Consider the following 1,153,433-nt stretch of genomic DNA (forward strand, 5'->3'; position numbering starts at 1 on the left):
TCCCCAGTGACTCTGGGACCCAGTCAGGGTAAAGCAATAAATACTAACACATGATGTGCAGAAGGTAAGTTGTGGAGTGATGAGGAAGGAAATTAGCCATGGGTGTTTTCATACATCCAATCACAGTGGCAGTATTTCCAATGTTGCAAAGAAAACCACACCTGTTTTGGTGCATTTGTCACATGAGCTTTGAACCTCTGCTGTGGGTGACACAGACCCACATCTACCTCTGTGGATGCTTAGGGATGTGTTCAAGTAGATCTCAAAAGAGCTGAGCCCAGAGGTTGGGCAGGCCAAGGAGGGCCAGTCAGGGACATGGCTAGCTGATTTCTAAACGATTGCCAATTGCCGATTGCCAAGGGATCAGACTGGAGGGTGCCTTTGAGATGCATACTAACCAGTCCTGAGCCATACCTCCCTGATCCAGTCTATATGCCCAGATTGTCCCAGGACAAGACACCAGGAACTAGACATTGCCAGGTTTTTTGAGTGACCCATTCTTGAACAGGTTGTGTTCTACCCTGCACAACCGATTCCCCTCTTTATCCTGGGAAGGTGATGATGGTTAGCGATCTGGCTGATAAATGAATTCTCTCATGAATATGAATCTTTCTTGGCACAATCTTGATGTCATATAATAATGATGATAATATGAGCAAGCCTCCTTCTCCACCAGAGATACTTAAGAGGAAACACTTGAGTAAGGACAGAAAGCCATCCTGATCTAGTAGAGTTTTGGCCTAAGCAATGGTCTATTGAATGAGAACTTGTCTCTTGGCTTCTAACTGGGTGGCAGATAGTGTGTGTGTGTGTGTGTGTGTGAGAGAGAGAGAGAGAGAGAGAGAGAGAGAGAGAGAGAGAGAGAGAGAGAGAGAGCGAGCCAGACACACATCGGCCCGCGCCCCATGAATGACCCTCTCTACACATGGCATTGCCATTAAAGTTAGGTGATGAGGACCCTTGCTTGGGGTCTTGTTTTTTTTTTTTTTTTTAATAAGATGAAAATCCAAATGTTAAAATAATGGGCCAGCTGCATGGGTGGCCCTCTCTTTTTATTTATTTATTTATTTATTTATTTATTTTTTTTATTGTAAACAAATGGGATACATGTTGTTTCTCTGTTTGTACATGGCGTAAAGGCATACCATTTGTGTGGGGTCTTGTTTTTGAGAAAGGTAGTTTGCCTCTCCTTTAACTGAACCCAGCCCTGTGGGAAGAGGATGTGGTGGGGGCGGGGAAGGGGCAAGGAAATGCGCTCATTAGAAACAGGCTGCCCTTCTATGTCACATTCCTGGTTTGGGGGCCTTCAAATACCCTGCCCAGCCATCCCTGAGCCTGTCTCCAGAGTTGCTTGGGCCTCTTTCCTGGGTTTTGGTTTTCCTGGGTCAGTCCTCCTGAGAGGGACTTTCCCTTGTTGGTGTATGCACCCTAGAACCAGGGATGGCAGTTCAGGAGGTGGGGATGGGATAGAAGCATGCAAGGACAGAACAGGGGTGTCAAGGTGAGGAAGGTTGAAGATCAGAAATCTCCACCTGCAGCCTTGCCCAGGCCCTGCAAATGGGGAGTGTGAACCTGATTGTGTCCTCATATCCCAGGTGTGTGGGGCAGGTTGCCACCCACTTCCTTGCTACATGAATGACTCCTGAGATTCTTGCTCAATAGGAGCCCAGATTCTGAGGTTATTTTCCACAGGTTTTCCTCACTAAGCAATTGCTGCTGCCAAGGGATCATCCTCCCAGCACTGGGATCCTACAGTGGTTTGTGAGGCTGACTCACTAGGGGCTTCATGACTGAGAAGGCCATGGTTTACAGCTTGGTTTTGTCTGTTAAGCACAGGACATGTGAGACATGGAACGTGTTCTCCTCAAAGTTTCTAAAGAACACTGGACTGAGACTACTACCTATGCCTCATCTTGACAGAGGAGGAGCCACACCAGAGGGTACTGGGCCAAGTGGTTCTTCATGGTCCTCCAGGTGAGTTAGCGAGAGCAGCAGCAACCCCCAGCCCCTTTTCTTTTCCCCTCAAACTTCCTTTTTTTTTTTTTTTTTTTTTTTTAATAGTTATTGTCCTTGCTTGATATGTTGGAGTATATTTTTTTCTTTTTTGGTTCTGTCCTTAGGTTGCTGGTTTTGTGGAGATGTTGGATCACTCTTTTCTAACCTCACTTGTCTATCAAGCAAAGTCAAATGATGACCTTCTCCTTTGGGTTCAAATGGAACATCTGTTTAATACTTGGTTTGCCCCTCTGACACCCACTCACTCTCCAAACTGGGCAGTGCCACCCATGCACAGAGTTCCAGCCCTAAGCACCAACTGTCACCTCCTCTGACCACACACTCCCTACCTGTTCAGGGTGCACCACCCTCCAGGTTGGAAACCTGGTGTCATCTTTGATTCCCTTCCTCATTTGATCAGTGATACCAAGTGGCTCAATCAATTTTACGCAGTGGTGGGAAGATCCAGGGGCAGGCTGTTTGTCTTGCTGTCCAAGCTTTTTTGCTGGCCCTGGGGCAGTGACTGGCCACACATTGGCTATCCTGCCTGAGTTGCTTCTTGAAAGATCAGGTTAGGCTGGTTCTTTCTGGCAAGGAGACACTGACTCACTGACTCTTACCCTCAGGACCCTCCCCAGTGGGACAGGACCAGAGGACCCCAGTGTGATGGGGAAATGGAGGATGAAAACTGGGGTTGCAGATTACCTGCCACGGAGCCTGCCTTGAACTTTGGCAGGACCAGCTTTGATCCTGCAGAACAGGCCAGGTCTCTGCAAACAGCTGTGGCCTCAAAAGGGCTCCTGGAGCTCCACAATGGCCTTCTACATTCAGTGCCCTTCTGCCCATAGCTCCTGACCACACAGCAGCTGGCTTGCTCCCATGGGTCTCTGAAAACCTAGAGTTCTCTCTGGGGAGTGACTTTTGGGTATCTATGAGGTTGTCACCTCAGTTCTACCATTTACCAAGTCTGTGGGCTTGGCCAAGTAACTTAACTTTCTCTGTAGAATTAGAATGATGTGAGACTTCCTGCCCCAAACTGAGAGGATTAAATGGGCTTATGTATGACCAGCATGTCATCAATTCTTAATCACTAATGGTTGTTATTTTCATGGTATCCATTCTTCATGTGTTTATTTTTTGTCTTCCCCAGTAGCTCTTCCTTCCATATCTGTATCATCCACCTCTCTGACCCTAAATCTGGTCATCAATACATATTGTTGGACAGATGGATGGATGGGTGGATAGATGGATGGATGGATTTGTGCTTATGAAGATTAAATTCAGTGCTGTGAAAGGAAAGCTCCAAAACCAGAATGACCCGTCATGTGGGGAAGGGACGAGGACCAGTTGTCAGTCACTTGCAATGGTGCAGGTCTAGGGATGGACAAGAGGTGCAGGTTTGAGCATCAGGTCCCGCAGGAAAGCCCAGGTGCTTCTGTAAAAATGTCTCCAGGTGCTTCAGAAGCAAGGGGAAGCCACCTCAGCAGAGGGGTTGCTACTTCTCACCTCTGTGTGCACAAGGTTTGAGGTTCAGAACCTCCCAATTCTTGGAGGATGGAAAACTGGACGCACCCAGCTTCCAGCTCCTCAGCTCCTCTGAGGGGAGCTGTCCTCTTAGGTCTGAGCAGTTAGTGATGACCACGACTAGTCCTTAGAGAAAGCATCATTTCTTTTCTGTCAGTATGAACTTTCACATTTACATTTGTGCCAAGCTGGAAATAACAATAACATAAACACTCCTCACTTGTCCTGCCTCTCCATGAAGGGAGAGGAAAGCCCAGCCCAGTCCAGGAAACAAAGTTCCCTCTGTTAGTAGACACGGGCTTCTGTTCAAGTCCCCTGGGCCCCCACGGCAGTGATGGAATGAGAAAGATCCAGCAAGCTGGCCATACTGGACAGTCTGGGCACCCCCTCCCAAGGCAGACCTTGTTTATCACAGTGGGAGAGGGATCCCTCCTGCTCAGCTGGGTCTTCCTCTAGCTGCTGATCAGTCAGTTCTTTGGGAACCTGGGGCCCTGAAGGCCTCCCCCATGTGGAAGGGTCAGTGCTTTCCAACCCCCTGCCCCGGGGCACTGTGGTAAAGGGCACATCATGTCCCCAAAGCACAGAGTGGGTCCCAGAGTCCCCATCTTCCAGAACAACTGTCCCTTTCACTGTGTTGCCCAAGAAGGAGGAAAGGTTAAAATTTCCATCCTCTTTAGGAGATGCCTGCTGTGACCGTCTCTGACAGGAGTCTTCTTTTTTCCTTTCTGGACTGAAGCTCCATGCAGAGAGGCTGAGGGTGCCTGCTGGGAGGCCTTTCCTGCCAACCCCACCTCAGCATGGCCAAGAGACTGAGAGAGGTCTCGCTGACCTGGCCTCCCGCTCACGTGGAGCTGTGTTACAGCTCCCCTCTCTCTTGCCCTGTTTCTTCATCAGTCCAGCCTACTCTCAGTTCATTACCTCATGGCTCTGCGCTCTGCTTTCTAAAGTGGCAATTTCTTTGTAAAGTTCCCTTACACTGTAGCCAGGGATCTGAGGGGCTTAACCCTTAGCAGGCTCTGTGGCCTCCTCAGCATCACCAATTGCCAGGAGCCTGGGTACCATGGTGAGCATTTCCATAGCAACTCAGGGCAGCCTGCCTTCTTTCTGATGATCATTAACCAGGGCGCCTTCCCTGGGCACCAGCATCTGTGGGATAAAAGAAGACATTTAGAGTTCCAGTTGGAAAGTAGAGCAAAATCATGATTAACTGATGTCATCAGCTGGAGTAAGGGAACGCAAGGTCCTTAACTCCAGGAACCTCAATGTTCATCTGGATGTGAAGCATCCTACAGACCTTTAGCTTTCACTGAGATATGGACATCCTAGAAAATGTTCTGCCTTTCTTAGAATGAAAAAAAAAAAAAAATGTGGGGTGTGGAATAAGAAAGTAATTGGAAGGACAAGACCTAGAAAATTGAGACCTGAGTTCTCAGAGAGAGTCCAGAGGAAAAGCGTCATGGTATGTGGACTTATTCCTGTCATCAATTCCAGAGACGGTCTCTTGTTTTTATAACTGTAAACATAAAAAATTGAAAAACAAAAACACAATATTTGACACAAAGGCTTGTCACTTAATATGCCCCACTTATTTGCTTTGATAGCTTAGTTTTACAGAGCTGCTTATGGTTTCAGTTTGTAAGACATATTTGAAATCTTAACAGTTTGGATTGTGAAACTGCTGGCAAATGTTATCAATACCCTGAAGACAGACAAACTTGGGGTTCACAAAGAGAACCTCCCAATTGTTCCGTCATTTCTAATTTGTCTCACACAGTAAGTAACTGTTTCTTTTGTAAGAGACCGAAGACAAATTAGAGGAATAAATAAAGATACAAGTGAACAAATTGAATAGATTTGAGGCTCTCAACGGAACAGTGGTCTTGCTTCCCAGGAGACATTTGGCAATGTCTGTAGACATTTTTGCTTGTTACAGCATGGGGGAGAAAGGCTGCCACGAGCATCCGGGGGATTCTGCAATGTTCAGAATTGCCCCCCACAACAAAGAGCTGTCTGGTTTAAAGTCCAATAGTGCTGAGGTTGAGAAACCCTGGACTAGAAACTATGTGAGAGATACAAAGAGGCATAAGGCACAATTATTGTTTTTTGAGAATTCACAAGCTAAGTCATTTTCAAAATGCTACACAAGGGAAACGGCCTTTGGCCCTTCACATGTGTTCAGCCTGGTGGGGCCCGTGTTTCAGATTAATGGAAAAGTCAAGGCCCCACTCTGCTTCTGAATGAGGTATGGTGGGCAGCGCTAAAGCAGGCCGAGCCTGGGACCCCTGCTGCAGTTCTCACGGTGCAGTTCTCTCCATTCTCTGGTAACAGAGAATGATTAGACCCTTTCTGCCTTCAGTGGTCCCCAGCTCTATGGTCACCCACTGGTGGGGGAAGTGATGGGTGGGGGAGGGTCACTTGGTGCCAGAGTAGCACCATTGGCTGCTTTCCAAATCCAGTCAGTTTGAGAATCTTCTTCCTGGGTGCCTGTTTGTGATTCTCTCACTCTCCTCTGGCTTCTGGCCCCACCATGATCTATTGAGTGTTCCAAACTGGAAACCAACACCACAAGGCCAACCCAACGCTCTCTCATCTCTGCCACATCCCACAGAGGGGCCTTACTGTGAGAGGCATTCCTGGGCAGGACTCAGTTTAGATGAGATTTCTCAAAACCTATGATCTATGGTATTGTAGTTGAAAAAGAGGAGTCCTTATTTCTGGAACTACATGCTGAGATATTTACAGATGAAATGATATGATGTCTGGGATTTGTTTCAGAATAATCTGGAAGAGGGTGGGTATGAGGGAAGAAAGATGAGGTGGTAAAACTGATTTGCCATGAGCCCTGGGTCTGTGGGTGTTTATTCTATGTATCTTTCCTGTTAGGTCTCAAGAAGGCATCTGCTTTGGCACTTTGTGGAGCCTTGAGCCTCCATGTAAGAGGCCTGGCTCCCTGGTCAGCGAGTCTACATGGAGACCCTGTAGAAAGGCCACATGGGAAGTTGAGGACTTGGGATGACATGAAGAGACCAAGTGTCCTTGGGTTCCAGGAGTGCCTCCAGGGGATTCCAGCCCTAGGTATTTTCTGTCTGCAAGTCTATGAGAGACCCCAAGTGAGACTAGCCAGGAACCACCCAGCTGAGCCTTAGCAACCCCAGAACCATGGGAGGTAATAAACACCGACCAATTCAAGACGTGTTTGTTTGGTGTGGTTTGTTAGGTGCAGGTCACTGAAAAAGCCCCCACTGCTATTCCTAGGAGACCTTCTGCAGCCCCTATTTAAAAGACAGGCCCCTGCAGTAGCGAATTTCCCTCCTTTCTCTTCCCCAGTCAGGGTCTGCCAAAGGGTCTCTCCACAGAAGGGAGAGGGAGCCCCAATCACACCTTACAGATGTGGCAGATCTCAGAACTGCCATCCTTGCTCCTTCCCCACATCATTGCTGATTTGGACAGGCAAGGGGGAGATGATAGCATCTCGAGATGCCTCTGGGGACTTATCATCAGCTCTGAAGCAGCACCAGGGATCTCTCTCCACCTCCTGTATGAGCCATGGCCTCCACCAGGGGCTGGTCCTTTCACTTTTCTCTCTCTGCTCTTGAAGAAAGGAGGTCTTCACTTCCGGGGAGCGAGAGCAGGCTCAGCCTTAGCCACATCTGTCAAAGATGGGTTCAAAGAGCTGGCAAGGGGAGCCAGGAGGGAGAAAGAGCATAATGGAACCCTGATGTGTGTCTGCATCTGCTCACGGCCTGGAATTAACCTACCAGCACACCTGTGGGGAAACAGAAGCTCAGAGAGGTTAAACGACTACATCTCAAGCACAGAGATAGTCATGGCAGAGTCGTGGTTTCCATCTGGCTGGCCTGACAGTAATGCCACACCCGCCCCAAGGACCCACTTCATGGCCCCCACAGCCTGTCACGGCAGGTGGGCTGGGAGATAGGCGTACAGGAGTGCCATCACTGAGCAGCCATCGCTCTGTACCCAGACTCTTCTGGGATTCTCTTTCCTTAGTTACAAACAGCCTGTACTTTGGCTTGCTACAAGGACAGATGTAGCAGTTTTCAAAGGGCAAATTTTTTTTCTCTCTTTTTATCTCAGCTTCATCAAGTTATTTGGTTTCTATCCACAAAAGTGTCTGGGAGTAGATGATCAAGGAGGAGTCACAGCCACTGCAGGACTGGAGGGGCTTCTGAGCAATGGTTGTCTGTCTGTCTGGCAGATGTGGTACACTGGCTTACCCTTGGGCATTGGCAAGGGGAGTAGGACCTGGGTCTCAGTCTCCTGTGTTTGGAGTTGGAACACATTCTCGAGTCCATCTGCCATGGGGAATCCATGTGCAGAGCTGGGATATGCAGAGCTTGACCAGATTACATTAAAAAAAAAAAAAAAAAAAAAAAAAAGAACTTTGAAATATACTTTGAATTCAAAACAGGGCTAGAGGTGGAGCAGTTTAAAGTGAGGCCAGGTGCATTCACAGTGTTTCCTTGGAGAATTTGGTTTGAATTCAGTTTTGAGCAGGAGAGGAATGCTTTATGGCCCCTTTCTTTGCAAGGGTAAGGGTGTTCTGTCTTCCTGCAGGGCCCAGCTTCTTGCTAAGCATAATTGGAATTAGCAAACACCAGGAGACACTGAAGAAGCATTGGTTATCCAAAGTAGTGGTTCTCAACCTTAACTGATTATTGGGAAATTTAAAACTGTGGATCCTGACTCCCACCTCCACACAATGAATTGGCTTGGAGCATGACCTGGATAAAAGTCTCCTTATGATTCTGACGTCCTGCACAGGGAGGAGGACTCATGCTCTGCTGCCCTTTCCTCCTCCCTCACCAGTCCTGTTAATTGAACCTACCCATGCTTCGCTCAGGTCTGTTCGCGGTGTCTCCAGGGTGTTTCCTCCAGTCACCACTGGGGCCTGAACAAGCTCTCCTACTTCCCAGTCTATTCAGAAATGTGACTGGAGGAAAGAGGATCTTGGTTGAAGATTCCCAAGATGACTCCAGTCCACAAGGATAAAACTTGCAGATGTCTGCAGATAGCTCAGGAAACCAGGGCTGAAGGAATGTCATGCCACAGCTGGGGCCATGTGCAGTGAGGGAGGAGGATGGCCTTGGAGGCAGAGGTAGGGGTCAAGTCACATCCCTTGTACTCTACTTGTCCAGTATCCCAATCTCTATAAATGGCAACTTAAATCCAAAGCCTTACAATCATCTTTCTTTCCCTTTACCGTCTTTCTTTCACATTCCTGATCTAATCCATTAGCAAATCCTGTTGGCCCCACCTTTGAAATATCACCAGACTTTGGCTGCCACTCATCACTTTGCTACCATTTTATGTCTGAATTATTGATGACTTCCTAACTGGTTTATGTGATTCAATCCCTGGTTCTCCACACTCAATCTGGTAGCCAGAGTGATACATTGATATGTTCAAAATGCAATTCAGAGCATATCATTCTTCCACTCAGATGCTCCATTGACTTCCAAACTTACATTATGCAAAATCCCAAGTTCTTACCAAGATCTATAAGGCCTCACTTAGGCTGGGATTTGCTGTCTCTCTGGGCTCATTATCTGACACTCTCCTCCTTCTACTCCAATCTCATCATACTGTCTTCCTTGCTGTTCTCTAAGCTTGTGAAACAGGCTCCCATCTCAGGCCCTTTGCACTTACTGTTTCCTCAGTCTGGAATGTACTTCTCTATATTTGCACTCCTTCCTTCCTTCCTTCCTTCCTTCCTTCCTTCCTTCCTTCCTTCCTTCCTTCTGTTCAATTATTCTTTCCCTTCTGTTCCTTACTTAAAATAGTACTCCCCATCCCAACCCTAACCCTTTCTTTTTTATTCTCAGAATTTATCCTGATTCATACTTTATTTATTTACTTATTTACTTACTGGTTCTTGCCACTAGAATCTATGTTCCATAAGAAGAAATTCACTGTTGTATGTCCGGGATGGGCATGAAACCTAGCAGGTGCTCAGCAAATATTTATTGGATAGGTGAATAGATTTATGAGAAAAAGCAGAAGCAAAAAAGATTCATGGGAAAATCTTGCAGGAGTGAGGTAGGCCTGGAAGGACTAAGGGTGAGCAGATGGGGGATGGAGTGGGAGGATATTTCCTGCAAAGGGGAGAGCAGATGGGGAGTTGGTCAGGGCTGTGGCTGTAGAGTGTGAGGCATGAGGGGAGCATTGGGACAGGGGGACTTGGGAGCCCTGTTAACTCAGCCTCAGGGCTGCAGCAAGGCAGAGATGATACATGGAAGCCCTGTGCAACCAGGACGTGGCACTGCACAGGTGGTGAGGTTTATTGCACTACTCAGTTGTTCTCTCCTGTTGATAACTACAGGCTGGGTAGCCTCTGGGCATAGTCTTCTTGGAACCATTTAGAAATCACAAAAGTCCACCTGGCCAAGGCTGGCCTGAAGTAAAGTGGATAGAACTGGTGTGGTTTGAGAGAGACAGGTTTTCTGCCTCCCCTAAGCTGGCTGTGGCCTGTCCTGACATGGCTGTGGTCTGTCCTGACATAGCTGTGGTTTTGTGAACCTCACTCAGACTTGTGAGCGGGCCTGGATTCCGATCCTCAGTTACCTGGAAAGGTGACATATTAGTAATTAACACATCACTCTGACAGCAGATGGGCACTGAGGAAGTATAACTTGGGAAAAGGAAGTTTGGACAGGAAGACAGGAATGAGAGGAGGGTTTGGTGTTCAGGATTGAATGCCACTCCAGGCTGGGGCTAGCTCAGACCTCTTGGGTAGGAGCTGAGTCTCCTGAGGACTGTACCACTGTGCACTTGAGAAGATGGTTAGGCAGCCACAGCACATTCAGGGCTACTTCCTTCCTCTTTATCTGGTGATAAATACTTTCCTGAGTACCTGCAAGTGCCAGTTGATGTTAGGGACTTCAGCATATTATCTCACTAATTATCTCTAAAAAACTATGGGTGGGGGGTGGCTGGGGCTGTAGCTCAGAGGCAGAACACTTGCCTAGCATGTGTGAGGCACTGGGTTCAATCCTTAGCACCACATAAAAAAATGAAAACAATTAAAAGAAAGGCATGCTGTTTAAAAAAAAAAAAGAACTATAGGAAGATAAGAAATTCATTTTACACTTGAGGAAATGGAGGCATACAACTTCCTTAGGGGGGATGACCTCAGTAAAAATGGTGGAATAAAGACCCCCCCGCAAGCCTCCACCTCCTTAAAAGCAATGAGAACACTGGTAAAAATGGTCAGATTCAACTTTTTCAAAACTCTAGAAATTAAACAAAGACTTTCAGCAATCTTGGGAGCACTTATTCAAGGAGAGAAAAAAAGAGGCTGAATTTCAGTAAGAAGCTTGAGTTTATGGTGCCCTGACTTGCGCCATTAGAAATAATGGACACGTTCAGCCAGGTTACAGGTTACAAGATCAATATACAAAAATAAATTGTATTTCTGTACATTAGCAATGAACAATCTGAAAATGAAATAAGAAAATAATTCCATATACAATAGTACCAAAAAAAAACACATAGAAGTAAATTTTTAAAAGAAGTGTAGGTAGGTCTTATATATTGAAAACTATGAAGTGTTGGTGAGGGAGATTAAAGAAGATCTAAAGAAATAGATTTTGCAGAATCTTACTGAACTGATCCTAAAATTCATATGGGAATTCAAGGAACCCAGGACAACCAAAATAACCTTGAAAATAAAGAGCAAAGTTGGAGGATTCATACTTTCCACTTTCAAAACTTTCTATACAACTATAATAAGGACAGTATGTTAGTAGCATAGGGATAGACACATTGATCATGGGAATTGAATTGAGAGTCTAGAAAAAAAATACCTTTATGATCCATTAATTTTTGACAAGGTCACCAAGATAATTCAATCAGGAAAGAGCAATCTCTTCAATAATTGGTGCTGAGAAAACTGGATATTTATGAAGTTAGACCCATGTATCACATCATATACAAAAATTAGCTCAAGATGAATCAGACATAAATGTAAGTGCTAAAACCATAAAACTTTAGAAGAAAACATAAGTATAAATCTTCATGACCTTGGATTAGACAATTATTTTTTAGATATGGTGCTAAAAGCACAAGCAACCAAGGAAAAAATGGATAAATTAGACCTTATCAAAATTAAAATTTTTATTCTTCAAAGAACACTATCCAGAAAGTGAAAATATAATCTACAGAATAGGAAAGTATTGGACTGGGGAGATAGCTCAGTTGGTAGAGTGCTTGCCTCGATCCCCAACGTCACAAAAAAAAAAAAAAAAAAAAAAAAAAAAGAAAGAAAAAAGAAAAAGAAAGAAAGAATAGGAAAGTATTTAAAAATCATATATATGTTAATAGTCTAGCATCAAGAATTCGTAAACTATTCTTACAACTAAACAATAAATAAATAACCAATTTAAAATGGGAAAAGGATTTGAATAGACATTTCTCCAAAGAATATAGACAACTGGCCAACCTGAAAAGATGCTCACTATCATTAGTCATTAGGGAAATGCTGATTAGAATCACAATGAGATATCGCTTTGCTTGCATCAGGATGACTATAGTCACAAAGACAGAGAACAAGTGCTGGGGAGGATGTGAAGAAATTGGCCCCTTATAGTGCTGGTGGGAATGTAAAATGATGCAGCTGTTTTGGAAAACAGTTTGGATAGTTCCTCAAAAAATTAACCATATTAGACATGTAGGCATCAGTTCCACTCCTGGTTATGTACCTGAGAGAACTGGAAACATGTCCACAAATAATATCTGTACATGAATGTTCACAGAAGAATCATTCATATAGCCAGCCCAAAAGCCCATCAGCCCATGAACACATAAGCAATAAACACAATATGACATATTCATGCAACTGAATACTATTTGCTCATAAAAGAAACTTGAAAACATTATGATAACAGAAAAAAGAAAAAAAAATGTCTGGTATTCTATGAACCATTTATATGAGTTGTCTAGAAAAGGCAAATCCATAGAGACAGAAAGTTTAGTGGTGCTGAGGGCTGGGGAGAAGAGCAATGGAAAGTGACTACTTGGGAATGTGGGGTTTTCCTGGGGGCTGGTGAAAATATTTTGGAATTAGGTAGTGGTGATATTTGTGCAATTTAAAAGACATATTCCACCATTTGACCCAGCTATCCCACTCCTTGGCCTATACCCAAAGGACTTAAAATCAGCATACTACAGAGATATAGCCACATCAATGTTCATTGCTGCTCAATTCACAATAGCCAGATTGTGGAACCAACCTAGATGCCCTTCAATTGATGAATGGATAAAGAAACTGTGGTATATATATACAATGGGATATTACTCAGCCATAAAGAATGATAAAATTATGACATTTGCAGGCAAATGGATGAAATTGGAGAATATCATGCTAAGTGAGATAAGCCAATCTCAAAAAACCAAAGGACGAATGATCTTGCTGATAAGTGGATGATGACACATAATGGGGGGTGGGAGGGGTTAGTGTTAGGGTTAGAGTTAGGGTTAGGGCGGGGGGCAAGAATGGAGGAAGGAAGGACTGTACAGAGGGAAAAGAGGGTTGGGGGAGTGGGAGGAAGGGGAAAAAATAACAGAATGAATCAAACAACATTACCCTATGTAAATTTATGATTACACAAATGGTATGCCTTTACTCCATGTACAAACAGAGAAACAACATGTATCCCATTTGTTTACAATTAAAAGATTATTGTTATGGGAAGGAAGACTTGTAGTTTAGAAAAATTCATACAGTCATTTTTCTTTAATTTAGAGGGACTGTAATAAGGTGGAATATATGTTTAAAATGAACCCAAGTTTTATCTTATTTGAAAATGATGTAGGAAAAAATTGGATATGTATGTATGCATGTGTATGCATACATAAGTGTACCTATATTTATATACATATATTCATATACACACACCAACTGGCCACTCAGTTACACATTGCTTATGGAAAATTACCAGCCTATGGGCTTTGACTTGTTTTAAGAGCTTGTCATTTGTTTTTAAGTCCATTAACCCCATAAAAGAGGAAACGTAGTGGTGTGGAAAAGACTTTGAGGCAAAAACCTTTATGGTGTGACTCTATTACTTGTCCAACTTTCCTCACAGTGTTGCTATGAAGTTCAAGTGAGCTCCTGCATGTGAAAACATCAAAATATTTCCCTACTCAACAGTGAGATGTTACTGTAAATGTTTCAAATAAATTTAAGAACTAAAAAAAGACATATTCCAAACCACTAAATTGTGCACTTTTAAAAGAATGAATTGTGTACTATGCATTTTTCAACATAAAATATTAAAAATTAGAGAAAAAATAAGAAAAAAAACTTCATAGGACAGAAAACCAGTTAGGTCAGCAGTGATGATTTGAATTTAATACTCCTATACTTGGCATCTGTTGTTAAGGCCTCTGTGCCTTGCTGGGCAGCATGGGTTCTTTGGAACTGCCTTGGGCACCCATAGAAAACTGTTGCTGTGTCCTCTGGGCAGAGATACCTGGACACAAGTTTATGTTCAGTGTTACACAACCATCCTTGCCCCTGCCACTTCTAAGATTTTATTTAGGGTCAAGCTTGTGTGTCTTGGGTGAAACCCTTTCCTGCTGCTCCTCATCTCTCCTGCGGATGGACTTGGGTGGCCTATGGTGCCACTCCAGCACCTGTGGCAGCATTCCTGCCTGAGCCAAAGCTGAGATCTCACCTCTGTTACCCTATAATTAGTGTGGGTATTAATAAGAGTCCCGGGAATCTCCTTTCCTCCAGGGTATTTTTAATAGGGTGGGCTTTCTCTTCTATCCATCCACCTGCCCAGCCACTTGCTTATTCATCCATCCACCATCCATGTGCTCACTCATTCCATTTCACAAATCATGTTGTGAAGTGACTGTAAAGTGACTTACTGAAGGATAGTTTTACTTGGGTTTGGGAATATGGATCAAATCATTTTTCCCAAGTCTTCTAGGGATATATGAAACTGGGATCTTACTGGGTTGTGTGTAGGGTGGAAACCTTTGGCAGCCACGACAACCAGCCAGGAATCCCAGGCAGCCTCACCAAGGCTGAACTAATTCTGATCCTCCTTCCTAATCTCCTGTTTTGCCAGTGAGCAAGCCATTTTCAACAGAAGGACTTGAAAATGTGCAATCTCCTCCCTGAGGGCTCCTTTTGCACAGCACAGACCTTTCATCACCAACCCAACTGGTAATCTTGGTTAAGACAGTTCTCAGCTCACTTTCAAGAAGGAAAAAAATAAGCAAGTGAAAGAGCCACATCATGAAGTTGCTCCATGTAAGGTGGATTGCTCTGTTGACCTATCATTACTATGGGCTCTGGGCAGGCCTTCCTCCTGAGCCCTGGCCAATCAGAGCCAGGGTCAGCAGCTGGGCAGCCCGGAAGGCCATCTTGGAGCTCTGAGAAGAAGTCTGTTTAGAATTCATACCTGGGCAGTGGCAGTCAAGGAAGGGAGAATAGTTCTGTCGGATCTGCTGGCTCAGTCACCTTTAGGAACATTCCAAATTCAGGCTTTTGCTCAAAACACCATTACCTCTACCTTCTCTGGGATTCCCTGAATCCTCTCAGTTCATCTGGATCTGACCTGTTTTTCAAACCAGCAAAATTCTGCCACCCTGGAACACAGTGTCTCATCCCACAGGTAATCCTTCAACAAAAATTTATTTAACTTTTCTTTATCAAGACAAACAAGACTTGACCCTTGCCTTTGTTCACCTCACCATAGGGAAGGCAAATGTGGAAAAAGTTATGAGACAGGGTGCTGAACACCCATGACTATATGACTGCCCTTGACCAGGAGGCTGGTGTCAAATACCTCTGTCAGTTATTTCTTTTGTGCTGTCCTTGTGATAAGTCCTGTCTTCCCAGCTGATACTTAAGGGCCAGGTCTTGTTATGGTTTGAGTGTTCCTTCCAAAAACACATGTTGAATTTCATAGAATTGGGACCTTCAAGAAGTGATTAGGATAGGCTCTGCCTCGTGAAATGATTAATGCTATTATGAGAGCAGGTTAGCCATGGAAGTATGTCAGTTATTGCTGGAAGTGGGTCCTGATACAAAGGGTGAGTTTAATCCCCTTCCTTCTCACTGTCTTCCATGCACACAGGCTCTGTGGTTCTTCCGCCTTTTGCTGTGAGTTGATGCTATAAGAAAGCCTGCACCAGATGCCAGCATCTTGACCTTGGCCTTCCCAGTCTCCAGAACCATAAGCAAATGAAGTCCTGTTCTTTATAAATTTCCCAGTCTGTGGTATCTGTTATAGCAATACAAAGTGGACTAAGACAAGTACCAGTTCCATTCATGAGGGTGGCAACCTAATGACCTCATAACTTCCCAAAGTTTCCACCTGCTAATAGCATTGCAATGGGGGTTAAGATTCCAACACATGAATTTTGGTGGAACACATTCGGTCACAACACCTGGAACCCAGGCTCATGGAGGCCCTGCTGCCTTAGAGCTACACCACCTTCTCTGAGAAGAGAAGCTGGAGGACTGCACATTGGCTCTCACATGCCTCAGTTTGTCATTGGCACATCACCTCAGCCTGAGCCTAGTTGCCAGATCTAGTTCCATGAGCATCATCAAATGCAAGGGGAGGAAAGTACAGGGGACACACAGGGAGCAATACACAACTGCCACACATCTCAAGCTAGCTGAAGTGAGAGAGATGCTGGGAAAATGTCAAGTCTCCAGGAAAGGGGTACATCTGAGACCCAAAAGGAACCATGATTAGACATTGAAAGTCAGGAACCACGACCATGTTCTTACATTTCTGGAGTGCCATGCTTGCTTCTCTCTCTTTCCATCAGCAAGTTGGCATTTCCTTCTCTTTTGGTAATAGAATGGGTTTCTTTGCTTTTCAAATAAATTGAAATAAAAATAATACTTGCCTCATGGAATTGTGAGGCTTTAATGAGTTTGTATAAAGTGCTTAGGAAGTGTATGGCACATGAGAAGTACTAGGTAAGAATTAGCTATTATTATTGTGTTGTGGTCCCTGCATGTGCCAGAATATGGTACCCCTCGGTCACTTCCCAGAAGGGTAGAAGGACCAATTCTTAGGAAGGAAACCTGAATTCCCAGCTGAGTCAGGGATTCTCTCTGGGTTTGAGCAAGAGGTACAGGTGGAGAAGACATCCCAAAGGACTCTACTATAGTCTTTATTCTTAAGGCAGTTCCAATGCTAACAGTCTCCTGAGAAGGACCTGAATTTGCAGGGCTAACTACTTGAACCCACTCCTGAGAAATGCCATTTTACTTTGGCAGGGACAGCTCACAAGAGCCTGAGAAACAGTGCTGATGGGGAAACAAATTCACGATACAACTATGTCTGTACAGAAGGCAGAGTGTGGGCCCTGCATTGTCCTGCAGGGACAGAAAGTATTGGGAGTAGAGTGACCTCCCATGATCTGCCTCTGCACCCATGTCCCCTCCTGTGGCTTTCCTCTTTTATTTTTTTTTCTTGATTCCCAAATATTCTTCCTGAGGAAAAGACTGTTCAGGGCTCTCCACCAGTTCTAAGACATTTGATGAGGATGTCCCAAATCCCAAACAAAATTAGTCAAAGAGACCCTTATTTCTTAAGGGGCCACTTCTCTCTGTGGGCTTAAATCAAATTTCCCTTGCCTCTCCACATGAGTACATGCCTCTCACAGAAGATTGCCTTCATCCTTTCCAGAAGAGAAGTGGAAAAATGAGAAGCAACATGGGTAGGGATGTGTTGGGTGGGTGGGGCAGAGCCAGTTCTTACTCCATGGAACCAGGAGGCTGTGAGGTCATCACAGCCCTTAGCCAGGCACACATGGTATTTTTGGGTGTTGGCTGCTCCTCCTTCCTGTACCAGCTCCCAGGAGGAAAAGCAAGTCTTCCAGAAGGATGCTCCTTCAGACAGGGGCAGCACTGACAGCATCCTAGGTTGAGATGCAAGTAAAACCACCCCAACAAACATGTGTTGGAGAAAACAACACACTCCAAGTACCCCTTGAACTGGAGAGTGCTTTTGGTTTATGAGGTACTTTCTTTATTTCAATCCTCACATGAACAACACTTGGTATTATTGTCTTCATCTTAGAGATGAGGAACCTCTTGCTCAGAGAGACCAGGAAACTTGTCTAATTCCCTTAGGGTGGGTCCAGGGCTCCACCCTCATCCTGTTGACTCTACATCCTATGCCATGTGGAGTTGGGTTTGGGGTTTCTCAGGTGTCCATGGCCTGTCAGGGATGAAACTGACCACAGAAACTAGGGAGAATCTCTTCATCCTAAGTATCCCTTCTCTCTTCCTTCTGTGCTCATTTCTAGGCAAGTCTGACTTATGGAATATTTTTAGGGTGCTGGCCTTGTGGTTTCTACTCACAGAAGACCTGGGTGGGGACAGTCTGACTTAATGTACAAATGATGGAACAAATTACATTGTCATGGGGAGGAGCTGAAGTGGTTTTAAGAGGAAAATTGATGTCATGGGTCTTTATAAGCACTTTGGGGGTGGCAGTAATGAATATGAAGTAGCTGGCTAGGCAAGGATTAAAAAAAATGCAAAGAGAATAAAGGAGAGTATCTTATAGGAAAAAGGAGTTTTTTGTTTTTTTTTTTTTTTTTTGGTTGGTTGGTTGTTTTTTTAAGGGCCCACATTCATTCAGAGGCTCTCAAGGTTTTAGTATCAAGCAAATAGTGCTCCTGGGCTTAAAGATTGTCACACAAATGCTTCTACCTGAAGACCGGATTAGAGACATTTCAAGAGAGGCTCCATGGAGGTATGCTCCATCCTCTCACTGGCCAGGAAAAATGTGTTTTGATTTTGAGTCTGACAGGCTCATACTGATCTCACTTCAGTTCTCACCAAGATGGAGTGTGGGAACTCCAAAGCCCCTTCCACAAGAACTTCCTATGGCTTGTTGTGCAGTCCAACAGTGCACAGCCCAGGCCTTGCTTCTGCAGGGAAGGAAGGGGAATTGACTTGCAATAAGGGTGTGGTCCCTGTGGTATAAATTCTCTTTCTATAACCCACAAGGCAAGGCAATAGGTCTTCTCTTGGTTTGTTCATGTCATCAAAGACATGGTCCAGGGGCTGTAGGGCAGGTGTCCAGTGTTGAAAGGCCCTTCCCTTGGCATGAGACCTTTCATTGAAGTTAGATATCACCTCTTTAATATGCAGTCCCTGCCTGGGTAACCTGGATGTCGGAAAGACAGAGAGTTTCCATACAACAGAGAGTGAAACACAAGTGGAAACTTGCATGTTGGAAAAAACTGAGACAAAGATAAGCCAGTTATGGCCCATCCAAACTGGACACAGCCTAAAGAGGGTTCTCTCGGAGGACCAGGAGGTGATACACAGCCAGGGCAAGAATGTCACTCCCAACGTGCCCATGTTTCAAGCCTTCGTATGCTGTGCCCCTGGCCCAGAACCTCTGCTTGGGTGATGCAGTTAAGTGGCAAGTCACCCCACCCACTTCTACCTCCTCAACCCAATCCTAGTCCCTCTGCCTGAGAACCTTCAATTCATCTCAGCTGGGGTTAGGAGGAAAGCATGTGAATGAAAGAATTCAAATCAAGATGTGCATGATAGATAGCCTCACAGGACCATTTGTATTATGAAAGAGAAGCCTCTCTTGTAGAGAAACGCCACTGTGAAGATAGACTTCAGATGTTAGGGGCAGGGAGCCAGGCCAGCTGTGTGGAGCTGTATCTCAGCCAGATGAGCCACTGAATATCTGCTTTCAGGCAGTTTTGTGGAACTGCTCCAGTCCTCCACTGCTGCTGCAGCATTTGCCCATTTCTTCCAGTCTTCATGAAAGGTCACAGAAGAAGAGATTCTTTAATTCTAGCACTACATATTTAATATCAGATCTTTGTACTTGAGCCTGCAATGTGTGCATGCATATTCCATCAGCCTTGGAAATAGTGGTACAAAAGTATTGGGGCTTTAAAGGAAACTTTGCAAATACAGATCCCTTCTTGGTCAATTGCAAAATGAACAACTTTATTATCTAACCCATGTGTCCATTAACTAATCCCTTGCCTTCCCTGGGACCCTTCATCATTTGCCTTTCACTTTTTGTGCATCAATTCCTAGAATCTGAACATCCTGGCTTTCTGCAGAGGTCCTTGGACTCCTTATGCCTCAGGCTTGGTGGAAACCATCCCCAGAAAGCAAGGTCAAGGCTGGTCAACCAGACTGCTTCTGCCAGTTCTGATTTCCACGGGACTTGTGCAGAAGTGCTCCTAACTAGGTCAGCATTTTCATGACTTATTGTCATATGGTCCATAAAATCTTTTGTAGAAGGAGATGCTTTTGTTGAGACTTTATTACCGCAGTTCCCATGATGGAAGATTACATTAGTGTTGGAATGAGGAAGTGGTCAGTCCCAGCAAATTAGCATCACTATTTGTTAATATAAATATATTGTGTTTGAAGTGTCTAACTTTAATATCCAATCTGAGGAAATATTTTTGTTCAAGCTTCAATCAGTAAGCCTTCATGTATGGTTCTGATGTCATGAGACCAATAACATGAAGTACTCTGGGCAGGCTCATTATTGCCTTGCATATTCCAACCTGCATAAAAAACAAACCTGCTTTCCTTGTTCCCTTCCACTTGAGGCCAACTCTAGCAACCATTATGAATGCTTCTGTATTGTGTTTAATTTTAATAAATCCTTAAATTCTGAAACTCCTCTGTGGTCACACCTACTTCTTTGGAGTCTGGGTTTATGGACATGCTCTGTCCCTTCAGCAAAAGAACTGGCAGCTCTGAAGTACTTTCTCTGAAGCCTTCTAGAAGAGGGGAGACTCAGGGTGTCTCTGGTACCTGTGGGGGTTGGAGGGAGGATGATGCAAGGTGGTTGATGTTCCTTATTGTTTACACGTTCCCTCGATGAGATTTCTTATAGCAGAACATGACGTTCTTGCCACCCTTGGGATGCAAACCACTTAAAAAGAATGTTATACTTTGCTCTGAGTGGCCAAATACCACAAGCACAACTCAATTTTAAAATTACGCAATCCTGGCATTCCAAAGGCACTGTGCAAGCAGTACAAGAACAGAAGCGATCCCTGTTTGAAGGTGAAAGCCCCAGACAGTGCTTCAGTCTCAAAAAAGAGTGTCAAATCATTCTCAACTCGAAATGTTTGCTTGACAAGCATTTTTTGCCCCTCTGGAGGAGATTTTTGTTTACAGGATTAATAATTAAAATGTGTGCACGTGCACACACACACACACACACACACACACACACAATCATGCATTGTTTAGCTGTGGCATAAAGGTCAGCTCTCAGCACACAGATCCTGATCCTTTTTGATTCTCACCAAGCAGATCAGCAGATATGTAATTTTAAGACAGCAAAGTGCAAAGTATGAGACAACAGTCAGACATCTTGTGAATTATTTTTTCAGCTCTTGTTTAATTGTGGCAATATTTATGTAATTTTGAGAGTTCATATTCAGCTAGTAATGTTATTTTATTGGGACAGTTGATGTAGGTGCCAAATCCTCTGTGCAATCCATTTGCTAATGTGTGTGGGGCTCTGAAGACAAAAGTTTCACTGGCATCAAAAGGACCAAGTCAATTCCCTGTAGGAATGAGACACCAGAACACAGGGCTTCAGAGTTAGGGATCATTTTCTCCAACCACTGGAATTCATAGATTTAATTCAATGGAGACTTAGAAGTGAGCAGCTCAAGTTTACACAGGTAGTTAATAGCTGAGCAGGGTCTATGAACTTCTTGCTATAGACAAATTCCACCTAGAGTTCATAAATTCTCTTCATTACAAGATGGAAAAATCAGAATTCCTTTCCATTATTTGTAGTACTTTTGCTATAGCAAATATGAGAAAAAAGACAAAGAAAAGGCAATAGTTAAGGACTTCATGATATAACCCAGACCAGAAATTGGGCTTGTCATCTAAATATTTTTAAAAACCATTGTTATCAACTATAAAAAAATTAAAGTGAACTTTATAATTCTTAATAAGATTAAAAAAAAAAAAGCTATGTAAAATTTCCTAACATTTGATTACCCCTGAGATGCAATTCAAGAAAAAGGAACAGATTGGCTTAGAATTTGTGGAATGTGTCTTATAATTGTGATCTTTGAAAACAAATAGAAATGCAATGAATATATTCTTGCTCTTTCTGATGTCCCTGTATCTCTCTTCTGTATTCAATGAGGAATTTAATTTGGCCAATCAGAGAGGCACAGAAAGGGGCCAGGTGCAGGGAAGGCTAAAGCTTCCAGAGCTGGTCTTCAGGAATTCTGAAAATGCTGTGTTTGGAAAACCATTTCTAAATAGCTTTCAAAGCCCTAGAGTTTGGTTAGAGAAAAATCTTGCTGGCATTGATGAATTTCACCTCCTCTGACAGTCATAAGAGGGGATTTAGTGCAAAGAATTAAATGATTCATTCTAAACATCTGATGGGTTCCCTTCACGTCCTCCCGCTCTGATCCACGTCTTGTGGCTCTGTTCAAGCCACACCATCTGTGATGAGGTCATTTTTTGGGGGCACACAAAGGATTCCAGGGGGAAATACACATCATATACTGCAGCTATTCACAGCATTCATTCATCCTGGCTGCTCGGGGTTAACAATGAACCTTCTCAGCATTACATGGGCTCACTAAGGAGACAGGGGTTAGATGCCTTTCAATGAAACCCCCCCTGAGGCACAGAATGCATTTATTATAACATCTTGGCCCTAAGAAGGGCCTGGGAACAGCTTGGAGTGGCCTATAATTAAGTACATTTAATAATGCACACACTACTTAGGTATTGCAAGAATCAAAAATAAATCATCTTCTCCTTTCCTCTCCCTTCCCCCATCATTCTTCCTTTTCACAAATTAAGAAACACCAGGAGTTCTATTTTTTTTTTTTTTTTAAATAACAATTGCAAAGGATGTCTGGCTAATTGGGAAAGGGAAATTAAATTACTTGGGAACATTCTTTCCATGTTTAAAAAGAATGACTTTTGCTTACTCAGGTAGTTATGCATGGGGAGGATTTGGTAAAATCCTATTCCTTTAATCACTCTTGGATTCAACTTCCAAAGGTTTAAAGGGCAGGAGCCCACTAGCAAGGGGGTGTCCCTTGTGGTTAAGTTGCCAATTACATGGACACTTCCTCAGCTTACTGTGTGCTCAGGAAGGAAGGAGCAGAGAGAAGTGTCTGCCCCGCAGTGACCCGTGTTCTGGTCCCCACACCTCTGAATTGTGTGAACATGTGCAGAGAATTTTTGAGGTCAAGGGAGAAGAAAAGGACTCTATGAAGGTGAACAAGATACAGGCAGAGAAATCAGACTGGAAGTAATGAGCATTAGGTAGTAGGAGTGTGACATACATGTAGATCTGTAAGCAGAAGCGTAAGGAATGGGGTGAGAGGGGCCACGAGCACTAGTCCACTCCCTGTCCCTGCTTGCCTCTGAGCATGGCTGATTTTCTTGAGTTGAGCCTCTCTAAAGCTCTGTGTCTTAATTTGTGAAATTAGGATGTTAGTAGTACCAAGAATAGTTAGTTGAAAGTCTAGAATCAAGAATCTAGGGAAAGTAACTTAAGTTCTCTGAACCTCACTTTCTTTATTATATAATGAGGTAAAAAATACCCATCTTAAGTGGGGGATCAAGGTGGAGAAGAGGAGGGGAGGGAAAGGGAAAGAACTGGGGAATTAAGTTGACCAAATTATAGTCTGAGCATGTATGACTATATCACAATTCTTTCTAATTTTATATATATATATATAATTATAACAGAACAATAAAAAATAAATAGAAGAAAGACCAATAGAAAAAAGGAAGGGGATCAGGGGAGGGAGGAAGTACTGGGGATTGACATGGAGAAAACTATGTTACATGCATTTACAAATATGTCGAAATGAACCCCACTATTATGTATAATTATAATGCAATATCCTTTTTTGGGGGGGTACCAGGGGTTGAACTCAGGGGCACTCAACCACTGAGCCACATCCCCAGCCCTATATTTGTATTTTATTTAGAGATAGGGTCTCACTGAGTTGCTTAGTGTCTCTCTGTTAGTGAGGCTGGCTTTGAAATCAAGATTCTTCTGCCTCAGCCTCCCGAGTCACTAGGACTACATGTATGTGCCACCAAACCTAGGCTATAGTGCACTATCTTAAAATACCCAACTTACATGCACAGTTGTGAAGACTGAATAGAATAATGAAATCATTCAATGTATTTCTGGTATATAATAAATAATCAGCAAATAAGAACTTGTTATTATTAAAGATTATGTTTTTAAAGGAACTTATTGAAATGAAATTGCATAATTGGATGATTCAATATACTGAGCAAGCATCTGGCCAGAAAAACAAGACAAATTATGCAAAACTCAATGGGTAATAATACCATATTAGAAATCTGATTGATTTTCTTTCTTTAAGAGTTGATTAGCAGGAATGGGGTGGTGGAATAAATGGGTGTTATCTTTTCTTTGGCCTATAATTAACTAAAATGAAATTATGGACCTGTACAATTTTGATGTATATGGGTGAATAAGGTAACATTTGAATAAGACTAGTTTTTTCCAGAACATAAGAAAGTACACATGCAGTGGTGCCCCAAGCACACCTGACTTTGCTGTCAATAGTGTAGAGGAGCCTTTTAGTATATGGTTGAGAGGAAGTGACTTCTGCTGAAGCATTTGGTTTTTAAAATGTGACAGGAAGTCTACTGAGAAAGCTTAGCCCAAGAGTGGGTGGGAATAAGCTATACTCTGAAGAAAAAAGGATTGGATTTAAAAAAATAAATAAAAAGCTTCCTTCCTTTCGTCCATCTTCCCTTCCTCTCTTTCCCTTTCTTTTTCTCTCAGCTAAAGAAATGTCCAATCACTGTTAGGTTCAAACATAATGCCTTTTATTTTGTGTTAGGTAATTTTTATGTGAATGTTCTCAATAGACAATTCCTTATAAGCATTTGATATTTTGAACTCTATGCTTTGAACACCAAAACAGAGTGGTGTGAAACTTTTGAGAAGCACTAGAAGTACAAGAAGAACCAGGAAATTTCATGCAAGATGTCTTTATTCTTCCATGCAGTGGCAGGGAGACTGGGACATTTGGTCTTTATTATTCAAAGAGCCTTTTAAACATCACCTGGGAAAGCAAGCACTCTAAGGATCTCATGATTTCTTTTGGCTTTGGCCAAGAAAATGGAATTATTGGGAAAATTCAACCTTTTATAAAATACTGCTGTTGGAAGGTCTTTTCAGTGAGTTATATACTATAAAACTGCTGTTTGCTGGGCAATACAGAATAGGGAGAAAATAAAAATAATTCTAAGACAGCAGCATGTTAGGTGGGGTTTGCACTGACTTGATCCCAATGTCAGAACATGGCCTCAGAGGTTCAATGTGATGGGGTTGCTTCTCTTATTATAGGTGACAGATGGTGTGTTAAGGTAAGAGCAAGAATTCTTTACCCCTCAGGTTTCTCGTCAATTTCCTTTAACCCTGACCTTATGTAAAACGAAAATCAACTTGCATCCTCTGAGGACGTCTAAACCCATCAGTGGTGGGAGAGTTTAACGCACAAATCTGCTTCTGGCTGCATTTCTGAATCCTGATTATGGAGCCAGTGCTGGAAGAACTGTCTAGTCATTGCATGTGTTTGTTTTATAGATGTCTTCTTCTTTTCAGAACACTATTTTTTCATTTCTTTTTTTAAATCCTGGGGTCATTATGGCAGTGGAGGGCATTTCTTAAACACTGGACAACATGGTGGAGGTGAAGATCTGTTGTAAAATCTGAGGGATGTCTTTGGTATCCATGGCAATGAAAGATCTGCCTGCTGGTAAAGTTCTCTGGAGCCTGCCAGAAGGGAAAGGAAAAGAAAATTACCATTGCAAATTGAGGTTCCCCTTCTAACCTCCTGCCCTGGCAAATCACTACATCCAAATGGGTTCTTAGGAAAGGAAGTTTTCACTTTCTATTACCTTGCCTACTACCTGCAATTTAATTGGCTGTCATTGAGCAATGAAAGACCTGGAAGAGCAACAGGGAGAGACAGAGGGAAAGCAGTGAACCATAAGGGAGGTCTTTGCAGTGAGAAAATCAGTGAATGTGGAGAGGAAAAAAATTCTCCCTTTCATGACTGTTATTTTTTGACATTTTATATTCCCTTGGTAGAACAAAGCCCTAGGGACCCAAGTGGAATAAGCTCACCTGGGTTCAGCAAATGTGCTGTCCTCATACTGTACGTCTAAATGCTTTTTCTTCCTTAGAAAAAAGGACTCCAAGAACTTTGTCTAGCCAAATCATGAGTGGTTCTATTTTTTTCTCCACCCTCCTCTCCTTTTTTGGCTCCATTCACACAATATGTAATGCAGTCTGGTTTATCCAGCTGCTGCGTTGATAATACTGAGGTTATATAGGCTTATGGCAATTTAAAAAAAAAAAAAAACAACTAACTTATTACTTGGAACAAAAAGACATTTTTGAAGGTAATAAAACTACAAGACACAGTTTTATTCAAAAGAACGCCTCTTTTCATTGTGGCAATGAAGTTTGGTTTTGGAATGACATTTCATAAAAGTCAGCCATCCTGTGTAGTATCATCCATTTGGCATGCCCGGCAGACCAGCAAATTCTGCAACATATCTTTTGCCAGTGGATTTGGACGACTTCCCTAGGAAACCACAAGGGTATTATTGTGCTTTCTTAAGTATTCAAACAGGATCTGTTCACTAGAAAGACAAAATAGCCATTTCAGCTCAACTAGTGTTTGCTCTCTGCCTAATTCTGGGCTGTGCTGAGGAAAATATGCCTAGAAAAAGCATGGTTTGCATTCAAGTACAAGAAGGTTCTAGAAGATGCAAAGTGCTAATGCACCAAAGTGAGAAAAATGCAAAGTCAGTTGTAATAAAGTGATGGTGATTATATAACATTAAGTCTGTTCTTCACCTTACTCAGTAATCCTGTAGCAAGGAGAAGGAAATAGAGATGTCAACATGCAGGATGCTAAAACCTTCCTTAGTTTATAGGCCTCTGTAACAGAGGACATGACAGGTTAGAGGAAGAATAGCCAAGACAGGCAGGCTCTTTGGGGCTCAGGAAGTTTTTTTGTTTGTTGTTTTGTTGTTGTTCGTAGCAGATTTGCTTTTACCTGTATTTTCAGTTTGTTTGGGGTTTTTTTGTAAGTATTTTAAGTAGAGAAAAACCATAAGCTATATCTATTTGTCATTCAAAAAGATAAATATTAGTATGTTTAAGTTAGATCATCCCCAATGGTATTTATTCTTTGACCATAAATTTCTTCAATGAGCATTCAGTATATTTAGTGTAGTGTATAACTATATATGGTGTCTTATCACCCATGACTTTGTGTCTCCATGTGTTTCACCTGCCTTGTCTTCCCAGTAATAACACACACACACATAGATACACGTGTATATACATAAGTATATGTATACGTATATATATATTTATATCACTGATTAGACATATCTATGGAGATACACATACGTATGTCTACATGTCTATCTTTCTCTCAATATATGTATGTCTATGTATAATACTTATAGACACAAATCTAAACATTTTCTCTTTTGCTAGGAAAACTATCATATTCATTATTTTGAATATGATTGGACACAAACTGATGAGACTATGCTTAGGACCTTGATATAAGGTGTTGAATGTATAAAAATTAACCTATTAGTGGACAAATCAATTTACTTATTATTTTGTTAGTTTAAACAGACTGAAAAGTGATTAATTTAAAATTATGATTGTTTCTCTAAATATAAGCTGGAGCATGACATCACCTCAGCTAGTCTGCAAGCTTGAGGGTGGCATTTCTAGATTTGTTTTTCCTCCACATCCCCCAGTTCCCTTCATGTCTGCTTGAGCATGTCAGACACTCATTCTCTCTATGTCTGCCCTTTCCTGTGTCCTGAGATGACACTTACCTGGTTTCTTGATCACCTAAAGATCAGAAGAAAAAACTGGTAAAAGCATATACTTGAGGGTAACTTGTAAGGACTTGGGAAACATGGTTAGGTTGTATTCCATATCATGACAGATTTGCATCACTCAAGATTGTGACAAAGTACTCATCAGTCTCTTCTTGGATGGTTTCCTTGATGGCATGTTCTGTCCCCTTAATGTGTGGTCCCCACTCACGCAGAACTAAGAGTGGACATGCATTGTCTGGAGGAAAGAGTCAGAGCTCAAAAGTCATGGGTGATAAGTTTCTTTGAACAAACAGGATGGTTTTCCTATTGACTGTGTGAATGCATAAAAACTAATTATTACAAGTCAGGAACAAGTTTTTAAACAAGTTCTATTCAACTTGCACATCAGAGTAACAATAGTACACAGTGATATTTGCATTAAACTATTGTTAGAAACAAGGAAATGCTTGAAATTGTCATTTTTTAAAAGTAAGTTGACACTTTAAAAATTCAAGATTCCATTTAAAGTGAAAAAAATGTAAGAACATATAAAAATTGGTATCACACAGGAGGATGGATGTAATAATAGGAGAAAAAATAAGGAATGTATTGAATTTCCAATAAACAAGTTATATAGAAGTAGAACACTACTCACATCAGTAGCAACAGAGGAAATCTATTTTAAAATCATGACATGCATGTTTCTCTTGCAGATTGAATTATGTGAAATTGAATTTATTATTAGAAAATACTAAGAAAAGCATAAGTTAGTACTCTAAAAGGGATCACTCTTTTCCTTCTAGTGAACATGCAGCATACATGAGGAGTTACAGTTTCCAGAATCCCAATGCAATACTGAGATGTACAATTCCAATCCAACACTGAGTACTCTAAAAAGATTCACAGAACAAAATATAAATATGGATGGTGGAGAAAAGGACTTGAGGTCTAATGGGTGTTTGTTTAAAACTTGAATGTTTGTGAAACAGAAAGTCTTTTTCTTTCCTATATTTACTGCTTCTTTAATGAATCATTTTATTCTTTACCTAATTGAATGGAAGTTTTCACAATATAGAGGTAACAATGTATTTAACTTTACAATTTCTAGTCTTTGCTTACTATCCTTGGGGATTCTGTTAATTGAAACTAAGTCAATATTTTGGTCATATCCAGAGTGTCCAATGATGTCATACTGTGCAAGAAAATTAGAGAGTTAGAAACCTCTGTCTAAAAGAGAACTATAATTGGGCCTCTGAATTTCCATCTCTTTGGAGTAGATTGTCAAAAGTTGCTCGATATTTGGCCATAAAGAAATGCAGAGAGGCAGATGTGTGTTTATCAACAGTTGAATGACAGGCAGGTTCTAGATTCTTATTTTGGGTCCACCTTCTTTTGTGATCTCTGCTGTCTGCATGAGGTGAAAAGTATGATGAGGATTTCAGGGGCTACCCTGAATTCCATTCATAACTTTCAGGGGAGATTTTTAAAAATCACAAACAGACATACAAAAATGAGCAGAATTCTAAGGTGGCCCTCCAGATCCAGGCTCCAGTGTACTTGCTCTTTATAACCTCCCTGTAAACAAGGGCAAGATCTTTAAATATGATGGGATATTACTTGTGATAATGTCAACTTATGTGAAAAAAATGGTTTTGGCAGATGTTAACTCACCTTGAGATAATCAGAAGGGAGATTACTTGCCTTTTAAGTCAGATAAAAGAAGAAAATATTTTTTTTAAAAATTTATAATATCTAAAAAAAAAGGCAATTATAAGGGTGGGTCTAACCTAATCACACAAACGATTGATTGATTGATTGATTGCAGTGTTGGGTCTCATACATGCCAGGCAAGCATCCTACCACTGCATCCCATTTATGTTTTGTTTTTTCCTAGTTGGTAGTAGAAGGGGAAGAAAGATTTGAAGTGTGAGGGGGATTTGACATGAGGGAGTTACCTATGGCTGAGAGCTACCAGGGAAACAGGAACCCCTGTCCTACAACCATGAGGAACTGAATTGTGCCAATGAATTGGGTTTGCAAGCCTCTTTCCCCAGAGCCTCCAGGTGAGAACCCAGCCCAATAGCACCCTGGCTTGAGCCTGGCAGGACTTAAAATCTATAGAACTATGACTTAATGAATAGGTATTGTAAGTTCCTATGTTTGTGGTAATCTGTTCCCAACAAAAGAAAACTAATACATATAATTTCCTTCTCTTCGCAAAAGTGGCATTGTAGAAATTACAAGAAAGTATAAACAAAGAAAGTGCAAATTACCCATAATCCCATCAAATATAATCTCTGATAATATTTTCTTGAAGAAGTTTTCTACACTTTTCCTTTTAATGTGTGAGAGGTTGCACATTCGCACACAAACACATCTGCATTAACATAATTTTTCATTAAAATGGAAACTGTTTAGCTTGTGATCTACTTTTCTACTTAACAGTATATGACATGTGTTTTTCAATTCTGGGAGTACTTTTTAATTCCCTATCTCTGTGTACATGAGAAGGTCCTGTCTGTTGAGAAAAGGCTGACACTGTGAATCATGTGCAGCTCTTTTACATAATCTGGATTGAAGTTTGAGGTAAACTCTATTTGGGGTAAGGGATTCCCTCCAACTGTTGAGTTTGCTCTCTCTATATTCCTACCTCTCTCACAGCATTTTTGTGATGCTGATGTGAAGTTCAGAAACAGGCAACTGGGGTGTCTGCAAAGAGAATCCTGAGTGTGGGTTTGTGGCAAAAGATTTTGGGGAGTCCTATGGGATAAAATGCTTAATAATCACTGATATCCACCAATCCATCATCATTCAACAACTGTATTTTGAACTCCTACTGCAAAACAGTACTCTAGGAGGAGATGCGATCATTTCTAGGTATGTCTATTCCTTTTAAAATTGTGAGGTCTTTGAAGACAAGCTCATATCTCATTCATCTTTTCATTTTTAGTATCTACAAGAGTACGTAGCTTGTTTATTGCCCAAATAATATAAGAAAGTTTGCGATCAAGTTGGAGCAATAAGCAGTTTTCTTTTGTATGTGGATTACATTATTTTACAAATAAATTGTATGGAAATTGGAATGTATTTCTCCCCCTAGCAACTATGTGATAAATGATGGTTAGCCCGAGCTAGTTGACAAAAAGTAATCTACAACAATACTGAAACTATCATATTTAAAATGAAGAAAAGTAGCACCATTTCTATTGAAATTGTTACTATGTAAAAATGAGAAGTCGGAAGGTAGGGATTATCTAGGTAAATTGAGTTCCACTTTAGATGTACTGAAATTTTGCACTGGGGGAGAAATGTGGCTAGAGATGAAGACCTAGCAGTTATCCCCAGGAGGGGGACGGAACTGCAGGTCCATACAGGAAGCTCAGATCTTTAAAAGCTCTAAATATGGCTACGAATACCCTATAGGAAATGACTGTAGCAAATGCCTAACTAGGATCATCCTTGTGTCCAGTGCTAGGACGGGCAGAGATGTGAACAAAACCTTCACAATTCTCCCATGGAAACACGTTCTAGCCTGACAAGTCTGATTGACAATGGTCACATGAGAACTGTTGATAGCCAATTAGAAAGCTCTCCTGAGTAGGTGCTGGGCAGGTTGCTTTTCTGATGGGCTGGTGAAGTGATGTGTTAAACAGGGTCTTACATAGGAGGAGAAAGATAGGTTCCTTGAAACAGATTTCCTATGCTGGGCTGAGGAAAGAGGTCTATGAATCAATTTGACTTTTTCTTCCCTGTCAAATGATATTGGAGTTCTTACAAAACAGATGACAATGGAGAGACTACATTACATAAATGTTTGACCATGTGATCTCTCCACGGGGTGAATATAACTGGGTCTTGCAAGGAAAAAAGTTTCTAGTTAATTACTTTATAGTGATCAAGTAAGCTGTTGGATGCTCTTTTTCAAAATGAGATATTGAATGACTAAAATCTGATAGCAACTATTGATCTATCATTTGATTGGATTGATTGATACAGACATTTACCATTTAATTATTTGCTTGGGGGGTAAAAAATATACTGCACTTTTTCAGGTAATGACATAAGATAGGTGGGTGTCAGACTCCTTTACTTCCTTTCCTTCTTTCTTCCTTTCCCTTTTCCTGTTCTCTCCTTTATTCATAGTAAGGGAAATAGTTTGCAGAAAGATCAGCCTTAGTATGTGCCTAGTTAGTAAAGCAAAGGGTCGAGAAGACATCTAAAGGACAGGATGGTGCTTAAAATGTGGTTTCTAGGTTTTGGTTCTCATCTTGAAAATGGGCTTGAGGATTATTTTGTGCCCAAAGTAAATAAAAAGTTTCAAAGGAATCAAAAATACATCTAAGTGTGAAACAGTCCCTAATTTTCCTGTAGATAATTTCAAGTTTCCATTAAAAATAATGCTTTTCAATCATAATTATGTAGAATTTATTATCCAAGGATTCCAACATATTTTACAAATAGTGATTTGCTAATCCTCAAAATTGTCTGGATTCAAAGAAAATGTACACAGACTCATTCATTTGTGTTTTTTAAGTCCTGATCCTGTCCCTTATGGTTCCTGCCATGACCATGGTGACATCAGTCTTACCAGGGTCTTAAGCCATTCCCTGGAGAAGCCCGAGGACTCTAAACAAAGGCCTCGCTGTCCTTATCCATTAGTGTTTGGGTCATAACTTTTCTGAGTATCTCATAATTTTAATGATCATGATCTTCCCCTTTTCAATGTACCCCTGATGGAGTTTTAAATTTAACACTCAATGTAAATATTACCACAGCAGCACAAAAGTTTTGACTAGAGAGGCCCTTTTAATATTTCTGTGTTTTCAAAACTTGTTTATTTCATGCTTGTGTGAGTTTGTTGGTATGAACCCAGCTACCAGTATAACTATAAAGTTCTAATTTAAAAAACTTGTTTAAATGCTCCTTTGCTAGATTTGCTTTTGAAAATCTCATTCATTTAGAGAAAAGTACAGCAAACGAAGACAAATGTAGTTTAAATCAAGATGCTGAGGTTTATCTTCAAATAAGAAGGATGGTTTATAATACTTAGAATGCAAAGAAAGCTTTGCTTAAAACAAAGAGCTATTAGCGTTTTATGAATAAGGTGTTAATTTAAATTACTATGAGGAAGGATAATCACATCTTTAAAATGCATCCACACTGTGAGGAGACATGAGACAATCATCTGGAGCTGTTTCTGAAGACTGAATACATATGAAATCGCAACTGTGTTCTAAAATCCAAATATACCACTGTAGAATGGCACTACTGACTGGGGGCAGCAAGGAATTAGAGACAAATATATGGTTTAAAAGGTCAAGGAGGTCAAGGTCAAGGGATGTGCCAGCAGAATCTTAGGGTGCTAGTTAAGAATCTAATAGTTTTACTGGCTAACCCTCTCTTCATGCAATAGAAGTTAGTGAAAAAAAAATAATATTCTGACAGGTCAAGAATTCTTGACATGACTCTGACATTAATAAGCAATTAACCTCACAGGACCTCTTTTCTACCTTGTAAGTAATGCTGGGTTGGATGAGGTCTAATCTTATATGCTTGTGAAACACTTAACCTCTCTGACAAATAGGGATAATCTCTGTTTTACTAATTCCCAGGGTCATTGAAAGAATAGAAATACATTTAGGGACTATAGTGCTCAACATTGGTATAGTTTGTCACAGTGTATAAAACATTGTAATGTATCTTTTTTCAATTTAATTCTTTTCACAACTTTGGTGTAGGTGTTACCCCATTTCACAAATGGAAAAAATGATGCTTGGTATAGGACTAACAGAATTTTAAGGTCATAGATTTAGAACGGGTAGAGGTCTGGAAGCCGAACTCACGTGTTCTGACTCTAAATCCAGTGTTTTTACTCTAGAGAAATAATCATTCCCCCAAGTACCCTTACATCTATACTTAGACTTTTTGTATGGTTGACCTGGCTAGTATTCCTGTATGAACAATTGAGTCAATTCTGAATACTTAACTCGTGTGGATTCAGAAAAGTCTGTACACCCTTCTCTGGTCCTATTCTCAGTGTAGCAATAAGAATTTATTCAGGGGGGCTAGGGTTGTAGCTCAGTGGTAGAGTGCTTACCTAGCATGTGTGAGGCACTGGGTTCGATTCTCAGCACCACATATAAACAAATAAATAAAATAAATGTCCATTGACAACTAAAAAAAATTTAAAACAAAGAGTTTATTCAGAGCTGGAATCTGCTGGGATGACTAGTCTCCATTTATAAACCTGTGAAACATTCCTGAGGTATTGGGAAAAGAATAATTACAGACACTAAACTAAGTTTTTGATGGAAGGAATTTTCCTAGCAGGTGTTGGTTTGTGAGTCATGTCTTTCTATAACCTTCTGGGAGTTCACCCAGCCATCTGATTCAGATACTTTGAGAAAATTATGTCTATTACTTCCTTTAATTGGTGGGATGCTGAGAGTACGAGAAAAGAGATATGTAAATGGTACATTTGCTCCTGAATTGCAGTTTGTAAAAAACACCAACTGGGCAGGAATAAAATGACTGCAAGAAATAGGGAGAAAACTAAGAGCCCTGAAGTAGCATCATCAGAATCCCTGACTTTTCACAATCTAGCTGTGATCTTGGGCAAAGCACTTAACCTCTTTGAATCTTAGTTTTCTCATCTGTAAAAGAGTAGTTGATGAAGATAATTTCCAAGGTCATTCTTACCCCAAGGTTCTATAAAAATTTAATGATATCAATGATATACCCAAGAGATGGAATGAAAAGCTGGCTCCTCTTAATTTTAGAATCACCTATGCCTTGTTTTCACCTGCCAATGGCAGAGTAAATCATCCAACTGAACTGAGTATCTATGACACATTTCCAAAAAGAAAACCCTCAGAAATTATAATCCAACATTTGTCCTTGAATAGTGTTTTTCTAATTCTTCTTGCCTTTAATTTTTTTTAGCAGTGTAATCCTTTCTCCAAATAAAACATGCACAGAAGTACACTTATGAAACATCATGCACTATCAATATAAATGGAATGGTTTAGTTGAACTGGGGTGGAGGAAATGGGGTAAAAGTGCTGACCTTCTTCAAGGGTTCCTTGTTACACTATTAGTAAGCCACTGCCTTAGAATATGGTTTACATTCCTTCATAGAAACAATAAATTTGAGGTCCTTTTTCTTTCTTTCAAAGCCCAGTTTCTTTCCTCCCTTCCTTCCTTCCTCCCTTCCTTCCTTCCTCCCTTCCTTCCTTCTCGCTCCCTCCCTCCTCCCTCCCTCTCCCCACCCCCTTTCTTTCTTTCCTTCCCAATTTCTTAATAACTGAATAAATCTGTGTTCTGGTATCACTATTTGAGAATTCCATGGAGAACTAGTCCCCAGACTTTTTGGTGTTATTGCATACTTTGAAGAAAAAGAAATTAAACCATGAAGAATTTTGAAAAAGAGATCTACTGTAACATTAGTGTGCAAACATCCCCAGCAGCTTGAGAAAATCATGAGGAACCAATTGGAAATGAAGGTAAAGGGCAAAAAACAACTTGACTAAAATAAAATGGTTCATAAAAGCATTAATAGTCCACCTTTCACTGTAGTGTTTAAGTTCTAGGAACATTAAAAATTATGCTGATTATAAGCAAATAATGTTGCTCTTGTCTTAAATGACCCACTATGAACACTATTCCTGGAAATAACCAAAATCCATTTGTAGAACAATTATGAAAAGCTTGTAAAACTCCAAATGGCTTAGAAACATGTTCTCAGTAATTCTTTATTTTTTTGGTTCCAGGGATTGAACCCAAGTTCACTTAACCACTGAACTACATCCCTAGCCATCACACTCTCCCTTTTTAAAAATTTTTAAAAATTCTGAGACAGGGTCTCACTCGGTTGTTTACAGTCTCACTAAATTACTGAGGCTGGCTTTGAACCTATGATCTTCCTGCCCCAGAGCCACTGGGATTACAGGCATGTGCAACTGGACCCAGCTCCTCTTTAGTAATTCTTGCTCAGGGGTTCCTGTGGTTTGGCCTGCATCATGTTACTGTGGAGTAAAAAGTGGAGGCAGACTGCAAAGAAGGCCACTGAAGTGGACAGTAATGAGCTACAGTTCAGCAGCTGAGCCCAAGCCAAGAAAAGAGCAGATGCCAAAAGAGATGGGAAGCTTCTAGATTACCACACCAGGCCAGTGGCTTCAGAAAATTTCAAAGCAAACACATACTAGACAACTTTACTGCTGAAGGATAACTGCAGCAAGACATTAAGAACCATCTGGAATTAGGAGTGGGAAGTTTCAGATCACACTGCTGCATTCCTAAAGATGATACATTTGATGCCATGCTGGTCTGAAGAATATAAATTTTTCATTAGGAGTTCTTCATGTTGTCAACAGTTCATGACTTATTATATATTTTCTGAGTAAATTATATCTTTTCATTAGTTATTCCTAGTTCTTATATCTCTTTCACAAATGAAAATACAGAGAGGCTAAATTAATTGAATATGATCAGCATAAGGATACAAAACATAGTGCATGGAACATAAACATTTGATATATATGCATTGAATATATCTGAGAAGAGACCAAAAATTCACTAACATTGGTTACCATCAGAGAGGGGAGCTTGGAACTGAGAGGGGTAGACAGAGACTTAATCTTCATTCTTTCTCCTTTTGTCCCTTTTACATTTTATACTATGTGTACCCCTTACTTAACCCCCAAACATTTAATTACATAAAGCTCTCACAAAACATAAGTAGTTCCAATCCATCTCCTTCCTGTCCGCTATTGAGGAGGCTGCATAAGGCTTACCAGAGACATTCAAATCTCTGACCTGTGGTAGAGGTGGTAGGAAGATGATACAAAGTCTCCAATGTGACAATGTGTAGGGAATGTCTGTTAGGAGTTCTGGAAATAGTGGGGATGTTGGGGCAAGTTAAAATCCATAGGTTTTAAAACACTAGGTGTGATAAAGCTATTTATGTTAATAAGATGGATTTTAACCATCCGCTGATCATCTGTGGTCCAGCTGATTTAGGAAATCAAACTCTACTACAAACTAGAAAGGATCTAAAATGTTTTTAAAATAAATAATTTAAAAATATTTCCTTTGACCCACAAAACATGAGAAAGTAAAAACTTAAAAAATCAAGACAAACTGACATCTGAGGCAAGGAAGGGTCAAGGGAAGGAAAAATCTAAATACCAGTCTTCAAGACATAAGATAAAATAAAACTGTCATAGCTGATCTTTGACTTTGGCTCCAAGCTTTCTGGCAACAAGGATGAAGAGGGAATTGTGAACAGTTCCATAGTTTTCATTGCTCACAAGGGAACACACATTCCAATTCTTCAAGGAAACTGAACTACTCCTCATGGTAAAAGATCTTGTATATTTGTATTAGTATCCTGTTCTTGTGTAAAGCCTAGCAACCCACAGCATTCACTGTCAAAAGCTGCCCTTTCCCCACAAGTCAATCCTAAATTGACTTTCTCTTGCAGAAATTCATTCATATAAAGGACCCTGGGAGATTGAGTGGGCAGTACACTTAATAAGCCCAAAGTAAATGAAGTGATGGGTTTCACCCACATGTTTCTTGTTGTATGAGGCAATACAGAACCATGACCCAGGGCAACAAACCAAGGTGTAGGTGGGATGTCAAGCTAAACAGTGCAAAAACTAATACTTCCTGTTTCCCAGGACATGTTTGACCCAGAATAAGATCTACAGTATCTATGAATGGGCTCTGTGTCCTTTACATGTCTACACATATATCATTTTTCTCCACTGAACATTTTGATCATATTTACACCGCATGTGATAACTATGGTAACACAAGGCTATTTGCTCTGAAAGGGCCAGAGGAGTAGGTGCTCTCTGTGGTTGATTAAGAGCAGACAAGTAGGCTTCTTTCAGGTAGTAACAGCAGTGTGGGGGAATCCCTTCTCCACTCTCAGACCTCTGAAATGGAGGGTATGCAGCAAACTAACAAGAGCAAAATATAAATAGCTTAAATGGGAGGCTGCTTTTCTGCCAGGGTGGTCATCTTCATTGTCAGTTGGGGAGACATTCATTTCTGTAGAATCACTGCCCATGTGGAAAAGGACAGTGATGCTGAGAACAGCTCGCCCTCAGAGTGAGCTCAAACCTTGGAAGGCTGTCTGCCTGGTGATGGGGCAATGGTGGGTGGGTGTGAGTGTTGCATGGCAAGAGACTCTGGTGCTTCTAAGTGGCTGTTTTTTTTTCTGAACATTATGGTTAATGTCACACAATGGTGTAGTTTCTTCAGAAGGAATCAATCCTTTAAATTATGATATGATTAGAACAGATGAAACAAATGTCTCACTTTCTCTGCTCTGGCAAATGAGCTGGTAAGAGGATGGAGATTTCTGCCTGCTCTGGATGAAGTCTCAATCCACATATCCATCATCATGCCATAACTTGGGGCTCACCCTGGGCAGATGTGGTCAAGGATGCCTCTCATCACCCTTAGATCATGCCATTACTTCGAACTTCTCCTCATAGTGCTGGAAAGCTTCCATGACCATACACACAGCCTCCATTGAGCGCTCAAGCTGGCTGTCCACCCCATTGAAGCAAAACATGCTAATAGATACATTTGCCACCAGGCATAGATGCTTGAGTTTCTGTTGTGGGCTACCCAACTGAGGGAGGGAATGACAGAAAGAGCTTGTGAACCAGAAAATTATCAGAGGCTGCAGTCCTGGGGTTCTCACACAAGCCCCAGAGTGACAGTCATGAAGTGGACAGATCTGCTGCAGGATCAGCCCTGCACAAGTCTGTCTAGGCTGTTGAAAAGATGCCAGTGGATTGTATTTCAGTAAATGGAATTGCATATGGTAGTTAGGACCATATGAAAAAGATTTTCCTTTGGAATAGAGAACTTGCAAGGCCCAATCTAGTCTAGTAAAGTTGCCTTATGGAAACGGGTGCCTTAAAATATTCTGGAAAGATATGAACCCCAACATGTCATTTTCACTCCATGCCTCAAAGTCAGTAATTCTAGTAAGAGTCTGTTAGTTTGGAGGGAAGCCCACTTCAATTTTACTTGTACCTGTTATGTAGTCACTTGAAAACTATTTCCCACGTAGGCTGCAAGAAATGTCAGATTTTTAAAACTAGGTTATATGAGAGGGGGCTCTGGCAAAGAATAAGGAAAATATTTTTTAAATGTCTTTTGTCTTTTGTAAGTTTTCATTTTACTTGAAGTTATTGAACTATGACATTTTAATTTTTTCTTGGCAGTTTAGAGCATGAAAGTAGCATCAAGCAGGTATCTATAAGCAAATCTTAATTAAATGTGAAACTTAAGAGATTCAGTTTGATTTTGAACTCCTACCTGCCAATGTGCAGAATTTTAAAAAAAGCTTACTAACAAAGGAAGAAAAATTCCAGGTTGTTCCATGACATGCATGAAAACTAAAAGCAGTCAGTAATTTCAAGAAAATATTTGTGAGTATTAGAGGATATGGTTTGGGCCAATTCAACATTTTTAAAAATCTTTTGAGTCTGTCCATATTAACTATAGTGCTACACATGCTTCCATGACTTCTCACAAATTCAGATCTATCTGAACACATTTTTTGACCACAATGAGTCAGTAAAGAACATAGTTGTTGACTCATCCTAATGACACAGAAATGAGAACTCCCCAAACTACCATTAGATCCTGTCTGAGAAAACACTTAAGTTGACTGACTCTCCCCGCCCTCTCCAGGCTCTGCTTCCCCAGCTCTCAGTGGGAACTTGGCAATTCTGGTTATTTAGGGTCACAGGAAAGCAGGACACTCAATATTTCACTCAGTTGCCATTGTATGGCAAAGTTTCCAAAACTATGGCTAACTAGAACTTTACTTAACACAATTAGAGTTAAGGGAGAATTCCTTATTTCTTAAAATTTTCTTAAATCACATGATGGACACAGATCTTTAAAGACACAGAATAGTAAAAAACCACCAAGATGGCTCTCTTGCTCTCACTTGAGGAATACTCTAGGATTCAGAGACAATAGGGTACCCTCAGTTTACCTTCCAGGGCACCTGCTCTGTGTTCCAGGAGTGGGTCTCTCTTGGCTATTGGCTTCCAGAGGGTTCTGCCAATGGGAGGCAATAGCAGATCTGAATGAGACGCTCGGGTGTCCGTTCCTTCAGCTTTTTTTCTTCTGTTGCCCAAAGATGAGATCTACCCACTGAAGGTCACAATTCCATGCAGTACCTTCTCCAGGTTCCCAAACTGCTCTCCTCTTCTTTTAGACCTCAGAGCAGAGTTAGATCCCTGCTGTGTCAGCCTGGGTTACCTAGTGAATCTTTTGGCTTTCTTAAATCCACCCATATCTTTGTAAATACTCTCTGTATTCATTGCTACTTAAATTATCCAGGCTGAGTGTGCCTTATCTTTCTTGCTGGGATCTTAACATGTACAATAAATAGTATAATATTTATGTTTTTTTCTTTCTCATCATCATCGTGATAAACACCCTTTTTTTTTTTTTTTAACATAATGCTTTCCTTGGTTGCCACGTTCAGGTTTTATGGTGTTTTGACACAACTTAGGAAAGCAGATTTCTAGAAATAACTCTAAACTATGCAAATATGAAGCTACTAGTCCTCCTCTTGGCATCATCTAGTTTCCTAGTAGCTTGGTGTCTTAGTCACTGCCTTTCTTTACCTTTAGCCTAGGACATACAAACACACACATATATATATATATATATATATATATATATATATATATATATATATATATAATTCTTCATTTTAAATGTTTCTGCAGGGTCTTTGACACAATTTGTACATGACTATCAGGAAACATACCAGGGAACTTTTCAATACATGATGGTTCTGCATGAACTCAATTGCAAAAATGGACTGGTTTATGCTCTGCTGACACAGAAATGCCCTTTGTGTGGATTTCATCAGTTTTAATTGTTTTAACAAATGGAACAATAAAATGAACTCACTGGACAGGCATATGAACAGGAAGACAGTATGTAAATGAATCCCTGGAGAAAAGTTCAATATATGGAAAGGTAATGGTGATGCATTTCTTATGGATATTCTGTCTCAGTGCTTTTAGAAAATTTATTAGGTAACAAAATAATCAGCTTGAACTTGTTAACATTGTCTGCAAGTCCAGAGAAAACGTGATCTTTAGAAGTTTTAATTTTGAAAAAAAATTGCTACTCAAGTTCTCTGTGTCTTGGTGTGCAAATGGAAACAGCTGGAAACACCAGTATGTGAACATTTGTACTCCGAATATATCTCTATCGCTGATCTTCTACATTCTGAAATGTTCAGAATTGCTTTTCTAAATTATTTTCACATAATACTTTGCCCAAAAAGTCCATCAGATGGACTCAGAGGATAGTTGAATGATAAAGAATGAAAATATTCCAATAAAGGCATGTGCTGATTATAGTCCATGACTATATTTATGATGAGAGGAAAGAATAGGTAAAACATTTTTATGCATATTAACAAGATTATAAGATGTGTTTTGTTTCTAGAAACACCAAAATATGAGAGGAGAGTTGAATCATAGTTAGAATTTTAGTACTTTAAACTTCCTCTTTGTAAGATGATGGAACCTCCAAGAGTCACAGAATTTATTTTTATAATAATTTTGATCTGTGTTTAAAAAAATCACAAAAATTACTTAATATGCAGCCTCTGCAACAGTGAAATCATCACTGGTTAAGAAAATCATGTAGCAGCTGGGAGGATTTGGAAAGGAGTGTTCAGGGTCATTGCCTGGTCAACTATTTATGAAACTTTAGAAAACCAATGTTTGATGATAACAGTGGCACAACTGTTACCAAACGTGTCATATAATTTTATTCAGATACTAATCCCATATTGTTCTTAAACCCAGTTCAAGAATTCAACTTCCATGCCACTTTGATGGTGGTTGACCACTGCAACCATGTTCTCTTTTACCTTCTTACATGCTTATTTTTCCATTTGTCAATTTTGTGGGAGTCTGTCTTCATCTATGAGAGGCATTAGAAGCCTGAGTTCTGCAGCTTGGTACCTTGAAGAGTCACAGAATATCACATTGAAAAGTACCCAAATGGTCATCCACAATGGTGTTTCCAAGCATAAATTATCCTGGAAGTCTGAGGGATTATCCACTCCTGATTCCCAGAATGATAAGAAAGAGGAGACAGGTGTTAAATCCCAATTTCTGGTATTGGTGGTGGGGGAGTCTGAGAAAGATGACACTGTGTGATCAAAGTTGTCTGTCTAATTATTGAAATACTGGAAAGGATTTCAGAAGCCTGTGCTTACCCTCCCCTACCATTTACATGACAGTTGCTTTGCTCCAATATGCCCCATTTCCATGTGAGATCATGGGGTTCTCATCAAGGATTTGCATCTGGAAAAGACACACTTCCAAGATATACTTGGTATAGTGATTCCAGGAAATGCCCACCAAAACAAGAATCTTATGCTGGTGACCTAGGAGTTTCCCTTTCTTTACCTCATGTCTACGTTAATACATCTGCATTCAAATATGTAATTTTAATAAAGGATCATTATTCAAAATACATAACTCTTCAAACTTGACAGTAAAAAAATTTAAAAATTGGCAAAAGAATTGAGAAGGCCCCTCGTTAAAAAAAGATATGTTGATGGCAAATGTGCATATGAAAAGATGTTCAATATCATATGTTATAAAGGAGCTGAAAATTAAAACAACTATGAGATATCACTCCACACCTATTAGAATGACCAGAATTCAAAACTCTGACAACACTAAATGCTGTTGAGGTTGTGGAGCAATAGGAACTCTCACAGTGCCTGAGAATGCAAAATGACGCAGTCACTTGGGAAGACAGGTTAGCAGCATCTAACAAAACTAAACATTATTTTACTATACAACCCACCAATTGCATGCCTTAATCTTTACACAAAGAGTTGAAAACATATGTCTACACAAAAATCTGCCCATGATATTTATAATAGTTTTATGCATAACTACCAGAACTTGGATACAACCAAGATGTCTTTCAACAGGTGAATAGATAAGCAAAAGTGGTTCATTCAGACAACACTATTCAGTCTGAAAAAAACAAATGAACTATCAAAGTTATTTATGAAGATCTCACTGTAATAAAGTAATCTGAAGTAGTTATAATTTGCTATTTTAGATATTCTTGTATGTGACTAACCTATACAAGGTCATTTATCATGTACCAGAAGAATAAGTTTCTATCTGATTGTCTTTAGTAGGTTTGTGAGAAAGAAATATTATAGTTTAACTAGTTGTTAGTCTTCAAGGCTAATTTATTATAAGGTAATTCTTCTAGACCACAAAGTGAACAAATGTTAACTCCTGTGTAAGGTTTCTAAAGTCCTGACTTAGTGATTTCAATTCCTGACCAGCATTAAGAGTCCAGAAGACTAATGGCACAAGAAGGGACTCACAGGTGGTATGGATCTTGAACACAGAGGGAAGTGGCAGAGGGATGAAGAGAAACACAACCATGACCAGGTGGAGTTTGTTACACAATGAGTTCAAGAACACTGTGGAATTTTTCTTTTGGTATTCATGCTAATAATTAATGCTTTGTAAAAATGATAAAATGGACACATGTTCCTATTATTGTCCTTGGTAAAGAGGTTACAGAATTTAAAATATTTTCCTCTTAGAATATTATAATCGGCGTCTCTGGATTCATTACCATGTAAGAATATAGGGATTTTTGCATCTTCTGTTGTTGCTTCTTTTCCCATCATGATGATCACCCTGAAGAACTCTCTGGCATGAAAACTGCTCCCTCTTCATATGCCAATTAAGAAAACGACTTAGAAAAATTTGCTGTGCAAGTGAAGGGGAGGGGTATGGTTTTCCCAATAAATCTGTTATCCTTTCTTGCCCTTCTTCCTTTCCTCCCTCTCTTTCTTCCTCCTTTCCCTCCCTTCCTATTCCTATTCCCATTATTCTTCCATCAAATTTTCAAATTTAGATATAACCTACTTATAATAAAGTACAGAAGTTTTAATAGCAGATCTTAATGAACTATTACAAAGTGAAAACACCACTTAACCACCTAAACCTCTGAAGCTTCCCAGAGCTCTGATCTGGATTTCATTCTCCCTCTTACCTGTAGTCACTGGTTAAGTTTGCCTGTTTTTGAACTTTATAAAAATGGAATCAAACAATATATACTGCCCTGGCGTGATTCCGTCCTGCGCGTCTCTTCTCTAGGGCAGCAGCCTATTTTCTGTCCGCCTTCTCTCCCACCTAAGTGCGTGCTACCACCCCATGGAAGATTCGATGGACATGGACATGAGCCGCCTGAGGCCCCAGAACTATCTTTTCGGTTGTGAACTAAAGGCTGACAAAGATTATCACTTTAAGGTGGATAATGATGAAAATGAACACCAGTTATCCTTAAGAACGGTCAGTTTAGGGGCTGGTGCAAAGGATGAATTGCACATTGTTGAAGCAGAGGCAATGAATTATGAAGGCAGTCCTATTAAAGTAACATCGGCAACATTGAAAATGTCTGTACAGCCAACGGTTTCCCTTGGGGGCTTTGAAATCACACCACCTATGGTCTTAAGGTTGAAGTGTGGTTCAGGGCCTGTGCGTATTAGTGGGCAGCACTTAGTAGCTGTGGAGGAAGATGCAGAATCAGAAGATGAAGAGGAGGAGGATGTAAAACTCTTAAGTGTGTCTGGAAAGCGATCTGCCCCTGGAGGTGGTAGCAAGTTTCCCCAGAAAAAAGTAAAACTTGCTGCTGATGAAGATGACGACGATGAAGATGATGATGATGATGATGAAGATGATGATGATGATGATTTTGATGATGAGGAAACTGAAGAAAAAGCTCCAGTGAAGAAATCTGTACGAGATACTCCAGCCAAAAATGCACAAAAATCAAACCAGAATGGAAAAGACTCAAAACCATCAACACCAAGATCAAAAGGTCAAGAATCCTTCAAAAAACAGGAAAAAACTCCTAAAACACCAAAAGGACCTAGTTCTGTAGAAGACATTAAAGCAAAAATGTAAGCAAGTATAGAGAAAGGTGGTTCTCTTCCCAAAGTGGAAGCCAAGTTCGTCAATTATGTGAAGAATTGCTTCCGGATGACTGACCAGGAGGCTATTCAAGATCTCTGGCAGTGGAGGAAGTCTCTTTAAGAAAATAGTTTAAACAGTTTGTTAAAAATTTCCGTCTTCTTTCATTTCTGTAACAGTTGATATCTGGCTGTCCTTTTTATAATGCAAAGTGAGAACTTTCCCTACCGTGTTTGATAAATGTTGTCCAGGTTCCATTGCCAAGAATGTGTTGTCCAAAATGCCTGTTTAGTTTTAAAGATGGAACTCCACCCTTTGCTTGGTTTTTAAGTATGTATGGAATGTTATGATAGGACATAGCAGTAGTGGTGGTCAGACATGGAAATGGTGGGGAGACAAAAATATACATGTGAAATAAACTCAGTATTTTAATTAAAAAAAAAACAATATATACTCATTTGTCTCTAGCCTCTTAGGCTCAACATTGTATCTTTGAGGATTAGCTATGTAATATGTAGCAATTCTTTAGTTTCTCTCACAGGTAAAACAGTGTTCCACTGTATGAGTTGTACAATTCATTCCATCTACAATTGTATCTACAATTATTTTGTACTCATTTTGGCCTTAATATGAATAATGCAAACATAAATATTCTTGATCATGCCTTCTGGAGCAGATACATGTGCATTTCTGTTGGGTAAAAGCTTTGAGTCACAAGAGTGTGAATATGGTCAGGTTTAGGCGATATTGCTAATCAGTTTCCAATGTGGTTTGTCTAATTTACATTCCCATGATCAGGGGTGCACTTGCTTATATTCTCACCAACACTTGATATTGGTAACTAACTTTTTAAGTCATTCTGGTGGGTATGCAGTAGACTCCCTTTATTTTAATATTTATTTGCAATAAACCAATTACTTTTAGTCATGCTTGTCACTGATACTTTAAGGAGCACGAATCAGTAGCCTTTGTTTTTGAGATGTGAAAACAAATCTCAGCCTTTTGATCCAGAGCTACTGGGCACAAAGACATTTTTATAACAGTAGCACTTTTCATTAGTTCTCAAGTATATAAATAGCCAATAAATAAGGGAAGAAAATTCATTTTCTATCCTCTAGTCAATCTACCAACACTTGAAAATTTAAAACAAGAAGGTTAATGGGCCATGGGCTGGAGGGGGAGCTCCTTAAAAAGTTGTTGAGGACTGAACAGAAATATTTATTATTTTGAACTTTGCATGCGAAAACTTCTGTATTTTTATCAGACTCATCAAAATACTTCTAGAAATAGTAAGCTCTCACTGTATTTAAATACACATTTTACTTATAGCAAAGGCCAAACTTTTTTATTATATAGTCCTAGTGCATAAAGCAAAGTATTTTTGCAAATATGTCCATCTGTTTTGTATTCTATAATAAACTCATACTAATGAGAACTTATTGTATATAAAACTTAATTGTACTATTAAAAAGTCTAACATGGTCTTTCTTAAAAAGAAATAAAGTTTTATTACTTTCACATAAAGAGCACTCAAACTAACTAAAATGCTCAGAGAATGATATATTCTAGTTAATTCACTTTCTGGGAACTCTTGGTTAACCAAAAAGTGTAGACACACACACACACACACACACACACACACACACACACACACACAGATACACACATTTGTAGCATTGAGGACATTGGAATGAATAAAATTGACCAAAACCAATTATCTTGTGGCTTGTGATACTGTCTTGTGATTTCAACACTGAAAACATTCTGATTTAAGTATTCAAGTATTTGGGTTCTGATTAAGCAAGACTTCCTTCACGTATAAACTCTATAGTTAAGACAATGTTCTAATATGCCTTCAGAAGAGATATAATCAGTCTGTAGAGAACAAAGCATGGAGAAGATCATCTGTAACTATTTGTTGGATGAATAAGTAACTGTAAATGGATGTTTTGAGGATACTCAGGAACAGCAATTCTCTCATTTAACATTAGCTCCCATTATTTTAACTTTTCTCCATGTTCATTTAACCATATGAACAAAATTATTTTCTAGATGAAGGAACTCTTTCATATTGTGTCTATAAAATAACAAAAATTAACTGGTAGAAGTAAAAAAATTACTTTCTCTTTTTCAATATTTTGACATAGTAGTTAAAGTGTCTTACTAAATATCTGTTCAGTTCTAAATAGTGAAAGAGTTTTCAGAGAAGAGAGGATATGTATCTTCTTATTCTAAGGAATTCCTTTTTCTTAAAGTGACACCCCATTGTGAGGGAAAATGGTGATTTATGTACTAAACAAAGGTGTTCTCATTAAAACAGTTTGTTCCCTTGGATGTTGATGTGGTACTTAAATCATTACTTTGGATGACAGGTTACTGTCGTTTTGTATTCAGTTTTTATGGAGAAAAACAACTTCAGGTCTATTTTTTCAAGAACTAAATATGTTGTACCTCAACATATTTAGGGAACCACATGCATGGGTGTGCATCTACAATAGGCATCTTAAACTTAACAAGTTCAAAACCCTAGATTCCACCCACAACCTGCTCTCTCGAGGTCCTCCACCTCAGCAAAAGGCAAAGGGCAGCTCTATACTTTCAGTTGTTTAGTCATGTACCTAGGAGACATCTTGACTCCTCTTTCACCAACTCAATCTACTGGTAAGTCCTCTCACTTCCTGGCAGTATCTGACCCTCTCTATCATCTGCACATCCATTCATGCACCAGCTTTAGTTCCCAACTGCACCACCACACAACCTCCCTCTGGCCTTCCTATTCTCATCCTTGTCTCCCTGTCAGACCCCTCTTCATATAGCAGTCTGAGGAATTTTACATAATATGTTGCAATTTGCAAGAAACTACAGCATGAAAATGTGGTGACATGATTAACCAAGTCTTTAAAAAATATTATATTTCTCTAATCAACTGCAAGAATGAAAACATTTGCTTTTTCCATTTGTAACATGAAGTATTACACTTTTACTTCCTTATAGTCCTCCTCTATACTGACTTCATTAAACAAAACCAACAAAATGAACCAAAAGTATTCTTGATTCTTGTTTAATTTTTAAAATGTGAGATTTAGACCCTGTTTATTATTCAATTCATAATTTTTCATATTGTATATTTTTAGCAAGAATGATCCTTGACATTTAAGTTTCCTTTTAAACTTGCCATAATTATTTAGAGCTGATTTTGTGTTTAATTGCTTTCAATGCTCATTGTTGGCCTTTTACAGGTTCCCATGCTTAAGAAATCCTGACTTTTCTCTTAAATGACTGGAATATTTACATATGTAGGTGTATATATGTATGGGGGCACATAATTAATTCAAAATGATTTTCAGAATGGGTACTTAAGTGACGTATTCGCAGCCTGTGAACATCTGCAAATGCCCTTCTGTCACCTTTGCACTTGTGCTGAGTGTGGAATTCTTGGTCACAATTTTTCCCTTAAATCCTGCAGTCATTGCTCTACTATCTCCTGGCATTCAGTGTTTCAGGAACTACTAATGTAAGGTTGGTTTTTCTTTCCCTGGAAATAGCTTGTTTTCACCTGCTTGTATGTTTATAGGGCGTGTTCTTTATTTCTGACATGTTAAAACTGCATGAAGCTGTTGTGCGGTGCTTCTCTCTCTGTTAATTTTGCCTGGCACTCAGTAATGTTCTTTTGATCAACAGACTTAGGTCTTCCTTCAGCTCAGTACAGTTGGGTTATTATTTTAATTACTGCTTATGTGTCCTTGGTTTTCCTTGTTCATTCATAAGTGTTCACTGTGCACTTACCATACTGTACTACTTATCAGAATGGCTCTTGGCTCTCTGTATTAGCTCTTCAATCTCTGATTTTATTGACTAGCTTTCTTATAGTTTTTACTTTTTATTTCCTTTGTGATCTGGAGTAATATTCCACTCACATTAGTACTTGAATTTAAGACTGGATTGAGTTTGTTCTACTATTCACATAAATTAAATTTTGGCACAACATTTTTAGTTTCCTTATTGCTTTCATTATTTTAAATTCATGTATTATTTCACATACTGCAAGTTTCTTTGAATTATGAGAACACAAAGCAGATGTTATTCAAACATTTTAAATTTTCTGAAGAAAATATTTAGCTTAGCAGCATCTTCTCTGTTTTCTTGAATGCTTCCTACTCTATTTCAGTGCAGCATCTTTTCATGGATCCCATGCTATTTCATTTGTTCTGGGGTTCTTACCTGTGACTGATGAGACAGCTATATGAAACTGTTCAGGAACAGAATAAATGCACTCTCTGTGTTTGCATTCACCTTCCATCTAATTACTATTAGAATTCTCTCTGCTCATTTTAAACTAAACCTATACTCCTAGCTCAAGAACTCCACAGGGAAGGAGTTGGGACTGTGGACAGTCCCAGCTTGAGAACTTCATCTCACATCATTTCTTATATTGTTTGGAAAAGCCACTGCAGTGGGGCCAACTTTTGGCATTTGGCTTATGTTTGATCTGGTCTTCAAGCCAACTCTTGGTTGGGGCTGGTCTGGCCCCTTTCCTGGGGTTAGTCTCCTTCCAGTTTTCTGCCTCTTTCAGCCACTGCATCACACCTAGACCTTTCTGCCGTCCCTCCTCCCAGTGCTGCTCCTTGACTCTGACAAAATGGAGCTGAAGTGATGCACTTCTCCCCAGCTCCAGAGCTCTCTTCTTTTCCCTGCCTCTCCAGTCAAGGAACGTGAATGAGTTACTCTTAGGACTCATGCACTTATTGATAGTAATGCTATTTCTCAGGAAGATTTTACAATTCTTTGGTAGGGATTCCATTGCACTATATTTGGCAAAAATTCTTCGAAGCTTCCTCACCTGTCACTGACATCCTTTTCCAATCCCTACTGTCACATACATGGGTTTCACCATCTATAGCTTTTTACTATTCTAATAATTTTAATTGTTGTTTGTCAAAGACTAGGTTAGATGTCCATGATCATGTAACTGGGGAATCACAACTCTTATTTCCAGGTGTCCTGGGTCTAAATTGTTTTCTCATGGCCACTAAAGCCACATGCTGAGAGATGAGCCACTGATGAGCTAAGAAAGGGAACTGACACTTCACTGCCTTCCCTGATGTACATTCCTTGACCTGACTGATTTTGCCTTTGCCCTCTCTGCACCATACTCCTGGGGTTGGCTTCCCCCTAAAAGAAAAAAAAAAAAACAAAAACAAACAAACAAAAAAACTCCCACAAAAGTACAAACACAGATATCCACACAGATGTGTGACCTTATCTGGTCTTAACCTTGCTCCTGAAGACCAGCTTCACATATTAAAACATTCAAGTATCATGCTTGACACTTTTGTATAGGTATTCCTAGTACTGAGAAAACATACGAACATCCAAAGGAAACATGTACTTTCTTCACAAGTCTTTCCTCTTTCTGTGTTCCCTAGGTCTGTCCTCTAGGGCTTAAAATCACCCCACACCCCTCACTCCACAGTTGGTCACTGTTTTCTTGTCTGACCTCTAACATGGTTTTTGAATTTGTCACGTCTTTTCCATTTTCCCTTCATTGACCCCTATTTCAGGTTCCTATCACTTCTCACCTAAATAACTAAAATAATTTTGATTTGATTTCTGACTTTCACCTCTAACTCTCTGAAACCTTCTCCCTCCTTGGTCATGCCACTTCCTAGGGAAGAGGGAGCATGCGATGCCTTTGCTCACGCATCTTCCTGACTCCTCCCTGGTTGCAGATGTATCAGCCTCAGCGTGGTGCTCACAGCCCTTTGGGATTCACATTCTCTCAGCTTTCCCTCCCACTAATTTTTGCCCCCAAGCCCATCCCCAAACTCGGAGCACTAGTCATTGTGGACTATTTGCCATTTTCTAAGCAACCTGGTCCTCAAATCTGTCCCAGAGAGCATCGCTTCAACAGCTGCTTTCAGTCTTCAAACACTTGTGAGTGTTCAATGATACAATAAGCAAGAGAAAGCTTTTATGCCAATTTGACAAAGAAATGTTATGTTTGTTTAATCTAATATTAGAAATTTTGGGCTTGTGACTTCTATGCCATGTTTTATATGCCATGTCTTTTTTCCAGTAATTCATGTGTAATATATTTTATAGAAGGGTTATTTATGCTGGATGGAAAAAAACCTGACCCCTCCCTACAGAAGGATTGAGAAGCACTGGCAATGTTGTCTGTCCTCTCCTACTCTTTAAATTAAGTTGCCTTTAGAAGCCAGGCCCATTCTTCCTCTTTCCAGCTCAAATAACACTTTCTCCACAAGTTCTACCCCAATTGTCCAGCTCAGAAATGACTCACACATTTACCTGCAGCATCATGTTGATCTTTCTGTGGCATTTACCATATTATGTCTTCTTCCCTAGAAGGTTAGTCATTGAAGGCAAAAACTCGGAGGCAAAATAGATACATAACCATTGTCTACTGAATGAAACAGTTATAGATTAAATAAAAGGAACTGGGAAACTCTGATTTACATATGAGCCAATTAGAAGCTCAGAGTAAAGCCTAAGTTCCTGACCTGCCACCTACCTGCCTGAATTTCAGCCTCCTGTCCTTGTTTGCATCTCACACTGGGTGTATCCTGCCTGTGACTGGCTCTCAGCTCATACCTGAGACCACACAGTGTTGTTTTGTTGCTGTGCCCACTGCTGGGGCATTGTTCCCACACTTCTCTGTATGGTTAACACTCCTCTGTCCTTCAAGACTCAGCTCTTGTATCTTTTCCTTCAACATCTATTCCTGACTCCCTTTCCTCTGCTTCTTCTCCATTCTATGCATCCCTCTGTCCAGGCACATATATTAAGCTCAGATAATCTGTTTAGGTGTCTATCTTCTCTGCCCCTCAAGACTAGAATTCTTGGTTTGGGAACAGTATCTTATCAATCTTTGTGCCCTTGTTGCCACGCATAGGGCACGTTTGCTGGTCACCATTCAAACCCCCACTTATTTGAACCAAAGTTTGTTTTGAATCACTAGAAGAAAATAAGGAACATAATTATTGGTTCATAGACATCTCATTCTCCTAAGGTAATCAAGAAGTGCTAATTTAGTTTAGATGGAGAATGAAATTACTGATTGTAGATTTAGAAAATATTAGAATGATGTGATTAAAATCAGAGGATTTGGGAAGGGATATTTTGTTAGGGAGTGCTGTAATCAAAGACCGAGATGTTGATGCAAGTATAATTGAAGTAATTATAGACTCCACTATTCTAATGAGAAAATTCTTACCATGGAGTCAGAAGAGGATAAAGGTCCAATTACCAGGACTCTGTTATATTACCTAGAATCCAGTCAATAGGACAAGGAAGCTCACTGGTGATAGCTGCTTTAATTGAGAAGCATGAAACCTACTGTGACACACACACACACATGAAGGAAGCCTTAACGTGAGTAGCATGGCACCTCCTCTCCCTCAAATCTTGCCCCTGCCACCTAGAACCAGTGTGTGGGTTGAAACTGGGCTTTGGGAAGTCAACTCAAATGATAATTTGCTAGTTACTGACCAGACTTTGTGCAGCTCACCAAGGAAACATTCATGGTTACTGGGATTACATAGCAACCTCAAAACAGCTGGAAGATTTTAGTCAACCAGAGCCACATAGCGTTGGCAGAAGATGGCAAGAATAGGTCAGACTGAAGTCTTTGTGCTTTGGTTATATCCTGAAGTTTCATATTCTACACAAAGCCCTGTCCATTGTTGGTCAGCAGCAGTGTTTTTAAGTAGCTCTCCTTTTTTCTCTCTCTCCAAGTTAAGGACTACAAAACTCACTTGAAAATAATTATTACCCTATGAATTAAAAATTTAATATGGGAAGCATTTGAAAATGCTGTGCTATCATTTGGATAATAATACAAAATATTTTATGATTCTTTCTGCACACACACACACACACACACACTTTGTGTAATTGCAGAGTTGGAAGATGTTGATAGGGAACTAAAAAATAATAGGAATCTGAGCTGAAGGCCCAGATGTGTGCTTCACTGATCATATAACCCAGGACAAGTTATGCCATCTTTCTGATATTCAGTTCCCTTACCTATAAAGTGGGAGCAAAATATGTATATTTTATAGGATTATAAGAATTGACATGACCATTTCAATTCCCATCTAAGGCTACTTGTGATTATTATAGAGATTAAATAGCACAATAAATGTGAAGTACTTGACTGGGTATCTGACTGATAAGTCTTAGTACAATTAAATTAATGATGGAGCTCATCCTTCAGAAAGGATGCCATATGACAGGCATCATTGTAATTGTCTTGTGCATATCATCAGGGTTAATCTTCATCATTGCTTTATTATCTGTCATTCCCATTTTATAGATTCCACATTGCCTGGCTCCAGAGCTGGCACTATCAGCCACTAAGTGGTGATGATGATGAAGTTCTTTGGATATTCTAGGTATAGGATCATATCATCTGCAAGCAGTAATAATTTGACTTCTTCCTTTCCCATTTTTATCCCTTTTATTTACTTCTCTTGCTTAATAACTCTGACTAGAATTCCTAGCACTATATGAAACAGGAGTGGTGAAAGCAGACTTCCTTGTCTTGCCCCAGATCTCAAAGCAAATGCTTTCAGTTTTTCCCCATTTACTATGAAGTTTGCTTTGAGTTTCTCATACACAGCCTTTATCATGTTGAGGTAGGTTCCTTCTATCCATAGTTTCTTCACTGTTTTTATCATGAATGGATGCTGAATTTTGTCAAAAGTTTTCTCTGCATCCATTGAGATTACTAATTTTTCTCCTTAATTTTATTTATGTGATAAATTTCATTTATTGATTTGCATATATTAAACCATCCTTGCATTTCTGGAATAAATCAAGAGGGTCATGCTATACAATATTCTCCTTATGTTGTTGAACATGATTTACTGATATTTCGTTAAATGATTTTTACATCTAAGTTTATCAGGGATATTGGTTTATAGTTTTCTTTTCTTGATATGTCCTTATCTTGTTTTGTTATGGGTGTGATACTGGCTTCATAGAACAAATTTGGAAGTGTACTATCCCTTTCTATTTCATGGAATACTCTGAGGAGAGTGTGGCTTAGTTCATTAAAGGTTTGGTAGAATTCAGCTGAAAATTCATCTGGTCTTGGGCTTTTCTTTTTATTACTGCTTCTATATCATTCCAATTATTGGTCTGCTTAGGTTTTCTATACCCTCAATTCAGTTTTGGCAAAACTTATTTGTCTAGAAATGTAACCATTTTTTCTAGGGTTTCCAATTTATTGGAATTTAAATTTTCAAAATAGTCCCCAGTAATCTGCTGGATTTCTGAGAAGCCGTCTGTGGTGATTTCTCCTTTTTCATCTCTAATTTCATTACTTGGGGTTTTCTCATTTTTTCTTTTGTTTAGTTTTCTTTTGGCTAAGGGCTTTTCAATCTGTTTATCTTTTCAAAGAACCAACTCTTTGTTTCATTGATCTTTTGTATTGCTTTCTATTCTTAAGTTCATTGATTTTGGATGTGATCTTAATTATTTCCTTCCTTCTACTGGTTTTGTAATTGGTGTGTTCTTCTTTTTCAAAGGCCTCAAGATGCATCATTAGGTTGTTTATTGGGGATTTTTCTGATTTTGTAGGGCAGGCTTTAATAGCTATAAACTTTCCTCTCAGAACTACCTTCATAGTGTCCCAGAGGTTCTTGCATCTTGTATCACTACTCTCATTTGAGCCTAAGAATTTTAAAATCTGTCCTTTGATTTCTTCTATCACCCATTCATCATTCAATCTCCACAGTATGCTGTTCAATTTCCATGTGTTTATATAGTTTCTGTAGGGTTTCGCTTCATTGATTTCTAATTTCATTCCATAATAATCTGATAAGATCCAAGGAACTGTATCAATATTTTTTGCATTTGCTAAGAGTTACATTGTGGCCTAATATATGGTATACTTTGGAGAAATTTACAGGAACTACTGAAAAGAAAATGCATCCAGCAGTTGTTGGATGAAATATTCTATGGATATCTGTTAAGTTCATTTGGTTTATATTTTTCAGATCCAAAGAGTCTTTACTGAGTTTATGTCTGGATGACCAATCTAATGGTGAGAGAGTTTTGTGGAAATCACCCAGTATTATTGTATTAGAGTCTGTCTGGGGCTTCAATATGAGTAGTGTCTCTTTTATGTAGTTAGTTGCACTCACATTTGGGGCATAAATGTTTATTGTTGTTACATCTTCTTGGTGGATTTTTTCCTTTACCAATATGAAGTGACATTCTTTGTTTCTTCTGATTAATTTTTGTTTTAACTCAGCTTTTTCAGATCCAAGAGTAGCTACTCCTATTTGTTTTCAGGCTTCATTCACATGGAATATTAAATTCCAAGGTTTCACTTTCTGCCTCTGGGTGTGTTTGCCTGTATGGTGGGTCTCTTGCAAACAACATATAGTTGGGTCTTGTTTTTTAATCCATTCTGCAAGTCTATGTCTTTTAATTGAAGAATTGAGTCTATTTACATACAATGTTATTACAGAGAGATGTTTATTAATTCCTGCCACTTCCATTTATTTATGTTTAACTTGGTTTTATTTCTCATTTGCTTAGTGTTATAGTTTGGATGTGAAGTGTTCCCCAAAAGCTCATGTGTGAGACAATACAAGAAGGTTTAGAGGAGAAATGGTTGTGTTATGAGAGCCTTTACCCAATTAGTGAATTAATCCCCCAATAGGATTAACTGAACTATAACTGATGGTGGGGAAGGGGTGGCTAGAGGAGGTGGATGATGGGGCCATGCCTGTGGGGTATATATTTTGTATCTGGCAAAGGGAGTCTCTTTCTGATCATCATGTGAGCCACTTCCCTCCACCACACTCTTCCACCATGATGTTCTGCCTCACCTCAAGCCCCAAGGAATGAAGCCTACTGTCTATGAATTGAGGTCTCTGAAACTGTGAGCCCCCAAATAAACCTTTTCCTCCTCTACAATTGTTGTGGTCAGGTCTTTTAGTCACAGCAGAGAAAAAGCTGACTAAAACACTTAGCTACCCTTTAAATGAGATTTGTTCATTTGTGAGCTCTGGGGTTTGTTTTTTATTTCTTCTGTGTGAAGTGTTTCTTTAAGAAGTTTTGTAGTTAGTGCTGGTTGGGTAGTAATGAAGTCTTTATGTTTCTGCTTATCTTGGAAGGATTTTATTTCATCTTTCATTTTGAAGGATAGCTTTGCTGGATATTAGCAGCCTTGGTTGACAGTTATTTTTCTTTCAGGACTTGGAACACATCATTCCAAGCCCTTCTGGCTTTTAGAGTCTGTGCTGAGAAATAGGAAGTGTTTCTGATTGTCTTGCCTCTAAATGAGATCTGATGTTTTTACCTTGAGGTTTTAAAAAATTCTATTCTCATTTTGTATGTTAGGCATTTTAACAATAATGTGTCATGCTTAAGTTCTTTTTTTGATCTTGTCTATTTAGGGTTCTGAATACATTCTGTTTCTGGATGTTCATCTCATTCTGAAGGTTTGGAAAAAATTTTGTTGTTATTTTCTTGAAGAGTTATCCATTCCTTTAACCTGCATCCCACAACCTTCCTCAATTCCAATGATTCTTAAATTTGGTCTCTTAATGTCCCAGAGTCTTGTATATTTTGATCATGATTATTACTTATTTTCTTTTCTTTAATGCTGCCTGAATGTTCAAGGCTGGCCAGTTTGTCTTCCCACTCTGAGATTCTGTCTTTAGCTTGGTCAACTCTATTAGAGAGACTTTCAACTGAACATTTTATTTGAATTATTGTGTCTTTAATTCTAAGATTTCTTTTTAGTTCTTTTTCAGTATTTCTATCTCTTGTTGAATTTCTCATTCATATTCTGCACTGATTTCCTTAATTTATTCAGTTGTTTTTCTGTTTTTTTAAATTCATTAACCATTTTTATAATGAGTTTTCAAACTTTTTATCTATTATTTCAACCACTTCAATATCATTGGGGTCATTTGATGAATTATGAACTTTAGGAGGTATTGTATTACCTTGTTTTTTTCATATTTCTTACATTGCTGCATTGGGTTTTATGCATGTATTGGGATGATTTTCTTTTCTACTCTGTGTCAGCCTTTTTAGGTCAAAGTCTTCACTTGCCTAAGTGTCCTAGAGTGATCTAGATTGAGACCCCCTTGTACATGTGGCATCCATAGTCTTTGTGCTACTTCTGTTTTTGCTGTAGCAGGGGATGTATATAGGTGGACCTATGGGCCCTCTCCTGTTTTCTATATGAGCTTGGTCATGAGTTTGGGGTTTTGTTTCTTCTATTTGTATTAAAATATAACTGAAGTCATTAACTTTTGTGTGGAGCAAGGTGTACTTTTTGTTAATTTCTGCAGGAGAGTATTTAACCTGCAGACTTGTAATGTCCCTGTAGGTTCCCAGCCCCTCACAGAATAGGGAGAAACAAAAGCAACAACTAATGCAAAAAAAAAAGATTAAAGTAAGTATATACCTGGTTCCTATGATGACATCTATGTTACTTACCATAAAAAAAACAGGAAAGGTGGGTTATCAATTGCCAACACCAAAAACAATAAGTAACCATAAACTAGATCTGGCATTAAAGTAAACAACAGGTTGACTGTATCATTCATAGCAGTAATAGTTACAAAAGCATTAATGGTAGGGCAGTTATATAAACCAATTAGTTCTGAAAGATGATTAAAAACAGTTAAGAGAAAAGGAAATATGTAAGAAGGTAGAAAAGAGTTTACAATTTCAAAAAGTAAACAAAGAAAATACAAAAGAGATGTAGCAGATGATGGTTATAAGGAAATAATGGAAAAATAGAAGAAAAAGAAAAGGGAGTGAGAGAGAAAGAGAAATTAAAACAACAAAAAATAAATAAACAAACTGAAAACTCTAACCCTCAAAAGATAAGGCAAGAAAAAATAACTGAATTTTAAAAATTCAAAAACAAGAAAAAAAGAAACAAATATGTACATGTATATATGTCCATGAACCAATCAGCACAGCAAGAACACACACACACACACACACACACACACACACACACACACACACAAAAGATTCTTATTGAAAAATGAAGAAATAATTTCCACTGAGGTGGTCAAAATAATCAACAATAATGGATGGTCACTGACTGTGCCCAACTGTCTTTCTTTCCATTCCTTCTGGAGCTATGTACTGAGAGTGAGAGCCAGGGCTGGAGGCTGTTAATCCCTTCCTCTGTTTGTGTTGCTCTCTGAGCTGCCAGTTGGAGTGGCCTGCGACTGAAGGTGAAATAAATAAATCAGCTTCCCTTCTCACCAGTATAAGGTAGGATGGAACGTTAAGTACTGTCAGCTGGACTTTTGTCTGCACAGACCAGATGGATACACTCTCAGGGTGGGGCTGCTGTAGAGTTCTGAGGTGAGTTTCATAGATTGGGGCTTCATTCTAATCAGGCCGCTCTGGAGAGATTAGATCAGCACAGTCCTAGGACCTGGCAATTGCTGATCTCTGACAGGAGTCTGTATCTCAGGTACCTGCCAAGAAGTCTACTCATGGAGCAGAGGAGACAATCCTCCACATACCCTGCTGCCTATGAACACAGCCTGCTCAGACTTAGTCCCTGAGTATGTTCATACCCTTCCCATCACACTTCAGCTGGTCATAAGAGCCTCCAGAACCAAAGGAGAAGCAAGTTTGGCTCCTCTTCACTCTTTCATATCAAATTCCCCCAGGTACAATCTTCTCTGTGCCTGTTTCATTCACATTTTTCTAGGTATATCATGGGGCAAATGGAAGGTGCCTGTTGGGACATTGCGGCAGTGTTTGCTTTGATCTCCTGGCTCCCACAGCAGCAGCTGTAGCATGGCCACTTCAAGATGGCTCCCGCCTCAGTTCTCTGTGGTCAAGTGGGAAACACAGAGCACTTTTCAAGCACCAGTGCACAGTACAGCTTCTGAACCAGCTAAGTTCAGGCTGCTTTTCTGAGCTCATGTTTTGCTGTACTAAATCTGTCCATTGTGTTTCCCTGTAGGATTTCTTTTTTTCATCCACCTCAAAGAAATGCTGTTTGTCTGTTTTCCTGGCCTTGTGCCATGGAGCAGCTTGGATAGTAATCTCCTCGACTCCACCATCTTGATGCCTCCTGTGCCCTACCCATTGTGTTTCTCATTATGTTTCTTCTTTCCTCTGTGGTGAACCAGCACTGCTTCTGTTGAACCAGCACTTCTGTTGCAGCAACTACTGGCTCAGCTTCAATGTAATCTTTCTTCACTTAATATACCCAAATTTCTGAGTCTTTAAGATACTCTGACCATCCAATCCACTTTGCTGAGAATCAGTACTCTCACTGTTTGAATCCCAAGCCACAGAGCAACTAGGAATTCAGTATTCCTCTGATCTGCCATCTTGAATCCCTTCAGCATTTTTTAATAGGTAGTAATTTCTTTTTTTTTTTTTCCAGTCTTTCCCCATCATATTTGTTGCCTTTTTTCATTTTCTTCCATTTCTTTTTGAAAGCTGAAAGCTAAACTGAACTCTGCTTTCTGATGCTGGTCTCATGGCTGTGGTGTTTGGCAGAAGAGTCCTTCCTTGATGCTAATCCTAATTCTAACCCAAACTTCACTTTTGAGATACTGAAAAGTCACAGTGGAAGATCTGACTTCTCTCCTTTAGGCTGATCTTATAAACACAATATCATTTATTTTAAAGGATTGTTGATGTGGGAAGTAAGAACAATGGTGTTTGTAAAAGTAACTATAGCATGGCACCTAAAGAAAATCAATCAAGACATTAACTCATATCACATAGGAAATCTAATTCCTTTAATTTAAAATCTATTCTGCATCCCTTTCTAGTACTGTGAATTCTCTAATGATTTGTTCACTCACAGATGAAACTAATATCATTTGCATGTACTCACAGTATCCAGGGCTCTTCATGATTTGGAGCTCAGGACTCTACCGGCCTCTTTCTTGTTCTTGTCTCCCACCCAATTGTGCTTGTCTCAGAACTCACAACTAACTCACCCTGTTCTCCCTTGTCCCTGTATATTACATATGCTGTTTCCTATACCTAAAATTCCTCACCATGTAATCACCTGGGAAATTCCTGAGCACCTCTCAGGAGTGACAAAGCACAATATATAACACAAGCATTATAGTCTCTAGAAAGCCTTTTCTTATTTGTCCAATAGCATCATACACAAAATTCTCCTAGAACTTAGGAAGTCATTTCTTCGAGTTCTTTCTTTGAAAGCAGGAGTTTTGTTTTTTTTTTTCTTTATTTTTTCCTGTCCCTAATGACTGGTATGCATCAGGAATACAAGAAATGAATGAATGATTACACTACACTTATTCTTCAGTCTTAGTACAAGTACCCTCACTGCCTCTGAGCACTCCTTTTAGCCCTTAGTCAACTACTGCCTTGGCCTGGAGCTGAGAGCCTTCCTAGAAATTGCCCAGTTGCCCCCAATGCCCAGGGCAGTGAACACTGTTAAGTGGGTGACTGTGGAATAAAATTCAATCACTCAGTGGTATGTTGCTTACATAGTTTAGATACAAACCCATGTTGGTCTATCCTAAATAGCAATATATGGATGTTTTCTTAAATTTTTTAAATTTATTTTTATTGTAAACAAATGGGATACATGTTATTTCTGTTTGTACATAGAGCAACAGCATACCATTTGCATAACCATACATTTACATAGGGTAATGATGTTTGATACATTCTGTTCTTTGTTCCTTCACCCCCACTCCTACCACCCCTCTTTTCCCTCTATACAGTCCTTCCATCCTCCATTCTTGCCCCCTCCACCCCCATTATGTGTCATCATCTGCTTATCAACGAGATCATTCATCCTTTGGTTTTTTGAGATTGGCTTATCTCACTTAGCATGATATTCTCCAATTTCATCCATTTGCCTGCAAATGCCATAATTTTATTATTTTTTGTAGCTGAGTAATATTCCATTGTATATATATATACCACAGTTTCTTTATCCACTCATCAATTGAAGGACATCTAGGTTGGTTCCACAGTCTGGCTATTGTGAATTGAGCAACTATGAACACTGACGTGACTGTATCTCTGTAGTATGCTGATTTTAAGTCCTTTGCTATAGGCCAAGGAGTGAGATAGCTGGTTCAAATGGTGGTTCCATTCCAAGTTTTCTAAGGAATCTCCACACTGCTTTCCAGAGTGGCTGCACTAATTTGCAGTCCCACCAGCAATGTATGAGTGTACCTTTCCCCCCACATCCTCTCCAACACCTATTGTGGCTTGTATTCTTGATGATCGCCATTTTAATTGGGGTGAGATGGAATCTTAGTGTAGTTTTTTTTTATTGTAAACAAATGGGATACATGTTGTTTCTCTGTTTGTACATGGAGTCAAGGCACACCATTTGTGTAATCATAAATTTGCATAGGGTAATGTTGCCTGATTCATTCTGTTATTTTTTTCCTTCCCCCCACAGCTCTCCCACCCCTCTTTTCCCTCTATACAGTCCTTCCTTCGTCCATTCTTGCCCCCCTCCTTAACCCTAACCCTCAACCTAACCCTAACCCTAATGCTAACCCCTCCCACCTCCCATTATATTTCCTAATCCACTTATCAGCAAGATCATTCATCCTTTGGTTTTTTGAGATTGGCTTATCTCACTTAGCATGATATTCTCCAATTTCATCCATTTGCCTGCAAATGCCATGATTTTATCATTCTTCATGGCGGAATAATATTCCATTGTATACATATGCCACAGTTTCTTTATCCATTCATCAATTGAAGGACATCTAGGTTGGTGCCAAAAACTGGCTATGGTGAATTGAGCAGCAATGAACATTGATGTGGCTGTATCTCTGTAGTATGCTGATTTTAAGTCCTTTGGGTATAGGCCAAGGAGTGAGATAGCTGGGTCAAATGGTGGTTCCATTCCAAGTTTTCTGTGGAATCTCCATACTGCTTTCCAGTGTGGCTGCACTAGTTTGCAACCCCACCTTTTCCCCACATCCTCGCCAACACCTATTGTTGCTTGTGTTCTTGATAATCGCCATTCTAATTGGGGTGAGATGGAATCTTAGGGTAGTTTTGATTTGCATTTCTCTTACTACTAGAGATGTTGAACATTTTTTCATATATCTGTTGATTGCTTGTACATCTTCTTCTGTGAAGTGTCTGTTCATTACCTTAGCCCATTTGTTGATTGGATTATTTGTATTCTTGGTGTAGAGTTTTTTGAGTTCTTTATAGATTCTGGAAACTAGTGCTCTATCTGAAGTATGAGTGGCAAAGATTTTCTCCCACTCTGTAGGCTCTCTCTTCACATTGCTGATAGTTTCCTTTGCTGAGAGAAAGCTTTTTAGTTTGAATCTATCCCAGTTGTTGATTCTTGCTTTTATTTCTTGTGCTATGGGAGTCCTGTTAAGGAAGTCTGATCCTAAGCCAACATGTTGAAGATTTGGACCTACTTTTTCTTCTATAAGATGCAGGGTCTCTGGTCTGATTCCAAGTACCTTGATCCATTTTGAATTGAGTTTTGTGCAGGGTGAGAGATAGGGGTTTAATTTCATTCTGTTGCATATGGTTTTCCAGTTTTCCCAGCACAATTTGTTGAAGAGGCTACCTTTTCTTCATTGCAAATTTTTGGCACCTTTGTGTCCATATCCTCTATTCTGTACCATTGATCTACCTGTCTATTTTGGTACCAATACCATACCGTTTTTGTTACTATTTCTTTGTAATAGAGTTGAAGTTCTGGTATTGCGATACCCCCTGCTTCGCTCTTTCTATTGAGGATTGCTTTAGCTATTCTGGGTTTCTTATTCTTCCATATGAATTTCACGATTGCTTGCTCTATTTCTGTAAGGTACGTCATTGGGATTTTAATTGGAATTGCATTGAATCTGTATAGCACTTTTGGTAGTATGGCCATTTTGACAATATTAATTCTGCCTATCCAAGAACATGGGAGATCTTTCCATCTTCTAAGGTTTTCTTTAATTTCTTTCTTGAGTGTTGTATAGTTCTCATTGTAGAGGTCTTTCACCTCTTTTGTGAGATTGATTCCCAAGTATTTTATTTTTTTCGATGCTATTGTGAATGGGGTAGTTTTCCTAATTTCTCTTTCTGAAGATTCATCACTTATGTATAAAAATGCATTGGATTTATGAGCATTGATCTTGTAACCTGCTACTTTACTGAATTCACTTATGAGTTCTAAGAGTTTTCTAGTGGAATTTCCAGGTTCCTCTAAATATATAATCATGTCATTGGCAAACAGGGATAGTTTGAGTTCCTATTTTCCAATTCGTATCCCTTTAATTTCTTTGGTTTGTCTAATTGCTCTGGCTAGAGTCTCAAGAATGATGTTGAATAGAAGTGGTGAAAGAGGGCATCCCTGCCTTGTTCCAGTTTTTAGGGGGAATGTTTTCAGTTTTTCACCATTTAGAATGATATTGGCCATGGGCTTAGTGTAGATGGCCTTTACAATGTTAAGGAATTTTCCCACTACCCCAATTTTCTCTAGTGTTTTGAGCATGAAGGGATGCTGCATTTTATCGAATGCTTTTTCTGCATCTATTGAAATAATCATGTGATTCTTAACTTTTAGTCTGTTGATATGGTGAATGACATTTATTGATTTCCTGATATTGAACCAACCTTGCATCCCTGGGATGAAACCCACTTGATCGTGGTGCACTATCTTTTTAATATGTTTTTGCAAGCGATTTGCTAAAATTTTGTTGATAATTTTTGCGTCAATGTTCATTAAGGATATAGGTCTGAAATTTTCTTTCCTCTATGTGTCTCTGTCTGGTTTAGGTATCAGGGTGATATTGGCTTCATTGAATGAGTTTGGGAGGGTTTCCTCCTCCTCTATTTCTTGGAATACTTTGAGAAGTATTGGAATGAGCTCTTCTTTAAAGGTTTTGTAGAACTCGGCTGAGAACCCATCTGGTCCTGGACTTTTCTTGTTGGTAGGCTTTTGATGATCTCTTCTATTTCATTGCTTGAAATTGATTTATTTAAGTTGTGTATGTCCTCCTCGTTCAGTTTAGGTAATTCATGTGTCTCTAGAAACTTGTTGATGTCTTCGAGGTTTTCTGTTTTATTGGAGTATAGATTTTCAAAAAATAGCTTCTAATTATGTTTTGTATTTCACTCTTGTCTGTTGTGATATTTCCTTGTTCATTCCAAATTTTAGTAATTTGAGTTTTCTCCCTCTTTCTCTTTGTTAGTGAGGCTAAGGGTTTATCAATTTTGTTTATTTTTTCAAAGAACCAACTCTTTATTTTGTTAATTTTTCCGATTGTTTCTTTTGTTTCAATTTCTTTGATTTCAGCTCTGATTTTAACTATTTCCTGTCTTCTACTACTTTTGGTGTTGGTCTGCTCTTCTTTTTCTAGGGCTTTGAGCTGTAGTGTTAAGTCGTTTATTTCTTGATTTCTACTTCTTTTGTTGAATGCGCCCGATAAAATAAATATTCCTCTAAGTTCTGTTTTCATAGTGTCCCAGAGATTTTGATCTCGTTTACTTCTAAGAATTTTTTTTATTTCTCTCCTGATGTCTTCTGTTATCCATTCATCATATAATAGTGTACTACTTAATCTCCAGTTATTGGAGAAGTTTCTGTTTTTTATTCTGTCATTTATTTCTAATTTCAATCCATTATGATCTGATAGAGTATAAGGTAGTATCTCTATCTTCTTGTATTTGCTAACAGTAGCTCTGTGGCATAAAACATGGTCTATTTTAGAGAAGGATCCATGTGCTGCTGAGAAGAAAGTGTATTCATTCTTTGTTTGATGGTGTATTCTATATAAGTCGGTTAAGTCTAAATTGTTGATTGTGTTATTGAGATCTATGGTTTCTTAATCAATTTTTGTTTGGAAGATCTATCCAGTGGTGAGAGAGGTGTGTTAAAATCGCCTAGTATTATTGTGTTGTGGTCTATTTGATTTCTGGAATTGAGAAGGATTTGGGGCTGGGGAGATAGCTCAGTTGGTGGAGTGCTTGCCTTGCATATGCAAGGCCCTGGGTTCAATCCTCAACACTGCAAAATAAAAAAGAAAAAAAAAAAAGGAGGGAATAAAAAACTCAGTAATCAAGAGACGGATTTGTTTGACGTACATGGATGAGCCAATGTTGGGGGCATAGATATTTATGATTGTTATGTCTTGCAGATTATGCTTCCCTTAAGCAGTATGTAATATCCTTCTTTATCCCTTCTGACTAGTTTTGGCTTGAAGTCCACATTATCTCAAATGAGGATGGATACTCCAGCTTTTTTGCATGGTATGTTTTTTCCCATCCTTTCACCTTTAGTCTATGGGTATCTCTTTCTATGAGATGAGTCTCTTGCAGGCAGCATATTGTTGCATTTTTCTTTTTATTCCAATCTGACAGTCTAGGTCTTTTGATTGATGAGTTCAGGCCATTATCATTCAGGGTTATTATTGTGATATGATTTGTATTCCCAGTCATTTGACTCATTTTTGGTTTTTGACATGATTTGGTTTCTCCTTTTTTGGCTATTCCTTTAGGCTAGTTCCTCCCGTTGCTGATTTGCATCGTTGTCTTTCATCTCTTCCTCATGGAATATTTTGCCAAGAATGTTCTGTAATGCCAGCTTTCTTTTTGTAAATTCCTTTAGCTTTTGTTTATCATGGAAGGATTTTATTTCATCGTCAAATTTGAAGGAAAGTTTTGCTGGGTATAAGATTCTTGGTTGGCATCCATTTTCTTTCAGGGCTTGGTAAATGTTGCTCCAGCCCCTTCTAGCTTTTAGGGTCTGGATTGAAAAATCTGCTGATATCTGTATTGGTTTCCCCCTGAATGTAATTTGATTCTTTTGTCTCACGGCCTTTAAAATTCTGTCTTTATTTTGTATGTTAGGTATTTTCATAATAATATGCCTTGGTATGGGTCTGTTGTTATTTTGTATATTTGGAGTCCTATAAGCCTCTTGTACTTGATTTTACATTTCATTCTTCAGATTTGGGAAATTTTCTGATATTATTTCATTGAATAGATTGTTCATTCCTTTGGTTTGTTTCTCTAAGCCTTCCTCAATCCCAATAATTCTTAAATTTGGCCTTTTCATGATATCCCATAGTTCTTGTAGATTCTGTTCATGATTTCTTACCATCTTCTCTGTTTGTTCAACTTTGTTTTCAAGGTTAAATATTTTGTCTTCAATGTCTGAGGTTCTGTCTTCCAGGTGTTCTATCCTATTGGTTATGCTCTCTATGGAGTTTTTTATTTGGTTTATTGTTTCCTTCATTTCAAGGATTTCTGTTTTTTTTTTTTTTTCAGTATCTCTAACTCTTCATTGAAATGATCTTGTTTCACATATTTGCTCTTTTAACTGTTTTTGATGCAATCATTTAATGCCTGCAATTGCTCTTTCATCTCTTCCTTCAATGCCTGCATTTGCTCTTTCATCTCCTCGTTTGCTTCCCTGATTGTTTTAATTATGTACATTCTGAACTCCCTTTCTGACATTTCTTCTGCTGTGCTGTCATTGGGTTTTATTGATATAGTGTCTAGGTTTGTTTGGGACATTTTCTTCCCTTGTTTTCTCATATTGGTCAGATATCACTGGGACTCTGAGATATTGCAGATTTCCTCTATTGGTTTATAGTGTCCCTGTAGATTTCCAGTATATTGCCTCCCAGCCTTCAGTAGTCTGAAGTCTTGGAGGAACTTGATAATGCAGTGCTTCCAAAGAAAGCTGCCCCTAGCCCGCTACTGGTTCCAGTGCTTGGAGCTGGCTCTGTGTGGAAAGGCTCTCACTGGGCTATCTGATCCGAGAAGCTGACCGTGAAACGAGCCTGCTGCCGGAGGGAGCAGGGCTGCTTGGAGAAGTCTCTGGCTGTCCTGCCCTGGTCCCAGAGGCTGCCTGCGGGCTGGAGCTCACCGCTGGTTCCAGGACTTGGAGCTGGCTCTGTCCAGAAAGGCTCTCACTGGGTGGCCTGCTCCGAGAAGCTGGCCATGGAAGGAGCCCGCCGCTGGAGTGAGCAGGGCTGCCTGGGGAAGACTCTAGCTGCCCTACTCTGCTCTGAGAAGCCGCCCCTGTTCGGGCCTGGGCCGAGCTCCACCTGGTGGGGGAGACTCACCCCATGGCTCTATGTTAGTCCGGGTCTCTCAATGCCTCCCCTTCTTGAATCCTGGGTTCTGGAGTGACAGGAGATGCAGTCACTCTCTAGTCCACCATCTTGGATCCTTAGTGTAGTTTTGATTTGCATTTCTTTTATTACTAAAGATCTTGAACATTTTTTCATATGTTTGTTGATTGTTTATAGATCTTCTTCTGTGAAGCTTCTGTTCATTTCCTTAGCCCATTTGTTGGTTGGGTTATTTGTATTCTTCGTTTTTTGAGTTTTTTCATTTTTTTCTGAGTTTTTTGAGTTCTTTATATATTCTGGAAATTAGTGCTCTATCTGAAGTATGAGTGGCAAAGATATTCTCCCACTCTGTAGGCTCTCTCTTCGCATTGCTGATAGTTTCCTTTGCTGAGAGAAAGCTTTTTAGTTTGAATCTATCCCAGTTATTGATTCTTGCTTTTATTTCTTGTGCTATGGGAGTCCTGTTAAGGAAGTCTGATACTAAGCCAACATGTTGAAGATTTGGACCTACTTTTTCTTCTATAAGACGCAGGGTCTCTGGTCTGATTTCAAGGTCCTTGATCCATTGTGAGTTGATTTTTGTGCAGGGTGAGAGATAGGGGATTAGTTTCATTCTGTTGCACATGGATTTCCAGTTTTCCCAGCACCATTTGCTGAATAGGCTATCTTTTCTCCATTGCATATTTTTGGCACCTTGGTCTAGTATTAGAAAATTGCATTTATTTGGGTTTGTGTCCATGTCCTCTATTCTGTACCATTGATCTACCTGTCTATTTTGGTGCCAATACCATGGCATTTTTGTTACTATTTCTTTGTAATAGAGTTGAAGTTTTGGTATTGTGATACCCCCTGTTTCATTCTTCCTGCTAACGATTGCTTTAGCTATTCTGGGTTTCTTATTCTTCCATATGAATTTCATAATTGCTTGCTCTATTTCTGTAAGTTACATCATTGGGATTTTAATTGGAATTGCATTTAATCTTTATAGCACTTTTGGTAGTATGGCCATTTTGACAATATTAATTCTGCCTATCCAAGAACATGGGAGATCTTTCCATCTTCTAAGGTGTTCTTCGATTTCTTTCTTCAATGTTTTATAGTTTTCATTGTAGACATCTTTTACCTCTTTTGTGAAATTAATTCCCACATATTTTATTTTTTTTTTAGGCTATTGCAAATGGAGTTGTTTTCCTCATTTCCCTTTCAGATATTTCATCGCTTGCATATAAAAATGCTTTAGATTTATGTGTGTTGATTTTATAGCTTGCTATTTTGCTGAATTCCTTGATGAGGCTAGAAGTTTTCTGGAGGAGTTTTTTGGATCCTCTAAATATAGAATCATGTCATCACCAAATAGTGACAGCTTAAGTTCCTCTTTTCCTATTCATATCCCTTTAATTTCTTTAGTCTGCCTAATTGCTCTGGCTAGAGTTTCAAAGACAATGTTGAATAGAAGTGGTGAAAGAGGACATCCCTGTCTTGTTCCCATTTTTAAAGGGAATGGTTTCAGTTTTTCTCCATTCAGAATGATGTTGGCCATGGGCTTAGCATAAATAGCCTTTACAATGTTCAGGTATGTTCCTACTATCCCTATTTTTTATAGTGTTTTGAGCATGAAGGGGTGTTGTAGTTTGTTGAATGCTTTCTGCATCAATTGATATAACCATATGATTCTTATCCTTAAGTCTATTGACATGATGGATTATGTTTATTGATTTATGGATGTTAAACCATCCTTGCATTCCAGGGATGAACCCCGCTTGATTGTGGTGCACGATTTTCTTAATATGTTTTTGGATACGATTTGCCAGTATTTTGTTAAGGATCTTTGCATCTATATTCATCAAGGATATTGGTCTAAAATTTTCTTTCCTTGATGTGTCTTTTCCTGGTATGGGTATGAGGCTGATATTAGCTTCATAGAATGTGTTCGGTAGGGTACCCTCCTTTTCTATTTCCTGGAATACTTTGAGAAGTATTGGAAGGAGTTCTTCTTTGAAGGTCTTGTAGAACTCGGCTGAGAATCCATCTGGTCCTGGGCTTTTCTTGGATGGTAGGTTTTTAATGGCTTCTTCTATTTCATTGCTTGATATTGATCTGTTTAAATTGTATATGTCCTCCTGGTTCAGTTTGGGAGCAGCATATGTCTCTAGAAATTTGTCAATGTCTTTGATAGTTTCTATTTTGTTGGATGATAGATTTTCAAAGTAGCTTCTCATTATGTTCTGTATCTCAGTGGTGTCTGTCATGATATTTCCTTTTTCATCACGAATTTTAGTAATTTGAGTCTTCTCTCTCCTTCTCTTTGTTAGTGTGGCTAAGGGTTTGTCTATTTTGTTTACTTTTTCAAAGAACCAACTTTTTGTTTTGTCAATTTTTTGAATTGTTTCTTTTGTTTCAATTTCATCTCTGATATTAATTATTTCCTGTCTTATACTACTTTTGTTGTTATTCTGTTCCTCTTTTTCTAGGGCTTTGAGCTGTAATGTTAGGTCATTTAGTTGTTGACTTTTCATTCTTTTCTGGAATGCGCTCCATGCAATGAATTTTCCTCTTAGTACCACTTTCACAGTATCCCAGAGATTTTGATATGTTGTATCGTCATTCTCATTGACCTCTAAGAATTTTTTTATCTCCTCCCTGATGTTTTTCTGTTATCCATGTTTCATTCAATAGCTTATTATTTAGTCTCCATGTGTTGGAATAATTTCTGCTTTTTATTTTGTCATTGATTTCTACTCTCAGTCCATTATGATCTGATAGAACATAAGGCAGTATCTCTGTTTTTTTGCATTTCCTAAGGGCTGTTTTGGGGCATAACATATGGTCTATTTTCGAGAAGGTTCCATGTGCTGCTGAGAAGAAAGTGAATTTGCTCATTGATGGATGGAATATTCTATATATGTCTATTAAGTCTAGGTTATTGATTGTGTTATTGAGTTCTATGGTTTCTTTGGTTGGTTTTTGTTTGGAAGATCTATCTAGTGGTGACAGCGGTGTGTTAAAGTCACCAGACTTATTGTGTTGTGGTCTATGTGCTTCCTGAAATTGAGAAGGATTTGTTTGATGTAAGGGAATGCACCATTGTTTGGGGCATAAATATTTACTATCATTATGTCTTCCTGATTTATGGTTCCCTTAAGCAGTATGAAATGTCCTTCTTTATCCCTTCTGACTAACTTTGGCTTGGAGTTTACTTTATCTGATATAAGGATGGAAACCCCCGCTTTATTACTGAGTCCATGTGTGTGGTAGGTTTTTTCCCATCCTTTCACCTTTAGTCTGTGGATGTCTTTTTTTATGAGATGAGTCTCTTGCAGGCAGCATATTGTTGGGTCTTTCTTTTTAATCCATTCTGCCAGTCTATGTCTTTTGATTGATGAGTTTAGGCCATTAACATTCAGGGTTATTATTGAGATATGATTCATATTCCCAGTCATTTGGGCTTATTTTTGGTTTTTAACTTGGCTTAGTTTCTCCTTTGAGTGGTTTTTCTCTAAGGTAGTTCCTCCCTTTGCTGACCTCCATTGTTGTTTTTCATTTCCTCCTCATGGAATATTTTGTTGAAAACATTCTGTAGGGCAGGCTTTCTATTTGTAAATTCTTTTAACTTTTGTTTATCATGTAAGGATTTTATTTCATCTTCAAATCTGAAGGTTAGTTTTCTTGGGTATAGGATTCTTGGTTGGCAACCATGTTCTTTCAGAGCTTGAAATATGTTGTTCCAGGCCTTTCTAGCTTTTAGAGTCTCTGTTAAGAAGTCGGCTGCTATCCGTATTGGTTTCCCCCTATATGTAATCTGATGCTTTTCTCTCGTGGCCTTCAAAATCCTATCTTTATTTTGAATGTTATTCATTTTCATTATAACATGCCTTGATGTGGATCTGATGTGATTTTGTGCATTTGCTGTCTGTAAGCCTCTTGTATTTGATTTTCCATTTCATTCTTCAGGTTTGGGAAATTTTCTGCTATTATTTCATTGAATAGGTTGTTCATTCCCTTGGTTTGTATCTCTGTGCCTTCCTCAATCCCAATCATTCTTAAATTTGGTCTTTTCATGATGTCCCATAGTTCTTGGAGATTCGTTCATGATTTCTTACCATCTTCTCTGTTTGTGCAACTTTATTTTCAAGATTAAATATTTTGTCTTCATTGTCTGAGGTTCTGTCTTCCAAGTGGTCTAGTCTTTTGGTGATGCTTTCCATTGAGTTTTTAATTTGGTTTATTGTTTCCTTCTTTCAAGGATTTCTGTTTGGTTTTTTTTTTTTTTTTTTTTTTTTTGAGAATCTCTAACTCTATTGAAATGATCGTTTGCTTCCTGCAGTTGCTCTGTCAGCTTATTGGTATTATCATTCATTGCCTGCATTTGCTCTTATCTCATCCTTTGCTTCGCAAATCATCTTAATCATATATAATGTCCTTTTCTGACATTTCTTGTAACATACTGTCTTTGGATTCTATTAATATAGACCTTAGATTTGTTTGGATCATTTTCTTCCCTTGTTTTTTCATGTTGTTCACATATCTTCCCCTCTAGCAGTGCACATCTTGGGTATTGCAGATTTCCCCCTATAGGTTTATAGTGGCCCTATAGGTTTCCAAAACCCTTTATTTAAGGGGAGATCAATATTAGCAGTGCCCAAATCAGACACTATGCAATCCTAAGCCAAATAGCCCCTATGGGGACAATAACAAAATTGTCATAGTAAACAAAATGAGTTCCAATGTTATCTTCAGTAAAACAAACAGATTTGCAATAAGGTCTGTAGTTTCTAATGGAGAACAAAGAGGATGCAGATGGATGTAGAATGTGACTGTTAATGGGATAAGAAAAGAATATATGGAAGTTCTAGATAATAGGGTGAGAGTGTAATCAAAAGAAATTGGATGTTAGCATGCAAAAAAGTGAGAGACTCTGAGGGAACAGGTAAACAAAATGAAAAGAGAGCAAGAAAAGTAAAGAAATAAAAACTTAAAATTGTTCAATAAGGAGAAAAAAGAAAATCTACAGTGTAACAGTCATATAGTAATGAAACCTCCCAGTGTTCAATAGCCTGATGCATGAGAGGTACCTGACATTGAGTCTCTAGCAGGCATCTCAGGATGGTATTTGCTCCATCAAAATATCAGAGCTCCAGTTTCCAGGATTATCCAAGATGGCTGCTCTGGCTTCCAAATGTGTTGGCAAATGGGGAGCTGCAGCTCAGGGTGTGGCCGCGGTCAGCTGGAGGTCCTGGAGGTCGGATGCGGTTGGTTAGGCAGGGGTCCTGGAGTTTGGGTGTGTTTGGTGTGGTTGTGGGATCCTGGAGGCCAGGTGCAGTAGTTCTGGGGTCCCGGTGATAGAGCATAATCAGTTGGTCTGGAGGTCCTGGCAGCAGGGAGCAGTCATCGGAGTGAGGGTCCCAGAGGCAGGGAGCAATCGGTCGGGCTGAGGGATTCTGGAGATGGGGCTCAGTCAGTCTGGCCAGGGGTCCTATGGGGCCTGGCTGTTGTCTCAAAATGGCAGCAGCCACGTGTAATCACTGGTAGTGTAACAGTGAACTTCCAGACAACAGCAGGCAGCTGGTGCTCCACTGGCAGTTGGCGATCAGTTTACTGACTGTTGTTGGATGATTGGGAGGTGAACCTTGTGCGTTGGGTGATGGATAGGCGTAAGGCAGGTGATGAGAGGCAGGCAAACGGCGGATAATCGGCGCCTGACAATGAGCAGTCTGCACTCAAAAAAGGCGTGGATATGCTGGTAGGCTGCAGGTGGTCACAGCAGACAAATGGGGTAAACAGCAGGGGATCGATAAGAAGCATGGATTTTTTTTTAAAGGAAATGGTTTAATTCTTACATTCCACAGATTTTGAATTTATGTATCTTACTAATCATTATATTGTAGATGTCCTACTATGACATTTACCTCCTCTTGGAAATGATAAAACTTTCCCTGACTCCAGACACAGTTTACAACTTTCTAAAAATGAGGCTTTCCCAGAGTTTTGGTGAAGATGATGGGTTAAATCTGTATCACAGAACTTCAAACTCCAGTGCCTCATAGAAAATAATAAAATTTCCCTCAAAGAACAATTACAAACAAGAATCAAAGAGGGAAGGGCAAAACCAAAGATAAGAAACTTCAAGCACTTCATGGAAAGGGCTCATGATTACTGAGCAGGATGGAGAAGCATGAACGTCTTGGCCCTGACCCTCCCTTCCTCCACTACTCTGATCCCAGGCTTTGCCCTCTCTTTAGACCATAACCTGGCTTTGTGTGATTTTGGAGAAGACTCAGCCCTTCCTTAATTACTTGTGCAAATTGACCAGAAATAACAATCTCTTCTTAGGAAATATTGATGCATATAAATCAATGATTTTAGGAACAATAGCAGTATCAGCTGGTTCTTACTCACCAATGGTTTTGTGAAATTGAAAAAAGCCTGGCAGTACAGATGCAAGGGCAAGGCAGGAAGAGAAACTGGGGGCATAGAGAATAGTCTCCTGGATAATCCAGAATACTGCTGTTTCTTCAGAATAAAATTATTTATAGGGAGACTGTTCTATTTGTGAATTCCCAATAGAGGAGAGATGTTCCAAAATCTTACATGAGGGAAATGAGGAAGTTGGTGTTTGCTAGGGTTCCTGGCAATTTTATTGCTTCCTGGACAGAAGGAAAGGTGAGGGGAAATCTTTTTCTTTGGAGAACTTAACTAGGAAGGTCATGGAGGTGAGGCCACAGTTTCATGCACACACTTTGGCATTGATTCTTTTTTTTTTAATGATTGACTTATTAGGGTTCAGATAACTGTATATGACAGTTTTGAAACAGGTCCACATTTGGGCCATAAATGGAAGATTACCTATAAATTATCCAAGATGATTCGGAGGGAATGCACCTGTCACACAGCAGCACCTGAAAACCTTTCAAAGGTTGAGGCATCTTATTCATTCATTTGTATCTCCTTTAGTCTGAAATTAGAGAGACAAAAGAAGACAAGAACTTACAGCATGTTCATGTGGGCTTACTTTTATTCACCTACTGCTAAAACGGTAAGAAACTCCTTGGAAACTCAGATTGACTTTGAGGAGAAAGGGCAAGAAGTGAGGCCTCCAGTGAAGCCTCAAAATCCAGCAGTGTGCTGGTGAATGAGTAATAAACTGCTGGCCAGGAACCCCCTTCCCCCCCACACACACATACACACAACACACACACACATGCGCGCGCACACACAATTTCTGATTTGTAGTACATATTTGTTGATTTTGATTGCCTAAATATTACCACTATAATAGAGTTTAAACTACCAACAGAAACACTGAGTTAGAAAGAATGTGCACAACTGGCTCTCATGAGCAAGTATGAATTGCCCTATCATCCACCATCACTGTATGCCAAAGACATGTGATGTCAGCAGTTGGTCAGTTCATGTGGCAGATTTCCTAGAAAGCATCTCACAGGTTGCTTTTTAAAACTCAGGTCATATATTTGGTTGACCAAGAGAACTGCTCAAGTCCAAAAAAAGAAAGTTATTATCTTTCTATGCCTCTCTATATGGTAATTTTCTAAAATTGCTGATGTATTTTAAATAGGATAATTGTGTTTTAATATTACTGTGGTTTTGAAACTCTTTCTGTGCACACTGCTCCTTTTTTAAATATTTTTTTCCTCCATTTACTTCTGTTATAGCCCACTGGAAACTCCCTGCATATCCTGTGGACCCATGCCTCGGTGCTCCTGTATGTGATTCTTTCCCACCAGGAATGTTCTTTTCTTGCCTCTTTGCCTACTAACTCCCATTTACCCAACAAGATTCAATTACCATTTTCTCTAAGAAGGTTGCTCTGGCCCCAGGATCTGTTTTCTGTGCTCTCATCTTACTTCATTCCTTCTTCTGTCAGCCTTTACTAACGCAGCTGCCTGCCTCCTATCTTCCCAGGTAGGGTCTGTACTCTTTTTGGTAAGGAATTTAAAAAATCTTTTTTGGGTACATCTTTGTTAGGTACATGATACCTAACAGACAATAAGCACTCAAAATAGGTTCAAATGAATTACTGCAGTGAAACAAGATTCAGGATTATTTAAGATGTGGCTCCTTAAATTAATCTTAAGTAGAAAGTTCTTTCTCCGAGGACCTCTTTGGGGCTTTACAGTGTTGTTGCCATAATGCACTAATTCAATCACACATTTCCACGCATGTCTACAAATATACCAGGTGCTAATACTAGGCCAGGGAATAATGAATGCATATCTCAAAAGCCTAACTATAGCACAATCTTCTAAACTGCCATGCGTGTGAGCATGAGTGTGTGTACACATGTGCAAGTATGAGAATATGGATCCTAGTATATAGTGGAAACTCTTATCCAAAGTGTATTTATCACCTTGGATTGGAAGAGAAACCTCAAATGCTGACAGAGAATTAATGTTTTCCTATTCTCTGACAGGGAGAGCACAGGGAAGAATTCATTTAGAGTGCTGGGAGTTTATTAGAACCCCATAATACTGGCCTAGACTACCATGTCCCGCCCTGCCACCCAGCTCTGTTAGCCAACACTAACACATTTCAAGTCCCAGTTCAAAGATCATATCCTAGGAAGTCTTGAACAAAACAATCCATTCCCTTTTCACATACCTTTTTCCAGACATCCATCATGGAATTCTATACTTCATTGCTTTAGGAGATAGGTCTCTTTCTGTCTTCTCAAACTTTTCTTTTCCAAAATAGAAAATACGCTTTACATCGAAATCCAGTATAAACACTTGAATATATATGTGTATAATAAGATCCCAATTTAGTGAAATATGTTTGTTATGTGTGATGCACTTTGATACTTCCTATTTCTCTGGGAGAAAAAAAACACATCTTTTTTCTTTGAATATCCAATACCTAGCAAAATGCCTGGTACACAATGGCACTCAATAATTGTTTAGAAAAACACTTTGAAAACACTCTCCAAGGGTAAATACAGAGAATGCCATTATAACATTTGAATGGCTGTTTCCTAAGTTGGTATACTAAGGTGCCCCTCTAAATCTTATTAACTCTGTTCAGAAGAATGAGAAGGAATATGTATCTAGGACTTGACCTCATAACAATTCCTCTTTTGTTTAGCTTTGGCAATCTCTGAAAGCTCTCTATAAATTTTCATTAGATTAAATTACGTCTCAAGTATCAAGACTGACAGAAGCTGGGCGCAGTGAACACTGTAGGATATGCTACCTATCCACTTCATGTCTTGGAAGTCCATATTTTCTCTACCAAAGAAAGTATAGTGCTGACTGGAAAAAATGTAGACATAACTTGTCCTTGTTGGGGAGGTAGTTAAGTGGGAGACGGAACGGGGGAAGAAACACACACACACACACACACACACACACACACACACGTAAGGAAGAAGCCAGGAAGTCAGGCAGTTCTGTCACCTGGGGCAAAGTGTTCTTTGTAGCAAGTCAGCTCTAGTTATAGGGGTACCTAAACACACATCACAGGCTGTTTTAATTATGAGAATATCTGGAAATCACATTCCAGATTGTGTCAACTTTCAGAAATAGCACCTACAAGGTGTATAAAAAAAATGTGACAAATTTTGAAAAACCGAAGCAGGGAATGTAGAAAGAAAACAGGAAATTTTAATTCCTGAAGTAGATAAACTTCTCATGCTAATATTCTCAAACCCACAAAAAACTAGCTGAAAATATATCATTCTGCTTCTTTACCTATAATTCAAAACTTCAGGGCACAGCCGCTTAACATCCTAGTCATCTATGTGGATGAACTGCACTTTGTGTTGGCATGGTATATTTTTAAAGGGTATATTTATTGTTACATAAGAGTCTGGGAATTTTTGGTCCTCATTTTACTTTTTCTTACAGGTTAGAGTTAAATACTATAATTTTAAATTAATTATGTGGAAAACATACATCAGATGAAATCTACTGTGTGCAGCTGATTAGTTTTGCAAATGGTAACTGATGTGATTTCCATAGCTGGAGCCATTCTAAATGCTTTTCTAAGTGTGCAACACGTACATTCTCTATTTCATTCACTTTTTTATCAGTGTAATGTTTCTTTTATATTTTATGCACATCTCGTGCTTTTTTCCCCTCTGTTGTTCTGCCTGAATTGATCAATTCTTGATAGGTAGGAACCAGTGTCTGGCTTAAAATGAGACTCAAGCGGATGCTAACTAAATACTGTGCTTTTGATGTGAGGAAAACATCAGTACCATTAGGCTCTTCAAGGCAATGAGTGGACCTTCTGCCTGAGGATGAGGACTGCCTAGTATAGACCAGTCTCTGAATCATACTAAAGGGTGATACAGTTACACTTGACCCTCCATACCTACAGGTTTTGTTTCTACCAATTCATCAATCTTGGATCCAGAATATTGGGGGGAAAACCTCTATGTCTCTACTGAATTCTTAAAGACTTTTCCCTCATCATTATAAAGTATATCAACTAGTTACATAACATTTACACTTATTAGGTATTATAATTTAGAGATAATTTAAAATACACAGGAGGATGTACATTTACTATATGCAAATACTAAGCTACTTTGTATATGTGAATTTTGGTATCCTTGGGTGGTGGTGTGGAGTCCTGGGACCAATAATGTCCTATGGATTCCAAGGGATGACTGATAAAGGTACCATAACTTTTATGCACATGTATATTTTTCATTCACAAATTATGTGTGAATGCCTACCATCAAACAGTTCTATTCCTAAAAAATTCATAACCAGTGAAGAGAGAATCAACTACTCCCATAAATAATAAGATGGGAAAGATTGATAACAGCTATGAAGAAAAGGTACAGGATGCTATAAAAGCATAAATGGCAGGATTTAATCTCATTCTCCATATTCCCAGAGTGGTAGAAAATAGTTTAAAACTAATTATTTGATGATAGTAAAGAATATTACCTTTTAATTTTTAAATTTATATTTTTTTAGATATACATGACAGTTGAATGTATTTTGACATATTATATGCACATGGAGTATACCTTATTCTAATAAGGATCCCATTCTTGTGGTTGATGTGATGTGAATTTTCACTGGTCATGTATTCATATATGAACACAGGAAAGTTATGTCCAATTCATTGTTCTATCTTTCCCAATTCCATCACCCCTCCCTTCTCTTCCATTCCCTTTGTCTAATCCAATGGACTTTTATTCCCCCCAACATTGTGTGTCAGCATCTATACATCAGAGAGAACATTCAGCATTTAGTTTTTCAGTATTGGTTTATTTCCCTTAGCACGATAGTCTCCAGTTCCATCCACTTACCAGGAAATGCCGTAATTTCATTCATCTTTATGACTGAGTAATATTCCATTGTGTATATGTATCATGTTTCCTTTATCAATTCATAAAGGAAACCTAGGGCACCTAGGTTGGTTCTATAGCTTAGCTATTGTGAATTGAGCTGCTATAAACATTGATGCGACTATCACTGTATTTTGCTGATTTTAAGTCCTTTGGGTATAGACTGAGGAGTGGAATAACTGAGTCAATTTGTGGTTCTATTCCAAGTTTTCTAAGGAATCTCCATACTGCTTTCCATAGTGGTTACACCAATTTGCTGTGCCAAGTGAAACTTTTCCCCCACATCCTTGCCAACATATACTGTTGCTTGTATTCCTGATAATTCCCATTTTGATTGGAGATGGAATCTCAGTGTAGTTTTAATTTACATTTCTCTAATTGCTAGAGATGTTGAACATTTTTTCATATTTTTTTGACCATTCATATTTTTTCTGTTAAGTGCCTGTTTGGTCCTTTTGCCCATTTATTTATTGAGTTATTTGCCTTTTTGTTGTTTTTTGAGTTCTTTGTATGCCCTGAAGACTGAAACTCTATCTGAGGTACAGGTGGCACAGATTTTCTCTTATTCTGTAGGTTCTTTCTTCACGTTCTTGAGTGTTTCCTTTGCTGTGATGACACTTTTTAGTTTGATTCCAACCGATTTGTTGGTTCTTGATTTTACTTCTTGTGCCTTAGGAGTCTTGTTAAGGAAGTCTATTCCTAAGCTGACATGATGAGAGAATAGGGTCTACTTTTTCTTCTAGTAGGTGTAGGGTCTCTGGTCTAATGCTTAGGTCTTTGTTCCACGTTGTGTTGAGTTTTATGCAGGGTGAGAGGGGTTCAATGTATTCTATCACATACAGATTTCCATTTTTCCCAGAACTATTTGATGAAAAGGTTATCTTTTCTCCAGTGTATGTTTGTCACACCTTTGTCTAGTAAGAGATAACTGTATTTATGTGGATATGTCTCAGTGTCTTCCATTTTGTTCCATTGGTCTTCATGTCTGTTTTTGTGCCAATACCATGTGGTTTTGTTACTATGACTCTGTAGTATAATCTAAAGTCTGTGTGATGCCACTTGCTTTACTTTTCTTACTGAGGACTGGATTGGCTATTCTGGGTTTCTTATTTTTCCAAATGAATTTCATGACTGCTTTTTTCTATTTCTATGAAGCATGTCATAGAATTCCATTAAATTTATACAGTGCTTTTGGTAGTATGGCCATTTTGACAACATTAATTCTGCTTATCCAAGAACACTGGAGAACTTTACATTTTATAAGTTCTTCAATTTCTTTAGTGTCCTGTGGTTTTCTTTTTTTTTTTTTATTATTTTATTTATTTATTTATTTATTTTTTTTATTGTAAACAAATGGGATACATGTTGTTTCTCTGTTTGTACATGGCACAAAGGCATACCATTTGTGTAATCATAAATTTACATAGAGTAATGTTGTTTGATTCTTTCTGTTATTTTTTCCCTTCCCCCACCCCTCCCACCCATCTTTACCCTCTATACAGTCCTTCCTTCCTCCATACTTGCCCCCCTCCCTAACCCTAACTCTAACCCTAACACTAACCCTTCCCTCCCCCCCATTATGTGTCATCCTCCACTTATTAGCGATATCATTCGTCCTTTGGCTTTTTGAGATTGGCTTATCTCACTTAGCATGATATTCTCCAATTTCATCCATTTGCCTGCAAATGCCATAATTTTATCATTCTTTATGGCTGAGTAATATTCCATTGTATATATATACCACAGTTTCTTTATCCACTCATCAATTGAAGGGCATCTAGGTTGGTTCCACAGTCTGGTTATTGTGAATTGAGCAGCTATGAACATTGATGTGGCTGTATCTCTGTAGTATGCTGATTTTAAGTCCTTTGGGTATAGGCCAAGGAGTGGGATAGCTGGGTCAAATGGAGGGTCCATTCCGAGTTTTCTAAGGAATCTCCACACTGCTTTCCAGAGTGGCTGCACTAATTTGCAGCCCCACCAGCAATGTAAGAGTGTACCTTTCTCCCCACATCCTCGCCAACACCTGTTGTTGCTTGTATTCTTGATAATCGCCATTCTAATTGGGGTGAGATGGAATCTTAGGGTAGTTTTGATTTGCATTTCTCTTATTACTAGAGATGTTGAACATTTTTCCATATGTTTGTTGATTGCCTGTAGATCTTCTTCTGTGAAGTGTCTATTCATTTCCTTAGCCCATTTGTTGATTGGGTTATTTGTATTCTTCGTGTAGAGTTTTTTGAGTTCTTTATAGATTCTGGAGATTAGCGCTCTATCTGAAGTATGATTGGCAAAGATATTCTCCCACTCTGTAGGCTCTTTCTTCGCATTGCTGATAGTTTCCTTTGCTGAGAGAAAGCTTTTTAGTTTGAATCTATCCCAGTGGTTGATTCTAGCTTTTATTTCTTGTGCTATGGCAGTCCTGTTAAGGAAGTCTGATCCTAGACCAACAAGGTGAAGATTTGGACCTACTTTTTCTTCTATAAGATGCAGGGTCTCTGGTCTGATTCCGAGGTCCTTAATCCATTTTGAGTTTAGTTTCGTGCATGGTGAGAGATATGGGTTTAGTTTCATTCTGTTGCATATGGATTTCCAATTCTCCCAGCACCATTTGTTGAAGAGGCTATCTTTTCTCCATTGCATATTTTTGGCACCTTTGTCTAGTATGAGAAAATTGTATTTATTTGGGTTTGTGTCCGTGTCCTCTATTCTGTACCATTGATCTACCTTTCTATTTTGGTACCAATACCATGCCGTTTTTGTTACTATTGCTTTGTAGTAGAGTTGAAGATCTGGTATTGCAATACCCCCTGTTTCACTCTTCCTGCTAAGGATTGCTTTAGCTATTCTGGGTTTCTTATTCTTCCAGATGAATTTCATGATTGCTTGCTCTATTTCTGTAAGGTACGTCATTGGGATTTTAATTGGAATTGCATTGAATTTGTATAGCACTTTAGGTAGTATGGCCATTTTGACAATATTAATTCTTCCTATCCAAGAACATGGAAGATCTTTCCATCTTCTAAGGTGTTCTTTAATTTCTTTCTTTAGTGTTGTATAGTTCTCATTGTAGAGGTCTTTCACCTCTTTTGTGAGATTGATTCCCAAGTATTTTATTTTTTTCGAGGCTATAGTGAATGGGGTAGTTTTCCTAATTTCTCTTTCCGAAGATTCATCACTTATGTATAAAAATGTGTTGGATTTATGGGCATTGATCTTGTAACCTGCTACTTTGCTGAATTCACTTATGAGTTCTAAGAGTTTTCTGGTGGAATTTCCAGGTTCCTCTAAATATATAATCATGTCATCAGCGAACAGGGATAGTTTGAGTTCTTCTTTTCCAATTCGTATCCCTTTAATTTCTTTGGTTTGTCTAATTGCTCTGGCCAGAGTCTCAAGAACGATGTTGAATAGAAGTGGTGAAAGAGGGCATCCCTGCCTTGTTCCAGTTTTTAGGGGGAATGCTTTCAGTTTTTCACCAGTTAGAATGATATTAGCCATGGGCTTAGCATAGATGGCCTTTACAATGTTAAGGAATGTTCCCACTATCCCTATTTTTTCTAGTGTTTTGAGCATGAAGGGGTGCTGTATTTTATCAAATGCTTTTTCTGCATCTATTGAAATAATCATGTGATTCTTGACTTTAAGTCTATTAATATGGTGAATTACGTTTATTGATTTCCTGATGTTGAACCAACCTTGCATCCCTGGGATGAAACCCACTTGATCATGGTGCACTATCTTTTTAATATATTTTTGTATGCGATTTGCTAAAATTTTGTTGAGAATTTTTGCGTCGATGTTCATTAAGGATATTGGTCTGAAATTTTCTTTCCTTGATGAGTCTCTGTCTGGTTTAGGTATCAGTGTGATATTGGCTTCATAGAATGAGTTTGGGAGGGTTCCCTCCTCTTCTATTTTATGGAATACTTTGAGAAGTATTGGAATGAGCTCTTCTTTAAAGGTTTTGTAGAACTCGGCTGAGAACCCATCTGGTCCCGGACTTTTCTTTGTTGGAAGGCTTTTGATGACTTCTTCTATTTCAGTACTTGAAATTGGTCTATTTAAATTGTTTATGTCCTCCTCGTTCAGTTTAGGCAATTCATATGTCTCTAGAAACCTGTTGATGTCTTCGAAATTTTCTATTTTGTTGGAGTATAGATTTTCAAAATAGCTTCTAATTATGTTTTGTATTTCAATCCTGTCTGTTGTGATATTTCCTTGTTCATTCCGAATTTTTTGTGATTTGGGTTTTCTCTTGTCTTCTCTTTGTTAGTGTGGCTAAAGGTTTATCAATTTTGTTTATTTTTTCGAAGAACCAACTATTTATTTTGTCAATTTTTTGTATTGTTTCTCTTGTTTCAATTTCATTGATTTCGGCTCTGAGTTTAACTATTTCCTGTCTTCTACTACTTTTGGTGTTGGTCTGTTCTTCTTTTTCTAGGGCTTTGAGCTGTAGCGTTAGGTCGTTTATTTGTTGAGTTTTACTTCTTTTATTAAATGCGCTCCATGAAATAAATTTCCCTCTAAGTACTGCTTTCATAGTGTCCCAGAGATTTTGATATGATGTTTCTTTGTTCTCATTTACCTCTAAGAATTTTTTAATTTCCTTCCTAATATCTTCTGTTATCCATTCATCATATAATAGCTTATTGTTTAATCTCCAGATGTTGGAATAGTTTCTGTGTTTTACTCTTTCATTTATTTCTAACTTTAATCCATTATGATCTGATAGAATACATGCTAGTGTCTCTATCTTCTTGTATTTGCTAACATTAGCTTTGTGGCATAATATATGGTCTATTTTAGAGAAGGATCCATGTGCTGCTGAGAAGAAAGTGTATTCACTCTTGGTTGGATGATATATTCTGTTAATGCCCGTTACGTCTAAATTATTGATTGTGTTATTGAGATCTATGGTTTCTTTGTTCAATTTTTGTCTGGAAGATCTGTCCAGTGGTGAGAGCGGCGTGTTAAAATCACCTAGTATTATTGTGTTATGGTCTATTTGGTTTCTGAAATTGAGAAGGATTTGTTTGACATACATGGATGAGCCACTGTTTGGGGCATAGATGTTTATGATTGTTATATCTTGCTGATTTATGCTTCCCTTAAGCAGTATGAAATGACCTTCTTTATCCCTTCTGACTAACTTTGGCTTGAAGTCCACACTATCGGAAATGAGGATGGATACTCCAGCTTTTTTGCTGAGTCCATGCGCATGGTATGTTTTTCCCCATCCTTTCACCTTTAGTCTATGGGTATCTTTTTCTATGAGGTGAGTCTCTTGCAGGCAACATATTGTTGGATCTTTCTTTTTAATCCAATCTGCCAGTCTATGTCTTTTGATTGATGAATTCAGGCCATTAACATTCAGGGTTATTATAGAGATATGATTTGGTTTCCCGGTCATTTGGTTCATTTTTTAAATTCTATTTATTTATTTGTTTGACACAACTTGTTTCCTCCTTTATTTGACAATTCCTTTAGGATAATTCCTCCCTTTGCTGATTTGCTGCTTTGTTTTTCATCTCTTCCTCATGGAATATTTTGCTGAGAATGTTTTGTAATGCTGGCTTTCTTTTTGTAAATTCTTTTAGCTTTTGTTTATCATGGAAGGATTTTATTTCATCGTCAAATTTGAAGGTAAGTTTTGCTGGGTATAAGATTCTTGGTTGGCATCCATTTTCTTTCAGGGCTTGGTAAATGTTGCTCCAGCCCCTTCTAGCTTTTAGGGTCTGGATTGAAAAGTCTGCTGATATCCATATTGGTTTCCCCCTGAATGTAATTTGGTTCTTTTCTCTCACAGCTTTTAAAATTCTGTCTTTATTTTGTATGTTAGGTATTTTCATTATAATGTGCCTTGGTGTGGGTCTGTTGTAATTTTGTGTATTTGGAGTCCTATAAGCCTCTTGAACTTGATTTTCCATTTCATTCTTCAGATTTGGGAAATTTTCTGATATTATTTCATTGAATAAATTGTTCATTCCTTTGGCTTGTTTCTCTAGGCCTTCCTCAATCCCAATAATTCTTAAATTTGGCCTTTTCATGATATCCCATAGTTCTTGTAGATTCTGTTCATGATTTCTTACCATCTTCTCTGTTTGTTCAACTTTGTTTTCAAGGTTAAATATTTTGTCTTCAATGTCTGAGGTTCTGTCTTCCAGGTGTTCTATCCTATTGGATATGCTTTCTATGGAGTTCTTAATTTGGTTTATTGTTTCTTTCATGTCAAGGATTTCTGTTTGGTTTTTTTTCAATATCTCTAACTCTTTATTGAAATGATCTTTTGCTTCCTGTATTTGCTCTTTTAACTGTCGATTGGTGCGATCATTCAATGCTTGCATTTGCTCTTTCATCTCATCGTTTGCTTCTCTGATCATTTTAATTATGTACATTCTGAACTCCTTTTCTGTCATTTCTTCTGCCATGCTGTCATTGGGTTTTATTGATGTAACATCTAGATTTGTTTGTAGCATTTTCTTTCCTTGTTTTCTCATATTGTTCAGGTATCAGTTGACTGCTGAGATATTGCAGATTTCCTCTATTGACTTACAATGTCCCTGAAGATTTCTATATATATCCCCCCTTAGCCTTCAGTAGGCTGAAGTCTTGGAGCAAGTTGATAATGCGGAGCTCCACAAGGAAGCTGCCTCTCTAGGAGTGGTGGCCTTCAGGAGGGGTATAATCCCTGCTAGTGGGCAGAGGTGCCTCCACTTGTTGACCAATGGTCATCCAAAGGGGACCTAGGCTGCGGGCTGAGGCAAGGCCTGTTTGGGCCTGAGTCTCTAGTTTTACCGTCCTTGTGGGGAAACCTCACCCGGCAGGGAAGACTCACCCGGTGGGGAGGTCTCGCTGGTCAGTACCCTCCTAGAGGTTCCCCTCAATTACAGCTACCGCCTGGGCTGGGCTGCCTTCCTCTGCAAAGTTCTCAGGGGCCCGGCCCTACCTCCTGGGCCTGGGAGCCTCACCCTTCGCAGATGAATCTCCTTAGGCTGCCCCTCCTCAGAGAATATGCCCTCAGGCCTGGAACCTTTGCTCCGCCCTAAGCCTGTCTCTGTGCGGCTCTTCCACCCAGAAGCCTCCTAGATCCTGGGACCCTGCTCTGCCCCTAATTGCCTGGCTATGCGGCCTCCTCTGAGCAGCCACCTGGGGCCCCGTACAATCTCTCTGAGTCCCAGAGACCCGCCACACGCCTCTTCCTCCAGACAGCTGCCCAGTATTCCGGTGCGGTCACTAGGAGTCCAAGAAACTCACTGCGTGCCTCCACCTCCCACCAACCACCCGTAGCCCTGGGCAATCAATCACTCCGAGTCGAAGTGACCCTCCCCGTTCCTCCTCCTCCTCCAGATAAACCCCCGAGTGTTCAGGAGTGGTCGCTCTGGGTGGCTCTGAATCCACGTGACCCGCTGCACGGGTCCTATGGGCAACCGCCCGGAGCTCTTGGTGCGGCCACTCAAGACCAAGCAACCCACCACGCTTCCTCTCCAGGCAGCCCCCCTGTGTTCAGGCGCTGTCCCTTTAAGTCCAAACAACTCACCACTCGCCTTCTCCTCTGAGCAGCCGCCTGGACTTTCTTTTTTTTTTAAATTTAAAAATAAGCATTTAATAACAATAAATCAGATACTTAGCATTATATATTTCAACTAAAAAAATTAGAATCAGTGATAAATACTGGTAAATTAGCATAGATTTATATTCCTTGGGCATAATGATAATTTTTTGGGTTCAGTTTTATGATTTCTTATTTAATTATTTATTTATTTATTTTGATTCCTTGTACACAAATGGTGTACAACTGTCGTTTCTCTGGTTGTACACGAAGCAGAGGTGCACCATTTGTGTAATTATACATGTACATAGGGTTATGATGTTTGTCTCATTCTGATATTTTTCCATCCCCCCACCTCTTCCCCACCTGTTTTTCCTCTATACAATCCACTCTTCCTCTATTCTTACCTCCCTCCCACCCCCCATTATGTATCATCATCTGCTTATCAGAGAGATCATTTAGCCTTTGGTTTTTTGAGATTGGTTTATCTCACTTAGCATGATATTCTCCAACTGCATCCATTTACCTGAAAATACCATAATTTTATTCTTTATCTGAATAATATTCCATTGTGTATATATATACCACAGTTTCTTTATCCATTCATCAATTGAAGGGCATCTAGGTTGGTTTCACAATCTAACTATTGTGAACTGAACAGCTAAGGACATTGATGTGGCTGTATCTCTGTAGTATGTTGATTTTAAGTCCTTTGGGTATAGGCCAAGGAGAGGGATATCTGGGTCAAATGGTGGTTCCATTCCAAGTTGTTCTAAGGAATCTCCACACTGCTCTCCAGAGTGGTTGCACTAATTTGCAGCCCCACCAGCAATGTATGAGTGTACCTTTTCCCCCACATCCTCTCCAACACCTATTGTTGCTTGTATTCTTGATAATAGTCATTCTAACTGGGGCGAGATGGAATCTTAGGGTAGTTTTGATTTGTTCTCTTATTATTAGAGATGTTGATCATTTTTCATATATCTGTTGATTGCTTGTAGATCTTCTTCTGTGAAGTGTCTGCTAATTTCATTAGTCCATTTATTGATTGGGTTATTTATATTCTTGGTGTAAAGCCTTTTGAGTTCTTTATAGATTCTGGAGATTAGTGCTCTATATGAAGTATGGGTGGCAAAGATTTTCTCCCATTCTGTAGGCTCACTCTTCACATTGTTGATAGTTTCCTTTGCTGAGAAAAAACTTTTTAGTTTGAATCTACCCCAATTGTTGGTTCCTGCTTTTATTTCTTGTGCTTTGGGAGTCATGTTAAGGAAGTCTGGTCCTAAGCCAACAAGATGAATATTTGAACCTACTTTTTCTTCTATAAGGTGCAGGGTCTCTGGTCTGATTCCAAGGTCCTTGATTCATTTTGAGTTGATTTTTGTGCAGGGTGAGAGATAGGGGTTTAGTTTCATTCTGCTGCATATGGATTTTCAGTTTTTCCAGCACCATTTGTTGAAGAGGCTATACCTATTTGCTGATGACATGAATCTATATTTAGAGGAACCAAAAAATTCCACCAGAAAACTTCTAGAATTCATAAATGAATTCAGTAAACTAGCAAGATATAAAATCAATGCTCATAAATCTAATGCATTTTTATTGATAAATGGTGAAGTCTCTGAAAGACAAATTAGGAAAACTACCCCATTCAAAATAACCTCAAAAAAAAAAAAAAAAAAAAAAAAAAAAAAAACACTTGGGAATCAATCTAACAAAGAGGTGAAAGACCTCTACAATGAGAACTACAGAACACTAAAGAAAGAAATTAAAGAAAACCTTAGAAGATGGAAAGGTCTCCCATGTTCTTGGATAGGCAGAATTAATGTTGTCAAAATGGCCATACTACCAAAGGTGCTATACAAATTCAATGCAATTCCAATTAAAATACCAATGACATACCTCACAGAAGTAGAGCAAGCAATCATGAAATCCATTTGGAAGAATAAGAGACCCAGAATAGCTAAAGCAATCCTTAGCAGGAAGAGTGAAGCAGGGGGAATCACAATACCAGAACTTCAACTATACTACAAAGCAATAAATAGTTAAAAAAAAAAAACAGCATGGTATTGGCACCGAAATAGACAGGTAATCAATGGTACAGAATAGAAGACACAGAGACAAACCCACATAAATACAGTTTTCTCATACTAGACAAAGGTGTTCTGTGGTTTTCATTGTAGAGGTCTTTCACCTTTTTTGTTAGATTAATTCCCAAGTATTTTATTTTTGTTTTTGGAGACTATCATGAATCAGATTTCCTGATTTATAGTTCAACTGATTACTCATTGATGTATAGGAATGCAATTGATTTATGGTGTTAATTTTATCTCCTGCTACTTTCCTGAACTCATTTATGAGTTCTGGAATTTTTCTGGTTAAGTTTTTTGGTATTCTAAAGATACAATCATGCAGTTGGCAAACAGGGATAGTTTGAGCTCTTCTTTTGATATTTGTATCATCTTAATATTTTTCTTCTGGCTAGGTTTTCAAGGACTATGTTGAATCGAAGTAGTGAAAGAGCGCATCCTTGTTTTGTTCCAGTTTTTAGAGAAAATGTTTTAATTTTTCTCCATTTAGAATGATGTTGGCCTTGGCTTTAGCATATATATCTTTTACAATGTTGAGGTATGTTCCTACTATCCCTAGTTTTCCTAGTATTTTGTGCATGACTGAATGCTGTATTTTGTCAAATGTTTCTTATCTATTGAGATAATCATACAATTCTTGTATGTTTATGTGATGAATTATTTATTGATTTCCCTATGTTGAACTAACCTTGCATCCCTGGAATGAACACAAATTGGTCATGGTGTGCCATCTTTTAATATGTTTTTGTATCCAATTTACCATTATTTTATTATGAATTTCTGCATATGTTCATTAGGTATATTAATCTAAAGTTTTGTTTCCTTGAGGTGTCTTTGTCTGGTTTTGGCATCAGGGTGATACTAGCTTCATAGAATGATTTTGGGTTACCTACTTTTCTTTTCTATTTTGTGGAATAATTTGATGAGTATTGATGTTAATTCTAATGAGAAGATCTGACAGAACTTGGCCAAGAATCCCACTGGTCCTGGGTTTTTCTTTTTTGAAGGCTTTTGGTAGTGTCTTCAATTATACTGCTTGAAATTTATCTGTTTAAATTTCTCATGTCCTCCTGGTTCAATTTGGGTAGGTCATATATCTCTAGAAATTTTTTGATGTTTTCATTACTTTTTTTTTTCGAGGCTAGATTTTTCAAAGTATTTTCTAATTATCTTCTGTATTTCAGTGATATCTATGATGATATACTCTTTTTCATCACAAATTTTAGAAATCTGAGTTTTATTTTTGTCATAAGCTTGGCTAAGTGTTTACCAATTTTATTTTATCAAGGAATCAACTTTTTGTTTCATTGATTTTTGAATTTTTTGTTTCAATTTCATTTATTTCGGTTCTGATTTTAATTATTTCTATCTTGTATGGCTCTTGGAGTTGCTTTGTTCATTTTCTAGTGCTTTGGTTTATAATGTTAGATTATTTCTCTGGAGAGTTTTTATTCTTTTAAAGAATATGCTCAATACAATGATCTTGCCTCTTAGAATCTCTGTTGCAGAGATTTTGATATGTTGTGTTGCTCTTCTTATTTACCACTAAGTATTTTATTTCATCCCTGATTTCTTCAGCTATCCATTGATCTTTCATTATTTAGTGTCCAGGTGTAGCTTTTTAAATTTTTATCATTAATTTCTTATTTTATTCCATTGTGATCTGATACAATGCATGGTATTATCTCTATTTTTTTGTATTTCCTAAGAATTTGCTTTGTGACTTAAGATATGGTCTATTTTAGAGGATCTTTGTGATGATAAGTATGGCCATTCATGGGTGAAATATTCTATATATGTCTGTTAAGTCCAAATTAATTGTATGTTTTAGTTCTATAGCTTCTTTATTTAGTTGTGATGAGAGAGGGGCATTATTGTGTTGTGGTTTGATTCTTGAAATTGTGAAGGGTTTGTTGGATGTATATAGATGCTCCATTGTTTGGGTGATATTTACAATTGTTTTGTCTTGGGGATGTATATTTCCCTTAAGAAGTATGAAGTGATCTTCTTTGTTCCTTCTAATTAACTTTGGGTTGAAGTCCACTTTGTCTGCTTCTTTAGAAGCTCCACGTGAATGGTATGGTTTTTCCCATCCTTTTACCTTCAGTCTATGGATGTCTTTGCCTATGAGGTGAGTCTCTTGGAGATAGCATATTATTGGATATTGGTTTTTTATTTTTTAGTTGTCAATGGACTTTTATTTTACTTATTTTTATGTGGTGCTGAGGATTGAACCCAGTGCCTTACATGTACTAGGCAAGTTATCTACCACTGAGCTACAACCCCAATCTAGGTCTTGTTTTTGAATCCAATCTGTCAGTCCATGTCTTTTGATTGATGATGTTAAGTCATTTACATTCAATGTTATTGAGAAATGATTTTTTATTCCCTGTCATTTCATTTCTGGTTTTTGAGTTTCTTTGACTATCTTCAAGTGTAGCTCTTCCCTTTGCTGGTTTTCTCCTTTTTTATTTCTTCATGGAATACTTTGTTTTGTAGTGCAGGTTTTTTTGAGGGGGGTAAGCTACTGGGAACTGAATTTAGAAGCACTGACCACTGTATCATATCCCCAGCCCTGTTTCATATTTTACTTAGAGACAGGGTCTCACTGAGTTGCTTAGCATCTCACTTTTGCTGAGGCTGGCTTTGAACTCCAGATCCTTCTGCCTCACCCTCCCGAGTTTGGGATTACAGGCATGCACCACTGCACCTGGCTGTAGTACAGGCTTTCCATTTGTAAATTCTATTAACTTTTATCATTGCAGGTTTTCATTTCATAGTCAATTCTGAAGCTTAATTTTGTTGGATATAGTATTTTTGACTGGCATCCATTTTCTTTCAGAGGTTGTTATATTTTATTCCAAGACCTCCTCCCTTTGGAGGGTCTGGGTTGAGAAATCAGCTGAGATCCAAATTGGTATCACTCTTTTCTGGTTCCTATACATTTTTTCTCTGATTATTTTTCCTTCAAATATATTATTACTATCCCCTAGAGTCTGTTGCTTCAATTCTTTTTTCCGTCTGATATTTTGTCATTATTTTGGAAGGATAGCTTTTCCCAGGGTCTGACATTCAGGGTTTTTAGTTATCTTTTCTTAGCACATTGACAATATTTTCTTACCTGTTTATAAGAGGTTGGCCTTTTTTTTTTATTAAAAATCATAAATTTACATAGGGCAATGTTGTTTGATTCATTGAGGTTGGCCCTTTATCTAAAACTCTTTCCTTTCCAGTTATTCTTCCCTCTCTGCCTTGTTTTATATTTTCTGTTTTTGATATTATCAAGTTTCTTTTATGTGATAGATGGAACTTATTATCCTGCTGGAGTTTCTCTTTGAATAGTGCCTTTTTCTAATTTTATATATGGTAGAACTTTTTCTTCCATACACTTATTTCCAGTCCTGTAACTTACACTCTCCATTTATTTACCTCTATCTACTAAATTCTAGATTTGTATTTTAGACCTTACAGTTTCCTAATCATACCTTCACCTGTATTCTGCATGTAACATTCATTTTAAATTTCCATTATACTGTCTTCCTTATAACTTTTCTTTGGCTCTATTTTAAAAAACAATTTTTTGTGAATTTTTGCTCTTATTTTTTCATCTCGTCTTATTTTTAAACATTCTTTAGATATTATTTTATATTCTATATCTATAATTCTAATTATTGTTGGTTTTCCAGGTCTATTATTGTGGTTGGTGGTTTCTTCTATTCTTGATATTTTGTTTTGTGGGTTTTTTAAAAATTTTAGACTGTGACCCCCTGTTTTGGAATTTTTTCCTTGAGATATATTTTGAGGTTTCATGTTTTTCTATTGGAAGAGTAGACCCACTATTGATCCAGGGCCACTTCAAATCTAAACTACTGAAGTTTGTTTTGCTTTCCACACAGACATTTCACATATGCCTGGCTTGTACTGTGAGTTCCCACAATACATTTTTCTTGTAGTCTACCTTTACTAGACAGGCTTATTTCCACTTCACGTTCTTCCTATAGGTATGGCCCTTGAGACCCTTGCTTTTTGCCCATGTGTTCTAGGCTTGGTGGAGGCTCAAGGCCATATCTCCTTTTCCTTGTGTGTGATATAGCTATCACAAGGGAAATTCTGAATTTGTAAGTCTTTGCACATGTTACACAGAGCAAAAGAGACTTGAGACTAGTTTGTCTCCTTACATATTCCTGTTTCATTTTTGCTTTAAAGGAGACCTTATTTTCTTGTGTTATCTCACATAAGAATTTAGAATCCTTTTAGTGGATCACTGGGAGAGTTGTTCCAGATAAGTATTTTAATACTAGAAAAAACTATTCCTAGTAAATTTTAAATTATAAAAGTATTGCATCAGTATTAAAAAATCCAAGTTTCTAGAAAGAATATAAACAGAAAAAAAAATCTCTTATCACTTGTCAAGACTGCTGCTTAGTGGTGAACCCATTAGTAGTCCCTCATGTATTTTTGTCCCAAATTTTTAATAGCTAGGTCATGTTCATACTTGTTTTTCTGTTTTTTAAACCACACTCTGTTGTTACTCCTTATTAATAGGCCATTACTTTCTTGGTCATATATGAATACACGAGCAATGTAACTCCACATCAAGTACAACCACAAGAATGGGAAGTTATATTACATGTATGTGTAATACATCACAATATTCTGTCAAGTAGAAGAAACAAAGAAAAAAGAAAAAAAATTGAAAGAATTTTTGAAAAGAGGTGGATGAAGTGAAAAGTTATTGGATCATTGGACATTGTCCTTGGAAGGGGATTAGGATGTTCATGTAGGACCCCAGTTAATTCCTAGAGAATGAGCTAAAAGAATGAACCTGGTACCTGTACTTTCTACTTTCCCTTCTCACCCTGTGATCTCTCCTTTGTGTGATGAATGTGCTGTCACCATGATGGTGACATTCTCCTTTGAAATCTCAGCAGAGACCAAACACATGGGGGTGACTAGAAGCATCTATCACTATGAGCTAATAAAACTCTTTTCTTTTTTTTCTTTTTTTTTTCATTTTCAATAATTAGTTTTTTATTAAAAGCAAATAATAATACAGAGCAAATCATGAATTTTTGAATTTTACTTTCCAAATTTTTACCATTTAAACACAGAACAAAAATATTTAGTAACATATTAGGTATCAAAAGATGAAGTAATTTTTGCTGAATCACTTCTACATTTTTTTTCCATTTTTTTATTAAAAATCATAAATTTACATAGGGCAATGTTGATTCATTGTTATTTTTCCCTTCCCCTCACCCCTCCCACCCCTCTCATCCCTCTATACAGTCCTTCCTTCCTCCATTCTTACCACCCTCCTTATCCCTAACCCTAAATCTAACCCTAGCCCTAACGCTAACCCCTCCTACCCCCCATTATATGTCCTCATCAGCTTATCAGCAAGATCATTCGTCCTTTAGTTTTTTGAGATTGGCTTATCTCACTTAGCATGATATCCTCCAATTTCATCCATTTGCCTGCCAATGCCATAATTTTATCATTCTTCTAGGCGGAGTAATATTCCATTCTATATATATGCCACAGTTTCTTTATCCATGCATCAACTGAAGGGCATCTAGGTTGGTTCCACAATCTGGCTATGGTGAACTGAGCAGCTATGAACATTGATGTGGCTGTATCTCTGTAGTATGCTGATTTTAAGTGCTTTGGGTATAGGCCAAGGAGTGGGATAGCTGGGTCAAATGGTGGTTCCATTCCAAGCATTCTGAGGAATCTCCATACTGCTTTCCAGAGTGGCTGCACTAATTTGCAACCCCACCAGCAATGTATGAGTGTACCTTTTTCCCCACATCCTCGCCAACATCTATTGTTGCTTATATTCTTGATGATCGTCATTCTAATTGGGGTGAGATGGAATCTTAGGGTAGTTTTGATTTGCATTTCTCTTATTACTAGAGATGTTGAACATTTTTTCATATATCTGTTGATTGCTTGTACATCTTCTTCTGTGAAGTATCTGTTCATTTCCTTAGCCCATTTGTTAATTGGATTATTTGTATTCTTGGTGTAGAGTTTTTTGAGTTCTTTTTAGATTCTGGAAATTAGTGCTCTATCTGAAGTATGAGTGGCAAAGATATTCTCCCACTCTGTAGGCTCTCTCTTCACATTGCTGATAGTTTCCTTTGCTGAGAGAAAAGCTTTTTAGTTTGAATCTATCCCAGTTGTTGATTCTTGCTTTTATTTCTTGTGCTATGGGAGTCCTGTTAAGGAAGTCTGTTCCTAAGCCAACAAATTGAAGGTTTGGACCTACTTTTTCTTCTATAAGATGCAGGGTCTCTAGTCTGATTCCGAGAACCTTGATCCATTTTGAGTTGATTTTTGTACAGGGTGAGAGATAGGGGATTAGTTTCATTCTGTTGCATACTTTTGGTAGTAAGGCCATTTTCACAATATTAATTCTGCCTATCCAGGAACATGGGAGATCTTTCCATCTTCTAAGGTTTTCTTTAATTTCTTTCTTTAGTGTTCTGTAGTTCACATTGTACAGGTCTTTCACCTCTTTTGTGAGATTGATTCCCAAGTATTTTATTTTTTTCGATGCTATTGTGAATGGGGTAGTTTTCCTAATTTCTCTTTCTGAAGATTCATCACTTATGTATAAAAATGCATTGGATTTATGAGCATTGATCTTGTAACCTGCTACTTTACTGAATTCACTTATGAGTTCTAAGAGTTTTCTGGTGGAATTTCCAGGTTCCTCTAAATATATAATCATGTCCTCAGTGAGCAGGGATAGTTTGAGTTCTTCTTTTCCAATTCGTATCCCTTTAATTTCTTTGGTTTGTCTAATTGCTCTGGCTAGAGTCTCAAGAATGATGTTGAATAGAAGTGGTGAAAGAGGGCATCCCTGCCTTGTTCCAGTTTTTAGGGGGAATGCTTTCAGTTTTCACCATGTAGAATGATATTGGCCATGGGCTTAGCGTAGATGGCCTTCACAATGTTAAGGAATTTTCCCACTACCCCAATTTTTTCTAGTGTTTTGAGCATGAAGGGATGCTGTGTTTTATCGAATGCTTTTTCTGCATCTATTGAAATAATCATGTGATTCTTAACTTTTGGTCTGTGGATATAGTGAATGACATTTATTGATTTCCAGATGTGGAACCAACCTTGCATCCTGGGATAAAACCTACTTGATCATGGTGCACTACCTTTTAAATATATTTTTGTATGTGATTTGCTAAAATTTTGTTGAGAATTTTTGCATTGATGTTCATTAAGGATATTGGTCTGAAATTTTCTTTCCTCGATGTGTCTCTGTCTGGTTTAGGTATCAGGGTGATATTGGCTTCATTGAATGAGTTTGGGAGGGTTCCCTCCTCTTCTATTTTATGGAATACATTGAGAAGTAATGGAATGAGCTCTTCCTTAAAGGTTTTGTAGAACTCGGCTGAGAACCCATCTAGTCCTGGACTTTTCTTTGTTGGTAGGCTTTTTATGACCTCTTCTATTTCATTGCTTGAAATTGATTTATTTAAGTTGTGTATGTCCTCCTCATTCAGTTTAGGTAATTCATGTTTCTAGAAACTTGATGTCTTCGAGGTTTTCTGTTTTATTGGAGTATAGATTTTCAAAATAACTTCTAATTATGTTTTGTATTTCACTCTTGTCTGTTGTGATATTTCCTTATTCATTCCGATTTTTAGTAATTTGAGTTTTCTCCCTCTTTCTCTATGTTAGTGTGGCTAAGGGTTTATCAATTTTATTTTTTCAAAGCACCAATTATTTATTTTGTTAATTTTTCTGATTGTTTCTTTTGTTTCAATTTCATTCATGTCGGCTCTGATTTTAACTATTTCCTGTCTTCTACTACTTTTGGTGTTGGTCTGCTCTTCTTTTTCTAGGGCTTTGAGCTGTAGTGTTAAGTCATTTATTTGATGATTTCTACTTCTTTTGTTGAATATGCCCCATGAAATAAATATTCCTCTAACTACTGCTTTCATAGTATCCCAGACATTTTGATATGATGTGTCTTTGTTCTCATTTACTTCTAAGAATTTTTTGATTTCCCTCCTGCTGTCTTCTGTTAGCCATTCATCGTATAATAGTGTATTATTTAATCTCCAAGTATTGGAGAAGTTTCTGTTTTTTATTCTGTCATTTATTTCTAATTTCAGTCCATTATGATCTGATAGAGTACAAGGTAGTATCTCTATCTTCTTGTATTTGCTAACAGTAGCTTTGTTGCATAATACATGGTCTATTTTAAAGAAGGATCCATGTACTGCTGAGAAGAAAGTGTATTCGTTCTTTGTTGGATGGTATAGTCTATATAAGTCGGTTAAGTCTAAATTGTTGATTGTGTTATTGAGGTCTATGGTTTCTTTATTCAATTTTTGTTTAGACGATCTACCCAGTGGTGAGAGAGGTGTGTTAAAATCACCCTGTATTATTGTGTTGTGGTCTATTTGATTTCTGGAATTGAGAAGGATTGGTTTGACGTACATGGATGACCCAATGTTTGGGGCATAGATATTTATGATTGTTATGTCTTGCTGATTTATGCTTCCCTTAAGCAGTATGTAATGTCCTTCTTTATCCGTTCTGACTAGTTTTGGCTTGAAACCACATTAGCTGAAATGAGGATGGATACTCCAGCTTTTTTGCTGTGTCCATGTGCATGGTATGTTTTTTCCCATCCTTTCCCCTTTAGTCTATGGGTATCTCTTTCTATGAGATGAGTCTCTTGCAGGCAGCATATTGTTGGATTTTTCTTTTTATTCCAATCTGCCAGTCTATGTCTTTTGATTGATGAGTTCAGCCCATTAACATTCATGGTTATTATTGTGATATGATTTGTATTCCTAGTCATTGGACTCATTTTTGTTTTTTGACATGATTTGGTTTCTCCTTTATTTGGCTATTCCTTTAGGGTAGTTCCTCCCGTTGCTGATTTACATCGTTGTGTTTCATCTCTTCCTCATGGAATATTTTGCTGAGAATGTTCTGAAAAGGTGGCTTTATTTTTGTAAATTCCTTTAGCTTTTGTTTATCATGGAAGGATCTTATCTCATCGTCAATCTGAAAGTAAGTTTTGCTGGGTATAGGATTCTTGGTTGGCATCCATTTTCTTTCAGGGCTTGGTAAATGTTGTTCCAGGCCCTTCTAGCTTTTAGGGTCTGGATTGAAAAATCTGCTGATATTCTTATTGGTTTCCCCCTGAATTTAATTTGGTTGTTTTCTCTCGCAGCGTTTAAAATTCTGTCTTTATTTTGTATGTTAGGTATTTTCATAATAATGTGCCTTGGTGTAGGTCTGTTGTAATTTTGTATATTTGGAGTCCTATAAGCCTCTTGTACTTGGATTTCCATTTCATTCTTCAGAATTGGGAAATATTCTGATATTATTTCATTGAATAGATTGTTCATTCCTTTGGTTTGTTTCTCTAAGCCTTCCTCAATCCCAATAAGTCTTAAATTTGTCCTCTTCATGATATCCCATAATTCTTATAGATTCTGTTCATGATATCTTACCATCTTTTCTGTTTGGTCAACCTTGTTTTCAAGATTAAATATTTTGTCTTCAATATCTGAGGTTCTGTCTTCCAGGTGATCTATCCTATTGGTTATGCTTTCTATGGAGTTTTTAACTTGGTTTATTGTTTCCTTCATTTCAAGGATTTCTGTTTGTTTTTTTTGCAGTATCTCTCTTTATTGAAATGCTCTTTTGCTTCCCGTATTTGCTCTTTTAACTCTTGATTGGTGCGTTCATTTAATGCCTGCATTTGTTCTTTTATCTCCTCATTTGCTTCCCTGATTGTTTTAATTATGTACATTCTGAACTCCCTTTCTGACATTTCTTCTGCTGTGCTGTCATTGGGTTTTATTGATATAGTATCTAGGTTTGTTTTGAACGTTTTCTTCCCTTGTTTTCTCATATTGGTCAGATGTCAGTGGGACTCTGTGATATTGTAGATTTCCTCTATTGGCTTATAGTGTCCCTGTAGATTTCCAGTGTATCACCTACCGGCCTTCAGTAGCCTGAAGTCTTGGATTAACTTGATAATGTAGTGCTTCCAAAGAACACTGCCCCTAGCCCACTACCTGTTCCAGGGATAGAGACCTGGAGAGGTCTCTTGCCACCCAGCCCTGGTCCCAGAGGCTGCTTGCAGGTTGGACGTCTCCACTGGCTTGGGGACTTGTAGCTGGCTCTGTGTAGACAGGCTCTCACTGGGCGGTCTGCCCTGAGAAGCTAGCCTAGAAAAGCGCTTCCTGCCGGAGGGGGCTGGGCTGCTTGGGGAAGTCCCTTGCGCCCTGTCCTGGTCTCTGAAGCAACCTGCAGGTGGGCTGGAGCTGGCTGTGGGGCGGGCCAGAGCTGGCCATGCTGCTTCTGTGCAGAAAGGCTCTCACTGGGGGGCCTGCTCCGCGAGGCTGGAGAATCTGGCCCTTGGGAGGAGCCCACCGCCAGAGTGCTCAGAGCTGCCTGGGGGAGACTTTATCTGCCCTGTCCTACTCTAATAAGCTGCTCGAATCCAGGCCTGCCACCCAGCTGAGCTTCACTGGGTGGGGGAGACTCATCCTGTGGTTCTATTTTAGTCTGAGTCTCTCAATGCCTCCCCTTCGTGAATCCTGGGTTCTGGAGCGACTGAAGATGCAGTTACCCTCTAGTCCGCCATCTTGGATTGTAAGACTCTTTTCTTGATATAGTATCTTGTCTCAGGTTCTTCTTGAGAGAAATGGAAAATGGATTATTCCAACCAAACTGCTTTGAACACACAAACTACAATTGAGATATAAGAGACCAATTTTTGGAATAGTATAAACTACCACAAGAACATGAAACTTTGATGGTCCAATGAGCATTAGGAAGTTCCTATTTTGAAAATCTCCAAAAGGCCCTTTGGGTATAGATGATATTACTGGAGATTTGTATGTGTCACATAGAGCAAAAGAGACTTCAGGGTAGTTTGCCTGCACATTTAAAGAAGAATTAATGCCAATTCTATGCAATCATTTCTAGCAAGGAGGAGGACAGGGAACAATTCACAATTTATTCTATGATGGTAATAAAAGCACATTGTTAAACCAGAAGAGACAGTGCCAAAATAAAACAATGGAAGAAACACCAAATTGACCAAGATCCATCATGAATATAGACATGAAAATTCTTAGATAATGCACTTCATTTACAAGTACAGGAAGTCATATGATTGTATAAATTAATGTAGAAAAATAATATAAATTTCAACACCTGTGGATAAAAATTATCAAATAGAAATAGGGAGTTTATGTGTTTAATTATATCCCCCAGAGCATATATTTAGGTTCTAATTCCAGACCCAGGAATAAGGATTTTTTTAAAATGGCATTATGAGGTAATTACCTAAAAAGGATTATAAGGGAGTAGGACAAGTAGTTGGTTGGTGGGCTATTTATTTGCACTTTTGTTCTCATAAAGAAAGCAGGGCAAGTTCTTGATTCACTGTGACTTGAATTTCTGTAAGTTTATCTTCTCTCCTAGTTGATAACTGTAGTGAAACATTTGAATTCCCACCCATTTAATTTGGGTATATTCTTCAGGTATTTCTTGGCAGTTCCCATGGGATTTCCTTTAATATGAGGAGAAACCAGTCAGATGTGCATCTATAGCACATAATTTCAGTAACATGGAGAATGCTGCCCTGTACATTTCCACATGTCTCCCTCAGTTACTGATGTCACAGTGTAAAAAATGTATATATTGTGTGTGGAATCAAGGCTGAATTTGCCACTGAGGGCCTGTGTACCTCATCATGTTAAAAAAATGTTTTAGGCATCCTTGGAGTCAGCAGAGTATCCCAAGATATCCCCAAAAAGAAATATTATTTTCTGTACCCTGGAACCCTCAGTGGGTATGATCTTGCAAATTCTTGAGATACTCTCAAGGTGTCTTTTCTGTTGTGTTTGTGCAAAGCACTTAGCATCTCTTTAGGGTCTGTAATCTCTTCAACACATGTCTTCCTTAGCTTTAGCTTTCCATGCATTTTTCTGTCCAACCTACACATCTAAAAAAATCCCTTAGTTCTGTTTTCCTCTCCCATTCTCATAGTAAATCAGACTAAAAGTTGCCAGCAATATCCATGTCAGTGACCAAATGCTGTGTTGTCCTGAAATTTCCTCTACCAGATTAGTTAGTCTCTAGTTTTAAAATGCAGCCTCATAGTCTCAGAGCATGGGCAAATGGAATCAAGTTCAAAGTATCAATTTGTTTTTCAGTTACATTTCTGTTGCCATAATATATGTCCCCACAAGAACAACTCATGGGGTGAAAACTAACCAGGGCTCATGATATCAGAAGTCAAAGTCCAAAGAGATGGCCAAAAAGTTGCTCTGGGCCCATAGTGAGAGAGCACATCATGGGGCAAGGGTGAAGCAAAGGGAAGCTGTTTTCCTCATGGCAGCAAGAGATCAAAAAGAGGGAAAGGAAACACAGGTTAGCAGCATCCTTTAAGGGCATTACTCCAGTGACCATCTCCTCCAGTCACATTCCAGCTGCCTAGATTACAGCTCTCACCATCCAATCATTTTACCTTTGAATATTCCTGCATTAACACAGCAGCTGTTGGGGAACACCATTTTTAAACCACAAGAGTGTGTAAGCCTACCTACTTGGAATACTAAGGCAGGAGGATCACATGTTCAAATCCAAACTGTGCAACTTAGCCAAGACCTTTTCTCAGAATAAAAGCCTGGGGGATTTACCTCAACAGTACAGCTCTTGCTTAAAGTGTGCAGGGCTATGGTTTGAGTTACCAGTATATAAAAACAAATATATATGTAAATAAAAGAGAAAGTGTATGTGTGGGTTCTTTAGGGAATGAGTTCTACCCTTTTGCCCCTTCTATCATGTGAGGACATAGCACCCAAATGCCTTGATGTTGAACTTGCCAGTCTACAGAACTGGGAGAAATTAATTGTTGTCTAAGGTACCTGGTTATGGCAGCACAAGGGGACCCAGTCATCTACCCCCTCTGGGAGGAATGTGTTTACTGCTTCTAGGGTTTTTGGTTTCTAGGGTTTGTCCTTTATCACTTTGAATATTTAAACCCACTGTTTTGGTGATATGGGCTCCCATGTTTCTAATGAGAGATCTGATGAGGACCTTATGGAGAAATTATGATGAACCCTTCCTCCCTCTCAACCCAATAGGTGTGCATACTGTGCTCTACAGTGTTTTAGGGAATAGAGCATTTTGTTATAGTATCACCGTGTGAGTGAGGAGCTACCATCCTTTTGACACCCATTATTCAGTGTTAGAAGAAAAAGAAGCCAAATACCTTGAGTGTAGATATGATGAAGTAGTTCAAAGCCAAAATTATTATAGACTTTTAGACTTGATATAAAAATTTCATAGAAGTACTGTACAAAATATAATTTTTGAAAAATAAATGTCAGTTTCCATTGAAGCTAAATTTTCTGGAGTACGTTCTTATTCTTATTCTGAAAGTGGAAAAATCCTGTAGGCCCACAGGGAGATGGCCACTGAGGGTGATGCCCAGGTGTGATTTGGCCATTTCTTGCTCTGACCTCACAAGGAGCCAACTTGAGGGAATTTCAAATACAAGGTACATAAGAGGGTGGCTCTGGCTGGGTTTTTGTCCACAAGCATGGGAAACTTTTGGTGGTGACCTGTGGGACTCTCAGGTAGACAGCATGTTTGTTGGGTTGTTGTGGTCTTTTGAGATTGATTCTTTGATTTGGGGTTTTTTTTTTGTTTGTTTGTTTATTTTGTCTTGTTTTTGTTTTTGATTTTGTTTTGTTGTTTTGGTTTGTTATATACAAATATGTATAATTTTTTTTTAAAGCTAGCATCCTTAGTTGGTGTTCCCATTTAGGATGCACAGTAAGAGTAGTGAGACTACTGCAGGTCCACAGGGGCCCCACTCCTTCCATGAGAAGGCCTTCACAGACCCCTATGAGGTCTTGAAGGACATTGAGCAAGGGGGGTGTGGTCACGTGAAAATAGCCCACCATCTCTGCACTGGGGCAAAGGTGGTGAATGTCCTGCCAAAGGGAAAGAGGAACTCAGTGGCCTGCTCTAAAATAGACCACCCAAACATGATACAGCTCTTTCAGGTTATTGGAAGCTGCAAAAAAGTCTGCATTGTGATGGAGCATGCAGGTATGGGACTGTTAAATCACATCATCACGGGGACATTCAGGAAGAGGAGGCGTAGAGACTGTTCAGGCAGATCACATGTGCCGCGTGCTTCTGCCACAAGATGCACATCTTGCACGGAGACCTGAAGGCCGAGAACATTGTGCTGAATACCAGAGGAAACATCAGACTGATTAACTTTGGCATAATCACTGATTAACTTGGGCAAAAACTGACCAAGTTCTGGGGCACTCTCCAGTACTCTGCCCAGGAAGTCATCCAGGGGCAAGTACATGAGTCCCCCCAGGGGACAGCTGGAGCCTGGGTGTCATTCTATATTTTATGTTGATGTGGAGCTGCCCATTTAGGGCAGCCAGCACTAAAGGAGATAAATCTTGTTCCCACAGTTGGACTTTCACCAGCATGTCTCCACTGAGGCACAAAGACTCATCAAGGAAATACTGACGGTGGACACCATAGCGAGGTTCTCATTAGGAAATCTTTTTAGGACCCATGGCTGAATCAGGTTGTGAAGTATGCATCCTATCATAATGTGCCCACCCCAACCCCTCAGACCCCACACCACTGACAATCCTCTTTGACATGGGTTATGAGCCATACAATTCCAGGGTGTCTCTGTCCAAGAGAAAATTCGATGAAGTGATGGCTACGTACCTTATAGTCCAGCACCAGATAAGCCAGTGGACAGGCTCCATGAAGCCTGTGTGACAGAGGGTTGTACCTCACCCGTGCCCCATGGATCCTTCCAATTTCCCTGTCCTCCCAAAGAGGAGTGCAAGTGAGCCTGCTGTTCACACCTTTCCTTTGCCCTGTGAACATCAGTCACCTGAGGAGGTCAAACAGTCAGGGCAGAAGGCGTCAGAAGGGCCAGCATGCCTGCCATTAAACTCTGCTTCCTGCATGAGGAGACCCCCACCCCCAGCATAGCCTCCCAGCATGATTCTGTGTCCAACAACCCTGCATATTATCAGCAGAGGACAATTTCTCCCAGAATGCTACCACAGTGCCTCCCCATGGCAACAGCAAGGGCCGGAAGCGGGTTCTTGGGAGGATCATCATCTGCTTTCCACTATTGTGTTGTTTCTTGCTGTGTTAGTGAAAACATTTTGCTCCAACACAAGGAGAGCAGAAACATGCTAGGTTCAGAAACGGGGTTGTTCCTACATAAATGCAGAGCTAAGATGGACCAAACCAATAGACAGTCAGTCCGAGGATCATTTGATCTGTGGATATGTGGGCATTGGTCGAGTGGACTCAAACAGTTCCAGGATCGAGTGCGTGGATAGCTCAGGTTTCTCCACATGGGTTCCATCCAGAAGCACATCTGGATCTCCCTGGACATCACAAGTCTTCCTTGCCCTGACCTGCAAGAGAGATTAGATGAGACTGTTTTTCCTAGGCTCTTTTCTTTCCTCTCTCCCATGGTCCTGTGTTGGCAGAAATACTTAATAAATTCATTTTTCTCAAAATGCATAGTCACACTGATGTTCCAAAAATTAAAAAAAAAAAAGACTGATAAAAAAATGGAGCCAGGAGTTGTGGGGAGGTCTGAGAGAGAGGGTCAGAGGTCACCAGGCATCTCTCCTGTTCAAGGTAGATAGACTTTCTCACCTTAAGCCAGTAGAGATGTCACTTACCTTAGTGTACAAGGGAACTTGCTCACCTGTAGCCAGTGTAGATGAGGACTCAGTTGCCTTAGCTAGTTTAGAGTCTCTGGCCTCTAGCCAGTATAGATGAGCACTCACTTGCTTTGTCCTAGTGCCAATGGAGCCTTGCTCTCTTTAACCCAGTCAGATGGAGATGTTGCCTTAGAGCCAGTATAGACATGACAGACTTTGAGCTGGTGGCCTTTGGCAGAAGGAATGGCTCCTTGAGGTGTGTGGAAATGGTGGGTGGCACGTATTGGAGAAATCACATGTGAGAAGGCATTGGAGACCCCAGAGTGTTCTATGGCATCAGTTCCTTCATCCTGTTTGCAGGGAGGCAGAGGAGGGGCGGGGTATAGGGTGGGCACGCTTGCAGCAGGGACTGTGTGCCTCACCACCTGCCATGCTGCCTCACCACCCAAAGCTGCCTCATGGTCCTGCTGAAGGTACAGAGAAGGGAGCACATGGGTTTGGGGAGTAGAAGTGACAAGCCATCTTATGGATGCTCTTTATGTAAAAGCAAAGTGTATCCATGTGGAACTGCTCTTTGCTTTGGGTTCTTTGATGCCGAAGTTTGTAAACTGAAATGTGCACAAATGAAGATAGGGAAATACTTGTGTTAGCCAGGATGGGAGGCTCCTAACACCTTCCATCCCTGGTGGCTCTGCAAGACTGTGCCCCAGAGCTGCTCTGGCAGCTTCTTCCTGCTATTCCCCTCGGTGGTCAGAAATGGACACCTTTAAAAAACAAATACATGTCACGTGTCATTTTAGTAGTTTGCCATTTTCCAATAGGGCCTCAGTTCTGAAATTATCAGATGGTTGGAAGTATTTTAAAGAGAAACTCTTTGCATCTTTTTCTAAAGAAAAAAAATCCCAATGGTGGTAAATGCCCCTAAGGCAAAGGCTCTTCCCAGCTTGAGGCTGAGGCATGTGGTGTGCAGCCAGGAAATGGCCATTTTCTGATCCAAACTTGCCCTAGGGAAGGGATTGCCTAATGGCTGCCTGAAAGCTTATGGTGTGCAGGAAATTCTGGGAAATAGGAGAGGCTTAATGAGGATCATGGAGGAGTGTGCCTGAGGAGGAACCCAGGTCCAGGTGGACAACTCCAGGCCCACATGGGGACAGTCACAGAGGTGTGCAGGGGTCCTGGAGGATGGGAGGGAGGGGTGTAGAGGAGGAACACCTTTTTGCATTTTGTGTGGCTTGTTCTCAGGAGCGGAAAGACAGGGTGTCCTAGCTGGAATTTTCCTTGAGGCCTCCCCCTGGGACCAGTTGGCACATGTCAGGCAGGTGTTCTCCCTGTGGCTCCTAGAAACAGATGTTGGCCTTCCCTCTGGGGGCAATGTAGCTCCCCGTCTCTAGGTAAACTTACTCAATTTTTTCAATAGGTGGATGCCGAGCTCCTTCACACTGAAGCCTTTTCATTAAATAGCGCTGAAACCAAGGGTTCCATCCTTACAGCTTCCACTCCATTTTCCACTGTTGGTCTCAGATGCCTGGTCTCCCCAGGACCTCCTTGCTCCACCACTTCCCATGGCCTCCTTTTGCCTGCTAGACACAGTGAAGTAAAGTGAGGATGGTGGCTGTGGTCAGTGCAGGTCCTCACCTGAGAGGAGTTTATCGGCGGGTGTGACATTCATCTTCACAAACCCTGAGTAGAAAAGGCTTCATTTTTACAGTGACAGCTAAATAAATCTGCCTTTTTAAAAAAAAAAATAATGTATGCAGCCTCAGGGAAAACGTAAGAGTGACAGAAAATGATTACTGCACCTAAACAACTTTAAACACACAATCTATATACAGTTTAGATGAAATAGATCAATTTGTATAAATTCATGAACTACCAGATGAATATGACCATTTACATGGTCCAGTGACCATTAAGAAAATTAAGTTCCTTTTGGATAGCGCAGAGAAAAATGGGGCAGGGGAGGGTGGGGGAAGGAAAGACAGCAGACTGAGACAGAAATTATTACCCTAGGTACAATTATGATTACATGAATGGTGTGAATCTACAATGTGTACAACCATAGAAATGAAACATTGTACCCCATTTGTGTACAATGAATCAAAATGCCTGTAAAAATAAATTTTAAAAAAGTAAGTTCCTCATTTGAAAATCTCTAAGAAGATCTTCAGGTATAGGTGCTACCAGTGGCAATTTCTACCCAAGCCTCTTCATAAGGAGAGTAGAGACAGTGTCCCTTGTGGTGATGGATGCATAGGAATACCTAGGGTTGACTCCTTCACCAGAAGTTAGGAAGCAGTCTTAGAGGGAGTATGTCCTTGATGACAACATCATGATTTTAAACATATTCTCCAGAAGAATGAGAGAATGTGTGTGCTGTTTTAAACCACTGTCCTTGTGGTACTTTGTTGTGGTTGCCTTAGGAAAGTCATGCACAAGGGAGCTTAACTTGATAGAGACCAAGCAAACTGGCATAGCTAATATATTTCATGGTGAAAGGATGACAAGTAAGAATGCTTACTCTCAACACCTTTATCCACCAGTACAGGAAGTTCTAGCCAGAACATTAAGGCAAGAACAGGAAATAAAAGGCCTACAAATCACAAAGGAAGGAAGAAAGCAGTCCCCATTTGAATATGACATGATTTTACACACACAAAAAAATTTTATAGGCTTCTAAGAATTCCTAGAACTTATTATTAATAAGTTCAGCAGGACTTCAGGATTCAGAATAAATACGTAAAAATCCATTTTATTTTTATACAGTAGCAATGAACTTGTGTAAAATTAACCTGAAAACACAGCATTATGTACACTTGCTCCAAAAAGGTACTCAACTGAAGTTTGAACAATTTATGGAATGGGCCTTTAATATTGAAAAGTACAAAATAATGATGAAGGAAATCACAGAAAATCCACATACATGGAGAGAAAACCATGTTAGTGAATTAGGAGATTCAGTTGTATTTCTTCATTTGCATTGTAGGCAAAACTCAATTCCTTTCACTTGTGGGAATGAGGGTCCTACCTCCTCACCTCACTCTAGTACCAATGCCTAGTATCAAAAAGATAACAGAAAGTGTCAACAAGGATGTGGAGTAAAGGGAACCCTTACAGACTCTTGGTGGGAGCAGCTGGTGAACTCAGCCATCATGGAAACAGTATGGAGGTTCCTCAAAATTTCAAAAATAGAACTACAACATGATCCAGCAATCCCCCTATTGGGTATACAGCCAAAGGAAATGAAATCAGTGTTTCTTAGAGACATCTGCACCCCCATGACTGTTGCAGTACTATTCACAATAACCAAGATATGGAAACAATCTTAAGGATCCATCAGCTGATGAATGCATAAAGAAAATGTGGTACACAGACACAACGGAATACAAAGGAGGAAATCCTGGCATTTGTGACAGCATGGATGGAACTATAGATTATTAAGTGAAGGAATCTAGGTGCAGTAAGACAAACACTGAATTTGAATGATTTAATGAATGATTTAACAAATACGCGGACTCTAGAAGAGATCTCATAAAGTTGGAAATAGAATGATGCTTCCCAGTGACTGGGAAGAGTAAGGGGAAGCAGGAATGGGAAATGTTGAGCAAATGGTACTAAGTCACAATTAAGTTAGGAGCAAGGAACAACAGATAACAATTATGAACTGTATATCTTAAGAACTTTAATTTTTTTACCATAAAAGTGTGTTTGAGGAGACAGATATATTTAACCTGATTTAAACATTTCACAATGTACACATGTATCAAAATACCACATGACACTCAATTATGTGTATTATTTTTATGTACCTGTTTGAAAAATTAAATATTAGTCCAAAGTTGCACTGTTTAAAATTCCATTTTCTTCATTTGCACTCTGAAACACAGCTTGACCACCTACAAGTTTTCATAATTTCTGATATTACAAAAAATAAAAAATTCTAAACAGCAAATTTCTTGCCATTTACATCGGCAGTCTCCTGTCAAGATGATTTTATGCAGCTCTTCTCTGTCCAGCTATTACGGCTAAAAAAGTTAAATTGATGTTGAAGATGCTACTTCAAAAGCAAAGAGTCTACCCTCCACTACCAGCATAGACAGATTGCCTGTAGGCATTTCATATCTTGCTTTCATGTCTCATGAGGACACCTAAGCATCCACTTAACTGGTTGCCTTGTTAACATCCTATTTTGTATTTATTCTTATTTACAGGCAGCAGAGAAGCTTGAAATCAAACATATAAGGAGTCACTTGAGAGTGGACTTGTTTGGTATGGAGATGTTTGGAGAATCTGCTCTTCAACCTTCTTGTATTTAAACTACCCATTTGGCCTTCAATATTTTGTTTGTAGTGTATTTTCAACCACTCTATATTCAAAGTATAAATATACAGCTATTCCAAAGCTAATATGAATGATTTAGGGGCTGAGGTTGTAGCTCAGGGGTAAAGTGCTTGCCTACGTGTGAAGCACTGGATTTGATTCCCAGCACCACATGTAAATAAGTAAAATAAATGTCCACTGACAACTAAAAAAATAATTTTTTAAAAAATAAAACAAATAAATGATTTAGGATCATTAATACTGCTACCACCTTCAAAGTGTTGTCAGATGATCGATAAATGATCAATCTTCAGAAAACAAAATCTACATCATTTGCTCTCTCAGCACAGCACCATCAGACATTATGCAGATTAACTGTAAACTGCATTCATGGACTAATGAGCCCTGTGTTAATGCTGCTTCTTCACAAATAGAAAAGATCAGTATGAATCTGTACTGGAAAACACCAAAACATAGTATGGTAAATGTTAATTTATTTTATTTATTTATTTTTTTTCATTTAACAATTTTATTGTCATAAATAACAGTGTTTAAGAATGTCCATTTCTGATACTATCTTCAACATGAGGCATAACATTTATAATGTATGTTAGTCAGCTTTCCGTGGCTATCACAAGTACCTGAGATAGTCAACTTCTAAAGAGAAAAGGTTTATTTTAGCTCATGGTTTTAGAGGTTCCAGGGCATGATTTGCTGGCTCTGTTATTTTGGGACTGTGGCAAGGCAGTGCATCATGGCAGGACCATGGGCAGAACAAAATTGCTCACCTTATGACCCAGGAGCAAAAGAAAGAGGAAGAGGAAGGGGCTAGGGTGCTATTATACTCTTTGAGGGCATGTTCCCAATAACCTGAAGAGTTCCCATTAGGCCCCACCTCTTAAAGACTGCCACCTTTCAATTAGTGCCATAAGGTGAGGAGCAAGCCTTTAGTACATGGACCTTTGGGAGACACTTATCAAAACCATAGGAGTAGGCTTCATTTTAACCTGTTCAGAAAATGTCAGTTTCTGAAAGGATGATGTTGTGGGGCATTGAAGTGAGAGAACTTTTCTGTATGTCCTACTATGGGTGGATAGCTCATGGAAGGGCAGTGATTGGAGTAAGGCCATTTGTGTTCAGTGATTTTCACAGTTAATTATTCTTATTCTTATTCTTGGTACTAGGGCTCTAACCCAGGGCACTTTACCACTGAGATACATCCTCAGTACCTTCCCACCCTTTTTGAGACAAGGTCTCACTAAGTTGCAGAGGTTGTCCTTGAACTTCTGATCCTCCCATTTCAGCCTCCTCACAGTTAACTCCTAAGAGGCCTTCTGGGATGGAAGTTATATATAAGCTGAGAGAGGTGAAAATGTGATTATTTTTTGTTGATTTTCTTATTTCCTTTATTATTTAATCATCATTTCTGTTTTCATTTTAATTTAACTTATGGTCACATAGATGCCCAACTGTAATCCACCTGAGAGATAGGTGCACTGTGGTCAAGGAAGGTTAGAGAACCCAGTGGAGCTATTGGAAGCTCAGAATTTAAATTGTAGTCACACGTGGGTCTGTTTGGAAAGTCAGAAGTCAGTGAGCTCAACAAACATAATTTATAAAGTACTTCAAAGTTTACAAAGTTTTTCATATTTTTCTTGTTGAAAAAGCTATGTAAGAACTACATTAAAAGAGATATTTAAAAATCACCCAAAACCCAAAGGTGGTAGCACAACTATTATTTAATTGCTATGTTCACTTTTTTTTCCTGTGGTGCTGGGGATTGAACCCAGCTTGTGAGGCAAGCACTCTACCAACTGAACTATATCCCTAGCCTGCTAAGTTCACGTTTATTACTTGAAAAAATAATATTTATAATCTTAAAATTCAAATAGTAAAGCAAGACAGAGCGAAAACTAGGTAATCCCCTGGACAAATTTTCCCACTCTCCATAAGCAACTGCTTTGAGTACTTTTCAGCTGTTTCTTGGGCATTTTTGTCCATGTTGCAAACTAACATTTTTTCTGCTATTTCATGTCTTTTTAGTAATAGTTCACATCATTGGTTGCCATAGATGATTAGAATGTAGTTCTTTTATGTACATACTCCACGAATGCTTTTCCTCCTCTTCCTTTATATTCCATAACACTTTCCTTCTTCCCCTTCATCTTCTCCCAATATAATTTTTAGGATGTTTTATTTTGGAAAATTATACACAAACAAGTCGTGAGAGCAGGGTAGTGAACCTCGATGTTTCCACCTCAAGCTTAGACAGCTTATTAAGTCACACTCAGACTTATTTTAGCCCAATCTACTACCTTGCTGACTTTTTGTATTCCCCTAAACTGAATATTTTGAAGCAATTCCTACAATTTATCCTTTCATCTCTAAATAATTAATAAGTAAATGTTAATTTAACACAAAATCTGCTCTGTGTGTGTGTGTGTGTCGGGGGAGAGAGAGAGAGAGAGAGACATAGACATTGGAGATTGAACAAAAGGGTTCTGTACAACTGAGCTGCATTCCTAGTCTTTTTTTTTAAATTATTGTTTAATTTTAATCTGAGACAGGGACTCACTATTTTGCAGAGGCTTCCTTTCAACTTGCAATCCTCCTGTCTTTTGCCAAGACATTTGGAATTACAAGCATGAGCCAACATGCCAGGTCAAAATTTGCCTCTTAAAATTCTGTAACAGGAGAGATCAAGTTCTTTTCTTCCTTAATTGCTTTAAGGAAACTCCTATGATCAAGTAGCACTTCCTGGCACTTCCTAGTAGGATTCTCAGTGTAGGCTAAGAGGCAAAGAGGTAACCAGACTTTCATAAAGAAAGGGAAAGGAAGAGAAAGGGAGAGGGAGATGTAGGGGAGAGAGCAAGAGCAAGACTAGAATCACAATGTTCAAATCACCTTTGAATTTTAAAAAAATGGATTCATCTTTGAAATTCAGTTATTGCTTGCAGAGACACAGGATGAAATCAAAAGCATGTCAAGTCATTTCTGACATCTCACTGGTTTTAGGAAGCGAATATAGCCTGTCACCTCCATAGGCAATAGAGACACTAATCAGATCTCAGATTTACTTCCTGGCCAAAAATAGCTTAGCTCTATCAAGTGTGTTTCCCAAACAATGACCCTCCCACACTTACCTGTTTAAAGTTGTTATCTTCTCAAATGTGCTTATAAGAAGGAAAAGAAATGCACCATGGATTATCAGAGTTGGATTAAATCAACCAGGCTTTATTAGCAACCTTACCCAATGAAATTCTCTAAGGATGGGAACCATTTTTTATTTGACCAAACACTGGGATGGACTAAGCACTCAGTAAATCGTTTAAAATGAGACGTAATCCTCTTTTTTTTATGTAATAAAAGGACCATCCAAGAGAGGTTAAGGATACTTAGAAATACTATATATGTGTGCTGATACCCAGGCCTATGCCCTTACTTCATAACGTAGAAAAGATCATAACAGAAATACTTCTTCTATGTAGCATTACTGAGCCTATCTCCACCTTGATGCTGAAAGCATCAATTCTGATTTCAGAACTGGTATTCATACTGAAACAAGGATGATGACTCTGGAGTCCCTTTCCTACATCATGCTTTAGAATTTGACTCACTGCTGCTCAAAGGATACAACTCAATCACCACTAAAAATCAGTGTACATTAACAAATTCAGTCACTCTTTTTTAAAGGGCTCACTGTATGCTTGATTCTATACTAGATAGAAGAAATACAAAACTGAATAAAATATGTTCTGCACCCTTGAAAGCATCCCAGACTAATGTAATGGTTAAAACAATTGTGAAACAAAATAATTTTCACAACACAATAAGTGCTATAATCATTGTGCTATGGGAACAGAAGGTAATCTCTCTCTCTCTCTCTCTCTCTCTCTCTCTCTCTCTCCCCCCCCCCCCACTCCCCTTCCCCACCCCCCTCTCTCTCTGATTCTAAAGCCTCTGACTTCTGACCTGAGTTTTGAAGATTAAGTTGTACAAAGGGGACAGGTTCCTAAGGAGAGAATACACACAAAGACACTAACCATAAAAGACATGGCCTGTGCTGAACACCACAGGTAGCTGAATCAGAAGTAAAACAATCAAGAAGGAAAGAGTGTGATCTTGAAAACCTTATACACAATGCCACAGGCAACAGGAAGTCATCAAAGGGCTAGGCATGTGTAGTAGGTAAGGTAATCACCCTGACCACCAAAAGGTATGTACGGCCTGACCCTGGAATCTATAAATATATTGCCTCACATAGTAAAGTAGGAAATAAGGTTGCTGATCAGATGATCTGCCAATAAGGAGATTATCCTGATTACCCAGTTTGTCCAATCTAATCACATGATTCTTAAAAACTAAAACTAAATAGGATGAGGAAGACAATATGGATGAGTCAAATTATGAGAGGGACTCAACCAGCTTTACTAATTCTGAAAATGAAGGAAGGGGAACAAAAGACAAGGACTCTTGGTGGACTCCAGTTAGACGTGAGAAATTGAGAATGTTCCTCAGCAAAGAGTTAGATAGGCAGTAGGACCCTCACTCCCACAAGTGAAAAAAATTGAGTTTTGCTTACAACCCAAATGAACAAATACAACCATACCTCCTAATTCACAAACATGGTTTTCTCTTCATGTATTTGGATTTTCTGTGATTTCCTTCATCATTATTTTGTGCTTTTCAATATTAAAGGCCCATTCCATAAATTGCTCAAACTATAGTTGAGTGCCTTTTTAGAGCAACTGTAAGTAATGTTGTATTTTTAAGTTAATTTTACACAAGTTCATTGCTACTGTATAGGCCCTCTATGCTGTTCTATTGCCTATGTGTCTATTTTGATGCTATTATCATGCAGTTCTTACAGATTTTATGCTCACTTACTGGGAAATGTTGTACCTTAAGGAAAAAAAATAGTAATATTTTCTGACATGTGACTTAAACTTGCTTTTTTTCTTCATAATATCCTTTTTAATTTTTTGTTCTTTTTTTATTTAGCTTTTAAGTTTTTTACAGACTGAATTTTGATTCATTGTACACAAATGGGGTACATCATTTCATTTCCATGGTTGTACACAATGTAGTTTCATACCATTCGTGTAATCATACATGTACATAGGGTAATGATGTCTGTCTCATTCCACCATTTTTTATACCCCCCTCCCTCTCATTTCCTTCTACATATTCTAAAGTTCCCCATTCTTCTCTCACTCCCCATCCCTTCACCCCCATTATATATCATTCTCCGCTTATCAGGGAAAACATTCGGCCTTTGGTTTTTGGAGCTAGGCTTATTTCACTTAGTGTGATATTCTCCAATTCCATCCATTTGTTTGCAAATGCCATAATATTATTCTTCTTTATGGCTGAATAGTATTTTTGATGAAATTTTGTTTCTAACGTCTCACTGTTCAAACTGTACACAACATATAAAATCTTAAATACAAACACATTTATACAAAGAAATAGACACCTGTGAACCCTAGGATAGCTTTCTATCCCACACCCAACTGTTTTGGAGAGAGATTATCACCATTGTATCATTTATTTGTCTAGGTTTCCAAGTCACCAGTGAAATAAAGTATTCATTTTTAAGAAGGTAGTGTTTCTATGGTCAAGGTGAACTGTTGTCTATTGGTAACAATGTCCTACTTACTTAGATATCATGCTTGGATCAGTGGTTTTATAGAACAGGTGTAATTTAGTCAGGATGGAAATACTCACTAAAATTATTTTTTTAATTTATTTTTATTGTAAACAAATGGGATACACCTTGTTTCTCTGTACATGAGGTAGAGGCATACCATTTGTATAATCATACATTTACATAGGGTAATGGTGTTTGATTCAGTTCTTTTTTTTCCTTCCCCCCCACACCTCCCACCCCTCTTTACCCTCTACAGTCCCTCCTTCCTCCATTCTTGCCCCCCTCACACCCCCCATTATGTGTCATCATCCACTTATCAGCGAGATCATTCATCCTTTGGTTTTTTTGAGATTGGCTTATCTCACTTAGCATGATATACTCCAATTTTCATCCATTTGCCTGCAAATGCCATAATTTTATTATTCTTTATAGCTGAGTAATATTCCATTGTATATATATACCACAGTTTCTTTATCCATTCATCAATTGAAGGACATCTAGGTTGGTTCCACAGTCTGGCTATTGTGAATTGAGCAACTACAAACATTGATGTGGCTGTATCTCTGTAGTATGCTGATTTTAAGTCCTTTGGGTATAGGCCAAGGAGTGGAATAGCTGGGTCAAATGGTGCTTCCATTCCAAGCTTTCTGAGGAATCTCCATACTGCTTCCAGAGTGGCTGCACTAATTTGCAGCCCCACCAGCAATATATAAGTGTAATTTTTTCCCCACATCCTCACCAATACCTGTTGTTGCTTGTATTCTTGATAATCACCATTCTAATTGGGGTGAGGTGGAATCTTAGGGTAGTTTTGATTTGCATTTCTCTTATTACTAGAGATGTTGAACATTTTTTCACATATCTATTGATTGCTTGTAGATATTCTTCTGTGAAGCATCTGTTCATTTCCTTAGCCCATTTGTTGATTGGGTTATTTGCATTCTTCGTGTAGAGTTTTTTGAGTTCTTTATATATTCTGGAAATTAGTGCTCTATCTGAAGTATGAGTGGCAAAGATTTTTCCCACTCTGTAGGCTCTCTCTTCACATTGCTGATAGTTTCCTTTGCTGAGAGAAAAGCTTCCTTTTTGCTGAGAGATAGATTTTTTGAATCTATCCCAGTTATTGATTCTTGCTTTTATTTCTTGTGCTGTGGGAGTCCTGTTAAGGAAGTCTGATCCTAGACCAACAAGGTGAAGATTTGGACCTACTTTTTCTTCTATAAGATGCAGGGTCTCTGGTCTGATTTCAAGGTCCTTGATCCATTGCAAGTTGATTTTTGTGCAGGGTGAGAGATAGGGGTTTAATTTCATTCTGTTGCATAAGGATTTCCAGTTTTCCTAGCACCATTTGTTGAAGAGGCTATCTTGTCTCCATTGCATATTTTTGGCACCTCTGTCTAGTATGAGAAAATTGTATTTATTTGGGTTTGTGTCCATGTCCTTTATTCTGTACCACTGATCTACCTGTGTATTTTGGTGCCAATTCCATGCCATTTTTGTTACTATTGCTTTGTAGTATAGTTGAAGTTCTGGTATTATGACACCCCCTGTTTCATTCTTCCTGCTAAGGATTGCTTTAGCTATTCTGGGTTTCTTATTCTTCCAGATGAATTTCACGATTACTTGCTCTATTACTTTAAGGTACGTCATTGGGATTTTAATTGGAATTGTATTGAATCTGTATAGCACTTTTGGTAGTATGGCCATTTTGACAATATTAATTCTGCCTATCTTTTCTCCAATGTATGTTTATGGCACCTTTGTCTAGTATGAAAAAAAAATGTATTTTTGTGGTTTTGTCTCTGTGTCTTCTATTCTGTTCTATTGGTCTTCAATTCTACTTTTGTGCCAATCCCATACTGTTTTTTTTTTTTTTTTTTTTTACTATAGCTCAGTAGTATAACTTCAGGTCTGGTATTGTGATGCCTCCTGCATTACTTTTCTCAGTAAGGATTGCTTTGGCCATTCTGGGTCTCTTATTTTTCCAAGTTAATTTCATGACTGCTTTTTCTATTTTTGTGAAGAATGTCATTGGAATTTTATTAGGAATTGGATTAAATCTGTATGGCACTTTTGGGAGTATGGCCATTTTGACAATATTAATTCTGCCTATCTGAGAATGTGGGAGGTCTTTCCACTTTTGGAGGTCTTCTTCAATTTTTTTCTTTAGTGTTTGTAGTTTTCATTATAGAGGTCTTTCACCTCTTTTGTTAGATTGATTCCAAAATATTTATTGTTTTTGAGACTGTTATGATTGGGATAGTTTTCCTAATTTCTCTTTCAGTTGATTCATCACTGATGTATAGGAAAACAATTGATTTATGGGTATTAATTTTATCTCCTGCTACTTTGCTGAATTTGTGTTTAAGTTCTAGAATTTTTCTCGTGGAGTTTTTTGGGCATTCTAAATATAGACTCATGTAATTGGCAAATATGGACAATTTGAGCTCTCCTTTCCTACCTGTATCCTCTTAATATTTTTTGTCTAATTGCTCTGGCTAGAGTTTCAAGGACTATATTGAATAAAAGTGGTAAAAGAGGGCATCCCTGTCTGATTACAGTTTTTAGAAGTAATGCTTTCAATTTTTCTCCATTTAGAATGATATTGGCTTTTGGTTTAGCATATGTAGCTTTTACAATGCTGAGGTCTGTTCCTACTATCCCTCATTTTTCTAGTTATTTTGAACCTGAATTGATGTTGTATTTTGTCAAATGCTTATTCTGCATCTATTGAGATAATCATGTGATTGTTTTCCTTAAGACTATTAATGTGATGAATTACATATATTGATTTCCATATGTTGAACCAACCTTGCATTCCTGGGATGAATCCCACTTGATCATAGTCAACTATTCTTTTAATATGTTTTGCATGTAATCTGCCCATATTTTATTAAGAATTCCGCATCTATGTCCATCAGGGATATTTTCCTGAAGATGTGTCTTTGTCTGGTTTTGGTATCAGGGTGATATTGGTTTCATAGAATGAATTTGGAAGGGTTCCCTCCTTTTTCTTGGAATAATTTGAGGAGGATTAGTTCTTCTTTGGAGGTCTGGTAGAACTTGGCTGAGAATCTGTCTGGTTCTGGGCTTTTCTTTGTTGGTGGTGTCCAGGAACAAAATGGAGTCAGAGTAGATAGTAAATAATTGGGTCTGACTCAGGAGTTGGTAGCTGGTTTAAAAGGAAAGGAAATCAAATGCTAATGCTCAAGAATTCTTCCCCACCTCCCTGACCTGTTGTCAAGGTGACCTGCTTCTAGGGAGTTGTTCCTCCCTACCAGTACTGCTAATGAATACCCCCTTCTTGCCTATACCCCTGGGCAGCTTTGCTCCCACCCTTGAATCACTCCAGCTTTGGCCCACCTTTTGGTCACAAGTCAGTTTGGTCACAAGTCAGGTATGCAGAATAGGGGAGAGGCCATGAGAATCAAGAAATTCTAAAATGTATATAAGAGGCAGGACACCCTTACTTTCTCGGATACCAGCTCTGGACCCTTCTTCTGCCTGTGAGAATTCTGACTCTGTTCTATATTTTATCCAAAACTTGCCTTCCACACTTTCTTGCCTCACGGTTTCTTGAGTGTTCAATCTTCAATATCTGGGGAAATGGAACTTGGCCCTGACCGATTCTCATCACCAGTGATATCATATTTGGAGGTCAAGATCATCACTGAGGTAAGCCACTTCACAGGCATCCTGCATGTTTCAGAGGTGCAACTTTCTGTCTCTTTTCTTCTAGAGGACAATCATGGGCACCCATCAGCTAAAAATGCAGTTAGTACAAGTCACCATTCTATAAGACTCCAGTGAGAAGATTCCCAGCTTAGACAATTCTGAATCACCAGACCTGAAGGTCAGTCATGTTGGGTTCTGCTGAAGCTGTTCCCCACTATCCTATCCAGGTTCAGTGAGCATTTGGTCCAAGAACACAGTGTCTCTAATCCCAGTCTACTTTTGGATGTGTTGAGATGGAAAAAAGGTTGGAACAACTTTGAGGTTCTGGTCTGGACCACTTCCAGATGAACCCCAAAATTTCTTCTCTTTACTCCTCTCCCAACCGCCCCAAGGGGGTATCCATGGTGATCCGTCTACAAATGCATTGAGCAAAAGAACCAATAACAGATGCCTCTGGATGGGCTGTGCTACACTCTCTGAAGCTTGCTCCCTACAGCCCCTCACCCCTCACAGGTCAGACTCTAGCTTTTAAGACTCTAGATTTGAGAGAGGGATATGCAGTGGTTCATAAGGAAATGCCTGGGTTCCCCCCCCCCATCTTTTATCTTTTTTTAAATTGGGAAGCAGAGAGCAGCACAATGACCAACAGAAGTCACCCAATGGGCATCTTACATGTTGTACTCCAAAAGATACACAGGGTGTTTTGCTAATAAAAATCAACAGGAACGTGGATTCCTCTGGGCAACTTCCCCACACTTGAACCTCTGAAGGGTCAAGAAAACTCCTGAAGGCAACTATGGTTCACTAGAGATAGAGCTCCTCAGGGGTGTCTTCTTGTTTTTTATAAAGAACATTTTCTTTAGATTTTTTGAAGTCTTCATTTGTTACTTTCATTATATGTTCTCTCAAGGACATCAGACCAGCTTCTGTACAGATTTTCTAGATGTCAGCACCAGAGAGGTCATCCTTTACCATGATCAAATCATCCAGGGTTACGTCATAAACCAGTATCATCCTGTTTGTGTGAATCTGAAAGATGCGCTTCTTAGTCTTTTCATCAGGCAGGGGGAACTCAATCTTCCTGTCCATGCAGACTGATCTGATAAGTACTGGATCCAAAGTTTCTATTCGGTTTGTGGCCATGATAACTTTCACATCTTCCCTTAAATCAAATCCATCCAAATGGTTCAACAATTTCAACATTGTTCGTTGAATTTATCTTTCACCTCCAGAGTTTGAATCACATCTTTTTGTTCCAATGGCATTGATTTCATCAATGAACACAATGGATGGTGCATGATCTTCAGCAACTTGAAACAATTCCCATACAAGTTTGGGCCCATCAGCTAGGTACTTCTGAATAAGTTCAGAGCCAACCACTCTCAAGAAAGTGGCTGAGGTTTGGTTTCCTACTGCTTTGGCTTAACAAGGTTTTACCTGTGCCAGGTGGACAACAGAGAATGATCCCCTTAGGGGGCTTTATACCCATCTCTTCATAATTTTCAGGGTGGGTGAGAGGAAGCTCCACAGATTCCTTAATTTCCTGGATTTGGTTGTCCAACCCCCCCCCCCCAATATCTGCATAGGTCTCCTGGGGGGCCTTTTTCACCTTTATCACCGTGACCAGGGGATCTATATCATCCATCAGCACTCCTATCACGGCATGCACTTTGTGGTTGAGCAGGACTGAGCAGCCTGGTTCCAGCAGATCCTTGTCCATAAATGAAAGGATGCTGACATAGTGTTCTGAGCCCACAGATGTGGACACGATGGCATGATTGTCATCAATGATTTCTTCCAAAGTTCCTACTGACATTGGGGTCCCCTCCAGATAATCCACCTTTGATCTTTTCTTCTCTTGCTCTTCTTCTAACAGTTTAATTTGTTCTTGATTTCTAATGAATTCTTCTTCCATGAGAAGATAGTCTTTAATTCTTTCTAACTTCAGTAATTTCAAGAGGCACTGAGTGTGAGGTGTCATCAGTGGTAGTTTGCTGGCAGCATCTGGTCCCTTTGTTTTCTTCTTCTTTTTCTCCACTCTGGTTGGTACAGGAGGTTCACATTTTTTTTTCTTATCCTTGTCATTCTTCTTGCCACCTCCAGGACCATGACCACCACTCTGACTATGACCCATCTTGCCTTGGCTGCTCTGGCTGCTGCTGCCGGAAGTACATTCTCCCCTGGGTTCCCTCTGTTCACAGCTTTTACAAGCCTGTTCCCCACTGTTGTTCCTATGTGCTCCACTAACTTCCCTGACTGTGAAAAGGGAGATTTATATCCACAGTGAGCATAAACTCTATTCCACTCTTTTCCATTACTGCTCTGCTGCTGCCAAACATGGTCTCAGTACCAACTCCATATCTCATAGAGAATCATGGCCATCAGAGAGAAATATAAATTTGAATACCATACTACAGTGCAGCCTGTTCTGTAAAAAGGAAGGAAATAATCTTAGGTTGCTATATGTAGGCCTAAGGACTTCTCAGAACTTGTTTTAAAAACCCCAATTGTGCCAAACATATAAATTAGACTCAGTTATGATCCCTCATTCTAAATAAGGTCAAATTTCCCCTCCCAAAAGTGCATTAAATAATGGGAGGTTCAACACAAATAAACAGGGTCCCCTGTTCTTCCAGGGAATCACAAATCACACAGTAAGAGGGGATAATCTGGAGGCTTGTGTATTTTTCATGGCCACCCATAATAAAGTGCCTGATTATCAACTCAGAAAATTAAAAAATGGTTAAAATGTGCTAGACATGAGACTTTACTCAAAACAGCAGCTTCCTTTACTTAGCTTTTGACAGATCTCTATCTTTCCAAGGCTTGCACTGAAATGTAAATTGTGGAGCACTGCAGAGCTTACAAACACTTGCAGATTTGGGACCAGAGGGGGGGAAATGTGTCACTTTTAAATCCAAGCTATTTGTGGCTGGCCAACTAACCACCCTGCTTTCTCAACAAGTTCCTCCCCAAAAACTGCAGCATAGGGGAAGGAAAATGAAATGGTCAAGTCTTCTTTACCTTGAGAATATTTATCTAAGGATTTCAGGACTCACTCTCATTCTTTCAATATCTGAACTTACTCTAATCTGAGCTAAAAGTAAACTCTGTTCTGATAAAGATATTCTGCATGATCCTTACTAGAGTAATTAACAGCTGTGTCATTTTTTTAGAACTCTTTGTTTTTTTAAATTCTATATTTTGAACTCATGGTTTTATGGTGAATTCCCATTTGATCCTGCATGCCTAAATTGAAATATTTTCTGATCAGTCTTATCTAATTATAGAGGTTTTTACACTATGTCTTTATTCAGAGGCCAATTTTCAAGGACTAACTCTCAAATACTTAGGGAAAATTACTTCTATCAAGATCCTGAGTAGGACATAGACATGATGGTGCTGGGAATAAATCTAATAGAGGTTTTAATAAACATCGATACCATTTTGGTGGAGATCTACCTACAAAAAAGTAGAAGATCTTTGTTTCTTGTTTATTTTGTTTATGTATGCATACTTGTGTATTGTGTTGTTGGGTCTACATGTGCTTGTGTCCATATATCATGTACATGGTATCAAAATTGGCATATAGATAAGTGAGTGCTCATAAATTAAAATTTAAATGGGAAATGGATCTAAATACCTTCAGTTCATCTGACTTAAAAAAAGGGGTTCAATTAGGTAAACAGATAAGAGTAAAGATGTCCTCACAATTATTACCTCAAGTTTTTCTAGGTGGTCAGACAATTAGAGTGTTGGTTTTTCTATAAAATATCTAGAATCTAATACCATTGTTTCTAGGAATTTTTTTCAACAAGGGAGATAACACTATTCACTACACTTGTCTGATATGTTGGTTTTTACAGTTAAAAATAAATGGATTTAACATCAGTGGGATTAATCATCATAAATGTGTTTTTTTGAGACAACTGATTAATTTATAAAGTGTTAACTCCTAAATATAAAATCAAGTATGTTTAACTTCTGAAATTCCATAAGGTAATATATTTAAACATTATGTGTGTTTTCATAAGTGGGTAAATGAGAAAATGTTCAAGATTGCTTTATTTTTGTGTCTTCACTAAAACAAGGTTACAAAGAGTTAAGGTTCTATCAGGTATAATTTATATACAAAGAGTACAAATGTTTCAACTGGGTTTCAATTAAAGTACTATAAAAACATAAAAATATTTCATCTTATTAACATGGAGTAATTTGTCTAAATTCAAAAATTTCATAAAGGTTGTTTCAGGATATAAATTTTAAAAAGGGCCAATAGCTGGGAAAGAGATATAAGAAGGTTCTGGTGTGGAAATATATGTAATATAGAAAGTAGAAGGAAAAAATGTTTCTAGATGAGAAAAATGTTTGTGTGGTAAAGTAAAAAGTTGTAAAATAAGTAAGTTACAAAAGAAGGGTAAATTTCAAAAAGTTTGCGTGTAACCAAGTTAGTTGTATAAAAGTAACACAATCAATTAAAACTATTTAAGGATTTTTCCCTGAGGTCAAATGTTAATGTAGTGGTATTAACCAAAGTTTAATCTACTATGGGCTAAAGTAACAAGGATTTCTTAAAACATAAATCTGCTCTTATCTATGAAAATAATCTCTTGTGTCTGTTAAATTTTAATATTTAGAGTAGTCTTAAAGTATTTACAGTTTATGTAACTCTTGTTGAAAAACAATTGTTATTTTAGAGTATTACGCTACCTTACTGGGTCTAAATTTTTCTTCAAATGCTAAACTTGGTTAATATAAGAACATCAGTGTAATCATGGAACTGTTAGTAGGCTTGTCATGTCTTCCAATTACACGTCTTTAAAGTATGAGGTTTAGAAGCACATTTTACAAGGTTGCTATTTTTCAAACTAAAGTTTAAAGTAAAGGTTTAGGATTATAAAACTGTGTTTCTTGGTTCATAGCTGTTGTGCAGGATCAGTATGGTTTTGTTCTTGTTGATTTCATTTTGTTTTCCTTGTGAATTTTAACTGTTGTCTGTTAGTGCCTTACAGAAATACAACTTCTAATGTAACTACCTAAGTTAATTAGAAATAATAGACCATCATCTATAGACAGAAGGAACTTCCAGTACTACTACAGACCCCAATTAAACAGTAAAGTTACAGACATTAAAGTTAAAACCCAGTACTCTTACTTTAAGTCTGATAAATCTGGTTTGCTAGATGTTTAAGACCAAAGCTTAGAGATTCTAGTTAAGAAAGTAAAAGGGCCAAGAAAGAATACAGTCAATATTTGGCTCTTGCCCTCTGAGTCAGCTTAAAACCAGGGAACGAGGGGACTTCTTTAAGGGTTTTCCAACTCGGCCTCATGATCTCCCAATCAGGGGGCATCACAGAAAATCTGGAGAACAGAAAACCACCCAGTTCACATGCTGTAAAAAAGAGGGTCAATGGAGAGTGAAATGCCTAATGCTTCCAGGGAAGCCATGTGGTAACCAAGATCTTGACCTATCCTGCCAGTGGCTCTAGAGGAGTTAAGAAGCTGCTCTCAAGTTCCCTAAGAGTGACCCCCTGAGGGAACTCAGCTGACTCTTAACAACAGATAGGAACAAGATCAATTTGACCAGCTTGATCTTAAACACCTAGAAAAACCAATGAAAACCAAAGCATATGCATCCTTGGACATTTAAAAAGAAAAACAATAGTTCTTTTAATGTAACTTAAGATGTACACTTGTGTTAGCCCTACCAAGAGAAAATAAGACTGGAGACTACAAGGGATTCTTAAACAGGAGTGCCTGATAACTATCACAAGAGACTATCAAAGTCAGAATTTTTAGCTAACAGTCAATTTAAGGCCTACAAATCTTCCTAACCTCCTACATAGGCATACTTAATCAGTGTTTGTTAATATGATTATATAGCCCTAAGTAAATGATCTCTGCTAAGCACAGAGGTTACAACAATAAAAACATATTTTGTAAAAATCAGATGACATTAGATAGCTTAACTACATCTGATGGGTGCTCTACGACATTATAAAAACGAAGTGCTGTGTTTGCATTCCTGATTACACTGGCAATGTTAAAGAATTACATTTCCAAATAGAGGTCATGTTCTCACCAGCCTTATTATGGGAAAAACTTCTCAGCTCTTATACCCCCTGGTGAGAGATTACTGGTTTCTATCATTATCATGATAATCATTGACATACTCTAGATGCTGCAACATTTATTTTATATTAATCTCATTCCAGTACTCATATCTTTTTGTTTCTCTCATAGAAGCACCCATCCTACCAGATGACTTTACAACCTGTTCTTTCCAAACCACGCTTTTGCCCCAGACCCCTCAACTGACCCAAAACATTCCTAAGAGTGAAACCCAAATGCTTCCCCACATCATCCCCTCTCAGCTCGAAGCAACCAGAGCAGTTATTGTCCATTTCCCTCTCACAGCAGTTACAGCTGCGTTCTCAGAGTGGGACTAAAGCCAGGGGACAAAAGGCAGTAAGTGTAGATAATAAATAATTGGTGCCAATCAGGGAGCTGGGGGCTGGTTTTAAAGGAAAGAAAATCAAATGTTAATACCTCCAGAGCCCTTCCCTATTTTCCCCCAACTGTTGTCAAGGTGACCTGCCTCCAGGGAATTGTTCCTTCCCACAGGGCCTATTAATGAATGCTTCCTTCCTGCCCGGACCCCAGAGCAGCTTCATTCCTACTCTTGGATCACTCTACCTTTGGCCCACCTTTTGTTCATGAGTCACATACACAGGATTGGGACAGGGGGCAGAGAGGCCATGAGAACAAAGGAATTCTAAAAGGCATAAAAGGGGCAGGATACCCCCACTTCCTGGATCCTCTTCTTTCTCCCAGGAGAAGTCTGCCTCTGTTCTGTCCTTTAAATGAAACTTGCTTTCTATGCTTGCCTTGGCATTTCCCAGATGTTCAATCTTCAACATTTGGGGAAATGGAACTTGATCCTTTTTGATTCTCATCACCAGTGGTATCACTGGGAAGCTTTTGATGGCATCTTCAATTTCATTGCTTGAAACTGATCTGTTTAAATTTTATAGGTCACTTCGATTCAATTTGGGAAGGTCATATGTCTCCAGAACTTTGTCATTGTCTTCAAGATTTTCTATTTTATTAGAGTATAAAATTTCAAAAGAGTTTATCATCTATATTTCAGTAGTGTCCATTGTGATATTTCCTTTTTCATCACAAATTTTAGTAATTTGAGTTTTCTCTCTTTCTCTTCTTTAGCATTGCTAAGATTTTTATCAATTTTATATATTCTTTTTCAGAGAACCAACTTTTTGTTTCATCCATTTTTTGATTGTTTCTCTTGTTTAATTGCATTGATTTCAGCTCTGATTTTAATTATTTCTTATCTTTTACTGTTTTTGGTGTTAATTTGTTCTTTTTCTAGGGCTTTGAGATGTAATATTAGGTTATTTATTTTTTGAGTTTCTATTCTTGAATGAATGAGCTCAATGCAATAAACTTTTCTCTTAGCATTGCCTTCATAGTGTCCCAGAGATTTTGATATATTGTGTCATTATCCTCAGTTACCTGTATTTTTTAATTGCATCCCTAATTTCTCCTGCTATCCATTTGTCATTCAGTAGTGTATTATTTAGTCTCCAGGTGTTAAGAGTAATTTCTATTTTTCATTTTATAATTGATTCCTAATTTCATTCCATTATGATCTGATAGGCAAGGTATCACCTTTATTTTTTCATATGTGCTAATAGTTGCTTTGTGGCCTATGATCTATTTTAGAGAGGATCCATGAAAAATTATATTCAGTCATCCATGGGTAAAATATTCTATATATGTCTGTTAAGTATAAATTATTAATTGTATGTTTTAGTTATACAGTTCTGTTATTTGATTTTTGTTTGGAGGATCTATCCCATGGTGAGAGAGGTGAGTTAAAGTCACCAAGTATTATTGTGTTGTGGTCTATTTGATTATTGAAATAGAGAAGGGTTTCTTTGATGTATGTAGATGATATGTTTACGAGATTCATGTCAATGTTAAGTTTTTTCCAATCCTTTTACCTTCAGCCTATGAATGTCTTTGCCTATGAGGTGAGTCTCTTGGAGACAGTGTATTATTGGGTCTTGCTTTTTAATCCAACCTCCCAGACTGTTTTTTTTTTTTTTTTTTGATTGATGAATTTAGGCCATTTACATTCAATGTTATTATTGAGAAATTATTTTTTCCCCTGTCACTTTGAATTATTTCTGGTTTTTAATTTGAATTAGTTTTCCCAATTGACTATTCTTCTAGGGTAGTTCCTCCCTTTGCTGGTTTTCACTTTTATTTTTCCTCTCTTCATGAAATGCCTTAGTGAGCATATTTTGTAGTATAGGCTTTGTAGTTGTGAATTTGTTTACCTTTTATTTATCATTGAAGGTTTTAATTTCATAGTCAATTTTGAAGCTTAATTTTGCTGGGTATAGTATTCTTGGCTGGCATCCATTTTCTTTCAGAGTTTGGTATATATTATTCCAAGACCTCCTATCTTTGAGGGGCTGGGTTGAGCAAACTGAGATCCCAATTGGTTTCCCTCTAAAATTTACCTGTTGTTTTTCTCTGACAGTCTTTAAAATTTTATGCTTACTCTCTCTGTTAGGCATTTTCATAATAACGTGCCTTGGTGTTAGTCTGCTGTAATTTTGTATATTTGGGGTCCTGTAAGTCTTCTGTTTTTGATTTTCCATTTCATTCTTTATGTTTGATGAATTTTCTGATATTATTTCACTGAAAAGACTGTGCATTTCTTTGGTTTGCATCTCTGAGCCTTCATGTATCCCAACAAATCTTAAATTTGTTCTTTTCAGGTTGTCCCATATTTCTTGAAAGTTCTGTTCATGGTCTCTTAACATCTTTTCTCCATGTTCAGCTTTATTTTCAAGATTATATATTCTGTCTTAATTGCCTGAAACTGTCTTTCAAGTGATCTAGTTTGCTGATGATGCTTTCCAGTGAATTTTTAATTTGTCTTATTAAGTCCTTTGTTTTGAGGATTTCTGCTTGATTTTTTTCAGAATCTCTATCTCTTCAATGAAGTGGTCTTTCACTTTCTTTATTTTCTCTCTGATTTCACTCCTTATATCATCTTTTGCCTCACAGATCAGCTTAACTATGTACATTCTAAACACTGTGGTGTTGATGCATTCTGTTATTGGAGTATCTTGGTTTGTTTGTGTGATTTGTTCCCTTGCTTTTTCACGTCGTTTGTATGTAACAATATGGGTCTGAGGCAATAGAGTTTCTACCCTGTGGACTTATATCATCCCTGATATTTTCCAGTACCTCATACTTTAGTGGGAGACAAATAATAACAACCAATGCAAACAAAATACTGCATTCAAACAAATACTTCCTGCTTTGGCACCTACAATGTTAATTGTCACAATAGATAGAAATGATATGATCAGTTATTTCCCACAGTAAAAACAGTAAGTTTACATTACATAAGTGTTTACAAATATAAGTATCAAACCGAGATAGAAAAGAAGTGATATAGGATGTAATGATTTTAAGGTAGGAAGAGAGTAAACAGGAGTGAAAAATAAAGCATGAAAGAGAGATAAGTAAAGATTGACTTTTAGCAGAGTTTCTGGACTCTAGGGTTCAGATTCCAAACTCAATCATTTCCTACCACACCGTTTCAAGTTCCCAGCTGTCCTGTCTCTGCAAGTTAGGTGTCCCTCTCAGCTGATCATTCAAGTGGCAGGTCTGGATGGCAGGGGAAACTGGGTGGGTTTCCCCAACCTTTATTTCCATGTATAACCCCCTCTTCACATTTTATTTTTTTTCTGGTCATTTTGGCACACTTTGTGCTGTGATGTGAATTTGCCAGACATGTATTTTGAACCAGGCAGAGTTGCCAGAATTTGGTTCCCCAGCTGCCCTTCCCTGCAGCAGAGCTGCAAAATGTCTCCTTCCTCTGTTCCCTGGCAGCTAGGAGAGATGGGACTTCTTTCCTGCACAAGGATATTGTGCAGGACACCTTTCAGGTTAATTGGGCAGTGTCTTTGATTTCCTATCTCTCCTTACCTATACAAACATCAGACCTCCTAAAAATGCAGGATCCTTTAAGAGAGGTACCTCTCCAGAGGTACCAACTGCTAGCAGCAGCAATGCCAGGGGTTTCATTTTGTTATATCCAACCTCTTAAGGTCTCAATCTGCTTTGAATGTACAAAATGAATTCCCAGTAAGATCCTTCCTTCTCACCTTGCTAAGAAGCTGCATGGCTGATTTCTTGGTTTCACACCATGGAGCAATCATGAAATTGACCTCTAGTCTACCATTTTGAATCTTCTAAGAATAGTACCTTTTAAGACATGATAAACAGTGCTTTATGTTTGTGATTTTTGAGTTCTTATATTGTACAAAACACTCAGAAACACTGATGATGAAATGATAGAGTATCTCGGATTAGCAGCAAGATATTACAGGGATAAGAACCACTTTCTTCTTGAAGTTGGGGGTCATCTTCACAGGACAATTGTACTTTTGCTTCATGTTTGAAAATGTCCATAATAAAGAGTTAAAGAAAAATTTTCCATTTTAGGAACCTTGTGTGTTTTGATTTCTCCTTCTCCCTTTTCACACCCTTGCTCACCTCCTCTGGATTTCAACCACCCTATGGTATTCTCACTTTCTTTGACTGGGAATCTTCCTATAGTATTTAATGTGTTGTATGGTTTTCTCACTAATTTCCTTCTCCACATCTTCTCTCTTCTCTACATTCAGCTATCTTATTACAAAGGCCCCTTAACCTCTTTCCCCTGGAGGACAATGGCCTCAACAGAACCAGGCTCCTTTCACTAGTGGTTTTCAGAGAGGGGTTGCATAGTTGTGCCCAAGCACCCCTGCAAGGCCTCTCTGTCTCCCTGAGAATGACCTGTGTGCCAGAACACTCTGCATGTCCACAGAGGCAAACATTCGGACTGGATAATTACCACAGTAGCAACTGGCTAGCTGGGGAGGGGAAAATGATATATATTAATCATTTGGTTCTCTTCCTAAATGGATACTTTAGTATTCATATGAAACATACAGCAATTATTTTAATTCTAACATTACTTCTCATTATAGTATAATTTTCCTCCTGCCTCTTTTTAAGAAATTGCAACTATTTTCTATCTGAAATAGTTATCTGTCCTTAATAACCTTTTTGAGATGAAGGGAGAGGGAAGTCTCCAGTCTCCAGAAGAGCAAATTCAGATTCAACAAGTATAAATAAACTGTCTGAGGTCTCCTGGGAAGATAGCAGAAGAATGAGAGCCACACTTCTGCCTCTCAGGCCCATCCTGAGGTTCACAGGCTTTCCTGAGGGTGTGGCTGGCGGGACATGCATTTTTGTCACTATTGTTCTGTACTGTTTACTTGCAGGATGTGAAAGCACACCATGTAATGGAATACCAGATGTTCTACGTGGGAGGAATTTCATCAGTCACATACACTTGAGCATGCCTTTTTCTAACTGCACCCGATTCCTTTCATTGAGCACAAAATTGTAAATGTTTCCTAAAGTTCTACCAAGTCCTTCAATCAGAAAGGAGATATTGCTAGTTTTTTGGTCTTTTTCTCTTTTAGCTGAAGAACATAAATAGAAGTCTAGTGAAAGTATCTAGTGGATTCTTCTTATTTTTTAGAAGAGGTCAATGAAATGGCCTAGAGCAGCTATGGACTATCTGAAGGCCAGGCTCCTCTGCCTGGTTTCGAAGACTCCACCTGCTGACAAGGGCCCTCTAGTCAACCTCACTTTTCATCTCTCCCCAGCTCTTATCCTTTTTCCTGGGTAGGCGAGCTGGCTCTTTCCATCATCACTATTGTGCATTCCTCCCTGGTGCCTCTGTTCATTTAGCTTTGTCTCATCTCCAAATCCTGGCAGTGGATGGGTGCTATCTCATATTAGCCCACTGACCTTGTCCTTCCCTGTAAAGCTAGAGGGTACCGTCTCTATACCATGTGACTTCATCTAACAGTGTGTATGTATGCTTGCATGTTCATGTATGTGTGCATAAGTGTGCCTGCACATGTGTATATGCATCTGTGCAAGTGTGCATGTGTCTATGAGTCAATAGCATTATTGTAAATGTGAAGTGAACACTCACTCTGTTGAAAGGCTCTTGTGCCCATCTCTCTTGCAGCTCTCTTGACCTTGGGAACCTAGTCCTTCTTAGCACTGGAGACCTGGTACACTGCATAGCCTGCATCCAGCCAGTAAGGAGCTCCTTTCTCTCCAGACACTGCAATGTCTTTTCTCCTGGAAAGAAACAAGGAAAAATCCAGATGTTAAGTCTAAAACTGACCACAAAACAGAAGATAGATTATTGCTTTAAGATAGCTCTGTGAGGTATATTAAGTGTGTATGTTAACATGTATATGTTAATTGTATATATTAATAGCTTGAGATTATGGACACTTACTATATGTTTGCTAATTAAATGAGCAGCTCACATGTTATCTTATTTTCCCACAAAATACCAAGAGCAATGAAGCTACAGTAATTTTTTTTTGTTTTGAAAATAATGAAAAACAATACATAGAGAGGGTAAGTGACCTATAAAGACCTCTGGCTTAGCTAAGATCTGAGGTCAATTATTGTATCAACTTTGATTTTTAGCTTTGAATAATTTACAATGGACAATATTATCAGAACACTCTTTCAATATAAATCCAAGTTTACATATTTGTACATATATGTCATATAATAATCTATGAATGGTTTATGTTAAAAATGAAAGTTAAATGGCTATAAGTCTAGTAGGTAGTAGGTATTATAAGAAGTGGTGGGGGCATTGGCTAGATGTGCTCCAATTGAAATTATTTTAAAATAATACCCTGGATAGGCATGGTGGTGCACACCTGTAATCTCAGTGACATGGGAGACTGAGGCAAGAAAGTCAGAAGTTCAAAACAAGTCTCAGCAACTTAATGAGGCCCCAAACAACTTAGTGAGACTCTGTCTCAAAAGAAAATAAAAAGATCTGGGATATGGCTCAGTGGTTGAGCACTCCTGAGTTCAATCCCTGGTAAGTATAAGTAAATAAATAAATAAAATAAAAAAGCTACACTGACCTATGATAATATATACATCTACTGACTAGATTTGGTTTTTGGGTTACTGATTTATTTCCTTTGTGAAAGAATACTAAAAACCACTGTCTTTTGTTTACTCATAGGTAACAAGAAAACTTAGGATGACATTTCAGTATTGATGGACAGTATTATACACTACAGTGAGTACAATATTGTATACTGTACTAGTTAAGGCAGACTCCCTGAGTTTGAATCCTGGCTCCAACTCAATAGCTGTATCTTTGGGGAAATTATGCAAATACTCTGTGTCTCAGTCTCTTCATTTAGAAAGCAAGTATACTAATATGATTTACTTCATGGGACTATCATGAAGCAAAATTCTTAGAAAAGCACTTGGCAAAAAATAAGAGCTATATAAATTACCAATCTTATAATTATTATTTAAATAATTCCCATACACAGAGATAATTTCTAGATTTGTTAGTGGAAAATTTAAAATCTTTCACATGTTGGTTAAATTATAATATTTTTTTTCTCCTTTGAAACTTTAATTGGTCTAATAAACTAAGAAGGAACACTTAGCCTGAACCACTTCCTTTATGAAAGTCCAGGTAGATGGTCATTTCCTTTTGGGAAATACCATGACCACAGTCTATTAATTACAGCATCCTTTGATTGGAACACATCTTAGTTCATTTTTATTTAAAATTGGGTGGTGGAAAATTACTTCTTAGATTTGTGTGATTCCTGTCTCCCACTGACAATCAATCTGTAGCCAAAAGAACAGGAACTGGGTAGTGACATGAGTTAGTGATGGGAAGCTGTTTTTGAGACCTGACTCCCTCCCTCTAGGAGACTGTTCTTAAGTATGGGGAGATGTGAACTAGAGCTTAGCACTTCTTAGGTACTCAGAGGTCATCATTTTGGAGAGAGGAAAGAATCTGCAACTGTTAGACGTAGATGAGAGTGAAAGCAGAATGAGTCACATGGACCCTAGGGAATGTCACCCTGGGGTGCACAGGACATGAGTGGAGAGTTCTCTATGATTTCTACTTCCCAGAGCTTTCCATTTTGTACTTTCTAAGTGAAAACACTTGCTGGGGGTTCTGAGACTGCAAAGCATAGCCTTGAAGCTAAGCTTGGACATTTTAAACATATCTTATCCTCAAGATAAGGAGTAAGGTGGGCAAGGCAGGGGGCCAGAGCTAAGTTCAATGTAGGGAATATTGAGGGAGAAAAATGACAAAGATAGAAAGACAAGTTGAAGCCAAGGCTTTTGATCAACTGAAAAATAAAAGTTCAGGGGAAACACAGATACTATCTGGACAGATATTGGAGCTAGGAGGTTCAAGTTGAATAGTAAGAAAGAACTTTCACTTAAGAGCAGCAGTCTCCTGCTGGGGAGCCTACATCTGGCCAGCTGGCTCCACAATGCATTCCATATGGATTAAATCTTGTTGGCTTGACACTACCTTCCAGATCAAAGGACACTTCTAAAAATAGCCTTTCTTTAAAGCTGCTGCTTGATGAATAAACAGAGCAGGCAAGAAGCCTACAGCCTATTTGATAGCTCATTGTCTCAGCACAGAAACCCATTTCCTGCCCTGGCTGTCAAGGCTAAGAGGTACAGACCGTCCTCAAGGAAGGTGAAGCTTGGAATCCCTGCCAGCTCTCCTCAGGGCTCAGAGAAGCTCGGGCAGTGCGCAGTCTGGCCCTATTCCTGTGGCCCAGCAGATGTGGGGCTCCAGCTGCCACAGGAAAAAGGAAGACAGCAGTCACGGAACAATGGTCCAGTCAGGCAGCTGAGAGGAAGGAATAGACTAGTTTGCTTACACACGGCATCCTTGTAAACAGCAACCAACCCTCCTCTCTCAAAATCCTGCATCCTCATCACACTCATTTCTGAGATGTGGGAGACAAGGACTATTTTGTTTCAAAATCAGTTGCTCAAGAAAGAATATACTGTAGATTTATGGCAGAAACCCAAGTGCCTATAGGTTAAAAGAAGAGCTTAACATTGAATGTGTACCATCCTCAGGCCAGTCAGAGCTCAGTGCTTTACTCTCACAATCTTATTCAGTCCAAATCATGACCTGGTGAGGCAGTTGTTATCCCCTTTCACAATGAAACAACTCCAGGAGGGTGAGAACTGTGTTAGGTCTTAGGTCAGCAGAGTCTTTGGGACACAGAATGCCAGGCTCTTTCTATGTCCCGATGTCACTTTGGAGCCAAGGGTAAGAACGCATTGATTAACTAATGGGGAAGGATGAGAAGCACAGCTGTCCCCTGAGCCTTCTGAGGGCAGAAGCAGTGCTGGCCTGATGGGAAGCCCGACCCACAAGAATGCCACATCCTCGCTACCAACCTGTTCCACCAGCCCAAGTATTGCCACCCACATGGGGCATGTTGTCTGGGTCTTCCTTCCCGTGTTTGGGGGAGCTCACATCTTTACTACTATCTATCTTGACTGTTATCTAAAAATGAAGAAACATTTTCACTGTCCTGTGACCGACACCAGGAATTGCTGGACCGAAAGAATTCTTTTCCTGGAAGTCCTTAAGGTATCTCATAATCTTCTTAGGCCATAGACTTGACAAATGTTGTTTGTGTCTGGCAAAAATTTCATCAGATTTAACTTACATCTCTTTGGGAAAGAGATGAAGTAAAGTTTTAAGAAATTCTTTAAAAAAAAGGAGTTGAGCTGGCTTTCAACTTCAGAGTTCTCCTGATGCAGAATGTGCCAAAACATTTAAAAAAGGATGAGATAGGGAAAATAGTAAACTTACCACCTCAGTGATGAAGCTCAGACAATAAACATACACTTACTCATTTCATTCTTATAGAAATTCCATTACTTTGAGAAATGAAGTTTTATATAAAAATATAAAAAACAAAAACATAAAATGCATGTATATATAGCTCTATGATAGATTTATGTTCTATATACCCAAATATGCTAAAAGTTGCTTGTTTATTGTTTGGACTCACTATAATTTTGTTATAGTATTTTGTAGCTTTCCTAATTTGCCTTTCCTTTAATGAATTTATGATTCATGCAATTCAAACAGAATTAGTGGATGTTAGCTCTCCCCCATGACAGCTTGCCCCTATTTCCAAAGTTCTTTCATTTCTTTTTAAACAACATACCTGAGTGTGGAATGGTGTTCAGAACAGTTCTTGCAATAAAACTGTCAGTGCTTGGACCACTTTTGGAACTTCCCCTGCCACTCTACCCAGCGGTAACCTCCTGGGGTTGATTCACTGGTTCCAAATCTGGTGAATAAGGTGATCAGGTGGGGTTTTAGTCAAAACCAAGTGCAATTGAATAATGAGACTAATTTGCTTACATGGGGTTTGACTCTTCTACAAGCCAATTATAAAGGAGAGGTTCCAAAAACAGTCTCAGCAGTGACTTTGGTGTGTGGTGTGTGGTGTGTGTGTATTCTGGTATATTGTTTAAAAATAAAAGAATTTTAGAGATGGTATGAAAAGCAAATTCCAATGTGTCTAGTACTTTCATCAAACCTTAATTACCTCCTTTAAACAGTTCACACACCCCAGTCAGTCTTCTCTGAGAGAACAGATTTTTAAGCCCTGAAATTAATGGCCCAAAGCAAAAGAAAAAGCACTACCAATAGCCTCCACAGTTTCCTCCTAAATTATGCTTTTGAAGTTGCAAAAACACTTGTAGTGGCCATCAGGGAGGCAGAAAATGGAGCATAAATGCTGGAAGAAAAGTACTGATGTTTTCTTTGTCACCTTTGTGTCTTGCCATATTATTTGATGGGAAATGGTGCTGCTTGCATTGTCCACAAGTCAGCCCCATCCAACACCAAGTGGGAGCCTAGACATGTTAGAAAACTGATTAATTCTTGATAAGTCAATCATTAGTCAAACCATGATTTATTTCAGAGAAATACATACCATAAAATTCCAGGAACATTTAATTTAAAGCAAGGCATCTGAGGAGTTGATCTGATTTGGGGTCATCTCATGAATGCTGTTGTACTCAAGCAATATATTTCTCTACGTGAATAGGAGGTGTATATCTGCCAGTACCTTTTCAAAGTCATTTTAGAGTATCTCTTACATGAATTGATAATAATTCATAATAGAAGCAAGGCAGGAAGTCTTGGATAGTTCAATTCAGGACAGAAACTGGAAGAGATACCAAGGAACGACTGTCATTTGAGGAAGTTTATTTGCTGAGTGCAGATGTGTACTATGGAACAACTGGCCATTTAGAAAGTTAATAATTGCTGTGTTTTGTCATGCATATGTTGGAAAGCATTTGTGGGCTGGGATTGTGGCTCAGTGGTATAGCACTTGCCTAGTATGCTTGAGGCCCTGGGTTTGATCCTCAGCACTACATAAAAATAAAATAAAGGTATTGTGTCCACCTAGAACTAAAACATATATTTTTTTAGACAGAAAAGTATTTGTAATGCATTTCCCTTGAGAGGTGGTTTCATCTAGAAAAAAGTAAGTCATTATAATGACAGAAATAGACACTACTGAATTCACTTAAGGGGATCAAATTTTCTCCAAATAAGAAAACATCATGGCCCTTTATGACATTTCACAGAACCTTATATACAAGCTAAACCCTTTGATGTATTTCCCATAGTGGACACTCTCGGTTTGCTTTTAGGTAAGTGTGCTGTGATACTAAGAGTAATTATCCTCTTACTTATGAATTAAAATGAAAAAAATCCACAGGTCTTATAAACTAAAAGTCAAAAAATGTTCTGAGTAAAACAACCCAAAGACAGCACGCAGAAGGGACATAATTCCTAAAGCCCTATGGGCAAGATCCTTGTATTTAGGCTCCTTCTTGAGCTAATGATTTTTTTAAAAAATCAGTAAAATGATATAAATAGGATATAATTCTGGAAGAATCCATTCATTGATTTTTTTTTTAAACAAAAACACTCCTGTGCCTGTTTGAGGTGTGTCTTTTACTCACTGGGATACCGAGATGCATGAAACAGGATCTTTGCTCCCAGCAAGATATTGCATAGAGGGAAGCAAAGTCATAACATGGTGGTGCTACAGGCCATCATAGGGTACTGACCACATCTGCCTGAATCACATTAGTGTCTGAGGTCATTCTAACCCACAGACCAGAAAATTATCTCATAGTTATAGATAGGATGAAAGTCACATTAACATGTACTTAGGAATGATGATCTTTCATACGATTTCAGCTGGCTTAAAAAAATAAAAAGGTAATCACCAAGTTTTAGACGACTCTGTATCTTCTAAGTGATACTGCATTACAAAAATACCTTTATCTTATAGGTAACTTTTCTAATTTCTATCTCTGGGAAAGCCATCAAATGTGCAATTTATCTTCAGTTCTTGCCTGTTCTGATGGTAACATTTGCTTTCAAATACTCAATGGTCTTCTGCTGTCTTTAATCCCTCACTATCTCTACAAACAGAGAAGACTTTGACTTTTGATCATTAATATCCACAAATTACATTGTAGCTGACTTTCACTTATACTAAATAAAACTGACCCCAGAGGCATTCATATTTTAAGTGACTGTATTACTAATTGAGAATTGAAGTTTTTTTTTTCTTTGTTATAAATTCTGGGAGTTAGCAGGCAGAGGTGGCAGGACAGGGCCTGGGGTCCATGAGGCCTACTTCCAGGCCCTGAAAACAAATGCCTATTAGGGTGACTTGTGACATTACAGGTGAGAAATGGTGACTGGTCCCTGGTTTGTCCTGTAGAGGCCTGTCTTCTGGTGTAGATAGGTTTATCTTTCTCATGGGCTTCTTAAGTTAGCCAGCAAACCCTCCCCTCACTCTAGGCTGGAGCCCTTTGCTCACAATCCCAAACCTAACCCATGGGTCTTACCTTCCTACTTCTTTCTGCTAATAAACTCCCAAAGATTTATGCACATACTGATTTCTGGCACAAATGATGTGTTTGGTAAATCTTTTAAAAACATTTGGAAGTATAACTCAAAACATCCTCCACCCTCTATTTCAATGGTCTGGAATGTTCTATGCATACTAAGCTATCTGAGTTCACAGAGTCTCGGACAGAGTACCTTCTCATTGGGATGATGTTCTTCACTAAGAGCCATTAGTATGCAACAAAAACACCCAGTCCAAATTAAAATGACAGATTCCACAGCAGTGGCCTAAAATGAGGGCAGAATGCCAACTTACTAATATTTGACTATATCTTTTATTGTCTGATAGCAGTAGCGAGCACAGTGGCTTCTTCTTTCAGCCTTGTACATAATTGGTCCTTAATAAATATGTGTTAAATGTGTCCATGGGAGGCTGCTCATGCATAAATATTAATAGTTTAATTTGCATATAATTTTCTCCATAATAAGCTATCATCTGGGTGCCTGGGGAGACTCTTTCCTGCTCTACCTGCCAGCCCATAATCAGCACCCACTGGGTCACTGATCAGCAGAAAGCCATCTTCTAACAGAATCAGGATACATGTATCCCTATTAGCTCTCACTTGTTCTTAAATTCCACTCTTACCACCATTTCAACTCAGTGACCAGATCCCTCACTGCGCCCTGGATGTGCTCCCTACCATGACCTGTGAGTCTATAGAGATGGCCTCTCTCCTTGCTCCCTGGCCCAAACACAGCAGTTTGAATGACTGTCCAAAATCTTATAAGGTTGCAAAGCCCATTTAAAGCCACTTCTCACTTAATTAAAGGTAACTTACTTATTCATTCTCCTTCTTCTTTTTTAATTCAATAGGAACAAAAAACAAAGATTTGGGGGAAATCTAGAAACATGGAATGATGGAATTAAGAGGCTATTTCATGAATTAAAATGCTATAGTTACAAATATTTATGGTATGTTGTTATTATGTATAGGTGAGTGTCAAAAAAAAAATGTTCACAACCCACAGATACCATGGACACCAACAGTTTACTGGCACAGAAATGTTCCCCTCCTGCCACCTCCCAGGGGCATATTCAGTGTTCCAAACACTCACAGAGAAATAACTGCTAATTAAATTCCAAGACAGCATGGGTGGGGCAAATGTCAGGTTTTTATATATTCTACCCTTTCTATTTTTGCCACTTATTTTTTACTCTTTTAAAGGTTAGCATTCTAGTGCACCAATAAGAAAATACAGGAAGAGAAAGTTCACGAAAATGGTGGAAGGGAGCCAGGGGATCATTCCTGATTTCCTCATAACAGAAAGGAAGCAGTGAAGGAAAAGCAGAATTGAGTTGGGTGATAAAATAAAAGCTCTGAGACTCAATATTATAAAGTCTGTGATCTTGAGCGACTTGAAAATAGGTTACCAGAGTAGAAAATAAGTGCAGAGTTCCCCAACTCTGAAGCCAGACCGAGATGAGGGAAATGGGGAGGGGCAACAGAAAGAGAAAGATTGAGAGGGAGGGAGAAAAACTCTAAAGCTCACTCACTTAAAAACATACGGAAAGGCAGACAAAATTAAAGTATGACATGGTCAGCAGTGTCCTTGAAGCAGATCAAATGGTTTAAAAGCAAAATATGAATAGAAAACTGTGTCGGGGTCCACAGCCAACTTGTGGAACCCTCACTTGACTAGTCTACCCACTTCCAGACAGCAACAAATAACCAAAAATAAGTCCCTGCAGTGTGATATTTTAAGACTGGCTAGAAAGAACTTGGGTGGTTATTAGCTGAAAATCGCAGAAACCCATTTCCCCTCAATATGAAGGTGAAGGGGAAGGTGGTGGAGCAGACCTTTGTGGGGAAGAGTGCCTAACCCAGTGTTCTTCTCGGTCTTCTTGTGACTCAGGTAGAGGTGGAAAGCTCTACAGAGCTTCCAAGCAGAAGAAAGTGCATCCATCAAGACCATATCAGCACCAACCACTACCATTGGGGGAAGGCACCATGGAAAAATGCTTACTTGAGTCCTAAGATGCATAAGAGGGTCTTTCTCCTTGATCACTAGTCCCAGACAGTAGGGAAACTACCTAAATATCCAGTGATATAGAGGTCTGGTTCCTGGATGGTGGCAGAAGTCAGCAGAAAGCCACTAGGAAAAGCTGCCCCAGGAAGCTTAAGGGGAAGGCACCAGAATCACTATCATAGCGAGAGGGAGACCAGTCAAGGTAGAAAGTTGCCTGATTCAAGGTAGCTGGAAGCAACTGCTCCACACTTAACCTGTGGTCACAATTGGTGAGTGAAAGGATATTGTTTGGGCACTGGCTGGACCTTGCACCAGTCGTAGTGAACAGAGGGAATTGGCACCCACTGTTTACAACCTGGGGCAGTAGAAACTAGAACCCAGGTGAACCACCTTAATCCCTTGACTACAGAACTCCAGATAGCAGCATAGGTTAGGGGAATGCTTATGTAGCACAGAACACCCACAGAAAATCCACAACCAAAGGATCTGTGCTTATAGACAGTCACCAGGATCTACACCTCCATGAAAAGGATTCAGTAGAGGGGAGAAGGTTGACCCACAGCAATCACAGGGATACTCCAAAGCCCTTCATCCTGAACTCTACCATACAATAGAAACAACCAAGACACAACCCAGCACCTCTGAGTAGTCGATTCCTGGCCCCTGAGCTGACAAACCAGAACCACCTGGTGGGAGGACCATGGCACTTAGGGCAGTGATTCCTGTGCCCCTGCAACTCTGGAGAGATTCACAACCAAAGAGTGATGGACATCTACTAAATGTCCAAACCCTAATGAAATCCAACCCAAGATTCAACAAGAATTTTTACACCCTGACATGGTTTACTATAAATAAGTCTTTATTTTATGTGTGTGTGTGTGTATGTATGTGTGTGTGTATATATAGCTATCTACCTATATATATATATATACACAGTTTTATATATATATATATATACACACACACACACACACATATCTATATATATTTACATATATATCACTATTTAATTTGATTGGTGGTTGGTACCCTAATAGCCAACTTTGTACCTTCAACCCATTTGAATGTATTCCTTCTAATGGTTTAAAGTATTACTTTGAATCATTCTGTCTTTGTTTTCTTAGCTCTAGCTTATACTCACTCCTCATACTCCCTATTTTCCCTCTCACAGTCTGCTACTATCTCAAATACCCACATCCATCTCTCTCTCCTTTCTACCTTACTATGTATCATTATTTTCTATCTTTTCTTTCTCTCCCTCCCAATCTTTCTCCCCATCCCCTTTAACCCTCACTTAATGTTATAGCAATTTTTCTAAATTTAGTAACTAAATTTTCAGCCTATTGCAGAACTTTACACAAGTTTATACCTGGATTTAAGGAACTGTGGAAAACAATATCAACAAGTTTTTTCTTTCTTTCTTAAGCTTGAATAGAGTATGAGGCAGCTTGGCTCTGAAGTGACGGTAGTAAATAGTGTCAGGGGCATCTCTGGAATTGAGAAGGATTTGTTTGACGTACATGGATGAGCCAATGTTCGGGGCATAGATATTTATGATTGTTATGTCTTGCTGATTTATGCTTCCCTTAAGCAGTATGTAATGTCCTTCTTTATCCCTTTTGACTAACTTGGCTTGAAGTCCACATTATCTGAAATGAGGATGGATACTCCAGCTATTTTGCTGTGTCTGTGTGCATGGTATGTTTTTTCCCATCCTTTCACCTTTAGTCTATGGGTATCTCTTTCTATGACATGAATCTCTTGCAGGCAGCAAATTGTTGGATTTTTCTTTTTATTCCAATCTTCCAGTCTATGTCTTTTGATTGATGAGTTCAGGCCATTAACATTCAGGGTTATTATTGTGATATGATTTGTATTCCCAGTCATTTGACTCATTTTTGGTTTTTGACATGATTTGGTTTCCCCTTTATTTGGCTATTCCTGTAGGCTAGCTCCTCCCGTTGCTGATTTGCATCGTTGTTTTTCATCTCTTCCTCATGGAATATTTTGCTGAGATAGTTCTGTAAATCTGGCTTTCTTTTTGTAAATTCCTTTAGCTTTTGTTTATCATGGAAGGATCTTATTTCATCATCAAATCCGAAAGTAAGTTTTGCTGGGTATAAGATTCATGGTTGGCATCCGTTTTCTTTCAGGGCTTGGTAAATGTTGCTCCAGGCCCTTCTAGCTTTTAGGGCCTGGATTGAAAAATCTGCTGATATTCTTATTGGTTTCCCCCTGAATGTAATTTGATTATTTTCTCTTGCGTCCTTTAAAATTCTGTCTTTATTTTGTATGTTAGGTATTTTCATAATAATGTGCCTTGGTGTGGGTCTGTTGTAATTTTGTATATTTTGAGTCCTATAAGCCTCTTGTACTTGGTTTTACATTTCATTCTTCAGATTTGGGAAATTTTCTGATATTATTTCATTGAATAGATTGTTCATTCCTTTGGTTTGTTTCTCTAAGCCTTCCTCAATCCCAGTAATTCTTAAATTTGTCCTTTTCATGATATCCCATAATTCTTGTAGATTCTGTTCATGATTTCTTACCACCTTTTCTGTTTGGTCAACTTTGTTTAAGATTAAATATATTGTCTTCAATATCTGAGGTTCTGTCTTCCAGATGTTCTATCCTATTGGTTATGCTTTCCATGGAGTTTTTAACTTGGTTTATTGTTTCCTTCATTTCAAGGATTTCTGTTTGGTTTTTTTTTTCAATATCTCTAACTCTTTATTGAAATGATCTCTTGCTTCCCGTATTTGCTCCTTTAACTGTTGATTGGTGCGATCATTTAATGCCAGCATTTGCTCTTTCATCTCCTCCTTCAATGCCTGCATTTGCTCTTTCATCTCCTCGTTTGCTTCCCTGATTGTTTTAATTATGTACATTCTGAACTCCCTTTCTGACATTTCTTCTGCTGTGCTGTCATTGGGATTTATTGATATAGTATCTATGTTTGTTTGGGACATCTTCGTCCCTTGTTTTCTCATATTGGTCAGATCTCAGTGGGACTTTGTGATATTGCAGAATCCTTCTATTGGCTTATAGTGTTCCTGTAGATTTCCAGTGTATCACCTTCCTGCCTTCAGTAGCCTGAAGTCTTGGAGTAACTTGATAATGCAGTGCTTCCAAGGAAATCTGCCCCTAGCCTGCTACTGGTTCCAGGGGTTGGAGCTGCTCTGTGTGGAAAGGCTGTCACTGTGGGGCCTGCTCCGAGAAGGTAGCCTGGAAAGGCGCTTCCCGCCGGAGGGGGCCAGGCTGCGGGCTGCTTGGGGAAGTCCCTGGCTGCCCTGTCCTGGTCCCTGAAGCAACCTGCGGGCAGGAACTCGCCTCCCTGGTTCAGAGACTTGAAGCTTGGTTCTGTGCAGAAAGGCTCTCACTGGGGCCTGCTTGGAGTTGCTGGAGAATCTGGCCCAGTGGGTGGAGCCCACCGCCGGAGTGTGCAGGGCTGCCTGGGGTGGACTCTAGCTGCTCTGCCTTACTCTAATCAGCCACCCGAATCTGGGCTTGCCCCCCAGGCAGCGCTTCAGCAGGTGGGGGAGACTCACTCCGAGGCTCTATTTTAGTCCATGTCTCTCAATGCCTCCCCTTCTTGAATCCTGGGTTCTGGAGTGACTGGAGATGCAGTCACGCTCTAGTCTGCCCTCTTGGATAATCCCGTTGAAAAAGCCTGCGGCTGGGGGGGCCGTGGGGCCAGGAGCAGGTCCGCCTGGAGAGGTCTCTGGCTTCCTTGCCCTGGTCCCAGAGGCTGCTTGTGGGCCGGAGGTCACCGCTGGCTAGGGGACTTGTGGCTGGCTCTGTGTGGAAAGGCTCTCACTGGGCGGTCTGCTCCGAGAAGCTAGCCTGGAAAGGCGCTTCCCGCCGGAGGGGGCCGGGCTGCGGGCTGCAGACTGTGTGGGGAAGTCCCTGGCTGCCCTGTCCTGGTCCCTGAAGCAACCTGCAGGTAGGAACTCGCCGCCTTGGTTCAGGGTCTTTAACTTTTCATTGAGTTTTTTTTCTTTCCTTTTCCTTTTTAATTTTCTCTGTTTAATTATACCCTTAATGGCTAATGGACATTTATATATATATGTTTTTTTCTCATTTCTAGGAGTTATTTATCATGGATAGGTTTTTTAAGGAAAAGGATGTTTAATTCATATACATCAGTTTTAGTATTCTTGAATTTTTAATTCTTAAAATTTTATATATATATATATATATATAAATATAAATTTTTCTCTCCTGTTTGTCTTGATTCTCTTTCTTTTTTCTTTTGCTGACAACCAAGGTCTATTATTCTCTTATTCACTCCTCTGTGAATTTTTTACTTCTATCTTCTCTCTTCCTCACTCATCATCATCACATTCTATGTCACCTTTGTTCTCTCCCTGTCCATCATTTGAAAGTGTAAAACCTTTTGCAAACATACTGGTTTTATTGTAGGAAATAACTGAGTATATAATTTCTATTTATTGTGACAATTAACACTGTAGATGCCCAAACAGGAAGTATTTGTTTGAGTGCAGTATATTTTTGCATTGGTTGTTATTATTTTTCTCCCACTAAAATGTGAGATACTGAAAAATGTCAGGGTCAATATAAGTCCACAGAGTAGAAACTCTACTACCTCAGACCCATACTGTTACATAGGTAGACATACAAACAGCATGAAAAAGCAAGGGAACACATCACACAAACAAACCAAGATACTCCAATAACAGAATTCATCAACACCACAGTGTGAGATAAGGAGTTTAGAATGTACACAGTTAAGCTAGCTGATCTGTAAGGCAAAAGATGATGTAAGGAGTGAAATCAGAGAGAAAATAAAGGAAGTGAAAGATCACTTCAATAAAGAGATAGAGTCTGAAAAAAAGGCAGAAATCTCAAAACAAAGGAGTCAATAAAAAAAATTTAAAGATTGAATGGAAAGCATCACCAACAAACTAGATTGCTTGGAAGACAGTTTCAGGCAATGAAGACAAAATATATAATCTTTTTTATTTTTTTAATTTTTAAAAAATTTTTACAGACTGCATTTTGAGTCATTGTACACAAATGGGATACATCATGTCATTTCTACAGTTGTGCACAATGTAGATTCATACGAGTCTCTTAGTCAAGTTATGAAGACAAAAAGAGAAAACCAATTACTAAAATTCTTGACAAAAAAGGAAATTTCACAATGAACACTACTGAAATACAGACAAGATTAAAAATATATTTTGAAAAGTTATACTCTAATAAAACAGAAAATCTTGAGGACAACAACAAATTTCAAGAGACATATGACTTACCCAAACTGAATCGGGGGACTTTGAAAATTTAAACAGATCAATTTCAAGCAACGAAAATGAAGATGCCATAAAAGTCTATCAACAAAGAAAAGCCCAGGACCAGAAAGATTCTCAGCCAAGTTCAACCAGACTTCCAGAAGAACTAACACCAATCATCCTCATATTGTTCCATGAAGTAGTAAAGGAGGGAACCCTTCCAGACTCATTCTATGAAGCTAGTAACACCCTGATACCAAAACCAGACACATATAAAAAAAAGAAAACATCAGGAAAATATCCCTGATGAACATGGATGCAAAATTCTCAATAAAATACTGTCAAATCACATACAAAAACATATTAAAATGATAGTTCACCATGATCAAGTGCTTTCATCACAGAGATGCAAGTTTGGTTCAACATAAGGAAATCAATAAATAGACGTGGTTTTCTTCAGGCATTTCAAGATGGCAGACTAGAGGGTGGCTGCATTTCATGTTGCCCCAGGACTCAGGATTCAAGAAGAGGAGATATTGAGAGACTTGGGACCAACTCAAAGTCACCAGGTGAGTCTCTCCCATTGGGGGGGGTCCCAGATGGGGCAGTAGTCCTGGAATGCAGGGAACTTTGTGAAGTAGAGTTGCCCAATGAGGCAACCCTCCCCCTGCTGGAGCAGTGAACTCAGACAACTGGGAGCATTGCAGAGGAGGCCAATCAGCACAATGCTTGGACTCGGAGCAACCCACCGGGGCTCCGGGTGGCTGACCAGAGGAGGAGCTGCGCGGTGAGCTGTTTGGACTCAGAGCAAATACTTCTGAATACCGGGGGGCTACCTGGAGGAGGAGGAGGAGCACGACAGGTCGCTTGGACTTAGAGCAACCGCTCCTGAACACCGGGGAGGGGGACTGCCCGGAGGAGGAGGAGGAGTGTGGTGGGTCACTTGGATTCAGAGTGACTGCACCAGGGCTATGGGTGGTTGTCAGGAAGAGGAGGTGCACAGTGAGTTGCTTGGACTCCTAGCAACTGCACCGGAACACCGGGTGGCTGCCCGGAGGAAGAGGCGTGTGGCGGGTCGCTGGGACTCGGAGCAACTGTACGGGGCTCCACGTGGCTGCTCAGAGGAGGGGCCACATAGCCAGGCAATTAGGTGCAGAGCAGGGTCCCAGGACCTAGGTGGCTTCTTGGTGGAAGAGCCACACAGAGACAAGCTGAGGGGCGGAGTAAAGGTTTCAGGTCTAGGGGCAGGTTCTCTGAGGAGGGGGAGCCTAAGGAGACTTGTCTGTGAATGGTGAGGCTCCCAGGCCCAGGAGGTAGGTCCGGGCCCCTGGGAACTTTGCAGAGGAAGGCAGCCCAGCCCAGGCAGTAGCTGTAAATTGAGGGGAACCTCTAGGAGAGGGCATGACCAGTGAGACCTCCCCACCGGGTGAGTCTTCCCTGCCGGGTGAGGTTTTCCCACAAGGATGGTAAAACCAGAGACACAGGCCCAAAAAGCCTTGCCTCAGCCCGCAGCCTAGTTCCCTTTTGGATGACCATTGGTCAACAAGTGAAGGCACCTCTGCCCACTAGCAGGGAATATACCCCACCTGAAAGCCACCACCCCTAGAGAGGCAGCTTCCGTGTGGAACACCACACTATCAACTTCCTCCAAGACTTCAGCCTACTGAAGACTAAGAGGGGATATACTAGACATCTGCAGGGACATTATAAGTCAATAGAGAAAATCTGCAATATCTCAGCGGTCCACTGATACCTGAACAATATGAGAAAACAAGGGAAGAAAATCCTCCAAACAAAGATAGATGTTACATCAATAAAATCCAATGACAGCATGACAGAAGAAATGACAGAAAGGGAGTTCAGAATGTACATAATTAAAATGATCAGGGAAGCAAACGAAGAGATGAAAGAGCAAATGCAAGAATTGAATGATGAGATGAAAGCGCAAATGCAGGCATTGAATGATCACACCAATTGACAGTTAAAAGAGCAAATACAGGAAGCAAAAGATCATTTCAATAAAGAATTAGAGATATTGAAAAAAAACCCAGAAATCCTTGAAATGAAGGAAACAATAAACCAAGTTAAAAACTCCATGGAAAGCATAACCAATAGAATAGAACATTTGGAAGACAGAACCTCAGATATTGAAGACAAAATATTTAACCTTGAAAACAAAGTTGAACAAACAGAGAAGATGGTAAAAAATCATGAACAGAATTTACAAGAATTATGGGATATCATGAAAAGGCCAAATTTAGGACTTATTGGGATTGAGGAAGGCTTAGAGAAACAAACCAAAGGAATGAACAACCTATTCAATGAAATAATATCAGAAAATTTCCCAAGTCTGAAGAATGAAATGGAAAATCAAGTTCAACAGGAGGCTTATAGAACTCCAAATACACAAAATTACAACAGACCGACACCAAGGCACATTATAATGAAAATACCTAACATACAAAATAAAGACAGAAATTTAAAGGCTGCAAGAGAAAAAAGAAATCAAATTACATTCAGGGGGAAATCAATATGGATATCAGCAGATTTTTCAATCCAGATCCAAAACCTAGAAGGGCCTGGAACAACATTTACCAAGCCGTGAAAGAAAATGGATGCCAACCAAAAATCTTATAGCCAGCCACACTTACCTTCAAACTTGACAATGAAATAAAATCCTTCCATGATAAACAAAAGCTAAAGGAATTTACAAAAAGAAAGCCAGCATTACAGAACATTCTCAGCAAAATATTCCATGAGGAAGAGATGAACAACAAAGAAGCAAATCAGCAAAGGGAGGAATTATCCTAAAGGAATTGTCAAAGGAAGAACCTAGTCATGTCAAAAAAAATTAATAAATAAGATATAAAAAATGAGCCAAATGACCAGGAATACAAATGATATCTCAACAATAGCCCTGAATGTTAATGGCCTGAATTCATCAATCAAAAGATATAGACTGGCAGATTGGATTAAAAAGAAAGATCCAATAATATATTGCCTGCAAGAGACTCACCTCATAGAAAGAGATACCCATAGACTATGGTGAAAGGATGGGGGAAAAGATACCATGCACATGGACTCAGCAAAAAAGCAGGGTATCCATCCTCATTTCAGATAATGTGAACTTCAAGCCAAAGTAAGTCAGAAGGGATAAAAAAGGACATTTCATACTTCTTAAGGGAAGCATAAATCAGCAAGACATAACAATCATAAACATCTATGCCCGAAACAGTGGCTCATCCATGTATGTCAAACAAATCCTTCTCAATTTCAGAAACCAAATAGATCATAACACAATAATACTAGGTGATTTTAACACACCTCTCTCACCACTGGACAGATCTTCCAAACAAAAATTGAACAAAGAAACCATAGATCTCAGTAACACAATCAATAATTTAGACTTAAGGGACATTTATAGGATATACCATCCAACCAAGAGCGAATACACTTTCTTCTCAGCAGCACATGGATCCTTCTCTAAAACAGACCATATTTTATGCCACAAAGCTAATGTTAGCAAGTACAAGAAGATAGAGATAATACCTTGTATTCTATCAGATCATACTGGATTGAAATTAGAAATACATGAAAGAGTAAAAAACAGAAACTACTCCAACACCTGGAGATTAAACAATACGTTATTATATGATGAATGGATAACAGAAGATATCAGGAAGGAAATTAAAAAATTCTTAGAGGTAAATGAGAACAAAGAAACATCATATCAAAATCTCTGGGACACTATGAAAGCAGTACTTAGAAAAAAATTTATTTCATGGAGCGCATTCAATAACAGAAGTAAAACTCAACAAAAAACGACCTAACACTACAGCTCAAAGCTCTAGAAAAAGGAGAACAGAGCAACACCAAAAGTAGTAGAAGACAGGAAATAGTTAAAATCAGAGCTGAAATCAATGAAATTGAAACAAAAGAAACAATACAAAAAATTGACAAAATAAATAGTTGGTTCTTTCAACGAATAAACAAAATTGATAAACCTTTAGCCACAGTAACAGAGAAGATGAGAGAAAACCCAAATTACTAAAATTCGGAATGAACAAGGATATCACAACAGACAAGAATTAAAATACAAAACATAATTAGAAGCTATTTTGAAAATCTATACTCCAACAAAATAGAAAATTTCGAAGACATCAACAAGTTTCTAGAGACATATGAATTGCCTAAACTGAACGAGGAGAACATTCACAATTTAAATAGACCAATTTCAAGTAATTAAATTAAAGAAGTCATCAAAAGCCTACCAACAAAGAAAAGTCGAGGACCAGATGGGTTCTCAGCCGAGTTCCACAAAACCTTTAAAGAAGAGCTCATTCCAATACTTCTCAAAGTATTCCATAAAATAGGAGGGAACCCTCCCAAACTCATTCTATGAAGCCAATATCATCCTGATACCTAAACTAGACAGAGACACATCTAGAAAAGAAAATTTCAGACCAATATCCTTAATGAACATCGACACAAAAATTCTCAACAAAATTTTAGCAAATGGCATACAAAAATATATTAAAAAGATAGTGCACCACGATCAAGTGGGTTTCATCCCAGGGATGCAAGGTTGGTTCAACATCTGGAAATCAACAAATGTCATTCACCATATCAACAGACTTAAAGTCAAGAATCACATGATTATTTCAATAGATGCAGAAAAAGCATTTGATAAAATCCAGCACCCCTTCATGCTCAAAACACTAGAAAAAATAGGGATAGTGGGAACATTCCTTAACATTGTAATGGCTATCTATGCTAAGCCCATGGCTAATATCATTCTAAATGGTGAAAACTGAAAGCATTCCCCCTAAAAACTGGAACAAGGCAGGGATGCCCTCTTTCACCACTTCTATTCAACATCATTCTTGAGACTCTAGCCAGAGCAATTAGACAGACCAAAGAAATTAAAGGGATATGAATTGGAAAAGAAGAACTCAAACTATCCCTGTTCACTGATGACATGATTATATATTTAGAGAAACCTGGAAATTCCACCAGAAAACTTTTAGAACTCATAAGTGAATTCAGTAGAGTAGCAGGATATAAGATCAATGCTCATTAATCTAATGCATTTTTATACATAAGTGATGAATCTTCAGAAAGAGAAATTAGAAAAACTACCCCCTTCACAATAGCCTTGAAAAAAGTAAAATACTTGGGAATCAATCTCACAAAGAGGTGAAAGACCTCCACAATGAGAACTACAGAACACTAAAGAAAGAAATTAAAGAAAACCTTAGAAGATGGAAAGATCTCCCATGTTCTTGGATAGGCAGAATTATAGTGTCAAAATGGCCATACTACCAAAATATACAGATTCAATGCAATTCCAATTAAAATCCCAATTACATACCTTACAGAAATAGAGCAAGCAATCATGAAATTCATCTAGAAGAATAAGAAACCCAGAATAGCTAAAGCAATCCTTTGCACGAAAAATGAAGCTGGGGGTATCGCAATACCAGAACTTCAACTATACTACAAAGCAATAGTAACAAAAATGGCATGGTATTGGTACCAAAATAGACAGGTAGATCAATGGAACAGAATAGAGGACATGGACACAAACCCAAATAAACACAATTTCCTCATATTAGACATAGGGGCCAAAAATATGCAATGGAGAAAAGATAGCCTCTTCAACAAATGGTGCTGGGAGAATTGGAAATCCATATGCAACAGAATGAAACTAAACCCATATCTCTCACCATGCATGAAACTAACTCAAAATGGATTAAGGACCTCAGAATCAGACCAGAGACCCTGCAGATTATAGAAGAAAAAGTAGGTCCAGATCTTCAACATTACGGCTTAGGACCAGATTTCCTTAACAGGACTCTCATGGCACAAGAAATAAAAGCAAGAATCAAAAACTGGGACAGATTCAATCTAAAAAGCTTTCTCTCAGCAAAGGAAACTATCAGGAAAGCAAACAAAGAGCCAACAGAGTGGGCGGTTTTCCGCCTTCAGCTTTTCTCGCCGCCCCCTTCCCTCTCCTGGCTTCCGCCGCCTGGGCCGCGGCTCCTGCCGCCGGACTGCGGAGGTGTGGGGGTATCTCCATGGTCCCCAGAGCTGGTCCTAGTTGCTGGGTGTACTCCTGGGTTTTATGGTGCTGAGATTCTTTCTCAGGGTCTGAACCTCTCTCTCTCTTATTTCTCGCTGCATCTCGCTCGAAATCCTGGCCAGGTGTTCAGACCCTCTCGGCTTATGCCCGGTTAAACATTGGGTTTTTTTTGGTGACGACCAAGCCTTTGTTCTAACCTCGTTGTCTGGCACCGTGGTCTTGGGACGCCGAAATCACTAGCCAGGTGGGTCTCAGTTTACCATGGGATTCAGAACATCCACCCCAGCAAACGCGCCCCTGAGATGTTTATTGAATCATCTCAAACCCCTTCACCTATTCCCTAAATCAGAGCTAAATTGTCCTTTAGATAGTAAGTCAGAATGGTCTATTTATGGCACCCTAAATTCTAGCTTTATACTAGGTAAAATTATATGCCTAATTATACTAGTTATGATTAAGTACATATGTGGGCAATCTGGTGAGTGGAAAGGAACCTTTCCCCTTCGTGTTTCTCCTTTCTTTCTTGCTGATTCTCCTCCCCCTTTTAATCCTTTCTCTTCCAAGTTTAATCCAGCTGATGAGTCGTCCTTACAGGCCTCCTACTGCAGAAGTTCCTGTTCATTCCTCTCCTTTTCCTCATTCTTTTTCTCCTTCCACTCCGCCATTCAGCCCACCAAGTCCCCCCACCACGTGGTCTTGTACACACATTCTAGCTTCTTTACAGGAGGTGGCTGGCGCAGAGGGAGTAAAACCTGAACACGTTCTCTTCATTGATTCCTTATTTTCAAATCTTTTCTTTCTCTCTTAGTTCTTCCTGCAGGATCAAGAAATTAAAAGGACCTAAGCATCAAGTTTCTGCTAGAACATATTAGGCCCTTTCAGATTCAGATCTCAGTCAAGGGTTACATTAACATGTGAATGAAGAAAGGCGCAGTAGGAAACCAGTTTCAAACCTAAGGAAAAAAAAGTGTAAAAGTGTCCATTTTAAATTTCTCCTCAGCTACAACTCAGAATACTTTTCTCCCTTTCAACTTTTCTCTCCTTCTCATTTTCTCATGCTTTAATTAATAACCATTATCATTTTTCTTCCAGGACTTTATTTTTCTTAAATGCTGTATTTTTGAGCTCACAATCTTAATCCTACAAACCTAGGTTAATAATTTTTGATCAGTTCTTTTATCCAACTCTAGAGTTATTTTTGAACATCCATTACATTGCAATGGAAATAAATATTACAAGGCCTTTGCTTCTGTGTTAAATATAAACGTGCATAAAAATTAAAATTTTAAAAATGGATCCAAATATTTTTAAGTCACGTGATTTAACAAGGTTCAATTTAAATTGGGTAAACTAATAAAAGTAAAATGTCCTTAAAATTAACTCACAAGTCTCTAAGTGGTCAAACTAATAAAATATTAAAGTTTATAAAATGTCTAACATCAATTTTTCTAGGACTTTTCTTCAACAGGAAAGAGACGGCAAATTCTATTGGCACACTTGTCTGATGTCTTGGTTTTTTCTACAATAAGCAACATGTATGGGATTACTCAAATGTGTTTGTTAGAGACATCTGATTAATTTATAAAGCTATTCCATGGAGTAACATACTTAAAAACATTATTTTTTGTATGTTAAATGTGTTCATATTTTCCAGGTATACAAGCCTTTAAAGCAGAAAATTTATCAAGCTGCTGTTCTCCAAATTAAACTTGTCTGTAACGGTAAACCTATCATTTAATGTTCTATTACCTGTCATCAATAGGGTATATATAACCTAACATTGCACACATATAAAGATTGTAAAGATTGCTAACATAACTCTTTAGATTCACATTTCCATCAGAGAACAGAGCTCCATCTGATCTCAGCTTAATCTTCAAAATCTGTGTTTATATACTCCTTTGCCCCTCACTGAAAAGCCCCACGTTACCTGAGATAAGGCTCTGCCTCACCACCCTGCTACACATTACAATGGCTCCAAAGTAAGCCTGACTTTAACTCATTTAAAGTTGTGTTCAAAAGTTTGATGTTTGTTGTAAAGAGTACTGTGATCTCAAATGGGAACTCAGCCAAAAATTCAAAATAGCTATTGCCCAAACTGAATGTTTTACTGTTGATGACTCCATTTTGTATTTTCCTTATAAACTCTAATTGTTGCCTGATCAATATTTTGCAGAAGTACTGCTTCAAGAGAAAACATCAAAAATTAACTTGGAATAGTAACCCATCACCTATAGAACAGATAATGTAAACCCCAATTAGATAAAAGGGGGTAAATAACTGTAAAGTTATAGACATTAAAGCCAAAGCCGAGTACTCTTACTTTATGACTGGTGAGACTGACTTGCTTGATGGTTAAGATCAAACTTAGAAATACAGATTTTAAATAGAGAGGTCAAGAAAAGTCCATATTTGGGTCTTGCCCTCAAAGTCAGCCTGAACCCAGGGAACAAGAGGACTTCTCCAAGGAGCTTTGCAACTTTGAGTCACACAACCTCCTGACCAAGGAGATTGATAAGGCCGCTAGAGGAAAAGCCACTCAATGCACCTGCTGCAGAGGAGGGTCATGGAAAAAGGGAGACATCCCTGATACTTTCAAAGAAAGCCACATCATGGAGAAGACCCTGCCTAACCAAATGGCACTAATGGAGCTAAGAAGCTGCTCTTAAGTTCTTATGAGTGACCCCTGTGGAAACTCAGCTGACTCTTTAACAGACAGGAACAGGTCACTTTGACCAGCTTGATCTTAAACACCTAGCAAATCAGTTAAAACCAAAGTATAGCCATTCTTGGGCATTTAAAAATAATAGTAACTATCAAGAGAAACTGCCAGAGTCAGAAGTTTTTAGTCAGTTTAAGGCCTCCAGACACAGGTAGGCTTAATCTATGTTTGCTAGTAACAGAACTATAGAGAGAGATCTCTACTAAATGTTGTGTTCACATTCCTGACAACCTAGACAATGTTAAAGCTCCCAAATAAAGGCCTGTCCTCTCCAGCCTTTGCTAGGCCTTGTTATGGGAATAACTTCTCAGTTCTTCCACCCCCTGGTGAGGAATTATTGATTTCTGTCATCTTTGTAATATGCATTAGCATGTTCCAGATCCTGCAACATTTATATTGTATCAATCTCATTTCAGTACTCATGCCTTTTTGTTCTTCTCCCATAGAAGCACCCATCCCCAGATGCCTTTACAGCCTGCTCTCCCTGCAACTGGACTTCTACCATGAACCCCTCAATTGACCCAATTTCTAAAAAGGAACCTCCAAACTGCTTGCCCCACGCTGTCCACTACCAGCTCGAAGAAGTCAGATCGGTCATCGGCCCTTTTCCCTACAGCAGTGAAGGAGTTCCTAGTATTAGAGGGGTAAATGAAGTCAGAATTGGGGACAGGCAGTTAATGCAGAAATAGAGGATCAATTAAATCGAGAAAATGAAGTCCAAGAAAATCATCTGCCTTTGGAAATCTGGGAGGAGAATGAACTTTTTACATTTCACCTGCAAAACCAACCCCAGTCACCTAGGCAGGAAGGAAAGAAGGCTTCAAAAAGAACTGGAGAGCAAGATTTTTTTTATTTTTTATATAAAATGAAATGGGGGAATGTAAGATATAAAGCCACCTTTCTCTCCCGTGACAAGAATTTCCCACCTCTCAACGACCTGTCAATCTGTGTTTGCCTGCCTCTTCTGTTATAGGAATTCCCAGCCTCCCCACCACCTGTCAATCTGCGTTCTCCCCACCTCTCACGTTACAGGAATTTCCGGCTTATGTTGCTGTAATCTTCCTGCCTCCAGCATTACGTCCTAATATGTCATTGGTCCATCAGTCAGTCTGTAAGAATTCTCCGCGATTGGTTCCTCTCAGCCCACGAAATTCCTATGTCTGAGAGAAACTGTGAGCCATCTTTCTCCTTTTCTTTTTCCCCTTCCCCGGTGCAGACGTGAATTCGTCTGCGCAAAATAAAGGGTTCCTTGTGTGAAAAAAAAAAAAAAAGAAATACAAGAGGAGGAAACCCTTCCAACTCATTCAATGAAGCCAATATTACCCTGATACCTAAACCAGACAGAGACACATTAAAGAAAGAAAATTTCAGACCAATATCCTTAATGAACATGGACACAAAAATTCTCAATAAAATTTTAGCAAATCACATACAAAAACATATTAAAAAGATAGTGCAGCACAATCAAGTGGGTTTCATCCCAGGGATGCAAGGTTGGTTCAACATCTGGAAATCAAAAAATGTCATTCACCATATCAACAGACTTAAAGTCAAGAATCACATGATTATTTCAATAGATGCAGAAAAAGCATTTGATAAAATACAGCACCCCTTCATGCTCAAAACACTGGAAAAAATAGGGATAGTAGAAACATTCCTTAACATTGTATAGGCTATCTGTGCTAAGCCCATGGCTAATATCATTCTAAATGGTGAAAAACTGAAAGCATTCCCCCTAAAAACTGGAACAAGACAGGGAAGCCCTCTTTCACCACTTCTATTCAACATCGTCCTTGAAACTCTAGCCAGAGCAATTAGACAGTCCAAAGAAATTAAAGGGATATGAAAAGGAAAAGAAGAACTCAAACTATCCCTATTTGCTGGATGATGATTTGATTATATACTTATAATCAAATAAGTATATAATGATGATATGATTATATACTTAGAGAAACCAGGAAATCCCACCAAAAAACTTTTAGAACTCATAAGTGAATTCAGTAGAGTAGCAGGATATAAGATCAATGCTCATAAATCCAATGCATTTTTATACATAAGTGATGAATCTTTGGAAAGAATATTTAGGAAAACTACCTCCTTCACAATAGCTTTGAAAAAATAAAATACATGGGAATCAATCTCACAAAAGAGGTGAAAGACCTCCACAATGAGAACTACAGAACACTAAAGAAAGAAATTAAAGAAAACCTTAGAAAATGGAAAGATCTCCCATGTTCTTGGATAGGAAGAATCAATATTGTCAAAATGGCCATACTATCAAAAGTGCTATACAGATTCAATGCAATTCCAATTAAAATCCCAATGATGTACCTTACAGAAATAGAGCAAGCAATCATGAAATTCATCTAGAAGAATAAGAAACCCAGAATAGCTAAAGCAATCCTTTGCACGAAAAATGAAGCTGGGGGTATTGGAATACCAGAACTTCAACTATACTACAAAGCAATAGTAACAAAAATGGCATGGTATTGGTACCAAAATAGACAGGTAGATCAATAGAACAGAATAGAGGACATGGACACAAACGCATAAATACAATTTTCTCATACTAGACAAAGGGGCCAAAAATATGCAATGGAGAAAAGATAGCCTCTTCAACAAATGGTGCTGGGAGAATTGGAAATCCATATGCAACAGAATGAAACTAAACCCATATCTCTCACCGTGCATGAAACTAAACTCAAAATGGATTAAGGACCTCAGAATCAGACCACAGACCCTGCATCTTATAAAAGAAAAAGTAGGTCCAGATCTTCAACATGTCGGCTTAGGACCAGATTTCCTTAACAGGACTCCCATAGCACAAGAAATAAAAGGTAGAATCAATAACTGGGACAGATTCAAACTAAAAAGCTTTCTCTCAGCAAAGGAAACTATCAGCAATGTGAAGAGAGAGCCTACAGAGTGGGAGAAAATCTTTGCCAATCATACTTCAGATAGAGCACTAATCTCCAGAATCTATAAAGAACTTAAAAAACTCTACAACAAGAATACAGATAACCCAATTGACAAATGGGCTAAGGAAATGAACAGACACTTCACAGAAGAAGATCTGTGAGTAATCAACAAACATATGAAAAAATGTTCCACATCTCTAGTAATAAGAGAAATGCAAATCAAAACTACCCTAAGATTCCATTTCACCCCAATTAGAATGGCGATTATCAAGAATACAAGCAATAACAGGTATTTGTGAGGATGTGGGGAAAAAATTACACTTATATATTGCTGGTGTGGCTGCAAATTAGTGCAGCCACTCTGGAAGCAGTATGGAGATTCCTCAGAAAGCTTGGAATGGAACCACCATTTGACCCAGCTATCCCACTCCTTGGCCTATACCCAAAAGACTTAAAATCAGCATACTACAGAGATACAGCCACATCAATGTTCATAGCTGCTCAATTCACAATAGCCAGATTGTGTAACCAACCTAGATGCCCTTCAATTGATGAATGGATAAAGAAACTGTGGTATATATACATACAATGGAATATTACTCAGCCATAAAGAATGATAAAATTATGGCATTTGCAGGCAAATGGATGAAACTGGAGAATATCATGCTAAGTGAGATAAGCCAATCTCAAAAAACCAAAGGATGAATGATCTCTCTGATAAGCGGATGATGACACATAATGGGGGATGGGAGGATTTAGTGTTAGTGTTAGGGTGAGGGTTAGGGAAGGGGCAAGAATGGAGGAAGGAAGGACTGTATAGAGGGAAAAGAGGGGTGGGAGGGTTGTGGGGGAAGGGAAAAAATGGCAGAATGAATCAAACAAAATTTCCCTATGTACATTTATGATTACACAAATGGTATGCCTTACTCCATGTACAAACAGAGAAACAACACGCATTCTATTTGTTTACAATAAAAAAAATATACTTATTCAATTAAAAAAAAAAAGTCTTCCAACAAAGAAAAGCCTGGGACCAGACAATTTCTTAGCCAACTTCTACCCAACCTTTAAAGAACTAATACCAATCCTCTTCAAATTATTCTAAGAAATAGAAAAGGAGGGAGCACTGTGAAATTTATTCTTGGAAGTCAATATCATCCTGATACCAAAACCAGGCAAAGTCATATTAAGGAAAGAAAAGTTTAAGTCAATATCGTTGATAAACATAGAATCAAAAATTCCTAACAAATCACTGGCAAACCATATATAAATACACATTAAAAAAAGTGCATCTTGATCAAGAGAGTTTCATCTCAGGAATGTAAGGCTGGTTCAATGTATGGAAGTCAGTAAGTGTAATACATCACATAGAGTTAAGGACAAGAATTACACTTGACAAAGTAGAACCCATTCATGCTTAAAACACCAGGAAAACTAGAGAAAGAAGGAATTTACCTCAGCATTGTAAAGGCTATCTATGACAAACCTAAGGCCAAAATTATACTGAATGGAGAAAAACTAAAAGAATTTCCTCTAACATCAAGAACAAAGCATGAATGTTCACTCTCACCACTCCTATTCAACGTAGTCCTCGAAATTCTAGCCAGAACAATCAGGCAAGAGAAAGAAATTAAAGGGATACAAAAAGAAAAGAAGAACTCACATTACCTCTTTGCTGACAACATGATCCTATATATAGAAGATCCAAAAAACTACCGGAAGACTAAAATTTGGCAAAAGAGCAGGGTACAAGATCACACACATGAGTCAATCATGTTCCTATACTCTAATAATGAATCTGCTGAAAAAGAAATTAGGAAAATTATCCCATTCACAATAACCTCAAAAATAAAATAAAATAGAACACTTGGGAATTAATCTAACAACACAGGTGATGACCACTATATTGAAAATTATAGAACACCAAAGAAAGAAATTGACCTTAGAAGATGGAAATACCTCCCACGTTCTTGGATAGGTAGAATTAATATTGTCAAAATGGTCACACTAACCAAAAGCAATATACAGATTCAATTCCCATCAAAATACTAATGACATTCTTCACAGAACTAGAAAAAGTAGTTCTGAAATCCATTTGGAATAATGAGAGACCAGTAATAACCAAAGCAATTCTGAACAAGAAAAGCGAAGCTGGGGGCATCACAATAGTTGACTTCAAGTTGTACTACAGAACTATGAACAGCACAGTATGGGCACCAAAATAGATATGAAGACCAATGGAACAGAAGAGAAGACACAGATAAAACCCCACAAAGATACAACTATCTGATACTTGACAAAGGTGACAAAAACCATGATGGGGAAAAGACAGCCTTTGAAACAAATCATGCCGGGATAAACTGGAAATCCATATGTAAAGAATGAAACTTGACCCCTATCTCTTACTCTGCGCAAAAGTCAAATCAAAGTGGATCAAAGACCTAGGAATTAGACCAGAAATCCTGCAACTACTAGAAGAAAATGTAGGTCCGACACTCCAACATGTCCGCACAGAAACCAACTTCCTAATAAGACTCCTAAAGTATAAGTGGGATGGCATCTAATTTGAAAAGCTTCTACATAGATAAGGAAACAAGTAAGACAGTGAAAAGAGCCCACAGAGTGGGAGAAGACCTTTGTCACCTGCTCCTCAGAATGGGCATTAACATCCAGATTATACAAAGAACTCAAAACCTTAACACCAAAACAAACAAACGAATAACCCAGTTGACAAATGCACCAAACACTTCTCATTTAGAGAAGTGCAAATCAAAATACATCTCACTCCAGTCAGAATGGCAATTATCAAGAATACAAATAACAACAAATGAATCTCAACATCAGGTATATACACAAGACATTAATTTAAAAAAAAAAGTTGCAGAAAGATCAGTAGAGGAGAGGGAGGGGAGAAAGCAGAGGGAGGGGGTAGTGCTGGGAACTGAATTATAGTGTATGCTTTTTATTATACCAAAATGTATCTTAAACTCATAGGTAACTAAAAAGAATCTAAAAAACACACATATGCACAGAGGTATGTGCATGTGCACACACACGTGCACACACAAACATGAAAGGCAGCAAAAAAATACAATATTTAAAAAAGATTAACATCCAGCACTGGGGTAAATTAATGTCCAGCCTCAGATCTTCACAGCCAAAGGAAAGGTTAGGCAAAAATAGTGGATGGCATGCAGTGTGCAAATGCTTTGGTTTTACAGTATACAAGGTAGCTGTGGCATATACCGCGAACCGCTGCTGTTTGCTGACGGGCTGCTTCAAGCGGCTCCAGTTACGGAGGAAAACCGCAGCCCCAGGGCTGCTTCAAGCGGCTCCAGTTATGGAGGAAAACCGAGGCTTCTTTGCCTGGCTTGCTCCAAGCGGTTAGGCGCAGCTTCTTGCTCTTTTCGCTTACCTAAAACCGCCGCTTCTCGTGCTTACGGCCCAACCAGCAGGACAGAAGACACGTACTTCAAAGGTTCATCAAACAGCTTCCCATTTATTCAGATAACACCCTCAATATATAAGCAGTCTCATGCATAAGCAATTGTAACCAGATATGTCCATCCAATCCTGTTAAAGGTCAAGCAATCACTCGCTCGAGCACACATGTGAAGTATATCTGTCCACACTCTAGGCAGCTGAACTGATTATAATACAGCCAATTGTAAACGTGTTCTACCTTTCTCCATGCATAATCAGAATGCTGTTTGCTCTCTGCCAGTCGCCATCTTTGGATGCACGTGGCGTAACCCTGGGCCCTGGGTTCCGCCCACCACAACTCCCCCTTTCTGTTTATAAAAGGGACCATGCCTGTCTTATGTTGTCCATGGCAGAGCAACATCCTTACCCATCATCGGACAATGAGGCTCTAGCCCTCATTTCCTGTCTTAGGTTGGTATGAGCTTCTCATGAATCGTACCCGTCTTTGACTACCGGTCTAGCATAATAAACCAGACTTGGGGGGATGGGCCAGCATCAATTGCAACGAGAGCTTCGCGAATAATGGCTGTTTTTCTGCGCAGATGTATATGCATTTTGTATATGCACAGGACAGATACAACGCACAAGAGACCTCCCCTGGACAAAAACTTAAACCATTCTTTTCCCCATAGAACAGCAGACTGCAGAAATGTGGCCAAATGTTGTAAAGTTAGGAGGATATAGAATAGAGGAGTTGGTAAAGGGGTACAGGATAGGGCCACGTCTACTATCCCCCGTAGTTCACGCGAATCTCCTCAATTAATTTGGTGAGAATTCGCCAACACCATCAGCGGGAGAAGTCTCCTCATCTTCTTCCTGTTTTTGGGTCTCTGTTGAGGCCTTGACCAATCTCTCCAGCACCCAACTCGGCAATTGTGCATCCTGTGGGAAAACACAAACAGACCCTCGGGTCCAGATTAATACCGGATCTGGGCCTTTCCATTGTCCTGATAGAATGTCCTTCCAGAGCACTTGAGGTAGATGCTTTTTATTAGGCTCTGAATGACAGTCAGCAGCCAATCAGCCCTCAGAATCAAGATTTTAAAAATTTAAAATGAACAAGACAACAGACAATTTGTCTTTTGGGGATCTGTATGATGCCCCTATTCCCCCTTTTTGTTTATAAAGCATGTTTTTAAGCATTAAATGGGCACACTCAACAATGCTTTGTCCAGTAGGATTATAGGGAATTCCTGTGACATGTTGAATATCAAAGGTGGAACAAAATTGTTTAAAGGCCTGGGACGTATATCCAGGACCATTATCTGTTTTAATTTGTTTGGGAACTCCTAGGATGAAGAAAGAGTATAAACAGTGTGTTATTACATCTTTGGTTTTTTCTCCAGTAAGAGCAGAGGCCATAATAAATCCTGAAAAGGTATCAAGGTACACATGAATGAATTGTAGTTTTCCAAATTCTGAATAATGAGTTACATCCATTTGCCAAATATGATTGGGCTGAAGCCCTTTTGGATTTACTCCTAACGAGAGGTTAGGAATAAGTGTAACACATTTAGCACAAGATTTGACTATGTCCTGAGCTATTGCCTTAGTAATTTTATAGCTTGTGTGTAGAGTGGAAGCATTTACGTGAAATTTGGAATAAAAAGTTTTTGCATTTTCAAGCATATTAAAGATGTGTGGGTCTCGGGTGGCCATGTCTGTCAAATCATTGTGTAAACTTAAAGGACCTGGAAGGCCAGTATAAGCCCGAACATGCCCAATAAAAAAAGGATTTTTTCTGTCCCAAATAAGTTTTTGTAAACTTTGCAAATATTTAGGAATAGTGGAGGTGAGGGAAATCATACCAGTTAATTCTAAATTTTGAACAGCATTAACAACGTATTTGCTATCAGAGAATAGGTTAAAAGGTTCATGGTGGGTTTTGAATACTTCTATAGCTACTAATAGTTCCGTTTGTTGTGCAGATAGAGTATTAAACAACAATGTTTCTGTAATATTATCTATAGTAATAGCACCCATACCATTTTTTGATCCATCAGTAAATATAAGGGTAGCTCCTGTAATAGGTTCTTTTTGGGTGACTTTAGGAAAAATTATAGGATGTTGACTCCAAAATTGGAGAAGAGGATCAGATGGCAAATGATTGTCAAACACAGTAGAAGTACTAGTAAAGACTACAGCCCATGAATTTGAATTATTAATAAGATATTGTATCTGATCAGTAGTATATAGAGTAGTGATAGTTGAGGGATGTGATCCAAGGTGGAAAGGGATACTTTCAATGCCTTGAGGATGAATTCTGCCACAGATTCAGTAAACAAGGCTAAGACCTTGTTAGGGGCATAATTCATGTGAACCCATAGAATAGGACCCTTTTGCCAAAACACTCCTGTGGGTAACTTATTTGTGGCTGAGACAATGAATGATAAAGGCTTAGTTAGGTCAATATGATCAAGATGAGCCTTTTCCATAGCTGTTTCAACAAGCTTGAAAGCTGTTTGAGCCTTAGGGGTAAGCACTCACTTAGAAAGAGGGTCAGAATCACCTTTAAGAATATCAAACAGGGAGCCCAAACTTGAGGTGGGTAAATGAAGGTAAGGTCTAATCCAATCAATATCACCCAAAAGTTTTTGAAAATCATTTAAAGCTTTAAGCTCGTCCACCTGAATGGTTATTTTTGTGGGTTTAACCATAATTTGATTTATGATAGATCCCAGGGAGTTTTTGGTGTCTGTGATTTGTATTTTATCCATAGCAATATGTAAGCCCCATCTTTCAAGTAACTCTAGTAAGGAATTATAACATTGCTCTAAGACAGGTTTTTCCTTATGAGCTAGCAAAATATCATCCATATAATGATAGATTAAAAGTTCGAGGGTTAATTTGTTGATACCCACTGGGGTGGAAATTAATCTGGTTACCTTGCCCTTCATATGGTCCTTGGCCTGTCAGCATGTTTAGATTCCATTGAGGATTGCCTGCAACTGCATTACATTGGGCAGTATCAGAACATAACTCCTGGTTAGCCACCTTCCATTTTAATATGGCTGCGCTTTTGTTAGGATTGGAAGCTATACCCAATCCCCTTAAAGTCTGATCTGCCTGCTGAAGTGGCCAGGCTTTGGGCCATTCTGTAATTTTGATAATACTTTTGTCAGCCCCATTATCTAATAAGCCCTCAAAGCTGTTGCCTTCTATCACTAACTTTGTCATAGGCCTATCTTTTAAACCCCATGTTAACATGACCATATTTTGGCCAGTAGAACCTAACCCTTTATGTCCCTTAATAATATTTTTTGATGGATATTGATCATAGCAACTGGGTAAGACCAACAATTGTGCTATGCGATCATCCTGAGCTATTATTACTACACCTCTAGGTGAAGAAGCAAGAATTTTTATTTCTCCTGTAAAATCAGGGTTTATAACTCCAGGGACAATATTTAATCCTTTTAAAGCAGAAGAACTCTTCCCCAGAACTAGTCCCCTGTTCCTTTATGTAATGGGCTGACAACCAAAGTTGGTATTGGTTGTACTCCCTCTCTGGAGTTAATACTGCTCTGGCGGAGGCACAGAGGTCTGAACATCTACTTTCTCTTTCAGAAGCTTGACTTGATTGTTCTTTTTTTTACAGTTTCTAATATCTTTTCCCCTTCTCTTAACTATTTTTGAGATTTTGGTTTTTTGGAAGTCAGACAAAAAGGAACTAATGTCACAACAACAAGAACAACAACAACAACGACAACAAACAGAAACCAAACAAGGAAAGGTAACACAATTCACTTACACATATTTGTTATGGGACATCCTTTGTTGTCTCTTGGGACAGCCTTTCAATATATTCTCTCTTTAGGAGAATATTCAGTTAATATTCCCTCTCTAGGGGAACCTTCTGTTAAAACCTTAAGGTAACCATTTCCTCAAATAGGGAAACCTTCTCGTTAATTACGGTAGTGAAACTGTTTTTTATATACCTGAGCGCTCAACCATTTCCCAGTTCGATCCTCGTTTGATCCCAGTCTGGGCCACCAATTACCAGAACCACTGCTGTTTGCTGATGGGCTGCTTCAAGCGGCTCCAGTTACGGAGGAAAAGCGCAGCCCCAGGGCTGCTTCAAGCGGCTCTGGTTATGGAGGAAAACCGAGGCTTCTTTGCCTGGCTTGCTCCAAGCGGTTCCGCACGGCTTTTTGCTCTTTTCACTTACCTAAAACCGCCGCTTCTCGTGCTTACGGCCCAACCAGCGGGACAGAAGACACGTACTTCAAAGGTTCATCAAGCAGCTTCCCATTTATTCAAATAACACCCTCAATATATAAGCAGTCTCATGCATAAGCAATTGTAACCAGATATGTCCATCCAATCCTGTTAAAGGTCAAGCAATCACTTGCTCGAGCATACATGTGAAGTATATCTGTCCACGCGCTAGGCAGCTGAACTGATTATAATACAGCCAATTGTAAACGTGTTCTGCCTTTCTCCATGCATAATCAGAATGCTGTTTGCTCTCTGCCAGTCGCCATCTTTGGATGCACGTGGCGTAACCCTGGGCCCTGGGTTCCGCCCACCACAGGTATATATTTTTATTACTACTCAAGCTCAATAATCTCTACTGGCATTTCCTGGTCAGGTGACTATATTGGTGCAAATGGCTCAAACCAGTACACAGTGCATAAGCAGAAGTCACATGTTAAGTAATGGTAATGAACTTTTATTATAACACATCTATGTATGTGTTTATGTGAACACTACATACATTCACATGCATATTTTTAAAAGAACAAACTTCAGTGGCAAAAATCACACTGCAATGAATCAGGCGTATGTAGGAAGAGGTGGCTATAAGAACATGTGGACGCTTGATACCTCCTCTCCTGGAACTCAAGCAGGCAAGTTGCAAAGCAGGAATTTGGGGGTTGGAGAAGAGTATTATTAGACCTTGCTTAGCAAAATATTCTTCTAATATTCAGTTGTGAAGGCTCTTACTATCTACAAATTTAGAACACTAAATACCAGGGGTAAATCTTTCTAATTAAATTTAGCACAAAGTTAATGACACAAATTTATATTATGGATCATTGACATTGAGCTACATAGTAATTACAAACAAATAAATTGTGTAATGACTGTAATTAATTAAGGGTTCATATAATCAAATGTAGGTGAATTGGTCATTTTCTCCTTTATTTAGTTCTCCAGTTTTTTCAACAGTGTGGATCTGTCATGAGTTTTCCACTTATATCCTGAAACTCTTACTCCTAAAAAGACAGATGTCCTGGATGCCCTTTCAACAAGTTTCTCCATCTCTGTCCCCTGTGGTTTCTCTTCTCTCTGCAGCCAATCCTACCCATCTCCCTCTGTGTCCATCTCAGGATTCCTTCCACAGAGCTAGAGAGACCTGGGAGGTTGAAAGCTTCAGCCAGCACAGAGTTTGGGATATGAACCTGGAAGGGCTTGGCTATGGGCAGCATGGCATGGCCGCTTGCAATGAAAAGTGTTTCATAAAGAGGAGAGAGGAAAAAACACAACATAGAGACACTGAATTAATCCAGGGCCTCAGAGGGCTGAGCTGGGGTGAGCAAGGTGGCAGTCAGACCTTCCTCTGTATCCTCCCAGGGCCTGCAATGCTGTATAATTCTTTATGACACTGAGGAATTTTTCCATGTCTCTTTCTTTCCACTGATGTCATCATATGCCATGACTTAACACTGTGTAATATTATGGTTGTGCAGCCATTTGAGGTAGATTAAAATAACCCTGGTTTTAAGAAACACATTTTATCCCCTACTTCTATATTATTTACACATGTCTTACTATCATTTTTCTCAGTTTGACATAGAAAATAAAGTTAGGCATCTGTAAGACACAGATGGTAAATGGAGGAAAGTGCCTGAGAGGTGTTGGGAGTGTTTGAGAGGATGAGGTACACAGCAGAGAAAAGCACTGGGTTAAACACTAAGAACTGTTCAGTTAGTATTGTGACATTGGGCAACTCATTTAACCTTTCTGGGCCTTAGTTTCCTCATCTTCCAAATAAGGCTAAATCCTTTCCAGCTCCAAATTCTTTTTATCTAAACTGATTTCAGTTCCAATAAGTCACCAGGGGTCAATTTGAATAAAACAAAAGTTAATTTTAAAGAATATTTTGATATAATCATATAAGTTTAGTTTTTCTCCAGGTTGGTTCATTCTGCTTTAAAAAATTTATATATATATATATATATATATATATATATATATATATATATATATATATATATAAAATTTGCAAGGCAGCTTGTTGTATGAAAGCCAACTTATTAGGAGTTACACAATTAGCTTTTGACCCTGTTCTAGAATTAATAGGTGAATAATATGTGAAGTGAATTGGGTCAAAATTATTTATCTTCACTTCAGTTTTTTCACTTAGAAAACAAGGAGGATGACTGCAGAAATGTAACTCAAGTGAGCTACACAGCTCTGCCAATTGGTAGCATTTTACATAGTTATTATAATATGAAAACCGAATACTGGTCTAACTCAAATTCTAGCAAAATTTTGCTGTGGGAGGTATGCATCACATAGGAGGGATGGGGAAGTGGAAGCTAAATCCTGAACTCCATGATTGCCATCAAAAGACAATGCTCTAAAATAGAAGAATCAAGAAGAAACATCAGTATACTGGTGGAAAAATTCAAGAGAAAGAGAAGAGGAGGGAGGAGAGGAAGAGACAGAGATGGAGATAGAAAATAAGTCAGCAAAAACAGCTAAAAATGTTTCCCTCTGAACTGTTTCATTATAAATCTGACAGATTTAATTTTAAAAACTATACACACATAACAGATTGACCTTCATGTGCCTCCCTTCTTGCCTGTCAAACTGCTACCCACCTATGGTATAGCAGTTCTCTTATCTGCAGGGATCTGTTTCTAGACCCCAGTGGGTGTTTGACACCACAGATAGTACTGAACCCTACACATTCACTGCTTTTTCACACATAACTCTGCTATAGTTTATTAGGCATAGTAAGAGATTAACAAGAAAACCAATAATAAAATGGAATAATGATAACAGCACACTGTAACAAAATTCCCAGCATCACTACTCTTGCTCTTTGGGTTCATTGCTAAATAAAATAAGGATCACTTGAACATGAGCACTGTGACACCACGATAGTCTATCTGATAGCCAGGAACAGCTACTAAGTGACTAATGGGCAGGTTGCACCTACAGTGTGAATTGGTGGATTTATTGTAAAGAGATGAAACATGTCCTGGGTGGGACAGAAAGCAACAGTGTGAGATTCCAGAATGCTACTCAGAACAGTGCACAATTTGTAACATATGAGGTGTTTATTTCTAGAATTTTCTATGAATATTTATGAATCACTGAAACCTCAGAAAAGTGAAACACAGACAAGGGGGAAGGGGAATGACTGCAGTTTATTTAATAAACAGTGCTGTGAGTCAGGCACTCTGCTGAGATGCTTGGGATACAAATGAGACCTGGCTCTGCACTTCATGGAGTTTTCAGCCAGGAGTGGGAGGGGATCTTCAGTCAGTAACCAGTGTTGACAGTGGGTAGAGTGCCAAGCCAGGGGTCAGCACAGTGTGTCAGCCGAGCCTGCTAGAAGGGTCCACAACTCAGGCTGGGGTCAGGATAAGCTTCCTGGAAGAGGTAATGCTCAAGGGGAATTTTGAATGAAGTGTTAAGAGTCAGACAGCACAGGAGGTTGGAGGACTCAGGCAGAAGGAGCAGCAGTGAGTGGGGGTGGAGGTAAGAACCAGGGCTGAGGCGACAGTCTACACTGAGGGCACTGAGCCTCTGTTACTACAGCTTCCTTATAGCTCTCAATACAATCCGCATGCATGACACATTCACGGAGGTTCACGGTGCTGAAATGCCTCATTCTCAAACCTACCCATTCCACTGGCTCAAAGTGGAATAAGCTGACCAGAACACATAGAAAACCCCAATAACCAGAGAAGGAGGTAGGGCTCATCACTGCTAAATTTGTTTTTTCTCACTCAAGAATATCAGGGAGAAATGTGTTCATCATTGCGGCACTGCTTCACCAGTAATCACTACGTGTATTTATTAAAAAAACAAAACAAAACAAAACAAAACCCAATTCAGTCTTCACATCTGGATAAACACTTAGAATTCATATTACGTTGCAACTCTTCCTCCCTGCCCTCTTCCTTACAATCCTGCCAGGATGTAAGAGTACTCACTGCACTTGTTGTGAGTTTGCCTTTTTAAGAAAGATAATTTCAGCTTTCAAATATAAATTACTTGCAACATTTTTAAAATTGCAGAGAAGTGGTAAGGTCCATGCCAGCAGCCTAGGATCCGGTGGCTGGTGTTCTGCAATTAGGAGCTTTGAAACCTTGTACAAGACTCAAATTCCCATGTTAGTTTTCTCATCTATTAGTGATAAATCCATATCAGCCTCACAGAGTTACTGTGATATTCAAATAAGACATGAACCAGTTGTGTGACTCTACTAAGGAAAGTACTTAATCTCTCTGGATTTCAGTTTCTTCATATACAGAATGAATAGGTTACAATCAGATAGGATTCTAAGTCATTTCTAGCTTGGAACCTGTGTATAGCTACATTAAGAATGGTTTGAAAAAATGTGAAGTACTCAAATATATACACTTAAAACATTATGCAAATAAAACAGATGAAAGGAGAACTCATATTTACTATGCATTTTTGTAAATTTCTGCCATTCCTATGACTATTTTTGTATACTTGGTAACCACTGACCACCTGAAATGAAGGAAGTAAATACATTGTTTAAAAAGAAAATTTAGAATGAAAAGGACAGTGGCCCAGGAGAGAAATGAATCTGCAAAGGAGACTTAAGAGGAGTTGACAGGAGAGGCAGGAGGGAAATTGGGATGAGATTATGCTAACCTCTGGGCTTCTCCAAGTCAAGTCCCTAGTTTACAGTTGTGCTGCACAGTGCGTCATCCGCTATATGCAATCTGTGAAATGGCTATTTGAATCAAAGAGGAAGTCATCTGGTGTACACAAATTAACTTTACACATGCAGAGGAAAATTATCATGGCACTGAGTGAGGAATCTTTGCAAGAACAAAAGGTCTCTGGAAACAGCAACACAACAGCACATGGGTGGGCCATGCTTGGAAGCAACATGCTCTTTATGTGGACTGCACGGACACTGTTTTACAATTTCAAGAGAGCCTGGGTAGCCTAGCAAAGAAAATTCAAGGAAATGAAACAGCCCCTTCCCGTGCTCCTATTCTTTAAATACAAAAGAGAGATAATTATCTAAAATATTTCTCAGTATGAACAAAATGAAAAAGTGACCTTTGTGTCTGTGACAGTCTATTAACGTCAGCACTTTTAGCAGGAGGAAAGTGGTGTCCAGGCTTAGAGAAGCTCACAGGAGCCAACTTTTGCTCTCCCTTATGTATACATGCCATAAATAAAAAGAACTAGTTTAACCAGCAGCCAGAACCCAATGGCTCATAGTCACCCTAGGGAGTGATAAAATTCTCCTATTGGTAGATTTACATAAACCAAGATGGAAAGAAATTTTTTATAATAATAATCCCTTTGCTCAATAAACTTGAATGTTTTGAACCTAGACTAGATGGCTAGACTAAGAAGGAAAAGAAATCAGTCTGGCAAGAAAAAGCAATCATTCAACTGTTGGTAGAAAAACTGAAACACATAGACTATCATATTCAGTGATTTAAAAACTGCTTGCTAGATAAAAATCTTTTTCTAGCTCTTTGCAGATTTAAAAAATACACTAGAATAGATTTATCTAGTGTTTTGGCTACTTAATGCTAAAATTGGTGCTCTGTCCAATTTCTGATTTGTCTTAGTTCAAAATAGAAGATACAATAAATTTCATATTCTAAAACTTTTTACAGATATGTTTGTCGTTTGATGGCAATTGAAGCAAAAGCACTTCCCCAGGTAATAAGTCAATCCAGTTGATCATTCTGCAATAATGAAAATGTAGAGACTTTTTTTTTTTTAAAGAAAGTAACATTTCTAATTTGTTGAAGCAAAGTACCTAAACAGTTGGTTATTCTATTTAAAAAGAAAAACACATAAACAATCAAAAAGGACAAGATAGAAACAGGAATTAGATTAGGGAATCTGTTTGAGAAGTCCTTCTATTCAGTCCTTACCTCTGGGATTACCACAAATTGCTAGGATAACAGTACATTTTCTCTTCTAACTAGCCTTTGCTTTGTTCCTCCAAGGCATGTATGCACACTTTTTTAGTCTTCAGGCACAGGCTTGTTGAAGCAAAGGATTAGGAGAACTGGCAGGAGACTTATACAGTTTGTGGGCAAGGTACAGATAATCAACAGGATGGACACATTTTCTAGGGAAAGAATGTACTGCAGTGGACACATGGAGTATGGCCTACAGTTCTTGCAGAAAAAGGTAATCTTAAAAACTAATGGAATAAAACAAAACTAAAATATTATCTCCCCTGCCCCACCCCAGGCCTTGTGGAGGAGAAGAGAGTTGCCCCTCCCAACTGCCCACCTGGAAGAGAGGAGAGCGCCTACTCCCTGGCTGCCCGTGCTGAGAGGAGAGTGCCGGCGCTTTGATCCCCATGACTCCCCAGGTCAGCCTCCATCTTGTGACACTGCAGCTGCTACCACAGCCCTCCACATGGTAGCCTCCACCTCAGGACATGAGACAGGGCCTGGAGGCAACTTCCCTGCAACAACGCCCACCACAGCTATGCCCACAATGCTGCATATTCAAACAGACCTCCGAACGATGCATGGCCCACCCTCACAGCCCCATCTCGTCTCCATCCTAAGTCACCTCTGCTGCCATAACCGCCAACTTTAGTGGGGGAAGCTTCCATTGTGGGACACCAGCCAGAGACTTGAGGCCCAATATCAAGGTGCCTACAGGTTAGCTGCTGCCACCACCACCAACTAGGGACGCGGCCACCTCCATCTAGGGACAACAGTCAGGACCTGGAAGACCATTTCCAAGGTCCCTCTAGGCTTGGTTACACCTAAGAGTCCCTTTTTCTCTTCTCTCCTGCTAAGAGTCGACTGTTACTGATTCCTCTTTCACTTTTCCTATGATCTAATACCTCTATATTTTCACCTCCTACCTCATGAACATCACACCCTAGACCCAGTTCTCTTTTTGTCCACCAGTAGAAATTGCAGACACTATTGCAAACCTACTGTTTGTATTGTAGATAATAATCAAACACAGGGATTCTGTTTATTGTGACATAACTGTAAATGTCTTAATAGGGGCTAGTTGATTTAACGCTGCATATCATTTGCATTGGGTGCTGTTAATATTGATGTCCCCCTTAAATGCAAGGTATTGGGAACCTGCAGGGACATTATAAATCCATAGGGTAGAAACCTTAATACCTCAAATCTGCACCACTAGAGGGGAAGAAGTGCAAACAACATGAAGAAACAAGGGAAGAAAGCACCCCAAACAAACCAAGACACCACAATAAAAGAATTCATTGATAGCACAGTAGAAAAAATGTCAGAGGGGGGGTTCAGAATGTACATAATTAAAATGATCTGTGAAGTAAAGGATGATAGAGCAAATGCACAAAGCAAAAGATTACTTCAATAAAGAGATAGAGATACTGAAGAAAAAAAAAACAGAAATCCTTGAAATGAAGGAAACAATAAACCAAATTAAAAACTCTGTAGAAAGTATCACCAACAGACTAGAACAGTTGGAAGATAGAACCTCAGACAATGAAGACAAAATAAATAATCTTGAAAATAAAGCTGACCACAGTGAAGATGGTAAGGAACCATGAAGACAACCTCCAAAAATATGGGATAACAAAAACCAAATTTAAGAATTATCAGGATAGAGGAAGGTGCAGAGATAAACCAAAGGAATGCACAATCTTTTCAACAAAATAACATCAGAAAATTTCCCAAACCTGAAGAATGAAATGGAAAATCAAATATAAGAGGCTTATAGGACACTGAATGTACAAAATTACAACAGATCCACACCATGGCACATTATAATGAAAATGCTTGCATACAAAATAAAGATAAAATCTTAAAGGCCATAAGAGCAAAGTATCATATACATATAGGGGGAAACCAATTTGGATTTCAGCAGATTTCTCAACCCAGACCCTCAAAGCAAGGTGGTCTTGGAACAACATATACCAAAATCTAAAAGATAATGGATGCCAACCAAGAATCTTATACCCAGGAAAACTGAGCTTTAGATATGATGATGAGATAAAAACCTCCCATGATAAACAAAAGTTAAAATTTTACAACTGGAAAAGCTGTATTACAAACATTCTCAGCAAAATATTCCATGAGGAGGAAATGAAAACCAAAAATGAAAGCAAACTAAAGGAAAGACAATCAAAGGAGAACCAAGTCAAGTTAAAAACCAAAAATAAACCAGAATGATTGGAAATAAAAATCATATCAATAATAACCCTGAATGTTAATGGTCTAAACTCATTAATCAAAAGACACAGATTGGGTTGGATTAAAAACAAACAAAAAAAAACAACTGAACCATAAGCTGCTTTCAAGAGACCCATCTCATAGGAAAAGACATCCACAGACTGAAAGTGAAAGGATAGGAAAAAACATATCACTCTCATGGTCTGCATAAAAAGCAGGGGTTTCCATCCTCATATCAGATAAAGTGAACTTCAAGTCAAAGTTAGTCAGTACAGATAAAGAAGGACATTTCATACTGCTTAAGGGAATCATACATCAACAAGACATAACAATAGTAAATATTGATGCTCCTTAAATTGGAGCATCTGTGTACAACAAACAAACCCTCCTTGATTTCAGGAATCAAACAGACCACAACACAATAATACTGGGTAACTTTAACACACCTCTCTCACCATTAAATAGATCTTCCAAACAAAAACTAAACAAATTAACTGTAGAATCCAATAATACAATCAATAACGTAGACTTAACAGATATATATAGAATATTCCATCCATCGACAAATATACTTTTTTCTCAGCAGCACATGGGTCCTTCTCTGAAATAGACCGTATGTTATGCCACAAAACAACTCTTAGCAAATACAAAAGAAGAGAGATACTACCCTGCATTCTATCATAACATAATGTAATGAAACTAGAAATCCATGACAAAGTAAAAAGCAGAAGCAACTCCAACACCTAGAGACTAAATAATACGCTATTGAATGATGCATGGATAACAGAAGACACCAGAGAGGAGATTTAAAAATTCAGAGATAAATGAGAATACTGATACAACATATCAAAATCTCTGGGACACTTTGAAGGCTGTGCTAAGAGAAAAGTTCACTGCATTGTGCTCATTCATTAAACAAATGAAAAGTCAACAAATAAATGATCTAACATTACATCTCAAAACTCCAGAAAAAAGAAGACCAAAATCAACACCAAAAGTAGTAGAAGACTGGAAACAATTAAAATCAGAGCTGAAATTAATGAAATTGAAGCAAAAGAAACAATTAAAAAATTGACAAAACAAAAAGTTGCTTCTTTGAAAAGATAAAACAAAATTAATAAATCCCCAGGCATACTAACAAAGAGAAGGAGATAGAAAACTCAAATTACTAAAAAGGAAATATGATGGACACTATTGAAATACATAAGATAATTAGAAACTGTTTTGAAAATTTGTACTCCTACAAAACAGAAAATCTTGAAGACATCATCAAGTTTCTAGAGACATATGAGCTACCCAAACTGAATCAGGAGGACATACACAATTTAAACAGGTCAGTTTCAAGCAATGAAATAGAAGATGCCATCAAAAGCCTACCAATAAAGAAAAGTCCAGGACCAGATGGATTCTCAGCTGAGTTCTACGAGACATTCAAAGAAGAACTAATACTGATACTCCTCAAAGTATTCTATGAAATAGAAAAGGAGAGAACCCCTCCAAACTCATTCTACAAAGTTAGTATCACCTTGATACCAAAACCAGGAATACAAATAGGAAAAAAAAGAACTCAAACTATCACTATTCACTGACAACATGATTCTATATTTAGAGGATCCAACAAATTCCACCAGAAAACTTCTAGAACTAATAAATTAATTCAGCAAAGTAGCATGATATAATATCAACACTCATAAATCTAAAGCATTTCTATTCATAAGTGATGAATCCTCTGAAAGAGAAATTAGGAAAACTACCCCATTCACAATAGCCTAAAAAAAAAATGAAATACTGGAATCAATCTACCAAGAGAGAAAGACCTCTACAATGAAAACTACAGAACACTAAAGAAAGAAATTAATGAAAACCTTAGAAGATGGAAAGATCTCCCATGTTCTTGGATAGGCAAAATTAGTGTTGTCAAAATGGCCAGACTACCAAAGGTGTTATACAGATTCAATGCAATTCCAATTAAAATCCCAATGTTTTTCCTCAAGGAAATAGAGAAAATAAGAAATTCATTTGGAAATATAAGAGACCCAGAATAACCAAAGCAATCCTTGGCAAGAAGAATAAAGCAGGAGGCATCACAACACTAGACCTTAAACTATACTACAGAGCGATAGTAACAGAAATGGCATGGTATTGGCACCAAAATAGGTAGACCAATAGTACAGAATAGAAGACACAGAAACAAACCCACATAAATACATACAACAAATGCTGCTAGGAAAACTGGAAATCCATATACAACAAAATGAAATTAAATCCCTATCTTGGGCTGGGGAGATAGCTCAGTTGGTAAAGTGCTCGCCTCGCAAGCACAAGGCCCTGGGTTCGATCTCCAGCACCGCAAAATAAATAAAAATAAATAAATAAATAAATAAATAAATCCCTATTTATTTCACCCTGCACAAAACTCAAGTTGATCCAGGACCTAGGAATTAGACCAGAGAGCCTGTGCCTAATAGAAGAAAAAGTAGGCCCAAATATTCATCATGTTGGCTTAGGGCCTCACTTCCTTAATGACTCCTAAAGCACAAGAGATAAAATCAAGAATCAACGAATAGGATGGATTCAAAGCTTCTTTTCAGCAATGGAAACAATAAACAACATGAAGAGAAAGCCTACAGAGTGGCAGAAAATCTTTACCTTAGATGAATGGATCAAGAAACTGTGGTATATATATACAACAGAATATTACTGACCCATAAAGGAGAATAACATTTTGGCATTTGCAAGTAAATGGATGGAGTTGGATAATATCATGCTAAGTGAGATAAGCCAAACCCAAAAACCCAAAGGCCAAATGTTTTCTCTGATATGTAGATGCTGATCCATAATTAGGGGTGGGGTTGAATGGAGGAAGTTTGGATTGGGCAGAGGGGAGTGAGGAGGGGGTAGGGGAGTGGGAAAGATGGTGGAATGAAACTAACATCATTACCCTAGGTACTTGTATGATGGTTAAATGGTATGACTGTACATCGTGAACAACCAGAGAAATGGATAGTTGTGCTCTATTTGTGTACAATGAACCAAAATGCATTTTGCTGTCTGTCACATGTAACAAATTAGAACAAATAAAATAAATTTTAAAAATCATTTCTATGAAGAATACTTTCTAAAGCATTTAGAGAGACTTACTGATTTTGGAAAAATGACAAGGCTAGTGTCAGATTATTTTACTTGGAAATCTCTTTAGAAATGTAACATTTGGGGCAACTGCTTAAGGTTATACATAGACTCTGAAGCCTATATGTACTGGCTCTGCTTTTTAATAGTTTTAATATTTGTTGACTGGTGAGAGGCCCATTCTGCTGTGTTGTTTATTATTCTTTAGATGCCTGCTCTATATTTGACATTAAAAGGCAGCAATTCATCAGTCTTGGGAGATGCTGACAAGGGAATGATGTCTTCCCAGCAACCACAGTGTCATAGATGGTGAAAGAGCCATGCTAATTTGTCTCCATACTGTGTGGTATTCCAGAATGCACCATAGGTTCATAATGCAAGGAAGAGTTTTATCTAATAAGTAGTACATGGGAGAGATGGGGAAACCTTTTCTCCTATGCATAGTCATATATTCAGGAATTATATTTCCAAAACATCAAAGGGATCCTACAAAACTACCTTGTAAATAAAATAAAATGAATGACAAATGATTAATAACCAGTGGGACAGTCCATGTTAATGCCTGTTATCCCAGTGTAATTACTAACACCCTTTTGTAGAGTTATATGGCTGCCCTATAATAACTGAAGATGTAGGAAAAACCCAGTCCCTTAGGTGAGTTAATCATGCCATTTGGGTATTTAATTAAACACTGTTTATTGACAGCAATCACCAAGGGTAACACTTGTTGACATACATTTCCATTTTATAGAAGGAATCACATATTTGCCTATAAAACATTTATTGTCAGTGCATATTTACAGCAATGATTTAAATGATGAAATTAAAAAATTCAAATTTGTTCTCCACAATTTACCAATAAAATTTCTGGGATCTGTTTCATATGTTGACTCTATATTAAGGTGCCGGGCATAGTGGCATACAACTGTAATCTTGGTGGCTTAGAAGGCTGAGGCAGGAGGATTGCAGGTTCAAAGTCAGCCTCAGTAATTTAGTGAGGCTGTAAGCAACCTAGTGAGACACTGTCTCAAAAAATAAAAATAAAAAAGGCTGGAGATGTGGCTCAGTGGTTAAGCACACCTAGGGTTCAGTCCAGGCTAAGGTGGGCTGGACAGCTATGCTCACTTGTGTCCATAGGCTGCTTGGCCTGCAGTTAATCCTACTGCTACTCTCATTTTTTTTTTTTTACTGGTTCATTATAATTATGCATAATAATGGAATTCATTATACCAGATTTATACATGCAGATAATATAATTTATTCAATTTCATTCCTCAGTACATTCCCTTTCCCTCCACTCCTCTCACCCCAATCTTCTTGTTCTACCCTACTGATCTCCTTCTACTATTGTTATTATTTTATTCTGTATAATTATATATATATATGCACATGGAAATTGTAGAATTTATTAGATTTCATTCCCCAGTACTTCCCTGTACCTCCCTCCTCCCTTCCTCTCAATTCCCTTCCTCTATTCTACTGATCTTCCTTCGATTTTCATGAGATTGCTTTTTTAAATCGCTTTATTTACCTCTCTCTAGCTTCCATGTATGAGAGAAAATATCCTGTCCTTAAATGTCTGAGTTTGCCTTATTTTACTTAGCATGGTCTTCTCCAGTTCCACCCATTTAGTTGGTCCCACTTGGCACTCTTTGTGTCTAGACTGACCCCTGCCCTTTCTCTAGGTAGCAAGACCCCTACCTTGCATTCCTCTTCTAGCAACTGGCTTCCAATTTGGTCTCCTATTGCATGAGTCTATGCTTTGGTTACCTGCCTTGTCCTTTCTCTGATGTTTAGGGAACCCCTTTGACTGATCCTGAATCTCTTTGACTGAAATCCCAGCCACCCTCAGGCCTGACTCCATTTTGCTGGGCTCTTGACAATAAAGATAGACACAAGGACTTCGCATCTTTGAAGAGCTGACATCTAGTACAATGCCTGGCACATAGTAGATCCTCCACAGAGAGTTGTTAACTGAATGAACAAAAAATGAGTGCTGGAGCTTCCTTTTCATTGACTGGAGCTGGGTTTCCTTCCAAGTGCCATTTCCACCCAGGTTCTCTCCAATACCAGCAGGGCTTGGGAAGCTAATGTTCTTATGTTGGCTTTGGATGAGTTAACACAGGAACAGAGCTTAAAGAATCATGGGATAGTTGGGGTGTCCCTAATGGGGCAGCTGTCTAGGGTAGTACAGAGTGGGTCTCACAGTGTGAGCACAACTGAAAGTCACACAATGCCTGTGTCTCCAACACCAGGCTCCAGAGAGCAGCCTAAAGGAGACAGTTCTTCATTTTCTCCCTCTAACTATTTTGCCCAGAGAGGGCCATTTTTGCAATCCATCCTCCCAGTGAAAGCGTCATTTCCTAACTTCTCACAGTGCTCACGAGTGCTGAAAGAGCCCTAGTAAGGAAAACCCTTCTATGATAACACAGTGCAAGTGAGTTTTGGCAAGTGCAACTTCAGGAATAAGCATGTAGAAAGGATAGCATCTATTCTTGCCTTTCCTCCTTATTTCAGGTCAACCCAATATCTTTCCCCTGTAAATTTGTACCAACAGACTTCATCAGGATACAAAGGCAAGCATTTAGCACAGTAGCTGACTAACGTGACTGTTTCTTATTGTGTATTATATTAAATCATCTTTTCCCAGGGAAGTGAGGTGAATGCTTTCAGACTTGGGCAAACCCCTGGAGGGCTTTTGCAGAGAATTTCCTCCTGTGAACTTCCAAGCTATATGGGAAATCTAGGTATGTTGCACTCGAGGAAAGACAGTCTAGGGAGGTGGCTTGTTTTGCCCATGTGCACTTCTCTAGGATCATCAAATGCACATTCCATCCAGTCTTAACAGATACATGTATTACTCTACTCAGAAATATCCTCTAATGTAGTTGCTTGGATTGAAATCTTGGCTCTTGACACTTGTAACTGAGTAAGGTATCTCTTCTATAAAATAAGAATAATGATGGCACCTACTTCAAAGGGCACCATGGGGTTAAAAAGGTATTATACATAATTACTCAGAATTGTGCTTGGCCATGCATTACTTATTATTATTGCTATTATTTCGTCATTTATTTTTTGGTACCTGGGATTGAACCCAGGGATGCTTAACCAGTGAGCCCAAACCCAGCCCTTTTTTTATACTTTGTTTAGAGACAGGGTCTCACTAAGTTGCTTAGGGCCTCACTACATTGCTGAGGCTGACTTTGAACACATAATCCTCCTGCCTCAGCCTCCTGAGTCACTGGAATTACAGGAGTGTGTGATGGTGCCTGACTATTATTTAAAAAAAAAAAAAAAAAAGGCACTGCTTAGTATAGAACATTCATTTCTCAGTAAAGATGTACCGGTATGTATCATGTTAATATTAGCACTGAGAAAAAACTCAGGATTTTAATCAAGGACATTTTCTGAAATTTGGGTTGTATGAGAATTCCACACATTGTCCAATTCTTACAGTAACACTCATGAGCTGCTGTTCATAAATGACCTTACTCAGGAAGTTTGATGTTACTGCAAATATTAAAAATACCAAACTGATGTTTCCTAACTAACTCAGTGCTCTGCTCAAATTCTGGCAGGGCCCTTTTATGACTCTGACAGCTGGAATGAGAACTCTATTACTTCTGAACTCCTGGAAACATGTTTTCTCTCTTTCAAAAGATGTGGCATAAAGGGACTCAACATTTTCAACCACATGACTGCTCCAAGCAAGATTTCAGAAAAACAGATACCTTGAAAAATAAGAGTTGTTACGCTGGAGTGCCAGGGAAAAAGCAGTTCTTTGCCTAAAGTACCAAGTCAGGATTTGTACTTCAACCAATTCTATTTATCTACTTGACAAATTTAGAATATTTTTAAAGAGGATGATATTGAATGGAATTTTTCTGTTTACTTATATTTTTCCTGCATGTAGCTGAAAGAAAAAAAAACACATTTTCAAGAATGCAAAGAAGAGAATGTATACCATTTTTCCTCTCACTAAAATTCTTTTTTTTTTTTTCCATTAAAGCTTATAAGATCAAACGCCAGCCCACAGTGGGATCTACCCCTTGCCTTTCATAATGTATTCGGCATCAAATTCCATCAAGTCTACCACTGTACTGTCTCTTAAATCTACCCACTTGTACGCACTTCCACTGCCTCCACCCTTTAGCATCTCTTCTGTAATGCTTACACCATCCTCAACTGCCTCTCCCAGTGCCTCCCAGCCCTTCTCCACACTGTAGCTGCAAATATCTTGGAAAAATATTCATGTTCCCACCACTCTCTTGCTTAAAGCCTTCCAGTAGCTTTCAATCTTTTCATGGCCCCCCATAGCTTTTAAAGGCCCACCTCTAACTACCCTTCTGGCCTGATTTGCTTCTTGCTAGTCTCCCATCCCCCAACACCAAATAGGTTTTGGAATTGTCTATTTCTCTCCAGCTTCACTCAGCAAGTCCCATGTACCATTACCTTCCATCTGGGCGCTTGTACTGTTTACTACCATCCCTGGTCCCTCTTCAATTCACCTTCCACACATACAGCAGTCAGTGCCACTTTATTTGCCTCGGATTTCTTTCTTTCCTTCCTTCCATTTTTTCTTTTTCTTTTTTCTTTTTTTTTTTTTTTCCTTTTCCCTTGGTACGAGGGATTGAACCCAGGGGCACACAACCACAGAGCCACATCCCCAGCCCTTTTTAAACATTTTTATATTTTATTTATTTAGAAACAGGGTTTCACTGAGTTGCCCAGGGCCCCCCCACAAATCGCAGAGACTGGCCCCGAACTCAGGATCCTCCCGCCTCAGCCTCCTAAGCCACCAGGCGCCTCTGATTTTTTCCTAAAGATAAAGATCAAACCTCTCAACAGGACTATCATGTCCTACCCTGCTAACTTTCCCTCAGGGTATTTACTTTGGACATCGGAACTAGTATAGTTTTGTATATACCTCACTTTTTCCTACTCTTGAGCCTTTGTGAATATTCTCACCTTCTGGAATTTCCTGCTTCTGTCCTTACAGGTTCAAGTTCCCACGTCCTCAAAGGCCTAGTTTAAGTGATACTTCATTCAAGAAGTTCACTAAAATTCTTATAGAAGTTTCCTGATTTTCACATAGCTGCTGAAGAGTACTCATTCATTCACTCACTCATCAATTCATTCACTAATTCCTTCACTCACTGAATATTGATGATAAGCACCTACCATGTATCTGTGCTATGTACTGGGAAGATAATGAGAACAAAACCACCATGATCCCCGCCCTCATGTTTGCCATCATGATTTCTGCCCTCACAGTCTAGACACTTGACATATATTATTCTAATACTTGTAATTCTCTGTACTAGGCATTATTTCTACCTTGCAGGGCAAGAAACTAAGGCTTAGAGAAGTATAGCAACTTACTCATTGTCTCACAGTTGTTAATTAAGTGAGGATTCAAATTCCACTTCATGTCATTCCAAAAGTCAGGCTTAGTAGATTCTTCTTACTATGTTATACTAGTTTTGACATTGAATGTGTTCTTGAAAGTTACAGAATTCAGTGTTTTAGAAAGCAAAACCCTGGATCAACGGGCTAGCATATCTTTTAGAAGGTTAGAAAAACAGTATTTTTATATAGTCTGAATTAACTTTATACCAGACAATCTTGACCATGACTTGCATACTCGTTGCCTGTCCCAGTTGCTCTGATAATAATATAATTTGCTGGGCACAGGACACTGCATTACATTATGTAATCTCTGAGATTCTGTTTTCTTTATCTGTGAAATGGCACCATCATCTTCTGTCACATCGGAAGCTACAAAAAGTAAAGGCAGGAAAGTATATAATTCCTAACAGTGATAGGCAGGGAAAGGTCTCTTACCTTCCCTCCACATATCACATACCTAGTTTTTTTTGTAATGGTAGTAAAACACATCTGTCTAGCATTTATAGAGAACAAACAATTCCAATGGAAATGTCCTAGAGCATGAAGATTACAGACTTTGATGCCCTATTTGTAACAAATGAGGACATAAACTTGGGACATAAATGAAGATTAGAAGCTTTTAGAATAGATTTTTTGGACAACCCATCTACAGGGTTTCTGAAGCAGGTTTTAATAATTCCTAAAGATAATCCTAAACCATAAGTCACCTTCCATTTGTGCAAATTAGGTAAGGATAAATTAACACTCTAACACATTGAGTCTATGTACAAAGTTTTCTTAAAAGAAGCACATTTTAAAAGACTGTTTAAAAGAAATACAAAAATGTAAAAAGGCTTATTTGAAATTGTCACTCTGAATGCATGTTTATTTCATTCATTCATAACAAATGTTTACTGGGTGTCCAGTAAGTTCAAGGCATTGTGCTGGCACTGGGCATATTGTGACCAACACACAAGAGTTGGGCTGGGGTGCAGCTCAGTGAGGATACACTTGCCTACCTGTGTAAGGTCCTGGGTTCAATCCCCAGTGATGCAAAAAAAACAAAAATCCCAAACTAAAACAGTGACAGTGCTTTCTCTCTCCAAAACCAGTTTTGAAGCCACATGTGGAATCAGCCACATTATTGACTGATAAGTAAATATCACTAAACCTAAGCTCATAAACTAGACCTGGATTCCACCAACTAGGAGGAAATGTTAAGCTATGCATTTCAATGTACACAGCAGAGGAGAGCTTTCCCAACACAGCAAAAAATGCCTTTGGACTAGGCCCATGGTCCCCTCTGTAGAATCTCATATTTCCTGAGCCTCATTAATATTAATTATGATGATTAACAAAAGATATTTTTAGCCTTGGAAAAAAATTCTATGCAAATTATTTTTGGAATCATGATATTACATTATTTATCTGGTCCAGGTTTAAAAACTATTTCTGATTTTTTTCTGCCAGCAATCAAGCCCTCTTTCCTCATGGAGGGGGATTTTTATTTCTGAAATAGTTCTTCCCTTGACATTACTTGAGAGGCAGGCATTATTTCCTCAGAAAAGTAAACAAGCAACTAAAAACAAGGTGACTCAAAGGATGAGGAAGTATGTTTTTTCTAGAGAACAAAAGATCTTTCAGAGAATGTCAAAGTCTTAACTGTGAACTTTCCTGAATGTAAACACTGTTCAAATGGCAAGAATTTCATCTATGTCTATAAAAGGTCTCAAACAATAGTTCTTGCTCTATTTGGCAGGCAGCAAAATCTTTTCCTCAAACCTGTAGATCTACAAAAAGTTTTTATCATCTCAAGAGAAAGACAATTATCATGACTTACATAATAGTAATCACATAGAGTATTGCTGAAGACAAGTAATAACATAAATTACAAGTAGCATTTAGGCTTAGAGTAGAAAGTCTCTAAGAGAGAGTTTAAAATACTAGGCTGATACTTTCCATTTTGGGTAAGAGTTTAAAACTCATAGAGTCATTGATTTCTTTAAACAGTTTCTATTGTGATCACAGATTAGTTTAATATTTTAAATTGAAAGAAATAATATCAGTTACCTAAAATAAATATTTTCCCTAATTTAAAGTCTTATTCTTTATAAACCATCTAGTTCAAATAAATTTAAAATTGATGCTGGTAATTATATTTATAAAATTTAAAGGAGCTATATGGTAATAAACCAAATTACATAACTATTATAGAAATGCCAGTTCTATAATTCACCCATCAACAGATTTCCCAGACATTTTATCATCACTATTATCAGTCCACATCGTACGGCATTCATCCCCTGGAATTCTTTCTTCTGTCACTGCAGAAGGATTGTGCATGGCTAGGAAATGATGTATGAAGAATGCACAACAGGTTAGAGGACTTGTGAGATTTTATTTTGGGTTTTCTATTTTCAAATAATGAGTATCAAATTACATTTAGATGTTCTTCAGGCCTCATGCAGTAGGGTGAGGGAGTTGAGGAGACAACAGGGGATGGGGCAGGGTTTTTGTGCCTGGGTTCAGCTTCTGTGTGACATCCCCTCTTATGCCCAAACAAACATAGATACTATCAATAAAACTCAATGACAGCACAGCAGAAGAAATGTCGGAAAGGGAGTTCAGAATGTACATAATTAAAACAACAGGGAAGCAAATGAGGAGATGAAAGAGCAAATGCAGGCATTGAAGGAGGAGATGAAAGAGCAAATGCAGGCATTAAATGATCGCACCAATCAACAGTTAAAGGAGCAAATACGAGAAGCAAGAGATCATTTGAATAAAGAGTTAGAGATATTGAAAAAAAAAAACCAAACAGAAATCCTTGAAATGAAGGAAACAATAAACCAAGTTTAAAACTCCATAGAAAGGATAACCAATAGGATAGAACACCTGGAAGACAGAACCTCAGATATTGAAGACAAAATATTTGATCTTGAAAACAAAGTTGACCAAACAGAGACAATGGTAAGAAATCATGAACAGAATCTACAAGAATTATGGGATATCATGAAAAGGCCAAATTTAAGAATTATTGGGATTGAGGAAGGCTTAGAGAAACAAACCAAAGGAATGAACAATCTATTCAATGAAATAATATCTGAAGAATGAAATGGAAAACCAAGTACAAGAGGCTTATAGGACTCCAAATATTCAAAATTACAACAGACCCACACCAAGGCACATTATTATGAAAATACCTAACATACAAAATAAAGACAGAATTTTAAAGGCCGTGAGAGAACACAATCAAATTACATTCAGGGGGAAACCTAAAAGATAGAAGGGCCTGGAACGACATTTACCAAGCCCTGAAAGAAAATGGATGCCAACCAAGAATCTTATACCCAGCAAAACTTACTTTCAGATTTGATGATGAAATAAGATCCTTCCATGATAAACAAAAGCTAAAGGAATTTACAAAAAGAAAGCCAGCATTGGAGAACATTCTCAGCAAAATATTCCACGAGGAAGAGATGAAAAATAATGATGCAAATCAGCAACAGGAGGAACTAGCCTAAAGGAATAGCCAAATAAAGGGGAAACCAAATCATGTCAAAAAACAAAAATGAGTCAAATGACTGGGAACACAAATCATATCACAATAATAACCCTGAATGTTAATGGCCTGAACTCATCAACAAAAGACGTACACTGCAAGAAACTCATGTCATAGAAAGAGATACCCATAGACTAAAGGTGAAAGGATGGGAAAAAACATACCATGCACACGGACACAGCAAAAAAGCTGGAGTATCCATCCTCATTTCAGATAATGTGGACTTCAAACCAAAACTAGTCAGAAGGGATAAAGAAGGACATTACATACTGCTTAAGGGAAGGATAAATCAGCAAGACATAACAATCATAAATATCTATGCCCCGAACATTGGCTCATCCATGTATGTCAAACAAATCCTTCTCAATTCCAGAAATCAAATGGAACACAACACAATAATACTAGGCGATTTTAACATACCTCTCTCACCACTGGATAGATCGTCTAAACAAAAATTGAATAAAGAAAGCATAGATCTCAATAACACAATCAACAATTTAGACTTAACCGACTTATATAGAATATACCATCCAACAAAGAATGATTACACTTTCTTCCCAGCAGCACATGGATCCTTCTCTAAAATAGACCATGTCATGCCACAAAGCTACTGTTAGCAAATACAGGAAGATAGAGATACTACCTTGTACTCTAACAGATCATAATGGATTGAAATTAGAAATAAATGACAGAATAAAAAACAGAAACTTCTCCAATACCTGGAGATTAAATAATACACTATTATATGATGAATGGATAACAGAAAATATCAGGAGGGAAATTAAAAAATTTTTAGAAGTAAATGAGAACAAAGACACATCATATCAAAACCTCTGGGACACTGTGAAAGCAGTACTTAGAGGAAGATTTATTTCATGGGGCGCATTCAACAAAAGAAGTAGAAATCAACAAATAAACGACTTAACACTACAATTCAAAGCCCTAGAAAAAGAAGAACAGACCAACACCAAAAGTAGTAGAAGACAGAAAATAGTTAAATCAGAGCTGAAATCAATGAAATTGAAACAAAAGAAACAATCGGAAAAATTAACAAAATAAATAGTTCGTTCTTTGAAAAAATAAACAAAACTGATAAACCCTTAGCCACACGAACAAAGAGAAAGAGGGAGAAAACTCAAATTACTAAAATTCGGAATGAACAAGGAAATATCACAACAGACACGAATGAAATACAAAACATAATTAGAAGCTATTTTGAAAATCTATACTCCAACAAAACAGAAAACCTCGAAGACATCAACAAGTGTCTAGAGATATATGAATTACCTAAATTGAACGAGGAGGACAAACACAACTTAAATAAATCAATTTCAAGCAATGAAATAGAAGAGGTCATCAAAAGCCTACCAACAAAGAAAAGTCCGGGATCAGATGGGTTCTCAGCCGAGTTCTACAAAACCTTTAAAGAAGAGCTCATTCCAATATTTCTCAAAGTATTCCATAAAATAGAAGAGGAGGGAACCCTCCCAAATTCATTCTATGAAGCCAATATCACCCTGATACCTAAACCAGACAGAGACACATCGAGGAAAAAAAATTTCAGACCAATATCCTTAATGAACATTGATGCAAAAATTCTCAACAAAATTTTAGCAAATCGCATACAAAAATATATTAAAAAGATAGTGCACCACGATCAAGTGGGTTTCATCCCAGGGATGCAAGGTTGGTTCAACATCAGGAAATCAATAAATGTCATTCACCATATCAACAGACTAAAAGTTAAGAATCACATGATTATTTCAATAGATGCAGAAAAAGCATTTGATAAGATACAGCATCCCTTCATGCTCAAAACACTAGAGAAAATTGGGGTAGTGGGAACATTCCTTAACATTGTAAAGGCCATCTACGCTAAGCCCATGGCCAATATCATTCTAAATGGTGAAAAACTGAAAGCATTCCCCCTAAAAACTGGAACAAGACAGGGATGCCCTCTTTCACCACTTCTATTCAATATTGTTCTTGAGACTCTAGCCAGAGCAATTAAACAAACCAAAGAAATTAAAGGGATATGAATTGGAAAAGAGGAACTCAAACTATCCCTGTTCACTGATGACATGATTGTATATTTAGAGGAACCTGGAAATTCCACCAGAAAACTCTTAGAACTCATAAGTGAATTCAGTAAAGTAGCAGGTTACAAGATCAATGCTCATTTTTATACATAAGTGATGAATCTTCAGAAAGAGAAATTAGGAAAACTACCCCATTCACAATAGCATCGAAAAAAATAAAATACTTGGGAATCAATCTCACAAAAGAGGTGAAAGACCTCTACAATGAGAACTATACAACACTAAAGAAAGAAATTAAAGAACACCTTAGAAGATGGAAAGATCTTCCATGTTCTTGGATAGGAAGAATTAATATTGTCAAAATGGCCATACTACCTAAAGTGCTATACAAATTCAACGCAATTCCAATTAAAATCCCAAAGATGTACCTTACAGAAATAGAGCAAGCAATTATGAAATTCATCTGGAAGAATAAGAAACCCAGAATAGCTAAAGCAATCCTTAGCAGGAAGAGTGAAACAGGGGGTATTGCAATACCAGATCTTCAACTCTACTACAAAGCAATAGTAACAAAAACGGCATGGTATTGGTACCAAAATAGAAAGGTAGATCAATGGTACAGAATAGAGGACACGGACACAAACCCAAATAAATACAATTTTCTCATACTAGACGAAGGGGCCAAAAATATGCAATGGAGAAAAGATAGCCTCTTCAACAAATGGTGCTGGGAGAATTGGAAATCCATATGCAACAGAATGAAACTAAACCCATATCTCTCACCATGCACGAAACTAAACTCAAAATGGATTAAGGACCTCGGAATCAGACCAGAGACCCTGCAGATTATAGAAGAAAAAGTAGGTCCAAATCTTCACCTTGTTGGTCTAGGATCAGACTTCCTTAACAGGACTCCCATAGCACAAGAAATAAAAACTAGAATCAACTACTGGGATAGATTCAAACTAAAAAGCTTTCTCTCAGCAAAGGAAACTATCAGCAATGCGAAGAAAGAGCCTACAGAGTGGGAGAATATCTTTGCCAATCATACTTCAGATAGAGCACTAATCTCCAGAATCTATAAAGAACTCAAAAAACTCTACTCCAAGAATTCAAATAATCCAGTCGACAAATGGGCTAAGGAAATGAATAGACACTTCACAGCAGAAGATCTACAAGCAATCAACAAACATATGGAAAAATGTTCAACATCTCTAGTAATAAGAGAAATGCAAATCAAAACCACCCTAAGATTCCATCTCACCCCAATTAGAATGGCGATTATCAAGAATACGAGCAACAACAGGTGTTGGCAAGGATGTGGGGAGAAAGGTACACTCATACATTGCTGGTGGGGCTGCAAATTAGTGCAGCCACTCTGGAAAGCAGTGTGGAGATTCCTTAGAAAACTTGGAATGGACCCTCCATTTGACCCAGCTATCCCATTCCTTGGCCTCTACCCAAAGGACTTAAAATCAGCATACTACAGAGATACAGCCACATCAATGTTCATAGCTGCTCAATTCACAATAGCCAGACTGTGGAACCAACCTAGATGCCCTTCAATTGATGAGTGGATAAAGAAACTGTGGTATATATATACAATGGAATATTACTCAGCCATAAAGAATGATAAAATTATGGCATTTGCAGGCAAATGGATGAAATTGGAGAATATCATGCTAAGTGAGATAAGCCAATCTCAAAAAGCCAGAGGACGAATGATATCGCTAATAAGTGGAGGATGACACATAATGGGGGGGAGGGAAGGGTTAGTTAGGGTTAGAGTTAGGGTTAGGGAGGGGGGCAAGTATGGAGGAAGGAAGTACTGTATAGAGGGTAAAGAGGGGTGGGAGGGGTGGGGGAAAGGGAAAAAATAACAGAATGAATCAAACAACATTACTCTATGTAAATTTATGATTACACAAATGGTATGCCTTTACGCCATGTACAAACAGAGAAACAACATGTATCCCATTTGTTTACAATAAAAAAAAAAAGAAATTAAAGAAAACCTTAGAAGATGGAAAGATCTCCCATGTTCTTGGATAGGCAGAATTAACATTGTCAAAATGGCCATTCTACCAAAGGTACTATACAGATTCAATGCAATTCCAATTAAAATCCCAGTGACACTCCTCATAGAAATAGAGAAAGCAATCATGAAGTTCATCTGGAAAAACAAGAGACCTCAAATAGCCAAAACAATCCTGAGTAGAAAAAGTGAAACAGGAGGTATCACAATACCAGACATTAAACTATTCTATAGAGCAATAGTAACAAAAACAGCATGGTATTGGCACCAAAATAGACAGGCAGACCAAAACACAGAGACAAAACCACATAAATATAGTCACCTCATACTAGACAAAGGAACCAAAAACATACAATGGAGAAAAGATAGCCAGTTCAACAAATGGTGCTGGCAAAACTGGAAATCCGTATGCAGTAAAATGAAATTAAACCTCTATCTCTCACCCTGCACAAAACTCAATTCAAAATGGATCAAGGACATAGGAATTAGACAAGAGATCCTGCGCCTAATAGAAGACAAAGTAGGCCCAAATCTTCATCATGTTGGCTTAGGATCAGACTTCCTCAACAAGACTCCCAAAGCACAAGAAATCAAAGCAAGAATCAATAAATGGGATAAACTCAAACTAAAAAGGTTTTTCTCAGCAAAGGATACAATGAAGAACGTGAAGAGAGACCTACAGAGTCGGAGAAAATCTCTTCCACAGGCACTTCAGATAGAGCACTTATCTCCAAAATTTATAAAGAACATAAAACTCTACTCCAGAACTAAAAAAACCTAATCAATAAATGGGCCAAGGAACTGGACAGACACTTCGCAGAAGAAAATATACAGGCGATTAATAAATATATGAAAAAGTTTTCAACATCTCTAGTAATTAGAGAAATGTAAATTAAAAACTCTAAGGAAATCTTACTCCAATTAGAATAGCTATTATCAAGAACACAAACAATAATAGATGCTGGTGTGGATGTGGGGAAAAGGGCACATTTTTACATTGCTGGTGGAGTTGCAAATTGGTACAGCCACTCTGGAAAGCAGTATGGAGAATTCCCAGAAAATCTAGAATGGACCCACCTTTTGACGCAGTTATCCCACTCCTCGTTTTATACCCAAAGGACTTAAAATCAGTATAATACAGTAACACAGCCACGTCAATGTTTACAGGAGCTCAGTTCACAAAAGCTAGATTGTGGAACCAACCTAGATGCCCTTCAACAGATGAATGGATAAAAAAAAAACTGTGGATTATATATACAATGGAATATTATTCAGTCTTAAAGAAGAATATTATGGCATTTGCAAATAAATGGATGGAATTGGAGAATATCATGCTAAGCGAAATAAGACAATCCCCCAAAAAACAAAGGTCAAATGTTTTCCCTGATAAGTGGAGAATGATATATATATATCATATATATATATGTGGGTGTGGGAAGTTAGAGAAGAATGGGGGAACTTTAGATTATATAGAAGGAAATGAGAAGGAGTAGGGTATAAAAAATGGTGGAATGAGACAGACATCATTACCCTAGGTACAAATGTATGATTACACAAATGGTATGAATCTACATCATGTACAAACATAGAAATGAAATGATGTATCCCATTTGTGTACCATGAATCAAAATGCAGTCTGTAAAAAAATCAAAAAATAAATAATTAAAAAAATAAGACATGAAAGAATAAATGGATTCTTATATCAGAATTATAATCATATATTCTTCATTTCTTGTGTAATAGTTTTATTTTGCATGTATTTCTTGGTGAATATTTTGAATGCAGATTTTTTAATTGATATTTTAAATATTGCTAATTTTATGGATTTATTAGTGTTTAATCACAAGTTTATCATTTTTTCCTTTCATTGTATAATTTCAAAAGATTCATTGCTGAGGGGGGAATGCACCTCTAACTTTATAATATCTCTTAGTGGCAGAATCAAATTTACCTGTAGTAACAAGACATATTAAACCACAGAATTTTATTTTATTAGTTTTTGTGGTATTTTGGATTGAACAGATACTTACACATGCTAGGCAAACTTTACATCACTGAGTGAAATCCCCCAAATTAAACCACAGAATTTTAGAACTGGAAGAAAATATAACAAACATTTTATGCCTACATTTGCTTCCACGTCTCAGAAGGGTAACATCCTACCACTGGAGGGAGCTCACACACATTAGAGACAACTGAAAATTATCATCACAACAAGTCTTGTGCCATTGTAATACTAGTTGGGACAGGAAAGAATCTGTCCTTGAACTGTTTATTTTAATCTATTTAAGTTATGAATTAAATATTAGTTAACCCCAGGAGGGTTACTACAACACACACTTAACAAGTTCCTAAGCTTTAAATTTTAGTTCAATGGTACTTTTGTGCGTATACTCTATAATCTTGATCCATTTGTTGCACAGATTTATTTTCATAAGCAATATCACATATTGATGTACTTACACTTTACAGTTCATGAGGCACCTAAGCATGTTATCTCCTTTGCTTTCATAACTATCCTGTGAGGTCGCTGCTATGATGAGTTTCATTTCTAAATGGGGAAATGGAGCTTCTGAAGGGTTAAAGGACTCACTGAGGCCACAGGACAGAACTGTGACTCAAAATGAATTCTGACCACTGGTTCACATCTGTTCATTCTACAGCCACAAACTATCCAGTGTACAAAAGTAAAGAGGACAGGGCAGATTGATCTGTTCTTTGCCAAGTGAGGCACTAGTCAGAGAATAATGAGCTCAATTACAGAAACAAAAGATTCAGCCTTCTAAAAAATACCAAAGAATGTCTCAGCTTTTACCATCTATCTCTCTTTGGGATTTCTCAAAAGCTTTAAGTAACCAAATTAATTATATTTATTGATTATATTTATTGATTCACTGATGCACTAAGACTTTCTTGAGCACCAACCAACTTGTATCAGACAGTGAGTGCTGGGTGTCCTAGCCACAGTGGGACATTAATTCTGTTCTTGGGGATCCTGCCCTCTGGCACACGTCAAAGTGAGAGATCACAGTGTGATCAGGGTGCTGTAGGCCAAACAGGCTGGTGATACTCTGCTGGACAGGCTGGAGCCCAGGGGGCTGAGAGACACACCAGCCCTCAGCCATGTAGGAGGAGTCCCAGTGGATGTGGGCTGTCCTGCAGAGGACAACGTGAGAGAAGGCAGGCCAGGCCCAGGAGTGCTTGTACAAGGGCTGCGTGGACAGTGCTCCAACTTCATTCTTCTCATTCTTCTTAGAACCACAGAATTGTGCTTTGTTACTCATAAAGTGCAGAAAAATAAAAACACTCTGGGCCAGATTTGATTTCTTTCTCCAACAGTTATTATAGTTCTGGTGTTGACTTTTGTGCCTTGAGCAGCATATAAATAAGTATATTTGATAGAATCTGGGGAGAGAAACACAATTTTCATCCCTTTATACCTGTAAAATAATTTGACATATTTGTGGTGATTACTCTCTCTTCATTTCCCCCCTTTTCCTCTAACTTAAGCAGATTCTATTTTTAAAAAATTATATTCAATTAGGTAGAAAGCAGAGGTGGACTGCCCACTGTTTTGCATTCTGTATTCTAAACCACAGCAAACTTTTTCAGAACCAAATAGTAAATATTTTATTTAGACTTTGTGATCATATGGGTCTTTGTTGAAATTAACTCAGCATCACCCTTTTAGTGCAGAAGCAACCACAGAAAATACTGTGTGCATGTGACTGTAAATAAATCTTTACTCATTGACACTGAAATCTGAATATCATATCATTTTCATATCACTTAATACAGTTCTTCTTTTGATTTTTTCAACTGTTGGAAAACTGAAAAGAAAAAAATATTACTTTGTGGGCCCAACAAAAACAGATGGTACAACTTATCAGTTCCTGTTCAAAATACTTAGCATCTTTAGGAGAAACTATGAGAGTTTGCAGAACAAGGAAGCAAATTCAGCCACATAGCAATTTTGAAAAAGTTTGGAAGAGAATGGAGCTTCATTTCTTGACCCTGCTCCCACCCAGATCAGAGCAAAGAGGGATCTGTGGGTCCTAGAGCACTTTGCCATCCCGCAGCCTGAAAAATTCCACTGTTGCTATCAAATTTTCATTTTAATGAGATTTCAGTCTTCTCTTGAAAATTAGAGGCTAAGGCTAAATTGGGCCAGTGGGGTCTGCTCCTAGGTGGGGCCCAGCCTCTTGTTCACCTGAGCTCCTCCTGGCTTGGGTCCCCCATCTACATTGCCTACACACACACTGGTAAGCATTTGGTCTGAGCTCTATGGGCAGAGAATTATCTGTATCCTTCTCTAAGAGTACAACCTCCATTAAAACTATGTTTTTGGTTGTAGGGAAGCCGTTTGATGAAAACACAAACATGGGCCTTGAGTTAGAGACCTAGGAAAACACCTCCACCATGGGTACATGACCTCATAATGGGAACAGTAATACACAGACCTGAAGTGATCATATGAGAGAAGCAGCCAGTGCCTGCTAGGCAGTCAATAAAAGAAACAAACTGCCGGGTTGGGGAAGTTCTTCGTTGTATATTTTTAATGTTCTGACTTGGTCTTCATTGTTGCTTTCTGTGGAAGGGCCTGAAGATCAGTTTATCATCTACTTTCTATTACAGAAAAAGAAATGAAGACCCAGAGAGCTGAAGTGACAGCTGGTGGTATCAGGACAGGAATTTGACTCTCTTAATTCTTGGTGTGGGAAGATTTCTCTGTGCTCTGTCACCTCACTGAAAGTTCTGAATTCTTTTCATAAAAGACTTTCATTTGATGACCTAAAGATCTCCTAATGGAAAGAATATTGACCCAAGACTTCTGGTCAGCCTACTGACTGTATTTTTTAAAATAGCATTTTAGTAATAGATGGACACAATACCTTTATTTATTTTTATTTGGTGCCGAGAATCAAACTCAATGCCTTGCAAGCACTCTACCACTGATACATGCCCTACTGATTGTATTTTTAATTATAACTTCTAAATATAGTGAAATGATAAAAATTTGTCAGTTGTTGAAGTTCTCAGACTTGTCTGGAATATTCCTGTTCTAAGCTCACTGGCACCCTCCTGTGGTTAGCAGAAATAATAACTCAAGTCAAATGGACAAGAAAAGTCTGGGGCAATTTAATGCTTAAATGTAACAGGAAAAAATAAGTGCCAAATAACATAATAAAAGTCTTTATATCATTTTAATCTACAATGTCTATAGAAAAATATTTTCTATAGAAAAAAGATAAAATTTGATCTCATTAAAGATCAAATCTTTAATGAGACTACTAGATTATAATGGATGCTTTTCTTAGGTTTTTTCACAATATAAACTGTTACAATGAAGAAAAATGCTCAACTTAAGCGGTGGCTATATTATCTTAGATGTGTATGGGTTTTGCTTCAATATTCATGAGTTTGAACAATAGAGTGTTCTGGGACTCAGTGCCTCTAGAATGTATGGCAGGAGGAAGAGTCCTCCAAGGGGTTGGTTAACCTGAATCTTCTTCCAAAATGTCTCCCATCACTTGGTAAGCTCACTTCCCAACCGGAGGGAGTGCAGGTAGGAAGACATAGTAGAGAGAAGCTGAGGAGCTGCAATGGATGGTCAGGGGCTGTGCACTTCCATTCAAGTGAGTGGGCTAACTTAGTGTGGATAAATGGAAGTCAGAATGCTCCTTTTGTATTACCACATTGGCCTAAGTAGTAGTCAATGCTAATCTGCCACCAAAAAAAAATGGTATAGATACCAGTACTGAATATTAGGGATAAAAGTAATTAGATTTTCTTTTTGTGCCACAAAGTGATAAAGTATTTAACAATAATGAAGCTTTTCAAAAGGACAAGGGAATTGACATGAAGGAACTCCAATGGCTAAATCTGGAATAATTTGAGCATCAAAATGAATAAGCTCAATAATATACTTGAGCCTGGTAAATGAGATAGCAACTCATGAGTCAAAATTAATAAAAACAAATAGAGAAGGGAAGGCATTCTTTACCTTAGAATGCCAACTAATGAATACAGAAGGAATGGTGGAAACTGAGAAATCATCAGTGGCAATCATAGTAGTAATAATTGATTCAAGTGAGAATCATCAGTAAATGATAAAACAAATGGATTAAAGGTCAATGAAACAAGATATTTACATAGTCTTGCAATACCTGTACAAGTTACAAAGGAAAATAACAATAACTTCACAGTGGAGAAATGCAGTGTAGAAAATAGCTTAACCAGGGGTTTTTTCAAGATGGCAGACTAGCGGGTGACTGCATTTCATGTCACTCCAGGACTCAGTATTCAAGAAGAGTAGGTATTGAGATACTCGGGACCAACACAAAGCCGCTGGGTGAGTCTCTCCCAATGGGCGAGGCTCTCCGGCACAGGTGGTAGTTCCGGACCATGGGCATTTTCTTGGAGGAGGGCCACCCAGCGAGATGTCCCCACTGGATGAGTCTTCCCCAGGGGAGCGGTAGAACCAGAGACACAGGCCCAGACCAGTTGTGCCCCAGGCCATATTCTAGTCCCCCACTGACTGACCATCCGTCAACAAGTGGAGGCACCTCTGCCCACTAGCAGGGAATATACCCCACCTGAAGACCACCACCCCTAGAGGGGCAGCTTCCTTGTGGATCACTGCATTATCAAGTTCCTCCAAGACTTTAGGCTATTGAAGGCTAGGAGGTGAGTTATTGAAAATCTACAGAGACACTATAAGTCAATAGGGGAAATCTGCAATATCTCAGAGTTATACTACTACAGGGGTGGATACCTGAGCACTATGAGAAAACAAGGGAAGAAAATGTCCCAAACAAACCCAGATGCTACATCAATAAAATCCAAAACAGCATAGCAGAAGAAATGTCACAAAGGGAGTTTAGAATGTACATAATTAAAATGATCAGAGAAGCAAACAATGAGATGAAAGAGCAAATGCAGGCTTTGAATGATCGCACCAATCAACAGTTAAAAGAGCAAATGCAGGAAGCAAAAAAACATTTCAATAAAGAGTTAGAGATACTGAAGAAAAAACAAACAAACAGAAATCCTAGAAATGAGGGAAATAATAAACCAAATTAAAAACTCCATAGAAAGCATAACCAATAGGATAGAACACCTGGAAGACAGAACCTCAGACATGGAAGGCAAAATATTTAATCTTGAAAACAAAGTTGAACAAACAGAGAAGATGGTAAGAAATCTGAACACAATCTACAAGAATTATGGGATATCATGAAAAGGCCAAATTTAAGAATTATTGCGATTGAGGAAGGCACAGAGAAACAAACCAAAGGAATGAAAAATCTATTCAATGAAATAATATCAGAAAATTTCCCAAATCCGAAGAATGAAATGTAAAATCAAGTACAAGAGGCTTATAGGACTCCAAATATTCAAAATTACAACAGACCCACACCAAGGCACATTATAATGAAAATACCTAACATACAAAATAAAAGCACAATTGTAAGGGCTGCAAGAGAAAAAAATCAAATTACATTCAGGAGGAAACCAATACAGATATCAGCAGATTTTTCAACCCAGACCCTAAAAGCTAGAAGGGCCTGGAGCAACATTTTTCAAGTTCTGAAAGAAAATGCCAACCAAGAATCTTATACCCAGCAAAACTAACCTTCAGATTTGATAACAAAATAAAATCCTTCTATGATAAACAAAAGCTAAAAGAATTTACAAAAGAAAGCTGGCACTACAGAACATTCTCAGCAAAATATTCCATGAGGAAGAGATGTAAAACATGATGCAAATCAGCAAAGGGAGAAACTAGTCTAAAGGAATAGCCAAATAAAGTAGAAAACAAGTCGTGTTAAAAAACAAAAATGAGTCAAATGACTGGGAATAAAATCATATCTCAATAATAACCCTGAATGTTAATGGCCTGAACTCATCAATCAAAAGACATAGACTGGCAGATTGGATTAAAAAGAAAGATCCCACAATATGCTGCCTGCAAGAGACTCATCTCATAGAAAGAGATACCCACAGACTAAAGGTGAAAGGATGGGAAAAAACATACCAAGCACATGGACTCATCAAAAAAGCTGGAGTATCCATCCCCATATCAGATAATGTGGACTTCAAGCCAAAGTTAGTCAGAGGGGATAAGGAAGGACATTTCATACTGCTTAAGGGAAGCATAAATCAGCAAGACATAACAATCATAAATATCTATGCCCCAAATAGTGGCTCATCCATATACAGCAAACAAATCATTCTCAATTCCAGAAATCATATAGACCACAACACAATAATATGAGGTGATTTTAACACACCTCTCTCACCACTGGACAGATCCTCCAAATAAAAATTGAACAAAGAAATCATGGATCTCAATAACACAATCAACAATTTAGACTTAATGGGCATTTATAGAATATACCATCCAACAAACAGCAAATACACTTTCTTCTCAGCAGCACATGGATCCTTCTCTAAAATAGACCATATTCTCTGCCACAAAGCTAATGTTAGCAAGTACAAGAAGATAGAGATAATACCTTGTATTCTATCAGATCATAATGGATTGAAATTAGAAATAAATGAAAGAGTAAAAAACAGAAACTACTTCAACACCTGGAGATTAATAGTGTATTATATACACTATTGAATGATGAGCGGATAACAGAAGACATCAAGGGGGAAATAAAAAAATTCTTAGAGGTAAAAGATAACAAAGATACATCATATCAAAATCTCTGGGACACTATGAAAGCAGTACTTAGAGGAAAATTTACTTCATGGAGGACATTCAATAAAAGAAGAAAAAGTCAACAAATAAACGACCTAACACTACAGTTCAAAGCCCTAGAAAAAGAAGAACAGACCAACACCAAAAGTAGTAGAAGACAGAAAATAGTTAAAATCAGAGCTGAAATCAATGAAATTGAAACAAAAGAAACAATCGGAAAAATTAACAAAATAAATAGTTCGTTCTTTGAAAAAATAAACAAAACTGATAAACCCTTAGCCACACTAACAAAGAGAAAGAGGGAGAAAACTCAAATTACTAAAATTTGGAATGAACAAGGAAATATCACAACAGACACGAATGAAATACAAAACATAATTAGAAGCTATTTTGAAAATCTATACTCCAACAAAACAGAAAACCTCGAAGACATCAACAAGTGTCTAGAGACATATGAATTACCTAAATTGAACGAGGAGGACAAACACAACTTAAATAAATCAATTTCAAGCAATGAAATAGAAGAGGTCATCAAAAGCCTACCAAAAAAGAAAAGCCCGGGACCAGATGGGTTCTCAGCCGAGTTCTACAAAACCTTTAAAGAAGAGCTCATTCCAATATTTCTCAAAGTATTCCATAAAATAGAAGAGGAGGGAACCCTCCCAAACTCATTCTATGAAGCCAATATCACCCTGATACCTAAACCAGAGACACATCGAGAAAAGAAAATTTCAGACCAATATCCTTAATGAACATCAATGCAAAAATTCTCAACAAAATTTTAGCAAATCGCATACAAAAATATATTAAAAAGATAGTGCACCACGATCAAGTGGGTTTTATCCCAGGGATGCAAGGTTGGTTCAACATCCGGAAATCAATAAATGTAATTCACCATATCAACAGACTTAATGTCAACAATCACATGATTATTTCAATAGATGCAGAAAAAGCATTTGATAAAATACAGCATCCCTTCATGCTCAAAACACTAGAAAAAATAGGGCTAGTAGGAACATTCCTTAACATTGTAAAGGCTATCTATCTACACTAAGCCCATGGCCAATATCATTCTAAATGGTGAAAAACTGAAAGCATTCCCCCTAAAAACTGGAACAAGGCAGGGATGCCCTCTTTCACCACTTCTATTCAACATTGTCCTTCAAACTTTAGCCAGAGCAATTAAACAGACCAAGGAAATTAAAGGGATATGAATAGGAAAAGAAGAACTCAAACTATCCCTATTTGCTGATGACACGATTATATATTTAGAGGAACCGGGAAATTCCACCAGAAAACTTTTAGAACTCATAAGTGAATTCAGTAAAGTAGAAGGATATAAGATCAATGCTCATAAATCTAATGCGTTTTTATACATAAGTGATAAATCCTCAGAAAGAGAAGTTAAGAAAACTACCCCATTCACAATAGCTTCAAAAAAATAAAATAAAATAAAATACTTGGGACTCATTCTAACAAAAGAGGGAGTGGCAAGAATGGAGAAAGAAGGGACTGTATAGAGGAAAAAGAGGGGTGGGATGGGTGGGAGGGAAGGAAAAATAACAGAATGAATCAAACACCATTACCCTATGTAAATGTATGATTATACAAATGGTATGCCTCTACTTCATGTACAACTAGAGAAACGAATTGCACCCCATTTGTTTACAATAAATAAAAATATAAACAGCATGATATTATACATTAATGGATTGGAAAAAATTATATTGTTAAAATGAAAAATGGTGGAATGAGACAGACATCATTACCCTATTACACGTATGATTACACAAATAGTATGAATCTACATCATGCACAACCATAGAAACGAAATGATGTACCCCATTTGTGTACAGTGAATCAAAATGCAGTCTGTAAAAATAAAAAAAAATTAAATTAAAAAAAAAGAAAACAGCTTAACCAATTGTTCAAAGTTAACACTCCCTGTAATGGGGCAAATCCATGTAATGTGTCATGTTACCTATAAAACATGCTGAGAAGAACACAGCACTTCTGTGCTACTCTTTCCAAAGATGCATAAACTGAATCGAAAATGAGCCAACATCAGATGATCCAATGACTGATGTAAACTCTTAAAAAATGTCATGGTCATGAAAGTCAAGGGAAGACAAGGAACTGTTTACACTGAAAGACACCAAAGAGTTAAGAAAATGTAACACAAGATCCCCAGTTGCTACCTTTTGCTATGAAAGATATTATTTGAAATTTGAGTAAGATCTGTGGATTAGACATTAATGCTGTATCAAGGTTAAGTTCCTGATGTTGAGGTCTGTGTTGGACTGTGTAGGACAGTGGTCTTATTTTGAGAAAATATTCACTGAAGTCTTTAGAAGTAATGAACATCATGTCTACAAAATTTCAAGTGGTTCATTAAAATAAAAGTACAGATATACATATATGTGTAGGTATATAGAGAAGAAAATTTTAAAACATTTAAAATATAATTGATTTTGTGAAGAAAAAAAGGATGAATTACTTCTCTATACCTGAGGACATAAATTATAAACAGAGTTTGGATTTAAGTTTCTAATGATGGAATTCTTTTCCCACTATTTCTATTTTTTTTTTTTTTTTTTTTTTAGATCTGGAAAATGAGTAATGTTTTTGTTCATTTTAAAAATCTTTTATTTGTTCTAATTAGTTATATGACAATAGAATACACTTATGCATTTTGATAAATCATACATAAATGGAATATAATTTCTCATTTTTCTGATTGTACATATTTGTAGGATCACATTGGTCAGTCATATATGTATATGAGGTAATAATGCCTGTTTCACTCTACTATCCTTCCTACCCCCCTACCCCTTCCCCTGCCTTCACTCCCCTCTACCTAATCTAAAGTAACTCTAGTTACCTAGTGCCACCCCCCTTATTGTGAATTAGCATCCGCATATCAGAGAAAACATTTGGCCTTTAGGTTTTGGGGTATTACCTATTTTGCTTAGCATGATATTCTCCAGCTCCATCCACTTACCAGCAAATGCCATAATTTTATTCCTCTATAAGGTTGAGTAAGATTCCATCATATTCATATATATATATACACACATATATGTATATCAGTATATACACATACACACACACACACACACACACACACACATTTTCTTTATCCATTCATCTGTTGAAGGGCACCTAGATTGGTTCCATAGTTTAGCTTCTGTGAGCTGAGCCGCTATAAACATTGATGAGGCTATGTCACTGTAATATGCTGATTTTAAGTCCTTTGGGTATAAACCAAGGAGTGGGATAGCTGGGTCAAATGGTGATTCCATTCCAAGTTTTCTGAGGAATCGCCATACTGCTTTCCATAATGGTTGCACCAGTTTGCATTCCCACGAGTAATGTATGAGTATACATTTCCCCCACATCCTCACCACCACCTATTGTTGCTTATATTCTTGATAATTGCCATTCTGATTGGAGTAAGATGAAATCTTTTCTGAGACATTATGAAGGCAGTACTAAGAGGAAAGTTTACGGCATTGAGCTCATTTATTAAAAGAATAAAAAGTCACAAATAAATGACCTAACATTACATCTCAAAGCCCCCCAAAAAGAAGAACGAATCAACACCAAAAACAGAAGACAGGAAATAATTAAAATCAGAACTGAAATCAATGAAATTGAAACAAAACAAACAACTGAAAAGATTGACAAAACAAAAAGTTGGTTCTTTGAAAAAATTAATAAAATTGATAAAACACTAACCACACTAATGAAGAGAGAGAGAAAACCCAAATTACTAAAATATGTGATGAAAAAGGAAATATCACAATGAAAACAACTGAAATACAGAAGATAATTAGAAACCATTTTGAAAATTTGTACTCCAACAAAATAGAAAACCCTGAAGACATTGACAAATTGCTAGAAACATATGAGCTACCCAAACTGAATCAGGAGGTCATATATGATTTAAACAGAACAATTTCAAGTAATGAAATAAAAAACACCTTCAAAAGCCTACCAATTACGAAAAGCCCAGACCCAGATGGATTCTTAGCCAAGTTCTATAAGAACTTCAAAGAAGAATTAACACCAATACTCCTCAAATTATTCCATGAAATAGAAAACCAGGGAACCCTTCCAAATTCATTCTATGAGGCTAATATCACCCTGATACCAAAACTAAAAAAAAAAAAAAAAAAAAAATCAAGGAAAGAAAACCAGACCAATATCCCTCATGAACATAGATGCAAAAATTCTCAATAAAATTCTGGCAAATCACAAACAAAAACATATAAAAAGATAGTATACCATGATCAAGTGGGGTTCATTTCAGGGATGCAAGATTGGTTCAACATACAGAAATCAATAAACATAATTCATCACACAATAGAGTTAAAGAAAAGAATCATATGATCATCTCAATAGATGCAGAAAAAGCATTTGACAAAATATAGCACCCCTTCATGCTCAAAACACTAGAAAAACTAGGGATAGTAGGAATATACCTCAACACTGTAAAATCTGTCTATGCTAATCCCAGGGCCAACATCATTCTAAATGGAGAAAAATTGAAAGCATTCCTTCTAAAAACTGGAACAAGACAGGGATGCCCTCTTTCACCACTTTTATTCAACACAGTCCTTGAAATTCTAGCCAGATCAATTAGACAGACAAAAGAAATTGAAGAGATATGAATAGGTAAAGAAGAACTCAAACTATCACTATTTGCTGATAACATGGTTCTATATTTAGAAGATCCAACAAATTCCACCAGAAAACTTCTAGAACTAATAAATGAATTAAGCAAAGTGGCAGAATATAAAATCAATACCCATAAACCAAACACATTCCTAATATAAGTAAAGAATCCACTGAAAGAGAATTAAGAAAACTATCCCATTCACAGTAGTCTGAAAAAAAAAATTAAATACCTGAAAATCAATCTAACAAAAGAAGTGAAAGAACTCTACAATGAAAATTACAGAACACTAAAGAAAGAAATTGAAGAAGACCTTAGTAAGATGAGATGGAAAGACCTCTCACATTCCTTGATAGGCAGAGTTAATATTGTCAAAGTTGCCATTTTACCAAAGGCACCATACAAATTATTGCAATTCCTATTAAAATCCCAATGACAGTCTTCATAGATCTATTTTTTTAAAATCAACAGGTACCATTGGTGAATCTATGCTCCTTTCAAATTCACCAAAGGTTATACAGAGTGAAAAACTCAGAAGTTAAAGAATCAAGATCTATTATGTAAAGGAACACACATACACACTCTTACATATTCTCTCCATCTATCCATTCTTGATCTGGGCCTGGGTAAGAATGGAGCTACATTCAGAATCATGAAGCCAGTTCCTGTTTTACCTGGAAAACAGTCTTGAGCCATATTCCCACCATCAAGTCAGACATAAGACAGATGTACATCTGCTTGTTATACCTGTAAATAATTTGGAGCTACAAAGAAGAGAATATTGTATTTTAGGATTAAGAGAACTGAGTTATAGTAACAGCTACTATTGATTGCTGTGAAACAGTTCTTACATATTGTTGAGGGTTCTATGGGCTCACCTAACCCAAACCAGACTAGAACTTATGTTTATTTCTGGTGTTATGTCAGGTTTTCTCTTTCTCAGTGGTCTTGGATGTCAACATGAAGTTGATGTAATGCTGACTCACAATCCAATGAAGTACTTTCCCCTATGGCTAACACAAAACTTATTTAAGTCTTGGATTTTCCTACTAGGGTTTTACAGATGTTGTTCTTTATGGAAAGGATTATTCAATCCATACCAAAAATGTGAAATGCAAGGACTTTAGCAGTTTGGTATGCACTTCTTAAAACAAATACATAAAAATAAAAAAAAAATAGAAAATTATCCAGTATTTTTTTTTTCAAGAGGGAAGAACTCAGAATACTAATGACACCATAGGGTTGTCAGGAAAGGACTTGGCATATTTCCTTCAGAACCCTGGCAAGTGGAAAGACTCATAAGTCTGAACTACTGTATTTCTGACCTTCATATAGTTGGAAAATGAAGGATGTATTTCTTTAATTCCATTCCAGAAGTTAAGTGAAAGATAAAATGGATAAAGCATCATCATTGGCCTAATTACCATACTGCATTTGGTAAGAATTATTTTTCATGGATGTTGTGCTGACAAGTCCTGTCGGCTGGGACTGCCAGTTATGAGAACTAGAGCTACCAAGGCCACTTTGCCACTTGATGGAAATTTCACTGTGAGCCACTGCAAAAAAAAAAAAAAAAAAAAAAAAAAACAGGGCAGAAAGGAGAGAGAAAAGGTTTCATGACGTGGTCAACCCTTGGTTTGATCTGTGCTTTAGGCCCTGGGATTTCTTGGTTCTGTGAGCCAATGTACTCCCTTTAGTCCATGAATTGGTGTGAACCCAATTTTTGTTACTTTCACTGTTCCTGATAAACATCATTTTACATACCTATTCATTTCATAATAAATCTGGAATTACAAGAACAGTATGTACTGGAGAATGTTATTCTTTTAACTAGCAGCCTACCCCTCACATTCCATATTTATTCTCTTAAGTCATAAATGACACACAACCTGCTGTATCATGAATCACGATTACAATCAGCACAAAGGTCTTATCCTAAGAGATCTACTAAACAGAGTCCATGGTGAACTGGAACAAAGAAAACAGGGCATAGGAACAGGCAACTTGCAGAAGTATTTTTAAAATCAAGATAAATTTAGGTCAAAATAGACTTGGGAACTACTACGTTAAACAAAGTTTGAGAGAGTTCTTTACAGTAGGAATTCTCAAAATCAGATATTTACTAGTCATAATTTCATCTCTAAGAGGCACCTAAGTTTTATAGTGCTTCCCAACAGCATAAACATAGATTCTTATGAAGAATGTGTCTGAGAACATACTTGAAGAAACATCAGGCTCTATATTTTTCTAAAAACATAGCGTGTTTTGTTTGGTCCTCAGCATTGTGCCTGATCTCTCTCTTCTCCTTAGCATCTGACCATTTTCTCTGTGGTAAGGATCTTCATAATCTCTCACTTGCTTGCAGCTCTAGTTCCTTATTTCAGTTACTATCTGAACTCTGTCATCAGACAATCCACCATTACCTCAAACTCAGTGTATTCAAAATGCCCGAGCCCCGTCTCCTCTCCAGCTTTCCCAATACCTCTGATATTCTGCCATTTGCCAAATACCCAAACCAGAATAATCCATAGCATCTGCCTCTGTGGCCCACACTCAGCCAGTCTCCATCAGCTCCTACCCAGTCATTATCTCCGCCTCACAGTTGCCCCAGTTCACTGGGGGTTCTTCACCCCATTATTCATCTCTATCAAGTCCACCTTCCTAATACAGCCACAGCATCAAACTTTTCCTGTTCAATGAGCTTCAGCAACTCCCAGTCTTAGGGAACCTGAAAACCTCACTGGGCTTTCACACATCTGCTTTCCCCTCTGCCTGTGGCTCCTCATTGAACCACTGCCCAAGGAGATCTTTGCTTTGGTCAGGTTTGTCTTATAACAAGCTAAAGGATACACTGAAAACAGACCAGGGTTGCCTGGAAGGTGAGTTTCCTTCACTTTTATAAATGACCTGTATCAACAATTTTGTGCTGAAACTGTTACCCTGTTTTCTCCAATTTTCCAGCCCACATTTTTCTAGTGCTCAGACTCAGAACTCACCCCCACCTCTATCTTAGCATGAGCTCAGCTTCCTCCTTGGCATGGTTGGTGTTGAACCTGGATTTGCCAATAGGGCTTTGTGCTTAGCTGGATTTACTCAATGCTCCCATGGCAACTGCCCCCAGGGTTTTTTTTTTTTTGTGGCTAATCAATCCCATGGCACAAGCCTTCCTCTTAATACCAAAACACACCATGCTCATTCTTTCATGTATGTTTGCAGTCATGATTTTCAGAATGTAGTGCTGGAATGCCTTTCCCTCTTCTTATAACTATCTAAATACATCCATTTAAAAAGCCCAGTCTAAGCTTCATCTCCTTTGCTTATAAAATTCATTAGCACAGACACCTCTCCTATAACCCACTACAGCACAGGGACCCAGATCCCCTCACTTAACATTGTTTGGCACTTGCTGCTAGTTCATGATTTTCCATCTTGTCTCCCCAATTATATAGAATAAGCTCCCCAAGAATAAAAACCATGTTGGAAATTCTGGTATTTCCCAATAGGGTCTACCTTGGCAGGTCCACAGTAAGTGCTCCACCAGAACAAGCTGGCTAATGATTTTCAAAGGACTCAAACATCTATTGTTTGTCCAGAATCTGTTTAATTCAATAGATGACAACCTGCCAATGACACAGCTTGGATCACCATCATCTCCCTAGGAAATTGTGGTTCATTAACCTTCCTGGAGTCAGGTGTAGGTTATAAACACTGTTGTTATAGGGTTATAAATAAACTAGAAATACTGGGGCAGGCGGGGACCAACAGAATTTTAAAGAATTGAGATTCTGATGATAAAGTAATAGATTGCAAATATAATGACATGACAGTTAAACTTATCCACCAAAAAAGTGTTTGTGATGAAAAATGTGTAAATATATATTTAGCTCATTTTCTTTCTTTCTTTTTTTTTTTTTTGGTGCTGGGAATTGAATCCAGGATCTTGTGGATGCTAGGCAAGTGCTTTATCACTGAGCTATTCTCAGCCCATGTGATTATATCTGGATCTATAGGCAATTGTTGTTTGGGACAATGCTATTTCCTAGTGCAGAATTTTCATTGAGATTGTACTAAAAGGTTTATTCATATACAGACTATTACTAATAATTCACTTTTTAAAATGTTAAATATAAATGCTAGTTATTTCATGAGTATAAAACATGACTGGAATAAAATGAAAATGAAATCATGGGAACAAAGCAGTTTGGGAAAGAAAAGCGACTTCTAAATGAATGAGATGCCCAGCTTCCTCTGGGACAGACCAGCCAATGTAGTTTCCTGGCTTTGTGCCCCAGCCAGACTTCTGCTGTGCCCAGCAGCTCAAGGGCTTCACACTGCTACTCTAAATATAGTACATCTTTCTCTCTATGAGCCATTTTTTTGTAGTTTTGTGTGTGTGTGTGTGTGTGTGTGTGGTGTGTGTGGTGTGTGTGTGTGTGTGTGTGTGTGTGTGTGTGTGCGTGTGTGTGTGGCCGGGAGGGGTACCAGGGATTGAACTCAGGGTCATCTGACCACTGAGCCACATTACCAGCCTATTTTGTATTTTAATTAGAGACAGGGTCTCACTGAGTTGTAGTGCTTAACCATTGCTGAGTCTGGCTTTGAACTCTTGATCCTCCTGTCTCAGGCTTCTGGGCCACTGGGATTACAGGCATGTGCCACCACTATGAGAGGGCATAGGCAGCACCAATATTGGGCTAAAGGCTATAGAGGAATTATGTGGGCTGTGCTCTGCCTGGAATGTGAGCAATAATTACATTGGGGAGGACTCATTCCCTTATCTTCATCTTCCTACAGAAAATTTTGCAGAGATTCAAATAAATCACTTCTAGAAAATCATTAACTCCTGTCAGGCCTTGTTTCTTGCTATCTTTGAACATCTATTCCATCTAAAATTTATATTGAGATTTAATAGCCATTGAAATTGTATTAAAAGGTGAGATATTTGAAAGATGATTAGATCTTCAGGGCTCTGCCCTTATGGCAGATTAGATCTTCAGTACTCTGCCCTAGTATACTCTAGAAGGGTGAACTGAGCCTTCTTTTGTCTCTTTGCCATTCTATCTTAGGTCATCTAAGGACCTAATAGGGGCACCACCTGGAACCAGAATTACCAAACCCACTGGAGCCTTGATACTGGACTTCCCAGATTCCAGAGCACTGAGTCAGTAAGTTTCTGTTCTAGAAAAATTATCCCGTATGTGGTATTCTGTTAAAGGAGCACAACTGGACTAATCACTTATATAAAATCACTTGTATGAAACTTTAATTTAAAATTTTAATTATGGGTTTTTCAAGATGGCGGCCTAGAGGGTGGCTGCATTTCATGTTGCTCCAGGACTCAGGATTCAAAAGAGGAGAAATTGAGAGACTTGGGACCAACTCAAAGCAGCCGGGTGAGTCTCTCCCATTGGGGAGGCGTCCCGGATGGGGCGGTAGTCCCGGAACGCAGGGAACTTTGTGAAGTAGAGCTGCCGGCAGACGCCCCTCCCCCCGCTGGAGCAGTGAACTCGGACAACTGGGAGCATCGGAGAGGAGGCCGCTCAGCACAGCGCTGGGACTCGGAGCCACCACTGGGGCTCCGGACACTGCCTAGGGGAGGAGTGGTGAGGAGAGCTGTGTGGACTCAGGACACCGGGGCCTGCCCTGAGGAGGAGGAGGAGGAGCGTGGCCGCTTGGATTCAGAGTGACTGCACCAGAGCTACAGGCAGTTGCCAGAGGAGAAGCTGCGCGGCGAGCTGTTTGGACTTAGACCACTTCAGAACACTGGGGCCTGCCCTGAGGACGAGGAGGAGGAGTGTGGCCACTTGGATTCGGAGTGACTGCACCAGAGCTACAGGCGGTTGCCAGAGGAGGGGCTGCGTAGCGAGCTGCTTGGACTCAGACCACTTCTGAACACCGGGGCCTGCCCGGAGGAGTAGGAGGAGGAGGAGGAGGAGCGCGGCAGGGCGTTTGGCCTCGCAGTGACTGCATTCGCGCTCCAGGTGGCTGCTCAGAGGAGAAGGCGAGTGGTGAGTTGTTTGGACTTAAAGCAACCGCTCCTGAACACAGGGGGGCTGCCTGGAGGAGAAGTGCGGTGGGTCGCTTGGTCTCCAGTGGCCACACCAGAGCTCTGGGCGGCTGCCCAGAGGACGCGTCCAGCGGGTCACGTGGATTCAGAGCCACTCAGAGTGACCGCTCCTGAATACCCGGGGGGTTACCTGGAGGAGGAGGAGGAACAGGGAGGGTCATCTTGACTCGGAGTGATTGACTGCCCCGGGCTACGGGTGGTCGGTGGGAGGAGGAGGCACGCAGTGAGTTGCTTGGACTCCTAGTGACCGCACCAGAATACTGGGCGGCTGTCTGGAGGAAGAGGCGTGTGGCGGGTCTCTGGGACTCAGAGCAATTGTACAGGGCCCCAGGTGGCTGCTCAGAGGAGGGGCTGCATAGCCAGGCGATTAGGTGCAGAGCAGGGTCCCAGGATCTAGGAGGCTTCTTGGTGGAAGAGCCGCACAGAGACAGGCTTAGGGGCGGAGTGAAGGTTCCAGGCCTGCAGGCAGATTCTCTGAGGAGGGGCAGCCTAAGGAGATTCATCTGCGAAGGGTGAGGCTCCCAGGCCCAGGAGGTAGGGCCGGGCCCCTGGAAACTTTGCAGAGGAAGGCAGCCCAGCCCAGGCAGTAGCTGTAAATTGAGGGGAACCTCTAGGAGGGAACTGACCAGCGAGACCTCCCCACCGGGTGAGTCTTCCCTGCTGGGTGAGGTTCCCCCACAAGGACGGTAAAACCAGAGACACAGGCCAATCAGGCCTTGCCTCAGCCCGCAGCCTAGTTCCCCTTTGGATGACCATTGGTCAACAAGTGGAGACACCTCTGCCCACTAGCAGGGAATATACCCCACCTGAAGGCCACCACTCCTAGAGAGGCAGATTCCTTGTGGAGCACCGCATTATCAACTTCCTCCAAGACTTCAGGCTACTGAAGGCTAAGAGGGGATATATATAGAAATCTTCAGGGACATTGTAAGTCAATAGAGGAAATCTGCAATATCTCAGCGGTCCACTGATACCTGAACAATATGAGAAAACAGGGAAAGAAAATGCTACAAACAAATCTAGATGTTACATCAATAAAACCCAATGACAGCATGGCAGAAGAAATGACAGAAAAGCAGTTCAGATTGTACATAATTAAATGATCAGGGAAGCAAACAATGAGATGAAAGAGCAAATGCAGGCATTGAATGATCGCACAAATCGACAGTTAAAAGAGCAAATACAGGAAGCAAAAGATCATTTCAATAAAGAGTTAGAGATATTCAAAAAAAAAAAAAAAAACAAACAGAAATCCTTGACATGAAGGAAACAAAAACCAAATTAAGAACTCCATAGAAAGCATATCCAGTAGGATAGAACACCTGGAAGACAGAACCTCAGACATTGAAGACAAAATATTTAACCTTGAAAACAAAGTTGAACAAACAGGGAAGATGGTAAGAAATCATGAACAGAATCTACAAGAACTATGGGATATCATGAAAAGGCCAAATTTAAGAATTTCTGGGATTGAGGAAGGCTTAGAGAAACAAACCAAAGGAATGAACAATCTATTCAATGAAATAATATCAGAAAATTTCCCAAATCTGAAGAATGAAATGGAAAATCAAGTTCAAGAGGCTTATAGGACTCCAAATATACAAAATTGCAACAGACCCACACCAAGGCACATTATAATGAAAATGCCTAACATACAAAATAAAGACAGAATTTTAAAGGCTGTGAGAGAAAAGAACCAAATTACATTCAGGGGGAAACCAATACGGATATCAGCAGATTTTCAATCCAGACCCTAAAAGCTAGAAGGGCCTGGAACAACATTTTTCAAGCCCTGAAAGAAAATGGATGCTAACCAAGAATCTTATACCCAGCAAAACTTACCTTCAAATTTGACGATGAAATAAAATCCTTCCATGACAAACAAAAGCTAAAAGAATTTACAAAAAGGAAGCCAGCATTACAGAACATTCTCAGCAAAATATTCCATGAGGAAGAGATGAATAACAAAGAAGCAAATCAGCAAAGGGAGGAATTATCCTAAAGGAATTGTCAAATAAAGGAGGAAACAAGTTGTGTCAAACAAATAAATCAATAAAATTTAAAAAATGAATCAAATGACCGGGAAACCAAATCATATCTCAATAATAACCCTGAATGTTAATGGCCTGAATTCATCAATAAAAAGACATAGACTGGCAGATTGGATTAAAAAGAAAGATCCAACAATATGTTGCCTGCAAGAGACTCACCTCATAGAAAAAGATACCCATAGACTAAAGGTGAAAGGACGGGGAAAAACATACCATGCGCATGGACTCAGCAAAAAAGCTGGAGTATCCATCCTCATTTCGGATAGTGTGGACTTCAAGCCAAAGTGAGTCAGAAGGGATAAAGAAGGTCATTTCATACTGCTTAAGGGAAGCATAAATCAGCAAGATATAACAATCATAAACATCTATGCCCCAAACAGTGGCTCATCCATGTATGTCAAACAAATCCTTCTCAATTTCAGAAACCAAATAGACCATAACACAATAATACTAGGTGATTTTAACACGCCTCTCTCACCACTGGACAGATCTTCCAGACAAAAATTGAACAAAGAAACCATAGATCTCAATAACACAATCAATAATTTAGACGTAACGGGCATTAACAGAATATATCATCCAACCAAGAGTGAATACACTTTCTTCTCAGCAGCACATGGATCCTTCTCTAAAATAGACCATATATTATGCCACAAAGCTAATGTTAGCAAATACAAGAAGATAGAGACACTACCATGTATTCTATCAGATCATAATGGATTGAAGTTAGAAATAAATGAAAGAGTAAAACACAGAAACTATTCCAACATCTGGAGATTAAACAATATGCTATTATATGATGAATGGATAACAGAAGATATTAGGAAGGAAATTAAAAATTCTTAGAGGTAAATGAGAACAAAGAAACATCATATCAAAATCTCTGGGACACTATGAAAGCAGTACTTAGAGGGAAATTTATTTCATGGAGCGCATTTAATAAAAGAAGTAAAACTCAACAAATAAACGACCTAACACTACAGCTCAAAGCCCTAGAAAAAGAAGAACAGACCAGCACCAAAAGTACTAGAAGACAGGAAATAGTTAAACTCAGAGCTGAAATCAATGAAATTGAAACCAAAAAAACAATACAAAAAAATTGACAAAATAAATAGTTGGTTCTTCGAAAAAATAAACAAAATTGATAAACCTTTAGCCACACTAACAAAGAGAAGACAAGAGAAAACCCAAATCACTAAAATTTGGAATGAACAAGGAAATATCACAACAGACAGGATTGAAATACAAAACGTAATTAGAAGCTATTTTGAAAATCTATACTCCAACAAAACAGAAAACCTTGAAGACATCAACAGGTTTCTAGAGACATATGAATTGCCTAAACTGAACGAGGAGGACATACACAATTTAAATAGACCAATTTCAAGTACTGAAATAGAAGCGTCATCAAAAGCCTACCAACAAAGAAAAGTCCGGGACCAGATGGGTTCTCAGCCGAGTTCTACAAAACCTTTAAAGAAGAGCTCATTCCAATATTTCTCAAAGTATTCCATAAAATAGAAGAGGAGGGAACCCTCCCAAACTCATTCTATGAAGCCAATATCACACTGATACCTAAACCAGACAGAGACTCATCAAGGAAAGAAAATTTCAGACCAATATCCTTAATGAACATCGACGCAAAAATTCTCAACAAAATTTTAGCAAATCGCATACAAAAACATATTAAAAAGATAGTGCACCATGATCAAGCGGGTTTCATCCCAGGGATGCAAGGTTGGTTCAACATCCGGAAATCAATAAATGTCATTCACCATATCAATAGACTTAAAGTCAAGAATCACATGATTATTTCAATAGATGCAGAAAGAGCATTTGATAAAATACATCATCCCTTCATGCTCAAAACACTAGAAAAAATAGGGATAGTGGGAGCATTCCTTAACATTGTAAAGGCCATTTATGCTAAGCCCATGGCTAATATCATTCTAAATGGTGAAAAACTGAAAGCATTTGTTCCCCCTAAAAACTGGAACAAGACAGGGATGCCCTCTTTCACCACTTCTGTTCAACATCGTTCTTGAGACTCTGGCCAGAGCAATTAGACAAACCAAAGAAATTAAAGGGATACGAATTGGAAAAGAAGAACTCAAACTATCCCTGTTCACTGATGACATGATTATATATTTAGAGGAACCTGGAAATTCCACCAGAAAACTCTTACAACTCATAAGTGAATTCAGTAAAGTAGCAGGTTACAAGATCAATGCTCATAAATCCAATGCATTTTTATACATAAGTGATGAATCTTCAGAAAGAGAAATTAGTAAAACTATCCCATTCACAATAGCATCGAAAAAAATAAAATACTTGGGAATCAATCTCACAAAAGAGGTGAAAGACCTCTACAATGAGAACTATACAACACTAAAGAAAGAAATTAAAGAACACCTTAGAAGATGGAAAGATCTTCCATGTTCTTGGATAGGAAGAATTAATATTGTCAAAATGGCCATACTACCTGAAGTGCTATACAATTTCAATGCAATTTCAATTAAAATCCCAAAGATGTACCTTACAGAAATAGAGCAAGCAATTATGAAATTCATCTGGAAGAATAAGAAACCCAGAATAGCTAAAGCAATCCTTAGCAGGAAGAGTGAAACAGGGGGTATTGCAATACCAGATCTTCAACTCTACTACAAAGCAATAGTAACAAAAACGGCATGGTATTGGTACCAAAATAGAAAGGTAGATCAATGGTACAGAATAGAGGACACGGACACAAACCCAAATAAATACAATTTTCTCATACTAGACGAAGGGGCCAAAAATATGCAATGGAGAAAAGATAGCCTCTTCAACAAATGGTGCTGGGAGAATTGGAAATCCATATGCAACAGAATGAAACTAAACCCATATCTCTCACCATGCACGAAACTAAACTCAAAATGGATTAAGGACCTCGGAATCAGACCAGAGACCCTGCAGATTATAGAAGAAAAAGTAGGTCCAAATCTTCACCTTGTTGGTCTAGGATCAGACTTCCTTAACAGGACTCCCATAGCACAAGAAATAAAAGCAAGAATCAACAACTGGGATAGATTCAAACTAAAAAGCTTTCTCTCAGCAAAGGAAACTATCAGCAATGCGAAGAAAGAGCCTACAGAGTGGGAGAATATCTTTGCCAATCATACTTCAGATAGAGCACTAATCTCCAGAATCTATAAAGAACTCAAAAAAACTCTACTCCAAGAATTCAAATAATCCAGTCGACAAATGGGCTAAGGAAATGAACAGACACTTCACAGAAGATCTACAAGCAATCAACAAACATATGGAAAAATGCTCAACATCTCTAGTAATAAGAGAAATGCAAATCAAAACCACCCTAAGATTCCATCTCACCCCAATTAGAATGGCGATTATCAAGAATACGAGCAACAACAGGTGTTGGCGAGGATGTGGGGAGAAAGGTACACTTATACATTGCTGGTGGGACTGCAAATTAGTGCAGCCACTCTGGAAAGCAGTGTGGAGATTCCTTAGAAAACTCGGAATGGACCCTCCATTTGACCCAGCTATCCCACTCCTTGGCCTATACCCAAAGGACTTAAAATCAGCACACTACAGAGATACAGCCACATCAATGTTCATAGCTTCTCAATTCACAATAGCCAGACTGTGGAACCAACCTAGATGCCCTTCAATTGATGAGTGGATAAAGAAGCTGTGGTATATATATATACAATGGAATATTACTCAGCCATAAAGAATGATAAAATTATGGCATTTGCAGGCAAATGGATGAAATTGGAGAATATCATGCTAAGTGAGATAAGCCAATCTCAAAAAGCCAAAGGAAGAATGATATTGCTAATAAGTGGATGATGACACATAATGGGGGGAAGGAAGGGTTAGTGTTAGGGTTAGAGTTAGGGTTAGGGAGGGGGGCAAGTATGAAGGAAGGAAGCTCTGTATAGAAGGAAAAGAGGGGTGGGAGGGGTGGGGGGAAGGGAAAAAATAACAGAATGAATACCCTATGTAAATTTATGATTACACAAATGGTATGCCTTTATGCCATGTACAAACAGAGAAGCAACATGTATCCCATTTGTTTACAATAAAATAAAACAAACAAACAAACAAACAAAAAAACCCACAAAACAAAAAACTATAAAGCTTCTTTACCAGGGCCATGTCTTAAACTTTTTAAACTCCTTGAACAAGATTCAGCCGGGCAGAAAGCAGGTACTAAAGGCCTATTGACTAATTATATTGCTTTTCTTTCCTGTCAAAATTGTGCTGTATTATTTGAGGTATTTAATCCAGTTGCTTCTAGAATAATTTCACTGTAATAGCATGGATTTTGCCAAATACATTAAAATAAAACACTGTACAAAAATGAAAAAAATAAAAATAAAAATAAAATTTTAATTATGTATATGAGTATAAACTTTAGTATTATTTTAAAATCCATATTCCTTAAACAGAGGGTAGAAATCACTGGGCAGGAGCAAGATTTGAAACAATTTCTGGAAAGCTGATCAGTAACAATGTTACCAATCACAACCTTGATATCAACAGGGCACAAAAAGGAGAGTTCTTCTCTCACCTCTCTAGGAAGAAATATATAAGGTGACTATTGGTAAGAAAGATACCCTTAAAAACAGAATACCAGCACTAGAGATGTGACTAAATGGGAGAGCATTTACCCATTATATATGCAAGGTCTCTAGGTTTGAATATCAACAACACACCCACACAACAGATCACTTTACTAAAAAGAAAATTATTTCAAAAAATAAAGTTATTTATCCTCTGTGATTCAACTCCAATCTTGAGGAAAAGCTACCTACCTATGGGACCTATCCTTCAATGCCCTATTTTTTAACCAGGTATAAGGACCTAAGAGTTACCATTAGTTTTGAGAAAGTAATTGGTTTCTGTAGGTTTATGAGTGATGCTGGGATATCTAATCAAATACCCTGTTGCAACTGTGCTTGTTATTATCTCTTTCATGTTAGTAGGCTTGCTCTTCTAGAACCAAGATTAGAGCCTGTTGCCCTAATCACTTGAATGGCACAGGAAAATTTGCACCATCTTTCTTTATTTACCGAAGGAAAGAATATCTCAGGGATTCATGAAATGTCGTAAGAAGCACTGAAAACTGTTTTCTATTATTAATATTTAAGGGCATCCCAAAGCTACTTGGCTGCCCAGAAACACTGACTTCCTTGGGAACTAACATGATCTGATAGGGTTACACGGAGACAAGCACCAATTTTTTAACTTCAATGTCATTTTCACAGACGTTAGGCACAGATTTTGGTTAGCTGGTCACTATCTGATTAAATAGTAAGAGTAGTTAATGCTGCTTATACTACAGGCCATGGAAGATAAAGAGCACAAATTATATAACCACTAATCCTGCTATATGACCTGGTGCAAGTTACTTAACCTCTCTGCACCTCAAATTTCCCCATCTGTGAACTGGAATACTTGGGACATTTTCTTGTTCCCCCATTGATACCAAAGGACAGTAATCTGTTTCTACATTCTCTAATCAAATTGTTTTAACCTTAAGATTTTTAAAATATTAGCTTAAAATAATGTTTTAATTAGCTTCCCATTCTCCAGATATTAGTAAAAATGAGTAATAGATTACATAGCAGATGTCATTTACTGTTGTATACTGTTACTATTCCTGGGCTGGCAGCTATCAGGTAATTTTATTTATGTATTTTAAAATTTATTTGTATTTTTATAAATGAATAGGGGTTTATAAAAGTTGTTTGCTTTGTATATAGATGTCCAATTTTTCCAGTACCATTCATTCACTGAATACCCTTTCTTCATTAAACTGCTTTGGCAGCCTGACTGACAATTAATTGGCAACATGTCTCTGGGTCTATTTGAGACATTCTATTACATTCCATTGATTTGTTTTTTTATTCTTTTACCAACATCACACTATCTCAATTGTTGTAGTGTCATAATAAATCTTAAAATTGTGTAGTATGATTCTTCCAGCTTCATTCTTCTTTTAAAATTTGTTCTGGCTATTTCAGTTCCTTTCCCTTTACCTATAAATTTTAGAATCAGCTTGTCTATAGCTATAAAAAAATCTTTCTGGGACTTTGGATTGTATTACATCAATAAGTCAATGTGGAGAGAACTGATTATGTCAAATATGTCAAATCTTATGATCCATGAACTCTATCTTGCTCCACTTATTTAGGTTTTTTATCTTTCATTTCTGTATTGTAGTATTCAGCATACATAACCTGTACAGGTCATGTTAGATTTATACCTAATTATTTTATTTTTAGGAAGAGCTACTTGTAAGCAGTATAGGCATATGTGTGTATGTATATATAGTTTTAAATTATTAATTACTAAATTATAGAAGTATGATTGATTTTTGCTAAACATCCTTATAAGTTCCAAGTAGTTTTTTTTTTTTGTTTGTTTGTTTTGTTTTTTTTTTTTTTTTTGCTTGTTTGTTTGAAGTTTGGATAGATTTCATGAGATTTTCTAGGTAGGCAATTATATTGTTTGCAAATATTGACAGTTTTATTTTTTAATTATTTTAATTTTCTTTTAATTTTCTTGTTGCCCTGTGTAAGATTTTCAGTTTGATGCTGAAATGTAAGAATGGTGGGCATAGTTATCTTTACCTCATTCCAGGTGTTAGGGGAAAGCACTTGGCCATTCACCATGAAGTATGGTGAAAGCTATAGTGTCTGGCAGATATCCTTTCTCAGGTTAAGAAAATTTCCTTCTACTTCTAGTTTTCTGAGATTACCCACTTCAATTCGCAGGTTACCTTGAGTCAAGGCCAGGAAATTTGGGAGGAAAGATTGGGAAATTTGTAGCTAATTCAGTGATAGTTTAAATTCTGGTCTTCCTTGATCCATCTGCTACCATTTATTTTTCAGGGCATAAACAGCAGCTGCTTATGCTTATGCATTCTGTCCAGGTTTTACAGCAGCATTCAGTGGGAGAGACAGGGTGGAGACTGACTGCTCCCTAACTGGGACCCTTGAAGTATTTTTCAGTGAAAGAAGAAAAAAATAACCAATTAGCTTGTTCATTTCCATTAAAAAATACTATTGTTTTAAAACACTGAGGATCCAAAGATGAGTTAAATTGAATCCCTACACCTTAGGAATTATATCATCCTATTGGTACTCCTCTTTCCACTAACTGAATTTCTACTTATTATTTTAAACTAATTTTAAATTTGTATCAAAGTAATAAACATACATAGTTTAATAACTCAAATAATACTAGAAGATATACAACAAAAATAGCAACCTTGTGTCCAAGCATCTGCTTCCACCACTGCAATTCCCACTCTCAAAGGTAAATGCTTCACTTCTTAGTATGACCTCTGCTATTTACCTCTGTATTTCTAAGTAATATTCATATATAGATTTGTATACATAGAACAGTGTTTTTACAATTGTTTCTATCTGCACATGTGATTAGCAGTGTAGCTGGAGGGGCTGGAGTTGTGGCTCAGTGGTAGAGCACTTGCCTAGTATGTGAGAGACACCGGGTTCAATTCTCAGCACTGCATATAAATAAATTAATAAATAAAGGTCCATCAACAACTAAAAATTAAAAAAAAAACTGCAGTTAGATATAAATTTTAGGTTGAAGTGATTTTCCCTTTGGCTTCCAATGCTGTGAAGAAGCCCAGTGCCATTGGGATTTCTACCATATTTTATATGACCTGTTTTCCACTTCCTCCAACTTAGAAGATTTCATCATTGCTTCATTATCTATGGGGTTCTAAAATTTCAAGTGGATATGCTTTTCCATTTGTTATATTAACCACCTGTTGTTCAGTGAAAATTTCTTAAGTTAATTTTTGTGTTCTTTTCTGTCCTCTTGTGTTTTCTCTTCCTGGGATTTGTATTAGTCAGATAAAACTTTCTCACCTCCTTTCTTTTAATTTTCTTTGTGTTTTAAAAGTGTTCCCTAATATCCAATTCCTTATGTTAACTTTTTTTTTAACTTCTGTTATCACTTTTTAATTTTCTAGAGATCTTCCTTGTTCTTTGAAGATTCCTACATTAAAATAGTATCTGCTTTTGGTTTTTGATTATAATATTTTTTATTACCTCTCTGACGATATCAATTGTCCTTTTGTGAAATGTTTTCCTACTATCTATACCACCTCTATTTTTCAAGTTTCATTTTTTTCTGTTTTGATTCCATCCTGTGTGTAAGGAGTTACCCATTAATATTTAAAATTTAGGTCTAAAATAGTGGGGTTTTTGGCACAGGGGGAGGGCTGGTCAATAGGTAGGTCTTTGTGAAGTTTTAGGGGAAGAATTTCCTGATGTTAGCATAAAAAAGGCTCTTTTCTTGAGCATGTCAAAGGATTTTTTAACTTTCTGCCAAGGAATATTGTTATGGTTTAGATGTAAGGGGTCCCCCAAGAGCTCCTGTATGAGGTAATGCAAGAAGAGTTATAGGTTAAATGATTGGATTATGAGAGTGCCCAGTAAAAAGTCACCAAAAGTCTTTGAGAGAATATGATTTGATTTCTGAGAAAAATTGTGATGTAGCTTTAGTTACATTCTTGAGAGGAACATAAATGTAACAAATTAAAAATATACTTTATGGGGAACCCATGAAATAGAGCAAGAAAAATGTTGGTTTATAAGTAACCCATGCTTCTGAAAATATGGTGTGTCACTATAATAAATGTGGATTTTTAATAATGGGCTCTAGGAACCCTGACTGCAGTAACACTTTGCATTTGTTCTCATGGTTTTTTAATATAGGAAAACACATGTTCTCAAAGCATGTCAAATTAACGGACACATTTTATATGAAGAGCTCAGTAAGTATTCTTTTGTAAGCTGTACTCATTTAAAAATTGTAACAATGGAATCTTTAAAAACCAAAAATTCAAATCGACAATGGGTTCAAAGATAATCCTTCTAGAATGCTGAAATACAGCAAAAACAGAAAAGGCAGAGGTAAAGGGTTCAAAGATAATACTTCTAGAATGCTGGAATATAGCAAAAACAGAAAGCACAGAGGGAAAGGTTTATCTAAATATGGACAGTTTGTTTGCTACTATACAGAGGAATCATGGAAAGATGAGGGTCAATTCCTGGCAAATAGCTTAGGAGGCTGTTCACCCAGCCTTCACTGTTGACCCAAAGGAGCATCTCCTACCCAAGAGGAACCACACCACACAGAAGTGTGTAGACCTCCCTTGCAGGAGACCTGGTGCTGATACAAACTGCTGGAGTGCAAAGCAGGTCTTTCCCTTTGAATGATCTAAGTCCATTTGGCCACTAGATGGAGACCAGGCTACTCTGCCAGTGACTGAAGTGGCTTGCAGTGAGCAAATGGAAGTAGGGTACCAAGAACCTATTCTCTTTTCTCACTACTTCTATGAACGACATTTTCCAAGCTCCTAAATTAAGACCACACCTATGTCAAACAAAGAGTTCATTAATGAGGTACCTTAAAGGATCAAACAGGAAGGGCATTGTAAAAGGCAAGTAATACTTATCATTACCTGGAATGATTCCTCTTTATGCTATACAATCTACTATATTGCATGACGAATCAATCTTAGGCTTTTTATAAAACAATATGATGAGGCAATCTGAAGTGAACCAGTTTTTATTTTATACACAACAGGATTTGAACTACAGTTGGCAAAATGTCCAAAGGAAAAGCTGGAAATCCAAGAGTAGAAGATCCTTGGGAACAGAGAGTTCTGGTAAAAGATGAGAGCTGAGAAATTCTAGGGAGATCATATTAAATTTTATTCTAATAGTTATATAAGTATGTTATATATCAAAAAGCTGGGCCAAATTAATTCATCTAAAATTATTCCTAATATAGTATTAGGATACTATTACAGTAGTTCTGTATCCTAATATTTCATTTAAAACTCAGAAGCTGAATAGACAGATATATTTCCTAAGCCCATCAAAATATGTGAGATTTTCACAACCTGATCCAAATCTACCCTGCCAGGCCTATTTCCTATGTTTCTTAATCTCAAACCTAAAACTCTAGATAGTAGATTTTTATAGCTCTAACAACAAAGCATAGACTCTCATATCTCATGCTTTTAGAAAAATCCCTCAGAATTCCTTCATTCCATTCTCTGTCTGGCAAGTCTACTCATTCTTTAGGACAATGTCAATGCCTTTGTGAAGACTTCACAAACTCTCAACCACAAATAACCCTAGAATTTTTAAATTATGGCACTAACTATACCGGGTTAAACTAAGCTACTCTATCTCTTTTAGTACTACTAGACCTTAAGCTTCTTTCCATCAATGATCTACCTTATTAATTTTATCACAGTATGTACCAAACCTTACAATACTTAAAAATTCTGGAAAGAACAGTTGTTGAATGAATCTCTCAATTCATCAGTGAACAAACAAAACAAATTCAATGTTAATTGTCCGGTATTTATAAAAGTGTACTTCCTTCTCCACAGAAACATTGACTCCAACTGAATATAATACATTAACCTGATCCTAAAATAACATAGAAATGTATCAAATTAATAAGAAATACAACAAGTTAAATGGAAAAGTTTATAAATGCAAACCTTTTTATTAGACACTAAGAAATTCATAGTAAAACATCATTTCTTGTTACATTTCATTTTATAAAAATCATTCAATAATGCCATAATAATTTTTCTTCCTAGTTTCCAGAGACTTTTCTTCATCCCATATCCTTTTCCTTTCCATTAACTACCAAAGAGGACATTTAAGAACATAGTAACATTTTTATGAAACTACCTTTCTTTCTGTAGACAAAAAAATACTATTTTAAGAAATTAATATCCTTGGTCATGCTTACTTGGAAGGCTAGAAAATAAATTTTCTCTGGCTTGAAATCAAGAACAGAGAGGGGAGGGTCCAAAAGATTCCTAGAGTATTTGGGCACTAATAAGCCTAAGGCAATCACTTGGAAATTTGCACTAACTTGGACAATCTTCCAACCATCCAACTCTGCTTTAGTATGATCTTAAGAAAGGAAGAAATCAAAAACTACAGCATAAATCAAACAGATTGCAACTGCAAGAGCTGTCAGGCCAAGACACTAAGAGAACTAGATTTGAAAACACTCTCAAAATCATACCCTGTCAAGGAAAGAAACAAAGTGAAATCCAGATCATAATGCCAGGGAAGGCTTGCAACATGAAGACCAGTGTTGGAAACAAAAGCCCCTCACACACCCACAGAACAAAGGAGAGCTGAGTCAGATCTCCATGCCTCAGTCAGTAACACAGAAGAACAGAGTCAGGAGGGAAATACATGAACAGATGTTATAGAAAAGATAGTACAGTAAGGACAGATAGACCATCCTCAGAGCAGAGATCAGTTTCAGACCTTATATAGATAATTATGTTTATGGGAATATTTCTAGCAAATCATATTGCTAGCAATAACTAATGATTTTTAAAATGTATATGGTAAGCATGTTACATGAATTTTTCTCCTTTAACTTGCATCAGAATGCAAACAGACACTAAATTTCCTTTGTATTTTAATGAAAGACCTTAAGTTCAAAGGAGTTACATAACTTACCCATAGTCCAGTATGTGGCGAAACTGAAAGAATGGCAACTGTATAGGTTCTATAGTCACAAATCCTGGCTCAACTACCTGGTACATGCATGCCCTACCTAAATAACTATGGTCATGTTATTTTGCCCTTGGGACCTCAGTCTTCTCATCTGTAAAACAGAAATAATATCTACATTATTATGACTGCTTTGAAAACTGTGAGAATGTATGTGGATATGACTGGTCCATAGCAGGCACCTGTTACAAATAATTTTCTTCCTTCTCTTCCTCGGTGATTCTTTACAGTCTGAAGCAATAGGATCCATGGTGCTTACAAAAGGTTATATAAATGTGCATATGTACATTATGAGGGAAAGGTCCACAGCTTTTAGGAGATCCTCAGAATCCACAGCCCAAATGACAGTATGGAAATTTTTGTCTACTTCTCCCAGATTCTGTAACCCCTACTTTCTATAACCCTGTGTTCCAACTTTCCAACCAACAAACTTCAGTAACACTGCGTCATTTGCAGTAGAACACCCTTTTCATTTCGTACAGCATAAAAATGATTATCATTCAAAGCTTAGCACAAACCACAGCTTCATAAAAACACACCCTTTTCTGGTCTTCTCCCTCATGAGAACCACTTTTGTATCCCTTCATTATATCCGTTACAAGCTTCTATCTTTATATGTTTGTGCAGCTACTTCTATGAAAGACTGTTTCACACTAATCCAACCTCATAAGGGTATTCACTGCTTGCAGAATGTAAGAATCCAAAAATCTATGAATTGATTGTATGAATTTCTTAAATAACAAAAAATTATTTCAATCATAACCAAGAGATCCCAACTAACACATTAATAGAGTGACTCTATGCTACATTCTCTAGAATATAATAATCTGTATCTAGCCCTGTCTGAGACCAAGAAGACAATCTGCAAAGAATCGAATATTTCTATTTTTCATTTACCTGAAAGTAACAATCAGAATACAAAGTTCATATAGATCAATTATTTTTATAATAATAAAATTCTATTACAGTCACCTCTATGAAACCTGTAAGATATGAGATATTAAAATTTAGTATATTGTCTGTTAAAAATAGTATGAAGATGAATGGAATTAGATATCATTACCCTATCTACATGTATGATTACACAAATGGTATGAATCTACACTGTGCACAACCATAGAAATGAAAAGATATACCTCATTTGTGTACAATGAATCAAAATGCAGTTTGTAAAAATAAAAATAATTTTTTTTTTCGGAAAAGAGGGGTGGGAGGGGTGGGGGGAAGGGAAAAAAAATAACAGAATGAATCAAACAATACTGCCCTATGTAAATTTATGATTTTTAGTTAAAAAAATAATAAAAAATATATAAAAATAATTTTAAAAAATAACCTGTGGGACTTAAATTATGGTGTTGGAATCTGATTATCATAAAAATTGACCTAAAATGGAAGGATTTTGAAAAGGGATCTTGCCTATATTCTGTGACATTCTCATGAGACAGACTTTATAAATTCAGAATCAACATTTACTAATAAAAATTATCTATTTATACTAATATCTTCTTTGGGGAAAAAAACAGTCTTCATTTTGTCATAAGCATTCCTTATGTACTTGAACCCTTTTGATCTCCACATCCCAAATTCTTATCCAAAGTATAAGGTTCAATAACTTAGTGCAGAATTGTACTCTAAGAATAAAGAATATATCAAACTTTTGTTGTGAAGTGACACTTGTGCTGTCGAAAACTACGATTTCACATTCTAAGTAGTATTCTTTTTCAAATCATGTACTAAAAAGGGCCAATAATATAATCTAGGGGAAAGTAGTTATTTTGAAATTAGAAAGTGTCTAAAGAGAAAGTATTCTGCATATTATCACCTACTCTTACAGACAAATGATAAAAATCGCTTTCATTTCAGTACATCAACTATAGCAACATGAAGGGATTAAAAATTTAACTTTTCTTCTTGATTAAAACCTCCATTATCCCTTCTAATTGTATGAGAATGAGATGGCCTTTAGATAGATCTAGATGAAAATTACTATACTACATGAGGAAAACACCATCAAGAAACTCCCACAGACAGGAAAAAAATACACTATCAAAAGTGTTGCAAGATGGGTTACAGAGCAACAGCTTTGGACAGCAGGGATCAGAAAAAGATGCTCCTGGCCCTGCCAGCTGTGGAGCATCAGTTCAATCTGGTGTCAATCTGATCCTCTGTTGTCAACATCTATTACTTAGTGCCTCATATATTCTGGACTTGTAGTTGCACCCGAAGAACAGAATCAAGAAATGTAAGACACAGGTCTTACTCGTGAGCAATTTGCTGCAGAGTGGGGTAGTAACATTAGCACATATGTATCCGAACAGAAGAGGTGTGAGAAAGCCTCCAAGTCCTAGAATGTCAATGCAGAACAGGCACAGAAGGCTGTGTTAGCACATAGAACTCCAATGTGGTATGGCTTGAGCTAAGTGAACAAAGACTAAGTGTCTTTTTGTCATTTGTGACATTAAATGACACATCCCAAAGCTTTTTGAAGAGCTCCACATTCTATAGTTGTTACATAGCATTTCTCTTTTTTTGTATTTATTTATCCATTCAAAAAATGCTTAATGAACAACTGCCACATGCCAAGCATTGTTTGAGGATTTTGAGAAATAACATTAGTGAAAAGAAATTCCTGCTTTTGCAAAATTGTATTCTACTAGAGGGAGGCAGACAACAAACTAAACACATAGTAAGTGAATTATAGAGACGTTAGAAGACAACATGGAAAACCAAAATAGAGCAAGGTAAAGATGTATGGAAGCATATGGAAAACTGCAATTTTAAATAGAAGGGTCAGGGCAGGCTTCACTGACAATGGATCAGTTGAAAGACTTGAAGGAGGTAAGGCAAGCAAACATCTGGAAGAAAAACATTCCAGGAGGGAGGTACCTATGCAAAGTATACATTTATTTATCATTTTACAGCAATTAGTAAAACAATTTTTAGCAAAGTTAATTCACTATAACCAAAATATCATTTCAGCATGTAAACAATGTAATTCATTTTACTATTGCAACCTTTCACATTTTTCCCCTAAGTATTTGAAATCCAGGTATATTTTATACTCACAGCACATCTCATTTCAGATAAGATACTTCTCAAGCACTCGAAAGTCACACTTGGCTACCATATTATATTGTGCAGGCCTAAAGTGTGACACTTAGTTCATAAACAAGCAAAGGTAAAGGACAATCTGAGGAAGGTCCCACATAGAAAATGCCACAGTGAATGTATGTATCCTAATTACAATAGTTGTACTCATCAAGAAAGCAATACAGTTGTAAACACATAAATAAAACTGGGATGATTGTGTTTGGATATGCCATGTGTCAAGGAGCAGAAGTTTTTGAAATCTAGCATTCTGGATTGGCAAATGAAATCTTCATGAATTTTTTTAAAGATACATTATTAGAAGACAAAAAATTATTGTGTTACTGGATGAAGTTGCAGAAGATATGGGTAAATGTTAACTTACCAAAGGCAAACAGGCTCTAGAGATTCGATGCAGTTTGTCTGAAAAGAGAGCACTCACTGATCCAATTCAGGGCACAGCTCATTCTGCAGAATCTCTAGTGTGCAATCTACGTGGACCAAAGCTCACGAACTTCCAGAAAGCATGTGTCTTAAATTTCAATGTGGTGTTCATATTCGATTAGGATTTGCAGCTGAGTTCTCCAACGTCCTGATAATCTATACAAATATAGTCCACAAACCATCTGAGATAATAATGTGTGATGCATATGTTACTGATTTCCCACTTGACCTAGATATTGTTTCAAAAGATGAAAACAAAGGAACTCCTGAAGAAACTGGCAGTTATTTAGTATCAAAGGATCTTCCCAAGCATTGCCTCTGTACAGGACTCAGTTCACTGCAAAAATTAAAGGAACACCTAATCTTCACAGTATGTTTATCATATCAGTACTCAGGATTGGAAGACACCATGGGAGAGGAAGCAGGAAGTGAACATCAGGAAGCCTCTCATTGCTAAATTAGACATGCACTAGAGTCTGGGCAGAAAGAACTGCTTTCAGACGAGTCTTATGTCTGAGGAGCCTTTACAATAGTTCCACACACACCTTGGGGGGAGCAGGACACTATCATTCTTCTCAGGACTCATTCCATGGTATCTTACCATTCATATCTTAGTAATTCTAACAGTGTTATGCCATCAGACAGGTGTCACTGCAGTTGGACTCCTGATGTTTTCATTTCAAATGATCACACCTACCATTACTCCTGTCACTTTTATAGAACTAATGTGCCAGGAGAGTCAACTGATGAAGTGCCATTCAGTTTCTCTGCTAGGCTTATGATTTCTAAAAAGAGACCTTGTTAGATGCCTCACGTGAAATAATGCTTTCAAAGTGAGGCATTGTGAAAAGGCAAATATATATGTGTGTGTGTGTGTATATATATACACAAGTGTTTCATAGCAGGCACAGGACTTTTGAGTTATTGGAACTGTATTATTTAACCACAGACTTCCTCTTGCTCCTTTTTCTCTTTTAAGACTTTGTGAAAGTGGTTGATTTGTTCTGTAGGAGTGACATATGGGTGTGTGTGTGTGTGTGTGTGTGTGTGTGTGTGTGTGTGTACATGTATATAACAAAAATCTTTTCATTTTGTTTACTCTAAAGTGGTAGCAATGGAAATGGCATTATTACAGAATAAGTCATTGTTTATTTTACACTAAAAAGAATCCTGTTGCTCATCAGGTTTAACCTAGTTTTATCAGCGGGAGAAACAGATTGAAGTTTCTTCTCTAAGTTGGAGCTGACACCAGAACTGAGAGATCCAGAATTCTGTTCCCATGCTTTCTCTACTCCTGCCTTCCTGACAGTTTTTGAGACAGCTGTTACTTTTGTAGATAGATTGAAAGACAGGTAGGTAGCATATCTGTATATTACCTTGAGGAATGTATAAACTTTAGTTTGTAATTATGGGACCTTGCTGAAAGTGTCAGTTAAGAGTTTGTATATAAACATTATGTAGAATAGGCTGAAATTTCTAGCTCATAATTTTCATGAAACCATTTGGGAGGTGATGAAATATTTATCTGTGTTGAAGCTAGATGGCAGAGTTAAGAATAGAGATGTAATTTTGGTAGCTGTCACTGGGCATTGAACCCAGGAATGCTTAGGGCTTTGCTAAGTTACTGAGGCTGGCTTTGAACTCATGATCTTCCTGCCTCAGCCTCCAGAGCTGCTGGGATTACAGGCATGTGTCCCTGTGCCCAGCTTTCTTCTTGAATTTAATAAGACTTGAGATAATGTTGTGGTTCAGTGTTAGAGTGCTCGCCTACCATGTATGAAGCCCTGGGTTCAATCCTCAGTACCACATAAAAATAAAATAAAAAGCTATTTAAAAAAGAGATAATATTCTTATCACTTGTGATTTTACCTAAAAGCCAGATTAAAATGCAACTAGCAATAACATGGGAAAATAGAGAATTAGTAATTTTAAATGGGCTTAAGGGACAATATCCTTATCATTTTGTGTCCTGTGTAAAAGCAGGTTTAAAAGGAATGGGCAATAGCAAGGAAAAAGATTAATTTAGTAATTTTAAAAGTCACACAAAGAAATTTCCTGGTCCAGATATCTTCACCACTGAATTCTACCAAACATTAAAATCAGCACCCAGTCTTTGCACACTCTTCTCAAAGAGAGGAAATAACATTTCCCAAACTCATCCTGTGAGGTCAATTTTACCCTGATACCAAAACCAGACAAGAGCATTATAAGAAAACTACAGACCAATATTCCTTATGAAAAAGATGCAAAAATCATTAATAAATTACTAGCAAATTGAATCTTACAGCATAATAAAAAGACTATATACCATGATCAAGTAAAATTTATACCAGAAATTCAAGGTTGGTTTAACATGTAAAAATCATTTAAGCTAAGAGTCATTTCTCATTATTCATAGTAGTTATGCTGTATAAGTTACCACAACATTGAATTAGTGACTATGGAGCCATTGTTCCTAGGAGCAATGTGTGTGTGTATACATGTGTGTACACATAGACATAAACATGCCTTACACAGATTATAAGATTGAATATTAAAAACAACCCATCCAGGCAAAAAAAAAGGATGAGCTGGGTATGATGGCATACACTGGTAACCCCAATGGCTTGGAGGCTGAGACAGGAAGATAAGAGTTCAAAGTCAGCCTCAGAAGTGAGGTGCTAAGCAACTCAGTGAGACCCTGTCCCTAAATAAAATACAAAATAGGGCTGGGGATGTGGCTCAATGGTTGAGTGCCTCTGGGTTCAACTCCTGGTTACCACTTCCAACTCTCAAAAAATGGGATGATTTGGAATGAGGATCATCTATTTGCTACTGCCAGGATATTACATCCAATTAGAAAATGAGGAGCTATATTAATGACACAGAGTTTTAAGGTTGTATACATCTCTTGGGCCTACTAATAATCTATATAAGTGTCAAAACAGAGAGGATGACCAGAAGAAATAAAATAATACTATTTGCCTATCATACATCTCAAAGGATGCTTCTAAGAAGGGAGAAACTGGTTGATCAGAATACTGCTAAGCACTAAAAAAGGGCCTTAATTCAAATTATACACCTCAACTATGAGTTGAAATTAGCAGTACATATAAAGCACCAAAGTAAAACAAACTGAGACCCAAATGCTTTGATTGTTACAAAGTCCTTCTTATAACTTTCTTATTGTACATACAGCATTTTGTTACAAAGTCCTTCTTATAACTTTCTTATTGTACATACAGCATTTATGTAAAGAAATATTCACACAGTGCTGAAATACTGTATTTGCTTTGAACCACTACATAAAGGAACACAGGTAGAGTGGAAAAAAGTACAAGCATATGGGCCCAGGTCCTCAGGATAGGACTTTTGGAAAGATTTGTCTGTCTCAGATATGGGAAAATGTTTACAGACACAGCCAAACCAGTCAGGAAATGCTTACTTCTGTGATGCTCTAGGCTGTTTCATAACTGGAAACAGAAAACAAACAGCAGGCTTTGGGAAAGAGGATACAACATGCCCCCATAACCATAGGAATTGTCAGCAGAGTATAAAGTACCATTAGGTCTGATTCAGAGGGTCAGTCAATGATTAACCAGTACCAAACAGCTGGTTCTGTCCCAATAAACCTGAGGATTAAGTAAAGCTTGTACCCAGAATTTCCCTTTCACTTCCCACTCACCTGGCTATCCTTAGCCAGTGTCTGTCCTGAATCAAACCATGTGGCTCCTGCAGCCACTCAAGAGGACTCATGGTGATTTTCTTCAAGAGGTACTACCTACTTTCTCTGCCAAACCCTCTGTTTCTTATAGTCTATGGAGGATAAATATGAGCCTTTTCTGTTTTCCTGGTATTAACTGTCATCCTGTGACTCCAGGCAGTATCCTCTGATTTTGTTAATGAAAAATGTGTAGTGCTCAGTTTAAGACTGTATTGAGGCTGGACTACCACTCTTCAGTATCTATAACTCAACACAGAATTACCACCTACTTTTATAAAATTATTTCCATTTAGTTATTTACAAAATAAAGAGAAACAAAAACTGTTGATTCTAGGTAAGGAACAGTCAACTTCCTAGTGAGAGCAATTAGCTTACCTTTAATGTAGGCTATTACAGGCTAGAGAGGTGTGACACATTTTGGAAGGCCTAAGGATGTAACTTTCAGAATGTCAAGGAAGCACCCTGGGTAATATAACTGGCCTATTCTCACGTATTTTCTACATGAGGACGACCATTATTACCTAACAGAATTTCAGGCCATTAAAGATGATGTTTTAGGTAGCAGAAAATTAATACCCTAAATTCCCATGTAGGACGCCCAATGTCTGGGATCACACTACATGAATGTGCTGAGCGATGATCTGCAGTGAATTAATCCCAATAGTGGAGAGAATCTGAGCAAAGGAGCTGACTTCAGAAGCAAAGCCCCCTAGTGTGTGCACACTTCGAAGTAACACCCAGAAATTTAACCAATCAAAATGAAGTCTGCTTTAATTACCTTCAAATTTAAATAGATGAACCATATACATTTACATTTACTTTCTTCCTCCTATTTACAATATTCTCCCACTTCATAAGACATTTAGTCCAATTTAATGTGATAAAGAATTCATTTGGATATATTACTTGTTCATATTAATGACATATTTAATTGCTGGTACCAAATAAGGTATATTTTTTCTCTTATATTTTTATTCTTTCATTGTTTTCTCTCTACATTTTCATTATTCAGTGAACTCTAGCAAAGATGTGACAGTGGCGTTTAACAACTTTTATATTTACAGATGTGTCAAATGAAATTTAAGGAAAACTATCAGTCTGTCTCCTGGTGGAGGAATAACTTGACCAAAATCTTCACATATTAATTTTAGTGTTCAGACATTAAAATAACAAGTATTGGTAACTTGCTATTCTTATTAGCACAAGTGACAGTTATAAATTGCAAAGACAGTATTTTATAACTCCACATACACAAATTATAAAATCTACTACTAAATAATAAATTGTACAGGGATACATACAGTTTACTCCTCCAATTCAATCTCAAACCAAGTAGGAATTTATCTTCTACATCTATATCCCACTTCACTTTAACCATGGTATTCTTCTTAAAATAAAATATGAACCGCATGCCCCTTTGATTTGAAAAAGTTGTACCGTGGTTTTTTCTCTATTTTCAGTTTTCCCGTCACCAGCGAAATTTCTAATTTCTATATTCTCACTTCAGAAGAAGTCTGCTAAAGCATATTCCTAAGAACTTAGTGAGAAAACATGTCTATCAGCAGTTTCTTGAAAAATGTTAATAAGTAAGTACTAGCACTTAAGTATACAGTGTTAAGTTTTCTTTAAATAGAATATGGCAAATATTAAACACTGAAATTAATCAGAAATGCACAGAGTTTGGCATACAACAAAATTCACCTTACCATCATTGTGGACAAAATTTTCTCCCCTTTTGTTCAGGAGCAACTAAAATGCCCAGCACTACTTCATTCATTATGAGGTGAATGTGCTTAGAGGTTAAAAATAATCTAATGGCAAGAGATAATATCATTTTTGACTATTAACAATACATGGAAGAAAAATGAAAGAAACTATTACATAAATAAAAATTCAGTAAAGAGCATAAAGCATCTTTCCCTTCTGATGTATCCTCTTTAAATATGAAAATATGAAAAAATCCTACAGATACTCCGTATTATGTATGGTCTCAATATGACTTGTACTAATCAAGACTGTCTCTCACATCTGTTTATTTTAAATTCAGTATAGATTCTTCTTCCCTAAAATTTATAAAAGAGCTAAGTCTTCCCAATTTGTATTTCTGGTAGTAATTATTGTACTCTATTTTAGGTAATCACATTTTTGTAGTCATTTATTATTTTCGTACATGGTTCATGCTACATTTTTTTAATTAAAAATCATAAATTTACATAGGGCAATGTTTGATTCATTCTGTTATTCTTTCACTTCCCCCCCAACCCTCCCATCCCTTTTTTCTCTATATACAGTCCTTCCTTTCTCCATTCTTACCACCCTCCTTATCCCTAACCCTAAACCTAACCCTAACCCTATCGCTAAACCATCCTACCCCCCATTATATGTCCTCATCCGCTTATCAGCGAGATCATTCATCCTTTAGTTTTTTGAGATTGGCTTATCTCACTTAGCATGATATCCTCCAATTTCATCCATTTGCCTGCAAATGCCATAATTTTATCATTCTTCATGGCAGAGTAATATTCCATTGTATATATATGCCACAGTTTCTTTAGCCATTCATCAACTGAAGAGCATCTAGGTTGGTTCCACAATCTGGCTATGGTGAATTGAGCAGCTATGAACATTGATGTGGCTGTATCTCTGTAGTATGCTGATTTTAAGTCCTTTGGGTATAAGCCAAGGAGTGGGATAGCTGGGTCAAATGGTGGTTCCATTCCAGGCTTTCTGAGGAATCTTCATACTGCTTTCCAGAGTGGCTGCACTAATTTGCAACCCCACCAGCAATGTATGAGTGCACTTTTTTCCCCACATCCTCGCCAACACCTATTGTTGTTTGTGTTCTTGATAATCGCCATTCTAATTGGGGTGAGAGGAAATCTTAGGACAGTTTTGATTTGCATTTCTCTTATTACTAGGGATGGTGAACATTTTTTCATATATCTGTTGATTGCTTGTACATCTTCTGTGAAGTGTCTGTTCATTTCCTTAGCCCATTTGTTGATTGGATTATTTGTATTCTTGGTGTAGAGTTTTTTGAATTCTTTATAGATTCTGGAAATTAACACTCTATCTGAAGTATGAGTGGCAAAGATATTCTCCCACTCTGAAGGCTCTCTCTTCACATTACTGATAGTGTCCTTTGCTGAGAGAAAGCTTTCTAGTTTGAATCTATCCCAGTTGTTGATTCTTGCTTTTATTTCTTGTGCTATGGGAGTCCTGTTAAGGAATTCTGATCCTAAGCCAACAAGTTGAAGGTTGGACCTACTTTTTCTTCTATAAGATGCAGGATCTCTGGTCTGATTCCGAGGTCCTTGATCCATTTTGAGTTTAGTTTTGTGCAGGGTGAGAGATAGGGGTTTAATTGCATTCTGATGCATATGGTTTTCCAGTTTTCCCAGCACCATTTGTTGAAGAGGCTATCGTTTCTCCATTGCATGTTTTTGGCACCTTTGTCTAGTATGAGAAAATTGTATTTATTTGGGTTTGTGTCCATGTCCTCTATTCTGTACCATTGATCTACCTGTCTATTTTGGAACCAATACCATGTCGTTTTTGTTACTATTGCTTTGTAATAGAGTTGAAGATCTGGTATTGTGATACCCCCTGCTTTGCTCTTTCTACTGATGATTGCTTTAGCTATTCTGGGTTTCTTATTCTTCCGATGAATTTCATAATTGCTTGCTCTATTTCTGTAAGGTACATCTTTGGGATTTTAATTGGAATTGCATTGAATTTGTATAGCACTTTTGGTAGTATGGCCATTTTGACAATATTAATTCTGCCTATTCAAAAACATGGGAGATCTTTCCATCTTCTAAGGTTTTCTTTAATTTCTTTCCTTAGTGTTCTGTAGTTCTCATTGTAGAGGTCTTTCACCTCTTTTGTGAGATTGATTCCCAAGTATTTTATTTTTTCCAAGGCTATTGTGAATGGGGTAGTTTTCCTAACTTCTCTTTCTGAAGAATCATCACTTATATATAAAAATGTGTTGGATGTATGAGCATTGATCTTGTAACCTGTTACTTTACTGAATTCACTTATGAGTTCTAAGAGTTTTCTGGTGGAATTTCCAGGTTTCTCTAAATATATAATCATGTCATCAGCGAACAGGGATAGTTTGAGTTCTTCTTTTCCAATTCATATCCCTTTAATTTCTTTGGTTTGTCTAATTGCTCTGGCCAGAGTCTCAAGAACGATGTTGAATAGAAGTGGTGAAAGAGGGCATCCCTGCCTTGTTCCAGTTTTTAGGGGGAATGCTTTCAGTTTTTCACCATTTAGAATGATATTGGCCATGGGCTTAGCATAGATGACCTTTATAATGTTAAGGAATGTTCCCACTACCCCAATTTTCTCTAGTGTTTTGAGCATGAAGGGATGCTGTATTTTATCAAATGCTTTTTCTGCATCTATCAAAATAATCATGTGATTCTTGACTTTAAGTCTATTGATATGGTGAATGACATTTATTGATTTCCTGATGTTGAACCAACCTTGAATGCCTGGGATAAAACCCACTTGTTTGTGGTGTACTGTCTTTTTAATATATTTTTGTATGCAATCTGCTAAAATTTTTTGAGAATTTTTGCATCGATGTTCATTAAGGATATTGGTCTGAAATTTTCTTTCCTCCATGTGTTTCTGTCTGGTTTAGGTATCAGGGTGATATTGGCTTCATAGAATGAGTTAGGGAGGGTTCCCTCCTCTTCTATTTTATGGAACACTTTGAGAAGTATTGGAATGAGCTCTTCTTTAAAGGTTTTGTAGAACTCGGCTGAGAACCCATCTGGTCCCGGACTTTTCTTTGTTGGTAGGCTTTTGATGACCTCTTCTATTTCATTGCTTGAAATTGATTTATTTAAGTTGTGTTTGTCCTCCTCGTTCAGTTTAGGTAATTCATATGTCTCTAGACACTTGTTGATGTCTTTGAGGTTTTCTGTTTTGTTGGAGTATAGATTTTCAAAATAGCTTCTAATTATGTTTTGTATTTCACTCGTGTCTGTTGTGATATTTCCTTGTTCATTCCGAATTTTAGTAATTTGAGTTTTCTCCCTCTTTCTCTTTGTTAGTATGGCTAAGGGTTTATCAATTTTGTTTATTTTTTCAAAGAACCAACTCTTTATTTTGTTAATTTTTCCGATTGTTTCTTTTGTGTCAGTTTCGTTGATTTCGGCTCTGATTTTAACTATTTCCTGTCTTCTACTACTTTTGGTGTTGGTCTGCTCTTCTTTTTCTAGGGCTTTGAGCTGTAGTGTTAAGTCGTTTATTTGTTGATTTCTACTTCTTTTGTTGAATGGGCCCCATGAAATAAATCTTCCTCTAAGTACTGCTTTCATAGTGTCCCAGAGGTTTTGATATGATGTGTCTTTGTTCTCGTTTACTTCTAAAAGTAAACGAGAACTTTCCTGCCTGATGTCTTCTGTTATCCATTCATCGTATAATAGTGTATTATTTAATCTCCAAGTATTGAAGAAGTTTCTGTTTTTTTATTCTGTCATTTATTTCTAATTTCAATCCATTATGATCTGTTAGAGTACAAGGTAGTATCTCTATCTTCTTGTATTTGCTAACAGTAGTTTTGTGGCATAAGACATGGTCTATTTTAGAGAAGAATTCATGTGCCTCTGAGAAGAAAGTGTAATCGTTCTTTGTTGGATGGTATATTCTATATAAGTCGGTTAAGTCTAAATTGTTGATTGTGTTATTGAGATCTATGGTTTCTTCATTCAATTTTTGTTTGGACGATTTATCCAGCGGTGAGAGAGGTGTGCTAAAATCGCCTTGTATTATTGTGTTGTGGTCTATTTGATTTCTGGAATTGAGAAGGATTTGTTTGACGTACATGGATGAGCCAATGTTCGGGGCATAGATATTTATGATTGTTATGTCTTGCTGATTTATCCTTCCCTTTTCCAGTATGTAATGTCCTTCTTTATCCCTTCTGACTAGTTTTGGCTTGAAGTCCACATTATCTGAAATGAGGATGGATACTCCAGCTTTTTTGCTGTGTCCGTGTGCATGGTATGTTTTTTCCCATCCTTTCACCTTTAGTCTATGGGTATCTCTTTCTATGAGATGAGTCTCTTGCAGGCAGCATATTGTTGGATTTTTCTTTTTAATCCAATCTGCCAGTCTATGTCTTTTGATTGATGAGTTCCATTCAGACCATTAATATTCATGGTTATTATTGTAATATGATTTGTATTCCCAGTCATTTGACTCATTTTTGTGTTTCTGACATGATTTGGTTTCCCCTTTATTTGGCTATTCCGTTAGGCTAGTTCCTCCCGTTGCTGATTTGCATCATTGTTTTTCATCTCTTCCTCATGGAATACTTTGCTGAGAATGTTCTGTAATGCCGGCTTTCTTTTTGTAAATTCCTTTAGCTTTTGTTTATCATGGAAGGATTTTATTTCATGGTCAAATCTAAAAGTAAGTTTTGCTGGGTATAGGATTCTTGGTTGGCATCCATTTTCTTTCAGGGCTTGGTAAATGTTGTTCCAGGCCCTTCTAGCTTTTAGGGTCTGGATTGAAAAATCTGCTGATATTCTTATTGGTTTCCCCTTGAATGTAATTTGATTCTTTTCTCTCGCGGCCTTTAAAATTCTGTCTTTATTTTGTATGTTAGGTATTTTCATAATAATATGCCTTGGTATGGGTCTGTTGTAATTTTGTATATTTTGAGTCCTATAAGCCTCTTGTACTTGGTTTTCCATTTCATTCTTCAGATTTGGGAAATTTTCTGATATTATTTCATTGAATAGATTGTTTATTCCTTTGGTTTGTTTCTCTGTGCCTTCCTCAATCCCAATAATTCTTAAATTTGTCCTTTTCATGATATCCCATAATTCTTGTAGATTCTGTTCATGATTTCTTATCATCTTCTCTGTTTGTTCAACTTTGTTTTCAAGATCAAATATTTTGTCTTCAATATCTGAGGTTCTGTCTTCCAGGTGTTCTATCCTATTGGTTATGCTTTCTATGGAGTTTTTAACTTGGTTTATTGTTTCCTTCATTTCAAGGATTTCTGTTTGGTTTTTTTTCAGTATCTCCAACTCTTTATTGAAATGATCTCTTGCTTCCCCTATTTGCTCTTTTAACTGTTGATTGGTGCGATCATTTAATGCCTGCATTTGCTCTTTCATCTCCTCCTTCAATGCCTGCATTTGCTCTTTCATCTCCTCGTTTGCTTCCCTGATTATTTTAATTATGTACATTCTGAACTCCCTTTCTGACATTTCTTCTGCTGTGCTGTCATTGAGTTTTATTGATATAGTATCTAGGTTTGTTTGGGACATTTTGTCCCTTGTTTTCTCATATCAGTCAGATGTCAGTGGGACTCTGTGATATTGCAGATTTCCTCTATTGGCTTATAGTGTTCCTGTAGATTTCCGGTGTATCACCTTCCTGCCTTCAGTATCCTGAAGTCTTGGAGTAACATGATAATGCAGTACTTCCGAAGAAAGCTGTCCCTAGCTTGCTACTGGTTCCAGGGCTTGGAGCTGGCTCTGTGTGGAAAGGCTCTCACTGTGGGGCTTGCTCCATGAAGCTGGCCATGTGGGAGGAGCCCACCACTGGAGTGCCCAGGGCTGCCTGGAGAAGACTCTAGCTGCCCTGCCCTACTCTAATAAGCCGCCCGAATCCGGGCCTGCCACCTGGGGCCCAGCTTCACTGGGTGGGGGAGACTCACCCCATGGTTCTATTTTAGTCCGAGTCTCTCAATGCCTCCCCTTTTTGAATCCTGGCTTCTGGAGCAACTGGAGATGCAGTCACCCTCTAGTCCACCATCTTGGATCGCCCCGTGGAAAAAGCCTGTGGCCGGAGGGGGGCAGGGCCCCCTGGAGAGGTCTCTGGCTGCCCTGCCCTGGTCCTAGAGGCTGCTTGCGGGTCGGAGGTCTCCGCTGGCTTGGGGACTTGTGTCTGGCTCTGTGTAGAAAGGCTCTCACTGGGCGCTCTGCTCCGAGAAGCTAGCCTAAAAAGGCACTTCCTGCCGGAGGGAGCTGGGCTGCTTGGGGAAGTCCCTGGGTGCCCTGTCCCGGTCTCTGAAGCAATCTGCGGGCAGACCGGAGCTCGCCGCGCACACGCTGGCTCAGGGACTTGGAGCTGGTTGTGTGCAGAAAGGCTTTCACTGGGGGGCCTGCTCCGAGATGCTGGAGTATCTGGCCCTGTAGCAGGAGCCCACCACCAGAGTACTCTAGGCTGCCTGGGGGAGACTCTAGCTCCCCTGCCCTACTCTATAAGCCGCTTGAATCCGGGCCTGCCGCCCAGGCCCAGCTTCATCGGGTGGGGGAGACTCACCCCGTGGTTCTATTTTAGTCCGAGTCTCTCAATGCCTCCCCTTCTTGAATCCTGGACTCTGGAGCGACTGGAGATGCAGTCACCCTCTAGTCTGCCATCTTGGATCCCATGCTGTATTTTTGAAAATTTAAAAAATGGGAAGGAAAGAAAAGGAGGGTTTGAAATACGGAGAGAGGGGGAAGGGAAAATGAAAGACATTCACCTATAGATCAGGAGGTAAACTGCAGAAAAGGAAGGTCCATTCAATCCCCAGGGTCTCATATTGCAGGATAGTTTGTTTCATACAAAATTGGAATCCAATTCAATATTTTCATTATGTACTGTCAAACATATGAGAATAATACATGTATTTTATTCAAGTAAAATCCTACATTACAAACCTCTGCTTCACATGAGAATTGGTTGATGGACAAGTACTAATTAGCTATGTGCATTTCTGTGTATTCCTCAAGGCCTCTACACACTGTATGACTTTGTGTTGATTCTTCTTTACAACTTTTTCTTGGCTATATTAATGTACAAGATATCAATACTGGAATTATAAGTGGAAATACGAACGTAGCTAAATTGAAAATTATTTGAAATATTTAGATTTTTCCATAATCAATTTTCCCACAATGTCTAGTCATAATCCAAGTCCCTCATATCCAAAGCTGGACACCCAACTGAAAAATGGAAAAAGTAGGGTTATACATTGTCAGTTTTTATTATGGAACATCATGATAATGCTATATACCCATGAGTATTCTATATACGCAATACTCATAGTCACAGCTACTCTATAAAGAATAACACCAACTAGAAAATCATTCTTGATTCATAATCTTCTGAGAAGATGAACAGGCAAGATAGGACGAGCCAGTGTGCACAATTCAGCTGGCTCCATCCTGTGAGAGGCCATCTCTTCCATGCTTCATGGTTCAGAAGCTTCATATTGGTAGCTTGAAGTCATCCACAGCAATAGCACCACAGAAATTCTCAAAAACCACCAGAGTTTCACCAACCCATCCATCTGGATCTGGCTATAAAACATTTACTAGCACACCACTGAATAAGCCCCATCTTGGAATAGTTCAAGGAGTAGAAAATGGGCAAATGACTGAAGATCTGTTGAGAAAGATGCTGACTGACCAAGAAAAACATTCCTAATGAAAACTGTCAACATTAATAAAAAGGGATGCTAAGGGAGAATTCTACAAACTACTAAAATGCAACTCAGTAAATGTCAAGAACTTTCTAAGTTTCATAGTTTGGATGCTTAAAAATAATTTTACTATTTCCATCCTGACTAAATTATACCTGTTCTATAAAACCACTGATCCAAGCATGATATTTAAGTAGGTAGGATATTGTTACCTCTAGACAACAGCTCATCTTGACCATAGAAACACTGCCCTGGTAAAAATGAATACCTTATTTCACTGGTGACTTGGAAACCTAGACAAATAAATACTACAATGGTGATAATCTCTCCAAAACAGTTGGGTGGGGGATAGAAAGCTATCCTAGGATTCACAGGTGTCTATTTCTTTGTATAAATGTATTTGTAAGTAAGATTTTATATGTTGTGTACAGTTTGAACAGTGAGATTTTAGAAACAAAATTTCATCGAAATTTAAAAAGGACATTATAACAAAAAAAACAATCTTAAGTCACATGTCAGAAAATATTACTATTTTTTTTCCTTAAGGTACATTTCCAACTAAATGAGAGTAAAAGCTATAAGATCAGTATGATAATAGTATCAAAACAGAAACATAGAACAACAGGTCAGAACAGAGGGCCTAGAAGTAAACCTACAAATCAATGACCAAGTAATTTCCAACCAAAGTGCTAAGAACATGCAGTGCAGAGAAGACAGTCTTTTCAGTAAATGTTGCTGGGAAAACAAGGAATTCATACACAGAAGAGTGAAACTACGCCTACCTCTCACCAGTTTTTTCTTTTTTTAATCAATTTAAAATGAAATAAAAACTAAATGTAAGACCTTAAACAATGTAATACTAGATGAACATAGGGTAAATGCTTCAGGACATTTGAGGGGGCAAAATTTTTCTGAACAAGAACCTAAAATCACTGGAATCAAAATGTAAAAACAGACAAATGGAATTGCATCAAACTCAGAAGTTTTGCACACGAAACTGAAAAATGATCAGAGTAAAGAAACGACTTAAAAGAATAAGAGAAAATGTGGAAAGTATACAGCTGGAAAAGGGCTAATATCCAGGATATATAAGGAGCTTCCAAATATCGAAGGCTAAAACCCAACCCAATTAAAAAGTGGTCAACAGAATAGACATTTCTCAAAAGAAGACATACAAATGGTCCACAAGCACATGGAAAAAATGTTCCACATCACTTATCATGAGGAAAAATATATGTCAAATCCACAATGAGATATCACCTCACTCTAGTACCAATGCCTAGTATCAAGGATGTGCAGTAAAGGGAACCCTTACACACTGTTGGTAGGTGCAGCTAGTGAGCTCAGTCATGATGGAAACAGTATGGAGATTCCTTAGAATTTCAAAAACAGAATTACAACATGATCCAGCAATCCCCCTACTGGTTATATATCCAAAGGAAATGAAATCAATGCTTCTTTGAGACATCTGCACGCCCATGACTGTTGCAGCACTATTCACAATAACCAAGATATGGAAACAATCTGAGGATCCATCAGCTGATGAATGGATAAAGAAAATGTGCATATACACAATGGAATACAAAGGAGGAAATCCTGGCATTTGTGACAGCATGGATGGAACTAGAGATTATTAAGTGAAGGAATCTAGGTGCAGGAAGACAAATACTGAATGATTTAACAAATACGTGGAATCTAGAAGAGATCTCATAAAGTTGGAAATAGAATGATGCTTCCCAGTGACTGGGAAGAGTAGGGGGAAGCAGGAATGGGAAATGTTGAGGAAGGGGTACTAAGTCACAATTAAGACAGCAGCAAGAACTCCCGGTGTGCTCTTGTACAACAGGGTAACTACAGATAAACATTATGAACTGTGTATCTGCCAGTTCAGTGTATTTTACCATAAAAATGTGTTTGAGGAGACAGATATATTTAACTTAACCCGATTTAAACATTTCACAATGTACACATGTATCAAAATACCACAACACTCCATTATGTATATAATTTTTATGTTCCTATGTATCAGTTTGAAAAAATAAATACAAGTCCAAAATTACAGTTTAGAATTCCACTTTCTTCATTTGTACTCTGAAACACAGCTTGACCACCTAAAAATTTTCATAATTTCTGATATTACAAAAATTAAAAAATTCTAAACAGCAAATTTCTTGCCACTTACATTGGCAGTCTCCTGTCAAGATAATTTTATGCAGCTCTTCTCTGTCCAGCAAAAGTCACCAAACAACTAAGGCAAGAACATACATAAATAGGAAAGATACTCCCTTCAAAAGGCTGACACCTGCCTGCTATTACAGCTGGAAAAGTTAAATGGATGTTGCTGTTTCCAGTCAAGACGCTACTTCAAAAGTAAAGAGTCTACCCTCCACCACCTGCATAGGCAGACTGCCTGTAGGCACTTCATATCTTGCTTTCATGTCTCATGAGGACACCTAAGCATTCACTTAACTGGTTGCTTTGTTAACATCCTATTTCGCATTTATTCTTATTTCACAGGCAACAGGGAAGATTGAAATCAAACATATAAGGAGTCACTTGAGAGTTGACTTGGTCGATATTTTAAGAGAATCTTTGCTTTTCAGCCCTCTTATGTTAGAACTTCTCAGTGGGCCTTCAATATTTTGTTTGTAGTGTATTTTCAACCACTCTACATTCAAAGTATATCCATACAGATATTCTAAAGCTAATATAAAAAACTTAGGATTATTAATACTGCTACCACCTTCAATGGGCATGTTACTATTCACAAAATTGCCTTACACCAAAATATACAAAGTAATTTAAAATTATGTTAATGTAACAAAAGATAGTATTGCACTTAATATGCTTATGTTGTGACCAGCTATAAAATTTAGAAAACATTTAGAAACTCAAAATCAGTAGCCCTTTGTGATCTTAGTAATTAATAATACAACATAGCTATTTAAAAGTTATCACCCCTTATATAAAAAGTATAACTAGAATAATGGGACCTATAGAAGGTCTCCAATCAACTATTTCTAAACCTACTACCTACTTCTCTTTTAAACTACAGAATATCAATCTCAAAATAAAATTTACAACTATTCATGGATATTACATGTAATTTTTGTCTCTACCAGACAAAAATTATTATAGTTCCATGTAAAGAGATGTTAGACCAAATCTCTGTGTATTTCAGTCTTTTAATTCACTGTGGGGATGAATTTTTCAACAACAAAATCAGAGAGGTGGGCAATACTATAAAGGCCTCTCATGTCTGCAATCCTAACCAAGGTTTATTGAAATCCATAGATTTGTACAAAAGTAAAAAAGTTCTCAACAGTGTAAGAAACAAGCAGGAAAATAAAAAACTGTCAACTGATCAATAAATGATCCATCTTCAGGAAACAAACTCTACAGTATTAGCTCTCTCCGTCAGCACAGCACCATCAGACAGCATGTGGTTTATGCACAAACTGTATCCATGGGGGAATGAGCCCTGTGTAATGCTGCTTCACAAATACAGAAGACAGAGGTCAGTGTGACATTTGCATTGGAAAACACCAAACTACAGTATGATAAATGTTAATTTAACACAAAATCTCGTGTGTGTGTGTGTGTGTGTGTGTGTGTGTGTGTGTGTGAAGGACAGAGAGAAAAAAAAATTGGAGACTGAAGATTGAAACGAAGGGTCATCAACCACAGAATTGTATACCCATCCCTTTTATTGTTTTATTATTGCTTAATTTTAATCTGAGACAGGGACTCACTATTTTGCTGAGGTTGCCTTCCAACTTGTGATCTTCCTGCCTGTGCTTGCCAGTCGTTTGAGATCACAGGCATGAGCCACCATGCCAGGCCAAAATCTGCCTCTTAAAAATATGTAACTAACCAGAAATATAAAACACTTATCTTTCTTAATTACTTTAAGGAAAACTTCTATGATCAAGTAGCACTTCCTAATAGGAGTCAAAGAGGTAACTGAACTTTCATAATAAAGGAGAAAGGAAGAGAAAGGCAGAGGCAGATCGAGGGGAGAGAGCAAAGAGCAAGACTAGAATCACAATGTTCAAATCGCCTTTTAATGTTAAAAAGTAGATTAGTGTTTGAAATTCAGTTATTGCTTGCAGAGACACAGGATGAAATCAAAAGTGTGAAAGTTGCTTCTGACAGCTCATTTTTTTAAGTAAACATAGCCAATCACCTCAAAGAGCAATGGAGACATTAGTCAGATCTCCGATTTACCTCCTCACTAAAACTGCATAGCTCTATCAAGTATGTTTCCCAGATAATGACCTTTCTACCATTACTTCTTTAAAGTTTATTAAAGCTGTTACCTATCTTCTCAAATGTGCTTACAGGAAGGAAAAGACAAATGCACCATGGATTAACATTGCTGAATTAAATCAACTAGGTAATAATGGCAACCGTACCCAGTGAAATTCTCTAAGGATAGGAACTATTTCTTATTTGACCAAGCATTGGGATGGACTAAGCACTCAATAAATAGTTTAAAAGGAAATTGAATCCTCTTTTATTTTTATATGTAAAGAAAGAGCCCATCCAAGAGAGGTTAGGGACACTTAGAAATACCATGTAGGTGTGCTGATACCCAGGCCTTTGCCCTTACTTCATAACGTAGAAAAAGTTAAAATAGGAATAGTTCTAGGCAACATTACCCAGCCTGTCTCCAGCTTGATGCTGAAAGCATTAATTTTGATTTCAGAACTAAACCAAGAATAAGTCTGAAGTCCCTGCCCAACATCACACTTTAGAATTTGAGTGACTGCTATTCAAAGTGTGCAACTTTATTACCACTAAAACCAAGTGTTCATTAACAATTCAGTCAGTTTTTTTTTAAAAAAGGCTCATTGCATGCTTAATCCTGCACTAGATAGAAGAAAAACAAAACTGAATAAAATATGTTCTGTGCCCTTGAATACATCACAGACTAATGATTAAAACAATTGTGAAGCAAAATAATTTCCACAACACAATAAGTGCTATAATCATGGTGCTATGGGAATATAAAGTAAGCAAAACCACCCTAAGATTCCATCTCACCCCAATTAGAATGGCGATTATCAAGAATACAAACAACAACAGGTGTTGGCGAGGATGTGGGGAGAAAGGTACACTCATACATTGCTGGTGGGGCTGCAAATTAGTGCAGCCACTCTGGAAAGCAGTGTGGAGATTCCTTAGAAAACTTGGAATGGACCCTCCATTTGACCCAGCTATCCCACTCCTCGGCCTATACCCAAAGGACTTAAAAATCAGCATACTACAGAGATACAGCCACATCAATGTTCATAGCTGCTCAATTCACAATAGCCAGACTGTGGAACCAACCTAGATGCCCTTCAATTGATGAGTGGATAAAGAAACTGTGGTATATATATATACAATGGAATATTACTCAGCCATAAAGAATGATAAAATTATGGCATTTGCAGGCAAATGGATGAAATTGGAGAATATCATGCTAAGTGAGATAAGCCGATCTCAAAAAGCCAAAGGAAGAATGATATCGCTAATAAGTGGATGATGACACATAATGGGGGGAAGGAAGGGTTAGTGTTAGGGTTAGAGTTAGGGTTAGGGAGGGGGGCAAGTATGAAGGAAGGAAGCTCTGTATAGAAGGAAAAGAGGGGTGGGAGGGGTGGGGGGAAGGGAAAAAATAACAGAATGAATCAAACAACATTACCCTATGTAAATTTATGATTACACAAATGGTATGCCTTTACGCCATGTACAAACAGAGAAACATGTATTCCATTTGCTTACAATAAAATAAAATAAAAAAAAAAGAAAGTAATCTAATATCTCTCTCCCTCCCCCACCCTCTCTCTCTCCCCTGTGGTTCCGAAGCCTCTGACTTCTGACCTGAGTTTTGAAGATTAAGTTGTAGAAAGGGGAGAGATTCCTAAGGCGAGAATAAACACAGAGACACTAACCATAAAAGATATGGCTTGTGCTGAACACCATAGGTAACTGAATCAGAAGTTAAACCAACCAAGAAGGAAAGAATGTGATCTTGAAAATCTTATACACAATGCCACAGGCAACAGGAAGTCATCAAAGGGCTAGGCATGTGTGGTAGGTAGGGTAATCATCCTGACCACCAAAAGGTGCGTACAACCTAATTCCAGAACCTATATATTTATATGTTACCTCACGTAGTAAAACAGGAAACAAGGTTGCTGATCAGATGGTTTTCCAATAAGGAGATTATCTGATTACCCAATTTGTCCAATTGAATCACATGACTCTTAAAAACCAAAACTAAACTGGATGAGGAGGACGAAATGGAAGAATCAAAATATGAGAGGGACTCAACCAGCTTTACTGATTCTGAAAATTAAGGAAAGGGAACAAAAGCTGTGGACTTCTGGTGGACTCCAGGTGAACTAGAAAAAATGAAAATATTCCTCAGCAAGGAGCAGAAAGGAAGTAGGACTCTCATTCCCACAAGTGCAGGGAACTGGGTTCTTCCTACAATCCAAATAAATAAGCAAATACAACTAAATCTCCCAATTCAAAAACATAGATGGTCTCTCCCTGTATTTGGATCATCTTTGCTTCATCATCATTATTTTGTATTTTCAATATTGAAGGCCCATACCATAAATTGTTCAAACTACAGTTGAGTACCTTTTTGGAGCAATTGTAAATAATGTTGTGTTTTTAGGTTAATTTTCTACAAATTCACTCCTACTGTACAGACATAAAATGGATTTTTATATATTCATTCTGAATCTTGAAATCCTGCTGAACTTACTAATAAGTTCTAGGAATTCTTGGGAGCCTATAAAATTTTTTTTCTGTGTGAAATCATGTCATATTCAAATGGGGACTGCTTTCTTCTTCCTTTGTGATTTGTAGGCATTTCATTTCCTGTTCTTGCCTTAATGCTCTGGTAGAACTTCCAGCGCTAGTGAATAAAGATGTTGAGAGCTGATATTCTTATCTTGTTCATCCTTTCACCATGAAATATAATGTTAGCTATGCCAGTTTGGTTGGTTTCTATCAAGTTAAGCTCCCCTGTGTATGACTTCCTAAGGCAGCCATAAGAAAGTAGCACAAAGAAAGTGGTTTAAAACAACACACACATTCTCTTGTTCTTCTGGGGAATACATGTTCAAAATCAAGAAGTTGTTATCAAGGTCATTCTCCCACTAAGACTGCTTCCTAGCTTCTGGTGAAGGTGTCAATGCTAGATATTCTTGTGCATCAGTCACCACAAGGGACATTATCTTTACTCTCCTTATGAGGACACTTGGGTAGAAATTGTCACTGATACCATCTGTATCTGACTATCTTCTTGAGATTTTCAAATTAGGAACTTAATTTTCTTAATGGTCACTGGACCATGTAAGTGCTCATGTTCTTCTGGTAGTTCATCTTTACCAAAAATTGACCTATTTCATCTAAACTGTGTATACTGTGTTTAAAGTTGTTAGTTGAATTAATCATTTTTTTAAAAGGTTTATTTAGTTGCCACTGTATAAATGAGGCCTGTTCAATTCAGGGTTTGTGAAGATGAATGTCACACCTGCCGATAAACTCCTCTCAGGTGAGGACCTGCTGTTAGGTCGGAAATTAGGCGACTGTAGGGAGCAAAGCTGAGCAGCTAGAACAAAGACCAGCCCACCAAAGGTGACCAGAAAGTTTGCAGCAAGGTGGATGAAAAGTTCCACTGACCCTTCACACCCACCTGTCACTCAACAAGACCCCCTCCCATCCTAGTCTATAGCCCAGGGCCATATGCGGATTTTCTCTGGGTCCCTATACCCCGGGGGTCTGGGAATTTCGCCCGAGAGCCAAATTCCAATAAAGCTTGCTTCGGCCACTTTTCTGTCCCATTTTATTTGGCTGCTAACTGTGCCCGCTGAGACATGCCGAATTTACATTTGGTCCCGCTGTTGAGCCCACTGAGCCCGCCTGAGCTTACACCTGCCACTGACCACAGTCACCATCCTTACTTTACTTCACTGTGTCTAGCAGGCAAAAGAGAGGCCACGGGAAGTGGTGGAGCAAGGAGGCCCTGGGGAGACCAGGCATCTGAGACCAACAGTGGAAAATGGAGTGGAAGCTGTAAGGATGGAACCCTTGGTTTCAGCCCTACTTAATGAAAAGGCCTCAGCATGAAGGAGCTCGGCATCCACCTATTGAAAAAATTGAGTAAGTGAAACAGCCCTTCCTTCTTACCTAGAGAGGGGGAGTTACATTGCCCACACAGGGAAGGCCACCATCTGTTTCTAGGAGCCACAGGGAGAACACCTGCCTGACACATAGCTGGGCCCAGGGGAAGGCCCAAGGAAAATTCCAGCTAGGACACCCTGTCTCTCTGCTCCTGAGAACAAGCCACACAAAAGGCAAAAAGGCATTCCTCCTCTATACTCCTCCCTCCATCCTCCAGGACCCCTGCACGCCTCTGTGACTGTCCCCATGTGGGCCTGGAGTTGTCCACCTGGGCCTGGGGTCCTCCTCAGGCACACTCCTCCATGATCCTCACTGGGCCTCTCCTGTTTCCCAGAATTTCCTGCACACCATAAGCTTTCAGGCAGCCATTAGGCAATCCCTCCCCCAGGGCAAGTTTGGACCAGAAAATGGCCACTTCCTGGCTGCACACCACGTGCCTCAGCCTCAAGCTGGGAAGAGCCTTTGCCTTAGGGGGATTTACCACCACTGGGATTTTTTCTTTAGAAAAAGATGCAAAGAGATTCTCTTTAAAATACTTCCTATCATCTGATAATATCGAAACTGGTGCCCTATGGGAAAATAGAAAACTATTAAAATCACAGATGTGACATACCTTTTTATAAAAGTATCCATTTCTGACCACTAAGGGGAATACAGGAAGAAGCTGCACATGGCTCTGGGGGTGCAGTCCTGTGGAGATATCGGGGATGGAAAGTGTTAGAAGCCTCCCATCCTGGCTAACTCAAGTATTTCCCTATCTTCATTTGTGCACATTTCAATTTACAAACTTCAGCATCAAGAGAACCCAAAGCAAAGAGCAATTCCTCATGGGTACACTTTGCTTTTACATAAGTAGCATCCATAAGATGGCTTGTCATCTCCACGCCCCAAACCTCATGTGCTTCCTTCTCTGCTACCTTCAGCAGGATGATTTGGATGGTGAGGCAGCATGGCAGGTGGTGAGGCACACAGTCCCTGCTGCAGGCAGGCCACCCTACACTCCCTGGCCCTCCTTTACCTGCCCTGAAAACAGGATGAAGAGGATGATGCCTAGAACACTCTGGGGTCTCCAATACCTTCTCAGATGTGATTTCTTCAACAGTGGCCACCACCCTCTCCATAGACCTCAGGGAGGGATTCCGTCTGCCAAAGGCCACCAGCTCAAAGTCACTCATATCTACACTAGCTCTAAGGCAAAATCTCTAACTAGGTTAAGGGGAGCAAGTCTACATTGGCACTAGATCAAAGCAAGTGAGTGCTCATCTACACTGGCTAGAGGCCAGAGACCCTCTTCACTAAGGCAACTGAATCCCCACCTATACTGGCTCTAGGTGAGCAAGTCTATCTACACTGAACAGGAAAGGAAGGCCCAGTGATTCTGGCCTTGGAGAGGACATCTGGTGGGCTCCAGCCCTCACTCAGAACCCCACCCCAATTTTTTTACATCAGCCTTTTCAAATTTCTAGAACATAAATTTGACTATGAGATTTGAGAGAAACATTTATTAAGAAACATCTCTGCCATGCCAGGAACATGGGAGAAAAGACAGAGAAGAGCAGGGCAGGGAAGTGTCCCAGGGAAAACAGTCTCATCTGATGTCTCTCCCAGGTGGGGGCAGAGGAGACACCTGATGTCCAGGTAGATCCACATTTGCTCCTGGCTGGACTTCACGTGGAGAAGCCCGAGCCAGTGCGCACACTCAGTCCTGCAGCTGTTTGAGTCCACATGACCAATGTCCACATAGTGACAACAGCATCCACGGAGCAAAGGGTCCTCTGGCTGGCTGTGTGTTTGTTTGGTCCATCTGAGGTCTGAATTTAGATAGGAACCACCCAGTTTCCAAACTTAGCAGGTCTCTGGTCTCCCTGTGTCTCAGCCACGTCTTCGCTAACACAGGAGGGTATGCAAGAGCACAGTTGGCAGAAGCAGGCAGTGATCCTCTGCCTCACCCGCTTCCAGCACTTGCTGTGGTCCTGGGGATGTGCTGTGGTGGCATCTTGGGAGACGTGGCTGTCGGCTGATATGCAGGGTCCGGGTTTGTCACACACAGAATCAGGCTGGGAGGCTAGGCTGGGAGTGGGGGGTCTTGTCATGCAGGAAGCAGAGTCTAATGGCAGGCACGCTGGAACTTCTCTCAACCTTCTGCCCTGACTCTTTGGCCTCCTCAGGTGGCTGAGGTTCACAGGGCAAGGGGGAGGTGTGTAGGGCAGGCTCACTCGCCCTCCTCTTTGGGAGGACAGGGAACACGGAAGGATCCCTGGGGAACAGCTGAGGTAGCACCCTCCACCTCACAGGCATCATGCGGCCTGTCCCCTGGCTTATCTGCTGCTGCACCAGGAGATACGCAGCCATGGCATCGTCAAACCTCCTCTTGGATAGAGACACCCACGTACTGTATAGGTTGAAGCCCATGTCAAAGAGGACGGTCAACACTGTGAGGTCTGAGAGGCTGGTGAGGGGCTCATCATGAGAAGATAAATTCTCCTCACCCTGATTCATCCAGGGGTCCTCCAAGACGTCTTTTACCAAGAGCCTTGCTCTGGTGTCCACTGTCAGAATTTTCTTGATGAGTCTTTGTGCTTTGGCCGAGACGTGCTGGGGAAATTTCAACTTGGAGGGCAAGATCTGCCTCCTCAGCCCCTTATTGCTGGCCACCCTAAATGGGTGGTTTCCAGTCAACATAAAATATAGAATGACACCCGGGCTCCAGCTATCCACAGGGGGACCCTCGTGTATTTCCTTCCAGATAACTTACAGGGCTAGGTACTTAAGAGTACCCAGAACTTATTCAGCTTCTGCCCAGGCTTAAAAATGATGCTTAAACCAAAGTCGATGAATCTGATATTGTCCCTGGCATCCAGCACAATGTTCTCTGGCTTCAGGTATTCATGCACAATGTGCATCTTGTGGCAGTAGCACATGGCACTCATGATTTGCCTAAACAGCCTCCAGGCCTCCTCCTCCCTCCTGCATGCCCCAGGCAGAATGAGGTAAAAAATCAATCCCCTGCTTCCAAACTCCATCACGATGTAAACCTGTTTGCAGGTTTCAATAACCTAAAAATTTTTAAATTTATGCTGCATCAAAGATTATTCATAAGATAACAAATTAATCTTGCCTCTTCTTTTAACAGCTGCACACAACTACTATTGTAAGGCCCCAGTGAGTTAACTTAAAAAGTTGCCAGAGCTGCTAATGCTAAAAAGGGGTTAAAAAAAAATAAAAATTAAAATAAAAAAAAAGGGGGTTAAAAATGAAAAGCTGCAGAGGAGCTGAAGTCAGCCTAGCTAGATAACAGGATGATCCTGGCAGCTAATTTAGGTTGTTGCTAGGGGTAATGGGGGATCCCCCCCCCCCCCCCCCCCGCCGCACTGCGGTCAAGCTGACCTCACTGCTGACCTCATGTAGACCAGTGGTTACTATGATGACTAAAACTTGGCAGCCAAAATGTATCCAGCAAACAAGGACACAAACCCTCCAATTGTAAAAGAGAAACTGAGTCCCTTTGTCTGAAGTGTATAAAACAGCTTGTAAATTTGTGCTGGTCTGTGTCGAGTGCCCGAGCAGCTGCTTGAATAAACTGGTCCTTTTGTACTTGCATCGGACTCTGGCTCCCTGGTGGTCTTTGGGGGACTCGTCGACTTGGGCATTACACTATGATTACTATTATTTTGAGGGATGATTTCCTTACTTCCACCCATAAATCTATAAATTCTTAAATCCATGGTATTCACAAAAGATAATAACATATCAAAAGGCTTACAAGTTAAAATAATTGCTTTTTCACATACAAAAGGTCATGGAAAACTATTAAGTGTGGATCAGGAAATATCTTACAAAATTTTATTTTAGTACCATTCAAAATAATTATGAATACTGAATATAAGAATTACCCTATGAAAATTAGCACTCTGAGCAACATAGAAAATGCTACAGTCTTTGATTCATCCAGTTACTATTGAGAGTCTACTTCTTGGCAATGTTGACACAGGAATTATCAAAATTATGTGTAGAAGGAGAAACACAGAACAGAATGATGATTATCTGTGCAGTCTAATTTCTTTAACAGAATCAAGAGAACCAAACTAAGAACATCTAACTTGGTAGAGCAGAAAAGGGAAGCCTGAGTATTCTAGACAGCTTTTTCAATGCCATGACCAAAAACACCCAAAATAATAATTTTAGAGGAGGAAAAGTTTATTTAGGGGGGCTCATGGTTTCAGAGGTCTCAGTTCATAGAAGGCCAGCTCCATTTCTTGTGGCTTGAAGTGAGAACATTATGGCAGAAAAGTTGGTAGAGGAAAGTGGCACAAGGCAGGTCAGGAAGCAAAGAGAGACTCCACTCACCAAATGCAAAATATATACCCCAAAGTCACACTCTCAATGACCCACCTCCTCCAGCCACATCCTACCTGCCTGCACTTACCACTCATGGGATTAATTCACTGATTAAGGCTCTTCATAACCCAATCATTCCACCTGTAAGCCTTCTTGCATTGTCTCACACATGAGCTTTAGGGGAACAATTCACATCTAAACCATAACACTGAGTAACATGGGAAAGAGAAGTAAGAGATTAGGAAATCAAAGTATTACAAAGGAACAGTCCAGAATGAGAAAGAAAAACATATTACTATAGATATAAAGACCAGATCATGGAGTGATAAAGCACTGCTACACATTTAGCTTCCCTGGGAGAATTTTGGAAGGATCTAGTATTGTATGAAATATGGATTGGAAAAGGTGGAGTTCACTCATTATCTGACAAACATTGAGTGCCTACTAATATTATATACTGTTATAATTGGTGAGCACATAGCAGTTTCTCCTACCTTTATTCTAAAGGGAAGAGGCATGTAATAAATAATTAAAATGTATTTATAAATGGTAATAACTTATAGAAAAAATAAAAACAGGAAAAGGCACACAATTTACACATGATGGTCAAAGAGATTCTTGCAGAGATGAATCAAAAGGTTTCCATAAAGATCTGAAGAAGGTAAGACAGTCAACCAGGCAGCTATCTGTAGAAAAACATTGTGATAGAGGAGCCTGTAAACTTTACAGGCCACCCAAAGAACTTCGACTTTCACTCTGAGATCAAAAGCTGAGAGACCTATTAAGAGGTATATTTATAGCCTGCATGGAAAATGATGAGACTGTCAGAGTATCAATAAAGTCCTAAATTGTATCTATTTAAATTATACCTTAGACATCAAAGGTAAGGCAAGGAAATGCTTATGTTTGAAAGCAGATGATTTGAGATGACAGGAAATCAGGTGCTTTTTAAAAAACCACTTCTCTTGTTTTATTCATTTGCTATAACCTTGCTTATGAAAACATAAGCAATAGAACAAAACAAATTAGTATTATTAAAAAAAAGTTTTTCCATATTCATGTCAATATCAAAGTGGTAATTTTTAAAGAAAAATTCTATGGCAATATCTAAAGAGTATTCCAAACAACAAAAAGCCAGGTGCACCAGCACAGCCTGTAATCCTAGCTCTTCAGGAAGCTGAGGCAGGAGGAGGATGAAAAATTCAAGCACACCCTAGGCAACTAGCAAGAACCTGTCTCAAAGAATAAAAAGGGCTGATGATGTAGCTCAATGGTAGAGAATCCCTGGGTTGAATGCTCAGTAGCACAAGTAAGAAGGTAAGGAAGCAGATAAAGAAAGAAAAAAGAAAATAAAGCAAAACAGGGAGCAGTGTAAAAATGAACATCCAATTTTTACTACATTACTGATATCAGTAACAAAAAATATATCTGACTTGCACTAACATAGTGAGTCAGATATCTTTGCTTATCAATGTCCTTTTTTGCTTTAAATTCCCAAAGTATGGTTTAACCCAGAAAATTTGGGAAACACAGAAAAAGCAACAAGAAAAAAGGTGATTTAAAATGATTATGATTAAAAAAATAAATAAAATGACAATGATTAATCCAATGTTTACACTTAAAGCATTTTTCTCATATATAAAAAAGTACTGAATATTCTATATATAGTTAGACTTGAACATACATACTTTATTTATAAAAATATTATTATGATAACCTATTCTTCTATAGGCTACTGAACAATATATCAATATTTCACAAACATATTATGATATCAATAAATAACTTTTTTTTGGAATATTAGTGATCAAACCCAGGGTCTCATACATGCAAGACAAGCATTCTATCACTGAGTCACATCCCTGGCCCAACAAATAAGTCTTAAAGAATGACTTGCTCCTGCCCACTATTACCATGACATTAATTTCCTAATTAGTCTCTCACTCTTGGTTATGTAGGTTGATTACAATTTCTTGTTATTATCAAGTTTCCTATACATACTGTCTGCCAATATTTCTTTCTAAAATGCATCAATGGAGGTTGAACTAGATGATCTTTTATAATCCATTCAAAATTTACTATTGAAATAATTACAATTCTTACAGGTTCAAAATAAACTACAACTAAATAGATTGTTTTCTTCAACAATATATGAGTAAGTCCCATGTAGTAGTTTCTAAATGCAATACTCATACAATTGTGGAATTAATTTAAAAAAAAATAAGCTACCTGTCCCATCTATTAACCTTAATCTCACTTAAAAACCATTGTTTTCTAAGCAAATAAAATGTGTACAGAGACCAGAATGAAGAGAAGGAGGAAGCATGGGAAAACTGGGAGATCATTCCAAGTAAAATGAAAAAGCAAATACAAAACCAGGAGGCATGAGGGGACTTGGCAAGTTCACAAAAGTGCAAGATGACTCATGTAAGTTCCAGTGAGCCAAGCAAAGAGATGCAGACAAGGACTGGTATACAAAGCAAGAGTCTCATCCTACAGGCCTGTGCTTGACAAACTACAGCCCAAGTGCCAGATGATTATGACTTGTACCCAGAATGGTTTTTCTATTTTTTAATTTTTTTAAAGTTGTAGGTGAACATAATACCTTTATTGTATTTATTTATTTTTATGTGGTGCTGAGGATCGAACCCAGTGCCTCACACATGCCAGGCAAGCACTCCACCACTGAGCTACAACTGCAGCCCCTGGTTTGTCTACTTTTAAAGGCTAGTAAATAAGAAGAGGAGAATGAAAAAGCAAAAAGGGAGGAAGAGGAAGCGAGAACAGACTGCATCAGCAGAAGCAACTGAAACCATATGTATGTGACATATGAGGCCTAAAATATTTACCATCTGTTCCTTTAAGGAAAAGTTCCCTGGGGTGGGGTTGTGGCTCAGTGGTGGAGCCCTTGCCTAGCATGTGTGAGGCACTGGGTTCGATTCTCAGCACCACATAAAAATAAATAAATAAATAAATAAATAAATAAGATCCATTGACAACCAAAAAATTACAAAAAAAGAAAGAAAAAGAAAAAGTTTCCCATTCCCTGGCAGAGTTCCATAAATCATGGTAAAGACTTCAGGTGGTAATTTATTAAAGAAAAATACTATGGCAATATCTTGCAAGTATTCCAGATGATAAAAAGCCAGGTGGAGAGCAGGATGGAAAAATGCTGGAGGGTTCTGCACATAGAAAGTGTAAGACCTAATTAAGATTTTTGTTGTTGTTGTTGTTGTTGAATTATTTTAACTTCTGTGTGGCAACAAGCAGTACATAGTAAAACATCAAACAAGGAGACCCTGTTAACTATGGAAATCTACTGCCATCTTTGGTCAAGAGTTGACAGTAGCCTATATAAATTGCCAGTGATGGGAAGCATGACATTTACTCAACACAGAGGTTGATTTTGCATGTACAGCAGGCAGGACTTGCTGATAATGAGAATGTGAGGTGTGAGGGAATCAAAATTCAGGGACAATGCCTACCTACGTTTTGGTCTCAAGTAAGCAAGTAGAGCTGTTACCTACTGATCTCGATCACCAACACCTTGATAGAAGCAGCTTTAGTCTGATAGGATAGATGACTCTGTTGAGAAGGCTTTTGTGAATAGGAACAAATAATTAGGAAAGTAGCTAGAAGGTTACCCAGAGTATGATTTTTGGAGGAATGGGGTGTAAAACCCAAACAGAAGCAATTGAAGATGCGGAGTAGGTATGAATGTGGGGGGAAAAAAAAAAAAGCAAAAGCCCTGTGAGTAGGTGATGAAGATGTGTATACAAGAGGAGAGGCAGGTCTTACACAGTTATAGGGAAAGTACATCCCTGGAAGAAGAACAAAAGCAGAGTTGAAGGGAATAGGTTCTGGTGGATCTGTTAGAAAGTAAAAGTAGAAAATAAAATGTGACAATACTTTTCTGACTATATCATCATTCTCAGTTAAAACAGAGGTAATATAATCAGCTAGAAGTGATTAGTACCACAGGTATGAAATTGTTTTCAGGAAGTAAAGAAGTACCTTAACTACCCACATGTGGTAGGATAACTGCACTCTGTTAAGGTCTCACTTGTGAAACATGGTGGTTCAGAATGGATGTGTCAATGTAGCTTCTTCTCAGGTGCACACCATGCTGAGGTGCATGTGCAGAGGAGGTGGGCGGGTGATTTAGTTGAAACAAGGACAGGGTTCCTATCAACAGAGAAGCAAATGAACTGATGCTTTGCATTTAAGAACTGTGGGTATAAGGAGGAAAGGACACATGGTAGGGAGGTGATAGACATGAAATAACTGTAGAATAAATGAATTATTATTTCCAATGTGTCATAGTAGTCTTCAAGTGGGCATAGTAAGAAAGAAAGACAGTACTCAGGAAAGGAAGTCTGTGTATAATATTTAGAGGTAGTATTTTATTCTCCCAGGTAATGGGTACCTGAGATTGGCTAGAGACACAAATATCACTTGGAGTGATCAAGTAAATGAGAGTAAAATATTGGATGGATCATCTATGAGAGTGAAGCTGTCACAGACAATCACAGTAGTAGCAGGAGGAAGACAAGCAATGAGCTAGAGGGCCAAACCTTCTAGGAAGTAGGAGGAGTCTTTAGTACATGCCAACATCTCCTTATGATGTCCACTAGTATGAACCTGACTGGGGCAGTGTCTCCTTCAGCCTAACTCATCATTCCATCACCAGTCCTTTGCAAAATGCCTGCCCAAATGAATGAATGGATTTATGATAAAATTAAAGCTATACACTCACTAAGGATTAAAATAAAAAAGAAGAAAATAAATCATCCACACACACACATTCTGCAACAAATACTTACCGTGAGAGGAATATTTGAAATTCAATACATAGACAATAGGTCTACTAATTGAGAGACTGGATCTCATCACAGTTTCTACTCTTATATTCATTATGTGGCTATCAAAATATAGGTAAGAAAGTCAAATGAGGGGGAAAATATGTTACAAGAATCAGAAACGTTCCTTTCAACACAGGTCTACTTTTGTTCATTTTACCTAACTTCAAAGGAAATGGGAGGTAGAAGGAGCGAGGGGAAGGACACTCGTGACTATAAATCTCCAAAGTCCATTGGCCATGAAGATAAAAATTCTTATAAACCTTATCTCCTGTGCTATCAAAACACATTAGTGAGATAAGGATGTCTACTGACATCACAAAAACTAGAAGGATATTTATCCAACATAATTTTAAATTATTTTTAGTCCCTTAGTAAATTTTACTCTAAAATACCAAATATAGGATAGGAAAAAAGTACATAGATTATACTTGTCATATTCCTTATTAAATTCTGAAGGTATTCTTAAGACATAAAAAGTAATACATATTTACACACATACTTATTTCCTTTACCATTTATGTTTCTCTAAAACCATGATGGTGTATGCTTATAATTCCAACAACTGGAGAAGCTGAGGCAGGAGGATCACAAGTACAAGATCAGTCTCAGCAACTTAGCAAGGCCCTAAGCAGCATAGTGAGACCCTGTCTTAAAATAAAAAGGGCTAGGGATGTAGCTCAGTAGTAGAGATTCCTGGGGTTCAATCCCTGGTATCAATAAATAAATAAATACACAAACAGATAAATAAAGATTAAGAGCAGAAACTAATGGAATATTAAACAAATATATAAAATAGAAGAACAACCAAACCAGACACTGATCTTTGATAGACCTCTGGAAGACTGATCAAGAAAATAAAAGTCACAAATAAAAATAAATAAATAAATAAATAAATAAATAAATAAAACCAGCATAAAATCTTGTGCCGGGAAACTAATAAAAGGTGATAAATAACCATTTCCTTTCCTAACTCTTTTTTTTTTAACCAGTTTTTTAAATTAACATAACCAAATAATTTCTTCCACAAATAGCAACTATGGTTAAAAATGCCAATAATATTAGCCAACTTGCCAACACAGCCTATGGTCTTTTAATTAATATAGTGCATAGACATTTATAAACTACACAGTCATACCAATTTATAAGCATCTAATAAACTTTGAAATATTAGGAATATAACAAACACTGTAATAGTTTATTTTCCTCTTTCCTCATATTATTTTTTTCATATTCACAAGACCCACACATTTTTTTACTAGACTCCATTAAATTCTAGATTTAAGTAGGGCTAACCATAAAACAAAATAGAGATGAGTGTGAACAAAATAGCTTTTATCAGTGTCTAAGCCACTTAAAGCTATTCTCTAAAAACCAAGTTATTTGACCTAAGGCAAACACAGAGAAAGCTGGATCTGAAGCTTGCGTTCTTCATAGTTTGATCTGTTAAACCCATGGGAACTTTCCAGACTCAAGTTTTGAATAGCTTCATGCCTGAAAGGAAACTGTTGCTAGTGGAATGTCCATTTGCTAAAGACCCCCAGACACATCCAACAGGATGTTCAACCTGCAAAATGTGGGGAGTTTGGAGTGGTACGCAAAAACCTCTTTACAACATTGATATCAAGCAAAAGAAATCACTTAACATCAGTAATATATCAGAATTGTTGTATTTGAAAAATAAAATTGAAAAATTTTTAAATTTAATTTTTACTGATAGTTCCAGTGTTCTAAAAAGACAGTTATTTTAGAAAACTGAAATTGACAAAGACTTGAAGAACAATTCAGCAGAAATAGGACCATAATGTAGAAAAAGAGCTAGCCGAACAGCCACAGAGACAGCATGCTGCAGCTTCCACACAGGCTGGAATGTGAGCGCCCAGAAGAGTACTAGGTTTAAGGAAAAGTTATGAGGAAGAGTCAGCGTTGGTTTTACTGAACACCTGAGAGTCACAAGACCCGACCTTATGTGTGGTAACAACTGATCTGTTTTGTTGTCACTGAGTTAATGACCATGATTGTGAGCACTGTAGTCTCTGAACTAACTGGAAAGTCAAACTGTGATTCACTGTGGAAAACTGACTAAATGGCTATCATTTTAATTCAGTGTAGAATGTTAACCTTTAAGTTCTTCGGGTGTTATATAGTTCATATGATTTAAGCTAAAGGTTCCTTTGACATTATTATTCAGGTAAAATATCATTTTATCCTTTCATCACTCTTGACCTGATTCCTTTGTTCCTGCCTGCCCTCCCTCTTAGTTTAGATATAAGACTTACTCAGTATGTTTCCTCACTATTCTATCTTATTTGTTTGTAGAGAAACTTGGGATATCATTTTTAAGACAAAATAAAAATACAATGTATTTCCAATAACCAGTGGAAAGTATTAAAGAACTGATCTTTCATTTTTCAAATAATTGAATGATTTTTAAACAACCTTGAAATTATCATTTGATGATATAGAAATAATAGCATAATGACACCTGTCAGTTGTTTAAAACAAAAGTTTGCCTAGATTATCTGAGACATCACCAGACTCACATTATATTCTTAAATGCTACTCTAATGGATGTAGATTGCTATCCAAATCCCTAAATCCTACTTTATTCCTCCCAGAATAGCAATCTATGCCAAATTTCTCCAGGCATCCTGAACTGCAGCTAATATTCTAGTCTTTCAATCACACTTATACCTATAAAGAATATCAACTTTTTTTAACATGAAGACCCAAAAGATACAGCCATTAGAGATAAAAAATGAAAAGTTTCAAGACACATGAGAATGTGCTAAAATCTTAATCTTTGGATGAAGTTAGTTAAATTCCAGATCATTGTCCATGGCATTTACTTCATAATTCTAAGCACGTAAATAGCAACAAAAAAGAAAAAAATGCCATCAATAAAAAGCCTAAGTTCTCAAAATCTGTGTGCATACTCTTGCATATCTCAATAAGGGTATAAGTCCATGTTCGTGCCTTTTAAGTCACTAATCAGGTGGTGAGACTTCTTAAGAGAGATGATACAAAATGCAAAGAACATTTAAAAAATAGCTAGCAGTGATAAAAATATTTTAAGAAAACAGCAGAGTCAACACAGTACAAAACAAGGGTAAGCACAGTTGCTGCCAAGAGGACAATTGTAACCTAAATTACCATCATGATTATTATTGTTCAAATACATTATGACAATCCTTTCATGTTTCAGAAGATTTTAAGCACCTCTGACATCACTTATCAACAGAAATACTAAGCTGTCACTGCAGCATGAATGACTTGTTTTCAGAAAATTTATAATCCAGAATGTACAAATATGTAACAGCAAATCTCACCATTATGTTTAATTATACACCAATAAAAATGGAAAATTACAAAATAAAAATATAAAATGTGAATCAATAAGAAATTTTTATAATCCAAACCAATATCCAGAGCCAATAAAATTTGTTATTCATATATGATTTTATACAAGCTTATAGCAAAAACATGAAAGGTAAAAAGTACTACAAAAAAGCGTATGTTTAAAGGTTAGAATTACCAAGTACATTTTAAAAAGAAATATAATAAAAATTCAGAAAATGTGCTGCTTTGCTTCTAATTTCTAAAATATTCCTATAAAAAGGCTTAAAACCCTAATAATCCAATACTAATTTTAGACAATTATAAATTAACTTGAAATAAAAATTCAACACAATACCTTCTGTTGTTATCTATTCATACTTAACCAGTATCAACTTCTCTTCCATGAAAGAGCTCTCCTGCCACTGACCCATTTCCTTCATAAAGACACTATCTTTTCCACTGTTTTACATATTGAAGAATAGTTTCCAACCGCTCAAGCAATTCTTTGAAGTAGAAAAATGTATGCAAAAGAATATGTTTAGGAAAGAAATAAGAAAATACTCATATTTCTTCATTTGCGCTAAAAGACATAGGAAAGAACTAGCAACTGTTAAGATCACACTCCTTCAGATAGTAGGTGAGAACAGGGCAGAAGGATGAAGGAAAAGAACACTGCAGAGGAAAGAGGAGGTGTTAGTGACAGTTTTCCGGATACACCTCTTTTATAGTTTTGACTTTTGGAAGCATGTCAATGTCTCATATACACATAAAAGAAAAAATAAATTCAAGAAGGATGGATGAAATCCTAAAGCGAAATGAAATATAAACTAAAGGAAATTAACTATTTTTTAAATGAATAATGATGTCAGTGAAATAAGTTAGAATATAACATATGCCAGGTATGAATCAGACTTCAACTTGGCCATGCAGTCATACATGCACATGAGGTAATAATGTCTGTTTCACTCCACTATCTTTCCTTCCCCCATACTCCTTCCCCTCCCTTCACTCCCCTCTACCTAATATAAAGTAACTGTTCTTCCTTAACCCTTCCCTTATTGTGACTTATCTCCTGCATATCAGAGAAAACATTCAGCCTCTGGTTTTTTGGGTTTGGCTTATTTCACTTAGCATGATATTCTCTAACTCCATCCATTTACCAGCAAATACCAGAAATTCATTCTTCTTTAAAACTGAGTAATATTCCACCATGTGTGTGTGTGTGTGTGTGTGTGTGTGTGTGTGTATACATATATTGTGTGTGGGATATACATATGTATATATATCCCACACACGATATTTTCTTTATCCATTCATCTGTTGAAGGGCATCTAGTTTGGTTCTATAGTTAAGCTTTTGAGAGTTGAGCTGCTCCAAACATTGATGTGGTTGTGTCACTGCAGTATGTTGATTTTAAGTCTTTTGGGTATAAACCGAGGAATGGGATAACTGGATCAAATGAGGCTCCATTCTGCTTTCTGAGGAATCTCCATACCATTTACATAGTGGTTGCAGCAATTTGCAGTTCCACCAGCAATGTATGAGTGTACCTTTTTCCCACATCCTCACCAACACCTATTGTTGCTTGTATTCTTGATCATTGCCATTCTGATTGGAGTGAGATGAAATCTTAGTTTTGATCTGCATTTCCCTAATTGCTAGAGATGTTGAACATTTTTCATATATTTGTTGATCAATTTTTATCTTCTTCTGTGAAGTGTCTGTTCAGTTCCTTAACCCATTTATTGATTGGGTTATTTGTTTTTTTGGTGTTAAGTTTTTTGAGTTATTTATACATCCTAGAGATTAATGCTTTATCTGAGGTGCAGGTTTTTAAGATTTTCTCTTGATCTGTAGGCTCTCTCTTCACATTATTGATTGTTTCTTTTGCTTAAAAGAAGCTTTTTAGTTTGAGTCCTTCTCATTTTTTGATTCTTGATTTAACTTCTTGCACTTTAGGGGTCTTGTTAAGGAAGACCTGTCAGGTCCTAGGCCGACATGGCAGTCACCATTTTTATACTTTATTTGACTGCTGTCTCTGTATAACAGCTTCCTTCCAAGATGGGACTCTATAATGAGGAAAAGTGCTGAGAGCGTAATCAAAATTGAATAGAACATGCCTACAAAAGATACAAGGCATCTCAAAGAAAACCAATAAATCAAACAGTAGTTTACAATTTCAAAATGAGAAATATATAAGATATGAAATGAATATTTAAAGAATGAGAAATTAGAAATGATGTGAGGGAACTGAAGGCAAAAAAATAGGAGAAAAAAATCATTTCAGAAATGAAAACTAATGAAGAAGGAATATAGGAATTAACATGATAATGTCAAATGAGATTCAGATTCTCTTTAGAAAGATATGTTTTGAAAAATCAAAAAGAATAAGGTAAAAAGCATTGGAGAGAAAGTGGCATATTAAATACAGACTAGACCAAAACCCAATATATAGATAATAAATCCCTATAAAGGAAAAACAAGAAAACAATACTTTCATGAAATTTTAGAAGTATATGCTAAAATAGTTCACTGCATACTCGATCATCCCACTCAGACATTCAGGTAAAAGATGAAAGACAGTAACCCAAAAGGAATAAAAAAACTAGCTACCAGCAAACCTTTGGGACAGTACCACAGTCATGCTTTATGCAAGAAGGAAGCAGCATAATTTAACATCTTAAGGGGGCAGGGAGGAAGCATGTGAGGCAAAGATTTTATATGCAGTAAAACTGACCCTGAGCAACAAAAGGCATATACTGTGAATGTGGAAAACTCAGGAAATATTGTTCCTCAGAGGCCTTCTAAAGAATCTCCAACAGAACAAACTTCTCACAGACAAAAATGTCTAGACAAATATCAACAAAAGAACTATTGGTGAGCATTCAAACCAAATATACATACAAGCGAAGACCAATGAGAACTCAAAGAAGAGTGTGTGAAATGTAACAGCTACATGTTCAATCAATGTGGGCATTGGTGAAGAACAAATTGGAGATAGAGCTAGTATATGCCAAACTTCTTAAATACAGAAACACACATCTTTCATTTTTGCTATCCTCTCCACTGAAAAGGCCTAGAAATAGAAACTAACCCATTGGTAGTAAGCCTCTTGGTCTCCAGATTGCAATCTTGAAATATCACTCCCACTAAAGAAAATGACTGATGAAAGGTCTAGTATGAGAAGCACATACAAGGAACAGATCATCTTACCAGGTAGGAATGAAGCAATGCAAAGCTACTAGGGTCATGCCAAAATGAGTAGGAGCCAACTAGACAAAATTCTGCTGACCAAAGATAGGACAGTCTGAGCTTCACTAAAAATAATAATTGTGATGCACAAAGTCTTACTATCTGAAATATCATTAAGAATTTATGACAGGGATCAATTCAAAGTATGGACCAATCCAGTATCTTGAAAATTGGGAGAAAAGAATTTATCCTAAATTTCCTATCTCATCAGGTAACCAAAGAATGAGAGGAAAGTCTTCAAAATTATTCCAACTGATAAATGAAAATAAAATTATAGAATTGTAATTGCAAACCAGACATAAGTAACTCCTGATAAAAGAATAATATAATATTTACTGAGTCTGATCCCACCTCTGATCTAGCTGCCATTTTGCGGGAAATATAGAGAAAAGACAAGTTAATTTCACTATGAGTATGAAAATTAATAAAACCCAAGCTATACTGGACAAAATACAGGGATAAATGGGGAACCTGAAGATTTAAAGATATTCCAAATTTTAAAATGAAAGAACAAGCCATGGTGTCTTGGGATACACTTTGCTGTGTTAAAACCATAAAGAACTCAAGGGGATTATTCTTATAAGAGTCATTGCTTTTATGAGAAAACCTACATATATCTGAAGAGGGCTTTAGATGTGAAGGCAAGGCAGAGGGAGGCCTTTCTGGGATAGATGCAACATTCTGTTTATTATCTGGTTGGGGATCATAAGAAAATTCATCAGGCTCCATATTTGTTTGTATTTTCTATGTCTGTTTTATTTCACAAAAATGTTTAAAAGGGGGATGGGAATGAGGGGATAGCTCAATGGTAGAATTCTTTCCAAGCATGCACAAAGCTCTAGGTTTGATCCCAAGTACCACAAAAAAGGAAGAAAGATATCCTGGTTAGTCCTGGCTGCAGAACTAACTTGAGGATGTCACATACTCCTTGACTCTTTTTCTCACCTACAAAATATGGAGATAGTCTAAGATATATTCCAGATCTAAAGTAAATTTAAAAAAAAAGTAATAAATACTAGCCAGGTGTAGAGGAGCAAAGCCTGTAATCTCAGCTACTCGGGAGGCTGAGGCAGGAGGATCATAGGTTCAAGGCCAGACTTGACAACTTAGTGACACCCACCTCAACATAAAAAATAAAAAAGGGCTGAGGTTGTAGGTCAGTTGTAGAGTGCTCCTGGGTCCAACACATAGTACAAAAAGAAGGAAAAGGAAAAAAAAAAACTAGTAACTACCAAATGTGCCTACATAGAGTGTAACAAATCCATTTTTAAAACTATCCTTAATAAAAATAATGCCAAGAACTGATTTTAAACATACCAAAAGAGTTTATAAGTTTCCTAATAATCTACCAAGAAAACCTAACAGTAATATATAAGAATAGTTAAACTTAAGATCATCTGAAATTAGTTTTAGACTATTTTGTTTTCATACCTCAGTGAATTTCACAAATTCCTAATTTACTTAATATACCTGAAAAGCTTCTGAAAATGAAGGGATTTGAAAATAATTTTGTATCACATTGATAATAAGAGGCTATACTGACCACATTTCTTGAAATTTAGGGAGTGTCAGTATGCTACATGTGTTAGGAAATACTAATAAATCAGGGAACCATAAAATAAGGAACAGAAAACTCAAATTTCTAGAATTCATGATGAAAAGGAAAGATCACGACAGACACCATTGAAATACATAACATAATTAGAAGCTACTTTGAAAATCTATACTCCAACAAATTAGAAAATTTCTAAGACATTGACAAATTTTTAGAGACATATGATCCTCCCAAACTGAATCAGGAAGACGTACATATTTTAATCAGATCAATTTCAAGCACCGAATAGAAGAACTCATCAGAAGCCTACCAACAAAGAAAAGCCCAGGACCAGATGGATTCACAGCCAAATTCTACAAGACCTTTAAAGGAGAACTGATACCAATTCACCTCTAAGTATTCCATGAAACAGAAAAGGAGGGAACCCTTCCAAATTCATTCTAGGAGGCTAGTATCACTCTGATACCAAAACCAGACAAAGACTCATCAAGGGAAGAAAACTTTGGACCAATATCCCTGATGAACATAGATGCAAAAATCCTTAACAAAATACTGGCAAATCACACGCAAAAATATACTTAAAAGATAGTGCACCATGATCAAGTGGGGTTTACTACAGGAATGCAAGGTTGGTTCAGCATCCAGAAATCAATAAATATAATTCGTCACATCACAAGACTTAAAGTTAAGAATCATATGATTATTTTAATAGATGCTGAGAAAGCATTTGACAAAATAAAATACAGCACCCCTTCATGCTTAAAATACTAGAAAAAATAGGAATAGTAGGAACATACCTCAACATTGTAAAGGCTATCTATGCTAAGCCCACGGGCAACATCATTCATAATGGAGAAAAACTGAAAACATTCCCTCTAAAAACTGGAACAAGACAGGCAGGCCCTCTTTCACCACTTCTATTCAACATTGTCCTGGAAATACTTGCCAGAGCAATTAGACAGACCAAAGAGATTCAAGGGATACAAATGGGAAAAGAAGAACTTAAGCTGTCACTATTTTCTAATGACATGATCCTACACTTAGAAGATCCAAAAAAAAAAAAAAAAAACTCCACCAGGAAACTTCTAGAACTAATAAATTAATTCAGCAAAGTAGCAGGATATAAAATCAATATGTGTAAATCTAATGCATTTCTATCCATATGTGATGAATCCTCTGAAAGAGAAATTAGGAAAACCACCCATTCACAATAACCTTAAAAAAAAAAAAATACTTGGGAATTAATCTAACAAAAGAGGTAAAAGACCTCTACAATGAAAACTATGGAACATTAAAGAAAGAAATTGAAGAAAATCTTAGAAGATGGAAAGATCCTCCCATGTTTTCTTGGATAGGCAGAATTAACATTGTCAAAATGGACTACCAAAGGCACTATACAGATTCAATGCAATTCCAATTAAAATCCCAATGACATTCCTCATAGAAATAGAGAAAGCAATCATGAACTTCATCTGAAAGAACAAGAGACCTGGAATAGCCAAAACAATGCTGAGTAGAAAAAGTGAAGCAGGAGGTATCACAATACCAGACATTAAACTATACTACAGAGCAATAGTAACAAAAATGGCATGGTATTGGTACCAAAATAGACAGGTAGACCCATGGTACAGAATAGAAGACACAGAGACAAAAACTACATAAATACAGTCACCTCATACTAGACAAAGGAACCAAAAACATACAATGGAGAAAAGATAGCCAGTTCAACAAATGGTGCTGGCAAAACTGGAAATCCAGATGCAGTAAAATGAAATTAAACCTCTATCTCTTATCCTGCACAAAGCTCAACTCAAAATGGATCAAGGACTTAGGAATTAAACCAAAGATCCTGCACCTAATAGGAGACAAAGTAGGCCTGAATCTTCATCATGTTGGCTTAGGATCAGACTTTCTCAACAAGACTCCCAAAGCACAAGAAATCAAAACAAGAATCAATAAATGGGATGGACTCAAACTAGAAAGCTTTTTCTCAGCAAAGGATACAATCAAGGATGTGAAGAGAGAGCCTACAGAGTGGGAGAAAATCTCTTCCACAGGCACTTCAGATAGAGCACTTATCTCCAAAATTTATAAAGAACTTACAAAACTTTATACCAAAAATACAAAGAACCAAATCAATAAATGGGCCAAGGAACTGGACAGAAACTTTACAGAAGAAGACACATAGGCAATTAATAAATATATGAAAAAGTGTTCAACACCTCTAGTAATTAGAGAAATGCAAAGTAAAATAACTCTAAGATTTCATCTTACTCCAATTAAAATGGCTATTATCAGGAACACAAACAATAGATGTTGGCGTGGATGTGGGGAAAAAGGCACACTTTTACATTGCTGGTGGAGTTGCAAATTGGTGCAACCACTCTGGAAAGCAGTATGGAGAATCCCCAGAAAACTTGGAATGGACCCACCTTTTGACCCAGTTATCCTACTCCTTGGTTTATACCCAAAGGATCTAAAATCAGCAAACTACAGTAACACAGCCACATCAATGTTTATAGCAGCTCAATTCACAATAGCTAGATTGTGGAACCAACCTAGATGCCCTTCAACAGATGAATGGATAAAGAAACTCTGGTATATATACACAATGGAATATTATTCAGCAATGAAGAATAATAATATTACAGTATTTGCAAATGAATGGATGGAATTGGAGAATATCATGCTAAGTGAAATAAGCCAAGCCCAAAAAAACCAAAGGCCAAATGTTTTCCCTGATAAGTGGAGAATGATATATAATGGGGTGGGGTGGGTGAGGAATGAGAGAATAATGGGGGAACTCTAGAATATGTAGAAGGAAATGAGAGGAAGGGGGTATGAAAAATGGTAGAATAAGACAGACATCATTACCCTATGTACATGTATGATTACATGAATGTTATGAATCCACATCGTGTACAACCATAGAAACATAATGATGTACCCCATTTGTGTTCAATGAATCAAAATGCAATCTGTAAAAAATTTAAAAATAGATAAATAAATAAATAAATAAAACAAGGAACAAGTGTCTTATGTACATCAAGATGATTAACCTGTTAAGGATTTAAATATGTGGATAACTTATTCCATTTAAGAATAACTAAGAATTGAAATAATGTCTCAAATCTGAATTAATTTAGTCACTTAAGTTTAATGCCACTAGCTGGGAAGATGAATCAGTTCACTGAAGTTTGAAAACCAAGCATACTCCTCTCCTCCTTGCTGATACCTGCTCTTTAGGACATCTCTTTCCAAAATTGAGCAGATTCTTCTCTGATGAATTCTCTAAGTTACCAAGTATCATAGTGAAATACTTAGTAGCCCCAGAATGTATGCCACTTAAACGTACATTTTCATGCTATCCATGTGCAGCCACCCTTGCAGCTGCAATGTTTGCCAATCTCAGCCTTTGCATTTTATAAATTCCTAGTCTATTGTTGAATAATGTTGCACTAAAGGCCAGTATTCCCACTCTTGGCTGAGCACTGGAACCTTAGGAAAGATTTACTCTATATTAATACCTGGGTCCTAGCCACAGGAATTCTGGTAGAATTATTAAATGACATGGCCTAGACATTGAGATATTTAAAGTTCCAGATGATTTTACTGGATATCAAGGTTGAGCACTACTGTTCTTGGACACAATTATACCCCCCTTCACTTCATCAATTACCTTTCCTGTCCGCTCACTGAAAAAGCTAATTGTACATACATAGAGCTTCCTTTTTTTGCTTTTTTCTTCATAAGTGTTTCTTCTTCTCTACCATGATTTCATGTCTTTTCATGATAGCACTTACAACTTATTACTACTTTGTGGTTATTGGATATAAGTTTAATCATGTTCATAAAATCCTAAAACGTAAGTATGAGTATAGCAAACTATCTCAGACCATAATTCAATGACCAAGATGAAAACATCTCAGTAGACCTCTAATGCCAACAACTGCTAAAGATATTGACCAGTTCAGTCTCTAAAATTCAGCTAGCAAGTAACATCTTATCTGGTGATCCTTAAAAACAACAGCAAAAAAAGAATAAGCAGTATCTTAACCTGTAAGATTCTTAAAAGACGAAACACATATAATTTGAATTTGAACCTGATTTCTTCCTATAAAAAAAAAGGATTGATGTCTTCATTACCATCACCCATCTGAAGAACAGCACAATACAATAATAGCAGAGAACTTTAAACACCACTAGAGCTGCCCAGAAATAACCCATAAAAAGTGGGATGAATTTGAGCTGTTTAAAGATCATTTTAAATTGTACATTTAAAAAAAAAAAAAACCTGACCTACATAGACAGAAATGAAAATGAAAGTGCCAGATTATTAGGAAATATTCTTAACAAGAAATTGGTTCATTGCCCTGAGGCTCTGAAATTTTTTCCTACCCAGCAAGCAAGACAATATCATGGGCAAGGGTGTTGTGGTCACAGACTTCTAATAGCACCATGAGTTTTTACTAGGATTCCCTGTGGTTAGGTTTCTTTTATCAAATCGTAACTTAATGTATAAGTCAAATATAATCCATGTTAACTTTAACTACCAAGAATATGTAGAACTTTGGTTCAACTAATTTTCTAGAGATTAAAATATAAACCTCTTTAACAACAAAAACTGAGAGAAAACAAGAACTTTACTTGTTTCGTTTTTTTCTTAAATTTTATAGTTGTAGGTAGACAGAATGCCTTTATTTTATTAGTTTATTTTTATGCAGTGCCAAGGATGGAACCCAGTGCCTCACATATGGTACACAAGTGCTCTGCCATTGATCTACAGCCCCTTCACTTGTTTCTGGCAATATTTTTAAAATAATATTTGGAACTGCACTCTAAGCAAGAAAAAAAGACAATGAAATGTATGAAAATGCCTTTACTACTACTACAACTGAAACAAATCAATGTTAAAACAAATTGATTCCACACTTTTCCATCTAGAAATAAATACATACAAATCTGAATATATGACTAATATTTTCTCAAAATATACCTCTATACAGCCTCAAATAGTAAACTCAGTAACATCCTATTGTAGTAAATTTCCCAGATTTATTTTTATTGATTTATCCATGCAATAAATACCCGTAAAACCTCTACCATGTGGGTGCTCAGGACCCAGGGGGAATTTTTTTTTTCTCTTTATGTGGTATGAAGAACTGAACCAGGGACTCACACATGCTAAGCAGGTGTTCTACCACTGGAAAAATAAATCTTTTTCTGGTAAGAGATATCTAAAAGGATTGTGCTACAAAATACTGTGTCCTTCATACCTGAGAACATGTTGATGTTAGCCAATCAGACTCAAACAAGTAGTAGTACCATAAAACCTCTCAAAATACTTTTAAACACTGAAACACACACACACACACCCTACATACAATACTGTAATCCTACACTTATGAATTCAGTGCAGACTCAAAGTTATCTATATCAAGCTGTTTAAAAAGAATTCCCTTTTAAAGTTATATTCTGTAGTATTTGTTAATTTTATTCTTTAAAGTCTAGACCAGAATTTCAGTAAATTTAAGAAACAGTTTCAAGAAATAGTTAAACTATCCAAATTTTTTCAATAAATGCCAGCCACATAGAAACTAGTTTACTAGGAAAGAGGGAAAAAAAAAAATACAAAAAACAGAAAACAAAGTCAAAGGGAGCTAGCAAACATGAAGGAGCATTTATAAAAGAGGAGCTCTGCTCAGACTCCTGGAAAAGGATCAAACAGGAAAAAAAACTAAACAAAAGAACGTAAAAGATCAATAAGATCAATAAGAACCTCAGAGTGTAGGGTTAGACCTTTTATACTTAAAAACTCAAAAGCAGCTTAAATAGGAACATGCATCACTTCACATAATGGATGAGACTAGAGACAGGATGAGGAACTGGGTTCAATCCTCAGCACCACATAAAAATAAATAAGATAAAGGTACTGTGTCCATCTACAACTAAAAAACAAAAACGTTAAAAAAATTTTTTTTAAAAAGCCCATCCCAGACTGTACTAGACAAACCTGTAACAAATCCCCATGCCTTAGGAAGTTAGAAGAAAATTAATCTGGCAAGGTCAGTCACTAATATGACACTTGTTTAATTTAATAAACCTCCCTAACTTCAGAAATTCAGTTTTACCACTTGAGTCTGAGTTTAGAAAGTCTTGGAAATAAACTAGTTTGAGTGATGACATTTTTCCCTTGTGCCCTCCTATTCTAAAACTAACCTCATCTACTTTAGTCCTTTTTTTTTTTTTTTTTTTTGGTACTGGGGATTGAACCAGAGGTGATTAACCACTGAATCACATCCCCAGCCCTTTTTTATATTTTATTTAGAGACAGGGTCTTGCAGAGTTACTTAGGGTCTTACTAAGTTGCTGAGGCTGGCTTTGAACTTGCAGTCCTCCTGCCTCAGCCTCCCAAGCTGCTGGGGATTACAGGTGTGAGCCATGGTGCCTGGCTGGGCCTACTTTTGGGGTAAAAACTTCTAAAACATATTCAAATCAACTAGGCAACAGTGATAACATTAATAATTAAATTGCCCAAAATAAAGACTCTCAAGGCAAACTCTAAGACTAAAATCACATAAAAGTTCACTTCACATAAATTCCACATTATTCTCTCTAGAAAAATCTATGGATTTTGATTGTTTTTCTAACTTTTTAAATACTCATTAATGTAAATAAAGTGGCATGACAAAGTCTATACCCTAGAATTAATAAAATGTGTCTCTACTTCCAAAGCAAAAAATAGATACATGACTGGTCAGTTTGAACTATCTACCAAATTATTCAGAACACTTGTAGAAAAAGCCATAATTCTCCACATACTAATTAGATGAGTCAATGCTGTTAATCATCCTTTAGAAAACTAATTAACTCAATCCTGATAATTTAGTTACCCAATTCTGATATATGAATTCTAACCTTAGTCCAAAATTATCAACAGATTAAAGGATAAAATCAGTGAATGTAAACTGAAATAGACCCATAATATGAAGTTCAAAACAGTTTGGTTTTTTGTGGAAGTCTATTTATTATTTAAACTTAATAATTAAAATGTATTAATACAAGATTTTCTAAGTCAGTTTTGTTGTAGTATCCCTATTTCATTAATTCATGGTTGGTAGATTTAAAATTCCCTCATAGTTGTCTTTCCTGACTACTTCGTATAAATTAGTTATGCCATCTCTAGTCACTGTTTTTGCACATCATATTTCACCTACGATTACATATGCATTTGTGTGTTCAATTATGTGTACCCAATGATGCTCTACAGGACACAGTGATAGGCTATCCATCTCCAGTGTTTAGAATACTGCCTGACATTTGGACGTTCAGTTAATGTAAACAAATGACTATCTTAAAAATGTGAACTCACAAAGAGTAAATTTGTGTTATTATTCATGTACTTTTCCCCATATTTTAATTATGGTATAAATTTGATTTCAATACGGAAAATAAAGAAATCACAATGAAAAACAATTGCTATTACTATCCATTACCACAAGAAACAAGTCATCAGTTTAAAACTGGAATAAACAATTTAATGCTGATAACAAGGCTATGATGTAGGTATTCCCATTTTATGGATGAGAAAATTGAAGTTCATGGCAGTAAAATAAGATGCCCAGAGTCAAACAGATCAAAACAACAGAGTTCTGACTCATACACCCCTTATGCTGACCTGCAAGGTCTATGTCTAATGTATCATTAAGGAGCAAAAGCAATTAATATCAGTATCACAACAGCAGGATACAAAGCCCATCTATATAAAGAGCGGGACAGAGCACAGTACTCACAATGATTTCTACAACTGAAAATCAGGCTGCCAAAATGTGAGACATATTTAAACCACAAATTAAATACCACTTGAGTCTTTCTTCCGAATAAAATACCTCAGTTACAGATTGGTCTAGTAGAAAATGGAGTTCAAGTATAAATAACTTGTGTTCTTGTAACCTGGAGTTAGATTCAAGTATCCAGTGAGAACTAGTGTGTTAAACTACTCTTTTCCAAGCCCATTCTACTTTAAAATTCAGCTGCAATCATTTTCAACCATCTTTCACTTCTGTGTTGGTGTCTATTTTATGTTTTTCATCTAAACCATTTATTTATTTGCAATTTGTATGTGACTCATCAAGCTCATTTGTTGTTCCATGAAATAAATGCAATTGATTCTATGCACCAGTCATGGTTTCTTAGACATTTAGTCTAAGAAACAGACTGCCCACAGTTTTCATGTTCCTGAAAAACTGGCAGCCATGTGGAGCCTCAATGTCCCTTTCAGTACCACTGCTTGTACTTTGTAACAAGATAATTTTATCACCAGGAAACTCAGGTGGTAAGAATGGAGGAAGGAAGGACAGTATAGAGGGAAAAGAGGGGTGGGAGGGGTGGGGGGAAAGGGAAAAAAAATAACAGAATGAATCAAACAACATTGCCCTATGTAAATTTATGATTTTTAATAAAAAAAAATGTGCCTATGATGTATCCTGATTTTGGTGGAAAAAGTCTCATTGTCCTGTAATACAAACATAATCCTTGTTTATAGATGACATTGGAAATCAATTACCATCTTAATTCACCAACAAGGAAAGGTCTCTTAGGGTAGACCAGAATGTTCCTTACCTATGTAACTGGCCAAAACCAAATCGTTTTAAAAAGTTATAGAATGGGCAATATTTTTAAACAAATTTCTTTTTCCACATGTGCCTTTAATCATACATTCAACTGAACTCTGATTACGGCTGCACACAAACTTCAGCACTTCATTAGACAAAAACATTTGCCACACAACACCAAGTTTCAGCAGTATTTTTCAATCAGTTTTACTTACTGTCTTAGAAGCAGTATTAATGTACTGCATCACCATTTCTTTCTGGATGCTGAAGTCCTTTTCCCCAATGGGCCTCTTCTATCTTCATTGAAATTCATATCTTCCTGAAAAACACAATTACAATGCCTGGTTTTATCAATCTAAGTAGAACAGCCATTCTACATATGCTGTGAATGGAAAAATCAAGGATTTGTGACTAAAGCAGCATTCATTGTTATAGAATGATTTACGTGTAGTTCTTCCTAGAGGAAGGAAGAAAGAGGAAAGCTGGAGAGAGATAAAGTATTCTAGATCATTTTAACAGGTAAAATTCTTATCAGAACTTTAAATTTACAACAGGCTATTAAAATCATATCACATCACTATAGATAGAGAGTTTCATATTTCTGCCTTTCCCAAGGTCATTAGTGTAATGTACAAAGCTGCTCTCACCGCCCTTTCCTTGCAGCCATTTCCCTGCCTCCCAACTACTGTCAGTCTGTGAACATCCTAGCTAGCTGTTGGTTCATCAGTCAGCTTGCAAGTATCCTTCTCCATTATTGGTTCCGTTAGCCCGGTGGAATTCAACTGCTTCACAGTAGCTACCCCGCCATCTTTTCTCTTGCTCTTCTCTCTCCCTGACTTGCTTTCTCTCTCCTCCTCGCTTTTCTGCTCTTTCTTGCGCATGCCCTTTCTCTTTCCCTCTCATTTTCTCTTTTACCCTGCAGGGAGACACTTCGTTTGCTTAATAAACTCCCTTATGTGATTTCCTGTGTCTGGCGTGGTTTCCGTGGGATCTCTTATAATTAGCATTCACAATTTCAATATTTTTTACTTATTTTACATCAGCTGTACCTGAAGCTATCTTGTACTGTTTTGAAAGAGCTATTGTCAACCACAAAAATTAGAAAGTAAATAAACTACCACCTTCCAGATTCTGAAAACTACAAGAACACCACACAATCAAATACTTAGTACTGACTGGGATCAGTAAATGGCAAAGCAGCCTGTGGTTTTAATCGTCTTTTCCCCATCCCTATCTAAAATATTAATCACTTAAGTACCTGAAAGATCTAAATCATATAAAAGTTACACTCAGATAAACAGGTACCACCTAAAAATCTCTCATTCCCCAATAGCATCAACCAAATTAAGGGTTTAATCATCCTCGATCTTCCCATAGGACTAATTTTGATTAACAATACAAGCCAGGCATGTCTACATAAACCCATGAATTGCTATCAATTATGTTGCTTAAGAGGTTGTTCTGGCAGAGGAAAGGGAGACTGAAATAAGATAGAAATGGGTGAAAAAGAAGGACAACTCAAATGGATTTCCTCCCAGCCTCAGTTCTGAGTCATATGTGATAAGCAATTTAAGTACTTGACTATATATCAACTCCGTATCTACTCAGAATGGGTCCATAAAAAATCAAGACTTTGGATCACCTATGAAACAGGTGATCCAAACTTAACAATAAAGCAAATTTCTGCTAAAATATTATAAGTGAGCTATACTCATCAGACTGTGCAATTTATGCCTTTAGTTAACTCTATTTTTGGCACCAAACCCTTAAGCAATTAAAAGTCAAAATTCCCTTCACCTTGATAGAAATATAGGAGATCTTAGAAGTTGTTCCATTTGACATCCCAGTAAAAGGTAATAATTAGTAATGCCACTCTTTTCACTCCAGTTAGAAATATCCCTGAAAATAGGTGAATAATGGCTATTTTGTTTCATTTTTTTTTCTAAACTATTAATTCTCCACAGGCCTTAATAACACCTAGCAAGTAATTTTGGACATTTATAGAGACATTCTGGTTGCCTGGACTGAGGTGATGCTTTGGGCATTTATAGGGACAAGCCCTGCTAGACATTCCTCAGTTACTCCTACAGGACATGAAAACCGTCCTGCACCCTTAAGAGCTTCACTCACCTTTAAAAAATGAGAGAGAGAAAGAAAATCAGCAAAACCTAGATTCTAATTCAATGGAATAAGGAATAAACTGGAATATGGAATAAATTTGCAAATTGTTAACATGTCAAATACTTTGTATTAGATGGTTTCAATACTCTAAATTTCTCAAGAATCCATCTGTTCTGTAAATTATAATTATAATGCTTTTTCTTGAACTTTACCAACAGTTGTATTCCATTTCTGAAACTTAGGTATCCCAGGCCAATACTGCTTGTGGCATCTGAATCCTCAAAACAGCACAGCTGTATCAGTCTGCACTATAGCTAATAAACTCACAGTGGTGTGAACCAGAGATTCAAGAATATGTCTTTACTATACTTTCTGGAGTAATCGGGGCCATTTGTTTATATTGAAATACACACTATTATATGATACAGAAAGGTGGTATATTGACTTTTAAAATTATAAATGTAGGTATCTTATATTACCTAAAAATAATTTCACTGGAAATATGCCAGGCACAGAGGAGATGAACACTGCATGTTTTCCTTAATGTGTAGAAGCTAAGAAAGTTGATATTACAGGAGGTACAAAGCAATGGTGAGCAGAGACTAGGAAGTGGAGGAAGGAGAGGGAAAAGAGAAGGGTTGTCCAGTGGGTATGAAATAGGAAGATTAAGTTCTGTAGCACAGTAGGGTGACTACAATTAATAGCTTATAAAGAAATAATAATATTTGAAGCAACAGATATCCCAATTACCCTTATTTGATCATTACATATTGTATATCTGTTGGAATACCACACTGTATCCACCAATATGTAAAATTATCATGTAACGAGTAAAAATAAAAAGAATTTCTGGAAGCAAGTCATGGGGGAAGTGAGGGGCTATTGTTATAAAAGATGTGTGGGGGTGGGGGAACCTAAGAGTTCTGAGAATCTGTTATAAATCATTCACTATTGGTCTCTTTAGCAAATTGAAATAATGAATAGATAAAGAATACTAAAAAACAGAAATCCCATTACTGTGGCTAAAACTGAATTAAAATTTCAGCAGCTGAAAAAAATGCTGCTTTCCTTTTAAAAAGGCATTTCCAGAAGACATGAGCTCACACACATAAGTGGTCCTGATGGTGAATTTGAGGTTCTTCTTTGGGATTTGGGATGCCCAGCTAGCTGGTGATGCAACATTTCTGAGTGGTGTCTCTTAGGATGTTTCTACAAGAGATCAGCATTTGAATCAATGGACTGATTAAGAAGATTCACCCTTACCCAGTGGAGCACCATCCAATCAGCTAAAGGCCCAAGTAGTACAAAAAAGGCAGAGGAAAGGTGAGTTCATTTTGTCTCCTCTAGCTGGGACACCCTATGTCATACTCTGAGACATGTCTACTTCACTTCTCCCCCACCCCAGGTTGTCAGGTCTTTGCCCTTGAATTGAGCCATGCTTCTGACTTCCCTCATTCTCCTGCTTGCCTATCATGGTCAGTCTCCATGATCCTCCTTTTGTGTATCAGTCAGTATGTCTGTATCCTATTGAGTCAAGGAAGAGACACTGAACTCTCCCAACTGTTACTCTCTGGCTAATGCCACCTCTCTTTATATACAGCACGAATCTTCCTCACAAAACTGTGATGACAGCCTCAATGCAAAAACAAAAAGAGGGAGCTGGGGCTGTAGCCCAGTGGCAGAGTGCTTGCCTAGCACATGTGAGGCACTGGGTTTGATCCTTAGCACCAGCTAAAAATAAAAACAAAAATGCCAGGCACGGAGGCACACTGTAATCCCAGCAGCTTGGGAGGCTGAGGCAGGAGGATCGAGAGTTCAAAGCCAACCTCAGCAACAGTGAGGTGCTAAGCAACTCAGTGAGACTCATCTCTAAATAAAAATAAAAAATAGGGCTGGGGATGTGGCTCAATGGTTGAGTGCCCCTGAGTTGTTCAATTCCCAGTACCAAACAAAACAAAAAACAAAAACAAAATAAATAAATAAAATAAAGGCATGCGGTCCATCTAAACCTCCCCCCCAAAAGATAATAATATTATTAACTGTGGCATAAACTGTATTAGAAAGAAAGAAAGAAAGAGAAAGAAAAGAAAGAAAGAAAGAAAGAAAGAAAGAAAGAAAGAAAGAAAGAAAGAAAGAAAGAAAGAAAGAGAAAGAAAAGAAAAGAATGAGGCCAAAAAAAAAAAAGAATTACTTAACACCACAACCAGTCACGGGTCATCTGCTAGGCATGGAACTGATCTAATAGGTCACCACTCTCTGTATGTCCATGAGGAAATCACATTGCATAGAGTAAGCTTTGCCCTTTACAAAAGGAAAAGCAACAAGGGGAGAGAGAGGGAGAGAGAGAGAAGTGCGGGAGAGGGAGGGAAGAAGTATCAAAGTGAGATAGGGGTCTAGGATAAAGATAGAGAAATAATGAATCTTAAAGGGAACACCCAAAAGCCACTGAGATTGCAAAAAGTACAATTGTAAACCTTGAGCAACATAACTATGGTTCATGCCTTTGGCCTGTGCCCATATAAAATGAAGGAAAGTCACAAGTGCAGGAAAAACTACTGAGAAGGGGATCAAATAACAGGTAGCTGATTATCAAAGAAAAGGAAATGAGTAGACAGCTCTTCCCCATCAAGTTGCTAACCCCTCCAGGGGAGGGGGAAGGGAAAGATCCGAACTTTCCAACACAAGCAATTACCCCCTGGGGCTACTCTTTCCTGCCTTTTGATCAAGTAGGCAAGATAAAGAAGGAGGGGGCATGAGAAAGAAAAAAACCTAAAATCTGTAAAGGGGCAAGACACACCCCCTCCCAGGGCACCAGCTGAGTCCCCTCCCCCTCTTCCCTCCCTGTCTTCTGTATATTAAGTAAAATTTGCTTTCTAATCTTGCCGCAGCATTTCTCAGGTCTTTGGTCTTCAAAGGACCTGATCCTAATTTTCAAAACTGGTATCACTACAGCTTGTAACCCTGCAGAGGAGAAAGCTGCCACTGATAGAAAGAGCTTCATTCACTCATCTGCTTTTCAATTTTTCAAAACAAATGACCATTTCCTTGCAAATTAGACTTTAGATCCAAAGGTTGACCTTCCTATAGGGAGGAGGGAAAAATGGGACAGAGAAAGGACCTTTGCAGTTGAGGAAGGATGTACCTGCAAACCTCCTAATTGCTCAAACAGCATGGTGAAACATTACTATAACATTTATCTTTTTAAAAATTCCTCTCTAACCATTTCAATTGGTGTTGCAAACTGCCACCAGGCAAAATCACAGCTCCTAAATCATTTATTTTCTCATTTATCTAGATCTAGGGAAAAAAAAAAAAAAAAACCACTGACATTATTCCCTGGCAAACACAATTCATGAATTCACCTGACGATCTCCTTGCACTACTCTTCTTTTCCTCTTATTTGGATCAGTTGGATTGCTCTTAAACCACCTTTCCTTAAACTTTTTGTTTTCTACTCAATGGAGAAAGAAAAGGGTGAAAACTAACAAAATGGTGAAAAGGGAGCTGAACCGCGGCCATGACAGGCTGTATTTAGGGCCAATGCCTAACATTCCAAGACATATATGTCAATATGTTAAGACCTGGGTACCCTAAGCCAATGCAAACATGCCAAACCACACATGCTGAAAGATCAGCCACGCTGCTGTGGAGCTCATAAAAATCCGGCTGAATCGAGCCAGTACCTGCTGTGACAGTGAGACAGTGAACACCTTGAGTCCGAGCTCTAGCTTACAATAAAGACCCTTTTGCTTTTGCATCAGAGATGGCTCCCTGCTGGTCTTTGGGGATTCGTGATCTGGGCACAACAATGGAAAAAGCATTCCCACAGAACCTCTCTCATTTTAATCTTGTCAACCCTAAATATACCTTTCAGTTTGTAAAATAAAAAATGCTCATGATATAGGAAAGTAGAATTTGTAAAGGATACTAACACTTGAAATAAAATAACTGCCGGTGGGTGGGACTATACAGCAGTCAATAAACACTTGAGATCATTGATACAAAGAGGTCTATATTGGTTATTTTTTACATTTGTCTCCTGGTGACCCTTAAGGTATGTCTAATGCACATAACACAATAGGTACTCATTTATCTGATTACAGGTATAGCTCTGCATAAATCCTAGACTCCAAGGATTAAAGGAAAAGAGGTAGAAAAGAGAAAAATTGTCATTAGTCTGTATCTAGAGTGGCAACGTGGACTAAGCTTAGCTAGATGAATCCTCCTCCCACCAACAACACTAAAAAGTGTCAAGTGTATATGTAGTATTTGACTTTATCTGTTCTTGAGCTCTTTTTTCTTCCAGTGGACCTTAAGTTTATACCAGGCAAAGATATTCTGCTACACAGACTATGAAGCTCTGAAGGACACAACCAGTAACAGAGTGTCTGCCTAGTGTGTGGAAGGTTCTGGGTTCAATCCCCAGCACTGCAAAAAGAAAAGATAAACAAAAACATATGTTTGATTACTTCAACATGGTATTTACCAAGGCAAAAGGAAATGAGTCAATATTCAACAATATGCATGGGCTGCGGCTGTAGCTCAGTGGTAGAGCACTTGCCTAGCATGTGTGAGGCACTGGGTTAGATCCTCAGAACCACATAAAAATAAATAAATAAAATAATCATAAAAAAAAATCCCTACAGGATAGCCAGTCTAGGGAGGACAAGCAAACTTCATGCAAGCAAAATATAAAAAAAAAAAAAAAAAAAGCTCGTGCTGAATATTTTGGGACCAGAGGAAAAGATGTTAATGCTTTTTCTAGAGTGTAAGAAAAAGCATCTTGGAACTGGCCACTCCAATCCTCATTTTTAGAGCAGAATAAAACTTTTTGGAGAATGAAGCAAGTATTGAGTGCACAGAAATTTTCAACAAAGAACATCTTCCACCTCCAATTCAAGCTGTTTATTTTTATTCAGTTTGGAATAAAATCTAAGATTCAAGAAACCATTTTAAATAGTCAAAACAACTCATAACCTTTAATTGTACAAAACAACACTGTGCAAAGAAAAAAATGGTAAAGGCAATAACTATGGAAAGAAAAAACAGTTATTATTCACAGGTATTCTGATTGTATAAATACATAGAATATATAAGTGAATATACAAAACAATCAGTTTGTCAGGGTAGTATATACCCATGTCAAGCAAAAATTATTTTATTAAGAAGAGTGTCAGTGTTTTAAAGAAACCATTTATACATTAGCAACAACCTAGGAATAACTAATAAAAGATGTATAAGACTTTTAGGGAAGAAAGTTTACACTGTTCAGGAACAGAAAATTTAAATAAAAACCCTGAGATACACAATGTTTTTAGATGGAAAAACTTAGTATCACTATTTGTATCTATTTTGGCTACATCAATTAATAAATTCATGCAATTCCAATAAATTCCATAGGATTTACAATGGCACTTAACTAAATGATTCTAAGATGAAAATGAAAAAACAAACACCAAGAGTAGCCATGATGATTTTGAATAAGGGGATGGAGTTTTAGATAGCAAAGTTTATTATATAACTATGGTAATTAAGACAACAGATTAAATTCAGAGTTAGGAAAACCAACCTCTGGACCAATCAAACTGCAGAAACAAACCCACCTATGTGTAGGGACTTCATCAGTAACACTGGAGGCAAGACAATAGAGAAGAATGGACTTTCAATATACGCTACTTGAGAAAAAGAAATGGATCTAAACCTCACAATAGACCTAGAGTAATTCTAATGTTTTTAGATTAGAAGATTAGGAGAATAAATCATGATTTTAGGATACAGAAGGATTTCCTCAATAATATACAAAAGGCACAAATCATAAATGACTGATAAATATGACAACACTGAATATTACAGTTCTGTACTTGATACCCCACCAAAAGTGAAAAGACAGAACTCAGATTGGGAAAAGATATCTGCAATACACATAAACTGGACCTACATTACTCATGATGTATAATAAATTCTACAAATTGGCAAGAAAAAGACAATACCCCAACAAAATGGGTACATTTTGTTCTATGAACAAGAAGTTCACAGTCGATCAAACAGCCAATAAGCACGTGAAAAGATGCTCGCTTGTACTTGTAATCAGAAAAATAAATCATTTAAAGTACAAGGTATCCCATTTACATTCAACAGACTTGTAAAACTTAAGGCTTTATAAAACCAATGCAAACTGAAAGACATCCTACAAAATCTGAGGGACATTCTATAAATTGACCATCCTGAAATCTTCAAGAGTCAAATTCATAAAATATGAGTAAAGACAGGTACCAAGTCAGACTGAAGATTTTTAAAACATGCCAGCTAAATACAATGCATGATTCTGAACAAAATTCTTTTGTTATAAAGGGCATCATTGCTACTACTGGCAAAACTTGAACACTATCTGAAAATTAGTTGATAGAAACTCATCACTGTTAACTTTCTGATTTGGGTAGTTGTATTGTGGTTATGCAGGATGATGTCCTTACTTGTAGGATATATACACTAAATTATCAGAGGATTATAGAACATTGAGTCAGCAACTTACCATCAAAGAGTTCAGAAGAAAAAAGGGGCTTTCTGTACAATTGTAATTACTATTAAGAAAAACATTTATTTCATGAATGAGAATGAGAAGCCTCAAATTTGGGGTATTTCTCACCTCCAGGAAAAAAGTACGTGGAAAGATTGGTATTGGAAGCAATACACAAGGGACTTCAATTATACCTATAGTTATTTATGCTCTATACTTTTTTATATGCCTGAAATAGAAGATTCCACTGACTTTATATTATATGCTGAAATTTCAAAATCAAATGAGTGCCTTTACTATTACCTACATTGTTTCCCCTCTCTGAAAAGGCAATGTATGTACTAGACAGGTCATTTAAGCTCTTTATGAGGAGACACTTCAAACATGTGCCTAAAATATGATACTGGCATCATATATATGTGCTTTCTTCTACATTAAGATAAAGCCTGATAAATTCCTCACCAGGAAAGGATTAAAGCGGCACTCCTCATACCTAAGTACTTTGGGCAATTTGATTAGACCATTTTTCCCTGGACAATTTTGGATAGAAAGTCCAGAATTTAATTTTTGTCAGAATGATCATTTGACATTCATTTAATGTCTTTTAATGATGGCATTCTGATAGAGGACCCTGCTTGCAAAGCTTCATTCTCTCAACTGAGAGGATAAAAAAGTAAAGAAAGCTATGAATACATGAAAAATATCTTCCATTAATTCATTAATATTTTGGGAAGACTAGAAATTATTGTTAATCTCCATCAAATCTTAGGGGCTAAAGAGAAATGCATTATTGCCAGGAGTGGTGGTGCAAGCCTGTAATCCCAGTGACTAGGGAGATTGAGGCAGGAGAACTGCAAATTCTAGGCCAGCCTCGGCAACTTAGCAAGGCCTTAAGCAACTTAGTGAGACCCTGTCTCAAAATAAAAAATAAAAAGGATAGGGATGGGGTTCAGTGACTAAGCATCCCTCGGTTCAATACCCAGTACCAAAAAAAAAAAAAAAAAAAAAAAAAAGATGGGGGAGAGAAAGAGAAATACAATATCTTACAAATCTTAAAAGTTAGGAAATTTCACTTAGTTCAACAATCATTTGCTGGGGATTCTGATAGTGCATAAAGTTACTCTAGTGGAGAGACAATTATTTTTAAAAAAGGATAAATTCAAAAAGGGACTTAGAATCAAGCTCAGTAGCTTGAAGAAGCCAGGGAAGCAGTGCTTAAATCTGGGAGGAGATGGGGAGATACTAAGGAAAAGTAATATTTAGGATAAGACATAACATGTAAGAGTTCTCAAGCAGAGTCAATGAATGGAGGAGGCCACTGCAATACACCAGTAAGAGTTAAAAAAAAAAGCTTTAGTGAAAGCAGGGGAGAAATGTAATCAGAGTTATAAGGAAAGAGAGGTAAATGTATGTGAGAATGCTTTTTAATTTTTTAGTTTGTTCTAATTAGTTATACATGACAGTAGAATGCATTTAGACACATTACACACAAGTGGAGCACATTTCCTTCCTCTGCCTAAATGTGGTGCATTACCCGTAATGCAATCTTACATATGTATAGGGTAACAATGTCCATCTCATTCCACCATCCTTCCCATCCCCACACCTCCTCCCTCCCCTTACTCCCCTCTGCCCAATCCAAATTTCCTTCATTCCGCACCCCCGCCTCCACCATTATGGATTAGCATCCACCTATCAGACAAAACATTCAGCCTCTGGTTTTTCGGGTTTGGTTTATTTCATGTAGCATGATATTCTTCAGCTTGATCCATTTAACTGCAAATACCATAATTTCATTCTTTTTTAAGGTTGAGTAATATTCCATTGTGTATATGTAGAATTTCTTTATCCATTAATCAGTTGAAGAGCATCCAGCTTAGCTATTGTGAATTGAGGTGCTAGAAACATTGATGTGGCTGCATCACGGTAGTATGCTCATTTTTTTTAAAATTTATTTTTATTGTAAACAAATGGGATACATATTGTTTCTGTTTGTACATGAAGTAAAGGCATACCATTTGTGTAATCATATATTTACGTAATGGTGTTTGACTCATTCTGTAATTTTTTTCCTTCCCCCCATCCCTCCCACCCCTCTTTTCCCTCTATACAGTCCCTCCTTCCTCCATTTTTGCCCCCCCTTCCACCCCCTACTATGTGTCATCATCTGCTTATCAGCGAGATCATTAATCCTTTGGTTTTTTTGAGACTGGCTTATCTCAGCATGATACTCTCCAATTTCAAGCATTTGCTTACAAATGCCATAATTTTATTTCTTCTTTATGGCTGAGTAATATTCCATTGAATATAAATACCACTGTTTCTTTATCCATTCATCAATTGAAGGACATCTAGGTTGGTTCCACAATCTGGCTATTGTGAATTGAGCAGCTATTAACATTGATGTGGCTGTACCATTGTAGTATGCCAATTTTAAGTCCTTTGGGTATAGGCCAAGGAGTGGGATAGCTGGGTCAAATGGTGGTTCCATTCCAAGTTTTCTAAGGAACCTCCACACTGCTTTCAAGAGTGGCTGCACTAATTTGCAACTCCACCAGCAATGCATGAGTGTACCTTTTTCCCCACATCCTCACCAATACCTGTTGTTGCTTGTATTCTTGATAATCGCCACTCTAATTGAGGTGACATGGAATCTTAGGGTAGTTTTGATTTGTATTTCTGTTATTACTAGAGATGTTGAACATTTTTTCATATGTCTGTTGATTGCTTATAGCTCTTCTGTGAAGCATCTATTCATTTCCTTAGCCCATTTGTTGATTGGATTATTTGTATTCTTGGTTTGGGTTTTTTGAGTTCTTCATATATTCCGGAAATTAGTGCTCTATCTGAAGTAGGAGTGGCAATGATTTTCTCCCACTCTGTAGGTTCTCTCTTCATGTTGCTGACAGTTTCCTTCTCTGAGAGAAAGCTTTTTAGTTCTAATCTATCCCAGTTATTGATTCTTGCTTTTATTTCTTGTGCTATAGGAGTCCTGTTAAGGAAGTCTGATCCTAAGCCAACATATTGAAGATTTGGACCTACTTTTCTTCTGTAAGATGAAGGGTCTCTGGTCTGATTCCAAGGTCCTTGAACTATTTTGAGTTGAGTTTTGTGCAGGGTGAGAGATAGGAGTTTAATTTCATTCTGTTGCATATGGATTTCCAGTTTTCACAGCACCATTGTTGAAGAGGCTATCTTTTCTCCATTGCATATTTTTGGCCCCTTTTTCTAGTATGAGAAAATTGTATTTATTTGGGTTTGTGTCCACGTCCTCTATTCAGTACCATTGATCTACCTGTCTATTTTGGTGCCAATACCATGCCATTTTTGTTACTATTGCTTTGTAGTATGCTTGAAGTTCTGGTATTGCGGTACCCCCTGCTTCAGTTTTCCTGCTAAGGATTGTTTTAGCTATTCTGGGTTTCTTATTCTTCCAGATAAATTTCATAATTGCTTGCTCTATTTCTGTAAGGTATGTCATTGGGATTTTAATTGGAATTGCACTGAATCTGTATAGCACTTTTGGTAGTATGGCCATAGTAATTCTGCCTAACCAAGAACATGGGAGATCTTTCCATCTTCTAAGGTCTTCCTCATTTTCTTTCTTCAGTGTTTTATAGTTTTCATTGTAGAGATCTTTTACCTCTTTGGTTAGATTGATTCCCAAGTATTTTATTTTTTTTTTTGAGGCTATTGCAAATGGAGTTGTTTTCCTCATTTCCCTTTCAGATGATTCATCGCTTGTGTATAAAAATCCTTTAGATTTATGCGTGTTGATTTTATAGCCTGCTATTTTGCTGAATTCCTTGATGAGGTCTAGAAGTTTTCTGGAGGAGTGTTTTGGATCCTCTAAATATAGAATCATGTTATCAGCAAATAGTGACAGCTTAAGTTCCTCTTTTCCTATTCGTATCCCTTTAATTTCTTTAGTCTGCCTAATTGCTCGGGCTAGTATTTCAAGAACAATGTTGAATATAAGTGGTGAAAGAGGACATCCCTGTCTTGTTCCCATTTTTAAAGGGAATGGTTTCAGTTTTTCTCCATTAAGAATGATGTTGGCCATGGTCTTAGCATAAATAGCCTTTACAGTGTTCAGGTATGTTCCTACTATCCCTATTTTTTCTAGTGTTTTGAGCTTGAAGGGATGTTGTATTTTGTCAAACGCTTTTTCTGCATCAATTGAAATAACCATATTATTCTTATCCTTAAGTCTATTGATGAGAATTACATTTATTGATTTCCAGATGTTGAACCAATCTTGCATCCCTGGGATAAACCCCACTTGATCATGGTGCACTATCTTTTAAATATATTTTTGCATGTGATTTGCCAGTATTTTGTTAAGGATTTTTGCATCGATGTTCATCAGGGATATTGGTCTAAAGTTTTCTTTCCTTGATGCATCTTTGTCTGGTTTTGGTATCAGAGTGATACTAGCCTCCTAGAATGAATTTGGAAGGGTTCCCTTCTTTCCTATTTCATGGAATACTTTGAGGTAAATTGGTATCAGTTCTTCTTTAAAGGTCTTGTAGAATTCAGCTGAGAATCCATCTGGTCCTGGGCTTTTCTTGGTTGGTAGGCTTTTGATGGCTTCTTCTATTTCTGTGCTTGAAATTGATCTGTTTAGATTGTGTACGTCTTCCTGATTCATTTGGTAGGATCATGTCTCTAAAATTTGTCAATGTCTTTGAAATTTTCTCTTTTGATGGAGTATAGATTTTCAAAATAGCTTCTAATTATGTTATGTATTTCAATGGTGTCTGTCGTGATATTTCCTTTTTCATCACGGATTTTAGTAATTTGAGTTTTCTCTCTCCTTCTCTTTGTTAGTGTGGCTAGGGGCTTATCAATTTTGTTTACTTTTTCAAAGAACCAACTTTTTGTTTTGTCAATTTTTTGAATTGTTTCGTTTCAATTTCATTGATTTCAGCTCTGATTTTAATTATTTCCTGTCTTCTACTACTTTTGCTGTTATTCTGTTCTTTTTCTAGGGTTTTGAGCTGTAACGTTAGGTCATTTAGTTGTTGACTTTGCATTCTTTTCTTGAATGCACTCCATGCAATGAATTTTCCTCTTAGTACTGCTTTCATAGTGTCCCAGAGATTTTGATATGTTGTATCGTTGTTCTCATTGACCTCTATGAATTTTTTTTATCTCCTCCCTGATGTTTTCTGTTATCCATGTTTCATTCAATAGCACATTATTTAGTCTCCAGGTTTTGGAGTAATTTCTGTTTTTTATTTTGTCATTGATTTCTACTCTCATTCCATTATGATCTGATAGTACACAAGGCAGTATCTCTATTTTGCATTTCCTAAGGGCTGCTTTGTGGTATAACATATGGTCTATTTTTGAGAAGGTTCCATGTGCTGCTGAGAAGGAAGTGAATTCGCTCATTGATGGATGGAATATTCTATATATGTCAATTAAGTCTAGGTTATTGATTGTGTTATTGAGTTCTGTGGTTTCTTTGGTTTTTGTTTGGAAGATCTATCCAGTGGTGACAGTGGTGTGTTAAAGTCACCCAGAATTATTGTGTTGTGGTCTATTTGATTCCTGAAGTTGAGAAGGATTTTTTTGATGTACAAGGATGCACCATTGTTTGGGGCATAAATATTTACGATCGTTATGTCTTCCTGATTTACGGTTCCCTTAAGCAGTATGAAATGTCCTTCTTTGTCCCTTCTAACTTAGGTTTGAAGTCCACTTTATCTTATATGAGGATGGAGACCCCTGCTTTTTTACTGGGTCCATATGCATGGTATTTTTTCCCCCATCCTTTCATGTTTAGTCTGTGGATGTCTTTTTCTATGAGATGAGTCTCTTGAAGGTAGCATATTGTTGGGTCTTTCTTTTTAATCCAATCTGCTAGTCTATGTTTTTGATTATTGTATTTAGGCCATTAACATTCAGGGTTATTATTGAGATATGATTTATATTCCCAGTCATTTGGCTTATTTTTGGTTTTTAAGTTGGCTTGGTTTCTCCTTTGAATGGTTTTTCTCTAAGGTAGTTCCTCCCTTTGCTGACCTCCATTGTTGTTTTTCATTTCCTCATCATGGAATATTTTGTTGAGAACATTCTGTAGTGCAGGCTTTCTATTTGTAAATTCTTTTAACTTTTGTTTATTATGGAAGGATTTTATTTCATTTTCAAATCTGAAGGTTAGTTTTGCTGGGTATAGAATCTTGGTTGGCAACTATGTTCTTTCAGAGCTTGAAATATGTTGTTCCAGGTCCTTCTAGCTTTTAGAGTCTGGGTTGAGAAGTCTGCTGCTATTCGTATTGGTTTCCCCCTATATGTAATCTGATGCTTTTCTCTCGTGGCCTTCAAAATCCTATCTTTATTTTGATTGTTAGGCATTTTCATTATAATGTGCCTTGGTGTGGATCTGTTGTGATTCTGTGCATTTGGTGTTCTGTAAGCCTCTTGTATTTGATTTTCCATTTCATTCTTCAGGTTTGAGAAATTTTCTGATATTATTTGATTGAATAGGTTGTTCATTTCTTTGGTTTGTATCTCTGTGCCTTCCTCAATCCCAATAATTCTAAAAATTGGTCTTTTCATGATGTCCCATAATTCTTGGGAGTTCTATTCATGCTTTCTTACCGTCTTCTCTGTTTGAGCAACTTTATTTTCAAGATTAAATATTTTGTCTTCATTGTCTGAGGTTCTGTCTTCCAAGTGGTCTAGTCTTTTGGTGATGCTTTCCATTGATTTTTTATTTGGTTTATTGTTTCCTTCTTTCAAGGATTTCCTTTTTCTTTTTTTCTTTCTTTTTTTTTTTTTTTTAAATCTCTATCTCTTTGTTGAAATGACTTTTTGCTTCCTGCAGGTGCTCTTTCAACTGCTTATTGGTATGATCATTCATTGCCTGCATTTGCTCTCTTATCTCATCCTTTGCTTCACAAATCATCTTAATCATGTATCATCTGAAGTCCTTTTCTGACAATTCTTCTACCATACTGTCACTGGATTCTATTAATATAGAATCTAGATTTGTTTGGATCATTTTCTTCCCTTTTCTTTTCATGTTGCTCATGTATCTTCCCCTCTAGCAGTGCAGATCTGGGGTATTGCAGATTCCCCCCTATAAGCTTATAGTGGCCCTATAGGTTTCCCAAACCTTTTCTTTAAGGGGAGATTAATATCAGCAGAGCTCAATTCAGACAGTATGCAATCCTAGACCTAATAGCCCCTATGAGGACATTAACAATATTGTCACAATAAACAGAATGAGTATTCAAATATTATCTTCAGTATAACACAAACAGATTTTCAATAAGGTCTGCAGTTTCTAATGGAGGACAAAGAGGATGCAGAGGGATGTAGAATGTGACTGTTAATGGGATAAGAAAAGAATATACAGAAGTTCTAGATAATAGAAAGGGAGAGAGTACAATCAAAAGAAATTGAATGTTAGCATGCAAAAAGGGAGAAAGAGACTCTGAGGGAACAGGTAAACAAAAGGAAAAGAGAGTAAGAAAAGTAAAGAAATAAAAACTTAAAATTGTTCAATAAGGAGATAAAAGGAAATCTACAGTATAACCGTCATACAGTCTTCAAACCTCCCAGTCTTCAGTAGCCTGATGCTTGAGAGGTACCTGACAATGAGCTTCAGATCTCCAGTAGGCGTCTCAGGATGAGACTTGCCCCACCTAAAGATCAGAGCTACGGCTTCCAGGATTATCCAAGGTGGCTGCTCTGGCTTCCAAATTTGTTGGCAAATGGGGAGCTGCAGCTTGGGGTGTGGATGAGATTGGCTGGAGGTCCTGGAGGTGGGATGCGGTTGGTCAGGCAGGTGTCCTGGAGGTCGGGTGTGTTTGGTGTGGTTGCGGGATCCTGGAGGCCGGTTGCAATCAGTCAGTCTGGGGTCCCGGTGATAGGGCACAGTCAGTCAGTCTGGGGGTCCTGGTGGCAGATAGCATTCAGTCAATGTGAGGGCCCCAGAGGCAGGGAGTGATCGGTCTGGCTGAGGGATCCTGGAGACGGGGCTCAGTCAGTCCGGCCAGGGGTTCTATGGGGCCTGGCTGTTGTCTCAAAATGGCGGCAACCACATGTAATCAAACCTGCAGGTACTATAACAGTGAACTTCCAGGCAACAGCAGGCAGCTGGCACTCCACCGGCGGTCAGCAATCAGTTTGCCGACTCTTGACGGAGGATCGGGAGGTGAACCTTGTGTGGTGGGTGATGGATAGGTGTAAGGCAGGTGATGGACAGGCAAGAGGCAGGCAAATGGCGGATGATAGGCGCCTGACAGTGATCAATCTGCACTCAAAAAAGGTGTCAATATGCTGGCAGACTGCAGGTGATCACAGTAGACAAATGGGGTAAACAGCAGGGGATTGATAAGAAGCAAAAACTGCCTCACCAAGAAACAGATATCCTCTGCTTGAAACCAGAGTTACAGAGTCAGTATGCTAATTTTTAAGTCCTTTGGGTATAAACCTAGGAGTGGGATAACGGGGTCAAATGGTGGTTCCATTCCAAGTTTTCTGAGGAATCACCGTAATGCTGCCTTCCATAATAGTTTACAGTATGACTCAGATTTCACTGTGGGTCCTCCCAGTCAAGGAACTAAGGAAGGTAGAAATAAAAATCTACTGTTGTTTTTAAGGCATATCATGTATTCAGTTTCTGATGTGTTGAGGTTTAGCATTTTTGAAAGAGCATGATTGCAGTTGCTCTTCTGTAGAAGAAACAGCAAGGTATCAGAATACGGGGGATAGTCTACAACATGGAAGGGCTCCAGTCCTCCAGAGAAAACCAGAGTGGATAAAGCTAAGACTGGTGGGCCAAAGGAAATTAAAGGGCAGATAGAACAGGAAACAAGGAAAGAACCAGTCAGAAAGGATGAAAATCAGGAGAGAAAAGAGGTATTACACTTCCCGAATCTAATAAAGAAATGCCAGCAAGTGAAAATGGTCACCACTGTCACAAGCTGCAAAAGAGGAGACGATTAATAAAAAGCTATTTATGGCTAGAAGGGTAAATATCTGAAACAAAGCAACTGTAAAAATCACAAAGTATTGGTAGAAACCATCAGCGTAAATCACTCTGTAAGACAGGATTTGGAGGGACCGAGATGAAGACTAGATTATTAGCTTCCAAGACATTATGTATCCTAGGGAAGATTCTGGCATAAGCCATCTAATAAGTACTGTACCCCAAAGATAATCCAGCAGAAGAATGGACTAACAGAAGACAAGGGGAAATAGCCAACAAAGGAGAAGTCACTAGTGACGTGGGAATTATAGGTGAGATTAGAAGGTAACAGGCCATAACACCAGTGGAGCAAAGAACCAGCATGTGTAATCTTCCACATCTGTGGCAGGTAAAATGGCCCCTACAAAGAGGCATATTGCCCTAATCCCTGGACCCTATAAATAGGTTATATATTATATGGCAAAATGGACTGTGCAGATATAATCATTGTGATGAATCTTAAAATAGAAAAATTATCTGGGTTCATCTGGGTGAGCATAATCTAATATGAGCCATTTAAAGCAGAGGATTTTCTCTAGATGGAGACAGAAGTCTGGCACATCAGAAGAAGTCAGAGAAATTCTATCAATGAGACAGATTCAATGCAGCTGAGATACAGGGGCACACAAGGACAGGAGAAAGGCCTCTAGAACTAAAAACTAAAAGCAGTCTCTGGTTATTAGCAAGGAAACTGGAACATCAACATCCTTGTACAACTGCAATAAATTGGATTCTGGCAACAACCTGAATGAACTTGGAAGATCCTCCACAAAGTCTGCACTAGGAGCCGAGCCAGCTGGCACATGTTTCAGCCTCAAGAAATCCACAGAACCAACAGGGCCAAGCTAGATTTCTAATCTATACAACTATTGTCCATTTATGTTGTTTTGATCCCTTACATCCAAGGTAAGTTGCACCAGCAGCAACAGGAAACTAACATAACACCCCAGGGCACCAATGGTAGCAAAAAAATACCCTAAGCCAGGAAGCACTTGTCCCTCCTCTCCTCACCTCCAGTCTAATCCTGGAGAAGACAGATTCAGTCTAGAGAGTAGGGGAGAAAGGCAAAGATGGGAAACAGAAGCCAAGCACACACAGCAGAGGTTCCTGCAGGCCCCAAGTGGAGCAAGATGGTAAGGGGAAAAGCAGCTGCTTTTTTTGGATGAAAACTGACCTATTTATCCTAAGCCATGGTTTTGGCTACCTGAATGCTGCAGGAAAGTTGTGAGACCCACCTGGAATTTTATCTAGGATCAGGAAAAAATAAGCTGAGAGCCAGAACTGGAGACAAAAGCTGGAATAAACAAGTCACTTGCAGTTTCAAAACCCAGCTACCTGTATCTATGAGGAGGAACCACTGCAACTGACTTCAGAAGTCGACTGTAGAGTCAATAATGATCACAACTACTTCACGTATCTGAGATCCACAAAGGAACCAAGATGGGCTTTTGGTTAAAACTCCACCTTGACCAAAGACAAAACAGGGAAAAAGCCCCTAAAAAGAAGTACTAAGCATTTATCATTTCTTTAGAAAAGCATACAAAAACTAGACTATTACAGAGACCCAGTAAATCCATTTCCTAGGTAAAAACTAAATGAATACAAATGTTCAAGTCTTATGCTATACTTCACATACATTAAGTCATCGAGTCAGCATAGTCTTCCAAAAGACTGTCTTGAGAAGGGAAAAGAAGCATTCTTAAAAACAGTTTTTACTTCATATAAAAACTAAACACCGCCGGGTATGGTGGCACACACCTGCAATCCCAGCAACTCAGGAGGCTAAGATAAGAAGATGGCAATATCAAAGCCAGCCTCAGCAACTTAGCAAGGCCCTAAGTAACTCAGTGAGAATTTGTCTCTAAATAAAATATTTTTAAAAGGGCTGGGGATGTGGCTCAGCGGTTAAGCGCCCCTGGGTTAAATCCCTAGTACCAAAACAAAACAAACTATAAACACTTTTGACCAACCTAGGTGCCCTACAACAGATGAATGGGTAAAGAAGATGTGGTATATATACACAATGGAATATTACTCAGCCAAAAGAAAGAATTACTTTATGATATTTGCTGGAAAATGGATGGATCCAGAGACTATTATGCTAAGTGAAATAAGCCAATCCCCCAAAACCAAAGATTGAATGTTCTCTATGATATGTGGATGCTAACATATATAATAAGTGGGGCAGTGAAAGAATAGAAGTTCATTAGAGTAGACAAAGGGGAAGGAAGGGAAAAGAGCGGGGACAGGTATAGGAAAGACAGGTGAATGACTCTGATGTAACTTTCCTGTGTACAGATATGAATACACCACAGTGAATTTGTACATTATGTACAACCACCAGACTGGCATCCTAATTAGAATAAGATGTGCTCCATGTTCGTATAAATAAGTCAAATTATACTCTACAGTCAACTAAAAAGAACCAACATTTTTTAAAAAATTAAAAAAGAATAATTATTTTTAAATTTATATAACACCAAAACAAAGAACCCATATACAAATTTTAGATAGTATGAAATGTCTGTAGGCATGAGTGGCAAAAGGTTAATTAACCTGGCCCATTATCCAGTGTGGCTTTCTCAAGGCAGTTTTTATTAATGAAAGTATTATCAGTATGTGAAAGAAAAAAAAAATCAAATCCAGTTTAAATCTAGCATTCTCCACACAGACACAGTCTCAAATTTGTTTTTAAAAAAAAAAAAAAAAAAAAAAGCGTGGAACCCAGAAAACCCTGAGGAATATCAGTAATTCACATTTAGAGGAGGAAAAGATCCTTCTCAGTTTTCAGTTTTGGAATCAACAGCACATTTTCCCTTCAGAGTATTGTGACATACTCAAAGACTCAGTAAGGGAAGAAAAGAATCTGTTCCTTATTTTCAAACACAGTTTAGTAGGGACAGAGTTATTCTTTAGTATACTGGACAATTCTGATCTGTTTAACAATTGGTCTGGCCCACTTATCAAATATTCTGTAAATACTTCAAAAATGCCTATTTCCATCTGCCCCATACATCTTATTAAAACTGTCTTCCTCCTTTCCCGCCCAACAGCAACAACAAAAATAATATAAAATTATATACGGTAATTTCTGGGTAGTTTTCCTTTTAACTGTGTGTGGTAATAAAATGTGGTCTCCATAAATGTTTAACATCAATAGGCTCCTTCTTCTGCTTACTCACATGGCACCCACTATGATGACCAAAAAAATTTAAGGTAGTCACAAGTGAGCCATAAAAGTACCACTACAAAATTTCATGGGTAATTAAGGTAAGTGATTCCACTTACAGCACATGAAGGAGAGGGAGAAGAGGGTACTTTCCCAACCTGAGTCCTTAACAGAACACTAAGGAGAGCTGACTTCATACAAACCTCAACAACAGTGGCAAAGGCTAGCAAAAGGAAAAAAGGTTAAGTTTTCTTTGTTCTTTGTTGAAAGTGTCTCAACTCATAGTGGGAAAAGAGTGGAGAAGGAGTTATACATATGTGATTAACAAACCATAACTAGCACTTCATCAAGATCTGGCATAGCCTAGGGTTCAAACAAAAATACTACTATTAAAAATATACACTCAGTGATGAATAGTTAGGAAACATTGACACAGAGAAACACTATGAAGACAAACTAAGCACTGATTCTTTCTGGGGTCTTCTGAAGATCCATGTATAACCCTGGACACAAATACTTGTGATGAACAGAAAATAAGGCAGCATAATGACAAATATATTGCTGGGTCCAGCTGATCAATGACACCAGTTGTTCCCATTTCTCAAATTTCATGCACATCTTACACTCTTAATAGGTGAATGCAGTAATTTCCCTAAAAGTTGATAAGGTGATTAAAACAATACACAAAAGAACAGATATAAACAAAATAAATCATGATTCAGAAAAAAGACAACTCCTCAGAATGACACACAAAATCCTCCCCTAATCTGCCCCAAGTTAGCATTCCAATCTAATTTTATTCTCACTGGTCCCCCTGGAGCTATTTTCAACCTAGCTCTACACCTTTGCTCACTGTCATTTCCTTCATCTCGAGAGACTGTCCTCCCCTCTGCCTAACAAATCCTATCCTGAGTTAAGACCTGGCCTCCTTCACCATGCCTACCAAATTTTCCTAACAATATAATATTCTATCTACTTATCATATTATAAAGAACTTAATTATTAAATACTACCTTCTGGCATTTCTTACTCATTTAATTTTTCAAATGTTTGTTGGAATCCTAGGAGATAAGCAAATTGGAAGAACTATATATGTACATAAATCTATTTAGATTAAATTAACATTCATTTATAGTAATGGTTTGAATATACTTAACATGTAGGATGTTGATCAAAGTAATTCAAACCAGAAGTTGAGTCAGAGAATCACCTGATCCCAAAGGACACCATATGTCTCTACCATAAAGGGCACATTCCAAAAGGAATGAGTGTAATTCTACAGACATAACTGTCACAGAACCATAATGAACATGGATATACTAAGAATTAAGAAATGAATAAAACAAGACTTAAATAAAAAACAGCACACTTAATGCAAACATCAGAGGACTGTGACCATCTAAACATCAATTGAACTCATCCAACTTAGATAATATTTTGGAGATAAAAAATACCACTTGCTACTTTAGAGTGTTTGTTTATAGATACTCTGGAGAAAACCCAAAACTGTTTTTCTTCAGATTCTTATTTTTATGTTCTGAAAGCAATCTATGGCTAAAGCACTATCTTCAAAGACATCTGAAATCACCCTATGAAACCTAAGTTGCAAATATGCTAAGAGTTCCATTCATAGCACTTAAACATTAGACTTTGGCTCATTTTATACAGAATCAAAATTCTTCCCATCACCTCTTCAAAAAGTTGGAGGAAGCCAGGCATGGTGGTGCACGCCTGTAATCCCAGTGGCTTGGTAAACTGATGCAGGAGGATCACAAGTTCAAAGCCAGTCTCAGTAACTTAGCAAGGCCTTAACAACTTAGCAAAAATCCTCGAATAAAACATAAAAAGGGCAGTGGCTCAGGGGTTAAACACCCCTGGGTTCAATCCCTGGTAACAAACAAACAAAACAAAAACAAAAAACAACAAACAAAAACCCTATAGGACTTCATTCTCTGACAGTGACTTTAATATGTTTCTCATTATGTCTGAAGATGCTGGTGAGCAGTCAGAGTCTGTAAACACAGTCTTCAGGTTGGGAAGAGGAGTTATCTTTCTTGCTTCTCAGTATTCTTATGCTGGTAAATTTGTCCAGCTACATAGATAAAATAGCACACATGTAAGCATTTTCTCTCCCAACACCATTTATCTAATACCAAAGTGGAAAAAAGAAAAAAAAGAACAAATCACATTGCCATTGGGATTTCAAAGCATTCAGAAACAATCTTTAAAATTAATATAAATTGATGGGGCATAGTACTGCACACCTGTAATCCCAGCAGCTAGGGGGGCTGAGGTAGGAGGATCATGAGATCAAAGCCAGCCTCAGCAAAAGTGAGGTGCTAAGCAACTCAGTGACACCCTGTCTCTAAATAAAATACAAAATAGGGCTGAGGATGTGGCTCAGTGGTTAAGCACCACTGGGCTCAATCCCTGCTACAAAAAAAAAAAAAAAAAAAAAAAAAATTAATATAAATCATAGTTAAAAGTTTTCAGGAACACTATATCAGAAGTGAAGTTTTCATTGAATGGTCTTAACATTAACCCAGACGTAGCTGAGGAAAGAATCCGTGAACCTAAACACAGATCAATATAAAGTACTTAAACCCAAACACTGGAAAAACTTGGGAAGTGGGGTGAGGGTGGGGCAACCAAGATTCGAGCTACAATATGGATGTTATAATACAAGTGTGAATTGGGGCCAAGTAGCAGAAAAGAGGATGAGAATGGTGTGCAAGTAATATCTCAGAAATACACTGAGAATAAACTGAGGATATACATAGACAGTGCACTGACCGGCCAGGCTCTGCAAGCCTCTCCCCTCCTGGATGCTGTGATGGCGGCCTGGGGGCCTGTGGGAACTCGGACCATTCCTGTTCTGCCCAGGTGAAGCCTCAGCTGAGGGCCTGATGCCCTCGGGAGGCGGCGGGTGTGGCATGGAGAGAAGAGTGGCGGCTGCTGAAGGCCATGGAGGACTTGGGGACTTTGAGAGCCCAAGAAAGCAGGTGGACCCGAAAGGTCGGCCAGCATTTGACAAGGGGCCGTGTCCCCACTCCTTGCGGGGGCTCCGGGCAGGTTCCAGGAGACCTCACTCCCTCCACACAAGGACGAGCAAAGGCTGCAACTGCCCTGGAAGGTGAGCAAAGGCCTGGCCTGGGGCCCTCCGGACGTAGGGCTTCGTCCTACCAGAGAATACCGGAAGAGGAACACACCACCTGCCCCCGGAAGTGCCCCACCCTTTGGGAAGATTTGCCCGCCATTTGTAGAAGGCCCGTCTGTACGGTGTGAAAAAGCTGCTCTCGACTTTCCTCCACATCTTTAAAAGTTTGCTACATCTGGACATTATAGATGTAAAGAGGTATGAAAGCTAGAAAATAACATGTGTTGTAAGTACCCATTTTTTTTTTTTTAATCAAGAAATGTCTTCTAGAAGTGACTTTGTTAGACTGCCTCTAGCGGCGACACTCGTCATGTTTGTCCATACTCCCTCCTTCTTCCCAGACTACCCCATCCATGGTCCAGACAGGCCCTGGAAACTAGGAAATACATTCCTTGAGAGCTGAACCTTCCAGGGAAGCTTGGAGTCTGGCCCCCTCCCACAAAATGACCAGTGGGGACTCGGTCCAGTCCCTTGGGGGTCGACCTAACCCAGCCCAGGCCCTCTCCAGTCCCCGGTTCCTCTCCTCCTAGCACAGCCCTCCTGTTATAGGAGAGGAGGTAGAATCTGAGATGGCCAGAGTGTGGGAGAGAACTACAGGAGAAGAGGGTTTGGAGAGTGAAGCCTACAAAGATATCTGGTGACCGGAAGCAGGAGCTATGAAGGAGTTCCGGCTGGAGAGGGCTCAAGAGCAATTGCCCACTGGAGAGGTCCCTTGGGGTCAGAGTGCACAGGTGGAGGATATAGATTCCAGAGTAGGGATAGGCAGGTGGTGAAGGAAGGAGCCCCAGGGGATACTCATATCCAGTAGGAATAGGGGGAACATTTGGGGAAAACAGGTGAAGCCTGAGGTTGGGGACAGAGTAGGGTTCTGAGGATTTGTGTAAAGTCTAGGAAAGAATGGAATGACAATGGAGGATGGGACTCTGAGGCTCTGTGAGACTGGTTATGAAGGGTGAATGATCAAGCAGGGTCTGGACAGCTAATGTCAAGGCACCATTGCCCAGGCTTGGAGATTTAGGGTATGGTGTGATTTGAGAATCTGATCTACTGTGGCCTAGAATTAGAGGCCTAGACTAATCCAGACTTTCCCTACTCTTATTTGGGGATTGTGACCAGGCTTGTCCCAGATTCAAATCCAGCTGTGGGGTCCAGAGCCAGCCTGCAAGTTTGAAATCCTTGTTTCGGGATTTGGGCCAGGAATGAAGGGTGCCAGACCCAGACATGGCCTCACCTAACAGCAGCAGCTACCCCTCCTGTGCAGCCTTCTTGCCATCCTCCCACAGGTTCTTGTGTATCATTTTAGAACCCTGGGCTGCCAACTTATCCTTGGGACTCACAGTGCAGCCCATCCAGCCTGACCCAGCCCCCACAGGGCCTGTCCTTAGCTGGGCTTGGCCCTTACACATCCACTGGTCTCCTGCCCAGCCCTCTGGGAGCAGCTGTCTCCAGTGGACAGTTCCCAGCCACTGTAGGAGATATCTTCCCACTGGCTATGCACTGAGGCAGTAGTCATATATTTTTAAAAGTACAAAAAACATAAATTATAAACTTGAACAGCACATAATAGTCAAAATAGCTTATTAAACAATTTACATCATGGGGGAGAGAAAGGTCTCTCAAATAATCATTTACTTCATGGTCCTTTAAGTGGCTTGTTTGGTTGTGCTGCCAGGAGTCATTTACTAGATGGGATTTAAAATACTCCCCAAACACAGAGAACCACTACAAAATTTTCAGACAAATTCAGTTAATTCTGTTAACTAGTTTGTTACAAAGTAAAAATAGAGCTAGTTCAAGGGGTGGAAACACCCAAGTTTGTTTAGAAAAAGGAGGATTAGAAAAACTTATTTACAACCATTTAAACATAACCTGAGGGCCTCAGAACTTTGAGCATCAGCCCTAAAAGTTCCTCCTCAGAGGGATGCACACAGCATAGTTCTTTAAGCCATATCTGAGCTGGGCCTCAGAGACCCCCACAGAAAGTCCAGCACGAGCCTTGGCTGCCCCTCCTCCAGGCACCTGTGATGGAGGGACCCCTCTCCTTCCTGAGGTTGCAATTTTTGTGTTACTTCAGAATCTCCAACTTGCCCTTCCCCTTACTGTAGTTCTGCAAGTGACACCCACATTAAGTCGACCTACTGTGTTTCTTGACTGGGCCCCAGCTAAGACACTGCCCCCATCCCATCCCTGTCCTGGCAAGCCTCAAGCTGCTTCTGTTAACCTACATGTCCTTCTGCTCATCCTTCAAACACCATTGGCTTCAGGAAGTTTCTTTCTGACTTTCCCACATCAAGTGTGCCTCTCCTGAGAGTCATGTTGTAGCAAAAGCAGTTACTGGTCAGAAACAGCCAGTAGGGTTCTAGGATCAAACTCAACTGAATTGGAATCTGGCTCCTATGACCATCAGCTATGTGAACTTGGGCACTTAAAATTTCAGCCAGTGTCTTATGTGTACCATAAAGCTAGCAAACCACCTGCCACACACACAGGCTTGGTAGGAGTCTTAACTGAGAAGGTCATACAATGTACATGCCAACTACACCTGGGCTAAGGAGGCGCTCATCAGGTTTTCCCCTTTCTTCTTACGAAGATCTGCACAAGCATCACCTGGTTCCTATGTCATTCAGTCTACTCCCATCCAGGGCCCTGTGATCACTCTTTTATTAAAGTTGTACTAAATGTGTGCCAGCTTTCCTTCTGGGATTTGCTACTTGAGGACAGTGATATTTGTCATGGTTACTTTACCAGCAGCTCTATTTTGCTGGGTGTCAATTATGTTGGACTGTTCTCTTTTCAGCTGCCAGTGCCTCTCATGTTTTATCAAATTTCTTTGGTGCTCAGGTCTGGTGGCTCAGAACTCTTAGGTAGTGAGCTGGGAGTGGTGGAGCTGGTCTGATTACTCCACCAGACCAACTGAATCAAAATACCCGAAGGTAGGGCTTGCCCCGGATAATCCCAAAGCTCTGTCAGTTGACTCTAAGAAACAGAACCACCAGGGACTACTAAATTAGGAAGACTGTTTTAAGCTGAGTCTTCTAAGATTATCATCAAGAATGCACACACACAGCTATGATAGACATCTATTGGTTTTTCTGCTTCATGCACACCATCCCTAGAGTGCCTATGTTGTAGGGGTGGGCCCAACAGTCCAGATTGTTTTTTGTATGCCAGCCCTGGCCACAGCTGAACACACAGTAGAATATAAACCCAAAATAGAGCCAGTCAAATCCTTACTCTTCTAGAAACCTGGAATTGAGATTCAGAGTTGAAAATCAGATTCTGATCTTGCACAGACCAAGGGCATATATGTATATCTGGAATTGCAAGACTTCAAACTTGGCGGGATGAAGTTATAAGCACTGGAAGCCATATTATGCAGATACAGCAATGAATAAAATGCCTAGGGGGAAGCAAAATGAGAGTGTATAATGCGAAGGAGAGACAGAGAGAGAGAGAGAGAGAGAGGAGAGAGGGGAGAGATTGAGCACAAGGTCATGCAGGTGACAGGCTGATGACTTTCAGCTCTTGATTCTAGTCCTACATGAGAGCCAACAATATTTACTTTGCTTGATTCTTGGAGCTACACCTGTGTAACTTTTCAATTCCCCTTCTCAAGCTTAAAAGGAAATTGCATAGGAATCTGTTCCTTTAAGCCAAATAGGCTTTAACTGACACTGACCTCAAGATGGTGACATGGATCCCTAAGTGCCCATGTGACATACACCTTAGTCATTATAACTACCACTTATGTGAGCATAAATCATGATTACTTATATACCTGACAACCCTACAAATTAGTTATTTTAAAGATCAGGAAATTGAGTGGCACAGGCTAGGAATCTTGATCACTGACTCCAAAATTCAGGCTCATTCCCCTTCTGTTCTCTCAGTCTCTACCTCTACAATGGGATACCTGTTGTCAGACTTAGAGAGGTACTTTCTGAGTTATTTACAGAGCAAGGGAATTTGAAAATGAAATCTTAGTTCCGAGTGGATGGTTTTTAGTGGTAACATCAACACCGAACCTTAAAACTATAAAACTTTAGATGAAGGAGTACAAGGACCTGGGGAAAATACAACTGTCGGTCTTGTGATTTCTGTTAATTGGCATTAGTTTCTCCCTTTGTTTTTTAAAGTTGCTTCCTTAAGTAAATAATAGAAATATAGTTAATAATTTTTACATTTTAGTTTCTCATTTATACTTTTTAAATTTAGTACATGTCATAAATCTTATAAGCCACAAAAAAAATCCACATTCTAACATGTCATTTAAAAAAAAAAATCACTCAAGCCAGAAGTTAATTATAGGGCAATAGCTGAGAAAATTTAACTCCATGTATTGATAGTTTCAGGTCTTGGTTCTAGTCCCACATGAGGGCCACATGGCCACTTATAAGATCTGGCAAGGCACTTCTGTGCCACTCAATATCCTAATCTCTAAAATAGGGAAAATAGTTAATTTGTAGGGTAAAAATGGTTGCACATTGAAAAGATAAGAAATGAAAAAGCCATAAAAAGAGCACAATACCAGCTCTTACATGCAGTTCAAGTACTATGTGGGTCATATTTTATATTTCTTTTAGAGCTATTTACTAAGTAGAATATAGTTACTGAACAAATAAACCAGCAAGCCACCTTGCTAGGCCTGACATGAAATGACCTATAAAACAAAATACCTGCCTTGGAGGAGTATGCAGTGCAATAGGTTCTAGCAGAATATAAGTAATCTGTCATTTATTTTCCTTTTTTGTGATTCAGAAACAAAAACAACAAAAAAAAGTAGCAATAATAATATATTAGTAACTGTCCTGGTAGGGCTAAACATACTGAAATACATGGATGCCTCACTTCATGCTTTCCTTTGCTGTTGTCAAAAAAAAGCAACTTGGAGATTAGTCTCTGAGTGGGACTAGATGCAGAGCAATCCAACACGGTACTGCACTTGTACTATATCATACAGCAACAGACTGAAATTTCAACACATCACATAGCATGCTCTGTCACAAGTTTGATTATGAACACACCAACTTGTGTAGTCAAACTGTAAGCTCAAGTAATTGCAGCCTATCTGCCTTTGGCAATCTTCACACTGTGCCAAAGGAGACCTCAGCAGTGACTCTCTGGTATAACCTGAGCATGTCTGTATCAGACTTTAAAAGTACAGTAGTTTCACATTGAATACTGCACAATTCAAGCACACTAATAAAACAAATTAAGGGTTTTGGGGGAGTCAGTAGCTTACACCCCCAGGCATTGGAAGGCATCCAGTGATCCCAACACCCTAGTGCAAATAACCAAGGACTTAAGATCTAGAACAGATATGAAAATAATTCTCCAATGCCTGATTTTAGCATTGTTGATGATGTTTTTCTCAGACCTAACATTGAGTTAGTAGTTCCAAGGCTATAAAGGTGATCATTTTTGCCAGAAAAAACTGTCCATATTAACCCTTCAGGAGTAAATCCTCATGTCACTGGAAAACAGTTTATTATAGACTGTTTATAATAAACACGGACTCCAAGGGCCTCAGGCAATCACCTTAAACTTGAATATAGGCCAACATCTGTCAGCTAAAAGAGAATTTTTTAAAATATGCTGTCTAAAGTAGCATAGAGAAAGTGTCAGTATGTGTTCTCTATTTGCACACAGAGAGCAAAATCATATGGCTGTTTTTTGGAAGACTTAAGAGCCAGATTCTTTTTTAAAAAAATATTTTTTAGTTGTTACGAACCGTTATTTTTATTTATTTATATGCGGTGCCAAGAATCAAAACCAGTACCTCATACATGCTAGGCTAGTGCTCTACCACTGAGCCAAAACCCCAGCCCCCAGATTTTTAAAGATGGGGCAACAGCCTGCTTGGTACCTATTTGAAACTAGAAACCCCAAATTTTCTCCTTAGCACACCCTCTGCCCACACACCTACCAGTCTAAAAGGACTGCCAGAAACTTTGGTCTCTAACATAGAGATGAGTGCTGCAACAGAGCCTAATCCAGATTCACTTCAAGGACTGAAAGGAGACACTGAAATAGGTCAGACCAAAAATGGAGGAAAAGCTTTCAGAAAATGCAGCTTATAAAAACACACTAGGAGCTTTCAGGGATCAGCTAGGAATTGGCATGAATGAAGAACTGATTTCAGGTGGAAATTGAGAGGCTCAGGTTAGTTATTTAGTTTTGTATTTTTAAATATACCATAATTTATTAAGTCAGTATTCTATTAGTATTTGCAAGTTCTCCAAATTACTCGAAAGTCTTCCTAAATTGTTGATTCCAAACATGCTTCGTGGACAACACATGTTATATAGCAAACTATATTTTTAAAATATGAAACATTAATTTTCCCAGGTCAGATATTTCCAGGTGGTTTGAAGATTTAAAGTTTTATATGTCCCAAATTCCTCGATTTCTGTCTATCCACCACTCTGGCTAGCACCTGAATCATAGTTTTTGGACAGAAATATAGCCCCTGAGACAAAATATCTGAACTAAAATGACACTCTAAATGCCAAGCACAGTGGAAGGTAATAAAGTCACAAATGTGAATGCACATAGCACAGTAAGTAGATAGATTTGTAAACAAACAATTCTAAAACATTCAATAGTAGAATAATCAATGATAAACTAACAGTTTTACAAATGATAATATCAAGAATAAACTACAGATTTGTGTAATACAACATGAGAGTAAAATGCAATTTTTAAGAAAACAGAATATGTAGATAGAACCATTGCAATTTTACAAAATATTTGCAAATATGATTTTTATAAGAATATTTAAATTATGACATTTGCAAAGTATTATGTGCATTATTGCCGTACTTGCCTATGTTGGCTGAAAACACCATAGTGTGGAAACTTCAAAGACTTTGCAACCAAATCATAACCCAAATCCTTCCCTACTTGCTAACTGTATGACTTTGGACAATGATTTAAATTCCTTTGAATCTCAGTCTGTTCTTCCGCAAAGGGGAACTTAAAAGAAATCTAGATCTACTTCATTAGATTTTTGTGTATATCAAATAAAATAAAACTTGCTAAACAACTAGAAAATGCTTGGTACTTAATTATAAGAGTAGATACGTACATTTACTTTGAAATTGTATACATAAATAATTTTTATACTGTTGTAGAAAAAACTTGGGAAATAAAGTTTCTATAGTTGGTATTATAACTTTCACAAGCATCTTATTAAAAATGTAAGTTATTGTAACTTGAGCAAACATAGTATATGATTCCTGATTAATGACAACATTGCTTTTCTGGTGATCTGTGTGAATGGTGAAAGTTGAAAATCAGTGTTTTACATTGTTTTATATAGGAATAGTCAGTATTCATACATGTCTGCATATTAAATATATTCTTACTAATTTCAATAAGAGAAATGCATTAAAATTTGCTTCAGTTGAAAAAGCAGTTAGGTTAAGTTTTATGAGTTGGGAGAAAAATGAGAAACTAGTGAATAAATGAAGTAATTTTAGAGATTTAAAAAAAACTAAATAAAACTTGGTCTTGTATTGTAAGAGAAATGATGATGCACTGAGAAAATTCTTGATAGTGTGAAAAACCATGAATTCTACTAAGAAAATCAGTTTATTGTGACAGCTATTGAAATTGCTTATTGATATTTATTTAGCTGGGCATATGGAAATTAACTTTTAGATATGAAGCATAATATAGTCATTGTTTTCATTGTAGCAAAAATTCAATCAAATGAAAAAGTGTACTTGTCAAACAGCTTGTTTGAATGAGTGCTGCATTGCATAGAATTTTTAAAAAGAAATTTGCTTATGCAAGTTTAAGTAAATAAACTTTATTATACTTACTGTTGTTGGTATGAATATAGTAGACTACTGGAATAATTTACATCATAAGATAGACTTCAAATTCTCCAACTGGGGAAACTAAGATGGATACTAATATCCCAAAACTAGCTTGTCAGAAGATTCATTCATTATTATTTTTGATCTATTGCTACAAATCTATATTGCTATATGAGCATTGTAAACATACACTATGATTTCTGACCCTCACAAAATTGTCTAGCCAAGCAGAGCTAATTGAAACCATTTGACACTTCAGTAAATCAATCAGTTTGTATTAAGAGTCAGCTGTGGGGCTGGGTGTGTCTCAGTGGTAGAGCACTTGCCTAGCATGTGTGAGGCACTGGGTTCAATTCTCAGCACCGCATATAAATAAATAAATAAAAATAAAAGGTCCATTAACAAGTAAAAAAAAAAAAAGACTCAGATGTGTACCGTGCATTAAAGGAAATAGGGATAGAGCTTGGTAGAAGACAAACACACAAAAGAAAGATTTCTAACTCATAACTAACCCACAAAGTAAGATGTTTATAAAAACATATGGAATTCATATAATGTACATATAACTGTTGCAACCATTTTCATAATTATTTCGTATGTTCATTTCCCTAATAAGCAAAAATGAATCTCAGAGAAACACACAGCAATCACACATTTCTCCAGAACTCTGTCCACCTTGCATGAGTTTATTGTTTGCTTAATAAGATAAATTTTTACAGGTTGTAGAGTTATAAAATTTTAATTTCACATAAAACATAATAGCTCATAAAGTTACCTACTTCCTTCATGTAAAATTGTGCCTCACTAACCCAATTCAGAGCTTCATTTTGATGTAGATCATGGTCTTGAATGTATATCATGCATGTATATATATGCACATACATGAATACATGTGAAATTTGAAAGCATTCAAATCACAGGGAATGATAATAACATTAAAGTGAAAACAAGCAGTTTGACATTTATTTTTTGACAGAGAGTAGATTGATGTGTTTAGCAAACAACTTTTGCTAGGCATTAAGAAACAGTTTCAATACTGTAAGTAACATCAACTTATAGTAGGTATTCAATTCCATGGTCACATTTTTTCTTGCTGTTATTTTGTTATTGCTGTGTTGGATATGATGGCTTTTAAGATGTTGTTGACACATGTACCAATGACTATATTCCCTTTCAATAGGGTATTCTGATAAAAGACAAGAGAATTGCAAGATATGAGTGATCAGCAGATAACAATGTCAGGACTTATGAGAATTATAATACAAAATACAATGAGAGATGGACTGATGACCTTCAATAAAATTACTAATAATCTGCCATTTGTTAGATCAAGACTGTCCAGTCTAGTATAAATTTGTAATAACAATAATTTAAGTCTAAATTAGGTAGAAATTAGGTCGAAGTGATTAAATATTTGTCATTTAGTTGTTGGAATCTATTCAGTCATAGAAAAATGTATTTATTGAAACACATGCTGTTATAATTTTAGATGTGTAGTGTCCCCCAAAAGTTCATGTGTGAGACCATGCAAAAAGGTGTACAGGTGAAATGATTGGGTTATTGAGCCTTAATTCAATCAGTGAATTATTCCTCTGATAGGGATTAACTGAGTGGTAACTGAAAGCAGGCAGGGTGTGGCTGGAGGAGGTGGGCACTGGGGATGTGCCTTTGGAGTATATATTTTGTCCCTGGCCAGTGGAATCTCTCTGCTTCCTGGTATGAGGTCTTGAGCCACTTTCCTCCACCACACTAGTCTGCCATGATATCCTGCCTCACCTGGAGCTCCAGTGAATGGAGCCAGCTGTCTGTGGACTGAGACCTCTGAAACTGTAAGGCCCTAAGTAAACTTTTCCTCCTATCTTGTCATGTGGTATCAAATTGAAAGTCCAGAAATAAACCCATATATTTATGGTCAACTAATTTTTGACAAAGGTGCCAAGATAATTCAATTGGAAAAGAATGATCTTTTCAATAATTGGTGCTGGGAAACTGAATATTCTTCAAGTTAGACCCATATCACATGTAATTTGTAGAAGTTAACTAAAAATGAGTCACATAAATGTGAGAGTTAAAACCACAAAATTCTAAGAAGAAAATGTATGCATAAATCTTCATGATTTTGGATTAGACAATGGCTTCTTAGATATGATGCTAAAAGCACAAGCAACCAAGAAGACAATAGATAAATTAGGCTTTATCAAAATTTAAAACTTTTATTCTTCAAGGGACACTATCAAGAAAGTGAAAATATGCAGGGTGTGGTTGTGCATGCTTGTAATCCCAGCAGCTGGAGAGGCTGAGGCAGGAGGAACAAGAGTCCAAAGCCAGCCTCATCATCTTAGTGAAACCCTGTCTTTGAAGAAAACATAAAATGGGCTGGGGATGTGGCTCAGTGGCTAAGCACCCCTGTGTTCAATTGCTGGTATGAAAACAAACAAACAAAAAAATATAACCCACTGAATGAGGAAAGTGTTTGAAAATAGTGTAGGCAATAATGATCTAGCATCAAGAACTCAAAAAGTATACTTAAAACTGAATAGGAAATAGACAAATAACCAGTTTAAAATGGGGAAAGAATTTGGATAGAAATTTCTACAAAGAAGACAACTGACCAATAAGCTTCTGGAAAGATGCTAAGGCATTAGGAAAATGCAAATTAGAATCACAATGAGATATTACTTCTCATGCACCAGGATGATTGTAGTCACAAAGACAGGGAAAGAGTGCTGGAGAGGATGTGGAGAAATTGGCCCCTCACAATGCTGGTGGGAATATAAAATGATGTAGCTGCTTTGGAAAACAGTTTGGACAGTTCCTCAAACAATTAAACATAGAGGTTTCACATGAGCCATCAGTTCTAACTCCTGATTATATATCTGAGAGAATTGGAAACATGTCCACAAAGAATATCTGTACATGAATGTTCACAGCAGAATCATTCATATAGCCAACCAAAAAGCCCATCAGCTCATGAACACATAAGCAATAAACACAATATGATATATTCATACAATTGAATACTATTTTTCCATAAAGGAACCTTGAAAACATTATAATAACAGAAAGAAGCAAAAAAAAAAAAAAAGTCTGGTATTGTATGAACCATTTATATGAGATGTCTAGAAAAGGCAAATCCATAGAGACAGAAAGTTTAGTGGTGCTGAGGGCTGGGGAGAAGAGCAATGGAAAGTAACTTCTAGGGAGTGTAGGGTTTTCTTGGGGGCTGATGAGAATATTTTGGAACTAGGTAGTGGTGGTATTTGTGTACTTTAAAGATATATTCCAAACCACTAAATTGTACACTTTAAAAGAATAAATTGTATGCTATGTATTTTTCAATATAAAATATTAAAAAGATAAATTGAGAAAAAAATAAAGAAAGAAACTCCTCAGGACAAAAAACTAGTTAGAACAGAAGACATGATTCAAATCCAATACCCATACACTTGACATCTCTTGTCAAGATTTCTGTGCCTGACTGGTGAGAGGAAGTAGTGGGGACAGGCACCCATAGAAAATTGTTGCTGTGTCCTCTGGGCAGAGATACCTGGGTGTCTGTCTGTCACCAGGGGCTGGCCTGGACACAAGTTCATGTTCAGTGTTACACAACCATCCTTGCCCCTGCCACTTCTAAGATTTTATTTAGGGTCAAGCTTGTGTGTCTTGGGTGAAACCCTTTCCTGCTGCTCCTCATCTCTCCTGCAGATGGACTTGGGTGGCCTATGGTGCCACTCCAGCACCTATGGCAGCATTCCTGCCTGAGCCAAAGCTGAGACCTCACCTCTGTTACCCTATAATTAGTGTGGGTATTAATAAGAGTCCCGGGAATCTCCTTTCCTCCAGGGTATTTTTAATAGGGTGGGCTTTCTCTTCTATCCATCCACCTGCCCAGCCACTTGCTTATTCATCCATCCACCATTCACTTGTTCATCCATTCCATTTCACATATATGTTGTGAAGTGACTGTAAAGTGATTTACTGAAGGACAGTTTTACTTGGGTTTGGGAATATGGGTCAGATCATTCCCCGCCCCCCGCAAGTCTTCTAAGGATATATGAACCTGGGATCTTACTGGGTTGTGTAGGGTGGAAACACTTGGCAGTCATGACAACCAGCCAGGAATTCCAGGTAGCCTCACCAAGGCTTGGCTAATTCTGATCCTCCTTCCTAATCTCCTGTTTTGCCACAGAGCAAGCCATTTTCAACAGAAGGACTTGCAAGTGTGCAATCTCCTCCCTGAGGGCTCCTTTTACACAGCACAGACCTTTCATCACCAAACTAACTTGTAACCTTGGTCAAGATGGTTCTCAGCTCACTTTTAAGAAGGAAAAAAATAAGCAAGTGAAGAGAAGAGCCACATCATGAAGTTGCTCCATGTAAGGAGGATTGCTCTATTGACCTATCATTATCTGGGCTCCAGTCAGGGCCAGAGTCAGTAGCTGGACAGCCTAGAAGTCCACCCTGGAGGCTCTGAGATGGCTGCTTAGAATTCATGTCTGAGCAGTGGTAGCCAAGGAGGGAAGAGTAGTCCTGTCAGGTTTGCTGGCTCAGCTACCCTTGGAAACATTCCAAATTCAAACTTTTGCTTAAAATACCTTTACCTCAAACTTAATTTGGGATTCCTGAATCCTCTCAGTTCATTGGCATCTGGCCTGTCTTTCGTAACTATCTCAGGCACCCACAGAAAAATGTTACTGTGTCCTCTGGGCAGAGATACCTGAGTGTCTACTTGTAACCAAGGACTGATGTGGACACAAGTTCCTGTTCAATGTCATATAACCTTCTTTGCCACTGCCACAGAAAAATTCTACCCCTCTGAAACACAGTGCTTCCCCATCCCACAGCTATTGCTTTAACTAAAATTTATTCACAATTTCTTTACCAAGACAAGCAAGACTTGACCCTTGCCTTTGTTCCCCTCACCATAGGGTAAACAGATGTGGAAATAGTTATGAGACAGGGTGCTGAGCACCCAAAACTATACTGACTGTGCTTGACCAGGAGGGTGTCATCAAACACTGCGATTGGTTATTTCTTTGTGCTATTCTTGTGATGTGCCCTGTCTTCCCAGCTGAGAGCTAAGGGACAGGTCTTGCTATGGTTTGAATGTCCCCTCCAAAAACACATTGAAATTTAATAGAACTGGGACCTTCAAGAAGTGATTAGCAAGAGGGCTCTGTTTCATGAATGGTTTAATGCCGTGTCATCCAAGTACATCAGTTTTTGCAGGAGGGGGCCCTGATACAAAGGGTGAGTTCCATCCCCTTCCTTCTCACTCACTTCCATGCACATAGGCTCTGTGGCTCTTCTGCCTTCTGCTGTGAGTTGATGCTATAAGAAAGCTGGCACCAGATTCCAGCTTCTTGACCTTAGCCTTCCCGGCCTCCAGAACTGTGAGCAAATAAAGTTCTGTTCTTTATAAATTACCCAGTCTGTGGTATCTGTTATAGCAATACAAAGTTGACTAAGACAGGTACCAGTTCCATTCATGAGGGTGGCAACCTCATGGTCTGATAACCTCCCACCAAAGTTTCCACCTGCTAATAGCATTGCAATGGGGGTTAAGATTCCAACGCCTGAATTTTGGTGGAACACATTCAGTCATAACACCTGGGAACCCAGGCTCATGGAGGCTATTGCTGTTGTTTCTTCTCACATTCCTGTATTTCTTTTCTGTATTCACTGAGGAATTTAATTTTGGCTGATCCGACAGGCACAGGAAGGGGCCAGGTGCAGGGAGGGCTGAAACCTGCAGAGTTGGCCTGGAAACTGGAAAGCCTGTTGACTGGAAAGCCTATGCAATGTGGAGTTGGGGTTTTTCGAGTGTCCCATTTCAGGGACAGAAATGACAGAAATGACTCCAGAGACTAGAGAGAATCTCCTCATGCTGAATGTCCCCTCTGTTGTCCTGTGCTCACTTCTTGGCAGGTCTGACTTATTGAATACTTTCAGGGTGTCAGCCATGTGCCTTCTATTCATAGACCTGGGTGGGACAGTCTGGTTTAATGATGTACAAATGACAGGACAAATTACATTGTCATAGGGAGAAACTGAAGTGGTAGTAAGAGGGAAATTGATGTCATGGGTCTTTAAAAGCACTTTGGTGGTTGTAGTAATGAAAGGGAGATAACTGGCTAGGCAAGGGTTTGAAAAATGCAAAACCGCATCCCCTTAGAAGAGAAAAAAGGAAAAGGGTGTCTTATAGGAAAAAGGAGCTGGTTTTTCTTAAGAGCCCACATTTATTTTTCAGAGGGACTTAAGCTTTTTAATGCTAAGAAAATACTATTTCTGGGCTTAAAGAAACTGCCACACTAATGCTTTTACCCGAAGACTTGATTACAAACATTTCAAACACCCCATGTCCTGGTCCCCACACCTCTGAATTGTGTGAATGTGTGCAGATACAGTTTTTGAAGACAAGGGAAAAGGACTCTATGGATTTGGACAGGTTATGGGAGACACTGATCTAAAAGAAATGAGAATTAGGCAGTACGAGCATGATATATATATAGGTCTATAAGCAGCAGCTTGAGGTATAGGGTGAGAGGGGCCAGAGGCATTAGCCCACTCCCTGTCCCTGCTTGCCCCTGAGCATGGCCAACTTTTTTTTACTTGAACTTATCTAAGGCTCTGTGTCTTTCTCTCTCTCTTTCTTCTTTTTAAAATTTGTTCTAATTAGTTATATATCACAGTAGAAAGCATTTTGACACATTATTTTTTTGTAACAATTTAATTTTTTAGGTAGAAACTCCAGCTTTCTGGAGCATTTCCTTACAGCAGCATATCTGCTATGTAAAGGAGAGAACTGCAGCTTGAATCTATGATTCATAGGATACAGCACTGTTAAAATACATTTTGTAAGAACCAAGTGTCAAGAAGCATATGATTTTTGTTACATGATCAGAGAGCAATCCAAAGAAATTTTTAAAAAATTACTATAAAGCCAGACGTGTGGATTTTGTCAGAAAAATCAAAATGCATTTTCTCAAATATATATTCTTTTAAATTCAAACCATAATTTCAGAAGAAGTGCTATTCTTCTGTAAATGTAGTAATCAAGCAGAATTTTGTAAGGAGGTACATAAGGGCCCAAATAGGGCTTTTACTTTGAAGTTATATGTTTAAATAAAAATTTGATAAAGGAAAGAAAAAAATTAATTTTTAAGAATCCTTCCTTTCTTCCTTTTTCCCTTCCTCACTTTCTCCTTTAGCTAAAGAAATGTCCAATCACCATTAGGTTCAAACATAATGCCTTTTACTTTGTATTAAGTAATTTTTATATGAATGTTATCAGTCGACAATCTCTTATAAGCATTTGGTATTTTAAGCACTGTGCTTTGAACACCAGAATAGAAATTTTTGAGAAGCACTAGAGGGACAAGAAGAACCAGGAAACTCCACATAAGATATCTTTATCCTTCCGTGCGGTAGCAGGGAGAACGGGACATTTGTCCTTTATTATTCAAAGAGCCTTTTAAACATCACCTGGGAAAGCAAGCACTCTAAGGGTCTCATGATTTCTGTTGGCTTTGGCCAAGAAAATGGAATTATTGAGAAAGTCCAACCTTTTATTAAATACTGCTGTTGGAAGGTCTTTTCAGTGGGTTAAATACTATAAAACTGTTGTCTGCTGGGCAATACAGAGTAGGGAGAAAACAAAAATAATTATTAGACAGCAGCATGTTGAGTGGGGGTTTGCACTGGCTTGATCCCGATATCAAAACATGGCCTCAGAGGTTCAGTGTGATGGGTTTGCTTCTCTTATCTTAGAGGACAAATAATGTCTTAAGGCAAAAGCAAGGATACTTTACTCCTCAGATTTTGGAAACGGACCAAGCACTGTAGTTCTCATGTCAATTTCCTTTAACCATGACTTTGTATAACATGAAGGTCAACTTGCTTCCTCGGATGATTTCTAAACCCATCAGTGGCTGGAGATTTCCAGGCACAAATCTGGCTTCTTTTCTGAATCCTGATTATGGAGGCATTGTAGGAAGATCCAAGCAATGCCAGAATTATCTAGTCATTGCATGGGTTCACTTTACAGATGTCTTCTTCTCTTCAGAACACTCCCTTTTCTTATCTTGTTTCAAATCCTGGGGTCATTATGGTAGTGGACAGTATTTCTTAAACACTGGACAACATGGTGGAGGTGAAGATCTGCTGTAAAATCTGAGGGATGTCTTTGGTATCCATGGCAATGAAAGACCTGCCAGCTGGTAAAGTTCTCTGGAGCCTGCCAGAAGGGGAAAGAAGAGAAAATTACCATTGCAAATTGAGGCTCTCTTTCTATCTCCTGCCCTGGCAAATCACTGCATCCAAATGGGTTCTTAGGAAAGGAAGTTTTTACTTTCTAATACCTTGCCGACTGCCTGCAATTTAATTGGCTGTCATTGAATAATGAAAGACCTGGAAGAGCAAGAGGGAGAAAGAGTGAAAGCAGTGAACCACAATCAGTGGATGTGGAAAGGAGAAAAATTCTCCCTTTCATGACTGTTATTTTCTGACATTTTATATTCCCTTAGTAGAATAGAGACCTAGAGATCCAACTGAAATTAGCTCACCTGGGTTCAGCAAATGTGTTGGCCTCATAGTGTTCATCTAACTGCTTTGCCTTCCTAGAAAACAGGACTCCAAGAACTTTGCCCAGCCAAATCTTGAGTGGTTCTATTTTCTCCCCACCCTCCTCTCCTTTTTTGGCTCCATTCACACAATGTGTAATGCAGTCTGATTTACCCAGCTGCTGCTTGATAATACTGAAGATATACAGACTTACAGCAATTTTTAAAAATACTAACTTATTACTTGGAACAAAAAGACATTTTTGAAGGTAATAAAACTACAAGACACAGTTTTATTCAAAAAACGCCTCTTTTCATTGTAGCAATGAAGTTTGGTTTTGGAATGACATTTCATAAAAGTCAGCCATCCTGTGTAGTATCATCCATTTGGCATGTCCGGCAGACCAGCAAATTCTGCAACATATCTTTTGCCAGTGGATTTGGACCATTTCTCTAGGAACCCACAAGGGTATTATTGTGCTTTCTTAAGTATTCAAACAGCATCTGTTCACTGGGAAGACAAAATAGCTATTTCAGCTCAACTGGTGTTTGCTATCTACCTAATACTGGGCTGTGCTGAGGAAAATATGGCTAGAAAAAGCATGGTTTGCATTCAAGTACAAGGAGGTTCTTGAAGCTGGAAAGTGCTAATGCACAAAAGTGAGAAAAATGCAAAGTCGGTTATAATAAAGTGATGGTGATTATATGATATTAAGTCTGTTCTTCACCTTACTCAGTAATCCTGTAGCAAGGAGAAGGAAATAGAGATGTCAGCATGCAGGATGCTAAAACCTTTAATTTATAGCCTCTGTACCACAGAGCATGGTAGGTTATAGAGAAGGAATAGCAAAGAGATAGGCTCTTTGGGCTACAGGAAGGTTTTGTTGTGGTTTTTTTGTTTATTTGTTTTTTGTTTTGTTTTGTTTTGTTTTTTTAGCAGATATACTTTCACCTGTGTTTTCTGGATTTTTTTTTTTTTTGTAAGTATTTTAAGTAGAGAAAAACCATGAGCTATATCTGTCATTCAAAAAGGTAAATATTAGTACGTTTAAGTTATGAAGGTGCTTTCAGATCTTTCCTTTTAGATCATCCCCAATGGTATTTATTCTTTGACCATAAATTTGTTCAGTGAGCATTCAGTATATTTAGTGTAGTGTATAACTATATATGGTGTCTTATCACCCATGACTTTGTGTCTCCAAGTGTTTCACCTGCCTTGTCTCCCCAGCAATAAAACACACACACACACACACACACACACACACACACACACACACACACACTACATATATACATATATATCACCTATTAATAAAATAGGAGATACACACACATAAGTATGTCTACATGTCTATCTTTCTATCAATATATGTATGTCTATGTATAATACTTATAGACACAGATATACACACTTTCTATTATGCTAGGAAAACTATCATGTTCATTATTTTGAATATGATTTAGACACAAAATGATTAGACTATGCTTGGAAACTTGATATAAGGTATCAACTGTATAAACATTAACCTATTAGTGGACAAATCAATTTCCTAATTGTTTTATTAGTTTAAACAGACTGAAAAGTGATTAATTTAAACTATGATTGTTTCTTTAAATATAAGCTAGAGCATCACATCTCCTCAGCTAGTCTGCAAGTTCCTTGAGGGTGGCGTCTCTAGACTTGTTTTTCCTCCACATTTCCCAGTTCCTTTCATGCCTGCTCATCTCATGAGCATGTCAGGCACTCTTTCTCTCTGTGTCTGCTCTTTCTATGTCCTGAGATGACACTTACCTGGTTGCTTGATCACCTAATGACCCAATAAAAATGGCAAAAGCATTTACTTGAGGGTCACTTGTAAGGATTTGGGCAAACTTGGCAGGTTGTATTCCATATCGTGACAGATTTGCATCACTTAAGACTATGACAAAGTACTCATCAGCCTCTTCTTTGACAATTTCCTTGATGGCATGTTCTGTCCCGCTTAACGTGTGGTCCCCACTCATGCAGAACTGAGAGTGGGCATGCATTGTCTAGAGGAAAGAGAGCACAAAAGTCATGGGTGATAAGCTTCTTGAATAAACAGAATGGTTTTTCATTGACTGTGCGAATGCCTAAAAACCAATTATTACAAGTCAGTAACAGCTTTCTGAGCAAGTTCTATTTAACTTGCACACAGTGATATTTGTATTTGGTAGACTTTTGTTAGAAAGAAGGAAATGTTCCAAACTATCACAGTTGACAATTACTTTTAAAATTCAAGATTTTATTTAAAGTAAGAAAATATAAAAATTGGTATCACATGGGAGAAAGATAAGGAATGGATTAGATTTTCAATAAAGTTATATTGTACTCATATCAGTAGCAACGGAGGAAATTTGTTTTAAAATCATGACATGCATGTTTCTCTTGCAGACTGAAGTATGTGAAATTGAATTTATTATTAGAAAATACTAAGAAAAGTGAAAGTACTCTAAAAGCAATCATTCTTTTCCTTCTACTGAACATGTAGCATATATGAGGAATTACAGGTTACAGAATCCTAGTGCAATACTGAGATATATAATCCCAATCCAATACTGAGTACTCCAAAATAAGACAGAGCAAAATTTACATTTGTACAGTGGAGAAAAGAATTTGAGGTCTGATGGGTGTTTTCTGTTTAAAACTTGAATGTTTGTGAAACAGAAAGTCATTTTCTTTACAGTATCTACCTCTTCTTCAGTGAATCTTTTTAGTCTTTACCTAATCTGATAGAAGTTTTCACAATATAGAGGTAACTGAACATATTTACCTTTAGAATTTCTAGTCTTTGTTTATTGTCCTTGGGGATTTTATTAATTGAAACTAGTGTAATATTGTAGTCATCTCCAGAGTGTCCAGCGATGTCATACTAAGCAAAGAACCACAGAGTTAGAAAACATTGTCTATTTTTTTTATAACATTGTCTAGTAGAGTACTATCATCAAACCTCTGAATTTTCATCTCTTTTGAATTTGATGGTCCAAATTTGCTCAATATTCGGTCATAAAAAAATGCAGAGAAACAGATGTGTGTTTATCAACAGTTCAAATGAAGACAGATTCTCATTTTGGACCCTCCTTCTTTAGTAATCTCTGCTCTCTGCAGGAGGTAAAAAGTATGATAAGGGCTTCAGGGACTACCCTGAATTCCATTTATAACTTTCATAACTTTCATAATTCCATTCACAACTTTTTTTTTCAATCACACGCACACATAGAAACAAAGATGGGCAGAATTCTAAGGTGGTCCTCAATATCCAAGGCCCCAGTGCACCTGTTCTTTATAACCTTATTCCTGTAAGTATGGGCAGGATCTGCAAATAGGATGGGATGTTACTTGTGATAATGCTAACTTACATGGCAAAACGGACTTGCAAATGTAATTAAGTTTACTTGCTTTGAGTTAATCAAAAGGGAGGTTATAAGCTTGGACCTAACCAAGTCACATGAACTATTATATATTGTTTGTTTGTTTACAGAGTTGCTGATTGAACCTAGAGTCACACTCATGCCAGACAAGCATTCTACCACTGAGCAGCATCCCCAACTCTATGAGAGTTCTTTAAATGCACTGCCTATCCCCTCATTGGTAGTAGAAAGGAAAGACAGGTTTGAAGTGTGAGGGGGATTTGACTTGAGGGAATTATCTATGGCTGTGTGGCTAAGAGCCAGAAGGTAAACAGAGACCTCTGTCCTACACCGTGAGGAACTGAATTCTACCAGTGAGATGAGTTTGCCTCCTTTCCCAGAGCCTCCAGGTAAGACCCCAGCCTTAGGGTCCTCTTCCACTGATGTTTAGGTCATAACTTTTCTGAGTAGCTCACAATTTTTATGATCATGATTTCTCCCTTTTCATTGTACCCTCAAAATCCTGAGGGAGTCTTCCACTTAGCACTAAATGTGATATCACCATATCAGTACAAAAGTCAACTAGCAAAGACCCTTTTAATCCTTTTATGCTTTAGCAACTTGTTTAAATGCTCCTTTACTAGGTTTGCTTTTGAAAATTTCATTCCTTTAGAGAAAGGTACAGCAAATGAAAACCAATGCAGAGTTTCAGTCAAGATGCCAAGATTTATCTTCACATAGACAGTTTATAACTTAGAATGCAAAGAAATCTCTGCTTAAAACAAAGAGTTGTTTCCATTTTATGATTAAGGTATTAATTTAAATTACTGTGGATAATATCCTGCCTCCACATTGTGAGGAGATACAAGACAATCACCTGGAGTGTTTCTGAAGATTGACTGAGGACACATGAAATCCTAACTGTGTTCTAAAATCCAAATATACCACTCTAGAATGGCACAACTGGCTGTGGGTAGCAAGGAATTAGAAGATAATTCTTCTAATGTGTGATTTAAAAGGTCAAGGAAGATGCCAGCAAAACCCTACAGTGTTATATGGTTTACCTGGCTAATCTTTCTTCATATCACAAAAGTCAGTGTAAAAAAAATAATGTTCTGACAGGTCAAGGATTCTAACATGACTGACATTAACAAGCTTTTTGATATACAGCAAGACACTTAAGCTCTTCAAAACTCTTTTCTACCTTGAAACTAATGCTGGGTTGGTTGACCTCTAACCTTGTATGCTTGTAAATCACTTAATCTCTCTGACAAACAGGGATTATCTCTGTTTTACTGCTTCCCGGGGTCATTGCAAGGATAGAACAACACATTTAGGGACTAGAGTGTTCAACATGTGTATAATTCTTCAGTGTATGAAACATTGCTTTGTATCTTCTCTCATTTTGATTCTCTCCATGACTTTGGTGTAGGTGTTATGCCCTTTTCATAAATGAAGAAATAATGCTTACTGGGAGTAACAGAATTTTAAGGTCATAGATTTAGAATTGGTAGAGGTCTGGAAGCCAAACTTACATGTTCTGACTCTAAATCCTGTGTTTTACTCCAGAAAAATAATCATTCCCCCAATTACCCTTCCATCTGTACTTACACTTTTTATGTGGTTGACCTGGCCAATATTTTTATATCAATAATTGAGGTCTTTGATTCATAAAGAGTTAACTTTTGTGCTGGGTGAGAGATAAGGGTCTAGTTCCTTTCTTCTACATATGGATAACCAGTTTTCCCAGCACCATTTGTTATAAAAGGTTGTCCTTTCTCAAATGTATGACTTCAGCACCTTTGTCAAGGACCAGATGACTAAAGATGTATAGTGCTGCAACCAGCTCAGCAACAACGAGGGATCTCGAGGAGGGGTGATGGGAGATTAAGAAAAAAACAGAAAACAAAGAAAAAGCCACGTGGGACACTGCCCTCAGATGGAAGAACAGTGACCCAGAATTAGCTCACAAGTTTATTATATATGGTCTCATAATCAGAAAGTTTAACTACAGAAGCTTTGTAAATTTTTCAAGGTTGGTGAGTTATCAAGAAGTTTCTTTGTGCACCCAAAAGTTACAAAGCTAGAAACATTTTGTGGCTATCCTGCTGTTATGGTGTTAGGAACATCCTGCAGCTGTCCTGCAGTACCCAGGAAACTCATTTTACTGGAATGTCGGATAAGTATTGAAGCCAAAGCCAAGTGTCAAGGCTTTTCACACATCCTGCCTTTGGCAAGGAATGTTTTCCCAAGCTTGGCTTTTGCCTATACTGCAGGATCAGACAATGACCAGGGCTCATTCACTCTCTACAGTGTGGATTTCTTGCTGTGTCTTCTAGCTGCATCATTGGTCTTTGTGTCTGTTTTTATGCCAGTACCATGCAGTTTTTTGTTACTATTGTTTTGTATTATAATTTTAAGTCAGGTATTCTGATGCCTCCAGCATTGCTTTCTTTTGTCTTTGAATTTATCTTGTTACTCTGAATATTTTATTCTTCCAAATGAATTTTTGGACTTTGTTCTGTGAAGAATGTCAATGGTATTTTCATGGGAGTTGCACGGACTCTGTATATTGCTTTTGGTAGCATGACTATTTTGACAATATTAATTCTGTCTATCCATGAATGTGGGAGGTCTTTTCATCTTGAGGTCTTCTTCATTTTCTTTCTTCAGTGTTCTATAGTTTTCATTGTATAAATCCTTCACCTCCTTGGTTATATTTATCCCTAGATTTTGTTCATTTGTTTGTTTACTCTTTGAGACTACTGTGAATGAAACTGTCTTCCTGATTTCTTTCTCAGCAGATTTGTTGTTGTTATATAGGAAAGCTATTGATTTTTGAATGTTGATTTTGTAACCTGTTACTTTGCCAAATTTATTAGTTCCAGCAGTGTTTTTGTGGAGTTCCTTGGATCTTCTATGTATAGGATCATACCATCTGCAAAGAGTGATAATTTGACTTCTTTCCTTCCTATTTTTATCAATTTTATTTCCTTCTTTTTTCTATTTTTTAAAATTTCCTTCTCTCAACTAATTGCTCTGACTAGAGTTTCTAGAGTGGTAAATGGACCTCCTTGACTTGTCCCAGATTTTAAAGGAAATGTTTCAGTTTTTCCCCATTTACTATAAGATTGGCTTTTGGGCTTTTCATATATTTATGATGTTGAGGTAGATCCCTTCTATCCCTAGGTTCTTTATTGTTTTTATTATGAATGGGTTCTGAATTTTGTTGAAGGCCTTTACTGAATCATGAGAATACTAAGTGATTTTCGCCCTTAATTCTCTTTATGTAATGAATTACACTTATTGATTTGTATATATCAGACTGTTCTTGCATCTCTGGAATAATATCGACTTGGTCGAGTCGAATCTCCTTAATATGATGTTGAACACAATTTGCTGGTATGTGATTAAGTTGATCAGGGATACTGGTCTGTAGTTTTCTTTCCTTGATATAGCCTTATGTGTTTTTGGCGTAAATGTGATACTGGCTTCATAGAATGAATTTGGAAGTATTCCATCTCTTTCTATTGCATGGAATAATTTGAGAAGTATTGGCATTAGTTTTTCTATAAAAGTTTGGTAGAATTCAGCTGAGAATCAGTCTGGTCCTACACTTTTCTTTGTTGAAAGATTTTTTTTGTTACTGCTTTTATCTCATTACACGTTATTGGTCTGTTTAGGTTTTCTATGCCCTCTTGATTCCATTTTGGCAATCAGATTTGTCCAGAAATGTATCCACTTCTAGGTTTTCCAGTTTACTAGAGTGTAAGTTTTTAAAATAGTTCCTAATGATCTGCTGGATTTCTGAGATATCGGTGGTGATTTTTTGTTTTTCATCTCTAATTTTATTAATTTGGGTTTTCTTTGTTCCTATTTTAGTTAGTCTGGCTAAGGGCTTATCAATCTTTATCTTTTTGTTTCATCACTACTTTGTATTGTTTCTTATTCTCAAGTTCATTGATTTTGGACTCTGATCTTAATTATTTCTTTCCTTTTATGGTTTTTGAATTGGTTTCTTTTTCTTTTCAGTGGTCTTGAGGTGTATCATTAGGGATGTTTCTGATTTTCTTATGTAGACACTCACAGCTATAAACTTTTCTCTTAGAACTGTTTTCATAGGGTGTCAGAGGTTCTGATATGTTGTATCACTATTCTCATTTGAGTCTAAGAATTTTTAATTTTTTTCTCTGATTTCTTCTATATCCCTTTCATCATTCAAAAGAGTATTGTTCATATTCCATGTGATTATATCAGTTCCTTAGGGTATTGTCGTGTCAATTTCTAATTTCATCCTATTATGATCTGATAAGATGCAAGGAATTATATCAGTTTTTTTTTTTTTTAGTATTTTCTAAGTGCAGCATTGTGGCCTAAAATGTCTATTTTGGAAGTTCCATAAGTGTTGAGAAGAAAGTGTATTCAGCTGTTGTTGGATGAGATACCCTAAATTATGTCTGTTAGGTTCATTTGAATTATAATATTTTTCAAGTCCAAAGAGTCTTTACTGAGTTTATGGATGACAAATCTAATCATGAGAGGTATTTTGAAATTACCCCCCCACATTAGTATACTGGGGTCTATCCAGGGCTTCAATTTGATTAGTGTCTTTTATGTAATTAGTTGCAGCCAATGTGGGGCATCAATATTTATTTTTGTTTTATCTTCTTGTTGGATTGTTCCCTTTACCAATATGAATTTACTCTTTGTCTCTTCTGATTAATTTCAGTTTGAGGTCTGCTTTGTCAGATATGAGAGTGGCTACTCCTGTTTGATTTTGGGCTCCATCTGCAAGGTATATCAATTTCCATCCTTTCACTTTCAGCCTGTGGCTGTCTTTGCCTGTAAGGTTCATCTCTTGCTAACAACATACAGTTGAGTCTTGTTTTTTAATCCACTCATCCAGCCTGTCTTTTCATTGAAGAGTTGAGACTATTTATATTCAATGTTATTATAGATATATGTTTATGAATTCCTGCCATTTTGATTTACTCATCATGCTTAATTTGGTCCTGTTTCTCATTTGCTTAGCTACTCTTCAAATGAGATTTGTTCTTTTTTGTGTTCTTAAGTTTGTTTTTGATTTTTTTTTTTCTGTGTGTAGTATTTCTTTAAATGAGTTCTGTAGTGCCAGTTTGGTATTCATGAATTTTTGTAGTTTCTGCCTATCTTGGAAAGATTTTATTTGATCTTCAATTTTGAATGATAGCTTTGCTGAATATAGCAGTCTTGGTTGATAGTTCTTTTCTTTTAGGACTTGGAATACACCATTCCAAGCTCTCCTGCCTTGTATTCATGTATTGAATTTTCTGCATCTGTTGGAAGGGATTTCTCTTCCACTTTGTGGTTTAGGACTTTTTAGGGCACAGTCTTCACTTGCCAAAATGTCCTACAATGATCTAGATTGAGACTCTATTGTAGGTGTGGTGTCCACAGCCTTTGTGTTATTTCTCTGTGTTGTTATTATAGCCATGAGTGTCTATAGGTGGAACTGGAGGCCCACCCCTAGCTGTTTCTAAATTGGGCCTGGTCATTAGTTTGGGTTTTTGTCTTTTCTATTTTTTGTATTAATATATAATTGAAGATTGAGTGTCATTAATTTGTATGAAAAGCAAGGCACACTGTCTTTTGGTTAAGTTTAGTTCAGCAGCAGGGTTTCTCTTCTCTTCTCCCCAGTAAGAGGTAGGATGGAATAAAAAGTACTGTGGGTTGGAGTTTTTTCTGCACAGACCAAATATATGCACTGCCAGGGTGGGCTTGCTGCACAGTACGATGATTGGAGCTCCAGTGAGTGGGACTTAGGTCTACTTAGGTCTCAGGGGCTTTGTTGGGTGATGTCTTCTCTGGAGAGATAAGATCAACATATTCTGAGTACTTGGCAGTTGTGAATCTCTGCTGGGAGTCTGGATCTCAGGAGCCTCCCAAGGGTTCTGCTAGGGGCAGGGAACCAGTTCTTCACCATATCTGCTACCTACAAACACAGCCATTCCAGGTTTCTCAGACTTAGTCCTTAAATGTGTTCACAGCCAGCTATTCAGATTCTATACCTGTTTCAGGTGGCCATGTTAGCCACCAGAATCAAAGACAGAAGCGAGTTGGATCCCCTTTTCACTCTCCTTTTTTACTTTTATTATTATAATTTTTTTGTACCAGGGATTGAATCCAGGAGAACTCAACTACTAAGCCATATCCCCAGCTCTTTTTACTTTTAATTTAGACACAGAATGTCAATAAGTTTCTTAGAGCCTTGAGCAGTTGCAGATGCTGGTTTTGAACTTGTGATCCTCCTGCCTAAGCTTCCTGAGCTGCTGAGATTACAGAAGTAGGCCAACATATCCAGCTTTCTCTTGGCTTTTCTGAATCCCATGGGTAAAATCTAAATTACAGTTTTTAAAAAATACTGATTAGGCAGAAATAAAATGACTACAAGAAATAGGGAGGAAACAACTAAAAGCCATGAAGTGGCCTCAGAAATCCTAGCTTTTCAGAGTCCAATTGTGACCCTGGGCAAAGCACTCAAACTCTCTGAATCTTAGTTTTCTCATCTGTAAAAGAGAGGTTGATGAAGATAATTTCCAAGGTCATTTCTACCCCCAAGGTTCTATGAATATTCAAGAATCTACCCAAGAAAAGCTTGAAAGGATGAAAAGCTGGCTCCTCTTAGTTTTAACAACAGGTAGTCCTTATTTTTACCTATCAAGGAAGGACTGAATCATCTAACTGAACTGAGCATCTACAACACATTTTCAAAAAGAAATTATAATCCAGCATTGGTCCTTGAATAGTGGTTTTCTAACTCCTCATTCCTTTAATTTTTTTTTTTTTTTTTTTTTTTAGCAGTGGCATCCTTTCTCCAAATGAAACATTGCACAAAAGTCCACTTTATGAAACATCACGTATGAGCAATATAAGTGGAATGCTTTTAGTTGTACTGGGGATGGGGTGAAAGTGCAGCCCACTCCTCTTGGCCCCCTTTAAGGGTTCCTTGTTATACTGTTAGAAAATCACTGCCTTAGACTATGGTTTACATTCCTTCATAGAAACAATAAATATGAGGTCTTTTAAAAATTTTTCAAAGCCAATTTCTTTCTTTCTTTTTTTTTTTCGAGACCAATTTCCTTATATCTGAATAAATCTGTTTTTTGGTGGCACTATTAAAGTGCTTCAGTGAGAAGTACTCCCCAAACATTTGGTGTTATTGCATCCTTTGAAGAAAAAAATTGCCATGAAGAATTCTGAAAATGAGGTGTACTGTAATATTATAGTGAGTATATCCTCAGGGGCTTGGGGGAAATCATGAGGAACCATTAAAAATGAAGATAAAGGAAAAAGAAATAACTTGAGTAAAATAAAATGGTTCATATAAGCATTAATTTCACTATAAACACCTTTCACTGTAGCCTTTAAGAGTTCTAAGAACATTAAAAATTATGCTGATTATAAGCAAATAATGTTGCTCTTGTCTTAGATGACCTACTATGAACCCATTCCTGGGAATGACCAAATTCTGTTGGTAGAACAATTATGAAAAACTTTTAAAAACTCCAAATGCTTTGGAAATGTGTCCTGCCACTAAATTATCTTTCCTATTCAGTAATTTTGGCACCAGGGTCACTGTGGTTTTGCATGGGTCATGCTAATGTAGAGTAAAACATGGAGAGAGACTCCAAATGAGGCCACTGAAGTTTGAGAGTAATGACCCACAGCTCAGCCAGCTGAGACCAATGCAAAGAAAACAGCAGATGCCAAGAGAGACAGAAGACTTTAGATCACCAAACCAGGCCAGAGGCTTCTGAAAGTTTCAAAACAAATACACTTTACTGCTGAAGGATAACTGCAGGAAGACATTAAGAACCATCTGGAACTGAGGGTGGGGAGTCTCAGGTCACAATACTGAATTCCTAAAGAAGAGACATTTGATGCCATCCTGGTCTGAAGAATATAAAATTTTCACTAGGAGCTCTTCCAGCTGTCATTGGTTCATACTTCATTTTATATTTTCTGAGTAAATTAGTTACTCCTAGTTCTTATACCTCTTTGTAAATGAGAAAATGAAAGTACAGACATGGAATGGAGGACATGGAATGGAACCATGTGATGCATATCATTGAATATCTCTGAGAAGAGACCAAAAACCCACTAATAGTGGTCATCATCAGAAAGGGAATTTTGGAACTAAGAGGGGTGGACAGAGACTTACTTCTTCACTCTCGTTTTGTCCATTTTACATTTTATACTATGTCCCCCTTGCTTAAACTCCCAGACATTCAATTACATAAAGCTCTTACAGAACATAAGTAGTTCCAGCCCATATCCTTCCTTTCCTCTACAGAGGAGGCCTGAGGAGGCTTGGCAGAGACTGGGTAGCCTGTGGTTACTCAAATCTCAGATATGTGGTAGGGGTGGTAGGAAGATGGCACAAAGTCTCCAATGTGACAATGTGTAGGGAAGGTATGTCAGGAGCTCTGGAAATAGTGGGGATGTTGAGGCAAGTTAAAATCCATAGGTTTTTAAACATTAGGTGAGACACAGCTATGTATGCTAATAAAGTGAATTTTTAGTCACCCATTGGCCATCTATGGTTCAAGCAATTTAGGAAATCAAACTCTACTATATACTAGAAAGAATATGAAATATTTTTAAATTAATATTTTTTATATTTTCCTTTGACCTACAAAACATGAATGAAAAGTAATATATTTTTTAAAAAATGAAGACAAATTTACATCTGAGGTGAGGGAGGGTCAAGAGAAAGTAAAAGTTAAATATAAATCTTTAAGACATAAGACAAAATACAGTTGTCATAGCTGGTCTTTGACTTTGGCTCTAAGCTTCCTGGCAACTATGACAGAGAGAGAATCTTGAACAGTTCCATGTTTTTCAGTATTCACAAGGGGATACACATTCCAGTTCTTCAAGGAAAATGGAGCTACTCCTCATGGTAAAAGTCCACGTATATTTGTATTAGTATTCTGTACTTGTGCAAAACCTAGCAACCCACAGCATTCACTGTCTAAAGCTGTCCTTTCCCCAACAATCAAACCTAAAATGACTTTCTTTTGTAGAACTTCATTCATATAAGGGACCCTGGGAGATTAAGTGGGCAGTACACTTAATATATGCAAATGAAGTGATGGGTTTCACCCATCTGTTCTTGCTGTATGAGGCATAACACAGGGTAAAGACCAAAGTGCAGGTAGGATGTCAAGCTAAACAGTGCACAAACTAATACTTCCTGTTTCCTAGGACATATTTGACCCAGAATAAGATCTACAATATCTGTGGATAGACTCTGTGTCCTTTACATGTCTACACATATACCATTTCTCTCCACTGAACATTTTGATCATATTTACACCGCATGTGATAACTATGGTAACACAAGGCTATTTGCTCTGAAAGGGCCAGAGGAGTAGGTGCTCTCTGTGGTTGATTAAGAGCAGACAAGTAGGCTTCTTTCAGGTAGTAACACAGCAGTGTGGGGGAATCCCTTCTCCACTCTCAGACCTCTGAAATGGAGGGTATGCAGCAAACTAACAAGAGCAAAAAATAAATAGCTTAAATGGGAGGCTGCTTTTCTGCCAGGGTGGTCATCTTCATTGTCAGCTGGGGAGACATTCATTTCTGTAGAATCACTGCCCATGTGGAAAAGGACAGTGATGCTGAGAACAGCTCGCCCTCAGAGTGAGCTCAAACCTTGGAAGGCTGTCTGCCTGGTGATGGGGCAATGGTGGGTGGGTGTGAGTGTTACATGGCAAGAGACTCTGGTGCTTCTAAGTGGCTGTTCTTTTTTCTGAACATTATGGTTAATGTCACACAATGGTGTAGTTTCTTCAGAAGGAATCAGTCCTTTAAGTTATGATATGATTAGAGCAGATGAAACAAATGTCTCACTTTCTCTGCTCTGGCAAATGAGCTGGTAAGAAGATGGAGATTTCTGTCTGCTCTGAGTGAAGTCTCTGTCTACCTATCATCACGCCATAACTTATCCTGGGCAGATGTGATCAAGGATGCCTCTCATCATCCTTAGATCATGCCATTACCTTGAACTTCTCTTCATAGTTCTCAAAAGCTTCCATGACCATACACACAGCCTCCATTGAGCGCTCAAGCCGGCCGTCCACCCCATTGAAGCGATACATGCTGCCAGACACATCTACCACCAGGCGCAGACGCTTAGGTTTCTGTTGTGGGCTACCCAGCTGAGGGAAGGAATGACAGAAAGAGCTTGTGAATTACAGTGTCATCAATGGCTGCAGTCCTGAGGAGCTCACACAAATCCCAGGGTGCCAGTCGTGATGTGGGCAGATCAGCTGCAGTCTCAGCCCTGTATAAGGTTGACTGGGCTGGTGAATTGTATTTCAGTAAATGGAATTGCATATGGTAGTTAGGACCATATGAAAAAGATTTTCCTTTGGAATAGAGAGCTTGCAAGGCCCAATCTAGTCTAATAAAGTTGCCTTATGAAGACTGGTGCCTTAAAATATTCTGGAAAGACACGAACCCCAGCATGTCATTTTTACTCCATGCCTCAAAGTCAGTAATTCTAGCAAGTGTCTGTTATTTTGGAGGGAAGCCCACATCAATTTTACTTGTACCTGCTATATAGTCACTTGAAAACCATTTCCCACGTAGGCTGCAAGAAATGTTAGATTTTTAAAACAAGGTTATGTGAGCCTTGGTCTGGCAAAGAACCTAAGGAAAATATTCTTTAAAGGTCTTTCATATTTAGTGAGTTTTCAAATTTCCTTGAAGTTAGTGAACTACCGCTCTTTAAAATTTTCTTGGCATTTTAAAGTAGGAAAGTAGAATTAAGCTGATGTCTAGAAGGAACTATTAATTAAATGTGAGACTTAAGAGATTCAGTTTGATTTTGGACCCCTACCTGCCAATGTGGAGAATTTTTAAAAAGCTTATTTGTCAGTTTTACTAAAAATAATAAAGAAAAATTCCAGATTATTTTGTTATTATAAACTTTCCAACATGCATGAACACTAATGGCAGAACCAATAATTTTAAAAAATGTGGTGGGTATTAGAGGATAATGATTTGGAGCTAATTCAGTATATTTCTTTAAAACTTTGAATCTGTCCAAATGAGCAATACTGCCACACATGTTTTCATGACTACTCACAAATTCAGATGCATCCAAACACATTTTTTTTTTTTTTTTTTACCACAGTGGGTCAGTAAAGAACATAGTTGTTGACTCATCCTAATGACACAGAAATAAGAATTCCCCAAACTACCACTGGATCCTGTCTGAGAAAACACTTAAGTCGACTGACTTTCCCCACCCTCTCCAGGCACTGCTCCCCCAGAGTTCTCAGTGGGAACTTGGCAATTCTTTTACTTAGGGTCATAGGAAAGCAAGACACTCAAAATTTCGCTCTGTTGCCTTTATATGGCAAAATTTTCAAAACTATGGCTAACTAGAACTTTACTTAATACAATTAGAGTTAAGGGAGAATTCCTTATTTCCTAAAATTTTCTTAAATCACATGATGGACACAGATCTTTAAAGGTACAGAACAGTAGAAACCCACCAAGATGGCTCTCTTGCTATCACTTGAGGAATACTCTAGGATTCAGAGACAATAGGGGTCCTCAGTTTGCCTTCCAGGGCACCTGCTCTGTGTCCCAGGAGTGGGTCTCTTTTGGCTATTGGCTTCCAGAGGGTTCTGCCAATGGAAGGCAATAGCAGATCTGAATGAGGCTCGGGTGTCGGTTCCTTTAGCTTTTTCTCTTCTGTTGCCCAAAGATGAGCTCTACCTACTGAAGGTCACAACTCCATGAAGTACCTTCTCCAGGTTCCCAAACAGCTCTCCTCCTCTGTTAGACCTCAGAGCAGAGTTAGATCCCTGCTGTGTCAGCCTGGGTTACCAAGTGAATCTTTTGGCTTTCCTAAATCCACCCCTATCTTTGTAAATACTCTCTGTATTTATTGCTACTTAAATTACCCAGTCTGAGTGTGCCCTGTGTTTCTTGCTGAGAACTTAACATGTACAATAAATAGTATAATATTTATGTTTTGTTATTTTTTATGTATATGATTTCCTTAGTTGCCACATTCAGGGTTTATGATGTTTTGACACAACTCAAGAAAGTGGGTTACTAGAAATAAGGCCAAACTATGCAAATCTGAAGTTACTATTCCTCCAATACTTACTTGTGGCTCCAGCTCACCCCGACGTTTATAGATGGCTTTTTCTCCAGTCAGCCCATCAATGATCTTGGCATCATCTAGTTCCCCAGTAGCTTGGTGTCTTAGCCACTGCCTTTCTTTACCTTTAGCCTGGGACACACACATACACATAAATCTTTATTTTAATTAGTTGTGCAGGGTCTTTGACACATATTCTGCATGAATAACAGGAAAAACACCAGGGAACTTTTCAAATGTGATGGTTCTGCACAAACACAATTGCAGAAGTGGACTGGTTTCTGCTCTGCTAACAAAGAAATGCCATTTATGTGGATTTTGTCAGTTTTAATTGTTTTAACACATGGAACACTTGAAGGGCATATGAACACAAAGACAGTATGAAAATGAATCCCTGGAGAAAGTTCAGTATCTGGAAAGGTAATGGTGATGCATTTCCTATGGATTTTCTGTCTCTTTGTGCTTCTAGAACATTTATTAGATATCAAAATAATCAGCTTAAACTTGTTAATATTGTCAGGAAGCCCAGAAAAAAAAAAGAAAGAAATTTGCTACTCAAGTTCTCCATGTCTTAGTGTGCAAATGGAAACAGCTGGAAACAATAGTATGTGAACATTTTGTACCCCACACGTCTCTGATATTCCATATTCTGAAATTTTTTGAATTATTATTCTAAGGTATTTTCACATATTTTGCCAACACTCTTACAAGTAGATCAGGTGGACTTAGAGGATAGTTAAATGATAAAGAACTATAATACCCCATTAAAGGCATATGTTTATTACAGCCCATGTCTATATTTACCATAAGAAGAAAGAAGAATAGTTAAAATATTTTTATGCATATAAACAAGATTATAGGATGTATTTCATTTATAGAAACACCAAAATATGAGAGGAAAGGTAATTATAGTTAGAATTTCAGTATTTTATATTTCCTCTATGGTAAGATGATGGGGTTTAAACTTATTTAATTACAATCTGCATATAAAAAAACATAAAAATTACTTAATGGGTAGCCTTTGCAACAGTGAAATTATCACTGGTTAAGAAAACCATGTAATGGCTAGGAGGATTGGGAAGGAAGTGTTCAAGGTCATTGCCTTGTCAACATATTTATGGAACTTAGAAAGCAATGTTTAATGATTAACAGTGGTGCATTTGTTACCAAACATGTTATAATTTTATTCTGATACTAATCCCATATTGCTCTTAATCTCAGTTCAAGAATTCAACTTCCATGCCACTTTGATGGCAGTTGACCACTGCAACCATGTTTTTTTTTACTTTGTTAACTGTTTATTTTTCCATTTGACAACTCTGTGGGAGTCTGTCTTCATTTATGAGAGGCATAAAAAGCCTGAGCTCTGCAGCTTGGTCCCTCCAAAGAGTCACAGAATGTTAGCATTGAAAGGTACCTAAATAATGGTCATCTACAATGGTGTTCCTAAGCATAAATTATCCTGGAAGTCTGAGGGATTATCAACTCCTGATTCCAGGAATGAAAAGAAAAAGGAGATAGGAGTTAAGTCCCAATTTTTGGTATGGGGAGGGAGTCTGAGAAGGATGGCACTGTGTGATCAAGTTTGTCTGTCTGATTACTGAAATAGTGGAAAGGATTCTGGAAGCCTATGCTTACGCATTCCTCCTGCCACATGTAACTCTGTCAAGTTTTACGTGACAGCTGCTTTGCTCCAATTATGCCCCCTTTCCATGTGAGATCATGGGGTTCTTGTCAAGGATATGCATCTGGGAAAGACACACTTCCAAGATATACTTGGTACAGTGGTTCTAGGAACTGCCCACCAAAATTAAAATCTTATGCTGGTGACCTAGGAGTTTCCCTTTCTTTACCTCATGTTTACATTAATACATCTGCATTCAAATATGGTAATTTTAATAAAGGATTAGTATCCAAAAACCTCTTAAAACTCAACAGTAAAGAAGAAGATTAAAAAATGGGCAAAAACTTGAGAAAGCACTTCATTCAAACAGGTACACTGACCAGCCGTGGTGGCGCCTGCCTGTAATCCCAGCGGCTTGGGAGCTGAAGTAAGAGATACTTGAGTTCAAAACCAGGCTCAACAATTTTGTGAGGCCCTAAGCAACTTAATGAGACCCTGTCTTAAATAAAACATATTAAAAAAGGGCTGGGGATGTGGCTCAGGCTAATTGCCCCTGGGTTCATTCTCATTACCTTACCCAAAAAACAAAAACAGGTTGATGGCAAATGTGCATATGAAAAGATCTTAAACATCATATGTTATTAGGGAACTGCAAATTAAAACAAGTATGAGACCTATTAGAATGAACCTATTAGAATGAACAGAACCCCAAACTCTGACAACACCAAATGTTAAGGATGTGGAGCCACAGGAACTCTCACTGTGCATGGGAATGTAAAATGGTGCTGCCACATGGGAAGAAGGTTCTGCAGCTTCTTACAAAACTAAACATACTCATACCACACATCCACCAATTGCATGCCTTAATGTTTACACAAAGGAGTTGAAAACTTATGTCTACATAAAAATCTGCCCATGACATTTATGGCAATTTTATGCATAACTGCCAAAATTTGGAAGCAACTATGTCTTTCAATAGATGAATGGATAAATTAAACTGTTGGTACATCCAGACAATACTATTCAGTCCTAAAAAAAATCTCTCAAATATATTTATATAAAACCTACTGTAATAAGGTGATCTGAAGTAGTTTCTTATTTTAGATATTCTTGCATGTGAATAACCTACTAGGGGATTTATCATTTGTCACAAGAAGTTTTTATTAATTTTCTTTAGTACATTTGTGAGAAAGAAGTTCTGTTGGTTAGCTCTAGTCCTTAGTGTTCAAGGTTAATTTATTATGAAGCATTTCTTCAAGACCCAAAGCAAACAAATTTTAACTCCTCGTGTGAGGTTTGCAAAGTCCTGACTTAGTGATTTCAGTTCCTGACCAGCATGAGTCCAGAAGCTGCAGTAGGAGATTCATAACACAAAAAGGGAATTATAGGTGACATGGATCTGGGATGCTGAGGGAAGTGGCAGAGTGATGAAGAGAAACAGAACGATCACCCAGCGGAGTTTATGTAATAGTTCAACAGCACTGTGGAATTCTTTTGATATTCATGCTAATAATGCTTTGTAAAAATGACAGAGGGGTTCCTGTTTAGGGCACATGTTCCTATTACTGTCCTTGGTAAAGGGGTTACTGAATTTAAAATATTTTCCTCTTAGAATATTATAGTTTTGAAGTGCAAGTGAAAGTGAGGGATATGCTTTTTCCAATAAATCTGCTACCTATTCTTGTCCCTCCCGCCCACCCTCCTTCCCTTCCTTCCTTCTTCCCTCCCTCCACCTTCCTATTCCCCTTTCCCTTCTTCTGTCAACTTTTCAAATTCATGTATAATATGCTTATAATAAAGTACAGAAATGTTAAGTGCAGATCTTAATGAACTGTTAGGCTGTGAAAATGCCATTTCACCACCTATACCTCTGAAGCCTCCCATGGCCCTGTTTTGGATTTTACTCTCCCTCTGTAAAGGTAATACCTATTCTGACCACTAATAGCATTGATTAGATTTCTCTGATTTTGAACTTTATAAAAATGAAATCAAACAACATATATTCTTATCTCTGGCTTCTTTGGCTCAACAATATCCCTGTAAGGGTTAGCTATATTGTATGTAGTACTTTATTCTTTCTCACAGGTCTAACAGTATTGTATTATATGACTTGCACAAATTATTATAACTACAATTCCATCTACAATCCTGCTGTATTCATTTAGGGACTATTATGAATAATGCAACCATAAATGTTCTTGAATGTGTTTTCTAGATAAGATATGTAAGCATTAAAAAGAAAAAAAAAAAAAAGAAAGTATGAGAAATCTGGGCTGGGGCTGTGGCTCAGTGGTGGAGTGCTCACCTAGCATGTGTGAGGCACGGGGTTCGATCCGCAGCACCGTGTATAAATAAATCAAATAAAGGTATTGTGTCCACCTACAACTAAAAATATTTTAAAAAGAAAATATGAGAAATAAAAGGTAAAAAATAAAAAAAAAAAAAAGATATGTAAGCATTTCTGTTGGGTAAAAGCTCTTGAGTCATAAGACTAACCTTTAGTAGATATCACTAATCAGTTTTCCAAGGTAGTTTGTCTAATTTACATTCACATGACTAGTGTATGAGGGTTGCATTTGTTTATATTCTCACCAAAAATTGATGCTGATAGCTTTAATTTTTTTTAACCATTCCAATGGGTATGCAGTATACTCTCTTTATTTTAATATTTATTTGCAACAAATTAATTACTTTTGGTCATGCTTCTCACACTTTCAGGATCATGAATAAGTAGCTTTTGTTTTTGAGAAAGCATGTCTTAGCCTTTTGATCCAGAGTTAGTGAGCACAAAAATATTTTTATAATAGTAGCACTGTTCTTTAGTTCTAAAACATAAAATTTGCAGATAAATTAGGGGAAACTTTTTATTTTTTATTCTCTAGTCCATCCACCAAGACTTGGAAACTCAAAACAGGAAGAAACCTGTCAGAATGGATGCCACTGGGGACCATGGGCTAAAGGGGGAGTTCTTTAAAAGTTGTTGAAGGCTGAATGGAAGTATTTATTATTTTGAATGTGTATGAAAAGTCTTCTGTATTTTATTGTATTCACTGAAATACTTCTAGAAATAGTAAATACTCTATTTTTTAGTATTTTTAAATTTGTTCTTTTTAGATCACAGTGTATTTAAATACATACTTTTACTTTTTTTTTTTTTTTTATTATATAGTCCTAGGGAATAAAGCAAAGTTATCTTTGTAAACATGTCCATCTGCTTTGTATTATGTAATAAATTCATACTAACAATAACTTATTATATATAAAACTAGGTTGTGCTACTAAAAGTCTAACTTATGGTCCTTCTAAAAAAATATATAGTATTATTACTTTCACATACAGACCACTCTGACTAACTGAAATGCACAGAGAATGATGTATTCTGGTTAATGCATTTTCTGGGAACTCTTGGTTAGCTAGAAAGTGAACACACACACGTGCGCGTACACACACACACACACACACACACACACACACACATTTGTAGCATGGAGGACATTAGAATGAATAAAATTGACCAAAACCAATTATCTTGTGGTCTGTGATACTGTCTTGTGATTTCAGCATTGAAAACATTCTGATTAATCTGAAGTTTTCACCTATTTGGGTTGTGGTTAAGCAAAACTTACTCCATCTATAAACTCTACAATTATGACAGTTTTCTATTACTTCTTCAGAAGAGAAAGTAGAAGTATTATGTAGACTAAAGCACGGAGAAGATCATAACTATTTGTTGGGTGAATAAGTAATGGTAAATGAATGAGGGTAACTGGGAACACCCATTATTTTAACTTTTCCCCCACGTTTAACCAACCATCTGAACAAAAATGTCTGCTATATTAAGAAACTCGTTTTTACGATACTCATTAAATAACAAATTACTGATTGGTGGAAATAAATTTTACTTTCTGGTTCTAACTATTTTGACATAACAGTTTAAAATATCTAACTAAATATCTGTTGCATTCAAAATAGTGAAAGAATATTGCCAAGAAGAGAGAAAATATGTATCTTCCTATTGCAAGGAATTCCTTTTTTTTCTTAAAGTAGTACCTCATTGTAATGGAAAATGGGGATTCATGTATTAACAGAAGAATTTGTATACTTAGACACAAATGTGGTTCTAAATAATTACTTGGATGACAGATTACTATCATTTTACATTCAGTTTTATGAAGAAAAACAACTTCAGTTCTTCAAGAACTACATGTGTTGTGCCTCAAAGGATCCGGGAATCACACACATGAAATCTTAAACTTAACAAGTTCAAAACCACAAATTCAACCTCAGCAAAAGGCAACCCACTATTTCAGTTGTTCAACCCATATACCTAGGCAACATCTTGATTCCTGTCTCACCCACCCAATTCACTGGTAAATCCTCTCTCTTTCTGGCAGTATCTGACCCTCTCTGCCATTTGCACATCCATCCTTCATGTGGCTGCATTAATTCCCACCTGGACCACCACACAGACTCCCTCTGGCCTCCCTACTCCCCCCTTTGCCCTCTTGCAGACCCCTCCTCTCACAGAAATGAGAGGAATTTTATATAACATAGAATTTGCAAGAAATTGCAGCAAGAAAAACTACTGACATGATTGTACTTTAAAAAGTCAGATTAAATTAATACTTCTATAATCATTTTAAAGAATGAAAAAATTTACTTTTTCCATATGTAATGTGTAAGTATCACATTTTTTACTTCTAATCTTCCTCTATACTAACTCAATTAACCAAAACCAAGAAAATTAACCAAAAGTATTTATTTTTATTTAAATCTTAGAATAACATAGGACTTTAGGCACTGTTTATTTTCCTGGTTCTTCATATTGTATATTTTTAGCAAGAATAAGTCTTGAGCACAGAGTGAGCTGGTGGATGAGTCAGGCCGCCTGCATCTCGGAGGCAGCAGGCGGGCAGCCAACCCGCCCAGCCACCAGGCCAAAGACAGATGCCATTACTGAGCAACCCTGCCTGATCCCTGCACCCAGGACGGCGCCATCACTGGTTGGTTGCAGTCGCAGAGCGAGCTGGTGGTTGAGTCAGGCTGCCTGCATCTCAGAGGTAGCAGGTGGGCACCCAACCCACCTGCCTTGCAGAGCTAGGTGGTGGGCAGCCAACCCACCCAACCACCAGGCCGAAGACAGATACCATCACTGAGTAACCCCACCTGACCACCATGCCGAGGTCTGTCGCCATTGCGGAGCAAGCTGGAAGACAAGCCAGCCCTCCTGAATTGCAGAGCTAGCCAGAGGCTTCTTTATAGGCTGGTGCAGGCATTTTGAATTATTCCTGAGGGTGTGGCCATCATCATTGGAAGGGCAGCTCCCTTCCGGAGACACCTACAGGAGGCTAGAGGACCTTTGACAAGACCAAGGAGTCAAGAAGAGGAGGTATTGAGAGACTTGAGACCAACTCAGAGCCACTGGGTGAATCTCTCCCACTGGTCAGGCTCCCCAGATGGGGCAGTAGTCCCTAAACAAAGGGAACGTCGTGGAGTAGAATGGTCCAGTGAGATTCCCCTGCTAGAGCTGAGTGCCCACTCAACCAGGAGCATTGCAGAGGAGGGCCGCGCAGCGAGAGGCTTCAAAGCAGAGAAAGGGTCCAAGTCCCAGGCAGTAGCTCCGGTGCCCAGGGAACATAGCAGAGGAGGGCTGCTCAGCAAGGGAATCCCTCGTAGGGCCAGGCTTCCCAGCCCAGGTGGTAGGTCAGGACCCCTGGGAACATCACAGAGGAGGGCTTCCCAGTCCAGGTGGTAGTTCTGGACCGAAGGGAACTTCTCGGAGGAGAGCTGCCAGCGAAACTTCCCCACCGGGTAAGTCTTCCCCACTGGGCGAGGCTTTCCGACCGGGGCAGTAGAACCAGAGACACAACCCAGATCAGACATGCCCCAGTCTGCAATCTAGGCCCCCTTTGACTGACCATCAGTCAACAAGTGGGGGTGCCTCTGCCCACTGACAGGAAATATACCCCACCTGAAGGCCACCATCCCTAGAGGGGCAGCATCCTAGTGGAGCACCGCATTATCAAGTTCCTCCAAGACTTCAGGCTACTGAAGGTTAAGAAGTGAGTTATTGGAAATTTATAGAAACAATATTAGTCAATAGAGGAATTCTGCAATATCCTGGAGTTTCACTACTAGAGGGGTAGATACCTGAACAATATGAGAAAACAAGGGAAGAAAATGTCCCAAACAAACCTAGATGGTATAGCAATAAAATCCAATGACAGCATGGCAGAAGAAATGTCACAAAGGGAGTTCAGAATGTACATAATTAAAAGGATCAGCGAGGCAAACGAGGAGATGAAAGAGCAAATGCAGGCATTAAATGATCACATCAATCGATAGTTAAAAGACCAAATAAAGGAAGCAAAAGATCATTTCAATAAAGAGTTAGAGACATTGAAATAAAACCAAACAGAAATCCTTGAAATGAAGGAAACAATAAAACAAATTTAAAACTCCATAGAAAGCATAACCAATAGGATAGAACACCTGGAAGACAGAACCTCAGACATTGAGGACAAAATATTTAATCTTGAAAACAAAGTTGACCAAACAGAGAAGATGGTAAGAAATCATGAACAGAATCTACAAGAATTATGGGATATCATGAAAAGGCCAAATTTAAGAATTATTGGGATTGAGGAAGGCTTAGAGAAACAAACCAAAGGAATGAATAATCTATTCAATGAAATAATATCAGAAAATTTCCCAAATCTGAAGAATGAAATGTAAAATCAAGTACAAGAGGCTTATAGAACTCCAAATACACAAAATTACAACGTGTGGTGCCACACCAAGGCACATTATAATGAAAATACTTAACATACAAAATAAAGACAGAATTTTAAAGGCTGCAAGAGAAAAAAAAATCAAATTACATTCAGGGAGAAACCAATAAGGCATATCAGCAGATTTTTCAATCCAGAACCTAAAAGCTAGAAGAGCCTAGAGCAACATTTTTCAAGCTCTTGAAAGAAAACGGATGCCAACCAAGAATCTTATACCCAGTAAAACTTACCTTCGGATTTGACAACAAAATAAAATCCTTCCATGATAAACAAAAGCTAAAAGAATTTACAAAAAGAAAGCCAGCATTACAGAAATTTCTTAGCAAAATATTCCATGAGGAAGAGATGAAAAACAATGATGTGAATCAGCAAAGGGAGGACCTACCCTAAAGGAACAGCCAAATAAAGGAGAAATCAAGTCGTGTCAAAAAAAAAAAAAAAAAAAAAAGAACCAAATGACCAGGAATACAAATCATATCTCAAGAATAACCCTGAATGTTAATGGCCTGAACTCATCAATCAAAAGACACAGACTGGCAGATTGGATTAAAAAGAAAGATCCAACAATATGCTGCCTGCAAGAGACTCCTCTCATAGAAAGAGATATCCACAGACTAAAGGTGAAAGGATGGGAAAAAACATCATGCACATGGACACAGCAAAAAAGCTGGAGTATCCATCCTCATATCAGATAATGTGGACTTCAAGCCAAAGTTAGTCAGAAGGGATAAAGAAGGACATTTCATACTGCTAAGGGAAGCATAGATCAGCAAGACATAACCATCATAAATATCTATGCCCCAAATAGTGGTTGACCATATACGTCAAACAAATCCTTCTCAATTCCAGAAATCAAATAGACCACAACACAATAATACTAGGCAATTTTAACACACCTCTCTCACCACTGGACAGATGCTCCTAACAAAAAATTGAACAAAGAAACCATAGATCTCAATAACACAATCAATAACTTAGACTTAATGGACATTTATAGAATATACCATCCAACAAAGAGCAAATATACCTTCTTCTCAGCAGCACATGGATCCTTCTCTAAAATAGACCATATTTTATGCCACAAAGCTAATGTTAGCAAGTATAAGAAGATAGAGACATTACTTTGTATTCTATCAGATAATAATGTATTGAAATTAGAAATAAATGACAGAGTAAAAAACAGAAACTACTCCAACACCTGGAGATTAAATAATATGCTATTGTAGGATGAATGGATAACAGATGACATCAGGAAGGAAATTAAAAAATTCTTAGAGGTAAATGAGAACAAAGAAACATCACATCAAAATCTCTGGGACACAATGAAAGCAGTACTTAGAGGAAAAATTATTTCATGGAGTGCATTCAATAAAAGAAGAAAAAAAATCAACAAATAAACAACCTAACACTACAGCTCAAAGCCCTAGAAAAAGAACAGAGCAACACCAAAAGTAGTAGAAGACAGGAAATAGTTAAACTCAGAGCTGAAATCAACAAAATTGAAACAAAAGAAACAATAGAAAAAACTGACAAAATAAATAGTTGGTTCCTTGAAAAAATAAACAAAATTGATAAATACTTAGCCACACTAACAAAGAGAAGGAGAGAGAAAACCCAAATTACTAAAATTCGGAATGAACAAAGAAATATCACAACAGACACGATTGAAATACAAAACATAATTAGAAGCTATTTTGAAAATCTATACTCCAACAAAACAGAAAATCTCGAAGACATCAACAGCTCTCTAGAGACACATGAATTACCTAAACTGAACCAGGAGGACATATACAATTTAAATAGACCAATTTCAAGTAATGAAATAGAAGAGGTCATCAAAAGCCTACCAACAAAGAAAGGTCTGGGACCAGATCGGTTCTCAGCCGAGTTCTACAAAACCTTTAAAGAAGAGCTCATTCCAGTACTTCTCAAAGTATTCCATGAAATAGAAGATGAAGGAACCCTCCCAAACTCATTCTATGAAGCCAATATCACCCTGATACCTAAACCAGACAGAGACACATCGAGGAAAGAAAATTTCAGACCAATATCCTTAATGAACATTAATGCAAAAATTCTCAACAACATTTTAGCAAATCGCATACAAAAATATATTAAAAAGACAGTACACCACGAACAAGTGGGTTTTATCCCAGGCATTCAAGGTTGGTTCAACATTTGGAAATCAATAAATGTAATTCACCATATCAACAGACATAAAGGCAAAAATCACATGATTATTTTGATAGATGCAGAAAAAGCATTTGATAAAATACAGCATCCCTTCATTCTCAAAATCCTGGAAAAAATAGGGTAAATGGGAACATTCCTGAACATTGCAAAGGCCATCTATGCTAAGCCCCTGGCCAATATCATTCTAAATGGTGAAAAACTAACAGCATTCCCGCTAAATCTGGAACAAGGCAGGGATGCCCTCTTTCACCACTTCTATTCAACATTGTCCTTGAAACTCTAGCCAGAGCAATTAGACAGACCAAGGAAATTAAAGGGATACGAATAGGAAAAGAAGAACTCAAACGATCCCTGTTTGCTGATGACATGATTATATATTTAGAGGAACCAGGAAATTCCACCAGAAAACTTTTAGAACTCATAAGTGAATTCAGTAAAGTAGAAGGATATAAGATCAATGCTCATAAATCCAATGCATTTTTATACATAAGTGATGAATCTTTGGAAAGAATAATTAGGAAAACTACCCCATTCACAATAACCTTGAAAAAAATAAAATACTTGGGAATCAATCTCACAAAAGAGGTGAAAGAGCTCTACAATGAGAACTACAGAACACTAAAGAAAGAAATTAAAGAAAACCTTAGAAGATGGAAAGGTATCCCATGTTCCTGAATAGACAGAACTAATATTGTCAAAATGGCCATACTACCAAGAGTGCTATACAGATTCAATACAATTCCAATTAAAATCCCAATGACGTATCTTACCAAAACAGAGCAATCATGAAATTCATCTAGAAGAATAAGAAACCCAGAATAGCTAAAGCAATCCTTAGCAGAAAGAGTGAAGCAGGGGGTATCTCAATACCAGAACTTTAACTATACTACAAAGCAATAGTAACAAAAACAGCATGGTACTGGTACCAAAATAGACAGGTGGATGAATGGTACAGAATAGAGGACATGGACACAAACCCAAATAAATACAATTTTCTCATACTAGACAAAGGTGCCAAAAATATGCAATGGAGAAAAGATAGCCTCTTCAACAAATGGTGCTGGGAAAACTGGAAATCTATATGCAACAGAATGAAACTAAACTCCTGTCTCTCACCCTGCACAAAACTCAATTCAAAATAGTTCAAGAACCTTGGAATCAGACCAGAGACCCTCATCTTACAGAAGAAAAAGTAGATCCAAATCTTCAATATGTTGGCTTAGGATTAGACTTCCTTAATAGGACTCCTATAGCACAAGAAATAAAAGCAAGAATCAATAACTGGGAAGATTTAAACTAAAAAGCTCTCTCTCAGAGAAGGAAACTGTCAGCAACTTGAAGAGAGAACCTACAGAGTGGGAGAAAATCATTGCCATTCCTACTTCAGATAGAGCACTAATTTCCAGAATCTATAAAGAACTCAAAAAACTCTACACCAAGAATACAAATAATCCAATCAACAAATGGGCTAAAGATATGAACAGACACTTCACAGAAGAAGATCTAAAGCAATCAACAAACATATGAAAAAATGTCCCACATCTCTAGTAATAAGATTCCATCTCAACCCAATTAGAATGGCGATTTTCAGGAATACTAGCAACAAAAGGTGTTGGCGAGGATGTGGGGAAAAGGGTACACTCATACATTGCTGGTGGGGCTGCAAATTAGTGCAGCCACTCTGGAAAGCAGTGTGAAGAGTCCTTAGAACACTTGGAATGGAACCACCATTTGACCCAGCTATCCCACTCCTCGGCCTATACCCAAAAGACTTAAAATCTGCATACTACAGAGGTACAGCCACATCAATGTTCATAGCTGCTCAATTCACAATAGCCAGACTGTGGAACCAACCTAGATGCCCTTTGATTGATGAATGGATAAAGAAATTCTGGTATATCTATATACAATGGAATATTACTCAGCCATAAAAAATAATAAAATTATGGCATTTGCAGGCAAATGGATGAAATTGGAGAATATCATGTTAAGTGAGATATGCCAATCCCAAAAAACCGCTAATAAGCGGATGATGACACACAATGGGGGTGGGAGGGGGGCAAGAATGGAGGAAGGAGGGACTGTATAGAGGGAAAAGAGGGGTGGGAGGAAGAAAAAAAAATAACAGAATGAATCAAAAACTATTACCCTAGGTAAATGTATGATTACAAACGGTATGCCTCTTCTTCATGTACAAACAGAGAAACAAGATGTATCCCATTTGTTTACAATAAAAATGAATTTTAAAAAATTGTATGCATGGAAAATAAAAGAATGAGTCTTGATATTTATGTTTCCTTTTAAACTTATTTAATATCACAACTATTTAGAGTCGATTATATGTTTAACTGCTTTTAATGCTCATTGCTGATCCTTTTACACAGGTTCCCATGCTTAAAAGATCCTGATTCTTCTCTTAATTGACTGGAATATTTACATGTTTGTGTATATATGTGTGAGGGCACATAATTCAAAATGATTTTCAGAATGGGCACTTAAGTGACATATTCACAGTCTGTGAACATCTGCAAATGTCCTTCTGTCACTTTCCTAGTTGGGTCAAGTGTGGAATTCTTGGTCTCAACCATTCCCTTAAATCCTGCAGACATTGCTCTACTATGTCCTGGCATTCAGTGTTTCAGGAACAACTAATGAAAGGTTGGTTTTTCTTTCCCTGGAAATAGCTTGTTTTCACCTGCTTGTATGTTTATTTGATGTGTTCTTTATTTCTGACATGTTAAAACTGCATGAAGCTGTTGTGCGGTGCTTCTCTCTCTGTTAAATTTTGCCTGGCACTCAGTAATGTTCTTTTGATTAATAGACTTAGGCCTTCCTTCAACTCAGTAAAGTTGGGTTATTATTTTAATTACTGCTTATGTGCCCTTCTTGGTGAACTCACCTTGTTCATTCACACGTGTTCACTGTGAGCTTACACACTGTACTGCTTATCAGGGTAGCTCTTGGCTATCTACATCAGCTCTTCAATCTCTGATTTTGTTGCCCAGCTTTCTTATGGTTTTTACTTTTTTTTAATTTCCTCTGTGATCCAGAATAATTTTTCATTCACATTAGTGTTTGGACTTGGATTTTGTTCTACTTTTCACATAAATTAAATTTTGGCATGATGTTTTTAGTTTCCTTATTGCTTTCATTCTTTTAAAGCTATGTATTACTTAACATATTGAGTTTCTTTAAATTATGAGAACACAAAGCAGGTTTATCCAAACATTTTAAGTTTTCTGAAAAAAAATATTCTAGCTGAGCAGCATCTTCTCTGTGTTCTTGAATGCTTCCTACTCTATTTCAGTGCAGCATCTTTTCATGGATCCCATGCTATTTCATTTGTTCTGGGGTTCTTACCTGTGGGGTTCTTACCTGTGATGAGACAGCTATATGAAACTGTTCAGAAACAGACTGAATACACTCTCTGTGCTTGCATTCACCTTCCATCTAATTACTTTTAGGATTCTCTCTGAGCATTGTAAACTAAATCTGTACTCCTAGCTCAAGAACTCCACAGGGAAGGAGTTGGGACTGTGGACAGTCGCAGCTTGAGAACTTCATCTCACATCATTTCTTATTTTGTTTGGAAAAGCCACTGCAGTGGGGCCAACTTTCGGCATTTGGCTTATGTTTGATCTGGTCTTCAAGCCAAGTATTGGTTGGGGCTGGCCTGGTCCCTTTCCTGGTGTTAGTCCCCTTCCAGTTTTCTGCCTCTTTCAGCCACTGCATCACACCTAGACCTTTCTGCCGTCCCTCCTCCCGGTGCTGCTCCTTGACTCTGACAAAATGGAGCTGAAGTGATGCACTTCTCCCCAGCTCCAGAGCTCTCTTCTTTTCCCTGCCTCTCCAGTCAAGGAACGTGAATGAGTTACTCTTAGGACCCATGCACTTGTTGGTGGTAATGCTATTTCTCAGGAAGATTTTGCAGTTCTTTGGTAGGGGTTTCATTGCATTATGTTTGGCACAAATTCTTCAAAGCTTCTCACCTGTCACTAGAAACTTTCCCTAATTCCTACTATCACATACATGGGGTTTCACCATCTATAGCTTTTTATTATTCTAATAATTTTAATCATCATCTGTCAAAGGCCAGGTTAGATATCCATGCTCATGTAGCCAATGAATCAGGATTCTATTGTCCTCCTATGGCCAATAAGGCCATGTGTTGAGAGATGAGCTATTGATGTGCTAAGAAAGAGGAACTAACATTTTGCCACCTTTCTCCTATTTGTTCCATACTTTTGGCATGTGCTACCCCCTTTATAAAGAACCCAAAAATATAGACACAGATATCCATGCAGACACATAACCTAATCTGGTGGTAACTTTGCTCCTGAAGTACAGGTTCACATATTAAAAACTTCCAATATCATGTTTGACATTTCTGCATAGGTGTTCTAGTAGTGAGAAAACATACTAATGTCCAAAGTAAATATGTGCTTTCTTTATAAGCCTTCACTCTTCCTGTTTTCCCTAGGTCTGTCCTCTAGGATTTGAAACCTCTCATCTCCATTCACCCCACAATTAGCCACTCTATTCTTTCCCAGCCATAACATGATTCTTAAATTTGTCACACCTTTTCCATTTTTATGTCATTTGCTCTCACTTTGAGTTCCTATAATTTCTCTCCTGAACAACTGAAATGATTTTATGATTTGATTTCTGGCTTTCACCTCCCTCTTCTCTGTAACCTTTTCCCTTCTTGCCCATGCCACTTACCAAGGAAGACAGAACCATGCCACTACTTTTCTCACACATCTCCATGGCTCTTCCCTGGCTACAGACATATCAGCCTCAGCAAGAGATATGACATAATCCTTTTGGGATTCCTGTTCTCTCAGCTTTTTCTTCCACTAGTTTCTGTCCCTGAACCAATTACCAAACTCTCAACACTAGTCACTGAAGGCTATTTGCCATTCTCTAAGCAGCCTGGTACTCAAGTCTCTCCCCTACTCAGAAGTCTCTCCTGTCTAGAGTATTACTTCACCAAATGCTTTCAGTCTTCAAAAATTGTGAGTGTTCAATGATAAAATAAGAAAAAGAAAACTTGTATGAAATCTGACAAAGAAATATTGTTTGTTCCACAAATCTTAGAAATTTGGGGTTTGTGTTTTATATGCCATTTTTAGAACTTTTTCTAGTAATTCATTTCTATTGTGTTTTACAAAAGTATTATTTATATTGGAGGGAAAAAACCTGGCCCTTCCCCACAGAAGGTTTGAGAAGCACTAGCAATGTTGTCTGCCCCCTCCTATCCTTTAAATTCAGTTGTGTTTGGAAGCCAGGCCCATCCATCCTGGTTTCAGCTCAAACGACACTTTCTCAATGAGTTCTCCCCACAGTTGTCCAGCTCAGAAATGACTCACACAATTGTCAGAGCATCTTGTTAATCTTTTTGTGGCATTTACCATATTACGTCTTCTACACACCAGTCTTCTCTAGAAGGATCGTCATTGAAGGCAAAAACCCAGAGGCAAAATAGATATATAACAATTGTCTATTGAATGAAACAGTTTTAAAGATTAAATAGAAAGAATGGGGAAATGCTTACTGTTTTACATATAAGCCAAGTGGATGCTCAAAGTAAAGCCTAAATTCCTGGCCTGGCAACTAACTGCCTGAATTTCAGCCTCCTGACCTGTTTACGTTTCATACTGGGTGTATCCTGCCTGTGGCTGGCTCTCAGCTCACACCTGAGACCACACAGTGTTGTGTCTTTGTCTGTTGTGCTCACTGCTGTGGCACTGTTCTCATTCTTCTCTGGCTAACACTCACATGTCCTTTAAGACTCAGTTCATGTATCCTTTCCTTCAACATCTATCCCTGATTGCCTTTCCTCTGGGCTTCTGCTCTATTCTATGCATCCCTGTGTCCAGGCACATATATTAAGCTCAAATGATCTGTTTAGGTGTCTGTCCTCCCTGCCCCTCAATAATAGAGCATTCTTGGTAGGGGGACAGTATCTTATCAATTTTGGGGCCCTAGTTGCCCTGCACAGGCCTTGCTCCACGGTCACTATTCAAAAACCCCATTTATCTGAACCAAAGTTCTTTGAATCACTGGAATTAAAAAAGGAACACAATTATTGGTTCATGAACTTATTCTGGTCAAAGCAATCAAGACAGGCTAAATTAATTTAGATAAGAATGAAATTACTGATTATAGATTAGAAAAATATTAGAAGACATGATTAAAATCAGTGGATTTGGGAAGGAATATTTTGTTAGGGAGAGATGCAATCAAAGACTGAGATTCTGATGCAAGTATAATTGAAATACTTATAAACTCCACTATTCTAATGAGAAAATTCTTACTATGGACTCAGAGAGGATAAAGTTTCAATAATCAGGACTCTGATATTACATAGAATCCAGTCAAAAGGACAAAGAAGCTCACTGGTGATAGCTACCTTAATTGAGAAGAAAGACACAGGGACATGAAGGAAACCTCAATATGAGTGGCATGGCACTTCCTGTTCCTCAAATCTCAGCCCAGCCATCTAGAACCAGTGTGGGCTGAAACTGGGCTTTGGGAAGTCATCTCAAATGATGCTTCCCTAGTTACTGGCCAGACTATACTGCTCACCATGGTTACTGGGATTACATAGCAACCTCAAAACAGCTGGAAGATTTTAGTCAACCAGAGCACATAGGACTAGCAGAAGATGGCAAGAATAGGTCAAACCAAAGCCTTTTTGCTTTTTTATACTCTACACAAGGCCCTGTTCATTGCTGGCCAGCAGCAGTGTTTTTAAGTAGCTCTTCCTCTTCTTTCTCTCCGAATTGAGGACTAAAAGGCCCATCTGAGAATAATTATTCCCCTGTGAATTAGAATAAAGATTCAATAAGTGAAGCATTTGAAAATGCTGTGTTGGCATTTGTTTAATGATACAAAATATTTTCTGACTATGTATATGTGTCTATGTATGTAAAAAAATATGCACTTACATATACACATACACATATTTATACACACACATATATACACGTATACACAAAGTATGCACTTTATGCAGTTATAGAGTTGGAAGATGATAACAGGGAATTTACAGATAATAGGAATCTGAGCTTTGGGCTCAGATGTCTGCTTCACTGACCATATAAACCAGGAAAAGTTATGCCATATTCTTTTTTTTTAAAAAAAATTATTTATATATATGTGGTGCTGAGGATTGAATCCAGAGCCTCACACATGCCAGGCAGGTGGTATACCACTGAGCACAATCCCAGCCCTATGCCATATTCTTGATAATGTTTCCTCATGTATAAAGTGGGAGCAAAATATCTATATTTCATAGAATTACGAGAATTCAGATTACCATCTCAGTTCCCATCTATCAAATGTAGAAATAATACATCCAAGGCTACTTATGATTATTATAGAGATTACATAGCATTATGAATGTGAAGTACTTGACTGGGTATCTGGCTCAAAGTCCAGGCTGATGAGTTAGTACAATGAAAGCAATGACTGAGCTCATCCTTCAGAGAGGATGCCATCTGGCAGGTACTGATGTAAATGTCTTACATGTATAATCTGGGTTAATACTCATAACTGCCTTATTATCTGTCATTCCTATTTCATAGAATCCAGGTTGTCTGGCTCCAGAGCTGGCACTATCAGCCACTAGTTGATGATGATGATGATGATGATACGATATGATGATGATGACAATGACAATAACCAGGATGGAGGCTATTTAGATGGTGATGAGGCTAACAATGTAAGGGAACTCGCAGGATACCTGGTACATGTATGCTACCATTATAATGGTGGCATTATTTGCAAAGATTGTATCTTAAAATTTTTGCTGTCATTTAAGCCTATTTCCTTCCTTCCTTCCTTCCTTCTTTTCTTTTTCTTTTGCTTTCCAGAGTAGAAGAATATAAAAACTTTCCTGAAACAACTAGTTACTATATATATATTTTTTTGCAGGAGGAGGAGGGATGCTAGAGATTGAACCCAGGGGTGCTTTACCAGAGAGCCACCTTCCCAGTCATGCCCCCAACACAACCTTTAAAAATAATTTTCTATTTGGAGAGAGGGTCTTGCTATGTGACTTAGGGCCTTGCTAAGTTGCTGAGGCTATCTTGGAACTTGCAGTCTTCCTACCTCTGCCTCATAATTTGCTGGGATTATAGGCTTCTGCCACTGCCCCTGTATTAGGATATTTACTAATTGATAACTCTAATCCCCTCAAGCACTTTTTTTTTTTTTTATTGTAAACAAATGGGATACATGTTGTTTCTCTGTACATGGCGTAAAGGCATACCATTTGTGTAATCATAAATTTACATAGAGCAGTGTTGTTTGATTCATTCTGTTATTTTTTCCCTTCCCCCCACCCCTCCCACCCCTCTTTACCCTCTATACAGTAGTTCCTTCCTCCATACTTGCCCCCCTCCCTAACCCTAACTCTAACCCTTCCCTCCCCCCCATTATGTGTCATCCTCCACTTATCAGCGATATCATTCGTCCTTTGGCTTTTTGAGATCGGCCTATCTCACTTAGCATGATATTCTCCAATTTCATCCATTTGCCTGCAAATGTCATAATTTTATCATTCTTTATGGCTGAGTAATATTCCATTGTATATATATACCACAGTTTCTTTATCCACTCATCAATTGAAGGGCATCTAGGTTGGTTCCACAGTCTGGCTATTGTGAATTGAGCAGCTATGAACATTGATGTGGCTGTATTTCTGTAGTATGCAGATTTTAAGTCCTTTGGGTATAGGCCAAGGAGTGGGATAGCTGGGTCAAATGGTGGTTCCATTCCAAGTTTTCTAAGGAACCTCCACACTGCTTTCCATAGTGGCTGCACTAATTTGCAGCCCCACCAGCAGTGTATGAGTGTACCTTTCTCCCCACATCCTCGCCAACACCTGTTGTTGCTCGTATTCTTGATAATCGCCATTCTAATTGGGGTGAGATGGAATCTTAGGGTGGTTTTGATTTGCATTTCTCTTATTACTAGAGATGTTGAACATTTTTCCATATGTTTGTTGATTGCTTGTAGATCTTCTTCTGTGAAGTGTCTATTCATTTCCTTAGCCCATTTGTTGACTGGACTATTTGAATTCTTGGAGTAGAGTTTTTTGAGTTCTTTATAGATTCTGGAGATTAGTGCTCTATCTGAAGTATGATTGGCAAAGATATTCTCCCACTCTGTAGGCTCTTTCTTCGCGCTTTTAAAAATTATATTTTTTCACATTTTTATTGGTGCACTATAGCTTGTACATCATAATGGGATTTGTTGTTACATATTCATACATGCACACAATATAACAATATAATTTTGCCAATATCACTCCCTAGCACTTCCAACCTCATTCCCTGCCTCCAACCCCTTGGTCAAATCCTCCACTGATCCACTTTTGATTTTCATGAGATCCTCACACCCATTTATCTTTTCCTTTTCCTGTCTAATTTCCACATATGAGAAAACATTTAACCCTTGACCTTATGAGTTGACTTATTTCACTTAACATAATTGTCTCTAGTTCCAAACATTTTCCTACAAATGACATAATCTCATTTTTCTTTATGGCTGAATAAAACTCAATTGTGTATAAATACCACATTTTCTTATTCATTCACCCACTGATGGACACATAGGTTGGTTCAATAGTTTGGCTATTGTGAATTGTGCTTCTGTAGAAATGGATATGCATATACCATTGTAGTACGACTTTAATTCTTTAGGATAAATACTCAAGAGGGGTATAGTTGGGTCATATGGTGGTTCCATGCCTAGTCCTTTGAGGAATCGCCATAATGATTTCCATTGTAATTGTACTAAATTACAATTACACTGACAGTACAAAAGTGTTCCTTTCTCTACATCACCTCTAGCATTTATTATTATTTGTATTGTTAATGACTACCCTTCTGACTGGTGTGAGAAGAAATCTCAGTGTAGTTTTGATTTGCATTTCCCAAACTGCTAAAGATGTTGAACATTTTTTCATATATTTGTTGGCTATTTATCATTCCTCTTTTGAGAAGTGTATGTTTAATTCATGTGCCCATTTATTAACTGGCTTATTTGATTTTTTTGGTGTCAAGTTTTTGAACTCTTTACATATCTTAGATATTAATCTTCTATCAGAAGAGCAGCTAGCAAACATTTTCTCCTTTTCTATAGGTTCTTTTCACATTCCTATTTTTTTCTTTGCTGTGCACAAGCTTTTAAATTTGATGCTGTCCTATTTATTAACTCTTAGTATTATTTTCTGAGCTTTAGAGGTCCTATTAAGAAAGTCATTGCCTGTGCCTATATGCTGGAGTGTTGACCCTATATTTTCTTTAGAGGAGTTGCAGAATTTTTCATCTAATTCCTAGGTTTTTGATCTATAAACAGTTGATTTCATACAGGGTGAGAGATAAAGGTCTAGTTCCATTCTTCTACCTATGGATAATCAGTTTTCCCAGCACCATTGCTAAATAGGTGCCAATGTATGTTTTTGGAACCTTTGTCAAGGATCAGATGAGTGTGCATGTGTAGGTTTCTCTCTGTGTCTTCTATTCTGTACCATTGGTCTATGTGTCTGTTTTTATGCCACTGTCAGGCAGTTTTTGTTACCATAGTTCTATAGTATAATTAGAAGTCAAGTACAATGATGCCTCCAGCATTGCTTTTTTGATTTACAACTCCTTTTGCTATTCTGAGTCTTTTACTATACCAAATAAATTCTAGGACTATTTTGTTCTAGATCTGTGAAGAATATCATTGGTCGTTTGATGGGGATTGCAATGAATCTGCATCTTGCTTTTGGTAGTATGGCCATTTTAACAATATTCTATCTATTCATTAACACGGGAGGTATTTATATCTTATGAGGCCTTTTCCAATGTTTTACTTGTGAGCAGAATTGTTTTCTTGATTTCTTTCTCAGCAGATTCATTGTTGTTATATAGGAAAATTATTGATTTTTGTATGTTGATTTTGTAACCTGTTTCTTTGCCAAATTTATTAGTTCTGGCAGTGTTTTGGTGGAGTTCCTTGGATCTCCTATGTATAGGATCATACTATCTGCAAAGAGTGATAACTTCTTCCTTTCTGGTTTTTATCAATTATATTTCCTTTTCTTAACTAATTGTTCCGGCCAAAATTTCTAGCATGACATTAAACAGGAGTGGTGGGAGTAGACCTCCTTGTCATGTCCCAGATTTTAAAGGAAGTGCTTTCAGTTTTCCCCCATTTACTATGAGATTGACTTTAGGCTTTTCATTTACAGTCTTTAAGACATTGGGGTAATTTCCTTCTATCCCTCGTTTCTTCAGTGTTTTTATCCTGAATAGGTTCTGAGTTTTGTTAAAGACCTTCTCTGCATTTATTGACATTACTAAGTGATTTTTGCCCTTAATTTTCTTTATGTGATGCATTATAATTATTGATTGTCATATATTAAACCATCCTGGCATCTCTGGAATAAAACCAAACTGGTCATAATGTACAATACTATTCTTAGGTTGAACATGATTTAATAATATGTTATTAAGAAGTTTTGCATCTAAATACATCAGGGATATTGGTCTGTGGTTTTCTTTCCTTGATGTGTCTTTATCTGGTTTTGGTATGAGTGTGATACTGGCTTCATAGAATAAATTTGGAAGTGTTTCATCTCTTTCTATTTCATGGAATAATTTGAGGAGTAATGGCATTAGTTCTTCTTTATAAAGGTGTGTTATAATTCAGCTGAGAATCCATCTGGTCCTGTGCTTTTCTTTGTTGAAAGGCTTTTTATTACTGCTTGTATCTTATTGCAAGTATTTGGTCTATTTAGGTTTTCTATGTCTTCTTGATTCCGTTTTGGCAAATCATATTTGTCTAGAAATGTATCTATTTCTTCTAGGTTTTCCAGCTTATTACAGTGTAAGTTTTAAAAATAGTCCCTAATGATCTCCTGGATTTCTGAGATGTCTGTGATGATTTCTCCTTTTATATCTCTAATTTTATTAATTTGGGTTTTCTCTCTTCTTGTTTGGGTTAGGTTGGCTAAGGCCTTATCAATCTTGTTTGTCTTTTCAAAGAACCAACTCTTCATTGCCCTGATCCTTTGTATTGTTCTTTTTTAAAACTTTTATTTGTTCTAGTTAGTTATATATGAAAGTAGAATGCATTTTAACATATACATAAATGGAGTATAACTTCTTATTCTTCTAGTTTTACATGATGTAGACTTATACTGGTCATGTAATCATATATGCACACAGGGTAATAATATCCAATTCTTTCTACTATCCTTCCTATCCTTATTCCTCCTCCCCTCCTTTCATTTCCCTCTGTTAATCTAAAGTACTACTATTCTTCCCTAGTGCCACCCCTTGCCTTATTGTGAAATAGCATCTGCATACAGAGAAAACATTCAGCCTTTGGTTCTTTGGGATTAGCTTATTTTAGTTAGCATAATATTCTCCATCTCCATCCATTTACCAGTAAATGCCATAATTTCATTCATCTTTATGGATGAGTAATAGTCCATTGTGTATATGTACCACAGTTTCTTTATTCATTCATCTATTGAAGGTTCTCTATGTTGTCTCCATAAGCTTAGCTGTTGTGAATTGAACTGCTGTAAACATTGATGTGGCTGTGTCACTGTAGTATGCTGATTTTAAGACCTTTGGGTATAAACCAAGGAGTGGGATAACTGGGGCAAATGGTGGTTCCTTTCCAAGTTTTCTGAAAAATCTCCATACTGCTTTCCAGAGTGGTTGCAGCAATTTTACAGTCCCACCAACAATGTATGAGTACATTTTCCCCCACATTCTCACCGACATTTATTGTTGCTTGTATTCTTGATAATTGTCCTTCTGACTAGAGTGAGATGAAATCTCAGTGTAGTTTTGGTTTGCATTTCACTAATTGCTAGAAAGATGCTGAACATTTTTTCATATATTTGTTGATTGCATTTATTTCTTCTTCTGTGAAGGGTCTGTTCAATTTATTAGTTCATTGATTGATTGGGTTATTTTTTTTTGGTGTTAAATTTTTTGAGTTCTTTGTATACCCTGGAAATTAAAAGCTCTATTTGAGGTACATGTGGTAAAGATTTCTCCTGTTCTGTAGGCTCTCTCTTCACAGTTCTTGATTGTTTCCTTTGCTCTGAAGAAACATTTTAGTTTGATTCCATTCCATGTATTGATTCATGATTTTACTTCTTGTGCTTTCAGATCTTGTTAAGGAAGTCAGGTCCTAAGCTGACATGGTGAATATTTGGGCCTACTTTTTCTTCTGTTAGGCACAGGGTCTCTGTTCTAGTGTCTAAGTCCTTGACCCACTTTGAGTTTTGTGTAGAGTGAGAGATAGGGGTTTCATTTCACTTTGCTATGGATTTCCAGTTTTTCCAGAACCATTTGTTGAAGAGGATATCTTTTCTCCATTGTATGTTTTTGGTACCTTTGTCTAGTATGAGATAACTGTATTTATATGGGTTTGTCTCTGTGTCTTCTATTCTGTACCACTGGTCTACTTGTCTGTCTTGGTGAAAATATCATGCCGTTTTTGTTATTGTGGCTCTGTAGTACAATTTAAGGTCTGGTATTGGGATGCATACTGCTTCACTTTTCTTGCTAAGTGTTGCTTTGGCTATTTTGAATCTCTTATTTTTTCAAATGAATTTCATGATTGCTTTCTTTATTTCTATGAAGAATGTCATTGGGATTTTAATAGGAATTGCATTAAATATATACAGTACTTTTTGTAGTATGGCCATTTTGACAATACCTGGTCCATACTACAAAATCTACAACATTAATTACCAAAAAAAAAAAAAAAAACCCAGAAATGGTTAGGTCAGCAATTGCCAGCACCAAAAACAATAAGTAACCATAAACTGGATATGGCATTAAAGCAAACAAAAGTTGTCAGCTATATCCTTGGCAGCGGTAATAATTATGAAAACATTAATTGTGGGGCAGAAATTACATAAACCAATTAGTTCTAAAAGATGGTGGAAATACAGTTAATTAAGAGAAAAGAAAATGTGTTAGGAAGGTGGAAAAGAATTTGCAATTTCAAATAGTGAACAAAAAGAATGCAGAAGAGATGTAGCAGGTTATAGTTACAAGGAAAGAGGAGGAAAAATAGGAGAAATAAAGTAAAGGGGGAGAGGGAGAGAGAGAAAGGGAGAGAGAGAACTAGAAAGAGGAAAACAGAGAATGGAAGAATAGAATTTGGCTGCAAGCAGGAGAAAAAGGGAGGGAGAGAAAAGAGAAACAAAAATGAAAGCAATACAAAACCAAAATATATAAACCCAAAACCCTAACCCTCAAAAGATAAGGCAAGAAAAATAACCACATATTATAAATGCTAAATATGAGAGAAAAAGAAGCAAATGTGTGTGTGTGTGTGTGTGTGTGTGTGTATGTGTGTATGTGTATGCACCCATGAACAAATCAGCAGAGCAAGAACACATACACAAGAAAAAAGATTCTTACTGAAAGATGAAGGAATCATTTTCACTGAGGTGGTCAATATGGTCAACAAGAATGAAAAGTCATGGTTCATGCCCAACTATCTTTCTTTCCATTTCTTGAGCTATGGTAGTAAGAGTGAGAGCAAGGGCTGGAAGTTGTTAACCCTTTTCACTTTTTGTGTTGCTCTCTGAGCTATTAGTTGGAGTGGCTGAAGCTTGAAGCTGAAATAAGTCTCAGCTTCTGTTCACATCAGAAGGTAGGATGGAATGGGAAGTATTGTCAGTTGGAGTTTTGTCAGCACAGACCAGATGGATGCACTCCCAGGGTGGGGTTGCTTCAGAGTTCTTTAAGGGGCACTCCAGTGGGTAGAGCCTAAGTTTAATCAGGCCTCAGGGACTTTGTTAGGTGGTGTCTGCTCTGGAGAGATTAAAACACACCCCTAGAGCCTGGCAGTTGCCAGTCTCTGATGGGATCTAAGGAGCCTCCCAAGAATTCTATTGATGAGGCAGGGGAGCCAGTCCTCCACACAACTCTGCTGACCATGCATGCAGCCTATGCAGACTTAGTCCCTGAGTGTATCCACACTTGACTGTTCACATTCCTGACCCACTTCAGCTGGTCATGTGAGCTGCCAGACTCAAAGGAGATGCCAGGTGGGCTCACCTTTACTTTTCTGACTCAAATCCCCCTGGGTAGTCTCTCTTTGCCTGTTTCATTCATGTTCTCCTAGATACACACTAGGCCACATGGTAGGCACTTGATAGAGCAGCATGGCAGTGTTTGCTATGACCTCTTGGCTCTGTAGCAGTAGCTGCAACATGGCTGCTTCAAAGATGACTCCACCTCACTTCTCTGCAGCCAATTAGGAAACAGAGAACACTTTGCAAGCACCAGTGCACAGTACATCCTCTGGATCAGCTACGTTAAGGTTGCTTTTCTGATCTCAAGTTTTTCCATACCAAGTCTGTCTGTTGTATTTCTCTCCGTGTTCTCTCTCCCTCTCTGGTGAACCAGCACCACAACTGCTGCTGTCATAAACAGCTTGCTCCAATGTACTCTCTCTTCTTTAATGTATCCAAATTTCTACATCTCTTAAGACACTTTACCAGTCTAATATTGAATATTAGTGAAATCCATCTTTGATCCAGCTCGCTGAGGAGCAGTAGTCCTGCTGCTTGAATCCCAAACCACAGAGCAACTAGGAATGCAGCCTTCCTCTAACCTGCCATCTTGAATCTCCTCAGCAAATCTTAATAGGTATCAATTGTTTTCCAGCCTTTTTCCATCTTATGGATTGCTTTTGCCTGAGCCTTCTCCAGTTTTCTTTCTTTTCTTTTTGAAAGTTGAAAGCATAACTGGACTCTGCTTTCTGATGCTGTGGTGTTTGGCAGAAGAGTCCTTTCTTGATGCTAATCCTAATCCTAACCCAAACTTCATTTTTGAGCTACTGAGAAGTCACAGTAGTGAATCTGATGTCTCTTCTTTTGGCTGATCTTATAATATCATTTATTTAAAGGGTTGTTGATTGGAGGAGTAAGTGCAAAGGTGTTTGTAAAAGTAACTATAACATGGCACCTAATGAAAACCAATCAAGACATAACTCCTACCACATACAGAATCTAGTTCTTTAAGTTAAAAATCTATTTTGTATCACTTTCTGGTACTCTGAATCCTCTAATAGGTTTTTCTTACCCACAGGGTGAAACTAATATCATTACATATACTCATGGTATCCAGGGATAGTCTTGATCTGGAGCCCTAGATGCTGCCAGCCTCCATTTTTGTCCTTGTCTCCATTGATTTGTGTTTTTCTCTGAACTCACCCTTTTCCTCCTGATGCCTGTGCACTTGAACAGGCTATTTCCTATATCTGGAATGCCTAGCTCCATAACCACCTGGGAAACTCCTCAGCACCTCTCAAGAATGAATGCAAGCATTACATTCTCCATGAAGACTTCCCTTATTCTTTCCATAGCAACATGTACAAAATTCTCTACAGAACTTTGGAAATCATTTGTCTTCTTTGAGTTCTTTCTTTAAAGGAAGGAGCTGGATTTTTTTTATTTTTGTTTTTGTTTCTAATGTTTGGTATGCATCAGAAACATAAGAAATGAATGAATAATTATATTACACTTATTCTTCAGTCTTAGTACAAGTATCCTTACCACCCCTGAGCACTCCTATTACCCTACCTAGTAAACTACTGCCTTGCCCTGGAGCTCAGAGATTTCCTGGAAACTGTCCACTTGTCTTCAATGTCCAGCACAGTGAACACCATTAAGTGGGTGACTGGAAGAAAATTCAATTGCTCAGTGTCATGTTGTTTATATAGTTTACACAAAATATTACTGGTTTATCCTAAATAACAGCATATGGATTTGTTTAAGCAAGTGGTTTAATTCTTATATTCTACAGATTTTGAATTTATGCATCTGGCTAATCATTACAAATGTCTTTCCTAACTTCTTGACACAGTTTAGGAGAGCTTTCTAAAAATGAGGCTTTCCCAGAGTTTTGGGAGAAGATGGTGCATTAAATCTGCATCATAGAACTTCTAACACCCAATGTCTTGTAAAAAATAATAAAACTTTCCTCAAAAGATTAATTACAAAGATCAAAGAGGATAAGGGCAAAACTGAAGATAGTCAACTTCAAACTTCATGGAAAGGACTCAAGACTGCTGAGCAGGGTAGAGAGGCATGCATGTCTTGGCTCTGAACCTTCCTTCATCCACTCTTCTGACACTAGGCTTTGCTCTCTCTTTTAGACACAATAAACTGACTTTGTGGGATTTTAGAGAAGACTCAACCCTTCCTTAATTACTTGTGCAATTGACCAGAAATAACAATCTCTGCTTAGGAAATATTGACATCTTAATATTTTTAGAAGCAATAGCTGTACCAACTGGCTCAAGAGTTTTGTGAAACTGAAAAGAGACAGGCAGTATAGGGGCAAGGGAAAAGCAGTAAGAGGAGCTGGAGGGGATAGAGAATAGTCACCTGGACAATCCAGAATGCTTTTTTTTTTTTCTTCAGAATAAAATGATTTATAGGGAAACATTTGTATTTGTGAATTTCCAGTAAAGGTAATATGCTCCAAGATCTTACATGAGGGGAAAGAGGAAGTTTAGTGTCTGCGAGGATTACTGGTAATTTCACTGCTTCCTGGACAGGAAGAAAGGTGAGGTCATATATTTTTCTTTGAAGCACTTAAGTAGGAGTATTTTGCTCAGCTAATATATGAGGGTGAGACCACAGTTTTATGTAGACATTTTGGCACTGATTATTTTTTTTCGGATTGGCTGATTAAGGTTCAGATAACTATCTATGACAGTTTGGGAAAGTATCCTGATTTGGGCGTAAGTTATTTTCTTGATCCATAAATGGAAGATTACCTGTAAATTATCCAAGATGATTCGGAGGGAATGCACCTGCCGACGAACAGCACCTGAAAATCTTTCATAGGTTGCTGCATCATATTCACTCATTTGGATCTCCTTTAGTCTGAAACCAGAGGGACAAAAGAAGACAAGAGTTTTCAGCATTTTCATGTGGTTCTTTTACTTTTATTCACCTACTACTAAAACTATATGAAACTCCTTGGAAACCCAGTCTTCAAGGAGAAAGGTCAAGAAATGAGGTCTCCAGCCATGCCTGGGATTCAATGTCCAGTGGTATGCTGTTGAATGAGTAAAAACATGCTTGCTTGCTTAGGATATAGCTCAGTTTGTAGAGTGTTTGCCTCTTAAGCACAAGGCCCTGGGTTCAATCCCCAGTACTGCAAAAAAAAAAAAAAAAAAACATGCTGGCTAGGACCCATTCCCCCTCCCCAAACACAAAAGGCTCTGATCTGTAGTATATATTTGCTGATTTCTATTGTGTAAATATTACTACTATAATTGATTTTAAGCTACCAATAGAAACACTGAATTAGGAAGAATGTGCACAACTGGCTCTCATGAGCCAGTATGAATTGCCCTATCATGCACCATCACTGTATCTCAAAGACATGTTGTGATGTCAGCAGCTTGTGAGTTCATGTGGCAGATTTCCTAGAAGGCATCCCACAGGTTGCTTTTTAAGACTGAGGTCATATATTTGTTTGACCAAGAGAACTGCTGGGTCCAAAGAAAGTAAGTTACTGTTTGTATGCATCCCTATATGATAGTTTCCTAAAATTCCTGATGATGTACTTTAAATAGAATAGTTATGTATTAATATGAATGTGGCTTTGAAACTCTACTCTTTCAGTACACTGCTCCTTTTTATAACCTTTTCTTCAATTTCTTCTGCTGTAGCCCTACTAGCTCACTGGAAGTTCCCTGCATATCTGTGGACTCAGGCTTTGGTGCCCTTATAGGTGATTTTTTTCCCACCAGGAATGTTCTTTATTTGCCTCTTTGCCCCCTAACTCCCATTTACCTAATAAGACTCAATTAATGCCTTCTCCAAGAAGGCTGATCTGGCTCCAGGATCTATTTTCTGTGTTCCATTTTATTTCATTCCTTCCTCTGTCAGAGCATTTACTACCCCAACTATCAGTGTCTGCCTCTTGTCTTTCCAACTAGGGTCTGTAGTTTTTTCATCTTTTGGAGTGCAGTGCTTAGCATGGTTCCTTACAGATAGTAGGTGCTCAAAATAGATTCAAATGGATGACTGTAATGAAATAAGATTCAGGATTATTTAAGAGGTGGTTTCTTAAATTAATCTTAAGTAGAAGAGTCTTTCTCTTGGACCTCTTGGGTTTTACAGTGTTGAAGCCATAATGCAATAATTTAATCACACATTAACATGCATAAATATACAGGTGCTAATATTGGCCAGGGAATAATGAATGCATATCTCAAAAGCCTAATCATAACACAATCATCTGAACTACTGTTTGTGTATGTGTGCGCTTGTATATGTGTGTGCATGTGTGTGTGAGGATGTGTGCAATGTTGGAAGAAAGGATCACAGGTGTATAGCGGAAATTCTTATCTAAAGTATATTTATCACTTTGGGTTGGAAGAGAAACCTCAAATGCTGAAGAAGGATAAATGTTCTGTGATAGGTAGAGAACTGGGAAGACTTCATTTAGAGTGCTGGGAGCTTATTAGAGACTGATAATGCTGGGTCAAGTTTACCATGGGGATATATTGATCATTCCTACTTTATATCCAGCTCTGTTGATCAATACTAACATGTTTCAAGTCCCAGATCAAAGACCACGTCCTAGGAAGTCTTGCTTAATCTCTTGAGTGAAACAGTCCATTCTTTTTTCACATACCTTTTACAGATTTCCATCATGGATTCTTATGCTTTATTGCTTTAGGAGATAGGTCTGTTTCCCCTCTATCACAGCATTTCTCAAACTTTTCCAAAGTAGAAAATATGCTTCACATTTAGAACCAGTACAAACAAATGCATGAATGTGCATGTGTATAATTGGAAAAAAGAGTTAATGAAAAATACATTTCTTATGTGTAATGCACTTCAATGTTTTCTATGCTATTTCTCTGGGAGAAAGACCACGTTTTCTTTCTTTCTGTCTTTCCCTTTTTTTTCTTTGAATACCCAATATCTAGCAAAATGCCTGGCATACAGTGGCATTGAATAAATGCTATTTAACAACAATTTGAAAACACAATCAAAGGGTAAATACAGACAAGACCATTATAACATCTGAATGGTTGTTTTCCAAGGTGCTCCTCTAAATTTTATTAACTCTCTTCAAAGAACAAGAAGGAACAAGTCTAGGACTTGACCTCATAACACTGCCTCTTATGTTTAGTTTTGGCAATCTTTGAAACCTCTTTATAAATTTTCATTAGATTAAGTTGTATCTCAAGTAGCAAGGCTCACAGAAGCTGGGCACAGTGAACTGCAGAATATGCTACCTACCCACTTCATGCCTTGGAAGTGTGTATGTTCTCTCCCAAAGAGAAGAGACTAGTGCTGACTAGAAAAAAATGTAGACATAGCTTGGCATTGTTGGGGAGGTAGTTAGGTGGGAGAGGAAATGGGGGAGGTAACATACACATACACATATATACATACATATAGAGATATAAATACATATTAGGGAAGGAGCCAAGCAGTTCCAAGCCACCTGGGGCACAGTTACAGTGGTACCTTTTGGTGTGATCACATTGCACCTAAAAGCACATCACATACTGTTTAATTATGAGGAAATCTGGAAATCATATTCCAGATTGTGTCAGCTTTCAGAAAGGCCAACCACAGGATTCAAAGAATGTAACAAATTCTGAAAGACTGAAGCAGGGAATGAAGAAAGAAAACAGGAAATTTTAGCTCCTGGATTAGCTTCTCATTGCTAATATTCTCAAGCCAACAAAACTAGCTAAAAATATATCATTCTGCTTCTTTACCGCTGATGCAAACTGCAGGGCACAGCTACTTACCATCCTAGTAATCTCTGTGGATCAACTGGCACAGTATATTTTTAAAGGGTATATTTATGGGTATGTAAGAGTCTGGATATTTTGGTTCTCATTTTACTTTTCCTTACCAGTTAGAGTTAAATACTATGATTGTAAATCAATTATGAGGGAAACATTATTAACTGAAAACTGCTATATGAAGCTGATTAGTTTTGCAAATGGTAGCCAATGCAATTTCCACAGCTGACAACCGTCCTAAATGTTTTTCTAAGTATATACGTGTATCTCACTTTATTTCATTCACTTTTTGTTGGTGTAACGTTTGTTACATTTTATGCACCTCTCATCCTTGTTTCCCTGTGTTGTTCTGCCTGAATTGATCAATTCTTGATATGTAGGAACCAGTGCCTGGGTTAAAACCAGATTGAAATGAATGCTGTGTTAATGATAGGAGGAGCTCATCAGAACTATTAGGCTATTCAAGACAATGAGTGGACCTTCTCTGCCTGATGACAAGGACTGCCTAGTGTCAGCCAGTCTGTGATTCAAGTACTAAAGGGTGATGGCTTTATAGATGAGCCTCCATTTCTATGGGTTTTATATCTACTGATGAAATAACCTTGGATCCAAAATGTTTGAAGAAAAAAAAAAAAAACCTATATCTCTACTGAATTCTTACAGATGTTTTTCTCTTCATCATTCCCTAAGCAATAAAGTATATCAACTATTTACATAACATTTACATTTACTCAGTATTAAATACTTTAGAGATGACTTAAAATACATGGGAGGAAGTACAGCACCCATTCATGCTATCCTAGAAAAACTAGGGATAGAAGGAACTTACCTCAACATTGTAAAGACTATATATGCCAAACCAAAGGCCAACATTATTCTGAATGGAGAAAAACTGATATCATTTCTTCTAAAAACAGGAACAAGCAAGGATGCCCACTTTCACCATTCCTACTCATCACAGTCCTTGAAACTCTAGCCAGAGCCATTAGGCAAGAGAAGAAAATTAGAGGGATACAAATAGGAAAAGAAGAGCTCAAATTATGTTTGTTGATGACAGATCCTATATTTAGAAGAACCAAAACACTCCACTAGAAGACCTCAGGAGCTCATAAATGAATTCTGCAAAGTAGCAGAGTACACAATCAACACTCAAATCAACTGTGTTCCTACACTCCCATGATGAGAATCTGCTAAAAAAGATATTAGGAAAACTATCCCATTTATAATAACTCAAAAGAAAAAAAATACTTGGGAATCAATCTAACAAAAGAGGTGAAAGACCTCTACAACAAACTACAGAACACTAAAGAAAGAAATTAAAGACCTTAGAAAGACCTCACATGTTCTTAGGTAGGTAGAATAAATATTACCAAAGTGGCCGTAATACCAAATGTGCTATATAGATTCAATGCAATCACCATCAAAATTCCAATAATATTTCTCACAGAAATAGAAAAAGCATTTATGAAATTCATTTGGAAAAATAAGAGACCCAGAATAGCCAAAGTTATACTCAGTGAGAAAAGAGAAGCAGGAGGCATCATAATACCAGACCTCAAATTATACTATAGAACTTGGTAACAAAAACAAGCAGGGAACTGGCTCCAAAATAGGCATGATGACCAATAGAACAGAATAGAAGGCACAGAGACAAACTCACATAAATAGTTATCTGATGCTAGACAATGGTGCCAAAAATACACACTGGAGAAAGATAGCCTCTTTAACAATGGTGCAAGGAAAACTGGAAATTCATATGTAGTAGAATGAAATTTAACTCCTGTTTCTCACCTGCATAAAACTCAACTCAAAGTGGGTTAAAGATCTAGGTATTAGGCCAAAAATCCTCAAACTGCTAGAAAAAAATATAGGCCCAATTCTCTATCATGTCAGCTCAGGAAGTGACTTCCTTAGCAAAACTCCTAAAGTGTAAGAAGTAAATTAAAAAATCAATAAATAGGATGGTATCAAATTAAAAAGCTTCTTCAGAGCAAAGGAAATAAGAGTACGAAGAGAGAGACTACAGAATGGGAGAAAAGTTTTTGCCTCCTGCTTCCCAGATAGGGCATTAATATTCAGAATATACAAAGAACTCAAAAAACACCAAAAACAAACAATCCAATCAATAAATGGGTAAAGGAACTAATCAGACATTTCACCGAAGAAGAAATACAAACACTCAACAAATAGATTTAAAAAAAAAAAAAAGCCCAACATATCTAGAAATTAGAGAAATGCAAATTAAAACTACACTGAAATTTCCTCTCACTCCAGTCAGAGTGTCAATTACCAAGAATACAAGTAACACTAAATAAATGTTGGTAAGGCTGTGGGAAAAGGGTACTCTCAAGCACTATTCATGGGAATGCAAATTAGTGCAACCACTCTGGAAAGCAGTATGGAGATTTCTCAAAAAACTACAAATTTGACCCAGTTATCCCACTAGTCAGTGTTTATCCAAAAGAAATAAAATCAGCATACTAGCGATACAGCACTACCATGTTTACAGTGGCACAACTCACCATAGCAAAATTAACCCAAGATGCCTGTCAACAGATTAATGGATCAAGAAAATGTGGTATATATAAAAATGAAATTTTACTCCACTATAAAGAAAAATGACTGTATGGCATTTGTCAGAAAATTGAAGGAACTGGAGATTATCATGCTAAGTAAATTGAGTCAGTCACAAAAAGTCAAAGGTCAAATGTTTTCTCTGATATATGCAAGCTATCCCAAAAAACGGGGGCAGGATAAACAAATAAATAATAGAAAGATCAGTGGAATAGACAAAGAAAGTGAAGGGAAAGGAGTATGGATGGAACAGGGAAATACACTGGAATGAATCTGACCTAAGTTTCCTATGTATATGTATGAATATATCACAGTGAATCTCACCATCATGTACATCCACAAGACACTCATGTTAAAAAAAAAAAAAGAAAGAAAACAACTATAAGTAAATAGCAGAGAGATCAGTAGAGTAAAGGGAAGGGAACAGGGGGAGAAAGGAGAGAGGGAAAAGGGAAGTAATGGGGACTGAATTAGTGCAAATTACATTCCATGCTTTTATAATTATGTCAAAATGAATCCCATTGTCATGTATAACTAAAAAGAACGAATAAGTAAAAAAAATTCATGGGATGATGTATGTATTTTATATACAAATATTAAGCTATTTTATATATGTGTCTTGGGTATAGTAGAATTTTGGTATCCTTGGGTGGTGGTGTGGAGTCCTGGGACCAATCTCCCATGGATACCAAGGGATGACTGATAAAAGTACCATTATTTTTATGCACATGGATATTATTATTACACAAGTATGTATGAATATCTGCCATTTACCAGGTTCTGTTCTCAAGAAATTCAGTCAGTGGAGAGACAACTAACTACTCATACAAGTAATTAAATGGGAAAGATTGATAATGACTAAGAAGAAATGGTACAAGGTGCTATAAAAGCATAAATAGCAGGATTTGACCTTATTCTCCATATGCCCAGAGTAGTGGAAAATAGCTTTAAAAATAATTATTTGATGATAATAAAGATTATTATTTTTGAAGTACATGATATTAGAGCTTTGTGTTTGTGGTTTTTTGAATTATTATCAGAAATACTGATGAGGAAATGACAGAATATATTGGATTCGCTTCAAGATACTCTAGGGGTGGAAACTAGAAACACTTTTTTACTTCTTTTTAATTTTATTAACCCAAGGGTGCTTAATCACTAAGGCACATTCCCAGCCCTTTTTCATATTTTATTTAGAGACAGGGTCTCACTGAGTTGCTTAGAACCTCATTAAGTTGCTGAGGCTGTCTTTAAACTCGTGGTCCTCCTGCCTCCACCTCCCGAGTCACTGGGATCATAGGTGTGTATCACTATGCCTGACCCTAGAACCACTTTCTTCTGGTAGTGGGTGTATCATCTTCACAAGATTCATTGTATATTTTTCTCTACTTTCACTTCATGTTTGAAAAGATCCATAATAAAGAGTTAAAGAAAAATTTTCAGCAGAACTAAATGGAATACTCATCCAAAGAGATAAAAGTTCCATTTCTACATGAAAGTTGAAACAGCATTTTTCATGGTGTTTTGCTGTGCCTCCATCTTTCTCAGGATTGTTGTGTATTTTGATTTCTCCTTCCCCTTTTTCACACCCTTGCTCACCTCCTCTGGATTTCAACCACTGTATGGTATTCTCTTTTTCTTTGGGAATCTTCCTATAGTATTTAATGAGTTATATGGTTTTCTCACAAATTCCCTTCTCCACATCTTCTCTCTTCTCTACATTCAGCTCTCTTATTACCAAGGCCCCTTAACCGCTTTCCCCTGGAGGGCAATGGCTTCAACAGAACTAGGCTCCTTATCACTAGTAAGGGGTTGCATAGTTGTGCCCAAGCACCACTGCAAGGCCTCTCTGTCTCCCTGAGAATGACCTGTGTGCCAGATCACTCTGCATGTCTACTGAGGCAAACATTCAGACTGGATAATTAATTGTGAAGAACTGAGAGGGGCCACAATAGCAACTGGCTAGCTGGGGAGGGAAGAATGATACATATTAATCATTTGGTTCTTCTCCTAAATGGATACTTTAATATTCATATGAAACCTACAGCAATTATTTTAATTCTGACATGACTTCATTATAGTATAATTTTCCTCCCGCCTCTTTTTAAGAAATTGCAACTATTTTCTATCTAAAATAGTTATCTGTCCTAATAACCTCTTTGAGAGAAAGGGAGAGGGAAGTCTCCAGTCTCCAGAAGAGCAAATTCAGATTCAACAAGTATAAATAAACTGTCTGAGATCTCCTGGGAAGATAGCAGAAGAACTGAGAGCAAAACTTATGCCTCTCAGGTTCATCCTGAGGCTCACAGGCTTTCCTGAGGGTGTGGCTGGCGGGACATGCATTTTTGTCACTATTGTTCTGTACTGTTTACTTGCGGGATGTGAAAGCACAGCATGTAATGGGATACCAGATGTTCTACGTGGGAGGAATTTCATCAGTCACATGCACTGGAGCATGCCTTTTTCTAACTGCATCCAACTCCTTTCACTGAGCACAAAAATGTAAATCTGTTTCCCATAAGTGCTACCAAGTCCCTCATCAGAAAGGAGATGTTTCTGTTCTTCAGTGTTTTTCTCTTTTAGCTGAAGAATATACATGGAAGTCTAGTGAAAGTGCCTAGTGGATTCTCCTTTTTTTTTATATGGGGTCAATGAAATGGCCTAGAGCAGCTTTGGAACGTCTGAAGGCCAGGCTCCTCTGTCTGGTTTCAAAGACCCCACCTGCTGACAAGGCCCCCCAGTCAACCTCACTGCTCATTTCTCCCCAGCTCTTACCCTTTCTCCTGGGCAGGCGAGCTGGCTCTCTCCATCATCAATATTGTGCATTCTCTGTTCATTTAGCTTTGTCTCATCTCCAAATCCTGGCAGAGGATGAGTGCTACCTCATATTAGCCCACTGACCTTGCCCTTTTCTGCACAGCTGGAGGGTACAATCTCTGTACCACGTGACTTCAGCACCTAACAGTGTGTATGCATGTTTGCATGTGCATCTATGTATGTGTGCATGAGTGTGCATGCACGTGTATATGCACGTATGCAGGTGTGCATGTGTGTGTTAGTCAACAGCGCTGTTGTAGATGTCAACACTCACCTCTGTTGAAATGCTCTCTGGCCCATCTCTCTTGCAGCTCTCTTGACCTCTTCAGGAACCGAGTCCTTCTCAGCATCGGAAATCTGGTACACTGTGTGACCTGCATCCAGCCTATAAGGACCTCCTTTTCCTCCCAGACCTGCAGTGTCTCTTCCACCTGGAAAGAAACAAGGAAAATCCAGAGGGTAAGTCTGAACCTGACCACAAAACAAAAATTAGATTATGATTTTAAGATAGTTCTGAGAAGCATATTAATTGCACTTAACTAGTAATTAAAAATTCAAATAATCTTTTTCTGAAAATGAAGGTTTTCCACTAGTTAGCATGTTTTTCCATTTTTTTCATCCATCCAAATCCTACCTGTTTTTAAAGTTTCCTTATGAATTCTATGATGCTTCGACTGAGGCCTATACCTCATAGGGATTGATACTCATGTGGACTATTTGTTACTCTTCATTTATTTTTCTTTCCCATCCTGGAACGGATCATATTTTATTTATCTTTATAACTCTGCCCTGAATACTTGAACATTATAAATATTTACTATATATCTGCTAAATAAATGAGCAATTCTTCCTTCACATGTTACCTTATTTTCCCACAAAATACCAAGAGACAATGAAGCTACAGATAAAATTTCTTTTGTTTAGAAAATAATGAAAGACAATACACAGAGATTAAGTGACCTAATGATGACCTCTGGCTTAGCTAAGATCTGAAGCCAATTATTTTATCAACTTTGCCTTTTAGCTTTGAGAATGGATAAATTATCAGCTTCAGAAGAGCCTTTCAATATAAGCCCAAATTTACTTGTTTATAAGTATATGCCATATAATATTGTATTAATAGTTTATGTTAAAAACGAAAGTTATATGGCTATAAGCCTAAGTAGCTAGCATCATAAGAAGTGCTGGCGACATTGGCTATATATGTTTTAGATGAAATTGTTTTAAAATACTACACTGGCCAGGAATGGTGTAACCCACCTATAATCCCAGGAACTTGAGAGGCTAAGGCAGGAGAATTACACATTCAAAGCGAAATTCAGCAGCTTATTAAGGCCCTAAGTCACTTACTAAGACCCTGTCTCAAAAGAAAAAGTGAAAAGGGCTGGGAATGTGGCTCAGTGGTTAGGTATTTTGGGGTTCAATTTTTGGTATCACTCAATCAATAAATAAAATGCTATACTGATCAAAGAAAATACATACATACATCTTTTGGCTAGAATTGGTCTTTGGGCTGTAGGTTTGTTATCTTTGTTTTATAAGGCTTAGAATATTAATAAACAGTATGTTTTATTTGTTTACACATAACTTGAGAACTTACAATGAGACTTCAGTATTGAAGGCCAGTATTGGGTAGTGCAGTAAGTATAGTATTGTATACTGTACTAGTTAAGGCAGACTGCCTGAGTTTGAATCCTGGCTCCAACTCAATAGCTGTGTATTTGGGGAAATTATGCAAATACTCTGTCTCAGTCTCTTCATTTAGAAAGCAAGTATACTAATATACTTTACTTCATGGGACTGTCATGAAGCAAAAATGCTTAGAAAAGTACTTGGCAAAAAATAAGAGCTATATAAATTACCCATCTTTGAATTATTATTTCAATAATTCCTATGACAGAGAGAGATAATTCCTAGATTTGTTAAGTGGAAAATTTGAAAGCTTTTAGACATTGGTTAAGTTGTATTATATGTTTTTCTCCTTTGAAGCTTTAATTGGTCTATCTAATAAACTAAGAAGGAACACTTAGCGTGAACCACTTCCTTTATGAAAATCAAGGTAGGTCATTTCCTTTTGGGAAATACCATGGCAACTGCCTATTAATTACAACATCCTTTGATTGGAGCACATCTTAGTTCATATTTATTTAGGATTGGGTGGAAAATTATTTCTCAGATTTGTGTGATTCCTGGCTCCCACTGACAATCAGCCTGTGGCAGAAGGAATAAGAACTGGGTAGTGACATGAGTTAGTGATGGGAAGCTGTGTTTGAGACCTGACTCCCTCCCTCTAGGAGGCTGTTCTTAAGTATGGGGAGATGTGAACTAGAGCTGAGCACTACTTAGGTACTCAGAGGTCATCATTTTGGAGAAAGGAGGAAAGAATCTGCAACTGTTAGACGTAGATGAGAGTGAAAGCAGAATGAGTCACATGGACCCTAGGGAATGTCACCCTGGGGTGCACAGGACATGAGTGGAGAGTTCTCCATGATTTCTACTTCCCAGAGCTTTCCATTTTGTACTTTCTAAGTGAAAACACTTGCTGGGGGTTCTGAGACTGCAAAGCATAGCCTTGAAGCTAAGCTTGGACATTTTAAAACAGTTCACAAGGTAAGGGGCAAGGTGGGCAAGGCAGGGGGGCTTTGAAGACTTGTTGGGCCAGAGCTAAGTTCAGTGTAGAGAATTTTGAGGGAGAGAAATGACAAAGGTGAAAAAACAAGTTGAAGCCAAGGCTTTTGATCAACTGAAAAATAAAAGTTCAGGGGAAACACAGATACCATCTGGACAGATACTGGAGCTAGGAGGTTCAAGTTGAATAGTAAGAAAGAACTTTCACTCAAGAGCAGCAGTCTCCTGCTGGGGAGCCTACATCTGGCCAGCTGGCTCCACAATGCATTCCATATGGATTAAATCTTGTTGGCTTGACACTACCTTCCAGATCAAAGGACACTTCTAAAAATAGCCTTTCTTTAAAGCTGCTGCTTGATGAATAAACAGAGCAGGCAAGAAGCCTACAGCCTATTTGATTACTCATTGTCTCAGCACAGAAACCTATTTCCTGCCCTGGCTGTCAAGGCTAAGAGGTACAGACCGTCCTCAAGGAAGGTGAAGCTTGGAATCCCTGCCAGCTTTCCTCAGAGCTCAGAGAAGCTCAGGCAGTGCGCAGTCTGGCCCTATTCCTGTGGCCCAGCAGATGTGGGGCTCCAGCTGCCACAGGAAAAAGGAAGACAGCAGTCACGGAACAATGGTCCAGTCAGGCAGCTGAGAGGAAGGAATAGACTAGTTTGCTTACACACGGCATCCTTGTAAACAGCAACCAACCCTCCTCTCTCAAAATCCTGCATCCTCATCACACTCACTTCTGAGATGTGGGAGACAAGGACTGTTTTGTTCCAAAATCAGTTGCTCAAGAAAGAATATACTGTAGATTTATGGCAGAAACCCAAGTGCCTATAGGTTAAAAGAAGAGATTAACATTGAATGTGTACCATCCTCAGGCCAGTCAGAGCTCAGTGCTTTACTATCACAATCTTATTCAGTCCAAATCATGACCTGGTGAGGCAGTTGTTATCCCCTTTCACAATGAAACAACTCCAGGAGGGTGAGAACTGTGTTAGGTCTTAGGTCAGCACAGTCTTTGGGACTCAGAATGCCAGGCTCTTTCTATGTCCTGATGTCACTTTGGAGCCAAGGGTAAGAACGCATTGATTAACTAATGGGGAAGGATGAGAAGCACAGCTGTCCCCTGAGCCTTCTGGGGGCAGAAGCGGTGCTGGCCTGATGGGAAGCCCGACCCACAAGAATGCCACATCTTCGCTACCAACCTGTTCCACCAGCCCAAGTATTGCCACCCACATGGGGCATGTTGTCTGGGTCCTCTTTCCCGTGTTTGGGGGAGCTCACATCTTCTCCACTGTCTCTGTTGATTGTTATCTAAAAATGAAGAATTGAAATATTATCAATATCCTGGGACCAACACCAGAAATTACATGACAGAAAGAATTATTTTACTGTAAGTCCTTAAGGTATCTCATAATCTTAGGACATAGACTTGACAAATGCTGTTTGTGTCTGGCAAAATTTCATCAGTTAACCTCCATCTAATTGGGAAGGAGATGAAGTACATTTTTAAGTTATTTTTAAAGAAGAAAAGGACGATGTCGCTGAGCCCACCCCACACACACACCGTGGTCAGAGGTCGGTAGCTGAGCCTGCCCACCTGCCTCCCTAATGCTGAGGGACACTGCACTAGCCTCCATGCTGACTCAGTGCACCCTCACTGGGGTTCCTCAGCTTCTTTGGAGGCTGGTGTAGGCATTTAAAATTATTCCTGAGGGCGTGGCCATCATCATTGGAAGGGCGACTTGTTTCCTGAGACACATACAGGGGACTGGAGACCCTTTTGACAAGTACCTCTATTTACTCACTTACATCCTACACCCTTCCCCATCCTGTTGTTCACAACTAGAAATACTGTAAATAGTAATGAAATGGATCCTGTTTATTTTAAAAATGTTAAAGTCATTATAGGGTCTATCTGATTCAGGGCTACATTTTCTTTGTATTGGGTGCTATTTGTATTGATCTCCCCTTCAAAGGAGAGGTAGCAGAAAACTGCAGGGTCATAATAAGCCTGCAGGGGGGGAAATTCAGTATCTCTGATGTTCACTGCTAGAGGAGTATATATAGAAACAATATGAAAAAACAGGGGACGAAGGTGTCCCTAACAAACCAAGATGCTATTGTGATAGAATCCAATCACAGCATGGCAGTAGAAATAATAGAAAAAGAGTTTAGAATCTGCATGATTAAAATGATCCATGAAGCAAAAGATGAGATAAGAGAGCAAATGCAGGCAATGCATGACCACTTCAGTAGACAGTTAAAAGAGCAAATGCAAGAAGCAAAAGAACACTTCAATAAAGAGATAGAGATTCTGAAAAAAAAAAAAAAAAAAAAAAACCAGAAATACCTGAAATGAAAGAAACGATAAACCAAATTAAAAACTCAATAGAAAACATCACCAATAGAATAGATCTCGTGGGAGACAGAATCTCAGACAATGAAGACAAAATATTTAATCTTGAAAATAAAGTTGAACAAACTGACAACATGTTAAGAAGTCATGAACAGAACCTCCAAGAATTATGGGATATCATGCAAAGACTGAATTTAAGTATTATTGGGATTGAGGAAAGCACAGAGATACAAACCAAAGGCATGAACAACCTGTTCAACGAAATAATATCAGAAAATTTCTCAAACCTGAAAAATGAAATGTAAAATCAAATACAAGAGGCTTACAGAACACCAGGTGCACAAAACTACAACAGATTCACACAAAGACATATTATAATGAAAATACCTCACATACAAAATAAAGATAGGATTTTAAAGGCTGCAAGAGAAAAGCATCAGATTACATATAAGGGGAAATCATTATGGATATCAGCAGATTTCTCAGCCCAGACTCTAAAAGAAAGAAGTGCCTAGAACAATATATTTCAAGCTCTGAAAGAACACAGATGCCAACAAGAATCCTTAAAATATTCAGATTTGACAATGAAATAAAATCTTTCCACAATAAACAAAAGAATTTACAAATAGAAAGCCTGCCCAACAGAACATTCTCAGCAAAATATTTCATGAGGAGGAGGTGAAAAACAACAATACAAGTCAGCAAAGGGAGGAACTACCCTAAAGGAAAAGCCAATCAAAGGACAAGTAAAAAACAAAAGCAAGCCAAAATGACCAGGAATACAAATCATATCTCAATAATAACCCTGAATGTTAATGGCCTAAATACAATAATCAAAAACATAGACTAGCAGATTGGATTAAAAAGAAAGACCCAACAATATGCTGCCTTCAAGAGACTCATCTCATAGAAAAAGACATCCACAGACTAAACATGAAAGGATGGGGAAAAAAATACCATGCATATGGACCCAGTAAAAAAGCAGGGGTTTCCATCCTCATATAAGATAAAGTGGACTTCAAACCTAAGTTAGAAGGGACAAAGAAGGACATTTCATACTGCTTAAGGGAAGCATAAAAGAGTAAGATATAACAATTATAAATATTTATGCCCCAAACAATGGAGCATCTATGTATATCAAACAAACCCTTCTCAATTTTAAGAAACAAATAGACGAAAACACATTAATAGTGGGGGACTTTAATACACTACGCTCATCACTGGATAGATCCCCCAAACAAAAACCAAACAAAGAAACTATAGAACTAAATAATACAATCAATGATATAAACTTAATGGATTTTTATAGAGTATTTCATCCATCATCGAGCGAATATACTTTCTTCTCAGCAGTTCATGGATCCTTCTCCAAAATAGACCATATGCTATGCCACAAAAAAGCCATTAGTAAATACAAAAAAATAGAGATACTACCCTGTATCCTATTCAGATAATAATGGAACGCAATTAGAAATGAATGATAAAATAACAAACAAAAACTACTCATACACCTGGAGACTAAATAATATGCTATTGAATGATGCAATGATAACAGAAGAAATCAGGGAAGAAATTAAAAAATTCTTAGAGGTAAATAAGAACAATAATATAACATCAAAAACTCTGGGACACTATGAAAGTGGCACTAAGAGGAAAGTTCATTGCATTGAGCTCAGACATTAAAAAAATAAAAAGTCAACAACTAAATGACCTAACATTACACCTCAAAGCCCTAGAAGAAGAACAACAAATCAACACCAAAAATAGTAGAAGACAGGAAATAATTAAAATCAGAGCTGAAATCAATGAAACTAAAACAAAAGAAACAATTCAAAAATTGACAAAACAAAAAGTTGGTTCTTTGAAAAAGTAAACAAAATTGATAAGCCCCTAGCCACACTAATGAAGAGAAGGAGAGAGAAAACTCCAATTACTAGAATTTGTGATGAAAAAGGAAATATCATGACAGACACCATTGAAATACATAACATAATTAGAAGCTACTTTGAAAATCTATACTCCATCAAAAGAGAAAATTTCAAAGACATCGACAAATTTTTAGAGACATATGATCCTCCCAAACTGAATCAGGAAGACATACACAATCTAAACAGATCAATTTCAAGCACTGAAATAGAAGAAGCCATCAAAAGCCTACCAACCAAGAAAAGCCCAGGACCAGATGGATTCTCAGTGGAATTCTACAAGACCTTTAAAGGAGAACTGATACCAATTCACCTCAAAGCATTCCATGAAATAGAAAAGGAGGGAACCCTTCCAAATTCATTCTAGGAGGCTTAGTATCATTGTGATACCAAAACCAAACAAAGTGCATCAAGGAAAGAAAACTTTAGACCAATATCTCTGATGGACATAGATGCAAAAATCCTTAAAAAAATACCGGCAAATCACATACAAAAATATATTTAAAAGATAGTGCACCATGATCAAGTGGGGTTTATCCCAAGGATGCAAGGTTGGTTCAACATCTGGAAATCAATAAATGTAATTCATCACATCAATAGACTTAAAGTTAAGAATCACATGATTATTTCAATTGATGCTGAGAAAGCATATGATAAAATACAGCACCCCTTCATGCTTAAAACACTAGAAAAAATAGGAATAGTAGAACATACCTCAACATTGTAAAGGCCATCTATGCTAAGCCCATAGCCAACATCATTCTTAGTGGAGAAAAACTGAAAACATTCCCTGTATAAACTGGAACAAGAAAGGGATGCCCTCTTTCACCACTTCTATTCAACATCATCCTTGAAACACTTGCCAGAACAATTAGACCAAAGAAATTAAAGGGATACAAATAGGAAAAGAAGAATTTAAGCTGTCACTATTTGCTAATGACATGATCCTATATTTAGAAGATCCAAAAAACTCCAGTAGAAAACTTCTAGAACTAATAAATGAATTCAGCAAAGTAGCAGGATATAAAATCAATATGTGTAAATCTAATGCATTTCTATCCATAAGTGATGAATTCTCTGAAAGAGAAATTAGGAAAACCACTCCATTCACAATAGCCTCAAAAATAAAATAAAATAAAGTAAAATACTTGGGAATTAATCTAACAAGAGTTGAAAGACCTCTACAATGAAAACTACAGAACACTAAAGAAAGATATTGAAGAAACCAAAGAACATGAAAAGATCTCCCATGTTCTTGGATAGGCAGAATTAACATTGTCAAAAAGGCCATTCTACCAATGGCGCTATTCAGATTCAATACAATTCCAATTAAAATCCCAATGACATTCTTCATAAAAACAGAGAAAGCAATCATCAACTTCATCTGGAAAAACAAGAGACCTCAAATAGCCAAAACAATCCTGAATGAAAAAAGTGAAACAGGAGGTATTACAATACCAGACATTAAACTATACTACAGAGCAACAGTAACAAAAACAGCATGGTAATGGCACCAAAATAGACAGGCCGACCAATGGTGCAGAATAGAAGACAGACAAAACCACATAAATACAGTCACCTCATACTAGACAAAGGAGCCAAAAATATACAATGGAGAGAAGATAGCCAGTTCAACAAATGGTGCTGGCAAAATTGGAAATCCATATGCAGTAAAATGAAATTAAACCTCTATCTCTCACCCTGCACAAAGCTCAACTCAAAATGGATCAAATACATAGGAATTAGACCAGAGACCCTGCACCTAATAGAAGAGAAAGTAGGCCAGAATCTTCATTATGTTGGCTTAGGATCAGACTTCCTCAACAAGACTCCCAAAGCACAAGAAATCAAAGCAAGAATCAATAAATGGGATGGACTCAAACTAAAAAGCTTTTTCTCAGCAAAGGATACAATCAAGAATGTGTAGAGAGCCTACAGAGTGGGAGAAAATCTTTACCATAGGCACTTCAGATAGAGCACTTATCTCCAAAATTTATAAAGAACTTACAAAACTTTGCAACAAAAATACAAAGAACCTAATCAATAAATGGGCCAAGGAACTGGACAGAAACTTTACAGAAGAAGACATGCAGGCATTTAATAAATATATGAAAAAGTGTTCAACATCTCTAGTAATTAGAGAAATGCAAATTAAAACAACTCTAAGATTTCATCTTACTCCAATTAGAATGGCTATTATTAAGAACACAAACAATAATAGATGTTGGCGTGGATGTGGGGAAAAAGGCACACTTACATTGCTGGTGGAGTTGCAAATTGGTATAGCCACTCTGGAAAGCAGTATGGAGAATCCTCAGGAAACCTGGAATGGACCCATCTTTTGACCCAGTTATCCCACTCCTTAGTTTATACCCAAAGGACCTAAAATCAGCAAACTATAGTAACATAGCCACATCAATGTTTATAAAAGCTCAATTCAAAATAGGTAGATTGTGGAACCAACCTAGATGCCCTTCAACAGATGAATGGATAAAGAAACTCTGGTATTTACACACAATGGAATACTATTCAGCCATAAAGAAGAATAATATTATGGCATTTGCAAACAAATGGATGGAATTGGAGAATATCATGCTAAGTGAAATAAGCCAAGCCCAAAAATCCAAAGGCCGAATGTTTTCCCCGATAAGTGGAGAATGATATATAATGGGGACGTGGGGGCGGTGAGGAATGAGAGAATAATGGGGGAACTTTAGAATATGTAGAAGGAAATGAGAGGCAGGGGGCTATGAAAAGTGGTGGAATGAGACAGACATCATTACCCTATGTACATGTATGATTACACGAATGGTATGAATCTACATCGCTACAACCATAGAAACGAAATGATGTACCCCATTTGTGAACAATGAATCAAAATGCAGTCTGTAAAAAATTAAAAGCTAAATAAAAAATAATAATAATAATAAAAAAAGAAAAGGAGTTGAACTGGGTTTTAGCTTCAGAATTTTCCTGTTGTAGAACATGCTCTGAACATTTACAAAAAGATTAGACCTCCAAGAAAGAGGGAAAATGAATATCAATAGTCAGATACTTTCCCAGCCATTTAAAAAACTCACCACCTGGCTGGTCAACCTGTCAATAAATATACATTTTACTCATTTAATTTTTAAAGAAATTTCATTACTTTGAGAAATCCCATTTTGTATAAAATATGTAGAAAACAAAAACAGAAAATGTATATGTGGTTCAGTGATAGATTATGTTCTATACACCAACATATATTAAAAGTTGCTTATTTATTTTTTGGACCCACTACTGTGTTATGGTGTTTTGTATTTTTCCTAAATTGTCTCTATTTTAACAATGAATTTATGGTTCCTGCAATTCAAACAGAAAAAGTGGCACTTTAGCTCCCCCGCCACGTAAGAACTTGTCCCTATTTCCAAACTTCTTTCATTTATTCCCTGAACTGAGAAATGGTGATCAGAACAGTTCTTGCAATAAATCTGTCAGGGTTTGGATCACTTTTGGAACTTCCCCTGCCACTCTACCCAGCAGTGACATCCTGGGGTTGATTCACAGGTTCCAAATCTGGTAAATAAGGGCATCCAGTGGGGTTTTAGTCAAAATCAGCTACAATTCAATATGAGACTAGTGTGCTTACATGGAGTTTGACCCTTCTACAAGCCATTTATAAAGAAGTTCTAAAGATGGTCTTCACTGTGACTTTTTATTGAAAGAACTGTTCTGAACACCATTCCTCACTTTGGGATGTGTGTGTGTGTGTGTGTGTGTGTGTGTGTGTGTGTATTCTGGTATGTTGTTTAAAAATAAATAAAAGAATTTGGAAGAGGTATGAAAAGCAAATTCCAACAAAGTGTCTAGTACTTTCATCAAACATTAGTTACCTCCTTTAGACATTTCACATACTCCAGTTAGCCTGCTCTGAGAGAATAGATTTTTAAGTACTGAAATTGATGGCCCAAGACAAAAGAAAAAGCCTCCACAGTTACCTCCAAAATCATGCTTTTGAAGTTGCAAAGACACCTGCCATCAGGGAGGCAGAAATAGTGAATAAAGTGCTGGGAGAAAGGAACTGGTGTGCTCTTTGTCACCTGTGTGTTTTGCCATGTCATCTACTGGGAAATGGTGCTGCTTACATTGTCCACAAGGCAGCCCCAACCAACCCCAAGTGGGAACCTCAACATGATGGAAAACTAATCAATTCTTGATAAAACAATCATCAGCCAAACCCTGATTTATTTCACATGAATATATACCACAAAATTCTAGAGATAGTCAATTAAAAGTAAAGCATCTGGGGAGTTGATTTGATTTTGGGTCATCTGATGAATGCTGTTGTACTCAAGGAATATATTTCTCTAGGTGGAAGATATGACATATATATGCACCGAGGTTTTTTCAAAGGGTGTCTCTTACATAAATAGATAAAGATTCATAAAAGAATCAAGCAAAAAAGCTCAGAGTTCAACTCAGAATAGAAACTCGAACAGATACCAAGGAAGAACTGTCATTTGAGGAAGTTTATTTCCTGGGGACAGATATTGCTGTACAGCCACTGGCCATTCTGAAAGTTGTTAATTGCTATCTGCTGTCATTAATGTGTTGAGAAGGATTTGAAATGTGTTTCCCTTGAGAGCTGGTTTCATCTAGGAAAAGCTCAAGTAAGTCATTCTAAAGACAAAAATAGTACTGAAAATTCACTTAAGGCGATCAAAATTTTCTTCAAACCAGAAAATATCATGACTCTTTATAACTTCTGACAGAGGCTGCTGTACAAGGTAAAATACTTGATGTGTTTCCCACAGTGGACATCCTCTACTTCCTTTGAGGTAATTGTGCTGTGATCCTAAGTATCAGTATCCTATACTTATGAATTAAAATGGAAAAAACACACACACACACACACACACACACATAGATCTTGTAAACTACAAGTCATAAAAATGTTCCAGAGTAAGGCAGCCCAAAGCCAGCACAGGGAAGAGACATGACCCATTGAAGCCCTATAATTCTGGGCAAAGCCCTTATATTTTAAGCTCCTCCCTGAGCACATCATTAAAAAAAAAAAATCTGTGAAATCATATAAATAGCCACAATGTAATTCTGGAAGAAAAGTTAGCTCTTGGACGTATGAATGAACTACATGGTTGATTACCATTTCCATCTGGACACTAGTTGTTACCAAGCAGGAGTTTCTATTTGCCCACACAACATCCATTCTTTCTTCTTTTGAACAGAGTCAGATGAATCATGGTTGGGTATAATTAAGCAGCAAAGTCCCATTCCCCTATGCAGGGTCTAGAGGATCGGTCCAGGGAAAGTCGTGTGACCCAAGATGTCAGAGAAAGCTTTCCTCCCAGGTAAGAAAAGAGTGTCCTGGGGAAAGATTCTGACTATCCTGAGTGCATTACCCTCTTCTACCTCCACTGCACATATGTGCACACTGATACACACACACACAAACACACACACACATTTCCTGCCCTGGGATGCAGGTAAGTGAGGACATGAAGTATAGAGCTGTAGCCTCCACCTGGTGATCATGTGGTGACAAGAAGGTGGCAGAGGGAAGGAAGAACATATTCCTCTGATGACACTTTTGAACTCAGTATTCTGCCCTAGAGTCACTGAGCTTTTATCCTCTACATAAACAAACAGTAAGTGTCCAAGTTTAAGTCACTGTAAGTTGGACTTTCTGCAACGTGGACTTGAGAGCATGCAAACTAATTGATTCATATATTAAGGAATAAATGAGAGGTAGCAGGGCAGGAGCCACTGTCTTGACTTTCTGAGAAGGCTCTACTTTTAAGAAGATATGCTTTGAATTTTCTGACATTTAACACCTCCATAATGATATCAGATCAGTGATTGCACTTACTACAGCTGCCTACTATTTTCTTGATGGATTAACAGTCAACTGAATGTATCCATCCATTTGTTTTTCAAACACAAACACTCCTGTGCCTGTTTGGGGTGTATCTGCCACTCACTACAATATAGAGATGCATGAAACAGAGTCTTTTTTCTATTAAGATAGTGTATAAAAAAGAAGCAAAATCATAGCAAGCCATGATGCACGCCATCACATGGTACTGACCACATCTACCTAAATCTTATTTAGTGTCTGGGATTATTCTTACCCACAGACCAGAAAATTCTCTCACAGTTATAGATAGGATGAAAATCACATTAACATGTATGTAGTAATGATGATCTTTCTTATGATGTCAGCTGGCTTAAAAATTAATTAATTAAAAGACTGTACCTTTACAATGATAATGCATGACAAAAAAACCTTTGTCTCATTGGTAACTTTCCCAATTTTCATCTCTGGCAAAGCTATCAAATGTGCAATTTATCTTCAGTTTTTTCCTGGCCCGATAATAACATTTGCTTCTAAATACTGAATGACCTTCTACCCTTTTTAATTCTTCACCTCTCTACAAAGCAGAGAAGACTCTGACTTCTGATCACTAACATCCATAAATGACATTAAAGCTGACATTCACTCATATTAAATAACTGACCCCAGAAGATATTTGTATTTTAAGTGCCTTTATTACTAATTGAGATTTGAAGTCTTTTTTCCTTTGTTAGAAAGTCTAGGAATTAGAAAGCAGGCAGAGGTGTTAGGATGGGGCCTGGGGTGTATGAGGCCTAGTTCCTGGCCCTGAAAACAAATGCCTATTAGGATGACTTGTGACATTATGAGTGAGCAACAATGGCTGGTCCCTGGTGTGTCCTGTAGAAGCCCTGTCTTCTGGTGTAGATAGGTTTCTTATCTTTCTCATGGGCTTCTTCAAGTCAGTCAGCAACCTCTCCCCTCACTCTGAGATGGAGCCCTTTGCTCACAGTCGGAAACCTAACCCATTGGTCTTATCGTCCTACTTCTTTCTGCCTAAAAACACTCCAAAGACTTATGTATATGCTGATTTTTGGCACAAATGATGTGTCTGGTAAATCTTTTAAAATATTTGAAACTGTAACTCAAAACATGACCTCTATCTCAATGTTCTGGAACGTTCTATGCATCCTATGTTATTTGAGTTCACAGAGTCTCTGACAGAGTCCCTTCTCACTAGGATGATGTTCTTCACTAGGAGCCATTACTGTGCAATGAAAACATCCAGTCTAAATTAAAATGAAGATTCTACAGGGGTGGCCTAAAAAGAAGGCAAAATACCAATCTGCTAATATTTGACTATGTTTTTTATTATCAGATAGGAGTAGCTAATATTGTGGCTTCTACTTTCAGCCTTGTACATAATTGGTCCTTAATAAATATGTGCTTAATGAGTCCATGGGAGGCTTCTCAGTGACAAAATATTAAACAGTTTAATTGCATACAACTTTCTCCATAATAAGCTGTCATCTGGGTGTCTGGTGAGACTCTTTCCTGCCCTGCCTACTAGCCCAAGATTGGTACACGGGAAGCCATAGATCAGCAGACAGCCATTAAATCAGGATAACATGTATCCCTGTTGGCTCTCACTTGACTAACAGTAGCTACTTATTCTTTCTATTTCTTATTTTTTAAATTCAATAGGAAAAAAATTTGGGGGGAAATCTGGGAATATGGAATGCAGAATGATAAAATTAAGAGGCTATTTCATGGGTTAAGATGCTATACTTACAAATCTTTATGGGGAAACCAAATGTTGTTATCCTCATGCGTAGGTGAGTGTCAAAAACAAATGTTCACAACCCACAGATACCATGGACACCAACAGTTTAGTGGCACAAAAATGTTCCTCTCCTGCTGCCACCTCACAGGGGCACATTTAGTATTCCAAACATTCACAGGAAAACAACTGCTAATTAAATTCCAAGACAGCAGGGGTAGGGCAAACTGTCATTTCTTCATATATTCTATCTTTTCTATTTTGGCCTCTTGTTTTTAACCTTTGAAAGGTTAACATTATAATGCATCAATAAGAAACTGTGGGGGAAAAGACTATGTTTAAAAAATTAATATTCAGTATTGGGGTAAATCGGTGACCACCCTCAGACCTCCACAGCCAAGTGAAGGGTTAGCCATACAAGGAAACCTCAGGTACAGCATACAGTGTGCAAATGCTGTGATTTTGCAATGTAGGTGGCCCTGGCAACTGACATTTTTTTTTTATCATTACTGAAACTAAATGATCTCTGCTGGCATTTCCTGACTGGGTGGCTTTAGTTTTATACTCAAGTTTTGTGCTTTTTCCAAAGAAGAAAGCTGATTTGGTAATTTTTGAAGCTACTGTACTTTATTCAACAGACTCCTCTGAGGTGTCGAAGAAAGCTAGGAAAAGGAAGGGTGGGTACAAAAGCCATTCCCACCATTATCCTGGGTAGAAGCAAAGGAGATTTTTAATGTGAATCCTGAAGGTTCTTGAAAGCAACCATCACAACTCCATGTGACAGCATTTAGCTGGGGAATTATTTGTCAGAAAAGACACTAACTGAGCAGCTCTGGACAGGTTATTGCAGCACAGTCCCTGTGGAGGGACATTTCTGGATCAAAATTCAGCACCTGGTTTTCCATTTTCTATGTTTCTACTAAAGTCACAGGAGGCCACTAGCTAACATTTCTACCAGCCATGCTTCACCACCTCAGTTGACAAAGATGTTTATGAAGTCACTGCCTACTGGGGACCTAAGTGTCCCTAACCATTTCCTCAAGAAACTCGGAGTCCCTTGAAAACTTGTGTTGTAATGCCAGAGATAACAATTCCTTTTGCTTCCCACAGGCTCAGAATTGTCACTTACATACTTTTTGGCAGTTGATGTGCATTAAAAATATTAATCAGAATATAACACACCAGCATAAGGCAAGGCAACAGAGGAAAGAGCAATCTGCTTTGCACACACAAAACTCAGCAAGGGGTGGAATAGCACTCAGTGGCTGAGAACACTGAAGTTGTATTTTGATGATCACTGTGGGAGGGAACATTTTAGGTCGCTACATTGGCTTCAATGGCTAAATCAGCACAAGGAACATAAGCCGGAAGAACACATTAAGGAACAGTAATGCACTTTTATTATAGTGCATCTATGTATGCATGTATGTGTGCACTATATACATTCACAGACATGTTTTTTAAAGAACATATTCCATTGTGTATATATACCAGAATTTCTTTATCTATTCATCTTTTGAAGGGCATCTAGGTTGGTTCCACAATCTAGCTATTGTGAATTGAGCTGCTATAAACACTGATGTGACTATGTTACTGTAGCATGCTAATTTTAATTCCTTTGGATATAAACTGAGGAGTGGGATAACTGGGTCAAAAGGTGGGTCCATTCTGAGGATTCTCCGCACTGCTTTCCAGAGTGGCTGTACCAACTTGCAACTCCGCCAGCAATGTAAAAGTGTGCCTTTTCCCCCACATTCACACCAACATCTATTATTGTGTTCTTAATAATAGCCATTCTAATTGGAGTAAGATGAAATCTTAGAGTTGTTTTAATTTGCATTTCTCTAATTACTAGAGATGTTGAATACTTTTTCATATATTTATTAAATGCCTGCATGTCTTCTTCTGTAAAGTTTCTGTCCAGTTCCTTGGTCCATTTATTGATTGGGTTCTTTGTATTTTTGGTGTAAAGTTTTGTAAGTTCTTTATAAATTTTAGAGATAAGTGCTCTATCTGAAGTGCATGTGGAAAAGATTTTCTCCCACTCTGTAGGCTCTCTTTTACTGTGGTATATATATACATAATGGAATATTATTCATCCATAAAGACGAATAATATTATGGCATTTGCAGATAAATGGATGGAAATGGAGAATATCAGGCTAAGTGAAATAAGTCAATCCCAAAAACCAAAGGTCGAATGTTTTCCCTGATAAGTGGATGATGATATATAGTGGGGGTGGTGGTTGAGGAGGTGAGAGAAGAATGAAGGAGCTTGAGATTATGTAGAGGGAAATGAGAGGGAGGGGGGATATGAAAAGTAGTGAAATGAGTCAGACATCATTATCCTATGTGCATGTATGATTACACGAATGGTATGAATTTACATCAAGCACAACCATAGAAAGGAAATGATGTACCCCATTTGTGTACAATGAATCAAAATGTAGCCTATAAAAAAAAAAAAAAAGAACATATTCCAGTGGCAAAATCATGCTGCAGTGAATCAGGCTGTGGCATATGTAGGAAGAGGTGGCTGGTTATGTAAACTAGCATGGATTCTAGGTGGGTAGGAATGGGTCTCATTCTCCCTATCATCTGCAGCCATGCACAGCCCTGGTGCAGCACAGAAGCTCAGAGACTCTGGTGAGTAAGTGAATGACAGTTACTGGCATGAGGACACAAAATGGGCACAGTGGTACATTGGGCTCTGAGAACATGTGGGAGCTTGATATTCACTCTCCTGGAACTCAAGCAGGCAAGTTGCAAAGCAGGAATTTGTGGGTAAGAGAAGAGTATTATTAGACATTGCTTAGCAAAACATTCTTCTAATTTTCAGTTGTGAAGTCTCTTACTATCTAAGCAACAAATTTAGAACATGGAATACCATGGGAAAAGCTTTCAAATTAAATTTAAAACACAGTTAATGACACATTTATCTTATGGATCATTGACATTGAGCTACATAGTAATAACAAATTGTGTAATGACTATAATTAATTAAGGGTTCATATAATCAAACATTAAAGAATTGGTCATTTTCTCCTTTGTTTAGTTCTCCAGTTTCTTCACAAGTGTGAATCTATCAGCTTTCTATTTACATCCTGAAACTCTTACTTCTAAAATGTCTGAAGTTCTAGATGTCTTTTCAACAAGTTTCCCCATCTCTGTCCCCTGTGGTTCTTCTCTCTGCAGCCCATCTCACCAGTCTCCTGGCTATGCCCATCTCAGATCCCTTCCAAAGAGCCACAGAGGCCTGGGAGATTGAAAGCTTCATGCAGCACAGAATTTGGGATTTGAACCTGGGTAGGTTTGGCCATGGGTACCATGGCATGGCTACTTGCAATGCAAACTGAATCATGGAGGGGAAAGGAAAAAATATAACATAAAGATGCTAAATTAATCTAGGGCCTCAGAGGGCTGAGGTGGGGTGATTAGAGTGGCAGTCAGACCTTCCTCTGTATCTTCCGATGGCCTTCATTGCTGTGTAATTTTTTTATGACATTTAAGAGTTTTTCTACTGATCTAACACTGTAATATTATGGTTGTGCAGCCATTTGAGGTAACTTAAAAAAACCTTGGTTTTCAGAAACACACTTTGTCCCCTACTTCTATCTTATTTTGACATGTCTTACTCTCATGTTTCTGAGTTTGAAATAGAGAATGAGGTTAGGTCTCTGTAAGACACAGATGGTAAATGAAGGAAAGTGCCTGAGAGTTGTTGGGAGTATTTGAGAGGATGAGGTACACAGCAGAGCAAGCATTGGGTTAAACACTAAGAACTGTTCAGTTAGGAACCATATTCAAAGTTCAGTGTGGCTCCTAATTTGTTGTTGACAACTCACTTAACCTTTCTGGGCCTTAGTTTTCTCATCTTCCAAATAAAAAATAAGGCTACATCCTTTCCAGCTCCAAATTCTTTGTTTTTTATGTAAACTGATTTTGGTTCCAACAAGTCACCAGGGGTCAATTTGAATAAAACAAAAGTTAATTTTAAAGAATATTTTGATGTAATCATATGAGTTTGGGTATTCAAGTCACCAGGGGTCAATTTGAATACAACAAAAGTTAATTTTAAAGAATATTTTGATGTAATCATATGAGTTTGGGTATTCTCCAAATTGGTTCATTCTGCTTTTAAATTTTTGTTTTTTAATATATATACATATATGTGTGTGTGTGTGTGTGTGTGTGTGTGTGTGTATATATATATATATATATATATATATATATACCTATATTTGCAAGGCAGCTTATCATGTAAAATCCAGCTTATTAGGAGTAAGAAATTAGCTTTTGACTCTGTTCTAGAATTAATAGGTGAATAATATGTGAAGTGGTTTGGGCCAAATTATTTATCTTCACTTCAGTTTTTTCACTTAGAAAACAAGGAGGATGACTGCAGAAATGTAACTCAAGTGAGCTACACAGCTCTGCCAATTGGTAGCATTTTACATAGTTATTATATGAAAACCGAATACTGGTCTAACTCAAATTCTAGCAAAATTTTGCTGTGGGAGGTATGCATCACATAGGAGGGATGAGAAAGTGGAAGCTAAATTCTGAACTCCATGATTGCCATCAAAAGACAATGCTCTAAAATAGAAGAATCAAGAAGAAACATCAGTATACTGGTGGAAAAATTCAAGAGAAAGAGAAGAAGAGGGAGGAGAGGAAGAGACAGAGATGGAGATAGAAAATAAGTCAGCAAAAACAGCTAAAAATGTTTCCCTCTGAACTGTTTCATTATAAATCTGACAGATTTAATTTTAAAAACTATACACACATAACAGATTGACCTTCATGTGCCTCCCTTCTTGCCTGTCAAACTGCTACCCACCTATGGTATAGCAGTTCTCTTATCTGCAGGGATCTGTTTCTAGACCCCAGTGGGTGTTTGATACCACAGATAGTACTGAACCCTACACATTCACTGCTTTTTCACACATAACTCTGCTATAGTTTATTAGGCACAGTAAGAGATTAACAAGAAAACCAATAATAAAATGGAATAATGATAACAGCACAATGTAACAAAATTCCCAGCATCACTACTCTTGCTCTTTGGGTTCATTGCTAAATAAAATAAGGATCACCTGAACACGAGCACTGTGACACCATGACAGTCTATCTGATAGCCAGGAACAGCTACTAAGTGACTAATGGGCAGGTTGCACCTACAGTGTGGATTCGTGGATTTATTGTAAAGAGATGAAACATGTCCTGGGTGGGACAGAGAACAACAGTGTGAGATTTCAGAATGCTACTCAGAACAGTGCACAATTTGTAACATATGAGGTGTTTATTTCTAGAATTTTCTGTTAATATTTATGAATCACTGAAACCTCAGAATAGTGAAACACAGACAAGGGGGAAGGGGAATGACTACAGTTTATTTAATAAACAGTGCCGCGAGTCAGGCACTCTGCTGAGGTGCTTGGGATACAAATGAGACCTGGCTCTGCACTTCATGGAGTTTTCAGCCAGGAGTGGGAGGGGATCTTCAGTCAGTAACCAGTGCAGACAGTGGGTAGAGTGCCAAGCCAGGGGTCAGCACAGTGTGTCAGCCGAGCCTGCTGGAAGGGTCCATAACCCAGGCTGGGGTCAGGATAAGCTTCCTGGAAGAGGTAATGCTCAAGGGGAATCTTGAATGAAGTGTAAGAGTCAGACAGCACAGGAGGTTGGAGGACTCAGGCAGAAGGAGCAGCAGTGAGTGGGGGCAGAGGTGAGAACCAGGGCTGAGGCGACAGTCTACACTGAGGACACTGAGCCTCTGTTACTACAGCTTCCCTATAGCTTTCAATACAATCCGCATGCATCACACATTCACGGAGGTTCACGGTGCTGAAATGCCTCATTCTCAAACCTACCCATTCCACTGGCTCAAAGTGGAACAAGCTGACCAGAGCACACAGAAAACCCCAAAAACCAGAGAAGGAGGTAGGGCTCATCACTGCTAAATTTGCTTTTTCTCACTCAAGAATATCAGGGAGAAATGTGTTCATCATTGCGGCACTGCTTCACCAGTAATCACTACGTGCATTTATTTAAAAAAAAACAAAACCCAACTCAGTCTTTACATCTGGATAAACACTTAGAATTCATATTACGTTGCAACTCTTCCTCCCTGCTCTCTTCCTTACAATCCTGCCAGGATGTAAGAGTACTCACTGCACTTGTTGTGAGTTTGCCTTTTAAAGAAAGATAATTTCAGCTTTCAAATATAAATTACTTGCAACATTTTTAAAATTGCAGAGAAGTGGTAAGGTCCATGCCAGCAGCCTAGGATCCGGTGGCTGGTGTTCTGCAATTAGGAGCTTTGAAACCTTGTACAAGACTCAAATTCCCAGAATGTTAGTTTTCTCATCTATTAGTGATAAGTCCATATCACCCTCACAGAGTTACTGTGATATTCAAATAAGACATGAACCAGTTGTGTGACTCTACTAAGGAAAGTACTTAATCTCTCTGGATTTCAGTTTCTTCATATACAGAATGAATAGGTTACAATCAGATAGGTCATTTCTAGCTTGGAACCTGTGTATAGCTGCATTAAGAATGTTTTGAAAAAATGTAAAATATCACTTAAATATATACACATTAAAACATTATGAAAATAAAACAGATGAGGGGAGAACCCATTTTATATATTGTATGCAATTTTGAAATTTCCTGCCATTTCTATGGCTATTTTTGTTTGTGTGCTTTACAACCACTGACCACCTCAAATCAAGGAACCAAATAAGTTGGTTGTAAAGAGAATTTAGAATGAAAAGGACAGTGGACCAAGAAGGAAATAAATCCACAAAGAAGACTTAGGAGGATCAAACAGGAGAGGCAGGAGGGAAATCAGGAGGAGATTGGTAATATCATGGAAGACTGAGCTCTAAAGGCATGTGCTGAGTTCAGTGCAGCTCAGGTACTAATAACATGATGACTGAAAAGGACACACTGAATTTAGCAAAATAAAATCTACTCATGACCTGAGCAAGGACTATTCTGCAGAGAGGGAGGAGGGGATGAAAGTCATAGATTGAGAGATGAGTGAATGGAGGTCTGGCAGTAGACAAGTGCATGTGGACACGTGTTGGAAGACGTTTTGCTGTGAGCTGGGTTAGAATTATGCAAGTTCGAATAATAGGAGACTTGATCTTTGGGAACTGTAAGACTAATGTCTGAGAATTTGGGGGAGAGTGGTTTGAGGTCTGAAGAATGTGAAGACTGTGTGAGAATATAAACCAAGATGGAAAAATTTTTTAAGAATACTCCTTTGCAGGAGGGGTCAAGATGGTGCAGTAGAGAAGGTTACTTTCCAAATTGCTCCACGGCTTGTCTTTGAGGTCAGAATTTTAAAAAAAAAATCCTACTGGGAATTAATACTGGGTTTCAGGATGGCCTAGGGACACAGACAGTAGAGAAAGGAAAGGAGAGGGAAGGGGAGGGGAGGGGAGGGGAGGAGAGGGAAAAGAAGGGAAGAAGGAAGAAGAATGAAGAAGGAAAGAAACCTACTGCAGACACTGGTGCTTACTGATGCAGACCCTGTGGGCAGGTCAGAGAGAGAGACTAAAAGAGCATGTGTTTTGGGTGCACTAAGGCATGACTTGAAAAGACAGTGACTGGGGACATTGTTGAGCTGATGCAGTGTTTCAGCTATACTTTGTTTTCGTGTGAGAGGGACACTGTGTCTCCCAGTGATCTGTGGAAAGCAGGGTCAGCCTCCATCTTTTTCCTCTGTGCTACAATGGCTGGTAGGTGTGGGCCCAAAACCAAGAATCCAGACCTGTGTAATTCCAGCTGGGTCCAAAAACCAGACCTGGCAGTGGCCCACCACAGTATGACTAGAAAACCAGGTGAAGTTCTGCTGTGGACAGGGAATTCAAGACACTCAGACCTGAGAAATCCTGAGAGTCTCTCACAGTGAGTCTCGGGATTCGCAGGACCAGCTGGGGACTACACAGGACTTAATTGCCCTGGCAGTGCTTTGGGACTGAGCCCAGGTGGACAAGACACAGGAGTGGTGGAGGTGGAGTGGGGGCAAAGTACTGGCTCCTCCACTACCCGAGCTGAACCCAGGAGAGATCCAAGCAGTACTGATGCCTAGTTTGGAATGGAAGCAGTGGGCTCTGGAGGTGTGCGGATTTAAAAGCTTCACCAAACATCATTCCACAAAGTACCTGGGGTCTAGCTAAACCCAAATCCCACCTCTTAAGAGCTCCACCTCTGGGAACCTCTTTCACAGAACTCTACATCAACCCCCTCCTGTGAGTGAAGTGGACAACACCCTCCAACCTGTTCTACCTCATACTGCTGAGAAGGGAAGCTGAGAACAGGCAACGAAGAGGAGCTCCACAAAAAGAAGGAACTGACAGCCCCTGACTATTACTCTTGCATGCAACATGTACCTCAAGAAACAACGTAAAGAAAGACAACTAGGAACTGACAACCAACATATAATATGATAGACAATTTTTCCATTATCACAAGGGAAATAATCCCTAATCATCCATCGAGAACTTTTTTTTTTTTTTTTAACATTTGTGTGCTGAATGGACTATGGGCATTTGAACATACACATATTTTTCTCACTCTTATTTCAAGCATTTCTGTTTTTTTTTTTTCCCAATTATTTATTGAAGGTAGTTATTTTCTTGACTGTCTTTCAAGGACTGGCATTTTTGATTAATATACCTTGGTTTTGTTTTGCATTTTTTTTTTGTTTTATATTGTTTTTTTCTGGTTTCCCTTGATTCTCTTCCTCTCTTTTCGTTCACTTACAGCCAAATTCTACTGTTCTTTCTTTCACTCTTGCTTTAACTCTTTACTACTACTGTCTCTCATCCTCCCTCTCAATTATTACATCCTACATCTCTTCTACATAAGGTGACCTTGTCACCTTATGAAATAGCAAACGCTTTTGTAAATCTAATATCTCTACCGTTGGCAATTGCCTACTATACCATTTCTGTTTATAGTGCCAGTTAACATTGTAGATGCCAAAATAGGAACAAAGTATTTATTTTAATGCTGAATACTGATTGTATTGGTTGTTGTTAATATTTCTGTCCCTAAAATGTGAGGTAATAGAAATCTTCAGGAACGCTATAAATTCATAGGATACTCTGTAACCTCAGATGTTTACTGGGTAGACAAACAACATGAAAAAGCAAGGGAACAAACCATTTCAAACAGATCAAAATACCTCATTAACAGAATCCAATGATATCAAAGTGGAGGAAAGGTAAGAGAAGGAATGTGGAAAGTTCAGTTAAACTGATCTGCAAGGTAAAAGATGATGTAATGAATAAAATCAGACAGAAAATCCAAGAAGTGAAAGATCAATAAGGATATAGAAATTCTGAAGAAAAAATCAGTCAGAAAGCCTCAAAATGAAGGAATCAATAAACCAAATTAAAAACTCAATGGAAAGCATCAGTGGAAGACTAGAAAATTTGGAAGATAGAGTTCCAGGCAACAAAGACAAAATGTGTAATCTGGAAAATAAAGTTGACCATTGAGAAAAGATGGCAAGAGAACATGAACAGAACTTTCAAGACATATGGGATAAAATGAAAACACCAAATTTAAGATTAATCAGAATATATGAAGTCTTGGTGATATAAACCAAATGAATGCACAGTCTTTTCAATTATATAGTATCTGAAAATTTCCCAAACCTTAAGAATGAAATGGACTATCAAATACAGGAGATATTCAGAACCCCTGGAAGCTCATTGGGAGATACCTCCTTGCATCCGGATACTGAATATTGGGAGGTTTGAATAGTAAATGACTATTATACTGTAGTTTTTTTTCCTTAATTTTTAATTATTTATTTTTTTTCTCACTCTATTTTATTTGTTTCTTCAGAATCTCTTTCTCCCTTTTCTCATGCTAACAACCAACTTCTTTTGATCATGCTCTCACTCTTCCCATGATGTAGTACCTCTGTATACTTTCTTCTTATCCCATTAACAGTTACATCCTACCTCCCCCTCCTCTTTGTCTACCATTAGAATTTGTAGATCTTATTGCAAGCCTATTGACTATACTGTAGATAATAATCAAATCCATCCTACTTGTTTATTACAACACTCTTAACAACTTCATAGGGGCTATCTGGTTTAGGGCTGCATATTCTTTGTATTGGGTGCTGCTAATATTGATTTCCCGGTAAAGGAGAGGTATTGGAAACCTGCAGGGTCACAATAAGCCTACGGGGATGGGGGGGGGGGGTGAGGGAAACCGGAATACCTCAGATCCTCACTGCTAGAGGGGAAGATACACAAACAACATGAAAAAAACAGGGGAAGAAAGTGTCTGAAACAAACCAAGATGCTATTTTAATAGAATCCAATGGCAGCATGGCAGTAGAAATGTCAGAAAAGGAGTTTAGAATGTACTTAATTAAAATGATCCATGAAGCAAAGGATGAGATAAGAGAGCAAATGCAGGCAACATACAATCACTCCAATAAACAGTTAAAAGAGCACATGAAGGAAGCAAAAGAGCATTTCAACAAAAAGATAGAGATTCTGAAAAAAAAAAAAAAAAAAAAGCCAAACTGAAATCCTTGAAATGAAGGAAACAATAAACCAAATTAAAAACTCCGTAGAAATCATCACCAACAGAATAGATCATTTGGAAGACAGAATCTCAGACAAAGAAGATAAAATATTTAATCTTGAAAATAAAGTTGACCAAACTGAGAAGATGGTAAGAAATCATGTACAGAACCTCCAAGAATTATGGGATATCCTGAAAAAATGAAATTTAAGAATTATTGGAATTGAGGAAGGCACAGAGATACAAACCAAGGAATTGAACAGCTTGTTCAATTAAATAATATCAGAAAAGTTCCCAAACCTGAAGAATGAAATGGAAAATCAAATACAAGAGGCTTAAAGAACACCAAATGCACAAAATTACAACAGATCCACACCAAGGCACATTATAATGAAAATGCCTAACATACAAAATAAGAATAGGATTTTAAATGCTGCAAGAAAAAAGCATCAGATTATATATAAGGGGAAACCAATACAGATATCAGTAGATTTCTCAGCCCAGATCCTAAAAGAACAACATAGTTCAAGCTCTGAAGGAACATGGATGCCAACCAAGAGTCTTATATTTGGCAAAACTAACCTTCGAATTGGATGATGAAAAAAAAACCTTCCACGATAAACAAAAATTAAAAGAATTTACAAGTAGAAAGCCTGCACTACAGAACATTCTCAGCAAAATATTTTGTGAGGAGGAAATGAAAAACAACAATGCAAGTCAGCAAAGGGAGGAACTACCCTAAAGGAAGGGCCAATCAAAGGAGAATCCAAGTCAAGTTAAAAACCGAAAATAAGCCAAAATGACAAGGAATACAAATCATATGTGAAAAATAAATCTAAATGCTAATGGCCTAAACTCATTAATCAAAAGACATAGACCGGCAGATTGGATTAAAAAGAAAGATCCAATAATATGCTGCCTCCAAGAGATTCATCTCTTAGAAAGACATTTACTAAAGGTGAAAGAATAGGGAAAAACATACCATGCATACAGACTAAGTAAAAAAAGTGGGGGTCTCCATCCTCATATCAGATAAAGTGGACTTCAAGCCTATATTAGTCATAAGGAATAAAAAAGGATATTTCATACTGCTCCAAGGAACCATAAACTGGCAAGACATAATGATTCTAAATATTTCTGCCTCAAACAATGGCACATCTATGTATGTCAAACAAATTCTCAATTCCAGGAAACAAATAGACCACAACACAATAATACTAGGTGACTTGAACACACTACTCTCACAACTGCATAGATCCTCTAAACAAAAACTGAACAAAGAAACTATACAATTAAATGATACAGTCAATGATTTAGACTTAACATACATATATAGAGTATTTCATCCATCACCAAGCAAATACATTTTCTTCTCAGCAGCTCATGGATCCTTCTCTAAAACTGATCATATGTTACCCACAAGGCAGCACTTAGTAAATACAAAAAAAAAAAAAAAAAAAAAGAGAGAGATACTACCTTGTATTCTATCAGAGCATAATGGAATGAAATTAGAAATCAATGATAAAATAAAAACCAGAAATTATTCCGACACCTGGAGACTAAATAATATGCTATGGAATGATGGAATGATAACAGAAGACATCAGAGAGGACATAAAAAAATTCGTAGAGGTAAATGAGAACAACAATATAACATCAAAAACTCTGGGACACTATGAAAGTGGTACTAAGAGGAAAGTTCATTGCATTGAGCTCATACATTAAAAAAATAAAAAGTCAACAACTAAATGACCTAACATTACATCTCAAAGCCCTAGAAAAAGAAGAACAGATCAACACCAAAAGTAGTAAAAGACAGGAAATAATTAAAATCAGAGCTGAAATCAATGAAATTGAAACAAGAGAAACAATTCAAAAAATTGACAAACAAAAAGTTGGTTCTTTGAAAGGGTAAACAAAAGTGATAAACCCTTAGACACACTAAAGAAGAGAAGGAGAGAGAAAACTCAAATTACTAGAATTCATGATGAAAAAGGAAATATCATGACAGAAACCATTGAAATACATAACATAATTAGAAGTTACTTTGAAAATCTATACTCCAACAAAAGAGAAAATATCGAAGACATTGACAAATTTTTAGAGACATATGATCCTCCCAAACTGAATCAGGAAGATGTAACCAAATTTAAATAGATCAGTTTCAAGCAATGAAATAGAAGCCATCAAAAGCCTACCAACCAAGAAGAGGCTGGGACCAGATGAATTCTCACTCAAGTTCTATAAGACCTTCAAAGAAGAAACAATACCAATACTCCTCAAAGTATTCCATGAAATAGGAAAGAAGGGAACCCTTCCAAACTCATTCTATGAAGCTAGTATCACTCATACCAAAACCAGATAAAGATGCATCAAGGAAAGAAAACTTTAGACCAATAACCCTGATGAACATAGATGCAAAAATCCTTAACAAAATTCTGGCAAATTGCATACAAAAACAAATTAAAAAGATAGTGCACCATGATCAAGTGGGGTTTATCCCAGGGATGCAAGATTGGTTCAACATCTAGAAATCAATAAATGTAATTCATCACATCAACAGACTTACAGTTAAGAATCATATGATTATTTCAAAAGATACTTGGAAAGCATTTGATAAAATACAGCACCCCTTCATGCTCAAAACAATAGAAAAAATAGGGACTGTAGGAACATACCTCAACCTTAAGGCTATCTATGCTAAGCCCATCATTCTAAATGGAGAAAAACTAAAAGCATTCCCTGTATAAACTGGAACAAGACAGGGAAGCCCTCTTTCACCACTTCTATTCAACATCATTCTTGAAACACTAGTCAGAGCAATCAGAAAGACCAAAGAAATTAAAGGGATATGAACAGGAAAAGAAGAACTCAAGCTATCATTATTTGCCAATGACATGATTCTATATTTAGAAGATCCAAAAACTCCATAAGAAAACTTCTAGAACTAATAAATGAATTCAGCAAACTAGCAGGATATAAAATCAACACATAATAAATACAATTTTCTAATACTAGACAAAGGTGCCAAAAATATGCAATGGAGAAAAGACAGCCTCTTCAACAAATGGTGCTGGGAAAACTGGAAATCCATATGCAACAGAATGAAACTAAACCCCTATCTCTCACCCTGCACAAAAATCAACTCACAATGGATCAAGGACCTTGAAATCAGACCAGAGACCCTTCATCTTATAGAAGAAAAGTAGGTCCAATTTTCAACTTGTTGGCTTAGGATCAGACTTCCTTAACAGGACTCCCATAGCACAAGAAATAAAAGCAAGAATCAATAACTGGGATAGATTCAAACTAAATAGCTTTCTCTCAGCAAAGGAAACTATCAGCAATGTGAAAGAGACCCTACAGAGTGGGAGAATATCTTTGCCACTCATACTTCAGATAGAGCACTAATTTCCAGAATATATAAAGAACTCAAAAAACTCTACAGGAAGAATAAAAATAACCCAATCAACAAATGGGCTAAGGATATGAACAGACGCTTCACAGAAGAAGATCTACAAGCCATCAACAAACATATGAAAAAATGTTCACCATCTTTAGTAATAAGAGAAATGCAAATCAAAACTACCCTAAGATTCCATCTCACCCCAATTAGAATGGCAATTATCAAGAATACAAGGAACAATAAGTGCTGGAGAGGATGTGGGGAAAAAGGTACACTCATACATTGCTGGTGGGGTTACAAATTAGTGCAGCCACTCTGGAAGCAGTGTGGAGATTCCTTAGAAAACTTGGAATGAACTCACCATTTGACCCAGCTATCCCACTCCTCGGCCTATACCCAAAGGACTTAAAATCAGCATACTACGGAGATACAGCCACATCAATGTACACAGCTGCTCAATTCACAATAGCCAGACTGTGGAACCAACCTAGATGTCCCTCAATTGATGAATGGATAAAGAAATTGTGATATATATAATATATATATATATATATATATACACACACACACACAATGGAATATTACTCAGCTATAAAGAATAATAAAATTATGGCATTTGCAGGCAAATGGATGAAATTGGAGAATATCATGCTAAGTGAGATAAGCCAATCTCAAAAAACCAAAGGACGAATGATCTCACTGATAAGTGGATGATGACACATAATGGGGAGTGGGAGGGGGGCAAGAATGGAGGAAGGAGGGACTGTATAGAGGGAAAAGAGGGGTGGGGGGGGAAGGAAAAAATAACAGAATGAATCAAACATCATTACCCTATGTAAATGTATGATTACACAAATGGTATGCTGTTACTCCATCTACAAACAGAAACAACATGTATCCCATTTGTTCACAATAAAAATAAATTTTAAAAAAATCAACACACATAAATCTAATGCATTTCTATTCATAAGTGATGAATCCTCTGAAAGAAATTAGGAAAACTATTCCATTCACAATAGCCTAAAAAAAAAAAAAAAAAAAAAAACTTGGTAACTGATCAAACAAAAGAGGTGAAAGACCTCAATGGTACAGAACAGAAAAGAAAGAAATTGAAGAAAACCTTAGAAGATGGAAAGATCTCCCATGTTTTTGGATAGACAGAATTAATATTGTCAAAATGGCCATACTACCAAAAGTGCTATACAGATTCAATGCAATTCCAATTAAAATCCCAATGATGTTCTTCATAGAAATAGAGAAAGAAATCATGAAATTCACCTGGAAGAATAAGAGACCTTAAACAGCCAAAGCAATCCTGAGGAAGAAGAGTGAAGCAGGAAGTATCACAATACCATACCTCCAACTATACTGCAGAGCAATAATAACAAAAATGGCATATTATTGGTACCAAAATAGACAGGTAAACCAATGGTACAGAATAGAAGACACAGAGACAAACTCACATAAATATAGTTACCTCATACTAGCTAGACAAAGGTGCCAAAAACATGCAATGGAGAAAAGACAGCCTCTGCAACAAATGGTGCTGGAAAAACTGGAAACCCATATGCAGCAAAATGAAATTAAACCTCTATCTCTCACCCTGTATAAAACTCAACTCAACATGGATCAAGGACTTAGGAATTAGACCACAGACCCAGTAACAAATAGAAGAAAAGTTAGCCCTGAATCTCCAAAAACCCAGGAAATCAAAGCAAGGATCAATCAACGGGATGGATTCAAACTTAAAAGCTTTTTCTCAGCAATGGAAACAATCAATAATGTGAAAAGAGAGCCTATAGGGTGGGAGAAAATCTTTTCCACATACACTTCAGGTAGAGCACTAATCTCCAAAATGACAAAGAACCCAATCAATAAATGGGCTAAGGATCTGGGCAGACACTTTACAGAAGAAGATACCCAGGCAATCAAAATAAATATATGAAAAGTGTTCAACATCTGTAGTATTTAGAGAAATGTAAATTAAAATCACCCTAAGATTTCATCTCACTCCAATTAGAATAGCTATTATTAAGAACACAAGTCGGTGTTGGTGTGGATGTGGGGAGAAAGGCACATTCGTACATTGCTGGTGGAATTGCAAATTGGTGAAGCCAATATGGAAAGTAGTATGGGGATTCTTCATAAAACTTGGAATGAAACCACGATTTGACCCAGCTATCCCACTCTTTGGCCTATACCCAAAGGACTTAAAAATCAGCATACTATAGAGATACAGCCACATCAATGTTCATAGCAGCTCAATTCACAATAGCTAGATTGTGGAACCAACCTAGATGCCCTTTAAGTAGGTGAATGGATAAAGAAACTTTGGTGTATATACACAATGGAAAACTGTTGAGTCATAAAGATGAATAAAATTATGGCATTTGCAGATAAATGGATGGAATTGGAGAATATTGTGCTAAGTGAAATAAGCCAATTCCAAAAAACCAAACGCCAAATGTTTTCTCTGATAAGTGGATGATGATACATAATGGGGGTGGGGGAGTGGGTAGTAAGAGAAGAATGGAGGAACTTCGGATTATGTAGAGGGAAATGAAGGGGGAGGGGTGGAGTATGAAAGGTGGTGGAATTAGACAGACATCATTAACCTATGTACATGTATGATTACAGGAATGGTGTGAATTTACATCATGTACAACCATAGAAACAAAAAGCTGTACCTCATTTGTGCACAATGAATCAAAATGCAGCCTTAAAATAAAAAAAAAAAAAAAAGAAAAGAAGCAACAATAAATGTTGGAAAGGATGTGGGGAAAAGATACACTCATACATCGCTGGTGAGACTGCATACTGGTGCTGCCACACTGGAAAGAGTAGAGATTCCTCAGAAAACTAGGAATAGAACTACCATTTAACCCACTCATCCCACTCCTTGGTATATACCCCAAATATTTAAGAACAGCATTCTACAGTGATGCAGCTACATTACTGTTTATAGAAGCTCAATTCTCAGTAGCTAAGCTATGGAACCAATGTAGGTGCCCTGCAACAGATGAATGGATAAAGAAAATGTGGTATATATACAAAGTTGAATATTACTCAGCCATAACAAAGAATGACTTTATATTTGCCAGAAAATGAATGGATCTGGAGACTATTATGCTAAGCAAAATAAGCCAATCCCCCAAAACCAAAGGTCAGATGTTCTCTCTGATATGTGGATTCTAACACACAATAAGGAGGGTAGGGGAAGAATAGAAGTTCAGTATATTAGAGAAAGGGGAATGGAGGGGGGAAGGAATATGAAAGACAGTGTAATGATTCCTTTTTTTTTTTTTTTTCTTTATGGTGCTGGAGATTGAACCCAGGGCCTTGTGCATGTGAGGGAAGCACTCTACCATTTGAGATATATACCCAGTCCAAGACAGTGTAATGATTCTGACATAACTTTTCTATGTACGTATATGAATACACCACAGTCAATATCTATATCATGTATAACCAAAATACTGGGGTCCTAATTAGAATAAGATGTACTCCATGTTTGATTAAATAAGTCAAATTATACTCTATTGTCATGTATAACTCAAAACAACAAGAAAAATTACTCCCTTTGCTCAATAAACATGAATGTTTTAAAAGTGAAAGATGGCTAGACTAAGAAGTAAAAGAAATTAATCTGGTAAGAAGAAGCAATCACTCAGTGTTGGTAGATTAACCAAAACATATAGGATAACATATTCAGTGATTTAAAAATTCTATGCTTAATATAACCTGCTATTGGGTGCCCTCTTGCTTCTGCAAGAGTTCTGTTTCTATTCTTCACTCTTTAAATCTTACTCCTCTCACTCTAAAAAAAAAAAAAAAATCCTATGCTTGCTAGTTAAAAATCTCTACTTCTAGCTCTTTGCCTATTTAAAAAATACATATAGAAGAGCTTTATCTAGTGATTTGGCTACTGAATGCTAAAATTGAGCTTTTATCTAATCTCTGATTTGTCTATATTTGAAATAAGATCCAACAAATTTCCAGGTCTGAAGTTTTTTGCAGATTTACCTGTTGTTGATGGCAATTTAAAAAAAAAAAAAAATGCACTCCCCCAGATAATGAGTCAATCCAGTTGATCAAAAGTATCCCAACAGTTGACTTTTATTTAAAAAGAAAAATATATAAACAATGAAAAAAGATGGAAACAGCTAGAAAGAAAGTAGATTAGGGAATCTGTTTGAGAAGTCCTCTTACCCAGTCCTGACCTCTGATAACCACTGGGATTACAACAAATTGCTAACATAACAGTATACTTTTTCTTCTAACCAGCCTTTGTTTAGGTTCTCCAAGGTATGTATACAAACGTTTTAGTCTTCAGGCACATGTTTGAATGAAGGCAAAGGACTAGGAGGACTGAAGGGGACTTATGGCATTTGTGGGCAACGTATAGATAATCAACAGGCTGGAAACATTTTCTAGGGAAACAATGTACTAGAGGGGCCACCTGGAGTAAGAACTGCAGTTCTTATAGAAAACGGTAATCTTAAAATGCTAAGTGAAATAGGCCAAGCCCAAAAAATCAAAGGCCGAATGTTTTCTCTGATAAGTGGATGACAATATATAACGGGCGGGGGGGGGGGGCTGCCTGGGGGAGGAGAAGAATGAAGGAACTTTGGATGGTGCAGAGGAAAATGAAGTGGGAGGGGGTGGGAGATGGAAAGAGAGTAGAATGAAACAGACAGTATTACCCTATGTATATTATGATTGCATGAATGGTGTGAATCTACATTGTGTACAACCATAGAAATGAAAAGTTGTACCCCATTTGTGTACAATGAATCAAAATGCAGTCTGTAAAAATTTTTAAAAATAATAAAAAAAAACTGATGAAACAAAACAAAACTAAAATAGTAATTCTATGAAGAATACTTTTCAAAGCATTTAGAGACTTACTGGTTTTGGAAAAATGACAATGCTAGTGTTAACAGATTATTTTACTTAGAAATCTTTTTAGAAATGTCTCATTTGGAGTACCTGCTTAAAATTATATATAGCCTGCTTGGAATTCTTATCCATCTTATATGTACAGGCTCAACGTTTTTACAGTTATTATGTCTGCTGACTGGTGAGGAGCCCAGTCCTGCAGTGTTGCTTAATTATTATTCTTAAAATGCCTGCTGTGTACTTGTCTTTTTAAAAGGTAGCAATTCATCAGTCTTGGGAGATGCTGACAAGGGAATGATGTCTTCCCAGCAAACACAGTGTCATAGGTGGTGAGAGAGTCATGCTAATTTGCCTCCATACCGTGTGCAGAACACACAATGTTGTTTTTTTTTTTTAACTTTTATTTTATTTATTTATTTTTATGTAATGCTGAGGATTGAACCTGGTGCCTCACATGTGCTAGGCAAGCACTTTACCACTGAGCTACAATCCCAGCCCCACTATAGGTTCTTAGTACAAAGAAGACTAAATATAGTACATGAGAGAAATGGGGAAACCTTCCTTGGTATGTATATGTCTTATATAATCATATATTCAAGAATTATATTTCCAAAAAACCCAAAGGATCCTATAAAATTATCTTTTAAAGAAAATAAAATAATACAAAAGTCAAATGATTAATAACCAGTTGATCATCTGCTGTGCCTAGGATAGTTCGTGTTAATGCCTGTTATCCCAGTGTAATTATTAAAAGCACCCCTTTTCAGTCTTATAAGCAGAATTATATGGTTGCCCTATAATAACTGAAGATGTAGGCAAAACCCAGCCCCACAGGTGTTAATAATGCCATTTGGGTATTGAATTAAACTGTTTTTTGACAGCAGTCACCAAGGGCAACACTTGGTGACACACATCTCCCACTCATAAAAGTACATTTGTTTGCAAAATATTTATTCTCAGTGCATATCAACAGTAATGTTTTAAATGCTGAAATATGAATTTCACAACTGTGAATTTTGTCTCCATAATTTGTCAATAAATTTTCTGGAATCTGTTTCTTATGGTGACTATTAAAAGAGAATATGCAATGTTCAGTTTTTCAAAGTAATTCTCTAAGCTAAGGTGGGCTGGACAGCGGTTTCACTTGGCCCCAAGAGCTGCTTGGCTTCCAGTTATTCCTGCTGCTGATTCCATATTTTTAATGGGTGCACTATAATTATACATAATAGTGGGATTCAATGTGCAATATTTGTACATGCACATAACAACCTGCTCAATCTTGTTCTCAGTACATTCCCTTTCCCTCCCCACCTCCCACTCCCATCTGCTTGTTCCACTCTCCTGATCTCCTTTTATTATTATTATTATTATTTTAATTAATATATTATAATTACATTAAAAAAGCTGATTCATTGTGGCACATCAGCACATGGACATAGCAGAATTTGGTATATATCATTCTCCAGTACTTCCCCATCCTTTCCCTCCACTCTCCCTCTGAATTCCTTTCATCTACTCTACTGATATCCCTTGTATTTCCATGAGATCGCCTTTATTTCTCTCTCTCTAGCTTCCACGTATGAGAGGAAGCATTCTACCCTGGTTCTCTGAGTTTGCCTTACTGCACTTTAGCATGTTGTTCTCTGGAGAGAATAACCCATTTAGTTGTTCCCACTCTACTTTCCTTGCATTTAGACTGACCCCTACCTTGCATTTCTCTTCTAGCAACTGGCTTTCAATTTGGTCACCTATTGTATGAGTCTATGATTTGTTTGTATTTTCCTTTCTCTGAAGTTTAGGGAACCGCTTTGCCTGATCCTGAACCTGGACTCCCAACCACAGTCAGGCATCCTGACTCCATTTTGCTTGTGTTCTTAACAATTAGGACAGACAATAAGGACTTCTCATCTTTGAAGAGCTGGCACCTAGTACAATGCCTGGCACATAGTAGGTGCTCCACAGACAGTTGTTAACTGAATGAACAAGAAGTGAGTGCTGGAGCTTCCTTCTCATTGATTGGAGCTGGGTTTCCTTCCAAGTGCCATTTCCACCCAGGCTCTCTCTAATACCAGCAGGGCTTGGGAAGCTAATGTTCTCATGTTGGCCTTGCATGAGTTAACATAGGAACAGAGCTTAAAGGATCATGGGATATAAAAGAAAGAAAAAAGGAAAGCCAACATTGACATTATCTCCTTACTCAGAGTTTCATACAACATTAGGTCTCACCAAACTGCTTATTTCTGAAGTGGAGTAATTAAAATTTATTTAAACAGTTAAAAAAAATCATGGGATAGTTGGGGTGTCCTTAATGGGGCAGCTGCTTAGGGTTGTACAGAGTGGGTTTCACAGTATGAGCATAACTGAAAGTCACACAATGACAATGTGGAGAACACCAGGCTCTGGAAGGCAAAAAGGAGGCAGTTCTTCATTTTCCCTCTCTCTAATTTGCCCAGAGAGAGCCATTTTGCAACCATCCTCCCAGTGAGAGCATGTGCTCATGTGTGCTAGAAGAGCCCAGTAAGGCTAGGAATGACATGAAAGGAATAACCTCCCACAAGAACACACATTGTGAGTGAGTTTTAGCAAGTGCCGTTCTTCAGGAATAAGCATCTAGAAAGGAATGAATCTACTCTTGCCTTTCACACTTCTTATTACAGGTAAACCCCAGTATCTTTCCCCTATAATTTCATGCAGACAGACCTCATCAGAATTTGAAGGTAAGCATCTACCACAGTAGCTGACTAATTTGGATGTTTCTTATTATATATTATATGAAAGCACCTTTTCCCAGGACAACATCAAATGTAATCTTCCCATTTATTTATATATTTTCTGCATGCAACTGAAAGAAAGAAAATGCATTTCCAAGATTGCAAAGAAAAGAATGTATACCATTTTCCCTTTCACTAAAACTCCTTATAGAAGTTTCCTTATTTTCATGTACAGAGTTCAACAGGTAACCTAATGTGGCTTCTATGAAGCACTCACTCATTCATTCATTCACTCATTCACACACACAGTCACTCACAAGGTGACTCAAAGAATGAGGAAGTATGTTTTTCTATAGAACAAAGGATTCTTTCATAGAATGTCAAAGACCTAACTGTGAACTTTCCTGAATGTAAACACTGTTCAAATTGCCAGAAGAATTTCATCTGTGTCTATAAAAGGTCTCAAACAATAGTTCTTACTGTATTTGGCAGGCAGTAGAATATTTTCTTCTATGTCTGCAGATGTGCAAAAACTTTTATCAACTCAGAAGATACACAATTATAATGGTTTTCATAATAGCAATAATAACACATAGACCAGAGTACTGTTAACGGCAAATAATATCGTAAATTATGAGTAACATTTACACTTAGAGACTTCAAGAATAAAGAGATAGTTTAAGATATTAAGAGATAGTTCAAAATATTAGGCTGATGCTTTCCATTTTGTGTATGAACTTAAAACTTATAAAGCTGTCGATTTCTTTAAATGGATTTTATTACAATCAGATCAGTTTAATATCTTAAATTGAAAGGAATGACATCAGTTAGCCAAAAAAAATTTTCCCACTTTAAAGTTTTATTCTTTTATACCACCTAATGCAAATAAATTGAAAATTGATACTGGTATTATATTTCTAAAATTTAATGGAGCTATATGAATGAACCAAATTATATTACTATTTTAAAGATGCCAAAGTTCTTTCATCACCCATCTGCAGGTTTCTCAGACATTTTATTGTCATATCTGCCCATTTCTTACAGCATTCAACCCCTGGAGTTCTTTCTTCTGTCACTGAAGAAGGATTGTGCATTTCTAGGAAATGATCTATGAAGAGTGCACAACAAGTCAGAGGATGTTGAGATTTTATGTTGGGTTTCCGTTTTTAAATAATGAGTATTAAATTAGAATGAGCTGCTTTTCAGGCCCTTGTGGGGTAGGATGAGCTAGTCAAGGAGACAATAGGGAAGTGTTTCCGTGCCCGGGTTCAGCTTCTATGTGACATCCCCTCTTGTGTGTCCATGTCCATGGAGGTGAGTGATGTCACTTCTCCCCAGATCACAAAGACACTGGAAATTGAAGGAATGTCTCACTTAGTCAAATCCCTGAGAAAAGGAGCTAGTAGGTTCCTCAGAGCTCCTGGAATAGAGGATAGCCCAGAAGAATTCCTCAAGGATTTATTCCATATGAAAAAGGCTTACTATTTAGAGAGGGCAGTGGCAATTTCTGGAGGCCACCCACAGCCACCCTAGGCCCAGTACTTCTGGAGGAGGAGCCTGAGGATTCAGGTTCCTGGGAGGAACTGAGTTGGGCAGAGGAATTAAAATGATTCCTCTAATAATAGCAAGAAAAAAATAAAAATAAAAAAATAATTCTTTCTTCTTCAGTTCCCTTTTCATAAGGAAAGAGTTCTAGAAATGCAGACCCATCTTTTCAAATTCTAGTTCTAGTTCTGTCATAAAGTAAATGTATAATTTCAAGTCAGTCATTAACTTCTGGAGCTCAGTTTACTCATTTAAAGTTGGTGATGACACTGAATTCTTGTACTCTAATATTTTCCACACTGAAATATGTTCTATGTATGGTTTATCTATTTATCTTTATAATTTCTCTTTTACCTCTTATCATTCTTATTTTATCTGAAGAAACTGAGGCTTATTGAAGTATAGTAAGTTGCTCAGTCTTGTGGCTAGTACAGAGGGGAGCCAGAGTTCAAAGGCTGCTCTGTCCAATTCCAGAGTTGGTTCTTTTATGAGTTATGCTACACTGCCTTCCTTCCATGATTATCATTATAATAAACAGGCATGAATCTCTTTTTTAATGAGCCATTTGGTTGAAACTGGAATAATAAACTAGTTAGAATCTACAGCTTTGCTCATTGTAGATGGCTCCTGACCCTAGCTTTTGTCTGTCATATCTTCCTTCCTAGCATCTGGTTGAGAGGAATTGTCAAAGACCAGGACATCCACTGGCTTACACTTTATAAGCAGGCAGAGTCACTATGCATTCAATGTGTAATAGGCCCCCTGGTGCTTCCCGCTTTGGTGAAGTAAACTGGTATATGGCTTACCTCTTTAGGGAGGCCTAGCTAGGTTTGCACCTAGCAGTGGTCAGGTTGGGTCTTCTGCAGATATGGCCTAGAGAGCATGGGAGGGATACAAGAAGCCCAGCTTTGACCTTTAAGCCCACAATTTTCTTTCTGTTTATATTACTCTTACATTGAGGGTAAAATGAGGACTGATTTATTTCCTAATAAAAGAATCCAAATACATTGGTACTTTGGGTCCCATTTGGCTAATCATCTTGAGTCTGAAGTTCCTTTAATTTGGAATTCTGAAGAGAGAAGGCATAAGTGGTAGTAGACATTCCGAGGTCCTAGCCTACTATCACCTGACATCCTCAAATTCCCAAGCTTCCTATAACAAGTACAGAGATTAATCAATAGTTTAAAGACTACCCATAAAAGAAAACTCAAGACTTCACCTCTGAATTCTACCAAACAGTTAAAAAAATTGATAAAATTTCTCACAAACTCTTCCAAAAAATAGAAAAAGAGAGAAAATATCTCAAGCAATTCTAGGAGGCCAGTATTACTCTGATACCCAAACCAGAAATAGACATCATATAAGAAAAAAGATTTATATATGCATATGGATGTATATATTTGTTTATATATATATACATATTTATTTATATTTACATACAGTTTTTGAGCACAGTTGTCAAAATCCTCAAAAAAAAAAAAAGCAAACTGAACCCAGCACTGTACATAAAAGAGAATTACACATTATGACCAAATGGGCTTTATCCCCAAAATACAAAGTTGGCTTAAAATATGAAAATCAACTAAAGACGGAAAGTAAACTAGCGGTTTGCTAGGGTTGGGGAAAGAGGAGAATAAGAGCAACTGCTTATTTGGTCCAGAGTTTCTTTTTGAATTGATAAAAATGTTCTGAAATTAGTCACAAGGGCTGCATAATTCTATGAATATAGTAAAAACATCAAGGCCTATGTTTTAAATGGGTGGATAATATTTCTATAATGTTGCTTATTAAAAGAAGCAGCTCAGCTAGAATCCCTAACACCAATCATTGCTGGACATGAAGCAGTTTAATCTTTCAAAAAAATTGATAATTGGCAAGGTTTAATATGTACCAGGGACTAGGAAAAATAAATATAATTTTTCAAGAATTCAAATACTGTAAAATCTTACAAAGGAGAATAAGCCAGTTGCACAAGGAATTTGATAAATGTTGTGATAATTATCATACAACCTACTATGGGCTGGAGCCAGGAGGAGGAAGAGAAGGATAAGGAGGATGGGGAAGAAGACCACAATGTGACAATGACAAGTCCACTTGGGAAGGGTGGGGTGGAGAAGGTGGCATGTTCGATGGGCCTTTGAAACTGGATGATTGTGATTGGCAGAGAGGAAGTAGGGGTGGCAGAAGGGAACAACATACCATGGGTGGGATCTACTGAAGGGAGGGGCAGGCTGGGCTGTGTGGGGAGTACGGAAGGAAGGTGAGCCTGGCAGGCGGGGTGTTGGTGGAAACTGAATGCCAGGAGGAGTGGTTCCCATCAACGATGCCTTAATTTCTGAAGGTTTTTGGTCAAGAGGGACATGTTCAGAGCTACTCTGTATGATGATTGAATTTAGCGGTTTATGCAGAATAGGTTAGAGGAGAAAGACTCTAGACCTCGCAATCTTCCCTGGTTAGCCAAGGGTTAGGTAGTCAATGTTCAGGGTAAACTACTCTTCTCTTTAGTTACTCAAGAAAACTAGATTGAACACCCTAATCTGAAAATCTAAAATTTTGAAATCTGAAATATAAAATATGAAGTTCTACAAAATCTGAAAATTCTGAGCACCAACACAATCCTCACAAGTAGAAAATTTCACATTAGATCTTTCAATCAGTCACAACTCAAGTACACTAAGAATACTGTATAAAATTATCTTCTGTGTGAAATGTGCATATGAAACATAAATAAATAAATTTCTTATTTAGACTTGGAGCTTATCCCCAAGACATTTCATCATGCATGTTCAAATATTCCAAAATCTGAAATCCTGAACACTTCTGGTCAAGTGTTTCAGATAAGGGATATACAACCTACATAATAAGATACAAAAGAATAAATGGATTCTTGTAAATGACTGATAATCTGTAAGTTATAACTGTGTAGGTAATCATATATTCTTCATTTCTGGGGGATAATTTTATGTGTTTCTTGGAGAATATTTTGAATGCAAGTTTTTTTATTAATTAAACATTATTTATTAATTAAACATTTATTAATTAAACATTGCTTTTTTGATATTGTTTTTACTTAACCACAAATTCGTCAGTTTTTCCTTCCATTGTATAATTTCCAAAAATTTGTTGAGGGGGTATGCTATTTTTTTCTACTGAAATGTACCTCTAACTTTACATTATCTTTTAGTGGCAAAACAGAATTTACTTGTAGCAATAAGACATATCATTCCAAGAATTTAGTTTTTATTCATTTTATTTTATTCATTTAATTTTTGTGGTGTGGGGATTGAATAAAGAGACTTGTACATGCTAGGCAGACATCCTATCGAAATCCCCAGACCTATATGACAGAAATTTAGAACTGGAAGAAAATATACCAAAAGTTTCATGCCCACATTTGTTAGGATAACATCTTACCAATGGAGGGAGCTCACACACATTAGAGACAAATGAAAATTATCATCACCACAAGTGTTGTGCTATTATAAAACCAGCGGGGACAGGAAAGAATTTCACTCCTTGGATTGTTCATTTTAATCTATGTAAGTTATGACTAAAATTAGTTTCGCCTAGAAGGGTTATTACACATACTTAACAAGTTCCTTAGTTTTTAGAATTCAGTTCAATAGCTCTTTTGTAAATTATAAAATTAGTTCCCTACACTTTATAATCTGTCTCCCATTTATTGCACAGGTTTATTTTCATAAATAACATCACACATTGATGTACTACTTTACAGTTCATGAAGCACCTAAACATATGTTATCTCATTTGACTTTTATAACTATCCTGTGAGGTTGCTGCTATGGTTAGTTTCATTTTAAGTTTGGGAAATGGAGCTTCTGAAGGGTTAAACAACTCAGTGAGGCCACTGGTCAGAACTGGGAATCAAACTGAATTCTGACCACTGGTTCATACCTGTTCATCCTGCAGTCACAAACTAACCAGTGTAGGAAATAAAGGGGGCAGGGTAGATTGATCTCTGGGTTCTTTGCCAAGACAGAATAATGAGCTTACTTACAGAAACAAAAAATTTAGCTTCCTAGAAAACACCAAAGAATATTTCAGCTTTTACCATTTCTTTGTGGTAAAGCTCTGAAAAGCTTTAAGTAACCAAATAAATTATACATTCATTTATTGATTAACTGATGTACCAAGAATTTATTGAGCACCAACCAGGTGCTAGACTTCCAGACAGTGCTGGGGTCCTAGCCACAGTGGGACATAAATTCTGGTCTTGGGGAGCCTGCCCTTCTGGCATGCATCAAAGTGAGAGATCACAGTATGATCAGGGTGCTGTAGCCAAACAGGCTGGTGATACTCTGCTGGACAGGCTGGAGCCCAGGGGGCTGAGAGAGACATCAGTCCTCAGCCCCGTAGGAGGAGTCCCAGTGGGTGTGGGCTGTCCTGCAGAGGACAACGTGAGAGAAGGCAGACCAGGCCCAGGAGTGCTTATCCAAGGGCTGTGTGGACAACGCTCCAACTTCATTCTTCTCATTCTTTTCAGAACCACAGAATTGTGCTTTGTTACTCATAAAGTGCAGAAAAATTAAAACACTCTGGGCCACATTAGATTTTTTTCTCCAACAGTTATTATAGTTCTGGTGTTGATTTTTGTGCCTTGAGCAGCATATAAATAAGTGTATTTGATAGAATCTGGGGAGAGAAACATAATTTTCATCCCTTTATACCTGTAAAATAATTTGATATATTTGTGGTGATTCCTGTCTCTTTATTCCCCCCCTTTCCTTCCCTCTAACTTAAGCAGATTCTATTTTAAAAATTATATTCAATTAGGTAGAAAGCAGAGGTGGACTGCCCACTGTTTTGCATTCTGTATTCTAAACCACAGCAAACTTTTTCAGAACCACATAGTAAATATTTTATTTAGACTTTGTGGTCATATGGGTCTTTGTTGAAATTAACTCAGCATCACCCTTGTAGTGCAGAAGCAACCATAGAAAATACTGTGTGCATGTGACTGAGTTTCAATAAATCTTTACTCATTGACACTGAAATCTGAATTTCATATCATTTTCATATCACTTAATACAGTTCTTCTTTTGATTTTTTTCAACTGTTGGAAATTTGAAAAGAAAAAAAATATTACTTTGTGAGCCCTACAAAAACAGATGGTACAACTTGTCAATTCCTGTTTAAAATACTTAGCATGAGAGAACCTATGAGAGTATGCAGAGCAAATTCGGCAACACAGCAATTTTGAAAAAGTTTGGAAGAGAATGGAGCTTCATTTCATGACCCTGCTCCCACCCAGGTCAGAGGAAAGAGAGATCTGCGGGTCCTAGAGCACTTCGCCATCCCCCCAAGCATGAAAAATTTTGACATTGCTGTCAAATTTTCATATTAATAAGATTTCAGTCTTCTCTTGAAAATTAGAGGCTAAGGCTAAATTGGGCCAGTGGAGTCTGCTCCTAGGTGGGGCCCAGCCTCTTGTTCACCTGAGCCCCTCCTGGCATGGGTCCCCCATCTGCATTGCCTACATACACACTGGTAAGCATATGGTCTGAGCTCTATCAGCAGAGAATTATCTGTATCCTTCTCTAAGAGTACAACCTCCATTTGCTTAACCAAATGTTCAAAGGTAACACTGTCTCTTCTCTAGGGTAAAAACTCCATTAAAACTAGTCTTTGGTGCTAGGGAAACCATCTGATGAAAAAGAACACAAGCATGGGCCTTGAGTTAGAGACCTATGAAGACACCTCTGCCTTGGGTCCATGACTTAACTCTAACCTCAGAATTGGAACAGTAATACACAAACCTGAAGTGGTGGCTGTAATGATCATAGACAGAAGCAGCTAGTGCCTACTAGGCAGTCAATAAAAGAAACAAACTGCTAGGATGGGAAGTTCTTTGTGGTGTATTTTTAATGTTCTGACCTTGTCCTCATCATTGTTGCTTTCTATGGAAGGGCCTAAGAATCAGTTTATCATTTATCTTGTATCTTGACCCAGAGAGTTGAAGTGATAGCTCAAAGCACGCATGAGTGGTGGTACCAGGACAGGAATTTGGCGCTCTTAATTCTTGGCCTGGGGAGATTTCTCTGTGCTCTGCTACCTCACTGAAAGTTCTGAATTCTTTTCATAAAAGCCTTTTAATTTGATAGTCAAAAGGTCTCCGAAAATAAAGAACGTCGACCCAAGACTTCTGACCAGTTTACTGACTGTATTTTTAATTATCATTTCTAAATATAGTGAAATGATAAGAATATGTCAGTAGTTGTTGGAAGTTCTCAGACTTGTGTGGAAGAGTCCTGTTCTAAGCTCAATGGCACCCTCCTGTGGTTAGCAGAAATAATAACTCCAGTCAAATGAGCAAGAAAAATCTGGAGCAACTTAAGGCTTAAATATAACAGGATAAATAAGCGTCAAATAACATAATAATAAAATGTCATTCTATTATTTTAGTCCATGGCCAAAGCCTATAGGACAATATTTGTTTTTCTCTGACCAAATCTTTAATTAGACTACGAGGTTATAATGGATGCTTTTCTTAGGCTTCCGTTACAATGAAGAAAAATCCTTAAGTGGTGGTATTATCTTAGATCTTTATGGGTTTTGCTTCAATATACGTGAATTTGAACAACAGAGCTTTTTGGGACTCTGAGTGCCTCTAGAATGTATGGCAGGAGGAAGAGTCCTCCAAGGGGATGGTTAACCTGAATCTTCTTCCAAAATGTCTCCTATCACTTGGTAAGCTCACATCCCAACTGGAGGGAGTGCAGGTGGGAAGACACAGTAGAGAGAAGCTGAGGAGCTGCAATGGATGGTCAGGGGCTGTGCACTTCCATTCAAGTGGGTGGGCTAACTTAGTGAGTTGGATAAATGGAAGTCAAAATGCTCCTTTTGCATTACCACATTGGCCTAAGAAAGTACTTAGAAATGATAGAGGCCTGTCAAAAGGACAAGGGACTTGGCCTAAAGGGATGCCCACTGGCTTAATCTGGAATAATTTAAGCATCAAAAATAAGCTCAACAATATACTAGAGTCTATTAAATGAGACAGAAACCCATGAGTGATAAAAATGGAGAGGGGAGGGCAATTCCTTACCTTAGAATGCCAACTAATGAATATGGAAGAAGGGTGGAAACAGACAAATCATCAGGGGCAACCATAGTAGTAATAATTGATTCAAGTGAGAATCACCAATGAATGATAAAGCTAATGGATGAAAGGTCAGTGAAACAAGATATTTACATAGTCTTGTAATATATGTATGAGTTATAAATAATAGTAACTTCACAGTGAAGAAATACAGTGTATAAATTAGCTTAACCAAATGTTCAAAGTTAACACTGCTTGTAATGGGACAAACTGACATAATGTGGCACCTAAAAGGACATGGCACTTCTGTGATAGTCTTGCCAAAGATGCATAAACTGAATTCAAAGTGAGCAAACATTAGATGAGCCCAAATCAAAGGATATTTTACAAAATAACTCACCTAAACTCTTCAAAAATATCAAGGTCACAAATATATTTATACCTATACATTTTCATATTATCTCCATCCATCCATCCTTGAACTAGGCCTGGGTGAGTAGAGAGCTATGTTTAGAATCATGAGGCAGGTTCCTGTTTTACCTGGACAGCAATCTGAACCTTATCCTCACCATCAAGCCAGAGATGTAATAAAGAGGTTCAGCTGGTTTTTAAACTTATAAATAATTATGAGCTATAAAAAAGGAAAATATATCTTAGGATTAAGAGAGCCAGAGTTTTAGTAAGAGCTACTACTGATTACTGTGAAACAGTCCTTAAACATTGTTAAGGCTTCTATGGGCTCATTTGTTTCTGAGGTTATGTTGGGTTTTCTCTTTGAGGGCAGTTTTGGATTTCAACAAGAAGTTGATGTAATGCTGACACACGATCCAATGCTGCACTTTCCTCTTTGGCTAACACAAACCTATTTAAGTCTCGGATTTTCTTACTAGGGCTTTACATGTTGTTCTTTATGGTAAGGATTATTCAACCCATGCCAGCAATGTGAAATGTAAGCACTTTAACAGTCCTGAATGTACTTTTTAAAGCATATATCTAAACTAATAAAAATTATCCAGTATTAGTAAGATCTTTTTTTTAGGGGGAAAACCCACTGAATCCTTGTGACAGGGTTGTCAGGGAAAACTTGGAATATTTCTTCAGAACCCAGGAAAGTCTCATAAGAAGACTGCACTAGCTTGTTTATTTCTGCCCTTCATACAGTTGGAAAATAAAGGATGTATTTTCTTAAATTTCATTCCAGAAATTGAATGAAAGATAAAATTAATGGATGCTAAATCACCATTCACCTAATTACCTAATTGCATTTGGTGAGGATCATTTTTCATGAATGTTGTACTGATTGCAAAACACAATAAACCTGATAACAGTCCTGGATAGCAAAAAATCATCACCTGGAAGAGGCTGGCTGTAACTCCACCTCCCCCCCCCCCAATCACATTGCCATGTTTTACTTGTTCAGTATGGGGGGAGGGGGATTAGGTCTTCATCCCTATTTCCTAACTGTGTTTCAGGTGAGTGGGACTAATGCAGACCTCTCTTACCTCATAGTAGGAGTGCAGACATGGCCTCAATCCATCTGTTGGAATATTCTATCCCTTGGGCTCAGAGGTGGGCATGCAACCTGACCAATCTACAGTAACCTGGTAAATATCTGCTGAAATTACAGGAAAGACAAGCCCTTTTTGCTGGGAGTGCCAGTTACGAGAACTATGTATTACCCAGAGCTACCAGGGCCCCTCTGCATTGTAAGCAGGAAGCCACCCCAGAAAAAAGCAGGGCAGAGAGGAGAGAGAACAGGAATCATGACACATGTTCAGTCCTTAGTTTGATCAGTGATGTAGATCCTGGAACTTCTTGGTTTTGTGAGTCAATGTTCTCCCTCTTGTAACTTAAATTACTATGAGATGAATTTTTGTAACTTTCAATGCTTCCTGATAAACATCATTTTACATACCTATTGATTTCATAATAAATCTGGAATTACAAAATATTAGGTACTGGAGAAAGTTATTCTTTTAACTAGTAGCCTACCCCTCACATTCCATATTTATTCTCTTAAGTCATAAATGACATACAACCTGCTGCATCATGAATCACGATTACAATCAGCACAAAGGTCTTATCTTAAGAGATCTACTAAACAGAGTCCATGGTGAACTGGAGCAAAGAAAACAGGACATAGGAATTATCAACTGGCAGAAATATTTTTAAAATCAAAATAAATTTAAGTCAGAATAGATTTGGGATTCCTAGGTTAAACAAGGTTTATGCGATCTCTTTACAGTATGAATTCTCAAAATCAGATATTTACCAGACATAATTTCATCTCTAAGAGGCACCTAAGCTCTACAGTACTTCCCAACAGCATAAACATGAATTCTTATGAAGAATGTGTCTGAGAACATACTTGAAGAAACATCAGGCTCTCTGTATTTCTAAAAACAGCGTGTTTTGTTTGGTCCTCAGCATTGTGCCTGATCTCTCTTCTCCTTAGCATCTGACCATTTTCTCTGTGGTAAGGATCTTCATAATCTCTCACTGCTTGCAGCTCTAGTTCCTTATTTCAGTTACTGGCTGAACTCCGACATCAGACTATCCACCATTACCTCAAACTCAGTGTATTCAAAATGCCTGAGCCCTGTCTTCTCTCCAGCTTTCCTGACTCCTTCTATATTCTGCCACTTGCCAAACACCAAACTAGAATCACCCATAGTATCTTCCTCTGTGGCCCACACTCAGCCAGTCTCCATCAGCTCCTACCCAGTCATTATCTCCGCCTCACAGTTGCCCCAGTTCACTGGGGGTTCTTCACCCCATTATTCATCTCTATCAAGACCATACAGCCTCAGCATCAAACTTTTCCTGTTCAATGAGCTTCAGCAACTCCCAGTCTTAGGGAACCTGAAAACCTCACTGGGCTTTCACACATCTGCTTTCCCCTCTGCCTGTGGCTGCTCACTGAACCACTGCCCAAGGAGATCTTTGCTTTGGTTAGGTTTGTCTTACAACAGGCTAAAGGATGAACTGAAGACAGACCTGGGTTACCTGGAAGGCGAGCTGCCTTCACTTTTATAAATGACCTGTATCAACAATTCTGTGCTGAAACTAACTGATACTCTGTTTTCTTGAATCTCCCAGCCTATATGTTTCTAGTGTTCAGACCCAGAACTCACCCCCACCTCTGCTCTGGCATAAGCTCAGCTTCCCCCTTGGGATGGCTGGTGTTCAGCCTGGATTTGCCCTTGGGGCTTGGTACACAGCTGATTTACTCACTACTCCTGTGGCAACTGCTCCCAGGTCATCACTCTATTTGTGGTCATCCAAGCTGTGGCACAAGTCTTCCTCTTATTAAGGAAATACACCGTGCTCATTCTGTCATGTATGTTTGCAGTCATGTTTTTTTTTTTTTGGTGGGGGGGGGGGCGGGGAATTCAATGCTGGAATGCTTTTCCCTCTTCTTTTAACTATCCAAATACATCCATTTAAAAAGCTCAAGCTGCATTTCCTTTGCTTATAAATTTTATCAGCACAGACACCTCTCCTGTGAATCACTACAGCTCAAATCTTATTTCTATACATTGTTTGGCACTTGCTGCTGGTTCATGATTTTCCATCTTGTCTCTCCAATTATATAGAATAAGCTCCCCAAGAATAAAAACCATATTTGAAATTCTGGTATTTCCCGATTGGATCTACCTTGGCAGGTCCACAGCAAGTTCTCCACCAGAACAAGCTGGCTAATGATTTTCAAAGGACTCAAACATCTATTGTTTGTCCAGAACCTGTTTAATTCAATAGATGACAACCTGCCAATGACACAGCTTGGATCACCATCATCTCCCTAGGAAATTGTGGTTCATTAACTTCCTAGAGCCAGGCATAGATTATAAACACTGTTGTTATGTGGTTATAAATAAACTAGGAATACTGGGGCAGGGGGGACCAACAGAATTTTAATGAACTGAGATTCTGAAGATAAAGCCATAAATCATAAATATGATGATGTGACAGGAAAACTTACCTACCAAAAAAGTATTTATGATGACAAATGCAAATATTATTGTTGCTTTTTTTGTTTGTTTTTGGTGCTGGGGACTGAATCCAGGGCCTTGTTCACGCAAGGCAAGTGCTCTACCCCTGAGCTGCATTCCTACCCCATTTGACTATATTTGGATCTATAGGCATCAATTGTTGCTTAGAACTGCTGGAAGGCTGTTCCCAAGTATAGAATTTTCATTGAGCTTGTATGTAAAAGTTTATTCATAAGCAGAGTATCACTAATAATTCACTTTTTAAATGTCACATATAAATGTCAGTTATTTCATGGGTACACAAAAATGGCTGGAAAAAAGTGAAAATGAAGCCATGGGAACAAAGCAGTTTGGGAAAGAAAAGCGACTTTTTTTGGGGTGTGGGTACCAGGGATTGAACTCAGGGGCACTCAACTACTGAGCCACATCCCCAGCAATATTTTGTATTTTATTTAGAAACAGGGTCTCACCGGGTTGCTTAGCACCTCGATGTTTGCTAAGGCTGACTTTGAACTCTCCATCCTTCTGCCTTACCTCCCAAGCCGCTGGGATTACAGGCATGCTCCTCTGTGTCCGGCAAGAAAAGACATTTCTAAGTGAATGAAATGCCAGCTGGGACAGACCAGTTAGTTTAGTTTCCTGGCTTTGTGCCCCAGTCAGGCTTCTTCTCTGCCTAGCAGCTCAAGTGCTTCACCATTCCATTTTAAATGCATTACACTTTTCTCTCTGAGAGCTAATTTTTTTTTGTAGTTTTTAGATGCAAGCATTGTTGGCTCGGATATTGGGCTATAGGCTGTAGAGGAATTATGTGGGCTGTGCTCTGCCTGGAATGTGAGCAATTATATTGGGGAAGATCATTCCCATACCTCCATCTTCCTACCAGAAAATTCTGCAGAAGTTCAAATAAACCAGTTCTAGAAAATCATTTTAATTCCTGTCAGGCCTTGTTTCTTGCTATCATTTGAACATCTATTCCCTCTAAAATTCATATTTAAATTTAATTGTCATTGTAACTGTATTAAAAAGTGAGATATTTGAGAGATGATTAATTCTTCAGAGCTCTGCCCTCATGCATGGAACTAGTGCTATTACAGGACTGTGAATTTATCCATCTTTTGTCTCTTTGGGACCTAATAAGGGCACCACCTGGGAATCAGAATTACCAAACCCGCTGGTGTGTTGATACTGGACTTCCCAGACTCCAGAGCTCTGAGCCAGTAAGTTTCTGTTCTTTACAAATTATCCAGTGTGTGGTATTCTGTTAAAGGAGTACAAATGGACTAATCACTTGTATAAAATCACTTGTATGAAACCTTAATTTAAAATTTTAATTATGTATATGTATGAATAAGAGAACAAACTTTAGTATTATTTTTAAATCCATATTCCTTAAACTGAAGGTAGAGATCACCAGGCAGAAGTAAGGTTTGAAACAATTTCTGGAAAGCTGATTAGTAACAATGTTACCGATCATAACCTTGATATCAACAGAGCACAGAAAGGAGAGTTCTTTTCTCATCTCTCTGGGCAGAAACATATAAGAAGGTGGGTGCAAGTAAGAAAGATACCCTTAAAAACAGATTGCCACAGTTAGGGATGTGGCTCAGTGGTAGAGCATTTACCCAGTATGAGCAAGGCCCCTAGGTTTGATCCCCTGTACCACACACACACGTGACACAGCAGATTATGTTGCTACGAAGATATATTACTTTAAAAAAAAAAAGAAAGAAAGAAAGTTATTTAATTCCTGTGATTCAATTACATCCTTGAAGGAAAAGCTACCCACCTACGGGACCTATCCTTCAAAGCCCTATTTTTCAACCAGGATAAAGGACCTGAGAGTTACCATTAGTTCTGAGAAAGTAATTGTTGCTATAGTGATTCAGGAGTGATGCTGGGATACCTAATCAAATATCCTGTTGCAACTGTGCTTGTTGTTATCTCCTTCATGTTAGTAGGCTTGCTCTTCTAGAAACCAATATCAGATCCTGTTGCCTTGGTCAGGGGAAATGCACAGGAAAATTTGTAACATCTTTATTTATTTACCAAAGGAAAGAGTGTCTCGGAGATTTACAAAATGTCATAAGCAGCACTAAAACTCTTTTCCATTATTAATATGTAAGGGCATCCCAAAGGATTCTTACTGCTGTTTGCCTCAGAGCTATATAATGTTACTTGGCTGCCCAGAAACATTGACGTCCATGGAAACTAAGGTGATCTGATGGGGTTACACAGAGACAAGAGCCATTTTTTTAATTTCAAAGGCATTTTCAGATTTTGGCTGGGTGGACACTGCCCAAATCAGGATGGACACAGATTTTGGCTAGTTTGTCACTATCTGACTAAATGGTAAGAGTAGATAATACTACCTAAACTACAGGGCATGGTGGATAAAGAGTACAAATTACATAATCACTAATCCTGCTATATATATATGTTACTTAACCTCTCTGGGCCTCAAGTTTTCCATCTGTTAACTTGAAACATTTTTTTATTCCCATATCAATACCAAAGGACAGGTTAAAACTCTATTCGAATCGCTATTTTAGCCTTAAGATTTAAAATATTAGCTTAAAATAATGTTTTAATTAGCTTCACATTCTCCAGATAATAGAAACAATGAGTAATAGATGACATAGCACATGTCATTTACTTTTGTATGCCATTATTATTACTGGGCTGGCAGCTATCAGGTAATTTTATTTATATATGTTATTTTTTATTTTTTAATTAATAGGGCTTTTGAGGAAAAGTGTTTTGTTTTATATATAGAAGTCTAAATTTTCTAGCACCATTCATTGAGTACCCTTTCTTCATTTAACTGCTTTGGTGGCCTGACTGACAATTAATTGGCAACGTGTCTCTGGGTCTATTTAAGACATTCAATTCTGTTCCATCGATTTTTTTTTTTTTATCCTTTTGCCAACATCACACTATCTTGATTACTGTAATAATAAATCTTAAAATTGTGAAGTAATAAGATTCTTCTAAGTTTATTCTTCTTTTAAAATTGTTTTGGCTATTTTAGTTTCATTCCCTTCACCTATAAATTTTAGAATCAGTTTGTCTATCACTATAAAAAATATATCTGGGTTTTGGTTGGACTGTATTAAATCTATAGGTCAACATGGAGAGAAGTGTCATCATTTTTTTTTTTTATTGTAAACAAATGGGATACATGTTGTTTCTATGTTTGTACATGGCGCAAAGGCATACCATTTGTGTAATCACAAATTTACATAGAGTAATGTTGTTTGATTCATTCTGTTATTTTTTCCCTTCCCCCCACCCCTCCCACCCCTCTTTACCCTCTATACAGTACTTCCTTCCTCCATACTTGCCCCGCTCCCTAACCCTAACTCTAACCCTAACACTAACCCTTCCCTCCCCCCCATTATGTGTCATCCTCCACTTATTAGCGATATCATTCGTCCTTTGGCTTTTTGAGATTGGCTTATCTCACTTAGCATGATATTCTCCAATTTCATCCATTTGCCTGCAAATGCCATAATTTTATCATTCTTTATGGCTGAGTAATATTCCATTGTATATATATATACCACAGTTTCTTTATCCACTCATCAATTGAAGGGCATCTAGGTTGGTTCCACAGTCTGGCTATTGTGAATTGACCAGCTATGAACATTGATGTGGCCGTATCTCTGTAGTATGCTGATTTTAAGTCCTTTGAGTATAGGCCAAGGAGTGGGATAGCTGGGTCAAATGGAGGGTCCATTCCGAGTTTTCTAAGGAATCTCCACACTGCTTTCCAGAGTGGCTGCACTAATTTGCAGTCCCACCAGCAATGTATGAGTGCACCTTTCTACCCACATCCTCGCCAACACCTGTTGTTGCTCGTATTCTTGATAATCGCCATTCTAATTGGGGTGAGATGGAATCTTAGGGTGGTTTTGATTTGGATTTCTCTTATTACTAGAGATGTTGAACATTTTTCCGTAGGTTTGTTGATTGCTTGTAGATCTTCTTCTGTGAAGTGTCTATTCATTTCCTTAGCCCATTTGTCTACTGGATTATTTGAATTCTTGGAGTAGAGTTTTTTGAGTTCTTTATAGATTCTGGAGATTAGCGCTCTATCTGAAGTATGATTGGCAAAGATATTCTCCCACTCTGTAGGCTCTTTCTTCGCATTGCTGATAGTTTCCTTTGCTGAGAGAAAGCTTTTTAGTTTGAATCTATCCCAGTGGTTGATTCTAGCTTTTATTTCTTGTGCTATGGGAGTCCTGTTGAGGAAGTCTGATCCTAGACCAACAAGGTGAAGATTTGGACCTACTTTTTCTTCTATAATCTGCCCGGTCTCTGGTCTGATTCCGAGGTCCTTAATCCATTTTGAGTTTAGTTTTGTGCATGGTGAGAGATAGGGGTTTAGTTTCATTCTGTTGCATATGGATTTCCAATTCTCCCAGCACCATTTGTTGAAGAGGCTATCTTTTCTCCATTGCATATTTTGGGCAACTTTGTCTAGTAAGAGAAAATTGTATTTATTTGGGTTTGTGTCCGTGTCCTCTATTCTGTACCATTGATCTACCTTTCTATTTTGGTACCAATACCATGCCGTTTTTGTTACTATTGCTTTGTAGTAGAGTTGAAGATCTGGTATTGCAATACCCCCTGTTTCACTCTTCCTGCTAAGGATTGCTTTAGCTATTCTGGGTTTCTTATTCTTCCAGATGAATTTCATAATTGCTTGCTCTATTTCTGTAAGGTACGTCATTGGAATTTTAATTGGAATTGCATTGAATTTGTATAGCACTTTAGGTAGTATGGCCATTTTGACAATATTAATTCTTCCTATCCAAGAACATGGAAGATCTTTCCATCTTCTAAGGTGTTCTTTAATTTCTTTCTTTAGTGTTCTGTAGTTCTCATTTTAGAGGTCTTTCACCTCTTTTGTGAGATTGATTCCCAAGTATTTTATTTTTTTCGAGGCTATTGTGAATGGGGTAGTTTTCCTAAATTCTCTTTCTGAAGATTCATCACTTATGTGTAAAAATGCGATGGATTTATGGGCATTGATCTTGTAACCTGCTACTTTACTGAATTCACTTATGAGTTCTAAGAGTTTTCTGGTGGAATTTCCAGGTTCCTCTAAATATATAATCATGTCATCAGCGAACAGGGATAGTTTGAGTTCTTCTTTTCCAATTCGTATCCCTTTAATTTCTTTGGTTTGTCTAATAGCTCTGGCCAGAGTCTCAAGAACGATGTTGAATAGAAGTGGTGAAAGAGGGCATCCCTGCCTTGTTCCAGTTTTTAGGGGGAATGCTTTCAGTTTTTCACCATTTAGAATGATATTAGCCATGGGCTTAGCATAAATGGCCTTTACAATGTTAAGGATGTTCCCACTATCCCTATTTTTTCTAGTGTTTTGAGCATGAAGGGGTGCTGTATTTTATCGAATGCTCTTTCTGCATCTATTGAAATAATCATGTGATTCTTGACTTTAAGTCTATTAATATGGTGAATTATGTTTATTGATTTCCTGATGTTGAACCAACCTTGCATACCTGGGATGAAGCCCACTTGATCATGGTGCACTATCTTTTTAGTATGTTTTTGTATGCCATTTGCTAAAATTTTGTTGAGAATTTTTGCGTCGATGTTCATTAAGGATATTGGTCTGAAATTTTCTTTCCTTGATGAGTCTCTGTCTGGTTTAGGTATCAGGGTGATATTGGCTTCATAGAATGAGTTTGGGAGGGTTCCCTCCTTTTCTATTTTATGGAATACTTTGAGAAGTATTGGAATGAGCTCTTCTTTAAAGGTTTTGTAGAACTCGGCTGAGAACCCATCTGGTCCCGGACTTTTCTTTGTTGGTAGGCTTTTAATGACTTCTTCTATTTCAGTACTTGAAATTGGTCTATTTAAATTGTGTATGTCCTCCTCGTTCAGTTTAGGCAATTCATATGTCTCTAGAAACCTGTTGATGTCTTCGAAATTTTCTATTTTGTTGGAATATAGATTTTCAAAATAGCTTCTAATTATGTTTTGTATTTCAATCCTGTCTGTTGTGATATTTCCTTGTTCATTCCAAATTTTAGTGATTTGGGTTTTCTCTCGTCTTCTCTTTGTTAGTGTGGCTAATGGTTTATCGATTTTGTTTATTTTTTCGAAGAACCAACTATATATTTTGTCAATTTTTTGTATTGTTTCTTTTGTTTCAATTTCATTGATTTCAGCTCTGAGTTTAACTATTTCCTGTCTTCTACTACTTTTGGTGCTGTTCTGTTCTTCTTTTTCTAGGGCTTTGAGCTGTAGTGTTAGGTTGTTTATTTGTTGAGTTTTACTTCTTTTATTAAAGCGCTCCATGAAATAAATTTCCCTCTAAGTACTGCTTTCATAGTGTCCCAGAGATTTTGATATGATATTTCTTTGTTCTCATTTACCTCTAAGAATTTTTTAATTTCCTTCCTAATATCTTCTGTTATCCATTCATCATATAATAGCATATTGTTTAATCTCCAGATGTTGGAATAGTTTCTGTGTTTTACTCTTTCATTTATTTCTAACTTCAATCCATTATGATCTGATAGAATACATGCTAGTGTCTCTATCTTCTTGTATTTGCTAACATTAGCTTTGTGGCATAATATATGGTCTATTTTACAGAAGGATCCATGTGCTGCTGAGAAGAAAGTGTATTCGCTCTTGGTTGGATGGTATATTCTATAAATGTCCGTTAAGTCTAAATTATTGATTGTGTTATTGAGATCTATGGTTTCTTTGTTCAATTTTTGTCTGGAAGATCTGTCCAGTGGTGAGAGAGGCGTGTTAAAATCACCTAGTATTATTGTGTTATGGTCTATTTGGTTTCTGAAATTGAGAAGGATTTGTTTGACATACATGGATGAGCCACTGTTTGGGGCATAGATGTTTATGATTGTTATATCTTGCTGATTTATGCTTCCCTTAAGCAGTATGAAATGACCTTCTTTATCCCTTCTGACTAACTTTGGCTTGAAGTCCACATTATCTGAAATGAGGAAGGATACTCCAGCTTTTTTGCTGAGTCGATGTGCATGGTATGTTTTTCCCCATCCTTTCACCTTTAGTCTATGGGTATCTTTTTCTATGAGGTGAGTCTCTTGCAGGCAACATATTGTTGGATGTTTCTTTTTAATCCAATCTGCCAGTCTATGTCTTTTTATTGATGAATTCAGGCCATTAACATTCAGGGTTATTATAGAGATATGATTTGGTTTCCCGGTCATTTGGTTCATTTTTTAAATTTTATTTATTTATTTGTTTGACACAACTTATTTCCTCCTTTATTTGACAATTCCTTTAGGATAATTCCTCCCTTTGCTGATTTGCTTCTTTGTTTTTCATCTCTTCCTCATGGAATATTTTGCTGAGAATGTTCTGTAATGCTGGCTTTCTTTTTGTAAATTCTTTTAGCTTTTGTTTATCATGGAAGGATTTTATTTCATCGTCAAATTTGAAGGTAAGTTTTGCTGGGTATAAGATTCTTGGTTGGCATCTATTTTCTTTCAGGACTTGAAAAATGTTGTTCCAGGCCCTTCTAGCTTTTAGTGTCTGGATTGAAAAGTCTGCTGATATCCGTATTGGTTTCCCCCTGAATGTAATTTGGTTCTTTTCTCTCACAGCCTTTAAAATTCTGTCTTTATTTTGTATGTTCGGTATTTTCATTATAATGTGCTTTGGTGTGGGTCTGTTGTAATTTTGTATATTTGGAGTCCTATAAGCCTCTTGAACTTGATTTTCCATTTCATTCTTCAGATTTGGGAAATTTTCTGATATTATTTCATTGAATAGGTTGTTCATTCCTTTGGTTTGTTTCTCTAGGCCTTCCTCAATCCCAATAATTCTTAAATTTGGCCTTTTCATGATATCCCATAGTTCTTGTAGATTCTGTTCATGATTTCTTACCATCTTCTCTGTTTGTTCAACTTTGTTTTCAAGGTTAAATATTTTGTCTTCAATGTCTGAGGTTCTGTCTTCCAGGTGTTCTATCCTATTGGATATGCTTTCTATGGAGTTCTTAATTTGGTTTATTGTTTCCTTCATGTCAAGGATTTCTGTTTGGTTTTTTTTCAATATCTCTAACTCTTTATTGAAATGATCTTTTGCTTCCTGTATTTGCTCTTTTAACTGTCGATTGGTGCGATCATTCAATGCTTGCATTTGCTCTTTCATCTCATCGTTTGCTTCTCTGATCATTTTAATTATGTACATTCTGAACTCCTTTTCTGTCATTTCTTCTGCCATGCTGTCATTGGGTTTTATTGATGTAACATCTAGATTTGTTTGCAGCATTTTCTTTCCTTGTTTTCTCATATTGTTCAGGTATCAGTGGACTGCTGAGATATTGCAGATTTCCTCTATTGACTTACAATGTCCCTGAAGATTTCTATATATATCCCCTCTTAGCCTTCAGTAGCCTGAAGTCTTGGAGGAAGTTGATAATGCGGTGCTCCACAAGGAAGCTGCCTCTCTAGGAGTGGTGGCCTTCAGGTGAGGTATAATCCCTGCTAGTGGGCAGAGGTGCCTCCACTTGTTGACCAATGGTCATCCAAAGGGGACCTAGGCTGCGGGCTGAGGCAAGGCCTGTTTGGGCCTGAGTCTCTACTTTTACCGTCCTTGTGGGGAAACTTCACCCGGCAGGGAAGACTCACCCGGTGGGGAGGTCTTGCTGGTCAGTACCCTCCTAGAGGTTCCCCTCAATTTACAGCTACCGCCTGGGCTGGGCTGCCTTCCTCTGCAAAGTTCCCAGGGGCCCGGCCCTACCTCCTGGGCCTGGGAGCCTCACCCTTCGCAGATGAATCTCCTTAGGCTGCCCCTCCTCAGAGAATCTGCCCGCAGGCCTGGAACCTTCGCTCCGCCCTAAGTCTGTCTCTGTGCGGCTCTTCCACCCAGAAGCCTCCTAGATCCTGGGACCCTGCTCTGCACCTAATCGCCTGGCTATGCGGCCCCTCCTCTGAGCTGCCACCTGGGGCCCCGTACAATCGCTCTGAGACCCAGAGACCCGCCACACGCCTCTTCCTCCAGACAGCCGCCCAGTATTCCGGTGCGGTCACTAGGAGTCCAAGAAACTCACTGCGTGCCTCCACCTCCCACCAACCATTCGTAGCCCTGGGCAATCAATCACTCCGAGTCGAAGTGACCCTCCCCGTTCCTCCTCCTTCTCCAGATAACCCCCCGAGTGTTCAGGAGCGGTCGCTCTGAGTGGCTCTGAATCCACGTGACCCTCAGCACAGGTCCTCTGGGCAACCGCACGGAGATCTGGTGCGGCCACTCGAGACCAAGCGCCCTACCACGCTTCCTCTCCAGGCAGCCCCCCTGTGTTCAGGCGCTGTCACTTTAAGTCCAAACAACTCACCACTCGCCTTCTCCTCTGAGCGGCCGCCTGGAGCGCTAATGCAGTCACTGCGAATCCAAAGGACCCGCCGCGCTCCTCCTCCTCCTCCTCCTCCTCCTCCTCCAGGCAGGCCCCGGGGTTCAGAAGTGGTCTGAGTCCAAACAGCTCGCCACGCAGCCCCTCCTCTGGCAACCGCCTGTAGCTCTGGTGTAGTCACCCCGAATCCAAGCGGCCGCGCTCCTCTTCCTCCTCCTCATCCTCAGGGCAGGCCCCGGTGTTCAGAAGCGTCGTTCTGAGTCCAAACAGCTCGCCACGCAGCCCCTCCTCTGGCAACCGCCTGTAGCTCTGGTGCAGTCACTCTGAATCCACATGGCCACGTTCCTCCTCCTCCTCCTCAGGGTAGGCCCCGGTGTCCTGAGTCCACACAGCTCTCCTCGCTGCTCCCCCCCTGGGCAGCCGCCGGAGCCCCAGTGGTTGCTCCGAGTCCCAGCGCTGTGCCGAGCGGCCTCCTTTACGGCCGGCTAGAGCCTTTTAAAGTCTAAATTCGAAATGTCATCTTTATTATGTCAAATATTCTGATCCATGAACTCAGTCTCTGTCCACTTACTTAGGTTTTGATTCTTTTATTCGTGTTTTGTAATATTCAGCACACATATTCTACACAGGTCTTGTTAGATTTACACCTAATTATTTCATTTTTTAGGAGGAGCTGTTTGTAAATGGTATATGTGTGTATTTATATAAATACATAAAGTTTTAATTATTAATTGCTATTTTAGAGAAGTATGATTGATATTTTTAAATTACTAAACTATTTAGTAGTTCTAAGTAGGTCTTTTTTGCTTGCTTTTTTGTTTGATTTTCGGGTAGATGCCATGGGGTTTTCTAGGTAGGCAATTATATTGTTTGCAAATAGGGACAGTTTTCTTTCTTTCTTTTCAATTTGTGTGCCTTTTATTTGTTCTACTTTTCTTATTGCAATGTTTAAGACTTTCAGTTTGATGCTGAAATATGAGAATGGTAGGTGTGGTCACCTTTACCTTATTCCAGGTGTCAGGGGAAAGCTTTTGGCCATTCACCATGAAGTACAGTGCTAACTGCAGTTTGGCAGATGCCCTTTATCAGGTTAAGGGAATTCCCTTCTACTTCTGGTTTTCTGAGAACATCTACTTCAATTCTCTGGTTACCTTGAGTCAAGGTCAGGAAATTTGGGAGGAAAGATGGGGAAATTAGTAGCTAATTCAGTCATAGTTTAAATTCTGGTCTTCCTTGATCCATCTGCTACCATTTATTTTTCACGGACTTCAATAGCTGCTTATGCATTCTGTCCGGGTTTTTACAGCTGCATTCAGTGGGATAGACAGGGTGGATTCTGCTTGCTCTATAACTAGAATGCTTGAGGCATTTTGAAGTGAAGGAAGGAAAATCAACCAATTAACTTGTTCAGTTCCATTAAAACATATGTTATTTTAAATATTGAGGATCCAAAGATGAGTTAAACTGAATCTCCTGAGGAATTGTGTCATTCCTATCAGTATTCCTCTTTTCACCTGCTGAATTCCATGGTTTAATAACTCAATACTAGAAGGTATACAATGCAAACAGCAAACTTGTGTCCTATCATCTACTCCCACACCCTAAAGACTTCATCTCTGCTTACTATGACTTCTGCTGTTTACCCCCACATATCTGAATATTTATTATTATAATTATTATTATTTTATAGTACTGAGGATTGAACCCAGGGGTAGTCTAACAGTGAGCTATATTCCCGGCCCTTTTAATTCCTTTATTTTGAGGCAGTGTTGCCTTGGGTGACCCAGAACTTCAATCCTTTTGCCTTGTCCTCCTGCAGGAATTATGGGTATGTACCACCACACCTAGTTTATATTATCTTTACTTTTCAGACATAATCTATTGACTTCCTACTATGAAAGGCAAGGATTGTTTTACTTCTCTCATCTCAAATACTTATCATTTTTCCTACTCCCACCTTCCTAATAGAGTGTTATCGTAAACAATTCAATTAATTATTTAACTTGTTACTACATGGCTTCAGTGTGTAAAGAAATGTGTAATATATAATAAATATATTTCCATTAAAATGATACACATTACTATATGATTAATATACTATTATATATACATTACACATATTACAACTACATACTGTTACTTTTTCATTTTCCCCACTAATCAATGTTATTTAAGTACTATTCATTAATTTGTAGATCTATTTTATGTATCTATCTCTAATTGTTCCACAATTCTCCACCAAACCTGTAAGCTCTTCTCATGTCACCAGTCTATCACATTACTAGTTCCTTTTTGTTGTTATAAAAGACATCCAACTGGGTGCGGTGGCACATGCCTGTAATCCCAGGGACTTGGGAGGCCGAGGAGGGAGCATGGCAAGTTTTGGGGCCAGCCTTAGAAACCTAGTAAGGGCTTAAGCAACTTAGCAAGACTCTGACTCAAAATGAATGAATGAATAAATAAACAAATAGGCTAGCTGGAGATGTAACTTAGTAATAAGTACCCTGGATTCAGTCCCCGTACCAGGGAAAAAATAAGATACCCACTCTTTCTGGAACCTTCTGTCTTCCCACTTCGTTTTGGAGGGATTGTTTCCAGGCCTCCTGCATAACAAGGACACTTTTTTGCTATAGTACCAGAAATTAGTTATGCAACTTTTGCCTCTTCAATGGCTAAAGCCACTCTGGTACCCATGCCTTCGTCTTTCTTGGCTTATGTCCTCCTTATGAAGTATATCATATAGTGAGTTGCTTTCTGAGAAAGAATGCAAGCTTTTTAGATATGCACATTGGACAGTGTTTTTACAATATTTTCTACCTGCACATGTGATTTAACAGTGCAGCTTGAAATAAATTCTAGGTTGGAAATGACTTTCCCTTTGGCTTCCAAAGCTGTCAAGAAGCCCAGTGCCTTTACCGATTTCTACTACATTTTATATGAGCAACTTAGAAGATTTCATCATTGCTTCTTTATCTATGGGGTTCAAAATTTTAGGTGGATATGCTTTTCCATTTGTTATAACACCTGTTGTTCCACAAAATTTCCTTAAATTACTTTTGTGTTTTTTTTCCTGCCCTCGTGTTCCCTTCCTGGAATTCATATTAGTCAGATAAAACTTTCCCATCTTCTTTCTTCTATCTTAACTTTCTTCATGTTTTGGAAGTGTACCCTAATATCCAATACCTTACATTAACTTTTTTTTTAACTTCTTCTACCCCTTTTTTAATTTTTCTAGAGGTCTTCCTTATTCTTTGAAGATTTCCTACATTAAAATAGTATCTGTTTTCAGTTTTTGATGGTAATATATTTTCTTACACTCTAAGAATATCAATTGTCCATCTGTGAAATGTTTTCCTACGATCTATACCACCTCTATATTTCAATGTTCTTTTTGTCTGTTTGTTTTGATTCCATCTTTTGTATAAAAGGTTAGCAATAATATTTAAGAATTTAAAAAGTGGCTTTTTTGCATGAGAATAGGTCTGGTCAACAAATAGGTCTTTGTAAAGTTTTAAGGGAAGAACTCCCTGATGTTAGCATCAAAAATGTCCTTCTCTTTGAGCCTGTAAGTTTCCAAAAAGGATTCTTCTAATTTCCTGCCAAGAAGTATATATGCGTGTACACGTATACACACACACACACACACACACACACACACACACACACACACACACGAGATGCCAGCTTCCTTGGATCCAAGTAAGGAAAGGGGTAGACTTTAACTTTATCTCTTCCTTGTATGGTCTCACTCCTGCCCTGTCCTAAGCTGTAGGAGTCTCTATAATAGCTCCTGCCTTTTGTATGGTAGGGGAGAGCCTGCTGTCAAGGAGCACAAGGTAGAGGAGAAAGCCTACGTGCCTACGTTGCCTCTATACAGACTTGCAGCTAATCTTCCAAATTCCTGTGCCACCCACACATCAACTTTCAGAGCTTCATAATGCCTTCAAGTCCTAAAGCTAATGAAGGCTAAAAACTAAACAAGAAAAGCTAAGAAAGACAGCACCAAATTTAACTTGTTCTTTATTGTTCTCAGGACTCAGGTTCAATGATGTTACATTGTTTTTTAGTCTTCTTCTAATTTGTCTTTTGAATAGGCTAAACACTATAATCCTCTGTTGACAATTGTCCTATCATTGATTTCCTGCTTTCCTTCAAGCTGACAGGTTTAGGCAAAGGCCATTCTTTCAATTCCTTTTTTGGACTTCACAAAACTTTCTCCAAACAGGATTACAAACAAAGTTTACATTTTAACACGAGGATAGATGATGAATTATGTAACTCATTGGGTCATGATTTAATGTTGGGTATTTAGGTAACAGTTTCATTTTAATTTGGTTTTGTCTCCATACAAGCATTGAAGAATTCTATAGCACAATATTACCTAAATCCTGTTTCTGACTTTTATTGTTTACTGAGTACTCCCTTTGTACCAGGCATTTACTGTATTTGTTTCTTATAGAACTTTGTAAGGTGCAATGATGTTATCTTTATATTATGATTAGAAAATTAGGGTTTTTTTGTGTGTGTGGTGCTGGGATGTGAACCCAGGGCCTTGTGCTTGCAAGGCAAGCACTCTACCAACTGAGCTATCTCCCAGCCCAAAAATGAGGTTTTGAAAGAATAATTCATTGTCAAAGATTGCATACAATATTCAAAGGGATCTGAAACCTGGTATGACCACTCCAAATTTCATGCTCTTAAACAATATGCTGTACTGCTTATAAATAAAAACCATAATTATATTTGTAAACATAATGATAAGAAAGTTTATTTCTACAGCCATTGTTGTAATACAAAGCTGCTCTCCCCGCCCTTTCTGGTATAGCCATTTTCCCCGCCTCCCAACCACTTGTCAATCTGTGAACATCCTAGCTAGCTATTGGTTCATCGGTCAGCTTGCAAGTATCCTTCTCTGTTATTGGTCCCATTAGCCCAGCAGAATTCAATTTCCACAGGGTAGCTATGCCGCCATCTTGTTTTTCTTTTGTTTTTCTCTCCCCCTGACTCACTTTCTCCTCCTCGCTTTTCCACTCTCTCTAGCGCACGCCCTTTCTCTTTCCCTTTCTTTTCCTCTCGTTTTCTCTCTTACCCTGCAGGGAGCTGTTTGCTTAATAAACTCCCTTATGTGATTTCCAGTGTCCGGCGTGGTGTTCCTGCGGATGCCTTACAATTGTGATGTTTGATTATACATATAATGCACCAAATAAGTTCAGCATTGTAAAAATTCTAAAGCCATTGACTATGAACCTATTCATTGCATTTGACATCTCAATTATAATACGTATATTCTTCAGCTGATTTATTTTCCTTATACTCTTACTAAATTTTGCTATGATTACCTTTTTATTTATTGACCATATTGCTCAACAATATGCATTGGGATATGGTAACATGCAAAATAATGATCTTAAAGCTTGTCTTGAGAGAAGGGAGCTAAAATATTTCTGCTGATGATTTGAAAAAAAAAATTCTGAAGGTTAGGCCTTTTCTAAAAAGTGAAAGCAAGATGATATTAATATATTTAATCTTAGTTTAAAACTCTATAAACCCCACAATTTTCATAGTGAAGCCAGAATTGAGGACAGGTAGTTAGTGTAGAAATAGGAGTCAGGTCAGATCCAGAGGATGGAGGCCATGAAAATCATCTGCCTCTGAAAGTTGGAAACCACCCTGAGAGAATGGAATGTCAAGGACCTGCAGAGCCCATGGATAACCAAATTTACCTGCCCTTGTCAGGGACTGCAGGCAAAGAGATGCTAAGTAATACCCTCTGGGCCCTTGCCTGGCTGAATCACTTTGGCCCTAGTCCTGCCCCATCCGCTTTTCACTTTTTACAGCTCACCTGCAAAACCGGGCCTAATCCCCTAGGCAGGAAGGAAAGAAATAAGGCGGAAAGAATTGGAGAGCAAAATTTATAAGAAGACAAGATCTGCCCATCCTATGGATTCCTCCTTTGGGTCCCCTTCTTCCACCCGGGAGAAGTCTGCATTTACTTTTCTTTAATAAAGCTTAATTTTCACTCTACATTTGCCTCGGCATGCTTCTCTGGCGTTATACTTCAACACCTGAGGAAGCAGGACTCCACACCGCTAAAGAGCTGTATCAACAGTTTATAGGGATGTCATTCTCTTTGTATTGCACAAAAGATTAATCAAAACAAAGTCTCCCTAAAATCATAACTTGTTAATTTGCTTGTCTTAAGAGGTGTTTGCTGATTTAATTTTAGTTGTATTTAACAATTTCAGATAATCTTGTTATCAATGGAAGCATTATTTCTGGAGGAAGGTATTATCAAGTGGCAGGTTTTCTTTTTTCTGAAATACAATGGATATAAGAAAGGAGGCCCCGACACAGGAACCCAGGGGCGTCATCCCACTCGAGGGCACACTTCTGTCCAATTCTTTGTTCAAACCAAACTCCTGGTTCAAGAAAGGCCCTGCACAGCTATAGGCACTGGGACAGCTATAGGCAACTACATTCCTAGAGACAGAATGACACCATCTAGTCTATGTTCTCCGTACTCCTTTCCCTTTTCTTTTCTTTCATCTCTCTTCCTATTTACATTTCTGTTGCCTTGTTTCTCAAAGTGCTCACTCTTAGGTAACTCATCATTCTCCTTAGGGAGTTGGTTGATACTTAATTAAGCCAGTGGCATGCTGGAGCCAAACTGTTCCAGCTTGGGAGAGATTACTACTCAATATTGAGGAATTTTACAAGCAAATTGTCAACTTTTGGTAGCTAGAAATCAGCCTTGGAGGAAATGCTTGTACCCTGGAAATTAGCATTGCTAACACTCTCCTCTGGTCCAGGAGGAGCTGGTTTATCTGCATGCCACTGGGTATTACACTGCCCAGGGGATCTTGCAGTCCTAGTGGGTACTCCTGAAAAACTTAAAGATTCAAAATGAACTTCTATTTCTGGGATTTCTCTAACAGGAAATATTTTCTAACAGGAATAAGTGATAAAAAAAATCACTAGAGGCATTGCCAAGGGTTACCACATAGGCAAACAGCTAGGTCATTTTGGTGAAAGTCAGCTCTACAGATATTAATTATTAGGAGATATGACAGGAAAAGTTCAAAAAAGGCAGTATCTTTCTGGGTCAAAAAAGATTCCTAAAGATACATGTGCATATAACTATCATACAAAACATGTACCATACCATAACACTGACCCACTGACTCAGACTGTTTTCAGAGTTACTGACCAAAACAAAGAATGAAGCACAGGACAGGACAGACCTTGCTTCCTGAAAAAAGAACCAACTGTGTACCACCACAAAGGATCTGGAGGTAACTCAGTCTGGGCACTGCAAAACTAAATTTATTGAGTGACAATAATCTAATGATTTCTAAAACTGAAAATAGGTCTTAATATTCTACTGAGATCTTAAAAATCAAAACTTTTGGATTAGTGGCTAAAGAAGGCCAACCTTGTTACATAAGTTGCATGGAACTGCATTTATTCATAGTCCTGGAATATTTATTTAAAAGGGGGAATGGATCAATGGTGCTTAATATATTTATCTTTTCTATGCCTCTCTAAGAATTAATTTTATGCTTACTCCTGTACTAATCACTGTCATGGTTATATACAATAATATGTAAGTTCTAGTCCCTCATGGTGTTTCAGAGGATTCTATCCATTTTAAAACAGATGGCTAAGGAAGTATTATTCAAAGCCCTCATAGAAATTCTATCAGTAATATACAGAGGAATCACTTTCTGATTTGCTCACTATAATTAGAAAATTACATTTGAAAGTTATAACCTTTTGCTTTTTTGGTCCCACAATAATAATCATCAAAAGTCTTTGAAAGTATATGATTTGATTTCTGAGGAAAATTGTGATATAGCTTTATTAGCATTCTTGAGAGGAACATAAATGTAACAAATTAAAAATATACTGAATGGGAAACACCAATGAAATATAGCAAGTAAAATTTTAGTTTATATTAAACCCATGCTTCTGAAAATACAGTTTCAGTTTAATAAATATGAATTTTGAATAATGGGTTCTAGGAACTATTGCTGTAGTAACACTTTGAATTTATTTTTATAGTTGTTTACTGTTGGGAAAACACAGTTCCTGTAAAAGCACATCAAATTAATGACACATTTTATATGCAGAGCTGAATAAGTATCCTCTTGCAAGCTGTACTCATTTTAAAAATATATCAATGAATTCATTAGAAAACAAAATTTCAGGGGCTGGGGTTGTGGCTCAGTGGTAGAGTGCTTGCCTAGCATGTGTGAGACACTCGATTCTCAGCACCACATATAAATAAATAAAACAAAGGTCCATTGACAACTAAACAAATATTTTAAAAAATTCAGATCAACAATGGTTTCAAAGATAATACCTCTAGAAGGCTGAAATACAGCAAGAAAGGGCAGAGGTAAAGCATGTAACTCTACAGTTTATCTAAATATGAACAGTTTGTTTGCTACTATGCGGAGGAATCAGGGAAAGATGAGGGTCAATTCCTGGCAAATAGCTTAGTAGGCTGTTCGCCCAGCCTTCACTGTTGATCAAAGGAGCATCTTCTACCCAAGAGGAACCACACCACCCTCAAGTGTGTACACCTCCCTTGCAGGAGGCCTGGTGCTAACACAAACTGCTGGAGTGCAAAGCAGGTCTTTCCCTTTCAATGATCTAAGTCCATTTGGCCACTAGATGGAGACCAGGTCACTCTGCCAGTGACTGAAGTGGCCTGCAGCCAGCAAATGGAAGTAGGGTACCAAGAACCTATTCTCTTTTCTCAATACTTCTATGAAAGGCATTTTCCAAGCTCCCAAATTAAGACCACACCTATGTTGAGCAGAGTTCATTAATGAGGTACCTTAAAGGATCAAACAGGAACTGTAAGAGGGAAATATTTTATTACCTGGATTGATTTCTATTTATGTTGTAAAATCTATAATATGAACTGGCCTAATTAAGATCAATCAAGTATCCTTTCTCCTTAGAAAATCTATCTCCAAGAGATTTGACAAAAAGTTAATACAATGGCAGATTATTTGGACAATTTTTTCTGTTCATTTAAACATAAATATGTATGCTCACAATGTTTCTCAGTTTGAATATATATATAAGTATGCATTTTCAATATCAACCAAATGGATCCAGCAACCTTAGAAGCCAGAAGAATATATTAGCAAACATCTATTCTAGTTTCCAAAATCAAACTATCATTTCATTCTGAATTATATAACCTTACTACTAAATTTGTCTTATGTCTGTTATATTTGAACCTTGAACTGGAGATGTAAAGTTATAATATTTCCCAGTAATGTTTGATTTAGGAAAAATTCAGATATTTGCACTGTGTAATATAGCCAAATATTTGATTAGTATTGACAGATTAGATATTACAATTGTTCATTTCTAACTTAATAACTAAATTTGTACATATATATTCATATTCATTCAATAAATACAGCTTTGGGTACATTGAAACATAAATAATTTGTGACAGTTTAAAAAAATTCTATTTGTTATCAACTAGCTTCAATTACCAGTGAAATTTAGTACATAGAAGTGTGACCATAAACAAAGATATTAACTGTTGTATACCAATCACTGTGCCAGAAGTTGGAAAAATAAAAATTCACAATATAGTCAGAGAAGTCCCCAGGAAGAGAAGAGTTACATGGTTCAAAGGTAAATATGGATAAATTTTTGCAACATTCAAGAACCATGATCAAAATCATGAGTAAAAATCTTTATTTTTAAGTTTTTTTGAGAAAAAAAAATCATGAAATTAGGTCACAAATCTTGACCAGAGCAAAAACATTACGTTTGATTTTATAACACAGGAGAAATTAAAATAAAATATATGAAACTCAAACACAATAGTATTTACTATCAGGTGCCAATGACAGAGAGAAAACTAATGCTTAGAATAATAAAAAGAAACAGAACCATAAGTAATTAGTTTTCTGAATATTATTATGGATAGTAACCAACATTAATATGTTGCTATAATAGACTCATTTTGCATTTAATGACATGTTTATTTTAGAGTAATACATTTGTTTTAATTTAATTAAATTAATACATTTATGTCCCTTCAAAAGGATTTGAGGTTGGTAGGCTACGTTTGATTTGAGATTTTCAAAATGTCCCTGTAGAGCTTTTAAGAATCTCAGAGAAATATGTTATTCATTAACAAATATATTTTATTTCTCTTTCAAGGAAAAAAATCACAAAATAATAATTACTAATCAATTGTTCGTGGAATAGTTGGTTGAAATGTTTTGTCTTGTTAGGTTGAAACCTACCTTCTTCTCTTTTTTTTTTTTGTATTGGGAATTGAACCCAGGAGTGCTTTACCACTGAGCTACATCCCCAATCCTTTTAATTTTTATTTTTAATTTTAAGACAGGTCTCACTAGGTTTCTGAGGCTGGCTTCCAACTTGCAATCCTCCTACCTCAGGTTCCTGACAAGTTGGGATTATAGATACGCACCACGAAGTCCTTTCCTACCTTCCTTTTGCTAGACCAGTCTGCCATACTATCATAAATGTTCTATTGATTATGTCAATAAAAAGGACTAGCTTCTAAAAAGAAAAAAAAAAAAAAAAAAAGAATGAAATGTATTTTTGGTGTAAAGTTTTATAAGTTCTTTATAAGTTTTGGAGATTAGTGCTCTATCTGAAGTGTGTGTGGAAAAGGTGTTCTCCCATTCTGTAGGCTTTTTTTTTCACATTATTGATTGTATTCTTTACTGAGAAAAAGCCTTTATCAAGAACACAAACAATAATAGATGTTGGCATGGATGTGGGGAAAAAGACACACTCATACATTGCTGGTGGAGTTGCAAATTGGTGCAGCCACTCTGGAAAGCAGTATGGAGATTCCTCAGAAAACTTGGAATGGACCCACCTTCTGACCCAGTTATCCCACTCCTCAGCTTATACCCAAAGCCCAAAGGACTTAAAATTAGCATACTACAGAAATGCAGCCACATCAATGTTTATAGCAACTCAACTCACAATAGCTAGACTGTGGAACCAACCTAGATGCCCTTCAATTGATGAATGAATAAAGAAACTGTGATATATATACACAATGGAATAATACTCAGCCATAAAGAAGAATAGTATTATGGCATTTGCAGATAAATGGATAGAATTGGATTCTAAGTAAAATAAGTCAATCTGAAAAAACCAAAGGCTGAATGTTTTCTCTGATAAGTGGATGATGATATATAATGGGGGTAGGCGGTAAGAGAAAAATGGAGAAACTTTAGATTACGTAGAGGGAAATGAGAGGGAGGAGGAGGCGGGGGTATGAAAGATGGTGGAATGAGACAAACATCATTACTCTATGTATATGTATGATTACACAAATGGTATGGAATCATTCGTGCACAACCATAGAAACGGAAAGTTGTATGCCATTTGTGTACAATGAATCAAAATGCAGTCTGTAAAAATAAAAAAAGATAGAAAAAAAAGAATGAAATGTAAACAAAGAAGTTTTGTTCTGAAGATTAACTAAATTACCAATCCTTTTATTATATACTTTAGTATGTATAAGTATACTGCCTTCCTCATTGTTATAATTTGTTCCAGACAACTAGGTCAGGTGCTGGCTGAGTCATTTCTAGAGTTGTTGGGTTTCCTTTTGCTTTGGTGGTCTGTTCCCATATTTCTTTTCCAGTGTAGAGTAATGTCTACTTATGACTGCTAAATTTGCATTATCCGGAAATAATTTATTGAGTGAACATTTTGCTAACCTTCTAGAGATTTAGGCCTCAGAAGAATATGCTGTCAGACCCTCAATGCTATAATTCAAAATTATTTAGCTATTTTAGCAAGTATATATGAGTTGTTAAGCCAGAAGTTTTCCTGACTGTGACATCTGGAAATAAATTTATACCTCAATGCTCACCCTTAAGAGTCAATTCAAGTGGTACCTGCATATATCTGTCGCCTTCTTGCCCAATCATGTTTCTCCATTCCATAAGTGATCGCTGCAAACGTTCAAGTCCAGTTTCCCAAAGCCTGATGTGACCTCCCATATCAACAGTAACAATGCCACTTTTGTCCCACTCTGTCAGCAGTGCATCTGTGTCTGAAATAGTGGACAGCCATGTGGTATATGGTGAGAGAGATTCTGATCTGAAACAAAACAAAACAAAGATAAGAAACCATAAAAATAAAGGAGCAGGGTGATATCTGATATGTGTTATGTTCTTTCCTGTTTAAAAAATATGCTCACCATGTTATTTATTATTTTATACTTGACTCTTACCTACTTCGCAGCATAGGAAGGTTATGAAGGTATGTGTTACTAACAAAAGTGAGACACAGAACATACTGAGTTTGTAAACATGAAGCAGGACAATAATTAATTTAAAAAACAAGAACTTTGAAGGAAATTTTTAAATAATTACACAATACATTACTTATTGACAGTCTAGGTAATAAAGTTAGTTAAAAGTAATTTCAGTTCACAAATCTTGCCATAAAGAATTTTTATGGACCGACTGCGTCCCCAAAATCTATGCCTTGAAGCCCTAACCCTCAAAGTGATAGCATTAGGAGGTCTGTGGGTGGAAATTTAGAGAAGATCATCATGAGCATCCCCAAGGTAGCACTGTCCCTTTAAGAAGAGACTAGAGGGCTTGTGCTCTCTCCACAACTCTGCCCAACTCATGTATCATGTACAGATACAGTAAGAAGGCAGTCACCCGTAAGAGTGCCCTTATCAGGGCCAAGCTAGACGGTACCTTGCCTTGGACTTTCCCAGCTTCCAGACTGTAAGGAAAAACTGTCATCTAAACTACCCAGTCTATGGTTTTCAGTTATAGCAGCCTGAACTAAGCCAGAACTCTAATTGTAAGTTAAGAGATCAGATACTGCTGGTAGTGCACACCTGTAATCCCAGTTTGGGAGACTAAGGTAAGAGAATCACAAGTTCAAAGCCAGCCTCAGCAACTTAGTGAGGCCCTAAGCAACCTAACAAGACTCTGTCTCAAAATAAAAAATAAAAAGGGCTGGGGATGCGGCTCTATGTTTAAGCATCCCTGCGTTCTATCCCTGGTAACAGAAACAAAAAACAAACAAACAAAAAACCCAGATACATCTATAAAGAACAAAAATACATGGTCATATCATTCATCAGTTATTAACATTTTCTAGGATTTGTGTATACCAGATGACACTAGCAACACACTCTCAGGAAGAAAGGAGCTCCACACCAACTCATCCCTCTAACACCTGCACTGGTGGCCTCACTCTTCAAAGGTCTCATATCAATGCTGAAACCAATGTTTTATTTATGGATTCCAACTTCATTAGTATTGAATTTTTGCCTTTTCTGACTTAGAAAGTGAAATGTAACAAGGAATTTATATACTTCTTGTATTACATCTCCTACTCATTCCCTTTATTACATATTTTTAATATATATATATGTAAATTTTTAGGAATACAGCTTTTAGCAGTATGAGTCAACCGTATACTCCTTTTGAGAATTGCTCTCACATACAAGTTATACAGATTATAAATTCCAATTACCAATGTTGACTCTCTAAGTGCAATCATATTTTCTATATGAAATAAATAGCTTAAAGGGATGGTTTGATCTGATAAGAGAAACTATAAACTATCAATATGGATTTGGGAAACCACAAAACCATTGTACATGAGGTAAATTCTAGGTTAAAGAATAAATCAAGACTATTTTGGTATTTTTTCAGTCTGCCTCAGTTGATACTGAACACACAGATACCAAGAGCAGTTACTCTTGGAATGCAGATTTTTCAGAATGTTATACGATGAAGGGATCAGTTGTATGCGGACAGGTACCTCAAAACTATTTTACAGGACCCCAAGAAGGACTCAAAGTAACAACTGATGTGGCATAATATTCATTTCATGGTGCTCTCTCAAAACATACTTGCTTTAGGAAAAAAAAAAACTGTAGTTACAGATGATGAAATAAAGAGCTATTCAGGAATAATGAAATTTATTCATGTGAAATTATGATGTTTGGCTTTCTGCCAAGAACACTGATGTTGCATGATACTATTGAGCATTCTATCTTTTGTTGCCCCTCCTTAGCTCTCTACCATAAAACCTTAAATTTAGAGGGACAATTTCTTTAATAATCAGAAAATAGAAGTACTGACGAAATCTATACCTACTACATTTTGCACATCAGGTCTAGAACCTCTTCTTCAATTCATTTTTTTTTTTTTTAACAAAAATGCATGTTCCCCTGGGCAGACACTTCACAGAAGAAGATATACAAGTGTCAACAAATTTATGAAAAAGTGTTCATCTTTAGTAATTAGAGAAATACAAATTAAAACCACCCTAAGATTTCATCCAACTCCAATTAGAATGGCTATTATCAAGAACACAAGTAATAATAAGTGTTGGCAAGGATGTGGGGGAAAAGGCATACTCAAACATTGCTGGTGGAGTTGCAAATTAGTGCAGCCACTCTGGAAAGCAGTATGGAGATTCCTCAAAAAACTTGGAATGGACCCACCATTTTAAGTCCTTTGGGTATAAACTGAGGAGTGCACTTAAAATCAGCATATTATAGTGATGTACCCACATCAGTGTTCATAGCTGCTCAATTCACAATAGCTAGATTGTGGAACCAAACTAGATGCCCTTCAATTGATAACTGGATAAAGAAATGGTGGTATATATACACAATGGAAAATTACTCAGCCATGAAGAAGAATAAAATTATGGCATTTGCAGGTAAATGGATGGAGTTGGAGAATATCATGCTAAGTGAAATAAGCCAATCCCAAAAAACCAAAAGCTGAATGTTTTCTCTGAAAGAGGATGACGATACCTAATGGGGGTGGGGGGGGTCGGGGGCAAGAGAAGAATGGAGGAACTCTGGATGGTATAGAGGAAAATGGGGTAGGAGAGGGTTGGGGAAGGAAAGATAGTAGACTGAGACAGTATTACCCTATGTGTATGCATGATTACATGAATGGTGTGAATCTACATTGTGTACAACCATAGAAATGAAAAGTTGTACCCCATTTGTGTACAATGAATCAAAATGCAGTCTGTAAAATAAAATTTTTAAAAATGCATGTTCCCTTTTACATAATTAAATGAAAACACATATAGTGGAATGAACCTTAGATTTATATAGTCATATATGAGACCTGGGCACTATCATTTTGCAAATGCAAAGAGGTAATACAAAAAAAATTTGTAGAATTAATATGTGAGGACAAAAGTGGCACATTAATTTAGACTTGTAGTTACATTATATTTTCATTGTACTTTATGATTTTAAATTAGCCATGAAATGGAAAATTCCTGATATCTAGCAGAATGCTAAATTTAAGCAACTAGCAAAAATACAAGGTAATTCCCTTGTACTATATACAAACAAAAAATAGCAATAGTTAATCTCAACAGAAAGCTAGGATATACTGACAATGAAACATACTCTAAATTACATGGCACATTTTAAATGTGGTAAGTCCAAATTGACACATGCTGTAAATGTAGCTAGATTTCAAAGACAGAAGAAAAATGGAATATGAAATACCTTATTATAATTTTTATATAGAATACATGTCAATATAAAAAGTGATAATATGGTTAAATAAAAGGTATTATTAAACTTAATTTCACCTGTTTATTTTTATGTTTTATTGTAGTTACAAGAAATAAATATTACATTTATGATTTACATTATATTTCCACTAGACAGCACCACTCTGAATGAATTGTGGTGCTCAGCTGCTACTTGGCTGTACACACAGCTGCTCTTCTAGAAGTTCTTCTCACATGTATATAGAACATGTAGCTCAAACAAAGTTAAAAAACATTGAAATAAAAAGTTCTTGATGGAGGAAATAAGAGAAATATTGGAAAAACCATCAATGCTTAATGATTTTAAAGTACATTATTTGTTTTTGTTATGTGAAGTAGAGGAGCATAAACTAAGATGGACTAAGAAATTTCCTCAAATGCCTAAAAGTCATTTTCCATTAAACCAACACATTAACAAGAAATCCCTTTGTTGAAACAAGTAAATCTATTTCTTTGAATAATGATTTTATGTTGCACATGTTTTGAAATGGACTAAAGGGTCCTAAGAAATGCAACTGTTATTGCCGAGTTATTCTGCACTGTCATACTGAGCTAGTTTCTTCTGTGGGATAGAAGATGGGGGAGAAAGGAGGCCTGGTGATGTTTTGGGTGACTGAGAGATGCTACTGTTCCTGGCCTTCCTCTGATATTGGTGGGTTTCCAGGGTCCTCGGAGATTTCAGGCAAGGGTTTATTCACTGTTATAAAGCTCAGTTGCAAGTGAGAAAGCACAGAGAGGAGGGAATTCGATCTTCATCTAGATCAAAGTAGAGTAGAAAGGTGAGAAGAATGAGGCTTTGGGACTGGGGGTGGTCAAGAAAGGAAAAAATGAGCAACCTAGGATACTTAGAACAAACAGGAGCAAGCTTAGCTTGAGAGACAGACAAGGCATGGGTATGCTCAGAAAAGGCCAGAGGTGAGGACACCAATATTCCTCAAGGGCAGAGACACATATTACTGTTTCTGCTTTTGTATTCTGAGCCTAGCTAGTTTAAAGACTTCACTTCCACGACTGGTCAATAACAAAAGCAGTGAATGGTAATCAGTTCCATTCTAAATCTCTGGGAATCCTTTGGTTGCTGTGTGGCCTTCATAACTACAGACACACAGTACCATATTTAGAAACAATATTAAACAAAATTCCTTTGACATTTTGCATGCATTTACTTTAGAAAACTATAAAGTTAATAAGCATTAACATTTCTGCAATACTAACAATGCTATTTCTGGATTAGAAAAAACTGAGCATTAGAACAGATAAACAAAAGAGAACAAAGGCTAAAGGGTATTAGACTTAAACCTATGTAAAATGTTCAAAATATTTGAATATTTTTCCAAAACAAAAATAAAAATACCAGTAAAGCATGCAGAAGAAAGGTAAAATATACACCAACTGTTAAGTGGGGGCAGAAGGGAGAGCTTGCTATTTAAGGAAGCAAAAAACAGTTCATTCATTTTTATGACATAGTAAGCTAAGAACAAAGGTGCAAAGGAGTACCTTGGAATAGGGATATATCGGAGTTTTTTTGATTGGAGATCAGTGACTTCTATATAACCAGCTGTCTTTGGGGGTGTAACACCTGCAACAAGTCATGACATGAAACAAGTATTAATGACTGCTTGATACCAAAGCATGACCCCAAGAATTCTTGATTGCTGCTAAAAGCAGGATGAAGTTATCACTATCCTACAAAAGAACTATGGGACCTACTTGAAAAGGTACTGGACAGGTCAAGCTTTCAAAGCTACACTTATAATTATAGAGAAACACAGGATTGTCAAGTAGAAGCACATTAGGTGGTGATAACCTGTCCTTTTCTTCATGATCTTTGATAGCATTCCAACATGGGTCAATTATTTAGCACTTACAGTTATTTAAAAATATCATTTGAATTCTTTTTCCCTTCTTAGGAAGTCACAACAATGCTTAGCAGGAGACAGTATAATGTGGTAGAATTTAGTATCTACTTTGTCATCAAACTGATCTGGTGAGCAGTTCTGGCTGTGGCATTTCCTAGCTCTTATACTGGTAAAATTATCTACCTCTTTGAGGTCTGCTTTCTCATTTGTAAAATGGAGATAAAAATAGCATCTGAACATCATAAGCATTATTTTGAGGATGAGATGAAATGAATAAACACAAAGCATCTAATTGGTAGTTGCTTAGCATACAGTATCTGTCATTATTAGGGGTCTGCAAAATAGGAGAGCATGAGGTGAGGATGGGGCAGAGGAGGGAGGACTCTGAAGAGCTGGGGGGTAGAAAAACACAAAGATATGGAGGCCATAGCCTCTAACTGAAATTCTGGAATTGCTCTCCCAGAAATTCCAGGGCTTTATGACTTCTAGTCCATAGCCCCAAGTACCTCTGTCACCCACAAAGGACTATCTGTCATCAGTGTGTGTCAAGAATTCTTCTGTGTCTTTAGAGACAGTGCTTTGAATGCTGACAAGACTCATGATTCTTTTTTGAGTGAAGAGAAAGCTGAGGCTTAACAGAGCTAATGTCATAATAGGACTGACTTGAAGTGATTCAGTTGCACAGTGATGAAGATAGGTTTCAAACACATCTTGCTCGGCCTATCAGTGACCACAACTCTTACCTGAGCTGGCCCTAGGACGATGGCTATTTGTAAAATAGCACCATTTTACCTTGATCACTAAGGTATCTTAAAAAAAAAAAAAAAAAAAAAACTCACCCTACCTGAAACCTATGCTTTTAAAGATTTTTGCCCATCTTTGTCTGTCTACCTATCAATCATCTGTCATTCTACCTATCAATTATCTATCATTTTATCAACCTACCTACCTACATATTTTTATTACAACTTCAGAGATGTCTACACTGAATTCATAGAATGTAGTTCACAAATTAAGAAAGAAAGAAAGAAAGAAAAGAAAGAAGAAAGAAAGAAGAAGAAAGAAAAGAAAAGAAAGAAAGAAAGAAAGAAAGAAAGAAAGAGAAATTTGGCATTTTTATTTCATGTTTGCAGTTGAAGGATTTTTTCCTCTAGTTTTCTGAAACACTCAACATATCTCTTATTTATTCAACAAATATGTTTAAGTTTACTCTGTACCTGGGATTTAGAGAAGAAGGAGATGCCACCTTTAAAGAACTCACAGCATAAAAGGTGAGCCCTGGGGGACTTCAAAACAATTCCAGAGTAGGAATTATAGCTCTGGGACCAGGTATGAACTGCAGAGGTAGGCATGAGGAGGACCCAGGAGACAAAAGGTTCAGGAGGAAGAGAAGGCAATATGCAGGGGAAGGCAGGTGAGGAAAAGAGTGTTACTATGCAATTCCACCACCCAGCCACATTGGCTGTCCCCAGACAGCCATTTGTATAAAATGAACATGTTTAGCATAAGTCACACACCGTCTGCACTGGACTGCCTAGGATATAAGGTCAATCTTGGATAAAGCTTTATACCATATGTCAATTTTGACAATTCCTGCTGCTAGAAACTAGATGAAGTAGGTTGAATTATTTATAGACCAGGATTCTTTGCCAAAAATAACCAGTTATTGAAACTGTTGGGATGACTAGAGCTGCCTAGCAAACCAATTAAACATTTGGGCATAGCATTTAAAGACAAAATTTTTTAAAAATAAAGTAGAATTAAGTTGAGCTGCTGCCATCAGCACTTTCAGGTTGCCTGTGAAAGCATCATAAGTCAACTAATTTAAAAATATTTTTTTCTACATCTTTCTTTACTTTCCCTGGGTAGATTAATTCCACAACAAAGAGGGTGAGAAAAAATGCAATAATGGCTGTATCTGCTATTTCAAGAAGAAAGCAAAAATTTAGCTCCTAGTATTGAAAAATACTTCTAGGTATCAGAAAGGGAATTTGTAATTACAAAGCACTCCGGGGTAATATTAAGCTTGGTGGTAATGGTAGTAAAATAATCAAAATTTTAATGTTTACTGATCTGAAAATAAATTAATTCAGAAGACAAGAATATTTACCAAAGAGTCTTAGGACTATCTTTGAAGAAAATATATGATTGAATTAAGGAAATGAAAACTGTGGCCAGGAATCCCTCCAAACGTAGCCAAGTCCTTGTTCATCCATTTAAAATGTTTCCACACTGTAGAGAGGATGAAGGCTCAATATATTTCCATTACACTTATAATCCAGGTGGATTTTAAAGATAGGCATAAACTGTATTTAGGGATTAGTCCACTAACCATTAAAGGGAAGTCATTGCGGCAATGTTTATCACATAGTTCCCATGAACATGGGGACAGGATACATGCACAGTGCCAAAGTTAAAAGGAGGTATAAAAACTGTCAGGTGAAACAACCAAGAAGATTTTCAAAGGGAAGATGAAATTATACTAAAAACTTCACTTCTTCTAGAAATGTAATTTGATGTACATCTGTTAACCATTAGGTTTAGTACTCTTCTATTTATTCATGGATTAAAAGAGTGATGTGTGCCATAATAAAAAGGCTTTTACAATTTCACAATATGACATTTTCCAAGGACTTTCTTTATGCTTCTGGAACAACAATTTTGTAATTCTACTCCTAGATAGATTCCCTGCAGACTCTCAACATATATACAAGGAGAGAGTTGCTAGAATATTCATAGCACCACTATTAGTAATGGCAAAAAATTGGAAAAAACTAAATGTGCATTGACAAACAACAGAGGAATAAACTGTGGTGTGCAAAGCAGTGGAAATAAAGCTTTCAGTACGGTGATGACAAAGATTCGTTCCTTGACCAAGTTTTACTCAGGCTCTTCTGAATCCTCTTTCCAACTAGGCCCTAGTTCTTGGACTTCTGTTTGCCAGTTGCATTATTGGGTAAAAAAAATCAATTCAAAATGAATCATAAATCTAAATGTAAAAGTCTAAAACTATAAAGCTTCTAGAAGAAAACAAAGGAGATTTGCCTTTCATCCAAACAGAAGAAAATATACGAAAAGCACAAACCATCTGACACTAGATTTGTATCTAGACTATATAAAGAGCAATCAAAATCCATTAATAAGAAAACAAATAACCCAATTAGAAATAGGCAAAAGGAATGAATAGACATTTCACTAAAGAACATACATGTGAACAAATGTTCAACATCATTAGATGCTAGAGAAAATGCAAATTAAATCATGAAAAGATATTATTATAACCTGTTAGAACAATGAAAATCTAACAACACCAAGTACTCACAAGGATGCAGAACAATTGGAACCCTCATTCATTGCTGATAGGAATGAATTGCCACTTGAGAAAATTGTTTTGGCAATGTTATCACAGGATGTAGAAATGCAATTCCTAGGCATTTACACAAGTAAAGCAAAAAATCTAGTATCAGTTAAAAATATCTGCTCAGAACAAAGAAACATCATATCAAAATCTCTGGGACACTATGAAAGCAGTACTTAGAGGGACATTTATTTCATGGAGCGCATTTAATAAAAGAAGTAAAACTCAACAAATAAACGCCTAACACTACAGCTCAAAGCCCTAGAAAAAGGACAGACCAGCACCAAAAGTAGAAGACAGGAAATAAACTCAGAGCTGAAATCAACGAAATTGAAACAAAAGAAACAATACAAAAATTTGACAAAATAAATAGTTGATTCTTTGAAAAAATAAACAAAATTGATAAACCTTTAGCCACACTAACAAAGAGAAGATGAGAGAAAACTCAAATTACTAAAATTCGGAATGAACAAGGAAATATCACAACAGACAGGATTGAAATACAAAACATAATTAGAAGCTATTTTGAAAATCTATACTCCAACAAAATAGAAAATTTCAAAGACATCAACAGGTTTCTAGAGACATATGAATTGCCTAAACTGAACAAGGAGGACATACACAATTTAAATAGACCAATTTCAAGTAATGAAATAGAAGAGGTCATCAAAAGCCTACCAACAAAGAAAAGTCCGGGACCAGATGGGTTCTCAGCCGAGTTCTACAAAACCTTTAAAGAAGAGCTCATTCCAATACTTCTCAAAGTATTCCATGAAATAGAAGAGGAGGGAACCCTCCCAAACTCATTCTATGAAGCCAATATCACACTGATACCTAAACCAGACAGAGGCACATCGAGGAAAGAAAATTTCAGACCAATATCCTTAATGAACTTCAATGCAAAAATTCTCAACAAAATTTTAGCAAATCCCATACAAAAACATATTAAAAAGATAGTGCACCATGATCAAGTGGGTTTCATCCCAGGGATTCAAGGTTGGTTCAACATCAGGAAATCAATAAATGTAATTCACCATATTAATAGACTTAAAGTCAAGAATCACATGATTATTTCAATAGATGCAGAAAAAGCATTTGATAAAATACAGCACCCCTTCATGCTCAAAACACTAGAAAAAATAGGGATAGTGGGAACATTCCCTAACATTGTAAAGGCCATTTATGCTAAGCCCATGGCTAATATCATTCTAAATGGTGAAAAACTGAAAGCATTCCCCCTAAAAACTGGAACAAGGCAGGGATGCCCTCTTTCACCACTTCTATTCAATATCATCCTTGAAACTCTAGCCAGAGCAATTAGACAGACCAAAGAAATTAAAGGGATACAAATAGTAAAAGAAGAACTCAAACTATCCCTATTTGCTGATGATATGATTATATACTTAAAGGAACCAGAAAATTCCACCAGAAAACTTTTAGAACTCATAGGTGAATTCAGTAAAGTAGCGGTATATAAAATCAATGCACATAAATCTAATGTATTTTTATACATAAGTGATGAATCTTTGGAAAGAATAATCAGGAAAACTACCCCATTCACAATAGCCTCAAAAAAAATAAAATACTTGGGAATCAATCTCACAAAAGAGGTGAAAGACCTCTACAATGAGAACTACAGTACACTAAAGAAAGAAATTAAAGAAAACCTTAGAAGATGGAGAGATCACCCATGTTCTTGGATAGGAAGAATTAATATTGTCAAAATGGCCATACTACCTAAAGTGCTATACAAATTCAATGCAATTCCAATTAAAATCCCAATGACATACCTTACAGAAATAGAGCAAGCAATTATGAAATTCATCTGGAAGAATAAGAAACCCAGAATAGCTAAAGCAATTCTTAGCAGGAAGAGTGAAACAGGGGGTATCGCAATACCAGATCTTCAACTCTACTACAAAGCAATAGAAACAAAAACGGCATGGTATTGGTACTAAAAGAGAAAGGTAGATCAATGGTACAGAACAGAGGACACGGACACAAACCCAAATAAATACAATTTTCTCTTACTAGACAAAGTTGCCAAAAATATGCAATGGAGAAAAGATAGCCTCTTCAACAAATGGTGCTGGGAGAATTGGAAATCCATATGCAACAGAATGAAACTAAACCCATATCTCTCACCATGCACAAAACTAAACTCAAAATGGATTAAGGACCTCAGAATCAGACCAGAGACCCTGCAAATTGTAGAAGAAAAAGTAGGTCCAGATCTTCAACATGTCAGCTTAGGACCAGACTTCCTCAACAGGACTCCCATAGCACAAGAAATAAAAGCAAGAATCAATAACTGGGATAGATTCAAACTAAATAGCTTTCTCTCAGCAAAGGAAACTATCAGCAATGCGAAGAGAGACCCTACAGAGTGGGAGAATATCTTTGTCACTCATACTTCAGATAGAGCACTAATTTCCAGAATCTATAAAGAACTCAAAAAACTACACCAAGAATGCAAATAATCCAGTCGACAAATGGGCTAAGGAAATGAATAGACACTTCACAGAAGAAGATCTACAAGCAATCAACAATCATATGGAAAAATGTTCAACATCTCTAGTAATAAGAGAAATACAAATCAAAACCACCCTAAGATTCCATCTCCCCCCAATTAGAATGGCGATTATCAAGAATACAAACAACAACAGGTGTTGGCGAGGATGTGGGGAGAAAGGTGCACTCATACATTGCTGGTGGGGCTGCAAATTAGTGCAGCCACTCTGGAAAGTAGTGTGGAGATTCCTTAGAAAACTTGGAATGAAACCACCATTTGACCCAGCTATCCCACTCCTTGGCCTATACCCAAAGGACTTAAAATCAGCATACTACAGAGATACAGCCACATCAATGTTCATAGCTGCTCAATTCACAATAGCCAGATTGAGGAACCAACCTAGATGCCCTTCAATTGATGAATGAATAAAGAAACTGTGGTATATATATACAATGGAATATCACTCAGCCATAAAGAATGATAAAATTATGGCATTTGCAGGCAAATGGATGAAATTAGAGAATATCATGCTAAGTGAGATAAGCCAATCTCAAAAAACCAAAGGTTGAATGATATCGCTAATAAGTGGATGAAGACACATAATGGGGGGAGAGAGGGGTTAGTGTTAGGGTTAGAGTTAGGGTTAGGGAGGGGGGGCAAGAATGGAGGAAGGAAGGACTGTATAGAGGGAAAAGAGGGGTGGGGGGAAGGGAAAAAATAACAATGAATCAAACGACATTACCCTATGTAAATTTATGATTACACAAATGGTATGCCTTTACGCCATGTACAAACAGAGAAACAACATGTATCCCATTTGTTTACAATAAAAAAAAAGTGAAAGCCGTAAAAAAAAAATCTGCTCAGATGTTCATAGTTGTCCTATTAATTATTGTCAAAAACTATATATACACACACATATATAAATATAAATTTGTGAATGGATAGGCAAACTGTGGTATATCTATATTATAAATTATCACTTGACAATTAAAAGGAACAAACTACTGGCATGCACAAAATAAACAATTCTCAAGTACTTTTTATTAAGTGAAAGAAGCAAGACTCAAAATACTACATACTATATGATACCATTAATGATCTTCTAAAAGAAATTTACAAGGACAGAAATCAGATCAGTGATGGGTTGTGGGCAGGTGGAAGGGTTGACCATGAGTGACCGGGGGAAGGTTTTGAGAGTGAGGAAGCTTCTCTTCCTTATCAATTGTGGTGATGGGTTATCCAACTGATTGTGTTTGTCAAATTCACAGAACTATATAATAGAAAGGTAAAATCTGACTGTGTATAAGTTAAACCTTACTAAGAACAAGTGTATACATTACAAAGTCAGTCCATCTGATATGTAGAGACTATCAGAGAGGAAAAGAGTACACGAGGCCCTAGCATTACTCCAGTGGTAGTGCTTTGAATGGGATGTTGGCAACAAAACTTGATAATTGATATTATCAAAAGGACATTGTGATTGATGATGGGTTTGATGTGCAGGATGAGGGAGAAGAGGCATCATCTTTTCTGGGTAGATAACAGTGCACTAGGTTATGGTCTAGATCATAGTGTCATTCCTGGAGTGCTTTGTCAAGATCCTGCACCTTTCATGCAGGGCTCCCTTTTTGTCGAACTATTCCTCCATTCAATTAATTTGCACTCATCTTTCAAGAGTCACCTCATAATCAGCAGTCTGGGTTGTAAGCTTCTCTTTTGTGTCTATATATTGCCTTGTGAATATTCCTATCATAGCACTTATAAACTGTGCTGTAATTGTAAATTTATTCATCTGCCTCTTCTAGCACAGAAGACAGTTTAGGGAAATAGTGATTTATTTTCCACAAGTTTCAGATGGGAAGGAATTAAATATTATCATTTAACTAGAACTATTCAAATCCAGTAATAGATTATTATCATCATACATTTTAGCATTATACTTATGAAGCCCACACCAACAGAATGAACATAAACACATTACTACACCATGGTGCAAATAGTAATAGTCAATGATTTAATGTTCAAAATTTTTATAATTATTCATTCTGATGAATGTCAGTGTGGTTCTGCACAAATAGCTCTAAATCTGAACTTGGAAGACCTTGGTATAAATCTGGGTTCTGCTGACCACTGGTTGGTAATCCTGAGCCAGTAATTTTATTTCACTGTGTCAGAATTTCCCCATACATAAATCAAAGAGCAAGATGACAACAGGTGGGGTTCTGAAGATTACGTGTATTTATACAAGAAGTGATCAGCACTGCACTTGGACACACTGTATAATAAAAACATAAGCTGACATGGAGAGCACTAATGAGTGAACTGGTCTCATGCTACGCTCTGGGCCTTTGGTCTCAGGATTCTGTCTAAATCCTAATCATTTTTTTTAAAGGCTCTTGAAAAACGTTCTAGATAAAGTCACTGTACAGATTGTAACATGATTGTAGATGAGCTCTAACAGCAGTGCCTACAACCATACACTGTGTGAAGATGAGTGAGAGGTTTCAAAATACACATAGCTCGCTGGGTGTGGTGGTGCACACCTGTAATTTTATGCCAGCTATTCAAAAACCTGAGGCAGAAGGATTGCAAGTTTCAGGTCAGCCTTGGCAACTTAGTAATACAGTGTCTCTAAATAAAAAATAAAAAGGGCTGGGGATGTAGAGCACCACAGGGCTCAATCCCCAATCCAAAATCACAACAACCACCTTCCTCCCAGTCCCGTCAACAAACAAAAACAAAAACAAAAACACAAAAACCCACATAGCTCTTTTTAGCTACTTCTAAAATATGAAATAATAATCATAAACTAAATATCCCCTACCAAAAGCTAACTACCTTTAATGACTTTAGTAAATCAGGAATTGATAAATTCTTACCTTTTGGGTAGATGTCTTTTAGAGGGACTTCTCCTGGGGGCAGAATCCTGACTACCTGATTAGTATCTAAAAGAGTCACACAATTGCTCTGTCTTGGAGTCCCCTTCTTCTTCTTTCCTCCATAAAATGCTGTATCAGTGACACTTGGTTTATGCATAGAAGATGGCCTCTTCCAAGAATAAACTTCACTGGGTGACTGAAAGAAAGAAAGAAAGAGAGAGAGAGAGAGAGAGAGAGAGAGAGAGAGAGAGAGAGAGAGAGAGAAAAAGGAAAAAAGAAAAAAAAAAAGAAAAAGAAAAAGATTAAAGTAGCATAAAATACATTCACCACAACTTTTACAACATATTCCTTTAAGCATATACCAGTGGTAAAACTGTCTCACAGGAATAAGAAAATCAAATTATTTCTCCACCTTGTTGAGTCTGGTATAGGAGAGGGCTGCTTTACCAAAAATCATAATTTCTAGACAAGTGTAAAATATATGTTAAATTTTAATTTTGAAATGAATCACAACTAAAAACAGGTAATGTAGCAATATAGTTAGCTCATACATAATAAAATAAACAACTATGTATCTAGTATTTGGCATAAAGAAAATAACATAACTGGTAGTTTTGAAGCCCTTGGAGTGTCCCTATCCAATCACATGTCTTTGGCATACCTAGAACTAATTCTCCTGGAATTTTGTATTATTTTTTCCCTTTGGTTTACTTAAAAATTTTACCATGTAAAATTTATCCTTCCAAAAGACAATAAACTGTTATTTTTCTATATTTCCTCAGAAAGGGTTAAGGTGCTATCTTTTGCATTTAAGCCCTTAACCCACAAGGAATTAATTTTTGTGCATGGTGTGAGCCAGGGATCCATGTTTGTCTTTTCTTACCTGGACAGATACTTGCCCAAATACCACTAACCTTTACCCACTGATCTGCAAATGTTTTCATAAAATGGAGTTCAATATATGCATGCATCTGTTTATGGGTTCTATTTTACTGTATATTTGTCTACCTCTAGACCAAGAAGACATGATCTTAATTCCTACAAGTTTACATGCAGGCTTGAAATTCAGACTTGAAATTTACTAGGTAAAGTAACTTTGATTGCTTTTTCTTTATATTCTTCTTCAGGGATGTCTTGGTTATTGTTTGTTCTTCCATGTTCATAAAAATGTATGGACTGTATTTACTCTGCATCCTTGTCAGTATTTTTTATTTTAGCTCTTCTAATTGGTATGTAATAGTATATCACCAGGGTTTCAATTTGCATTTCACTAATGACTAATGAAGTTGAAGATCTTTTCTTGTACTTATTTTCCATCTCTATATCCTCCATGAGTAAATGTTTTTCAAATCTTTGCCCATTTTTTCCCGACACTTACCTTTATTTTTTTTCTATATCCACCTAAATATATTGAAAACAGAGTTCACACAGATATATCCCATTTAAATCCAATAGCTACAGGTTCATTCTAGATTTCTTCTTTTCAGTATTGCCACCTCCAAAAGTGAGAAATCTATTTTTATTATCCTTAATATATTTTAATTATTGTTAACATACTCGATGCCCATCACTAGTAGTTACCATGAATGCCCTACATGTAGGTTCTGACCTTAATTTAACAAGGTCACTTTGACACCTCACATTAGTTCACTGTTTGCCCATTTTAAAATTTGGGTTGTTCTCTTACTTTTGAGTTTTAAGAATCTTACAGATTCTAGATATAAGCCCTTGGTCAGAAATGTAGTTTGCAAATAATTTTTCCTAACCTGTAGGTTATCTTTTCATTATCTCAAAAGAGTCTTTTATAGAGATAAAGTTTTAAGTCTTGATAAAGTACAATTTATCAATTTTTTCTTTTATGTATCATGTCTAAGACACTTCATACGATGCTCAGTAGAATTTGTGACAGTGGGTAGCCATGTCTTATTTTTGATAATAAAAGGAATACACTTAAAATTCACTATTAAGAATGATATTTGCAATAGGTTTATATAACATTTTAGGATTAGGTTAAGAAAATTATATAAATTTATAATAATTTGTTGCCTCTGACAATTTTATTAAAAAGTTAATAAGGGGTGTCATACTCCTTTGCTGATAGTTTTATAAAGAATCTAAAGAAATTCACATAAAAGCAGAAAGGCAGTATGTATAACAGAAAGGATATGGGTTAACTGTGTGCAGTGATGCACACCTGTAATCCCAATGACTCAGGAGGCTGAAATAGGAGAATCAGCCTCAACAATTTAGGCCCTCAGACAATGTCTCAAAATAAAAAATAAAAAGGACTGGGGATGTAGCTCAGAAGTAAAGGGCCCTTGGGTTAAATCCCCAGTTACTCACCCCAAAAAAAGTTTGAAAAGAAAGGGTTATGAGTTAGAGGATTAGTTACACTTGAGATCAAGTCTCAGGCCTCTTAGTTATAAGCTTTGTGACCTGGGGGAATACAACTTCTCTGTTTGTTTTTTCATCCATGAAACTATAGAACTGTTGTAGAAATTAACTGTTACACTAGGCCTGGTGATGCCTGCCTATAATCCCAGCTACTCAGGAGGTTGAGGCAGAGGACTACAACAAATCTGAGGCCAGCCTAGGCAGCTAGTGAGATCCTGTCTCAAAATAAAAAAACAAAAAGTGCTAGGGATGTAGCTCAGTGGTAAAGTGCCCCTGGGTTCAATTCCCAGTACTGAAAAAAAAAAAAAAAAAGTTAAATATTATATATAAAAGGGCTTAGAACCATACAGTGCCTTACTACTACAGATGGGCCCAAAGAAAATATGACTGTTACCATAAAAGGCTGAAAGGCTGCCTAGCTAACTCTTTCATATAACAAATATACATTGGTGTGGGTTTCATATTAATTATCAAGGATATAGTTTTTAATTTAATAAGGTTACTCTTACAGGGTAAAACACTTCTGTAGGGTTAATACAAACAGTTTCTTATACTCAGCTTTTACTTTCTAACCTGTTATAGTAATATTATATTTCTATACTAATTTATTTAATCAGAAAACAGTGATAAGATCAGGTTTTTTTTAGATAGTCACACCTTCACAAAAAATTCCAGTATTTTTTCTACTCATAGCAGCAAGCATAATAGAAAGCATATTAATCACACCTCTTTCATTTGATCAGGCTGCTGTAGGCACTGTATTCCAACAACACACTTCATTTTGAATTAGATAACATGATAACAAATGCTTTTTACTTAATAATTAGGAAGACATATGGCAAAGTCCTAAGCCATGTATTATCCATTGGGTTTTAGATTTCAAATGTCTTATATCCTCAAGTACTCACCATTTATTAATTACATTAAAATTTAGAGGCATGTGAGATTGGTGTATTACCAAGTAGAGCCCATGCCTTTATCGTTAAATGATTATATCATTAGATCTAAAAGCTACAAAGGAAATTGTTAAAATAATATGTTTACTCAAAACCATGGAGTTACACCTAAGGTTATTAGATGGAAACTTGTACTAAAATAATCTTTATATTTCATTCCCCACATTTCCACTAGGGGAAGATGGTGCCCAGTTTCACCTGAAGTCAGTTACAAATAGTCTCTCCGTTAGCAATAAAGATAGATAACAGCAGAAAGTCCCATCTAGGAGAAAAATAAATTAAGACCATTACTGGATGCTGCAAAGACATGATAAATCAAAATAAAACTCAATGGGAAGTGAATTGGTGTTCATGAGTGTTAAAAATTTTAATCTATAGTAATGACACCCAAATTTAACCTGGGAAAATTCTAGAAGGCATACTCTATTATTCCCAAATTGTTCCTACTGGCAGAGTCCATGAGCACACATTAAGATGACATGACTAAAAAAAAAAAAAAAAAAAACACCTTCAGTAGGTTAAGTATTAACTGTGTCATATGATCTCCCACATAAAGTGATATTTATTTCCTCTTACTAAACTAGATCATTGCATTATAATTTAATTGCTGTATAATAAAACATTTTTTTAGTGACTGATTTCAAATGCAGACTTCATTCAAAATGTTTACCAGAAAGCAATTATATTGTAATTACCTCTCAAACAGGCTTACACAGTTTACATTAAATTGAGGAGAAGTAATTGTACAATAATGTAAAACACTGGTGCTCACCATGAGATCTGGGAAGCCCACCACTATGGCAGCATAACTGTTCTCATCTGAGAAAATTCTGTTGGGAGAGGCGATCTTTTGTCCCACAGCTGAACTCAGATTTTCAGATGACAGCTGATCACTTGAAATTTTATGAGGTATGCTGACCTCTATTTCTGAAAATGTCAGATACACATTAGACACCATTACCCCTGAAATGCTCCAGGAATTAAGTTTTTGCAAGATTTCATTCTAAAAAACTCAAAGAGAAAACACAATAAAAATAGAAAACCCTCTAAGTTACATCCATGAGTTTTTGCTGAGAAAACTGTTCCTACAATCAAAGCATCTTCCCAAAGTGATTCCAAGTATTTATGGAATTCAAAATTTTATTAATAATAAATATCATTAATAGCTCCCTGCAGAAAAGATACAAAACTGACCCAACCCAGTGTTGGCAATGGTAATGTTTTAGTTTTTTTCATAAGTACTGTTCACTTCCCCAAACTGTGATGAATTAAATAGAAATTCTGATGGTCTGTGGAAAAAAGAAAAGATACTTTCCTAAATTAGACTTGGAATCTAAATGTAAGTGAAAATTTTTATTTGTCAGTTTAAAATTTCCAAGGATAAGACTTAAAAGAGTTACCTTCCTTATAATACTTATAAAGCAGATTCTTATCCTTATTTCTAGGGTAGTAACCATGTCTTTTTTTTTCTTTTGGTATGAATATCACATAATCTTGATGTTATTGTTCTTCAATGAATCTAGAGAATAGTTTGTGCATAAGCATGCACCCACACAACCATAAACACAGAGAACATAGTATTTACCTTGTGTGACTCCAAACCCTGTGCTAGGCAGCTCCTCTTTCAACATATACAACTGGCAAACCCCACTGTTCTCAGATTCGCTGTGTGCAGGCTTAGTTAAAAGATATTTTCTGTAAACAAACAAGTCATCCAACTTAAGTGGAAAGTTTTCTTTTTCTAGAAGTCATCAGAGTAAACCAAGAGAAATTAGAGTTTTGCTCCCAAAGCCTTTTTAAAAATAGTTGAGTATAATTCACAGTTTCAATATTTTATCACGAATTTAAAAAATAACAACACCATTATAAAAAGTAGTAACCAATGACAATGCAGTGATAAAGGCAAACCAAACATCCAAGGCTTCCTGTAAGAGAAGGGCTATTTAAAAAATTTTTTAAAAAGGCAATGCTAATGGGGAATACGCTTATTATCTTGGAGTGTTCTCTTAATATGACTGGTCTGATGGGGCAGAAAGCAGAAGCATAGCCTGTGACTTGTGACCAGCTAAGGGACAGAAGTCCTCACACTATAATCTTCTTGACTGATTTATTTTTAAGCTTCTAAAGTGTGAATGCATGGAGAGCCAGAAACTGTTTGTAGTGAGGCACTTTTGCTTGTCATCAGAAGGACAGAAATCTGCACTTAGCCAGTAGATGTAGTCATAAGGGTGGGGGATTTGAAATTTACTGTGCATTCTTTATAAGTCAAGTGCCACACACTGCCTTTGATCAAAAAATATACAGTCCCATTGCAGGGGAGGCAACACAAACACATATAACCATAATCAAATAAGAGCACAAAAGATGAAAAGAAGAAACTTCTAAGGTATGAATTCTGTGAAGCTACAAAAAGGCAATAACTCTCGGATAGGGTCCATAGTTCTTAGAAGGGAGAATAAACTGAAAACCCTCTTTGAAGTATCTACTGCTTGGCAAGAACATAGTGAATTCTCAATGTGCAAATAGGATAAATTTCAAATCAATATGAACCATATGTAAAAGTTATTGTTTTTTACTGTTAATTTCATTGTCACACTCTCCTCTATCCTCCTTCTTATAACTTTTCACAATAGAGATAAGGCCAGACACAGAAATTGTTAAAAGAGATAAGAGGAAGATGGAACAGTAAGGGTTTTGGATCATTGATAAATAAGGTAAAGCTATGGCATACTGCACAAGATGCTATGCAGTATGGATTCACCTACTGATTTGTTTTGCTTTCCACCAGAAGCCATTTGTCCTCTGCTACAAGGAAAACTGTCTCGAGGTTGATGGGAAGCGAGATGGTGTGAGCTCGTCCTTCCAAAACATCTAGTACAGTCAACCTGTTCCTGAAAAGGAAAAAGAAAAAGTATCTAAAAGGAAATGGTAAGGATACCATTGGTGATTGGGTGATTGGCATAATCATTTCATGATATATTATGCAATCCTAAAATGATTGTTTTTAAGACTAAATAGTAACAGAAAATGTTAATTGAGCAAACATAAATTCTAAACTGTCAGGGTGTGCAGGAAAAGAAATAATGGAAAGTGACAGCTGCCAAATTAGTAGTGGCTGCATTATGGAATTATGAGCACTCTTTTTTTTTTTTTCTTTTTTTTTCAATGTTCTACAATGTGGGGGCAGTTACTTTCACACACTAAAACATTTATAATTTGGTTATATTAGTTTTGTACTAAACAAGTATAAATAAAACAGGAAACAATTAACAAAATAAGGATCCTAGTTTACATCTTATATAATAAAAAGCTTACCCTTTTTCTTTGTAGAATACTAGCCAGTTTTTGTGTGAAAATTCTTTACACATTTTATAAGTTTCCTAAAGGCAAAACAAAACAAAATATTAAATGTGTCAGATGTAGTTACATCTCTTTAGCTGCTTCCCCTTAAATAAAGTTCTTCAAATATGTAGAAAGAATATATAACTCTCAGAGAAGATATTTAATCACTTCAACATGGATTAAACTATATTTCACAATAACATGGATTAAACTATATTTCAAAATTTATTGTGGACTATGCACTGAAACCTTCTTAGAATTTTTTTTTCAAATAGTGTCAAGTAATATTTACAAATAAACATGCTATTTGGTGATTATAGAATTTACATCATAATATAAAAATGTCTGAAAAACTTAGTAGTATTTTAAAAAAATCACCTTTTTCATGATCTTTTAAGACCTAAGGGTGCTGTCTTACAGAGTATTGGATAAACCTTATTTTATATCTGAATGGCAAAATCAATTCTTTTGGGTTGACCTCCAGTGTTCATTTATTCAATTTAGTTAATAAACTGAAACACTTATTTATCTAGTAGGGACAATCAGGAGATATATTTATGGTGTTATCATATAAATCTAAAAGAAAACTATGTAACCAGAATATAGATTAAACTGCATGATGAAGAACTTGTTATTAATATCATACTCAAACAGTTCATAATGTTCTATTATTATTTATCAGTTCAGTCCTGGCAATCTTCAGCTCAGTATAATATATACCAAAAGAAGCTACTGATATTTAATTGTAGGTTTATCTTTACATATTGTATGTAATCTCTGTATATTAGATGCTAAAATCCACAGATGTAACAAGAGACCTCTCTTGTGCATTATAGTTTTTCTTTAATGGGCAAGCTTGCATCTTCATTGTTAGAAAGCTACAGAAAATTGTTGGCAATCTGCCCAACCAATCTGGCATTCCTTACTTCTTCCTCCTTGCCCCACCAGGAAGATTTCTTAGATGCTACCTCTTCTAAAGGAAGAATGAGACGACGAAGGACTTGGCCAGCAGTATCTAACAACAGGATAACATTACTCTGGAAATAAAACAGTATGAAGTTAAAAATTATTATTATTATTTTTAAAGAGCAGTACCTTGATAAAGTTAAATAAAGGAGAACCCAAAGGGAAGACAATATTGAAATACTTATAAGATATCATGAAGACATGCAGTTATTTTCCTTACTATAAATTTTTTTTGTTTGTTCTATTTAGTTATACATGACAGCAGAATGCATTTTGATTCATGGTACACAAATGGAGTACAACTTTTCATTTCTCTGGTTGCACACGATGTAGAGTCACACCATTCGTGGGATCATACACGTACATAGGGTAATGATGTTTGTCTCATTCCACCATCTTTCCTTCCCCCACCCACCCTCCCCTCAGTTCCCTCTACACAATCCAAAGTTTCTCCGTTCTTCCCTAACCCTGGCTCCCCATTATGTATCAACATCCACTTATCAGGGAAAACATTTGGTCTTTGGTTTTTGGGGATTGGTCTATCTCACTTAGCATGATTTTCTTCAACTCTATCCATTTACCTGCAAATGCCATAGAATTTTATTCTTCTTTATGGCTGAGTGATATTCCATTGTGTATATATACCACCTTTTCTTTATCCATTCATCTACTGAAGTGCATCTAGGTTGGTTCCACAATCTAGCTATTGTGAATTGAGCTGCTATAAACCTTGATGTGGCTGTGTCACTGTAGTATGCTGATTTTAAGTCCTTTGGGTATAGGCCAAGGAGTGGGATAGCTGGGTCAAATGGTGGTTCCATTCCAAGTTTTCTAAGGAATCTCCATAGTGCTTTCCAGAGTGGATGCACCAATTTGCAGTCCTACCAGCAATGTATGAATATACCTTTTCCCCCACATCCTTGCCAACACCTATTGTTGCTTGTATTCTTGATAATAGACATTATAATTGGGGTGATATGAAATCTTAGGGTGGTTTTGATTTGCATTTCTCTAATTACTAGAGATGTAGAACATTTTTTCATATATTTGTTGATCCAATGAATATCTTCTATGCAGTGTGGTTTTATCAGGATATATCTAATTATGCATCCTTCTCTTTGAAGATTTTTCTTAAAATCATTCCCTTTTAAGTATAAGCTAGCCAATTGATAATTTTTAAAAGTTCATTAACTTTTACCAAAATTATACTTAGAAAATGCCCTGTTGAGATTTTGAACATTTTTTTCATTTTTTTTATTGATAGTATATCTTCTGTGAAGTGTCTGTTCAGTTCCTTAAGACCATTTATTGATTGGGGTATTTGGTTTTTTGGTGTTTTCTGAGTTCTTTATATATTTTGGAGATTAGTGCTCTATCTGAAGTGTGTGTTAAAGATTTTCTCCCATTCTGTAGGCTCTCTCTTTATGTTATTGATTGTTTCCTTTGCTGAGAAGAACCTTTTCAGTTTGAATCCATCCTATTTATTGATTCTTGATTTTACTTCTTGTGCTTCAGGGGTCTTGTTAAGGAAGTCAGGTCCTAAGGTCACATGATAAAGATTTGGGCCTACTTTTTCTTCTATTAGGCACAGAATCTCTGTTCTAGTGCCTAAATCTTTGACTCACTTTGAATTGAGTTTTGTGCAGGATGAGAGATAGATGTTTAATTTCATTTTGCTATATATGAATTTACAGTTTTCCTAGCACCACTTGTTGAATAAGCTATCTTTTCTCCAATATATGTTGTTGGTGCCTTTGTCTAGTGTGAGATAACCATATTTATGTCTCTGTGTCTTCTGTTGTGTTCCATTGGTCTACATGTCTACTCCAAGTACCAATATCATACCATTTTTGTTACTAAGACTCTGTAGTACAGCTTAAGGTCATCTGGTATTGTGAGGCTTCCTGCTTCAATCTTCTTACTAAGGATTGCTTTGGTTATTCTGGGTTTCTTATTTTTCCAAATGAATTTCATGATTGCTTTTTCTATTTCTATGAAGATGTCATTGGGATTTTAATAGGACTTTAAATCTGTAGTATGGCCAAAATGCAAATCAAAACTACTGTAAGAGGGCCTGTGGTTGTGGCTCAGTGGTAGAGCACTCATTTAGCATGTGTGAGGCATTGGGTTCAAATCTCAGTACCACATATAAATAAATAAATAAATAAGGTTCATCAACAACTAAAAAATTTTTCAAAAACTATAAGATTTCGTCTCATGACAGAATGGCAATTATCAAGAATACAAGCAATAATACGTGTTAGTAAGGATGTGGGGAAAAATTTACACTCATATATTGTTGGTGGGACTGCAGATTTGGTACAACCATTATGGAAAGCAGTACGGAGATTCCTCAGAAAACTTGGAATGGAATCATCATTTGTCCCAGTTATCCCACTCCTTGGTTTATACCCAAAGGACTAATAATCAGCATACTACAGTGACATAGCCACATCAATTTTTACAGCAGTTCAATTCACAATAGCTAAACTATGGAACCAACCTAGGTGTTCTTTAACAGATGAATGGATAAAGAAAAGGTGGCATATATACACAATGGAATATTACTCAGCCTTAAAGAAAAATGAAATTATGACATTTGCAGATAAATGGATGGAGCTGGAGACTATTATGCTAAGTAAAATAAGCCAAACCCAAAACACCAAAGGCCAAATGTTTTCTCTGATAAGTGGATGTTGATCCATAATGGGGGTGGGGGTAGGGAAGAATGAAGAAACTTTTGATTGGACAGAGGGGAGTGAGGGGAGGAGAGGCGGTGCAGAGGTGAGAAGGATGGTGGAATGAGATGGATGAAGAGTATTATAACATTAACAAATTCTTAGCACATAAGCAATCTGAGATATTAACTCTTAAAAGAAAGTCTTAAAATAATGCTTTGTCCCCCAAAAAACAATTAAACTAACAAATAAGTAGATGACTAAAGATATGTTTAAGCAGAAAGTTAATGAAGTTTCCCATTTGTATTCCTTTTTAGGGTCTAAACCTTATATATTCATAACCTGGCATAAGTGAACTGAAAAACTGTATCTTTCTAAGTGACAGAAAACATATATATTTGCAGGTATGACTATATTTACTATTAGTTTTATAAGCAATTGGCAGCGTGAAGGAGTTTTATGGCTCCATCCTTTTAGATGTTAATGGTTTCCTTCTGTAAATGACTAATGATATATTCTGTCTGAGTTTAAAAATAGAATTTCACATCACACATGAGTACATGTAACTGTGGCTTTGGTGTTCCTTTAAGCAGGGCAGGGAGGAGAAGCAAGTGAGTAATTTTATTATGTTTGTATTTGACTGGGAGAAAAGTAACCTCTGGATGACCTCCATGTCCCCAAGTCTGAAATTCTAAACTCTGTGCAGATGTAATAAATAATTCCATGGGGGGTGGAGGAAGGGGAGGGTCTTTATTTTTAGGCATAGAAAAGTTTTCCTTTCCTCACTAAAGATTTTATTTTAGCAAGGAATTTTTGAGCAATTTTTAAAACTAAAGTGGAGTGCATCTGCAGCAAAGCTTTATTTTAAGAAGACAAGGGATAGGTACACTCATGGCAGTACAATATTTCAGCTTCATTTTCAGTGAGGGCAGGCTGAGGAAAAAGAAATTGATGGACCCAATTCCCATTCCACTAGAATTATTTATCAGTTGTTAAATTTCACAGCTGTGAGCTATTTATATGGAATTAACAGGTCTGTTTTCCCAACTGGCCCATCTTATAAAACTGACAGCTAAGATATCCTCTCTGGGAAAGTTTGGAGGACAGGATAGTGGAAGCATCCACACACTGAAGCATCCACACACCCTAAGCTCTTTTCTGAAAAACCATTGACACTGTGGCCAAAAGGATAAGTAAGGCAATGCATAAGATGCCAGGAGACAAGATGCTGGTTATGGACACCCAGCACAGTTTTTCAGTGAAAAATATACTTCCTTTAATGAAAGTCATTGTGATCAAACAGAATATTAATTGACAATATTGCTAAATAATTGGATTTTCTGAGAAAATGAAACACTTGCTGTGAAGATAAAAATCTGATAATGTTACAGAATTTTTTTGTAAATGTAAGTTTGACAGTTAATTTGACAGACGAAAATCTGGCAGAACTGTTTAAATAAATACTACAAATTTCATTTCTCATCCAAATTTGATTGACTTACTAAATGGAAAATCATAACATATCATGTGCTTTTAATGATTCTTCTAGATATAGGATTCAGAACAATGACATTCATATTTTCTTGTTTATAATAAAATAAAATCCTTATTCCAATTTGCTGGACATGAACATTTATAAGCAATATCTGCATATGGATGAACTCTGTTTCTAGTAGAAAATGAAAGTGGGAAAAACAAAACAAAAAAAATGAACTGAGAAAAATCTTAACTCAGAATTTATGATTATTATTTAGGCAACAACTAAAGTTTATTTATTTCCTCGAGTTAGTAACATTTTATTTACTTAAATATTCCTCTTGAAATAAAATCTAAAAGTATTGTTTATTGTTAGTGTTACAGGTAACAATGCTGCATTTCTTTAATATTTTCCTATTATGAACCCTTTTTAATTTTTCACACTATAGTATTCTTTTTCCAAGTACCTACAGTAAGTAAGAGGGTGGGTAAATTTTAAATCTTGTGGGTCAGTCCAACTGGCTTGAATCTCGGTATGGCTGTGTATCTACAGGAAACGTTAAACTCTCTGAGCCAGGTGTTCTCATTTGTAAAAAAGCTAATAGCTACTTGAGGTGGGGGCACAGTTAAAAGAATTACATAAGATAAGGTAGTAATTCCTTACTTGACATACTATCACCATTTAACAATCCATCTTTCTCCTTGAGACTTTCATCACTTGCCTTTCCAGGATACCTCGCACCCTGGTTTATCTATCTACTTCACCAGCCACTCATCCTCAATCCCTGCCATTGATTCCGTCTTCATGTCCTTGATTTTTTGACTTAGTGTTTGGACTTTTCTCCTCCTACATTCACTCCATGGTGATCTCTTTCAATCTCATGACTTAAATAACATTTATATGCCAATGACTCCCAAATTTATATTTCCAGTTCTGACCTCCCCATTGAACTCCAGTCTCATCGTTTACTTGGAAGTTTAACAGATATCTCAAATGTAATCAAATGTCATCTGAATTTCCCTCATAACGAATTCCTTTTTCTCCATTTCAGTTAATGACAACTTCTTCCAAGTTGCTCAGACCCTAAATCTTGAAATTGCTCTTGAGTCCACTCTCTCTCACCCCATACATCTATTTTGTTAGAAAATCCTGTTAACTCTACCTTCAGAATATATCCAGTATCTAACCATTATTTAAGACCTCCATCATTCTCTAAACCACCATTATCTCTTGCTTAGATCATGACAAAAAAATCTCTGAACTAATTCCTCTCATTCTTCCTTAGCACCTACAGATTATTCACCACTGAGAAACCATAGACATCCTTTTAAAATATGTCAGATCATGCTCTCCTCTGCCAAAAAACTTCTAACACCTCTTCCTTTTACTCATAGTCAGAGACCAGAACCTTCCATGGCCTACAAGGTTCTACACAATCTGCTTCCCACTGCCCTCTCTTCTCGTCTCTGAATAACCTCTTTACCTCACTTCTTACTTTTCCCCTCATTCAATCTTCCAACTTCCACGTACACTTCTTTACATCATCATCTTTTCTTTTTTGGCAGTGACACATGCTAGGCAAGCTCTCTCCCAACTGAGCAACACCTCCAGGCTTCCACCCCGCTTCTTTAAAAATAATTAGGCATGATCTAGCCTCTGGGTCTTTGAATCTATGATTACCTTTGTATGGAACTCTCTTCCTCAAGAAATCTGTTCTCCTCTTGACCTCCATCAGATCTTTGTCGCCAACCTTTCATTAGGTAAGCTCTGACCACCTTATTTTAAATGGAAATCTTCTGTCTCTTGCAACTGAACTTCTAACCAAAGATATAGTTTAATTATTTATTTTGCTTATTGTCTATCTTCATGAACCAGAATATAAGTTTTTAGGACAAGAATTTTTGTTGTCTTGTTCATCGAGCTATAGCATCTGTCTTTTGAGCTGCAGCATCTGTTTGGAATTAGTTTTGGCATGAATCTGGATATCTGTACTTCTTATCAGTGCTATCTTAGTGTACTAATCTCTAGAAGTGATAGATGGAACCTGAGCACTATTCGATTCTAAGGAATTCCAGTGTATTCCATGCAATGTATCTACATTGCTATTTCTACATAAAGAATATCATTTAAGTCTAAGATAAAATGTCATCTTCTCATAGACGGTATCTCAGCACTCTTTTTGGCACTGTTCACCCTCCCAACTCTTTCCTACTTCTCCATCACTTCCTCAGATGTCACTATTTCTAAATAGCACTTTTTACTATCTGAAATTGGCATGCTTATTTGTTGGTTTCGTTGTTTATTGGCTCTCTCTCCTAAGAGAGAGCAAGTTTCAAGACAAAGAATTATCTGGCTCCAAATACCAAAAGTGGCAAGGCTGAAAAACCCTGATTGACCTGTTTCCAGACTTAAAATTCTGTTGAAATTGGTACAGGGAGCAAGACAGTATCCTACCTTTGTGGAATTGATAAAATGTAACACTTGACGTGTCCTCTTTTTAATCATTAAAAAAGCACGTATTTTCAGTTTTAGGTTGCAAATTATTCTTGTCTTTTTCTTATAAGTTACTTTTACCATAATTGTAGCACATGAGTAGCCCAGTGTACCTGTTCCTCATGGAGGATAACTTGACCCTTGAGAGGACTTCCCAATGGTGCCACTGTCACAAACGGGTGCCAAACTCCACTGGCAGTTCTTGGAAAGATGTCATAAAAGTCCACAAAGAAGCAACTTTCCCCAGTCATATTCATAAAGTATAAGGAAACAGGATTGCATGTAGCTACATACAGAGTATTTTCCTCATTTTCTGAAATGGCAAAAAGGTGTTAATTTAGTGACTTGCAAATGACTTACCAATTGTTCAAGAGGCCTAGGAAAAACTGAATTATGAGGTTTGAGCACAGATTTGAAACTAGCAGATGATTTGTAGATACACTGATTAGACTGAAAAGACATGAAAAGCAGCTTAGTTCCTATCCTAAATGTAGAGGCATGCTTATCTATTCCAAGTTATCTATTTGTTCCCAAGAAAAGGCCATAATATCTCCTGATAACATCATTAATTAGTTAATAATTTTTAATGTCAGGAAATTCTCCCTTGTGTTCCAGTGAAAATCTGTTTTCTCTTTTCCCTTGTGTTTCAGAATAACAACAGTTCATCAATATTTTCTATCTGCTGATCTTTTGTTTTCTAGATAGTTACTAGATATTTAGAATTTAATTAATTTAATTAATTCCACTTTTAAAAATCTTAGCCTTATGGATCTTCAGTTCCAAACTTTTGTTCATATTTCAGTATTCCTTACACAAAATTTCTATCACCTCAGCCAGAGTACTTCCTTAGGTCCATTTTCTGAACTTTATACCAGTGTTTTTCCAGTTTAAAATGGCTATGAATCATCTGGGGAACTAATAAAAATGCAGATTCTGACTCAGTAAGTGTCTGGTAGGGGTGCAGATTCTGTCCATCCAAATAGCTCTTAGGAGATGTAAAGACTGCTGGTTTGAGCTCCTCCCTTTGAATAACCAATCTCTAGATCAAACTTCCCATAATCTCTTATGTGAGTGCCATGAGGCAAGGAATTAAGCTGCTTTTGTCTAATAAATGCTATCTGTATCACCCATTATCCAGATATCTATTTATTATGGCCATATTTCTGAACCCAAAATTCAGACACAAAGTATGACAATGATATATATTTAAATTTGGGACAATCCTAGAAAATCTAGACCACATGAACACATGCCATATGTACAAAGTTAATATATAATAGCCATATTACATACAGGTATGTTACAAATACTAACTTTAATAAAACAATAAGCTAACATCAGTAAGCAACAGCCATCAATGTTGGGCCCAGTGGCACATCCCTGTAATACCAGTGGCTCGTGAGGCTGAGGCAGGAGGATTGTGAATTCAAAGCCAGCCTCAGCAACTTAGCAAGACTCTAAGCAACTTTAGCAAGCCTGTCTCTAAATAAAATATTAAAAAACGGGCCGGGGACATGGCTCAGGAGTCAAGCGTCCCTGGGTTCAATCCCAGTACCAAAACTAAAAACAACAACAAAAAAAGAAATATCCATCAACAGAAAAGCTAGAGAAGATGTATATTATTTAGGAGACAATGTGAACTGTGTGTGTTACAGTTACAAATATCAGATAGAACCATGGAATTTTTAATTTATGAACTTTTTTAATGCTCCCACTATGAACATAAGTAAGTTCAACTGAACATTTATTGAGCACCTTTCTGCACAGTGTAGTGCAATGGAAAATACAGTAAGAATGTTGACAAATGTAGTTAATAAATTTATTAATTGTTCTCTTTTACTGTAGGTATTAAGTTCCATTTGGTCTTTGGCTCTAACTCATAGATAAAAAAATAACTCCAATTCTAACCCTTTTCTCTCAGAAGTGCAGAATAGGTAAAATGCACACATACACAAAAACACCAAGAAATAAAATAACAAAAATGTGGCAAATACTGAAATAAGAGGGTTAAATTCTATCAGGGACAGCAAATGGGTCACATTTTTCAAGGCCACCTCTGACTGACAGGCAGAGTCTGCCTGAATGCTAGCCTAGGTTTAATGGCAGAAGTGTACAACTGATTTACCATCTGCCATAGGCATGGGCAGAGGACCATAGCACACTTATGTATGAATCCTGAATATGAGGCAAGGGTCAGAGTTCAATTTTTTTTAATAAAATCTCATACTTTCACTTTACAAGCAAATATTAAATATCCTTAAGAATATCAATCTTCTACCCAAAACAAGCAAACAACAATAAAAAAAAACCTGTAAATATTTTAAAGCATACTTTTATTCAAAATAGCTGACTTGGGGAATAAACTATATTCATAAACCTTAAAGGAACAAAAACAAGATACTCATCTTTGCCTCAACAATTCCCATCCTAAGTCACGCTGGAAAGACTCTCCCTTCCCCCAGCTACATCGTCTGTTTATATTGCCTTAGTTACTGACTTCAGTTGAAGAACTGTTGCCAAAAGGTACTCAGGGCCTCATGCATCAATCAGTAAGTAATGGCAGTAGTCCAGAAATGTAAATGCCAACAGTTTCCATTTTTTATTTGCCATTCTTCACAATGAAAAGTTTAGCAACTGCAAATCACTCTGGCCCTGCTTTTGTGGTTCATGCAATCACCAAACTGGAATCCCAGCCAAAAAATCCAGTGTTTCTCCTTTTTCTCTTTCCCTTCTATTTTTAGCACACGCCTGGGTGTGTTTAACTTCATGCTACAATTGTAATGAGAAACAGACATATGCATACAAACTCAGCAGTGCTTATGTGGATTCCACAATGGCATTTTGTTAGGTTGTTAGAGGAAATTAGTTCTAAATTACATATTATTGCTATCCAATCCAAGAATGACAGTCACCAAGTATATCATAGACTCTTTGCTATCCAGATATTATTTTAATCCCTTTTTAAAAATCAATATAGGAATAAAAGATTAAAAATAAACGACATACCATTTGATGTAGCAATGTCACAAATTAAATTAATTTCATCCAATGGTAACCTCCAGGAGGCACATTCTTCAGTAAAGTTTAGGGATCTCTTTTCATGTCTTTCTATTGGATACTTCTGTATGTTCATAAACACTGGACCCTATAATAAATTAGTTATTTGAATTAAGAAATTTAGGTAGTCATAAAATTGTAGAAAAGCTAAAGTTCTTCCAAAATACAGAATTTATATTCAAGTATTTAATATAGGTCTACTCCACATTTTATTTTTTGACATAGTACTTATAACAACAATATTTCCATATACTTGTACTTATAAATGCTTTTCATATGTGCTATCTTAGTTAATGATTTCTCATTTTCTTTTGTTTTTAATCACAAAGTATACCAGATGTAAAATCTCATAGGATTTCTCACTACTTTATTCCTTGCCAAACAAAGAGCCCATTTCAAACTCCAAACATCAGGACTTAAAGAGTTGTCCAAACCAGAATAATTTATAAATTAATGAACCAGGGTCTAAATATTTCCTTTGTAAAAAATAATTTTTTACATCATGACAAGAAATGTAAGGGTTGAATGTGAGTCGTTTAAATGAAATGTGAAAAAATGTGACATTTGAAATGAATTTTTTAAAACCATACTTACTGACAATCATTAATGTTACTTTTGAAAGAGTATTTCACACATGGTGATAATTATTCAATAATAAACATAAACAGAGAAACTAAATGAATGATGTTATGAATATTAGTACTGGGTACTTAGAGTTCCTGGAAAAACACTATAGATGTAACTAATATTTCAATGATTTGCATGCTTATTATCCTTAGTCAAAAATATTTGAGCTGGATATTGGCATACATGTCCCATCTCATTTGATCTAGTCTGTGCATCAGGGACTGGAAAACTAAAAAGTGCATTCCTCACACTCCCTTGAGAAAGATTTTGGAAGTGATTTTGGTTCTGCCAATTAAATACACTTGCATGAGATCTGGAAGACAGAACAAAGGTAGTGGGCATCTTCCTGCAGCCATAGCAGACAAGGAAGATCTAAAAATAAAAGCAGAGATTCTGTGCTTTATTGAAAATTTGATAAAATGATGGCCTGCAGGGCAAGTCTGACCCATTACTTGTTTTTATAAATACAATTTTAGCGGAACACAACCACATCCATTTGTTTATATATTGCCATAACTGCTTTTGCGTTATAGTGGCAGACTTAGTAGTTGCAACAGAATCTGTGCAACCACAAAGCCTACAATATTTACTTTTTGGCCATTTACAGAAGAAGTTTGCTGACTCTGCCTTCCTGTGCAATTCCCAGCTGCAGGATGACAGCAGCTGCAGAATCATTGACCCTGAAACTGTTAAATCCAGCATTGCCTCTGACTGCTATTCTCCCTCTCCTTCTAATGATTTTACAAGCACCTTATACCTTATTTCCTATGGTAAACTCCTTTCTGCTTGAAATACCTAGAGTAATTTTAATTACAACTAATGACTAATGCTCTTTCCCTTTCCTTTTCATATGAAAATATTATGTGTCAACAATGTTGGCTAAAAAGAGGCAGACAATTCAAAAAGCACAAAGTTTTAACCCTGTTAGCAATCACAAAGTAAAGACAAATATAATATAGTAAAAATCCTAGGAAAAAGTCCTAGGAAAATATACTTGAGTGTCCTAAAATATAGACTGGCTCTTAGAAATTCTATCTGGGCATTAGGAATTGTCTACACTGAATTCCTTGTAGACTAAAGAGATTTGAAAGAATAGAATCCAAAAAAAAAAAAAAGGAAAAAAAAAAAAAGTCAGAACAAGTTGTTTCTGCAAGATCTATTGTATGGATTTTCTCCAGGGACGACATGGAAAATTTTGTTAACAGCCAATATTTTGAGAGAAAATAATAATGATATCAACCTTTATGTCTATATGATGAGTTTCTGCTGGACACAAGAGTTTTTGCATTCCATTTCTTGCCTGACCAATCGTCCAGTAGCCCATGAATGTCTGCTCTGGCAGAGGCAACCTGTCAAGGATGATTGGAAAAATGAATATTCTTGTTTCCAAGTCATAAGAAAAAATAATGAGTCATCTATTATCAACCACACAAATAAATCTGAAGAATGCTTTGCTTATAAGGGAATTATGCTTCATTTTATTAAAAAACATGATGATTAGAATATGCATTAAGATGAAAAAGATTCCACATTTTAGAAAATAAGAAGGTAAAGTACTATCGCATTTTTACCTCAAAGACAAATATAATTAAGATTCACATTTTTTTCCCCTTGAATTGGCAAAATGTCCAGTAACTACGTATATATTTCTAGTAGAGCAAGTAGAGCACAGGCAGTCATTTTTTAAAATTGGAACAAACTATCAAAATTTTCAGTCTATTATTTTCAGTTTAGAATCAAGTAATAACTAGTGTGCAGTATTATTAGGCCCATGTTTGTAAGTTGTGTAAGGAAAGTTTCATAGACTTTATTTTGGCATTTTAACTTTTTCATTTTGCTTGATACATAATATCCATACAGAAATGCCTACATAAGTGTGTTAACTTGTTACTAAACACATCTGAACCAGTACCCAAAGAAGCAGCACATCACCACATCCAGAAGCTCTCCTGGGACCACAATTCATAGCTACTCCCACCAAGGGAGCTATGATTCTAACTTCTAATGGAATCATTCTATGTTTATTTTATTTGAAACAGTTTTTAAACTTACCAAAGCAATTATGACAAAGTTGAAGTATAAAATTACAAATTTGAGAATAAAGCCTTCACTTCCTAATTATACTAATTTTTTATTTGACTCTTTTAAAAAAGGAGTCATTGATTTGTCATTTAACGTGTTAGAAATTTCTTATTCCATGATAAATTGAGTCCAAAACAATGACTTGTACTTTCAAGTTCTCTAAAACTAATATGCACATGGCTACAAACTTAAAGGTGCTTGCAGTGAGTTTAATAGTCATTAAGAGTACAGATTTACATTAAGAAACAATTTTAAGTAAAGAAGTAGTCTGACATAGTATTTCCATATGCTTAATAAGATCATATTAAGCTTTGAATTTTTTTTTTTTTTTTTTTGCTTAAAATAAAAATCTAAACATTCTGGTGGAATATGCTTTTTGTCCCTTTGAAATGCTAATGCTTGACACAGAGAAAAGAAAAAGAAATTTACATTGAAATTCTTCTAAGTCATATGACAGTTCTCTCAAAAGGACACATATGCTTTAATATTTGTCATCCAAAATAACTTTTTAAGTGCCTGAACAATTACACTGATTTGTGATCCATGTACTTTCATCTTTTCACTGGCAAAAAGTGTGGAGGGTGCTGGGGGGTGGGGCAGTGATGAATTAGAGCATTGACTATAATCCTATTTCTTGAATGTAATGAAAATGCACTGTTGTGTCAATAGGGGAGATCTTTAAAATATAAGCAAAGATCAGGATCTCTGTCTCCTAGTTTAGGGAATGAACTATATTCTTAATTTGCTCTCATAAAGGAAAATTAGGTCTCCAAATATCTAAGCAGAAAAATAAAGGAAGGAGACACATTAATTACTCCTCAGCAGAGAAGACACAGAATAAAACAATACCAAGTGGGCTAGGGATGTCAATCACTGATAAAACATTACCTAACAATATAATATGCAAGGTCCTGGGTATGATCCCCAGCATATGCATGTGCATACATACACACATTTAATGTATCCATTGATAATCTTACAAAAATAACATTCAGAAACTGAAAAGCGTGGGGGACACCCCTTCATCCATTTGAGAAAAAGTAACTGCTCAACTTCCAGTTTCTACTGACAATGCCAGGGATGTTCATAAAGTCTGCTTTGAGCTTGCCAACTCATTCTAAATAACAGTCATGGAAATTACAGGCTGCCTGGCTCTATATAAAAATAGCACTCTCTGTTTGGTTGGCAGAGTATGGGAAGGACCTTCAGGTACCCCATATAGAATCTATTCCGGAACCACATAACAAGATTCTACTGGCAATGACAACTACAACTGAAAGACGCACAAGCAGGGTGTATTGGAGTTGCACAATCAAACTGACTCCACCCTGTTCCTTGGTCACATGAAGTGTTTTCTCTAGACTCTTAATATGGACTCTGTGCTGGCCAACAGAGGTAAACCATAGCCCCTCATTTATTTTTCTCCCACTAAGCCCTCCCAACAAGCTGTGGAAAAAATCGACCATTCCTGACTTTCTCCCCTTCAGTATGTTAGTAGTGAGGGGAAAGAAAAGTATTATACTTGGGTGCATGAGCAAGCTTTGGCATTTGAAGCACACTCAATGTTAATCTGGGGTACCTCTAAATTAATATCCAATTAGCAAAACACTTTATACTCTATAACTGAAATCTGTCATCCAACTCTACCAGATTTCAGTTTTTATATCTTACTTGATTGAAACAATAATGGTATTTTCCATGGTTTTAAGATCCTGTTGTATTGCTTAATTTTGTTAAAGTCTTAGCTGGAATGATATCTGGATTTGATTTTAAGAGGGGAGGAGAATGAACTTAAGGCCTATAAATAGCACTGCTTTTTATCCTCAGTGTCATTCACGCATATATGTTTGTTAAAACAATGATGTATTTTAATTCACATGTTGTGATGTTTCTCAATCCCTTGTAGAAGTAATAATAAAGATCTGGAAGTAAAAATTTTAACTAAAAGAAAGGCAAATATGAAAATTATGACTCAGGTCAAATTATAGTATCGAGTAAGTTGCAGAAAGGAAAAAAATTCATAACATGATGCATATGGACAGCAAAGTCAAATCACATTATCTGAATGACATATAAGAGATTTGTCTCACACTGCTTCCATAAAGAGGTGAGCCAGGGTTTTAAAGAGCATGTTTTGGCAAATTTCTGCCTTCTCTGAACCTTTGCCAAAACTATTTCTGGAGTATGAAGGAAAACACATGAAAAAGATTTGGATCTTTTTAGGGACATTATGCAATTGGAAGTTGTTGACATACCTATTATCAACAATTCCTAAAACACCGCCATACCGCAAGAACTACTAATTTTCACAGGAATAATGGAACCCTTCAGGGTAGTTCCATCTACTCATAAACTTGACACCATTACCATCTTTGAGAAGAAATAGGACTATTTCAATTTTAATGTGCCTCACTCATTCCTAATATTTTATGTCTAACCTCTGGTAAAAATTTTCATGTTGTCCAGTTGAATTCACTGAAGATTTTCAAGAATATTCCTAACCAATACTTTTAACTTCAGTTCTCCATCCTCTTATTTTCCACCCAATCTATGCCTTAGTCCTACCTTGAACTACTTATTGCTGTTCTTTAACATGCCAGGCATTTCCATGCATCCTGGAGGTCATTCCTTTGGTACAGTATTCCTGCTCTAGTCTCCTTGGTGAGAGCCTTCTCATTCTGAATATCTAATCCAAATGCATCCCCTTTCTACATTTATTTCTGGGCCAAACAAACCCCCTGCTCTCCTTGGTTTCTAAGTAAATTCATGCATATGAAACTCTAGGAATAGAGTTCTATAGAATCTATAATTCTATAGAATCTATAATTTTCATATTTAAGACAGGAGAGAGAATACAATTTTAGGAAGAGTAGGTCAAAAGTGAATCTATGAAATCCCTGATAATTATTTTTATATTTACCGAATGAGTCAGCCCATTAGAGAGGAAATACAAAAGTGCCTTTAAACACATAAAATTAGTAATAATGAGTACTATTAATTCCCAGTAATATCCTCCCTTGTTTGCTAGAAACTTCAGAGTCATCCTTCCCTACAGTCTCATATGTCGCTGGCCTTAACTTTGCTGAAAATGATATGCACATGGGTGTGTATGTTTTCCCTTTCTGTGCCTGGTTCTACATTGAGATATTATGGCTTTCACTTAATGACTTATGACTTGCACACCTCTGCCACCTAGATCCTGCAGAGGTCACAGAAATGCAGAGTAATTTGGATGCATGAGATGGAAAAGATTTGAAGAAAACTTGCTATTCTTGGCAGGTACTTCTCAAATACACTCCCCAAGCCCCAGAATGACACTGTGCAGTCTCAGCGCTGTTGGCCAGCATTTCTCTGTGCCAAAGCAGATGTTGTCAGCTTGCTCCACACATTTCTGGTTTTCTTTCTCCTCACAGAAGTTGCCAGACTACAGTTCTGGGGCCTGGGTTTACTTTCCTTCATCTTTCTTCAAATTGTACTGCAAAAAATCTCCCTTTCTGCCATCTACTTTATCAACCACATCTTAGTGACTTTAAATCTATATTCTTTCTTTTAATAATCATCCACAACAAGAATGACTGAGACTAAAACCTTCCCAATGGCTAAAAATTTTCCAAGAGAAAAATTTTCTGTATTTCTCACAGGAAGGATTCATAGGACAAGAACTCTACTGTGAATGTAGCACTTCAAATATGACATTGCATCATGAGGTTGATAGTTTTATTGCTTTCCTTATTAAACTGTTGATCCAATGAGAGTAAAGCTTACATCTTCCTCATCTGAATCTCTGACATTTAGAATCCATTACTTCCGCCACCTAATTCTTTCTCACTGCTGTCCCTTTTTATCATTGCCACAGTTACAACATACGTCATCACCCAGATTGTTGCAACTGCCTCCCAATAGTCTATGTTCAGGTTCACCACCTTTCAGTTTATTGTCTTCAGAAGACAAAAATTGTCGTTCTTAATTATGAATCTGACCATGCTACTCTCTGGCTTAGAATCCTATGACTCCTTTGGCTCTTTTATTCCAGTCAGCCTCCCCACCCAGCATGCCCTCACTTAACCCTGTGTGTTAGTCAGCAGACTACTTGCACTTTCCAAAAGGCATCATGCTTTCTTAAACCTTCTCTGCTTGAAGTGTCCTCCCTTCTTTATTTGCCTAGGGAATGCATAGTCACCCTTAAAGACTCTACTTCCTCATCCTCACTACCTCTTTGCTCCCTCTGTACAGCTCTAATATAACACAAGTCTGTTTACTTGACTGTTTTTTAAATTAATTGTGACATCCTGGAAAGCAGATATTGAGTCTTCTTCATCTTTATAATTCCTACTGCCCATTTAGAGTTTGCCACGTCAGCACTAAGGAAGCATTTGTTAAATGAATGAGTACTTACATATGTTAGCACTACCAATATTTTGACCTACCTGTTTTCTCCTCTTAGTGGCAAGTTGCAAACTTACCATGGAAAATTTCTTCATTGTATTCTGACTACGTCTTCCTTCACTTAGAAGGCTCAACAAATGATGCAGTCTGCTTTGCAAGTATATTTGGAAGAGATAGCTATAGGCAAGTACTGGGGATTTCTATCTAGCCAGGTGACAGACTTTTATAAATCCTCACTTAAAAATTTAAGGGATTAAGAATAATTCTGTGAGACTGCTTAAGATGCATATGAAAGAAGATTCATACTTCTTAAAAATTTCTATGTAGATTGGGTATATTTTTAAATTTTCTTTTACACTTCCATAAAGAAACTAGAAGCAAATGAGATGGCTGTGAAGTTACTTCATGATACAACAGGAGAATATAGGACAAAGACTATGAAAATATAAAACCCAATACCACTCTCTGCTTATAAAAGTTCTGAGCTGTCATTATGTAGACCTTTTTTTTTTTTTTTTTTTGGGTGCTGGGGATTGAACCCAGGGTCTTGTGCTTACAAGGCAAGCACTCTACCGACTGAGCTATCTCCCCAACCCCAAACTTTTTATATTTGAAAACTAAGAGCTCTTTTATGAAGTGAAAATAAATTATGTAGAATAAATTACCTTAGAACTCCGTGATCAACACTATGAACTTACTAGTAAAAACTATCACTACAAAAAAGAAAATTAGTGTATATAATCATTTGGGGGACAGGAAAGAGGCTGAAAACTGTAGGCTGAGGTTATTATACTTTAATGGGATAAAAAGTAAATTGATAATCACTCCTACTTTCAAATAGAAGTCTAATGAAATTACTCCAAAGAAAGGCCCTGTGTAGTGATGTTCTTTTTGATGCTTCTGGTACTTTGAAGACACCATATTTGTTTTCTGTTAGAGAAGCAGCAGTTGCTGTTGATGGCCCAACTATATAGGATAAGTCTTTAAAGCAGAAAATCAATTTTTGACAGATATCCTTTCAAAAACAACTTCAAAAGAGATGAAGCTCTTTGGTCTGCATATATACACACCTGGCACTCTCTGAAAAGAAAGATAAATACTAAACATGATCCTGTAACACACACTGTAATGGCACACAAATAGCTTTTATAAAAAGAAAATACACTCTCAACTAATATCATTGGGAATCCTATTAACATATGCTGAGACTGGTGGAGAAAGTAATAGAATCGTTACTGATATAAAGGAGAAGAGTTACTATTTATTCAGCTTCCCTATTCAATTAAGGATAGTATATCACAGAATATAGGAGTAGGAAGAATAAAAAGGTCAAGTTTGAATCCCTGGCAGGTACCTACCTACAAAGTCTGTACAGATCTGTTTGGGCTCAAGTAACTTTGAAGGCACACCCTCCTTTTCCTCGATAGTCCATTTCACCTTTGAACATAGGAGTTACTGGTCCCAAGATAGAGGGCAAACTTACAATGACATAGACTCACAGGGGTCTAGATAAAGAACAGGGACATATGACTAGTCATTAAAGCTAATGATATTAATAATCATGTATTTGAGGATGGTAATACTAAGTAAAGGATCCTTTATAGGAGAAACTTGGAAAATAATTGTTCTATTAATTTTGAAGAATTTGTGGGGGCTGGGGAGACAGCTCAGTTGGTAGAGTGCTTGCCTTGTAAGCACAAGGCCCTGGGTTCAATCCCCAGCACTGCCAAAAAAAAAAAAAAAAGAATTTGTGAATGTCAATACTTTTGCCCAATCCCCAAAAAGGTCCTTATGGCAGGAGAAAGGTTTATGAGAATTTGCTCACACCTTAAGGAAGAATGTTTTTATTTGCTTCTGGAATCAATGACAAATAGTATTAATTCAAAGGAAACTGATTAAAACAATGGGCCTAACCATTAATGCCAAATGTAGTGTGTATATCATATTTAATGTATGTTCACAAAAAATGGTAAGAAACAGACTGAAAGACATTATTTTTGAAATCTTGACAGCCAGTTTTATACTGCATTGCTTTTCTAATGGAACCAGTAGAATAGACCAGAGATGATAGGGTTTAGAACCACACAAATCTGTGGTTAAATCCCCACCCTGCATTTATTAAACTGCTAAGTTATTTAATATCTCCTGAGACTCAGTTTCTTACTCTGTAACAGATTCACACACACACACACACACACACACACACACACACACACCTCTTAACACCGAATAGGTGAAAAATGAAAATTGGAAAAAAAACTACTTATCTAATAGAAAAAATGGAATTATATACATTAGGGAACTGATATTTGTAAAGTACTTAGAGCACACAGTAAGGACTTGATAAATACCAACTACTTTCATTTCTGCTGCTTTAAAATGTTTTGTGGGGGATCAGAAAGGGAGGTAACTCAGTGGTAGGGCTCATGCTTAGCATGTGCAAAGCCCTGGGTTCAATCCCTAGCACCAAAATAAATAAATAAGCTGTCTATTCTCACATGATATTTTTATGTTGATGCCTACCAACACATAGACTTAATCACGCTGTGTTGGAATATAGAAATGCCTGGGGCTAACTTGACTTTTCATTTGCCATTGGTAAGGTGCCAAGGTTCCACTTTCAGAGTAGCCATCATAGTCTGTTCTAAGTTTTTCTATAATGGGAGGCAAAGTTGGTCTTTCTATTCTGAAACGGTAATTTCAGAATAGACCTCTGTTTAAAAATTTTAATTGTACTTAAATACCAAACAAAAATGAAAAATTCCAGTGCCCATAGACTCAATGGACATTTTAAAAATAAAATATAGAAAATTATATACGTTTTAGAACATTAAAATACTACAGAAGTAAGTTGAGGCCTTCTTTGCTCCTTTTAGGACTTCTCTGGAAGACAACTACAGCTACCACAGTATTTTTGTTTTACTTTTCTGTTATTAGAGACAGAACTCAGGATCACACATGCTACACGAGGACCACTGAGCCTCACTGTGCTTTTAAATTGTTAAATTGTGCATCTATTAAAAACATTTAATAAAAACACTGACCAATATGGTTTGAGACTCATTAATTCAAAGTTATTTTTCTGAAAAATGAGATTTTATAACATTTTAAATAAAGCTAATGATAACAGTGAAAAAATGCCTAACAACAGGACATCTGAGCAGTAATTATAGGCTCTAATAGGGCTTTCCACCAGCTATAGGACACTTTGAAAGTATAGTCACACATAACAGTCATTTTTAGATGTGCAGACTATCTGGTGAGAGCATTTTTATATATTTGAAGAGCAACATGACATTTAAATATATGTATAAAGACACAAAGCATTGATATTAATGTTTTTATTCCTTATGTGAGTATCTCATATGCCTTATGTGTCCATCTATTTACTGTGGTTAGAATAAATATCTTCATCTTAAAATCTAAGGACTGAGGGGAATGGGAGATAAAAGTAGAAATGGGAGAGAAGTGTTATACATAATTAAATCTCATTCATTTAGATAACTTTTTTTTTTCAAGAAAGTAGCTTGAGAATTAAATGTTTCAGAAAGAATCCTTTTTTAGGAACATGTGTCTTCTATGAAGATGAAAGATTCAAAGAATAAAAATGATTGAAAAATTTCTCAGTGCATGAAATAACACACAATCATAAGGAAAGGTCCAGAAGGATTTGTTAAAAGTTGTTTCTGGATGGTAGAATTAGAGGAATTTTCATTCTTTTTTTAATTTTAAAAACAAATGGGATGTCATTATTTATTCAGTAAATTTGTCTTATAAAGAAAGCCTACATATAAAAAACTTCTCAATTTGTCTAAATTTTTAATTCTACTTGACTGATAAATGATTAGTAGATCATATCTAGTTTGTCAGTGATAAATAGGCAGTAAGTACTTTAGAAGAAAAATAAGTGGTTAAAGAATAAACTAAGAAGCATTGAAAAATAAATCAACAGAGTTGACAGCAAAGAATTTGGAGCAAAGAGAAGGATTTTATAGATGGGTATCTCCTATGGAAGACAGGGAGAGAAAAACCACAAGAATATAACTTCAGATAGTGGGGAGAACTTCCCTGAGTGTGAAACTCATTATAACATGATCACAATCTTTAAGGAAAAAAAAAATCCATTAATAGCTTTCATGTTCCAAACCAGGAAGAAATAATGGCTACTGCATGTCTCACACATGGTAGGCTTGGAAAGTTTTCTAGAATTCTTATTTTTTGAAATGAATTACTTTGTGTTTTATTTCAAGATCCTCCATTATAACCAAAAGGAAAATTTAACTGGGAATGAAGAGGTTTCTAAAATAATCACTATTGTGTCCAAAGTTTATATTCATCAGCTTTGTGGCTGATTTTTCATTTTGAAATATGACTAAAACCTAATAATCTGAATCTGTCATAATTCTATGAAGACTAAGAATTTGTCTATTATATGCATATAATATCATGGACAATGATGATCTCCAACTTGATTACTTAAAATTCCAAGGTTCTTTTAAGCAACAACAGTACTTTCCAGTCTCTAAATAATAATTTGATTATATGAATGGTGTGAATCTACATCATGGACAACCATAGAAATGAAAAGTTGTACCCCATTTGTGTACAGTGAATCAAAATGCACTCTGTAAAAATAAAAAAAGAAATTACCTATAATCATGTCAATCTGTTTATATCATCTTTAAAATTGGAATTAATATTGCAAATACAAAAGCCATGGCCCTGCTTTCTAACCATGGGCAAGATATGTGATTGCTCTGTACCTCAAATTCCTCACCTACAAAATTCAGTTCTATACACACACACACACACACACACACACACACACACACACACACACACACACACACCATAGGTTATTGAAAAGATTATATAATTTGTGCAGAGAAAATACCGAGAATTGTGCTTGGCACATAGTTATGTGTTTCTGTTATCATCATTATTATTACATTACCATTAGTGCATTATGATGACATTACAAATGTTATAACAATTGTATTTAGAAGCAAAATATCCACATTCCATTGCAGACTTATAGGATGACAAATTCCTTCATTTTAAGAATGGTTATGGAGAAAATGGTACACAAATTGAAGATAAAATAGATAAGTCACTTAAAATGGATGTTTAGAAAAAGAAACCAGGATTTTTATCATCCTTTAAAACAAATGTTCCCAGCATGACAGAGTTTGCAAATTGCTGTGAAACACGCTTTTTAATTTGGAAGTGCTAACATGCTAGCAGTATGTTTACTCTCAGATAAAAGAAGCTTCAGAAATAAAAGCTCATGTAAGGGAAAAACAAGCAAACTTTACTTAAAAGTTTATATGTTTATCTATAGCAACCTATATTCAATTATAGTAGATAATCTATATGCTTTTAGTTGACTGTTTAGCCCTACTTCTATTATATATGTGTGTGTATGTGTATATCCCCAACAATGATGTTTAAAACTCAAGAGTTCAGATTTTAACTCACATCCTCCTATCTGTTTATAGTACTGAAAAAAAAAAAAAAAAAAGTCAGATTAGTGGATGTACGTACACAAAACACACACCATTGATTGTCTTGATGAGCTGCTGCTCTAGAGACCAAAAAACACATAATTAAAACTCAAATCCCATATAAAGCATAATATTTACATTTTACAAAATACTATCTAACAGTGTGCCTCCTTATTTGGTTATGTTTATCATCTCCTTGACATGCTTTCTCATGTATTTGAAATTTATAAAGGGACCAAAAAACCAACCAATCAACCAACCAATCAACCTCAGGAACACTAGTGGAAAGAGGTAAATGCTATGTGGAGGGCTAGGTAGCCAGTGCTGAACCTACTACTAAGATCTGAAAACATAATTGTAAATCATTATGGTTGGATCAAGCAAGGTAAAAGAATCACCCAGTAAAACTCACCTTGAAAATACCATGTTTGGGAAAAGTTTATTCAAGAAGACAAGTTAAATTTGTCTCATCACATCAGGCCTTTAAAAAGTGTGCAGAAACCTAGAGATAGGTAACAATACTACACTACTTAGGAAAACAAAAAGGAAAGTAACAGCATCTCTTCTTTGGAAATTTCATGAAAGATGATATCACTGCTCTGGAAAGCTAAAGTATATTATGATTTCAACTGAAGAAGGAGGTATAGATGATTATACAAATAATGGTTTAGTGTCATCTCTTGTGTAAAAATTTTTCTTCTGCTACAACATTTGCTTTATATCTCTTTTTAGCTATAGGTAATAGGTGGCCAAATTATCTTTCCATTCTCATCTTGAGTGTGAGTATACCCATTTTGTTCTAGACTCAATGTAATTTTGCTCCCATTAAATAAGGACTATGGTTAAATTAGAGGAAAAGAAAATTAACAGGTTGCAATAAGAATCTGTCTATCAGGGTAACAAGATAGTAATAGTAATTGAGTCATTTTACCCTTCTTTCCTAGGAAATGAAATCCAAAGAGGATCTTCTCCAACCAACAAACAACCTACAGAGCCGGACAGAACCAGGCTTGAAGAACAAGTTCAGTCTAAAGGTCTAGTAGAACAAAACATTCAGCAAAAGGTAGAGAAAAGTCAAAGTCAAATATTAGACTGCATGGGAATAACTTTAAATCTTCAGAAGTCTATGTGATTACTATCAACAGTGTGGTACTCTAGGGGGATAAGGGTAAGATGCTTGAGACCAAAACCATTTTGGGTTTTGAAATTTTTTTAAAATTTTAGAATATTTGCAATTACATAAGGTGATATCTTGGGGACAGAACCCAAATCTAAATATTATTCATTTATGTTTCAGGTATACCTTATAATATACCTTGAGGGCAATTCTATCTAATATTTTTAGTGCATCTATGATTTGACTGCAACTTGTCACATGAGGCCAGGTGTGGAATTTTCCATTTGTGGCATCATTTGGACACTCAAATAGTTTGAGATTTTGAAGCATTTTGGATTTTTGGATTAGAGATACCCAAACTATACTATTTCTTTATTTTTTGGATTGTTTTTGCAGATTAGGGAGACATTAAGATTACACTAAAGTGCAAAGAATGTTAGAATAGGAAGGAACCTTGCTAATGATCTGTAATGAGAACAACCACATGCATATTCAGGCTGGACTAGGACAGTCATACTTTACTTTTCTTTTCAGTACTGTCAATAGCTATCTCACACCCCGTCCCCATTTTCAAAATGAGGGCAGGACTCTTGTCTTTTTAACTATTTCTCTATGTCTCTGACCCAGGTATACAGGTTGACTGCTAAATTCCCAAGCTGTTCAAGGCTGATAATTTAATAGAAATAGTGCTACAGAACCTATGAATTTCACTAATTAGCAATAAAACATCACTACTTTTGAACTGCTGAAGTGACTGTAACTTACAGATGAGGAAAGGCTTTCAATGATTATGCAAATTGCAGTCAACCATTATCTCTATCCCAAAGGAAAATCCACTCATCCTCCATATCTACTATAAGTTCATTTTTAGCTACATGCAGTGGGTAGACAACCAGTTTTTTCCATCCCCATCTTAAGCAGTAGTGTGATCATCTAGTTTCCAGGCTCAGTGTAATTTTGCCTCCACTCATGTATAAGTACTAGAATTGGAATTAACTTGCTATGCAAATATTAATATGCCATGGCAAGAAGTTTTCAGTTTAGAACTTAGGATGACAGTAAGTTAAACCATCCATCTGTCTTCCATAGAAACTGAAATTGCCAACAATTTTCTTATGATTGATCCTCTGTTTTAATATTTAAATAAATATTACCAATAATTTTTAATCATAAGTCCACTTTCCATGAAGCTAAGACTCTTAATTTAATTACTGGCCTAGTTTCGAAATGCCCATAATTACTGCCAATCAATTGGTAAAACAAAATTATACAGAAAAGTGTATGCGTAAGTAACTGACACTCATTCTTCTTGAAAAAAAATTACTCAATAATACAAACTAGTACACTGATCATTTATAACATAATTCTATTCTGTGCTCTTACCACGAAAGGGAAATATTTGTTTCTCTTTAAGAAATTCCTGATACTTTAAAAATTTATTTTTAATGGTGTTTATATATTATGACAACTTTTTACAATGACTTCAAAGAACAAAAAAAGAACAAATAAATAAGGATGATGTATATACCCTTAGAAAAAATATATATTGCTGGACTAATCAATTATTTATATTTAACAAACTTTTTCTATATATTGCCTGTATGTGAGACTAAGTCAAATAATTATTTTACTATGAGTAATTATTGTCTTTTGTGAACGTATGATAATTGGACCGTATTTATGACAAAGATGGCATTACATGAATTATCCATAATCTATGCATATTTAAAATTATTTTCCACTAAACTTTCAATGACTGAATTACTCCAAATAAACTCTACCAACTATCTTTCTAGAAAACAACATATTTGTAAGATTTTAACTAAGGTTAAGTAAAGCCTGCGATTATTAAATAAAAGAAAGGCAACTGGCCCACGTGAAATGAACTTGTCTGTTTTCACTGCCTACTTCTTTCATCTATGAAGCTGAAACTAAAAAAATAACAAAAAAAACTGAGTTAATGCGATTATAAATTTAGAAAACTATCATAAGCTATATAGTGATATAAATAAGGACGTGATAACAAAATGTATATTAGAATGCAATTTTCACATTTGTACAATAATTTTACACTGGATTATGAAATAATGAGACCCATAGCAATTCAACAAAAGAACAGACACTGTTAAAGAAACAAATATTTCCCTTTATTTGATTATATTACATCTACTCATGGGATATTTATGATTGAAATTCTCAATTACAAGCCTATAAATAATACTTACTATTCAACTGAAAACCAGACAGTAAATAGCAACATATATTTGCAAAGATTATTCATGGAAAGTGATATCCATGCCAACTCAGTAGATTAGGAATTGTCAGTATTTAAGAATCAAAAGAGTAATGCTCAAGAATATTTTATGAACAGTGAGTTTGCCTTACTCCTTTGCCAGCTGCACATTGGTAGGTTTTGCTCCAATAGGTATCCCATATTTGTGTAAAGTGTTAATCAAAATCTCCCTCATGTCATTGTTGTAGGAGTCAAAGTCAAACACATTCCGAACCACACTGGAGAGACCTTCAGTGGGGAATTTCTGTATTAAAAAAAAATTTAAAAAAAATACTTATCATGTATTCGATAAAGTATAAAACATTATAAAGATTTATTAAACTGACAGAACAAAATGCACAAATGAACTTTAACAGAAATTTACTAGCCTGTTAGATACAGAGATAGTAGGAAAACATACATTTTTCTCTCTTAATGTTTGCTGAGATGACTTAATACTCTTTTTCTTTTTAAATAAATACTAGAATTTCAGGAGTAACAGTTCCTACTCTCAAATACCAGGGAGAACTCAGAACCTGGTGTTCAGTGACTGTCCCTGCTTTCTGAAACCTCCAGTCCTTAAAAGGAGTACCAGACGACCAATTTAAAAATGTTAGTTAAGTAAAGGGAAGTGTTAATGCCAACACAAAAGTACTTAGAAAAATTAGTCTATAAATAAATAAAAATAGATAAAGGAACAAGAAAAGAAGGGAAGAAGAATGTAAAAGTATAAGAAGTAGAAAAATAGGGAACAGTTGAGGGTAAGAAAACAAGTACCATTATAGCTAAATGTACGTGGGTGGTTCCTTTGGATTCTTTAATGGTTCTGTTTCTGTTTTGATTTTCTTTAGGTACGGGGATCTAAGTTGGCTGAATTGGATTTATCATGATTTTATAGGTAAAATAAAGCTTTCTATTATTTCTGATTGTTCTTCCCAAATATATACTTTTAATTCACAGATAACTTCATAAATTTATGGGATAGAATGTGGTGTTGCAATATATCTGTATGCATTATGGGATGAGTAAATCAAGCAAATTAACATCCCTCCCTATTCTCACTGCCTCACTCTCTTACCTCACCTTCCCTCACCCCCCCCCCCCGCAAAAAAAAAAAATTCTCCAACAAATTTCCTAGTTGCGTGGTGATGATCATGGTACAGAAGTTTGCCAAAGCCAATTCAGAGGCCGAACAGATAATGGTCATTGGTCTTCCACATTCACAACTTAAACACTGCAGATCAATGTATCATGTATTTGGATTATTTCTAGAAATTCAAAGACTAGGTATAAATTACACAGTCTGAATTAAAAGAGATCAATGGCTTCTTCTAAACCTCTGTGCATGGGTGGGTGCATACCTGTAAGTGTTTGACGATGTTTACTACTTCCCTGGTGGAATAAGGATAGCTAATAATGCCCTGGTCAGCCAAATTTCGCAGCTCCCCAAAGGCAGCCACAAGCTTCTGAAGGATGGGCTCTGGCACATTTGGTCCATACTGTTTGAGCATCTCAAGTTCTGAGTGAGGCTTGGGGTTGTCAACTGCATGGCAGCTAAAAATGTCACCTAAGGGAGAAAAAAGATTTACATTTATCATGTGACTAAACCATTATAATGCCACTGGATAAAATGCAGTACTTGTTTGAAGAGTTACTGGTTGCTCATCAAAGCACAGAAAGCCCATCCAACAATAATGTGGTAGACAGAAGAAAAGAAATGACTGAAGTGGAAGAAATCTGGGTGATGGTGATTTATTCTGCATGAGTATTTTTCCCTATTAAAAATTATATAACACTTGAATAAATGCTTCCTGGGATACTGCAATACAAAGGTAAAGTATCCTCTATATCTCTGCCAATGTCACTCCCTCTCTAAAAGGCACTCAGTGGTAACAGTTCAGGACATTTATTTCTCTAGACCTGATTTAGTACTCTTAAAATAAATGTATACATAGAGACAAATGTAGTTTTAGTAATTTATTCATTTTCCACTAATAAGAGTATATTTTTCATATGGTTCTGAAATTGCCTTTTTACTTTTAATAAATATTGAAGATCTTCAGAAATTATGTATATCCATCTTATGTGAATGCTTTTTTTATGCATTCCAAAAATGGAGAATTAGTATCATCATTCCCCAAATAAATTATATCTTGTGCAGATTGCTAAAATATATTTGAGAGGAGAGTTTTAGAAAAGGAAAACTGCAGATATGTTTTTTAATTTAAAATCAAGAAAAGGTATTCTAAATGCAAAATATTTAATCTGTTATTTAGACAAGAAAAGAATTAGAGAAATGCACTTTATTCTCAAAAGAAGGATGAATTTATCATGCTGAGTCATAAAATTCTTTGATCCATAATCTAAAAGAACAGGTACAAAGGGAATTAAAATAAATAAACTTAAATTATTTACTGGGTTCATTTTAGAAAAGAAGACACCTAGCCAGGAAGCAGTAAGATCTTACTTTGATTTAGAAACCACCTGAATAAAGTTATTATGTGTGTGATTGTGTGGGAGTGGGTGTCTGTGCATGTACGTATATATATGTGCATGTATATTTAAAAGAAACTCAATTAAAATGAAAGCCATGATAACTTATACCTTTTATCTCATAAAGTTTTCAAATACAAACATATAGAACAGTTTTTACTATTTTTGCTGAAATTAAATTTAACACTGATACAAAAAGATAATCAGGCCCACATTTATTCATTCACTAAATAATTAATAAACATCTATGTGCCAAGTACAATCCTAGGTACTTTATATGCATTTATGTATTTTATATGTATCAAAAATTCCCTATCCTAGTGAAGTTTATATTCTGGGACAGGTAGATAAATGTTAACTATTAGAAAGTACATGTTTCAAAGAAAAAAGAAAAAGAAAGGCATAAAATAGGAAAGTAGAAGTAGTTATGGTGGTGAAGATCAGCCAGGTAGAACTCATTGAGAAGGTAACATCTGAGAAAATATAGATATCTGGGGGAAGAGCATCCTAGGCACTGAGTAAAGCTAATGAAAGACCCTCAGGCAAAAATGCCTGGCATGTGAAAGAAAAAGGAAGAACAGAATGACTGGAACAGAATGAATGATAGAGCAGTTGAGAGCAGGACAGGGCAGGAGGTCAGAAAGACAAGATGTGGGAGACATCTCTCACAGGACATTACAGACTGTTATAAAGACTACTTACAGTCAAAGTAAAGTGGGAAGCCAGGGAGGAATTTTAACAAAATAATGAAAGAATGGACTGCTGTGTTGAGAAGAGACTACAGAAGGGTATTGGGAAACAAATGTCCATGGATCTGTAGCATTATAGCATATCTTATTGGCAAAGGCACTGACTCTACTGACTATATTTCTAAGAATGTTTGGAAAAAAGCAAATATCTTTACCTCTGGAACAACATAAGGCATACTTATTGTCTGTTATAAAAGATTTGGATTACCTAAGATCAAGGTTCCTCTCCTGTAAAGCATCTCATGCAAATGCAGGAATCATTGGGTCCTCTTTGTGCTATCCTGTGGGACCTAGGCCTTGAGGAACTGGTACAAATGCTGATGCTCTGACTACTGCTTTTGCTACGAGTAATAATCCTTCCTCTTCCTCTGACCCAGGAGTCCAGTGTCTTCTCTCATAAAACTGTGGCAAGCTAATTTGTTAGGTGAAAGGTAGGTAGGGTAAAATCTTAGGTCCCTCACGATCAAGACAAAAGGCAACAGTGGAAACAGGGAGACCCATTAGAGAACCATTAGGAATAATTCAGATGAGAGACTATGGTGGCTTAGATCAGAATCATGGTCAGTGAAAGTGATGAATATAATTATAATATAATTATGATGTAATATAATGAATACAACATAATTCTGAATACATTTTAAGGATAGAGACAATAAGATTTCATGATAGATGGTAATAAATCAAGAGGAAAGAGAAAAGTCAAGAAATTTTTTTTTGATCAAAGGAAGATAGGAGTTATCAATTGAATGAAAAAAAAAAAAGACTATAAATCAAGAAAAGTAAATTCATTGTGGACATGTTAGATCCAAGATATAGGAGCTATTGAATAGGCAGTTGGATGTCAGCATGGAGTTTCGGAGACAGGTCTGAAATGGAAATAAAAATTTGGAAATAACAAGAATATAAATGGTATTTACAAACATAACATGTTCTGATTTTACCAAGGAATGAGTATAGATAGGTAAAAGAAAACTAGAAACATTCTACCAAGCATCCAAAAAAGAGGCTGAGAAGGAACAGTTAGTAAGTAGAAAGAACCCAAAAAAGCAGGTGGAAGAGAACTGGAAGTCAAATACAAGAAAGTGCATTAAGGAAAAGAGGGTGACCAACTGTGTCAACTCCATTCAGTACTACTATAAGATTAAATGATGACTACATACCGATCACCAGATTTAACACTGGAAAAGTCCCTGATAACCTAGACAAGAATGTTTCTGCAGAGAGATGGGAACAAAAATCTTACAAGAATGAACTTGAGAGAGTGGTGAAGAAGAAATGGAGATAGCAAGTACAGACAATTCTTCTGAGCACTAAAAACTGTTGTGAGGAGTTCGGCTACAAAGAATAGTAGAAGAATCCAATAGCAGCTGGCAAAAAAAAAAAAAAAAAAAAAAGGAGGAGAATGATTAAGAGGGTCTTTTTTTGAAGACTGAAGACATCTTAAAAGGAAACAAAGTTGATTGCTGATGGGAACAACTGAACAGAGATGGAAACTGCTGCTACAAGAGAGGGAAGGCAGAACTGTTCAAGCTGTATCCTTGAGAAGGTGGAATTGTGTGCTCATCTGGAGGAACTGGTTTTGATGAAAGTGTGAACAGTTTACCAGGAAACAGTGGGAAAACAGAACACTGTGGGTGGAATATTCTGTGGTAGTAAATCTATGGACATGAATTCCTAATTACTTTCATTTTTTTCTCAGTGTAGTAGGAAGCCAGGAAAAAAAATAACAGGCCTCTGGAAAGCAAGTCAGGAAACTGAATCCTGGTTAGGAATGGGTCCTCCATATCTAACTGGTGGTATGGACTGGTAGGAAAGTGAAGGAGATTTTTTCTTCTATGTTTCAATTTCTCACAGGTGAGTGCAGAAGTATTATAAAATTTTAAAACAAACAAAGCAGTGTTAGAGCTATAAGAAGAGAAAATCTGAATTATCTGCCTAGGAAAAAAGGAAAGTGAAAAACTAGGGAGGCACAGTGTGATTGCACTAAGGGACACTTGAGGTCCCTAGTCAAGAAAAGTGAGGTTGGTCAGAGTGGTTTTGTGCTTTTTCCAACCACATTCAGCTGCACATGTGTAGGTTCCATGTGTCAGAGAGCTGATAGGAAACAGCTGACAAGGAAACTGAAGATGTATGCAAGAGAGCAATAAATGTGAAGGATCATAGAATATAAGCTGGGTAAGGTGGGAAACAGGCTGGGCAAAGAAGGGAGTGGGCAAGTGAAGAGGTGGTAGGATTGGAGCTTCCTAATCGGTTTGAAGAGTTGCAGGATTTGGGATACTTACTTAGAAGCAGTAGCAAGAAAGATTGGAGGTGGTACAATGATGAAATGAGATTCCCAGGAAAAGTTATAATAGAATTATAAGATTGAGATTATAGAAGGGTTTCAGTAATTAAAACTGCAGTATGGCAATGGGGGTGAGTGGCCGAGGTATAAGATAAGATCACTGGAATAAAAACATCCAAGAAGCCGTAAGTCCAGAGAGTTGGAAGGGCTGCATGCATTATACTGCAAACAATCCCAGAGGAGGAGTAGCATTGGACAAAATGTCAGTGAACAAAGAAAAAAAAATCATGGAAAAAGGACGAGGAGGTAGATGTCAGCAACAAGGGGTTGCTTCATGGTATAATCTGATGAAAAGAGATATAAAGCTAGGAATTTTTAGGGAAGAAACAAAGAGAATGACCCAGAAATAGCAATAAGACACAAAGACTCTTTACTTTGTCTAGACCCAGTATGAGAGAAACACACACACACACACTGCACAAAAGGACTTCAGTGGAAGGAGTGACCACAGGGAGGCCTGAAATTTCATCTGAGTCACAGTGGATTTCAGGAATCAGGGGTGGATGGAAGATGGAGACAGAATAGGGAATTAATGTTCTTGTAGACCTTAATATGATGGGGTGACCTATGAAGAACCTGGATAAAAAGAAGAACTCGAACTTTTCACACTGGAAACAGTTACAAGTTTACTTCAGTGTGTTCACATTGCTACATTTGTAAGAGTATCAGTAATATATGAATTGTTAATGGCCTTTAAAGTAATATCGGTATATAGTAAAAAAAAATACAAAAACAGTAAAATGAACAAATTATATGTCCATTCCTAACTTTTAAGGCAAACAACCCTCCTTTTTTGCCAGTTTTCTGTGATAAGAGAAATTCTATACACGTAAAATGTGTATACATATCTCTTCTGCCCTGAAAAAAATAAAAACCTCAGAGTACTTTACCACTTTCAGGACTTATTGTATTTTAGGTATTTCTTTTCTTGCTATTACAAACCATGCTGTATTGCCTATATCTGCACGGAAATCAGGTCGATTCCTTGCTGTACAATTGCTAGACCAAAGATCCTATGAGAAGACTCACCCTGCCTCATGTTGAATCTGAGTTCAGAATTACATACCTGCCAAAATTAAGTTTATTCCAGGGCTTCTAATCAGTGTGAATGCATTTCGTCAGAGGTGTCTTAGCCCTTTTCATAGTTAGGGAAATGTGACAAAAACAGACATTAAAAACACTTCTTATTTCATTCCATGAAACTCTGAACAACATAGTTTAATATAATTGTTTAAGAAAATAAGTCTCTGGAATCAGATTGACTTAGATATGAAGCCCAACTTTACTTGTCATTAGCTAACTGACTATAGAAGAATTATCTCTCTGAATGTAAGATACACAGGGCAATTATGGTGGTACAACACAGGGTAAGCAATGATAGCCATTTGGGCACTGTCATTAACATTATTATTGTTAATGTGATGGTTATTATTATTATTATTATTACTGTTTTTACCTAAGGTGCCAAAGAAATCATTGCCTAAGAAAGGAAATCCAGGTCTGTTGGCTAGAACAATCATCCTAAAATCAGGATGAATCACTATAACATTTTCTCGTCCATCCACATTGGCAGAATCTGAAAAACAAAATTTCCATTTATTCTTTATTGATACTTAATAATTTTTAAGAATACCAAGTTACTGACTTTAACGTAAGTAGTCATAGTGACAAATGAATTGTAGAAAAACTTAATTGAGAAAGTTTGCTCAAGAACAAAATACTGATAAAGCATATACTAAATTCTATAAGAACTTGCACATATATGTAAATTCAAAATATATCAAAAAGCAAACCTATCCATACACTGTCTTACAATACTTAAACCTGGATTGAGATGTTAATATTCTTGAAACAAATAAAAAAGATAAAAATTCATAATGAGATACAAGGAATATCCAAGGCAAAAATCTAAACAATCTTTCCTTTTATCAGCTGTATCTCTTTGCACAGAGCATTAGAGTATGCGGCTTAAGACACCATTCCTGTTTAGGTCACACACCCTACAACCTAATTACATAAAATAAAGGTCTTGAAAACTTTGTCAATTCATTAGTCAAAAGCTGACTAGCTTCCAATTAGGGGATTCTAATATAATAAAAGAAGTAAACTCAAGTTGACTAGAGCTTGGCTTATGCACATGTTTATGGCATAAAACGAACTAAATATTACCATCACCTGGTTGATGTACATTCCAGATAGTGTCTGAGCTGCTAGTAAGAGCTTTATTATGGTTATTTTAAGAAGAACCACTTGCCATCTGGGTTTATTTAGATGTTAGCCTTAGGCTATTCAACTTTAAAACATGATGGTTGTGACACACCTGAAGTTTTGAGATGAGTCTGTAGAACCAACAGGCACAATCATTTATGTTCCCAAACAGTAATCTTTCAATGTGCCACATATGCATGTGCTAATACAAAATAATATAATAATAGTTTTAACATTTGATCCCCACGAACTTTAGTGCTATGAAAACCAGAAGTATGCAGCCATAGGCAAAATTTAATTATTCAATTAAAACAAATATGATAATAAAAATGGAGAATTTTAAAAAAAAGCAAGGATAATGAAAAAAGGTCTGGAATTGATGGCTCAAAAGAGCTTCAGGTGCTTTTATTGAAAATATCATCTACATGGAGTGTACCTCAGTAGTAGAACCCATGCTTACCATAAAGCCCTGGGTTCAGTGCCCAGCACCACAAAAACAAACAAAATGAAACAAAACAATAACAAATTCCAGTCACATACAATCATGCTTGAGTTTGGAAATTATTTTGCCCCCTCTACTTGTAGAATATCCTTCAAAAACATATCAGAAAATAGAGGGCTGCCATGAAATAATCACTCTTGAACTATGACTTCGTTTTAGCAACTCTTTCTTCCTATATCCTGTCTTCATAATACCTCTAGTACTCTCAAATTCTACTTCAAGCACAATTCTAATCTTGAGAGTCTAAAAAGATGTTAAGAGACAGTATTCACACTAATTCAAATTTTTTTCATAAACTCATGAAATTAAAATATGAGAATACTGTTATTAGTGATGAATTGAGGCAAGCTTAACAATGATAATATTGGAGGAACACTGCTGTGATGGTCAACTTGTACCTTTTGAATGGGGTCTTCTTTACACTTTTAGTTATTAGTCCTAATTTGTTTGTTCACTAGGCTATTAGATATGTATTTTCAATGGCTAGTCTTTTCAGGATACAAAAATTTGAAACTAAAAGGTACAAAATCTTCTCACATTGTGTTAGACAAACATAATATTCTTTATAGGTTAAATACGCTGATGAGATTTATATATTTTTTTCATAACAATAACAACAAAAAGGGCATGTGAAGGGAACAAGGAGATAATCTAAAATCTACTTCCTGCCATAGAAATGTGTACTGTATATGTATATAAACACAAATACATAAATATTTATATATGTGTGCATATGTATAAGCCTAGGAAATTTAATAATTATATTGAGCTAATAAGTGTTAAAATTTCAGATATTATTTTAAGTCATCTTTATTTTAAACAAATGGGATACATCTTGTTTCTCTGTACATGAAGTAGAGGCATAACATTTGTGTAACCATACATTTACATAGGGTAATAGTGTTTGATTCATTCTGTTATTTTTTCCTTCCCCCACCCCTCCCACCCCTCTTTTCCCTCTATATAGTCTCTCCTTCCTTCATTCTTGCCCCCCTCCCACCTCCCATTATGTGTCATCATCCGCTTATCAGTGATAGCATTCGTCCTCTGGTTTTTTGAGATTGGCTTATCTCACTTAGCATGATATTCTCCAATTTCATCCATTTGCCTGCAAATGCCATAATTTTATTATTCTTTATGGATGAGTAATATTCCATTGTGTGTGTGTGTATATATATATATATATATATATATATATATATATATATCCCACAGTTTCTTTATCCATTTATCAATTGAAGGGAATCTAGGTTGGTTCCACAATCTGGCTATTGTGAATTGAGCAACTATGAACATTAATGTGGCTGCATCTCTGTAGTATGCTGATTTTAAGTCCTTTGGGTATAGGCCAAGGAGTGGGATAGCTGGGTCAAATGGTGGTTCCATTCCAAGCTTTCTGAGGAATCTCCACACTGCTTTCCAGAGTGGCTGCACTAATTTGCAACCCCATCAGCAATTATGAGTGTACCTTTTTCCCCACATCCTCGCCAACACCTATTGTTGCTTGTATTCTTGATAATAGACATTATAATTGGGGTGAGATGGAATCTTAGGGTAGTTTTGATTTGCATTTCTCTTATTACTAGAGAAGTTGAACATTTTTTCATATATCTGTTGATTGCTTGTAGATCTTCTTCTGTGAAGTGTCTGTTCATTTCCTTAGCCCATTTGTTGATTGGGTTATTTGTATTCTTGGTGTAGAGTTTTTTGAGTTCTTTATAGATTCTGAAAATTAGTGCTCTATCTGAAGTATGAGTGGCAAAGATTTTCTCCTACTCTGTAGGCTCTCTTCGCATTACTGATAGTTTCCTTTGCTGAGAGAAAGCTATTTAGTTTGAATCTATCCCAGTTATTGATTCTTGCTTTTATTTCTTGTGTTATGGGAGTCCTGTTAAGGAAGTCTGATCCTAAGCCAACGTGTTGAAGATTTGAACCTACTTTTTCTTCTATAAGATGCAGGATCTTTGGTCGGATTCCAAGGTCCTTGATCTATTTCGAGTTGACTTTTGTGCAGGGTGAGAGACAGGGGTTTAGTTTCATTCTGTTGCATATGGATTTCCAGTTTTCCCAGCACCATTTGTTGAAGAGGCTATCTTTTCTCCATTGCATAATTTTGGCCCCTTTGTCTAGTACGAGAAAATTTATTTATTTGGGTTTGTGTTTGTGTCCTCTATTCTGTACCATTGATCTACCTGTCTATTTATATATGTGTGTTTATGTATAAGCCTAGCAAATTTAATAATTATATTGAGCTAATAATAAGTCTTAAAATTTCAGATATTAAAAAAATAAATCACACAAATAATGGAGAAAGGAATCCATAAAATATGTTAGTATTTTCAAGGTAGAAAAATATGACACTGATTTCTACTAATACTGCCACTGAAATTTTCAAAAATGCCTTCCTGGCTATAGAAAACAAAACTAAGGGCTCAGGAAATAACTCAGTGGTAGAATATGTGCTTAGCATACATGAGGCCTTAGCTTCAATCCCCAGCCCCTCAAAAAAGAATAAAACTGACAAAGCCAGATTTAGCTGTTACTTTTTATAAATTATTATCAACTTGGACAATTTAATTTATATTGAATTTATGCCTATTGCGTGTAAGTAAGTAGCCAGCTGTGTTAATACCAAAGATATAAAAATTGCATGTATGAAAGTAAACACTGACATTTTAATACTCACTTGCCACAATTCGTCTTCCATCTGCTAGAATCATTTCTCCATTTTCTACTAGAGTTTTCAAAATACATGTGACATTTGTTGGGGCTTTGTCTGCTTCATCTACTACCAGAACATGACCCAACTTTACTGCTTTAACCTTTGAAGACAAAAAAATTTATCTAAACAAACAAATATAAATAAATAAAAGCAACCATTCCTAAAGCTTCATCACTTAGTGCTTTGGATTTGTAATAGCTAGTTTTAAGTTACAGCTACACACTACCATACACACTAAAAGTCTGTAGCAGAGCTTAAAACAGAATTTATGTATCTCTACCAGAATCTTCACATAGTCACTAAATTGTCAACTTCACAGGAATCCTTTCATTTACCTTCAGTTTAGAATTATTCCTATGATGATGATACCCAACAAAATTTCACACCTAGAGTAGGGAGATGTAAACAAGTACAATAAATAGAGAAATCAAAGTGTCACAGAAGTTAAGAGGAGTTGAGATAACATAAGCAATTGTGTTAGAATACTGCATTTATTCTGGCTCTTAAAAAGAGTGTAAAATTTTAATATTATAATAGACCAGAATGCATGGTCCTGGAGATGTGGTATTCAAAACAAAGAGAAGCAGTGGTCAAACTGCTGGAGTATATTTATTGAAGAGTGAATATGAGTAAACTATGTTGACTGAAATAGAAGTCAAATGTAAAAAAAGAGAAACGGCACTAGAAAAGTAGATTGGGTTTCTACTACTAAGGATCTTGATTGCCAGACGAAGAAATACATACTTTCCCTCATTAAATAATGGGTTATAATTTAATATTTGTGACTTCAGACATGATAGAAATAGAGCATGGAGCTACATTTTAGGATATTTAATCTGGTAGCCATACGCAGAATAGACTAAAAGGGAATTACTACAACAATTTGGTTAAAAAGGGTTTGTTTGGGAACTTGAGTGAGGGTCAGTATTAAAAAAAACAAATAAAAAGTTTTAGACTGATCTGAGGAGTTCTGCAGAGGTAGAAAATATAGTTTGGGCAACTGTTTGAACACTAAGAGGGGAAAGGAAAAAGGAGTCTTAGGACTTGAGTGACTGTGTGAATGGTGACATGATGAAATAAAGATAAAAACTGAAAACTCTTAAAACTCTTCCCCGGGGGAGGGGGAGTAGGAAGAAATACTCAATGAATTTAAATTTTAATGTAAATATTGTTTTTAAATTGCAAGAAATATCTCATAACATCATGAACTCTAAGTTTTTCTGATTGCATAATTGTCATGAATGATTTTAAGGAAATACAGGTCATTAAATAGGTGATTTCTTTTACCACAAATATTTTATAAAGAAGTAATAAGAGATTTAAAAAAAAATCATTAAGGCTTAAAAATAAATTTTAAGGTAGAAAAAGAAAAGAAGGAGCTTTTATCCCCAACCCCATCTCTGCACAGATACAAGGAAAGTGGGGCCCAACCCAGGAGGCTTCAGGCAGGAGATCGGAGACTCACATCTCTGGGTCTGGACCACAGAGGTTCCATGATGGCTTACTGGTGCTGCATTTGTGCAGGAATTTTCTGTACACGGACACATGCCTGGTAGGCTGGAATTTCCCTAGGTCTCAAATGGCAAGCTGTGGATTGGGTCTCCCCAGCTTCCCAAAACACTAATATTTCATTAGATAAAACCACTTTATTAGATAAAGCCATTAAAAAAACTTTTTCTAGAAGTATTACCTAATTTCAAACTGTATACGTTTAAAGACTGAAAAATTTAAAAAAAAAATTCTAGAAATCAGTAGAGGACTTCTGTAGTTCCCTAAATATCTCTCCTTCTTTTTCTCTTTCTCTGACAACAGAACAGAATTTTTTAAATTCTATTTTCCCAATAACTTACATTTAAATATCTACTCCTAAAATGACACCTGAACAAGTGCATTCTGGTCTGAAATACATTAGAATCTATGGGAGATTTCTTCTACTTACTCACAGGGTGAAACACAGGTATCATTTTAAAATATTTAAAAGATTCATATAATTGGATTACTAACCAAAGGTGAGTCTTCATACACAATCAGTCCATCTTTAACTGAAGGCTGAAGAGTTAGTGTTTGTACTGTGGTGTCCCTAAGGTTAAACCAACACATTTTATAGTTAGTAAGGAAATAAACTGATGTTTGATTACAAATGAAATACCACACAGAACTTCTTTTAAAATTTTTGTTCACCATCCTGCATTTCTGAATAAAAATAAAAATGACAAGTGAAATTTTATCCAGCAACAGTATCTTGTTAAAGTAATTTAAATTAAAAGGATTTGGGAATTAATCTAGGTTTACAGATTAATCAGGTTCTTTTTCTTTACTCCTTTGTGATCATTTCATACCTCAGAATTACCTTATGAGGGTGAAACAGAGAAATTTCAAAAAATGTTTTATGTTATATATAATATATATGTTGCATATCTTGCTTAGAAGTAATTTCGGCCAAGTGCAGGTGGGATTATAGGTGCATGCCTATAATCCCAGCAACCCCAGAGGCCAAGGCAAGAGGATTACAAGATGGAGGCCAGGCTGGCAACTTAGCAAGATGCTGTATCAAAATTTAAAAATAAAATTAAAAAGATAGGGATGTAACTAAATGGTAGAATTCCCTTGGGTTCATTCCCAGCCTAGAAAATGATGATGATAATAATAATAATAATAATAATAATAATGGGATGGGCAAGTTTGGCAATAATTGGTCATTGACATGGTCAAAAACATAAAGTAAGTCTATAAATTATACTATACGGCCCAATCAGCCACCATTAGGTGCTAAAGTGTGACTCACAGCAATTCCACGAACACTAAAGAATTACTTCAAGGGATTTTAAACTTTTCTTCTAGGATTACAGTAATCCATTTTATTTTCTTAAACCATTTTCTACTATTTATCAAATATTCCTTTAATTGAGAATCTTCAAATGTATTAATAGTGACTTATCTTGATGTTATAATCCTCTTTCCTGATGAGATATGGAGGCTGTATTACTTATGGATATTTCTTTTAAGTGTGCACAGAAGCTGTAGGTATTAGGTAGGTTCAAACACTTGAGGGGATCAATTTAATATCATTATCTTCTACATATTCTGCACTTAAAAAATGAAAATGCTATGGCCAGCAGGATTATATCACAGAGAATTAGAACTACTTTTAAAATGTGAGTAGCACCTTTCTTTGGAAGAGTTCAAAACTGTCTTTTCAAATGACCCTACCATTTAGTCAAAGTAAAATGTATAATATGCACATGAAACTTTTATCCAAATGCCAATTTTACTACCATCTATGAAAATTATAAAATGTGTATCTATTTTTTTAAAAAGTAATATCACATATCAATCAAAAAGTAAATTTAACATAGCACTCAAATCTTTTTTTTTTTTTTTTAATCAAAACAAATTCAATCAAAATCAGTTAATTGCTTTGAGAGGCAGTTGGGGTAGTGGAAAGAGAACTCTGGAGTCAGACCAATCAGCAAATTTTCCTTCTGGTCACTTGCTAGTTATATGATCCTGGGTAAGTACTAAGATCTTCCCAGGAAGACTGCTGAAGGAATGCTTGGAAAGTCCCAGGAAGACTGCTGAAGGAATGCTTGGAAATGCTTCCCATGATATGTGGAAGGCAGCAGGAGTACAATAACATGCCAGTGTTAATCATTTGTTGTTACTGTTATTGCTCTTGTAGTGACTGAATTTCCTACCCCAAATTCTACTTTATCTTCAGGCATTTTTTAGCATCAACAGAACTTCTTGAAAGTCTCTTCCCTGACTCTCTGAAGACCACAGTATGTGCTCTTGCTGTACATTCCCTTTGAGCCCTGATCTCCCCCCTCAATCCTTAACACACTATATTGCAATTATTTATTTTAATATCTATCTTTCTACACTGACTAGAGGATCTAAAATATAGAATATCTCTATTATTTTGCTTCCGACCCCAGTATTTCGATGTCTGGTTTATGAGGGGAATTCAATTTGTTTAAATGAAATATGATAAAGGGTAAAAACACTACATTTTGATTTATAGTGCAGAATACCATATACAGATTTCCAAATTTATTGGATTATAAAACTTTTTTTTTTTAATAACAGAAAATCTGGAAACCACTCTAGTAAATGCTGGGTTATATTAAGGCTGACTCTGAGAGGAAAGGAAGGTCCTATTCACCTGTAAGTCTCTATTAGAAAGTACAGTCATTTTGAGAAGGTACACTTGAGGTAGATCAGTCATGGAACTGAGAGTAGATGGTTTAATGTCTATTCTGACCTCCAGTTGAGTTGAATTTGAGACTTAGTAATGTAGCAGGTAACTTTTTTTTTTTTTTTTTTTTTGTATCAGGGATTGAAGCCAGGGGAACTTGACCACTGAGCCACATACTCAGTTCTTTTTATTCTATTTTTTAAATTTTGAGACAAGGTCTAAGTTGCTTAGAGTCTTGCTAAATTGCTGAGGCTGGCTCTGAATTTACAATCCTCCTGCCTCACCCTCCTGAGCACTGGGATTACAGATGTGCACCACCACTCCAGGCTAGTGAGTAACTTTTACGTTAAAGTCCTTACTCATCAGGCCCTAAGCAGGTATGTTGACAATGTAATTATTGACATTTATAATTTCTAGACTATCTGCCTTATTTACACATAGCTTGGAAAGATTCTTGCTTTAACTTGAACAAATGGTGATTGGTTTCTTTTGTTAATTCTCTTGAGATCTGGCTGAGTGCTATTCCTAACCCCTCTTCCAAGCTGCCACCCTCATGACACCAGCCCTCAGGGTACTTAGCACCTGTCCCCATGATATACTGCTTCCTACACTTTACAAAAAATCCATTTCAAAGAATGATTCTTTTACTCTCCCTAAAAAATCAAATTAAAATATGTCTAAAATAAAGCCCTGGGAAATGTTAAGGAAAGTGAAAATATGTTGTGACAACTTATTGGTCCTTATCAACTTTTGGTATGGATAAAATATTTCTAGGGCAATGTTATATAATCATATATCCATTTTCTATAATAATAGGACTTAAAACTTTACTGTTGGAAAACTTTATACTGCCCTTTGTTAACATAGTTAATTTTTAGAGTTCTGAACTAATCAAGAATAGAGTTTACTCACTTAAATTCACTGTTAATATTCTAGCAATGGAGAAGGTGGTGGGTGATGAAAGGAAAAAGATATGTTCACACAGATTTTTATAGCAATGCAACGATTTCTTACCTTAGCTCTCATATATTTAATGGGCAACAACATGATACCTTCCAGGACCAAAAAAGAAAAAGGAACTCTTGCGTCATTGTCAGTAGGAAGGAAATTCAGTTGTTACATTAATAATTATAGTGCTTCACAGCAGATTAAGAACAGTAAATTCAAGCTGAATTCTAATTTTAAAAAGGCAAATGAAACTGCTCTATAACACTTGGATTCTGATAGCATACAACTCGTAAAATTAGATTTCTCAAAAGACTTTCGTGCTAGAAATAAAAACCATATGTTTCAGGGAACAAGCACAAATCAGATGATTTCCAAAAGAGACTAAAATGTAGACAAATACAAATAGGAAACATAGTTTTCAGTGGGGTAGTCTGCAAGAAATAGGAACTTATGGAATAAGAGTGGATTTCTTCTCTTCTTATTATTGATCATTTCATTTTGCACATCAAAGAAAAAGCAAAGACTAGTAACATAGTGAAATGATACTGAGCTTAAAATTGGTTGGCTTGCATTTTGGTTAGTTACCCCGATTATATAAGGGTGGAAAATAATATGCTACCCTCTGCATAGTATGTAATACAAGAAAAAAGACATTCTATAAACTATATACTTCAACTTAATAAGGGAAAAAGTGCTTACTATTGTTGTGATGGTGTATGCATAGATTCTTAGAGACAATATGATTCTTTTTAAAAAGCATTTCATTAAAATCATTACTTTGCATTCATCACTTTCTTTGATCAAAGATATTAACTCTCCACACAAAAAACAATGACTTTAAGAGAATATTTTACTGCAATTTCAATTCTATTTTGACTTTGTTTCTCTCAATAGCAACTTTGAAATATTGGCTAGTAACAATTTAGTCAACAATTTCAACTAAATCAAGGAGAAGAAAAGTCGAAATACATCTTTGTCACATTTTTTTTAGCTTAAGGTTTAATAAAGAGATGGTTTTCCAGTTACCAGTAATGCTTAATGAATTAATTAGCTAATAGTTGACATTTACACTATAACCAATTGTTTCTACAGCTGTCCCATCAGTTAAAGTCTGTGTCAATAAAGGACTGTTCAAAGAAATGTCATGTTCAACTATTTTTTCTATTAGCCCTGTGATTTTATTGTTTTTTTAAATTGGAGTTACTGCTGTTCAGTAATAACTTACAGTGATTCCAGATGCAATTAAAATATGTAAAGACCAAGTTTTTGTTAAAATAAGGAAACAAAATTAGCCTTTAAAGAGCAAGCACAATCTGTTCTGTAATAGTGCATGTAAAGGTACTTTAATATCTTCTAATTAATGAAGGAGCAAAAGATCTCAAAATAATGTTCATTTTGAGTATGATATTTTAATGAGTATATTTTAGTAGATTGATTTTGGTTTGATTTTCTTTTAGGGAGAAAATTAATAGATCAATCTAAGAGTGAAGGAAGAACAAAGACACAAGAGTTTCAAGCTGCAAACAAAAATTTCCTTTATAATTCATTAAAATAAAAATGGCTATAGTAATATTCCATTCAAAAATATGAGTCAAACATGAGAAAAGACAGAAGAATATAGATCAAAGGAGGCACCAAGCAGATATTTGCTTATTATTTGAAACAAAGGGAGTGATTATAAAAATAGAACTAAATGATATTTTTAACTAGTAAGATGTAAGCATAATATATCTTATTGAGAAGTAAATATGTCTTATTGAGAAGTAAATATTGTCAAAAGATATGTTTCAAGTGAAGAAGAGTTCATGATATCATCAAAAATATAATTCTGACAATGCTCATTTAAAAATAATGAAATAAAGGTGAAGAACACCAATAATTATTAATAAAACAGGAGAGTGGTACTTAAGACAAAGGTAAAACAAACAAGTTTAAGAATTAATTATTTACAAACATTCTAGGTTCTGTGCTGAATAGGGACACATAACTCCACCCTCTACCTGCAAATGACAAATTGATTTTGCCATACAAGGGAAGAAACTTCCTCAGTCCCTCAAATGAATACAGTCCTTGTTATGAGCAGTGCTGCCATTCAACTCAAAAAAAGAAGACACAAAATAAGGCTATGGTTAACTGTAGTGTTAGTTAAAAAACCAGCAATGGACTAAGTTTGAATACATTTAGTTTGGTCAATCAACTACTTAAAGCCCAAGGTTACTCACCTCTACCAACAGAAATAACATAAAATATATGAGAAAATATAACAGCAGAAAGTAAGAAACATAAAAGGAAAGCAAAAGAGTGAGAAGGAGAAAGAGTATTATATATACAGTGCTTTGAATGTTTTGAATGCTTTGAAGGAAAAGCCCTTTTAGAAAGATAAGCAAAATATTATTTCTGGTAAAGTGCCTGAAAACCCCAGCTTTTAAAACAATTGTTTTGGAGGACACATAGTTTATTTAGTAGTCAATCACTCACCACTAATATGCTAAAATGCAAAAAAATCCTAACAAACTACAAAGAGAAGGAAGGAGATAATATCTATGGAAGGAAGTCTACTGGGATTCATCACTTCGCAATTCAGAGGTAGGTGCTTGCTGGGAAAGCAGGTAGAAATTAGTTACCGCAAAACAGTTGCCCGATGATAGCTAATCATTTCAAAACATGCTTAGTTTTCAAAAGCTACTTGCCTCTACCATGTCTCCTAAAGACTACTATATTAACACTATTTTAAAAGAAATTCTTCCAATATTCAAAGCCATGATGATAAATCTTGAATTTTCTCTGAAAATTTTATGTTATTAAGTTTTTAGGAATAAAAACAAATCTATTAAAAAGGTAAAAAGGAAAATTGAACATTTTATCTTTACTCTGAAAACTAGCTTTCCAGCTTGGTTAAGGTATCGGGACTCAAGATGATCTAATTTCTTTGAAGGAACTTCCTCTTTTCCAGAAAAAAATAAAAGACAGTGTTCTTTATTTGAATAGAAAAATGGGTATTCAAATCAGTTTGTAAAGGGAAAAAGAAGGATGAAATGAAGATAAAAATACAAAGTTGTGCACACAGAGGCAACCAGAGGTAAGGATGATAAATATTTTGACCATTAGACAAATCTTTATTAGAAAATAGACCATAAAACAATTTATAAATTGGGTAACAACATAAAAATATGATACAGTTAAAATTAGTAAATGACCATTTTTTCATATCATGACATGTTGAATGATTTTCACATCATTCAACAAATATTTATTGAACATATAGTAACACAGATTGCTTTAGATACTGGAGGAGTATATTTTTTTTCTTTTTTTTTTAATTGTAAACAAATGGGATACATGTTGTTTCTCTGTTTGTACACTGAGTCAAGGCATACCATTTGTGTAATCATAAATTTACATAGGGTAATGTTGTTTGATTCATTCTGTTATTTTTTTTCCCTTCCCCCCCACCCCTCCCACCCCTCTTTTCCCTCTATACAGTCCTTCCTTTGGAGGAGTATTTGTGAACAAAAAAAGTAAAAATTTCTTCCAGCAATGAGTTTACATTCATATAGCACTTAAAGGAACTTTTCTTACCATACTAATAACGTATTACTTTGAGTACAGAATGAACTATATATCTTGCATGATATTAAGTATCAAAAGATGTTTTACAATAGGCAATTAAATTCAAAGAAATAAAATTAAAACACATTTTTAATGATTAAGACAGAGAATAAAGTATCCTGCTGCTAAAGTCTGCCTGAAGAGATGTGTTCTCCATAGAGTTGGTTAAGCATGTCTCTTGGTTAATAACCCAAAATATATATTTGATGTAATACATATTGACTAAAACTTACAATTTAAGTTGAAATTTACACAATATTATTTGATATACTATAATCCATGAATTATTTTACTTCATTTGCTTTTTTATCAACTGGAAAAAATTTACAATGCTCTGGTTTTAAATTAACCAGACTTTAGTCACCCAGGTTAAACAGAAAACAGGGTATAAATAAGTGAGTACTTTATTTAGGAAACTCTTAAAGGAAATCTGTCTTTACATTTTTTATAATTTTCCTATTTATTAGGTTTTTATGACAGATTCTTGTCTGAAAAGGTACTACTACATCATAGGAAAGATGATGAATACTGCTTTTAGCACCAAAAATTAAGATTCACTTCAATCCCACTCTCTCTTCAAGGGCAATTTTAATCACAAAAGAAAAGGCATAGCTATCTGAGGAATTAGAAGGCAGAGTACTAAAGCAGTCCCTAAACACATTTCTTTGTCACCTTATGTTTTACATCAAAGTATAAGGTAGGTTTTGAAGACTTCCATAATATATCCAGTTTGTTTCAATACAAAAATGTACAAGTCACGACTGTGGATATAACAAGAAGTTGTTGTCCTGAGTCAGTGCCCTCTGGAAACTTGGTTGAAATAAAGATAGCTCACACTGCATAGCAAGTTCAGCATCTGGATGCTTTTTTTGTTCTGGTATCTATCACATTGTTTCTTGAACACTGAATTGAATGAGTGACTATAAATTGCAATTATTTTTTTCACTGATTTATGAAGTATATCAGGGTAATCACTGAGGCTAGCCCCAAAAATAATGCTGAAAAGATGGTATGTGCAGCATTTTCTGACTTCTACTGGTAGACACTTCAACAACTATACCTTTTAAAGATTTCACATAGCTTATGTCATACTGGGAATGAAAAGTTCACTCATTCCCTGAGCTATCTTTTGCAATCTCTCAGGATGAACCTGAGATATGGTTCATTTGACCTGTTCTCTTATTTGAATTTAGATATTATTGCTGTTTATTTAAGTTAGTCGGGACATCTTCAAAACCATACCCAAAAGAAGAAAATAAGTACTTAATACATTGATGTAAAAAACAAACAAGAAATAGGTAATTGTGCAATGTTACTGAAATGTCAACCTTCTCCATGAGGCCTTCCCTGGCAATCCATTTAAAATTGTTAGTCCCTGGCTTCCCTCCCTGCTTTATTTTCCCCCATAATTCTTTCCAATATCTGACAAAGAACTTATTTCATTATCTCATTATTTCTCTGTCTTACCAGCAACTAGAGCATAACATGAATGCTGCTTTTGTTCCCTGGTAAATCACTCAGGCTTAGAAGAGTATGCATTCAATAATGCTGCTCAGATGAATGCATTTCAGCTCCTTCAATCATATACCCTAAGGCCAGACTGAGTTATTGGAAGTACCTTAAGCATCATGTATGTTTCCTCTTTTCTGAAGTTTTCTCTTCCTTTTTATCTATGCCTGACATACTCTTAAAGGCCCATTCCTTTAATGTTCAGATCAAATGTTGCCCCCTTTTAGAAGCACCCCAACTAATTGTTCCATAGAAAATACTCTACACTTAAGATGAATTTCAGCTGTTAATATGATTGTCTGTCTCACTAGGCATAACTTCTACAGAAACGAGTACAATAACATCACCATGTAGGCAGCAATAAATGCTTGCTCAAAATTAATGAATACACGAGTGTATTTAAATAAACATTAATTATGTACTTCTAATGTATAAAGCAGATTATTAGGCATGAAGTGTTATAAATTAATAATTCATGTATAACAGGAAGTACACATGACAGGGAGACAGAAGACAATTAAATCTAATTCATGTCAGAAGTGATGATGGCTATAAAAACAAAAATATCAAAATAGAGTTCAATGTAAACTCACAGGAGAAGTAAGCAATTCTGACTGAAGAGGACAGAACTGTAACAATAAAATCTGATTTTATCTGCCAGTGATGCGTAGAAGATGTATCCAGGCAGAGCAACAGTCAAATGTAGAGCAGTCCGGAGATACAAGAGAAGTTCCAGGGAACACCTAGTTACCCAATGTGCCCACAATATAGTTGTGTGGAAGGAAGAGAGCTGGATAGATAGGGTAAGTCCAGAATGTATGGAGTCTTAAATTCCATAATTGAGTTTGACTTTCATTTAATGAAAAATATGAAGCCACTGGAGGACCAACCATCTATCCATTTCAGAGGGAAGACTTTCTAAATGGATGTCTGAAAGGCGGATTAAAAGGAAGACATTGCATTTATTCATTTGTGTAACACATGTTTATGAAACATTGGCTATACTCTAGACATCATAGTAGCAGTAAGCAGTGACATATCCCTGCCCATAAAGAGAGCAAGTGATCCATGGAGGAGGAGAGATGGGAACATGTAACTGTGATAAAGAATGACAGGTATACTAGCAGAGCCTATTATATGTCAGTAGCCCTAAACTTAACCATCAATACAAGTTCTTTTGGAAAAGACACATTCTAAAATTTGTAAATATGGCAACAACAACTACAAAATGATCTAACAGTAAAAAAAATACCTTTAAAACACTCTTAGTTTTTATTTTGTACCAATACAAAAAAAAAGTTTTGTTCTCACTAAAAATTAAAGGTGGTTATTTGAGGGAAAGCAATGAGATTGATACACTTTATTATCTGTGTGATTTAAAGTTCAAGCCCTAAATTCAGTTTATTTTAATAGCTAAAAAACGGTTCACAAGGACAACTACATAGAACCAAATGACAGAAGGCCAAAATTGACTGCACCACCTAGAACTCAACATGTAATTTTTCATCTCATTTATTAAACACAGAAAGTTTTCTTCGCTCCCCACTTGAAAAAACACTTTGTACAAATGGTAACATGAAGAAAGGAAACATCTACTTGTAAAAGAGAAAGAGAAAAAAAGGTCTAAGAAATTTTCCTACTAGAAAAGACTTTGATTTGCATTTTGAAGAAAAAGTAGGAGTCTTCCAGGCAGACCTGATAGGAAATTCCAAACTGCATATGTTAAGTTATGGAGTCATGAATATGTATGTAGAGCCATAGGCAGTGGATGAACCATAAGAATGTGGGAGAGAACAGGTGGAAGCAAGACAAGTGAAACAAATGATGTTCAAACTCAGGAGTGAGGACTTGATACTGCTGGTAGTGGGAGTCACTGAAGGTTTCTGAGCAGGACAGCAAGTGATCAGCTTCATTGTTTGGAACAATGTGGGGACATAGAAAGAAGATGAGGGTTAAGGTCTTAACCAAGAGGCTACTGCAACAGTCCAGGTAAGAGATGAGGAAAGGACTAATTCTTAGTAATACCAAGCTGATACCCATGACTCTATTCCCACAGTGTTAGACCTAGCTAGTTCTGGTAATTTTGGCTATTGACTAGAGTCCTATTCAAGACTATCACTAGCCCAAGTTCTTACAACTTTCTATAGTTACTGTGATCAAAAGGTCTGGCTATTATTTCTGTTACAGATCCATCTTCTATATTAGGTCAGTAGACCTGCTGAGTCTCTAGAAAAGGCAGAGTGGTTGAAAGCCAGAATATTTTACTGCAAATCCCATCACAATTATAAAAATAGTCACCACTGCCAAACTTAGAAGTGTTTGAGTTCTATTTCTCAATTAGTCTCCCATTTACTCCCTATCACATTACCCTTTAAAGTCTTGTACATCACTTTCTTTTCTTTTTGGAATGGGAATTGAACCCAGGGGCACTTTATTACTGAGTTACATCCTCAACCCTTTTTGTTTGTTTGTTTTTATATTGAGATAGGCTCTTACTAAGTTGCTTAGGGCCTTGCTAAGTTGCTGAGGCTGGCCTCAAACTAGTAATCCTTCTGCCTCTGCCCCCCAAGTCAGTGGGATTATGGGCATGGACCACTGTACTTGGCTATCATTTTCATTTTAGCATTTTTCCTGTTGAGTGCATTACTTTTTTATTATACATCTTCTCACTACTAGAAAGAAATATTCATGGCAGCAGTGACCTTTGTCTATCCTATTCATTGTTGTGTTCTACAGTTCCAAAACAGTGCTAAGGACACAACAGAAACTCAATATAGGGTTGCTATAGTAGATGCCGTTGGTGCTCTACCAAGATCTCCTTTACCAGGGTGAAGTGATCCTCCAGCTATTTCAGCATTGATGTATAAAAGCTTACAACTAAACTTTTCTTCCCTCCACCAGTGGGAGCTACCTCCTGGAGATATACCAATTAAGGGTGCTCCCTGCCCTCTTTCTCAGGGTGCAGTCCTTAACCAGTGACGTACTGATATGGGAGCTGAAACTGTTGGCTGTCTTGTTTCCAGGTGAGATAATGGAGTAGTACCATTCACACTCCAGAGCTCCCTGTGAAGAGGCTGAGGCCAGGGATACATTTAGAACCACCTAATTTGTTCAATCTTGTACTGATTTCTTTACTTCCCTTTTGGTCTCATCTAAAGTCCCTCTCAAATCACTTATACAAACATTCTGATCTCTGGCTCAAGAGATCTGCTTCAAGAGAATCTGATCTAAGATACTTGTTGACTGACTGAATGAATGAATGATTAAAGGTAAATGCAGAAACAATTCTTAGGTTTTTCAGCAAAGCTCTTTATTCATCCTGCATAAAACATTATAGATAAATTTCAATTCACAGAAGTTTCATAGCAGAATATTGAACCTAGAAATTGCCTTAAACACCACCCTATTTACTAATTTGAAGAACTTTGGGCTGTCCCTTCTGCTTATTTTGTCACTGTTGCCACCATTTGAAGAATCTGGCTATAGCAATACCTATCTTATAAGGACAAAAGTATTTTCAATATAAATGAATAAAAAGACACTTTGGAGGTATTGGATACTAGATCAAGAAACTTCTTCACTCTTTCTGCTCACTTAAGGAAACTGTAGCTGGTACCAACTAGAAAGGCCCAAGTGAGTCACCAGGATTAAGTGGTAGAGACCTTATGTTAAGCCTATCTGAGATGGGAACAATTCTAACACTGAGTTTATCCCATATTTGTATAAGGAATAAAAAATTTTTAATTCTTACATCATCAGAATATCCCCAATTTTATAATAGGAATCAGTGTGAAATAATAAATTTTAACCAAAATTGTCCTGTGAGGAAAAAAAAAAAAAGATTAGAATTTATAAAGTAAACTTATAATAGTGACTGAGTTGAGGAAGGGGATACAATTTTGAAAGTAGTAAAGGAAATGTCATCTATAATTATAGCAATTCATTTCTGGAAAAGGAAGCAAAGAATCAAATTTGGAAAAATATGAGCAGTTATTAAATCTGGTTGATAAATTTGGGTCTGTGTTATATATTTGTATTTACATTTTTGGGATTTTTAAAAGTTTTTCTCAAACTAAAAAAGCACATAAGACGTGAAAGGCATGTAATAGGATCTAGTAGCAAGGGATATAACAAAACTAAGAAAAAAACACAGTGTCAATGGTTCTCAAGCTTCTTAAGCTTGTGATTTAGAAAATAAAAATGAAAATGAATCCCACAGACTCCTCACTGTTTCTAGTCATCTTTTTCAGAACAGCCTAGAGCATGCCACTTGCTGCTATCTCCAGTTTCAGGATTTTATCTGTAATTCTGACTCACCAACCTCTCTAACACACAAATTAGAAGCCATCAAAAAGCAACATTTTAATGAGCATGCTTCAAGAAAGCACATCATTGGAGCAGTCTCTGCTTGGGAGGAATACCCCTTAATAAACCACAAGAATTACTCTGATTAGTGTTTTTATGAATCTCCTGGTTGAGAACAGTGCTAGTTTGTTTATGACACAGTTCAGAGGAAGGGATGTGACTGGAAGTAAAAGTTTAATGATCTGGAGAAACAGTAAAGAAAAAGAAAATGAAGTGAAGATATTTCTTTTGACAGAAAATATAAAAATATGGAATAATTAGCCAAGGGAAAATAATACAGAAAAGACTTGGAAAGCCTTAGGAGCATAAGGCTAGAATTTAACACATCAAGTTATTATATACAGACTGAGGTACAGAATAAAAAAGCTGGTGATCAACAGTTCTGTCACACAGGTTAAAACTACAGTAAAGTACTTACTATCCTCACCACTCTACTGTCTGATTTAGCACAATGAAGTGAAGTAGCAGCATGATGCAGTGGTTAGAGCACAAGGCTGAAGCCAGAACGTATGAAATCAGCCATTTAACCTTAGCCAAGTTCTTTAACCTCTGTGTGCCTCAGAGCTTCATCTGCCAAACAGAGATAGCAATGGTATGGATCTCATAGACTTGTGGTCAGCAGTAACAAGTTATAATTTGAAATCAGTAACAGTTATAATTTGAAATCAGGCACTTACAACAGTGCCTGACATAACAGCTACCATGTAAACGTTTGTTAAATAAAGAAAACAATACAGAAATTTAAATGTATTTGGAGGTCAACCAGAGAAGAGTCAAAATTATTATAAACCTAAAGATCTACACAGAAAAACATGAGGCAGTGGCACAATTCATTTTGTTAAAAAGAGGCAGTAGAAGGCATTCTTACTGGGAGAACTACTGTCCAACTGCTGATAAAAATGTTTCCAAAACAGCTTTTTCAAATTCATAATAGGGAAGAAGTTGCAGGAAGAGGACCCTGGATGTTTTGTGTGGCAGCTGTCATTTGACACATTGACAGGTCCCTATTACTTTAATCAGGGTTAAGGATGTCATAATGGCTCGATAATAATGTTTTCCATGAGACTTCAGAAAAGCTTTGACTTCTCCTGTTTTCTACCAGATAGTTTTGTCTGCTGGGATTTTGTGAATTTCAAAATTTTGTGCTGTCACACTCAGTTTTCTTCAGCCTGAGGAAAGCCTGGTGTGTTGATTATGCTGTGCTTTGAAAAGCATGTCATTATTTATTCCAGGATATGTGATTTTAAGATGGGCAAGAGGAGAGTTTTGCATTCAGTTTGCCACGTACTTTACCTTATCTGGTTTTACAAAAGAAAATAGCATAAAAAATGTTAGGAGAAAAGCAAATGTTTTAAGAATAACATTCTAATAACATTTTAACTATCTCAGCTGGTTGGAGTACTTACATAACAGTCACTACTGGAATCCATGCATAGATAAGAAACTTGGCTCCACACTGAAGTAGCCTGTGGCTGATCACAGTAAGGATGGCTGATCACAGGGGAACTTGAGCAGCAAGTTCCAGATAAATTAACTCATACCAAGTAATTTCAACAAATACTTAGTGGCATCCACTGTGTATTGAGAACTACACAAAGTGCTTGCCTCGTGATAAGGGAATTCCTCTTAACTTCTCTTTTCCCCTCTCCTTCTACAATACTTATTAACAATTGTAAAATCAGCCATTTATACTTATCTCAACACATTCCTTCTTTCCATTCTCATCACTAATATTTTCAGTTAGTCCCAATAATTTTATCTAGATTACTAATATCACCTCCTAGTATTCTATGTGATTCAAGTCCCATATGACTCTGATCAGCCCACAGACTACAGTCAACATCATCTTTCTTGCTTGCATTCCACCTTATTGCAGTCAGGATTCAGTCCAGCCTCAGCAGGGACTTTATACCTCTGTAAGCTCATATCTCCCTCTTGCCATTAATTCTTACATCTACACAAATACATCCCAAACTCACCAAGCTGCCTCTCACATTCTGGCATTTGTATGGCCTGTTTTCAATGGCCATGCCAGATATGGTGGTGCTTGCCTATAATTCCAGTGAATAGGGAGACTGAGGCAGGAGGATCACAAGTTTGAGATCAGTCTAACTAACTGAATGTGACCTTTTCTCAAAATAAACAAATAAATAACGAATGACTGGGTATGTAGCTCAATGGTTTAAGCACACACACCCCCCCATTCAATCCCAAGTACCAAAAACAAAAACAAACAAAAAAAAACCTCAATGGCAATAATGGCCCTTTCTCTGTTCTCTACTCAGAAAATGTATACTCATTTCTTAAGACTTAGTTTGAGAGCCTCCTACTCCATACCTTTCACCATGTCACAGACATACAAAGAGTAGAGTACTTCTCCTCTAGGTTCCCACAGCTCTTGTACATGCCTCTTTCATAGTTGTATCCAGTAACTATTGCACAAATGCTGATGTATTCTTACCACCAACAATCAATCACATACCTCTAGGTCAATAGTGATACTGTCATGTACATACCATCAGTACCAAAAGAGCCACTAGCAAACAGATGGAATCGAATGAATGAATTAACATGTAATATAAATAAAAATAAAAACAGACTTCTGTCCTTTTAAAGGTCCCTGTTGAGTTGAGGAGGTAAAAATGAGGAAGGGGGAAGGAATGGAAATTAGATTATTAGAAATCACTACAGATTGAATACCCCTTATCTGAAAAGCTTGAGATCAGAAGTGTTTTAGATTTTGGATTTTTTATTTGGGAATATTTGTTGTAAACTTTACCTGTTGAGCATCCCCTAATTCAAAAACTGAAATACTCCAAAATTCAAAACTTTGTGAGAATCATATCAGTGTTCAAAAAGTTCCAGACTTTGAAGCTTGTTGAATATTAGATTTTTGGATTAGGGATGTTCCACCTGTCTCATGCAAATCAGAGATAGAAAAGAAAGTAAGTTATGTGATACAAAACTAGTACTTATTAACTTGTCTAAAAGTGCCTGACACTGGCTGAATCTATTTCACATATTCTGTAATATTAGTCTTCACCCTGGCAAGAACTTATTTCAATTTGATAAGTCAGGAAATTATGACTGAAAGAGTTCAAGATCACATATAAATTAGTGAATACAGTATTTAATCTCTAGAACCTGTCTGTGTTCTTTCTATCACAATGGTACAAATTCAGCTCCACAGAGGTTTGAGAGGCAGAAACAGTAATACCCAAAATGAAACATCAGGAGAGGTTGTCAATGGGTCAAACTTTGAAGGGCTGGTGGAGAAATAAGGTGCATTTTAGATGAAGGAATAAAGACAGGAATGGATTAAACTTCAAAACTTGTGAGTACAACATCAAATGATCCAATTAGGAAAAAGCTAAGCATTTGTGAGGAAAATTCCTTTGAAGAGAAAGTTAGAGATACAGGAGGAGACATAGGAACTCTATTTCCATGGGTGCCACTATTAGAAAAATAACCAAGAACGTAGATCATACTAATGATTGGACCTGCGCTATCTTCATATCTGAATAACAAATGAAAAAAAATTGGTAATACAAGTATTTCAAACCCATAAGATAATTATGATTTTAATATAGACGTGTACTTTTATCCAAGGAAGAAATACAACTACAGAAGTTGCAAGTGTCCTTCATGTCAAATTAACATCATAGAAAACACAAATAAATAGATATACTTCACAAATGTGAGACGTAGTCTGTTCTATTGAAATTTCAAAAGTAATAGATCCATTAATCTTTTAAGTTATTTAAATCATACTCTTAAGACACACTTTTGATTTTAACCAAGCACATGAATTGCCCAACTTGTTCATTTTATGAAATCCTATCATCAAAACACAAGATGACCATACTTAAAAACACTGTGGTTTTGTGTTTTATTCATGTGTGTTTGGTGATGGTTTACTTATCAAGATTATGTTTCAAATGACTCATATAACTAATTGTGTTCCAACGATATCCATAAACTAAATTGAGAATGACTGCTTATTTAGATAGTAATGTCACAAATCCATTAAGAGTCTAAAATGAAGATAAGACCTTACATAGATCATCTATAGATCAGAGAAGTCCTAAACATATTTTTAAGACTGCTATATTTAGGTCTTTTAAACACGTTTCCCTTAAAGCAATTTTATAAGCTTAAATTTTATTGCAAATACAAGCTAAAAGCTGTATATAAAACAGAAAAAATTCCCGACACTGAAATTAGTGGGGATGTTGGTATAATTAGTGAAAATTCTTTAAAGCTATATATTGCAAACTAAACTTCCACTTTTACATAATAAATTAATATCCAAAATTGTCAAATAGATATACCTAAGGCCCCTGTTAAATAGAAATCATTTTACTTGACATACTCTTAACAATAATATAGCAACAGATGCTATAAAAACATATAAGTATTTGGCTTTGAAATTTTTACTACATTTTAAATTTAGAAAATTAATCATAGAAAATATATCTACACATTTATCTAACCAATGACAGAATTGTCACAGAATGTAAATTAGCAGGATTCAGCTCTTCACTATTTTATGGACCATTTCTTACTTTAGGACAAGAGGTTGACGTGCCAGACAGGAAGTAAGGCATGCCCTCTTTAATCCTCTAAACCTTCAAAAGAACCCTGAATACCATCTTCTTCTTGACTAATCAAAGATATTCAAATATACAACAAAAAGTGACATTATAAATGACCTTTGTTCCTCTTAGAGATGAAAAAACTGAGACCCAAAAGAGACAAAAATAGATGGTTTCAAATGCACATATGATAAATTAAGGGTTGAAAATCAATGATTAAGGCATTCATATCAAAAAGTTTGAAAAAGAAAACCTACAGAGTCCAGAGAAAATAAAAGGGTACAATAAAGACAAAATCAGGAATTACTGAAATGGAAAAGAAACATAAAAGAAAGGTTTAAAAATGACAGAAGATGGTTATTTGAATAGACCAGTATAATACATCAACAAAGTGGATTTTTCCGAGGAAGGCAAGGTATTTACTTCTATATTTCCTTGAATATGATTTGTTGATACTTGCTAAAATTTTTCACACTTATGTTCATGGAAAATATTAAATTATAATTTTTTATTATGTAGTCTATTGAAAAATATTCTCATTTTTTTGTCTGAATATATCTTTTATTTTACATTTGAAGAGTATTTCTGCTGAATGTACTATCCCACATTTTTTCTACTTGTCACTTTAAAAGCAACCATTTCATTGAATTGTGTTTTATATTTATTTCTCATGAGAAGTCAGCAGTCACTTTTATCATTGTTATCCTCTATGCATTATGTCTTTCATTCCCCTGGGTGGTTTTAAAGATACGTCTATTAGTTTTCAGCAATTTGATTATGATGTGCCAGCTACTGTTTTCTGTGTATTCTGCTTGACATTCATAGAACTTCTGAGACTGATGACTTCATGTTTTTCATTAAATTTGGGAGTTTTCCCATTATATCTCTTCAAATACATGTTCTGTTCCATTTTTTCCTCTTTTCTTTGAGACCCCAGTTGCTAATACGTGAAGCTGCATTTTTTATAGTGGTCTTTTCTATATTGAGGACTTCTAATCTCTCCGAATTCTCATTTCCCCTCTTGAAATGTTTAAAAATGTTTATGGCAACAGTTCTGTAGTCTTGCCAGCTAATTCTACCATTTTTCACCTTTTTTAGTCTATTTCTGCTGACCAATTTTTCTGCTTTTTTGTATATCTAGTAATTCTCTACTGAAAGCTTGAAATTTCTAATGGTATGTTGTGGAGTGTTTGAATTTTTTCAGTCTTTCTTAGTTGAGTGTTCAGTTTTGTTCTATTTTACTCCCTGTCTACCCAAATATACATTCTTTTTATTTTTAAAGGCCATTTTGTATGAGAAATAACTTCTAAAACACAAGCATCTTTCTTTTTTCAAGACTTATTAAACTTTTTTAAGGGTGGGTATACAGAAGCTTTTATTAGCAATAGACTAATTCTACTTCTAAAGCATACACTTTAGAAGATATTTTCCGAAAACAAGAAGTGTTTAATGCAGGTTCCTAATCATGCAGAAATTCTGATAGTTGCTCAGACTGCAGATCTCTGGTGGTTTTTCTTTTCCCAGTGTTTGTGACTTTTGTCCATGCTTACAGTTGTTTACTCTGTTAGTGCTAATCTGTTACATTAGTATGCCAAAGCCAGAAGTATACATCCCAAGATGGCGTTTTTAGCTTTCCTTTGATTCTTTTTTCTTTGTCCTTTCACCCACTATTGTCCACTACTTTCCTATAGTTCTCTTAGGAATTTAAATTATTTTAGCAAAAGAATCCAAACCAGAAATTAATTCTCAAAATTCAATCCAATGGAACCGGGCACACCGGGTGTGCCCGTACTCCCAGTGGCTTAGGAGGCTGAGGCAGTATTCTAAGTCTGAGGTCACTAACCAGTCTAAGCAACTAACCAGAACCCTTGGCAACTTAGCAAGACCTTGTCTCAAACTAAAAAGGGCTCGGTGGTTGAGTGTCTCTGGGTTCAATCTCTAGTAGTAAGAAGAAGAAAGGGGGAAAAAAAAAAAATCAATCCAATGCTCTTTCCACTGTATAATGTTTTCTGTTTCCTGGGATTAAAATAATTTTCTAAGATAGTTTTAAGTTGCTACTTGGTGTATTTCTCTCTCTCCTTCCCACTTCCCTTCCTCCTTTCCTCTCTACTCTCCCCCACCGTTCATTTTTCTGGATTTGGGTGGATCTGCTGCTTATATTTTTAAAAATTTGAAACAGATTCACTGATAAAACTAAAAATGATCCATGCTGAGAAAAAATCTGCTTAAAAGCTATTCCTGAATAAGCACCCTGACCACACAAAACTAAACAACCCACAAAGTGTTTTAAGCAAGATAAAAAACACTACTAACAAACTTCTTCCACGTGTGTGTGTTCTTCATTTCCTACCTGAGATCCATATAGTTTGTTCTTTCTCCCTGTGAGTTATTTTAGCTTCTTGTTAGAGGAGCAGACTTAGGCACCCCTTACTTTCCTTCTAATTTAAATGCCTCAATGTTGATGAGAACTGCTCCTAGAATGTAATGTTCATCACTCTCTGTCCACAAAAGATCTACTAATTCATATTTATAAAGTATTAGTCACTTTAAAAAAATCAGCATGGTTTTATTACCTTTTAAGGAGAAGAGAGATAAGAAGAGGAACAGGAATAAACTGGTTTATAAAATGGGCCTTTAAGAAAGTACATTTAGGCCTGGTATGGTAGCACACACCTATAATCCCAGATACTTGGAAGTCTGAGATGGGAGGATTGCAAGTTCAAAGACAGTCTGGGCAAGTTAGCAAGATTGCCTCAAAATAAAAAATACAAAGGGATGAAGATGTATCTCAGAGGTAGAGCAACTAACTGCCTAGCATGTACAAGGACCTGGGTTCACCAGTGTGGGGGACAGGATAGAAGGGATGTATATTTAAATTGTATTAGGAGAAAGATGAATAATCAGATTTTAAGAGGTAGCGGTCTAATACTCTTACCTGTGAAGTTGGATATATTCTCGTGGTCTGTTGAGCAGGTGAAGAAATCTGTCAACAATCTTGTTTTTTCCTACACCCTGTAATCACACAGATAGTATTATACAAAAAGAAAGTTTTATTTTGCTTGATTCTTCTGACAAACCAGAAGAATCTTTTACAAAAACCTACTTTTTTAAAGTTGTTCTGTTTTTGTTTATTAATGAAAACCAAACTAGCAAACAAATACAGCACAAATATCATATGAAATAAAGGTTTGTGTCAAAAATTTACCTCTAAACATATTAATTCTAAGCTATTCTGTTTTAAAGAGAACTTCATAAGTTAGCCTCTTATATCTTGATTATTTTGTTCTATAATTTTACAGTGAAGTTCAGACATTACAGCAAAATATTCCAGATTTAAAGAATGGCATCAAAGTGAAATCATATATATATATATAGAAAAACAATGGTTTTTCTAATCAGTTCTTCATAAGTATAGTTCTCAGTTACAGGAAGATAACTAATACTATACATTTTTTGCTTTAATCAAACACTCACTTCTCCTTTTATCCTACTTTCTACTCCTTTAAAACCCTAAAAACCCTAAAACCCTAAATTTGTAATGAAGATATATTAATAAAAAACTCGACTCTATTTACTCTCCTCAGAAACACCCTCATTTCTTTGCCACTTCCTCATCCTGGGAGCCAATATCCTTTTGTAGAAGACAAACTACTAAAAACAGAATCTGCTCTGGTGTAATTTTCCTATTTTAAAGTTTTCACTTAGAGGTGGAATACAAATGAATCTTTTAACAATTAGGTTATATGTAAAAAGTAGAAGTGGTTAAAATGCACAGTTCTATATCATAGGTGACAGCACTAATGTAGTAATTTCTTATATTGTGCTAATAGTTTTCACATTATTTCATTTAATCATTACACTGAGACAGTCTGAAGAAATAGTATTATTCCTATTTCACAAATCAAGAAACCAATGCAAAAGAGGGAAGATGGCTTAGAAGCAAGCTAGGCAGTGAGTGCCAATCTCCTCACAACACAGAAAGGAGGCAGCAAAGGAAAAGCATACTGAGAGGTGGGTGACAAAATAAATGCTCTAAGACTTGATATTACATAGTGTGGGACCTGGAGAGACAGGATGATAGTTTAGCAGAGAAGAAAATAAACTCAGAGTGCCCTAACCCTATCCCAAACCTATGGATAAGGAGGGAGGGGCAACAGAGAGAGATGGGGATGGAGGGGGGGGGAGTGAACATCCTCTTAAACTCTATCATTTAAAAACTGTTGGAAAGAAAAAAAGACTTGAAGCGCAATGTTAACAGAAAGGTCCTTAAAACAGCTCAAAGAACTGAAAACCAAATTGTGAAATGAAAACTGAGCCAAGGGATAGCAGCCATCTTATGGAGCCCTCAGCCAACCAGTTACTTCATTAAATCAGCAGGGTGTCTTCCCAAGCACAGACAGCTGAAAATTAAACAGGAGGGAAGTACCCTGCAGTGGGACCTCTCAAGAATCCCAAGAGTCCAGTCAGAAAGAACTTCAAAAGTACCACTACTAGTAGGCCAAGAATCTCTGAAACCTCCCTGCCTTCCCCCTCACCTTAAATAAGAAAACTGAATCAGCTGGTGGCGACCTGTGTTAGGAAGTGTAACTAGTCCTGCTACACTCTGCACAATGTCCAATCACTCTACTCAGACAACAATGAAGCAGCTTAGGCCCTGAACAAAGGAGAGCAGACTCCCTAGGCCTTGATCACTGACACTGGGGGGAGGCACCATGAGAATCCTACGGACCATCCCTAGGATTACAGGCCTTACCAGAGGGAAACTGCTTGAATATCCGGAGACATAAAGATCCAGTGGGAAATTACCAGAGTCAATGCAGCAGGAAGGGGCTGATACCAGACTTAACAGGTGTTTGGTCTGAACCATGATCTCAACCAGTAAGTGACAGGGCATTGTTTGGATACTTGTGGAAACTTGCATCAGACTTAGTAAGCAGACAAAATCAACACCCACCATTCATAACCTGGGGCAGTGGGAACAAGAGTCCAGGTTAACCACAAGAGACTCTTAACTGCAGTGCGTCAGAGAGCCACATCACTCAGGAGAATACTTGTACACTCTACTTCTGCACTACAGAACACCCACAGGAAACTTACAACCACAAGGATCAAAGACAGCCACAAGGATCTTAACTAGTGAAAAGGATCCAGTAGAGGGGAACAGATACATGGTAACCCACAGCAAACCAGGGTACTGTATCCTAAACTACTGCATACAATAGAAACAGCCAAGCCACAACAATGTACCCTCCAAGCAGTCAGCTGCTGGGCCCTGAGCTCACAACCCAGATGTTGCTGGTAGGAGGATCATAGCAACTATGGCATTGGCTCCTGTGCCCCTGTAACTTAGGAGAGATCCACGTCCAAAAACTGATGGACATCTGCTAAATGTCCAAACCCCAATGAAATCCAAACCAAGATTCAACAACAATTATCTTTACCTTAACATATTATACTATAAATAACTCTAATTTAAACTTTTTTTTCTTTTTTGGTACCAGAGATGGAACCCAGGGGCGCTTAACCTCTCAGCCATATCCTCAGTTCTTATTTATATATTATATAGAGGCACGGTCTTACTGAGTTGCTGAGGGCCTCACTAAATTGCTGGAGCTAACACTGAACTCACAATCCTCCTGCCTCAGTAACCAGAGTCACTGGGATTATAGGCATGCACCATTGAGCCCAGCCCTAATTTCAACTTTGATCACATAAATAACGCCTTAGAGTGAACAATAATTGCTGGCACAACAGGCAACATTGTATCTCAACCAATTTGAATGTATTTCATTTAATGCTATAAAACATTAATTGGAATCAATCTTCCTATTTTTGTTTTCCTGGCTCTAGTTTATACCTTTTCTCTTGCCTTATCTGCTACTACCTCAAATAACCCCTGTTCAACTATTTCTATTTTCAACTTTGGCGTAAATTTCATAGCTTCTCTCTCTCTCTCTCTCTCTCTCTCTCTCTTTCTTTATGTATATACATAAATATATATATATGTCTGCCTCACTTTTTCCCTTCATATTTGCCCAATCTTTCTTCTTTCTCCCTTTTAGCCCTCACTTAAGGTTACATTAAGTTTATCAAATTTACCAATTAGTTTTTTACCTATTCCAGAACTTTAATGAGTTAATGCAGAGAAAAACTGCAACAAGATTTTGGCTCTTATAAGGATGAATAGAAGAAGACTGGCACAGGAGTGATTAAATACATTTCAGTGACATGTCTTAAAAAGGTACTGATATTTCTATCAGTAAAGGTTATCCACTGACTTAAAACATAATTATCTGGATGTTAACCCAACTGAGGCCCCTTAAGAAAAAGAAGCTCACAAAATAGTCTGTCACTTAAAAGAAGTCAGAACTATACTGAAGATGGGTAGACATAAAAACAAAAAGGACTCATAATGTTTCAACAACAGAGTTCATGGATACAACAATGGAGGAAATGTCAGAAAGGACATTAGAAAGTTCATATTTAAACTGTCCTGTGAGCTGAAAGACATAAGACATAAAATCAGAGTGAAAATACAGGACGTGAAAGATAACAATAAAGAGAGATTCTTTAAAAGAACCAAGAAGAAATCCTCAAAATGAAGGAACCAATAAACAAAATTAAAATTTTCATGGAAAGCAATCATCACCAATAGATTAGAGCACTTTGAAGACAGATTTACAGGTCTCAAAGACACACTACATAATCTTGAAAATAAAGTCAAACATAGATAAAAGATGTCAAGAGACCATGAAGAAAATATTCAAGAACTCTGAGACAACACTAAAAGGTCAAATTTAACATCCATTGGAACAGATGAAAGCTCTCAAATATATAAAGGAATGCACAATCTTTTCAAAGAAATATTATTGCAAAATTTTCCCAACCTTAAGAATGAAATGAAAATTCCAATACAGAAGGCATATAGGACTCCAAATATACAAAAATCACAATAAAGTCACTCTAAGAAACATTATTGTGAAAATGCCTGACATATAGAATAAGGTTGGATTTTAAAAGCTATAAGAGAAAAATAACTGCTCAACTTAGAGGGAAACCAATCCATATCTCAGCTGATTTCTCAATCCAGATCCTAAAAACTAGGAAGTCTAGGAATAATGTACACCAAGCTCTGAAAGAAAATGGATGCCAACCAAGCATACCATACCCAGCAAAATTAAGCTTCAGGATATGAAGGTAAGATAAAATTCTTCCATACTAAATAAAAGTTAAAACAATTCACAACTATAAAGCCTGCACTTGCAAAACATGCTCAATAAAATAATTTCATGAAAAATACAAATTAAAATTAACATAGGGAGGAAACACACTAAAAGACTACTCAATTAAAAGAGAACCAAATACAACTTAAACACTAGAAATAAAATGAAATGACAGGAAATAAAACTCATCTCTCAATAATAACATTAAAAACAAATGGTCTAAACTCTGCAATCAAAGACAAAGGTTGGTAGACTGGACAAGACCCAAAAATATGCTGTCTACAACAGACTCACCTTACAGGCAAAGATATCCAAATACTGAAGGTGAATGAATGAGAAAAAACATACAACTCACATGAATTTCATAAATAAGCATGGGTTACTGATCTCATACAACGCAAAGTGGATGTCAAGTGAAAATGGAACAGGAGAAACAAAGATGGTCAATTCATATTGCTTAAAGGAATCATATATCAACAAGATATAACAATCATAAATATCTATGACAATGGACCACCTACATACATCAAACAAACCTTTCTCAATATCAAGAATCAAACAGACCACAATACAATAATTCTAGGTGACTTAAACATGCCTCTGCCATCACTGGTTAGATCATCCAAACAAAACCTAAAGAAAGATAGTACAGCAGTAAAAAAATACAATTAATAATTGGGATATAACAGACATGTATAGAATATTTCATTCATCAATGACTGAATTCACTTTCTTCTCAATAGCCCATGGAACATTTTCTAAAACAGACCATATTTTAGGTCACAAAGAAAATGTTAGCAAAAATAAAAAGAGATAATACCTTATATTCTATTAGATCATAATTGAATAAAATTAGAAATAAATGATAAAGTAAAAAATGAAACCACTCTAACACCTGGAGATTAAATAATACACTTCTGAGTGATGAATGGATAGCAGAAGAAACCAGGGTGAAATAAAAAATTACTAGAAACAAATGACAACATTGATACAACGTATCAAAATTTCTGCAACAGTAAGAAGGAAATTCTAAAAGAAAAGTTCACAGCATTGAGCTCACTCATTAAAAGATTATAGAGATAAAAATAAATAATCTAATTTTACATTTCAAGGCCATATAAAAAGAACTAACACCAAAACCAGTAGAAGACAGAAAATAAATAAAATCAGAGCTGAAATCAATGAAACTAAGATTTAAAAAACATTATGCAATGCATAATGCAATGCAACAAAGAGTTGGTTTTTTGAATTAATAAACTAATTGATAAATCCTTAGCCACAAAAAAACATAAAAAAGAGAGGAAAAATGCAAATTATCAAAATTAAGATGAAAAAGGAAATATCACCACACACAGTACTGAAATTCAGAGACTCATCAGAAACTATTTTGAAGATTTACACTCAAATAAAAGAACATCTTGAAGATATGGACAAATTCCTAGAGACATATGACCTAACCAAACTGAAGCAAGTGAAAATAGAAAACTTAAACAGGTCAATTGCAAGTGATGAAGTTGAAGCAGCCAACAAAAGTCTTCCAACAAAAATCCCAGGACTGGATGGATGATTAGCTGAGTACTACCAGACCTATGAAGAGGAACTAATAAAAATCCTCCTCAAATTATCCATAAAATATAAAAGAGGGAAACACTACCAAACTTGTTCCACAAAGCTAGACAAAGACACAAAACCAGACAAGGACACATCAAGGAAAGAAAACTTCAGACCAATATTCCTGATGAACACAGATGCAAAAATTCTTAATAAAATATCAATTAGCTGAATGCAAAGACACATAAAAAGATAGTGCATCATGATTGAGTGGGTTTCATCCCATGGATTCAAGTTTGGTTCAGCATACAGATATCAGTAAATGTAATTTACCACATAAAAAAAGAAAATAATCACATGATTATCTCAAGAGATGCAGAAAAAGCATTTGACAAACTACAGTATCCATTCATGTTAAGAACACTAGAAAAACTAGGGACAAACCCAAGGCCAATATTATTCTATATAAAAGAAAACTGGAAGAATCTCCTCAAAAACAGGAACAAGACATGGATGCCTACTTTCACTACTTGAATTCAACACAGTCTTTGAAATTCTAGCCAGAGCAATTAGGCAAGAGAAGGAAATTAAAGAGATATTGAATAGCATCTGTTTATCAGATGCTGCTCCATAGTGGGGGAGGGTAGTAAGGCAAGAATGAGGGAACTTTGGATTATGCAGAGAAAACTGAGGGGAGGGTGGGGGGTGGGGATGAGAAGGACAGTAGAATGAGACAGACATCATTACCCTATATACATGCATGATTACACTACTGGTGTGACTCAGCTCCATGTACAGTCACAGGAATGAAGAATTATGCTCCATGTGTATTCAATGTATAAAAATGCATTCTACTGACCTGTATAACCAATAAGAACAAATAAAAAATTAATTTAAAAAAAAAGGTGTTAATAGGTAAAGAGAAGCTCAAACTATAATTTAAAAAAAAAGGTGTTAATAGGTAAAGAGAAGCTCAAACTATCTCTGTATGTTACGACATGATCCTAAATACAGAAGACTAATATAACTCAAACAAGACTTCTAGAGCTCATAAATTAATTCACCAAAGTGGCAGGATACATCAAATCCATAAATTAACTGTGTTCCTATACTCTAATAATGAATTTGGTGAAAAAGAAATAAGGAAAGCTATACCATTCACAATAGCCTTAAAGAAAAAAAAAATATTTGGAATCAATCTAACAAAGAAGTGAAGGACCTGTACTATAAAAACTAGAGAACACTAATGAAAGAAATTAAGAAGATGGAAAGACCTCCCATGTTCTTGGAAAGGCAGTTAATATTGCCAATAGAGCTATATTACCAAAAGTGCTATACAGATTCAATGCAATTCCCATCAAAACTCCAATGATGTTCTTTATAGATATAGAAAAAGGAGTTACAAAATTCATTTATGTTATGGTTTGGATGTGAGATGTCCATCAAAAGTTCATGTGTGGGTCAATGCAAGAAGGTTTGAGGAGAAAGGATTGGGTTGTAAGAGTCTTAACTCAATCAGTGAATTAATCCCCTCAGAGGGACTGAGTGGTAACTGAAGGTAGGCAGGGTGTGGCTGGAGGATGGGGGCATTTGGCGCATGGATTTGGGGTATATATCTTATACCTGGTGAGAGGAGTCTCTCTGTATTTTCTGATCATGTGAGCTGCTTCCCTCTGCCATACTTTTCCACCATGATGATCTGCCTCACATTGAGCACCAAGAAAAGGAACCAGTTGTCTACAGAGATCTCTGAAACCATGTGCCCCTAAATAAACTTTTCCTCCTCTACAATTGTTCTGGATGAGTCTTATAGTCTCAGCAGTGAAAAAAGGGTGACAAAAACAGTTTGTGTGCTGAATGGTTCATGGATATTTGTACACTGACATATTTATCTCACTTTTCTCTTTTCTAGCATTTTTTGGGGGGTAGAACTCAGGGATACAACTCAGGCCCCTGATATAGAACTCAACCACTGAGCCACTTCCTGAGCCCTATTTTCTGTTTATTTAGAGATAGGGTCTTAATGAGTTGCTTAGGGCCTTGCTTTTCCTGGCACTGGCTTTGAACTTGCAATCCTCCTGCCTCAGCCTCATAACCATGTGCCATAGCACACAACTTCTAGCATTTTTTTTTGAAGGTAGTTATTTTTCTTTTTCTTTTATATTTAAATTTTTTTATTTTTATTTTTACAGACTGCATTTGGAAACACTGTACACAAATGGGGTACATCTTTTCATTTCTATGGTTGTGTATGATGTAGATTCATACCATTTTTGTAATCATACATGTACATAGGGTAAAGATGTCTGTCTCATTCCACCATTTTTCATACCCCTCCTCATTTCCCTCTACATAAAGTTCCTCCATTCTTCCATCACCCCCGGTCCCCGACTCACAATATATATCATCATTCACTTTTCAGAGAAAAACATTTGGCCTTTGGTTTTTTTGGATTGGCTTATTTCACTTAGCATGATATTCTTCAATTTCATCCACTTATCTGCAAATGCCATAATATTATTATTCTTTGTGGCTGAATAATATCCCACTATTTATATATACCATAGTTTCTTTATCCATTCATCTGTGGAAGGGCATCTAGGTTGGTTCCATAATCTAGCTATTGGGAATTGAGCTACTATGAACATTGATGTGGCTGTGTTACTGTACTGTGCTAATTTTAAGTTCTTTGGGTATAAACAGAGGAGTGGGACAACTGGGTCCAAAGATGGACCCATTCCAAGTTTCTGAGGATTCTCCACACTGCTTTCCAGAGTGGTTTCATCAAATTGCAACTTCACCAGCAATGTAAAAGTATGCCTTTTTCCCCACATCCATGCAACATCTATTATTGTTTATGTTCTTGATAATAGCCATTCTAATTAAGTAAGATGAAATCTTGGAGTTATTTTAATTTGTATTTCCCTAATTACTAGAGATGTTGAACACTTTTTCATATACTTATTATTCACCTGTATATCTTCTTCTGTAAAGTGTCTGTCCAGTTCCTAAATAGAGAGACGAATCATGAATTTCATCTGGAAGAATAAGAGACCTCAAATAGCCAAAAACAATCCTGATCAGAAAAAGTGAAGCAAGAGGTATCACAATACCAGTCCTTAAACTATACTACAGAGCAAAAACGGCATGGTATTAGGACCAAAAGAGCCAGGTAGACCAATGGTACAGAATAGGAGACACAGAGAGAAACCCACATAAATACAGTTACCTCATACTAGACAAAGGAGCCAAAAACATACAATGGAGAAAAGATAGCCTCTTCACCAAATGGTACTGGGAAAACTGGAAATCCATATGCAGTAAAATGAAATTAAACCTCTATCTCTCACCCTTCACAAAACTCAACTCAAAATAGATCAAGGACCTAGGAATTAGACCAGAGACCCTGTTCCAAATAGAAGACAAAGTAGGCCTGAATGTTGGCTTAGGATCAGACTTCCTTAACAAGACACCCAAAGCACAAGAAATCAAAGCAAGAATCAATAAATGGGATGGACTCAAACTAAAAAACTTTTTCTCAGTAAAGAATACAATCAATAATGTGAAAAGAGAGCCCACAGATTGGAGAAAATCTTTTCCACACACACTTCAGACAGAGCACTAATCTCCAAAATATAAAGAAACTTACAAAACTTTACACCAAAAATACAAAGAACCCAATCAATAAATGAGCCAAGGTTGTTATTTTTCATACCAGTCTTTTGAGGTCTAGAGTTTTTGATTAGTAATTTTGTTTTTGTTTTGTATTGTTTTTCACTTGTCTATTTCTCTTTCTTTTCTTTTGCTAAGAGCCACATTCTATTGTTCCCTCTTTTAGTCTTACTTTAATTTTTTTACTTCTACTTTCTTTCCTCCTCTGGCATAATCATCAAATCTCACATCTCTTCTGCATTTTTCCTATTCACCTTTTGAAATAGCAAAACTTTTAAAATAAATTTTATTTCATAATTTGTTCAAATTAGCTATACACAACAATAGAATACATCTTGACACACCATACACAAATGGAGCACAGTTTCTCATTCTTCTGGCTGTACATGGTGAAAAGTCACACTGGTTGTATAATCACACATGCATATAGCATAATAATGTCCCTCTCATTCAACCCTTTTGAGAACTTACTTGGTTTTACCACTGGCTAATTGCTAATCAGATCATTTCTGTTTATTGTGCCAATTAACATGTTAATGTCATATTAGGAACTAAGTATTGAATTTAATGCTGCATGTTGTTTGTATTGTTTATTACTACTTGGTCTCCACCTAAACTGTGAGGCATTTACCTTAGTGCCCTTGAAGGACACTAAGTCAACAGGGTAGAAACTATATTGCCTCAGATCCATATGGTTAAATGGGTAGACACACACACGACATGAAAAAGCAAGGAAATACACCACCCCAAACAAACCAAAATATTTCAAGAACAGAATCCATCAACACTACAGTGGAAGAAATGTCAGAGAAGGAGTTTAGAAAGTTTATAGTTAAACTTATCTGCAAAGTAACAGATGATGTAAGGAGTGAAATAAGAAAGAAAATACAGGAAGTGAAAGATCACTTGAATAAAGAGATAGAGATTATGAAAAAGAAATCAGATGGAAATGTTCAAAATGAAGGAATCAATAAAGAAAATTAAAAATTCAATAGAAAGCATCACCAGCAGAGTAGATCACTTGGAAAATAGTTTCAGGCAATGAAGAAAAAACATATAATCTTGAAAATAAAATGGATCATAGAGAAAAGATGTTAGGAGATCATAAACAGAGCTTCCAAGAAATATTGGATAAAATGAAAAGATCAAATATAAGGTCTATCAGGATAGATGAAGGCTCATAGATACAAACCAAAGGAACACACAGTCTTTTCAATGAAATAATCTTGGAAAACTTCCCAAACCTTATGAATGAAACAGAAAATCAAATACAGGAGGCTTACAATGCCCCAAATATAGAAAAACAATAGACCCTTACCAAGGCATATTATTAAGAAAATGCCTAGCATACAGAATGGGATGAAACTTTAAAGTCTGCTAAAGGAATAATGATTGGTCACATATGGAGGGAAAAAATCTAGATCTCAGCTGATGCTTCAATGCACACTCTAAAAACAAGAAAGTCTTGACCACAACACAATAATATTGGATGACTTTAACATACCTTTCTCGTGACTAGATAGATCTTCAAACAAAAACTAGATTAAGAAGCTATAGAACTAGAAAATACAATAATTTAGACTTAACAGACATATATAGAATATTTCATCCATCAATGAATGAATATATTTTCTTCTCAGCAGCACACAGATCATTTTCCAAAATACACCATATCTTAGGAGACAAAGCAACTCAGCTAATACAAAAAAAGAGAGAGATAATACATAACATTCTATCAGATCATAATGGAATGAAATTAGAAATCAACTATGAAATAAAAAATAGAAGCTACTTTAAAAAAATGGAGATTAAATAAAATGCTATTGAGTGAAGAATAAATAACAGAAGAAATCAGGAGTGAAATTTTAAAAAATTACTTAGAGGTAAATGAAAACAGGAATACAACATATCAAAATCTCCAGGATACTACAAAGGAGCTCTAAGAGGAAAGGCCATAGCACTGAGCTCATTCATTAAAAGAACAGAAAGTCATCAAATAAATAATCTAACATTATATCTCAAGGCCACAGAAAAAGAAGAAGAAATGAACACCAGAAACAGAAGACAGGAAAGTATTAAACTCAGAGCCAAAATCAATGAAATTGAAACAAAAAGGAAAACTTTTCAAAAAAAAAAAAAAATCAACAAAACAAAAAGATGATTCTTTAAAAAAATAAATGAAATTGATAAACCCTTAGCCATGTTAACCATGAGAAAGAGAGAAAAAACTTGAATTACTAAAATTGTGATGAAAAAAACTATGTCACCACAGACATTAATGAAACACAGAGGGTAATCAAAAACTATTTTGAAAATTTCTACTCCATCACAAGAGAAAATCTTGGAAGATATTGACAAACTTTTAGAGAAATACAACCTACCCAAACAGAACCAGGAAGACATAGAAAATTTAAATAGATCAATTTCAAGCAACAAAACTGAAGAAGCCATCAAAAGCCCACCAACGAAGAAAAGCCAAGGACCAGAAAGATTCTCAGCCAAGTTCTACCAGACCTTCAAAGAACTAACACCAAACCTCCTCAAACTATTCGATGAAATAGAAAAGGAAAAAACCCTTCCAAATTCATTCTATGAATCTAGTATCACCCTGATTCCAAAACCAGACAAAGACCCAGCAAGGAAAGAAAACTTCAGGCCATATGCCTGATGAATATAGATGCAAAAATTCTTAATAAAATACTGGCAAATCAAATGCAAAAACATATTACAAAGATAGTACACCATGACCTAGTGCATTTCATCCCAGCATGCAAGGTTGGTTCAACATACAAAAATCAATAAACTTAATTCACCACATCAGAAGACTTAAAGACAAGAATCACGTGATTATCTCAATAGATGCATAAAAAGCATTTGACAAAATACAGCATCTATTCATGTTTAAAACACTACAAAAACTAGAGATAGTAGGAACATAACTCAGTATTTTAAAAGGTATATACATTGAACTCAGAGCCAACATTATTCTAAATGGCGAAGAATTGAGAACACTCCCTCTAAAAGCTGGGAACAACAGGTATGCCTTCTTTCACCACTTCTATTCAATGTATTTCTTTAAAAACTAGCCAGAGGGATTAGGCAAAAGAAAGAAATTAAAAAGATATGAACAGGAACAGCCCAAATTATCCCTATTTGCCAATGACGTGATCCTGAATACAAAAAACTCCACCAGAAAACTTTGAGAACTCAAAAACAAATTCAGCAAAGTAGTAGGATATAAAATTAACATCCATAAATTAATTCTATTTCTACACACCTATGATGAATCAACTGAAAGAAAAATTAGGAAAACTATCCCATTCACAATACACTAAAAAAAAAAAAAAAAAAAAAAAAAAAAAAAAAACTTGGGAATCAATCTAACAGAAGAGGTGACAGAACTCTACAATGAATATTACAGAACAATGAAGAAAGAAATTAAAGAAGACCTTAGAAAATGGAAAGCTCTCTCATGTTCTTAGATGGGGGGAATCAATATTGTCAAAATGGCCATACTAGCAAAAGTGCTATACAGATTTAATTTAATTCCTATTAAAATTCCAAGGCGTTTTTCATAGATATAGGAAAAGCAGTAATGAAATTTATTTGGAAAATCAAGAGACCCAGAATAGCTAAAGCAATTCTTCCAAGAAAAGTGAAGCAGGATGCATCACAAAACCAGACCTCAAATTATATTACAGAGCTATAATAACAAAAACAGCATTGTATTAGCACTAAAATATACATGAAGACTAATGGAACACAACAGAAGACACAGAAACAAACCCACATGAATACAGTTATCGCAGCCTAGACAAAGTTGCTATAAACCTATATTGGAAAAAACCCTCTTCAACAAATGTTTCTTGGAAAACTGGAAATCCATATATAGAAGAATGAAATTAAACCCCTATCTTTCACCCTGCATAAAATTCAACTTGAAGTGGATCAAGGACCTAGGCATTAGAACAGAGACCCTGAGCCTATTAAAAGAAAATGTAAGCCAAACTCTCCATATGTCAGCTTAAGAACAAACTTCCTCATCAATACTCCCAAAGTATAAGAATAAAACAAGAATCAATAAAAGGGATGATATCAAACTAAAAAGCTTTTTCACAGCAAAGAAACAAGAGCATGAAGGGAGAGCCTACAGAATGGGAGAAAATATTTGTCACCTACACCTCAGATAGAGCATTAATCTCCAGGATATATAAAGAATTCAAAACACTTAACACCAAAAAAAAAAAAAAAAAAAAAAAAGATAGCCCAATCAATAAATGGGCAAACGAACTGAACAGGCACTTCACTAAGAAGAAATACATTCAGTCAACAAATATATGAAAAAATGTTCAACATCTCTAGACACTAGAGAAATGCAAATTAAAACTACATTAAGATTTCACTTCACTTTGGTCAGAATGATGATTATCAAGAATACACGTAACAATAAATGTTGGCAAGGATATGGGGAAAAGGGTACACTCATACATTGTTGGTGGAACTGAAAACTAGAACAACCACTCTGAAAAGCATTATGAAGATTCCACAAACTACTAGGAATGGGAGGCTGGGATTGTGGCTCAGTGGTAATGAACTCACCTAGCAAGGGTGAGAAACTGGGTTTGATCCTCAGCACCACATAAAATAAATAAGTAAAATAAAGGCAGTGTGTCCATTCTCAACTAAAAAAAAAAAAAAATGTATATCCTTAAAAAAAAAAAAAAAAAAAAAACTAGGAATTGAACCACCATGTGACCCACCTATCTCATTCCCTGGTATATATTCAAAGGATTTAAAATCAGCATACTACACTGCCCACACGTATAGTAGTAAAATTCATAATAGCCAAACTATGGAGTCATTCTGGATGCCCTTCAACAGATGAATGGACAAAGAAAATATGATATATATACACAATGGAGTATTACTCAGCCACAAAGATGAATGACTTTATGGCACTTGCCAGTAAATGGATGGAACTGCAGACTATCCTGCTAAATGAAATAAGTCAGTTCCAAAAAGTCAAAGGTCAAATGCTTTCTATGATTTGGAGAAGTTAATCCAAAATAAGGTGGGGGGAGGGGGTAAAAAAATAACAGAAGAAAGATCAGTGGAGTAAACAAGGGGAAATGAAGGGAAGGGCATAGGGATGAAATAGGGAAAGACAGTGGAATGAATCTGACCCAGCTTTCCTATGTATATATATGAATATATCACAGTGAATCTTACCATTATGTACTCATCCAAGACACTAATTAAAAATAAATAAACAGTCCAAAGATCAGTACAATAGAGGGAAGAGAACAAGGGGAAAGAGGGGGAAGGAAATGAAGGGGAGGAAAAAGGACTAAATTAGAATAAGTTTTACAAATTATATTCCATGCTCTTATAACTATGTTAAAATGAATCCTACTATTGTATATAACTAAAAATAACCAACAATAATAATAAAAAGACACAAAGGCTCACAGAAGTTAAGTAACATCTACACAGTCACACAGCTAATCATCGTGGAGCCAGAACTCAAATTCATGTGTGTATAATTCTGAAAGTTCATGTTTCTAGCTTCTATATTATGGGTTATATTTATTTCAGTGATAAATGATTTAGGCAATCTGAGCCTTAAACTATTTCTTTCTCCAAGCCAGGCACAATGGCACATGCCTGTAATCCCAATGGCTCAAAAGGCTGAGACAGAGGAATCACAAGTTCAAAGTCAGTCTCAGCAATGGCGAGGCACTAAGCAATTCAATAAGACCCTGTCACTAAATAAAATACAAAATAGGGCTGGGGATGTGGCTTAGTGTTTCAGTGCCCCTGAGTGAAATCCCTGCTCCAAAAACAAAACAAACAAACAAACAAAAAAACCCACATCATTTCTTTCTCTAATTCTACAATCCATTCTAAAAAAATAATTAGGCAGATCAGGGCAATGCATGGTACCTAGTAGAAATAACAAAAGTCCAATAGAGAGGCAAGCATTATTACCATTATTTTTACTATATTCTCAAATATCCCATGAAGAAAGTTATTTTACAAGCACCACAATGGAAAATCAAATCAATTAAACCAGCCTTATGGAGATTTGTAGGAGAAAGGGACAATGCCTGCTTTGCTTATCACTATATTTCCAAATCCCAGAGAACACTCAGTGAATATTTTTCAAATGAATGAGCATAGAAATTTTGGAAAGTAGTAGAAAAGAGGTACAAATCCTAGTAATATACCCATGGTGACCATGTTAATAAGAACATTTAATAATGGAATCTGTAGTGAGTTATAGATTTTAAAAAGCTGGACAAATCTGTAAATGACTCAGTTTATTTCTCCTACAAAAAATTTAAGTTGTATCAGAGCAGAATGCCAAGCAGAAAGATTCACTAAAACAGGAATAATGAGCCATTTCATCTTCTAGGGAATCTTTTCAGTATCTAACTGGATTTCACCCAAAATAATTTCAAGCCTACCACAGAAGCACAAAGAAGGAATATCACATTTGCACATTTGCATGTCAATTACAACAGCTATGTAATCTTTAAATGGCATGCTGCAATAAACATAAAATTTTAAATAGATAAAATCGGATGAGTAAAATGTCTGTGTTAATTTTTCAGCTCTGTTAAATTCACTGATCCTGTAGAGAAGCAAACATCATAAATGCATTAGCATGTCAGAAATAGGAAGGATTTCCTGAAAGCAATGAGTCATGAAAAGCTACTATCAAGGAGTGCCTCCTCCCTTACCAACTCCAAATTTATTGGATCAGTCATGCTTTTTCAAATTTCTCTTGAGCAATGCACTATTTCGGAGCTTACAATTCCCACAGATGTAGGATAAGATCCTCAGCTGTCACTAAGGAGTTGTTTTTTTTTTTTTTTTTTTTTTTGCTGTGTATCTTTAAATATCAGGGTCTCCAGAACTCCAACCTCAGCTGTCTTCTTGTTCCATATACTCTCTGGGAAGTCTCACCCACTCCCATGACCTCAATCATCACATACGGCTCACACTTCTTTCTTAAGCTCCATTTCAGACCTCTTATTCCTGTCAACTAAACTTCTGTACCAGATGTTCATACCAAACTCATTAGGCTTCTAGTCAAACTCACTAATTTTTCCTTTTAACTCCAATATAGTAGTATTGCTATGTATCCTGCTACTGAATGGAGGAATCTTAGAATACTTTTTATATTTTGGTGATATTTTGAAGCATTTCCCCCACAACCCCATTCAAAATGTCACTAGGATCTTTGTAATTCCTATCAATAAAATCTTGATTTTTCCTTAACTCCTATTCCTTTTTCCATTCTTCTCTCTTTTCTTTCTCCTCCCCTTCCTCCTTTTCCCTCCTCCTTCCTTCCTTTATTGTCTAATTCATCAACTACCTAGGCATATAAAGTTATAGCACCTTCCTAGCTGTAAATTTAAAACAAAAAAAAAATAGCTTCTGGCCATGCTTATGACTTACAATCTAGTAGGGAACACAGATAACTAAGCAAATTTACAGGTACCCAGGATGACCCAGGGTTATCATGTGAAGTATCTGAGACACTTAAGATTTAACCTAAGGCTTGGAAAGGCCCACCACAAACAGTGATGTTTAAATTGAGATATTAAGCAGTTAGTGGGTATAGGTAAGGAGGAGAGAGGAAAACACGTCAGGTGTAGAGAACAGTGTGTGGAAAGGCTCGTGGGCAATAATGAACTGGGGAGCTGGGAGGGCGAAGTCACATGTTACATGGGGGAGAGGAAGGGAGCAGTAGGGAACAAGACTAGAAAGGAAGGTGGGGTCTAATTCTGGGAAAGACTTAGAAGACAAGGGTTTGGACTGTTCACTGAGAGCACAGAGAAAAGCCATTGAAGTGAAGGAGTAACAGGAACAGATTTTTCTGGTTTGGAAGATAACTCTGATGGAATAGCCTGGCAGAGACAGAGGGGAAAAAAAAAAAAAAAAAACTGATAGCAAAGGAAAGTAGTTTGAAAACTTAAAACTTCAAGGAGATGATGGTGGCCTAAACCATAAGGTACAGAGAGGGGCTGGGGAGATAGCTCAGTTGGTAGAGTGCTTACTTTGTAAGCACAAGGCCCTGGGTTTGATCCCCAGCACTCAAAAAAAAAAAAAAAAAAAAAGCCTCCTTGAGCTCGCACAGCCATGAGGAAAGAGGCAGAGCATAAGGTACAGAGAAATGGATGAACATAAGAACTATTTAGGAAAAAGAACTAACAGAACTTGGTGATGGACTGGAAGGAGGATGAGGAGATGAAGAAATCAAAGTTTCTGTCTTAGGTAACAGGGTGATAGATCGGAATCTTTACCAAGAAAGAAATGGGGAAGAAGTGAATTTGCTGGGTGGGGAGGGGTTTTTAAAATTCAGTTTAATTTTGGACATGTTTACTTTGACGTGTCTGCTTCCATATCTGTTCCTTCTTCTACAACTCACCGTCTCAGCTCATGAGTAGCTCATCTCCCTCCAGGACTCCTGGAAAGAGTCCAATTTGCTTTCCTACCTCAAGACTCATGATGGGTCAGTCCCATCACAAATCCCAAAATAAATCTGTTTAGTTATTTTTCTAAGATCAAAGATCTCATCAGGTCACTTCCTACTTTATTTTAGGAAGCTCTGATAGTTCCTTCGAGGAAATGCTGAAAGAATAATCTAGGAAGGAATTTCTGTAAATATTCTGAACAAAATGAAACAGTTTAGCAATTTGTTCCTTCCAATCATAGTTTCTGCCTAGAACAGAAAATCCTCAGGATTACTTTAATTCAATAAATACATAAACAATATTTCATTTTTCTACTATAAAAAATACACACACTCATTTTTTCTCACTGGGAAACTGAAAAAAAAAAATCACTCCAAGTACAACTGCTTAAAAACTCTCTGTTAGGATTTTCATTTTATTCCTGTGCATATTCACCTTTACTTACTAGTCATTATTATCCTGTATATACAATTTATATCCTTCAATAAAAATTAAAATTAAATAAATTGTTACAACATTATGCTTTGGCTATGAGGTGTCCACCCTAAGTGCCCATGTTTCTGCAGGAATATTCAGAGGTGAATGATTAAATTGTGTGAACTGCAACTAATCAGCCCATCCTACTTGAATGAACTGGGTGATAACTGTAGGCAGGTGGGTCATGGCTGGAGAAGGTGGGTCACCTGAGTCATACACTAGAAGGGTACATCCTTCCTGGAATCCCATTCCCTTCTTTCCCCTCCTCTGCTCCCTGATTCTGCCAAGAGCTGAGCAGCTCTCGTGGGCTGAGTCCTTGCACCATGATGAGCTGCCTTACCACAGGCCCAGAGCAATGGAGTCAATGAGACCTATGATACCAAGAGCCAAAACAAACTTTTCCTCCTCTAGATTGTTCTTATCTGGTCACAGCAACACAAAAACTAACTAAAATAATCATTATTTCCTTGTGTTAAGGATAATACTTAGTAAATAAAGTTTTTAAAAAGGAATTTGTAGGATAAGAGATCCTAAAAAATACCAACTATTTCATGAGAACATCTCTTTTTTTATCATTACTGTCTTGTCCTGTTGAGTTCTTCAAGACAATGTACTAGAAAGAGGGACCATTAACTACAGAGTTAAGAGAAGTAAGGAATATGTGAAATCCCTCAAACAAGAATCAAAATGAGGGCAGGAAATAAGCATGTCTCCAGTTTCTGCAAAAGAAGAGCTTAGGGAACATGACTTTTAAGAACTATGGAGGATTCTGGGGTTATTTTTAACATTTTCTGTTTTTGTTTTTGTTTTCTTTTTTCTTTTTTCTTTTCTATTTTATTCAAAGAAATAAGACATATAATCCTGAACAGAAAAAGGGCTTCTGGGAGTGTATCCTTGAACTGGAATTAAGTACAGAGCTTAGGAAACTCTATCCATATTCTGTCAAGAGGAAGGAGGATAATGAACAGAGTGGGATAAAGGACTATAGAGGAAAGAAAGCAGGAAAAGGAAAATTAGGAATGAAATGGGGACTAAGAATGATTCTCCTGGGAAATAAATGTTGAAGAATCAGCAACAAGGCTCAAAGGAGCCCCACAACAATAGATAAAATCGCAAGCTTGCTCTGCCAACCTCTGCCAGTCTCCCACATGTTCCTATCAGTGGATCATTTTCCGAACAAGTACCTCCATACTTTCACATCTTTGGTCATGTCATTTCTTGTGATTAAAATAGCCCATCCTTCCTTGCTTGTCATCTTCCACTCACTCCTTAGCGTTCCTTACTTCTCTGTAGCTTTGCCTGACTGTCCAGTTGTTTTTCTCCTTCAGTGGTAAGATCCAGAATGATGTCCTCCTTTATGTTCCACTGCCCCCCCCCCAACAGTATACTCTAGTATTATGCCAGGTGCCTTGATAAGTAGACACACTCCTTGAGGACAAGACAAAATCATACTCCTATTTATGTCTATCACCAGTGATGCACAAATAACCTGCAGATAATAACTATTAAATTTCGAGGAAAAGAGGGAAGAAAAGGAAAAGGAAGTCATGTGATCTGCTTTTACTAAAGAGGGTAGAAACCTTTTCTAAGACTCTTCCACTCCCTTTGTGGAAACAAAGAAGAAAAAGATTACATTTATAGAGTCCTATTATGGTTTGGATATGAGGTGTTCCTTGAAATTTCAGGGGTGAGATAATGCAGGAATGTTTAGAAGTGAAATGATCAAATTATGAGAACTGTAATCTAATCAGTGTGTCAATCCATTTGATGAACTGACAATCTGAAAGGACTACTGGGTGTAAGTGTAGGATGGTATGGTATGCCTTTGGGGTTCATATTTTGTCCCTGGTGTGTCATGCTTTCTCTGTTTCCAGACTGCCATGAGTTGAACCGTTTCTTTCTGCCAAGCCCTTCCAGTGGGATAGTCTGCTTTACCTCAGGCCCACAGCAATGGAACCACCCAACAGAAACCAAACTTTTGAAAGCATATGCCAAAATAAGCTTATCCTCTTCTGAGTGTTATGGTCAGGTATTTTGGTCAGAGATGAAAACCTGACTAACCCAAGCCCTTTGGTACAAGCATAAATGCCCTTTCAGTGCACTTGAATCCATGTGAGGAGGAAATGTTTTGGAGAAAGGCAAATTTAAGTTTTAAGAAGTTAAGAACCTTGCACACGTGGGATTCTGAACACAGATCCATGCTTACTCAAGAGATTGGAGTATATCCTCCATTTCATCACACAAAAGGTAAGTCAAGAGATAGACAGTCTCCTTGAACTGATTTATAGGAGTGTTTATATCTTGATGTCAGAGAGTCAAAGATTACTTCTAGAAGGCCATAAAATCACCTAAAACAAGTAACAATTGCCTATCATGAGGCTGGGACTTCTTGCATAGATTTAAGGATCCAGAGGGTGAACAGTGAGGGGTCATTCCAGATCTTGTCTTCTGCAGTAATATTTTAAATGGGTTCCAAAAGATGTCTGCCACTGCCAACGCTCAGCTTTCCATTATGCTTTCTAAAACACTGTTACTTCTTTGAGTCTTCCTTCCAGTTGCTCCCAATTCATTAATAATTTTCACAAAGTTGGTTCAGTTCATGTAATATTTAGATATGTTTGCATGGTGTCTATGTTCTTTTGTAGAAAAGTTACTATATGAATGTCATTAACAAATACTGAACACAATAAAAAATAACAAAAGAAACTAATATTGCAGTAATCAAGAAAAAATTTCAGTTGCTTTTTTAACTTTAAAATTTCCATCAAATGTTGAACCTTCTAATTCTTTGCTTAAAATGGCTAAAAATATATTATACTAGGAGTTGGAAGACTTGGACTATACTCCCTGCTAAATTCCTCTCAGATGGAGGTGTCTGCCACCACCTGAGCATAGGCATGCTCATTTGAATATGGAGAAAATGGGGTGCCTAGAGAAACTAATCTCTAAATAATATCTTATAATGATACTATTTAATCGTATAACTAAATAAGAGATTGATACTATATGATCACTGCTAATTTCTTATTTTTCAAAATTATCTCAATAAATACACATTACTTATGTAAACAGAAAAAATATCTGAACTGCATAGCAAATAACCCTAAATGTTCTCACACACACACACACACACACACACACATACACCAAAAAATGGGTTCCCTGTATAAGAGCCAACAAATAGTATCCAGAAATCAAATGAGAGGTTATACATTTTAACTGCACCACTACTTTCCATGACTCTAAATGAGACTTAACTTCTGTCAAAGTCATAACCTTCCCTTTACATAAAATCTATATTCCTATAATTTCCCTCTGAAATATTTTGTTGCTATAAAGAACAAAAATAAACTTTTGGGTAGTATGGTCAGTCACTAGTTCCACCAAAGCAGTCATAACAAATATTTGAGGGGGGAAAAATCAATGTGTCTGCAAGAACAAAATACAAATTCAAAAGAAGTGTGAAAAAAATATTCACTATGAAACACTGGATAGGGCTAGGGGTATAGCTCAGCAGTAGACTACATGCCTAGTATATACAAGATCCTGGATTCCAACCCCAGCACCAAAATCCAAAACAAAAACCTACTGGAAAGACAATCTAAATTGACAAAGAGAATGTAAAAAAAAAAAATGACATTTATTTCCAGACTATAATTTAGGCAACTTCACTAATCAAGGGTTGGGGAAGGAAAAAAAAAAAAAAAAAATATATATATATATATATGGAGGGGGGGGAGGGAGGAGTATCACCATATTTGATGAAAACAAGTAATTCACAGTCTTAGGACCCCCAGACTACAGGAGCTATTAGCAGCACAGCACATGTAGTTATCAAAGGCTCTGCTGCAACTACCAGCTGGGAACACAGGAAAATTTCTGGACAAACTGTTCAGTCTCTCTACAGATTTTAGACAACTGCTCTGGCATAGCAACATGGTATATTTCTGATGGTACACAGTTAACAACCTGCCAGGACTTGGTTCAAATTAATTAGCAAATTGACACATTCTTTAATTTTGGCAATAGAACATGTACAGTATCTCAATATTAAATAATCCAACTAAACATTTGCAGAGCTGCTATCCAGAGAAAAATGAAGTCCCTGATCACGGTGAAGTTATAATTAATAGACAGAGGAGAAGCAAAGAATTTTATAGTAACAATGTCCATAGAATTCTATTTAGTTGACCCTAAGTACATATTCACTGATTTTCATAGTATATAAATATTTTAAATATTAGTGCTATGAAAATTAAGAAAAAAAAGAAGTTATTCCAAGCCTGGAAAAAATGAGTATCATTTAATTTTGTGACAAATTAATTAACAAATTGGCTTAGTGAAGCCTACTCTTAAAGATATTTTCTCAATGGAAATTCATCAATATTGGTATATTTTTAAATAAAATGTGTATACTAATAAAAATGGGCCATCTTCTCTTTCAAAGAGACTTAGAAGCTGTATCAGCTAAATGCAATGGCCAGGCTTTATTTAGAGGTTAACTGGAACAAGCCAGCTATAAAATAACATTTCAAGATAAATGAGAAAACTGGAAGTAGATGAGATATCAGATTAAGAGATCATTACTAATATGTCAGGTATAATAATTAGAGCATGGTTATATTAGAAATAAATACTGAAGTATCTGCAAGAAGGATAATGTATTAAAAGATGACATTAAGTAAATGTTGGGGGAATAAATAAAACAAAATGACAAAAAAGCAGCTGGTTGCTACGTACAAAGGGGGTCATTACATACTCTACAAATTTTTCCATAAATTTTTTTTAAATGTACTTCACTCTGTATGTACAGTTTCTATTATATCCTATTAAAACTACTCAACAAGTTGCCTATCATATTGTTCTTGTTGTTACCACTACTATTACTACTAGTATAAGAATGAGCACTGTATGAGGAGACCAAAGATGGAAGATTAGAGAAGGGTGCACTTTCCAGTTACTTCATGGCTTAGCATACTACTTCTCAGTGAGGTAAGTGAGAAAGGGAATTCACTGAAATTCAATATTGGACAATCAGAGAGTCATGGAGAACCCGAAATTTGGTTGCTTTAAACAGAGGACTACAAAGAGTACATTGAAACCAAGGGAGTGGTGGCAGAGGCACCAGTTCACCACAGAGGGGAGGGGTTCACAAAGAGGGAGGGAGGGAAAGAAAGAGAAAGAGAGAGAAAGAGAGAGAGAGAGAGAGAGAGAGAGAGACATAGTAGATAAGTTTGGTGCAGAAAAATCTTGACTCATAAGGACATTCTAATTCAATTACAGATGAAATAAAATACATATCAAAATAATTTTCAAAGCATATATAATCAAAATTGTGAGAAAATCCTATAAAAGTTCAAAGGATAACAAGAATTCTACTTGGGGAGATGAAGAAAAACTTCTCGGAGGACAACAATATCTAAGCTGTTGAAATGGCAGAATTTTCACTGGCAGAAAGGAGGGGAAGAGAGACCATACGAAGCATACACAGTGAAAAATATCTTGGGCAGAATTCTGGTCATAGAAGGGCTGGACACTATACTTTGGAAGAACTAGAATTATAAAAAAGAGTTAGGAGCCAGACTATCTGTCCTTAGGGTTGTCTCCCTATGAAGGAGACTACTTTTTAGGCAAGTAGGGTCACTTCAACTGTTAGCAGGAAATAAGTAAGAGATGTTTTCTTAGATTCTTCTCACTGCTATTAGGTCAGACATTGCCATGGAATTGGGAAGAAGAATCAGTCATGTAAAAACATAAACATGAATAGAAGAGACAGAGAAGACATCCTACATGAAAATCTTTTGGAGTAAGTCTTTTATTGGTTAAGGAATATGTAACTGAATACTGACAGGGGCAAAAAAAAAAAAAAAAAAAAAAAGCAAGAATGGGAACACAAGGAGATTTTAAGTAGAAAAATATCAGCACACTGCCATTATTTGCTAAAATGATACACAAAGCTGGCTTAAAATGAAAAGGACAAAATGTTGACAAACCCTAGCAAATGATTTTATTGGGCTATATTCATGTAGAAGTGATTGTGAATAATTAATTGTGCCTCATTACATATAAATTTTGATGACTTGCTTTGAAATGTTGTTTAATACTAGAAACAACCAATTGACATTATTTTATGTAACTGATTAAATTTTCATTTCTAAAAATGAAATGCAGATTTTAAAGATAATTCTTATGTAAGGGTACTTAAGGAGTTTATGGTATCACATTGCAAAAATTTGTTTTTCCTACAAATATCTAATAAAATATAACTATCTCTCAAAACTCAAGTAGTCTTACCCCCAAACGTAAGTTCATTCTTAGAGACTTCTTAAACCAAAAAAAAAAAAAAAAAAAAAAGATGCACCTATAGGGTGATTCTATAACCTCCAATTGTCACAATAAATTTTTGTGTATCAAATATAACAAGACTTCACAAATTAGAAGAAAAGCAGGTATGGGAAGATGCAAAAGGCAGGAAGCTTATTCTTCACCTAGAACTGGGACAAAAAAAGCATCACTAGTTAGAAGCCAAATAGCCATCTCTCTTTGCTAAGCATAAAGTCATGCTATGATAATAATAAAACCATATTTAAACTCTTAATTGCATGAAGGAGGCACATAATATTATAATTATACTATGCAGAAAATAATAGCATACTATAGCAGTTCCACGATATGTAGCATTATATCCTATGTGACCATAAGCATGTGATTTCAGGGCTCCCCATCTTATTTGGCTGAAAGGCAGAAATTCTGCTTCATTTACTGGAAAGGCAATGTGTTATGCCACAAAATCCAACATAGAAAATAGAAAGGATAAACAAGTCTATTTTATTTCACCAAAATAAAGATACAAGTTATTTTGTTTTGCTATGGTAAATGGTGTTTTATGGGATTGTTTTTAGCTTCCCAACAGAGGTGAAATTTTTTCTAATACTACAGATTCTTAGAAAAGATAATACTATCTACAAAAAAATAAAAAGTTAGGATTGGGCTCAATAAAAGTGATGAACCTTGAGATCCTCAAAATCAAAACCTACTCAACAATTTCTCCATTTGTAAAAACTGCTTAAGATTAGTCTTCTGAAATAGCTCTAGTTATAATTTCAATTACTGAAGTTTCTTTCATGGACTTCAACCAGTATCTAGTTTTCAAATGGAAAGTTATATAGATATCTATCTACAGGTGTTTGTATTAAGAACATTCATTAAGTTTTTATCACATATTTATTCCAACTCACTATTGGATTCTTTGTCAATATTTAATCTCTAAGTTTCACTTTTAATTAACTTTTATTGGGGAGAGGTGCTGGGGATTGAATCCAGAGGCACTTATCCACTGAGCCACATCCCTGTCTGTCCCTTTTTGTATTTTATTTAGAGGCAGGGTCTAAGTTGATTAGGGCCTCACTAAGTTGCTGAGGCTGCCTTTGAACTCCCTATCCTCCTATTGTCCTATATAGGGAGTTCACAAATCGCTAGGATTACAGGTGTGCACCATTGTGCCTGGCCTTTAAACGGTTTTTGAGTAGTCATTGCTTAATCTTTAGAAAGAGAAAGGAAGGAGCCTGCTCAATTACTACAAATGGTTCAATTGGTTTCAAAATAAATCGTGTGATTAAAATACAGATTTTTCCAGATGGTTGATACTTTGCATTTGAGGGAAAACACCAGGTACAGCATCCCACAGAAGATGAGAGTCAATAGTCCCCAGTCTACCACGTGCACCTTCACTTGCTTGTCTCTTTAATTTTTCATCATCATGTTTCAGAAGGTGGATATAAGATGAAGGTGAAAAAGTGCATAAAATATTAAAAGAGGTTTGAAATACCTTTGATGGATGAAACATGGCATTTTTAAAGTTAAAGAAGAAGGACCTCAAATGCTGTGGCTATAAAAGCACAAATTCCTAAAGAGAGAATTCTAGATTGACCAGGATGCAGAGAGAACACAGAAGGAAGAAATAAGTTTCACACCTGTACTTAGACAAGCACAGCACAGCATGTGACCTGTAAGGAGCACTACAGGTGGATTTGCATGTCCACATGCCTTCCAAGTGGAAATAATCAAGAGTCTAACCACTGAATCTTGCTCAGTTCTAAACACAGACATTAGCTATTGAAAAGAAACTTGAAAAAACTGAAGTTCGCTGCAATATATGAATGCTTTATTTAGATTATAACCAGTCACATGAATCCAATTTTCATTCCCCAACTTGATAATGTAAGCCTGGGTAGTTATACCTCAACTAGTTACTCAGCACTTAATTATTACCAGAGATTTTAAAATAATAAGTATATTATTAGTCAATCCTAGTGATAATACTGCCAGTCTCTAACCCTATCATGAAATCAAACTTAATTGAAGGGGTCACTTAACTACTTATTCTCTTCAGAGGAGAGTTCCTAGATGCTATCTAATCCACTTGTATCCTTAACTCAGCAGCTATAAGCTTACAGAAGAAATACAATGATTTTCAGAATCTCCTAAAAATAATCCAAGTTGAACTTTAAAATTCTTATTACTTCTAAATCATTTTGCCTACCCATTAGGAATTTATTTTATTATATTCCTCTAAAATCCAGTAACTCAACCAGCAACTGTTTATTTAATGTCTACTGTATACAAGGCATTGGGAAGAATACAAAATTAATGAAGACTCTTCTTGAGGGGCTTATTCTGTTTAGTACAGACAGGAAATGAAGATACATAAGTCGGCAGAAGATCAACAGAAATCTATACTGACACAATAAAATAATTCAAAGAACCGGTGGGTCAAATCTTCAGGCTGAAGTGTTAAAGAAGCATATAATAGAATACTATAGTTAGGCTCATTCACTCAAATATTTACTGCCACTTGCACTGGAGTGTCACCCATGCTGGGCCCCCACTCACCCTGCCTGTAGGGGACATGACATGCACCCACCTTCAACTTGGGACACTGCAAATGCCTGCCGTAGCCCCCTAGACTTGGTAGCCTCAACCTGGGTCACCAGACAGGGCCTGCAAGTAGTTGCCCACCACAGCACTGCAGGCCACAGCACTGTATCTCAGAACAGGCCACCCAATACCACTGCATGGCCAGCCCTTGCTCCCCCATCTCTGAAGCAGTTGCCTCCATCTTGGGAAACCTTCACTGCCATATTGGGTTACCTTTATACCATCGTCATCATCTTTTACAGGGGCAACTACCATCATGGAACACCCATTGGGGCCTAGAAGCCCATTATCAAGGTAACTACAATCTCCCAAACACCACCAAACTGGCCCAGTGCTTGCAGCTGTGTGGCCAACCCACAGCTCTCAACATGTAGTCGTGATCTGTCTGACACAGAACTCCTCTCCATGAGAGGTGCACATATACCTGCACTCAGCCCTGAGGACCTCCGGAGAGAGAGAAGTTCCTGACTGGGAAATCAAAAGGGTGGGGGCAGGAGAAATACAGTTTAAAGACTAAGTGAGAGACCAGGAATTGTGGGATCCACAGGGAACGTAAGGGGCTCAACAAGGTTCCTATATCACACAAGTGGACCTCAAAGGAGACGTTGGGGTGCAGTCTTCCAACAGGGACCAGCAATTACTGTACTCTGCCTCCAGGAGTTCCACCTTCAAGACTAACCCTCCCACCCTAGAAAACCTTCACCATCCTGAGGGTGGAAAAACCACATATCAGATGAGAAGGGAAATAGAGAAGATATCAAACTGCAACAGAAACAATTGTTCAATTCTCCTTCAAGATTTTTTTTCTCTTTCCTTTCCTGCTCTCACATTCCCAACATTTTTGAAACCAAGTACTTTTCATGCAACAGGCTACTGAGAACTGCAATGTCTGATTAGTATATTACAGTTTTGTTGTATATTCCTTAAGCACTTAAAAAATTACTTTTCTTCTTTTTTATTCTATTTTATTTTATTTTTTACTTTCTATAGTTTCCTCTTACTTATCTGTTTCCCCAGAATCTCTCTTTTCCCCTGCTAACACCCAACTTCTTTAGATTCCTTTAACATGCTTCCTATGATCTAATACCGCTACATTCTCACCTACCTCATTAACATTTCATCCTATACCCCATTGGTTCTCTCTATGTTCACCCTTAGAAACTGTAGACCTGTTTGCAAACCTACTGTTTATATTGTAGATAATAATTGAAAACACCATTTCTTTTATTGTGCAAAACAGTAAATGTCTAAACAGGAGCCATTTGGTTCAAGGCTGCTTATTGTTTGCATTGGGTGCTGTTAATATTGATCTGCCCCTTAAATGAGAGGTATTGGAAATGTGTAGGGATGCTATAAGTCTACAGAGTAGGAACTTCTGTAGTTGGACCCAAACTCCTAGAGAGGGGGACACACGAACAACATGAAGAAACAAAGGAAGAAAGTGCCCCAAACAAACCAAGATGCGACAATAATAGAATACGTTGCCAGCATGGTAGAAGAAATGTCACAGAAGCTCAGAATGTCCCTAATTAAACTGATCTGCAAAGTAAAGGATGATATAAGAAACCAAATGCAGGCAACAAAAGATCACTTCAAAAAAGAACTATGAGAGCAAATGTGGGAAGCAAAAGTTTACGTCAATAAAGACATACAGATTCAGGGGGAAAAAAAGAACAGAAATCCTTAAAATGAAAAAAAAAAAACAAACAAACAAACAAAACAATAAACCAGATTAAAAACTCAAGAGAAAGCATCAACAACAGATCACTTGGAAGACAGAATCTCAGGCAATAAAGACAAAATATAATATTGAAAATAAAGTTGACCACACAGTGAAGATGGTAAGAAACCATGACCAGACCTTCTAAGAATTACGGGATAACATAAAAGACCAAATTCAAGAATTATTTGGATAGAGGAAGAGACAGAGTTACACAAGAAAGGAATGAGCAACTTATTCAATGAAATGATATCAGAAAATTTCCCAAACCTTTAGAATGAAATGGAAAATCAAATTCAACAGGTTTACAGGACACCAAATGTACAAAATTACAAGAGATTCACACCAAGGCACATGATAATGAAAATGTTTAGCATACAAAATAAGGAGAGAATTTTAAAGGCCACAAGAGAAATGTATTAGATTACACATAAGGGGAAACCAATTCAGATCTCACCAGATTTCTCAATCCAGACTCTCAAAGTTACAAACTCCTGGAACAACATATACCAAGCTCTGAAAACAAGTGGATGCCAAACAAGAATTTTATATCCAGCAAAATTAAGCTTCAGATGTGATGATAAAATAAAAACCTTCCATGATAAACAAAAGTTTAAAAAATTTACACCTAGAAAGCCTGCACTACAGAACATTCTCAGCACAATATTCCATAAGGAGGAAATGAAAAACAATGAAAGTCACAAAGGGAGGAACTGCACTAAAGGAAAAGCCAATCAAAGGAGAAACCAAGTCAAGTTAAACCAAAAACAAGTCAAAGTGAATGGGAATACAAATCGTGTCTCAATAATAACTCTGAATGTTAATGGCCTAAACTCATCAATCAAAAGACATAGACTGGCATATTGGATTTAAAAAAACAACAACAACAAAATGCTGCCTTCAAGAGACTCATCTCATAGGAAAAGACATCCACAGACTGAAGGTGAAAGGTTGGAAAAAAACATACAGTAAACAAGCAGGAGTTCCCATTCTCATATCAGATGAAGTAGACTTCAAGCCAAAGTTTGTCAGAAGGGATAAAGAAGGTCATTTCATACTGCTTAAGGGACTCATACATCAATAAGACATAACAATCATAAATATATATGCCCCAAACAATGGAGCATCCATGTACATCAAACAAACTCTTCTCAATCTCAAGAATTAAATAGACCACAACACAGTCACGCTGGGTGACATTAACACACCTCTATCACTACTGGATAGATCTTCCAAACAAAAACTAAACAAAGAAGCTATAGAACTAAAAACAATCAATAATTTAGGCTTAACATATATATATAGAATATTCCATCCATCAACAAGCAAATACACTTTCTTCTCAGCAGCAAATGAATCCTTCTCTAAAACAGACCATATATTATGCCACAAAGCAATGCTTATCAAATACAAAAAATAGAGGTATACCCTGCATTCTAGCAGATCATAATAGAATGAAACTAGAAATCAATGATAAAATAAAAAATAGTAGCAACTCCAACACCTGGAGATTAAATAATATGCTATTGAATGAACAATGGTTATTAGAAGACATTGGAGAGGAGGTAAAAAACAAATAGTTAGACATAAATGAGAATACCAATACAGCATATCAAAATCTGTGGGATACTATGAAGGCAATGCTAAGACGTAAGTTCATTGCACTGAGCTCATTCATTTTAAAAATAAAAAGACAACAAATAAATGACCTAACATTACATCTCAAAGCCCTGGAGAAAGAAGAACAAATCAACACCAAAAGTAGAAGACAGGAAATAATTAAAATTAGAGCTGAAATCAATGAAATTAAAGCAAAAGACACAATTGAAAAAACTGACAAAAATAAAGGTTGGATCTTTGAAAAGACAATTAAAATTGATAAACCCTGAGTCATGCTAACAAAGAGGAGAAAGAAAATTCAAATTACTAAAATTCATGATGAAAAAGGAAATAAAATGATGGACAGTACAGAAATACAGATGATAATTAGAAACTATTTTGAAAATTTATACTCCAATAAAATAGAAAATCTTGAAGACATCAATAAATTTCTAGAGACATATGATATATTCAAACTGAATCAGGAGGATATACACAATTTATACAGATCAATATCAATCAATGAAACAGAAGATGCCATCAAAAGTCCACCAACTAAGAAAAGCTCAGGACCAGACAGATTCTCAGAAGTTCTACAAGACCCTCAAAGAAGAATTAATATCAGTACTCCTCAAATTATTCCATAAAATAGAAGAGGAGGGAACCCTTCCAAACTCATTCTATGAAGCTAGTATGACCCTGATATTGAAACCAGACAAAGACACATCAAGGAAAGAAAACTTCAGTCCAATATCCCTGATGAACACAGATGCAAAAATTCTGGCAAATCACATACAAAATCACATTAAAAAGATAGTACACCATGATAAAGTGGGGTTCAGCCCAGGGATGCAAGGTTGGTTCAACATACAGAAATCGATAAACGTAATCCATCACATCAATAGACTTAAAGATAAGAACCATATGATCATCTCAACAGATGCAGAAAAAACAACTGACAAAACATAGCTCCCTTCATGTTCAAAATACTAGAAAAACTAGGGACAATAGGAACATACCTCAACAGTGTAAAACCTATCTGTCCTAAGCCCAAGGACAAGATCATTCTAAATAGAGAAAAATTGAAAGTCTTTCCTCTAAAAACTGGAACAAGACAGGAATGCCCTCTTTCACCACTTCTATACAATATTGTCCTTGAAACTCTAGCTAGAGCAGTTAGACAGACAAAAGAAATTAAAGGGATACAAGAAGTAGGAAAAGAAGAACTCAAACTATCACTATTGCCAACAACATGATTCTATACTTAGAGGATCCAAAAAATTCTAGTAGAAAACTTCTAGAACTAATAAATGAATTCAGCAAAGTAGCAGGATATAAAATCAACACCCATAAATCAAATGCATTTCTGTACATCAGTCACCAATCCTCTGACACATAAATTAGGAAAACTTCTCCATTCACAATAGCCTCAAAAAATATGAAATACTTGTGAATCGACCTAACAAAAGAGGTTAAAGACCTTTATGATGAACTAAAGAAACTAAAGAAAGAAATTAAAGAAGACCTTAGAAGATGGAAAGATCTCCCTTGTTCTTGGATAGGCAGAATTAATATTGTCAAAATGGCCATACTATCAAAAGCATTATACAGATTTAATGCAATTCCAATTAAAATCCCAATGATATTCCTCATAGAAACAGAAAAGGCAATCATGAAATTCAGTTGGAAATGTAAGGGACCCAGAATAGCCAAAGCAATCCTTAGCAAGAAGAGTGAAGCAAGAGGCATCACAATACCAGACCATAACGAATACTACAGAGCTATAGTAACAAAAACAGCATGGTATTGGAACCAAAATAAACATGTAGACCAATGGTACAGAATAAAAGACAATGAGACTAACCCACATAAATAGTTATCTCATACTAGGCAAAGGAACCAAAAACATACAGTGGAGAAAAAACAGTCTCCTCTACAAATAGTTTGGGAAAACATATGCAACAAAATGAAATCAAATCCCTATTTCTCACCCTACACAAAGCTCAACTCAAAATGGATCAAGGACCTAGGTATTAGACCAGAGAACCTCTGCCTAATGGAAGAAAATGCAGGCCCAAATCTTCATCATCTTGACTTAGGATCTGACTTCCTTAACAAGATACAAAAGCACAAGAAGTAAAATCAAGAATCAATAAATGTGATGGATTCAAACTAAACAGCTTCTACTCAGCAACAGAAACAATCTATAATGTGAAGAGAGAGCCTACAGAATAAGAGAAAACCTTTATCAAACACAATTCAAATAGAGCACTAATCTCCAGGATATATAAAGAACTCAAAAAACTTAACACCAAAAATACAAATTACCCATTCAATAAATGGACTAAGGATGGGTCACAGAAGATATACATTTGATCAACAAAGATATGAAATAATGTTCAACATCTCTAGCAATTAGATAAAAGAAAATCAAAATTTCTCTAAGATTTCATCTCACTCTAATAAGAATGGCCATTATCAATTAATCCAAGCAACAATAAATGTTGGTGAGGACATGGGGAACAAGGTACACTCATATATTGCTGATGGGATTACAAACTGGTGCAACCACTCTGGAAAGCAGTATGGATATTCCTTAGAAAACATGGAATGGAACCACCATTTGACCCACTCCTCAGCATATATCCAAAGGACTTATAATCAGCATACTGCAGTGACACAGTCACATCAATGTTTATACCAGCTCAAATCACAATAGCTAAACTGTGGAACCAACCTAGATGTCCTTCAAGAGAGGAATGGATAAAGAAACTGTGTTATATATACACAATGGAATACTCATCATCCTTAAAGAAGAATGAAATTATGGCATTTGCAGGTAAATGGATGGAGTTAGAGAATATCATGCTAAGCAAAGTAAGTCAATCCCAAAAAGCCAAAGACTAAATGTTTTCTCTGATAAGTGGATGTTGAGCCATAATGGAGGGTGGCAGGGGCAAGGAAAGAATGGAGGAACTTTGCATAGGGTAGAGGAGAGGGAGGGGAGGGGAGGATTTGTGGGAGTGGGAAGGATGGTGCAATGAGATGGACATTTTTACTCTATGTACATATATGACTGCATAAATGGTGTGACTCTGCATTGTGTACAACTAGAGAAATGAAAAGTTTTGCTACAAAAAGAGAACACTATAGCTAGGAGTAACCTTAGAATATATTCATTCCATTCATTATTTTTTGGATGAGAAAGAGAGAGAAACACAGAAAGCCTATTTAGGGGATTAACAATTTACTCCATATCAAATACACCATTTAAAAACATGAACATAGGGGTAGGTCTTCAGATTCCCAGCTTATTTCATTTCCATTATACCACGTTGCCACTCTGAGGCGGAAAGCATTTAGTAGGCAAAGATGGAGGAAAGAAGACAGTATGCTGGCAAACATAGGAAGCTGGAATATAACAGTGATAAAAAGGGTTATTTGGAAAACAGACCATTTTAGTTCTCTGAGAACAAAAGTTTGAGGGGAGAAATGAGATGGTAGACAAAAAACAGTAGGATCCAACAATGGAGGCTATCAAATGGCAATTTAAAAGAGTTAGACTTTCTCTTTAGACGATTTAATGGACACAGGCAGCAGAAATTACTTACACAATCTAAAAATTCCCTTAACATTTGTACTACAATATAACACTGACAGTCTCAGAAGTTTATAAGGAAAGAAGAGAAAATTCTTCCAATGTGAAAAAGACCAATAACACATAGCCTTTTCTGAATATAATTTCCCTTTGTCGATTCTTCTTTCTCCAAAGTGGAGGGTGGCAGAATAAGGGTAAAAGAAGGGAAGATGTAGTCTATAAATGGACTGACAAGTTTGTGATACCCATACATCCTGCCTTGCCCCAGAGTGTCTTCCACTCTATTCAGCTGGTTCCTGACAGGTCTGAATCATCCATCCTTACAGATGTTAGGGGCCAACCACATGTCCATAGAGCTATAGCTGCTATTCCCTCCACCACACCTACCCTGCTGCCTAACCCTTGCTCTAGTGTCATTCCCTTCCTTGGGACTTGAAACAGATGAGAGGTAGCAAGGAGGATTTTACACCAACATTTATACAGCACTCTAGAATAATTCAGAATAATTCCAAAATACTTTCCCAGTTTCTTTTTCATTTCTCATAAAGCAGAAGCAAACCTCCATTCCACCTTACCCCTTACCCTACATACCTCCCCTCAATCTTCCAGAGGTTAGAATACACTCCCCATCTCTAGTTACCGGTTAGACTCTAACATTGACATTTAATGCAAATCACTGTCCTGAAATCCTGATTCTATTAATAGCTTAATAGTAAAATCTACCTTTGCTGAGAAACTGCATTCAACTCAACAAACTTCAGTGCATCAATACCAATGAATGTTTCAAAAATACCTGGAACCCCATGGCTTGAACTCCAAGGACCTTCCTTTTACAAGCCTTCTCCTCAGAAAAGTTGCTCCTTGAGCCCAGCTCTGAATATTCTCAGTCTATTCTCCTCGCTAGGCTGGTCTGCTGCTACTGAGAGGCCAGAAGTCTCTGTGTCTAAGGACATTCATGTGACAGTTGAAGTTCTGAAAAGGACACACTGAGTACACCATGGTTAAACTGATAAAAAGACTGTGAAGCACCCTGGGCCATATAGGACTTCAAAGTCCACAGACTCATTGTTTTCCAAAGTGAGATGACAACTTGACTTCTGGGTTTCAACATCAAGGAACAAAATACTGTCAACTGATCTTCATCCTTCTACCTCAGGAATACAGAAAAATGATTTTTCAGGAAAGAAAAGAAGGTAGGACTTTTCAAATAGTGAAAAAATTTCCATGAATAATTTATTGTTCTACTTTTTAGTTCTTGCTTAGAAAACATAAAACAAGATATTAAAGTACTTAAAACTTTACAGTGATTTTATTTTTAGATGGCAGAGTAGAGCACAGTGTGAAGTGCTTTCCATGCATTATGTCATGTTATCCTTACATTAGCCCAGTAGAATACAAACTATTTTTATTTTCAGGTTGACATCAGGAAACAGCTAAGATAAGGACTTTGCCCAAAGTCACACACCATGTGTCAGAGCCACTGCATCTCTAGCCAGCTAATTTCAAGCTTATGTCTCAGCCAGTAAACCACTCCATAGGCCCATTTTTATTTTTAACTAGCACTTAAATATTATAAGTTTGAGGTTCAAAACATATTAAGAATATGGACTAATTTTGTAAGTACAAAAAGAAAAAAAAATAAAGGACAAACTTTTGAGAGCATGCCACTCTTAATTTAAGACCAATTAAAAATGAAACCACAAGTGCCATTTTCTGTGGGTATGATAATTCAGTTGAGGAAAACTGTCAGCACCTTTTAAGTAGAGACTATCTACTCATTTCCTCCATAAACATATATTGAATATCTACTATGTAGCAGAACTGGGTTAGGAACCACAGACAGAGATGAATAAGAAAAACAGGGTCCCTGCGCTCCAAAACCTTACAGACAAGTGGGGAAGAGTAACTCATATGTAAATTCAGACCATATAATTTGTGTGATAAAAAGAATAGAAAGGAGGTAAGCAGGGGAACTTAACTGAGCTAGGGAGAAGGGAAGATCTCCTTCCTAGGAGTTAGGGGCAGGACATGATGTAAGGAGACAGGAGGTGTCCCGTGTAGAAGGAAGACAATGTACTAATAACCAGAATGCAAATAAGAAACTGAAGTAAGTTCAGAGTAGCTCAGCTACCATAGAGAGAAAGGAAGAGCCAAAGCCTGGGACTGGATAGGTGGGCAGAGATTGGATCCTGCAAGACTATCAGGCATACTATACACTTAGACTATACAGCAGGACAATGGAGAGTCAATTTAAGCACAAAAGAGAGACTTAATCATATTATAGTTGTACAAGTATAAATCTGACTGCAGAGTGGAGACAGTTTAGAGTGTAGGTGGTAGGAAATCATTGCTATAATCCAGGGGACTGCTGATGGTGAGCAGGGCTGGAGTAACAGATAAGAGCAAGAAGAGTAGATCCTTGTGGATTAGAATGAATAGAATGATGGGAAATTGAATGGGGTCTGATTTAAGCCTAGAGGTAAGTCTAAGGTTAGGTCTAAGGTAGATATTCACCTTTTAATTAAAGCAGTCATTTTATTGGGAGGGGGAGGGAGCAATTCCAAAAACTTACTCTAACAACAAGAAGAAACCTACTGCTTTGAAACTATTACTTTCAATTACTAATTAGAGCCTGAGTTTCATCCACAACTTACCTGGTTGCCAACCAATAATAAGTGTTCTCCAAGGAGAAAGTCTTTGAGCATGTCTTCCATCACTATCATGTGCTAGAGAAAAAAAGGAACACACATTAATGTTGTTTTGTACAATCAAGTTGAAATAAGGAAGTTAACTACATAGAAATCTTCGTAGAAGGTAAGACATTGGAGAGAATACTCGATTGATTTAATTTTTAAGAAAACAGAATTAATGATGGGGAGATCCAAGATGGTGGACTAGAGGAAGGCTGTGTTCCTTCTCGCTCCATAACTCGGGTTTCAAGCAGAGGATATCTGTTTCTTGATTGCTCACTGTCTGGCGCCTACCATCCGCCACTTGCCTGCCACTTGCCTGTCCATCACCTGCCTTTCACCTACCCATCACCCACTGCCCAAGGTTGACAACCTCCTGATGGTCCGACAGCAGTCAGCAGACTGACCACAGACCGCAAGTGGAGCACTAGCTGCCTGCTGTTCCCTGGAAGTTCACATTACATACTGCTTAAGGAAAGCATGAATCAGCAAGACATAAAAATCATAAATATCTATGCCCCGAACATTGGCTCATCCATTTACATCAAACAATCCTTCTCAATTCCAGAAATCAAATAGACCACAACACAATAATACTAGGCGATTTTAACACACCTCTCTCACCACTGGATAGATCTTCCAAACAAAAATTGAATAAAGAAACCATAGATCTCAATAACACAATCAACAATTTAGACTTAACCGACATATATAGAATATACCATCCAACAAAGAACGAATACACTTTCTTCTCAGTAGCACATGGATCTTTCTCTAAAATAGACCATATTTTATGCCACAAAGCTACTGTTAGCAAATACAAGAAGAAAGAGATACTACCTTGTATTCTATCAGATCATAATGGATTGAAATTAGAAATAAATGACAGAATAAAAAACAGAAACTTCTCCAATACCTGGAGATTAAATAATATGCTATTATAAGATGGATAACAGAAGACATCAGGAGGGAAATTAAAAAATTCATAGAAGTAAACGAGAACAAAGACACATCATATCAAAATCTCTGGGACACTATGAAAGCAGTACTTAGAGGAAGATTTATTTCATGGGGTGCATTCAACAAAAGAAGTAGAAATCAACAAATAAACGACTTACCACTACAGCTCAAAGCCCTAGAAAAAGAAGAGTAGACCAACACCAAAAGTACTAGAAGACAGGAAATAGTTAAAATCAGAGCCGAAATCAACAAAATTGAAATAAAAGAAACAATCGGAAAAATTAACAAAATAAAGAGTTGGTTCTTTGAAAAAATAAACAAAATTGATAAACCCTTAGCCACACTAACAAAGAGAAAGAGGGAGAAAACTCAAATTACTAAAATTCAGAATGAACAAGGAAATATCATAACAGACAAGAGTGAAATAGAAAACATAATTAGCAGCTATTTTGAAAATCTATACTCCAACAAAACAGAAAACCTTCGAAGACATCAACAAGTTTCTAGAGATATATGAATTACCTAAACTGAACGAGGAGGACATATACAACTTAAATAAATCAATTTCAAGCAATGAAATAGAAGAGGTCATCAAAACCTACCAACAAAGAAAAGTCCGGGACCAGATGGGTTCTCAGCCGAGTTCTACAAAACCTTTAAAGAAGAGTTCATTCCAATACTTCTCAAACTATTCCATGAAATAGAAGAGGAGGGAACCTCCCAAACTCATTCTATGAAGCCAATATCACCCTGATACCTAAGCCAGACAGAGACACATAGAGGGAAGAAAATTTCACACCAATATCCTTAATGGTTCCCTCTTTGCTTTTCCCCTTTCCCCGGCAGACGTGAATTCGTCTGCGCAAATAAATGGTTCCTTGTATGAGACCTGTATCTGTGGAGCGTTTCTGGGAGCTAGCGACGAACCATAACTGCATGCCTCTTTTTTTCAACCTAACATCTGGTGCCTAAGACTCAGGGATGAGTTTCTTTCTTTGCCGCCTAAGCAGGCGGTACCCCATCCGCAAGCTCCTGCGTGCGCCCCCTTATACAGGCTCATCTTCCATTTACTGGGATGCCCACTTCTCTGCACACAACACCGGACTCCAGAATCGGTGAGTTCCCTTAGGTCCCTGACCAGAAACACATCTCCGCAGCCCGTGGCGCCGTAGTCCCATTCCCTCTCGCTCGCCACCCGCGGCTTCCCCCTCCCTCTCGTGGCTGCCGCCGCCTGGGCCGCGGCTGGGCCGCCGGACTGCCGAGGTGTGGGAATAGCTGGTCCTAGTTGCTGGGTGGACTCCTCGGTTTTATGGTGCTGAGATTCTTTCTCAGGTTCTGGACCTCTCTCTTATTTTCCGCTGTGTCTCGCTCGAAATCCTGGCCAGGTGTCCAAAACCTCTCGGCATATGCCCAGTTAAAATTGGTCTTGGTGACGATCAAGCCTTTGTTCTAACCTCTCGTTGCCTGGTATCGTGGTCTTGGGACGCCAAAATCACTAGCCAGGTGGGTCTCAGTTTACCATGGGATTCAGAACATCCACCCCAGCAAACGCGCCCCTGAGATGTTTATTGAATCATCTCAAACCCCTTCACCTGTTCCCTAAATCAGAGCTAAATTGTCCTTTAGATAGTAAGTCAGAATGGTCTATTTATGGCACCCTAAATTCTAGCTTTAAAATTATATGCCTAATTGTACTAGTTATAATTAAATACATATGTGGGCAACCTGGTGAGTGGAAAGGAACCTTTCCCTTCGTGTTTTTCCTCTCTTGCTGCTTCTCCTTCCCCTTTTAATCCTTTCTCTTCTAAGTTTAATCCAGCTGATGAGTCATGTCCTTACAGGCCTCCTACTGCAGAAGTTCCTGTTCATTCCTCTCCTTTGCCTCATTCTGTTTCTCCTTCCGCTCCGCTGCTCAGCCCACCAAGTCCCCCCACCACGTGGTGTCCTGCGTACATTCTAGCTTCTTTACAGGATGTGGCTGGCAAGGAAGGAGTAACACCTGAACACGATCTCTTGGCTAATTCCTTATTTTCAAATCTTTTCTTTCTCTCTCAGCTCTCCCTGCAGGCTCAAGAAATTAAAAGGACCTAAGCATCAAGTTTCTGCTAGAACATATTGGCCCCTTTCAGATTCAGATCTCAGTCAAGGGTTACATTAACATGTGAATGAAGAAAGGCGCAGTAGGAAACCAGTTTCAAACCTAAGGAAAAAAAAGTGTAAAAGTGTCCATTTAAAATTTCTCCTCGGCTACAACTCAGAATACTTTTCTCCCTTTCAACTTTTCTCTCCTCATTTTCTCATGCTTTAATTAATAACCATTATCATTTTTCTTCCAGGACTTTATTTTTCTTAAATGCTGTATTTTTGAGCTCACAATTTTGATCCTATAGACCTAGGTTAATAATTTTTGATCAGTTCTTTTTATCCAACTCTAGAGTTATTTTTGAACATCCATTACATTGCAATGGAAATAAATATTATAAGGCCTTTGCTTTTGTGTTAAATATAAGCGTGCATAAAAATTAAAATTTTAAAAATGGATCCAAATATTTTTAAGTCACATGATTTAATAAGGTTCAATTTAAATTGGGTAAACTAATAAAAGTAAAATGTCCTTAAAATTAACTTACAAGTCTCTAAGTGGTCAAACTAATAAAATATTAGTGTTTATAAAATGTCTAACATAAATTTTTCTAGGACATTGTTTTCAACAGGAAAGAGATGGCAAATACTATTGCCACAATTGTCTAATGTCTTGGTTTTTCTACAATAAGTAACATGTATGGGATTACTCAAATGTGTTTGTTAGAGACATCTGATTAACTTATAAAGCTATTCCATGGAGTAACATACTTAAAAACATTATTCTTTGTATATTAAATGTGTTCATATTTTCCAGGTATACAAGCCTTTAAAACAGAAAATTTATCAAGCTGCTGTTCTCCAAATTAAACTTGTCTGTAATGGTAAACCTATCATTTAATGTTGTATTGCCTGTCATCAATAGGGAATATATAGCCTAACATTGCACACATATAAAGATTGCTAAGATTGCTAACATAACTCTTTAGATCCACATTTCCATCAGAGAACAGAGCTCCATCTGATCTCAGCTTAATCTTCAAAATCTGTGTTTATATACTCCTTTGCCCCTCACTGAAAAGCCCCACGTTACCTGAGATAAGGCTCTGCCTCACCACCCTGCTACACTTTACAATGGCTCCAAAGTAAGCCTAACTTTAACTCATTTAAAGTTGTGTTCAAAAGCTTAATGTTTGTTGTAAAGATTACTGTAATCTCAAATGGGAACTCGGCCAAAATTCAAAATAGCTATTGCACAAACTGAATGTTTTACTGTTGATGACCCCATTTTGTATTTTCCTTATAAACTCTAATTGTTGCCTGATCAATATTTTGCAGAAGTACTGCTTCAAGAGGAAACATCATAAATTAACTTGAAATAGTACGCCATCACCTATAGAACAGATAATGTAAACCCCAGTTAGATAAAAGGGGGTAAATAACTGTAAAGTCATAGACATTAAAGCCAAAGCCCAGTACTCTTACTTTATGATTGGTGAGACTGACTTGTTTGATGGTTAAGATCAAACTTAGAAATAGAGATTTTAAATAGAGAGGTCAAGAAAAGTCCATATTTGGGTCTTGCCCTCAAAGTCAGTCTGAACCCAGGGAACAAGAGAACTTCTCTAAGGAGTATTGCAACTCTGGGTCACACAACCTCCTGATCAAGGAGACTGTTGAGACTAGAGGATGAAAAATCACTCAGTGCACCTGCTGCAGAGGAGGGTCATGGAAAAACAGGGAAACATCCCTGATGCTTTCAAAGAAAGCCACGTCATGGAAAAGACCTTGCCAAACCAAATGGCACTAATGGAGCTAAGAAGCTGCTCTTAAGTTCTCTGAGTTACCTCTGTGGAAACTCAGCTGACTCTTTAACAGACAGGAACAGGTCACTTTGACCAGCTTGATCTTAAACACCTAGCAAATCAGTTAAAACCAAAGCATAGCCATTCTTGGGCATTTAAAAATAATAGTAACTATCAAGAGAAACTACCAGAGTCAGAAGTTTTTAGTCAGTTTAAAACTACAGACATAGGTAGGCTTAATCTATGTTTGCTAGTAACAGAAGTATAGAGATCTCTACTAAATGTTGTGTTCACATTCCTGATAACCTAGACAATGTTAAAGCTCCCAAATAAAGGCCTGTCCTCTCCAGCCTTTTCTAGGCCTTGTTATGGGAACAACTTCTCAGTTCTTCCACCCCTTGTCTTTTACTTCCATGTCAACTAATCAACTTGTATTGCAGAAATATCAGGATCTCACAAAAAATCGGAGCCTGGCTGCAGATGTGCCTCCAGAGAAACTATCAAGTCCCCAGTTCTTCCTACCACAATGATACCAGCTCTACGTCCACACCCAGCAGGAAGTAATTACAGAAGATTGACCTTCATCCATGTACCCAAACAAGATTTTTTAATTTTTTATATAAAATGAAATGGGGAATGTAAGATATAAAGCCATCCTTCTCTCCGGTGATAGGAATTTCCCACCTCCCAACGACCTGTCAATCTGCGTTTCCCCGCCTCTCCAGTTACAGGAATTTCCCGACCTCCCCACCACCTGTCAATCTGCGTTAGCCCGCCTCTCATGTTACAGGAATTTCTGGCTTACGTTGCTTCCTGCCTCCAGTATTACGTCCCACTATGTCATTGGCCCATCAGTCAGTCTGTAAGAATTCTCCTTCGCGATTGGTTCCTCTCAGCCCACGAAATCCCTATGTCTGAGACGAACCGTCCGCCATCTTCCCTCTTTGCTTTTCCCCTTTCCCCGGCAGACGTGAATTCGTCTGCGCAAATAAATGGTTCCTTGTATGAAAAAAAAAAATCCTTAATGAACATCGACACAAAAAATCTCAACAAAATTTTAGCAAATCACATATAAAATATATTAAAAAGATAGTGCACCATGATCAAGTGGGTTTTATCCCAGGGATGCAAGGTTGGTTCAACATCTGAAAATCAATAAATGTAATTCACCATATCAACAGACTTAAAGTTAAGAATCACATGATTATTTTGATAGATGCAAAAAAAGCATTCGATAAAATGCAGCATCTCTTCATGCTCAAAACACTAGAAAAAATTGGGATAGTGGGAACATTCCTTAACATTGTAAAGGCCATCTTCGCTAAGCACATGGCCAATATCATTTTAAATGGTGAAAAACTGAAAGCATTCCCGCTAAAAACAGGAACAAGGCAGGGATGCCCTCTTTCACCACTTCATCGTCCTTGAAACAATAGCCAGAGCAATGAGACAAACCAAAGAAATTAAAGGGATACGAATTGGAAAAGAAGAACTCAAACTATCCCTGTTCACTGATGACATGATTATATATTTAGAGGAACCTGGAAATTCCACCAGAAAACTCTTAGAACTCATAAGTGAATTCAGTAAAGTAGCAGGTTACAAGATCAATGCTCATAAATCCAATGCATTTTTATACATAAGTGATGAATCTTCAGAAAGAATAATCAGGAAAACTACCCCATTCACAATAGCCTCAAAAAAAATAAAATACTTGGGAATCAATCTCACAAAAGAGGTGAAAAACCTCTACAATGAGAACTACAGTACACTAAAGAAAGAAATTAAAGAAATCCTTAGAAGATGGAAAGATCTCCCATGTTCTTGGATAGGAAGAATTAATATTGTCAAAATGGCCATACTACCAAAAGTGCTATACAGATTCAATGCAATTCCAATTAAAATCCCAATGATGTACCTTACAGAAATAGAGCAAGCAATTATGAAATTCATCTGGAAGAATAAGAAATCCAGAATAGCTAAAGCAATCCTCAGTAGAAAGAGCGAAGCAGGAGGTATCACAATACCCGACCTTCAACTCTACTACAAAGCAATAGTAACCAAAACGGCATGGTATTGGTACCAAAATAAACAGGTAGATCAATGGTACAGAATAGAGGACATGGACACAAACCCAAATAAATACAATTTTCTCATACTAGACAAAGGTGCCAAAAATATGCAATGGAGAAAAGATAGCCTCTTCAACAAATGGTGCTGGGAAAACTGGAAAACCATATGCAACAGAATGAAATTAAACCCCTATCTCTCACCCTGCACAAAACTCAACTCAAAATGGATCAAGGACCTCAGAATCAGACCAGAGACCCTGCATCTTATAGAAGAAAAAGTAGGTCCAAATCTTCAACTTGTTGCCTTAGGATCAGACTTCCTCAACAGGACTCCCATAGCACAAGAAATAAAAGCAAGAATCAACAACTGAGATAGATTCAAACTAAAAAGCTTTCTCTCAGCAAAGGAAACTATCAGTAATGTGAAGAGAGAGCCTACAGAGTGGGAGAATATCTTTGCCACTCATACTTCAGATAGAGCGCTAATTTCCACAATATATAAAGAACTCAAAAAACGCTACACCAACAATACAAATAATCCAATCAACAAATGGGCTAAGGAAATGAACAGACACGTCACAGAAGAAGATCTACACGCAATCAACAGATATATGAAAACATGTTCAACATCTCTAGTAATAAGAGAAATGCAAATCAAAACTACCCTAAGATTCCATCTCACCCCAATTAGAGTGGCGATTATCAAGAACACAAGCAACAATAGGTGTTGGCGAGGATGTGGGGAAAAAGGTACAATCATACATTGCTGGTGGGACTGCAAATTAGTGGAAAGCAGAGTGTTTCCACTCTGGAAAGCAGTGTGCAGTTTCCTCAGAAAGCTTGGAATGGAACCACCATTTGACCCAGCTATCCCCTCTTTGGCCTATACCCAAAGGACTTAAAATCAGCATACTACAGAGATACAGCCACATCAATGTTCATAGCTGCTCAATTCACTATAGCCAGATTGTGGAACCAACCTAGATGCCCTTCAATTGATGAATGGATAAAGAAACTGTGGCATATATATAATGGAATATTACTGCACCATGAAGAATGATAAAATTATGGCATTTGCAGGCAAATGAATGAAATTGGAGAATATCATGCTAAGTGAGATAAGCCAATCTCAAAAAAACTAAAGGACGAATGATCTCGCTGATATGCGGATTATGACATATAATGGGGGGTGGGAAGGGTTAGCATTCTGGTTAGGGTTGCATTTAGGGTTAGGGTTAAGGGGGGGCAAGAGTGGAGGAAGGAAGGACTATATAGAGGGAAAAGAGGGGTGGGAGGGGTGGTGGAAGGAAAAAAATAACAATGAATCAAACAACATTACCCTATGTAAATTTATGATTACACAAATGGTATGCCTTGTCTCCATGTACAGAGAAACAACATGTATCCCATTTGTTACAATAAAAAAAAAGAAAAAAATTACTATAATATTTTCATTCTGATCACATTGATTTCATAGTTGGTTTAAGGAGATTTGATTTATTTTTAAGTATTTTTTTCCTGCCAACATACTGTATGGCACATTCTTTGTTATAGAATTATATATTTCTTTTATTAAGGTTTATCTTTTTGGTATACATGTATATATGTGTGTGTATATATACATACATATTTGTATATACATTCAGCATATTTCCTGTTAGAAATTTTTCTTAGATATTTTCTCTCATTTGCTAATATAAATGCAATATTTATATTCTATGATATTTGTAACTTTATTAATTATATGTAAGTGAGTCACGTATATGTTTTAATACAGATTTTGCGACCAGCTACCTTACAAGAAAAAAAAAAAAAAGAATTATTGGGATTGAGGAAGGCACAGAGATACAAACCAAAGGAATGAACAACCTATTCAATGAAATAATATCAGAAAATTTCCCAAACCTAATGAATGAAATGGAAAATCAAATACAAGAGGCTTACAGAACACCAGATGCACAGAATCATAACAAATCCACACCAAGGCAAAATATAATGAAAATGATTAACATACAAAATAAAGATAGGATTTTGAAAGCTGTAAGAGAAAAGCATCAGATTACACATAGGGGGGAAACAAATATAGATATCAGCAGATTTCTCAGCCCAGTCTCTAAAAGCTAGAAGGGCTTGGAGCAACATATTTCAAGCTCCGAAAGAACATGGCTGCCAAACAAGAATCCTATACCCAGCAAAACTAACCTTCAGATTTGAAGATGAAATAAAATCCTTCCATGATAAACAAAAGTTAAAAGAATTTACAAATAGAAAGCCTGCACTACAGAATATTCTCAACAAAATATTCCATGAGGAGGAAATGAAAAACAACAACGTAGGTCAGCAAAGGAAAAACCATTCAAAGGAGAAACCGAGTCAAGTTAAAAAACAAAAATAAGCCCAGATGACTGGGAATATAAATCATGTCTCAATAATAACCCTGAACGTTAATGGCCTAAACTCATCAATCAGAAGACACTGACTGGCAGAATGGATTGAAAAGAAAGACCCAACAATATAGTGCCTTCAAGAGACTCATCACATAGAAAAAGACATCCACAGACTAAAGGTGAGAGAATGGGGAAAATCAAACCATGTACATGAACCCAGTAAAAAAGCAGGGGTTTCCATCCTTATTTCAGGTAAAGGGAACTTCAAGCGTAAGTTAGTCAGAAGGGAAGAAGAAGGACATTACATACTGCTTAAGGGAACAATAAATCAGGAAGACATAACGATTGTAAATATTTATACCCCAAACAACAGTGCATCCATGTATATCAAACAAATCCTTCTCAATTCCAGGAATCAAATAGAGCACAACACAATAATTCTGGGTGACTTTAACATGACATGTTGCTGTCACCACTGGATAGATCTTCGAAACAAAAACTAAACAAAAAAACCATAGAACTTAATAACACAATCAATAACTTAGACTTAACAGACATATACAGAATGTTCTATCCATCAACGAGTGAATTCACTTTCTTCTCAGCAGCACATGGAACCTTCTCGAAAATAGACCATATGTTATGCCACAAAGCAGCCCTTAGGAAATGCAAAAAAATGGAGATACTGTCTTGTGTTCTATCAGATCATAATGGAATGAAATTAGAAATCAATGACAAAATAAAAAACAGAAATTACTCCAACACCTGGAGACTGAATAATATGCTATTGAATGAAACATGGATAACAGAAAACATCAGGGAGGAGATAAAAAAAATTTTTAGAGGTAAATGAGAATGACAATACAACATATCAAAATCTCTGAGACACTATGAAAGCACTACTAAGAGGAAAATTCATTGCATGGAGCACATTCAAGAAAAGAATAAAAAGTCAACAACTAAATGACCTAACATTACAGCTCAAAGTCCTAGAAGAAGAAGAACAGAACAACACTAAGAGTAGTGGAAGACAGGAAATAATTAAAATCAGAGCTGAAATCAATGAAATTGAAACAAAAGAAACAATTTAAAAAAATTGACAAAACAAAAAGTTGGTTCTTTGAAAAAGTGAACAAAATAGACAAACCCCTAGACACACAAAGAGAAGGAGAGAGATAAATCACTAGAATTTGTGATAAAAAAGGAAAGATCACAACAGACACCATTGAAATACATAACAAGAAGCTACTTTGAAAATCTATATTCCAACAAAATAGAAAATACCAAAGACATTGACAAGTTTATAGAGACATATGCTCCTCCCAAACTGAACCAGGAGAACACACACAATTTAAACAGACAAATATCAAGCAATGAAATAGAAGAAGCCATCAAAAGCCTACCAACCAAGAAAAGCCCAGGACCAGATGGATTCTCAGCCAAGTTCTACAAGACCTTCAAAGAAGAACTCATTCCAATACTTCTCAAAGTATTCCAGGAAATAGAAAGGGAGGGAACCCTACCAAACTCATTCTATAAAGCTAATATCACCCTCATATCCAAACCAGGCAAAGATACATCAAGGAAAGAAAATTTTAGACCAATATCCTTGATGAATACAGACACAAAGACCCTTAACAACATACTGGCAAACTGTATCCAAAAACATATTAAGAAGATTGTGCACCACAATCAAGAGGGGTTCATTCCTGGAATGCAAGGATGGTTGAACATCCGTAAATCAATAAATGTAATACATCATGTCAATAAACTTAAGGATAAGAATCATATGGTTATTTCAATTGACACAGAAAAAGCATTTGAAAAAATACAACACCCCTTCATGCTCAAAACACTAGAAAAACTAGGGATAGTAGGAACATACCTGAACATTGTAAAGGTTATTTATGACAAACCCACAGTCAACATCATTCTTAATAGAGAAAAGCTGAAAGCATTCCTTTTAAAAACAGGAACAAGACAGAGATGCCCTCTTTCACCACTTCTATTCAACACTGCACTGGAAATACCAGCCAGAGCAATTAGACAGACTAAAGAAATTAAAGGGATACAAATAGGAAAAGAGGAACTCAAGCTGTCACTATTTGCTGATGACATGATTCTCTATTTAAAGGATCAAAAAAACTCCTCCAGAAAACTTCTAGACTTCACAAATGAATTCAGCAAAATAGCAGGATATAATATCAACACACATAAATCTAAAGCATTTTTATACATAAGTGATGAAACATCTGAAAGGGAAATGAGGGAAACAACTCCATTCACAATAGCCTCAAAAAAATAAAATACTTGGGAATCACAATCTAACCAAAGAGGTGAAAGATCTCTACAATGAAAACTACAAAACATTGAAGAAAGAAATTGGGGAAGATCTCCCATGTTCTTGGATAGGCAGAATTAATATCAAAATGGCCATACTTCCAAAAGCGCTATCCACATTTAATGCAATTCCAATTAAAATCCCTATGACATATCTCATAGACAGAAAAAGCAATCATGAAATTCATCTGGAAGAACAAAAGACCCAGAATAGCCAAAGCAATCCTGGACAGGAAGAGTGATGCAGGAAGTATCACTATACCAGACCTTAAACTCTACTATAGGGCAACAGTAACAAAAATGGCATGGTACTGGCACCAAAATAGTCAGGTAGATTAATGGTACAGGATAAAAGACACAGAGATATACTCACATAATTACAGTAACTAAACAAAGTTGCCAAAAACTTCCAATGGAGAAAAGATAGCCTCTTCAACGAATGGTGCTGGGAAAACTGGAAATCCATATGCAGTAAAAAATGAAACTAAACCCCTATCTAAAACCCTATCTCTCACCCTGTACAAAACTCAACTCAAAATGGATCAAGGATCTAGGAATTAGACCTGAGACCCTTCACCAAATAGAAAAAGTAGGCCCAAATCTCCATCACATTGGCTTAGGACCAGACTTCCTTAACAAGATTCCCACAGAGCAGAAATAAAAGCAAGATTCAATAAATGTAATAGATTCAAACTAAAAAGTTTTTCTCAGCACAGGAAACAATCAATAATGTGAAAAGAGAGCCTACAGAGTGGGAGAATATCTTTTCCACACACACTTCAGACAGAACACTCATTTCCAAAGTTTATAAAGAACTTAAAAAAACTTTACATCCAAAATACAAAGAACCCAATCAATAAATGGGCTAAGGAAATGGGCAGACACTTCACAGAAGAAGATAAACAGGTGATCAACAAATGTATGAAAAAGTGCTCATCATCCCTAGTAATTAGAGAAATGCAAATTGAAACCACCCTAAGATTTCATCTAACTCCAATGAGAGTGGGTATTATCAAAAACACAAGCAATAGTAAGTGTTGGCGTGGATGTGGGGAAAAAGGGACACTCTTACATTGCTGGTGGAGTTGCAAATTGGTACAGCCACTCTGGAAAGCCATATAGAGATTCCTCAGAAAGCCAGGAATGGACCCACCATTTGACCCAGCTATCCCACTCCTCAGTTTATACCCAAAGGACTTAAAATCAGCATTCTACAGTGATGCAGCCACATCAATGTTCATAGCAGCTCAATTCACAATAGCTAGATTGTGGATCCAACCTAGATGCCCTTCGATTGACAAATGGATAAAGAAACTGTGATACACACACACACACACACACACACACACACACACACACACACACACACACAATGGAATATTACTCAGCCATAAAGAGGAGTGAAATTATGGCATTTGCTGGTAAATGGATGAAGCTGGAAAATATCATGCTAAGTGAAACAGGCCAAGCCCAAAAAACCAAAGGCTGAATGTTTTCTCTGATAAGTGTATGACAATATATAACCGGGGGGGGGGGGGGGGGGGGGGGGGGGGGTGTCATGGGGATGTAAAAAAAATAAAACAAAACAAAATTTTTAATGTGCCTGTCTTTTGACTGGTCTCATCACATGCAGTCACTGTGGTATTTTCTACTTGTGGTATTATTTTGACACTTAAAATGTTTCAGATTTTGGAACATTTTAGATTTTTGAACTAAGGATCCTTAACCTGTAATATATTGATCATACATTAAAATAACCTCTTTTTTGTGCTATTTAAAAATATATATAAAATGAGCTACCACTTCATACCAAAAAAAAAAAAAATTAATGAGGTGAATATAAGTAAGTTACATAACCAATTAAGTCACTGATACTGAAAACTTAAAACAATCTGTTTGAGTAAGACCAAGTTAATGACCAGCATTTTAGTTTTTATAATTCAATTCAAATATTTTTATTTAAACTATGTAAGATCATCTTAAAATTTAATGTTAAATTTAAATTGACACTTGCTAATGTAAATATATAATGGCTTCCAAAAATAACTGGCAATTTCTATGGAACATTTTAGACTGACTTGATCTTAACGATTACCTTCAAATCTATGTATAGCTTTGGAATTAAAAATATTATTTAACTTCCACAGGTTTTTATTTGAATTATGACACAATATCATAAAAGAACAAGATTAAGGTTGTTCACAATAGCTACAGACAAAGTTACATTGCTCTTTTGTATCTTAAAAAATAGGCCACCTGTAAGTAGGTTACAAAAGCTCATTGGGGGTCAGGAGAAGGACTACATCCTAGCACAATTAATACCCCTATTATTTTCTCTTGGTTTTCTGTATCAAATAAATAACAGCCCAATGTATTAAACTTATTGAAGTTTCCTATTTTAAAAAAGGCAAATTTACCTTTTGTATTTCATAAATCTGAAGATATTTTTCTGGTATGTCAACTGCTTTTCTTATTTTAACTTAGTTTTTCAGAGAATCAGAAAAATTTTCTTTCACTTGTCAAGTTTAGTATATTTTTATTCTGTTTCTTTCTTAGAAAGGAAAACTAAGAAAGCGATTTTTCTCTTCGAGAACAAATGAGTAGCCCCTGATGTTTATCTTGGTAGTTTTTGTTTTTTAAAATTAGATATACTAGAGAGCTGGAGTTTCAACAAGGCCTGAAGTAAAGCAAGCATATTCACTTACTGTCATTCTGGCACATTTTTAAAAATAAAGAGCCACTTTAATAATTATGCTGAGTCAACCACAGGTAAAAACTGAGCCTTGAGACTTTTTTTGTGTCTGTGCTAAGGATTGAACTCAGTGCCTTGTGCAAGCTAGGAAAGCACTCTGCTAGGCAAGCACCCCAGCCTAAACTGAGACTATCTTAAAAGCAAACAGAGATACATGATTGCCCTATAAAAGTTAATCCTAGGAAATAATTTAAAACCAAGTTCCTATGGTAATATAGTCCAGGGACCTTTACCTTTTTTTTTTTTTTTTTTTTTGAGTTAAATTGTTTAGGAGACTTACGTTGTTTGGGATCGTGGTTAAGGTATTGGCTAATAATTCGTTACATACTACTTCAAATTCATAGAGCATGAACAAAAATACAAAAATTAACAAAGTAAAAAAAAATCACAGAGTGCAAAAGTTTCATGGTACACTAGAAGGAAAGCAGGAATTGAGGAAGGAAAGCATGAAACATTTTAAGTGTCAAAATAATACCACAAAACTGAGTGTGCTAGCACATTCGCAACCCCAGAGGCTCAGGCCAGAGGATTGCCCAGTGTGGGCAACTTAGCAAAAACCTACATTTCCAACAATAATGATTATTATTATAATATAATGTGATATATTATTATTATTATTATTATTATTAGAGTAAAATCAGCCCACAGTAAGTCCATGACTCAACATCCCTCACTCCCAAGCACCATGGAGGATGGCTATATACATACACACATATATATGTATAGATACATATGTGTGTGTGACTTTACGTTTTAATATAGATGAAACTTCAATGTCAATTTCCATAAAACACTAAGTTTTTCCTGAAATAAATGGGCTAATCTGCATGAGAAATGTACAGAAAAGTTGCAAGGAGCACCTTCATGGCTCGGTAATACTGAAAACTAATCCAAACTATATTTGTATTTTCATCTGTATTATTCTCATATCTTCCTACTCCATACCCTCATTATATCTAATGAGATTATTCAAATCCACAAACACTAACTAAGGCTGAGGTCATGATCAATATAATTCTTGTCTTCTTGGTCTACTTAGCACTACAGATGATTTCTTAAGTCTCTCTTCTAGTTAGTTGTCTTTCTCTCCTGATTTTTTCCTGCCTCTCTAATAATTTATCTCTATAGACTTCTAGACTAGATCATCTTTTTGTAGTAATTTCTTCCATATTGATTTTCCCCTGCTTCCTTCATTTGTTCTCTCCATTACCTTTTTACTTGCTTTCTTTGGGGTCACAATAAAGGGTAGAACAGGTAGCACCAATTTGTTCACAGTCACCCACATAAGAGCCAAGTGAGGGCTGTGAGCAGAGTTGGGTACCCACACATTAGTGCTAGATGAGATACTTCTGACTTCACACTTCCAAAATTCTTTCATCCATCTCATGGCTGCAGCTAACAATGATCTTCAAACATCAAGATTTCTCAATGATGACTAATAATACACCACCTGGTACTGATCAGTCTCCTAAATTCAGCACATCCAAATTCAAAACTTGGCTCATCACTTTCTCTTCAATATCATTCCTCATCCTTTATCCTTTTACCCAATTAATAGCATTATTTTCTATTGCCTGATCAAATGCTCATCATTATTATAATCACTCTACCTACCTTGCTTCTCTCTTATCAAGATCCAAAAAAACCACTCAAGACCTGGATATTAAGCCACCAGCACCCCCCGAAAAATCAACTGTATTCATTATTTCTTTACTATTACCACAGCTTGAATTTAGGGTGTTATCATCTCTGGTCTATGTAGGTAGGTAGGAAGGTAGGTTGATAGATATAATTTTTAATCTAATTTAGCTTTTATAACCTTATCCCTTCCCTAAGTCAATGTGTTCTCTATAATTCTCATACAGTCACTTCTTTGTTCAAAATTTTACCAATTCATTTTTCAAAACTCCTTAAATGACTCAATACTTTAGGAACAAAGGTATACTCCTCATGTTCTGATCTAGTCTCAGGTCATTCCCAACCTTCTTCCACATAATGTTCCAGGCATGGGCAGAATCCGCGATAATTTTCTACTTACTCTTCAGTTTACTTTTCCACCACACTATGTGCTCCCTTAGGCAGAATCTTTGTCTTTAAATGAACACAAAGTTCCAAGGACTCTACCTTCTAAATAGCCCTGCAAGGTGTCCACTCTAGTCTCTCACTGCCTCATTTCAGATCCTTCTTAACTTTCACCTAGACTGTTATAATAACACCAAACTAGTTTCTCTTTGCCTTGGTTCTAACTCCTAGACAACATTCAAGAGTGAATGCAAAGTTAGCAAATGTGCATAGTCTTTGATTGGTGAGGAAACCAATGAAAGAAATCCCAGTTTCTTAATTTGAGAAGTCCAGATGATCTGATCCCTTCCTAACTCATCAGCCTAACTCTTGAAACTTTTCTATTTGCAATCTCAGCTCTGTGCCAGTGACAATTACATGGGGTTCCCTAAAGGAGCTACTCTTTCATATAAGCAAGTCTCTACAAATGCTAGTCTCTGACACAACTGTCCAGTATTGTCTTGTTAACCAATTTTCTATTATCTTTATAAACAGGGATAATTACCTCACAAAGGTATGCACAGTAACCTGCATATACTTACATCACTCTGTGAAGTAACCATGTGTATTTGCTTGTATTTTCCATCAGATTAAGAGCATTTTGAGCTCTAGAGATGCATTTGCTCATGTGACTATTTTAATCTCTTTATCCCAATACCTTAGGACAAGGTCCAACCCATGATAAGTATTTTTAAAAATTTTTTTCAAATCTAAACCTCCTTAGGCTTATTAAGAGGCTATTAATTTTCCTTGCCTTAAATCTCTCCTCCTTACTAATGCAACTGTAATATTTCTTAATGACAGAATAAATGAAAAATATATTCATTAGCATGAACATTCAAAATCTTATTCATCCATTTATTAATCCCTTCAACACTTATATACTTAGGAATTACTATGTGCCAGGCACTTTGTTATTTGCTGGAGACACAAAATAAAGAAAACACAGGGCTTTGCCCTGTAATATGGAAGAACACATTTTAAAAACCACTCCCAACACAATGTGGTAAGGGGACACTAGGGCATAAAACAAAATGGTACCTAAATCTGCAAAAGGCTCTGAAGCACATTACTTCAAAGCTGAAGTGCAGCAAAAACAGAATCAGTAATACACATAGCAAAAGCAAATTTAATCAAGTCACTGTCCCTAGAATTGGTACAGCTAAAACTTTTCCATTAGTGGTTAATTCATAATGCTTTCAGAGGAGGACGTACATCTGGAGACAGGTTACAAGAAGTCCCTCAGGGCCTCTGCGTAAAGTTCACAGCAGTCCTGCAGCCCTCCATGTCTCTATCACAAACACCTTGGCAACAGACACTATGTTCAAGAGCACAACGGTCCCCCCTTGCTACTGAATTTCCTACATTCTTATACGCTCTGAAATCTTTTCAACCCTTGCTACTATGGAGCAACTGTTACTTATAACAGTATCCTGATTCTTGTTTTCTTTGTTCGTTTCCACTACATGGACAGAGTGTGATACCATCAATTTTTAGAAATAGTATATTTTCCTTCAAATCAATAATTTGTTTTTATTTATTAGGCAAGAGTTTTTCTCTCCTCTGTCTTACAACTTAATGTTCTGTTCATTTCTGTACTGATTATACAAGAACACTAATGTTTCTGAAGAAAAATAAAACCTACATTAGCTATCTGACTCTTAATAATTAAAATCAAATCAGGGTTATGGCTTTGCTATATAGGAAATAATTAGTATAGTTTGGACAGATCTCAAAATTTTAAACCAAGATTTTTATTAAGAAAGAAGAATTTGCCTGGATACCTTCTATATCATTAATATAATTTAGTGATATATATTATGATACCTGAGCAAAAAACAGAATTGTAGAATGTCAGATAAAAAAAAAATTTAACTTTAATTTTGCTAATGCCTTAACATAGCAAAAATAGTAAAAAGTTCTAACATAATTTGCAAATGTAATGTTACTATTTGCATGCAGATTAGTGATGTATTACAGAAAATTTTAAGTACTTTTGTATTATAAAAGAAATACATAGCCTAGCACAGTGGCATACACCTGTAATCCAAGCAACTCGGGAAGCTGAGGCAGAAGGATTACAAATTCAAGGCCAGCCTCAGGAACTTGGCAAGACACTGTCTCAAAATAAAAAAATAAAAGGGCTGGAGAAGTTATCTTGATGGTAAAGTGTCCCTAGGTCTAATCCCCAGTATACACACACACACACCCAAACACAATTGAAAAGACTGACAGGAAGGAACACTTCATGGAAAACCTGGAAAAGAGGACTGTTATATTTGGAGTAATTTTCCCTGAAAATAATCTTATTAAACTGAATATCTACAAAATGGCTTTTGAGGTATAAATTTATATCTGAATCTTAGTGGAAAGTTCATAATTATTGGCTAGTTTATAAGATGGAAATTCTCTATCATACTCTCTTAAAAAAAAAAAAAAGGAAAGAAACGAAAAAGAGAAATATGGGAATTTTCAGGATGGGAGTATGAGTAAAAGGATATATTGGATACATCAGTCTTTGAATTACTGAGATGATTTAACTAACAAGAAAGAAAAAAAGAGAATGAGTAGTTCTGTTAGTTTTTAATTTAACAATGGATTTGCTTTATTAACTTGAAGTACAGTCATACATTTGTTTACATGTGCATATAAAATTTATAACCCTAATGATAACAGCAACTCCTTCAATTTTCAGGCATCTTTAGGAAAGAATTTTGTGTTTTGCAATGCTTTAACAAGATGTTTTAACACTACACCTGTGCTTATTTAGAAAATTACAAATATAATTAAACATCAGTATCATTTGTCAGAGCTAACTACCACAATAAGTGGTGATTTATCTAAGTAAATAGTGATGCTCTTACCTGAATGTTGTCATAGAAAAGAACATCAGGCACTTTCATTTTCTCATGTGCATTATATATTGGTGCACTAACAGTACCAATCCTCAGTGATCCAGATACCACTTCACCTGAACATTTCACACAGGACAGAGAATTAGTCATAACTACATCCTACAAACAATATCCAAAGATGCTAAGTCTGCCCAACATAAAATGTAAAATAGCTTCTGTAACACCTTGAGCTCTTCAGGGATTTTAATTTAACATCTAGAGAAATACGCTTGACGATGGTAATAAAACACTACAATTCTATATAACAGCTTATAATGTTCTAAAATACAATAAAACATATTAAAAGCAATAAATATAGCAAATAGTATACAGATAAAATTGAGAAGTAAAAAACAACCCAGAACACAGCCAAGCCACATTCATACTTTTATCTGGTCAGGGATTACAATACACACATAAGCAAAGGACACATTCAAAAGCTTTCAATTACCCTGAATATCATCTTTAGAAAGCAACTAATAAGAAACCCCATAAGAGAATCCTTGAGAGGTCAAGTCAAAAACATAGATGAACCAACCCCTTGGAACTCTTGAACTATTATTTTCAGGAAGGGTCCAGAACTACATATTCAAATAAACACCCAAATGATTCTGACACAGTTAACCAGGAATTTAATAATAAATAAATTTCTTGAAGCCAGGAACCTATTTTATGTATTCCCTATAGTAAGCAGATATTCAAGTTTATTGACATTTTCCAAGAATAATTGCAATAACATTAATACTAATAGAGTTATAATATTAATGATCACAATAATATAAGCTGTCATTTTTTTTTTCATGTGGTGCTGGGGATTTGAACCCAGGGCCTTGTGCTTGTAAGGCAAACACTCTACCAACTGAGCTATATCCCAGCCCATGAGCTGTCAATTATTGAGGACCTTTCATGTGCCATATTCCAAACTATAAGAGTTATCATGTTTTTCCTCATAGAATTTCAAGTAACTTAACAATGAAATAAGAATTACGAGGAAACCAAAAACATAAATTAAATAATTTAAAATCACCTAGCTAGTAAAAGTAGAGCTTCAATTAGAACTTTAACTAACCTAACATTCTTGCTATCAAATCAAGTATGTTTAATCCTTTGACACCCAGTAATATTTCATCCTGTGGAAATACCCCAGCAAACAAATACACAATTGCAGTGTCTTAAATAATTCACCTATCTTTCATTTTTCTATTTCAATAAGAATATTTCAATTTGTTTCTCCTATAAATGCTATTTACGATATGCCAAAGCATGTTGAAAGACAATATGGGGGAAATCACTTGCTTTTGTGAAGTACCATGAACAATTGTAAACTAAAAATCATTACAGTCACCTTGTTAATCACCACTGAGTACTACACATTTGCCAGAGCACAGTAGCTCTTAACAGTAAAGTTTCCCTTCAATAGATCTTTGCCATTTTCCATTATCACAAGTTCTCTAGGTAAGGAAATCCAAGAGCTGTCACATTGAGTATTTAATATTTATTTACTACCACCAGGCTTTGAAATGGACCAATATAAAACTGTAAAGAGAAAGAGCCAGAATGTGGCAGTGAATCAACTTGTATACATGTATGCTGAGATGATACTTGTAATTTCAGGTTCTAACAGAATCTGATAGTATCTACAATTTAGTTTCTGAAACATGTCCATTCAACAGATACATGACTTTAAGGACAACTGAATTTACACAATCAATGTTGATAAGCAGAAAAGGGATATGAACTCAGAGAAAAATGATGCTAGTACATTCCTAGGAGAAAGCTGCATAGCTATCTTGTAAGAAATCTCAGAGGATGACATTATTTTGGTAAATTTATCAAGGTCCCCAACCTAGTAGGCTCAAACCTCATTTTATAATCAAAACAGAGGGTAAATCTAACTTTCAGGAGAATATTAAAGACATTCTGATTAAGAAAACAAAACTGCAAAAAATTACATCACAATGGAAACTGTAACCTTCATATCAACTATGCTACATTGATTGCCATAAAACCTTATTATTTGGAGTAGGACCTGTAGGACCTGCATGGAAAGTCATGTTCTCAAGAAGGTTATTTTGTGAGCATGGACTCTTAACAAGGAAAGTGAATTAATGAATTTGATACAGGACAGATGATTTTAAAACTGAATCTTACTTAGAGGAACCAGGAAATTCCACCAGAAAACTTTTAGAACTCCTAGTGAATTCAGTAAAGTAGTGGGATATAAGATCAATGCACATAAATCTAATGCATTTTTATACATAAGTGATGAATCTTTGGAAAGAATAATCAGGAAAACTACCCCATTCACAATAGCCTCAAAAAAAAAAAAAAAAATACTTGGGAATCAATCTCACAAAAGAGGTGAAAGACCTCTACAATGAGAACTACAGTACACTAAAGAAAGAAATTAAAGAAATCCTTAGAAGATGGAAAGATCTCCCATGTTCTTGGATAGGAAGAATTAATATTGTCAAAATGGCCATACTACTAAAAGTGCTATACAGATTCAATGCAATTCCAATTAAAATCCCAATGATGTACCTTACAGAAATAGAGCAAGCAATTATGAAATTCATCTGGAAGAATAAGAAACCCAGAATAGCTAAAGCAATCCTTAGCAGGAAGAGTGAAACAGGGGGTATCACAATACCAGATCTTCAACTCTACTACAAAGCAATAGAAACAAAAACGGCATGGTATTGGTACCAAAATAGAAAGGTAGATCAATGGTACAGAATAGAGGACACGGACACAAACCCAAATAAATACAATTTTCTCATACGAGACAAAGGGGCCAAAAATATGCAATGGAGAAAAGATAGCCTCTTCAACAAATGGTGCTGGGAGAATTGGAAATCCATATGCAACAGAATGAAACTAAACCCATATCTCTCACCATGCAGGAAACGAAACTCAAAATGGATTAAGGACCTCGGAATCAGACCAGAGACCCTGCAGATTATAGAAGAAAAAGTAGGTCCAGATCTTCAACATGTCAGCTTAGGACGAGACTTCCTCAACAGGACTCCCATAGCACAAGAAATAAAAGCAAGAATCAATAACTAGGATAGATTCAAACTAAAAAGCTTTCTCTCAGCAAAGGAAACTATCAGCAATGCGAAGAAAGAGCCTACAGAGTAGGAGAAAATCTTTGCCCATCATACTTCAGATAGAGCACTAATCTCCAGAATCTATAAAGAAATCAAAAAACTCCACACCAAGAATGCAAATAATCCAGTCGACAAATGGGCTAAGGAAATGAATAGACACTTCACAGAAGAAGATCTACAAGCAATCAACAATCATATGGAAAAATGTTCAACATCTCTAGTTATAAGAGAAATGCAAATCAAAACCACCCTAAGATTCCACCTCACCCCAATTAGAATGGCAATTATCAAGAATACAAGCAACAACAGATGTTGGCGAGGATGTGGGGAGAAAGGTACACTCATACATTACTGGTGGGGCTGCAAATTAGTACAGCCACTCTGGAAAGCAGTGTGGAGATTCCTTAGAAAACTTGGAATGGATCCACCATTTGACCCAGCTATCCCACTCCTTGGCCTATACCCAAAGGACTTAAAATCAGCATACTACAGAGATACAGCCACATCAATGTTCATAGCTGCTCAATTCACAATAGCCAGATTGTGGAACCAACCTAGATGCCCTTCAATTGATGAATGGATAAAGAAACTGTGTTGTATATATATACATATATATGTATATATATACAATGGAATATTACTCAGCCATAAAGAATAATAAAAGTATGGCATTTGCAGGCAAATGGATGAAAGTGGAGAATATCGTACTGAGATAAGCCAATCCCAAAAAACCAAAGGATGAATGATCTCGCTGATAAGTGGATGATGATACATAATGGGGGGTGGGAGGGAGGCAAGAATGGAGGAAGGAGGGACGTTATAGAGGGAAAAGGGGTGGGAGGGGTGGGAGGAAGGAAAAATAACAGAATGAATCAAACATCATTACCATATGTAAATGTATGATTACACAAAGGTATGCCTCTACTTCACATACAACCAGAGAAACAAGTTGTACCCCATTTGTTTACAATAAAAAAATAAATTAAAAATTAAAAAACTGAATGGGGGTATAGGAGTAGGAAGGATAGTAGAGTAAAACAGACATTATTACCTCATGTACAAATATGACTGCAGGACCTATATGACCCTACAATATGTACAATCAGAAAAATGAGAAATTATACTCCATGCATGTATGATTTATCAAAACGTATAAAAATGTTCTACTGTCATGTATCATTAATTAGAACAAATTTTTAAAGATTTAAAAAATTTTAAAAAGCAATGTATAAAATGTATGCTAAAAATTAAAACATGCATTTACATGGTAAAAAAAAAATGGTATTAGGCAAGTTGGACAGGTTCATCACTTAGGCCCCTTTATTGTCTACAAGAGAAGCACTGCTAACAAGGGCCTGTTACCAAGACTAGATAATTTACAATCTGAAATGACACAGTCTTTCTTTGAATATGTTAATAGATTCAATCAAATAATACTGGATCTTCAAGATCCAGACTTATTCTGTCTCTTTTGATTTGACTCTGTCTTTCTATTCAGATCTATCAGTATACTAAATTTATGATTTGAGCCAGGCACAGTGGCACACACCTGTGACCCCAGAGGCTTGGGAGGTTGACACAGGATGATCGAGAGTTCAAAGCCAGCCTCAACAAAAGCAAGGTGCCAAGCAACTCAGTGAGACCCTGTCTCTGAATAAAAGACAAAAAAGGGCTGGGGAGGTGGCTCTGTGGTTCAGTGCCCCTGAGTTCCATCCCTGGTACAACGTCCCAAAAAATATAATTTGACTCTAAAAAAGTCATCTAATTTCCTTAATACCAAATTCTTGGTTCAGTGTAGCCTCCATTATTAAAAACATCTACTACAAATAGAATCACAGTAGTCTCTTTTAGAGAGTAGTCATACATTAGATGTTTTGATAAAACAGGTAATTACATTTAAAAAGGGGGAAACTTTCACTGTGCTCTAACTAAAGAATAGGAAACGTTTATAGAGAGATAAATCTCAACCAAATTCAAACTCATACTTATGGCAACTCAGAAGAAAAGTAGCACAAACAACGACACAGGTGGAAATGGAAACAGTAAGAAGTCACACAATGTTATTCAAATTATTATTTTATTCTGAATCAAGCTGGAAAAGTTGCCCAAACATGTTCACTGGTGGTCCTCAAAAATTTAAATGTTGTGCAAAGAAAACAGAGTTTTAGATTCTACAGTGAAATATATTTGGAAAAAAATATATTTGTCAAAATTATACAAGTTGATTACAAAATGAATTCTCAAAGCCTTTAATATCTTAGTGTCAATTGTATCTCTTGAGGGCTAGGGAGAACTACATTTAGTATGTACTGAAATGAAGTATATATTCTAAGGTTTAACTTATAAATAACATTCACATTTCTAAAAAAGATTTTCAACTCAATACATAAACAAAATGCATTAAAATTTTATTGAAATTAGAATAATAGAATCAAATGTTTGATAATCATTATTTCACTTAAAAAAATTAAATACTTACATTTGTAATCCTCCAGGGCTGGTTCCAGATTATCATCAGTAGTTATTTCTATTGCAGCATCTGCCAGATTTTTCTCTAAAGCTGACCTTGCAAGGCTTGGTAAGAACCTGGCAGAGAATGGGGGAGTGGAATAATAAAGTCAATTATTCCGTGATTCTCAAATATGTGCACACACATGCATTCATGCACACACACACACACACACACACACACACACACACACACACACTTCTACTAATTACTACATATTAAGGGAGATAGGTCTGGATCTATGAGATTCAAAGTGTACAAAATTTTAAATTAAGTATAAAGTATAGGTAAGCATGTCTGTGGAATCTCCTTTCATAACTAAACAAAGCTCATTTGTACTTAGTGGCACCCATTTACAAACAACATATTACAGAATAAGAACTGAAATAATTTGCTTTCTTTAGTGGATTTACTATACACCTCTTAAATCGTTTTTTTTTTTTTTTTGTTACTGGCTTATCAAATTTTATTAAATAGATATAGCAACATTTTAGACTGCTCTAATTGACAATCACAAATTCAAATAAATGTAGGTGAATTAGTAACTTTTTTTTTTTTTTTTTACTTCCTTAAAAATTACTGAATGAATGATTACCAATCTTGGTTCTTCCATTCATTAAAAAATATATACTTCCAGGGATGGAAATTTAACTCAGCGGCAAGGCACTTGCCTAGCATGCATGAAGTCCTAGGTGTGATCCCCAGCACCACAACACAAATAAATAAATACAAAAGGGTATCTCCATATCTATTATATAACTATATGTGTCAAAACAACAATTTGGTTAGTGATACAGGCATTCTTCAATTATAAACATATTGTGAGCATTATGTGCTCAGAACATGAAACATAGATTTCCCCACACAAAAAGAAAGTTATACTAGATTTGATACCAAGTAAGCCCAGAGAAATGATCTTTAATCCATGATTCTACTTCTATAAACTAAACAGTAGGAAATACAATGTTCCAAATAAACATACCAAGAACATACCACTTCTAATTAGATTTTACACAGCTCTAAAACTTTGATAATGGTTCCAACAGGTTTGAGGATAAACGGGGAAGTTGACATGTGCTAGAAGGCAAACGGATGTCTGTAAAGCATTGGTATGGAATAATCCCTGTCCTTGTAACATTCCACTCCACAGATCTGATACTAGGTCTTAGCTACTGTCTCATTTTGGTCCTAGGCCATGAAAGGGAATTTTATATACCTCTAGGCCAGTAGTTCATCAGTTCAGCATTAAATCAGACTTCTCTGTTGCACTGCTTACCTTTCATCACAACTCTTAGATCATTGCCTTCTCCAAAACCAAGTGTGCACTTTAACTCCCAGACCCAATAAATGGGTTTTTGTTGTTTCTTGAGCTTTGGTCCTAGTACACTGCCAAACCTTCCTCTCATCATTCTCTGAGACTTAGATAGTATTAGGCCTTGTGGCTGCATCTCCATTACTTCCAATCAGACCACATTGATTGGCACTGCCCACTTATCAACTGAGACTTGTTTGTTCTTCCCGGCCATCCCTGACATCTATGTGGTCTGTCAACATATTTGCCCTGAATTGGGATCTTTCTGTATTGCCTGCAAAGCCAGTGCAACTATGAGAGAAGGGGTATAAGTAAGAGTGAGGGGAAAAAAACAAAGATGCTCAGTGCATCTCAGGCAGTCTTAAGTAGAATGTGTAACAAATTAACTAATTTATATTTGTGATTTTAATTCTTATCTTTACTAATAGAAATTTAAGATAATTTATGATTCACCCTATTTACAAATATAGTTTGAAATATCAGTTAAACAGAATATACATAAAATTATTAATGCAGACTCAAATGTTTAAAGGTTTGGTTCAGCCAAGTTTTATAAATGGAACCAAACATTTTCTAAAGATCCTTAAAAATGATTGTTAAGATCTCTCATTCTTAGCTGAATGAACAGAAAATCTAGCGAAGACTTAGAATTTTAAAAATTATAGCCTTAAAACATTCAATCAGTTTTTAAAACCAAAAATAAATATCTAATTAATCTTCTAAAATGAATATTTTAAATAATAACAAGAAAATAAACATAATTTTTGGCAGTGTTTTACTTTCCAAAGGTCTTTTTATTATTTTTTTAAAATTTTTTGCAGACTGCATTTTGATTCATTGTACACAAATGGGGTACACCTTTTCATTTCTATGGTAGTGTACAATGTAGATTCATATCATTCGCGTAACCATACATGTACACAGGATAATGATGTCCATCTCATTCCACCATTTTTCATACCCCCCTCTCATTTCCTTCTACATAATCTAAAGTTCCTCCATTCTTCTCTCACTCCCCACGTTCCCCCACCCCCATTATATATCATCATTCACTTATCAGGGAAAACATTCAGCCTTTGGTTTTTTGAGATTGGCTTATTTCACTTAGCATGATATTCTCCAATTTCATACATTTATCTACAAATGCCATAATATTATTCTACTTTATGGCTGAATAATATTCCATTATGTATATATACCAGCTCCTTTATCTATTCATCTATTAAAGGGCATCCAGGTTGGTTCCACAATCTAGCTATTGTGAATTGAGGGGCTATAAGCACTGATGTGGCTGTGTTGCTGTACTATGCTGATTTTAAGTCCTTTGGGTATAAACCAAGGAGTGGGATAACTGGGTCAAAAGATGGGTCCATTCCAAGTTTTCTGAGGATTCTCCACACTGCTTTCCAGAGTGGCTGCACCAATTTGCTACTCCACCAGCAATGTAAAAGTGTGCCTTTTTCCCCACATTCACACCAACATCTATTATTGTTTGTGTTCTTGATAATAGCCATTCTAACTGGAGTAAGATGAAATCTTAGAGTTGTTTGAATTTGCATTTCTCTACTTACTAGAGATGTTGAAACGCTTTTTCATATATTTATTAATCGCCTGTATGTCTTCTTCTGTAAAGTGTCTGTCCAGTTCCTTGGTCCATTTATTCACTGGGTTCTTTGTATTTTTGGTGTACAATTTTGTAAGTTCTTTATAAATTTTGGAGATAAGTCTCTATCTGAAGTGCGTATGGAAAAGATTTTCTCCCACTCTGTAGGCTCTCTTTTCACAGATTGTGTCCTTTGCTGAGAAAAAGTTTTTTAGTTTGAGTCCATTCCATTTATTGATTCTTGCTTTGATATCTTGTGCTTTGGGATTCTTGTTAAGGAAGTCTGATCCTAAGCCAACGTGTTGAAGATTCGGGCCTACTTTATCTTCTATTTGGAACAGGGTCTCTGGTCTAATTCCTAGGTCCGTGATCCATTTTGAGTTGAGTTTTGTGCAGAGTGAGAGATGGAGATTTAATTTCATTTTACTGCATATGGATTTCCAGTTTTCAATTTAGGCAAGGTAGTTTTTTCTTTAAATTTTTGTCTGCTTAATAAAATACCTCATGAATACAAATTATGTTAATTTTTATTTTAAAAAATTCAACAAAATTCAATTCTGTTTCACTGCCTCAAAATGGAAATAAGGTTATTAAAGAATACAAATACATAAACAAACAAACAAAAACCCCATACTTTATAACCAATAATTTTTTGGTTCCTTCCTGCCATTGTGCTAGTTTTAGGAGAAGGTTAATAAAAAGACTTTTGACTGTAGATCTGCTAAAGTCAACAGATGATGCATAAACAAGGTTTTAGCATCCGTTTTTATTTTCAAAGGGTCATAGGGTGAGAAGACAATGGAGTTTTATTGTGGTCAGCTATAACACTGAAAAAATTAGCTACTTGATGCAATAAAGTATTTACAAAAACAAAAAGTAAGCATTTTTAAACTATGAAATATTTTAGTACTTCAGAAAATTATAGAGAATATTACAGAAAATGTTTTTACAAGTAAAAATTTTAGAAGTACAGAATGGTAGCTGATTTCCATTTTAAACTTCATTTTCCTTTTTAATAATGAGGTTGAATATCTTTTCAAATGTTTATTAGCCATTTGAATTAGTCCTTCTCATGAATGCCTATTCATCCTTTGCCTATTTAGGGTTGATTCTTTTTCCTTAATAGTTGTAGTTCCTTGAATATCAATACTTTCTTGACTATAAATCTTGTAAAACATCTTTTCCTGGTTTATTCTAATAGTCAGTTTGTCTTCCCTTACACCAATACCAAATGATTATGAAGCATACAGTTTTACAATGGATCTTGATATCGGATAGAGTAAGTATACCCTGCTCAATCTTCAAAATTTCCTTCACTACTTTTGGAATTTGATTCTTCCATGCCAACTTTGAGATCAAAGCTTATCAAATTCACTACAACTTTGTAGAGTTTTGATTAAATCATATCTATATCTCAGTTTGGGGGAAACAGTTTTGAACTAATGAATCCTTCCTTCCATGTAGGTATAGCTTTCCTTTTAAGTACTCTTCTGTAAATTTCAATAATGATTTGTACTTTTCTCCATACAAGTATTACATGCCCAATTACTAGATTTATTCATAGGTGCTAGAGTATAAGTTATATGTTTTGTCTTTGATTTGAGTACATAAGTAGCCTCATTAAACTGTTTATTCAAATAATTTATATGCATTGTCTTTGGATTTTTTTTTGTAGTCAATGATATAATCCTGGGCAAAAGCACATACTAAAAGTATAGAAAGATGATACACTTGCTTTGCTTCTAATTCTAAAGAAAATGCATTAAATATTTTCCTACATTATTCATGTTCATTTTTATTTCTTTACTTTTCATAGTACATTTGAATTTATCATACATTTACCTATTTCTTTCTTTAATATTGTTCCTTTTTAAAAATTTGTTCTTTTTAGTTATTCATGACAGTAGAATATATTTTGACATATCATACACACAAGGAGTATAACTTCCCATCTTTGTGGTTGTACATGATGTGAAGTTACACTGGTCCTGTATTCATATATGAACGTAGGAAAGTTGTGTAAAATTCATTCTACTGTCTTTTCCATTCCCATCACCCCTCCCTTCTCCCTATTCAATGCAGTGAACTCCATTCCTGTCTTCCCCTATCCCTGACCTGTTATGAATCAGCATCTGCATATCAGAGAGAACATTCCACATTTGGTTTTTGAAGTCTAGCTTATTTCACTTAGCATGATAGTCTCCAGTTCCATCTACTTACCAGGAAATGCTATCATTTCATTCTTCTTTATGGATGAGTAATATTTCATTGTGTATATATGCCACATTTTCTTTATGCATTCATTTGTTGAAGGGCACCTAGGTTGGTTTCATAGCTTAGCTACTGTGTATTGAACTGCTACAAATACTGATGTGGCTGTGTCACTACAGTAGGCCGATTTTAAGTCCTTTGGGTACATGTTGAGGAGTGGGATAACTGGGTCAAATGATGGTTCCTTTCCAAGTTTTCTGAGGAACCTCCATTCTGCTTTCCAAAGTGATTGCACCAATCTGCAGCCCACCAGTAATGTTTGAGTGGACCTTTTTCCCCACATCCTCACGAACATTTATTGTTTCAGTATTGTTTCTTGCATGCTAGTCTTTCCTTCTGGATCCAGACTCCTTCTTGCTGAAATGTATATTTTCATACTTCTTTCAACAATGTGGTAAATTTAATCTTCATCTGAAAATATATCTAACTAGACAGAGGCTTCTTGGGTTGAGGGTTATTTTCCCCTTAACACTTTCTGGATTACTATGCAATCCTTCTGGAATCTATTGTTGCTGATCTAAATGTCAGTTTAATAGTTATTCCCTTAAGTAGTCTCATAATTTTTACGTCTGCCCTTATTGCCATGTAGTATATCACCATGTATAGAGATGCAAATTTGTTGTTTGTCCTACTTTGAAATTGATACACTTCTTCAATCTACAGATTCATGTCTTTCAGTTGGGGAACACTCCCAGCCATTATCTCTGAATAATCATTTTCTCTCATCTTTTTTTTTTTTTTTTTTTCCCCTCTTTTTAAAGTTCTAGTAGAGGGCTGGAGGTAAAACTCGCCTACCATGCTTGAGGCCCTGCCTCCACCCCAGCACCACACACAGAAGTTCTATAAACAGATGTTGAACTTTCTCATTCTATCCCACATATCCACTAACAGCCCGTTCATATTTTTCACCTTTTATCTTGCTGTGCTGTATTCCAGGCTTTTTTCCCTCTACTTTGTTATTTCTTCACCTATACACTTGACTGGTGTTTTTTTACTACTGTGCTTGTTTGTTTAAATAACAATATTCTTCATTTTAAAAGCTTCCATTTATTTTTCTTTCAAATCTACCCATTTTTTTTCTCCTCTATTCTATTGTCTATTATTTCTCCTAATTCTTAAATCATCTTAAGCATACAAATTTAATTATCTCAAACTGTTCTATTATTTTAAGTTCTTGGAGTTCTAGGTATTCTGAATGCCATACCTGCCATACTTTTCTAGTTTATTTTTTCCCCAACTTTGATTTATCATTTTTTATAATGATCTCATATTCACATAGAATATTTAGTGTCCTGACTTATAAAAGTGTTGCCATTTATTGGTTTTCAGGGTTGGTTTTCTACTAAGGCGTTCAGGACATTCAATGATTTTGAAAAAAACTTTTCATGTTGACACATTGTGGTCACCACCTGTTTTAGTCAGTTTTTTTGCCAGTGTGACCAAAAAATCTGACAAGAACAACTTAGAGACGGGAAAGTTTATTTGGGCCCCAGTTTCAGAATTCTCAAATCACAGATGGCTGACATCATTATTCTAGGTTCAAGGTGAGGCAGCACATCGTGAAAGAAGGGCCCACAGAGGAAAGCTGTTCAGTTCATGACAGGGTCAAGAAGCTGTGTGTGTGTGTGTGTGTGTTTGTGTATGTGTGTGTGTGTTGGGGGGGTGCGCACAGAGATGGTGCAACCTTTTAAGGTACATCCCCAGTGACCCATCTCCTCCAGCCATTCTCCACCTGCCTATAGTTAACAAGAAGTCAATTCATTCAAACTAGGACGGCTTGATTAGATCACAACACTCATAATCTAATCATTTCACCTCCAAATATTCCTGCATTAACAGGAGCTTCTGGGGAACACTTCATGTCCAACCATAACACTATCCTGGAAGATGGTATAACATGGACCCTCACACCTGCACTCAGGCATTGCAGGGTATTTGATTTCTCACAGGACATTTTTTCTTTCCAATGCCAAGTTTCAGAGAAATGGTAAGCTTTCTCTGGGGTGGTGGGCAAAAAATATTTGAGTCAATAAGAAGCACTTCAAGAATCTACTATTTATGCAGGAACCTCAGTTTTAGCTTCTCTGCCTCACATATGCCTACAGCCACATATCCTGTCCTCAAACAGACATTAAAATCCAACATTAGGCCCTATTCCTGTATGAAAGCCCCTGAAGCAGAACTGAAAGTTTTCTCCTTATTTTGGTTTTTCTTTCTTTCTTCTCTTTTAATATCAGCTCTCTATTAAGATATAGTTTACATAAAATTAATCTATTTAAAGCATATAATTCAATGATTTTTAGTATATTTACAATGTTGCACAGGTCAATCAATGTTAGAACATTTTCCTTTCCCCAAAAAGAAATCCTGTATCCACTAGCAGTCACTCTCTATTTCCCATTGCCCAGTAACATCCATCAATCTAATTTTTATCTCCAGGGATTTTCCCCAATCTGGACAGTTCATATATGAGAGTCATACAATATATGTCTTTGTGTCTGACTTCTGTCACTTGACATGATATTTTCAAGGTTCAAACATGCTATAAATGTATCAATACTTCATTACTTTTACTGCTGAATAATATAGATATATCACAGTCTATTCAACAACTGACAGACATCTGAGTTACTTTCATTTTTCAGTCAATATGAATAATATCACTAGGAACAAATATGTTTAAGTTTTTGTTTTGTCTTGTTTTGTTTTGTTTTGTGGTGCTGGGGATTGAACCCAAGGCCTTGTGCATATGAGGCAAACACTTTACCAACCAAGCTATATCCCTAGCCCATGTACAAGTTTTTCTATGAACATTTTAAATTTTCTTTTGGGTAGAAACTCAAGAACAGAATTACTGGGTCCCATGGCAACCCCAGCCTTACTTCATTTCTTATACCTGAAACATTTTGACATTATCTTTCTTTCAAGTTTAGATAATAATAAATTATTATTTTTATTATTCTTTTCTACAATTTCTAATTTGGCAGGGTGAACAGAGAATGTTTGCCTCAGTTTATCTTGCTTATGCTTTTCAAAGGCTTCCTACGTCCTTTAATTAAAATGCTTTTAAAATATTTGTGTTTTAGAAGAGATCCATTAACGTTTTCTACTTTAAATAGAAGGAAAAATATGGTCTCACTCTGAAATTACTTCTGTTAATGTTGTCTTAAATATCTATCCAAATAAAACATCTGATAAAAATTTGTTCCCTAATTCTTTCAGACCTTTATTAAAAATGTTCTCATATTTTCTATGTAGGCTGTATGACAGTTAGTAATAAGTTAAATTTTGTCAGTTTTCAACATCCTCAGATGCTTTGTTATATTTATTTATTTTTGACAGTACTGGAGATTGAACTCAGAGATTTGTGCATGCTAGGTTCAAATGCTCTACCACTGAACTGTATTCAGCTCTCTCAGAAGCTTTAGAATAATTTATATTTGTTCTCCAAACTTTGATCACTCTTGTTTATTTCTTAGGTCAGTTCTCATTACTGGATTTACTCTTATCATTTTTTTAAATAAAGAAAACTGAAAGTTGATTCAACTGCCCACCCATATCTTACAGATTGTAAATTTTGGGGGTGTGGTTAGTTCATTCTAACATATTTAGAGTACTGTTTTTCCTTGAGCTACAAAACTGTCTACACTGCTTAGTACTCTGTTGACGTCTATGATCTCATATTTATAACAAATTCTAAGAGAAAATATTGTTTAGGTAATTCAACTACCTATATTTTCTTCAGTTTATAAATGAAAAATAAGTGAAGCCTTTTTTCAAATTTTCATTGTAAGTCTCATATTCTAATTAAAAGAAGGGAATCATTTTTGTTGTCTCATAACTATTAGTTATTCAAAGAATTACTCTAAAAACACTGGAGAAATTCAGTTCAGCTAGATATAACAAGGAAAACAAATTCAAGTTGCAACATTAAGGAATATAATTCAATTTAAAAAATTGTCTATTACATTGAAGTGTTACAGAGAACCATTTCATATTGTCCTAAGCCATAAACAGATTCTCTTTGAATCAAGGAATGAGTGGACAATAAGCATAACTATCATAAAAAAACACATGAATAGAATTTGAAGTATGAAAATATTAGATCATACAAAAAGAGTCTAAAAGAAAATTCTGGGCTTATTGGGGATTATTCTTAATCTTTATTCATTCACTTTTTAAATGATTTCATGCAAATGTGATTCTGTAAGAAAGTTCTGTAAGTCAATGTTTTATAATCACTTCTCCAATGGTATGAAAAACATTAGTGTAGACTGAACACATCTCAGTTTAGTTAAAATTAGAAAAGAGGGCAGTACTATCAAGCATGGAAAATCCCAAGGCAAATTTGCAAAGCGATAAGTACATTGCACAAAAGCCTAGGTTCTGAAGACATATGAACCAGCATTCAAGACCCACCCAAACCTACTTCTATGTGATCTGAGCAAATGACTCAGTTTTCTCATCTATAAAAAACTTGTTAAAATTGTTTTTGAATTTTTTATTATTGTCCTCTACCACTGAGCTTCACCCTCAGCCTTGTCACTGTATTCATGCCTAAATAACATGATATATTATACTAAGTAAATTCTAAAAACTGATGGCTAGGCTGAAGTATCTATATATTCAGACCAATACTTTTTATGGACCAGTGAACACAGACTATCAATTAAACTTATGTTGTGTTTTTAGCAAAGACCCAGAGACCTGAAGTCAGTGCAAAAGAAGAATATGATTACCTGGAAAGACAGGCTTTAGTAATAGCACTATGAAGATTTTCATTAGGATACTGTGACAGCCGACGAGATATCCGCAATAGCTGTCGAGTAGAAAGTGATGCTGCCAAGGATTGTGCCTATCAAAAGGTAAAGAAAGTCTGTTAAGAGAACTGCTTCAACTTATTTAATTCCCTTTAAACTGGTAGCACAGCAGAATTTATTATTCCTGAAGGATAAGGCCAAACAAATTAAATATGCACTGTTAAAGAAATACAAATAAAAATAAGCAAACCAAATTACAATTTGAATATTCTTAAAGCAGTTTTTTAATGTAAAAAGTATCAATTCAATTCAAGTTATTTTAATTGTGCTAAGTGCTATATTCACATATTAGGATGGAAGAGGATAAATAGGGGAAAGATGCTATAAAACACAGGTCACACCTGTTTTACAAATAATTCCTATGTACAAATGACTATTTGTTTTCCTAACTTGTTAAGATACTCTAAAAATTCTTAGAACTTTAAGAATATCTGTGGTTTCTGAAATAGAGAAAAGGAGTTGTGGAATATTTAGGGTGCTGACCACAGATGTGTGAATCAGTTTGTTAATTTATGTGGCAGCTTAATGTTTGAAATCCTTCCTAACACTATCAGAATAATTTTTTTTTTCTTTTCTTACTTCCTCAAATTCCACTCACAGAGTTTCTCATGTTGAACCTAGAACATGGTAAGTGCTCAATAAATATTTGCTGACTTGAACTTGAAATTCTCTGGGCAGACAATATAATATGATGATAAAGTTTACAGGCTTTCAAGTTTGACAAGTCATATTCTTTATTAACTATGTAAACTTTACAAATTACTTAACCTTTCAGTTTCCTCATTTTTGAAATGGCAATGATAATACACTTACTTTTAAGGTTGTTTTGAGAATTAAATTAGAAAATTATTTTAAAGCACTTAGTGCAGGTCAGAAAAATATGGGTGTTCAACAAGTGGCAGAGTTATTAAAATAGTTACCCTCTTTACAATGAAAAAAAGTCAGACAGATGAAAGGGATGAGACATTACCATAGCCTTAATGAGTCAGACTTACTGGCTTAATTCTCAACTCAGATCATCAGCATTAGTAAACAGTGGTTTCCACTGAAAACCAGAGGAGAGAAGGACTTTTGAAGCAAACAGACCTTAGGGAGGGCATACCAAAGGCCAGAGTGAAATGTCATAGGTGATAAAAGCAGTAAAATGGCTCTAAGGGGCTAATAAAGGAGGCTCTATAACAAAGGGTTCAAAATAGACAAGTGCAGAAAGCCAAAGACACATTGCACATTCATTTTCTTGTTCAAAGTTTTACCTAAGATCATCTGTGGAATTCCCAAAGAAGCAAAATGTATTGATTTTTTTCCTTCCTCACGTACTTCAGAGTTCCATGAGATGTTGATCTACTGTCATTAGTATTATGAGTCAACTACAAAAAGGGTTAAATAGGACTCTGAGGACTGGATTAGGAACATGACCACAATTTATGGCATGTCCTTTTTTTCTGTTAAAAAACACATCCTAAATTTCAAAGAACTCATTCACAAGCAAACATTTGGTGCATCCTTGTTTTCAATAAATTTGCATTCTAGACACAGAGATGATATTTAAATATAAGAAACCATAAATTACAATTCAAAATAGCATATAATTTAATGCTAAAATAAGTGGAACAGTTGACAACTGCTACAGTGGCTTAAAATGTTCCAGTGGGCAGGAGAACTGCTAAGAACAAAGGCATGAAAGCAAAAGGAACATAGGTTCTTATAAGATGTGAGGACATCAGCACAGCTCTGCTATCAGGCCCTGCTGGAAGGCTTGTTCTCAAATATCAAAGACCTGTGGATGACATTCTGAGGGGTTTGACCTTATTCCTAAAGGAAAGGGAACTTTATGCAAAAGAGTACCCTGATTTTAGAATCAAATTATCTCATTTAATTCCCAACTTAAATTGTAACCATATGTAAATTAGTTAAAGGACAGAGAGACTAGAATCAGGAAACAAGTCACTTCATTAATCTGCCTATGAAAAGATAAACTCCTACAGTCCAATTATGGCAGCAAACATGAAGAGAAAGGATAAAACAAGTGTCTCAGAGGACTTGCCAACTGAGAGGAACTGAGGATAAGATTCAGCCAGTGTGGTTGAAGGTATCAGAGGCTAGAGATGACTTAGAAATCCCCATCCTTAATATCTAGCACCATGAAATTGTCCTATTTTAATCAAGAAAAATGTTTAACAAATTACTCCCAACAGAGGCTTCTTCTGTTGACAAGAGTCTTACTAAACCCTCAGGTAACTTTCTAGGGTATAACATTCTAATCTCCTTCTAAGCATAACACTGAATTCAGACTTCACATTTAATTCCAGTGATCAGTGAGGATTTCTCATGAATTTGAAGAATAACAACCCTTTCAGTTCATGGAACCAAATATTTTGCAATAATATCCAGGGTTGAAAAAAATCAGAACTAAGCTATCTATTGAGTCATTTAAGTGCTGAATAAAGGGTCCAGGAATTTGTGTTCTCACATTATCAATTAAAAATTGAGAGTATACTTTAATTTAAAATTCCTAATGTATTTAACATTTGTAATATCCAATTTCTAACTTCAGTTTTATCTGGAGAAAATAGAGTGAGAATCTGAAGCACTAGTTACCATGGTTATGCAATTTGAAAGCACACCATATTAGCATGACTATTAGTACCAGCTTAAAAATATAAAAAGTCTTAGCAGAAATTATTAAAATAATTCTTCTCTCTCCTAAAGAATTATTTCTTATCTAAAATCTAACAGACTCTTAAGAGAAAAATGTAGGGGTGATCAGCTAATAAGTAATTACTTAACCAATTCATTCATTCATTCATTCATCAAAGATTTAAGTGTCTAGTAGGTGTCAGCTATCAACCAGCCTGGGAAATAAGAATAAAAGAATGAACAAAACCCAGATTCATAAAGGTCAAATACTAATTGGGGAGATAAAAAATAAATTTAATACAACTGCAATGGCTCAATATCATGTGTAATAAGAACAGATGAGAGACAGGTTACTTCTGCCTAAGGAGGATGCGAGAGAACTGACAGAATAAGGAATCTGAGGGACAAGAAGATGGGTTTCATACATTTCAGGCATTATTCAAAACAAAGACCTTTGAGTAGTGTTGGGGTTAAAAAAAAAAAAACAGCAAGAAGTCATGTGTGAATAGAGGTGAGTGGGCTTCAAAAGAAGTTGTAGGAAATGAGACTGGAAAAAACAGGTTGTCTTTATCTGTGGGATAAAGAATGAATCCCTTAACAGTTTTAAAGAAAGGGAAGAACTCCTGAAATGGATTGAGAAAGTTTATTCCAAGGACAATAAAGAAAACTCATTCATTCACTTATGTAACAGATAACTATTGAATACCTACTGTGTTACAGGAAAAGTTCCAGATCCTAGAAATGCCAAAGGGAACAAAACAAACAAAAGCCAATGCTGCTATGGATAAAAACACAAGTGAGGGCAAACAGAAAACAAAAAACAAGTAAAACATATCTAATATGTCCAAAGGTGTCCTATGAAAAACCTTAAGCCGACAGCAAGATAGGAACGAAATGGGGAAGAAATTTAAGAAAGCCTTGCTTAAGAAGTAACACCTGAGAAAATATGAAAGGTGTGAAGGAGTAAATGTGCAGCTATCCAGGAAAGAGACACCTGGGCAGAGGAAATGCCACATAACAAAGGCCTTGGGGCAGGCACTAGTGTGTTCATGGAACAGCAAAGAAATCAATACACCTGAAAAGAATGAGTAGAGGGAAAGAAGTTGGAGATGAGGTCCCAAAAGTAATTATTAGGAGACCTGTGACATCTAGAAAATGGTCCAGGGCCCCCCAACCCTGAACCCTTCCACACAAAGGTATCTACACCATAATCTCTGGAATATGTGAATGTTACTTTCTATGACAGTTTTCTTTGCAGATAAGATAGGATTTTGAAATAAGGAGATTATTTATGTATTATTGTAATCATGTATCATTGTAAGAGGAAAACAGGGAAATTTGACACAAATACACAGAGGTGACAAAAAGATGGAGGCAGAATTGACATGATGAGGCCACAAGTCAAGCCACCAAAATCCGGAAGAAGCAAGGAAGATATTTTCCACTGGAGCTTCCCAGGGAGTATGACTCTGTTGACTCTTTGATTTTGAGTAATACTGACTTGTAAATTTTGTTGTCCACCAGATAAATTTCTGTTCTCTTAAGCCACCAACTTTTGATAATTTGTTACAACAGCTACAGGAAACTAACATCCCACTTGATGAATGAATTGTTGGTAAAGAGAGCAATGGAGAGGAAATAACAATATCCCAGGAAAAAGACTGTGAAATCTGATACTAGGACAATTACTGACAATAGATCAAAGAAGAGATGTGTCTAAAGATGCTAAATTGGTGAGAATTACTTTCATATTAAAATAAGACATAAGGGATGCATGTAATTAATAACGTCAAGCTTTCTAATTTGGGTACTTTGGTAGATCATTAAAGGAAATTAAATTGGGAACACAACTTAAAGGGGAAAGAGCTTAGTTGTACAAGATAATGTATAGTAATCTCAAATTATTTAGTTGAAAAGTAAAAGAAATTGTTATTCATTAAGCTGTTTCTAAAGAGGTAGCTCTTTACATACATTTTAATGTTTAATCACTGCAATCTTTTTATGAGATAAGATACTCCCATTTTACAGATGAGAACACAGAGATACAGAGTTAGAAAGTGATAGCACTTTATATTTCTAACATGCCATCCTGGGATAGAAATACAAAAACAAAAAGTGATTGGAAAAGAGAAGTTAGAAACAGAAGATAAAGGCATTAACTCAGAAACAGGACACAAAGCTATATGAATAGATGAAGCTGCTCAGTGAAAGAGATGGAGAGAACAAAGCAGAATGCTCACGAACCCCAAATATTCCCCTAAAATGAAAAATTATATTCTTCACATGAGCCACAAAGATCTGGAAGAAATGTTAAACATGTACATAAGAAAAACTTAAGATAAGGGCTAAAAATATCAATTTAAGCAATAGATTTTAAAATCAGAGTGTGTCAACAAGAGAAAATCCTTTGGCAAAGCCCAGACTTACTGTTGGATCCTGGGTATCTCTGAGTTTGTGTGTAAACGATAACAATTTATTCAAGGCTTCCTGAGGAATATTTGGAACCTATTTTATGAGAGAATTGAGGAAAATCAGAAAGAATAAATTAGAATATCTGGTCAGTTGGCAAGAAATGATGACTATTTAGCAAATAATATTAGAATTACATTTTTAGAAAGTACCTGATTATTGCATATTTAATTCATGAATCTGACAAACAAAACCAAGCTACTCTTCTCCACATACAATTTAATCACCAGCACAAAACTGAACAATTAATGCAATTAAAAATGGGCATATAATATAACCATTAAACCTTTTAATTTCCTGTTTTGTTAGCTTCATTGTGAATTTTTAAGCTCTGATTTAGGCATTTTTTTACTGAAGTCAAATTGCTTTATATATGTGTGTCTAGATGTCTACTAAATAACATAAGATACTATTATGTAAACAATGCTTAAGGTGTCCATTTTTCTCAAAAAATTTTAGAACTCATACTGAGGGCTATGATCTATTCAGGACAGCAGTTGCTCAAATAAAATACATTGATTGCTTTCATATTAAACCTTAATGTAATTAGATACCTAATTTAAACTCTAATTTTTATTTAATCGATAACTAAATTTTTAATATAAAGGGATCAGAAAATGATGTTATAATGACAACTGGCATAATGTGATCATTTTGGAAGTATACTGCTCAGCATTTCTTGGGTCATTTAAGTAACTGGAATTTTTTAGAATTTTAATTCTATTCCATACATACTTTACCTTACTTATTCTTTAAATCAATCCTATGGTGTAAGAAGTAGTGTTATCCCCATTTTCAGATGAAGAAACTGTGATTGAGTAATCTACATAAGATCTAGAAGTTAATACGTAGCAGATTTGACATTATAAGTCAAATTGCTGAACCATAAAGCTTATGCCCTTATACACAACCATGCTCACAACAGTACCTGAAGTTAACCATTTCATTCTTGTATTTCAAAGGGAATGAATGCATGTAAAATGTTAATTTGTAGTGATCTAAAATAGCACTGTCCAACAGAACTTTCTATGATGATGGATATTTTCTTTATTTGTGTTAAAATACAAGTCAACATACCCCACATAGCTACTGAGTATTTGAAATGTGACTAAGAAACTGAGTTTAAATTTTTTTTTTTTAATTTGGTGTCTCTAATGCTATCACATTGAATAGTGCAGTCCTAGAACTCCAAAGTGTTTGCTTGGTTAGGGCAAACACCGAAATAATGGATCATCCACATATTAGAAGCTACCAATTGACTAGTCAGGTAAGTGTAAGATTTATTATAGTCCTGAGGGAACTTGAACTACTTAGTATTTTCTACCAAATCTAAGGAAGTAAAATATATCTGGTCTTTTCTTACAGTAGGAACTTAAAATAGTCACTTCTAGCTGAATATAAACAGAAAAGGAATTGTAAAACTTCCCCTGCATAAGGTAGGGAAGAGGTGGCCTCCATCTGTGGTTCTCAAAATGTGATCCTCAAACCAGTAGCATCAGCCATCACCTGAGAACCAGTCAGAAATACAAATTGTTACATACCATCTCCAAATCTACTGACAAAAACCATACTGATGGAGTTCAGAAATCTGTTTTATCAAACCTCCCAAATAATTCTGAAAAAATGTTAAGAGTTTCAGAACCACTGACTTACACTATTATATGAAAATATTTGAGAATAAATGGGGAGGAAAAGACAAAATGTCCCACTCTATTCTAGCATGTATTAGGTAGGGTGCCTTAGAGAACAGTTATAGATATTAGGCTATCACTGGCCTTACTCTTACCATTTCCTTAATAACTTGGATTTCTTCACTTTTGACAAGGGGTTTCATATAATGAAAAAAGAACATGGTTAAGAATTCTGGTCCCAGCCACTGCTGTGTTGTGCTTCCAATAACAGGGGGTTCTGCCAAGGCGATGATTCTGAAGGAAGGGTGGATAGGAAAAATGGATCTAAAAAGGAAAATAACAAGAAAACATAACCTTTCACATTAGAGATTAGGTCTTGGTAACTGAAGTCTAGGCAATGATAAGCCTATCATACTATTAATGTCCAAACTGCTTTTCAAAGAATGAGTTTGGAAAAAAATAAAGCCAGGGATCCCAAGATCCTAAGATTAAGAAAAATGAAATAATTATCTATTACTAATAAATGTTGTGCAATATCTACTTATGAAACTACAGTCATAACACAAATCTCTGCTTGTAATGTGTTGTTATGCCTGCAAAAAATTTTTTCTGTGTAGTCCTTTGAACTAAAATCCCATTCAGTTCGTATTCTTTATCTAGATTCTCCTGATTTATTTAAAATCTCAGAATCTTCTGTCTTACAAGGAGGTCACTCTATGTCAATCATAAAAAGACCAAGGAGCATCATTCAGGGTAGAGAGACTTTTTCAAATACAGAAAATTTAAGCAGCTTAAGGGGTTAGATTAAATTTAAACTTTAGATCAGCAAAAGAATACTTAGGTCTTAAAAAGGTAAAAAATAAATAAATAAATAAAAGCGAGGGAAAGGGAAGGTACTAGGGAATGAAAAAGACCAAATTAAATTGTTATATTGTGTGCATATGCCAACATGTAACAATGACCGGTTCTCCCTCTATTATGTATAATTGTAATGCACCCAAAAAAATGTTTAAAAAAATGGTAGAGAGAACCAAAGCTTTACATAATTCATTCTTTTGGCATTATTATAGAAGTATTATGATTTTTAAAGTGATCTCTTTAAAAATCTCTACTAGGAAAATTGAGAAAGCATATAGACATTTTGGTACATAGAAGAAAAAGATGAGACTTCCCATGGCTAGTGAAATAACTAGTGAGTTGTTTTTGGATAAGGGACTTGAAACACTTATTACAATCTAAGCATATTGGTAATATTGACAGTTTTTATCAATTCTACTCAAAAACCTATCAGAAATATTGATTTTAGAGGGTAATATAGTTAATGCTAAGGGAAAAATAAGGATAAGAGTGAAATACTTGTCAATATTTTCAGAAAACTAAAAATTCAGTACATAATTGCATTTCAACATTAACAATTTCCCTGGATCCTGAATTAAGTGATTAGGCAGTCAGAATACTGGGAAGTATGACATGTGTGCAAAGAATCAGATGAGTACATTGAAGAGTTCAGATAAGAGTCAGCCATATCAATACAGTGGGCACGTCCACTAAGTCCTTGACTACATGATCTGTAATTTTATTTATTTTTAATTTATTTTTATCTTTTGTTTTTATGCTCTGTAATTTTAGAGGACTTAAATCACATAATAATTTTAGAAAGCATAATTTTTAAACCAGAGAAAAGAAATTTTAGAAATGGCCATATAGAAGACTTGGATGAATTCATAAAAATTACCAGATATCATTTCATTTATCTAGCTTAAAAAAAAAAAAAAGTGTTAAGGCGTTTCAGCAGGGCCTGAGGAATAATCTGTCCCAAAAAGTTGTTCTGGGAAAACAGGGAAGGATTAACAATATGGATAGTGCCCTAAAGTCCTTAGGACAACATTGTCATTTAGGATTACTAGTATTTAGTCAGAAACTGGTCATGGGACATCCTGAGATCAGAAAGCTAAAGAGGCAAGTTATTCCATTTTCTACTTTGGCTAAGTGGCTTGCTATAATTCAGATGACTCTGCCTCAAGGTCCAGCATCAAATATCATCCTCGAGCCTTCTGACTTCTATTTGGGACAAAAAAAGGCGGGAGACACAGACTGGTTTGGATGCACAAAATTAAAACTACACATGTAGTTTTTAACTTAAGATAGTGAGGGATAGCAAATCAGGGAGTAAACAGAATCAAAATTCAGCAGGCAGCCAGGCATGGTGTTGTGTACATGTAATCCCAGAGACTCAGAAGGCTGAGGTGGGAGGATTGCAAGTTCAAAGCCAGTCTCAGCAACTCAGTGAGACCCTGTCTCAAAATAAAATAAAGAGATGAGGATGTAGGTCAGTGGTAGAGCACATCTGGGGATCAATCCCTAATAATGCAAAGCAGAAAAAAGAAAGAAAAATTCAACAAGCAAGCCAAAAGGGGAAGCCCAATTTATATCCTTAAACCAAGAGATCAAGAAGCAGGTACTATAGCAGAGCTGTACAGTTAGGACTAGAGGAGCAACTAAAATGAGTACAAAGAAGGTGGCCTGAATTTAATAAGGTGATGGCCATTGCCTGGGATATTTACTGTCTGTGGTTTGCTTTTTAGTTTTGGCTCTCACAAGGTACTTGAGTAAGATGGCCAAATTCAGAGGGGGCATTTCTGAGAAAGCAGATGGTTGGGCATAGGTTATACTGACAATAAACACAGTCACCAAACTACTGAATAACAGGATGAGAAGGATCTTTTTGTTTTTTAGGCTCTCCCCCTAAAACTTCCTTACATACAAATAGATTACATGGAAAGTCGTTTCCTGAGTTAGGTTCCCCAAGTCTGAAAATAAGAGAGCTCAAGTTCTGCCATGGACATCAGAGTGACTTGACAAATCACTAGCAATACCAAGGCTGAAGAAGCTGATTCATAATTGAAAATTAGGGAACAAGTTCTATGAAAATTTAAAATCAAGGACAGGTTTAATTTTACTAGAATTTAAGAATGACAAAAACAAAACAAATAAAGCAAAAAAGATGCTCACCTTCACATAGGCATTGTTTCCTAAGGATTAAAAATTTAAAAAACAAAAATGTATTTTGAAAGACATTTAAAGATTTAATATACTGGGTTCAATATTTAAAATATTGGGGTCAATATGTTTGTAGGCACAGGTGTGAGTTTCTTTAATTTTTGTTTTTGTTTGCTTGTTTTCTGGTACGGGGGATTGAACCTAGGGCACTCTACCACTGAGCTATACCCCTAGCCTATTTAATTTATTAATTTTGAGACAAGGAAGTCAGAAAGTTGCCCATGCTGGCCTCCAACTTTCAATCCTCCTGAGTCACTGTGATTGTAGGTATGTGCTGCCACACTCGGCATAAATGTTTGTAGAGAGCAAAATACTTTCTAATGCTCTTAGCAATAAAACGGAGCAAACTATTGATATAAAACATGGATGATTGCAAATAATTAAGCTGAGTAAAAGAAGCCAGACAAAAAAGAATATATGTTTTGTGATTCCATTTACATAAAATCCTCTAAAATATAAGCTATATGTATACAGTAACCAGAAGAAGATCCCCAGGGATGGTAGAAGAGTGAGAATGAGTAAGAGAGAGGGATTACACAGGGGTCTGAGGAAACTTTGAAGATTATGAATGTATTCATTATCTTGATTGTGGCAATGGTTTTGCAGGCATATATAACTGTCAAAAATTATCAAATTATACATTTTAAATATAGTTTATGATGTCAATGATACTTCAACATAGATTTTAATGATAAAAAAAAGGCTTTGATAAGCTCCAGTCTCTTGAAGGGAATCATATGGTACATTTTTGCTGATTCTGCATATTAAGGAACTTGAAAGGGGGCTAGGGAGATAGCTCAGTCGATAGAGTGCTTGCCTTGTAAGCACAAGGCCCTGGGTTTGATCCCCAGTATCCCCCCCCCCAAAAAAAAAGGCAAAAAAAAAAACAAAAAAGAAACTTGAAAGAATTATATAGAAAGTTTCTATAAAGACATCAATTGTGGGCTGGAAAAGGATTTTAAAGCTGAACTTCCATGCTGTAATACTAATGATTCCATTTCAGAACTCAGAAGTTATATAGGTCCATGAACAGCTCATATTTCATTTTTTTCCTGCAAAATGAAGCAAGTTGAATAGACACATTTCTAATGCGTCCTTATACCATACAAGATCTAGTGTAGCTACTGTGAATTGAGTTGCTATAAACATTGATGTGGCTGCAGTACTGTAGTATGCTGCGTTAAAGTCCTTTGGGTATAAACTGAGGAGTGGGATAACTGGGTCAAAAGGTGGGTCCATTCCAAGTTTCCTGAGGATTCTCCACACTGCTTTCCAAAGTGGCTGCACCAATTTGCTACTCCACCAGCAATGTAAAAGTGTGCCTTTTTCCCCACATCCACGCCAACATCTATTATTGTTTGTGTTCTTGATAATAGCCATTCTAACTGGAGTAAGATGAAATCTTAGAGTTGTTTGAATTTGCATTTCTCTAATTACAGAGATGTTGAAACGCTTTTTCATATATTTATTAATTGTCTGTATGTCTTCTTCTATAAAGTGTCTGTAAAGTGTTGGACCATTTATTGATTGGGTTCTTTGTATTTTTGGTGTACAATTTTATAAGTTCTTTATAAATTTTGGAAATAAGTGCTCTATCTGAAGTGCGTGTGGAAAAGATTTTCTCCCACTCTGTAGGCTCTCTTTTCACATTATTGATTGTATCCTAGATGCCCCTTAACAGAAAATGGATAAAGAAACTGTGGTATATATACACAATAGAATATTATTCAATCATAAAGAATAATAATATTATGGCATTTGCAGACAAATGGATGGAATTGGAGAATATCATGCTAAGTGAAGTAAGCCAATCCCCAAAAAACCAAAAGGCAAATGTTTTCCCTGATAAGTGGATGATGATATATAATGGGGGTGGGGGGTGGGGTGGTGATAGAAGAATGGAGGAACTTTAGATTATGTACAGGGAAATGAGAGGAGGGGGGTATGAAAAATTGTGGAATGAGACAACATTACCCTATGTACATGTATGATTACACGAATAGTATGAATCTACATTGTGTACAATCACAGAAATGAAATGATGTACCCCATTTGTGTACAATGAATCGAAATGCAGTCTGTAAAAGTTTAAAAAAATAAATTTAAAAAAAAGATCTAGTGTAACACTTGGAAGAAAGCAGATGACAAAAAAATAAATGTGTACCACTATTATAAATAACCATTACTGCAAGAAACTTTTTGAAGACCTTTGTGATAGGGAAAAACCAAAAGTAAGTGATAAGAACTGAAAATTATGGTCTCTCACTCAAAAGTTAGACTAAATCTGGTCTTGAATGAATTTGTGAGAGGAGGTATATTACCTGTATCAAAAAGACAAACTGAGAAAATACAGTAGTAAGTAATTGTACCCTACAGGATTTTTAAAACTACAACATAAAAAACATACAGAATTATTTTCAAAATCAAAATTTCCTAAGGCTCTTTGTTTTGAGCCATAAAATCCTGGATCTATGTTGAATTTTGTTAAAAATTTACACAAATTTGCTAGCAAAAAGATGCTAAAATTTCTGGGACATAGGAGAATGCTCAGGTCCTAACTGTCTTCAAACATGGGTAAGAGTAAAAGCAAAAGGGTCCAGAGAATCTAATTCATTGAGGACTGTGCTCAAATGTCCAATTAATCACTAATCAATAAAGACTGAGAGGTTGTAAACCATTTTCAATGTTCAGTAACAAGCAGTAACAGTAAAATATTCACTGAAAATTCAAAAATATTAGAGCACATCTAAATACAACCAAGGCTAGGTGACAATCTGCATTGCTTCCCTGAGATAACCTGAAGCCCTTTCCTGGTGAAATGAACTATTAATCATCTTTCTCATCCATGCTCTGGCCATCGGCAGGAAGGGACACATTTAGCAGCTTGTAGTACTTGTACTCCCTCCTTCCCCAAAATAAGTTTTTCTCATGAAAGGAAACAGCTCTATTGTGGTTCTTATTTCCTGCAAGCAGTGCAGGCGGGGTTGGTGTCTAACATGTGTGGCTGTCACTGTTCCTAACCACTACGCCCAGAGAATTCCTAGGATCTAGAAACAAGAGAAGTACCTAACATGGTTTGTTAGGCATATAATTATCTGCCAAGAATGTAAAAGGCTGTAGGACACTCTGGAAATCATCAAAGAATATGATCCTAGGGATGAACTAGTAAATGATGAAGGTTGGCAAAGGATTCAAATATAATTATTTAGAAAGTTGGTTTCATGTCATGAAATTGAAAAAGACTGGTAGCACACAGCCAGCAGCTATTAATTATGGGATTCTATGCTATCAGATTTGCCACTAAAGGGTACCAAAATATTCCTAATTAGTAGGTTTATATGAGGAAATGGTGCTAGCCCAAAAGGCCTCCTAAAAATTTATTAATAGAATTACCTTTACCTATGTTTTCTAAACTTTATTCCAGGTTAAGATTTACTCACTCATTAAAAATTATTCACCAAATAGTCTATGTGCCACATGTTTTGACATGAGAAATGAAAGGATGAAGTACACAAGCAAGAAGAGAGTTCTGACTACACTGAAGTCCCAGGTTCGTGTTATTTCATTGGGTTCAACTTCATCTTTGCCTTTCATTTTACCATATGAAGTACTAACAAATTCCCTTTTGCAATGGTTTAAATTTTTGCTACTTGTAACCAAAGTAATCTTGCCAAACACAATTTTGGTGTATTTTCTAAATATAACCAAGGCTAGGCAACAATCTGATGGAGATGGAAGATACAGACACAATCTGAAGCAGAACCATGTATCTAAATTTGCCAAACTATGCCTAGAAGGAATGATGCTCTTAAATCTGCATTGGTCTTGGAAACAGAGTACAGAGAAGGTTTCACAGAGGAGGTGACTCTCACAGGAATAAGAGAAGCTGGCTATGCTGGTCCTGAGAAGTGAAGGATGAGGCAACACAGAAGACATACATAGATATTGGCCCTGGGCACGGCAAGTGATGGAAACTACTGAGGATATAAAGAGTGGCATGATCAAATTAATATCTGGGCACTGTACACATCTAGGCTAGATGTATGGAGAGGAAGTGGCTCTATCCATTAAGTTCAGGAATTCCAGAGGAATAGAGGTTTGAAGAAATAAGAATTTCTCCACGACACCTAAGGGAAGGCATTTAGTAGTCTTAGGCCAGAAAACTAAATTGTAAAGAGTTTTTGAGGCAAGCTCACTGTATCAATGACAGGTAAGGATATAAGAGTGACTGGGACTGCCCAAAGAAAAGGTTTAGGAGAAAACCCTGGGAAATATCAGGAAATATCAACTTAAACAGCACTATGAAGGCTTTCCTAACCTTTCAAGGCAGTTTCTAGTCACTCCCTGTTCTGTGTTCCTATGCCCCTTGTGCAGACCTCCACACTAATATTTAAAAGTTGCATTCTAATTATTGATTTGCATATCTGTCTTCATATGTGGTACAATAGACAAGTGACTATACCATCTTAAGAGTTGGCACTCAATAAATATTTAATGCCCACAATGAATAACAAAATCATGTACCCTCCAAATCAGTCCTATCAAATCATCAGTCTGGATATTATTCCAATCACCTGGGTGCTATTCTGGGTACCGAGAGCACAGCCTGCACAGATTCCCTTTATGATATTCTTATTCAACAAAACCATCCGATTGCTATAGTTAGAACAAAAGTCAGGATTTATTACTCCACAAATTAGTAGAAGTTGTTCTTAAAATCCTGATCCCCAGAAGTAGGAGATTTATTTTTGTGCAAGACTATGGAACCTGTTCTTTCTTCAGACAACTGAAACTAACATACCACCCAAGACTACCATTCCCATCCTTCCAAAACCCGTCCCCTTTAAAAAACAAAACAAAAATTTTCTTGTCATTCGACTTTTGACCTTTTTCTCTATCTTAAAATCTCCCATAAGGAAACACAGTATTAATAAAAATAAAAGTTGAGTTTGTGTTTTTAATCTTAAGAAAATATTATTTCTTGTGTAGAAAGGAGAAGTACTGATAAGGAAATATTTTAGGCAAGATAGGAGAATCATTGGTAGAATATCTTTCCACTGAAAAGTTAATGAAGGCCCAACATACTGATAAACCATGAGAAAAGAAACAGAAATTAGAAATTCAGCTCAGAAAGCTCAACACACGTATAAATAATGAAAGGTACAGGAAGATAGACCACAGGACACTAGGAAAATGGAAATAGAGAGGTCTAAGATGGCACAGGAGTTACAAGTACAAAGAACAAGTACAGATAAGTGTTTGTCAGAATACTCTGTTGAAGAAAGGTGAAATTGATAGAAGACGTAATTGATAAATAAAGGATGTACCTCAATATGCTGAGAGATTCTGACATTAGAGAAAGTGTTTCAGATAAAAAAGTGAAACACACATAAAAAGAGGATTTATACATGAGATTTCTCCCAAAAGTTCTTGTGTGAGACAAGACAAGAAAGTTCAGAGTGAAATGATTGGGTTATGAGAGCTGTACCCTAATCAGAGTATTAATCCCCTAGTAGGGATTAAGTGGTAACTATAGGAAGTAGGGTTAGGCTGGAGGAGGTGGGTCATTGGGGGCATGCCTTTGGGGTATATATCTTGTCCTTGGAGGGTGGAGCATGTCTCTCTCTTTCTCTCTCCTCTCTCTCTTTCTGAATGCCATGTTGTCAGTTGCTTTTCTCTGCCACACACTTCCAACATGATATTTTGCCTTACCTTGAACCTCAAGGAATGGAACTAACCATCTGTGAACTGAGGCCTCTGAAACTATGAGCCTCAAAATAAATTTTCCCTCCTCTACATTTGTTCTTGTTGGATCTTTTGGTCTCAGCAGCAAAAAAAAGCTGACTAAAATACTTTATCTTTTTATGAAAAATAACTGTCCCCCCCAATCAGTGCTCCCAAAGAATTATCATACAAATCTCTATTCTAACATGAAAAACTGGACTACAATTATTTATTTAAATATATATATCTCTCTTCATATGCAGGTAATTACTAATTTTAGGAAAAAATATGTATGTATAAAGGGGAAATGATTATAGTATACTAAACGAATCAGGTATATATAGCCCTTATGCTGTCATAATAATGTAAAAATTAGATAAAGTTCTAAACAAAATATATAACTCTTTAGGAAGAATAAGTCAGTGGAAAGACACAAAAGAGATGGTGAAAGAGTTAAGCATTAATTATCTATGTAGGAAATCAATATATATTTGATGACACTAAAAAAATAAATCAAGAAATGTCAGTGGAACTACTTGGGAGTCTAAGGTAGGAGGATCCCAAGTTTGAGGCCAGCGTCAGCAACTTAGTGAGACCCTATCTTAAAATAAAAAATAAAAAGGGGTGGGATGTAGCTCATTGGTAGAACACCCTGGGTTCAATCCCCAGTACTGCAAAAATATAAATAAAGAAAAGAAACAGATACCAATGAAAGCATATTGCTTAGTGACATACAGGTACATACCAAAAGAAAGTGTTGAAAGTGGAGTGAAAAGAGGGAAATCAGAGACTGTCATAGAATCAGTGACAGGGGACAAGCATTTTTCATAAAATGCTTTAGAAAATTCTATCACGTTCTAGTTTCATGCCCAGTTAACACTGGGTAAATAGTCAAACCAAAAATTTTTAAAGACCATGAAAGAAAGCAAGCATTGCAATGATCTCTCCACTTTCTCAAAGGGACCTCTGGAGATAGAGGTGAGTAGGATTACCTTTGTGAGACAGACAAAAACTGAACAAAACAGGTAGAAAACTTTGAGAAAGAAGCACTACTGTGATTCAAATGTGAGACAAACTCTACATGTGATGCTCAGGGCCACTCTGTTCCTGAAAGTGTTTTCATTTATAAAACTGCTGTGACCATTATGGAAAACTTAGGATTTTCTCAGAGAAAAGGATTGTCATTTCCTGGACATTTGGAGACAAGTATAACGATCAATGATCCTGATGTCTTAAGGGAAATTGCCAGGCAGGCTTGCTGTGCGCTATTTCCCAGCTGCTTTTATTCACCGCTCTAAAAATATGAGTTCTTTCCTGACAGACAATTCATGTGCAAATAATGTACAAACACCAAATATTATACATCAAAAGTATAAAACGAGAGGGATCTTTAGAACTTGCCTCCCAAAACCTGCAACTGGGCTACAGAAATGTGATAATACATGCCCTAGAAGCATAAGCAGTTGTAAGATCAAGTGAAATGTTTAAAAACTTATACAAAGACAGTAAGAAACTCAACACTTCCCCCTAAAAAAAACACTGCAAGGAAATTTCTAAGGAAAATTTAGCTAAAAATATAAACTCAATAATAAATACACTTCATTATCTTTTGTAAGATTTTCTTGTTTTAAATATGGCAGCAAGTCCTTTGGGGAGAAGGGAAGCCTCAATTAAAGAAAGTTGTATTAAGCGATGAGTAGATCCCAAATACCAATCTCTAATTACATTAAAATATCCATAAAGTGTAAAGAGATGAAAATAACTTACATTTACCAAACTTTCTCTGAAAGTATAACGTAGGTGCAAAAAACTATTTTCCTTCAAATATTTCATTTTGAAAATTTCCAAACTCACAGAAAATTTAAAAGAATAAAATGTAGCACATATATCCTTCACTTAGATTTTTTTTTCAGTTGTTAAGATTTTATCATATTTGTATTCTTGCTCTCACTTGATCTTTCTCTTTTCTCTCTCTGATGTATGTGTTTGTATACATACATATACGTCCATTTTTTTGTCTTTTTTTCTTCCCCTGAAACATCTGGAAGTAAGTTTTAGATATATTTTACTTTATCCCTTAAATATCTCAGGTAGCATGTCCTAAAAATGGGAATATTCTCTTATATAACCATAATATATTATGATACTTGGGAAAATTAGTATGAATTCAACATCATGTAATGTATATACAGTTCCTATTTAAACTTTCCTAATTGTCTTTTATAGCTATCTTCATTATGCTTTCTGCTCCAGGATCCAATCAAGTCTCACTCATCACATTTGTTTGTCACATCTGTAGAAGATTTAGATAAGCCACACAGGTAATACTGTCATCAGGTGGCATCCTTAAGTAAAACTGAAGAGTTCCTAGGAGAATGGGTCCAGTTAATTGTGAGCCCAGTTTTTCTTTTGCCAAGAGAATACACAGAATGAGGCCAAACTGAATTGGTAGGACAAAGAGGGGCAATTACCTCCTTAAAACTGTAACAGTGGTTCACTTTGTGCTTTGAGTACAGTCCTTGCTGCTCTGCCACTGTGACTTATTTTCTTTCTCTTCTACTCTCCCTGCTCCTTCCTGGTCTCTCCACCCTTCTAAGATCAAGGAAAAAGGATTCTTTCTTCCCCATCCTAAGCAGAGTTGTCTGTCCTTGAGCACATACTCACCACAGGAACAAAGTAATTCACCAGAAGATTTCAAAAATTACTATCTCCCAAATGAACAAGCAAATTCAGAATCCAACAGAGAACACATGGAATGTAACCTTGGAATCACCTCTTTAAAAGCCTCCTGCTCCCCTTGATGGGCAGAATCACAGCTCTGGGACAGGAGTCCCCTGTGTTTCTCCTTTGCTAGCAAAGCAATAAAACTTCTTTTTCCTTTTTCTCAAAACTGTATCCTCATTACTGGATTGGCATTGGGGTCAAGGACCAAGATTTTAGTAATAAAACCAAGGCTTAGGCACTTATTTAAAAGAAGACTGAGAATTCAAAGTGTGTGCATGTGCATGTGCGTGTGCTTGTGCGTGTGCATGTGCATGTGCATGTGCACATGTGCATATGTGTGTGTATCCTGGATAGTAACCTCAGGTTTTAGGAAGTGCCAAACTCTTACATGCCCAGGACACCAAATTATTAAGCTCTTCAAAGTTATTTTGGCTTGACCCTAGGTTTAGTAAAATAAGAAACAACGTTATTTTAACTTAGCAATAAATTACCAATAATAATAGTGCACTCAAAATTACCTCTTCTGCAGCTGTTCATCAGACATTTGCAGCTCTTGTTTCAAACGCATATACCTGTCTTCCCTTAGTAGCCTAGAACCATCGTAGAGGCTAAGCTCTCGGTCATGGATCAACCTAATGAGATAAAAGGAATGTCAGAAAACAAACTAGCCAGTTTTGAACAGTGATGTTATCAGAGATAGAAGCACTCAGTAGACATTTTAATCATGTCTATTATAGTTTGCAGTTGAGTCAAATTATTTCATTAGATGGACTGTTTAAAATTTCACCAAGGTTAATGGGGGTGGGGGATGGGAGGTTGGGAGTGAGAGAAGAAAGGGAGAACTTTAGGTTATATAGAAGGAAATGAGAGGGGATATGAAAAATGGTGGAATGAGACAGACATCATTACCCTATGTACATGTATGATTACACGAATGGTATGAATTTACATCATGTACAACCTTACAAATGAAATGATATACCCTGTTTGTGTACAATGAATCAAAATGCAGTCTGTAAAAAATTAAAAGATAAATTAACAAAAGGAAAAAAAAAACTACCATATGATCCAAATATAAAAATAAAAAATACAAAAAAAAAAATTTCAAGGTGGTTAGTGCTGTTATATTTGGCAAAAGTTGGTTTCTGTCCTGAAGAGCAGCAGTTATGACTACCAGATGTGGACAGCGAGGGGGAGAGAGAGGAGGAAGAAGAAGGAGGAAGACAAAAAGAGTTGAATAAGTGTCTCAGGATTACCATGAGGTATATATTACTGAGAAAAGCAGTTGGCACATACACCTGAGTCTGATATAACTCTTTGAGGTATTATCAAACTATTTCTATCTTTGGAATTAGATGATTTAAAATATCAAAAATCTTCCTAGTGAAATTACACTGCTATTTCATATGCCAATTCTGATGGTGGCCTAGCCATCCACACCAGAAACAGCACTGTCTTCTAGGTGCTGCAAAAGTCAAAAAGCACCACCCGCTAAGTCTGAAGACACCTATGTTAGGGGCTGCCACACAGTCTCCATCCAAAGGTCTATAATGCAGAGGTTAAGGACATGGGCATAAGTCAGCCAGACCTGGGTTCAACTCCAGCTGGGAATTTTACTCCTTGAATGAGATGGGCAGAACAACTCCATCTCTCTACATTTTTATCTTTTATAAAATTAAGACAATAATTTCACAACCTCACAGAGGTGCTGTGAAAATTGAATAATATAAAACAGATCCTTGGTTGTTCTCAATCTTCATGGCACATTAAGTTCTTTTGGGGAGTGTTTAAAAATGTCAATGTTCAAACCTCAGCCTGAACCAATTAACATCAGAATTTATGGAGGCACAGCCCAGGCATCAGTATTTTTAAATTCCCATCCTGCAAGGTGATTCCAAGGTTGAAAACCTGGGAAGCACTGGCTTAGAACAATGCCTAGCACAGAGTAAGTACTCAATTAATGATAGCTGCTGCTGCTGCTATTCCTATTTGGCAAAACATTCGAGAGACAGCCAATAAAAGGAAGCTGTTACCTTATTTTGTGTCTAAACATGTGTCTCTTTGGGAAATAAAAATAATTATAAGTATGAAATATTTATGGTAAATCACCAAAAATGTGTGATAGTATTTTTAAATGTGCTCAAATCTAATCAGAATTAATATATTTGGAATCTTTATACTCTATCTGCATCTTGTCAAGGACAAAAACTTTGAATAGCTAGTTGGGGAAATGGCTTATTCCACTTATTTGATTCCTCCCTATAATTCAAAGTTGAAAATCAAATGTCCACAAATCACAGAACCAAGAAGAATAAAAAAAAAATCAGTAATTACTTTTCTAAAATGATACAGGATGGGAATATTTTCCCAAAAAGTTACACATGAAGAGTCTTCTCTCAACACTAAATTCTAGGAAAGGTTTAAGAATATGTAGATATTTTCCCCATCTAAACTAAAGTTAAAAATAAATGGTTACAGAAATGTTCAAGTTTATACCCACAATGTGAGCTTTTCTAACATCTATACAATATCATCGAACAGCTATTACACATTTTATATTAAAGTTACATTTTTCTCTTTCTCAAAAAACAAAGATTCTAACAAAATCAACCAATAATGTTGACATACATGACATTTGTAACTAGTGAAGCTATAACTGACAAAATACAGAAACTTCATCTGTGTAACTTGTTGCATATGTAAAACTGCATATATAAAGTCCTTCAAAATTATTGAGAAATTTCTCTTTTCAGCTGTGAAAAAAAAAGTGCTATGGCTGTGGCATTTCCCAAAATGTTCATTATTTGGATTTTTGCTGTAATATATTTGTAATAATAAGTAATCTGTCATTCTATTTGGATGTGGAAATATGAGTTTTTCAAGATCTACAAACCTAGTTTTAAAAAAAAATTGGGAGCAATCCATGTCTACTGCTTAAGTTGGCATGGTGTATGTCTGCATATCTGTGTGCATTGATTTTTTTGTATATGAGTGTGTGACTCATACAAACCTCTGCAATACAGCAAGTGTGCCAGCATTGACCCGGTGAATGCCATCCAATAAGACCAGCTTGCCTTCCAGAGCAGCATTCACAAGGGGTGAGGACCTCCAGGCAGTGTCTCCATTTGGAAGAGTGTATCTCTGCTGGAGCAGATCACGGGCCGTCATATCCTAAAGCCAATTCCAGGAACGACCAAAAAAAAAAATTTTTTAATACATGGATATAGCTTACTTAGCTTCTTGGTCCTCTCTCTGCACATATGTTCATATAACAACTGGGGGAGTTATCTTCTCAAATTCACAAAAGAGAAATATCTTCACAAAGCTTTTAGTATAATATAGTAAGAGTGAAGATTTCTTCCTTCTTTTATTGAGCACTTTCCTTCTCCTTTAAAATGTTCATTTAGGTAATGGCAGTAATTTCTACCTGACTTTAATAGAATTTAACTCAGTTCTACTCCTGCAGGGAGTAAAATGCATTGATTCCATTTCAAAATGAGAGGCTATGCAAACTCAACATTCAGAGATGTTTATCAAGAACGTGCATTTTCTTCCAGTTAATGAGTTCTCCTGAAAAGCCACTAGGTCCCATCACAGTGGCTAATTATATTTAAAGAGGCTTAATAATGGAGGAAATCTAGGAGGACAGTCATCAGATGAGGTACAGGAATTCAGAAACAATAGCATGGCACTTACAAGCAAATTTCTAAGGTACACACACACTGTGATAGCACTAAAATAGTGTAACAGATTTAAGCAAATTATTAATAGTTGTGATATATAAAAATCTACTGCAAAAGATTTAGTGCTATTTAACATGAACAATTTTCTCTTACATGTGTTAATATTGAAGACAATGATTTCTGTTACCAACTTCAGATACATTTTGTGCCACTTACATGAAACAAAAGTTGAACTTTCACAGTCACTTATATTCAAAAATTTTAAGTCTTTTATAAATTCTTTGATAACTACTATATGTTTTAGATAGAAAACTAATGAATTTGCTTATACTTAAAATGGCTGCAAATCTGTTCTGATCTCAAGACTAAAATATAAGTCTTACTATTTCCATGTTAACACAATCAAAAAGGTATTAACTTAAAAACAGGAATAGGCTTCTACTGAACCATAAAGACACTTAATAAACAACATTCGAATTCAACAAATTCTTCTGACACATTATTAAAATTTGGCCTAACTCTTTTAACAATTTCATTTAATTCTTCAACTATGAATTTTAAATTTTATACAAACTATATGAACAGTATCACTCTATGCTACCCATGACAGTTACAATAACCAAGACTAAACTGATCCCTATCATAAGTATTTAGCAGGGTGGTACATAATGGGGATGAGCTCATTCCTTGTCAGGACTGTGGTATAGAATAGTAAATGGATTGCTCTGCAAGAAAAATAGGACAAAAACTTTTTTAAAAGTCCTTGTGAGTATTTTCATGAATATCTTTAAAATCAACTATATATTTACATATGTGATGCACACACACACACACACACACACAATCTCTTTAAAGTTAGTATTAAAACAAAGTAAACTTAAAATTTTTAGTACTTATTATTCCAGAAAAATATTCATCATGAAGTTTTATCACATATTATCCTAAAAAATAAAACTTAAACATGCTTATAATAATGATTCAAAATCAAAGGTACATACTAGAAACAGCTGAAGAACTTCTGGAAAACACAAAGCTTAGACTCTCCCAGTCTTAAAATTCTGACAAAATACATTCATTACCTGCCTTTTTTATTTACATTATGAAGGGAATTCTGATGTACCTCCCAGGCAAGATGTACCTCTCTATAAGACATTAAGCTAATGTGACTCTTTGTCTCATTTACTTATGTCTTCCTTATTCAAATAGGACTTATGAGATTACACAATTATACAAAATGCACAACAAAATAACATAAAATAAAGGTGAAAAAATGAAAGAAACATAAGGAAAAACTAAACCTTGTTTCCTTTCTTAAACACTATTGGAATTCAGAGAGTAGGTGACATGACCAAAGGATCCTCTTGATACCATATTTGCAAGAAATGGATGGATGTTAATTGTGAAAATCCTAGTTGCAAACTGAAAACATATGAGTCTTATTCAGCTCAGAAATTTTCTGTTTGGGCCCAGAAAAAGGAAATGAGGAAGGGACTCTGACACAGAAGTTTAGAGTACTTGGGAACTGAAGCTAAAACTGGTAACATTTTTTTATTTTTTAAATTTCAGTATAAGTCTTCAATTCTCATATCAACATATCCTGAATCACAATTCTGTATGACTGAAAATGTATAATTTCATTTGATCATGATTCCAAAGTACTTTAATATCTTATTAGTTCACACAATGTTTATGGTACTTGCTCATTCAAGTAAACATTTACCAATAGAAATGATGAGAAATACAACAAGTACATTCAGTTCCTCTTCTCCAAAGACTCCCTTATATTTACTCAAGTAAATCAAAATAATTATTTGTTGCTACATAATAAGCTATAACAGATCAATATAGCTCAATGTTGCTAATGCCAACCACAAGTACAGATCAGAAATACTCTTCCTTTTTTCATCAATGGAGCAGTGAAAAATAGAAAACACCTGACTAGCTCAGTTCAGTTTTACAACCTAAACTCTCTTCATGTTAGAAAGGATCATTCTTCATTTCTAATATTTCTTTGCATTAAAATAAAAATATCCTCAGAAGAAAAAAAAGCATTCCATTTACGTAAGCTGTTGGTTTATAAATAAGAATCTACATTGAAAGATAAAAATCCTAGTCTTTTCTTAACAAGATAGTTGCCCTTATTTTTCCCAGTACTAGTTAAAATCCAAAGTTATTTTCAATTGTGTGAGGATGCAAAAATACCAAATTAAACCTTCACAGAATAACAGAACCCAATAAAAAATTAACAGAAAATTTTGGTATAATCTAAATGTGTCAGTTACATGAATTAATTTTAGGTAATATGCTTATCTTTAAAATAGTAAGACCATTTCGAATGTTTCTGTCTATAAAGAATTCAGTTTTAAGGATTTATTTAACATATACTATATTATAGAAATATAGACATATATTTATAATTATATATATATATATATATAATTTTATTTTTCTTCCTGCTACATGCACATTTTTGTTGGAAAGTTAAAAGGAAAACTTTTGTTAAGTGTGCTCTTTTTGTATGAACATTTAGAAAACACACTAATAAAAACTCAAAAAAAGATGATTGTCCTCATTTTTGCATATATTGTTCTTATCCCTAGAACCTTTGAACTTAGGAGAATAAAAATAGCACTAATGATATCATAAGCCTGAACCATTTCCTCTTTCTGCATTTCCTTAAAAATCTGAAAACAACAGGACATGAAATCTAGTTCCTTTAAGCCACCATTGTCTAACCTTCAGCACCTCAACTTCATTCAGATCCTGGAAAACATCCATATATTTTCTTAGATTCTGTTCCATAATGAGTTATGCTCTTTTCTTTCACAACACAGAAGTTGAATGAAAAATCAAGATGTCCTAATAAAATGAGAAGCCTAACTGTATGAAATGTATCAGAGAATATAGATTTGAACCTTAAAGCAATTATATGCCTTAAATATTTATAGGACTTTGAATAGTCTAAGCTAATTTTTTTTATGAATCTCTTGAGAAATACAGGTATGTCATTAGCTCAATAAAATAACTGTGTAGAGGCTGGAGTTATGGTTCAGTGGTAAAGCACTTGCAGGGCATGTGCGAGGCCCTAGGTTCAATATTCAGTACCACATATAAATAAATAAAAGATTCACTGACAACTAAAAAAAATTTTTTTTAAATAACTGCATAAAAGTTTTTGTGTATAGAGTAGCCAGAATTAGCTTAGAATTACTTTCAAATTCTAATATTCAGAAAGAAAACATTTTCAGTGTATAAAAAAATTTTAACTACTTCTCATTAAATATATGATATGAAAGTAAAATTATGATACTGATATGAAAATAAAATTTTATATTATAATGCATATGTAATTTTTCTAGTAAGGAACTAAAATGATAATGGCAAAAAGTAGGATATCAAACTGTATATAGAATCCGACTACAACTCGGTTTATAACAATACACATTTTTCACCACATACATGACCTAGAAGAGTTTCAGAAAGTATTTAACGTGGACTTGCAAAAAATGTGTTTAACATATTATAAAATTAAGCATAAGTGAATTAATAAAACTAAACAAATGAAGATAAAACCAAGAAAGGAAAAGATAATAAACAAAATGCATACTGTAAGAATAATTAAAATTTGAATCCAATCTTTCTAATGCCCAACTCAAAAGTTGACACACAAACAGTCACAATAACCACAATATTGGCACCAAATCAGAAGCAGCACAATTCCTGAAAGTGAGACTGAGAAAAATGGGTTCCATGAATCAGATCATCCCAGAAAGAGCTCTGTGTTAAAGAATTCAAAATAGAAGTAATAAACATTATAGCAGTTAATAACTTTGAAAAGCATACTAGGCACTAAGCACTTTATATACATTAATTCATGTAATCCTTGCAACTCTAAGCAATAGGTACAATTATTGTTTTTCTTTCTTTTTATGGATGAGAAAAACAGGTACAAAAAGGTTAAAGTTTACCCAATCAAGGACACACAGCTAATAAGTACAGCTGGATTGTCCTCAAGGATATAATAAATTGAGCAACAAACTTCAGTAAACGAAATTTCATAGCTGGTTTGCATTAGTTAATCCATAGGCAAATTTGTGCAGTTAACAGAGGAATGTACCAATTACATACCTCTCAGGCTAGCTTCACAAATTAATTTCTTATTGTAGTCTCAACTTTATCGAGAGGAGTCTAAAAGTAGTGACCATGATGTTAACCACTCTACAGAATAACCTAAGTGCCTTTAAATACAGATTTTAAAATTGAAATAAAATGTTGTAGGCAACTAGGAATATCTTTTTCATTCTCTGACTTCTAAATTAAAATACAAATGTTAGCCATTTAATATTGCTTGATTAGGGTAAATAGCATTATGATTTTGTTCTACAAGGGAAACTAGTTGGAATTTTGAATTTTTTCCACAAATATAAACCCATATATAGTATAGGAGATATAAATATATAATATATATGTACATCTATTATCAATCACATAAACACTTAAGAAAATTTGGGACTTAAATAAATAAAAGAATACACTAAGATTAACTGACATAAGTTATAAATTTGCAATAAGGATTAATATGTCCATACCTATTAGTAGCATAAATATTGTCAAAACACAGAATGTTAATAATTTTTTAGGTCTTAGAATAGAAACAAGGACATTATTTACAGAGTCTAAGCATGTTCATTGAGCAAAACACAAGGCATGTGGCCAACATTCTTCAGTGTCATTTATGTTTGATCTTAAAAAGGCCTCCCATCTTACATATATTGGAAGATTATTTGTAAACTCTCCCAGCCTCTTCCTCAAGTTCTTCTTTAAAGAACTATTTTTAACCTGTCACATATAAAATAAACATTCCCTTTTATGTATATGATAGATGTTGATGTTACAAGCCCATGTGACTGTGCTATTGATGGAAGTTGATTTTGAATCTAGCTAAAGATTTATTTTATAAACATAAAGCAAAATTCTCTGCTTAAAGCTAACCAGTAATCAAATCAACTATTTTACTAACAAACAACTCACGAAAGGATCTCTTACTAAGTCTCAAAACAGAAAGCCAAGGTCAGGGTAGGTGCAAATAAAGCAATATATACAAGATATGTATTAAATGAAGATAACCTATCAAATGGCTTCCTACTATCTCTCCTATAGTATATAAATTAGAAAACTAGAAACATGATTTCTTAACTGCCTTTGCAATTAGTGTTTTGTAAAAATGTCTTGAAGCAAAGAGAAACTAGACAGATTTAAGGGTTCTAAAAGTAGGCAGTGAGAAGGAAACATACAATCAACAGAGTGTATAACATGGAGGGAGAAGTTGGAAAGGCAATCAAGGAACAGTTCACATGGGACAGTGATTCTCAACGCTGGTTACCTACTAAAATTAAAAAATACTGAGCAGGGTTGTGGCTTAGCGGGTAGAGCACTTGCCTAGCATGTGAGGCACTGGGTTCAATTCTCACCACTGCATAAGTAAATGAATAAAATAATGAATAAAATAAAGGTCATCAACAACTAAAAAAAATTTTTTTTTAAATACTGAAGTCCAGATCTCACATAATGCCAATTACTTCAGACTCTCTGAGGGTCAGGCCCAGACAGGGATATGTTTCAAAGATCCTTGAGTAATTCTAATAGGTAATCTCAGTGGTGGAGTGCTCAAAAAGTCAGAAGTAAAGAGTTTTTTAGCCAGGTGTAGTGGTGCCTCACTTCTAATCCCAGTGGCTCCAGAAGCTGAGGCAAGAGGATTGTGGGTTCAAAGCCAGCTCAGCCTCAGCAACTTAGCAAAGCCCTAATCAACTCAGCAATACCCTGTCTCTAAAATAAAATGTGTGAAAAAAAAAAGGTAGGGGTGTGCCTCAGTGGTTAAGTGCCCCAAGGTTCAATTCCCAGTTTTAAATTTTATTCTGGGTATAATGAAAGCCATTCATGTATTCTAAGTAGGGAAATGACCAAATCTTATTTATATTCTTAAAAGGGTCACTCTTACTACTCCCTTAATGAATGGATTATGGAATGCAACATATTCTAATTAGATATCTACAAATGTACAAGTGACCCAAATGGTATGTATTTTATAACTATAAAGTGAAATTCCATATGACAAATGCATTTTGCACAAAGCCTCAATAATGGGTCCAGGGATGATGGGCTGGAGTCATAGGAAATGTCTGGATTCTTGTGCATTCTCAAAAAGCAAATGATGTAAGACTGATAATTGGCTATGGGCGTGAAGAAGATGGGAAAAGGCTAAGAAGGTGTGCCATGGCTTCAGTACTTGACAACTTTTTGGATTGACTTAATGTATCCCTTTTGTCACCATCCTCACAAAACTGAAACTGCTTTCCTGAATTGCTCCTCCATGGGAGACACTGTGCAGCAGGAAGCCAAGCACCTGCTCACTAGGCGGGAAAGTGCTAATGGATTAGGGAGTCATTAAAGAAAAGAATCTCTTGTCTGAGGCAGCACAGAAAAAAGTTTCCTAAGATTTAAAAATGAACTCCTTGCACTTGAAAGACAACCTTACAACCTGCCCACCTTCCCATCTGTGTGACAGCATAGTGGGCACCAATCCTTCCCAGAGCAAAGGATGCCTGCCTAAGCCACCTAAATCTGGAGAGTTTAAGAAAACCACAGCAAATGAACAGAAAGCACCACAGGAGCTGAGCTGGCTTAGGTCATTCTTCAAGTTGTTATCTTTTAACACTAATCAGTAGAGCATAAAACTGAGATTTTTAGCAGCTTCTACCACCTCAAATCCCAAGATATTTCAACTGCAAGTCTGGAGACATGAGTTCAGTTTCTGCTGAACAGCCCTTTCCCCTCCTTGTCCTTCTAGTTCTATCACTATGATTCCCACCAAAGGTTTTCACTTCAAACAGTTCAGAAAGCCCTGCCTCTACTATAAGACTAGCTTAAAATCATCAATAATGTTTTATTTAGAAAGTGATGTGGAACCTGAATGAAAATTTTCATAGTACAAAGGAAATTAAAAAGCATTTAGGGCTCATACAAGGCAACAAGGTGATATAACTGAAAAGCATACCTTCACTTCTTATTTCCAGAAACTGAATATATTCATAAAATTATGGCACTTAAAAACACAAATTTTTAAATAAAACAAAAGTTATATCCTTCATTATTTTCTTTTTTAGTATATCCCCTGCAAGATGAATGCTTATACATATATAACTTCATCATTAATCTCACTAACCTTTGTAAACTCCTCATTCTTACAGCCAGTCTTAAATGGACAATAAGATCCTGAGCCCTTAAAAGGATTCCTTAAGAGCCCGAACCAAAATTATTATAAAGTACATTGAAAACAAAAGTGCTAATGAAGGGGTGATAATCAAGCATAAATTTGTTGTTACTAATAACACTAAAACTTCATTATATCATGCCCTTATCCTTGGAATTAATCCATCAGAGGAATTCCCAGATTTGAAATTCATTCCTTTTTGGAGATAATGGATCATCAGGAATAGTAAAAGAAAATACCTTTCAAGCTAGAGTTCCTTATTTAGTATGATTCCTCGTCATTTTACTTCTGTTTTCTCCCTTGGGTTAATGACTTGGCTTGTTTGTAATGTTTATTTTTATACTCATAGCCAAAGGCCTTCTAGTATGCTTTATGAAACTAATAACTATCTCACGGTAACTAAATTTGTTACGATACACAAAGATATCCATTACAAAAAACAAACAAAAAAACAAAAAAAACAAAACAAAAACAGTATATTGCTTCAATTAAGTAAGGAGTCAAGAAGTATACACTTTAAAGTAATTTAGACCAGTACCCATGGACTCAAGATCAGGTCCAGTCCATGGACCCAGATGCTAAGGCTGCCTCATTGACAAGTTAGGTCCTATAGACTCAGGCTCAAGGCCCACCACAGATGAGGTCAGCTCCCATGGACCTAGGATCCAGACCCACCCACCTATTGTGGCTTCGGCACGACTACTGACTAAAGATTAACAGCAAGACACCAAACCCCACTAGATTGCCCAAAGAGTCTCCTGATGAGGTGACTGCAGAAGGGCTTTCCCCTACCAAAGTCAGTCTATAAGACTAATGAAGTGGCTGCTTCCTCAAATGTAGACAGTAACAAAAGGTCACAAAGACCACAGAGAAACATGGTATCACCAGAGGAACAAAATAAAAACCACTAACTGAATCTAAGGAAATGGAGATCTATGAACTACCTGACAAACAATGGAAATAATCATCTAAATACAGTGAGCTACAAGAGAACAGGACAGACTGCTAAATGATATTAGAAAAACAATATACAACAAAGTGAAAAGTTCTACAAAAAGACAGAAATCATATAAAAGAACCAACCAGAGATTGTTGACAAAAGTGGAAAATTCAATTAAGAATTTCAACATTACACTTGATCAAGCAGAAGATCAATAAGCTTAAAGAATGTTCATTTTAAATTACAGTTAAAGGAATGAAAGAAGGAAAAAGGGTGAAGAAAGCCTATGGGGCTTAGGGAATGCCATCAAGGAAAGTGAAATATGCATTATAGTAGTAACAAAAGGAACAGAGAAAAAGAAGTGGACCAAAAGTTATTTTAAAAAATAATGATAAGATGCAGGAGGCTGAGGCAGGAGAACCACGAGGCTGAGGCAGGAGAACCACAAGTTTGAGGGCAGCCTCAGCAGCTAAGCAAAGCCCTACGCAATTTAGTGAGAGATCCAGCTTCAAAAAAAAAAAAAAAAAGAAAGAAAGAAAGAAGAAAGAATAAGAAAGAAAGAAGGAAAGAAAGCAAAAAAGAAAGAAAAAGATAAAGAAAAAGAACAAGAGAAAAAAAAAAAAAAAGCAAAGCAGAAAATTTCCCAAATCTGAAAAATGAGGATCCAAGATCCATGAAGCCCAAAGAACCCTGAAGAAATATATATAATAAACTGTAACCAAGACATGGTATAATCAAATTCTCAAAAGTCAAAGACAGAGATTTGAAGGTAGTAAGAAAAAGCAATTCATCACATACAAGGGGAATCAACTTAAACTATCAATGGATTTCTCAATAGAAAATTTGCAGACTGGCCAGAGAATGGAATGGATACTGAAAGAAAATAAATGCCAATCAAGAATACCACAACCAGCAAGACTGAGCTTCATAATAAAAACAAGTCAAAGCCTCTCAAAACAAAAGCTGCTTATAAGGAGTCCATCACAGCTAAACTAACCTCATAAAAAAATGTTAAGAGGAATTCAAGTTGATGCAAAGGAAATGAAAACATATGAAAGTATAGAACTCACTATAAAAGTAAGAAATAATCAAATTTAGGATAATCTAGTACTGTAATGGTGGTACATAATCACTTTTAACACTAGAATAAATTAAAGACAAATGCATTGAAGAAGAACCACAGTTAATAATAATTGGCTAATGAATATACAATATATAAAAGACAAATTATGACAGCAACAAAATCAAATGTCATGGAAAGAGAAGTTAAAATGTAGAGTGTACTTAAAATCAAGTAGTTAACAGCTTAAAATATTGTATGTAAAGTGTCATAATAATGACAAAGAAAAAACTTGGAGTACATAGATAAAAGATAAAAAGTAAAAGAATCAAAGCAGGTCGCTACTGAAAATCATCACATCACAAAGAAATATAGCAAGAGAAAGCAAGGAAAAAGGATCTACATAACAGAAGGGAAAACAATTAGCAAAACAAAAGTAGTAATTCTCTGCCTTATTATTTAAATAGATTAAATTCTCCAATCAAAAGACAGCATGGCTGAATAGATTTTTTTTACATCTCCAACTTTATGAAAATTACCTTCGCCTTAAGACCCCCATAAGTGAATGTGGAAGAGATGGAAAAAAAATAGTAAATTGCAAATGGCAAGCAAAAGAGAGCAGTAATGACTATACTTACATCAGAAGAAACTCAACTTTAAGTCTAAACTCCCAAGAGACAAACGGGTCATCATACAAAGATAAAGGAGTCAATTTACCAAGTGATATGGCAACTGTATATATATGTACACCCAGAATGGAAAACACCTAAATTTATAAAGTACATATTAATAGACCTAAAAAGAGAAAAAGGCCAAGTAATACAAAAATAGTAGGGCATTTCAATATCCCACTCTAAAAGATTGAGACATGATACAGACAGAAAATTAATGTGGAAACTGGCACATCTGAAAACCACTATAGACCACGGGGACCTAACAGACATATACGAAATTTCAACTTAACACAAGGTAAACATATATTGTTTTCAAGCATACATGAATCATTCTCCAGAACGAATCATGCGTTAGTCCCACAAAATTAGTTATCAACAAATTTAAGAAGACTGAATAATATTAACTATCCTTTCTAAACACTGTTATAAAACTAGAAATAAGTAAGAGAGATTGTTTTTGAAAAATACTAGAAATTAAACATGGTCCTACACAATCAGTGGAAAGAAGAACTCAAAAGGAGATGAAAAAAAAAAAAAAAAAAAAAAACTTGAAGCAGTAAAAACAGACACACGATATGCCAAAACTTCTGTGTTGTAGTAAAAGCAATTCTAAGAATAAAGTTAATAGCATAAATACCTAGATTAGGAGGGAAAATAGATTTCAAATGAAGAATCTAACATTAAAACTCATGGAAGTAGAAAAAGAACAACTAAAACTGAAAGATAATAGAAGAAATCATAAAGATTACAGCAAAAAATAGAAATAGAAAGTAAAAGAAAAATATAAATGTAACTAGGGTTGATGTTTTCAAAAAATAAATTGATAAATCTTCAGTTATATCAAACAGAGACCTCAAATAAATAAAATTATAAACAAAAGGCACCACAAATGATACCACAGAATTATAAAAAATCAAAAAAAGCTACTATGAATAATTATGTAATAACAAATTAAATAACCTAAGAAAAAATGAATAAATTCCTAGAAATCTACAACCTACCAGGACTGAGTCATGAAAAAATAGGAAATCATAACAAATCAATAATGGGTAAAGAAATAAATTCATAATCCAAAACTTGCCAACAAAGAAAAGCCCAGTACCTGATGGCTTAAATGACAAATATTTCAACATGTAAAGAAATTTTAAATTGATTAAATCCATATTATATACATGTATCAATGTCTTAATGAATCCCACTATTATGTATAATTATAATGCACCAATAAATTTTTTTAAAAAAAGAATTAATATCAAGTATTCTCTAGAACTTCCAAAAAAATTGAAGAACAGGAGTCCTTCCAAACTAATTTCACAAAGCCAGCATAACTCTGATAACAAGTCAGACAAGACATTACAAGAAAAGAAAATTACAGGCCAATATCCCTGATGAAAATAAGTACAAAAATCCTCAATAAAATACTTAGCTAGTTTAGTTTGCTACTCAGTTCAACAGCACATTAAAATAACTACACGATGTAATCAAGAGGAATTTATCCCTGGGATGTAAGGATGTTCCAAAACACACAAATCAATAAATGTGATACAACATATTAGTAGAATGAAGGATAAAGTCATAGAACCAGTCTCAATAGATGCTGAAAAAAAAGTGGAAAAAAGCTAACATTTTTTCAAGGAAAACTCTCAAAAACTAGGTATGGAACCCATATATTCCATAATAAAGACCACATACGACAAGCCTACATCTATCATACTCAAGGGCAAAACCTAGGACTTCAGGACAAACAGGAATTCTCCTAGACAGGTCAACTAGGAAATAAAAAGAAAGAAAAGCAAAAGTCTCCAAATCTAAATGGAAGAAGATTGTCTCTGTTTCTAGATGACATTATCTAATACTTAGAAACCCCTAAGATTTTACACACACACACATACACCAAATTGTTGGAACCAATAAACAAATTCACTAAGTTGCAGGATACAAATCAACAGTAAAAACAGCATTTCCATATACTGATATTAAATTATATGAAAATAATCCCGTTCTCATTTATAATAGCATCAAAAAAATGGTAAGGATGAATTTCATTTATTTATTATATATGGCAAAGAGTGCCATATTAGTCTGCAATTTGTTCTTTTTTAAATTTTATTTTATTTATTCTAATTAGCTATACATGACAGCAGAATGCATTTTGATTCACTATACACTAAAGGCACACAATTATTCATTACTCTGGTTGTTCATAATGTAGAGTCATACCATTCATGCCATCATACAAGTACCTAGGGTAATGATATCAATCTCATTGCACCCATCTTTTCCACTCCCCTGTCCCCCTCCCTCCCCTCACTCTCCTCTGCCCAATCCAAATTTCCTCCATACATCCCCCAGCCCATTATGGATCAACACCCACATATCAGAAAAAAACATTTGGTCTTGGTTTTTTTGGGATTGGATTATTTTCTTAGCATGATATTCTCCAGCTCCATCCATTTACCTGCAAATGCCATCATTTAATTCTTCTTCAAGGTTACGTAATATTCCATTGTGTAAATATACCACAATTTCTTTGTGTAATAGTCCATGGTGTTATATATACCATAGTTTCTTTATCCAACCAAGTTAGGTTAGTTCCGTAGCTTAAACTATTGTGAATTGAGCTGCTATAAACATTGATGTGGTTGCATAACTATAGTATGCTAATTTAAGTCCTTTGATATAGGCCAGGAGTTGGGATAGCTGGGTCAAATGGTGGGTCCATTCCAGTTTTCTTAAGGAATCTCCATACTGTTATTCCAGAGTGGGCTGCACCAATTTGCAATCACACCAGCAATGTAAGAGTCTACCCTTTTTCCCCAACATCCTTGTCAACACTTATTGTGCTTATATTCTTGATCACTGCCATTCTGATTGAGAGTGAGATGATATCTTAGGAGTAGTTTTGATTGGTGAGAATGAATTTAAATGAGGAGGTAAAAGATTCAATCCCTGAAAAACTATAAAGCCATTGAAGAAAGAAATGAAGGAGACATGCACCAAAAGGGAAAAGAATATACTATGTTTCACGGATTAAAAGAACATTAATACTGTTTAAAATGTCCATAGTACCCAAAGAGATCTATAAATTCAATGTAATCCCTAACAAAATTCCAGTGACATTTTTCATAGGAGAAAACACAATCCTGAAAATTCATACAGATAACAAAAGAAGCTACAGAGCAAAAGCAATCTTGAGCAAAAAACAAAACTGAAGGCATCATACTAGCTAATTTCAAAATACACAACAAAGCTGTAGTCACCAAAACAACATGATAATGGCATAAAAAGAGATAACTAGACCAAGGAATGAATTGAGACCCCAGAACAACTCTCCATATATGGCAAAACTGATCTTCAGTAACATTGAACATATAATGGAGAATTGATATTCTTCTTTATAAATGGTGCTGGGAAAATTGTACATGCAGATGTAAAAGAAAGATACTAGATTCTTATCTCATATCACAAATAAAAATCAAACTCAAAATGGATTAAAGACATTAATGTAAAGACCCTGAAACTATAAATTACTTGAACAAGACACTGAAGCAAAAGCTTCTATGCATTGGTCTGTACAACAATGTTTTTTTAAACACAACATCAAAAGCAAAGGAAACAAAAATAAAAACAGATAAGTGAAAATGCAATCAAACCAAAAATTTCTGCCAGCAATGGAACAATTAATAGAGTCAACAGAAAATCTACACAAGAGAAGAAAGTATTTGCAAACCACATATCTGAAATTTACAAAAAACCCAAACCAAAGCAAGAAAACAAAAACCCAACCTTTTAAAAGGAAAAAAAAATAATGTGCAAAGGAAATGGATACTTCTTAAAAGAAAACACACAAAAATGGACAACAAGTATATTAAATGGTCAATATCACTAATCATTAGGGAAATGCAAATGAAAGCCACAATGAAATATTATCTCACATCTGTTAGAAATGATGACTATCCAAAGGTCAAAAGACAACAAGTGTTGGTGAACATGTGGATAGAAAGAAACCCTTGTATATTGTTTTGGGGAATGTAACAGTACAGTTATTATGGAAAATAGAATAGGTTTCTCATAAAATAAAAACAAAATTACCACATGATCCAGTAATTCCACCTCGAGATATATATGCCAAAAGAATGAAATCAGCAACTCAGAGATACCTATATTCCCATATTCACTGCAGCAATATTCCTAATAGTCAAGATGTGTAATCAAAGTGTCCATCAAGAGATGAATAAAATATTCATATATATGTATGTGACAGCATCTCAAAATTTTAAAAATATAATATTCATATATATGCACATATACTATATATATACACACACACACACACACAAACTCACATAGACACAGAATATTAATTTAGTCATAACAAAGAAGGATATCTGTTGTATATTATATGGATGAACCCAGAAGACATTATGCTAAATGCAATTAAACAGGCACAGAAACACAGATACTATGTATCTCCCTTATAAGTTGAAGCTAAAAAAATCAAGAGTGGACTTGGTGGTTGTCAAGGACTAAGGTATAGGGAATGGGGGAAGTGTTGGTACAAGGGTACAAAGTTTCAGTTAGGTAGAATGAAAGCATTCTGGAGAGCTAATATACAGCATGCTAGTTAAAAAAACAAAACAAAACTGTACCGTGTACTTGAAAATTGTTAAGAGAGTAGATTTTAAACATTTCTACGCCAAAAAAAAAACTATGTGAGTTGATGGATATGCTAATTTGATTGTGGTAATCAATTCACAATATATATTAAAATATGATATGCACATGATAAATATGTCATTTTTATTTATCAATTCATCTCAAAGCTGGAGAAAAAAAACACAAATATAAAATATAAAAATAAGCTGGGCATGTAGTGCACGCCTATAATCCCAGCTGGTTGGAAAGAAGGCTGAGGTAGGAGAGTCGCAAGTAAAAACCTAGCCTCAGCAACTTAGTGAGGCCCTAAGCAACTCAGGGTGACCCTGTCTCTAATAAAAAATAAAAAAGGGCTGAGGATGTGGTTCAGTGGTTAAGTGCTTCTGGGTTCAATCCCTAGTACCAAATTAATTAATTAATTACTTAAAACAAAAAGTAAAAATTACTATCCACATAAACAAACATATTAAAAAGTAATTTAGGAGGTTTGAAGTTGATGGAGTAGAGAATAGCTGCATTCAAGTTGTGCAATGGCTTGTAACTAAACCAGTGGATGTACAGCTTCTCAGCAAGGTGGATAAAAGAGGAGTGCACTAAAATTCTATACTGGACATTCAAAGTGGCTTAGAAATTCAGAAATTTGGATATAATTAACAAAAAAGAAGGAATACAATGGTGCGTAACCAGTGAATAAAGTGGCAATCCACCTCAGACAGGAGGAAGAACACAGATTTGATATAGAAAAACCTGAGCTCAAAAAAGCTGCCCAACTTAGCTGATTAGAGAATGCACTGCGTGCTTATATCAACTGGCCACAGGAGAGGTGAGGCAACAGCCATCTTGCGGTGGTCTTCCTCCAGCAACAGCTACCAGAGACAGGAGATGAAAGTAAGCTGTATCACAATATCCCAGTAGGCACCACCTGGGGTGGGGGAATGGGGGAATGGGTGAATTCACTGAGAAACTAAGCCTGAGAAGACTGTGTTCATGAGGAGCAGTGAGTGGATGATCAGCCCCCCTGACTGGAATTCTTGCTGGACCTGCATCAGAGACTGGTGGACTGTCAAACCCTCGAGTGTGGTTAATTGAATCTCTCCATAGCAGAGGTCACCAATACCCAGCAGAGGTCAGCCCCACCTGATGAAACACCCCTCAGAGAACACTGCATAAGCTTTATCCTCGGAGTGCACCATTATGGTCTGAATGAACAAAACTCCCAACTGACAGTACTTCCTAATCCATCCCACCCTCAAACTGGCAAGAGGGAAGCTGAATCATATCAAACAGCTTTAGTCACAGCCACTCCAACTGGCAGCTCAGAGAGCAACACAAAAACAGGAAAGGGTTAACAACCACCACCCCTTGCTCTATTAAGTACTCAAGAAGAAGTCTTCTGGACATAGTGACCACCCAGTGTGGTCAATTATTTTGACCACCTCAGTGACAATGGTTCACTTCATTCTTCATGAAGAGTTTTTTGTGGTTTTTTTTGTTTGTTTTTTCCTTTCCTCTGTGTGTATGTGTGCGTGTGTGTGAATTCTTAATGTGCTGATTTGTTCAGGGACATATGTACATACATTTAGTTTCTTTTTCTCTCGTTTGTAGCACTTTTTAATGAAGTTATTTCTTCCTTGCATTCTCTTTTGAGGGATGGGGTTTTTTGGATTTTAAGTTTTGGTTTGGTTTTGTATTATTTCATTTGTTTATTTCTCCTTGTTTCTATTTCTCTTCTCCTGCTATGGACAAATTCCATTGCTCCCTCTCCTATTCTCCCAATGCTTTACTTCTAAATTCTCCCCAAATTCCATATAAACATCACCTACTGTATACCTTCTACATTCTGTTCACTTTTTGAAATTGTAAACCTTTTTCTGACTTCCTAATACATTTTCTTTTCCCCTAATAAACTATATGTATAATACCATTTTTCAGAACTAATTGGCTTACATAACTCCTACCCCCACTATTAATGCTGATGCAGTGATTACTATTGTGGATGATTCTCTTCACACCTGCTGCTTACTTTAAAGTCAGATCTAGTTTATGGTTGTTTGTTTTGGCTGCTGACGATTGTTGAACCCACCATTCCTTTTTTTCAGTAATGATTAAAGTTGAAAATGTCCTAGTAGGGAACTGAGGATCTACTTTAAATCCTCTAATGTATTGTTTGCAATGGCCACTACTATTATATATTTCCACTCTATTCTGCAAGGTGCTGGGAACCTACAGGACAGTAAAGGTTCATAGTTAGACACTCTCCTGCTCCACACATAAATTCATGACACCCAATATCAGCTATACTTTAATACAAAGAATAAAAGAAAACAAAAAATCAAAACTAAGATTAGACTATGTAATTCCCACTCCATTCAAGGGGTGGAGTGATCATTGATATATTAGACAAACATAGTAGGACACTTGCTATCTACTTCCTTGATCCAGTTCACAGTATTTTTATTGGTACTGTTTGTTAAATGCTCCACTATTCCTATGTAGATAACAAAACGGTACTGTAATTGTCCAAGTAGACACAAACATTTAACATAAAGGTTGTATATGTTATTGCTAACATTATGGCCACTTCCTGGCTCCCACCTCCTTCTAAGGGGCTGGAAAGAGACGAACACTTCAAGATCACAGAGTAGAGATCACAGCATAGTGAATCTCATTCCCACACAATTTACTCCATCTGAGCCCTGACGTTACTCTAACTCAGAGAAGTAAGGTGACAAAAGCCTCAAACCAACAACAAGGACCAAGGAGGAACAATCAGAAAGGCTCCACTCCCTGGTATCTACTCATATATCGAAAACAGAGAAAAGTCCCAGAACAAATAAGATAATTACACCAAAAAGCAGAAAGAGAGAGGGGAATCCACCTCAATGGATTAGTAAGTCCAAGGCCTATGAAAACATGAGGAAATAAGACAAACAAATCTCCCCCCAATCCACAATTTCCCAATGAAAGATCCTACTGATAAGTGAGGTAGATGAAGCCCAGAGAAAGATTACAAAAAGCTAATTAGTAAAATGTTCAATAACTAAAAGAAGATCGAAGGAAGGAATTAAGACAACAATTACAGAAGATGAAAGAAGACTTTAATGAAGAAAAGAAATAGTGAAAAGAAAACAAGCAGAACTCCTAGAAATGAAAGACAAGATCAATCCAATTAAAAATTCACTTGAAGGTATCACTAACAGAATAGAATACACAGAAAATAGGACCTCACCCCTTGAAAACAGAACTTCGGGCCTTGTAGACAGGGCACATGATTTTGCAAACACAGAATGGACTAAAGGGAAAAAACTTCTAGAACATGACTAGAATATATAAGAACTCTGGGACAACATTAAAAGACCAAACCCAAGAATCATTTGGATAGAAGAGAACATGGAGATACAAGCTAAAGGAATGAAGAACATTTCAATGTGGTAGTTACAGACAACATTTCCCACATCAGGAATGAGATAAACACCCACATACCAGAGGCTTACAGGATCCCAAATAGATCTACACAAATGAGATGCTCAGCAAGACATATCATAATCAAAATGTCTAATTAGAAAATAAGAATATTAAAAGCCAAAAGAGAGAAACTCAGCTCACATTTAGCAGCAAATCAATAAGGAGCACTTCTGATTCTCAGTTCACACCCTAAAATCAAAGAGGGCCTGGAATGAGATACTCCAAGCCCTAAAAGAAAACACCAGCTAGCCAAGGTTACTATACTCAGCAAAGCTCAGTTTCAAATTCAAGGGGGATATGAAAACTTTCCAGTACTAAAATAAACTAAAAGAATTCATGAGCATCAAGCCAGTACAACAAAGAATACTCAAAGATAAACTGCACACAGAGAAACTAAAAAACAATTCCCAGAGCTTCCAAATAGAGGAAGTTCAATAGAAGAGTAACCCACTAAATGAGAATCAGGACAGGATAAAATATAGCAAAAAAGTCAAAATGGCAGGAAACCACAAATATATATATATATTTAGTACATATATATATATATTAGTACATATATATATATGTACTAAAACTGAATGTTAATGGTCTCAACTCCCATTAAAAGACACAGCATAGCAGAATGAATCCAACTGTATGCTGCTTACAAGAGACTTACGTTATAGGCAAAGACATCAACAGGATGTAGGTAAAAGGATGGAAAAATATATTCTATAACATATGGACCACTGAAACTGAGAAATCAGAAGTGATCCTTATTGATTTGCTGCTAAATGTGAGCTGATGTTTCTCTCTTTTGGCTTTTAATATTCTTATTTTCTAGTTAGACATTTCATTATGATATGTCTTGCTGAGCATCTCATTTTCATACTTAATGAGCAAATTTTAAGCAAAAATTAATCTGAAGCAACAAAGAAAGCACTACATTGCAACAAAATAAATATAACAATAATAAACATTATGCCCCAAAATGTCACATATTCAATTACATTAAAAAGCAAAAAAGTACTCTATGATATTAAATTCCACATAGACCCCAACAAAATAATACTGGCTGATTTTTCAATGCACCTTCTCACCAATACACAGGTCATCAAAACATAAAATCAATAAAGATATCTTCACCTAAATAACACTATTAATCAAATTGACCTAATGGACATCTACAAAATATTCCACCCCCAAAATAGCTGAATTTACCTTCTTCTCAGCAGTTCATGGAACTTTTTCAAAAATAGATCATATTCTAGGTCACAAAGCAATCATAGCAAATACAAAACTAAAAATTCTATATACCCTACATCCTATCAGATTATAATGGAATGAAACTAGAACTCAACAGGAAGAAAAATTTAAAAAACCATATAAACACATGGAGATTGAACAACACTCTCCTAAGAGAGGACTGGATCAAGAAGAAATAAGAATAGAAAACAAGAAATTTTTAGGAATGAACTAGAACAGAGACACAACATATCAAAATCTCGGTAGCAGTATGAAATCTGAAAATTTATAAATTTTTTCTTTTTTATAAAAGACTAAAATGTATAGCACTAAGGGCCTACATTAAGAAATTAAAACTTATAGCACTGAGATACCAAATAAAAAACCTTGTAGTCTACCTCAAGGCCTTAGAAAAAAGAACAAACTAACTCTAAAACCAGTAGGAGATAGGAATAATTAGATCAGAGCTGAATCAATGATATTGAGAATAAGAAAACAATATACAGGATGAATGCAATGGAGTTAATTCTTTGAAAAGGTAAATAAGATTGACAAACCCTCAGCTAAACTAACAAAATCAAAGAGTAGAAGACCTAAATCAATAAGATCAGAGAGGAAAAAGGAATATAACCACAGAAGCCTGCTGAAATCCAAAGGATTATCAGAAACCATTTTGAAAAATTATACTCCAATAAACTGGAAAATCGAGAAGACCTGGACAAATTTCTAAACACATAAGAGCTGCACAAATTTAATCAGGAAGATATAGAAACTAAACAGACCAATATCAAGTAATGAAATTGAAACAATAATTAAAAGCCCTCCAAAAGAAGAAAAGTCAGGATCAGATGGTTCTCAGCTGAGTTCTACCAGACCCTTAGAAGAACTAACACAAGTCTTTCTCAAATCATTTCATGAAACTGAAAGGAAGGGAACGCTCCCAAATAGATTCTACAAAGCTAGTATAACCCTGATACCAAAACCAGACAAGGACATCTCAGGAAAGAAAGACTAATATCACTGATGAACATAGGTGCAAAAATCCTTAATAAAATATTAGCAAACCACATTCACAAAAAAACATCAAAAAGATCATACACCCAAGTTCAGTTAGGTGTCAGCCCAGAAATGCACGTTTGGTTCAACATACTCAAATGAATAAATGTAATTCACCATTTAAACAGAATTAAGGATGAGAATCACACAATCATCTTGAAAGATGCAGAAGAAGCCTTTGATAAAATCCAGCCCCCATTCATATTAACAATGCTGGAGAAGCTAGGAATCAAAGGAACTTACTCAAAATTGTAAAGGCCATTATGACAATCCCCAAAACAACACCATATTAATGGAGAAAAACTGAAAGTATTTCCTCCAAAATCAGGAACAAGACAAGGCTGTCCACTCTTACCACTCTTAGGCAATATAGTACTCTCAATCATCAGAACTATCAGGCAAGAAAAAGGAAATCAAAGGAATCCAAATAGGAAAAGAAGTCAAACTATCTCTATTTGCCAACAATGATTCTACATCTAGAAGGACCCAAAAAACTCCACCAGAAGACTTCTAGGAGCTTATAAATGAGTTGACAACATAGCAAGATACAAAATCAACACTCATAAAAAAAAAGTAGCTTTCCCATACTCCCAACAGATTCACATGAGGAAGAAATCAGGAAAACCATCCCATTCACAATACCTCAAAAAATTAAATACTTGGGAATTAATCTAACCAAAGAGGTAAAAGAACTCTATGAGGACAATTATAGAATGCTGACAGAAGAAATTGAAAAAGACGTTAGCAAATGGAAAGACAACCCTGTTCTTGGACAAGCAGGATCAATACTGTCAAAATGGTCATACTACCAAAAGAAATATACAGATTTCAATGCAATCCCCATCAAAATACCAATGACATTCTTCACAGAATTAGAAAAAGACAATTCTAAAATTCATTTGGAAGAATAAGAGAACGAGAATATGCAAAGCAATACTAAGCAAGAAAAGCAAAACAAGGGGTATCAAATACCTAGTCTGAAATTATACTACAGAAGTGTAGTAAGAAACAGCACTGTATTGGCATCAAAATAACACATGAAGACCAATGAACTAGAAGACACAGAGACAAATCCACGTAACTACAGTCATCTGATATTTGACAAAGGTGTCAAAAATATATTTTACAAAAAGCACAGTCTTTTTAGTAAATGGTGCCAGGAAAACTAGATACCTATTAGTAGAAAAATGAAACTAGAACCCTACCTCTCACCCTGCACAAAACTCAAATCAAGAAATAAAACCATGAATCAAGTAAATGGGATGCCTTCAAACTAAAAAGTTTCTGCACAGCAAAGGAACGATTAAGACTGTGAAGAGAATGGGAGAAAATCTGGGATACCTACTTCTCCAATAGGGCATTACTATCCAAATATACAATAACTCAAAATATTAACACCAAAACGGAATAACCCAATCAATAAATGGGCAAAAGAACTAAAACAGAAACTTCCCAAAGGAGGAACACAAATGGCCAACAAATACGTGAAAAAATGTTCAACATCTCTAGCAATTAGAGAAATGCAAATCAAAACTAAAGTAAGATTTCATTTCACTCCAATAAGAATGGCAATTATCAAGAATACAAACAGAATAAATGCTGGTGAGGTTATGGGGTAAAAGGTACATTTATATATTGTTGGTGGACTAGAGACTGTAACAATTTCTGGCTCAGGAGCCACATGGGCAAGGGAAAGGGTTCCTGTCAGAGTGATGGGCTGGCTACAAAATAAAAGCTATGATGTTTATATATCAGAAAATAAGACAAAAGGCAAGAATATCTTAAAAGCAAGAGTGTGGTCAGTTGAGCCATCCAGAAGGGTCTGGCTCTAACAAAGGAAGGAGCCCTTGCTTGCTTTATTTATAGTGGTACAGATCAAAAGGTATCCACAAAGCTTATTCAAGAAAAAAAAAAAAAAAAAAAAAAAACAGGATAGGGGTGGGAGTAAGCAGTTCCTTTTGGCTCTACTTGGGTCACACCCATCTCCAGTGCTTGTGTCTGAACCTTGAGGGGTGAGGTAGAACAGGTTACCACTTGACTCAGGTGTTAGGAGGCAGTGGATATCCGACAATGAGTTCCTGAGACCAGGTTTTCCTGTCTAACTTCCCACGGTTTTCACACCATTCATGGATGACTTCCCACATACAAACACTCTGGAAAGCAGTATGGAGATTCCTCAACAAACTAAGGATGGAACTACCATATGATCCAGCTATCGTACTCCTTAGTATTTTCCCAAATATCTAAAATAGGCAAATTACACGCAATATAGCTGCCTCAATGTTACAGCAGCACAATTCACAAGAGTCAAATTATGGAATCAACCCAGATGGCTGCCAACAGATGAATGGATTAAGAACTTGTGGTACATATATACAATGGAGATCTACCTCAGATATAAAAAAAGAATGAAATTACAGCATTGCTAGTAAATGAATGGAAATGGAGAGTATCATGCTAAATAAGTGAAATAAGACATCTTACTACAAGGATAACAAAGGGGATTGAAGGGAATAGGAGGGAGGACAGGAATAGGAAAGACGTGGAATGAATGTGACATACATTTTCCTATGTACATATATGAAAATACCTAAGTTAATCTCACTATAGTGTACATCCACAAGAAAGGGTCCTAATAGAAGAAGATATAATCTATGCTTGCATAATTTTATCAAAATGGATTCTAATGTCATGTATAACTAAAAAGAACCAATTACAAAAAAAAAAAGAAATCAAAGGTCAAATATTTTCTCTCATATGCAGAAGCTAGAGTAAAATAAAGAAAACGGGAGGATAGAATAGGATACCATAAAATAAAGGAAGATCAGTATTGTAGGGGAATCAGAGAGAGTGGAAGGATGGGTAAGGGGAGGCAATATAGAATGAATGCTTTAAAAATCATTTATGCACATATATAATATACGACAGGGAACTTATGCATAGGTAGAAAGAACCAATCATACAAATTAATATATGAGCAAAGGGAGTCTAGTAAAGTAGAGAAAGTAGAATCGGAGAGGGGGAGAGAGGACAGGATGGTAAAAGGGGAAGGAAAAGGGGGCCATGAACTGAAATCGAATTCCATGCATGTATGAGTTTTGAAAGGATTGAACTGAATTACTACGTGTAATTACTAAGTTAGTTTAAAAAGCTCTAATAAACGGGCTGGGGTTGGGGCTCGGTGACAGACCAGTTGGACTAGCACATGTGAGGCACTGGGTTCAATCCTTAGCACCACATAAAAATAAACAAATAAAATATAGACATGCTGTCCATCTAACAACTACAAAAAAAATTTTTTAAAGCTTCTAATAAAATTAAATAAATAAATAGGTAAATCACAACATTCAATAACATGAATTATTGAATTAACTTGCAAAATCAAATTTAAAAGATGAAACAATATAGAATTATTTATATAAAAATTAGGGGAAAGTACAAGCACAATAAACATGTTCTTCACTCCCATAATGAGAATGTAAAACAGGTTAGTTATACATAAAAACTGGAAGAGAATATTTAAAAATGAAGCCGGGTGTTGCATTATAGTGTTGTTATTAAGAGTGATTTATTTTTCTTTCAAATTCCCTTCTGCTGTTATCATGATATTTATAAATAACTTTTAAAAGGCACAGAGACAAAAAAAATTAATTCTGCCATGAAAAAAACTCTAATTAATTGAATATGCAGTCCGAAAGGGAAGAAAAATGGAAGATTACCTTTCCTACCCTAATGAATACAATGAATAAATTGCAATGACATTCATAAAAAAAATAAATACATAAAGTGATTTAAAGCCCCTAGAATCCTGAAGAAGCTATTTCCAACCTAGTGTAGTAGTGCACATAATCCCAATGACTAGGGAGGCTAAGGCAGGAGGATCACAAGTTCAAAGCCAGCCTCAGCAATTTACCAAGACCCTATCTCAAAATTTTAAAACTCAGGATAGAGATGTGGCTAAGTGGTTAAAAGTTTCTGGGTTCAATCCCCAATACCCCAAAAGAAAAAAAAAAGTTTTAGAAGTGTTCTATATACATTAGCCAGGTGTGGGGGCACACAGACTTGGGAGACTGAGCTAAGTGGATCACAAATTCTTAGACTACTCTCAGCGATTTAGTAAGACGATGTCTCAAATTTTTTTAAAAATAAAATAAAAAGGATCAGGGACATAGCTCATTGATGAAACATCCCTGATTCAATTCCCAGTATTCCCCACCCCCCGCAGAAAAAAAGGGTTCAATAGTAAATATCAAAAGAATTGAATATCAAATTGGAATTTTTTTACAAAGCAAATATAAAACTTGCTGAATTATAAACAAATTTATGCAAGTTTCTTCAAAATTAACTTTTATAAAGTTCTATCAAAATTAAGTTTCAAGATACATTTTTCATTTTTAGAATATATAATATCTACAAGTTTAAAAGAGTACAAAGTTAAATCACCAAATATTCTGCCCTTTCAATGCATAACTCTGTGCTATGTCCTTCCACATACAGTCTAAGTAGTTCTACCAGAGAGCTTAAAATAAAATGTGCAATTATACTCACCTTTTGATATTATCTGTCAACATGAGAGCGCAGGATGTTTTACAAAGTTTCAGTAATAAAATAATATACTCATGAGATGGATTATATCATTCGAAAATAATCTTTAATTTATGGAAATTCCATTAATCGTCTATTCTGTTCTTTTATTTTCTAAAAGCGAGCAAATATAAAAACAGACCGTACTGAAGAACAAACTGTGATGCAACAAGAATGGTAGCATTCAAAAGCAAATCAAGCTAACTTGAAGGAAAGTATTCCAAATCAAAACAGATGGCACTGCAAGGGCCTCAACCCAGTTATCTCCTACCTCACAGTAAGGCTCTCTGCTCTTAATTTTTTTTTTTTAAGACATATAATCTAGCGGACAAGAAAATGTCTTGAAAATTAATAAGCTATGACCTGTTGTGTAAGCTGTGACCTTCATCTACAGCTTAATCATTCCGACCCTTCATTTTGAAAGTCAGGAAATTCCATTGTACGGGCCTATTTTTAAGTAATTAGTGAGTTAACTACTAGTAAAAACTTTGATCACTTCAAAAAATGATTACTAAATTATCACAAAACTATTTTTGAAAAACACAAGAAAAAGAAAACTATAATTTGAGGAATGAAATGAATCTCTCTCAGTGTAGGGCCATCTGCCTTATCCTATAAGAATTTGTTAGTTCTCAGAAGTCAGGAATTGGTGATATTGTCAAAATGGCCATGTTACCAAAAGCACTATAAAGACGTAATTCCTATTAAAATTCTAATGATGATCTTCATAGAAATAGAAAAAGCAGTCATGAAAGTAATTTGGAAAAACAAGAGGCCGAGAATAGCCAAAGAAATATTTATCGAGAAAAGTGAAGCAGGAGGAATCACAATACCAGAACTTAAATTATACTACAGAGCAACAGGAACAAAAAAGGTATGGTTTTGGAACAAAAATAGATATGAAGATCAATGGTACAGAATAGAAGACACAGAGAAACCCACATAAACACGGTTATCTCATACTAGACAAAGGGGCCATAAACATAGAGAAAAGACAGACTCTTCAATAAATGCTGCTTGGAAAATTGGAAATCCACATGTAACAAAATGAAATTAGACCTCTATCTCTCACCCTGCACAAAAATCAACTCAAAAGTGGATCAAGGCCCTAGGCATTAGACCACAGATCTTACACCTAATAGGTTAAAAAGTAGGCTGAAATCTGTATTATGTGAACTTAGTAACTAACTTCCTTAACAAGACTCCTAAAGCTCAAGAAGTAAAATAAAGAATCAAGAAATGGGATGGTATCCAACTAAAAAGCTTCCTCATAGTAAGGAAACAATCAAGAACGTGAAGAGAGAGTCTTCAGAACTTACACCTCAGAGCACTAATTTCCAGGATATATAAAGAACTCAAAAAAACACGAAACAACCAGATAACCCAATCAATAAATGGGCAAAGGAACTGAACAGACACTTCAAAGAAGAAATATATCAAGCAACGAATTCATGAAAAAATGTTCAACATCTCTAGCAATTAGACAAATGCAAATTAAAACTACACTGAAATTTCATCTCACTACAGTTAGAATGGCAAAGATCAAGAATACAAGTAACAAATTTTGGTGAGGATGTAGGGGGAAAAAGGTACAACCTCATACATTGCTGGTTGGAATGCAAATTGGTGCAAATACCCTGGAAGGCAGTACGGAGATTTCTTAGAAAATCTGGAATAAAACCACTATTTGATCCAGTTATCCCACTCCTCAGCATATACACAAAGGATTTAAAATCAACATACCAATACCATGCTGTTTTTGTTACTATTGCTTTGTAGTATAGTATGTTTTTGTTACTATTGCTTTGTAGTATCTGGAAGAATAAGAAACCCAGAATAGCTAAAGCGATCCTTAGCAGGAAGAATGAAACAGAGGGTATCACAATACCAGAACTTCAACTATGCTACAAAGCAATAGTAACAAAAACAGCATGGTATTGGCACCAAAATAGACAGGTAGATCAATGGTAAAGAATAGAGGACACAGACACAAAGCCAAATAAATACAATTTTCTAATACTAGACAAAGGTGCCAAAAATATGCAATGGAGAAAAGATAGCTTCTTCAACAAATGGTGCTGAGAAAATTGGAAAACCATATGCAACAGAATGAAACTAAACCCCTATCTCTTACCCTGCACAAAACTCAACTCACAATGGATCAAGGACCTTGAAATCAGACCAGAGACCCTGCATCTTATAGAAGAAAAAGTAGGCCCAAATCTTCACCTTGTTGGCTTAGGATCAGACTTCCTTAACAGGACTCCCATAGCACAAGAAATAAAAGCAAGAATCAATAACTGGGATAGATTCAAACTAAAAAGCTTTCTCTCAGCAAAGGAAACTATCAGCAATGCGAAGAGAGAGCCTACAGAGTGGGAGAATATCTTTGCCTCTCATACTTCAGATAGAGCACTAATTTCCAGAATCTATAAAGAACTCAAAAAACTCTACACCAAGAATACAAATAACCCAATCAACAAATGGGCTAAGGAAATGAATAGACACTTCACAGAAAAAGATCTACAAGCAATCAACAGATACATGAAAAAATGTTCAACATCTTTAGTAATAAGAGAAATGCAAATCAAAACTACCCTAAGATTCCATCTCACCCCAATTAGAATGGTGATTATCAAGAACACAAGTAACAATAGGTGTTGGCGAGGATGTGGGGAAAAAGGTACACTCATACATTGCTGGTGGGACTGCAGATTAGTGCAGCCACTCTAGGAAAGCAGTGTGGAGATTCCTTAGAAAACTTGGAATGGACCTACCATTTGACCCAGCTATCCCACTCCTTGGCCTATACCCAAAGGACTTAAAATTAGCACAGTACAGAGATACAGCCACATCAATGTTCATAGTGGCTCAATTCACAATAGCCAGACTATGGAACCAACCTAGATGCCCTTCAATTGATGAATGGATAAAGAAACTGTGGTATATATATATACAATGGAATATTACTCAGCTATAAAGAATATAAAATTATGGCATTTGCAGGCAAATGGATGAAATTGGAGAATATCATGTTAAGTGAGATAAGCCAATCTCAAAAATCCAAAAGAGGAATGATCTCACTGATAAGCGGATGATGACACTTAATGGGGGTGGGAGTGGGAAAAGAATGGAGGAAGGAGGGACTGTATAGAGGGAAAAGAGAGGTGGGAGGGGTGGGGGGGAAGGAAAAAATAATGGAATGAATCAAACATCATTACTCTATGTAAATTTATGAATATGCAAATGGTATGCTGTTACTCCATGTACAAACAGAAACAACATGTATCCCATTTGTTTACAATAAAAATGAATTAAAAATAAAATAAAATTAAAAAAAAGCTTGGGAAAAAAAATCAGCATACCATGTGACATGGCCACATGAATGTTTATAGCAGCACAATAGTCAAACTATAGAGTCATCCTAGGTACCCTTTAACAGATGAATGGATAAAGGAAATATGATATATATACAAAATGGAATATTACTCATTCATAAAGAAGAATAAAATTATGGCATTTGCCAATAAATGGATGGAACTAGAGACTACTATGTTAAGTGAAATTAGCCAATCCCAAAAAACTAAAAGCTGAATGTTCTCTCTAATATGTAGATGCTGGCTCACAATAGGCAGGGGGTGAGAGAGGAAGATGGAGGTTCACCAGATTGGACAGATCAATTTCAGGGAAGGGAGTGGGGATGGGAATGGGAAATACAGTAGAATGAAGCAGAATTCACTTTCCTATGTTCGTGTATGAATATGTGACCAGTATAACTCCACAACTACAAAAATGGAAAGTTATACTCCATGTATGATATGTCAAAATACATTCTACTGTCATGTATAACTTAAAAGAATTTAAAAATTTTTAAAAAGAAGTTGGGAATTGATCAAAACAATTCCACTGCTTTTGTACATTACAGAATGTTGTAAATGGAGAAGTTACTAGATATTTTTGATGAGAAAGCTGATAATAATGCTTGAATAATCATATCTATCTACTTCATAAATATAAAAGTACATGTTCTACTTAAAATACTTAAGATTTACCAAGTCTCTAGGATAGCATATATTCAACAGAGTAACTACTTCACACTAAACACTATGCTGTGGTCTAGCCCAATGGTTCTCTATTCTGTTAGAGCCAATATCCTCATTTTATAAACAATATTTTGTAATACTTGCTTTATAACTTTTATCACCTCAGAAAAAAATCCATACAAATATAATGGATTTTTCTACACACATAATTCCAAATAAAAATTCAAGATAATGCCTAAACTTTAGTACAGGGAAAATAACTTGTTAAGAAATATTTTAACAAATATATGGGCATAACTAAACCAATAAACAGAATAATGATGAAGTCAAATGCTCATAGCTAAATGCAGAACTGCAATGAATATGAAAACTATATAGACTGATACAGGTGTCCTGTATTTGTAACTCAAATACTATCTCAGTGATGTGATCTTCCAAAATGGTCAATATAGTAGGCAGATTAATATTGTTCCCCACCCACACTGATGTCCATGTCCCAATCTCCAGAGCCTGTGAATATGTTATCTTACATTGCAAAAGGAATTTTGCAGATGTGATTAAATTAAGAATCTTAAAACAGGGAAGACTATCCTTATAACCCAGGTGGACCCAATCTTATAGAATATGAGTCTTTAAATTGGAGGACTTTTTCCTGCTGTGAGTAGAAAGATGACAGATTGAGGATTCAATGCTCCCTTTCTAGTTCTAAAATGCAGACAGTTTAAGAGAAACAACTGGAGAGGGATCAGTCTAGAAGCTTGGTAAAGATAGAAGGAATTCTTCCATAACCTGGGTGTAAAGAAAGACTTTCTAACCATGACTTAAAATCCAGATGCAATGAAAAAAAGAATTCAATCTAACTACAAACATCTTTTTAATTTTACAATGCAAAAAACAATAATCATAAAGTCAAAGGGCAAGTGACAACATATATCAGAGAGAAGAGACAATATATATGCATCATATATGCAACATATATCAGAGAGAAGAAACAAATGTCCCTAAAACATTATGAACTCAAAAATTAAAGGAAAAAAGATGAAAAACAGTAGAAAAAATGGGCAAAAGATATAATAATAGCCCTTAAAATATGAGATCCTATTTTTTGAATTACATCTCCATACAGCTCTCATATAAAAAGTAAAAACACAGAAAAAGATGTTCAACTTTCCACCAAGAAAATGAAAAACTATTCTGCGATAACATTTCTAACTATCAGATTGACAAACGTTAAAAATATTTACAGCCTACTCTATTGGCTGAGATGAGAATGTAAAAATGGCATAATGCATATAGAGAAAAATTTGACAAAATCTGACAAAACTAAGCATACTTATTAACCCAGCAATCCTACTTCAAGGAATTTATCCTGAATATATGCTTCTAACAACATGAAAGTACAAACACACAAGATTATTTGTTGCAATTTAATATGAAATTAGAAAGTACTGGAAACAACACAATATTTCCTATATAAAATGTCCTCTGGTTTGTTCATATGATGGAAAAATATGTAGCTATCAAAAACAAATGAGAAAGATCTCTATGAAAAGGAAAAAACAATTGCCCTTGGTTTACAATTATATTACAAAATGGTTAGAGACCAGAGCATTTGAAAACTTCACATTTTAATTAGCCATCTATTAGGTGTCCATGAAGTGAACAAAGAGTTAACTGAACAGCACATGTTACTGCTCTTACTTGCACAGGTGAAGGTCCTGGAGGGGATAAGAAAAAGAGCACCGTGTGTTAAACAACAGAATTTCAATTTTAACTTGCAAACGATGAAAAGTGATTAAAAAGTATAAAGCAAGTGGAAAATTAGAAAGAACAAAAATCAGAATAAATTGGGAGAAACAAAAACACTGACATAAACACAAATAAAAATGTAATAAAGTCCTTGGCCACTAAAAGCAGCAGACTACCATCTTTGGAAAAAATAAAGAATTGGAGCTGCACATTAGATAGGAAGAAGGAAAAAGGATTTGGTTTCGGTTTAGCTGTAAGAAGAAAAACTTAGCAAAGGAGTCAAAGATGACCCTAAGATTTCGGCATGTTTTAGACCATGATTATTTACATTATAAGTCCCATAAGCTTATTTACTCTTAAAATTTTGATTGGATTTGACTTAGCTTTTAATCCAACTAGCATTAAGGAGATTTCAGAACCAGTGTATTTATGATGGTCTCGAAAGAAATCTGAAAATACGCCCTTTTCTGGTTGTGAAGGAAAAGAATAATAACTTGTATTTCTTCATAACTATGAAATCACTGGCTTCAACACTAAAAAAAGAATAATCAGTTAAAAGAATCTGACCTAACACTTAAGTCAATGATTTAAGATTTTATAGCCTATTATAAAACTTATTTTACATGCTGCCACAAATTTGTGTTAAAGCTCTGTTTTCTTTTTGCTTCATATGAAATCCAGTTCTAAAAATAGTCAAGTCTAAAAATAAAGAAAAACCCACAGATTAAGTGTAGCTTTATGCATGTACAAATAACAAGGAAGTCTCCACATCTTCTAGGAAAACAGATGGTGGATCACTTGTTCCCACTAAATTCTCTACATTAGGTTAAACCTCTGGAATGCTTTCATTAATATGGACTATATTATTATTAAAACCAAATTCATTCTTTAGTTCTATTAATTCCACCGTCCCAAAGAGATTAAATGAGCTTTACCAAAATATGTAAGTTCAACAAAAATGTCTTATACTTGATCTCAGAATATAAACACCAATTGATTGTTCAATTCACAAAATCTGCAAATGTCCATTCAGGGCCTAAAATATGCTTTGATTCATTCATGGAAAGAAGCAATATATAGAGAGGAAAAAATAAATTCAATTCCAAACTGTGTTACGGTTATTATATTTCTCTATTCCATTCCAAACTTTATATTTTCAGAAATTATTTTTCTCTGGACATTTTTTCTGAAGATTAATGAACACAAAAGCAAAGCAGAAAAAGTGAATTGTTCAGAATATATGATAAGTTTCCTTATCTCTCTACTGGTTTTCCAATTCTTATAAGACATCTACAAAGTCAACAGGGTATTGCAAAGGACAGGCAAAATATTTTTCGGGGCGGGGCGGGGGAAGGTTTACCAGGGATTGAACTCAGGGGCACTCAGCCCCCCAGTACTATTTTCTATTTTATTTAGAGACAGGGTCTCACTGAGTTGCTTAAAGTCTAGCTTTTGCTGAGGCTGGCTTCGAACTCGTGATCCTTCTGCCTCAGCCTTCAGAGTTGCTAGGATTTCTGGTATGTACCAGGCCTGCCTATCTAGGCAAAATATTCTTATGGGAAACTTATGTGCCTTTCAATTATCATCACCCATGTTTTCTAGAGACAGAAGACTGATAAGATATATGACTAAGTGACCTTATTTTGTGACGAAAATCGAAAGAAACCGAGCTGTGTGGAGTCCAGAAGTGTATCAGGAAATAGAATAGCCTGCCATCAACTTTAATGGTTTGCATCTTCCCTACCGGTGATCATCCATCCATCAACAGACTGAATAGGAGAGCAAAATCCTTAAAATAATAACTTTGTGCACTCATTGTCATTCTTAAAAAAGTAGGTAAGAAATCTGTTGTTCAGATTCTGAAAACTAATTCTTTCAAAAAAATCTTCAATGGAAGGATACATTTAGTGGGTTTTTTTTGTTTGTTTTGTTTTGTTTTTTTAGTGTAGTTAAGAGATTCTGAATGAGTAGACACACCTCACATAATTTTTACCTTGGATCTTTTTTTTTTTTCCCTTGGTAGTACTGGGATTAAACCCAGAACCTTGAGCATGCTAGGAAAATACTCTACCACTGAACCACATTCTCAATCCCTTGATCTCTCTTTTTTTTTTTTTTTCAATACAGCAGGGTGAGGTAAACATAAATTTCACAACTCAAGCATATAGTACAAAAATCACCATAAACTGATTATAGAATCCCAGCACAGGAGAAGTACTGTTTGAAAAAAACTGATACCTATATATACCTATAGAGAGCATTTCCAGCTTTCATTAAAATGGGAGTTTTATTTTAATGTGAAGAAAATATTCCTGTTCATAAATTTATAACAATACTAAGTTAGAATGGAGTCAAAGAGAAAAGAAGTATTTTCCTCAGAATGCAAGGCACCTAAAGATAAATTAGATTCCAGGACTTAAAATCTTAACTTGTTTTGCAAAAATATATCGACGATCAAAGTTTTTCTCCTTGATGTTTGGCAGAAAATGTTTGGCAGAAAAACATTTTTACTGGAAATCAGAAGGCTGAACAGGGAATAGGTTGGTGAGAAGACAAAGTGCCATCCTCAGATTATTTCTGACATGAGCTATGAAGGGTATAGAAAGTATAGAGCATACTAAGATAACCACCTATTTATGATCTCTGCCAACAAGGAAGAGATTACATAAGGCAGGGTATTAATGGTGGCATTCTCCATACATTTATTAAGAGACATATTCCCTCAAATATCCTTAATTCCCATTTTAAATAATCTGGGAGACCTAGAATCAATTTATAAAAGCTCATTTCAAAATATATTTTGGGGGATCCTAAGATTCACCACCTGCTACAGTATGTAAAAATATTTTTTCTTTTTCCTACTCTTTACCCTTCAATACATAGTTAAATCTCTTTGCTTTAATTAGTATTCTTGATTTCATCAGTTTCACATATGCTTCTTCATAGACATCATCTTTGAAGATCATAGAATTTATTAATAAATATTTGAAACTTTTTATTAAGTTCTTCAATCACTTGGTTGTTTTAATGACCATTACCTTCTTTATCATATCTTCTCTACTTGTATTTCTTAAAATATGCTAATGAAAGCCATATAAAATAGTAGAGGTATGGATTCACCATTGCTATATAAGAGGGTGCTTTCTCTTTTGTTTCTCAACTGTTTTCAATGCAAGCCAAAATCCTAAATGGTACTCTGATGCTCTGAATGGTTTAAATTAAGCAAGGAAAGAAAAAACATAATTTTAGGGGAGAATTCTTATGTGTACCTTTGTAACAGATTCTTCCACTTGTAGCCCCCCAAACTTACTAGTACTATGTAACTACAATTCCATCTAAACTCTGGTCAGTTCAGTGAGTAGGCACAAACTACCTTAAAGCAGCATGGCAGTAATCTTCTCAATAGAATTATTGAAATAGGAGCAGCTAACAAAATTTTCTGATTTGATGCCACAAAAACTAACTGGTTTCAATACCATTTTTCAGAAATAACATTTTTAACATACATATGTTTAATGTTAGAAACAATTCAAAAGTCTAACTAAAGCATAACCTAAAAACAGAAAAGGTAGCCTAAAATGTAAATAAATAGTATCATATTCACTTTCAAAACTATTTAAGGAATAAAAATAAAAACTCTGCTTTAAGTAAGAAGCTACCACAATCAGCAAAAGATTGACTTACAGCATCAAGAAATTAGCAGATAAAAATATGTTAGGAGAGATCATTACAAAAAAATACATAGTGGAAAACTTACTCTGTAAGAATACCAGCTGTAGGCTTGCTTTTTTCCATACTATGTGCAACTTGTACATCCACCAAAATGATGCATTCAAAAATACTCTGGAATAAATGTAACAAAGGAGACAAAAGACTTACACATTGAAACTGTAAAACTTTGCTGAAAGATATGAAAGAAAATAAAAATAAATGAAAGAAAACCATATTCACTGATTGGAAGACTATGCTATTTAAATGACAATATTATCCAGAGAGATTAATAGAGTTGAATATAACTTCTTTCAAAATATCAATGACATTTATTTTTACAGAAATGAATAAAAACCCTCTCATAAAATTCATTTGGAAACTCAAGTGAGCTTGAATGGTCAAAACAATCTGGAAAGAAATAACATAAGTAGAGGTCTGATACCTTCTGATTTCAAAACTTAACTATAAAACTACAGTAATCAAAACAGTGTGGTGGGCTAGGGATGTAGCTCAGTTGGTAGAGTGTTTGCCTTGCAAGTACAAGGCCCTGGGCTCAAATCCCTGGCACCTTAAAAAAAAAAAAAAAAAAAAAGTGTGGTATTGGCATAGGATAGACACAATGGAATAGAAAGCCTGGAAATAAAATCTTGGATTTATACTCAATTATTCTTAACAAGAGTGCCAGGAATTCCCATGGGAAAACAACAGACTTTATTTACAACATTGGCACTAGAAAAACTGGATATCCACATAACAAAAGATTAAAGGTGGACACTGAATTTATACACTATACAAAATTAAATCAAATGGATCAGAGATCTAAATGTACTACTGAAACAGTAAAACTGTTAGAAGAGAATATAAGTGGAAATTTGGGCCATTGAACTGAACTTACTGAAAATAACACCTAAAAACATAGGCATCAAAAGAAAAATGACAAATTGAACTTCAATAAAATTTTAAAATTCTGTGAATCAAAGGACACTTTCAACAGGATGAAAAGACAACCTGCAGAATGAGAAAAAATATTTGCAAATCATATATTTGAGAATGAATTCTATTTCAGAATGTATAAAGAATTCCTCAGCTTAACATCAAAAAATCAGCCAACTAAAATGTGGGCAAGGAACTTGAATAGGCATCTCTCCAAAGTATACAAACAGCCAATATATACATATAAAAAGATGCTGCTCAACATGGTTAGACCCAGGGCAATGCGAATCAAAACCACAATGTGTTGCCACTTCACACCCACTAAGATGACTATTATAAAACAAAAACAAAAGCAGAAACTAAGTGTTGATGAGGATGTGGCAGTATTAAAACCCTTGTGCATTGCTGATTAAAGGTAAAAATGGTACACATGCTGTGGAAAACCACTTATTGGCTCCTAAAAAAGTTAAGCAGAATTACTATATGATCCAGTAACCTAAAGGAGTTGAAAGCAGGGATTCAAACATATTTTTGTGCCTTCTTTATAATAGAAGTATTCATAATAGCCCAAAGACAGAAAAAAAGCAAATGTTTTATCAAAATGTTTATCATCTCTTGATAACAAAAAGTTGTAGACACATCCAACAAATATTATTCAGTCATAAAAAGATCAGAATTCTTATACATGGTATAACATGGAGAAATGTTGAAACTATGCACATAAAATGGACCAGAAGGATGAAAATCTTATGATTCTACTTATATGAGGTACGTAAAATAAGCAAATTTATAGAAACAGAAAAATAGAGGCTACCGGGTCTTGGGGAGGTGTAGGGTATTGGGAGTTATTGTTTATTGGGTATAAAGTTTCTGTTTGGGATGATAAAAAAGTTATAGAAAGAGAAAGTGGCAATGATTACAGGACATCGTCAATGTATTTAATGCTGGTGAATTGTACATATATAAAAATGAATAAAATGGCAAATTTTATGGTATATATATATATATTTTATAACAATAAAAATTATAATAATCTACTCAGTGAATACCTACGTTTTTCCCACAGCAGCCCAAACTAACTTTGTTTAGTTCCAAATAACCAGTATATGTACTTCATATGTGTGTGCATGCACATAAAATCAATCTCTTAAAAAATAGACCTCTGGTATGTTATATAAAACAAGTATACTAGAATGCACTTTCAAAAGCTCCAAATAAGGATAATTATACTCTAATTTGATTGCTGTTTCAGTTATTTATCTACATCAAAATTCAAAAACAGGTCACAACTGCTAATGGTCTACATATTAATGTTTACAGTGCAAGTGGTAAAAATAAACATTGTACCTGATAGAGCATAATAGGTTCAATATTGTATCCTAAGGTATCAGCAAAGTTCTTGGCAATGACTGTTTTTCCACAACCCTACAAATGGAAACACAATCATTCAAGGAATGAATCAAAACAATCAAAAGTCAATAAATAAAAGTTTGCAAAAAAGCTTCCATTCTTACCTTTCCCCCAATTAAACATATGTCCTTAACCATATGAGATTGCATCATTTGAGCCAGTAGCTGCTTATGACTTAAAGTCTGTATAAATTGGTCTGATGCACAAGGTTGACCAAACGGTCTGGTCCCAGCTGGTACCTGCAATTAAAGAGGGGTGGATTAAATATGTATATGATTTTCTAAAAATATTATCAACTTAAAGGACATAGCTGCCACATAAAAGCCCCCATATACATTTAATTCTTGCTCAATTCAAAGTTTTGTTTTGCTTTTTTGTTTTGTTTTGTTTTGTTTTGTTTTGTTTTGTTTTGGTACCAGGGATTGAACCTAGGGGTACTTAACCACTGAGTCACATGCCAATCCCTTTTATTTTTTATTTTGAGATAGGGTCTAGCAGGGTTGCTTAGGGACTAGTTGGGTTACTTAGGGACTAGCTAAATTGCTGAGGTTGGCTTTGAACTTGAGATCATCCTGTCTCAGCCTCCAGAGATGCTGGGATTATAGGCGTGTACTACCACACTCAGATAAACTGGCTTTTGATATTTCAATAGAGAAACAATTATCCTCTCATTCACAGATCTGATGATCTTTATCATCAAATATCCAAATTAACTATTCCTCTAAAATTAAAGTCCCATGATGTCAAATATGCGCATAAGAGTCATGGCATTTTCTTGCATTTTAAAATTTATAATTAAAAAATCTCAAAGGAATGAGCATGGAATGAGACAAATATCATTACCCTATGTACACGTATGATTACAGGAATGGTGTGGCTCTACATCATGTACAACCAGAGAAATGAAAGGGTGTACTTCATTTGTGTACAATGAATCAAAATGCATTCTGCTCTCATGTATAACTAAATAGAACAAATAATTTTAAAAAGTCTCTAGTGGGGAATGAAATCTTTTTCAAATTGCAATTATCTGAAAAAAGAAGAAAAAAAAAAAAGAAATGGAAATCCTTCTTTAGGGCTGGAGATGTACTTCAGTGGCAGAGTGCTTGCCTGCCATATGCGAGGCCCTGAGTGCAATCTCCAGTACCACCAAAGGGGGATAAAAAAATATCTAACAGACTCAAATTGCAGTCGTAAGCACAGAATTTAAAATCAGCCCATACCAGAATCTCCAACTCACCAATGACCTCCTGAATTCCAAAAGCCATGTCCACAAATTCTTTTTACTTTTATTCTTGTTTATCCTCAGAAGCATCTATTCATAAAAGTCTCTTGGCCCATGCTTCCCACCTACTTTTCCTTTTATTTTTTTAGTTGTTATTTATTTATTTTGTGGTCTTGATTCATTTGTTTTTTATCTTTGATTGCTCTTTCATTCCCTAGGGAACTTTCTTAAAAATTAAATTTATTAACTGATACGAAAACATAAAAATTATGCACATCAATGGGTTACTATGTGATGTTTCAATACATGTATAAATCTTATAAAAGTTAAATAAGGTTAAATATATCTATCTCCTTAAATACTTATGGTTTCTTTATGATGAAAACCTCAAAAAATCTTTCTCCTTACTTTTAGAAATACATACTACATTATCAGTATCTATAGTCAACTTACTATCCAATAGCGCATCAGAAAATTCTTACTCCTAACTGTAACATAGTATCCACTGATCAACACATCCCCCATTCCTTCCTCCCCCTACTCTCTCCAACCTCTGGTAGCAACTACTCTACCCTCAACTTCTGAGATCAACTTTTTTAGATTCTATATATGAGTGAGATTATGATCTTATTTTATTTTTTATCCTCTCCTTATCAATATCCTGGGGGCCATACTCCGCTGAGGACTCCAGACTTGATCAAACATATACAACATGAACACTAAAGAATTTTAAGTTTGTAAGTAGTATCAGATTTGCATTTAAGAATGATCATCTTGGTATTAACATGAAAAGTTAACAAAAGGGACAGGAGTCAATGATGTTAAAGAACCCTTACCAGTCAAGCAAATAATGAAGACTGGCTCATATTGGAGACTCTGAACATTCTGTTTAAACTGCTCAATGTCCTATCACCATTGTACTCCTGAGCCCCAGGGAAAATTCTGTCATTCTTAAAGACTTAGGTCAAGTTTCACCTCATCTCTGAAGCTTTCCTTACTTCTCCAGAATTCCTGTATTACATCCCTCCCTAGGTCCCTGTTGCTATTCATTTCCAATGCAGTCCTTATTCATCTGCTCCTATCCTAGATTATCAGAGGTCACTTATCTGAAGAAGACAGAAGAGTATAGTGGAAAGTGACCTTGTCTAGAAGTACCAGCAGTGTGACCTCCTAGTTTGTAATCATGGATGAATCAACTAATCAATGTACATCTTAGTTGCCTAACCTATGATGGTGATAATGAAAGTTATGTTCAGGACTATTGGGGGATTTAAATAGTATTTATATATATAATTATATATATAATAATTATATATAATATACAGTATTTTATATAAATATATATATATATATACACAAGGAGACAAAGTAGATAGTACATAATAAACACTCAATAAAAACTAATATAGAGAGGAAACACAGAGATATACATGTGGTGCTATAGAGCCAAGTAAGACTTATGAGAGGGTCATACATCTAATTTAGGCCATAAAAACAGCCATAATAGGTGCATTTTAAAACTAACAAACCTGTGATTCATTACCTTAATGGTCACCTCTTGTCCTGCAATTTGGATAGTCACAGAAGCACGGGAGGCATGGTTTTCCATCACTCTCTCCACTTTAACAACTTCTGTAGGAAGCATTGAGCTTCCTGAATCTTGGAGTTCAAAACGCTGTAAAATTACAAGAAAGTCAAATAAAAATCATGTAATTTACTTTTTTTTTTTTTTGGTAGTACCTGGGATTCAACCCAGCGCCCCATGCATGCTAGGCAACTACTTTACCCCTGAGCTCTGTCTCCAGCCCTAAAATTTACTTTTCATTTTAGTTTTCGTGTTAATGTTAGATATCTGGAAGATTTATCTAATTAGAACTGAAACTATTCTATACTATAAAAGTAGAAGTAAAAAAAATTAATGAGAACTTTTTCTACTTTCTAATAATACCATTCTACTTAAACCAAGTATTAAAGGTGAAAATAAAATAGTCCTTAAATTTTATTAAATGACAGGAAATGGTATGCTTTCACCCCAGTTATAATAATGTCATTCTGTGGTGATATAGGGTTGATGTCAGAGCACTCATATTTCTGAAATGAATACCAATGCACTGAATCATTGCCATACTGGTTATTTCTTTATAAATAATTAAGCTAAAATTTCAGTAGAATAGAAATAGGCTAGATTACACTTAAATAGCAAAAGACCTTAAGTTGCAAGATGAATTCTCATTTGATAACATAACAAATTTAGGGGACCATTAATCAGAAAAGTAATTCAGGAGTATAAGAAAAATATAAATTCTTTCAGGCTACATGCTAACAATATATAGAAAATCAGAGTTTATTTACCTTACTATTTTGTGTGCTTTTCCTATGAATTCTTCAATTTCAATTAAACAGAACTAACATTTTCCAATACACTTTCTTTGAAATTATATGATTTGTATTGTGGATTTATAATTACACAGAATGAAATGTAAATCACATGGATGTTAGTTATAAAGCAATGGCATTCATCCTCATAATCCCCAATCCTGTCCCACTATATTCCACTGTCTTCCTACATTTTTCCAAGCTACTGAGTCCCAAAGGAAAAATTCTCCAGACCATGTTCATTACCTACTAAATCAATATGTGGCTTCAATCTCTTGGGCTCTTCTCCCAAAGGACCTCAGCAACTAATACAAGAAGTCAATTTAAGCCCACCTACTCTGCTCTTGATAGGCAATTTAGATCTCCCCCACCCACAACAGTGCCTTGAGACATCTCTACTCCTCACTAGAATGTAAGTCCCTTTAGAGAACTATCCAATCTATTTGGCTCACTCCAAAATCTCCACAACCTACAATCACACATGGTACATAGTCAGTAGTCAGGTAAGGTTTGTTAAATGAGGGGGGAAAAATAAAAATCTATTCTCTTTATCCTCAAAATCATTTATAATTTCATCAATATTTATTTCTTTTCCCATTGTCTCAGTAAAAAAGCCATCTGCTTTAAATGCCAGTAAACAGAAAGTCACCAGAAGACTTTTCAATTTCAATTTAAGGTGATTCCATCATTCTGGTTCTGGATAGAAAATAAGTTCTTATATCATTTCAAATCAAGGTACAATGGTGCTCTGAAAATGTCCTTTCTCACCTCACCCAAGCTGTATTTTCCACGATTCAACGAATGTCCTCCCTATTTCCTAAAAATTGGTTTTTCTTATTCTAAAAAACAATCATTTCTTGACTCTATATCACCTTTTTGTATTTCAACTGTCAACTCATGTTAACTGTACAAATCAGTGGGTATCACTTTTACAATTCCATGCATGCATGCATTGTGCTTTAATAGTATCCACCCTCCATACTCTCCTCTCCCTGATCCCTCTACATAATCCTTTAGCAACCCATCCACTTCTTCCTTCTGTTCACCATTGTTTATTTTAGAAATAGTAACATAATCACTGTTTCATCTTCCTTTTCACTAGTTTATTCTTATACACTAGTTTCTGGTTTATATTCCCACTTTACTAACACTGCTCTTGATAATTCCACCAATAATACCCTATTTTCCAAGTTTAATAAATTCATTCTCTTCCTATTTCCTTGATTCCTCCTTCTTGGTCTCTTTCTCAAGTTCTCCTTCATCATCCTAACTAGTGCATATTAGAGTAGTTCTGGAGTGGTTCACTTGATAGATATTGTTAACTGATAGAACATAGGGTAGGTTGGGGGAACTGTGAGAGAAAATGAGAAATCAAGAGCCTTCATGAGTTCCAGCTTGGAAAGTGAGAAGATAGTGATGCCACTAGTTAATGTGAAAATGTAGACAGAAGAAACACATTTGGAGTAGACACCAAATAATGCCATACAGTGGAATCCTTTTGAATTTGAGGTTTCCAGGTGGGTTTAGTTTTTATCTATATTCACTTTTCAATAATCTTATCCAGTCATGAATATGTTCACGACTCTTGGTTATCTCTTTCCAGTCTCTCTCCTGAATTCCTAACTTGCATATGCAAACTTCCCCCTTGAAATCTCCCTCAGATGGCTAATAAGTGTCTCCAATTAAACATGCCCCATATTCAAGTCTTTAATCTTCCCCCCACTTTCTCTATCTCCAATTTCATCATTCCAATTCCTCAGTCCAAATAGTATGAAATTATCCTTGACTTCTTGTCTTAACCCTATATCCAATCCTTCAGCAGATATGTTGACTCTGCCTTGAAAATAGAACCAAAACTCAACTACCTCTTACCAACTAATAACAGGTCAAAGCCACCAAAATCTCTCTACTGAATTATTATAACAATCTACTAACTGGTTTTTCTCTGCTTTTGCCCTTACCCTTCAGAGTCTATTTACTCAGCAACCAAAATGAGGCTGCTGAAGTGATCAGTCATATAACACATTCCTCAAAACCTCCTAATGGGCCGGGCATGGTAGTGCATGCCTATAATCCCAGCAACATGGGAGGCTGAAGCAAGAGGATCACAAGTTGCAGGTCAGCCTCAGCAGCTTAGCAAGACTAAGCAACTTAGACCCTGTCTCCAAATAAAAAATTATTTAAGGGATATGGATATAACTCAGTGGCAAAATGGTAAAATGCCCCTGAGTTCAATCCCTAGTACTAAGGGGAAAAAAATACTCCTAATGACATTCCATCATACTCAGATTAAAAGGAGATATCTTGAGGCTCCTTCTATGGGGCAATCCAAGATGGTGGACTAGAGGGTGACTGCATCTCCTATCGCTCCAGAAACCAGTATTCAAGAAGGGGAGGCATTGAGAGACTCGAACTAACACAGAGCCACTGGGTGAGTGTCCCCCACCGGGTGAAGCTCAGCCTGGGCAGCAGGCCCGGACAGGGGCGGCTTCTCAGAGCAGTTCAGGGCAGCTAGAGTCTTCCCCAGGCAACCCTGCACCCTCCAGTGGTGGGCGCCGTCCATGGCCAGCTTCTTGGAGCAGGCCACCCAGTGAGAGCCTGTCCTCACAGAGACAGCTCCAAGCCCTGGATCAAGCGGTGAGCTCCGGACCCCACGCAGCCTCTGGGACCAGGGCAGGGCAGCCAGGGACTTTCACAAGCAACCCTGCTCCCTCCGGCAGCAGGCTCCTTTCACGGCCAGCGTCTAGGAGCAGACAGCCCAGTGACAACCTTTTCACACAGAGCCAGCTCCAAGCCCTGGAACCAGTAGCGGGCTAGGGGCACCTTTGTTTGGAAGCACTGCATTATCAAGTTCCTCCAAGACTTCAGGCTACTGAAGGCTGGGAGGTGATATACTGCAAATCTACAGGGACACTATAAGCCAATAGAGGAAAACTACAATATCTCAGAGTCTCACTGATATCTGACCAATATGAGAAAACAAGGGAAGAAAATGTCACAAACAAACCTAGATACTATATCAATAAAACCCAATGACAGCACAGCAGAAGAAATGTCAGAAAGGGAGTTCAGAATATACATAATTAAAACAATCAAGGAAGCAAACAAGAAGATGAAAGAGCAAATGCAGGCATTGAAAGAGGAGATGAAAGAGCAAATGCAGGCATTAAATGATCGCACAAATCAACAGTTAAAAGAGCAAATACGGGAAGCAAGAGATCATTCCAATGAAGAGTTAGAGATACTGAAAAAACAACAAACAGAAATCCTTGAAATGAAGGAAACAATAAACCAAGTTAAAAACTCCATAGAAAGCATAACCAATAGGATAGAACAACTGGAAGACAGAACCTCAGATATTGAAGGTAAAATATTTAATCTTGAAAACAAAGTTGACCAAACAGAAAAGATGGTAAGAAATCATGAACAGAATCTACAAGAATTATGGGATATCATGAAAAGGCCAAATTTAAGAAATATTGGGATTGAGGAAGGTACAGAGAAACAAACCAAAGGAATGAACAATCTATTCAATGAAATAATACCAGAAAATTTCCCAAATCTGAAGAATGAAATGGAAAACCAGGTACAAGAGGTTTATAGGACTCGAAATATACAAAATTACAACAGACCCATATCAAGGCACATTATTATGAAAATACCTAACACACAAAATAAAGACAGAATATTAAAGGCCGCGAGAGAAAACAATCAAATTACATTCAGGGAGAAATCAATAAGAATGTCAGCAGATTTTTCAATCCAGACCCTAAAAGCTAGAAGGGCCTGGAACAACATTTACCAAGCCCTGAGAGAAAACGGATGACAACCAAGAATCTTATACCCAGCAAAACTTAATTTCAGATTTGACAACGAAATAAGATCCTTCCATGATAAACAAAAGCTAAAGGAATTTACAAAAAGAAAGCCAGCACTGCAGAACTAGCTCAGCAAAATATTCGATGAGAAAGAGATGAAAACCAACGATGCAAATCAGCAACGGGAGGAACTAGCCTGAAGGAATAGCCAAATAAAAGAGAAACCAAATCATGTCAAAAAACAAAAATGAGTCAAATGATTGGGAATACAAATCATACCATAATAATAAACCTGAATGTTAATGGCCTGAACTCACCACTGAAAGACATAAACTGGCAGATTGGATTAAAAAGAAAAATCCAACAATATGTTGCCTCATATTGCCTCATATTGCCTCAACAGACTCATCTCATAGAAAGAGATACCCATAGACTAAACGTGAAAGGATGGGAAAAAACATATCATGCACACGGACACACAAAAAAAGCTGGAGTACCCATCCTCATTTCAGATAATGTGGACTTCAAGCCAAAACTAGTTAGAAGAGATAAAGAAGGACATTACATACTGCTTAAGGGAAGCATAAATCAGCAGGACATAACAATCATAAATATCTATGCCCCGAACCTTTGCTCATCCATGTACATCAAACAAATCCTTCTCAATTCCAGAAATCAAATAGACCACAACACAATAATACTAGGCGATTTTAACACACCTCTCTCACCACTGGATAGATCTTCCAAACAAAAATTGAATAAAGAAACCATAGATCTCAATAAAACAATCAACAATTTAGACTTAACCGACTTATATAGAATATACCATCAAACAAAGAATGAATACACTTTCTTCTCAGCAGCACATGGATCCTTCTCTAAAATAGACCATGTCTTATGCCACAAAGCTACTGTTAGCAAATACAAGAAGATAGAGATACTACCTTGTACTCTATCAGATCATAATGGATTGAAATTAGAAATAAATGACAGAATAAAAAACAGAAACTTCTCCAATACCTGGAGATTAAATAATACGCTATTATATGATGAATGGATAACCCAAGACATCAGGAGGGAAATAAAAAAATTCATAGAAGTAAATGAGAACAAAGACACGTGATATCAAAATCTCTGGGACACTATGAAAGCAGTACTTAGAGGAAGATTTATTTCATGGGGCACATTCAGCAAAAGAAGTAGAAATCAACAAATAAATGACTTAACAGTACAGCTCAAAGCCCTAGAAAAAGAAGAGCAGACCAACACCAAAAGTAGTAGAAGAAAGGAAATAGTTAAAATCAGAGCCGAAATCAACAAAATTGAAACAGAAGACAATCGGAAAAGTTAACAAAATAAATAGTTGGTTCTTTGAAAAAATATACAAAATTGATAAACTCTTAGCCACACTAACAAAGAGAAAGAGGGAGAAAACTCAAATTACTAAAATTCGGAATGAACAAGGAAGTATCACAACAGACACGAGTGAAATACAAAACATAATTAGAAGCTATTTTGAAAATCTATACTCCAACAAAACAGAAAACCTCGAAGACATCAACAGGTTTCTAGAGACATATGAATTACCTAAACTGAACGAGGAGGACATATACAACTTAAATAAATCAATTTCAAGCAATGAAATAGAAGAGGTCATCAAAAGCCTACCAACAAAGAAAAGTCCGGGACCAGATGGGTTCTCAGCCCAGTTCTACAAAACCTTTAAAGAAGAGATCATTCCAATACTCCTCAAAGTATTCCATAAAAATAGAAGAGGAGGGAACCCTCCCAAACTCATTCTATGAAGCCAATATCACCCTGATACCTAAACCAGACAGAGACACATTGAGGGAAGAAAATTTCACACCAATATCCTTAATGAACATCGAAACAAAAATTCTCAACAAAATTTTAGCAAATCACATACAAAAATATATTAAAAAGATAGTGCACCACGATCAAGTGGGTTTTATCCCAGGGATGCAAGCTTGGTTCAACATCCGGAAATCAAAAAATGTCATTCACCATAGCAACAGACTTACAGTTAAGAATCACATGATTATTTCAATAGATGCAGAAAACGCATTTGATAAAATATAGCATCCCTTCATGCTCAAAACACTAGAAAAAATAGGGATAGTGGGAATATTCCTCAACATTGTAAAGTCCATCTACACTAAGTCCATGGCCAATATCATTCTAAATGGTGAAAAACTGAAAGCATTCCCCCTAAAAACCGGAACAAGGCAGGGATGCCCTCTTTCACCACTTCTGTTCAACTTCGTCCTTGAAACTTTAGCCAGAGCAATTAGACAAACCAAAGAAATTAAAGAGATACGAATTGGAGAAGAAGAAATCAAACTATCTCTGTTCGCTGATGACATGATTATATATTTAGAGGAACCTGGAAATTCCACCAGAAAAATTTTAGAACTCATAAATGAATTCAGTAAAGTAGCAGGTTACAATATCAATGTTCATAAATCCAATGCATTTTTATACATAAGTGATGAATCTTCAGAAAGAGAAGTTAGGAAAACTACCCCAATCACAATAGCATCGAAAAAAATAAAACACTTGGGAATCAATCTCACAAAAGAGGTAAAAGACCTCTACAATGAGAACTACAGAACACTAAAGAAAGAAATTAAAGAAAACCTTAGAAGATGGGAAGATCTCCCATGTTCTTGGATAGGAAGAATTAATATTGTCAAAATGGCCATACTACCAACAGTGCTATACAGATTCAATGCTATTCCACATAAAATCCCAAAGATGTACCTTACAGAAATAGAGCAAGCAATTATGAAATTCATCTGGAAGAACAAGAAACCCAGAATAGCTAAAGCAATCCTCAGTAGAAAGAGCGAAGCAGGGGGTATCGCAATACCAGATCTTCAACACTACTACACTACTACAAAGCAACAGTAACAAAAATGGCATGGTATTGGCACCAAAATAGACAGGTAGATCAATGGTACAGAATAGAGGACACGGACACAAACCCAAATAAATAAACCAAACATAAACCCAAATTTTCTCATATGAGACAAAGGGGCCAAAATATGCAATGGAGAAAAGATAGCCTCTTCAACAAATGGTGCTGGGAAAATTGGAAAACCATATGCAACAGAATAAAATTAAACCCCTATTTCTCACCCTGCACAAAACTCAACTCAAAATGGATCAAGAACCTCAGAATCAGACCAGAGACCCTGCATCTTGAAAAAGTAGGTCCAAATCTTCAACTTGTTGGCTTAGGATCAGACTTCCTTAACAGGACTCTCATAGCACAAGAAATAAAAGCTAGAATCAACAACTGGGATAGATTCAAACTAAAAAGCTTTCTCTCAGCAAAGGAAACTATCAGTAATGTGAAGAGAGAGCCTACAGAGTGGGAGAATATCTTTGCCACTCATACTTCAGATAGAGCGCTAATTTCCAGAATATATAAAGAACTCAAAAAACTCTACACCAAGAATACAAATAATCCAATCAACAAATGGGCTAAGGAAATGAACAGACACTTCACAGAAGAAGATGTACTAGCAATCAACAGATATATGAAAACATGTTCAACATCTCTAGTAATAAGAGAAATGCAAATCAAAACCACCCTAAGATTCCATCTCACCCCAATTAGAATGGCAATTATCAAGAACACAAGCAACAATAGGTGTTGGCGAGGATGTGGGGAAAAAGGTACACTCATACATTGCAAATTAGTGCAACCATTCTGGAAAGCAGTATGGAGATTCCTGAGGAAGCTTGGAATGGAACCACCACTTGACCCAGCTATCCCACTCCTTGGCCTATACCCAAAGGACTTAAAATCAGCATACTACAGAGATACAGCCACATCAATGTTCATTGCTGCTCAATTCACCATAGCCAGATTGTGGAACCAACCTAGATGTCCTTCAATTAATGAATGGATAAAAACTGTGGCATATATATACAATGGAATATTAATCCACCATGAAGAATGATAAAATTATGGCATTTGCAGACAAATGGATGAAATTGGAGAATTTCATGCTAAGTGAGATAAGCTAATCTCAAAAAACCAAAGGACAAATGATCCAGCTGATAAGCGGATGATGACATATAAGTGGGGGGGAGCGTTTAGCGTTAGGTTTAGGGTTAGGTTTAGGGTTAGGGTTAAGGAGGGCAGTAAGAATGGAGGAAGGAAGGACTGTATAGAGGGAAAAGAGGGGTGGGAGGGATGGGGTGGCAAAAAAATAACAGAATGAATCAAACAACATTACCCTATGTAAATTTATGATTACACAAATGGTATGCCTTGACTCCACGTACAAACAGAGAAACAACATGTATCCCATTTGTTTACAATAAAAAAAAAAGGAGATATTTCCTTAATGGCCTACAGAACCCTACCTGATCTGAACTCCTACTTTCTAATTTCATCTCTTATTTACCTCTCCTTCACTCACTCTACAACATTAACAATCCTATGCTAGTGCACCAGGTGTGCTCCTGCTCAGGGCCTATATACTAGTTATTTCTGAACTTCTGAACTTCTCTTCTTCAGATCTTTATTCAAGTGTTGTCTTCTCAGTGAATGCGTGCATTCCTCAATTGAAATACAGTAAACTTTACTTAATTGACTGACTATTATCTTTCACTAAAAACTAACCCCCAAGAAGTCAGGAACTTTTGTCTGTTTTGCTTACTGCTATATTTCCAGCATAACAATGCTTAGTTAAGTGTTCTTTGGAAGGACAGAAGGAATGAATAATTTCTTTGAATGAATAATCTAAAAGTCTTCTTTTAATAAGACATCCCTGCAGTATTAGAAACTACTGTTATCATTTTCCTCTTAAAACATGGCTCTTAATGTTTCATAGGAATACTCTTGTTCTACTTCTGCCTCTCTGACTGTTATGCCTCTGCCTAATTTGTAAGTTCTTTCCTCATTGTCCAGCCCTTAAATGTTGATGTTTCCAGGGTTCAGCATTTAGCCAGTTTTTCTTCTTACTCTACTTGCTCCCCTGAGTTCTTTCAACCAGCTCCACACATTAACAACTCACAAGTACTTATCTTTAATATCAAAATAGTTCCAGAGCCAGATCTATATTTCAAGTCTGCTGGACAAACCTCCCTGGAAATATCAAATTCAGAAAGATCCTACCATATGGAATTATTTAGCCTACACCCCAAATGTGTTCCTTCCCTGCATGTTCTCATATTAACTAATGGCATCTCCAGCTACTCACTTGTCCAAGCTAGTATTCATGGACATTCTTATTTCCCACATTTTCTCACAGTCCCCCAACCCAACCCACATTTTATCAGTTAGTGGCATCTAACATATCACATCTAAGACATTCCTCATATCCATTTAATTCCTATTTTCACTGTGCTACTTCATGTTTGACCAGAGCTATTCATCATTATGGTAAGTTCCTTAGGAACAGAGGTCAAATAGCAACCATTTCTGATTCCCTAGATTTCTATATACTTGTCATTTGTCAAATAATGAATGTTCAATTAATGTTTGCTGAACTGGGTGAAAAAAACTAAATTCAAGACCCTTCCAAGTTTCTCTGCAAAACTATCATTCAGATTATGTTATTAATGAACAATGGTAGCATATCCTTTCTAAATCACCCAGGGAATGTACTAATTTAACACTTATTATGATGGAGTCCTACTTACGTAGAACTGAGAGCCAAGAGATGTTGAAAAAAGCCTGGATATATTTGTTACTAAACTGTAATAAAGGATGCAAACTCTCAAAGTGTAGTAGACTCAGAATGAATCTTTAAGGCATCTTTAATTAAAAGCTAGAAGTAATTTTATGACTACAGAAATGTTTTTAGAATATGAACATCACATAATAAGCACCATCTGGGGAATAAAAATTATTCTAGTCATTTTTATAGCTAGTTAAAAAAAAAAAGAAAGGTGCTCTGATTTTTAGCTGACTACATTTTCAGTCAGTAATAATTTTTCCTTAAAAAATGCAACCCAATTAAGTGAGTACACTAAAATTCAGGGTGATATATAATTCAAATGCAACTATTCATTCATTTCTATAGCAATCTAGAAGACAAAATAATTATCCCTTATGAAGAAAATGTTATTGGCTAGCTCTATTATAATAGTCATTTCCATTCCTTAAACATTTCTTTCCAAATTCAACAAAGTATCTTAATTTTCACCATTCTTATCAAAATTGTGTGAAGATATATAAAATTCTGTTCATCTGTGAACATTAGCTTAAGATAATGCCTTGGGAAAAATGTAGAAATTTAAATAAGAAACAGGACACATAGAGTGCCCCAAAACAGATCACAAAGAACTATACCAATGTATACCAATGAATACATGGTTCCACTCCCTGCACATGCACACAGGAGATACACACACAAACGCTCCAAGTAAGGACTGAACTCCGGAGTGTTTTACCACCGACCTACCTTCCCAGCCCTTTCTATTTTGAGATAGAGACTTGCTAAGTTGCCCAGGCTGGCCTCAAACTTGCCGTCCTTCTGCCTTTGTACCCTGAATAGCAGGGATCGAGGCATGTACCTTCATTCTGGGCAAGGTTCACTCTTAGGAAAGATATTTTATACTCTTGTGTGAATACTTATGTATATATCAGTATAACATTCCTACCAAAAGAAAATTCTTCATTAGGTTCAGACAAGTGAAATCTGTGCATTAACTAGCACTTTCAGGTAATTAAGGTGAGAGAATATAGTTATACTTTTATCTAAGAAATGCCAATTCCTTTTCAATTTTCTAATTCTCTGCAATCAAATGTAAAATCATTTGTTTATAATATGAATCTTTCATCATGATGTTCCCCTTAATTATAAAAGTTAAAATTAAGGCAAACAAAACACTAGCTATTTTCTTCAGAAAATTCAATCTATAAAAGTATTTCCCACATTATATAATTTGTACAAGTAGTTTCAAAAATTAGAGACCAGAAACACATCAAAGTGGTTTCTTTGTAAAGATAAAGACTTTTGTTCACAACTGACTTATCTAGACACTGAATATCTTTTCTCAGTTGTGTCACATGGTAACTTTGTATTGCTTCGTTTTATGGAGTACTTTCCCTGAGACTCGCTTTCTTCCAAGTATGTCTCCTTATTCCCAAGGAACAGGCATTGTGCTGAGGACACTGGGGAAGCTCATCTGGAATTGAGGAAGCCTTTGATCTTGAATACCAGATGCTCTGCTTCAGTGACCAGTGCCAATATAGCTCAGATGTTGATTGAATCAAAGATAAGTTCCAGTACTCTTTTTTCCAGTACCTAGAATAAACCTTAAAGTGAACTACGTAGTCAGAAAATGGCAGTTTTCTGACTCCAGAACCTATGAGTTCCCCCACTTCCAAATAGTTCTTAATATCATCTCCTCCATCTCCTTTTATTTTCTCTCTTTTCCTCTCTCTCTCAAACACACACAAACACACAGAGCAGACCTCTTCTTTCTCTTTCATCAGTGACTACTACTTCACCACTTCTAGTCTCTGCTTTCTTCTACTTTCCTTTGCCTCCTTATTGACCATTATTAACTGCTTGCTTCCTTAGACTTTTCTTTTAGGTTCTGTTCATAACTGTACTTCTCATTATCTATGGAAATAGTTTTCTATTATTTTGCTGTTATTATTATTAAACATCATTAATCAATGAAAACAGGTTCAGGTTCTGTGGCTAGCTGATCTATTGAAAAAGCTCACTGAAGCAACCAGAATCTCCTATGCTATTCTCCTGATTTCTAATTTCTATTACTAGACAAATACAGAGTGCTTCTCTACTTCCAAAGACTACATGTGGATTTGAGGATAAGGGAAAAACATACATCATCCCATGTGCTCAAGGGTGTCAAATCCTGGCCTCCAGAAAGTGAAGGTCTTGTTTTCATAGCCACTACAGCTTAGTGTTAACATTCTATCTACTCCTTAGAAATCTTCACCTTTAGCCAGACTATATTAGTAGAAACAAAAATTGTACACACACACAATTATTGATTTCTTTTCCCTGATCACTGGAGAACAAGCAGCAGATATGATGTCACATACTCTTAAACATTCTGGTTCATACTTCCTAGAAACAGGAACTCTGGCCAATCTAATTACCACATAAGCTTCCGGAACAGGAAATTAATTTAATACAATACTATCCAAGTCACAGATCTTAAAAGTCTTACAAGGTGTACCAACAAAGTCACTTGTTCCTATCTGGTTCAAGATCCAGTGCAGGAACATTTAGTTCATAGCTCTTCAGTCTCCTTCAACCTGGATCATAGTCTGAACAGTTTTAAAGAACATAGGCCTTCATTGTGTACAAAGCCCTTCAACTTAGGACTAGGCCATACACACATCCTAAACTCTTAGTAGGAAGTCCCCAGGAATGATCTTCTTCAAAGCACATCATCAGGAGGTATATCATGTCAGTTTGTCCCACCTGGTCAAGCTCATGTTTACTGTCAAAATACCACTGTAAATACACCTGTAATCCTAGTGGCTTGGAGGCTGAGGCAGGAGGATCTTAAGTTCAAAGCCAGTCTCAGCAACTTAGTGAGGCACTAAGCAACTTGTGAATAAAAATAAAAAGGGCTGGGGAAGCAGCAGTGGTGAAGCACCCCGGGTTCAATTCCTGGTAACCAAAAATAAATAAATAAATAAAATTGGGGGAGTTGGGGCTGTGGCTCAATGGTAGAGTATTCACCTAGCATGTGTGAGGCACTGGATTTGATCCTCAGCACCACATAAAAATAAATAAATAAAATTAAGGCATTTGTTCATCTATGACTAAAAATATTTTTTATTTTCATGTTTTATAGGGAATTATTTTGTACAGAGTAGAGATATTCAGAAATTGTATTCATATCCTATTCCATAGAAGCTCCATCCACCAGCTTTAAATCCTTTGGTGACACCTTCCTAAATCAACCACCACTCTGATGAATGACAAATGGTTATTATTCTAATAATATTATTCCTTCTTTATTTATTACTAAGCATTTCCATTAGATTTTTTTCTTCTCTTCCATATTTTTATAATTTGTTTATATCATAGAGATTATGGATTCCTATTTTATGAAATGAGTTCTATAAATTTTTATCATTAATTATTTTTTAATGTTTTTTGGTAGGTATAAATGAACAACATACCTTTATTTTATTTAATTTTTTTTTGGGGGGGTGATGCTGCATAGAACCCAGTGCCTCACACATGCTTGGCAAGCACTCTGCCACTGAGCTACAGCCCCAGCCCCTCATCGTTTATTTTTAATGCTCAAATTTTCAAGCTGTCTCCTCTGTCATTATGACATATCAGCATCATTTTTTGAAAATGTCCTTACTCTCTGGCACACTAAGATGTTCAGTGCTCACCTTGTATGTTTCTTAACCCAATCCTTGAGTCAGCCCTACTTCCAAGGAGTTTTGATTTCTTTTAGTAATCAGTGCCTAGGTACATGGCATGACCATAGTTATTTTTAGGCTGCTACAGGAAAGCTAGAAAATATGTGTAGGTAATATACATACTATATTATTTATTTGTTAATATATATTTGAAACATGAATCCTATCTCTAATTCCAATTCAATACCTCTTTCAATACCTCAATTATCCCTTTCCTTATTTATAAATCCCTTCTCCAATAGCTCTCATTATCTCAAAATCCTCAACATAGTCACTCATTTGCTCAATCTTTATTTTCTCAGTGTAACAAATCCCTCCACACCAGTCCTTCTGTGCTTCTTTCCCTATTACTGCTTTCTTGTTGCTGGCATCTAACACCTCCCATGCCTAGAAAATAAGACAAGGGATAGCAAAAGAAAGAAGAAAGGTGAGTAGAGAAAAATAGAAGAAATGCGAAAGGAGAAATGGGAAGACATAAAGAAAAGGGAAGGCAAAAGAAGGGAAAATGGGATAGAAGGGAAAGGAAAGAAAGGGAAACAGATACTCACTTTTAAAACACCTTCAACAGCCATCTTCCCTTCATGTCCTAATAAAATAGTGTATGGATAAAGCCACTGGATTGCGTGTTTAATTGACATCATAGGAAAGGAATCCTATTTAGGAGCACAAATACATAAAAATAAGCAACATCTAAAATAATCATAGAAAATATATCCTAAATGTATATGTGCCATTAAAATTGTCTTATAAAAATAACCAATAATTTTCTGGAAGTGAAAAAAGAAAATATTCTGTCCTCTTCTCTTCCTATTCCTATTCATTTCTATGTGAACTCATGCCTACCTTTCATCTATGTGTCCATGGCTCCTATGCTTCTATGTCTAATCCTGGTCTTCCTTGAGCTCTAGATATGAATCTTCAATTATCCATTACACATGATTACAGTATGTGCATTCAACACATCTGAAACTATACACATATGTATAACTTACTCATCCCAAAGCACATGTTCCTCCTTTATTCATAATCTTAGTTCATTTCATCTACATTGACCTAGCTTCACAGCTATAACTGCAAAGTAAAGAAAGTGTTCATTTTCTTCAAATCCTTCATCCCACACCAAATTACATTCTCAATTCTGTTTACCCCATAAACAGTCTAATGATAGGGACCAACATGGAAATTTCAATATGGATTATCTATTAGATGGTATTATAGAATTAATGTTAATATGGTAGTGTGATAATGGTGTTCTCGTTACGCAGAAACATGTTATAATTCTTAGAAATTACATACTTAAGCATTTAATAGAGTACTAGAATTTACTTTCAAATGGTTCAGGGACTAAAAATGAGGGTGTACAAGCAAATGTGGCAATATGTTAGTAATTGGTGCTTCTAAGTGAAGCAATTATGAATGTTTGTTTGACTCTTTTCCAACTGTTTAAGATTTTACACTCTTTAAAGCACAATGTTCTAGCAAAAACAATAAATAAAAAATGCAAAATTGGATAAACAGAAAAAAATGCTGTTCTGGATATGTAGAACAATAAAAAAAGTATGCTTCCTATCTCAATAGAAATACTTCAAAAAGGCAATTAACATTTAAAACTAAGAGTTCTGTGCCTAAAGAAAGCAGTATTGCTACTACTTCAAATGTACTTCTTTGGCAGAGTTTCACTGAATGTTATAAAAGCATTCTATTCATCTTGGGCATCCAGGCTCTCCCCAACCTCTCTGATGCCAACACCAAGGGAGGTGTCTTCCTCTAACAAAAATCTGATCACCTGACACTACCTATTTCATAATGTCTTACAGGCCACTTCTTCATCATAAACCCCAGGCAACTTCACTCCCCATGCAAAATACTTCATAATCAGGTTCACACATCTCTCTCACCAACAGTTTATTTAGGGATACAACTTATTTTCACTCTCCTACCAGGCTCTTTTGTGACTGAAAACCTATGAATGTGTCCTCTGCTAGAAGGTCTTTAACTGCCATGAACTTTCTTAAAGTGTAATGGACAATGGCTATGTTCTACCCAATTTCCCAGGTCTCCCATCCCACAGCCAGCTGCTGCAGGTCTTTTTAAGACTACCCTTCGGGTCCTGGAGTCAGTTTTGCTCACAAGCTGAGAAAGATGGTAGTGCTTGGAAATGTGCATCCCCTAGGACAACAATTAACCAGTGACTGATGGGTGCTAGTGTAAGAAAGCCCAGCTCCACTGCCCCAGGTCAGGTAACTCTGAGGCCTAACTCACTGTAGTCTATCTCTTATTTATTAAGGTTGAAGCCTTCCCTTCTGCCTTTGAACTTTACTGGGTTTGCATGTCTACTCCCTCCTTCTCCAAAGCTAGAAGTTCTTTAGTAACTCAGAATAGGTCCTTGGGCTCTGTATAGTTTACTATACTGCACAACAAATCAACCACAGAATAAGATAAGGAAACCTGAAGTGATTAATCCCCAATGATTGACTTTAAAATTTCCTTTGCTACATTTGGATACACCAGTCATTAACTTGGTTTATACATACCAGGATTTGAACTGCAGCTGGTAAACTATCTAAAGGAAAATCTGGAAGTCCAAGAGTAGAAGATTCTTGGGAACAGAGAGTTGTGGCAAAAGACAAAAGCCGAGAAACTCTAGGGGGTGGGAAAAAATCATATTAAATTTTATTCCAATAGTTTTAAAATAGGTATGCGTATGTTAAATATCAAATAGTTGGGCCAATTTAATTAATCTAAAATGATCCCTACTATGAACCCAGGGCCTTGTGCTTGCAAGGCAAGCACTCTACCAACTGAGCTATCTCCCCAGCCCCTACCATTACTTCTTGGAAGAACCAGTGGCTCTGTATCCTAATGCTTCATTTAAAACTCAGAAGCTGACTAGTTAGATGTATTTACTAAAACCATCAGAATATGTGAGGTTTTCACAAACTGATCCAAATCTATCCTGCCAGTCTTATCTCCTACTTTTCTCAATCTCAAACCTAAAGTCTAGACAGCAGGAGAGTTTTACAGCCTTAAGAAGAAAGCATAAACTCTCATATCTCATGCTTTTAGAAAAATCCCTTGTAATTCCTTAATTTCATTCTCTGTCTGGCAAAAGTCTACTCAGTCTTTAGGATTCATTTCAAGTGTCAATACTTTTGTGAAGCCTTTACAAAGTCTCAACCACAAACAGACTCAGTATTTTAAAATTGTGGCATAAAACTACACTGGATTAAACTAAGCTACTTATATCTCTTTCAGCTTTACTAGATCTTAATTAAGCTTCTTACCATCAATGATCTATCTTATTGATTCTATCACCAGCATGTACCAAACCTTGCAACACTAAAAAATCCTTGAAAGAATAGTCGTTGAATAAATCTATCGATCAATGAACAGGCAAAACAAATTCAATGTAAAAGTGTCCAATATTTATAAAAGTACACTTACTTCTCTGCTGAAACATTGGCTCCAACTGAATATAATACATTAAGTTGATCCTAAAATGACATAGAAATATATCCAATTAATAAGAAATAAAACAGTTTAAATAGAGAAGTTCATAGATAAAATCAAACCTTTTAATTAGGGAGACCTAAGAAATTCATAGGAAAAATCATTTCTTGTTACATTTCATTTTATAAAACTCAATCTTTTAAAAATATTTTTAACAAATAATGCCACAAAAATTTTTCATCCTAGTTCCCAGAGATTTTTCCTTATGCCATATCTTTTTTCCTTTCCATTAACTGCTAAAGAAGACCTTTAAGAACATTTTTACAGAATTGAATTTCTTGTTGTAAATAAAAATCTATTTTAAAAACTTAATCAACCTTGGTCATACCTTGAAAGGCAGAAAATAAATATCTCTGGCTTGAAATCGAGAACGAAGAGGGGGGTCTAATGGATTCCCAGAGTATCTGGGTACTGGCAAGCCCAAGGCAATCACTCGGAAATTTTCACTAACTCGGACAATCTTCCAAGCATCCAACTCTGCTTTAGAATGCTCCTAAGAAAGGAAGAGATCAAAAATCACAGCATAAGTCAAATAGATTACAACTGCAGGAGCTGCCAGGCCAAGACACTTAGGCCCTGACTATTAAGAGAACTGGATTTGAAAACACTCTCAAAATCATGCAGTCAAGGAAGGAAGCAAAGTGAAATCAGGATCATAATGCCAGGGAAGGCTTGCAACATGAAGACCAGTACTGGAAACAAAAGTCCCTCACCCACCAAGGAACCAAGAAAAGCTGAGTCAGATCTCCAAGTCTCAGTCAGTAACACATAGGAAGAAAGTCAGAAAGGTAAGCGAAATACATAATGACCAAGAAGGACAGACATACCATAAGCAGAGTGCAGATCACCCACAGACCTTAAATAGATAATTATGTTTACAGGAATATTTCTAGCAAAGCATACTGCTAATAATAACAAACATGTTTGAAAATTTACACGGTAAGCATTTTCCATGAAATTTTCCCATTTAACTTGCATCAGAATCCAGACACTTAATCTCCTCATTAACTGAATGAAAAACCTTAAGTTCAAAGGAGTTATATAACTTACCCATGGTCCAATATGTGGAAGAACTGACAGAATAGAAACTGTATAGATTTTGGAGTCACAAATTCTAGTTCAACTACCTTATACATGCCTGCTCTACCTCAATTATCAAGTTTATATTATTTTACCCTTGGAACCTCAGTCTTCTCATCTATAAAACAGAAATAATATCATCTACATTATTATGACTTCTACGAAAACTAAATGTGAGAATGTATGTGAATACAACTGGTCCATAGCAGGCATCTGTTACAAATCATTTCCTTCCTTGCTTCTCTTTCTTAATGGTTCTTCTTAATGGTTATTAAGCAATAGGATTCATTGTTCTTACAAAGTTTATTTAAATATGCATATGCACATTATGAAAGAAAGGTTCAGAGTTTTCAGAAGATCCTCAGAGGGCAATGCCCACATTGACAGCATGAAAATTTCTCACATGGTATTCAATGCCTTTCCTGGCAAGATTTGTATCAGATTCTCCCTGTCTCAGCAATCCTGACCTTCTAAGACTCTGTGTTTCAACCCATCTTACCAGTGTTACTTTCCAAACATGTAACTTCAGCAACACTGCTCCACTTGCAGTGAAACACCTTTTTCACTTTGTACAGCATAAAAACAAATATCATTCAAAGCTTAGCACACACCACAGCTTCATAAAAACTGACCCTTTTCTGGTCTTTTCCCCCATTAGAACCACTCTTCTACCCCTTCATTAAATATTTTACAAATGTCTATCTTTATACATTTGTACAGCTACTTCTTTTTTTAAGTAAATAGCTTATTTATTTTGCCCTCATTCCCCACCCACACCCCAAAACAACCATTTATTATATACAAGGTTGGTTGTGAGCCCATTTTTAGTGACTTTTCGCCTGGGTTTTTGTTTTGTTTTATTTTCTCGGTGCTGGGGCTAGAACATAGGGCCTCACACAAGCTAGATGATTGTGCAGTTACTTCTATGCAAGACTGCCTCAAGCTAATCCACCCTCGTAAGAGGACTTATTGCTTGTAGAACATAAAAATCCAAAAGTCTGTGGATAGATTGCATGAATTAATTTTTTAAATAATAAATGATTATTTAAATGATAATCAAAAGAGCATAATTCATAAATTAACAGAGTAATACTATATTAGAAAACAAGAGTCTAGATCCAGCCTCATCTGAGAAACCAAGAAGACAGTCTCAAGAGAAACAAATATTTCTATTTTTCATTTACCTGAAAGGGATAATTAGAAAACAAATAAAGTTTATGCAGACTGATTATTTCTATAATAACAAAATTCCAGGACCATCACCTTTATGAAGACAATAAATTTTTTGAGTTATTAAAACTCAATCTAGGGTTGGGATTGTGGCTCAGTGGTAGGACACTTGCGTAGTATGTGTAAGGCACTGGGTTTGATCCTTAGCACTACATAAAAATAAATAAATTAAATAAAGGTATGTGACCATCTACAACTAAAATAAAATATTTTTTAAAAACCTCAGTCTATTGAGTCTAGTTAGAAATAAGCAGGACTTAAATTATGGTTAAGAAATTGCCTTAAGATGAAAGAGTTTCGTGAAGAGATCTTGCCTATATTCTCATGAGACAGATCTTATGAATACAGAATTAACATTTACCAATAAAAATTATGTATTTATACTAATATCTACCTTGAGGGAAAAAATAGATCTTTCTCTTTTAATTATAAGCATTCCTTATGTACTGAATTCTTCTGACTCCCATGTCCCAAGTTCTTATCCAAAGTAAAGGGTTCAATAACTTTGTGTAGAACGCTACTCTAAGAATAAAGACTTATCAACCTTTTTGTTGTAAGTGATGATTTCGCTTTCAAAAAATATAATTGCACATTCTACATGGTATTTGTTTCCAAATCATGTCCTAAAAAGGGTAAATATTATAATATTTAGGGGAAAACAGTTATTTTGAAATTATAAAGTGTCTAAAAAGAAAGTGATCTGCATGATATCATCTACTTTCACAAACAAATAATAAAAAATGTCTTCATTTCAGTACATGAACTATAACAATATGAAGGAATAAAAATTTAACTTTACTTATTGATTAAAATCCACATTATTCCCTTCTAGTTGTATGAGAATGAGATGACCTTTAGATAGATCTAGATGAAAATTACTAAACTACATGAAGAAAACATCATCAAGAAACTCCCACAGACAGGAAAGGAACACACTAGTACAAGGGTTGCAAGATGGGTTACAGAGAAACAGCTTTGGACAGCAGGGATCAGAAAAAGATGCTCCCGGCCCTGCCAGCTGTGACCCATCAGTTCAATCAGATCCTTTGGTGTCAACATCTATTATTTAGTGCCTCATGTGTTTTGGACTTGTATTTGCACACCGAGAGAAGGATCAAGAAATATAAGACACAGGTCTTATTCTTCAGCAATGTGCTACAGAGTGGGGTAGTAAGATTAACACAGATGTATCTGCACAGAAGAGGAATGAGAAAGCCTCCAAGTTCTAGAATATTGATGCAGGACATCAGGCACAGATGGCTGTGTTAGCACATAGAGCTTTAACATAGTGCAGCTTGAGCTAAGTGAAAAAGGAATAAGCATCTTCTTGTTTTCTGTGACATTAAATGACACACCAAAGCCTTTTGAAGAGTCCCATATCTTGTAGTTGTTTGCAAAGCATTTAATTTTACTTACTTACTTATCCATTAAACAAACAGTTAATGAACACCCACTACATTGTTCAAGGAATTTTAAAAAATAAATTTGGTGAAACAAAATCCCTGCCTTTGCAAAACTTAGATTCTAGTAGAGGGAGACAGATAATTAACTATACACAGAGTAAGTAAAGAAGTTATATAGGATATTAGAAGATAACATGGGAAAACAAAACAGAGTAGGATAAGGGTGTATAGAAGCAGAGGGCAAAATTGCAATTTTAAATAGGAGGGCAATAACATTTGACCAGACTTGACTGGCTTACAGGAGTAAGCCAAGTAAATGCTGGGGAAAAGAAAATTCCAGTAAGAGGTAAGTACCTGTGCAAAGGCTTGAAAATAGAATACCTACTTAGCAGATTTAAGGTAAACAGAATACTAGTAGCTGGAGTGAAGTAAAAGAGGTGGAGGACAGAAAGACATGAGGCAAGAGATAGTAAGGGCCCAGATCATACAGAGCATTCAATTCCATTATGAAGACTTTGGATTTTACCCTGAGAAAAACAGGAGGCCCTGGAGGTCAAACACAGGAATGACCCAATCTGATGCATATTTTAAAGCAATCATTAGCTGCTGTGTGAGGGAATATAGATGGAATAGGGAGTCTAAGAGCCAAGCATGAGATGCTGGTGGCATGGACCATCACAGTATCTTTTAAGTATATTATTCATTTTAGTCAATACCTATTGGGGTTTGAGCTTCATGAGGCTAAGAACTGGACTTTAGGGGCTAGGGTTATAGCTCAGCGGTAGAGTGCTTCCCTCGCACAAGTGAGACACTTTGGATTCTCAGCACTACATAAAAATAAATGAAGCAAAGGCATTGTGTCCATTTACAACTAAAAACTTATTTGCAAAAAATTAAAAAACCCTTCATCTTACAGAAGAAAAAGTAGGTCCAAATCTTCAACATGTCGGCTTAGGATCAGACTTCCTTAACAGGACTCCCATAGCACAAGAAATAAAAGCAAGAATTAATAACGGGGAGAGGCTTCCCCAGGCAGCCCTGCGCACTCCAGCGGTGGGCTCCTCCCACAGGACCAGATTCTCCAGCATCTCGGAGCAGGCCGCCAGTGAGAGCCTTCCTGCACAGAACCAAGCTTCAAGTCCCTGAACCAGGGCGTCGAGTTCCTGCCAGCAGGTTGCTTCAGGGAGGAGGACAAGGCAGCCAGGGACTTCCCCAAGCAGCCCGAGGCCGGCCCCCTCCGGCGGGAAGTGCCTTTCCAGGATAGCTTCTCAGAGCAGACCAGTGAGAGCCTTTCCACACAGAGCCAGCCACAAGTCCCCAAGCCAGTGGAGACCTCCGGCCCACAAGCAGCCTCTGGGACCATGGAAGGACAGCCAGAGACCTCTCCAGGCGGACCTGCCCCCCCCTCCCTTGCCACCCCCGCCCCCCCAGCCACAGGCTTTTTCCACAGGGCGATCCAGGATGGCGGACTAGAGGGTGACTGCATCTCCAGTCGCTCCGGAACCCAGGATTCAAGAAGGGGACGCACTGAGAGACTCAGACTAAAACAGAGCCACAGGGTGAGTGTCCCCCACCCGGTGAAGCACTGCCCGGGCAGCAGGCCGGGATTCAGGTGGCTTATTAGAGTAGGGTAGGGCAGCTAGAGTCTTCCTCAGGCAGCTCTGTGCACTCTGGCGGTAGGCTCCTCCCACAGTGCCAGATTCTCCAGCATCTCTAAGCAGGCCCCCCAGTGAGAGCCTACCTGCACAGAACCAAGCTTCAAGTCCCTGAACCAGGGCAGCGAGTTCCTGCTCGCAGGTTGCTTCAGGGACCAAGAAAGGGCAGCCAGAGACTTCCCCAAGCAGCCCACAGCCCCGCCCGCACCGGCGTGAAGCGCCTTTCCAGGCTAGCTTCTCAGAGCAGGCCCCCCAGTGAGCGCCTTTCCACACAGAGCCAGCTCCAAGTCCTGGAACCAGTAGAAGGCTAGGGGCAGCTTTCCTTAGAAGCACTGCATTATCAAGTTACTCCAAGACTTCAGGCTACTGAAGGCAGGAAGGTGATACACTGGAAATCTACAGGGACACTATAAGCCAATAGAAGAATTCTGCAATATCACAAAGTCCCACTGACATCTGACCAATATGAGAAAACAAGGGAAGAAAATGTCCCAAACAAACCTAGATACTATATCAATGAAACCCAATGACAGCACAGCAGAAGAAATGTCAGAAAGGGAGTTCACAATGTACATAATTAAAACAATCAGGGAAGCAAATGAGAAGATGAAAGAACAAATGCAGGCATTGAAGGAGGAGATGAAAGAGCAAATGCAGGCATTAAATGATCACACCAATCAACAGTTAAAGGAGCAAATACGGGAAGCAAGAGATCATTTCAATAAAGAGTTAGACATATTGAAAAAAAAAACAAACAGAAATCATTGAAATGAAGGAAACAATAAACCAAGTTAAAAACTCCATAGAAAGCATAACCAATAGGATAGAACAACTGGAAGACAGAACCTCAGACATTGAACACAAAATATTTAATCTTGAAAACAAAGTTGACCAAACAGAGAAGATGGTAAGAAATCATGAACAGCATCTACAAGAATTATGGGATATCATGAAAAGGCCAAATTTAAGAATTACTGGGATTGAGGAAGGCACAGAGAAACAAACCAAAGGAATGAACAATCTATTCAATTAAATAATATCAGAAAATTTCCCAAATCTGAAGAATGAAATGGAAAACCAGGTACAAGAGGCTTATAGGACTCCAAATATACAAAATTACAACAGACCCACACCAGGGCACATTATTATGAAAATACCTAACATACAAAATAAAGACAGAATTTTAAAGGCCATGAGAGCAAATAATCAAATTACATTCAGGGGGAAACCAATAAGAATGTCAGCAGATTTTTCAATCCAGACCCTAAAAGCTAGAAGGGCCTGGAACAATATTTACCAAGCCCTGAAAGAAAACGGATGCCAACCAAGAATCTTATACCCAGCAAACTTAATTTCAGATTTGACGATGAAATAAGATCTTTCCATGATAAACAAAAGCTAAAGGAATTTACAAAAAGAAAGCCAGCATTGCAGAACATTCTAAGCAAAATATTCCATGAGGAAGAGATGAAAACCAACGATGCAAATCAGCAACGGGATGAACTAGCATGAAGGAATAGCCAAAAAGGAGAAACCAAATCATGTCAAAAAACAAAAATGAGTCAAATGATTGGGAATACAAATCATATCACAATAATAACCCTGAATGTTAATGGCCTGAACTCATCAATCAAAAGACATAGACTGGCAGAATGGATTAAAAAGAAAAATCCAACATTTCCTGCCTGCAAGAGACTCATCTCATAGAAAGAGATACCCATAGACTAAACGTGAAAGGATGGGAAAAAACATACCATGCACACAGACACAACAAAAATCCTGCAGTATCCATCCTCATTTCAGATAATGTGGACCTCAAGCCAAAACTAGTTAGAAGGGATAAAGAAGGACATTACATACTGCTTAAGGGAAGCATAAATCAGCAAGACATAACAATCATAAATATCTATGCCCTGAACCTTGGCTCATCCATGTACATCAAACAAATCCTTCTCAATTCCAGAAATCAAATAGACCACAACACAAAAATACTAGGTGATTTTAACACACCTCTCTCACCACTGGATAGATCTTCCAAACAAAAATTGAATAAAGAAACCATAGATCTCAATAAAACAATCAACAATTTAGACTTAACCAACTTATATAGAATATACCATCCAACAAAGAACGAATACACTTTCTTCTCAGCAGCACATGGATCCTTCTCTAAAATAGACCATGTCTTATGCCACAAAGCTACTCTTAGCAAATACAAGAAGATAGAGATACTACCTTGAACTCTATCAGATCATAATGGATTGAAATTAGAAATAAATGACAGAATAAAAAACAGAAACTTCTCCGATACCTGGAGATTAAATAATATACTATTATATAATGAATGGATAACAGAAGACATCAGGAGGGAAATAAAAAAATTTTTAGAAGTAAACGAGAACAAAGACACATCATATCAAAATCTCTGGGACACTATGAAAGCAGTACTTAGAGGAAGATTTATTTCATGGGGCGCATTCAGCAAAAGAAGTAGAAATCAACAAATAAATGACTTAACACTACAGCTCAAAGCCCTAGAAAAAGAAGAGTAGACCAACACCAAAAGTACTAGAAGACAGGAAATAGTTAAAATCAGAGCCGAAATCAATGAAATAGAAACAATCGGAAAAATTAACAAAATAAATAGTTGGTTCTTTGAAAAAATATACAAAGTTGATAAACCCTTAGCCACACTAACAAAGAGAAAGAGGGAGAAAACTCAAATTACTAAAATTCGGAATGAACAAGGAAGTATCACAACAGACACGAGTGAAATACAAAACATAATTAGAAGCTATTTTGAAAATCTATACTCCAACAAAACAGAAAACCTCGAAGACATCAACAGGTTTCTAGAGACATATGAATTACCTAAACTGAACGAGGAGGACATATACAACTTAAATAAATCAATATCAAGCAATGAAATAGAAGAGGTCATCAAAAGCCTACCAACAAAGAAAAGTCCGGGACCAGATGGGTTCTCAGCCGAGTTCTACAAAACCTTTAAAGAAGAGCTCATTCCAATACTTCTCAAAGTATTCCATAATATAGAAGAGGAGGGAACCCTCCCAAACTCATTCTATGAAGCCAATGTCACCCTGATACCTAAACCAGACAGAGACACATTGAGGGAAGAAAATTTCACATCAATATGCTTAATGAACATCGACACAAAAATTCTCAACAAAGTTTTAGCAAATCACATACAAAAATATATTAAAAAGATAGTGTACCACGATCAAGTCGGTTTTATCCCAGGGATGCAAGCTTGGTGAGATAAGCCAATCTCAAAAAACTAAAGGACGAATGATCTCGCTGGTAAGCGGATGAGGACATATAAAGGGGGGTAGGAGGGGTTAGCGTTAGGGTTAGGGTTAGTTTTAGGGTTAGGGATAAGGAGGGTGGTAAGAATGGATGAAGGAAGGACTGTATAGAGGGAAAAGAGGGGTGGGAGGGGTTGGGGGAAGGGAAAAAAATAACAATGAATCAAACAATATTGCCCTATGTAAATTTATGATTTTTAATTAAAATAAATAAATAATTTTTAAAAAATTAATAACAGGGATAGATTCAAACTAAAAAGCTTTCCTCTCAGCAAAGGAAACTATCAGCAATGTGAAGAAAGAGCCTACAGAGTGGGAGAAAATCTTTGCCACTCATACTTCAGATAGAGCACTAAATTTCTAGAACACATAAAGAACTCAAAAAACTCTACACCAAGAATATAAATAACCCAATCAACAAATGGGCTAAGGATATGAACAGACACTTCACAAAGACCTACAAGCAATCAACAGATATATGAAAAAATGTTCAACTTCTCTAGTAATAAGAGAAATGCAAAAAAACTACCCTAAGATTCCATCTCACCCCAATTGGAATGGCGATTATCAAAAATACAAGCAACAATAGGTGTTGGCGAGGATGTGAGGAAAAGGTACACTCATACATTGCTGGTGGGGCTGCAAATTAGTGCAGTCACTCTGGAAAGCAATGTGGAGATTCCTTAGAAAACTTGGAATGGAACCACATTTGACCCAGCTATCTCACTCCTTGGCCTATACCCAAAGGACTTAAAATCAGCATACTAAATCAGAGATGCAGTCACATCAATGTTCATAGCTGCACAATTCACAATAGCCAGATTGTGGAACCAACCTAGATGCCCTTCAATTGATGAATGGATAAAGAAACTGTGTATATTTATACAATGGAATATTACTCAGCCATAAGGAATAATAAAATTATGGCATTTGCAGGCAAATAGATGAAATTGGAGAATATCATGCTAAGTGAGATAAGCCAATCTCAAAAAAACAAAGGACAAATGCTATCACTGATAAGTGGATGATGACACATAATGGGAGGTGGGAAGGGGACACAAATGGAGGAAGAAGAGCTTACAGAGGGAAAAGAGGGGTGGGAGGGGTTGGGGTAGGAAAAAATAACAGAATGAATCAAACACTATTACCCTATGTAAATGTATGATTACCCAAATGGTATGCCTCTACTTCATGTACAAACAGAGAAACAGATGTATTCCATTTGTTTACAATAAAAATAAATCTTAAAAAAATTAAGAAAAAAAAAAAAAAAAGAACTAGACTTTATTCAGCTTGTTATCCCTGGTGTCACAGAGCATGAATTCAATTAGACTCTCTGGCCTCAAAGGTCATTGAGCACTGTCTAAAAGTCATTAGGATTTTAATAAATAGTTGTTGAGCAGAGAAAAGGGAGGGCAAAAGGAGAAAAATAGGTAAGAGAAAATAGTTATTAAAATGACAAAAAGGAAATAGCAATCTGAGAAGTCCTCTGACATGGTGCTGCAAAAGTACAGCCTTATAAAACTGCAAGCACATTTGCCAAAGATAAGGGTCATCAGAATGAATGCTTGTCCTGGTTCCAACAGAACCGTGTTTCATATGACACTCCACCCACAGTTTATCCTACCCACAATTTGACAACAAAGACAAAGCAGGAGGGTTTTTCTTCTCTTACTTGCAGAAGTTTGTCATAATGCTCGGCAGACATCAGGAAACGTCCATCTTCAAGTTGCATCTCCCTGTTTTCCAGTAAGTTGTTCAATACAGGCAGAACATTCCTCTCCGCCTTTTCCAATCCTTCCAAAATGAGAATTCTGCCTTCTGTGGCAGCACGAACTGCACACTATTTCCAAAAAACATAAGAGCAAAATGAGAATACTAAAGCTAGCAGAGGGCCTTGGCCTAATTTTACATGTACTGCAAACTAAACTTGCATTTCTTGTTATAGGGAAAGGAAATCAGGAATGCTCGGTTCCAATCTTAATTTTTTTCTGCCATATAATCTTAAGCAAGTGATTTTACATATTTGGGCCTGTTTATTCACTCGTAAAATAAAGAGATTGAAAGAGATGATCTCTAGGGTTCCTTTCAGCATTAATATTTTAGATCATGTACCCAAAGGAATAGAAACTAAATGCTACCTATGAACCAGTAACACAATTAAACAAGGGAGCAAATTCCTTAATGAGAAGAGACAAATGAAGATAGCAATCTGCCCTACCTTTTCTGCAAGCTTCTTGTGAAGATCAAATAAACTAGGTGAGACGGTTTGAAGACAATAATGTTATAAATGAGTCATCCTCAAAATAATTCAGGTAGAACCTGATGCCTGATGCAGATTTTACAGTAGCCCACAATATAATGACTTAGCCAGTACTGTAAGTATTCCAATAAATTTAAGAAAATTAGTAATAGAGAAAAGTGAGAAACAGAAAAGACCCCCCCAAAAATGGTGAGAGACAGGAAAACTACAATACCAATAAATTACTAAAGGTATACATATATTTTGAAATTTTCCTTTAACTGGCAGGTCCTGAACAAAGTAGAATAAAAACAAAATAAGAAGTAAAACTTCTTCACAAAAAAAATCTCTGAAAATCAGCTTTAAAAAGGAAACCCTCAGTCTTGTTTCTTCTGCACATACAACAACAGACAAGAATAATGGTGCTGAATTTATATGACCACTCCTTCCTTAAAATGTTTTTTTCTTCAGCCTCATGACATTGCATGTGCTTAGAAAAAGTTTCTTTTTCCATCTGTCCATTAAATGCATATGATGTTCAGAATTATATCCTTAACCCACAGCTCTTCTTACTCTGCAAGGTCCTTCCTCAGTAATGTGAATCACAGTTCCAAACATCACTGCTATGCTAATGATTTCCCAATCTCCAGAACCCAAGTTTCAGAACCATATGGTTCTATCACACAATGGCTCCATCCAGACCCCATAAGCTCTTCAGGGTCCCTGTACAACACTGAATGCATCCTTCCCTCTTCCCGCAAATCTGCTTCTTTTCTACTTTAGATTGGAAGACCATTCACCCATGATAATACACTTGATTCCTAACATACCTCCTACATTAATCTACATGTTCTGACAATTTAACCTCCTTAATATTTCTTGAACTCATCCCTTTCTGCCACTCCCCAAGCTCAGGTCCTCCTTAACTCTCAGATCTCCTCCATAGTAGTCCAAGCTCCTTAATTTGGCAGATAAGCCTATCACACTATGGGATCTCCAATGTCATTTCCTGACATTAGTTGCTTCACATGTGGTACTTTGGTACAATGAACTACATGTGATTTTTCCCACCCATGTACATACTATATTGCTTTACTACAAAATCTGTGTTTATTTAGAGTGACCCCTTTACTCAAAATTTAATTTTCCTTTTAGTAATTACAATCAACCCATAAAAGGAGCTAAACTTGTGAAAGGGAGAAACTTACTATTTGTTTTTCTTAATAGCTGAGGAAATTTCTGGACTAGTAAAGCACTGATTTTTCAAGAATAGAGGAGAAAATAGGCACTGTTTAATCAAGCTTGCATGCTGCTTCCTTTTAATAAACTGATGAATTTTACATAGGATAATAGGCCATAGTTTATTTCAGGTGTCCATGTGCTATCATGAAAGAATAAGATTTTATGAAACCATATTAGTCTAAAGGTAATCATCCCATTTTAAGAATAACACCATTCATGGGTAATCCTTCAAATCTACCTTTACCCCATATATTTCAATTCTTTTCTGTAGCTGTATAATTTTTTAAATACATGGACAGAAATGATTTAGAAGCTCCTAAGGAACACAGAAACAAAACCGGGAATCTCATTTTGCTAGCCATATAAAGGACAAAACCATAGAAATAGTTTTTGGGACATTAAAAAATCAAACTACAGGGGCTAGGGTTGTGGTTCAGTGGTAGAATGCTTGCCTAGCATGTGTGAGGCACTGGGTTTGATCCTCAGCACCACATAAAAATAAATGAGTAAAATATAGGTATTGTGTCCATCTACAACTAAAAAAAAAATTTTTTAAATCAAAATACAAACTACTTTTTTAATAAAAACACATGTTTCAGGTAAGGTCTCAATTAAGCTTTCTTTAACAAGATTACATACTCCAAGAAAGCACAGCTCAGAATTTTAAAAAAGAAACTAATTAGGTTATCATAACCTATGGTAATATTTTAAAAAGCTAAAAATTTTTATCAATCTTTGTTATAAAATAGACTAAATACTGTATATGACTTTTTAAAATTGCATAGGTTTTAAAACACATGTTCTCTGAGATTAGAAACACCAATCAAAATTCAGTGCTTAGCCAACTGTGGGCCTGAGATAACAAAGGCTGGACAACACAGAACAACAAACTGCAGCTCTGCTTTTATTCACCTCAGGTAGACTTTGGTCTACTATTCATTGAATCTTTTCAGAATAAGCCATGAAGGGGGATCAGAAACAGGAGCCAAATATACAAAGGTATTCTTTCATCTACTCTAATGGAGAGGTTGTAACCACAAACTTGAGAAAGCAGATAGGATTGAAAAAAGGTAATACTATCTAATGACCTCTTGAAAATCTGATTCATGTTGCTTGCACCTCTTCTCCAGAGTAAAATGCATACAGATATATTTACAAAGTGGAGGTCTAGTTAAGGACATCTAGAGTTAAGGAGTCAAGAAGAGAAAAAGAAAAACACCCATTTGATAAACACCATAGAAATAACTGTAGCAAGCCAGAATCATCAATGAATGGTAAAATTAGTTCATAAAGGTATGATGAAAAGCAGATATCTTGTATAGTCTCAGAATGTCTCCCCAGGAGACACTATAAATGACAAAGTGAAAAGTGATACAACACAACAGGAACCTAACAAACATTTTAACCAAGTGAATCAAAATTAATATCACATAATGTGATATATCAATTTCACGTACTAGACTTCTAATATGATGCCCTGAGATAAACACAGCACTTCTATAGTATTCTCACTAAAACTGCATAATTTCAAATCATGAGGAAACATCAAACCCACACTGAGTGACATTCCACAAGATAATTCCCCATGAAGAGGAGAAGGAAGAGCCCTACTCCAAAAACTAAGTAAGGGGCAATGTGAATGGTACAGGCTAGTGTTTAAATGATTCAAAGATATAGATAACGTTCAAATGATGAGGAGGTGTCAGGGTCTTAAGCCCCCTTGCTCTTCTCGGCCAGTAGCAAGGGAAGGGGACACTCCCCAACAAGGTCAGACCGGGATAGATAGGGCCGACTGACTGCCTGCTCCCAGCCCTCAAGGCGGAGGACAATCAGAGGCATCAGGGAGACCAGTCACAGCAGGAACTCGTTTATTGAGGAAGTCACACAGCTTTTATGTAGGGTGGGGCTAGGCGGGAACCAATCAGCTTAAACGTCAGCAAGGCAGGGGGGGGGGGGTGTTCACGCAGGTGAGAGTCCCATAGGACTATATGGCAAGCACGAGATGATCACGTTTGTGGAACTGTTGTTACCAATTCCTGACAGTGGTCTATTTATCGTCATTAACCTTTGAAACCGCCTTTGAGGCCTTGATCTTGCTCCCTCGACAGGGAGTAAGGAGTCAGCCTGAGTTAGTTAACCTGTCATTAGTCCCAACAAGGAGGAGGAGACAACAGAGGAGCAGAGAGAGAAAACAGGTAATGACTGAAATAAAACTAAGAATGTTTGCTACTTGATATTGGATCAAATCATCTATAAGGTCTCTTTTAGCAATAAGATCCATGAGTACAGAACTTACCTCATCATTACTAAGAATATCTTAAAAATTAAAACAATAAATCTCCCCAACCTTTCTTTCTTATAAACAAAACATTGTTGGGAATAATGCCACGTTAACTAACAGGCTGACTCCTTACTTCCTGGCAGGTGAGCAAGATCAAGGCCTCAAAGGCGGTTTCAAAAGTTAATGACGATAAATCGGACCACCATCAGGGACTGGTTAACAACAGTTCCGTAAACGTGATCAGCTCGTGCTTGCCATATAGTCCTATGGGACTCTCGCCTGCGTGAACCCCCCATGCCTTGCTGACCTTTAAGCTGATTGGTTCCCGCCTAGCCTTCACCCTATATAAAAGCTATGTGACTTCCTCAATAAACGAGTTCCTGCTGTGACTGGTCTCCCTGATTCGTCTGATTGTCCTCCCCCCTGAGGGCGGTCAGTCGGCCCTACCTATCCCAGTCTGGCCTTGTTGGGGAGTGCTCCCTTCCCGCTGATCAAGAAGAGCAAAGGGGCTAAAGACCCCAACAAAATTCTTAATTTTGCATACAATTTTAGTCACAATGAGAATGGATGTTTTATAACCCAACTGGATCCAAAGATGAAAATATAAAAAGAATTACAAACTCATAAGAATGGTAAACTTTTAGGGTCAAAAAAGGGGAAAATGATAAGCAAAGAATCACCAAATAATTTTTAACTTTCTTCCCGATTTGCCCTTTGTTTGCATGGTTGGAGACCCAGAACATGTGTAAATTAAAATTTTTAAATGTAGGCAGGAAAACTGGCCAAAAGGAGAAAACCTTAAGCAGATGTTCTTTGGTAACAAAATTTGAAACACTCAATTCATAAAACTAATACCATTTATTTACTACTTTAGTATCAACTTGCTTCCTAATTCTTCCTTATAATATAATCTATAAAATTACACTAAATGCTTTAATCGGTACTGCCAAACTTTATTAATATAATCTGATTGCTTTTGCAAAGAAGAAAGTAAAATTTAAAAATAAGTAACTGACTAAAGCAAATGCAAAATACATATGTATTCTACTATATCAAAATTATTATGCCACTCATAATAAATCTCAACATAACTGGAGAGAAAAAAATTGTTATTCCTGACAGAGGCCCAAGGAACTTACCCTCCCTGCACTAATGCCCCCTTCACCCTCTATTTGTTCAGCACTTAAGAGTAAAGGCTCAACAGGGAACTTTCCCTGTTCTCTCACATCCTAGCAGGATTCCTAAGTCTTCAAAGGATAAGAACCCTATGTTTTAGGCACACCGTTACAAAACTAGCTCACAGCAGGCTATTAACATTTATGGAATAAAAATGCAGCCACTCAGTTAAAAGATGTTGTTATGTAAGTTTAGAAAGAATTTTTATATGAAGGATGACAGTTATCTATGCCTACACTTGTTACAAGAACAAAATAAAATAAGCTTACGCATGAAAGACTTAGTCAAGATATTTTGAAAATTTTTCTATATAGATTGCTCAGTAATAGTAGTAAAAGTTTTCTGAAATCTTAAAAGAAAGTAAAAGGAGCAATGTACACACATTTTTATGTGGAATAACTAGCTGTGATAGCTCCTCAAAATAGAAATTAGGCCAATTTTAAGGATACTTTTTGTTGTTCAAACCATAGAACTTCTAGAGACCTAATTTTCAAATAAAAAGCAGAAAAAAATACAGTAAGATCTTTTTAGCCCAGTCATCTCATCTCATATCATCTTTAACAACTCAACACAAGTACATGACCTAAAATCAAAAACTATCTAGGCCCCTATTCTAGATTTGCTTCTGTTTTGATATAAGACCTTAGGCAAACAATTAATCTGAATGTCTGTGTCCTCATTTTTACTAAATGAAAATATCCTCAAGAGGCATTGTACAACTTCTGAATCAGAGTATACTAGAAAAAATTTAAAGTTGCTGAATCTATTAAAATGTAAGTTATTATTAATGTAGCTATTATTTCACGAAAACTGATCCCAAATTCATATGTAAAAGTACTAAGGAAGACAAAGAAAAAAAAATTTTTTTAATTACATTTTAAGTTCCTTATTTTAAAATATCAGAATAGAGTAAGATTGAGCAATAATTTGAATGTGTTCCCAAAGATCATATGTTAGAAATTTAATCCCAATCATAATAGTATTAAGAGGTAAAACTTAAGAGGTAATTAGGTCATAAGGGTTCTATCCTCATGAATAGCTTTGTCATTATCTTGGCAGAAGCTTACTTATTTTGAGAGTGGGTTCCTGATAAACGGATGAGTTTGCCCTGTCTCTCCTCTTCTGTCTCTCTCGCCCTCCCTTCTTCTTCCCCATTCTTCCTCCTCTCCCTCACCCTGCTCCATACTCATTTACTCTTCTACCCTTCAGCCATAGGATAAGACAACAAGGAAGTTCTCCCTAGACACACACTTGACCTTGGACTTCTGAGCCTCCAGAAGTGTGAGACAATACATTTCTGTTCATTATACATTACCCAATCTCAGGTATTTGTGATAGCAACACAGGAGACTACAGAGTTGTTCCACCACTTACTTGCTATCCAAGATTTAGCTTAGTCACTTTATCACCCTAAGCCTCCATTTGTTTCTAAAGCTAGGTTCATTGTAGTGCTCATCTCACAGACTGTGTTGAAGATTGAATAACTTCAGGCATATGGTAAACTGTCAAAAAAACTAACAACTCAATGGAATACTATCCTGTCATTTTCTGAAACATTATGTTAAGTGAAATAAGACAAGCACAGAAAGACAACTATTGCAAGACCTCACTTATATGTGGAATCTAAAAAAGTTGTTCTCATAGAAATCAAGAGTCAAATGGTGGTTACCAGTGTCTAGGGAGACTACTTAGGAGGAAGGGATGGGAAAAGGTTGATAAGAAATACTATATCACAGTTAGAAGCAAGTTCTAGTGTACAGTTGCACTATAGGTAACAGTGATGTAAGTACACATTTCAAAAAGCCTGAAGAAAGGATTCTGAATGTTTTCATATAAAGAAGTACATGGGATTTTATTTGTTCTATTTGTGGTTGTATATCTGGGGCATAAAACAAGACTGTGCAAACAATGGGCACCATTAGTATTTGTTTACCAAACAGAATTCTTCCTTTAAAAATATAGGACAACCCAACAAAGTTAGGGACAGTTTGCAGCAGGAATGTCTCCCAGTACAATATTAGTCGGCTCATGTATAAAACCTATACCCTTAGCCTCATTAGAATTATGACCCAATCAAACAAGCTAATTGACCAATTTTTGCAAATATAAATAACATTTCATTTTGCCTTGATTATAACATCTGACCCAAATAAACTGTGAATACATAATTATATGGCATTGACATGTGGTTGTAGTTGTCATTTATTTAAAAAAAAAAAGAACAATCTAATTTTCATAAATATTACCATAATTGTCACTGGTTATTATAGTGATCCATGTGATCATTATGATCACAATCACTTTTTTAGGGAATAGCATAAATGGTAGAAAGAACCTGAGGTTTGGAATTTTACAGAGCTGGTTCAAATCCCACTTATGCTATTTTTCTGACCATGACCATATAAGCTTCAGTTACTTCATCTATTAAATGGGGAAGTCATGTTTTTGTGGATTAAATGCAATAATATAAAGCACCTAGCATGACATACATCTTCTCCAATAAAGTTTCCTTTTCATCCCCTTGATTTTTTTAGAGTTATATAAATCTGCCAAACAGTTAACACTAATAAGTAGATATAGTTGTTCTATGATAGTAACAAAATAAGAAGCAAGGCCTGAGCTCTGTCTAACACAGAGGTCAAAATAAATAGAAAGAGTTCTTCCCCAATTGGCTAAGAGATAATTAAAACACACAACAGTGCAGTTGCAACTGGTCTGGTCCAAGTACAAGATGTTTTCCAAATTCCAAATACTTAATTCATGAATGAACTTCTGAAATCCAACTTTGAAATTTCAACACTGGTTACATGGAAAAAGTGGCTTCAGCATCCACAAAGGAGGTGGAGTTTACAAGTAATTACAAGTAATGCTTCTGCTTATTTGCTTAAGTAAATAAATGGCATTTAGACAAGATAAAAACTTTATTCTCAGATGATGGCATCATATTATTCAAAAAAGAGTTGCTTTTGATAATATGTAACATTTAAGCCATGTGGTATTTTTTTAAAGTCTTAGGGGGGTTATTAATAATGAAAGAATTCAGAATAATCTGAAATAAAATATATTAAAATAAAACTACTTAATGTGCATTTTTATACTTCATATTAAATATGTACATTTACATATTACCAAATTGCACAAGATTCCAATGTAAAAAGCACTTCTGGCTTAGGAAAAGTTAAAGAAAATCATTCACACTTTTCCATCCATGCCTTCTACTCCCCAAAATATCCTGGAGATAAAGAATATCTCCACTCTGCCAGGCAGAAAATTGAAAGTAATGTATTCATAGTATAGGTAAGTTGTGTTGTTTATACTTCAGTAATAAAATAAATTACATATTTATTTAAAAGTCTTCTTTTTCTAACTCTCTGGGATTACATGAAATTAAACAGAACATGACAATATCAACAAATTAACAAAAAAAGATAAAGACAGTAATAGATTTTTAGTTTAGAATAAGTCAGGATTTTTTCAGGTTAGTTTATCTTCTAGGGCAAATTAAAGTTCATGTGATGGCAAAATTTCTAGGTTAGTCTGCTTATTTCTCCTTGGGTGTCATAATAACACTAATAAATGTTCATATTTTCATTCTTTAACCAATTCATATTTTTAAAAGCTTATCTTATAAACTGCATAGCAAAGGAATTCCACAAAAAGTAATAAAAGTATCTTCATAACAAGTGGATGTTATGGCAAATATTTATATAGATGAGAAGATGTAACTTACATTTTTTTGATAGGCTGTAACTTCTTTTATCAGTATGTCTCTTCCTCCCACATCACTCCATTTACTAACATCTTATACAAGCAATAGCCAATAAGTATTTTAAAAGATACAGCCTGCTTAATAATTTTCAATACAAATTAAAGTCCATCAATTTGGCAAAGTATATAGATACACTAGATACACTCAGTAGTGATGAGAGTTCATGAGACAATCACTCAAAGGCATGGGTCAGAGTGTGACTGGAACACCCTTTTTAGAAAGAGATTTAACAATAGACTCTTAAAACTGTCTAGATCTTTTGATTAGTAATAATACCTCTAGGATTTCAGTCAAAAAATTTCATCAGGGCTAAGCTAGGTGGCACACACCTGTAATCCCAGCAGCTGAGGCAGGAGGATCATAAGTTCAAAGCCAGTCTCAGCAACAGGGAGGCAGGCACTAAGAAACTCAGTGAGACTCTGTCACTCACTAAATAAAATACGAAATAGGGCTGGGTATGTGGCTTAGTGGTCGAGTGCCCCTGAGTTCAATCCCTGGTACCCCCCCCCACAAAAAAAAATCATCAGAGATAATAACAAGATACAAGTACAATGATATTCATCAAATGTTATTCATAATAGTGAAAGAACCTGCATGACTAACAATGTGGAAAGGTAAACAAAATGGAAATGTTAAACAACATCATTGTATTTGATGATATATTATACTGACATGAAAAATCATATTTTAATAAATAGCTTATGTCACAGGGAGATGCTCCTGATAAAAATGTCAAGTACCAAAAAACTTCTAAAGTATATACATGCTATACCATTTTTGTAAAGATTATTCATGACACTTGATTAAAGAGATATGCATACAGGCAAAAATATAGAAAAACATTCAAACTTTTGGTCTTTGAGAAGAAATAACAAGTAATTTTAAAAGTCTACCCTATGCTAGTTGCCATTTTTCCTACTATACTATCTCTTTATTTTCTTTGTTTTTCCCCCTAAAATATAAGCTCTATAATGGCAGAAATTTTTGTTTTTGTTCACTGCAGCTAGATAGTACCTGGAACATATCATTCAATACATATAATTACATGCACAAATATAATAAATATGTATGACTTTCATAATCAGAAAAATAAGTTTACTTTGAAAAATACAAATTCCCATTCCTTATTTTTATTAACCTAATTCACAACTTCAAAGATAGCAATTAAGTTCAATTTCTCACTTTCTCATCAACTATCCTTAGTATTGCCTGAGAATGAGTATAGAGATCAATGGCCATGAACTCTAACTCAGGATCTGAAAGTTTTTGCAAGGTTTCCAGCTGAAACACCCATTCTTGATAATGTGGACATCAGTCATAGGCACATATAATGCTAACCACACTGGAAATCCCAGACTTTCTTTCAATACCCACCTAACAGCCGCAGACATTTTTTCATCTATGTTGACCCACCTACGTTATTAGGCATCACCTGATGGTGAATAAAGATAGTGACTCGCTGGTCCAGACATCAAATTCAATGGTTAAAAATACTAAAGACAGCTGGGGTTGTACACATAAAAATTCACTATAGGTTTGGAAAGTTAGATAGAAAATTACTAGTAATATCTGTTACATATTGGCATTTATAAGTAATGTGCATAAGCATAAACAGTTCTCAAATGAAGTAAATTCATTTATGATTCATTCACAAAATGGCTTTTTAATTGTGGAAAATTTGAACTTCTCAGGTTTTCCCAAATGATGATGCTAAATTTGACCACCATCATTTGAAGTGATGACTGTCAAATCTCTCCATTTTAAGTATTTTTTCTTTTTTAATTGATAAGTAATTCATGAGACTATGTGAATATCTAATTCCCCCAAAACTTTCTAACCTGTGTTTTTTTTTTTAATCATATTCTTAATTACAAAGTAAGAGCCTTCCCATGGTAAAGCTTTAGATTTAAAGAACCATGAAAATCCCTTCTCTATCCCACTTCAGACTCCAAGTCACACTCCTGCAACACATTTTATGTATGCTCTGTTAACTGCTTCTTGTGCATCCTTCTGGAAGTTTTCAAAGTATACACAAATGTATAAGGATTTCTTTTCTTCCTTTTATCACAAATGGTATCACACTATATATGTGGTCTTACAACTTTATTTTTTTCATTTACTGTATACTGGACTCTTTTATAGATTCAGCTCATTCTTTTCAATGGCTACAGAGTATTCTCTGTTGTTAGTCTATTAAATATACATCATTTATGTTGTTAGTCTCTTAAATATACATCATTACTGTTTTCACCTACAGTTTTATGTGATTACAAATAGTGCTACAATAAACATCCTTATATAGGTGTGTGTGTTTTGTAATACATTTGGAAGAAAGATGGCTAGAAATGCTAGATCCAAATATGTGCACATTGTTTTCTTTTGATATACTGTCAAATTCTCTTTTAAAACTGCATTGATTTCTGTTGCCATCAACAGCAATGATGCTTCTTCATTCCTTATACCTTATCAACACCGAACATTAGTGAATTCTTTCTCTTTCCCAATTTCAGAAGTGAAAGTAAAATAGAAGCATATTAGTGTTTATTTTTATAAACAAAAAGGTCAAGCATCTTTCCATGAATTTACTGTACATTTGAAATAATTTCTCTATAAATTAATTATTTAAAGTCTCTACACTACTTTCTATAAGGTATTCCTAGAACAACATTTATTAATTTAAGCAATATATTTGAGAAATGTTTAACTGGCATCATTACAGCATTAGAATATTATAAAATATTATAATTATAATAGAATATATTATTTTGGTTGGCAATCTATACCTAAGGCACCCCCTCAAGAAAAGCTAAAGTCATGGCAGTAAATATTTAATCTCATTCCCTTTAATACACCTTTACCCAATTGACCTTCAGATTGAAAAAGCACTTTAAAAATATGCTAGAGAATTTCCTATATTAAAGTCTACTTAATTCTTGTTTTTAGAAAATCATATATTTATAGGCAAGCACTTGGAAACAATTGAAAATTTAAAAACTGGCGTGTTGCCAGGTATGGTGGTGCACACCTGTAATCCCAGTGGTCCAATGGGTAAGAAAGGAGGATCCCAAATTCAAAGCCAGCCTCAGCAACTTAGCAAGGTCCTAAGAAACTTAGTGAGACTCTGTCTCAAAACAAAAAATAAAAAAGAGTTGGGGATGTGGCTTGAGTGGTTGAGTACCTCTAGATTGAATTCCCAGTACCAAAGGGTAAAAAACAAAAAGATAAAGAAATCAGCATGTTGATCATTAGTTGACAATTTGAAACAATTAATTTCATCCAGTGTTTCTCATTTAGTACTAAATCAATGAGACATTTCCAAGAATGGGAAAACCAAAAATCTAAATTAAATCTGTCTAGAGAAAGCACAGTATATCTATCTTTAACTGTTATATAAGCCACTCTCTTTCTACTTTAAAAATCAATTTCATATAGTCCTGGAGTAACCAATCACAGGCTGGAATAGGATAAGAACTTGCCTGATCAATGTAAAAAGCTGTGCCTGCTCGGATCTCTCTTCGCTGTTTGAGATCAGTTTCAGTGGTGTCCCTTGACAAGGCAATGTATTCAACCTCCCGTTTGGTCAGCTCCTGTAGAATAGAGAAGTAAGTTATTCCACAACTGAAATCAAACTACCAGAAAACGATTTGGAGCAACTTATTTCACAATGACAATGACTTAGAGAAGAATATTTAAATGAAATTCTGGATGAAAATCTTTTAAGTTTCAGCTTTGAGAAAAATATAATAAATTGAATACTAATCAAAATGCATGTATCTCCTTAGTGCTGCATTTCTACTACACTCAGTCCTACTACTAGACCAATAATTGATCAAAATTAAATCTTGGAAACTTTAATTTCTTCCATAGCATTCTTTTCAAATATCATGAATAATAATTTGGCAATATTCCTACTTGGCTTTCCCACAAACAATAACAATTACTGTTATCAAGTAATTAAGTATTACATTTAGTACATTAACAAGTAATGTTTGTCTAATTTTAAAAGTGATTTGAATTATTTCATTCCATTGAACAATGTTTGCCAAATATACATAATAAGTTAGGTACTTTATCAAGCGTAAAAGTGAGGTAAATGTCAAATCAGGTCAACAGAGAACAGACACATATGCACAGCTGAAGGAAATGAAAAAAGAAGGAGGAAAAAGAGGAGGGGCAAAAAGAGAAAAAAGATTCACAAAAAAGATCACATGATTTGAAGGGTAAACCATCCAGAATACATTTCCTTGAAAATAATTTATCCATTCAAAGTCATTTTGTCTGATAAGCAACAAACACCAAGATTTAAAAAAAAAAAAAAAGCCTAGCATTATCCTTGTTATCAATGTTGAATTAAGAACAATGACATTCTCTAAGTCTTTATTGAACAGGGAAAACAAATTAAATTTACCAGAAAATAGAGGAAAAAGTTGAATGAGCAAGCCACTGATGGCAAAAAGGGTTACTACCACAGAAGAGAACTTTTTCTCCCCACCCTGTCTCTATGTTACATTAATAAAAAATACTTCATTATTTTCATTCCATTTTTTAAAGTGTGCTTGTTCCTGTGTTGCTATGACTTTACGTATGTATGGAAAAGAGAAAACATTTTTAAATAGAGGATACATACAGCACAGTGAAGAATATGTGGTCATACCAAACAATGTTTTCCTAAATACAAATGAATTGTCTGTGAGAGCCAATTTTGGAGGAAAAGTAGCAGTTTCTCTTTTTAGCAGATAACCTCCTTCCTGCTTCTGGAACACATCACTACTACCTTCATATCTGCTTCTTTCATTGGCTGAATGTGATCTCCCTCACTGAAAACCCTGTCATTCACAATGGTTGACAAGGCTATGTATGCCTCTGATTGTTAAATTGCACCACAGTTAAACCTTGAACTGCCACACTGAGGACAATGTTATCATTATCCTCAATCTTAACAACTTCCCCACAAGCACTAGAGTCTCTTCAGGTGCTGCTTCATGACAGTAGACCAAGCAAGCCTACAAACAGTACCAGAAGAGGTAGCAGAGCTCTGCTGACTTTCTGTTTGGGGGTTTTTTGTTTTGTTTTTTGTTTGTTTGTTTTTAAGTCTATAAAACTTGTATGAGTTAAATATCACATAAAAACAACTATCAACTTATTTCTCTTTGGTTCTTTAGGCTTGTCCCCAGATTGCTGCCTCTGAAGACATTATCTTCTCTGGGCATGACAAAATAAAGGCTCTTATACCTACTGAAAATAGTACTCACTGCAGTTTGCAAAGTGGTGTAAGCTAGTATTGAATATTCGAATGTGTATTTCCATATCATATGGCTGCCTCAACTCTATTTCACAATTTAAGGTTTGGTTGTGGTTGCTTTTAAACATACAGGTTTTACACTTACAGACTTATGTTGCATTTTTGAATCAACAAACCCCCTAGAATCTCCTAGTCCCTCTCATTCCACAATCCCAACAAGCTTCAAAGCCTCACCGGAACCAAAATCTCAATGAGATAGTCTTTGAAAAAAGCAAGGGAGAGAGTGTACATCTAAAAATTAGAGGTTCTAGACCTGGGATTCCTAGTAGCTGATCCCCTATTCTTAGACCAAACAATTTTGCCATGAGTGTTAATAAAAAGATGATGGGAGCTGTAGCTCAGTGGTACAGCACTTTCCTAGCATATGTGAAGCACCGAGTTCAGTCCTCAGCACATATTAAAAAATAAAATAAAATAAAGGTATAAAAAAACACAGTAACATTATAAAAAAAAAAAGAGAAAGAGATGATAAAGCTATATGGCATGTTACTCCTCACACACTGGATCTACAGATAAGATACAAAAGGTATAGGTTAGTGGAAGTTAGGTTCTGACTTGTCCTCTGTATGGGGATTGAACTCAGAAGTCCTTTACCACTGAGCTACACCTCAAGTCTTTTTTATACTTTGAGACAAGGTCTCTTTAATTTGCCTACCTCAAACATGCAATCCTCCCAAACAGCTGGGATTACAGGTATGCACCACTGTTGCCCAGCTTTGTATTTTTATGTATTTTTATCATCCCTTCCTCACATGCTTTTTGATGTGCCAAAGTAAATTCACCACTGAAATAAAATTTAGTATATGTTGTAGATTTCAATAGCATAGAAACCAACTGTTTAATACCAAATAACACAAGGAAGCTTTAAACAAGGTTTTTCCAGTCATCCTAAAAACTATCTTTAGAGCACAACTTTTTCCTTGATTCAGTACAGCAATGCCTACTAACATTGACAACTTTAAAACTTTACTTGGGTTGAGATTTAAACATTGCAATTCTACTAAGATTATCAAAGAACCTCTAGCATATAAGAGGATAACATGTCAGGGAAGGGGAAACAATATGAGATTTAAAGTCCAGCTCCATTGTGTACCAGTTAGATAGAGTGCGCTAATGAAGTTCTGAAAATTTGTTTTCTTGTCTATTTAAAGAAAAAAAAAAAACAGAAAAGAAATACTTTACATAAGAAATGTTTTACAAACTGTTAGGCTCCCTCCAAAGACTATGATTTCATCAAGTCAAGGAAATTGGCTTTTTAAACTGTGAACCTGAGATAAGGAAAGTTCACTGGGTAGAATAAAACTAAGGTTTTTTGTTTGCTTGTTTGTTTTCACAATTTATGAGTTGCTGGCTCTATCCACTACTTATGACTGGGTTTATACTTCTTTTCTACTTAGAGGACTTTCTAGTTTACAGCAAAATCTGCTAAAGCCATATAAGATAATTGTGCATTTCCTTCCCAAATAACTTTTGCCAAACCCTTTATAAATGTGTTACCCTTTGATATTAGTATTTATTTCAAGAAGTAATTAATTCTGATATTTTTAAAATCTTAATCTTTACTAAATCTTAATCTTTACTTAATTTATTAATTATTAAAATTAAGACCTTTAGGAATTGACAAGAATTGATTGCTCACCAAGTATTGCATGGCAATAGAGCGTCGAAGAGGTCCAGGCGGTCCTATTAGAAAGACATCTTGCCCCAAAAGATCCTTCTGCATTATCCATCTTAGATGCTGAACTACAGATTGAGTTGGAGAGTCTGAAACTTTAAGTAGGAAAAAAGAGAAAATGAAATACAAATTGGACTATTATTTAGACTACAAATCTCTAAGCAATGCAGAATGTACATTTTTAAATATATGTGTGTGTATATATATATATGTGCATTTATTGAGACAGAGACTAAAACAGAGAGAGACTGAGACTATCTAGAGATACCTGGAGAATTTTTACGCTTTCACAATAAAACTATTATTATCAATGCTAAAACAGAACAAAGTTTTTTGTATCACAAAGAGTTACACACCCTACATGTGAAAACATGTAAGAACATTTGAATAAACAACTGTAAGTTTCCCTAAAGAAATGAAAGTGATTTTCAAGGATAATTTGAGGAACTGGTATCATTATTTTACCACAATTCCATAGCCTAACCCTTTTGTTACAAAAGGGAGATACAAACAATTACCTCAATTAATGATTAACAGAGACTTGAAAATTTGGAGACAAGTGCAGTATAATTTAAGTTGGCAATGGTTTTAAGATCTCCCAAACTCCACATCTAGAAAGTTTGATGTAGATTCAAAATCACTTTAGAATTTATAATTTAAATCTATTCTTCTATACCAATTCTTTTGGGAACAGAAGACTACTCCATACAATGCCCTTCAAAGTCTGCTACTAAATAAGGTCCAATTGCTTATCTTCTTCCTCAACGTTTTCTAAAATGTTTAAATTAATACAGTTAAATTATATTTGTTCACGTGTGAATCACCCAATGACCCAACAAGTCCATCTCTAGGTATACAAGGAAAATCCTGTACACTAAGAGGCGTAAAGAATACACTGAGCAACATTGTTCAAAATAAAATAAAATAAAACTGGAGAAAGGAAAATGGAGAAAAAGGACACAATGGAAAACTTACAAAACAACAAAAAACAGAATAAATTATCACCTAGTTTGAAAAACTCTGAAAGCTGAAATGCCCCAAAACCTGAAACTTTTTGAGTGCCTAGATAACGTCACAAGTGAAAAATCTCATGTGACAGGTTGTAGTCAAAATGGAAATGTACTATATTGTTTGAAATTATCTTTGGACTATGTGTATAAGGTATATATGCAATATAAATAAATTTCATGTTTAGAGGTGGGTCCCATCTCCAAGATGCATCAAAATATTCCAAAATTTTCTTTTAAAATGTGAAATCCAAAATATTTCAAATTTCAGATAAGGGATGATTCCAACAATATGCTGAAAACTTAAAAATACCATACTTTTTTTTTTTTTTTTTTTTTTTGCGGTAGTGGGTATCGAACTCAGGGCCTTGTGCTTGCAAGGCAAGCACTCTACCAGCTGAGCTATTTCCCCAGCCCACACCATACATTTTTAATATACAAAATATCACATCATATTGAGTGAAAAAATACCACAAAATAAATCACTTATACTATTTTGATAAAGTTGAATAAACTAGAAAATGAATTCTTTTCAAATAACATGTGGAAAAACAATGCTCAAAAAAGCAAGGGAATGACAGATTCAGGAAACTTGATGCCCACGGGTGTGAGGTGGGCCTGGAATCACAGAGATTCTCATGGGATGTTACAATGGTATTAGTAGTATTCTCGTTCTTAAATTGGATATGGGTTACAGTGTTTGCTTTATTATGCTGCACTTTATATATACATACAGAAAGAGACATATATAAAGTTTTTTTGCATATATTGAATGTCCCTTGATTTTTTTTAACTTCATTTAATCATCCAATGAAGTCCTGAAAGAATTTAAACATCCAACTAAGAAAGCTTGCCTAGGACTGAAAGTGATTTTATTTTGTTTTGTTTTGTTTTTACCTCTGACAGCACAACATTACTAGCCTCCCACTCCCAAAGAAAACTATATCCAATCAATGAAAAGGGTAATTTTCTGGTGTTTTTCACCTTGGTAGGAAAATCAAGGAAAAGGTTTTGAGCAAATTGGTTGGTTTATTACATCACTGGAGTAAAACCAAAGCATCTTGTAATTTCACCAAAACAAACTCCTCTATGTCTGAAAATCAACCAAGTGGAGGTGCTTGACTTCTCTTCTGTCTTACCAATCCTCTAAGACACTTTACTTCAAGGAGAAAATTAGTACTGGAAGAGGATTTGAGAAAAATTCTTAGATATTGCAATGTCTTGTGTTCCTCTAAAAGGATACAGTACATAAATGGGTATACAACATCTCTGTGGTATTAAAATTTCATGGGATTGAGAAAGAAAATTGGAATGGAGAAGAATGTCCTTAGAAGAGCCATAATGAAAAACTGAATGAAAAACACTGCTCTGATATTTATATTTTTGAGAACTCTTTCAAGTAGTTTCATGGTACTAGGATTCAATTCACCTGGGTCTGGAGAGTTAACCTCATATATAACTAACAGATGTCCTTGAAACTATTTTTCTTCCTCTCTCCATTTTTGTGATAAACAATCTACTCTTATTTCAGGACAAGTCAGTCTCCATGCTATTTAAGGGTAAAATAAATAAGAATTAAGAAACCCTAAATTCTTCATCAGAAATATGACACAGTGTTCCCCATGCTGCAGGACTACCAACTCTTCTTACTCTAATATCAAATATAGAGTTAAAAACTTAAACATTTATAGTATTTTTTTTCTACTTTTACAAACCTCAGTTTATTCTGGCCATAGGCTTTCTTACCCTACTCTCACAGTTTTATGTTACTCCCTTGTGATCAACTTTGGCAATGTGCCTGATATTCCATTATCTGGACTTTACTACTGAAAATCTAAAGTTTGCCAAGTTCTAAAAGGTAAAGCCAAGTGGGTCTCTTCAGCTTCCTCCCACCTTTTATTATTTATAATTATTGGTAACTATTCATAATTACAGTGTCTTATTTTATTTCTAGATAGTTCCAGTCCATTTAAATGTCTTGATCTTGGAACTATATTCACTTTCAAGATTTTTTAAACCCAGGCAGCAGTTCTCAATCAAATGTAGAAAGGCATGGAGTTATTTAAAGCTAGAACCCTAGGAATTTTGTACAAACCAGTGAATACTCACGAGAGTGCCCTCCACTTCATGTGTGTTGAGTACCACTGGCTTAAGAAATATCTGAAAAATTTCAGCAACCACTTCCCTTATTCTTAACATTCAAAAGTGGTTAATCAATGGTAGTACTGTTATAGCCCTATACCTACAGAAGGCATTTGGAAGTGTCTGGGGATACTTTTAATTACTGCAAAGCTTTAGGCAATGAAGGATAATTTGGTCTACTACTGATATTTAGTGATGCTAAATGAACTGTCCAAGATTGTCCCACACTGCCAAAAGGTCAAAGCATCCAAAGCATCCTAAATGAGAAATGCTCTACAGACTTTTTTTTCTTCCTCAATGTGCCTCTGTTGCCTGAACATTATTAAGGAGTTGTAATTATTCACAATTAAGCCCACAGAAAGAGTTTCTTTCAGTTTCCCCTACCTGTTGCAAGATGAAACGGTTAGGAAAGCAAGTATATTCAGCCTGGAGGAAATGTCAGGATAGCTACGGCTTTCATCATCACTGTCAATTTTAAGTAGCTTCTGAACCTTATGGCGGACCTTATAATCTATGGTATATCTTACAATGACCATATTTTCCCTACTTTCATCTTCTCCCCCAAAATAACACTAACAGCCATAATTTCTTACATTCTTATCTTGTTCTAGATAAAAATACAAATGATTTTCTATACGGTATCTCATTTAGATCTCACAAGAACCCTGTGAGTCAACAGACTACACCTGTGTAAGGACACAGACCGGAGCCACATTGTCTGGATTCAAATCCTAACTCTATTATTTACTAGCTGTGTAACCTTAGTCAAGTTATTTAAACTCTGTGTTTAGTTTCCCCATCTGTATAATGAACATAAAAAATTGTACTTACAGAGCTAGAACAGAGTCCAGTAAGTGCTGTGTTTGTTAAATACTCATTATTTCTTATAATAAGAAAATCAAGTTGAAAAGGCAATATCATTTGTTCAGTTAGTAAGTCCATAAACCAATATTAGACCCAAGTTGTTCCAGTCTAAAGCTTGCATTCTACTCATTATGTCCTCCAGCACCTTCCAAAAGTTTCTTTGACAGTCATCTACCTTCAGGTTCAAGACTTTCCCTACAAATGTAGACACCACAGGGATACATCAAAACTTCTAGTGGACTCGCTATTCTGTCCATTAGTTCTATTTCTCTTATTTTTTATTAAATCAATAATATATTTTATTCTTTCTATTAAAATGTCATTCTGTTATGTACACTATGTTATCAGAGGACTCACTTCTCCATAAAAATCCTACTTTCCTTATTCCTATTTTAGTATAGTGTATTTTGTAAAACAAACAAAATTCCATATTAAATTACATTATAATACTAAAAGAAATAATATAGTGCTATGTGATGCCTGTGGTGTATTTACATTAATGATTGAAACTAGCTGTATTTTTAGGATGGCCTCAAGAAAACATGAGTCATACTTAAAAGCATGCCAGAAATAGAAACAAGATTTAAGACTGTACATTATGAACATCTGCAAAATAAACTGCCAAGCTGCCATGCATAACCTAATATAAACATGGCCCAGCACATGAGAGAAATCCCCAACTTTGTTTTCAAGCACAAGATGCTACCTTCCAGGAATCTACTAATATAAGCTGATGTCAAAGTAGTACCATATTCTATAATTTCCTTGTCTATGTAGAAATAAAATATCTGGTTTGTGTTGGGCTAATTCTTGATTCAATTCCTAGTCAATATTTGTTTTAAAAATTATCTGCTATATTTGACCAGTCATATTCAAGGGCTTTAAAATAATTTTAGTAGAGTATTCTAAATTATAATTTTCTTATTTTGCAGACTATAATTTGTCATAAATTAAACATTGAAATTCCAGAAAATTAAATAGTTCAAATTCTCTTATAATAAATTCTTCAGAACTAGTGATGTTTTCTTAGTATCCCAAGAGATAATGTAATAGAAAGAAAAAAAACAAAACTATAGTTGTGATTTTTGACACTGTCCTTTCAGTCACTTATCAGTGTTCTTAGACAAGAATTTGACTCTTCTAAGTTTCCTTATCTTCAAAAGAAGGATAATAATACTTGTCAAGTATGGTTATTATGAGGATTATAGCTAAAGTACTTTGTCCAGTCCCTCAGTCAATGAGATCCAGGTATGAAAAGATCCATCTTCACCTGCAAAGTCCTTTTCCCTGATGTGTGTCCTGGATAGCAGACTGCACAGTGTAAACTAGATGGATACGAACGGGCTCTCGGGTTTACACTAAAATTAGCCACTGGGCCTAGAACCCACCCTGAAAAAATGACAGAGAAAGGAACCAGTACTTACACAACCTGGTCAATAAAGCCCAAGTTGGCACTTTCCCATGTCTACTGCTGCACTCTATCTACCCTTTGGGGACAAGCTATCATGGTGCCCTGTCATCCCCCACAATCACCCCACAAATCACTCAGAGATATCTTAACCCACACCCATCACACTCCCCTGAATTCGTTCTATCCACATTACAGTGCATGATTTCAAAAGAAGCGCAACTAATCTCACTGTAATTGCATGCTCTTCTACTAAACTGTCATGTATCATTTGTAAGTGGATGTAGTAGACATGGAGGGGGGAATGGGGGCAGACACAATACACTGTGTTTAGAAACAAAGCCCTCATTATTTACAACATGGGCTGACTGAACTAAAAAGCTCAAGTATTTACACAGTTACATTTATTGAAATCTACTATATGCTTATCATCAAGAACACAAAGATGAGTACAATAATGTCCTTGAAGATGTTAACAGAAAATGATACATATATAAAACTTTAGTTCATATAAAGTCACCATCTATGAAATGAGCTGATGACTTTTCATGTGATATGGCTGTAACAAAAACTAAATGAAAATCCTAACTTTGGCCAGCACAGTACTCAACACAGAGAAGGTACTTAGTTTTTCAAATACAGACTAAATAAATTATAGCATATCCACATACAATGACTAAGTATCACACTGTAAACTTTTTGGGTAAGAGTTTTTTATTTGTTGTGTTTGCATGATAAATGCAAAATAAATACCCTTGAAACTAATACTGTAAAAAATCGTGAAAGGATATGAGTGGAAGTATGATTTCTCAATATGTATTTTTACATTGTTTTGATTTTTGAGCAAAACAAACAATTCTACCAAAAAAAAGCTACTTTAAGTTGAGCTTTAGAAAATGTTTGCCAAAAGAAAAATTTGCACAATATATTCCTTTGTGAAAATGGTCACAAAACAGTATTTATGGAATATTTTAATATGGAAGGCATATATTATTAGTTTTTTAGATGTTAAGTACATTACAAGGATCCAAGTCATACAAAGTATGTTCTCTGCCCCAAACTAAATTGGAAATTAATAATGGAAAGATCTTTGGAAAGTCTCCAAACATTTAGAAACTAAACAGCACACTTCTAAATAAGAAATGAGATCACTGCCAAGTGATATCAGGAAGTTGACTAAATAGAAGTTCTCAGTGATCTCCCCCTGCAACAACCGATACAAAAAAAAAAAAAAAAAAATCACAAAACAGAAAATAAACAACTGCATTTCAACCAAAATAACTAAAGGAAAGCACCTGAGGGAGCTCCCAAGAGTCTACACACTGCCATCCCCAGAGAAGAAACCAACGGTGCCCTGCCCATACCCAATTCCATACCCACGCACACCCCTGGCTCATGCTGCTATTTAACTACCACATGATGAAACCAGAGCCACTGCTAGAGTATACCTTACTCCAGGGACAAGTAGCCATTGCATCCCTCTATACCATAGGCTTTGAGGTCACTGCATGAATTCTACGTAGCCCACCATTCCTGAGCTTAGAAATTGCTATATTCTACCCTCTGGAGACAAGTTATCATGTGCCATATCACCTCCCCCACCCCAATAATTGGTACATCCCGCCCCCTCAGGGACTGATCTATAAAGGCACAATTCTCTCCACCAGAGAAGCAAAGCCTTGAACTACCAAAGCAACTTCATATTTTGATACACAAGCCAATAAGGAGCCCTCTCCCTTGGGAGGGGTAAATACCAACCATTTGACACATCAGGGGAGTTGCAACCCCTATGGCCATAGCTGACATAGCACCCTGCCCTGGAGAATCAGAGTTACCTTTGACCTGTATATTTATGCTTTCTGGGGCTGAACTGAAGAAGTACCATGCACTAAGGAATCTAAGCCTTGGATAAGCTGTGCCCCCTGCCCTCTAGGTTGAATAGCCACAGGGTTCCATCTCCCAGGAACTGGAATAAGCACACAGAATATAACCTGTTGAGGCATCCAGAAGGGGAGTCTTCATTGCATTGGTTCTCATTTACCAGGGCCCAAGCCACAGCTATGTCCTTGCCTCTCCTAGGTTCTTGCTACTATTGCTACTGCTGCAGCACCTGGCCACACAGAGAAAGGCTGCTGTCATTCCCACTGTTTGGGGATCTAGAGCCACCACTGCAGTACTTCACCTGCCAGGGCCCAAGCTGCCACTATGTACTGTTAGTTCTAGGTTCCAAATTGCGGATGTACCCTATTTTCCAGGGTCCAAGCCTCCAAAGCACTTCTTTTCCAGAGCCATGCTGGTGCTGTGCCCTTCCCCCCAAGATCCAAGTCATCCACATCCTTGACCTGTGGTCCCAAGGTTCTGCCTCAGAGCACAGACCCCAACTTTGTAGGAGAAATGTATCCACCCATGCCTTTAAAAATGAACCAAGCTGGGTGTGGTGGCACACATTATAATCCCAGCAGCTTAGGAGGCTGAGGCAGGAAGATCGAAACTTAAAAGTCAGCCTCAGAAATTCAGCAGGTCTTAAGCAACTTAGCAAAACCCTATCTCAAAACAGAGAAAAAGAAGAAAGTGAACCAATTCTGCAGGTTTCAATGTTACAGAGCTTAACAGTTTCACAAGACCCTAAGCCCAGAACCGTGGCTCCAAAGTCATGCTAAGCACTGATATCCTGGACCCCAGTCCATTATCACTATCTATGGACCATGTCAGATGGACAACCATGAGAGATGCCTCAGCTAAAACTGCCCACTGTGGGGAAGACCATCACAGAAGGATTTCTAAACAATTCTTGCAACTGAGGACCCTAATAACCTGTTGTCACCATCACTGCAACAAACTCTTGCACCTGCACTCCTCAGTGATGTTGATCAAAACTAAAGATGCTGCATAGAATCTACATCATTGCACCTACCCAGAGCTACTGTAACCAGCACCTTCAGGACCACCTATAGGTGAAAGTCTTCCTCTGTGAAAGCTACTCTGTGAGGGTTGGAAGAGATGAAAGCTTTACCAAATGGAGAAATATCAATGCAGGGAATAAGAAACATGAAAAAGTAAGGAAACATGATATCACCAATTCTTCAGTAATAGACCACAAATAAATGGATATTTATGAACTTCCTGAAAACAAATTTAAAGTAGCAATGTTAACTCAGTAAGACACAAAATACAGACAGAATTCAATGAAACTGGGAAGGCAATTCATGTTCTGAATGAGAAATTCAACAGAGATGGGCATCATAAAAACGAGTGAAACAAACCCTTGGGGTTGATTTTTCATAGAAATAAAAAATATAATAAATAACTTCAACAATAAACTAGATTGAGCACAAGAAAGATCTATAAATTTAAAGATAGGCCTTTGAAATAACTCAGGCAGAGGGGTGAAAAAAGAAAAAAGTGAAGAACACCCACAGGAGTTATGGGAAACCACTAAGCAAACAAAAATTCATATTATGGGAGTTCCAAAAGCAAAGCAGAGATAAGGACAGAAAGATTTTTTTATTAAAATAGCTACTGATGACGTCCCATGTCTTCAAAGACATGGACATGCAAATTGGTAAAACTCCACGGTCCACAAAAACATTCAACCCACACTAAAAGCACATTATAATTCGATTATCAAAGAAAAGACAGAATTTTAAAAAGAGAAAATTACCAAGTCACAAAGGCAGATAAAAGAGGAAAAAATAAAGAATTTACAAAACAATCAGAAAACAAGACCATGCTATTAATAATAATCTTGAAATTAAATGGATGAAATTCTTCAATCAAAATATATAGAGTGGTTAGGCACAGTGGCACACCTGTAATCCCACCAACTTGGGAGGCTGAGGCAGGAGGATCTCAAGTTCAAGGACAGATTTGGTAACTTAGCAAGACCCTGTCTCAAAATCAAAAATAAAAAGGGTTGGTGATGTAGCTCAGTGGTAGTATCTCTGGGTTCAATACTCAGCACCCTGCCACACCCACACACAAAGATGAATGGATTCAAAAAATTAGATCTAGCTACACTGCCTACAAGAAACCCACTTTGGCTTAAAGAACATACATAGGCTAAATGTAAAAGGATACAAAAAACAATTCTATCCAAATGATAACCAAAGGAGAACAGGGACGACTACACTTATATCTAACCAAATAGACTTCAAATAAAAAAGTTATAGCAAGAGACATAAAAGGTCTTCATTTAAGAATAAAGGGGCCAAATCATCAAGAAGATATTCATTCATAATTATGTATTCATCCATCACTATAAGATCCGCATACATAAAACAAATACAAGTAAAAGTAGAAACCGGTAACAATAAAATAATAGCGGGGGACTTCAATACAATATTTCCAATATTAAATAGAACAGACAGAAAATTAAAATGGGATACTGGATCTGAATTGCATTTCAGACAAAATGAACTTAAAAAAATCTATGGCTGGGTTCAGTGGTACATGCCTATAATCCCAGCAGATCAGGAGTCTGAAGTGGGGGGGTCAGCAAACTCAAGGCCAGCCTTGGCAACTCAGTAAGACCCTATATCAAATACAGAAATTAAAGGGATATGAAGAGGAAAAGAAGAACTCAAACTATGCCTATTGGCCAATGACATGATTCTATATTTACAAGACCCAAAAACCTCCATCAGAAAGTCTACAACTCATATATGAATTCAGCAAAGTAGTAGGATATGAAATCAACAACCATAAATCAATTGCGTTTCTAAACATCAGTGATGAATAAACTGAAAGAGAAACTAGGAAAACTATCCCATTCACAATAGCCTCAAAAAAAAAAAAAAAGGAGGAATCAATCTAACAAAAGAGGTAGAAGACCCCTACAATGAAAGCTACAGAACACTAAAGAAAGAAATTGAAGAAAACCTTAGAAGACAGAAAGATCTTCCATGTTCTTAGAAAGGCAGAATTAATACTGTCAAAATGGCCATACTATCAAAAGCACTATACATATTTAAGGAAATTCCTATTAAAATTCTATGGGGAGATCCAAGATGGTGGACTGCAGGGTGACTGCATCTCCCATTGCTCCAGAACCCAGGATTCAAGAAGGAGAGGCAATGAGAGACACAGACTAACATAGAGCCACAGGGTGAGTCTCTCCTACTGGGTGAAGCTCACCCCGGGCGGCAGGCCCGGACAGGGGCAGCTTCTCGGAACAAGGCAGGGCAGCTAGAGTCTTCCCCAAGCAGCCCAGCTCCCTTCAGCAGCAGGTTCCTTCCACAGCCAGCTTCTCAGAGCAGGCTGTCCAGTGAGAGCCTTTCCACACAGAGCCAGCTACAAGCCCCGGGCCCAGAGGCGGGCCCTGGACCCAGAGGCGGGCCCCAGCCCACAGGCGGCTTCTGGGACCATGGCAGGGCAGCTAGAGTCTTCCCCAAGCAGCCCTGCTCCCTCCGGCTACAGGCTCCGTCGACAGCCAGGTCTTGGAGCACGCTGCCCAGTGAGAGCCTGTCTGCACAGAGCCAGCTCCAAGCCCTGGAACCAGCAGCGGGCCCAGTCCGCAGGCTATTTGTGGGACTAGGGCAAGGCAGCCAGAGACTTCGCCAAGCAGCCCTGCTCCCTGGGCGGCAAGATCCTTCCACAGCCAGCTTCTCAGAGCAGGCCGCCCAGTGAGAGCCTGTCCACACACAGCCAGCTCCAAGCCCCAGACCAAGCGGCAGACCCCAGCCTGCAGGCGGATTCTGGGACCAGGGCAGGGCAGCCAGAGACTTCCCTAAGCAGCCCTGCTCCCTCCAGCAGCAGGCTCCTTTCACAGCCAGCTTTGCGGAGTACACCGCCCAGTGAGAGCCTTTCCACACAGAGCCATAAACCAGACCTGGAACCAGTAGCGGGCTAGGGGCAGCTTTCTTCGGAAGCACTGCATTATCAAGTTCCACCAAGACTTCAGGCTACTGAAGGCTGGGAGGTGATATACTGGAAATCTACAGGGACACTATAAGCCAAAGAGGAAATCTGCAATATCTCAGAGTCCCACTGATATCTGACCAATATGAGAAAACAAGGGAAGAAAATGTCACAAACAAACCTAGATACTATATCAATAAAACCCAATGACAGCACAGCAGAAGAAATGTCAGAAAGGGAGTTTAGAACATACATAATTAAAATAATCAGGGAAGGGCTGGGGAGATAGCTCAGCTGGTAGAGTGCTTGCCTCGCAAGCATAAGGCCCTGAGTTCGATCCCCAGTACGGCAAAAAAAAAAAAAAAAAAATCAGGGAAGCAAATGAGGAGATCAAAGAGCAAATGCAGGCATTGAAGGAGGAGATGAAAGAGCAAATGCAGGCATTAAATGATCGCACCAATCAATAGTTAAAAGAGCAAATATGGGAAGCAAGAGATCATTTCAATAAAGAGTTAGAGATACTGAAAAAACAACAAACAGAAATCCTTGAAATGAAGGAAACAATAAACCAAGTTAAAAACTCCATAGAAAGCATAACCAATAGGATAGAACAACTGGAAGACAGAACCTCAGACATTGAACACAAAACATTTAATCTTGAAAACAAAGTTGAACAGAGAAGATGGTAAGAAATCATGAACAGAATCTACAAGAATTATGGGATATCAAGAAAAGGCCAAATTTAAGAATGACTGGGACTGAGGAAGGCTTAGAGAAACAAACCAAAGGAATGAACAATCTATTCAATGAAATAATAGCAGAAAATTTCCCAAATCTGAAGAATGAAATGGAAAACCAGGTACAAGAGGCTTATAGGACTCCAAATATACAAAATTACAACAGACCCACACCAAGGCACATTATTACGAAAATACCTAACATACAAAATACAGAATTTTAAGGGATGTGAGAGAAAAGAATCAAATTACATTCGGGGGAAATCAATAAGAATGTTAGCAGATTTTTCAATCCAGACCCTAAAAGCTAGAAGGGCCTGGAACAACATTTACCAAGCCCTGAAAGAAAACAGATGCCAACCAAGAATCTTATACCCAGCAAAACTTACTTTCGGATTTGACGATGAAATAAGATCCTTCCATGATAAACAAAAACTAAAGGAATTTACAAAAAGAAAGCCGGCATTACAGAACATTCTAAGCAAAATATTCCATGAGGAAGACATGAAAAACAACAATGCAAATCAGCAACGGGATGAACTAGCCTAAAGGAATAGCCAAAAAAGGACAAACCAAATCATGTCAAAAAACAAAAATGAGTCAAATGATTGGGAATACAAATCATATCACAATAATAACCCTGAATGTTAATGGCCTGAACTCATCAATCAAAAGACATAGACTGGCAGATTGGATTAAAAAGAAAAATCCAACAATATGCTGACTGCAAGAGACTCATCTCATAGAAAGAGATACCCATAGACTAAAAGTGAAAGGATGGGAAAAAACATACCATGCACACGGACAAGAAAAAAAGCTGGAGTTTCCATCCTCATTTCAGATAATGTGGACTTCAAGCCAAAATTAGTTAGAAGGGATAAAGAAGGACATTACATACAGCTTAAGTGAAGCATAAATCAGCAAGACATAACAATCATAAATATCTATGCCCCGAACACTGGCTCATCTATGTACGTCAAACAAATCCTTCTCAATTCCAGAAATCAAATAGACCACAACACAATAATACTAGGCGATTTTAACACACCTCTCTCACCACTGGATAGATCTTCCAAACAAAAATTGAATAAAGAAACCATAGATCTCAATAACACAATCAACAATTTAGACTTAACCGACTTATATAGAATACACCATCAAACAAAGAACGAATACACTTTCTTCTCAGCAGCACATGGATCCTTCTCTAAAACAGACCATATTTTATGCCATAAAGCTACTGTTAGCAAATACAAGAAGATAGAGATACTACCTTGTATTCTATCAGATCATAATGGATTGAAATTAGAAATAAATGACAGAATAAAAAACAGAAACTTCTCCAATACCTGGAGATTAAATAATACGCTATTATATGATGAATGGATAATGGAAGACATCAGGAAGGAAATAAAAAAATTCATAGAAGTAAATGAGAACAAATATACATGATATCAAAATCTCTGGGACACTATGAAAGCAGTATTTAGAGGAAGGTTTACTTCATGGGGCACATTCAAAAGAAGAAATAAAAATCAACAAATAAATGACTTAACAGTACAGCTCAAAGCCCTAGAAAAAGAAGAGCAGACCAACACCAAAACTAGTAGAAGACAGAAAATAGTTAAAAGCAGAGCTGAAATCAATGAATTTGAAACAAAAGAAACAATCGGAAAAATTAACAAAATAAAGAGTTGGTTCTTTGAAAAAATAAACAAAATTGATAAACCCTTAGCCACACTAACAAACAGAAAGAGGGAGAAAACTCAAATTACTAAAATTCGGAATGAACAAGGAAATATCACGACAGACATGAGTGAAATACAAAACATAATTAGAAGTTATTTTGAAAATCTATACTCCAACAAAACAGAAAACCTGGAAGACATCAACAAGTTTCTAGAGACATATGAATTACCTAAACTGAACAAGGAAAACATACACAACTTAAATAAATCAATTTCAAGCAATGAAATAGAAGAGGTCATCAAAAGCCTACCAACAAAGAAAAGTCCAGGACCAGATGGGTTCTCAGCCGAGTCCTACAAAACCTTTAAAGAAGAGCTCATTCCAATACTCCTCAAAGTATTCCATGAAATAGAAGAGGAGGGAACCCTCCCAAACTCATTCTATGAAGCCAATATCACCCTGATACCTAAACCAGACAGAAACACATGGAGGAAAGAAAATTTCAGACCAATATCCTTAATGAACATCGACACAAAAATTCTCAACAAAGTTTTAGCAAATCACATACAAAAATATATTAAAAAGATAGTGCACCACGATCAAGTGGGTTTTATCCCAGGGATGCAAGCTTGGTTCAACATTCGGAAATCAAAAAATGTCATTCACCATAGCAACAGATTTAAAGTTAAGAATCACAAGATTATTTTGATAGATGCAGAAAAAGCATTCGATAAAATACAGCACCCCTTCATGCTCAAAACACTAGAAAAAATTGGGATAGTGGGAACATTCCTTAACATTGTAAAGGCCATCTACACTAAGCCCAAGGCCAATATCATTCTAAATGGTGAAAAACTGAAAGCATTCCCCCTAAAAACTGGAACAAGGCAGGGATGCCCTCTTTCACCACTTCTATTCAACATCGTCCTTGAAACTCTAGCCAGAGCAATTAGACAAACCAAAGAAATTAAAGGGATACAAACTGGAAAAGAAGAACTCAAACTATCCCTGTTCGCTGATGACATGATTATATATTTAGAGGAACTTGGAAATTTCACCAGAAAACGTTTAGAACTCATAAGTGAATTCAGTAAAGTAGCAGGTTACAAGATCAATGCTCATAAATCCAATGCATTTTTATACATAAGTGATGAATCTTAGAAAGAGAAGTTAGGAAAACTACCCCATTCACAATAGCCTTGAAAAAAATAAAATACTTGGGAATCAATCTCACAAAAGAGGTGAAAGACCTCTACAATGAGAACTACAGAACACTAAAGAAAGAAATTAAAGAAAACCTTAGAAGATGGAAAGATCTCCCATGTTCTTGGATAGGCAGAATTAATATTGTCAAAATGGCCTTACTACCAAAAGTGCTATACAGATTCAATGCAATTCCAATTAAAATCTCAATGACGTACCTTACAGAAATAGAGCAAGCAATTATGAAATTCATCTGGAAGAACAAGAAACCCAGAATAGCTAAAGCAATCCTCAGTAGAAAGAGCAAAGCAGGGGGTATTGCAATACCAGATCTTCAACTCTACTACAAAGCAATAGTAACAAAAACGGCATGGTATTGGCACCAAAATAGACAGGTAGATCAATGGTATAGAACAGAGGGCATGGACATAAACCCAAATAAATACAATTTTTTCATATTAGACAAAGATACCAAAAATATGCAATGGAGAAAAGATAGCCTCTTCAACAAATGGTGCTAGGAAAACTGGAAAACCATATGCAACAGAATGAAATTAAACCCCTATCTCTCACCCTGCACAAAACTCAACTCAAAATGGATCAAGGACCTCAGAATCAGACCAGAGACCCTGCATCTTATAGAAGAAAAAGTACGTCCAAATCTTCAACTTGTTGGCTTAGGATCAGACTTCCTTAACAGGACTCCCATAGCAAAAGAAATAAAAGCAAGAATCAACAACTGGGATAGATTCAAACTAAAAAGCTTTCTCTCAGCAAAGGAAACTATCAGTAAAGTGAAGAGAGAGCCTACAGAGTGGGAGAATATCTTTGCCACTCATACTTCAGATAGAGCACTAATCTCCAGAATATATAAAGAACTCAAAAAACTCTACACCAAGAATACAAATAACCCAATCAACAAATAGGCTAAGGATATGAACAGACACTTCACAGAAAAAGATCTACAAGCAATCAACAGATATATTAAAAAATGTTCAACATTTCTTGTAATAAGAGAAATGCAAATCAAAACTACCCTAAGATTCCATCTCACCCCAATTGGAATGGCTATTATCAAGAATACAAGCAACAATAGGTGTTGGCGAGGATGGGGGAAAAAGGTACACTCATACATTGCTGGTGGGGTTGCAAATTAGTGAACCACTCTGGAAAGCAGTATGGAGATTCCTCAGAAAGCTTGGAATGCAACCACCATTTGACCCAACTATCCCACTCCTTGGCCTATACTCACAGGACTTAAAATCAGCATACTACAGAGATACAGCCACATCAATGTTCATTGCTGCTCAATTCACGATAGCCAGATTGTGGAACCAACCTAGATGTCCTTCAATTGATGAATGGATAAAGAAACTGTGGCATATATATACAATGGAATATTAATCCACCATAAAGAATGATAAAATTATGGCATTTGCAGACAAATGGATGAAATTGGAGAATATCATGCTAAGTGAGATAAGCCAATCTCAAAAAACCAAAGGACGAATGATCTTGCTGATAAGCAGATGATGACATATAATGGAGGGTGGGAGGGGTTTGCATTAGGGTTAGGGTTAGGTTTAGGGTTGGGGGGAGGAGGGCAAGAGTGGAGGAAGGAAGGACTGTATAGAGGGAAAAGAGGGGTGGGTGGGGAGGGGGGGAAGGGGGAAAAAATGGCAGAATGAATCAAACAACATTGCCTTGTGTAAATTTATGATTACACGAATGGTATGACTTTAGTCCATGTTCAGAGAATCAAAATGTATCCCATTTGTTTACAATAAAAAATAAAATTAAATTAAATTAAAAAAAAAATTCTAATGACGTTCTTCATAGAAATAAAAAAAGCAGTCATGAAAATCATTTGGAAAAATAAGAGGCCCAGAATAGCCAAAGAAATACTCAGCAAGAAGAGTGAAGCGGAAAACATCACAATACCAGAATTTAAATTATACTAAGGAATGATAATAACAGCATGGTATTGGCATAAAAACAGACATGAAGACCAAAGGTACAAAATAGAAGACAGAGATAAACCTACATAAATACAGTTATCTCATACTAGACAAAGGCACCACAAACATATATTGGAGAAAAGATAAGCTCTTAAACAAATGGTGCTGGGAAAACTGGAAATTCATATATAGAAAAATTAAACTAAACACCTATCTCTCACCTTGCACAAAACTCAACTCAAAGTGGATCCAGGACCTAGGCAATAGACCAGAGATACTGCACCTACTAGAAGAAAAAGTAGGCCCAAACTCTATCATGTCATGCTTAGGAACCAAATTCCTCAACAAGACTTCTAAAGCACAATAAATAAAATCAAGAATCAAAAATGGGATGGTATCCAACAGAAAAGCTTTTCCATAGCAAGGAAACAATCAAGAACACAGAAAAGAGAGCTGGGGCTGGGGCTCAGCAGTGGAGCGCTTTCCTTGCATGAGGTACTAGGTTCCATCCTCAGCACCACATAAAAATAAATTAAATAAAAGTATTGTGTCCAGCTACAACTAAAAATATTTTTAAAAAAAGAACATGAAAAGAGAATCTTCAGAATGGGAGAAAATCTTTGCCACCTACACCTCAGATAGAGCACTAATCTCCAGGATATATTAAGAATGCAAAAAAATGAACACCAAAAAACAAAAAACCCAATCAATAAATGAGCAAAGGAACTGAACAGATGCTTCACAGAAAAGAAATACAGTCAACAAATATATGAAAAAATGTTCAACATCTCTAGCAATTGGAGAAATGCAAATTAAAACTACACTGAAATTTCATCTCACTCCAGTCAGAATGGCAATTACCAAGAATACAAGTAACAATAAATGTTGGTGAGGATATGGGGTGGGGGGGGAAGATTTACTCATACAATGCTGGCAGGACTGAAAATTGGTGCAAATACTCTGGAAAGCAGTATAGAGATTCTTCAGAAAACTTGGAATAGAACCATCGTTTGACCCAGTTATCCCACTTCTCAGCATATGCCCAAAGGACTTAAAATCAGCATACTATAGTGACACAGCTGCAGCAATATTTATAGCAGCTCAATTCACAATAGCTAAGCTATAGAACCAACCTAGGTGCCCTTCAACAGATGTTGGATAAAGAAAATGTGGTACACATACACAATGGAATATTAGCCATAAAGAGAAATGAAATTATGGCATTTGGTGGTAAATGGATGGAGACTATATGCTAAGTGAAATAAGCCAATCCCCAAAAAAACAAAGGCTAAATGTTCTCTCTGATATGAAGATGCTAACACACAATAAGGGGATCGGGGGTAAGGAGGGAAGAACAGAAGTTTCACTGGATTAGACAAAGGGGATCAAGACAAGGGAAGGGGGAAGGGAGTAGGAAAGACAGTTTTGGACATAACTTTCCTATGTTCATATATGCATACCCAATCAGTGTAACTCCATATCATGTGTAACCACAAGAATGGGAAGTTATACTCCATGAATGCATAATATATCAAAATACATTCTACTGTCATGTACAACTAAAAAGAACAAAATAAAATGTTTTAAAGTATAGCACATTATGTACTATACATAATACTTAATGATAGTAAATATTTATTTACTATCATTACTAGTTTATGCATTTATGATACTACACTTTTAATAATTAGAGTGTACACCTAACCTATTAAAATTTTTTACTGTAAAAAAAAAAAGACACTGTCTCAAAATAAAAAATAAAAAGTGCTGGGCATGTAGCTTAGAGGTAAAGTACTTCTGGGTGCAATCCCCAGGACATACCCCCCCCACCTGTATTGAGAAAAAGGAAGTATTTAAAATTAAAGGGTCTCAGTTCTCCCTTAAGAGAGTAGTAAAAGAAGATCAAATGAAGCCCAAAGAATGGAAATTATATTAATCAGGGCTTAAAAATCAATGAAACAGAAAACAGAAAAATAAAGAAAAGCAAACAAAACTGAATTTTTTTAAGAATAATAATAAAATTGACTAATCTCTAGCCATACTGATCTAGAAGGAGGAGAAAAAAAAAGACACATCAGAAATGAGAAAGAGAGACATAAAGAACAGATATATCAAAAAGTAAAAGAATGAGATATTGTGAAAATTTTTATGCTAATACATTTCACAACTTAGATGAAATCAACAAATTCTTTAAAAGACTCAGCTCTTTTTTAGCTGACACAAGAAGAGAAAAATAGCCACATCTATGAAAGATTTTGAACTTACCATAAAAATCTTCCCACAAAGAAAACTCCTAGCCAAGATAATTTCACTTGTTCTACCAAGCATTTAGGGGGAAATATCAATTTTATACAAACTTATTCAGAAAATTGAAGAGGCGAAAATACCTTCCAATTCACTCTATGAAACCAACACTACCCTGATATTAACATCAGACAAAAACATGACAAGAAAAGAAAGCTGCAGATCAACATCCTTCATAAATATAGATACACAAATTCTAGATATAATTTTAACAAAAGCCCACCAATATGAAAGAATAATACATCAGCACTAACTGGGATATATACTGGGAACAAAAAGTTTGTTTAACATTTGAAAATCAATCAGTGTAATCACCATATTAACAAACTTAAAAAGAAAAATAAAATCATATCAAATAACACAGAAAAAGCACTCAACAAAATCAAACATTTCTTCCTAATTAAAAAAAAAAATCAAAGTCAACTATCAATAGAAGGAAACCCCTTCAACTTAATAAAGAACATCTTAGGAAAAAAAAAAAAACCCTATACCTATTCAACATAAGGGAGAAAGGTTGAATACTTTCCCCATAATATCAGGACAATGTTTTCTCTCATAACTTGTATTAACATTACACTGAAGGTTCTAACAAATGCAATTAAGGCAAACAAATAAAAGAAATAAAAAAAAATTTTTAAAGAATAAGACACATCCAGATTGGGAAAAAGAAGTAGCAGAGTTGTCTTTGTTTATAGACAACATGATTGTTTATGTAAGAAATGTGATGTAATCTACAAAAAACAAACTCTAGAACTAAAAAGTGGCTTTAGCAATGTACCAAGAAACAAGATCAATATACAAAAATTAATTGTCCTTCAATATTACAGTTGAAAAACAATACTATTCAAAATAACACAAAAATATATAAACTACTCCAAGGATAAGATTGACAAAATATATGGAGCCTATACACTGAAAACAGTAAAACATCACTGAAAGAAATTATAGAAGATCTAAATAGAAAGATGTGAGTTGTTCATGGGTTGGAAAGTTCAGTATTATCAAGATATCAATTATCCCCAAAATCATCTAGAGATTCAATGCAATCCCAATCCAAAATCTAAGCAAGCTTTTTTAATATAGAAATTAACAAGATAGTTAAAAAAATCACAAATAGATACAAAGAACCTAAAATAGGCAAAACAACTTTGTAAAAAGATAAAGATGAATAAATAACATTACCTGATTTCATTATTATTATAAAGCTACAATAGTCAAGACAGTATGGCACTGGTGTCAAGAGAGACAAATAGGTAAATGGAACAGAACACAGTCTAGTAGTGGACACAGAATATACACTGACAAAACTACAAAGGCAATTTAGTGAAGAAAGGATAGATTTTTTTCAGCAATGGTGCTCAAACAATTGGTATCCATATGCGAAAAAATGAACTTTGACCCATACCTTACACCATTTACAAATATTCACTCAAAAAGAATGATAGACATAAATAAAAACATCTAGTTAAAATTAAGGGAAAAAAGTCTTCATGGCATTCGGCTAAACATTTAAGTTTTTCAGGTGACTTCAAAAACAACCTATCAATGTAAAAACAAAGTAAAAAACTGATATGCTGGACTTCATTAAAATTTATGACTTTTGCTCTTCAAAGAATACAAGAGAACAAAATGATAGTCACAGACTAGAAGAAAATATTTGCAAAACTTACATCTGATAAAGTCCTTCTATCCAGAATATATAATGAAATGGCAGGGGAGGGGTAGAGAAAGAAATAACAAAACTCAAAAAAGAACACAAAACATTCCTCCACCTCTAAAAAAAAAAAATTGGTGAAAGATTTGAACAAACACTGCAACAAAGATACACACATGGCAAATAAGCACATAAATGAATGCCTAAAATCATTAGTCACTAAGAAACACAAATTTAAATCACTGTTAAATATCATGACACATCCATTAGAATGGTTAAAATTTAAAAGACAGGTCTGGGGCAATGGGGCACACCTGTAATCCTCGTGGCTGAAGCAGGAGGATGGCGAGTTCTAAGTCAGCCTCAGCAGGAGCAAGGTGCTAAACAACTCAGTGAGACCTATCTCTAAATAAAATACAAAACAGGGCTGAATATGTGGCTCAGGTGTCAAATGCCCTGAGTTCAATCCTTGGTTCCCCCCCCCAAAAAAAAAAAAAATTCAAAAGACTGGTCATGCCAAAAGTTGACAAAAAATGTGAAGAAACTGGAATTCTGCATTGCTGGTGAAAATATAAAATAATATAATCACTTTGGGAAAACAGAATGGCAGTTCCTTAAAAAATTAAACAAAAACTTACCAAGCGATATAGACATTGCACTCCTCATGGAGTGCATATGTCCAGAAACTTCTGCATGAATGTTGACAGCAGCTTTATTGTAAGAGCCTCAAAATGTTAATAAGTCAAATAATCACCAGCAGGTAGATGAATAAACAAATTTTAATATATCTATAAAGTAAAATGCTATTCAACCAAAAAAAAAAATGAATAATCCTTTTGAATGTTGCAACATGGAAGAATTCCAAAGTAATTATGCTAAGAGAAACTAAATGAAAATAGTTTCTATAGTACGATTTCATTTATATAAAATTCTAAGAAAATCTTGCTAAGTCTATAAAGCAAATCTAATTCCCAGATGATAGAGGAACCAGGAAACCGCAAAGGGTCACAAGTAAGCTTTTAAGGGTGATGAATTTATTTGATCAGTATTCTGGCTATGACGATGTTTCCTGGTTACAGGACATGTCAAAACTTACAAATTGTACATTTTAAATATATAAATATGTACAGTTTTTCTGTATAAACTATTCATAGTAACACTATTTTAAATACTAAAATGACACATATTAAAATGTTAACAAGTCTAATGTTAATTAGACTTATGGATGATTTGATTTTTAAACTTTGTTTTTCATATTACTTTCTAAAGCAGTCATGTGAATTCATACATCTACCAACAAAATATGAGAAAGTCATTTCCCTGAAACTCTGTAGGTACTTGATGTTACAATACTTTTTAATTTTGGCCCAGTAATGTATACAAATTGCTACTTTATTGTATAATTTGCATCTCTCTATCTATAAAACAAAGCTAAAACATATGTTTATATACTTACTGGCCACTGGATTTCCTCTTCTGTGTCACAGTTATTTAAATCCTTTGCTTATTGTCTACTGAATCACATGATTTTTCTTGTCAATTTGTAATATATATTTGTATATTAAGTTTATAATCGTCCATCACATGTTGTATATGCATTAAAATGATTTTCAATTTAAGGAATTACTATTTGAATTCATTTTCTCATTTAAACAATGTCATTTAATTATAGTCAAATTGCCAGGTAGATCCAAAGAAGCCTATTTAACATATTTCATAGCTCAAAATATGTGTATCTGGGGACAGAGGGCATTAGGAAGATGTTGGTGGTAGGATATAAAATTACAAATAGGAGGAAGAAATTCAGATCTATTATGCAACAGGCTGACTATACTTAATAGCAATGTGTTATATACTTACAAAAGAGAATCAATTCCTAAATGTTATCACAAAATTAATAAAAAAAAAGTAGATGAGGTAAAAGATTTAAGTACTTGACTTAGTCATTCTACAATACATACATATATTAAAACATATTGTTATAAACCATAAGATTTTAATTTGCCAATCAAAAAATAAATATTGTTTTAAAAAATTGTACATCTGCAATGAAAGTTGTAGAAAGCAACAAAGGTAATTAAATGCAAAATAAAATGTAATAAAATATATCAAAAAAATTTAGTCAACCCTGCATATAATTCCTAAGAGAAAGAACATTAAAGAAAAATTAGACACTGGATAAAGAATACTATAAAGATTCTAAGAGAGATTGTGGGACATATTCAAGGACTTTAAAAGTTGAATTCTTCCTACCGACCGAACCAGTCTTAAAAATACATCTTAAAAAAACCCAAAGGTACTTCTTAAAGTAAATTCTGTTGTAATGAGATGCAATTAGTGCAACTATTAAAAATAAGGCAGATTTTAAGTACTGGAAGTACTATTTCTCTTACGTTTTCTGAGTTGTTTTTTTGTTTTTCTGTTTGGTTGTTTGGTTGTTTTTTAAGCTTGGGTAATCCAGAGACCCTTCTGTGTAACTTGTCACTAATTCACGAAAATTGACAAATAGCTTGCAATGATTATTCTACATTACATATATATACACAAAAATTCCACTTTCCCATGCTATTCTATCATTTATGATGTTGATGAATTTCTCAAACCTCAAAATTATAAAGTAAAGAAAAAAATCTCTCATCCTGTGATCCATTTGAAGAGCACAATGTTATAATTCTTGCAGAAAATCTTTGTGAGCCCTCACAGCTCGGATAAAAGTTCAGAGTCCAGTAAACCTTAAATGACCTCGTGTATAACTGGTCTGCTCACTGCAACAAGAAGATTATGTAAGGAAGCAGAATATAACTCTCGGGTCAGGTTTAAAGTTATCTATTGAAAACCATCTACCCTGGAATACCACCTCATAATGCAAACCCTGGAAGAAATAATCTTCTTTGATACAAAATAGTTTAACTTCAAGCACAAAAAATGTGAAAGAAATCTCCCCTTTTTTTTTTTTTAACTTCTGATTTCACCTCAGCCTTGAGATTCACTTTTCATACAAAAAGGCAAAAAAGTTTCAATTACCCACTTCCTTCAATACTTGCAGGTGATAAACTAAGATGACAAATAGAAGTTACAATGGTAAAGGCAGGAGATAATAAGAGATAGATTACTAAAAAAAAAAAAAAAAAAAACTGAAGAGCAATCCAACTCCTGTTACTATGATGTGCCAGGCACTAAGTTGGGTGCTAAAGCTAGAAAAATGTCCTGCTATGCTGAACACTGTGGAAACAGAAAGAGTTCAAAGGAGAAGCTGACAAATAACTATAGAATGTAAGCAATCATTATCTCAGGTGTTCAGTGAATTAAGCAATCTTATTTTGATAATACTCTTTTCATGTGGTTTTTTTCATTGAATCTTAGAATTTCACTTCAAAACTCTGTAGTCCATAAGCAAATACCAGTTAACAGGAATCTATCAATGTATTAAACATAGGTTAAATATAGATATAAGGGTTCATATCTCAATCATGTGATTTTTATTTCTTCATTACTATAACATAACAGTGATTTTCAGTGCTCTGATAACATGATAAAGATAGAAATAAAATAGCATGTCATACTTCAAGAAATTCAGTATTTTTAAATAATCTTTTATACTTCTAAATTCCAAAAGTAAATTTTCTCACATACCATTCTACTTTCCATTTCAGGATTAATTCTACAGAAAACCAAAAGTAGCTCATAAGTAGCTAAAGACATTGTGGTAGGCTGCAAAAGGAAAACCAAACTGAAGTTAGGAAATCTAGGCTTTCCTAATTAATTAGTCTTCTGACCTTTTTCTTGTGGTCAGTCCTACTTTCCTGACTATGAAATAGAGTTTTAGAGAGGCTAATAATTGCTACAGTTCCTTTCTTCAAAAAGTCTATCATTCTATGTTCTATTTGAAAATATTAAATATTCAAAAGGCAAAAGTCTTTTTAGAATAAACTCAACTGAGACATAGATACAGGAAAGAAAGTAACAGGGTATCAAAACTCCATTTCCCAAAATATTCTAGAATATTTCTTAAAATGTCAAAAAGAAAAAGCATCAAAATTCCCTCAGAACCAAAACTCAGTCTTCATTCAATCATGTAATAGCATCAGAAAAACAAATTTTCCCATTTTGTAAATATTCCCTGAAAAAGGGAAAGTCCAACAAATAAAATATTTGAACATAATACAATAAATGGATGCACAAAAATCTGTATAATGTAATATGTTTTTCTGTCAAATTGATACATAGCAATGATATAATGCTTTTGCAGAAACTGAAGACTTTGGTTGACTCAGCCACTTCTCCTACATCGAGCTACACTCCAAATCTTTTTCTTACAAATGGGCACAATCTCTCATAAGATAAACCAGTACCATCAATGTAACAATTTGCTACTGAGTAAAGCATGTGCTACAATCATCTTGATAAAAGACAATAGGTAAGGATATTGTGGCTGTGGAAGGAATAATGAAAGGATAGCAAGCACAAGAAAACACAAATTAGGATCTATAGACTGTTTTCAATATATACTCTCTTGAGAAAAATTTCAAAGAGTAAGCTACTAAAAGCTAAACAGAAGAAATGAAAAATTTTGATTATATAAGGGATGCATGCAAACAGTTTTAAAAAGTGTATAAGCAAGAAAATGTACTGGGTGTTTTACTGTTGTTGTTGTTGTTGTTGTTTTGGTTTTTGTGGGGTTTTTGGTCACAATTTATGATAGTTTTGCTATAATTAAAAGTCTTTATACTTAGGGACTTAATATCAACCAGTCACTGTATTGCCCTGTTGTCATTTGCAAAATATGATAATACATTTATTCAAAGGCTATACTTCATAAGTTTTATAAAACATAATATTGCTAAGATCCAAGGAATCCTTAAAACTAGTAGATATTCTTTGGGACTCTTTAACTTAGTGAGAATACTTACCAAATGATTAAGCATTTGTGAACATGACAAAATATTTCAGCAGACCTCAAATAGGAGATTATAGCATCTTAGATATCAAAAGAAGGAATGGATAGTGGTGTCCTGTTGAAAACTGTCAGGCACTGACTACCCTTCCTGTCTTCTGTTGAAAAGGTGAGCATCTTGCTGCATTGTAAACACAGCAAATTTTATCTTTGAAGGAAACCAAAGCTTATTTGAAGGGCCTATAGCCACTTGTAATCCTGTAAATAAAGTAGCTGAAGGTAAATTCAAAATCAAATCTAGATGAAATGTATACCATATTGTTTAAAGGAAAAGACTGAAAGAAGACTAAACCATTTTTAGTCTACTTCTGAAGCAGAAAGATAGTATTCCTTAATAATTCTCATACTTAACTATGTCACTCGTAGATATAAAATAATGGGAACTGAAAAGGAATAAGAATCAGAAGACCGGGGGAGGGCTGGGGTTGAGCACACACCTGGCATGTGTGAGGTCTTGGGTTCAATCCTCAGCACTACATAAAAATAAATAAAATAAAGGTATTGTGTCCATTTACAACTAAAAAATATATTTAAAAAAAAAAGAAGACCAGGATAATGGTTTTGTGGGAACTCATTGAACACTAAGTGCCAGGCACTATTCTACACATTTCTCTTAGACTATTTGATTTAATCTTTATAATGTACCCATGAGGTTGCAATAATCATTCCCATATAATCAAGGAGAGAAAAGCTGTTAAATTATCTAGATAAACTCGTGCAACTAGAAAGTAGTACAAATTTTTAAATATAATTTCTATCCCCAACAGTCATTTCCCTACAGAAGCCAAATAATTTTTCCTACTGTCTATCAAGAGGCAATATTGTTCTTCATTCTGAAGTTTACTGTAAAAAGTTAGCTACATTCATAATAAGGAAAGACCCAGAAGTCAGCAAAAAGTTCCTTTGTTTTTCAATTATCACATACCTATGGCATATTAGAGATTATAAATCTATTTTATTAATTTTTCTCCAGACAAGTATAACAACTTGTTGAGAATTGATGTCACTAATCTTACCCCCAGAAAAGAAAACCTGTCTATTACAATAATATGCTCAGGCATAACCATTAAATAATGAACATTAAAAATAAATGTTCTCAACTCCCACTTCCAGTTAGGATGAAGAGAATTTCACTTCCACCCTAACAACTAGAACACATCAGTCAATCCATAAAAATCACAGTTTTTCAAAACTCATCATAGAAGTAAGAATACAAAGAAACCTAAATGAACTAAAATCTAGAAAGTAATAAGCCCTTTTAAGGAGAGGAAAAATCTCATGGTTAATTTTCATCACTGGTGAAATCCCAGGCAAGAAGAGGAAGAATCTTAATGACAGCAGAAACACACTGAACTTTTGACAAATTAAAATGGCCACACATGAGCTGGTATGATGAATTAGTAAACTAAGACATCCCAGCCACAAAGAAAATCTGCAGCTAACTACCTACCTATTCTTTCTCACAAGCTATTACCAAGTGAAAGTACAGGAGTACACACTAAAAACCAAACAGGGCAGAAGCTGAGAGATACCCTCCCTAAAGTATTATTGAAAGACAACAACCCACTGAGGCCAGGGGTGGGATGGCAGACGTAATAAAAATTCCACACAGGCACTAGGGTGCAAAAAGAGACATTCCTTGAGCATGCTGCTGGGCTAGGACACAATAAGTTCCCTTGAGGCCTTCTTTTTCTTCACTGAAGTGGTCTCTGGAGGCAGAGCAATAGGACAAGAGAAATTTGAGTTGTAGAATTCAAACTACAGAACCGAATGGCAAAGAGAGCTCCCCAGCAATCCAAAACTTTGGAAGATATACAGCTAAGAGAGATTACCTATGGTTTATTGTGGGTTTTGAAGCTGGAGTTAGAATAAAAACTGAAGTATGTAAAAATTTAAAAAAAATATTAAGAATGGAAATAAATGAAACAACAAATGGATAATCAATAGAGAAAATTAAGTCAAAAGTTATTTCTTTGAAAAGTTAATATCAGTAATAAACCTCTAGCAAAATTTATACTTAAGACTCATACTATTAAAAAAGTATAAATACAAATTTCCAATATTAGTAATAAAAGAGAGAATATCACTAGAGATTCTATAAATATTTAAAAATTAAATGAAGGCTTTATTATGAAAAAATTTATGCCAATGAATTTACAAACTGAGATGAGTCAGGCCTATCTTTTTACAATAAAACAGAACTATAAACTTTGTAGGGAAAAAAAAAAAGACCATCTTTATAATCTTGGAGTAGGCCAAAATTTCTAAAATACAAAGAGTACTAATAATAAATGAAATAAATAAATAAAATCAATAAATCAAATATATCCAAAACTTCTGCCAACCCAGATTCCAATGAGAAAGTGACTAAGCAAATAGGAATAGCATTTATAATACATACAGATGACTATACCCATAATATATGATGCATAATATATGAAAACATCTTATAAATCAATAATAAAAAGGCAAAGAAGTCAATATTTTTAAATAGGTAAATGATGTAGACATTTCACAAGTGAAGCTATACAAATGGCCAGTAAGCACAGGAAAATGTCTTGACCATCATCCCTCATCAGGGAAAAGCAAATTAAAACCACAAGAGCACAGGTATTACTGGAATAGCAGGGAAAGGACCTCTGAAAATTCATTCCTCCATAAAAAAACAATGAGAACACTGGCAAAAACTGTCAAAATCAACTTTTCAGAACTCTACAAATTAGTCTAACAAGAATAGTCTAACAAGCATTTATCAAAAAAAAAAGCAAAAAAAAAAGAGAGAGAGAGATAACCCTCAGTAAGAATAGCAAGTTCTGTGTATAACTTGCTCTAATCCTATCCCCACCTTCTCAGCTCTATGATTGTCTGGAAAACCAACTACCCATAACCACAGTGAAAACCAGCAGTACCTGGCAGCCACTTATATGGGACAGTATAGTTTGGAGTACCCCAAAAGCCCAATTCCCAGAGAACTGTCCCTGCATGGTCAGTCTGGTAACTACTTGAAAAGATCCATTCTTAGAGTTTGTCTGTATTTAACCTACTTAGAGCTCATTGTGTGTAAACAGCACTAAACCAGGGCATATGTCAAAAAAAAAAAAAAAAAATCAACTACAATTATTTACTGATATCAAGTGGAACTAAAAAGAGAAGGGGCAAAAAACTTGAAAAATTGGGAACAAGATATTCATAGAAGGCTTCAACAGCTCCACTATATGCCTGGAAATCTAGAAGGCCATGAACATGTCCCAGCAAGCCTCATCTCTTACTTCTGGCTGACCCTTGAGAGTCTGCACAAGCAGAAATAAAGGTTAAAACATGATTATAAGCTGCATGTGGAATAATGAAATCATGTCCCAATGCAGAGGCATGCAAAGGCCCTCAGCAAAGGCCAAAAGAATTATTAGTTCAATGCATTTAAGAAATCTCTGTATAATCATTATCTGACTACTAAACTAACCAAGCAGAAACTTAAAGGGCTGTATATGACAAAAAATTCAGAATTTATAAAAATAGCCTACAAAAGTAAATAAACAAGCAGAAGTAACACAAGAAGAAACAAGGAATCCTGGAAAAGACAGAATCTCATTTCTAGCGTTGCCATATTATACTATTTAAAATGTATGCTTTCAACAACGAAATTACAAAAAAAGAAAGGCTCATAGAAAAAAAGTGAGTCAGTAAAGAACTGTCTTAAATGAGAGACATCATTACCCTACGTACATGTATGATTACATGAATGATGTGAATCTACATCGTGTACAACCATAGAAATGAAAAGTTGTACCCTATTTATATACAATGAATCAAAATGCAGTATTAAAAACAAAATTAAAAAAAAAAAAACTATCTCTGAGGAAGCCAGATAAATATTTGACTTGGTAGACAAACACTTTAAATCAGTCATTACAAATATATTATAAGAATAAAATGAAATCATGTCTAAAGAATTAAAAGATAATGTTACAAAGACATCTCAATAAATAATATCTATAAAAAATAAATTATTTCAAAAATCTAAATAAAAATTATGAATTTGAAAACTACAATAAGTAAAATTAAAAAATTCACTAGAGAAACTCAAAAACAAATGTGAACAAGTAATGGAAAGAATCATCCATCTTAAAGATAGATAAGTGATCAGAGAAAGGAAAGAATCAGCAAACTGGAAAACAGGCCAACTGAGAGTATCTTGTCTGAGGAACAGAAAGAAAAATGAAGTTTCTTAGACCAGTAGGGTATCATCAAGTTTATCAACCCATAAATAATGGAAGTACTAGAAGGAGATAGATAGAAGGGAAAATATAATGGCCAAAAACTTGCCAAACTGATAAAAAACTTTAACCTGAACATCCAAGAAGCTCAGCAAACTTCAAATAGGATGAACTCAGAAATTAGCACTGGCACACATAGTATTAGTCTGTTTTCCACTGTTATAACAAAATACCTGACACTAGATAATTATGAAGAAAAGAGATTTATGTAGCCCATAGTTTGGGAGTCTGAAGGGCCAAGATCAGGCAGCCCTATCTTCTCAGCATCTGGTAAGAGCCTCCTTGGCTGTGTCACAACATGACAGAGGGCTTCATAGTGGGAGCATGAGAAGAGAAATTGAATGGGAGGGCCCAGTCTTGCTCTTTATATAACAAACCATTCTCCAGGAAATTCATTCCATAAGGCCAGAATTAATCTTCTTTCTGAGGGCAGTTCTCCAGTGACCTAATTATCACCAAGTAGGACCCAACTCAAAGGTTCCACCACCCTCCCAGCACTCTCACAGGAGGGACCAAGCTTCTAGGACATGAACCTTTGGGGGACAAACCACATCCAAACCACAGTGCATATTATGGTTGGATCTGAGGTGTCCTCCAAAAGCTCAAGTGTGAGACAATGAAAGAAGGTTCAGAGGAGAAATTATTGAGTTATGAGAGCCTTAACCCAATCAATGAATTATCTCCTGATGGAATTGAGTGGTAACTGAAGGAGGGTAGGGTGTGGCTGGAGGAGGTAAGTGCCTGGGGGCATTCCTTTGGTGTATATATTTGGTGTCCGGTGGGTGAGTGGAGTCTCTTTCTGATTCCTGATCCTCATGTGAGCTGCTTTCCTCCACCACACTCTTCCACCATTACATCCTGCCTCATCTCAATCCCTGAGGAATGGAGCCTACTGTCTATAGACTAAAAACTCTGAAACTGAGCCCCCAGATAAACTTTTCCTCCTCTACAATTGTTCTGGTTGGGTCTTTTAATCATAGCAATGAAAAAGGTTACCAAAAACAGTACATATCCTAATTAATCTATCAAAAGCCAAAATGAGAATCTTCATAGCAGAGAGGAAAGTAACTCATCACACAGGGAGAATCCTTGATAAGATTAATAACTGACTTCTCATCAGAAACTAGGGAGGCGAAAGGCAATAGCACTTGATATATTTCAAGTGCTCAAAAGAACTGTCAACTAAGAATTCTATACCCAGTAAAATTATCCTTCAAAATACAAAAGAGAAATTAAGATGTTTCTAGTTCAATAAAAAAAGAGAATCCATTACTAGAAGACTCCCCTATAACACATACTAACGTAAGTGCTTCTTTCAGGCTGAAATGAAAGCATGTTAGATAGTAAATCAAGTCCACACAAAGAAATTAAGACTGGTAAAGGAAATAACATAAGAAAATTAAAGATAGTATAAACATATTTGTGTCCATCCTTTTCTTCTCCTATTTGACTAAAAGACAACTTCATAAATTAAAAAAAAAAAAACTGTAGACTTTTAATGTATAAAGATATAATTTGAAAAATAATAACCCAAAGGAGGTGGGAGAGAACACCCACATAGTTTTTTATAGTATTAAAATTAAATTAGCATTAGCCTGAACAAAATTGCTTTAGCTGTTCATTGTAATCCCTACGATGACCAGTAAGAAAATATTAAAAAAAAAAAAAACCTTAAAGCATGGTAAAATAAAGGGGGGATAAAGTAGAGAAGATGGATGGCCAAGTCATTTAGGATGTAAAGTCAACGTAATTTTGCATTAGATGAAAGTACGATTTCTCTCCCAAAGAGTACGGAGCATAGTGGAAGAATCTAAAGAGAAAAAAACATAATCTATATTGTGCCCAATCACTGAAACACAGAATAAGAGAGTGGAAAGATTAAGCTAAGTCAAAACAGCTAAGGATTTATCTTTGTTCCTAAGTATTTAAAACATGTTTTAAATTCTTAAGAAAAGAAGTGAAATGATTTTGACCACAGAAATGACAAGTCATTAGGAATATTTAAGTCAAAACCACAATAAAACTCCACTTCACATGCATGAGGATGGCTATAGTCAAAATGATAGACAATAAAAAGTAGTGATGATTTTGAGAAACAGGAACCATTATTCATTGCTGATGAGAATATAAAATGGTACAGCTGCTTTGGAAACCATCTTGCTATTTGCTCAAAATACTATAAAGGGTTACTATATGACCTAGCAATTTCTCTCCTGGGTACATATGCAAGAAAATTGAAAATATATGTCTGTATAAAAACTTTTATGGCAGCATTAATAACAGACCAAAAGTGGAAATAAACCAAATATCCATCAACTGATAAATGCATACACAAACTTCAAATATGCATACAATGGAATACAATTCATCCATAAAAAGCAATAAAGCAGTAATGTATACTATCACAAAAATAAACCTTGAAAATATTATATTAAGTGAAAACGCTGAAACCTTGAAAACATTATATTAAGTGAAATAAGATACACAGATACAGAGGCCACATATTGTATGATTCCATTTATATGACATGTCCTGAATAGACAGATCCATAGAAACATGAAGTGCAATAGTGATTACCAAAGGCTGAGGCTGAGAAAGAGGAGAAAATAAGGGCTGAGGAGAGATAGCTCAGTTGGTAGAGTGCTCGCCTTGCAAGCACAAGGCCCTGGGTTCGATCCCCAGCACTGGAAAAAAAAAAAAAAAAAAAAAAAAAAAAGAAATTGAGGAGAAAATAGGGAGTGACTATTAATGTGTAACTTTCTTCTCATAAGAAAAAAATTTTAATTTGTTCAATCATAAATAAGTATTTCTTACTGTAGTTCTGTGGAACAAGTTCTGGGTTCTTAGGAGTTCTCAATTTGTAGGATACATCTCCAATATTAACAGTATCACCTAAAAGAGAATAAAGAAAGCACACATTACATGGTACAAGTGACATTCACTATGCCTTTAGCAGCAATGATTCTCCTGACCAACAGAGAGGGCATCACAGAAATGTACCAAACATATGACTATGTTAAAGGCACTGTATTCAAAAACTTCTACCCACAGTGTAAGTTATATCAGAGAAAACTGAGGCATTATTGAATTTCACATTTCAAATCTGGGTTAACAAAAAAGATGAAGCACAATAAAATATTAGCCAACTTTTTTCAGTAATAGCAATGCTAACATAGACAACAATAACATAGGAGATACATGTTATTTAAGAGTATCCAAAGCATGAATGGTTGAATTTTTAACACATATCCTCAACCTTTTTACATCTTCAAAACATCCTTATTTTACTACATACAATTCCAAGTTCTTTACAATCCTGCCCAAAAGTCAATATTTATAGGTCCATATAAAGAACAAAATCCTAAGTGGCATAAATACAAAGAACCTCTATATGAAACAAGTGGAAAAAGAACTGCAAATTTTCTCTGTAACTTCTACACTATTCAATTTTTTAAAGCAACTTTAATTTATGACTGATTTTCTAAAGTGCAGGACTAAACCAAACAATCTCTCTCTGCTTTGTCCTAACAGCAAGTTAGGCATACTGACACCATTTGCACCTGGAACTTTGGACACGGTTCAAAGACACCCAGAAAAAGAATTGTGCAAAATTCCCCTTTCAGAATGGCCAGTTTAGAACTAGTCAGGTATTCTAGAGACTAAGAACTAAAATCATGGTGATAATAACAACCATCTTCAATCTTTGATCTTCACACTTTCAAAGACCAATAGCAACATTATCACCTGAGAATTGTTAGAAATACAAATATTCAGGTCCCACCTCAGAACACTGAATGTGAAACTCTAGAGTATTGTCTAGCAATCTGTTTCAGGAAGCCCTGTAGGTCATTTCTAATTCAACTTTGAGAACCACTGGTCTTCAAATTCTAACATCCTCAAAAATGTGGTGGTCAGCAGGGTCTCACAGTACAACCTTAACTACTTCCAGGCATTGGTTGACAGATTATGCTACCCTATTTTCCCTAATGCAGGAAAGAAAACATAAATTAGCTACTTTCTTTTAAAGTATATATGCTTTAAATGTATAAGCTTACAAATATAAGAATTACAGAATTGTTATAAAGAATTATAGCTATGGTATTTTCAAATGAGATGTCTTCATAAATGTTATTTTACTTCTTAAAAAGATTATAATTATTTGGCAGCTCATTTGCCCCTTTAATCATGTAAAGACAGAAGTAGAAGGTGTCAACATGAACCAGAAAGTTGGACCTCACTAAGACACCAAATCAAGGTTGGAACCTTGATTTTGGAATTTCCAAATCCCGGAACTGTGAGAAATAAATTTCTGTTGTTTGTAAACTATCCAGTTTATAAAATGTTGTTATAGCAACCCAAATAGACTAAGATACCTCTTGATATGTTTTAAAATAAAATTTTTAAAAAACTTAAATACTCTGCCAGGCACAGTTGCACAAGCCTGTAATCCCAGTGGTTCAGGAGTCTGAGGAAAGAGTATCACGAGTTCAAAGCCAGCCTCAGCAAAAGTGAGGTGCTAAACAACTAAGTGAGACCCTGTCTCTAAATAAAATACAAAACAGGGCTGGGGATGTGGCTCTGTGGTCAAGCACCCCTGAGTTCAATCTCTGCTACCAAAAAAAAAAAAAAAAAAAAAAAAACTTAAATATTCATTAACAGAAGAATCACAAAATAAAACATGGTATATCTTCCTCAGTATTTTGCACCTTTGCTCTTTCCACCAAAAAGCTTGACTCACAGTATTCCCATTCTGCTAATGGGCACTTCATCCTTTTAGTAGCTCAGACTACAAAGTTTGGAGTCATTCTTAACTTTTTTCCTTTATACCCTACCCATACTAGTCCAAAAAGCCTTCTCTCACATATCCTGATAGATCTTCAATTTCAACCCTTGCTCCCCTACAGTCTAGTCTCAATAGAGTAATTATAGTGATCCTAATAAAATCCGAATCAAGTAATACCAGTCCTCTGGTCAATCCTCCAGTCTTTGCAATAGTCTATAGCATATTTCCAATCTACTTTCCCCATTTCCTCTCTGATTTCACCTCCTACAATTTTTTTCCACACTCATCCTACTCCAGCCACACAGGTCTCCTCCCTATTTCTTGAACAAGTCAGGCCCATTTTTGGCTTCTGCACTGGATTTTTCTACTAACTGAAATGCTTTCCCCAAGCATATCCATTTGTCAGTCAGAAACCCTGCTAGAAACAGATGGTATGTTGCTACATTCATATTGAGTAACTGAAAAATGTATGATCAAGAAACAATTAACAAAGGTGAGGGCAGAGTTTAGGAAAAACAATAAGAATAATGCAATACCCTGGGACTAGCAACAGCAGAAAGTCACAACCACCTTTAGGCCCTAAAAAGTCAGGGGAGAGAGCAAGGGGAGAGGGGAACTAGATAAAGCAATATCCTTACAGGATCTGTGACCCTTTGTGGAAGAAGACAGCAAATCCACAGTGAAGACCTGGGCTACAAGGGAGCTAGGAAATAAACATGAAGGGGAAAAAAAATTAACAGAAAAGTAGAAATAGAAAAACTCACAATCATATAGTTTAATATACTTCTCCAGAAACTGATGGAAGGAAAAGGGGGAGAAAGGAATACAGAAGTCAGGACAATTGCTTCCTTGGTCTTTTGGCTAAGATTAAAGTATAGAGGTAAGTACAGAAGTACAGAGAAGAACATTGATCTGAAATTACTAATACTCACTTGTTTACACAACCTCTTTGGAACATTATACTCAATTAAAACATATTACAAGCTCTTTTTAAATATTCATGGAAAAATTCACCCAAGTATATCATAGACTGGGTCATAAAGCAAGTGTGGATAAATTTCAAAGGACTAAAATTATAGAGTATGCTTTCTGGCCACAGTGAAATTAAACTAGAAATAAATAACAAAAAAAAAATCTGGAGATCCCCAAATATTAGGACATCAAGCAAGAGGCTTCTAGAAATTAAAAAAAAAAAAAAAAAAAAAAAAGACCACAATGAAAATTGTTCTCATTGAGAAAGAGAGCAGTCATCAACTGGCCATGCCTGCTGTAGAGAAAGGAAAGGGAGTCGTGACATTCACATGGACCAGGCATTTGCCATTCCTGCCTTAAGTATTCATGTTCTTGGCCATCTTCTGCTACCATGCTGTACTCTCCTGAGGACTCACCTAATCCATACCAATGGCCCAACTCTGACATTTACACAAGTAACTCTGAAATATCTATTTTTTTTTCCTCAGATCTCTCTCCTGAGTTGCATATCTGCCAGTAAACTATTCCATGCTGTTCCTAGATATTACAGAAATACCTCAACCTCAACATGAGAAAAATGGAATTCTGTATTCTCTTGTGTCCAAAACCATCTCCACCTCTGGGATTCCTATCTCAGTGATGGACACTTTACTCTCTCAGCCCAAATGGTTCTCCAAATCTGTCTCACATTTTGTATTTACACAGCTACTCCTCAAATATCATCTCCCTTATTGAACCTTCCCTAACCTTTCCTCTTAGCACAATCTCTCGCACCCTCAAGAACTTCTAGCTCCATTCCAGACTTTCTACTAGCATAGAATTAGATTCATACTTTCATAATGCATTTCTTGCACTGTATTACAACTGTTTATTGTATTTCCTCCATAACAGTAGTCTTTGAATTTATTGTATCTGAGGGTACAGAGTAAAGCAGTATCTCAGGTCACTTTTCAGATCTCCATTGCCATATCTTCCTAACATGATCTGACTGAGAACCAACTCTGCAGCTTCTGCCTTCCCATAAACACTTTCAAATAGCTTCTTTCCCACTAATTTTACCATAGTGCACTGATTGTTGCAGGGCATTAAATAAAGGGAAATACAAAATGAAGGTTGGGGGCAAGCCTCCTTTTAAAATTATTTATACCAATATATCTGCCTCAGGTTTTTAAAATTTCTATTAAAAGGGATGAGTTGCTTTAGAACTAACTACAGTATTTTTCTTATTCTTTGTTACCAACAAAATTAAGTTCCTAAACAAGTTGCCAGTTGATCATTAAAAATAACACTTGTAATAATAGATCAACATATTATTTTGGGCATATAACTTAGACTGGAAAGAACTGATCACTGCTATATCCAAACTCCTCACAGTGCTGTGGTTTTAGCTCAGTGCTAGAGCGCTTGCCTCACACATATGAGGCACTTGTTCAACCCTCAGCACCACATAAAAATAAATAAATAAAATATAAGTATTGTACTAAAAATATTTTTTAAAAACTCCTTACATTCTAGCAATAATTAATATTCAACTAGAGAATATTAATAAGAGTATGCTTTCTGGGCACAGTGAAATTAAACTAGAAATCAACAACAAAAAGATTAATAAGAATACTGGACAATTAACAAGAATACTAGAGAATATTAATAAGTTGATATTAGTTAATATTCAACTGGGAAAAATTAGACTCATTGAGAGGTATGTTTCCACAAAATATTAGTTATCAAAATTTGTACATATTGATGTTCATTTAAATAACAGTGCACTATGGTAATGAGAAAAATGTTTTGGCATTTAGTCATTTTTTGATGCAGAAAAAGTATTATGAAAATAAAACTTCCAAGTGTAAAAATATATTAAGATAAAATTATAAACAATTTGATACAGATTTGAGGAGACAATAACATAAATTTTGTAGCGATTAGGAACTTTTTATCCACTTTCAAAATAGAGTGGCAAACAAGTTAGTAGGATATTTTGCTTTCATTCAAAAGAGTTTAACGAAAATTTCTTTTAAATGTCAAGATGTACACTGGAAATGTCATTCTTTGCAACTATTTGTACATATCAGGAAAACTTCTATATAGAAAACTAAAAAATGTGCAAAGGTATGCATATTTGTAAAATCCTTTTAGAAAATAAATGTTTAGTACTTAAGACTTTTTTTTTTTTAATATAGGGCCTTTGTTTTAATCATCATTGTATCGCCAATGCCAGAAACAGTATACAGTACACTAGGTACTCAATAAATATTTGACAAATGAACAAATGAATGGTTAGTTTTAAACATTGTCTTCTTAATTAGTGTTAAGCCCTGATTAATATTTTCTGCATTCTTTTAACACATCTCATCTGCCAGCGTGCTCATAAATCAAGCCATTTCTAACAGATTTACTTAAATGAGATAGTTTAAATGTTCTCTAACTGGGCATGAGAATACACATAAGTCAATAGGTAACATAATTTAGACAGAAGAAATTAAAACTTGAAGTGACCTATTTTGGTTAAGTTATATGATTTGAAAAAGAGAATTCAGGGATTAGAAATGATGCTCAGTGGAAGAACACATGCTCAGCATGCATACTGGCCTAGGTTTAATCCTCACTACCCAAAGGGAGGGAAATAGCTAATAATATTGGATACTCTTCATGAAAACTATTAGGTTGACTAGAATGAATTAATAAAAGTACAAATGTTATAACGCTGAGCATTTAATTGCACTTGATTATAATAAACAATGCAAAAAAATGGCTGCACACAACTCAAATTAACCTAAATTAATGTATGCTTTAAAAACTGTCACACAAAATACTATTACCAGTAAGCTATTATATATTTTATTCAGACATGAAAAGTATAGACTTGAAAATTTAAAATTCTGAAAAGATTTCAAATGATAAATCTTTCAAATGAAACTAATTTAAACCACATTTAGTAACAATTCTTGATTGGTATAATTCTTACTTCAAGGGAGTTCCCAAAGACTTATAGGAAAATAACTCCTATGTTTAATAATTAAGAGTGCCTTTTATATAATGCTTAATCTTACAAATCCCCTTGGATATTACTTATTTCAGTGGACAGTTATTGTGTTTTACCTGTCCAATATCCTTTATTTTGACATTAGAATTCCTCTGTCCAATGGAGAACCCATCTCATTTGGCCTGAATATGTTTATGATACTCATCCCAACTGCAACATTTACCCCCAAACCAAAACCCCCAAAGGTTACTCAACCCTGCACAAATCTAGGCAGAATATCCCAACCTCTGCCCAAAAGGACTGTTTCAGAGATGGACATGTAATCCAAGTTTGGCCAATTGAATTCTGTCTAGGATTTTTGTCAATACTGGCAGGAAAAGATGCTTTCTTGACACTCATTGTGAAATGTTTCATTGTCTGTAGATAATGAAAGTCTTGGGCTATCACTAAGGCTATCATTACAACTTGAAAAAAGCATGCTAGACAATGAAACTAACAGAGCAAAAAGTAAGTCCAATACATGGAGTGTGTAGAGACAACAGAAAGGGAGAGAGAGCCCAATGCCTAAAGATGTCATGTGAACATCCTGCATCCAGCCTAGCCTAACCATAGGACACAATGCTGATGTACATCAATTGTTATGTTCTTCCAAGTTCATTCTGTCACTTAAAATCAAATGACTGTTGATTAACATAGCAATTCTTGTAAAGACAGGCATAGCAAGTGTAATAATCCTGTCTTACAAATGAAGCTATACTCTCAGAGAGGAATATAAGGTGCTCTGACCCTAAGTATATTCTGAAAATGTTCTAATCAAACTAATATTATCATTTAAAAAATTTCACCCAGTTAAGTAGTGAAATAATTCCTTGATCAATCATTATACAGCACATTTTCATTTTTCTTTAAGTATTATTTTATAGTGAATCTTTGTATTTTTTTTTTAATTCCTATAGAATTTTCCCAAATATACCCTCTAGAACAGTATGTTTTCCTGGGACAAATACCAGAACCTTTTTATTCTTTCTTCAATGTTTAAGGAAATAAAAAGTTTTACAGTGGATAACTTTGTTTTCTTTTGCATTGATAATTTGACTTTGTAGGTTTTTTTGCAGTGCTGAGAACCAAACCCAAGGCCTTAAAATTGCTAGGCAAGTACTCCACCACTGAGCCACACCCAGCCCTATTTTGCTAATTCCTTAAATTTTTTATACAACTGACAGTTCTTATTTAATTCTTCACTAGGCCATAAGAAATTCAGATATTCTCCTCAGATGTTATAAGATTTTTACCAGTTTTAAAATTGTTCTCAATTTTATATGTTAGGTACCTATAATAGCTCTTTTCATTAAATGTGCTTTTGATGCTCTCATTCCCCTCCAGATTGGACAGTATGGATTCTGTTCATGAACATACACAATTTTAAAACATTCAATTCTGTGAAACATACAATGCAATGATTTGTAGCATCAAATTAAAATGAGTCTCTGAATACCTTTGTATTGAGTCCTAACATAATAAACTACAACTTAACTTAGTAAACTAGTTGAAACCATAATTTAATATACTTTTATAATAATCGAATCTTAGCCAGTCACAGTCAATCACAGGTTGCCAACTGATCAGACCATGGGCAAATAAGGCAAACACTGAGATATAATCAATCAAGTTCTTTCTGGACTGAATTTGTTTCCTGTCCATAAGTGCTGCTTGCCCACATTGCTGAGTGAACCTCTCTAAACTTTTTCTGGTTCCAGAGCTATCTGATTTGCCAATCATTCTTTGCTCAGTTAAACTCTGTTAAATTTGATTTGTATGAAGTTTTAATAAGCTTTGACAAAGAAGTTGGTTTAATTCATGGTTCCTCAAATATGGCACTATTGACACTTTGGTTGGATACTTCTTTACTGTGATGGTATTATGGTTTAGATATTAGGTGGTCCAAAAGCTCATGTGTAAGACAAGGCAAGAAAGTTTAGAGGTGAAATGACTGGGTTATGAGAACCTTAATGTAGTCTATGCATTAATCCTCTCATAAGGTTAACGGGATGGCAACTATAAGCATGTAAGTCATGGTGAGAGAAAGTGGGCCATTGGGGGCATGTCTTTGGGGGCATTTATTTTGTCCTAGAGAGTGGAGCTGTTTCTCTCTGCTTCCTGGTGTCATGTTCCCAGCTACTTTCTTCCACCACACTCTTCTGCCAAGATGCCCTGCTTCATCTTTGGCCCACAGCAATGGAGTTGGTCATCTTCCTGAACAGAGACCTCTGAAACCATGAGGGTCAAATAAACTCTTCCTCCTCTAAAACTGTTCTTGTCAGGCCTTTTTGTCAGAGCAGCAAAAAACTTCACTAAAACAGAGGAGCTATTCTGTGTATTGTAGAATATTTGGCAGTATCACTGACCTCCACCCACCAAATGACAGTAGCACCCCGCCTTCATGGTTCTGAAATTCAAAAACCATCTCCAGACATTGCTAAATGTTCCCTGGAGGAGGGGAATCACCTTGAGTTACAAACCAATGGTTCAGTGGCACTGTATTTTAATACACAAAACAGAGACCCAAGAGAAAACTGTGTTTCTACTTGGTCTATGTGTTCCTGATATGGGTCTTCTAATGATTTATAAGTTTACAACTCTTCTGGGATTTTTCTGCTAAATTCTTTAATATACAACACTATCAAAAGATCCTCAGCGTCAAAATATCCTGTTGCAGGGTCAAAATAGTTAATAATTTCCCAAGGTTCAATACCAAGTAAATATAGAACTAAGACCTAAACCAAAGTATAGTTCTTTTCCCTTTAGTTCTTTTCAGTTCAAGCCAGAGTTCTATATTTTCCCTCCCTAGAGTCATTTATTACTATTTATATTAGAGCCCAAGGATAAAATCCCAAAATCATAAAAATGTATATAAATAGACATTTATTTCACTGCTTACATATTTTAAAATAGGCAACCTAAATATCCAAGATTGAGAAACTGGTAAGATAAATTACGTGGCCAAATATATTAACTTAGTCTGCCACTGGACCCATGTGGATACTACCATACTGTGGCTCCCCATCTACTAACACATGGCAGTCTCCATCTTGGGATACTGCAGCAGCCTCCATATCCCCCTCCATGTAGTAGAATCCACCTCAGGACTGGAGACAGGGCCTAGAGACAGCCACCTGCTGCAACACCACCCACCACAGAGCTACATCGCCAAACAGGCTGCCCACTGCCAATGCATAGCCCACCCTCATGGTTCCATCTCTGAAAGTGGTTGCCTCCATCTTGAGACAACTTTGCTGCTATCTTGGGTTACCTCCACTGCCACCATTGCCATCTTTAGTTGGGGCAGCGTACATCTTGGGACACTGGCCAGAGACTAGAAGCCCAATATCAAAGTACCTAAGGTTAGCCTCTGCTGCCACCACCAACTAAGGATGTGGCCTTCCATCTAGGGATAACAGCCAGGTCTTGAAAGAATATCACCAAGGTCCCTATAGGCTTGGTTACATCTGAGGTATCCTGCTAGGTGTGCTAAGAGCCACCATCTTGCTGCAGAGTCAGGAGAGAGCCTTGCAAGGGGTTGGTAGGTTGGAAGAGGGTATGAGGGCATCTTGATCCTGGCTTGTCCAGCCCACAAGCACAGTACCCAACTCAAATGGCACTTGCTGGGACCCGACATCAGCCTGGTCCATGACTTCCTCCACAAAAAGATATCCACCAATTACCTGTTAACATGGAACAGGTAATCAACAGGGCCCTGTGGCTCCTCAATCCTATCTCCCAACCACATCTCAGCCAACAATCTGGTCCAGCACTTGCAACTACATGGCTGGCCTAAAGCTCTCAATGCCTGGTCCTGATATGCCCAATACAGAACAATTTTTCTTTGATGGGTGCACAGATCCTAGTGCTCAGCCCCCAGGCCCTCCAGGGAGAGAGGATCCTGATTGGGAAGTTGAAAGTGTGGGGGTGGGAGAGATACAATTTAGAGACTAAATTAGAGATCAGGAATTGTTGGGTCCACAAGTGAGATAAGAGGCTAAGGTAAGGCTCCTGCATCACATGAATAGACCCTAAAGGAGAGTCCCGAGGTACAGTCTTCCAGTGGAACTGGTGATTGCTATACTCCACCTGCAGGAATCCCGCTAATCATCCCACCTTAGTAAGTTTCACCATCCTGAGGGAAGAGTTATCAGCAAACTCCAAGCAACCCCACCTATCAGATGAGATGGGAAGCAGAGAAGATACTGAACTCCAACAGAAACAATTGTTCAATTTTCCTTCAAGACTCTTTTCTTTTTCTTTCCTCCCCCATTTTTCCTTTTTTCTTTTTTCATTGCCTGCTCTCACATCCCCACCATTTTTTTTTTTCTTTTTTTCTTTTTTTTTTTTTTTTTTTTTTGCGATGCTAGGGATTGAACCCAGGGCCTTCTGCTTGCAAGGCAAACACTCTACCAACTGAGCTATCTCCCCAGCCCCCCAGCATTTTTTAAATTAAGTACTTTTCACACGTCAGGCTACTGAGGACTGGAAGGTTTGAATAGTATATTACAGTTTGTAGATTGTTTCATTTTTTTATATTTTTTCTTTCTTTTTTAACTTGCTCTATTTTCCTCTTACTTATCTGTTTCCTCAGAGTCTCTTTCTCTCTTTTATCCTGCTAACAAACCAACTTCTTTTGATTCCTCTTTCACTATTCCTATGATCTAACACCTCTATATTCTCACCTCCTACCTCATTCACATAACATCCTACACCCCTTCCCCATTCTCTCTTTGTCCACCATTAGAAATTGTAGACCATAGTGAAAACCTATTGTTTATGTTATAGATAATAATCAAACACATCGTCTCTGTTTATTGTGACAACAACACTGTTAATGTCTTCATAGGGGCTATTTGGTTTAAGGCTGCATATTATTTGCCTTGGGTGCTGTTAATATTGCTTTCACCCCTAAGGTATTGGAAACCTGCAGGCACATTATAAATCTATAACAGGGGAGGCGGATCTGCACTGCTAGAAGGGAAGATACACAAACAACATGAAAAAACAAGGGAAGAAAATGCCCCAAGCAAACCAAGATGCTATATTAATAGAATCCACTGACAGCATGGTAAAAGAAATGTCAGAAAAAGAGTCCAGAATGTACATAATTAAAATGATCCACAAAGTAAAAGATGATGTAAGAGAGCAAATGCAGCCAACAAAAGAGTACTTAAATAAAGAGTTTAAAGAGTAAATGCAGGAAGCAAAAAATCATTTCCATAAAGAGATAGAGATTCTGGAGAAAGAAAAAAGACAAACGGAAATCCTTGAAATTAAGGTAACAATAAACCAAATTAAAAACTCAACAGAAAGCATCACCAACAGAATAGATCATTTGGAAGAAAATGAGGACAATGAGGACAAAATATTTAATCTTGAAAATAAACTTGACCACACAGAGAAGATGGTAAGAACTCATGAAAAGAACCTCCAAGAATTATGGGATAACATGAAAAGGCTAAATTTTAAAAATTATTGGGATTGAGGAAGACAGAGAGATACAAACCAAAGGAATGAACAATCTATTCGATGAAATAATATCAGAAAATTTCCCAAAACTGAAGAATTAAATGGAAAATCAAATACAAGAGGCTTACATAACACCAAATGTACAAAATTACAACAGATCCATACCAAGGCACATTATAATGAAAATGCACAACATACAAAATAAAGATAGAATTTTAAAGGCTGTATCAGATTACATATTTGAGGAAACCAATATGGATGCCAGCAGATTTCTCAACCCAGACCCTAAAAGCTAGGAGGTCCTGCAACAATATATTTCAAGTTCTGAAAGAACATGGATGCCAACCAAGATATACCCAGCAAAACTTAACCTTCAGATTTTATGACAAATTAAAACTTTTCATGATAAAAGTTAAAAGTATTTACAAACAGAAATCCCACACTACAGAACATTCTCAGCAAAATATTCCACAAAGAGGAAATGAAAAACAACAATACAAGTCAGCAAAGGGAAGAACTACACTAAAGGAAAAGCCAATCAAAGGAGAAACCAAGTCAGGTTAAAAACCAAATATAAGTCAAAATGACCAGGAATACAAATCATATCTCAATAATAACCCTTAATGTTAATAGCTTAAACTCATTAATCAAAAGACATAGAGTGGCAGATTGGATTTTTAAAAAAAGATCCAACAATATGCTGCCTTCAAGAGATTCATTTCATAAGAAAAGACATCCACAGACTGAAGGAAAAAGGATGGGAAAAAACATATCATGCACACAAACTGCATAAACAAGCAGGGGTTTCCATCCTCATATGGAATAAAGTGGACTTCAAGCCAAAATTAGTCAGAAGGGATAAAGAAGAACATTACATACTGCTTAAGGGAATCATACATCAATAAGACATAACAATTGTAAATATTTATGCCCCAAACAATGGAGCATCTATATACTTCAAACAAACCCTTCTCAATTTCAGGAATCAAATAGACCACAACGCAATAATACTGGGTGACTTTAACACACCTCTCTCACCACTAGATAGTGTTTTCCAAACAAAAATTGAACAAAGAAACTATAGAACTCAATAATACAATCAGTAATTTAGACTTTACAAACACATATAGAATATTCCATCCATCAATGAGTGATTACACTTTTTTCTCAGCAGCACATGGATCCTTCTCTAAAATAAACCTTATGCTATACCACAAAGCAACTCTTAGCAAATATTTAAAAAAGAGATGCCACCCTGTATTCTATCAGATCATAATGGAATGAAATTAGAAATCAGTGGTAAAATAAAACACAGAAACTACTCCAGCACCTGGAGACTATAATACTCTATTGAAGGATGCATGGATTACAGGAAACATCAGGGAGGGGATAAAAAAAAATTCTTAGAGGTAAATGAGAACACTGATACAATACTGATACAATACATCAAAATCTCTGGGATACTATGAAAGCAGTACTAAGAGTAAAGTTCATTGCATTGAGTTCATTCATTAAAAGAATAAAAAGTCAACAAATAAAAGACCTACCATGACATCTCAAAGTCCTAGAAAAAAAAAAAAAAAAAAAAACAGATCAACACCAAAAGTAGTAGAAGACAGGAAGTAATTGAAATCAAAGGTGAAATCAATGAAATTGAAACAAAAGAAACAATTCAAAAAACTGACAAAAAGTTGGTTCTTTTAAAAAGTAAATAAAACAGATAATCCCTTAGTCATACTAACAAAGAGAAGGAGAAAACTAAAATTACTAAAATTCATGATGAAAAAGGAAATACTATGACAGACACCATTGAAATCATAACATAGCTTGAAGCTAATTTGAAAATCTACACTCCAACAAAATAGAAAATCTCAAAGACACTGACAAAGTTCTAGAGACATATGATCTACCCAAATTCAATCAGGAGACATACATGATTTAAACAGAATAATTTCAAGTAATGAAATAGAAAACACCATCAAAAGCCTACCAATTAAGAAAAGTCCAGGACCAGATGGATTCTCAGATGATGAATTCTATAAGATCTTTGAAGACAAATACTCCGCTAAGTATTCCATGAAATAGAAAAGGAGGGAACCCTTCCAAACTCATTCTATGAAGCTATTATCACACTGATACCAAAACCAGACAGACACATCAAGGAAAGAAAACTTCAGACCAATATCCCTGATGAACATACATGCAAAAATTCTTTTTAAAATTCTGGCAAATTGCATAAAAAAAAATATTAAAAATATAGTGCACCATGATCAAGTGGGGTTCATCCCAGGGATACAAGGTTGAGTGAACATACAGAAATCAATAAATGCAATGCATCACATTAACAGACTTAAAGAAAAGAATCATATGATCATCTCCACAGATGCAGAAAAGGCATTTGACAAAAATACTGCACCCCTTCATGCTCAAAACACTAGAAAAAATGGGGATAAGTAGGAACACACCTCAACATTATAAAAGCTATCTATGCTAAGCCCAGGGCCAACATCATTCTAAATGGAGAAAAATTAAAAGCATTTGCTCTAAAAGCTGGAACAAGACAGGGATACCCTCTTTTATCACTTCTATACAACACAGTCCTTAAAACACTAGACAAACAAAAGAAATTAAAGGAATACAAACGGAAAAGAAGAGCTCAAACTATCACTATTTGCTGATGACATGATTCTAAATTTAGAGGATCCAAAATATTCCACCAGAAAACTTCTAGAACAAATGAATTCAGTAATTAGCAGCATATAAAATCAACACCCATAAATCTAATGCATTTCTATTTATAAGTGATGAGTCCTTACATGGATCTGTTGTAATTTTGCATATAGAGAAATTAGGAAAACTATCCCATTCACAATAGTCTCAAAAAAAATGAAGTACTTGGGAATCAATCTAACAAAAGAGGTGAAAGATCTCTACAATGAAAACTACAGAACACTAAAGAAAGAAATTAAACTTTAGAGATGGAAAGATTCCCCGTGTTCTTGGATAATCAGAATTTATATTGTCAAAATGACTGTACTATCAAAAGTATGATACAGATTCAACGCAATTCCAATTAAAATCCCAAGTTCTATCCTCATAGAAATACAGAAAGCAATCGTGACATGATTTGGAAAAAAATAAGAGACCCACAATATCAAAAGCAATCCTTAGCAAGAAGAGTGAAGCAGGAGGCATCACAATACCAGACCTTAAATTATACTACAGAGCTAAGTAACAAAAACAGCATGGTATTTGTACCAAACTAGACAGGTAGGCCAATAGTACAGAATAGAGAACAGAGACAGACCTACATAAATAGAATCACCTCATACTAGACAAAGGTGCCCAAAACATATAATGGAGAAAAGATTAGCCTCTTTAACGACTGGTATTGGGAAAACTGGAAATCCATATGCAGCAAAATGAAATTAAACCCTCTCTCTCACTCTGCACAAAACTCAACTCGAAATGGATCAAGGACCTAGGAATTAGACCGGAGACCCTGCATCAAATAGGAGAAAATGTGGGCCCAAATCTTCATCATGCTAGCTTAGGATCTGGCTTCCTTAACAAGACTCCTAAAGTACAAGAAATAAAATCAAGAATCAATAAGTGGGATGGATTCAAACTAAAAAGATTTTTTTTTTTTCTCAGCAAAGGAAACAATCAATAATGTGAAGAGAGAGCCTACAGAGTGGGAAAAAAATCTTTCCCACATGCACCTCAGATAGAGCACTAATCTCCAGGATTTATAAACAACTCAAACAGCTTAATACCAAAAAAACAAATAACCCAATCAATAAATGGGCTAAGGAACTGAGCAGACACTTCACAGAAGAAGATACACAATTGATCAACAAATGTTGATCTCAAGTAATCAGAGAAACACTAAACAAAACTAAGATTTCTCACTGCAATTAGAATGGTAATTATCAAGACTATAAACAACATTGTGTTGGTGAGGATGTAGGGAGAAAGGTACACTTACATATTGCTGGTAGGATTGCAAATTGGTCAACCACTCTGGAAAACAGTATGGAGATTCCTTAGAAAACTTGGAATGGTCCCATCATTTGACCCAGTTATCCCACCCCTCAGTTTATACCCAAAGGACTTAAAATCAGTACACTACAGTGATGCAGTCATATCAATGTTTATAGCAGCTCAATTCACAATAGCTAAACTAGGGAACCAACCCAGATGTCCTTCAATAGATGAATGGATAAAGAAACTATGGTATATATACAAAATGGAATATTATTCAGCCTTAAAGAATAATAAAATTATGGCATTTGCAGGTAAATGGATGGAGTTGGAGAATATCATGCTAAGCGAGATAAGCCATTTTCCCCAAAAAACCAAAGGCTAAATGGTTTCTCTGATACGTGGATGCTGATACATAACAGGGGTGTAGGGGGCGTAAGGGAAGAATGGAGGAACTCTGGACTGGGCAGAGGGGAATGAGGTGGTGGGGGAGGAAAGATGGTGGAATGAGACGGACATCATTACCCTTTGTACATGTATGACTGCACAAATGGTGTGACTCTACATCACATACAACCAGAGAAATGAATAGTTGTACTCCATTTGTGTACCATTAATCAAAATGTATTTTGCTGTCATGTGTAACTAAATAGAACAAATAAAAAATAACAAAATAAATATATATTAACTTAATAATTCCTATTGTAGTTGTTATTGTTGTTGTTTTGGGGTTTTTTGGTTTTTTGTTTTTTTTTTCCAGTGCTGGTGATTGCAAGGTAAGCACTCTACTGAGCTATATTCCCAGCCCAATAATTCCTATTGTAAATGATCACACATGGCAATATTATGTTGATATATTCACAACAATGTGACAAATTATAAAACACATATCCCACTTTTTAAAAGATGTTTTTGCATAAATATTTTATCTATTATAGTGAGATAGATAAAATCTGATAGAATAACAAAAAGTTGACAATTATAAATTTGAGTGAGAGGACTGTTTAGGGAATTTGTATTTTTCAGTTTTCTATAATTAATATAGATTGCTTGTGAAAAGTATTTTAGAGTATTCCTATAAATATTTAATTCATACAAAGAAGTCATAAAGAAAAAGCAGTGAATCTCTTAATAATGGTGTTGAAGGAGAATACTAAATGTCATAATGGATTTACATAGTTACATTTCTGATTTTATCTCTAGTATATCTGAATCCATTTAAATGAACCAACTTAATTGGCCCTATGTGTAAAGGCAGTATAATACTCTTTATTGAAAACTGTGCAGTAGACAACCTTGTTAACTAACTTCTGTTTCTAAAACCAAGAGATACTACTAAAAAATGAAGTGTAAAGAAATAAAGAATTTACAAATTATAGACACACTATCTGAAAAGCAGTGGCTTTGAGTTTTTGTGTTGTTTTGATTTTCTTTTTAATGTAAATGACCTTTCTTCCTTTTTATCAGGATTAGTAAAGTTTCTGTCTTGAAAGCCAACAAAGCAATCACAGCTTCTCACACAGGTTCTCTGATCTTTAACCTAGTAAGCCACTGAATGCTTATTAAGTACAAAGTGTTGGCAGGCACCAAAGGAACATAATGATAAATAAGACAGAGTCCAGGGGAAACAAGAGAAGTTTATAATCTGTTGTTTATGTACTTTATTTTTTTTTTTTTTCAAACTACTAAAGACACAATGTCTTTAGAGAGGAGTTGGTGAGTTACTGATCACATGTATTAGTGCAGCTCAGAGCCTCTTTTCATTATAAACATGAAACCATTATGGCCTACTGCTTTTTTTTTTTTTTTTTTTTTTTTTTTTTTTTTCCCCATTTATCAGTATATGACCTCTGTTACCAAGTGGGTCACACCAACCTGGAAGGCCTTGGGCTAATGTGTCAGGGTAGCCAACACAGAAGGTAGCCTTCTGTTTCCCTGGCTTGAAACTTTTCTTACTTGAGCCCAGATCTCTGGTAAGTTTATAACTGATCCACATGCCTCAAACCTTCAGCATTACTAATCTTTGCAGCAGCAAGGAAAATTAGGTCAACATAATGTACTTCTTGTGTTCTGACTCTGCCAGAGTCAATGATTGAGTCTAAGAAGTTAAACTGTTATTCACAACATGTCCATGACCTGTATTTGAACCAAAGTCTGTACTTGGAATTGTTGGACATAACACAAATTTTGAGGGCACTTATCACCATCTATATAATTCAGACCTAAAATTTACATCCACAGGTGCTTCTGATATTTTTACAATCAACAAATATTATTCAGGTACAGAGATTAAATTTTATTTTTTAAAAAGTTGTTGTCAATTAACTCTCCTCCATCTGTCTATCCAAATAGTTCTGATAGTTCTGACCTAAAAGGAACTGTTTTCATTTCTTCTAAAGCCATTGAAGCAGAATAACTTTCACCTAGCTAAGAGTGTATAATATTAATAATATATGGATTGTATTGACAAATTGAATCTTTCACAACAACCCTATCAGATAAACTCTTCTTAACCTCATCTTACAGTTAAAATTAGAACACAAGTAACCTACCTTCAAGTCCTCATGACTAGATAGTGCAGAGTAGATTCCAACCAAGATTGCTTAGCTCCAAAACCCAAGGTATAGGTTATGCTACATGTCTGCCCTTGATCTCTGCCTTTAGGACAGAGGAGCAACAAACAAACAAATAACATAAAGAATCAAAACAAAACAAACATCTAGACACCACAACTGGGAAAAGGTAAAATTTGAATTTCAGTTCTAGGTAAAGTATTTGTTCAATAAATGAATGAATGAAAGGAGGGTAAAAATGACTTATTTCTTGAGAAGAAAAAGTATTAGGTGAAGACAGAAGGCAAGAGAAACAATGAAACCTACAATTTCATAATGAAAACCTCCATCATTCTAAGCAACAATGACATTTACAAAATCTTGCCTAGAAATCACTTTGACATTGAAGACAGCAACATACATCTAATCTATTCCCTTAATCATCACAAACACTCAAACTCCAATACAAAACAAAAAGGACTCCTGAAACCACCTCAGGTAGAGATCCCCCCCCAAAAAAAGCTTGAGTTTAGAAATCACAGCATGTAATTCTAGTGTAGTCACTAGTTGTGTGATCACACCACATACACACACACACACACACACACACACACACACACACACACACACACTTCAACTGAACTCAACCACTTCAATTGTAAAGCCAAAGGTTTTGAACAAATTAACCTGTGACTTTCAGCTCTAAGAAAATGTGGAACTTTGAAAGACTAATGCAAATCTTCAAAAGATTTGTAGATAGATATAACACTGTAAACTGCAGGTTCTATGATCAGAATGTTTGCTTCTACTCAGTTTGAAGCCCTGCCTGGAATATCACAGAGCCTGGCTTCCAGGCCCAGGCCTAGGCTCTTTGGCACCTAGAGGGCAAGGTCAATTCCAGCTTTCAACCCCACCCCACCCCCCACCAAGCCTGCTGCATTAACCTCTACATGTACTCTAATTCAAATCAGATTTTAGGGGTAAATGCGCCAGGGGAGGAGAAGAAAGTACTGTTCCAGGTCATTAGGAACTTTAGTCCAGACACTCAAGTTACAGAATGAAGCCCAGAGAGTGCAAGCGCTTTGCCCCACATTACGCAGCACTTAGCAGCAAGATCGGGAAGAGAACTTAGATCTCGTGGCAACCCCGGCAGCAAGCGCTCCTGCCGAGTGCGGCTAGGCAGCAGCAAGCAGAGGCCGGAACCCAGCGCAGGTTGCAAGGAGCACGGCGGGAGCGCCTGGGTTACCTGTGTCTGCCCCCGCCCCAGCGTGCAGTAGTCTGACCTCCGGCCGCTGCCCATCGCTGCCCGGCCTGCCCCGCACCACCTGCCGCAGGAGCAGTCGCACGCGCCGGGAGGCTGAGGCCCCGCGGCCGCCAGGCGCTCCGAGGAGCAGAAGGCGGGATTGCATGGGATCGGGGTTCTGCCAAGGACGTCTAGGGGTCCGAGGCTCAACCGCGTCCCGGGACAACAGCGAGAAGCGGCCCGGCCAGGGGGACAGGAAGCGGCACCACGCCGAGTCCGCCGGAAACTCGTTCCCCCGGCGCGGCCGGCTCAGCCTTCCCGGCCCGGCCCCCGGGGGTGGAGAGAGCCCGCTAAGCGCGAGCCGGAGGAGCCTGCCTGGATTCGCCGGCTCGTCTCCCGCGTTCACCTCGCCTCCACAGCGACTGCATACTTGGTTTCTCCAGGCCTGCCTCCAGTCGTTGCCCTGTTGCCCCATAAACTCTGGGGAGCTCAGAAAATACTAAAGGGTTTTAGGAGCCTCGGAATTCAGATAACTTGCACTGGCTTCCTTTCTTGGTTAGTGGCTCAGTCTTTCTGTAATGCACTTTACCCCTGTGCTACTTCAGATCCTTTTTGAATTGAGAAAACATGCATGAGATTATAGGAACTGTCATCTATCTTGATTCACTGTAACCATACCAGTGTTTCCATACAGTAACTGAAAACCTTAATCTTTGGAGGTTTTGTTGTTTGTGTTTCTATATGTTTTATTATCACTTCCTAAAATTCAAGTGGAAATTTTACATTTCTGTGGTATAGACTGTTTAAACTATCAGAAAGTATCCAAATCAAGCACTTTTCAGTCATGCAGCAATATTAGCGTTATATAAACATAACTTGTGTCTCTAGTAAGAGAAAAGTAGGGCACTGACTAAGGCAGCCTCCTCTTCATACATTCCAACAGCAAAAATGGCCTTACCACAAAGCAGACAAAGCCTAATGTAATTATTCTACATCACTAAAATGTCAGGAGTGACTTGATCAAGGCAAAAAGTTTGTATCAAGTTCTACAGACAAGTCAAACAAAGAGAGCAGGCCTCACTTTGAGCTAAAGGCCTTGCTAATCCTAGAGCTGCCACTATCTTTAAATACATTTTAAGAACCTATGTCACAAGCACATAACTCTATGATAGATGCCAAGAAGAAAGTGATTGAGATGAGGCTGTAAAATGGAAGCTGGGCTAGGTAAAGAAGGCTTTATATATCCTGCTCAAGGACTGGGACTTGAGGAAATAAGGCTGACATAGGCTTCCAACCTAGTTAGGGAGACAGTGAAAATAAAGGTGATAAATACTTAATGTATTACAACATGGTTTCATGAATATCTTATTTATTCTTCACAACCATCCTAGGAGTCTGCTGGGGAGATATGACATAGATGTAGGACACAAGCGTATAAAATCCTTGGCTCACTTTGAGCATGTACTGTGTGCCAAGTATTGTGCTAAGCACTTTAATGAATTATTTCACACAATCATGCTTTTATTGAGGTACTATTATCCTTCCTTACAGATGAAGAAACTGAGGCTGAAAAGGTTAAATACACTTGATCAAGACATCTATATTTATTATCAGTGGAACCCAGTACACACCTGAAAGAATGGAGGGGAAAAAATCTAAGGCAGTCAGCCAGCACAATGATTGATATAAGCACTAAGAGATTTGGGAGTTAACGGGGAGACAGTGAGGTGATCAATATGGGTTAGAGCACCCAGTCATTCAACCACATTTATTGAACAATTATATAAACAGTACCTTGCTAGATACTGTGAAATAATGGGCTCACATGAAGCATACAAGACAGACATACAAATAAAGAATTACACAATACAGTGAGACATGTAGAAGATTTAGGCTCAAGGTCTTCTAAGGCACAGTGTCACACCTAGGAAAGGTCAGTGAGGCTTTACAGAGTAGGTGATGTTTGAGATGGTTCTTAAAGGATATATATGAGTGGATCAACTGGACAACTTGTCCCTCAGATGTATTCAATTGAAGGATTTGCTCCTGGATATTTGTAATAAAATATACTAAAACCAGGGTCTCACTAAACTGCCAAGACAAGCCTTGAACTTGGAATCTGCTCAACCTTTCAAGTAGCAGAGATTACAGGCATATGCCACCATGCCCAGTCATCACCATATACCCTTGTATTATGTTCATTTATTACTTTATTCAAGTGAGTTACTTATTTTTATTTTTAAAATTAAACTTATTTATCAATATACTTAAAAACATAAAAATTTTACATATCAGTGGGGTACCACATGATATTTTGATACGTGCACAGCTATTGATTTTTAAAAGTGAGGAGGAATAAGTCTATGAGCATTAACTTGAAATGACGTCTAGGACATATTATTAAGTTATCAAAGCAAGCTGCAGAGTAATGTTCATGATAGAACTAATAGTAAGAGCAGAACAATAAGAATAGGCATAATAGTAAAAGGAAAAGAAATGTACAGTACCCTTCCATGCCTATGTTGATATGTGTTATGTAAGTGTGCAAACCAGTGTGAAGGATCATGTACAAGTGTGTTATGGTTACCTCAGCAGGGTGGATGATGGCATAAGAAAATTTATATTAAATTACAAAAGTAACACATTTGTTGTAATAAATGCAGGTTCAAACAAGTGTCTATTTTTTCTGTAATTTAAAAAAAGAAGGAAAAGAAGCCACTGTGTCAATGGGTGGTACACCCCTTGCCTAACAGCACAAATCTTATTGCTCAACTTAAGAAGAAAAAAAGTTTGTGAATATCAGACAGGCAGCAATTTTTAAAAAGCTCCTTGATAAGAAAGATGAGAATGGGGTAAGAGGATCATCTTAAATATTGCTGAGGATGAATGTGGAAACTGGTACAGTTATTCTGGGATACAATATGACAACCTATATCAGGGAACCAGATACACCCCTCTAGGACTCTAGCTTATGGAAATAGATGTTACAGTAGACTTGGGGTGCAGAAGTTTTCTGCACCATTATTTATAATACTTAAATATCAAAAACTAATTACTCAATAGGAATGGTTAACTGAATTATAATTTGCAGTCATGAAATCTTTATAATTAAAGTTTATAAAATCTAAAAAACAAAATTATATATCCAACATGATTCTAATTTTTAAAAACATTTAAGGATATAAAATACAGAAAAATATCATTGGAGTGATCATTCATGAATAAACAAACTTTTGTTTCAAATATTTCTGCTATAAACATATATTAATTTCAGTATTGGGGAAAATAATGAATTGAAGAAGAAAAAGGTGTTAGCTCTATTTCCACACAGAGAGAATGAATTCTCCTTGACACACTTATATCCAGGAATTTAGGACAACCTATTATCTGACAAATGCCAAGTAATTGAATAGTCTGTTTTTGAATTCATACATTTCCCAAAGGTCTTAAAAGATGTACCTATGCAGCAACTAAGGGACCATTACTCCCAGGAAAAAAGAAAGCCTATAAACAAAAGTAAAATCATATATCTCTTTCCTCTCTTATATTTTGCTTTCTCAAGAGAAACTTCTCTGTACATACAAGAATTTGACAACAGTTTGTGCCCCTTATGCATTTAAAGAACTGGCACCATGAATGGGATCCTGAAAGAATATGTACAGATGGAATGTAAGTATCACCCTGAACTAAACTGGTCCTCATCCTGCCCAGCCAGTCTGGCTGTTGATTACTTGAGTCTAGAGCTCAGGAACTGTGGGCTGAGATGCAAGTATGAGTATCATTAGCATATACATGACAGTTAAAACCATGGGAGCAATCTCCATCTAAATCAGTGATTCTCAACAGGCAAGTTTCCTCCCTAGTCCCTCCCTAGTCCTACCCACCCTGTGCCCTACCAACATTTGGCAATGTCTTGGGTCATTTTTTATTTTCACGACTAGGGGTGCGTGCTTCTGTCATCTAGCAGGTGAAGGCAAGGGAAGCTGCTAAACATATCTGCAAGGAAAGGACAACCCCTTACAACAAAGAATTACCTGGAACAAAATATCAATAGTGCCTACATTGAATAATTCTGAGCTAAAGACTTCACAAGTAATTTAAACTCAAGACTGAATTCACCCCTTCTCCATTAGAATTTGTTTCTCCTCATATGTCCCTATCTGAGTCTTTAGCAACCCATATTAATTTGTCAGGCTGAATAGAAACCTTGAGCCTTCCTTCAGCTCTCTTATACCTTCACTTCTTATATTCAAATAAACAAATCCCATGTAATTTACCCTTTTCATAGCCATCTGATCCTTTCCCTCTTTTCAGTCTTTCTATCATTGCCCTGGCTTAGATCTTAATCATAATTTGTTTGCTACAGGAACCTCCTAACTTGTCACCCTTTAATCTCTTCTCCACATCATTTCCAGGATGATCTTTCTAAGGTGCAAATCTAATTGTCATTTATTACACAAAATCCTTGACTGATTTCCCTTTACCTTCAAGATTAATTTAAAACTCCTTATTAGTTACATAAGCCCCCTCTTGATCTAACCTTCTTCCACCACTCACTCTACAATATTATAAACAATCTTCTTTTAGTATTCTGCCTTTCCTAATAGAATCTGGACATCTTAAGAGTAGGATCAGTGTCTCATCCTGGACCTCCCATGGCTTGCACAGACCCAATTTCTGTTTGTTGGACTAATGAAAAAGATCACTCTGAGAATGTACAAGAGTAAGAGAATCAGACAAGCTAGGACAATCCTGGAGAGCACACTTTAAGGACAGACAGATGAAATCAGGAGGCCAAAAAAGCAGCAAGAAATGTAGAGTGTCAACAAAACCAAGAGCAGATTAGATCATCTGAAGGAAAACAGGATTATCAGATGCCACAAAAAGAAGTCAGTTAGAAGGAAAACTAAAAAATAGTAAAACATATCAGAAAACATGGCAGTCATTTATAATCTTTCCCAGAGTCATTTTAATGACATGTGAGCCCATAGCAAGTACTTGGTGCAGAGTTTGGGATCACTGTTGAACAATAGCACCAGAAGTTGGGAAGGTTGGACACAGAACAGAAGGAGAATGAGAACAAAGTGAAACTGCTCGTTACCTTTGTTTCTGTCTTTCAGCATGTCTGACTACCAGAGCCCTTCAAGAGTAATGGCTTCTGCTTTATTTCTGCATTCCAGAGTTCTTATTCCAGGCATCTCTAACCTAGAACCACACAGCAAAAGGAATTCCAAGAAATGTAGTTTCAAGTGGGAGTGATGTTCTATGTTGACCACACAAAATCCAGTACACATCCCCTTGCTTAAAAAATTTAAGAAAGAAAATACTCATTTATATTTACCCATGTTTACCATTTTCAGTGTGTTGCATCCCATCCTATGGATCTGCATTTCCATCAGGTAATATTTTCCCTCAGCATGAAGAACTTTACCTAGCTTTTCTGGTAGTGTGAGTCTACTGGCAATGAATCTCTTGATTTGTGTGTATCTGAAAAATTAATATCTGCTTTCTTTCTGAAAGACATTTATAGTGAATATAGAATTTTGGTCGATGTTTTTTTCTTTAAGTGTCATCATAGCTGGGTGGGGTGGTTCATGCCTATAATCCCAGCAATTTGGGAGGCTGAGGCAGGAGGATGGCAGTTTCAAGGACAACCTCAGCAACTTCATGAGAAGCCTATATTTCCCTACGTTGCATATGTGAAACCAGTACAACTTCACATCATGTACAATCACAGAATGGGAAGTTATACTCCATGTATGTATAATATGTCAAAATATATTCTACTGTCATATGTATCTAAAAAGAACAAAATTTTTAAAAAGCTAAGATAAAATTTAAAAGGGCTGGGGCCATACCTCAGTGGTAAAGTACCCCTGAGTTCAAACAATATTGAAAGAAAAAGTGCCATACTACCATCTTTTAGAGCTCACTTTTTTTCTGACAGAAATTGTCTACCATTATCATTGTGTGTATGTGTGTGTGTGAGTGAGCGTGTGTGTGTGTGTTGAAGAGACAGAGAGAAGCAGAGACAGAGAGAGACAGAGACAGAGAGTTGTTGGGTTTTTTTAAAATTGTTTTTTTCCTTTGGGCTACTTTTAAGCTTTTTTCTTTATCTTTACTTTTCATAAATTGAACCATAATGTGTATACGTATGGTTTTCTTTATGGAGTTTGCTGGGACAATTTCCAATTCATAAAGAAGTCTTCCATGACTTCTCTAAATCAATTTCCCAATTATGTTATCTCACGATACATATATTCCTCCTTTGTAATATAAAGCACCATCTCAATTTTACATGATTACTTGGTTAGTAAATATCTTCTGATTAAAGTGTGAACTCCATAGGTAGAAACCCTATCTTTGTAGTTGTTGCATTACATTTTATTCCTAGTATCTATCACAATGACTAGTGCCTACTAGGATCTCAGTAAATATTTGTTGAATGACTAATTCCAGAATAAAAAATGAGATAATACTTAAAAGCTCTTAATATCTTACCTTGATTTGTAGTAAGACATCAGTAAATCTTAACTATTATTTAAAATTAAAATTCCCAAGTGGATTTATCATAAAATTGCTTTTTTAATATCATGGATAATATATTTTATGAATAATATATCCATTATATTAAAATTAAATTGCTAAAATGTCATTATTCCTTAAATTATTTTGAAAATGTTGGAACAGACTTTTTTTGAGGATTCCAGGTGTGGAAGGAAGAGGTGGGGAGTAGTTATATAAAGACTAAATGAGCAAAGGATGCAGCTCAGTGGTAGAGTACTTTCCTAGCATGTATGAGGCCGTGGGTTTAATCCCCAATACTGAAAAAAAAAAAAAAAAAAAAAAATCAATGAAGTCTTTTGGTTTCCTGATGGAAATGGCTTGGGGAATCAAGACAAGAAAGCAAAGCCCAGAAATTTTTCACCAAATTATAGCCTCTTTATCTAGAATGACTTTGTAATAAAAAAGTTAATATTGTAACTTCTTAAATGTCCTGTATGTTCTCTTAAATCTCCCTTGGCTTCACAAGCGCTCTGTCAAGGTTCTTTCCACACTAAAGCTGGTGGTAGGGTAGATCACAGACCCTAACCATCAGGAGAAGTAGGAGGTGCCTCTACAGCAGTGAGAGTCGGGTGGAGTGTGTGGTATGCAGTTCATGGGAGCAACTCTTCATTCCCAGTGGCCCAGTTTTAGTGGTAAATCAACAAATACAGAAGCTGCACGTTCATGGTAACCATGGGCCCTGACCCCATAAGAATGAGGTCTTTGGTCATTGCAAACCAAATATAGAAAGGCTGAAGGAAGAGGTGAATATTGAGTGTCAGTTGTAGCCTCCAGATCAATGTGCAGTAGTGGGGGCTTGAGGCCTCACCAATGACCGTTTTTTGTATATTTCCCGAGAAACAGCACCAGTAGAATTCTGGAGAAGCTGTTTCCAAATTAAGTGAACTTAGTATAAAAAGGCACATGGATCTGAGTGATGCAGAAATATCACATGATTATTATCACATGATTATGGACAGTAGTAGATAGCATAGTATTATACTCAGATACCCTCTTTAGGGCTTAACTACTCATAACTGAGATGCTGGTAATATCGGCTGCTGATGGTTCACAACTGTGTCCCTCACAGGAACATGCTCTCCACCACAGGAACTATCCTCCTACCTGGAGAACCTCTTATAGCCAATGACTGGCTTTGGCAGGAATACAAAGGCCCATCCAGCTTGGTTCAATATGAGATAATATTGAAAGACCATATTCCCTCCATATTTGACAGAACTCTTGGCCTCTCTGTTCAACCTGGCTTCCTTACTTCCTTACAGGATACCTCTTGAGAGCATTCCCCCAAAGAAACTTTTACAGACAGTTCTCCATCTCAGAGTCTACTTTCAGGGAATCCTATCTAAGAAAGGAATATTTGGAGGTTTTATGGACTTCAACATTCTTGGTATCTATTCTGTGTATGAGCACCATGCATTGTGGCACTATGAAGAGTCTCCAAGTGACTCTGAGACTAGAGGACAGGGGTAAGGAGATGTCATCCTTACCTTGTAGATGCTCAGAAATATATGAAGAGTATTTACAAAGGAGACAGTATTCTAAATGGGCAGTGGCATTAAGACAAAAAAAAGTTTAGTTATTAATATTTATGAGATCGCATTTGCTGGAAGATGATGGTAAGGTCTAAGGGAGACCTAGGTTATATTTCTAAGTCAACAGACAATTGCTATGTGTGTGTCTCTTTTAAAATTAGACAGTATTGTGATGTACTGAAATAGCTTTATCTTAAGAAGAGGGTTTCTCAAAATGTGGTTTGGGACTACCTGAGTCAGAAACACCTGAGGATCAAAGGATCCTCATATCATCTTTAAGGCCCCACATCATCTTTACTAATCATAAACTCTGAGACTTGGTAATCCATAGGTTCAAGAAAGTTTTAAAATAAATATTTCCAAGCCACTTAATGAAAATGGGGTTTATTTTTGCAGGTGATAAAAAGCTAGAAATAAGTTGGGTGTGGTGGCACAGACCTGTAATCCCAGAGACTCAAGAGGCAGGAGGATCATGCGTTCAAAGTCAGCCTCAGCAACTTTGCAAGCTCCTAAGCAACTTAGTGAGACTGAGTCTCAAAATAATTTTTTTTTAAAAGGCTGGGGAGGTGTTTCAGTAGCTAAGCGCCCTTGGGTTAAATTCCCAGTACCATAAACAAAACACATACACACAAAAAAATGAGATTAGATATTGGTGATGCTGGCACAACATTGTGAATAAACTAAAAGTCACTGATTATATACTTCAAAGTAGTTAAAATAGTCAATTTTATGTCATGTGGGCTTTATCTCCTAAAAATAATCAAACTGTAGGAACAGAATGCATGTTAGTGATTGTCAGGGGCAACAGAGAGGGAAGGAATGGACTACAAAGGATCATGTGGTAATTTTGAAGGGTGATGAAATTGTCTGTATCTTGATTTTGTTGGTGGTTACATATAATGGTCATGACTCATAGAACTATATGCCTAAAAAGGAAATTTTTACTTTATATAAGCTAGTCCTCAACAAATCTGAGTAAATACATATGCATGTACATCTCTATCCTCCAAGAGGTTCTTTAACAATCTAAAGTTTGTGATGTATTGCTATGACCCTGGGGACACATATCCCCAGGGTTCTGGAAGACAAATCATAGGAGGAAAATAATAGAAACACTATTTATATTTTATGTAAAGATGAGGAGGAAATTACAACTGTTTTCCTAAGAGTTGGAAAACCTTTTGAAAGTCTTTACTCATATTTATGTATAAAATGACATTGGTGCCCCTACTCCATCTGTGTCACATCTGGTACACAAGATGTCCCAGGAAAAGAATGAGAATTGCTTAATGAATTGGTTGACCTTTAAGCTTCACTCATTTACTTACTTTCAGCATGTTGCTACAAACTGCAGTTTGTATGGATTATAATAGCTAGTTTTCAATAAATTAATCCTCAAAAAGGATAATTTTTTAAAATCTCCACAAAGAAGCTACTGGTTGAAGATAATACTAATAATCCCAGTCAAAGGAACAGGAAACAGCAGAACTGACATTCTAAGAAGAGTCCTGCCATTAGCCATTGAAGGAAGAAATCTTTACATTCTTCCTAACTTCTTTTCTGTGCACCTCATATTCAACCACCCTCAAATGATAATAATTTAATCTGATCTTCGCTACAGAACTGGGGATTGAACACAGGGCCTCATGCATACTAGGCAAGTATTTAGGAAAGAATTTAGTATACCACTGAGCAATAGCCACAGTCTCAAAGTATTATTTTTAAGGACAATATCTGACTGGAAGAAAATGGTTTCTAAATTAAAGGAAGTCCTTCCAATGGAGGGGGGGGGGGTCTTCATTTATACTTCTTGATAATCACTGGCAATAGGAGTTGTTTCAAAATTGAATATATAAAATGTTTTCAGAACGTTTTATACATATAATTAATTTAGCCAAGAATCACAGAAGTCTCCCTCACAAAGATTATGTTGCAAAGATTAAAAAAAAAAAAAAGAATCATATACTTAGCACTCATTTTCAATGGAGCTTATGATACTCAAGTATTAGAGCCCACAATACAGAGTTTTAATATTTATTTTTGTTTCTGCTGTAATATATTTTAAAAAGAGTATGGGGAGTTCCTGGCTTACTTGTACCCAATTTAGTCCCGCCTCCTTGCCAGTGGTCTAAAAGGGCTGCTGTAGACTCCTCCTTTCTTGCATTCCAATGCAGAGAATTTCCCTCCTCACTTGAGGTCTCTTTCCCTGGTGCTAATGCAGACTTCTGCACCTACAGTGACACACATCTTTCACGTGTGCTACTTTTCTACACTCCTTGTCATTCCTGCTCACTCTTTGCCTTGTTCCAGGAGAGCCTCTTGTCATTGTGGCCAAAACTAGTGATGGGGTGGACTTAATTCTACAGTATTGTACTACAGATAAAAGACTTAATCTGTACATAGTTTGTCTGCACTCAAGGTGCTTATAGTTTGGTAGGAGAAAGGGGGAAAGGTAACTAGAACTGCTAAGTGAGAGGCATGCACTGAGGGGAGGGGACCCAAAGGAGGCCTGCCCAAGCCAGGCAGAGGTCCAGAAAGGAATCAATCAGTTCAAACTGATGGAGTGATAGCAAGGAGATGAGGCTCAAGAGGTAGGCAGGAGCCAGACATAAGGGGTTTAGATTTAATCTCCAAAGTATTGGGGTCCTTAATTAGGATAATAACGTAATTAGATTTGTCTTATAGGATAGAGAACGAATAGCAGGCATAAGAACAGAGGCAGGAAAATCATCTGGGTTGCAGGTGAGAAATGGTGAGAGCCCAAATCCAGGCAATGGCCATAGATGCAAAGGAAGATGAAAGAAATGGCATAAGAAATAATGGGAAGTATGACTCAGGGAAGAAGAACAGGGAAGGTGTTCAAAAGAAGAAGAGAGAGGAGGCAGGGGAACATGGAGAAAGAAAATGGAGACAAGAGATAGAACTGGAGGAATGGAGGTAAGAGGAAGGGAGAAAAGACGGGAAATCTCCATTACCGCTCTTCCCACCACTCCCACCAGCCCAAGTTTGTATTTGCAAGGTAATTGAGAGGGACTGGGGAATGTGGAAAGCCAGAAGAAATTAAATTGGAAGGAGGAGGTGAGGAATTTGTCTAAATTTCCTCCTTACATCCACTCTTCAAAGCCCCTGGTCTCTCCTCCTTTTTGACAGTTTTTGTTCCTGTTTGGGGGTATTTCTTGTATGTTAAGTAGCAAACAGAATTGTAGAGTGAAGGGAGGTGAATAACCTGTTTATTTAAGTGTTTCTATATAAATAATATCTCTAAGTATATCTTAAATAGAAGATAAAATAACTCCCTATATTCTGGATACTTTATCTCTTATGAGTTCACCCAGGAAAGTAAAAAATGCCATTGTTCCAGTGAGAAATATGTTTTGAGCTTCCAAATAAATGTATTCCAAGTAATTTCTGGACAAAAAAATCTGTACTTAAGCTCAATACTAACCATATCAGTATATGCTATGAAAATCAGAAAATGCTTTGAATGTTCTCTTAAAGTTCAGCTTGTTCCTGCTGATTACTCACTATTTGAAATTACATGATAGTTATATTTAGAAGGAAAGTGAGAAATTCAGTCAAGAATGTTTTCATACATCTGTAAATATTTGGCACTACAAAGACAGTATCTTGTGTTTTATATAGCAAGTGAGTCTCAAAGTCCTTTAACATATATTGTTCTTTTAATAAGGTGCTCTTGAATGCAATTAGATTCTCAGATTGTGTCACCCTTGAAAACAAAAAGACTAATAAGAATCTTTATTGAGTTTGGCAGAGTGCCATTTGTATTAGTTGTTGATATGCTACCTGTAGTATTTTTCAAAATAGGATAGCCCATATTGGGGGAATATATGGCTATTAGACTTTGGTGTGATTTTCTTTCATCCTCCCACATGACTGACAGTGGGAATGTCCATTCCATTCAAAGCAAACTCTACTGCCACCACAAGAGTGTAGCCTGAGCTATGGCCCTAATGCAAAATCAGTCATATCAGAAAACAAAAATCAGACCTTAAACTTTCTCTCTTCTCGATAGTCAAAGGTCAGTTTGACTAGAAGTGGAGGGAAAGTTATGCTGAGTCCTGTCTGTTGGTTTTGAATGGATGGTTAGAGCTGTTGAGTTGTGTGGCAGACATGGACCAGTGCATTGCTCAGAACCCCCTTCAAAAAAAGACTTTGCCCAGCTGCAAGGAATATGCTTAACTGAGAGTCTCCAGGTATTAAGACCTTCAGTCCACCTTGGCTTCTGAGTCAAGGTCATGTGTTATGATTTTCTTGCTCTTCGAGCAAGACTGTAATCCATTGGTCTACCCTTTCTGCCCCAAACTGGGCCCTCTAATGACAAACTTTGCTCTGGAACTCCCATTGGACAGGAGAAACTTTGGGTCTTCATCTCAGTTTGATGACCTGGTTTCTCCCTTTGATTTGCTTGGGTCTTATTTCCCAATGAATCTTTGGTCTTCCAAACTGCATTCCCACATCTGCTTCCCAGAAGACTCCATTGATACACACTGCCACAAGGAGGCAGGCTAGGAGAGAGATTGGGAGTGGTCACTTGAAGGTCCCTGCAAGGTGTGTCTGGACCTGCATAATAGGTACAAGTTGTTCTTGGTGTCACGCTTGTTTTTCTAATATTCCCCAAATGTCAGAAAATCTCCACTGAAGCCCTGTATGGGTACCCAGCTGTTCACCACCTGGGAGAGCAGAGAAGACCTTTTAGGACAGCCTGGACCCCTACAGCAGCACAGTGTGACAAGGTTGAAATGGAGGATCAGAAGGACCAGAACCCAAGCACACCTAGGCTGAAAGACCTCAGATGCCTCTTAGAAAGAACTGGGATCACCCTAGGTTGCTTATTCCTGGTTGTTATCACAGAGATGGCTTAGGCTATCAATCCTGGGTTACTGGTTTTGAACTATGAGAACCCCAAATACAAATAGAGTTCACTATTCCTATTTCACAAATGAAAAGTTGAGGCATCATGCTGGAAGTTACATTTTCTTTCCATTAGTCTATAACTGACCCTACTCCCCATCTTCCCCACACAGTGTAGCTGTGTGATCACCATTTCCTCTTAAATAATTGAGTTTAACTTAGAAGGGCATCTTAGCATCCTGAAATAATTTAATGCTTCAGATGTGGGAGCCAATCCTCCAAAGAGCAATACCATAGTACTCTTACACCAATTAGACACCTTTACTGTTTCCAGGAGGCTCATTTATTTGTTTAAATGAGACCACAGTAAGTTTTATGGGGGATATAAGAGTACGTGTTAGTATAAAAATAAGTACATACTTTCCCTTAATCTTGTTCCTGACTCTTGCTCATTTTACGACAGGCCTTTTTTGTTGAAAAACTTAAATGAGCAGGCATTTTTCTACCATCTTGATTCTTTAAAAGAAATTTAAGGTTAAAATCATTTTTCTTACTAATTCTAAACTTTTTTAACACAATTATTTGTGCTCCTTTTTTTATTCATGTGACTCCTTTTCTTCTGCTATCTGGGTTTTCTTCTCAGTATCAGCATTTCCTTTAAGTATTTTCTTACACAAAAGTATTCCTTTAGCCTTTCTCCTCTCTGGTCAATTTGTTCATTTGGTTCTCATTTTCAAATGCTTTTGCACTATCATGCTAACTTGCTTGCTGACTTCTTTATCTTACTATCCCCATGCTGCTTCTTGTGCATTTTGACATACTTGGCAAATCTTTCTTCTGAGCCATGGTAATGGTTTGCACCCTAGTAACTCAGGTTATGTTTTTTTGTCCTAAAAGTTGTATCTTCTTTTCTTTCTTATTGAGTGCCCTTGGGATTTTATTTTTCCTGTCCCTGTGTCTTATACACAAACAAAAATAAATTTAATACCAATTTCTGCTTTTATTTCAACTAGTCAACCCGTCCCATAAGAGTAAAATTGTCAGAATTCCTTATTATTCATTCATCTGGTACAAATTCTCAACTGCCCTGGGCAAGTGCCTGCGTGGTTATTGCTAAGCCTGCTTTATAGTAGTAAGAATAATTATCCTTGGAGTTCTTTTTCATGCTCAATTTTTTTCCTGGACTTTATTTCTGGGCTTTGTATGTTTTCCAAGGGAAATGAACAATGATTTTATAGACCTTTATTGTGCTTCAAGTTCTTTACATGAAGCTGTGTCTGAAGGAATTTTTCTTTTATTCTTTTCATGATGGACCATGAAATTTCTTTATTTATTTTTTGGTGGTGCTATGGATTGAACCTCAGACCTCACACATGCTAGGCAAGCACTCTACCACTGAATTACATCTCCAGACCTACAGGAAGTGTTTTAACTAATGTTCTCTAGAACTTTTATTTTCTGACTCTTATACTATATGAACAATTTAGCAATTTCCTTTTACCTGTCATGACCACAGAAGGAGAACGGAGTAATATTGCTTTATGAGAATATTTGCATCTGACCTCTACAACTGAGAGAAAAAATATTGACATTAAATAGGCAAGATTCATGTTTATTTTTGTCTGAGTTATTTCTTAACACATGACAGGGATAGCTGTATATATGAAACACTTCTTTTCAAATCATACAACTTTATTTTTAGTGGAATGCTAAAACCTTTACATTTTAGTGGAATGCTAAAACCTTAATGTTGAGCAATATTTCTAGAACAGTTTCTACCAAGTGACTATTTTTCTTTTGAATGACTACTTTTTAATATAACTTAAAATGACTATTCAAATTTCTCATGCAGTTGAAGTGAAAACAAAATATTTTATGTTGAGAAACACTATTTTTCGTAACTTGAAAATAGATACTTGAATTACAGAATTTAGAGAGGAGAAAAACCAAGAGATTGTCTAGTTTAACTTCCCATCATATGCTGAATTCTCTCTAACCACATAGTTTAGATCTATAGTTTAGTTTTTGCTTAAATGATTCTACTGTAGAGAGATCCTATGAAAGTTCACTTTTGTTGAACACATATAAAATTAACATAGTCATTTAATCTGGATCTGAATCTGCCCAGGAACTTTCACTTGGTACCCACTTTCCCTTTTGGGATAATTCATACATATGGTGGCTGCTCTACTACATGCAGCTCTGGATATATTTAAAGATAAGGGCATATAACTCCTTCCTTTTCTGCTTTGTGAATCAAACACTGAAGACTTCTTCAGTCATTGTTTATAGTTGTCAGTTCTTTCTCCACCTCACCTAATTTTTGAATGACATTCTTAAATGTGATATATGAAGCTATACCTAATTCTTGCTTTCAAGGGTACCTTTAGAATAGTGAAAATACACCCCACAAAATGGGAGAATGTATTTGTAAATCCTGTAGCCAATAAGAGACTTGTATCCAGAATATAGGAGGAATTCTTACAACTTAATAAGAAGAAACAAATGATCCCATTAAAAGAGGGGCAAAGGATTTGAGAAGACAATTTTCCAAAGATAAGCAGAAGACCAAAGGACGCATAAAAAAAAAAAAAATGCTCAACGTCATTAGTCATTAAGGAAATGCAAATCCAATTCACAAATGAGACACCTCTTTACACCACCAGGATGGCTATAATAAAAAAGATGATGTGGCAAAAATATGGAGAGATCAGAACTTTCTTCTATCACTGGTAGGAATGTAATAAGATGGTACAACAACCACATTGGGAAACGATTTCACCACTCATCAAAAGTTAAGACAGCCACCAGCTTAATCAGGCTCAGTGGCTGTAGCTCTCAAGAAAACTTTGAGAGAGGTATGGCTCTCCTCATTCTTTCTATTTGGCAACTCAAGTGGGTCTTCCAAAACTGGTGATCATATGTGAGTTCTAGAGAAGGAACTCTGCTCATGTAAAAGGAAAGCTATCATTTAGTAGACCAAAGGGAAATCAAAAACTGAGATTTTTATTGCAGGGGACAGAGGTTTAAAAAATACCCCCAAACAAAACAAAACAAAAACTAAATTTATTTCCATTTTCTCACCCAAATTTTTCCCATCAGTTACAATTTGCCTTCCTGCAGCAGAAAAAGGGTTTTGTATTCTACATGGGCTCTTAAAGAAACTCCAGTCAAAAAAGAGTGGAGCCCACCCTCCTGGCAGGGCTACTGTCCTAGCCAAATTGGGAAACTTTGTCAAATGTGTAAACATGTCCTATGTGATCAACAGATAGACTCCAAGGGCAGGAACCTCATGAAGACTTTCTTTCCTTCCCTCCGTAACTCCCTTCTTCCTCTCTTAAAAGTGTCCAAGGTGAAAGACTGGAAGCAATAGGGCAAAGAAATCCTCCTTGTCTTCTTTCAGCAACTGAATCTCTCTACCTATAAGCAAACCACTCTCTATCATCCTTGTTCCTCAGCCCCAATCCTTGACCATCTTCTCTTTTCACTTGCTTCTCAAAAGTCATCCTAACAAGTGTACTGCTTCTGCTTCTATTTTAGTCAGCAACAATTTGGATGTTTTAAACTCAGCCTTTTCATCTGGAGTGATTCCAGATGTGTGAACCATTTCTGCTGACACAGAACATACAGGTATGAGCAGGGCCTCCTGTTCACTACCATTATTGCTACAGGTGAATTTTTATTGAGCACCAACTGCTTTCTTGATATTTTGCTAAGTACTTTCCTACATTAAGTCAATTAATCCTCAACTCCATGAAGCAAGATCTATTGTATTGATTTTTACAGATATTGATAGGCAATTTTGAAAAAGCCCTCTCACATAGCTGGTAGGTGAAAAAAACTTGGATTTTACTCCTAACCTATGTGTTTCAATCCAAGCCTTGGTTGGTAGCTCCTGTGCTATCACTACTTTTCCTTGTTAGAACTCTTTCAAACCTTGGGTTTTATACCAGTACTTTTGGGGAGTGTTAAAATATGCATAACATTAAATTTACCATCTTAACCACTGTTATGTGTATACTTCAGCGTCCTTAAGTACATTTACAATGTTGCACAACAATCACCATGATCCATTTGCAGAACTTTTTCATCCTCCCAAATGGAAAATCTGTATCCATTAAATAGTAACTTCCCACCCTCCCTCCCCTAGTCCCTGAAACTTTCTTCTTCTTTCTCTCTATAAATTTGCATAGAATATGTAGCTTGGGTATGTGAAATCATACCATATTTGTTGTTTTATTGTATTCATAAGTTTTTTGCAGAAAAAAAAAATGTTCTCAGCCTACTTACTACATTTGAAAATTTCCTGGCTATTCCCATAATTCACTCAATATTTAGCCTTACTGATTCTCAATATCTAGCTAATCCTTCCAATCCTGAGGATTTCTCCAGCCTCAGCCATGGTCTTTCTGATACATTCTGGTCCTGGCTGCACTCTGATTTATGCTACCATGCTCTGTGCATGTAATACAAACAATGAATATCCATTGTTTGCAAAGCACTTTATTACTCAGTTATCTTATTTCATCCTCACTATTCTTATGAAGTAGTGCAATATTTTGCAAACAAGGAAACTAAGAGTAGAAGCTAGGGTGACTTACCCCCATTCAGATGGCTGGCAAATGAAAGACCAAGAGTCTAGAGCACTTGAGCTTCTTTATGTAGCTGTTCTTTCAAAGTTTTTCCTCTTACTCCTTTTTAAAAAGCTTAACCTCTAGGTAGGGCAGAAGAATGCACAGTGACAGCCCCCCCCCCCCCCAGTGCCTGTATGTGTGTGTGTGAGAGAGAGAGAGAGAGAGAGAGAGAGAGAGACTGAGAGAGAGAGAGCAAGTACAAATTAGATGGGGTTGGCAGGGGGGAGAGACAAGTTCAGTTTTGCTTCCATTTAGATTCTGAGTTAATATTTTTCTTTCCCTAATAACTCAGTTTAGGTGAATCTGAAACCTGTCTATTGCCTTTTGCTGTGCTGTGGCTTATCAGAACTAGAATTCAGGAAATTATTCCAGTCCCAAACACACGCTTCTAGAGTTTCTTTTCTACATTTACTTGGTTTTCCCATTCTGGGAAAGGGTGGAGAACACAGACAGATGCCTTAACAGCCAGTGCATCCTCTTCCTAAGCCTGAGGGCAGCTCTGAACAGTCAACTTCTCAATTCCACGCTCTTTGACCTTACCCTGTTTCCTCTTAAAATTCTAGAATCAAAGATATTGCCTCAGATGGCACATACAGCCATATCTTCTTCTGCAAGACAGAAACACAAGAGAGCGGAAGGTGACTTTCATAATCCATCACTTTGCAGTCAGCTGTTTTAGCCCTCAGATCTACAGAGCCCTTCCCTGTAGAGGCTGATATTAAAGGGTAAAAACTGAGAGTGTGGCTAACACTTCTGCACAGTCTGTTACACAAATTACCTCAGGACTTTATGTATAGGTGGAGTTATGCTAATAACATTTACCCAAATTCCTTTGGATACAAGAACATTCGTCACATCAACTCACCCATGAGGCCCCACACAAAGATTTCTCCAAATACTTCTGAGAGTCCCCCAGAAAACATAGATGCCCTTGCCAACATGTCTCTTTTCTCCCCTGGGAACTGCCCTCTCACACCTGCCAGCCACCACGTTTCCTGGAGCACTGGAACTTCCAAAGCAGCTGATGCACCAAGATTTTGAGATATCGAAGTGCTACACTGTTCTGCTTCAAAGCAGGGGAGGTGACCTCTTAATGTGTGAAACTCTTACAGGTGGCAAAAGCTGAGCTTGCCTCGTGAGGTTATTAAAAAGTAAGCATCTCCTTTAATTTTTCTTTAAAGAACCACTCTTCCAAATTACTCATTGTAAGTTCAATGGATTCGTGGTCAGGAAGCAAATTTGAATACCAGAATTTGACATTTCAGATTGATATTTGAATATCAGTGCTATTTCTATAATGCTCCTTTCTCCAACTACCCAGACTTTCTTTCTGAGTGCAGTGCTTATAATGTTTAGCATCTGTTTTTACAGGATGAGTCCCACAAAGCGGGGCTCAGGCAACTGTGCTTCTGGAAGGCTCATCCCACTGTTTTGTTCAGTGTGTTCGGACACATCTGACTCTCTGTCTACCTGTTGCACACATGCATTATTTCCACAGTGACACTTTCCCAGTAGAAACAGTTTTTGTTCCGTTATGTAAATAGCTCAGTGGTACAGCCCTTGCCTAGCATGTTCGAGGCACTGGATTTGATTCTCAGTACTGCATATAAAGAAAGTGTTCCAGCTATAAATGACATGAAGCCTGATGAATCATAACTTAAACAAATAGTTTCATGTGTGTCTCATAAAAAGACATTCAGAGGAAAGAAGTCTAGGGCCAATGGCTCAAAGAGGCTGTGGGAACCCAGCCTCTCTCTCAGTACTCTTCTGGTACCCTTTTGTGTGTGTGTGTGTGACGCTGGGGATTGAACCCAGGGCCTTATGCTTGTGAGGAAAGCACTCTACCAACTGAGCTATCTCCCCAGTCCTCTTATCATACTCTTATCCTGCCATCCTTAGCCCATTAGATTTTGTTCTCATGTTTATTTCATGGTCACCATATGGCTGCTGAACCTCCCACCTGCAGGTATGCAGAGGAAGGAGGAGAAAAGGCATACCAGAAGACTTCCACTATGTCTTTCCCACCACACTCTTGTATTCACACCGCCCCAACTAGTGTATGTGTTGTGTGTTTGATCCAAGCTGAAAGCACACTCTCCGTTATGTATGACAATGACACCTGCTGTTTAGTCTCATTAGACTTTGGGGCAGCAGCCCTTCTAATTGGCTATACTCACTTTGTGCTTCATCCCTAGAATGGGCCAAATGCCTTCTTATCTCACCCATGTTTGTCCAAATAGTAAGATGAAGCCACTAATGAAATGGACAGTTCAGGATTTCAAAACAATTTTATGAAGTTTTTCATTGTGATATCTTGAAAACCACCAAAATGTTTTAGGACATTACTTAATTAACTTATACCATGTCGGACTATTCTCAAGGTGAATTCATCTGCTCTTCCAATATTTCTCAAAGTGTGCCTTATGAAACATCAGCCCTACTAGGTGCTCAGAAACATGCACACACATGTTGGAAATGCTGCATACTACATTTAACTCTAAGAACATATGATGGTATGTTGGCATTTTAAAGGTTCTTAAAAGTCATACTAGAAATAAGTTAACTTTGTTTAATTCACTGATTCCCAGTATTTTGGATAAAATAATCCTTTAAAGCATAAAGGCTATGAACATTTTATGGAATCAGGATTCTATGGAACCCCAATTTAGGGAATGCTGACCTCTGTTTCCTATGTTACCCAACCAAGCTCATCAGGTTGGGCTGTCAAGTGTGAAATGTCAATAACATAACACACAATTCCATGTAAGCAGTTCAGCTTAACATGCTTTTAATAATGTAACTTCTGAATCATACAGATTAAGACAAATGTTTTAGTTTTAATATATGGCAGAGTTTTAAAAATAGGAAACAGTCTGGTTTCTTTAAAAGAGGAAGATGTTGAGCTGAGTGCCGTGGTGTACTCCCACAATCCCAGCAACTTAGGAGGCTGAAGCAGGAGGATCACAAGTTCAAGGACAGCCTGAGCAACTCAGTGACACCCTATCTCAATATAAAGAATAAGAAAACTGGGGATGTAGTTCAGTGGTAGAGTGCACCTGGGTTCAATCCCCAGTGCAAAAAAATAAACAGTAGCATGTAAAAGATACTAAAAATAAGGTTTCCTTTTTTTTTTTTTTTTTTTTTTTTTTTTTTTTTTTTTAGAAATAACATGCCACACCAGGACAGGAAATAACAAGACCATAATATTATGGTCACCAATAACAACTAAAAACCAGTAGTTCAGGTATATAGCTAATGAGGCGGGGAAAAAAAATAAGAAAAAAAAACTACTGCATTGTAACTGCTGACAACGTTCCACAAAGGTAAACAATTTTAAGAAGTCAAATAATGGAACAGAACCTAAGTTCAGATTATATGCTTCATTAAAATGTGTGGCCAGTGAGCAGCACATTCTCAAGTGCCTCAAGCCCAGATGAGTTTTCTGTCATGTCCACACATAGACATGCAGAGTCATGGTGATGAAACACTCAACAGAGATAACAGCTAAGTGCAGCCGCCTCATGATGATGTTGGAGAAGCCCTGCAAGCTGTGGCCTTGAAAGCCACAATGTGGACCCATGGGTGGTGACAAGCTGGGCACACAATGGGAACACCTCTGCTAATGCTGTTGGCATTTTGCAATCAACCACACAATTATATTAACTCCTAGAAGGCAGTCTCTTGGACTTAAGGGTGGAGATTTAGCAGCTTCTAAGTCAGGATTAGACATAAACCTAAATAATTCATCAGAAAATGCGTGACTGATGCCTGCCTCAGGAACAAATGGCTGTCTTTTTTTATATATGTTTATGATTTTATGTAAATTTATTTGACATTTGGTAGATATTTTATATCTAGATTCCCCAGGGAAGACTGCAAAAATTTACTTATGCTTATTACCAAATTTACTTGTTATTTGTTACTATTTTTAATAGAAAACATGCAATCCAATGAAATAAAACTATAGAATGAGCTTTATAAGTGTTGTAAAGAAGGCTGTGGCAAGCAGCATAAGGGAAATTTTAGTATGTGTACTTTAATGGCTTCTGCAAGAATAAAAACTCAAATAGTATGCTAATGTCAAATTTAAAAATTGCTTCAGAGGTAGAATTTTAAAATCTAATATTACATATGAAAGTTTAAGAAAGAAGGGCTTGTAAAAAATAAAAGATTAACCTATAGTTTGTAGACAATAAAATAGATGGAAATAATAGTGAGCATTGTAAGTGCAACAGTGTTAGCTTCTAAATGGGTCTTGATCATGTTTGACATTCAGCTCCTGCCAGGTCTATATTTAGAACAAGGCAAACTTAGCACCCAGACATGAATATGGAGGCAGGTGGAATGTGGCAGTCTGACGTGATATTTATTTATCTGTACATTCATTCTAGAGAAAGAAGAGGGCCTATTATAGATAACCTACAATCACTCATGGAAGAATTGCCTGCTGAAAACCAGCCCTAGTAATTGTGTTTTCTTTCTATATCACAATCTAGTCAGGTGACCATTTAATAATCTGGACCAGATGAGTAAAATAAATGTATTAAAATGCACTATATTCTAAAAGGCATGCTTAATTCTAACATCAGGATCTGTAACTGAAACTCTGAGTTCTTAAAATCATTTAGCTCAGTTGGGAAATGTTTTCCTAGGAACGTGCTTTAGTTGTATGAGGGTACTGTAGAAATTCCCAAGGAATTTCTTACTGGGGAACTGTCATACCTTTCCAGTGATAAAATCTTCCTTTAATTATTTTTTAATTGTGGTAAAATATTCTTAACACAAAATTTTCCATCTGAACCATGTGTAAGGATTGCATGTCAGTGGCATCAAATATATTCATGTTGTTCTGTATCAACCATCATCTTTTTATCTTGCACAGCTAAAACTCTGTACCCCTTAAACACGAATTTCCCATTCCCCACTCTTCCTTCCCATCTCTAGAAACCACCTTTCCTATTTTTGTCTCTATGAATTTGACTACTTTAGGTACCCTCTATATGCAGAATTGTACAGTATTGTACAGAATTGTACTTTTGCAACTGGTTTATTTCACTCAGTATGATGTCTTCAAAGTTCATTCATGTTATAGCATGTGTCTACCATCTCCCATTTTAGTGACAACAACAAAGCAATCCCAGTCACTTAATCTTTTTATATCCATATAATAATTTATATCAGTTTTCTTTAAACTCTATAAATAGTCTGCCCAGGGTCTGATTTGAGTCCCTTTAAGAGAAATCCAACAGAATAAAGCAGTAGTACTGGAGATGGTGGTAGTGGAGGTGATAAATTAAATATATAGCCAACAGGAGGAGGCTTGAAAGAAGAGGCAATTTTTACTCTGGGTTAAGATTCATCTGTTCTACTCCCAGATATTCTGGATTTACAGATCTTGGTAAGGCTCAAAAACAATATTTTCTAAGAGTCTTTAGGAAAAACATGAAGAATTTAAAGAATACAAGTTCTTCTTTGTATTACTTTGCACTGGTCCTATCTGTGACTTTCACCAACTGTTAGTTGCTACATACACAAAGCAAATCCATCCTCTTTGACAGCCTTTGAAAATTTGAATTTGTCTCCTATTCCTGAAGCAAAGCACCTCAATTTTGCTTATGTCATGAGAGACTTTATTTCAGGAGATTTCTAGTCCTTAACATCCACTTTGCTTTCCTTTGGGCCTCCATTCTAAATGAGGCATCAGAACAGCTTCTTGTGTCATTTCTCAAGATTCTATGGTAGGCAGAATTCTAAGATGGTGGATGGAATGCAGGTTGCTAACAAGTTGAGAGTAATAACGGAGAAATTTCCAGGTTAGCCTAACCTAATCACACCAGCCCTTTGAAAGCTGAGTATTTTCCCCTGTTGGCTACATTAATAGAAGCCAGAGAGATTCGAATTGAGAGAGAGATTTCCCTGAAAGGAGCTTCTCCATTGCTGATATGGAGGGTGCCATATTAAATGGACCTGAGAGCAACCTCTAGGAGGTGAGGGAAATCCCAGGCTGAGAGCCAGCAAGAAAGTGGGGACCTCAGTTCTACAACAGGGACCCCAGCCCTACAAACACAAGTCCTACAATTGTTAACAACTCAAAAGAGCTTGGAAAAAGATCTTTCCTTAGTTGAGCCTCCAGGAGAGGATGCAGCAGCTGACATCTTGATTTCAGCCTCTTGAGACTCTCAGTAGAGGACCCAGCTACTTTGTGCCAGACTCCTAAGTTCAGAGACTATGAGCTAATTAATAGCTTATTGTTTTAAGTCCCAAAATGTGTGGTAGTTTGTGTGTAAATATATACACTGCCCTTCTGTTTTATGTTCCAACACTTATTTATCTGTAGTTCCTGAACCTGGCTTGCTCTGCTGGACTTGCATAATTTTGTCCATAATGTTTCCTTGCCTGGAGTATCACTTCTTATCGAATCAGATGAACAAACTCCATTCTTCTGGCTGAGGACACATCTCAGGCATTACTGCCACAAGAAAATACCACTACCTTCCTTGAGGAAACTTCCTACATATAATCCCTTCTGACTATAGGAATTAGAGAGACCTTGGAGAAATTCCACTGGCAGGGAAATTTTCAATAAAATCAACTTTTTCAAAAAAAAATTTTTTTGGAGAAACTTTCTGTTCTTCCTGATGGGTAAATTTTAATTAATTAACTAATTAATTTACTGTGGTGCTGGGGTTCAAACCCAAGGTCTTATGCATGGTAGGCAAGTGGTCTACCATTGAGCTATATATATCCCTAACCCAGTAATCAACCTTAACATATTTATGAAAAATAACATTATAAGAACTGAATTTGTGAACAAATGTATAAATGAGCTCACATATATTTTCACATTTCCTAAAGTAATACAAGCAGTTTATCATGAAATGATGGTAATATTAACATTCTATACATCATACTGACAATAATTGGCAGTCTTTTTGTATTTTCTACCCTTTGCTAAGTAGATAATTTAAAGAATTTCTTTCTGAAATTTTAGTGCTATGCTTGTAAAATTGTCCTGTTTTGTTCCTGAGGCACATGTATTTGCATGTGTGCACAGGTACACATGTGTGTACTATGTGTGCATTTGTGTGGTCTCTAAATATTTTGTGATTTTTATAACTTTTAACAGTAAGATTTGACTCTTCCTCCTGCCTCCTAGATTCTGAGGCTGTGTAACTTGGGTTTCTGATAATGAGGAGCAGGAGTTGACCTAAGTTTATCAAAGTAGGTATTCCCCAAGCCTCTCTACAGTACCAAAAGGTTATTATCTTCCTGATAACTTTATATCAAACTACAGTACAGGCCCTCCTATACTCCTTAATCTTCTATACCAGAGCTCTCCCTTCCCCCTATTCTAGTGCTAAAACCAGGATACCAGCTCGATCAAGTTGATTTATGTGATCCTTGGGATCTATTTCTGCTCTCTTGTTTACCTCCTTTTATATCCTAATCCTAAACTCCTTTTTCTAATTACAGTATATCCTTTGCTTTAACAAGGACTGTATCCTTTAATCCTCAATAATCCTCAGATGCACAAGTACATCAGAGCATATACCAAGGTCCTATTATGGAATAGGCCTGGAAGCTACAAAGAGGAATCATATGCAACTCTGTGTTTTCAAGAAGTTCATCTACAGATGCAAACAATACAGTTTAGAGCTGGGCACAGTGGTGCATGCCTGTAAGTCCAGCAACCCAGGGGTCTGAGGTGGGAGGATCACAAGTTCAAGGCCAGCCTCAGCAATTCATGGAGGCCCAAAGCAATTGAGCAAGACCCTGTTTCAAAATTTAAAAAACTAAAAGGGACGTAGATGTGGCTCAGTGGTTAAGTGCCCCTGGGTGTAATCCCTAGTACAAAAATAAACAGTTTAGTAGATGAAACAATATCTGGAAATTCAGGCAATGAATGGAAGTTGATACAAAGAGCGTCAATGGGATTCAATAATTGTTAACCATTTTCTTAATAGTCAGGCAAAACATTGGCATTGTAACTAGGTACAGAAACTATTTCAAGACCCAAAGAAGTCTGTTAGGAGGTGTCAAGGTAGCAGTAAACCTGGAAAGAGGTTCAATTGCAGGATTTTCATCTCTGATAGAGAACTGAAGAGAGCAAAGCCATGTCTCAGTTCTTTAGAGACTGTAGTACTGCTAAAAGAAAGAAAAGGACTTTCACATGGAAAATAAAATCTGTGACCCAATTGCCAGAAGTAGGCCACAAGGCAGGGGTTGGGTCTTCAATACAATTTCGAAAACTGGAGCAAGTCAGAAATTCCATGTCATTCTACAGATCTTTTTGAACGAGTACGACAATACACATTCAAGGTTGTTAATTGCAACCTGAAAACAACAACAAAATGCCCATTGTTGGGTTCCTAGTTACATAAACAAGGAAACTAGCTCATATGATATGGAAAGCTTTCCAAAATGTACTATTAACTGAGGGGAAAAACCCAGAGATTCAGGACAATATGAATAGTTTGATTATCACCAGTGCAAAAAATGGAGTCCACAATTGCTGTGGTGGTGGTGCTGCTGCTGGAGGAGCTGTCCAGAATAAATCCTAAGTACTCCAGGTCCCAACCATGACCTTCCCTTTATATGCTTTCTTTTAGGTTCCTATTAGGCTGAGGGATGATCTTAAAAAGACAGTTTATGGTTATACTATTCAACATTTTTATAGAAATAATAAATTTTTTCCAGAGAAAGGATTATCAATTCTTTTGGGGCTTTTTATTTTTAAATATACTCCTCCCATTTTGTAAATGTTGAATGATTTAGAGCTTTGCTTAACGAGTTAGGGAAGTGGGTGAGAGGAGAATGGAGAGGGAGCCTGATATATTACTAAACACAATTGAAGCCGTGATATTTACAACAATAGTCCACAAATGTTTTATTTTAATCTGTCTGAAAAGAGGAGTCTGAATGGGAACAGTGTTGGGTTTTTTAGGTTGAATTTCTAAGTAGAAATGTGTAACATATTTTAAGATATGTAAATATAGTATATATTTTTTCAAATGTGCAATATATTTAAATATGGAATATATTTTGACAGGCATGTAACTTCTTCATGAGCAAATGAAGTCAATTTCATCATGAAGGCACAAGGTCCCTGTAACTGATGCTTTTTGGCCACTACTTAAGATTTTCAGGGCCTCACCTGTGTCTTGTTCCAGTTCCTCCCATGGCAACCCAGTCTGTGCAGGCTCCAGTTTCCTGCAAACGCAGACAGCATCTGTTCTCTGCACATACGGGTCTCATGCTCTCCAGTCGAGGGCTTCTCTGTTGACACCAAGGAGAGAAAGTAGTGGAAATCCACCAGCAAGCAACAACCTGCAAGGGCAGGCTCAAACTCTTGAGGGGTTGGAGCCTATTGATAAAAGTTTTTCCCACTTTTTGCCCTGGTTGGCATCCCTGAGTTTCATAAAGTAGTTCAGCAGGTCTGTGAGAGGGTGTAAGCAACCAGGAAGGCATCATTGTATTTTCTCTCCCTCTTCCCTGCTTCACTCCCCTGCCTCTCACTCCTCCTTCCTCAATCACAGTTCTCAGGAAAGTACTTAAGTGTTCAGTCTCTACTTTGCCGGGAACCCAGGCTAAGATAGCTTCCAATTTTTAATACTAAGATCCTAATGAAAGTTCAATTTGGAAAAAAATGCATTGGGAATGTTATCTTCTGATGTTATGAGGTCAAGACCAGAGCTTGATGATTTTGTTACAATTTCCATAGAATTCAGCAAAATGGAAAAATCTATAGGTAGGAGGAACAACTGGAACCAAAAAGTCAAATGCAATCAGGACTTTCTCTGTATCTCTTATCTGCTTTGTATCTGTCTCTTTCTGTTTCTCATTTGTCACCGCAGAGTTTCATCTGCTTCTTTAGTTCTCCTGGAGGGAAAATGTCAAGGATGAGCAGAAGGAGCTCTCATCCCTTTTCCTCCTGCTTCCATGTGGAGGCATTTTCATTAAGGAACACCAGCCACTTTCTCTTCAGCCCTCCTTCCCAAGTTCTCTGCAGGTAAAGAAAAGTTTATCTGATTTGTGTGTTTGGGAGAAAGGACTGAATGTATGTGGTTCATTTCCATTCTTCCTCCTCTCTTTTTGGGATCTGTCTTCCAGAAGATCTGTATCCACCTATTGTTAGAGGGGTTTAAGGAACTAAAAGACCTACAGAATTTCTCAGAGAATCCTCACCATTGGTTTATTCCCCTATCCTCTGACATTATAGAATGATTTTGAAAAAAATAAATAAATCATATGGGAGAATACATGTAGGTTACATGCAAATACTATACCATTTTATATCTGCACATCTGCAGTTTTGGTATCCCCAGGATATTCTGGAACCAATTCCCCATGGAGATGGAGCACCAAGTGTATATTAACAAATATAACAGGTATTTTATATATTGACTTTCATAAAACCCTACAGCCACCAACATTCTCCATGTTTTCTATCTTAAAATCCTTATACTCCGAGACAGGTATCTTTCTTTTCACTTACACTGCTAATGTTCTTGGGAAAGGGCTCCAGTAGCACAGAATGAACTCTGACTAGAAAGGTAAGAAAATAATGTTGGCTAACCTTGGATCAGATGCCCATTGAGGGCCAAACCCTGTAATCAGAAGGTGAAGTCACTTTGTAATATGGCATCTCTGCTGTGCCACCAACCACCAGTCATGTACAGTCCATCAAGCAGGCCACAGTCACCAAGGCTCTGAGAAGGTTCTGTCTTCCTGGGACAGTGCATGAAGGTGCATGTGAGATTCATGGACTTGATGACCTATATTCTCATCCACAATGTAGAAGTCCTCCAGTGGAAGGGCAACACACTCAAACCATTAGGATCAGAGTCAAGGTTCGCAGGTTGCTCAGAACCTACTGCTTCATCCTGGATAAGCCAATCATTTGATCCATGGAATGATCCATGATTATTAAATAAAACATTTTTATTTTATGGGGAAAAAAACATAACATAGCAGATCCAGGAGATGATGTACCTGGGTAGATGACATGGGACTGCGACAGTTCTCAGAAGCAGAGAGGCTTTGAGGTGTCAGGCTTCGGGATGTCCAATTCTCTCTGAAGTTATTGTGAAGTTTCATCTCTGTTGTCAGTCTCCCTACCATATCTTCATATTGCCCTTCTTTGCCTCAGAAGAGTAATTCAATGTCTTAGAAAAACAGAGACTGATTTGAATTAAGCAACTTTCTATACTTCCACCCAACATCTGCTTCCACCCATCTCTTACCTTCTTTTTTTTTTTTTTTTTTTGTCTACATGGAAGAGGTATCCTTCTCCCTAGTCAGGGCATCTATGAAGATGTATAGCTGCTATCAGCTGAAGGCTATAGAATGTGTGTGCCTCCCCAACCCCAATTAATATGCTCAAACTTAATCTTCAATGTGAGGGTATTTAAACCTTTGAGAGGTGACAAGGTCTTAGGGGTAGAACCCTTGTGAAATGAGATCAGTATCCTTAATAAAGAGATCTCAGAGACTTTACTTGCCCTTTTGGCAATGTAAGGGAACATTGAAACTCGAAGTACTGGTAATAACTCAGTGTGGTATTGTTAAATAAGCGTGGACACAAAGCACCCAGAGTTGGTGTGGAATAGAAAGCCACTTCTCACTGTACTATGTCACTAAGTGCAAGAGATACTTTTCACCCTTCTTTTCCTTGACCTCTATACAGTGGCTGTCATTGTTGATCTCTGTTTGATATCTTCTTTTTTTCTTGGTTTCCATTTTACTACTTTCTTCTACTCCTCCAATGGTAGATTACCAATATGCATCACAAAGTTCTCTTTCTTTGCCTGCATTTAAACATCAGGCTCTGACATCTACTCTCTTGTCTCTGTATGGTACATACTACCACACCTAAGGCGCCTCTACTTGCATTCCTGAGTAACCCCTTAGGGTTGGTGTATGTAAATCTGTCTTTCTAGACCTTACCTCTCTCCTAAGCCCTGCAATATCTAATGCATGGCCAGAGACTCCCAGTGCTTTAGATAGGTGGCTGGGAGTGCTTTCATAAATGTAATAAGAGCAGGTATCTAATGGTTCATGTTCAGACATCCAGTTATCTACAGAATTTGCCCATGTGCACATTCTACAGGCACCTTGGACATTCCATAGTCCTCACCCCATAAGTGAATTCTCTATCCTTTTTCCTATATCCACCAACTCTTTTACCCTCATCAAAAATTTTCTTTTCCCCATTTCTCCCACTAAAATACTGTTTACCCTTAACAAGTACTTTTAGTCTGCCTCTTAAATTCCCCCTGGGATTCATCTCATTTTCCCTATTATCTCACATTATCCCAACTAAACACACATTTTCCAAATGTTCTATTGTCCTATCCTGCTCATGCTCTTTAATATATTAGAATGCCTTTTCTCCTGGCCTACTCCTTCTCTTTCTCTGAGATTTAATGTGGGAATTATTTCCTCTAGGAAACCTACTCTTTCCCCTTCTCCCATTATCAAATCAGGAGTCTCTTGATTCTCTCTGCAGCGAGTACTTGTGATAAGCCGTGTCACAGTTTCTTGACCCACCTAAGAAGGAAGGATCCCAAGTGCTTTGCCTACTCCCCACTTCAAGTCTTCTCTGAAGTATCCTTGTGCTCTACTGCCTGGATGCTGTCCCTGAATCCTTTGGGAAGCTGCTCAGCTTAGTTGCAGAAGTAATATAGAAGTGTGGGGAAGCTACTACCCCTGGAAGCAAATGCCAAGTAATAGAGGGCCAGTCAGTGGATCCTTCAGTGGGATGATTCTGAGGTTCATTCTGCACAGTTCCTCAGAGGGCCTCGAGTGGTATTGTGCAACAGTTGCTCATTGATCTCCTTTATTAACTCTTCTCCCTCCTTCCATCACTCTCCCCTCTTCTCACCTCTGCTTCCTGGGGTAATCACACAAATAAACTCCCTGTACCTAAGTATTTTCTTTAGGCTTCAATTTAGGTAGTTGGGGGTGCCCAAACTAAGACATAGCGAAATGGTCTCTATGCTGCAGTATGTTGCATTATCATTGCTACTTCATCTTATTTATGATTCCATCTTTAATATCCAGTGGCTTGAGGTAGGCCTGATTAAAGAAGATATTATGTAAAAATATGTAAAAGAGAGATGGGGAAGAGGAAAGAGTGGGAGACAGACCAGGCCAGTATTACTTTTATTTAATGTTGGCTATTCCTACTGCTATACTTTTCACTTTATGATGGTATAAATTTTTTAAAAATGTTGTGCAAATGCAGAATATTATTGGAAAATTACCTGTGAAGTAAGATAAAAGTAGGTTTTTTTTTTTTTTGTTTGCTCATCTGTAAGGTAACTATGAGACTAAGCTACATCATGTTGTTCTACCACTTTGTAAATTTCAGCATATTTCAACTGTGATACAGTCTCTCAGATTCAGTGTGAACTAATGGGTAACAATAAAACAGTCATGGTTCTTTGGGAGATACCATTAGATACTTTCTCGGAAAGTTTGTAAGCAAGATGGAGTATCAGAGGTGGGAGTAGGAGTAGTTTGAGATTTAGGGGGTACCTCAAAAAACTGATGAAATTTTTACTGGAATTTCACAGATGAATTTTTTTTTTTTCAAAACGGCTTTTAAGCCAAGCGAGTTTCACTAGTGAATAATGTGATACTCTGGTACATAATTATTTATGAAGTTTTCATCACAGTGGCACCTAAAAACTTCAGGGATAGTTGATGCATGGCCTAGATGCACCCAGAGCTTTATTGGACTCAGGGTACATTTTTAAATGTAATAAAAGCAGATGGCTAATGGATTCACAGGGAAAAAAACCCCACTGCCAAATCACTTGCACAGATTCAATTGTTTCTTACTACCCAAAGGAATGCCAACCTCAGGAGAAATACTTGTAATAGAGCATAAATAATGAGCTAGAAGTTTTTGGTCTCCAAAGGGGATTGGTGCTGGGAAATAAAATAGTAATTTAGGAGAATAAAAATGAGTCACAGCAGACCCTGTATCTCTCTTTTTTCTTTTTCCCCCTTCCATGTCAGTGTTTTTTATTCTGCCATTCTTCCCCCAGACTGTCTTCTGTTTACACTCAGAAAATTCAGATTGCTAGGAATCCTTCATGCAAATCACTTCCACTTAAAAAGATCTGGGTGGTTTCTAATATTCTTTTCCTAGTCTATTTCACTAAGAAATAGAGTATCTATAGAGAAGGATTTTCACACAATCTGAATGTTTTAAAAACTTAAAACAAAGCTATATTTAGATCCATGAGCTATAAACAGCAGGAAACCTGTAAGAGTCTAAAACCTGCTATTCCCCCCTTATTGTCTCTGTTTTACAAAGCTCTGTGTGTTCCATCTTCTGATGCTAGGTCAGTTCCTCCAGTACAAAGAAAATTTACCTTGAACATAGCATGCAGCCTTTGGATTTTTCTGACTTTACCCGCAGATGTCACCCTAGAAATGATGCATACCACTCAGTTCAATTTGCAACTTTACACAAAAGGGACTCTCCTTGGAAACCTTTTATGCACTTCTAACACATAATAGCATTTCAAAGAAATGTGTTCTTTTTAAGATAATAACTGCTGTTAACTCCCCCACTAGTCTTGCTGAAGTATTTGACAATTAACCCAGCTTACCACTGGCTTGAAATGATTTGACAATGATTTAACTCTTTGAGGAAATGCTTTTCTTTAACTTACTACTCAGCATTTTTCCTCCTTTCCAATGCATTTTAGTGCATTTAAATTTCATCTCTATTCCTCTTCTACAATCATCCCTTGAAATACAAATCCATTTTTGGTTACGTGTGTTTATGGAATAAACATAAGGGATCATCACGCTAAGGGGTGAATTATGTAGCCCAAAATTCATATATTGAAGCCCTAATCTCCAGCAGCTCTGAATGTGACTGTATTTGGAGTCAGTGCCTTTAAAGAGGTGGTTTTGTTAACATGAGGCTGTTAGGGTAAGTTCTAATTCAATATGATGGAGTCCTTATAAGAAGCAACATGGACAGAGACCTCAAGGATCCGTGTGACTGGGGAAGACCATGTGAGGATACAATATGACAACCACCTGCAAGCCAAAGAGAAAACAAAACTCCAGAAAAACAAACCTGCGATATCTTAACCTCCAGAACTGTGAGACTATAACTTTCTGTTGCTTAAGTTACCCAGGTTGTGGTATTCTGTTATAGCAGCCCAAGCAACTTAATACATGTAATTATTAGCTGTGTGCTATGTCCCATACATGTAATTATTAGCTGTGTGCTATGTCCCTTTCAAGGGGTTGCTCCAGACCTGGATTGAAGTTGCCTCACTATCAGGGAATGTGCCCATTCCCACTCCCTGTTCCATCTCAGCCAGTGTTTGCTTCTGTTTGAGGTTTGCAGTGATTCCACTGCCTAAAACATGTGACACTCACAGGGCTGGCTCCTGGTCTCTGTAGGAGCCCAGTCTTTCAAAATAACATCACAGTAGGTTAATTTAAAATGGCCTTAAATGATTGGTTGTCTAGGCAGTGGCTCCAAACTATATTTCACTATCCACGTACCCTTAGTTGCAAAACCCAGACTTCCTCTGCTTCCATCACATGGTTCAAGAGGTTGTTTCCTTCTTCATTTCTTATTTTATGTGGCCTTAACTGTCATCTTGCTGATTCTCCTGTCCGTACTTTCAGTAATTACTACCAGAAAGAGGTTATTTTATGAACACTGGAGGAGTAGAATATGTTGTGGGCTAATCACCCACCTGTCACTATTCTGACTTTTTTATTTGGTGAGATTAAATTATGCTGAACAATAAAACCTCCCTTTTAAAAACAGGAACAAGACACCCCAGGGCAGTTTAGGTGCACCATATGGGGAGTACAAACCCTTTCCTTGTTCATGATGTGTGTTGTGCCTCCACAGTCACTCAAACCATGGCGGCCTGGTGGGGACTTTAAATTCTGAATCATATTTGCACAGTTTCTCTCTGCCCCCTCCTAACCTGGCTTTCCATCTGACTCAGAACAAAACCTGAGTCCTCTTAACTGCTAGAAGGGTTTCATGCCTAGGCCCCCTGGAGCTCTTGGATATCCTGGGAACTTTCTGACATCCACCATGGGCCTCAGTGACCTTCCTGCATGAAATGCAGATATTTGTCTGAATGTTACTCAAATAACATTTTTCCTTTTTTTTCCCACCCTTTCTCAGTCCCACCAATAGTGAGACTGATAATAATAAAAATAAGAATTATAATAAAAATATGGTTTTCCTTTGTGTAAATTTTTACCAGGATCCCTACATTTAGGTGTCTGGAAAGTGTATAATTTAAACAATGTTAAGTGCACTAATTGAGCATATAGATGTCATTTACTGTCTCACATGGACCACCTGGGAACTCACACACTGAAAAGTATCTTAAGGATATTGATCAATTTTTTTGGTACCTATTTGCAAAGCTACTTGCAATCAGATTGTTTTTAAAGTTACACTGGTTACATTAATCATATGGATTAACAAAAAGGATGGAGTGAATTGAAAAGCTGAATTACTCTATGCCTATTTCTTTTCTTCCTGGATCTAGGTCAAAAATTTAGTTTTAGTTTTCTGACTTCTCCTGAAAAAAGTATCACTCATATTCCAGAGTTACTTTTCCCTCATAGACTGAATCCTCAGGTAACAACTGAAATAATTCTAAGCAAGGATTCTCTTAGTGGACACTGTACCTACCATCTTGGGGTCCTTGATGACTCATCTGAGCTCTCATGTGGTCACCTCTAAGGAACATTTGTTCTGCTTCACTTGTGACATTTAATTGAAGAACATATCACACTAAGTTATTTCCTTATCTGTCTGTCCTACTTCATAGTCTCTGAGCTCTTTAAGGAAAGGGTCTTTAACAATTATTTTAAAGTTAATCATGCTGAAGAATTGAAAGTGCACAAGTGAAAAGTCCCTTATGTCTCCTGTCTCTTCACTTGGTACCCCAGGAGTGTTCTCTGTTACATTTTTGAATTACCTTCCTGAATTTCTCTATTTATAAACAAGCGCATATCTATGCATAGCAGTCATGATGATTTTTCAGGATGCCACATTCAGGAGTGCAAAATGTAACTTTTTAAAAATAACAACTTGATCTCTATTTTGAGCACCAGTTCTGTCAAGAGGGGGAAAACAATGTTTGTCAATGCAAAGGAAACAGTCATTTCAGGAGTTCTCAGTCAGTTGGAAACTGTTCTTCTGCCCTGCCCTTCTGCCCTTGATTATAGTTGTTGCTGTTGTTCTAGAATCTGGGGGTTGGCAAAGAGGCACATAGAAGAGGTGGCCAGCCATGAGTGAGATCTGAAAACTCTGACATCTATTGTGGTGCCATAGCCACATCTGGTGCTGAGCTATTGCTGCCCATCCATCTTCCATACTGGCATCTGGTACAGACCAGGTGGTGACACTGCATCAGCTGGTGGTGTTGCCTCATGCTGACCCCAAGGTCTCAACAAGTTCTTGATTCTTTACAGGAAACCAAAACTGGTCCCTAGGATCCATCTAGTGAGGGTGTCCCTGGCCCGTCTGCATGGCACACCTTATGTATGCCTCATTTGTATGCTCCTGTACCTGACAGTGAAGGGAACTTGGTTAGGGAGCCCTGTACAGGAAACTGGGTCTTATTCTCCTGGGTCCCCAAACTGTTTGAGGCTCAGCCTCAGGTGGACAAATCCCAGCACTGTATTTTTCCCAACTCTCCTCTCCTGGAATATTTTTATCTTGCCTAAAGCAGGAAAACTGGCTCTTGGATCAACATTCATTCTTTTCAAAGCTATTGTTTAACCTATTATCTCTGCCAGGAGTTTCATAAGTCTATTTTGAAACTAAAAAGCTAAGAATTAATTTTTTTGTTCTCTGTTCAATTGTGGCCCTGCTCCCCTGAGGCCTGGGATACCCTGGTTACTGCCTGCAGTTGGGGGAAGAAGTATGGAAAAGTGACTGGAGAGTTGGTAATGGTGTTAGTAAACATTTAGTAACATTAGTAAACGTTTCAAAGGTTTTTCCCATCACATTTGTAATTTCTTTTTTTCTTTCTTTCTTTTTTTTTTTGGCCAGAAGTACAATCCTTTTATGCCTCCTGTTCTATAATTTGCTTTTTCACTCCATAAAATATCATGGGTCTCTTGGCAACTTAGTATATCTGTCTCCTCACACTTCTTCATAGTTGCATAATATACCACTGACTCCATAAACTATTTTTATTTCACCAGTCACTGTTAACAGGCATTTAGCTTGTTTCATGTTTCTGCTTTTTCAAAAAAGCAGCAATGATGAGTATCCTTATAAAGACACATTTGCTTTTCATGTGGAACATCTATAGTACACTTAGCTAGAAAGAATTGCTGTATTACCAGTATATCCCTTTTACATTTTGGTTCTTATTGTCTCACTGTCCCTAAAAATTTGTACCAATTTCTATTTTCACCAAAAGTGTACAAGAACAGGGATTTCCTGTAGCAGTCATCAACCAATCTGGCATTTGTCAAGCTAGAGATTGTTTTGGTTTCTTTGTATGAATTGCTCACTCATTTCCTCAAACTATTTTTTTTTTCTAATAAGCATTTGCGTCTTATTGATTTATAAAAAAGCTTTTATAGATGAAGAACATTAGACCTTTGACTTTATCTTAATTTGATTTATTTTACATTTTATGCCTTTTTTCTATATTAAGTTTAAATTGTATATGGAGTAAAGTGTATAATTGTATATGGAGTAAATTGTCACCTGTCTTTGGTGACATACCAGGGACAGCTTACTCCATTTTAATAATGTCAGTATTTATCCAGGTATGAAGTATTGAACACATTGAATATCATGTATCTTCCATGGTTATGTTCTTCCTTGTATTGAATATCACCTATCATCCCTGGTTTACTTTTCAGTAAATCATACCAAATTTATCGATACAACCCAGTGTTAATAATTTTAGGATTGTTCAGATTGGGCCTTCTTGTCCTCCTCTTTCCCCAATATTTCTGATTATTGTTTCTTTTACAAAGGAGGCAAATGATGTATATGTTTGTCTCTAAGTGGGTCTGCTGAGGTGAGGAGACCAAAGCAAATGGCTTCAGTTGGCCCTCTATCCTCCCAAAGGGTGGAAGCTCCTGTGAGTGTGTTTGAATGGATGCTCCCCAGAGAGGTCAAGCTCTTCAACTCCTGGACTCAAGTGATCCTCCCACTTCAGGCTCCTGAGGAACTTGGACTACAGAAGCACACCACTATGCTCACCTTCGCTGACACTTTTTGAGCTGAGTAAGTAGGTGATTGTGCTTTGTCACCTCCTTCTCAAGAGGCCAAGTAAGCCCCAAATTCAATTTAAAGTCCTTTCACAGGAAACTCCAAACCCACAAAATTAACATGTATTTAAAAGTTAAGTGGAATGTTTGAAGATGAGAAGAGCTGTAGAAAACAAGCAAAGCAGAGCAGGGCTATGTGGACCCCAAGAACCTGGGGAAGAGGAGCAGGGTGCCCTTTAAGATCAGATGGGGCAAAGAACACTTCCATGAGAAGGTGACATCTGAGAAAAGATTTGGAAGAAGAGAGGGCATGAGTTATGAGTTTCTGAGTGAAGAACATTCTAGGCAAAGGAGTCAGCCCAGAACATTCTAGGTCCAAAGGCGGGGTGTGCCTAACACACTTAAGGCACAGCAAGGAGAGTAGCCCAAGTGTATGAAGGGGAGAGGTAGAAGGAGAAAAGATCTGAGAGGTAAGGAGTGGGGATGGGAGCAGATCCTCAGGGGACCCCAAGGCCTACTTTCAAATTATGAAGCCAGCACACCTTATTTTTTAGTTTTTTCCTTCATTGTTCAAATGACTAAATATCAATAACACCCAATAGCACTAAGATAATTTACATAAGTCACTTAAGCAGGGTTAAATTTGACAATTACTGTTTTAAAAAAAAGTTGGAAATTTTCATCAAAATAATCCAACTATGTTACAATACAACATATAGTTATATATACAGTTGTTCCTGGGAATTGGTTCATTCCAGGACCCCCTGGGGATACTAAAATCTTCAGAAGCTCAAGTTCCTGACACACAATGGCATAGAATTTACATACAAATTATGCATTTCCTTTTGTATAATTTAAATCATCTTGAGATTATTTATAACATCTAATACAATGTAAATACTATGTAGATGATTGTTATACTGTGTTATTTGGGGAATAATGACAAGAAAAACAAGCCTATTCATGTTCAGGATATATTTAACCTTTGTTTTCCAAATATTTTCAATCTGTACTTGGTTAAATTCACTGATGTGGAAATCACAGATACAAAGGGTCAACTGTATATATAAAATATGTATATACACACATCATATATATATGCCAATACACACCCATGATATGCATATATAACATATAATATAGTTGTAAAGTAAATAAGCTAAACATTCACATGAATAAATTTGTTATTTTACAAACAACTCAAATGAGTTTATGCTAATATAATTCAATGAAATATAATTTCAATGAATAATTCTGTTATATAACAAATTCACTAAGTTAAATCCATTGAAATCAAACTACTTTTCAAAATTCTAAACATATTACTCAGGGTGGGAGAGAGAAATGGGTGAGAAAGAACTAAGCAAGTTGAACATGACTTTTTCTTAACTTCTTTCCTGCTGAACAAACAAACAAATAAGCAAATTAAAACAGAAACAAGGAAATAACAAGAAACAATGCCTGCCGGCATTTGGTCACTTCCCCGGGAATTTTTATTTGTTTATAACTTGAGGAGACATTATTGTCTCTGATCAGTGCTTTAGAAGCAGAATTCTGGCCTGTCTTAATGCCACTGACAACTGAATTTTTAAAATTTTAACTCATTGTGTAGCTTTCAGTACATGACTTCACTTCCAGTTTTTGGTTTCCTCTTCAGAGGTGGGGAAAAAAGAACAGTAATATGGAATGAACTCTCTGGGAGAAAGTACTTAAACATTTGTATTCTAAAAATGTTTTAATGAAAGACCTAAGAAAAATAAGAAAAGCGGTAGCTCACGCAAGTCTTTCTGATCATCAATGCTGATTTAATTTATTTAGTATATATTTTTTAAGTGGTAAGATGGAAAGAAGGAAGCACAAGGACTCACAAAGAGCCTAAGAGGGGATGAATTGGACAGTTAGGAGACCAAAAAGATATCAGAGAAGCTAAGCAAGGAGATAGTTTCAAGAGGAAGCAAATCCCTAGAGCTTTAAAAAACTGCAAAGAAACTGGATGGGTAAACTTTCCAGTGAATTTGGCTTTTGAGTTCACTGGTGACTTTATTAAGAAAAGTTTCTATTGTGTGTGTGTGTGTGAGTGTGTGAGTGTGCGAGTGTGAGTGTGTGTGTGTGTGTGTGTGTATGTATAAGGGCTTATAAAGCAGTTCACATGTGTTTGATCCCTGGATTAAGTCATACCTGTTGAAGTACCTTCTCAGCAACTTCTCATTCCTGCTTGGACCCTCACTAACTCACATGGCACATCAGCTAGATCATAACCAATGTCAGAACTCACTAGTAGATGAAGTTAGGTGGTCCTTACTATGTCTGTCCATCCTTGCTTACATCACTGACTTATATAAAGGCCAGGAACCACCTGGGGGGAAAATGATATTTTGCTTCCTCTTAAATTGTAGAGACATATTAGTACTACGGAGAACAGATGTGTAGGTGAGTTTTAAGGGTAGGAGTTGTGATGAGAGGTGATAAATTGCTAGAAGAACATGGACCCTCTGGTGGAGAGATCACTGTAAAGTTAGGATTCAGACACAATCATAGAAGATTTGAGAGTGAAGAGAGTCCAACTTGCGATCACAATGTATAAACAAGTCTCAACCAACTAGATGGTTGGTTCCCACAGGGACATAAAGCTGTAAACCCAAAGAAGGACCTTAATAAACTGTGAAACACCTCTGTACCTAGACACCTTTGCTGAGTCATCATCTTACAGACATTACTTAGTGGAGCAGAACCATTCACTAGAGTATGGTAATTTGTCCAAAAGTCATGAGCTTTGGGGAAATCTGCACTTCAGAAGGACAAGGGCCTGTTCATCAACTCAATCTCAGCTTGGCAGACATGTACCAACTACCTGGGTTGTGAAGAGAGACAACAAGCAAAGGTGAGGACACATTGGACTGATGGCAAGATTATTAAGTACCTTCTAGGAACCCCAGACTTTGGGAGAGCCAAGGGGTACTATCTTTGTAATAAGGTAAAAGTTTCTGATTGATTAGATGGAGGCCAAACCATCCAATATAATTAAGGTTACAAAGAGAAGGCAGTACAATCAACTTAATGTCTAGAGAGGGAAAGATTTTCTGAAATTTGAAATAGAAGATTCCCAAGTTTTGTTTTCTTTTTCATATTATGCCAATTTTATACTTGTAAATTTTTTTTCTTTTTTTTTTTATTGTAAACAAATGGGATACATGTTGTTTCTCTGTTTGTACATGGCACAAAGGCATACCATTTGTGTAATCATAAATTTACATAGAGTAATGTTGTTTGATTCATTCTGTTATTTTTTCCCTTCCCCCCACCCCTCCCACCCCTCTTTACCCTCTATACAGTACTTCCTTCCTCCATACTTGCCCCCCTCCCTAACCCTAACTCTAACCCTAACACTAACCCTTCCCTCCCCCCCATTATGTGTCATCCTCCACTTATTAGCGATATCATTCGTCCTTTGGCTTTTTGAGATTGGCTTATCTCACTTAGCATGATATTCTCCAATTTCATCCATTTGCCTGCAAATGCCATAATTTTATCATTCTTTATGGCTGAGTAATATTCCATTGTATATATATACCACAGTTTCTTTATCCACTCATCAATTGAAGGGCATCTAGGTTGGTTCCACAGTCTGGCTATTGTGAATTGAGCAGCTATGAACATTGATGTGGCTGTGTCTCTGTAGTATGCTGATTTTAAGTCCTTTGGGTATAGGCCAAGGAGTGGGATAGCTGGGTCAAATGGTGGGTCCATTCCAAGTTTTCTAAGGAATCTCCACACTGCTTTCCAGAGTGGCTGCACTAATTTGCAGCCCCACCAGCAATGTATGAGTGTACCTTTCTCCCCACATCCTCGCCAACACCTGTTGTTGCTCGTATTTTGATAATCGCCATTCTAATTGGGGTGAGATGGAATCTTAGGGTGGTTTTGATTTGCATTTCTCTTATTACTAGAGATGTTGAACATTTTTCCATATGTTTGTTGATTGCTTGTAGATCTTCTTCTGTGAAGTGTCTATTCATTTCCTTAGCCCATTTGTCGACTGGATTATTTGAATTCTTAGAGTAAAGTTTTTTGAGTTCTTTATAGATTCTGGAGATTAGTGCTCTATCTGAAGTATGATTGGCAAAGATATTCTCCCATTCTGTAGGCTCTTTCTTCGCATTGCTGATAGTTTCCTTTGCTGAGAGAAAGCTTTTTAGTTTGAATCTATCCCAGTGGTTGATCCTAGCTTTTATTTCTTGTGCTATGGGAGTCCTGTTAAGGAAGTCTGGTCCTAGACCAACAAGGTGAAGATTTGGACCTACTTTTTCTTCTATAATCTGCAGGGTCTCTGGTCTGATTCCGAGGTCCTTAATCCATTTTGAGTTTAGTTTCGTGCATGGTGAGAGATATGGGTTTAGTTTCATTCTGTTGCTTATGGATTTCCAATTCTCCCAGCACCATTTGTTGAAGAGGCTATCTTTTCTCCATTGCATATTTTGGGCACCTTTGTCTAGTATGAGAAAATTGTATTTATTTGGGTTTGTGTCCGTGTCCTCTATTCTATACCATTGATCTACCTTTCTATTTTGGTACCAATACCATGCCGTTTTTGTTACTATTGCTTTGTAGTAGAGTTGAAGATCTGGTATTGCAATACCCCCTGTTTCACTCTTCCTGCTAAGGATTGCTTTAGCTATTCTGGGTTTCTTATTCTTCCAGATGAATTTCATAATTGCTTGCTCTATTTCTGTAAGGTACATCATTGGGATTTTAATTGGAATTGCATTGAATTTGTATAGCACTTTAGGTAGTATGGCCATTTTGACAATATTAATTCTGCCTATCCAAGAACATGGAAGATCTTTCCATCTTCTAAGGTGTTCTTTAATTTCTTTCTTTAGTGTTGTATAGTTCTCATTGTAGAGGTCTTTCACCTCTTTTGTGAGATTGATTCCCAAGTATTTTATTTTTTTCGAGGCTATTGTGAATGGGGTACTTTTCCTAATTTCTCTTTCTGAAGATTCATCACTTATGTATAAAAATGCGTTGGATTTATGGGCATTGATCTTGTAACCTGCTACTTTACTGAATTCACTTATGAGTTCTAAGAGTTTCTGGTGGAATTTCCAGGTTCCTCTAAATATATAATCATGTCATCAGCGAACAGGGATAGTTTGAGTTCTTCTTTCCCAATTCGTATCCCTTTAATCTCTTTGGTTTGTCTAATTGCTCTGGCCAGAGTCTCAAGAACGATGTTGAATAGAAGTGGTGAAAGAGGGCATCCCTGCCTTGTTCCAGTTTTTAGGGGGAATGTTTTCAGTTTTTCACCATTTAGAATGATATTAGCCATGGGCTTAGCATAAATGGCCTTTACAATGTTAAGGAATGTTCCCACTATCCCTATTTTTTCTAGTGTTTTGAGCATGAAGGGGTGCTGTATTTTATGAAATGCTTTTTCTGCATCTATTGAAATAATCATGTGATTCTTGACTTTAAGTCTATTAATGTGGTGAATTACGTTTATTGATTTCCTGATGTTGAACCAACCTTGCATCCCTGGGATGAAACCAACTTGATCATGGTGCACTATCTTTTTAATATGTTTTTGTATGCGATTTGCTAAAATTTTGTTGAGAATTTTTGCATCGATGTTCATTAAGGATATTGGTCTGAAATTTTCTTTCCTTGATGAGTCTCTGTCTGGTTTAGGTATCAGTGTGATATTGGCTTCATAGAATGAGTTTGGGAGGGTTTCCTCCTCTTCTATTTATGGAATACTTTGAGAAGTATTGGAATGAGCTCTTCTTTAAAGGTTTTGTAGAACTCGGCTGAGAACCCATCTGGTCCCGGACTTTTCTTTGTTGGTAGGCTTTTGATGACTTCTTCTATTTCAGTACTTGAAATTGGTCTATTTAAATTGTTTATGTCCTCCTCGTTCACTTTAGGCAATTCATATGTCTCTAGAAACCTGTTGATGCCTTCAAAATTTTCTATTTTGTTGGAGTATAGATTTTCAAAATAGCTTCTAATTATGTTTTGTATTTCAATCCTGTCTGTTGTGATATTTCCTTGTTCATTCTGAATTTTAGTGATTTGGGTTTTCTCTCGTCTTCTCTTTGTTAGTGTGGCTAAAGGTTTATCAATTTTGTTTATATTTTCGAAGAACCAACTATTTATTTTGTCAATTTTTTGTATTGTTTCTTTTGTTTCAATTTCATTGATTTCAGCTCTGAGTTTAACTATTTCCTGTCTTCTACTACTTTTGGTGCTGTTCTGTTCTTCTTTTTCTAGGGCTTTCAGCTGTAGTGTTAGGTCGTTTATTTGTTGAGTTTTACTTCTTTTATTAAAGCGCTCCATGAAATAAATTTCCCTCTAAGTACTGCTTTCATAGTGTCCCAGAGATTTTGATATGATGTTTCTTTGTTCTCATTTACCTCTAAGAATTTTTTAATTTCCTTCCTAATATCTTCTGTTATCCATTCATCATATAATAGCATATTGTTTAATCTCCAGATGTTGGAATAGTTTCTGTGTTTTACTCTTTCATTTATTTCTAACTTCAATCCATTATGATCTGATAGAATACATGCTAGTGTCTCTATCTTCTTGTATTTGCTAACATTAGCTTTGTGGCATAATATATGGTCTATTTTAGAGAAGGATCCATGTGCTGCTGAGAAGAAAGTGTATTCGCTCTTGGTTGGATGGTATATTCTATAAATGTCCGTTAAGTCTAAATTATTGATTGTGTTATTGAGATCTATGGTTTCTTTGTTCAATTTTTGTCTGGAAGATCTGTCCAGTGGTGAGAGAGGCGTGTTAAAATCACCTAGTATTATTGTGTTATGGTCTATTTGGTTTCTGAAATTGAGAAGGATTTGTTTGACATACATGGATGAGCCACTGTTTGGGGCATAGATGTTTATGATTGTTATATCTTGCTGATTTATGCTTCCCTTAAGCAGTATGAAATGACCTTCTTTATCCCTTCTGACTAACTTTGGCTTGAAGTCCACATTATCCGAAATGAGGATGGATACTCCAGCTTTTTTGCTGAGTCGATGTGCATGGTATGTTTTTTCCCATCCTTTCACCTTTAGTCTATGGGTATCTTTTTCTATGAGGTGAGTCTCTTGCAGGCAACATATTGTTGGATCTTTCTTTTTAATCCAGTCTGCCAGTCTATGTCTTTTGATTGATGAATTCAGGCCATTAACATTCAGGGTTATTATAGAGATATGATTTGGTTTCCTGGTCATTTGGTTCATTTTTAAAATTTTATTTATTTATTTGTTTGACACAACTTGTTTCCTCCTTTATTTGACAATTCCTTTAGGATAATTCCTCCCTTTGCTGATTTGCTTCTTTGTTTTTCATCTCTTCCTCATGGAATATTTTGCTGAGAATGTTCTGTAATGCTGGCTTTCTTTTTGTAAATTCTTTTAGCTTTTGTTTATCATGGAAGGATTTTATTTCATCGTCAAATTTGAAGGTAAGTTTTGCTGGGTATAAGATTCTTGGTTGGCATCCATTTTCTTTCAGGGCTTGAAAAATGTTGTTCCAGGCCCTTCTAGCTTTTAGGGTCTGGATTGAAAAATCTGCTGATATCCGTATTGGTTTCCCCCTGAATGTAATTTGGTTCTTTTCTCTCACAGCCTTTAAAATTCTGTCTTTATTTTGTATGTTCGGTATTTTCATTATAATGTGCCTTGGTGTGGGTCTGTTGTAATTTTGTATATTTGGAGTCCTATAAGCCTCTTGAACTTGATTTTCCATTTCATTCTTCAGATTTGGGAAATTTTCTGATATTATTTCATTGAATAGGTTGTTCATTCCTTTGGTTTGTTTCTCTAGGCCTTCCTCAATCCCAATAATTCTTAAATTTGGCCTTTTCATGATATCCCATAATTCTTGTAGATTCTGTTCATGATTTCTTACCATCTTCTCTGTTTGTTCAACTTTGTTTTCAAGGTTAAATATTTTGTCTTCAATGTCTGAGGTTCTGTCTTCCAGGTGTTCTATCCTATTGGATATGCTTTCTATGGAGTTCTTAATTTGGTTTATTGTTTCCTTCATGTCAAGGATTTCTGTTTGGTTTTTTTTCAATATCTCTAACTCTTTATTGAAATGATCTTTTGCTTCCTGTATTTGCTCTTTTAACTGTCAATTGGTGCGATCAATCAATGCTTGCATTTGCTCTTTCATCTCATCATTCAGTGCGTGCATTTGCTCTTTCATCTCATCGTTTGCTTCTCTGATCATTTTAATTATGTACATTCTGAACTCCTTTTCTGTCATTTCTTCTGCCATGCTGTCACTGGGTTTATTGATGTAACATCTAGATTTGTTTGCAACATTTTCTTTCCTTGTTTTCTCATATTGTTCAGGTATCAGAGGACCGCTGAGATATTGCAGATTTCCTCTATTGACTTACAATGTCCCTGAAGATTTCTATATATATCCCCCCTTAGCCTTCAGTAGGCTGAAGTCTTGGAGGAAGTTGATAATGCGGTGCTCCACAAGGAAGCTGCCTCTCTAGGAGTGGTGGCCTTCAGGTGGGGTATAATCCCTGCTAGTGGGCAGAGGTGCCTCCACTTGTTGACCAATGGTCATCCAAAGGGGACCTAGGCTGTGGGCTGAGGCAAGGCCTGTTTCGGCCTGAGTCTCTGGTTTTACCGTCCTTGTGGGGAAACCTCACCCAGCAGGGAAGACTCACCCGGTGGGGAGGTCTCGCTGGTCAGTTCCCTCCTAGAGGTTCCCCTCAATTTACAGCTACCGCCTGGGCTGGGCTGCCTTCCTCTGCAAAGTTCCCAGGGGCCCGGCCCTACCTCCTGGGCCTGGGAGCCTCACCCTTTGAAGATGACTCTCCTTAGGCTGCCCTTCCTCAGAGAATCTGCCCGCAGGCCTGGAACCTTCGCTCCACCCTAAGCCTGTCTCTGTGCGGCTCTTCCACCAAGAAGCCTCCTAGATCCTGGGACCCTGCTCTGCACCTAATCGCCTGGCTATGCGGCCCCTCCTCTGAGCAGCCACCTGGGGCCCTGTACAATCACTCTGAATCCCAGAGACCCGCCACACGCCTCTTCCTCCAGACAGCCGCCCAATATTCCGGTGCGGTCACTAGGAGTCCAAGAAACTCACTGCGTGCCTCCACCTCCCCCAACCACCCGTAGCCCTGGGCAATCAATCACTCTGAGTCGAAGTGACCCTCCCCGTTCCTCCTCCTTCTCCAGATAACCCCCCCGGGTGTTCAGGAGCGGTCGCTCTGAGTGGCTCTGAGTCCACGTGACCCGCAGCACAGGTCCTCTGGGCAACCGCCCGGAGCTCTGGTGCGGCCACTCAAGACCAAGCGTCCCACCACGCTTCTCCTCCAGGCAGCCCCCCTGTGTTCAGGAGCTGTCACTTTAATTCCAAACAACTCACCACTCGCCTTCTCCTCGGAGCAGCCGCCTGGAGCGCTAATGCAGTCACTGCGAGTCCAAAAGACCTGCCGCGCTCCTCCTCCTCCTCCTCCTACTCCTCTGGGCAGGCCCCGGGGTTCAGAAGTGGTCTGAGTCCAAACAGCTCGCCACGCAGCTTCTCCTCTGGCAACCGCCTGTAGCTCTGGTGCAGTCACTCCAAATCCAAGTGGCCACGCTCCTCCTCCTCCTCCTCAGGGCAGGCCCCGGTGTCCTGAGTCCACACAGCTCTCCTCGCCACTCCTCCCCTGGGCAGCCCCAGTGGTTGCTCCGAGTCCCAGCGCTGTGCCGAGCGGCCTCCTTTACGGCGCTCCCAGCTGTCCGAGTTCTGGTGTGGCTTTTTTGAACTTCTCTTTTTATTTAATGAATCTATATTGATTGACCCTCTAATCCAGTTATCTGTAAGACAGCTTTGTACGCCTCTCCCCTCTGTCTTTTCCCCTTGCATGTATTCTTTCAGGTTTCTATACTTGTAATTTTTGCTTAGGTTTAAAAATTAGTGTATATATTGTACAAGATAGTTTCTAATGACTTTATCATATAGTTATTTTAGATCTTTCCCTATTTTAGTTTTTAAAATTTGGTTTCTCTTTCTTTTGACCCAGTTATGCTAGCGTCCAACAATTTTTGGTTAAACCTATGAGGAATCATCTCTTGCTTCAGTTTGAATATAAAATTGTTTCTAACATTTGTCTGTCCTTATTTTTTATAAAGTCTAGGTTTTTCCACCTCTCCTTTGTTTCTGTGTGCTTTTGTAAAGAATTTGGGTATACGAAATGAAGGAAATTGACATTTATTGAGCTCCCTATTATATGTCAAGTTTTAGTTTTTTTTTATCTTTTAGCATTATTTAATAATTTTAAATTGTGTTCAGAAACAATTTTCATACTGTTATCTTTTTTGAATCCTACAGTTCATAACAATAATGCTTTACCTAGGTACTTAATACCTTTGCTGTGAGAGTCATCCTAATCATTTAAATTTGTTGCCCAGTCCACAATCACAATCCTTCGTAGTTTTTTGTAGATGCAGATCATGGTAAAATACTCTTTTAGGTTCTATGCTTGCAAAAGATTCTTCTGCCTCAAACACAAACATACAGCAATGAAAAATCCAAACAAGGTAAGTAATATCCAAAAAAACAGTGGATGATATTATGTGGATTTATAGTGGGAATCGAGTATATTTAGAATATCTATAATAAATTTTATGCTTAGGGCCTGCTTATGTTCTTTCTCTTGTATGAAGATTTAAAAATCTTTTGGTCTTTAAATCTTTGAATAATAGTTCTCTCTCCTTCTCATCTATTTCCATTAAATATAACGTGTCTTTATAGTTTTAGAATTTGACAGGTAGATATCTAGGATAGACCTTCAGTCATTCAAGAAAGTTTTGTTCTTTCTTAACTGAGGATAAATTGTCTTCAACTCTTCAACAATTCCATCAGTATGATTTATGCAATTTTCTTCTCTTTTTCAATGGCAGCACTATTCACAGACTGAATTAGAGAGATCAGCTTCTTCAGGTCTATAGAAGTTTTTCCAATTTGCTTTAAATTTTAAACATCTCTCTTAGGTTTGATTTTTACTATTGTTGAACTTTTAAAGACATCTGCTGATATCTTGGGGGCTTAAAATAGCTGTGGCACCTCACTTGTTCATTTCTTCTTTACAGGGTAATTCAGTGGAGCTCAAAATGGCCATGTGTCAGTCTTAGCTTCCAGGTCAACAGAAGAAGCATCGTTGCGGGCTTCAAAGGAACCATTACTGCTTTGAGAACTATGATCTAACCCAGCAGCACCTAAAGTTTCAGAGACTGGAAAAAAATATGTATGAGTGGTTCTTACAGGTGGTAGTGAGAAGAGAGACTTCTATTTTCACACTTAAATTTCTGGAGTTGGTATTCTGGTTATGAGAGATTCACCATCTGATATTAGTCACTTTGGCCACTAATTCAAGAATGTCCTCCATCCCATAGAAAAGTATTCCAACCTCGTACCAGTTCAGCATCCAGATGATGGCCTGTATATAATGGGGACTTGGTAAATTTGGTGAATTCTATGGTCATGAGAACATTGCTCTTTTTCTTTCACTGTAAAATTAGCTCCTTGGCCAGAAGAAGTTTCAAAGCTTATTATGTTCATTCATCATATTCAGCTGTATCAGAATTTATGTTGGTATATTGTAAGAAGTCTGATTTCAAATATTTGCCTATACTAGAAGCTGATCAACATCACTAATCATCAGGGAAATGAATATCAACCACAATGAGATATCAACTCATGTCTGTTAACATGGTTACTCTCAAAAAGACAAGAGATAGCAAGAATTGGTGGTATGTGTATACTGTGGGTGGGAAATGTCAATTGGTACCACCATTGTTATGAAAAACTGTGGGAAAATGGGAACTCTTGTATATTATGGGTGGCAATGTAAATTGCTATAGCCTTTATGAAAACCAGTGTGGAGGTTCCTCAAAAAAAATTTTTTTTAAACAACTATCATGACTCAGAAATTCAAGTTCTGGGTATATATACAAGGAAAATGACATCAGTATCTCAAAGAGATATTTCCCATATTTACTGCAGTATTATTTATAATAGTCAAGATATGGAAACAACCCGTGTCCATCAACAGATAGATGGGCAAAGAAAATGTGATATGTTCTAGAATGGACTATAATTCAACCACAAAAAAAAGGAAATCCATTATAAGTGAAAAAAGAAGAGACACAGAAAGACAAATACCGTAAGATCTCACATATATGTGGAACCTAAAAAATGTCAAATCATAGGTCCAGTGAGTAGAGAGGAGGTTTCCAGCAGCCAGAAAGTAAAGAAAATGGGAAAATGTTTAAATGAACTTTCACTTATTAATAAGTCTTGGAAATCCACTGTATAGCAGGTGAGAATATATATATATATATATATATATATTTTTTTTTTTTTTTTTTTTTTTTTTTTTGCGGTGCTGGGGATCGAACTCAGGGCCTTGTGCATGCAAGGCAAGCACTCTACCAACTGAGCTATCTCCCCAGCCCAGGTGAATATATTGTTGACTTGAAATTTGCTAAGAGAGTAGACCCTACATGTCCTCACCCCCTATTATAAAATGGTACCTGTATGGTGATGGGTATGTTAATTAATTTGATTGTGGTAACCATTTCACATTGTATATCAAATCATTACATAGTACACCTTGGATACATACAATTTTTATCTGTCAATCATACCTCACTAAATCTGGGAAAGTTTTAAAAATAAATATTCACTAATACTGTACCAGAGAAAATGACCTCATTTTCTCAATCCCATTTCTTGTCATCGTGTCAAAACAAAACCAAAAACAGCAAAGAAGATGACAAGTGTGAAATGTTCTGTTTTTATCATAATGAGAGTAGTGGTCCTTTCCCCAATTAAAACTTGCTCACCTGCCTAAAATGTATTGAATGAATTAGCTAAATAATCCACAAAATGCTCAAGAGAATAAACCTTTAAGAATTGTCAAATTGGGTGCAGTGGTGCACACCTGTAATCCCAGCAACTCCGGAGGCCCAGACAGGAGAATCCCAAATTCCAAGCGTCTCAGCAATTTAGTGAGGGTTTAATCAACTTAGTGAGACCCTGTCTCAAAATTAAAAAAAAAACAATAATAATTTTTAAAAAAAGAACTGAGGATTTGACTCTGTGGTTACATACCCCTACATTCAATCCCAGAACCAAAAAACAAAAACAAAAAAACCTCAAAAATAGCTTCTGTTTTTCTAAGTATTATGAAATGAATATTGGATAAATATAAAATTTTGATACAAGATTTTTATTTGGTCATATTGATAACTACATGTGATATATTACATATAATTATGTAGATTGCATATAGATATACTGTATGGATGTGCTTACATTGATTGGTTACATAGACAGAATTTTTTTCTTCAAATAAAACTCTGCTGATAGTGCATGCAACTTTCCAAAGTCTTGTGACTGATGTTTGAGATTAGTTTTGACAGATACCACTTTCAAGCTGGGGAAGTTCTCTTCTTTTCCTCTCTGAGGCAAAGGTTTTGTTTGTTTGTTTTAATTTGAGAATAGATGTTGACTTTTATTAATTTTTTTCTTTCTGTGGTGGTGCTGGGCATTAGAACCCAGGGCCTTGTGCATGCAAGGTAAGCACTCTACCAACTGAGCTATATTCCCAGCCCTGTATTAAATGCTTTTTGAGGGTTTCTATTGAGATAGTTCTTGGAACGTTTCTCTTAAGGAACTAGAATATGAAAATCTGACACCAGTTTCAATCATTATCTTTTGGATCTTCATATTAGTGATGTGAAATTACCAGTTGTGTTAAGTTATCATATTTGTCAAAGAAGGCTTTTACAATCACTTTGGAAAATCTTAAAATTAGAACTCGTTATGTGTTAATGACATCTGTTGATGAGCTGTCCCTATCATTTGAGTTAATTGTATTGAATTGGTGTATACTAGTCAGTTGAAGCTTATAGAAGTCAAATTGAGAAAAAACAGTGAAATGGAATGAAGACAGATTGTTTCTATGTTTCTTCCAACAAATGGTAAAACCACTTATAAATTCATGTACAAATTAAGAACAGCTTTATGATCTTTACACAGCATCTGCCAAAGTAATTTATAAATACCTCACACTTCGAAATGATATTGGAAAATATCATATTTATGCACTGTGGTTGACAAAGATGAAAAAATTTTAAGAGTATTTAAGTACTTCTAAACTAGATATAAATAAAGTTGCAGCTCCAAACTCAAGCATGGAAAGAAGGGAGGTGTGGCCCACAAATAATGATAAATGTTTGAGGGAATGTATATAACAATTACCCTGATTTTATCATTGTGCAATGTACACAAGAACTGAAACACCACAATGGACCCCATAATCTGTACAATTACTATGTGTCCATCAAATATGGAAGAATTAGAAGTGTTTCTATTTCAGGGAGGAAAAAATGAATAAAAGATGCATTTAAAGAAAATTTGGTATGTAAAAGAAAGTCAGGTATATGCGCTAGACTTGGTTCTTCAACTTGCAAGTAAAATCAGTGAAACAAGCAGAAAACAAAACAAATAAAAAAGATCCCTGGGGGAAAATTGTGGCATGTGTAGAAAATAGCTACAAGGACTAAATGAGGTGGTCTCCAAATATCTGTCCTGAGACTAAAGCCAGTTCAACACATTGTGCCCTGTTCATATTATCCCTCTGAGATGGATTTCTGTAAGTTTGGGAATAAAGTGAATTAATAATAATTTGAAAAAAGAGCATAAATAAAGTTAAACTATTGAGGTTCTTGCAACCACATAAATGAATTTGAACTTGATTTGTAGATAATGGTGTGTTCTTGAAGGAACAGGGGAATATTCCTGGAGTGCCTGTTTATTCCTAGAACCCATGAAGAGAAGATGGGAAATAATGTTATCTGTTTCCACAGGCAAAGTTAAAATGCTGTCCTCTAGTTTTTGTTTGCTTGTTTGCTTTCTCCAAATTGATCTGTCTTGTCTTGTCTGTAATTTGCCTACTGCTGGCATCTGTGATATGGTGAAGGTCATGTCAGAAAAAAAACTCTGTGAATAAAGAAGAAAAGATAATAACCACCACCAATGGTGAAATTCAATATGGTCACTGTAGCTACTCCTATTGTTTGGATCTTAAATGTCCCCCAAATAGTCATGTGTTGAAGATTTATTCCTCAAAATGGAACTATTGGGAGGCTGCAGAAACTCTAATATTGTGAGTCTCAGAGGGAAGGAAGTCTTTGTTCATTGGGGTATGCCTTTGAAGGTGAGTGTGGGACTCCAGTTTCTTCCTTTTATTCTCTTTTGCATTCCAGTCAGGAGGTTGAGCAGTTTTGTCCACCATCTGTTTCTTCCATCATGTGCTTCCGCAAGCCCAAAGCAACAGAGTTACTTGGTAATGGACTAAAACCTCCAAAACTGTGAGCCAAAATAAACCTTTTCTCTTTATAAGTAGATTATCTCAGGTATTTGTTACAGTAACAGAAAACTGACTAACACAGGTACCCACAGATAAATAATCACCACATATGAGACTTGCAAGTTTTTAATTGTTAATTGTAGATTGGCTGCCCCAGGTCATGCTTCTTTTTTATAAATATGTCTTGAGATTCTATCTTTGCCAACATATTAGACTGATGGATGACTCAGAGAAGAGCCAGACTGGTATTCCACCGTGGGATTCCTGTGACCTATTGGCAGTCTCAATTCTTTATTGTGAGCTCCAGGTTAATTGTTGTTGCCATCATCTACTGTCTATGATTCTGTGGGGAAGTGTTCAGAGAGGAAAGTCCAGGCATAGTGATTAGTGTGGTTTGATGGCAGGACTCATGGAGGTCCCCAGGGATAATAGATAAACCTAGATTGCGGCTATTATTGCAGGGTCCCAGAGTGGTGAAGTATACCAGATAATGAGGAATTGTTGCACTGACCACATAATAAAAGTCATTCATTCTTGGACAGAGGCAAAACTGGATTAAGTCATCTAGAATCTGAACACCCACAACATCAGTAACACACACACACACACACACACACACACACACACACACACACACACATACACACACCTGTATCTAAAAGGCCTTGGCCTGTCAGGTTGCTTCAGAAACAGTGCTTCAGATATCAGTGATACAGGGTATTACAAATGCACAGAGGTCCCAGGAAGCAGTCTTAGTTTTAGACATGGTTACAGAAGCTGAAGGAGAAAAGGATTCAGACAGGTGGGGACTCAAGGTCTTAGAGGTCAGGACAGGGTCACAGGAAAGAGGAAAGAGGATGTACCTGGATCTAATCCCAGATTTTCAGGATGGGCCTGTGAAGTGCAAGGGAGTTTGACATGAGGTTCAGGACTGGTGACTAGAGTCACTGTGATTAGTAGAAGCAGAGGGAAGAGTTGTCAGGGGTTACAGGGCCTGGGAAGGACGGAAAGTGCTATCTGAACACTGTGGTTGAATAAACACGGGGGAACCTCAAGGGCCTGAGGTTCCCTGCTAAGGTCTGAATGTTTTTATCTCCATAAAACTCCTATGTTGACATCTAATTTCCAGCAGGAAAGTATTAGGGAGTCATTGGAAGGAGTAGCCCTCATGAATGGAATTAGTTCCTCTATAGAAGAGGTCCAAGGGAACTCTGAAGCCCTTTATGCCATGCGAGGACACCATCTGAAGAACTGAGTCGTCACAAGACCCCAGACACGCTAGAGACTTTATCTTGGGCTTCCCAGCTTCCAGAATGTGAGAAATAAGCTTCTGTTGTTTATAAGCCACCCAGTCTGTGGTATTTTGTTGTAGCAGCCTGCATGGACTTAGACACCCCATGTCTCATTGGTGCTGGGGAGATACTCGTGGGTTAAAGGTACATGTACACAGCAGTCTCTTGAAGTGTGGACAGAGCTCTTCCAGGGTCATACTGATCTCTTCTCCTCCCATTGATCATTTTTGTAGCTGAACAGAAACCAGGGAATGTTGGCCCTTGTTCTCTCATTCCCCCTCCTCAGCGGGGTGGGATGTCCTGAAGATGGATATACATAAACCCAAGTACTCAGGATGTTTTATTAAAGCACAATTAGAGTAATTGGAGCATTCCACTAAGACAAGAAAATGTCATAAGATGCAAATCCAGATGGTTTGTTTCTTCTTTTCTTTGGTGCCAGGGATTGAACTCAGAGGTGCTTAGACAATGAGCGACATCCCTAGTTTCCCTCATTATTATTATTATTATTATTATTATTTTTTTTTTTTTTTTTTTTTTTGAGACAGGGTCTCATCGAATTGCTTAGGACATCACCAAGTTACTGAGGCTGACTTTGTACTTGTGATCCTCCTGCCTCAGCCTCCTGAGCCACTGGGATTACAGACATGCACCAACACACCTGGTGGTTTGTTTTTTCTTTAACACGGTCTGAAGCTTTTCCTGCTTCCCCTAAGATTTCTCTCCATGGGTGTCAGGATTGACAGGCTTGAGGATCCTTTCCTGGGAAGGCTGGAGATGGGCAGCTTAAACTAGGCTCTATAATATCATGTCTAAAAGCCAGACTTTGGAGCTGGACTGCCTCAGTTGAAATCCCAGTCCTGAGACTGACTCTCAGTGCTACATTTACTCTCTATAAAATACAGAAATAGTACTATGTAATACCAGAGTTACTTTGGTGTTTAAATGAAGGAATATATGTAAAGCTATAAAAGGCTTTAGGTCATAGCAGGTATTTTATAAGTGTTAGCTTTTAGACAGTGGGACAAAGTACTCATTCAACAACAATTTATTGAGTATATACTATGTGTCAGGCACTTAAGCACTGGGAATAAAGCAAAGGACATGACTTGGTCTTTGCTGACGTGATGCTTACATTCTAGAGTGGAGGCTGTTAGTAATCCAATGAACAAGTAAAAAGATAAGATAATATTAGGTAGTTGCAAGTGCTATGAAGACTATAAAACAGGGTGGAATGATAGAAAGTGTCTGGGGAGCTACTTTAGTTTGGTAGGAACAGGCTTTGAGAGAGGTGGCACTGGATAAAAAGGTACCAGCCACTGGAAGACTAGGGAAGGAGCATCCCAAACAGAGGGAGCAGCTTGGCAAAGTCTCCAAGGCAAAGAGAGAGGCTCAGCATGTTTGAACCTAAAGGACAATGTGACTAGAATATAGAATATGAAGTGTATGTCAGGAAGTCAGAGAAGTAGGTAAGGGACAGATCATGAAGGACCTTGAGAATTTTAGAATGTCTGCAAGAATTTCAGATAACTTGAGGGTGAAGCAGACAATTTACATGACCTGGTTACTGCTTTTTAAAAAATTACTCTTCTGCCATGTTGAACAAGGATGGTACAGGTGGAGTAATAGTGGAAGGAGCGAGCCCAATTAGGAGATGGTTGTAATAGGAAAGAGATCATGGTGGCTTGCACTGAGATGAAAGCTGTGAGACAGATAGAAGTGGACAGATACACTCTGGGGGTAAAGGTGATCAAACTTGCTGATGTATTGGACACAAGGGTTGAGGTTCAAAGAGGATTCATTCTAGGTCTTTGACTTGATCTACTGTGTGAATATTGACACTTTTTATTGTCATGGGGAAATTGAGAAACAGGTCAGAGAGGCATCTATTTAGGATGCATTAAATTTAATATGCTTATTACCTATCTGAATAGAGATGTCAAGTCTGCAGGTGAATATAAAAGCATAGAGTGTGAAGGAAGAGTCAGGGTTGGACACACAAATAAAAGTGTCAACTGCATATAATTGTGCGAAGCCATGAGATGGAATGAGAGTCCCTGGGAAGAAGTCTAGAAAGGGGAGAGAAAGGGACCTGAAAGGGAGCCTTGGGAAACTTTAACATTCAGAGGTTGAACAGAGCAGGAAGAGGCAGTAGAGGAGGCTGAGGAGTGGCCAGTGAGGTGGGAAGAAAGTGAAATGAGTGTACTAGTGCTGTTCTGTGTAAACACAGAAGCCAAGAGAAGGAAGTATTTCAAAAAGTAGGGAGTGGTTATCTGTGTTGTAAGGTCAATCATTGTTGAAAGTTTAAGATAGTTGAGGGCTGAAGTGTCCATTGGATTTGACAACCTGGAAGAGGTTGGTGAACTTGGTGGGGAGGGATGGAAACCGTATCATAAATGCAGCAAATAGAGGTTGGGGGATGGGGAAGTGCAGTTGGTGAAAAATTCTCTGGGCTGCTCTTTCTTTACCTTGGGAGAAGGAAGAGGAGTGGGCAAGGAAAGGCCAGTCTGTTTTTCAAGGCAGAAAAAGCAGCGGGGCGTGGCCCTAGTCCAGGCTGCACTCTGTTTGAGACAGAGCCTCCTAGCAATTCCCAAGTGCACTGCCCTTTTCTACACTTTCCTCATCTCATAAGAACCTCTGGGGAGGGCTGGCCATGCAGGGCATGACCCAAGGTGTCACAATCTATCTGTTTCTCTGTTCATTGAGAAACCCAACATACCACTATTGGTAACACTGAAAAGAAACAATTAATATATTGATTTCATAAATCAACATGTCATTTTGGGGGCGGGGGTATAGGTATCTAATGATAATGACATCTTGCATTCAAATCCCAGCTTTTGGAAAGCTTTTAATCTGGTTAATAACATGCTTAAATAAATCAAACAACATGACTAATTCTGAGGTCTAGTCACTGATTCTAACAAATTTCTCTTTGGGACAGGTCACTCACGAGGTACATTCATCTGCTGTCTAGTCATACATGAGGTGTTTTTTTGTGTGTGTGAGGCAATAATATCATATTCTAATAATAAGTTGAACTTGCAATTGTTTATTCACTTTGATTTCCTATTCCAAAGCAGTGCTTTAAGAATTAAATGGTAAGAGCCCTGTGTTTGAATTAGGCTTCCAGCCTCCTCCACCCCCTCCCCAAAGGGTAAAGCCTGCTCCAGCTTGTAGTCTGTGCTCCACCCTGGAGGAAACTGTTAATTTCTAGATCTTTTCAGATGCCAAACTGGTTAGTCAGAGGACTTCTAAGCTTGTTCAAAATGCCTGCCCTTCTTCAATCATCAGTCCCGTGATTCGGAACTCACTTCTATAGAAAGAGAGAAAGAAAGAAAGAATGAAAGGCAGGTCTTTTAAAATGGTGTCTGTGCTGCCTGGTTTTTTTTTTTTTTTCCTTCTTTTTTTGGTACCAGGGTTGAACTCAGGGGCACTTGACCACTGAGCCACATCCCCAGCCCTATTTCATATTTTATTTAGAGACAGGGTCTCACTGAGTTGCTTAGCACCTCGCTTTTACTGAAGCTGACTTTGAACTCTCGATCTTCCTGCCTCAGCCTCCTGAGCTGCTGCGATGACAGGCATACACTGCGGCCAGATGCTTCCCACTTTTGAAGACATTAATATGACGGAATTAAAAGAGGAAAATAATAAGTTGTTATAATCAAACTTCACTTGCCTTCTAGGATTTGTAAAGATTAATCAATTGATCAAGCAATGAACTCACATCTTGCTATTATTACTACGTTAAAGATGTGAGCACAGTAAGCCTTGGCTGCCCTATTAGGCCTTGTGTGAGTTATCCTCTGTTCCTTTCTTCAGTCTCATCTTTTATTCGCCACCTTAGACTGTAATAAATAATAACATTGCAATTCTTTTCAGAACTCAACCAACCAGCAGAATTCTCTTTTGCCTCTTGGCCTTTATAAAGATGTAGGGTCTTTGCCCTCCACACCCCTGGGGGAATACTTGTCTTCCCCTCTTCCCTTCCCTGTCCATCTTGATCTAGTTCATGAGAGTTAGTTGCTTCCTCTGGGAGACCTTCCTTAACCCTCCAAGTTTGGATTGGGCATCCCTTTTTCATGTCTGCCACTCACTGCACCATAGCACTTATAACACCCTATTATAAAGGCCCCAATTATCTGTCACAGGTGTCTCCCTGGTGTGTGTCTTCGGATGTAGTAGGTGCTTAATAAGAGATTTGTTGAGCAAATGAATTAAATAACTATCATTTTCTAAATAATACATTTTAAAATTTTCCCTTAGAAAACATGAAATGAATATTCATCTGTTTGACAGTTCGTTTGTCAAGTTCTTAAAATTCCACCCACATCTTATGGCCAGGGATGTAGGGCTAATTCTTCCAACCCCCTAAACTCCCTCTGCTCCCACCTCTTCAGCCACTGCACTTGGGATCCCTAGCCTGCAGCCAGCCGCACTGGTGCACTATCCATGTGAGTGTCCAAGGGAGTGGAGATTGCATAAGGGGAGAGGCAGGACTGGGCAGACAGAATGGTATGCAGCTTCTTCTGGGCTCTCATACAGCTGGAACCCATTTGTGGCAGAGGTGTAAGGCAAAGCCAGCTGGGTCAAGTCAAACTCCTGACTTCCTGCCCCATCTGTGACCTTCCAGGTTGCCATCCCGGTTTAGAAGGCTGAGAAATGTAGGAGAGGAGGGGGCACCTCAGGAGACTGTTCAGGCCCCTAGTGAATGGGAAGTCGAGGGGTGCAGGAAGCAGAATCAAAGGAAAGCTCTCACAGGATCTAGGAAAGGGGGCTTTGTATACTTGAGGCTGGTGAAAAGGAGGGACAGACTGAACCCTGTTTGCTTAAGACCTTTGTACTGAAGGCAGCTGCTGTATCCTGGGGCAACGGGAGAGAAAACACTTTAAACCTGGATTCCAGTCCAGGTCATAACAACAGTTAACATTTATGATGTGTCTCTTCCTTGTCTTTCTATTTTTGGCTCCAAAGAAGCAGATTTTAGTTAAGCCTTCTTCCTCCACCTGTGCATCAGACCTCTCCCATCAACTGGTCCTCTCTCTTTGGCATTGCACTGTTTTTTCCCTCTACTGGTTCCTTCTTATTTGCCTAAACACACATGTATTCCCCTATGCTACCAAATAAAAATAACCTCCCTGCCAAGATTTCACTGCAGTGTTCTATCTTCCTTCTCCCTCCCTCCTTTTCACCTTTCTTTCCTGCTTCTAGAAAGCCTTTCTTAACAGAGGTTCTCTGCATGCTGAGGACTCCACAACTCAGCAGTACTTCTTGTGCTGTGACCTTGGGCAAATTGCTTGATCCCTGAACCTCAGTCATCTCATCCGCAAAGTAGGAATATTAACCTCATGTGGTTGATCTGAAGATTACAACCAAAATGTCATTCATTTAAAAGGGAGTTTTAAAAACCCATGATGTGCAAAATTTTAACAAAGATATGGTTTTCTAATTCCAGTAGCCACCTGCTTCAAAAATTATGACTTCTGCAATAATAATGGAAAGCAATGCTCTCCAACAAATTCATGCTACAAAAAATGAATAGTCCTTCTTTTTTCTTTCTGCTGGAACTTTTGTGTTTGTAAAGAGCACCTACCTGTATTATGCCAGGCATGTTTAGTACAGCATTTCATCTAGCCCTCCATTCATTTTTAAATGGAGAAAAATAATTGCCCAAGGTCTTAAGATTGTTAAGTAGAAGGCGATTGTTAAATAGAAAGCAGGAGTTTGGGCACAGTTCTCTTTAACAGAAAATCCCATGCTCTTTCCACAAAAATGTTAGTATACCTCAAAAGACCAAGTACCAAACCTCACATCATTCCTGTGGACTTTATTTACTCCTTGTATGGTTTTCCAAAAGAAAGTCTACTACCTATCCCTGAGAAGAAAAACACTGCATAAACATTAATATTTTAATTTGGAGTATTTTTGGTCAAGTTCCCTGCCCATATTCCTCGATCCTGAAGACCACCACTGATTACTGCTCCTACCATACCTTATAGCCTCCTAGATTCCTAAGCCCTATCTCCCCAGTGGGCACTGTGCTTGTAGGTGAGGTATATGGGTTGGACATCCCTCCATGCCTACCCATGAATCCAGCACTTGACTTTGGCTTGATTCCCAGGGCTCAGTCCTGATAGCCCTGTAGAGCTCTGATCTTGATCTGAAGTGACTGGGGCCATGTCACTGCCCAGAAGAAGTCTGCTGAATATCCTCTTAGGGATCACAGAAACTAGATTCCCATCTTTTCGGAGTGTTTACTTGGCAGGAACCCCACATTCTTCCATTGCTTGAATCACAACTAAAACAGTTACATTTTATCTGAACTCTGGACCCAAATTTTCACTTTTGTCCCATCCTGAGCAGAATCCTTAGCCACCTGTTATTTCCCCTGTTCCTCTGCCTCATTACTTCCTCAGTCCCAATGTTGTCTTAATTTTTTTTTTTTTGGTATTCAGAGATTTATATTTTCATAAATTTTTTTCTGCGTTGATCTCTTTGCTAACCTAATTATGAGCAGTTATTAATAATGTCCTTCCCTCACAAACAACAAATACTTATTGTGTGAGTGTGTGGGAAGAACATCCATAATCCTACCACACATGAAACAAAAACAAGAAAGAAGCACATCGGGATTTTGAAATCTTTTTAAAAATATTTTTTAGTTGTAGATAGACCCAACACCTTTATTTTATTTATTTTTATGTGGTGCTGAGGACCCAGAGCCTCACATGTGCTAGCCAAGTGCTCTACCCATTGAGCTACAGCCTCAGCCTGAGGATTATGAAATAATCAACAACTACTTGGAATATAGTGTGCCAAATTACTTAATTCACATTTGAATAATATTTACATTTTTTACATACTATATTTTAAAAAATCTACTATATTTTTAGCATTGTCACAGGTCAATACTCATAGTCAACACATTTTTAATGATTTTTAAGTCCCCTCCCCAACTCCATATTGTGTAATACAAAAATAGTAGAGTAAGATAAAATCATTTGTAGAATTTGCGCACTTGAGTTGTAGTCTGTAAAAAACAACACATCACTGCATTCTGTTACAGAAGAACCATAAAGGCCATTCTAACTAAAACAGCAGGAATAATCTTAGCCAACATGACGAAAGGGTAGTTTAGTTTGCTATGGACCCTCTTTTTGTGTGTTCCCTATTGCTATTACAAAGTGGAACAGAGGCTGGAATTTCTAATTCTTGTTTCAGGTGCATTATTACTAAGATATAATCTTCTTATGAACTTGCTTTAAGTGTAATCCTCATGTGGAAAGTCTTTGTCAAATTATTTCTATGGGAAAATTTGCTAGACTCCAAAATGCTCCATGAGAGATTTGGCTGTAATAGAAACAACAGCTCTTTGCTATTACTCCAAATGTGAGAACTATGACTGTATTTTGGTGGACTGCATTTCCCATAATCCATGTTCTCCTGGTGCTATGTCAGAGGGAAGAAGTATCCTATAGTTATAATCTATACAGAAAATGGACTTTTGATTGCCCAAAAGCAAAAATACCAAAAACTTACTGAAAAACATTGTTTTGGTAGATTGTTCCTAAAATGGCTGTACTTGTTATTGTGTATATGTCTCTCATTCCACTTGTTATTCTTTCAATGTTTCTGACAATCTTCCTGTGATAGGTAGAGGTCTATGTTCTGTACCCTAGACTGGGTTTTGTGACAGTTCCAAGCAAATGATTTGGACTCAGTGATGCTACATGACTTCTGAGGTGAACTTATAAAAAGGATACAGCATTTACCTAGCTCTCTTTCTCAACACACATCCTGGGACACCCGATCCTATATGTAAGCTGTCAGTTCAGAGATCATGAAGCCACCATGATGAAATGAGTAGTGGAGAGGCCCTCTGGAGAGAGAGTCATCCAAGAAGTCCCCATTGTATTAGCCCTCATCTGTTAAAGAGTCTTTGGTATCGACTGCCAGAAATGTAAGTGAGCCAAAGAAACCTGTGGGCCCTGGCTGACTCAAAATAAGACCCTTCCAGACAGTGACTCCATAGGGCATGAATTATTCTGATGGAAAACAACAGGAAAACATTACAAATTATGCAAGGAAACAAGTTAACATGAGCAAGACTCAGCAAGTGCAACAAATGGAAGAATTTACATTCCAACAATAGAGAAGAAAGCAATCTGAAAGAAACTTCTAAATCAATGTGTTTACAATGTTTAAGGAAATAAAGGAAAGAATAGATTCTGAAAGTAAGATGCTATGAGGGCTGGAGTTGTGGCTTAGTGGTAGAGTACTTGCCTGGCATGTGTGAAGTCTTGGGTTTGATACTCAGCACCACATAAAAATAAATAAAGTAAAAGATCCATTGACAACTAAAAATAATATTTAAAAAAGATGCTATAAAGATGAATTTTAAAAATGAAATTCTAGAAATGTTAATGAATAAAAATACAAGGGATACATTAAAAAGGAGATTAAATACAGCTTCAAAGAGAACTAGGGAATTGGGCAATAGATCTGAGAAAATTACCAAAGACCAGCAAAGAGAAGTAAAGAAATGAAAAATATAAAAGAAAAATTAAGACTTGGAAAATAAAATGAAAGACTCCAACCCATATCTAATAGAAGTTCTAGCAATATAAAACAGAAGAAAGTGCATGTTACAGGAGTAGGGAGAAGCAATATTTGAATACATAAAGGGTGAAAATTTTCCAGAATTAAAGAATTTGGAACTGGGTATGGTGGTGCACGCCTGTAATCCCAGCAGCTCTAACACCTGAAAAGGAAGATTGCAAGTTCAAAACCACTCTCAGCAACTTAGTGATGTCCTGAGCAACTTAGCAAGACCCTGTCTCAAAATAAAAAATACAAAGGGCTGGAGATGTAGTTCAGTGGTTAGGTGCCTCTGGGTTCATTACCTGGTACAGAAGAAGGAGAAGAAGGAGAAGGAGAATAAGAATTAGAATTTGGATCCTCAAGTTAAAAGACTAAGGTATTAGAGTGGGGGATGGAGAGAGAAGGTATTGAGTCACTCAGCCTAGAGAGAGCAGCTAGTTTTAACCTGCAGCAAAGTTGGGAATGAATGATTTCATAAGAAAGGTGACTCTTAGGGTGAATGGTGAAAGATGAGCAGGTGTTTGGACAGACTGAGTAAGAGGAAGGACATTCCATAAGAGGGCACAGCATAAAAATAAGTGACCTGATAGGGAACTGCAAGAGTGTTTGACAAGACCGGAGAAGTAGCCAGTGGCTAAGATAGTGGAATTTTACCCTCTAGGCAATGGGGAGCTATTGGCAGGGGTTACTCAGGGAATTATTTGCTCAATTTTGTACTTTAGAGGACTTGGCTTAAGTCATCTTACTAGAGAAAATTGGTGGAGGTACAACTATTAGTTTAGAGCAGCTAAACTAAAAGGGGAAAGTAATGCAAAGTTTCAGGAACTTGAAACAAAAGACTTGAAAACAGGGAACAGCAGTGAATGAAGGGAAGGTGATGAACTGGAACACCGGGAATGGGGAACAATGGAAGGTGGAGGAGTGTGGGATAATTTTTAGGTTTCTTCTTTTCTTGACTAGGTGAATTGTGGCATTTACTGAGAACTAGACAAGAGAGAAAAGCTAGCTGTTAGGGACGCTAACTTCTGTTTTAGTTGAGATCAAGGGGGACATCTGAGTAGAGAGAGATTTTCTGGTAAGAAGTTGGCCTCACAGAACTGGAGATCTGCGACAGGGATGGTAATTTAAGAGTTATCAGCAGTTGGCAGTTCAAATCGAGGCAGGGGATGGTCTGATAGACAACTCATTGTTTCCTGGGTAGCAAAACAGTCTGAGGGCAAATTGTTTAGGTACCCCAATATATAAGAGATAGCTGAGTAAGAAATGTTCAGACATCACTACTCAATCATCATGGAGCCAAGGAAAAGTATAGACTCAAGAATCAAAAACTAGTGAACAATGATAAATGTTGAAGCAAGTCAATTAAGGTGGGAATTGAAGAACATTCAGTGATTTGGGGGATCGTCAAAGCCATTGGGTGACCTTTGTCAGTGTAGTCTTGGTGGAATGGCAGGCACAACAGTAAATGTTTTTTGAAAATGTGTGAATGCACTTGACATAAAGGCCGTGAGAAGATGCTGATAGAAGGTTTCTGAAAGTTCAGGAGAGGAAACAACCTGTGTAATGTCAGTCACTCGGGTTAGAACTAGATGGAAACTACATTCAGTGCCAAGGAGATGATCTGAAACGTTATTTGGAACGTTTTTCCTCCCCACAATGGACGGGAGAAGATGACTTGCTATTTAACGAGCGCTCGCGGCGTGCCAGCCCCTTCCCCTAATTTCAGTGCTAAAACTGGAGCGCAGATGGTCTCAGCCCATCATGGCTTGCTTTCCACGAAACCGGTAATCATTAAAAAAGAATAAAAGCAGCACTTCTCAAGCTTAACCTCTCCTGCAGATGGTAACCCATCTGCAGCCTTCTTAACATCACAAAGGAGAAACCATCCCTGGCTCAGTACGTTTTGGAGCGGTTCGGGAGTGCGAAGATCTCCCTCGCTCTGTTGAAGCCGGTTACTGTCCAGTGTGATTTCGTTCAAGCTTCGGCACCCAGAGGCTGGGAGGCGCCTACCGCACGGGCAGCCAGCTTTTGGACCAAGGCGAGAGCGAACTGCAGACTCTGGTAGACAGCGAGAGAGGGAGAGGGGCGCTGGCAGGCATCTTCTGTACTCGCGGCCACCGCCGCTATGATCGCCCACACGGCAGCCGCCGGGCCGGGCTTTCCCCGCTGCTCCCGGCGCGCCCGGCGGCAGCTCAGCGCCCGGCCCCCGGGGAGGCCGCTCCTTTCAGCGCGGCCGCTTGGTGCCCGTGACCACCCGGTGGCCGCTTTCGGTTCCGTGCCTTATAAGGCCCGACAGGGGGTCACGTGCGTCCCGGGCCGCCCGCCGGGAGGAGGGGGCTGCGGGGGGGGAGGGGCGGGAAGCGGGGAGGAAAAGGGGAGGGAGCCGGGGGCGGAGGAAGGAGCGAGGGGCGGATTCTGCGGCCGTGGGAGGCGGCGGCGGCAGCAGCGGCCGGGAGCGGACCACTGCGAGCCGCGCAAGGGAGCGGGACCGAAGAGGAGAAAGAGGCGGCGGCGGAGGAGGAAGGGACCGGCGCGGGGGCGGGAGAGCGCGGCGCGGCGGAAGCCAGAGACGGCGGGAGGGCCGGTAGCTGCCCCCGGGCGGGAGCCGGGGCGGCGGCGGCGACGGCTGCGGCCGAGAGGGACCGCGACGAGGGAATTGCATCCAGCGGCCCCGGCGGCGGCGGCGGCGGCGGTGGGGTCCGGGGTCCGCGCGCCCGGGCGGCCAGCCGCGGGCCAGCGCGATGGAGCCGCAGCACGTGCGCCCCGCGAGTGGCGCCCGCAGCCCGACCTGGGAGGAACCGGTGGGTACCGCGCCCGCGCCCACCCCCTCCCGCTTCTTCTCTGTCCCCCCCGCCCAGGCCGGGTTCCGTTCAGGAAATGGCCAGGGATGAGGTCCCCAGCTGCTTCCCAGCCGGGGCAGCGCTTCCTCCGCCGCCCGCGCGCCTCCCGGAGCGCCTTTGTCCGGTCGGCTGAGCCTTTCCCGAAGGGGCCGTTGGGGACCCACTGGCGGGCCTTAGAGGACCGCTTCCGTGCTTCATCGACTTTTCAACTTTTCCTTGATTTTCGAGCGTGGATTGTAGGCAGAGGGAGAGGAGAAAGGAAGGCTGTGCGGTCAGCATGTGGGGCTGGGATGAGATGGGTCTTTACCTCTTGAGACTGCTTCGTCGCAATCACCTGGGCGCACAGGTTTCTAAGGACCGCCGCTGGGGAGGCAGATAGCTGCTAGAAGTCCAGAACCACGCCTCCGCCTCCTGTCGGCCGCTACAGCCACAGGCTTTTCGAGGGGTCAGGGGGTTTTGCCGGGGATGAAGCCAGAAGCTAACTTCGCTTTCGCCTGGGATTTCGCTGCACACGCAACTCGGAGGTTGAGTAATTTTAGGGGCCGAGAGTAGTGTGTGCATGTGTCTTGTGTGTGCGAGGATAAGGAAAAGAAGACCAAGAGTCTTTGGGTTTATTCCCCCAAACCCCTTCGACTTATATTTTACAACTCAGAACCATCTCGCGTCCCTCCAGGGATTCTACCCAGGAATCCCGGTGCCACTCAGACCTCAATAATCCGTTGTGGGCTACTTTTCCCCTGGCATCGAATTTTGACTCTCCACGCCCTGCCTGGATATTTGCTACTCCGTCTTGGTTAAAATTCTGAACTGGTCAGAAAAGCCTCGTTCGAAATTTCTGTTCTCACCAGTGTTGCGGACTATAAGTTCGGATTCTGTTTTCCCAGGGACGCCGCGAGTTTGGTCGGGCCGGCCCTCAGCCTGTTGAGAGCTTCTAGGTCAGGTGCCAGGGTTGGTTCTCCTTTTTCTTTTCTAATATGTACACTCCAGCTCCCTTGCCCAGGGTACGTTTCTCTGCCTCTTGTTTCCTGACCTTTCAAAAGTGTCCTTGGACTCTGATCCATCTGCATCTGCAGCTGTTTTTGCTTTTGTGAATTTGAACATGTTGTTAGGTCGTCCATCTGCTCATATTTCTTCTATTGTAGTTATCACTGGGGAGTAAGTTATTCTTGAAATTAAAAATACAATTCAGTTTTGACGTTTAAATTAAAGATCATTGAGAATTAAGTCCCAGTGACCTGATTTACTTCTAAACTTGAATATTTGAAGTTCTTTCAGAACCTGTATACTTTAAGCCAACACCAATCACAATGGGAAACACCTGGTCATATGTAGTGTTTCTTTGTGGTACTGGGGATTGAACCCAGGAGTGCTCTGCTACTGAGCAATATCCCCAGCTCTGTTTATTTTTCATTTTGAGAGGGGGACTGGCTATATTGCTCAGTCTGGTCTTGAATTTAGGATCCTCCTGCCTCAGCTTCCCACATTGTTGGGATTCACAGACATTTGCCACCTCACCCAGCTTCTTTACTTCTCAGAAGTGACAAGAACAAAAACCACTCATTTATTTTCTGCAGAAAATATTCAGTACCAGTTTCACCACCGGAACCTTTAAAACTAGATCCCTGACAAAAATGTGTGTGTGTACTGTGACACTATCTAGAATGTAGAATTCGATCTTAAAAATTAGGCTCATTTTCTTTAAACGTGTAAGGCCTTTATATTTGCTCAGCAAATGTTTTTTGTCCAGCACATATTATATCTAGAACTGTTAGAGTTTAATAAAACAGACACAAATCATTGTCCTTAGAAAGCTTGCATTCTTAATTCAACAGAATGTTTTGTTCCATATATGTTAATGGTTACCATTCAGAGAGTCCAAAACATATGCTCGAAGAGCTCAGATATGTGGTATATTTCTGATGAGTTTGAAATGCTGTGGTCATACATGTAATGAACACAAAGTCTATTTTAGAACTAATAAAGGAAATTCTCATTTAAATTCTTTGAAAAAAAAAGTTATCCAAATTACTCAAAAGGGGCATATACAAGAAAAATGGGGAATGCATTAGGAGAAAAGGTGTTTAAATGTTAAATATTTCAGGCTCATGGAGCAAAAGTTGAGGGAGACATCAGCTTAATCTAAATGTTCTTGACCTTTGGATCAGTGCCTCTTTAAGAATCTGATCGAAGCAATGGACTTTCTTCTTCAAAAATGCACCTATATGACATACTGTCATGGTCATTTGCTTAAGAGTAGAACAAATTCTGAGCAATGCCTTGGCGGTTTTGTCATTGGGCAAACATGGTTGAGTGTACTTATACAAATTAAGATAGTTATAACATCACTAGCAGATATAATCTCATGGAACCACCTTCTTACACACATTTTAAACACAATTTCAAGGGAATCAGATTTTATGAAAACCAATCTGTGAACCTTCAAAGACCTCAGTTAAGAATACCTATTTTCACTTGGACCCCATTTCTAAGTTATTTAAAAATCTTTTAAAATTCAAATATAGGCAGCTTTATGCTTTACCATAAAAGTTGCTCATTTACATTTAAAAAGAATATCCAGTAGTAAATAAATGATATTAATGTTACACTTATCCTGTTGCATTATCCCTTATGGCATATAATAGCGTACACAAGAGCAGTATTCTCATTCTTTTTTGATGTAATCTAAAACGTGATAATATGAGTCTACACTTCAGGCAGAAGAGTGAATGAATTCACAGGAATGGATGCTGGCTAATTGTAAGGGAAACAGTATTTCTCTTCTTTTGTTTCTTTTTTACAGTGTTGGGGATCAAACCCAGGCCTTGAACATGCTAGACAAGGGCTCTATCACTGAGTAATATCCCAACCCAGAGAATAGTGCATCTTGTCAAAAATTCACCCATGTCTGCAGCTGACAAACAGTTGCTGGGAGTTGCTGCATTCTTTTGTTTTGGGGGTGAAATGAAGTTCTTTAAATGTGAGCATTTAAATTAGCTATTAGTCCCTCTACTCTGGTTAGGGCTTTGGGCCTAAAGACAATAAATGTTAGCATTTAAGTTTCTGTGTATTTTCTTCAATGTAGCTTTTGAATGTTATCAGGTCTCAGTGGAAACAGAGGCATTACCTAAATTTATAATCAATTAAAAAGTATTTTGGTGGTAGGTACAGGTTGTCAGGAAGATGTTTAGCCAAGCAATTCTTACTCAGTAATATCTTGGGGGAGGAGATAAGTAGAATTCTAGCTAAAACTTACAAAATGTAGGAGTAATTACAAAGTAGTTCTTAGTGGAGGGGCATTAGAGTATATTTTACCTACTATATTTTGTTTTTATTTCCAAATGATTTAATATCATTTACCTCTTATAAAACTATCCAAATTTATGGAAAATTAGGAAGGGAAGAGTTTCAAAGGAAAAGGATGAGAATATAAACCAGAGGTAATAAATACAGTTCTGTATCACGTTTAGATGATGAAAGATTTTTGCATTAGGTACACATGTATGTGCAATTGATACCACAATTGATCTCAAATCTTTTTCCTTCAGATAACTAAGGAAAAATTAATAAGATGAAGTTTCGAATGTTAAATTGTGAATATGTAAGAAATAGTGTATCATGGCAATTGTTCTAAAGTTTTAGTGAAAACAGTTTTCTAGGCATGTACTTGGTCAAGTGGCAATGTTCCTTGCTTACAGTGTTTCCTACTGATCAGGAGCAGGAGTCCTAGAATGTGAAGTTTTAAAAGTGCATAGTTGTCTTCAGGATATAAAATGTAACATTCTGCCTGCTCATGCTATCATGTTTAATGTAGAACCACAGAATATATGGGATTTAAAAATTGTTAATGGTATTAGTCCTGTTTTGTTATGAGTAGTGATAAGAATATAATTCAAAATATATCTGTAGATAGTTATATATTAATATTCATAAAGTGGGAGGAGCATGACATTTGGCTTTGATTTATGCATCTTCAGCATATGTGTTTTTAAATAGTGCGGGAAACCTCAGAGATCTCAAACTAACAATAATAAAGGTACCTTAAATTAGAGATTCCTTGAAAGTTTCTCAGAAGAAATGGTTGAAGAGGATTTTGATGAGCTTGCTTTCTTGGGAAGTGAGGTAGCATTTCTTCATTTGCCTATACCATATTTTCATCCGGAGTGTTTTTTCTTTTTTTGGTATCAGGGATCAAATCCATTGGCTCTTAATCACTTAGTCACATCGCCGGCCCTTTTAGAAACAGGGTCTCCCTAAGTTGCTCAGGGTCTTGCTAAGTTGCTTAAACTGGCTTTGAACTTGTGATCCTCCTGCCTCAGCCTCCTGAGCTGCTGGGATTACATGTGTGGGCCACTGCGCCCATCCCGAATTTTCAGGGTGCTAGAGAAATTGTAGAGCTAACTCTGAGGTCAAATCTTTATAAATAAGGAATACATTCACTTTGAGATATTAATTGCCCAGTTCCTGAATGTGAAACTGTTTTAAGTATCTCTAAGCAATCAGTGTTTGATTCAAAGAGTAAGAAATGGGATCCAAGCAGGCATGGTGGCACCAGCCTATAATCCCAGTGGCTTGGGAGACTGAGGTAGGAGACTCAAAGAGTTCAAAGCCAGCCTCAGCAACTTAGTGAGACCCTAAGCAACTGTCTCTAAACAAAATACAAATAAAGGCTGGGGATGTGACTCAGTGGTTAAGTGCCCCCTGAGTTCATTCCCTGCCACCCCCCCAAAAAAAGTAATGTAATTCGTATTATTCTTTTCTGGATCACACAGTAGGCATGGGCATTAGACAATACTTTTCATTTTATCACCCCTTGCCTGAATTCTGGAAAATGTTGCTATCTAAAACTTGAAAGCATAATGTGTGAATCGAAGTATATGATAATGGACAAACTTATTTTTGTTATTTAGTACGATAAAGTGAATAGAACATTTGAATAGTAATAACCTGGTTTTGACTTTGGTCCCAGTTTGTGCTTTTATACCTCAGTATTTTTACATTAAAAGAGGACTGAATTAAATTTATTCTTTCAAAAGACCCTTTACTGGATGTCTTTTACTACATTGCTTAGTCATAGATTTGTCAGTAACTGAATGCCAGATGGGGATAAAGGCCATTTTTTGATTATTTTTCTCTTAAAGAATTCCCAGCAATATGTTTTTCCAGATATAAAATTACATCTTTATAGGGCCAGAAGAACTCAAGTTCATTTTGCTGGGCTCCTTCTTTTCCTAAGCAGATAACTAAAGCTAGAGAAATCATCTCTGTGTTAGCATTATATGGCAGCAGCCTCCTTGTCTTGGAGGATATAAACTAGTCAGCACATTTTACATTTTAATGAATTTAATCTATGGTATTGGGATTTGCCGTACTCTTTCTTAAAACCTGTTAGAACTGTCAGCCCTAACATAGAAATCGGATTATTATTGAGAGTAGGATTGCTACTAGGAGGAAAAAAAACCCAGAATCTTAGTTTGGGGGAAACTTAAAGATCAAGTCAACCAATAAATAAATAAATAAGTAAAATTAAAAAGGAATACGTACAGAGGGCAAGGACATATCAGAGACCGAATGCTTTATCCGGGGTGGAGAGACTCTACGATCTGGCAGGAACTTTTTAACCCTATTTAAAAATATAGCCATCAACAGTTTGGAGTTCTCTATGACTGCTAACAAGAACAGTCTATTATTTTAGTATCTTCTCTTCAAGCTGTGCCAGACCTGTAAGGGACCTTTGACGTTGAGGATGCACTACCTGCAGTGAGGCTGCTGTTCTCAAGTGCCCACACAACCAGCTCGCAAGGGACGAGGGTGACTACAGCTTGTTGATTCCATTTCCTCCCGCTCTAGTCCTAGTTAGGGAGTGGCTCTCCCAGGACTTCCCAGTGTGTGTGGTTTTTTTTTCCTTTTTTCTTTTGTACTTTTTTCCCCCGGTGTTCGGGACTGGGTTTCACATAGCTTCAATGCGTTGTTTTCTTCCATGCTGTCTCTGTTAGCACTTCAATTAATACATTTGTTTAGCACTCTGTCGTCTTGGGCTGCATGTCCTCTCTTGTTTCTGCGCTCTTTCTACGCCCTTTCCAGTTTCCTGTTACCAAAGGGGATCGCTCTTTCTGAACGAAAAGTTCTCAGAGCATAGTTAAACCTCCCGGAAAATGCCCTTCTCTTCCGTGTGTGCCGGGTGGGGGTGGGGATGGGACAAAAACTAAACACCGCGGTGGAGAGAGTTCTAAGGACTCAAACTCCCAGGCAGAGGCCAGAGAGGTATGGTCCTTGGAGTGAGGTTGGAGGCAAACGTGGGGGAAAGGGGACTTTTATTCTGCTGGAACCATGCCCAGGTGTCTGCAGAGATTCGGTGTCCAGGAGGTGGTGGGGTGCTCTCTAGGGAGTTGGGAGGTAGCTACAAGTCCCTTTCCTCCTCAGGGGCCATTCTTGCCCTTGCTGCCCATAACCAAGGGAGAAAGCATCGCCCCTGCCTGACCTGTGGCGGGATTGACTACTACAGAGGTTTCCTGCTTCCCCGTCCCTCTCGTCCTTCCTGAGGACCCCAGACCCTAGAAGGAGTAGGAGGGTGTTTGCCTTATCCCTTTGTCATCCTGTCCTCTCAACCTGCGCTGGTCTTATTCTGAGATTGGGTGCACAGAAGTCTCAGTCGGGAAGGGGTCTGCATCTACAGTGCTCCATCGCACAGAGGTTCTGGCGGGAATGGGGCAGAAGAGCTTGTCAGGTCCCTGACTGCGGGGCATCTGGTTCCTGGTGACCCTTTCCCCACGGGGGCGGCTGGGGTAAATGAAGATGGCGGCAGCAGCTGGGCGCAGGGTTCCGGGCCCTACCAGGGCAGAGCCCACCCTCTGATATCCGCCGCCCCCGCCGGGCGGTGCTATGTCCCTGCAGGAGTCGGAGAGGATGGCCGGGGCCAGCGGCCAGCACCACCCTCCGGGCGCCGAGGGAGGAGCGGCTGCCGGGGCCGGCACTGTGGTCACCCCCGCCGCTGCTTCGGCGGGGCCGGGAGAAGATTCATCTGACAGCGAAGCAGAGCAAGAGGGACCCCAGAAACTGATCCGCAAAGTGTCCACCTCGGGGCAGATCCGGACCAAGGTGAGGCGGGTAGGAGGGCTGCGGGAGCGTGGAGAGTGGGAGGCAGGGGAACTGGGAGGTGGAGGGAGAGCACCGGGGCGCAGGGAGCTGGGGGGAGCGGGTGCTGTGATCCCAGGAACAAGGGGAAAGGAGGGGGCGGGGCGTAGGGCGGGGCCTGGAGTGTGGGGCGGGGCCAGGGAGCAGACCGACCACCACACAGACCAGGCTGGGATTCCCGGTCTTCGAGGGTGGGCTCCTCAGTCCTTGTCAGGCAGGGGCGGAGGAACCCCAGACCAGCGGCTTGGCGGGAGCGTGGGAAAAGCTGAAAAGCTGTTTCAAGTTCCCAGCTAGGGAACTTAAATGTTTTATTTTTTGCCTCCTTGCGGTGCCATAGTTTGGTAGCGTGTGTGCTGCGCGTGTGTAGGCCAAGCAGCCAGAGCTGCGGTGCGCCCGCCAATTTCCTTCCAGTGGGCCGCAGACTGCCCCTCTCTTGGCCCAATCTGGGAGGGTTGATGGGAGGTGACACCTGGCAGCCTGTCTGTCTCCTGCGGCTGTCTGGTAAGCAGAAGCCATGAGACCATGCCAGTGGTAAATGGTGCTTCTTGTTCAAGCCCTCAACCCTCGATCAGGACAGAAAGCTGGTTTTCGTGATCACGAGCTCCCTCGAAGTGCAGAGTTGAGACCACACATGCATGGGTTTTTTTATTTTTATTTTTATTTTTTTAGTCATTGGTGGACCTTTATTTTATTCATTTATTTATATGTGGTGCTGAGAATCGAACCCAGTACCTCACACATGTGAGGCAAGAACTCTACCACTGAGCCACAGCCTCAGGCCTGCCCAAGGTTCTTTTTAATGATAAAAAGTTGCATGTATATATATGTCACATACTTAAACATATATGTTGTATTATGGAGGTTAGGATGTTATGTTATTGTTTATGGGGCTTGTGCTGTTGGCCTGTAAAGTTCCTAAATTGTCTTAATTTGATCATGAACACAAAACAAGTGATTATGAATATTAAAGGATTATTTATATATTTTAATGTTCGCCTTTAAAAATCTTCAATGTTGTGAGTGGAGAACTTTCATGAGGAATTTGAAAAGGGAACCATAAAATTATTGGATTTGGGTGCTCTCTTTAAAAGTAAATTTGCAGCATGAGGGCAGTGGCACATGCTTGTAATCCCAGCGATTTTGGGGGTTGAGGCAGAGGATCACAAGTTCTAGGCTAGCCTTAGCAACTTAGTGAAGCCCTAAGCAACTTAGTGAAACCTGGTTTCAAAATAAAAAATAAAAAGGGTTGGGATTGTAGCTCAGTGGTAAATGCCGAGTTCAATCCCCAATACAAAAAGTAAAAATTAAAAAAAAAAAATCGCAAAAGTCATTCTGCAACTATTTTCATGAGAATTGGTTTCCTAAGGTCAGTGGACCTGTGGTAATAGCTAAGATTATACTCTTTAATTTTGGTGTTATCTATGGTTTGGGGAAAGCTAGTTTAAGAAGACAAAAAGTAAATGTAAAAAGCATATTTATTTTTGGTTTTCTGTTTGACTTTCTAATAAAAATATTGAGCACATTTTGCCATGAATACAGATAATTATTGATCTTTGAATAAAATGTTTGAATTTCAAAAGATGACTGGATGTGAGAAATTCTGCAATTTACACTTGCTCATATATGTTAGGGTTTACATGAATTCATCAGCTATTCATATGTAAACACCTTAGATCAGGACCTTAGATTGCTGAGACCAGTGAGCCTCAATCTCACATTCTATAGCTCACAATCCTGAATGTTTATATATTCCATAATCTTCATGAATTACACCTTTTTCTTTCTTGTTTCTCTCGTGTGTGTGTATGTGTGTGTATGTTTTATTGGGGATTGAATTTATTTGTACTCTACAATGAAGTGTATCTCTAGCCCTTTGTATTTTTTCTTTTGAGGTCGGGTCTTGCTGAGCCTGACCTTGTGCAGTCCTGCCTTAGCCTGACTTGCCTTAGCCTCACAAGTCATTAAGATTACAGGCATGTACCTCCATGCCCAGCCCAATAATTTCTCTTCATACATGCTGATTCTCAGGGAAGAAGGTGAGGGTGGTGAGGGAATGTATAGAAAGAGAATTGCAAAACTTAACTGTTGGTTCTCAGACTTCAATTCTAATCCAGGTAAGAATTAAGAGAAGAATCTTTAGAAATAAAGTTTCTCCATCCCTTCCATATGTGTGTAAAATGGGAGAACCTGGTGGACAGGAGGCCCCAGGACTAGCTTAAAACCCTGTCATGTGTATGACAACATTAGCAATTCCTGCTTATATATTCAGAAGATGCATCAAAAGACCACTAGGTCTGACAGGTTAGGTTTACTAGTGGTGTCTTCAATCCTGGCACACACATGTGTAACTATATTCATATCTATGTATGTGCTTGTATATACATGCTCTTTCTTTACCAAGCATTTATCTGTAGATAAACACAGGGCTTAAAGAAGAGGATATTGAACATAGAGGGCAAAAATATTTCTTGAATGACTGTATATATTACATACTTACATATAATGTTTCCAGTATATGAAAATTAGTAACACAGGTATAGTAATTTTAGTAACCTTTAGTATCTTTAGGGTTGTAAAGCTGTTTAGTAGCCAGTTTAGGTTTAGGGTGCAAAAAGACTGCTAACTTAAGTAATTACCTTATTTTAAGTGTTCTTCGTAATATTTTAAATGATTTGAATGTTAGTAAAGGACATAAGTTACTGGTGATGTTTGAAAAATATTCAGACTTTTTCTTAACTGAAAAAGTAATATATCATTGCATATGCTAAGATATTTAGACAGTAGTAGAGACTACATGTTGATGGAAAGGTGTTGAATAAAAAGTAATTTCCCTCTGGTCCCCCATCAAAGTAAGTCATTGGTAACACTTTTTTTTTTTTTTTTTTTTTTTTTTTTTGGTGGTGTTGGGGATTGAACTCAGGACCTTGTGAATGCTAGGCAAGTTCTGTATCCCTATGCTGACCCCAGCCCTAGGGATGACATTATCTTGGTGTGCTTCCAGAAAATTTCTATGTACATACAAGAGTGTGGGTATGTATGTGTGTATATATATGTAAAAAGTATACATATAAACTGTGTGTGTGTGTGTGTGTGTGTATGGTTTTTTTGCGGGGGTTACCAGGGAATAAACTCAGGGACACTCGATCACTGAGCCACGGTCCCAGCCCTATTTTGTATTTTACTTAGAGACAGGGCCTCACTGAGTTGCTTAGTGCCTCATTTTTGTTGAAGTTGACTTTGAACTAGCAATCCTCCTACTTTGGCCTCCTCCTGAGCTTCTGGGATTACAGGCACATGCCACTGCACCCAGCAAATATATATATATATATATATATATAAATAAACACACATATATTTTAAAAATATATATGGTGTATATGGATATCCTTATTTTCAAAATACTAAGGGAATGTTCTATAAACATGTTTTCTTTGAGATATAATATGGAGATTATTTTTGTAGTGGTTTTTACACATACCTCATATATAGATGACCTAGCTGTTCCTAATGATGGAAATATATTCCATGATGGAAATACATTCCATTATATTAGATTGAGCTATGTAAAATTGCTTTTTTAGCAGGTCAAAATTGGCCAAAAATATGAAATTTCATATGGTTCAACCTAACATGGCACATTGTTTAATTAACCAGTACTGTATGGAAGGGAATAAGGAATGTTCCAGGATAACACTTTAATCTCAGCTTTTTGATAGTGGACATATTGACTTTTTAAATAGGACCAGTATACTTTCAAAATCAGTGTGGCTTAATAAAATCGTCATGTAGGTCTTAGTGCCCTCATCACATGCCCACATTGTAGACTTTTGTTCCCCTTTTCATTTTCTATGATTTTTGTGTGTGTCTTGTCCTATTTACTATTTTTCTCTTTCTCTCTTTTTCACTGTTTTTCTTCTTTGTATCAGTGGAGTGGAATTTCATGTAGTTTCATCTGGAGACACATATGCTAAACACTAGGTAATTTTAGGACTGCCTTTATTTCCCCAAGGCAAAAAGTTATAGAAAAATGCAAATGGTTCTGATGTGGGAATCCCAGCGGGAGCAGGGCACTACTCTTATCACTTCCTCCTCTTTACCCTTCCCTAATGTTCCTGAGTTTGTGGATTTTGTATTCTCTGCAACATAGAGAATAACACAGGTATATACTGAGAATGAGACATTTTGTAAGAATAGTAACATAAACTCAAACCAATTGGGTTTTAAACAGGAGTGTGAAGGAGGCTTTACTTGCTTTTTTGTTGGCTCATGAATACTGTAATCTTTCATTTTTGCAGGAATGGCCAGAGAAACCTCAGTCAGCTTTCAAGCTAGATTGTTCACCTGTTATAAACAAATGGGAACTATGTCAATGACTTTTTCAGCCATTGAGTCATCTTGGCTAAGGTCATAAAACTTGTGTGTCCAAAACACTTCCTGATTATGTTCATTGTGTTCTCATTTCTTTCAAAATTTTTATGTATTATTATGGTTGATTTTTGAAGGGGGTCATTGGGGATTGAACTCAGGAACACTTTACCACTGAGCTACATTCCTAGGCCTTTTAAAAACTTTTTGTTTTGAGACAGGGTCTTGCTAAATTGCTAAGGCTGGCCTTGAACTTGTGGTCCTCCTGTCTCAGCCTCCAGATGTGCTGGGATTGTAGGCATGGGCTTCCATGCCCAGCATTTTACAGTTAATTTTGGATGGCCATAATTGAGTCTTTTAATTTAAGAAAAACATAACTAAACACTGTAAAGATATTCAGATCTTTGTGACAGTGTTGTATGTGAATTAAGACATCTCTTTATATCTAGTAGGAAAAGAATAATGTTCACATTCTTCAATTAGTATCTTGGTTTTAATTTAACATGAAGGATGTGTAAATAAACTTCTGTACTTTTATGGTAAAGCAAAATTTTAAAATACTGATTTATGATTTTCTCTGCTTTATGAGATGTAATTTATGTAATTAAAACATTATTTTTCACCATTTACCCTAGGAAGAGTAGACTGGGGAAGACCTGCTCAGTGTTTTTCATACTGTAGGTGGCAGCGTGTTGGTTGGTCACAGTGCTTTATATCCAGTGTTTAGAACCAAAACAGAATAAATTGGAAAATGTTATTTAAAACTCTTAGCTGCAGTTCTGGATGGAAACATTTTAATTGGGCGATGATCCAGATAGGATGACAAACAGAAACATGGCCAGAAAGTGTTAAGAAATGAGAATAAAGTGGTATCGACAGGTTTATTGTTCAGAAACTGAATATAAAATGAGTGGTAAGTAGGAATTTTTACATGTTGAACAGTGATAAACAGGAAGATATCTCATATAATAATCAATGTTTATCCGTGGCAGAAGTTGGCCAACTTTCTAGAAGGGACCACATAGTAAATATTTTAAGTTTTATAGGCCATGAGATCTCTGTCAAAATTACTCATCTCAGAGAATGATGGTTACCAGGCAGGGGGCTGAAGGAGGGTTGGAGTGATGTTGGTCAAAGGGTATATTATTAGTTAGATAGGACAAATGGGTTCTGGAACTTATTCTGGACAATAGGCTGAGTTCCATTGTAACTACAGAATGCTTACCATCCTTCATGATGTATTATATACTTGAAAATTGCCAAGAGAGATGTCAAATGTTCTCACCACAAAAAAGTATGAGAGATGATAAATATGCTAATTAGCCTGATTTAAGTATTTCACAATGTATACATATATCAAAATATGATCTCATACACTAGAAATATATATGATTTTATTTGTCGGTTTGACCTTAATTAAAAAAAAAAAAAAAGAGAGAGAGAGAGAGAGAAAAATTTACCTAACTGCCATTGTAGTGTAAAGCAACTATGGACAATATTTATGTGTGACTGTGTTCCAATTAAGTTTTTTTTTAAGGACAATGACATTTGAATTCACATAATTTTCAGATTTTATAAAATATTATTCCTTTTTTACTGAATCTCTTTAAACATAAAAATCACTTGTTGACTACATAAAAGCAGTTGGTTAGCAGGTGTGGTCAATGGATAAAGTCTGTGGGCTGTAGTTGACTGACCAGTCCTAGAAGGTGGAAAATGGTATAGTGGGCTTTGCAAAGCATTGCAGAGTTAAGGTGCTGCTAAATATGACCAGCACTTAAGGAACCAAATAAAGCTAGATTTCAATCCATTTTAAAAATTCATCTTTGTAGAACATTTTATTTTTAGCTTGGTTTGCGTCTTTGCTTCCATTTTAATGTGAACTAAATATAGACTGGAAACTCTGACTCTCGGTTCAGTAATATATGGTATAACAGCTTTCTTTCCATTTTGATTACAAGTTAAACATGATATCCCATTATTAAAGATAAGAGACGTGATAAATAATTTACTAAACCTTTACATATGACTTAAGATGCGTTATTTGAGGGTATCTAAATTTAGAAAGCTGTCACTTAGTTTAAGCTTGCATGTTTACTGCGTGATGGGAGTGGTGAAAGGTTATATAGAACCACTGTTATAAAGGACCCAGAGCTTCTTTCTGTTTCCAGGGTACAGGGTTGCACTTATTGGATTTGTTAGGCTTTACTTACTCAGGAAGTGTGTTTATAAGCAAAGGTTTTAATTAAAGAGAGTTTGTTTGACATCTAAGACTAGACCTTTGGAAAAGACTGTAACATGTTAGTACATTGCAGTTTCCCCTGACAAATTTGTTTGGTTTTGTTGGGTATTGAGAAGACTCTGACTCGTTCGTCACTTGAAATACATTTATATTTTTGATTTGGTGAAGTGGCTTAATGTGGCCAACAGCTATTATTGATAACAGCTTTAATTTAGAATTCACTGTTTCCGTTTTTACATAGTCGCTTTTTCTCCCAAAATGAACATGGATGGTACTAATTCCCTCCCTCCTGCTTTTTGTTACAAGAGTATTTGGAGGTCCGTTAGGCTCTTGTTTTACATCAAGGAAATATGATTAATTTTATCATGTGTGTAAATGGAATCTCTAACCTTCTCGCGAGCCATTTGAGTACCAGAAGTTTTTCAAACCAACAGAATGTAATTTGGTATCATCAAGTCTTTAAAAATGTTTGATGTATTTATTAAGATTTCCTGCTTTTTTTTTTTTTAATTAAAATTTTTTTTTAAAGAGATGGACTCTTGTGTGGGCCAGGTTGGCCTTGGACTTCTGGGCTTAAGCAGTCCTCCTGCCTCAGCCTCCCCAGTAGTTGGGACCACTCTGTGCCACTGAGATCCATAGCATGCAAGCCTGTGTGTAGGCAGCCTGACCTGGTCTCCACTTCTCCTTCTCCTTTCTCTCTCTTCTCTCTGAAATTCCTCTTCTCCTCTTACTTCTGCTTCCTCCTTCTTCCTGTTCCTATGTTTCTTAATTTGCTAAATCTGTGAGCATATCTCTCATCCATGTTTTAGGTTTCAAAATGCCCTTTGGCCCTTGAATTCTGTGTTTTGAGTGACAAGCCTAAGCGTAAGCATTTGAAATGAGAATTTTGGAATTAAAAATTTTAGCTGAAGTTTTTATTAATTTTAATTAAAATGAACAAAAACCTTTGACTCATTTCAAAAACATCCTCGGAAGAACTAATTTAGAAGAAAATGCTTCTTGGTACCTAATATTCAGATGGGTTTTCAGATAAAACTGTGAGTTTCACTTCTATAAGGTAAGACAGTATTTTTAAAAGGTCATGATATATCTTTTAAAAAGGGGAAAGATTTATATGATCTGAAGAGAAACTAGAATATGATGATATAGCTTTAAAAGTAATTTTCCATTTGGCCTATTAAGAGATTTGAGGAAAAAAATGTGAGTAAAATTTATTTTTAACTGACAGAGGAATGAAAATGACAGTTTCTTTCTCTATTTTTTTGGCCCAGTTTTTACTTTTTGTTCCCCCCATCCCCCGGCAGTCCTGGGAATTGAACCCAGGGGAATTTTACCCCTGAGCCATACCCCAACCCTTTTTATTTTTATTTTTTATTTTGAGACAGGGTCTCCCTCAGTTGTTCAGGCTGGCCTTGAACTTGATGATCCTCTTCCTTCGCCTCACCAGTAGCTGGAATTACAAGCATGTGCCACCATGCCCAGCTAGCCATCTATTTTATGTAGAAAATAAAAAGGCAGGAATGTATACCTGAGCAGATATACCATTTTGAGTTGAATTATTCACCCAAACTCTGGTATTACTTTAAAATGGTATATTATAATATTTGATAGATACCTAAGAATATAGACTGTCTCTGCAGTTTGTAAAGCATCATGGTGAAATGGACAACCAGGCATCCAGCTTCAGAGTGAGCACTTTCAGTAGTATGCATCTATCCATGTGGGCTTTTCTTTTTTCTTTTGCTCCTTTGCTGCCCCTCAAATCACGCATTCAAAAATACATTTATAGTGTTTCTAGCACTGCTATGGGTGGCAGGGATAGAACAGTAAGCAAAATAAACAAGACCTCTGCCCTCCTGGAACTCATATTTTAATGCAGGGAAAATTTATGAACTCATAAATATGTAAAATGTGTGGCATTTGAGAAGGTGAGAAGTGCTATCCAAGAAAGCAAAGCTTGGATGCTAGCAGGGGTGGAGTGAGAAGGGGTTACAAAGGAGAAGGTGATATCTGAGCCACAATTTTGAGGGAATGAGCTATGTGGAAGAATAGTCTAAGAAGAAACAGTGCTTGCAAAGACAAGAGACCAGAGCCACAAGGAAGAGATCAGTGGGGCCAAAGAGGACTATGAGGAAAGCTGGAATAAGTCAAAAGTAAGATACTATGGAAAAGAGTTCTTAGTCAGAGTTCCATGCATCCCTAAGTTGGTTGGGTTTTGGAAGTCTCCCCGAATTTTATGTCTATATACATGCATCTCAGGAAGCCAAAACTATTGATTTGTAAAAGTAAATTATAGGGCAGAAAATAAAAGGTCGATGAAAAAACATGCATTTATATACCTACAATACTATTCTATTCTATGGTAATACTGATTGAACCCTTAGAATATAAACCATCTGTTGTCGTTGTCATTTGGAGAAATGCTAAAATTGGGGATTTAGTGAAATGAAATGAGTAGCTGCACAGAATAGCAAGGTTCCTCAGAACAAGTAGATAGTGCTGGGTTTGCTTCTTAGCTCTTTCGTGTATTGTTGTGACCTTGAACATGTTACTTATTGTGACAAAGAATGCTGTGCCCATTCATCCACATCTGTTTCTCTTATTCTTTGAGATCCACCATTAGACTTAATTTCTCCCTTGCAGATTGGTGAGTTATGTGATTAAGTTTCTGGCTAGTACAATACAGGTGAGAATGATGTCTCACTTGGACCCTAAAGCTCTTTGAGGGATAATGTGCACTGTTTCTTCCCTCATCTGCCAGCTAGATATAGGTTATCTAGTGGGAGGATCCTGAATTCCTGAATGACTTAATGGAGCAGAGGCCTGTGTATTTTTCTGTCCAACTTCCACTAGCCACAGTTTGTTTGCTCTAGCAGCTAGCATACTCTGACCTCGAATCTTCATTTCTCTGGATTGTGAATTTCTTATTTGCAAGGTGGTAGATAGAGTGATTCATATTGTTTAGGGTAGTAATGATGACTAAAGAAATACAGTATCTTCTGTACTCATAATTATTTTTAAAAACTGGCATAAAATCTTGATAACTCAATGACTCTTGATACACATGCCTTTGGAATAATTTAATCAGTAGAATACATTTGACTATATGAAAGACTTGATAAAACTATCATATTTTTTACAGGTCATTTCATAATTGAAAAGAAAGTATTTTGTACTGTGAAAGACCTGTGGGATATGAAAACAATCTATACTGTAAGAGCAGTGAAGATAGCTGTGCTCCACTTGATGAGTTTACCGAGGGCCAACCTTGTTTCTGGAGTAAGGTATATTATAAGAATCTTATGAAAACATACTTTTTGATTTTATTTTTCAGTTGAAATGGAATCCAAGGCTTCATGCATGCTAGGCAAGCATCTCCATTGAGCTATATCCTTGGCCCCTTTTATTTTGAGACACTAAGTTGCCTAGGATGGCCTCTAAGTTGCCATCCTTCTTCAGCCTCCCCAGTAGTAGCTGAGCCACCATGCCTGGTGAATATTTAATAGGAACAACCACTTGAATGTGGTAGTTGAAGTAACTGGCCTGGTCAGATTTTGGGGCTATTGACCAGATCCACTATATCTTGTATTGATCTTTGGATCTTGTCTCCCCTTCCTCAACTTCTGTTTACCTCTCGGCCCACTGCCATCTAGCATTGGCCCACCCACTACTTCATGAAACTTCTCTTGCAAAGGCCCCTTAATTGAATTGCTGAAATCCAATGGCCTTGCCTTAGTTTTCACTTAGCTGTATTTGTTGGCAAATTTAAATGCTGTTGACCATTCTCTTCTCACATCTTCTGCTTTCAAAATTTAAAGATCTCTATCTTACTACCCTTTTTATTGCTTCTCAGTCTCTCTCGTGATGCCTTTTCCTATTAAAGTGTTTTTGTTTATCAGGAGTGGTATTTTAGTTCTGTTTGCATTTTCCTTAGTTTGACTGTTCAACTAGGTTAGGATTTGACTTCAACTCCATCATTCTGCCTCTAGCATATACTTCTGTAGAGCTCTGGTTCTCTGTTTCCTTTACCTACTAGATATCCCCTATAGTGGGTCTCACCACTAGCTCCACCTCGAGATCCTCAAACTGAACAGATTTGGACATAGTTTCCCCATCCCTGGTCAAATTTATCTCCACTCTTTTTTTATCCTGTAGAAGAGGTTGTTCTGGGATTAACCTCTGTCTGGTTAATCATCTTCATTAATTCATTTGCTTTCAACAAATACACATTCAGTGCCTGCTATGGCAGAGTGTGGGTGTTAGGGACATAAGAGTGTCCAAAACACAGTTCCTGCCTTCATGGAGCTCAGTAGTCACCACATTTAATCCATTCTCTATATTCATTCATTATCATTTAATCCTTGTGATAAACTATGAAGAGTACAAATATTCTCCCCATTTTGTATGGGTTTCCTTTCTGGTGTATTTTCTACTCTACTGCCAGAGTTATCTTTATAAAAGAGAAGTATGATGCATAATACATTGTGTAAGCTCTTAGATATTGTCTGTTATTAGTGGGATAAAGTCTAAATTTCTTAGTATGGTTTAATAGGTCCTTTTTAATTTAGTGCTAAAACATCTTACTATTCATTTAAGTAATATACACTGGCTACTATTTATTCTAGGTGCTGGGCTGGCAAAATAACAAAAATTTCTGTTGTTGTAGAACTTATATTCTATTAAGGGAAAAGTTAATAACTGCAGGGAATGACAAATTTATATAATATGTAGGGTAGGTGTTCATAAGCATAATGAAAGAAAATAAACAAGGTAAAGAGAGAGCAATGGAGTGGTAGTGTGTGTGTGTGTGTAAGTGTAGAATATTTTGGTTGAATTCATCCAGGGTGGACTTTCTTAATAAGGTGGTACTTGAACAGAGGTCCCAATGAGTATCATGAACTGTACAGATACTGGACTTACAAACACCTCAGGCAAATTCAATGCCATGACATTACAGATATTTTTTCTGCCACTGTTACCCTCTGCCCAGTCATTCCAAGCTCTTTTCTGCTTCCAACATAAGGCAGGTATTTTCACATCTCCAACTATTTGCATATGTTGTTTTGTCCGCTTGAAATGTCCCTATTTCCCAATTTCTGTCTGACTTTTTTTTATATACTCTTTCTCACATTCCATACTGTGTAGCAAGCTTCAGTAAAATGTGAATAGAGAGGGCTAAGTGACCAAGAAGAAAAGTAGTAGGTTAATATTTAGCAGGAGTCATGTTCAGTTAAAGATGAATTATAAATTTGGTCACAAGCTTCTTGGCAGCCAAAGCAACAAGAACACTTTCAGAAATTTCCTATTAGTGGCAAAAATGCCCTCTAGATTTTAATGGGAAAGAAAGCTTTTCAGCTTTTTGTGGCAGGACAAGAAATGTGTTCTATTGGACTTTCACTTAGTGGTGCTGAGGAATGAAGTGTCTGCTCCTATCACCTACCTCATAACACAAACTCAGAAGGCATCCTTATACATCCTTTCTCATAAGATCCAGTTGTAACCCAAACTTGAGTTTTGTGATATCAATTCCATGGGGGATTTAAGTAAGGCATTTGTAGTTATGGCTAACTCCAGGCAGCATAAAATCCAAATTATTTTTGAAGTTTGAATAAACGTCATGTACTTTAAACAATCCTTCCATTAAACTGGATCTTGGCTGGAATAGTTTTTAAGTGTTGTAGAATCTCAGGTTATCTGCTGTTTTGTTTATTTTTTCAGGTACAACTGAAAAGAGAGGGTTGAGTGGTATGTTCTTAGCTATTGTGGAAAGGGAAATCTGGTATATTTTGGTGATGCTTGTACAAAAAATGATGAAATCATTCTACAACCATGTTTTAGAAAATATGTTTGTAGAGTTTCTCAAGCACATTGCAGAATATTAAAAGGGGTGTACATTTTAGGATTATTATGAAAACAGTATTAACCTTATGGACCCCTCATAAATTATTGGGGACACTTGGAGAACCACTGTTAGTACAGTATATTTGGACTTACTGAATACACTGAAGAGAGTGTATTTGGACTTATTGATTTGAAGAGAGTGCCATGAGTATATCTAGATGAAGAGGCAGAGCAAGCAGAAAGAATAGCAAATGGAAAGGTTCTGAGGTCTTCTGACACACTTGACAAATTCCTGTAACACTGGGAGGCTGAGGATGGCTAGAGTGAGAGGGGACTGACTAGCCAGCAAAAAAGTCAGAGAGGCTTTGGGGTGCGGCAGAGTGGTGCTACAATTTCACAATGTGTTTCGCACATTGGTGAGCACATAATTAGCACATAGATGCTATGTATCATATCAGTATTGAAGGAGTATAGTTGCTGTCCCATAGCAGATTTAATCTTTATTTTTTTTGGTGGTGGTGGTGCTAAGCATTGAACCCAGGGCCTTATGCATGCTAGGCAAGCACTCTACCAACTAAGCTATAGCCCCAGCCCCAGATTTAATCTTAAAAATAAAACCAGTATCCAAAACAAATCTTTTAACTGATGGGAATGGCTGGAGAGGGATCCAGAGGTCAAGTGAGAGCTTTTAAAAAGTGAAATGATATTTTAAGAAGAAAGAATTTGTTTTTGGCCTGGGGTGGGGGGGAATCATACAGCTGAAAGGGAAGATTAGATACAGAAAAAAGAGCGCAAAATTGCCAGAGCCATGTCCTTGTATATGTGAGGCAGGATCCGGATAATGTGAGGAGCAGGTCTTCCCTGGAAGCAGCTCAGGGAGGCTCAGTTTATCCATAGAATGGGGTAGATGCAAGGGTAGGAACTTCTGGAAGTTCTTTTCTGACCGTTTTGATTTTTGCAGTGGAATAGGAAGGTAGGTCATCAGGTGAGAATCGAGATGGAGGATCTCGATTAGAGATCTGAGGAGAGAAGAAGGGTAAGACATTCTTGAACAGGGGAATGGGAAAATGGGCCAGAGAAATGCAGGATAAATATCAAGCTGCATTTAAGGCACAGCTGAGTGGGGTGACCATGAAATTAAAATCAGTATCATCAGCCTAGTTGTGGGACCATGTTCAGTGTCTGGGTGGAGTAAGTGGAGAACTGGATTCAATCATGGTTGCAGTTTGTCTAAGTGTGGCCAGACAAGAAGGGACAAGGAGATGGGAGGTGAATACAAGGGGGATGTTACAGTGACAAGCTCTGGAATTTGTTGGACTTGAGTCAGAGTCTAGGGAATAACCATGGGACCAAGAAGCTAAGATAGATGGAGCAGAAGATTGTTGACAGATCAGCTCCAAGAATGAAACTTTATCCAAATTTTTAGAAGAAGGAAAAGAAAGACTTGAGACTATATAGTTTTAATTTGAAATGCACTTTAGAGAGGCATTAATAATGGGTTTTACTGGGAAAATCTCTAGATCATATATGCACAGCTGGGGGCCCTGCTTTCATAAAATACAAATATTTTACTTAAAACATCAAAAAGAAAGTTCCCCAAATGAATAAATAGATCAATTCTGGAATTTAAAAAGCACATACACAGAAAAGTCCTGAAATGCATTAACTAATATGAGTCCCGATTACAGTTCTTGTTGGGTAAGTTACAAAACCTGTAAACTTCACTTTCCTCATAGGTAAACCCTGGAAAACTGTGAGGATCACAAGGTAAAGTCCACAGCTCATGCATGGCACATAGAAAAATGTTAAGTGTTAGCTATCTTCAAGAATCTGGAGGTGAATGGCACTTTTTCCAATAGGGTGCCCTGTTCTTGAAAGGATGCAAGTGAGGGTGGTGCTAATAAAACCTTGCAGTCAAAGGGAAAGAATTCCCATGCTTGTCTTGCCTCTGGCAAGCCAGAAACTAGAGCTTTTTGATTATAAACCTTTTGTAGCTTGAGTCTCATCTGAGAAGTAGACAGTGATTTTTATCATAGATCTAGTTAAGATTCTGCAGTAGGAAGGGAAGAATGTTGAAGGAGATCCAGTCGTCTCCTGTAATAAACACTTCTACCTTATCATCATCCACTTATGTCACAACAATTCTAAATTATTACCATATGAATATTCATGATCTTGCTCCTCCTCTTTTTAAAGAAGAACACTCTTGCTTAGTGGATCAACTCTTTCCTTCTCCTTTGTTTTGGATAGTTAAGGATATAATGAAAGGATGGGGAAAAAAATCATCCTGTGGCATTATTACCTTAAGCCCGGTATGTCTGGAGCAATTTTGAGAGACTGGAATAAACAGGCAATGCAGGTTCTTGACTTTCCCATACAATAAAAAGGCAGACAAATCTGAGCGTTATGTGAGTCATTCCCTGAGAAATATTTGGGCAAAGGAGGAGGACTGGGTTCCATTAGGTGAGCAAAATAACCAGTAAAGTGTGAATTATGATCACCATTGTGACCCCATGTTTACCTCTTGACTGATGAAGCCTGAGGAGCTTGATGTACTCCTTTATTAACCATACATGTGGTACAACGTGAACATGTGATCTACAAAACATTATAAAGTAGTCGCATGCCATGTTCACAGCAGCATTATTTATAAGAGCCAAAAAAAGAAAGCAACTCAAGTGTTCATTGATGGATGAATAGATGAACAAGATGTGGTGGATACATATAATGGGAAGTTATTCAGACTTATATAGGAAGAAAATTCTGACACGTTACAATGTAAATGAGTCTTGAGAACATTATACCAACTGAAATAATCCATCAAAGGACAACTATTCTATTATTCAACGTGTATGTGGTACCTAGAGTAATCAAGTTCATAGAGACAAAGAATAGTAGTTGCCACTGGCTGGGAGAAAGTGGAATAGGGAGTTTTGTTTAATGAATTTGAAGTTTCAGTTTTGTAAAACTTGAGTTCTGTGAGCTCACAGCATGCAAATCAATGAATGCATCACCACAGGGCATTAGACATGTGTGGATACTTACTGATTTTGCAAAGGTAAAGAAGCTCTTGTTCTCTCCAGGTACCATTTTGGATGAACCTGCAAATGAAAGGTTCCTAAAACAAGCAATTGTTAATGAAAATCAGCATCTCTTGTCGTACACAGAAGAATGTCAGTTGTTTGGTACAGAACTGGCAAAAGCTTTAATTCAGATTTGGAAAAAATGAAGGGGAACGGGAATCATCAGGTTGATGATTTTAACTAACTGCCATTGGATCAAAGAAGAAGTGGTGATTATTAAATTAATTTGGAAAATTGACCATGTAGCAAAGAGGGATTTAGGCCAGCATTTAATAAAATATTGAGTTGCAGGTAAAAACCAAAGTTCTGTGGATGAATCGTGGTAATGGTAGCACAAGAGTGTGGATGTACTTAATACCACCGAACTGGACATTTAAAAATGCTTAAGATGGTAAATTTTATGTTATGTGTTTTTTTTTACCATACTTAAAACACTATAAAGCAGACTTCCAGAAACAAACTCTTAAAAACTCAGATAATATTACAAGAATGTGTGTGTGTGTGTGTGTGTGTGTGTGTGTGTGTGTGTGTGTAAAGTAAAAGTGAAAAACTTCGCAAACGTGCAACATCAAGAATACCATGAAATTTTGCTAAGGGACAAAAAGAATTTGGGTGCTGTATATATATTGTGCAGTTCTTCTGTAATTTTTATATAATTACAACTGTGACTGGAAATGATTGAAAGCTTAGAAAATAGTATTTACTTACATACTGAAAAGGAAGAATAATGAAAAGACCCCTAGCCAATGAGATGTAATAAAACTTAGCACAAAACTCCAAAAAATTAATTTGGTTGGGATATGGAAATAAACAGAAAGATCAATACAACAGAATAAAATGTAGAACTATACCCATGAATATATGCAAGAATGCAATAAAGATATTATTTCAAACCTAAGGACAAAAAGATGGGTTGGTTACTCACTAATTCCTCTTGAGGCAACTGTCTTACCAGTTAGTTAAAAAATTTGAAACTCAGTCCCTATCTCAGCCTAAATACTGCATAATTTCCAGGTGAGTTAAAGATCAAAGTTATAAAGGGATCATAAAAGTAATGCCTAAATATAGATAAATATTTGCATAATTCAAGGCTAGAGGAAATTTTAAGATATAATGCTGAAGAAAGAAAACAAAGAAAATGGTTATTAGATCCTGACACTTTGAAGCTTATTATGAGCCAACTTACAACATAAATAATTTCTCCTACTCTGTTTAACCAGAAAGTTATTTCTCGTTTTTTGTTTATGACACAAACATCCAATAATGAAATGTTAAGATGGATTATGCTGTGTGCATAGGAGATTACAGTACCATGCGTAGCTTTTGATCTCCTTTTTGTTACATCCATGTATATAAGTACATATATACACATCAAAAAAGGTATAGTAGGCTGGGCACTGTGGAGCATGCCTGTAATCCCAGTAGCTTGGGAAGCTGAGATGGGAGGATCATGAGTTCAAAGCCAGCCTCAGCAACAGCGAGGTGCTAAGCAACTCAGTGAGACCTGTCTCTAAATAAATTACTAAATAGGGCTGGGAATGTAGCTCAGTGGTGGAGTGCCCGTGAATTCAATCCCTGGTAAACCCCCGCCCCCCCCCAAAAAAAGGTACAGTCGGAGATGAGAGAGAGCAGTTTCTCATTTTATAATGGATTTATGAGTGTTTATTATTACTTTGCTTATTTCCATTTAAAAACTTTTTTTGCAGGTAACTTGTTTGCCTTTGTAATAAGAAAAACTTTAGTTTTTAAATTCGAAAATGTACTCCATTGTGTTACAAAAATGCAAATAGAAATTTGGAATTCTCATGCTCCATTCAGGAATTCAAACTCTATTCAGTTTGTACTAATAAAACACATCTAATAAATAGATGGCATAGTACTTCTTATTTCCAGAGGTAGGCTAAATATTTTTGTTGGAATAACTAAAGATAAATGATATTAGTCACCTAGCAGTATGCATTGATTTCTCTTTCCCTGTATAAAGGAACAACTGAATAATTCAGTAATTTGTAATTTCACCAAAAATAAGAAAAAGAAAAAAAAAAAAACCCCACACAGTGTGAGTCCATGTTTAAAAACATCATTACAATTAAGATGTTGAGATATTAAAAGCTGAAAGTCTGTATTGCCTAATCTTTATTATAAGCAAAGGCTTAGATATTTGTAATAAAATCAACAGTCTTTCAAGGGTTTTGTTAAAATTTGCCAGATATTTGTAAGTTGTCTGACTTGTAAACTGAACTTGCCTTAAGGTTGGCCTGAGTTTTTAAATTTGTCTTTAATAAGTTGAATATAAACTTTTAAGATTGATTAATAGACAGCTGTGGCTATTGGTCACACTTATGAAACCTATTTGAACAAAAATGCTTAGCAAATGATAATGTATTGACAGAATATTAATGGGAACTCTTTTGATAAAATGTACTTTTTGGCAAAAAATTCCTTTTTCAGCAGAGTATAAATGTGGGAAGAATGTTTTATATACACAAACCAGTGAAAATTTTTGACTTTATAAGACAAAATGCATGACCCAGATCAATGATGAGATCAGTGATCTCAAATGACGAATATTAGGGAAATGGAGCCTTTTCATAACTGTGGAGTCAGAATTCATACCTTCAGGTGTTGGGCAGTTTCCTTAATATAACTTTCTGATGTTATTGATTTCAGCATAATCTTTAGTGTGGTTTTTCACGTAATGAAAAAACATTACACTTATGTACTTAGCATTTTACATGGTTGATCCTCCTTATTCCCAGCTTCCATATTTGCTGATTTGCCCACTCACTGAAATTGATATGCCACTCCAGATTCAATGCTCATGGTGCTTTGTGGTCATTCCTGGACATGTATAAAGTGTTGAAAATTTTGAGTTGCCCAATCTGCATGTTCCCAGCTGAGGCTGAACCAGGTAACATTCACTCTGCCTTCTTTGCAGCTCTAGTTCTGTAAACAGGTGTCCTTTTCATCATCTATTTAGTGACACTTCCCCCCCACACACACACTTTTGTGCTTTTTATTGGTGATCTCACTGTTAAAAATCTGCTCCACCCCATTTAGTGCAGAAGTGCGTCTAGCATTCCTTACTGCAAAAAAGCTGTTATATGCCTAATGGAAAAAAAAATGTGTGCTAAATAAACTTTGTTCAGGCATGAATTATAATGCTTTTGGTTGTGAATTCAATGTTAATGAATCAAAACACACACACATATATATGGTTCAATGTTAAATAGAAACACATATAACAAGGTTCAGTGTTAACCATACATGTGTACTTAAAAATATATTCTTTAAACAGAAACACATATAACAAGTTTATATACTGATACAGTGTTAAAATGTCTTCATGTATGTATGTCAAAATACACTCTACCGTCAAGTATATCTAAAAAGAACAACAACAACAAATGTCTTGGTCAGAGGTTTTCAGGAGCCTAATCCTTTATTTCCTCTAGGGACAATTGTTCAATATATGTTAATTCAGTGTTGCAGAAACTTCGTGGAACACAACTACTACAAATAACAAGAACCAATTGGATATAAAACTATTTGAAAGGAAAAAATATCATTAAGCCAATATTTAAGTTGAAGCATATCAAAACAAAACCCCATCAAATCAGAATAGTATGTAAAAAAAAAAAATCTCTTTGGTCAGAATGGAAACTAGTTTGTGTTTTAATTTTAAACACTTAAAACATTTGAAGATAGAACACAGTACCTCATTTTGTCCACATAAAACACACATTCGGTTTTGAGGTCACCTGTTTATGTTGTAGAAAAATGGCTATTATCTCAGAAATTTAATAAAGACTTTGAAATGACAAGTATATATCATTGTGTGAGCTAACACTAACACTTTACATTAGTTCTTAGTTGTTGGATTTAATTATTAATTATTGCTATAATTGACCTAGTGATCAATAATACATTGCTACCTTCTAGGTTGGTTTAATTTAAAAGGAATGACTCTGAGACTAGAGATATTCTTAGAAACAGAAGGATGTGGTCTACTTTTGTTTTTATCAGTGCATTTTATTTCCTTTTCCCTATCATAATGACCCTTCTGGCATCACTACTTGCTGTACTTATGTAATAGATCCCCAAGATGGTCTTTAAAAATAGGGGCTGTATTTTGCTTCTGTGAGTTCAGATTGGTTAATGTTTGTATTGCAAGAAAAACTTTTGTTAAAACTTATGAGTTCTTCTTCCACATAAAGTTTGTATTTCAATGGTTAATAAGTGGGTATATTAAAATGCCGTGTGACATTACTTCTTTTACCTTTGAGGCAGTAGAAGATTATGGTTGAGTTGATGGGTTCTGATAATTGAGAAAAGCCTGATCTTAAATCCCAGCAGTCCTACTTTCCATCTAAGTGACTTTGGAAAGTTACTTATTCTTTCTTAAGCCATGCTTATCTCTAAAATTGCAATCATAACTGTACCTGCCTCGTGAGAGTTTTTGTGAGGATTTAAATGAGATAACATGACTATTTAGTACAGTGACTAGAACATACTTGGTACTTAAAACAGGTCAGTTATTACGTTGATATTAAAAGACTATAAAAGATAAACTACAGCAAGTTTGGCATTTAAAATTAACTCAGCATTGAAAACAAACTTTGTGACTATCAAGAAAAAAAATGGTTACCTTGCAAAGAAATATAGATCTGAGCTGGGTGCAGTGGCACACGCCTATAATCCCAGTGACTCAGGAGGCTGAGGCAGGAGGATTGAAAGTTCAAAGCCAGCCTCAGCAACTTAGCTAGGTCCTATGCAACTTAATGAGACCCTGTCTCAAAAAAACCTAAAAAGTGCTGGGGATGTGGCTCAATGGCAAAGGGTCCCTGAGTTAAATTCCAATATCCAAAATAAAATAAAACAAAACAAAAAACAAAACAAAAGAAAAAAAGAAATACAGATCTGCCTATTGTCAACAGACAATGGATTCCATTAGCTCTGTTTTAGGTAGTTTCTAAATTTACTAGGTTGTGAAATCTCATTATGAAGCCTTAGGCAGAGAGATGCATGTGGAAGTTTGTTTATAATTAATGCCTTGTAGAACATAATGTTTTTACCCATGGGTTTTTAAACAAAGGAAAAATTATCTTCATCTAATAAAACTCAAGAGAGACCTCCCAGGCAGTACTACCAGTGTTTCAGCCCCTACCTGCAACCTGGCAAACTTTACCTTTCTTCCTTCTTTACTTTTCCCCATAGCACTGGTCACCATTGTTATACCAGATAGTGTATTTATTTTCTCTCACGTCCATCTTCCATTGCTAGATAGAAACTCCATGGGGACAGAGAGCTTTTTCTCATTTGTTCTCTGCTCTATCTCAAGTGCTTACAACACTGCCTGCCACTTGGTAGTTACTTTAGAAAAAAGTTAAATGAATAGAAAATAGTTCTAGGTTTGAGAAGTTCTTTTAATCTGTTTTAGCATTTGTGGTAATATCCACCTTTCTCTTTGGTAATGTGTGTGGGAAGAGTAACTAAACTTTAGTGTCTTGCCTGGTACATGCTCAATATATTATAGCAGAGTATGCAGCATATTGAGAACTTTTCTTTTGGTATTTATTAAAGATTCATTTTATGCTGGGAATATATAAAATCAGAATGCAGTCTCTTGTGGTGGCTGAGATGTGTATATAAATACATATGGTAATGAATGGGTGCATGCTGTTTACAGAGGCAAACATGGAGGCAAACATAATCTTGGGCCGACACTGAAGGCTTCCAGAGAAGGTCTTACTGAACTGAGTCATGAAGGGTAACTGAAGTCTAGCCGCAGGGAGATAAAGGCATTCTAGTAAGACTGAACCGGCTTTTTCTTCTAGAATTGTACTAGGAACACTTTTGTTATCCTTACCTGCAAACACGTAATTTAGTATCTACTGAATTCATAGGACTTTTTTTCAGAAGTTCTCATAGAGGTGTTTTGTGAGACTATCAACAGGAAAGACTAATTAGAAAATTAACTGAGTTCTGTTTGCATTCTTATTATGATTGAATATGTGTTTTGAATTAAAGATTTTTTTCATTGTAGTCATCATAGTGTTAAGGTACACAGTAGAAAACTCAGTAACAGTGGAATCAAAGGGATTTGTTGGCATTTTGGTGTTTTGGATGCATAGAATAATATTGGGGTATTTGTGTGTGTGTGTGTGTGTGTGTGTGTGTGTGTGTGTGTATGTGTGCGTGCGTGCACGTGTGTTAAGAGTGGCTTAGCTTAAGTGTATTAAGTCATACTTTAGCATGAGTTTTTGCAATTTTAAACCTGATTATTCCTATAGTTTCATGTATCCTGTTAGGTCTTCACATCATTCATCAAAATCTCTATTCTGAAGTTGATGAAAGTTCAGATCTTTCCCTCAAAATCAGATATGAAAAGCACCCACAGTTCATCTTTCTTTTCTCCTTTGAATAAATTAGGGAAATATTTGTGAACTTTTTGTTTATCAGTGCCATACTAAAATTACCATCAAGTTGTCACTTGAAACAATCCACATTATGAAAGGATAAAAATGGGGTCCTTGCTCTTCTTGGCATATAGGCCGTAATGCATCTGTGTATTTCCTAACACAGATGATGGTTCAACACAGGCTACTGTCAGGTGTACACCCCGCCACCCAACATCCACCTTCCCATTCAGTCACCTACTAACATCTTGAACATGTTTTATTTATGTGCTGGAATTACAAAGATTAATAAACACATTTACATTTTAGCTGCTCACTGCTGTGGTTATAAAAACAGGAGATGTGCTTCTAATAAATGCATAGTTTTATTTAACAAAAGAATTTTTAGAATAATTGAATATTTGCAAGTATATTCCCCTTTCAGTAGAATATTAGCTGGTGCTTTGCCTCACATTCAGTAGGAGAGTAGCAATCAGTGGTAACAGGTTGTGTTTGAGTGTTTGAGGCAAATAGGCCTTTCTGCCTCTTCTACTTAGTAATTTATGGTAGGAGGTAAGTTTTTTAACATCCTTGATCTTCAGTTTCCTAATTTTAAAGTTGATATGATTAGATTCATCTTGTTGGATAGTTATGCAGATTAAAGAAAATAAGTACAAGTGAGCTTCAGTCTTACTGTCTCTTTTCGAACTTTTTTTCCGCTCTGGGTCATGTTTCTGTAATTTGTTAAGTTCACGTATAAATTGACTAGTGGTATTTGAAGTTGTACTAATCCCTTGACAGTATATTTAGAATATTAATTTTGGGAGGCAGATTTGTGTTGGTCATGCCGCCACATAGTTTCTCACTGATCTAAAGTGAAAGAACTTTATAACTAAAATATTTACTTCATCATCAAAGTGTGTCTTTTGGGACCAACGACATGAACGGATATGAGGACTAAGTGTAAAAGTGCAATACAGCTTTGGCCTGACTTCCGCCATCATTATTTTTGTACCATTGTTAATCCATAAATGAAATAGTGTCATTCTCTTCTCTTAATTTGCAAATCTTTCAAAAGTCTCTCCGAAATGTAGCCCTTAACAGATTTGTGGAGTAGTCCCTGTTGCTGTTGCCAGCTTGTTTAGTCTACTTAAATGCTATTTATTAGTGTTTATGGGTTGCTGGACCCACTAACTGAAATTCGAAGGTGCAGGTGGGGACTCTCTCACGCCTCCTGCCATGATCCTGCTGGTTATCCTGGTTACCATGGCAAGCACTGCTGCTACCTGTTTCAGCAGCTTCCTCCCACTCCTTCCTATTTTCAGACTGCTGTCTACATTTCACAAACTCATCATCACCTCCATTCCACCAGTGTTAACTAATTCCATCTTTGATTTCTGTGCTCTTAATTGATACTTATTTTTATTTTTGAAGGAGATAAGTCTTATGAACAATTTTAAATTGCCTTTTCCTCTTAATATGAGCTCACGTTCAGTGTGATTCCAATTTTCGTCTGGATCATTGCATGAAAGGCTCTGACAGCCTTTTTCTGGCAATTTCATATGGTGTTTGTAAATATTATGCAAATGGCTCTTATAAATAAATATCTCAAAATTTAGGCTATTTGAAAAAACCAAGTCTCTAGGTATCAAGGCAGTAACTTAAGTTTAAAAAAAGTATTTGACTAGTAAATTGTTATTCACATTGTTTGTAGCTAGTGTAACAGACTGCTGTATTAGAAAACAGTTCAATTTCTTATTTGCCTAAAGCATAGAAGTGTTTTATAAATGTAAAAAATTTCATGTTTGGTGTATTTTAGCATGTGATCAATTTGAGGAAATCTTCTGTGCTGGCCCTTTGAATGAAGACCTATTGAAGAGAGAAGAGAAATTTGACTTCCAACATAAAGCTAGAAAAATTATATTTATATCAGTAAAGCGTTTTCTGAGAAAACATTATAACCCCTCCCCCTTTTAATATGCATTTTGCAGAAATCTTACAGCTATCCCAGTTTGGGTTAACTATTTTTTTCTTTATGGTTGTCTCTATTTTAGCTGTTAATATTTTCTGTGACCATTAAAGTTTTCACACATAATATTGAGAACTTAAATTTTTTTTTACAAGTAATTTGTGGCTGTTCCAAGAATATGTTAATAATACTATTTTTTTTTTTTTAAGAAGTAAGTTGTTTAGATTTTTCTTTTCCTGCAGATTTGATCACACAGTTCATTCAAGGGAAGCTGCTAATTAAAGTAATTTGATATAATTCCAATTTCTATACCATTAAGAAAATAAGTTATAGGTTATTAAATGTTTTCTAATATGTTTTAAACTATGCCTTCCCTCTGTGTATATATTTTCCTTTTTGTTGCTTGTAACAAAGACTTCTATCCTTTTCAAACAAGAGTCCTTAAAGTTTTTCTTTAAATACTTTAATAGAAGATAAAACTATGCATCACTTTTCTTCATGTTTATTCATTCCCTTTTGATAGTTTTGTTTAGACATTCTTTTTGGTGCTTTTGACTTGCTCATATTTGTAATAATCCCTCCACTAGACCCCTTAAACATTTTGAGGCATAGCTCCAGAGTGATGGATAGTATTTAGAAAAGCTAAAAGATGCCTTATTATTCTGCCCATATTATGAATTTAACCACATTTCTAAAAATATTGGTATTTTATTTTCCTGATGTGGTTTAGATCTCCATCTTATTAATACTTAAAAGGATGATGTTGCAAACTTCAGAGCAGAAATATATCACTAGTGAAAGCCTGTTGTAAGAGCATTTAAAAGCTTCATGAGGCTTTGCTGGTAGCACTTGGCTTAGCTGCAAACCAAGAAATAAAGTCATTTACCCAAGAAATATAAAAAGGATTAATCATATGTTCATACAAGGAATGACAAACACAGTGTTCTGAATATTGTTCCTGTGAAATAAAATTGAAACCAGAAAGTAGTTTTTACTGCACTTGACCCTGGCCTTGACCTTTTTATCTGTTTAATGGAAATGTTAGGGTGATTTAGGTCAGCATATTTAAAGACATCTTAGGCTAGTTTGGCTTTTGGTTCAACCCACTCATCTTCTGCTCCATCTAAAGAACGTAGAAGGTAGTGCTGACCATCCAGATTTAAATGTTGTCCACTTCCATTTCAGCCAAAAAGAATTAGTATAAAAATATCCAGCTAAAACGTGGACTGCAAGGGGAGTTTGGGATTATAGTATCAGCATTCTGAGTGGTTTTCCTGATTCCAGCCTTGCTTCCTTCCAGTCCTGTATTCATAGCTAAAGTGATCTTCTTATTTCTTTGGAAGAGAAATATTTTTGGAAAAAAGTATAGGAAAGTAAAAAGAAGATAATAGCCTTTCATTTTCCCACCCCCCGGAATTAAACAGCGTGAACATCTTGTCATATTTGCTTCCATTCTTTTTTTATTTTCTTAAACTGAAATTACTGTTTTTGCAAATGTAAATATGACACACACAATTGTGAAGAAGCAAAATAAATGCAGTAAAATACTGACTGCATCGGTGAGGTTTCAGTTCAGGAAATGAAATATTTTAGGTATTTTAAGCAGAAATAAATTTAACTTAGATACTTGGGCCCATACAAAATTCCGAGGGGTTGGGATGAGTACAGATCAGAGGTCACCGCTGGATCAAGTGCCATGCAGGGAAGCTGTTGTTGTTGCTGGGGCGCCACCTGCCACTCCCACAGTTGTCTTATTTCTATGGGGCTAGTGTTTGGACTGGAGACTATGAATTCTTCTCATTGCAGATACATACTTCTGGACCTTGATTGTTGACTACCCCAACAGCTAAAAGGTAGCTTTGTTTTATATTCATCTTCCAAATCGAGGACATCAAACTGGCAGAACCTAAATCACCTAAACATAAAGGATTCTGGGAAATGTAGTTTTTTAGCTTTTCAGCTCTTGTGCCCTGAGGAGTGGGAAGGATGCAGGGTGTGCACATGGACACCACCTACCAACAAAAAACACCGGACTCGAGCATAAAAACTGAAATTCAAAAAAATCTTAAAATCCATTTATAGATATAACCATAATTAGCATTAGGTACCTCACTCCAGACATGGTCTCTTCATATATAAACATGGACAAAAATAGTTTAACAAATGGCATCACATAAGAGATGGCATTTTAAATTAAAAGTGATTCACTTTACTTGAATTAACATTCTGACAATATTTGAACTTCACATTTTTTCCTTAAAAGAGGTACATTCTTAAGGAACCCTTTAGGTTTAAGAAAAAAATAAAAGCTTTTTCATTTTTCAATCAGTTGGGGTTGTCTCACTGATGCCATTCCTAAGTAGGTGTGAAGGAATTGACTTCCAGCTGTGAAAGGTGAACTCTGCCCTGCCACAGTCCACCCCATCCCTTCCCACCTCCCCCTAACTGCAGTAACTCCTATACTTGCAGGTTGATCATATCCACCTTTTGTATTGCAACTGTAATGCATGCTTGCTTTTTAAAATTACTTGTTTAATTCATTCAGCATTCCTAAGTCATTTTTCCACTGTTTGTACACTTGTGAGTTATTTTGACTTGATTCTTAATTACTTGTCGAGTAGTACTTTTAAGAAGGGTGCATGAGTATTTTTAAAGCCCTTTGGGATTTCAAAATGTCTGCCTGATGTCTTTATACATAAATAACTTGGCTAATACAATATTCCTAGGTCCTGTTTTTCTTCCTTCTGAATTTTGTTGCACTGTCCGTTGACTTTTTTATTGTGGAAAAATCTGAGGTCAGCCTGATTTTCACTCATTGCTTATTCTCTCTGAATGCCTGGATAATTCTTTATCTTTGAAGTTCAGTAATTTAGTGTCTTATTTTTTCATTATACTCAAATAGGAAAATTAAATCGATGTTTAACATCATGGTTTAAATTTCTTCATCCTCATTGATTATTGCCCTTTTGCTTTATCCTTTATGTTATGGTGCATAATAGCTCATGATTTTCAGACCACATGTAAGAGCATTACACAAGGCTTTTAAGTTTTCAGTTCTAGGTTTGTTCTACTTATATCTGTACCTTTTGAAGTACTGATTTCCTACCATATAGGTGGATGAGTGCTTGTCATTATAAGATGGGTTTCAGCCCTCTGGGATAGAAGATTGAAATGGGGACCTCTTAGTTCCCCCAGAGCTCTGATCTTCTTTAATGAGTATACTGTGACTTCCATTATAAGCCCACACTTAGGCAATATTCTGATGAAATCCTTTGGGTGATAATTATATTTGATGTAATGATATGGATGAACAGTTTCCATTTCATGATAATAATCTCTTGAAACTTGTCTTTCAGAATTCTTCCTCTAAGAGAGTCTTAGACTCTGGGAAGGCTTCTAAATTTGACTATTGTAAATAAAGAAAAAGCAGGTCTACAATATTAAGTTATAACAAACTTTTATGACCATTTTTTCCCGTCCTACTTTCTGAAATCTGTAAGCTCCGGTTTTGAAAATTTCTCATAAACTTACCCATTTTAGTTTACATTTTTTCCTCCAAAAGTTTCATCCCAGATCTGACTTTCATATAGTGTAGCTTTGTATAAGATTTTATTTATATGTAAAAAAAGATTTATTGATAGTAATAGTTTGGAATCAAGAATCTAAGTCCATATCAGCTTTTTTAGGTAGGGAAACGAAGAATCAGAGAAGTAAATGACCTGACCCAGCCCAGCCAGTAGGACAGAGAGCTGCTCTGATTCCTAATTTTTATGCCTTTTTAACCACACAGTGCTAACCATCCCCAGCCCTATTTTGTATTTTATTTAGAACTTGGATCATTTTGCATTCAGATTTTACCACCTTTTTATAAATTTTTTTTTAGTTATATAGGGACAACAATACCTATTTATTTATTTATTTATTTATTTATTTATTTCTATGTGGTGCTGAGGCTCGAACCCAGTGCCTCACACTCAGGCAAGCACTCTACCACTGAGCTACAACCCCAGTCCCAGAATTTACCATCTTATGTACATATTTTCGAGGGGGGATTTTAATGTTTTTATAATTTTTTTATTGATGCATAGTACTTATACATGATAGTGAGATCCACGATGACATTTATACCCATACATAACTCTTAGATAAATTTCATTCCTCAGTACCTTCCCAAATTGGAATTTTACCATTTTGTAATCATCAGTGAATAAATGGTTGTAGACATTGAATGACAGTAGACACTATCATCACAAATAGACCAACAACCAAATATCATGAAGGATTTTTTTTTTTTTTTTTTTTGTGATGCTGGGGAGTGAACCCAGGACTTTGAGCATGCTGAAGAAGCACTCTACCACTTAGCTACACCCCAGACCTGTAAATATTCTTAAATACTACAGATACATCTCACTTTGAAATAATTACTATCATGGGTGCCAAATAAATTTTCCAATTTCATTATTCTACATTTTTGTTTATTTAGGTTGCTATTCTCTAAGGAAATCTTCCTCTTCTTCTTCTTTATTTTGGGTACCGGTGACTGAACTCAGGGGCACTCAACCACTGAGCCACATCCCCAGCCCTATTTTATATTTTATTTAGAGAGACAGACTCTCATCAAGTTGCTTTGTGCCTTGCTATGGCTGAGGCTGATTTTGAACTCTTGATCCTCCTGCCTCAGCCTCCCAAGCCACTGGGATTATAGGTGTGCATCATCATGCCCAGCTGGAAATCTTTCTCTTCTATTTTAAAATTTATTTTTATGCAGAGCCTCATGGACTTATGGGTTCCTCTTTTATTCATTGAATTATAAACCATTAGTTTAATTGTTTCTTTGGATACCTGAATTGTCTCATGCCATCTGGTGGGACACCCCTCAGACTAGTTTCTCATATCTTCTGATATGTCCCCATCATTCTTAAGTACCTGACCCTTTAGTATAATGAGATATTCCAAGTTCATCTTATTTTATTTTATTTTATTTTTTTGCCCGAACTTTGAAATGAGCTCTTTATCCAAGGGGCCCTCCTTCCTTTTCATGGATAATGGTATTAGAAACCAGAATATAAACATTAAGTATGCTCATTGCTATTGAGGTGTCCCTGTTTCTGGGCCCTCTCAGTAGACAGAATTGTACACACATTTACTTCTGTAGCATATTTATTTCTGGATCAGTTTTCATTAAAAACCATAAATCCACACTAGGACCTTTGATTCCAACCCAGCTCCTCAAAGTTCATTCAAGTTTTCTCTCTTTTCAGACTTTGAGAAACCTGATTCCTTTTATCCTCCATGTATTTACTTACAGATCAATTTCCCTTGTGAGCAACTGACCCCATGGTTGCTGTCCTTGCCCTGCCAGGTACCCTCCTCATTCCTCTCAGCTCTGGCATTCACACTGGGCCATGTGGAAACCTTCATTACCTTCCTTGACCTCTGATACCCCACACTTGCCTACTTCACTCAGCCCCATCTAATGGTTTTTAGGCTAAGTTATTAAAGAAAGAAAAACACGTTGCATTTTTATTGGTAGTAATAATAGGACAAAGTAAAGCTACTTTTTGAGACATTTTTCTAGACATCCCAATTTATTTTTTGATCTTTTTTATGTTCCTAGAATTTCACATTCTTTAATATTTATTCACATGTCATTTGCCTTATATTTCAAATTATGTTTAGCCATTGTTTCTGTTTGACTGTAGTTTTTCCCCCTAGTGTTAATGCATTTCAGAGGCACAGGCCTAATTTTTAAACTTTATGGTTTAGTGACTTTGTTTAAGGACATGGATCATTCAATCTCGTCCTGTGACAGAATTACTGTTTGTAAAATAATGCTAGTTTGTTACAAGCAGTCATTAATATTTTCAAATCATCCTTTTTACCTGGTTGTAGAAAGCTTTCTGATTAATTTATTAAGAGACGAGCACACTGCATGTTGAAAACTCTTGGACAGGTTTAGGTGCCTCTCCTTATGGACATCAATACAACTCTGAATTCCTCTTTTCTTTATACTTACAAATTGTGTAGTCAATTTATATTTGTTTCTCCACTAAAGCCTTCAAACCTTGCTTGCTGGGTTTAAATATCCTTGTGACCCAGCACAAGCCTTCTTGAAATTTTTTTAAAATAAAGAGCGTGGACATGAGTAGTAAGTTCCAGATCTTTGGGATAATGGAGAGCTAAGAGTGTTTATGCCAGAGGCTCTTACTACCAAGATTCTCTATTTTTGATCTTTAGGAAGATCTAGGAAATTCAACTTTAGCTAGAATTATACTTATCAGTAACTTAATATGTCCTACTTCTGGACTTTGTCAAAACAAGAACTGTGAAGATCATGTGGATTTTAAAGATTAGCAAAAATGTAAATAAAAATATTTTCTTTTAATGATGGCACTGTTAGTAAGTATCCTGCCAGTTGCCAGCATTTAAAAATGTTTGAGAGAAAAATGTTTGAGAGGCAAAAAACAAAACATCCCCCAACCCCAAACCAAAACATTAACAACAAAAACAACAAACAGCCAAAGAGGGGGAGAGATTTTCTTCTTACCCCAAAGAACTTGCAACTTATATCAAGAGAGAACTGACTCGGGTGGTGATGGAGGGGGTGGTGATACCAAGAAGTAGCGGAATGACATGGGAGGTCGGTCACTGACATTTTTTCCGTTAGTAAAATGCTAACATGCCATCCTTCCTTTCTGTTTTATTCAGATGTGATAATCAAATGGAGAAACCACAAAAAGCTATGCAAAAAAAAAAAAAAAAAAAAAAAAAAGCTATGCAAAAAGCTATGCACAAAAACTTTGGGTTACTTTATTATTATATGCAGAGAGAAAAGGGTGTACCCTGGATTCACCGTGACACCTCACCTGTGCTTCCGGCAGGGGGCGCCCTGGGGAGAGAGCTGGGAGCATGCTGCTGCCAGGCCCTGGGCCGTTCTTGGGGTGCAAGTGGCTTACATGACCTGGACCCACCAGGGTTGCCTCCCTGAGCCACTGGTTACCTCTTGGGAATTCGTGACTGGCTCGCTAACCCACCCCTCTTATTTCCTGACCCCATTTCCTTTCCTTATTTAACCCTTTCCCTCCTGTTGTTGCCTGGGGCTCTGTTTTCCTGGGTGGTCTGAACTGCTAGGATAGCCATGTCTCTTTAAAAGCTTAAAAGACATACTACCCCCCCCCAAAAAAAAAGAAAGAAAAAGTACCCCAGAAACCAACCATACATATATTTTTTAAAGAATTATACAAAGTAAGAAATATAAGTGGAGTTGGTGATAAACCCAGTGTTAAAAAAATGGAGGAAGACAATAGGCTTTCCAAGTGGAGGGAGTACCCAAATAAGAGAACAGATTAAGCTTAAGCCATAAATAGAAACTGGTCACTAAACTTTTAATTACGATCTAGATGCAATTATGAAAGAGTTCCTAGTCATCCATATTCACATAAATATTAAATAACAGTGTAAAGGACAATATAGATGTGTATACATATGTGTACTTTACATGTTTACTAATGCTTGTCCCATAAAGTGATTTTAAGAAAAAAGTCCTTGCCATGTTTATTCACAGGTATTTCTTGGAAGTTCCTTGCTGTTCATCTTATTGCTATCCAAACAGAAATAGTACAATCTGTTCTTTTTTTTTTTGATAGTACATCATAGGAAATGATCCCATCTGCTATTCAGTGTTGTATATAAGCGTGCTTGTGTGTTTTTAATTTAGGTGTAAATATTTAAAACTACCAGATTTTTTCAGGAAGTTATTCACAATAGCCTCATTCATCTTAAAGAGTTTTACAATTAAAAATTGACACTAAGGTTAACTCTACGTAAACATAAGAGGCAGTTACCTAAAAATGTATTTTAATATATTTGAGCTTTAACGTGATAGAACATTGATTCTTTTCAATCTGAACAAATATCAAAATAACCTCAGTGGTTATATTTTACCCAACCATTATATTTTTAGAATATGATTTTATAGTTAACAATATCCTGTGTAGGTTGTAGGGGTTAGCTAAGGATTAGAATTTTTTTCCCCCAGACTAGTAGCGTAAACGTGCTAGATTTCTGTTTCCTGTAATATAACTGTAATAGTTAGGGTTGGCAGTATTCTGGCACAGCGACAAGGGCTTTGTCGCTGCCTAGGTTCTGAGTGTGAGTGAGATATATAACAAATTTAGAAAACAGATGTTAACAGTTAATCTTGCTTTATGAATTCAGTGAAAAATTTCATAATAATTATTCCTAGTTAAAAAGAATCCTTAATTCTATAAGTGAATATTGTGTATGCACCCCTGAATTTCTGATTACTATTTTTGCTTATGGCACTTTATATTGCCTTTTGTTTTGTTTTTTTGCAGTGCTGTGGATTGAACCCAGGGCCTTGCACACACTAGGCCTAGTGCTCTACCATCAAACCACATCTCTATTCCTTATCCCCAATTTTAAACATCAAGAAGTCATCTGTTTTCAAATATTGGTTCATTTATGAATTGAAAAACATAAGAAAAAATACACAGTTTATTTTAATGCAAATGATATAAAAATGTTAGCTGAGACATGGTGGATCATTAACTGAATGATAGCTGGGATTTACTGACCTGCATAAACTATAAAGTATGTGGGGCCTTTGAGAATATAATGGTGATCATAATTAATATTACATTTCATATTTGTCAAATGTAGGGGAACAACATTATTTTAGAAATTACTCTTTTCCTTCCCTTCAATCTTAGTCCTTGAAATAGCCATCTTGCCTTTGAACAGCTTCATAAACCATCTGAGATAGGCATAACTGTCTGGGATATGCTTTGAGATACATTGATACAAAGGGAGGAGTACAGTAATTGTGATTTGAAGTTTGTCGCAATAGATAAGTCAACAGCTCTGACATTTCTCAAGATATAAGCAACAAGCTTCCTATGATACAGCACATATACATCTTTAATAGTTAAGAGAAATGACCCAAGGTAGTGTTTATTTATTTTATTTTATTTTATTTTATTTTTTTTAAGCACAATAAGTTTTTTACATGTATGGAATGGATTGTTTTGGGGGAAAATGTGTAAAATAGAAACCAACATTTTCAAAGAGAATAAAACAAGGCCCAAGTTTGAATCTGAGCTTTTTGCTTGAGGCTAAGTAACTGGAGTTTTAAAATTGAAATAATGGCTCTCCAAAAATGATTTTAACTCTTGGATAATCCAGGTATATTTAAAGTTCATAGGCTGAGTGATCTCTTTCCTCTGTGAATTTCTATCACACTTAAGAAATACCTTCCTAATGATATTTACTACATACTGATGTGTATCTGTAATGTCTATATTTTTATGTCACCTATTAGACTTTAAATTTCTTATAAGAACTAAATGAACAGATCTTTCATGCATCTTTTTAGAAAAATCAATCTTGATGCCTAACGCTTTGCCTGAGATATAAAAAGATTTTCAATAACTGTTTATTAATGAATGAAGTAGTCAAGTCTTCCTTGCCATCTCTTGCTTCACAGTCTTCACAATATTGATATAAGGACAGGCCTGAAAACTATAATAATTTTATTGTTTGACACAGTCATCCTGGAGATTTTCTTTCTTTTCTATCATTTTGTCCGCTGTGGAAAAAATTGCTCCAACATACATACTTCTTTCTATAATTTTTTTTCCTTTAGGCAAACATAAACATTTGTTACAGTATTTTCCTTAAACTGATATAAATAGATTTTTTAGGGAAATGAAGTGTTTTAATTGGTAATAAGAAAATAATTCACCTTTGGCAATCATGGAGTAACAGGGACTTTCTGTTAAATAATGGTTTTTAGGCAACAGGCAGCCACATTATCATAATTCTTTTCAGAAAGGGAGAAAACCAACCAAACCAACCAACCAAGTGTGAGCCCTCTTACTACTCTAACTTACTTCCTAGAGAATTTCCAGACCACAATGATGGATGGGAAACCCAATAAATGCCCTGTGGTCTTGCTGAGTTGAAGAAACAACATTCAGATTTTGAGGAGGTGAGAATTTGTGGGGGAAAATGTCAAGCAGATGTGAGATATCCACAGGGAAAGCTCTAGTGATCTGCTGTGTCCTTTGAGTCTTTGGCCAAGAACTATTCTGCATATGCATGTGTGTGTGTGTAGGAAAATTATCTGAGAAAAGAAACATGGGGGATTAAAAAAAGAAAAAAAGCTACAGAAAGGAGTAGGCAAAATAGTCCTCAGAGGTAGGAGTATTTTGTCTTAGCACCAGACAGTGGAAAAATCAACTTGCTGAAAACCAGTAGTAAGGACAAAATTCTAAATGAAGCCAGAGAAATAAAGATAAATTCCATATAGAACAAAGTTAAGAATAACAGCAGACTTTGGCACAGAAAGTATGCTTGACAGGAGATGATTAAGTGATAATTTAAATTGTTGAAAAAAAAATTATTTGCTTTCTGTGAAAAACCCATTTTAAATATAAAGATAAAGATGTGTTAAATGTAAATTGATAGGAAAATATATAGTATTCAAATATTAATCAAAAGAAAGCTGAGGTTATTATGTTACGATCAGACAAAATAAACTTAGAATAAGGACTGCCGTCAGAGAAAAGGAGGGATATTACATATGACGGAGGGGGACATTCATCAGGAAGACCCAATAATCCTAAATGTGCATGTAGCTAATAACTTTAAAAACTGATAGATCTGAATGTAGAAACGGACAAATTTCCAGTCATATTTGGAAATTTCAACATCCCCTTTCCAGTAATTGATCAAGTAAGAAAATCAGTAAGGACAATAAGACTTGTGTACCACTATTCACCAATTTGACCTAATTGATATTTGCAATAGTACTCCACCCATCAGTAGCAGAATCAACATTCTGTTTAAGTGTATTACCCAACAGAGACTATATTCTGTGTAGTAAATGTCTCAATAAATTTAATGTCTTCATTTTTTTTTATGACCATAGTAACAGATCACCACAAAATTACTGACTTAACACAACATAAAGTTTATCTTACAAGTTTTGGAGGTCTGAAGCCTAGAATGGGCCTCACTGGGCTAAAGTTAAGGTATCAGCAAAACTCTTCTTTCTGGAGGCCCTAGGGAGGGAATCTGTGCCCTTACCTTTTCCAGCTTTCAGAGGCCACTCGCATTCTTGAGTGGGAGTCCCATTCAGAGATCTTCAACAGCAGCAATTCTGGCTGAGATTTTCTCACACAACCATAGGTTTCATTTTGTCTCTTCTGTCTTTTCTTGTAATTATAAAAGAACTCTTGTGATTCCATTGGGCCCACGGGGGTAATCCAGGATACTTTCTCCTTAATTCTCTCTGGAATCCTAATTTCCATTTACATGTAAGGAAACATACTGACAGGTTATAAAAATTAGGACATGAACTCTTTGGAGGCCCATTATGCTGCCTTCAAATAATTGAGATCACAAGCGTATTCTCTGAGTACAAAAGGATAATAAGAAAAAAATCAGAATAGTATTTGGAAAACCTGAAATCAAACATACTTCTAAGGTCAAGGAAGAAATTATGAGTCTAATTTCAAGATATTTGTAAAGTAAGGTAGAAACCTAGAGGAAATGATTGGGAAACAGACAGTCTTGGCACCGGGGGAGGGAAAACTATAGATTCTGAGAGCATGCAGGGTGCAATTAATCCTTTATTTTCCCACCGCAACCTAGAAAACAATTACCTGATCCATCTGTCAGGTAGCAGCTAACTGCTGTTGGGTCAGTAATTTCTGTCTCCTTACTGTGAAGTCAGAGACATGGAGAGTCCAGAGGTATTCTGTGCCTGATGCTAATAACAGGTGCTCTGGTATATGGACCCCTCCTATATTTATAGCCTCATGGTTTGGCATAACTTTGTTTTATCTAACTATTAAAAATTCATTTGCTTTTCTTGTGGCCCCGGGAGTCTAAGGTTGGCTGCTGCCAATGAGGCTTGAATAAGCCAATGTCACTGTGATACAAATCAAGTTTAACAATAAATCTCAAACTGCAGTTCATTGAGTGCCTTTATGTTGTGTGTTTATCTCTTGAGGAGAGTGGACCATCTAATGTTTCTCCTTTGAGTATGGGGGATGCTTTTTGACTCATCTGTTATTGATATTATAAAAATACAGATCATTTTAGACTCCATGTATAGGTTGTAATGGATAGTAGACTGCCCTGCCCTGAGACTACATCCTGGGTATCCAAAATAAGACCTGCTTTTCATCCCTTCCCCCAAGACTTACCCACATTTGACTCAGTCTTGGAACCTAGAAGCCTGGTCATGATTGATACAGCAGTTGGCTTCATCCTGTTGCTTGGAGTCCTATTGACAGTAGCTTTCATTAAATTTGCTGAGGCAAATTAAACAGATTTTGTACCAGCCTCGTTCAGTCAGATTAATTAGAATGGCCAGCTGAGTGGCATCCTCAGGTGAAAATTTGCCAAAAATCAAGATGGTTAAAGAAAAAAAGGGTAGTTTGTTGAGAGAGACAGTCCATGTGTCTCCTGTGGTCTTTTGTATCTTGTTGGTATGCCAAGGAATGCAGTACCCTTAACACTTCTTATCTGGGCCATTTCTCAGTACTTTTGCAGGGAATAACCATGAGGGATAAGATAATGTCTCTTTCTGGGATGGAACAGACTTCTTTACTATTTGCTATATAGCAGTGGATTCCCAAAGCTCATTTTTATGCAGTAATGCAACCTTCTGCATGCATAGGCATCTATCTGTGCTTATCCTTGTCACCTGGGAGAGGTAGGGGCAAGAGAAACAGGTACAATCATTCTCATTTTGCTTGTTGTGTCAAGAGCAATTAAAGTCCTTTTTTTTCTGACTCTGGAGTCTTATGTCTTCTGTCAGCATCTGTGTAACAGTTTACAGGCTAACTTACTGGTGAGAGCCTAAATTATAAATCGCTGAGACAGGATTAAGACAAGGATGTCTACTCTTATTATTTTTATTTGACAGCATACTGGAGGTCCTAGCCAGTGCAGTGTAAAAGAACTAAAAGGCATACAGTATGCAAGTTAAGAAATAAAGCTACCTTTATTCAGAGACAACTTAATTATCTATATAGAAAATGTGAAGAATCTGTGAAATTGTTTACCAGAAGTAGTAAGTAGGTTGAATAATGTCATAGAGTTTAATGTCAAGGATATGAAAATCAAAAGTACTCCTATTTGTCAGTGAGAAACAATTGGAAATTAAAATATTACATAAGATAGCATCAAAATTATGAAATACCTAGTGATATACTTTTAAAAACTATATGGAAAAACCATGTACTGAATATTATAAAACAAATAAATGGAAGCATATCTCGTATTCATAGATCAGGAGAGTTAATATTGTTGAGTTGTTAATACTAGCCAAAGTAACCTACACATTCTTTACAATCCCTGTCAAAATTCCAATGGCATCTTTAGCAGAAATGGAACAATCCATACTAAAATTTATATATATATTCTTAAAGTACCTGGAAGAGACAATAATCTTGAAAAAGGAGAACAAAGCTAGAGGTCTTATACTTTCATTTATAAAAACTTATTACAAAACCACACTAATCAAAAGTGTGATACTCTCTGGAAAGCAGTGTGGAGATTCCTCAGAAAACTTGGAATGGAACCACCATTTGACCCAGCTATACCACTCCTTGGCCTATACCCAAAGGACTTAAAATTAGCATACTACCAAGATGCAGCCTCATCAATGTTCATAGCTGCTCAAATCACAATAGCCAGATTGTGGAACCAACCTAGATGCCCTTCAATTGATGAGTGGATAAAGAAAATGTGGTATATATATACTATGGAATATTACTCAGCCATAAAGAATGATAAAATTATGACATTTGCAGGCAAGTGGATGAAATTGGAGAATATCATGTTAAGTGAGATAAGCCAATCTCAAAAAGCCAAAGGACGAATGATCTTGCTGATAAGCGAATGATGACACATAGTAGGGGGTGGGAGGGAGGCAAGAATGGAGGAAGGAGGGACTGTATAGAGGGAAAAGAGGGGTGGGAGGGGTTGGGGGGAAGGAAAAAATAACAGAATGAGTCAAACACACCCTATATAAATGTATGACTATACAAATGGTATGCCTTTACTTCGTGTGCAGAGAAACAATATGTATCCCATTTATGTACAATAAAAATAAATTTTAAAAAATACTTGGAGAAAAAAAAGTGTGATACTGGCATAAAAACAAGTATATAGACCTCAAGAATAGAATACAGCGAGCCCAGAAATGAACCCATGCATATATAGTCGAGTGATGATCACCAAGAGTGCCAAAGCTAACCAGTAGTCAAGACCACCTTGACAAAATGTGCTGAGAAAACTAGATATGTACATGCCAAAGCATGCGGGTTTAGGCTTGCCTTACACAGTGTTTGAAAATTGACTATAAACTGATGAAGGACCTAAAAGTTAAGAGCTAAAACTATAAAAATCTTGGCAGAAAACAGGTACAAAAACCTCATGACACTGAATTTGGCATTTATTTCCTGAATATGACACCAAAAGCACAGATAATAAAAGTAGATTTATTAAGACTACATCAAAATTTAAAACCTTATCAAAAGATACGGCCATCAAAGTGAAAAGACAGCCACAGAATGGGAGAAAATATTTGGAAGTCATAGATTTGGTGAGTTGTTAACATGCAGAATATGTAAGGAATTCCTGTGACTAACAATGAAAATACAAACGATTCAATTAAAAATTGAGCAAAGGACTTGAACAGAAAATTTTCTCTAAATGAGATATGCAGATTGAAAAGATGCTCAACATAATTGATCATTAGGGAAATGGAAATCAAAACCACAATGAGATACCACCTTACAACCATTAGGTTAGCTACTGGTGTGTGTGTGTGTGTGTGTGTGTGTGTGTGTGTGTGTGTGTGTGTGTGTGCATTTTTTTTTTTTTTAAGAAGTAAATAAGTGTTGAGGATATGGAAAGATTAGAACCCTGGTGTACTGTTGGTGGGAATATAAAATAATGCAGCTACTGTGGAAAATAGTGTGGTAGTTCCTCAGAAAATTAAAAATAGAATTACCATATGGTCTAGCAATTCTACCTCCGGGTATATACCCCAAGAAATTGAATGCAGGGTCTCAAGGGGATATCTGTACATCCGTGTCACAGCATTATTATTCACAATAATAACCCAAATGTGAACAAATGACTGAAGACGTAAAGAGAATGCATTGTAATAATACAATGAAATATTATTCGGGCTTAAATAGGAAGTAAGTTCTGACATGTGCTACCACATGGAGCCTTGAGGACATTGTGATAAGTGAAATAAACCAGCACCAAAAGGATAAGTACTGTTTGATTCCATTTATAGGAGGTACCTAGAATGATCAAATTCATAGAGGCAAAGTAGAACATGGTTGCCAAGAACTCGGGAAGGAGTTGCTCAATGGGTATAGAGTTTTGCAACATGAAGAATTCTGGAGATTGTTGCCCAACAGTGTGAATGGACTTAACAGTGCTGAACTGTACACTTAAAATTAGCTAAGATGGTAAATTTTATATTACAATAAAAAACTTGCAGAAACCATGAAAAGGTGATGTTAAACTAGTACGTGGTAACTACAGATCTGCTTCTTATTCTAGATTTTTAAACAGCTTTAAAAAGCACAGTTTGACTCAGAATTATTAGTGTGATTTCATCTTTAAATATATATTTTCCAATCATAAATTAGAGTTGGGTTTGGGGGAAATATTAGAATTTAGCATGGGTCTGTTAAAAAAAACATCAAAAAGTTCAGAGAGATTGGTCTTATTATCTGTGCAGTCTTGTTTTGTTTGATTTTTCATGCTTCACATGAAAAATTCTATTTTTTAGTTTCCTATTTCTCACAGATATGCATAATGAACTGAGCATTATCAGTTGGATAGAGTTAAGAGGCAAATGTACAACACTACACCATTTACAAATTTTATTTGAAAAGATGATTCAGATTTTTATATAGTCAAATTTCTGCCAAGAGAGAGATTCAGAATTAGTTTTTGTTTATGCAAAGCCCATATGTTGTTTTGCACAGTCTCAGAAAGACATGCAAATTGACAGATTCCTACATCTGTATCTCACAGGGTACATATGTATCATAGCTAGCTACCACTCACATTCTTGCCAGGGTTTTAATAATTGTGTTTTAAAAGAAAATGCACAGGAAGGGAACAGAAAACAAATGGAGAGGTTGATGCATACTCTCTGGTTCCTTGACTACAGAAACCCTTGAAATAAAACAGAAAATTGGATAAAGTGGGGAGGGGAATAGAGGATTGGAGAACAAGAGAGGAAGGGACCCTGGAAAGGACAAATGGACTTTCCGAAGACACATTACCTATTTCGCAATGTCTTCCTGTTCTGACTATGAAAGATATTGATAAAATGCTATCTTAGGTACAGCAGCTGCTTAATAAATGTTGACCACTATCATTGAGCATTTAATGCCTGTTGGAAGAAGAAATTAAATGTTGGAGTTAGGAATTGTGTTCATCATCTTCTGACTTGAATTAAACACGATCATTAGTAATGTTTTTGTTCCTCTCAATCTTCTTCTCTATTTTTCCCTTCAGAGAAAAGCTGAAGAAACCTATTCTTTCTGTGTTCTTAAAGTGATTTAAAAATTTACCATCTCTATTTATGTATATGAATGTATATGTATGTAAATATATATGCACATATATTTACATTCACACATCCCTCTTCTGTAAAACAACATGTGATTTGATATCTATGGATAGCTGTTAACCTTATATTGCCTAAGTTAGTTATAGCCTAAGTTAATTAAGGCTATAACTTGACATTTTGCTAACTGAAAGGTTAGTAAACTATGTATGCATCTGTTGGTACTCTGGTATAAAAACATTATATGTTTGATAGAACCAAATCTCTATCTACTTTTAGAGAACAGAGACATATTTGCAAATAACTAATTGTTTATTTTGAGTTCCTATTGTTTCTATGTTGTTGCTTGTTGTTTTATTGACAAAATACTCTGACTTGTGATTATGTTTTGATTTGTGTCAATTCAGTAGTTTGGGGTCACAAGTGATTTTTGAGGGACTGTAAATTCAGTTCAGATCTTATTTGTGGGGCAAACTTTTCACAGTCACTCTTGACTTCCTATTCCTCTCATTGATGAATTTCAGTACTTTTACTCATGCACGGCACATTTCTGTAAGACTAAGTGGGATTTGCAAAGATGAGTAAAACCTGCTGCCCTATTTGGAGAGAATTTTCCTGTTACCTGGCTAAGGATCATTTTAAGGTGGAGGTGTCATCTGGGGTTCCCTCAGCTCCCTGTCACATGACACTTCCACCTTATATGAGAAAGGAAAATGTGCAAAGATGATTTTGGGACCAGTGAGTTTTGTCACAGAGGAAGAGAGTGTCCTGCATATGTGTAGGCTTCAATGTCTGAAGATGATTCTATTTTTACCTTCCAGTAGATTAATGTCAGTTGGGTTTAGAATTGTTTCTTTAAATAACACTTTTTATTGGTTCTTTTTAGTGTGTATGACAGCAGAATCCATTTTGATATAATTATACAAGCATGGAATATCTCTTATTCTAGTTGGAGTCCCATTCTGTGGTTGTTCATGGTGGTTGGATTCACTGTGTTGTTTTCATATATGTGCATGGGAAGACTATGTCAGATTCTTTCCACTGTCTTTCCTTTGCTTATCCCCCTTCCTTTCCATCCATTCCCCGTTGTCTAATCTCCTTCACTTCTGTTCTTCCCTGGGTAGGAGAATTTTTTAGCTTCCAGGATGGAGAAATCCTTTGCAATCTGGATCTCTGATCCTTTGTATAGTACGTTTCCCACACCCTTCTCTCTAGAAGCTTTCAGTATCTTCTCTTTTCCTCTGGGATATGAAGCTCCACAGTAAAATTTGTGTGGGTTTATTTTCATCCATTGTGTGGGTTTTTAAAATTCCCATTCAGTCTTCAGTGCTGGAAAATTGTCTGGAGGTATTTCTTCCTTCTGTTTTCTCCATTCTTTCTTTTTAGCATCATTTTTATTTGGATGTTGGTCCTCCTCTAATTGCCTAATCTCAACTCCCCCATTTTCCTTCTTTTTGTCTTTTCATTCTGCGTTCTGAGAGATTTCTTAAGGTTATTTTCCACTTCTTCTATTCCATTTTTCATTTCTTTGCACACAGATAACTACGTGTGTGTGTGTGTGTGTGTGTGTGTGTGTGTGTGTGTATAGTTGTCTCTCAGCATCTGGGTATTTGGTTCTGGTACTCCCCAAGGATACCAAAATCTGCAGAAGCTCTAATCCTTTATATAGGTATATATGTTTGCATGCAACATATGCACAGACTCCTCTTGATTACTTATAATATCTAATACAATGTAAATGCTGTGCAAATAGTTATTATACTGTATTGTTTACGGAATGATGACAAAAAAAAACAAAAACCTATTCATGTTCAGTACATATGCAATTGTTTTCCAGGTATTTTCTATTCAAGGTTGGTTGAATCACAGATTCGTATTCTCTCTCTCTCTCTCTCTCTCTCTCTCTCTCTCTCTCTCTCTCTCTCTCACACACACACACACACACACACACACACACACACACACACACATGACAAGAGCCGCCTGAAGCTGAGTGGTAGCTCTATCTGTTTAAGACTTGTCAACTCTATGTATCATAGCCATTTTGTTGATAATCCTTAGAATCAGTATCTTTAAGTCTTTTCTCTTGACTTTGTGATCCCCAGGGAAGACCCTTCCAGTGAAAAGGAGTAGCCCTGGCTGTCAGCAGCTGAGAGGCCCACAGGGCAGGAAATCTAGAGAGCACTCAGTTTTCAGCATGTAAACTTTTGTGTTATACTTCTGTTTTCAATAATACATCTCTGCCTTCAGTTGTTCTTTGGTTTTCTATTGTAGACATTCTCTACTTGACCCTCTCCTGAATAAATCTCCAGTCTTATTCCAGGGCTGAGAGGACAGTTGGAGGCTATCCAGAGTTGAGCAAACTGGGAGTGGGGATGGTGGGAGTGGGTGGGGGGAAGGGAAGCTTAGTGATTTTAAATCAGATTTTTACCCAATGCTTTTTTAGCTTCATCTTTACACTGGCATCCAGAGGAGCCTGGTATTGCCAGTTCTTTTTTTTTTTTATGCCTTTATTTTATTTACTTATTATTATGTGGTGCTGAGAATCGAACCCAGTGCCTCACGTGTGTTAGGCAAGCGCTCGACCACTGAGCTAGAACCCAGCCCCTATTGCCAGTTCTTGAGCCACTTGAGGACAGTTCATTCAAGTGGGCTGGTTTTCAACTCTTCTCCACTGTTGTCTTGAGGTCGTGCTAAGTCAGTTCTCATTCATCCATCTGCTTCATAGTGCACAGAATTTTGCAGCATTTGTCTTCTTGCATTATGTTGACCCTCATAGTTTTGTGCCCTTTTAGAAATCTCCTTACTGTAATTTTGAAGTAATGGGAATAAGTAAGCTAAAACGCATGTGTTCAACCAGCTGTTTTTAATTGGGAATTCGGGAAATTAAAACTTCATACATGACAAAAATTAACATCATAATTTAAAAATTGATAGTTAAAAGCTTGTTAATGTATAGTGACCCTTTACCATATCTCAAGAGCTGATCCTTTTGATGACACTTCCATAAGGAATCACAGGACTCTGAAGTGTGATTCTTGCAGTCTTCATTTTCTTTACGTTTTTAGTGTGATGCTGTCTTCGATGCTGTTTTCTTTGTGATCTAAATGATGCAGTGAAGACTTCACTGTAATTTACTCTAATTCTTTTTAGTAGTCTGTAAAGTGAATTATGTGAAAAATATTTTTATTTAACAAATATTTGAGTGCATATATGTGCCGGTGCTATAGATCATTGCAATCTTAAGGTAGAGTGAGAGCTGCAGAGCTACTGTTCCTTGAAGAAGAATTCTTAATATGAAAGGACACTTTAGAAGCATCTAGAAGTGCATAAAGAGTTACCCAAGAGCTTTTTTGGTTGTTGTTATTGTTGAAAGAATTACAAATTTACAGGGAATATGATTACATGTGAAATTTTATATTAGGCTTAAGTGTTATTGATGGTGACAGTAGATAGAGATCATTGTGAGTTGAGATTGCTTTGTCTCTGTATGGGTAGTGTTTAGTCACAAATGTATATTTAAAATTGAGCTTTTCTCCAAGCATGGTGGTTCACACCTATAATCCCAGTGACTTAGGAGGCTGAAGGAGGATTGCAAGTTCAAAGTCAACCTCAGCAACTTAGCAAGGCCCTGTCTCAAAATAAAAATTAAAAAGGGTTGGGGATGGGCTGGGGTTGTGGCTCAGTGGTAGAGCACTTGCCTTGTATATGTGAGGCACTGGGTTCAATCCTCAGCATCACATTAAAATAAAGGTATTATGTCCACCTATAATTAAAATATATATATACATATATATAAAAGTTGGGGATGTGGCTCAGTGGTTAACCTCCATGAGTTTAATTCTTATTACCCCCCCCACACACACACAAAAGCAAATCAAAAATAAAATTGTGCTCCTCATTCTCAATTCATAGAGTCACAAGTTTGCAAGTAGCCTTTAAGGTATTTACTTTCCTAGTTGATTTTATCTGGTCCCGCCTGTTTCTTTATGATCCAAGAATCAGAGCCCAGTGATTCTTCCTTTGTAATATGTTTCCAATTTGTCCATTCAATTCTAGTATCTCAACATTTTTTTCCAGTGCCTTCTGTGTGCCAGGTACTATGCAGTGTTGAGCTGAATAAAGGCTCCTGAAGGAGCCTGCATTTCTTCCTGGGCACAGTAGACATGGATGTGGATAATTTCAGAGAAGTGGGGTATGTTAGGAGGGTGTTTGCACAGGCTCTTATGGCAGCTTGGAAAACTGATGCTGAACCCACCAGGGAGAAGACCTGAAGTAGCAGAGGGAAAATGGCTGGCCTAGTGTTGCTGACCCGTTAAGTGACAGGGCTGAGGGCAATTTCACTGCTTTTGAGGCAGTACTGGTTGGCAAGGGTGAAGATTCAAGATATTTTATTAATTCAACAAATATTTGTTGAGTGCCAGCTACAAGCTGGGCAAGTGTTTAATAACTGAATGAAAATCCCTGCCTTCTTGGGTAGGGACTATAGTATGATAAATAAGTTGATTGTATAGTATAATCAAAGATAATAAGTGCTCAGGAAGATGATAAGTGCTCAGGAAGATGATAAAGCAGGGTGGTGAATTGGGAATCTTGGATCCTAATCTGGGGTCAAATGATTTCCCTCCTGTATTCTAGAACTCTTGGGACTGCAGGGATACTTTAGGGGATCTATAAGCTTTTGTTTTGAATCTTATTTTTTTAGTATGCTTTAAAATATTTCAAAAAAGTAATGTAACACAGCATGGGCAAACATTTACGTCATATGTAAAAGTTCACACACTGGATACCACCAACACAAAGAATATACTTGTTCTGCAACAGTAGCTCATATTTGGGAAAAGGCCAAAACACAGTTTTGTTTGTATTGATTGACTTTAAAATACATAATTTTAATCCATTTAACTCTAAAGATGAATTTACTTGAATAAAACATCTCACATATATTATAGATTGAGACTCTACTGCTAAACTTGAAAATCAGTTAGTAGAACTTTAACCCACCCTGACTCTTGGATTACTGTTGTTACTTTCAGCATCTTCTAACTTTCTCCTTTCCAAACTCTCTTGCATAACATTGCTGGAGTTACTTTTCTTAAACCACTGACATCTTCGACTAAATCCTTGAAGCCCTAACCTTGTTTTGGGGGGAAGTAGACCTGGATATTAGGTGTAGCTTGGCCACAAAGTTCTCTGTGATCTTAAGCAAGTCATTGTTTCTTCAGCTCTAAGTATCTTCTTTACTCTAATTTTTTACTCCTATAACTCTCTTCCTATCTCTTATGATCTGTCTCTAACTGTTTACCCAGTTTTCTCTTTCACTAACTCCTATCCTTAACCTCTGGTCTGGTTTGGTCTTGGTCTTCACTCCTGTCTCCTCCTCCACTGTGCACAGCATTTGTTGGTTAGTTCTACATAAATTCATGTTGTTTTCTCAACCCAGACTGGCCTCTTTAGCTCATTGGTTTAATTTTACACATTCTTTTAATCTAGTCTTCTGGAACTTACAGGTCAAGAAAATTTTTTTGAGAAACAATAGCAGTACCACATGATACAGCATCAAGGTAGGTTGAGAACAGGGAACAAGCTGTTTGATTTGTGGAGATCTTTGCCGGTAGAACAGTAGCCACTGGCCATGTGTGGCTGTTTAAATGAAAATCAATTAAAATTACATACAAGGACAATTAAAACTCTCAGTCTCACCATTCACATGTAGCCAGTGGCTGCTATATTAGACAGTGCAATATAGAACATTTCCATCATTGTAGAAAGATCTGTTGGAGAGTGTTTGTCACAGATGACTTGAGAGTTCTGTTTCAGGGATTCTGGAAGAGAAACATATCTCTGTAGATGGTTCAGCAGGAATGTTTGATGAAGACACAGAGGTGATAAGTGTAGACAATTGATTATAGAGGTCTGACAGTGGCAAGAAATGGTGACATAGAGAAAAAGATAATACCCAAGTAAAAAGAGCTGGGCATCAAGGGCAGAAATAAAGAGAATGGAAAAAGAGTATTTTTTTTTTTTTTTATGTTTTTAGTTGTAGGTGGACAAGATATCTTTATTTATATTGTATGTGGTGCTAAGAATCGAACCCAGTGCCTCACACATGCTATGTGAGCACTCTACCACTGAGCCACAATCCCAGCCCCTGAAAAAGAGTATTCTTGAAGGCAAAGAGAAAAGCTGTGGTGATGGAAAGACTGAATCCATTCTAGCTGTTGAAGGAGGGTAAGTGGGAGGAGGTAGACATACTGGATTTTGGGAAAAACAAGTGAAACAGGATGTTGAAATGGGTTTTATTCTGTCTCAGTTTTGGTCAAGGTCCCAACACATTGCAAACAGAACAATAAGTGACAAAGATACCCACATTCCTTAGTGAAGGTTTGCAACCCTTAGCTGGACATCTTGAAGGTATGATTGAGGCTGAAGAGACCAAGACAGAACCCAAGAGGGCATGAAGGAAAGGGATGATTCCATCTCACCTCAAACTGATTGAAGGGGTTGGAGGAGATCCCTTGACTGTCCTGACTTGGTCTGTGTATTCTGGAGTCTTTGGAGACACTGAACTTGGATTAGAAACATTTTGAGGTTAAATACTTACTGGAGCTGTACCTACCTGGTGGGCTGCAGGACAAGGAGAGGCAGCTGCACAGGGATCCAGCTGTGCTTTCATTCATAACCCGGCAACTGGGTCTGATTTCCATGGACTAGGAGAGAACCAGATGGTTTTAAAATTTGGCTGCATCTCTGAGTCCTTCATGCCAGGGACAGTGAGCCTTTCGCAGCAGAGGCACAAGGTGTGTACCCAGAGGCAGATGTCTCAGGTGGGCAGTATTCTGAGTGATCACTGGGAGAGGAGGTTGCTTGAGCTCCAAGAACTCCAGTAGGACAATCTCTGCAGAACTGATAAAGAGGCCCCCATTCAAGGAAACACTGACTGACGAATTGAAGGAAGCAGCTGGCTGATTCAAGAGAAGCCCGCTGTGCTTGGAGTAGCCTGGAGGTGGGGGTTGGGGAGAATAAAGCTTAGAGTTTGAGGTTGGATATTTTCCCTACTGAAATGTACATTGTTTTTCTAACTAGAGGTGACCAAAGGACTTCTGATTTTTTATGAATGTTGCGAAAGCTTTGGAACAGATTTCCTGCAGGACTTCTGAATGAGTTTAAAGGCTCTTGGAGACAGATACAGGTTGTTGCTACTTGTTCCCTGTGGAGTTCTATGTTTTGGCAAAGTGGTTGTACAATATGGTGAGAGTACAGAATGTCTAGAAAAGCTCTAAGAGGCGTGTTGAGAAGTACTAAGAAGTCAAAGAATAACAACCTGCAGTATGTCCAGTTGCAGAGAAGCAGCAGGAGTGAAGTGGACCAAGCAAATGGAACTTTTGCCTACTTTCCAGGAATAAACTGTAGCCTGACATAAGTAGATTATTATGTATTTGTCTGGAATTTATATTTTTGTAATCTGAAGCCTCATAGTCCTATGCATTGTCATTGTGAAGTAAGAGTAAAGTAAATGGAGAATGTTACTTTCACATAGCTGGGTTTCTTCAGTGTGTGGTGGTTCTATTGATCTTTGATGTCATTAGGATTATAGTCCTTAGGCATTTCTTCCATGTTTTACTGATTGAGAAGGGGGCAACAGATTCTGATTGGGATGGGGTAGTATATTATTTCAGTTTCTAGAACTGGCTTATTTATTATGTACAGTGTATGAGGCCTCTTATCATACTCTGTTAGTTAGGGTGCTATCTGCAATGGTAACCCAGAACCCTAAATTGTATTGACTAGAGCACGTGGAGTAAGAGTGTATTCTTACTCACCTCTCCCTGTGAGTCTCATGGTTTTGCTTTCCTCTCTGGCTTAACTATATCCTCCATGAAGTGCCTGAATCAATTTCCAGGTGCCACATCCAGACAGCAGACAGAAAACGGACTCTTTCTGCTGGTGTACCCAAAACAGTCCCCCTTGGAGACCTCCACTCATATCTCATTGTCTGGAATTGAATCATATCTTACCTCTGAACTAATTGCTGATGGCAAGGGGAAAGAAATTCTCCTGAGCAATTTATTAAACTAATTAATATGTACTTCCTCAAGCTAGGAATAGAGTCAGCATGTCTGAAGCACATGACTTATGGAGAAAGAGTGGATACCTAAACTGTATTTGGGTTCTGTAAGGAAGGAGGAGAGGAGACATGGATGTTGTGTGGTCTTGCACCTATTCCTAGAATTATATAGAATGACTAATATAGTAAAAAATGACTAACTATAGATTGAGTGGTAAGAACATAGTATATGTAGATTAACCTGCTGTGACAAAACCCAAAATATAGTGATTTAAATAATATAAAAGCTGCTTTCTCACCAGTGACACTTCAGAGGCAGGTGGTTGGGGGAAAGTGGAGTGACTCAAACATAGCTTGAATATTAGAGTTGCCAAGTTGAAGATCAGGAGGCCAGTATCTGTGGGGAGGGCCTGTTAACAACATCATTCCAGGCGAGAAGGCAGACAGGAGGAGGAAGGGAGAGGCAGACAGAAGAGTAGGAAGGAGGGAGGTAGAGGGAGAGGGTACAAGATGGGACCTGAACTCGTCTCTTTATAAGAAACTCTCCCTTTAAGCTCACACATCTTAACCCTTTTAACCCTGCTGCATTGGGAATTAAGTTTCTAGCACATGATCTTTGGGGGACACCTTCAAACCATAGCAATGACCTAAGGTTTGATTTAAAATTAAAAAAAAAAAAAATGCTGGGGAGATAGCTCAGTTGGTAGAGTGCTTGCTTTGCAAGCACAAAGCCCTGGGTTTGATCCCCAGCACCGCAAAAAAAAAAAAAAAAAAAGACATGTTTTTGGTAGTGAGTGGTAATTCTCTTCTCAAGACCTGTTTGGACTTTGATTCTGCTACTCTTGGGTAGCCCCTTGCTTTCTCATCTGGAAAACTATTCTTTGTGTAGTCTTAGGATGTTGTCTTAAACTACATGCTATTTTCAGACTTTTTTTTTCCCTTAGTCATACCTACAAACTAATCTGTAAGTAGATAACATATACTTTATATGTAGGTAAAATGAAATCAGATGTTAAAATCCTTTTTAGTGACCTCCACTATATCATTAACTCAATGTGGGAGGCAGGTATTTGTATCTGTCTGCTTTACTGCTAAAGATCCAGTGCTCAGAGAAGTTCCCAGCATATAGAAGGTATCAATAAATATGTGTTTAATGAATAAGTAGAGCTGTAAAACACAATAATATGAATATTCGAATCTGTTTTTTTTTTTTTTTAAACTCTGCACTATGGATTGTTTTTTGTTTTGTTTTGTTTGGCATCTGTTAAAATATTCTTTATTGACCTCACCTTCCAAGGGAAAAGCGCAGCATTTCCTTGACTTGGGTAACCTCAGTAGACTCTGCATAACCTCAGCGGATGAGTACTGCGTATGCAGAAGACTGCACAGACGGGTAACATGTGTGACATGGCCAGCACAGGCATCCAGGATGCAGGGATTTGTGAACTGGAGAGAGGGAAAGGAAGTGTTTTATTCCCTCCCAAGAACAACAAAAACACCCACTTATTTCCAGGCAGCTGTTTTCAAATGGAGTGGAGTTTAGGTAGATGAGGAAGAAATAAAATAATCTGGATCCTGAGATGACTTTGGGGAGTTAGGGGAAAAAAGACTAGACCAGCTCCTAATGACTGGGTGTGTAACTTGACCCGTTGGTGATTTATGTTCTCTTCATACCATAATATAGATTTCACTGACCTGTGGGAATGTGTTGCTTTTTACAAATAGAGCTCTGTGAGGATCAAGAACATAAAATTGCAAATGAGTGAGCTCTGCTTGAGTGACATTTGGAAAAGTGGGCATTTAAGGGCAAGTCAATAGGATGAAAGGTCCTAGATGTATGGAAAGACACTTAAAGGGTTCAAGATAAGAGGGTGTAGGTTTCATTTGGCCGGCATTGGTTAGAATGGAAGGTCAGGAGCGCACACGGCAGGGAGATGGAAGCTGTAGCTGGAGGGGACTCCAGAGATGTAGAGGGTGAAGGACCTTCAAGGCAGAAGGAAGGGGTTTTGGTTTATTCTGTCGTTTATGTACAACCAACAAAGATCCTGAACATGAAAGTGACCAGATGAGATCTGTGTCTTTTTTTTAAGTAGGTTTAGTCATAGATGGATACAATACCTTTATTTTATTTATGCATTTTTATGTGATGCTGAGAATCCAACCCAGGGCCTCACACATGCTAGCAAGCACTCTAGCACTGACTACAACCCTAGCCCCGAGATCTGTGTCTTTAGGAAACAATTCTGGAGGGAAGGAATATGCAGGATTGATTGGGGGGACTGGGCTGATGTGAGGAAGTATGTTTTTTTTTTTTCCATGTTACACCCACAGGCATGTACATGGCAGCTTTTGTGGCGTTCTTATATTCCAGTGAGGCTTGCCCTAGCAAGGCAGCATCCCCTTGAGTTAAATCAGGAGCTGCTAGGACAGGCTGTAGAAGGTCCAGCAAGGGAGTTCAGCTTCTTGGGTTTCCTGTGGAGACCTTGAGTGTGATGTGCTCCTTGGCTGTTGTGGACACCTGGTATGTGCCTGGTAGAGGGGCTGTGAAAGGAAGACCTTGGAATCCCTCTTCATGCTCACAGGCATGAAAGATAAAAGGGATTCTTTTCTGTTGTCTTAAACGGTGCTCTCTGGTGACTTTTCTTTAGCTATGGCCACCCATAGTAAAGTCTTATTTGTGTTCTGTCTTGTCTCTGCTTTGTTATGCTTATAAGATTAGAGATTTACATGTATACAGTGGGAGACTACTAAGCCACAAAATATATGAAATCCTGGTATTTGTGACAACGTGGGTGGAGCTGCAGATCATTCCGTTATGTGAAGTAAGCCAGGCACAGAAAGACCAGTACCTTACTCTCACTTGTGTGTGGAATTTTAAAAAGTTGATCTCATAGAAGGTGAGAGTAGGTTGGTGTTTGCCAGAGGCTGGGAGAGCCGGAGGAGGGAGGGATCGGGGGAAGGTTGGTCAATGGGTTCTAAGTCACAGTTGAAGCTCTGGAGTGCTCTTTGCACAGTGAGGGGACTCTAGATAATGATGGCCAGTGTATATTTCAGAAAGCTAGAAGAAAGGATTTTGAATGTTTTCACCATAATAAATGTATGAGGCAGGATTGATAGGTTTAGCCTGATTTAAGCATTAGTATGTATACATGTATTGAAACAGCACATGGTACCCCATAAATATGTACAACTTTTTATGTTATGTATCAGTATAAAAACACACTTAAATAAAAATAAGAGTAGTTTTAGGTGAAAGTTTAAGGAGAAGCAGTAGCCTCCCTATGAAGGGTCAATGCTGGTCATGGGTGGGTAGTGGTTGCTCTCCATTAGGAAATTCTTCCTTGAGTGCTGGTCCTGGCAGCATCTCTACAGAGGAGGCCATTGCTTGAGTCTAAGTAAGAAACAATAAAACTGCAAGAATTGGTGCATTGGCAATAGAAGCAACATTTTGATGGCAGAATAAGTCATTTAGGACAAGGAGAGATAAAAGGTAGTTTGGAAGTTTGGGGATTGTGTGCTTTGGAAAATGCTGCTGCTGCTGCTGCTAACACAAGAGACACAGGAAGAAGAGCAGGAAAGTGCTGAATTCATTTTTGAGTTCCATATAGACTAAGAAAGAGCAAGTGACTTTTAGCTGGAGTCAGTTATTAGAAGTTTGGAATTAGAGTCTATGTTTCCTGAAGCCAGGCCAGTTTTTTTTTTCTGCTATGCCGAGGCATATTATATGAAAGAAAATGTCCTTGTTGAGTTTCAGGTGGTGACAGCATGTCCAGGTAGAGGTGTCAAGTACATAGCAGTAAGTGGAGCTGGAATGAAAAATTGAAACTAAATGTAGAAATTTATTTTAGGATATATATAATGAGATCATTGGAACTATGGAAAGTCGTTCACTCAGAGATTTGCATGCAGGCTATAACTGGAAACAGCCAAGGGGCAGTTTTCTTGAAAAGGAAGGAGGGAAAGTTATCATGCACGAAGTAAGGCTGAATCAAGGAAAGGAGACAACAGGAATATGGTATGTTTTAAAGAAGTTTGTAATCAGGGAGAGGAAGGCATAGCTTGTAGCCTGGGATGCAGTCAGGAGGTAAAATAAAGTTTTGCCAAAGGGGCAAATGTGGGGAGAAGGAACAACTAGGTAAGACAGGAGAGTTCAGTTTAGTTTAACAAATAACTTATAAGTGCCTTTGAGGTGCTAGGCATAGTGCTGGGGGCTATGATGAAGGAAGGCTAAAATGAAGGAAGTGTGATCCTCACTCTGGGAAATTGCCTGTCTAGTAAAGGACAGGAGCAACTAATAATTACTGAGCACTGTGTGTCAAGAACTCTGCAAATACTTCATGTGCGTTGACCCATTTAACCCTCACAATACCCCAGTGAGTTAGTTGTTAGTTGTTTTTGTTATTATCCATAAAGAAAAGGTGAGGCACAGGAAGGTTAAATGATTTGCTCAATGTTTTTTTTAACAATTAACCAGCTATATGGCCAAGGTTAGAACCCAGGCTGTAGCTCTGTGCCTTTGTGCATTGTGTAGACATATTATTGCACTATGATACAAAGACAAAAGTAAAGATAGTGTGCAGAAGAAACATGAAGGAGGGAGGGGTTACATTCCTCTGGCCAGGGGTGGAGTAGTACAGGGAAGATCTCAGGAGGGATAAATGGAAGACTATAGATGGATCCAGGTGAAACAACGCACTGTCAGGACCAGATGCTCGAACCCACGTTGAGGTGTGTGTGCGTGTGTTCCTGTTTTATATAACCATTGACACAGACTTCATCTCTACGTTTCATCTGCTTTATCCTAATCACAGAGTGCAGTCAAATTTTATTCTATTCTTTCCTGTGAACAATTAAAATATTTTTAAAACCTGGGTTATCTTTTTAGGGGTATCAGCTCATCAAAACCATCACTGGAGTGGAATATGTCTGCCTGTCTGTGAATTCAGAGACCCAGCTGATTTCTAAGTGAGAATTGCCTGTGCAATCAGGACCCAGGCAGTCTCAGGGGGAAGAACTATAAAACTTGAGAAGCACAGTATTGAAGATAAAATTGAAATTACAGAAAATAAGCTGATCCTTGGTATAAAAATGATGAATGGTCCTTTCTGAGATGAAATATAGAACGTAATAATGACTCTTGGATTTATGTGATTAGGCTATCAGTTCCCTGCCCTTCACCCCACCTTCCAGCCCATCCTTGACCAACCACTGACCCCTCTAATTCCTCCCTCATTCCTGGCCTGCATCCTGAAATTGAGAGCATTGGCTGTACAGTAGCACTGTGAGTCTCAGGAATGGTGTGAGCTTGTCTGTTTTGCACATTAGTTATGGATAAAAAAATAATAAATGTAATGGTTGGTAGTTGTTTTGGGCCACATCAAGATGCCCCTACATCATAACAGTTGTATCATTATAGCCATGTGGGAAAGTGGTTACATCAAAATGTCATGGGTTGGGTGGGCAGAGATTATTCTTGGGAGTTGGGGCGTTTGATAAAGGAAGAAGTTAATTCAGAATTGGAAGGATAGCTTTTTTTTTTTTTTTTTTTTAAACCTTTTTACAACATAGTTACTTATATGCCACTCAGAGTTTCGGGCAAGGATTTATGTAACTCTGAAAAAAAAAAAAAAAAGAAGCCCAACTGTTCACAGCTGTAGAGGAAAATCCTGAACATTAGTAGCATGCCACTGCCACCTTGTGGTAAGATGTTGTAGTTTGCTGTATTTTACAAAAAAGAAAAGGCTTATATGATATTTATACACTGTGACTATTTTAAACTTTCGTAGTATAATAGCACTTTATAAAACCATATATTTTCATCTCTGTAATATTAATTAGAAAATTATACTCAGGAACTTCTGTAAAGAAGGCACATATAAAAGTGGAGAGGGAGCTTATTTTTAGGAATTAAAAACATTCACAGAATGACTACAGTCTCAAAAGGTAATTATATCCTAATAGTTTTTCTCAAGAAAATTATAAACCAGTACAATGGACAAAGTACATTAGCAATCATTGGAGAGTTTGTTGGTATAATCAGAATATATTGAATAATCTCCATTGTTTTGCTTTAGAATGCATCAATTTATGCTTAAACATGAATATTCTAAATATTGGATTCTATAGTATTTCAAACAAAATAATGAAGATATTGTGAATATATTCAGAGGTCTTTAGGATACTTCTGTAGGTGTGGGGAAACCTTGATTCCTCATTACATTTCATGTGTTTCCTCCAGTTTCTTGAGGGGTAGACCTGACCACTTCCCAGGGTTATGGAGCCTGCAGCCTCACTGACTTTTGTTTGGAAAATTGAATGTTTTTCTCCTTAAATAGGGAATTGTGGTAATGAGCCTTTTCTACTAGTGGGTTTAATGTGGCAGGATGAAAAAATGCAGAGCCACAGACCTATTCAGAGTTTCATAGCCTGCTTACTTAACAGCCACTGGCATCACCCTGTGAGAGGGGACCTGCTGCCAGGGCACAGTGGGTGGTAAGAGGACAGTGTTCTGTCACCACCTATACCCAGACAACAGAGCCAGAAAGTGTTGGTCTGGGAGTGTGTGCTTTATGTGTAAAAGTAAGCAATTACTTCTGGGAAAACTAAAAAATAAATAGTGGTTGCATGTTTTTCTGAGAAAGAGAACAAATTAAACTGTTTTACAAACTTACAGAATATCACATGTCTGGAATATTATATGCCTCGTGGTTTTGAACTTGATTTCACAGAGCTGTAAAATTCCTCAGTAACCCCCAACAGGGAGGCTGAGCCAGTTAGGTTCTGGATTTACTTTTGCAAAGTGCCTGGTTGGATATATTTGGGGAAATCTCCTCAGATTATTCTGAAACACAAAAGTGCTTGAGGACATGGCTCTAGTGGCAGCCTTATGAAAAGGGAAGTGTTTGTGATGTTGTAAGTGCAAATCACTATCATTCCTCTTATGGTGTTTTCATTAAATATTGGTTCCAGAAACTTCTCTTATCCCCATTCTTCTATAAGTAGGGATTCACTCACTTAAATTTGACCTCATTGTTGCCAGCCTTTGCTTTCCTGGCTTGGCCAGGCTGGTGCCAATGCTTACTTTGGGTGGCAGTGTGGGTCTAGAGACATAGTATGGAAGTGGGGATAAGGGACCAGAGTCACATCTCTCCGCTTCCTGCCTGCAGGTCCAAGCACAGGATGGTGGCCAGCTCCCACTACAGCTCTTATTTCCTCAACCACAGATATTATTCTAGTCTTCATCTGCTGTAAAATCTGGCTTAAATCTGAGTTATAGTCAGTTGTAACTTGGTTTCTGGTGGGCCGTTGACTCTTAAGAGGGAGAAGGGAAGAGCTTGAATGAGCATGCTCAGTTATTAAACCCAAGTAATCTCCCACTCTGGGTCGGGGGGCGGGTCATACGAATGGGGCTCCAACACAGGGAAAGAAACATTTTGAGTGGAGAGATGCAACATTTTACTATATATATCTTTTAGGAAGATTCTAACACCAAAGTTTTTAAATGCTGAGAGCCCAGTGAGAGTAAATGGTTACATTGAATGATGTTAATTAAAGATGAATGAAAAGAAGGACCCAAAGCGTTGATTTGTATTTTTTAAAGGGTTCATGCGAATTATTGAACATGTAGCATCAGAGAGTGTCTTTTAAACCTGGTAATTCCAATCACAAAAAGATATTTTCATATGTAGTAGAATGAAATTTAAATCTCCCTCTTATCCTATACAAAACTTAACTCAAAGTGGCTCAAAGACCTAGGAATTTGACCAGAAACTCTCCACCTGCTAGAAGAAAATGTAGGTCCATTATTCCAACATGTCAGCTCAGGAACTGACTTCCTTAACAAAACTCCTAAAGTGCAAGAAGTAAAATAAAAAATGAATAAATGGAATGGCATCAAATTAAAAAGCTTTTTCACTGCAATGGAAACAATTAAGAGTGTGAAGAGAGAGCCTACGGAAGGAGAGAAAATCTTTGTCACCTGCTCCTCAGATAGGGCAATAGTGTCCAGAATATACAAAGAACTCAAGAAACTTAACACCCCCCCCCCCCGCCAAGTAACCCATTCGATAAATGGGCAAAGGAACTAAACAGACACATTTCAAAAGAAGAAATGCAAATGGTCAACAAATTTATGAAAAAATGTTCAATATCCCTAGCAATTAGAAAAATGCAAATTAAAACTATACTGAGATTTTCTCTCACTGTAGGCAGAATGGCAATTATCAAGAATATAAGTAAAAATAAGGACGGGGGGAAAAGGGTACATTCACAGATTGTTAGTGGGACTGCAAATTCATGCAGTCACTCTGGAAAGTAGTTTGGAGATTGTTTGAAAAACTAGGAATGAACCACCATATAGACCCAGCTATCCCACTCCCCGGTATATATATCCAAAGGATTTAAAATCAGCATACTATAGTTATACAGTCACATCAATGTTTATAGCAGCACAATTCAAAATAGCCAAGCTATGGACCCAACCTCGGTGCCCTTCAACAGATGAATGGATAAAGAAAATGTGGTATATCTACATAATGGAGTATTACTCCACCATAAAGAAAAATGACTTTATGGCATTTCCTGATGGATGGAACTGAAGACTGTCATGCTAAGTCAAGTAAGCCAGTCCCCAAAAGTCAGAGGTGGAATGTTTTCTCTGATATGAAGATTATTAATCCGTAATAAGGAGGGTGATTTAAAAAGCTCAGTGGAGTTTACAAAGGGGAATGAAGGGAAGGGAGGAAGGATGGGATGGAAAGACAGTGGATTGAATTTGACCTAACCTTCCTATGTACATATATGAATATACCACAGTGAATCTCATCATCATGTACATCCACAAGACACTGATTTTAAAAAACTGTAAGTAAATAGCAGAAAGATCAGTAGAGCAGAGGGGAAGGAACATGAGTAGGGTAGAAATGAGGGGAAGGGGAAGTAATGGGGACTGAATTAGAACAAATTATATTCCATGCTTTTATACTTATGTCAAAATGAATTGTACTGTCATGTAGAATTAAAAAGAACCAATGAATAAAAGATTTTAACGTGTAGGTTCCTGTGCCCTACTCCAGAGCTACTGAATCAAAACCTTCCAAATGAACTGCGGCACCTCAACGTGATGAAGTGCCCATGTAAAGATCAACCAGATTTTATAACAGCTGGCCTACCTAATAAAACTGACGCAATGTATATATACTTATTTGAATAGGGGCTTGAATTCATTTTTAAGAAAAAGGAAATTCATGGCAGGGTACAATTCAGAAGGGGAAAGAAGGGTAGAGAGAAGGCACAAAGCACAAAGGATCTAGACTCCGAAGGAACGGGTGGGAAGTTTTAGAGGCTGAGAGAAAAGCCAGGCTTGAAGCAATTTCACACGTGGCTGATAGAAGGAGGTTGACAGCCTGGATCAGAATCAAACGGCTTACCTTCCAGAGCATGAGTAGCAGCGCCCATTCAGATACAAGTTCTGGCATGTTGCAGGGGGAAATAGTTCTTATTTTATACTCATACAAGAAGAGCATCCATAAGGGCTGAGAAAAGGAAAAAAACCATGTTATGACAGCAGACATAGTGCATTGAAGTGCAAACTTATAATAAAGGCAGACTCCTAGTTTTAGAGACGTGGAGTACAATGTGGGGCTCTGTGGTTTGTGTTTGACCGCCTGCCAACGAAAACTATGTAAGTTTAACTGTTGGATGAATACAGAAGGACAGAAAAACTACTATCCCTTTCATTTCACTGTCTAAAATAATAGTTGATATAAATAGTTTATAAGTGGATCTCTTCTATGTTCCACCCTCGGTGAAGGCAATATCAATGCTGATGAGATAGATGACCTCCCTTGGTAATGATGAATGACAGTGGATAAAAAGAAAATGACTTTTAATTTTGGGATAAAAAAATAATCCCAGAATAGTCAACAACCAAATACCTTCTATTTGCCATAAAGACATTTGTAGTTGAGTAAGATGGCTGGCCACCCGTGCATCTCTGGATCCAGTTCTCAGGATGCTGCTGGGTTTCCTGCCTGGGCTGTCCTTCAGAGCTCTTACAGATGGTCTGCTGTTCCAGATTCCACCTAACAACTGTTTCAATGGCTTTGTCTGCATGCCAGTCTTCATTCATTAATTTGTTCAGTGACTGACTATGGGGAGGTATTTTCGGGGCCAAGGACGGTGAAGAGCGCTGGTTCTACAGTGGTGAACAGGGCGGGCATAGTCCCTGCTCCTGCTGAGCTCCCAGGCAGGGCGAGAAACAGATATGTCAGTTTGGGGCAACTTGACTTCTGAAGAGCCAGTGTTGTGCAGTGGAGCAGCAGCAGTACTAGTCATTTCCTAATTCTTTCTGAAAAATAAGATTGATGCTCTAAGAAATAAAATAGTAATATCATATAGCATGCTGTAAACTATTCTCTATTACTGTGTTAAATACAATTTCATGATTGATTCCTGCTTTCATGCCTAAACCAGGAAGCATTATACATTTGGGGACTGGATCCTGGGTGTGATTAAACACAGGTTTTGTGTGACACTTTCCCTGAATAGAAGCAATAGGCCCTTATTCAGAACTGTTATCTCTTGATTGAAAACACCTTTTCCCCAAAGTATGACATGCTAAAATAGTACCTTATTCATGGTACTTTGTATTTACATAGCATTTGAGAGTTTATGAGACATTTGCATGCCATTTTGTTTGATCCTAACACCTCTGAGGAATACAGAGCAGGTAATATTTATCCTCACCTTTCTGATGGGGAGATTTAGGTTCAAAGATGCTATTACTTATTTGATGTCATAGAGCTAGTAAACTGTAGAGCCAGAAGTGGAATTTAACCGAGGACTCTTTTTAGCAGTCAGATCTATTTCTTCTTTACTTTTTGCCAGCATGTTGACTTGATGGAAAGAGAAAATTAAATATCTTTCCCCATTTGGTTCCTTTAATTCCTGTCAGTCAAAAGAAAATGTTTGAACCATTTTAATTTCTTACTTTTTTCCTGAGCATTCAATGAATCAATTAACATGTAGTAATTATTTTCTAAATATCAGATAATTGCTATCTGTGGGATGGAAAAATAAATGAGATATAGCTTCTGTCCTTTAAAAACTCAGTCTTATAGGAGAGAAACACGTTTGAAAAATTCCTATACAGCATGATTAATGTAGTAAATTATGCATGAGCCTCGTGCTGTGGGTGCATCAAGGACCTGGTGGTGGCCTGAGCCAAGGACAGATGATGGATGAGGTGGGGGTTTAGAAGTAGGCAGAAGACAATCTTGAGTAGAAAGAAGAGCTCATAAAAATGCTCGGCAACTGGGAAGTATGACTTCTATATGGATAAGCAAGTGATATTCTATTAGGTGAACTTAGAGGGGGTTGCTGATGATGAGCCTGTTAAGTAAGGTGAGTCAATATGGATGGAAGAATATTGTTTACCCAGCTTAGAAATCTGGAATTATACAGATGTTGAGAATATTTGGTTGCTGACTGAAGACGCCATTTAAAAAAGAAGAAGAAGTCTGGTATTGTATTCTGGGTGATGGGAAACCATTGAACATACTAAACCAGAGTTTGGTGGAATCACATCTTTATTTGAGATAATTCTGTCTGCTGTGGGAAGAGTGGACTTGTGGTGGGAAAAACGGACAGCATGGAGAGCATTTAGGAAAGTGTGAGTTCGAGGGTGCTAGAGGAGCTTGGTCTAAGGTAGTGGCAGGAAGAGTGGATAAGCATGGATTTAAGAAATGAAAGTTTTTCAGTGTCTTGCCTGTAATCACAGTGGCTGGGAAGCTGAGAGAGGGGATTTTCAAGTTCAAGGCCAGCCTCAGCAGTTTAGCAAGGCCCTAAGCAACTTAGCCAGACCCTGTCTCAAAATAAAAAGGACTGGGAATGTGGATCAGTGGTTAAGTGCCCCTGGATTCAAACCCTGGTACCAAAATTAAAAAAAAAAAAACAGAGAGAAAAAGAAATGAAACTGGGTGTGGTGGTGCATGGCTATAATCCCAGTGGCTTGAGGGGCTGAGGCAGGAGGATTGTTGGTTCAAAGCCAGCCTCAACTCAGTGGGACCCTGTATCTAAATAAAACAATATGAAATAGGGTAGGGGATTTGGTTCAGTGGTAGTGTGTCCCTGAGTTCAATCCCTGGTACCACCCCTCAAAAAAAGGAAAAAATCTGTTCCATAAAGTAGTGCTTGTGATGAGGACCAATGTAGATGATGATTTCGTGACATAGCACCTTTTTAAAGAATTATGCATTTTTTCTTATCCTTTGTTGCACATAGCATCATAGCACATAGTATTATGCAGATATCATTTCCACTTCATAGATTAAGAGGTTCATCATTAAAGATGGACAGACTCATGATGTTAACAGGTCCTGTACAGACACCCAGGAAGGCATAACAGCCTTCTGGAGCTGATATGATAAATGGATAAGGAAATGAAGAGGGCAAAGAAACATTCTCTGAGAGTATAGAAAAGGCCATAGTTAGTAAAAATAGGAAGAAAGTGAGATATGTGTAAAATGTAGAGTGTTGAAAATCCCCTGACCATTGCTGTCATCACACCAAATTCCATTCCCTAAAAGAGAAGTGAAAGGGTCCTGCTGGGGCAAGACCAGTGGGAGCTAAAGATTTTTCTGGAATTTTTGAAGGCATGCTGAAAAGTCATGAATCGTATATTTGTACTTCACCACACCTGTTTAATACCCTCCCCCAAAGCCAATAAATGAATGTTTACACGAATGAGATAAGTCAGGGAGTAACTGATTTTTTCAAAGATTTTTATCTTTACCACAGGATTCAAATGGCTCTTTTTAAAGTTGCAGTCTAACTCAGGGCATCAGAGTAGTATTCCAGCTAAGCAGCTTCACCCTGTGGCACATAAGCATCACTGAAAACTTAGGTGGAGTCCCTGAGTGACTGTGTGTATGTGACTTAAAAGAGAAATTACTTTTATTTGCTCTAAACAAGGACCATAAAATGAACAATTTCACAGCTTTAAGATGTTGAACTACAGATGGTCTCAGAAAAGTAGCTGATGAGTTCTTTCAACTTTTAAAGCCATTTAAGTTTATTATTTAAAATAAGCTCTTGAAGCTTAATTTTTGTGGGGGGGAAAGCCAAGTTTATTTACCTTTTTGTTTTTAACTTTTGGAAACTGAGTTATTGGATTCTATGGCTTTGTTGATTTTTTTAAAAATAGTTTTTAGTTGTTGATGGACTTCATTTTGTTTATGTGTGATGCTGAGACTTGAACCCATGACTGGAACCCAGTGCCCCACACGTGCCAGGCAAGTACTCTTCCACTGAGCTACAACCTTAGCCTGGCTTAATTGATTTTTTTTCGAAAGGATCAGATAGTACTAAGCCAATATCTTCCAGGTTATAGCACTAATTGGTAGTTACATGCAAATGTTTCTAAACCCATTTGAGGGGGAGGGGTGAATTTATCCTCCATCATGGAAATTGTGAGGAAAACAATATTAAAATATAATACTTTTAATGGATTCTTAATGACAACTTCCTGATAATAACTATTTATGTTAATAACTCCAACTTGCTATTCTATTTGAACATTAATATTGAATATAATGGTGTGATTTAAAACAATGATCCATTGTTTATTCATTCACTGTACTTATTTTGAAATTTTTGGAACTCCATTTTTCCACATATTTTTTTCTTAACCATACTTTGATTACATGATTATATGTGCTAGAGCTGTGACAGATTAGTCATTTTTGTTATGTTTCTCCTTTTATAAAAATTATTTGTTTAGCTATGTATAAACAGAAGTTTTATTTTAAAGATTAGCTTTCATGTGAATAACTGCCTTCTAGTAAAATCCTTTGCATTCCCTTAGAGGAATTTAATTTCTTCAAGAATTTAAAAATAACTTTGTATTTTATAACATAGAGAAATTTGTAAATCCACAAAGACAAGGTCTCTGTCTTACATATCTTTATATTCCCCATGGAATATTGATCCATGCTTATACAAGATGAAAAAAGAACCTAAGAGTTCTGTAGAGAAAAACAAATTATTTACCCTGAAAGTGATGATATAAGGGATATCTCTAAATGAGCAGTGCTCTTAAAATCAGTGTAGACAGACATTTTCTGTCCCTCCCTAGCTGTTCCCCCAGGGCACACCCCCTGGAGTGCACACAATTTTGTATAGTGCTTCAGCTTCTGTTTTGCACCCGGAAACAAACTCCCCCTTGCTGAACCTGGAAACCATAATACTATTTCCAGCCACCATTTCTTGTTTACCCATCCATATTACTTCCCCTCAATCAGACGCCCATGGTTTCTGGTTTCTGGTTTCTAATTTTCTCCTTGTTTTAAAAATTCAGTTTCCTTACAGATCATTTTATACTGTCTTTCAAAGTTGTTAAATTCAACTCCACAACTTTATTCAGGGAGGCCCTATGCTTTATCTCCTAATGTTTTAGATGGTGTTGTTTTAAAAATGGGTTGGACACAGTCCTTATGAAGGCCACAGCCTCCTGCAGCCATAAACACTTAAAAGGATGCCCTTTAGTGTCTTAGGTGCTATTCCACAGAGAGGAAAGTTTGCATGAGCGGGCAAGGGTGGGAGTGGGCGCTGCTTCCTAGGGCTCATCTGGGAGCCTTCTCAGGGCAGTGGTACTGGATCAGAGTCGAGATGACTAGGAGATTTCAAGGCAGACAAAATGAGGAGAGGACATTTAGGGCACAGAAAGCAGTATGAGGAGAGAGGCAGGCAATAAGAGAATCCTGAACACCTTCTATGATACCCATGGGAGCATGGACTTGAAGCCGCAGGCAAAAGAGAACTAACCAAGGGCTTTGAGCAGTGGCACAATATCATTAAGCTTTTATCTTAGAAAATTGCCTTAATAACCACACAGAGAAGTAGGTTATTTGTGCTTTTTCACAACAATGCTTGTATAATATGAATAGACCAAACATTCACTTTTCTACTTCTTGCCTCAAACAGAACTTTAAAAGAATCTCAGTACACACACTTCCATAAGTTGAATTTCCAAATGATTTATTCTTTGGGTAAATTAGGTTTTTACAGCATTTCAGCACCCTGCTTTAAGGATCCTAGGCTCTCTGCCCTGGAGATGCTTCAGCAGTACAGCAATGTCACTCACTGTGTGACTCTTCCAAGGCCCCTTTGGCAGTTACAAGAGGATTTTCCTGTATTTCTTCAAGAATCTTGAAGTAAAACCTATGTTGAACAGTCATGTCTGTTCTGCCTATCTTAAGTATTTTCAGGGGGAAAATAAAGAATTCATGTGTGAATGCATCTGAGCGAACGTTTGACAGAAGTGAAACTGATTTACAATAACAAAAGCCTAGTACTGTGTAACATGACAAATTTCAAAGATGCTCCTGGGTCAAGGCCAAGGTCAGCCTTGGTGATCACTTTGGTGATCACCTACAGTCGAGTCCAAAAACAGTCCTGCTGTAGGTGCCAAGTGACAATTCCTCTGGGATATTCTGTGTAGTTCCTTCTCTCTCTCTTTTTACTGACTTTCCCAGATTAAATGATACTGATACTGCCCTCTTTTAAAAGAATTTTTAGTCTCTATCTCAAGGACCTTCTGGATTATTTAACTGAGTTTCATAATCTTTTCTCTCTTTTTTGAAAAAATATTTTTATTGTGTTTTAAAACATAACATTCACCATCCTAATCATTTGTAAATGAACATTTCAGCAGTGTTAAGTATAGTTACTTTGCTATTCAATGTAATCTTTTTATTTATTTATTTTTTGATACTGGGGATTTAACCCAGGGGCAATTTACTACTGAGTCACATGCCCAGCCCTTTTTATTTTTTAATTTTGATACAGGGTCTCACTAAGTTGCTGAAGCTGGCTTTGAACTTGTGATACTCCTGTCTCGGCCTCCTGAGCTGCTGCGATTACAGGAGTGTACCACTGCACCCAGCTAATCTTTTTAAACACTTCATATTCCTTTCTGATCAGATGAATAGTTATTTAACATGCTATCAAGTCTCAGTTTTCATGCCTCTTTTCCCATTTTCTTGCAACATTCTTTTTAATCAGAAATGATATTTTAAAAACAATCTTTTTTTTTTTTTTAAAAAGAGTAACTCTGAAAGCACTCATTGGTACTTTAATAATACGATCTTTGATACTTCCTATTATAGTGTCTATGTCTTTTGTCCCATGTTAACTTTTAACCTTTCTATGTACTGCCCTTTTATGAGTCACAAGTGTGCACTTTAGGAAGCAACAAACCATGAAACTAGATAGGACACTGAGACACTAAAATGCTGTTTGGTTATTCGAGGTAGAAGTGTAGGTGATAAGAGCTTCCTTAGTCACAAAGTGAAAATAACATGTCACCCTGAGGTTTGCACATCACTAATCATGGAAAACAAAGTAGGACAAAACAAACCACAGAATGAAAATATTACATTTTCAAATGTGTCAAAGAAATTAATATTTTAATTCAAATTAATCTTTCTTGGGGCAAGTTTTCATTGTCATAAAACAATATTTTTTCTTTAATGATACTGGGAAGAACAACAACTACATATGACTAAGTAGTATGTCTTTAAATATCAGATTTCCAAATAGAATAAATAAGCATATTTAAACTTTCAAATTAGGTAATGCCTGTATATTTTAGAATGTGTTTGATTATGAGCATTAATAATTAACTACTGCTAAGATCCCAACAGAAGATTGGAACTTAAAACATGTTAGTTGTTGCTTCCTGACCTCTTAAATAATATTAAATGATGCTGTTTCAAATACTGTTAGAAGCTATTAAACTAACTGAAGAGAAAGGTAAAGAAATTAGTGTTTGCTACTCTTACCCATAGTAAGGCCTGATTTATCTAAAAAAAACACCAAACAACCACCAGTAACTCATCCAGCTTGATGTTGTGTGATGGTCATCATTTTTAGTTATGGTGGATTCATGAAAATTCATGAAACTCCTAAAGTTATATGTAATTTATAGCATATAAGTATGTGCATGTTTCTGGAGAGAGGTTTTCATAACTTTCATCAGATCCTAAAAAGGCTTCTTGATCCAACTAAAGTTGCAAACCACTATCCCAGTGGTTATTTTGCCTGTTTTCCTGTTTGTATGCAGACACCATTTCACAACTAGATTTTGTTTCAGAAGTAGTTTATGACCTGGTTATTTGGAACTTAGAGCACATTTTCCTTGGGTTCAAATAGTATATCTAAATATTATAGAACCTTCATGATGGAAATGCACAAGAAGCAGACCCAGACTGCAAGTGGTTAATAATCCAGTCTGGGTTGAAGGCACTATATAACTGATCCTTAATTGAGATTCAATTCCATGACATACATAGAGAGGCTGGTATTTTTCGAGTTTGGACCAAGGTAGAATAGCCTGGGGACTTAACCACTAAGACAAATACTGATCGTGTGGTTTCTTTCTTTCCTTTATTTTTTTGGTATTGGGGATTGAACCCAGGGATGCTATACCACTGAGCTACATCCCCAGACCTTTCTGTTTTCTATTTTGAGATCTAGTTTCCCTGAGGTGCTGAGGCTGGCCATGAACCTGCTAGTCTACTGCTTCAGCTTCTGGAGTTGCTAGGATTATAGGCATGTATCACTACACCTGGAATGTGATGTGCTTTCCATATAAGGATGTACTCCAAGTTATTTTAGTTCTTTTTTTTTTTTTTTTTTTTTTTTTGGTACTGGGTATGGAACCCAAGAATGCTTCACCACTGAGCCACATCCCCAGTTCTTTTTGTATTTTATTTAGAGCCTGGGTCTTGCTGAGTTGCTTTGGGCCTAGCTAAGTTGCTGAACTGGCAATTCTCCTGCCTCAGCCTCTGAGTTGCTGGGATACAGTCATGTGCCACCTCACCCAGCTTGCACTCTTAGTTCTTACTTGGTACCCAGGTTCCTGGAACTGAGAGCTTCAGCCCTGGGAGCTTCATTAGTGGCCTCTGTGGCTGACAATGAATGGGGATTCCACTGCCTGAACGTTACCTCTGAGAAGTCCTTTGCATAAATAGCCAGAATAAGGACCTTTCCGTGGTGGTAACCATGTGTGTTTGAAGTGTTCATATATCAGACTTTTCTTTCCGAGGTATAGCATGAAAATTAGGTTCTTGACAAGAACATAATTTCATCATAAAATGAAATTAGGAGCAATTGCATATTCCTCTCTGAGGTTTTAGAGATGGAGACTTGGGGGCCTGGATCTTCAGCCACTACTCCCTGGTATAGTGCTGGGAAGATGCTAACACAAGGGTGGTAGGAGTCTGGTAGGTTAGGTGACCCTAGTGCATGCCTGGTCCCCATTTGCCTGGGATTTCAGAATGAGGACTTCTGTGATTGGGTTAAAACTGTTCCCCAGGAGGCTGGGAGTGCAAAGGTACTCATTTTTTCCCCAGCTTGCTCTAGTATAGTCTTCCTCTTCATTGCACTCCCCAAATATATTTAAGGATCATGAATCTTGAACCATGATTTTTATTACTCAAACTGTTTACCCTCCCTCTCAATTCCTTTTTCACTCAGTCTTTTGCATCTTGTTGCTCCAGCCAAGTGCATGTGGACTTCTTTTCTGTGTATCTTCTTTCCCTCTCTTTTGCCCTTCATGTATATTGGCATGTCCAGTGAATGCTGCCTCTATTGCTCTCCATCTCAATGGGTGATGCCACCACCCTAGCCCCATTGTGTCTGTTGTCCCTCCCCAGCACTCCTGCCGCAAACTCCTAATTGTTCTTCCACTTCCTTTCACACCCATTTCCCCATTGATGCTCCTGCTTCAAATGTTTCACTAGCTTTTTGCACTTAGGATAAAAAGCAGACGCCCTGTCTCCCTGTAGTGGCCAGCATACCCTGGCTCTTGTCTCCTGTAACATCATCTCTTGATACTCTCCATCTACTGCAGCTGTTATTTGCCCTGACAGTGTCCTGTGAACACTTATTTACTTCTTCCAAGAAGCTCTTATAATTTGATGCCTGGGAAATACTCCCTGAACTTAATAGCATAATGATATCATAATAATAACACTTTCTGCCACTTATTGAATGTTTTCTGTAACCCAGACAGTGTGCTAAGTGCTCCACAGACATTATCTTATCATGAAATTAGATGCAACAAGCTTGTGAAGTTGGTATCAGCCTTCCCAATTTTTGGAGAGGAAGCTGGGCAGAGAGTTGGAGTGACTTGCCCAGGTTCATACTGTTAGTATGCAGGGGAGCCTGACTTAAAGCCAGACTGATTCTAAAGCAGCTCGTTGGTACTGAAGTGTCAGAAATGTTTTGTTACCATTAAATTCGCAGTGATTTCACAGTTCTTGGAGGACAATCTAAGAGCAAGCTGTAGAGGAAATCTCTCATTGAGATTGAAAGTAAAGCTTAATATAACTTAATTACTTTACTGGAAACAACAAACTTCTCAATATTTTATGTCTTACTGACAATAAGACAGGATGGTGTGAAAGTTGCAAAGAAACTCTGTAATCAAACAGATGGGGTTTAATCTCAGCATCTGCCATTCATTCATCTAGATCTCATCATCTGTGCTAGCTAGACAGTGTTCTTGACACTTGAGATACATCAGTGCTCAATTCATTGGGATGATTTAAAACTTTGGTTCTATCAGCTCTTTTTGTCTTGGAGGCTCACTGTAGCATTATCATTCTTTTATTGAATTCACTATAAATCTGAGCCATCTTGGACCCCAACCAAATGGGGTCTGTTTGAGCTAGTCTTGTGACACGTCCCTTAAGGACACTTACAGGAAGGCTCTAGCATAGTTTGCTTCCTTCCTTCCTCCCTTTCTCCTTTCCTTCCAATTAAAACGAAACATTAAATTTAACTTTATTAGATGTAATAAACTCAGGGACTTTATATTCTAATAGGGGTAGCACAATAAACATAATAAATGAGTAAATTACATTATACGGTAGAAGATGGAAAGTACTTTATGGGGTAGATAATAAGATCAGGATGGGGAGATATGAAGAACAAGAGCAACTGCAGCATTAAACAGGCGGTCAGTAAGGTGGGTCTCAATGAGAAGGTCAAGACTGGAGGGAGGTGAAGGAATTAGCTAGATGGATATTGAAGGGAAGAGCAGAACAGGAGGAGAGAGTGCCTAGTGCCCAAGCCTGAGGAGGAACATGCATGCCCATTTCAAAGTGGGCATTATGGGTGAAGGGAATTGAAAGAGGGCGGGACTGGATGAGGTCAGGTAGGTTCTAAGAATTTCTTTCATTGGTAACAATGGAGAGAACTGGACTTTTTTTTTTTTTTTTTTTTTTTTGGGGGGGGGGGTGCTGAGGATCAAACCCAGGGCCTTGTACTTATAAGGCAAGCACTGTACTGACTGAGCTATCTCCCCAGCCCTGAGAACTGGCCTTTTAAAAGCACTTAACAGGGTCCTGTCCAGCACCACAGAGCCCTGCCTACTTCTTCTAGCCATATCTCCTGGCACTCCCCCTTGCAAACACTTGGCTGTTCCTAACAGGGAGTTCCTTAAAGAATCACCACAGCCATGCTGTTTTAAGCTTTTTTATTTTGCACACACCTAAAAGGCCCTTTTCTTATCCATTTTTATCATGATAGTGCATCTTTCAAGATGCACTGTGGAGCCTTTCTCTGGGAGGATCTCTGACTTCCTCTGAGGTTAGCTAGTGCTCCCCTCTGTGGGCCACCATGCACAGCACTGTGCATACACATTTGTTGTGATAAATGACACTAAATGAGCACTTACTGTGTGTCATGGACTAAGTTGTTACATGTTAGTTATTTATTCCTTGCACCAACCTTGTAAGGTATGGCCTGCTGACATCCCTATTTTACAGATGAGTAAATAAAAACATGAAAAAGTTTAGTTAAGTTGCCTAAGAACATGCAGTTGACTGTGATGATGCTAAGAATTAAACACAGCTCCCATGTGCTTTCATAATCCTTATATATACTGCACCTCCACCATACTTACTATATACCAGACAGTGTGTACCTCACACTGTATTGCAAATGTTAGTTTGTGTGCATGTGTCTTTCATACTCTTTGTGAATTCTTTGAGCGCAGAGTACCATGTTGATTCATTATTGCTCTTTGGGATTTTGCTCATGTGCTCCCTTGATTCAACTGTAATGAGAGAAATATTCTCTTATAATTTGTAAGACATGAAAAATATTTTTTGAAATGTTAGTGATTGTGCATCATTGATTCGGAATTGCATTTGGTTTTGGATTTCATTTTAATTGTGTCCTTGTGCTTCTCTTTCCCCCCAGACCAGTATAAAAGAGGGACAGCTATTGAAGCAAACCAGTTCTTTTCAAAGATGGAAAAAGCGTTACTTCAAACTTCGAGGCCGGACACTTTATTATGCAAAGGACTCAAAGGTAATTCAAGTGAATATTAGTTTTAAGCAGTGAGGTTATGGATGGGTTTAAAAGTTTGATTGTATAAGCTGTTTTTGTGTTGGAGCCTCATGAGACTACTTTTATATGGTGTTGACATAAATGTGACCCATCTTGGACCCCAGCCCTCAGAGGTCAATTTGTCAGCCCCATACGTGTCCATGAGAATCAACTTATAGGAAAGCTCTAGTGTGTAGTTCATCTGTCCTTCCTTCCAATTAAAGTAAAATATTAAATATAATTTATTAGATATAATAAACTCAAATTGGTGGGTTTCTGTCCTTTTCTTCTTTTTTTACCTTTTAAACCTTTTTCTACCCATGGAGAATGTTGTTACAGTTGCTAAAAATTCATGCTCTGGGTCCAAATAAGGGTTCATATCCCAATTCTGCACATTTCATGGAGTAGCGTGGCTAGCATTGCTGAGAAGATGCTTAAAGTTGATAATGCATATCAGGTGCTTACATAATACTTGGCACAGAATAATTACTCTATTGTGCTAGCAATTAAGAATAAATATATTAAATTAAAATGAAACATAAATTTTATAGTTGAATTAGATAATAATAATGCATTCTTGGAAGGAAAATTTGCAATAAAACGCCCCCATTAAAACTGAAATTTTAATATTACTTCAAAAATAAACATTAAGATTTTTTGCCAGTTGAATAATTCCATTTTTTAAAAAATACATGTTCCTGATACAATTACTAAAGTTACATACCAGGAGGTAAAAACAAACAAACCTAATTCTTAGTTTATGCAGCTGTAATAAAAGTGATACACAAATACTTATGTAAGAGTACTAACCAAATAAAATAATCATATTTTTAAAGTCAGGATGTTCAAGGTCTTCCCTGACCTGGCTCCATCCTGACTTCATGTTGGTCTCCAGAGGCACTGGCTACTTGACAGCATTTGACTTTTGGGCCTGGGTTTTCCATCTGCAAAATGATTCTTTCCCTATCTCCACTTGACAAACCCCTTGTTTTCTTTATTGTCTCACTCAGATAGGCCTTATTCCATCATTCATTTAATTTTTTTTTTCCCTAGAGAACCCAACAGTGACTTTCCATAGCATTTCATTGGATCTTTTCCACTTTTAACAGTCTCTCTTACATTATAGTTGGTTTTGTCTATTTTGTCTCCCATGCTAGGTTGTAATTGTCTGCCAATCTGGGAACGTCTTGAAGTTAGAGCAATTAAATAGAAGTAGAACAGTTTAACAATATGGAGACTGGGGATGGGGAACTGGAAGCCATCAGAGAAGAGGGACCTGTAGGGCTGCATGTATGTGTAGCTCAGTGGTAGAGTGCTTACCTAGATGCACAAGAAAGACTCAGGGGTGTGGTGGGCTTTTCTCTGCAGCTGTGGAGGTGCATGTTATGCCATCCTTGCTAGAGGAACAGAATGAGTGTGAACAATGACTAACTCACTATGAACTTATTCATTGTTCATTTCTGTGGAGATTTTATTGCCTAACACTGGTTAAAATGCTGCTTAAGAGTATAAAAGGAACACATTTCTTATCTTATTTGGACACATATTTATAGATGAGGAAAATAAGATTCAGAATGTTCAGTAATTCATCATGACCTGAGCCATGATTATTTCTCAATTCTCACTTCACAGACCTGGGAGCAATGATTTGGCCTCTGCCTCCCCGGCAAAGCTGTTTCAAGCTTGTGAGTGTGTGTGTGTGTGTGTGTGTGTGTGTGTGTGTGTGTGTGTGTGCATGAGTACGCACAGGACATTCAGTAGGTTCACCATAAGTTGTATTGTGCTTTCAGGGAGCCCAGAGTATTTGCAGTGGAACAGTGTGCTGGGGGTCTCTAAAGTCCTTTTCAGTTTATGACTTAGTTCTGGCTTAAGGTTTCACACATCCTTCCTTAGAAGAAATTGCAAAGCATCACTCACTTAATTTTTTCTTTATTTTCAGGGCCTCATTCTTGACATAGATTTCATAGTCGTGACCTGATAGTAAAAATGTATTGAATAACTTGGAGCTAGGTTTTTACTTAATATGTTTGTCTTCTTTTTTCATTAACAGTCTCTGATATTTGACGAAGTTGACCTCTCAGATGCCAGTGTAGCTGAAGCAAGCACCAAAAATGCTAACAACAGCTTCACGGTATGGTTATATCCTATTAACTACCTAGGCAAAGGGTGTAAAATGGCCTTTCCTGAGTGCAGTTGGAGGCCTAGTTCAGTTATCAACTGTATGTCAACTTATGTGTTTCGGGGTTCTTATTAAAACAAGAAACTCTGATAAGTACATACATTCTAACACCCAGTATCATGATACATTCTAATACCTAGTATCATTCATGATCAATTGGCCCAATAAACTTGGGTTTAAATGTTTCTTTTTTAACTTGTACTTCTTAATTTTAGTGCTTTAAAAGTTTTTATTTTCTTTAAACTAATACTTCAATTAATTCCATCGTTCTTAAGTATGAAAAACCTTGTTTCATATTTTTAACATTGTTAAAAATAATTTTTTATTCCTTCTCTCTTATTTTTACTCCTGCCGCTGTTGTTCAGGCAATTGCCATGGTTCAGACCTTCATTTTTTCTTACGTAGATAATTCATTCAAGAGCTACTTAAGGGGCTGAGATGTGGCTCAGTGGTAGAGCGCTTGCCTAGCATGTGTGAAGCACTGGGTTCGATAAATAAATAAAGATACTCTGTCTAACTACAATAAAAAAAAAAAAAGCTATTTAAGAGGTATCTTCTGTTCCAGTTTCTTCTTTCTGATCATAAATGACTTCGTTTTAAAAGACATAGCTTATCCCCCATTGTGTGAATAGTGCAACCCCAACTCAGAGGTAAAGCGCTGTTAAGATCCTGCCTCAGCATTCCAGAGTTACTGACATTATTTGTCCTTATGTGTCCCACCCCTGGAGCACTTCTGCCTGAGCTTTTCCCATCCCCCTGACTTGAATGATTCCTTCTGCAGCTGTTGAAATCGTATCAGTTCTTCACACTTATTCCAGGTATCCGATTCTTCTTTCATTTCTTTAATTCACAAAATGTAAGTTGAATGGCTACTGTGTGCCAGGCACTAATGCTAAACACAAGAAATTCAGAGGTGTATGTATGTAGTTGTTCTGTCTATGATTTCCCTTCAGATCTTCACAGACAGTTCAGTGACGCTCATGTGGGGTCCCATGTATAACTTTACATTCTTTAGCTCCCGTAAGATTGCTCTGCTTTTGTCACACTCCCAATCTGAACTCCAAGAAGTCACCATCACTGCTGACACTAGTGTGTCGTGTCCATCCCTGGGGGCATGACAGGGATGGAGACAGCCAGATAAACAAATACAGAGAGCTCTGTAGAGGGCGGGGTGAGGGATAAGGTGAGCACTGGTAGGGGGAGGGGCAAGGGAGGAAGCAAATGAATTTAGATTTAGTCTTATTGATTTATGGGCATGAAAGATAATTCGTAGTGTAAATATTCCTTTCCCTCTTCCCCTTCCCCAGGGAGAGTTTAGTTTAAGAAGAGGAAAGCCCAGAATAGAATCCTGGGAAAATGTTAAAATGTAAGGTTTGACCAGTGGGGAGTGAGAGCTTTCTTAAGTAAAGGAGAGCTGGGAGGGAGTGATCCCAGAGGGGGACATTTTCAAGATGGAAGTTGTAGAAGGTCAAGTCCAAGAACTGAAAAGTGGTCCTTGAATTTGTGAATGGGGAGGAAACAATAGTTTTCTCCTCTATGGAGACTTGTGGAGGTGGGGATAAGGGTTCACCCTAACAGGGAACAGAGTTAATTGGAAAGAGGGTTTCAAATTTGAAGATTTGAAGAATGGAATAATTTCAGGTAAAGAAAAGATCTGGGACTTGAATTAAAGGCAAAGGGAACCAAAGAGCCTGGGTTTGGGGAAGTTTTCAGATCTTTTCTGTACACAGCTCTCTCTTGTCCTCCAACTGTATGTGGTCTCTCCTGTTGTATATTTCTTACAGAATCTACATATTCTGCCTTATGCTTAGCTTAGCTAAGCATCTGTTTTTATTATAATCTCTGCTATACCTTATTCATAAGTATTATTGATTTTAATTAATAAGTTGAAGGTTCTTTTTTCAGCTGGGGAAGACTTTTTGTTGAAATATTTTCAAGAAGTTTCTTCATTCAGCCAAATGTTATTTCTGAAATTTGCTATACTAGACATGCAGGGATGAATACATTAGGCAGATTTCTTAGAGTTTTACAGCAAATAGATCTGATAGAACTTGCAAGGGTGTAAAATGGAGCAAAAGACACGTTCTCAAACTGCTAATTGACAATCCTCCCTATCTTTCAGTATTTAAATATCCTGCCTTTCTAGATTATGGTAACTGCTACTGATACTGTTATTTTAGCTATTACATGTCAGAGGTTAATGTTGAGGTGTGATGGTGTCATGTCTGAGGAATCCAGGGATGGCCAAATCCTGCTTCATTACAGCCATCCCTTTTTTGCTCTAAGTCCCTTAGGATAATATACTGAGGAGGAGGACACTAGGATATGGAAAATCTATAAATAGTAAGTGGAAAATAGACAATTTGTGCTTTTCCTGAAAACCCATTGTGAACTCTGGTAAAATGGGTTCCAAGGAGCAGGGTAGCAACTGACCTAACCTAGAAGCTGCTCAGAATTATCTACTGCATTTAATTGGTATGAGCAAACCACTGAGGCTGGTCCCACTGTGAGTAAAAGGGACATAGACAACAAGACAGTCTCTGATATTTGTGGGCATGATTTAAAATCCGTATACATAATGACTAATTTTCCTTGCTTTCAGTCTTCCTTTCCCACCCCTAGTTAATAACTGTCTTGTTTTTTCAGTTCTAAAACTTGTCTAAATCACCTCGTGTATTGTATTAATTTTCTGACTTTAATAAACTACCGCAAACATAATGACTTAAAACAATGTCCATTTATCTCACAATTTCTGTAGGTTACACAGCATAGCCAGGTTCCTCTTCTTCAGATCTTACAATATTGAAATAATTACATATAATAAATTCAAACATGTTCACATACACACATAAATACACACCAATTTTTAATTGTTTTAAATTGGTCTACATTGACTCTAGTTTAATTTTATGGTTATTAGCGTCTTCTGCAGTAGCTAACTTGCTAACCTTTAAAGCATTTGTGACTTTAGGTGGCACTGATGGGAGGAGGCAATAGAAAGGGACAATCTCTGATGTTCTTATTGTCATTTTACAAACATTTAGGTTTATGTTCATTAATTTATTTGTAGTTTAAGTTTTCTCATTACATTTTCTATTATTGTGAGGGTTTTAATGTGTTGTTCTTTTTTGTTATGAATTTAAAAACTATTTTACTTTTATTGATATCTATATGGTGTTTTGAAGTTTCATTTTCACTGAATTTAAATTCAGTTTTTGCTTCTTTTCTTTCTTTCTTTCTTTTTTTAGTTTATTGACTTTTATTTATTTTTATTTGTTCCTTTTAGATATACATGACAGTAGAATATCTTTTGACATAGTATATATACATGGAGTACAACCTATTCTAATTAGGATCCTATTCTTGTGATTGTACATGATGTGGAGATTCACTGGTGGTATGTTCATGTATAAACATAGGAAAGTTATGTCCAATTCATTTCATAGCCCTTCCTTTTCTTATCCCCCTTCCCTTCATTCCCCTTTATTTAATCTACTGAACTTCTTTCTCCCCACATCCTGTGCTCTCTTTGTCTCTTTCTTACTAATCAGGATGTATATATGCCCATGCTTTTTTTTTCTTTTTTCTTTTTTTTTTTTTTTTCCTTTATTAAATTGCAGAGGAAGGGAGCTTAGATTATGAAGTTAGACAGACTAGATTTGGATTCTGGCTCAGCCAGTTTCGTGGCCTTGGATATATTCATTAATCCTTTAAGTCCAAGTTTCTCACCTGTATTGAAGATAACAACATACCTGCTCCATAGGGTTATGAGTTTCAAATCAGATGGGATAACACACTAAACTACTTAGTATGGTGATCAGCACATGCAGATTAATAAATGCTAGTGGCTATTATTATTATCCTGAATGTATTATCCTTCTATTTCCTTCACAAGTGGCAGCATATTGCCAATTCCTAAAAGTTTGGAAATTTTGAAGGAATGTATGGATGAACTTCCTCTTGAAAACTTTTCATCTTGCCTGCTTTCAGAGCCACAGTTAAGATTTATTTCCACATTCATCTCTTATTTAAAAAGTATTATTGGGAAAAGCAATCTTTCAGTAATGAGTGAAATGATAAGTATACCTTGTTAGGTATGTGTTATTTGTTAAAGAATAGCTTTTCAATGATTTGAAAGTCATCACAAGATATATGTTCAACTTTCAAAACCTTTGTTCAAATAGCTGTTTTTCTTAACTTTTACTGGAGAGAGATTAAGCTTTAAACAGAAGAGTCATTTTAAAGGAAGTATTGTATTGGCATTGTTAATACTTCTTACGGAAGTTTGCAGAATAAGTAGCATGTGCATTTTGTGTGTTTATGTGTTTGCTTAAGAAAGAATCACAGGTTATTTATTTGGTTTATTTAACCACCCTTAACATTTTCAGTGTGTGGGCTGCAGAGGTGCATATGTGAAATCTCACAGTTACTGCACATGTACACTCTATGGGATGTGCAGTAACATGCAGGCACTATGTGGGAGTTCTCATTTTTAGATCTAAATGAGTGCTGGAACCAAGGGACATTTCAGTTCAGGGGTCACTTGCCCCAACAGATATAATGAAAATTGATTAGCATTTGATTATGATTCTTCCTAGGAGGTTTGAAAAAGAACTTAAAAGGAAACCAATAAGCGAAGAGAACATACTCTTCCTGCACATAAAATGCCAGAAATTATGCATTCATAATATCATTTAAGTATACAGACTGTGTTTTAATGGGAGGGAAGAAAATGTTCTTAAGAATTTGTTTCTTTAATGGTTACTTATGTTTATTCTGTTTTTCCTCTTAGTTTCCTCACAGTTGACATAGTTCAGTTCATCTCTCTGAAGAGAGACATCACATCCTTTGAACTCAAGAAAGTGTCAGTTTGCTTTTATCCATTAATAGCTCAATATTTAGTTTCAAAGGAAGTAACTAAAAGTCATTTTCTTTTTATATCATGTGACTGCCCATCACACAAAAGGTATTTATCAACCAAATAAACAATGGGTTAGATAAATAAGTTTTCTATCTTATTTGGTAATATTTTTTGGAACTACCATGTTCCCTTTCTAAATGCTTTATGTGTGATAATTTATTATCAGTTCTATGAGGTAAGAACTACTATAATTTCCATTTGATAGATGTTTTTACTGCTGTGACCAAGAAGCCTAACAAGAACAATTTTAGAAAAGGAAAAGTTTCTTTGAGGGCTCACAGTTTCAGAGGTCTCAATCAGTACACAGCCAGCTCCTTTCAGAGCTCAAGGTGAGGCAAAACATCATGGTGGAAGAGTGTGGTGGATGGAAGGAGCTCAAGACATCACACCAGGAAGCGTATAGAGAGACTCCACTCATTAGATACAAAATATATACTCAGAGGTGCTCCCCCAATGCCCTCCTCCTCTAGCCACATCCTACCTGCCTTAAGTTAACCACTCAGTTAATCCCTGTTATGGGATTAATTATCTGATTAAGGTTGTCATAACCTAGTCATTTCACCTCTGAATGTTTTTTTTTCTTTTTTCTTTTTTTTTGTAGGCTGCAATTTGATTCATTGTACACAAATGGAATAATACATCATTTTGTTTCTATGGTTGTATACGATGTAGATTCATATTATTCATGTAATCATACATGTACATAGGGTAATTATGTCTGTCTCATTCTACCATTTTTCATACCCCTGCTCTCATTTCCCTCTTACGTAATCTAAAGTTCCTCCATTCTTCTCTCACTCCCACCTTGCCATCCTCATTATATATCATCATCCCACTTATCAGGGAAAACATTCAGCCTTTGGTTTTTTGGTATTGGCTTATTTCACTTAGCATGATATTCTCCAATTCCATCCATTTATCTGCCCTTCAACAGATGAATTTTTGAGGGATACCTAATATCTAAACCATAACAATAGATGAGTAATCTGAAACAGAGAGGCTAACATCTAATACATGGTATAACTGGAATCTGACCCTTCTAGGTCAGCTGGCCTCAATCTGCATTCTTGACCACTCTGCTACCCTGCCTCTTTATTCTGGCATTTTAGATAAATGTGGTTCTGATAGTATTCCACTAATTGGTTATTCCTGGTTTCATTGTCTTTTCTGCTTCACCCATTGATAATCTTAGACTGTGTTATCAGATGTATAACAAGTACTTGCTGGGCAGACTACAAATTTATAATATTACATTATATTCTTGGCACTGTAACTTATAGAAGAATATTGGCTAAAGAACTCTTGGAGGAAGGTAACCAATATTATCAAAAGGTCTGGGAATTATGGGATCAATTGGCATTATAGGACACTTTTTTATTTTAAAGATTTGGGAAAATATGACAAATGCCTCTTTAATATTTGGAGGATTGCCATGTATGAGAAGTAGTAGATTAGTTTTATGTTACTGCCACATGCAGGACAAAGACCTGTGTTTGAGTTCACTAGAGGGACAATTTCAGCTCAACATAAAAAAGAACTTTCTAACTCAAGTCCTCTAATAGAACAGGCCCTTTGTGAGGTAATGACCCTGCCCATTATTAGAAATCTTTATTTATCTTCCCTGTGAACTGAAAGGGACTTCAAGGGAGAGTTGTGAGAGCAGACTCAAGTACAAAGTGCTGAAATGAATTTCTCAAGGTTGGATGACTAATAGCTATGTGCAATTAATACCAAATTCAGGGCTCTTGGTGTTTGTCGGGGTAAGCAAGAAGAATAGGTTTAGAGACTGCTGGGCAGTATGCTAGACCCTTTACGCAGGCTGTCTCACTAAACTACTTAGCAAGAGATAAATAACCATTCTTCAAGATCTGTCAGAGAGCTCTTGACATGGGGTTTGTATGAGGTAATGGTGAGAAGAGTTGGTAGAGACTGAAATTTCCTGGTAGACCCAAAGACTGTATCTGCACTGGATCCCTAAGGCTAACACAATGCCCATAGTTATTTGTTGAACAAATGAAACAGGTTCTTGTTGAATGAATGAGTGGTATTTGTAAACTCTAGTGGAAAAACTATCATTTCATGTTTCAGCCTAGAGCACAGTTTCCTAATCTTTCCCCCTTGATGTTTGGTTTTACATAATGTACTCCTGAAGTCTTTGTCCAACGTCTCAAACTGTTTTTGTACCAACAAGTCTTAGAAAAGCACAATCCTTGCCTCTCATTAATCATTGCTGCAGTCTCACCTTTTCTTATGTATTTATTAGATGTCTGATAGTAGTAAACCTCATATTTTTATGTTAATGTTGCTTATAATATTTTATAGTACCCTAAAATGATACCATACTAATGCATTTTAAGCACTTGTTTTGCCTTTGAAAATTGATTTATCTACAATTTAGATGACTTTCTACTATGAAAGCTGATAATTTATGAGTTTAGTTTGAAATTTATATTCTTTTTTCTGTGCCTTAGACATGAGGGACTTTTAGAAATGACATGTTTTGTTATTTTTTTGGTGGTCATATCATATGTGTCTTTTCATTTAGTGATATATCATCTTTTTCAAGACTATAACCCAGAGAAATGTCTCTTAGGGCCTTTTCAGACCCGAGTCCTAGGACAAGAAATCATGATCCTTTTGTAGCTAGACTGAAGTCTTGGGGTGAAGATAAGTTGTAGGTGGAAGAACAGTGCTCTTTTCTCCACCTTTACTAGGAACCATCTATAAACCTTTGCAGTAATTTCCTGAATTCTCTATCTCCCCAGTAGTCTAACATAAATCTCCAGATGGGCTTTCTGTAAAGTAAGGCAAGACCCAACCTTGAGAATTCTGCCAACTTTGGGGCTCTTGGAATCTTGGGCTTGCTTGCCAAAATCAGATCATGGGACTGAATCCCAGAATTTAGATCAGTTTCATCAAAGGGTCTGTCAGATCTTGATAGACACTATGAACAGGTTGGCAGAAGGGGCTAAAGAGCTATGTTACTGGAGGTCTGGGCAAGGCATCATTGTAAGTTGCTCTACTTGGCATTACTTTTCCCTTGTGCTGTACCTGGTCTCACTGAAGATCTATGACTAAGGGAGAACATGGTGCTCCTGATCAGGAACCTTCAACTTGTGCCTCCAGCATTTTTCCTATCTTTATAGGCTGGTGCATGGCAGCCCATTCCCCACTCCATCCTCTACTTCCAGGACTTCCCTGAGAACTCAGTTGTTTAGAAAAGATTTATTGGGAATTTACTATATGTCTCAGACATTGTGTTAGATTCTGAATATTCAGTGGTGATTAAAAAGAATTGGCAATTGAGCAACAAATTCTAAAAAAGATTTAACTTGAATATAAATAAATTTAGAAGGAGGAGATGGTGCCTGCCTTTGGGAACATGTCCCTGTCCTTAAAGTTTAGTAACCTTGGGATTAGTATTCCTGGGATACAAAAAACAAGGAGTCATCCCCCAACTAGTACTAGAAACTGCCATTACAGGGGCTCATGTCATAGGAAAGAGAGGCAATTATATCATCTCATAAACTGAAGGCTCAGACCACTCAGGACTCCATAAAAAGACTCCTCTGGAACCTGTTTGTCTGCTCTTCTTCACAAACATGTTTCTTTCCAGTATTTCTTGAGACCAAAATATGCCAGCCATGCAGAACTTCTTATCCCTGGGCCTGGATGAGGTGAAGTTGATTCCCTTCGAGGCTTTTAGCCTTAAGCACCTTGTGCATGGCCAATGGAGGATGGCTGTCCAGATGAAAAGTTGATCCAGTTTTAACCTTGTATCTTGGAGGATTGACTTTTCTACTGCTTTTGCATATTACAGCTCCTACATGAACAGCCACATGCAACACAGCCTCCTGGTCTTGGAACAAGTCATAAATCATATTTCATGTATAAGCTCCGTGGATGAGGCTTTTCACAGGTGCCAAATAGACAGTTCTGAGCTGTTGTTGTCACAGTCACCAGGATCCTGCAGTCAGTACTTATAGGTATGTGAGGTTGAACTTCCATCTTCTCCCCTGAGAAATTCTATATGAAAACTGGCCAGTGTGTTTCAAGTTTTGAACCAGCAGCCCAGTCCCACCAATCATCCTGCCATGCACAGGCCTCTAAGTAGTGCAGACTACAGTGAAAGTTTATTCACTTGTTGCCAGCATGATGCCCTTCTTGAAGAAGGCCTACCAGATTTACTTGAACTTCACTGTGGTCTTTATATGGTTGAAGCTTTAGTAAAGGCTTTTTAGTCCCACATTCATTTAAGTAACCCTGACTTCTGATATCCATTTGTGGTATAGATTGAAGCACCAGACTCTATAAAAGACAAAATCTTGCCACATAAGTACTGGAATAGGGACTTAATATGGGAAAGTGAGCTCCTGGCAATAATAAAAAATTTTTTAAATAAAACACCATAAATATTTGGATATTAGCTAAAGACTATCTGATATCCAGCAACCATCTGAACAAAGCAGTGGAACCAAGAATGGCTTTAGTATCTTGGAAGTCCTGTGTTGGCTAGCATGGTACTGTTTCATAAGAATTTTGAAGTTTCAGATCTTCTAGGAAGCCAGAATCTTTGAAGCTTTGTTAAGAAATTAGAAATATTAGAAAGCCATGGTGCTCAAATTCTCCAGAAAATCCCAAAGATGTTTGCAACCCTCTGTCTTGTGAGCAACCTGAGCCTCATAGGGTTTTGAATGACCTGATGAGACCTAAGTGGTGTGTTCCCAGAGAGGGGCTCTGTGTCCCTCATACCTTGTTCTTATTGATGACTCTCATAATGGGCCTTGCTTCCTGTATGACGCACTCTAAAAATGAGAACACATTGTTATACCTCTCAGATTTTGGCTCCATTGGACAATTTAAAAAAAAGACATTAAAATAATTTTAGGTTTGCTTTGAGTGTTAGTAAATATTAAAATAGTACTAAGGAAAGCCTACTGTTCTATAAGATTTTAGAGAATTAAGATATATGTAGAAGAAAATGAGAGGGAGGGGGTTATGAAAATGGTGGAATGAGACAGACATCATTGCCCTATGTACATGTATGATTACATAAAAGGTATGAATCTACATTGTGTACAACCATAGAAACGAAATTATGTACCCCATTTGTGTACAATGAATCAAAATGCAGTCTGTAAAAAATTAAAAACTAAAAAAAATCTTTAAAATATAGATAAAAAATAAATAACTATTTATTTGTTGTTCCTGAATTCTCTTTGTTATAGCCTATAATAAGGAGTAATGAGTACATTTTATAGCTTCATTATCTCAATAAGCCCATGAAGTTACTTTTCCTTTCATTCAGCAGATGAAGGAGGTGTGAGGTTCAGAGAGCTTAATTTGTGTAAACTTATAGTTATCAAGGAACATAGTTAATATTTAAACTCTGTGCTCTTTCCATGAGAATGAATGGCATATTAGCATTTTCAGGCTCCTAATAATTAAAAATACAATCACAGTAACCAGGTAAGGGCCTACCATTTTTAATAGGTTGTGTTGCATTCTGGCCAAACCTAGTGAATCCACATAACTTATAAGCTAGAAGAAAGTTTATGTTGAACAGTGTACCAGCTAGCAAGGATTAGAGTGCTTGCTTGTTGTAGAGTGTTGACTCTCATGGTCATTAGGCTAATTATCTTTACGGAACAGGAGAGATATAACAGTTTTGGTCTTCCTCAATAGTTTGATCTTAGGTAAGAATTTAATTTCCCAATAAGAAAGTTATTAAAATTAGTTGTTGACAAAAAGAGGCTTTCCATTCAATAGTTCTGCCTTACTCATTTTTATGGTCTCTGAACCCAGTTTAAACTTGGCCTAGACAAAATCTCAATGTATGAAGGCAAATGTAGTTTTGTATTTAGGGAAAACAAATTACAGCATAGTTAGTCTGCAGCAAGCCAGGGAAGTCAGAAGCAATATCTTCTTATTAACAATAGGTAAGTCTAGTGTTATCCAGTTGGAGATTTTTATTTTTATATTTTTTTCTTTTTAGTCTTGCTGTTTACACAGGTTGAAACCTGCTGGCAGCAGATCTGAAGGCTTTTGGACAGTCTTGAACCTCAGGTTGTGTTAGCTGATCAGGGTTGGAGAGAAGGGTCAACCAGCTATCTTTCTCAGAAGCTTCTGGAGAGCTGCCCATACTGGTATGAAACTCAGTGCAGAGGTTAGCCTTTATGTTTTGGAGAAAAACAGATTAATAGCAAGAAATTTAAAGAGAGCTGAGAGTAGAAGGTGTGGCACTGACCCTCGACATCAGGACTTGATGGAGACCCCTTCCAGCAAGACTGAGTGATGGCCTGCTTTGCTCCAGACTCCAGGCACTGCCTGTAGGGATTCAGTGGTAATAACATTCTGTTAGTGCTCTGTGATAATCTAGTGTGGCACTGTTTGCTAAGAAGGTCTGACAATGGGTGCTACTGGGCGAGTAACCAGAAGTCACATAGGCCTGCCACTAATATTTGCAGCAGGGAGTCAAAGTATTCTTTGTATTGTAGATTTCATGTTTGTAGGACTAAAGAGCTGAGATTTTGGCTTCTATGGTCTGGTTTCTGCACACATGTTAGCCTTTTATTTTTTCAGAATCTCATCAATAAATAAAAATAAATAATTTTCCCAGTTGTTCAGCAATAGTACTAGATATTCCCTATTTATTAGGCCTACAGTGTGAGAAAAGCTGTTAGGTCAATGCAGCCGATCCTTCTCCCTTTGGAGCCCTTGAAAGAATTCTGGCTTTGTTTTGTTTGTAGAGATGAAGTGTTCATATAAATGTGTTTTAGAGTGTAAATGACTTATGGGGATGGGTAGAAGCATCCCTACTAGCAGGGACTGCTGTTACTATCTTCAAAACCATTGTAGAAAAAATATCTCTAAAAGATTTTAATTTGAAGGTTAACACAATGTAAACAGGTTATCCACTTCACAGAATAGGTATTAAAGAGAGCTTTTCAAGTCTTTAAATTCATCAGAGCCTTCACTACATCCATCATCCAGAATTGGAATTTGGGGTAGTGAAATGTCCTGTTTATGTGTGCAAAAACATATGTAAAAAGGCATTGCTTATACATTATAATAGCAAATCATTTGAAACAACTCAAATGTGCAAATTACAGGTTGAATTGGACTGAATTATGAAATGTGTCATACAACATAATACTATGCAGGCATGAAAAAGAATGATTCATTTCTATGTGTGACAATATGAATGCGTGACAATTTCTATGTGTGACTCCCAAGTTTTATTCAGTGGGGAAGCCTAGATGTGGAACAGTTGCATTTATAAAATGTTAGTGTGTGTGTTTATGCTCACACATTTCTATGTCTTTAAACCCCAAGAAAGCACATAATTATTTTACATAGGTAGACAATCTCTGGAGAGAGAACATAAGAAACTGATAATTTGCCTTCAGAATGGGAAGTTGGTAGCTGGGGACAGGCTTAAGAGGGAGAAATACACTCAATTCTAAATACATTTTGAATTTCATGTCACAAATATGTATGACCTCTTCAGAGATTTTTGAAATGCCCCGTGGGAACCCTTTCTGGCACCTTCCTATTAAATGCATTTGACAAGAGTGACAGATTTGGCATGAAGACCACCTTGCATAGAGCCACAGTGTCCCAGGAAACCACAATTAGGAGGAAGTCAGATTGTCTGCAGTGGGAGGGAAGGAAGGAATGGATGTGGGGCCTTCTGCAGAAAAACCAGGGAACTGTGACCAAAGGGAGGGGAGAAAGAGCAGAGGAAGCTAATGTAGAGTTGTTGGATTTGGGAGACTGGTTATATAAGCGGCACCTTTAATTCAGGGTAGAAAGTGGGAATAAAGGGCTTGAGTGGGTCTGCAGGGCTTGAGGAGTGAAAAGACTTCATTTCTGGACCTTGTGAATGCAAAGTGATGGTACAATCTGAGGATGGCTAGCAGGCAATTGGGGGAGGGGTACATCCAATGCTGTTCAAAATGGCTGAAAGTACTTTTGTGGTGTTTTCATGGCTCAAAGTTTTTAGAATATTCAGGTATCTGCCCCTGATGTTTGACTGTGGAACAGTGGAAAACTTAGGTTTTGGAAATATTTTAGTTTTGTGGAGACCAAAACAAAACAAAATATTTTGTTTTGAAGTTTCCCATTACACATGTGTCCTGTAGAAAGGCATTTACTGTCATAAACCAGCAAGCTTGTGCCAAGGGAATGAGGCTAATGCATTGTTGCAATCTCTGGTACAGTCTGGAAATATTAAATGAATGGTAAAACTTTTAATGTGTCCATTAACTAATACCACTAATTTACTGTGGGAGTGTATGTGACAGCCTACATAAATAATTTCTGAACTCATTGTGATTCTTGCTATTATAATTAATTTTAAAAATCCTCTCAGGTTTTGTGTACAATGTGATCCTTCCAATACAATGTCATATATGATTACATAGCTTATAAATATTTTGTTCACTGAGGGTGCCTGGTTTGCCAAGACCTGTGTATGTAAGTGAATGAAACTATTGTTATTGTTAGTATTATTATTTTTATTATTTATTAGCACCTTTGCATACCCTTTCTTACTTTAAAGAATACATAAGTAGGTATGGGATTGAGATGCAACTGTGCAATAGTTCCAATTATTATTTTTAAGGAAAATTAAGTGAGCGGCATATGCAATCTTTTCTGCCTACCCTTCCAGGATGATGTCAGTAAATTCTTTGTATTTGATGGCTAGGAAGGCAGGAAAAATTTAATCTGAAATCCTACTGTGCTTTGTGGCCTTGGACAAGTTAAAAACTTTTCTGAGCTTTAAGGTACTCCGAGGAAAAACGAGATTGCTACTTTTTAAAGTTGTATGGATAAACTGAGATTGTATACCTGTTAATACTCCATAAATGGTATCTCATAGAATTTGGACTTCTAACATGGTTATAATTCCAAATGTGCATGCTGGCATTATCTAAATTCCACATAGCTGGTTCCTGTGAATCTGCCTCCTAAGAAGCTATTAATTCCTTTTTTTCTGTGTCTTCTACTTAGATCCTCATGGACTGAGTGCCCCCATGCTCAGCAGACTCTCTGCACCTCATTTCATGTCCTCTCATGCATTCCTGTAGTTTAGTAAGAGTTTTCTACCATGTCTTCCCTTAGGCTGACTGTACTGCTACTTTGCCAGGTATCTGGTTCTTGACTCTTTCTTATTTAAAGCAGAAAAGAGTAGTGTCAATCCATACCCCTTAGCATGGTTAAAACGTTTTTCATAATTTCCCCCATGGCTTATTTTCCGTTCTTAATGTGTGGTTGTCACATTGCGCTTTTTGTGGTACCCAGCTCTTGCCTCTGAACCTCTCTTCTGTGCATTTGTATGTCTCTTAGTTTGCAATAACCATACCTTCTCCTTCCCCTCATTCTGGTTTCCTCCCCATAGTCATACACATGAAATCTTACTTGCCTTTCGCCCTTCCTTGAGTCTCATCTTCCCCCAGAAAGCAGCCCCTGATCCTTTAGTCTTGGCTAGGAGTACGTTCACTGTGTTTTCTTGGCACCTGGAATACTGAGAGCACAGACAAGGTTCACATCTTGTAAGATGCCACATACTGTAAGCTAAACCAAGTGATTTGGAAGGTGAATGGGAACTTACTGCACAGAAATTAGGTTTACACACCTGTATTTCCTTTTGTACTGTGAGCTCCTTGAGTGAAGGGACTGGGTATTTCATCTCTCTGTACCATGGGCTGCACACTGCTTAGCAAAAAGTAAGCATGCTTTCCATTTTCTAGTGGGTGAGATGGATCCAAATGGAAAGTGTAAGTTTTAATCTATCACAAAAGGTCACCTTTAGTATGTTCTTCAGAATCTCATAACTAACCCATCATTTTTGCTCATCACTGAAAACATTAACATACTTTTATTCCAGGATTGTGTTTGGCTTTTAGAATGGAGTCATGAAACAGACAAAAAGTGGGCAGAGTCAGAAAAAATCAAATTTTAATACGTAGTTGGAGAAAAATGCTATAAAGTTAAGAATAACATTTTGTGATGGAGAATAAAAGGGAATCCATTCTTAGATAAGGTTATCAGGGAAACCAGTAAAAGCTGTTTTTCTAACACTTGGGAAAAGAAACACTTACAAGTTTGCAAACATTAAGCAGCTACAGTTATGCAGTTGATTTGTGATTTGCCCATCAGTTTGAATTCTTTTATTTTCCTTTGATAGTTGTGGAATATGCTTACTATATATTTTCAATCTAAATTAAAAAAAAAATTTTTAGTTGTCAATGGGTCTTTATTTTATTTATTTATATATGGTGCTAAGAATCAAAACCAGTGCCTCACACATGCTAGGCCAGGGCTCTACCACTGAGCTTCAACTCCAGCCCTAGCAATCTAAATATTGATTGATTTTATCTGTTCATAGAAGTCTAAGTAATTTTTAGAATTTTTTAACCAATTTTAGTGAACCAGTATATTTTAAAAATCAAGACATAGCTATTTATCATATTGATTAATGAAATTATGGCTTAATTCTTTTGAAAACTTTCATAGGAAAAAAATTTTCATTATTATAATGGGAACCTTTTTATATCTTAATCTATTTATTTTTCTATTGAAATGATTGTTTTGATAACATTCAATTTCTTAGAACTACTTAGATTATAGCAAAGTGTACTATAGGCAGGGTTTCATTGTCCATTTGAAGGAGCTTCAGGCCTTACTTCTCTATTATAACAGAAGAAAAAGGTTATGATCTTCAGCTAGAAAACATGACCGTACGCTGTGGATCTGCTACTTACAGAGTTTACAATTTAAAAAGAAATCAAATTTCTTTTTACCTCTCATCTGGCCAACTACATGAAAGATTCAATGAGATAATAGATGGATCCTTACTGACAGCAAAACACTTTGAAAATGTAAGGTGCTGGGGAAGTAATCCTTTTGTTTATCAGTATCAGAACTCCCTAAGTGTTCTGTGTTTAATTGATTTAATTATTAGTTCCTTCAATGAAAAGTTGCTTGCATCCGTAGATATTAGCTGAGATTATGATTATAGTAAGAATACAGATTTCTGTTATCTCTGATTTAGCAATTCATTATTGTATAAAAATTTATAATAATTATATTTTATGTTTATTTAAGGGGTATGATAGGGACCCCAAAACTGTTCACATTCTAATCCTTGGAACCTGTGAATGTCAGGTTACATTACTAAAGGGTTTTGTGATTATGATCATGTGGTCTTGAGATGAGATTATCCAGGACTACCTATGTGGACCCAGTGTAATCACTGGACTCCTTCTAAGAGGGAGGCAAGAGGAACCAGAGTCAGAGAAGACATGGCTATGGAAACCAGAGGTTGCAGTGATATAATGAAGGGGCTTTGAGCCAAGGAATACAGGTAGCTTCTGGCAAGGAAATGGACTCTCCCCAGAGTCTCCAGAAGGAACCTAGTTCTCCCGACAAGTTGATTTTCAACTTCTGACCTCCACCACTACTCAAGTACATTCATACTGTTTTAAGACATTAAGATGGTGATGTTTGTTATAGCAACATTAAGAAACTAATACAATAGGGATCGACTAAACATTAATAACTATGATTTGTTTGAATTTTAAGAGACTTTTAATACTGATTTTTTTACCCAAATTTTATTAGTCTTTAATGAAACAGTGGCTTATTATTATACGTGTAATTTAGGTATGTAGCTAGATATAAGTAATATAATAACTTATATATTATAAGTAATATATAACAACAAGTAATATTTTAAGGACATTCTTGGTAGATTCTCTGAGACCCTTGCCATGCCCTTTGCCCAGTACGGAGAGCATGCCCTGTAGAGGGACTTTCTTCACCTCCATAGTTTTACTCTATCTTTCTACTTTGACTTTCTGGTGAACTAGAGGCTTCTGGGAAGTAACGGTTGGACCATGACTCTGAAACATAACCTTAAAGTCATGGTAGGCCCAGAAAGATATGAAATAGACTGCTTCCTTTTAGAGAAATAAATCATATTGAATTCAATTGCTAATTTGAAAAGTGTTTGGAATTCTGCCATCTTACATGTCTTTATTTTATTTAAAGTGCACTTTTCATTAAATGCTTTTCACAAAAATTTCAATTTCATAGTATAATGAATTTTTTTAAAGAAAAAATTAGCTTTTTAGTATTTGAGGTCTGGTGGAAGTACTATATATGTGGGGAGAATATTGGTAGTAAGCACTGAAATCTGTGGTTGTTTTTTTTTTCATGAAAACAGGCAACAGATTTAAATTTTATTTATATTATATACTTTAAGGCAATGAAAATAATCCAACATTAGGTTGTAGAAAGGGGTGAAGTTAAAAAAAATTTTTTTTAGTTGTAGATGGACACACCTTTATTTTATTTAATTATTTTTATATGTTGCAGAGGATCGAACCCAGTGCCTCACACATGCTAGGCAAGTGCTCTACCACTGAGCCACATCCCCAGCCCCCAAAAGGAGTGAGATTAATGTAGAAAATGACATTGTGATGAAGCAGATTTTGTGATTATGGAGTTAAACTGACCTCATCTTAAGCTTGAGGCTCAAGAATGATGGAAGTAAGACCTGATAGCTGTTTAGCTCAGCCCATCCCACCACATCTCAATCAGAAATGCATTAACTTCTGTGGACATCATGGGCTACTTGAGCAAGGGAATTGTGTTATTTATCTAGTTTGAGTTGGATATAGGGGAGGGAGGTGGAAGGTCAGAGACTTAGGTCCTGATGAATGTGTTCAGCCACCTGAGTTCAAGGCCAAGAACTGAACCTTTCACTGACCCTTGTGCAGAAGGAGACTAAGACACCCAGGTCTCTCATCTGCTTGGTCCCTCTAAGAGCTTTGTGTAGGGTACTCAAATGTGTAGTCCTTTTTTAAAAAATTGGAACAAATTTAAAATCTATACAAACTCAGGATAAGTCTGAGTAATGGACCCCACGTCCCCATTGTCCAGGTCTTGGTATTATCTAGATTTTGTCATACTTGCTTTATCTAGTTTCTCTTTTCCCTATTTTGCGTGCAGTGTCTATACCAACTTATATGGATATCACTTGATTTGTAATTTGATTTTTGAAATAAATATTACCTTCAACAAATATATAGCTTGTCTGGACAGATTTACCTATCTGAAATTTGGTGCACTTTCCTTTTATTCCTGATAGATGCCTCCCTCTTTAGTTTGAGTGTTTTGAAGTTTGGGTCCACCTACTTGACATGGCACAGTTACCCCCTAAGGTCAATAAGTTGTTATTCAGCCAAAGCAACTGAACAGTGAAAAGGATGGGCAGCCAAAAACCAAAGTATAGAGTGACTTTTAACAATCATATTTGACTTTCATTGGAGGGTGGTAATGTGTGTTTATGTACAAATCTAAACATGGTTCTATTAAGACATTTCAAAAGATCATTTTTTTGGATCATTGTGACAGTAATGGGGAAGACTTTAGTCTAACTACCAGACCATGTTTGCATAGCATGCTTTCTACATAGCAGAATTTCTTTGTAAGTTTCAACTATAGATTAATAATGAAGTACTTGTGTGTGTGTGAGTTACTGGCTGACTTCAGTTTTGTAATTAATCTATTACATTTTTCTAAGTTATTTTGCCTCATCTTAGTCATTGTAATATTTGCATTCCAGGGTTTCATAGAACTACTACTTTCTTTCTTCTTGAACACTCAGTGCAGATTCCACAGAGTTCGCATCTATAAAATGATCACATATGGTATTGCACCAGCATGATAAAGTCTCTTCTTAGTAAAAATTTTTTTGTTATTCTATTTATTTAAATTATACAATCTGAGGCAAGAATGGAGGAAGGATGGATTGTATAGAGGAAAATGAGGGGTGGGGAGGGAGTGCAGGGAAGGAAAAATAATAGAATGAGACAAACATCATTACCCTATGTGCAGGTATGATTACACAAATGGTATGACTCTACTTCATATACAACCAGAGAAAAGATAGCTGTGCCCCATTTGTGTACCATGAATCAAAATAAAATAAAAATTTATACTCTCTGTTGAAAGTATCCGTGGTGCTTTCTTTGGTCATGCTGCCAGAAATGCATTTGTTGTGACATTATACTTCCGTTATGTATACAATGTAGTTGAACATTTACATTACCCTTTGTGGTTGATAAACAGGGATGTGCATCAGAATCCCTTGGGTAGCTTTGCCAAAATACATCCAACATTATCCTCACCTCCCCCAAGATGTGGGTTCTGCAAGTCCGGTTTGGAGCGTCAGTCATTGGATGTGTTTTGATTTGGGTGCGCGTATGCAGTTGCAGAACTGTGCTCTTGGGTGGGAGAGGTTCCCAGCTAACTCTTGGAAGTATCTCTGCTCCCCAAATAGTAACTTAAGATGCATGATTACTTTGCAGTTTGGCACATTTAAGTTGTCAAAGTGAATTATTTCACTCCATAAAAAAATAAAAAGAATGAGAGAAAAGCAACATACATAATTAAAGAGTTGGCTATAGATTTTATAAGGAAAGATGGGAGAGGTATATTAAGACTGAGTGGTTGGCAGCTTTAGAGATAGCAAAGTTAGTATGAAAAGGGCTCACACACCTTTTATAACAAAAGTCAAATTAGAGCCCTAAATTTTAATAAATACAAATAATACAAATTGCTATAGCACAATTACATTTTCTGTTTATCTTAATTTGCAATAAATAGACTTCTTACTACATATGAATTTTTATTTCATTGGGGATGGATCAGGACTGATCACTAAAGATATAATGAGTCCTGCAGTAGGGCAGAGGTGATTTGTTTGTTAGAAAGAACTTTAGGTTAGAAATAAGAATCTCCTAAGATAGAAAAACTTGTTGACGATTTAAATTGACCAGAGAAAGTTAAAGAATTTCCTTCATTGCACAACCAACAAGCAAAGTCTCGGTCAAAACAAATAGCCACCTATCTTGAAGAGTTTAGGCATGGTACCTACTAGAAATGGCACACTGAATTCTTTCAGAGCTGTATAGGGACTCTGATACTCTGCAGTTAGGGAGAGTCATTTGTTTTTCCTAGTTTGTTAGTTGATATTCTCCTAATATCTTTTAAGGAGGAGCTTAGGAGGTCATTATCATTATTGCTGTGTTGGTGGTTTGCCGATCCGTGACTGTTTCGTTAGCAAAGTGCCTCCATTTTTTACTTCAGCTCATTGCACTTCCATCTTGGACCACGTTTACACAGGAAATATATATGTGACAGAAGAAATGGGTAAATGTATATGCAATTTCTGTCACTGCTAAGAAAAATTGTGATGCTAATATTGGATAACCTTTGAGCTTTTACACTGTGCTAACTGCTTTGCCTGGCTTATTAATCCACACTGTGCACAGTACTGTGAATTATTGCTCTGTCCCCACTTAGCACAGGAGAGACTGAGGCTTAGAGAGCCTAGGAAACGTGTGCACAGCTGCATAGGTAAAACAGGATGAGAGTGAGAGTTGGGCTAGGTCAGCCTGACTCTAAAGTTAGGCGCTGACGCCCTCTGCTTTTGTTGTTAAACTGATTGTTTCCTCAAGTTGACTTCTCTTTAGAAACTTATTTCATTTTTTGAATTCTAACATTGCTGTGGGTAACAATAAGTATCATTTGACCTGGTCTCAACTTGTCTACACTTTGGAATCACCTGGGAGTTTTAAAAAAAAAAAAAAAAAACCAAGGTTGAATGTTTTCCCTGACAAGTGAAGGATGATATATAATGGGGGTGGGGGTGGGGAATGAGAGAATAATGGGGGAACTTTAGAATATGTAGAAGAAAATGAGAGGAGGGGTATGAAAAATGGTGGAATGAGACAGACATCATTGCCCTATGTACACATATGATTACACGAATGATATGAATCTACGTTGTGTACAACCACAGAAATGAAATGATATAACCCATTTGTGTACAATGAATCAAAATGCAGTCTGTAAAAAATTAAAAGCTAAATTAAAAAAAAAAAGGTATTTGCATCTATGTTCTTAGATATTCTGAGTCCATGGTATGTGGAGTCTGGACATCAGGATTTTAGAAAATCCTTCAACAGAGTTTGAGAACTCCTGTTTGGGAACAAGACAAAATACTAAATTCTAAATTTCCATCTTTCTGTCAGTAAAAAAATTAAATAATGTTTTTATTATAGAACTGCTACATATTTACCTCAGAAAATTGCAGGGAAACACAAGAATTACCATTAAAATGATCTATAATCCCTTCACTATAAGATAGTGCAGTTTTTGGGTTTGTATCCTTTTTTTCCCTGTACCCATTTATATATTTAAAAGCTTAACTATGTTACTGTTCTATAGAATTTCATATTAAATGCTGGATTGTCTTATATCTGTTTTATGTATTTATAAGATCTGTTTTATAGATACATGATAGTGTTGTTTGATATTATAGGCCAGTAACTCTCAAAGTGAAGCAATTTCTCTGTTAATGGAGAGTTTGCATATTATTTGAAGAAAAATTCAGGAAACTGATCTGAATGTCCCTCCTCTGTACTTTAGTCATATATAGCAGTTTTCCAAACAAGCAAATCTTTGGTCTACTTCTTGTTTCCTTTATAGATTCTTAAGGCAAAGCCCATGTGGTTTCCCCCTGGCTCTGGCATTTAGCAGATGCTTAGTAAATACTGGGATGCATGAACAGATTTCATGTACAATTAACAAAGCCCCCAAAGCTGAGTGGTTGATGACCCTTATTTGTCTGAATAATACTTGTTCCAGAATCTGAGGGGTGTGTGTGTGTGTGTGCATAGTTTGAAAAAAAATTTACTGAAATAAGTTCATAGGTGCTTGAAAAAATTATTTGGGAATATTGATGTGATAGGAAAAGAAGATAAGAGTGGGATTCAGATATGGACAGGGGCTAGGGGACTTGCCATAGGTAAGCTTCAGATCCTTCAAGAAAGGTAACAGGGACTGGGGATATAGCTCAGTTGGTAGAGTGCTTGCCTTGCAAGCATGAGGCCCAGGGTTCAATCCCCAGCACCGCAAAGAAAAAAAAAAAAGGTAACAAATCCTCTGGTTCCAGAAACTTCTGGGACATGGCCCCCAACAGGTTCAGTTTTCCATGGGGATCAATTCCCCCTCCTCCTATTGGTGTAGAAACTGGTCCAAGCTTTCCATTTTTCAATCCCATTCATGTCATAATAAAGAAGCAGAATCAGATCTATTTTTCAGAGTAAGAACCAAGGAATTTTCAGAATTTGCTCATCTAATAAAAATTTGAATGAGAGACTGCTGTAAAATTCAGTTAGGGTATGACCAGAGTCTTTTAGTCAGCAACTGGTACTGTCAGATTCTTTCCTATAAAGATTTTGAGGAGGGGACCAGCACAGAAGGCCTACTGAGGGTTGGCTTAGGAGGAAAAGGGGCAATTTGGGAGATGCATAGGTTTTTCTGGATGAACTAGGCTTGTCTTCAGATAGCTAGAGGTGTTGGTACCTACAAAACCAGGCATCTTTGCATTGATTTATGAAGGTTTTTTTCTTACTGACTTCATAATCAATTAAATTTTAATCATGACTGATCACAGGTCCATACATCAAAATAACTACCATTTCTTTTAGCCTCTGATAAATTTAACTTTTGATTAAATATGTGCTAATGATCTTTACTTTCTCATTATTGTTAATTTTAAAACAAGTTTTAGGGGAAATTGCTATTGCATGCATTTAACTTCACTAGTGTATAAGGTACATGTGTAACTGTGTTATATTGTCTTGCTATAATCATTTAGAATCGAGGCATTTGTATGATTCCAAAAACTCCAAGAAAAATTAGATGTTATTCTCTATCCTTCATTCTTTCCTTTTTTTTTGTAGTCATGATGACTTTTAAACACTCTTAATATAAAGGCATTAGAGATAAAACCAACTATCATCAGTCTTTACTGAGAATTCAACAAAGAACAAAATCAAAGAAATGAAATAGCAAGCTTGTTTTATTTTATGAATAATACTTGTCTCAGTAAAATCTTATTGAAAGAAGAATCCTTGTAGTTAAATTACATAGCAAAAAATAAATAAATGCTTGACACAGTATTTATTTAGATAACATCAGCAAGTCCGATGAAACTGAGATTTCTGGAATGGACTAGCCCTTGGAGCTAGGAGTATATTATGATTTAATGGTACCTCTCTGCTGCATTTGATGAGCTGTCCTAGAAAAACATTTTGAAGCAATAACACATCCATTTGGCTCCTAAGTAATGAGTGAGGCATTGCTCTTTGCATTAACTATTTATTCGGGAAGAGAAGTGACCAACTGCTAATAAGTTTTATCCAAAGAGGGTCATTTAAAACAGAAGAAAATGCAAAAGTGAGGCTCTCTTCGATTTCATCTGCAATTAACAAAGACCCACAGCTAAGTGGTTGGTGCCCCTGTGCCATGTGACTTGACTGGCTGTTTATAAGTGTGAGTGCTTGTCAGATCTACTAAAGACTGTGGCTTATGAAAACACAGTGTAGCGTAAGCCAGTGACACAGGAGGAGGCAGTGACTGGTGAGTGGCTAAGTTTGGGCAGGTCTCTCTATTGTTTGGAATCATAGACTTGTTTTCTAAAATCAGTAGTAGCAAATTTAGGCTCATTAGTGTCCTCCTTGTGGGAAGTAGACCTCTTTTTCTTTTTTGCTTTCCAGATGTTTCTTTCTTTTCCATTATTTGTGGAGTCTGCTCTATAATACAGTATTGCATTTAGATTTAGTACTTGATCAAAAGATTTATACCTGAGAAAATTTCATATTTGCTATGTAAACAAATCTGTAATATATTGTTTGGAAATAGTTTCCAATGTTTTGTTTTTGTTCTGCAAGTACATAAATGGTCCCTTCTTTCCAGTAAATGCTTAGGATTTAGTAGCTTTAAGATTGCAACCAGAATATTGTATTCATGTGCAAATAGGTTCCCCCCAAAGTCAGTTCAGAATCTTCCTTTGAAGCATTTTGGTACTGTAACAGCTTCAAGTTTTCATTCCATTTGAATCAAGGTTCTCAACCGGTTAATATTGCCTTTTTTTTAGCGACATGAAAAATGATGAAAAGTCACAGTTATTTTTCCCTCAACCCAACTAATGGATTTTTATACCAATTCTTCCTTCCTGCTCTGATAAAGAAAGTAATACAGTGGATTTCTACACAATGAGGGGGGAAATCCTTCATATAAATCATACCCAAAGAGGCAGTGGAAATGATGTGTAAACTCTATGACTTAACTATTAACAGAATTTTCTTGATACCATAGTAAATGAAATCATTTAGTACATTCCTTTAATTTTCAATTTAAAAAGTATTTTCCAGATTGAAAACTATCTATTCTAAGCTTACTCTGAATTACTTTGAAGTGTAAAGTCAGTTTTTAAGATATATTCCCTAAAATAAGAAATAAGAATGCAATGTTTGAGTTCATAGCCTTTAGAAAAATGCTCAAAAGCCTGATAAGTATGTAAGAGCAGGATCAAAGACAAGAAAAGTCTCCTGGGAATTGTCTTGTCCTGGGGCACATTGTATCATACACAGGGAACAAAACTCATCTGTGTTACAGTGACTTATTTTCTTCAGCATGGAAATAAAGTCTGAGTTTAGAAATGTAATTGCCTCTTAAGATTTGGGTTTTGCAATGATTCCTCTTGTTGGTTATTATCAATCATTAGATCAAATTATGCCTTTCAGATTATTACTCCATTCAGAAGGCTAATGCTATGTGCCGAGAACAGAAAGGAGATGGAGGATTGGATCAGTTCACTAAAGTCCGTACAGACCAGAGAATCTTATGAGGTAAAACAGCATCTCTCTGATATCTTGTGTTCTTAGAGCATGAATATTAACTAAAGCGCTAAAGCCATGCTGTGCAACTTGTTTAAGCCAGATTATTTTTTTTTTTAAATTTAAAGCAAAGTGCTTTAGTGTTAAAAAGTGATGGGTTTGAAATTTTGATCAGAACTACAGTATGTACATTTCCAAGTAGTCCAGTGTCTGTAGTCTTGTTCTCTTATTTGGCAAATCTGTCCTAATGTCTTATTTCTAGGTGGCCCAGTTTAACGTGGAACATTTCTCAGGGATGCATAACTGGTACGCCTGCTCGCACGCGCGCCCCACCTTCTGTAACGTGTGCAGAGAGAGTCTTTCTGGAGTTACCTCCCATGGCCTGTCCTGCGAAGGTACCATAGCATTTAGCTCTGTCCTCTTTCAGTTGTAAAGGTAACATAGACCCCGCCACATTGGTATTTCACCATTGTGGAGGAAACAAACTCCACAGGGAGAAAGCAGTGACTGGGAAGATCTAAGCTGAAACACAGTGTTTAAGGTTGGTTGGAGCTCCACCTTGAACTCTGCACACATTTGGGAAATATTCTTGCTCTGGAAAAGATAACATATTATCTGAAAGGAAACAAATCAAAATACAATATTTCACTTTTAAGAATCTAGGAACTACAGTCCAAAAACATAGCTTTGGGCTTTGTATAACATTCTAGTGTTCTTAATTCTGATTGATTGTGAACAACAAAAACTGTCAGGACAGTATATATTCTTTGGAAGAATTCCTATTGGTAGTTATATTGTCTTATTTTAAACTTTTAAAAAAATTTGCAGTACTAGGGATGGAACCCAGGGTCTCATGCGTGTTAAGTGAGTGCTGTCTCCTTTATACTTGATTTAATTTACTATGAATTATTTTTTTATTGGTTACTTAATTTTTTGATTAATTGATTAATGTTTGCAATGCTGGGATTTGAACCCAGGGCCACATGCATGCTAGGCAAGCATTCTACCTCTGAGTTACATCCTCAGCCCCAATGTCATCTTTTTAAATGTCTTTAAAGTTTTCTAAAACTAAGAACGGTCCTGCTGTTTTCATTACAGGATTAGTTGCTATTGTTGTTCCCAGTGCCAGGGGATTGAACCCAGGGCTTTTCACAGGCTAGGCAAGTGCTGTATGTGAAGTAGTTTTTAATTTGAGTACAGCAATTACCCAAACAAGAACATTAGTCATTACCAAGAGAGAACTGATAACATCTTTAGATTGATTTAATTTCATGATTCAGTGATGAGGTATGAGAAGTACTGTGTACTAGTTTTTGAACAATATGTAATGCCAATACCAGCTTTTTCCCCATATGACACCATCACAAATAACTTCAAATATAGCTAATTATGATTAAATAATAAAATAAAAAAATGGATTCTGCTGTCATGTGTAACTAAAAAGAACCAATAAAAACTTAATTGATGGTAAATTATAAGATCAGCAATAACTCTGGTTTTGGCTTTTTATTATGAAACATAGCAATATATGCACAATGGTAAGGAACAGAGCTCAGCCAGTAAACCCCCTCCCACGACCACCATTTCAAGCTGTTACCAGAAGTAGTTTAACACTATTAGAACTGTTCTCATCTCTCAAATGGGGATAATAGTCATTTGTACCTCAATACTATGAAGATTAAATGAGGGAATGTGTGCAAACTACTTTTCTAATTAAATACATTATAAGAAATTATAACTGTGCTCTATAAGACATTCATCTAGTAAGTAGTTCCAAATTGGATCAGAGACCTGTCACATTCAAGTTCATGAAGTTGAAAATTTGGAGAAGCCATTAAACTTGTATTCTTTACATTTAAAGAAGGATTGCCGGCAAAGATATAATTGACCTCTCTGTATTTATTAACACAAAAGGGTTTATGTAGGTCTGAATAACTCCTCCTAGGATTGTAATATTGTGCTGTTCTGAAGATCCTTAACTATTACCTGATAGTTTCTATTCCCAAAATGGCTTTAAAAAGATAACCAGGTTTAAGATATTCCGTGATACCCATCTGATTTGAGATTTATCTGCTAAATACATTTGATTATTTAGTAATTGAGGCAATAGTGGAATGACTGAATATTTTTCCAAGCATTTTAAAAGAAAAATGAAAATTACTTCAGTTGGTGAGAATAAGAAACTTAAAAGTCTTTAAATACATTTATTATATCCTTCTGTAAAAAATATACTCTTCCTGACTTTTAAAAAAGTCTTCCTTGCTTATATAATTATATCAAAATGAATTCTACTGTCATGTATAACTAAAAAGAACCAATAAAAAAATCTCAATTACTGGATTAAAAATTTCTTCAAAAGATTATTTACTAGTGTTCATTTTCTCTGCTGGTAAAAATTTAAATCTGCAGCATTTTGCCTATTTGTATTTTTAGAATGGTAGCAGAAGTTTTCAAAATCTCAAATGTTTTATTTTATGAGAATATGGCCATCCTGGATATTTTATCATATTCATATTTAAACTTTCGAGATCCCCCTTTAAATGTGAATATACTGCTTGCATATTAAGACTAAAAACAGAGATAAAGAGGTTTTAAAAATTACAGTGGAGATGCAAATACAATAAAAATGTGTTCAATAGTGAAGATTAACAACTTTGGACTAGAGTGAGATTCAGCTTTTGGTGTATGAAACCATCCATAAATTCACTTGACTTTCTGTTCTTGTTTTTCACTGTAAAATGAGACTGTAATGATTTGTCTTCTAGATGTGTATTGAATTATAAGTAAACATACTGTTTTAAAATACCTTATGAATGAAAAATGGAAGTCAAAATATTTTTCATTAAAAAAATTTTTAAGTTAATCGAGAACATAAATTATTTCAGAGCATAATTTTCCTTCATAGTTATTTAAACAGTAACTTGGCCAAAAATGTTAAATGGCCATTTTCTTTTCAATCAACAGTGTCACATATGTCAACATAGCTACTTAATGAAATTTCATCTTAACTAATATTTACCACAAAGATTCAGTATGATAAAGACTAAATATTACAGTAAAAATTTTTTGCCACCTGTCAGTATACTTTTTAAGTTCTGTGGTTTTAAAGAATGGCTTTATAGGTCAGGGAATAGTGCTTTATTTTAGAATAATTTGGAGAAACTTAATTGTCATCTAACAAAACTAAGGTGCCCATTAATTATTTCCCATTAAGGTGCCCATTATTATTTCTTAGTGACCATAACAATAGTCTGGCTCATTTATTATTATTGTTACATGTTATATTAAGCAACTTTGTCATTCTCAAGGCTCATTATATGAGGCACTTTCTTATTATAAAAAGAGTGATTTTTGTTTTTATTGAACTGTTTGATTTTTAATGGCAAAACTTTTAAAAAGCCATGAAATTGTACCATTACTCTCTTTTATTTTCTTCTTTCCCCTGCTTGAAAAACAAACTTTGTTAATATTGAATGCTGCTTTTTGCTTATAAAGTACCCTGGGGACTCTGCTATAGATAGTTTTAGGACCCCAACTTTATTTTGTTTTATTTTTTAATTTTTATTTTTTTAAATTTTGAGATAGGGTTTTGTTAACTTGCTTAGTTTGGCCTCAAACTTCTGATCCTCCTGCCTCTGCTTCCCAAATAGCAGGGATTACAGGAGGGCACCACTGCACTTGGCTAGAACCCTATTTTGGGAAAATAGTCTAATAGATGAAAAGATCTGGAGATTAGATTAAATTTTTAAAAAGTTTTGTTTTCTTCCTCCCTCCTTTCTACCCCTCTTTAAAATTTTATGCTGCGATTACTTTTAGTGCTGGTGCAAAAGTACTTGTTCACTTTAAAATGGTTGACTTATTTTATTTTATTTTATTTTTTAGTGTGTAAATTCAAGGCTCACAAAAGATGTGCAGTGAGGGCAATTAATAACTGTAAATGGACCACCCTGGCCTCCATTGGAAAGGACATCATAGAGGACGAAGATGGAGTAAGCTGCTCTCTGCCTTTGGCCTCTTCCTGGTGCTTCCTCTCTTATTTTCTGCTCTTAGGGAAAATACGAATAGTTAAGTGAGACTGTTTATTATCAGGATGAAAAAGGGTTTAATTGATTGTGAGTTTTTAGTTTTAATTCATTGCTTTATAGCTCTCCCTAGCTCTTAGATTTTGAGGGAAATGTTAAAATTAGGGCTTATAAGTGACTGCTGGGCTGAGCTGGTATAACAGAAGGTCAAACTGTGTGATCTGTAAGGTTTAGAGGAGGTTCACTCTGCAGACTCTGGGGTTTCCTCTTTGGTAGTACCCTTCTCCTTCAAAACCTTGCCCACATTGCACCTCTTCAGTGAGTCTCTGACAGCCCTTAGTGGACAGTGTGTCATGATCCCTTTGTCTTTACTCTCAGCTAGATGTCTACCTGAATCCCAAAGGGCAGACCTTTTGTCTTATTTACTTTGTCTCCCTAGAGGGTTTAGGTATAATAGATGCTCAATAATTATGGGATCAATGAGTGAGAGCCATGTAGGATGCCTTTTATTGACCCCATAGAGTAAGAAATCATTCAGTACCTTCCCCAGGGTAACATCGGTGACCTCCACAGTCTTCACTTTGGCTGCCCTTTCTTCCTGCCCCACAGCTTGCTATGCCTCACCAATGGCTTGAGGGCAACTTGCCTGTGAGCGCCAAGTGTGCTGTCTGTGACAAAACGTGTGGCAGTGTTCTCCGTCTACAGGATTGGAAATGCCTTTGGTGTAAAACAATGGTGAGGATTTGGAAACATCTTATTCCTTTTAACAAACTTATTTCCCTAACCTGATGTCTCTGTGGTTCAGAAGCAAAGCAAGGAATTTTATGGCAGAGCCTAACAGCGTACCTGTGGTGGCATTCATGACTTTAAAAAGTGTTTTCCTTCCAGTTTGATCATTTTTCACCCCCTGCCCCCATTCCTGGTCATTTTTAAAACACTCAGTTTGTGATATTTTCTCTTGTCTGAAGATTTCCCATGTCTCAGGATCTCTTTCCTACAGGTCTGTTGTTTTCCATTTCACTTTCACTGCACAGTTCTGCTGTTTTCAGATCTGTATTATAACCAACCTGGTGCACCCAGAAAGTCCTTCTCTGCTGCCACATTTGGGTTAACATACAAAGTGTGATTTTGCCGCAGTACCATATATGTCCTCCGACAGAGGGAATACCAAGTTCAATGGGTTATGCACTGATGTAATTCAAATGATATAAATTTGTATTATATAATAAATACCTTTAAACGTCTCTGCATGGGCAGGAAAGAAGTAAAAAGTTCACCTAGCATAATGTGAGTCACCAGCAAAGAATAGTCTCATTTATGCCAGATTTCATACAGTCAGCGCTTCTGGACTGCATGAGGACATTCATAGAGAAGGGAAGCCATGCCAACAGCAGTATAGGGCTCAAAGACCACAGGACCGCACCGTGAGGCCATAGCCGAGCATGCTTCTCTCATCCCTGGGTGCTGCTGTCCCAGGATGATAGTCCCTCCTCTTGGGGTTGACTCATTTGCTGGTGACTTGCGTCGTATAGTCTTTTAAACTTACTGGTTCAAATTTGGAAGTTGGACCTAAATTTTAAAGTGTGGTATATCCATTGCTTTGGGGGAAGTCTGGTGTAGCTCAGCACAAGATATAATAATAGGTGCTGCTCTCCTATGAGATTGACCCCATAGGCCCCAGAGAAAAACACATCCTATGACTTTTTATTCAGGCCCATAGGGAACCTGTGATTCCTCTTAATTTTTAAATCAAACAAGATTTCCTTTGTGCTCATGGTTTTGTTATTTTTAATTAACCACAGGCTTATTTATTATTTTACTTATTTCACTTTCATATAATGTACAGATTGTGATACGTGCCTTTGTTTGGACTCTCAGTATAACCCTGACCCCTAAAGCCCTCTTATTTTAAAGGAGTGCTACTCATAAAAAAGATTTTAAATCATCATTCCATATAAAATTTCTTTTTTGGGGGGATAACCACTGATAGTATATCCTGTTATTTTTGTTAGCTGTACATTTATTGAAGTCTGTTTCTCTACTCCTAGAGCTTTAGATGTTCATTTCTAATTCTTTTTTTTTTTTTAAGAAAACACATCTCATGTGTGATGAATTATTTTGGAAGGGCTTTATGTAAATTGTCTTTACCTGCAGTATGTATGTCTTTACTTTGGTCAGTAATTTTTAAACACCATAGGAGTAATTAGGTTTCGTACTTGTTCATTCTGTTCATCCACAACTTTAAAAAGTTTCACAAATAGAATAGCAATATTATCTTGGGAAAACAACTGAACTTTAATAGCGATTTTAAATTGGGTATCTGGGGACCATCCTGGAATGTCTTTTCCCTCTTTTTTCTTGCTTCACCCTGGGTAAGTTACACCTGTTGGTTTCTGGCACCACCACCTCTGTAATGCCTCACTTGGCTTCGCATTTCTTGTGCACTGTCATTTATCTGTTTTCCTATTATTTTACCTTTAAAATGTGAACTTCTAACAGCAGGCTGTCTAGGGCTTAAAACATAGTCATCTGGGGGAAAACAAACAAAACAAAGCAAAAAAACCCCTGCCAAATCCCAAAGCCCATAGTTCCATAACCCTAAAGGTTTAACTCATAATTTTGAAATCAGTGAAGATACAATTTTATCCTCTGCTTTTCTCACTTAGGTTATTATAAATATCTTTCTGTTTTGCTCCATAATTCTCATGTATTTTTATATTCCTTTTACACCTATCCATGTATACTAGTTTTTATAAAATACATTTTGGTTGTTAATTATTATAAATCATAATAAACTGTCCAAAAACAGGTTGTGTAGAATTAAAATTGCCATTTTAATCAGTTATTTTCCTAAGAGTTTTGATAAATACAGGTTTAATCAGTATGCTAGTTTTCTTAAAGCACTAATGAAATAAAGCCATATTAAATAAATGCTTTATGAAGCATCTGATTTTACTAGTCAAAATATTTTAAAAGTTCTCTAGGTAAATACACAAAATATTCTAAATGGCCTGGCTCCTACTTGTTAAGTTAGCCTGCTTCGTTCTCAATAGTATCTTGAGTGACCTTGAAACTGATAATTTTAAAACATCATAAGAGAAATGCAAATAGAAAGTTACAAGAGCATGGTAGGAAGAGCAGGCACATTGCTGGTCTCATTTTCATTAAATTCTATAAGAACTTTTATGTGGTAGATGCCTTCAATTTGTTTTATGGGCATGATATTGACATGCTAAAAGACTTCCCTCTTTTTCCCTCTCTCCTTCCCTTTTTCTTTTCTTCCTCCTCCCTCCTCTTTTTCTCTCTCTTCCTCTGCATTTCCTCCCTTTGCTTCCTCTCTCCTTGCCTTCACCAGCCATTCATTGACTATACACTACTTGTTTGAGACCATCACAGAAATAGGCCACACGGACCAAAATCATATTCCCATCCCTAAAATGCTTAGTCTATCCTTAGAAATATAAATACTTTGCCATTTAAGTAACTTATGAATTACTGAATATTTTGTGATGATATTGATCCTAAATGATAATTCTGTAGATGTAATTTATGACATAGTGAAATGATTTGTTTTTTTATGATTCCCAAAACTTCATTTTATTTGTTATTAGGTACACACTGCCTGCAAAGAGTTTTATCATCCTGTATGTCCACTTGGCCAATGCAGAGTATCTATCATACCTCCAATTGCACTAAATAGCACTGATTCTGATGGTATGTAATTGTAGTGTGAGTTTGTGTATTTCTGGTATATTTAATGTTGATAAGTACATTTATTTTCCTAGAATAAATAGAATTTTAATTGGTTATTTTGGTCAATTTTTATATAATAATTCCATTTATATTTCGGAATGACATTTAACTTGTAAAAAAATCATTTAAAATAAAACTTGTAATATAGCTATTGTCATATTGGTAAAATTACCATGTATGAGACTTTTAGATTTTACATTTAAGTAAATATAATAAGATCATCATTCTGTACTGAAGCATAATCTGAAAAGGCTAATTTTTGTAAGTTCTATTTTCCACTGTAATTGAAATTGCTCATTAGCATGGTTATTATTATAATTTGTTTTCCTATAATTTCATTGCAGAAATTTATACCTATAAATGCATTCACTTTTTCCAGAATCTTACAACTTAATTGTAAGTGCTGAGGAAACTTTTTACAACACTGATTTTGGAATAGCATACTAATAACTTCCTTCTAAACAAGCTGTATTACAAAAGGCTTTTACCATGTACTGTTAATGCCTTGCATTTATAATGTGCTTTATGCCTTTTGAAATTTTTATGTCAATATTTTAGACATAAGATATAAAGCTTAAATAATGCGATTTTTTAAAACTTGTGCTATTGATCCCCTATCCCTGACATATCAAGGTTCTTTTATTTCTTATAAATTTTAATATTTTCTCAGATGTTATCAAAGAACAAATTATTTTAAAATATGAAAAATGATCTTATGAATTCGTTGACAAATGTGAATTCATGCACTGTGCTTAGCTTTTCTTATAATTATATTGTTAAGGTAGATGGTATATCTCAAATTATCTGTGGTTAATATGTTTCCTATCTTTGTTATCATTTTTCATTATAGAGCATATTTTTAAATGATAAGTCCTATGTTCTTAGTATTTAAATAGTACACTTCCATTTGTGAGTCTACATTATACCTGAATGTTCTAGTAATAAGCAAGTTTCTTTATTTTCATCAATTTATCTTCCTTTCTCTGAATGTTCATTAATAATTTTAAAAGGAAAACAGTACATATTGACCTTACACTATGTGTGTATTTTTTTTGTTTTTACAGGTTTTTGTAGAGCAACATTTTCATTCTGTGTTAGTCCTTTATTGGTTTTTGTCAATTCTAAGAGTGGAGATAATCAGGGAGTCAAGTTCCTTCGACGTTTTAAACAGTTGCTAAATCCGGCTCAGGTGTTTGATTTAATGAACGGAGGTCCTCATTTGGGGTAATTCATTATTGATAAATTTTATTTGAATGAAATATAGTACTAGGGTTAAAATGTGTCTGGCTTTTCATGTCATGAAAATTACAGATTCCACTAGATCTCTTATGTTGATCTTCCCTTATTTAAAACTCTCATTTAAAGTTTTAACATAAGCTTTTTGACAGTTATTCAAATTCCATATTTTTACCAAAATTTCCAAATTCCAAAATTTATTTATTTAAAAAATGTTTATTATATATTTTACATCAAATACTACTATCAATTTGTTTAGCTCTAAGGAGGGTCATCTTCCATGAATATAAAATATGAGGTTTTTTTTGTTTTTTTTTTGCAGGGCTAGGGTTTGAACCAAAGGCCTTGGGTATTGTAGGTAAATGTTCTACCACTGAGCTACATCCCAGCCTGCCAAATACAAGCTCATATTAGAAAATTATATTCATGAAAGGCTAGTATTAATTCACATTTAATGTACATAATCAGTGATTTCACCAAGTACAGATGCTATCATGGATCTCAAGGACCGTTCCTCAAGAATTTGACATAGTTCACATAAATGACAAAGAAATACTTTGCCCGACTTTTTTTTTTTTTTTTTTTTTTGGTGTGGTGCTGGGGATCGAACCCAGGGCCTTGTGCTTTCGAGGCAAGCACTCTACCAACTGAGCTATAGAATGTCATGTAACTTAAAATCTAAAAAAAAATTAAATAGTATTTTCATCGAGGGGAACCATGCCTTGAGACACATTTTCAGTGTATGCATATGACTTTTCTTAAAGAGGATACTGTGTCTTTTGATCGAGGGGCCTTTACTCTCTGTGATTTGCATAGGCTACTCAGCTTTTCCTGTGGGTTTCACTGTGTCCTTGAAGCATGAACACAGAAGTGGAAATGGCAATTTTATTTTATTTTACTGCAGTCCTGCAGGCTTTATATATATTAGGCAAGTACTCTACCACTGAGCTACATCCTTAGCCTAGAAGTTGGAATTTTAAATACGGATGCCTGTAAAGCACTCATTTAGAAACAGATACTTTCCTCTGTCTTCTCTATTTCTCTCCTGTTTCTCTTTGTTTCTCTTGTCACTTTTGTCCCTGCAAGGTCTTCTGCCCTTTTTGCTGTGTCTTTCTCTTGCTGAGTCTCAGGCCTTCTGGTTACATGAACACTAGTTGTCTTCATTTATACCCCACATCTTCCTCGTCTAATTGGACATCTCTTCCTTTCCTCTGATTGGTTCCCATCGTCTTCTCATGTAGCTTCTCTTCTCACCTTTGTGCTTTCTGTTTTTTGGTAGTTTCATTTCTCTTTTCTCCTTTTCTTTTCTTTTCTTTTCTTTTCTTTTCTTTTCTTTTCTCCTCTTCCTCCTCCTCCTCCTCCTCTCCTCTTCTCCTCCTCTCCTCCTCCTCTTCTTCTTCTTCTTCTTTTGTTGTTGTTGTTGATAGACCTTTATTTTACATATTTATTTATATGCAGTGCTGAAGATCGAATCCAGTGCCCCACACATGCTAGGCAAGTGCTCTACTACTGAGTCACAAGCCCAACCCTTTCTGACACGTCTGTTTTATAACTCTCCATGGTTCTGTTAATTAATTAACTTAGGAATTTATGTATGTGTGTATTTATTTTTGGCACGAGGGATTGAGACCAGGGCCTCATACATTGGAAGCATGTACACTACCACCGAGCTACTCCCCTATCCCCTATCTTATATTCATGATATTTATTTTTCCTGTTTATTCTTTAAGCCCCTGAAGATCTCTCTGTGTGAAATTTCTTGAGCTTGTTCTTATGATCTATTTTCCAGATTTCCCACAATACTTGAGTTTTACAAAGGTACATTCAGGAGGTGAAATGTGTCAAAAGTTGAGATGAAGGGGGAGAGAAGTGAAGGATTGGCTGAGAGTAGTAGGAGGTGAGAAGGAGAAAGGGCGGGTTGAGTGTACTTAAAACCACATTAGCTAAAGTTTGGCAATGTCTTTAGGAACTACTTCAGTGCCATTTGCTGGCATCCCATCCTAGATTCCCCCTGGTTTATAATTCTTAAGGAAATAATATATCCTTGTCATGAAGATAGAAAAACCACCACTTTCACCATCTCATATTTACCTGTAGTTCTTTCTAGGTTCTGCTTTGGCTTTGTTTCCTTAATTCTTGCTCCCTTTTCCTCCATTCCTATTTGTCATTCCTTTTCATTCTTTTGATCCAGAGGTTTTTCTTGAGTTAAAAAGAGCACTCAATATAATTTTTTATAGTATAATGAGTAGCTAAGTAAGAGTTATATTTTGTCTGAACTTGAATACCAATGAATACAGAATGACAAAGAATTAGAAAAAGTGATTTTTATTGATTTTTACTAAAATGAAATAATTTTTACTTTTAGTTTAAGATTATTTCAGAAGTTTGACAATTTCCGGATTCTTGTTTGCGGAGGAGATGGAAGTGTAGGTTGGGTTTTGTCAGAAATCGATAAGCTCAACTTGAATAAACAGGCAAGTGCTAATTCTTTTCCTTGCTGGTTGATATGACTGTACACTAACATGACTGAAAACTAACATGTTTTCCAGGGAGGTACAGAATTGTAATGGTCCTTATTTCTCAGCCTGTCTGAAATTCTCACTGTACTCTCTCATAGTGTCAGCTGGGTGTATTGCCCTTGGGAACCGGCAATGACCTAGCTCGAGTTCTTGGCTGGGGTGGTTCCTACGATGATGACACTCAACTGCCTCAGATACTAGAGAAGCTGGAACGAGCCAGTACCAAAATGTTGGACAGGTAAGAGAAAATTTTCTACTAAACCTAGACTAAAAATGGCATACAGAAATCACTTTTTGATCATTTTAAATTTACTGACTATGCCCACGAAGGCAGATTTCCTGGTCTTGTCCACCATTTGTTCTCTGAGATTGAGAACCAGGTCTGAACAGAGTAGATATACTCAATAAAGAAGTTTTCTGAGTGAATGAATTTTTAAAAAACTGAGGGGAAACATCCCTTCCCTGCATTCCAATGAATCCATTGTTTTAAAGATAGAAGAGTAGGTTGATACGTAGGATAGTAGAAGAATTAAAATAGTTAATTTGGTAGGGGGTGTTTTGGTGAGTGTGAAAAGGAGGACCCCATCATCTTGTGGCTTCAGAAAAGGAAAGACCTACTTTTTGTTTGTTAGAATATCTCTTCTTAATTATACACATTGCGAACAAATTGATCCAACAAAGAACTGAATTTAAATAAAAAAGATAAAGCATCCTGTCCCTGAAACAGGGAAGTTAGAAGATGGCTTTGAAAGAAGGGCTTATCACTGTGTTTATGCTGTCCCTGCTCACATCTCTCATCTGCTTTCTCTCCGAATGGCCCACGTGTAAAACAGAAATCAGAGTGTGCAGCTGAGTGTTGTGGAGGAGGTGTTTAGAATTTGAGGGTAGGGAATAACAGGATTCAGTAAGCAGCAATTACCCCACCCCCATGAGTAGAAGACAAATGTCAAAATATCATTATAGACTTGAGGTAGCATGAATCAAAACAACTTTGATAGGATTAGCCATCTGTGGAACTCTTCCCGAAAATAACAAATCTCATCAGGGAGCCACCAATCTAAAATGTAATTATTCTAAGATGAGCTATAACCAAATTAATTGTAACCTTGTCTGTCATAAGGTAATGCTGTAGTACATATGATTCTTTTGCTGACCGACTATTTGAAAAGAGAGCTGGACAGTAGAACATTTGTATTTATCCAAAATCGTGTGAGAGACACGCCTTTAGTGTGGCTGCATAAAGTCTAGGGTGGAGCTGGATTCAGTTTCCAATTCTTAAAAAAACCTGGAGGTTTTTTTTTTTTTTTTTTTTTGTTTGTTTGTTTAAAGGAGCCATGTGAGGTGATGGGTAAGTTTATTGGCTTGGTGTAAATCAAAACATCAAATTGTACTCCTTAGATATATATAGTTTTATTGTCAGTTATACCTGGGGAGAATTGGAAGTAAATAAATAAAATCACCATTATTTATAAAAGAGCTTGGAGAGGTGATTTACTGAACATCTGTGTAATTCTGTGTTTTTCAAACAACAAGGAATGTTTTAAATGCTTTCTTTGTTAAAGATTTAAGGAGCATTCCTGCTACATCCTAGGAAATGTTGGCGTTTCCTCTCCCCTGGATGGGTGGTTTTCCCTGGTATTACAGAAATTCACTTCTTCATTAACTGAGAATAGCATCTCCACAGTGAAACTCCCACTTCATACCAACAGGTCTGGGAACACAAGAAGAAAAAAAAATCAAAGGGGACTCAAAAACCTAGGAACATTGTTAGAAACGGGACTATACGAGAATATTTTGTTCCTTTTTTTCCCTTTACTATTTGCAAAAATGTAAAAAAAAAAAAAAAATCACTGTTTAATATTCCAAATAATATGTATCTGTTCACTCCTACTTACAAATTTATAGGATAGATCAGAAAAGCATTATTATGATTATTTTATTAAAATGTAAAATTGAGGCTTCTAGGGACAATGGGAGTAAGAACAATTAATATTTTCTGTCTGCCAGTCATTTTAGTCTTCAGTCATCACTGCTCCTAAAGAGAACCAATATTGTCATCTTCATTTTCCTGGTAAAAAGAAGGTTTTTACATGATCAAAATCACATAGCTAGTGAGTGCTAGAACTTGCAGTTGAGAATCCAGTCAGTAGTTCCTCGGGTCTTTCTTCAACATTGCGGTCTCCTGCCCTTAAGATATAGTCAGCAGAGAAGTTCTAACTTTTCTGGCCTCTGACTCTGCCTGACTCTTTCCTCTCTTGCTTCTACTTGCTCCTGCTTCTTCAACCCCAACCATTTCCTACCTAGGAGGGAGGTACAGCATGGAAGGTATAAATATTGGATGGATTTTTTCCCCATTTCTTTAATGGTCTTTTGATCAAAGAAGTATCTCCAGCTATACTGAACTTGACTTGTGTATTTCCAATTGTTTTCTGTATTTGATATTTGCAACTTAATAGTTTTGCTTACTTATATTATCCCTGTTTTCTGTGCTGGAATATTCATTAGGAAAGCATTCTTCACTCTTGATTTTTTAGACCCTGTCACTTTGAGATGTTCAATATTTATCTGTTGCACAAACAGATTGATGGATGAATGAGTGACTTTCAGTGCTCAAATATAAATATCTTTATAACATTTTCATGTTAAGAGTTGAATAGTAGCTTTAAATAACCACTCAGTTTATATATCCTAACACATAATGTATGTCTGTTGGGGGAATTCCTGGGAATTGGGGTTTTTATGCAAAGACTTATTCTCATTAGTCTGAATGATACACCAAGCTCAGTTTAAATACCGATCTTGGAATTTGCCTCTAGGTTGTATCATTGACTTCCGTTTTTCTTAAAAGTCATGTTTGTACTGCTTTTATAATGTTTTGATTCTGTGTAAAATCTTCATCTCACATTTTGTAGTCTACGGAAATGCCCTGGTCCAATTTTGGAAATTATTATTTTAGATAGAAGACTTGAATTACCCTAAGTTGATTGCTTTTCTCTAACACCAATGATTTAATGTTTGCTTTGAAATTAATATTTACAGTTAATTGAAATAAATTTGTTTGAATTAAGTATTATTTCTATTAATATTTCTCTTTCAATTCCATGCTTACATTCGTTCTTTCTTAAATTAAGAAGGTTATTCACCTACTTTTTGTTTTATCTATAAATATATCAGTTGCTTTGGCAAGAATGGTTGGAACATGGAAGTACCCTGTTTTTCATTGATAGTATGCATTATTTAATCTAGGACGTTGTTTTGGAACTCTTGATTGTGACTCATCAATAACTTATAATCTACTTAGTAAATTGCAGTAGTCATTATTTAAAAAGTAAAACAGAACTGAATAAAAAGTTAGAATACATTACACCTAATGAATGGGAAGTCTTCTTATAGTTGAACATTTCTTACTGTGGGTATGCTCTTAAAGCGATTAGAAGCCACTAAGTGAAGAAATGCCAAAATGTGGAAATCATAAATATGAATCCAATATTTTATGAGATTACCAAAATTTCATCTCTTTCTTATGTTTTGATTAAGATACAATAAAACCATAGTTTACAAATACATGTATATGACGAGATAAGAACAGTTTGTTAAATGTTAAAGTAGTTTTAGACCCAAGTATTTTCTCCCTTCAGGTGGAGTATAATGACGTATGAACTCAAGTTGCCACCCAAGTCTTCTCTACTTCCTGGACCTCCAGAAGCATCTGAAGAGTTTTACGTAAGACTTAACCTTTTACCTGTTTGTCATTTAAAATGGGGGTTGACATCTTGGGAAAAAAGAGAAAACTTACTTGTAATGGTTGTGGGAGCAAGTTTACTTCATCTTACATTAATTTGGGGGACTGTTGCCTCCTTAACTACTTTTAGTTGTCTCCCCAGATTAAAGAATCCTGAAGATCCAGATTAGACTCCTTCCATGACCACCCCCACAGGGAGTGCGGCCTTAACCAAATCACTTGCCCTTGTGGGCCTTATTAATATCATCTGTGACATGAGGCAGCAATGGTTGTGAGGATTCAGTGATGCAGCAGATGTGCACCAGGAATATAATGTCCCTTTCTCAGGACTCGGTAGTTCTTCCTGGTTGTTCTACCTGCCTGCTTCCTTTTTACCAACAGAGCTCCAGGGGAACCAGCTTCCAGCTAGCTTCCACTCATCTTCTGCCTTGTTCATGAGCACCCGTTTGATTATCAGGTGTTAGCCCAGCTCCCTTAAACAATCTCCAAACAGATCAGTACTCGTAGCCAGAATATTGTATAATGATCTTACAGCTTTGCCTGTTCTTTGAAGGGGTCAAAAGACAGGGTTAAGCCTGTTGATCTAGAGAAAACCAAGGAACTAAGACAGGTCCCTTCATTCCATCCTGCTACAGACCACAAGTGCCTGAAGTTTTTAGACAACATTTTAAAAGATTCAGCATTCTGATTAAATCTCAAAGCAGTAGAGATTTAAAACAGAACCTGACTTTCAAAGGATTATTCTCTGACTCACTAAGACCATTTGATCTATGATAGCTTATTTCTTCCTCTAGGAAAATTCATCTGTTTATTTTACAGATAAAACCTTTGTTTTGTCGTTAAGAAAATTATGATCATGTCAAAACTAGGGCTAGGGATGATAACTAGAAACAGGGCTATTCCTTAGAGAAGCTAATTGTGTTTTCAAAATATTTTCTGATATAAAAGTAGAAAACATTGTATCTAAGAAATTTTTATAAAAAGAAAATTATATGAAAAAGAAACTAAAAGTCACTCATAGTCCTACCACATTTCCAGTAGCATTTTTAGTTATCATATTATTCCATCTGCTATAACCATCAAATGCATTTTCACGGAAGCCATTCTCTCAGTATTTTTGCAAATATTATTAATTTTCTTTCCAAAAAGAGAAAAGGGTAAGTTCTTTTGTTTACCTACTTCAGAAATGTCTGTTTCCTAGCATATAAAATAAAGGTAGATAATTGCCTTCTATCATTATTTATGTAATCACACTTTAATATGAGGTGTAAGTACATAAAGGAAATCTCTTACTTTTTTTGGGTCTAAGTGGGCTTTGAATGAAACTTCATCTTTTAAAATTTATCGGCTTTTTTAATTTTTATATTTTGCAGTACTAGCTCAGGGGTCTACCCCCGAGCTATATCCTCAGCCCTTTTAATTTATTGTTTTGAGACAGGGCCTCATTAACTTGCCCAGACTGACCTCTAGCTTGTGATCCTCCTGCCTCAGCCTCCCATGTCACTTTATAGCCCTGGGCCACCAAGCCCAGCTTATTTTTTTTTTTAATTGATTTTTCTTAACTAACAGCTAATATCCTTTAATATTACAGATTAAGTGAACTTTCTGTCTGACTCTGACCTAGGCCTAAACACCCTCTGGCTAACACAAAGAAAATACTTTATTATCTGTGATTTTTTTATTTTATTATTATTTTTTTTAACCTTGAAACCTAAAATAGAAGTGAGCTAGATAACCTGTCTCAGCTCTTGAGCACTTCACTGACTGTGGGTATTAGGCTGGTTACTCAGCTCACCTTTGTCTCGGGTTCCTTACTATAAAACAGAACAGTTAAAGGGATAAAAGTATACAGAGTGCTTAACCTCAATGCCTGCTGCCCACCCGTGCGCGCACGCACACATGCATACACACACACACTCACACACATGTAAACTCTTATTATTACTTCCTGACCATGCTGAGTGACTCTTTAGTTTGGTTAATGAGTGACATCTATAATTTCATCCTTGGTCATAAAGCTTATTTTATTTTACTCTGAAAGAGGTGATATTTTTTCTTTGAATATCTTTAATGGAGAAAAAACTTGAATTTTTGAAAGATGAAATTGCAAATGTCATTGATCAAATGACAATAAATTAATCAACTGATATTAATTCATGAGTTAAGGTCATTAAGGGTCATTTAGGGAAGAGAAGAAAACTAATCACTAAAAAACACTTCCTTATTTTATAGTTTTAGAAGATGTATTTCTGTTTTTCTGATCTCTAAAAATGCAGTTTCTGGCACTTAAGCCAGGAGATTAGTAAAGGGGATTTGTGGGTCAATACAATATATGTGTGTAAGTTTGGATTTCCTGCCCTCCCCTCTTTTCTTTGATGTAAAATAGCTTTTCTCTATGTGGTCTGCTTTTGAAGAAGGTAAGATAGAAATTTAAAAGAATAACATCCTGAGTAGCCACTGGTGCACTTGACTGTAAATTAGAACTGAGATTGCTTTGGGAAGAGGCTCGTTCAGGAAGATTTATTTATTTATTATTATTATTTTTTTTTTTGCGAGGGGTGGGCATTAACTGAATCTTCAGTTAAATCTGAATAAACTGATACTGATTAGAAAAAGCAATGCGAAGGTATCTGAGTCTGGCAGAAGAGCATCAGGCCTGCTTAAATAGAGCCTGTCATTTATACTGGAAAATTTTGAGCTGTGTAACCTGGGATATATTCGAGGCAAACATTTAAAGGAAGATTGTGAAAGTAAGACTGTTTAAATGTTGTGCATATTTTTATGTATCAGAAAGATGTGATTTTTCAACAGGATGTCAAAGTGTGAGTCAAATAGAAAAGGGGATAAGAGGGCACATGGCATTTTGATTTAGTTGTTATTTAAGAGAAAACTTTATTTACATGATTGATCACATCTACATGACTATATGACTATATGACTTTTAAAAATGCTTGATTGCATTTTTAAAAACTTTTTGTTGAATCATATCATATGTATAGAAAAGCATGCATATCATAGATAAGTAGCTTGATAAATTTTTACAAACAAAAACTAACCTAGGTAGTTAGCACCCAGATCACAGGACAACATCCAAGTACCCCACAAGTCTCCCTTGTGGTGCTTTTGGTCACCACCCAACACCTCCCACCTGTAACCACTCTCCAAGCTTCTAACAACATAGATTCTTTTTGTCCAATTTTGTATTTTATAAAATAGAATCATGTGGCGTATTCCCTTTTGTCTCTGGATCCTTTCACTCAACATTATGTTTGTCAGATTCATCCACCTTGTGGCATAGCTGAGCATCAGCCCTTCTCATTGTCCCATAGTGTCTCATTCCACACGTATGCTACAGTTCATTTTCCACTCTACTAGTGAGTGAATGCTGCATGAATGTTCTGGTACATGTTTTTTGCTGAACACCCACCTGTGTTTATTTTGATTGTCGAATTTGAATCTCTGGGTCCTGTGGTATCATGCATACATTCAGCTTTAATGGATACTACCCAATAGTTTTCTGTAGTGTTTGGTGTCCATTTGCCCTCCTCTCAGGACCCCTTGAGAGTTCTGTAGCTCCACCATCCTGTCAGTGCCTGGTGTTTTCCATTTGTTGCTGTCTCCATCTTCTCCTTTCCTGTAGACATTTGGTGGTGGTGTGTTGTGGTCTTAGTGTGCATTTGCTGGATGGCTTATGAGGTCGAACACCTTTTCATCTGTTTATGGATCATCAGTATGTTCTCCTATGTAAATTATTTTTGCCCATTTTATTAGATTGTCTGGCTTTTAAGAATTCTTCTCATATTAAGGGCTTTTATGGCTTATTCTTTTCTTCCCCATCCCCCAGTACTGGGGATTGAACCCAGGGGCACTTTACTCCTAAGTTACATCCCCAACCCTTTTTGTTTTTTATTTTGAAACACGGTCTCACTAAGTTGTTGAGACTGCCTTCGACTTTTGATCCTCCTGCCTCAGCCTCCCAAATTGCTGCCCCATGCCTAGCCTTTGATGGACTTTTCTAAAAATATATGTTACTGAGATCCAGAAAATGAAAGCCTGTCACAGAAATGAAATTTTTATCTATTTGGCATGACTCCTTTTTCATCGTAGGAATTGCTGTGTTTCATTTGTGTCACGAACGGGTCTTTTGGAAGCAGTATTGACCAAGTTGTATAAATGCCAACAACAAAAATATAGCCTAGGGCATTTTTCTTATTTCAGATGACAATTTATGAAGACTCAGTTGCAGCTCATCTTACAAAAATCCTCAATTCCGATGAACAAACGGTGATTGTATCCTCTGCCAAGTGAGTTGTGGAGTTTTGAGTCATGAAATAGTTACGTGGTAAAAATTAAAGGAAAGCTGTTTCTTCCTGCTTATCTCGTTTTTAAAATTTTTTTCTTTTCAGAAATATCTATGAAGTTTTTCACAAAATTAGTAGTACTGAATTTGATTTGATTTTTTTAAAAAAATCACTTTAGCATCTTATTTAGAGTGGAATATATTTAAATAAATATATATTTTGCTGCTTAATTTGAGACATTTTTGTCAAAAAGTTGTAATAGGTGTTTAGAGGTTGATTAGTGTGATGTCTGTTTAAGGACGGTTCATGATTGATTATAACATGGAAAGCACGTTTTGTTATAATTTCTTATTTCTAAAAACACTATTGCTTAGGAACTGTTTACATCAGTAAAAGGAAAACAATGATGAGATTTTTCAAAATGATGTTTCTCAGAATGTTTAAATTGCATAATTATGTTTTAATTCAAAGTTATCAGATTTTAGTTAAGTTGATTCCGTACATGGAGCCAAAGCTACTTGATGTTATTATCCCAAATGCTGCCTGGCTGGAATTTAGAATTTAGTTTGGAAGCATCCTATACTGATGTCATGAGAACTGGTAAACTGAACAGAGGAAGGGGATGAAACCACCCCAGATTTTCAACTGATAAGCAAAAGAATGCTGAAGAGTCTAGCTAAGCAGCAGGTATTACTATTACTCAGAAAGAGAGGAGATGAAGAATGGGTAGAAGGAGAGAAAGGGAGTGGGAAAGAGGTAAAGGAAAAATATACTAATTTTAGCATCTCACATACTTTGCTGTGAAGAAGAAAGAGAAGATAAATCTTTATAAAAAAAACTTGTGACAGAAGTACAAATGTAGTCGGAATTGCTTTTGATGACATCTCTATCAAAACAGGAAACAGCCCTGAACAATAGGAAAAGAGTTAAATGGGTTAAGGGCAGTGGAAGCAAGTGGTTGCTATAGGCAGAGAAGGGCTGCAGACTGGTAGGCAGTACTGCTGGTTGATTTGTTTATTTAATGAACTTTGTTGCTTTATGGTGAAATATGTAAAATTCCAATGTGTCCCAGTCCTCGGCACTCCTTAATGCCTTTCTCTTTCTGACCACAATTCATACACCTGTCTAGCCAGGTCCCTATAGGTATTTGACTTTGCCACCATTGTCTTGTGAATCCAAGGCCTATTTATAGGACAGTTCAGAGAACATTGCTAGAAAAGATGGCAAGTTGAAAGGAAGCTTTAAAAAGGTATAACAAATTATAAAAGAATGATTCCTTGTTTAATACAGTGTAGTTAAGTATTTTATCTGTCTACCTTTTAGATGTTAGTATCTTTATATTGACCTTCATGTGTTTGATATGTTTGATCACTGTCTCCTCTACATTTTTTGTATTTTTAATTAAATTGAGTTCAGGTCGTAAAATTTGGACAGACACAAACAAGGTCATTATGGCAGGCGCCCCGTTCTCTTTCTTATCATTCTTTTTATTTTTATTATTTTTGGAGCAGGGAGCTTAACCACTAAGTCACATCCCCAGCCCATTTTATTTTTCATCTCTAGGCAGGGTCTCACTACATTTTGTAGGGCCTTGCTAAGTTGCTAAGGCTGATTTTGAATTTGTGATCCTCCTGCCTCAGCCTCCTGAGCCACTGGGATTACAGGCGTATGCCACCATGCCCGGCTCTTTCTTTCATTCTTAATCTTAATACTTCTGTAGTACAGCATTCTTATCATTGAAACCTTTTTTCAAATAAAATCTTACACAGAATTCCAGTATTGAAAAATTTAAATTGTTTTGTTGATGTTAACTGGATAGAATCAAATTATTCAAAGACATTTATGAAAGAGTAAGCAATAAGGTGATAGATGATAGTTATAGTCCCATATTTTATGCAGTTTCCAATTATTTCTGTACCTAATTTGGTCACAGAGTTATAAGGATATTGTCTTTGATTAAATAAAAATGGCAGAAAAATCTTTAGTCAAGATTTGTACAAAAACAAGTCATTTCTAAAGTAAATGTTAACTTATTTGTCTCTCATGTTTCTAATAATCATTTGGCATTTATAATATTACGTGCTATATTTCTAAATGAAATAAACAAGTGTTTATGGAATTCTCAAAGTGTTTAAAGAACAGTTTGAAAATCATGGGTCAAGTAAATTTGTGTCCTGATTGACAGTCACTCATTCACTAACTAGCCTTGGGATCTGTGTCTGTTTTTACCAGTGTAAGAATGGAAGGAATGACTACTGTTACTCCCTTGTGCAACTCTTAGGAGAATTAAGTTGAGTAATAAATACAGAGCATGTAAACTATAGAGTGCTAAAAATATACTAAATTATAGTGTCATAATATACTAAATTATGGTATCATCACCTCATTTCCCTAATTACATTTCAAATGTTTTCTGACCTTAGTCTGGCTCTTTGTCTAGGCTGTACTCCTAGCCTGAGCTTTGGATTTCTCTCCAAACAGCTCTTTTGCCTTTAAGCAATTCTGTTCCCACCCTGGTCACCTCTTATCCTTCTTCAGTGCTTAGAGGCCTGCTACTGACCTGCTGTTACAACCCCAGTTTAAAACTGGGTGGATTTGCTGTAAAAGAATTCAAGAGAGAAAAGAGAGGACAACATGGTATAACGTTGTACCAGTTAATATAACATGTTTTTCACTTTGTTTTTTAATGGACATTTTAAAACATGCATAAAAGCATAGATGGTTTCCCACCAAGCCCATCACTAACTTCAGTGTTTATCAGCATTTTGCCATCTACTTCCTATTCTATTTTGCTATAGTATCTCTAAGCAAATATGAGAAATCATTTTATTCTCTTTTTATTATATGTACATATATAATCTTTTTTAAAAAATCCAATAAATTCAGTAATTCTCTAACACCATCAGTGTTACTCATCAATTATTTTCCATTTCCCCCAGTTATCTCAAAATGTTTTTTTAAATAGTTGATTTCTTCAAGTTAAAATCCAAACAAGGTTCACATATTTCATTTGTTTTACATGTTTCTTTAAAACTTTAAAAACCTATAATGGAGGCTGGAGATGTTTCTCAATGGTAGAGTGCTTGCTTAGCATGGATGAGGCCCTGGGTTTAATCCCCAGTGTTATAAAATAAATCTATAATGTTTCCTTCTGCTTATTAAAAAAAAAAAAAAAATCCTCCTGAGGTGAGATATATAGAAAGTACCCAAACCACAAAGGTGTAATTCTATGACTACAAATAAATTTCTTACACACATGCACCCATGTAACCACCACCTAGACAAAAATAAAGAATTCCCTTCCTTTGTTAATGCCATGTATGTGTTGAATAAATGAAAAAGTGAATAAATATTAAGAAAATAACTTGTGTGATTACAGTTATTTCATAACAGCTGTTTCTACTATTTTAAAGATGTTTAAATGTTAACAGAAAAGCTATATTTCAATAACATATCTAAGTTTTAGGTTAACTAATTTAAGTGAACCCCAAACATTATTTCTTTGATTTTGCCTGGGATTTTATCAATTCAGTACAGTTATAGGAGTTTCTTAGAATCAAAAACTATAATTAGCAATCATAGATGTCATTTATTAATCCAAATAGAAAATAAAATTATTATATAAGAATCTTTACCTGCAATATTAAAGTGTTCTATTTTATTCTCAGTAGTTTTTAAACTTTACTAGTTTTTTAAACAATTTTTTTTTAGGTCATTGATGGGCTATTTATTTATTTGTATGTGGCACTGAGAATTGAACCCAGTGCCTCACACATACTAGGCAAGCACTCTACCAGCTGAGCCACAAACCCCAGTCCATAAAGTTTACTAGCTTTAACAGTAGGCATTACTTAGGGGTTTTTGCTCATAAACTACTCAACCCTAATTATTAAAATGAATGTAATTTGGTCTATATATGAAATTTTCAGAAAATGAGATAACTGACAAGAAAAAATAATAGAATCGGAGCTACTGTCATAGAATGGTAGCATTTAGATTTGGAAACTACTTTAAGTATGATTGAGGTAAACCTCCATGCATGAATAGATGAAGTACAGAGTTATTAAATATCTTTCTTCAAGCACAGAGATAGCAAGGAGTCTTTATATATTATTCATTAATATTTCTAAGTATTCTTTAATATCTGATTGTAACATTTTATATTAGATGACAAATTTTTTATGTCCTCATGTGATTTCCTTGTCTGACAGTCTGTGATTCTATTTTGGCCTCATGGACATATTTATCTTAATATTGTAGTTGAATATTTTATTGTCCTTTGCCCCAATTAAAAAAAAAAAAAAAAAGAAAACTGATAAGGTACTAATACTAGTGAGAAGAATAGAATCTCATAAAATAGAATTGAACTAATGATGTAAATCATCAAGCATAGGCAATGTAGACTGTTGTTAGCCTCAAGTGAATATTTGATGCATAGTTAACTGTGAAGGATGACAAAAAAATTAAAGAAATAAAATGTTAGAAATATCTAAAGGTCTAACCTTTTTGTTTTGTTTTGTTTGTTTTTGTACCAGGGATTGAACTTGGGGGAACTCAACCACTGAGCCATATCCCCAGCCCTTTTTTGTATTTTATTTAGAGACAGAGTCTTACTGAGTTGCTTAGCACCTCATTGTTGCTAAGGATGGCTTTGGCTAAGACTGGCTTTGAACTTGCAATTCTCCTGCCTCAGTTTCCTGAGCTGCTGGGGTTACAGGCATGTGCCAACGTGTCTGGCCTGGGATTAAAATTTTGTTGTTGTTCTTTGGGAAAAAAATCAATGTTCCACTTCTGTTTAAGAGGACTTTATATATTAAAATAGAAAACTGTGGGTATAAAGAGTGTCTTTTGTGTTACTATAGTAAACACATCTTAAAACTCTTTTTCCCCAATTTGCAAATATCCAATTGATAAGACCTTGAAAATTATACTATTTTTAATTATATGCTTTATTTTTATTTTAAAAACTCTACAATCCCAAATGCAAATATCCTATGTTTCTTATGGAATTTATGGACCATAAGACCAAGCTTTTCTTCTGATTCTTCCCACAATTTAGGTGACAAGCAGCCTCTAACCTTCACTCATATTCCCCTTCCTCAACTCTCTGGACACAAGGTTCACAGGATCAACTTTCGGTCCCTGTCTGCCTTGGGAGTGTGGCACAGTTGAGGAAGGAGAACTCTGCTGCCCCTTTCACTCCTAGACTAGAGGACTGGGGGGCTCCTGTCCCTAGGAGTTAGTAAATAACAACCGAAGTAACAATTATAATGTTCTGGCATATGCAGTTTCCCAAACCCAGAAGAAAATTATATCAAGGCAGTGATATAATAATGGCAAAACAAACCTCCATTTTGGAGTTATACAAAGTGGTGAGAATGCCAGTGTTTCCTCTTCCAACAAGTGGCACAAATTAGAGACATTGCCAGTAAAGCCCACAGAAGAAAGTCACAATAGCCTGATAATATTTTAGGAAATTTCATAAAAGTATTATATATCAACAAAGAAGAAAAAAATCAATGTGAAGGACATGAAAGCATCTCTAGTAAATAGTATGCTAGATTCTTTGTAGAATTTGAGTTCAAAAAGCCAAACAAGGGGGCTGGAGTGTAGCTCAGTGGTAGAGCGCTTGTCTAATAATGCACAAGGGCCTAGGGTTGATCCCCAGCCCTGAGGGGAAAAAAGTTCACCAAACAGATGGAAGGGGTAGAAAGATATTATCTTCTATCAAAGTGAATCTAGAAGTGGTTACCAAAAAATAATAAATGAAACCACTTTTCTTAGGCATACTGTATTTATTTCCTAGATGACAAATGTGAAGAGTTGATGTGTTTGTGTGGGCATATATGTGTGTGTCCTATATCCATTGAATGGCTCAATTTCATAATATCTAGAAGCTTGCCCTTAAGGCTACTCACCTACCAGAGAAATTGTGAATTTAGTAGGAAAAAAAAAAATAAATGCTGGATTCTTTTTTCTTTTTCTCCAAATTCCTCAATGTATAGCAATGATAGAAAGCAAACAATGCTTTTAAAATAATGTTCCCAACAACATAGATTCTTGTTAAACAAACAAAACGAATCATATACCATTCTGTTGTTTTTAATCCAATACCATATCCAAAGGCTTTAGAAAGACAGATTTTGTTTGTCCAGGTTATTTTTTTCTTATAGTGTATTTCTATTGCAAAGAAACCAAATGTAATTAAAATAAGCAAGTAAACCATATATCGCCGACACTAACGAGACCTGAATTAGATTAGTCTTGTATGTTATTGCATTGGTTATCTTAAGGGGGAAAAATGAATAGATTTACAGAGACTATAACTCAATTCAAGTGACAGATTGGTTTGCAATGTAATACACAACTTCTTTCCTCTGCAGGAAAAGTGTGGTGTCAAGATACCCATGGGATGAATTGTAGGTGGACAGGGACGACAGAAGTGATAAACTCATCCTAGTTTTTTCAATACCATAGTTTCTATTATGAAAACATAAGCTGTGGGAGATAATGCACTTTTTAAAAAGATCTAAAAGTACTCTTTGTTTTTGGCGGATGGGGTGGGACCTTAGGCCTTACAGATGCTAAGCAAGCACTCTACCATGGAGCCACATGGAGCCTAATCCTAAAAGTACTCTTCTTTTAGTTGTTGTTTTTTTTTGTGGTGCTGGGGATCAAACCCAGGGACTTGTGCTTGCAAGGCAAGCACTCTACCAACTGAGCTATCTCCCCAGCCCTAGTACTCTTTTAAGACTTTAAATATTTGAGAAAGGTGTATTATAACCTTAACATTACTAAAAATTATGGAGAACAGGGTTTATTAATGCATCCATTTCTCACTTAGGAGGTTTTAGAGTTATTTAAGACATTATATAGCAGGTAGAAGTGTGGACTTGCATACAGATTATCTGGATATTTTGACAATTTGCTTAATTGTGCTTATTTTTAAATGTGTTTATAAATCAGAGTAAACGTACTGAATTGTACAATTTCTCTATTACTAAACCTACTAAGTTTACTGAATTGTACAATTTCTCTTCCTCAAAGGATACTATGTGAAACTGTAAAGGACTTCGTTTCCAAAGTAGAGAAGGCATATGACAGAACATTGGAAAATGCAGTTGTATCGGATGCCGTGGCCAGTAAAGTAAGGGGAACACATCAGGGCATGAAAGTATTTACTGACAGTGTTAACATTGAATTGTGTTTTAAAGCTAACCTGATTCGGTGATTTCTTTGCCAAAACATCTAGAGAAAAATATTTTTGATTAGATTATGAGGATTTAAAAAATACTCTAATTTATGGTTACCTTATAATACAGCATTGCTGGAAACCATCATTAAATCAAATTTTATAGTTCAGATTCCTCTCCCAGTGATTGACATCTTACAAGGCCATGTACGGCAATCAGGCCACAGGGGAGGATACTGCACAGCTGGCATTCCACTGGGTGGAGGAGAGTTTTCTATTTCCAAACAAACTTTGGCTGGTCCATTTTTCTTCTAGCACAGGTCTTTGGATTCACTAGACCTTATTCTCTCACAAAGTTCTGTTTCTTGCCTTTTCCTTTATGGAGCCCACCCCACTTTGTGAACTTTTCATTACTAAAATAACAGTAGTTTAATGATCTTAAAAACCACTGTTTTTACTTTCATAATTTAATCAGGGAACCTTTTTACAAAAGGCTAGGCTATCTTGGGCTTGCAAAGGAATTCACTTCCCCAGATTTGTGCTGTAGATGGGTAGTTTAATTGGGTGGAAGGAAAAGAAGAGGGAAATAAACATGCATTTGAAATGTTCAGCCACTTTTTCTACTCCATGGGGCTTCAGAAAATGGGAACCCTTTCTTAGCTATATATTTGTCTCTGAACTCTTTCTGTTGAGCTCTGTGTCAGCATGGCACCAAAGACGAACAATGAAGAGGGAACGGATGGGAAATTGTGTGGAAAGAAAAGGTATATTGGGGGTAGCATTAACAGACATACTCCTAAATGTTTAATCTATTTTCCATCTCCACTAAATTTTTTTAACCCCCCAAAAGTATTATTTAATCCCCATTTTATAGATGAGGAGGAAATGAGACTCAGAAAAGCTAAGCAACTTTGCAAAATCTCCCCATTAGCAAGTAGCGAACAGAGATTCTTTTATGCCCACACCCTATACATTAACATTCTACTGCAGATAAACTCCCTCTTCTCAAAAAACTACATCTCCACTAAAATTTAAAGTAGGTTCTGCCTGAATCAAAACATCAAACAAAATAAAAGATAGCCAGTTGAATTGTAGAGTTTTCCTCTCTAGTGATGAAACATTCAAAACGTCTTACATAAAAAATTCTTACGTTTTGTCTGCTGATGTTACTGCCATTTGGATTTCTCCCTCATCACCCCGTTTTTGTTTTCTCAGTGTTCGGTCCTAAATGAGAAGCTTGAACAACTGCTACAAGTTTTGCACACAGACCCCCAGCCTGATCCTGTCCTCTCCACTGTCAACCCTGTCATCCTAGAAGAAGATGCTGTGGAATCTTCAAGTGAAGAATCCCTGTGTGAAAGCAAGGACCAGCTCTCAGATGACATTACAAAGCCTTCCTCACAGAGAGCCATCAAACCGAGGGAAATAATGTTGAGGGCAAACAGTTTAAAGAAAGCAGTGAGGCAAGTCATTGAAGAAGCTGGAAAAGGTACATGGTAACAAATGAGCTTTGGACATTGGCAGCATCGCTATTGCACGTGTGACAGAGTTTTCATAATGATCAGATTGGATGCACTTGAAAAAAAAAATGTTAACACCATAGAAGATAAATCTACCAAAAGGAAATTTGTACTGGTCCTGTTTATTGTTTTGGTAATAAGGATCAGATTTAATGATGTATAACATAAAATCTCAGAAATAAATTAAGCTGAAACATTTCCATACTATCTTAAAAAGAAGTCATTTAACTAACATTTCTAAAATTTTAACTATTTCTCATTTAGTTGGAATATCTTGAATTCTTACAGAAAATCAGATCTGTAAACTACTTTGAAAATGTAGAAAATGTCTTCTGAACATTCATTTCCTTAAATGTTTGAATGTTTGTTGGTTTTAAAGCATATATAAAAGCTCTGCCTCTATTTTAATTTTTTATATGAATATAATATATATACTTCTCAGAATTTTAGTAGTAGACTAAAAATCCAAAATAATTTTAATATGATTTATGTTCAAAAACCCATTTACATATTTATATGTTGTAACTTATAATTGGACTTTCATTTTACTAAAATTCTTACATATTTTTAATTCTGGTAAATATGGAATTTTAGCAACTTAATTTAGTTTTATAATTTTTGATACTTACAGACATCACCCCCAGGTTTATTTCTAAATAATGTTTAGTTGTGAGTACAAAATTTTATGTTTCAGTTTTTATTTTCCTAAGCATATCTTTAATGTGGGGTGGGTTTTATTTTCATTATCCAAACATGTTTGTCTTCTTACTACTTAAAGTTATGGAAGACCAGATGGTTCATCCCTGTGAACCAGGTAATCAATCATCTGAGTGCAACAGTACAGAAATAAGTGAATCTAATGATGATGATACCAAAGAGTTGATAACTGGTAAGAAAACAATAACGTTACTTGGAATTAAATAATATGTGAATTTGCTTTTAACCATTTGCATTTTTATTTCTGAAAAGGCTTTTTGGAAGTTAAATCTTAGATATACACGAATGTTAATAAAGGTAATACATTACTTAAATTGTTGCCAAATTCCTCTCTTATCATGTATACTAGAGATAAGCAAAGGATTACAGAACTAGAGATGATTAAATATCTTGGTTTTCATGGAGAAAAGGGAAGAAACACCTAAATCATTCAGCTTTAAGCTCTTTTAGCCCTCAGATTCCTTTGAGGATTGTAAGAAAGCTGCAGGCCCCGCAAACACAAATTTAGCTTTTAAATTATTTGGTCTCTTAATATCATTGATCAACCTTCTAGGTTGATAGTCCTTGTCTCTAAATTAAGCTTTAAAATCATAGCATGTCTTGTTATAGCCCTCTATTTTTCCAAGGAATTAAGAATATTTACAATTTCTCTACCTTTTAGCTTTTAATTGAGGATGAATTTATGCTTTTATATTACAAAAGCAGAAAGTTTCTAATTTATTGGGATAATACAAAATAGAAATTATAATAATAATAAAGATACAAAAATAATATATATACTAATACATAGTACTCATGAAGGGCCAACATAATTATATCAGAACTATTCACATTAAAAAAATTGTTAACTTTTTGTTTTTACTTTCTTTATAAATTTGGCCATATTAACCTCTCTGTGGCTTTTTCATCTATAAAATGAAGATAATAATATACCAATTTCATTGGGTTGCTGTGAAGGTTAAATAAATTACTGTGTATAAAGTACCCAGGATAGTGTCTGATGCACAGTGCTCTATGAATATTTGCTGTCATTATTATTATTTATTTGTTTATTATTGCTGTTGCTGCTAATTACTTTAACTTTGAAATAATATTCTTTAATTGTACTTAAACTATTTAGACTTTGAAATTTGACTTTTTGGACCTCTTATTGAATATACAACTCAGTACATACTCTAGAACTCTCTTGACAGAGGATCACTCAGTTCTAATATATTCTTCTCTTATGATTGGCTGTAATTGTATTCTTTACTTTAAGCTTTCTATTTTCTCTCTTAAATTTCGACCCATGATTACAGATGTTCTTAGGTTTTATGTATGACGAAGTTGATCGTAACAACCCCTGGCATTTGTGTAATGCTTTGTGATTGTTTTATAAAGCAATTTCACACTTCATATCTCAACTGTATTGGAGATGAATCTGCCTTCTAGAGCCATGTCTTATTCTTCTGTCATGTAGTAGCTCTTAAATGATACTGAAAATAGCTTTTATGGTACCATATCCCTTTGTCACATCTTATGTCTCCTCTGACAAATGATTTGTGCTAAGTTTTTCTTCCAGATTTTAACTTAATAATTTCAATTGTTTTGTTTTTCTGGTTATATCCATTTGGTCTGTGTTTATCTTAACCTGTGATGCAGAGAAGTTCTCTACGTACTTTCTCTAAAATAATAATAGCACATTTATACTCAAACACTACTAATTGCACACTTTGGTGTTTGCAAAGATTACTGATTTTTTTCCTCAAAATTACAGTAGTTTACACTCATTCCTACTTTGGATCTATAATGGCATCTTGGCAGTCTGCTGCTTGATAATTTCCCCCAACATAATGTCTATCTTGGAGGATTGGTTCGTTAACAGTGATGAATGGTTTTCCAGCTGGCCATGATCCCCCCTTTACATATTCTCATTAACTCAACACTTTCATCGTACTTAAAGCAAACCAAAAAATACAAATATGGTGCTATGGATATTGACATTGAGATAGACATAAATTTAATGTTGCAGTATTTGATCTTAATTTGACTAGTAATCCAACGCACTGGAAATTAGCCAAGTAGGAGAAGTGTTTTTGTATTCAATAATCATTATCTTTGTTGAAGCACACTCATTGTATCATTATTAAATTATATAATAATTCATATATCTGAGATGTAAGAAATACATTGATATAATCAATGACATGCTTTATTTAAGAAGAACTATGAAACACTGATTTAATTACTTGCAGTGGAACATCAGTCTTAGTCATTAGTACATTCTGCTTTCTATCAGAAATGAACATCAAAAAGTGCTTTTATTAAAAATTAGCCTCAGGAGTCCTGTCTGTTTAAAAAAAGAAAAAAAAAAAGCAGTGACTATTCTGTTACTTTTAGTACAGCTGGACTGGTTTGAATAGAATAGAGTGTACTATTAATATAGTTAGTTTGTAATTAGTCTGAGGGAGAGTGAAGATAATTAAGTTTTAGAGTACTTTTAAATCGAATTTGCAGGATACTTTTTTTTCTTAAGTAAAAAATACCTACCAAAAGCCCCTAAATTAGTTAAAGGTACCATTTGCTCTCCATTAAATTGCCTCAGTTTAGATAGAATTAAATTTTCCCTTTTGTTTTCTTTGAGAGTAATTGTGTTTTGGAATAATTTTTAGAATATTTTGAGCTTTTACAAGAATATAATAGAGCCATTTGGGACAAAATCCATCATTTTGAATAAATAATTGAGAAAGGCAGGAAAAGTATATTGATTTCTTTTGAAACTATTGTTTTTTCTTCCATTTTTAGAACAACGTTAACTTGTGTTTCATACATTAGTTCTGGAAATTATTTATGATCATTCACCCAATATTTATGAGAAAAGAGTTGTGTTGGTAGCATATTTAATAACCCATATGTTCCATTTTCAAAATCATTCAACCTCAAATTTTCAACTTATCTTTAAGCGTAGGTTGATCACATTTCAATTTGAGTATTACTGACTTTTAATTATAGTAGATATCTATTTTCTACTGATCTCTATCTATTTAAGATCAGAATTGAAGATATCTACCCTGACAGATATCCTGTTTCAAGAAAATTAAAATGGTAAAAGAATAGGTAAATACAATTAATATTCTCAGTTCTACTGATTGATTTAAAGAGATACTCAGTTATTTCATGTCTTGCTAAATTTTATGCTTTCATCATTTTCTCTTTTTAATCTGGATTTTTTGCCAACAGTTAAAACTGCACCTCAGTCTCCAGATGCCAGGGCAAGTCGTGGCCATTCTCACCCTGATTCTGTCCCTGGTCCAGCTGTCACAGCCACCAAAGAAAATCTCCCTGTGCTCAATACCAGAATAATCTGCCCAGGTATTACAGATTCTGAAAAGTGGTGCATTTTTAAGTTTTTCTGTGAAGCTATGTAAATACTCATTTCCATGAATTATAGAAATGGGTTCTCAAAGGTAGATGTTCTTTTAGGAGAATGTTTGTAGTATATATCAGTAGGAATACAGGTTCTTAGGTTCTTCTGTTTCTGGAACCTGCCCTGAGAAATTATAATTCACTAGTTTTGGGTAGAACTCAAGAATATGTATTTCTTAAGCACTCAAAGTAAATCTGAATCTCTGTTTTATGACCTAAGTACCTCAACAATTTTCCTTTTAATTTTAAGCCACTAGTCTCTCTGTATATATTTTTAGCCTGGTGATAATTGCTTTGTTTTTGAAAATCAAAAACATCTATTTCAGCCCTGATAAAATGAAGTTGCTTGGATCAACCTAGTACTGGTAGAAACCAAATAACTATAGGTAAGAGATGGAGGAAAATATATGTTTCTCAGAGGCCTCCTTAAATACCAGTTGTTTGACTTACCAAAAATCCCTCAGCTTCATTCAGAGTAGCTTGGAATCTAAGTTAGACCCTGAAAACCAGTGTCTCAAACATGTTCTTTTAAAAGACGAATGAATCATAATTCAATAATAAAGTTGAAGACCAGTACCTCACTTCTAATAGTGGGTAGAAGAACTAGATAGACGGTCAACAAGGAAATAGAATACTTGACACATAAAACAACGAGTGTTCTAAAGAACACTCCACCTAACCACAGCAGAATACACATTCTTCTTACGTATTTGTAGAACTTTCTCAAGGACAGACTACATACTAGTCTGTAAAACATTTCTCAATAAAACTTAAAGGGTTAAAATCACCCAGAGTATTTTCTCCCACCACAATGGAATGAAATCAGAAATCAATAAGAGAATGAGATTTAGGAAATGCACAATTTGTGGAAATATGTAGGTCAAAGAAAAAATTGCAAAGGAAATTCAGGGCAAATATTTTGAGATGAATGAAAACAAAAATATACCAAAACTTTTTTGATACGGCTTAAACATACTTAAGAATGAAACTTATACTTGTACATGCCTGGATTGAAAAAGTAGAAATATCTCAAATCAATACCCTTAATAACTTGGAAAAAGAAGAGGAAGTGAAATCCAAAGCAAACAGGAGAAAAGCAAGTAATAAAGATTAGAATGGAAATAAACTAGAAAATAGAAAAATCAGTACAGAAAATGAACAAAACTAAAAGTTGGTTCTGTGACAAATTCAACAAAATAGACATAGCTTTATCCAAGCCAAAGAAATAATGAGAGAAGATTCAAATTATTAAAATTAGGAATCAAAGAGGAAACATCATTGTAGACCTTATAGAAATAGAAAGGATTTTAAGGGAAAACTATAAAATAGTGCATGCCAACAAAATTAGACAACCTAGGTGAAATGGATAAATGCATAGAAACATACACATGCCTACCAAAACTGATTCAAGATGAAATAGAAAAATCTAACGAAACTCATAACAAAATAATGAATTATTCAGTACTAAAAAAAATTAAAAAAAAAAATTTTTTTTAAAAACTTCCTACAAAGAAAAGCCCATGCTCAAATTGCATCACTGGTGAAGCCTACAAAATGTTTTCAAAAGTATAAGTTTTGTAAACTCTTCCAAAAAAATAGAAGAGAAAGGAGTATTTTCCAATTCATTCTACAAGATCCCTATTATCTTGATACCAAAAACAAAGACATCACAAGAAAATTCAGACCAATATCCCTTGTGACTGTTGACACAAAAATCTGAACAAAATGCTAGCTAACTAAATCCAACAACATGTCATAAGATTTATGCACCATAAGAAAGTATTATTCCTTTAATGTGAGGTCAGCTCAATATATGAAAATAAAAAATGTAATAAACCATATTAATGAAATAAAGGATGAAAACCACACAGTCATATCAATAGACTTGGGAAAAAAACATTTTAAAAAATCCAGGGATAGCTCAGTCGGTAGAGTGCTTGCCTTGCATGCACAAGGCCCTGGGTTCGATCCCCAGCACTGCAAAAAAATAAAAAAGCCAACATGTATGACTAATTAGAACAAATTAAAAAAAAAAAATTCTAACACCCTCTCATAGTAAAAATGCTTGAAAAACCTGGAAAAAGAAGGGAACTTATTTACTCTGGCAAAGGGCATCTTTTATGTTTTGGATGTGAGGTGTCCCCCAAAAGCTCCTGTGTGAATGCAGGAAAGTTCAGATGTTAAATGATTAGATTATGACAGCTGTAAATTAATTGGTCCATCCTCGTTTAAATGGATGATAACTCTAGCCAGGTGGGATGTGCCTGGAGAAGGTGGATCACTAAGGGGGTACCCTGAAAGGGTTCATCTTCTCTGCAGTCACTTTCTCCCTTTCTCTCTCTGCTTCCTGACCCTACCATGATCTGAGAAGCTTTCCACTGAGGAGCCCTTCTGCCATGATATCCTACCTTACTTTATGACAAAAGCAATGGAGCTGGCAGTCTGAAATCAAGAGCCCTGAATAAAACTTTTCCTCCTTTAACTTGTTCTTATCAGGTATTTTGGTTACAGCAACAAAAGCTGACCAAAATAGCATCTGTGAAAAATCCACAATGAACATCTTACTTAATTGATGAAAGGCTAAAAGCCTTCCTAAAGATCAGGAATAAGATAAGAATGTCTGCTCTTGCCACTGCCATTCAATATTGTATTGGATATTCTAGCCTTGGGCAGTTAGGCAAAATAAAAAGAATTAAAGCCATCCAGATTAAAAAGAAGAAGGAAAACTTTTTTTCTCCATAGATTGATCTTACAGAAAATCCTAAGGGATACACACCACACATACACACACATACACACACATGCACACATACATATACACACCAAACAATTAGTGCTAATAAATGAATATAACAATAAAAGGATAAGAATATCAATATGCAAAAAATGTTTCTATAATTACATTTTTATACCTATAAATGAGCAATCTGAATATGAAATTAAGAAAAATCAGTTGCATCAGAAATAACAAAATGCTTAGGAATAAATTTAACAAAGAAAGTGAAAGACTCCAACACTGAAAACTACAAAGCATTGCTGAAAGAATTTAAACTAACTAACTGGAATCACATCTGAGTTCATGCGTTGAAAGATTAAATGTTATTAAAATGGCAGTACTTCTCAAATTGAACTACAGGTTCCACACAATCTTTTTCAAAGTCCCCAATTTGTTAAAATCGGCAAACCAGTTTTAAATTCATATGGAAATGTAAAAGACCCAGAATAGGCAAAATAATCTTTAAAAAGAACAATGTTGAAGTGGACACATTTCCCAATTAAAAAAAAAAAAAAAGTATACTATACTGGAATAAGTTCAATTATATAGATCAATGAAGTAGATCTGAAAGTCCAAAAGTAAATTCTTTTATTTATGTTTAACTTCAACGAGTGTAGAAAGACAATTCAATGGAGAAAGAATAGCCTTTTCCACCAGTGGTATTGGGAATAACTAGATTTCTGCATGCAAAGATAAAGTTGGACCCAAGAGCTAAACCTATAAATCTACTCTAAAGACAACAAAGGCATAAATGTTCATCACTTTGGATCAGGCAGTGGTTTCTTAGATAAAAAGCCCAAGTAGCAAAAGGAAAAGCTAATCCCAGTGATTCAGGAAGCTAAGGCATGAGTGTCACAAGTTCAAGGCCAGCCTGGGCAACTTAGGGATACCCTGTCTCAAAATAAAAAATAAAAAGGACTGAGGATGAAGTTAAGTGGTAGAGTATTCCTGGGTTCAATCTGCAGAATTGGGGCAGGATGGAGGAAGGAGAAAGAAAAAAAAAAAAAAATGATTCAAAGGACACTACCAAGAGAGTAAAATGAGAACTCAGGCATTTACAGATGCTATATTCTGCTATCCACAACATATAAATAAATCTAAAAATTCAACATTAAAAAACAAATATTCCAGTTTTAAAATGAGACAGGTATCTGAATAGACAATCTCCCAAAGAAGATATACAAATAACCAATGAGCACATGAGAGGACTTTCAATGTGATTAGTCATCAGGGAATTGTAAGTAAATGCCCACAATCAGGTGTCCCTTTACCCCATTAAGGTGGCTGTGATCCAAAAAAGACAGAAGGGCAGGGAGTATAGCTCAGTGGTGGAGTATTTGCCTGGCATGTGCAAGGTCCTGGGTTCAATCCCCCACTCCTCAAAAGAACAAATACCAAACAACAGTAAAAAACAGGCAGTAATGAATTTTGGCAAAGATATGAAGAAATTGAAATGTTTGTACATTGCTGGTAGACGCATAGAATGGCACAGCCATTTTGAAAAACAGTTTGGCAGTTCCTCCAAAATCTAAACATCAAGTTAACATATAACTCAACAATTCCACTACTATATATATATAGTGTACACACACACACACACACACACACAAGAAAATTGTAATGTGTCTACACAAAAACTTGAACATGACTATTTCTGACCACATTCACAATAGCCCCAAATTGGAAACAAACATAGATGTACATTAGTTATTGAATAGATAAACAAAAAGTGGTAAAGCCATATACTGGATTTGGACATTTTTTTAAAAAAATGAGCATGGTCAAATGTTACATGATTCCATATACATGATGTGCAAAATAGTCAAACTCCTGGGTATACCAAGTAGAGTAGTGATGTCTAGGGGACTGGGAAGTGACGGCTAAGGTATACTCTTTTGAATATAATGAAAAAAGTTCCAGAATTAGATATCAGTGTTGGTTGTATGATTTTGTCTACATGCTACAACGAGCTAAATTATTTAAAAACATCAAAGAGTGAATTTTATGATGTATAAATTATATCACCATAGCATATTGAAAGAAAGAAAGATAAATCCAGAACATGACTGACTCTGGCATAGAAGTCATGTTTTCATTCTCACCAGTAATGCTGGAGCTCTGTTGGTGGCTAACTTCTCCATAATGTTCTTTACTCTCCCCAGATTTGTTGTTTTGTTTATCTGCTTGTTTAGACATAAAAGGAAAATTAAAATTTATCCTGATAATTTGATAATCTGCTAAACATTACTAATTAAAATAGTAAATAATAATATCCTCTAAGAAGAGCTCTCTGTTGAGGGAAGGAAGGCTTGCTAAAGAAAGGATTTCTTTTTCTAATTTCCTAGTATTTCTCCATTGTAACTTGTTTTTGTTCATCCTTGGTCCTTTCTTATTTGTTCTCTTGGCCTGTGTTACTTTGTCTTCTTTGCAGACTTCCATGTTTTCAACCTTATATTAGTTGAGTAGACTATAAAATTCATTAGCTTTGAATGCCACGAGTTAGTGGATAGAATGTTGAAATAAATTTGTGGTTTTTGCCTATTTAGAGGTAAGATAGGTGCTTCATTTTTTATATTTAATACTGTATTCCTATAAAATTCATAAACACCTGCCTTTAATATTTTACTACTTATTCTTGACAGTAACACTGTTTACCCTAATACATCTCTTACCATTTTAAGTATTATTATTTATGTTTTCAGAATATGAAGGTGGTAACTCCATGACATTTTGGGCAATTCAGGCTTTATAGTAAATTCTCATTCACTTATTACATTATTTGCTATAATAAAGAAGTAATGTGTATTTGTTGAAGTTATAGAATTGTTGGAATGGTAAGAGAAAATGTCATGAAGAGACTTTTGTTGATGTCCTTATCTCCTTAATTCTTTATGACAACATACGGATACTTGGAAGTATCAAAGACCCCATATTCATAAATTTCATAGTTCTTAGTTAATAAGATGAATGGTCACTGAAAATCATACTCTAGGAGCAAGATGTTTGAGATTAGGCATGAATGAACTGGTTCTTTCTGTTTTTCCTTAACATATGTTGCTTTATTTTCTGGTTTAGGTTTAAGAGCAGGACTAGCTGCCTCAATTGCTGGGAGTTCCATTATCAACAAAATGTTACTAGCAAATATTGATCCTTTTGGTGCAACGCCATTTATTGACCCAGATATAGATTCATTGTAAGAAAATGTTTTTGTACTTATTTTGTTTTGACTTTTCTTGTTTCTGTATTATATGAATTGTAGCCTTTTAGATGTTTCATGATAAATATGGCTCCACATACGTAAAGGGCGATCAGAAAATTTGTAAAGTTGATAATGATGAGCACATTGAGCCCTGGACAACTCAGAGAGTCTCTTGTCTGTCCCGAGTCAGATCTCTTTCCCACCTGTCCTCTTTGAGAGCACTCTCTGGCAGAGGAAGCACAGGTCTGCTCACGTCTCCCTGGAAGCTTTCACTTACAGTTGCCTTCATACCTGTTTTCTGCCGTTCCCCTCCTCTCCTTCCTTCTCAGTCTTGCCAAATCTGTCATCTTTTCATGGCCAGCTTCCAGATTTTCTTATTTGGGGAGCTTTTAGCCCATACCGACTGCTTCCCTTATCAAAATTCCTACATTTTGGGCAGCTCAAGATGTACTTCTTTTTATTTCCATTTTTAATTTGACCTTTATTATATCTATTCCATAATGACATTCCTCAAATAAGTACCATATTTTGAACTTCCAAAAATAATTAAAATGGATTGAATCTAGTAGCTTTTTACATAAATATTTTCCCATTGTTAAGAGTCAGAGAAGAAGAAACTTTCTAGTGGTTGAAAAAGAGGAGTATGGCCTCCTAACTACCAGGCCCTTCCCATAACTGCCTTCAGCCATCTGAGTATGGAGAGACTTATGGAGAAGGTGGAAGGACTGAGACTTTGTTAAATTTAGCAGAAGACAAATCATTACTCTGTCTCTGCTTTGCCTTGTCCTTTATATCATATGAACCAAAAATTGTACACATGTACTATGTCTCTGCACATGGCATATACACAGGAAGTAATTCCTGCTAAACTTTACAATCTTCTGTAAGAACTAGAAGCTTAACTGATTTTAAGTGCTGTTTTGTGAACAAATTGTAATTGTTGTAATGAACCTGAAATTGACATTTATGTACTTTTCCTTATCATCACAGAGATGGATATTCAGAAAAATGTGTCATGAACAATTACTTTGGAATCGGGTTAGATGCAAAAATTTCATTAGAATTTAATAATAAGAGAGAGGAGCACCCTGAAAAATGCAGGTAATTTTGATAATAATGTTGTTACATGAAGGCAGTTTTGCTTTAATTTCATTCATCTCTTTTGCTTGTTCTGCCTTCATGGAGTAAAATTTCCTGAGGTTACCCACCAATATTTATTTCTAGGAGCCGAACTAAAAACTTGATGTGGTATGGAGTCCTTGGGACCAGGGAATTATTACAGAGATCCTACAAGAATTTAGAACAAAGAGTTCAACTTGAGGTAAGTTCATGTTGAAGTAAAGACATTTTACTACCCAGAGTTTCACAAGTCCCTTAAAATAACATTTGTAATAAATATAGTCTTGTAATTTAAATATATACTTATTTTTGTTTCAATTATTTTAATAGTAAGTTATCAAAAGAAAAAGATTTTGAGCATTTGGATTTTTTTTTCATTATTTTTTACTGATTTAAATAGGAAATTAAGGACAGCAAAAGTTATTTAGTTTTCTCTGGTGATAGGAAAAAGAAGGTTAGAAATATGGCTCAGCAAAGTATATTATTATTGTGAATTTTTTTTTCTTTTACTCTTGGTTCAGGCTCACTGTTTATGATGACAGGCATGTCTTTCCTATCTCGTATCCTTTTATAACCAGGTATTTTTAAAATATGTCATTTAGTTGATAGCAATTGAGCCAGGCACCTCTTTAGTCACATTCCTGTGTTAAGATAACACTTAAAATAACAATGCTTAAAATGTATTGATCAGAACATTTCAGACTTAAGAATTGTATATTTTTCTGTATGTATGATATACTTTGAAAAGCATTGGGGGTTTTTTGTGTGTGTGTTTGGGCACAGGGTTTATCTTAACACTGGAATGTGAACTACAGAGGTGCCTGGCTCAGTTGTTATCAACTGAATGTCATAGTGAAGATAAATACCTTCTACTCTAAAAATTTAGCTATACAATGAGCTGGTTTGATTATCACTTGTTGAATTAAGGTAGAGATTACTAGGTGAGAAGATGCAAAATCAGGAAGGATCACACTTTGTAAAGGCTGTTTTTCACAGCTCCATCATCAGAACAACTTAGGTGTCCTCCTGTGTCTCCTGTATTATAATCCTTCATTTTCTAATTATGTCTCCAGTTGTCCACACTCCATAAGAACAGGTGGGAAGTTGTGTTCATGTTTGTTTTCCCCAGTCCTTAGCACAGTACCTAGCCCTGGCTTGAGGCATAAATGAAGAGGTAAATGATAATTTAACATAATTTGGTAAGGAAGTTATTCCTCAATGGGGTTATTAAACTCTTTGTAAATTGAAACTATAACTCAAAAATGATAATACCCCTAACCTACCAAGCATCACAGCTTATGTTTGCCTACCTCAAGTGTTACATTAACCTACCATTGGGCAAATCACATAGCTCAAAGCCTGCTTTATATAGTGTTGATAATCTGATGTTATGTATTCAATACTGTACTGAAGGGGGAAAACAGAATGATTGGGTATGCTTTTGCAAGCTATTCTGTGATTAAGCCCTATGAATGACCATCTTTAAAGAATTATCTGGAATTGGAATGTCTGATTGGTCTTAGTTCCTGGAAGGAACTCACCTCTATAAACATGGATTTGTCATTTCAACTTGAGGTCCACATTTTTAACAAGATCTCTTACTCTCACACAGCTGCTTTTTGAACTCCATTTAAAAAGGTTCTGAAGCTGTAGATCCTTTGACATTCTGGTGAAACTCCAGGCCTCTTCTACAAATGTTTTTGAAATGCATTATATAAATATATGTAGACTTATGAAAGAAGCCAATAATATTAAAATAAATTAGCAAAAAAATTGGAGGGGAAGCAGGTACTGGGGATTGAACTCAGGGGCACTCGACCACTGAGTCACATCCCCAGCCCTATTTTGTATTTTACTTAGAGATGGTCTCACTGAGTTTAGTGCCTCACTATTGCTAAAGCTGGCTTTGAACTCTAGATCATCCTGCTTCAGCATCCTGAGCCACTGGAATTATAGGCATGTGCCACTTCACCTGGCCAAAATATTTTTTAAATTGTTTTAAGAGTAATTATGTGTTTCATTGCCACATCAAATGAAAATCTAATGGCATGTCTAATAAATATCATAATTTCAAAGAAATGATGAACATAAATGATATCTGAAACATTCGTAATGTATAAAAAAATCTATACTTGTATTGATGATGAAATCACAGCTGTTGCTAATGTCTGTTATTTACATTTATAACTAGGACAATGCTAAATTTCAGAGGTTAGTGAACATAAGCATTTTATTTTTATCAACAAGTTAACAGTCCTTCTGAAACTCTCCATGGACCCTGGGTTTCTGAACCTCAAGTTAAGATCCTTGATATGGAAGTGTATGTTAAATGATAAAAAAGGAAACAAATTAGTGAAACCAGATATGTAAAAAAGTAAAATAAAAGTAGATAATTCTTTGCCATAATTTAAAATAAATGAAGGAACACCTTCTATGCCCAAGAATAAAAGACTATGGAAGGTTGGTTGTCTATAAATTAATTTCCCTAATATGATTCACTTGAGATAAAGGTAAAGATATCTCTTTACCCAATCTTAGGAAGCTCTTTCCAGAAAAATCCCTGCATCAGTGACAGTCCAGTGTATTGGGGGTATGGAAGGAGACTCCAATTTCAAGTCTTAACTTTGAATTTGTGTAGAAGAAAGACTTCAACTATGGTTTCTCTGTCTACAGAACAAATGAAATAATGCTTCTGTGCAAATCACAATGCAGTAAGCTAAAATACAAGAATCACAGTGTAAATTGAAAAGAATTTTCCATTTATAAATTCTATTTCCCAAGCCAAATCAATTCTGATTCTGATATTTACCGAACTTTCAGAATCACTGAGTGAGATTACTAACCTTTTCAATGATGGGAATGCCAAAAATATAGAGTGAAATCACAGTAATGCATCTTTCTACTTTTACAATAGAGAAATCATTGACATATAAATAGGAAAATCTCATTAAGTTTTTAAACATTTTAATTAAGAATGATGACTTTTTGCCTGTAATATAGTTAACTTACATGTGTCAAGCAGCTCTTTCATTTTATTAACTGAAATAATGATTGCATATTGTTTTGAATTCTTTAAATAGTAATATAAAGAAAAACAAATCACTTTTAAAAAACAATATCCATCTGTAAGCTATAATGAAATAAGTGTTGGAGAACAAATATTAGTTTAATTCACATTTTTGGTTATTTTAATTTTTTCCATAATCTATTTATACTTTGTGAAACCTAAATAAATTTGGATTATTAGAAATAGTAATTTTTATCTTTGTTTAATTTATTTCACTAATAATTAGTCATAACTACTGGTTAAATCATTTTACTAATTGGATTTTACTGAATTCTTTCTGTACTATCACATTTAATTGTTAGAACTTTATGAGGAAGAGCCAGACCTGCAATCCCTGATTCAGGGGGCTAAGGCAGGAGGATCACAAGTTCAAAGCCAGCCTCAGCAACTTAGCAAGGCCCTGTCTCAAAATAAAAATTTTATTAAGGATTAGGGATGTGATTCAGTGGTTAAGCACCCCTGGGTTCAATCCCGGTACTTTACTTGGTAGATGCTGTTATTCTGTTCAGAGGAGGAACTTGCCTAAGATCAAACAGCTAATAACTGAAGGAGCCAGCATTTCAAATTCACTGCTTTTGTTATCATAAAAAAAATATGTAATCATGACTAAAGAAGGAAATTCACTGACTTCCAATTTTGTGTTCTAGGTGCTTTTCCTATACTTTATCTTATTGGCCACACTAAGTGCTACAATTATTAACCCATTTAACAGTTAAGCAAAATGAAGCTCTGAAAGTTTAAAGGACTTACTCAAATACTCAGTGACAGAATTCAAACCAAGCCCAACGTCTTTCCATTATCCCACATTGCCTGGTCAGAGTAACAGAATAGGATAGATAGACAGATAAACAGATATATATACACACACATACACACAGATATATAAGGAGCAGGTATGTATGTGCCTGTGTGTATCTGGGGTTTTATGGCATTTTGCAATATCATGAGCCACAAATGGGAACATGGGGTGAATGGGACAATTATAAAAGGATATAATATTCCTGAAGCTCTTCTTGAATATAATAAACTATTTAGTCATGTGATCTTAATTTGTAAAATCTGTGCTGCCTTGTGTTTTTCCTATGAGACTCCATGAAATAGACATTAAGCACTGCACTTGGGGTGTTTTGCTTAATGCATACGTATTACATTTAGCAATATACATGGCACTTCCTTCTGAAAATGCTCATCTTTCTCCATACCATGCTTGCAAATAAAGTGGATCCATTTGCAAAGACTGCTCTAAACAGTTTTAAAAATACTTCTTTTATATTTACAGAGAGAGCATTTTTTTCCATTTCCTTTAAGTTAGTCATGATTGAAAAGAACTCTTTCTAAAGCACATTAAGATACCTGTTCGATGTATTGAATTTAGAAAAAGTTCATTATTCTACTAAGTAATTAGTATTCATTTGACAAATATATATTTGGTACCAGCTATGTACAGGGATGGCCCTGGGTGCTGGGTTACAATGTGGATCTTTAAATATGAAATACTCGGCCTATCTAATGGTTAAAAGAATTGTAAAAATCTCTTGTAGAGGTAAATAAAACATAGGAGGTCTCAGTGACTCCAGTGGTTGAAAATAGATTCAAACTAGTTTCTCATTTATTCTAAATGTTAAAGACAGTTTTGATTGGAAATGAAAATGCAATTTTTATGAAGTTAATAATTTTTAATATGAGACATATTTAATGGAGAAATAGCATCTATTTTAAATATGACATCTGTAAACTCTTCTCTTTTTAAATAAAACTTAAGCCGGTGCAGTCACACAGGCCTATAATCCTAGCAACTCAGGGAGACTGAAGCGGGAAGGTGGCAAGTTTGAGGCCAGTCTGGGAAAATAAGTGAGACCCTGTCTCAAAATAAAAATAAGTAAAATGGACTGTGGGTATACCTTGCTGGTAGAGTGTCCCTGGGTTCAACCCCCAGTAACCCCCACACACACAATTTTAAAGTTTTATAAAATAAAATACAATCTTTCCATTACATTAAATGTTCACTTAATTGCATCAGGTGGCTCTGTTTAAATACTGATTTTAAAAATATTTTTTAGTTGTAGATGGACACAATACCTTTATTTATTTTTATGTGGTGTTGAGGATCAAACACAGTGCCTCACATGTGCTAGGCAAGCACTCTACCACTGAGCCCAACCCCAGCCCAAATACTGCTTAAATTATTGTGATCCTAAAATTTAAGTAACATAATTATTCTCATTTTCCTAAGTTATTTAATATATTTTTAATTTACATATAAAATTGTACATGTTAATACTGGGGCACCATGTTATATTTTGGTACGTGTACACATTGCGTAATGTTCAAATCAGGGTAAGCATATGGATCTCCTCAATCACATATCATTTCTTTGTGGTGAAAACATTCAGCTCCTTATCTGATTATCTCCTTCTTAGTAGCTGGGCTTGAAGAATTAACAGGGTAAAACAGACATTAATTTCATAAGTTTAATTGAAGAAACAACATTTGTGAAAAAGTAACAATTCTGTTTTTACTCAGTAAAATTTATTCACCTCATATATAATTACTTCACCAACAGTATTCCTTTTGTTGTTGTTGTTTTCATTTAAGTGGTAGTTCAGTTCTCATTTAAGTGATTAATGAGAAGGTGAGGAGTGTCAGGTGCTTTCCAACAGCATGTTTTTTGTTTGGCTTTGTTTCTGACTCCTTGAAAAACTCAGCTTTGAGTTCAGCCAACTACCAGTTCCTTTTAGAAAGGTGTTACTGAAATGGACTGGACTAGAGCCTGCCCTTAAAGAGCTGCTTTCAAAAGGATGCCTAAATCTAGTACAGAGAGGACCATAAAGCAAGTGAGAATCGCCCAACTAGCCAAAAAAGCTTCAAGAAAAGTTCTGCCTGACTTGAGGGAAAAGAAGAGGCAACACATTTCTTTTTCTAAATGCTCTTTTCTGTAGTCGTTTTTGTTTTAGTTATTTATATTTTCAAAATTTTTTTTTTTAATTAAGAAATAGGATCAATGCCTTTGTAATGTGTGGGAGGGTATTTACAAGAGAACAAACATAACCAACACACTTTGCTCCCTCTCCCTTTGTCTTTGGTGTTTTTATTATCCTCCAAACTAGTGGTGTTGCTCGTTAAGTCTAACCTCTAGACTTTGTGCTTTGCAGTGCGATGGGCAGTATATTCCTCTCCCCAGTTTGCAAGGCATAGCGGTATTAAACATCCCTAGCTATGCCGGAGGCACTAACTTCTGGGGTGGAACCAAAGAGGATGATGTAAGTAGCAAAATAGAAATAGAGTCTGTTATCTCAACAGTGATTCAGTTCATGGAATATCTTGCTTTTAAAGATGTGCTTTTTAATATTAATTTAATTTAATGTCAATGTTTTATACTGGAAGGTGTGGGGGTAGAATGGATTTATTTTAAGGTTTTATTTAGATAATTTTTCATGAGTTTAACTCTAAAATTTTTTATTCTGGGATGTAGGTAACAAATTTTTTGGTAAATGCAAAGAAATCTACTTTGGGAAAGTAAATTTAGGATACGAAGAAGGGAATATCTTGCTTCTTAATTTCCTACCTGTATTAGTTTTCTATTGTTGCTATAACAACACCAGTTTAGTGAAAACAGGTTTACCATCTTACATTTCTGTATGGTCAAAGTCTCCCTGGGTTAAAATCAAGGTCAGAGGGCTGTGTGGCTTCTGGGAGTGGTAGGGGAAAACGTTTCCTCTCCTTTCAGCTTTCAGAGGCTGCTCACCTTCCTCCCTCTGTCTTCTAAGCCAGTAAAGCCAGGCTGAATCTTCATTGCTTCACTCTGGTCTCCTTTTCTGCCTTCCTCTTCTACTTTTTAGTGACCCTTGTGACTACTTTGAGCCAACCCAGAGCATCCTAGATAATTTCCCCATCTCACGGTCCATATTTAATTACATCTGCAAAATTAGTTTTGCCAAGTAAGGTAACACATTTACAGGTTCTGAGGATTAGGACATGGACATTTTGGGGGTGGCAAGAGGATTGTTATTCTGCCCACCACTATAACTTTCTGTACTTCTTCCTAAACTTACATTGTATCTATTACTACTTTAGAAATATCAAGAGGGCTCATTTGGCCAAAGAATGAAAAAGGGGTTGGGGATGTGTAACAGTGGTAGAGCACTTGCTTACCATGTGTGAGACCCTGAGTTCAATCCCTAGAAATACATGCACATGTGCACACAAAGAATGAAAAAGAGGGCACAATCATTGAAGTATATATAGCAATAAAAGTGAGGTGTTACCATAATCTTTGAAAATTCACATGAGAAAAATCAATGTAATTAAGACAAATAAAGCTGATGTTCCTTGAACACCCCTGGGTAGTCAGTCACAGTGTTCTAAGAGCTTTGTATTCATTACTGAATACCCATCCTGCTAGGCAAGTGCCCTACCACTGAGCTACATCCCCAGCCCAATCCCCACAGTTTTAATCTAAGTTTTACCAATATAAAATGGAGGTAAAGTTTCCATAGTTAGTAAGTAATAGAGTTTAGATTTAAATTTAGACAGTCTGGTAACAAAAATTACAAGGAATCATCAGTTAGAAAGTTTGTTTCCTGATATTTTCAGTGAAAATTCTAAATTTGGATACTACTTTATGTTGATGTTTTTAGAATTGTAATTATCCTTCCTTTTTTTTTTTTTTTTTTTTTGGCTGTGCTGGGGATTGAACCTATGGCCTTGTGCTTGACAGGCAAACACTCTATTAACTGAGCTATATCCCCAGCCCCAAGAATTATAATTATTTATGACAAAGGAAAAGAGGAGATAAAAAGGGCAGTCATATGGTCTAAATTTAAACTTACATATATATGTTTTAGTTGTTGATGGACCTTTAATTGTATTCATTTATTTACGTGGGGTGTTGAGAATCAAACCCAGTGCCTCACACATGCTAGGCAAGCACTCTACCACTAGGCCACAACCCCAGCCCCCAATTTAAATTTTTAAGTAAATTAATATTGTGAAGATGTATCTAACATAAAGGAAAAGTCAGTTAACATGAATTTTGCCACCCGAGGTTTCCATTTCCATAGTTTAATGCCCTAAAATGTTGAAAGATCTCCCTTAGAACAACGAAGTAAATCGTATCATAATTCGCATGTTCATTAGCTTTACCTGATGAAACAATTTTATCTTTTGGGTTTCTTAGATTTCTCAAAATGACACACATTAACTTAGCAAAACCTCTGAATTAGATATGACAGACCTTTGATACATTTATACCAAGATGAATCCTTTAGAAATGCATTAGCCCAAACAGTGCTTTAGGTAGATGAGTCTTATATTCCTGTGGCTATTAAAATCCCTTTTAAAAATTATGTTTATTGTAAGCCATCTTCAGTGATTTTTTTTCTTGGATTATCATTTTCTAATGTTTACTTCCTTTTTACCTATTTCTAAATATAGATAGATAGCAGCGTTTTTATTGTTCAGTGTATCACTTTACCTAAACCATCAGTGAAAATGACATGTAGTTTTTCCTTTCAGATATTTGCTGCACCTTCATTTGATGACAAGATCCTGGAAGTTGTTGCAGTATTTGATAGCATGCAAATGGCAGTTTCAAGGGTCATTAAGCTGCAGCATCATCGAATAGCCCAGGTTTGTTTCTCTGTCAAACTCGACTATACTTCTTGGGCCATGGAGGGCCGGGGGAAGCTATTCCTAATGACACCTATCCTGGATATGCTTCTATACGATACTGACTTTCCTGTCATGTCAGTTCTAAGTGTGTCATCCTCAGTGGTTTAGCATAGCATTCCATTCCACAGAACGGCCTGAACATCAAGCCTGAATGCGTGCAGAGATTGATGGCGAATTTCTCAGAATGATTTATACTCTAAAACAATGTGTTTTATTTCAGTGCCGCACGGTAAAAATCACCATATTTGGTGATGAGGGAGTCCCAGTGCAGGTGGATGGCGAAGCATGGGTCCAGCCTCCAGGGATTATCAAAATTGTGCACAAAAACAGAGCTCAGATGCTAACAAGGGACAGAGTATGTAACCAATGGATTCTTCTGAAATTACATTAAACTGTTTTTAAAAATCCTAAATTGTCATGAAAAATAGAAAACAGGAAAGATTTAAATTCTCTTAAATCCGACATTTAAATCATTATGATCCTAAATGTGAACAAATATTTATTGTTTTGTTTTATATTAAATATTTTTTAGAAAAAATTTAATCTTATATAAAAATTGAGCAAAAGTACAGAGAACTCTAATTCTGTTCCCACACACTTCCTTCCTCCCATGGCACACACATTTCCCTATTATTAATATTTTGCATTAGCATGGCACTTTTGTTACAATTGATGAGCCAATATTAATACTTTATTAACTAAAATCCTAGTTCACATTACTCTGTGTTGTCCACCTAGAAGTTTTGATAAGCATATAAATCACTTATATCCCCCATTACAGTGCCATGCAGATAGTTTTACTGCCTAAAACCCCTTATGGTTCACCTAGCATCTCTCCTCCCTTATTCCTGGCAACCTCTGATCTTTTTACTGTCTCCATTAGTTTTGTCTTCCTTGGAGTATATATTTTTAATTAGGGCCAACTCTTAACAAATAAGATTGACAATATTCATGCTATCAAATAAAATAGTTAAGGTTTTCAAATAGCAAAGTAAAATAAAATGATAAAGATTAAAGCACAAATTGAAGAAATAAACGTTGAAGCATAAAGTCTTTATTTTCAGTGATGTTTTTATCCTCATCAATCACCTTACTCTTTATTTGTTGTGATACATTGGAAGACTTTAAAATGTCTTGTTTTATGTTTGTGGTTTATTTAATGAAGTGTTAGAGAAAAAGAAAGCATAGTTTCAAGGATTTTTATGTAATGTCTAAATACACATTTACCTGGGTCTCAGAGCTGTACACTAAACATTTATTGTGATACTGCTTTTAAACAGGCCTTTGAAAGCACTCTAAAATCTTGGGAAGATAAACAGAAGTGTGACTCTGGTAAAACAGTTCTTCGAACCCATTTGTTCATCCAACATGCCGTTGACCTGGCAACAGAAGAGGTGTCACAGATGCAGCTGTGCTCCCAGGCTGCAGAAGAGCTTATTACTAGGTAGGAGGTTCTGCGGGCTTTCCAGACTGTGAGAACTCTAGTCTTAGCAAGTTTTTCTTTGTTTATTTGTTGTAGTTTAAGTTGCTTGTAGGATCAAAAAGGGATGCATTTGCTGCCTCATGTTTGCCTCTATAATTGCCGCCCTCCTTTATCAAGTCCTCAGACCAGATGTACTTTTGGAAACATGACTAACTTACTCTGCCACATAATACTCTCTCTATTATCATTTCCTCTTTTATGTTATGATTCTCCCACTATATTATTCACTTGCATATTGCCTTATATATTTTTTATTTTTAAAATATTTTTAGATGTTTATTATTTTATTTATTTTTATGTGGTGCTGAGAATTGAACCCTGTGCCTCACACATACTAGGCAAGCACTCTACCACTGAGCTACAACACTGGCCCCACCTTATATTTATTAATTAAATGTTTATGGAATGTAAAGAGAAGCCCAAATATTAACTCTATTTCCAAAAGAGAGTCAGACTGAAAAAAAAAAAAAAAAAAAGAAAAAAACAAAGTCCTAGAACCAGTTTCTAACAAGTATACCACAGAAATTTAGAGACCAGAAATAAATTAATTTTGGTAGACAGAAAAGGAAGAGATAAGGCGTAGGTTCTGAGTATAAAGCATATGAAAATCATTAGAACCAGAAGTGAGGATAACATTGATCCTTTTCTGTTCTGGTAAATTACCTATTCTCCATGGTTGCTCAACATTATTTGATTATAATGCTGAGGCTCATTTGTAGGCCCCTTTGTGCTTTGAATGTCCAGTTGTATGATCTTTAATAATTAAATTCTTCTCCTTTACTCCTGATTCAAGTATATAGGACTTCTGGTATTTTTCTGTTCTTTCTAGATTAAAGATCTTCTCTCAGAGATGTCAGAAGCAAAAAGCATTTGTCTAATCTTGCCTTCTTGCTCACCTGCAAACTTTGCATTATTTTCTACTAGTTGGTGAACCTTTCCTTCTTTCTTTTCTTTGCCTTGGTCCCTTCTATGATTTTACTTTCCAGGACTATTCTTAGAGGTTTGTCTACTTGAGGAGTATGACAACGGGCTTCGGAGTTAGATGGACATAGGTCCTGACTTTATCACTTATTAGCTGTATACACATACTCAGTCTTTTTGAGCTGAACGTTTTCATCCATAAAGTGGAGAAAACTAACCATAGCTACCCCTTAAGGTTGTGAACATTAAGTAAGATAATGCACTAATACACAGATTATAAATGTGTTCCCCTAATTTGTTGTATTTGAACTTTCAATGAGTCAAAGTTTCTACTCTATATTTGTGATTTCTCTCTCTAATGATACTGCAAAATGAAGTATCACTCCATTTTGTTAAACTTTAAAATGTTCATCTCTGATTATGAACCTAACTTTTTACATAAAGAGTTTTTATTTTTAAGATCTTTTGTTGCATTGAGGTCTATGTTTTATAAATATACCCTGTGCCCTCCATAATTAAGCAACCATTTAAAACTTATTTCCTGGACTGGGGTTGTGGCTCTGTGGTAGAGTGCTTGTCCGTTATACGTGAGGCACTGGGTTTGATTCTCAGCATCACATAAAGTATACATAAATAAAATAAAGGTATTGTGTCCATCTACAACTAAAAATATTTTTTAAAAAACTTTTTTTTTCCTTGCTGATCTTCATAGGTTATTTCTCCTACTACTTTTATACTCCAAAAAGAAATGGAAAAAAAAATCAGCAATGCCCCCCAAATTTTTTGCTCATTTTTTTAATTTTTTTTTATTTTTAGAATTTGTGATGCAGCCACAATTCACTGTCTTCTGGAGCAAGAACTGGCCCATGCCGTGAATGCATGCTCACATGCACTGAATAAAGCCAACCCAAGGTACCCGGAGGTGAGGATCTAATGGTAAATTCTCATTCCACAGATTCTTTTGGTATTACACATGTGATCGTAATGGTATAAAATACGCCACATCCTGTAAAAGAAAGTGATATAGTCTGTATGACTCTCTACCAGAGGCTTCTGGGAAATTTGTGACCAAGTTTTTTGTTGTCCTTTTCTACCATGTTTTTCATTCCTGTCCTTCAGTTCTCCTCATTGTTTTTCTTTTTTTTTTTTTTTTTTGCATTTCACTTTTAGTCACTTGCCACCTTCCTTCAAATCTTTTTAACTGCTATCATCTTTCCTTACTCCTTTTTTAACCTTTCCCCTGCACCGTAATAAAGGCCAAACTTAAAAATGAGAAAAAAAAAAAAAAATGAGTGTGCGTCCTGTTAGAGATGTTTGCTCGCTTTTGAAATTGTGCACTGAAATTATTCCTACATCATTTTGTCTGACTAAATTTTAAGTTGATACTTCTATAAAATTTTTAATGTAGAAGTTAATAACAGTAGATAGAACATAACTCTTGAATTATGAAATATGGTACAATGGTATAGTATAGAGAAAACTGATAGCATTATCCTTGTAATTATTTAATTGAAGTTACTTAAATTAGCACTTAAGTAAATGCTAGTTCTCAAGACTACAGTCTAAAAAGCAATTTGATTGGCACTACTGAAAGTGAAAGTCAGTAGATGGAACTAACTAGAGTTGACCCTTGAACATCAAAGACTTGTTAAGAGTACCAACCCCCATACACAGTCTGTGTTTAATTTTGGACTCAATAAAAGCTTACCTATTAATAATCTGCTATTGACTTACACCAAAAGCCAATTCACACATACTTTATGTGTTATATGTATTTATATAGTTAAAAATATGCCAAGAACCATGAGAGATGACATGATTGACGATTTACTGGAGAAACAACTGCTCAGGTGGAGATCATTAGTGTCATGTGACATTTTAAATGGATATTATCAACACTTGAGCCTATTGCAATCACAATAGGAAGTGGCTGTGAAATTATTATAGTAGGACATTATTCCTACAGTTAATTTTATGCATTGTTTTCATTTATCCCAATTGCGAATGGTATCATGTAAGGTTCATTTGCATATATTTTGATAGATTTTAATTTTTTATTATAGATTTGTGCCTATAATAGAATTTTGATAGATTTTTTTTAAACTGATGTGAATTTAAATTATGAATAAATGCAATTTAAAGTGTTTACTGATGATGGAATCCCAATTTAATTCAGAACTATGTATCTTTGATATTCTTCTTTTCTAGAATCTTACAAGAGATACTGCCACTGAAATAGCCATCAATGTGAAGGCGCTGTATAATGAAACAGAATCTTTGCTAGTTGGCAGGGTTCCTTTGGTAAGGAAAAGAAGTGATTGATGATATAACAATGATGAAATAAATATCTGGGCCTTTCCTTCATTAGGGAATGTGCATTCAGCAGATCCTAAGGCTAGAACAACCCTCTGGTCTCCATCCTTGGACCTTCTTTTTGCCAGACTTTTGCCTTCCAGAAAATATAGGGCTAAATTTGGGAGTTATGATTCAGGTTAAGAGAAGTAGATATTCCCCTCCTAGATGTATGTCATGTGTTTATAGCACCCTACTCTCCCAGTCAGCTTTGAAAGACTTGAGCTTTATAAATTGTAGTAATCATTCCTCAGTTTTGCATAAAATTAGAGGAAATCCAAGGTTTTATGCCCCAAATTGACATTTGAAATATTATTGACAGGTCCTTCAGATTTGCTTAAAGAACACTGTGTGTACATGCAACATTCAAAGAACTAAATTTCAGGAAATATCCCTAGTTTAACACAGCTTGGCCCTGGAAATCAAGTTTAGGCAAGTCTAAATCCGATGCAGTCCACAGACCTAAAGCATAAATGGTAACCTAGAGTCAGTCTTTTAAAAATACTTGACCATTTCCAAATGTTCTAGGATGTTGGATCTTGTCGCCACCTAGAGTTCGCTTGTGGCATTTTCACATATGCTGTGGTCCCCCTGTGGAATGCCTAGAGCATTAACTGTCTTTTCCCCTCCTCAAACTATTATAATTGATAGGTGGTGATCTCAAAACATGTTGCTTGATTGTAATTTCATCTCTGCTTGGGCAGATATACACCTAAATAAAGTCATAGAAATCATTAAAGTCATAATACTTGTCCTAGGGGGTATATAAATAGGAGGTCCTTCAGATAGCCAGCCTAAGTAATCATGCTTGAAATTTTTGTTTAATTGTGGGCCAAAAAAGTGCCACTCTTGGAGCATCCTTTGCTCTGAGAAGCTTGAAGGCTGCATGAAAGTGAGCGCCCTTTCTGTATTTTCCTTGGGATACAGAAATACAGCTTCTGTCACTGCTATGGCCTTCCAGAAAAACTTAGGGAGAAATTTCAGTTACCTCTTGATAAAAATCAATGGAGGACTAGGGTTGTAGCTCAGTGGTAGAGCACTCACCTCACATGTGTGAGGCACTGGGTTTGATTCTCAGCACTGCAAATAAAATTAAATTTTTTTTTTTTTTTTAAATCAGTGGAAACATCCACTTGGCTATTTTTGGCACTACTACTGTTAAACAGAATCTTTTCTGCTTTTCTAAAAACGTCCTATAGGAAATCCTATGAGTTTTGACTTGGGTTCTGGGTTCCAATTTTTATATTGAGGGAATGTTTCTTTTATAATTTGAATTGCATTTAATAAAATTTCTGACAAGAACTAGAAGCATGATTTTGTCTTCACCACCAAAAATACCCTCTTTGTGCTACTTTTTAAATATTTATCAATTGTATTATGTGAAAATGGAAAGACACCCCCCTATACACACGTTTAATTTTCTGTCATTGTCAAATATAAATGTTTGATTTAAAATGTTTTCCAGTTAATTTTGTCCACACTTAACAATAGCAAAATCATAATAGTTGATCATATTTTAGAACAACTAAGGTTTATTCTTTGTTTTACTTTTAGAATGAAGATGTCATAACTATTTTATCAATTTTATAAAGCATATATCCTTAAACTAAAATGAAAGTGGTAAATGTTACACATTAGGGAAGAGAATCTCCATATTTTTATTAATGACTAGTAAAGGTAGATACCTTTAAAAACCTAGGGGAAAAACAACAAAAAAATAATGTTCAAATAAATAATAGCAATATGCTCTCTGAACTTTCAATTCTAAAAGTAAATGAGCCGGTATATAGATCCTCTACAGTTTTAAAGTAATTTCTAAAAGTGCCAGTTAGCTGGAAGAGACCTCAGAAATAATGCCCCACTGTGCTGTTTCTGAAAGAGAAAAACTAAGGCTCCTGAGAGCGATTACCCCTCCCTTGGATGCACAGTTTATTAATCACAAGGCCAGGACTAGAACCCAGTCAGCCGCTTTCCAGTTCTGGGCATAGCAGTGTTTATTTCCTCTTTAGTCATTTACAGAATCTGTACATGCATTTCACTAACTGTTGTGAATGAATTAAAGGTAAGTAACTGGTGACCAATTAAAGTCACTAAATGTATCCAAACCCTATTCTAGCTTATTAACCACTTAGGTTTTTGGCTTCACCCTGATTTTTACAACAGCTTTTCATCACACATTGTTCTTAAATTTATTTTTTTCCCCTTAAACTCATTCTTTTGGTTTTCAAGGAGATTTTTCTACATTTCTTTTTATGATAAGTTTATGACAAGTTAACGAAATATTATTTGTTCATATGATGATCCATGTCAATCAGAAAGATTTGTGGCACAAATCAGTAGAATAATGAAACCACTCACTATTGTAAGCATGAAAAATGGGTATATAGATGCTTAGAATGGAGGAAGGAGAAAGGAAGGAAGGAGGAACAGAGGGAGGGAAAGGTTTACTTAGAAACACTAAGAGCAGTACTTTCTCTGCGATATTATTAAAGTCAGGTTAGCTACATAAGTCATCTTTGGGAATTAAGAATTAGAATAAATCTATCCGATATTTTAAAATGAAAATATAAAAGAATTTAGTTTTTTAATATACTCTTATTTGAAAATTAGCATAATAAATGAGGATGTTCTCCTTCAAAATTAAATAGTTGTTCTGGTTGAAGTTGGTTGCTGAGTGTTGTTTTGTTTTGTTTTTTAATCTGCTGGTAAATAGCAGTTGGAATCTCCACATGAAGAGCGGGTGTCCCGTGCCTTACACTCTGTGGAGGTGGAGTTACAGAAATTAACAGAGATCCCCTGGCTTTATTATATCTTACACCCCAATGAAGATGAGGTATGTAAATTTCAGTCATCTGTATCTTTATGATTATAGACCATATAGCAATAGAATCAAAGCTTATCTTCGAAAAAGGATATGTAGGGGAAAATAAATTTCAAACACTATTCTCAAAAGTACTGTTCTTAAGTAAGGGAGAAAAGGCATGTTTATGAACACAAGTATTATATGGAAATTTAAGAGATTTTCATAAATACATTATACCATGAATTTTTTTGAAGAAATCACTTCTGTTCTACAATATGTAGTATTGATAAGCTATTCTTATATTATCTCTGTTAAAAGTGAACTTTTCTTCTCTTAATATCCTAAAACAATTCCTTTTTGCTCTGTTTGAACAGGAACCTCCTATGGATTGTACCAAAAGGAACAGAAGCACAGTATTTCGTATAGTGCCAAAGTTTAAAAAGGAAAAAGTTCAGAAGCAGAAGACAAGTTCTCAGCCTGGTAGGTAGGCCACGTGATAGGAAAAAATAGCATATTAAGGTGATACCATTGAAGTGTTGAAAATGTTTAGAGCCAGATAGTGATGAGCATTGCCCTCATGAATGTACTAAATATCATTGAAACATACACTTTAAAATTTTAAAATAGTGAATTTTACCATAAAAATCATATCACACCTAGATTATGTCTAAGTAGTTATGAAGCCTAGAAGAAAATGAAGTGGTTGTTAACTTTCTTCCTCTTTGTTTGGTGGATATCATTATGTCTGTTCAGATGGGTCTTTATCTTTCTCAACAGCAACTCAAGATATCAGTGTGTAACTTGTTTTTCTTCTTCAGAGTCCAAAATTGAGATCACTCTGAAAAATGGAACATAGAAACTTTCATTGACTCTTAAATAAAGTTGCTAAATGTATTTCTCCACCTAAAGTTATATCTTCTTTTCTCCTGTTCTAAGGACACCATGTTAACCCCTTGATAATGACCATCGGCTATGCTACCTGCATTCTCAAGCAAAATTAAACCCTCTGTGCTGCCATTTTTCTAGCTCCTTTTCCACCTTCTCTTAAAGATGAAACTTACTGCTGTATTAGTCTGAAACACCTTCAGGTTCTGCACACATGAGAGCTGCCTTTCATATGCAGATCATCTTCATAAATCCTTAGCTTATAAGAATTTTATAAATTCTTCTGAGTTTAGTGATCTCGTTTTTTAAAAATGATATAAAACCTACTTACGATATTCGTAGAACAGCTATTGAAGGGCATTTAAAAGCCAAATACTGCAAATAAGTAGTCTTTTATTAAGCTAATCAATGTTGAATAAAATGTATGAGAATGATTATACATACTGAAAAATAACATGATTCAACTAAAAGAGCGAAACTGACAATTTTTTAAATGACCTTAAATTGATTTAACAGCACACTTATTGCCACAAGTATCAAGAGCAGTAGAATCAATAAAGGCAACACTTGAAGTCAGCAAGCCTTTAACATAAAAGTGTGTAAAATTGAGTATCCCATAACAGATTTTAAATTCTAATTAGCATTTGTGACTCATTTCTGACTATAACTGTTTTCATCCACTGTCTTAAGGAAATTAGCAGAGCTTATTCAGACCTTGCACCTCTGATCCTAATGATTCAAAATAAATTTTTATGTATGTTGTGTGGCCTGCATAGTTTTAATGAGGAAATTAAACAAAAGCTAAAGGCATGGGTGCACGGTAGCCAACGTCTACCTTGTGTCAGATCCTTGTGTTGATTGATAGTCGGTAACCTGCATGGGAAAAAAAAAAAAAAAAATAGAACTATAGTTCTGTTGAACAACACCTTTGACCTTTCCTTTGCTAGCACTGCTGCTGCACTCTGTTTTGCATCTTCTTTGGCCAACCTTTGCTTTGTAATGCATTGAGCATGTAGAAATTAAGGGGGTTTTGCTCTTAACTTTGGTAGTTCAGAAATGGGGCACTGAGGAAGTTGCTGCTTGGCTGGATCTGCTCAATTTGGGAGAGTACAAAGAAATCTTCATCCGTCATGACATCAGAGGGGCTGAACTTTTGCATCTGGAAAGGCGAGATCTTAAGGTATTTCCTTTGTGCTACTCTTCTGCTCTTGAAATTTTTCTTCCAAAGCAGAATTCTTTCTCCTGTGCCTCTTCTGTTATGTGCTTTCAGCTTGGCTTGTGTTATGCAAATGTGCAGTAATCTAGCATTCCCTGTCCTGTGGTCTGAGGCCCTTGTGTGCTTTCTAAACAAGAATGTGTCAGCAATATTTTCTTGTCAAAAATCATTCTGTATTATAGCTAACACACTGCATGAGCTTAGTAATTTTTCTCTGCATCCCATTGTTGTGACTTTCTGTGCTAATATTTCCAAATGGGTCATGTTTCCATCAGCTCATTGGATTGGATCAGCATGGAAGTGGGTAATTGTTGCTGGAAAACACTTTAAAAAAATCTAATACAAAGATAACAACTTAAGACAAAGCCTTTCTATTACATGGGATTATATGAGAGACTTATAACAATGACTACTTATAGTTGTATGATTTTGTTGTGATTAATTTTGTTGTAATTAATTAGTGTTGCATCAACAACTAATTAATTAATTCAAACTTCCTTGAAGCAAAAATTATACATAGCTGTGCTTAAAGCAGCTCAGAGCTTATTTATTATTTGGGATAGGGAAGGAAAATCATTTATCAATGATCTGCAGCAATTCCCTTTTCTTCTTTGGGTTGAGACTCAACAGTAGAAATAGCCCACTAGCCTGTTTCTCTGTTAGGAGTAGGATTTTATTCATGTTAAATTTTCTTGCCCTATACTGTCCTTGAAAAACTATAATAGATAACATTGTTGGAGCAAATCCTTTTATCATAGACCAAGTTTAGAATGCCTAGAATTATGGCAGTGAATTCCTAACACATCCACCAACTCTTGTGCCTTTGTCTATGTAAGTAGGCAGAAATCTTTGAAGAGATAATGGTAGTGTAAAATATAGGTCTTTATTGAGTAGTCAGACGGCGGTTTATCACATCAAAAGGTGAACACCATTTATACCTAAAAATCTTTAGCTAGAATAATAATGAAATAATAGGTAATTAACTTGATTGAGACATCTAATTCTGGAACAGAACAAAGTATACAATGGTAGAGTTAAAGCCAAGATTGACTTCAGAACTTGAAATGAGTGCACAAAAATAATGAATGTAGGGGATCTTTATATCCAGTACATTTGTATAGCTTCTGATACCTTTGGCAGGCTATAGTATTTATAGTGTAGCTCTATTCAGTGTATTATGGTATTGTGCCAGTTTCTCTAAGTGATATCTGTCCTCTAGAGGCCTGTTTCTCATTGACGATAAATTTGCATATATTCAAAGAAAACTCTGTTTGTATAAAAAATACATATTAAAATAGATCTGTGTGCTGTGTGCTATATAAATACATATATGCATATATGTTATACAAATACATATAAAAACAGAGAAATACACACACACATTGAATGAAGCACATATTTGCAGAATGACAAAACAAATCTCATACATACCGTGAGGAAAACTTGATTGATAGGACCTGGTTGAGGAAAAAATAAGAGTAGAAAAGAAATGGTTAAGACTTATTTTAGTAAACTTTCTGTTTATTTTTTCTTTGTTTCTTTTTTTTTGTTTTTTGTTTTGGGTTTTTTTTTTTTTTTTTTTTTCTCTTGGTACTGGAGGTTAAACTCAGGGGCCCTTGACCAGTGAGCCACATCCCCAGCCCTATTTTGTATTTTATTTAAAGACAGAGTCTCACTGAGTTGCTTAGCGCCTCACTTTTGCTGAGGCTGGCTTTGAACTTGCAATCCTCCTGCCTCAGACTCCTGAGCTGCTGGGATCATAGGCATGCACCATGGCACCCAACTCTGTTTGGTTTTATTTTTAATGCAAATTATATTTTATATCTTTAAACTTTTAATAAATTTGTGTTGACACTGGCCTTTTTAACTCTTTTGGATGTGAAACAGTGTGTAAGGGAACGAAGAAAGGACATTTTTTTTACAAAAGAGCCTTTTGTAGTACAAAATCATGAAGCTAGACCAGTCTCCCCTGACATTCTGTGATTGTGGTTGTCAGAGCAGAGAATAGCCTCTCAACATGAGTGAAAGATTACCTGTCCTTTGGGTCATCTCATCCATCCCCATTGCTACAAATGCTACTTGTGATTATATCAGTGGTGCACAAGTTATCCCTCTGTCCCTGCCTGACATCATTTGTGAACTTCAGGATTGCATCCCCAACTGTTTCTACTTGATATTTGAATATCACACAGGGATAGAATCTTAACATATTCCAGCCAGGCTCTTGATCTCCTGTCCCACCCCTGTTCTGCCCCTTTGCCAGTGTTTAGTGTTTCAGTAAATCAAGCTTCTGGCTCTCCAAGTGCTAGAAAGCAGAGAAATCCAGAGTCCCTGTTAACACCTTTCTCTTCCTTACCCACCCCCTTCACCCTGCTCCACAACCTGTGAAGCCTCTCACCACATCACATTGATCCTAGTCTCCATTCATTGCTCTGATTTCCTTTCTACAGTGCTGCTCCACACTAGTGTTACAGCTTGTTTGTGAAAAGTCAGTAGCTTCCTAACTGGCTTTTTCACTGCTACTTTGTCTCCTCAGTCCATTATCCACATTGCAACCACAGTCATATTTTAATGTCATCAATCAAGTATATGAGTTTTCTACTTAAAACCTTTCAGTGACTTTCCATTGCTCTGAGAATAAAGGCTCACATCTTTATGGAGGCCTTTGAGATTCTTCCTACTTACATGACCTCCCATGGAGTCTCTAATTTCTCACTGGGCTACGCCCCATCCACATTGGCCTTATTTCCATTGCTTAATAATGCAAAATGCTTTCTTACCTTAGGGATACCCTCTTTTGAGGTGCTTCACCTGGCTAACTGCTACTGAGAGGTTGACTTAAGCACTACTTTATCACTGAAACAACTAGAAATGGCAGTGTGACCATCTAAAGTTGGGAAGAGCAGGTAGGGATGTAGCTCAGTGGCAGCATGCTTGCCTAGCACGCACAAGGCCCTAGGTTCACTCCCTAGTACTACAAAAAATGAATAAGTTAATAATTATATAAAACTGGGAAAGAGAAAACATTTCTAATGTGCTTTAGCAGATGAAGAAGCAAACTGATTCTAATATTTTCCCTGCTGGAACCTAGTAGGAGAAAGTAAGGGATGTCAAAGAAAATGTTAAAGTGTTTTTCTTTTTAGCTTGAAAAATTGTGTGTATGTATGGAAGGATAACTGAAAAAGTATGCTTTGGCAAAATTAGACCCATTCATCCAAAGAATGAAAAAGCCAATCGTAAAGAATATGATAAAAATAAGTATAACAATGATACGTGACAATATGACATATGATATAAAGAAAGAAAAAATACAAGAAATGTTATAGCATAACTTTATCACAGCTTGGCTCCCAGGAGACATAAAAGTACTGGACTCCAACTGAAATAAAATTAGCTAAGAAGTTAATGTCACTCTGTTACAGGAAAACATTGATCTCATTAAACCAAATATTAACTCTGAAGAGTCTACCTCAATACAGAGACATTTTTATTCTGGAGAATACAGTATGTATATGGCCTAAAATAAAATATTTAATATTTAAATATATTTTGTAAGTAGATACCTATGTTATCACAAAGTATAAAGCATACCTAAATGTTCTACTCAAATGAAAGAACCTAAATAAGATTGTAAATGCATGCACATTTAAATTTAGATAACAGGCACTGGTATCTTCCTCTAGGATTTTGCCTTACTTTTAAGTCTCATCTTTATCACATTCTCAGGACATGTATAGTCATATTAGAACTGATTTTTGGGAATGTCCTGATGTTATATGAGAAAATATTTTTCTGGGTCAATTAAATATGATAAAAATGTCACCTTTTAATTATCTCAAGCTTGAGAGTAACACTAGCTTGAGAAAGAATGTTTTCCAGAAGGATTCAAAATCACCGTAGCAGCCCAGTGGAATGCAAAGAGCTCATGAAGCCTGTAGGGAAAGAGCATGTATACATGTGTGTAGACTTAAACAAGTTGGATCTACTCCATTTAAAAGTTTAAAAATAATGCTATTATATTAAGTTACAGAACAGAGTGGGTATTTGATATCATCATGTTTTCTGACAATCTGTGGTATCTTATAATTCTGTTTTTCAGTTGCTTTGTAAGTCATCTTTTCACTAATTTTCAAATATTTCACACCATTTTGTGAAGAGGTTGTCTGACCTCACACATTAGCAAACTGATTATATGTTACAGAAATGGAAGGGTTTAGAGGCCTTAACTCTTGTAGTTTTCTGGATGCTGGATATTGTGGGTCTCTTGGATGTGTCTCACGCATTCTTGCAACAAGCATTTGCCACGTGCCTGCTATGCACACACCAGTCATCCTCCATTCTTGAAAGATGAATATTGAATTCTTGGCACTTATAGAAAGGTAGTCCTTAAAGAAAGGAGAAGAATAATTCCAAGGATACAAGTAGTATTTTGAGGGAAAGCATCAACCAACGTGTACCTATGTTTAAGTAATTTTTTACACATATATACATTACCAAAAATAAAATATATTTAAATTAGATATTCTACTCAAATCAAAGACTCCAAATGCAACTGCAAATGCATTCACATTCTAAATGTAGGCGGCAGGCCATACTGTCTTCCTGTAGGATTAGGCCTCACTGTACAGTTTGGTATTTTAGCACAAGAACTGGGTGTGATGTAGTCCTAGTACTTAGGAGGCTGAGGTGGGAGGATTGCTTGAACTTGGGAGTTCAAGATCAGCCTGAGCAACATAATAAGACCCCAGCTCCAGGAGAAAAAAAAAAAAAGATACAAGAAGTGTATAGTTGCCTTAGAACTAATTGTGGATCTTCTGGTGTCCTACCTCATTTGCCCCAGAGATCTGGAAAGGGCCTATCTTGAAAACAGAGGTGGTGGGGGTGGGGGAGAGAGAAAGAAAAAATGTGTTTGTTTTTGACACTTAAAGAACTACTTGTGAAAATACCACAGTCAAGAGGAGTTTATACGGAATGTGATTTTTCTATTGGTTTGTAATTTTTCATTGTCAAGTTATTTTTGTTTCATTAACTTATTTTTCTAATTATCACTTCCTGAATCTTTGAATATAAACTAAAATGTATGAACTGAATACTATTTATGTTACTTGCTGGTTAAAATTTTTATCCACAGTTTTATCAATAAACTGTCTTCTTTTCTTCCTTCCTTTCTTGGTTCTTTCTTTCTACTTTTTTTCTTTCCTTTTCTTTTCTTTTTTTAGGACCTGGGGATACCGAAGGTGGGCCATATGAAGCGAATACTCCAGGGAATTAAAGAGCTTGGAAGGAACACTCCCCCGTCTGAGGTGTAATATTGGTGCTATTCCTTGGAAGAAAAGTAATTGCTACTTAATACAAAGTTCTTGGAAGCAATTGGCTGTTCTTGTAGTTTTCTGCATAGATAAGTAAGCACCACTGAAGCACCTCTATGGCTTGATATTTTGTTATAATGAGACTTTTGATTTGCGGTATTAGAAAATATTTTTGTGCCAAAAAATACATTCCACAAAGCCATTTTCTTATTGTGCAAACCTGATACGTTCAAATATGCTCATAGTAGGAAAAAAGTAGGCGGCATCTAAGATGATTGCATTGTCTAAAAGGTGGAATTGCAACTCACTTACTTTCCTTAGATCTGGTCTGATAGAAGGTTCTTACTGTGCAACCACATAACAGTATGTGGCTAAAACTTCTTGGGTTTCATTTTTGGAGGCATTGGCTTCTTCCTTTAAATCATTGGTTAGGAGACGAAGATATATATTAAGTTGTTTTGAATGTTAGATTGGTATCACTGCAGGTTCCCAGCATTCACTGATCAAAGAATATAGTTAAATCAACCTATCAAATACTACGAATAATGCAGATCTTAATGCACGGTGTTCCTGCCTGAATTGTCTTTCTTTTTCTTGCATGTCATATTGTAACACTTTAGTAACTTTAATCTCAGTTTTAGTGGAATTTGATTTATGACTACCCACGTACCTTTTTGTTGGCTAAGGGCACTGCACTTTTCTGTTCTATAATGTGGAATTTTATATAAATATTCTATACCTAAGATTTTGTGAACATGTGTCTGTGCCATAATCAACAAATGATAAACATCTTATGCAAGCCAATTTTATTTCAACTTACCATACATAAACCATAGGTATGCACATTAAGAAAATCATTTGGATATTTTTATAAACTTACATGCTGTTACCTAACAGAACTTATTACAACTTTCCAAAGCAAAATTTCCACATTTTGTTCCTATTTTTCCATTTCATTTTAATAATAATTTAATATTTTGTTTGAATTTATGACAGACTGTTGACATCTAGGAATTCTCCAAGGTCTCAGCTGAGATTTGTATACTGATTGGTCACCCAGACTCACCCACTAGCTACAGTGACTTCTGACATGAACTTCCCAACAGAAGAAATTTAATTTTTTTCTTAAGGGCTTTATATTATTATTATTACTATTATTATTATTATTTTATTATCTCACATAATTCTTATAACCTATCAGGTTGAAACTATTTTCCTTTTTCTAAACCACTATACGTTAGAGTTGCTCATTAGAAGTCAACATTACAGTTATCAAATATTTGAAAGCCAAAGACACATAAAATATCACAAAAATATCTTTAAATAAACTTTCTTTAGCCATTATATGCCAAGAAATTAAATATAATATTTTTAATGTTCTATATAAGAGAAGTAAACAGGGTACTGACCCAGTGGTGACAGTTTTCATAAAGTAGCCTGGGAGGTGCTCAATAGATATGCAAACACACTAATGTACATTTACACATATGTGTGTATATACACCTACACACATATATATATTATCTTGAGACATAGTATCATTGATATTTTCTAGACAATCTTTGTCCAGCATTTAAAGAGAAATAGTGATAGAGGAGCATTTGAAGTGAACTATTGTCAGACATATCATTTACCTTAAAGGAACTGAATTATTTGACAGTTTGTTCTTATTTATAACTTAGGTATTTAACTGATAGTAAAGTCACAGAAGTTGAATATCTTAGAAATAAAAAGGGTGGCTGGGAACATAATAACTCTGTGGTAGAGCCCTTGCCTAGCACGTGTGAGTTTATGGGTTCAATCCCCATCACTGCAAATAGATAAATAAATACACCCAATGGGTTCCATGTCTGACTATATATTTTACCTAAGTTGTGGACAAATGGAAATTTTTCAAAGGGAATTTGTATCAAGTAGTTTAAAAAGGTAGTAATTAAATTTTAATTTTATTCACTCCTGTGAAGCCAGAGGTCTTTTCCAGTCCTCTTTGTAGTCCCCACCCTATATGATGTCCTGCTCCATGCACTTCCTCCTTTGAAACTAAAATAATAGGTGCCAGATTCCAGAACTCTCCTGAGACCCTAGTCCTGGTCCAGGTCTTAGGAAAGGGTTGGTGGTGGGGGAGAGCTCTAGCATTAAGAAAGTGTTACTATAAAATATAAAAATCTTTATTGATTCCCCCCACGAATAAATACCTCTTTGCCAATAGAAGAGATTCACAAGCTATTACATGTTCTGAACCTCGAGTATGATGTAAAGGATTGAAATTTTTCTTGTTGATGATCTTTTCACTTAGGTAACATCTTTAAATTTCTTTAAAATCTCAGTTAATGGAGTCCTTAATTAACTAGCATTTTCCTTAATTAACTAGAATTTCCCTGGATGAGAGAAATCCTTTAGAATGACAATTTGGATTTTTGATTTTTTTTTTTTTTTTTTTTTTGTTAAATGATAGCCGTTTTCCCTGTAAGGTTGGTCAGCTTGTCTACATGTGTCTATACAGGACTCAGATGACTTCATGACACCTGGTGCCAGCATGGCACCTTCAGAGCCTCCTCAAGCCCCTGCCAACATCACAGAGAAACCATCTTCTTATCCTAGTTGAGGTTTAAAAACCATCAAGTGGGAATTGCTTCTCCCTGGCATGGGGTCACAGCTTGGGGAGTGCAGATGGCCTCTCTGCCTATACTCATGCGCATGCTGCTTGAGAAGCTCACCCCTGCACCCATGGCAGATGTAGTTGTCACAGCTCCTCCTTGTATGTAGTCTCTCCCACGCCTGGATAATTAGGGCGTAGGTGGGAGAATCACAGCCCAAATCTATTTTCTTTCACTTTTACTTTCCCGAGAAAAATTGCTTTTCATGAAGGAAAGGGACAGGGTCAGCCCTAAGTAAAATTCCAACTTCTCAGTATTCCTCATTCATTGTCTCTCCATCATCCTTTCTCAGTTTCTTTCCTACTTTCTGGCTTTGCATTTCCCCATGCCTAATACAGTAATGGCTGCTCAGATTCTCGCTGCCTTCCACTACCCTTTGCCAGTCAGTTGTCTTAATGCAAAATGACCTCTTTTATCTCTCATCACCGAAGCAGTTTTCTTCTTAATCCTTATTCTTAACTCTGGTTCTAGATTGACCCTACCTACCCAGTGGGTTTATTTGAGTAGCTAAGGTGGAGCACAGGGGATTGACTGACCAGCTTAGCCAAACTCTCTCCAGCCCCTCACAGTACTAAGTGCCAGGAGCAATCCAGATCTGCTTGGTTTGTTGCCTATGCAGCATGTTCATTTGTTCATGACAAGTCACAAAGGACATTTCAGAAGAATATGTTCTGAGATAAGTAAAGACTGGTCAGTCTCCTTCAACTTGTATATTTTTGTTTTCTCTTATCATTAGGTTACTCTGTTGCCATAGTTCATGCTTGAGGACACATCACAGCACACACATAAATGAATCATTAGGCAGGCAAAAAAATAATAATAATAATCAAAATAATTCCAAGTAAACCAAATGTGTTATTTATTCCCTCAAAGTAGGCATGTCTTACTAGATTTCGATCTGTTTTTCTTATGCCAACTTATCTTGATCATCATCTGGCTAATAATTCCTTAAAATATGCCTGAAAATAATATATTCTTGCACCCAAATGCAAATTATTTAATTCTAAAATAAAATTTTTCACAATGACTTGTCGGGAATCCTTCACTTAATAATTTTTGCACATTGATGAAATTAACAAACCATAACTGCCTAGAGATTCTTTCTGTGTGTGTGTCTCTGATCATTAATTTTTAAAAATTTTTATTTGTTCTTTTTAGATATACATGATAGAATGTATGCATAATATTTCAAAATACATTCTTCTGCCTAGAGATCCTTTAACTAATTTTTATAAATAAAGATGGCACTACTTTAGACTTCATGGGTTATTTTTGACAGGAATCAAAGGAGGACATAGTCCTACAAGCTATGACTTAGACAATTATAGGGGTTCTCTCTATACATTACTTCTAACGTAAATAGTCTACTATATTCTGTGGGACTAGCAGCACAGTGTACTTTCATACTGTTATGATATGAGTCTTTTAATTAAACCCTGAGAACAACACATCTTTCAACTTTGATGCCAAGGATCTTTCCCAGCCCCACCATCCCCATCTCAATGAACTAATCGTAGATTTTTCAGATGTAAGTTAGATAGACAATGAATTTAGAGGTGGATAACACAAGTGTCAGTTTTAAAACATCAGTTTTTCCCAGTACAGAAAGAGGAAAGCAAGAAGTAGAAATTCCTCCAATAGGAGCTGTTAGCTACTAGATTTTCCCTCCCTGGTGGCTCCCACTATTTGGCTGCCACACTCCTCCTCTCACTGCTCCACCCCAAGTGCCATGAGGCCTGGGTCTTGTCTGTCTCCAAGGAGACATTCCCTGACTGACTTTGATGGGACAGTCTCCATGTCACATCAGTAATAGGATGCCTCCCTAAGGAAGTAACCAAAACTTTTAAAAGGTGATGATTATTGGCTTCTACAAAAAGCAAAGCTTTGTTTTTATTATCTTTATTACTGTTTTCTCATTTTTCTCCAAGTTTCATTTAGAGACATTTATATCAGAAGAAAAGAAGTACAAAGGTTTATCATTATAGAGAAGAGAGATTAAAGACAGCTGGACTGTACCTATTTGTATAATTCTGTTATTTTCAGGAAAAGAAGTATAACAGTAACTGAGACTGCATTAACTCAGTAACAATGTTTAAGATAAACTCTATATTACAGGATGTAAGTGGACAGTTCCCTTTATGTAACTAAGATATTCTATTTACATTATTTATATACTCTCTCCTAATTTTTTATGTACTTCCAAGTTTTAGTTGGAAAAATAAAAACCAAACCACTACTTAAAAGTTTTTAAGGCTACACATAAAATATTTCATTTTAGCTAAAAGTAATTCACTGTATAGGAATTTATAGTCTGGGTATTTCATAGTAACTGCATTTCAAGAGTAAATTAGCCAAACCTAACTGAACAGAGAGTTACTTTTAAAATGCATTAAAATAAAGGGATTTCATACTCAGTTAATAATGCTAATAAAGTAGGATAATGCAGTTAGATATACAAGCTAAAAAGGAAAAAGAATATATCTTAGGGCCCTTAATGTTTGATTGCACTATTGTTTCACACAACTTAGCCATATCTATTTCTGTACTCTAAGTATTAAACTAATATGTAGCTAAAGATTGCTTACAGTTCTGGTAACTGGTAACTAGTGCTGTGAAAGGTTTTGGTATTGTAACATTCCCAGTTTTGTGAGTTATATATTGTATATTGAAGATGACTAGTTAATTGGAGTAATATATTTATCTAGAGCTGGGAAAATATGGTAATTATTTTCAAATCTTCAATAAGTTGTATTGAACTTTTTCTTTCTCTTATGCAAGATAAAAGTCTTACTTTTTTGTTAACATGTCTATTTATACAACAGGTTCCTCCTTTTACTGGTGTTATTTTCATATTAAAATGTTTCTTATCTTTTATACCAAAATAATTATTGTGCTGGTTATTCAAACTGCCAAGGTGTATTTTAGTTTGCAGGACTTTTGGCAGTCAAAATATTTAATAACAAACAAAAATAAAAGTTCTGTATATTTTGTGACTTTAGGGGCAAGAATTTTACTTTTGAATTTCTGTACGTGAGACAGTGCTGACGAAAACACTGTCAGTCATAGGCAGTATTACTTATAACCATTGGAAGAAGGTTTTCACAAGTTGTATAAATCAGTGCATTTATTTATTATGTTGTGAAATGTAATCTTTATACAAAATGCATATTCTAGCTCTTTTCCTTTTTACTGCTGTTGCCTAAAGTGGAATCGCTCTGTTAATGATTTACTTATATACTTGAAGTACTCATTTCTGTCAAACAGATGCCCAATTTTTTTCTTGTAAAAATTGATATTCTTCACCATCATAGATAATTGAACGGTCAAGACTTTGTTAAAAAATGATTTTCACATCTAAAATAAACATTAAAAAGGCATAAAGCCAAAGAAAATGACCAATGTTAAGAATTTAATAGAGTCAAGGGATTCATTATGCTACAGTTTACCAATATATAACATGTCTTCAATGTCTAACTTTTTTCCTGTGGCGAATTTTCAGTATTTGTTATAAAAGATTCTATTGCCAATACAACATTTAAATGAACATTGAGAATCTTGAATTCCCCAAAGTATCATATACCTCTAGCAGTCAGGACTTTGTAGGTATATATTTTTAACATGTTCGAATTTGACTATGAGCTGTTTTATAAATAGTAACCACAATGGATAATGGTTTCTTTTGTCAAATAAGTAAATGAAGTTTTAATTGAGTTTTGAATCATTTCTATTTAGATTAAATTTTTTAAAAATACAAAATTTAAAACATAATAGCACAACTTAACCACACAGAATAGAATCACTTGTTTTTAAGGAAGGAATAAAAACAAAAAATGTGAAGTGGTGTGGTATGCTAAAGAAATCACTTGAAATAACCCCTAAATTCTACTGTTTTATTCGGTTTTACAGTGAGCACAATAGATGAATTTTGAGATATTTAAGAATTTGTATTAGAAGATTAAGGAACTAGTTTATTATCATTTTTAAAGACAGGGTTTTATATTAATTTTGCTGTTGCACCTCAATTGTCAAAAGCAGGAAAATAAAAATGTGTGAGAAACATTATATAGAAATTATGGGAGAAAGGAAATTTTGATAATATGACAAAGATTTGGGAATAGTTTGAATATAGATATTTTTCACCTTATAGAAACACAAAGCACATATGCGGTATGTGGTATGGTGGGCATAATACCACAAAACAAAAAGTGGCACATTGATGATGTCTGAGACTGTATCTGGATCTTATAAAAATAGGTATTGAATTCAGGGAGCCCATTTTATTGTTGAAGTTTAGAATTCAGTTAAGGAAGTAGTTAGGATGACTAACTGTTCAAGACATTTGATATAGTCCACACAAGTGTTTATTACATGGGGCAGATGTCTGTGCTTTTTCAACTTAGTGAGAGACTCAGAGAAATTAGTCCAAGGGGCTTAGCTGTTTCCTAATAAAAGAACACCGAGTAAATGTGAATCAGACCTACACCCTGCAGACCAAAGAGATTTTCATGAGATTGTTAAGCCTTGAAATTTGTTAGCAATGATGGTTTTTCCTTTCACTTAAAAGAGTAAAAAATTATTAAAAGTTATAATTTTTGTAGAGATCTAAATTATAATTATAATTATAGAGATGAGAATATTGTTTGAGTTTCCCTGATTCCATAACTGACTTCAGCACTGGGTCATCATGACTTTTTCTACAAGCTATATGTTTTGGTGCCTATGTTTTCCCAATCAGAAATGCTGCATGATATTGCCAATTATAAGTACTTGGTAATTTTTCTGCTATAGAAGGAACTATGTAAAGTGTGAATCATACTTAAATTTGTCATTTATTTTCCACTGTCATTTATATTTAAAGAGAGGCATAGAACATGAAAATTAAAAGTCAAAATGGATACCCCTTGATGTGTCATTTAAATATGAAAGCAAAGGGCTGGGCACGTATCTCAGTAGTAGAGCACTTCCCTGGCATGCTTGGGCCCTGGATTCCATCCCCAGTATTGCAAAAAATAAAAATGAAATGAAGATAAATTAGTACTATCTGTGGGTTTTTAGCCATTTTCATCTGTATGCTACAGGGTCATATTCATTTTAGGATAGGCTGACAACTCCTAAAATCTTCAAAAAGTTTAGGTTATTTCATTTTTTTCTCTACATTCTCCACAATTAATGTCTTCATAGTTTTAATACACCAAGGAGAAAAATATCTTTAAACTAGTTTTTAAAAAATGGAATACGATTCTTACCTAGTTTTTTCCCAGTGATGTCACTTCCTGAAGGGTAAGCCCATTCTGAAGGGTGCCTTTGATCCAGAGCATAGGTCACTGAGTACATTCTCAGACCATGGAATAGTATTTTCTCATGCAGCACATCTCTAAAACTTCCCATAGAGAAACTAAACCAGAGATTGTCCTAATTGTTGCCATAATTGAAATCTTGGCATAATTAAGGTAAACAAATTAGAAATTCAAATAACCTGGCTAAAGTCATTAAATTAGTTATATATAAGTGAATCCTGACTTTTGCATGACATTTGAATTCATTCACTATCTGATTCTTGACCTGAAGCTTTCTTTGCTAAATCTGGCATTTATTATAGCATGGTATGGCAACTCGGAGCTCCTGTAGCATTCCCATCCCCTAGAAATGTGGAATTATAAGAAGATATAAATTGTATGACATAAAGGAAAAGACTGAATTGAAATTCATAAGCATGGTATTTTAATCTTGTCCTAATGACACAACTTAATTTTCATGACGACTGTTCTCTAAATGATTATTCCAGAACAATTTGGTGACTGGAAGAAATTATTTCCCTGGAATTTGCTTTCTTTCAATGACCTGGTATACAGATGACCTTAGTATAATTGAAATTAATTCTAATTCATTTTAGTTAGAACCTGCCCTGTTTGCAGATTTCAACTGGGTAGAGGTGTTTTAATAGAAATAATGATGAGGATGGAAGCTGTGAACTTGAATAGTTCTTTTGTTTCCTTCCTTTTACTTGAAAAGCATTTGAAAGATAACAAGTTTTTATGGCAACATTTTGTAGGTTATGTTCTTCTGCCAAGAAACTCATAAACTAAATGTGGAACAAAATAAATGCATAATCCTAATCTTGGTTTTGGATTGTGTAAGTAAAAGCATTTTATATATCATATTTTTTCATTATTTTGGCAATTGCATATTTCATTTTGACCATCTCAAAAGTTGAATTGACATTTTATTCCATTTCTAATTCGTTAAAAAAATAAAAATGATCAGTTGCAGTAAAGTGATAATTCTGTTGCCTTGGTTCAGGCCCTCATCAATACTAACCTTCACCATTTTTCTTTCCTGTGCTTTTGTCATATTTTTCAACAACCAGTTTTCCTAATTTTATTTTCTCCCACCAGAGTAGAAGACACAAATTTGCTTTGTCACCTCATTCCTAAAAGTTCTTAAGTACCCTTTTCTTTATAACATATCAACCTAACTCTTTAGCAAGATGAATAAGATACTCTGTGACTTTGCTTCTCTCCACCTTTTTAGATCCTCGACCATCATCCCTCTATTGATCTTTCATATTCCAGGAATTTGGAAATATTCACAATTTAGTGCTTTGGCATAATCCCATGCCTTAGATGAGCTCATTCAAGACTCAGTTCATATCTTTCTGTAAGTCCTACCGGATGTCTCCAGGCAGGTATTTCATCCATGCCCAATAGTATTTTGAAAATTTTTATGTTAAACAAACATCATATTTCAATTAGACACACACACACACACACACACACACACACAAACACAAACACACACACACACTTCTGCCTCTCCCCCTGAATTTTTCTCTTAGTAGTTGCAGTGTCTAGTGAGCACGTAATTGGACTCTGATAAATGTTTTCAGACGAAGAAAATATGAAACCCAAATGTTTCTATATGTTTGTACTTTCACAAATAAAACATTAGAACTCCCCGAAAATACATGAGGTGAATACATTCATGAGTATACATGCACTCTGGACAAACCAAAAGCAGATGAAGAGGCAAAAGTGGTTTTTTTATGAAGGGTAACCACTTGTTGATAGTACATCAGAAAGACCTACCAAATCTGAATATTCATTTCTAAAAATAAGGCTGTGGTTTATCACATAACTGCCAAATTCTTATTTGTAACTCATAAATATGTTATAAAGATTATCTTTCTCTTGTACAGACATTAGGCATATACGATTTTCATAAACACATTGATCACCTACATACACTAGAGACTTGAGAAGGAATAAAAAAACAATGAAGATGAAATGTTTAAATATATCTAACCAGGGAGATTCATGTGATTTCAGATGTTAATGGCAACTGTAATGTAAATGTATGGTAGGTTTGTGACTATTATCACCCCTGGTGGAATCTAAAGACTAAAACCATTACATATGGACCTGTTTTTCTTTTGTGATTACTATAAAACTTTTCTACCACATCCCCAAATAATGATGAGTTAACACAGAAAATGCTTTAAGTTGATAATTTCTAAAATAAAATACTAGTCAAAATTTTAATTAAATGAAATGTTCTCTTCCTTCACTCACTTGATAGACATTTTTCTGCCTGCTCTATACTTGGCACTCATTTAGATACTAAGGATGCAAATAAAATGAGACATGACTTCTATCCGATAGAATTCAAGTTTGTTCTCACAATTACTTTTCTAGAGTCTGTTAAAGATATTCAGAGGACATTCTTTTTTAAACCAAATGTTTCCCAGGTTATTTCAGAGAAGTATTCTCCAATGCCCCCCCAAAAGAAAACTTGACCAAATCGTTTGTAATAAAGAAGTAATCCCATTTTTATGCCCATGATTTTTGTATTTTCATATCAGCCACAAATAATTTTGACCATTCTATGTATGTGTTTCATCAGTTCTGTAGAACTGAGGTGCTAAGTGTGATCCAAGCAACTGGAATATTTGTAGAACATGAGTTGAATTTCAGGTTCATTTTAGGAAGGCATGTATTAGTGACACGCACACCAAAATATCTAAGAGGCCTATGTTGTAAAACCTCAGGAGAAGAAAAGTAATGCCTTTCCATGGATATTAAAGGATCCATTTGAAGTTGTGGATTAATGTTTTCACCTCAGTTGTTAGGGGGGAGTAGAGAAAAATAATATTTAACAGGTAGCATACTTAGCATATAGTAAGTGAACTACTAGTATGTGTGTGCCACAAAAGCTCTGATAGAGATAAAACAAAATGAAAATATTTGAGTTATAAGATTTAATATCTTTGAATACTTATTGAGGGTTAGGCTATAGGAATCCTTTAAGAGAAGAAAGAAATTGTATTTTTACTGTCAGGAAGTGTGGAAAAAAACATTACTTGTATGTATACTCACATTTTCATAGGCATAGTTTAAGTCACTATTTCCAATCTATATAAAATATCAACCATTTTTATGTTCCCTAGCCAAAGAAAATTCTTAATTCAATAACTTAATTCTTCGGTTTTATAAAACATTTATTAAAAAAAAAAAAAAAAGAGGCTCAGAAGGCTGAACACTTTGCCCTTCTATTCAGCACGTTCGTTTCACTTTCAATAAGGGGATTCAAATTATTTGCCTCCAATTTATCATCAGGTCAAAAACCTAACAGTACAGTTCCTGCTGTTCCTTATATTGCAAAAAATAGTTTTAATTTAGCCTTACCATATTATTTCTAGATAAAAATCTACAACATTTTTATAGTCTGTTTTGAGACTAAGTATTTACATCTGAAAGATGCCGGTGATGTCTATTTATTACACAGTGGGCTCTGTTTGCTGCAGAAAAGGGTGAAACTTTTAACTGCTTAGCACACTTGCCAGTGAAATATACCTGACAGAGCAGAGGTTATAACTTTGGCTCTTATTACTTTTCATAATGATAAGACGTGACTTTTATTTGTTTACATGCTATTTACAATGGCATAATTTTTAAAATATATTATAACAGTTGAGATATTTATTGCATACTATTTTAAAGATGTTTTATGTGTTTTCACCTTTGGAATATATTGTTACATTTCCTTGTACAGATAATTTGGGTGGCTTTGTTAATGTAGCTAGTAATTTTTATGACTACTAAGTGACCAGTTTTTGGTGCCTTTTATTGTGGGGTGCATGATTATGTATTTATTGTACGGAAGTCACTGATGTGTGTATTTTTGTACTTTGCTGAGAGTAATGATTGATCTTGATGTACATGATGATGAGAAATGTCTCTCCCAAAGGGCACTACCTTGAGATCGTTCTTCTCAATAAAAGAATGCATTTGAAGAAGGTGTGAGTTTTATGTTCTTCCTAGAGGGAAATATTTTTAAATTTTTATTTTGTAGATTCATATGCAGTTGTAAGAAATAATATACAGTGATTCTTGGTACCATTTATTCATTTTTCCCCAGTGATAACTAGCAGTACACTCTGCAGTACCAAAACCAGGCTGGTATTGACTTTGATAAGGTCAAGATGCTGAACAGTTGTATCACCATACGGACTCAAAACTCATGTTGCTTTTCTTTTTTATTTTAACCCAGCAGGTGCCTTACCACTGACCTACATTCTCAACCCTTTTTATTTTTTATTTGAGAAAGATCTTGCTGAGTTGCCAACGCTTCCTCCAACTTGGGGCCCTCTTGTCTCCCCCTCCTGATGATCTGCTTGGATTACAAGCATGTGCTATCATGTCCAGCTTCACTTTTTCCCTTTTATGAGCACACCTACCACCCTCCTATCCTCACCTACTTCTTAACCTTAGACAATCACTATCTCTATTTTTATAATTATAGTATTTCAAATATGTTATATTAATGGGATTATATAGTATAGTTTTTCACTCAGCATAATTCCCTGGAGATTCATCTAAATCTTTGTATAGATAAGTAGTTTTTGTTTGGTTGATTGGTTAGGGTCTTTTCATTGCTGAGTAGTATTCCATCTCTTGGAATTCTTAATGGCAAAGATATAATCTAGCTTACCTTTGTAGTAATGATTACTTGAAGTTCACCAAAATATAATTTTTAAGAACCTGACATGGGCTGGGGTTGTTGCTCAGTGGTAGAGCACTTGTTTAGCATGTGTGAGGCACTGGGTTCAATCCCCAGCACCACATAAATATAAATAAATTAAAATAAAGGCATTGTGTCCTAAAAAAACTTAAAGAAAAAAAAAACAAAAACAGCCTGACATGTGCAAGTGTCTGCAGTGGTTGATCTGTGAATAGCACACAAAGTTTTATGTGCAATGATCAAAAAGATGCCAAGACGGATGTGGGACACACAGCAAGGAGGTTGAAGAGCATCGTCCTGAATAGATGACATTGTTGTATCTTGCATCTTAAATAGATTGGACAAAGTCCATGTGCGGGGAAGGCAGAAAGGACATTGCAACAAAGGAAGCAAGCCAGCAGAGAGGGTAAGATAAGGTGTAACTGTAACATAACAGGAGAGCAAGGAGAGACAGAAGATGGACCTGGAATAGTTGAGGGCAAGAACTATGTGATCAGATTTGAGACCTGAATGGACCAATGAGCTCTATGGGCCAAGGACAGGGAAATCCGTTAGAAGGTATTGAAGAAGTCTAGGCAAGAACAGTGAGGAACTTTTGAAGGGCAGTTTCAGTGGAAATGAAAAGGAAGGAACAGATCTGACATATAGTTAGCTATAAATGGCTTGAACTTGGAAATTGTGGATGAATCCCAGGTTTCTACCCACTGGAAAGGAAGTCAAGGTCAGATTCACATCACAGGTTTAAGGTGACTATCAGATGTCTATTACATAATATTGAAGAGAGGTATGGGAAGGAAATACAGATCCAGGGGTCATCCTTACAGGTTGAAGTTGCTAGAGAAGATGAAGTTGTTCTGAAAGACACTCAGGAACTCAGAAGAGAAGTCCCACAGATCTGGGACTCAGACCTCAGAAGAGGGGGACTATCCTGATGGTGGTTGAGGGAGTGCCAGAGGAAGGCCGTGGAAGAACGGAACCAGCTACCTCAGCCAGGATGAGAACTTAGGCCCTTGGTCGCTGTTAACAACAGCAAAACAGGAAGAGCCGGGCTTTTCTCTCACTGCCATTCAGTCTCCCTCTCACATCTTTGTTGGCAGAATGGGCAGGAAACCAGCTGGCAAATCAAATGCCACTTGGAGAGTCCCAACCCCAGCACCACAAAGCAGAGTATTTCAAGGTTATTTGGACCTAAGAGAAGAGTTTAATAGGTGGCCACTAAGTCTCATAGGAACAATAAGCCTTCATTATTTATATCATGCACAATCTATATCACATTCAGAGGACAGTGGGGTGAGTTTTCCCAGGAGGAATATTTAGGGGAATGGAGTCTTCTTAGCTTGGAAAAGAACATTCAGGGTTGGGGAATGGAGGTAGACCACAGGAAATGGTATTAGATATATGTAAGAACTGTATTCAAGGGGACTGGAGTTGTGGCTCAGCAGTAGAGCACTTGCCTGGCATGTGTGAGGCCCTGGCTTTTTCAGCACCGCGTATAAATAAATAAAATGGTGACAACTTAAAAAATATTAAAAAAAAAAAAAAAACTCTTCAAGTATTTAAGGGACTGTCATGACAAAGTGGGTTTGTATTAGTTCTAAATGAGATATGAAAGTGAAATTGACGGAAAAGACTCTGATGTCTAAAAATGTGATGTCTCAGGAGTTCTTTTGAGAGAGGTGTTTGAATGGAGGTTGGCAGTCACCTGGTACCCACGAGAATATTAACTCCATAAAGGAAGAGAATTTTTTCACAATTGTATCCCAGTGTATGGAATAGTGCGTGGCTATGGTATGTATATGGTATGTGTATTTGTTTGTTGAATAAATCAGAAGTAATTCAAGCATCACATCACAAGACCAGATAACCATAGGTCTCTTTCAATCCAGCAATTGATCATACACAAAGGCCAATTGTGTAGTCCTAACTACATTAGAAAATAAGTGTACCAGAATTTAAACTCTAGTATCCCTTTAAAAGCACTATTAACCAGTGTTTTTATATATTTACATCATGACTCAGGTACTGCTTGGTTCTGACAGGTTTTCTGAATCACCAAATTACTTTTAATTTAAAATGCAAATTGTATTTTATTGTTTACTAATTCTTTTTAAAGTAGCAATCTGTTTACATAGTCATAGTCTTGATTCATCTTAATCTTGGCAGCAAATGGTTTGTTATACTAGCAAATTAGAATTTTCACCAGGAAACCTAAATACATTTGAGCTTTCAGGTGGGAAAAACAGAATCATTCCAACAGCACAAGGATCTTTCCTTTCCTCACTCTGGTCCTACTGTTTGTTACTCCTTGCGCTACCACTGGTGCATTCACAAAATGTGACACTTGATGCTATAGTGAGTAACCTTCTGGAGTTCATCTCAAAGCAAGACAGATGGTTGTACCAGCCACAATAATGAGATGCTACAGTAAAAATAGCATCCTAGCGGTATGCACTATTTCTTAGTTTGAGACACCATATTCTGCAATTAGCCTTCATAACCCCATGAGTTCAGTATTAGCCTCATTTGGAATATCCTCACACCCTCTTTGTTGGTTCCATTTCGAGCAATGACATTTTGGATAAATGTGGGCCTTGGAGCGCTACTCTTCCTTTGAAGAGTGATACTGACTCACCAAATAGCTAGCAGCCCTAAGAACTACCGCAGGTAGAGGATGTTCTCTGTGTATCACTCCTCCCACGCAGGCCTCCCTTTCACCCAAATCGCTGCCAGGCAGCTCCAGCAACTGAGAGGTCACAAGTGAAAGAGGTCTACATCTTCTCAATTTTTTTCAAGCTTTTTTGACTGCTACCTATAGTGAAAAACACATTTTCCCCACTGTATGTGTGTGCCTATGTGTCTATATAGACGCATACATATAAACAACATATATTTATTTATGATTACATTGTAACGTTTAAAACAACAGCACTTATTTACATGCAATGTGCCTTAATATTTTCTACTCTTTTTTAAAAAAAAATATCAATTGCAACCTTTTAAATTGATTTTATAACCCACTAATGAGACGATAAGCAAATGTTTTCCGTAAAGGGCGAGATAATAAATATTTTTGGCTCTGAGGGCTGTGTGCTCTCTGTTGGGACTACTCAAGTCTGTCCTATGGCAGGAAAGCAATCAGATAATGTATAAACAAGTGGGCATTACTTTCAAAACTAGATGTTAGCACAACCTCTGCACTAATAGATTATAGCCCATAGAAATAACTTTGTGTGTGTGTGTGGTGATGGGGGTGCTGGGTATCATGCTAAGCATACACAAGGTACATCCCTAGTCCCACAGTACTATTAAAATTACAGTTCAGTAGTTTCCAGTGCTCAGCTGACCATTTGAGAATCATTTTGAAAGGATGTTAAAATTTTTTTCAAGACCTATTTTAAACCTATGAAATTAGAATCTCTGGGGAGGGGGTCTGGGACACCACTATTTGTATCACCCCCTACCCCACACACACATCCTGGTGATTCTCACATGTAACTACATTTGGAAATCACTAACCCAACCTCCTCACTAACCCCGACCCCCATTTTATAGATAAACAGAGACCCCAAAAGGCTGCATTCCAGATTATAAACAATTGTCCCCAAATTTAAAAAGCCTAGGTCATACAAATTAGGGACTTACCACAGTGCAGTTACACTAGAAATTAATAACAAGAAACAACCTAAAACTCGCCTCTTATCATTTGCTCAGTGTGAATCCCTGCTGTAGTTCAGCAGAAAGTGATTAACCAAATAAAGAACAGAGGTCAATGCCCTCTAAACTGATAGTAAGAATATTAAGCATCCTGTGGCTATTGTAAAAAAATCATTCAGCCAAAAAGTTAAAATGTCTAAAAACTCATTACTCCAAGATGACAATTTTTCAACCAACAATAACACTAATATGTAACACACTTATTATCTTAATTATGATTCAATGAACAATGTAATTTCAGCTAGAAATCAAATTATTAAAGCATACCAGCTGATTGGAAATGATTAGTCCTGACAAATATGTTTTTTGGCATAAAGCCCTCTTAAAAAAGTATAATTTGGTCTCTGTTTTCATCAGGATAGAACTTAATCTTGATACAGACTTTATATATAAACATCAATATATGAAAACAAAATGGATACAAATTGACCCAAAAATGAAAAGTTCAAAATAGAGGTTAGTCAAAACAATTTGAGAACTGCTTCATAATAATCTGGTGATGTTTTAAGTGCTGTCAACTCATTTGAAAGTAATTTCACATAATTTTGTATGTTTCTTCAAACTTGGTGTTTGAAAAACCAAAATGTACAGTCATCAGATGTATTTTAAGAATAGAAGAGGCCTAGGTTATGCCATGACATTTATTTCATTTGCACAATTTCTACGAGTGGTTTTTTTTTTTTTTTTTTTTTTGACTCTGAAAAGCAGAAAGGCCTCTTCAGCTGTAACTCCACTTAACTCTACTGAGGACGCAGTTCCTCCTGAACAGCTGGAGGAATGGAATTCTGTAAAGCAGGCCCTCCATTGCCGTTTCACTGCTATTATTTCAGTCTGAAACCTGCACGAGGGTAGAAGATGGCAACCCTTGTCTTCCCACCGTGCTGCTGTGGAGTGGGATTGAGAGCTTTGTCAGGGAGCCCATGAGGGTAGAGTCCTGTCCTGAAAACCCAGAGTGTCTGTCCTCTGGGGGAGACAAAAAAGACTTGCTTGACATACAAACAATTTATTTATTTATTTTTTACAGGCTACTCTGAGGATGAAAAAGACTAAAGAAAAAATAGAGAGTTTCTTAATTAACACAGTCTCTATGGCTAACACTGCTTCTGATTATCATATGTCTTCCTATGATAAGACTCTATTGTGACAGATATGCCAATGTTGGTAGTTCTTCAAAATTATACCCATGAAAAATCCAGTTATTTTGAAGGCAGATTTTAGGATTACATTTTTTTAAATAAACTATGAAATTTTCATTAAAAAAAGATCATTCAGGTTAGTGAAAATTCTTTGTAAATATCTGTGAATTTATATATTTACATTCATTTTATACTTGCATTCCTTTTTCTTTGAAGGTGGAATTCATTGTGGTATATTCATATATGTACCTAGGATGGTTGGATCCGTTTCATTCCACTGTTCCTCCCTTTTTACATACCTCCTCTCTCCCTCAATTCCCTTCCTCTACTCCACTAATCTCTTTTCTATTTTAGTGGGGGAAAAAAACTTTGCATTCCTTTTCTAGCTACTCATTCTGCAGTCCTGATAACTTTGTCGAGTATTTTAGGTATTAATTGAAGTCACTTTTTCCTTCTGTGTATTGAGTCAAAAGCAAAGCAAAACTTCCATATCCTCCACTAAGTAGCTGGGGTTTTCCTCATTCTTGTCTGCTTCTCCTTCTTTACTGTGTTCACTACACACAGATGTGCATGTGTGTGAACATCCCTTGTCTACTCTCCACCTCCATCTACTACCATCTGCTATTCATAGTCTCAGTTGAAGGGGTTCTCCAGCAGAACCTTTTAAAACTTACCAAGAACATAGAAAAGTTAGACATTCTCCTCTTCATTACTATTACACTTTGTTCCCATTACACACCTCCACTAGAGCAATTACATTGTATCATAATTATTAGCACAGCTATCTTCCCACTGAATTTCATTTACTTGAGAACAGAGAGCATATATTATTCATCCTGTCCCCATCACATTGCAGAACTTGGCTCCCAGCTGATCTTCAATAAATGCCTTTTGGATGGGTGAAGAGAATATCTTACTTGGAATATTTTATTTAAAACTCTGTGCTTGTAAGTGGCTTTACACTGCCTTTGCCTAGTTTGGGAGTCAAGGTTACATTAGTTCATAAAATGAGTTGAGAGAAAAGTTACTCATTTTCTAATCTGAAAAATTTTTAAGAATAGAATTATCTGGTTTTTTTTTTTTTGTTTGTTTGTTTTCTTTCTACCTTCTTGGGTTGGATGCTTAATATATGGGTTTTTTATTTACTGATGAAGGTAGGGGAAATGATCAGTTTTTCTTTAAGCACTGCTTTAGCTTCATCCCACAAGGCTTTTTCTCTTTGATTTTTTTAGGAACCATATATGACTTCAAGACAGTCATCTGCTTGTGTCGGATTCCAAAAGACAAGTTGTCACTAAAGTAAATTTGGTGGGCTGAGACTCTGCACACCCTCTAATCCCAGCAAGGGAACTGATAAGATATTTTAGACTAGCTTGGTAGAATCAGGACAGAGCTAATGTTCAGGGATTTCTTGGTTGCTCAGGCTTGAGAGCAAACCCTGCCCCCCATACTAGATCTGCAACTACACACTGATTCCATGTGCTAATCTCCAAGAAACAGAGCCTTGTGGAGGCTGAGCCTCTCAGAGAAGTTCTCATGTACCCCACAACTTTTAACATGTAGTCTCATTATTATCCTATTTTAAGCATTTAGTAATTTACTTTATGATGTGTATTTTTGACTAACAAGATTTTTAAAAAATATATTAAAGGCAGCTTTCTTCCCTGGAGGTGAAGGTGTGTTATGGGCTAAATTCTGGTTCATCTTTACACTGTGTGTTATACTCTTAATTTTTGTAGCCCCAAATTCATTTACTGAAACCTAATACCCAAAATGCTGTTCTTTGGCTGTAGGTACTTTGGAATATGATTAGTGCATGAGAGTGAAATCTTCATGAATGGGATTAGTACTCTTAAAAAAAGTTTTCTGAGTGCTTCCTTGACCCTTGCTACCAACATTAGATACAGCAAGAAGAGACTTTCTATGAATCAGGAAGCAGACCATCACCAGACCACAAATCTTCCAGAGTCTTGATCTTGAACTTTGCAGCCTCTAGAACTGTGGGAAATGTTTCTTATTTATTAGCTACCCAGTCTATGGCATCCAGTACTTTGTTACAATAGCCTGAATGGAGTAAGACACTTAGGGTGCTGCCCTTTTGTATGTTTTATTGGGAGAGGGGAGTGGGGGTAGTTTCCTGTTAGATTCCCTAACTAGAGTGGACCTTGGCTTGACTCTCTTCCTCCTAAGATCCTAGGTAAGAGTCATTAAAACTCAATTGAGCCATTTTGGAAAATGCCCTTCAGATAAAATCTGATTCAGTGATAAACTTAATTCTTTAGGTTTTTGCCTTTATGTGTATTTATCCAACATTTTTAGTTATTTATAAAGGAAGGTTCGTTCAAATCTATTCTATTAAATATGGTAGCCATTAACTACATATCATTACTGGACATTTGAAAAGTCGCTAGTTTGAAGTTTCTAAATATACACGATAGATTTTGTAATTCACTATGAAAAAAAAGAATACAGAAAGTCTCAATTTTCATATTGATTAACTACTAAAATAAAAAAAAATTATATGTATTGGGTGAAATAAAATATTATATTTGGAGCTGGGTGAAGTGGCACACACCTGTAATCCCCTGGCCTAGGAGGCTGAGACAGGAGGATCATGAGTTCAAAGCCCGCCTCAACAATTTAGTGAGGCCTTAAGCAATTCAGTGAGCCCTTGTCTCTAAATACAGTACAACAAAGGGCTGGGGATGTGGCTCAGTGATTATGTGTCCCTGGGTTCAATCCCTGGTACCAAAAAAAAATTATTTTTACATGTTTCTCTTTTTTAATATAGTGATTAGAAAATTTAAAAGCCTATGCATGCTTGTATTACACAGTATTTCTTTTGGACTATGCTAGTCAAAATTATCCAGTGTGTAATAATATTTTGCAAATGTATTTTTAAAAATCACAGTATTAGTCTTTTGTACATTATGGATACTCAACATATATTACAGAATACTTACTAAATTGTTTATATTTTATGAGCATGAATGGAGATTTTATTTTTAAGAGAACAAGAACTTTTAAAAACTAACTTGGATGGGGAGAATTTAAATTCTACTTTTTAAAATTTTTATTTCAAAAGACAGCATATAATAAATAGTTGATTTGCTGTGAATGTTATTCCTCAGAAGGTAGCAGAAACAATAAATTGCAACATTGCATTTAATTGGGTCAAGTGTTCTGTGGAATAGAAGTAACAAGATTTTTGGCTTGTAAAATGTCATTATGTTATTTCAGAGAACCAAATATGAAGGTAGAAAAATTTGTGCAGTGTTATGTCAGGAATGTTCCTTATAGTTTAAGAAAACTGATGCTTAAAAATTAAGGAAAGAAAATAGCTTGAATAATTAGATACTTAGAAAAGGAAAAAAATTAAAGCCCTTCCTGATGTAATATACCAAATGAGCTCCTGATAAATAAAAAACAGTAGAAAGCAAAACTGCATACTTTCAGACGACAATACAAAAGAATATGTATGACAGTGCTAGGGATTAAGCTCAGCCTTGGGCTTACTTAGCATATACTCTACTACTAAATTATATCCCCAAACCAATAGAATATTTTTATGTCATTGGACTAGGAAAGTATTTTAAGTAAGACACAGAATGCACACTCAATTTTAAGAGAAGACTGGTAAATTTGATTAGATAAAAATGTAAAGTTTGTATTCAATAATAACATATGAAAGCTAACAGGCCACAGACCAGAAAAAAATTTTCAAATGTACAAGTTATCATAGATTTGTATCCAATACATACACATATCTTCTACAAACCACTTACTTTATTTTTTAAAGTCAGGTTTATTGAGGTACACTTTGTAAACCAAAAACTAATTATTTTTAGTACATATGAAACCTGATGAATGCATTCAGTTGTACAAAAACAACTACACTTAATGTATAAAATATTTATTTAAGAACAATTCTGTGGGGCCTCATCATAATCAATCCCTCTCCCCACCTTAGGCCCTGGCAATCACCAATCTATTGACTATCCGTGTATTTTTGCTTTTTCTAAAATGTCATGGAATCATGTATTTGTAGCTTTTTGAGTTTGGCTTCTTTAGCTTAGCATAAAAAATTTTGATATAATCCATTGATATCATTGCTTATATCTGTGGTATTTCCTCTTTATTGTTGCATTGTATTCAATTATATAGATATACCAGTTTTCTTATCCATTCACCAGTTGAAGAACACTGACATGTTCCCAATTTGGGGTGATCATGAAAAAAAATCACAATAAAAATTTGTGTGCAGGTTTTTTCTTTGTTATATTTTTGTTTTTTACAGTACTGAGAATTAAGCCTAGAGTCTTGCACATGCTAGGCAAGCACTCTACCACTGAGCTACATCCCCAAACCTTTTAATTTTTACTGAGACAGAGTCTCACTAAATTGCCCAGTCTGATTTTGAACCTATGACCCTCCTGCCTCAGCCTCCTTAGTAGCATCACTGTGGCCAGCAATGTGCAGGTTTTTGTATGAATATTTATTTTCCTTCTCACAAGTAAACACCATAGGATTGCTGGATCATATGGTACGTATATATTGAACAGTTTCTTATAAACTGACAAACTATTTTCCAAAATGACTGTGCAATTTTCATTACCACTATTGGTGTGTGAGTATTTGTTTCCATTGCTCTCATCCTTGGCAACAACACTTGGTCCTGTCCTTTCTTTAAAGGCAGTTTTAATAGGAGATATCTAATGATATCTTACTGAGGTTTTACTTTGCATTTCCTTAATGACTAATGATAATGAATATCTTCTTTGTGCTTCGTTACCATCTTTATATATTCTTACAAATTAATATTTAAAAATAAAACAACCCATTAGAAAACTGGAAAATTATATAAACAATTTCCATAAAAAGAATGGTCTTAGTCCATTTTGTGCTGCTATAACAGTATATATGAGACTGGGTAATTTATAATAAATAGAAATCTATTTTATTGCAGTTCTGGAGGTTGGAAATCCAAGGTCAAGGTGTCATCATCCAGAGTAGGTCTTCTTGCTGTGCCATCACATGGTGGAAAGCAGAAGGACAAAAAGGGACCAAACTTACCTAATGCTATTATTCGTCCCACCAATGAGGATGGAATCTTCATGAACTAATCACCTCTCATAAGGTTCTACCTCATAACACTGTTAAAATGGCAATTAAATTTCAATATGAGTTTTGGAAGGCACAAACATACAAACCATAGTGGACATTCTGAACAGCCAGTAAACTTTAATATGTTTAACATCCAGGGAAATAAAGGAAAATGATATGTTTTTTTCCTCATACTAGCAAAACTACATAGTTTTTGTCAAAGATGAGAGGAAATGGGAATTCATATATATTGAGGTGAGATTGTAAATCAGTACAACTACTTGGAGACTTATTTTGTAATACCTCATAAGTTTAAGACACATCTGGTCTATACCCAATAATCTCATTTGTAGGTGGTATAGACACATGTGGGTGCAAAGAGATAATGTGAAAGGATACTTCAGATTATGTTAATGCAAAATGAAATATTTACTAGGAGAATGAATAAACCAATTGGATGAATTAAATTAATATACCAAATCAGTATAGCTAAATCTCAAGAACAGTATTAAATTTTAAAAAGCTGGTTCTACAAATATATACACATGATACTGTTTATGTAAAACATTTTAACACTCAATAGTATATATTATTCAGGGATTTATACACATAGAGTAAAACTAAAATATTCATGGTAAGGATGTGCATGAATTTCAAGATGGTGATTTTTCATGGAAAGAAAGGAAGGGCAAAGAGGTTGGAGAATGGGATTTTAACTGTACCTGGAACTTTTTACTTCTTTTTTAAAAAACATTTTTTTCAGTTTATTTTAAATTCATAACTTAAAATGATACCCTACCCTACCTAGTTTCCACTTTCTGCCTCCATCTCTCCTTGCAAAGCAATCCTGAGACAGGCTGTAGGATTTATCCTTACTTCTTTGGGTATACAAAACATTCTAGTGTCTCTAATTTTATGCCTCTAATTTGATAATGCATTTCCCTGATTCATAAGACTTTATATGGCTCTTTTCATTGAACTTGAGTTCTTTGGAACTAAGGAGTTGATCAAGTACTACAGGTTTCCTTGCTTTAGCCAGACCCTTTCCCCAGTTGTGTACTCCAGCATCCATATGGATAGAAGCTACTTAATTTTATTTATTTATTGGTACCAGGGATTGAGCTCAGGCGTGCTTAACCACTGAGTTACAACCCAACCCTTTTTAAAATTTTTTTATTTAGAGACAGAGTCTCGCTAATTTGCTTAGGGCCTTGCTAAATTGCTAAGGCTGGCTTTGAACTTGTGATCCTCCTGCCTTAGCATCCTGAGTTGCTGGGATTACCAGTGTGTGCCACCACACCAGGGTCAAGGTCATTTTGTTTGTTGATGTATTTTCTAAGTGCCTGCTGATTGTCAGCCTGAATTTCTGAGTATCTCTTGAGTCTAGATTCTCCGGTGCTATAGTTGTTCTGTTTTTTTAAAAATTTTATTTAAAAATATTTATTAGTGCATTATAGTTATACACAATAGTGGGGTTCATTTTGACATTCATAAATTCATATAACATAGTTTGTTCCATTTCAATCCTCAGTACTTCCTCTTTCCCACCCATCCTCGCACCCCCATCCCCTTCTTCTACTCTTTTGTTCTTCCATTTATTTATTTACTTTTTAAATTGGTGCATTATAGTTATATGTACAATTGGGATGAATTGTGATGTATTCATGCATGCATGAATAATTCGGTCCACAGTTTTTTGGATCAGCTCCCATACTAGATGTTGAATCCTTTGACACAGGCTACATTTATGAACTATCTTTAGGATATGGAACTTTGAGCTCCATACTGGATTTCTACTTAGCTCTGTTGACTAAGACCTGTTCTAATCCAGTACATGAGTGCAGTTGAGAGCCTTAGTTAAGAGTGATGAAAATTTATAGCTCTCAGCACTTGGCTAAGCTTTCTGACTTCCTTCCTAACCTGTGTCAGACTGATCAAATGAATCACTCTTGAGAGCCAGGTTCTTAAAATAGAAAATTTATTAGGACACAGCTGTCTTTCACTACCTTCCTTTACTCCTCAGATATAAAGTACTTCTTGGAACTAGAACCCTTTGTCTTGAGATGATAGGGGCATGTGTGTCCTTCAAGGGTTCCCCCAGGAAGGCATGCCTCACAAAATGCAGCATCTTAATTAGCATCACTTTTGCCTTTGGTCATCAAAGAGTTCTTAGTTGAAAAGCTTGACCATTTTACTATCTGAAGATATCTCTCTGGTTCTATACTAGGCTAGTTTCCTGCTTCTCTCCAAAATGCCTCTGTTTATTGCTTTATTAAAGACAGCTCATACCCACATTACTTAGCCTCTTTAGTAAATAGATGACATCCAACCTGTGGTCCCCATTATCTTCAAGGATCCTGCTCTGAATCTCATACCTCCACCCTAATTTGTCAACATTTTTTTCAAGCCAAGTCTCAAGCACACATAAAAAGAGAGAGTTAAAAGATACTGTAAAGCAGCAGAAATATACGTGTTACCCAATTTCCAATTCTGTGGTGGACCATTGGAAATTTGCTAATTAAGGAACAATCCCTGCCTGCCTTTAAGTGGCACAGTGGTTGAATTGGTAGTATAAAAGCAAAGCTAATGGGTAAAGCAGGAAGTAGACCAGAGTCACAGGCTCAGGAAATTTATCCCATGTATAAATGACACATATCTTTTCAGGCACTCTCAAGGAGAATTAGATCCTTGGACATAAGAGGTGATAGGAGTCTTCGGGTGAACTAAAGAGCTCTCTAAGGACCAGATGCATTAAATCCCAGTACTATGGGTCTCTGCATCTTCCTTGGAGGGCAGCTGCCAAGGACCCAAATAGAAGCAGAGGTGAGGAGGCAGGTCCACAGCATTGTTCTTTGTATTGTATTCCATTTGTTGAAGCCAAGAATCTAGAATGACATTGACTACATATAAAATATCCTTTGTTAATATGAAAAGTAGAAGTTGAATTGGCTGGAATGAAGGAGAAACTGATGAAGTACACTGTAAAATTTGAAAGTATTAGGAACTGTAGAGATATATCTTTTTTTCTTGGTACCAAGGATTGAACTCAGAGGCACTTAACCACTGAACCGCATCTCCGGCCCTTTCTCATTTTCATAGTTTATTCTGAAACAGGGTCTCACCAAGTTGCTTAGCACCTCACTTTTGCTGAGGTTTTCTTTGAATTCATCATCCTCCTGCCCCAGCCTCCTAAGCCGCTGGGATTACATGTGTGCATCACCACAGCTGGCAGAAATATATCACCAATATGAAGGTCATAATGATGAGAAGATGAGAACCCTACCATGTAGCCTTGTGAAGGGCTGAAAGGAGAGAAGTCGCCAAGATGTTATGGCAACTAGTAGCATGCCTTTAGGTTTACCTTTGAGTACCATGACATTTGAAGGTCTTAAATGTCTTTCAGTTATCCTTTGTGGTTTAGAATTTCTCAAAGTATTCTATAGCCAAAAACACAGGTTAGGAGAATTAAGCCTATGAAATTCCTTGGTTAGGAAATATATTTCATAGCATTTGGTGATTGGAGATAATGCTCCAATTACTTTAAAACAAGTGAGCTAGACGGTAAGAAAGAAATGATCAATTAGTTATCTTGGTGGTGGGAAGGGTAACCTTGGAGATACAGCTTTAGGGTTTGTCTGGTTATTTCTGTCTGACTAGCAGACTGGGGATGGTATCCCAGGACATTTTGACAGACAGGTAAAGAAGTTCTGCCTAAGGCTGAGTATAAATACGGTATCTACAAACATCCTTTTCCATACTGAGATACTTTTGAGAATGAAAAGAGGTGCTCACAACAGGCAAATACTCTGATCATTCCAGATAAAATAAGATGTAAAGTCACCACAAATATAAATATAGAGTGGTCCTCAGACCAGAGTAATCTTGTTGATATCTTTGTGAAGTTAAAAGATGACCAAGACTATACAAATGTTTCCTGTGGGGGTTCTCCGGAATAAGTGAGAATGAGCCACTTGTTATTGGAACAGCTGTGAAGGTGAAATTATATCACTGGGAAGGGAACTCAGTGAGGACTCTTTGATGAAGGTAGCCTAGTGAAACTGGATGCTTGACAGGGGGCACAGAAAGCCTGGGGCTTTTCCCAGCAGGTGTTTGTTCTTGTGGATATCTTGTACATCATCACACTCCATTACTTTCAGTTTTTGGCCTGGAGTTATCAAAGGTCATGAGCCAAGGAAAGTGGAACTTTAGGTTGGTCAAGTGAGCAAACGAATAGAGAATAGGATTCATAACAATCTTTTATGGTACGCAGATTATTTGAAAAAGACTTCTCTCCAAGGACAAGCAGAGGACTAGCTTTGTCTCTTAATATGTTATTATCATTACTGGGTGAGAGACAAGAGGTCCAATACAGGCTAAATTATAGTATAAACATTATGGTGACAATAAAACCTTATGCCCAATGGAGGTGGTGAATCATATCATTGAAAACAGGAGAGAGCATTTGCCATGTCCTGGCACAAGAACCTGGTATATAGGTTCAGTATGGTATTAAAGAATCAAGAAACATTTCTGCAGAGAGGGCTCCCTGTTTGTAAGATGGAATCATTCTGTCATCACGTCTGAATGAGTGGATGCTGTAGCAGAAAGAAGCACTAACCATATAGTTAAAGACCAGGCAGAAATGTAGGCACTTCAGTGGATGACATATGGAAAGGTAATAATGATGTAATTAATGTGATTGAGGACTTTATTCTCCCACTGGAATTTAGTTGACAATCACATAAAGAGTTAAGTAAGCAAGAATTGTTGTGAGAATTTTTTTTAAGTTATAAAAAATGTAGATTAGCATTAAAGTTTGAAGGGCATGGAGTCTTGTAAATGTAAATGTGATTTCTCTTTCCTATAAAAGAATGCCATTTTCTCCCACCATACATAAAAATTAGTGCGATACTTTATCAGGCCTTACTTTACTGCAGATCTTACTTTCATCAGGTGTTTATATGACAATTTCAGAATAGCTACTGACCATCTAGAAAGGAGAAAGAAAATTACAGGCCATTTTATTGTTAAAAAAAGAGCACTGCAGGACTCATGTTATACCAATTATACCCTGCTACAGTCTTACTGTTTAAAGATAATAAGAACTTTGTAAGAATCTTATACTAACTGATAAAGATCAACCTTCACAATGTACGATAAGAGCATGTTTGAAAAGGAAGAATTTTAAAATCAATTTAGAGATAAGAGCAGACTATGACAAAATAAGAAATTAGGATCTTATAAATTTGGGCTCCACAAAGGGCATTTTAAAGATAAACTGTATTTGGTGTTTGTCTGTAATCCCAGCAACTAGATGGGGAGCTGAGGCAGGAGGATCCCAAATTCAAGGCTAGTCTGAGCAATTTAGCAAGACCCTATCTTAAAACTAAATAAATAAATTAATTAAAGGACTGGGAGGTACCTCAGTGGTAGAGTACCCATGGGTTTAATCTCCCATATTGCAACAAAACAAAACAAAAAACTTTGTTTTTTGACACCTATTATTTATAGACATAATCCATCACATTTTAAGACAGTCCTAATTATTAATTTTTCCCCTTATATTTGAAGTAAAATCTGTCTCTTTCCTTTGGAAAACAAAGGAAGAGTCCTAGAACATTTTGAATATGAAAGCCTTTCAATTTCAGTTTGGTGTTACTCTGAGTCTTCCATTCTTTAGATTAAATATCAATGGGTTAAATTTCACATATGATAAATTCCCAAGTCACCTCATCTCTGGTCAAGCTCACGTGGTTAATGCAGGTATAGACTGACTAGCTCAGAAGAGAAGGACCATTTCCTCTTTTGTTGTACCACACTAGCAATCATGTAGCCTAAAGTTTCATTTGCTTTTTTGAAGAGATTAGACTAACCATGAAGTGGTATAGGACAGTGAATTAACAAATCAGAGATGTTGGATTACTTTGGTGTTCATGAAGATTGGCTAGGAAGAATCCTACTTTGTCCTTCAGAAAGCTGACTGATTTTATAAGTTCCATTGTGGGGAAGGAGCCAAGTGTGTTCAAGATGTCCCTAAGGAATCCCAAAGAAGGATCAAAAACTAGTGTGCGGCTAGACTACACATTTCTAGCATAATTTAATGGCTTGAAATTCCAAGTAGAAAAGAGATTTTCTAAAGTCTAGACCTGAAAGTATTCAAGGTATCTTAAAAGCACTGTTCCTTTTCAGCCTAGATTTTTACCAGTGTTTAATGACCCTGGACCAGAGGCAGACATGCAATATTCATGTTTCATCTGCATGAGTATTAGTTATCTAAGGATCACATAAGAATATTTCTGTTGGATTTTGTGTAAGCCAACTAATGAATAAGGATGCTCTTATTGGCATGCTAAAATTTGAAAAGCAAAATAACCAACCACCAGGAATGATAGACCTAGGAACAACTTGTTCTAGGATCTGTTTTATATTGTCATAAAGCTATTATAATATTCAAAAACTAAACTTGCCCTTTAAGTACATAATCCAGGGGAAGTTATTTAATATCTTTTTAAAAGTAGTGAGCATGCATGCTATTTGCTCATATGAAGAGGATGTCTATCCTAACTTACACAAAAGACATTTTTGAGAAGTCAAGTATAAAATTTGTTCTTTAAAGGAAATTATTTTTCTATTTCCTTATAGTAAATGCTTTTAAAATGTTTGATAACATTCATGCTACATTGAGTTAGTAATGTTTGTAAGCAAGCTTTTTGTAAGACTTTGTGCTTCTATTTTATAATTAGCTATAGCATATGCCAACTATTTAAAGTTAGCAGGGCAATGATACTAAAAAAAAAAACAAAAAACTCCCTTATTAAATAATTATATTTAGGCATGATTTTGAATTTCAGACAACTATACATTACATTTTCTTAAAAGAGGGTACATCTGTATTTTGCATATTGGAAGTAATTAACTATGACTATGGTGATTTAAATCAGTAGAATCATTGTGTTCACATATGATAACAGCACTCAGCTTTATTTTGCTATTGAAGAATTCTTCAGTTTGGAATGGCACTTTTGAATTGTTACCTGTATTATTTACTAATAGGTATAGTTATGATTTTAGAATTCATTGAACATTTAATGAGCACCTTAAATATTACTAGGTATTCTGTATAACACTGGCTCAGAGATTTGTTTTTACAGTTCAAGAGATTAACTACAAAAGAATTAGGTAAGCTTAATGTTATAAACTGTGTAATAGACTGTAAGGTGTTATATATATGCTTTTAAAGCAAGGGCATGAAGACTGAGGGTAAAGGTCAGTGGTAGAATGCTTGCCTACAATATGCAAGTTCCTGGGTTGGATCCCCCGCACCAAAGAACAAAACAAAACAAAACAAAGCAAAACAAAACAAAACACATGAAGGAAAGACTTCAGTTCTTAAACTTAAAAAGTATTTTTACATATTTAGAAGGCTGATGTAATTTCCAGTTTTCCACTTTCAGAATGTTTACTTTGGTTTATTATTAAATTAAAAAATGCATGTAAAGCATCAAAAAACAAGCAATAAGAACCTAGTCTTCTTCATTATCTTTCCCTGTGCTTTCCAATGTTCTACATAATGAATGTGTATTCATTTACAATTATAAAATACCCAAATCCCAAACTCAGGAATGTGGACAACATGGACTTGGCGTCTCTCTTGTACAAGTGAATAGCCAGCTGGGGCCATCATTCAGGCAGGAAACATCACTCAGGGAGGAATTTGCCATGTGGGCCAAAGTGAGACTCAAGTTTGCAGACCGGAAGCAACATGGAATCTGCTTTGGCTGTCAGAGTTTGGTAGTGTAAAGCTCCAAAGCGCCTGGGGAAAGATGATTCCTGCCTTTGTAGTCAGAAGGTCATCAGGAGGATTAAGGTGAAAACCTGGTTTTGTGTAGTATGCTTGGTTTCACTGAAAAGTTAGATCAGACTGGACCAGCTAATTTTAGTCTGAACTATGATGTTTAGTGGCTGATGTGATCTAGAACAAATTATTCAACCGTGTTGGGTTATAATTCTTTCCTGTGCCTATAACCCAAATGTCTTGGCTTCATTAGAGTATGTCTACAAATGAAGGTAATAATTCCATTAAATTACAAAAATTAAAGGGGAGAAGACACCACCAATCTGATTACAAGCCTACTAAAGTGTTGCCAGGAGACATATGGTTCCCAAGTATTCTTTTAGGTGTCTATAGATACAGCCTGTGTTCTCTGACTTGGTCCATTGTTGCCTTGGTTCCTCTGTATACCATTGGTTTTCCCTGTTTCCATCTCTTTCTTGTAGGGAGCAGGGGACACTTGTTTTCTGTTATAATATACCAAGCATAGGACAGGATTTGCCATTAGTTCTCTGTAGCATAGCACAGATTTGGCTTGTAACATTTATCAAGACTTTGCTAAAGAATCCTAGGAAGACAAGGGAAATAAAGAGTAGTTGAGGAAGAGCAACCTCCCAGCTTCTCCCCTCACCTCTCTCTTTCCCTTCTTCCTATGAATAATTATTGAGTACCTATAGTGTGCCAGGCAGGGGTAACAACAACAACAAAAAAAACAAAACAGGTGGTCCCTGCTCATGGATCCTATAGTCTCAGGAAATAGACACATAATAACCAAATGATCACACAAATAAAAATCATTATAAGGTGAGAAAGTAGAGTCCCAGATAAAGGGTGCATAATTATCCTGGGAAGGTAGGCCAAGGTTACTGAAGAAATGACAGAGAGCTGAAAGCTGAAGGATAAGTGGGCATTCAGAGGTTAAGGGGGCTGGGCAGAGCAACATATACAATACTGAAGAAACAGTTTATGGAAGGCTCTGAGGCAGAGTCTTTCCCTATTTGAAGAAATAAAAGTGGGGAGAATGATATGAGAGCAGAAGAGAAAGTTAGGCAGTCCATGGGAAGAACCATAAGAAGCCACTGAAAGTTTTTAAGTAGGTGAGAGATATGGTCAGATGTGAATTGGGTACATAGAAATATCTCTGTGGATAAAGTGCACATATTTTAAATAGTAGGCAAAAAAAGACAAACCTAGAAGCAAAGTGACTGTGCTTAGAAAATAAATGTGGACTTTGTAAACTGGATAAACTTTATGTCTCAGATTTTTTTTGTACCGAGGATTGAACCCAGGGGCACTTAACCACTGAGCCACATTCCTAGATCTTTTTTGTATTTTATTTAGAAACGGGGTCTCGCTGAATTGCTTAGAGCCTCCCTAGGTTGCTGAGGCTGGCTTTGAACTTGCAATTCTCCTGCCTCAGCCTCTCAAGCTGCTGGGATTGCAGGCAGGTGACTTGGTGCCCGGTGTCTCATACTTTTAAAAAGTATTAAAAGGAGTAAGCAACAGTCATGCAAAATGTGAACATAAATGTTCAAAGCAGCATTATTCAAAATAGCTCAAAAGTGGAAACAACTGAAATGTCTGTCAGCTGATAAAGTGATCAATAAAATATGCTATATGTGTAGAATGGGATCATTATTTGGCAATAAAAAGAAATGGAAGTTCTGATGCTTGTTAAAAAATGGATGACTTTTGAAAACATTATGCTAAGTGAATGAAGTGACATACAAAAGACCACATATAGTTTGACTCCATTTATATGAAATTTCCTGGACAGGCAAATTTACAGAGATTAAGATTAGTGATTACTTAGGGCTGGAGGTGAGGTGGAGGATTGACTGCTAAAGAGTGTGGATTTTTTTAAAGGGAAACAAAACTATTGTAAAAATTAGTTTGGAGATGGTTGTAAAACTCTGTGAATACACCAAAAAAAACCCCATTAAATTGTATGGTATGTGACTTACATTGCAATGAAACTGTTAAAAAAGAAAAGAAATTTTTAAAGAATCCAAGAACCAGGCACACAGTATAGCTGGATCTTAATATTAAATTTCTTCTCACTTTATATTCATGTACTTCAAATAATTAGAGCTAACTCAAGAGACCACAATGATTTTCTCACTAGGGTGAGTTGGGAAGCTTTAACGGTTCTATTAATATGTTAGAATGGTAGAATCGAGACCACTGTTCATCTAAATCTTCAGTACCAAGCAGTTAATCATTAATTTCAGTTAATCATTCTAAGAGCTGTAAACTTTTGAAAAAGTATGCAATTAACATTTTAACAAATGCTCCTAATTTGTCACATTTTTCCTTTAAAAAAGTAACCCTATAACATTTCTTGAAATCTTGCTTTCATTAAAATTAAGGTGTTAGCCTAACTATATAACCTCAGATCTAAAAAATTTATTTTCTATCTAGTTCTTAAACTCAGATTAGGAACATGTGAATCATTATTTATTAAATACTACATAGGTTCAAAATAGCTACAGAGAAAGGGAATATGAGGTTAAGCAGGTGGCAATGCTTCCGTTTTCACACTCTGAGAAGGCCAGTGTTTCTTGGGAAAGCATTCCTGGTATCTGTATGAATCAGTTTCATAGTTCCTCAGCTGGTATGTGTGTCCAGTTTCATTTGGCTTGTGCTCCTGACTCTTAGGTTTTCATAAAAGTTCATTTCCCTTTCTAGCTTCCATCCTACTGGTGTGTGCATGCCAATTCGTAATTCAGACTTAACCACTTTGAATGTAGGCTAATTAAATTGCCTTGTTTTATGTATGAGGAAGCTGAGACTAAGTGATGATAATGAAACTTGATTTGGTTGTGTTGCTAGTTAATGAGAGGGTTTCACGTTGGTAGTCAAATCTCCCAATTTGTGTTAATGGAATTCTCCATTTTCCAGCTTTCAACCTCTCTGGAATCTTACACTTAAGAAATAACTATCTACAAGGAACATCATTTTGTTTCCTTTTTCTTAGAACTGACTTTTAGAGAAGAGAGGTGGGTAAGTGTAGTTTAAATGGAGAGAACAAAATCAAAGGTAAGCCTTTTCTTTTTAGGCCATTCCCATTTATTTCTCCTGTTACATAGGAGAAACCCATTACTTTTAATAAAAGGCTGTAGACAGCACTAGGGCTCTGACCTAATGGATTTGGGAAGAATGTCAAGGTCATTGGTATTTAAGTCTTTCACTTGGACTATAAGTGACTATAATTTTCCTGCTTCTGCTTTGGCTTCCTTAAAATCCATACTCCGTAGGGAAAAGTATTCAAAACCAAGTTTCTTCTTGTAACTTATTTGCAGAGAGTTTAACACGATCATGCATTCCTGCCACCTCTAGGCTCTTTAGGACCCAGACTATTTATCTCCATCATTGCTCAATGAACAGTCCATAGTAGTGCCTAACCAAAATTTTGTAGTAGCGCTCAACCAAATTTCGTTGGTGAACTGTATGAATACACTTTCCCGCCTCTTTTCCAATACAAGGGTATAATTTAATTCCTATGAGAATATATTTAAGAATACCATTCTCATCTATCAGATATTTTCAATTTAAGGAACATATGCGTTTGGGAACGGTGCTATCTGACAGTGAGACTAGCGCTTCCGATTTTAACTGGAAATAATCAACGCATTAGCGTTTCACCTTGGGCCTGGATTCTTGGTGATCAGTGACTTACTTACTGATTTTGATACCACTTAAAACGTCAGGGAGAGCACTAGGGCCCGGAGATTCCCTGGGGCTGATTCTCGAGGTTCGGGAAGGGCGAACCATGGCGCGCTCTGAGTGGTGCTCGCACAGAAGGGGGAGAAGGGGCGGGGCCGTGCGAAAGGATGGGCCTTACGTGGGCGGCCAGAACTAGTGGGGCTGCTGCTTGGGCTGGGAAGGGCCCGGGGCTTCGGAAGAAAGCAAAGCTGGCCTTGTGGCGAAGGAGCCTTACTGGTCCCAGGCTGTAAGCCAAAGGGGTAGAAGGAAACTAGATTGGGCCGGATACCAAACTTGCGGAGCAAGCCAAGGTCCGGGTATTTTGCCAGAGGAAAGGGTTAAACCATTTCCAAGGCAACAGACCAGGAAGCGCGCAAGACGTTCGCCGCAGGTTCGTAGGTCAGACTGGAGTTTAAAGCTCCCACGGATGAACCGGTTCTGACAAATGGAGAGGCCACTTCGGCATCATGTGACCGGTGGGCCTGTTGCCTTAGGAGCTCCGGAGCACGTTTTTTCGCGTTCCTCCTTTTCCTTTTTTTAAAAGCCCACCCACTTTTGCGCGGGCTTGGTCACAGAGTTCTCGCGAGACTGTTTGCTCTCGCGAGACTGAGTGGGAGGCGTGGGGAGTAGGCAGTGGTGCGGGCTGGAGCTGCGGCGGCGGAAGCCGAGGGGGTGGGCAGGTGGGGGCGGGCCGCGGGGCTGGGAGGGGGGAGGGCCGGGGGCTGGTGCGGGTGGGGGCGCCTGCTGCTCGCCCGGCTCGCGCCACTGGTCGTTGCGGGCCGGTGACATGCCTGTGTGCTGCAGACGCTACTGCCGCCAAGGTGAGCCAGGCACCGACTCGCCCGCGGCGTGACCAGAGCGTTGGCTGGGGGTGGCGGCGGAGCGGGGGGCCCGGATGGATGGAGAGGCCTGAGTTGGCCGCCTTGGCTTCTCTGCCTGCCGGTGGTCTCTCCTCTGGCTTGGGGGCCCCCTGAAAGCTGCGCTTTCGCTTGGCAGTGGGAGGAGGGAGGGAGTAGCGGAGAGGGGAGGAAGCCAAAGGCCCTGGGCCCAGAGGGAAGGTGGGTCTTGGGGTCCCCAGTGTGGCGCTGGAGCTACCGTCCCTCTTGTACATCAGGCTCAGTTTCCATCTCCGGGGTGGTCTTCAGAGCCGGGCCCCTCGGTACGTGGTGGTCGCACTTAGTGTTGATGGTGTGCGCTTGAGAGCGTGTATATAGGAAGAGTACGACGTTGCACGTTGACCCCAGACAGCATTCTTCACTGTCAGAACCCCTGAGCTCTGGACTCGAATTTTTTTTTTTTTAATCAGAAACGGAAGCGTCAAACGGCTCCTCTCAGAGTTTATATTTGCGTTAGCTGTCAGATTTTCTCCTAGGCCACAGTGGCTTAAGTGATGGCCATTCAGTACTCCGAATGGATAGGAAATACTTAAACGTTATTCTAAGCATCTAAGCTGCTTTATTTAAAAAAAAAAAAAAAAAAAAAAAAAAGAGCGTAGAAAAAGGTGTCGATGTAACCAAAGCATTAAAAAAAAAATCTTTTGGCAAAATGACAATGACAGTAAAAATCAACCACCATGGTGGTAGGACTTGGTAATGCTTCTTTTTCGCTACTGGTGGGAAATAACTGCTGAGGCACATAGTTAATGACTTTAGTGTATGCTGAAGTTAATAATTCCAAACCTCTTTTTAGCTTTGTAATTATTCATTTGCTTCTAAAAAGCTCAAATTTTCCTCAGCATCTTCCCACCTTGTTAGGAATTTTGTTTTGTTGGTTGATAAATGATTTTGTTATATGTGAAAATATTCAGAAAAGAATATTCAGAAAAGATGGGAATACTTAGTTATGCAAAGACGACTTTGTTTTAATGTCTTGCTTATGACGTTAGAGTAATGGTAGCCAATGCCCACATGATTGGTAAAATAGTGAAATTTAACGAATCTTTTGAAGCACATTAAATATCTTTCAAGTATTATTCTGGTTATTTAGACTTTTTAATGTTCCTTCAGGCAAAACTGACCCAAGGATTGACAGTGAATATCAGAGTTAGTAGTGACAAGTAATTTATGAGAAATCAGAGATTGTAAGGGGCCAGGTGCAGGCAGTGCAAGCCTGTAATCCCAGCGACTGAGAGTGCTGAGATAGAAGGATCCTGAGTTCAAAGCCAGCCTCAGCAAATGGGAGTCTCTAAGTAACAGGGTGAGACTGTCTCTAAATAAAATACAAAATAGGGCTGGGGATTTGACTCAGTGGTCAAGTGCCCCTGAGTTCATCCCTGGTACTGGAAAAAAATAAGATAAAAAATAAAAGACTGTAAGGGAGTCAGAGAAGAAATGGGTTCCCAAGCTGAGCTAGTGATTAGTGCCTGCAAAACTGCACTATTGCTAAGACTGATACTTTGCAGTATACTCCAGGACCGGTGATTATTTCTCAATTGTTGAAGATGTGGGAGTTGCCTAGGATCCAGGACCAACAGTGAGAAATTTTCTAGCCTTCTCTGACCTCTGAATTCTAAGGGTAAGTCTAGAAGGTGAAAAAATTCTCCTTTGCCTTTGGGGATGGGAAAAAGGATGGTACTTCAAACCAATACAAAACAACAACAACAAAAAACACCTTTCTTTCTTTCTTTTTTTTTTAATTCTAGGAACTTACTGTCTGGAAAAGGAGCTGAGCCCAGTTCAGACAAAATGTTACAGGTCATTTAAAGGGAAATTTCCATCTATAAATAGGTATGGGAGTTCTGTCCATATATGAAGAAAATGTGAAAAAACCTAGAAAATGTCTTTTTGTCAATGAGTAAAGGAAACCAGTCTGTACGAGAAAAGTTGCTTTCCATTCCATTTTGGCAAACTGATTTTCAGAGATAAAAACAAAACAAAACAGAATTTACTGCTGATCCTTATACTCTTGGCAAGGGTTCACACTTGTGGGGTATTTGTTCTTTGTCTTGCCTTTGAAAAGTAATTACTAGTTAGATAAACTGATTTTTTTCTTTTTTGTCAAGTCAACCACTTGGAGGGAATGAGAGGTGGGGACAGGTCAAGAAAAGATCTGAGCTTAGCTTGGATGTGAGTAAAGGGTATATAAACTGGTAGTATGAGGAAAGGAAAGGAAAATGATTTATTAGATCCAAATATCTTCACTTTTTTTTCCCATTTATCCTTATTCATAAAAGTTCATTGAAAGTATTTCCTATAATAAAGGCATTTGAAATGTGTAGATTAGAGCTTGGACATGATAAAAGGAGAAAAATTAACAATTTTGCATTTTTTAAAAAATTAGTCTGGGAATGTTTCTTGGGGGAAGATAGTGGTGTCATGAACTAGAACAGAGAGAATGTTACCTGAGTGAAAATGAGTTATAGTGATCAGAATTTGGATTTTGAAGTCACATAGACCTGCTAATTAAATATTTCTGAGTCTCATTTCCCTCATCCTTGAAATGATAGTTAAATTATCTACCTCAGAAGGTTAGTTTGAGGCACATAGTCACTGCTTACTCAGGTTTTTTCTTTGACCTCCCTTGTTGCCTTAATTATTTGGCAGCAAAAACCAAAAAGCCATTTGAATTAGCTTACTTAAAAAAGGCATTTGTCATACACTTGGAGCACTGCCTCTGAAATCCATTTTGTGATTCCAGGTTGGGGTCCTGGGAACCAGAAAGTCTTAAGGCAGTTACTCTTCCAGTTTTTCCCTGGGAATATATAGTCTCAGATCTCTGGTACTCACTGCATGCCCACTCTAGCGTTTTTCATATTGGCCTTCTCTTGAAGGCTCTTGGTTGCTGCTTCCCCATTACTTTGGTTTGCCAGAGCACCCACATGAGACTCATTTGATTTTGCGTTTTCGTGTTTAATAAATATCTCAAAACTCAATTCTAAATTTTTATCAAGAGAACCTGATAGATCTGTTTTCTTCTACTTGTCAGGTTGATTGGGGTGGGGGAAGATAGGAATGGGAAATGAATGGGGAGGAGATTTAGGTGTGTTTCACAGTTTGTAGGGCTGTTTTTCAGACTACCACAGCAAGTTCTTTTAAGAAAAGTGTGGATGGGGAGGAAATGATAAATACTTTGGGGGTACTTTAACATCCTGTAGTTTTTCTTCTAGCACTGAATTGAACTTGCCGTCAGCTTGGTAATGACCTAACCAGATTAATGGTCCCTTTTTAGGACATATTCTGGGTGTGAGAACTGGACAAATTACTTAAATGCCTTTCTTTCTCTATGTGTAAAATGAGTGTGATAACAGCACCTTCTCTGATAATCATGAATTCACATGTGTAAAGCATGCAGTGTCTAGCTGGCACATGGAAGCCACAGGTATATGTATGGTGTTAGTATTTATTGGGTACATACTGTGTGTCCGGTACTAATAGCTGGGCTTTTGGAGTGTTCAGAGCTGAAAGAATATATCATTTCTGCCTCAAAGAATTTAGAAGTCTTGTGCTGACCACTCATATTTAAAACTATTTCTTGACTTCAGGACTCTAAATTCTTCTAAATTTCCATCTCTCCTTCACATTGCCATTTATTTGTGAAAAAAAATTTTTTTTTTTTACCTGCTCTAGAACCCTAGATCATGGTTGTCCCTTAGATTCTCTTAATTTACTGTTTTTCCTAGTCTTTGGGCTCAGCTTTCAAGCTTTGTATGCATGGATGATTCTTACAGTAACATCCCTTTGACCCCAATTAAAAATGTGTTTTTGTTGCCTTTTGGATATTATGTTGACATAAAACACCATCTTCTAGTTACTCTATAAATGGCAAAAAGCTCTACCTTCTGTTTCCTCAGGCTTGAAATTTTAAAGTTATCTTTTAAGCTTTTGTTAGTTCATGGATTGTGTGGGCTTACAGGGTATCTCCTATGTGCCAAGCACTGGACCATCTGCAAAGCAGAGCCATGCACATGTTTCTGCTACTGGGCAGCTACTACTGCTACTGGCAGATTTGACTGATAATGAGAATGTGTTACTGGGTTAAAATCTCTTATGTCAGAAATAATCTCATAGATATGTTAAAATTATTTCAATTTGTAGACAGTATTTCATTGAAAATGTAACATGAAGCTTTTAGTATTTTGAGTGTGTGTGTGTGTGTGTGTGTGTGTGTGTGTGTGTGTGTTTGTGTTTGTTGTTGACTGGGGAGTTTTGAAGTCAGTAGCAATTCACACTTAGTATTTGTCAACTAGGCCCATGCTGATAATTTAAAAATCAGTGACAGACTAGGTTCAAACATGCTTAGAAGTGGGTCTTAACCTGAGAATGCAGTTAAGAGACCAGTAACTTTTTTCCTATTGGATATTTCAGAAAACATGGAAGAACACATATCCCAGGATTAATCTTTCAGAAAGTCATTCATTGAGTAGGTGGTCCTATTTTCTAATGGTGCTACTCTTGCCATTAAATGTCCCTTTGAATTTCATGTTCTCTATGAAATTTTTCTTTACCTTATAGCTTGTTCAGTTCAATAAATAATGGATTTTTGTTATCTGTAAGGCTTGACCTTAGAATGTAAGCTCTTTCAGGACTTTTCAGAGTTGTATCCCTATCACTGAACTGCTTCTGACTTCAAAACTCCCTGCTGAGTGTTAAGAGTTTGCAGATCAATACAGGGCATAGACTTGTATACATTTAAGGCACTAGTCTCAAAGTGCAAAACTAGGCAGTTTTGTACTCCAGGGAACATTTGACAATACATGGAGTTTGGTTCTCACAACAGGGGGGTCCTGGCTAACATCTAGTAGGTAGAGACCAAGGATATTATACAATGTCCTACTTAAAATGCACAGACAGCCCTGTATGACTAAATTATTTAACCCAAAATGTCAATAAGGCTGAGATTGAGAAACTCTTTAGAACAAAGAACGGAATGTGTGCTGTACGTTCAGGAATGAGGTGATTCAGGAATAAAAAGAAGGCAGAAACTATGAAGAAGCAGGTATTTTGATTGATATCAGGAATACTCAGGTCTTTTTAATATAATTTATCATTATTTTGAAAGACAAAATAGTAGTAACTGATAGCTGTGGTATTTTTAGGTTTTATAACTCAAACACCAGGTCCGTGCTCAAGGGAAGAGCCAAAATTTGACTTCCTGCCTTATAAGGTATTGTTTTTACATGTTATTGCATTGTGTTCTTATAGTAGTCCTGTGAAGGTGAACTTTAGTTTCCTTCTCTACAGAAAGGAGGATAGCATCACCTTTATTCTACTGTTCATTATTTGGTATTATTCTGTATTATTTTTCTAGTGGCTGCTCTGGGGTTTATAAGAGAACTTTAAACTTACCAGTCTTCCTTCAAATGATACCATTTTGTGTACAGTGTTGAAGTCTTATGCTTATTTTTTTTAACCTCTCTCCCTTTGTGCTATTTTATCATACATTTTACTAATGTCTGTTGTAAATCTCATAATATGTTGTTATTTAAACAGTTATTTTTAATAAACTTATAAATGAGAAAATAACTTTTGTATTACCATCATATTTACCATGTCAGGTGCTCCTTACTCCTTTATATAGATCCAGATTTCTATCTGGTATTGTTTTTCTTTGCCTCAAGAATTCTTTTCATGGTTATTCTAATGCTGATCAGATGGTGATGAATTCTCATCTCTTATTATGAATAAATTCACTTTGCCTTAATTTTTGAAGACATTTTCATCAGGTATGGATATCTGGGTTAACACTTTTATTTCCCGTTGTGCTTTAAAGATAATGCTCCATTGTCTTGTTTTATGGCTTGGGTAGATGGGAAGTCTGCTGTGCTTTGTTCTGTTCTGTGTGTATTCCTCCCCACCCCCCACCCCCCCAACCCCCGCCTCATTGCTTTTAAGATTTTCTCTTTATCACTGGTTTCTAGGACTTTGGTTATGATGTGCCTTGGGGTGATTTTCCTTTTTTTTCTTTTTTTAATGTTTTTTAGTTGTTGATGGACCTTTATTTAATTCATTTATTTATATGTGGTGCTGAGAATTGAACCTAGTGCTTCACACATGCCAGGCAAGTACTTTACCACTGAGCCATGACCTCAGCCCCTGGGGTGATTTTCTTTATGTTTATTCTCTTAGTGTTTATTTAGCTCTCTTGGATCTGTCACTTTTTTATGGTTTTCTTCTATTCTCTCCATACGCCTTCTCCACCCCTCACTTTTTGGGACTCTGTACCCACCATTTTTACAGTGCTTAATGTCACTGATGCTCAGGGTTTGTTTTTATGCTTTTCCCTCTGTATTTTATTTTGGATAGGTTTTTTATTTTTTAACTTTTCTTTTCCAGTGTTTAATCTGCTGTTAGTTGCATCTGCTATATTTTTCATGTTGGCAATGTTTTATTTTTGTCTAAGTTCAGTTTTGGTCTCATTTTCAGATTTTCTCCTTAATCTTGATCGTGTTTTCCTCTCCCTTTATGAATGTATGGAACAATATTTATATTATTCTTTGACAGTTCTTTTCTCTTCATGTCCAGATCTCTTGTCATTTTGGGGCCTGCATTTATTGCCTTTTTCTCCTAGTTATATGTCATATTTTTATCCTCCTCTGCATATCTCCTAATTTTTGATTATATGCCACCATTGAGTTTTATGCTATTTTTGCTTGACTTATAATTCCCAAGAGTATTAAATTTAGTTGGGGTGCACATTTAGATTATTAGCAATCTGTCAGATTGTTTCAAGTCTTGCTTTTAAGCTTTATTTGTGGGTATCCAGAAAAGCCTGTAGTCCTTTAGTGTAGTGATGCCTTTTTTCCCCATACAAAAGCCTCTTCCTTCTAAGGAGTCTATCCATTGTCTGATATCCTACAAGGTTTTTCCACTCTGGTTAGTGAGAGGGTAAATTATTCTGAGCTGTCTGGCTCCAGATATTGTTTGGCCTACTGCCCTCTGATTGTTATTTTCCCAACCTCAGATACTTGGCACAGCTTAGCATTTAACCAAAAGTTCTAAGAGAACTCTTCTGTACATCTTTTAGAGCTATTGTTCTCATAACATTCTCTCTCTGGTACTGTGGCCTATAAATTATAGCCACCTTAGTCTCTCCAAAATGATATCTTTGACCAGAACTCACTGAGACTGCTAGACTTCTTGGTTTTCTTGTCGCTATGTTATGCCCCGGAAGGGCAGCAACCAGTGTTGCCCTTCTCTTAGGTATGTCACAGTCCTGTATTACCTCTTGTTTAATGTTTGCAAACCAGTGTTTCATATATATTTTGTATTTTTTTGTACTTATATTCAACAGAACATTAATGTTTAACACTTGGCCATTTGGCATTTAGTTAAAATGTGTATTTGGAGCATTTTTAAAAAAATGTGATCTCAAATACCATAAAATAGAAATTGTTGCAAAGTTTTAAATGTATTTTACAAATAATTTCATTGTGTAGACACATCCATTCAGACATTTAAAGGTGTACTTTGCTTTTTAAATAGTATTTTTATTTAGCAAGTGTTTGAATGCCTACTAAGTTAAAGTACAAATACATAAAGCACTTTCGTTCTCAGGGAACTCCTAACAGAAGGGAAGTATGCAAACACTGGCACCAAGGAACAAACCACTTTGGGAATATAAAGGAGGTGGTATTATTTGGACAGGGAGGGAGAAATGAGAGATAAGCCAGACCTTTCTTGAATGGGGAGGTCCTTGAACTAATGTGTGAAGTTAGTTCCACTTCAGCTTATGGAAGTGAGAGGGTAGATTTGAGAGAAGCTTAGGAGCATGACAGGTTAGGACTGGGGGTATACTAGACATGATGGTTTGTAGAGATTGAAGAGGAGGTTAATTTACACCTTGGCCTTCTATCTGGGGTTGGTTTCTGGCTCTTACTGAAATAGGGAATACAGGAGGAGATTGTTTAAGGAGAAAGTCTTATTTAGATTTTGAACATACTAATTTTGGAGTAAGGACTTGTCTTAGTCTACTTTGTGTTGCTATACCAAAATACCAGAGGCTGGGTACTTTGTATAGAAGAGAGATTTAACTGACAGTTATGGAGGCACAAAGTCCAAGGTTTGGGCATTTCCATTTGTTCAGCCTCTAGTGATGATCTGCAGAGTATATCACAACATGGCATATGACATCATGGTGGGATTGTGTAGAAGAGATCATATAGTGAGACATGAAGCCAGAGAGCAAGGGGGCCAGGCTCTATTTCTAAGAATCCCCTCTTTGAGTACTAATGTAGTCCCATAAGAGCTAGAATCCCCACAGGGTGACATTAATCCATATAAGGGTGGTGCCCTCAGGGCCTAACTACCTTTCATTAGGCCCTATCTCTTGAAATGTTCCACCACCTCTCAACATGAACTTACTGGTGATCAAATCTCCAACATGTGAACTACTGGGGTTACTGGCGTACAAACCGTTACCAAAACCTAGCAGGGATATTTGGTTAGAAATGTCTCATAAAAAATTGGATGTAAGGAACTGAAACTAGAACACAGAAGATATAAATTAAGGACTGAAGATATAAATTAAGGGTGTTAATTTGCATTGTTAAAACCAGAAGTACAGGTAAAATATCTTTGGAAAACTAAATAGAATGAAAACCAAAGAGGATAAGGATGAAAGTTAAGGAATTATTAGTATTCAAGTAACAAGTTTTAAAAGAATGTAGGGAAGGAAACCAATGTCTGGTTAGAGAGTTATTTATTTCTCAGTAGAAATTTATATAAAATACTTGTTAAAAATATGGATTTCTGAGTTCCAGGTCGACCTGATTGTGTGCCTGTGTGTGTGTGAAGTGTTAGAAGTAAGTTCTTTTGTAGGTGCTCTGAAGTTTGAGAACTGGTGCATTAGGAGGCAAGCCTAGACAGAACAATATTGCCATGCATGGTGGTGCATGCCTGTAATCCCAAGTGGTGTAGGTGGCTGCAGCAGGAGGATCGAAAGTTCAAAGCCAGCCTCAACAACTTTGTGAGGCTCCCTAAGCAACTTAGGGAGATCCTATCTCTAAATAAAATATAAAGAGTGCTGGAGATGGGATTCAGTGGTTAAGTGTCCATGGTTTCAATCCCTGGTACCAAAAAAATAAAAATAAATAAATAAATAAAGAACAGTATTGTTGATAGATGACTAGAAAGGTGTTTTATACTCTTGGCATGGTCAGTTTTCCTGATATTAAAAAAAATAAAAAGTTACAGATGATGTTGATTTGAACATTTCTTAGGCCAGAGGAGAGAGAAAAATTTGGGGAATATTTTTAATTGTAAAAGAATTTATGTGTATACAGAAACGTACAGGATACACACAGATCAAAAAACAAACAACAAACCAACCACACCCACACACCTATAATTGCATCTCCCCAGATAAAAACCAGTCTTTACCCATTGAGTGTGTGCTCTCTTTTGTATTACACATATAAATACACACTTGTAGTGATACAGATTTTACCCAAAATAGAAAAATGGAAGCATGCTAGAACAGGCCTATTTTACTTAATCAAAGAGAAAGTCCTGTGGTGGTTGACTCTGTCATTGTTTTAGTTTACCTACTTCAGTGAATATTCTTTGACATATTTTGGTGAACTTTGTAAAGTTTATGTAGGATAAGTTTGAGAAGTGAAATTGTAGGATAAAAGAACTATGTTTATTCAAGGTACCTCATATCTCTTTTCTGTATTGTTCATAATTGTTTCTCTAATTGCTTTCATTTGTTTCCTTTTACATTCACTGGTTTTTCTATTATATCTAGTAAATATTTTCTATATTAAATCTATTAAGTATTTTTTCTTAATATCTTTCGCTTTTTCGATTGCTTCTAAGGGGATTTCAGTTGCTTCATGGCAGTATTCTAGTCCTTCCTGAGCTCTGTCAGCTCACTTTTCAGCTGTTTTGTCCATCTGTACTTTCTTGACTCTCATCTGCTTTTTTAAAATCTAGATTGGTTTTTATTTTTATTTTTTTTGTTATAGCTAACACAGTTATTTCCTTTGTAGAGTTCTTATTTATTCACCTAGAATAGGGTGAACAGTAAGCAAAAAGTTTATTGTAATTCAAGGGTGTTTTAGGGGAAAATACTTTGTTTTTGCTCCTCTTGTGCAATGTTTAAGACTACATTCTTTCTAATTTTATAAGATGTTGACGAAATCTTTCTCTGGCTCTTTTTCTTTTCTCCATTTATCTATGTATCATTTCCAAAGACTGTTTTTTTCTTTGCTTTACCAAAAATTATTATTTCATACTGGATTATATTATTTCATACTGAATTCACTTTTATGTTGTGTAGATACTTTCTAGTAGGTTTGTGAGACAATATTTTCCTTTAGATTAAAGTAGTAGAGTAGGGTTCAGTAAACTGTTTTTCTTCCATGAGTGAAGCATAGTATAAATGTGGAATTAAATGTTGCTTCATTTTTATTAATTTTAAACAATGGTATAACTTCTGAGGTACTGTTAGATAATGTGAATTTGGGGTGGGGAATGATGATATTTTTCTGGATTATTTTTTTAATATGTTCACTTGATTTTAAATGTTTTTTCATTAGGTCCCATACTGGATTATGTTTGCTTTATTTCTTGACCTTGAGTAAGGGTATTTTATCTGGGCCTGCCATTCAGGAATATTATGAGTAAAGTGGACTGGGATGGCTAGCCTGTCACATCCTGGATGTTGTTGCAGCACTTAGACCACCCCTACCAAGGACTTTTACAGGTGTGTCTTCTGCCTCAGGGGCATGACACAACTTACGATGGGCAGTTCATCTAGATAGCAAGTCAGTTTTATGTAAAGTTTCCTGTGAGGTAGTGTTTATCTTTGTTCAGTTGACTTTAGTCAGTAACTGCAGAGGTAGTAACTCTTTTCTGTCTCTTTTCTGGACTCCTCTTTCAGGCAGGATTAGGAGTCAACTCAGACAGTAAAGATGTTACCTGTGCCTTCCCTCTATCCTTCAGTGTTGTTTTTAATGGCTGCCATTATCTCACCGTGGGAATAAACCTAAGGTTATTTAATGGCTCTTCTGTTTCTGGTGTCTAAATTGTTTCTTATTTCTATTATGAAGTTTGATGAACAGCTTCTCAGATATTTATGCACTATAGATGATGGCTAATCCCTGGTGCTAGAGTTTGACATTTGAATTTGAATGTTAGCTCTGCCATTTTTTGTGTGGGGCTGGGTGAATTGCTTAACTCCCTCTTGCCTTAGTTATTCTCATAAACAGGAGTGTACAATGAGATGTTAACATAAACCTCTCAGCAAGCATTTAATTTGTTATGAGGTCTAATTTAGAACCTTATATACTCTAGGATCATTATATGCCTTGATGAATTCCCAGAAGTACAATTGCTGGGCCAAAGTGTAGGAATTTTTTCAGTTATGAGTGTATTATAAAATTGCCTTTTAGAAAGTTGGTGACACTTCAGGAGCTGACTTTGAGTGTTCCTTCTTTTCTGGAACTCTTGGGTAGCCTCTGTAGTTTATTTTTTATGTGAAATTTGTGGCATTTCCATTTACCTCTAGGAGTTTCTGACAATTGACGAGAATGCTGTGGGAAGAAAGAATACTAAATTGATCTGTGACAAATAAGAAGATTTTCTTCTTGCTTTGTCTAGATAAACCTTTATACTCAGTTTTGATAATTTTGGTGGTCTTGATCATTCTGGTTCATAGGTAAATATTTTAATTTTTATTTTGTCCATATTTTATATTTTGCAAAGTGCTTCCCTTAAATTATTTTTCATTCGATTCTCACAGTAAACTTATCCAACAAGTATTATATACATTAAGGAAATAGATCCAGAGACATTGTGGCCAACTCAGAAGAAACACAAGCTAATGAGAGGCAGAACAGGGACATGAATGATCTATGGAATGATCCTCTCTTGCTCTTTGTTCTGTCTATTGGGATCTCCCTTGTATCTTATTGGACTTTTCATGATGCTGCCTCAATTTCAGTAATCAAATTTTATTGTTGTGAAGACCACCAGGACTTATCTTAGTTCATAATAAAATGCCATTATAATTTGTTGTCTAGAAATTAAAATCTGGAAGTCTCTAAGAAGGAGGTGCATGTGCGAGGTGGACTCACTTCAGTTTTATCTCTACAGGGAAAAATATAAAAACAGAGTATAAAAACAGAAGACTAACATTTAGTTTTTCTTTTTTTAATTCTACATTGAAGTTGGTTTTGCATATGTATCTCTTCATAGTATAAATCTGTATTAACCAAATGTCTTGGAAACCTCAGTTGGGCAATCCTTAACAAGACCAGTTTGAGTTACTGAAAGTACTTGAAACTAAGATTTTAAGGTTTGTTAAATATTTATTGATTCAGATTTTCTGTTATTCAGAATTCACACCCCTTTTACTCTTTACTGTAATAAAACCTTTTCCTCTGGGAGACTTGGAACTCAAGATGATCATCTCTCTCTTGTCTCCATTATATCTTTAGTATTTATGTAGCATGAGTAGATCTTAATATATGGACAAGATCCTGCTGTCAAATATAGATACTGATTAATGACAGGAGTTGATTTTAAATTTTCAGAGGTTTTTATTAAAGCATCTCGAAAGTTAAGACTTCGTTTTAGAGTTTCTCCTAGGTGTGTGTATGTGTGTGTGTGTGTGTGTGTCTACTATTACTCATTAACTTGGATGGTTTCTGCACTCTAATCATTGGTATGCTCTTAAATTGCTCTATAAGGAGTTTTTTTCCATCTTCCTGATTTTATATGAACGGATTTCATGTTCTTATTTTGTCTGAAAGATAAGAAAGTCTGCAACATTAACTATTCCTGTAGAGATAAGAGTGACTTTTGGGAGGCAGAAAAGCTGGAATTCTTTTTATGATTCTATTTAAGATTTTAAAAGGTTTTAAAAATAATTCTTTTTGAGGCTTTGCAGTTAAAAAGGGCAGTGACAGTGGATCAGAAAAGGGTAAGCTATTATAATTTTGCAAATGAAAATAAGAATTTTTTGTAATTTCATCTCTCACCTATTTTTCAAATATATATGTTGTATTGCTGAGTAAATTTTTAGGGCTCAATATTTTTGTTTTTATTTTTCTCTAAATGACTGAATTTAAAGAAATTATTTTAGCACAAAATGTTTGCCTGAATTACTAAGATCAATAAATAAGTTTTCTTTTGATGTTTTCTTTAGGCGTTCTGTGAATTTACTCTTCAGTAATTACGTATAATAGTCATACAGGTATGGCGACTTTTCAGTCTTTCAGAAACAGTCATATGAGGACTAGAGCATCTATCAGAAAGGTAAGTTCATTATATTAGGTTCCTTTTCATGAAAATTTTAATGAAAATGTTTATTATTTTAAAGCTATGATTTGGTTTTTAGTTGAATCTTATTTAAATTAGTAACATTAAAATACTATAAAAATTGGCATGTATGAAAATAATGATACAAAATCATGATCATGATTATTTTCTTAAATCACAAACCTCCTCTCCATTTCTTCTCAACAGATGTTTTCCAACTTTTGTAGGAATATAGAGTATCAGATACAAACTTTCCTATATACTTTTAACTCTGATGATGAGATGAAATATTACCATTCATTTATTCATTCGTTCATTCATTCAGCAAATAAGAATTTGAGTTCTTCTTATATGTCAGCCCCTTTGCTAGATGTTGGGTAATTAGTAGGGACCAAATGAAGTGTGATTCTTGATCCTTTCCTCTTTGTAGTCTGAGGAAAAACCTCTTCTCTTCCTCTTATAACAACTGGTTAATCTTTTATATGTTTACATTTTATCTTTGCTAAAACTTTGAGGCATTACTTAAAGGAAGAAGAGAGGAATGGAGATTGGAGGATGGTTAGTAGTCTTTGTTAGCACAGTTATGACATTGTTGACCAGTCTTTACCTGTTAGACCTGATACACTACTTTCTATACCCTTCTGTATTATATGACACTGTTGACCAGTCCATACCTGTTAAGACAGTCTTTGATTTTCATTAGAGTGTTTTTCTTGCTATCCTTCTCTTATGGTAACTCTCTTCTCTCTTTTGATAACACTCATAAGAGAGAAGACAGTTCATCTAAGGTGGGTGAGGAAAGGGGAAATGCTCTTTAATTACTATTATTGTTTAGATTAGTGATTTGGTATAATTATCACCTCTAATGGTGGCAAGTGAATTTATTTCTCATCACTCGTTCATTTACTTATTTATATTTATTTTTTTGGAATTTTTGATTTGGATTTTTTTTCCTTTTTTATTTGTATTGCTCTGAATGCATAGATTTTCGTAGTTCTGTATTTTACAATCTTTTGTTTTTAGTGATTCATTTGTTTATTTGAAGTTGCTCAAACTGTCCCCAGATTGGTACCTGGGAGCTAATCAATCCCAGTGCCTGTGTCCTTTTTTCTGACTCTTAGTTCTTTGACAGCTTCCTTCCTTTCTGGTTGTATCTTTTTGTTGTATGACACAGTTTCACCTACTCTCCTTTCCTCATACTCAATATTGACTATTTTTCAAAGAACCCTGAAAAATATTTAGAAACCAAGATCTGGATACTAGGAATGCTCTTTGTTCTGCAGTATCACAAATTTATATTGATAGTTCAAGTTCAGATTACTTGTTACATATTTTTTCCTTTCTTGATTTCATGTTCATAAATTAGTGTGAAAACCTCCATTAATTAATGAAAACAAAATTGTTTAAATATTGAATATTTTCAAGTTGGGAATAAACCTCGGTACAATGAACACTTCATATATGCCTTAGATTCATCCTGTTAACATTTTGCCATATCCATTTTCTCTCTCAGTATATGCACATGTGCACACACTTTCTTCCCTTTTGCAATTGTATAAGAGTATCCCTACAGACATTATTTTCATATCAACATCATCACCACTCTTAAGAAAATTATTAATTCAGTAACATCTTCTAATGAATAGTCCTTACATAGATTTCTCTAACTCAGATGTCCTTCTGACTTTTTCCTTGTTTCTCATCTGGGGTCCAGTTAAAGTTGAAATACTGCATTTAATTGTTTTGTGCCTTTGATTTCCCCTATTCTAGACCATTTCAGTGGGTTAGGTTTTTTTACTCATGATAGCAAATCTTTATAAGAATATGAACCAGTTGTCTTGTAGAACATTTCCATATTTGGATTCACCTGATTTTCCTTGTACCTCAAAGGTGATGTGTCATTCTCTTCTGTCAGATCAGGTTTCTTAGAGTTTGTTTGATATTATTTAATGCCAGGACTGACCCAGTAGTCAAGATTGTAAACACCAGATATCTCTAGTAAATGCACATAATACCTTTGTAATTATGGGATTAATAAATAACCTGTAGGGTGATAGTTTGAAATAGTGTATCTTGCTCCCCAATAGCTTTTTTTTGTGTGTTTTTTGTACTGGGGGTTGAGCCTAGAAGTGCTTTACCAGTGCATGCTCCACCATGTCCAGCCATTTTCATTCTTTTTTATGACTCAGCCCAAATTTGGCCTATAGGAATTCTTTCATTCTGTTTTCTGTATTTTACTGAAAGATTCAATTAAGTTTTGGAGCACTTCCATGCATTCTGGCACAGTTAGATGTTCCAGGTTCACTTTGTGCTTTCTGTGCTTCTGATCTGGAACCAGCCATTTTTCTGACGAACTTTGGTTCTTTTTATTGGTGATTGGCATTGAGTAACCAAAATCTGGGTACTGGGTATGCTCATTGCCACTGAGGATCATTGTTTCTAAGACCTTTCAATGGAAAAAGGTGGTACGTATATTTAAGAAGTTGTAGGCTCATATTGATAGGTAAAATTCAAATTTAACATTATTACGTTTTTTTCTTGAATTCTTTGATTTCATATTTGTGTCTCTTGTGTTAGATCAGAGATTTACATTAATTTACTTTATTGAAGTTGGCAACTGTGGAGTTCATGTAGTATGTAAGATTTTGAAATCTGGGTAAACAAAGTTAATGAAATACAGTCTGACCCCCATAATTTGTTTTAATACCTAGGAAAGACAAATATATGTGAGGGTAGTAATTGTAATATGTTGTGATTTAGATTAAATGTTTTTTAAAACAATTTTTTGTGGGCTGGGGCTGTGACTCAGTGGCAGAGTGCTTGCCTGGCATGTGTGAGGCATTGGGTTCGATGGTCAGCACCACATAAAATAAACAAACAAACAAAAATAAAGGTATTGTGTCCATCTACAACTACATAAAGAGTTTAAAAAATATTTTTTTTGTAGAATAAATGTTACAAACAATGTGGCAGGAACTTTGAGAGGATTTTATTATAACTAAGGGATTAGAAAAATCTTCAAATCTTGGGATGAATAGGATTTCTACAGGGGAAGACTGAGGAGTAAGGACGTTTCTGATAGAAGAGCTGATCAACAAATCAGAGGGTGAATAAGGTAGAAAGAAATGCATGTTCTTTTTATATCCAACTATAATACACTTTTTCTTTATGAAAATTTTTCTTCCCTTTCCACTTAAAACAGTCCCCTCCCCTAAATCTGGAATCTGCTCCCTCATTTTCATCATACAGTTGTATACGGATGCCTTAAAGATCTTACTTAGAATAACTTTTTTTTAAATCTTTGTTAGTGTTCTTTATTATAACTCCCACGTTGTCTCACTCATTATAGAAATTTTTGTTTCTATTCTTGGAAATCAGTTATACAGTCTGTTAGTTTTAGCATAAGGTAAGAATAAACTAAAGTAAAGCCAGGGTGTGAAAGCCCTGGTGGTCTGCCAGGGATCTGAATGCCAAGGCTCTGGTGTGCTTAATGTGTTTTGGACACACGGAACACTTATTAAGCCTTATCACCTGAATGGTACTTTCCACAGCTGAATTGAATTTGCAAACAATAAAGGTGCCAGATGAATGTTAATTGGAGAATGAGGTTTCTTTATTTAAAACTAAAATATCTGCAGAATGTCTTGCCTTGTTATAGAACTAAATAAAAATGTGTTTTTTCCCCTCCACTAGAGCTTCAGTGATGATGTGTTCCAGTCTGTAAAATCTTTATTACAGAGTGAGAAGGAACTATGCAGTATTTCAGGAGAGGACTGTTTACAGCAGGATGAACATGCCAATTTAACTGAGGTTTGACATACTACTTTCTAAACCTTTTTCTAATAAACTGCAGTGTATTTTCATGCATCTTTATAGAACTACATGACCTATTTTTAAAATCTCTACATATTATTTCATGTATTAGAAGTACCTGTTTTAAATACTGGCTAACATAATTGTTTTAATGTATTTTAATGAGCACATTTAATTAAATGTTTAGGCATTATTAACCACTCACTGGACATACAGTAGTGTGTTCGGTGATTCCTACTATATTTAATCTGGTGTTGCCTTCCAGTATTATTTTTCATATATATATATATATATATATATATAATTTTTAAAATATTTTTTTGGTTGTCAAGTACCTTTATTTTACTTATTTATATGTGATACTGAGGATTGAACCCAGTGCCTCACACTTGCTAATAAGCAAGTACTCTACCACTGAGCTACAACCCCAGCCCTCATGCATATTATATTTTTAAAAATGAGTTTGATTATATATGTACCAAATATATTTTTTCTGTAACTTGTCCTTGTCCTTTTTCTTAGTAATGTGGCATTTCCTTACACTGTTCCATATTCCTTAGAAATTTAATTTATTTAAACTTCTGCAGAGTAATCTCTGTATAAGGGCATTAAAAGATATAATAAATGATGGTATCACACATAGTCCATGAGGAAGTAGTTTTTGGAGTCTACCCAGGGAAATCCTCTCTGAGAAGATCACATTTAATTGAAACTTGAATAATGAAGAGGAGCCAGGAATCTAAATATCTAAGAGAGAGAGAGAAACCCAAATAAAGGGTACACATTTAAAGGGTATACATTTTGAGAATTTTAGGGAAGGATGTGCAGAGTATGTTCTAGACCCAGAAAAGAGACCCATGTGTTTGAATGAAAATGAGTGAAAGCTAAAGGTATAAACTAACCCCAGTTAGGATTTTCCTCTTGGAAGTGTGGAAAAGTCGACAGGATAAATGGCACGGCAGTGGGAATCAGGTGGGAGAGGATTATAATAGTGCAGGTGAAGAGTGGCAGGGGGTTTGGAAAGAAGTGAATATATTTGAAATATGTTTGAGGGAGATGTTTATCAGGTTCATGAACTGCAGTATGAAGCCAGATATTTGGTGGAAAACCTTTTGGATCATCCTTGAAAAAATTACTCTGTTCAAGGTAGTCAGCATTTTAATGCCTTATTGTGTTTTTTCTGTCCTATCTCTGTCAACAATGAGACAAGACTTAAAAACTCAAATTAATGGAATTTCTTCTTTTTTATTCCTTATTCCTCTATACAGGTCACATTTCTGGGATTTAATGAAGAAACAGATGCTGCTCATATGCAGGTATGGTCAACTTATAAAATTGGAAAGGATTGTGAGAGATTATTTGGAATAAATTTTGAGACCATGAAACATTGACCTTAACGTCCCAAATATACACTTAATTCTCCTTGTATCATTCCTTTTTAAAGTTAAAAGGTCATATTTTGAGGTCAGTTTTTTAGTGCTTTGGATGTTTTCACTTTTAGCATTTTTATTGAGAATTCTTGGTCTAGAAATCAACTTTAGGTTTGACTACCAAAGGCATTTGTTTTCAATGAATGCAAACCATAGGCTGACCTTTCTTCATTCTTTGTGTTATGGAGCAAATGACACTTGTGACTTTATTTTGATGGTTTTCATAATTTGACTTCAACAGTAAAAGTTCTTGTATTTTTAGTTGAGGTTGTTGAAACATAAAATTTATAAAAAGTCACCATTAACCAATGCAAAAATTTGAGCTTGTTTGATTTAGGCAAATATAAAAGGACTGATACGTGATATTAGGATTAACAAAGGAAGGCTTCACAGCTACATAAAATGTCAAAGACTAATAATTTTTTAGCTAGATAAAATACTTATGTAAAAAAGGGCAAATGAAGAAAAAATAAAAGTTAATATAATATTTTCAAGAGGAAGGCAGAAAAATGGACTTGTACTTTACAAAGTTAAAACTTAAGTTCTGAAGAGAAAGTACTTTGGCTAACCGAGAATGTTGAATGAAAAATTTAAATCTGAGGACTGTAGATCAAAATTTCCTAAAAACAATTAAATGTCTTAATTGTCATTTATGTGTGAGACACCATGTTAAAATTTACTATATAGCTCCATAGCTATGTTTGAAGGGCTACAAAAATAACCATTATTAAATAATTTCATATTTTATTTAGTTAAAAAATTATCTGTGGATAATAAACTGTGTAAGCGAACTCTTGTGAACCAGCAAATTTTTTTAAAAATTTTATTTAGTTTTTTGATTCATTGTATACAAATGGGATACAACTTTTCATTTCTCTGGTTGTACACAAAGTAGAGTCACACCCTTTGTATAATTATACATGTACATAGGGTAATGATGTTTGTCTCATTCCATTATTTTTCCTTTCCTGCACCCATCCCCATCCCTTATTTCCCTCTACACAATCCATCCTTCCTCCATTGTTCCCTTACCTCCCCCCCACCCCTGTTGTGTATCATCATCCACTTAGCAGAGTAATCATTTGGCTTATCTCACTTAGCATTTTATTCTCTAACTCCATCCATTTACCTGCAAATGCCATAATTTTATTCTTTATGGCTGAATAATATTCCATTATGTATATATACCACAATTTATTTATTCGTTCATCTATTGAAGGGCATCTAGATTGGTTCCACAATCTAGCTATTGTGAATTTAGCTGCTAAAACATTGATTGTACAAACATTAATGTTTGTACATTGATGTGGCTGTGTCACTGTAGTATGCCTATTTTAATTTCTTTGGGTATAGGCCAAGAAGTGGGGTAGCTGGATCAAATGGTGGTTCCATTCCAAGTTTTCTAAGGAATTTCCACACTGCTTTCCAGAGTGGGTGCACCAATTTGCAATCCTTCCAGCAACTTATGAATGTACCTTTTTCCCCCACATCCTCGCCAACACCTATTGTTGCTTGTATGCTTGATAATACATTCTTATTGTGGTGAGATGAAATCTTAGGGTAGTTTTGATTTGCATTTCTCTTATTACTAGAGATGTTGAACATTTTTTCATATATCTGTTGATTGCTTGTATATCATCTTCTGTGAAGTGTTTGTTCAGTTCCGTAGCCCATTTATTGATTGGGTAATTTGTATTTTTGGTGTAAAGTTTTTTGAGTTCTTTATAAATTCTGGAGATTAGTGCTTTATCTGAAGTGCATGTGGTAAAGATTTCCTCCCATTCTGTAGGCTCTCTCTTCACATTGTTGATTGTTTCCTTTGCTGAGAAAAGCTTTTTAGTTTGAATCTATCCCATTTATTGATTCCTGCTTTTATTTCTTGTGCTTTGGGAGTCTTATTAAAGAAGTTTGGTCTTAAACTGACATGATGAAGATTTGGGCCTACTTTTTCTTCTTTTTGGTGCAGGGTCTCTGGTCTAATTCCTAGGTCCTTGATCAATTTTGAGTTGAGTTTTGTGCAGGGTGAGAGATAGGGGTTTAATTTCATTATGCTGCATATGGATTTCCAGTTTTCCCAGCACCATTTGTTGAATAGTCTATCTTTTCTCCAGTGAATGTTTTTGACACCTCAGTCTACTATGAGATAACTGTATTTATGTGGGTTTGTCTGTGTGTCCTCTATTCTGTACCATTGGTCTACATGTCTGTTTGGTGCCAATACCATGCTGTTTTTGTTATCTATTGCTCTGTAGTATAGTTTAAGGTCTGGTATTGTGATATCTCCTGCTTCATTGTTCCTGCTAAGGATTGCTTTGGCTGTTCTGCTCTTATTCTTCCAAATGAATTTCATGATTGCTTTCTCTCTTTCTATGAGGAATGTCATTGGGATTTTAATTAGAATTGTATTGAATCTGTATGGCACCTTCTTTAGTGTTCTTTAGTTTTCATTGTAGAGGTCTTTCACCACTTTTGTTAGATTGATTCCCAAGTGTTTTGTTACTTTTTTTTGAGGCTATTGTGAATGGGGTAGTTTTCCTCATGTTTTTTTTCATTAGATTTATGAATGTTGATTTTATATCCTGCTACTTGACTGAATTCATTTATTAGTTCTAGAAATTTTCTGGTGGAATTTTTTGGATCCTCTAAATATAGAATCATGTCGTCAGCAAATAATGATAGTTTGAATTCTTTTCCTATTCATATCCCTTTAATATCTTTGGTCTAATTGCTCTGGCTCGAGTTTCAAGGGCAATATTGAATAGAAATGGTGAAAGAGGGCATCCATGTTTGTTCCAGTTTTTAGAGGGAATGCTTTCAGTTTTTCTTCATTTAGAATGATGTACTAATAGGCTTAGCATAGATAGCCTTTACAATGTTTAGGTATGTTCCTACTATCCCTATTTTTTTCTAGTTTTTTGAGAACGAAGGGGTGCTGTATTTTATCAAGTGCTTTTTCTACATCTATTGAAATAATAATCCTGATTCCTAACTTTAAGTCTGTTGATGTGGTGAATTACATTTATTGATTTCTGGATGTTGAACCAACCTTGCATCCCTGGGATGAAACCCACCTTGATCGTGGTGTGCTATCCTTTTAATATGTTATTGTATGCAGTTTGCTAGAATTTAAGAATTTTTGCATCTATTTTCATCAGGGATACTGGTCTGAAGTTTTTTTTCCTTGATGTGTTTTTGTCTGGTTTTGGTATCAGGGTAATACTCGCTTCATAGAATGAGTTTGGAGGGGTTTTCTATTTTATTTCATGGAATACTTAGGAGTATTGGAATTAGTTCTTTGAAGATCTTGTAGAACATGGTTGAGAGTCTGTCTGGTTCTGGCCTTTTCTTGGTTGGTAGCCTTTTGATGGCTTCTTCTATTTCACTGCTTTAATTTATCTGATTCAGTTTGGGTGGATCATATGTCTCTAGAAACCTGTCTATTTCTTTGATATTTTCTATTTTGTTGTAGTATAGATTTTCAAAATAGCTTCTAATTTTGTATTTCAATAGTGTCTGTCCTGATACTTCCTTTTTCATCACAAATTTTAGTAATTTGAGTTTTCTCTGTCCTCTTTGTTCGTATGTCTGAGGGTTTATCAGTTTTATTTTTTCAAAGAACCAACATTTTATGTTGTCAATTTTTTGAATTGTTAATTTTGTTTCAATTTTATTGATTTCAGCTCTGATTTTAATTATTTCCTGTCTTCTGCTACTTTTGGTGTTGATCTGTTCTTATTCGAAGAGGGCTTTGATCTGTATTGTTAGGTTATTTATTTGTTGGCTTTTTATTCTTTTATTGAATGCACTCCATGCAATGAATTTTCCTCTTAGTACTGCTTTCATAGTGTCCCAGAGATTTTTTTTTTTTTTTTTTGCAGTGCTGGGGAATCGAACCCAGGGACTTGTGCTTGCAACACAAGCACCCTACCAATTGAGCTATCTTCCAGCTCTGTCCCAGAGATTTTGATATGTTTTATGGTTGTTCTTATTTACCTCTTAAGAATATTCTTACCTCCTCCCTGATGTCTTCTGCTATCCACGCATCATTCAACAGCATATTATTTAGTCTCCAGGTGCTAGTTTCTATTTTTTATTTTATCATTGATTTCTAATTTAATTTCATTATGATCTGGTAGAATACAAGGTAGTATCTCTCATTTTTTTGTATTTGCGAAGAATAGCTTTGTGGCATAATGTATGATGTATTTTAGAGAAGGATCCTTGTACTGCTGAGAAGAAAATGTATTTTGCTCATTGATGGGTGGAATATTCTGTATATATCTGTTATGTCTAAATTATTGATTGTGTTATTGAGTTCTGTGGTTTCTTTCTTCAATTTTTGTTGGGAAGATCTATCCAGTGGTGAGAGAGGTCTGTTAAAGTCACCCAGTATTATTGTGTTGTTGTCTGTTTGGTTCTTGGAATTGAGAAGGATTTGTGGACATGGATGTGCCATTGTTTGGAACATAAGTATTTATGATTGTTATGTCTTGCTGATTCATGGTTCCCTTAAGCAGTATGAAGTGTCCTTCTTTATCCCTTCTCATTAACTTTGGCTTGAAGTGCAGTTTATCCTCATATATGAGGATGGAAACCCCTCTTTTTTACTGAGTCTGTGTGCTTGGTATGTTTTTTTCCCATCCCTTTCCCTTCAGTCTGTGTGCATCTTTTTCGGTGAGATGAGCCTCTTGAAGGCAGCATATTTTTGGATCTTTTTTTAAAAAATGCAGTCTGCCAGTCTAAGTCTTTTGATTGATGAATTTAGGCCATTACATTTAGGTCTATTATTGAGATATGATTTATATTCCCAGTCATTTTGGCTTATAATTAGTTTTTAACTTGACTTGGTTTCTCCTTTGATTGACTTTTCCTTTAGGGTGTTCTTACCTTTGCTGACTTACATTGCTGTTTTTAATGAAAAAAAAAATATTCCTCCTCATGGAATATTTTGCTGAGAATGTTCTGTAGTGCAAGCTTTCTATTTGTAAATTCTTTTTTTTTTTTTTATCATGGATAGGTTTTATTTCATCATCAAATCTGTAAATAAATTTTGCTGGATGTAAGATTTTTGGTTGGCATCAATGTTCTTTGAGAGCTTGAAATATGTTGTTCCAGGACCTCCTAGCTTTTAGGGTCTGGACTGAGCAATCTGATGATATCCCTATTGGTTTCTTCCTACATGTAATCTGATGCTTCTCTCTTGCAGCCTTTAAAATTCTTTCTTTATTTTGTGTGTTAGGCATTTTCGTTATAATGTTCCTTGGTGTGGATCTGTTGTAATTTTGTACGTTTGTTGTTCTGTAAGCCTCTTGTATTTGATTTTCCATTTCATTCTTCATTGAATAGATTGTTACAAACTGTTACTCCTTTGGTTTGTAACTGTGCATTCCTCAGTCCTGATAATTCTTAAATTTGATCTTTTCATGATATCCCATAATTCTTTTTTTTTTTTTTTAATTTTTTTTATTTTATTGTAAACAAATGGGATACATGTTGCCTCTCTGTTTGTACATGGCGCAAAGGCATACCATTTGTGTAATCATAAATCCACATACAGTAATGTTGTTTGATTCATTCTGTTATTTTTTCCCCTTCCCCCCACCCCTCGATATCCCATAATTCTTGAAGGTTCTGTTCATGATTTCTTACCATCTTCTCAGTTTGGTCAACTTTTTTTTCAAGAATCAATACTTCGTCTTCATTGTTTGCGGTTCTGTTTTCCAAGTTATCTATCTAGTCTGTTGGTGATGCTTTCTATTGAATTTTTAATTTGGTTTATTATTTCCTTCATTTCAAGGATTTCTGTTTATTTTTTTCTCAGAATCTCTATCTCTTTATCGAAATTATCTTTTGCTTCCTGCATTTGCTCTTTTAACTGTTTTTTGGAGTGATCATTCATTGTCTGCTTGTGCTCTTATCTCATCCTTTGCTTCGTGGATCATTTTGATTAGGTACATTCTGAATTCCTGACATTTCTTTTACCATGCTGTCATTGAAGTCTATTAATATAGCATCTTGGTTTGTTTGGGACATTTTCTTCCTTTGTTTTTTTCATGTTGTTTGTGTATCTTCCCCTCTACCAGTATGGATCTGAGGTATTATAATTTCCCCCCAATAGACTTACAGTGTCCCTGCAGGTTTCCAGTACCTCACCTTAAAGGGGAAATCAATATTAGCAGCACACAATAGAAATAATATACAGCCTTAACCCAAATATCCCCTATTAAGATATTAACAGTTTTGTCATAGTACACAGAGATGATGAGTTTGATTATTTACAGCATAAACAATACGTTTGCATTAATGCCCACAGTTTCTACTGGTGGACAAAGATAATGGGGATGGGTGTAGGATGTAATGTTACTGAGATGATAAGTGAGTATATAGAGGTACCAGATCATAGGAAGAGTGAAAGTGGAATCAAAAAAAGTTGGTTGTTAGCATGAGAAAAGGGAGAAAGAAACTCCAAGTACACAGAAAGATAAGAGGAAAATAGAGGGAGAAAAATAATAAAAAATAGAAAAGTAGGAATAATAGTAATAATAATAATAAATCTACAACAGAACTCTAATATACTATTCAAACCTCCAGTCTTCAGTAAGCTGGATACGTGAAAGGTACTTGATAGTGTGGTGTCCCAGGATGGGAGCTGCCCCAACTAAAGATGGTGGCGTCCAGGTTGGGGATAATCCGTGATGGCGGGCAGAGGCATCCCCATGTGTTGGTAAATGGGGATCCTTCTGCACAGTGCTGATGGTGCTGTCCCCATGGGGCACTGGAAATCTGTGGGCTGTGTTAGGCGATACGGTGCTGGAGTTCTGCATAGGTACGGGCTGGGCCTCCAGAAAATTTATTAACCAGTAGGCCTTATGATTTTTGGATAGGGATCCCATTTTAGGAACCATCACTGTTATTCTTTTGTGTTATTTATTGTTACTATTTTAAATTAGGATTTAGCTGCAGTTTCTTTGGAACTTCCAGATCTTCTGAATTCACTTCACTTCTGCAGTCTAAATGAAAATGAAATTATTTGTATGAAGGATATAAATAAATCAACAGATGTAAGCAGTGGTCCTTTAAATCAGGTAACTTATAGATCATTTCTAATTAATTTTACAGGGCAAATTTTTCTACATTTGATCAAGAGTGTAAAACTTAAATGATTTGATGAACTTTTTGTTGTTTTTGTTTTTGCTATTGTATCTCAAGGAAATAGAATTTGCAAGAAATTAAACTCATGAAACATTGATGTCCCTCAAACAAAATAATTTTAGTTGTAGGTTATAAGTTAGATTTTACATCTGTGAAATTTCATAGTGGTATGCAAATACATATTAATTTTTTCATGGAAATTCATTCCTTATGGATTTCTATAGTTTCTGCCTCTATATAAGCCGTAGCATGACTTTTCTTCTTTCTGGTCACTTCCGAACTTATATAAACATTGTGCTATATGTTATAGTGAATGTACTTCAGCTCATGTTCTAGTTCAAAATTTTCCACGTGAAGTGTACACCTGATCTATATTTTTTATTATAAAAATTATACCATTACAGCCAGGTGGTTAATTTGATAATATTCAACCTTTGGTTCATTGTTCAATTTGGTTTTATTGATAATGCATCAATGAAAAATGATTTTCATTTTAGGAGGTAAAACATTTAAAATAGAATCAGTAGGTTTAAAATTTGGATTACTTATAATAGGTATAAAATACTGCTGTGTTCTTTGTGAGGTCTACTGATAAAGGTGGAACTGCTTGCTTCATTTTCTTAATTATATTCTTTATTTGCTAGAATATGAAGTGATGAGATATTATATTTGGTTTCTACTTTTATAATAAGTCATTTGTCAATATTTACATTTTTAAAGATAATATATGAAGGAAAGTTTGGTGACATAATCTTGACTGTAAACATTGTTTTAATACTAGAGAAATTTAAGTAAAAGGAGGATACAATTCTTTAATTGTGATAGGGAAAGTAGCATCTTTCTTTAATCTATGAGAAAATGAGATAAAAAATAAAATAGAAACTGGCTCTGCCCTCAAGCAGTTTATAATGTAAACTGGTGAGATAGGTGAGCAAACAGATAGTAGATTTTATAACGTTTACGGAAATAAGACTAGGTAGAATTTGAATACATAGATAAGAGGAAGATTGGAGAAAATGAGATTAGTAAATAAGATATATAAAAGAGAGACAAAAGAATTAAACATTACCAAACCAGGGAGTCATTTGGAATGTATGTATTTCTTGCGTTTTTTGTTGTTTGTTTTCTGAGATTGTGTTATTTCTAGGCTGTACTTCCAGGTAGTGTTTGTGTTGAGAATTAAAATTTTTTTAAATCATCTTTCATCTTTCCCAAGAGTCATCATTCTGGAATGCTTTGTGTCATGAGAGTGTCACCTACGTTACCAAGACTCAGAATCGATTTTATCTTTAGTCTCTTAAGTAAATATGCTACTGGTATAAAATACACCCTGGACACATACTTGCATCAGAAGTACCAACTTGAGACCACTAATGAAGATGACGATGATACTAACCAGTCCGTGTCTTCCATAGAGGATGACTTTGTCACTGCTTTTGAGCAGTTAGAAGAAGAAGAGACTTTAAAGCCATATAATGATGGTTTGTTATTTTACTGAACTTTTTTTTTTCTGAAAGTAGATTGAAGTTGAAAGTTCAGTTTTGGAAGTTTTAAGGCAGACTTGTTTGGTTGAAATGTATGTTGAAATTTGATCCAGTCTAAGCATACTAACTTCTTTTCTTGTGGTTACAGAAGAATTAATTTCCCTGAGATTTTTAAGTTATTGTTACCTGGTTTTTAGTTTTGGGATTTCTGTTCTTATGGTAATATTGTTCACACACTATTGTTTACCTCAATACTCAGTTTCTGGACATGGCAATGTTCAAATGTCAGAAGAGTTAGCTGGCAAAGTCTTTGTAGTCATGTTTCTAACATGTATGATAGCATGCTAAGAATAGTTATCCCCTTAGGGTAAAATGACATTGTTTTAGTAAAAGGCATATTTGCTTTTGAGTGTTACTTGGAATAAATCATTCCATTTAACAACACAGTATATAAAACATTTACATTGCAAATATTTCCTGTTTAATGCCAATTTATTCCATTGATTTAAGTGTTTAAAGAGTTCTGTTCTAGAATAACTTAATCATTTTATTCTTTACCTATAGGAATAAACATTACTACACTAAGGAGCCAGTGTGATGCTGCTTCTCAGACTATTTCTGGTCATCACTTAGAAACCTGTGATTTAAAGATTATGGTTAGTTCTGGACAGCAGAAGTCATTGGCTAAACCCTCATCTTCTTTAGTAAATACTCTGGGACAGAAAGAACCACCTTCTGTGAAAACTTCAGTCACAACATCAATTTCAGAGCCTTGGATCCAAAGAAGTTTCTATAGGTCATTTAATGCTTCAGATAAAGGTGGTGATACACAGAAACCATTTTTTTCTTCTTCTCCTGCTTACTCATCTGAATCAGAGTGCTCAAGTCCAAGTCCTGTTATTTTCTTGGATGAAGAGGGATATCAAAAAAGTTTAAAAGCAAAACTCGAGCTGCCTAAAATTCCTGTGATGAAAGATGATGTAGAGGATTCAGACTCAGAAGTAAGTGAATTTTTTGATAGTTTTGATCAGTTTGATGAACTAGAACAAACTTCAGAGACTTCTTGTGTATTTATAAAAGATCCTGTCATAGGGAAGTCATCTCAGAAGAAAGGACACAAACATGAGAAGTCTTGTATGAATCCTCAGAAATTCAAGTTTGATCGTCCAGCTCTTCCAGCTAACGTTAGAAAGCCAACTCCTCGTAAACCAGAATCTCCATATGGTAACCTGTGTGATACTCCAGATTCTCCTCGCCCTGTCAAGGCATCAGGGGAAGATAGTGGTCTGTTTAGCCCTATTCGATCCTCTGCTTTTAGTCCTCTTGGAAGCTGTACTCCTGCTGAATGTTTTTGCCAAACAGATATTGGTGGAGATAGGATTCATGAAAGTCATGATTCTATTTATTACACCTATGAAGATTATGCAAATAACATTTCATGTGAAGTACTAGACTCAGTTCTTCATGCCCAACATACTGATGCAATGTCAAATATTAATGGTACTAAAAGGGGAGAAAGTAAGACTGTGGCTTTTAAGCCTGGAAGCCTTGATCATAAAGGTAAACCTAAAAATAAATCTTCAATGATTAAAGATAGCATTCAGAAATTTGCAGCAGATCTTGTAGAAAGAAGCTTTGGCAGTGCATTTAAAGACTTACAGAAAGGAGTCTCTTCGTGTACCAATGTATTGTGCCATTTAGCCATCAAATTGACATCATCTGTTTTTCAGATGGCATTTAATGAACTGAGAAGGCAGCGTGCATTTTCTCTGAAAGAACGTGCCATTAGCGGGCTGGCCAATTTTTTGGTGAATGAAGCCTTATCAAATGCCTTAAAGGATTTACAGTATGTAAAGAAGCAGATGTTTACAAACACAGTTGCTAGGTTTGCTGCAGATCTTGCTGAAGAGCTTGTTTTTGAAGGCATCATGGAAGTGTGTCAGTTTTCATGCCCTCCAACACCTGCATCTCCGCAGTGTCAGTCATTTGACTTTGAAAACAAAATAGTGAAGTCATATGCAAAAGATTTGTCCGAGTCTGTAATACAGGAAGCATTCATTGAGCTCTCACAAGTTGATGTGCCCTTCACAACTGAGGCAGCAGTTAGTGTGTCTACAGATAATATCAAGTATGTGAATGCTGAAAGTGTAGTACCATCAACACAGACTTTCACGTTTTCCCCGTCTTTTAACAATCAAGCAGTTATGGTGACAAAACCAATGCAGGAATATAAAAAGGAGTATACAGTGCAGCAGGCTTTGTTTTGTACTTCAGGAATTGTCACTTCCATACCAGTGCCCTTGGCAGGAAGTGCCCTTCTCCCATATCATATTTCCTCTACCTTATATCAGGCAAAGTCTCAACTGTCATTTGATGACAGTAATTTAAATGGTGACTCTATACAAGCACATGTTACCACAAAAAACAAAGAAGTAGCAGCTTGCCTCAGAAATATTTGTTTACCTTCAGAACACAATCCAGGTGACCAGAATGATTTTAAACCAACTCATAATGATGTTGAAATGCAAAGTTCCTCAAAATTATCAAGCGATCCTGTGATTATTAGCAACTTCTCTGCAGCAATGGTGCATACAATAGTAAATGAAACTTTAGAGTCAATGACATCATTTGATGTTACAAAAACGATTGATGAACACACAGATTGTTTAACTGAAACAATGAATGGAAAAACCTCTCCTTTTTCCCAGTGTGATCAAGCAACCCAACAGAGTGAAGTTAGCAATAAGGACATGTTTGCTGAACAATTGTCTAAATCTATTATTAAACATTCCATAGATAAAAGCAAAGCAGTGATCCCAAATGTAGATAAAAATGTAGTACATAAGGAAGGCTTGTTTGTACCAGGAGAAGAATCAAAGTTGACTTTGGCAAAGTTCCCCAAATTTCTTGAGGCTCAAGATCACTTAACTCACTGTTCAATTTCAGTTGGAAAGGATTGTGTTCCAGAATATAAAGATTCTGTCACTGATGGATTTTCTGCAGAGACTCTACCACCTTGTCCAATAATGGCAAGTCAGAAACCCGATTTGAAGGAACTTGCTAAGGATAAAACAGTAAAAAAGCATAATTTGAATAATACAGCACTTGAAACTTTGTCTTTTGGACAGGAAAGCCCTTTTGATAACTCACATACTTTCTCTTCTACAGTCCTTACCTGTGCTGATGGTTTACATGTTGAAGATAAACAGAAAATCAGAGACAGAAATGTAACACCTGATACTCCTCCATCAACTCCTCTGGTACCATCTCAGGCTAGTTCTGAGTGGGATATCAAGAAGTTAACCAAAAAACTCAAGGGGGAATTAGCCAAAGAATTTGCACCAGCTACACCACCTTCTACACCTCACAACTCATCTGTTTGTAGTTTATCTGAAAATGAACAAAATACTATAGAAAAAGAAGAGTTCATGTTGAAACTCATGAGATCTCTTTCAGAAGAAGTTGAAAGTAGTGAAGGTGAAGAGCATCCAGAAATGGATGTGAAGTCAGAGCACTCAGGAAAGAAAGTCCAGTTTGCAGAAGCTTTAGCTACCCACATTATTTCCCTTGCAACTGAAATGGCAGCCTCTCATTTGGATCATAAAATAACTCAAGAACCTGAGGTTCAAAGCCCTTGTTTAAATTTGGGAAATCAGCAAATCGTATCACCTACTCTTTTGAGTCATTCAGATGCAGATTTACAGACCTGCAGTTTTGCAGGTGATATGGCAGCAGAGGTCATTGCAGAAGCTGAGAAAATAGCAAAAGTTAGAAGCTGTGTACTTTTCAGGCAAAAGAAGAATAGTCATATTGATGGAGACCAAGATTATGGATTGGAAGAGAAGTTGGAAACTGAGGTATTAGCACACCCAAGAGAAGCAGATTCATTTATTCTTTCATTACCACCAACTTCTTGTATGCCAGGTCTGACATATAAGTATCCCAGCTGTGAAAGTGTGACAGATGAATATGCAGGTCATGTTATCCAAATACTGAAACAGGAAGGTGGGAATGGCGAGTTAATAATGGATCAGTATGCCAACAGGCTTGCTTATCGATCTGTTAAGTCAGGATTACGTGAAGCCGTCAAGACAGCTAAAACGAAGTGCTACTCAAAAATGTTCCCTCTGCAAAGCTCACAGTGGAAAAACAGCAACGAACTGTTAATATTCTCAAATAAAGAGAACCACCAAGAAGGAGATAAAAAACTACAAAGAAAAAGAAATGGAGGTGACCTTTGTAAAAATCAAAGTTGTCAAAGGATACAGGATACATGTAGAAATGAGCACTCTGAACTGTGTAGTTTTTCGGCCTCTCTTTCTCACACCATTACAAGAGATGTTAAAAAAGAGCTGATAGCACCTACAATTGACTTGCCAAAATCATTAACAGATTCTTGCCTTTTTGAAAAATCCGGATGTATTGAAGATACTGAATGTCTTACCAAACCAGAGTTTCCTAAGTCTCTTCAGCCTTCCTCACAAAATCATGGATTTTACCATAGTACAGGTAGCTTAAGTGGATATGGATGTGGAGAGAATGTTGTTCAAGCTATAGAACAGTATGCTAAAAAAGTAGTAGACGATACTCTAGAGCTAAGTCTAGGATCCACAGTTTTCCAAGTGTCCGAGACAACAAGATCAGTGGATAGGATCACTTATGCAGAGAAGTTGTCACCTCTTATAAATCAAGCTTGCAGATATTGTGACCTTAAAGAACTCCATGATTGTACTGGAAATTCATCTCAGTACTTTTCCAAACAGGGTTCACATGCTACAAATAAGCCAGTTTCAAATACAAAATTTGGCAACATCTATCGGAAATCTAGAATTTTTCATCTTGATGTCCCTCAAATTCATGTTAATCTTGATAAAAAGACAGTGCTTGCTGAGAAGATAGTTGCTGAAGCTATTGAAAAAGCAGAGAGAGAGCTGAGCAATACCAGTTTGGCAGCTGATAGTGGCATTGGACAAGATGGCATTAGCTTTGCTGAAAGTCTTACCACAGAAATAATGATGTCAGCCATGACGAATGTTGGACATGCTGTCAGCAAGTAAGTCTTTTTGGTCTTAAGATGAAATGAAAAATTAAATTTGATTATGTGTGTCTTAGGTCCTGTTCATAAAATTATGATTATTTTAACCCTAAATCAACAGAAATTTTTCCCAATTGCATTTGTGTGTGGTTTCATATCCTCCATATGACAATGTATTTTGTGTCCTGATCCTTTTCGGGGAAAGGTAGCATCCATTTACAGGGCTGGAAGATGGAGGTTAGAGAAGATACTCACCTTGTTCAAGTTCACAGAGCTCCGAAGTGTAGGTAAAGCTGAGTCAAAGAAACAGCTGGAGAATTTTATAGAGTAAATATAGACTATTGTCATATTTATTTACTACTCTTAGATTTTGTATGGTATTCTTTTTCCTGTTTGTGAAGGCAAGTTTTCTTATGAAGAACATGGTATAATCAAACTGCTCTAAGGAATAAAACAACATTCTCCAAATATTTCTACCAGAGACACTGCCCCTCTTGATCAGTTCACAACCTAAAGGGTTCTGATGATCCTAGTGTCCTTTCCTTATGTAACTATCTCTTTTGCTTCAAAATTCTAACAAATTGATGAACATTTTCACTTTTAGCTTTCTTCCTCAGAAAACATAAGGACTAACCCATGTTAGTAGTTTGCAGGATTATTATTTGCAAGTCCTAGTGCAAAGAGAAAATGAATTGAGGTGGAACTTAGTTGAGTCACATAATACAGCAGATTTTTGAGTAACTTTTGTCAAACTCATGACCAAGACTGTCACTTTTCTTGGCTGTCCTTAAATAGAGATGCAGTTTGGTCAGGACTCTTGAATCCAGTTGTTCCATAGCATCCTCTTGGGAGGAGAGATGCTCTGTTTCTGGGGAATAAAGCCAGGTCTCTGCCTTAATCAGGCAGCCTCCAGAGGCTGGTGGACTACAGTCTGTGGGCCTCTTGTGGCCTACTACTAATTTTTATATGTACCACAAGCTCAGAATAGTTCTTACATTTTAAAAAATGGTTTACAAAAATCAAAAGAATATTTTGTGACATGAAATTCAAATTTCAGTCTTCATAAATAATGCTTATTGGAATATCCATACTCATTAATTTGTATATTTTCTGTGACTACCTTTTTGCTAAAATAGGAGTTCAGTAGTTGTAGCAGAGACTTATAGGCAGCAAGACCTAAGTATTTACTCTTTGACCCTTTAAAGCAAAAGTTTGTGAACCTCTGTTATGACTTCCTGTTAGATGATAAATACATAATAAGTAGTTAATAAAAATTAAAAATAAGTAAATGATAGCGAGCTAGGCTTTTTTTTTTTTTTTTAAACAATTGATGCAACTTTCTTCTTTCCTCATATAAGTGGCCTCAGGTTATTTTAACATCCTCTATCCCTCTTCCCACCCCTTCCCACTCACCATTCCAACTAATGGAGGAACTCTCTAGATTAGTGTTTCTTTCTAAGACATCATTCTTAGGACCTAGCCAATACCTTTGCTATTCCTTCTGCCGTATATTTACTTTCCTTCTTAGAGCTGGTCAGTAGACAGGCCCCTGAAGTTCTTCTTATAAGTCAACTTTTCATGATGGTATTTACAGACAATTTACTTTATGGTTCTTTTTCTGTTTCTCTTAATAACTGTGCTAGAGTTCTATAAGTGCTGATTATTAAAAATTGACTCTGGTGTGTATAGTTTGCTATTTCACATCTATTTCTGAAGTTAAATTTTTTTGCCTTTCAAGCATGAAGAGGGATTTATTCAGATGGATTAGTCTTCAAGACATTATTTAGTTTATTTCACTAGTGTCCCTTTTAACTGTATATTTATAAATGATAATATATCACAAAGCTTTAATGTTCATATGGGTAACATGTAAATATCTAATGGGAAACTAAATGATGGTACATTTTTGGAAGAACAAAACATGTAGATTATATTCTGAGCTATTACTTCTGGGCCAAAAATCCCCTAGTAGTCATTAAAAACTCTTCTTTGGACCTCATCCTGGGAGTCATTTCCATAAGAACGTGGCATGTATCCAGAAAAATATCAAAAAGAACGAAATATTGCTCTATTATTATTCAGAACTATAGTGTACTTGATTTGGAATGCCCAATATAAATCAAGTGGGTATATCTTAAATACAAAAGAATTTTCCCTATAGAAGGAGAGTACTTCAGGGCCTATTATATGCACTGGGGATATAGAAGGGAGTAAAACACACAAAATTTGTTTCTCTTAGAGTTTATTATAGTGGAATAAGGTAGATCCTAAATAAGTAAAATATGTTGTATGTCCCATAGTATCAAGTGCTTCAGAGGAAAAATAAAGCAAGGAAGGAATTAGAGTTTTGGTGGTGGCAGTGGGCAGCAACAGTTGGGGGTGGCTTGTAGTTTTGAATAAATAGATAACAGGGCAAGAATAACTGGCAAAGTAACATTTGAGTGACGTGCCAAAGGTGAAGAGAGCCTGAGTCATGTGGAAATCACACGGAACTGTGTTCCTGTGAAAGGAGTGGGACTGCATGACTCAGAAACAACAGGCTTATGTTACTGAAGAAGAGTGAGCAGGGATATGGAAGGTGATGAAGTGGACATTATGAGAAAGGACTAGCTAATATGTTGTAAAGGATTTTAGCTCTCAGTCTGGTAAGAAGGCATTGGATACTTTGCAATGAGAAGACTGACATTTTTCCTTTTTATGTTTAAAAACATCACTTTAAACTACCATGTTGAGAATCATACATAGAAGGGGCAATTATAATAGTTAAGCAATGAATGAACTTTTTTTTGTGATGATATGATAAAAATATAAATGTTTATTGGGGGGAAAAAAACGAGAATGAAAAGAGTTAATGATCCATGCTCAAAATCCATGACTAGTTTGTATGTAGGCTTGATTGACACTACTAGAATTCCTTGAGTTACTTATTTTGTTCTTAAAGTCAAAAAGAGGCTCCTTTATTCCAACTTAATACTGTTTTACAAAGTAGATGATCAACTTAGGAACTTATACTCCCTCATAGTATCCCAGTTGAAAATATGAACTGCTTTAATCAGAATTTGTATAAATGATGCACAAAGAATGGATCCATACTACATTATTGGGTATCCCAGTTATGTTTGAAGTTAATATGCTATCCTACAAAGTCTCATTATTAACAGACTCATCTAACTCTAAATATCATCTTTTGTTTTTGTCATCTGTCATTAGTTTAATAATCTAATAGTTGAGATCTATGATGCTTTTGGTGTGATATTATTTTCTTTTCTTAGTTCAAAAGAAATAGAAGACTTTCAATCAATTGAGTCATTTGGTAGCCAGCAGATGAATCTCAGTATCGGTGATGACAGCACTGGTAGCTGGTCCAATTTAAGTTTTGAGGATGAACACCAAGATGAAAGCAGCAGTTTTCATCATCTGAGTGAAAGGTAACTAAAATTTTGTGTATATTGTGTAGTTTAGGTCCTTGAAGCGAGCTATAAATTTACACTGAGTATTATTTAAAAACCCTAAATTTGGAAATGTTATTACTCTGAAAATCCTTTTTATTCACAACATGTGTCTAAAGCTTTGTGATACTTATTAAATACAGTAGTTACTTGAGCTAATGTTCTTTGGGTGTGCCAGTAGTTAATTTGAAAATACAGATATTTGATTTTCTTATCTTTTAAACTTTTCAGTAATATATTTCTTATTCACTTTAAAGAAGGTAGTTTTTTTTTTTTTTTTCCTTTCATTAAGAGGTTAGGAAAAAAGACAATTATCTTTAAAAGGCATCAATATGACTAATTGTTTTTATTAGTTAAAATAGTATATTTTTGCAGGGAAGGGTAAGCCACTTATCGTGCAGTTAGGAACAAAGTCATATATATATATAACTTTTCTTAGTGAACATTGTTCTTAACAGTCTTTGAAATATTTCATTAATTATGATACAATTATTTCTTACATTCTTATCTCTATCTAAAAGTATTCCTGACATATAAATTCTCATAAAATCTCTATCCATATTAGCTGATAATTATCAGTAATAAATATTGTCCATAGTTGAATCTAGGGAGTGGGATGAGTTCTCAACCTACTTATACTATGTCAGAAGAACCCTGAAAGGCTTTCTTGGAGTTGACTTATTAGGAAGGTGAAAGGAAGATGACTGGAGAAGGGATGAGGTAGCATAAGAAAAGGAAATGGCCTTTCACCTGTTAGAACACTTCATCTCAGAGTAATTTGTTAGCTATTTGCATTAGCTACTACTATTATTTTTATAAAGTATTTCTTTTGTCATAGTTTTTTAAAATACCATGTAAAACATTGTATTTCTTAAAATCCAGGTCCAAAAAGATAGTCTTTAAAGCTGGTAGAAGCAGATGGAGCAGTATCACAAATCATAGTTTGGTTCTTTTCCATAACTTTATCAGGAATAGAATATTAACATTTAATTTTTTCTCTTGTCTTTGAGAAACACAAGCTTCTAGGATTCTTCTGAGGGTTGACATGGTTGCTTAGGAAATTCTGGCATTAAAATAGGAGAACTATTATGAATTGTGCTATATAAACATTGATGTGACTGTGTCACTGTAGTTTGCTGTTTTAAACCCTTCGGATATATACTGAGGAGTGGGATAGCTGGATCAAATGATGATTTCATTCCTAGATTTTTGAGAAATCTCCATGTTCCTTTCCAGAGTTTGTGCCAATTTGCAGTCCCACTAGCAATGTATGAGTATACCCTTTCCCCCACATCCTTGCCAACATTTATTGTTACTTGTATTCTTAATAATTGCCATCCTGCCTGGAGGGAGATAAATCTCAGTTTAGTTTTAATTTGCATTTCTCTAATTGCTGGAGATTTTGAACATTTTTTCCTACATTTGTTGACCATGTGTATTTCTTTTGAGAAATGTCCATTTAGTTCTTTTGCTCATTTATTGATTGGGTTATTTGTTTTTTTGGTGTTAAGTTTTTTGAGTTTTTTATATTCTGAACATTAATGCCCTATCTGAGGAGCAAGTGGCAAAGATTTTCTCCCATTTTGTAGACTCTGTCTTCACACTTTTGATTGTTCCTTTGCTGTGAAGAAGCTCTTTAATTTGATGCCATTCCACTTACAGATGTTATTTCTTGCACTTTAACAGTCTTATTAAGGAAGTCACTCCCTGAGCTGACATGTTAGAGTGTTGGACCTACATTTTCTTGTAGCAAGTGCAGAGTTTCTGTTATTTCCTAGGTCTTTGATCCCCATAGAGTTGAGTTTTGTGCACGGTGAGAGATAGGGATTAAATTTCATTCTACTACACATGTATTTCCAGTTTCCCCAGTACCATTTGTTAAAAAGACTGCTGTTTCTCCAACATACATTTTTGGCACCTTTGTCTAGTATGAGATAACTATATTTATGTGGGGTTGTCTCTGTGTCTTCTATTCTATTCCATTGGTTTCCATGCCTGTTTTGGTGCCAGTACTGTGCTCTTTTTGTTACTATAGCTCTGTAGTATAATTTCAGATCCCACGTTGTGATGCCTCCTGCTTCACTATTCTTGGTAGGGATTGCTTTGGTTATTCTGGGTCTCTTATTTTTCCCAATGAATTTCATGACTGCTTTTTCTATTTCTGTGAAGAATGTTATTGGAATTTTGATGGAAATTACATTGAATCTGTATAGTGCTTTTGATAGTATGGCAATTTTGACAATATTAATCCTGCCTATCCAAGAACATCTTTCCATCTTTCAAGGTCTTTTTCAGTTTCTTTAGTGTTCTGTAGTTTTCATTGTAGAGGTCCTTTACCTGTTTCGTTAGATAATTCGCAAGGTTTTTTTTTTTTTTTTTTTTTTTTTTTTTTTTTTGAGGTTATTGTGAATTGGATGGTTTTCCTAACTTTTTTAGCAGATTCATCATTGATGTAGGAACATGATTGATTTTTTTGGATGTTGATTTTGAATCCTGCTACTTTGCTAAATTAATTTATGAGCTCTAGAACTCTTCTGGTGAAGTTTTTTGGGTCTTCAGATGTAGGATCATGTCATTGGCAAACAAATAATTTTAGCAGCACAGTTCACAGTAGCTAAGCTATGGAGCCAGCTTAGGTGCCCTTTGGATAAATAAAATGTTCATGTATATACAATGGAGTATTACTTGGCCATAAAGAATGACTTTATGGCATTTGCTGGTAAATCAATGGAATTGGAAACTATCCTACCAAATGAAATAAACTGTTCCTCCAAAGTCAAAGGTAGAATATTTTTCTCCTGATATGTAGAAGATACTCTACAATAATGGGATGGGAAGGGATTAAAAAAGAAAAAGAAAGATCAGTGGACTAGACAAAGGGGAATAAAGGGAAAGGAGGAGGGAGGAGAGATGGAGTAAGGAAAGATAATTGAATGAATCTGACCTAACATGTTAGGTCATGTTGTGGATTATATGAATAATCCACAGTGAATCTCATTGGCATGTACATACACACATAAGACACTGATTTAAAAAATTATAAGTCAATAACAGAAAGATACATAGACTAGAGGGAAAGGAACAGGGGGTAGGAAGAAGGAAGGGGAAGTACTGGGGACTGAATTAGAACAAATTATATTCCATACTTTTATAATTATGTCAAAATGAATTCTGTTGTCATGTGTAACTACAAAGAACCAATTTAAAAAAATCTAAAAAAACTAAATAAAAAAAAAAAATAAAGAGAACTATTGATGGAGGCCAGTGGCCGTAAGAAGAGTTATACCCAGTAGAACAACTCCGTGTAAGGAGTTTTAACTAGGTAATTTAATAAGGGGGAGCAGTCTACCAGTTCTGTCCTTCATTTTATCCTCTTTAGCATTATTTTGTCAATCCTATAGAATATTCATTTGTGAATGACTCATAAACAAGGATGAAAAGATAAATCCCATAAATGAAATCAAGACTGACTAAGGCTGAGGTTAAAATATTTGCACTTAACAAGAGTAAATACATTTAGGTTCCAAAACTAATTATTTGAACTCAAGAGAGCAAGGAAGCAAATCTGGCTTCATAGTATTTTGTCAAAAAAGTCCTGTGTTTCAGTTGACCACAGTCTTAATATGTACTAATGATTTAATGTGGTATTAAGATTCTGGCAGAAAGAAAAAGATGGTGGGGCTCATCCTGGGTTGGTGGTGTGCTTCTTGGAAATAATTTCCAGGGCCTCACCTTCAGAGATTGATTCATTAGGTCAATTGAGAGTCCTGAAAACCACTTGCTTGAGAAACCTCTTAGATGATTTAATTGCAATCTAAAGATAGATTGCTTTACATTTTGTATCTTTGGATGACATTTACTATTGTTACAGAGATCAAGGTGGGAGGTAAACACCTTGCACTTTCACTCTAGGTAGGAAATTCAATAGATGGCAACAGATATTTATTTATTTGGGGTGCTGAGGTTCCAACCCAGTGCCTCACATGTGCTAGGTAAGTGCTCTACCATTGAGCCATAACCCCAGCCCCCTGCCAACAGTTATTAAAAACAGTAAATTCAGGTTTTCAGTAAGTGTTTAGGAGGATTATATTACTTAGTCTAAGAGAACTGGTTTGTGAATCTCAAATATTTCAAGTGGCTTTGACTATTAGAAGTTATGTGACTGAACTTGCAGAATTCTTGAAATATTTTGTATGAGATGTGACAGAATTAATAGTAGTTTTCCAATGACTGAAATCCACAATTAATAATTCTAGTCCTTGACTACCATTGGTTTGAGGGCATAAGTATGCCTGTTCTAGACAAAGGGAATACGACAAAAAAAAAAAAAAGGCAGAAAAGAAAGTGATGGAAGTGATAAAACGTTTCAAGAATGAAATAGGCTATTGTGTGAAGGTTTTTTTGCGGGGGGTGGGGGTGTGGATACTAGGGATTGAATTCAGGGGCACTTGATCACTGAGCCACATTCCCAGCCTGTTTTGTATTTTATTTACAGACAGGGTCTCGCTGAGTTGCTTAGCCCCTCACTTTTGCTCAGGCTGACTTTGAATTCATGTTCCTCCCAAGCTTGCCAATGTTCCTGGCAATTTTTTTTTTTTTTAATGTTTGGATGGAGGGTCATCATGTCTTCCAGCTTACTCAGGCTAGTCCTGGTTTATTTCTGCTGTTCTGGCATAATTTTTAATGGTGTCTTACATTTTTAAGTACTCTAGTTAGATGAAAAATTATATTGTCATCTCACTTAGAAGTGGCTTTTTATAAATAACTGACCTTAAGGCTAAACCATTTTGAGGAGCAAAAGTGTGGAGGAGATGAGCTGAAAGGGATTTTGAATTTTAAGTCTTTACATTATTTAGTTGTTACTTGTTTTCATGTTCATCTAATGCTTATAGTGGTATTATTATTAATTAAATGGGGAAAGCATTATTATTATTAGGATGTGGGTAAGAATTTTAATTTAGTAAATTTTTTTGCATTTGATAATATTGCTATAAGTACAGTGTTTGAGATCATTAATCTTCTCTTTCTCTTTGGCACATAGCTGTTTCTCCATTCTGTATTTCTATATTTTCTCATTTTTAGTTTGTCTGACAACAGACTGTATAGATAAAACTCTTGGTTGTTTTGATACTTTTATAATAGAGCTATATTTGAACATATGTTAAAAGATTTCAGTTTTAACTTTCTTTCTCTGATGTATCATGGTTTGTGACAATTTGACAGTGTTAGTGTGAATACAGATATGTAAATTATTTGAGATTGGAAACTGTTTAGAACTTTAAGTAATCATCTTTTTTGCTAAACTTGTCAACATTTACTGATACACATGAAATGATTTAATGTTCATTTTTTTAGAAACAGTTTCATTTTATATAAATATTAATTTTTGTAATTGCCTAGCCTAATATTGGGAGATATAGCTGCTTATCACTGCAAACTAATGTGCTTACTAATTATTTTAATAATTAGGAATGATTAGAATTTGTAAAAATTGCATGTTGAAGGCTTTAATCTGAAAAATTGAATTTAATTTTGTTTCTGAACATCATTGCTTTTTAAAAAATTGCTTTGCTGCCATTGTAGAATATAGTTGCTTTCTTCTTCTTTTGTTAGGTAGTGTAAGAAGTTATCTGTGTGTGGTATCAGTGATTGGCGGATCAGACAAGTGTGATTAAGCCTTGGTTATTCTAGCTTTATTCTGAAGAAAATGTATGTTATTTGCCACCTACCGAATTATACATAATGTGTGAAATAAAAGTAATTGACATAATAAGAATATTTTAAAACCAGAAAACAATGTCTGTTTGACACTGTTTTGGTTCATCCATCCTAACTCCTCCATATTCTCACCCAACCCAGTAGTTTTACACCCAAGCCAATAGTTTAACTTTGTCTTAAAAATTGAAGAAAGAATCTTAATCTTTTTTGTTTTCTTTTTAAACTTTATGCAAACGGAAATGTATTACCTTTTTTTACAAATTATATCCTAAGATTGGCTATGAAAATTAATTTCATCACCCATTCATCTCTTGTCTTGAAAATCATTCTGTTGTCTTTATTTGCAAAATAAATGTAAGCTTAGAAGAATTTTCATGATGTATGGAGGACAAAGAAAAAACTTTTGAGTCTTTGACCCTGTCAGGTACCCTTTAGAGTAGCAGTGATGACCTCTCGTCTGCTCAGTGGATGGATGCCACTCTATCGTGGCAGCTTCAGGACATGCACAGTTATCAAGGACAGAAGCTGTTCCAAGGAAAACCAAGGTGTTCTTTACTGTTCACTACTAGTTCAGCTCTGTTCTTTTCTTCCTCCGGCAGTAATGGTAACAGCAGTAGCTGGAGCAGTCTTGGTTTAGAAGGAGATTTGTATGAGGACAATTTATCCTTTCCAACATCAGACAGGTTGGTCCAGTCTAGAAACTTAAAAACTGATGAGTCTTTCACCACTAATGCATGATGTCATATTCTTAAGAGAATGTGGGTTACAGTACCAGTATTTATCAACCTGCTTTTCTCCTGTATTTTGACATGATTCTGCTTGATAAATTTACATCTAATGAAGCAATTCAACTATGCTAAGATATGACTGACATCTAATTGCAAAATGTGTGACTGTATGCATGTGTTTCTCTGCTTGCTATTTTTCATTCTATCAATTATTATTTCATTAAAAAGAGCTTGCTTCCTACAGGATTTCTGTTGGGTTTTTTTTTTTTTTTCATATATAGTTTTATTTCATGTATAATGAAAGCATGGGAAAAATGTTTTTATTGTGTTAAACATATATGTAAGTGGCATCAATAGAAGTGCTATTTTTTTATTCACGAATTCTATAATATTCAAATGCCATATTATCTAAAATCAAATTAGAATAGTTTAGCTTTAAATTATTTTAAATCCAATTTTATTAAGAAATTACTTGACTTTAAACATCATGGTAAGTTAGGACTTCTTGGTTACTGATAACTTTAGACATCATTTGCAGTTCAGATTTTAACATGAAATGATGTGAGAAGCAAAGCTTCCTTTTTATTGTCATTTCTCCCCTTTCTAAATTGCCATATGTCCTATTGTAACATTCATTCCTTACATTTCCAAGAAGTAGTTTATTAATTATTATTAATTAAGCCCCCCCTTTTTTTAAATGCTGCTATTTTCTTCAAAAAGTGATGGAGAAGATGAGAAAGATGAAGAGCATGAGGACATTGCAGAAGGTAACTGACAGTTTGTTTTTCAAAGAGTTTACTTGTTTTTGTATAAGATTTCCTGGAGGAGTCTTTTACAGTTTGTATTTGTGCATCTTTATCAGATAGGCCCTGGGTTATTTGTGGAAACATCACAATCAGAGTATTCTTGAACTAGTTTTCTTTGTCCAGATTTAGGTCCTTTCTGAGCAGTTTGTATTGTTTGGTTGCCACTAGTAAATTACTCTTTGTAAAGACTGAAATATTTTAAAAGAATTATTCAGTTATTTGAGAAAGAAATATATGATAATCTCTCTACATTGTTGTCTTTTTCAAAATATAAAAATCTAAAATCCTTACTCATGTTATGATATAATTTGTTACAATTATGGCATATTACTCTCATAGTATTTTCCCTTCTGAACTAGTAATTTTTAGAACTAATGTTTTCATGCCAGACTAGCATGAATAAGTAAAAGTTAAAAGATATTTCTAAGTCACCTGTAACTCTTTCACTCCTTAATTCCAGTTCTGTACTCATGCATACATATGTGGGAGGAAAAGCCTTCCTTGATGAACATAGTTCGAATATCTCAATACTAGATGTCATTGGCTTTTAATCCTTAAGACATATATTAGAATACCTTGTGGATCTAGAAATTTTTCACAATGAAATGGAGTTTTCATTGTATTCAGATAATTGTTGAATTTTGCCCCCAAATCATTTTTTCTTAATGATGAAAATGCTAATAACATCTTCTGTAGATTAGCACATATAAATAAAATACATATATACTGTCTCTTTTGAACCAGTGAATTTTTGTTGTTCTTTTTATAGAAGTAGGCAAACTGAGGAAATGCTGAAAAGAATATATTCTTAATGACTTGAAATATACTTAATGACTGTTGAATTTCCAGTCAGTTTTATTCTTAAAGGCACTTCTTTAGGGAAGTTATGTCCCATTTTTTAAGCTAAAATCCTCATTTTAAAGATTATTATTAATTTTATTCTCTTTTGTGTAGTAGACATTCTTTATATAGGAAGTCTAGAAGGTTTTTCTCTTTCAAATATAAAGTCAACATAGAGCAGTATTTTTAGAATTAGCAACAGGCTAGGTTATGCTTGCTTTATTTTTGTTTACATATTTTTTTAAAAGTTGTGTACTTTTTCCCAAGTAACACCTGTAAGCAGAGTTATTCCAAAGGCTATATATACATGGTATAAATGCATGTGGTAAGTATTTCTCTATGAACAGTATTGCATAACTAACTTTACTGAAGAACTATTAAGGGGAAAGAGATATGTTAATATAAATGTAAATTTCATTTTTAAAATTTTCTTTTGACACTATCCAGACTGTTCTAGATTTCTTTTGTGAGTAGGTAGAAATAAGGTTAATTATAAGCAAGTTCATCATTACTCAGCTTTTAAGATTATCATAGGCATTTCTCATTATATAGAAAGTTACAGCCAGCTTTTTTCAAATTTGTTAGAGGAGAGATTTATCTGAATTTAGAGAAAGACTAAAAATTTTGAAAATCCTAAGGCAACAAACCTCCGCCCCCCCCCCCCCCTTTTTTTTTTTAGTGACCTCCCTAAAGAAAGAGCTATTGAGGTTTCCTGTCAGGTCAGGCAACCCTGAACTGGGAAACACTAGTAGTACAGAGAATTTGGTGACCTAGCTTCCAACCCCATGACCTTTGCAGGATTTATAAAATGATTCAGAGACCATGTCTTATACTACAACTATTTTTGAATGAGAATTATTGGAGAGAAGGGAGGGAAGAGATAATAAATTTATTTCTAGAGAATAATATTAACCAAATTTTTAAAATTAAAAATTAGAGGCCAGCATCAATCCTAAAAATGATTTAGTAGTAGTGATCTAGAATGGTTTGCAGACTGTAATTGAAAACTAGGGACATCCATTAATAGCATTTCCATTATTGGTACATATTGGCACCAAATCTACCAGTGTGCCCCAGGAGCACACTGTGGGGTCAGGGGTCCAGGTCTCAGCAGTCCCTGTTAGTCATCTTTAAGCAGAAGTGATAAAACACAGGATATTGGTCCACAAGTCATTATTTTTGTAGTCACCAGGGAAACATTCTTCTTTGTGTTGAAAACATAATTCTCAATAAACAAGAAAATAAACTTGAGAGCAGCATATTAGTCTGTACCAGAAAATTTCAGGTCTGACTTTTGGGATTTAAGTGGTTACATCTGACAAACTGCCCCACCTCCATCCTTCACACAAACCTTTTGCCTATAGAATGAAGTGATTATGAGTGTGGAACCAGATTGCCTGTATTCATATTCTGGCTTAGTCATTTTCCATTGTAAGATTCTGGGTCTCTCTTGACCTGAGAACTTTTACCTGTAAAATAAAGATGATAATACTTCATAGGGTGTTTGTGAGGATTAAAGGAGTTCACATATATAAAAACTTTAGAACAATACTTAGGATGTTATACCAAGTGTTTGCTGCTGTTCTTTGAGGTTTGTGTTTCTATTTCATGTTTATTTTGATTGCAGTGATAGCTTAATTTTCTCTCCTTTTACCTGTGGGTCACAATTTGACATAAATTATGGCATTTATATTATTTGAATTCAGTACCTTTGTGCTGTCTTTAAAAGATCTAAGTTATTCCATTGTTTTAGCATTATTTTTCCCTTTCAAAGAAATATTTTAGTTGATAGTATGACAGTTAAGAAAAGCATTCATTGAAATCTTAAGAAATCCTAAATATCTGTATATGCTTGGGAACCAGAGTATTGAGAGTTGAATTGATGAGTTTCACTTCATATTGTTTGAATTTATTAGGTTTGGAGCAAGATGGAAAGTTTCTGCTAATTACAAACATCGACATGGAACCTTGCACAGTGGACCCCCAGTTAAGGATTATTCTTCAGTGGCTTGTTGCTTCTGAGGCTGAAGTTGCAGAGCTTTATTTTCATGATTCTTCAAAGAAAGAGTTTGTATTAGTAAGTACTTACCTTATGAAGGATACATTTAACAGTATATAATGTTCTTGTCATCTTGTTGGTCTAGTAAATGCCTGTTGGCAAAGTGGTTACATGCTTAGGCTGTGAAGTCAACATTTTGGATTCAGTTGTCAGTTCTGCTACTTTCTAGCAATTTAACCTTGGGGAAATTAACCAGTCTAGTTTTCAGTTTCCTTAGTTGTACTATGGAAATTTAAGTATGAAATCTACCTTACAGGGTTTGCAAAGTTTTAATATAATACTGCAAAAAGCAAAATGCTTAGTTTCATGCTGGGCATGCAATATGTGCTCTAACTTAGATGCCATTAATAGACATTTTATGGATTCCTATGAAAAGATTGAGTTATTCTCTGTGTTTATTTGATTCATAATTATTCTTAATAATTAATAAGGGTATCACTCTGATAATCCAGTTGCATGCATATACATTTGCAAAGCCAATAAAAGTTTAAGCAAGATACTTTTATTGAGCGCTTAATATGTGCTAAGCACCTTATTAGTCAAGATTTTCATTTTACAGTCTTCAGGACTTTCCCCTCCCCATAATTGTCTTTATGAAAACTTTGGTTTAGTTTTATAGGGTGTAAAATAGTCTAGCAAATAACCAAGTTAGATGGATTTCAATAATGACAAAAATGGAATACTCTAGTTACTCTTATTTTCTGATTCAGAATTTAGGAAATATTGTTGAGAAAGAAGTATGTGAGAAGACATTATATACATATTTGTGTGTGTGTGTGTGTGTGTGTGTGTGTATTTTGTCATTTATTTTTACTTATATTGACTTTTTTTAGTATAGGTTCATGTTTGGAGCAGAAAAAGAAAATAGGACAGAAAGGGGTGCTAAGGAGATGAATTGTGAAGGGAAAATATGGGTAGGAGAATTGTTAGAACTGATCAGGTAGGCAAACATTTTTAAGAATCTGTGAAGCAGTTTAGAGGCAAGTACAGAATGTCTTTGATGATAATGAGGATAATAGAAATATTTTGTGTCTTTATGCACGATATACCAGTAATTCTGATACTTTCACTGTTAAGTAGAATGAACAACATTACTATAAGCATAAATAGAAAATGAGAGGTAATCATATAGAAACAAAAAGTATAAAAGTATATTTACATAAGTGAAAAAGATAAAATAGATCAATATTAAAAACTTTTGTTGGGGCTGGGGTTGTGGCTCAGTGGGTAGAGCACTTGGCTAGCATGTGTGAGGCCCTGGGTTCAATTCTCGGCACTGCATACAGATAAATAAATAAAGGTTCATTAACAACAAATAAAAATATTTAAAAAAAAAACCTTTTGTACTTCAAAGGACACTTATCAACAAAGTGAAAAGACAACCCACAGAATGGACAAAAATTTGCAAATTTTATGTCTTTACCTGAATATATAATGAACTCTTATAACTTAATAAAAAGACAGATGATACAACTAAAAAATGGGCAGAGACTCTGAATTGTAATGGCCAAGTATGTGAAAAGATGGTCAGCCTCATTAGCCGTTGGGGAAATGTAGATCAAAACCTCTGTGAGCTTCCCACCCTCTAGGAGGAATATAATCAGAAAGATAATGATAAGTATGCAAAGAAATTAGATCCTTCATATATTGCTGTGAGAATCTAAAATGTTGTAGCTGCTTTGGAAAACATTTTGACAGTTCCTCAGAAAGTTGAATACAGTTATTATTATGTTATCCAGCATTTCTACCACTAGGTGTATATGTAAGAAAAATGAAGACATACATCCACACAAAAACTTGTGCACAAATGTCCATGGCAACATAAGTTGAAAAATGCAATGTCCTAAATGTCTGTCAATTGTTGACTTGATAAAGCGTGGTATATTCATGCAGTGGAGCTTTATTTGTCAACAAAAAGTAATGAAATAGTAAAACATGCTATACTGTGGTAGAAACTTGAAATAATCATGCTAAGTGAAAGGTGGTCACAAAGACCACACATGTATTTATCATTCTGTTCATATAAAATACCCAAAATAGATCAAATCTGTAGAGACCAAAAATAGATTAGTGGTCGCCTAGGTGGGTGGGGTTGGGGAGAAATGGGGAGTGATTTCTGAGAGGTAGGACTTTCTGTTTGGTGTGATGAGAAAAAGTGTTCTAATATTGATTGTGGTGATAGTTACATTCAGCTTGGTGTGATTATACTAAACACCATTGTATGTGAATTCTGTCTCCATAAAGCTGTGTTTTAAAAAGGATAAATATGGAGCTGGGGTTGTGGCTCAGTAGCAGAGTGCTTGCCTACCATATGTGAAGCACTGGGTTTAATTCTCAGCACTGCATATAGATAGATAAATTTAAAAAAATCAAGTTCCATCAACTAAAAAAAAAAAAAGGATGAATATATTTATATTATAAAAAATTAAAGTAACTTTTCAAAATTTATAGATATTTCAAAACTTAAGAACTTTTACAGAGGTAAATAGACAAAAACGTGAGTAAAGTCTTGTTCTGATTAGCTACAGTAGAATTTATTTAAAATTGTATTTATTTACTTTTTTATTGAGACATTTACATTTCTTAATTAGAAAGCCATGTTTTCATTGAGGCTGGGATGTGTCTTCCAGAAAAAAAAAACATACTATATGTTCTGGAAGGAAAACCCACATCCTTTTATTAAGTTTGACCTTTTTATTATTTTATGTTTCTAATTGAGGGTGTGGCAGATGTATTTAGTTAGATGAAGAATTTTCTGTAGAAAGTGAGCCTCTGCACTCACACACAGACTGTCCCTGGGCTGAGGTTTGTGGAGTTCTGTCTCTAGCAGTCCCAAAGTGTCATTCTGTGGCAGAGATGTATTTATAAAGGGCAGGAAGGGATAATGTTTAATTTGGGTAAAGAAGTAGTGCTTTAGAGGAGAAGATCTTAAAATAACTGGGAAACAATATTTAGTTGTAAGCAGCAGAATTAGAATTCTTAAGTGTTTTCTAATGATAAAATAAAAACTTTGTTATAAAATTATTTTTTCTTAACTTTTGACATATCTTTTTCTTAGCTTTCAAAACGATTACAAGAAAAAGGATGGAAAGTGGGAGACCTCCTGCAGGCTGTGTTTAAATACTACGAAGTGGTGGAAAAGCCTTCCAGTGAGGAGAGATGCAAGACGCTGTTTGATTGGCTCTTGGAAAATGCATAGAACAAACCCCAAAACAGTATATTTTATTATTTGTTTTGGGAGGGGAAGAAACAGATAAACCTACGTAGGATAAAATTTGAGTAATGAATATTAACATTTTAAGTAAATTGGGAAGAAAGTAAATATAGCTTTTAAATGCTTTCTGTCCTCACACAGTGTATATAGTTCATACTTTTGTAATTGCTGTCAAAATATTATCTTCACCTATTATTCTGTATGCTTGTGTAGTGTCTTAGGACTCTAAGAACATGAATGTATGTGAAGGAAGGTCGGATTGTGAGGTTTTTGTGGGCATTGTCTAACAGCATTCTTTTTGCATCATATAGTGCTGCTTGAAACTACTAAGATGGCTGAAGAGATGTTTTAGTGAAAAAGAGAATTTTGCTCTTTGCAAACAAATGATATCTGAATAATATCTGACAAATTGACCCTTTTAAAAAGAATTTCAGTAGATTTGTAGATTTTTGGTCCTGCTTTTTAAAACTCAGTTTTATTAACATAGTTGCTGTTAGAAGTTTCTTGATTTCCCCAAACTTTAATTTCTTAGTAAAAACTTAAGTGTTTTAGGTTTTTGTAAACATAAAAAATTAGTTTTCCCAGCCTTCCATCAAATGCCATTATCTGCCATTGTTTCCAATTGTTTTGGCATGAAAGTGAGTGTCTGTGTGTGTGTTTAAAGGAGAACTTGAATCTTGCCAGTGGTTTGTTTCCTCTTTTATTTTATTGTTTTTGTAGTTAGAAACCCACTATTTAACATTAAAAAGGTGCTTTAAAATAAAGTGGCTATAAAGATTGTGCAGTAACAATTTTTGTCTTTTATTCTATAAATGAGGGTTAAGGTTGCAAAACACATTCAAATTTTAAAAATTAATATTAAATTTGGAAATACATTCAGAGGAGGCTAATAATAGTTTTCATTGTTGGAGTTCTTTGACATGATCTTTCTGGGCTCTTCATTTCCTACTACTGTGTCTCAGAAACTGCAAGTTGACAAGAATAAGAGGACTGAGATCATGTCTTGGTTTTGTGTATGTGTGTGCAAGTTTTGGGTTCTTCTAGTGGATTTTGTAATTGAGGGTGAGTCACTTTTTGTGGGGATTAATTTTGCTCCATTATATTTTCCTTTGTCCTGAGCACTGACAGTTCTGGAAGCTGTAGAAGACGTAGCTTTTGCCAGGGAGTAGGGAATCAGGGCACTTACATTAATTCAAATTGATAATTGTGGTAGAGAAATGTGTTTTATAGTGAAAGATTCAAATTTGCTTTTTAAGAAAAATGCCAAAAGCTATTTAAATATTTTGAGGTTGCATTGTAAGCTTTGGTTTTTCTCAGTTTAAAATACTGACATAAAACATAAACATAATTTTCCTTAAGTTTTTTTCAAGTATTTTCAAAGGTGAAGAAATGGCAGGAAATGTATAACCAGAATTGTTTCTGAGGCAGCACTGGATTGGGTTTCAAATGTTAGGGCTAGGAATGTTTGCTCTTGTTAATTGTAAGATAGATTAGTTGATTATCAAGTTTGGATTAGTTTGCAAGTAACTATCAAATTTTATTTAGTAGTTTGGATGTATGTATGGGTTTGATTAACAGCGAAACTGAGTTCTGAATTTCTTTTAAAATAACATGATAATATAGGGTAGTTTTGTAAAACTTTGTTCGAAAATGCTTATTTCTGTTAATAGTATAACACTTTGAAGTAAGGTTTCCTCATATTCTTATTTCTTTTGTTTTTTTGCTGGAGCTGTGCTGGGTTCAGAGTTCCCCTATTTAACCACTACCTGATGACAAGCCAGTCATCAGGTATTAGCTTGTGTGATAATAATAGTGGAACTCCATACCTCCATCAATTCAGTGCAGGGGGATAGAGAAAATATTAACTATTGACAGATGTGAAAAGAGGTGTGAGTTCAACATCCTTATATAGAGAGAAAATGTTTGAGAATAAAACAGTACCTTTTAATTAAGTACAGTCTAAACTTTCTTTAAAGACACTTTGTGACTTTCCAAAGATACTCTAGATCTGTTCGGTTGCTCAGTCTGAGAACAGCTCTGTTGAGGATAGTTCTGTCTTATTTTAGTAAAAATTGGCTTGACATATTTATATTGTAACATTGTTAATATTGCCATTCTGTACATTTTGGTCCTCATGAAATATGTCTTTAGAATTGTTAAAATTGTGATGTGCAATAAGCCTAATTCTCTTGCTTACCAATTTTAAAACTATCCTGCCAACTATGGAAAGAAAGTGAATGAGACCTTTGACAAGGGGTTTTCAGGATATTATTTCAGTTTAAAAGAATACAAGTCTTTCGTGTTGGTCTTTCCCTAAGCCAAGTTTAAATTACATTTACGTTTTTGGTATTAGTAATATTAATATTGGAAATATTTCTCGATTTATTAAAAAAGATGATTCATTTATAAATTACAAATGAAGATAACAGTATCTCTTGGATGGTTTGATATGATTTCATGGTGTTACAAAACGTTTGAGAGTATTCACTCAGTGATCATAGGTGATATCTTTATATTTTGAAACACATTCTACTTACCCTTCTAGATATTTGATGTAAATTAAACTCAATTCATAATACTTTAATTCTGCTTAAGTATGGGTTTTATGTTGCTGTTAGGGGAATTTAATTACCTAATAAGTGTACTGTGTATAAAGTGAAAGATAGTTTGCCCATTTGACCTTAGGTGACATTGATGTTAGTGCACATTCCTCAGATGCCAAGTTTAATCTTCATTCATCATCAGAGTCCAGATTCAAATGTCTGCTTAATTATTTAGATGATATTATTCCAGTTAATATCATCAGTTTCCCAGCGGTATATGACTTTACATTTTATGTTTTTTTGAAGAAAACTTTATACAGAATTTTTAAATGTGATGCATCCATACTTGGGGTAGGAAAAATACTTTCCATTTAAAACCCTGTCCACCTGTCACCAGCACAAGAGAATTAGGGCAATAGTGGAAATTAGAAAAATTGTACTGCAAAGTGAAATGCATTTTTTCTCATTTTCAGCAAAATCCCTATGAGCATTTACTCATTTACTGTATTCCTGCTGTGAAGATGCAGATGCAGTGTTAGTCACTTTTGTCACTTTATTTATTTGTTTACCATCCATGTACATTCCTTTCATATGAATAGAGTTGTGATTCTAGAAGTTCTCATTTTGTTTCTGTTGTAATGTTAAATACTATTTAATACCAAGTTTTAATATTGCTGAATTTGCTATCTTTGGTTAACTGTGCAGTGTTAAAATAATCCACATTCTTGTTTAATTACTAAGTATATAGCAAAAACAGCCTTGAATAGGTATAGCTGTTTATTTGGCTGTGCTCAGTTACTACATTACAATCTTGTACTGTTTAACTGTAACTTTTTTTTCCTCTTCAGTAATTTAATGTTCGCTTACCAAAATATGAACTTTAGGATGCACTAAAATTTTGTTAGCAGTAGCTAAAAAAAAGTTTCAGAAATTACTTTTGTAATAATTTACAATTATTTGTTCTTTTATCTTACAGTTGTTTAAGCCTGTGATTTTTGCTCTTCCCAACTAAGAATTCAATAAATTTAAGAAATGCCTAGCCTTGGTTTTCATCCTGTAATGTCTTGTAACTATTCTGTACTGGACAAGAGCAAAGGCATACAAGACTGACATAATAGAAGACATAAAAGGATCTACATGTTCATATCATGTTTTTTGAGAACAAGAGAAATTAGAAGTATTTTTGATTGGACACTAAATCCTACCTACTAATTGGTGCCTCTAAATGCTGACGTACGTAACTCAAAAGCCTGGCTGCCCTGTCTGTTTTGGATTTAATGCAAAGTAGAGTATTATGATCGCCTTGAACATGATCATGGTTATGAAATTCTTCTGGCCTGGTTTGAATACTCCTTCTGTAGTGTGTAGAGATAGCCCTGTTTCTTAAGGTACATGAGAAACTGAAAAGTTAGCTCCTGTTTTTTAATTACCATTGGGATTTAACTTGGTCTTAAGTTGTTTTACCCTCTCCCTTTAAATGGACTGTTTTTTCAAAGCAATTTTATATGCACAGAAAAATTAAGCAAAAGGTAGATTTCATTTACTCTCTGCCTTCATCTCACACCTTTAGCCTTCTCCACAAACATCCCACAACAGTGTGGGACGTTTATTACAATATCTGAGCTTATGTTGACACACCATTATCATCTAGAACCCATAGTTTAGTAGGGTTCAGTCTTGATATTGTACATTCTGTGGATATGGACAAGTGTCTGATAGCATTTATTCATTAGTGTAGGATTGTACAAGTAGTTTTATTGTCCTCAGTATTTTAAATCCAGATGTTAGGGAATAGTTTTTTAATTTTTCATGGGTGTTTCAAAATTCTAGGAAATAATGCCAAACAATGAGAAGGCATGATGTAAGTATGTCACCCTTACAAAGAAAACAACACATCCTGACAAAAAGATTCCATAGATTATAATTCCAAAAAGGAAAAATGGCTCAAAAGAATGGGAATTGTGGCTAAAGACTATTTAACACAATGATCATTTATGATTTATTTTGCGAGTATGATGCGGGGGATTGAACCAGGGGCTTGCTAACTTGTGAGCTACATTGCCAGCCCTTTTTATTTTGCTTTTGAGATGGGGTTTCACTAAATTGCCTATACTGGCCTGGAACTTAAATCTTCCTGCCTTAGCCTCTGGAGTTGCTGAGGGATTATAGGTATGCGCCATCATGCCTGGCTTCATTTATCATTTGTATCTTAGCTAGGACAGAGAGAAGGGGGAGGATCAGGGTTTGAAAAATTCCTCAGATTTTTAAGTGAAGTGGTCATGTGTCTGGGGATGAATACTGCATACTATTTTATATTATATGAATATTGCATACTATGAAACAGATAAGAGGAAGAATCTTGAGTTTCTTGCAGCATTCTTTATGTAGCAGGAACAATAAAGAGTATCTCACATTTTTTCTATATCTGTTGCAATTTTGTAATCACTCCAGTCTTATTTTACTTTTGTTCTCTGAATCAAGGAGGGTAATATTTAGACTAGAGTGAATGAAAAGAAACAAGTCCCCTTTTGATTTTTAACTCTTCCCTTTGTATTCCTCCCCTTTACCAAACTCCTGAATGAATTTCTTAACCTTAGAACCAAGGGATTATAACTGGACTCATGGAATTCTGCCTACTGATGTGTTTTGGCCCAATGTGAGATCTTCTAAAAATAACTACAGACACTTAAAAAACAAGGAGATTTCACATTGAAGTATGTTTCATATTTTCAGTTTCTTGAAAAATTGAAAGCTCTGGAACCCTGATTGAACTCCTATGTGGTAACAACTTGGCTGGAGCTGACTGATAATTGCTCTTTTAGTCCCAACATAAGTTCTCGTCTTCCTTCTAGCATAACTTGCTCCATTCCCTTATTTCTGTTGCCTGCTGGGACCCATGGACATTTGACATGCAGTCTCTGACTTGAAACAGATGAGTTAATTAATGTGCTTAGAAAATTTGAACAACATTCTAGCAACTCCCCAGGAATGCTCAGGGGAAGGACATTCTAGAAAATACGGACTTCTGAGTATATTGCTTCTGAGCAGAAAATAAATTGTTAAGAGCATAGTTTTTTGATTATGGGGAAGAAGAGCCAATATAGATTTATCAAGAGCAGATTCTATCAGATTTATATTTCTTTTTTTCAGTGGAATTATTCTCTTGGCATATTAGAACACCAGATAGTGTCTAGATTTTAATGAGGCATTTTATATGAAGAGAAAAAAAGTAATTATAACTTCCTTACATTTAGAAAATGTACTCTGAAAGACTTGTGGTTAATTCAGTATATCTTTGTGGACCTGAAAGTCATAGGCCATTTCATGTAAAGTCTTTATATACGGCCTTGAGGGAATAACCTTGTTCTAATATGCTGATTGGTGGCATCAGAGGATAATATTCCAAACAACAGAAACGAGGAACAGTAAGGAAATTTTGACTTCCTTCTGTCCTTTAACTATATCATGCATTTGACATTTTCCTTCAAAGATACACACAATTGCCTTTTTACAACTATGGGTTTAAATATTTTCCTCCCAGTATTATATTTTTATGGCCTTAATATAAAGTTAGTTCCTTTCCTGTTCCTTACACACATTCTATAAACCCAGGACTTCTAAATATATGAACTGATACCAAGGGCTTAAAAATCTGTGGGCTTCTTTTTTCAGGAGAAAGAGAAAGCTACCTGAATTTCTCCAATTAGCCTCTTACCTCTTCTGTTGAAAATGGGATACGAGTGTCTGTGGGGCAGGTGAGCATGGACTAGTGGAAGACTGAAATGTTATGGTAGCTTTCCTACCTCTTAAGTTCATGTCTTTGAGTCAACGTTAGATGGTTTGTGGCAAAAGCTACCTAAGCTTGTGCAACAAAGTGGACTTCTTCACTGCCCTTGAACCCTAAGAAACCATGGCTTCCAGAAAGAGGGGCCCTTGGTTTCACGACCAAGTCTGCAGTTGATATAGAGCTAGTGAGAACACAGTGTGTTGAATTGACAATCAGATCCAGCGAGGCCTACATAGGTCCAAGTGGCTAAGTGTTGTGAGAAGGTGGGGGAAAATACTAGGTTTTACGTAAGTGTGGAGTGGTGAGAATGAGAAACACTCAGAGCTGAGCTCAGGGTCCTAAGAAGAAAGGCCAGTGCCAGTCACCTTTACAGTCCCACTCATCATTGCTCACAGTGCCTGGAGGGGTCAGATGTGTGACAATATATAGAGTCCTGGTAAAGGGGCAAAATGGGAGTGATATCAGAGATCAAGAATTTGGTTTTGGATATGGTAAGATTGATACCCTTGTGTGATATCCAAGTGCCAAGTAGTAAATGACACAATCCTAAAATTCAAAGATGTGGTACATGCTGTTGTAAGTACTTGTTGCTTTTTTTTTTAATTTGAAGTTTTTGTTTTAATTTTGATTGTGATGATAACTTTATAGTTTTGTTTTCTCTCCTTTTACCTAATTACTTGCAACTGTGAGTGGAAATAAAGTTTGAATGAAAAAAGAAGCTATAATATTAATTCATTAACACCATTAGTCCCTACCTTTATGGAGTTGAGGCAGAGAGTCATTAAATGAATAATTATACAAATACTTAATGACTGTTGTCTTAGGGGCTGGAATGCTAAAAACAGAGGAACTGAGCCAGGATTGAGTCCTCCACAGATTTGAACTTAATAAAAACCACTAAAAAATGCATTGGGCTTGGGGAGGAATTTTTCCAGTAGAGTGAAAGGCATGCACAGAGTACCTGAGGAGAGAAGTTGAGGGGCTTATTGGAAGGACCAAAGACCAGTTCATCGGAAGCCTGAGGAGATGTGACACAGCTTGAAAAACACTTAGACATCTTCAATGACTTTCACTCTGACAAGGAAGTTCAGTTTGTTATACTACAGTTGATTGGAAGTGTAGGGCGTGGCAGGTGAGTCAGACCCTGCCTGTGTTTAGTCTCCAGTACCATTTTACAGAGCACCAAGATGAACTGAACCATCTATGTCCGTAATTGTTCAGTGTGGTGAAGAAGCTCAAAATCTGTCAACTTGTTTTCACTGAAAGACCAAAAGGACATTTTGTCTGAAGAAGAAAGAGTGTTGGTAATGACCTTGAAAAAGGCTTTTAAATGTATGGAGAGCTTTTAGTGCAGAGAGATTGAAACTTGTGATCTTAGAGAAGGGTGTAAGGACCAGTGAGTGGAAATTAGTGGTGGATTTCAGCTTGTGCTCTCAAAATAGGAGCTGTGTGTAAGTGGATGAGCTCTTCTGAAGGAAAGGAGTACTCTTCCTTGGAGAAGTTTCTGCAGTGCTAGCCAATCACTTCTGCAAGTTTAATAAGAAACCCAAACAGTTTGTGACCTTTGTATTCTAACACATTCTTTCTCACACACTATTTTTTCCCCCTAGTAGTTCTTAAGATCATGGGCTCTGGGGTCAAGAGAAAATGATTCAAAATTCCAGATCCCTGAATGATGGAGTATCTCCTTTAGAGAGGTTTTCCTTTTGCTTCTCACAGGTGTCTGAGGGCAACGTGGAACACCTTAATTTAACTTAAAGCTTTGAGGCTTTCTGGATCTCCCAGGTGGCTTGGCATTGTGCTACATGTCTCTGCCAGGACCTGTGCAACCCTTTGAAGTTATGGCTGCCCACTGGAAAGAGCACAGAATTACTTTTGCTTTCCTAGTTCTAGAGGCTGCCACAACACTCTTCACTTTTGCTTTGTTTTGTTTGTTTTTTAGGATTGAGAAATATTCTTAGGATGAAAAGTGGCTTCAGGTACTGGGATTACATATTGGGGTTCTTCAGTATCTTACTAGCTGTTTCATGGTTTCAAGAAAATGTTTTAATATTTTATTCAACTTTGCCTCCCAGATAACCACATTTAATAGTTTTTCCCCTGCATCAGTACTAAGGATTTAACTTAGGTTCACTCTACCATTGAACTCTACCTCTCCAGTCCTTTTTTCATTTTATTTGGAAATAAGCTTTTGCTAAGTTGCCCAGACTGTCTTGGAATTTATGATCCTCCTGCCTCAGCTACCTGAGTCACCGGGATTATGGACATGCACCACCATGCTCAGCCACTTTTGATAGTTAAATTTATATGTAGGAATGATCTTCCTCCCTCCCTTTCTTCCTTTGTCTCCATGTGATTTACCATACTATCCTTTTTGTTTTATATTACATTTGTTACTTAGGTTTTTGAAAGAGTGATATATGCATGGCATTAAATCCCAAAAGGTTTAAGAATGTCCAGTGACAAGGGTCTTCTAGTCCCACTCCCTCTATGAAGTGTCCCCTTAGAAAGACCACCATTACCAGTTCTGGTACTGCAGCATTGTGCTGCGTAGGACATTTCAAAGCTTGTATTATCTGTAATTTATAGTCAAATGTGAATTCAAAAGTGACAAAAAAACAAAAACAGGAAATGATGAGCATAGTCCTCAAGTCAGGTTAGTAATTCCTTCTCAGGGAGAGGGATACACAGGGCACTGATGGTGCCAACAATATTCTGTTTCTTGACTCAAATGGTGGTGTTATGGTTTGAATATGAGGTGCTCCCCAAAAGCTCACATGTGAGACGATGCAAGAAAGTTCAAAGAAGAAATGACTGGGTTACAAGAGCCTTAACCCAGTCAGTGAATTAATCACCTGATGGGATTAGTTGAGTGATAACTGAAGGCAGATGGGGTGTGGCTGGAGGAGGTGGGCATTAGGGCTCTGGGGCATATATTTTGGGGTATATATTTTTGTATCTGGTGTGTGGAATCTTTCTCTGTTTCCTAATCATGTCAGCTGCTTCCCTCTGCCACACTCTTCTTCCATGATATTCTGCCTAACCTTGAATCTGTAGGCTGAGACCTGTGAAACTGTGAGCCCTCAAATAAACTTTTCCTCTGCTAAAATTGTTCTGGTGAGGTCTTTAGTTACAGTCCCAAAACAAAAAACAAAACAAAAACTGACAAGAATAGGTGGGAAACTGTTCATATAGATTTTCTACAAATTCTGTGTATACCTTTCATGTAATGCATGCACACACAGTATTTAAAAAACAACTGCAAAACTTATCATCTTAGAAACAACCAGAGAGAACAGTTGAATTACCTGTAAAACAGATTTGATTTACAGGAGTGTGCTTATTGGTTATGATAGAAGCCAAAAGAGTGGTTTCTGAGATTAATATCTACAGTGTACTTGCTGAAAAGGTCAAATCTAGAATTTCACATTTTTTAAGAGTGCACATAAATTTAATATAATTTTTAATAGGTTGAAAGAGTTTACAGTGAACTGTGCTGAAAAAAATACTAAAGAATACATCATTTTTGCAAGAAGAAAATTGAACTCACAAGAAACTAGTGAAGAAGCAGTGTTTAAAATAATTAAAATAGAAAATTAGAAAGAATGCCCACCTAAATGCAATGTTTTCATAGAATAATTCCTGTTTACTATCTAAGGCAAGCAATTTGTGATCATCGAATCCAATACCAGCTCTGTCTCCAGTATCCCTAATTTTCACATGAGAAACTCAGTCTCAAAGAGGTTTACATTTCTTACCTGTTGGGCCTAGTGGTAATTAATGCTCCTAAGCCCACATCTTGCCCATTGCAGTACAAAACAAAAAGATAAAAAGATAACAGTGAAGATCACCTGCAATAATGTATGCTTCCTGTCACCACATTTCTGTCTTGTACAATTACAATACATTTGTATCTGGTGTGTGGAATCTTTCTCTGTTTCCTAATCATGTCAGCTGCTTCCCTCTGCCACACTCTTCTTCCATGATATTCTGCCTAACCTCGAGTCTGTAGGCTGAGACCTGTGAAACTGTGAGCCCTCAAATAAACTTTTCCTCTGCTAAAATTGTTATACAATTACAATACATTTCTATCTTATACAATTGAGATTTTCCTTATCTCAGAAATATTTATCAAAACACTTAAAAACCTCATGCTGACCTTTGGGCTCTTTAAGTTTGGTAATTGATGAATCCTGCCATTATCTTGGCTGGAAATACCTTAGAGCTCTTTGTTCTGACTGGTTCTGAATTTCCTTTGCTTTGAGCTTCAAGTTGGTACAGCCAACAATCTTTACAATGTAAGAATTTTAAATAGATATTTGAGAAGAACAACAATGTTAAAGATTTTTAGTTGGCTTCCAGAAACTGGGCAAAGTATTACCTCAGCTTATATGGTTTTCCTCTTTCCTTGTCTCCATTCATAATTGCCTACCAGAGCTGATAGCAATAGAGGCTATTTTGTGCATGATTTCCATCTCTCAGAATCCAGCATGAAGAAAAAGTCACAGAAAGAACAGATGTCCTTTCTAAACTTTTGGTGCCTTTTACATTAGTCAGGTGGCTTTTGCTTTGCCTTCTTGTCATTGCTGACCCAGCCTTATCTACAATCAAACATCTTGCTTCATGCACCTCCTCCTCCCTACTCCATCATACAATGTGCAGCCATTCAGGTTTCACACCTTTGGGTAATCACTCAATTATCTTTGCTGTCTCCTCTCCCCCCTGACTTATGTCTCAGAGAAAGTGTGACGTGGTACAGTGTAACCCCACACTCCACACGCTCTGGAGCCATCAGAGATGCTCAGTAAAGCTCTACTTTGCCTCTTGGTGATTTGAATTACATCTATTTGTAATCATTATTTATTTGATGATGTATGCTGAGTTCAGAAAAAGGAAGATGGCTCAGTAATATCACATGATGTTAGTCATCAAGAGCTGTGTCACATATCATAAATAGTCTATAAGGTAAGTGAAGGAAAAGCACAATTAATTGGTTTGCTTACTGACTTGTATTTTTACTTATATGACAGATGATGCATTCTAACTCACTGACCTTCCCACTGGAAATAATTGACCATTCTGGATAAAATATCAATCATCTTCCTAAATGCATGGATGGGCTAGTATGAAGACAAAAAATATGTGGAGCAAAAACCTAATGAAGATAGAAATGTAGAGCTGTATGCTGCCAGTAAATTTGACTGGCTTTCAAGGCTTATGCTGAACCTAAATTAACTTGAACTTTGGGTTTGAGGCTAATGGAGCATAAAGCCAGTGTGTTAGGGTTCTCCAGGAAAACAGAATCAATAGATGTTTTTTTTTTTTTTTTTGGGTGTGTGTGTTTATTAAAAGATTGATTGATTTTAAGGTATTATCTCATGCAGTTATGAAGACTGACAAGTCTAATCTACAGGGCAGTTGATGCTACTGTTTCAGCAAGACCATCGAGAAAGAATTCCCTCTCCTTGATGGATCTCAGTCTGTTTACTCTTGAGGCCCTCAACTCATTGGATGAGTCTCCCCCACATTATGTAGGGTAATCTGCTTTACTCAAAGTCTACTGATTTAAATATTCAATTCATTGAAAAAAATACTCTCATAGTAGTAACCATACATATTTGACCAATTATCTAACTCAGCCAAATTGACACTTAAAACTAACTGTCACACCAAGCTTCAGGACCTGGCCAAAGTGTAGACCCCAAAAGTCAATCAGTGGGTACTAAGGCATAGTTGCATAGCGGTAAGAAGCTCTTGTGTGCTGTTGCACACCAGGGCAACTATAGACTATACACTGTATATCTCAAAAAGCTGGAAGATTTTGAATGTTTTCACCATTAAGGAGACAAATGTTTACTTGATTTAAATGTTACACAATGTATTCATGTATCGAAGCATCATATAGTACTTCATAAATATGCACCATTTTGTATTTTTATGTACTAGTTAAAATAATTTAAAAATTAAAAAAAAAAAAAACTGTACCCATAGTAGAAGGTGAAATTGGGAGTGAGGGAAATACCTCTCATCCTGGGTATTGGAAGAACACTTCTCTATCCAGACTTCAGTAGTGAATTGGTGGAGTAGGGGAGGTCTAAAAACCCTAAACTGAGAGTTCAATTTAATTTAACATTTTCTGTTCTTTCATGTACCTATCAAAGGCAAAGAAATCACCATGAGGAGCCCACCTTCACTCTTGGCTTCAATTACTCCCAAAGATAAAGTTAATTTTTTTAATTAAAAAATGAATGAAAGGGATGGAGTGGGAACCAGCTCAAACACAGAATTAAAAGTAACTTTGTTTGATATTTTTCAAGATAGAAAAGAAAACCTAAATACGAGCAGAGAACCATTTCACATCTACTAGGTTGATAAAATAGAAAAGATGTGTATAATATCAAGGATGCAAAGAAATTGGGACCCATCTACATTGCTGGTGTGAATTTAAAATGATGTGACCACTTTGAAAATTGAAAGTTTCTCAAAGTGTTATATATAGGGTTGCCATAATATGACCCAAAAATTCTACTTCTAGTACTATACCCATGGGAGTGCAAAACAACTGCACAAAAACTTGTGCATGAATATTCATAGCTTTACCCATGATAGCCCCAAAGTGTAAACAATCCAGATGTCATTCAACTGATGAATGGATAAAATGTTTATATATAAAATGAAATTTTATTCAGCCTCTAAAAAGAACGAAGTACAGGTAAATACTACAACGTGGGTAGGCCTTTAAGTCAAGTCTCAAACAAAAGAGATCAAATATTATATGATTTCATTTACATATCACGTCTAGAACAAGAAAAGGGCAACAGTAAACAGGTTCATGGTTGCCAGGGGCTGAGAGGAGAGGGAAATGAGTGACTTCTGGTTGTACGGTTTCCTTTGGAGTGGGGAAAGGTTCTAGGATTAGAACTGGTGATGTTTATGCAACTTTTGAATATGCTAAAAACCACTGAATTATATATTTTAAAAGGATGAATTTTTGTAGTGTGTAAATTATATCCAAAATGTTATAAAAATATGAACAGAATTTTTAAACATAAGTCTTCTTTAACAGTGAAAAATAATTGAAATGAAAGACTCAGCAGTTGGATTAGCAGCAGATTAGACATAGCTGAGTGAGAATTGGTGAACTGGAAAAAGATTTATCCAGCATGCAGGACAGAAAGACAAGATATATGAAAGAATATTGAGGTGACCTTGAGGGGAAGAGGATCTAACACATATCTAGTTAGTAGAGAGATAGGGAATGAGGCCTGTCTAATATTGGAAAAGATAGTTGCTGTAAAACTTCCAGAAATGAAAGGTAATCATTCATAGACTTAAGCAACCTAACAATTCTCAAGCAAAAGCAGAATACACATTAAATTTTCTGGGGAGAGTAATATATGCTTCTGTCTACTTTTCTGGACTATTCAATAAAAAAGCTAAAATTTTTAGAATAATCAGTAAAAAAATAGATAGTTCGTATTCAACATAGTAGAACAAAAAATGAGAAGAAAAGATAGGGAAAGAAACTAAAGAAAAAAACAACACCCAAATAAGATGATAGACATAAATCCTGCCTCCCTCATTCCTCTCAGGTGTCCCAGAGAGAACTCCTCAGTAAACTTCCTGCATAGGAACATGAGAGGCTGTTTTCAGGGCAATCCAATTATGAAAGAGTAGAAATTGGGACAGTTGCTTTGGGAAATTATTGGGCATGACTTAGTTAAATTGGTCTTGTGTGTGCCCTGTGATACCAAAATTTGCTGTGATACATAGAATGTATCCCAAAGTCTCATATCTTGAAGACTTGGTCCCCAGCTGGTGTCACTTTGGGGAAGTGGTAAACACCTACTGGGAGGAAGTTAGGTCATTGGGAGTATGGCCTTGAAGGGTACATTGGTAGTCTGATTTCTTTCTCCATGGTTCCTTAGCAAAAATGCTGAGGTAAGCCGTTTTGCTCCACTCTGCCCTATCTGCCATGATGTTCTGCCTCACCCTAGTCCCAGAACAAGCCACTTGATTGTAGATTGAAACCTAAATCCATAAGTCAAAATAAATCTTTTAGTTGATTTGTCTCAGGTATTTTGTCATAGCAACAGACAGCTGACTTATACAGAGAAAATCTTGTATACATACCAGGAGGTATACACAAAACTGCCTATAGTGGAATTGATCCCAATAGGAAAACAGAATCAACCAAATTGTTCATCAACAGTAGACTGAATAAATACTGATATACAGTTAGTGGGTTCTTCATCTGAGGGATCTATCCAACATGGATCAAAAACATTTTTAAAAAATTACACCTGTACTTAACATATACAGACTTTTTCTTGTCATTATTTCCTACACAATATAGTACTATTATTTATATAGCACTTACATAGTATTAGGTACTGTAATCTAGAGATAATTTAAAGTGTATAAGGGCATATATAGGTTATGTGCAAATACTATGCCATTTTACATAAAAAGGACTTAGGTGTCCTCAGATTGAGGGGTCCACTAAGAGATAACTGTTTAATGGAATTTTATGCTACAGTGAAAAAGAGCTATGGCTTCATGCATCAGCATAAATACATTATAAAAATGATAGCAAATGCACACAAGTTACAGAATGATACTAAAAAAGTTCATTTAGGTAAAGTTCAAAAACAGATAAAGCTTAAATTATGTTAAGGAGATACACACATACACATACACAATACATACATCTGTGTGTTTATACATGCACAGCCCTTTACGGTCATAGATGTACACACACACATACACACACATAACTATAAAATGTAAGAGAATGATTGACACAGAATTCAGTACAGTCAATTACCTACATAGGTGGGGGAAGAGAGGAGATGCAATACAGACTTCTAAGCTACCAATAATATACACTTTCCCTGGATGTTTAATTTTTCTTCAAATTATACATAATATTTTAAATATAGGCTTCTCATCACATATCCCGCATGGGTGAGGTAAAGGGTTTCTGTCAAAGGGATGGACTGGCTGTAAATTAATCGCTAAGAAACTTATTTAATAAAAAAAAAAAAAAATAGGAATAATTATCTCTTTTGAATCAGGGGCATGACCGATGGAGCCATGCTAAGATCTGGCTCTAACAAGAAGATAGAGCCCACGCAAAGGGGTCGGGTAGGAGCTTCTTCATGAGAAACAGGATGGGGCAGAGTTAAGGAAGTCATTTTGCTCTAGTGGGTCATGTGACACACCCAGGACAGACAAATTCTGATCATGAGCCACTCTGCACGGAAACCGCATATTTCAGACCATCTGAAACAATCTCTCCTGACTGCCAGTTCCTGAGAGCCAGATTTCCATGTCTGATGGCTTAACCAACCCTGATTTTGCTAGTCATAGACGACTCCCCACATATGCTATGTTTTACAATAAAAAATTCATTTTAAATATGATATCTAAATATTGCGGGTATATTAATCAGGCGTTTTCTGAAATTTTTGCAAAAAGAAACATTGAAGTAAAATAGTATTTTTTTTTTATTGTAAACAAATGGGATACATGTTGTTTCTCTGTTTGTACATGGCGTAAAGGCATACCATTTGTGTAATCATAAATTTACATAGAGTAATGTTGTTTGATTCATTCTGTTATTTTTTCCCTTCCCCCCACCCCTCCCACCCCTCTTTACCCTCTATACAGTAGTTCCTTCCTCCATACTTGCCCCCCTTCCTAACCCTAACTCTAACCCTAACACTAACCCTTCCCTCCCCCCCATTATGTGTCATCCTCCACTTATTAGTGATATCATTTGTCCTTTCGCTTTTTGGATTGGCTTATCTCACTTAGCATGATATTCTCCAATTTCATCCATTTGCCTGCAAATGCCATAATTTTATCATTCTTTATGGCTGAGTAATATTCCATTGTATATATGTACCACAGTTTCTTTATCCACTCATCAATTGAAGGGCATCTAGGTTGGTTCCACAGTCTGGCTATTGTGAATTGAGCAGCTATGAACATTGATGTGGCTGTATCTCTGTAGTATGCAGATTTTAAGTCCTTTGGGTATAGGCCAAGGAGTGGGATAGCTGGGTCAAATGGAGGGTCCATTCCAAGTTTTCTAAGGAATCTCCACACTGCTTTCCAGAGTGGCTGCACTAATTTGCAGTCCCACCAGCAATGTATGAGTGTACCTTTCTCCCCACATCCTCGCCAACACCTGTTGTTGCTCGTATTCTTGATAATCGCCATTCTAATTAGGGTGAGATGGAATCTTAGGGTGGTTTTGATTTGCATTTCTCTTACTACTAGAGATGTTGAACATTTTTCCACATGTTTGTTGATTGCTTGTAGATCTTCTTCTGTGAAGTGTCTATTCATTTCCTTAGCCCATTTGTCGACTGGATTATTTGAATTTTGGAGTAGAGTTTTTTGAGTTCTTTATAGATTCTGGAGATTAGCGCTCTATCTGAAGTATGATTGGCAAAGATATTCTCCCACTCTGTAGGCTCTTTCTTCGCATTGCTGATAGTTTCCTTTGCTGAGAGAAAGCTTTTTAGTTTGAATCTATCCCAGTGATTGATTCTAGCTTTTATTTCTTGTGCTATGGGAGTCCTGTTAAGGAAGTCTGATCCTAAGATAACAAGGTGAAGATTTGGACCTACTTCTTCTTCTATAATCTGCAGGGTCTCTGGTCTGATTCCGAGGTCCTTAATCCATTTTGAGTTTAGTTTCGTGCATGGTGAGAGATATGGGTTTAGTTTCATTCTGTTGCATATGGATTTCCAATTCTCCCAGCACCATTTGTTGAAGAGGCTATCTTTTCTCCATTGCATATTTTTGGCCCCTTTGTCTAGTATGAGAAAATTGTATTTATTTGGGTTTGTGTCCGTGTCCTCTATTCTGTACCATTGATCTACCTTTCTATTTTGGTACCAATACCATGCCGTTTTTGTTACTATTGCTTTGTAGTAGAGTTGAAGATCTGGTATTGCAATACCCCCTGTTTCACTCTTCCTGCTAAGGATTGCTTTAGCTATTCTGGGTTTCTTATTCTTCCAGATGAATTTCATAATTGCTTGCTCTATTTCTGTAAGGTACATCATTGGGATTTTAATTGGAATTGCATTGAATTTGTATAGCACTTTAGGTAGTATGGCCATTTTGACAATATTAATTCTTCCTATCCAAGAACATGGAAGATTTTTCCATCTTCTAAGGTGTTCTTTAATTTCTTTCTTTAGTGTTGTATAGTTCTCATTGTAGAGGTCTTTCACCTCTTTTGTGAGATTGATTCCCAAGTATTTTATTTTTTTCGAGGCTATTGTGAATGGGGTAGTTTTCCTAATTTCTCTTTCTGAAGATTCATCACTTATGTATAAAAATGCGTTGGATTTATGGGCATTGATCTTGTAACCTGCTACTTTACTGAAATCACTTATGAGTTCTAAGAGTTTTCTGGTGGAATTTCCAGGTTCCTCTAAATATATAATCATGTCATCAGCGAACAGGGATAGTTTGAGTTCTTCTTTTCCAATTCGTATCCCTTTAATTTCTTTGGTTTGTCTAATTGCTCTGGCCAGAGTCTCAAGAACGATGTTGAATAGAAGTGGTGAAAGAGGGCATCCCTGCCTTGTTCCAGTTTTTAGGGGGAATGCTTTCAGTTTTTCACCATTTAGAATGATATTAGCCATGGGCTTAGCATAAATGGTCTTTACAATGTTAAGGAATGTTCCCACTATCCCTATTTTTTCTAGTGTTTTGAGCATGAAGGGGTGCTGTATTTTATCAAATGCTTTTTCTGCATCTATTGAAATAATCATGTGATTCTTGACTTTAAGTCTATTAATGTGGTGAATTACGTTTATTGATTTCCTGACGTTGAACCAACCTTGCATCCCTGGGATGAAACCCACTTGATCATGGTGCACTATCTTTTTAATATGTTTTTGTATGCGATTTGCTAAAATTTTGTTGAGAATTTTTGCGTCGATGTTCATTAAGGATATTGGTCTGAAATTTTCTTTCCTTGATGAGTCTCTGTCTGGTTTAGGTATCAGTGTGATATTGGCTTCATAGAATGAGTTTGGGAGGGTTCCCTCCTCTTCTATTTTATGGAATACTTTGAGAAGTATTGGAATGAGCTCTTCTTTAAAGGTTTTGTAGAAGTCGGCTGAGAACCCATCTGGTCCCGGACTTTTTTTTGTTGGTAGGCTTTTGATGACTTCTTCTATTTCAGTACTTGAAATTGGTCTATTTAAATTGTTTATGTCCTCCTCGTTCAGTTTAGGCAATTCATATGTCTCTAGAAACCTGTTGATGTCTTCGAAATTTTCTATTTTGTTGGAGTATAGATTTTCAAAATAGCTTCTAATTATGTTTTGTATTTCAATCCTGTCTGTTGTGATATTTCCTTGTTCATTCCGAATTTTAGTGATTTGGGTTTTCTCTCGTCTTCTCTTTGTTAGTGTGGCTAAAGGTTTATCAATTTTGTTTATTTTTTCGAAGAACCAACTATTTATTTTGTCAATTTTTTGTATTGTTTCTTTTGTTTCAATTTCATTGATTTCAGCTCTGAGTTTAACTATTTCCTGTCTTCTACTACTTTTGGTGCTGTTCTGTTCTTCTTTTTCTAGGGCTTTGAGCTGTAGTGTTAGGTCGTTTATTTGTTGAGTTTTACTTCTTTTATTAAAGCGCTCCATGAAATAAATTTCCCTCTAAGTACTGCTTTCATAGTGTCCCAGAGATTTTGATATGATGTTTCTTTGTTCTCATTTACCTCTAAGAATTTTTAAATTTCCTTCCTAATATCTTCTGTTAACCATTCATCATATAATAGCATATTGTTTAATCTCCAGATGTTGGAATAGTTTCTGTGTTTACTCTCGTTTATTTCTAACTTCAATCCATTATGATCTGATAGAATACATGGTAGTGTCTCTATCTTCTTGTATTTGCTAACATTAGCTTTGTGGCATAATATATGGTCTATTTTAGAGAAGGATCCATATGCTGCTGAGAAGAAAGTGTATTCACTCTTGGTTGGATGGTATATTCTATAAATGTCCGTTAAGTCTAAATTATTGATTGTGTTATTGAGATCTATGGTTTCTTTGTTCAATTTTTGTCTGGAAGATCTGTCCAGTGGTGAGAGAGGTGTGTTAAAATCACCTAGTATTATTGTGTTGTGGTCTATTTGGTTTCTGAAATTGAGAAGGATTTGTTTGACATACATAGATGAGCCACTGTTTGGGGCATAGATGTTTATGATTGTTATATCTTGCTGATTTATGCTTCCCTTAAGCAGTATGAAATGACCTTCTTTATCCCTTCTGACTAACTTTGGCTTGAAGTCCACATTATCAGAAATGAGGATGGATACTCCAGCTTTTTTGCTGAGTCCATGTGCATGGTATGTTTTTCCCCATCCTTTCACCTTTAGTCTATGGGTATCTTTTTCTATGAGGTGAGTCTCTTGCAGGCAACATATTGTTGGATCTTTCTTTTTAATCTAGTCTGCCAGTCTATGTCTTTTGATTGATGAATTCAGGCCATTAACATTCAGGGTTATTATAGAGAAATGATTTGGTTTCCCGGTCATTTGGTTCATTTTTAAAATTTTGTTTATTTATTTGTTTGACACAACTTGTTTCCTCCTTTATTTGACAATTCCTTTAGGATAATTCCTTCCTTTGCTGATTTGCTTCTTTGTTTTTCATCTCTTCCTCATGGAATATTTTGTTGAGAATGTTCTGTAATGCTGGCTTTCTTTTTGTAAATTCTTTTAGCTTTTGTTTATCATGGAAGGATTTTATTTCATCGTCAAATTTGAAGGTAAGTTTTGCTGGGTATAAGATTCTTGGTTGGCATCCATTTTCTTTCAGGGCTTGAAAAATGTTGTTCCAGGCCCTTCTAGCTTTTAGGGTCTGGATTGAAAAATCTGCTGATATGCGTATTGGTTTCCCCCTGAATGTAATTTGGTTCTTTTCTCTCACAGCCTTTAAAATTCTGTCTTTATTTTGTATGTTAGGTATTTTCATTATAATGTGCCTTGGTGTGGGTCTGTTGTAATTTTGTGTATTTGGAGTCCTATAAGCCTCTTGAACTTGATTTTCCATTTCATTCTTCAGATTTGGGAAATTTTCTGATATTATTTCATTGAATAGGTTGTTCATTCCTTTGGCTTGTTTCTCTAGGCCTTCCTCAATCCCAATAATTCTTAAATTTGGCCTTTTCATGATATCCCATAGTTCTTGTAGATTCTGTTCATGATTTCTTACCATCTTCTCTGTTTGTTCAACTTTGTTTTCAAGGTTAAATATTTTGTCTTCAATGTCTGAGGTTCTGTCTTCCAGGTGTTCTATCCTATTGGATATGCTTTCTATGGAGTTCTTAATTTGGTTTATTGTTTCCTTCATGTCAAGGATTTCTGTTTGGTTTTTTTTCAATATCTCTAACTCTTTATTGAAATGATCTTTTGCTTCCTGTATTTGCTCTTTTAACTGTCGATTGGTGCGATCATTCAATGCTTGCATTTGCTCTTTCATCTCATCGTTTGCTTCTCTGATCATTTTAATTATGTACATTCTGAACTCCTTTTCTGTCATTTCTTCTGCCATGCTGTCATTGGGTTTTATTGATGTAACATCTAGATTTGTTTGCAGCATTTTCTTTCCTTGTTTTCTCATATTGTTCAGGTATCAGTGGACCGCTGAGATATTGCAGATTTCCTCTATTGACTTACAATGTCCCTGAAGATTTCTATACGTATCCCCCCTTAGCCTTCAGTAGGCTGAAGTCATGGAGGAAGTTGATAATGCGGTGCTCCACAAGGAAGCTGCCTCTCTAGGAGTGGTGGCCTTCAGGTGGGGTATAATCCCTGCTAGTGGGCAGAGGTGCCTCCACTTGTTAACCAATGGTCATCCAAAGGGGACCTAGGCTGCGGGCTGAGGCAAGGCCTGTTTGGGCCTGAGTCTCTGGTTTTACCGTCCTTGTGAGGAAACCTCACCCAGCAGGGAAGACTCACCTGGTGGGGAGGTCTCGCTGGTCAGTTCCCTCCTAGAGGTTTCCCTCAATTTACAGCTACCGCCTGGGCTGGGCTGCCTTCCTCTGCAAAGTTCCCAGGGGCCCGGCCCTACCTCCTGGGCCTGGGAGCCTCAGCCTTCGCAGATGAATCTCCTTAGGCTGCCCCTCCTCAGAGAATTTGCCCACAGGCCTGGAACCTTCGCTCCGCCCTAAGCCTGTCTCTGTGCGGCTCTTCCACCCAGAAGCCTCCTAGATCCTGGGACCCTGCTCTGCACCTAATCGCCTGGCTGTGTGGCCCCTCCTCTGAGCAGCCACCTGTGGCCCCGAACAATCGCTCTGAGTCCCAGAGACCCGCCACAGGCCTCTTCCTCCAGACAGCCGCCCAGTATTCCGGTGCGGTCACTAGGAGTCCAAGAAACTCACTTCGTGCCTCCTCCTCCCACCAACCACCCGTAGCCCGGGGCAATCAATCACTCCGAGTTGAAGTGACCCTCCCCGTTCCTCCTCCTTCTCCAGATAACCCCCCGGGTGTTCAGGAGCGGTCGCTCTGAGTGGCTCTGAATCCACGTGACCCGCTGCACGGGTCCTCTGGGCAACCGCCCGGAGCTCTGGTGCGGCCACTCAAGACCAAGCGTCCCACCACGCTTCTCCTCCAGGCAGCCCCCCTGTGTTCAGGAGCTGTCACTTTAAGACCAAACAACTCACCACTCGCCTTCTCCTCTGAGCAGCCGCCTGGAGCGCTAATGCAGTCACTGCGAGTCCAAACGACCCGCCACGCTCCTCTTCCTCCTCCTCCTACTCCTCCGGGCAGGCCCCGGAGTTCAGAAGTGGTCAGAGTCCAAACAGCTCGCCGCGCAGCCCCTTCTCTGGCAACCGCCTGTAGCTCTGGTGTAGTCACCCGAATCCAAGCGGCCGCGCTCCTCTTCCTCCTCCTCGTCCTCAGGGCAGGCCCCGGGGTTCAGAAGCGTCGTTCTGAGTCCAAACAGCTCACCGCGCAGCTTCTCCTCCGGCAACTGCCTGTAGCTCTGGTGTAGTCACTCCGAATCCAAGCGACCACGCTCCTCCTCCTCCTCCTCAGGGCAGGCCCCGGTGTCCTGAGTCCACACAGCTCTCCTCGCCACTCCTCCCCTGGGCAGCCGCCGGAGCCCCAGTGGTTGCTCCGAGTCCCAGCGCTGTGCCGAGTGGCCTCCAAAATAGTATTTAAGAACAACTAAAGGTAGTTTATTAAAAGTAAAAAGCAGAAGATAAGCATTTTTCTGCTTCCTGACTTGCCCATGGGAAAATCACACAACCTTGAATTTTCATTAGCCTCTTAAAATTGGGGTGGGTGATGTGAGGAGACTGCCTTCCATGGAGGCAGTTAGAGAAGCGGCTCAGGTGCCTGTCTTCCTCTGCTTCTGTCTTCAATCCCCTAGTCCCTATTTCTATATCTGGGCTCCCACCCCACCTGATGTACAGGCTCAGTATCAAAACTCCAGACCCAGACTCCGTACTCCAAAACTGAGGTTGTAACAAGGAAATGCCTGTTGTCCTACAAAGTGACTGGCTTGGAGGAGGAGGTTGCAGGGACAGGGAGGGAAGGAGATGGAGGAGGAGGCTTTCAACCAGAGCAGGAGTAAATACCAGGAGGGGCAAGGATGCCCTTGGCCAGGAGAGGTAGAAGAGCAAAGCTGCACTATGGTCATTGTGGTTTGTGGACATGAATAAGCAGCGTTGATGGCCTAGAAGCTGCCTTGTGAGATGCAGGAACTGAGGAGCTTGAGCTCTGGGTAGGCTGAGGTGGTTTTGACAGCTTGGTTTGCTGCAGTGGTTCTCATCCACACTGGCACCAGCCAGGGCTGTACTGGGCTGGCTGGCTGTGATGGGCACCCACTGCCCTTTCCCCAGGAACTCCTGAAGCCTGTCCCACATGATTCACTACCAGGGAGTGCTTGTGATCAGTCCTGGCAGACCCCAGTTCACTACTGGGAGAGAGAGTCTTTGGATGCCACAGACTGCAGAAACCCCAGACTCCTTGTCTAAAAGCATTCAGGTTACTCTGCTCTTCCACAGCTGCAGTGTCACTTTTGAGCCTCAAGGTGGTACAGCAGCACAGCCTACCACTTAACAACAAGCCTGCTACACCTCCCAAAGCTTGCTTCGGTGCAGTGAGTTTGAATGAACCATGTCTCTATCCCCTGCATTTCTTGTTTTAAGTAGACTGACTCTGAACCCAGCCTGACCTTCTGCAGTCTTTTCTTGCTGGTTCATCTACTTCCTTCCCCAGTCAGAATTGGAATGGCTTTCTCAGTTCTTGGGTCACTGAAAAGGACACCCCTCTCCTGCCTAGGTTCAGTGTGCAGTTTCAGGTGAGAGCTGCTCCCCTGTGTGGTGGAGTCATCCTCATAGGCCCCACCTGAAACCATGGCAGGCACGCAGCAGAGGGAAGTTGAGGCAGCTCCCCAGTCACATCATGCTCAGGGGAGCCGACTGCACACTGGCACCACCAGCATCCCTCTTCTTGGTTCCTTCCTCATTTTACCCATTCCCCACCTCTTCCCTCCCAGGTATCCTCAGTCACTTCTTACTAGCATGTTTGGAATTTTTCCATTAACTTTTATCATGTCCCATACCATTTGTAACTACCTTTTATTCTAAGTGTACTCTAAAATTTACTGTAAATTCACTCTGCTTAAATGTCACTTAATCCATAGGCCTGCCTTGACCAACCTGTGAATAGCAACAATATCACTCTTTGGATTCATCAGCATTTTGTTACTGTGACCAAAATATCTGATATAAATAAACGAGGAAAGATTTATTTTGGCTTATGATTTCAGTGGTTCAGTTCATGGTCAGCTGGTTCCATTGCTGTGATGAGGCAGAGCATCATGGCAGAGAGGGCATGATGAAGTAGAGTCACTCAACTCATGGTGACCAGCAAGTACAGAGGAATGGGGTGGGGGAAAGGGGCCAGGGACAAGATATAGTCCCAACGTCCCGCTCCTTCAACTAGGTCCCTCTCCTACAGTTTTAACCACCTCCCAATAATGCCATCAAAATGTTAGTGACGTCAGAGCCCTCTTGATCCAATCACTTTTCCAAAGCTCCCACTTCTGAACATTGCTGCCCTGGGGACCAAGCCTTCAACACCTGAGTCTTCTGAGCCTTTGTTACCTTCTTAGCCCTTACTCCACCTGACCTAAGTGTATATTTTTGCTGTTCACCCACAAAAGCTTAAGGTCCCCAAGAACTGAGACTGCCAGTTTTGTTCTCTGCTGTGTCCCCAACCCTGAAACTATTTGGTGTGTAGTGTGTACCTAGCAAATGTTTGTTGACTAGGTAGGTGGATGGATGGATGAATAAGGAGGAAAGGATTTACCCCTCTCCCACATGCAAGTGGGAAAAGTAGCATACTGGGAGTTGGGGAGGTCTGGCTTCAGCTGAACCACTAGTTACCTGCTAGACTTTGAGCAGGTCCCTTGACCTTCCAATATGGCCTATTTCCTAATCTGTGAAGTATGTGGGATAGACTTCATGGCCTAAAGTTCCTTCTTTCCTTTGATGGTTTTTAGTTTTGTTTTTTTTTTTAAACAATGCTTTTATTCCTTGAGTACATACACAAATTTATGCCACCAGGGCAGAGGCTGTGGATGACTTATATTTCCAATGTGGGGAAAGGACCCACTTGGTCTTATGGAGCCAATCAGTGAATTCGGCTCTCCATTAGAATCAGGTGAAATTTAGCATCCTTATCCTTTCTGTTCCTTTCAAGATGCTTTTGAACAGCAACTGCTTTCTCAGTTAATGATAGAGATTCTCAGGAAGGTCAGGAGCAAGTCCTTTGGCCTTAAGGATTCTCAAGATTTTATTGCCAGTTACAAAACATACTTGTGCAACACCATGTGAGTCCCTCAGTATCACACTGATTCATGAGGGAGTCGGACCCTTCTTAGCCAGTTTGTACATCTGCTCCTTCATGTCATCAGATGTCAACTTCAACCAGGTGGGGGTGTTGCGGCGATAGGGCAGAGCCGAGTGGGACAGGCCCTTCCCGAGAGCATGCATGTGACCCATGATGGTGGCAGTCAGGCAGCAAAAAGAGAGTTAATGGTTTTTAGTTTTATGATGATGCCTCTGAAAGGGGCCAACGCCATCAGCCAGGTAGCAGACAATATGCTTTTTTTTTTTTGTACCAGAGATTGAACCCAGGGACACTTAACCACTGAGCCACATTCCCAATCCTTTTTATTTTTTATTTTGAGACAGTGTTTTTCTTTGCCGAGTCTGGCTTTGAACTCGTAATCCTCCTGGCCTCAGCTTGCTGGGCTGCTGGAATTACAGGCGTACACCATTGTGCCTGGTAGTAGTATGCATTCTTGACAGAAAACAATTGCAAGTAATAACCCAGCATGAAAGATGCATTTGTATATGTGAACAAACACATCAAACACATAAATTCCTTGATAATCTTTAAGCCTTTAGAAATGTTCTCCTTAAGAAAATTTCCAATGTATTGATCTTTCCTTATATTTCTGTCTTGACCTCTGGCCTATATGCTAATGATTTTAATTTTTTTCTGATAATGAATTTTTTAAAAAATTAGTTTACATTTGGGCTCTTCCCAGCTGTATCTTCTCATTAGTGACATTATATTGGGAAAGACGCCTTGCTCTTCTTTTGCCTCCAATGTGATGAAAACATTTCAGAATAAAGTTGTGGTAAAAGGTATCACTGCCTATGCCATGATTTTCTTCTTGCTATTTGGTCATAATTTTTTCATAAGATGGATACATGTGTGATGTGGGTAGAACTGTCTTGTCTTTACTCCTTCCAAATGAGCTTGAGGAAAGAAGGCAATGCCATTCTCTGTAGACTGATGGATTCTCCAAGTCCCCAATTTCAAATATTTACTCTCGTCTCTTTATAATGAAAGCAAAACAAGATAAAAATTTAACACTACTTGTGGTAGGCAGGGTAACGCCCACCCCCACCCCCCAAAATGTCCAGGTCCTTAACCCTAGAATCTGTGAATGTTACTGTACATGGTAAAAGGGTCTTTACAGAAGTGATGAAGCTGAGGACCTTGAGTTGGGGATGTTAATGTGGATTATTTAAGTGGGCCAAATCTAATCTCTTTAAATTGAGAGAACCATTTTCCGGCCATGGCCAGAGAGTAACGTGATTACAGAAGAAGGGTCAGAGAAATGTGACATTGCTGGCTTTGAAGATGGAGGAAGGGGACAAAAATCAGCAAGTGAAAGCAGCCTCTAGAAGTTGGGAAAGACAAAGAAATAGATTCTTCCAAAAGGAAGGCAGTCATGAGGACACTCACATTAGCCCAAAGTGAAATGTAAAGTGCCCTCCAGAAATGTAAAATAATAAAAACTGTGTACATTAGAGCAATAAGTTTATGGTAATTTATTACAGCATCTTATCTAATGTGGTAGCCTCCAAGGCTGCTGAGCACTTGAAATGTGGCTAATCGAAACTGGGACGTGCTGTAAGTACAGAATGCACATAGACTTCAAAGGTTTAGTGTGGAAAAGTAAAACACCTCATTAATTCAAAATTTATTCATATTGATTACATGTTGAATGACACTATTTTTAGCTTACTGGTTTAAACAAAATATATAATTAAATTTTATTTTACTTTTTAAAACTTTTCTTTGAAATGTGACTATTAGAAAACTTAAATCACATACATGGCTTGCATTTGTGGCCGAGAAATTCAAGGAGCATCCCTGAAGGGCAGGAGGTGGGTGCTTCAACAGCACACAGTTCTCTTACCAAGTGGTAAGTGATGAAAAGTTCAGATGCAGGTTTCAGAGGGCATCTTGTGCCTTCTCGTGTCTTCCTATACTGGACTGTAGGGGAAGCTGCTGTATTCCTCTTCACATCCTCAGTACCTGATAGAACGGAATGGCACATGCTCCCCAAAGTACTTATTTGCAGAGCATGCATTTGATGTTGCTGACCCTAGAAAGTGTTTGACAACACAATGGTAAATTCGTCCTGAGTACTGCTGCCCTGAAGGACCTAGAACCTGTGGTCTAAAAGAAAACAGGATGCAACAAGTGGGTATTTTCTCTTTTGACCAGTATTTGGTGCCCTACCTTGCCCCTTGTGGACAGGGTTGTTTACCATCTACAGAAAAGCAAACATCAAAAAGAGTCAGAAGGACTGGGGTTGTAGTGATACCATCATTTACCAGTGACCAGTGCTTCTCCCTCTAATGTTGAAGTCTGAACACTAGAGAAGCACGCCAAGGCAAGCATATTAAGCAGGTTTTATTTAAAAGTAGTAACAATACACACTTCTCCAGAGGGGGAGAAGGGGGCCATGGCTGATGTTCTAGAATCCCAAGAAGTGAGCACACCCTTCATCTTTTATAGGTTAAGGTCTCTTTTGTTCTCCAGTTCTCTCCCCCTTATCTCCCCTTCCTGCCTAGGTGACTAGGCCTGGTTTTGCAGGTGAGATGCATAAAGTGAGGAGTGAATGGGCAGGGGGAGGGCCAAAGTGATTCAGCCAGGCAAGGGCCCAGGGGCATTAATTAGCAGCTCCTTGCCTGCAGTCCTTGATAAGGGCAGGTAAATTTGGTGGACTCTGGAGATCCTTGACATTCCATTCTCCCAGGGGCAGTCTCCAACTTCCAGAGGCGGATGGCTTTCTTTTTTCTTTTTCTTTTTTTTTTATTGTAAACAAATGGGATACATGTTGTTTCTCTGTTTATACATGGCGTAAAGGCATACCATTTGTGTAATCATAAATTTACATAGAGCAATGTTGTTTGTTTCATTCTGTTATTTTTTCCCTTCCCCCCACCCCTCCCACCCCTCTTTACCCTCTATACAGTACTTCCTTCCTCCATACTTGCCCCCCTCCCTAACCCTAACTCTAACCCTAACACTAACCCTTCCCTTCCCCCCATTATGTGTCATCCTCCACTTATTAGTGATATCATTCGTCCTTTGGCTTTTTGAGATTGGCTTATCTCACTTAGCATGATATTCTCCAATTTCATCCATTTGCCTGCAAATGCCATAATCTTATCATTCTTTATGGCTGAGTAATATTCCATTGTATATATATACCACAGTTTCTTTATCCACTCATCAATTGAAGGGCATCTAGGTTGGTTCCACAGTCTGACTATTGTGAATTGAGCAGCTATGAACATTGATGTGGCTGTATCTCTGTAGTATGCAGATTTTAAGTCCTTTGGGTATAGGCCAAGGAGTGGGATAGCTGGGTCAAATGGAGGATCCATTCCAAGTTTTCTAAGGAATCTCCACACTGCTTTCCAGAGTGGCTGCACTAATTTGCAGCCCCACCAGCAATGTATGAGTGTACCTTCTCCCCACATCCAGAGGCGGATGGCTTTCGAGGCCTCCATTTCCTCGATTTGACCTGATCCCTATTTCTACACTAACTGCCTGTCCCCAATTCTGGCTTCAGTAGCTCAGTGGTAAGAGTGATCACCTAGCAAGTGTGAGACACTGGGTTTGATCCTCAGCATCACATAAAAGTAAATAAATAAAAGGTATCGTGTCCATCTACAACTAAATACACACACACACACACACACACATATACATGTATATATATATATATATATATATATATATATATATATATATATATATATATATATGAAGAGTTAGAAACCAAAAGGCAGACTCAGGTGTCTGAGACCAAACACCAGAAGCATCCATGTAGTGGTTTCTGCTTGGCTCATTTCTTATTCTTGTGACAGTTTCTCAGCAATTACAGAAACATGGCTAGAGTTCAGAATTAGGAGATTAACTTTTCATGGGAAATTTTAGTTCTCTCATTTACTCCATGATCAAGTTAGCTTCCCAGTAATTCCTTTCATTACACCTGCTAAAGTAGGCAAATGTTAATGTTTATTAGCACTGAAAACTGTGAGGATTAATTAGCAACTCAGAAGGAGTTTTTAAATATCAGGAATTATTCACCTCAGTAAAAAAATTATTATGGCACAGAATTTGGAAATCTTATCAATTGCTTCAAGACAGCTTCACATTGACATTCATGCAATCTATTGTGGTTCAAGTTATAGGTCCAAAATATCATATTTGAACGTATCCACCATGATAATATACAACTTAATGTTGTTGGTTTTTTATCCCCTCCACCGTATGAGATCATTGCTTAACTCAAATGAACTTTGTGCCATTAAAAATGGGGAAATACAATTTATTTCAATGCCATTTGAGACTGTTTTGAGGTATTGTGGACGGAAATATCCTGGTTACTTGGTTGGGATGATTCATGTAGTAGGGCAGTCTGAGGAATAAACTTTATCTTGTCCTCATCTTTATTTTTGTTTTCTATATGGAAACTAATCATTTGAGGTTGGCAACATGGATTTGGGCTACATTTCTTCAATAATTTTTTTTTCTATGTTTCTTTACCTCAGTCCCCAAATCTCCAAATCTAGACTGTTTTCCAAAAGCAAACCTGCTTCGTGAGCCCTCCAAAAGACTGCCAGCCTGTTAGAAATTACAGTAAGTCTTCTCTGAGCTTGGTCAAACTAAAAATTTATTATATTTTGATCAAAAACAAAAGTGTTACGAGTTAATCCCAGGAGCAAGAATGGAAACATTGCCAGTGGAAATGGTTGCCTGGTTCCCTGGCTGAGCACATTTGTCTGGTCCTCATACTGGTGCATGGTAGAGGTCATCAAGGAGAAAATGCTTATGTTATAAAATGCCTGCTTATAGAGGATACCAGGTGTTCCTGCTTGAAGTACTGCCTTTGGCAGACAGTATGACTGGTTTGGTTAAACACCCAAGTTCATGTGCAGCCCTATCCCTCACCAGTTATTTTTTCCTGATGTGTCTAGAAAATCTGCAAAAAGATGAATGACATAGCCTGGAGATAACTGACCATCCTGTCACTATGAAAATGTCATATTCACAGAAAATGGATATTGTGCCTGCCAAAAAACAGACTATAAGTGAAAGGATCAAGGCATTAAACGCCCAGAGAAAATAATAGAAACATAATCTGACTGTTCCATAATAGTTTATAGTAATCTATTCTAATATATTTGTAAGGTTTTTAATAGTCATATATATTTATATTTTTCAACTACACTATTTTAATAGTCCCACAAGGTTCCTATTTGTTACTGAAGACCATTTCATTAGGTAAAATCATATTTTTGTTGACCAAATATGTTTTGATTTTTTTTTTTTTTTTTCGGACAGTGTTGAGGGTTGAACCCAGGGCCTTGTGTATGCTAGGCAATAATTGACCAAATGTAAAGTAAATATCTTATGGCTTTGGAGAATACCATTATACCATGTACAACTAAACACAGCTGGATCCAGCTTTGAGGACACATATGTTCCCTTCTCCCTTCTGGTGAATGAATGGCTTTTGTCCATGGAATGTAATGTTCAGTTTGAAAGCTGTTGTAAGCAATGTCATTTATTCTCCTTTTATTTCCTTTACTTTGCAAGCTTGCAGAGCTGGAGGCCACAGGACAGTCTGTGACCATCATCACAGCTTATCTTTGTGAGAGTGATTCTACTTGCAGTTTGGCAAAGCATGGAGGAAATGTGGCCTTTGGTGAATGGCCACTTTCAGAGTGGTCCAGCACTGAGAATGGTTCTTAAGGGTAGGCAAGTAAGAGAAAGTTATATTTGCTCTTGGAACTCTTGGCACTTGTAAGGGAGGTTGATGGACATTTCATTGGCCAATTGTTTTGTAGTTGAATATATCTTGGATCGTAGTCTTCTAAAAGACTGAGATGCAATTTGCAATGGAATCACCTGATTGGCTTATTCCATCAGCAGGACTGATGATTCTTACACTAGACCTACAAAATTGCAGCCCCTGGGGATGAAATACCCAGGAATCCAAATTCCCTTAGATAGTGTTAAGCTTAGAATAGTCTTAGATTTACAGAAAAACTGCAAAGAGAGTACAGAGAGTTCCTATATGCCCTATGCAGTTTCTTTATTAATATCTTACATTAGTATGGTACATTTGCCACAAATAATGAATAAATATTGACAGATTATTGTTATTAACAATAACAATACAATTGTTATATATACAATTGTATTATGATTATATGTATACAATTGTTAATATTAACAATAATAGTAAAGTTTCTACTTTATTTAGCTCATGTCTTTTTTCTATGACAAGAGCCTATCTAGAATATAACATTTAATTGTCTTGTCATAGGTTCTTCTCAGCTGTGACAGTTTCTCAGACTTTTCTTATTATTGATGACCTTTGACAATTTGGAGAGGTACTGGAGAGTACTTTGTAGAATGTTCCTCAATTGGGGTATGTTTGATGTTTTTCTCATGGTTGGGGCTTATGGGTGTTAGGAAGGAAGATGGCGGAGGTAAAGTGTGCTTCCTGTTACATCTCATCAAGAGTACATATTATCACATGTGTCATTGTTGGTGTTAACCTTGATCACTTAGCTGAAACAGTTTTCCAATGTGGAGTGATTTTTTTTTTTTTTTTTTAGGGTAATGGTGTTTGATTCATTCTGTTATTTTTTTCCTCCCCCCCCACCCCTCCCACCCCTCTTTCCCTCTATACAGTCCCTCCTTCTTCCATTCTTGCCCCCCTCCCACCCCCTATTATGTGTCATCATCTGCTTATCAGCAAGATCATTCGTCCTTTGTTTTTTTGAGATTGGTTTATCTCACTTAGCAGATATTCTCCAATTTCATCCATTTGCCTGCAAATGCCATAATTTTATTATTCTTTATGGCTGAGTAATATTCCATTGTATATATGTACCGCAGTTTGTTTATCCATCCATCAATTGAAGGGCATCTAGGTTGGTTCCACAATCTGGCTATGGTGAATTGAGCAGCTATGAACATTGATGTGGCTATTTCTCTGTAGTATGCTGATTTGAAGTCCTTTGGGTATAGACTGAGGAGTGAGATAGCTGGGTCAAATGGGGATCGATCTCACCAAGAAACAGACATCCTCTGCTTGAAACCAGAGTTACGGAGCGAAAAGGAACGTAGCCTCCCTCTAGTCTGCCACCTTGGATCTCCTGATTCTTTTTATTTCATCTTTTCATACTTTTCTCTTTGGAAGGAAGTCATTGTGGGTAGCCCCAGTTATAAAGTGGGAGTCATACTCTGACTCCTTAAGGGGAGTGTAAACTAAATAAATTATGGAATTATTCTGCATGGGAAACTTGTCTATTCTTCCAATATATGTATGCATATGAATATATATATATGCATATGTTCATTTATTTATATTGGTATGGACTCATAGATGTTGGATTATAATCTAGTACTACTTTATTAATCAAATTGTTCATTTTGTTCACTGCTAACTTTTACAAGTGGTCCTTGTGTCTCTTTTTGTTTTAATTTACAATTTATTTTATTTTATTTGTTTGTGAGGTATTTTCTTGCTGTGTTGCTCAGACTGGCTAGCTTCAAACTCCTGGGTTATAAGTGATCCTCCTACCTCAGTCTCCCAAGTAGCTGAGATTACAGGGGTGTGCCACCATGCCTGGCTCTTAAATTTATTTTTTTAACTGATACATAAAACATAAACATTATATATATTAATGGCGTACCATGTGATGTTTCAATGGATAATGTTTAAATCAGGGTTAACATATCTGTCTCCTCAAATATCTAGTATTTCTTTATGGTGAAAACATTCAAAATCCTTTCTTCTGGATTTTTGAGATTTTTATACGTAGTTGTTATCTAGTTATCCTACTATGCAATAGCACATCAGAACTGCTCCTAACAGTAACTTAGCACCCATGAATGATCAACCTTTCCCCATCTCTTTCCTCCACTTACCTTCCACAGTTTCTAGTAACTACCATTTTACTTTCAATTTCTATGAGATCAACATTTTTAGATTCCACATATGGTGAGATCATGAGGTGTTTGTCTTTCTGGTGTCTGGCTTATTTCTCTTAATGATCTGCAGTTCCATCCATGTTGCTAAAAATGATAGGACTTTATCCTTTTTCAATTGTATATTGAAGGTTATTTCTGTTTCTGGGTTATTGTGAATAGTGCTGCAATAAATAGGGAGTGTTTTCCAACATACTGATTTCATTTCCTTTGGCTATTTATCTAGTAGTGGAATTGCTGGACCATATGATAGTTCTCTTTTTAGTTTTGACAGTCCCACCAGCAGTGTGTAAGTGTTCTTTGTTCTCCACATCCTCTCCAGCACTTGATATCTTTTGTCTTTTTTTTTTTTTTTTTTTTTTTTTTTTTGGTACTGGGTATTGAACTCAGGTGTACTCAGTCACATGCCCAGCCCTATTTTGTATTTTATTTAGAGACAGGGTCTCACTGAGTTGCTTAGTGCCTCACTTTTGCTGAGGCTGGCTTTGAACCCGAGATCCTCCTGTCTCAGCCTCCTGAGCCACTGGGATTATAGGTGGGCACCATTGTGCCCAGCTATCTTTTGCCTTTTTAATAATAGCCATTCTTATTGGAATGTGGTGATATCTTTTATTTGATTAGCATTTCTCTGATGTTAGTGATACTGAACTTTTTTTGTTTGTGTGTATCTTTTGGCCATTTCATATGTCTCTTTTTGAGAAATGTCTATGAGTACCTATTGCCCATTTTCATATTGGGTTATTTGTTTTTTTGCTATTGAACTTTTTTGAGTTTCTTATATATTCTGGATATTAATCCCAGCACCATTTATTGAAAAGACCACCCTTTGTCCAATTGTGTTCTTGGCACCTTTGTTGAAATCAGTTGGCTGTAGATGTGTGTGTGTGTGTGTGTGTGTTGTGGGGGAGGGTGTGGATTACATCTAGGATCTCTATTCTGTTATTCCTGTGTCTCTCTGATGTAACCTCAGTCTTGTGGTCTTGGGGAGCACTTCTAGCACATTCTTCCACTACAAGATGCTCCAGAAATCCACATTTTAATAAACTCTATCATACTCTAAAATCCAAGGTTTATCTTTTTAAACTATCAAAACCCCAAATTTCCAAATGCTCTACTTATTGGTAGATGTGGGCCCGAGTAGGAAAAAAAGTCTCACAGAATTTCTATGTATCTTCAGAATCCCTCTCAGTTTATTTGATGACATCTGACACTGACTGCCTACGAAGTTGGGGTCCCCTCTGAAATTGAGAGTGACTTCCTCATGCTGAAAATGGAGACCGGAGGCTTCCTCTCACCTCTGACTTGAGAGATGCCAAGGAAGCTGAGGGTGGAGACTGGTCCCCAGCCCTGGCCTGTCTAGCACAGGCTAACTAAATCTGTATATGTGTATGTTCTGCCTTTTGTTGCACTTTGCCACCTCTTCTCTTTTAAAAGCTTTCTTCATCCCCAGAGCCTCCAAAGATGGAAAATTGAGACAGAAAAAAAGTTTCTTTACCTTCTCTCAAGGTGGCTTTCCTACCAATTTGACTCTGAATATTTGTGGAGCAGAGAGTAGTGTAGCCTAACTATTTCCTCCTGGAAGCAACAGTACCATTTGGTTACACATCTACAGCCAAGGCATGTACAGAGAGGCAGTTATTCAAATCTAACCAAGATACTATATATTCGAGTGATCTATTGTACAACATGCTGACTAGTTAACAATGTGTTGTATACTTGAAAATTGCCAAGAGTTGATTTAAAGTGTTTTCACTCTAAAAATATTTTAGGTAATACATGTGTTAATTAGTTAAATTAGCCATTCTGCAATGTGTGTGTGTATATATATATATATATATATATATTTCAAAACATCATCTTGTATATCATAGAAAAATGCAAATTTTACTTATTAATAAAAGACTTTTTAAAAAATTTCTTTTAGTTGTAGATGGACACAATAGCTTCATTTATTTATTTTTACATGGTGCTGAGGATGGAACCCAGTGCCTCAGACATGCCAAGCAAGCGTTCTACCACTGAACCACAGCCACAGCGCCTAAAAAACTTTTTAAAGAGATTGAACCAAGGAGAATCATCCATGAATTGCTTTACTGCATGTCCCAGGTCTTCTGGGCCACAGACACATCACTGAGGTGGACGGTAATTGTTCTGAATCAACCCAGCTCCTTTCACAGAGGATATTAAGCTATAGCAGCTGTTTCCTTCCTTAGGACTTTCTGCTGACTTCTCTCTCAGTTCTGCATAGAACAGACTTGGGCAGAGCAAAGTTGAGGGCTTGGTGTCATTCAGTGAGGGATAGGCCAGGTTGTGGGTGAACCTGGGTGAAGGAATGGGAGTATTTGTATAGGGTATGGGGTGTGCATCTGTGTCTATGCAGGCTTGCACATGGGCAAGTATTTTTTCTGTGCACCTTGAAAACTGCCATCGATCTTTATAACTGGGCTAGACTGCCAACCAGCTGCAGCAGAATGTGTGTGCTATGTTGGTGCAACCAATCATGGCAGTCCACTCATTTCCTATGTTCATTTCCTACCGATCACTTTGCAGTGATGGGGAAAATGCTCCCACAGCACCATACCATGGCACTTACTTTTTCTGGGCTCTTCCTTGGCTTCCATATTTGCCTTGGTTCCTCTGCCAGAGCTGAACATTCATTTGTCCAGAATGAATCTGGCATTGTTTCTGTTAAGTGATAACAACAAATTATGTATACTCCTTGGCTTTAGAACTTTTTAAGAGTGTTGAATGTACAGTCTTTTGTGTCTAAGAGTCATGTATCAGTTGTCATTATGTGTACCCTCATGTTATCCATTTTGATGATTCTTCCTCCTCTACCCTGTGCTATTCCTCCAAGCCTCACATCCTCACCCTGGGTTCTGCAGAGGAACAATGTCAGAACCTCTCCCAGATAAACTTCCCCTAGCAGGCTACATTGTCAACAGTGACCGACCTCCAGGTATGAGTCTTGTCACCCCCTGTACCATTCTGGAAGCATTCGTACCATTTATCACAGTAGCCGGTATTGATTACTTTTATTGGGGACTGGGGGTGTTATGTTTGGTCTCAGAGGGCTTTTCTACATCTGTTGCCATGCTCGAGTTTATGTCAGAGATTCATTTGAAATGGGATTTATGTCTTTTTTTTCCCATCTGAGGCAAGAGTGCAGATGGGCTGTACTTTTAATTTTCTTGCTGCCACCTGGGGAGAATTTGTCATTTCACTCCTAAAGGAAAAGCAAAAAGAACCACATCTGACATAGTCTAATGCAAGTCTGCTCCAAACAAGTCCCACAACTCCGGTACAGCAATTTCAGCAATTTGCGTGATTATCTATGTCTGCCTGCACAGGATCTTTCAGTGAGAAGACCGGAGTTTCCATTCAAGTTGTTCTTTTTTTTTTTTTTTCCTCCTTCATATTCGTAAAGCTCCTAAAGATGTAGAGTGATAATTCGACTGGAAAAACTAGATAAATACAATTCAGCAGCCAAATTGTAAGGGAGCTTGTATAAAATGGATGGAGACACACCTGAGGAAGAAAGATCTTTGCAAATCTGAATTTGAAGGAAGCGCTAGGCGGAGCTGGCGGCCTTGCCTGAGGACGGTGACCCCGGGCTCTGGCCCAGCATCTGCCTCCTTCCCCGTTTCTCAGGGTGCTCTTCTGTGGCCTCGGGATGCTCTGCCTGAGTTTTCTCTTGCCAGTTCCTCTCCAGGCCTGCCCCCCACTGAGGAGGTACTTTCCTGTCCCTTCCCCAAGGAGGCCCCTCTGGGCTTCCAGCCCAGCTTCAGCTGTGACCCCGCAGTCCCCGCCTTCACTCCCTTCCTCTGGTGGTCTCAGTAGGATTCTGCCCTAACCCCTCACCCACTTCTTCTCAGATTCTCAGAGAGCAACTGTCAGCATGTAGAATGCTACCCAAGGTTTAAGGTGGGTTCTAGTCTTCAGGGAATCTTGGCTTCTTTGAACATGAACATGTTGCAGCCTGGCTCTGGGGCCCTACACTGCAGTGGTTGCAAAAGCCCAAGGGCTGGCCTGGTCCATCATCAGAGGGCCTCGTCTCCCTCATGGCCAATCAGAACACACCCAGAGGCCCCTGGTGCAGGCTCCTCAAGGGTTTCCTTTGAATGAGGACTCCGAGTCCCCTTTCCTCCTGGCCTGTCTCCCATTTTCCCTTCCCTCTTTGTTCCCTTGCTCCATCTAGCAAAGACAGCTTTCTTCTTGTTTAGGTATAGACAAGCTCTGTTAACTCCAGATCCATAATTTCTACAGAGTCAAGATCTACAAGATCACCGCCCCCCGAGAAAAAGACCCTCACAAAATAAAACACACACACACACACACACACACACACACACACACACACACACACTCTAAACCCTCTTGCTAATACAAAACTTGGGTCAAGATTATGTTAGGACCTTCCCACCCTAAAAACACACAGCACACAGATCAGGGGCGAGGTACAGGGTGAAGACAAGCTCATCTACCATACCAAATCTCCAGTAGCCATGAGGATTCTAGATCTATCTAATTTGGGGGACTTGCTGCATTAGGTATTTCCCAATGAAGCAGGAAGTAAGTGCTCCAATCACCTCTGTTTTTTTTTTCTTCTAAAACATACTTCCTTTGGCAGTAAGTCTCTTTCTTATATGAAGAGCACATCCATCTCACACTCTGGAGTTAAGCAAAGATGACTAATATCCCCAAGCCCAGCCCTGGTGGCTCATCCTTACTCTGTTTCCATCTGCTCCAGGTTTTCTTGATGCCCCATAACATTCCCTGTACAATATTCTACTTCTTGCAGTCCTCCAGTGGACTGTTACTGAAATACTGTGGCGGATGGTGTGACAGTGTGGTGCAGAGAATGACAATGCATTATCTGCCTCCTAAGTCTCACACCACAAGGGACACTTCCATCACAGGCCTTCCCTTTGCATTCTTTGTGTTTGTGTTTCTAGTGAATGGAGTGTTAAGAAAACTCTGGAGGAGGGTGAGATGAGTTTTGATGGAGATGATCAGGAGACTTTTCTCATGGGAGGTGGAATTTGGTCATGATTTTGAAGGATGTCTTAGGACTGTGACTGACAGGAATGTGCAGTTGAAAGGAGAGGGACATGTATGTCCTGGTTTGTTCTTGAGACCTTGAGAAGACCCATGTGGCTGCTTGTGGCACTTGCAGAAAGGTGTGGGAAATAGCACCAGGAAGGGACTTGGGACTGGTTGTGTTGAAACCTTTCTTAGTAGAGAGGCACTTTTCCAGTTATTGCAGTGTTAATTATAGAAAAGGATATTATGTACATTAAAACATCCAGCATAATTCCTTATCCAGTATTGCTGTTACTCACCACTATAATATTGCTTTCAGTTTTGAGTTTTAAAGGTCTAAAAAAAATGTCAGTAATACCCGTGTGACACAGGCGATTAATAAATATATGAAAAAGTGTTCAACATCTCTAGTAATTAGAGAAATGCAAATTAAAACAACTCTAAGATTTCATCTTACTCCAATTAGAATGGCTATTTTCAAGAACACAAACAATTAGATGTTGGTGGATGTGGGGAAAAAGGCACACTTTTACATTGCTGGTGGAGTTGCAAATTGGTGCAACCACTCTGGAAAGCAGTGTGGAGAATCCTCAGAAAATTTGGAATGGACCCACATTTTGACCCAGTTATGGCACTCCTCGGTTTATACTCAAAGGATTTAAAGTCAGCACACTACAGTGATGTAGCCACATGAAGGTTTATAGCAGCACAATTCACAATAGCTAGATTGTGGAACCAACCTAGAACCCTTCAATTGATGAATGGATAAAGAAACTGTGGTATATATACACAATGGAATATTATTCAGCCATAAAGAAGAATAATATTATGGCATTTGCAGGTAAATGGATGGAGTTGGAGAATAATATGCTAAGCGAAATAAGCCAATCCCAAAAAAACCAAAGGAATGTTTTCCCTGAAGGTGGATGATGATATATAATGGGGGTGGGGGAGTGGGGAGTGAGAGGAGAATGGAGGAACTTTAGATTATGTAGAGGGAAATGAGAGGGAGGGGTATGAAAAATGGTGGAATGAGACAGACATCATTACCCTATGTACACGTATGATTACACGAATGGTATGAATCTACATCGTGTACAACCATAGAAACAAAACGATGTACCCCATTTGTGTATAATGATCACAATGCAGTCTGTAAAAAAATAAATAAATAAATAAAGAATTTTAAAAAGTAATACCCGCGTGAATCATTTTTTCCTTCCTAAAATGAATGATTTCATTTGTGAAGTCTATTTTGACTTTGTAAATGGCTTTATTTTTATTTTGTGCCTATATGTTTTAGGACTTAAGAATGCAGACTCTGGAGTCAATCTGCCTGTGTTTAAATCTCAACCCTGTTGCCGCCCATCTTGGGCAAATTATGTAACCCCATTGCTTCTAGGTTTCTTGATCTGTGGAACCATGGTAAAAGTTGTATGCACCATTCCGGGTGATTGTGAGGGTTAAATGGAATGTTATAAGTAGAAGGTCTTATAGCCTGGTAAACAGTAAGTATCCAATATTGCTCTTATGCTTTTGAAAGCTAAATGAAGTAAATGAATTCATAGTGGTGCTAAGAGTAACCCCTGCAATACGGTGAAGCAACGATGACAACCACAACCCTATATTAGTACTGAAGGGTGAAGGGAAGTCAGAGGCCCCCTTGGCCTCTGGATGCCTTCTCCACCTATAGCAGTCACTGTTGTTTCTTGTGTATCTTTCCAGACTCAATCTGAGTTTCCAGAGCATATATATGTAAATTCCTCCCTGTTTCTGAGTCTAAAATGTGTGTGTTCCTATCAACACATGTATACATGTATATAGTTTCGCAACATACATTTTCATATCATAACATATCTTAGTGACCATTCCATGTCTGCAATATTGATCTATATAAGCCTTTTAAATCACCACATAGTATTTCATTTCATAAATATATAAACCAGTCCTTTATAAATGGACTGTTAAGATTGTTTCCAGTCTGTGTGTTATATAATGAACATTGCAATGATCATTTAAATACTTTTCCATTTGGATGGATATAATTAAATTGTAAATTCTGAAGTGAATTCTTCCCATTTTTCCATAAAGTCTTTGGTGCAATCTTCATGTTTCACTCACTCTTTGTGAGGTGGATTTACTTTGTGGGGGTGTGATGTGAAGTATTATGTTCAGTTGGAAGATGTTAGAGAAAAAACAGAGATTACCTTATGGGAGTTACAGGGAGACTCTTTTATTGAAGAAAATATCTTTGATGGAATATTATATTATGCTTAAAATGTTTGTTTTGAATAAAAAAACTATATTGAATATGGAAAGCAGAATATATATCTTTGTTATTACTGCAGCTGTTTTCTCAACATACTTCAAAACAAATTAATGAATTAGGAAAAAGACAAAAGAAGGATCTGCGGATAAGTGAGAGAATATTTAAAAATTTTCCATATTTTTTCAAGTTCTATGAAACAGGTATGTGTTGTGTTTGGAACTGAAAATAAAAAATAAAGCAATTATTAAAGTATCAAATTAGAAGAGGGAAAGGACCACTGGAGGAAAACTTATGGACAGTTTTAAGAAAAGAGAAGAAAGTAGAGAGGGACACATAGGATTAAGAAGCTAGAGCAGTTGGGTCTGCAGTGGAGACCCTAGGAACTGTGCTCAGCCCTGTGGATAAAGCTATCTGCAACTGTCACAATAGGTATTAACATTGGGGATCTTGAGTCGTTGAAAGAAAGGCTTAGTAAGGACATAATAGATTAGCTCAAGTAAACCAGCAGGGAAGTGTGTATTGCATATTAAAATAATCTGCATCAAGATCATTTTTGAAGTGTCGTTTAGAGAGGAAATTAGCTGTTGCCTGCAAAATGTTCTTGTATAGACAGCCTCATTGCTTAACAATACTGGATAAAGGAGGCCTCTGCTGTCATTAGCTTTCTTAAAAGCATACTGTTATTTTTTCAAATGCTATTTTCAAACATCTGTTTGCTTATCACTTGGTTAATTCTCTCTTGGATTATACTGTCCCCTCTTTGGTCAAGTTGTTTAAGAAAATGTCACCATAAAATATTGATAGTGGCCATGGCAAGACTCAGAAAAATGACCCACAGGTCTAATTCCACTCCAAAGAATTTAAGGGACTTTCCAAATTAATTCATCTGGAGTCCACTTGGAATTTGTAGTTCAGAAAGGGGCTGACAGAGCTTATGTTTTTACTGTCTATAAAGATAGAAGTTTACAAAGCACATAGCAACTTCTGTTTTGCTTTCAGGAAATGGACTTCTTAAGTATCATCAAGTTTTGTTATAGGTGTCTGTTCCCAAGCAATTGGTGTGTGGCATTTGACATTACTGTTCTACCTAATTTCAAAATTTAAGTTGCAAGGACTTTACTTGATAAAAATCTATCAGTCTGCTTGAAATGAAAGGTTGTATTTTTTTATTATTATTATTTAAACAAGTGGGATACATGTTGTTTCTCTATTTGTACATGGCATAAAGGCATACCATTTGTGTAATCATAAATTTACATAGGGCAATGTTGTTTGATTCATTCTGTTATTTTTTTCCCTTCCCCCCCACCCCTCCCACCCCTCCCACCCCTCTTTTTCCTCTATACAGTCCTTCCTTCCTCCATTCTCACCACCCTCCTTATCCCTAACCCTAAACCTAACCTTAACACTAACTCTAACCCCTCCTACCCCCCATTATATGTCCTCATCCGCTTATCAGCGAGATCATTCGTCCTTTAGTTTTTTGAGATTGGCTTATCTCACTTAGCATGATATTCTCCAATTTCATCCATTTGCCTGCAAATGCCATTAATTTTATCATTCTTCATGGCTGAGTAATATTCCATTGTATATATATGCCACAGTTTCTTTATCTATTCATCAACTGAAGGGCATCTAGGTTGGTTCCACAATCTGGCTATAGTGAATTGAGCAGCTATGAACATTGATGTGGCTGTATCTCTGTAGTATGCTGATTTTAAGTCATTTGGGTATAGGCCAAGGAGTGAGATAGCTGGGTCAATTGGTGGTTCCATTCAGAGCTTTCTGAGGAATCTCCATACTGCTTTCCAGAGTGGCTGCACTAATTTGCAACCCCACCAGCAATGTATGAGTGTACCTTTTTCCTCAAATCCTCGCCAACACCTATTGTTGCTTATGTTCTTAATAATCGCCATTCTAATTGGGGTGAGATGAAATCTTAGGGTAGTTTTGATTTGCATTTCTCTTATTACTAGAGATGTTGAACATTGTTTCATATATCTGTTGATTGCTTGTACATCTTCATCTGTGAAGTGTCTGTTCATTTCCTTAGCCCATTTGTTGACTGGATTATTTGTATTCTTGGTGTAGGGTTTTTTGAGTTCTTTATAGATTCTGGAAATTAGTGCTCTATCTGAAGTATGAGTGGCAAAGGGTTCTCCCACTCTGTAGGCTCTCTCTTCACATTACTGATAGTTTCCTTGGCTGAGAGAAAGCTTTTTGAATCTATCCCAGTTGTTGATTCTTGCTTTTATTTCTTGTGCTATGGGAGTCCTGTTAAGGAAGTCTGATCCTAAGCCAACAAGTTGAAGGTTTGGACCTACTTTTTCTTCTATAAGATGCAGGGTCTCTGGTCTGATTCCGAGGTCCTTGATCCCTTTTGAGTTGAGTTTTGTGCAGGGTGAGAGATAGGGGTTTAGTTTCATTCTGTTGCATATGGTTTTCCAGTTTTCCCAGAACCATTTGTTGAAGAGGCTATCTTTTCTCCATTGCATATTTTTGGCACCTTTGTCTAGTATGAGAAAATTGTATTTATTTGGATTTGTGTCCATGTCCTCTATTCTGTACCATTGATCTACCTGTCTATTTTGGTACCAATACCATGCCGTTTTTGTTACTATTGCTTTGTAATAGAGTTAAAGATCTGGTATTGCGATACCCCCTGCTTCCCTCTTTCTACTGAGGATTGCTTTAGCTATTCTGGGTTTCTTATTCTTCTAGATAAATTTCATAATTGCTTGCTCTATTTCTGTAAGGTACATCATTGGGATTTTAATTGGAATTGCATTTAATCTATATAGCACTTTAGGTAGTATGGCCATTTTGACAATATTAATTCTGCCTATCCAAGAACATGGAAGATCTTTCCATCTTCTAAGGATGTTCTTTAATTTCTTTCTTTAGTGTTCTGTAGTTCTCATTGTAGAGGTCTTTCACCTCTTTTGTGAGATTGATTCCCAAGTATTTTGTTTTTTCGAGGCTATTGTGAATGGGGTAGTTTTCCTAATTTCTCTTTCTGAAGATTCATCACTTATGTATAAAAATGCATTGGACTTATGAGCATTGATCTTGTAACCTGCTACTTTACTGAATTCACTTATGAGTGCTGAGAGTTTTCTGGTGGAATTTCCAGGTTCCTCTAAATGTATAATCATGTCATCAGCGAACAGGAATAGTTTGAGTTCCTCTTTTCCAATTCGTATCCCTTTAATTTCTTTGGTTTGTCTAATTGCTCTGGCTAGAGTCTCAAGAACAATATTGAATAGAAGTGGTGAAAGAGGGCATACCTGCCTTGTTCCAGTTTTTAGGGGGAATGCTTTCAGTTTTTCACCATTTAGAATGAAATTGGCCATGGGCTTAGCGTAGATGGCCTTTACAATGTTAAGGAATGTTCCCACTACCCCAATTTTTTCTAGTGTTTTGAGCATGAAGGGATGCTGCATTTTATTAAATGCTTTTTCTGCAGCTATTGAAATAATCATGTGATTCTTAACTTTTAGACTGTTGATATGGTGAATGACATTTATTGATTTCCGGATGTTGAACCAAGCTTGCATCCCTGGGATAAAACCCACTTGATCGTGGTGCCCTATCTTTCTAATATATTTTTGTATGCAATTGGCTAAAATTTTGTTGAGAATTTTTGCGTCGATGTTCATTAAGGATATTGGTCTGAAATTTTCTTTCCTCGATGAGTCTCTGTCTGGTTTAGGTATCAGGGTGATATTGGCTTCATAGAATGAGTTGGGGAGGGTTCCCTCCTCTTCTATTTTATGGAATACTTTGAGAAGTATTGGAATGAGCTCTTCTTTAAAGGTTTTGTAGAACTCGGCTGAGAACCCATCTGGTCCCGGACTTTTCTTTGTTGGTAGGCTTTTGATGACCTCTTCTATTTCATTGCTTGAAATTGATTTATTTAAGTTGTGTATATCCTCCTCATTCAGTTTAGATAATTCATATGTCTCTAGAAACTTGTCGATGTCTTTGAGGTTTTCTGTTTTGTTGGAGTATAGATTTTCAAAATAGCATCTAATTATGTTCTGTATTTCACTCGTGTCTGTTGTGATATATCCTTGTTCATTCCGAATTTTAGTAATTTGAGTTCTCTCCCTCTTTCTCTTTGTTAGTGTGGCTAAGGGTTTATCAATTTTGTTTATTATTTCAAAGAACCAACTCTTTATTTTGTTAATATTTCGGATTGTTTCTTTTGTTTCAATTTCGTTGATTTTGGCTCTGATTTTAACTATTTCCTGTCTTCTACTACTTTTGGTGTTGGTCTGTTCTTCTTTTTCTAGGGCTTTGAGCTGTAGTGTTAAGTCATTTATTTGTTGATTTCTACTTCTTTTGTTGAATGCACCCCATGAAATAAATCTTCCTCTAAGTATTGCTTTCATAGTGTCCCAGAGATTTTGGTATGATGTGTCTTTATTCTCGTTTACTTCTAAGAATTTTTTAATTTCCCTCCTGATGTCTTCTGTTATCCATTCATCATATAATAGTGTATTATTTAATCTCCAGGTATTGGAGAAGTTTCTGTTTTTTGTTCTGTCATTTATTTCTTATTTTAGTCTATTATGATCTGATAGAGTACAAGGTAGTATCTCTATCTTCTTGAATTTGCTAACAGTAGCTTTGTGGCATAAAACATGGTCTATTTTAGAGAAGGATCCATGTGCTGCTGAGAAGAAAGTGTATTTGTTCTTTGTTGGATGGTATATTCTATATAAGTCGGTTAAGTCTAAATTGTTGATTGTGTTATTAAGATCTATGGTTTCTTTATTCAGCGGTGAGAGAGGTGTGTTAAAATCGCCTGGTATTATTGTGTTGTGGTCTATTTGATTTCTGGAATTGAGAAGGATTTGTTTGACGTACATGGATGAGCCAATGTTCGGGGCATAGATATTTATGATTGTTATGTCTTGCTGATTTATGCTTCCTTTAAGCAGTATGTAATGTCCTTCTTTATCCCTTCTGACTAGTTTTGGCTTGAAGTCCACATTATCTGAAATGAGTATGGATACTCCAGCTTTTTTGCTGTGTCTGTGTGCATGGTATGTTTTTCCCATCCTTTCACCTTTAGTCTATGGGTATCTCTTTCTATGAGATGAGTCTGTTGCAGGCAGCATATTGTTGGATTTTTCTTTTTAATCCAATCTGCCAGTCTATGTCTTTTGATTGATGAGTTCAGGCCATTAACATTCAAGGTTATTATTGTGATATGATTTGTATTCCCAGTCCTTTGACTCATTTTTGTTTTTTGACATGATTTGGTTTCCCCTTTATTTGGCTATTCCTTTAGGCTAGTTCCTCCCGTTGCTGATATGCATTGTTGTTTTTCATCTCTTCCTCATGGAATATTTTGCTTAGAATGTTCCGTAATGCCGGCTTTCTTTTTGTAAATTCCTTTAGCTTTTGTTTATCATGGAAGGATCTTATTTCATTGTCAAATCTGAAAGGAAGTTTTGCTGGGTATAAGATTCTTGGTTGGCATCCATTTTCTTTCAGGGCTTGGTAAATGTTGTTCCAGGCCCTTCTAGCTTTTAGGGTCTGTATTGAAAAATCTGCTGGTATTCTTATTGGTTTCCCCTGAATGTAATTTGATTGTTTTCTCTCACGGCCTTTAAAATTCTGTCTTTATTTTGTATGTTAGGTATTTTCATAATAATGTGCCTTGGTGTGGGTCTGTTGTAATTTTGTATATTTGGAGTCCTATAAGCCTCTTGTACTTGGTTTTCCATTTCATTCTTCAGATTTGGGAAATTTTCTGATATTATTTCATTGAATAGATTGTTCATTCTTTTGGTTTGTTTCTCTGTGCCTTCCTCAATCCCAATAGTTCTTAAATTTGGCCTTTTCATGATATCCCATAATTCTTGTAGGTTCTGTTCATAATTTCTTACCATCTTCTCTGTTTGTTCAACTTTGTTTTCAAGATTAAGTGTTCTAAAAAAATAAAGATTAAGTGTTTTGTCTTCAATGTCTGAGGTTGTGTCTTCCAGGTGTTCTATTGGTTATGCTTTCTATGGAGTTTTTAACTTGGTTCATTGTTTCCTTCATTTCAAGGATTTCTGTTTGTTGTTTTTTCAATATCTCTAACTCTTTATTGAAATGATCTCTTGCTTCCTGAATTTGCTCCTTTAACTGTTGATTGGTGCGATCATTTAATGCCTGCATTTGCTCTTTCATCTCCTTGTTTGCTTCCCTGATTGTTTTAATTATGTACATCTGAACTCCCTTTCTGACATTTCTTCTGCTATGCTGTCATTGGGTTTTATTGATATAGTATCTAGGTTTGTTTGGGACATTTTCTTCCCTTGTTTTCTCATATTGGTCAGATGTCAGTGGGACTCTGTGATATTGCAGATTTCCTCTATTGGCTTATAGTGTCCCTGTAGATTTCCAGTGTATCACCTCCCAGCCTTCAGTAGCCTGAAGTCTTGGAGTAACTTGATAATGCAGTGCTTCCAAAGAAAGCTGCCCCTAGCTGGCTACTGGTTCCAGGGCTTGTGGCTGGCTCTGTGTGGGAAGACACTCACTGGGGGGCCTGCTCCAAGAATTTGGCCGTGTGGGAGGAGCTCACTGCCGGAGTGGGCAGGGCTGTCTGGGGAAGACTCTAGCTGCCCTGCCCTACTCTGATAAGCCACCCGAATCCGGCCCTGCTGCCCAGGCCGAGCTTCACCGGGTGGGGGAGACTCACCCCGTGGCTCTATTTTAGTCCGAGTCTCTCAATGCCTCCCCTTCTCGAATCCTGGGTTCTGGAGTGACTGGAGATGCAGTCACCCTCTAGTCTGCCATCTTGGATCGCCCCGTGGAAAAAGCCTGTGGCCAGAGGGGGCAGGGCCGCCTGGAGAGGTCCTGTATTTTGTTTTGAGTCACGTTTTTTTTTTTTTTCCTCTTAACCCTCTGTCATTCCTCAAATAGGAATTTTTGAAGTTATTATTTTGTCTTAATAGCTCATTTTGTGAATTCATCATATTGAATATTCTTAAAATTATGGGCATTGAATTTCAATCATCTTTTCTGTGGAGATTTTATTTCAATGGTTGCTAGTCTGGTCTATACAGAGGGGATAGCACTTTTCTGCTTATTCCCAATCTGTCTTTGTCCCCAAAGTTAATGAAGGTTCTGCTAGGTCTTGTCCTACCTACCATTTCCTCAAAATCAGATACACAAATGATTCACTGTTGTCTTTCATAAGAGATATGATGACATATTTCTAGCGGTCTTCCAGGGAATGCCCAACAGTGCCTCCAGGCTCAGATCCTTGTGATTCAAGTGTCCTTATCTGGGATTTAATGCCCTTCAGATTGGGCAGTTGATTCTCGCCTGTATCGATGGGCCAGACTGTCAGCGCACCCTGCAGAACTCTGCTAGAAAACAATGTTCCTGACTTATACAAGGCTGAGGTCTTCAAAATTGGGACCTGTGGATTTTTTTTGCCAACTCCTGACCTGAGGAAATTACTTCACCTCTCTGCTCTGCACCATCTTTGGTATAAGGAGGTGATAATTTCACTTTGTTTTTTTGGATGAGGTCTCATTATATTGTCCAGGTTAATTTCTAACTCCTGGGCTTGAGTGATCCTCCTACCTCAGCCTCCTGAGTAGCTGAAACTACAGGTGTGTGGCACTGCAGCTGAGAGGGCAATAATATTATAAGATCTTTTCTGGTTCTGAAATTCTCTGATTTCAATGAGAGAAAAAGAAAAGAATGTTCCCACCTATGGCTTAAGTCAAAATGTATTGTTTTCACTTTCCAAGATGTTCTAGATGCCTCTTTCCCCTCCTCCATGCCTTCCCCTGGGTTTCACAGTGCCTTACCTTACAGGTTCCCCACTGGAGAGTTTGTCACATGGTATTTTAAGGATCTGTTCACATTATGTCTCCTCTGTGGAAACATCACCCCCTTGAGGGCAAGCACTGTATCTCACTCATGTTTGTCTCTGGTTCCACATCCAGAATCCTAGGTATGATTGTTAACAGCTATTCATTCACACAGGTAAAAAGTAACAATTCTGAGATCCTGAGACAGTCTTTTTCTTTATCAAGTAACTGAACTTGAAGTCAAAATACCTTTGTTTAGCAACTGATTAGCCCTTGGGCAGCTTGCTTACTCTGCAACATCTTGAAGAGTAAAGAGTGGTGGATACCAACAGTCCCTCTTTCTTGAGTGCATACTAAGCCAATTGTTAGAGTATTAGATGTTCAAGGCATGACAAGTGTCAAGCAGATGGTCTGGGCTTCAGCACTCATGTTCTTCCCACTATATATAGGAGTGCATTCCCAATATACGTTGTACACTCCTGCAATGCAGTGTATATTATTGTATCGATACATCAATAGTCAATGAATACATACTGTGAAGATGTGGTATGTCTGTATGTGATTGGTGGAAGGAGAAAATTGCAAAAATATAATGTGTAGATGCTGCTGCCTTCATTCCAATTTTAATTCTCATCCTGTTTCATCTATGACCACCATTTGACCTTGTCGACCACTTCCTCCTTGAAATATACTTTTCTTTGTAATACATCTCTCTCTTTGTGGATACTCCTTTAATGTCTTTTAAAAAAGTTTCTTCTTTGTCTACTCATCCATTAAGTGTTGGTGTTCTTAAAACTTGGTCCTAGAATCTCTCTGTTTTAGTCAGCTTTTTTACTGCTCTGACTAAAAGAACCCAACCAACACAATCATAGAGGAGGAAGAATTTATTTGAGAGCTCATGGTCTCAGAGGTCTTAGTCCATAGAAGGCTGGCTTCATTACTTGGGACTCCAGGTGAGGCAGAACATCATGGCAGAAGAGTGGGGCAGAGGGAAGCAGTTTGCATCATCAGGAAGCAGAGAGAGTCTCTACTCTCCAGATACAAAATATATACCCCACATTCATGCCCCAATTTCCATCTCCTCCAACCACACCCTACCACTTCAGTTATCACTCAGTTAATCTCTATTAGGGATTGCATTAAGACTCTTTCAACCCAATCATTTCTCCTCTGAACCTTCTTGCATTGTCTCACATGTGAGCTTTTGGGGTCACCTCATATCCAAACCATAACATTCTCTTTTCATTTTTTCTCCCTCCCAATGCAACACCTTCTAAGGCAACAATGACTACTTCTAGATTGATGATTCCCAAATTTGTATCTCTGAGTTCCAAACCATTTTGTCTACCAGATATCTCTAACTGAATATCTCTGGGCACCACACATTTAGTTGAGTAACAAAACTCATGCAGTGCATCCTCTACTCCAATGTCCCCTCCTGGTTTTCTGCAAGTTTTCTGATTGCCCCCTATTATTTATGTAAACCAGAAGCCTGGGGTCATCCTTTGGACTGTCCTCTTCTTTACTCTCCCTCCAGATGAAATTCATCACCAATGCCTGTGAGTGTTACCACTAATTAGTTCTCTCCTATTTCCACTGCCCTATGTCAGTCTGAAAGACAGGCACTCTCACCAAGATGACTGCCTTAGCATCTTAACTGGGTCTTTCTCTAGCCTCTCTGGTCCTCCTCCTTCACTTCCTTTTCCAAACTACAGACAGAGTGATCTTTCTAAAAATGCAAATGTACTCCTTTCCCCCTACCATATGGACTTTGCATTGCTTTTGGAGAAAAGACCCACATCTTTCCAGGGCCTAATCTCTAACACCCATGAATGTTAACTTTAAATGGTATCAGGGGTTTTTCTGGGTATGGATAAAGGAACTCTCTTGAAAGGAGATTATTCTGGATTATCTGGGTGAAATTTAAGCACAATCACAATGTTACATATAAGAGGAAGGCCGAGGGTGATATGACACAGAAGGCAACAGAAACGTGATAAAGGAAACAGAGAGAGAGAGATTTGAAGATGCTATGGTGCTGATTTTGAAGATGGAGGAAAAAGGTTGAGCTGGAAAAGGTAGAGGAAGAGCTTTTCCTCTAGAGCTTCTGACAGAATGTGGTTCTGCCTATTGTGAAACTCATTATGGATCTTTGGCCTCCAGAACTGTAAGAGAACAAGTTTCTGTTGTTCTAAACCACTAGATTTATGGTAATTTGTAGTAGCAGCAATAGGAAACTAATACATTACCTTTCTGTTTGAGGAAATGTTTTGCACTTCCTTGAGTTAAACAGGTTAGCCCAGGCCAACGGTGTAGCACTGTCCACCATGGTAACCATGGTAGCTCCTGAGCAATGGAGAGTTAGACTTTGGCTAGTCTAGTGCAACTGAAAAAGGGCTGTGAGAAATTTTTATCATTTTCCTATGAGCAATGCATACCTTTTGGGAGTTGGGGAGAGAAATTTTTTGTATTTGGTGGGGCTGCTACCTGCAGTTAATACTCCTGTGCCCAGTACAATAATGGGCACCTGATTCTGGTCTGGTCAAAGGTGGTATGCCATCCCAAAGACATAGTGGCCTAGTACCCAAGTCAGACCAACCAGAGAGTTTGATATAAACACCAACTGGGCAATCCAGCTGTCTTTTCCTGAGTTGCTGAGCTGGGATTTTGAAAGACCAAAACTCCTTATGACCTATGTTCTTCTCTCTTTCCCTGGGCAAAGTGACTGATAACAGGGAGAATAAGACTGACACAGAGAGAGAAGCAGAGCTGAGACTTGTGGGCGTGGGTAAAGTGAGATAGAGAACTGATTACTTTTTTTTTTTTTTCCAGTCCCTAGTGTCCCCAGGGCCCACTTTATCCCCAAGATCACAAAGGTGAAGGATCACAAAGACCTGGAGTTGTAGGAGGCCAACTTTGCCACCGTGTGGAGTAAGCTTGCCAAGAACGAAGATACAGAGGAAGGCATTATTGAGGGACTGGACAAAAAGCTAACATCCTGAAGACACCTTTCAAAATTCTGGGATTCAATGTGATCTCTTAGATGTCCCAGTCATGTGAGCAAATACATTCTTCTTTTTTTCCCCAATATTTTGAGTAAGGTTTCTTTCATTGGACCAGTTAAATTTTATTCACACAACTAGCAAAACTACTGTGCATTATTTGAAATAAGAGTTTTTAAAAAACTTATAGTTGCTCTGAGGAGGAAAAGAAATTATTCAGAGATCCTTGAAAGGATATTAGGCAATAGAAGAAATAACCTATTTTACAATAGCCTTGTAAATGACTTCAATAAATCCAGGGCCCAGCAAATTAATTGCCTCCTTGCTAAGTTCCATTTCAGCCAACCCCCCCCCCCCCACTCTCTGATACCAGGGCAGAGCTGTCATGCCAAAGAAGGCCAAGGTCTGTGTCTCAGTGTTTTTATTGTCCTTCATCTTTGTCCTGCTGGTGACAGTTTAGAAGGAATTAAAATATACGACCTACAAGGTAGATATTTTCTTGTCTATTTTGTTCTCTGTTATATCTCCAGATATAAGTCTGGAAGTGCCTGGCTCATAAATAATGCTTAAAAAATATTTTTGAATGAATGAATGAATGAACGGCAGGAACATTTACTCTGTGTCTGTCATGTGAAGTATATTAAGAGATATTAGGGAACTGAAGAAGTTAGGGATGGTTCCCTGTCCTTTCAAAGTGTATGTACACATCAGTTTGTATTCTAATCTTTTCTTTTTAATTTATTGCAAACCTGTAGACTGAAACCACTGGGTTTATTCTTTTGAAATTTGTAAAATATGGTTCAAAGAGCATCAGTGTCATTAAGATTCCCACATTATCTGGTTCAGGTATTTCCTCAGATGCTATGAATGCATAAGGATCAAATGCTTAAGAATTATAGACTCCTTGGAATGCCTCAAACTGGCTTTGAGACACAACCAACTTTTTGTTTTTAAGCATAGAAAATGCATGACTGAAAGAATGGGATGATTCGATTACACATCTGGGGTGAAAATGTGGCAGTACATTCTGTGTTATTCATAGAGCAAATATAATCCATTCAAGCAAGCCATGGAAATTGTGAATAAAATTACCATAATGACTTCGTGATGGTGGTTTTCTGAATGTCATCAGTCAGTCCACAATGGGAGATCTGCCAGAATTCCCTCCTCTGTAGCTATGCATTTGCACTGCACTTGAGTCATGACAAATCTGCCTGGGTTGGTTGTGGAAATCTGCATGGACCCTGGAACCTGGGAATCTGATGCCCTACATGCATGCAGAACAAGGACATCCTAAGGCCAGTGGGGGATGCAGCAGGCGCATGCTCCAGCCTCATTGCTGTGCACCAGTGGACCATCTCAGGGCTGAGGCTATTCTACTTGGGCAGTCTCCAGTGTCCCCTGAGGGACAGGTGTGAACACAGGTTTAACACTAAAGTTGGGTGCTGTTTACTTCCGTGTAGCTAAGGAGCCATTATTAGCCATAAAGGAACTCTGATTTCGGTGTGGTCTTTGTGGATTTCCTGAGTCAGTGTTTATGAAGGAGACACTCTCTGAATGGTCTAAGATATCTGGTGAGGTTTCTAGTTCAATTTGTATCATATTTCAGTTTCCATCACTATGGTGATTTTAATGCATTCTCTTCTGTGAGATTGTGGAGATAAAGACTGTGGAGGTAGTAGAAAGGAGACAGGGCTTTTCAGTCCTTTTGCCCTTTTAGCAACAGGGTACAAGTGCAAAGAAGGTCGTGGCCTAAATCACCTTGGAGAATCATTATTTCAGAGTCTGTCTTGGAACTACAAAGCTGTGACTGAGGTGTGCTTTGACTTCCTTGGGGGCCAAGTGCCTGGATTCAGGGGTGTTTCTGGTCTGAGCTGTCTGCAGCTCCCTGGGAGACCTGTGCAGGGGGGCTGGAATCCTGGTGCCTTCGCTTTCTCATCTGTAAAGCAGAGATCTGAGAGCCGAGCCCTACCTACATTCAAGGGGTGGAAGTGTACCTGCAGGCTGTCAGGCCTTTGAAGGCAGGTGCTGTAAGAATGTGAGATAAAAGCTTCCGGAGATGAAACAGTGGTCAGAGGCCTTTTGAGAGCTGACAACATTACTGCAACTGATTTTCTTCTTCCCTTGCTGAGCCCTTGGCATTTGGTTTGTACTCATGTAAGGACCTGAGTTGAGGGGGCAAAAAGGTACTATAATGCCTGCAATGTCTCCTCCCTCGGTCCCCCCACTGGGGAAATGGGAAAGAAGAAAGGACAGCAGGAAGGAAGACTGGAGGGTGAGGCAAGGGGAGGCTCTGCTGATGGGCTCTTCCTAAGAGCCCAAGAGAGAGGCACTAAAACAGTCAGCTGCACCTAGCTGCTCACTGTGGCAGGATGTCAGGCTTCCTCCTGCCCTTCTGCAGTGTGCTTCTCTGGCCAGGACTGCCCTGTTCTTCCTCATGGAATGGGTGAAGCTCTCTCTAGCACCAGGACAGGTGGTGAGGCAGACCTCCTGGTCGTTGCTGAGTATCCTGCCCCAGCATATAGCATACTCTCCACCGTCTGTCTCGTTCATTAAGCTGGACTCTTCAGGGATAGGAAGGGTTGGGCTTTACCTATCTTTTCACCCTTTCCCCCTTTTCTGAGTCCCAAGTGTCTAGTACAAAACCTGCCCTAAAAGGAAGATTGACAGTGCAAGACAAGTGCCCCCCCATGTCAAGCCCCATGTCAAGCCCAAGGGAGCACTGATCCTCCAGAATCCAAAGGTCCTTCCAGGACAGCCTTGCCACCAGGCTCCACCAGGGTGGAGGGGGACATGACAACTGTGAACCTTCAACAGGGTTGATTTTCTATTCAGCCCACATCCTGTTCCTCTTCATGTCTGCCTTTGGTACAACTTCTGTACTATAAAATTCTGTATAGGTAGAGATATGATCTCATTTCTATGGGCTCAGTCATGCTTTCTAGCAACCCCTCCTCCACCACAATGCTTGGAACATAATAAGTGCTTCAAAATTGTTGGTGGAATCTAAGTTTTCTCAGCTTATAGGTGGTTGTGGTAGGCTGAATAAATGGGTCCCAAATATATCCATCTTTAAATCCTTGGAACTTGTAAATGTTATCTTTGAAAGGCAAGAGGACTTGGCAAATGTGACCAATTTGAGAATCACGAGAAAGGGAGCTTATCCTGGAGCGTCTGAGCAGGGCTGCTCTGGGCGCAACAGTCTTTCCAAGGGGGACACAGGAGGAGTGAGAGAAGGTGATATGACCATAGAAGCAGAGGTTGGGGCGATGTGTTGGAAGGTGGAGGAAGGTGCCTAAGCAAGGATACTGGCAGCTGCTGGAAAGTGAAAAAGGTAAGGAAATGGATTTTTCCCTGGAGCTTCTGGAAGGAACCAGACTCCTTGGCAACACCTCAACTTTAGCCCTGAGAGATTAATTTTGAATTTCTGACTTCCAGAACTATGAAAGAATACATCTTTGTATTTTAAAGCCACAAAGTTGTGCTATAGCATCACTAGGAAACTATGCAGCTATTTATCTGGTACCAGGTCTCACAGGTGACCTCAGAGCAGTGCAAAAATCCTGCTGGGCTCAAGAGTTAAGGAGCCAGGTACAGACAGACTTGTGACTTGCAGCCTGCTAGGTCTCTGGACTGGGGAGACTATAGCCTTCTAGTTCTGTGCATCCCTGTGATTGAAATGTACAACTATGGCTAGAATAGTTCCTTAGTGAGTGGCAGTGAATAAAAGCAACCAACAAGATTCCCCAACTTGGGTCTCATCCTTCTTCCTCTTTAAAATCATCCACAGTGACACAACCAAGAATCCAGCTTATCACTCTTCCCAGAACACATTTCCAAAAAACTGAAACCAATACTCCCAGGGAAATGAGTTCCTAAGTCACAATAACGACCTTAAAGACAATGAACTGGAAGCACTAACCACCTAAGCAGTCATTGCAACACTGGAGCATGAGAGTAGGGGGCAACATCAGTGCTGGGAAAGAAGATTGAAAAATGAAAAGGAACAAAATGAAAATATGTATGAGGAATTCAATAGTTGAAATAAATAACACAGAGAAGGAATAAATATTTGGAAGAATACCACTGACCAAACTTGTTAGAGTATCAGATTGAGGGATTCTCCCCAAAGGATGCAAAGAAAGGTCAAAAGATAGAAAATTGAAAAGAAATGTCAAAACTGAGGACATAGGTGTAAAAATATTACTACTATTATTTATCTAAGATGAGTTCTATAAGGTGAAGAAAAAGAAAGAAAAGAAGAGAAGAAATATTTGGAGAAAAGGAGATTAACTTCCTAGAATATAGATGGAAAAGCAAATTAGAAGACCTATAGTAAGATCATGAGTATCTCATCCTAGAGAGATGATAGTGGAATTTTCAAACTTAAAGGCCAATAAAATAGACCATTTATTAAGCTATAAAGAAAATTACCATAAAGACCCAAGAATATCAGTATCACATAGGATGTGTTCTACCACTGTGAAACAACATGGGCCCATTTCACTGTGAATGTAGATGAATAATCTTTAAATAAAACAGTTAACTGGACCCAACAATTTTTAAAAACACATCAAGAATAAAATTAAATGGATCATAGCATTAAAGATAGATCTTAAGGCATAAAACTGAGTAAGGTAGTGAAAAGAATGAGATATACACAAAATACCTTTTACGTAAGGTAAAAACACTCGCACAAAACATCAGATATCTTTTTCAGGGACTTAACACAAATACCAATATACTTTTTTAGGGACAAAACTGTGCATAATCAGAAAGCATAATCTTAGCAAATCAGAATGATTGCTATGAGCAGGGGGAGAAAAGTAGGAGTATAAATTGGGGTTAAAAAGATATATAAAAGAGTAGAAGGGTAATCTCAGCATGGAACATAAAAACAGAAATCTCTTCCATTCCCTCCTAAGATGGACTTTCAAAATGTACTTTGTAACTCCTTGTATTAAGAGGAGGAGTCTATTCTTCCATCTTTTGTATTTCATATTGTGACTTTTTTTGGGGGGGGGGGTGCTAGGGATTGAACCCAGGGCCTTGTGCTTACAAGGCAAGCACTCCACTGTCTGAGCTATCTCCCCAGCCCCCATATTGTGACTTCTTTTTGATCTGGTTTCTTTGAGGAAGTTCTGATAAGAGGTCATGCAGCTTCTGTTGGAACTGCTTTGAACTCTGAAGCCACCATGTGAGCACGCCTGGGCAAACTGCTCAAGGTTGAAAACCATGTGACAGGCTGCTATTGCCCCCTGGGCCTAGCAAGTCTCTCATCCACCAGTCAGTCCATCAATGCACCAGCTATCAATAGATAGCTGAACAAGCCCAGCCCAAATCCACTGAACCCATCCTAGACCAGAAAAAAGACCCAGCTCAATTCAGTCCAAATTGTAACCTGTATAACATAAATGGTTGTTTATGTTAAGTTTTGGAGCAGTTTGTTATGCAGCAAACCCTGGCAGATACATAATCTTTGGTATAAAAGGAATACCTTCTCCCTTTCACTTTTTATGTATGATTTCTTTCTCTTGATCCATCCATCAACCATCCACCTTACCATCTCTCTATTTATCATTAAGAGTGTGTCCATTCATTGTGCTATAAACTGGATATACAAAGAGAAAGTCCAACTCCTAAAGATTTGGATAAGATCACAGCAGAATTTTAAGATGAACACCCAGCATGCAAACCTGACCCCGAAAAAGGTCACTCTTTGTCCAAGTTTTGAAGTGTGAGTTGTAGTTAGTTCTGCAGAAGACTGGGTGGATACGCGCAGAAAGGAAGCAGCTGGTATGATTGATGAAGAAACTGCAAGTAGTCATGTGGGAAGCTGGAGAGGTCAATAGGGGGATGGTAGTTATCCCCAGTGGGTCTCCTTGTTATTCTCAAGAGGTTCCCTGGCTCTTGCTTAAATGAACCATTTTGGTTGTGCCCCATTGGTCCTCAGACAGAGCCATGCACATGTGAATCCATAGAAGCTATAGTCTTGGACATTTTGGGGTAACTCTGAGAACATTTGCTAAATTAAAAAATGTACAGAAATTGTTGGCCTAGACTTAAATTCTCTGAACTTCTGTGAATTCCTGGATGGACATTACTTTCTCTTTTTTCTAAACATCTTAAATGTGCACCCTTTCTTCCTCAGTCAGATGGAAAGCTTTTTTGAGAGGCTGTAGGAGCGCTAGCCTGGAAGTCTGGAAGCAAATGGTTTAATTCCAGCTCCGTGGATCACTGGAGTTGGAAGCTTGAGTGAGGGAGTCAGGCTTCAGTACAAAGTCAATCACGCAGCTATGCAGCTGGTCAGGGATATGCTCATCTCTGAATGGCTTGTGATCATTTCACGATGCTGAATATTTTAGAAATCGGAGGCTCCAAAATGCATCAGCCACCGTCCTCAGCAGCAGCTTCATGAGCCAGCCTGTTGTTCCTGAATCAAAAATAAAATAAGATGAATGAGGCTGCCGTGTCCCCAGGGAAGGTGGCCCCTTGAGCCTCTCTCACCCTCTGCTCCTGCTCTCATCCTGTCTCAGCCCTGTGTCTGCTGAAGTAACAAATGTCACATGCTGTCTTGCCATCCCTCACTCAACAGTTTTTGGGCACCTGCTCTGAGGCAGACATTCCTGTTGGCCTTAGCAATACAGCAGTTAACAAAAGAACCCCCGGCCCCATGATAGGGAGAGACAATAAATCATATGGCTGGTTAAAACACACACCGTGTCGGGCGCTGAGTGCTCTGGAGAAAAATAAAGCACCGAAGGGAAATGGGGATGTTGAGGTGGGAGGAACTTGTAATTTTGGACAGGATGGTAAAGGAACATCTCACTGAGATAGTGACATGTGAACATAGACCTGCAGGAGACAGGGGGAGTAGGTGGAGTGTTTAGGGCAGGGAAGTGACTTTGGGAGCTGTTTGGAAGAACAGTGTTCCTGACAGAAACAACAGCCAGTGCAAAGGTCCTAGGATGGGGACATGTGTGATGAACTCAAAAGAACAGCCAGGAGTCCAGTGTGGCTGGAAAGAAAAATGAAGATAATGTATTGAGAGTAGTGGACGAGTGGGAGATGAGATCAGAGAGGGCTGGGGGTGCCATCCTGGAGGACGTTATGTGTCACCATGAGGACATGGCTTTAACACCGAACAAGGCAGGGAGAAAATGGAGGACTTTAGCAAAGGTGTGGTAGGAGTTGACTTATATTCTAAGATAAGAGAAGAAGGTCTTTGAGGTCTCCAGATCCAATAATTTACCAGCCAATGTCATAAAGTCATTATTTTTGTGGCTGAGTAATACTACATTGTATATTATTCATTTTCTTTATCTATTCATCTGTTGAAAGGCAGTTGCAGTTTTTTTTTTTTTTTTTCATTTTGAAGCACAAAGGCATCTAATATGCAGAGGCGGTGTGTCCAGAACCTTCCTAACACATGGATGAAAAGAGGTTTGCTGGAGTTTGAAGGAAATCCATAACCTCATATATCTGTGTCTACCTGGGGTGCCATCACCACACCATGACATTAGAGGATGTGCACTGAAAACTTGTCAGTCTTTACTTTCCTGTGTGCTAGACTTGAGGGTCTGGCTGTGACTGCACTTCTCTACATATCTGGGCACTGCACAAGTGTTTGAAACTATACAGTACAAAACAGGCTTCCTCAAGCCTCAGCATTTTTCTCTTTTTATTCTGATTAATGGCACTACCAACCGTCCATTAACCCAAGATGAATCCTGTAGAGTCTTCTTACACTGGTCCCTTCCGTCTCAGCTCCACCCCAACACCAAATAGAGTCAATCCTGTTTTTCTCTTGAATACTGCTTCTTCCCAGCCTGGTTCTTATCGACTTTCCCCTGGGCTTGATCACCTGGTCTCCAATCTCCCTCCATCAAATCCTTCTTCCAAGGAATGGTCAAAACCATTTTTTCTGAAAATGCAAATCAGATCCTAATCTTTTCTTTCTTAAAATCTCTTGCAGAAGGATAAAGTCGACCTGTCATCACAGCTTTTTGTGTCTGCCATGATCTGACTTGGATTCAGCTCACTGCTTTTTTCTTGGTGTCACACTCAGACACACTGAAATCTCCTCATATTCTAGGCCTCTGTGTCTTGGTACAGAGTCCCCTCTGCCTGTCCTCTCCTGTCCCTCTGGCAAACTTCTATTCACTCGTCAGGACTCAGCTCACATGCTATTCCCCTGGCAGGTCTTTCCTGAACTCTCCTTACTGAAGCATTCTGGGTGTGCCTACCACACCTTGAATCCCACATCTGTTAGAGTCTGCACATCTTGGTACTTTTCTGTTGGACCAAGGCACCAAAACTGTCTGTGGAAATATTAACGTATAATGATGCCAGGACCCAATTGCTGGAGATTTGGTTCTAGGGGTTGAGATTTCTATGGAGTTTTCCTACTGTCCTTAATTTTTCAGTAATGTATAATTCAAGTTTTAGTTTCCTTTTGACCAAAGAATTACTTATAAGTCGTTTTCATTTCTGGGTATTTAAAAAAAAATCTTACTTTGTTGTCAGTTTCTATTTTACTATGTTATCCAAATCAGTTAACTATCTCATTAGGCAATTATATTAATTGGTTTGCTGTGTGCTTTTGCAATATCTTGTTTATGCTATTAATATTAATATTTTACCTATGTACTTGCAAAAGTCACCTCAATTTCAAACTTTTTTAAAAAAAAATTTTTAGTTATAGATGGCCACAATACCTTTATTTTATTTATTTATTTTTATGTGGTGCTGAGGATTGAACCCAGTGCCTCACATGTGCGAGGCAATTGCTCTACCACCGAGCTGCAACCCCAGCCCTCAATTTCAGAACTTCTTGTCATATGTTCTATACACATCTTATGAACTACCATATCATATATGTGAATTTTGATTATATTAATTTTTATTTATTTAAATAATGATTTTAGAATGTTCTTAAATGTATAGAAAACTTGAAAGTACACAGTGTTGCCATATAATTACCCAGTTGCTCTATAATTAGCATCTTACATTGGTATGGTACATTTGTCACAGGAAAATGTGGTTCTTTGAAAAAGTCAATAAAACTGATAAGTTCTAGTCAAATAAACTAAGAAAAAAAGAGATTTCTTTTATAAAAAATTTCTAATATAAGAAATTAAGGAGGTATCATTACTGATTCCTTGGACACCCAAAGGATGAGAAAGGAATATTATAAATAATTCTGTGCCTCAAAATTTGTTACTTAAGTGTATTGAACCAATTTTTTGAAAGACACACAGTACCAAAACTCACAGAAGGAGCAACAGATATTCTGAACAAGCCTTTGTCTATTGTGGAAATGGAACCAATAATTATTATACTTCCCAAAAGAAAGCACCAGTCCTACATAGTTTTTCTGGTACCATTTGCTACACATTTAAAGAAGAAATATACTAATTCTCTACAGCCTTTTTAGAAAGTAGAAACAGATGGAACAACTTCCCGACTTAGTTCTGAGACCAGCATTATTACTATAAAACCAGTTAAAGACTTTGCAAAGAAGGAAAACTATAAACCAATATTTCTCATGAAAATAGATGCAAATCTAACAAAATATTGCAAATAAAAAATGTAAAAAAAGTGGTATACACCACAATCAAGTAGAATTTATTCCAGGTATGTGAGACTGGTTTAACATTTGAAAATCGGTTAATGTAATTCACTGAATCAAGAGGCTAAAGAAGGACATGCCCATGATCATATAAATAAATGCAGAAGCATTTGACAAAACCCAATACTTGTTATAAAAAAAGAGTCTAAGAAGACTAGGTATAGAGAGGAATTTCCTCAACTTGATAAAGGATATCTATAAACAAGTTTCAGATAGTATAAACTAGGTGAGAAACCAGATGCTTTGGATCTATGACTGGAATCAGGGCAATGATGTCTCCTCTCACCACCTCTATTCCACATCATGCTGCAAGTCCTAGTTAATGGAATAAGATAAGAAAAAGGACATAGAAGATATATAGGTTGGGGAGTAAGAAATAAAAGGGTATTTTTTCACGAATGACATTGCTAAGTACACATTTTTTTGAAGTTTAAAAAAACCTCCCACAACTAATAAGTGATACAGTGAAGAAAAAAACAGTCTTTTCAACAAACAATGCTAGAACAACTGGACAAACACATGAACAGAAAGTGTCTAGACACAGACCTTACATCTTTCACAAAAAATTTACTTAAAACTTCTAGAAGATAACTTCGGAGTACATCTTAGCGATCTTGGCTTTGGTGATGAACTTTTAGATACGACCTCAAAAGCATGATCCATCAAAGAAAAAAACTGATAACTTGGACTTCATTAAAATTAAAACTTTCTCTCTGCAAAAGACACTGTTAAGGGGATGAAAAACAAACGAACAACTGGGAGAAAATATTTTCAAAATATATATCTGATAAAGGACTTGTATCCAGAATGCACAAATAATTCTTTTAAAACTCAACAATAAGAAAACAAGTCAATGAACAAGACCTGAACAGACACCTCCCCAAAGAAGATACATGGCAAATAAGCATATGAGAAAAGATGTTCAACGTGTATCATTAGGGATTTGCAAATCAAAACAAATACAAACAACAGTTAAGATACCACGACACACCTATTCAAATGGCTAAAATCCAACAATACAGGTAATATCTAATGCTGGAGATGGTGCAGAATAAAGAGAACTCACACTCATTGTTTGTGGGAATGCAAACTATACAGCCAACTTGGAAGACATTTTATCAATTTCTTTCAAAGTTAAGTGTCAACTTATCAAAATAAGTTAGTAGTCATCTTCCTTAGTATTTACCCAAATGAAGATACTGGAAACTTCCAGCCATGTGGAAATCTCTATCCCAATGTTTTTAGCAGCTGTGTTTGTAAAAACTGGAAGAAACCAAAATGCCAGGATCTTTTTCAGTAGGAAATGGGTAAACAAACTGTGGTACATCTATACAATGGGATGTTATTCAGCAATAAAAAAGAACTGAGCTATTTAGCCCTGACAAGGCATTGAGGAAGTTTAAATACTAAGTGCTTATTGCTCAGTGAATAAAACCAATCACAAAAGCCTATGTAGTGTATGAGTCAAAACACTATGACACTTTGGTAAAGGCAAAATTATAGAGAGTAAATAGTGCCAGGGATTGGGAGAGGGGATGTGGAGGAAGGAAAAAGAAAACTGGGTGAAGCCTCAGGGATTTTTACGGTGGTGAAACTGTTCTGTACTCTCCTATAGTGATGGATACATGGCATTCTACCCTTAGCAAAACCCACAAAACTGTAAGATACAAAACTTGAATCCTAATGTAAATATGAACTTTAGTTAATATAATGCATCAATTTTGAGCCATGAATTGTAATAAATATGCCACATTGATGCAAGAAGTTAATTATAAGAGAACCTGTGCATTGGGGGGGATATGTGGGAACTCTCTGTATTATTTGTTTGATTTTTCCATATGTCTAAAACTGTTTTAAAGAGATAAAGTCTGTTAATTTTAAAAAATGGACTCCCTCTTTTTCCTAAGCAACTGCTTTTCTACAGATGTAATACGGTGTGGGAAGTTACAGACAGAGCTGAATGAGCACCAGGCAGGATGAATTCCTGATGAGCTCGGGACCACTTTTATAACCTCCCGTATAAACTTCTTAGCATATATTTTTCTTCTGTCAGATTTCTGTCTTTATGATTAGAATGCTGATGATTTTTTTGTTTCCTAGGTAATAAAATATTAGATGGGAGAATGTGCTTTCTTTTCTATATAAAATGTCTAAAATTACTTTTTGCATTAGTTATATTTTGCAATATAAGGGAGGTCATAGTGCTAAAACCAAGTTAGAATTCCTTCCTGGCATGCTTTGCTATAAGTCTCCGATCCACTTTCTTAACATTTTAGCTTATAACTTAGTCTATGCTAAGCATACAAGTGTCCTTTATAAAAAGGCTTTTGAAAGAAACCTAAATGCTAGGGCTCTGGACCTTCTGATGTTAGTAAGTGGGGTTGGTGACATTTAATACTCTTCTTCCTTTTTGATCACTACTGCAGAGCTTGCTGAGATCAGAAGGGCTCACTCATCTTGCTGGCCATCCATCAGCAGTAATTTAGAGAAAGAAGGTCAGAAGATGCTTTTACCTTTAAGGAAAAAAGAGAATTGGTAATGGGGTTGTTATTTTATTCTGGCACCTAACAACAGCTGCTGTGGCCAGTTGCTAACCAGTGATTTTAATGGCACAGAAGCATCAATGTATAATCAAATGATGTTAAAAACATAACTCTTTACTTAAGCTAACTGTCACTGATGCAGCTAATGAGGTCAAGGGACAGAAGAACCCCAAATTCTTAAATTAGATGAGTGTGTTAGTTTTCAAGGTGGTGTCTTGATGCCTTTTTGGTTGAACCTCAAGGTAAAAACTGTCAACATAATAATTAAAAGACATGATTTATTGATTTTGTAGGTTGACATTTGCACTGATGAACAAAATTATAGTAGAGGGAATAACACCAAACAGTACCCATAGTCCTTGGATTCTTCCCACCAGGCATTGGAAATATAATTTGTATCAGTGTGTCTTGCTCTAACTCATCTGTCACGACTTTCTTGCAACTGTTAAAATGTGTTTTACAGGAAATTTATGATGCAGGTGAATAAATACAGGCTCTTGAGGAGAAGCATGTTTGCAATCATTTGAGTTAAAACCAATTGGCTGCTTTCCCCATGGAATGCCATATTTATTTTAAAGGATGACTGACAGATAAGCCATGGCTGTTCAGACTTGTGTATCTGGCAGACATTTTCTCAAAAATGAGAAACTGGAGTCTGATACTTCAAGGAAAGCAAAGTATTTATGGTCAATGATAAAATTTGAACTTTTTAATGTGAAAATCAGAATCTTGGAAAACTTGGACCAGCCACATGAGTTTGACAGCTTGGCAGTACTTAAAGATTTTTCTTTTCCTCCCCCAACTCTTTTTTTTTTTAATTTTAGTGAGACAGGGTCTCACTAAGTTGCTTAGGACCTTGCTAAGTTGCTGAGATTGGTTTTGAACTTGGTGAGCCTCCTGCCTCAGCCTCCTGAGTTGCTGGGATTACCACACCTGGCTATTTAAAGATTTTTCTTATGAAAACAGCAGTGCTGTGAATAAATGTAATTTTTTGATATTGTATTAAGGGAAGTGTCGACACTGCAAAGATCTGTTTTTTTTTTTTTTACCCCCAGAAGACCAATGCACGATGTTACCAAATTCGAATTGCAAGAAAGACTAATGAATTTTAATGTAATGGTTTTAGACTCTGTACTGAAGGTCACCTTTAAGAAACTACCAATTGTTGAGGATTGGTGTAGTGCACAATGATCTCAAATTGCTATTAAAAACTCCCTTTTCAATTGCATATTTGCATGAGGCTGAATTTCCTTCACATGCTTCAACCAGAAGCACATGTTTTAGCAAACTAAATTATGAATGCATAAGTAGAGTTGAGAGTCCAACTCTCTTCTATTAAGCCAGACATAGAAGAGATTTACAAAAATGTAAAACATTGCCACTTTTTTCACTAATATTTTTTGTTTTTAAAAATATAGTTATTTTTCAAAAGAATATGTTATTTATATTAACATGTAATGGGTTTATTTTTATTATTATAAAATAAGCTACTAGTACTATGTATTAAGGCATTCCTACCTTTAGTATATATGAAAATCATATTATATTTACTAAATATATATTTAATAATATGGTAAATACTGTTCTATGCAAGTCACATAAATAAAGCCCTTGGGAATCCTCAATTTTTTTAAGAGTCAAAAGGATTGTAAGACTAAAATGCTGGAAAATCACAACAAACAAGTTCACCATTATCTTTTGGGTTAACTCTCTTGCATTGTTGGTAACTTCTCCCAAGGGTCTCCTGGCTCATATTTCTTGGAGTGAGTGCCCAGGATAGTGACTGGCCTAGTAGGTGCTCAGTAAATAGGAATAGAATTTATGGGGACTTCACCAACTTTATAAGCTGCTCTGTTCTGGTTGTGACTTTTGTGACAACAATAGACACTAAGTGTACAGGTGTGGCTCATCAATCCAGGGGTGTGTGATGAAAATATAAAGCATCTCCCTACTTGCCTTGTGGGTATTTATGACTTCAGATCACCTTCAGTTTTCTTATCAGCTGATGTGATGACTGAATTGTTCACTTTGGTTTGCTTCTTTTATCAATGTTAATGATCAAACATCCAAACTGCAGAAGCTTGTCACTGATTAAAAAATAAAAGAAGATACAAGATGCTTCCCCTCAAGGAATTTACAGAGTATGATGAGTTTTATTTTGAGAAAGGTTTTGTAGGAATTTACTGGGGCTGTGGTAAGATGGATTAAGAAAGAGATCCTACCCTCCAAAGTCCCCTTGTGTGGGTGGGGAGACACTGGGGTGATGACATAAACATGCTGAGGCATGAATGTTCAGAGTCAGAAATTGATATTTGCTATTGCTAGCTTCTATGGAAGGGAAACAAAATTGTTAATAGCATCTCAACAACTGAAAACTTCCATGGGTAGATAGCTATAACTGAATTTAAAATAAACTTGCTGAGTTTAATATCATATATATATATGTATATATATATATATATATCAAAGTCAGAGAATGGTAAGATTCAAATAAATGCAACTATTATTGCTAATAGTAATAATGGCAGTATTAAAACTCAGCAAGTTTATTTTAAATTCAGTTATATCCAAAGGAGTGATTAATAATTTGTGACGATCATTATGTCTCCCCCTAGCCATGTGTCATGACTTTCTAAACATGATTAAGACATATTTTACAAATGGATCATTATACTTTAGGCGAATGAAGAAGCCTTTTACAATAAAAATGATTTGTCGTAAAGAGTCCTTATTTGTATATATTGACTGGACGAATATCTCAATAGAGAATCTGCCATTTAACCTTCCTAGATTGCATCACCACAGTTCACTGAGCTAACCAAATCTCTGTTAGATTACTTGTCCTAAACCCGTTTGTTTAAAATTCAGGAACCAAAGTGAGCTACTGAGTCAATACAGTTTTTCTCTTCAAAAACCAGTCACAAATCTGTATTGAGTGTTGTTAAACTTTGAGAGGCAGACAGACAAGACATTGTGCCAAGAACTGAGAGGGATTAAAACACAACATAGAATTTCTTCTTATAGCACTTGAGTCATATTTGTTTCCCTTAATTTTTTTATTCCACTCTTAAGTATTCAAAGATACGATGTCTTAGTTTGTTATGTGCTGCTATAACAAACACCTGATACTGGGGGATTTATAAAGAACAGAGATTCACTTCTCTCAGTTCTGGAGTCCAGGCTCATGGCACTGCAGGTTTAGCTGCCTGGTGAGGGCTGCTCTCCCTGCTTCCAAAATAGAGTCTGTAAGTGTCACTTCCTCCAAAGGGAATGAATGCTGGGTCCTCATGTGGTCAAAGGAGGAAGAGCTGAAAGGGATGAACTTCCTCATCAGGCGCCTTTATAAGAACCCAGTCCCATTTACAATAGAGGAACTTTTGTAGGCTAATCACCTATCAAAGGCCCAGCCTCCTAAGACTAGCACATTGGCCCACTGGAACTCAGAGGTGACACATTCCAAGCACAGCAGTGGGGTGTGTTGTTTTGATCAACATTGTATTTATCTGCTTCAGACAAATTTAGAGGATTTGAATTAAAAAACACTTGTTGATAGCCACAAATTTCATCCTGGCACTTCTTTTTCTGGAGCCTGACCATCATCCATTCCTTACAGTCACATGTTGCAGGTACTCCAAGTGATGGGTGGGTAACCACCCATGGTTCAGATTTGCTTCTGAATGCCATATGACTGTAAGTGTTGGCCTGCTCAGAACCCAAGCTTTCAGAGGCAACCTGAGTGACTGCATAAGGCAGGATGACACCCGAGTCTTGTGACAACACTCTGTTTTAATAAAAAGGTCTCGTTTTGTGAGGCATGGTGGAAGGAGCCACAGATCTGAATCTCAGCTTTGTTATGCTTAGCACATGGCCTGGCATAGGAGGATGCACTCAGTGCATCTCAGTTATTATCACCACAGCCACAATCACTGGATGAAGTTAGGCAAATTATCCTCTAGGCTTAAAATGACAACCTTGCATTTTTTTGTGTATGTGAAAAATATAGGAAAGAGTAGGTAAAAAGTAGTCAGCACATTGGTCAATACATAGTAGAATTAAAGAAAGTACATCTGTTACTGTTACTGATGTTGTTACAATTATGGTTTCTTTTGAGGCTGGTAGGATATCTACTGCTGCCAAGCCATCAGTACAACACATCACAACAATGGATTAGAGCAGTTACTGCTCTTAGGCACTGACATTTTCTAAACAGATAAAACACTGTATCAATTGCTGTTCTGATCACTTGGAACTGACATCATCATATATTTGCATTGTAGGCGCAATCATAAAAATCTCTTAATTTATACACTGATAGCATCTTTTATTTTCCTTGATTCATTTAGAACTTTTCTATGCCAACAATTAGTCATGCTTTCCTCAAACGCAGTGACTACCTAAAGAAATGTTGATTTTCTGCAGAACTTTGTCCTTCTTGCATTTTCATACTTACTATGGGAAAATTAAGATCCGATCAGAGTCATAGCCTGTAGCATAAAGGGGATATATGATTCAAAAACAGCACAGGATATTTGATGTTGTTGCGAGATAATTTTGAATTATAGACACTTGCCAAATATTGCAGAATGCTTTGAGCTGAAGGATTCTTGCTCCAAAGATTTCTTCATTTTATGATTGCTAGAGTCATCAAGAATAAATTTTGGATTGTGCTAAAGGGAAAAAACAGACGCTGTCTGGCAATAAGTTTCTTGTGTTTGATGGAAATTTTCATATGTTTAATTGACTCACATCTTTGGAAAAAGTGGAAGTGAGTGATAGACAAAAATTAACACTGAAGAACTAGATATTATTGCATGAAACATTTGCTTTGTTGACTATTTGCAAACTGTTCTAGTACTATATTCTCATTTGTTAAAAGATATTGGGAAAGACTCCAATCCTCAAGTTTTGTAAAGATTCTCAGGCTGTGGCACAATATCTTAATTGTATTCATTTCCCCCTTCATTGTTTCAAAAGTCAAAGAATCTCCCAAGTTCTAGTTGAGCACACAAACTACATTTTCTATTCTCCCTAAAGTTATGTGATTAAATTCTGACCAGCAGGATGTGAGCTGCAACCCTTTGTTATGCACTTTGCAAAGAAGCTGTTTGCTCTATGGGGTGGAATGAAGAGGTGGTACTGCAGATGAGAACAAAGTTTTGGGGAAGAAGGGACCAACATGTAGAAGGGTACACTCATAAAGGGGACTTTGGCTTTATGTAAATTAGACCTAAAGAAAGAAAGGGAAAGAACAAGAACCTCCTCCTCCACCTCCTCACCATCCTGCATCCTGGAGAATCTCATTGAGCAGAGTCAGGTTCCTGCCCTGCCTACAACCTCTGTGCCTGTCTGCTAAAGGGAAATATGCTTCAGGATAACTTGAGGCACTTTGTTTGGGGGTAGTAGCTCTATTTCAGCAAATTTGGCTACGTCCTAATTAATAGAAATGTTCCTCCATTTGCAATTTTCCCACTGAGTGAAGAGCTTGTAGGACACACAGTATGTTAGAAGGGAAAAGAAAAATGACTTCTCTACTATTCTTTCCTGAGGGAGTGGATAAAGTTCAGCTTCACATTTCAGGCACTTTTAGTGTATTGCAAGTCCGCAGCATGAATACCTGATTTCTTTATTTCTTTATTTATTGTGTTAAATGGAATTAAAATGTCTGCTGTAGCTATTATAACTGAGTATAAGAGCAGGAAAACTATTGTAAGCATTAAGCAAAGTGGTCATTATTGATTTCTTTTTCTAGCTAAGTAGGGAGACAGGAAAAGAACTCTATGGAAAAATGACTTTTGTATGGGGAATTTAATGTGTCACAGAAAATGGTACAGAGGACAATGTAAACTGTGATGATGTGAATAAGAGGTAGCTTGTATTGGGCATGATGATCAATGGCAGTTAATCATGCCCTTCTTGAAAGACATGCACCCTCTTGCATTTATCAAATCCCCAAGTTGCATCATGAGCAGAAAAACCCTATACATCATGCTGCTGCTTAGCTGGAAGGAAATGGGGAAGCTCTGAGGATCTCTAGAAAACTCCCTCTGACATATTTAGTTTGTGGCCTGTGGGTATTCAATCAAACTCGAGAAATGAGGCTTACCTTTAGACACGTAGGAAGGAGTTTTGCATCTGTCACCAGGGGAGAGCTGAGGGACAGGGAGCAGGTGTGAAACACAGCCCAGACTTCCTTTTAAGTCCAAGTGCAGGCCAGTTTTGGTCTCACTACTACCTTTGGTACATCTGGGCTGATAAATAATGCAGTGACTAATTCAGAAAGTGGAAGTGGTAAGTGTCCCTGTGTCTGCTGCTGGGCTTTGCATCAAAAAAGCATTTTCTTTGCTTCTAGAGAAGCTTAGGGAACATTTTGAATTTCCTTTTTCCTCCAGGTAACTTTTCATTGTCTCATCATAGTTCTTTACATAAATGTATTGCTGGAAATTTTAGTGGCAGAGATTTGCTGTGCTCCATATCCACCTTGTCTTTACCATCCATCCATCCATGGATCCCCCAGAAATATCAGAGAAAATGATTTGTAACATGAAGTTTATGAGTGCAGAAATAATCCAAATTCCTTTTTTTGGAGGCCCTTACTATCTAGCTCCAGGTCGCCTTATTTCCAGCCTGCCCCTTCTATGCCAAATGGTAGAGGCCTTCAGACCAGATTGCTTAGGTGAGGTCAGATGGGTCCACACAGCATCACTCGTCATTCTACAGTTTCTTAGCAGGTAGAAATGACCCCATGAGTTCATCACCATACTTAACATCTTTCATCCAGGAGAGGTGTTGGCACTAGTTGATGGGATCCAGAGGACAATCCTGAGATCCTGGGATGGTTCTCCAAGAGGAAGGTGGTTAGGAGTAAGGGGCCATGCTGTCTGCCTACTCCCAGCCTAAGCCCCAGGGTGCCAGACGAGCCTCGGAGGGGAGACCACAGTCCCGGAGCCCCAGCCCTTACAGACACTGCCTTCTTTACTAAGGTTGTTAACGAGCATGCTAATTTGTGGCAATTTCCCTGGTGGTTTTTGTGATGTGGGGATTTGTCCACTAAGAGATGACCCCAAACCGCAAATTCATTTAAAATAGTCAGTCCTACTGGAGATAGAAATAACTCTTTGTCTATGTTGATCCTAGCTAGTGACCAGTGACCAGGAGGTGAAATCTTGGGAATAGAGGCCTGGGCTTCTGACTCAGCAGAAACCACTGTCTTGACAATTTTAGCCTCTTCTTTGGTCTTGCCCTACTAGAGAGACTATTCTTCCTTCAGGCCAAAATTTGACAAAATAGCCATAACAGATCTGAGGTGCACCAGCCAGTTCCCTTCCCCATAAATTTGGTCTTATTTCTTACAGCCCTTCTCAGGTTCAGATTCATGTCAAATTTCTCTAAGGAATCCTCAGCTTTGTTCACAACTTGAAACAATGGTGGGAAAAAAATATTTCAAAAAGAGGAGGAAAAGATAGGACCACAATAAATGAATAGTTTTCAACTAGCCCTAGGGGACTTTTGATGTCTGGGGATATCTCCTTTGAATCTTCTCTGTTTACAAAGAATCATATTGAAGTAGGGCTCACTTCGATGACCTCATTTCAACATAATGATTTCCTTACACACCGTATCTCAAGTGCAGTCACATTGTGAGGCACTGGGGATTAGAACTCGACCTATGAATTTTGGGGAAACATTATTCATTCCACAAAAGTACTCTTGTGGTATATAACTTGATAATCAGAGGTAGAAAAATAAGAAGCAACACAGAAAAGCTTTTTAGGATGTTAGACTTAGAAAAATAACTAAAAAAAAAAAACCAACAACAACAAAAAAAGGAACACATTTAAGGGATTTATTATACAGCACTGTAACTATAGTTAATAATAATGAATTGCCTATTTAAAAATTGCTGAAAGAGGGGAGGTTTCAAGATGGCGGCCTAGAGGGTGGCTGCATTTCATGTTGCTCCAGGACTCAGGATTCAAAAGAGGAGATATTGAGACACTTGGGACCAACTCAAAGCAGCCGGGTGAGTCTCTCACATTGGGGAGGCGTCCCGGATGGGACAGTGGTCCCGGAACACAGGAAACTTTGTGAAGTAGAGCTGCCAGTGAGACGCCCCTCCCCCCGCTGGAGCAGTGAACTCGGACAACTAGGAGCGCCGAAAAGGAGGCCACTCAGCACAGCGCTGGGACTCGGAGCAACCACTGGGGATCCGGCAGCTGCCCAGGGGAGGAGTGGCGAGGAGAGCTGTGTGGACTCAGGACACCGGGGCCTGCCCTGAGGAGGAGGAGGAGGAGCGTGGCCACTTGGATTCGGAGAGACTGCACCAGAGCTACAGGTGGTTGCCAGAAGAGAAACTCCGCGGCGAGCTGTTTGGACTCAGAACGACGCTTCTGAACCCCGGGGCCTGCCCTGAGGACGAGGAGGAGGAAGAGGAACGCGGCTGCTTGGATTCGGGGTGACTACACCAGAGCTTCAGGCGGTTGCCAGAGGAGAGGCTGCGTGGCGGGCTGTTTGGACTCGGACCACTTCTGAACCCCGGGGCCTGCTCGGAGGAGGAGGAGAAGCGCGGCGGGTCCTTTGGACTTGCAGTGACTGCATTGGCGCTCCAGGCGGCTGCTCAGAGGAGAAGGCGAGTGGTGAGTTGTTTGGACTTAAAGGGACAGCGCCTGAACACAGGGGGGCTGCCTGGAGAGGAAGCGTGGTGGGTCGCTTGGTCTTGAGTGGCCGCACCAAGAGCTCCGGGCGGTTGCCCATAGGACCCGTGCAGCGGGTCACGTGGATTCAGAGCCACCCAGAGCGACCACTCCTGAACACTCGGGGGGTTATCTGGAGGAGGAGGAGGAACGGGGAGGGTCACTTCGACTCGGAGTGATTGATTGCCCAGGGTTACGGGTGGTTGGTGGGAGGTAGAGGCACGCAGTGAGTTTCTTGGACTCCTAGTGACCGCACTGGAATACTGGGCAGCTGTCTGGAGGAAGAGGCGTGTGGCGGGTCTCTGGGACTCAGAGAGATTGTACGGGGCCCCAGGTGGCTGCTCAGAGGAGGGGCCGCATAGCCAGGCAATTAGGGGCAGAGCAGGGTCCCAGGATCTAGGAGGCTTCTGGGTGGAAGAGCCGCACAGAGACAGGCTTAGGGCGGAGCAAAGGTTCCAGGCCTGAGGGCATATTCTCTGAGGAGGGGCAGCCTAAGGAGATTCATCTGCGAAGGGTGAGGCTCCCAGGCCCAGGAGGTAGGGCCGGGCCCCTGAGAACTTTGCAGAGGAAGGCAGCCCAGCCCAGGTGGTAGCTGTAATTGAGGGGAACCTCTAGGAGGGTACTGACCAGCGAGACCTCCCCACCGGGTTAGTCTTCCCTGCCGGGTGAGGTTTCCCCGCAAGGACGGTAAAACTAGAGACTCAGGCCCAAACAGGCCTTGCCTCAGCCCGCAGCCTAGGTCCCCTTTGGATGACCATTGGTCAACAAGTGGAGGCACCTCTGCCCACTAGCAGGGATTATACCCCTCCTGAAGGCCACCACTCCTAGAGAGGCAGCTTCCTTGTGGAGCTCCGCATTATCAACTTCCTCCAAGACTTCAGCCTACTGAAGGCTAAGGGGGGATATATATAGAAATCTTCAGGGACATTGTAAGTCAATAGAGGAAATCTGCAATATCTCAGCGGTCCACTGATACCTGAACAATATGAGAAAACAAGGAAAGAAAATGCTGCAAACAAATCTAGATGTTACATCAATAAAACCCAATGACAGCATGGCAGAAGAAATGACAGAAAAGGAGTTCAGAATGTACATAATTAAAATGATCAGAGAAGCAAACGATGAGATGAAAGAGCAAATGCAAGCATTGAATGATCGCACCAATCGACAGTTAAAAGAGCAAATACAGGAAGCAAAAGATCATTTCAATAAAGAGTTAGAGATATTGAAAAAAAACCAAACAGAAATCCTTGACATGAAAGAAACAATAAACCAAATTAAGAACTCCATAGAAAGCATATCCAATAGGATAGAACACCTGGAAGACAGAACCTCAGACATTGAAGACAAAATATTTAACCTTGAAAACAAAGTTGAACAAACAGAGAAGATGGTAAGAAATCATGAACAGAATTTACAAGAACTATGGGATATCATGAAAAGGCCAAATTTAAGAATTATTGGGATTGAGGAAGGCCTAGAGAAACAAGCCAAAGGAATGAACAATTTATTCAATGAAATAATATCAGAAAATTTCCCAAATCTGAAGAATGAAATGGAAAATCAAGTTCAAGAGGCTTATAGGACTCCAAATACACAAAATTACAACAGACCCACACCAAGGCACATTATAATGAAAATACCTAACATACAAAATAAAGACAGAATTTTAAAAGCTGTGAGAGAAAAGAACCAAATTACATTCAGGGGGAAACCAATACGGATATCAGCAGACTTTTCAATCCAGACCCTAAAAGCTAGAAGGGCCTGGAACAACATTTTTCAAGCCCTGAGAGAAAATGGATGCCAACCAAGAATCTTATACCCAGCAAAACTTACCTTCAAATTTGACGATGAAATAAAATCCTTCCATGATAAACAAAAGCTAAAAGAATTTACAAAAAGAAAGCCAGCATTACAAAACATTCTCAGCAAAATATTCCATGAGGAAGAGATGAAAAACAAAGCAGCAAATCAGCAAAGGGAGGAATTATCCTAAAGGAATTGTCAAATAAAGGAGGAAACAAGTTGTGTCAAAGAAATAAATAAATAGAATTTAAAAAATGAACCAAATGACCGGGAAACCAAATCATATCTCTATAATAACCCTGAATGTTAATGGCCTGAATTCATCAATCAAAAGACATAGACTGGCAGATTGGATTAAAAAGAAAGATCCAACAATATGTTGCCTGCAAGAGACTCACCTCATAGAAAAAGATACCCATAGACTAAAGGTGAAAGGATGGGGAAAAACATACCATGCACATGGACTCAGCAAAAAAGCTGGAGTATCCATCCTCATTTCCGATAGTGTGGACTTCAAGCCAAAGTTAGTCAGAAGGGATAAAGAAGGTCATTTCATACTGCTTAAGGGAAGCATAAATCAGCAAGATATAACAATCATAAACATCTATGCCCCAAACAGTGGCTCATCCATGTATGTCAAACAAATCCTTCTCAATTTCAGAAACCAAATAGACTATAACACAATAATACTAGGTGATTTTAACACGCCTCTCTCACCACTGGACAGATCTTCCAGACAAAAATTGAACAAAGAAACCATAGATCTCAATAACACAATCAATAATTTAGACTTAACGGACATTTATAGAATATACCATCCAACCAAGAGCGAATACACTTTCTTCTCAGCAGCACATGGATCCTTCTCTAAAATAGACCATATATTATGCCACAAAGCTAATGTTAGCAAATACAAGAAGATAGAGACACTAGCATGTATTCTATCAGATCATAATGGATTGAAGTTAGAAATAAATGAAAGAGTAAAACACAGAAACTATTCCAACATCTGGAGATTAAACAATATGCTATTATATGATGAATGGATAACAGAAGATATTAGGAAGGAAATTAAAAAATTCTTAGAGGTAAATGAGAACAAAGAAACATCATATCAAAATCTCTGGGACACTATGAAAGCAGTACTTAGAGGGAAATTTATTTCATGGAGCGCATTTAATAAAAGAAGTAAAACTCAACAAATAAACGACCTAACGCTACAGCTCAAAGCCCTAGAAAAAGAAGAACAGACCAACACCAAAAGTAGTAGAAGACAGGAAATAGTTAAACTCAGAGCCGAAATCAATGAAATTGAAACAAAAGAAACAATACAAAAAATTGACAAAATAAATAGTTGGTTCTTCGAAAAAATAAACAAAATTGATAAACCTTTAGCCACACTAACAAAGAGAAGACGAGAGAAAACCCAAATCACTAAAATTCGGAATGAACAAGGAAATATCACAACAGACAGGATTGAAATACAAAACATAATTAGAAGCTATTTTGAAAATCTATACTCCAACAAAATAGAAAATTTTGAAGACATCAACAGGTTTCTAGAGACATATGAATTGCCTAAACTGAATGAGGAGGACATAAACAATTTAAATAGACCAATTTCAAGTACTGAAATAGAAGAAGTCATCAAAAGCCTACCAACAAAGAAAAGTCCGGGACCAGATGGGTTCTCAGCCGACTTCTACAAAACCTTTAAAGAAGAGCTCATTCCAATACTTCTCGAAGTATTTCATAAAATAGAAGAGGAGGGAACCCTCCCAAACTCATTCTATGAAGCCAATATCACCCTGATACCTAAACCAGACAGAGACTCATCAAGGAAAGAAAATTTCAGACCAATATCCTTAATGAACATCGACGCAAAAATTCTCAACAAAATTTTAGCAAATCGCATACAAAAACATATTAAAAAGATAGTGCACCATGATCAAGTGGGCTTCATCCCAGGTATGCAAGGTTGGTTCAACATCAGGAAATCAATAAACGTAATTCAGCATATTAATAGACTTAAAGTCAAGAATCACATGATTATTTCAATAGATGCAGAAAAAGCATTTGATAAAATACAGCACCCCTTCATGCTCAAAACACTAGAAAAAATAGGGATAGTGGGAACATTCCTTAACATCGTAAAGGCCATCTATGCTAAGCCCATGGCTAATATCATTCTAAATGGTGAAAAACTGAAAGCATTCCCCCTAAAAACTGGAACAAGGCAGGGATGCCCTCTTTCACCACTTCTATTCAACATCGTTCTTGAGACTCTGGCCAGAGCAATTAGACAAACCAAAGAAATTAAAGGGATACGAATTGGAAAAGAAGAACTCAAACTATCCCTGTTCGCTGATGACATGATTATATATTTAGAGGAACCTGGAAATTCCACCAGAGAACTCTTAGAACTCATAAGTGAATTCAGTAAAGTAGCAGGTTACAAGATCAATGCCCATAAATCCAACGCATTTTTATACATAAGTGATGAATCTTCAGAAAGAGAAATTAGGAAAACTACCCCATTCACTATAGCCTCGAAAAAAATAAAATACTTGGGAATCAATCTCACAAAAGAGGTGAAAGACCTCTACAATGAGAACTATACAACACTAAAGAAAGAAATTAAAGAACACCTTAGAAGATGGAAAGATCTTCCATGTTCTTGGATAGGAAGAATTAATATTGTCAAAATGGCCATACTACCTAAAGTGCTATACAAATTCAATGCAATTCCAATTAAAATCCCAATGACGTACCTTACAGAAATAGAGCAAGCAATCATGAAATTCATCTGGAAGAATAAGAAACCCAGAATAGCTAAAGCAATCCTTAGCAGGAAGAGTGAAATAGGGGGTATTGCAATACCAGATCTTCAACTCTACTACAAAGCAATAGTAACCAAAATGGCATGGTATTGGTACCAAAACAGAAAGGTAGATCAATGGTACAGAATAGAGGACACGGACACAAACCCAAATAAATACAATTTTCTCATACTAGACAAAGGTGCCAAAAATATGCAATGGAGAAAAGATAGCCTCTTCAACAAATGGTGCTGGGAGAATTGGAAATCCATATGCAACAGAATGAAACTAAACCCATATCTCTCACCATGCACAAAACTAAACTCAAAATGGATTAAGGACCTCGGAATCAGACCAGAGACCCTGCATCTTATAGAAGAAAAAGTAGGTCCAAATCTTCACTTTATTGGTCTAGGATCAGACTTCCTTAACAGGACTCCCATAGCACAAGAAATAAAAGCTAGAATCAACCACTGGGATAGATTCAAACTAAAAAGCTTTCTCTCAGCAAAGGAAACTATCAGCAATGCGAAGAAAGAGCCTACAGAGTGGGAGAATATCTTTGCCAATCATACTTCAGATAGAGCACTAATCTCCAGAATCTATAAAGAACTCAAAAAACTCTACACGAAGAATACAAATAACCCAATCAACAAATGGGCTAAGGAAATGAATAGACACTTCACAGAAGAAGATCTACAAGCAATCAACAAACATATGGAAAAATGTTCAACATCTCTAGTAATAAGAGAAATGCAAATCAAAACTACCTTAAGATTCCATCTCACCCCAATTAGAATGGCGATTATCAAGAATACAAGCAACAACAGGTGTTGGCGAGGATGTGGGGAGAAAGGTACACTCTTACATTGCTGGTGGGGCTGCAAATTAGTGCAGCCACTCTGGAAAGCAGTGTGGAGATTCCTTAGAAAACTCGGAATGGACCCTCCATTTGACCCAGCTATCCCACTCCTTGGCCTATACCCAAAGGACTTAAAATCAGCATACTACAGAGATACAGCCACATCAATGTTCATAGCTGCTCAATTCACAATAGCCAGACTGTGGAACCAACCTAGATGCCCTTCAATTGATGAGTGGATAAAGAAACTGTGGTATATATATACAATGGAATATTACTCAGCCATAAAGAATGATAAAATTATGGCATTTGCCGGCAAATGGATGAAATTGGAGAATATCATGCTAAGTGAGATAAGCCAATCTCAAAAAGCCAAGGGACGAATGATATCGCTAATAAGTGGAGGATGACACATAATGCGGGGGAGGGAAGGGTTAGTGTTAGGGTTAGAGTTAGGGTTAGGGAGGGGGGCAAGTATGGAGGAAGGAAGGACTGTATAGAGGGTAAAGAGGGGTGGGAGGGGTGGGGGGAAGGGAAAAAATAACAGAATGAATCAAACAACATTACTCTATGTAAATTTATGATTACACAAATGGTATGCCTTTGTGCCATGTACAAACAGAGAAACAACATGTATCCCATTTGTTTACAATAAAAAAAAAAAAATTGCTGAAAGAGTAAATTTAAATGTTTTCACTAAAAAGAATAAGTATGCAAGGCGATGAAGGTGATGAATATGTTAATTAGCTTGACTTAATCATTCCATGTTGCAAACATAGATCAAAACATCACATTTTAGCCCATAAATATATATAATGATTATTTGTTGATGAAAAATAAAATTAACCAAATAATGAAAATGGGCACAACACAAATTATATTATCTTGGAGTCTTAAGTAGAAAAGGTTCCCGATCTGAGCAGGGAAGGTATTTTAGGAAGTTGTCAGTCAGGGAGGAGGGATTACTTCCTACCCCAATTCATTTATTCCATAGGGATTTATGACTCTCCTGTGATGTAGCTGGGTGTGCTAGACTGATGGATAACTAAGAAAAGATTCCTGTCTTTTAGAAGTTCGCCGTCACATCTGGGTGTGTTTGTTTGTGAGTGTGATGGGGAGGGTTTGGGGAGGTCAGCCAGAAGATTCCCTCAGAGGAAGAGATAATGGACAATGCTTGAGTATTTGTATGAACCAGGTGATAAGGAGCCTGGTGGGCAGGGAAACTAACTCTGTTCAGGGTTGAGGCGGGGCTAAAATTCAGGTAGGATATACTGGTGAACCAGCAGGTCACAGCTGGCATACCCATTCTGATTGCCAGGCTGGTTACTAAATATTTTGAATACTGTCCCCAGGGAGTTGGAAAAGATGAAGAGGAGGAAAGATTGTGAGCTGAATCTTGGTGGATCAATGGGAGTTTTGGATGGGGAGGGAGAGCAAGAGATTATAGAAAGGGGAACACGTGGAGTCATGAAAAGGACCAGACTGTGGGCAGCATGAAGTGAGAGACTGCATCTATCTTGTTAACTCTGTGTCCTTGGTGATGCCATCTGGCACAAAATAGATTCTCAATAAATGTTTATTAAATGAAGTTAATTAGATAGCTTCCAAGTACATTTGGAGAATGACAAGAAGTGGAGGAAGGAGGGTTTGGGGAGGAAATTTGGGCTATGTGACACAGTTCCCCCAGAGACCCAAGGGGAACTATCTGGGGGTAGCATGGGAAGGAGAGATCTTGTGCTGCTGTACTTACGAATCACTAAAGAAGAATAAAAGCTCTGAGTTCTAGTCCCATCAGTCACACACAAACTAAAACCGTATGGTCTTGGTCATTGTAAATGATTCTCCAAGTATCAGTGTTCTCATATATAAATCTGGAATAATGCTTACTCTTTTATCGGTCTGAATCAGATAGTACATATGTGGTACTAAAGGAATGTCACATATTAAGTGCTAAACGAAACAGTAATGGTTTTTAGATTAGAACGTCCACCAATGGAATAGACCACTTTTAGAATAGTCCAACTAATTTATCATCTGTCCACTAATGTTTGACATGTCTTAGAGGAGAAGAAACCTACCATTTTATAAGTAGAGTTTAGGATTTCAAATATAAATATTTAGTGGAGGTGATGCTTCCTAAAATATCTTCCCTGCTCAGGTCAAGAACCTTCCTTTTTTTTTTTTTTTTTTTTTGTGATGCTGGGGATTAAACCCAGGGCCTTGTGCTTGCAAGGCGAGCACTCTCCCAACTGAGCTATCTCCCCAGCCCCGCAAACCTTCCTTATTTTAAGTGAACAAATCTAAGCAAAGGTATAGGTAGTCAATCAGCAAGTGGGATTATCTGGCTATAGAATCTTGCTCATCTGAGTGGAGAAAGAACATGAAGAAAGTAAAGTGTCCCTGAGTACTTACCTCCTCAAGCAGGGGGAAGTGTGAGGCTGAGGAGGAGATGAAAGGATTCACTGAAGAAGCCAGGACCAGAGGCAAACTACTGATTTCAGATCCTTGATTTATAGCCATTGGGCCCTAAAGGACATAGATCTTTGGCTGCATTAGGCGACATTGCTGCCTACAGATTCAGGTAGAGCCCATCTCCAAAAGAGCTGGTGGCGGTTTGGTTTTCAATGATTCAGTGAACGAGCCAAATTCAGGGGATGGAGAGAGCCCCAGAGTGAAGTGCTTAGCGGAAGCTTCCCAAAGGGGCTGGATGGGAGCAGGGCCTGATGGATAGGGGAGGCTGGATGGCAGAAGGATGTTAGTTGAATTGGTAGGGTTTAGTCATGGGATCCCTCTTCTTGGATCTTTCTCCTGATGAGTTCCCTGATGGAAATAGATGCTCAAGGTTAAATGACAAAAGGGAAATTAAAAATAACAAAGCATAAGATGTATCAAGTGCTAACTATGTCCTGCGACTCTTCTGAGCACTTTATGGATATGCCATTTACTTGTCCTCAACAAGCAAGGAGCTATGTGGAGGGGAGGCACTATTATTATCCTTACTTTTCAGAAAAAACTAATGTGGAGGGATGCTAAGTAACTTTTGCCTAAAGTCATAGTAAGTCAGTGATGGAGCTACTTTTCAATTTACTTTTATCCTGTTCTCCATTAATTTCATAGAATTCAACTACTGAGGAAAGGGGTGGGGGGGGGGGAGAGAGAGAGAGAGAGAGAGAGAGAGAGAGAGAGAGAGAGAGAGAGAGAGAGAGAGAAAGAGAGAGAGAGAATATTAATGGAAAGAGCATGGTATCTTCTGCCTTTTGGTTGAATCAGATGGGTCCTGGCAATCAAGCCTGAAATACTTAAGACTTGCTGCTGGAAAAATCCAAGAAAATAATTTATATATTTAAAATGAACTTAAAAAATTAAAGTATAAATTACATATAGAAAAGTGCACTAATCACAAGTGCTCAGTTGTATTAATTATGACAGAGTGAACACACCTATGTCACCACAGCCCACCACAAGAAATAGCCCATGATCAGAACCCCAGTCCACAGGTTTCCCTCTTCCCTCTTGAAAATGACTTTAATCTTTTTCCAGTTACCAACAGAGAAAGAAAGTGCTTTGCTCAGGAGGCTTGTCACCCTGGAAGAATAAGTGGATGAATTAATTAAAGGTCATGGAGAACTCTGACCAACAAAGTACAGGGAGAGGGACAGCACAGACTTTTTTTTTTTTTTTTTCTCTTTTGTCACTTTTTTTTCTTTTATTTAGTTTAATTTTTTTAAAATTTTAATTAAAAATCATAAATTTACATAGGGCAATGTTGTTTGATTCATTTTGTTATTTTTTTCCCTTCCCCCCTCCCCTCCCACCCCTCTTTTCCCTCTATACATTCCTTTCTTCCTCATTCTTACCACCCTCCTTATCCCTAACCCTAAACCTAATCCTAACCCTAACACTAACCCCTCCTACTCCCCCCCCCATGTCCTCATCCGCTTATCAGCGAGAGGAGTATCACAATACCAGATCTTCAACTCTACTACAAAGCAATAGTAACAAAAACAGCATGGTATTGGTACCAAAATAGACAGGTAGATCAATGGTACAGAATAGAGGACACGGACACAAACCCAAATAAATACAATTTTCTCATACTAGACAAAGGGGCCAAAAATATGCAATGGAGAAAAGATAGCCTCTTCAACAAATGGTGCTGGGAAAACTGGAAAACCATATGCAACAGAATGAAATTAAACCCCTATCTCTCACCCTGCACAAAACTCAACTCACAATGGATCAAGGACCTCGAAATCAGACCAGAGACCCTGCATCTTATAGAAGAAAAAGTAGGCCCAAACCTTCAACTTGTTGGCTTAGGAGCAGACTTCCTTAACAGGACTCCCATAGCCCAAGAAATAAAAGCAAGAATCAACAACTGGGATAGATTCAAACTAAAAAGCTTTCTCTCAGCAAAGTAATGTGAAAAGAGAGCCTACAGAGTGGGAGAATATCTTTGCCAATCATACTTCAGATAGAGCGCTAATATCCCAAATCTATAAAGAACTCAAAAAACTCTACACCAAGAATACAAATAATCCAATCAACAAATGGGCTAAGGAAATGAACAGATACTTCACAGAAGAAGATGTACAAGCAATCAACAGATATATGAAAAAATGTTCAACATCTTTAGTAATAAGAGAAATGCAAATCAAAACTACCCTAAGATTTCATCTCACCCCAATTAGAATGGCGATTATCAAGAACACAAGCAACAATAGGTGTTGGAGAGGATTTGGGGAAAAAGGTATACTCATACATTGCTGGTGGGGTTGCAAACTAGTGCAGCCACTCTGGAAAGCAGTATGGAGATTCCTCAGAAAGCTTGGAATGGAACCACCATTTGACCCAGCTCTTCCACTCCTTGGCCTATACCCAAATGACTTAAAATCAGCATACTACAGAGATACAGCCACATCAATGTTCATAGCTGCTCAATTCACTATAGCCAGATTGTGGAACCAACCCAGATGCCCTTCAGTTGATGAATGGATAAAGAAACTGTGGCATATATATACAATGGAATATTACTCAGCCATGACGAATGAAAAAATTATGGCATTTGCAGGCAAATGGATGAAATTGGAGGATATCATGCTAAGTGAGATAAGCCAATCTCAGCACAGACTTTTGTTGTATCTAGAGTCAGCTTAAGCAATGGTCAATGTAATGTTGACTCTTGATGACTTTTGCTTTCCTGCTGATCTAGGATTTTTAACCTAACTTCCTACCCATGCAGGTTCTCTGGTTAGGGGTTGCACCCTGCAGGCTTATAACCTAGGTGAGACTGCTCCCTCCTCCTACCCACCTGTCTCTGGGCACCAGGTGCTTATGGAAGGGGACAAAGAGAAAGATGGGCCTGAGTGTTACCTCAGTTTACCCTTTCTGCCTTCAGGGTGAGAGATACCCAAGGTCTCTAGATAGAAAGTGGAGAGTAGATTCAGCGGCCCTTGGGAGGCAACTCCACCTTTCTGCTTCTGGCCCCAGCCAGGGCGAGGCCCTGGTGCCCGAGAACCCACCCAAATGTGACCCTGGTACAGGTTGGAGGTGACCCAACCCAATTAGCAACTCTTCCTCTTGAGGCTGTCTTTGGATCTCCATTAAAGAGAGGGCCTTATGCAAAGTCAGGAGGGAATCACCCTGTGAGCTGGAGGATGGGAAGGGTGGGGTGGGTTCCTCCGAACCGGGGAAGGGCACGTGGTTGCCGAGTTCATACTGAGAAGCGGTGAGAGATGAAGTAGGAAAAGATGCCCTGGCTCCATCGTCGAAGGCCTTGAAAAATTGGGAAGAAGATTTTTAACTGTAGCTTATAGGTTACTGGAAATCCGCTGTTGGATTTTGCGCAGATTCTCCAACGCGGTTGCATTTTACAAGGGTTGTGGAGGCAGTGGGCGGCGGGGGTGGGAGGACTGCAGGGGCTTGAATGCAGCGGAGGGGGACAGGGGACCTGGGAACACTGGTGGTGCTGGTGTGGACCCGGGCAGTGGGGTTGGGCAGGAGAAGGGAGCCTCTCTGCTGTTTTCCCTTTTCCCTCTTGGATCTCAGTGAGTGGAGTCTGAGCTGATCACACTGCTGTTCCTAACAGCACGGCCATTGGTTAGTATAGGGCTCTCACTGTTTTATTTATCCATTTACTTAGTTACTCATTCCTTTTCATCCCCATTCTCCAATCTTGTTACCTTCCTTCTATACAACCACTCTAAAGTTTGTGCCTTTTGTTAATAAGTGTTCTTGCAAAATGTTCGTTGTTTTCATGTCTTCATGTAATTTGAAAACCTTTTTATTATGGGGTTTGAGCAGCACAAAAGGAGATGGAAGAGTATAATAAGCCCCTGTGCCCATCATTTAGATTGACTCCTATCAGCCCATGGTCAATCCTTCCCCATCTACAGGCTGTCCTCTCCCATCCTCCCACATATTGGACCAGTTTCATATGTCAGTGTGAATCTCTGCAACAAACATAACCACGGTTTAAAAAGAATAGTATTTCCTTAATGTCATTGCATAGGCAGTATTCAAATTTCCAATCCTCTCATAAATGCTATTTCTTTCTACAGTTTATTTATATAAATCAGGATTCAAATAAGGCCCATACATAGTGATTGGTTGATATTTCTTTAATCTCTTTTAATCAATAGGTTTCCCACTGAATCTTTTTTTTTTCCTTGAAGATTATTTGATGAGAACACAGGTGTTGTCCTGTAGAATTACCATAGTGTAGATTTGTCTGATTGTATCTCTGTGGTGTAGTTTAAGTTCTTCTGTCCTCTAGAGTCCCTTGAGTTCGTAGCTGAATCCAGGAACCTGAAGGTAGTGTTTAGTTTTTGTGACAAGACTGTTTCATGGTTTGTTTTGTGTTCCTCCATCAAGTTACATATAATACCTAATTGTCTCTTTTTTTGTATGTGATCTTAGCAGCAATTAATGATCAAAGCATAGAACCATTAACTTACCAATGTATTAGTTATCTATTGCTGTTTAACCCTATTGCCACACACTTAGTGTTTTACAATAAAAGTCATTGATTATTTTACAGTGTCTGTGAGTCAAAAATCCAGACATGAGTTAGCTGAATCCTTTGCTTCCAGTTCTCTCAGAAGTTTACAAACAAGTTTTTGGCCAGGGCTGGGCTCGACTGGGGAAGAATCCATTTCCAAGCTTAGGTAACTGGTGGTAGGGTTGGGTTCTTTGGGGGTGTTTGATGGAAGGCCTTGGTTCCTTATGACTGTTGGTCAGAGGCCACCCTTAGTTGCTTGCCACATGAGCTTCTCTGTAGAGCAGCTTACTTAATCAAAGTCAGCACAAGAGACAGCCCATAGAGAAAGTGCTGGTAAAATGGAGGATTCAGTCTTGTGGCTTCTCATTCCACCACCCAGCATTTCATTTTGCAGAAACTGAGCTGAAGCCATTCCTCTACTGGTCTTATCGAGTATAAGACTCTAAGCTAGTCAACTGGCTCCCAGGAGAGTCTGGGACGGGGGAGGGAGGTTATGGGGAAACATATACGTAGGGGAGAGAGAGATGAGCATGAACAGGGCCTGAAGCCTGAATCAGCCGAAGACTGAGTTAGGGGCCCTGTCTGTATTTAGGAGCCAGCAAAGGAGACGAAAATGTGAAGCAGAAAAGATCTGTCTGCTGTCATCTCATGGAGACTGTGTATCTTTTAAATACTTTACAAGTAGCTATTTTAGTCTTCACCACAACTCTTACCAAGGAGGGATTGTCATTTCTCTTTTATAGATGTGGGTACACAGACTCAGTTTTTAAGCAACTTCCTCAACGTCTTTTAGCTACAAAGTGTTGAGCTGCGATTTGTATCCAGGTCTGTTGATGCCAGCATTTTGCCCTGCATAGGCACAAATGTGCGCACACACACACACACACACACACACACACACACACACACACACACACACACGCCACAGGTTTTAAGGACACAGTGGTTTAAAGAGCCAACTGCTGAAGAGAGGTCAAGGAAAGCGGGAGAGGAAGTGGTTTCAGAAACTGTGTCTTAGGTGGAAAAAGTCCTTCATCGGTTGCTTTAGGTTGCTGAGTAGGGCGGCTGGAGGTCATATCTACTGATCTGGGGAGCCCTAAGACAAGTAGAAATACTGAAATCAGTTGGGACCAGGGCAAGAGGAAAAATATGGTTGGATCTTGAAGCCTTAAGTTAGATTGTAGTTTCAAACAGATATTTGCCCACTTAATCATAAAATTAAGGAAACCATAAGCAACCAGACTGACAACGGCTTTTGCCCAAGTCCAGACAACAAACTGGAGAATATTCAAATGGTATTGATGCTAGAGGCACTAGAAAGAGACTGTAGAAAGATGGTTAAAAGCATGGTCCTGTGTCAGCAGAAGGTGAAGGGAGAGGGAAGAGCATTTGTAATTGTCTAACTTGCAAGCCCACTGAAAAATTAATGTTCTGGGTAACAAGGGGCAATGGATGATCAGTGAGCTTTTCCACCTGCAATCTAGCCTTTGAAAAAGAGCGTTTCAATTTGGGCATCTTAAATAGCAGATATTTTTTCTCAAACAGCATTTTAATGAGCAGAACATAAATAAATTTATTGCTTCCAAAAAGTACAGAGACTGTAATTCAAGGGGCAGAGTGCCAGGCAAGTTCCTTTTGGGTTTTTAAAAACCCAATATTTCATGACCAATGCAAGACCAAGGCAGGGTTTGCAGGACTGGCTTTTTATTGAAGCCAGGTGTGAGCTGTCTCCTCTTCCTGACTGGGAGGCTGTTTGGGTCCTCAGGAGTATTTCCTGTGGTGGCTGTGCATTGCTGGCCCAAGTCCCAGGTGCCACCAGAATCTTCCTAAGGACTCCCACAATCTTGTTGCTTTTTCTCCCTTCCTCCCCTCCTTTTTTTGTCCCCCACCTCTTACTTTTTTTTTTTTTTTTGGGTACAGGGGATTGAACCCAGGGGCACTTAACCACAAAGCCATATCTCCAGTCCTTTAAATTTTTTATTTTGAGGCAAGGTCTCACTAAGTTACTGAGGGCCTTACAAATTGCTGAGACTGGCCTTGAACTTGCTATCCTCCTGCTTCAGCCTCCCAGGCTGCTGGGATTACAGGCAGGTGTGCTCCACTGTACCCAGCCCCCTCTTACTCTTTCTCTGGTTTCCCAAATCTACCTCCCTGAGCAACTCCACTCACACCCTGTGCCCAAAATGTTTAAAAAATTATTCATAATTCCAAAATTTTGGCTCCTGGTCTTAGACCCATGGGATATTATGTACATTCAGCATGGCTGAAGTGGAACTTTCGCCCTTCAACAGTGGCTTCTGGTGTGTTCCTGCTTATCTTTCCCCCCAAAGAAGCAACATATGTAAACTTTTGCTTGACAATTTCTTCTTTGCAAAATAGGACCCCAGTGCCTGTCCCATCACAGGCTTATAAGGAGGAAAATATATGTGGAAGCCCCTAGCTCAGTACCTAGTGCATAGAAGAATCTTGGTAAATACTGTTAACTCTGAATGTGAAAGCAGGAAGCCTGATTCCCTCCACTCCTCCAAAACAAAGGAGGAATGGTCTCGTCTTTGAAAGAGAAAAATTGAGAAAATCCTGAGAACAGGAGCAGAGAATGGGGTTTGGAGATCTGTCTAAGCCTGCCACTTTGAAATGGTTGAAAGGTTGGAATTTGGAATCTCTTGATTTTTTTAAAGCAGCTTTATTAAGATATCACTGTCATGTAAAAGTTGAATATACTTAAGGAATGCAACTTGATGTTTTGATAGGTGCACACATTGTGAAATGATCACCACATTCCAGCTAATTAGCATATCAGTAACTTCTGTTAGTTACCATTTTTGTGCCCATTTACCAACACCACCTCACTTCTCCTTACCTCAGTCCCTGACAACCACCATTTTCTATGAGTTTGATGATTTCAGCTTCCACATATAAGTGAGATTGTTCAGAGTGTCTCTTTCTGTGTTTATTTCACTTAACCTGATGTCTTTTAGCTCCATCCATGTTGTTGCACATGACAGGATTTCCTTTTTTTTAAAAGACTGAATAAGGGACCTCTCTAATTTTCTTTAAAAAATTTTTTTTTAGATGTTGATAGACCATTATTTTATTAATTTATTTATATGTGGTGCTGAGAATTGAACTCAGTGTGCCTCACACCTGCTAGGTAAGTGCTCTATCAGTGAGCCACAACCCCAGCCTCACCTTTTGAGTTTTGAAGAAGCCCTGTCTAGTTTAACTGTTTGATTAATACCCTAGGGTCACCTGGGAAAATCTATGGGTGGATGGGATCAATTTTTTGAGATTCTATTTAATACCATATTTATTAGGTCAATGAGGCCAAAGCTCCCCAGTGACCTCCATACTGTCAAATCCAGCATGTGCTTCTTGATTTTTACTTGACCTCTGGGATTATCTGATGCTAGTGACACCCACCCCCCTCAATCAGTGACTTATATGACAGAATTCTCCCTTGATCTTATCTGTATTCCCATTTCTTGGTTTAATTCTTTTCTTCTGAATGACCTTTAAAGTTGGTGTTGTTGATGATTTGGGCCTTAGCCTTCTTTCACCTTTTTAGGCAATTTGATCAGTATCTTTGCTTTTAACTGCCCCCCTATCGGTAATATGCTTCCCACCATAAACCTCTACTAATTTTCCTTAGGAGGCACTTTGAACCTAGATTGCTCCAATTGGTTTTTATGTCCATCAGTTCTTCTCTTGTATGTTCTTTGAAGTCATCTTCCTCTCTCTGGCCTCATCCTAGAGCCCCCTGTTATCCCAGCCCCTGTCTTCTCGAAGAGCCATGGCTCAGTACCCAACACCCTGACATCTGGTTTTGTTCCCTCTACCCCTTCACCTTTAGCTTTTCTTCCTAGTTAGTGGTTTTGACATCACTTCCACTTGTCTCCCGGGAACTCTTCCAGATTCAGGTCAAATGTTGGTGGGTGGGCTTCTGCTCCATGTACTGAGAATACATTCATACAGCCACTAAGTTGGTTGGTGGCTTTGCCCAGGATGGGGTTCCTTGGCTGTCTTTGCCTTCTCCCAGATTCCTGGCTTTTACAGGAAGACCAGTGATCCATGGTAGTGACTATAGTATTCTTCCTCCTTTTATAGATGAAGGAGTCAGCACCAGCCCTGGCTTCAGGTGATGATCCTATTAGGTCATCTGTCATGCCTATAAAGGTTTATTCCCTGCTACTGGCAGAGGAATCAAACTTTGGTCATCTCTGCCTTCTTGGCCAACAGTCCTCAACTCTAGGCTTCAACTCTGTTTATTACTATGTATTTCTGTTCCAGGGAAATATTGATCTGATTTTTCAGTGTGATTTTACTTTAAACATGCACAAAATATGTTTCATATATTATTGCTCTGTTTGGGGTAGAGTTGGGGAACGTTGGGGAACCCAGAACCTGACCTCACATTACCATTGTACCTGGGAGCATCTCTTCCAAATCAACCTTTGTGTTTCCATGCCAGTCACGGAGGAGATGCTGCGTGGATTTGGAGGGTTTGCCGTTACTGAGACTTGACCTGTTGGAGAAATGGAGGCCTGAGGTGGAGAAAAGAAAATCACACGAAATCAGGGAAAGCTCTGCATCTGGGGCCTTTTTTTTCTCTGTGAAGTGAACCTCAGAAAGTCCTACTTCCTGGCAGAGTGACGGGATGTTAAAGTGTCCTTGCTACCAGAGAGAGGACTGATCTTAGTAGAGATGGTATCCTCATCCACTTAGGAGCCATTAGTGTTAGTGATTAAAGAAAAAGCGTAGCCTTCTGAGATGATCTGTGGCTCATCAGATGGCTTAGTGTCCCCATGTTTGAGCTCTGAGGCCAGTGGGTCAATGTTTCTTTTTGGCAGGCTGATGCAGTGAGAGAACTGGAGCTGTGCCAAAGATAGGACACCCAAGTGTGTGGAAAACTGATCTCACATAATCCACAGAGTGGCTACTCTGCTTTAGGATCATCGAATACCAGTACCTTCTGGAGAAAAATAAGTAATGTGTTCTCAGCAGGAAACTTTGTCAGTGGGTTGTCAGAACTAAAGGGTATGATTACAATCTAACTTCAGTGTAACTTTGACTCTTCTGTGTGTTTTTCTCATTTATCTGGTGAGTCATAGAAATGTTTTGATGATTGCAGCAATGTCTCTGGGTATTTGTATTTAACTTCACCAAGCTAGAAGAGCTTTATCCAACTGTAGGAAGAAATAGAGTACCACATTGTTATGCTCTGTCTGTCCAGTGCATGATCTCAGGTCCTTCTTTGCCTTTTGGGGGGGCGGATGTGTGAGGTTTAGAAGGCTGAGCTCTAGGTGAATTGGGCATCCCAGTTTGCTCTGAGTTTCTATAGACCTGGTTTGCAGCTGGTTCAGGTTGGCATAGGAGACGTTTATGTTTTTGCTTGACTGAAATTCATTTCCATCTTTCTAGGAACTGGGTGCATCTCTCGTAAGGAGAACATATTCCACAGCCTGAGTCAGGCCCACTCTACCACTGAGGAAGTCACATGACCCAGGAGTAGTCTAGGAATGGGGACATGACCCAAGTAGAGTCTTCCAGGACATTTATGCTGGAACTACTAGAAAATACTTTCATTTCACTGGAGTTGTGAGCTGGAAATGGTCTTCCCTCTTTTTGGAAAGCACCAGTCCAGTGCGTGGGGACAGAGGCAAAGCTCTGATGATACTGTTTAAGACCTTATATCCAGCCTTGTACAAGATCAAATGCATCCAGGTGTGCAAACCGGACTTTCTTGGTTTCAGTTAACTTAAGTTGGATTTCTATCACTTGAGATCAAAAGCATCTTAACTCTGTGTGCAGGATTTGGTAGTGAAAAGTCATTTATCAGAATTCTTGATAGCAAGCTCTGTATACAAAGTTCCATTGCAAGTCTAAGCTAGTTTTTGCTATTTATGATGCATGACTGGCCATGAGACACTCTCAGCATAGTTGATTATAAAGTTTATTGGATAGGCACTGACTTTTTGGATATCTAAGATTTGAGTCTCTTGGATCAACTAATGCTGGAGGGATGAAATAGGCAAGACTGTGGAGAGGGAGCAGAGGAGCTGTACAGTAGGGTGCCTGCTGGACCCTGGAGCTATCTAGGCACAAGAGCTCTTGTGTGCCTATTGCATGGAGGGTCAGCAGCTGAGAAAGTTCCTTCTTGATGCCCGGCATAATTTCTGTTCACTCACCCAAGGATGCTAAAATACCAGTTGACCCAGAGAGTCAAAGTCCTTTTCTCTCTATGAGACTGATTGAGGATGCAGGTTTCCTAATTTCCAGACTAATTTACCATTCAGAGCACATTTTCTTTTTCTTTTGGGGAAAAAATAACCTAGCAGTCAGAAAGCAGAAGTGGGCACAAGATTCTACAAAAAAAAAAAAAAAAAAAAAAAAAAAAAAAACCAGAGGAAAATGTCTATATGTAAATAGCACTGTGCTTGTGGTCTGTGTAGTGGGGAGCCACTGTGACACAGGTGGGCTTCCTAGAAGTTCAAGAGGAGGATGACAGAGCAGGGAACCTCTGAGCTTGCCTCCTCCCACCAAACATTGTGGAGCCTCTCACCCAGGGCCTGCAGGTGCAGCAAGGCTGGGTGGAACAGGAGGGATGGCAGAGAAAGAAGATCTAGAAACTAGTGTATAAGTCAAGAAGGAGGAGGACTGATGGATGATTAGGACATTGTTCTTCCATTCTGTGTGTCATGTTTCAAAGGGACCCTTGCTCTTAATTATGGACTGGACAGCAACATTGAAACCATCACTGAAGGGCAAAGCATGGGGTGTTAAAAGAGGATGGACAGCAGGGTATAGGAAGGAAGTGGTTTCATAAAAGAATAAAAGAGAAGCAAGTGAAGACTGCTTCTTAGGCAGAAGCTGCCTTCAAACTGGGTGAGCAACTCTTGAAATATGGGACTTGGAGGGAACACAGAAGGCTGGGATCAGAGGAAACCTGAGGAGAAATTATGGAATTTCCTACCATAAGAAGGTTCCAATGCATTGGCCAACTCTCACTGTGATTGTCATTAACACTGAGGAAGATGGCCAGCCCACTCTGTGCAAGAGGCAGAGCTGATGCCCTGTCTGTCCTCCTATGTTGTACAGTCCATTTCCTCAACCATCCCTGACTTTTTATTCAAAAGCTCAGTTGTGGAAGATTCATTCAGTGCCTATGTGCTGCACGTCAGCTCACAGCCAGGATGAAGCTCAGCAAAGGACAGATGTGGCTTCTGCTCTCACCTTTCTAATTTTTCCATGCCCTTTAATTCCCTGAACCAGATGCCCCTTTTCAAGAGCTGATGACTGAGGTGTGTCCACAGTTTGTGTTCCTAACCAAGAAAAAACTCCATGCTCTGTCTGCGGTGCGTCAGCATCCTCCCCCGCCTCCTGTTGCCAGCCTCTGCCTGGCCCCGTGCGGTTCATTTGGCTGGCCCTTGTCGACAGGAAGCCCTCTGGCTCGCCTCCACAAGATCAAGGTCTTCCCTCCACACTGCCACCCCACCCCAAATGGGGAGAGTTTTTGGAGGTCCCCCAAATAATCATTCACTCCATTAATTTTTGTGCAAAAAGAATGGGGGAACATTACTCTAGAAATGAGTTTTGTAACACATTTGAGACCCTTGTGGTGGCAGAGTTGGGAATAGATGGGCAACAAACACATATTATAAATTATTTGTTTTACCCACTCCATTTTTGTAGCACATTTGAGACCCTTGTGGTGTCAGAGATGGGAATAAATGGATGACAAACACACATTATAAATTATTTGTTTCACCCACTCCATTTGAATAATGATATGTCTGTGTGCAACTCCATGCTCAGAAATATCAAGTCAAAGGACTGAGCACAGTAGCCCACGAGTACTCTACATCACTGACCCCATAGCATGTCATTAAGTGAATTAAAAATAGATGAAGAAAAGCCACTCAGCTCAGATGCTATAATGAGACCTCCAGAATGAGTCTGTCTCCCGGCCCTGTTTGGAGGTTCTTTGAACACATGTTTGTGTTAAACAGTAGCTTCCAGCTCTGGGTTCTTGAGCGCAGACAGATGTGACTTCATTGTGGATTCCTGGTGGGTGTTTGAAGTGTGTTATTGCAGGTGACCAAACCTGCACTCAGGCTGAGGTCTGAGGGCATTGGTTGAGCTAAGAGTGTTTCGTTGGTTGCTTTGTTTTTGGTCAGGGGAAAGCTTGACGACTCCTGGGTTGCACCCTAGCCTCTTTTAGAACTCCTCTGTTTTATCAGTAACTCTTCCTGCTTGTTGCCATCTTCTACTTGGTCTCGCCATGAAGAGACTTCCTTCTGGGTACCTGCAGCAGGAGCTGCCACAACTGCAGGAGTCCTTCTCTGAGTCTTCTCTGCGGTGAGGATCTGGGCCTGGCTGACAAAACTGAGCCAGTGCTCCAGGATCATGCTGGCTGACTAAGTTGGTCAGCTGAAAAATTCCTTAAAATACTCTGGGAGCTTGTTTTTATTTTGTATTGTTTTTGAAAGGATAAATCTTCCAAAACCATTGATGCCAGCAAAGAGAGCTCTATGACTTTTATAAAATTGGCGATGCTGCAAGTTTTAAAAAAAATTAGTTAAAAGGCTAGAAATTATGGTTACAAAAATATCTCTACTAATAGTTTACTGTCTGGCTTGAGTGAGTTTAACTTTAAGGTGTGGTAGCTCTGGAAATTTATTGTGAGTCACTATATAATAACTGGCTGCACCATCAGGCATCAGCCCACACACAATTTTCCAGTCCTGAACTTTGAAT

The 1,153,433-nt window shown here is 36.9% G+C and overlaps 4 protein-coding genes, 2 long non-coding RNA genes and 2 pseudogenes across 24 annotated transcripts; 4 read left to right on the plus strand and 4 right to left on the minus strand.

Moving 5' to 3' along the window:
• Positions 1 to 25,131: 25,131 nt before the first annotated feature.
• VWA8 (von Willebrand factor A domain containing 8) lies at positions 25,132 to 744,000 on the minus strand. 2 transcript variants are annotated; one of them, XM_079136497.1, is made up of 45 exons: positions 743,701 to 744,000; positions 724,484 to 724,561; positions 691,584 to 691,714; positions 688,119 to 688,229; positions 675,608 to 675,775; positions 665,567 to 665,731; positions 665,173 to 665,222; positions 664,263 to 664,371; positions 662,277 to 662,381; positions 647,672 to 647,803; positions 645,008 to 645,142; positions 644,841 to 644,918; positions 607,456 to 607,616; positions 604,964 to 605,077; positions 593,093 to 593,261; positions 591,265 to 591,342; positions 586,120 to 586,235; positions 576,165 to 576,271; positions 570,546 to 570,652; positions 551,187 to 551,258; positions 514,208 to 514,284; positions 494,056 to 494,131; positions 492,016 to 492,151; positions 488,076 to 488,195; positions 482,395 to 482,600; positions 481,147 to 481,298; positions 466,913 to 467,021; positions 464,995 to 465,133; positions 462,102 to 462,301; positions 455,301 to 455,411; positions 454,348 to 454,412; positions 453,798 to 453,923; positions 452,618 to 452,727; positions 451,805 to 451,959; positions 447,683 to 447,878; positions 438,569 to 438,650; positions 433,405 to 433,609; positions 367,245 to 367,353; positions 363,695 to 363,851; positions 355,024 to 355,132; positions 326,599 to 326,724; positions 324,473 to 324,631; positions 313,853 to 313,951; positions 312,853 to 313,091; positions 25,132 to 25,343 (listed from the first exon to the last, which is right to left on the minus strand). In XM_079136497.1, exons 1-45 carry the CDS (start codon positions 743,861 to 743,863, stop codon positions 25,235 to 25,237), a joined length of 5,721 nt encoding a protein of 1,906 aa, XP_078992623.1. In that variant the 5' UTR covers positions 743,864 to 744,000; the 3' UTR covers positions 25,132 to 25,234. The 2 variants fall into 2 exon arrangements, with proteins under 2 accessions (XP_078992623.1, XP_078992622.1); XM_079136496.1 differs by lacking the exon at positions 25,132 to 25,343 and adding an exon at positions 308,277 to 310,735 and having other exon boundaries at positions 743,701 to 743,999.
• On the plus strand, positions 43,602 to 44,616 carry LOC306659582 (nucleophosmin-like). The gene has a single exon (XM_079137233.1). It carries the CDS (start codon positions 43,696 to 43,698, stop codon positions 44,446 to 44,448), a length of 753 nt encoding a protein of 250 aa, XP_078993359.1. The 5' UTR covers positions 43,602 to 43,695; the 3' UTR covers positions 44,449 to 44,616.
• On the minus strand, positions 98,493 to 129,115 carry LOC306659139. Its single transcript, XR_013763225.1, has 3 exons — positions 128,975 to 129,115; positions 104,634 to 104,812; positions 98,493 to 102,977 (listed from the first exon to the last, which is right to left on the minus strand). It is a non-coding gene; the product is annotated as an uncharacterized lncRNA (long non-coding RNA).
• On the minus strand, positions 117,543 to 119,069 carry LOC306659312 (26S proteasome regulatory subunit 4-like; annotated as a pseudogene). Its single transcript has one exon. The product of its transcript is annotated as a 26S proteasome regulatory subunit 4-like (transcript).
• Positions 744,001 to 783,356: 39,356 nt separating the features above from the next.
• On the plus strand, positions 783,357 to 792,635 carry LOC306658750. Its single transcript, XR_013763140.1, has 3 exons — positions 783,357 to 783,434; positions 791,043 to 791,109; positions 791,662 to 792,635. It is a non-coding gene; the product is annotated as an uncharacterized lncRNA (long non-coding RNA).
• Positions 792,636 to 808,483: 15,848 nt separating this feature from the next.
• On the plus strand, positions 808,484 to 987,837 carry DGKH (diacylglycerol kinase eta). Of its 11 annotated transcripts, XR_013763222.1 has the most exons (33): positions 808,484 to 808,644; positions 815,575 to 815,778; positions 885,690 to 885,800; positions 887,869 to 887,949; positions 912,589 to 912,693; positions 912,944 to 913,076; positions 916,564 to 916,670; positions 917,313 to 917,438; positions 920,315 to 920,417; positions 921,521 to 921,680; positions 924,058 to 924,166; positions 924,310 to 924,449; positions 927,850 to 927,934; positions 932,172 to 932,257; positions 939,302 to 939,401; positions 940,662 to 940,935; positions 941,745 to 941,855; positions 944,903 to 945,034; positions 950,940 to 951,057; positions 952,054 to 952,164; positions 952,288 to 952,384; positions 958,402 to 958,509; positions 960,764 to 960,877; positions 961,140 to 961,274; positions 962,200 to 962,363; positions 964,140 to 964,245; positions 965,532 to 965,624; positions 968,389 to 968,508; positions 968,853 to 968,958; positions 970,413 to 970,543; positions 974,002 to 974,083; positions 975,799 to 975,914; positions 976,885 to 987,837. XR_013763222.1 is itself a non-coding variant. In XM_079136503.1 (32 exons), exons 1-32 carry the CDS (start codon positions 808,585 to 808,587, stop codon positions 975,849 to 975,851), a joined length of 3,765 nt encoding a protein of 1,254 aa, XP_078992629.1. In that variant the 5' UTR covers positions 808,484 to 808,584; the 3' UTR covers positions 975,852 to 987,837. The 11 variants fall into 11 exon arrangements, 9 of the variants coding, with proteins under 9 accessions (XP_078992629.1, XP_078992633.1, XP_078992632.1 ...); XR_013763223.1 differs by lacking the exon at positions 974,002 to 974,083 and having other exon boundaries at positions 975,799 to 975,981; XM_079136503.1 differs by having other exon boundaries at positions 975,799 to 987,837.
• Positions 987,838 to 1,010,311: 22,474 nt separating this feature from the next.
• On the plus strand, positions 1,010,312 to 1,060,760 carry AKAP11 (A-kinase anchoring protein 11). 6 transcript variants are annotated; one of them, XM_079136499.1, is made up of 14 exons: positions 1,010,312 to 1,010,442; positions 1,012,453 to 1,012,565; positions 1,012,693 to 1,012,777; positions 1,024,140 to 1,024,249; positions 1,027,946 to 1,028,062; positions 1,029,334 to 1,029,381; positions 1,036,446 to 1,036,580; positions 1,037,864 to 1,038,128; positions 1,038,696 to 1,043,184; positions 1,046,439 to 1,046,594; positions 1,052,933 to 1,053,016; positions 1,053,782 to 1,053,828; positions 1,056,624 to 1,056,784; positions 1,059,825 to 1,060,760. In XM_079136499.1, exons 4-14 carry the CDS (start codon positions 1,024,190 to 1,024,192, stop codon positions 1,059,963 to 1,059,965), a joined length of 5,703 nt encoding a protein of 1,900 aa, XP_078992625.1. In that variant the 5' UTR covers positions 1,010,312 to 1,010,442; positions 1,012,453 to 1,012,565; positions 1,012,693 to 1,012,777; positions 1,024,140 to 1,024,189; the 3' UTR covers positions 1,059,966 to 1,060,760. The 6 variants fall into 6 exon arrangements, 5 of the variants coding, with proteins under 5 accessions (XP_078992625.1, XP_078992624.1, XP_078992628.1 ...); XM_079136498.1 differs by lacking the exon at positions 1,010,312 to 1,010,442 and adding an exon at positions 1,010,750 to 1,010,872; XM_079136500.1 differs by lacking the exon at positions 1,010,312 to 1,010,442 and adding an exon at positions 1,010,854 to 1,010,872 and having other exon boundaries at positions 1,012,463 to 1,012,565.
• Positions 1,060,761 to 1,084,905: 24,145 nt separating this feature from the next.
• LOC306658720 (small ribosomal subunit protein uS15-like) lies at positions 1,084,906 to 1,085,366 on the minus strand (annotated as a pseudogene). The gene has a single exon. The product of its transcript is annotated as a small ribosomal subunit protein uS15-like (transcript).
• Between the last annotated feature and the right edge of the window lie 68,067 nt (positions 1,085,367 to 1,153,433).

The sequence above is a fragment of the Sciurus vulgaris genome (genome assembly GCF_902686455.1).
Source record: "Sciurus vulgaris genome assembly, chromosome: 4".
NCBI lineage: Eukaryota > Metazoa > Chordata > Mammalia > Rodentia > Sciuridae > Sciurus > Sciurus vulgaris.

Coding starts and splice junctions, on each gene's coding strand:
- LOC306659582 (XM_079137233.1), top strand. CDS start 43,696: ATGGAAGATTCGATGGACATGGACATGAGCCGCCTGAGGCCCCAGAAC.
- VWA8 (XM_079136497.1), bottom strand. CDS start 743,863: ATGCAATCCCGCCTTCTGCTCCTCGGAGCGCCTGGCGGCCGCGGGGCC. Junction 607,617..644,840: donor AACCTATTATGCTCTATCAG/GTACAATGTTTA, acceptor AATTGGCTTTAG/GATATGACGGCCCGTGATCT. Junction 465,134..466,912: donor CTCATCATATAGACATAAAG/GTTGATATCATT, acceptor AATTTATTATAG/GGTCCAGTGTTTATGAACAT.
- DGKH (XM_079136503.1), top strand. CDS start 808,585: ATGGAGCCGCAGCACGTGCGCCCCGCGAGTGGCGCCCGCAGCCCGACC. Junction 932,258..939,301: donor GTGATTGTATCCTCTGCCAA/GTGAGTTGTGGA, acceptor TCTTCCTCAAAG/GATACTATGTGAAACTGTAA. Junction 961,275..962,199: donor AGATGCTAACAAGGGACAGA/GTATGTAACCAA, acceptor GCTTTTAAACAG/GCCTTTGAAAGCACTCTAAA.
- AKAP11 (XM_079136499.1), top strand. CDS start 1,024,190: ATGGCGACTTTTCAGTCTTTCAGAAACAGTCATATGAGGACTAGAGCA. Junction 1,038,129..1,038,695: donor TTTAAAGCCATATAATGATG/GTTTGTTATTTT, acceptor CTTTACCTATAG/GAATAAACATTACTACACTA. Junction 1,053,017..1,053,781: donor TCCTTTCCAACATCAGACAG/GTTGGTCCAGTC, acceptor TTCTTCAAAAAG/TGATGGAGAAGATGAGAAAG.